Consider the following 1153433-nt stretch of genomic DNA (forward strand, 5'->3'; position numbering starts at 1 on the left):
TATTTTAGCAGTAAATGTTTACAGGTAGCTTCTTCTCCCTGCTCATTGTTTACCGGCAATGGCTTTTTGACTTCCTTCAAGGATCCTTCCCAAGTTACAGTGTGTGCGCATGTGCAGCGGCGATGCTCTATGGGACTTGTAGTTCCAGGCTGTCCACAACTTCCATGAGGCACCGCGGGGCCGACCGTCTCTTAGTAACCGCTTTGACAACAAGATGGCGGTAGTTGGAGTGAGGGCTGAGAGTGGATAAACTTTGCTGTTTGCAACCGGGAGAAGAGGGTTCACGCGCTCTTGTCGTTCGAGATGATGGAGGTGGCGGCGACGATTAGTGAGGGCGATATTCTGCTCGACGAGTCAGTGGAGGAGGAAGAGGACGTGCAAGAGCAGGAGGACATGATGTGGCAGATGCTGGAGGAGATGGTGCGGGTGTGCGCTGACGAGGCTCTGGAGGAGGCTGTGCAGGAACTGGCCGAGGAGCTGCTGGACGAGCTGCTGGACGAGGAGAGCAATGGGGTGGTGGAAGACTTCTACCAGGAGCTGCTGGACAGCGCCCTGAGCAGCAGCGAAAGCAGTTGCTTGGAGGAATGCGAGAGCCCAGCGGAGACGGTGTTGCAGGTTTGTAGCCAATGTAACTGGAATAAACCTCCCCTCCCACCACCCAAAGGGATTTTAGTCATTCTAACAAAAGTTAGAATCAGGCATCCAAAGTCTCCCTAAAGAGAATCATCTCAGTAGTCTTATTCCAGAACTTGTATACAAGCATCAGGACTGGACGGACTAGATGCAGGGTGCATGTTCTCCTTGATAATGAAATGTGAGGCTGGATGAACACAGCAGGCCAAGCAGCATCTCAGGAGCACAAAAGCTGACGTTTCAGGCCTAGACCCTTCATCTGATGGGGTCTCTGATGAAGGGTCTAGGCCCGAAACGTCAGCTTTTGTGCTCCTGGGATGCTGCTTGGCCTGCTGTGTTCATCCAGCCTCACATTTTATTATCTTGGAATCTCCAGCATCTGCAGTTCCCATTATCTCTGCATGTTCTCCTTTGGTGTGTTAAGAACTAGGGGGCGTATCTGAGATATTTTCAGATATATCCTCTGGCTTTTAACTTACCAACCATGGGTAGACCATTTAGGACCCAGATGGGGAAAGATTTCATCACTCAAGTGATAGAAAACCTCTCAAGTCCTCTACCACAGGAGGCTGTGGAGGCTAGATTTCTGATTATATTAAGGAGATAGTTTATTTTTAAAATTTAACTTTTTTAAAGGTATCAAGCTACATGGAACTTGTTCATTAGTTGCCTCAGCTTGTTGATAGTGGGAGATTCAGTGTGGTTAGACTATCTCTTGTTAGAGATAGTAAATGTCTGGCACTTGTGTGGCGCAAATGTTATTTGGCACTTATTGGCCCAAGTTTTGATGTTGTTCAGGTCTTGCCATGGACATTGGCTGCTTCAGATCTGGACAGTCGAGAATGATGTTGAACGTGGTGCAACTACCAGGCAACATATATCATTTATGACCTTTATGATGGAAGGAAGATCAATGATGAAGCAGCTAAAGACGGTTTGGCCTAGGACACTATTCTGTGCTGCACTGGTAGCATCCTTACCTATGAGCCAGAAAACACAGGTTCAAGTCCTCTCTGCTTCAGAGAGATGTAATAATGTATCTGAACAGATTGGTAAGAAAATGGCTACCTTGAGGAACTTCTGCTGTAATTTCTGGGGTTGAGTTGATTGACCTCTATCAACCACAATCGTCTTCTGTTCTATTAGGCATGACTTCAACCAACAGACAGTTTTCCCCTGATTCCCAGTAACTCTGGTTTTGCTGGGGCTTGTTGATGTTGTACTTGTTCGAATGTTGCTGTGGTGTAATCATTCTTGGTTTCCTTCTGGAGATCAGCTTGAACTCTTTGAACTAAAGTTGTAATGAAGTTAGGAGCCAAGTAACCCTGGCAGAATCCAGAATGAATGTCAATGTGCAAGTTATTCCTTTGCAAATACTGGTTAATAGCACTGTCAATGATCCCTTCCATCACTTTACTGGTGATTGAGAGTAGATTGATAGGACATTAATTGGCCAGGTTGGATTTTTCATGCTTTCTTTGCATAGGACATAGGAAACTTTACACATTTACCGTTAACATTGTGGTGTTATAGTTGTATTGGAACAGCTTATCAAGGGGTGTGGCTAGTTCTGGTGCAAATGTTTGCAGTACGATTATATGAATTTTATCCGGGCATATAGTCTTTGAAGTATCCAGTGTCTTCAGCCTTTTTTTTGGTATCAAGTGGAATGAATCAAATGGATTGAAGACTGGCATATATACTACGGGAGATTTCAGGTGGAGTTTGGGTTGAGTCATCCATCAGTGCTTCCCACTTAAGTTCGTTGCTAATGTTTCAATTTTTCTACTTTTATCAGAACTGAGTTCCATTTCATTGCAGTAAATTGTTCCAAGGGAATTCTGTCATGAATTAGAATTGGGAACCAACAGTGTATTAATGAAAATCGAATGACATTAGATGACGTAAGCACAGTGGCTCAGTGTTTAGCACCTTGTCTCACAACACCAGAGACCTGGGTTTGATTCTACCCTCCGGCAACTGTGTGGAGTTTGCACATTTTCCCGGTGTCTGCTTGGGTTTCCTGTGGGTGCACTGTTTTCCTCCCACAGTCCAAAAATGGATCAGGTGGATTGGCCATGCTAAATTTTCCATAGTGTCCAGGGATGTGCAGGCTCGGTGGATTAGCCATGAGAAATGAGGGGTACAGGGATGGTAGGGGTGTGCGTCTGGGTGGAATGTGGTTTGCAGGGTCAATGGAGACTTGGTGGGCTGAATGGCCTGCATCCAAGCTGTAGGGATTCTACGTTCTCTGTTCTAATTGAACTATGGATTTGAGCTATGTTATGGCTTGGTGATAGTAATTCAAAATCTGAGCTGAGCAAGCCTGTTGTACGCCACGGTACCTGAAATGACTGAGCAATCAAATTTGTAAATTAAAAGATCTTGAAGGGATAGACCTGTTCCTAAGCCTGTTGATCAGTCGGTGTCCCAGCATGTAGTATAAGCTGGACATGCATCTTGAGTTAAAAAGAAAACTTAAGCCATTTCCATTGAACTAGCAAGACGAGGAGAATAATAGAAGTGAAAGTTTTGACTATGAAAAGTGAAATTTACCACAAGTTAGCAATGGGCTCAGTTTCCCCATGCTGGTAAGACGTTTGATACACAATTGTGAGTTCCTAATTTTCATGCCTTGCTGGCCTATGCTAAATATTTTTGGACTGTGGAAAGTATGTCTGCTGCCCCAGATGAATGGAAACTATATTTTGCAGATTTCGCAATGTACCATTCTGCTTATGCATTGAGATGGGTTCTTTCAGCTTTTGTTTTGGTACACTACACCTGACACCTTGAATACTTTTCTCTTGACTGTCTTACATTCACATTTAGCATAACACTATCACAGCACAGCTGAGATTGACTGGTGCATTTATTTGTGAATTGTTAGAACAGATGGCTTTATTTAGTGTGTGTTAAGAAAATGCTTGAAACTTTTAACAAGTAGTCTTGTTTTGCAGGAAGAATTTGATAGTGTACTAACAGAAGATGTACTAGCGAAAGGTCTATCAAACCTGAGACATTCAGCAACTGGATTAGAACAGACCTATCTTCATCTCTCCCTTCCTGTAAGTTTGGCAGTGCAAGATGTTACTGAAAATGCTATTGGCTAATGGTATCCAAATATGAATTCTAACTATTGATGAACTGAATATTTGTTGAGTCATAAACTACCACTTCTCATGGGATTATGATAACATGATATTGTGCTTTGGATACTGACATTGCAAATGCCCAGTCAGATTAATAACCACTTTTTAGGGCACTGGGAGTATTTAGATCTGTTTTCATCCATTCATCTCAGCCAGAGAACAGAGCTGGAAATTTCTGCTATTGAATTCTCATTTGGGTCATAAAAGCGTGAATACATCCATTCGCTCACTTCAATCCCTTGCAATGTTGCATTTTAAATCACTGCTGGTATTGCACATTTACACACAGGATCTCTTCATTACTGGTGTGAATCTTTTAATAAATACTGCTTTACGGAAGAACTTGCAATTTTCTTCATCATTATGCATTGCATTTGCAGTATGCTAACCTTGCATTAAAGGTCACCAAGTCTCTCACTTGTCAGGAACTGCGTTCTTAATTGCAGAATTGTTCCCTCATGATAGAGGATATTGCTCTTGCAGGCTCTGCAGACTCAGTTTCAACAAGGAGACACTCGTAGAGCTGTTCCATCTGCTTTAAGCCAAGTCTGATCATAGGAATGGCAATATAACCATGATCGAGATGAGCATGGCACTCAACCCTTATACATCTGACACCTTTCAACTCATAGACTGTATTATTGTCAATTTGCTTATTTCACAAATACAGCATTGTCGAGGAGCGAAAACACTTTAATTTCTTTCCCATAGAGCTGAGTGCAATGATGACATAGCTTCCTAATTCATTGCTTTGTGAGATTTTATCAGAAACTTCCCTCAACTGTGATAATGATAGATTGTGAGATCACTCATGCAGTGCTAATCCTGTAATGGTGCTCCTCAGAGTACATAAACAGAATGAGACCACAAGCAGATAGTTTTGACTTCCTATTTTTGAAGAGAGGGAGATTTAAATGCTTTTACCTTTCCAAATTGCTTTATTGTTTCAATGAATTTATTCACTCTTTATGCACATTCGTGTCTATGCTTAACAATCCCAAAGGACATTTGACATCTCCCAAAGATGTCCTGGGCCATAACCAGAAAAGGATATTTTACTTTTCCAAAAGGGTACATCCTCTCCAAAGAATTCCAGTAAGTTTATATATACTCCTACTGGGTCTAATATGTGAAGCAGATTGGAAGGAAGCAATGATGTAGTGGTAATGTCACTAGACTAGGTTCTTGTGACATGGAATTGAATCTTGCCATGGCAGATGGTGAAATTTGAATTCAGTAACAAAATTGGAATTAATAAATAACTAATAGCAACCATGTAACCATTGTCAAATGTTGTGAGAACCCGTCTGGTTCAATAATATCTTTTAGGGAAGTAAATCTATGATCCTTACTTGGCCTGGCCTGTGTGTAACATCAGACCTACAGCAATATGGTCAACTCTTGACTGCCCTCTGAGCAATAAATAAAGGTCTAGCCAGCGACGCTCGTGTTCCATGACATAAATAAAAAATGATATTCCCATTCATCAGATTAGTCTGAAATTAGCTTCAGTTTTGTATGTAGAGTTGTGACCATGAAACTTACGTGTACAATGTGTGACCTACTGTGAAATCAGTTGGGATCCAGGTTCAGGATGGGACTTTTGAATTTGACACGAGTGCTATTTTATCTAAGTTTCAGATGCTCTCTTTTCTGTGCATAAAATCAGACCTAAGAGTGTAATGGAGGCAACTACATTTGAAGGATTCAAGAGAGAATTGGATTATTATCAGTAAAGGAAGATCTGCAGCTCTGCAAGGAGAAGGCAGCGGAATGACATTAGGTGAATTGTTTGTTTCAGATAGCCAGCACAAACATAACAGGAGCAGTAGCTTCCTTCTATGCTGCAATCATTCTGTGGTTCAATAGTTGGTGTTCTATTATATTATTCTCAATAATGAGAAATGCAATCTGAACAAATACCAGATAAATTGGAAACAATTCAATCATGCATTAGTGATATTAGTGTAATTTTGCCCAATTTTTCCCATCTGTACTGGTCTATTCCATTTTCCATCTATTCACATCCTCAGCAAATAACCTTTTGAAAATGATTTGTTAACAGTAGGAGTAAATGTGCTGGTTGATTCCAGGCTTCTAAAAACAGCAGCGGAACGAGCTGTCACTGAATGTCAGATGGATTCAGGTGGCCCTGTACCCCTTTATCCTGGTTCCAAAGGAGACCTGACAACTGATTTAGTCACATCTGGCATAGCTGTAAATCTGAGTGAAGGAGGTATACCAAGCTAAAATTAAAAACCTGGGAAAATTGTTAGACAAATCCTGACAAAGCTTACAAGGGTTAGATTTCAGATCAGTTTTTTCTGAGATATGAGTGCATTATTATTTCACCTTATCCAGTGTTTCTGTGCAATTAAGTCCTCTTTTCTGTTTTTCAGAATTGCAAACTACGTGACATCTCTATTCTTTATGATTACATTCACCTCCAGAAGTTGGAACTCCCTTATAATAAACTAAGAGGTATAAATATTTAGATTAGTATACTGGAAGTATTTTCACAATGGATCAAAAAAAAATTTGCAGGAACACAGTGAAGTCATTAACCTACACCAACCTAATACTGTATCCTAGATTCACTGTGAACGTAAGTGGTAAGTTGACCTCTAACAATAATGCAGTATCACCTCTAATAATATTCTAGTAGGTCTTCTGACGTGTGGTATATGACTCACGGGGAATTTCATATTGTCAGGGATAGAATGTCTGATGATAAGCTGCCACTGCACATTGAGAGCTGAGTATTGTTTATCAGTGGATTATAGCGTAGCCATTGAAGAATGGGCTAGTGAAGCAGTGGAAACAAGGCATAACTTGTTAAACACTAGAGGCTAAAATGTTGGTTAGATAAAATCCTAGCATATACTTATACCAGTCAGTCTTGAGTTATGACTGTTACATCACAAAACTCCAATTCTGACTGATTACTTGATCCTCGTATATACTCACCCAGGTAGCCTTTTATTTTTACCATAAAATCATCATCCAGGCAAACCTGGTCTGGAGTCACATGTAGGCCAGACCAGGGCAATGTCTCCAATGAAATAATATCTTTACTTAAATAAGGGGACCAAAAGTGTTCATGTTACTCCAGATGTGGACTTAATTGCATTTTGCATAGATGTAGTAAAACTTCCCTTCTGTTGTACTCCAGCCTGTTTGAAATAAGGGCCAACAGATGCCAGTGTAATAGTTTTGTGGTCACTTTTACCATTATTACCACTTAAAAATCTGAATTCAAGTACCTAACCAACCAAGGTGGGATTTTAACTCATACTTGTGCATTAAACTACCTGTTCATGAAATTAGTGAAAACGTTTAAAATATGTAAATGATACTGAGGAGAAAGGGCCATTTCTCTAATAAGCATTGGTAAATAATTAAACATCTGTAATAAAAAAATTAAAATGCAGAAAAAAAATGGAAGCAACAACTCAAATGTTATAGAAATGAATTTCTGGGTTTAGATTTGCTAACATTCTACAGTTAATATTACACCAACTACCGGTGTGATTTCAAAATATCAGGTGCAGTCAAGCAAGTAGAAACTACATTTTTTTGCTCCTTCCCATCTCACTTCCACGTTTTCCTTTGGTCCATTAGTTACTGAAAGACATTTATATTTTATAGAAAAAAAGGATTTAAAAATTTTTTTTTTCCATGACCTATGTATTAATGAAACTGAAGAACAAATTGTCAAGAGTGTTACTTAATATTCTGAAACTGATTACTGTGCTTTGAACTATAAGTTTTACAATTGTTATGGACCAGACTAAGCCAGACTCCATCAAATCATTTTAAGAAGGTAGCCTGAACCCTAACTTTTTTTATTTTAAAGGCACATGTGACGCGTGTGTTGCAACTGGTTAAACCACTTGGCTTTAAGCAAAACAAAATTTATTTAAACGCTACCGTTGAAACAGAACAAAAGAAAGCAGAATTTAGAGTAACTTCACTCTTAGAAAACCTAATCAACCCAATACAGCAACTTTTTTCATTCATTCACAGGCTGAGGGTGTTGCTGGCTAGGAAGCATTTATTGCCCATCCCTAATTGCCGAGAGGGTAGTTATGAGTCAACCACGTTGCTGTGGGTCCAGAGTCACATGTAGGCCAGACCAGGTAAAGATGGCAGTTTCCTTCCCTAAAGGACATTAGTGAACCAGATGGGTTTTTCCAACAATTGGCAATGGATTCATGGTCGTCATTAGACTGCCAATTCCAGATATTTTATTGAATTCAAATTCCACCATCTGCCATGGTGGGATTTGAACCCTGGTCCCCAGAACATTGTCTGGGTTTCTGAATTAGTAGTCCAGCAATAATACCACTAGGCTCTCGCCTTCCCCTAACTAATTAATTGTTCCAATATAATAACATCCCAGAAATACACTTGGCAAAAAGGTAAATTCAAACAAAGATTCTTACAAGCAGAAGGGAACAACATCCAGAGAGAGATTTCAGAGAAAGTCAGTTAGGAATCCTTTATTGAAGCTTGCAACCCTTGTGGTACTCAAAACATCTGTGACTGCTACAGCTAAAAAAAGTACTGGCGAACTGGCCACTGTGTTAAACTGTTATTCCCTAGACTCTTTGTTACCTCTGCCTTTACACTTCAAAATAGCCAAGGACAAAATAACCTGTTTAAAGTGACAGCATCATTACACAATTAAACTATGGCTTAGATACATTTTGACAAGATCAGCTTTCATTTTCAGGAAATTTGAAAGTAAACCACAATAAAACAAAATAAGCCCCAATGAAATGTATTTTAATATATTGCATTTCAGTTAATTGTGAACATTATTATTCAAGTAGCTTGACTTCTCAGTTGCAATTGAACATTACTTTTATGATTTATAGATTTGCATTGCATTAGTTGCATGCCCTACCTGCTGCAGCTGGATGCCTCACACAATGAATTGAACTCACTGGCTGATCTAAAACTACCCAAAAATATAAAGGTAATTCATTGAGTGGCTTTCAAACAAATTAAAGTCTTACTTACTCAATGTTCAGTTTGGGACAAGATTCTATGCAAGGATTGAGGCAAGATAAATAATGTAAAACAAAGGAGGTATGAATGAATTAGATAAGGAAAGTATTGATTATGTGTTGTTAATTTATCAGAGTACTACTTTTATATAAGTATGGAAAGTAATCTTAAGATACATTAATATATTTGTTTGACAGAGTTTATGTTTGTGTTAGCTTAACCTCAAGGAGCTTCAAGAACCAGATGTACATATTTAGAAATAGTGGACAGAACATTTGATTTTCTGATATGCACATCTGAATTGGTAACATTGTCTGAGTAGCAAGCTCTGATTATTTTGTACTTTAGAATATTGAACTTTAAAGAATGATGTTAAAGCCTAATGACACCAGAAGAGTGCTTGAAGGAGTACAGCTTTAATCCAATTCCTATCCTTCAGTCCAATATAACTGCAGCAATAATAAAGTTTCAAACCAAGAATAGTAGAACTTTAAAATTTCATTATTTTGGGCTTGGAATTTGATAATCTTGCTCATATAATTTAAAAAAATGATGAAGGAATGGGTGCAGAATAGAACAGAACTGAGAACAGTCATCTTTTTCAAAAGTTGCCATGGTGTTCTCAGTACGCTTACTGTTCAAGAAGCATTTCTTAACTCTTATAAAAGCAAAATGCTGTGGATGCTGGAAAATCTGAAATAAAAACAGAAACTTCTGGAGAAATTCAGCAAGTGTGGCAGCATCTGTGGAGAGAGAAACAGAGTTAATATTTTGAGCCCGATATGACTTTCTTTGAAATAAGAGTCATACTGGACTCAAATGTTAACACTGTTTCCTTCTTCACAGATGCTGCCAGACCTGATGAGGTTTTCTAGCACTTATTGTTTTTATTTCTTAACTCTTGTTCATTTTATTTTTAATTGAGCATTTCCTGTTCTCATTTCATTAGAATTTTGCAATTGTTAAATAGGAATACTGTAAAATTATACATTCTCCATGTTTATTAAATATCTTTTTGCCATTTCAAGCCATGATTAAGCTTTGGTGTCCTGAAATTGTTTGAACTGATGCTGTTTTAGGAAATGGACAGCACCAAGTTATATTTAAGACATACTGACTGTCTTTTTTTTACATTGCAGGAAGTAGATTTTTCCCACAACCAGATATCTAATATGAATGATCTATCAGACTATCAGTTCCTCTTTAAATTGAATTTGGACAGTATCCTTTACATGTTTACGCATTTGCAAAAAAATAGTAAGAATAATTCTTTTCTTGAAATATTTAATTATTTTTCAATTATTAATAGATTGTCTCCTCATTCCAGTTATAAATCTGAATGACAGGGAATTTAAGAAAACTCCATCGTGTGAGGATGGAATTTATAAGTAGGGTGATGCTAAGTGAGTACTAGAGACCAATATCAGGGAAGAAGTTGGGAACAATTATGGTGTATGTTTAAGACACTAAATTTGAAAAAGTGTTCAATTCAGAGGCTTACGAAAATAAGGAAGACATTTTAGGGTCATTGGCTTAGATGCCATTTAGGGAATGGGTAACTGCCAAAGAAAGGCTGGAATAAAGGTAGAAAATTAGATACTTGAATAAGCAGATGCAGGAGGAAAAAGGCAATTGGCCAAATGTTATTGTTGAAGAAAATGAAATCAGAAAATGCTGGCAACTCTCAACAGGTGTCAGCATCTTCGGACAGTGAAACAGAGTTACCATTTTAGCTTAATGACTCTTCAACAAAATATTTCAGTGTTGGCAGGGTTGGTTTGGAGCAAAGAGAAATGTTGCTATGCCACTAAAACATATGGCTATATACTGAAGCACGATATCCACAACATCCAAAAAGTGGTTAGTCTAGCAAATTCAGTGGATTGTAATGAAATGTGGGAAAGATATAAATGAAGAAAATTTTCTCTGTTCTCTGTGGAAAGAAATCCCACTTACAATAGCTGAATATCATAATTCCAAAGCCTACAGTTCCGCTGATCTGCAGTGTGAGTTGAGAAAGAAAATTAAGTGGACTGCAGGATTTACTTAGTTGCAAATTTTTTGGGGGATTTAAATTGTTCATTATATCTGCTGTGTTTTTCTTTGAGTAATTGCTGGTTCACAGATAATCAAATCCAAACAATTGAAGGCTTGAGGAACTGTAAAAGTCTCAGCTACCTCCGCCTAGCAGAAAATAAACTTTCGAAAGTTTGTGGTTTGGACAACTTGCCAATTAAGTTCCTTTGCCTCGTAAGTCATGAATTTATTTAGCTTTGTTTCTTATTTCTTTCACTTTGTCTCTTGCCTAGAGGAATAAGGAGTAAGTTTTAGAGCACTGCCTGTTGTTCCCGACATTTCAGATGTTCCAAAGGTTGGCTGGGAGAGGTCACAAAGTACATAGTGAAAGTAATAAGTATTATTAACAAAACTAAAAATTTGAGAAAATAAAAAAGGGAATAGGTCAAGACCATTGTTCTCGAAAAGTCAATATTTTTTTCCATGTGTCATCCTCACCACATCCTTCAATTCCGTGGGATTGTATGGGACAGATCTAACCCTTGAACCAATATGTATTGTTTGCTTAATTATCCATTATTTTTTATTGTGCACGGCCATCCATTCCTTTTCTCTCTATCAGTGCCAAATGTGCCTTGTGTAAATAAATGAAGTGCAATACTTACAACTACTGATCATTCATGATATTTCTGTGAAGTCAGTTCCCCAAAATCTGAGGTAACATTTTTGATCTCAATTTTTTAATACGGATGGGACATACAATGTCAGTAAGTCTGGGTTGTGGTTGTTGTGGTTATTATTATTATTACCATGAGTTATGCATGCATCCATAAATTATGAAGTGTTGCAGTGTTTGGAGCCTTTTTGATTCCCATAACTTAAATGACTATTCTCTATACTATGATTTTTCCATGGAGGTGGGCATAGCCACTTCAGGACCTCCATTGACCTAGACGTGGTGAGGCAAATCCCACTTTACCCACCTCAGACTAACTGATGGGAGTCAGAAAGCTAAAAGATGCTGTCTGTCGTGCTGGTGGCATTATTAAATCCCACACCCTCTCCACCTCCCAGGCTGGTGGAAATATTAAGTACCACCCATATATATTAAATGTGAAGTACCATCTGGTATGAGAAATATTATTGGAAAAGAAAAATGTTATGTAAGGATTTAATGTATTATTAATTCCTTGATAAAAGTTTTATTTAAAAAATAAAGAAGGTACAACTGTCATGATCACTTTCAGATGATTTGCTTCTTGTTACTACATTCAATATGTTGGAAGCTCAGCTGTCAATCAAAAGTTTTCAAGCCCATGGAGCCCTGTGGCAAATCTCAAGTGCTGTAAAAACCCATTTTACATTCAAATTTTTTCATTGGAAATGGCATTGTGTTAAACAGCCTTCGGAAAGCTGCCACAAATTGCTATATGTTTACTGCAGTAAATGCTGTTAAATAAAGACTCAGATGAGCCTTGATACAGTGATACAGTGACAGGTAAGTACTCATCCTGAGTATTTGCCAGGTAATTGTCCTTTTTTATGCTGAGTGGTTTCATAGGTATTGTTAATCACGTGTTTTTTGCAATGGGACTTTAGATATATTCTGTTTTGTGAGCATGGATATGTAGGAAAGGCATAGCTGTCAGCAAACTTTTTGCACTATCAACCTTTTAAAATCATTGGAATGCTGTGCTAATTAGCTTATTCATGAACCATTAGTGACACATCTTATCATTCAGAATTTCAGCATCATAGATTAATATGGTGCAGAAACAGGCCTTTTGGCTTATCAGCTCCGTGCTGATGTTTTCTCCATGTGAGCAACCAGATCTTCCACTCCCCTGCCTGTTTTACTCCTTTTCAATATTACTCTTTTTCAAGCAGCAGTCTAATTCTATAAGAACAAATCCTGGACTCAAGTTTATCATGAAGTTTCATGTTTTAACTGTAAAGACAATTTAGTCAATTCTTGTTGTGCTTATTTTGAATTTGATCTTCCTCATTACAATGTCGCACAGTGAAACCATATGTAGTATTGACTTTATTTATAGCTACCTTGAAATTCGGAAGGCGTCTTTCAGTTTATCATTAACCTTCAAGCTTCAGTGAAAAAATGCACTGACTTCTCAAAAGAAAAAAAGATTACAGTTGCTGGAAATCTGACATTAAAGCAGAAAGCTGACAGAGCTGCTGAAAATTTACAGAATTTTCTGTTTTCATTTTTGACTTCCCAAATCTTTCATCCTAACAATTTATTTTCAGAACATTTCTAGTAGTATCTCTGAACCTCTTGCACCTGCTCAATTCCCTTCCAAGCCTTCCTAAATTTAACATCTCCAATCAACACTCAGTGCATTGTTTGTTTAAGATCTTAACATGGTCAGCAGTATCTTTTTACTTTTATAATCAATGCCTACAGATTGGAAACTAGGGATTCAGTTTGCTTTTTTAATATCTGATTATTCGTGTATTTAATTGCAATCATATATTCACACACAGATTCGACTGTTCCTCTGCTCCATCAAGAACCTAATCATAAATTAGATAGTGATGTATCAGATTGAAAAAGAATTGAGCTAATTGTTGCTTTTTTTAAAAACATTTTTTGGTTTCTTAGTATTGCTATGATGTTTAAAAATAATGCTAAATGTAACTGTGCAACTGAGTACCTGATAAGTCGCAAAAATACGTATATAAAAGGAAGGGATAATAGGAACTGCAGATGTTGGAGGATCTGAGATAACAAGTGTAGAGCTAGATGAACACAGCAGGCCAAGCAGCATCAGAGGAGCAGGAAAGCTGACATTCCAGGCCTAGACCCTTCTTTGGAAATGACCCTTCAGTTTCTGAAGAAGGGCCTATGCCCGAAACGTCAGCTTTCCTGCTCCTCTGATGCCGCTTGGCCGGCCGTGTTCATCCAGCTCTACACCTTGTTATCTCACATAAAAGGAAACTTGATTTTCTATTCTCCCCTGAAATTATCAACAACAAATTATCTCCGGGTGTGAAATAGTTTTCTCTCTTACATTTATAATTTATTCACAGCAAGGTAACAAGATCACAGATGTGAAGGGACTGGAAAAACTGAAATGTCTGCGCAAGCTTGATTTGTCAAACAATAAAATAGAATCTTTGAGAGGTTTGGCAGACCATGACCTTCTGGAAACAATCAATCTGCAGAACAATCAGGTATGAACCTACGCATGGTATGCAATATATGTGACAAATTCAAGGTTTACTGAATTCCACTACAATCTGGCCAGTGAATGAGTTCCTTTCATGGTACCTACAGAATGAAAATGTGTTTAAAATAGGTACATTGTAACTGACCTAATAGCTTGGTAAATAGGATGGAGTTTTTTTTGAGGATGTAACAAGTAGAATAGGTAAGAGAGAACAATGGATGTGTTATTTGGATTTTTCAAAAGGCTTTTGATAAGGTCCCTCATAAGAAGTTAGTGGAAAAAATTAAGCCACATGAGATAGGGAATAATGTGGATCAATAATGGGTTGGCAGACTGGAATCAGAAAGCAGGAATAAATGGTTCTTTTCTGAGTGGCAGGGAGTATCTGGTGGAGTATGACAAGTATCAATGCTTGGGGACCAATGATTCATAACATATATAAATGACTTGAAGGAGGGAACCAGATGCAACATTTCTGAGTGAGTTCATGACACAAAACTGGGCAGTATTGAGAATTGTGGGGAGGAGGCAAGGGTGATTTAAACACTTCAAGTGAGTGGGCAAACACATGGCAGATATAGCACAACATGGCTAACTGCGAAGTTATACACTTTGGTATGAAAAACAGAAAAGAAGAGGGTTATTTAAATTGTGATTCCAAAACCTCACTTTTCTTCTGCATGAAGAAAGCCCTCTTCATCTCAGTCTTAATGGCATGCCTTTTATTTCGAGATTACATCCCTTGTAATATGATCCCAGCTGATGTTATTATGGGACAAGCTGGAATCCCAACCAGTTCCCAATCTGGAATCTGGCTAGATAGTTTTTTTTTTTGGTTTTAATGAGTTGATCTCTTACTGAAAACTTGGCATAGAGTATTAGAGATTTGGTTGTAATAATAAAACTAGCAGTTATTAAGTAAAAGAAATGAAGATAAAATATAATAGACTAAACTAATTACAAATAATGTGCCTTTAAAAAATTAGAAACACACAGTAGAAACATATTGCCAGTAATGTCAAAACACTCGCTTGACAGTACTGAAAAACATTCCTTATACAGTATTCAAGATTTTAACTTAAATTGAGGTGTTAGGAAAAAAACATTAACCTTTAGCTTCCAGTCTGAAAAATCTGCATGCTTTTTCCTGGAGTTTGATGTGGAATCTTTTAGTAAGGGGAATCTTTCAATTATTAGTCTTGTTGATAACCAAAAGTGAACTTCAAGCATTGAAACATAGGAAATAAGAGTAGGAGTGAACCATATGGCCACTTACCCTGCTCTGCCATTTAACACGATCATTCTTGATCATTGCCTTAACTCTATGTTTCTGTCCACCTATAATCTTCCTTGATTCAGTGAGATACAACAGAACATAGAACAGTACAGCGCAGAACGGGCTCTTTGGCCCACGACGTTGTGCCAACCTATTATCCTACTAAGATCAAACTACCCTGCATACCCTACATTTTACTATCCACCATGTGCCTACTCAAGAGTCACTTAAAAGCCTCTAAAGTATCTGACTCCACTACCACTGCCGGCAGAGCATTCCACGCACCCACCATTCTCTGTATGAAGAACCTACCTCTGATATCTCCCGTATACCTTCCTTCAGTCACCTTAAAAGTATGCCCCCTCGTAGTAGTCATTTCTGCCCTGGGAAAAAGTTTGACTATCCACTCTATTGTAGCCTCTCAACCTTGTATACCTCTATCAAGTCACCTCTTTTTCTTCGCTCCAATGAAAAAAGCCCCAACTCCCTCAACCTTTCCTCATAAGACCTGCCCTCCAGTCCAGGCAGCATCCTGGTGAATCTCTTCTGCACCCTCTCTAAAGCTTCCACATCTTTCCTATAATGAGGTGATCAGAACTGAACACAATATTCCAAGTGTAGTCTAACCAGCGTTTCTTAGAGTTGCAGCATAACCTCGCAGCTCTTAAATTCAATTCCCCTGCCAATGAATCCCAACACACTATACACCTTGTCTACATCCCTATCAACTTGGGTCGCAACTTTGCGGGATCTATGGGCGTGGACCTCAAGATCCCTCCGTTCCTCCACACTGCCAAGAATCCTGCCCATTTATCCTGTATTCTGCATTCAAATTCAACCTTCCAAAATGAATCACTTCACACTTTTATAAATATTCTAAATGACTCAACGTTTCATCATAGAGCCACCCTCTCATCCCAAAGGTCATTCTAGTGAACCCATCTATCTAGTGACTCCATCATACAACTCTCCTGATTACATTCCCTAATATCCTTTTAAACATATAATCTTGGAACTATAGTTACTTTTTGATTCCCCTTCTAATATCACATTACCATTTTATTGCACTTTTCTGCAACAGTTGGTGTCCAGATATTCGTTTGGCAGGATTGGGTCAGAATAAAGGCCAGCAACAAAAGTAAGACACCAACATCCTACATGATGATGTCCCACTTCTGATCCTCACCCTGCTCGTTTTCATAAGGTTGGGGTCGGAACTGGGGTACGGGAGCAATGACATTTTAATTACACTGACATTCCCTCTGTTCTCTACTAACATGTCTCTGTGCCCTGACTAATTTGAAAATTCAGATGCTTTCTTTTTTTTTAAACCACGTGCAAATGAGTCAGACCAGAATATGACTTGCATACCTGATGTTCCATCTCCAGTCAGGCTGCAATCACTAATTGAATGCCAATCCTGACTCCTCATCAATTAATCCATCACCTCAATCAAAATCAGAAGTTTTATTTGCTTATCATCAGGGTTAGGTTATCACTCGGAATCTTTCTGCATCAGCCTCAGCAAAAATCCAGCCCTTGATGTAATGTTCAATCAGTTTGCACCTCTTCCTGTAATTTCTCAGTGACTTAGGGAGGATCAGACCATTCTTCTGTTAAATTGCCACCAATAAAATTGGTTTGACATTTTCTTAACCTACAGTTGCTGATGAATGCTTACAGTGAACAGTGAAGTATTGATAGTTTGTTAAGACGTCCAGTGCCATATAAAGATATTTTAAAATGTCCTTATTGGTTGTATTGACTTATGTTTTATTGTCAGGTCAGAGAACTGAATGAAATTAAACACTTGCAAAACCTTGGACTTCTACGGGTTTTGAATCTTCTGTGGAACCCAATACAGGTACTGGAAAGCAGGTGGGAAGTTTTATAGATGGGTTTGGAAGAGATGTGCATATGTTTCAGGAAAATAAGATGGAATTCAACAGAAAAGCTTCCTTTGGAAGCCACATGACTGTTCAAATTAGGTGCCTCCAACACCCCATTGCACCCATATTCCTACTCCACAAATGTTAATCAACTCTTCTATCTGTTCCGACTAGCAACCTTTTAATGAATGACCATCAGTTAAGAATGTCAGTAAATTATCATGCTCTAAAAACATCCCAGCCAAGCCTGTTTCTTTTTCCTCTAATACTTATAGAACATTCACTTCCCACCAGGATCACTCGGCAGCAACCAAAACAATTTTGCTGTGAATGTGTCATTTCTTTCCCATGATCAAATGAAACTTTTTCAATCATCCTTCCCAAAAAAATATTCAAAGGTAGAAATTGAGGCATTAAAGGATCCCATATGGCAAACACATGGCTGTGCATTCAGTCAATTGAAGTATTTTTCAATGAAATTATTAAAAAGCTAGTTCTTTCTAACTTGCTTTGATTTTCCTGATAGGAACACCCAGATTATTTATACTGGATTCTTTACATGGTGCAGAAACTGACTGAGCTGGATCTTAAGAAAGTGAAATCAGCTGATAAGGTAAATTGAATAATTCCTTAAAACTATTTTTAATTATATACTGACTGGATCAAGTAAGTATACTGATAGGATCAAGTAAAGCTCACATCATGAAATGCAACTTTATAGATCTGTGGTAAAATAGTTGTTTAAAATGTGTTATGTGACATCAGTTTACTTGTATAAAATGTGCTGTAACTTTTACATGCTTAACTTGCTTGGACAGTGTTCATTTATTTTCAGGTTTTGAATACTAATTTATAAGCATCTAAACAACAAGAAATGTACAGAGTGAACATTCTTTAAATATTATGGGCAGAATTCTTCCTCCTGTACTTAACGAGAACTATTATTTACTACAAATAAATCAATTCTAATCACTGTTAAACAACCATGAACTGTCAATATGTGGCTGTGCTAGTGAAGTCTAATTCCCTTTTAAAAGCCAGACAGACAGACAGACACATACACACGCACATGAATAAAAAGATATTGATTTTAAGAGTTGATGGAAAATAAAACTGGGGAACACAATTCAATAGCACCAAACTACATGCTTCACAGATGATCCTTTTGCTTGCCAGGATCTTCTATTTTTCAATCTCCTTTCCTCAAGTTTATTCACTTCTTCACAGTAAGCACAGAGTAATTGGTACACTACAAATTCTCTTAGTTACAAGTTAAAAAGGCACAGCTTACAGCATTGGTGTGAGAGGATGACTGGGTTTCTTCAAACTTTGGGTGTTTTCACCACAGAGCTGGGGAAGAAAGTCTCTCTCAGTTTCTCAATTTGTCTTTCCTCAGCCTGAAGGCCCCTCTCTGTGTCATTCGACAGAATCTTATGTTTTTTTGGTGTGAGTTGTGTCAAGTTTTGTAGAGGGATTTCTGACATGAGGCCTAGCAAGATTTCTTGCTGCATATTGTCAAATTTGCCTCATTAACTACCTAGTCTGTCTCTGTCACACCCTTGCGTCCGATTCTAGCCCCATCTTACCCCTTGCTACTCCAGGAACAATTTGCCAGTCAGCAGATGTCTACAAAAAGACTGGCAGGCCTTGCACATCCTCAGTCTTTAAAAAACGGCTATGAACCTGGATGAGCAGTGGCATTATGAAGCTTCCCTGCTCAGTTATGGATGTTTCCAAAAGATGTCATAGAAGGGGAAAATGGCACTACGATTCCTAGATAGCGAAGCAGAGGTCAACCTGGTCTGAGGTCACCACCCATGTCAGTGCCGTCTTCATGATCTGGAGGAATGGCTAACAATGCCACAAGAAGATCAATGACCTTCTCCCCTACACCAGGGTAAGTGCCACCCTTCTCCCTCTGCTACCTCATGGTCACTTTATCTTTATCTTTGCTGTGCACCCTATTCCCACCAAGGTTCATGGTTCACCACTCACACGTTGTGAGGCAACATGTACCCTCGCTCATACTGACCAACACCCCACCCAGACCCACCCCAAACCTCCCACATTACTAACTCTGCATGCAGTCTGCACACATGCACTCACTTAGGACACTTCACCTTTCTTCCACATACACCAACTCTAACAGATGTGTCACCCACTGTTATCTCACTGAATCCACCCCTTTCTCTCATTTCTGAAAAAAATAGCCAATAACTGGGCAGAGAGAGTCCGTACAGGTGGAGGGGTTCCCAAAGTTAGATGTCAAGGAGAACTGAAGGATGCCCCTTGCACAGCAAGAATAGACCACTCTTGCAGAGGTGCCAAATCATCCATGTCCTATCAGCTCTTCATTCCACTGCAACTCTTATAGTAAAGCCACAGTGTCATTCATTGGTTATTCCTCCTAATCACTGGCCATGATTCTTCTAGCTTGCAGTATCCACCAGCATCTCCACCACTCCTAGGGGAGCCGGCCATTTCACCACAGAAGTTACTTCCTTGACCTCTGAGGGTGAGAATTCAGAGGCCATAGAGGAAGCAAGGCTGCATCTTCCATCCCATCAGCTCAGATATTGACAATTTGGTGGGAAACTTTAACATAAAAAAGTATGAGATCACAATCTGGTGAGCATGTCAATATTACAACTCTGCAGCTGACTGAAGTAGAAATGGCCTAGATTGCTAATGCTCGGAGGTTTGTTGAAGACCAGGCACCATTTCAGCCCCAAGCAGGAGAAGAGTCTGTGGTGTCTGCATTTGAGGACTTCATCCTCATGTACTAGGAGGAACAGAAGCAGCTGACATATATAGGAGGCAGTGACCTACAATATAGCAGTGAAGCTGCAGCAAGCAGTAAGTCATGTGATTGTCTAGCTGCCCTCATCGCCAGGTTGGCAGATGCTGTGGAGATTTGGCCCAGCTCCCTCAGGATCTACTGGTGAGGTGCAGACACACTTGCAGTCCATGGCCCAGACTCTGGGCCTCAAGACCAAAGTTATGATGACAAAAATGGGAATCCTGGCGAGCACTTTAGGTATCCCTTCCTTAGAACACAAGGCAGTGCCAGGAAGCGCCCAACAACAAAAGAAACAACCTCCTTTGAAGTCTCTTACTCAGGACACTCCAGAGGTGGCTGGGACCTCCACCTCGCTTCCACTCTTCCTGCCCCTCCCTGACTATTGGAGGTTCCCTCTGAGGAGTAAGAGCCTTACAACAATCAACAAGGTGACATGGTTGCTATTAGGTTAGCTTTTAAATCCCAGATATTTGTTCAGTTAAAGTTTCACATCTACTGTGGTGTGATTTGAACCCATGCTCACAGGACATTAATCCAGGATTATTAGTCCAGTGACTTTAACTGTACCCCAACCCTTGAATTCAGGGTCTTCACCAAATTATATTTTCATCCCAGATTTTCAAAACGATATCTGCTCAGCTACGTGGTAATTTGTTGCACTGGCTAACTTATAGTAAGATATTCTTTTACAAAATATTGGCTGTGTATCAATTACTTGAGTTGAACAGGTTGTAATTTATTTTATATGTTAGATTTCTATAGAAAAAACAGATAAAATTGCTTACTGACACAGGTTAACTGAAATTTTTGTACGCACTCACTCTTCAAATTTCAACCTTAAACTGACAAAATATGATTCCTACAATGGCATGATTGCTTGCAAAACCCTCACACAAAGTATGCCACATGGAGTCTGTAAGTAAATATGAGCGAGATATATTTCTAAAGTATACCAAATAGCTTTCATGTTTTAGTAGTTCCAGAGATATGGATAGTCAGTGAATGTGTAATTGCATAAAGCAATGAGCTTGAATATGTATCTACTGGACTATCAAGAATATGTACTATGATGTCATTACCACTAAGTTTGGAGTGGTTTTAATGCTTTTTATCTGTTGGCTTGATGATAGGACAAGCGCATAAAATCCAAAGGGTGGCATCGCACTGCCTGCTTCAACCGATCAGAAATTTTATTGATGCAGTAAAAGAAATGTCAAGCCAGCTAATGGCTTCCGAAGGGTGTATCATCACCATCGCTTGTACTTTACCAGTAGTATTAGAAGGCTGTCACTGTGTGTGTAGACAAAGGGGTGATCTCTCTCCTTGAGCCTCCTGTACCCATCCAAAGCTGCCTTCTCACACAGGGCTCTTCACTTTGCACCACTTAATCTTGAGCTTTGCTGGCATTAATGGTTCCAAGACAGCATTTCCTCTTCAGATAGAGGTAGAAATTTCACCGTGAAAGTGAACTAAAGGGGAGGTACTTCAATACTGCAAGCAGCCACAGTGATCATGGACAGATATTTTAGCCAGAATTGGGAGGGCATAAGCATCAGGAAAGTCTGAACAGACTTTAGAAAAAGAAGGCTGACTGGTAATCTGATAGAGGCCTTTAAGTAATGAAAAGATGTTTTGATACGGTAGATATGTAAAACTGCTTTATAGGAGAAACCAGATGCGACTGTCTAGCTGCCCTCATTGACAGGTTGGCAGATGCCATGAAGATTTGGGTCCAGCCCTCTCAGGATCTATTGGAGAGGTGCAGACACATTGGCACTCCATGGCCCAGACATTGGGCCTCAAGACCAAAGTTATGATGACAGGAATGTGGATTCTCTGATTGGAGCTCCAGCATTGAATGCCTACCTATTGAACTTAATTGGATACAGATCCTATCTCACCAATCGTTATACATTTCAGGAAATTCTGACCACTTTTGTGATGTGCTGAAGCAACGTTTGAAGCTCCTCATCATCATCAGTAGGTTTTGAAAAGTTTAAGCCCAAATCTCAATGTTTCTTTTTACGTCACAGGTGGACTAACTGGCATTGTATTATTGGTTTATGCATTAGCTCTACATTCTAGGAGGCATAACAATATAATTGGTTATGAAAAATATAGTTACATCAGCTTTTTTCTCCCAGGTTAAGGCAATCAACAAATATAACCCTCCAGCTGAAGTGGTAGCTGCCAATGACCACATTACCCATATAATGTATAGTTTTCAGCAGCTCCAGAGGATTTATGACAGGTATGTCTTTAACTGAAAGTATATTTTTTGCCTGTAGAGGGTGCTTAAACGTCGCAAAATCTAATGCTTGAGGACTAGCTTAAGTAGTCTAAATGTTTTGATGCTTTTGTTCATTGAAAGATCTATTATACTTTCAGTTTTGAAACACTTGGGATTATTAATTGTTTATTGCCTTGCTGTCAATAGAAGTAGTTAGGCAGGGTTGGATGATGTATCAAACATTCCAAATTTGATTTGTCTGATGCAATACTATTAAAGACCTTGTGTATCAACTGACAATGATTGTTGACCTTAATATTTTCATTGCTTCTTTTGAGTTTCTCAGCAGAAAAATGTATTTTCCGCTATTATTCATTCATCTAAGCTGTGGATTATGTTTTCAAGGTTGTGCATTTAACTTATTCATGGAAGGTAGAATACTAATGCACAAAAGAAGGCCATCTAGCCCATTGGATTCCTGCCAGCACAATCCAAGAGTATTTTCAGCTATTCCAACTTCCTTGTTCTTTCCCCATGGTGCTACAACATGTTTTCACCTAGAGATAGTAATTAGATTCCTAATGAAGACTATTTTTGAATTCAGTCTCAGATTGAACATTCCAAATCCTAGCTATTTACTGCATAAGAGGTTTTCTCCTCATGTTACCTCTGATTCTTTGGCCAATTTGTGCCCTCTGTTATGACTCCTTCAGCAGTGCAAACAGCCTGTCTTTATTAAATTTTTCTCAACATTTCTTGGTTTTAATCATTTCTGTGAGATCAGCTCTTAGCCTTCTATACTGTAAGTTTCTCTAATCTATTATCTCATCCTTGGAAGCATTCTGATAATTCTGTACTGTACATGCCTTTACCAGCTTCCTAATTGTGGAACATATATTGGATAAAATACTGTACTTGGGGTCAAATTACTGTTTAATATAAGTTTATACAACTTCTCAACATTTGTGTTTTAAATGCCTTATTCTCTGCTTTTGTTCTTCTTCAGTAAGATAGATTCTTGGCTAACAAGGGAGTCAGACTATCAGGACTATGCAAAAATATTGAGTTGAGGCCAAAGTCAGATCAGCCATGATGTAATAGCTTGGCAAAGCAGGCTTAAAGGACTGAATGGTCTACAACTACTCCTAATTTGTTTGTTCATGTTTATATTATGTATACATTCTGTCCTGCCGTCTTCAAAGATTTGTGCTGAAATAGCCAGCCCCTTTAACGTTGTACCATTCAGCACGCATTCTGTTTCCTCATTCTTCTGACTAAAATCTGCATTGACATTCAGCTGATATATGTCTGCTCGTGCCTATTATGATCAATCTCACTGTTTACTTTCAGGTTTTCCAAACATTTCAAAATTGTGTCCTGTTCCCTCAAGCACAACCCATGAATATAAACCAGCAAAGGCCCTAGCATTAAATCCTGGGAGAGTTTGTTGTAAATGTCCCAGCACTCTACAATAAAACCATCCACAACTTTGTTTTGCATCCCATAGCCAATTTTATGTCCATGCTGCAATATTTATCCATGGGCTTGAATTTTGCCATCAAACCTGTACTTCAATTTTTTTTGGAAGTCTCAGCTTGAACATTGGCTGATTATTAATCCTCAATAAACAGTGATGTAAAGAATCCGGGCTGCCATTTCTTTAATTGGGACATTTATTCTTTCCCAGAAACTGTATCATTTACTTGTGGTGACTTGCCAAACAATTGAACGAGAGAATGGATACTGTTAGTCAGAGACCATAGCTGCAGGACCATGTAACAGTTCCTGATAATGCATGATACGATCCATAGACTTGGGAAGCTCATATTTTTCGCCTTGTTGTAATCAATAGTGGGTAGGAAAGAATGGATTTTCTACATTAGTTCAGTTAGCTTAAACATATTCAAGTATGTCTACTTGTTCCCTTAAGTGCACAGCCCTGCCATACGCTAATACTGTCTATGATCTGAATGTGTTTGGACTCAGAACAAAGGCTAGTGTGTTATGACTCACTGGTTCTGTGCTAGAATCTTTTGGTTACAATCATTTCAGAAACAGGTGCTGATGGGTTATTTCAGGCTGTGTTTGGATAGGTTAATTTAGATGGACCAAGGATCTTGCTCGTATGTACTTACCTTGCGATTAGAACAATATTAAAGTTAAAAAAAATCACCATTGTGCTATTGGATCATGAGGCTGCTGTCTCATTAGAGAGGGATGACTCTTAGTGGTTTAACTTGGGAGTCATCACACCTCAGCTGAGGGGAGAAGTTGAGATAGAGAGCCCTTCATGGTAACCTCAGTACCTTAATGTCCTAAACCGTTACAGCTCTTCAGAAGGAAAAACAGTTTATGCTAATATTGTGCTTTCATGCTACTGGGACATCATCAAGTGTTTTTAAAATTTTTTTTTCATGGGTGGACACATTGCTGGCTATTTCTGCATTTATTGTGTATTCCTAATTGATATTTCATGCATATCCCTAATTGCTCAGAAGTTAAGAGTCATGGGTCTAAAGTCATACGCAGATCAGACCAAGTAAGGACAGCAGATTTTCTTCCTAAAGGACATTTGTTTGCACTATTTGCCATGGCGGGACTGTCACAAATAAGTCCAACTTGGCTATTTATTCCAAAACTGTCTTCACTTCAGATTTTGCATCATTCAGCTTTATAATCAGTGAAACACTTGTTGAAATGAAGTTACTGTTTAAATGTGAGGAAATTGACAGCCAATTTGTGAACAACAAGATCCCACAATCAGTAATGAGAAATAACCAGGTAAATATTTTCTGATGATGTTGGTTGAGGGCTAAAAACTGGCCAGGGTAGATATTCTCATTCATTATTACTTAATTTAATTAATGGCAGTACATTTCCGCTGGCTTTCTGATTCACGTCTGCTTTGAGTTCACTGGGATTAAAATAGAATGAGTGAACGTGTTTAACCAGTTTCCAGAGAGTTTTGTTTTGGGTGAAACCATCTCATTTGCTAAAGAAATTCAACCACATCAGCTACGTCCAAAACAGGGAAGTCTGCTATGTCGGAAATTTCCTCAACTGCAGCCTGGCAAACAAACAATGGCTGATATGCCAGCTGATAAGAGACTCCTTGGCCACTTAATGCCACAGCTGAAGCTTACCTGGGAGTCTAGTCCAGAATGCAGGCTGGCACCCGAAAGAAACATTTTGAGTTTCACAATCTACTATTACAGGATGTGGAGGTGCCAGTGTTGAGCTGGGGTGGACAAAGTCAGAAGTCACAGAACACCATGTTACAATCCAACAAGTTTATTTGAAATTGCAAGCTTTCTGAGCACAGCTCCTACATCAGGTAAGCGAGGGGGAAGCACATAGACAGAATTTACAGGCAGACAGATCAAGGCAGTGAGAGCAAAAGATCATACAAATGGTGCGAGTGAAGTGTTGAATAATAAGTCTCTGTAGGTGATCAAAAAAGTGATGTGAATAAAGTGTCAACAGCTGACTAACAAGCAAAGGGAAGACCTATAATTTGTTTAAACGAGGCTGAGAGGTAATTACAAAAATTGAAAAATAGGGTGGTGCTGGAGACAAGCCAAATGACTGGAATAACACGATAGGTGTAAAGAGTCGCCAAGGGTCTAACCAAAATAATCAAAAACTGCACAAATGTATTTAGGTAGAGAGATCATAATAATTTATCAAAGTGATGCTGTCATAACAGGAGAGTAAGGAAGATATAGAACAATGTGGTGGGGTGAAGGGTAGCAGATTATATGTCTGCCCTTCGCTTATTATTCTGCTGACAGTTTATTCACACTGTCTGGCACTTTTTTGATCACCTGCAGAGACTGACTTTTCGATACTCCATTTGTATGATCTTTTGATCTCCCTGCCCTTGATCTCTCTACCTATAAATTATGTGTCTGTGTGCCTCTATCTCACTTCACCTGACGAAGGGGCTATGCTATGAAAGCTTGTGATTTCAAATAAAGTTGTTCTACTATTACAGAAGATCACTAAGACAAACCAGGGTTTCAGTTGAGGGGTGTTATTCAGCCTGTATTGTATTCTGTTGGATCTCGGGACCAACTGGTGCCCACAGTAAGGGAAGATGCATGTAAATTATTTTGAAATGAAGGGAATGCAGCCACTGTCATTTGCAACCTTAAGATTAGGAGCCCATTTGAGGGAGGTGCAGCCAGAAGTGGCACCAGGACCAGTGAAAAAATATGCATAGTTACCTGTCTTTCTTTCAACATCAGGTCTTTGATTTATTGCTGATTAGGTGGTGCACAGCATTCATGGGAATGTAGGAACAGAAAGAGCCCATTCAACAGATCTCACTCCAGTCTGTTTCACTGTTTAGTTAGATCAGGAGTAATTTTTATTTTAAATCCATTGATCCACCTTGGTTCTGTACCCTTAATAGCTGGAAAAGAAAATTGTATCAAACATAGTACTGAAATTTTGAATGGACCATTCTCTAACATATCTGCTACTATAACATGCCTGAATAATTATTCTCTATGTAATGTCCTGGCAGTGGGGGTGTGAGCATAATTCTTCATGCATAGGATGTGGGTGTCAATGATAGACCAGCATTAATTACCCTCCATAACTTGCTTTTGAGAAGGCAGTGGTAAACTGCCTTCTTGAATCACTGTAGTCTATTTGCTATAGAGTCATAATCCCATTAGGGTTTATGTGCTGTCCTTGTCTTTCCAGATGGTGGAGGCTATGGATTTGGAAAGTGCTGTCTAAGGAGGATTGGTGAATTTATGCATTGTAGTAGATGGTATTCGCTGCTGCTACTGAGCATCAGTGATGGAGGGCATGAAAGTTCATGGATTTGATGCGAATCACTTGGGCTACTTCTTAACTGTTGTTCAAGGTGTTAATTTTTGAGTGATGCAATTGCATGATTGCAGTTAGTCAACAGTTACTTTCCCTCCATGACCATTATTCTAAGCGTTGCTCTTTGTATCAACTATGGGGGTGGCATGTTTATGGTGCCTGACCTTTAACACTTATTCTGAACCATTTTAACTACTATCTGGAGCTATGAAAAGAAAAAAGCAGATTCCTTTTTTTCCTAATCTCAATGCTTTTTATTCTCTGAAGTTCTCATTAGACAATCCATTCAGAGATGAGCAGTCTCATCTTTGCAAAGTAGCCATTACTCTCAGTTGGGCAGAATTGTCAGTGCTTCAAGTACTCAGTAGTAATACATTTTTAACTTTTGACTGATAGCTCAACCATTATATGTTGCATGAGTGTTTTATAGCTGTTAATTCTAGGTTTACTCGGCCTCTACCATTTTTCAGGTAATGTTCACACTTTTTATCCTTTTTTTTAATGCTTTTTATAGGTTGACATAACCTCTTAGTTTGTCTTCAAGCTTAATTGCACTATACCATTCTATTTCTACAGTTTTTTTCCAAACTCTGTTCACTTCAGACCTCACATTATACTGTCATAGAGACATACAGCATGGAAACAGACTCTTTGGTCCAAGCAGTCCATGCTGAACATAATCTGTAAACTAGACCCACCTTGCTCCTGCCCCATATCTCTCAAAACCTTTGCTATTCATATACTTATCTTTGTGTATTTTAAACATTGTAACTGTGCCCACATCCAATAATTCCTCAGGAATATCATTCCACACACAAACTACCCTATGTATAAAAAAATAGTGTTGAGGCTCAATATGAAAAGATACTTAAGGCTTCAATGGTGAGTTTGTTTGAATTCCCCTGTCAACTTGTACTTTTAAGAAACTGGCGCGTTTTTTGACTAATGTGGGTAATTGCAAAGCTGGGTGGCTATTGGTGCTATCCATCGCTGTACTGACCCTGTCCAATATAATGTTAACAACCGTAGCAGCAAACTGGCCCGTTTCATGAATCTTGCAATTGCATTAGGTTGACCAGCCTTCAAGGCAGCAGGAAACCAGTTGCCGAGATATCGCCGTCTGTTGCAGGAACCTCCGCAATGAACAGGCAACGCGCTCTCTCTCTCTCTCTCTCTCTCTCTCTCTCTCTCTCTGTGTCTCTGTCACTCTCTCTCTCTCACACCCCTCCTCCGTCTCTGTCTACATGTGTAAGAAACAATTGTTTGATGTGCCCAACAACATCACAAGTGATCTCATCACCTTCCAATTACCTGATATGAGAAAGATGGTACTTTTTTTTAACTCACTCACAGGATGAGGGTTTCCCTGGCTGGGCCAGCATTTAATGCTGTCCAGAAGGCAGTTGAGAGTCAACCATACTGCTTTAGCTCTGGAGTCACATGTAGACTGAACTGAGTAAGGATGACAGTTTCATCCCTAAAAGACATTAGTGAACCAGATGGCTTTTTTGACAATCAACAATGGATTCATGGTCATCATTAGATTCTTAATTCCAGATTTTTATTGGTTTCAAATTCCACCATCTGCCATAGTGGGATTCAAACCTGGGTCCCCAGAACATTACCTGGGTCTCTGCATTAACAGTCCAGCCATAATACCACTAGGCCATCACTTCCCTGATCTAATATCTCCACATGTCAACATTTACCCAAATACAAGAGCTACTTGACAGTGCTTCTCATTTGGTGCCCCTCCCTTCTCCTTATCACTGTACTCTGTGACTCACCTGTTGTTTAGCTCAATAACTGAATCCCCTGGGATGTGTACAACAGTGCTTGGCTTATAGACATTGAGGAGAACAATATAAGCCTAGCAAGAACTGCTGATGCTGGAGTCAGAATCAACACAGTGTGGAGCTGGAGGAACACAGCAGGTCAGGTAGCATCAGAGGAGCAGGAAAGTCGACTTTTCGGGTCCTGAACCGAAACATCGACCTTCCAGGACAATGTGGGGTGCTGACTAATTGGCATTGCTGATAGGCTGCAGCTTCAGGTGACAAAGCTTCAGATTGATAGCAACAGATTTTCAGGTTGACAGTGACAAAAGAATGACTAATGTATCGCTGCCATTTGCAAGCAACATCTTTGAACAGTGCTTATGTTACAAGATCCTTATCTCTTAAATGGCTGCATCTCTTTAATTTTCCAAAATTATATAATTTTGCCAAGAACTGCTGCACTTCATGAATAAATGTTTAAAACTGAATCTGGGAAATACCAGATAATTAACTTTGCTTTAAACCATCTTGGGTCTCTCAGCGTAGATAATTGACCTATTTCTGTGGTCCCACAGCATATTTTCTTGAGATACAGCATTGTTATCTTGAGTATCAGGCAATTAAATAAATATGCCAGCAGAAAAATCCAGATTTTGCTTAAACATTCATTAAAAAAATACTTAATTACAGCAATCAATATTTTTCCCAAATCTTTCAATGCTGAGCTTCTAGAAAGTTTCCAGTGCATTTCCCAGGCTATGCTTGTTATTTAATAGCTTAGCTTTATATCTGTATATCTCATGAGACTCATCATCTTCCTTCTGCCTATTAGCAAAAGGAGTTAAGATTCTCAATGTTTACCTCATTACCATATGCAAGACAGTGAAATTTCAATCTCTTAATGTGGATTCACATTTTAGAAGTTAAGAAAAAGCTCTTGAAGCACTTGATCACTCAGTTTCCAGGAAAGTATAGTTTGAATGACTCTGAACCTGTCATGTTAATACAAAACTTACAGTACTGTAGAACTTGGAGAAATAGAAGAATAGAATAGTAACTTCCACACAGTCAGATTTGAGTTGTATGAGAGGAGTAGGTTCTGTGACTTTTCACCTTTGATATGTGAGATAACAAACTCAAGAGTGCAATGAAGAAGCTTACCAATGTCTGCCGTGTCACTTTCTCTCTTTCTCTTTGACACAATTGAACAAAAAAGCTGAAATTCACCACAGATCTTTAGACAAATCATCCAAGCCCATGACCACTTCCGTGTAGAAGGACAAGGCCAGCAGACGTATGTGAACAACAGCACTTGCAAGCTCCCCTCTAAACCTAAAAATATGGCGTCATTCAATCAGAGTCATTCACTCAAAGTACTGTAATTTTCCCCCCCAATGACATTATGGGTCTACCTGTTCCACATGGACTGCAGTGTTTGAAGAAGTAAGGTCACTGCTGTTTTCTTAAGGGCAACTATGGATCGGCAATAAATGCCAACCCAGCAAATGATGCCCATATCCCATGAGTGAATAAAAGAATAAAATAAACGGACTGTATACTTAGGCAGATTCATATTGCAATTGAGGAAGGAATTCCAGGATTTTGATCTAATGACATTGAAGAAATGGCAATATATTTCTAAGTCAGGGTGGTGAGTGTTTGAGGGTTTTGAAGGTATTGTCTATGGGGCTTTGATGAATTTCTGTAGTGCATCTCTTAGATAGTACACACTGCTGCTATTGAATGTAGGTGTTGGAGACAGTAAATGTTTATGAATGTAGTGCCAATCAAATGGGTTGCTTAGTCCTGGATGGTGTCAAGCTTCTTGAGTGTTGCTGGAGCTGCACCCATCCAGGCAAGTTAGGAGTATTCCATCACACTGACTTGTGCCTTGTAGATGCTTCATCTTCACTCAATGAAAATTATGGAATGCCTCCCCAGCATTGTGGGTGTACCGACACCAAGTGGACTGCAGTTGTTCAAAAATGCAAATCATCACATCCTCCTCTTAAGAATAAGCAATAAGTGCTTATGCACCCAGAGAAGCCTACATTCCTTGAGTAAATAAATTTAAAACATTTTTTAAGAAATATGGGCTACAGCAGTTCAAGAAGACTATTCATCATCACTTTTACCACGGCAGTTAGGGATGGGCAATAAATGTTGAGCGAGCCAGCAATGACCATGAATGAATATATGCAATGTATAAATTTGCTTGGTTGTCTCAGACTAACAAGCAGGATAACAAGTAAAAACAAAGCAGATACTAGCAGCATATTTTAGTTGGGCTTGTCACCAGTGAGGCAGTACTGGCAGTTGGTAGCCTTCACATGCCATTGAACCTAACAGAGAAGTGTCTTAAATGAACACTTTCAGTCAAACAAATCCTGTTTAGATGAGCAAATTAAAAGAAAACATGAATTGCAAAGAAATGTTGCAAAATCCAGCAATGTGTTTGCCTTTTAAGAAAGTAAGAAATGAACTTAGATTTATATGGAATCTTTCATAATATCAGGATGTGCCAATTTGATTTATCATTAATTAAATAGTTTTGAAATGCAGTTACTGTGTAACGCACAAAATACAGCAAACATCTTTCACTCGGCAAGATCCGACCAATAACAAGGAGGTAAACATCTGATAATGAAAGCAGAAATTGTTGGAAAATCTCAGCAGATCTAGCAGCATCTATGGAAAGAAATCAGAGTTAATGTTTCGTGCCCAGTGACCATTCCTCAAAACTGGACCTGAAATGTTAAGTCTGATTTCTCCCCACAAGCATTGCCAGATCTGCTGAGATTTTCCAGCAATTTCTGTTTTTGCTTCAGATTTCAGGGCAGCATAGTGGTTCAGTGGTTAGCACTGTAACCCCACAGCACTAAAGACATGGGTTCGATTCCACCCTGAGGCGACTGTCTGTGTGGAGTTTGCACGTTCTCCCCATGTTTGCGTGGGCTTCCTCCGGGTGCTCCGGTTTACTCCCACAGTCCAAAGATGTGCAGGCTAGGTGGATTGTCCATGCTAAATTGCCTGTAGTTTTCAGGGATGTGTAGATTAGGTGGGTTATAGGGGGATGGGTCTGAGTGGGATGCTCCAAGGATTGGTGGGGAATTGTTGGGCTGAAGGGCCTGTTCCCACACTGTAGGGATTCTATGATCTATGGTTTCCAGCATCCAGTTTTTTTAAAATCTGATAAACTGTTTTTATGATATTTATTGAGTGATAAAGATTAGCTTAACATGAGAAAACTCCTCTGTTTTTCTTCAGAATAGTGCCTTGGGCTCTTTTGTCCCCACCTAAGAGGTGTTGATATAATTTTTCTTTCAAAAGATCAAACGGTTGATTCTTTTAAGCACTAGCTTCTTCATTTGTTTCAAAATTTCTGACAGGAATTTTTTGAGACCTTTTCACAGGTACTTGCTTTTCTCTGCAGCACCTTGCCTAACTTAGATATTCCGTTTCCCATGCTGGTTCTGGTGGGGCCCCAGGCCAGTGGAAAGCGAGAACTTGCTCACATGCTTTGCCAAGAATTCAGCAACTATTTTGGATATTGGTAAGTACGATGATGGTGTTTATCTTTTTGTACTGTGTGAATTAATTACTGTTATGACCTATAAAAGCAAAAAAAGGGAACCTGTGACACAACAGCCTTTCATTTAATTGGGTGTCCTATATTGATCCAAGTAATTTCTTTCCATTGCTGTGAGGGTAGGAGGTAAATGGTTCTAAACAGTATTTGAAAGCATTTGAAAATGAAAAGTATAAATGATGGTGTGGAATTGAGTTCCTGGTCTCTTTCCCCTCTCCACCTCCATTCAAGTATTTTTACTTTCCTATTTCTTCATGAGGAGCACTGCCTTTAATCATTGATGAAATCACTTGATGTGAGATAGTCTGACTTTTCAAAAATGCCAATTCATCACCCTGTTCCTTAAATAAGTCTAGAAAGAAAAAGCTTGGATTTATATTCGAGATGGACAATAAATGCTGGCCTTGTGAATGGTCCATAAACGACAAAGGAATGAAAGAGAATTACTTGTTAACTAGTGATACAGTTTAAAGTATTATTTAAAAAAAACAACACTTCCAACGCTGCTAGACTGCTTCAGTCTTGCGGTGTTGCGTCAGCCTGAATTATGACCTGGAGTCCTGGAACAGGCTTGAGCCTTCAACCTTATGTCTAATAGGCTAAATAGGTCTTACATAGAACATAGAACATTACAGTGCAGTACAGGACCTTCAGCCCTCGATGTTGTGCCGACCTGTGAAACCAATCTGAAGCCCATCTAACCCACACTATTCCATTATCATCCATATGTTTATCCAATGACTATTTAAATGCCCTTAAAGTTGACGAGTCTACTATTATTGCAGGCTGGGCATTCCACGCCCTTACTACTCTGAGTAAAGAACCTACCTCTGAAATCTGTCCTATATCTATCACCCCTCAATTTAAAGCTATGTCCCCTCGTGCTAGCCATCACCATCCAAGGAAATAGGCTCTCGCTGTCCGCCCTATCTAATCCTCTGTTCATCTTGTATGTCTCTATTAAGTTGGCTCTTAACCTTCTTCTGTCTAACGAAAACAGCCTCAAGTCCCTCAGCCTTTCCTCATAAGACCTTCCCTCCATACCAGGCAACATCCTGGTAAATCTCCTCTGCACCCTTTCCAATGCTTCCACATCCTTCCTATAATGTGACGACCAGAACTGTACGCAATACTCCAAGTGCGGCCACTCCAGAGCTTTTACAGCTGCAACGTGACCTCATGGCTCCGAAACTCAAGCCCTCTCCCAATAAAACCTAACACACCGTACGCCTTCCTAACAATTCTATCAACCGGGGTGGCAACTTTCCGGGATCTATGCACATGGACATCGAGATCTCTCTGTTCATCCACACTTCCAAGAATCTTACCATTAGCCCAGTACTCTCTATTCCTGTTACTCCTTCCAAAATGAATCACCTCACGCTTTTCCACATTAAATTCTATTTGCCACCTCTTAGCCCAGCTCTGCAGCTTATCTATGTCCCTCTGTAACCTGCAACATCCTTCCGCACTACCCACAACTCCAGCGACTTTAATGTCATCTTCAGATTTGCTAACCTGTCCTTCTATGCCCTCATCCAGGTCATTTATAAAAATTACAAATAGCAGTGGCCCCAAAACAGATCCTTGCGGTACACCACCAGTAACTGGATCCAGGATGAACATTTCCCATCAACCACCACCCTCTGTCTTCTTTCAGCAAGCCAATTTCTGATCCAAACCGCTAAATCACCCTCAATCTCATGCCTCCGTATTTTTTGCAATAGCCTACCATGGGGAACCTAATCAAACACTTTACTGAAATCTGTATATACCACATCAGCTACTTTACCCTCATCCACCGGTTTGGTCACCTTCTCAATAAGTTTGAGCATGACCTACCCTTCACAAAACCGTGTTGACTATCCCTAATAAAATTATTCCTTTCTAGATGATTATAAATCCTATCTCTTATCATCCTTTCCAACACTTTACCCACAACCGAAGTAAGGCTCACTGGTCTATAATTACCTGGGTTGGCTCTACTGCCCTTCTTGAACAAGGGGACAACATTTGCTATCCTCCAGTCTTCTGGCACTATTCCTGTAGGCAATGACGACATAAAGATCAAAGCCAAAGTCTCTGCAATCTCATCCCTAGCTTCCCAGAGAATCCTAGGGTAAATCGCACCCGGCCTGGGGGATTTACCTATGTTCAGACTTTCCAGAATTACTCACACCTCCTCATGAACCTCAATCCCGTCTAATATCCTGTATCTCCATATTCTCCTGGACAACATTGTATTTTTCATGTGTGAATACTGACGAAGAATATTCATTTAGTGCCTCTCCTATCTCTTTGGATTGCGTGCACAACTTCCCACTACTGTCCTTGACTGGCCCTAATCTCACTCTAGTCATTCTTTTATTCCTGACATACCTATAGAAAGCTTTAAGGTTTTCCTTGATCATACCTGCCAAAGACTTCTCATGTCCCCTCCTGGCTCTTCTCAGCTCTCTCTTTAGGTCCTTCCTGGCTAACTTGTAACTCTCAAGCACCCTAACTGAGCCTTCACGGCTCATCTTTGCATAAGCCTCCTTCTTCCTCTTGACAAGAGATTTAACTTAGTAAACCATGCTTCCCTCGCTCGACCACTTCCTCCCTGCCTGACAGGTACATACTTATCATGGACACGCAGTTGCTGTTCCTTGAACGAGCTCCACATTTCAATTGTGCCCAGCCCCTGTAGTTTCCTTCCCCATCCCACGCAGCCTAAATCTTGCCTAATCACCTCATAATTGCCTTTCCCCCTGCTATAACTCTTGCTCTGCAGTATATACCTATCCCTTTCCATCGCTAAAGTAAGTATAACCAAATTGTGGTCACTATCACCAAAGTGGTCACCTAACTCCAATTCTAATACCTGGTCTGGTTCGTTACCCAATACCAAATCCAATGTTGCCTTGCTTCTTGTTGGCCTATCTACATACTGTGTCAGGAAACCCTCCTGCACACATTGGACAAAAAGTGACCCATCTAAAGTACTTGAACAATAGTGTCTCCAGTCAATATTTGGAAAGTTAAAGTCCCCCATAACAACTACCCTGTTATTTTTGCTCCTATCCAAAATCATCTTTGCAATCCTTTCCTCTACATCTCTGGAACTTTTCAGAGGCCTGTAGAAAACTACCACAGGGTGACCTCCTTTCCTGTTTCTAACCTCAGTCCATACTACCTCAGTAGACGAGTCCTCTTCAAACGTCCTTTCTGCCATGTAATACTGTCCTTGACTAACAATGCCAACCTCCACCTCTTTTACCACCTTCCCTGATCTTACTGAAACATCTAAATCTCAGAATCTGCAACAACCATTCCTGTCCCTGCTGTATCCATGTCTCCGAAATAGCCACAACGTCGAAGTACCAGGTACCAAACCAAGCTGCAAATTCACTGACCTTATTCTGGATGCTCCTGGCATTGAAGTAGACACACTTCACACCACCTTCCTGCCTGCCTGCTGGTACACTCCTGCGACCTTGAAACCTTATTCATGACCTCACTACTCTCAACTTCCTGTTCACTGGAGCTACAACTCAGGTTTCCACCCCCCTGCTGAATTAGTTTAAATGCTCCTGAAGAGTATTAGCAAATTTCCCCCCCAGGATATTGGTACCCCTCTGGTTCAGGTGTAGACCATCCCGTTTATAGAGGTCCCACCTACCCCAGAATGAGCCCCAATTATCCAGGTATCTGAATCTGTCCCTCCTGCACCATCCCTGTATTCAACTGCTCTCTCTCCCTATTCCTTGCCTCGCTAGCGCATTGAGCCAAGTTAACATTGGAATGGAGTTGGTACCTATTATACAAAATCTGTCCTAAAATAATAATACAAATTAATGTGCCTTACATGTTTTAATTTTGTGGACAGAAACCCTCAAGGGCTTAATTTCCTGTCATTTAGAGCTCATACCATAGATAAATTTAAGGAAAAGCTAGATAATCACAAACGAAATTGAATATAAGGTGTGTTGATAGGATTAGATGAAGAGTGGTGGATGAACGCTTTTGGGGCATAGTCTAAAAATTAGAGCCAAACCATTCAAGAAGGATGTTATGAAGCACTTCTATATACACAAGATGGTAGAGGTTTAGAACTCTCTTCCATAAATTGCAGTTGATGCTAAGTCAGTTGTTAATTTTGAATTTGAGGTAGATAAATTTTTGTTAAGGAAACGTATTGAGGGATATGGGCCAAAGGAGGTAGGCCACAGATCAGCCATGATCTCATTGAATGGTGAAACAGGCTTGAGTGGTTGACTGACCTGCTCCTGTTCCTATGGTCCAGCTGGTCCAAATGGCCTTTTTCTGTGCTGAGCATTTTATGTAGTTCAGTTTCACACCAATGTGAATTCCAAGTGAAGTCGCAGCTAAATTAATAATCTTATTTGCTTTCATTTGGTAACAATAATGACATCAAAAACACTGATAATATGCATCATGCAAATAAGAGTAAACCGATTAGCATATGAATTGTGTGGATGCATGAGTTATGCAGAAGGCCAAATTGGATTTTGAGTCGGAAAAGATCATTGATTAGATGGAACCACCACTTCATGTACTTGCTTTCCTGTTGTAAGATAACTCAATATTATGATTCTGCAGGTATTTGATCAGATTAGGAACTGAGGAAGAAAAACATATTATGGACAGCCAAATAAACTCATTTATGAATAGAAACTTTTGTTTGATGCGTTAACATTGTGTTCTATTTCTTTGAGAAGTATTATTGTGATATAGAATACAAGGAATTTCATTGTTGCATCAATACCATTAAAATCTATTGTGAATACAGATGTGAGTCTTCTATAAAATGGTTGTCATCTCTCTCTAGAAAATCAAATGAATACTGATTAAACCTAACAGTTAACAAACACGTATAGCTATAGCTCTCTGATGAAGGGTCTAGGCCCGAAACGTCAGCTTTTGTGCTCCTGAGATGCTGCTTGGCCTGCTGTGTTCATCCAGCCTCACATTTTATTATCTTGGAATCTCCAGCATCTGCAGTCCCCATTATCTCTAGCTCCAATAACATGCTGCTCTAATAGTTCATGTCTGCTTTTTGGCAGTTTTAATAAGTTTAAGCAGGGCAAATGTGGGAGAGAGGGTCAATGTAACAGAGAACATTTTTGTACCCCCACCCCATCCTTTCCAAATTGAACATTGTAGGTCCCAGTACAGGATAATAGGAATTCAGACAAACAGTACAATAAATTATTAATGGGAACTGACTCGGTATGCATCCAGCATAAAGTGATATATTGTAAAATAAAACAAATTATGGAAAATAAATTATGCCCATGATGGTGATTCCACACTTTTATAAACTATAGATTTAAAAAATCTTAGTTCTGTGAAGAAGAGGAGTTCATATTGACTGGATATTTTTTCTGTGTCGACTGAATATTATGAAAATAATATTTTCTGACACCCCCTGTCCTTTCTGCCCCTTCCCTTTAGAATCATAAAATCCCTACAGTGTGAAAGCAGGCCCTTTGGCCCATCTTGTCCACACTGACCCTCTGAAGAGCATTCCATCCAAACCTCCCCACAACCCTACCCCTGTAATTCTGCATATCCTATGGCTAATCCCATTAACCGACACATCACTGGACACTATGGGAAATTTAGCAAGGCCAATTCATCTAACCCTGAACAATTTTGGACTGTGGGAGGAAACCAGAGCACCTGGAAGAAACCTACACAGACATGGGGAGAATGTGCAAATTCCACACAGTCGCCCTAGGTTAGTATCGAATCCGGATCCTAGTGCAATGAGGCAGCAGTGCTACTTAAAAGGGTGCCATTTAAAGCTTGCGAGCCAATAATTAAAACTCACTGGTTTACAGATTTCTTTCGGTGAAGGAAACCCACTATTTTTAGCAGGTTTGGCCTAAATAGGACAATCCTACATCAATGCAGGCACTTTTGAAGTTGTTGACTAACTCACCAACATGGCTTGTTTTTGTTCAGACGTTTCGTCACCATGCTAGGTGACATCATCAGTGAGACTTCTGGTGATGTTACCTAGCACGGTGACAAAATATCTGAACAGAAACAAGCCAGCTTGGCGAGCAAGTCCACAACCTCACCCACAACCTGAGCTCCTAATCTTTGCTAAAACTTTAAATGTAGTGACTCTTACCTGCTTTCAGAAGTGGCTACTCAGTTGCAATAGACCACAAAGCAATTCTGGTTAGGCAACAAATGTTTGATACCGTAAGCCATAAGGCTGTCAGAAAATTGCTACTGATATTTTACAAGGTTCTGTGCAAACAGTAATGGGCAACAAATGCCAGCCTGACAGTTATACCTACAGGCCAGCAATTAATTAAAACAAAATTGAGGAGTTGGCCATTCTAGCTGCTTTTTGTGTTTCATGCTTCAATTTCTGAATATGTGCTGCACAAGGAACTGAAAAGTAAAGTGTGCATGAATCCACTAAAAACGTTACGATTTTAAGTTTTTGTTTGTTCCTTACAATAAAAAGGTATATGTGCATCTGTAGGCCCTTGGGTATCTCACAATGGAAAAGAAGAAAACATAGGTGAATTTTGTCATGCAACATTCTTTGCAAGCAGTTAACAATCGAGAGGTCAAAGATTAAAATGTTAAATATTTTGATCTATTTCTGAAGACAACTACTTGATCAATACATTTGTACCATCACACTGCAGAAAGAGAACACATTCTAATAGCAAAAAAGTAAACCAAAATATGTCAAAAGACACTTTTGCCTTCCAGCCAGTTTATACCGAAAAGCCACTATTATCATATAGCCAAGTCAGGTACAGTAAATGATCTAAATTTTTGAACCTGTGACTACATCAAATATTGTGATGATGAACAGATGGTTCTGCAAGTGTATACATATCTTGCGTGGATGAAATGAAATATGGGGCCAGCAAAAAATGAAAGCACTGAAATTAATTAAGCTATCGACAGGGTGCAGTGGTATGAACAATATAGCAGATGACTAGGTGAATTTTTATCTCTATCATTTTACTGCTAATTTTTGATCAGCACTAATTATTTATGATGTGTTGTGACAATTGTCATTTGATATCTGACAGTGCTTTCTTGGTGGTAATAAAATGTGAGGCTGGATGAACACAGCAGGCCCAGCAGCATCTCAGGAGCACAAAAGCTGACGTTTCGGGCCTAGACCCTTCATCAGAGAGGGGGATGGGGTGAGGGTTCTGGAATAAATAGGGAGAGAGGGGGAGGCGGACCGAAGATGGAGAGAAAAGAAGATAGGTGGAGAGGAGAGTATAGGTGGGGAGGTAGGGAGGGGATAGGTCAGTCCAGGGAAGACGGACAGGTCAAGGAGGTGGGATGAGGTTAGTAGGTAGGAGATGGAGGTGCGGCTTGGGGTGGGAGGAAGGGATGGGTGAGAGGAAGAACCGGTTAGGGAAGCAGAGACGACAGGCTGGACTGGTTTTGGGATGCAGTGGGTGGAGGGGAAGAGCTGGGCTGGTTGTGTGGTGCAGTGGGGGGAGGGGACGAACTGGGCTGGTTTTGGGATGCGCTGGGGAAGGGGAGATTTTGAAGCTGGTGAAGTCCACATTGGTACCATTGGGCTGCAGGGTTCCCAAGCGGAATATGAGTTGCTGTTCCTGCAACCTTCGGGTGGCATCATTGTGGCACTGCAGGAGGCCCATGATGGCCATGTCATCTAAAGAATGGGAGGGGGCGTTGAAATGGTTCGCGACTGGGAGGTGCAGTTGTTTATTGCGAACCGAGTGGAGGTGTTCTGCAAAGTGGTCCCCAAGCCTCCGCTTGGTTTCCCCAATGTAGAGGAAGCCACACTGGGTACAATGGATGCAATATACCACATTAAGCAGACGTTCACCTGCACATCTGCCAATGTAGAATGTCATCTTGGGGCCTGGGATAGGGGTGAGGGAGGAGGTGTGGGGGCAAGTGTAGCATTTCCTGCGGTTGCAGGGGAAGGTGCCGCGTGTGGTGGAGTTGGATGGCAGTGTGGAGCAAACAAGGGAGTCATGGAGAGAGTGGTCTGTCCGGAAAGCAGACAAGGGTGGGGATGGAAAAATGTCTTGGGTGGTGGGGTCGGATTGTAGATGGCGGAAGTGTCGGAGGATGATGCGTTGTATCCGGAGGTTGGTGGGGTGGTGTGTGAGAACGAGGGGGATCCTCTTAGGGCAGTTGAGGCGGGGGCGAGGTGTGAGGGATGTGTTGCGGGAAATGCGGGAGACGCGGTCAAGGGCGTTCTCAACCACTGTGGGGGGGAAAGTTGCGGTCCTCGAAGAACTTGGACATCTGGGATGTGAGGGAGTGGAATGCCTCATCGTGGGAGCAGATGCGGCGGAGGCTCGACCACTTTCTTGGTGGTAATCTCATTTTATGGTCAAATTCTTTCGTTTAGTTAGGGTGACTCTTATCACATTTTGCAAAGTGCCATTTTCATTGATTTTTGTGGAAGGGTTCATTCTGTGTGGCCTTTTCTTGTGCTGTCATCTCAAATTCACCTCAGTAACTACTTACAATGCACCTGTGGCGACTCTTTTATCTCAAGCTAGCCCAATTCTACCATTCTTATTAAATAGAAGACCTCATCATGACCTGGATTTGATCTAAAAGACTGGCACCCCAGGCGTATGCCATCCATCTTGGAACCGTGCCTATACTCTAGTCAAGTATTAGCAGTCCAGATTTGCCCTAACAAGAAAGCCACACATTGGCCAAATATTGAATTTCGACAGCAACCACCCTAACACACACAAACGTAGTTGCATGAGAACATTATTTAAACGGGCAACAACACACTGCAGCAGCACAGAGCTATGTCAAGGAGAAGAAGAATGCCTGTTCCAGGTATTCAAAAACAATGGTTACCCGAAAAACTAGGCCAGAAGATGCCTATTACACCAAGGGCACCGGGAAGACACTGCACACCCTGACACCCTCATCACGCTACCTTATATCAGGAACACATTTGGACTGACCACAAGACTCCTACGACCACTGGGCATCAGAGTAGCACACAAACCCACATCAGCCCTATGACAACTGCTCACTCAAACCAAAGACACACTACCCACTATGGACAGGACCAGTGTCGTACCCAAGATTCCTTGCAGAGTCTGTGACAAACACTACATCGGACAAACAGGAAAGCAGTTAACACCAAGGGTACACAAACATCAATTGTCTACAAAAAGACACAACCAATACTCGCTCATCTCTATCCACATGGATAAGAAGAACCACCAATTCGACTGGGACAACACAATCCAGGGACAAGCAAAACAAAAACAAGAACGGGAATTCCTAGAAGCCTGGTGCTCCACGAAGAAAGCCATCAACAAGCACCTAGAGCTCAACCTCATTATACATTCCAGTGTCAAGGAAAACTGGAAGTGAGGTAATCTAGCTCAATGGACACCAGAGTTTAAATAACAGGTGGGAAAACACGATGGCATTTCAATGGATGCTGCACTGATGATGTTCCCCAGCAGGGCAATGAAACATCTGTAGAACAAGAAATCAGCTCGGCAAGCCAACCAACCACAACATCCACAACCCGAGCTACGAATCTACTTTAAAACCTACTATTAATTGTATGAACCCTGCTCTTGTTCATCTTACCAAAATGCATTACCTCACATTTATCCAAATTAAAGTCCATCTGCCATTCCTCAGCCCATTAGCCCAATAGATCAAGATCCCTTTATGACCTTTAGATAACCTTCTTCACTGGTGTCATCTACAAACATAATAACCATGCCTCCTAAATTCTCATACAAATCATTTATGTAAATGATAAACAACAGTGGACCCAGCACTGATCATGATGAAACACCACTGTTCCCAGGCCTCCAGTCAGAAAAACAACCCTCCATCACCATCCTGTATCTCCTACTGTCCAGTCAATTTTTCATCTCAGAAGCCTAGATGAATTCCTACAGTGAAGAGGCTAGTCTAATGAAATGCATGCAGTTTGTGAAATGAGCCATAGCACAGATTGAAATTAGCAGGTGCAATGTAATAGCCATCACAAAGATGTGATTACAAGGGGATCAGAGCTGGGAATTAAATATCTGACATGCATCATATCAAAAGGACAGACAAATTTACAGAGGGACAAAATTGCCCTGTTAGGAAGAAATGAAATTAAATCAATAGCAAGAAGCGACCATAGGGTTAGAACACAGAATCTGGGCGGATAGAGTTGAAGAACCACAAAAGAAGAAAGATCCTGATGGGAATTACATACAGCGCTCCAGGAGTAATCCAGATGTGGGGAAGAAATTAATTTAGGAGATAGAAAAGGCATGTAAGGGAGGCACCATTACAGTTATCACAGGAGACTTAAATATGCAGGTTAACAGCGGTCCCAGGTACAGGAATTTGTGGAATGTTTACAAGATTGTCTTTGGGAGTGTTTTCTGGTAGATCCCACAGTTTTGGATTTGATGATGTGTAATGAAACAGACTTGGTTTGGAGTTAGGGGGAGTGTCTATAATATGATGGAATTTACCCTGCAATTTGAGAGGGAGAAGCTGGACTCAGAAATAAAAGTACTTTGATTTGAGTAAAGGTTACAACAAAGACATGAGAGAGGAGCTATCTAGAGCTGATTGGAAGGGAAGCCTGGCAGTGAAGAAGGTGGAGCAGCAACAGCAGGAATTTCTGGGGGTAATTCAGCTGGTATAGCAGAAATTCATCTCAAGGAAGATGAAACATGCTAAGACAACAATGCAACCATTACTGACAAAGGAACCATGACTTCAAGGATGAAAGCAAAAGAAAAAGCACATAATGTGTGAAGATAAGTGAGAAGCCAGAGAATAGGGAAGCCTTTAAAAATCAGGAGAGGACAATTCAAAATGCAATGGAGGGGTGGAGGTAGAAAATGAAATTTGATGGTATCCAGGTAGTAATGTCAAAGAGGATTGCAGGAGCTTTTTTAGATATATACAAGGTAAGAGATAGGGCCAAGAGTGGACATTGGCCTACTGGAAAATGAAGCTGGAAAGCTAGTAATGGGGAACAAAGAATTGGCAGAGGAGCTGAGGAGGTACCTTGTATCAGTCTTCAAGTGAGTCTGGGAGCAGAGGCCATCACTAAGGAGAAGGAGCTGGGGAAGCTGAAAGGTCTGAAGGTGGATAAATCCCCCAGACCAAATGGACAAACCCCAGGGTTCTAGAGGAGATAGCTGAGGAGATTATGGAGGCATTGGCAGTGATTGTTCAGGAGCCACGGAGGCAAGGGAAGTGGAAAATAGCTAATGTAACACCCCTATTTCGGAGGGGAGAGAGGCAGAAGACAGGAATTATTCAGCCGGTTAGCCTGACCTCAGTCATTGGTAAGTGCATGGTAAAATAGGGCTGAATTAGCATGGCTTCATCAAGGAAAGGTCATGTCTATCTGCTAGACAAATCCACTAGAATTCATTGAGGCAACGAGCAAGTTGGACAAAGGAGGGCCAGTGGATGTGATCTTCTAGGATTTCCAGAAGGCCTTTGACAAGGTGCTGCACAGAAAGCTGCAAAATTTAGGGTGGCATGGTGGCTTAGTGGTTAGCACTGCTGCTTCACAGCACCAGGGACCAGGGTTCAATCCCACCCTTGGGCGACTGTCTGTGTGAAGTTTGCACATTCTCCTTGTGTCTTGTGGGTTTCCTCCACGTGCTCCGGCTCCTCCCACTCTCCAGAGATGTGCAGGCTAGGTGGATCGGCTATGTTAAATTGTCTGTCGTGCCCAGGGATGTGTGGATTAGGTGGGTTATAGCGGGATTGGTTGGGTGGTATGCTCTGAGTGTCAGCATGGACTTTTTGGGCCAAAGGGCCTGTTTCCACACTGTAGAGATTCTATTAAAAAAAATGAGAAAAGAGCCCATGATGTTAGGGGTAAGGGAGTGGCATGGACAGGGGAATAACTGACTGGCAGAAGGCAGAATAAAAGGGTCTTTTCAGAATGGCAGCCAATGTTTAGTGGAGTCCCATAGCCATCAATGTTAGTACCACAACTATTCACATTATAGATTAAGGATCTCGACAGAGGAACTGAGGTCATTGTTAGTAAGTTCACAGATGGCACAAAGATAGTCGGACGGGCAGGTAGCAGGAAGGTTATGGAAGAACTTGGAAAGGCTAGAAGAGTGGGCAAAGAAGTGGCCAATGGAATACAGTCTGGGAAAGTGTGAGATTATGCACTTTGGTAGGTAGAATAGAGGTGAAGACTATTTTCTGAATTTGGAAATCTGAAGCACAAAAGGAGTCCTAGTTCAGGATTCTATTAAGGTCAACATGCAGATTCAGATGGCAGTTAGGAAGGCAAATACATTGTTGGCATTCATTTTGTGAGGGTTAAAATACAAGAGTAGGCTTGATTAGTAAGGAGATCAAGGGTTGCAGGGAGAAGGCAGGAGAAATGGCGTTGAGAAACGTGTCAGCCACGATCGAAAGGTGGAGCAGACTCAATGGGACAAATGACCTAATTTGCTGCCAGTGGTCTAATAGTGCATTGTTTAGATAGTACAGACTACTGCTACTGACCTTTGGCATTGGAAGGAGCAAATGTTTGTTAATGTGGTGCCAAAATAGCAGGCTGCTTTGACCAGGATGGTTCAAGCTTCTTGAGTGTTGTTTGGAGCTGCACCCATTCAAACAAGTGGGGAGTATTCCATCACACTTCTGACTTGTGCTTTGGAGTCAGTAGACATATTTTGGGACATCAGGAGGTGAGTTACACACCACAGTATTCCTTGCCTCTGACCTGCCCTTGTAGCCACTGTGTTTATGTGGCAAGTCCAGTTGAGTTTCTGGTCAATGGTAACCCCAAGGATGTTAGTAGTGGGGGATTCAGTGATCGTAACACCACTGAATGTCAAGGAGCGATGATTATATTGTCTATTATTGCAGATGGCCATTGTCTGGTATTTGTGTGATGTTACTTGCCACTTGTCAGCCTAAGCCTGCATATTGTCCAGATCTTGCTGCATTTGAACATGCACTACTTTAGTGTCTTAGGAGTCACAAATGGTGGTAATATTGTGCAATCATCGACAAACATTCCCACTACTGACCTCATGATGGAAGGAAGGTCATTGACAATGTAGCTGAAGATAGTCGGGCCAAGGACTCTTGAGGAACTCATGCAGAGATGTCCTGCTTGTTTGGCACCACATCTGCTAATGTCCACTCCCTCCACCACTGACGCTCAGTAGCAGCAACGTGTACTATCTACAAGATGCACTGCAGAAATTCACCTGAGACAGCACCTTCCAAACCCACAACGACTTCCATCTAAACAGACAAGGGCAGCAGTTACCTGGGAGCATCAGCACCTGCAAGCTCTGTTCCAAACTGCTCACCATCCTAATGTAGAAATACATCACCATTCCTTCAGTATCGCTGGGTCAAAGTCTTCGAGGTCCCTCCTCATGGCATTGAGGATCAACCTACAACATGTGGACTGTAGCAGTTCAAGAAGGCAACTTGCCAATGCCTTCTCAAGGACAACTAGGGACGTGCAACAAATGTTGGGCAACTAGCACTGACCACATCCCAATTTGAAATATATTTCCCTGCACCAATTCCTCTTGGAATAAACTCCAAATTAAGACAAATGACGATGAGATTGCCTACCAGACCCTGCTGATGTTTGTCAAAATCGCTTTGTGTTATTCTATATAGACTAACCACTTAAGAAAAATGAGAGAGTTCACAATGAAAATATGATTATATGAAAATTAAAGGTTCCTTGCCAGCAGTACCAGTCATTGACTCTTATCCTTCCTGGAAATGCTTATTTTCCTAGTTTAAAATTAGCACAAGAATCAGCATCTTTTTGATAGTTCTGCATGTGCTGGATCTGAAATGTTTGACTCTGGAACCAGTTGGCAGAAAGCAGCCCAGCACCTTTTTCTCAGGGCCAACTCGGGATGGGCAAGAAGTGCTGGCCAATTAGCATTGCCCACATGTCTCAAGTGAGTTTCAAAAAGAAGTTAGTCTGTTTTTTTCTGATTTTCTAATTGCTTGTTTTAGATTTAAGATCCTAGATGTAACCGTTACTGACAAAAGGTATTTTAACAGCAGTGTTCAAGTGACATCGGAATTGTATAAAAACATGTTGAACAAGCGCCCATAAATTGGATTAAAAGTAATTGATAGGCAGTGGTCAAAGTGGAATAAGTTGCTGCCATACTTAATATTCTGCCTGCAGATGTCTTTTCGAACCATGATTTATCAGAGCTAAACTTTTGCAAGAACATATTTAACATCATTCATGAAGCTTAATACTTATAGCTAGTCACCTGTGGCCACTTGGTAATAAACATTTTTGTGATTTAATCCATGCCACTGTAGGAGAGATGTGATATATCTAAAGATTAAAAAATGAGCCACAGGAAAATGTTCTGGCTTAGATTGTTTGCTAAGTGTGTATGCTAAATTGCAAGCAATGTTATTCATTGCCACAAAAAATAGATTGGGCATCTATCTTGAAATTCAAACCACTGTCATCTGATCCCTTGCTGACTGTACCACTGAATTAATAATTGTTCCATAGATTTTGGCAAAATTACAGCTGCTGGTAAAGTTATAGTTACATTTTCTGTTCCAGATTTAAAATGGTGACTTTACCTCTTCTGATTAGTAACCTGGAAGTTGAAACCTAAGAAGGCAATGGAACAATAAAGGGTTAACAAAATCAACAAAATACTCTCTATTACTTCTGATATATTGCCACCCCGACTAAAGATACCATGAACCTTCTCAACCTCTCTCCCTTTGCCTGAGGTCTGGTAGCCTTCAGATTAAATCGCTACCGGTCATCTGTCCCTAATGAAAGAGCAGCCCTGTGGTAAGACTATGGTGACTTGACTTGAGGCCACCTTACCCTTTCATTGTTTCAATATCTTTTTTATCCATTTAAAGAAAATTAAATAAAATCAAAATGTTTGATTTGAACTCCTACACAATTATTAATCAACTAAGCTTGTAAATTGGCTAATGAAAAATTATAAATTCAAAATTTGTCTAACAACATTGTACAAAGTGGTGGTGGAGGGTTGTTTTTCGGATTAGAGGCCTATTACCAGCACTTTTCCGTAGGTCAGTGCTGAGTGCACTTTTCTTTGTCATTTATGTAAATGATTTAGATGAAAATATAGAAGGCATGGTTAGTAAGTTTGTGGATGCCATAAAAGTTGGTAGTATAGTGGTTATCTAAGGTTACAAGGAGACCTCAGTCAAATGGGTGAAGAGTGGCAGATTGAGTTTAATTTGGATAAATGCAGGGTATTGCATTTTGGTAAAACAAAACAGGGGCAGAACTTATACAATTAAAAGTGGGGCTTTGGGTACTGTTGTAAAACAGAGGCCTCAGAGTTCAGGCTCATAATTCTTTGAAGTTTGCCTCATGTTTAGACATGGCGGTTAAGAAGGTGTTTACAAATCTCATCACAAGGCCGAGGGAAATTTCTCACTATATCTTACTAAATGTGCTTTGTTAACTACCTACCCCACCCTACAGTATCCTTCACACCCAATTCTGTCACCAACTTACCACATGTTATTCCCGGAACAACTCACCATTGTCTTGTTTGTTTTTCACCTCACACTTATCCTGAATTCCATTCAACACTGAACAGCCCATCTGAGCAGTTTATCTATTTTCTCCTGTAATCTAAGGATATCTTTTTCACTGTTTACCACTCCACCAATATTTGTATCATTCATGAACGTACTAATCAACTCTCCTATGTTCAAGTCTAAATTGTTTACGTAAACCACAAACAGCAAGGGCCCTAACACTGATCCCTGTGGGACCCCCACTGGATACAGACTTCCAGTCACAAAGACACCCCTCAACTATCACCTTCTGCTCCTGAACAAATAAACCAAAGAACTGCGGATGCTGAAAATCAGAACCAGAAACAGAATTTGCTGGAAAAACTCAGCAGGTCTGCTGGCATTCTTGGAGAGAAAACAGAGTTTTGGGTCTGGCCCCCCTTGTCACCTTGCTGTAAGGGATTTGCTTTTTCACTGAGATGCCTGAAATATAAAAATAGAGAGTGTTGCCCACCAAAGTAAACCCTTGGAGACAAAATGACCAGAACCAGCTCAAAATGACCAATATTTCAAACTCAATTTTAGCATCAAATTACCGGATTCTCAACATACAAACTATGGTAATGGCTTCTGGTTTTTATTCTGCAGTGAGTGGCATGGTGGCTCACTGGTTAGTACTGCTGCCTCACAGTGCCAGACGCCTGGGCTCAGTTCCAACCTCCGGCAACTCCCTGGGTGAAGTTTGCACGTTCTTCCTGTGGATTTCCTTCGGGTGCTCCGGTTTCCTTCCACAGTCCAAAGATGCACAGGATACGTGAATTAGCCATGGGAAATGCAGCATTACAGGGATAGGGTCAGAGGGTGGGTCTGGGTGAGATGTTCTTCTGACAGTTGGCATGGACTCGATGGCCCAAGTGGCCTGCTTCCATACTGTAGTGATTCTATGACTCTTCTTCAGAACTAATTGTAGCTAGGGAATAAGTTATATATGCTAGAGAAGGGGTGAGTTGGAAGTAGTAAACAATAGCTAGAATTGAGCTCAGAGAGAGAAACAGTTGGGCAGACAAAGGAATGGGTCACAGTCAGCCCGTGAGAATGAATAGCTGATATTGGGGACTGACAGTGGTGGCTGACAGTGGGTTTATGATAGCAGCCAATGTGATAACAAGGCCTGAGACAATGGGAACTGCAGATGCTGGAGAATCCAAGATAACAAAGTATGAAGCTGGATGAACACAGCAGACCAAGCAGCATCTCAGGAGCACAAAAGCTGATGTTTCGAGCCTAGACCCTTCATCAAAGAGGGGGATGGGGAGACGGTTCTGAAATAAATAGGGAGAGAGGGGGAGGCGGACCAAAGATGGAGAGAAAAGAAGATAGGTGGAGAGGAGAGTAAGAGATTACAAGAGAGTTGCAGTGGGAGAGAGATTCCCTGAGGTTGGTCCAGAGGGAGGAGGGTAACTTCTCCAGGTTAGGCATCCCTGGAAGAGGCTTCTCTGGGGACCAACCTCAGGGAATCTCTCTCCCACTGCAACTCTTGTAATCTCTTTCTCTCCTCTCCACCTATCTTCTTTTCTCTCCATCCTCAGTCCGCCTCCCCCTCTCTCCCTATTTATTCCTGAACCCTCTCCCCATCCCCCTCTCTGATGAAGGGTCTAGGCCCGAAACGTCAGCTTTTGTGCTCCTGAGATGCTGCTTGGCCTGCTGTGTTCATCCAGCTTCACACTTTGTTATCTTCATAACAAGGCCTGATGTGTGTGGGGGTAGGGTAAGAACATGGGACAGGAAATGCTGCAAATCAGGAACAAAAACAGAAATTGCTCGAAAAGCTCAGCAGGTCTGGCAGTATCTGTGAAGGAAAAATCAGAGTTAACGTTTCGGAATGTCAGAACGTTTGGAACTTTTGAAGAGATACAGGGCAGATATTGAGACTGAATACTGCAATCTGTTTCTTTCCTCATTTGCTTCAATTAAAGTGCAGTGATTTTCTGGCAACTTCCGCAGCTTGAATCTGTTAACCATTTTTATTGAGAACCCTTGATTGTTGTTTCCATGACTGGCTTTAGCTTAATGCCAAGTCAAAGGCATGGTCAACACGTGGCAGTACAGTGCAAGGTGGCTCTTTTGGTGGGGAATTAAGTAGTGAACACAACATAAAGAGGCCGCAAACAATATAACAACTGGGAGCAGGAATAGACCATTCAGCCCTTCAAGCCTGCTAAACCATTCAAAATACTCATAGATGATCTCACGTCTGCCTCAACCCCACTTTCCTGCCTGCCCTCCATAGCCCTTCAACCCATTACTAATTAAAAACTGTGTTTCTCCTTCCTAAATTCACTCAATATTCTGACATCCACTTCACTCTGGGGAGCAAATTCCACAGATTCATGACGCTGTGGGAGAAGTAATTTTGCATCATCTCTATTTTAAACCTGCCACCCATTATCCTAAAACTATGACCTTTTGTTCGAGATTGCCCCACCAGAGGAAACTTCCTCTCCACATCTACTTTATTAATCCCTTTGATATCTTATAGTCCTGAATTAGATCTCATCTCAGTCTTCTAAACTCCAGAAAGTACAGGCCTAAATTATTCAATCTTGCATCGTCTCTGGAATCAATCAAGTGAACCTCCTCTAAATTGTCGGTTATCCAACTGCATCCCTCCTTAAGTAAAGAACAAAAAATGTACACAGTACTCCAGGTATGGTCTCACGAATGCCTTATCCAGTAGCAGCGACATGTCCCTAATTTTATACCTTATCCCTTTTTCAACAAATGCCAAGATTCCATTTGTCTTCCTAATTATTATACATTAGCTGGCTTAGCTATGCTAAATTGCCCTGTAGCAATCAGGGGTGTGTCGTTTAGGTACGTTAGCCATGGAAAATATAGATTTGGGGGATGGGTCTGGATAGGAGGCCTTTTGGCAGGTCGGTGTGAACTTGTTGGGCCACTGTATGGACTCTGACCCATGATTACCAGCTCTACCTACAAACTAGTTTTCTGCGGCCCATGCAGAAGGACACCCAGATCCTTCTGTACCAAAGCACTCTGAAGTTTCTCTCCGTTGAGATAATAAGTTGCTGTTCCATTCCTCCAAACAAAATGGATAACTTCAAACGTTTCCACATTAAACTCTATCTGTCACATTTTGGCCCATTCACTGAACCTATCCATATCCATTTATAAGCTTTTTATTTCTTCAGTGCAACTTACTTTCAAAGGGATTCCTATAGATTGGCTGATCAGGCAAAAGAAGGGCAGATGGATTACAATGTGGCAAATTGTGAAATCATCCAAATAGATCTAGGTGGACAGAGATTGTGGGAAACCTCTCCAGTCAAAGGAACCTGGGCATCCCTACACACAAATTGCATAAGGTTATCTTGAAGGTCCAGGAAGCTATTTGCAAAGCTAATGATACAGTAGATAAAAACTGAAAGAACTGGGGATGCTGTAAATCAGCAACAAAAACAGAAGTTGCTGGAAAAGCTCAGCAGATCTGGCAACATCTGTGAAGAGAAATCAGAGTTAACATTTTGGGTCCTCAGTATGATATTGTAGCTTTTCTAAGAGAGGCATTCGTTCATCAAGCTAAAGAGGCCACATAAGGTTTCCAAATAAAGTTTGCTCAGTTGGCTAGATGGCTGATTTGTGATACAGAGTGATGACAACAGCTGACCAAAACTGGACACACCACTCCAGAAGAGGCTTCACTAATGTCCTGTACAAACTCAACATAATATCCCAGTTCACCTTCTCACCTCTCCCCTTGCCTGAGATGTGGCGACCCTCAGCTTAAACCACCACTGGTCATCTTGCCCTCTGATAGGAGAACAGCCCTATGGTCTGCAAGGAAAATGGCATTTTTACTCCTTAACTAAAGAAGCACTGTCTTGTTCTAGAGGGAGTGAATCAAATATTCCAGTGAATCAAATGCTCACAGGTTTCCTTCCTGCTGATGCATTAAGTTGCATCTTCATTCCCTGGAGCTAAGGAGACTTAATCTCTTTAAAATGTTATATTCTTCAGGAAACTTTTTGAGTCATTACGTGGTATGTGCATGTTGCAAATCGCTAATTGCTCTTGAAGTCAATAGCGCGTTTGCTCCATTCCAGACGGTAGTTAAGAATCAATCACATTGCTGTGGGTCTCGAGTCACATGTGGGCCGAGACTGCAGATTTCCTTCCCACAAGGATATTGGTGACCTCGATAGATTTTTACAGCAATCAGTGATGGTTTCGTGAACTGAGACTAGCTTTTAATTCCAGATTTTATCATTGAATCTGAATTCCATCAGCTGCTGAGGTGGGATTTGAACCTATGCCTCCTAAGCATTAGAGTTAACCTCTGGATTACCATGGCACCATCTCTTCCTCTAAACTTGGAGAGGGAGATATTGTGGTAATGTTTCCATTGGCTGAGGAATGCAGAACAAGCGATCACAGTCTCGAAATAAGGGGTCAGCCCTTAGGATACAGAATTCCCAAGGTACACAACCTCTTTGAGTAATTTCTCCTCACCTCAGTCCTAAACAATTAGCACCCTATCCTATTCTTGATTCCCTAGCCACAGGAGGAGTAATCTCTGAGTGTCTACCCTGTCAGGCTCCTTCACAATCTTGTAGACTTCAATGAAATTGGCTCCCATTCTTCTAAACTCACAAGGATACAGGCGCAATTTACTCAGCATCTTGTCACAGGAATCAATTCAATGAACCTTTGACATACCTCTTCTCACACAAGTTTACCTTTCTTTCAACATGGAGACCACAATTGCACACAGTCTTCCAGTTATGGGTCTCACAAAAGCCCTGTACAACTGCAGCCAAACATGAAGAACAAGAAGACAAAGCTTATGCTGTTTACAAGTCCTTAGAGTCCTTAAGGTGTTAGATTTTTAATCTGAGACCACAGTCGTTTTTCTGTTCACTTATATCCTCTGTAGTGGTGAAGTTTGTCAATATCTTTACATTCTCAGTAATTGGTTATTTCCCTAATTTACTTTGTCTTTGGGGACGCTGAGAGAAAAACGATAGAGAGAGTGAGAGAGAGAGAGCGAGAGAGAGAGACAGAGTCTTCCAACTCTTCATTTTTCTTTCTCTTTACTCTGTTGCCCAAAAGTAGTAACTGAAATTGGGTTCAATATATGTTCTTACGGCTGGGTTTATTGTCTTTCAAAACTGGCTAACTGGCAAGTGAACATTTTATCTCTCGATATTTGAAATTATCAGTTCTGAAGAAGAGTCTGTCATCCACCATTCAGAAGGACAATTTGGTTCTTTACTCTGAGTTGTAACAAGTAACACATTCTCCTTTTGCTTTCCTTCCCAATCAAAATACCGTTTGAGCATGTTCACATGACACACTCTGTGAGTTTTCCTTTTATCAGGTGTTCTTATCAAATAATTCACCTCACTCAGTTTCCTTTTCAATTTGGTAAGGCCCACTAACGTTTTGTCTTTAAAGGTTCCCCTACCATTGGTAGTAATATTAACACTTTATCTTCACTAGTGAAATTATGGATTTTTGATCCCTTGTCTGCTTTCTGTTTCATTACATGCTATTCTAGTTTTAAATGCCATGTGACTCACCTGTTCTATTTAATCTCTCCCTAATATTTTACTCATGAGCCAATAATGTAGTCTCTGAATGCTGAGTCATCAATTTTTCCTTAATTAATTGATGTGGCCCCCTCACTTCATATCAAAAAACTAATTCAAATTGATTGAATTTATTTGATTCATTTGGTGTATCCCTAATTGCAAAAAATACAATGAAATTCCTTTATCCCAATCGGCTAGACACTCTTGACTGTAGGCCTTCAACATGGTCTTTAAAGTTTGATGCCACCATTCAAATGCTTCCCGTGATTCTGGATGGTATGCAGTTGATTTTAATTGTTTTGCTAAGCTATCCATAATTTCTTTGAATAACTTAGATGTAAAATTTGAGCCTTGATCTGATTGTATCTCTGTGGGTAGCCTCACCTAGTAAAAATATTTGAGTAACTCTTTTACAATCCTTTTAGTTGTGATATTGTGTAATGGAATGGCCTCTGGAAATCAAGTAGACACATCCATTATGGTCAACAAATATTGATTCCCACTTTTCGTTTTAGAAAGGGATCCTACACAATCAATTAAAATTCTGGTAAAATGTTTCTCAAATGCTGGAATGGATATTAATGGTGCTGGTTTTATCACTGCCTGAGGTTTTCCTATTACCTGACACCCATGATATGGCTGGCAAAATTCAACCACATCTTTATACAGTCCAGAAAATGTTCTTGTATTTTGAGATAATAGGAACTGCAGATGCTGGAGAACCTGAGATAACAAAGTGTGGAGCTGGATGAACACAGCAGGCCGAGCAACATCTCAGGAGCAGGAAAGTTGACGTTTCGGGCCGCCCTGCTTGGCCTCCTGCGTTCATCCAACTGCACACCTTGTTTTATTGTATATTGATTTGAGTTTTCTTATTCCCAAATGACCTGCTCCTGGTATCTAATAAAAACAGAAAGAACTGCAAATGGTGTAAAACAGAAACAAAAAGAAAGTTGCTGGAAAATCCCAGCAACTGTGGCAACATCTGTGAAGAACAAATCACCGTTACCATTTCAGGTCCGATGACCCTTCCTCAGAAGGGAAGAACAGTGTTCTGAGGTACGTGTTCTGAGGAAGGGCCACCAGACCCAAAACGTTAATTCTGATTTATTTCTTCACAGATGCTGCCAGACCTGCTGAGCTTTTCCAGCAAATTTGTTTTTGCTGCTTTTTTTTATTCCCTTCTGATACCTCGTGTGTTCCCATAACACCCCCTTTCTATAAGCCATCAGTAATACAACTTGATGAACTTCTACCAATGTTTCACCCACCTAAATATGTAATGGTCTCCATTTCCTCACCAAAACATCATTATTAAGGTAGAAACGTTCTGGAAAACAATCAGATTCATCTTCTGTATTTGATTTTTGGTACAACTACTTTATTTTTCCAACATTTTCTTGTAATTCAGGTAACTTCTTTCAACTAAAAATATCCACTTGTCCGCCATCTGTTCTTGTTTTCCTCAACCATTTTATCAAAAATAGTTTTTGATCATTGAACTTCAACTTCCTTATCTGGACTCTTTGGTTTCTCCTCCAGTTTCAATCTGTGGCTTTGTGACCTTGTTACTACAGTTAGGAAAAGTCCCAGGACTTACTGCACTGCCTCAGTTGTATGAATTTCCATCGGATTTTCAATCACTCACATCTGGAAAAGAGAATTTCCAGTCCCTGGTAAAGAGAATTTCGAGCCAGGAAAGGTAGATAGACTTTGCTTTCAGCTTTATCTTTTCATTTTTCTTTTATTTTTAAACTTTCAAAATTGTGCCATATTGCAGTGATGAATGAAAGCTTTTTACTTTATTTTATTATATTTCTCACTATAAAATGCATGAAATAAAATCATTCAAATCCAAATTCAAAATTCATTGTATTATTCCTATCACTAACTCACCACTTTTCACCGGACTCTCCAACCTACTCCTTATATAGATCTGCTACTTATTGCCCATGTGCAGTTTCTATCCGTCTGTTCAGGTCCGTTCATGTATCTATCAAGATATGCCTTACACATTGCTAATGCGCCTGCTTCCACCACTTCCACTGGCAGTACATTCCAGGCACCCACCATCCTTTTTCTGAAAAGTTCCCCACACTTCTAAACTTACCTCCTCTCATCTTGAATCCTGTGCCCTCTTGTAGTTGAACTGACCACCTTGGGAAAAAGCCTCTCACTATCCACTCTGCTTATGCCTCTCATAATTTTGTAGGTCTCTTATCAGGTCGCCACTCAGCCTCTGTCTTTCCAATGAAAACAATCCGAGTTTATCCAACCTTTCCTCATAACTAAAACCCTTCAGGTCAGGCATCATCCTGGTAAATCTGCGCCCTCTCCAAAGCATCCAACATTCTTCTGGTAGTGTGGTGGCCAGAACTGCATATAATTTTAGAAGAATAGAAGGATATGGACAGCGTAGAGGCAAAATATTTTTTAAGTTTAGAAAGGCCTAATGTGTCAGAATAGCCTTGATTGACTGGAGGGCCTGTTCCTGTGCTGCACTGTTCTTTAAAGTAGTGGATATATTTATAACTTTTTTAAAAAAGTCTTTGAAAGTAATGTTTTACAATCACAATGTAATCTAATCTCACTTGTATAAATTTATAAAGTTATTTTAAATATTAAATTATTTTGAATATAGAATGGCATCTTTTGAAACACTTTTGTTGCTAGTAGTTCTGGAATCAAGTACCTTGTGTTAACAGTGGCACAGCTACCATGCACATCTGAAACAAATAGTTTTGTTCTCTTTATGTCCGTTTACACAAAAAATAGCTTCTGAGGGAACATCTGTTTCGTTTTGGTTTCAGCAACTTTCACAGCCAGACAGCATAGTAAAGCTACTTAAAATATTGCTATTAAGAAAATACAGAGGAAACGAGTGATTTGATGAGTTAAAGTACTTTTCTTTCATCTTTGACAAACTGATTGATGAGATGAAAGTCTCTTTTTCTCTGTTAATAAATTAAATCTTAAGACAGGTCTAGTTGGAGATGGAATAACAGCACAATACTGCCCATAATATGGCATTATTTGGTAACAAGCTATTTGTCTCACTCAGAGAGGTCATGAAGATGATTTGTGCAGAAAGTGGAATGTTGCACTCGGGACACTTGTTATAAATTGAAGTTATGGCAAACATCCAGCAATATTGTAAATGTGCCCTTCTCCTTTGTTTATTTTTTTCTTTTCTAGAAGGATGAAAGTGAAAATAAATTTGCTTACACTAAATACATTCTAACCAAAATGATCACTTTTTAAAATTTTTGCACCAACTCAGGTTTAGCAAAATTTTTAGCCAAACTATTAGCAATTAAGTGATTAGTTGACCTCAATTTCACAATTATCCTAGAGATAACACCCCCGTAATGATAAGTAATTTTTATAATGCTGTAGAATTATTATTGTTGTACCAATAGATTATGATTTACCAAAAATCACAAGTATATTATTTTCAAATGCATTTACAACATGTTGCACGCAGTTACCAGAGCATTTTGGATCTCTATATCATCTTGTACATGACCTGAATCTGTGTGATAATGCTGCTGCCTGCAAAAAGAAATGAAAAACATCTTACATTGTCCACAAATTGATGACTGTGGCATTAACCAAAATATAAATTAAGTTGATGTTCCCATGGAAAAGACAATTCAAATGCTGTCTGCCTATTTCTATCAATGTTTGTCAGGAGATTTGGTGTTTTAAACAGGGTATTTCCTTTTATATTTACATCTGTTACACAGACACATCTGGCATCAAGTACCTTCAGTACTGCCTCTCTAATGAGCCAGATCCATAATCAAGGTCCTGTATTAGCAAAATGATTTATAGAGGCATATATTTGAACTTTTTCTCCAGTATCTGTCACACGAGCCGGACTCCATATTATGGAGAAGAAGACGGGTGCGATTACCATTTTGTAACTGAGCAAACATTTGAAGAAATGATCCAACTGGTAAGAATTTTCCAACATTGCATAATAAATCCATAATGACTTTTCATAAACGCTTTGGGAATCTTTCCAGAATTATTTTTGAAGTAGAGTTGGATGTAGATTTGAATTAAAATGTGTCAAATATACATTATTATTTTTGCTGAGACATGGAGGGTGCCATTTTGAATGCAATAAAAACAGCAAATTTGGGAGAAACCCAACAGGTCTGGCAGCATCTGTAAAGAGAGAAGCACAGTTAACATTTTGAGTTTGATATGACCTTCTGCTCCATAAGCTGTTCACATCTTTTCAACTTATTATAGCATCGGGATTATCTTAGTCATAGCTATTAGAAATACTCTATTTGTGCTGTCATTTCCTTTTTAATCGTTCTTCAAATACTTTCCATAGGCTTTGATGTCTACCACTCCATCTTTCTATAGCCTTTCCACATGATGGTCTACATTTTTCATAGTTTAGTTCATACAAAGCTGAACTGACAAGCACATCTGCACTGGTTTCTTTTATGCTAATAAAGTCATTGTTAACATACCACAAAAACCCATCTTTTAAGTTGTTCTGCTTTCTACATAAATGAATTATCTCAGTCACAGTGATAATGCTCCAGTCATCTTGAAAATAGTGCACCAGCTGGCCTGTTCTTCTGTCCTGATCAACTTTGGGAAGTATGTTAATAGTTGAGCCACATTACTCCTGGATTCATCGCAAAAGTTAAAGATTTAATCAAAATACACCTAAGTTTCCAATTTATCTGTTTGATGGACTGAGGTTAGCAGAAAATACTGACTCGGGTGTTTCATAGCAAAAATTACAATTTATTACAAATAAATCAATCCTAACCACAAGCAAGCAAAATATAAATTATCAACATCTACCTCTACTAGTCAAAACTGTAATCTTCTTCTTTAACCCCTACGCATACATGCAGACAGACACAGCAAGCAAACAAACACGCGTATTTTGGGAGAAGGATGAAGTACCAGGGAAACAAAGTTCAAAAGTACAAGTCTGCGAGATTTAATGAGGTGTCCTTTTTGCTTCCCAAGATCTTCTATTCTCCAATTTCCATATTTCCAGATTCTGTCATTACTTTGCTGAAGATACAGCATGACTTGCATACTGCTTGTGAAGTCTTTTATTCATTGTTAGAGGCAACAATTTGTAGCGACTTGTGGGATATTATATCTAGCTGTCTTCTAAGTTTTGGTTACTTCACTGCTGAGAAAGAGGTAGACCTTGTGTTTTCTGCAACCTGGAGGCTTCTCTCCCTGTACTGTAAGAATACAAACTGTTCACCTGTTTAGAAGCCAGCCAGAGAGTTGTTTCCATGCTGACAATTTCTGGTATCCACAACTAGTCCTAATTACACAAACCAATCAGTAATCTGTTATTGGGTGAAGCTCACTCCGACCACACATCCCTTTTTAGATCTCCCATGTTTGAACAAAACAACAGTGTAACACAACTTACACTGTAAATTCCAATTACTTGACAGTTTTTTTTGCCACTTTTCCATTCTTTTTAATATCTTAAGTCTATTACTTAAATGAAAAAAAGACAGAGTAGTATCATTTATTTTTTCCAACTTAGTTAATTTGTACTTTATAATCCAGTACTGCTGCCTGGTTAGAGCCAGTGCAAATTTTTCCTTTGTTTATTTCTTGATCCCCACTGTTTCAAAAAACCAACTGCATCTTTTATTCCTCATACACACATAATTGCTTACTCGAGAGATCACCAGTCTAGGACTTAGTGTTTGATGCTATCATACTTGCTTTTTCCAAAGACAGGCATCTTGAATCTGTAACTATCTAGTTAACCATACATAAGTTATGTTAAGGGGCTGATTTGTTACCAGGATTCTGTTTTAGCAACCCTAAACCCAAGATGAGCCTGAGTACATCCAGACATCAACTCACTCGGTCTGACCATGGAGTATTAGAACGAAGAACAAAGAAAATTGCAGCACAGGAACAGGCCCTTCAGCCCTCCAAGCCTGCACTGATACTGCCCATCACAACTAAAACCCCCTACTCTTCCAGGAACTGTATCCCGCTATTCCCATCCTATTAATGTTAAGGTGTCCTTTAAAAGTCACTATCATATCTGCTTCCACTACCTCCCACAGCAGCAAACCACCAGGTACCCACCACCCTCTGTGTAAAATACTTGCCTTGTACATCACCTTTAAACCTTGCCTCTCGCACCTTAAACCTAAACCCCTACTAACTGACTCTTCCACTTTGGGAAAAAGCTTCTGACTGTCCACTCTGTCCATGACCTTCATAATCTTGTAGACTTCTATCAGGTCACCCCTCAACCTGTGTCGTTCCAGTGAAAACAACCCAAGTTTCTCTAATCTCTCCTCATAGCTAATGCCCTCCAGACCTGACGACATTCTGGTAAATCTTTCTGTAACCTCTCCAAAACCACCACATCCTTCTGGTAGTGTGGCAACCAGAATTGAATACAATATTTCAAATACAGCCTAACTAAGGTTCTATAATGCTGCATTCAGTCTAACTACAATTTTATAAAGCTACTACTTTAGATTCTGTTCATATTTTTCTAATTATGATAGAGCTTGGTTTGTGAGTAGGAAGTTAGAATTGTACATCTAGTTTCTTGCAGTGCCATACCTGATTAAAATACAAGTTTTATAAAAATTATAGTCAAAAGTCAAAAATTCTGTACTTAAACACTTAATATGAAGGATATAACAAATGCTAAATAACTATAACAATAGGAATTCAATGTTCATCTCACTGTAGGTAAGGAGCATTTACTGAAAGCCTCATGTGCTCTCTGCTCTTCATTCCATCTGTCTTGCTTCAGGATTCTATTTCTTATTCACTTGTTGACTTCTGTTGGAGGCAATGACTCACTGGGGCTCATTGCCATCCAGAGGCTCATTGATGAAGCCAGTTGTTCACCTCTGAACTGAGGCAGTAATTATCAGCTATCATTGATCTTTGCGAACATCACAAAAGATTCCAATCCTATCCTTTCCAGGTTTTAGACAGATTACTTTTCAGCAATTGATTTGTTAGGGAAGATGGAAAGAACAGGAATACGATCCAACTCGGAAGCTCCTACTGGCCGATTTTCATTTCAGCCCAGTAATACTGAGGATGATACTGATAGCATCCCTGCTATCTTAATACAGTTAATTAAACATATTTTAAAAATTTGAAATGAAAAAGAGAAAATGACTGATATATTCAGCAAATCAAGCAGCATCTGTGTAGAGAAATGGAGTTAATGTTTCTGGCTTATGATCTTTTGAAAGAACAAGTGGAAAATAATCAATCTCAAATTCTTCTTGCTTTACATAGGACAGAACCAACCCACACAACATACTTGCCCAATGAGTCAATCATTAATTTTTGAGTAACAAATTTGTCAAGGAAATTCACTGGCCTTTCTATAACTATGCTTGTTGGGAAATCTTTTTGGTAGAACTTTACAATGATTATAGGAAGGGTTGCCGGACCATAAATGTTAACACTGATTTCTCTTCATAGATGCTGCCAGACCCGCTGAGCTTTTCCATCAGTTTCTGTTTTTGTTGTTGACAATGATTACCGGCTTTGACACATGCATTGAAATGATCAAAAGCTCAAAGAACTTCAAAATTCTTTTCATTTGCATTTGCTCATTTTCCATGTTGTTGCTTGGCATTTGTCTCTTCTATCTGAATGGTTTGTTGTACTTATTATTGTTAAAAGTGCTGTAGAAATACCAGTTCTCACAGTTAGCTTGTTTGGCCGGTATTTTGTGTCAGTGATATCAGCTTGGTTTTATTCATAACTGTGTCAAGTCTACTTCAGAAGGTTATTAGTTCAAGTCTCACTCAAGAATAAACAAGGCTAACAGTCTAGTTCATTACTAAGGGAGTGCTACATTGTGAAAGTTGCTATCCATCAGGTAACCTTAAGTTTAATGGTTTAATGGACAAAATGTAGTGGGTGGAATCTTCCAAACCCCTGAATGTCAGGCAATGGTGAGACAGTTGGGAAAATATGAAGAAATTGGAAGAAATTTGATTCTCAATGCTGAGAAAAAGAGTCCATCTGCAACCAAGCTTTGGATCAGAATCTTGCTAGTGAATTGGAGGCTGATTTATATGTGTTTGCATTCTGTTAGTACCCAGTTTCAACACATTGATGTACAATTTGCTGTTGAGTTGGATCTTGTTGATCCAAGCATTTCTTTTTGTGAATGCTTCTACTGATTTGCAAGAGGCACAGGATGGTTGGTTAATTTTTAAAATGTCTCTAATTTATCAATTAGCAGTCACAGCTTATGGCAACTTAAGTTTTAAGTGCATTTTGAGTGCAGAGAACAGAGAAATTGCTTCTGTACGTCTAGAGTAAATCCCTTCTCTTTAGCTTGTTTCCAGCTCCCAGCTCCAAAAGGCTCTTTTTCAGGATGGCAGCCAGTGACCAGTGGAGTTCCACAGGAATCATTGTTGGAACCATAACTAATCATGTTGTGCATTAAGGATCTGGATGAAGGAACTGTGGGTATTATTCTTCAGTTTACAGATAATGCCAAGATAGGGGGAGGACCCAAAATAATAAAATGTGAGGGAGGACGTTCAGTTTAGGATGCCTGGTAGGCATGGATGAGTTGGACTGAAGGGTCTGTTTCTGTCCTGAATGACTTTATGACAGGCAGTGATGAGCAAGCTGCAGAAGAGCTTGGATAGGCTAGGAGAGTGGGCCAAGAGGTGGCAGATGGAATACCAGTGGGAAAGTGTGAAATTATGCATTTGGTAGGAAGAATAGAGGTATAGACAATTTTCTAAATGGGGAAAGCCCTTGGAAATCTGAAGAAGAAAAGGACTTACGTGTTCTGTTCAGGATTCTCTTAAGGTTGCAGGTTCAGTTGGCATTTAGGAAGGCAAATGCAATGTTAGCATTCATTTTGAGAGCCTCGGGGTGAACGGATGACCATCTAGGATTTTCTTCAGACAGAGGGTGGTGAATCAATGGAATTCATTTGCCGCAGATTGCAGTGGAGGCCAAGTCATTGAGTCAATTTCAGACAGAGATTAATAGTGGGATCAGGGGATGGGGAGAAGGCAAGAGAATGGTATTGACAAAATAGCACGCATTATTGAATGGTGGACCAGACTTGAGGGCCAAGTGGCCTAATTCTGCTCCTCTATCTTGTACCTTCATAGTACCTTGCATGTGAAATGCAGGCAATATCTGTGTAGGATATACACCCTGGTCACAAGCAATCCTGACTATGTCATTAGTCACTACAGATTGATCAATGTCATCTTTGCAAAGCACAGATAATCACAGGTCACCATAAACATCTCTCCTGCAGGCCAAACAATTCACAAAGACCATCCAAGATCTCCACATTTCTGCTCAAGAACATGGAACTGATTTTCTCTCGACTTGAACTGTACATATTCGCCAATGTGCTGTTTCGTACAATGCTGCTTTTCTTGGGTGATGGGCGTAGGGTGGGGGCAAGGTATCGGAAAGCAAATAGTGATTACTATATTTGCATAACCTGGCCTGTGCTACATACATTGAAATAAGATCCCCTGTGTCAAAGGTCTGTGTAGAGGCATTGCATGCCCCACCTTATTGGAGTTTTCTATTTCCTGCTGTGATGTGGAGGTGATGGTGTTGGACTGGGGTGGACAAGGTCAGAATCACACGACACCAGGTTATACTCCAGCAGGTTTATTTGAAAACACAAGCTTTTGGAGCCTCACCTCTTATACACGTACACACACTCTTTGCCTCTCTCTTTCTGCCCCCTACACACACACACACACACACACACACACACACACACACACACACACACACACACGTACACTCTCTTCCCCTCACACACACGTACACTCACCCCCTCACACACACAGACTCTCTTCCCCTCACACACATACACACACTCTCCCCCCACCCCTCCCCCACAACACACACACACAGATGAACCTATGGGGTGATTTGTATTTGTAGATACATTCTATTTTGTTTAAAAAGCACATAATTTATAAACAGTCAGTCAGTGTGGTGTTTTATAAATTCCTGCTTCAGATATAGAACCAATCTGACTCAAAACCGAAACACTATCAAATTCTTAACAAGGCCTCACACTGATCATGCATGTCTGACCTAAAATGTCACCTCTTCTTTACACTGATAAAATCTTTAGTTCTCTCAGGACAGTGACTTGAAAGGAATTCGGGTATTTACATATGCATATTAATCAATTAAAACCTTCCAACTGATTAAAGATTTAATGGAATCTTAGGTTTGTTTAGTACATCTTCATCACTGGAGTGATCCTTTGATCTTTTACTTATAAATTTTGTGTCTGATACTACCTCTCTCACTAACACCTGAAGAAGGAGTGAGACTCAAAAAGCTTGTGTTTTCAAATAAACCTGTTGAACTATAACGTGCTGTTGTGTGACTTCTGACCATTTCCCACTATGTCAAGGGCTATGCAGAACCATAATTTGTGTGTGTTACAAATATTGACTCCTCACATTACCAATGACCTGTTCTGTTTCAGATATTTTCCACACAGCCACAATAAGACTTATCTTAGCTGTGGGCATGTCACAGTGGAGAAACAGAGAAATTGAGGTTGAACAGATGTGCCAGAAAGCTCAGTTCCAACATTATCCTCTAACAGCTGCAGAACAGCTTTTACATGAAGAAGTCACAGCTGAAGAACTCCTCAGGCTCTGGAAAAGGTTCAGAAACCACTGAGTCTTCAGTGACACTTCCTCCAGTTGAGCAAGGCACAGTGTTGCCACAAATACAGATGTGCTCGGACACAATCACAAACAATGCCAGCTGGAAAGTGGGAGCTGAGACCTGAAGTAGTGAGTGTTCTTTCCAATCCGTTGGCTATCAAAGTGACAGCTGCACTAAAGTTTTTGCAATTGGCTGTTTCTGAGGATTCGCTAAGATCCTGATTAGGTTTCCTCAATCCTCAACCCATAAATGTATCAAGACTGTTACTAATTCAATTCGTGTCAGATCACACACTTCATCTTGTTTGCCTATAATAAGGTCTGTGCTGCAGTCTGGGCAGTAGGCTTTGCCAACATAGCTGGCATACCCCAGGGAAAAGGCATTACAGATGTACATGTGTCATGTTGAGATCATAACGTGACAAAATTTATCAACAAAACAAACACATTCCATTCATGTACAAGGCATTTATGATTATCACATCTTGCAATCACTGCTCCATAGTCTGGGAGCTGCCATGAGGCCTATATCCTTAGGAACTCCTAAGCTCCTGCTTCATTTCAAGCACTGGATGTTTGATAAGGATGGCTGCTCGGAGCCATGAGCTGCCGCCTGCAACCATGGCTGGTTACTCAATTATGTAACACCCTGATTGAGGTCAAGCATAAATACAATCAAGTCTGTTCTTTGACCAGGGATATGATGGAACAGTGGTAGGCCTTCTGAAGATGAGGTTCCAATGCTCCAACTATGAGCACTGTGAAGGGCAGCTCCTGGCTGGGAGTGCTTGATCTAGCATTTTGCTGGGCTTTAAATATGACACTGGCACCAAGAATCCTGGAAGTTGCGAGTACTTCCACCATTGCTGATCACACAACAATGCAAGTGGGACATGATGGATGCGTGGTACACAGCTAATGTGAAAAATTCACTAAGATGCACTGAGAAAACCCTCCAAGAAACTCAAAATTGACACTTAGCCAATTCAGCCCAGAATTAAAAACTCTGAAAGTGTGAGATCAAATAGGCCCATTTCATCATAATATATTTTATGACCTAGTTATCTAAAGTAGTATGGCATTTAGAATCAGGCTTCACGACAACTTTATAATGCTTACAACATTCCCTCTCACTCCAGCCGCTACATGCACCTCCAAAGTCAATGCCTGACAGTGGCTGTAGAAACTGAAAATGAATGCGTTGACATGGCATCAACACGCCAATCAGCAACACAGACTCTCAGTGCGACTGCATGGCCAGGAACTTAGAGGGAACGATGAACACCTGCTGTTATCCCATATGCTAACTCTTAAAAAAAAGTCTGTTGTGTGAAATAGCACAGTTTATTTTCAGCCTCATGAATTTTTTTTCCCCTTGGCAGCTCATGTTAAATTGTTGCTGGTTTTGATTTATACTGGCTGCCACTTCTTTCCTGTTTAAAAAGATTTTTTTGCTATTCAAATTTGGCTATTTAATTATTTTCAATGCCAACTTACTCTACAAAAGAATATTTACTTTGTTAATTTATAATTTAAGGAATCTTCCGTTGCAGCAAACACTGAGTTCATGTTAAACAAAATATTTAAATCCTGGAAATGAATATTTTAATAAAAATGGCTCTGAAATGAAAGAGGGAACTTTTGTAGATAAACATTTAAATCTGAAGTTTACTTTATGTGAGTTATTATTTCTCATAAATGGATTTGTGCCTCTGAAATTATAGAGGGAGAGGATTTTCAGGTAAATATTTGTTTTTGTCCTTTACTATCCTATGGCGTACTATTAGCAACTTTATGTCAGCTGTTTTTTTGCCTGTTGGCTTAAATAGAAGATTACAATCATGTTGATCAATAATATATTAATCATGTCCTATAACCAAAGTAAACAAGCTAGCTTTTGGATGGAGGAGGATTTTCCCTGTGTATTACTTGTAATTAAATCACAGCATAATATTTGTAGGAGGTTGTTATACATGGCATGCAGAGGAAATATTTCGAACATATTTAGTTCTAAATTCTGTTTTAAATTTCACGTGTGGCCTTTGTAGGAGGGAGAAGGATGGTTCAGAAGGCATTTAGCACTCTTGCCTTCATTGTTCAGTCCATTGCATACAGGAGTTGGGATGTCATGTTGAAGTTGCACAGGATGTTGGTAAGAACACTCTTGGAGTACTGCAAAAGGTTCTGGTTGCCCCGATATAGAGAAAGGATATTATTAAACTGGAGAGAGTTCAGAAAAGATTTACCGGGATGTTACTGGGACTGGAAGGTTTGAGTTATAAGAAGAGGCTGGATAGGCTGGACTTCCTTCACTGGAGGTTGAGGGTTAACCTTAGAGAAGTTTATAAAATCATGAGGGGCATGGATAAAGTGAATACCAAAGGGTAGGGGAGTTCAAGACACAAGGGCGTGTTTTTAGGGTGAGAGGAGAAAGATTTAAAGGGACTGAACGGGGCAACTTTTTCACACAGCCAGTGGTGCATGTATGGAGCTGCCAGAGGAAGTGGTGGATGCAAGTACACTCACAACATTTAAAAGACATTTGGACAGGTACGTGAATAGGAAAGATTTGGACGGATATGGGCTATATGCAGGCAAATGGGACTAGTTTAGTTTGAGAAACTTGGTTGGCATGGACGGGTTGGACCAAAGGGTCTCTTTCTATGCTGTATGACTCTATGCATTCACCTTTGACCCTTTTGTTTTCAGATTTTGTTAACCTCCCCATTCCCATCATCCAGGTCAGCTTTATCCTTTTCCCTGCAGTCTTCATAAGGTTATTGTAGAGGAGAACGCTTGAGGGGAATCCAAAACTAGAAGCCTTAGAAATATAAGAAAATTTAGGCACTAACCAAGACAGTAAGGAGCAACATTTTTACGTAGAGTGGTTAGAACATGCAACTTGTTATTACATTGAGTAGTGAAACTTGATAGCATGGGGACTTTAAGGAAAAGCTGGCAAAGTATATTACGGAAAGAGGAATTGACAGATATGCTGATGGAGCAGATGAAATAATGTGGGAGAAAGCTTTCGCAAACATAAACACAAACATAGATCGGTAGGGCAGATGGCCTATTTATGGTCCCACTTCCTACTGACTAAGGGGGTGGCCATGGGAACCCACATAGGCCCAAGCTATGCCTGCCTCTTCGTACGATATGTGAAACAGTCCCTCTTCTGCAGCTACACTGGCACTATCCCCCATCTCTTCCTCCGTTACATCGATGGCTGTATCAGCGCTGCCTCATGCTCCCATAAGGAGCTTGAACAGTTCATCAACTTTACTAACACCTTTCATCCAACTTCAAGTTCACCTGGACCGTCTCTGACACCTCTCTCTCCTTCCTGCACCTCCCTGTCTCCATCTCTGGTGACCACCTTAAAACTGACATCTATTTCAAGCCCAGTTACTCCCACAGCTACCTAGACTACACCTCCTCTCACCCACCTCCCTGCAAGAATGCGATCCCCTACTCTCAATTACTCCGCTTTCGTTGCATCTGCTCCTAAGAAAGGACATTCATTCCCAAACATTTCAGATGTCCTCTTAATTTCCAGGACCGCAACTTCCACACTTCGGCGATCAAAAATGCTCTCAACCACATCTCTTTGTGTTTCCCACAGCTCTGCCCTTACATCCTCTTCCTGCAACAAAAACAAAGACAGAATCCCCCATGTCCTCACATACCACCCCACTACTTCTGTACTCAACGTATCATTCCTTCCCACTTCCGCCACCTGAAATCCGAGCCCACAACCAAAGATATATTTCCCTCCCCACCCCTATCTGCCTTCCTTCGGGACCACTTTCTTCACGACTCCCTTGTCCACTCCACACTCCCCACTAGCCCCATCTCCCCCATCACTTCCATCCATGAACCAAACAAACCTTTCACATCAGACAGAGTTTTACCTGCACATCTGCCAATGTGGTCTATTGCATCCACTGCTCCCGATGTAGCCTCCTCTACATCGGTGAGACCAAGCGGAGGCTTGAATACCAGTTTGTAGAGCACCTGCACTTTGTTTGCAACAAATGACAACACCTTCCAGTCGTGAATCATTTCAACACCCCCACCTACTCCTTGGCAACATGTTGATCCTGGGCCTCCTCCAGTGTCACAATGACACCACCCAGAAACTGGAGGAGCAGCACCTCATATTCCTCCTTGGGAGCCTACAACCCAATGGTCTTAATGTGGACTTTGCCAGTTTCAAAATCTCTCTACCCCCGGCCTCATCCCATGACCATCCCTGCCTCCTTGACCTGACCCAACTTGTCCATCTTTTTTTCCCACCTATTCGCTCCACCCACTTTGCTGATCAATTCCCACCACTGCCTACCTGTACCCACCTATCACCATCTCACCTACCTTCCACAACCCCACCTCACTCCCTATTTATTTCAGAGCTCCCTGCCACCTCCCCCATTTCTGAAGAAGGGTCCCGACCTGAAATGTCAGCTTTCCTGCTCTTCCGATACTGCCTGGCCTGCTGCGCTCCACCTTGTGTTCTCTCTGACTCCAACATCGGCAGTTCTTACTATCTCTGGCCTATTTATGTGTTGTATTCAAATTTAAAGGCGTAATCTTCTAACTGAGGGAGATTCTAGGTGAAATTGAAAACTATGTTTCATTGTTCCTGTAAGCGTAAAATGAGATGCACTTCAGAAATGCATTGCTTTGTTTCTAATTATATAGAGCAGTTTCTATTCTTTTGTATTCCACTAAGCTATAAAAACTGTTCAGTCAAAATGTTCATCACTGTGATCTTCTTCAATGAACACAGTATGGGTCAGTAATAACTGGTTAGGTTACTGGATTAGTAATCCAGAGGGCTAATAATATGGAGAATATAAATTCAAACCGTACCTAGAAGTTGAAAAATTAATTCTATTCATTAAATAAATCTGAAATGGTTGTAGTGGTCAGAAAATCTATTATGATTCACTGTGATGTAGACAAGAGCAGCCCAACAAAAACAAAACTCTTTTGGATTGTGATGGATTTTGGTTTCCTTGTGATTTAAGAAATGAGTGCTAATTGAGTAGTACCTCTTTAAAATATTTTATGGTTCCATTTAAGTAAGTAAGTAGCATTTATATTAGCTGAAACTGTCATTCTGTTTAGACATACTTGTGCTCAATATTTCTCGTAAGCCATACTGACATCAAAAGTTCTCAGCATTTACTGAAAAACAACAGGAAATAAACACAAAATGGCATCAACAATTTATTTTAATTTATTGATAGCTGTAGAGGTTTGATTAGCTCATTTGCCTGGACGGCTGGTTTGCAATGTAGAATGATGTGGGTTGAATTTCTGCACAAACTGGGTGTTACCACAAAGAACACTCCTTTTCAACTTTGCCCCTTGCCTGAGATGTGGTGACCCTCAGATTAAATCACCGCCAGTCATTTCTCTCAAATGACAGCACTGCCTATGGTCCAGTAGGACTATGGCAACTGCCTTTTAGCTGCATTGTTCTTCTCATACTGCCTTTTCATCTCTGATACTGTGAATCATATCTGGTCCACATTGATGGAACTACTCTGTTTGTTGTATTAAAGCAGAGAGGTGGAATATGGGAAATGTTTCAAAAATAATTAAATGTCACCCAAAAACATTGCGCGGAATCTTATGGGCCCTGAACAATGTGGGCTATGGCAAGAAATCTGATAGAATCGTATGAGAAGTCCAGTGATGCCATTTTTGACACCAAAGGCCAACTCATAGAATTCTTAACTCAGCTGAGGACATCAGGATTCTTGTTGGAAAGTAATGAGTTACCACTTAAAGAGAATCATTGCATTTTAATGATCTTATTAACTGAAAATCTCATCTGAGTAATGTGCAGCTTTCTATCCTACCATCTGCTGTGAACGTACAGTCATAGACAATTTGTAGTCGAATTCAGAGGAGTTACCTGGCAATTCCAGCTTGCTGTATATTCCAAATGATCTCCATGTGAGACATCAGGCACCAAACCTCACATTACACTCCATAGGCGCTAGCCATATGTACTCCACGTCCGCATACATTGACACCTGATATGCCCCAGTCTCTAAGAGCCCTCGTGGCAAATCTCTGATTCTGTTTGACTACACTTCTGTACTTCAAAGCTGAATGTTGGGGTGCTCTGGCAACTATCATTGCAATAAAGTTGCAAGTATATTTTGCACTTAGGAACATGCTGCCAGCTCATGGACTGCCATCTTGGACTGTACATTTGCTGTTGTAGTGTTCATGCATTTTTGAGCCTACCTGGATGCTCACAGCATCCCTGGCTTGTCTTTTTATAATTTGCCTCCTGAGCCAGCGATATTAAAATGTACTGTACTGTGGTAATGCTTTGCCGTTTAGTGCAGAAAAAAGCTAGGAAGCTTGTCATGGTTTCAGTGGTCCTCATTCAAATCAATAGAGGCAATCTTCAGTTGGGGGATCTGTGCAATAAGTCAGTAGAAGGCCAGGGACTTGGACACAATCAGTCAACCACTCAGGGCTGTCAGGTTTATGATCCTCTCCTTGTAAGGGGTGAAGAACCAAATGTTGGGTGGCCCATGCCCATTTTGGTTCTTATATCTTGCTGTTCGCTGTTTTCCTTTTTGGACTAAGAAAAGGGTAGGTATTAAAGAAATTGAAAGTACATGGCACAGCTGTACTGTTTGTGAAACTGTGTTAAAAGTTAGGAGGTGTCCCAACTGAGTGACTAGACCATGCAAAGGGCATGTGGGTTGATTAGTGTGGCAGGTTGGAGTGGCTGACTGAATGAGGGAAGATATTGCAAGCAATACTGATAGTGGTAGAACATGACCTTTGGTGGGAGGTGAGTACCGTAGCAGAGATAGAATGAATGTGAGGTATCAGAGAGAAGATGGTAGGACTTATACTGGTGGAGTCGTGAAGGTCACTGTCCTTTTTCCAACATTATTGTGCACTCTTCCAGATGGCTGAGACTACACTGACTCAGGTTGAAACTTTAGATCAGGCTAGTATTATGTTCTAGCACAAAACCTGAAATTGCTGGAAAACCTGGGCAGGTCCGGCAACATCTGTGAAGAAAAAAGTCAGAGTTAACGTTTCGGAGTCCAGTGACCCTTCCTCAGAACACATGTTACAGAACACGGACCTACTGAGCGTTTTCTGGCACTTCTCTTTTTGTTCCTGATTTACAGCATCTGCAGTTCTTGTGGCTTTTATTTAGTATGTTCTGGTGTTGTGGACTCCTGTTGCTTTCCTGAAAAAACCCGTTTTACATACCACCATCTCAATTAGGACCTCCAGGTCACTGTTCACAAAACTGGACACCAAGTTTCCCTTGTCTGCCATATCTGGAGCAAAGGTCAGGGAACATGTAGAGCAGCTCTAGACTGACTTTGCTCGCCCAGGTTTACAATGGTCATACAATATAGTGGTTGCACCAAGAATGCTGGTCCATTTTGGGATTTCCTGGTAGTGATGAATCCTTAGTACCAGGTGAGTGGTAGAATGATGCTAGAATTGGATATGAAGACTGCTATAGAAATGGGGTTGGTAGTTAATGAGATGAATTTGGGTACCTGCAGTGTGAAAGCTCAACCATGACAAAATTAACACAGCCAAAAGGGACTTGGTTCCCTGCTGATTCAAGTCTCTACTAAATCTGGCTTTCACAGCCAGATGTCTTCTCACAGCAATTAACTGTCACTATCATCTTATTCCATGTAGATTTCATTGGAATGTAACATTTTCTTTTTCAAATCCACTTAACTGAACATGTTCTGACATTGAAAAACTCCTCCTCTAACTCCATTCACTTCTTTCAAATAAAAAGTTTTGCTACAGGTAATTGCCATTCTCACTAAGGCTGATAATATGTAAAAGAGATATGAATTTCTCAATGGCCAACTCAAAGATTGTATGACAAGAACTTGAAAACTTTACCATGACAAATAAATCAACATCAACTAAACTTTGCTTGCTCAGACAATTAATAGACTACAGACAAGTGGTCTGTGGAGTGGTGACCAGTTTTCTGCCTGCCAGCAACAATGGTTTGGCTTCCAGTTAACTCATTAGTTATTGTAATCTGTGGCTCTTAACCAATAGGTCAGAGATGGTGTAAGTATGAATAAGTTGCCCTGTGCTGCCTGTAAGCAGGTGAAAATACTCGGAGAAGGAAGATCAAGGTGGTCCTGACAAGTCAAAAGGGTCCCAAGATCCCCAGGCTTCCCATTTTCTGTGTCTGCCTCTAGATTTTTAAAAAAATCATGACAGACCTCTGAAGCAGATGGGATTTGAGCCCAGCTCTATCTGGCTGAGAGGCAGGGACACTACCGCTGCACTACAAGAGTCTTAACTATGTCTGTCCGTATTTGTGTATAATCTCTTCTACAATGGAAGAGCTCCCATATCAACTGAGTGACTGATTTGTGGAATAGAAGATAACAAAGTGTGGAGCTGGATGAACACAGCAGGCCAAGCAGCATCTCAGGAGCACAAAAGCTGACGTTTCGGGCCTGTGATTTGTGGAATACTTCTGTTTAGTCCCCAAATATGACCCCAGGCTTCAGTTGCCATCTTAATTCTGCATGTTTCTCCTGCTCTAACCTTCCTGTCTTGTGGGTTTCGAAATAAGCTCAATGTAAACTTAAGGAACAGCTTTCAATCTTTTGAGGTTTAACTTCTTGCTGAATTTTGTTTCCTTTTCTCTTCTGTTGGCTCTATTTTTTTGTCTTTGTCTCATGTCTGTCATTAACCTTTTTTTTGTTTTGGAATGGTGATTATTCATGATTCTATCATTAACACTACATTTCTAATCTTTCCTATTTCTGACAAAAGATTTTGACCTGAAGCATTAACTCTATTTATCTCTCCACAGATGCTGTCAGACATGCTTTGTATTTTCAGCATTTTCAGTTTTTATTCCTTGGAGTTCAATTAGATTCAGTCACCGATTGTTTTAATCAAATTTTTAGTAAGAATACTCTGAAAACCAAAAAATAACCACAAAGAACTATGTGTGTTTGGAAGGCTGAAACAATAACAGAAAGTGCTGGAGAAACACAGTAGGTTTGGCAGCATCTGTTGAGAGAAAAATGGAGTTCACAGTTCTAGTCCAGTTGATTCTTCATCAGAACAGTTTATCCCTCAACAGATTCAGCCAGACTAGCTGTGTTTTTCCAGCATTTTGTTTTTGATTCTGAAAATCAGTTTCAAGTACATACAGAAAGAGAGATTTGCCGAACATAATATGATCATATTGGATGGTGGTGCAGGCTCGAAGGGTTGAACAGCCCACTCCTGCACCTAATCCCAATTTTTCTAAGTAATTAGTGGGTTATATCATAAATCAAAGGATCATTGTTAGAAATACAGGCCTTGAAAGTATGATACCTTGAAATTGGCGTAATAAGTCCAAACATATTTTAACTGTTTGCTATTTGTACAAATTAACACTTAGGCCAGATTTTGCATGCCTTAGTGCAACCCCACAGTGACGAAAATGCCAGAAGTTTGGAATTCAAAGCCCAGCCCTTGATTTTGAGCTGCATTTGTCCAGGTGGCATAGAGCGATCCAGATGGGGCATGAAAAGTAATGGGGTGAGAGCAGGATAGGATGTTTTATGTTTCAATCTTTATTTTTAAACTTTGAAAGCAGTCAGTGCCAGAGTCCACCAGGTAAGTTCCACCCAGCCCTCTATGGTGACCACCAGCATCCCTGCTCTTTCCAAATTGCCTGGCTGATTTTCAATCCAGCCCATCTGTCTAGACTGAAATTGGGAAGTATGGACATTTATTTTTAAAGGATGAGTTCACAGTGTCAGGATTTCTCCTGCCTCTTTGTATCCTCCATGAAAAAAAAACCTTAGGTTTAAAACAGTGAAGCAAAGAACAGCATGCAAATTTGTCCATACGCTAACACCCACAGTGGGGGTTTTTTTTAGGGCAGCAAGCCAATATTGAATGGCTGAACCACATTCAGAGAAGTCCTTTGCACATTATTTCTGGGAAACAATTCATATGGAATGGTCTGATCATTACTCGTTATTCAAACAAAAGGATTAATCAAATCAAAAGAAATGGATGGGAAAAGATCAACCATGTTCAAGTTAATCACTTGCTTTGTGCAAATTTCTTGCTATTTTCCTGCAGTAAGACTAAATTTCAGAAGTATCTCATTGGCTATAAAGTACATTGGGACACCCTGAAGTTGTGATTTCTCTTATAATATAACGTACTTACACAGAAACATAGGAAATAGGTACAGGAGTAGGCCATTCAGCCCTTCGAGCCTGCACCACCATTCAATGTGATCAGGGCTGATCATGCAATCTCAATATTCCAATCCCACTTTCTCTTCCTACCCCTTGATCCCTTTAGCCACAAAGTCCATGTCTAGCTCCGTCTTGAATATATCTAATGAACTGGTCCCAACAACCTCCTGTAGGAGAGAATCCTACAGATTCACAACTGACTGAAGAAATTCTTCCTCATCTCAGTTCTGAATGGCTTATTACTAGACTGTGACCTCTAGTTCTGGACTTCCCCAACACCAAGAACATTCTTCCCACATCTAGATTGTCCAGTTCCATCTGGATTTTATTTGTTTCAATGTGATACTCCCCAGTTTTTTAAACTCCATCAAGTACAAGCTCAGTCAATCCAGTCTTTCCTCATATGTCAGTCTTGGCATCCCAGTAATTAGCTTGGTGAACCTTCGCTGGACTCCGTCAATACCACAAATGCCCTTCCTCAGACTAGGAGACCAAAACTACACACATATTCAAGGTGTGGCCTCACCAAGGCCTTGTATGACTGCAGCAAGATATCCTTACTCCGATACTCAAATCCTGTCACAATGAAGGTCAGCATGACATTAGCTTTCCTCATCTGCACCTGCATGCCAACCTTTAGTGATGGAACCACCATGACACCGAGGTCCTGTTGTACGTCACGTTTTCATAAACTTACATTCAGATAATAATCTGCTTTCCTGTTTTTACAACCAAAGTGGATAACCTTACACTTATTCCACATTATATTGCATTTGTGAAGTATTTGCCCACTCAGCCAGTCTGTCCAAGTCACCCTGCAGCGTCTTAGCATCCTCCTCTCAACACATGTTGCCACCCAGTTTAGTGTTATCTGCAGATTTGGAGATATTGTGTCCAATTCCTTTGTCCAAATCATTAATGTATATTGTGAATAGCTGAGGTCCCAGGACTCTGCCCTGCGGCACCTCACTTGTCATTGCCTGTGTCTCTGAAAAGGACCCGTTTATTCCAGCTCTCTACTTCCTGTCTGCCATTCAGTTCTCTCTCCATGTCAATACATTATTTTTGATACTGTGTGCTTTAATTTTCCTTACTCATCTCTTGTGTGGAACCTTGTCAAAAACTTTTTGAAAGTCCAGATACCCAATATCTACTGATTCACCCTTGTCCACTCCACTTGTCACATTCTCAAAAAATTTCGTACGATTTGTCAAGCATGATTTCCCTTTAGTGAATCCATGCTGACTAGAATCGATTCTGCTGCTGCTTTCCAAATCCTCAGTTATTACACCCTTAATAACAGACCTCAACGTTTTCCCCACCGATGTCAGGCTAACCAGCCTATAATTCCCCATTTTCTCTCTCCCTCCATTTTTTTTAAAGAATTGGGTTACATTAGCTACCCTCCAGTCCACTGGAACTCTTTCAGAATCTACAGAATGCTGGATAATGATCACCAATACATCTGCTATTTCTAGGGCCACTTCCTTAACTACTCAGGATGCAGAATGTCAACCCCTGGGGACTTATTGGGTTTTAATCCCATCAATTTCCCCAGTACCATTTCTTGACTAATAAGGATTTCCTTTAGCTCTCCCTTCATGCTTTATGTTGTATCCTGACATCCTAGCATTTCCTCAAGGTTATTTGTGTCCTGCCTAGTCAAGACGGATCCAAAGTATTTGTTTAGCTGGTCTGCCATCTCTTTGTTGTCCATTTTAAATCCACCTGATTCTAGTGTGTTTCTCTTCACATATCTATAGAAGCTTTTGCTGTCTCCAAGATAGAACCATATTAACTTACAGCACAGGACAGCACTTCATTCATTTGCATTTTTGCCAACTGACTGCCAACTCTTGCCCTGTAATCATCTACTCTGCTTCAGTATCCCTAAGTATGCAATGCTCTCTATCTTGCCTGAAACCCAAGGCAAAATATTCTTTGGTGCAGTGGCATAGAAACAGGACTCAGCTAGGAAGCCTCTTAAACCAGTTTTGCCATTCAGTAAGATCCTGGCAGAACCTGATGAATCAACAGAGCATTGTTATGCTTTAATGCCCTTTTTGTACTTGGGTATCTTAACGCTGTTCCGCAGTATGAATATATTTGCCACAGAAACAAAATAATATGAGATGATGAAATACGTTGTTTAAGTAAATTGATGCATCTTTTTCTAAAGCTGACTTATTGTTGGAAACTGTTTCGGAAAACATTGCATCAAGTAAATTAAGAAGTATATTGCTGCAAAATTATTTTTTCAACAAAGTTGGAAATTTTGATTGCCCAGTGCCATTTCATGTACCTTGTGTGATGCATTGAGATGCCGACTGCCAACTCCATTGAGATCATTTTGTTCTTTTATACAGGGGAAATTTATTGAGACAATAAAATACAATGGACATTATTTCGGGCTCAGCAGAGATGCATTAGAAGCTGTTGCCAGAGAGGGATTAGCCTGCTGTATTCATATGGAACTTGAGGTAAGTATGCAAGTTATATTTTGATGGCTTTTTTGGCTGCTTTGTGAATGATAGTGATGTATACTAAATCCCATCAGGAGGAATACAAGGGTATGTATTCTGCCTAGTAAACAGTGCTTTATTATTGCAAGCATTTTATACAGTGACAAGCAAGAAAGAAAATCTTTGTATTTACCACCTTTCATAGAATTCTGCTGTAGTGCAAGCTGATATCTGACATAAAGCTGCCTAAGAGCTGACAGAGACTGAAGTTTAACAAGTGAAGATAGATTAAGCAGCCCACTAATTCACATGATGGATTAAAAGTATAAAAATGTGAGACATGTGTTTTGGCAGGGGTATACCAATGTTTCACAAGAGCCCTTACATTTTATTTATGGATATTTTTAATCAACCTGATCAGAAATGTTATGCCATACGCTCTGGAGCAGGTGGGACTTCAACCTGGGCCTCCTGGCTCAGAAGTAGGTACACTATCACTGTACCACAATAGCCCATGTGCTTTATTTATAGATAATGCTTAATCAATCTGTTCAGATGTGTTATGACACTCTGAAGCAAGTGGGACTTGAAATTTGGTTTCGCGGCCCAGGGGGAGGGACTGCAGCACAACAGCCTTCAATCAGCCAGAGCCCCCAGACCAAAATATGGTTATCTACTCAACTCCATCACTCCTCATTTACTCAATCCCACTAAGCCTGTCCATCTATTACTTAGTGACAACTCGTATCTCAACCCTTTTCCACTTCATGCCAAAGTACCTGGTATCAATCAGGGCCATACCTAAGGAGGCATTCTGACAAAAAGGAAAGTTATATGGCTATTAAGGATGTCAGCATTGACATAATTGACATATTGACACAATACATTGAAATTTCTTCAATTAATCCCTTATATAAACAAACATTTCCATTCTATAAGCAGTTGGCACTGTCCTTCACAATGCACACATGACAGACACCCCTTGTAAAATTATAGTTTGAAGAATTGGTCATGCAGCACAAAAATTCCCTCCTTACCAGGGTGTATATTAACCAAGTGAATTGCAGTGTTTTAAGAATGTAGCTTTCTGTTGCTGTCCAGGATTGATTTCTTTCTTACCTGTTTTAAAAGAAATCACCACGGCTACACAAATGCTTACAAGTTAGTCACTGAACCGCTTCAGATGCACAGAAAATTCATATACTATTAGTTCAAATTAAGTTATACAAACTCTTACAAAAATAAATGGTATTGAAAATGCCCAGCCATTCCTTCCTCTGATTGTCTTGCGTGCCTGGCCAAGAAGGGTAGGCTGCCTGTGAGCTGAAACATCACAGCAGACAAGGAACCTTTAAGTTTACAGGCACCGGGGTTGTCTATCCAAATATTCCCAGGCAACAAGGCCAATTTTAGAGCAGCGATAATGGGAACTGCAGATGCAGGACGATCCGAGATAAAAAAAGTGTGGACCTGATTGAACACAGCAGGCCAAGCAGCATCTTAGGAGCACAAAAGCTGACATTTTAGACCTAGTCCGTTCATCAGGTCTAGGCCTGAAACATCAGCTTTTGGAGTCCTAAGATTCTGCTTGGCCTGCTGTGTTCATACAGCTCCATACTTCGTTATCTCAATTTTAGAGCAGGCCCCCGTAATTCTAGCTGCAGAAATCAGGTCTGTACTCAGAGGTGCTGGAAGGGGTAAGAAGAAAATAAAGTTACTGTAAGGGGAAAAAAAAGTGGGAAAAACTAAAGTTCACTTTTGCAAATATATTCCTGATTCAGGCCCTTAAAATGTCTGCAATAGCCTCAGTTTTGCTGTCAGATCTGATTATCTGGTCAGAGATGAGCAACTTTTCAGACATCCCAAAAAGTGCCGCCTCTCATAGGTTAGGTGCTGCCCTTCAGGATTATTAAAATTTCAGGACAGCACTTCAGCAATGGTGCAAGCATTGAAATCTTGTATATAGAAGACCTTTGGTGTGTGCCACTCGAGCTCTGGTGGAAGCATGAGCAGTGTTCCAATCTTGTTCTACAACAGTCTGCCAGTTTCATAAAGGTATTATATGTCAGTATACATTGCCATCTTGATTTATTTCCCCTTCCACATTTTTTGTTTAAAATGCATCCACAGGAGAGCTGAGTGCTGACTAGATTAAGAAAACAACATTGTTGTAATTTGTTTCCAATTCCATCATTGAATAGGGAGTGCGCAGCTTGAAGAAGACTTACTTTGAGCCTCGATACATTCTGCTGATTCCAATGAGTAAAGAAAAGCACAAGAAAAGGTTACTTCTAAGAGGGCTGTACGATCAATCACAAATTGATTTTGCTGTATCCAGAGTCGGCACCTATATCAGTATGACTCAGGATAACCCAGGATATTTTGATGCTGTTATTAACAGCGGTAAGGACCTTAGTCTTCATTACCTGATTATTGGAAAGATTCATTCACAAAGAGTATTTGCACCAAAGTAGTTCTTTCAAACTAAAGCAAAGAACTGAGGGATGATGGAGATCTGAAGCAAAAATCGAAATTCCTAGCAAAACCTGGCACATTTGGCAACATCTGTGGGGCGAAATCAGAGTTAACATTTTGAGTTGGGTGACCTTTCAGAGTTTCACCAGCAATTTTTGTTTTTGTTTTACTTCTTTCAAAGTCCTGATTAGCACTCTATCTGTTGGATTTGTCTCACTACTATCACTTCAGTGTATATCAGGCATCACTGAAACACAAGTGGTCTCAGAGTTAAAATGTACTATGATGAAATCCTTTACTTTTCATTTTCTCAAAATATAATTTATTTTATTTAGTTGTTTCCCATCTGTTCTCCAGCAGGGTCTCCATTTCTCAGAGATTTTTGTTCCTCAGGCCTCTGCTGATAAGCAACTAACACTGGATTGCAGAATTCCACATTTTCTCAAGAATATTAAATTATAAATTTTACATTATGGAGGTATAACTGAATTAAGTTTTAATGTTTTTTTAAAATTCACAGATTGTAGTTTTTAATTATAGATGCTATCTATTAAATTTTTTACGAATGAGAGGGTAATACCAGGGCCCTACCTATAACTATTGCCTGGGATGATAATCTCCTTTGAAAATAGGAAGTTATTCCTGTGAGTTAGTCATTCTGGCCCCCTGCCACCCATCTTTTGAGAAGACATGTGTATAAAATCAGAAAGCTTCAATCAAGACTATAGAATTTCTTCCCTCACAGTGTGTGCAATGATTTGAGGAACAAGTTCATTCAGTTCAATCTTCTAACTTTGGATGTTTAATAGCTACCTGCATCTGAAAATGATTGAAGGTATAGCAAAAAACATAGATTTTGATGATGAATATTCTTGTAACAATATGACTCAAATGGTGATGGACTCTGCAAAGGCCTTTCATGGTATGCAATAGACCAGAGTTTTAATGTTTGATAACAAAAGTGCTCTTCACTCTGATTTCATAACTAACACTTGTCTCAGAACTCAATCTGATAATTTTAACTATCTTCTTCAAATTTCTATCATTCCAATGAATTAAGAGTTTATCCAGTTTACCCTGTTCAAATTGAGCCAACATTCACTACAATGAGTGGCAACTTGTCCCAGTTCTCTGCATGGAACAGTTTTTCCTTATATTGAGTTTGTTTCGTGGCTTCTTTAACCAATAACCATTTGGGTCATGTATCTGTGGAATTCTCTATCCCACAAACAGTGTAGATTGAGACTTTGAGTAAATTTAAGAAGGAAATAGAGAGGTTTTTAATTAGCATTGGGTTCAATGATTTATAGAGAGCAGGCAGGAAAGTGGAGTTGAAGTCGAGATGAGATCAACCAAGATCATATTGAACAGAGAAGTAGGCTCGAGGTGAATTTGCCTCTACTTTCTCCTACTTGTTATGTTATTATTTTCTAATTATGACTTCTAATTCTGATATATTGCCTTTTCATAAACATATCTTTCTATCCACAGCAAAGGTTTTCTTCATTCCTGTGCTGTGTGCGCTATTTAAACCGAGGGTTAAAATTTTGGGTTAGACAGAGTACAGGCATTTGCTTTCCTTGTCAGAGTTTTATTCTAACTCATACACCATCAATTCCAGTAACACTATTTACTTGTTCTCCAAGTATAAACACCCAAACACGTTTTCACCTAATAATTTTCAACTAACATAGAACTAACATCACCTGTTCCCTGGTTCCATTTGACCTCGGGCATTGCAGCCAAACCATACTGGATGATAATACAGTATTCATTTTTATTTATTTTGAGTTTCTCATTATAATGCAATGATGTCATTCCAAATTATCTATGGCACTATGGCATAGATATTGTTGCAAAGTTGGGTAGAGTACTTGATGTTTGTAAAATGATAGAGGGGAAGTGTGTGTGGTCCATTTAAAAGATGATGTGTTTTTAGGCTTGGAGATCAAAAAAAAGTCTGCAGGCAGCGTTAGATGCATAGAAAGTTCTTGAAATTGAAACATTGTATCAAAAGACTACATTGTTAGCAGGTAAAGCAGGATTTTACCAAGGCAATGGGCTTTTAAATTAAGCCAATTCATTTAAACCAGACCCTAGATACCAAGAAGTGAATCAAATTTTAATCTGATGGTTTTGACAACCTAAATCCAATCCTATTCTAAGAAATTAATAGGCCATCAAGGGTATAAAAGAAGAGGGCAGTTGAAAACCAGTGTGAGAGTCAACTGTCATCTGCTGAGAGAACAGCTCTCAACTATAGAAGAAAGAATCACTGGGTCTCACAGAATTCTCTAAGCTCTCAGAAAATCATCATCTAAACTCAAGGTACAGTGGCACTACTGGCTAATATTCCTGAAACAAAAATTCAACAGAGAAAGCTGTTCCTGACTGAGGATCAGCAGAGTGGGTGCGGAACATTCTGGAAGACTTACCCTGATGTCATTTTCAGAGACTTAGTTTTAATTTTTTTTTCTTATTACTCTGCTTTATATAAGTGTGACCTGTATTTATTGGAACAGCGTATCATTAGAATTTTGTTTTTTCTGGAATAGTTAGTAGTTAAGGGGGAATTGTTTGGTTGTTAGTTCTGTTAATTTGTTCACTGTTTGATTTAGATAATTAAATTGTTACTTGTTGATTACATAGTGAGTGAAAGGATTTTATTTTATTCAACTACTCCTTTATAACAGATTGGGGGGGTGAGAAGCAAGTTATACCATTTTTCACACTTCCTTTAACAGATGATGAGGCAAAGTGAGCTTTTCTGGGTGTTTTTATTTTAGTTATCAGAGGGGGAGATTTTGTAACGATATTAAAATATGCACATTATTTATTTCAAACAATCGTGTGTCATTTTTAAACATAAGCTAAAAATATACATATAACTATGAGGAATATAACTGGATAAATGGCTGAATCCAAACACTTATGGCAAATATTATAGTGTACAATTCTGCTTGAGACCGCAACGAGTTAAAGTAACTGCATTTATACTACTTTTTCTGCTGGTTTTATATGCAGATGACCTTATGCAGGCATATCTGCAGCTGAGCCAGCTGCTCCATGGGTACCTGAGCCTCAATGATCAAACAGGCAATGAAAAAGACAAAGCTATGAATGGAAACAAATGGCAGGCAACTGGTGAGTGTGTCCTGACTTGTCAGAATGTGATAAATAGCTGGGTTTTGCAGTGATGAATTTCTAATGTTGCACTTCTATTGTCACAGATTTCAATCATAGAATCCCTACAGTGTGGAAGCAGGCCCTTCTGCCCACTGAGTCCACACTGACCCTTGAACAGCATCCCACCCAGACCCACCCCACCTACCCTATGCTGTAACCCTGCATTTAACATGGTTAATCTACCTAAACTACATATGCCTGGACATGATGGACAATTTAGCATAGTTAATCCAGCGAACCTGCACATCTTTGGACAATAAAAGGAAACCAGAGCACCCAGAGGAAGCCCACACAGAAATGGGGAAAATGTGCAAGCTCTGCATAATAGCCTGAGGATAGAATCTCAATTATGCTTCCTCCAATAGATGTTTCTAACATTCAACGCATGGGTAACTCTTGCAAAATTTATTGCTAAACAGATAACAAAGTGTGGAGCTCGATGAACACAGCAGGCCAAGCAGCATCTTAGGAGCACAAAAGCTGACGTTTCGGGCCTAGACCCTTCATCAGAGAGGGGGATGGGGAGAGGGTTCTGAAATAAATAGGGAGAGAGGGGGAGGCGGACTGAAGATGGATAGAGGAGAAGATAGGTGGAGGGGAGAATATAGGTGGGGAGGGGATAGGTCAGTCAGGGGAGGACGGACAGGCCAAGAAGGAGGGATGAGGTTGGTAGGTGGGAAATGGACGTGTGACTTGAGGTGGGAGGAGGGGATAGGTGAGAGGATGAACAGGTTAGGGAGGCGGGCACGAGCTGGTCTGGTTTCGGGATGCAGTGGCGGGAGGGGAAGATTTTGAAGCTGGTGAAGTCTACATTGATACCATTGGGCTGCCGCGTTCCCAAGTGGAATATGAGTTGCTGTTCCTGCAACCTTCAGGTGGCATCATTGTGGTACTGCAGGAGGCCCATGATGGACATCTCGTCTAAGGAATGGGAGGGTGAATTTAAAATTGTTCGTGACTGGGAGGTGCAGTTGTTTATTGCGAACAACATTTTTCCATCCCCACCCTTGTTTGCTTTCCGGACAAACCACTCTCTCCGTGACTCCCTAGTTCGCTCCACACTCCCCTCCAACCCCACCACACCTGGCACCTTCCCCTGCAACCACAGGAAGTGCTACACTTGGCCCCCACACCTCCTCCCTCACCCCCATCCCAGGCCCCAAGATGACTTTCCGTATTAAGCAGACGTTCACCTGCACATCTGCCAATGTGGTATTCTGTATCCACTGTACCTGGTGTGGTTTTCTCTACATTGGGGAAACCAAGCGGAAAAGTCTTGGGAACCGCTTCGCAGAACACCTCCTCTCCACCTATCTTCTCCTCTATCCATCTTCGGTCTGCCTCCCCCTCTCTCACTATTTATTTCAGAACCATCTCCCCATCCCCCTCTCTGATGAAGGGTCTAGGCCCGAAATGTCAGCATTTGTGCTCCTGAGATGATGCTTGGCCTGCTGTGTTCATCTAGCTTCACACTTTGCAACCTTATCTGTTCATCACCACACTCAATTCTATGACCAGCAGACCATTTAAATGCTTTCCAATATCTAATTAAGGATGATCAAGGACTTTCTCCAATTACAGTTGTCAAACAGATGCCATTTAGTCTTGGACTAGATGATTGATTTTAAAATCCAATATTTGATGTTTGTACAGACTTGTCAAAGAATACACCGACTGAAGTTAACCAGTCAAGCCAGTATAAAATTTCATCATCCAGTGAATTAATGGATTCCTCTACAAGGAACTACTCTTCTAGAATACAGGCTAGACTGTCAGCAGAAAAAACACTCTTGGTAAGAGCAAAGTAGATGTTTTACGCTGCACATCCATAATTTCCTTTGTAGACAAGCTACCAATTTTAGCCATCAAGGTGTGAGCTGATTCGTTTTTGTTCATTTATGACTGATCATTTCAGATGCATATCAAACGAAACCTGGTGTTCTGATGTATTGGTTGGCATCTATGATACACACATTTTAAGAGACAGCTCCGCATTTTTATGGTGTATTTTAATCAATAATTAAGAGACATTTCTGTCCAACATCCCAACACTTCGATAGAATGTGAACTCAGTGGTGAGATGGAATTTACAACTTTAGTGCATTATTTCATGGAGGCAAAAATATTGCCTGCTGTCTCGACAGCCAGTGAGAGTCCGATACTCCCTTTCTGGTGGGTAGTCCCTCAAAGTTATCTACCCATTAAACGCTTACTGGGCAGCAGCAAATATTCACTGGGATCAAGGACCCTGAGACATGGAAATCCTTCCCACCAAGAGTCACCTTCCACTTGGGAACATTGCAGCTCTCCATTGTTTAGCAGCACCATCATGGAGGATCAAGGGTTATACTCAGGTATAGATGAGTGATAATGAAAGAAGTTCTGCAGCAGGATCGGAATTGGCTGTCACTGCTGTGCCCATACCTCCCCTCACCTCCCCACACCAGCCCATTTCCTGATTTCAGGTCCATCTTTCTGACACTTTGACGAGGGACACACAGTGCATGGGAGACAACCATCAACCCTGAAATATTTTGCTTTATGCTTTTCCTGCATGGCTAATCCTGAGCCTATATTTGGTTAATGCCTGTAGTGGTGGGATGAGGCTTTTAAATGACCAGTTAAAGGATTTACTTGGTGGCAAAATAGAAAAGCTGTCCATGATTCTTGCCATTTCGTACTTATTCTGGGCAAAGATGGAAAGTTGATAGGTTCTCACTGGGCACACTCCTGCCTGATTAAATGTCAGCATGCCACCACTGAACACACCATGTAGGAGGACATTAAATTCTGCTCTTAAATAGGGTCTTCTGCGGTCCCTTTTCATTTAAGATACCCACTAAATTCTGATGGAAAATATGGCAGTCGTAGCTGAGCCATGCCAATATGGAATCAGGCATGAGCTGGATTTTTTTTTACCAGGTGCAGATTCTGGGCAGCCAAGATGAAGAATAACTAGTGGAGCCACAATTACCTATTAAGAGAGTGCCTCAGGATAGGCTCATCAGATACTTTCAGTAGTGTCTGATATAGCTATGCAACATCTGTAATAACCAGGTTGCACTATAAACTTACAATCATTCACAACAAACCACTCATCATGACAAGCAGAATTCGCCTCAGGGAAACATTCTTTCTGGTTTCAGTGCAATTTTTAAAGTTTCCAACAAAAGTCATAAGCAAAATCAATGCATAACGATCAAATTTTTTATAAAAATGATTATATCTGTAACTTAATAAGTCACTGAACAGTCCTTTCCATGTACCGTCTTGTTTTCCTGTATCCTATTGGAGATATGTTGGCACTGCTTTGTATACAGACTAAGTTTAACAGCAGTCCAGGATATAAATCCTGCAGCTGAGCCCTCTGAACTACTTGACCCACGGCCCTCTAGGCATTTTCTCAACTTCCTCACGTGCATCTCATCAACTGGTGATGAGTCTCTTTGTCATAGGGTAGGCAGTCTTGTGGCCAAAAGTCTCACCTAACTGGCTATATAACTGTTAGATCATGGAATTTGGACTTTCAGGGCCTTTGTTTATTCCGTTGGAAAGTTTCCTCTGCATTCTGAGCCTGAATTGTTTTCTGTCATAAAATTGCAAGCTGAGGCCCCAATATTGAGTTTGAAAATAAAATACTTTCTATGCATATTCAGATGTTGCTTGTTAGAGCAAAGCTCGAGTGTTGCTATAAAGAGAGCCATGATGTCAAATTTTTTCTTCTTGCATTTATTACAACAGATTTTCAAGACTACCAAATTTATTTTTTTGTTGCTGCTGCTATGCAGTTGCAACATAAGTGGTATTCTTCACTAACAGAAATTGCTATCAAAAGAAACAGATTCTGCCTACCACACAACTGGGTAATATGGTATTTGAATTTCAGTGTCAATGAGTTGCCAGTTATGACGAATTGTCTCAAACACATGTTCCTTTGGTTGTTCATAGCAGACAGAGTATATTCTGTATTTGGCCATCCAACCTATTTTTTCTTGCTATGGTTCTGTGGGCAATGCTGAGTCACTTTTTTTGTATGTTAAATGTGTTTTATAAGTTGTTATTTACTTGGTTGTGATGGTGTTACTGTGCTCCACATTAAAATCTAATTAACATAGTTAAAATAGTATGATTACTAGCAGAGCCTGGATACATGATAAGTAAATATCCTGCTGCCATTAAACTTCCTATTGATGCTGCAAACTATGACTTTTCACAGTTAGGTCTCCTGTTTATATTTTTCATTGACATCAGGGTTTAAATAACAGGAGCTTTTAATTCAACATAATAGATTTGGAGCATCGTTAAATCTCTTGTAAAGTATCCAAGCCCTCTTCCTACTGACTTTAGTACCTCATTTGCATTGACTTCATCTTTTCAACTAATAATAACAATAAATTTTTACAGTCCATTCAAAAACAATAACTTATGTTTATATAGAATCTTTGACATGATGAGCATTCCAAGGCATTTCACTGCAGTCTTATAACACAAAATGTGACTCCAAACCACAGAAGAAGGTGTTAGGTCAGTGACAAAAGCCTGATCAAAGAGGTAAGTTTTAAGGAACATATCAAAGCCGGAAAGTGTAATAAAGAGGCAAAAAGGTGTAGGGAGGGAATTCCAGAGCATAATGCCTTGGGAGCTGAACCAGAGGAGCCTGGATGAATAATATGTGCATAATCACTGAAAGTAGGAGTACACAGTTAATAAAGTACACAGCATCCTAACATTTGTAAATAGAGTATAGAGTACAAGGAAGTTTTGTTAAACATGTACAGAATGCTAGTTCAGTCTTGCAGTGAGTCCAATTCAGGGCACAATATAGAAAATGTGAAGGTATTAGAGACAGTGCAAGAGAGATGCACAAAAATGATTCAAGGGGCAAAGAATTTCAATTATGAACATAGATTGGACTGTGATTGGGACTGTTCTCCCTGGAGAGAAGAAAGTGGGTATTTGATACAGGTATTCAAAATGATTAGAATTCTGTACTGTGTGGAAGGGAACAACTCCCAAGGTAGTTCAAGAACTAGAGGGTGCAGATTAATTCCAAAGACAAGCAATGGAGAAAGAACAAAAATCATTTTCATGCAGGAACTGTTTATGATTTGTAACGTACTGTCTGACAGTGTGGTGGAAATTTGGTCTCCTCCTCACCAATCGCAGATGCATCTGCCCATGAGAGTATCGGTAAAACAGATTCCTTATGGAGGTGAAGTCAGAAACCACATGATACTAAGCTACAGTCCAACAGGTTTATTTAAAATCATAAGCTTTTGGACCACTGCTCCTTCATCAGGTGAAGTTCAAACTTGTGGAGATAAAGTATGTGTTCACATTGAGAATCCCCTCATCATGCTTTGTAGGTTAAATGGGATGGGCTTCAAACAGACCTAGCAACTCAAAACTGGGTATTCATGAAGTGATCTGGGACGTCAGAAGCAGTAGAACTGTACACCAGTACAATCTGTAATCTCATGGCATGGCATATCTACTACTTTACCATTATCATCAAACCAGGGGATCAATCCTAGTTCAATGAAGAAGACATGCCAGGAGCAGCACCAGGAGTACCTAAAACTGAGGTGCCAACCTCGTGAAGCTACAAAACAGGACTACATGTATGCCAAACAGCATAAGCAATAAGTGATAGAAATAGCGAAGCGAGTCCACAAATGATGGATAAGATCTAACATTCGCAGTCCTGCCACATCTAGTTGTGAGTGATGTTGGACAGTTGAACAACTCATTGCAGGAGAAGATCCCGCAAATATCCCCACTCTCAATAATGTGGGATCCCAGCATGTTAGTGCAAAAAGTTAGTTAAAAGAATTTGCAACAATATTCAGCCAGAAGTGCTGAGTTGATGATCCATTTCAGCCTCCTCCAGGGGTCCTCAGCATCGCAGTCAATTTTATTCACTTCAAGTGATATCGCAAAACATGATGGAGGCACTGCTTGCTGCAAAGCCAATGGATCTTAACAATATCTGGCAATTGTACTGAAGATTTATGCTCCAGAGCTTACCCATGTTGCTAGCAAAACTATTCCAGTACAGTTGCAACACTGGCATCGACCTGACAATGTGTAAAATTGCCCCGGTATTTCCTGTAAACGAAAAGCAGGACAGATCCAACCTAACCAATTGCTACCCCATTTGTCCATCTCAATCATAAGGAAAGCAATGGAAAATATCACTGACAGTGCAATTAAGCAGTACCTGTTTAGCAGTAACCAGTTCACTGACTCCCAGTTTGGGTTCCACCAGGCCACAGTTCTTGACCTCATAATAGGCTTAATTCAAACATGGACAGATGAACTAAATTTCAGAAATGTGGTAAAAGTGACTGCCCTTGATATCAAGGCTGCACTTGGATATGTGTGACATTGAGAAGCCCTAGCAAAACTGGATTCAATGGTAAGAGGGAAACTCTGTTCTGGTTAGGGTCATGTCAGGAACATAGGAAGATGGTTGTCGTAGTTGAAGGTTTGTCATCACAGTTCCAGGACATCTCTGCAGGAGTACCTTAGGGTAGTGCCCTAAGCTCAGCCATCTTCAACTGCTTTATGAATGACCTTCTTTCTAATATATGATCAGAAGTAGGGATGTTCAGAGGTGATTTGCACAATGTTCAGTGCCATTCATGACTCCTCAGATACTGAAGCAGTCTATTTCCAAATATGGCAAAAGTTGGACAATATCCAGTTTGGATTGACAAGTGGAAAGTTACTTCTGCGCCACACAAGAGCCAGAAAATTATCGACTCCAAAATGAGAAAGTCTAACCATTGCCCCTTGACATTTAATGGCAAGACCAAGACTGAATTCTCCACTATTAACATCCTGGAGGTTACATTTGACTGGAAACTGAACTGGTGTAGCCATATCAATACAGTGGTTACCAGAGCAGGCCAGAGACTAGAAGTCCTGCTGCAAATAATTCATCTACTTACTCCTCAAAGCCTGTCTCAAATAATTCCATGAAGTCTCCACATGTACATAGTACATGACAACGACCAAGCTAACTTAGAGCTGGCTCCTAAAGTGAACCTTAATGCTCTTGTTTATATCTGTCATCCATGGCTCCCTGATTGGACCAGGTTACTAGCCCCAATCAGGGAATTCATACTGTATGAGATCCACCTGGCTGGGCTGGCCAAATTTTACTATACTGTCCAGCATCTCCAATGCACATGTCAGGAGCGTGATGGAATACTCCCCACTTTCCTGGGTGGAGTGTAGTTTCAACAACACTCAAAAAATTTGGCACCACCCAGGATAAAGCAGCCTGTTTGATTGGCAACACGTAAATGTTCATTCTTTCCACCTCCACCCTCAGAAGTGACAGTGTGTTCCATCTATGAAATGAAAAAGAGCAGAACTTCATCAAGATAATAAAGTGTGAAGCTGGATGAACACAGCAGGCCAAGCAGCATCTCAGGAGCACAAAAGCGAACGTTTCGAGCCTAGACCCTTCATCAGAGAATATCTCAGAACTTCACCAAGGCTCCTTGGGTAGCACCTTTCAAAGTCATGACGACTACTACCTAAAAGGACTTGGGCAGCAAAGACTTTGGATCACCATCTCCTGCAAGTTCCCCAGCGCATGACTCACTATCCAGACTTGGAAATATACGACTGTCCTTTAGCATCGCCGGTCCAGAATCCTGGAACTGCTTTACCTAATAGCATTGTGGGTGCACTTACACCAAATGGATCGCAGCAGTTCAAGAAGGGAACTCACCACCGTGTTTTTGAATGGGAGATACATACTGGCCCAGCCATTGATGCCCATATCCCATATAAATTAAATAAAAACTCTGATTAAGAAAACTTATTAGAATTAAATTGTTAAAGATTATTCCAGTGGATAGAAATACTTATTAATCTGTTGTTATTTAACCTCTAGTTGTGTTTTTTTTGCTTTATTTAGATACACTTCACAATGTTACCTTTGTTATTTAGGAACAATATTCTTTGGAACAACGCCAGAAGGTGGCACGGGAAGCTGTAAAGGGAAAACCTGCAGGACCATGCACCTATCTGTTCAAAAGGTGATTAGCCTTGAATTCCTCTGATTCATGAGATTCAGTTCAGTATGTTGACCAGAGTTCAGCACACCAATGTGACATGGTTCTGTTCCTAACTGAGAGTCTTAGATAAGTATCAGTTTTACCAGGCATGCCTGAAGGATTGCTCATTGATACATCGATAGTTCAACACAATGAATTTGCTATCAGTTCTGTGATGCTGAATGAGGGTCACTGGGCCTGAACTAAGAACTCTGCTTTCTCTTCACAGATGCTGCCAGACCTGCTGAGTTTCTCTAACTATTTCTGTTTTTGATTCTAATTTCCAGCATCTGCAATTCTTTGTTTTGTTTTCATGTCATGATGCTAGTTTACTTTTTTAATGGCAACCAAGTTGTGTACTTTTTCACCTCCACCATCAATTTCCTCCTTGCTGTCCTGAAGATGCTAACTCTTACGTTAGTATTGTGTATGCTACACGAGCAACTTCCTCATAGTAATTCCCACCCTTTCCATCCTCATCTGCTTTTGTGTAAGCATAAACAGGACATGATGGCAGACTTTCCAGACATGATTTTTTTATAGATGACCCTGACTATTAACAAAAACATTGTCCCAATATGTTGCTGAAGAATACTGCTGATTCCTAGTGTTTCCACTGCCTGCTCTCCACAAGCTTTTTCAGGTTGCATCAATATTGGACGATTACTGTTCTGTGCATTTTCTGCAGGAGATTTATAAACATTTTCACTGTAATGACATTGATAATTTTGCCACACCACAATGCACATAGTTGGTAGATATAAAGTTCAAATTGGAGAGCAGGTGGGTAACTTTGATGTGACAGGGTTTTGAGCTTGCACTTTCCCCAGGAAATAATTAAAGATCGCACAGGCCAAAACAAATCTTAAGTTTTAAAAGCAACATAGTGAGGCAGCGTTTGATTTAATAATCAGGGTCATCTGTAAAAACCTCATGTTTGGAAACCCTGTCATCATTTTCTGCTTAGAATAAATGGGGTTTTGACCAGTGAGTTGCTTATATACCATAAAGAAAATACAATTTTAAATTTAAGTTGTAAGCATTTAATGCCATGAGTTGATAAAGAAAGTACTAGACACAGGTTAATTCATGGGGTTGAGGAAGACTTCAGTTTTGGATGACTTGTACTGCAAAGCCCAATTTTTGAAAGACATTTTACATTGTTGCTCAAGGCATTGTCACTGCACCTTATTCTGTAATGGCATGGCAAACATCTGACAGAAAGAATAAACGAGCCCTAAAGATGTACTTAGTATCCCTTTTGGTCATAAGCTGTTTCTTACTCCCCATTTTAGTAACTTAGAGTCTTGCAGATTTACAGTACAGAAAATGACCCTTTGGCTCTCTGCCTGCACCAGTCATCACTCTAGTCCCATTTTCGAGCACTTCATCTATTATCTTCTGTGCTATGGCACTTCAAGTGATCATCTAAATAGTTTGTAATTGTTATGATAACTCCTGACTCTATCATCCCAGGCACTGAGTTCTGGATGGCTACTGTCCTGCAGGTGAAAAAAACTTCCTAAATCTCCTCTAAAGCTTCTACTCCTTACCTTAAATATGCCACCTCGTTATTGAACTCTAATGGGGAAAAGATTTCTTCCTATTTATGCCCCTCATAATTTTCTACATGTCAATCATGTCCTCCCAACAGCCTTCTCTCTCCTTGCCGTAAACAGCCCTACCTTATCCAGTGTCTCTTCATAGCTGAAACACTCCAGCCTATTGCAAAATCCTGGTGAATCTCCTCTGCAACCTTTTTAGTGCAATCACGTTTTTTGTATAGTATGGCTACCAGAACTTCACACAGTTCTGCTCTTACTTTCCATGCCTCCATTCATAAAGCCAAATGTCCCATATTCTAGAGATAACAAGGTGTAGAGCTGGATGAACACAGCAGGCCAAACAGCATCATAGGAGCAGGAAAGCTGACATTTCAGGCCTCGACCTTTCTCCTTTGATGCTGCTTGGCACCCCAAGGTCTCTCCGTTCCTCTGTATTCTGTAGGGTCCTACCAAAATGCTTCACCTCACACTTTTCAGGATTAAATTCTATCTTTCATTGTTCTGCTCATTGACCAGCTTATCTATGCCACCTTGTAGTCTAAGACTTTCCTCCTCACTATTTACCATATGACCAGTTTTCATGTAATCTGTAAACTTGTTGATCAAATCTCCTGTGTTCATGTCTAGATCATTACGCACAATACAAATAGCAAGTGATTCTGCATATGCCACTAGACACAGAGTTCCAATCACAAATTCAACCTTCAACCATCACCGTCTGCCTCTTGAAGCTCAGCCAATTTTATATTTAATTTAACAAATTATCCTGGATCCCATGGGCTCTTACCTTCTTGACCAGTCTCTTAGGCAAGACCTTGTCAAAAGACTTACTGAAGTGTTATGTCGGTGACATCCAATCCACTGCCCTCATCTATGTATCTAGTTACCTCCTCAAAAATCACAGTCAAACTGGTGGACAGGCTGTGAGTTACTGACAAGTGAGTTACTTATCCCACTTTCCCCAATTACACTGCAAGTACCCCACAAATCAGAATCAAGTTCTTCCACACCGGCCTTTCAGTGACAAATTCTCCAATCTTATTTGCCCTGTACCAATCTGCACATGGCTCAGCTTGTTAACACCATTTTATCCTGGATCATTTCCCAAGGGTGGCACTGGGCAGGAAGGTCTACCCATCTGCAATTGATGGGTAACCAACTAAAGTGTGTGACAAGCCAATTAAGAACAATTAATTGCAAAATTCCCAGTTGACCTACAGGCACTATTATTATTCTAATATATTGTTAATATAAAAATAATCATGAATCACAGTGCTGTTTTGATGGGAATGAAGGAGAGGAAAGAGATCTGAGTGATGAATATCTTTAACCTTTTTCAAAAGAGAGGAAATTAATTTAATGGTAATAAATTCTCTTACTGTAGGGTTCGAAATGTCCCCACCATCACCAGCACTACCGGTGCTGTATCAAAAATCACATCCTATACATCTCTTATCCCTGTTGTCAATTCAACTGATTATGAAGGGAGCTCACGCAGCTTATCTCATTCAATCAGGTATGCCTAATTCAACTTCATTTCAAGGTTTTTATTGAGAGTAAGAGGTACATTTTAAAAATTGCCTTTCGGTACTAATTTTGTGCTCTTCAAGGTAAAATATACTAACGTTGATAAATGGAATGATCATCATTTTGGGAACCTCATACAGTTCTAGGTCAGGCACGTTACAACAATGTTGCAGTCTCAGAAAACATCCCATGCATAAGTGTTTCACCCACCCACTCCGGCCACTATGTGACTTCTCAAGTTTTGCTGATTACAGACACTTTAGTTCCATTCATACTTCATGGAAATTAATTATATATTCTTCCAGACTTATGCCATGTTGGGGGGGGGATTGCATATTTGGGCATGTCTGACATGCACGCATGCAAACATAGGCACTCACACTCTTGTTGGATTTAGTTAAATATAATAAATTAGACAGCCTGTGTAAATTCCATACTGCTGGTTCTTAAAATCCATCCATTGTCTCATGCAGCACCATGATGTACATTACGCAAGTTTGATATCTTCCATGCAGCAAAGTTCAACTATTCCAACTACGTCATTTGTGAGAGGCAAAATGAAGTGAAAGCCAATGTCCTATCAGTCAGTTCAAAGTGACAGACTGACAGCTGAAGAACAAGTGAGACTCTGAAAGCTTGTGTCTTCAAAGGAACCTGTTGGACTATAACCTGATATTGTGTGATGTTTGACCTTGTCTACCCCAGTCCAACACCAACACCTCCACATCAAAGTGACCTCAGGAGAGATGTGGAAGCAATTATTTGAAATTGGATAGATTTAATTTCCTCATACACTTATTTGAATTGACCTATGGAAAATCATTTCTTCCCCTCGGCATGGGATTTCATTTGAAAGGAACACCCTCCTTTCATTTTGCTCAACCTTCTTTACATCGAACACCCTGACAACATTAGTTGCCTCTGCTATGTCAAACATGTCTTGAATGTAGGTTCTGCCTTCAGAAGGCAATCTAAGTTTAGGAAGTATGATTAATTTTTTTAATCAAATTCCTTTGCAAGTTGTGAGCATCATTGGCTAGGCTACACTGTTATGTGTGGAGTCAAATGTAGACCAGACCAAGTAAGGATGGTCGATTCTGTTCCCTAAAGTAAGGACATTAGTGAACCATTTTTTTAAAAAATGGCAATCACGGTCATGTCATCATTAGAGAGACTTTTAATTCCAGATTTTTACTGAATTTTTGAATTCAGGATGTTAAGATTTGAACCTATATCCTATGAACATTAACCTTGGTCTCTGGTTACTGGGCCAGTGACATTACTACTGCACCGCCGTAATGAAGTATTCTTGTAAGTGGCCACTACTGATATTCTGATGCACTTCACAAGTTAGGGCTGAGAGATTCATTGTTTTAACTGGCTCAATATTCAACAGCTGTAAATATTTTAATGTCATATTAGACGTCAGCTGTAAAGATGTGCAATCTAAAGATGTGCAGGCTAGGTGCATCGGCCATAATAAATCGCCCGTAGTGTTCAGAGGTGTGTGGATTATAGGGGAATGGATCTGGGTGGGATGCTTCAAGGGGCGGTGTGGACTTGTTGGGCCAAAGGGCCTGTTTCCACACTGTCGGTAATCTAATCTAATGTTTGCTGTTATGCACTTCTATTCTGACTGTTATCATCCTTCTCTATGGGAGTGCAAAGAATGGAGTACCATTCAACATTCCCAGCTCCAGAGAATTGATGAATATTCTCTCCATTATCCTCTCATGAAAATAATTTGATTTTTTTTTGTTTCCAGTAAAAAAGCTAACTCTAAGGATCAATTCCAAAGGTATTACTTTAGCGCAGTGTAAATTCTTTGTGTGCAGTCCTAATAATGGGCTTTGGCGGATTATTCTATTGCAGAAGCTACCATAACCCAGACTGTCCAATATACAAGGGTGACAATAAGTTGCATTTATATGCCTGGTCTAAACATTCCAGGGTGCATTACAGGTGGTTACCGAATCATTTTGATACTCGGTGATACATTGTGATAAATGTTGAAGAGCTTGTTCAAAGACATTGACTTTTAAGAGAGAGGCAGAAAGGTAAAGTTAATTATTTCTAGAGAACATGACCGAGACATCCAGCCTCAAGGTGGCTACAGAAGAAATAACTATAACATAACCTTTTCCCCTTTCATGTTAAAAACAAACAACAATCATATCTTGCAACCGATTTTTAAAAAGCCATTTGCAGCATATTCTTGTCTGTTTCAGCTGACATTTAGGCCCATTCCTAATTGCTCTTGAGCAGGTACTGGTGAACTGCTTCCTGAATTACTGCAGTCTACGTGGAATAGGTACACTTACAGTGCTCTATGGGAAGGAGTTACAAGACTTTAACCCAGTGACACTGAAGGATTGGTACAACGTGTGGCTAGGAGATGGTGCTCCCAAGTATCTGCTGCCTTTATCATTCTAAATGGTAGAGGTTGTAGATTTGGAAGATGCAATCTAGGATGCCGTAGCAAGCTGTTGCAGTACATCTGGGAGATGGTGCACACTGCTACCACTGTGTGTCTGTTGTCACTGTGTATCTGTTGTGGAAGAAGTGAATATTGAAGGCATTAAAAATGGATACCAGTCAAGTGGACTGCCTTGTCCTGGATGGTGTCAAGTTTCTTGAGTATTGTTGGAGCTTTATTCATCAAGGCAAATAAATAATATTCTATCACATTCCTGCCTTGCAACTTGCAGATGGTGAATGGACTTTGGGAAGTCAGGAGGTGCTACAGGATTCCGAGTCTTTGATCTGTCCTTGTAGCCACATTATTTACATAGTTGGTCTGGTCAGTTTCTGGTTAATGGTAATGCCCAAGATGCTGGTAGTGGGCAACTCGGCAATGGTAGTTCCTTTGAATGTCAAGAAGCGATGGTTGGATACTCACTTGCTGGAGATTGTCATTGCCTGCACTGTATGGTTAAATGTTGCTTGCTACTTGTTAGTCTGAGCCTGAATAATGTCCAGGTTTTGCTGTATTTAGACATAGTTTTCTTCAGTATCTGATGAATCGTGAATGGGCTTGAAAATTATACAATCATCAGGCAAAATCCCCACCTCTGAACTGATGATGGAGGGAAGGTCATTGATGGAAGAGATGGAGATGAGTCTACGACACTACCCGAGGAAACTCTTACAGTGATATTCTGTGGCTGAAATAATTGACCTCTAACAACCACAACCACATTCCTATATGCCAGGAATGACTCCAACCAGGGGAAAACACCAGTTTTGCCAGGGCTCCTTAATGCCACAGTGGATCAAATGCTGCCTTGATATTGAGAGCAGTCACCTTCACTTCCCTTCTTGAAATCAAAATCCAAAACAGCTACTCCACAACAAAAATGTAGGATGAAATATATAAGAAAAAATATTGGAATTTTGGGCGCCTGTGATCGAGAGACGGCAATAATCTTGTGACTTTAAAAAATTGGAAAAATCAGTTTGGCAAGAATCAGGAGTTTGTAGAATTATTTTGAGGTGGCTCCTTAGAGTATCACATTCTAGAAACAACCAGAAATCAGGTGCTGTACTAGACTTGGTTTTGTATGATGTGACAGGATGGCCTCAGATTAAAGATAGGTATCAGCAGCTCGATATTCTGGCACCAACAACGATGTCATTGAAGTTTGTATCCAGTTTTAAAAGGAAAATAGTGGATCTAGGATAAAAATTTAAATAAAGGCAATTGAAGTGAACCAGAATACTAGGGCAGAAAATAGATTAGTAGAGAAACCGTGGCAGACATTCAATGTCCATATTTCAGAATACTCAAGAAGAATGTTCCTTCAAAAAAGAGAAGTTGCAAGGGGAAGACCCATCATCCAGATTTAACTAAATAATGTAAAGAAAGTATCAAACTGAAGGAAAAAAGCAGATAAATGTACAAAGATGCTGGCAGGTCATATTGAATGGAATATGAAAAATGGTAGAGTATGACAAACAGATGAATCAAAAGAAAGAGACTAGACTATGAGAGGAAGATGGCTAGGAATGTAAAAACAGATAGCAAAAGTTTACACAAGTATTCAAACAGGAAAATATTAAGTAAATGAGTATTAGTTTCCTAGATTTTGAGAATTGTAAGTTGATAGTAGATAATATGGAAATGGCAGATGAAATGAACAAATATGTTGCTTCTTCTTCAATTTTGAGGACATGAAAGACATTCCAGTAATTGTCATGAATCAGGAGAGGGAAAGGAGAGGGGAACTTGGTGAAATTACAATCACCAAAGAATAAATACTGGGCAAACTGATTGAGCTATATACTGACAAGATCCTGGGTCCTCCTGGATTTTGTCCTATGGTCTTACAAGAGGTGGCTCATGAGGTAGTAGATACATGGATATTCATTTTCCAAATTTCACTAGATTATGAAAAGTTTCCATCGGACTGGAAAGAAGCAAATATAGCCCCTTTTTTTCAAGAAACAAGGTGGGTGATAGTTTCCTGTTTTCAATTGACCAGTTAGCTTGATGTCTGTCATGGAGAAAGTGCTACAATTGATCGGCAAAGAGATTGTAGTTGGAGACTTAGAAAACCTTGAAGTAATCAGGAAGAATCAGTGTGGTCTTCTGAAAGGGAAATTAGCTCTTTGTAGGAAGAACATGCTATGTGGATAAAAGGGAGCTCATTGACATACTGTATAGGGAAGGCGCCACATAAAAGGTTATTGAAAAAAGTATGAATTTTGATTATAGGAAGTAACACATAATCATGGATAGAAGATTGGCAGAAAACAGAGTATGCAAAAATGGGTCTTTGATGGGTAAATAGTAATGAGTGGAGTGTTGCACAGGTTCATCCTAGAATCCTCAACTTTTTACAATTTATATCCATCACTGAGATAAGGACAACGAAAGCATGGCAGCTAGTATTGCTGAAAACACAAAAATAGATAAGAACGTATGTCATGAAGAGGACATAATGAAGTTGCAGACAGATATAGGTATGAATATAGGAAGAATCTGTCAGGTGGAATATAATATGAGATACTGTGAAATTGTTCATTTTGGCAAGAAGAATAAAAAAGCAGCATATTCCTCAAATGGAGAATGGCTGCAGAATTCTGAGATTCAGAGATTCAGAGACACTAGGTTTTCTAGTGCATGAGTTACCAAAGGTCAGTATGCAGATTTAGCAAATAATTAAGAAAGCTATTGGAATGCTATCCTTCATGAAACTGAATTGAACACAAGGTGTTATGCCACCATTCTATAGGGCATTGGTAAGATCAGATCTTGAATATTGTGTATAGTTTTAGTTTCTTTATTCAAGGAAGGATGTAAATACATTAGAGGTAGTTCAAAAGCGATTCACTAGATTGATACCTAGAATAAGCAAGTATCTGTTGAAGATTGACAAGCAATTGAAAGAGACAGGGAGTATAGAGTTAAATGGAAAGATAAGCAACAGGATAGCATGTGTACAGGTGGATTTAAGCTCAAGGCAGACTAGGAATACAGCAAAACGGAAGGATAGCTTAAGACATTTCAGGATTTCCAACCTCTCTAATGATAAGAAAGTTAGCATTAAGGCACTTTATCTAAATGCTCGTATTCGCAACAAAGTAGATGAATTAACAGCACAAATCCTCTTGAATGATTATGATGTGGTAGGCATCACTGAGACGTGGTTGCAGGGAGTTCAGGACTGGCAGTTAAACATCCAAGAATACACAACATATCATAAAGACAGGGAGGTGGGCAGAGGGGGTGGGGTTGCCTTGTTAGTTAAGAATGAAATTAAATCTACAGCACTGAATGACATAGGGTCAGAGGATGTGGAGTCTGTGTGGGTGGAGTTGAGGAACCACAAAGGCAAAAAAACTATAATGGGAGTTATGTACAGACCTCCTAACAGTGATCAGGACCAGGGGCGCAAGATGCACCGAGAAATAGATAGGTCATGTCAGAAAGGCAAGGTCATGGTGATCATGGGGGACTTCAATATACAGGTGAATTGGGTGAATAATGTTGCCGGTGAATCTAAAGAAAGGGAATTCATGGAATGTTTGCAGGATGGCTTTTTGGAACAGCTTGTGATGGAGCCCACAAGGGAGCAGGCTATTCTGGACTTAGTGCTATGTAATGAGCCAGACTTTATAAAAGACCTTAAAGTAAGGGAACACTTAGGAGGCAGCGATCATAATATGGTAGAGTTCAGTCTGCAGTTTGAAAGCGAGAAGGCAAAATCGGATGTAATGGTGTTACAGTTAAATAAAGGTAATTACAGGGGCAAGAGAGAGGAATTGACGAAAATCGACTGGAAGCAGAGCCTAGCAGGGAAGACAGTAGAGCAACAATGGCAGGAGTTTCTGCGTGTAATTGAGGACACAGTACAGAGGTTCGTCCCAAAGAAAAAGATTATCCGGGGTGGGATTAGACAGCCATTGCTGACAAAGGAAGTCAGGAAATATATCAAAGAAAGAGAGACAGCCTATAAAGTGGCCAAGAGCACTGGGAAATCAGAATATTGGGAAGGCTACAAAAACAAACAGAGGATAACAAAGAGAGCAATAAGAAAGTAGGGGATGAAATATGAAGGTAGGCTAGCTAGTAATATTAGAAATGATAGTAAAAGCTTCTTTCAATACATAAAAAACAAATGAGAGGCAAAAGTAGATATTGGGCCGCTCCAAATTGATGCTGGAAGGCTAGTGATGGGAGATAAGGAAATAGCTGAAGAACTTAATAAGTACTTTGCGTCAGTCTTCATAGTGGAAGACATGAGTAGTATGCCAACAATTAGGGAGAGTCAGGGGGCAGAGTTGAGTATGGTAGGCACTACAAAAGAGAAGGTGCTAGAAAAGCTAAAAGGTCTATAAATTGATAAATCTCCTGGCCCCGATGGGCTACATCCTAGAGTTCTGAGGGAGGTGGCTGAGGAAATAGCGGAGGCTTTGGTCGTGATCTTTCAAAAGTCACTAGAGTCTGGGAAAGTCCCACATGATTGGAAAATTGCTGTTGTAACCCCCTTGTTTAAGAAAGGATCAAGGCAAAAGATGGAAAATTATAGGCCAATTAGCCTAACCTCGGTAGTTGGTAAAATTCTTGAATCCATTGTCAAGGATGAGATTTCTAAATTCCTGGAAGTGCAGGGTCAGATTAGAACAAGTCAGCATGGATTTAGTAAGGGGAGGTCGTGCCTGACAAACCTGTTAGAATTCTTCGAAGAGGTAACAAATATGTTAGACCAGGGAAACCCAGTAGATGTTATCTATCTCGAATTCCAAAAGGCCTTTGATACAGTGCCTCACAGGAGGCTGCTGAGCAAGGTGAGGGCTCATGGTGTTCGAGGTGAGCTACTGGCTTGGATTGAGGATTGGCTGTCTGACAGAAGGCAGAGAGTTGGGATAAAAGGCTCTTTTTCAGAATGGCAACCGGTGACGAGTGGTGTCCCACAGGGTTCAGTGTTGGGGCCACAGCTGTTCACCTTGTATATTAATGATCTGGATGAAGGGACTGGGGCATTCTGGCGAAGTTTGCTGATGATACGAAGATAGGTGGACAGGCAGGTAGTACTGAGTAGGTGGGGAGGCTGCAGAAAGATTTAGACAGTTTAGGAGAGTGGTCCAGGAAATGGCTGATGAAATTCAATGTGAGTAAATGTGAGGTTTTGCACTTCGGAAAAAAGAATACAGGCATAGACTATATTCTAAATGGTGAGAAAATTCGTAAAGCAGAAGTACAAAGGGATCTGGGAGTGTCGGTCCAGGATTCTCTAAAGGTTAACTTGCAGATAGAGTCCGTGGTTAAGAAAGCGAATGTAATGTTGTCGTTTATCTCAAGAGGGTTGGAACATAAAAGCAGTGATGTGGTTCTGAGGCTTTATAAAGCTCTAGTTAGGCCCCATTTAGAATACTGTGTCCAATTTTGGGCCCCACACCTCAGGAAGGACATACTAACCCTGGAGCATGTCCAGCGGAGATTCACACGGATGATCCCTGGAATGGTAGGTTTAATGTATGATGAACAGCTAAGGATCCTGGGATTGTACTCATTAGAGTTTAGAAGGTTGAGGGGAGATCTAATAGAAACTTACAAGATAATGTATGGCTTAGAAGGGGTGGACGCTAGGAAGTTGTTTCTGTTAGGCGGGGAGACTAGGACCCGTGGGCACAGCCTTAAAATTAGAGGGGCTAAATTTAAAACTGAAATGAGATGGCATTTCTTCAGCCAGAGAGTGGTGGGCCTGTGGAATTCATTGCCACAGAGTGCAGTGGAGGCTGGGACGTTGGAGGCCTTCAAGGCAGAGATCGACAAATTCTTGATCTCAGAAGGAATCCAGGGCTACGGGGAGAGTGCAGGGAAGTGGAGTTGAAATGCCCATCAGCCATGATTTAAATGGCAGAGTGGACTTGATGGGCCAAATGGCCTTACTTCCACTCCTATGTCTTATGGTCTAAGCTAAGCTTGTTGCCATTGGTGTTTAGAAGAATGAACAGTGATTTTATTGCAATATATAGAAACAGGAATAGTTTTGGAATTTAATTTTAGAATTGGGGTTTGGTTGTCTGAGCAGTTGATTTGCCACGCAGTGTAAAACTTGCAGTGTGCGTTCAATTCCTGTACCAGCTGAGGTTGCCGTTGAAGGTTCCATCTTCTCATTAGACAGTCATCACTGTTTTAAAGTTACTTAGCAGTTGGTTGAGACAGGATCATTAAATATCTTTAAGCGGGACGTAGATAGATTTTTGTTAGTCTAGGGAATCAAACTGTGTAGATGAGAATCTTGAATTTGAAACAAACATATATCAACCACTATCTTAAAGAATGGTGGAGCGGGCCCAATGGGCCAAATAGCTGCCTTCACTCCTAATTTGTAAGTTCATTTAGCGTGTTATAACAGGAAGAGCACACAATCTCAGTCGCTTTGGTTTACTTGCAGCTTAAAATGCTGGAAAAACATAACACGCATTTCACTATCTGAAGACAGATGGGGTTAAAGCCCTCCTCCGTACTAGCTCTGATTAGCTGGGTGGGGGTGAGGTTTGGGTTGTTGTTTTCATCTTCTCTGCTTGCACAGTATGCTGATGGGTCAAAAAAATGGAAATGACATTATGAGCTCTTTCACAGAAGGGAAATTTATTCCATACCCAGTCAGCAAATCTCCTGGTAGCAGGAATGCTGTGTTATTCCTTTGGATTTGACTTGTTCCTTCAAGGTTGAAAATCACTCTTTGAAGCTATTGACTGAACATTTTTTTGAAAGCACTTTCTTCCAAGGAATAGGGCAATGGTGGATTCTGACACTTCCTAAGGCCTTTGTGGTTTCTGTCATGGATGCTGAGGACTTTTATGTCGGCATAAACCATTGCCCTCAGATGTTTCCAAACCCAAGAAATGTTTAGCTCCAACTAGAATTTTTATCCTTGTAAAAGTAAAATACCTATAAGAGATTAGCACATAAATAATTCCAGACCTCTAACCATGTTATTGCTTTCTCCATCAGCTCTGAAGCAACCGGAGAACATTTTCAGGAGTCCTCATTTTCATCTGTCGAAGTATTTTCAGAAATGATTAAAGCTATAGATCTAGAAACTGATTCCTCGATGGATGCTGTCTCTCAGGCAATACTATCTGAATATAAACTCATGGCAACCTCAAGCTTCAGGAAAATAGCAGAAGGTTTGTCTACCCATTATCGCAAAGAAAGCTGCTAAATAAGGCAGGCAGGAAGAAATGAGGAGATGAACAAGGAGGATTGATTTGAATTTTCAGATTAACTATTGAGGTTTTACCGTTAGTTGATTGGTCATACAGAACTCACTCATCTGGATAATTTACAAGAATACCAATAACAGGAAAAGCCAAACTTTATATAGTTCTGAGAGAAGTGTCCTGATAGGCTGACAAGCAGACTCAGTTTGGTAGAGGTGTTGCCATGGAGAATGTATTAAATAATAATGATTGACAGTTAACTGCCAGGCTTTTTTTTACGTGTTTGAACCAGGCAGAATGACTCTGATTAGGTGGGACATTGTTCTGAGAAATGAACCAGTAAGTTGAAATAGGCACAGCACATGTATACGTTCTTTTGGTCTATAAAGAATAGGATGCTGTGTATTAATTGTCTACAGCTCCCAGCACACACAAGTACATCTCAGCTCAAATCTGACCAACAATAGTTGTTATTGTAATTCTTTGCATATTCGGGACTATTCAGTAAATGTTGTCCAATTGCAGAATCCCACCTAATGTTAGATGATGTGTTATGAGTTTTGCAAATGCAGATTAGTTGGGTAAAATCAATGCCTTGCTTATTACTAACAGCTGAAGGGATATGCCTTTCCAATACAATCTGCCACTCTTTGATAAATATGACAATATGTGACTCTTGGTCCTGAAAAGTAAACAGTCTGCCTCAGATAACTCTGGAAGGTATCTAATATGTTTGAACAACGGGTGAAGCTAATCAGTTTTTACTGCTGCTATGGAACAGAAGTGACATTTACCACTAACAGGATGCTGCCGTCAAGTCAAAAAAATTGTTCTGGGTATCTCACAACTGAGCAATGTGGTTTGTGAGTTTTAGTGGTGGTGTGACACCAAGTATGTTGAGCATAATGCCAAAGGTCTAGCAGATTAAATCAAACAGTATATCCTAATGGTCACAACAAGCAAGTTACTAACCATACAAAACCATCCTACATCTATAAAACTTGCAACACAGTGTCCAACATTCGAGCACAAATGTTGAATTATCCTGCATGTGCAAGGAATTGTACTGGCAACCAGTTGAGGTTTGTCAATCAGGCTTGCAGTGTGGTCCACTTTGCCTGTACTGAAAGCCACACATCTTAATACACAAGGCCCTGTTCTTTTATAGACAGAAAGAACATATGCATGCACTGCACTGGTTTCAACTCAATGAAACAACTATTAGCCATTTATCAGTTTGTTTTTCAGGACAATGCCTGACCAATCAGAGTCCACTTGCCTGGTTTACCATTCAGTGAAAGCCTGGGAATGACATGTCATCATAACCGCTACGTTCTCCACGATAATATCTCTACCAATCAGTGTCCCAGTTGTCCATGCTACTTTCATGATGTAAAAAAAACTTAGAGTGAAGAGTTGGTTTATGCTTTTACTAGCTTTCTTATGATTTGCTTCGATGCGTGCAAGATGAAAAACTTCAACACAATATAGTTCTAATTCTGAAGAAGGTTCACAGGACTTGAAACATTAACTCAGTTTTCTATCCATAGATGCTGCCAGACCTGCTGAGTTTTTCCAGCAATTTCTGTTTTTGTCGTTTCAGATCTCCAGCACCGCAGTTCTTGGTTTATTTCAACAAAATATGTCTTCATTCAGCAATATTTTTGTATATTTGATGATATATGAGACCATAAGACCATAAAATGTAGGTGCAGAAATAGGCCATTCAGCCTATTTGGTCTGCAGCACCATCCAATAAGACCATAGCTGATCTGATAATGCTCAAGTCCAATTTCCTGTCTTTTTCCCATAAAACTTCATTTCCTAATGACTAGAAATCTGTCTTTCTCAGCCTTGACAGCCCTTAATGATTAAGCATTCTACCCGTGAGAGAAGAAATTCTTCCTCATCTGTCTTAAATGGACAACTTTTTAATCTGAGATCACTCTTTCTGATCGTGGAGTCTCTATAAGGGTGAAGAACCTTTCTGCATTTACCCTGTCAGGAGTCATCTGTTTCAATAATGTCACCTCTTGTTCTTCTGAACTCCCAATGAGTACTGGCCCAACCTACTCAACCTGTCCTCATGAGAGAGTCCCTCCATACCCAGGATCAACCTAATGAACCTTCTCTGGACTGTCTCCAATGCCAGTGTATCTTTCTTTAGATAAGTGGGCCAAAATTGCTCAGAATACTCCAGATGTGGTCTAACTAGTACCTTGTATAGTGTCTGCAAGACTTCCCTGTTTTTATAGTTTTTGAAATAAAGACCGCCATTCTATTTGCTTTCCCTGATAATGGGAACTGCAGATGCTGGAGAATCCAAGATAACAAAATGTGGAGCTGGATGAACACAGCAGACCAAGTAGCATCTCAGGAGCACAAAAGCTGACGTTTCGGGCCTAGACCCTTCATCAGAGAGGGGGATGGGGAGAGGGTTCTGGAATAAATAGGGAGCAAGGGGGAAGCGGACCGAAGATGGAGAGAAAAGAAGATAGGTGGAGAGGAGAGTATAGGTGGGGAGGTAGGGAGGGGATAGGTCAGTCCAGGGAAGACGGACAGGTCAAGGAGGTGGGATGAGGTTAGTAGGTAGGAAATTGAGGTGCGGCTTGAGGTGGGAGGAAGGGATGGGTGAGACGAAGAACAGGTTACGGAGGCAGAGACAGGCTGGGCTGGTTGTGTGATGCAGTGGGGGGAGGGGACGAACTGGGCTGGTTGTGGGATGCGGTGGGGGAAGGGGAGATTTTGAAGCTGGTGAAGTCCACATTGATAACATTGGGCTGCAGGGTTCCCAAGCGGAATATGAGTTGCTGTTCCTGCAAACTGCCTCCCCCTCTCTCCCCATCCCCCTCTCTGATGAAGGGTCTAGGCCCAAAACGTCAGCTTTTGTGCTCCTGAGATGCTGCTTGGCCTGCTGTGTTCATCCAGCTCCAGACTTTGTTATTTGCTTTCCGTTTTCTCCAACTTGGATGCTAGCTTTTTGTGTTTAATTGTGAGAACTCCAAAATCTCTCTATGCTGTCATTTCTGCAGTCTTTTTCCACTTAAATAATATTCAGGTCCTCCATTCAACTTGCCAAAGTGCATATTTCGCATGTTCAACCATTATGTGTTATTAGTTAGCCAATCCTCTATACATGCTCGTATATAGCATCCAGCACCACAAGCTGTTATTAGTTAACCTAACATTTGATACCTTACCCAATGTCTTTTGAATATTCAAATATATTACATCCATTGCTTCCCCTTTATCTACGTTGCTTGTTACCTCCTCACACAAATCTGATAAATTTGTCAGGCATGATTTCCCCACACTAAGGTATGTTGACTCTGCTTGATCAAAGCGTGTATTTCTGAATGACCTGCTTTTACATTCTTCATAATATACTCTAATATTTTCCCCATGATAATTATTAATTGGCCTTAGGTTACCTGTGATTTTTTTGGTATCCTTCCCTTTTCAAAATAAAGGTGTTAAATTGGCAGTTTTTCATTCCCTTGGAACTTTTCCAGAATCTAAGGATTCTTGGAAGATTGCTACCAGTGTATCCACAATCTCTGTTGTCACTTAGAGTCATTGAGTCATAGAGATGTTCAGCACAAAACAGACCCTTCGATCTAACTCATCCAAGCTGACCAGATATCCTAAATTAATCTAGTCCCATTTACCAGCATTTGGCCCAAATCCTTTCTGTGCGTATATGCACTTAGATGCCTTTTAAATGTTGTAATTGTACCAGCCTCCACCACTTCTTCTGGCAGTTCATTTCAAACATGTGCCGCCCTCCACCCAAAAATGTTGCCTCTTAGGGCCCTTTTAAATCTTTCCCTTCTCACTTTAAATCTAGTTTTGCGCACTCCCCAACCCTGGGGAAAAGACCTTGACTCTTCATCCTATCCATGTCGCCAATGATTTTACATAAGGTAAAATAGCCTCAGCTTATTCAGCTTCTCCGTTTAGCTGTCACCCTCTAATCTTGGCAACATTCTTGTAAATCTTTTCTGAACCCTTTCAAGTGTAACAATATCTTTCCTATAGCAGGGAGACTAAAATTGATTGCGGTATTGTAATAGTGGCCTAACAAATGTCCTGTACGGCTGCAACATGACCTCCCAACTCATATACTCTGGGCACAGACCAATAAAGGCAAGCGTACTAAACACCTTTTTCACTAACCTGTCTACCTGTGACTCCACTTTTAAGGAACTGTGAACCTACAAAAGGAGAAAAACTTGGCCTTCTTTGGGAAATAAGGCAGGACAAGTCACTGAGGTGTCAGTGGAGAAGCACTTTGGGGCAAGTGATCATAATTCTATCAGTTTTAAAACAGTTGTACAAAAGACTAGACCTGATCAAAAAGTTAAAGCTCTAAATTGGAGGAATTTTGATGGTATTCAACAAGAGCTTTCAAAAGTTGATTGGGACAGATATTCACAGACAAAGGGAAGGCTAGAAAGTGGGAAGCCTTCAAAAATGAGATAACGAGAGTCGAGTAACAGTATGTTCCTGTTAGGGTGAAGGGCAAAGCTGTTAGAAGTAGTGAATCCTAGATGACTAGAGAAATTGAGGTTCTGGTCAAGACAAAGAAGGAAGCATATGTCAGGTATAGACAGCAGGGATCGAGTGAATCCCTGGAGGATTATAATGGCAGTAGGAGTATACTAATGAGGGAAATCAGGAGGCAATAAAGGGGACATGAGATAACTTTGATAAATAGGATTCAGGAGAATCTGAAGAGTTTCTACAAATACATTAAGAGTACTCGGGAGAGAATAGAGCACCTTAAAGATCAGCAATGGCCACCTACGTGTGCAACCACAGGAGATGGGTAAGAAAATAAACGAGTATTTGGATGCATCCCATTAGGTCCAGGGGACTTTTTTTCCCTAGTACTTTTTCTCTTGTGATAACTATTGTATTTATTTCCCCTCCTCTTTTTGCCTCTTGATTATTTAGTATTTTTGGAATGTTACTATTATTTTCCACTGTAAAGACAAAGTATTTATTCAACTCCTCAACAAATGTAAAACATAATTAAGCTCTTTTCCTAAATTATAAGACCACAAGATATAGGATCACAATTAGGCTATTCAGCCCATCGAGTCTGTTCTGCTATTCAATCAATCAAAACTGATATATTTCTCAATCCCATTCCCCTGCCTTCCTCTCCATAAGAGAAGAGAATGTAAGAATGATAATCTCTCCTGATGTTACATTCAGAACACCTTCAGGAAACTTCTGTTGTAGTCAAGAATTTCTTCATCAGTTACATGTTGAGTTCATAGCTAGTATGTTAGAAAGTCACTAAAATGTTGTCTACTTCCCCTCAACCCAGTCTATTTTAAGTTATTCTGCTACCCTCAAATACACAAAATACTTTGGCCAGAAAGCAATTCTTCTTGAGCCCTTTTTTGTCTCTCACTCTCCATAACGATCCAATGTTATCCATACCGGTTTGGTTTGCCACTCATCTGCCCCTCCATGATGCTGCTTGAACATCTGCTTTTCCAGTGGAGGTACTCCTCATATCAGCATTCTTAGGAGTGTCTGCACTGCTTAAATCAAGACTCCATTGTACTTTTTATCTTTTCAGTGCAAGGTTGTGCACTTTGGCTTTATGATGATAATGTCCTGAAAGATGGCACCATGGTAGTATATTAGGAGCATTTAATTCAAGTGCTGATTCATTTCCTGAGAAATGTTTAAGCAGTTGTTACCAATATGATAGGGTCTCATGGGAGATTAGCCCAACTCTGATCTGCCTAGATATTCCAATGGCCAGATTAATCATTTCTGTAAAGAATGTGAGGTAATTGCTCAGAAATTGAAGATTCTGTTGGGAAATTTCTGTATGCCTGGAACCATCCAAAAGTATCTATTTAAATTGTAGAAGTTTGAGGGCACCATTGCAGGTAAGTAAGTAATTACTCAGGAAGAGATAGACTATTAAACTTAGTCTAACTCCTGAGCAACTGTCCAACTGACCAACTCCCACTACAAGTTACACCTCCCGCAGACCCTGACATGGCACCACCCAACTGCCAGACTTACCCTCGGGATCTGACAACAGCCACTGGACCAGACACCACCTCTCTACCAATGCAATCCAGCATGTTGCCGGACCATTGGACCTGAAATCCCTGCATTGCTCTTGGACCTGATGTTAGACTCCACCAAAGGCCCAACACCATTCTCCCCACAATGTCCCTGTCCCTTGGGTCCTGAGACCAACACTGCCCAGCGGACCCAACACCTCAATCTCCATCCTAGTATTTAGTATGTCCCATCCAACTTGATGTATCCTGAATACTCCATCACTTACTTGGCCCCCTTACCCCTTTTTCCTGTCAGTGTACCCCACTCGGCACCCTAACCATCAAGATGCATACCTCTACCCACCTGGCACTCTACCTCACACTTGATCTTATGTGTTTGCTCTTTCACTGGACCTGTCAAATTGATTGTCACTGTTGTTTGGAACATGGTTTGCCTTCCCTGACGATCCTGCACTGTATGGGTTCTGACAGAATTAAAGTATGGCTGTAACCACAACCTTCTGTTAGAAAAGTGGAGCTTGTTCTTTATGTGAAAAATGAGCAGCGTAGTGATCTATGTGAGATTGCCACTCCACTAGCCACCTCTTGGTTCTTTGTATAACCAGCCCAGGCCAGTCTGTATGATTCATCTCATACATACACTCACCCAATATTCCCAACCCTGCCATTTACCAGAGGTGACACTGTGAAAATCTTCAGACAATGAATGATTAGGATTTGAAATGCACTTCCTAACAGGGTCATGGAACTAGATTCAACTGCGATATTCAAAGGGAATTGGGTAAATAGTTGAAGAAAAATTGTATGAATATGTGAAAGGAGTAGAGCTAACCTGATTGCTTTTAAAAGAGCTGTCACAGACTTGATTGCCCTATCCTGCTTGTTAATGTATGTATCTGTACACAAATGGTTACAGCAGAATACCAACTCCCTAATGTTTTTCCCTTCCTCTAATTGAGAAACCACGTAGGCCATACCTCATGCTTTCATATTAGTAATTTGCAGTAAGAGATGGGAAGGGGGTGGTGCCAAATATGAATTTGATCCAGTGTACAACCATCATGTTCAGTGTATCGCTAATGAACTGAATATGTTTTTCCTGCTGTCTATCACTTTTGTTTTGTTCTGGAAGGAATGTTCTTTCAATGAGAAAACTGCAACTATTTCAGTAGCTGCAAAATGATTGCTTATTCCTTTTGAGTCTTTCTTTTAAACAAAAAATGTATTCATCAAAATTAAAGATAGATTCTTCCTTTTCAAAAAATAGAGATTGAGATGCATGCGCTTGGGAAGGGAAGGGATTGTGGTAGAGGGAGATTTGAGAAGTTCACCAAAACATATTGCTGTTTTTTAAAAAAAGACCTTATTATTCAATTTTTTTTATTGCTTTTTTTTAAATGTAGGTGATCAGATTTCTTTACTCACTCTAGAGGAAGCAAAGCCAGAACCATGTAAAGAAGAAAATGTTACATGCAAATATTCTTCAATCCGAAATACCCCATCTCCTTCTCTGCGACTTGGATCTAACATCAAGCCTATTTTGCCTCCAATTCCATCAGGGCGAACAAGAGCTGAGATCCCCGACAGTCCATAGCAAGCTGTCTGTACATTAAAATGAAAATTTAAAAAATTTTAACTCCAGACTTAAAGCTGTTCCTGTAATACAAATGTTAAAAGTACTATTATTGGTAATTTGCTTTATTACTTATTACTCTCTACTTCTCTGTCTCCAATTACAACATTTATAACTTACATACTGGCCGTAACATAGTAAAAACATCCCAAGATACTTCAAAAGAATATTATAAGACACTGAGCCACATTGGGACAGGTAACTAAAAGCTTGATCACAGAAAAAGGATTTAGCGATTGAGGGATGAGAGAGTGAAAGAGAGAGGAAAACACAATGGGACTTTGGGAAGGAAATTCCAAAGCTTAAGCAGCAGTAAGTCAGAAGTCACATGTCACCAGGTTATAGTCCAACAGGTTTATTTAAAATCACAAGCATTCATAGCACCGCTCCTTCATCAGAATTTCACTGGTCGGTGAAAGAACAATGAGAAGTGAGGTGTCACAAAAGCCAAGATTTGGAAAAGTATGGGGATTTCAGAAGGTTACAGAACTGTACAAGCTTAATTTCTTTGGTCAGATTCTTGTTATTTTCTGGAATCTAGTTCTTGGTATACAGTGGTTCAAATAAAGGCCAAACATCACTTTCTCAATGGCAATTTGGAATATGCAACAAATGCCAGATTTGCCAGAGGTACACACATCCCAAAAATAAATTTTAAAGTGTTTGTATTTGCTCTTGTAAGTATTGCAATTGACAGACATGAATTATAGAACAAACGCAGGGTCATAGGTGTAGGGTAGAGGGATGGGTCTGAGTGGGATGCTGCATGGAGGGTTGATCTTTAAATGTAACTGTGTGCATAAAATCACATTGACTGTTGTTTAAGTGCCTTGTTGCCATTTGAGAGTATCCCAACAATTCCTGACAAGTCAGCTGGCCTGTTTTCTCTCTGTCCTTTCTTGAACTGTTACATTAGCATCCATAATCCACCAGGACCAGTTCTGGCTCCCAAGGAATAAACCGGTCTGTTGCTGATTCAATTTAGTGGTTGAAAGCATCCTTTGAAATGTAATTTCTTTCTTTTTATTTGAGTTTGGCCTTTTCACATATTCATATATACTGCTAACTATTATGCAATGGAATTCTCATTTCTTTATAAATGGCGACTCCACACTTTCACTGAGAACAGAAGGCAGTCAGCTTATCACACCAGACTTTCAGTGCCTTAACCCTCCCCAACACAAAGGACTGGTTGGTCTGAATTCCTCAAAAAGGTTTGTGCATATTGAAGTTTCCACCCATTCCTTTGTACAGGATAAATTTGTTGCAACCACAAAATGCCAAGGATAGGTGGAAGATAATTAACAGTGCAAGACTAAATGATGATGAAGGGCTACTGATGAATTCAAGATTGACAGTCAGATTGAAATCAGTCAGGAAACTAGCTATAATTTGGACAAGCAAACAAAAAAATGCAATTGAACAATGTGCATTTTATTGAGGTAACATGATGACACAATGCACTATACCACATATGAAAGCAGTTGAGATACTGAACTCAAAAGAGCAGGTTGATCAATACATATTACATTGCATTGGATTTCAGACAAACAAGAAAAAAAATCAATCAGGTATCCTTAATAGCAGCCTCATCAAGACAAAGGTTTATCTATAGATATGTTACAGAGGTCCAACTGCTATGAAGGCAAAACAACTGCTTTTTGTTAAAACCAGTTTTAAGTCGTCCTTGGTAGCTTTTTAACACCGCAGGCAGACAGTGAATAACTTGATTTGACATCATAAATGAAGAATACACCCCACTTAGCAGTTTATGAAGGGAGGGTGGCACACAAAATAGATATCCCCAGGCAGATGTTTTGAACCGTATAAATCGTTATAACATTGCTGGAAAAGACAGTCTGGGTGATGGTCTTTAGTTATTGATTTTGCAGATGATTAAACAAAAACAAGTTTCACTGGGATAAGGAAGGACAGGAGCAAAGAAAGTGAGCAATGATTTTTCATTTCAGAAAACTGTCTATTAATAAAGTCACTACCATTAGCATTTCTGGTAATACCAGTCCTTTATAGTTGTAAAACAAATAGTTGCTATTATACAGCACTTTCACGTAAACACTGGAGGGCTTCACATAATGAATTACCTTTGAAGTGCAGCAAAGATTGTGTAGATATTCATTCCAAGTCTTTGTACTATTGAGAATTGTGTGAAAATTGTAACAACTTTTATCACTTATTTTCAACATAAACATAATTAATAGCAAAGGAGTTCCAACAGAACATTATCTATCGGTGGTTCTTTCTTAGATAAATTCATTCGATTTCAGTTTCTGCCTTTTAACTATCTAAATTAATCAAGTCTACAGAGTGTTGGTATATCACCTGTACAAAAATTATACACATTATATATTGTTGACATTTATTCTATACAATTAAATTAACATTTCATATAAATGGTGACTCCACACCTCCAAGAAATTAAAGAGCAGGAGATGGCCATACAGACCACTGCACAGTCCAGTCTCTCAGTGTGTTTACCTCTTGCAACACCCAAACCCTCGGTCCATTAATCCATCACATCACCAGACCTTGAATGCTATCTCACTTTATCACCCAGACTGTGTGTTAAACCACCACACCACGCAAACTGGCAGTTAACCTAAAACACTTCCCAACCCCTCAGTCCATTAACCCAATCTGTTATTCTACTTATACTGTCCAGTTCCTCAGTACTGAATCCAGCCTTGTCAAAGATTAAATGCAATCGAATGCAATAATGCCCATTAGTGGGCAGAGAGATCATGAAGGATAATTACCCCACCCTCAATAGTTCCATGCATGTGATGTTCAGCCCAACGTTAAGCACACTCAGTGGCTAGATACTCAAGAGAGAACCCACATACCCTCTGGCTGCAGCAGATGCTAGAATTAACTAGGAGAAACTTCCCAAGGAGGAAAGAAGTGTACCTATGGAGTAGCAAATTAAAGTGAAGGAGATGTGTCACTAGAGGCTTCAGTTCAATAGGGACAAAGGAAAACAGGTTATACTTCTGTAATGGGCCAGGAGGTTCTTCAGACAAGCACAAAATTGCAGATGAATTCTGCTGCAGACCAGACTTCCATGAGGTAAAGGAAAAGACTGACTGGGTAAAAAGTCTATTTGATGGCTTGGCAGATCTGTGAGACAGCTTGTCATCGCTGTCAAGGAGTGTGGCGAAATCCAGTTGTAAACGGATGCAGGGATTTGCACAAACCTTGCAGCCCATTCAAGGCAACATTTTTGGACACATACGTGATGGTCAATGCATGAACTCGTGTAACATAAGCAGAAATCAATCAATGGATGAGTTCTGCAACAGGAACCTAGAGAGCAGTTTATTTGTTGACATCATGTTGGGGAAAACAATGCTTAAATAGCCTTGCTGGGTCTCATAACAGTTTGTACTGTAGAATCTGTAAATTACTGAAATTCCACTCTGGGGAAGTATGAGTGGTTCTGTGGAGCACAGACCTGCTGTCTGTTTCAGGATGACAGCATTGGTGCTTCTGCCACTGCTGCTGCTGAGCTGGTACAGTCTGGAGATGGGCCCTCAATCCCAGAGCTACTCAATGGCATCCTGAAAGTCATCTGCAGTCTTCCCACCACCAATGTATTTTAGCAGCCTACCATCTGTCAGACATCAGTGTAGTTATCACTGAGGTAGCACTGTGTAGGAACACTACACCAGACAAATGCCCCAAGGGAAATTACAAAGGTGAGCAATGAGGTATTCAATGTATTATTAGAAATGTTACATAAAGTCAGCATGGAATGGTTGAATTTCTGGTGTTTTGTTTCAGAATTTAGACCAAGAGAACATGTGATTGTCTGGACAAGTGGGAGAGAAAGAGGAGGAAGCCTGAGGAAACAGGGGCTGTTTTTTTTCCCCCAGGGGAGCAGGAATCTGGTGATACACTCAAGGCCAACATGTGCCGTGATATTTCAAACACCTCCTTGCCTTCGATAGCCTTCTGACTAAAAAAAAAAATTTTCTCCAGTGACACAGTATCGCAAAAATATAGTCACAAAAACACCCCCCTACCTTAAACCTGAACAGAGATACCTATAAATAGTACAGGTTTGCGGTTTTTGGTGTAACTGAATGCACATTCAGATGTGTGTTTAACAGACAGTAACAGGACCAAAATGTAAGATCAGGTGGCAGTCTATCTACTCTGCACATTGTCCGTACATGACAGCATACACACATTACTGTCAGTCAAATCATGATCAGTGCTTTTGGATCCCCTGCCAATATTTTTGTCACTAAGTTTCCATGCTGCGAAACCAACAGTGCAGTGAAGCCAAATTTTACAACCAAAATGTTTAAATAAAAAGTTATAGCACCAAACTTGAAAAAAAAACTAATCATTACGGTACTTTTTAAGCATTATTTTAAGTGCCTTCATGTGGTTCTGTCATGTTTTTTTTAATAAAAAAACTACCTTCAAATCCAATAGAAAGAACTGACATGGCCAGATCAAAAATTCACTAAGGGAATGAGACAAATCATACATTTACAAAAATAGCATTTTCACAGGTAAGCAAGGAATTAAAATTTGTTCTTAATAGTCACTTATTTTTCCTCTGAATGTTTCGGCTGAATGCCTGAACCCGGTTATACTGTGATGAAGTAAATTATTGCAATTTTCTCTTGCTGTGGAACAACAACTTGAATGTGTTCCAAACTTCGGCATAAGTGAGAGTCCCGATAAAAACTACTACCGTCCCAAACCAGTGCCAGAAGGTGAAGGGGTTTTTAAAGTAGACAATAGAGAAAATGAGACTGATGAACTTGCGAAGTGTCACAACAAGTGTGACTGTCAGGGATGTGCACTCTGTTGTGAGAATAAAAACACCACGGATGCAAATGTATCTGAGAAGGCAAGAAGTTAAGGACAAAATATGAAATTGCTACTTTGTCACAAAACTAGATTGTTCCACTGCACACTTGTAAACTGTTCTTCATTGGGAAAACCTACTTCTTGAATTTCATTTGGCAATTAGACTAAATGATTGGCTGTGATTTGCTTTTCAATGGAGTCGTGCAACACAACAATATTTCTGTTAGATATTAGGCTTGTACAATTCAGTAAGCCATTGCATCTTAGTGCCACCCCTCCAGCTGTTTCTCTGTATGCCTAATCCACTATTGTTTGTCAGATGTGACAGGTTATTAAGGGTTAGCTGTATTTGATTAGGACTAAGTACATGAGGAGCTACAAATATTGAGCGGACTTTTATTGAATGAGCAGATTTATTTTGTATAGTGATGTCTGTAATAAATACGTCAAACAATTTATTTTATGTCAGATTAGTTCCTAGAATTTACCCTTGATGAATACCGGGTGGGAAATTTAACACAGAGGGTGTAAGAGCAAAGGGTATGAGTTGATGAGAGTTTGGCATTACATTGGTCTAGAGTAATACGTTATGTATTATGGATAATATAAATGTGACGACAGAACTAGCAGCAAGTTAATCTACTATTCACTCCAACTAAAGGCAGGCAGAAATTGAAAGATAGTGCTCCAACCTCAAATCCCAGGGACGGAGATACCTCCCTTTTATTGAAGACAATAGAGAGATATCAGCATGGATTCTCAATGATGAAAAGGATACTGAGTTAGAACATTGAGCACCAGGTAAAACCACATGACTGGTAAAGTGATTCCTAGGAGTGCAATCTCCATCAATTCTGTGAGGAAAAAGATAACACAAACAAAAAGCATCATATACTACATCAGGTTTTTAATAGTCCATGATATTCAAGGTGACAATGTAAAAAACACATGTAGAATTATACACAACTTTACAGGTAAAACAGACTATTCAATTCAACAGAACTACTCCAGCATTTTTATGAACCAATCTCTCCCCAATCTATTTCATCTCATACTGCCAATGTATCCTTCTATTTCTTTCTTCCTCATCCATTGATGTAGCTTCAATTTAAACATGTTACCCTCTCAATTACCCCCTGTAGGAGTGTGTTCCTCATCTGCACCACATTCTGGGTAAAAAAATTCTCCCGCATTACTGATTTAAGTTTTTCCATAAGAATTGTGTACACCATAAATAATGGTATATGAATTGACCCAGTAGGCAAGGTGACACTATTTTTCTGGTCCAAATGTTCATATTTTGGCATATGCTTGATATTAAAGTTGAACTGCTTTTCCGCTATAACAAGCTATATTAGCAGTTAACTTCAATTTTACATCCCACAAATCCATCTTTTACTTACTGGTATCTTATAATTGGGCATTAGGGTTCAAGTAGTCAATACCGGTGAAGCTGATGGCATGTCCAGCCTTTATAGTTAGAAGCAGGTGACATTTAAAAACAGGATCACCTAAAGCTGTGCTGGCAGTTCATTTTATACTCAGATGTACAGGTTGAACCTCACTCTTGGGCAGATTTTGAAGGAAGATTTCGAAGGTCAATTTATCTGCAAACATCTACAGTATGTGGCCTCTAGGTCTGGATGCTGCACACAAGTAGCAACATTTTCAAGCCCCTTAATAATTTTAATTCCCTTCTGTCAGTGTTTCGAAGAAAAGGCTGGATTACTTTTTTTCTAAGTACAAAAAGCAAACTATATTTTCTAAACAAAACTGACCCAGCCCAGTCTCCCCTGATGGTTGTCCTTTCTCAGTTCCAGCGTGATCTTTATTCGTCTTAGCGAACCTTTTCCAATGCTTTCATATCATTTTGTGTAAATCAGATTTTGTACAATCTCTTAATAGTGTATGATCTAAATTAAACTCTTGATTCAGTTGCAGTTTGTAGCACATTACTATGGTTCCATAATTAGTTATTTTCAAACCAACTTGGTTGCTTAATTTACAATCTGTCTGCAACTCACTCTCAGGTATCAGCTGTGGTACCCCCCTTTCAACATTCCTGTATATCAAATGCCGTAAATTGCCTGCAATGCCTTCCCCACAGATGTGGCTTGGATTGGGAGTAGAAGTCCGACTTTCATGTACCTCAGCACCTGGGGAAACACTTTAACCCTTATTCCAATCAAAGTAGCCTTTTCCATTGGATCAATAAGCGTGTGACTTCACACACATCAATTACAATGATGTTTTCTAAATTAATTTTAAGTGTTAAAACATTTGGGGCGGTACGGTGACTCAGTGGTTAGAACAGCTATCTCAAAGCACCAGGGACCCAGGTTCAATTCCAGCCTTGGGTTACATCTGTGTGAAGTTTGCACATTCTCCCCGCATCTGTGTAGGTTTCCTCCCACAGTCCAACAATGTGTGGTTTAGGCGGATTGGCAAGCTAAAATTACCCATAGTGTCCAGGGACGTGTAGGTTAAATGGATTAGTCACAGGAAATGCATGGTTATGGAGACGGGTCTGAGTGGGATGTTCTTCTGAGGGTAAGGGTGAACTTGGGCTGAATGGCCTGCTTCCACACTGTAGGGATTTTATAATTCTACATTTTCTTTTTAAAATACCACTTACCAGACTGGTTGAAGAGAACTCCATGATGGTAAATGTCAGAGGTAAATAAGAGGAAAGCTGGTAATGGCAAGAAATGCTGAACAGAGAAAAAGGCAACAATGAGCACCTCAATCAGCTGAAGAATATCTAGACACAGTCTGAGAGAAAAGTTGGCTTTATTCGAGTGTGTGTGTTTGTCCTGCATTTTCTTGTAAATCAATGTTTTCTTGGCCTTTGCAAGATGTACTGGACAGTGAAAATGAAATGCCTTAAAGTGCTCAGAAAGAGACAGCCACAACGAAGCTGTTGCACAGGCATCAAGAAACTCCAGATTTCACAATTTACTTCACAGCCAATTAAGTCACTTTTGAAGTGTAGCTACTGCAGTACATAGGTGTGGCAGCCAATTTGCACACATCAAGATTCCACTAACAGCGATGAGACAAAGATCAGATAATCTGTTTTGGTGTTGGTTGAGGGTTATAGGTTGGCCAAAACACCAGGTGAACCCCAGTTAATCTTCTTCATAATAGTACCATGCAGTCTTTTATATTCATTTGACAGGAAAATACAGCCTCAGTTGAATGTCTCATCTAAATGCAGACACATCAGTTAGCGCAGCACTTACTCGACTGAAGTATCAGTATGAATTATGTGCTCAAGCTTCTGGAATATGATTGAAACCTGCAACTTCTGACTGAGAGGTAAGCTCAACAGGTTCTAGGGCCACCGCATAAAGAAAACGTGTATGAAAAGATCATTTAGCAGAAGTAAAGTTTCAGACAGAGTCCAGAAATTTCACATTGCATTAAACTCCAAGATATCTTCTGCACTTGAAGTAAAGGGATCTTCCCCATTTTAAGAATGAAGAACACATTAGGTAGTTAGCCTGTCTCTCTTTTTCATTCTACTATTCCTCCTGTCCACCATGACCACCCACAGTTGAGAATCAGATCTAAGTTGCACAGATGTAAGAGTGGACCAACCTCTGCCTAGCACCAGTGAACATGATCTTTCTGTCCTAAAAGGTTGTACTAAGTTACAGTTAACTCTAACAGAGACCTTCAGGCAATCCGAGAGGACTGCTCCATGGATGGCCTCACACACACTGGAAATTGATCAGTGCTCTTCAGGCATTAGCTCTAATGTGGTTGGAATGACCCAGATTTTGGGAGCTGATAGCAACGTAATTCACTCAAAATTTGCCATGCCATCCGAGATTTGTCATATTCTTTTATAGTGGGAAATGAAAGTTGAAAAAACAGCTCCTATGAGAGACATGAAGGCTCTGAAACCACCTGCTAGTAATGGAAACAGCATTCAGTTTGACTTGTGCAGCAGTACATAACAAAATGATACTGTCTCACCCAAATCTTATAGGTTGTGACCGTCTATTCCGTTTCCATCATTTAGGTTTGAATTATTGGTCTTTCTTCTGGATCTTGTGTTAATATTGAATTTGAATAATTTGATAACCAAGGACTATCAAACATTCACTTTTTCCACTACTATGGCAACTTATATTTTATTTCTTAGAATAATTCTAATTTAAAAATGAATCTTGTTACTGTAAAAAGCTAACATCGGCCACATTTACAGCCTATAATTCCAATAATTCTTAACTTGTCCTGAATAATAAAGAACTCGAAATATATTGCTGCACAGGACAGGGAACATCACCTCAATATTTGCTAAGTCAGAAATAAGTTATCATTAGTAAGAAATCATTACTCACATTATAAAACAATGCCTCTGTAGAGTGTTTGCCATATTGCTTATATAATGTTTCTTGAAAAAGTCCCATTCTAGCAGACATGAAGAGTGCAAAAGTCAGCATAAAAATACCTGGAGAATAATAATAGAAAAAAATCATTAAAGAGATGTTTAATATGCCCACAAGAGACATACTGTGGACAGATGACAAAGGTAACAGTGGATAAGCACTTTTAACATACTTGAATGGAGACAGTCATTAAGAATTTTTTTGAAATTCCAAATCCTTGGATGATTCTTGATCTAGTGAATATCTAGGGAAAATGCTGTCCCAAATTACAGGCTAAAATGGGCTGTTCAAGCTTCTGACTTCATTAGATGCATCAGCTTTTGTTCTAGTTCAACTCAAACCAAAATCATTTTCTCCCTTCATCTCCTTATGCCGCTGTGGAAAAGTTGGTTTCCTTGGCAGTGGCTACTTTCAGGGCCTCGCCAAATACTCATTCTATTTTCAGGAAAATCAGTCCAGGAACATTATCACTTGTTAGGAGGCTCATAATTGGATAAAAGACAAGTTGCATTTATACAGCACCTCTGACATAGAAAAATGTCCTATAATATATCACAGAATGGTTATCAAACAAATTGTGACAGCAAGCTATACAAGATGACGTTCTGTCAGATGGTTACTGACTTGATTCCGCAGGTAGGTTTTAAGAATTGTCTTAAATAAGGAAATAGGTAGAGAGGAGAAAACAGATAGGAATCACAGAATCCTTACAGTGTAGAAGCAGGTCATTTGACCCATTGAGTCCACACTAACATTCTGAAGAGCATCCAACCCAGACCCAGACCCAGACCCCTACCCTATCCCTGTGACGGTGCATTTCCTATGGCTAACCCACCTAACCTGCACATCCCTGGACACTGTGGGCAATTCAGCATTACCGGTCCACCTAACCTGCACATCTTTGAACCGTGGGAGAGAACTGGAACACCTGGAGGAAACCCACGCAGACATGGGGAGAATGTGTAAACTCTATATAGATGGCCACCCAAGGCAGAAACCCAGGTCCTTAGTGCTGTAAGGCAGCAGTGCTAATCACTGAGCCACCGAGCCATTCAAAGAAACAGAATTCCAGAATAATGGCCTTGGCAGCTGAAGACACAATGTTACCAATGGCCGATTGATTAAAATTCTAAAATCAGGGAATTTGCAACAGGTCAGAATTGAGTGTGTGTGGGCGTCGAGGATTGTACAACATTACAGAGATAGGAACGTTTGAGATCACAGAACTATCTGAAAGCAAGAATAAGAATTTTTAAATTGAGACATTGTATAATCAGAGCCACAGTGTAATGGGTGAATGACACCTAATGCACGTAAAGTCACTGGCTGCTGAATTTTGAATAAGCTTAAATGTTATAGTTCTTGCTACAGTCTCAGTCTTACGTTCCTAATATGCACACTTTCCAGAGGAATACCAATTAAAAAAGAATAATGCTAACTGGTGGTCAGACACTGTGGGGCAAATCAATGTAACCTATTACCGTAGTCAGCATCAATCAGCACAATTCAGTACATATCTCAAAGCTATGACCTACCTGATGTACCAGATTCAATGCATTCCTACCATGAACAATCAGGGGACCCATCATGTTAAAATGGCATAAGGGTAGCTGTATCAGAAATGAAAATGGCAGTTGTACTGGGTACATCTCTGATATTTGGGCGCCTTATTGGGTCAGAGTACAGGCTGAGGAACATTTACACTATTTAATCGGTGACTCGGTCTTACTGGGTGAAAAAGTACACATTCTCCAGGATTCAGACTAAAATCTTCTAAAAAATTCAAGCGATCCGGTTGACATATTTTTCAGCAGAACTGCAGTAAAGCAATACATTTTTACAGAAAGGAATCTTAAAGTTAAAACTATGAATGTCCCTGTGTTCTAATCCAGGCAGTTTAAATCCTTTTGATGGTCCCAATTGTGAAACCAATTCTTAGTGTGCTTTTAGGGAAAGTTAATCCCCTATGGAAGATCCATTCAAACTATTGTGCAAAAAATAAATTCTCAACTGTCAGCTCAACGGTGGTAACAGATGTGAATAAATTTACTTACTATCTATAGACTATGCTGTTACAAATGAGTCTTGACATTTCCATCTTGGTCTTCCTCTCCTTCTTGCTCCATGTACCTCAGTGTGGCAGGCCATTATTCTTCTTCCCATTCTCGAGCTGTATCCAAGCAATTAGGTTTTTGAGGTTTCCATTCAAGAATCCATTTCTTTTATAAGCCATGGTCTTATTTTCTCATTCTTCATTTTTTACATGTGGATACTCAAGAGTATTCCCCTTAACCCACTCATGTGTATTCTTGCGATTTTTCGCACCTCAACCTTTCACAGGTCCATATAAAAATGAGACAACCATCGCTTGAAAAACTCTTTGCTCTTTTCAAAATATCTTCAGCCCTCAATATCTTGCTTATTCTTCCAAACACTGACGCGGTTCTCTGCTTCTTTTGATGCTGTTTCTTGATCTAATACTAACCCTCCCAAAGTATACAAACGTTCCCACCTGTTTAAGTCCATCAGTTCCAACTGCAATATGTACATCTGCTTTTACTATTGTAAAACACATCCATCACGTGATTCTACACTTCTACATTGGTGGCTTTTCAAAGCACTGTACCATCTTTAAAAAGTTCTCATTCTGAACTTTCCTAATGTGTCCCCTACCATCTGCTCAGTTCCTTTTCAATCTGCAATCTTCCCTTTTAAAATAAATTACTCTTTTTTTATACCATTAGTCTCTCAAACATATGGTACAACCATTCACCTCGTATCTCCCGTGGATTGCTTGTCATCTGCTGACAGACTTGTGCCCTTTATGTCTCCTCTAGTACTGTTCTGTTGTGAAGAAAATTAGGGCTATGGTGCGACATCTACTCCAACCCATCTGTTATATTTTCAGAGTCTGGGGTCTAAAGCTGAAGTCAGATAGGTAGCAATAATCACTGTCCTTGCATGACATCATTTCCAGTCTATCCCAGTGTCTTTGGCAGAAATGAAGATGCACGCAGTTAAGTTTCTTGTTCAAAGCATAATTTGACTTGGCACAAGAAGGGAAAACAGCAAGAAAGAAATGAAGAAAATAAATCCAATGTCAGAATGTTTGAGTTTGAATATGACTTTAGCGGCTTAAGCTCAAATTCCAAACCCCCGCACCGGTGTCTTCATCTTTATGGCACTCCTCACAGCCTTCCACTTTGATTGATGCTGCCAGCGTCTGTCTTCTTATCTCGAGTGGCTTGGGACCAAGTTTGTATCTCACAGATGCACCATATGAGCATTAGCCATACTTTAATATGTTAGATGCTACAGAAATAAATTGTTGATTCTATCAACAACAATGAGAAATAAAAAATTGGAAGAAATGTAATAAAACTAACAACAAATGATGATAACACAGTGTGAGGCTGGATGAACGCAGCAGGCCAAGCAGCATCAGAGGAGCAGGAAAGCTGACGTTTCAGGTCTGGACCCTTCTTCAGATTTCATTCAGCTTCACACCGTGTTATCTCAGATCCTCCAGCATCAGCAGTTCCTACTATCTCTGTAACAACAACTGAAGTCAAGTCAATCAAAATCAGTAGAACACAATTTGACTGAGTGCAAAATAAGTGATTTGGAAGGCAGTGGATCAGTTAAGGATTGAACAGTATATAGTGGACAGACAGTCTTCTTACTCTTTGATAATGGAGCAAAACAAAAGCCAGAAGTATTGCTAATTCTTCCTAAGAAGGTTAAGTCTTGTATCAGGTTTTATCTTAGCATCTAGAAGACCAGCAGGTACAAAGTGGCTAGATTATAGTTTTGGTCAGAATTACCAGAACCGCGATGTGGTCCAGAGTAACAGCAGTTCCCTGGGCCATGCCCAAAGAGCATTTTTTGTTTTGTGTGTTGGAAGTGATGTAACATTGGCAGCTGATTGGACCAATTAAACTCTTCTGGAGTGATCCATGTCCAGCACTCACGTCTGAGCATGTTCTATTCAGGTTGGGAGGGTTTAACTGCACTTATTTAACTGAGGGTTTAACTGATCAACAGTGGCCCATTTTACCCCTTCTCTAATTCTGTGACCACAAATAAACAACACTATGAGGAGATAAATCCAAGTCTTGTAGCTGCACAGAAGTACTCAAATCTAAAGTACATTTCTTCAAATCTAAAGTACATTTCGTGTTAACTCAAATCTCAAGCAAAGTTAGAGAATGTCCCGCATTTCATTCATAGCACAGAGAATGGCCATGAGACCTAATAAATCAATGTTGCTGTCATACTCCACATGAGCTTACTCCCACCTTATTGCATCCAAGCCTCTTGGCAATGTCTACATTCCTTTCTTGCTCATACATTTAGGTAGATTTCCCTTAATCTATGCAGAATTAAAACAGACATCCACCAAAATGTATTGCCTTACCTATCAGCCACCGTATAAATACATAGTAACCCTCATCAGCAGATGCACTTGTACGCGAAGACTGGAACACAAAACAGAATTAACACGATAAGGCAGGTTACGCAAAATAGAGACTGAATCTTAATGGGAAGAAGTAGCTCAGCTAACTCTCATCAAATTTTCACAGGGGCCTCATGATTCAGTGGACTGTCAATGTTATCATTTTACATGTGAAGAACAGTACTTGATTCAAGTGTCAACGGGTTATTGCCGTTCACGGGGCTGCATCCCAGGAATTACACCATGTGGTTCCCAGCCACACAAACCAAAAAGAGTATACAGTCCATTTATTTGGCAGAATTCATTGGTCTCAAGCCTGTGGCTTATAAAGGGTCAGGTTGTGGCATCTGAAGGTTATCCAGTAATATTCCAGGATCATTTGCCTCGCTGCTGTCCAATGACTTCAAGTGGATCATGCTTAAAAAGCTTCAGAACACAAAAGGGTCAAAAGATGGAATAAACTGGTGCTTATGGACCGGTCATCCACAACACTCTCCACCATATTCCAGGAAGAAAAAACTGATAAGGATTTTTTTGGCGGGGGTGTATAGTTGAGAACTCATTCTACAATTGCTGGTTACTCTGTTGGTTGCACATCAATACACAAATTCTGGAGGAGAATCTGGGGTGCAAGCAGTAGACTAGAACATAGCATTGGGAAGGGAGACAGGTTAGATTAATTAATCAGTAGTAAATTTATGAAACAAACTGTCTAGTAAGGTGCAAACAGCACCAGCAAGTTCAAAAGTATGTGTAAGAAATATTTATCAGATAAATGATTGATGGATGGGTATAAATTGTAAAACTTCAGGAGTAACATGGTGGATGATGGCAATCTATCCTGGTACTTTATGTTTTTAAAGTTTCTACCTTCAGGGCAGGTCTGTTAGTTCCAGATAAGCCCTTACTGTTCAAGCATTCAGTAATTGAGAGATGCGCACAGAGTTGACAAGTAGCTGTAAAAGTAAACTATTGAGTTTGTACTTTAAATCTGGACAAATGCTCCTTGAATTTCAAGCATATACACAGACATACCCAAAGTTAATAGAATGACTGATCCTTATAAAGGAAAAGAAGTACAGTGCATAGGAAAGGAAAATGAATTGGGTAGTTACCTGAGGAACAGGTGCATGAGGATTAATAAAGCCACAAAAAAGTATGATTCTGTTGAGTGAGGGCTGAGGGTCACAGTGTGTAATAGTTATTGACACACCAAATAGAACAGAGAACGACTTCTGGCAAATGTTCAAAATGCAGGGCAATAAATGTGTGCAAATTCAGAACACAAAAATCTTTAACACATCACATTTACCTCCTCTAAAATCCTACTGTTGACAGGACACATGCCTCCTCATTAAGAGTGTGTAAAGAATGTATCTACATGACTAGGACCGTAGGTATTATTTCATGTGATTGTTGTCTAAGCAGCACTTGGTAGTAAATTGCATAGTTACGTCAAATCACTCAAAGCATCACTTTTTCTATGTTGTAGAATCTTTCAGTATTAAAGGAGACAATTCAGCCCATCATGCTTGTTACAATCCTTTGAATTAGCTATCCAATTAGATCCTCTCTACTTTTTCTCATCACCTTTCATTGTTTTTCCGTTTTCATGTGGTTGATAGTGCTCCTGTGAAAAACTGTTGGATTTTTTATAACCAAGTCATAGGTGCTTTATAAATACAGCCAATCGTTATTGTTAATACTCAACTCTCTCTTCAAAAGTCACTTACTGAATATGCTTTCACTCTGCTTTCAGGCAGCAAATTCCAGATAGACAGCAGAACAGTCACTCCAACCTGCAAAGGCTAAATCCACAACATAGAGTCCAATCGTGGATGTGATTCCACAACTGAACAATATTTGTTGGATAATCCTGAGTTTGTAAACAATTATGCCAACAATTGATTTAGGGTTGTTAAGTGGACTTGCAGTGTACTGGAAGTTACATGTATTAATACATAGAGCTCCACTACTTACAGACAGAAAGAATATGTATACACACTGTGCTTTTTTCAAACTCAACAAGATAGATGCCTGTCTTGCTATGGTTAATTTCTTAGGACAATGCCTTGACCAATCAGAGTCAACCTGCCTGGTTTAAAATTTATGCAAAGCCTGACAGTTAACTATCATTCATCTTTAAGTGGTGCATTCTCCATGACAACATTCAAAGCCCACTTGCCAACAAATCAGCATCTTCCTCTCACATGGTATAACTTTTGAGTTTTCCTTAAATTAGTATTCATGTGAATTGTATCAAGGAGTGCAAGATGAAAAGCTTTATCAAACTTGTAATTTTCAGTAATACTCATGTTATGCAAAAACTTTAATAGATAGACCTTTGTCTTACCACTTGTTTTGCAGACATGAATGTACAGATAAAAATTCCCAAAGAAACCAGAGCTACTGAAATGTACTTCGCAATTGTGTATCTGTGGAGGGAAAAATATAAAATCTTGTTTCATATTTAACATAGGAGACGAGTAGGTCATTCAGTCCCTCAAGCCTGTTCTGTCATTCAATGAGATCATGGCTGATCTGTGACCTAGCTTCATACACTTGCCTTTGGCTCATATTCTTTAATATCTTCATTTAACAAAAAAAAACTCAGATTTAAAACTAATTGGATAAATTTGCAGTGTTAAAATTACTTAAAATGACACTGGCTGCAGAATGGGTTTCTGTTTTTCACAGACTGCACCTGGATTTAGATCTACCAGCTCCCCTGGGTGAGGCATTTTCACTGTTCCGGTCACTACGAATCTCAAGTTAAAGATGCCTAGACAACTTGCCAGCTCTGTGGAAGTTAATTATTCAGGAAATGGACATTTCTGCAAGAACATTCATTACCCATTTCAATGTGGCACTTGGGAAGCTGAGGAATCCTCTTTGCATGCATCTAACTGGTGGATCCAAGTGAATGGCTTTTGTGCCTCTTCAAAGTGCAATTAAGAGTGATTGTATCGGTGTGAGACTGGAGTCACATATAGAGGAGTTGGCTAAGAACTGTGGGTTTCCTTCCCCGGAGAACACTAATATCCCAACGTCTATCTACTGCTAAAATATTCGCAGTTTATGGTTCCCTACCGAGTACAATTTGGTATCATCAGACCCCACATCAAAAAGCAAAGGCACTGAAAGTTGCTACTTTAATGTCAGCCTTTCTTCTCTTCCTGCTTTTCTTTAACTGAGCACTGTAGTGACAGTCTCTTTTTCATCTTATTTCCATTTCACTGCAACAGCTCCAAAGGCGTTCCAATTTTAGTTATTATCAAGGGCCTGGTCTGCCACAAATCTATTCCAATCAAATTCATCTGCTTTGACCCACAGTCTTGTGGTCAATGCCAACCTGATCAAAATACAAATCAACAATGGACATAGCATAAATGACTGACCTTTTCTTTAAAATGATAATTCCCAATACCATGCTGGCTATCAGAGAGCCCTGCAAACAAAAATATGACATTAAGCAAACTCAGTAAATATGATTCTTATTTCAGTTCAAGAAGCATGCACTAACTAAATGCCATTAACTAAAGAGATTAAGGACTGATGGTACAGGCCATTTGGCCCTTCAATCCATTTCTTGCACAGGCCATTTGTAGACATTAGAGTCTTCCTTATCTTCTTCATTTGCACACGAATGGTCCTATTCTCCAATTACACACCTCTTTTTGTTTTAGCATCTTTGCACACGCTGTCTTCTATTTGGGAAGTAGTGGGAATTGTTGGAAGAATCAGCAGGCTAATTATCAGCTTGGAGTTTGGGAACCATATCCCAAGCATTCAGTGGTGTCTGTCAAACTAGCATTGGTAGGGAGGAGTTGTTTCTTTCAGAGAATCCTAGAATTCCTAGAGTGTGTAAGCAGGCCATTCAGCCCATCAAGCCCACAATGCCCCTCTGAACAGCATTCCACCAAGACCCAACCCCCTTACTCTATCCCTATGACCCTGCATTCCTGTGGTTAATCCACCTAGCATGCATATCCTGGATACTGGGCAATGTAGCATGGCCTATCCACCTAACCTGCACATCTCTGAACTTTGGGGGGAAACCAAAGCACCTGGGGGAAACCTACTCAGACACTGGGATAATGTGCAAACTCCACACAGTCACCCAACGGTAGAACTGAACCCAGGTCCCTGGCGCTGTGGCGCAATAATGCTAACCACTGATTCCACCGTGCTGTGCCACAGTTTTGGTGGATAGTAAGTTAAAATACCCAAGTGAGAACACAACTGAAAAGTACAAGAGGCACTCAGTGAGCAGATGGAAACATTTGTGGTCAGTATGAGGGACATCATTTGGGAATTAAGTTGCTCAGAGTTGTGCAATATTCCTGAACTGTAAAACACAGCTCTTGAATATTGAACTCAATTGTCTATCATACTGAAAGTGTACAAACCTTCGGTATAAAATGTTACCTAGTATTCAGATAAAGACCACCTTGATGCTAAGGTATAAGGATCGACAGAAGGAATGAGCTTCATGGGCCAAATCATCTGTTTCATTTGTTACCTGCACTTTGGTAAATTATACATGCACTGTCTTGGAACACATGGCTTTTAAGCTGTTTAAAAGTTTTAGCTTCTGCATAAATGTAACAATTCAATGGGTGCATATCACTTACTGATCTGAAGATCATGTGCAAAGGCATTGGAATGTTGAAGTTGAGGGCATAATTATTGACCACACTTACGATGAAAAACATGGTGACCATGATGAAATAGTTCCTGTGCGAATAAAAAAAGTGAGAGCGGTTGAAGCTTAACCTGCAGTGTTGTCTCATAAAAGATTATAGAGGGAAACTACAACCACCAACATTCAAATGGAATCAAAAGAGAAAAATATAAAAAAAAAATTCTGAATAGAAACAACAAAAGAAAAAGACTACAGATTGTCAGCTCTTCTGCACAATTTGTAGGAGGCAACATTCCCCAACAATCCAGGTCGAGCAAACTTTAACCTGGGCGACATGCTGTTGATGGTTTTGACATCATATAAACTTTGAGATTACACTGCTGAAACCACAAGTGTCAGTGGTGATAATAAAATGTGAGGCTGGATGAACACAGCAGGCCCAGCAGCATCTCAGGAGCATAAAAGCTGACGTTTCGGGCCTAGATCCTTCATCAGAGAGGGGGATGGGGAGAGGGAGCTGGAATAAATAGGGAGAGAGGGGGAGGCGGACCGAAGATGGAGAGAAAAGAAGATAGGTGGAGAGGAGAGTATAGGTGGGGAGGTAGGGAGGGGATAGGTCAGTCCAGGGAAGACGGGCAGGTCAAGGAGGTGGGATGAGGTTAGTAGGTAGGAGATGGAGGTGCGGCTTGGGGTGGGAGGAAGGGATGGGTGAGAGGAAGAACGGGTTAGGGAGGCAGAGACAGGCTGGACTGGTTTTGGGATGCAGTAGGTGGAGGGGAAGAGCTGGGCTGGTTGTGTGGTGCAGTGGGGGGAGGGGAAGAACTGGGCTGGTTTTGGGATGCGGTGGGGGAAGAGGAGATTTTGAAGCTGGTGAAGTCCACATTGATACCATTAGGCTGCAGGGTTCCCAAGCGGAATATGAGTTGCTGTTCCTGCAACCTTCGGGTGGCATCATTGTGGCACTGCAGGAGGCCCATGATGGACATGTCATCTAAAGAATGGGAGGGGGAGTGGAAATGGTTTTGCGACTGGGAGGTGCAGTTGTTTATTGCAAACCGAGCGGAGGTGTTCTGCAAAGCGGTCCCCAAGCCTCCACTTGGTTTCCCCAATGTAGAGGAAGCCACAATGGGTACAGTGGATGCAGTATACCACATTGGCAGATGTGCAGGTGAACCTCTGCTTAATGTGGAAAGTCATCTTGGGGCCTGGGATAGGGGTGAAGGAGGAGGTGTGGGGGCAAGTGTAGCATTTCCTGCGGTTGCAGGGGAAGGTGCCGGGTGTGGTGGGGTTGGAGGGCAGTGTGGAGCGAACAAGGGAGTCACGGAGAGAGTGGTCTCTCCGGAAAGCAGACAGGGGTGGGAATGGAAAAATGTCTTGGGTGGTGGGGTCGGATTGTAGATGGCGGAAGTGTCGGAGGATGATGCGTTGTATCCGGACGTTGGTGGGGTGGTGTGTGTCAGTGGTGAGACTGATTAAAACTGGTGTTGCACAAGAGTTCAGAATTACAGGAACATCAAGACTTCTGAAACAATTTGAAACCATGAGGAACATTCTGAGACAGATTCTGCTAAACTGGAGATGATTCAGTTTTACACAGAAAGGTGCTCCATTCCTTAAACTGCAGAATTTCTCCTTACCTTAATGGGATTGCCCGAGGCTTTGTGAAAAAGTGAGCTTGAAAAATTAAACCTTCCAATGCTATGAACAGGAACTGTCCAAACGTCACAAGGTTTCCACATCCAGGAAAATCCCTGAAGTAAGAATTTTTTAAAAAACAAATAATGCTGTCAGTGATTTAATGACTAATTCCACTGGTCCAATTAATAATGTCAAAGCCTTTTCCAGAATTACAAAAAACACACAAATCAAGCCAACAAACTCTAAAACAACTATAAAACATTAACCCTATCACTGGATTCAAGTAAAATTGAATGATCCCAAATAAAAGTACTGACTTGTGGTTCACCACAATAGATGGTTCACATTCCATGTATCATGGTATATAAACCTACTAAGCACATAACACAACCTGATTTTTCTGCACCAAAATCTATGATTAGGCCTACACTTAGTGACTACCCAATTTATTAAGAAATACTATACTTGCATTCTGAGCTGATTTCAATGTTACACTTTAGAAATGCAAGTTGTATACCCCTTTAAATCAGGGCATAGAATCCAGCAGACTACACGGATTATGTTGCCAAGCATATGCACTGGAATTTAAGATGCAAAGAGCAGGCTGAATGTGACAAATGACCAACAGAAATGATTCTCTAGCAAAAGGAACAAAGTGTAGCACTGGTTTCAATGTAAAAGTTGTAACATTTATTAATTCATTAAATAACGGTGCCATGTAAAGGGAATTTGCTGTTATTGAAAAACTGGTCTGAGAATGAAAGGAAGAGGATGAGTCTCTTCTAAAGAGATTAAATGAGCTACAAGAACAGTTAATAGTCATAAGTCTGATCTTAACTGTGTTCTGACAAAGAGTCACTGGACTCAAAACGTGAACTTTGTTTCTTTCTCCACAAATGTTGCCAAACCTATGAGTTTCTCCAGCACTTTCTGTTTGTGTTTCAGATCTCCAACATTCACAGTTCTGTGCTATAGCTTATTGCTTTATTCTGCCTCAGGACTGGTCATTCTCACCTTCTGACACTATCACTTAAATGGCAGCAAATGCCATTCAGCCATCATGCCCATGGTAGTCAACCAGAACTTCCTAATCCAATTCCATCTCAACAGCCTTTACCCATAATCCTTTACATTCTTGCTTTCAAACGTTTTCTTCAAAACTCCTTGTGCTAATATGGTCCATTCTCCGAATGACTTCTCTTTCACCTCACATTGTTTCTAGAATAATCGTATGCCTGCGGCCTTGGAACCAATTGTTCAATGGATACAATTTTTATCTTTTAATTCTGTTCAAACATCTTATAATTTTAAAAATCTTACTCATTAGATCTTGGGTAGCGTGATCAAGTGATCCAAAATCTAGGGTCTAGGCTTCAGTCTCTGAGGAAGGGATGGATTCAAGTTGCACTGCTACTAGATCTAGACTGTGTCTTTTGGGTAGTTCAATTAATGCCTTTGGTTGAATAACTGATAACTGAATCTTAAGGATGATTTTCTTTCATGGGAGAATCTAGAACACAGGGGATACCATTTAAAAACAAGTAAGCTTCCATTCATCACATGACAGTGATAAGAAAGAATTTCTTTTCTAACCAGGTTTTAGTCTTTGGAACTCTCTTCCCAGGACAACAGTGGAGCTGTAACTGTAAATATATTCAAGACCAAATTAAACAGACTTTCAATCAACAACAGAATTGAGGGTTGTGTGTGCATGTCAAAAAGTGAAGTTAAGACTGCAATTAGATGAGCATCATTGAATGGCGAAGCAGGCTTAATAGCAACTATCTTAAACCTGCTTCTATAACTTGTGATGGTCTAGGCCCGAAACGTCAGCTTTTGTGCTCCTGAGATGCTGCTTGGCCTGCTGTGTTCATCCAGCTCCACACTTTGTTATCTATAACTTATGATTTTATTTTTGAATTGATTTATTACTGCATTATGTACTGAGATACAGTGAAAAGTGCTGGTTTATGTGCTTTACAGGTAGATCGTACTATACATGTGCATCAGGGTAACACAGCAGAGTGCAGGATACAATGTTACAACTGCTGAGGAGGTGCAGAGAGAGATTAACATTAACATGAAACAGGTCTATTCAAAAGTTGAATAACAGCAGGGAAAAAGCTGTTCTTCAGTCTGTTCATATGCATATACAAACTTATATATCTTCCGCCCAACAGAAGAGAGTGGAAGAGATATAATTGGGGTGGGAGGGATTTTGGTTATGTCGGTTGCTTTCTCAGGAAGTATAGATGAAGTCAATAGATGGCAGGTTGGTTTATGAGATGGACTGGGCTGCAGTCACAACTCTCCGTAGTTTCTTTCAGTCTTGGGAACAGCAGTTGATATACCATGTCGAGATTCATCCAGATTGGATGCTTTCTATGGTGCATCTGTAAAAATTTGTAAGAGTCTTTGTGGACATGCCAAATTTCCTTAGTCTCCTGACAACATAAAGGCATTGTTGTGCTTTCGTGACCATTGTATCAATATGGGTGGACCAGGACAGATTACTGGTGATTGTCACTCCCAGGAACTTGCAGTTCTTGATCATTTCCAACACAGCACCATTGATGCAGATAGGCATGTATCCTCCACTCCACTTCTTGAAGTCAGTGATTAGGTCCTTCGTTATGCTGATGTTGATGAAGAGATTGTCATCTTTACACCAGGCCATTAAGCACTCAATCTCTTTCCATGTGTAACCTGAAGAAGTTACCCTCCTTCCTCCGGACCAACCTCAGGGAATCTCTCTCCCACTGCAACTCTCTTGTCTCCACCTATCTTCTTTTCTCTCCATCTTCGGTCCGCCTCCCCCTCTCTCCTTATTTATTCCAGAACCCTCTCCCCATCCCGCTCTCTGATGAAGGGTCTAGGCCCGAAACATCAGCTTTTGTGCTCCTGAGATGCTGCTTGGCCTGCTGTGTTCATCCAGCTTCACACTTTGTTATCTTGGATTTTCCAGCATCTGCAGTTCCCATTATCACTCACTCTTTCCATATACCCGTTTCATCATTGTTTAAGATGCAACCTACAATGGTGGTATCATCAGCGAACTTGTAAATGGAATTGGTGTGGAATTTGGTCACACAGACATGTGAGTATAAGGAGTATAGCAGGGGGTTTGAGTATGCAGCCTTGCAGGGCACTGTTGTTGAGGATTGTCATGGATGAGGTATTGCCACCTATCCTTCCTGACTGTGGTCTGTTGGTTTGGAAGTAGAGAATTCAGTTACAGAGGGGGAGCAAAGACCAAAGTGCCGGAGTTTGGAGATGAGTTTGTTTGGAATTACGGTGTTAAAGTGGAGCTGTAGTCAATGGCTAGGAGCCTAATATGATGATCTTCTCTCTTACTATTTCAGTGAAAGGAAGAATAATCTTGAGCCTTTATTCAGAAAGTATCATTACTGTAAATCTTTATTGTGCATCTTCAGTTCCAATATCGTTCTAAAAGTGGACAGCAAGGAAATCTGGAGACCAGCCAACGTCTTTTAACATTACTTCTTTGCTTTTATATTTTTACTGTGAGAAACCTTACGTTCCATCTGTCCTTTAATGGCATTCTCCCAATATTCCCAATTTTCCAGAGCTTTGTTTTTGTATCTGTAAACTACTCTCTTCTGAAACAGTTTTACTACTGGGCCAATTCACTTGTCCTAAAATATACTGTTGAACTGCACCTTTACCTATTCATCTATTGTATTAAACAGTTCATGCTTAGGGTTCTTGTGGCAGTGGTAATATCCCTACCTCTAGATCAGGAGGATTGAGTTCAAGTTCCACCTGTTCCAGTGGTGTGATATAACATCTCGAGCACATTGATTAGAAGAATGCAATCAAATTACTTTTTCCCTTCCAACTCAATTATGATTTAGCATCCTTCCCCTCTTCCTCACTGTTGATGGTTTGCACTGCCCATAATGGGCTTTGTATGTAAATTTATAACTGGTTACACGGTGGTGGTTAATAGCTAAAAATAAAAAACAGTCACAGTGACTTGGTGATGGGGAAAAAAATTCAGTCATGTGTAAGAGCTCATCTGGATAGACAAGAAAAAAAAAGTTCATGTCCTTTATAAGAGAAAGCAAGAACTGCAGATGCTGGAGTCAGAAGTGTGGACCTGGAGGAACAGAGCAGACCAGACAGCTTCAGAGGAGCAGGAAAGTTGACGTTTCAGGTCGGGACACTTCTTCATGTTCTTTGCCTTTTGAGGCACACTAGTGGTGTCCTTACTGCCAGGTCAGGTTTCAAGACCAACATGGGGCCCAAATGGAAATCCAATATTGGTTTCGTGTGGGAGGACTGCATCAAATTTGATCATGACATTCACAATGGGCAGGATATTGGGGGAAGCGCTGGTTGCCAACTTGGCCAAATTAACAAAGGGGTTACATTGAATTTCAGCACAGACACTGACCATTTGACCCAAACAGTCTACACTGGAGTCTACATTTCACACAAGTGTCCTCTTGCTCAATTAAGAAATAAAAAAGTGAATACTGCTTTGGAGAAAAATACAGAACATAGAACAGCACAGCATAGTACAGGCCCTTCGGCCCACAATGTTTACCCTAATCCTAACGTCTATCTAACCTCCACCCCTACCTTATACTATCATCCATATGTCTATCTAATAGCCACTTAAATGCCCCTAATGAGGCCAACTCCACTACCCTCTCCGGCAGTGCATTCCACGCCCTGACTACCCTCTGAGTAAAGAACCTATCTCTGACATCTCCCTTAAATCGACCTCCACTCACTTTAAAACTATGCCCCCTTGTAATAGCTACCTCCACCTGAGGAAAAAGTCTCTGGCTGTATACTGTATCCATACATCTGATCAATTTGTACACCTCTATCAAGTTACCTCTCATCCTTCATCGTTCTAAAGAGAAAAGCACTAGCTCTCTCAACCTGTCCTAAGACCTTCCCTCCATTCCAGGCAACATCCTGCTAAATCTGCTCTGCACCTTTTCCAACGCATCCACATCTTTCCTGTAATATTCATAAACTGAAATGAAGGAAATTAAGGACTAAGATATGGGGAGAAGTGAAAGAACGGATTCTGGTCAATCTTCACAGAGAGAAGAAAAACCTGCTCCAAAGGAATTTCATAATATGTCTGAACAGTTTGATTAAAAACAAAACAGTTCATGTCCCATGTAGTTTCATTTCTTGGGCCACAACATGTGCGCTATATCAGGCTTTCACTGAATTGTCAAACTTTGATGCTGTCCCCTCTTTTGTCCATAATCAAATCACAATATATGAAAAATAAACAAAGTCTCAGCCCAAAATCTCTGTGGCTTACTACTTCCCAAATTTATCCAATAAGGAAAAGATGCCCTTTAAAGGTACTCTAAGCCACTTGTTCATGAGCCATTGCTCTCGGAGGCTACTTTCACCTGTATACAAACAGGAAGTGTTGGAAATACACAGCATATCGTGCAGTATCTGTGGAAAGAGCTGATCTAACACTTTAAGCTCAATACTTATTATCAGAACCAGCAAAACTTGAGATGTTATAGATTTCCAACAAGTACAGTGGCAGGGAAGAAACTGCATAAGATTAGAAGGTAGGAGTGATGAAGTATCTAAAGAGATGATAGTGCAAGGAACAAAGGAGTATTCTTGGACAAATAAAGAAACAAAAGACGGCTCTAAAGGAGCTGGAAATGACAGCAGAATCTCTGCCATCTGAAAAAAATGGAAGCAGTGAATCTAAAATTGTTGAATTTGAAGCTTGTAATGGGGCTGAATCAAAGAAGCAAGAGATGTTCCCAAAGCTTTCCTGAATTTCATTCAAACACTGTAGAATGCCATGGTCAGAGAGACCAGAGTGGGAATGGGATGAGAATTAAATTCCCTCTTAACATTCTGTGCCTCAAATTTGATGATATATCTCATGTGCCATCTCACCAGATGTTTTGAGAACATGTTCACCCACGACATCCAATGCTCTTTATCATGGCATTTCCTCCAAGTATTCCATTAAATTGACATACGTAAGAACATAATATGTGCTTTTCAAAATGTGATTACTGATCATCTACCTAATGTGGTCTAAAGTGCTGACTTTAGGTGAATTGTTCCCAGTAGATGAAGACCCTTGCTGAGAGCGCGCCTTTCTAAAGTTAGTCTTTTGTCTAACACAGGCATGGCTTAAGTTTTCCAGTTTATCCTTTTCCCCTTTACTTAAATAGCATTTGAGTATTGCTAGAAGAGAGACTTGCTGTGGGGATGGGGCAGGGAAATGCCAGGGAGGTGGTAGCTGCAGGAGGAATGAGAGGAGGAGGTTGCAGGAGGGTGGGGTGAACAGGAGAGATGGAGTGGAAAAGTAGGCTGTGGCAGGGGCAAATGAGGAGAAATCAACTTCAGAAAGGGTGGAGGAATAAACAGTTTGCAAGTAAGATGGTACATGCAGGCTGCAAAGGAGAGAAGTTTTGAGTAGCAATTTTAATGCAGCAATTTATGAATAGTTTTTTGGAAATCAAAATACACTACATCCTCAGAAAACGCTAATAAATTCATCAAAAAATTTCACTTTCATAAAAATACACTGACTCTGCATGATCATAAAATGATTCGCACAATATCCAAAGGGAGATGGCTGTTTGAGTTGGTTCATAACAATGCCAACAGCTCATGTGCGTATTGCATGTGCACTGCACTAAATTCAGACCTAAGCTCTCATCCTCAAACTAAATGTGAAATTTCCACATGTTATGATCACACTTGACTAGAAGATTCTTTATTATGAGATCAATTAATACTGTCACATTAGAGGTTACCAGATCGAAAGATTACTTTCCACTTGTTGGGTCAAAAATAAATTGTTCTGAGACTGTCCCCAAAATATTCTATAAACTGATTTTCAATGCTACCTTTATCAACTTGATGTGTGAAAATATATCTTCCAGTGATTTCGTATTATCACTTTTAATTTCAGAGTTCCAGAATTCATAACATTTTACCAAAGTCTGCGGAAAGGTAACAGTCAGGCCCCTGGGCTCCCCTGTAAGTAAATGAAGGTGACAGCCAGATCCCTGGTGCTCACCTGTAAGTAAATGAAGGTGACAGCCAGATCCCTGGTGCTCACCTGTCAGTAAATGAGGGTGACAGCCAGATCCCTCATGCTCACCAGTAAGTAAATGAAGGTGACAGCCAGAACCCTGGACTCCCTGTAAGTAAATGAAGGTGGCAGCCAGATCCCTGGTGCTCCCGTGTAAGTAAATGAAGGTGACAGCCAGATCCCTGGTGCTCCCGTGTAAGTAAATGAAGGTGACAGCCAGATCCCTGGTGCTCCCGTGTAAGTAAATGAAGGTGACAGCCAGATCCCTAGCCTCCCGTGTAAGTAAATGTAGGTGACAGCCAGATCCCTGGTGCTCACTTGACAAAGATAATGGCCAATGCCTGCTCGCACTTACCTGACCAATAGTTCCAGAAACACAACATTGCTAGTGCAGCCGAGGAACACCAGGCCGATAGCGAAGACTGTGCGCATCTTGCCCCTCGGAAAGGAATAGCGATCGAGGTAAGATAGCTCAGTTAGGCCTCTGCTGATACCTACTTACTCCTATCGTGCCACTCACTGTACCATCAACTGACACGTCCAAAAGGCCGCCATCTCTTTGCCTCTCGCTTTCCGGTCCTACTGCGCATGCTTCGCGCACGATGCATCTCGGGGGTTGTAGTCCTTTCCTCCCAGGTCGGCTATTCCACGCACACTGCATGCCGGGTATTGTAGTTCACCCACGGCGGATAGATAATGTCATATCACTGGAAGTTGTTAGGGAATAATTGTGGTAACGCTAAATGAACTAAATATGAAGTCAACAAAAAGGTAAATACATTTAACAAACACCATCAATTGCTTTGTTTTCTATGTTTTGGGGATTGGGCACTTTAATTTTAGAATTTATTGCCCCTTGAGCTAGCAAACTTTACACTCGAACCACTCACTGGATATTAGAAGTTACAATGAATTTCTTATTGAATTTATTGGCTTCAATTTTCAGGAGAAACATTTTTACCCAGACTGGTTTGAAAGCGAAACACGAAGGTGATATGAGGCGATTGTTGTAGGTGCATTCGTGTGGAAGCGAGATAAGCACATAAGGGAGAAAGGAATAGATCATGAAGATAAGAAACTAATAAGAAAAATAAGGTGGAGACGAGGATTTTCTGCAAGTAAACAAAAAGGATGAGAGTATCTGAAATGAATATTAATCCTTTTCAAAGATGAGACTAGAAATTAACAACGGAAAACAAGGAAATGGCGGGATTTTGAACAAATATTTTGTATATGTCCTCACATTAGTAAACATTAAACTAAACAGAATTGTAGAAAATAAGCAGAAGAGCCACAGGACCTCAACTGTTATCATTAGAGGATAGTTGAGCTAGGGAGTGACAAATTCCTTGACGTGATGGCATGCTTCCTTGTGCCTTAAAAGAAGTAACTACAGAAATAGTGAATTAATGAATCATAAGCTTCCAAATTCTCTGATTCTGGAAAGATCGCAGTGGATTTGAAAACCATACATATAACATTTCTGCTCAAAGATGGAGGGAGGCAGAAAGTAGAAAACTAAAGGCCAGTTAGCCTAACATTTGTCATTAGGAAAATGCTGGTATCCGTTATGGAGGAGACAGTAACAGGACATGTTAAAAATCATAATACAAGACAACAAAGTCATTGTGGTTTTATAAAAGATAAATTCTATTTGACAAATCTATTTATGTTCTTTGAGGATGCAATAAAGAGGGTGAGTAAGGAGGAACCAGTAAATGTAGGTTATTTGGATTTTCGAAAGATTTTCCATGTGATGCCACATAAAATTTATTTTCAGACTGATAAATGAGAACTAATAAAGCACTATCAGCACCAGTGCTGGGGTCTCAACCATTCATGATTCACTTTAAATTGTTTGTCAATGGACTCAGTATATTGTAACTATATTTTCTGAAAACTGTAAGATAAGAAGGAAATCTAGTTGTGAAGAAGACAAAATAGAGAGAAATTTAATGTCCCCAAAAGGCATGTTTGCAGCAGTGGGGACATTTAATAGGGTGAGAGAGTGCTAGATTAGTACCATGTTGCCTTGCCCCTTTCTGCCCCAACTGAGTCTGGTGTGAGAAGGCTCATGGAAAACCTTCCAAAAACTGAAGTCCTTAAGTGTATAATTAATGCTGACTTAAGGGCCTCTTCTATTACACTGGTGTTCAAACTGGAAGATAAGGCAATCCCATGCAGGATGCCTAAGGAAATGCCATCAAATTTGTCTGTAGGCTCCTAGAACAAGTCCTCCTTTCAAGGCACTCAAAGCTTGAGTGAGGGACTTGACTTTTAGGGTTTGGTAGTTGCTTAAAACCACACCTGACTTCATAGTCAATATCCAATAATGCATCTCCTACAATTCCCACCTGGTGACCACTATCCCACTTCTTGCTTGTGGCCTGGATCCCTCACTGATGTTGGGCTTCTGGTTTGTGCTTTGATGGTAGCTTTGATGGCACCACTCCCTGGCACTGTTGACATGGACAGCTGCCGGCTTCTGATTGGCTATCAGGTGAGAATCATGGGATGGATTAATCCCATGACCTTCCTTGGGGAAGGGGAATAGAAATGCCACCTCTCAAGGGTTGCTTCCAGCAGTGAAACCACCTCAGGCCCTGGATTGCCAAGTGATTCAGGCAAACCTTTTCCTTTCCATAAGACATCATTCTTCTCCTCAGAAGACTGCTCCCATTTCTTCAATATGTCAGCATCCAGCATGTTGCCTCTTTGCCTACTACAGTTGTCCAGAGTGCTACATGTCAAGATGATGTAGCACATTCTGTCTGGACTATCTTGGATGACAGGCACATCTCTTTTGGGCAATAAGCTGTCTTCACTGCACCTTCCTCAGCAGTCAATGCATGGACCCTCAGGAATGTACTCTGACCAACTTCAAGAAGCAACCCTGAGATGTAACTGACAAGTCTACTGACCTCTTTGCAGCTCACTGACTGATAATACACAGTTCCCTAGACTGCTTATGATGGTTTTCCAGACATGGCTATTGTTCACTCCTTGAACTGTGGTTGGACATAGCCCCAGACTGTGGTCAGCCCGAGCAGATGAATGACTAATGTCAAGCCTCTAGACTATGTATGGACTGTGCCCGTACTGATGATGCCAGGGTCCCCTGAGCGGCAGCTTCCCACCCCACCTTGACCAGACTGAGGTCTAGCTCCCTCCCCACTTTCCAAGATGTCCATTCAGCCAAATAAATGTCCAGTGTAAAAACCAAAAGAACTGTGGATGCTGTAAATCAGGAACAAAAACAAAATAAGTTACTGGAAAAGCCCAGTAGATCTGGCAACATCTGTGGAGGAGAAAACAGTTAGTGTTTCAGGTCTGGTGACCCTTCATCAGAACTGATGGTGGCTGGGAAACGTCAGTTTATATGCAGAAAATAGGGAGGTGGGCGGGGTAGGGAGTAAACGATAGGATAGAGCCCAAAGAGAGAGTAAGACAGTTGGACAGACAAAGGAGTTGCTAATGATCAGGCTGGGAGGGTGAATAGTTGTTAATGGGGACTGTTAGTGACTAACAATAGGGGGTGTGGAGTGGCAGGCTATGTGATAACAAGGCCTGATGTGTTGGGTGGGGGGCTGGGCCATGGGGGAGTTTAGACCCTAAAATTATTGAATTCAATATTGAATCCGAAGGGCTGTAGGGTCCCGTAAATGTAAATGTCCAGTGTGTTTGTGGCACACATAGCTGGCACATTGCTGCAGGTGTTAGATGGTTCAGTTGTTGTGCCATATAGCAAAATGTCACCCCCACCCTGAACAGACCACTCCTGACAAGCACCCTGTCTGTGTATGCACAAAAGAACATGTTAGTACAGTATTACTGATAGGATGTTGGTGCTTCAGCTAGAGCCCAAAGACTAACAGGCATGGCACAGCATGGCAAGGTAAAGCAGTGATGCTGTGAGCATGCAGTTAGGCACTAAAAGAGATAGAGCAGGTGAAGACCCCTGACACGAGATCCAGGCTGGTCCAATCCTTGAAATAGGAGCGTGGCTCCTTGCAGCAACCTTTCAATGCTGGCTGCCGGTGTGCCTTGCAATGGAGCTCTGTACTTCGTAAGTGTCCTGCAGGTGAATTAGAGAAGTGCCACAAAATTCCTGATGGGTTGGCAATTATTGGATGTCAATGACTGTGGATCAGGAGTATGGCAGCTGGTGCCCCTTGAATCGTGCACTGAATTTTCTGTTGTGTGATGAGGAATGTGGAGACACTATGCAGCCAGCAGCAAGCAGAAATCGCCAGGTAGCCGGTCTGACTTCTATGTTTAGAATTTCCAATGTTTAATTTGCTTGCAATAGGTGGTGGAATAGAGCGCTGCATATTAATGAGGCAAGATGTGCCATTAATAATGTTGTTAACAAGTCACATTCACCCTTAATAGGCAACTCACTATTGCCTAGCGTAGCGTCCATACCTTTGTTTTTCTGTGCTGGATTTGTAAACTGAAAGGGGAAAAGGACTATTTTAAGATTGAAAGATTTTGGAAGGGATAAATCAGCTTTTATAATAATGTGCTTCAAAGTGACTAATTTATTTAGGGCATGTCAGAAAAACCAGCATATTTGGCGAATCAGATTTAATTTGTCCAGAAACACAAAACCATGTTGTGCTCATTTTGACTAAAGTAATGAAAACAACAATTGCTGGAGATCACAGTGGGTCAGACAGCATCCATGGAGAGAGAGCAAGTTAATGTTTCAAGTCCATAATACTCTTCATCAGTTCTGATGAAAACAACAAATATTTTCAGTACAGATACCAGCATCTGCGGTAATTTGTTCCTCCTTGACTAAAGTAATTATCTGTAAACAGTTTCTGTAAACAGATCGTGTCTGTTTTAAGTTTGTGTTTGTAGAAAAGCATTGGACTATGGCCATTTTGGGAAGGTGAGCTCTTTGGTGAAAATGCAAACTTACTACACTATCATGAAATAGTTGTACACATTGTTAAAAACAGAATTGGAAAATGTAAGTCCCCTTAGCAATAATTTATCCTGGGGAACTCAGATTGTTGCAGAGGGCCATACTTTGAAGCAGAAAATATTATATAATTCAATGTTTTATCTAGCTTCAATAAATCACAACCTACTTTGGAAAGTAGACTGGTACTGAAGCCATGTCTGGGGTTGTCACAGAAGTTAATCAAAGTCCTCAAAGTCTCCAATATTCCTGTCTGATGAATTATCAACACATAACTCTCTGAGCTGAAACTCTAATTTCCTTAAATCCACACGCACACATACTGACAGACACAGACAAGCAAGCAAGAATGTGATAGCTGAAGATAAATATTGGGGTGACACAGTTCAATGGTACAAGTCCATAAGAGTCAATGAGGTAATCCCTTTGCTTCCCAAACCCTTCTGATATCTGTGATAATGGGAACAGATGCTGGAGAATCCAAGATAATAAAGTGTGAAGCTGGATGAACACAACAGGCCAAGCAGCATCTCAGGAGCACAAAAGCCGACGTTTCGGGCCTAGACCCTTCATCAGAGTGCCTTCTGATGTCCTTCTGATATCTGAACTACTTATTCTCCCAAGTTCCGTCAGTCCTTTATTGCAGACATGTTGGCAGTTGGCATCCTCATTGTTAAGTCTTTCAGTCACTGGTTAGGGAAATGGCTTATTGTAACTGGTGGAAAGTACAAAGAGAACAAAGAAACCTACAGCACAGGAACAGGCCCTTCAGCCCTCCAAGCCTGCGCTGAATAAGATCCTCTGTCTAACCTGTCATCTATTTTCTAACAGTCTGTGTCCATTTGCTCCCTGCCCATCCATGTACCTGTCCAAATATATCTTAAAAGACGCTAACGTGTCTGCGTCTACCACCTCCGCCGGCACTGCGTTCCAGGTACCCACCACCTTCTGTATAAAGAACTTTCCACGCATATCTCCCTTAAACTTTCCTCCTCTCACTTTGAACTCATGACCCTGAGTAATTGAGTCCCCCACTCTGGGAAAAAGCTTTTTGCTATCCACCTTGTCTATACCCCTCATGATTTTGTAGACCTCAATCAGGTCCCCCCTCAGTCTCCGTCTTTCTAATGAAAATAATCCTATTCTACTCAGCCCCTCTTCATAGCTAGCACCCTCCATACCAGGCAACATCCTGGTAAACTCTTCTGCACCCTCTCCAAAGCATCCATTTCCTTTTGGTAATGTGGCGACCAGAACTGCACACAGTACTCCAAATGTGGCCGAACCAAAGTCCTATACAACTGCAACATGACCTGCCAACTCTTCTACTCAATACCCCATCCAATGAAGGAAAGCATGCCATATGCCTTTTTGACCACCCTATTGACCTGCGTTGTCACCTTCAGGGAACAATGGACCTGAACACCCAGATCTCTCTGTTCATCAATTTTCCCTAGGAGTTTTCCATTTACTGTATAGCTCGCCCTTGAATTTGATCTTCCAAAATGCATCACCTCGCATTTGCCCGGATTGAACTCCATCTGCCATTTATCTGCCCAACTGTCCAGTCTATCGATATTCTGCTGTAATCTCTGACAGTCCCCTTCACTATCAGCTACTCCACCAATCTTAGTGTCATCAGCAAACTAGCTGATCAGACCATCTACACCTTCCTCTAGATCATTTACATATATCACAAACAACAGTGGTCCCAGCACAGATCCCTATGGAACACCACTGGTCACAGGTCTCCAATTTGAGAAATTCCCTTCTACTACTACCCTCTGTCTCCTGTTGCCTAGCCAGTTTTTTATCCATCTAGCTAGCACACCCTGGACCCCATGTGGCTTCACTTTCTCCAACAGCCTGCCATAGGGAACCTTATCAAATGCCTTACTGAAGTCCATGTATATGACATCTACCGCCTTTCCCTCAACAATCAACTTTGTCACATCCTCAAAGAATTCTGTTGGTAAGACATGACTTTCCTTGCACAAAACCAAGTTGCCTATCACTGATAAGCCCATTTTCTTCCAAATGGGAATTGATCCTATCCCTCAGTATCTTCTCCAGTAGGTTCCCTACCACTGACGTCAGGCTCACCGTTCGATAATTACCTGGATTATCCTTGCTGCCCTTCTTAAACAAGGGGACAACATTAGCAAGTCTCCAGTCTTCCGGGACCTCACCCGTGTCTAAGGACGCTGCAAAGATATCTGTTAAGGCCCCGGCTATTTCCTCTCTTGCTTCCCTCAGTAACCTGGGATAGATCCCATCCGGACCTGGGCACCTGTCCACCTTAATGTCTTTTAGGAAACCTAACACTTCCTCCTTCCTTGTGTCAACTTGACCTAGAGTAAGCAAACACCTATCCCTAACCTCAACATCCATCATGTCCCTCTCCTTGGTGAATACCGATGCAAAGTACTCGTTAAGAAAGTCACCCATTTTCTCTGAATCAGCACATAACTTTCCTTCTTTGTCCTTAAGTGGGCCAATCCTTTCTCTAGTTACCCTCTTGCTCTTTATACATGAATAAAAGACTTTGGGATTTTCCTTAACCATGTTTGCCAGCAATATCTCATGCCCTCTCTTGGCCATCTTAATGCCTCGTTTCAGATTCGCTCGACATTCCCGATTATTCTTGCAAAGCTTCGTCTGTCTTCAGTCGCCTAGACCTCATATATGCTTCCTTTTTCTCTTGGCTGGTCTCTCAATTTCACCTGTCATCCATGGTTCCCTAATCTTGCCATTTTTATTCCTCATTTTCACAGGAACATGTCACTCCTGCACGCTAATCAACCTCTCCTTAAAAGCCTCCCACATATCAAATGTGGATTTACCTTCAAACAGTTTCTCCCAACCTACATTCCTCAGATCCTGCCGAATCTTCGTATAGTCGGCCTTCCCCCAGTTTAGTACTCTTCCTTTAGGACCACTCCTATCCTTGTCCATGAGTATTGTAAAACTTACAGAATTATGGTTGCTATTTCCAGAGTAGTCCCCTACTGTAATATCAACCACCTGGCCGGGTTCATTCCCCAGCACCAGGTCCAGTATGGCCCCTTCCCGAGTTGGACTACATATATACTGCTCTAGAAAACCCTCCTGGACACACCTTACAAATTCTGCTCCATCTTGACCCCTAACACTGAGTGAATCCCAGTCAATGTTGGGAAAATTAAAATCTACCATCACCACCATCCTGTTTCTCCTACACCTTTCCATTATCTGTTTACATATTTGTACCTCTATCTCACGCTCGCTGTTGGGAGGCCTGTAGTACAGCCCCAACATTGTTACTGCATCCTTCCTATTTTTGAGTTCTACCCATATTGCCTCACTGCTTGAGTCCTCCACGGGGCCCTCCTTTAGTGCAGCTGTCTTTGACCAGTACTGCAACTCCTCCACCCCTTTTACCTCCCTCTCTATCCCACCTGAAGCATCGATATCCTGGGACAAGTAGTTGCCAATCATGCCCTTCCATTAACCAAGTCTCAGTAATAGCAATAACATCATACCTCCAGGTACTGATCCAAGCCCTAAGCTCATCTGCCTTATCTACTACACTTCTCGCATTAAAACAAATGCACCTCAGACCACCTAGATAATAAAATGTGAGGCTGGATGAACACAGCAGGCCAAGCAGCATCTCAGGAGCACAAAAGCTGACGTTTCGGGCCTAGACCCTTCATCAGACCGCCTGTCCCTTTGTGTTCATCATCTGCTCCCCGACTACTATTCCCTTTAGTCACACTGACTCCATTATCTAGTTCCCTACAGGTTTCCGTTTCTACCTCTTTTCTGTCCAATTTTGTTTCCCATTCCCCTGCCACATTAGCTTAAACCCACCCCCCATAGCATTAGCAAAAGCACCCCCAAGAACATTGGTTCCAGTATGGCTCAGGTGTAAACCGTCCAATTTGTAATAGTCCCACCTTCCCCAGAACCTGTTCCAATGTCTCAAAAATCTGAACCCCTCCCTCCTACACCATCTCTCAAGCCATGCATTCATCCTAGATATTCTTTCATTTCTGCAACTTCAGTACAAGAATAGCTAGCCATCTTCCAGGTTTTGATTACTTCACTGCAGAGAGATAAAGAAAGGGGGATCCTTCCTCTGTTGCAGCCTGGAAGCTTCTGCTCCTGTATTGTTCACACACTCACTGTTCAGTTGCCAAAGAGCCAATCAGTGAATTGTTGTCATGTTGATGATGCCTGGGCCCCACAACTAGTCCTGATTGCGCAAAGCAGTCATCAACCTATCTCTGGGTGAATCTTCCTCAACGGTGCCATGGTGTGACATATCCTCCCGCTGCTTGGACAAAGCATTAGTGTATACAGAACTCAAAGTTCTAGTAATTTATTTTGTTGCAGAAGTTCCTTTCACAGTCCTTGGTTTCAAGCAGTCATTTTCCCATTTTGGTACACAACCCGTAATAAAGAAAATAAAAAGCCTCTACACAATGCAAGTGCATAAAATGCTAATGAGGCAGTACCTAAATTCTGCTGATTTGTTGATTGATTTTTTTTAAATCCTAATTTCCCCCTCCCGCTCCTTAAATTTACAGACTGGAGTTAAAGTATGTTGCACCATCATTAGCCACATGCACATTCTCCATCCAAATTGATATTCATCATGCATAACGTTACAATCTTCCCAATGTCTGTGCATGTGAGTCTTTGTTGGATAATGGCTTGCAGCAGGAAGCCAGTTAACTATTTTCCTCTCTTTTCACTTACCAAATCTGGTTGAAAATATTCCTGCAAGTGTCACCTTATGATCAACTCTCTCTAAACACCCTATGCCCCATTCCTTCTCTAATTAACACCAAACAAATATTTTAAAAAAGTAAGCTATAACCATGATCTTCATGGACACGAATAATCTGAGGTACATCCTATTCCAATCATTCATCAGAAGTCTGTTATCTGATTTCAATCTCTTATTAAATAAATACCCATTTATTATTATGCATTTATGGTATGTTTGTGTTGCTGGCAAGGACAGCATTTGTTTCCCATCCCTATTTGCCCTTGAACTGAGTGGCTTGTCAGTACATTCTGGAGGGGAGTTAAGAGTCAACACATTATTGTGGATCTGGAATAACAAGGTGTAGAGCTGTATGAACACAGCAGGCGAAGCAGCATCAGGGGAGCAGGAAAGCTGATGTTTCTGGTCTGGACCCTTCTTCAGAAATGGGGGCGGGGAAGGGGATTCTGAAATAAATACAGTCAGAGGGCAAGGCGGATGGAAGAAGGATAAAGGAGCAGATACGTGGACAGGAGACGGACAGGTCAAGGTAGCAGGAATGGAGCCAGAAAAGGTGATTGTAGGTGGGGAGTTAAGGTGAGGGTTGGTCAGTCCAAGGAAGATGGACAAGCCAAGGAGACGGGGATGAAGCTGGTAGGTAGAAGGTGGGGTGGGTGTTGAGGTGGGAGGAGCGGATAGGTGGGAGAAAGGATGGCCAGATTGGGGAGGCGGGGACAAGCTGGGCTGGTTTTGGGATACGGTTGGGGGCGGGGAGATTTTGAGGGTTGTGAAGTCCACATTGATACCATGGGGTGGGAGGGTTCCCAAGGTGCTGATCCTGCAACCTTTAGTTGTGGCACTGAAGGAGGCCCAGGATTGACATACTGTCCAAGGAATGGGAGGGGGAGTTGAAGTGGTTTGCAACTGGGAGGTGCAGTCATTTGTTGCAAACCGAACGTAGGTCTTCCCCAAAGCGGTCTCCAAGCTTCCATTTGGTTTCCCCGATGTAGAGGAGGCCACATCAGGAAAAGCGGATACAGTATACCACATCAGCAGTGGTAATTAGCATTATAGTGGTACACTATAATATGTAGGTGAACATCTGTTTGATGTGGAAGGTTACATTTTGGATCTGGAGTTGCGATGTAGGCTGGGTATGGCAAAGATAGCAAATCTCTTTTCTTCAAGGCCGTTAGTGAACTAGGTTAAGTTTTACATGACAATCATTGAAGTGCCATGGCCACTGTTACCAAGACGAGTTATCAAGCCCAGAATTATTACTTGAACTTAAATTCTACCAGCTACCATGCTTGAATGTGAACCAATATCCTGAGGGCATTTGCTTAGGCCTCTGCTTTATTACCTCTGTGATATAACCATTATACCGCCATCTCGCCTAAATTCCCATCAATTAGCATGTACTTTCTTTCAGTTAGAAAACAAGAACTTTGAAGATTCATTGAAGATGGCTGCAAATATGATTGTGTTTCACTTTAGAACATAGAACATAGAACAGTACAGCACAGAACAGGCCCTTCAGCCCACAATGTTGTGCCGACCATTGATCCTCATGTATGCACCCTCAAATTTCTGTGACCATATGCATGTCCAGCAGTCTCTTAAATGACCCCAATGACCTTGCTTCCACGACTGCTGCTGGCAACGCATTCCATGCTCTCACAACTCTCTGTGTAAAGAACCCGCCTCTGACATCCCCTCTATACTTTCCTCCAACCAGCTTAAAACTATGACCCCTTGTGCTAGCCATTTCTGCCCTGGGAAATAGTCTCTGGCTATCAACTCTATCTATGCCTCTTTGTTGAAGACCATTACATTGAAATGACCAAAATTCCTTTCCTCTGGAATGTGGGAACACAGAGGATTTATTCCACGCTTGACATGAAAATGTCTCATCTGAAAGAGTTAGTGTTTAATTTTATGTTTAGAGAAAAAGCTCACAGTAATTTTGTATTCCAGGACTGTAAAGAGTTACGTTTTTCTGTATTAGTGAATTGCTTTTCAAACATTAGGATAGCTAGCGCACCTTGCAACAGATCTATCCACTAATCAATCAGCGTAGCAGGGGAAACCTGTTGTTTTACAAGTCACAGAAGGAGTTAGTAATTAATTTAGTAATTATAATTATGGAACTAATCATCCAGTTAATGAGATTTCTTTGTGAATAATTATTCAATTTTGATTTTATTTTAAAATCTCACTCTCCCAACTGTTAATATTTCAATGTAAGGTTAACCCATATTAATGTAATAATTTGTGTGAGGGACATGCCTTAATAATTGTAAACGAATACATCTTCCTCATACAGTATAAAACGGAACTATTTAGACGAGGCTAAGTGCCGGGAACTTTAGGGCAGGATGTTTGCCAGTGACGAGTGATGAACACAAAGACAGGTGAAAATATAGTTGACCTCATCACAGAATCACAGGCTTGTTATGGTGCAGAAGGAGGTCATTTAGCCCATCACGTCTGCACCCCCCCGCTGAACATTTTCACTTATTGACAATGTCTTGACTTTTCCCTGTAACTCTGCACATTGTTTCTCTTTAAATAATCATCCAGTTTTCCCTCTTAAATGCCTCAGTTGAATCTGCCTCCTCCACACCCAGGTGGTGTATTCCATATGCTAACTACATATACTATGTAATAATATTCCCTCACCTCACCTTTGCTTCTTTTGCCAACACTTGAAAACTGTGTAGTCTGGAACTCAATCTGTTTATGTGTGGAAATAGTATCTTTGTGTCCCCTCTGTCCACGCCTGTGATGATTTTGAAACATCAATCAAATCTCCTCTTAGCCTCTCCACTCAAAGGAAAACAGTTCATAAGATTATAAGACCATAAAATGTGAAAGCAGAAGTAGGCCATTCAGCCCATCGAGTCTGCAATGTCATTCAATAACATCATGACTGATCTGACAATGCTCAACTGCACTTTCCTGCCAACATTCGATCTGCCTTCCCTATTATTTGCTGAACTTGAATGCTAGTATTTGAAATCCACACATGAGGACTTCCAAATCTCTCTCTTCTAAAACTTCCTGAAGTCTTGCTCCATTTCAATAAGATTCAGCTTCTTCATTCTTCCTGCCAATGTTCATAGCCTCACATTTCACCATTTCATATTCTATCTGTCAAGTTTTTGCCCACTTGCTTACTCTGTCTATCTCCTGCTGCAAAATCTTTGTGTCACCTCAAATGTTGCCTTCCTACCTATATTTGTGCCACCTGTGAACTTGGCAACAGTATATTTATTTTCCTCATATGAGTTATTAATATATATTGTCAACAGTTGGGGCCCTAGCACTGATCCCTGTGCCACTCCACTAGATACAGCCTGCCATTCTGACACGCCCTTTATCCAAACTGTTGCTCTTCTATTAGTTAACAAAACCTTTATCCACTCTAATATACTACATCCAACATTAAAGGCTCGTATAGAAACCAAAAGAACTGCAGATGCTGTAAATCAAAAGTAAAAACAGAATTTGCTGGAAAAGCTTAACAGCTGCCAGACCTGCTGAGCTTTTCCAGCCATTTCTGTTTTTGTTGTTGATTATGGGCATTTATCTTATTAAGTAGCTAACATTTGATGCCTTATCTACACCCCCTGAAAATCTAAATATTCTACATTTGCTACTTCTCCTTTATCTATTCTAACTGTTACCTCCTTAAAGAATTGTAATAAATTTGTAAGGCATGATTTCCCCTTCGTGAAGACATGCTGATTCTGCTTGGTCATACTATGTATTTCTAAATGGTCTGCTATTATATCCTTTATTTAAAAAAAATGAACATTTTCCAGTAACAGATGTTAAGCTAACTGACCGATAGTTAGTTTCAGGTCTAGGCCCGAAACGTCAGCTTTTGTGCTCCTGAGATGCTGCTTGGCCTGCTGAGTTCATCCAGCTTCACACTTGGTTATCTATGATCGATAGTTAACTGTTTTTGTCTCCTTCTCTTTCAAAATAAAGGTGTCACATTGACAGTTTCCTAATCATCTGGAACTTTTTTGGAATCTATGGATTCTTGGGAGATCACTGTAGTGCATCCACTATTTCTGAAGCTACTTCTTTTAATATACTAGGATTCAGCCCATCAAATCAGCCTCATTAGTTTTTCCAGGACCTTTTCTCCTGCCAGTGTTATTGTGCTTGTTTCCTTTCCTCCTTTTGCCTCGTGATTATTTAGTAATTTTGGAAAGCTTTTAATGTCTTCTACTGTGAAGACTGATGCAATGCATTTATTTAACTCTTTGCCATTTCCTGGTTCCCCATTATTATTCCCCAGCCTTGTTCTTGAAGAGAACTAAGTTTAGTTTGGCCTCAGTCTTCCATCTTGTACATTTGAAATAGAGAAACGAGAACCATTCTCGTAGATCTTTTCTGCACTCTCTTCAATGCATTAACACCCTTCCTGAAGTGTGGTGCTCTTACCTATGCACAATACCCCATCTGGGATGAGTCTTACATGAGTTCATTATAAACTCCCTGCATTTGTACTCTTATGCCCTATTTATGAAGCCTAGGCTACTGTATGCTTTATTGACAGCTCTCTGTACCAATCCTGCCACCTGTAATGTCTATATATGTAATATACCACACAGACACACCGTTTTTCTTCTACACCCTTTAGAATAGTACCTTCTGTTTCATACTTATTCAATATGTAAATATGAAACTTACATGTTGAATATCCTCTTGAACCTACTTTGAACCATGATTTTATGGAGGAGGCACAAAAACTTTTGTAAAGGGTTGATTTAAGTGACGTAACCTGACATGATTTAACCCCAAACATTTAAAATGGAATAAAAAGGTCTGTTTCTTTTGCTTACAATAAAAGAAATGGATACCCATTATTGGAGTATATTGATTGATGGGCAACATGTGTAACTTAAAAAGAAACATTGCTTTTTCTGTTTTTGCTATATCAGTGGACTCCATTGTTTACATTTCTAAAAGTTTGTTATTTTTGCATAATTTATTATGAATGCTTGGCTGATTTTGAATAGATCTCGAAGCACTTCTCCCACAGAGTTCTGTGTAAATATTTAGTTGACAGTTGAAGTAAATTTAAGAAAGGTATAGCTGTAGTTAGTAAAACAGATGTTTGTTTGTTTCTCAATAGAACAACTGCTTGAGGGGATTTAGATTTTTTTGAATAGGCTTCATAAATGAGAGTTGTTTTCACTGTCAAGTACTTTTGAATGAGACCTCAGCTCCGGTACAGATGTGGGAGCTGGAGTGAATGAGACCTCTGTTACATTGTTAGAAGTTTGGTTTTTGTCTCCACATGGCTCCTGAGTTGTGCCTGGTCCAGATACCATGTGTGTTTTCTCGAGGGTACAAGTAGACATGCAGGGAGACATGAAAGTGACATCATGAATATAAGGGGGTGAAAGTGTGTGAAGGGTGAAACCAAGATGGCCTTATAACTTTTAATATAACTTGGCTAATGACCAAGAGAACCAGGGTGGACTTTTTCAGTTAGCCTATTTTAGCACTTTCACATCTCTGTGGCCATCTTCTAACTGCTTCCAAGGGTAGTAAGCCCAACTTCTGCAGACCCCCAACTTTCCCAACTTCAAGGAGCTGAAAAAGTGCATAAATGGCCTTTTATACAAGCCTTGTTAGTAAAAATATGCCCCTTAAATACTTTAATTTCAGTGGATATAAATTGTCAAACAGCCTGGTTTCTCTGCTGTCCTTTTCTTTGCAATGTTCCTAAATCAGGCTTCAAATTTACTGAACTCAAAATGTACAACACCAATTACAATTATGAAAATGAATTGCAGGCCTCATTCTCTTCACAGCACAAGATATTAAAAATCAACATCTCCTTGAATGAATTGAAAGAACTACAGTTTGAGAGCCTGTGTCCATTTGTGAATCTGCGTGAGCAGAATGGGTCGCTTAATTGTTTGTGTAGGTAAGTGCCATTTTCATTGATAATCTTCAGTATGTTTCTGTAAAGGCCTCTTAACTTTCCCTTTCCACTGATTTCTTTTTGTTATTCCCCTCCTGATTATTTCCTTCCTGCGCCAAGGAGGTATTTGAGAAGCCTTACTATGTTTTTACTCTAAACTTGCTCACTTGATGATGACAGATTAGAGTATTATGTTAGTCTCATCATCATTGATTAGCTCTTGAATTAGCCAGAGCATCTGCAGCCCTCAGACTGAGACACAACAACAGTAGAGAGCAAGTTGATAAAAGAATGACAGTGAACAGTTCTGAGCAGACAACCTACAGTCACACTCCAGCCTGAAAAAGTTTGGAAGAGAGTGAAGGGAAGTTCTGAAACAGTTAGGATATACAGTTGTATATCCCAAATATACAGCTGGGAGCCTGATGTCTCACTAGATCGCTCTATCCCTCAGGGAAGAATTTCACTAGAGGATTAACTCCTTGAATGGTTTATTTTTGACTTTGTAGACCCTGCTGGAGTTTAAATAAATTGGACAGAGGGTTTACAGAAGGAGTGTGATGCACAAAATGACAGTTCACATGAGATCCTTTTTCTTCAAATTATTACTGTCAGACCACTGGGATTTTAGTTAAAATTTGCACTGGAAAATACATAATAAATACATATCAGAAAAGCTTCATTCTCAAAGAATTGTGTGCAAGGGGCTGATAGAATAATTTGAGAGTTAATTGTTTGCATAGATGGGAGAATTGATAACCAGAAGATGTAGATTTAAGAAAAATGCCAAATGAACCAGAGGGGAGATGATACAAATTATTTTATGCAGTTAGGTGTTATGATTTGGAATGCACTCTCCAAAAAAAAATCATGGCAGTGTTGGATAGTTATATGGAAAAGGACACTATGCAGGACAATGGATAAAGATCTGGAGCATGAGACTAGTTGAATAGCTTTTTCAAAGAGCTGACACAGACTTTATAGGTAAAATGACCTCTTTTATGCTGAATGATTTTATGAATCAAAGGACTATTTCAAAGGACAGTAAATATAACAACTAAAAGAATTATTTGTTATTTATACAAATGATCTGGATGTGAAAGTACAAGACATTATTGGTAAGTTTGCAGATGATACAAAATTAGGAGGTATCATTGATAGCGAGGAAAGTTATCAAAAATTACAGAGGGATCTTGATCAGATAGGGAAGTGGTTTGAGGATTGGCAAATACAGTTCAATGCAGGTAAGTGTGAGGTTTTGCATTTTGGAAGTTCAAACCAAGGTAGGACATATACAGTAAATGGTAAGGTTGTGAGGAGTGTTGTCGAACAGAGGGACCTAGCAGAACAGGTACATAGTTTGTTGAAAGTGGCGTCACAGGTGGACAGAGTGGTGAAGATGGCATTGAGCATGCTGGCCTTCATTGGTTTAGGAATTGAATGTAGGAGTTGGGATGTTATATTACAGTTGTATAAGTCAATGGTGAGGCTGCAATTGAAGTATTATGTACAGTTTTGGTCACCCAAGTGTTTTGTAACACTTTAGTGACCAACTATCCAGATCAACATTGAGTTTATGCCGTAAAAGTCTGATGGCAAGTTGGTTCAGTGGTTAGCACTGCTGCCTCACAGTGCCAGGGACCCAGTTTCGATTCCAGCCTCTGGTGACTGTGTGGAGTTTGCACATTCTCCTCGTGCTTTTGTGGGTTTCTGTCGCATGCTAGGTTTTCCTCCCACAGTCCAAAGATGTGCAGGTTAGGTGGATTGGCCATGCCATAATCATACATCCCATTCAAGTTGTCTCAAGATGGTGACAGAGCAGCAGCGCAGCTTTCAAATGGTGAGCCCATGGCTCGTCTGCTTTTGTCTACTTTCTTTCCCCGTTCCTTTTCTTTTTTACTCTATTACTTTCACTCATTTTCTTCCTCTTTTTACTTTGTCCAACATCTTGAGTGGGGCATTGGCGAGGTCAAGAAAGGTAGCAACGAATTGGGAGCAGCAACAGACTGGAGGAGCAAATTCCAGGGGCTTGCAGTGGTAGGCGAATGAGTTCCGAAGGCCTGCGGGAGCCGATTTGGAAGGCTTGTGGGAGTGGAAGCTGAGGGCCTCTGGGGACAAGTTTCAAGGGTCTGCATTGGCAGTGGGTGTGAGGTCCAAAAGGCTACGGTAGTAGCAGGTGTGAGCAACAATGACATGCGATGGCAGCAGAAGTTGGTCCCACAGCGGGTTCTTAATGTCTTAAATGGTTGTTCTGGTTTTTGTGTCTATGGTGATTGTAACCAGGAGGATCTTGGTGACTACAAGATCTTAGATTGGGGTCAATCAGGAAAGCCCTTGTTGACCTATATAACAAGGAGATGTGGGCCTGACCAAAAGCTGGGCATTAATAGGTCCCGCATTGGTCTGTGGAGGGGGTCGTTGTGGCCAACTGCCTGCCCCTTTTCCGTGGCTACATCCATGCCTGGGTGTCCCTGGAAAAGGAGCATGCGGTATGCACCGATATTCTCGATGCCTTTCAGGAGAGGTGGGCACCGTGGGGTGTGGAGTGCTTTATTTCCCTCACAAACTCTATTTTGATTTGATCCCTACCCTCCCCCTCATTTCTTTTTTTCACATAGGCTTTCCGCTAGGGGTTCTGCTTGGTACTGATGCTTTTGTCACGTGCGTGTTTTTCCTGGTGTTGGGCTATCAATAAAGTTATTTACACACTTTCTGTTTTACTGTGTCTTGCACCTAACACACACACACACACACACACACATACACACACACACACAAAATGAAAAATAGGAAAAAATATAACTAGGAAATTTAGAATCTCCTGACGGGGCTGACTGTGAGCTGCCTAGACACAGCCAAGGTACTGTGCACAAGTAAGTAAAGGGTGACTTGCTAATAGGATGCCGGCGTCAGTGCAGTTATTTCAGTGGCAATGGGAGAAAACAGTACATGTCTGAGGAACATTTACTTGCAACAGTCATCTTGAAGTTGGGGTAAGCATTTCTGAGTCATACCGTTATTTGGGAAGCTTGACTCATTTGATCTTGCTGTCAAAGACCGGACCCCTTTTGTGGAAAGAATGCAAAATATTTTCTGGGCAAATGATATTGGGGCAGATGAAAAGCAACGAGTGATCTTTCTGACTGCTTGTATACCCGCTGCATTTTCGGTTATAACGGGCTTACATTTTGCAAAGGCACCAGACACCAAAGCCTTCCAAGAGTTGGCAGAGTTGGTTAAGGAATATTATTACCCCGAACCTGCTCTAATACTGATATGCTATTTGTTTTAGCTGGCTATTAGAGATCCAGGGGAATTCATATCATGATTTTTGATGAGGTTGAGATGATTGGCAGAGGTGTATGATTTTGGGTTAACCCTGAATGAGTTGCTGAGAGACTGTTTAGTATGTGGGATTAATGACGTAATGATGGCAGAAGCGCCAACTAGCTGAAGCCAGCTGGGCTTCAAACAGGCACCACAACTGGATTTGACATTAGAAATTGTGGCAAGTAGAGCATGGGAACTACAGGGCATCCCAATGGAAGTGGACACCCTCATCTGTCTGACTGAGCTTGGACGACACTATGTGAGTGTAGGCAGCCACAGAGCCTCACACAGGGTATATCCTGAACAGAGAGACCCTAGGCCAGCCCACAGCAAAACTCCACAACAAAGCCAAGTGTCGGCCAAGTGGCTAAAAAAGGCCCTACAAGATCCAGGCCAACAAGCCATTGTAGATGCTGCCGGTATGCAGACTCAAGATAACAAAGGAGTCCTACAAGGCCTGACTTGAGTAAGAAACCTCATAGGCTGGTACCCAGGAGAGTGCACACCCTGGAAAGTTCCCCTATATGTGACTTGGATCAATTAAATTGCATAGCAATGTCCAAATCATTCCCAATTAAAATTAGTGTTTGGTTAATGGTCACCCAGTTCCCATGGAAATTGATACTGGTGCAGCTGTATCTGAGGTTGCAGAATTTGTCTTTAACATGATTCACTCAGGACTCCAGGCCTTAAGTCTGTGCAACACCTAAGCCAGGCTGGGAATATACACTGGGGAGCTGTTGCAGATTATGGGTATGACTTTCGTTCCGGTCTCCTATGAGAAGTAGTTGGTGCAGTTACTAAGGTGGTAATAAGAGATCCAGGCCCAAGCCTCTTGGGGCAGAATTAGCTGAGAAAGATTCATCTGGATTTGGTCAACAGTTTTTGACTGGAAAGTGGCTGCCTCAGTGAAGTTATAGTGAAATATCTAGGAGTATTTCAGAAAGGGCTTGGGATATCAAAGCCTCTTTACACGATGACCAGGAAGCAGTTCTGCGGTTTTGGAAGGCCTGTCCAGTACCATTTGCTTTGCAGGAAGAAGTAGAGGCAGGAGGCTGGAGAGTGAAGGAATCATCAAACCAGGGCAGTTTGCAGAATAGGCAGCACTGGTCATACTGATTGTGAAGCCTGACAATTCACCTTTGTGGGGATTTTAAGCTAACGTTAAACCGATTCTCACAGTCGGATAAATACCCAATCTGATGCATAGAGGACTTGTACGCTAAGTTGTTGGGTGGGGGGAGCTGTCCTTTATGAAGCTGGATATGAGCCACACAACTGTGACTTGATGAAGAGTCCCAGAAGTACGCTACAATTAATACCGTTAAGAGTTTATGACAATATACAAGGCTGCCACTTGGGGCACCATCAGCCTGAGCTCTTTTCCAGCAGACCCTAGAGAACATTTTCCAATGACTACCCCTGATTGCCATTTATCTAGATGGTGTGTTGATAACAGGGAAGACCAATAAAGAGCACTTGGACATAGTGCTTAAACATTTCTCCCTGACAGGTGTTTGCCTTCAGAAGGGAAGAATGCGTGTTCCAGGTGCCCCAAGTCTGTTGGGGCAGAATTGGTCGAGAAAAATTCATCTAGATTGACTCAACGTTTCTGTGACCTACTTGGGTTACAGAGTCGACAAAACCAGATTATACCCATTGGAAGATAAAGTGAGGACAATCGAAAGAGCCCCAGCTCCCAGATCTATACCAGAGCTTAGGTCTTTCCTTACTTTAGTGAATCATTGCAGAAACCTCACACGTAACCTCACCTTCATCTTGGCATCATTACACTTGCTATTAAAAATGAGTCAGCCTTGGAAATCGTTGTGTAGCCAAGAAGTAGGGAAATGAAAAAGCAGCTGTTGTCAACTAAAGTGTGGGCCCATTACGATCCGAAGCAAGAGGTAGTGCAAACGTGCGATGCCTCCCCATACAGCATCAGGGTAGTGTTGGCTCATTGGTGGCCCAAGGGAGAGGAATGCCCAATAGTGTATGCTTCCTGGACTTTAGCCCTAGCCCTAAATGCAAATGCAAATATACCCAGAGAGAAAGAAGGTTTGGCGGCTGCCTTTGGTGTGAGGAAGTCCTTTATCGATAGGAATTTGTCATAGTAACTGATCATAAACCCCTTCTGGAGCTACTGAAGGATGACGAGGTGATGCCACCCATAGCTTCCTGTAGAATTCAGCATTAGGCCTTTATTCTTAGCACATCCCAGTCCAAATTAGAACACCATCCAGGAAGCCAAGTGATTAGTGGAGATGTCTTGAGTGGCCTCACACTGGCAGTTACTCCACCGGTGGTGCCTCCCTGGAAAAGTCCAGTTTGGTTTAAAGCTTTCTGAACACCTTTCCAGCCACTGCGGACAATATCTGACTGTAGACACAAATGATCCTGCCCTAGTGAAACTAAAACGGCTGGTGGCAATGGGGGAAACAGAAGGGCCATCACAACCAGGATTGAAACTTTTCTGGACACTGTACAGGACAGTACATTACTGTGGGGAGCCAGGGTGATTTTCCAGAATAAAGGTCGCAACCAGATACTGGCTGAACTCAACCAGGGTCATCCAAGAGTTTCCAAGATGAAGATGCTAGCAAGAAGCTATGTCTGGTGGCCAGGGTCAGATGCCAACATAGCTGGATTGGTAGGGCAGTGTCCAGACTGCCAACAAAGACAAGACATGCCACCCACAGCAGCCCCACATTCATGGGAATGGCCATGTAAACCCTGGATTCAGTTGCATGTTGACTGTGCCGGTCCATTCATGACCTCAATGTTCCTGATCATTGTGGTTGCCCATTCAAAGTGGTTAGACATATATAAAATTTGTTCAGCAATCTCAGGGATAATGATTGAGAAGCTGTAAGCATCATTCACAATACATGGACTCCTGGAAGCGTTGATCATGGACAATCGGATGTCATTTATCAACAGGAAATTCAAATATTTCTGAAAGTCAAATGGCATTTGGCACATAAGGACAGCTCCATACCTTCCATCAATCAGCCATATAGTGGAAAAATAGCAGTTCAAGCATTGAAGGCAGGCTTAAAGAAGCAGCCTTCAGCTTCACTAGATACCAAACTGTCCCAGTTCCTGTTCGATTATAGGATGACCCCGCATGCAACAACAGAGATAACTCAAGCAGAGTTACTAATGGGGAGAAAATTCTGCACCAGGTTACACCTGATATTTCCAGACCTCGGGGTGGGGGTGCAGGGTGAATGTCAGCAGGAGCACCAATGCTGGCCACATGCCTCCTGTAAGTGAGAAAGACAGTTTAATTCAGGTGATGAAGTTTGGTGCTGGAACCATGGGAATGGCCCTGTATGGTGATGAGGCGATATTGACGTGAGGTCAGGTCCTGTGACTTATAAAGTTCAGGTGGGTGATACAGTCCAGAGCAAAAACATGGATCACCTAAAAGCTGTTACCTCGCCAACGGGGCAGGAGCAAAACTAAGCTGGCCCCTCAGACCAGCCAGAAGTGCTGTCAGAAACCATAGTTCTCCCCCCCACTCTGCCCAGTGTTAAGGAAACATCAGAGTCCGAGATGGATACTGCCTCGATACTGTTACTGCCGGAAGAAGAGGAGGACACTCTCCTAAGATGCTCCAGATGCAAGAACTCAATAAGGTTTGTGAGGCACGACCTACCCTTCACAAAACCATGCTGACTATCCCTAATCAATTTATTCTTTTCTAGATGATTATAAATCCTATCCCTTATAACCTTTTCCAACACTTTACCAACAACTGAGGTAAGGCTCACTGGTCTATAAATACCAGGGTTGTCTCTACTCCCCTTCTTGAACACGGGAACCACATTTGCTATCCTCCAGTCATCTGGCACTATTCCTGTAGACAATGACGAGTTAAAGATCAATGCCAAAGGCTCAGAAATCTCCTCCCTGGCTTCCCAGAGGATCCGAGGATAAATCCCATCCAGCCCAGGAGACTTATCTATCTCCACCCTCTGAAAGATTTCTAATGCCTCTTCCTTGTGAACCTCAATCTCACCTAGTCTAGTAGCCTGTATCTCCGTATTCACCTCGACAACATTGTCGTTTTCTAGAGTGAATATTGTTGACTTTTGTACGCTTTTCACTGTACTCCTGTGCTTGATTACACATGGAAATAAAACCTAAGTCATCCTCTAGCTCTACAGTACTTTGAAAGTCAAAAACAGAAATGCTGGAGAAACTGAGCTGTGTTTGTCAGAAGAAAGCAAAGTTTAAGTTTTCGGGTTCAGTGACTCTTTATCAGAAGTATTTTGTTTCAGATCTCCAGCACCCGCAGTTCTTTGTTCTATTGTGCTTTGAAGCCTCTGATCCTGAATAGGAAGCAATGAGTAGTGGTAATGTTCTGGACGAGCAACTCAGAGGCCCAGGCTAATGATTTGTTACACTGGGTTCAAAATCTGATGTGGCAGCTGATGCAACTTAAATCAAATTGATTAATCATGAAACCATTGTACTAAAACAAAACATGTTCACTAATGGCCTTTAGGGAAGAAAATCTGTTACCCTGACTCGGCCTGGCCTATATTCCAGACTCACAAATGGTTGACTCTTACATGTCTGTGGCACACAGCTGCATCAGCTTATCAAAGAAAAGTCAAACAGTGATGCAATTGAATGCACAGGAAATGACAACGGTTCACCCTTCTGCAACTGCAAAGTCCTCCTTACCAACAAATTTTCCCATAGCCCGTTATAGTCATTTTTACAGATTTGCACCATACAAGCAATTTCACAGACCATTCCTGTCTTGTCCTTATCCTTATCAATCTATCTGTCTATCCATGATGATAGTGGTAAGAGTGGCCACTGTACAGTTCTTGTAGAGATTTGCTCCCATCTTTACATTGAGGATATCCTTCAATGTATTATGTGAACTACCATCTTGCTAAATGGTATCAATTTGTACAATTTTTCAACACAGAGCTGAGCATCTTTGAGGTACAGTGGGCCATCAACAGCAACAGAAATTTATTCAACCACAATTTGTAAATTCATTGTCTGGTACTCTACCATTAGCATCAAACAATCAGATCAACCCTGCTTCAATGAAGAGTGCAGGAGAGTTTACCAGGAGCAGAGTCAGGCACACCTCAACATGAAGTGTCAACCCAATAAAGTTGCATTGCAGGACTATTTGCATACCAAGCAGCATAAGCAGCAAATGATAGGCAGGGCTAAGCAATCACACAACCAACAGATCGTATCTAAGCTCTGCAGGTCTGCCACATCTAGATGAACTTTTCCAGCAATCTCTATTTTTATTAAGTGAATTAAAGGTCTAGTAAAAAGTATGTTAAATGTGGCTGCAGAATGACGAGGACAGGGAACTGCATATCAAAGGACATTTATGAGGGATAAGTGAAAGGAATAGGAGGTGGAGTAATGCTGATGATAAGGAATGGGATCAGTGTATTAGTGAGAGAGGATCTCTGATCAGATGAAAAGGATGTAAGTTCCTTTTGTGTTCAGCAAACAGAAAGATACAGCAATGGGCAACAAACATTGGTAGAAATGGTCAGGGGTAATATAAGTTGTGGTATATTCAGGAAGTTAGACGTGCAGCAATCATGGATAACCTCAGTCTACATATGAACTGAATAAATGTAATGCACACCAGTGATAGGGAGGAAGAATTTCTGGAATATGTTTGAGAGTTTTCTGATAAATAGTGACCATGGTATGATAACATTTTCCACAACATTCGGAAAAGATGTAGTTCAATCTGAAACTAGGGTCCTAACCCTAAGCATGTGTGAGGTTATTCATTTTGGTTGGGGAACTAGAAGTGCAAAATATTTCTGAAATGATGAGATATTGGTGTTGATGCAGTAAAGGAATTGAGTATCCTTGTTAATAAGTCACTGAAGGTTAACATGAGGTGCAGCAAGCAATTCAGAAGCCAATCAGCATGTTTACCTTTACTGCATAAGGATTCAAGTACAGAAACAAAAGACTTCCAATTCCCTTTATCCTGTAGCTTGTTGTAGTCTTTGTGGATGTTTCAGATTAATCATCTTGGTGCCAGGACATTCCTGCAGGAGTCCCTCAAGGTATTGTCCTAGACTCAGCCATCTTCAGCTATATTATCAAAGATCTTCCCTGTGGCAGAATGTGATAAGCTTCAGGAGGATATCAATAGGCTAGTGGATGGGCAACGATATATCTGACAAAATTTAACATAGAACAGTTCAAAGTGATTCATTTTGATTTGAAGTACGAGCAAGGAGAATATTAAATAAAGTTTTAAAGGAAGTGCATGGGAACCAAAGAACATTGATTTAAGGTGACAGGCAAAAGAAGCAACGGTGACATGATGAAAACCTCTTTCATGCAGTTAATGGTTAGGCTCTGAATGATAGGAATAGGAGTCGAACATTCAGCCCATTGAGTCTACTCTGCCATTCAGCCCAATCAGGGCTGATTGAACATTTCAGTGCCTTTTACACTTAATATCCCATTAACCCTCTGCGCCATTGATTAAGAAGGGCTGAATCATACATCTTTTTGTCTATGTCCATGTTGCATTGAGTTTCTTTCGATATATTTTTGCCGCAAAGCCAAGCAGGTTTTCTCACTGTGTCTTACTTACCTAACTCACCTCATTAAATATCTATTCTGTCCCTATGGTGTCCATGTGTCCAATTCCAAAATGACTTAACACACACCATTTCCAGAACAACTCACCGCTCAGCACATATCTCAGAATTCACCAGAATGTCTTGCACACCCTTGTGCACTCAGCTAAGCACTGTCAATCTGGAGCTGTCCTGCACAATTCCTGATATTTGCCCAGCATGTGGCAGACAAGGGAAATTTGGTGTACTGTTTTGCAGGGATGGGCTTGGAGGCCCTACTGGATCAGCTAATGCAAAAGCAGGAATTTTGTTTTGCCTAGCATTCTAGGTCATGACATCAGAACCATGCCAGTCTGTTCTGAGGTTTCCAGTTGGGTTAAAGTAGTCGCAGTCATCTGGAGGAATACCAAGCACTTTCGGAAGAAAGTCACTCCACCACTGTAAGTGCCACCATCTTCTCCCTGATTACTCACACTCATTCTATCTCTGCTCCTGTACCCACCTCACACTGAGGCTCATATTGTACCTTTCTCATTATTGCCTGTAACATCTCTTACTTGCTCTATACCCACCCCAGCCCCCGACACATTAACCCTGCAAGTCATCTGTGCTACCCAATCACTCAATTGGAATATCACCCCACCTGCACTGAAGGTAGCAGCTGTGCCACCTGCTTTCATCTCCATTAATACCCGCCACTATTGAATTCCAGAGGGAAAACATCTTACAATAGGAAGATTGAAGATGGACATTGAGCTGCCTGACATTCAGCTCCTCACCCCATATGTGAAAAGCATTCTGAACCTGACCACCTCGAGTGGCTAACTGTCCATGCCCAAGTTCCTGGACTGTTTTTGGATGCTTCATTTAACTTACTATGCTTCTGAGAGAGGGCTATCTGCCTTGACTTGACTGAGTCCTGTTTATAAACAAAACAAGCTTCTTGCCTTCTTGCCTCCTGCTTTAAATGGCAACACAGGAGTGGTATTTCTGGCTGAGGTGTTGAAGTGTGGGAACTCAGAGCCTGAGAGTGTAGTGGAGTCAGATTGAATTGTGGCTAAAAGGGAATTGGATAATTATTTGAAGAGAAAATATTTGCAGGATTATGGGAAATAACTGGGGATGTAAGACCTACAAAATTGCTCTTGCAGAGAGCTGACAAGGAAAAAATGAGCAGAACTGCCTTCTTCTGTACTGTAATTATTCTATGCTTCTATGATCCTGTGAATTACCTAATTTTTGTTGTAAATTTATCTCAATGTATTTTAATGTAATTCTGTGTCTCCCTTTCTTGTGCACGGGCTTTAATCAGAATGTGATTCTTTTGTGTTTTTAATCATTTCCAGTTGGAGTCCCTAGAAGGTGCTCAGCATGTCCTTCAACTCTGCGAGCTGTACATTCAGGGTAACCATATCTGCAGCTTACTGCCCTTGTGTAGCAACTTGAGGCTGTGTGTTCTTGATGCTTCCAACAACATGATTCCTCCCTCACTGACGCCTTGCATATTCTCAGAAGCCTGAGGAGACTGAAGAGGCTGAAACTCAAAAATAGTTATCTTTCTTTTGAGTTGTTTTTTTTCACTAATCTTGCTTGTTAGGTTACATTTTCAAAAATTTGGTGAAGTCCATGGAAATAAAAACTGGGGAAGATGTAAAATGATCTGACCACATGGAACAGGCTTATGGGGCCGACTCGCCCACTGCTGTATTCCTATGTTCCTAATAACTAATTTACGCTATTGCAAAGTCAAAATTACTACCAGTAACTGTTAAACATCATCCTGCAGTAGGAACACGTCTTGGTCAGAATACAAAGGTCAGGATCTACCTGCTGAGGCAGCAGTCTATATATGTAAAATATAAAGAAATAGTAGCATTCATAGCTATTATGTTTTGGAAAAAAATTTCATAAAACCCTTTGTCCAGTCAACAGTCCAGTCCATACAGTGCCCAGTAGTTGCGGAAGTCTGTCAGGCACCACTTGCTCCTTCACCAGGTGGTTCAGATTTGGAGGGACTGTAGAAGAGAGGCAGATAGTGACCACCCACAAGCTTTGTTCAACCTGGAGCTGAATTTTGTTACTGGCATGCATTTCAAGTTTTCTTGCCAATCATTTGTGAAACAAATTCCTGCACTGAGCTGTAATGATCTGTTTGGGAACAGATGTCTGTGTGGCACATTGGCTATTAATGTTTAAAGACATTACACTGACACCCTCTGTCCACCATAACCTTGTGGGTTAAATGTTTACGTACTACATATCTGAATGTGATCTCACATCAAATCTGCATATTCCAAAAGATCAGGTGACGTCCTGAGATGAAAAGGAGTAGAGACCTGTACATTTATGAAGGGCTTTCGTAGAGTAAACATAGAGAAAATGTTTCTGCTAATGTGAGATTCCCAAAACTAAAGATCACAAACATAAGATAATCACTAATAAATCAAAAAAGGAATTAGGGAGAAATCTTTTTACCAAGCAAGTAGTTGAAATGCAAAGCATGTGGTCAAGTTGGGTATTTGAGACAAATAGCTTTTGGTACATTTGAGGTGAAGCTACATAAATGCTTGAATAAGAAAGGAATAGAAGGTTATAGGGTTACAGCTGGTAGGGTTAGGTGAAGACGGATGGGAAGAGATTAATGTGCGTATAAATGCTACTATAGACCAGCTGAGTCAAGTAGCCTATTTTATTGCGGTGAATTCTGTGCAGTCTATGAAAATTTAGGTAGGAATTTTTATTCCCAGCTGTAGGAATAGGAGATATATCATAAAGGTAGATAAGGAAAGATAGCACCCAGAACTAATTCATCCATTACTAAGATCTCTATGGGTGAATGTTCCTGTGAACGCCTTGTAGGCAAAATGACTGCCATACTGGGACAAAAGCCTGTGAAATTAGATATTCTTCTGAAACTGTGTGGTTGCAGAAACAGAAAGTAACATATATTTTAAATCAATAAAATGTGAGGCTGGATGAACACAGCAGGCCCAGCAGCATCTCAGGAGCATAAAAGCTGACGTTTCGGGCCTAGACCCTTCATCAGAGAGGGGGATGGGGTGAGGGTTCTGGAATAAATAGGGAGAGAGGTGGAGGCGGACCGAAGATGGAGAGAAAAGAAGATAGGTGGAGAGGAGAGTATAGGTGTGGAGGTAGGGAGGGGATAGGTCAGTCCAGGGAAGACGGACAGGTCAAGGAGGTGGGATGAGGTTAGTAGGTAGGAGATGGAGGTGCGGCTTGGGGTGGGAGGAAGGAATGGGTGAGAGGAAGAACAGGTTAGGGAGGCAGAGACAGGTTGGACTGGTTTTGGGATGCAGTGGGGGTAGGGGAAGAGCAGGGCTGGTTGTGTGGTGCAGTGGGGAGAGGGGACGAACTGGGCTGGTTTTGGGATGCGCTGGGGAAGGGGAGATTTTGAAGCTGGTGAAGTCCACATTGATACCTTTGGGCTGCAGGGTTCCCAAGCGGAATATGAGTTGCTGTTCCTGCAACCTTCGGGTGGCATCATTGTGGCACTGCAGGAGGCCCATGATGGACATGTCATCTAAAGAATGGGAGGGGGAGTGGAAATGGCTTGCAACTGGGAGGTGCAGTTGTTTATTGCGAACCGAGCGGAGGTGTTCTGCAAAGCGGTCCCCAAGCCTCCGCTGAGGAAGCCACACTGGGTACAGTGGATGCAGTATACCACATTGGCAGATGTGCAGGTGAACCTCTGCTTAATGTGGAAAGTCATCTTGGGGCCTGGGATAGGGGTGAGGGAGGAGGTGTTGGGGCAAGTGCAGCATTTCCTGCGGTTGCAGGGGAAGGTGCCGGGTGTGTTGGGGGTTGGAGGGCAGTGTGGAGCGAACAAGGGAGTCACGGAGAGAGTGGTCTCTCCGGAAAGCAGACAGGGGTGGGGATGGAAAAATGTCTTGGGTGGTGGGGTCGGATTGTAGATGGCGGAAGTGTCGGAGGATGATGCGTTGTATCCGGAGGTTGGTGGGGTGGTGTGTGAGAATGAGGGGGATCCTCTTTGGGCGGTTGTGGCGGGGGCGGGGTGTGAGGGATGTGTTGCGGGAAATGCGGGAGACGTGGTCAAGGGCGTTCTCGACCACTGTGGGGGGAAAGTTGTGGTCCTTGAAGAACTTGGACATCTGGGATGTGCGGGAGTGGAATGCCTCATCGTGGGAGCAGATGCGGCGGAGGCGGACGAATTGGGAATAGGGGATAGAATTTTTGCAGGAGGATGGGTGGGAGGAGGTGTATTCTAGGTAGCTGTGGGAGTCGGTGGGCTTGAAATGGACATCAGTTACAATCTGGTTGCCTGAGATGGAGACTGAGAGATCCAGGAAGGTGAGGGATGTGCTGGAGATGGCCCAGGTGAACTGAAGGTTGGGGTGGAAGGTGTTGGTGAAGTGGATGAACTGTTCGAGCTCCTCTGGGGAGCAAGAGGCGGCGCCGATACAGTCATCAATGTAACAGAGGAAGAGGTGGCGTTTGGGGCCTGTGTAGGTGCGGAAGAGGGACTGTTCCACGTAACCTACAAAGAGGCAGGCATAGCTGGGGCCCATGCAGGTGCCCATGGCCACCCCATTAGTCTGTAGGAAGTGGGAGGAATCGAAAGAGAAGTTGTTGAGGGTGAGGACGAGTTCGGCTAGGCGGATGAGGGTGTCGGTGGAGGGGGACTGGTCGGGCTTGCGGGACAGGAAGAAGCGGAGGGCCTTAAGGCCATCTGCATGCGGAATGCAGGTGTATAGGGACTGGATGTCCATGGGGGCCAGGGAATTGGAAGTCCTGGAGGAGGTGGAGGGCATGGGTGGTGTCACGGTCTTAGGTGGGGAGTTCCTGGACCAAAGGGGAGAAAATGGAGTCCAGATAGGTGGAGATGAGTTCGGTGGGGCAGGAGCAGGCTGAGACGATGGGTCGACCAGGGCAGGCAGGTTTGTGGATTTTGGGAAGGAGATAGAAACAGGCCGTGCGGGTTTGGGGAACAATGAGGTTGGAGGCTGTGGGTGGGAGGTCCCCTGAGGTGATGAGGTCATGAATGGTGTTGGAGATGATGGTTTGGTGCTCGGGTGTGGGGTCATGATCGAGGGGGCGGTAGGAGGTGGTGTCGGAGAGTTAGCGTCTGGCCTCAGCGATGTAGAGGTCAGTGCGCCATACTACCACTGCGCCACCCTTGTCTGCGGGTTTGATGGTGAGGTTGTGGTTGGAGCGGAGGGAGCGGAGGGCTGCCTGTTCTGCGGGGGAGAGGTTGGAGTGGGTGAGAGGGGTGGAGAGGATGAGGCGGTTAATGTCTCGACGGCAGTTAGAGATGAAGAGCTCAAGGGAGGGTAGGAGGCCTGGGGGTGGTGGTCCTCCCACCCCAAGCCGCACCTCCATCTCCTACCTACTAACCTCATCCCACCTCCTTGACCTGTCCGTCTTCCCTGGACTGACCTATCCCCTCCCTACCTCCCCACCTATACTCTCCTCCCCACCTATCTTCTTTTCTCTCCATCTTCGGTCCGCCTCCCCCTCTCTCCCTATTTATTCCAGAACCCTCACCCCATCCCCCTCTCTGAAGGGTCTAGGCCCGAAACGTCAGTTTTTGTGCCCCTGAGATGCTGCTGGGCCTGCTGTGTTCATCCAGCCTCACATTTTATTGTCTTGGATTCTCCAGCATCTGCAGTTCCCATTATCACAGATATATTTTAAATTCTTGCTTAGGGTAATCCCTTACCCAAGACAAATGCTACAGCACAGCCTTCAGGCAATCACCATAACTGAAATTCTGGACAGTGGTCTCTTAAGAGACCAGTACAGATATGTGTAAAGGCAGACAAGGGAGGATCTGTGAGAGAAAGCATGATTGGCATTCCAGAGCAAAGTTCAAGAGAAATTAAGTGAAACTGAAAGCACAATAGATTATCTTCACAACAAGATACTGTAAGTAAACATGTGCATGCCCATGTTACTTCTTTATTAATACTTTTATTCTGTGACCAGAAATTAAACTTTCAGAGCTCTCACTTCCTAGAATCTTGCTCTAAAAAGTTGACATCTCTTTTGTACTGAGTAGTTCTTTATTGCTCCAAAGCATTCAACTTTCTATAAAGTCAAATCCATGAATGATCAAATAATCAACATGTATCTTGGGAGATGCTTCAGACCCCTTTCTTGCACTTACAATAGGTTGATAAATGGCTATTGACTCATCTCTAGCCACCAATCTCATTTATAGTCAATCTTGATTTTATTGATACCACCAAGGTCAAATTGCTTCTCTGAACTTTCTCATCTTGTTTCGTTTAAGCTCCAAAAACACTTATACCCTGCTTGGCCATGTTGAAATAAAGATAGATTGCATCAATTCAAATGCATTCCTTTTGAGTACTTCAAAATTACTTAGAATTAAAAGAGTTTACAGCAAAAAAGCAAACCATTCAGCCCAACTAATCCATGTGAGCATTTATGGTCTAAACAAACTTCATCCCAACTCCCTTCACCTAATGCTATTATAATTTCTTTCTCTCTTGTGTGTTAATCTAGCTTCCCATTGGGTGCAGCTCTCCTATTTGCTTGACATACTCCTTATGATGATGAATTCCACATAGTAACCACTGTAGCTAAAAGGTTTCTCCTGTATTCTATATTGGATTTATCGTGACTCATACATCATACATTTACAACCCCTGGTATTGATCTTTCCTGCAAATAGAAGTATCTTCTTCACTGCTAACTGATCGACTCCTTCATAAATTTAATTATGAAGTTTTGGAACTCCTCTCAGTTTTTCCTTCATTTCACGAAACTACTATGAAAACCCAAATCTGATGTCACTGAATTACAGAATTGTTATAGAGTAGAAGAAGGTCCTGTTCAATCATGCCTGCACGAGCACCATTACATAGTACCAATCTCCTGCTTTCCCCCATACCCTTATGCATGGTTTCTATCTAAATAATCATCTATTGCCCTCTTAAATGCTTCCCTTGAACCTTCCTTTTCTCACATCACTTGCGCTTATCTTGCAAATCACTTTGAAAGTATCTGCTCCTCAACATCCCTCCTGATTTTTTGATCTATTGATCTAACCTGTCTTAATTCTTACACTTCCCTTCTTATATAACGCTTTGTTATGTATTTTATTAAAGTTTTGAATTACTCAATTCCTGGAACAGACCACGCAGACACTGGGATTGAGCAGTGCTGCCTTTATGCACCTTTCTCTGATTGCAGAAACACTAACTCCATTGTTAAATTGCCTGTAACATTGAATATGATTTAATGGGTCGTATATATTTTCAACCCAGAGAAATAACTAACCAATGGAGTAGGAGGAGATGGGTGTTGGGAAAGGGTGGTTGAATTAAAGCATCTGTGACGACTGTGATTTGAACTTCTGGCTTTGACTGCCTCCACATTCCAACCTAACTTATTTATTTAACTGTTTATTTCCCTATTATTTATTTAACTGTTTATTTCCCCACTTTACCACCTCAACCTTAAACATAACACAGTGTCATAATAGATTTAGTACACGGTCCTGTCATTGAAATCAGGGTGGTGCTAACTGATGATGACCCCTACCGCATTATGCCTTTCCTTCACATGCTGTATCATCTCCCTCCCTTTATATGTTGCAACCCCCTTCACAGTTGTTATCCCCTCTGCATCCCAGGATGCAAACTCAAATTGCCACAGTTGAGTTCCCCAGCACAGCAGTGTGACCCCCTGAGAACCCTTCCCTGACTTTGAGCCAACATATCTTCAGGTCTGATCGTGGCTCATCCCCTTGCCCACATTCAATAGACAGCCAAGGGATCAGTGACCAGACCCCTGACTGATGTGTATAACTCCCCTACTGACTTACCAGGACCACCTTCTACGCTATAACAATTCTGTAATTCATGGTACCAATCTCTGGATTGGTCAGTATTTAACCCATTGGGGTGGCAGAGCCCCACTCCCTTGAATCTTATGACATAGATCCCATGAACCTGACTGCCCAAAACAGCTGACTGACCATGTCCAAACCCATTGACTGTAACATTGAATATGATTTAATGGGAAGGAGTGGATGTTGCCTTTCACTGTGCTGGAACCCCCTGACTGTGGGCTAACTCCCTTGTCTTGACTGAAGACTATTCCCTTTAGACTTTGAGACAAGCCTATTTGGCTGAGGCACATTCTGTGTTTGCTATGTAAGTTGATGGTACATGCTGCAGGCATGAGATTGATGTAGCACAGTGAAGTACATCAACATGTCTTCCTGCTTGACTGATCACTGCTGACAACTACAACCGACTGCCTGGCTTATGTCTGCCCTAAATGGCAAGGCAAGGCAAAAGTACAGTGAGCCTTTAAACTCAAGCTGAGGTGGTACATAAAAGTAAGGTATGCTAAGACAAGGAAAAGCAGTGATGCTGTGACCATCCAGGCAGACACAAAGTAAGTGAGCACCGACAGTGTGAGTGAGGAGACGTAAGTTGCACCTTTTGAATCTATGATGTGGATGCCTGTCCTGTGTGCAAAGTGTTGTGGCAGCAGTATTACAATTATAGGTACTTGTATGCTTCAAAGTGCAGCATGGAAGTGCAAAACCATATTGTAAGCAATTCAGAGATGTGCCATGAGGGTGCAGATGGCTGGTATATGCCTGATGCCAATGTTTGAATTAACAATGGAAAGCTAATCTGCATTTATTTAATATTGATTGGTTTGTTGCCCATTTTCTGGAGTGATTTTTATTTTTACTCTTGGATTTCAGGCTTTTTTTCTTCCCTCCTAGGTGAGAAGAACATTTCTCTACTTTAATTGTGCAAATATATTTCACATCTGTGCATATTCATATCTTTTAAAATGCCCATAATTTTCTTCATTTTCCCTTTTTTGATGACAGTGATCCACTGATACTTTGCTCAGTTATGAGCTCAGGGAGTGTTTGTAGCCGAACCCACTTCTGTCCATACCTGCAGTGACTTGTATAGAATGAGGTCCCTTGTGTAATAACATGAAGAATTCTCTTTAACTAAAGGACAGTGAGCGCTGTTTCAGCTGCTCAACCTTTGAGATTGGATACAGATTGAGGAATGAACCAGAAACCTTCCTAGAGTGAACAGCTTAACATTGCATTTAAATGTAAAATGTTTTATTTCTATTCAAAGGACTTTAATGTTATTATTACAAATAAAACAACTTTAGAGGTAATTAAGAGATGTGCTTAAGTTCTTATATTATTATGATCCCATGGCACTAGTTTGAAGAATAAAAGAAGGGCAAGACTCCTTTAACTTTACCTTTGCAACCTGTGACCTCCACAACCTGGAAGGACAAGAGCAGTAGGCCTACGGTAGAGCGACCACTTGCAAATTTCCCTCCATGCCACACACCATCCTGATGTGGCAGCTCCTTCACCGTGGCTGAGTCAAAATCCTGCAACTCTGTTTATAACAGCACTGTTGGTCATTTAGACCATACCTAAGTTTTTGGAATAGATTTGTAGCTTGAGTTGTGGATGTTAAGGTTGGTTGGCTTGCTGAGCTGGTTCGTTGTTGTTCCACAGACATTTCATTAACCTGCTAGGTTACATCATCAGTGCAGCCTCCAATGAAACGCTGTTGTGTTTTACCACCTGGTTTTTAAACTCTGGAGTTCATTGAGGTGGGTTAGAACATAGAACATAGAACAGTACAGCACAGAACAGGCCCTTCAGCCCACAATGTTGTGCCGACCATTGATCCTCATGGATGCACCCTCAAATTTCTGTGACCATATGCATGTCCAGCAGTCTCTTAAATGACCCCAATGACCTTGCTTCCACAACTGCTGCTGGCAACGCATTCCATGCTCTCACAACTCTCTGCGTAAAGAACCTGCCTCTGACATCCCCTCTATACTTTCCACCAACCAGCTTAAAACTATGACCCCTCGTGCTAGCCATTTCTGCCCTGGGAAATAGTCTCTGGCTATCGACTCTATCTATGCCTCTCATTATCTTGTATACCTCAATTAGGTCCCCTCTCCTCCTCCTTTTCTCCAATGAAAAGAGACCGAGCTCAGTCAACCTCTCTTCATAAGATAAGCCCTCCAGTCCAGGCAGCATCCTGGTAAACCTCCTCTGAACCCTCTCCAAAGCATCCACATCTTTCCTATAATAGGGCGCCCAGAACTGGACGCAGTATTGCCTCACCTTCGTTTTTCCTTTGCAATCGAGTATATATGGGTTCGAGTTGTATGTGTTTACTGATGGCTTTCTTCATGGACTACCAGGCTTCTAGGAACTCCCGTGCCTGTCTCTACTTAGCTTGCCCCAGGATCTTGGTGTTGCCGTAATCAAATTGGTGGTTCTCCTTATCCATGTGGATAGAGATGAGTGAGTATTGGTCGTGTCTTTTTGCAGCCAATTGGTGTTCATGTACCCTTGCTGTTAATTTCCTTTCTGTTTGTCTGATGTAGTGTTTGTCATAGTCTCTGCAGGGAATCTTGTATATGACATTGATCCAATCCATAGTGGGTAGTGGGTCTTTGGTTCAGGTGAGCAGTTGTCGTAGGGTTGACGTGGGTTTGTGTGCTACTGTCATGCCCAGTGGTCATAGGAGTCTTGTGGTTAGGTCCAATGTGTTCCTGATGTAAGGTAGCATGATGAGTGTGTCGGGGTGTGTAGCATCTTCCTGGTGTTGTTCGTGTAATACGCATCTTCTGACCCAGTTTTTTGGATATCCATTGTCCTTGAAAACATGGAAGAAGTATTCTTCTTCTTCTTGGCATAATTCTGTGCTGCGGTAGTGTGTTGTTGCCCATTTAAATAATGTTTGCACGCAGCTTTGTTTGTGTGTGTTAGGATAGTTACTGTTGAAGTTCACTACTTGGTCAGTGTGTGTGGCTTTTCCATCTACTTTCATTTGGAATTCCCCATTTGTCCTGTGCTCTACCAAGACATACAGGATTGGGAGCTGTTGTTCTTCTCCTCCTCTCTGGTGAATTTGATTCCTGTGAATCAAGGGCAATTGGGGATAAATTTTGGCCTAGTCGGTGATGGTCATATCCCATGAATGAGCTCATAAAACCCAAAACAAGTTATCTCTGTCCAATATTTATTTCTTATCAACATCAGTAAAGAAAACATTATCTGGTCATTGTCACATTGTTGTTAAGGGGACCTTACTGTGTAAGTTTGGCTGCATGTCCTATAATATCTGTGGCTACACAACAATAAATCTAAAGCAAAACTCCTGAGGTAGTGAGCAATGCTCTTTCAATAAATATAAGTTCTATTTTCGAAAGGGTTTTGGAAACGTATTCATTTGTAAACTTCAAATCAGAAGTGAATGCAGACTTGAAAAGGTGAAGTTAGTAGGGCTTTTGAGAAAAGTTGGGATTGAGACTATTAGACAGAAATTTTTTTAAAAGAACCAACACAGAAATCGTATTTAACAGAACAAAAGGAGGCCATTCAGCCTATGACTAACTTTTAACATTTCCCTGTCCTTTTCTTGGAACCTCAAGAGTGACAAACCAGAGGGTGGATAAGGTAAAGGGAATCTATGAGGTCTGTCATAGTCCATACCTGCAATAAGATTCCTCTCTGTTACACCATCCGTCTCCTACACAGTTCCTGGATTTTTGCTTCCCCCACCATACCCATTCCAATGTGTTTACCTTGCTTCGTGTAAAGAACTATAGGCCAAAATTTTGGTTTTAGATATGAATTCTCATGAATTGGCACATCCAGTGCCTCACCTTTTTAACCCATATTGATGCACTTCACAGGAACTTTCAAAAAGGACAACTGGATCACGAAGACAATTTAACAATGGCGTTGGAAGCATACAATAGGTATTTCTAACAGATGTAGCTCCAAATCCTTCAAGAACTTGAAGTGCTTTAATTAATATTTGCAAACATCATTAAAACATCCGTTTATGAATCAAACTATTAGTAATATTTGAACTGCAAGTAAACAGTCAATGTTAAATTGTCATAATTCTAGTTTACTCTACATTGGAGGGAAGTTAGAGGTGACTGTAACCTCCAAGGCATCCAGGACTTTTTATTTGGACCCTTTAATCATGTAATTCTTTAAGCATCTCTTAACTACATTTCCTGGAGAAACTAGGGAGAATGCAAACCTAATTTGCTGAACAGAAACTAAACAGGATCTGATTATCTGAGATAACAAGGTGTACAGCTGGATGAACACAGCAGGCCAAGCAACATAGAGGAGCAGGAAGGCTGACATTTTGGGCCTAGAGCCTTCTACCTGTCCTATATCCAGCCTGATCTTACTTTAATTTAGTTTACAGTTACTTCCCATTGTGTCACACAAGGATATATTTCCAGAGATGTAACAACAGTGTTGCTCGTTCTCATTGAGTTATGTCATAACCCTCTTGCCGTTCAGCCCAAGTAACAGATACACTGCTTCAAAATGTGTTAAGTGTTGTACCAGTGTGACCATCAGGAGTATGTGGAAAACACTGTGCTCATTATTGGAGTATTTTTACTTCTGAACCTCACTCACAAAATCTGCCTTTTTTCATATCAGGGCCTGTTGTGCCACACAAATTAATTATCTTCATCTACAGTTATTCTTGGCTATTTCTCCAGAACTTTGTTATTGGTGCAAATTGATGTGCCATTACATCCTTTATTTGAAACTGTTCTATACATTCATTACTCTGGAAAAAAATATTTTCATCCAGATTTTACTCTAGGTAAATTTATGTTCTATTAATTGATGCTAGGATTTTGTATTCAGCATGTATTATAAAGTTCTATCCTTCCAAACCACAATTTTCAGGCCATTAATTTCATTAGCTGGAAACGACACCAGTTTAATTAAGTCTCAGAAGGGAAGGTTCTCAGGCATTTGATTCTTCAATTCTGTCAGTGCCAGGAACTCGAAAATATAAAATCTCAACACTTATCTTCTTATTGTACAGGCATAGGTACAGGAGAAAGCAATTCAGCTTATTAAGCCCACTCAGTTGGATCATAAATAATCTGTACCTCATCTCGATGTGATTATCTTTGCTTCAGATTCCTTGATACCATCACCCAGCAATAATCTATTGATCCTGGACAGCTTTAATTTTCCAAGTTATTCATCTTCCAGCACTGTCATTGGTTTCACAAATCTGGATCATATTCCTCTAAGACTATTTTTACTTCAATGAAAAAGATAATTATTTGAGTATTTCCTTACATCTAAGAGACTTTAGTCCCGATCTGCATCTTATTCTCTTTTCAAGAATGTTTCCAAAGCAATCATTCTGAGGACAGATAGTGTTCACATTGGAAGAACCGGGGGGTTTGTTCATTTGCGCTCTTTATAAGCTTGCTGGAAGTCTCTTGTGGTGCATTTGTAGTGCCCCTGCCTCTAAACGAGGCAGTCTCAGGTCAAATCCAGCCTGCTTCAAAGGTGTGACATGACAGATGTGAACTGGTTGATTAAAACTATCTGTGAGAGAAAGGGAGAGAGCTCACATTCATTAGTCTGGCAAGATTCTAATCATCACCAGGTTTCAGATGTGACCATGTCACAGCTTTCTATTAACTGTGTAGCAGAAATAAAACACCTGACATTTTCTCTTGTGTATTTAGACATGATTCCCACTGATGATTCCCATAGCATTGACCCCAAGAAAGTTCCATGTGCCATGGAAAGATACATATTCACCCAGTTTTGGGAAAGATGGGATCAAAGGAAGCAAAGACAAGAAATTCATCCATTCAGAGACCTGACAAAACCAGATGATATAAAACTAAGCCTCTGGGCCTCAGTCTTTATCTGGGCATTCAGATCGTGTTTTACTTTATGTTAGTAAACTTTACCGGGTGTACTTTATTACTAAACTGAGAAACAGTGCCGAGTAAATGTGTTTGATCGATACGTTTGCCCATTCTTTCCCTGGTTACATCCTCCATTGAAATGGTTGTGATGATTCAAAAACAAGACAGAATCTCAAATGGGCCTGAATGATGTGGGCAGTGGTGGGAAATGTGGCAGAAACTTGTGAGAATTCAGGCCGGAAACAACTCTGCATCTTTTAACAGTTGCAGGCATCGAGTCAAGATTCTCACTGGGCAGCAGTGAGCTGCATATGTGGGGGAGGGGTGGTGTTTGCTTGTTAACAATCTTATTAACTGTAAATCTCGCCTCATAAATATGCAACTGTCTATTGTACCATCCACCACAGGCGAAGTGGATATCACAAATCCATGATGTGAAGTTCAGACCTGTATTAATACAGCTCACTGTTTGTGCCAAAGGACTTCTGTGTTGAACATCAGGCACAAGCATCTCAGGGCACCCTCCATAGGCACTAGCTACGCCTCCTCCCCATCCATGAACTTTGGCATCTGACATGTGCCAAACCATTAAGAACCCTCAAGGAACATCTCTGATCCACTTATTGTACACTTGTACATTTTACTACTGCAACTTGGAGCACAGCTATAACTATCATTACAATGCAGCAAAAAGGATATTTTGCACTTAGGAACAGGCAACCAGCTCATAGACTGCTGTGATGCAATGTTGTTTGGGACAGACACAAGCTTGGAAGTTTGGCATGGTTGTCAGCAGACCTCAGTCAAATCAATGGAGAAAGCTTTTGGTAAGGGAATCCTGGCACTGTTAAGTCAAAGGCAGCCTGTGATGCCAGTCCATAGGTTTGACCACAGCCAGTCAGCCACTCAGGGTAGTCAGAGTTAGGATCATTGCCTCATAAAGGATGAGGAACCCCCATTGTCAGGCAGTATGCCACCCATCTTTATTCTTTCCACGCTATTGCCGGCTGTGTTCATCCTGAAATGGGAGAGAGGCAGGTTTTAAGGGAGATAAAAGTGTGTGGCACAGCGGTTTTTTGGTGCACTTGGGGAGATGTTGCAAGTGAGCGAGTAGGCAGTGCAGAAGAAATACAGGATTCATGCTTGTGGAGTTTGGCATGGGTGATAGTGGGTAGAGGAAGATTTTGCAGATAACAGAAAGAATGGTAGATGGGAGATGGTGCAGGAACAGAGATAGAATGAGTGTGAGATTCCATAGTGAAAATGGTGGCACTTAAACTGGCAGAGTAAAGAAGACCATTGACTTTCTTCCTACACGCTATTCAGTCCTCCAAGATGGCTGAGACTGCACCAACTGGGTGATAACCAGGGTCAAATCAGGCTGGTATGGTCTGATATCATGGCCCCACTGCTGGTCCTGGGAAAAGGCAAAATCCAACTTCTGCAACTCCCTGTTCACCAAGATCTCCATGCCCCTGTCTGCAAAGGGAGGTGCCAATTTTTGATTTCTGCTATTTGCAGGACAAGTCAGGAACTGTGCAGGACTGCTCCAGACTGACAGTTCTTGTCCAGGTATACATTAGCCTTTTAAAGATGTTTCTGGCATCAGGTCCATTTTGAGAATTTGAGGTGTTGAGACTTGGCTATCAATAAGGACTGATTAAAATCCCGACCGTGCAAAAGGCCAGAATTGGAGGAAAGCAGAGATCTCAGAAACTTGTAGGGTTGAAGACGGTCATGGAGAGTGTGGGATGCAAAGCCACGGAGGATTTGAAAGCAAAAATAGAATTTTAAAATCAAACATTTATGGGGACCCAATGTACATTGGTAAATGGAATCGTTTAGAACTTAAAAGAGGGCAAAAGAGTTTTGGTTGAATTCAAGTTTATGGGCCCACAGGATGAAGTATCACAGTGTCAAAAAAGGAAGAGATAAATTAAGGAACAATTTGCAACAGTTCATGTATTTAGTACTTGGAATGGATTCCATGTGAGCTAGTTAGGAATCAAAATTTGGACTTAATTAAATGATGCTTGTAATGTGTGATGGATGGATGTAAGCTTTTCTAGATGACTGATCTCACACCGGCTCAGTGATTGTCTTCATCTGATTTAATTTGCTTCACATTAGCTTGGACATTTCACCTGCTGGTAGATGGATGTTTTTTTCTATATTGGTGCTATTGACTCCAGACTTTATCAGTGTATATTCTGCCACAGCTTACAAATGGCATTTAATAAAAGGCTAATTAGACACATCAATTCATCCAGAATATTTATTGCATTCAGGAGATGTGCTGACATAGCCTCAGGCCTGCAATTACTTAAGAACTTTCTAAGGTATAAGCACAAATGTGGGTCAGAAATCCTTAGTTCAGTCCTTAACCTCCAATAGATCGTCATATAATCAGAAATTTGAAGGAATTTTATGCCAAAATATTTTCCAACACATTTGTCTTGTATCTGGAAGCTGAACAGTGAGCTCAGAATGGCAGAAGGAGGTATTGCTAAAATGACAGAGCAAGGAGGGCCAGTGGAATAGTCTGGAGGTTTGAAGAGTCTTTCAGGGGCATAGCTTGAGGGAAAATAGCATGCAATATACTTGTGCATTTTTTAATGGTGATTTTGACAAGCTAGATTCCCCACAATGAAAGTAAGTAGTAAAATTGACCGACCTGACCTGAAATTGTAGGTTTGAAGCAGCCCTGGTCTCAAATCATTCACCTTCACAGTTGATTGGTGTAAAATGAGGCATTTACAGTATCATTATGTAACCTGCTTTTATAACAATTTGCATTGCTAGAACTACGGCCAATAACAGCAACATAATTATGGGGTGGTGTTTTTAAAAAGATGTCACTGGATTAATAATGCAGAATTCCTGGCTAAGTCCTGGGGACATGTGTTTAAATTCCACTATGGCAGATGGTTAAATTTGAATCCAACAAAAATCTGGAATAAAACTTAGCCTAATGGTGAAAACACCTGGTTCATTATGTCCTATGTGGGAGGAAATCTGTTATCCTTGCCTAATTTGTCTGACATGTGATGCTAGACCCACGGTAATGCAGTTGTCTCTTAATTATCCTCTGGGTAATTAGGGATACGCAATAAATGCTGGCCTAGCTAGTAATGCCATAAACAGAGATAACAAAGTATGGAGCTGGATGAACACAGCAGGCTAAGAAGCATCTTAGGAGCACAAAAGCTGACGTTTTGGGCCTAGACCCTTCATCAGAAAAGGGTTTAGGCCCGAAATGTCAGCTTTTGTGCTCCTAGGATGCTGCTTGGCCTGCTGTGTTCATCTAGCTCCGCACTTTGTTATCTCGGATTCTCCAGCATCTGCAGTTCCAATTATCTCTAACGCCATAAACAGATATGTTGTAAAAATATCAGCGATAGATCAGCAGCTGCTGCACCAGAATCTACTTTTAGCTAACTATGACCATTCTTTCCACGTCAAATAGGAACAGAAACTTAGCAATAAAATTTCATCAGATGAACAAAATTTTACCACAGAATATATTGTAACTCATGTTTCTTTGAAAATTCCTCAGTCTATTGAGACAAAAGTTGCCCATTGTGAAGTTCTAGGCTGGGTGTGAGTTTTTTGGGACTTAGAAATAGCTAGAGCACATGAGTGGGAGGATATTCCAGTGCAAGAGCTAAAAATCTGCTCAAGCAAAGAATATGGATTATTTATCAAAAAAATCATTTAAGTTTCTGAAGTGATTATAACGATGTCAGTAAGGTAGACCCACAGAGTATGAGTTCCCTGATTGGGGCTATTAATTTGCTCGATCACGGAGTGCTGGCTGACAGATGTAAACAGGAGTGTCAGAGGTTTTGCTCAATCTGAGAGTTAGCTCTGAAGGAGCTGGATCAGTGTCAAGGACTCTCCATATGTAAATAAAAGGTGACTTGGTGATGCGAGACTGACCTCTGTGATCTTATTCCATGGGATGACGAGAGAAAAGCACACTCCCAAAGAAATTCACTCACATCATTTATCTTTGAGTTGGGTAGGCATTTTTGGCATCATGCCATTATTTAGGAAAGTTACTCATATGTTCCTCCCATCAAAGACTTATGTCGGTATGTGGAAAAAATGCATTGTGTTTTCTGGGCAAATGATATTAGGGCAGATGTAAAGCAACAAGTAATTTTCTTGACAGCTTGTTGATCTGCAGCTTTTTCAGTTATTAGGAGACTGACTTTCCCTAAGGTATCAAACACCAAAACCTTCCAAGAGTTGACAGATTTAGTTAAGGAATTTAGTTACAACCCAAGCCTCCTATAATTGTGAGATGCTGTCAGTGTTACTCGGCAACTTGAGAACCAGGGGAATCCGTATTGGGATTTTAGACTAGGTTAAGATGACTAGAAGATGCATGTAATATTGGTTTACCATTTAATGAGATGAAATTAATGACGTAACCATAAAAATGCATTGACTAGCTGAAGCCCAGCTGGACGTCAAACAGGTAGTACAACTGGCTTTATCATTGGAAAATGCAGCAAGTAGAGCATATGACTGGCAGGATATTCCAATTCCACCCTTACCAGTCTGACTGAGTTTAGGGATCACCACTTGAGCAAAGGCAATTGCAAAGCGACACTCAGGATATATCCTGAACAGAGGGAGTCTGGGTTAGTCCACACCAAAACCCCAAAATGAAACCAAGCCTCAACCAAACATTTAAAATTTTCTTCAGGTTCCAGGCTAGCAAGGCATTACAGTTGCTGCCACTATGTGGACCCGAGACAACAAAAGAGTCCCACCAGACCTCAACAGAGTAACAGAGCTCATGGCCAATATTCAGGATTGTGCACACACTGGAAAGTCCACCTACATCTGGTTTGGAACAGCTAAACTGTTCAGCAGCATCCAAATCAGAACCAATTAAAATAACCATCTGGTTAAATGGCCACCCAGTTCTAATGAAGATCGATAACAGTATAGCTGTTTCAATGATCACAGAACCAGTCTTTAACAAAATTGCTCTGGATTCCAACCCTTAGGTTTGCGCAAGACGTTGGCTGTACTGAAAACCTATATCGGGAAACTTTTACAGATTAAGGGGAGAACTTTGGTTCTGGTCTTATATGAGAAGCAGCTGGTTCAGTGCCACTGATTGTAGTAAAGGGCTCAGACCAAGCTTGATTGGGCAAAATTGATTGATACAGACTCACCTGTGTCAGCTCAACATTTTTGTTTAGAAAATATCCACCTTAGTGAAGTCCTAATTAAATATTTGGAGGTTTCTCAGAAAAGTTTAGGGACTATCAAATGAGCCGAGACCACCTTGCATGTTGACCAGGAAACAATTCTGCGATACTGCAAGGCCTGCCCAGTACCATTTACCATATGGGAAATCAGGAGGCTGGAGAGCGAAGGAATCATCAAACCAGTTTGCGGAATGGGCAGCACCGGTCATACTGATTGTGAAGCCCGTTGGACCAATTTGCCTTTGTAGGGATTTTAAACAAACTTCCCACAGCTAGATTAATACCCAATCCCTTGAGTGAAGGACTTACACTCAAAGCTGGCATGGAGACTGTCCTTCACAATGTTGGACATGAGCCATAAAAATGTGCAATTGCAGTTAGTCCAGAAGTGTGCCACAATTAATACCCATAAGGGGTTGTACCAATATTTAAGACTGCCCTGTGGGGTATCATCAGCCTGTGCAATTTTTCAGTGGACGATGGACAGCATTTTCCAAGGCTTACGCTAGGTCTCCATTTATCTAGATGATGTGCTAATAACAGAAGATCAAGAAGGAGTACTTAGAGAACCTGGACGTAGTCTAAGGACATTTCTCCCAGTCAGCTATATGTCTTAGAAGGAAAAGATGTCTGGTCCACGAGTCCCAAATGACTACTTGGGCTACAAAATCGATAAGACGCCCATTACATCCGTTAGAAGATAAAGTGAGAGTGATCAAAGGTGCCCCGTCTCCCATGTCTATACCAGGGTTTAGGTCTTTCCTTGGGCTGGTGAATTATGATGGAAAATCCACACATAGCCTGACCTCCATCCTGGCGCCTTTGCATCAACTCCTAAAAAAGGGTCAGCCTTGGAACTGTGGTCAAGATGTTGGCAAGCTATGGCTTTCAGGGAAGTGAACTAACAGCTATCATCCTCTAAGGCATTGGCACATCGTGATCCCAAGTGAGATCTGCTATTGACATGCAATTCCGCCCCCCCCCCCGTATGATATCAGGTAGCCCAATGGAGAGGAACGGCCAATAGTATATGCATTCAAGACTTTGGTTAATGTAGAGTGTAAATACACCCAGGTAGAGAAGGAAGGTTTGACAGTTATATTTGGAGTCAGGAAGTTCCACCAATACCTTTATGGACATAAATTTGTAATAGTAATGGACCACAAATCCCTGCTAGGTTTACTTAAAGAGGACAAGGCAGTGGCATCCCATAGCTTCAGGCCAAATTCAGTGGTGGCTTCTAATACTAAGAGCATATTATTACAAGTTGGAACACTGTCTGGGAGGCCAAGTAATAAACATGGATGCCTAGAACTGCCTCCCACTGGCAGATACACACTTCTAAACACAGCTGACGGTATCAGACTTTGAATGCAGAAAGATCTGGTCTTGGCAAAACTGAAACAGCTGGTGGTGATAAGGGAAACCAAAGGGCCTTCACAACCAGAACTGAAACTGTTTTGGACTCAGAGAGGCCAGTTCCCAGTGGAGGACAGTATATTGTTATGGGGAGCAAGAGTGATAATCCCAAGCAAATGTCGCTGCCAGATCCTGGTTGAGCTCCACCAGAGTCATTAACGGGGTTCCAAAATGAAGAAATTGGTGAGAACTAGTTTTGGTGACCAGGAATGGATGCAGACATAGCTGCGTTGGTGTAGTAGTGCCCAAAGTGCCAAAAAGAACATAAACTACTGCCAGCAGCTTCCCAACATTCATGGGAATGACCTGGTAAACTCTGGACTCAGTTATATGTCATCCTTGCATGGACTCAATGTTCTTAATCATTGTGTATGCCCAATCAAAGTGGCTGGATGTACATAGAGCTCATTTGTCAAACATAGGGACAGTGATAAAAATGCTGCGAGTATCTTTTGCAATTCATGGACTCCCAGAAGTGTTGGTTACAAATAATGGGCCATTGCTTACCAGCAGGAAATTTGAGTAGTTCCTAAAGTCAGATGATATTGGTCATGTAAGGTCAGATCCATAACATCCATCATCTCATGGTTTGGCAGAAAGAACAGCCCAAACTCTGAAGGCAGGCTTAAAGAAATAGCCTACCGGTTCACTAGGTACCAAACTGTCCCAGTTTCTATTTGATTATGGACCACCCCACATGCAACTACAAGGATAACTCCAGAAGACTCTGCACCAGGTTAAATTAGATTCTCCTGGGCCTTGTAGGGAGAAGGGGCAATGAAAGAGCACAGCAATGCCAGTGCCAGACACAAGACTCTGCTAAGCAAGAGAGACAGTTTACTTCAGGGGTCGAAGTTTGGTGCAGACAATAGACAATAGGTTCAGAAGTAGGCCATTCGGCCCTTCGAGCTAGCACCACCATTCATTATGACCATGTCTGATCATCCACAATCAGTATCCTGTTCCTGCCTTATCCCCATAACCCTTGATTCCACTGTCTTTAAGAGCTCTATTTCTTGGAAGTATCCAGAGACTTGGCCTCCACTGCCTCCATGTGTAGGAACCACGTGAATGGCCCTGCATGAGTAAAAGTCATGGTCAATGTGAGGTCAGAGTTAGAAAGTTTGAGTAAGTGCGATGGACTTAACAAGCACCTGAATCATATCAAAGCTGTAAACTCACAAATGTGGCAGCAAACTGTGCCCAGCTCTTCAACAGCCTTTCCCGACTGTCAGGACCCCACGGCCTCTTCCTCTCTGTCAAACATTGAAAATATGTCAGAATCTGAGATGGACATGGCGGATTTCACCACTTCAACATCTTTGTCGCTTGAAGAGATGATTGAATTTCTTCCAAAATTTTCGAGGCACAAGAGGCAATCTAATGTGTGTTATCAGAGGGAGAGCTGGAGGAACCTGATACAGTGCTAAAATGCCCCTGGAGGAGCTACTAAAAAAAAACTGGCCTATGTACTCAAACTTGGTGGGATATGGTGATTGTAACACAGTCAGCCAGATGGGCCTCATAGAATATGAGATCCTTGATTGGGGCTGTTGGTCTGGCCCATCATTGAGCCCTGACTGACAGATATAAACAGGAGTGTCAGAGGTTCTGTTCACTCTGAGATCTGGCTCTAAAGAAGCTGGATCAGAGTCAAGGATTATCCACATGTAATAAAGGGCGACTTAGTGATGGGATACTGGCCACTATGGAGTTATTTCAATTTCCTGCTTTTTCTTACAGTTTCACTTACTGGTATTGGTCTGTATGGCAGCTTTAAGTGAATGCTATATATATATATATATATACACACATTATTTCAAATTAGTACAGCACTATACCTATGAAGCCCATCTCCTGTTTAAGGTATCGGCATCTAACAGTTCTAGGTTATAATGTGAAGTAGAGAACAAAGCTTCTGCTACTTTCTGGAAACAGGATACTCTAGTCCCTATTTCTAAGGGACTCCAGTGACAGCAGGTTTAACATTTCCACCACCCTTACAATATTTTGAAATGAAATTGTCATTTAATGCTGAGCAGAAGTTTAGTACTCTGAGCTAGTAATTTCTGAAAACTGGATTGAGACTGCCAGCAGTCTGAAAAGCCCATAACATACAGCAGGTTAGCACTGATTCACTGCTTTGCAATCATATTCAAAGATGGAATGAACACATTGCAGTCAAACAGTGGGAGGCAGACCATTGGATTTTGGGATTAATGTATGTTGGTAGTTGAGAATAAAAGGCAGATTGAGTTGTCAGTTACTCAATGCAGCACAGAACTTTGGAGTATTGGTTGGGAACTGTTCTGTCGTGAACACTAACAATCCAGATTGAAAATATTATTTCAAAATGTGTCTCTAATAGAACATTTGACAACTAGAATTTTTGTAGCTTGCAGCATCAGCACCTCCTTAGATACTTTACTGTGGAATATATATCACCTGTCACCTGAGGCACTGAACTGTGTCTGAAATACTTCCAAAAATAGTGTCATTAATACACAATTTATTGTCCAGGTGCATAGAGGAATTTAACATTGCATAGAAAATGATTTCTTCTGATTGCTTAGCATTTAGTAGAACATGTTATCATTTGCTTATCTTTGTAACAGCATTTCACATTTTTTCCACCTTGGAGCGTTTGTAAATTGCTGCTGTTCTGTTGAAGCTCTTAAGGCCATTATGCCCAATTAGCATGGCTGCTTTTCCATTGATTAATCCTATCTATCCACCCTCTCACTATAAACCTTAAATTTTTCCAGTTTCTAAAGCACTAATTATTGTTTCTAATACTCATTAATCATGTATCTTTTTAGGAGGGAAAAAGAAAACTTGCACCTATCTAGCACCTTCCTCACGCTCACAACTCCCCAAAACACTTTAGAGTTAATGAAGTGCTCTTGTAATGTGTTCATTGACATAATTAAGGAAAATGCCAGCCATATGCACACAGCAAGATCCCATAAACAGCAATGAGGGTTAATCCCACATCAGTACTGTCAAAATATTGAGAGTTGACTGATAAATGTTGACTGGAAATCCAAGAAGAACTTTCCTGCTCTTCATCAAAATGGTGTCACAAAATCTTTTACAAACACTCAGTATATGCACTTTACACCAAAGTGATCAATGCTCTTGGACACGTTAATTACCTTTCTCAGTTCCTTTAGTATTCTTATATAAGTGCTTTTAATAAAAACTGGAACAAAAAACAGAAGCTACTGGAAAAGCTGAGTGGGTCTGGCAGCATCTGTAAAAAGAAAAGTCAAAATTAACAGTGAGCCTTTCTCAGAATTTATGGTAGCTGTGAAAATGTCGGTTTATATGCAGAAGGTAGGGTGGGCGGGGAAGGAGGGTGTGGAGTAAGGAGTAAATGATAGGTGGAGATAAAGCCCAAAGAGAGAACAACAGTTGGACAGACAAAGGAGTTGATAACGACCTGGCTAGGAGGGTGATTAGCTGTTAATAGAAACTGTTAGTGACTAACAATAGGTAGTGTACTGATATCTGATAATCTATCTGATAACAAGACCTGGTGTGTAGGGCAGAGGGCAAGGGCGTGGAAGAGTTTAGACTGTAAAATTATTTAACTTGATATTGAGTCCAGAGGGCTACAGGGTCACAAAGTGGAAAATGAAATGTTGTTCTTCCAGCTTGAGCTAAGCTTCACTGGAACACAGCAGCAAGCCAGAGACAGAGATGTTGGCCAAGGAACAGGATGATGTGTTAAAGTGGCAGGCAACTGAAAGTTCGAAGTGCATTTTGCAGGCAGAACATAGCGCTTCTGCAAAGCGGTCACCCAGTCTATGCTTTGTTTCCCTAATATAGAGACGACCACATTGTGAGCAGCAAATGCAGTAGACTAAATTCTGGGAAATGTAGATAATGTGCTGCTTCACCTAGATGGTATTTTTGGGTATTTTTGGCAAAAATCATTTGTTCACTATTATTGGACTGAATTTGAAGAGCTTTGTCCTGTAGCTCCTCTTATTTGATGAAAACATTTTTGTTTCTGTGGAAAGAGAAACAGTTAAATATTCGAGTCTGGTGACCATGGACCATGGACCTTACTTTCATTTCATAATAAAGTACAGATTTAGGCCTTGAATAAATTTCTACACCTTGCCCAGATCTTGTCCACATTTGTAATATGACCCCTTTGATTCATGCTCTTTTTGTTAGCTTTCGTTGGAAACGGGTACAGCATTCAGGAAACCTTAAGAAAGATTCTGCTTTTAATATTATTGCTGGTAAATTTTCCTTCCAGCTCCAACAGTAAGTGAATCATTTCAATTGTGAAAAAGGAATAAATTTATATTAAACGTGCGGGTTTTGGCAGTTTGATGCGGCGAGAGATCATTGAAATCGATTGTTCTGCCAGCCCCTAATGGTTCTGTAAATCTCAACCAGTGAATGTACTCCTGGGCTTCATTCTCTATAATTGGACACTAGTTTGTTAAGACATTTCAGAACTGAAGTTATTCATGGAATGGAATTTTTATACAAGCTTGTAATTTTAAAAAATAAGTTTTATGATACTTGTCCTCTGCCCTATTTAATCCTGCTTTGTGTAGCTCTAAGTATAATTTTGAACATCTTGTTTATGAGTGAACTTCAGGTGGGATTGATTTTCAGTGCACTCAATGACTCCAGTGATTTAGATATTGGTTTTAGTCAACACAGATGTGTTGGATTGAACAACCTTTTTCTGTAGTCAATATATATGGTTTCGCCCATGCAAGACCTGTCATTTTAACTACACCTTCAGAGCTGAGATTCAGCTCCCCACTCTCTCTGTGTTAGATGGTGGGATAGAATCACAAGTACAACAGTCAATTTTACAGTGATCATTCCTTTTATCTCCGCACTCTTCTAGGAATGCCAGTGGCAAATGGCATCATCTAGTGGGATTTTGACCTTCACAGAAGGAGGCCACTCAATCAATCATGCCTGTGCTGGGTGCAGCAATCAAAATCAGTTCTGTCGCTTCACTTATCCCTTTAGGCACTTATCCCACAGTGCCATCCTAGGCGGGGAAACTAGGACCCGTCAGCACAGCCTTAGAATTAGAGGGGGTGAATTTAAAACGGAAATGAGGAGACATTTCTTCAGCCAGAGAGTGTTGGGCCTGTGGAATTCATCGCCATGGAGTGCAGTGGAGGCTGGGACGTTAAACGTCTTCAAGGCAGAGATAGATAAATTCTTGATCTCACAAGGAATCAAGGGCTACGGGGAGAGTGCAGGGAAGGTGAGAGTGCAGGGAAGTGGAGTTGAAATGCCGATCAGCCATGATTTAAATGGCGGAGTGGACTCGATGGGCCGAATGGCCTTACGTCCACTCCTATGTCTTATGGTTTTGTGGTCTTATGGTCTTTATCGGCTTGTACCATCCTTTGCTTTCTCTAATCTTTTAAAAGCTGCCATGTGCTTTATCTCAGCTATGGAAATGAACTCACCATTTTTAGCATGTATGGAAATCTCCTTCAGTGGCATTCTAAATTGATAACCCCTTTTCACTGACTCTTCAACCAGTGAAAATAATCTTTTCCTAGCTATCAATCAGAGAGTCTTAGAATGATACAGCAGAGTGAGAGTACCTTTGCAGCTTTTGTTAAATTCAAGTTTTGTTGAATTTTCTTTGGTCTTCTCTGCTCCTCCACTGGAAGTGGCCCAGAATCTTAAATCTCTGTTCAGAACCATAATCCTGCAGTGCCATCCTGGTAAATCTGTACTTGTTTTTTTTTCCTTCACAGTGCCCCCAAAAGTGCGTAAAGCAATGCAATAATGAATTAATTCTCTCATTGGAGAGAAGGAGGCTAAGAGGGGATTTAATAGGGACATACAAGATGATCAGAGGATTAGATAGGGTGGACAGTGAGAGTCTTTTTCCGAAGCTGATGACTTCAGCTTGTACAAGGGGGCATAGCTACAAATTGAGGGGTGATAGATTTAAGACAGATGTCAGAGGCAAGTTCTTTACTCAGAGAGTGGTAAGGGCATGGAACGCCCTGCCTGCCAGTGTAGTTAACTCAGCCACATTAGGGGCACTTAAACAGTCCTTGGATAAGCATATGGATAATGATGGGATAGTATAGGGAGAGTGGCTTAGATTAGTTCACAGGTCAGCGCAACATCGCGGGCCGAAGGGCCTGTTCTGCACTGTATTGTTCTATGTTCTATGTTCTATTAAACATTGTTTTATTCAAATTGCTGTTTGACTCAGGGAGGATGTTCCTGATGACGGGGAGTCTAGAGGCAGGCCGAAGGATATGGATAGACCATCTAGGGCTGAGATAAGGAGGTGTTTCTTCATCCAGAGTCGTGAAACTGTAGAATTACCTGCCACAGAAAGTGTTTTAGGGGAACTATTGAATGTTTACAAAAAGTATTTAGTTATAGTTTTTGGGGTAAAGGGATCAAAGGTTATGAGGAGAAAGTTGGAACAAGGTACTCAGTTGGATAATCAGTCATAACCATATTGAATCGTAAACCAGCTTGAAGAACTGAATGGCCTACCCCTGTTCCTATTTTCTGTGCATTTATGACTCTTATACTCAATGTGCCCCTCCTTACAAAATTTAAATCCTCTATTAACGCACAGTCCTCTGCTACACATGACAAATTTTGCCCTGCTGTATTGCCTCCCGACCATGAACAGGACCAAATTACTGAACAGATATCCAACATGAAACAACATGCTCGGCAACAACTTTCTCACAAACTCCATCTACCACCTGTTAATGTACTGTATATTTAATTTAAAATAAGTTGCATGCTAAACACAGAGCTGCATGATGAACTTTGTATTAGCTTACAATGTGCAGTCAACTCTCACTAATTTAAGTCAATTTAAGGAGCAAACTTCCAGTAACAAGTAGAAAGGTATTTTATATCAGAAAGAAATGGGCAATAATGCAAGGCACAGTTAAAATAATTTTTATGGAAATGTACAAGAAAAGAAACAGGAATCACTATTCCCCAGACTGATGCACTCACATGAAATTCCTTCTCCTGTTAGTTTAATGAAAATAGTCAACCAGAGATTATCACTGCTGCTGTTAAGGGAAAGGTTAAACAATTTCATACCAAGGAACTAAACATCCTTCTGTCCTTTGATATTTCAAAACTTGAATTTCATGAAATTCTTTAACCTTAGTCATAAAAATATTTTTTTCCATTGCCACTGAAGCTATTTCTCTGACTCTTTCCCTATCTTTTTCTATGCAAGGAGGAGACTTAAAATCTTTTCACTGATTGCTGTCTGAAACAATTTCCAAGATGACTCACCTGAACAAAAAATATCATGTAAAAAAACCTGCTGTTGCAGTTTGGGAACACAGTTGGAGAGTTTCTGACTAAGAGAATCAGAAAGTGTCTGAGGAATATTGAAACAAAAGACACCAGGAGGTCAAAATGACCTTGTGTGTCCTCTGTCAAAGCGATGCACGCAGCTATTTTTCATGAATGTGCTCAAAATAGCAAAAGTCAACCACCAACTAACATATTGTGTCGGATTTGTTGAAGAATAGAGCTTTTTAGCTGCGATTCTGTGACCTACTGGGCCCTTAAAGAGAAAATCCAAATCTGGAAACAGAGAAACAGGTGACCTAAAAGCTCTAGAGATAATGGGAACTGCAGATGCTGGAGATTCCAAGCTAATAAAATGTGAGGCTGGACGAACACAGCAGGCCAAGCAGCATCTCAGGAGCACAAAAGCTGACGTTTCGGGCTTAGGCCCGAAACGTCAGCTTTTGTGCTCCTGAGATGCTGCTTGGCCTGCTGTGTTCGTCCAGCCTCACATTTTATTAACCTAAAAGCTCTACTTGTTAGAACGTGACCTGGAGCCTTTAGTTCCAGTTTGGGGCTTACCTTATTATATTTTCTTCAGATATTTTTGCATTTATTATTTCCTATTTATTTTGTGGGCATTCCCTAATTATCTATGTTTCAGAGAATATTTTCACTCACCTAGGTACTTGGGAAAATGTCTAGCATGTCTGGGGAATGAACTGAAAATCCTTTACAATTTATCTCAACAATTGTTGCAATTCAATTGATTACTCTTCTTTGAAAGGGGCTGGAGTATTTGTAGATTTTGACTTAGGCTGCAACACTTTATAGAACAAATTTACAGAACAGTTAATGAATTTGTCATTGTAGGAGTAACATAACATTTATAATCATTCAGTGTTGAAAGGAAAAGGAAGATTATATTTGAAAGGAAAAGGAAGGTTCATACAGCACCTTTCATGAACTGAGATTATATCAAGACAGTTACAGGCAATGAATTATTTTTGAAATGTAGTCAGAGGGTCAAATTTAATCATGTGATGATACAGAGTTGTGATTTGCCCCTTCCTGCTTCTCTTGAAGAGGGGTATTGAAATCTAATGCAGAGTTGTCTGTTCCAAGGAAAGCAGAATAAATAGCTTTGGGTTTTTAAAAATTCAGACAAAAGAAGCATGAGTGGGTGCATTCAGTTTCACATGGACCCAAGAGTTTCAGTTTCTGCTTTAAGCTGTTGAAGTTAGGGTTTTTGGAGTTGAGGACTGGAGGAGATTGCAAGTAAGGGAAATCAATTTTGCTGAATTTGTCTTTGTCAAGGGTGTGTTTATATAATGTTGTTATATTGGAACAGATGATGAACTGTAGTTAAATAATATATTACTTCTATTTTTATTAAGTTTTCTAAAGAATTAAAGTTATGCCAATTCCTTTTTTGTGTTTGTATTTTAACTATAATGAAAAAATACAGTATGCTTTGCTTAAAGCCTAGTAGTTTGACCAATCAAATCACATCTGGAACACTGCACCTTACATTTTATATAAGATAAAAATTAGGATCTAGGCTAAATCTTTGATGTATTTTGAGGGGGTTTGGTCTGGTCCATAACAAGCAACACACCAATAATTTGCACATATTTGCATTAATCCTACAAACAGCAATGTGATATTGACATGGCTATGGGCCAGATCTTCCAGTTTCCAGACAGTTGGAGACTAGGTGAACTTTGAAAAATGCACATTGGGATCCCTCAGGATTTCAAGCATAAATTCCCTTCTTTGTCCTTGAGTGGGCCAACCCTTTCCCTGGCTATCCTCTTGCTTTTTATGTATGTACAATAGGCCTTGGGATTCTGCTTAATCCTGTTTGCTAAAGACTTTTCATGACCCCTTTTAATGCTTCTAATTCCTTGTTTAAGTACTTTCCTAGTTATATACTTCAAGGGCTTCATCAATTCTCATCCTCCTAGGCATTACATATGCTCCGTTTTTCTTTCTGGCTAAGGTCTTAATATTCATGCTCATTCAAGGCTCAAGTAACTTGCCACATGTGCCCTTCATTCTTGCAGGAATGTGCTGCTCCTGAACACTTATCAATTGCCATTTGAAATAATCCCACATGTCCGATGCAGATTTACCCTCCAGCAGCCACCTTCATTCAAAATTATCCAGTTCCCACCATTGTAGTTCACCCTCCCTCAATTTAACACCTTCACCTGGGGACTGCTGTTACCCCTATCCATGAGTATCTTAAAACTCATGATATTATGGTCAGTATTCCTAAAATGTTCCCCCACTGAAACTTCTCTCACTTGGCTGGGCTCATTTCCCAAAACCAGGACCAGTATAACCCCTTCCCTGGTTGGACTGTTTACATACTGGGTCAAGAAACACTCCTGAATGGCCCTTATAAAATCTGCCCCATTTAAGCCCCTCACCTGAAGGGTTAAAATCACCCACCACAACTACCCTGCTGTTTTTACATCTTTACAAAATCTGGATACACATTCCCTCCTCTACCACCTGCTGGCTGCTGGGAGGCCTGTAATATACCCCCAGCATTGTGACCCTGAGTTCTATCCATATTGCCTTGTTACATTATCCCTCTATTGTATCCTTCCTTCAGTACAGTTGTGAGATACTCCTTTACCAGCGACGCAACTCCCCCACCCCTTTTACATCATCGTCTTCACACCTGAAATATTTAAATCTTGGAGCATGCAGCCACCAGCTCTGTACCTCATTTAGCCAAGTCTCTGTAATCACAATGATGTCATAGTTCCAAGTACTAACTAAAGCTCTAAGTTCATCTAACTTGCCTATGATACTTCTTGCATTGAAACACATGCATTTCAGACCACCTCCCCTGCTCTTTTCAGCAACATTTCCCTGCCTGTCCTCGTTCAAAAAGACAATTTAAAAAGAAGCTCATGAGGATTGTTGCTCTGCAAGTGTTAGGAAGGACCCTGCACCAGAGGATAGATATTAAACAATGTTGGAAAATCAGCAGGTAAAGTCTTGTCTGACCTGAGTCAGAAAAAGGGAGTCTGATGCAGGTCAGAAGATTTGGGCCTAACTGTTTTTGCAATGTTCATTAAGAGATGAATGTTAAAATGGGCAGAAGGGAGAAGTACCCTTCTCTTTGAAACAGCAACAATGGAATCTTTTGCAACTACCTGAGAGGAAGGTTGGGGTCTCAGTACTTCTCTCCCTGAAGAGGTAGCCTAGAGCTTCAACTCAAGTTCAGGTTTGAAATTTCTTCAGCCAGAAACTGTTGAGCCTTTGAAATTCTTTGCCAGAGGAAGTGTTTGAGGTCAAACATTGAATATTGTCAAGAAGGAGTTAGATATAGTTCTGGGGCTAAAGGGTATGGGGAGAAAGTGGGGAGAAGGCACTGAATTAGGTGATCAGCCATGATCATTTAGAATGGAAGAGCAGGCTTAAAGGGCCAAATGGCCTTCTCTTGCTCCTATTTTCTATGCTGAACCAATGATTCTCTGACTCAAAGATGAGAATGCTACCCATTGAGGAACAGCTAATGCTAACGTTGACTAGTTTGTTTTTGGTGTACCAAATGATGATTTTCAGTAGCACTCTGTTGTCACAATTCTTTCTTCTCACATTCTCGCCTGATTTTCTGTCTTTAAAGATTACAGTCAGGCTTTCTGATTTATAACAGATGGTGGATAAATGTCTTCAAAGAAGTAATTATAATTAAGCAGACTTTAAATAAATATCAAAACAACTGCCAATCAAATGCTTAGTTGAACACATTTGACAGATGTATGTATTTGAAATGATTACTTTAGCATCTCATTTGGGTAAAAAACTAGCCAATTAAAACCTGTAACAGTTTAATGTTGAACCTATTGTGACCTGTATGGGAGCAGTGTTTTTAACCCATTATGTACCATGGTGGAATTAAAAAATCAAAAATGATTTATTTAGAATTGTTTCCTCTCTCCATTTATATTATTGAGTATGTTTTCTGGTGAGCTTGAGCTGCTGCAGAAAGATTTAGACAGTTTAGGAGAATGGTCCAGGAAATGGCTGATGAAATTCAATGTGAGCAAATGTGAGGTTTTGCGCTTTGGAAAAAAGAATACAGGCATGGACTATTTTCTAAATGGTGAGAAAATTCGTAAAGCAGAAGTACAAAGGGATCTGGGAGTGTTGGTCCAGGATTCTCTAAAAGTTAACTTGCAGATAGAGCCCGTGATTAAGAAAGCAAATGTAATGTTGTCGTTTATCTCAAGAGAGTTGGAATATAAAAGCAGCTATGTGCTTCTGAGACTTTATAAAGCTCTAGTTATGCCCCATTTAGAATACTGTGTCCAATTTTGGGCCGCACACCTCAGGAAGGACATACTAGCCCTGGAGCGTGTCCAGCAGAGATTCACACGGATGATCCCTGGAATGGTAGGTTTAACGTATGATGAACGGCTAAGGATCCTGGGATTGTACTCATTAGAGTTTAGAAGGTTGAGGGAAGATCCAATAGAAATTTACAAGATAATGTATGGCTTAGAAGGGGTGGACGCTGGGAAGTTGTTTCCGTTAGGCGGGGAGACTAGGACCCGTGGACACAGCCTTAGAATTAGAGGGGGTAAATTTAAATCTGAAATGAGATGACATTTCTTCAGCCAGAGAGTGGTGGGCTTGTGGAATTCATTGCCACGGAGTGCAGTGGAGGCTGGAACGTTAGATGCCTTCGAGGCGGAGATCGACAAATTCTTGATCTCACAAGGAATCAAGGGCTATGGGGAGAGTGCAGGGAAGTGGAGTTGAAATGCCCATCAGCCATGATTTAAATGGCGGAGTGAACTTGATGGGCCGAATGGCCTTACTTCCACTCCTATGTCTTATGGTCTTATGGTCTTAAATACCTGGTAATTAATAATGTCCAACTTCTTTTAATGAGCTGCATTGATGAATATTATTGCAGACCATTTATTAATCTTCCCATTAATTTGTCTGAGTTAAACTACATATACCACCAGACCTGGACGTACTACTTTAGGATTTATCAATGAGCAATACAGCATTCCTTTCCAATTCTTTTTAAAAAATTCAACTTAAGTGTATCAGCAAGCAAAAACAATGAAACCAATGGAACTGAGCCTCTTGGTTATTGCCAGGGCATATGGATTGCTTATAATTTATGGGTTAGTTTGCACTCTCCGGAGATATAGACATGACAGCAGGCTTGAGCCTATTGACTGAGGAAAACATTGACATTCCCAAAGCAGCATTACCCAAAGGTGCAAAATAGACAAATACTGTCCAGCCCTCTTCATCAACTTTTTTGATTTTTTTAAAAAATCTCAGTCTGATTGAACACCTGGCCAGAAAGACTTCCTGGAATGTTAATTGTTGTGCTTCTTTTGACCCTTTCATAATAAGGCGAGAACATGGGAGGGATACTTTGGATAGCTCTTTCCCAAAGGCATAGCTTTGCACAGACACCCAATCACTCATCCATACGGCATTAGCACACCTCTGTCCAAATCATTTCACACTTTATTTTTTCTCTACTTTACCTGTACAATGATTGAACAATCCTTTGGGAATGTTGCATTGTGCTGTGTTTACTTTGATCTCAGACTTTCTGGAAAGTACTCTCAGCCAAAATAAAATAAACTGTGTAGTTAGGTACAATAGACGTTTTGGTTATACTGTTGGTAGAAGTACATTTCCGCACCCCCCCCCCCACCTTTTAAGTGTTTGTGAAGCTCTAAAATCAATGATTATCTATCTGTATAATGAATTTCACAAATGTATATTTCCAGAGACTAGTTATTCTGTTAATAATGTTGGACATTTACCTGGATACTGTAATGTGCGATTTGTAAATCTGAATTATTTTATTGTCCAGCCAAGTAACCGCAGAACTGGCCAGCTTTAGAGAGATGGTTAAATTTTGAGGTTTGGAGCATATTTTTAGGACGTTGGATTTTTTGATTTATTGTCTGATGCTGGGCCATTGCCAGCAAAGACTGGACACTGCATTTACCTAAAATTATTAGAACAAGAACAAAGAACAAAGAAAATTACAGCACAGGAACAGGCTCTTCGGCCCTCCAAGCCTGAACTGATCGAGATCCTCTGTCCAAACCTGCCATCTATTTTCTAGGGCTCTGTATCCCTTTGCTCCCTGTCCATCCATGTACCTGTCCAGATAAATCTTAAAAGACACTATTGTGGCTGCGTCTACCACCTCTGCTGGTAATGCGTTCCAGGCACCCACCACCCTCTGCGTAAAGAACTTTCCACGTGTATCTCTCATAAACCTTCCTCCTCTCACTTTAAACTCATGACCCCTTGTAATTGAGTCCCCCACTCTGGGGGAAAAAGCTTCTTGCTATCCACCTCGTCTATACCCCTCATGATTTTATAGACCTCAATCAGGTCCCCCCTCAATCTCTGACTTGCTAATGAAAATAATCCTAATCTCCTCAACATTTCTTCATAGCTAGCGCCCCCCATACCAGGCAACATCCTGGTGAACCTCCTCTGCACCCTGTCCAAAGCATCCACATCCTTTTGGTAATGTGGCGACCAGACTGTACACAGTACTCTAAATGTGGCCAAACCAAAGTCTTATACAGCTGTAACATGACCTGCCAACTCTGGTACTCAATACCCCATCTGACGAAGGAAAGCATGCCGTATGCCTTCTTGAGCACCCTATTGACCTGCGAAGCACTTTAGATCTGTGCTTCAAGGATGATTCATTGTGCTGATAGATGGTCCAATAGATGCTTTAGAATTTCTTTTCTCGAACTTCTTAGAACCTAAAAAAAAGGTAGGAATAGGTTGTACAGCCCTTTGAACATACTCTATCATTCAGTAAAACCATGGTGGATCCACTGCAGCTTCACCTTCCCTTGACTCCCTCACGTATCAAAGAAGTATATCAATTTCCAATTTGAGTCTACTCAATGACTGTACAATGACCTCTAGAGTAATGAAGTCCAAATATTTGCAACCCACTAAATTACAAACTTCCTCTTCATCTGAGTCCTAAGTAACTTTTCTCCTCATCTCATTCCTTATTATGAATATGTAACACTGAGTTCTATATCCCTCAGCCAGGGGAAAATCTCACACTTTAAGTCCCTCAAGAATTGTACTTATTTCAATGAGATTATCTCTTATTTTTCCAACCTCTCGGATTATAAACATAGCTTATTGAATCTCTCCCCTTATGCCAGGAATTAGTCGGTGAACATTCATTGCATATCTTTCCCTAGATAAGAAGACCAAAGCCACATATAGTGCTCTAAATAAGATCTCAACAAGGTTCTATACAATTTTAGTAGGATTTCTTCACTTTTATCTCCCAATCCTTCTACAATATAGGCTAACATACCATTTACTTTCCTGATTAATTACTTTATTTCCTATGAATGCATGTTAACCTTCTGTGAAGTGTGTTGCCAAAATGCCCGGATCCCTTTAAATATCAACATTTTCCACCTCTCACTGTCTGAAAATACCTTGCTTTTCTATGTTTCCATTGGTGGCATGACTGACACAGACATTCAGAAATAGTAAGCAAAACAAGTACATGCAAGTACAAATTTGTAAATGTATCACTATTTAAGCGCAAAGCTACACAGCTTATCTGTCCTTAGGCACATGCCACCACGTACCATTGTATAGTCCTGCCTAAAATATGAATGGGAATAGGCCATTCAGCCCTTTAACCCTGCTCCACAGTCAATATGATCATGGCTGATCATCCTCCTCAGTACCCTATTCCTGGCTTTTGCTCCATACCCATTCATTCCTTTAGCCCTAAGAACCATATCTATTTCCTAAATCAGTCCTACTGTTTCATCAATGGCCAATCTAACTTAGTATCTTCTCATTGTTTAAAGTGGGACCATCATGTATAGAAAAGCTTCAAGCCATTCACTGTTAAGTAGCACAGAAATAGTAAGCAAAAACAAACAGAAGTTGCCTCTCAGGGCAGAAGCTGAGTGCTTGCATTTCAAGCACTAACATCTCTCTCCTACTGGAACCTGATGTCAATTAAATCCTGTCTGGCATGTACACTGACTGATGCTGCACTCAGTCATGCAGAAAGTGATGTCCCTCCTGCTCAATATCCTCATCTTCCCAGAATGAATGCTCCCACCCTCTGAGTTCTTCAGCCTCCATCACAACTCCTCTTCACCTTCTCCAGCTATACAGAACACGGCATGCAAGCATTGTGCAGCATCCTCTGCTGAGAGATCCCACACAAATACTCAATGGAACCTTGGAAACAGCCAGTTGCATAAGAGTTCAACAGGGATCTATGCAGGGCTTTCTGAGTAATTTGCCCAAGAAGGTGGAGCACAGTCAATTCTGGCAGTCAGTGGAGTGAAATTCAAAGGGTTGGGACGTTGCAGATGGGGGTCAGTTGTCTGGAGACACTGCTGTGTTAGAGAAGTTGAGGTACTTCAGGGTGGCACAGTGGTTAGCACTGATGCCTCACAGCACCACAGGCAGGGCACAATTCCAGCCTTGGGTGACTGCGGGGAGTTTGCATGTTTTCCCCATGTCTTGTGGGTTTCGTCTAGATGCTCCAGTTTCCTCCCACATTCCAAGAACGTGCAGGTTAGGTGGGTTAGCCATGGGAAATGCAGGGCTACAGGATTAGTGGCAGTGGTGATGTGGATCTTGGTGGGATGCTCTTTGGAGGGTCAGTGCAAACTCAATGGGCTGATTGATCTCTATCTGCACTGCAAGGAATTGTGGAGGCAGCAGCCTGGTGAAGGGGAACGTTTGACATAGGGAGGAGTTAGTAGTGCATGCATGGATGTGGGCTGTTGCAGGGAGAGGGTTATCAGCAGTCACCACCTCAATGGTCTTGATGGGGGTAGTGTGGAGAACAAGGGTTCAACGTTGAGAGCTGTAGATGTATTTCCAGGTGTGTGGGAGTATGTGGTTGATCAATAGTGATGGGCTGGCCAGACAGTGCCAAGCACAAAAGGACATGGAAGATTTGGTCCCTTGACTGTCAGACTGAACCTATGACTCAAATATGACCTTTGTAGCCCATCATATTCAATTGATTCCCGAATGCAAAGGGCAAAAGTATTTTCCTGTGAACACACCCAGAATAGGCGCACTCAGTGTACCTTTTTGATTTGATAAACATGCTGCACTAATGAATGGCATGAGGTCCTTCAAGTGACAAATGCATCAATCAGACAATTTTTTCACCATACAGGATAGTCATCTGTAATCATATCATCTAGTGTGTGAAGTACAAGCAATGTCCAACTGACAGGTAGCTTCATAGCTTGTACTGCCTCGCATTTGTTTGAGTTGTTGCGTTTGTAAGCCACACAAAGCGAATACTACTATGGGCTTCTTTCACTCTTGCTTTTATGCTATACATGCTTCAGAACTCTCTCAAAACTATTCTGTCATGGACTTCCTTTAGAACTGCTGTAGTGCTTCACGCTCCTTTCTTGGGACTGTGTTGTCCCAGATGTTTGAGATTTCATTCCAGCACCTACTTGCATGCACAACTCCAGCTCCTTTCACAGACAGGTAGCTTCATAGCTTGTACTGCCTCGCATTTGTTTGAGTTGTTGCGTTTGTAAGCCACACAAAGCGAATACTACTATGGGCTTCTTTCACTCTTGCTTTTATGCTATACTGAATCAACAGACCCTTCAGTCCAACTTGTCCATACTCACCAAGTTTCCCAAACCAAACTAGTCCCACTTGCCTGTGTTTGGCCCATATCCCTCTAACCTTTCCTTTTAATGTACCTATCCAAATGTCTTTTAAATGTTGTAATTGTATCAGCACTTATATCTACCACTTCCTCTGGCAGCTCATTCCACAAGTGAACCACCCTCTGTGTGGACATGTTGCTTCTCAGGTTCCTCTTAAATCTTTCTCCCGTCACCCTAAAAATATGTCCACTCGTTTTGAACTGCCCCAGCCTAGGGGGGAAAAAAAACTTTGTTATTCGTCTTATCTCTTCTCCTTATCATTTTATAAACCTGTATCAGGTTACCCCAAGACCTCCTGTGCTCCAATGAAAAAAGTCCCAGCCTATCCAGCCTCTCTTTATAACTTAGACTCTCAAATCCTGGCAAAATCTTGGTAAATCTTTTCTGACCCCTCTCCAATTTAGTAACATCCTTCCTAAAGCAGGGCAACTAGAACTGTACACAGTAGCCCAAAAGTGGCTTCACCAATGTCCTGTACAAATCAACATGAAGTCCCAACTCCTATACTCAATGGTCTGAGCAATGAAGGTAAGCATGTTAAATGCCATTTTAACCACTCTGTCTATCTGTGATACAGTTATCAAAGAACTGTATACCTGAACCCTTAGGGTCTCTCTGTTCAACAACACTACCCAGGGCCCTACAATTAATGTATAAGTCTTGTCCTTGTTCATTTTACCAAAATGCAATACCTTGCATTTATCCAAATTAAACTCTGTCACTCCTCTGCCCATTGGCCCAATTGATCAAGACCTGTTTTCAGTCTTCGAAAATCTTCTCCGCTGTCAACTATACCACCAATTTTGGTGTCATCTGCAAATGTACTACTATGCCTCCTAAATTCTCATCCAATTTGTTCAAATAAATGACAAGACAATACTGATCCTGTACTGATCATTGTGGAACACTGCTGGCCGTAGGCCTCCAATCTGAAAAACAACCTCTACCACCACTCCTTAACTTCTACTGCCAAGCCAATTTTGTATCCAATTGGCAAGCTCTCCCTGAATCCCATGTGATGTGAATTTGGTAACCAGTCTACCATGCAGAAAGTTGTCAAAGACTTTGTTAAATTCCACATGGACAACATCTACTCCTCTGCCCTCATCACTCTATTTGGTTATGTCCTTAAAAAACTTAACTAAGTTGTGAGACATGGTTCCCTATGCACAAAGCCATTCTGACTAACCCTAATCAGTCCTTGCCTTTCCAAATACATGTAAATCTTGTTCTTTGGAAGTCCCTCCAAAAACCTACCCACCACTGATGTATTAATGATAAAATGACTCTTCCAAAAATACACAGCTCCCAGGTCTTTTTCTGAGCCATAACCCTAACTCTTAGTAGTCTTGAAAAAACAAGTGATACCATACTTGAAAGTTTAACTCTGTTTTTCTCTCTAAAGATGCTGCCAGACCCACTTTTCCAGCATTCTCTGCATTTGTTTTAGACTTAGCAGCATCTACTGGCAGGCAGAAATTCTTCTGAGTCCTAATTGTTTGCAGCTACTCCTTAGCACTTTTTTTTGGGAAGGAGCAGAGCAAAAATGCTTTGAAGTAGTTGACTGACTAGCTGCCCAAAGGTGGAAGCCTTTGTTCAATTTGTCTAAAACTGATTTTTCAGTAACTCTTCAGCTATTCTGAATACCCTATTCCCATTTCAATGTTCTCACTGTCTCCTCACATCCTCCTAACTTGCCCATAACTCCAGAGGGGCCTGGCATGGCCTAAAGTGGTTTTCCTGTCCTTGCCACAGTCAAAGTCATTAAATGGCTCACTATCGGCCACTTAGAAACCAATTCCTGCATATTTTTAATTTTGACACAAGTAGAAGGTATTCAGGGATTAGGGGAAGCCTTGCTTCTCAGCCTGCTCAGGTCTCTGGTAAAAAGGGATGGGCTTCACCATCCAGAATCCCCATTTGTTATTGGATACCACCTTATCCCAAAAGTCTGCCTCCCTACATGTGTTCATACAGCCCTGGCATCTCCATCAAATTCACCACTGCCATCTTTCACCAGGTCACACCAACCTTCCCTGCCCATGGGAAGCACTCTACATGTCCACATAGACACCAAAACTGCCTGTAATCCCAGTCCAAGTCACTACTGTCTCTGACGTAGCTAAGACAAGAGAGCTGCCAGCCAATCTGACTGCCAAGCAGCTGTACCAGCTCTATCTAATGTGGTTTTATTGATCTAACTAATTAAAGTTTATATACTTAATCAAGCTAAATTATTCTTTGCAACTAATTACTTGATCAGTTTAAATTATAAATGAATTAAATTAAGTATTGGCCTGTAACTTATCTACTGCTCCTCCAGCGTTGATACACCACTGTGACTTCTTTCCTGCAATAATCATAGATGGATAGGTTTTCATTTTGTGTTGTTGACCTTAACTTTTTTTTAACAGAAGGATAAAGTGGTATGGATACACTGCTGGTCATAGGGTGATTAGTTGCTCACCCTCAAACCCTGTATATTTTAATGTAAGTGTTGAAATGATGTGGCAGGTATCAGTTTCACAGTGCAATATATCACATTAAATGGCAATGAATTTTGATCAGTCAAATCATAATAGAATTATCAAAAAGAATTGACACCGAGGGCTAGATTTCCACTTTGAATTTGGAAAGCTTGTGTGAGGGAATCTCCTGATTTGGCAGACCCATCTACATATATGAATGATTTTCATGCTGGGAGGCAGTGGAGGTATGATTGGGTAAGACCTCTCATATCTGAAGATTGTTTGGAGGTGGATGGAGAAGTGGGCAAGTGCCAAGGTGGGCTGGTTAGAAGGCCTGCTTCAATTCTTTAAAACTTGGACTAGTTTTATGAAATACCCTAGGCCCTCTATCTGTTTTTCTTGTGCTCAACATCACCACACAAACTCATAGCTCCATGCCACCCTGCCCCCTCCTACCCCCTTTGCTATCTATAGCCACCTACCCAGTATCCACCATTGGCAAACATCAGCAGGCATGTGGAGATAAAAAAAGATTAAACTTCTAATAATCTAAGCAATCTCTCACTCATAGACACTGGCCATTGAAAAATAAAGCCTTATTCATTAAACCCATTCAAAATTTCTAAATCCCCTTAAAACTGTCAAAATGTTGTAAAGTGAAATTACTTTCACTGAACACATTAAAGACAGCTCATCCTTTAATATCCTTTAAACTAATTAATCAAACTGTAAACTCAGCCCCCACCACTGAAATAAAATGGCCTATCAAGCAAGCACTCCAGCAGCATTTTATTTTTCACATTAAATGGGCAGAGGATTTAAATAACTTCAGATAATTTAAACATAGCTTATCTGCCATGTAACAGTATTCATATACCTTCCATAACACTACAGCATACAATGAGGTCACCGCCAAAGCCCTGTTAAATCATAGGTCTGTGCTCTCATTAGAGAGAGATGACTGATTATGGTTTAACCTGAGGTTTCCGTGCCTCATGTTGAGGGGAGAGGAGGGCAACGAGGCTCTTTCACAGTAACGTCAGTCAGTGCAGAAATTGAACCCATGTTGTTGGCTTCACTGTATCACAAGCGAGCTGCCTAGCCAACTAAGCTAATCAAACTTTGTAGGGTTAGGCCATTGGGACAGTCAAAACAAGGTCAGTTTGAACTCAGCTCTTATTTCAAATAATTGTGCTGAGTTTTTAATTTTTCCCATGTGTGTAATTCACGGCCACCCACTACCTCCTATTGGCGAATGAGAAATCTACCTGCAATGGGAGTGGGACTTTCATATCCCGAGATAGCGAGGTGAGGAACAGGGAGCGGGCGCAGCTGAACATGTGGCTACGCAGCTGGTGTAGGAGGGAGGGCTTCAGATACGTTGATAATTGGGATGCCTTCTGGGGAAGGTGGGACCTGTACAAGAAGGACGGGTTGCATCTGAACTGGAAGGGGACCAATGTCCTGGGTGGAAGGTTTGCTCGAGTAGTTCGAGAGGGTTTAAACTAGTATGGCAGGGGGGTGGGAACCTGAGCTGTATACCAGAGGTGAGCGTTGATGCAGGTGAGGCAGTAGCAAGAGGTAGACCAGCTAGTGGGAAGGATTTTCCTGGGAAGGAACCAAGGGATTGGTTAAAGTGTGTTTGCTTTAATGCAAGGAGTATCAGGAATAAAAGTGATGAACTTAGAGCATGGATCAGTACCTGGTGCTATGATGTTGTGGCCATAACAGAGACATGGGTTTCTCATGGGCAGGAATGGTTGCTGGATGTTCCAGGGTTTAGAACATTTAAAAAGAATAGGGAGGGGGGAAAAAGAGGAGGGGGTGTAGCACTACTAATCAGAGAGGGTATCACAGCTACAGAAGCTTCCTTTGTCGAGGAAGATCTGCCTACTGAGTCAGTATGGGTGGAAATTAGGAACAGCAAGGGAGTAGTCACCTCGTTAGGGGTTTACTATTTGCCCCCCAATAGCAGCAGGGAGATTGAAGAAAGCATAGGTCGACAGATTTTGGAAAAGTGTGCACGCAGTAGGGTTGTTGTAATGGGTGACTTTAACTTTCCTAATATTGATTGGAACCTCCTTCGAGCAGAAGATTTGAATGGAGCTGTTTTTGTAAGGTGTGTTCAGGAGGGTTTCCTAACGCAGTACGTTGACAGGCCGACGAGGGGAGAGGCCATTCTAGACTTGGTGCTCGGAAACGAGCCGGGGCAGGTATCAGATCTTGTGGTGGGAGAGCATTTTGGTGATAGTGACCATAACTGCCTCACATTCTACATAGCTATGGAGAAGGAGAGGATTAGGCAAAATGGGAGGATATTTAATTGGGGAAGAGGAAACTATGATGCGATTAGACATGAGTTAGGAAGCATGGACTGGGAGCAGTTGTTCCATGGTAAGGGAACTATAGACATGTGGAGACGGTTTAAGGAACAGTTGTTGGGAGTGATGAGTAAATATGTCCCTCTGAGACAGGCAAGAAGGGGTAAGATTAAGGAACCTTGGATGACGAGAGCGGTGGAGCTTCTAGTGAAAAGGAAGAAGGTAGCTTACATAAGGTGGAGGAAGCTAGGGTCAAGTTCAGCTAGAGAGTATTACATGCAGGCAAGGAAGGAGCTCAAAAATGGTCTGAGGAGAGCCAGGAGGGGGCACGAGAAAGGCTTGGCAGAAGGAATCCGGGAAAACACAAAGGCATTTTACACTTACGTGAGGAATAAGAGAATGGTCAAAGAAAGAGTAGGGCTGATCAGGGATAGCATAGGGAACTTGTGTGTGGAGCCTGAGGAGGTAGGGGAAGCCCTAAATGAGTTTTTTGCTTCTGTCTTTACGAAAGAAACAAACTTTGTAGTGAATGAAACCTTTGAAGAGCAGTTGTGCATGCTGGAATGGATAGAGATAGACGAAGCTGATGTGCTGAAAATTTTGTCAAACATTAAGATTGACAAGTCGCCAGGCCCGGATCAGATTTGTCCTCGGCTGCTTTGGGAAGCGAGAAATGCAATTGCTTCGCCACTTGCGAAGATCTTTGCATCCTCACTCTCCACTGGAGTCGTACCTGAGGACTGGAGAGAGGCAAATGTAATTCCTCTCTTCAAGAAAGGAAATAGGGAAATCCCCGGCAATTATAGACCGGTAAGTCTCACGTCTGTCGTCTGCAAGGTGTTAGAAAGGATTCTGAGGGATAAGATTTATGACCATCTGGAAGAGCATGGCTTGATCAAATACAGTCAACACGGCTTTGTGAGGGGTAGGTCATGCCTTACAAACCTTATCGAGTTTTTTGAGGATGTGACTAGAAAGGTTGATGAGGGTCGAGCTGTGGATGTGGTGTATATGGACTTCAGTAAGGCATTTGATAAGGTTCCCCATGCTAGGCTCATTCAGAAGGTCAGGAGGAATGGGATACAGGGGAACTTAGCTGCTTGGATACAGAATTGGCTGGCCAACAGAAGACAGCGAGTGGTAGTAGAAGGAAAATATTCTGCCTGGAAGTCAGTGGTGAGTGGAGTTCCACAGGGCTCTGTCCTTGGGCCTCTACTGTTTGTAATTTTTATTAATGACTTGGATGAGGGAATTGAAGGATGGGTCAGCAAGTTTGCAGATGACGCAAAGGTCGGAGGTGTCGTTGACAGTGTAGAGGGCTGTTGTAGGCTGCAGCGGGACATTGACAGGATGCAGAGATGGGCTGAGAGGTGGCAGATGGAGTTCAACCTGGATAAATGCGAGGTGATGCATTTTGGAAGGTCGAATTTGAAAGCTGAGTACAGGATTAAGGATAGGATTCTTGGCAGCGTGGAGGAACAGAGGGATCTTGGTGTACAGATACATAGATCCCTTAAAATGGCCACCCAAGTGGACAGGGTTGTTAAGAAAGCATATGGTGTTTTGGCTTTCATTAACAGGGGGATTGAGTTTAAGAGTCGTGAGATCTTGTTGCAGCTCTATAAAACTTTGGTTAGACCGCACTTGGAATACTGCGTCCAGTTCTGGTCACCCTATTATAGGAAAGATGTGGATGCTTTGGAGAGGGTTCAGAGGATGTTTACCAGGATGCTGCCTGGACTGGAGGGCTTATCTTATGAAGAGAGGTTGACTGAGCTCGGTCTCTTTTCATTGGAGAAAAGGAGGAGGAGAGGGGACCTAATTGAGGTATACAAGATAATGAGAGGCATAGATAGAGTTGATAGCCAGAGACTATTTCCCAGGGCAGAAATGGCTAACACGAGGGGTCATAGTTTTAAGCTGGTTGGTGGAAAGTATAGAGGGGATGTCAGAGGCAGGTTCTTTACGCAGAGAGTTGTGAGAGCATGGAATGCGTTGCCAGCAGCAGTTGTGGAAGCAAGGTCATTGGGGTCATTTAAGAGACTGCTGGACATGTATATGGTCACAGAAATTTGAGGGTGCATACATGAGGATCAATGGTCGGCACAACATTGTGGGCTGAAGGGCCTGTTCTGTGCTGTAATGTTCTATGTTCTATATCCAGATCCCTTCCACTATCTCTAGAAGACTTCCGAGTCTGCCCAACACTGAAAAATCAAATCCCAAGTCTCATGATGAGACAGTAGGACAGGTTTGTCAAGGTAGGTTTTAAGGAGCACCTTAGAGAAGGAGACAGAAGTGGAGAAGTTTACAGAGGAAATTCTAGCTTCTGGGGTATAGGAAGCTGAAGGCACAGCTACCAGTGGTACAGAGATAAAATAGAGGATGCACATGATCACAGAAAGGGAAAAGTATGGAGATGTCATAAATGAAGTGTGCCCATCTGGAGGAGATGTCAGAGGCTGTCCAAGATATCCCAAAAAGAGGTATGGTCAGGGTTCTGTGGGAGAATGGGTAAGTGGGGGGTGGGGAGGTAGTGGCCTTGTGGAATTAGCGCTGGACTATTAATCCAGAGACCCAGGTAATGTTCGGGGGGCCCGGATTGGAACCCTGCCACAGCAAATGGAGGAGTTTCAATTAAAAAAGAGAAATCTGGAATTAAGTGTCTAACGATGACCATGAAGCCATTGCCAATTATCAGGGAAAACCCATCTGGTTCACTAATGTCCTTTAGGGAAGAAAACTGCCATCTTTATGTGGTCTGAACTACATGTGACTGCAGACTCACAGCAATGTGGTTGACTCTTAACTACTCTCTGGGCCATTAGGGATGGGCAATAAATGCAGCCGAGTCAGCAACACCCACCAACTATAAACAAGTAAAGAAATTAAAAAGAAAAAAGAGGAAGAGCACCAAAAAGCAGAAGAAGAAAAATAGTCAATTAAAAGTATAGGCACAATGGGGCTGGATAGCCTCTTCTCTCCTTACACATTCAATGATTCTAAATGCATAACTTCATTTGACCATGGATGTGAGTTTGCTCACTGAGCTGGAAGGTTAGTTTTCAGTTTGTTGTTGTTTTCCTCCTCTCCAACACACCACGCTTCTACGGACTACCAAAATTCACAAACCAGGAGCCCCCCTCAGACCCATAGTGTCGCTACCTGGAACACCAACCTACAGATTAGCCAAGGAACTACACCAAAGACTAAAACACCTAGTAGAAGACTCCCGCCACTCCATTTGCTCCACCCAAGAATTCCTGAACACCATCAAAGACACCAAGATAGAAGAGGATGAAATAATAGTCCCTTTGACGTAACAGCCCTGTTCACATCCATCAACATCAAGCTGGCCAAAGAAACACTGATGACACTATTAGAAGAACCGAAGACACATACACCAGACACCACCAACCTCGTCAGCAAGGACAACATCATCAAGCTAGTGGACCTATGCCTTACCACCCACTTCACTTTCAATAACAAAACCTACAGACAAACCAATGATACACCCATGGGATCTCCGATATCAGGGTTCTTAGCAGAGGCAGTAATGCAGAGACTCGAACAAACAGCTCTGCCAATCATCCAACCCAAACTTTGGGTCCGCTACGTGGATGACGCCTTTGTCATCACTAAACAAAACAAATTAGAGGAAACCTTCAAGACCATCAATAATACCCTTACTGGCACAACATTCACAAAAGAGGAGGAAAACAACAACAAACTGCCATTCCTAGATGTCACAGTAGAGCGAACAGCCAATGGGGAACTTCAAACCAGCATCTACAGGAAAACAACACATACGGACCAAATACTGAACTACAGGAGCAACCATCCCAACACCCACAAACGAAGCTGCATTAGAACATTATTCCAATGAGCCACCACACACTGCAGCACAGAGGAACTACGAAGAGCAGAAGAAAATCACTTATACAGCGTATTCAAAAAGAACGGGTACCCAATGAACACAGTCCGCCGATTCCTCAGTAACAAACCCAAACAAACAGACAAAATGGGCCCAGAAACCATAACCACTCGCCCCTACATCAAAGACATTTCCGAAATGACTGCCAGACTACTCGGACCTCTTGGCACCAGGGTAGCCCACAAACCCACCAACACACTAAAACAGCAGCTAATGAACTTAAAAGACCCAATACAGACAACAAGCAAAACGAACGTCATCTACAAAATACCTTGCAAGAACTGTGACAAACACTACATTGGACAAACAGGCAGAAAGCTAGCCACCAGGATACATGAACATCAACTAGCCACAAAACGACATGACCCACTATCCCTAGTATCCTTACGTACAGATGAGGAAGGACACCACTTTGATTGGGACAACACATTCATCCTAGGACAAGCCAAACAGAGACACGCACGAGAATTCCTAGAAGCATGGCATTCCAACCGGAACTCCATCAACAAACACATTGATGTGGAGCCAATCTACCATCCTCTGAGAAAAAGAACAGGAAATGACATCACCAACCCAAGGAAACCGAAACAGATAAATAGAAAGCGGGACATAACACCAGCGCTTCATCGGAGGCTCACTGATGTTACCTAGAATGGTGACGAAACGTCTGAAAACTAACCTTCCAGCTCAGTGAGCAAACTCACATCCAGAACCTCAACCTGAGCTCCAAATCTTCTCAAAACTCCCTTCATTTGATCATGTTTTGTAGGTGGTGCGAACTTCAGCATTGATTGTTTCAAACCTGTATCTCCAAACATATCAGCCAAGAAACACCTGATAAAGAGGCTGGCAAGCATCAGGAAAACGTCTGCAAAGGGATGAGGCCCAGAGGAAAACATCTTTTCTGAAATCCAAACCCCTGCCTAACTTTTTATGTAAATCACTGTATTCATTCGTAAATGTTTCCAGCTGCTGTAGAGTTTATGAGCTGTTATTGGAAACCTGCAGGTGATTACTACTGCTCTGAATTTACAAGCTGTACCTTTTGACTTTTCACGTGGAAACTGAAGAATGAGTCAAGATTGTCCTTATAACCCATTTATTGGACTGTTTAATTCCTCACAATTAATTTTTGGATGGTACACTGGATTTGACATCCAGTGTCTGATGTGTTTCCTGCCACCAACATTGTGAAATAGACCTAAAGTAATCCATACAGTATGTGTGCCTCAGTTGGAAACCACATTTCTCACTGAACATATAGACCACAAGAGATCATTATTCGCACAGCACTGACACAGCGAGATTCAACAATACGCTAAATAGCCAAATGGTGTGGAACCGCAATTACAAATCAGGTGGAGATGGAAGATTCTCTTCCCTGAAAAGTATTTGGAATTGCTATGACCTTTACAATTATTTTCCTGGTGCAAAACCAAAGCTTATAGATTTTAAAATTTTAATTTGCTGGTTGCAGTCATATTTGAATAACACTCTCTTTGTGTTACTAATCGCAAGTTTTCAACCACGAGGCTAGCATATCCACTAATAATGGTCTTGCCACTACTCAATTCAGAAAGGTGCAATAAGCTCCTCATCACTGGCTTGTGCTGAGATGGTGTGTGATTTTCTTTTCAGTTGTTCTCTGTATCTGTTTCCACTAGGTTTTTCTTTCCCTCACTCTCCTGAGGTATTCGTCCCATTGCGTGCTGAGCTTCTCCTCACACCAATCACCCTAGTACTTTATTATTGTGACTGTTGTTTTAGTCACGAGCTTAATAGGTACAAAGAGGGCATTCAGTGATGATCATCATGCAAATTCAATTGTGGCACGCAAAATTTGCAATGCAATTTTTTCCACTATTAATAACCCACTTAACAGCCTCATCCCACTTCTCACTGTGGTGGGTGAGGCATTTATAATGCTTGTGGCATGTGGAAGTGAGTAAGTGTGTATGTGTGTGTTTACTGATTCTAGGCCTTCAGTGATTGTCAACACTGCCTTTCAATAGAGCTATTTTGTTAGGAGTTCTTGATAAAACCAAATTTGCCCTGGGAGTTGCATGATCCCAGGTAAGACTAGCCACTGTGGAGTTAAGTGTGTGAATGTCACTTAATTTGGCAGATCTTCGCTTAATGAGGTCGTGCAGGATTCCCACCGGCTATCCAGCTGGCAGTCGGGACTCCTGTTGCCTCCATATAAATCACCCTTTGCTTTTTTTCCCCACAGCCCTACAATTCTCTTTCTCTCTTATGTGGTAGTCCAATTCCTTTACAAAGTTTTACTTGAACCTGCATCTACCACCCTTTCAGGCAATGCATTCCTGATCAAAATAATTTACTTATTGGAAGCATTGCTGCGTATTTCCCTTGTTAGCTTTTTTGCTAATTGTTTTTAATCCATGTGCTTTGATTACCAACGCTACTGCCAGTGAAACAGTGTCAGAGAACGATTTAAATCAATCAATACAGGAGATGCCCATCAGCCCATTGAATCTGCACCCATATAAAAATCTACTCTATAACTGCACCAGTCTCATTTTATAGAATTTGGCCTATAATCTTGAATGTTATGACGTTTCAGGAACTAATCTAAATATATTTTAAAAGGCTGTGAGGTTCTACACCTCAACCACCCTCCCAAGTCATGCATTTCAGATTTCTACAATCCTCTGGATGAAGAGAAATTTAGAGATCCCCTCTAAATGCCCTGCCTTTAACTTTAGAATTATATCCCCTTGTTATTGACACTTCAACTAAGCGGAATAGCTGCTTCCTGTCCACCCTGTCCAAGCCCTTCTTAGTCTTATGCATTCCAATCAGGTCCCCTTTTAGCCTTCTCTACTCCAAAAAAAAGCCCAATCTTATCCAGCCTATATTCATGGCAAAACTGCTCTATCCCAGGCAACGTTCTGATGAATCACCTCTGCATCCCTTCGAATGCAATCACATCCTTCCTATAGTGCAGTGACCAAAATGCAAACAGTACTCTAGGTGTAGTCTAGCCAAAATTTTGTACAGTTGAAACATAAGCTCCTTGTTCTTTTAACCTGTGCCATCACTGATATAGGTAGTGTACTTTCTGAACTACCTTATCAATCTCTCCTGATGCCTTCAGGGATCTGAGGACCCCAAGATCCCTCTGTTCCTCTAGGCTTCTTGGTGTCCAGCCATTCATTGAATACTCTCTTGATATGTTACGTGTTCCAAAATGCACCACCACACATTGATCTGTGTTATATTACATCTGCCACCAAATTTCCCATCTGACCAATCCACCTACATCCTCCTATAACCTAAGACATTCTTTCTCACCCAGCCAATCGTCATGTCATCTGAAAACTTACTTAACAAACATTTTCTTATAGTGTGTATACCATGAACAATAAGCGAAACAGCACTGATCCCTGTGATATGTCACTGGATGCTAGCCTCCAGAACACAAATAGCCTTCTACCGCCACACTCTGTCTCGTATGATTAAGCCAGGTATTTGACTGTAGTTACCTGCGAGTACAGTTACCATGTTTAAAAGACATTTAGATAAGTATGTGAATAAGAAATATTTTGAGGGATACGGGCCAAACGTCGGACTAGTTTAGTTTTGGTATTATGGTTGACATGGACTGATTGGATGGAACGGTTTGTTTTGGTGTTTATGACTGTATGACGCTAAGCAAATTTTGGATCCAACTTGGCAAGTTACCCTAGATCCCATGTGCTTTTCTCTTCTTTATCAGTCTTATCAAAGTCTTTACTGAAATCCATACTAACCACATGAACTGTCCTCATCTACAAACTTGATCACCTTCTCAAAAAATTCAATCAAATTTGTCAGGCATGACCTCCTTTTTGACTCTTTGAAATCAAATCGTGCTTAATTTTGAATATAATTTATATAAAAACTCGGCCCACGTTTAAAACTGCATTTTTTGAGTATTCGACTGCATTTTTATGTTGCAAATGTATATTTTCTTCATTTAAAAACTGATTATCTTTATGTACATACAAAAGTTACTAAAATAATTTTGTATCGTCTTTGGAGAAGAAAAATATAAACACATTGGAATTTGACATCCCTGAGGGCTTCCCTGCATTTGCAATCAAAAGCATTTTCTACTCATTGAGGACGCTATATGCATTCATTTTGAGGCAACAAGACAATCACAGAATCCCTATAGCACAGACAGAGGTCATTCAGCCCATCGAGCCTTCATCAACCCTCTGAAGAGCGTTATACCCATGACACTGTGTTTACCGTAGCAAAACCACCTAGTCTGCACAACCCTGGACACTATGGACAATTTAGCGTGGCCAATCCACTAACCTGTACATCTTTGAACTGTGGAAGGAAACCAGAGCACCCAGAAGAAACCCAGTCAGATTCAGAGAGAGCATGCAAACTCCACACAGACAGTTACCCAAAGCTGAAATCAGTCTGGGTTCCGAGTACAGAGGCAGCAGTGCTAACCACTGACAGTAAACATCTACTGCTTGGAACCCACAACTATTCAAGAGGACCCACTTCACAAAGAAGATCCAAACGACTGGTGTACCTTCTTCAACCTTCCTCAAGTCACCCTTGTGTTCTGGACTGTGTCTCGGGCACAGGTACTTGCTAAGGTCATAGCTCTTCTTGACAGGACAGTGAATTGGCATTGGACTGAAGCCAACATAAAGATTTACCAGTAGCAGCTCAGCTCAACCAACAATGTCCACCCACAATCTGGCGATGATCTCAAAGTCCTCTGATGATTCACAACTTGGAACTTACGCTTGATCATTTGACTGCATTTTTAATCATCTAAAAAGTGATGTACAGTAGCCTGTAATGACTGCAAGAGGTTCTTAGAGGCTTCTTTTTTACATTGCATCCCTCGCCTTTTCTTTAAAATGATGAGATTAATGTTCTGAAGTAGAATATAATGTTAATACTTCATATGTTTCTTTGGGTCATGAAAGACATGATAAAAATACTCTTTATTTTGTGAAATATGTTCTTTCTTCCTAATATCACACCTCTATTAATTGTCTTTTAGTGTTAGAGTGAGGTGGGATTGGTGGGTGCTGGGCAAGTGGTTACATAGACTGAGAAGTTAAAATAGATTCATTGCATTTTTGCATGCATTTCCAAGTGTTCCCTCATCATGCCACAGGAGTGAAAACACAGTGACTGCCTTAGTACAAATCTAAATGCTGGTTAATGTGGAGGGCTTTGCTTCTATGTGAATAAGGTTAAGATAGTTGGGACTGAGGATCTAGGAAGAAGTGTAGTCATCTAGATTAATACATATTCCTTCATGCTTCTAAAACAAGATCTATCAATTTTTCGGATTGTCCATTTCTTCACTGAAAGGCATTGGCCATAAATAAAAGCAGCTGACAAAATGACGATAAAATGTGAGGCTGGACGAACACAGCAGGCCAAGCAGCATCTCAGGAGCACAAAAGCTGACGTTTCAGGCCTAGACCCTTCATCAGAGAGGGGGATGGGGGGAGGGAACTGGAATAAATAGGGAGAGAGGGGGAGGCGGACCGAAGATGGAGAGTAAAGAAGATAGGTGGAGAGAGTGTAGGTGGGGAGGTAGGGAGGGGATAGGTCAGTCCAGGGAAGACGGACAGGTCAAGGAGGTGGGATGAGGTTAGTAGGTAGCGGGGGGTGCGGCTTGGGGTGGGAGGAAGGGATGGGTGAGAGGAAGAACCGGTTAGGGAGGCAAAGACAGGTTGGACTGGTTTTGGGATGCAATGGGTGGGGGGGAAGAGCTGGGCTGGTTGTGTGGTGCAGTGGGGGGAGGGGACGAACTGGGCTGGTTGAGGGATGCAGTCGGGGAAGGGGAGATTTTGAAGCTGGTGAAGTCCACATTGACACCATATGGCTGCAGGGTTCCCAGGCGGAATATGAGTTGCTGTTCCTGCAACCTTCGGGTGGCATCATTGTGGCAGTGCAGGAGGCCCATGATGGACATGTCATCAAGAGAATGGGAGGGGGAGTGGAAATGGTTTGGGGACCGCTTTGCAGAACACCTCCGCTCAGTTCGCAAAAAACAACTGCACCTCCCAGTCGCAAACCATTTCCACTCCCCCTCCCATTCTCTAGATGACATGTCCATCATGGGCCTCCTGCACTGCCACAATGATGCCACCCGAAGGTTGCAGGAACAGCAACTCATATTCCGCCTGGGAACCCTGCAGCCATATGGTATCAATGTGGACTTCACCAGCTTCAAAATCTCCCCTTCCCCGACTGCATCCCTCAACCAGCCCAGTTCGTCCCCTCCCCCCACTGCACCACACAACCAGCCCAGCTCTTACCCCCCACCCATTGCATCCCAAAACCAGTCCAACCTGTCTCTGCCTCCCTAACCGGTTCTTCCTCTCACCCATCCCTTCCTCCCACCCCAAGCCGCACCCCCATCTACCTACTAACCTCATCCCACCTCCTTGACCTGTCCGTCTTCCCTGGACTGACCTATCCCCTCCCTACCTCCCCACCTACACTCTCTCCACCTATCTTCTTTACTCTCCATCTTCGGTCCGCCTCCCCCTCTCTCCCTATTTATTCCAGTTCCCTCCCCCCATCCCCCTCTCTGATGAAGGGTCTAGGCCCGAAACGTCAGCTTTTGTGCTCCTGAGATGCTGCTTGGCCTGCTGTGTTCGTCCAGCCTCATATTTTATTATCTTGGAATCTCCAGCATCTGCAGTTCCCATCATCTCTGACAAAATGACTAGATTGGTGGTAACACAGTTGTACAGCCTGCTCACTTTTATAATCTTTAGAAAGAAAGAAAGGTTTGAATTTATGTAGCTCTGTATGGATTACCATGTATTAAGTGCTTTACAGCCTATGAAGCACTTTTGGAAATGTAGTTATTGTTATAAGGTTGGAATTTTTGAAATCAGTTTAGCATAACATTAGGCAAGATTACTGGAACTGGAGCTCCACTTCAACCTTGTTGGGGGCATGGGGTGTGCAAGGTTAGGTTCAGAGAGCATCATTGATATCTCCAAGCTTGACACCTGCCTATCTGGCATCTGAAAGGGAATTGCCTTCACATTGCATTTTCCCCAGCTGTAGTGACTGGCACTATGTACCCTTTGACATTTGTTTTGGAGTGCCCAGGAAGTATTTTGAAACAATTTAATTTAGAATAGCATCATGGTTGGCACAGACATCATGGGCTGAAGAGCCTTATCCTATACTGTGCTATTTTATGTTCAAAATGCTGCAAAGTAAGTGGGACCTTGCTAAATTTACAGATGTTCCTATTGTTTTACAGCAGGATAAATTGACGAATAGAAACCCATGCTAAAAGCCAGTGAGGGATACAGGTAAGTACTACCATATTGTTGCAAAATGATGGGAAAGTGAAATGGGCAGTGAGTGAAAACTAAAGATAGAATTGCAGCATCTCAGGTACAGTACAGAGAGCAATAAATGCCTGGAAATGTAACATGAAAACAGAGGGAATATGGGTGATATGACTATTTTAACTACTGTGCTATTGCTGTAATGGAACCAGAGTTTTCTGATTATTTACCAATGATTCTTTGTGGGCAACCTGTTAGAAAGCAGAGCTGAAACTAAATTTGTTTTAATGGCATATATTAACATGCCACTGTGGCTGAGGTGGCAGATATTAAACAATGTACAATAAAATCCTGCATTAACATAAATGAAAACAGCCCTCTGTGGGAGATTATTCAACATATTAAGTCAACTTTTGTTTTGAAAGCTGCAGAGAAAACATCCAATTTAATTTTTGCCATGTCACCTATAATGGATTACTTTTAGAGAAATCTCATTGGTGTTTGGTCCAAGTTTTGTATGTTGATATGGAAGCAGTCTGGTCCACATTGTGCCATTAATGAAGTCTTTGTATGATGGCTGTCTCCAGTATCTGTGCCTCCCAGTAGAGATCACATGACTCTAGCAAGCAAAGAGGCACATTGGTACCAGTTGAATTTCTGTTCTAAATATCTCCCTTTTCACAAAAATGATTTAAAAAAATAAATGCATGCTTATTATGTATGTTTTGAGTTACTCAAGGTACCTAACATACACACTTGCTGTTCACATGCGTTACCAATTGTTATTCTCATCGGTATCTGCATATGTATTGTTCACAGACTTTAAACTGTTCTGATCTTTATGCATGTATTATTTGTGACTGTTTCATTGGATGGTATCCCTAGCCCAAGTAGTACTGTTATGAGCTTATTTGCTATTTTCGTGTTCTCCATTGTTGTTCCATTTCTATTGTGTGTTGCCATGCACCTCTGCTTCTGATAGTTGACCTGTGAACGGTGAAGGGAGTGAATTCACATCTTCCTGATTTGCTGCCTATTGTTGAGGTGCAGGTCCTCCATGTTGTGTGTAAGTGCCTGTAGTTGCAGCATATATCTGGCTGTTTGCTTCCACTATATTTGTTTGAGATGCCAATAGTATCCACTCATGTCCCACCCAAGTTGGGACTTGGGGTCACTTTTGCTGACAGTGTTAACTGGATCTCTAATGCTCAACAGTGGCAATGGTTTGGCAGTCTTGTTAAATTTAAATTTGGCTGGCTATCCTTTCACTCTGATTTTGTCACTCATGCCTGCTACTACATTTGTCTTCAGTAGCTTTTTTACTATTGGAAGAGTAGGTTAGATGTGACATGGACATTTGTCTTTGGACTGAAGTAGCTTATCTGGTCATCATCACGTTGGCATTCATGGGAGTTTGCTACATACAAAAGTGATTGTCATGTTTACCATATGACATCAGTCCCGAGACTTCCGTATGATTTAACTGTAGGCTGAAAGTCAATTTGGGACATCCTGAGGTGGTGAATGGTGCTATAGAAATGCAACTATTTCTTTGTCAGTCTTTGTCCTCTTCTACAATATGGTTATTAGGAGATCAAAACTGGAAACTTGAAGTCCAGGGATATTTGATCTTTCAGAGAGACAGGCAGGATAACAAAGGCATGTTTCTCCACTTGAGGATCACTTTACTTACCTTTGTGCTGTGCTTGTTCAATTTTGTTCTGATTTCTTTGGCAAAATTCCTAGTAAAATCAAAATCGATGGGTATCGGCAGAAAGTTTCTTCACTGACTTGAGTCATATCTTGAATAAAGGAAAGACAGATGAGTTTCCAGATCCATTTTAAAAGTTAAATTTTGAATCTACTCTTATCGCTCTTTCAGACAGCATATTCCAGATCACAAAAATTCACAGCTCAAAAATATTTGCACTGATCCTTTCTCTGGGGAATGCTGCACTGCCTGATTTGCAGCCTCTACAATGAAATTCCATCTTTTCCGTGAAACATGGAAGTAAAACTCTGTTTGCTCTGACAGAATAATGTCCAGGAAACCACATCGGGGAGCTACCCTGGTGACCTTGTCGATATTTATCACTCAAATATCACTGAAACAGTAGCTTATCTAGTCATCATCGCATTGGCATTCGTGGGAGTTTGCTACATACAACCATGCTTACCACATGACACTAGTGACGAGACTTCAAAACGATTTAACTGCAGGCTGAAAGTTAATTTGGGACATCCTAAGGTGGGGAATGTTGCTTTCGGAATACAAGTATTTCTTTGCCAGTCTTTGTCCCCCTCTTCAATATGGTTGTAAGGAGATCAAACCTGAAAACTTGGCGTCCTGGGATATTTGACCTTTCAGAGAGACAGGCGGGATAGAAAAGATGGTGGGTAGCACTATTAGTAAGAGATTAAATGATGACAGTTGTGAGAGATGATCTAGGCTCAGATGATGTGGAGTTCATTTGGAGGACGTAAAAAACAGCAAAGGAAAAACTACATTAGTAGGATTAGCATAGAGATTCCATGGAAAAGAGCATAAATCAATAAATAATAGCATGTAAAAAGAATAGAGCAATAATTGTGGGTGACTCATTACTAAACTCTGCACATCTAGTCATGAATGGTAGGGAACAGTGAAACAACTCATGATGGGAGGATACATAGTATGTGATCCTCAATAATGGGAAGCTCAGTACGCCAGTACAAAATATAAGGCTGAGGTATGTTCAATAATCCTCAGCCAGAACTGTTGAGTGGATGAACCAACCTCCTCCAGAGGCCCCAAAGGAAGGTGGTTGTTGTTCTTGGAAGCCAGTCATCTCAGCTTTAGGGTAATTCGGCAGGAGTTCCTCAAGGTACTGTCCTCAGATCAACCATCTTCAGCAGCTTAATCAATGACCTTCCCTCCATCATAAGATCTGAAGTGGGAATGTTTACCGGTAACTGCACAATTTTCAGCACCGTTTCACAATGCAGCAGTGTGTAACATTGACAATTGCACTGTAGAAACTCACCAAAGCTCCTTAGTCAGCATCTTCCAAACTCATGATCACTACAATCTAGAGGACAAGGGCAGCAGGCGTATGGAAACACCACCATCACCTGCAAGTTCCCCTCCAAGCTTCGCACCATCCTGACTTGGAAATATATTAGCATTCTTTCAGTATCAGTGGGTCAAAATCCTGGAATCCCGCCTCAACTGCATTATAAGTTGACCCACACCAAAATGGACTGCAGCAGTTCAAGAAGGCAACACACCATCACCTTCTCAAAGGCGGATACAAATGGACAGTATACGCTGGCCCAGCCATAGACATCTCATGAATGAATAAAAAAAGTTACGCTGGAAACACTCACCAGGTCAGGCAAGAATCGCGGATGCATGGATTTTGTTTCATTTTATTAATGTTTCTGTTTCCTTCTTGTCTTCGTTTTCAGATGGTAACACTTCTGCTGTTTATATTTTTTTTGCACTATCACCATTCTCTGTGGTCCTGCATAGCATACACTTCAGTCATTAAATCCTATCTGTCCCTCGACTTTCATCTTTAAAACCTATTATGAACATACCAATTAGCAGCAGAAGAATGTTTTTTAGACCCTTGAGCCAGTTCCTCCTTTAAATAAATTTGCGTTTCAAATTCCACATTCCTTTCAATGCCCTTAACCTTTGATACTCTGGCCTAACAAGAATCTATCGATGTTAGACTGAAAAATATTCAATGATCTCAACTCCGCCTCTCTTCTAAGGCAGAGAGTTCCAAGTCACACAATACTCTGCAAGAAAAAAAAATTCATCATCTCTGACCTAAATATGGTCGCACTGCATATCTAAAGCATAACATCTGTACTGTTATAAATGCAAATAATATGGATGCTGGAAATCTGAAACACACGCAGAGAATGCTAGAGAAACTCAGCAGGTCTCATAGCATCTTTGCAGAAAGAAACAGTGAATATTTTTCAAGTCCAATGACTCTTCTTTGGAAATTACTTTTCTGCTCAATTCCTCTTGTAATAAGAAAAGCACATTATGTTAGCCTTCTTGTCTACTTACTGTACCTGCATCTGAACATTTTGTGACTCATATATATTTGAACATCTAGACCCAACTCCAGCTCAGAATTTTGCAGCTAATCATTCTATGTTTCACTAATAGAACATAGAACAATGCAGCGCAGAACAGGCCCTTCGGCCCTCGATGTTGCGCCGACCTGTGAACTAATCTAAGCCCATCCCCCTACACTATCCCACCATCGTCCATATGCTTATCCCAGGACTGTTTAAATGCCCCTAATGTGGCTGAGTTAACTATATTGGCAGGCAGGGCATTCCATGCCCTTCCCACTCTCTGAGTAAAAAACCTGCCTCTGACATCTGTCTTAAATCTATCACCCCTCAATTTGCAGCTATGCCCCCTTGTACAAGCCAATGTCATCATAATAATGTGTTTATTTTTATTCTTCCTGCTAAGGAACAATTGCACATTTTCCCACATTTCCTACACTTCTGACATTCCTCAGTTTTGATTCTGGAGTCCTTCACAAAAGGAAATTTTTTTTTCCCCCCTGTCTACCCTATCAACTTCTTTAATCATCTTCAACATCTTAGTTAGATCATCTTTAATTTTCCACACTTTAAGATGTTAGTGTGCAACTGTGTTCAGAACTTAACCCCTTTCATTCCTGTTGGTGCATTTTCACTGCAGGGCCCTGTGTAAATGATCCATAAACTTTTTAAGTTCCCTTCAACATGAGTAGATACTTCCCTCCCACTTCTAAGTTAACTGTCTGCCAATTATTTCCGAGATAGTAGGAACTGTCGATGCTGGAGAATCTGAGATAACAAGGTATAGAGCTGGATGAACACAGCAGGCCAAGCGGGAAAGCTGACATTTTGGGCCTGGACCCTTCTTCAGAAAGGTCCAGACCGGAAACGTCAGCTTTCCTGCTCCTCTGATGCTGCTTGGCCTGCTGTGTTCATCCAGCTCTACACCTTGATATCTGCCAATTATTTTGTTTTATTAAGATATTGTCTAACTAACCTGTTCAGAGATGTTCTCACAACGCTCTGAAGCAGGTGGGACTTGAACCCAAATTACCTTGTTCAAAGGTAGGGACACTACCACTATACCACAATAGGCCTTATTTTGTTTTTAAAAGGGTAATGAGGGTTCAACACAAAATAGCATACAATATAATGAAATATTCTTTAACATAGAGCGTACCTCAGCTGGTTTAGAGATTGCTGTTATGTTTTATAAATGATACAGACTGGGACAGTTTTGCTTAGGCAATGTGACCATGGTGACTCCTTCCCATTAGGTAAAGATTCTTCCTGCTGTCACCTCTACTTGCAAATTAAAACTCTGTGATGAAAAAGAGAGTTGTGTGTGCTAACTTCTTATGCCTGAGCATTCCTTGTCTTCTCATACAATTACTTTGCCTGTTAGGTAGATTCACATTTCAACTTGTTGTATTCAGCCTGCAAGGAGAAGCATATATCACTGACATGATCATCTCCTGAATGTGAGTAGCTTACCAAGGGAACTCCTCCCACAGACTGGAGTCTTGGGTTCCCTCCAGCTTCCTACTGTTTCTCACTCTTATCTGTTAAATCCTCCACTGTAGCCACAGGGAAAAAAGAAGCTGCTATCAAAAAACCAAGTCTCTCCCTTGTGACTTGTTGCAAACCAGCATTTCTTCCTGAGGGATTTTCAATTTTTAATTTAAAATATTTTGCAACTTTTTTCGTTCATGTAGTTTGGAACGGACATGAATTGACTTTGAATTAGGATTGTTACAAACTCTTAAATTGAACAGGTGAGTGAATTTTGTTTCTCATTGCAAAAATAATTTATTTAATAAAGTAAAGGTTCTCATTTTTTGAGCCACATATTCAACAGGATTATTAATATGGTTTTGATGTTCAGCATTATTTTACTAATTTATTATAATATCTTACAAAGGAGGGTGGGGGTAAGATAGAGTACTTTTACAAAGAAATAATTGAATCCAGAAAACCAGCTGAAACAAGTGCCGTGCACATAATCTTGCATTCTAGGACTGCACTTATGTTGCATACAGAGAATATTGAACTGCACTAATGTTCTCCTAACAATAGCTTACATTTATATAGGACCCTTAATAGCACTAGAATGTCCCAAGGTCTTCACAAGCTAATTTTACTGAATTGTTCGCATTTGATTTGATTTTGTGGTCCATACATTGGCTTCTATTCATCTAGTTACAGTTGCCAGGAATCGCCAGGAGTTCAAGACTTATTTCCAGTGTTGGCACCTTGGAGTAAAATCACTGGGGAGGCAGGAAATATGAATTGTATGTTTGCTTTAATATTTAAAATCTATTTCGCTTACTAATAATAGCAATATGGAGGTGGGAAATTATTGGTGAGCGGTTAAAACTAGGAGGTCATGTGACAAAATCTCCAGGACTACACGTAACCAGAATTGACGAATCTTCCGCCAGCATGGTCGGAAGTTAAAAAAGAATGTACTGACCGAGGTGTAATTCCACATCTGTGATGGACACAGTGCTTTTGTTACCTGGACCTTCAGCAGCTATGTTGTTGACATTATCCTGTGGAATTGACAATAGTAACGAAAGTGCATTCGGTTCCATCATTTGTAAAGCTCTGGTTTGGCCACATCTGGAGTTCTGGCCATCAAACCTTAAGAAAAGTATGCAGAGGACATTCACCAGAATGGTTGAGGACAGAGGCAATTTTACCTGCAAGGATTACTTCTGGAACAGTTAGGATTGTTTTCCTTGGTGCAAAGGAGATTGAAGAAAATTTGATCAAGGTGCAAAAGATTATGATTGATTTGTTTAAGATAAACAAAGATAAACTGTTACTTCAAGTGAATGTACAAGAATGAAGAGAACCTAGTTTAAGGTTTTGGATAAGAGTTGCATAGGTAATTTGAGGATGGACTGTTAATGTAATACATCATTATGATCACAGCTGATTTTAATACAAGTCCAATTCCAAAATGAAACCTGGTTTGATCATTTAATTTTTTGCAGTTCAGTTACCATTTTGGTAAGTCTTTAACATTGTCACAAAGGATTGTAAATGTTCTTAATCTGAGAATGCTTCATTCTTCTGAATTGACAGCAAAACAAATATAAGGGATTTGGTGGCTTAATGGTAATATCATTGGGCTTGTAATCTAGAGGTCCAGGCATTCTACCATAGGTTTCTGGGTTCAAATCCCACCAGGATAGCGGGTGAATTCAGTGAAACTTGAATTCAATTCACAAATCTGGAATATAAAGCTAATCTCAGTGATCCAGCCCTTGCCAAATATCATGGATTTTGTTTTCTTTAAAAAGCCCCATCTGGTTCACTAATGTCTATTGTTACCCTGGCCTGTATCTGACTCTAGACTCAATGCGGTTGATTCTTAACTGCCCTCTGAAATGACCTTGGAAACAACTCAGTTCAAAGGCAATAAGGGATAGGCAACAAGGAGTGCTCTTGCCAGAGATACCTTCATCCTAGGGAGCTGGTTAGCTCATTTGGCTGAAAAGCTGCCTTGTATTGCAGAGTGTGGGTTCAATTTGTGCACTGGCTGAGATCACCATTAAGATCCCACCTCTCAACCTCACCCCTTGCCTGAGACATTGTGACCCCCAGATCTGTTTTCTCTGTCTGTTGTAAACTCAGCATACATTTTCTCAGTTAGCATCACAAACATCCCATGAAGCACTTAAAAGAACTATATGCTTGCTTAGAAATTATTTACTTAGGTCATTGTTTCAAATTACCTTCTGAGTTCGTAAAACAATTACCTACACAGAACTGAAGCCAAAATCACATCTCCCTTGATTTTAAAATTCCAATTTCTGAAATGAAAATTATATATTATACACATTTATTATAGTATGATAATAGCTTGAGCTCACTGTTAACAAGGATGATGGAAATATAAGATGAATGATTCCAAGTGGAAATTGCATGGCATTTGAAAGAAAAAAAACTGCACAGCCTGGAGAAAAAAACAATGAAGTGCAGTTAATTCAATTGGTCTTTGAAAGAGCTGGCATAAACTAGATGGATCAAATGGATTTCGGTGCTGTAGGTGCTCTAAGTCTCCATGAATCAACATATTTCTCTCACCATAAAATCATGAAATATTGTCACTGTGACCCCTGATTCATCAACGTTGATTTTGACTGACTAACAAAGAATCAATGCCCTTCTTTGACCCTTCCCCAATATATATTGCCATTAAGTCATGAGATTAAGTAATGAGGGCAAGTTTGAATGTCTGGAAATTGCTATATATTTTAAAGTGCTTATCGCAGGAAACATAAACAACCTATTTTCAACATAAATTGATAACACCTTTCATATGTCACTGGTTTTCTTTAATTTTCTTAATATCGTGTCAGCAAAATTATACGTCTGATTAAAAAAGGCCAGATTGGGCAAACACAAAGTGAGCACAGTTTTCAAATAAAACATCGTACTGCAGTGGAGAGAGATAGTAGGAACTGCAGGTGCTGGAGGATCCGAGATAATAAGGTGTGGAGCTGGATAAACACAACAGGCCAAGCAGCATCTGACAAGCAGGATGAAGGATCTAGGCCCGAAACATCAGCTTTCCTGCTCCTATTCCAGTTCCTGTCATCTCTCTCCACTGCAGTACGATGTTTTATTTGAAAACTGTACTCACTTTGTGTTTGCCCGATCTAACCTTTTTTAATCAGACAAACAATTTTGCTGACATGATATTAAGAAAACCAGTGATGTATAAAAGGTGTTATCAATTTATGTTGAAAACAGATTATTTATGTTTCCTGTGATAAGCACTTTAAAATATATAGCAATTTCCAGACATTTAAACTTTCCCTCATTACTTAATCTCATGACTTAATGGCAATATATATTGGGGAAGGGTCAAAGAAGGGCATTGGTTCTTTGTTGGTCAGTCAAAATCAACGTTGATGAATCAGGGGCCACAGTCACAGTGACAATATTTCAGTATCTCTGTATTTATGATGAGAGAAATATGTTGATTCATGGAGACCTAGAGCACCTACAGCATCTAGTCCGTCTGGCTTATGCCAGCTCTTTCAAAGATCAGTTCAATTATCCACACTTCATTGTTTTTTCTCCAAGCTGTGAAAGTTTGTTTTCTTTCAAACGTACTGCAGTGTTTGGGTTATAGGGAAAGACTGAATAGATTGGAGCTCTTTTCCCTAGAACAGCAGAGGCTGCGGGAAGACCTTATAGAAGTTTATAAAATCATGAGGAGCATAGATAGGATGAATAGTCAAGGTCTTTTTCCTATGGTGGGGTAGTCCAAAACTGGAATGCATAGGTTTAAGGTGCAAAGGGAAAGACTTAAAAAGGATCGGAGAAGTAACTTTTTTCTCGCAGAGAGTGGTGCCTGTATGGACTGCGCTTCCAGAGGAAGTAATGGAGGATGGTACAATTACAACATTTAAAAGGTATCTGGATGGGAATATGAATAGGAAGGGAGATGGGTCAATAGATCAGATTGGGATGTCTATTTGACGTGAACGAGTTAGACTGAAGGGTCTGTTTCTGTGCTGTATGACTCTATCATACCTATCTCCCACTCTTGAAATCTGCCAAAAAATGCTGAAATGTATTAATGTTAAACATATGTGTTTTTTAAGCCTGTGTGTCTGTCACATGGATGACAGGGTAAGGATATATGGCTTTGGCATAGTTTCTGCTCTTTCCCACTACTCTCTATTTTACTTTCTTTCTTTCATCTTTTCTCTTCTTGTGGTAGCACTCTGACTTCTGAGTCAGAAAGCTCTAGTTTCAAGCTCCACTCCAAACACCGAAGCACAAAATCAAAGTTGCCCCTCCAGTACAGAACAAAGCAGGTGCTGCGCTATTGGACGTTCCATCTTCCAAATGGAATTTTATACTGAGGTACTATCTCCTCCCTCAGATGGATGTAAAAGATCTCATGGCCATTAGAGTGGGGATGATGTGTTTCTCCGGGGGTTCTGCCCAATATTTATCCCTCAATCAATTCAATGGGATATATTTTGTGCAACAGATAGTACCTCCAAGGTCATACTTTTATGTCAAGCTTTACTACTCATCTGGTTGCTCAGAATGGCCCCTGGCACCTGGTATGAATCTAACAAGAGCTCAAACTACATGTATCATTTGTTTGACTATTACCTAGGAGATGAATAGATTCTTAGGATTTGAGATAGCTCCAAGGTGCAGACCTGTTGATAGAATGCTTTGCGTCACCATCAGCAATCAGGTATCTGAGGCAGGCAGGTGCCTATTATTCCAAACTGCAATGATGGATCAACCAGCCTTGTTCATCAATGGAATGTATTCTTCAACCCAAATCAGTCACAAGTTATTATACGGTTATATGGCTTTGAGCAATAACCTCAGCACTGGGAGTTGGGACTGGATGTAACTTGGCTCAAGACAACACTGGACGTCAGTTCCTGAGTAGCTAAGCTAATTGTCATGAAGAAGCACCTGTGGATCTACTTGTGGCCTTTGCTGACAAATGACAATGTTTTAACTGTATAGCAAATGGATATTTGGCAGACCTTAAAGCCAAGATTTTGCCAACACAAATTGATTCAGGTAGGTAACTATGTAGAGAATATACAAGCACAGAAATTGCTGGAGAAACTTCATGAGAAACTTCTGAGGAAGGATTACTGGACTCAAAACATTAATTCTAATTTCACTCCACAGACACTACCAGATGTGGTGAATCTTTACAGCAATTTCTGTTTCTGTTTTTGATTTCCAGCATCTGTAGTTCTTTCAGACTTTTGTTTAATGTAGAGAAGGTTTTCTTCCTTAAAAGAAAATTGGGCCAGTCCAACAACCCGACAGCTCCATGGTTACTTTTACTGGTCCCAGTGCTTCATTTAAAATCCCAGATTTTGAAAACAAATTTGAATTCTGAAACTGTCGCTGAATTCATTTTATCTGAATTATTATTCATGACATAATCTAATCCAGTTTTGAATGTAACCATACACAACTTAACATCAAGTGGAATGATGTGAAGGAGATATTCAACCTGCAGTTTTGTTGGGAGACTAAAAATTTAATAATGAGTTTGTAATACACATGATTTAAATACAGAATAAAGACCATTATGTGTTATTTGTATTGTTGACCAGGCAGATCTCTGTGGCTTTTATTTGGTCCTACACAATGTTGTCTGCAGTACAACAGCTCTTTGTATGTACTTAATGTATAATCATTTTCACATTTAGCAATTAACAATTATAATGCCTCGAAATTGAGGAATAATTTGTAACTGTATAGGGTTTAACTCTGCCTAATGTACAGAGTACACTTCTGTCTATGAGTTTAAACAAGGTAATATAACTTTTGGCGCCGTTGTTTAACTAATGTTTAATGTAATAATAGAAATTAAAGGGAACTTCTTTACCGTGAAGTGATCAGTTAATCCTCCTCTACGAATGTGCAGCACAACTGTATAATTACATGAAAATGTTAGCTATCGAATTGAGCAACTGATCTTTTAATGAAATGACATTTGGATTTTACTCTCTGTCCCTTAATGAAAAGCAAGTGTTCTGTACATTTTATGACCAATTCAGTGCCCCTTTAATAATCACCAATTAATGCTGACATTTGTTTGAACAGATATGCCCAAACATAACCAAAGCAAATAGCTACTTTTCAATGGGAGGCACACACATCCATGAATAGATGAATAGAATGGAATGTTCAGTTTATTCAACTTGATCTTGATAACGAACTAAGTGATTAGTTAGCAACAGACACTGCACCCTTTTATCCCCTTATTTCACCCTAATGCATAACAAGAAGAGAAAGTGCTGGAGAAACTCAGCAGATCTGGCAGTATCTGCGAAGAGAAAAAGTGCCCCTTCATCAGCAAGCAATTATGGCTTTTGGAAAATGATTCAGCCTGTGTCTTAACCTGTGCGTGAGACCCACCCAGCCAGCAAATCCTGACACGGGCAGATGGAAAACCTACTAATAGATATCCTATCACTCGACACAGCGTTTTGGAGCATTCCTGAAAATGCAGCTGCTTCAAGCCAGAACTAGGACCGACCATGGAACAACACTAACTTGAACAAATAGCCATGAGGCACTTGCCAGGACATGTGTCTATCACCTACATTTCCCTCCTCTCATTTTTGTTGCATTCCTTTTTCTCCAGGAATAGAATCAGACAAGTCTTTGTGAAGGGACAGGTTGTCATAACAACATTCACAGGACTTTTTAACACACATATGCTCCTGAAGGTAAACTCTCAGTGCAGATTGTCCAGCTGTGGGGTTATTTCACCCATAGGAATGCTAACCAGATGTCTAATCTTTTTCTGCTGGAGAGGCCATCAAGCTGGAAATAATATCCAGGTATTTCCTTTCACCTGGTCCCTATTTTGTCCAGGAATCTGGACTTCATAAAATATCATCCTGCCTGATGTTTCTGCTTCTTGCCAACATTTGGTTCAAATTTACTTGTCTAAAGTACAGACTATTTAATCAGAATCAGCTTATGAATTTAGCTTTCTCTGAAAATACTTGGCCTGTCTCCACCTCTGTCTATCTGCTGAGACACATTAACCCTTTTAGATGCAGCTATGTCTTTTTATTTTGCACATTTTAATTTTTAAGTTTGTTACCACTTTGCAAATAATTCTTTCAATGTTAACAGAATATGTTTCACAACCAAATCAAAACCTTTTTTGTTTCAGAGGAGACATTAAACTGAAGTCACATCTTGTCCTCATGGGTGGACCTAAAATACCTGATAGTATTATTTCAAAGAAGGACAGGGGAGTTATTCCTGGCATCTTGGCAAATATTGATTTCTCAGTCATCACCACAAAGATAGTTTATCTGCTCATTATCACATTGTTTTTTGTGGGAGGTTGCTGTGCACATATTACCTACCATGATTCTTATTTTGGCAACAGTGACAACACTTCAGAAATATTTCATTGGTTGTAAAACACTTTTGGGCATCTGATGGATATGAAATGTGCGATACAAATGATGAAATCTTTATTCAGAGCATATTTAAAGCACTGGGAAGGGAAGAGTGTCCACGTTTTCAAGACATCTGTCTGAAAACAAGAATCTGCTCATTAGGGTACTACTCTTCAGATCCTGTTCTTAATCTTGTCAAAGGTCAATCTTGTGCAGCAGATATGCTGCTCTCTTTCCCGAAGTCCATACTTTAAAGGGAACCTGGAAGCTTCTAACAAATTGGTTAAACATCCTTTATGCATGTTTAGGAGGAATATAAATGCTATCCTTCCCAATCCCATTCAATGGGTTACCCCATTTCATGCCCATCATTCTGCTCTGACCCAATCTGCAGGATGGTTTGGAGATTCCAACTATGTAGCCAAACCAGGAGAGAGAGGATATGAGTATCTGTACATGTTCCATTTTATTGAACCCAGGCTCAAGGCCTTGGGCAGAGATCCATCTTTCATACTGACTTTGTGCTGATTTCTAGAATGACATGAATATCTTTGCCTTTGTCTCCGTATGCCTGCCTCAATGCTTCTACCTCTCTCTCCATCTCTTTCTTAGTAGGTTCATCTTTAATTCCTGCAATCTCCAGAACATTTGTGTTTGGTAGGCAACCTCAAACATAGATGTTATTTTCTCTATCTCTGCTGAGTGACTATGTTCAAACTGAAGAACAGGCCAGATAACAACCAAATGGAAAAGATGGGGGTGCAAAGTTAGAGGAATGCTGCAGATGGTAGGGGGGCAAGCTGGATCCTAATTGTTTCACACTGAAGTGGCCATTATCCCATTTCTGCTCCCATTGTATTTTGCCACATTACAACAGTGTCTATACTTCACTTAAGAACTTCATTTCACTGTAAAGTGATTTGGGAGATTCCCAGTTTGTGAAATGTGCAATTTCAAAGTAAGTCTGTTATGATCTGCACTGGGGAGCCGTAAAACAAATGGAATGATCAGCATGAATGCCAAAATGGCTACCTGTGCATGTTCAAATGTGCCCAATAATATTAGTTATTGGTTATGGTCTCTAAGCTGCAGGATAAACCTGCAGATGTGCAGCTGAAATCATTACATTCTGTACATAATGACATCACACTTGCTGCACATGTGCAAATGACCCTAAAGACAATAAAGTTATGGGATTGGGGTCAAAGGCCAGAAGTGGGGTCGAAGGCATGGAATAATGGTGAGGGCCAGTACTAGAGGATCAAGGCCATGGCATCGCACCAGCTGTGCAGATGGACAATTCCTTGCGGTGAGTGAGAGAATGATAGCAGCCCAGGGTTGAATTTAGGCATGGGGAGGAGTGCTGACAGCACCGAGCACTTTTCCTCTGCTTCACTAAACGCTTGAAAGCCCACTCAACAGACCACCTATCATCTGGAAAGTGTCTGTGTCTGCTCTTCACTTGACATAGCTCTACCAGTGGAGTTTCTGAGCCAACATGTTCCTTCCGCCACCTAGAAGTAGCAATCCTATAAAGCACAGCCTAAACTAAAATAACTGAATTTAGTGTGCCTACTGCTGGTTCTGGGGGAAAAGGAAGTCCTTCATTTGTACCATCCCATCCAACGGATCCCCCAGATTCCTGTCTACAAAGCAAGGCATCAATTTATCCCTGTCTGCCACATCCAGGTCAAATTCCAGGAACAATGCACAGCAGCTGCATGCTGACAGATCTGCTTTGGTTACAAAATAGCCTTTCAAAGACAGAGCTGGCACAATGGATGCTGGTCTGTCTGCGGATATCTGGCAAGGGGTGAGTTGTTCTGGGAATGGCACATGATCAGATCAAGATGGAATTGGGCATGAGGGATGCCGAATTAGTTGTATAGGTAGTGTGTTTTTGATAAGAAATGGTGAGAAATCTCTCTGGGCTTTGCAACAAGAATCCCCCACCCCACTAAAGAAGGGAGATAACTTACAATTAGACAAAAAAATTAGGATTCAGCCCAACATTTCAGGTTTAAGCCCCACCCCAGATTTCAGGTACAGAAATAAGACTGATACTCCTAACCCATGTTGAATTGTTAGGTATGTAGGTTTTTGAATGAGATGTCAATCTGTGGACCATCTACTTAAGCAATACATAAAATATCCAATGTCACTTTCTTTGAAGGAAGATAACTCTCAATATTGAGCCCTGCTCAACAATTATCAATTGTTCGACACAAGAAAAACAAATTACCTGACCGTTATCGGGAAATTGTTGTGCTCAAGTTGTTTGCTGCATTACCTACAATACAACACTTCAAAAGTACTTTGTGGCACTTTGAGATATCTAATTGTCATGAAAAAAGTGTTATATTCATGCAAATCTTTCGTGCATAAACGTTACCCAGTTTATACAACTCTTTTAGATTATTACTTTCACAATCTTCTGCGCGCAGGAGTACAGCTGTAATTGATGTAGCACATACCAATTACTTAATGCTTTCAGATCAGGTAAAATTCACCAAGACCATTATATCCATCCTGAGGTGTGGTAAACAAACTGAATGCAGTCCCCTTGTTAGGACTACAGGAATGATACTGTCCTATGTAGCTCCTGGACTAGAAGCATAAAAATAAGTCACCCAGGTTTTGGTAGTTGCTGAAAATATTGATGAAGCTTTTCATCTTGCACTCATCAGGAGATTTCGCAAGAATACCAATAAAAGGAAAAACCAGCATTTATACTGAATAAGAGAGGTGAATGCTGATTGATTGGCAAGTGAATTCTAAATGGCAGAGGCATTGCCATAGAGAATGCAACAATTATTGATGATTAACTGTTACTGGTTAGGATTCGTCTAGATTTCAAACTAGGATAGTTCGGGTCTGATTGATCAAGGCATTGCTCTGAGAAGTTAAGCACCAAATGAATGTCACCTATTTTCCTGAACTGAAGCAGGCACAATATGTACGCAGAGATAGTAAGAACTGCTGATGCTGGAGTCTGAGATAACAAGGTGTGGGGTTGGATGAACACAGCAGGCCAGGCAGCATCAGAGGAGCAGAGAAGCTGACGTTTCAGGTTTGGACGCTTCTTCAGAATACAATATGTATGCATGGTCTTCCCATCTGCGCAGAATTGTGCTTGTGTATTAATATCTAACGTGTATTTGTTGGGATTCTTACCAATTGTCTTGATGAGAGCAAGATGAAAAGTTTTGACAAAATATGCCTTTTACTGCAATATCTTCCCACACTTCCCATGATTGCCAGCTATAAAATATCTTCCCAGTGAAAACTACACGAATTTTTTTTGGAGAAAGACAGGGAGATTGGAATTGGCTTGTTAGAATATATTTCTGAAGCTAAAGGCCAGTTTCACCAGTTTCTGGATGAGACTTTCATTTGCCACATCAACCCTGCAGTTGTTTGAATTTGTTTTCTTGGGTTACTTAATAAGGTTATTAAGATGCACAGCAGAGAAACAGATCCTTCGGTCCAACACTTCCATGCTGACTAGATGTCCTAAATTAACCTAGTCCCATATGTCAGCGTTTGGCCCATATCCCTTTAAACTCTCCTGTTCACATACCCATCTGAATACCTTTTAAATGCTGTAATTGTACCAGCCTCCGCCACTTCCTCTGGCATTCCATACATAATCCCATATGTGCACCACCCTCAGCATGAAATAAAGTTGCCCCTTAGGTCCCTTTCAAATCTTTCCCCTCTCGCCTTGAACCTATACCTCTAGTTTTCGACTCCCTTAACCTGGGGAAAGACCTTGAATATTCACCCTATTCATGCTCCCCATAATTTTATAAACTTCTGTAAGGTTGCCCCTCAGCCTCCGATGCTCCAGGGAAAAAAGCCCCAGCCTAATCATCTTCTCCCTAAAGCTCAAACCCTCCAACCCTGGTAACATCCTTGTAAGTCTTTTCTGAACCCTTTCAAGTTTCACAATATCTTTCCTATATAGGGAATCTCGAGTTGAATGCATATTCCTGTATAGTCACAACATGACCTCCCAAGTCCTATACTCAATGCACTGACCAATGAAGGCAAGCATAACAGATGCTTTCTTCGATATCCTGTCTATCTGCAACTCCACTTTCAAGGTGTCTTAGTTTGGCAACACTCCTCAGGATCTTAATATTAAGTGTATAAGCCCTTCCCTGATTTGCCCTACCAAAATGTAGCACCTCGCATTTATTTAGATTAAACTCCATCTGCTGCTCCTCAACCCATCAGCCCATCGAATCAAAATCCTGTAACATGAATGGCAGCTGGATTGTTGTTACCAAATAGAAGCTGGCTATCTCTAGTGAGATTTTATTGTCATGCCCCATTCGGACCAGAGGAAGTGTATAAAGTACACTTCAGAGGGCAGGAGACGGCTGTTTAAAAATGCGGCCAAGATCAAAGGATCAAAGAGTGGCAGGGGAAACTTCCTTAGCAAGAGTTATTTGATTACGAATTCACTTCTGGAGTTAGTCATTGATGCAGAAACTATTCCAGCAATCAACACTGGATTGGATTGGATTGTGAATGAAAATGGCTTGGACGAGTATGACAATGGGTTGGATAAATATTGTTAAAATCATTTGCTCATGTGGATGGTAAGTGTCAACATGAAGTAGTTGAGCTGAGTGCCTGTGTCTATATTGCAATTCTATGTATTTCTTTGACTTTAAGTGAAGATTTTACAGGCTAGGTTCATAGCTACATGTGGGGCTAGTTAGCAATTTCTGTTGGTCAATCCCACTTAAGTGACTTTTCAAGGCTCACATACTGTCCGGATCTATTTAGGATTTTAAATGTATTTTCTGTTCCTAAGTTTGCATTTTTTTCCAAATTACCTGCAGTTAAGGATTCGCAACAAGGAGCCAATATGCCAAGTCTGAATTAGATCTTCAACATGATGCCAGACCTGAGCAGAGGACTGCAAGCGGCAATCGTTACTTTATTGGCCACACTTGTGCACTGTGGAGTTCAAGTCCAGCCAGAAGGTACATCTTTTCATATGCCATCATAGTGCCATCAGACTGGTGTTTCTCCTTTTAGAGAGTAAAGAGGGCAAATAAAGGTCTCAACCATAAAACAAATGATAGTTCTAAAGTTAAATGACAATATTATCTCCCACTTCTGGTATACATACCAGTCCCTGTGATGCTCACTTGTTGTTGAGTGTCTCAATTGTACTGGTGGACTCCTTGTGTTCCTTTTCTAGAACCACTCAGACATGGCATGACCATGGAAAAGGAAGCAGAGTTACCATTCCAAAGGTCATGTCTAACCTGGGGGGGGGGTCAATTAGACCAGGAAAAGATGTACATGCAAGTTCTCTGACTTGCCCATTCTGCTGGTTTCTGCATCGAGTGGCCAAGAATCAGAGGACTAAGTGCAGAAGACAGGTCCTATAATTTTCACAGGGGCTATAAAATATTTGTACGAGTCTTGCTATAGGGAAACTGTGTGGATGCCAGTTTAGGGTTGAACCTGACATTGAATATCAGGAATGGCAGTCTGCTTCTAGTCTTGTTCCAGTGGCACTTTTGAAAGTTTTATAGACATTCAATGACAAGACATTAGCATCCAACATCTGGTTAGTTTTATTTATTGGCCTGGGTTTTAACTGCCATCATGTTTCTAACAGACATTCCAGCTGGTGCTTTTTAGCCTGCAGAATCATGCAAAAGACAAGGTAAATTCAAAATTAATATTCAAGTGAAATCAATCATTGAACTTCACACAGACTGTGCTATTTCAGCTGTGACTCTGCTGGTAGCGTTCTCATCTCCATGCCATAGGTTTCTGGGCTCAAATCTTTCTCCAGGACTTAAGTACAAAACTCAAAGCTGACATTCCCTGCAATGTACTGATGGAATGCTAAATAGTTAGATGTACAGTCTTTCAGGTGATTTGTTAAGCTAATGGTCCAGTTGGGTGGGCATAAAAGGTTTTATTGTACTATTTTGAAGTACTAGGGTGTTATCCCTTGTGCCCTGGTTGATGTTTATGCATCAATCAACATCATAAAAACAGATAAGCCTGTCATTATCGCATTGCTATTTGTGGGAGTGTGCTGTGTGCAACCTAGCTGCTATGTTTCTGCCATTACAACAGTGACTTCCCTTTAAATGTGATTAATTGACTGTAAAGTGTTTTGAGACACCAGTGGGCATGAATCATTCTTTTTCTAGTTGTCAGTGAAAGCAGTCAGAATTAAAGAATTCCACTTTTTAGAGCTACCTGGAGAAAAATGAGTTAGCCTGCAGATACATCTTCAATTATTGCATCTAGTGTAGCAGAATGGGCCACTTAGCCCATTAAGACCTTGCTAGCATTTGTCTCCAAGTGAGCCACCCCATCTAATTCTATTCTCCTGCTCGTCCCCACATCTACTGGGCCAGCATAATGAGACTAAGATGTGGAGAGGATTCAAAGGAAATTTACCAGGATGTTGCCAGAAATAGAAGATTTGAGTTATAAGGAGAGGCTAGATAGGCAGGGACTTTTTTTACTGGAGTGTAGGGGATTGAGGAACGACCTCATAGAGGCTTATAAAATCAGGAGGTGTATAGATGAGGAGAATCGCAGGTGTCTTTTCCCTGGCATGAGGGAATTCCAAGACCAGGAGTCTTATTTTTATGGTGAGAGGAGGAAGAGATTAAAAAACAGGCATGGGGGAAATTGTTTTTCACTGAGAGTGGTTTCTGTGTGGAATGAACTTCCAGAGGAAGTGGTGGATGCTGATACAGTTATAATATTAAAAATGCATTTAGATAAGTGCATGAATACGGACTGTTTGGAGGGATATGGGCCAAATGCAGGCAAGTGGGATTAGTTTTGGGTTATGGCTGGTATGGACTGATTGAACCAAAGGGCCTGTTTCTGTGCTGTATGACTCTGTGCGCATGAAGATTGATGCTATCAATGTCACTTCATCCTCATTGATTATATTGATCCAATAGTTGCTGAGTCAGTTAATTCCTGGGAGTAGCTCAAATTTTCAGCAAACTCAAAACATCTGGAAGCTGATAGAGAAACTCATGTACACGTGGTGGTGATTACAAGGCAATAAGAGAATGAGATGCAAATAATTTATAACTGCCCATGGATACAATTCCCAGAGCGTCCATTATCCATTGCTATATGGAAAGGTCATGATGATGATTTGATTCCCATTATTGGCCTTCTTTTTGAAGACAAGGTTGTCAATACAGACACCAATCACTGGGCTGATGTGTAATAAAGCAAGTATTGACTAAGTAACTATTTTGCTAATATTGCAACAATTTTATCAGCAATTAAAATAAGAATTTCACCTACACCGAATGTGTTTGCTTGTCTTGGCCTGGTTAGGTTTTGGGGGGACTAGCCTAGAATTTATTTACTTTCTTTACTTTGATGCATCCTAAACACCAAATTGTCCTGATAAGTTTGCTGCAGTTAACTTGAACAGCTTACATCAATTGCCCACCTCAACAACTACTGATAAAATACAATGCAGAAGGACTAATGTAGTTTGTAAAGTTGATTACCATTCCAAAATTATCTGCAGAATGCCTGTGCAAATTTTGATTTTTAAACCACTCAATGTGTTTTGCTCTCCCTCACCCAACTTCTGCTGTGCACTATCTGCTGTGGAGACTGCTGTCAGTGAATTCTTTCTATTTGACCCCAGTGTGGCCCTCAGACCGGCTTTCGGAAAATGCACAAGACACAATTGAGAATTACTGTCAACTCTTCCCTAGCCTCCAGTGGAGAGAGCTTGGAAATGTCTGGCTTCAGTTCATTGCCTCCTCTCTGTGATTTGTGTTAACAGCTCAGTAGTGCATGGGTGGTTATGGAGGGTACGTGTGTATTAAAAAAGTAGAGCCTGTGGTGACAGTTGGTTTAGCTGGGCAGTTGGTTTGCGAAGCACTGCGATGCTGACAGCTAAGGTTACTATGAAATGCTTTCCTTCTCAAACTCTCCACTTACCTGAAGTACAGCGGCCCTCAGGTTAAATCACCACCACTCATCTCTCTCTAATGAGAGAGCAGCCCTATGGTTTGATAAGACTATGGTGACCCAACAACAGAGTCTGCAGTACTACAGTAGGATGTGTTCATGATCTATGCCATTCCACCAACTTCAACACTAAACAGAGGCCAATAGCCTTGATTTTATTGTCACATGTACCAAAATACAGTGAAAAGCTTTGTTTACAAGTGGTACAGGAAGATCCCAGCAAGCAAAGAATGTACAGATCAAAAAGACTTAGAGGCTTGCAGTTTACATTATTTGAGATGAGAGTCCATTCAACAGTCCAACAATGGCCAGAAAGAAGCTGTTCCTGAACCTGCTTGTGCATGTGTTCAGGCTTTTGTATCTTCTGCCGGATGGAAGAGGTTGTAGGAGGTCATGACCAAGGTGTGATGGGTCTTTGATGATGTCACCCGCCTTTCCGTGGCAGCAAGCCGTGTAAATAGACTCCATGTATGGGAGGTTGACCAATGGCCTTTGTCTCGCAATCCAGCAACCCTTTACTAACTTTACTAATTGTGACTACTTTACTGATGACTAAGATTCTGATGCTGATGATTTCTGGCGTGGTATACCAGAAACCTGTACAAATGACTTGGTTTTACTTTACCTGCCTTTAACTGAGACCAGTTCATTGGTATGTAGATTCTGACAGCACTCCATACAGATCCTAAGATTTATATCATGTAATCACTACCTTGAGGTTTCTCTCATTTTCACTCATTGGCCTATTGTTTGTGCTTTCACTCTGATTCAGCAGGTTGTGAGTTAAAATACCAACTTTTGGATGAGATTTTAAACAGGGCCCAGCTTCCCTCTGCACGTGGACGTTAAGTAATCTATGAACCTTCTCATTTTTTAATTCTTCTTCATGTTTTATCCAGTATTTGTTCCTCAACCTGTATTGCTAAACATCAGAATCTCTAATCATTATTATATTGTTCTCTCTGGCATCATGCTGCGTGCAACTAACCCATGCATTTTCTATATTTCAGCACATTAAAAATGTTTCATTGATTGTAAAGTACCTAGTCATGTCCTGAACTTGTGGAAGTTGTATGAGTTAGAATTATTTCGTTTTCCTTTACAGAAAATTCTCAAATTTCAAATAAAACTTGACTAACTTTCTTTCTCCTGCACAAACCCAATGGTTTACAGAATTGATCAGTTCCCAGATTATGACTTAACACTGGAACTGGGATATTAGTGAGATGTAAAAATGAGATATTTTCACTGACTGCTTACAAACCAGGCAACATACACTGAAGAGCTGCTTTATTTTCATTGCACCTATCACCAGTTCATTTGTTTATTCAGTTGGAATCATTTTTCAAATGTTCAGAAACCCATTGGATTCTTGGAATCAGACAATACCTTCATGTCTGGCTGCATTTGCCTAGATTTACTGGTTTTGTTCTTTTTTTCTCCTATGAATTTCATGCCATTGCCATTTTGATTGATTGCAGAAGTTTAGCAACATGCCTGTGGGGACTGGATGATCCACTGGGCCAGCACACTATCTTTTCAATAATGGGATCCAGGGTGAGAGGATGAATGCTCCTCTCTTGTGAGATTTGTAGTTCCTGCGTGAAATTAGTTTGAGACGCTCTTAATCCTAATTCCAATTCCATGTTTCATGAAGGCTATCTGTTAAAATCCCAGTTCTGAGACGTAAGTACAAAAGATTTTCACATGTGATTTCCAGAGGTCATGAAAAAGATAACAAAAATCCAAATATTTCTTCCTTTGCCTGAAATCCACAGGAGACAGCATCCACAATTTGGTACTGAATTCCTGTGACCACACACGTTGAATATTGTTTCTAAACATACAGAGGCCTCTTTAACTTATGTTGCTCTTCTGAACAGAAGACAATAAAAGACATATTTCTCCAGTTTCTAATCTGAGCCTCAGTTAATACTTGTCTTTGATTGTTACACTTTCCATTGCTCTCAACTGGGGGAACTCCCCTGCTCTTTTTCAAATATTGCAATGGAATCTTTAACATCCACAGGTAAGGCTGGGTCATAAATTTATTTGAATTCTTCTGACAGTGTGGTACTCCCTCAGTACCACACTGAAAGGTCAGCTTGGATTTCCACTCTGTTTTCCTTCCTGAGAGTTCAATGAGTGCAAATAAAGTATATTCTGCTATCTGCCAACTAAACTGATTCTTTTCCAGGATCCTCAGACCCTTCTACAACCAATAGAGTTTAAAAACCCCTATTTAGAGATCTGTATCATGATGCTTGATTTGTCTTGTCTTCTCTTTTAAACCTTAATCTTATGCCTTGGTTTTGATGTGAGTTTGTCAGTTTTGTTCATGAAAAGGATAACACTTCATGACAAGTTTAGGTGGGTTTCAGATTAATAACTTGTGATTTCTAACACACTGAAGATGTAGGCACAAGGATGAGTGTGAACAATGGGTGTAACAGTATAGATAAACAGACCAAGAATAACATTTATAGAATGGATACGCAGAAACATTTTCCCAGGGCGGAAATGACTATTACAAGGGGGCATAATTTTAAGGTGAATGGAGGAAGGTATAGGGGAGCTGTCAGAGGTAGGTTCTTCACACAAAGAGTGGTGGGTGTGTGGGATGCTCTGCTGGTAGTGGTAGTGGAGTCAGATACCTTAGAGACTTTTGAGAGGCTCTTGGATAGGCGCATGGAAGATAATAAAATGTATGGTATGCAGGGTAGATTGATCTCAGTTGCATAATAGGTCGGCACAACATCGTGAGCCGAAGGGCCTGTACTGTCCTGTATTGTTCTATGTTCTATGAAGGCAAGGAAAGTTTGTGACAGGGAGAGTTTCAAGGTTACCGAGCTTTTTCTTCTATACTGCTTGTACATTCATCAACATTTTAAAGAGCCTCCAAGTCTGGGCAGAAGATGGATTTCAAACAAAGGCTGGAATTAAATGCCCTGAAGTGAGTTTGGAAGGCAAAGGTACATTTAATCAGGTTCAGGGTATTGGTTGTCCCCTCTGCCTCCATTCCAGAGTCTGTCCTGATTAAATCCAGCACAGTAAGTCTTATGGCTTGCCTTCCAAAGCCAATGCTGAATGACACGTTTGAGGAGGCAATAATCTCCAGTAAAGGCATCATCACCCTTCCATAGGCATTCAGTTAGCTTCAGGTGGGCAATCACCATATAGTTTGCCCAAAAAGCAAGTTCTGCCAGATTTGGTACAGAATCCCAGGGAGTAAGGGGGAGGCGGGGGAGTGGAGTCTATCTTTGTCAGGCACTCAGTGCTTGTTTGAAGGAGACAGAATCAGGAAGGGGAACACTGCCACTGAAAGCCATCACACTGACATTTCCTCTGAACCCCTCTTTCCCTCAGCCCGATGCAGGGACCATTGCCACTTTTCTCTCAAAAGAAAGAAAGTAAATCACTAATCTTCGAAACTGAAAGCTTAATGTACAACTATTTGCTATATTCACACCTAAACTTACTTAATAAAACAAAACTGCATTATACTCTAGGAACTCTCTCTCTCTCACATGTTTTTGAAAGAAATCATCATGGCTACAGAAATAATTATAAGATAATCTGTAGAAATTGCAATGAGGTCAGCCAGGTAAACCTCATAGACTGAGTTCCCTGATTAGAGCTGTTAACCTGGTCCAATCAGGGAGTCCTGGCTGGCAGATATAAACAGGAGTGTCAGAGGTTCTATTCACTCTGAGAGCTGGCTCTGAGGAAGCCTGGTCAGTGTAAAGAACTCTTTACATGTAAATAAAAGGTAACTTGGTGACAGGATACCAGACTCTGTAGAGTTATTTCATATTCATTACAAGTTAAACATGCCACTGACTCAAATCCAAACTCTAAAATAAATAACATTAAAATATGGATAAATCACATGCAGTACACCTACCTCAGTTCATAGGCTACTGAAACCCTCAGCCATGCCTTCTTTCTCATTTCTAAACTTGATTACTGCCATTTGTGATAACAAGTTGTAGAGCTGGATGAACACAGCAGGCTAAGCAATATCAGAGGAGCAGGAAAGATGACCGTTTCGGGTCGAGACCCTTCTTGATTTTTTTTCTGAAAGAAGGGTCGAGTCCTGAAACATCGGCTTTCCTGCTCCTCTGATGCTGCTTGGCCTGCTGTGTTCATCCAGCTCTGCACCTTGTTATCTTAGATTCTCCAGCATCAGCAGTTCCTACTGTTGCTGCCATGTGTTCCCAGTTGGCCTCCCATCTTCCATTCTGCATAAACTGGTGTTTACGCAAAGCTGTGCATGGTCTAAATCTTATTCATCCATCAGATTCATGTATCTTTTGATCTTCACTGGCTCCCTGAATGACCAGTCCTCAATTTTGAAACCCGCATCATTATTTTCGAAACCATCTACGATCTCACATCTTTAAGTCTCTGTGACCTTAAACAGCATTAATCTGTGCTCTTGAAATTCAGGCCTCTTGCACATCCCTGATTTTAACCATTCCAGAGACCTACCTTGGTTCTAAGCTTTGATATTCCCTTTGCAAACCACTTTGCCCTTCATCCTCTCTCTTCTCTTTTAAGTTGCATGTTAAAAGCGGCCTCTTTTGGCCATTTGAAAACCAAAAGAACTCAGGATGCTGTAAATCAGGAACAAAAACAGAAGTTGCCTGAAAAGCTCAGCATGTCTGGCAGCATGTGTGAATAAAAATCAGAGTTCATGATTTGGGTCCAGTGACCCTTCCTCAGAACTGATGACAGCTGGGAAAACATCAGTTTATATGCAGACAATAGGGTGAGGGGAGGGGGTAAGATAAAAACGGTAGGTGGGGATAGAAACCCAAAGACAGAGAAGAATACTTGGATAGTCTAACGAGTTGACAACAATCTGGCTAGGATGGCGAATAGTTGTTAATGGAGACTGTCAATGGCTACCAATAGGCAGTGTATAATGGTGGACTATGTGATAACAAGGCCTGGTGCATAGGGTAGGGGGCTAGGGTATGGAGCGTTCAGGTCCTAAAATTATTGAACTTGATATTAAGTCCAGAGGGCTGCTGGGTGCCCAGGCAAAAAATGATATGTTTTTTCAGTTTGCGCTGAGCTTTGCTGGAACACTGCAGCAAGCCTGAGACGCAGATTTGGCCAGGGAATAGGGTGGTGTGTTAAAGTGGCAACGAGAAGCTTAGGGTCTTTTTTGCAAGCAGAATGTAAATATTCTGCAAAGCAGTCACCCAGTCTACGCTTCGTTTCCCTAATGTAGAGGAGCCTACATTGTGAGCAGCGAATGCAGTAGGCTAGATTCTGGGAAGTGCAAGTGAATTACTACTTGGGCCTGCAGATACCGAGGAGGAAGGAGATAAATGGGCTGGTGTTACACCTTCACCGGTTACAGGGGAAGGTGCGATAGGGCTGTGCAGGGGTGTTGGGAGTGAGGGAGGGGTGGACCAGGGTGTCTTGGAGGAAATAATCCTTGTGGAATGTGGATAAAGGAAGGGAGGACAACCTATTTGAGGTGGCAGAAATAGAACATAGAACAGTACAGCCCAGTACAGGCCCTTTGGCCCACGATGTTGTGCCGAACTTTCACCCCAATAATAATGTCTATCTAACCTGCACTCCTACCTTATGCTGTTATCCATATGCCTATCTAATAGCCGCTTAAATGCCCCAAATGAGGCCGACTCCACTACCCTCTCTGGCAATGTATTCCATGCCCCGACCACTCTCTGAGTAAAGAACCTACCTCTAATGTCTCCCCATATCTACCTCCACTCACTTTAAAACTATGCCCTCTCATAATAGCTACCTCCACCCTAGGAAAAAGTCTCTGGCTGTCCACTCTATCTATACCTCTGATCATTTTGTACACCTCTATCAAGTCACCTCTCAATCTTTGTCTAAAGAGAAAAGCCCTAGCTCCCTCAACCTTTCCTCATAAGACATTCCCTCCATTCCAGGCAACATCCTGGTAAATCTCCTCTGCACCTTTTCCAAAACTTCCTCATCTTTCCTGTAATGAGGCAATCAGAACTGGACACAATACTCCAGATGTGGCTGAACCAGGCTTTTGTATAGCTGGAGCATAACTTAATAGCTCTTGAACTCAATCCCTCTATCAATGAAAGCTAACACACCATACGCCTTCTTAACAACTCTATCCACTTGGGTGGCAACTTTCAGAGAGCTGTGAACATAAGCCCCAAGATCCTTCTGCTCCTCCACACTGCCAAGAATCTTTCAGTTAACCCTGTATTCTGCTTTCAAGTTTGTCGTGCCAAAATGAATCACCTCACACTTTTCAGGGTTAAGCTCCATCTGCCGCTTCTCAGCCTAGCTCTGCATCCTATCAGTGCCCCTTTGTAACCTAGAACAGCCCTCTACACTATCCACAACTTGATCCACCTTCATATTATCCACAAAACTTACTAATCCACCCTTCATCCAAATCATTTACAAAAATCACAAATAGAAGAGGACCCAGAACAGATCCTTGTGGTACACCACACGTAATTGAGCGCCATGTTGAATATTTTCTCTCCAATACCATCCTTTATCTTCTGAAGGTCAGCCAATTCTGAATCCAATCTTCCATATTTCCCCCTATCCCATGCCTCCTTATCTTCTGCATGAGCCGACTATGGGGAGCCTTATTGAACGCCTTACTTAAATCCAAGTGTACCACATGCACTGCTGAACCTTTATCCATGTGTTTGGTCACCTCTTCAAAGAATTCAATAAGGTTTGTGAGGCATGATGTACCCCTCACAAATCCATGCTGACAATCACGAATCAAACTGTGCCTTTCCAAGTGATCATAAGTCCTATCTCTCAGAGCCCTTTCCAATAATTTGCCCTCCACTGAAGTAAGACTAACTGGCCTGTAATTTTGGGTTATCCCTTTTCCCTTTGTTTGAACAAGGGAATGACGTTTGCCACTCTCCAATCTTCCGGCACTATACCCGTGGACAGTGAGGACGAAAAGATCATCGTCAAAGGCCATGCGATCTCTTCCCTCACTTCCCATAGAATCCTTGGATAAATCTCATCAGGCCTGGGGGACTTATCTACCTTGAAGTTCCTCAAAATTCCTAGTACATCTTCCTTACTAACATCAACCTCCTCTAGCCACCAGCCTGTTTCACACTGTCCTCCTCTACAACTAGGTCCTTCTCAGTTGTGAATACTGAAGCAAAGTATTTGTTAAGGACCTCTCCTAGCTCTTTAGGCTCTGTGCTCAAATTTCCTTTACAATCCTTGATCGGCCCTACCCTTTCTCTGGTTATTCTCTTATTCCTCATGTACTTGGTGGCTGATAATCTTCTGGGGGTGGATGCTGGTGGGATGCTAGATAAGGACAAGGGGAACCCTTTCACTGTTGCAGGAGGGAAGAGAAGGGGTTAGGGCAGAAGTGCATGACATGGGTTGGACCTGCTTCAGGGCTCTGTTGACAATGGTGCTGGGGAATCCATAGTTGGGGAAGAAGTTGGACATTTTGGAGGCTGCATTGTCGAAGTTGGCCTCATCTGAACATATGCAACAGAGATGGAGGAACTGACAGAATATGATGGAGTCTCTCCAGAAAGTAGAATGTGAGGATGTATAGTTCAGGTAGCTGTGGGAGTCAGTGAGTTTGTAATAGATATTAGTGCCAGTCGATCCCCAGAAATGGAAACAGTTGTTGAGGAAAGGGAGGGGGGAGTCAGAGATAGACCAGATGAAAGTGAGGGCAGGGTGGAAAATGGAAGTGAAACTGATGAATGTTTCCAATTCTGGATGAGAGGGAAGTAGCACCGATGATATAATTGTTATAGTGGAGAAAGAACTGTGGCTGGGGGCCGAATAAGATTGAAAAAAGGAATGTTCCATATATCCTACAATGAGAGGGGCATAACTGAGGCCCATGTGGATACCCATGGCCACCCATCTGATTTGGAGACAATGACAGGAGTTAAATGAGAAGTTGTTGAGGGTGAGGATGAGCTTGGCCAAGTGGAGGAGGGTGGTTGTGATGGGCATGTAGCCATTCTGAAAATATTTACTAGAGTCCTGTCCTTTTGTGGAAAAGAAAGGAAATTTTATAGAGCACAAAAGAGGTTCATGAGAAGCTTTGACAAATCTGTTTTGATTTCAGGAGTTCAGGGGTGCAGAGAAGGTTTACCAGGATGTTGCCTGGTCTGGAGAGTTTTACTGATGAGGAGAGGTTGGATGAACTCGGAAAGATGGAGGCTGATGGGCGACCTAAATTAGGTCTACAAAGGTCAACTACTTGTGCGTGGGTGAATGGGAGAGTGGATTAGCAGTTACAAGCTTCTGAAAGTGAGCTGGCCACTGTAATGGATTTGAATTTTCTGTGGATGTCTAAAGTTAATGCCAGAAATATTTAAACTGCTGGTTTCAGTATTCAATTAAATTCTCACATTAGATCTAAGACCCTCTGGCATTGGGCTACATAGTGCCTGGCTCAGCATGGGAATAACCCATCCAAAAGCCCATAGCATTCATCACCTGAAAGTACACTTTAGCAGTGCCATTTGAAGGGCTTACCTGCATATAATAGAAGTGATTATGCATCGTTCTGACTGCCCCCAGTGCCTGTCTTTTGTGTCTCTTTATTCTTGATCTCATGTGAAGTGTTATTACATTGATTGCAACTTGAGAAAGGGAATGCTGCTTAGCTTCTGTTCAAGCAACCTCAAATATGAATGGGGGCTTGGGAGTAAAGAGACTTTATCCTTGGAGGTGGCAGTGGGAAGCAAGCATGCTGAGGGGAAAGAGAAGTTTAGAGCTAAGGTCATTGTGAGACTGTGGATGGGGAGGGTTTGACTGAAGGTTTAGGAAACTGGTTGTGAGTTGAAATTGAAAATTGCTTATTCTTTGCTTCAGAAGTTTGCTAAACCAGTATGTGTTTTTGTGCCGAGGGAAAGAAGGTATGATAGAGATTTTACCGCACTTGCTTGTATTCGTATTCTGCTTCTTTGAAGTGTTTCTGCTGCACAGTATAATTATATTCATATTGTAGTTGCAACTTGTGCTCCAGGCTCTGCTGAATGTCAGTGACTGAACTGGTAAGTTGCCAAAATGTCACTCATTCCACACTTCACCATTGCATTCCTGTCAACCTGCCCTGTGACCAAAAATCCATGTACTAAAATAAAATAACAATTGTGTTAAGAGCTCACAATTTAAAAAAAACATATTTTACTTGTGGATTAATTTGTTCTGATGTTCTGCCTGGATTTTGGGAAAGACACAATTTTGACTGAAAGGAAGACCTTCTGTCCAGTGTTTGTGAAAATGTGGGACAATAATAGTTGGTTCTCAAGTTGTAAAGGTAGTGTAATGCCCTCAGTGTTTATACCTGCTATTTCATCCAAGATTATTATGCAGATAGAAATATTAAAACCGTAAGACATAGGAGCAGAATTAGGCCATTCAGCCCATCAGGTCTGCTCCGCCATTCAATCATGGCTGATAAGCTCCTCAACCCCATTCTCCTGCATTCTCCGTGTAACCCTTGATCCCCTTGATAATCAAAAACCTATCTATCTCAGTCTTAAATGTATTCAATGACCTGGCCTTCACAGCGTTCTGCGGCAGTGAATTCCATAGATTCACCACTCTCTGGCTGAAGAAGTTTTTCCTTATCTCTGTTCTAAAAGGTCTTCCCTTTACGCTCAGGCTGTGCACTCGGATCCTAGTCTGTCCTACCAATGGAAGCATCTTCCCAACATCCATTCTGTCTAGGCTATTCAGTATTCTGTAAGTAATACTCTGATTCATATGTGTGCTTCATGGGCAGGACCAGTATTTACGACCCATCTGTAATTGCCCCGGAAAAAGTGATGCCTTCATGAACCAATGCAGTCCACGCAGTGGAGGTATACCCTCAGTATTTACTGAGGAGTTCTTTACAGCCAGAGGTTAAATTCTGCTCACTCAAGGGAGGGCTGGCAGGCAGGAGCAGCACAAAAGTGAGCACCAGGGCAGTGGGTCTATGTCTTTGCCTGCATACTTACCAGCCTTGTGGGTATTTTACCCACAGTGAAGGAAGTGTCCAGACCACTTCAGGGTCTTCACCCACTGCCAATTTAATTTATCCTCAGCGGTAGAGGACAATAGCAAGTGTTCTGCCTAGGGACTTTGTGGTTGGGCCTTCCAACCAGACACAATATGTCCGTAGCAGGCCCACAGATTGTTTCCCCTACTCTGTTTTTCCCTCTGCTCTTGCTGTAGGGTTTCAACCCCCAACCCTCTTAAATGAAAGCTGACGTTTCGGGCCTAGACCCTTCTTTAGAAATCTTTCTGAAGAAGGGACTTGACCCGAAACGTCAGCTTTTCTGCTCCTCTTGATGCTGTTTGGCCTGCTGTGTTCATCCAACTCTACACCTTGTCATCTCAGATTTCCCAACATCTGCAGTTCCCACTGTCTCTTTAATGAAAATTCGGATTCCATTGGCACCTCTTTCACAGGACCAATGGCAGTCCCAGCAATGGTAACTGCTTGCAGTCCTGCATCCATATAGTGCTGTGGCATTCTTTGGGACTTTGGGCGATCTGATAAGGTGTCATACAAATGCAGGTCATAGCTGCCTACTATTGGACAGGAGTGATGGAGTTAATAAACAGTGTAGAAATGTTTTTACTATTTTGGTAATGTTTTTATTATTTTGGTTAGCCAGTTTTGCAGACGATGACAGGTGGAGGATCTGACTGTTCAGCTCTAAAATATCCACTTGACATTTGAAGATCTGTAAGTGTATCAAGTACCTTCAAACTCAGTGCTATAAGACAACATCTAGTTTAGCTGGATCTGCCTCTCATACCCTCAGCTGACGAGGTAGTTTGATTCTCCAAAAACAACAGACGTGCTCAAATACTTTGAATTTACTTCTAAATTGACATTTTTGTAAATGTTATGAGAAATACAGCACTTTTGAGTTCAGGCCACAGGCTGAAGAAGTTTCTCCTTATCTCTGTTCTAAAAGGTCTTCCCTTTACACTCAGGCTGTGCACTTGGATCCTAGTCTGTCCTACCAATGGAAGCAACTTCCCAACATCCATTCTGTCTAGGCTATTCAGTATTCTGTAAGTAATACTCTGTTTCATATGTGTGCTTCATGGGCAGGACCAGAAATACAGCACTTTTGAGTTCAGCCCACAAGGTTAAATTGAGGGATTCACAGCTCAGGCACTCAAGGGGTTAAGTACACAATATGTTTCCTTATCTTCCTGCAGAAATATTACTAACTTGCAATCTCAGAAGAGTATTATTTGAGGTACCAGTGATCCACTTTGACTTTATTACTCCCCATGTCTTTCTGAAGATACATTTGATCGATACATTACCACACTTCAAAAGAACTCCATGCTCTGTTATTCAGTTTCGCACTGATATTGTGAAACATCCTGTATGAATGCGAGTCTTTCTTTCTGTAAGTCTCGCTGATTACCATTTACAACCACCATCAGTTGATGAATCAGTTCTACTCCATGTTGAGCACCATTTGGAGGAAGTACTGAGGATGGCAAGAACACAGATATCCTCTGTTTGGGGAAATTCAATGTTTTTCACCAAGAGTGACTCTATGGTGTAGCAGTAATCATGAGGTCAGCCACATAGAATATGAGTGCCGTGATTGGGGCTTTAAACATTTCAATCAGGAAGCCGTGGCTGACAGATAAAAGAAAAGGACAAGTGTCAGGGGTTCTGTTCACACTGAGAGCGGCCTCTGAGGAAGTCAGACTGGTGTCAGGTACTACACACCTGTAAATAAAGGGTGACTTGGTGACAGGCTACCAGCCTCTGTGAAATTATTTCAAGCAGCATCACTGCTGGCTAGCCAAGTCCTAAAGGATATAGTAAGTGGGAAGAATCTACTTGACCTCACCAATCTAGCTGTCACATGTGCGTCCATGACAGCATCAGTAAAAGTGGTCGGTGCACAGTGAAGGTGTGGAGGTGAAGTCCCATCTTCATATTAAAGATACTGTCCATCGTATTGTGTTGCACTATCACACTTTAAATGGGACAGATTGAAAAGATGTAACAGTTCAAAACTGAACATACATGGGGTGCTATGGGCCATTAGGGACAGCAGAAGTGTATTCGACCACAATCTATAATCTCAGGGCTCAGCCCACTCTACCATTACCATCAAGCTAGGAGATCATTTCCTGGTTCAAGTGCAGGAGGGCATGCTAGGAGCAACACAAGGAATACCTAAAAATGAAGTTATCTTGATGAAACTCCAACATAGGACTATTGCATACTGAATAGCAAAAGCACCATGCAATAGACAAAGTTAGGCAATCACACAGCTAATGGATCAGATATAAGCTTTGCAGTCTGCCACATTCAGTTATGAATGGTGATGAAAAATTAGACAACTAGTAGGAGGAGGAGGTCCCATAATATCCTCATCTTCAATGATGCAGGAAAAGACAAGGCTGAAGTATTTGCATAGATCTTGAGTGAGAAATGTTAAATGGAAGATCCATCTGGGCCTCCATCTGAGCACTTCTGCATCACAGATGCCAGCATTCAACTAATTTGCTTCACTCCACATGATCCCAAGCAGTTGAAAGCATTAGATACTGCAATCTAGAGAATATTCCACTAAAATCTACTCCATCATTTGTTAATGCAAATCAATGCCATGAATTTCATGAAAGTCAACTTATACTTCATATTCTGGTGTCTCTGAGTGTATTTGCAAAAAGTATTTTAAGATAGTTTAGAACATAGAACGTAGAACGTTACAGCACAGTACAGGCCCTTCGGCCCTCGATGTTGTGCTGACCTGTCATACCGATCTCAAGCCCACCTAACCTACACTATTCTGTGTACGTCCATATGCTCATCCAATGACGACTTAAATGTACCTAAAGTTGGCGAATCTACAACCGTTGCAGGCAAAGCGTTGCATTCCCTTACTACTCTCTGAGTAAAGAAACTACCTCTGACATCTGTCCTATATCTTTCACCCCTCAATTTAAAGCTATGCCCCCTCGTGCTCGCCGTCACCATCCGAGGAAAAAGGCTCTCCCTATCCACCCTATCTAACCCTCTGATTGTTTTATAGGTTTCAATTAAGCCACCTCTCGACCTTCTTCTCTCCAATGAAAACAGCCTCAAGTCCGTCAGCCTTTCCTCGTAAGACCTTCCCTCCATACCAGGCAACATCCTAGTAACTCTCCTCTGCACCCTTTCCAAAGCTTTAACATCCTTCTTGTATTGCAGTGACCAGAACTGTACGCAATACTCCAAGTGCGGCCGCACCAGAGTTTTGTACAGCTGCAGCGTAACCTCTTGGTTCCGGAACTCTATCCCTCTATTAATAAAAGCTAAAACACTGTATGCCTTCTTAACAGCCCTGTCAACCTGGGTGGCAACTTTCAAGGATCTGTGTACATGGACACCGAGATCTCTCTGCTCATCAACACTGCTAAGAATCTTACCATTAGCCCAGTACTTTGCCTTCCGGTTACTCCTACCAAAGTGCATCACCTCACACTTGTCTGCATTAAACTCCATTTGCCACCTCTCAGCCCAGCTCTGCAGCTTATCTATGTCTCTCTGCAACCTACAGCATCCTTCATCACTATCCACAACTCTACCGACCTTAGTGTCGTCTGCAAATTTACTAACCCATCCTTCTATGCCCTCATCCAGGTCATTTATAAAAATGACAAACAGCAGTGGACCCAACACCGACCCTTGCGGTACACCACTAGTAACTGGTCTCCAGGATGAACATTTCCCATCAACTACCACCCTCTGTCTTCTTTCAGCAAGCCAATGTCCGATCCAAACTGCTATATCTCCCACAATCCCATTCCTCCGCATTTTGTACAATAGCCTACTGTGGGGAACCTTATCGAACGCCTTGCTGAAATCCCTATACACCACATCAACAGGTTAACTCTCATCTACCTGTTTGGTCACCTTTTCAAAGAACTCAATAAGGTTTGTGAAGCATGACCTACCCTTCACAAAACCGTGCTGACTATCCCTAATTAATTTATTCTTTTCTAGATGATTATAAATCCTATCCCTTATAACCTTTTCCAACACTTTACCAACAACTGAGGTAAGGCTCACTGGTCTATAATTACAAGGGTTGTCTCTACTCCCCTTCTTGAACAGGGGAACCACATTTGCTATCCTCCAGTCTTCTGGTACTGTTCCTGTAGACAATGACGAGTTAAAGATCAATGCCAAAGGATCAGCAGTTTCCTCCCTGGCTTCCCAGAGGATCCTAGGATAAATCCCATCCAGCCCAGGGGACTTATCTGTCTTCACCCTCTGTAGGATTTCTTCCTTGTGAACCTCAATCCCACCTAGTCTAGTAGCTTGTATCTCAGTATTCTCCTCGACAGCATTGTCGTTTTCTAGAGTGAATACTGTTGAAAAATATTCATTTAGTGCTTCCCCTATCTCCTCTGACTCCACACACAACTTACCACTGCTATCCTTGATTGGCCCTAATCTTACTTTCGTCATTCTTTTATTCCTTAAATACCTATAGAAAGCCTTAGGGTTTACCCTGATCCTATCTGCCAACAACGTCTCGTGTCTCCTCCTGGCTCTTCTGAGCTCTCTCTTTAGGTCTTTCCTGGCTACCTCGTAGCCCTCAAGTGCCCTAACTGAGCCTTCACGTCTCATCCTAACATAAGCCTTCTTCTTCCTCTTGACCAGAGATTCCACCTCCTTCGTAAACCACGACTCCCGCGCTCTACAGCTTCCACCCTGCCTGACAGGTACATACTTATCTAGGACACACAGGAGCTTTTCCTTGAATAGGCTCCACATTTCTAATGTGCCCATCCCCTGCTGTTTCCTTCCCCATCCTATGCTCCCTAAATCTTGCCTAATCTCATCGTAATTGCCTTTCCCCCAGCTATAACTCTTGCCCAGTGGTATACACCTATCCCTTTCCATCACTAAAGTAAACATAACAGAATTGTGATCGCTATCACCAAAGTGCTCACTTACTTCCAAATCTAACATCTGGCTGGGCTCATTACCCAGTACCAAATCTAATGTGGCTTCGCCCCTTGTTGGCCTATCTACATACTGTGTCAGGAAGCCCTCCTGCACACACTGGACAAAAACTGACCCATCTATAATACTCGAACTATAGTGTTCCCAGTCAATATTTGGAAAGTTGAAGTCCCCCACGACAACTACCCTGTCTCTCTCACTCCTATCGAGAATCATCTTTGCTATCCTTTCCTCTACATCTCTGGAGCTATTCAGAGGCCTATCGAAAACTCCCAACAGTGTGACCTCTCCTTTCCTATTTCTAACCTCAACCCATACCACCTCAGTTGACGAGTCCCCAAACATCCTTTCTGCAACTGTAATACTGTCCAACTGTAACAATGCCACACCTCCCCACCTTTTACCATCTTCTTTGTTCTTACTGAAACATCTAAATCCCGGAACCTGCAACAACTATTCCTGTCCCTGCTCTATCCATGTCTCCGAAATGGCCACAACATCGAAATCCCAGGTACTAACCCATGCTGCAAGTTCACCCACGTTATTCCGGACACTCCTGGCATTGAAGTAGACACACTTCAAATCAACTTCTTGCTTGCCGGTGCCATCTTGCGTCGCTGAAACTTTATTTCGAACCACCCTACTCTCAACCTTTTCTATAGTTGAACTACAATTTTGGTTCCCATCCCCCTGCTGAATTCGTTTTAACCCACCCGAATAGCCTTAGCAGATTCCACCACCCCCCCCCCCCCCCCCAAGGATATCGGTACCCCTCTGGTTCAGGTGAAGACCATCTTGCTTGTAGAGGTCCCACCTACCCCAGAAAGAGCCCCAATTATCCAAGAATCCAAAGCCCTCCCTCCTGCACCATCTCTGTAGCCATGTATTCAACTCCTCTCTCTCCCTATTCCTCGCCTCACTAACACGTGGCACGGGCAACAAACCAGAGACAACAACTGTTCATCCAAGCTCTCAGCTTCCATCCTAGCTCCCTGAATTTCTGCCTTAAATCCCCCTCCCCCTTAAGGATCCCAAAAACACGATCAGAGACATCACACACCCTGGCACCTGGGAGGCAACACACCAACCGTGAGTGTCTCTCGTCCCCACAGAACCTCCTATCTGTCCCCCTAACTATGGAGTCCCCAATGACCACTGCTCTGCTCCTCTTCCCCCTTCCCTTCTGAGCAGGAGGGACAGACTCTGTGCCAGAGACCTGTGCCCCACTACTTTCCAGTGGTAAGTCGTCCCCCCCAACAGTATCCAAAACGGTATACTTATCACCTCAGGGGACCTCCCACCCACAGCCTCCAACCTCATTGTTCCCCAACCCCGCACGGCCCTTTTCTATCTCCTTCCCAAAATCCACAAACTTGCCTGCCCTGGTCGACCCATCGTCTCAGCCTGCTCCTGCCCCACCGAACTCATCTCGACCTATCTGGACTCCATTTTCTCCCCTTTGGTCCAGAAACTCCCCACCTACGTCCGTGACACCACCCATGCGCTCCACCTCCTCCAGGACTTCCAATTCCCTGGCCCCCAACACCTCATCTTCACCATGGAAGTCCAGTCCCTATACACCTGCATTCCGCATGCAGATGGCCTCAAGGCCCTCCGCTTCTTCCTGTCCCGCAGGCCCAACCAGTCCCCCTCCACCGACACCCTCATCCGCCTAGCCGAACTCGTCCTCAACCTCCACAACTTCTCTTTCGATTCCTCCCACTTCCTACAGACTAAGGGGGTGGCCATGGGCACCCGCATGGGCCCCAGCTATGCCTGCCTCTTTGTAGGTTACCTGGAACAGTCCCTGTTCCGCACCTACACAGGCCCCAAACCCCACCTCTTCCTCCGGTACATTGATGACTGTATCGGCGCCGCCTCTTGCTCCCCAGAGGAGCTCGAACAGTTCATCCACTTCACCAACACCTTCCACCCCAACCTTCAGTTCACCTGGGCTATCTCCAACACATCCCTCACCTTCCTGGACCTCTCAGTCTCCATCTCAGGCAACCAGCTTGTAACTGATGTCCATTTCAAGCCCACCGACTCCCACAGCTACCTAGAGTACACCTCATCCCACCCACCCTCCTGCAAAAATTCCATCCCCTATTCCCAATTCCTCCGCCTCCGCCGCATCTGCTCCCACCATAAGACATTCCACTCCCGCACATCCTAGATGTCCAAGTTCTTCAAGGACCGCAACTTTCCCCCCACAGTGATCGAGAACGCCCTTGACCGCGTCTCCCGCATTTCCCGCAACACATCCCTCACACCCCGCCCCGCCACAACCGCCCAAAGAGGATCCCCCTCGTTCTCACACACCACCCCACCAACCTCCGGATACAACGCATCATCCTGCGACACTTCCGTCATCTACAATCTGACCCCACCACCCAAGACATTTTTCCATCCCCACCCCTGTCTGCTTTCCGGAGAGACCACTCTCTCCGTGACTCCCTTGTTCGCTCCACACTGCCCTCTAACCCCACCACACCCGGCACCTTCCCCTGCAACCGCAGGAAATGCTACACTTGCCCCCACACCTCCTCCCTCACCCCTATCCCAGGCCCCAAGATGACATTCCACATTAAGCAGAGGTTCACCTGCACATCTGCCAATGTGGTATACTGCATCCACTGTACCGGGTGTGGTTACCTCTACATTGGGGAAACCAAGCGGAGGCTTGGGACCGCTTTGCAGAACTCCTCCGCTCAGTTCGCAACAAACAACTGCACCTCCCAGTCGCAAACCATTTCCACTCCCCCTCCCATTCTTTAGATGACATGTCCATCATGGGCCTCCTGCACTGCCACAATGATGCCACCCGAAGGTTGCAGGAACAGCAACTCATATTCCGCCTGGGAACCCTGCAGCCTAATGGTATCAATGTGGACTTTACCAGTTTCAAAATCTCCCCTTCCCCAACTGCATCCCTAAACCAGCCCAGTTCGTCCCCTCCCCCCACTGCACCACACAACCAGCCCAGCTCTTCCCCTCCACCCACTGCAACCCAAAACCAGTCCAACCTGTCTCTGCCTCCCTAAGCTGTTCTTCATCTCACCCATCCCTTCCTCCCACCCCAAGCCGCACCCCCATCCACCTACTAACCTCATCCCACCTCCTTGACCTGTCTGTCTTCCCTGGACTGACCTATCCCCTCCCTACCTCCCCACCTATACTCTCTCCACCTATCTTCTTTTCTCTCCATCTTCGGTCCACCTCCCCCTCTCTCCCTATTTATTCCAGTTCCCTCACCCCATCCCCCTCTCTGATGAAGGGTCTAGGCCCGAAACGTCAGCTTTTGTGCTCCTGAGATGCTGCTTGGCCTGCTGTGTTCATCCAGCCTCACATTTTATTATCTTGGATTCTCCAGCATCTGCAGTTCCTATTATCTCTGATACTTATTGTTGAGGGGAATGGCCACGGGGGATCCCTGCACTGCCTGCCGGTTCCCTTTCCGTCCCCTGACCGTAACCTATCTGCCTTTTTCTTGTATCTGAGGAGTGATTACCTCCCTGTAACTCCTCTCAATAAACCCCTCTGCCTCCCGAATGCTCCGAAGTTCATCCAGCTCCAGCTCCAGTTCCCTAACTACCACTGTATCATAAAGCCTGTCCTAAAATCCTTTGTCTAACTCTGCTATTTAAATACCTAACACCTGTTGTGCAGAAAATCATCAGTTCTGTTTTCAACGCTCAAGCTGAACCTTGTAATGCATAGATTACGAATTAGCTGAAATCATGGCTGATAGAAACCTTTATAATTTGCTGTACATTGTGAGTAATACCTGGATAGATTTGGTTAGTTTGGAGATTCTATTAAAACAAAGAAGCAAAGAAAAGTCGCAACACAGAAAGAGACTATGAATGAGCTCACATGTTGATGCATGTCGTAACCAGCAGAAATATTTCTGAAATGTATTGTGCAGCACGTACTTGACTGCCAGCCACTGAGTGACAGTTTGTTCTGCAGCATGTGTTGCAACTGTACTTATTATATACTATGTAAAACAATGATCTTACTTTGAATGAACACAAGCAACCTAAAAAGGTGGTCCCAGAGAGTCATATGACTGTCCATTATTGATTCACTTAAGCCAGCATGGCAGAGAGGCTGATGTGTTATGTCAACATTAATTATAAAGTGACATTTAGAATTTGTTTAACCTCATGGATATAACAACGGGTCTTCCTAACAGTATGAGAATTCACAAGTTTTGAGGAAAGAGAAGAAACTGGAAGGACCGTCCAATGGGAATTTTCAGTATAGTTGACGATTTTTTTGTCAAAAAATTAATTCTTTTATTCAGCTGTGGGATGTGAGCTTTGCTGGCTCACTAGTATTTATTGCCCGTCACTAATTTCCTTTGAGAAAGTGGTGGTGAGCTGCTTTCTTGTACCACTGCAGTCCATGTGCTGTGAGTTGACTCACAATGTCATTAGGGAGAGAATTCCAGGATTCTAACCTCGTGACAAATAAGGAATGACAATATATTTCCAAATCAAAATGGTGAGTGGTTTGGAGGAAACTTGCAGGTGGTGGTGTTCCCATTTATTTGCTGTTCTTGTCCTTCCAGATAGAAGTTGTTGTGGGTTTGGATGGTGCTGTCTGAGGATCTTTGGTGAATTTCTGCACTGCATTTTGTAGATAATACATCCTACTGCTATTGAATGTGATGGTGGAGGGGTAGATGCTTGTGGATGTGGTATCAATCAAGCAGGTTGCTTTGCAGGTGGTATCAAGCTTCCTGAGTGTTGTTGGAGCTGTACCCACCTAGGCACCTAGGAAGTATTTCATCACATTCTTGACTTGTGCCTTGTAGTTGGTGAACAGGCTTTGGGAGTCAGGTGGCAAGTTACTCCCTGCAGTATTCCCAGCCTCTGACCTGTTGTTGCAGCCACTGTATTTGAATGGTGAGTCCAGTTGAGTTTCTGCTCAATGATGACCTTTAGGATGTTGATTGTGATGTTTTCAGTGATGGTAACACCATTGACTGTCAAGGGGCAGTACTGAGATTGTCTCTTACTGAGATGGTCATTGCCTGGCATTTGTGTGGTGAAAATGCTACTTACTACTTCTCAACCCAAGTTGGATATTGTCCAGATTTTGTTGCATTTTAACAAGGACTGCTTCAGTACCTGAGGAGTTACAAATGATTCTGAACATTGTGTAATCGTTGGTGAACATTCCCACTTCTGACCTTATGATGGAGGGAAGGCCATTGATGAAGCATCTGAAGATGATTAGGCCTTGAATACTATCCTGAGGAACTCATGCAGAGATATTCTGGAGCTATGATGACTGCCCTTCAACAACCACAGACACCTTCCTATGTGGCAAGTATGACTCTGAGTAGAAGAGAGTTTGCTCCCTGATTCCCAATGATTCCAGTTTTGCCAAGGCTCCTCAGTCAAGTGCAGCTTAGATGTTTATGGCTATCACTCTCACCTCACCTCTGGAATTCATCTCCTTTGTCCACGTTTGAACCAAAGTGCCATAAAAGCAAATTAAAGGAACCTTCTCACCCTCCAGAACCTGTCTTACTCACTTCACCTGTGGGAGAAACCTGAAACCGTTTAACCACAGATCTCATTGCAGCTGCTGAATTCAGACTAGCTCTAAGTTTTCAACCTCCTTAACAATCTGCAAGCAGTAACAGGTCGAGAACAACAAGTGACACATTTTTTTGTCTAACAAGGTGTGAAGCTGGATGAACACAGCAGGCCAAGCAGCATCTTAGGAGCACAAAAGCTGACGTTTCGGGCCCAGACCCCTTTGCATGTTCCCTTAGTCTTTCTGTTCGTATTTAATCTAATAATGGGAACATTAGTAACTTTCAGCCTTGTTGTATAATAAACTAACTTGAACTTGTTTAAAGCTAAAGCTTTGCTGTTGGATACTTTAAAATTGGACCATTTGAAACACTGAAAGGGAACTAAATGAGCTGTATAAATTCACAGCTCATCAGCTGGTGTGGTCATTAGCACAATTTTAGTAAATGCAGGACTCTTCAACATGATTAGTTGCAAAGGAGATGAGATGAGATGAGATTTTCTCTTACTGCAGGAAGCAAGGAGGCAGATGACCCTTAGAAACTAAACTGAAAGTGGTAATCAAGTGAGGACCAAATAAAAGTGGGACACAATGTGAGCACCGAAATCAACTTCGCTGGACTAATGAGACAGTAGCAACTGCCGATGCTGGAGTCTGAGATAACAAGGTGTGGAGCTGGATGAACACAGCGGGCCAGGCAGCATCAGAGGAGCAGGAAAGCTGATGTTTCGGGTCTGGACCCTTCTTCAGAAAATGGGGGAGGGGAGTGGAAGGGATCTGAAATAAATAGAGAGAGGGGGAGGCGATGATCGAAGGTGGATAGAGGAGCAGATAGGTGGAGAGAAGACGGACAGGTCAAGGAGGCGGGATGAAGCCAGTAAAAGTGAGTGTAGGTAGGGAGTTGGGATGAGTGTTGATCAGTGAGCAGAGAGGGACAGGTAGGTGGAAGGGAAGACAGACAGGTCAAGGAGGCGGGGATGAGAGGGTCTGGCCTTGGGATGATGTCGGGGTGGGTAGATTTTGAAGCTTGTAAAGTCGATATTGAGACCATTAGGCTGCAGGGTTCCCAGGTGGAGTATGAGGTGCTGTTCCTCCAGCCTTCAGGTGGCATCATTGTGGCATAAGCTTCAAGATCTCCCCACCCCCAACCTCATCCCAAGACCAGTCCCTCTTGTCCCCTCCTCCTTGACCTGTCCTTCTTCTCTCCCACCTATCCACCACTCCCTCCTCGCTGACCAACCCCCATCCCAACTTCCTACCTATACTCACCTGTACTGGCTTCATCCCTGCCTCTTTGACCTGTCCGTCTTCTCTCCATTTATCTGCTCCACTATCCATCTTCTTTCATTGCCTCCACCTCTCTCTGTTTATTTCAGAGCCCCCTTCCCGTCCCCCATTTCTGAAGAAGGGTCCAGACCCGAAACGTCAGCTTTCCTGATCCTCTGATGCTGCCTGGCCTGCTCGTTCACTGAACTAATGCTCAGATTCAGAAATGCTCCTTGTTAACATAGTCTGAATAGTTTAGGGGGTTTTAGGAGCAAGGTGGAATGTCTGAAATCATGCGTGTATCTCCACATATTTGAGAGAGGAATATAAAGTCAAGAATAGCAGAGTGAACATTAATGTAAAGTTGGATTTTCATAGTTACAGTACAGGGGGTTCTGCTATATATAACACAATAGTTGCACTTACGTCACATTATAGAAAATTGCACTATAGAAATAAGGAGGCTATGGGAAAAGCAAGGGGAGAGGCAGACCACCGAAAAAAATCACTCAAAACTGCTCAAAAATCACTCAAAAGTCTAACACAAAGGATAGCACAATTTGAAAAAACATTTAATTCATATCTAATAGTGAAATAAAAGTAAATTTAACACCATAGCTTGAAAAAAAATCAAGATGACTTGATGGGGAAGGATGTTTTGAGATTGCTGTGTTGTTAATGCAGGGGCTGAGGGTCATCATCTTCATTAACACCTTCAGGTGTAGTTGTGGCTGCAGGGTTAGGGCAAAAAATAGTTAATCCAGAAGTGGATGGTTGTGGTTCATTGTCTTCTGACTGTTTCTTGGGGGTTGGCTTAAAAAAGACATCCAGTCTTTACTGCTTTGCCATTTTTATTCTTTCATGAAGAAGCTGCTCATAGGGTCAGAAATAAGATTTTATTCCATGAAGTGCCACTCTGCTGTGTTCTGCAATTTAATCATTGTCTTCTAAGAGCTGCAACTGCTTCTCAATTTCCCTCAAGATAGAAGACAAAACAGAAGTGGAAAGCTCTTGTGGTGCTACATCCTGGACTTCATCCTCTCCATCTCCAGCTCCAATTTCCCCCTCAGCGATAAGTTGTTGCAGATCAGCTGTAGAGAGGTCTTCACCGTGGGACTCAAACAGCTCTTCAACATCCTCACTCTCCACTTCTTCAAATCCAATTTGCTTTGCAAGAGCAACACAATGTTTTTTTTAATTCTTGGGAACTCCTTGGACAGATCAAAATTTTTAAAATCTTGAAAAAAAATCTTGGAGAAGCTTCCGCCAAACTGATGCAAGCAGTCCTTACTGACATCACCGCAGGCCTCCATGATAATGGCAATTGCATTCTTGATGTTAAAGCTCTCCTAAAATTGAAGAACACTGTCCTTATCCCCCTCAGTGGCTACACTCAGCCTCTTAAATGTGCACCTTAAATAATAAGCTTTAAAAGCTGCTATTGCACCCTGGTCCATGTGTTGACAGAGAGAGGTTATGTTTTGGGGTAGAAATAGCACTTTGATGTTTCCAAAAGCTCACCAATGGTGGGAGGATGGCTTGGCATGTCATCTAGGATGAGAAGAATCTTGAAATCCAATTTTTTTTTTCTGCGGTACTGTCTAAATACATCTTCCAAAACATGAAAATGTTCTAAAATGTTCACCATCCGGTCATCAGGACGATTCTTGCTAACATTCTTGTCACTTTGTCCTTGCATTTTTGTGGGTAACACATGCAGCATTGGCAAAATAAACAGAGTACTGTACCTCTCACAGTGCGATGATCACGATGCCAGCATGGAGTCTCTTTTGGTGCTAACATTGCACATGCTCAGGATAAAGTCTGCAAAACAATCATGTGATGTTGACGTCTACTCCTCTGCACACTGATGGAATTGTGTCACAGCCAACACAAGTTTGTGTTTTAGAAATAACATTCCCCTATTTGTCAGTTGTGTTGTAGCCAATTCACATTGCTGGAACATGCGTTATAGCAGAACCCCCCTGTAATGGAAATGATGGCTCCTTTAGGAATGCCTAGTTGGGCAGTTTTAACTTGTGATTTGTAAATTGAGTAGTGAATTTCTTTTTCGGTAAAAAAATTAAAAATGCTGTCTTTCACCAGAGTAAAAAAAGCACAGAAGGGCAGGTTTTCAGACATAATCTGTGGGCATCTGGTGCAGAGGGAATGGACAATTTGTCCTCTCTTGGTTCTCCCTTGTAGTGGTAAGTTTCAGCTTTTGCCATTTGTAATTTGGTTCATTTTATTAATAAAAAAAGTGCTGTTTTTTCTCCCCCAGTAAGGGTGCAAACCAGGAAGTCCAAAAGCAGTTTGGAGTTTGTATTGAACAATGAAATGTAAATAAATAGTTATGGAATACAGGGTGACCTCTGTTCCAGTAAATGAATGACTAGCAATGTCAAACATCCTTTGTCTAGATATTTTCAGATTAAATGTTCAGAGATGTTCTTTCACACCTTTGGAGCAGATGAGATTTGAATCCAGGCCTTCAAGAATTAGAGACACTACCACTGTATCATAAAGCATGTCCTAAAATCCTTTGCCTAACTCTGCTATTTAAATACCTAACACCTGTTGTGCAGAAGCTATGATGAAAAGAAGTGGGAGATTAATTTAATGTTTTCTTAAGTTCTGAGTTTTTGATTTTCTAAATTAAAGCCTGTCCTCTGGATTCATGGAACAGCTTGCTTAGACCATGATTCATGACTAAGCTATTTTCTTTCTCTGAAATATATTGCAATTTGTTTCAATTTTGTTCAGAACTCCTGTGTCCCTGTTCAAGCAGGGAAGATATTATGAAAGCAGATTATGTCACAGCTGGGGTATGTAATTTGCTTAAAACTGACAGGATCAGATCAACTGTCTGTTTAACAACCTGCCCTATTTCATATTCTATTGACTTCAAATCAGATGGACTGTAAAATGGATAGCTTCTCACCAGCTGGGCAAAGTCAGAACTAACTTCCTTTCTTTTCAATGGATGTGGGTTGTTGACAACTTCAGCATTCATTTCCTTAATTTTGCCTGAGAAGGTAGTGGTGGGCTGGCTCCTGGAAGGGTTGTACTTCATGCACCCACATAAGACCATAAAACGAAGGTGCAGAAGTAGGCCATTCAGCCCATCAAATCCACTCTGCCCCTCGATTAGATAATGGCTGATCTGATAATCCTGAATTTTACTTTCCTACTTTTTCCCCATAACTCCGAAAGGAAGTTTCTGGGCTTTAATCCAATGGCAAATGAGCAAATGAGAAGTTCCCAAGTCAGCTCCAACTGCTCAAGTTGGAGCAATTCAAACTGCTTCAGTCAAAGCAAGTGACTTTGAGGAGAATTTTCAGGAGGTGGTGTTTTCATGCTCATTAAGCATGGAAACAGACCCTTCGGTCCGACTAGTCTGCATGGACCATGTTCCCAAACCAAACTAGTCCCACCTGCCTGCATTTAGCCCATATCCCTCCAAACCTTTCCTTTTCATGCACATTCTTTTAAATGTTGTAACTGTATCTGCATCCATCATTTCCTCTGGAAGCTCATTCCATATGTAGCACTCTGTCTAAAAAGAGTTAAATCTTTCTCCTCCTCCATTTAAAATATGCCCCCAGCTTTGAAAAGACTCTTGCTATTCACTTTATCCATACACTCATGATTTTACAAGCTTCTACAAGGCCCCCTCTTAACCGCCTATATTCCAGTGGAAAAAGATCCAACCTATCTAGCCTGTATTTATAACTCAACCTTCCATTCCCAGCAACATCCTGGTAAGTCTTTTTCTGAACACTATCCAAATTGATAAACTGTTCCACATGTTGACAGGCTCATCTATCAGAACTGGACCAAGTGCATCTGTAAATTCAAGCACTTAATCCTCACGTGTCACGAATGCTTTTTGTGGAAATGCTTGATACTTTTCTTCAAATCTTGTTTTAGGTACATTTTTGAACTTCGACTTCAGTAGACGTTAAAAGACTTTTTTTTTCCCTTCAGTGTCAGCAGACAAGGCACAGAGCTTTCAAGCTGTGTTACTGAGGTACCTCATTGTTAACTATCTGATCGATGTTGCTGTGCTGAGTTTACTTTATATAAAAATCTGTGTAAGTTTGAAATGAACTGACTGAGCTTTAGAAAGTGTTTTGTAGGCATGAATTGCAAGTCTAACATGAAGGTGAATTGAAAGGCGTGGTTTGTCAAACTGGGCCTGTTTAGCAAAGAATAGAAATACCTTAGAGGGAACTTTATTAAGATCTTGCCTGCCTTTTAAGTTGCAGTTTAAAGTCTATCCCTTTGACCAAACTTCAGATAGCACTGCTAAGACCTTGAACTGCCGTTCAAAATTCAAAAAAATTCAGAAAAACAGATTGATGTTCAACATTTCTGACAGTCCTCTTACTCAACACAAGCCATTGAATGTGAGAAATGAAAGGTTAGTGCCGGAGGTTTCGGTAGGAATGTTTTCCTATTTTAATAGTTTCTTTCTTTGTAGTCTCACTGTGGAGCAAGTAGATTTCATGAACAGCTGAAAGTTTCTTTGAAAACGTTAGCCCTTAGCACTAATATACAACATTTAAAGCCTGGAAACAACAGCAACCTGCATTTATATAGCTCAATAAAATATTCCAAAGTGCTTCACAGGAACATCGTCAAATGAGATTTAGCACTGCGTCACATAAGGAGATGTTCAAATAGAAGGCCAAGAGCATGGTCAAAGAGGTATTTGGGATTGAAATGCAAGAAGAGAGTGAAGTCAGACGGTGATGGTTAAGGAGGAAATTCAGAATTTAGAAGTAGGCAGCTGAAAGCACAGCCACCAAACACGGTGAAGGCCGGAACTGAAGAAACTCCATCATATCCTTCAATTTCCTGAGATAACAAAACAATGTCGCTCTGGGCTTTATATTAATTCAATGATGGTACATCCACAATGTTCTGACAAAGAAAATCACAAAGATTCACAATGCTCTGAGTGAAGGAATTTCTCCTTGTCTCAATCCTAAATTATCAGCCCCTTCTCCTGAGACCGTGCCTGTGTGATTCCCAAACAGGGGAAGCAATATCTCAGCACCAACCCCCTGTCGAGCCCCTCTAGAAGGTTTCAGTTAGATCACCTCTTAATTTTCTCAACACCACCTCTAAACCCAAGGCCTGCAATGTAATGCAATGCTACAATTCTTGGCTCATTGTTACTGACGTTATGTGCAGAATGTAAGCAGCATTTTGTTGGTATTGGAGTTGTACAGAATGGTTTATTTCCGATGCTGAAAGCTATATCTAAGAGTAAACTGGGTAGGTTGAATAGGTCATTTTTGTTTATATCTTTCATTGATCTGTTAATTGCAATGGCACTATATTTAAGTAATGAGGGCATTACTGTACAAATTACTTGATAAAACTATGTTGCCTTTTGCATTAATATCACCAGTTGAGCCTTTCTATCTGTTGTGTCAAAGCCCCAGGGGAGGTGGTGGGGTAGTGACTGGAGAAGCAATCCAGAATCCCAATCACATCTTCTAGGGATATGGCGGATGGTAAAGTTTGAATTTAGTTAAAATCTGGAATTTAAACTAGCCTAACAGGGACTATATAACTACTGTCAATTATTGTATAGATTATTACATGAAACTGTACATAACAATCACAAATGTTCCTTAAGGAAGGAAACCTGTAGTCCCTACCTGGTCCAGCCAAGTGTAACTCCAGACCCACAACAATGCGATTGACTCTCAACTGCCTGCTGAGCAATTGGGGATGCTGAATTAGCCAGCAATGCTAATTTCCCATGAATTGAATAGAAAAAGATTCTTTTGAGCAATCTCAATATAGGATTTGTGAAATGGTGAAACACATCACCAGATAAAAAGCCTGTGGGGCCTTTCAAGACATGTCAAGAATAGCAAATGTGGCGAGAGTTTCGAAAGATATTATTTGCTCTCATCTGCATGTGTGGTTGAGTTAGAGTGTTTTTTTACCTATTTAAAATATTCTGAAGTTTTAGGAAAGCACCAACGTGTAGCTTCTCGTATTTCGGAAATTACATTTTTTAATTCTCATCCTTGAGCTTATCAGAGAAGGTTATGATTGCTCTCAGTCCAGTAATGTTGAAGAATTGTCCAATGTGCTACAGACACATAGACCTGTCATATTGAAAACATGGTGCTGTTGCAATTTGAGTTCTCTTCATATCTCTCATTTTGAAACAGGACATTTTTCCAAGTTGCTTTCACATTCCCTCCCTGTAGACGGTATATGTTCTTGTTTTTTTTTGTTTGTGTATGTTATCTCCTTCAAAGTGAGGCATGTTATTTCACCATATTCTCTGCCTTTAAAGCCCTGTCACATTAAGGACTTCATCACCTGGGTATGGTGTGCACAAAATGAAGAGGTCGAATCCCAGCATATATCTTTGACTTTGAGAGATATAGTAAAATAGGAACGCAGCTGCCTGTTTAACATCTATGTAAAGTCTCACACTTCTCTAAAATCTGCGTTTACTTTTAATCTCTTTAAATTAAGTTCAGTGGGATAATCGGCATCAACAGAAATCAAAAGAGTAGATGATTCATTATCACCTACTTAACACTATTACAATAAATTTTAAAAAAAACCTCTCACTTATGCTTTTCTAGTTCCAAATATCCATAGGACAATGGTTCTCACAACTCAATATCCATTAATAAACCTGGACATTACACTTAAGCGAACGGGTAGTGGGTCTGGGAGTATGGAAGTATCTTACTGGTGCAGCAGTAGCTGCTCTTCTGAGGCTAAGGCAAAGCACAGGGAGTTTTGGTTGACATTGTAAGAAAAGCGTCAGTTTTGGCTCAATGGATAACACTGCTGTCCCACAGTTAGGATGTTGCGCATGCAAACCCCACTTCAAGTACCTGTGTGAAAAATTGAGGCTGATATTACCAGTGCAGTGCCGACAGAGTACTGCCCAATCAGAGTTGCTGTCTTTTGACTGAGATATGAGGTTGATTTTTCTTCTTAATTGTGTATCTTGTTGTACTAAAAAACATGTGGGAGTGCGTCTTCCTAACAGTTGGTGGCCAAAGTGGAAATATCTTCTGTTCCTGGAATCAACATCAAATAAGCCCATCTGGATCTAATGGTGAACCCTCGCCAAACTCAGCATTCACTGAAAGGAAGATCTAGTGAAAGAAAAACCACTTCAATTTGGTTTACAAGTGTTAAAGCCATTAGTTGAGTGAAATTTATGATTCTTGCTTTTTACAGGCTAGTCATTGTCCAATTTCTCACTCAGCATCTCATGCTCCCACATGTTGGAAATTAGAGCTAACATCTGCTTTAAATGACTGCAACTCTCATGTCCAATATGCTCAGTTGCCAGGACTTTATTGGATCATTTTCAGCAAATGTAAGTCACAGAATTTACAAGATAGAACATATGTACACACGGCACCTTTCATAGTCTCAAGACATAGGAGCATATGACTTGCAACCAGGAGTAGGTAGTTTGGCCTCTCAAATGTGCTTTGCCATTCAATTGGATCATAGCCGATAGAAATATAGAGGCATTGAAGATTGGTGCAGGAGTAGGCTCTTCGATGCCTCGAACCTGCTCCAACCAACTAATATGATAATAGTTGATCACCAAGCTCTATACCCTAATCCAATCTCCCCCCGCCAATCCTTGATCCCTTTAGCCAAAAGAGTTATCTACCCGCCCTTTCTTAAAAATGCTTAATGTTTTGACTTCAGTCATGATCTGTGATGGTCAATTCCACTGGCTCGTCACTCTCTGATTCAAGAAATTTCTCCTCACCCCAGTCCTAAAAGGTTTGCCCTTTCTCTTTATACCATGACCACATATTCTGCACTCCCTTGCCATTGAGAGCATCCTTCTTGCATCCAATCTGTCTAATCCTGTTAGAGTTTTATAGGTTTCTATGGGATTACCCCTCATTCTTTTAAACTCCACTATGTGTAATTTTAAGTGACTCAATCTCTCTTCATATGTCAGTCCTGACTTCCTAGGAAACAATTTAGTAAACCTCACTGATAGCTGAACTTCTTGTGGTCCAGTTTCACTTTCTTTTCTGCCCCCCCTATTGTCTTGATGTCCTTGTTTATCAAAAATCCATCTAACTCAGCACTGAACAAATTCAATCACCCAGTCTATCGTGCTTTCTGGTGAAGAGAATTCTACTAATGACTCTCTGAGAGAAACAAATCATCATCTCCAGTTTAAAAGGGAGACTTCCTATTTTTAAGCTGTGTCCCCTAAGAAAGGAAACATTGTCCTGGCATATATTGTACCAATATCCCTTGCAATCTTATGTTTCAATTATAGCATTTCTCATTCTTTTGTATTATGATGGATAGAGGCAAACATTCTTTATAAGTCCCTCACCGTAGGAATGTTTTGAGTGAACCTTCTCCGACTTTCTTCTAAGGCAATTACATCTTTTTGTTAAGTAAGTAGAACTGAACTGTAAGCAGAAATTCCAGAAAGCATTCTCACCAAAGCTGTGTACAACTGTAGCAAATCTTACCTCGTTTAAAGTACGTTTCCTTTGTAATAAACACCAGAATTAATTTGCCTTCTTAATTGCTTACTGTATCTGCATATTGACACTTTGTGATTGATAAACCAGGACAACCATTCCCTCTGCACCATTGAAGTGTGCAAACTCTCTCCTTTAAATAGTCTATCATATTTCTATTTATCCTGATAAAGTGGAAAAATTCACATTTTCCATTATTCTGTTCCTTTTGCCAAATGGTTTGCAGAGTCGCTGAACCTATCTATATCCCTTTGCAGATTCTCTATCTCCTCTTCAGAACTTACCTATCTTGGTGTCGCAATGACATCCCAAAACTCCAATTGGGAGCAGTACCCAGAATGATTATCTTTACCGTCTCCAAACAACAATGTCATTGATCCATCAAGGAAACCCTGAGGTACCATACTTTAATATTGAATTTTAGAGAGCCTGCACCCATAGACTCCTCAAATCAAGGAATTGTTAATAACTATGCTTTGAAGAGCAATCATCACCAAAACAAAAGAACTAAACATTGACATGACTGATGCCTCAGGAAGGTGATTTATCTGGACAGTTAGCATACACACCTGTCATTTGGTAGTAATTGCAATATTTGGCTTGGCATTTGTCAGGCATCTGACCAAAAGGGAAAAGTGAATTAAGCATATTTGCTTCCACTTCATAGTGGGTCAGAAATCTTTGGCTGTACTAAGTAACGAAAATCAGGGACAACAGGAACATGGGGGTTTGGATGCATATTGTCGCTTAACATTTTGTGAAGTACAAGTTATTTTGGAGCTGTGCTGTCAACCAACAGCCTTTGCCATTGGATGGGAATATGTTTATTCATTCTGAAGAAGAGTCAGACTGGACTCAAAATGTTAATTCAATTTCTCTCTCCACAAGTGGTGACTTTCTCCAGCATTCTGAGTTTGTTTATCTGTTCTGTCCCAAATGTTCGCATCCAATCTATGGTGCAATCTTCCCGTCCCAGAAAGTGACCCCTCCCACTCTAACTGAGACCTTAAGCTGTCAATGAATGACTGCTTATGGGTCTCTCCATTTTGGTGGGGACAAGTAGATCAATTGACATCATTAAAGGAGATTATCTGATCATTGTTACATTACTGAATGATGAAGCTTGCTGTATTGGGTTACTTGTGGAACCTGTAGTTGGAATCTTATAGGGTTCTAAACTATGTGGACCATGGTGAGGTGTATAGCAAAATCAGACAAGAAGTCCTGCTGGGCCTATTTTAATGTCAGGAGCAACATGTGCCAACTTATACATTTTTCATAAGTGGCATTGTGAGTTTCTTGCTAGGCAGTAATGAGTTGCTAGTTAAAGGGGAATATTGATTGTTAACTGCATTGTTGGCAGTCCAACTCACCTCATTGATAATTAGCTTCCTATTTTATCGAATGGACTAAACAAGCTGGATGTTGAGAAAACGTGACATGGAACCCAGAGCAGGTGCCTAGCAACTTCAGCTCCACTACTTACTCTGAATGAGCTGCAAGCTAGACACCAGGCACCATCATTTCAGGACATGTATCATGGCCACTGGCCACACACACCCAATATTCAATATCCATTGGTATCAGATACATGACAGCTTTGAACCTCTCTGATCCATGTATGGGATGCTTCTGCACTTTAGTGTTGCTCCTTGAGCTGCAGCAACTATTATCATGATGCTGCAGCAATGACTCTGTGTGCTTAGGGACATGCACCCAATCATGGACTAGACCAGGCTCGTTGCATTAGCACTCAGTCTGAGCCGATTGAGTGCCCACAGAATCCCTGCCTTGCCTTTTTGCGCTCTGCCCCCTCAGCCAGCGATTTCTGGCTCACATTATCTCCGTCCTCCCTTCCCATTTAGTGCTGACAAAGGAGGGAAGCTTGTCATTGTTGTCAGCAGGCCTGGATCAAGTCAAAGGGGTCAGTATTCGTTTAGGGAGCCTTGGCATAGTAAGCCAGGGAGAGACTCTGGTACTGGTTCAGGAGAGTGAAGATGATGTGACAGCTACTCAGGATGGCCAGGATCAGAGTTCTATCATCACAAGTGGTGAGCAAATGTCGATACCCCAAACTCATCTTGATTCTTGCTCCCTACTGGGGGCTACTTTCCTGCTGGAATCAAAGAGAAGCAGATATGAGAGAAGATGAAAATGGTGGCACTGCTATTACATTTGGTGTAAGCGGGAGGTGTATCGAGTGAGTGAGTAGGCAGCACTGAAGGCTTGCAGGGTTGGTGCTGTTGGGGTTAAGGTGGTTGACAGCAAGTGATGGGACATGTTGCAGGAAATGGTGAGAATGGTAAAACATGTGCATTGGTGGGAGGGGGTTCAATAGCAGAGACAGAGTGAGTGTGAGGTATTGGAAAGAAGATGATGCCAGTTACACTGATGGAATGGAGAGAGGCAGTGACCTTCTTCCTACAGCACTGGGAATTCCTCCAGATGCCAAGACCGCACTGCCCTGAGGGGTAACCTTGGATCATTCTGACCTAGTCTAGCATCATGGCCTCCACTTCTGGTCTAGGGAAAAGAGGAAGTCCTGCTTGCGTATGGTCCCAGTCCAGCAGGACCTCCAGCTCATTGCCTGCAAAGCAGGGAACTGATCTCCCTCTGCTGTGTCTGCACAGCCACGCAGTGCAGCATTGGGCCAATGCTGCTTGACCAGATACATATCGAACTTCTGGACACGGCACTGGTGCATGAGATGCTGGTGAATTCTGGGTTACTTGCTGAGTGGGGGTCAGGATTGGACCTGTAAGATACTTTAGGGTGGGGTACGTACCGTTTGCATTGGGTAAGATATGATGAGAGAACTTGCTGGGCCTCATGCTGAAAAACCCTTCTCAAAACTTCTTTGTAACACAGGCACAGCCAAAAGACCCTAAGATTGAGCCCTGTGAGTAATGCCTGCCCAGGAAGAGTTTGTGCTCATCTCTGAAGACAAACTATAACTAGAACTCCATTTACAAGGCTTTCCAGTGCCATCTAGTGACAACAACCTAGTACTGCAAACATAATTTAAAACATACATCTTATTCCTCCTACCAAACTGAACAACAACACATCTTTACGTGGAATTGTGTTTTACATTTACTTGTTTTCTCAGCAGGGATGTTCATATCATCCTGTACTCCAGTTCAGTCCTTCACACCGCCACGCTACCCACACTTCCACGCCTTATTTCCCACCCCTTCCCCGCTCCCATCTTTGCACTCTCATCTCAATGATATTAAGGGGGCTCTGACACTTAAATATCTTCCAAAGTGGGGTTAGATCAAGTTTTGCATGGGATCGGCAGTAGGTGACTGGCATTACAGTTGAGAGGTATCATAAGAACTGTTAATACAATAAGCACAAAAATATAACTTGGTATGGATTTGGTGTTTTGCCAAGGGGTGCCAAATGTTCATTGAATGTTACATTATCTCATTGTTATATTATAGAAAGATAACACAAAGGAAACATTTTGTGGAATTTAGACTTGGGACAGAATCATACTGTTTGACTCATAACTCCCTTAGCCCAGCCAGGTTTACAAAACAACACCAACACCCCCCCAAAAAAACTTATGACAACTCCTTCAAGCTCCACTAATACAGCATAACGTCACTGTAGTCCTGTTCTCTCTTTAGACTGGGAGACAACTGATGCTGGTTTAACCTGCAGGTCACCACACTTCAGGCAAGAGGAGAGGTTGAGAAGGAAAATCCTCCATAGTAACCTCAGCTGATGTGGGAATTGAACTGACGCTGTTGGCATTACTCTGCATTGTGAACCAGACAACTGAACTAACCGATCCCCTAATGCAAACCTAGATGCAGCCCAGGTCCTTCTATTTTTCTTTCAGAGCACCTTGAGATGAGCTGGAAATTTTCAGCCTGTTGATTTGAACTCGGCTCAGATTCAGCACTTCTGGTTGAAGGGGCCATATGATGACCCAATGTACCAAACAGCTTCTTTTATGATTCATTGGCTGCTAACCAAGGCTCTATCTTTTGTTTCAGTGTGTCTTACAGCAGTAGCAGCTGATATCATGTTCACAGTGGATGAATCATGGAGCATGGAAGAGGGCAACTTCCAAAGTGTAAGAGAATTCCTCAGTGGCATCATAACATCATTCAAGAAAGTTCCAGTTGGGAAGGATGGCATCAGGTTTGGTGTCACACTTTACAGTGACAATCCCAGGTATATCATAACATTTCAATTTCCTTCAGTGAATTGTACACATTACTTCAGTGTTACTTCAAGGGTCTTCATTAGCTTCCAGTCCAACAAGATACCAAATTTAAATTTTGACCTGAGACCCAAATTTCTCCATGGTCTTACCATCCTACCCTACCTCTTTCATGTTACTCAGTTATACAATCATCCATTATCTCTGCATATCTCCAGTTCTGACTTATTAAGAATCCTAAGTTTTCATTATCCCATGATTGTCATCTGTGTCTTCAATCACCAAGGCACCAAACTCTAAAATATCCTCATCAAATATTTCTGCCTGTCCATCTCTCTCATCCTTTAACACATTCCCTATAAACTACCTCTTTTTGTTGCAACATCTTATGTTGTTTGGCATCACATTTTGTCTGATAATGTTTCTGACATTTCGTTGTGTTAAAGGTGTTACATGTATATGCAATGTGCTGCCTAATCTACTTTGGACAGATTTTTAAAATAGCATGGAGCTGAACCCTGTTGGACATAAAATCGTGTGTTATAATGTTGTTAATAACGCCAACAAATTCAGATGATGAAGAGTTTCATGTAAGTTGTGAATTTTCAGGACATGCTGGTCAATTTGCACAACTCCATCATTTGCTTCACACAAAAAGCTCCTCCCTCTTCATCTCCTCATTATTTTAAGTACCTGCTGGATTTTCAGATTAATTGGCCATTATATTTTTCACAAGAATTATCTTTGAGGAACTCAGCTGAAGTTGTTACCTTGTAGTACAGTTTTAAATAACACAGAGGAAAAGAAAAGATATGAATAGAGAGGATGATATGGTTCTCCTTAGGGGAAGATGAAGTTAAAGGGAGATTCAGTAAGAATGTTCACATCTGTATGAGTTTTTGATAAAATAACTGGTTCCACCGTCAAAAGGGTTGATAACCACTTGGGACAGAGATTTAAAGTAGTCAACTAAAGAGCCAAGGGTGAGATGAGTAGGACATTTCTTATGGAGCGAGTTGTTATGATTTGAAATACACCATGTGGAAGAGCAACAGATGCTGATTCAACAGTAACATTCAGAATAAAATCAAATAAATATTTTAAAGAAAAACGTTACAGGGCAATGGAGAAACAGCAGGGGAAGTGTGACGAGTTTGATTGTGGGGATGAGGGGCTGGGTGCAAGTAGAATCAATGAAAGATCTCTTTGTATTGTACCAACAGAGACTGGAGAAGTGCCGTGTCACTCCAGTCCCTCTAATCCATTGGTTGCAACATAAAATAAAATTTTGTTCAATCATCAAGATGGCCAATCAAATGCCTTATTTATGTCAGGTTTTTAACAAGATCTCACAGGCATGTTTTGTCATAAACGCAATCATGTGTTTATTATTAAAACAAAATTTATTCAATGAAGATGTAATATTTGGTTAACCTACATAGTCAGCAATATAGAAGTACATATGCTTATTCGTCTAAATAACCCGAAAAGACACGCACATATTCTTCAAGAAAAGAGGAGACAAAAATAAAACATATTATTTTGCTGAGATTGGCTTTAAAAAAAATACACTTTGGCCTACGATTTATTTTTGAAGGCAAAGGCTAATGCTTAGGATGCTCTGAAATCTGTTACTTTGATATTCTGGCATCTGTGGTTAAATCATTGATCATGTACACTTTTTTCTCTAATTCCTGGCAGATGCAACTTTTTTAGAAGATAAAATATTTTTTCAATCAATGTTTCAAAAGAACAAATAGCTTTCACCCTGAATGTTTGCTTTTCGGAAATGGGAGCAGGCAACTGGTCAGCTTGTTCGTAGCAAGCTTTCCTCCAACTCAACTTATTTTTACCAGGTTTCCCTCCAACTCAGATAACACGGTATAGAGCTGGATGAACACAGCAAGCCAAGCAGCATCAGAGGAGCAGGAAAGCTGAAGTTTCAGGTTGAGACCTTTCTTCAGAAATTTTCTGAGTAAGGGTCTCAATCCGAAACGTCAGCTTTCCTGCTCCTCTGATGCTGCTTGGTTTGCTGTGTTCATCCAGCTCTATACCGTGTTATTTCAGATTCTCCAGCATCTGCATTTCCTACTGTGTCTTCCCTCCAACTCAGTTTGTTCTTAGCAGGTTTTTATCCAACTGAATCAGATATGAAAAAAACCTCTTCAAACAAGTTACTTCCAAAAATAGTACATAGCAAAACAAGCAGTTATCACCAGATATTTAATTTTCTGGAAGCTTTGTTGAAATAACTGAATGCCCACAGTGAACTTGCAATGTCCTATTTTGAAGAATCAAAGCCAAGTATTTACACAAAACTTGGCATGAATCCATTTCCTGTAGTGCTTCCAAACCTAAGCCCTCCAAGCAATATTGTATTCTATTGTATAAAATTAGACATACTGCATAGCTGGTGCCAAGTTTGAGTGTTAAAACCATATAGATTTTAGCATTGTGGAAAACTTGAGGAAGTTTTATTGTTGCTGCCTTAAACTTTAATCTCTTGTTGCTCTCAGACTTCAAGTTGTCTTTCTTACAGGTTTTTCCCTTCCCCCAAAGCTCATTCTACTGAAATTAAGACTATTTTCCTGCTCTATTCTTTTTGTTGTACTCCTTAGCAACCTTCCCTCCAACTATATACAAGTTTTGAAACCCAGGTTTCTGTTTTCAATCTGTAGGACCCAGCTGTCACTCTTTCCTTCACATGTGGGTCTTAGTACTATCCTGCTCAATGAATCGTATTCCTTAATCTGGGTATCTCAAAAGAAACAAATGTTCAGATGCATAAATTTGTAAAGCCAATGATTTGTTTTGGTGTCAATTTCATCAACTGAACTCTTGTTTCTAGAACAGGAATTGCTCTTACTGACTATGGAACAATTGAGGAGGTTTTGGTTGCCATCAGAGACCTTCCTTTTCAAGGGGGAAATACAAAAACAGGAGCAGCTCTTAGCTTTCTGGCACATTCTGAATTCAGCTCTACAATGACAAGCGAAAACACGTCAAAGGTTTGTAATACTAACGACGACTATCTTCTGGTTTGGTAACTTGATTCTTGAGTTTCTATTCCCCCTGAGGTGAGGAATGTCAATCTTGAAGCGTGAATTACTTTCCATTTCTGCCACCAGGCATTTTCAAGTCAGCTATAGCCCAATAGTACAACCTTTCCTCCACTCTGACCCGATAGTGCCCTTTGCTCCATCCTCAGGTTGGAAGCCCTACATCTGTGTGACACCTGGAATACAATACCAGAACAGGTAGTGGAAGCAGATTCAGGACCAGTGTTCACAAGAGAATTGGATTAATGCTTGAAGGGAAATAATTTACAGGACGTCGTGGGATGGGCAGGAGGAGTGCAACTAACTGGATTGCTCCTTCAAAGAGCCAGCACATGTATGATGGACTAAATGGCCTTCCTCTGGTGCTGCATGATCCTTTGATTTTTCACTATTGGATATCAGGCGTTCTTCTGGACTCTTTAAGTGGGTGTCTAAGTGCCCATTTCGTGATTAGATTCTCCCCAATAAACTTGTGTAAACTGATCAAGCCCCCTTGAGTGGTGATCTGTGATGCCAGGTCTTCATATCCACTTGAATAGGGAGGATTTTCAGGAAGAGGGATAAATGGAGAGCTCACCTGGAATATCACTTCCTTTACTGGAATTTAAAATTAATGTGGGAATATACTCCATACATCCACCCATTTGTGCTTCTAGCTATAAACTTTGGGTATGCAGAGCTGCTAGGGAAGCAACTATGCAGCCATAGGAATGTCCAGTAAGCTTTTCTATGTCATTTTACTTTCTCCCTTTCCCTCATCATGTGGGTTTTGGTGAATAATTGCTCTGCAGTCTCTTTTGATTCCAATTGGGATTTCCTTTTTCTTTTAAAGAATTTTACAGGAAGAGATGGACGATTGAAGATATGCTAGTACTTTGATTTTAGCAGGTGGTTCATACCTCAGAAGCTACCTCAGCAAGCTTGACCATACAGAAACAATCGATGATTATTTGGTTAACTGTGGCTCAACACAAAAAGTGATTGTGATCTAATTACATGGCAGGATATGCTCAAATAGCTGAAGGAACCCCTCCTCCCCTGATAGGCCCAAAGATCATCCAGGTGCATGATAATAAAGAGATAACACAGTGTGGAGCTGGATGAACACAGCAGGCCAAGCAGCATCAGAGGAGCAGGAAAGCTGATGTTTCGGGCCTAGACCCTTCTTCAGAAAATGCATGATAATAAAAGTAGCTTACAATATTTTAAGTGTTACTACCTGAAGGACAGTATGCCATGGGGTAAGTTATAGCCCTCATAGACTACTGATGTAACCAGGCCATGAGCAATATTTACATGGTATGGAGCAATGAGTAACTACATTCAAAGGGATTCAGTGATATGACATGTAAACAGGACGTGTGAGGTTAATCCATAAGAAGAAGAAGTGGCACCAGACTGGATTTAACCAAGGAATCTAGTTCCTAAAACAACTGAACTTTCCGTCAACTTTCCTGCTCCTCTGATGCTGCCTGGCCTGCAGTGAACCTCAAGCTCCACACTGTGTTATCTGACTCTAGCATCAGCAGTTCTTACTATGTCTGAACTTTCAGAACAAAGCCTTTCAATAATTGTTTAAATGCATCTCACTTATTTGAGACCCTTCATGTTGCTCACTGTGCTAAACATTTGTAGATAATGGTTTTGATCACGGATGGAAAGTCTGCCGACTCAGTCGAGGAGCCAGCCACAAGACTCCACGACAGAGGAGTGACTGTGTTTACAGTGGGTAAGTATACAGTGACTAGGTTCTACAGCGGATTAATGTTCAATGATTTTGTTACCGTGACTAAGTGTTGAGTGACTGATTATAGGTTAGTGTATAGGTTTCCTGGTTACATTTGTTAATGCTCAATGTCCCCTTAATGTCAGCTCCCATCCATCCGGGATACTCATTCAGTTCTGTTGAGGAAATATATAGATGGAATACATGTCCTGTCTGTAAATTCCTCTGAAGCGTCATGAAATACTAATAATGTGCAGGCAATGTCTTGTGTAGGTGAAGTCTTTGTTTCACTGTACCTACCCTGCAAATGATTATTCATGGTTGGTGAGACATTGAGTTGTCCACATAGTGTGCATCAGTCTTAGGGTGCTGCATCCATTCTCATAGCTCTTGCATCACCCCCTGCTTCAAATGTTTATGTCTCCCCCTCCAAAGATATAATGTTCTCTGCCAAAACCATGCCTTGATACAACCATTCTCCACAAAGATAAATTTCTCTGAACTGAGCTGTTGTCACATTCTCAGTGACAGCTGAAAATAGATAACACCTTGTTACTGACTTCTCGAGGAAAGCCATCCCCTTTACACCCTATCATAATTTCAAAGTCTTCAATTAACTCTTTTCTGCACCTTCGCTACTCCAGTAAAATCCTGTCTATTATTCCTTGCTAACGCAGTCATTTCACTGAAAAGAAGACTAAATTAATCAGTAAATGTGAATCAAGCAATTTGTTTGAGGAGCTTGCCACTGCTTGAGAAACAAGTCAAATTAACATAACAATTAAACAAAAATAGATCTGGACCGTAATGTGGGCTCTGCCAGGAAGCAGTCCTTCACACAAATGTTAGAGCGAATTAGAATTCATTCTCCATCTAGGAGTCATTTAAAAACTTCAAAACTGAGACTGAAATCTTTTCACTGGGTAAGGGTGTTAAGGACATGGAAGTAAATGGCAGGTGAATGGGAGTTAAGATAGAAATAAATCATAATCTAGTTGAAATTGCACAAAAAACTCAAAGGGCTGAATGGCTTCTTCTCATTACTCTGAATTGAAAGGATTAAAGAGTATCCTAGTACCGCTGTGTGTAGTTAGGATTCTTCATTCTGGGAAATCTATCCTTGTACTTTGGAAAAAGCTCAATGCGCTTTTTATAATAGTGTGCCAACAGCAAGCAAAACTCTAACTGTGGTCTAAATACTGCTTCATTGAACAAATTTATCATCACCTCCTTATTCTTGTATTCTGTATCTCCCATTTGTGAAACTTAAAATACCATTAGCCTGTTTCTTTATAAAATACGATATTAGCAAGCTATGTTCACACTTTCAGGGAATATTTTATGTGTTAGGTGGCAATATGCAATGACATTTTTATAGCGCAGCCATATATTTAGATGCTAATTGTCTCATTCTGGTACAAATTGCTGCATCATGTCACATGGCCGCAACCTGTGACAGAAAGAATTTGCCAATTTTTCTCAGGTACAGCACTCTATGGAGCAAAGAAGCAGTTATTCCTGGAGTATTTTGTAGTTGAAAGCCAAATCCTGAGTTATTAATAGTTTGTGTTAATATTTTCATCGCAGTTTAATTGCACTCATTTTCCTGAAGCCTCCCATGTGTTATTTGCTACATTCACTTAAAAGCCTTTTTGGGTTGTCAGCGATTTGAGAATTATTAAGGCTCTTGCTGCCATCTGGTGGTTGCTTTGAACACATTGTTAAACTGCTGAGGAACTTGGAAAGCAAGGAATAGGGCTGTACTGAAGACAAGAAAGGTATTTGCATTTCCTTAGTGTCTTTTCACCACTCAGCACTCAATAACACTCTTTACACTGACAATGAAGTACCATTTGTAGTATTGTGATACAAATAACTTGGTTGTTCAACTTGCAGCATTATCCTAAAATCTGATGACCTGCTTTAGAGATGTTTGTTCAGAGTCAGCTATTTAGTCAGGACACTGAAGAGAAGGCCCTACTTTTCTTGTTTGAAAGAGCAGCCTATGCATCTTTGACTTCACCCAAGAGGGAAAACGTAGCTTTGTTTTAATGCCTCACATTAAAAAAGGCACCTCTGACACTGCTGCACTCCCGCAGAACTGACAGCACTGAAGATTATGTGCTTAGTTCTCTGGAGTGCTTTTGAGTCCATAGTTTGAAAATGGGACCAAATCAATAGTCTTAAACTAGAATGATGAGAGGCTGAGAGGACAACTTCCCACGTACCTGATGTTCTTGTCCTTCGAGTTAGAGGTTGCCATGTTTTTGGAAGGTGCTGTCTGAGGATCTTTGGTGAATTTCTGCAGTGTATCTTGTAGATAGTATACACTGCTGCTACGGTGCATCTGTGATAGAGGGAGCGAATGTTTGTAAATGATATGCCAATTAAGTGGATTGTTTTGTCCTTCATGATGTCAAACTTCTTGAGTGTTGTTGGAGCTTCACTCTCCCTGGAAATTGGACAGTATTCCATCACGTTCCTGACTTGTACCTTGTAGAAGGTGGACAGGTTTTGGAGAGTCAGGAGGTGAGTTAGTCACTGCAAAATTCCTAATATCTGACCTGCAGCTGTAACCACCACATTTAAATCATTGGTTAAGTTCAGTTTCTGTTTTTTTTATCATTCCAGGATGTTGATAATGGGGAATTCAGTGATAATAATGCTATTGTGTGTCACAGTACAATATTTAGATTCTGTCTTGTTGAAGATGATCATTCCCTGGTACTTGTGTGACATGTATGTTACTTGCTAACTGTCAGCCTAAGCCTGGATATTTCCCTCTGATTTCACCCTGTTGCCTGCATCTGCACAGTGACTTTCGATTTATAACTAGCATTCTGCAGTCATGGCTGTAAGCAGGATGGCTGATTCAGAAACAGGTGGTGTTCCAATGCCGTCATTGCAAAGGGAATTGCTTTTAATTTTTGATTGCAGCTAATTATCTTCTTTTTGTTATCTCCGTTCCTAGAAGAGTTGACATTCATCGGCGTTTGTCACCACAGGTGGCCAGCCTTGCTTTGTGAGGTATAAGCAGAACTAAATACTGCAAAACACTAAGCAAGGCAGGAGGCACATGCAGACAGGGGTATATGGTTAACACTTCAGGTTGATGACCTTTCCCAAAACTGGATGATTTTCTGGAAGAACAGTCTTGTTAAAACTTTTGTTCAAGCTTCATTAATGAGTGTTGCCAGGCAACCTGAATGTGAGCATATCATTAACGAGCATTCAAACTACCACAAAATCTCTACTTACAGCAAAATAACAAGTCACTCAGTCCAACTGGTCTACATTTATACTCAACATGAACCTCTACCCATTCAGTATATTCTTCTGCATGTTCCTTCCATCCTCATGCTTATCCAACTTGTTCTCAAGTGCATCTATGCTTTTTGCCTCAGCTGGTCTTTGTGATGGCTAAATTCTGTGTTCTGATTGCACTGTGTGTAATAAAGATTTCCCATTGAATTTATTAGAACATCATGCACTTCCGGTCCAAAATTCTGGTTTTAACTGTAAGTAGTTTCATCTTGCTCTGTTTCAATCTTCATCAACGTTCTAGCAGAGGTCATCGATTAGAATGTGAGATTACTCCTGATTTGTCCTACGTTACATCCTTCGTTATTCTGTGTCAGGAGTGGATTAGGAAGTTACAGTGGAAGGAATTGTGCAGCAGTTATTCTTTTATTCAGTGACACTTTTTGTTCAAACCCCAACCCGCTGGGGCACCTAGCTGCCTTTTTAATGTAAAAATGTAAAAAATTCAGGCACTGCATGAGTCAGTGAGCTGGATTACCCTAAATCTCTGTTCTAGTCAAGCGCAAACTGATGGGTTTAAGTGTCCTTTGTAGGCTGTAGGCTTTTTGGGGAATATGAGTCCAGGGAACACACTCAGCCCAGTTTCTAAAAGGTAGGAATTGACAAACTCACTGAGGGAGGCCACAGATGGCTGTCATTGGTACAGAAGACTTGTCTTGCACATTAGATGAGGCAGTTTATTGGGCTAGTGCATGGGGTATTTTACTCTGCACTCACCATGCTGTGCCTGACTGACCCAGAATGCTTGTGCCGGGTGCTCCAAACACAAACTGTTCCTTTCCCCATGGAGATCTAAAACATTTGAACTTGATGAAGCTGAGAACTTGAACACAAAATACAACAGATATCAAGGCTTGAGTGAATGTGCCTTCATAATATGTTTTTCTAAAATCTCTTTTTAAGGAATAAAAAATGCAGACAAAAATGAATTGAAGATCATTGCTTCTGATCCGTTTGAAGAGCACTATTTATTTGTGGAGGACTTCCATCTGCTCAGCACCATTTTGGCCAAAATTTCCAGAAGACTTTGTTTCACAGCATCAGAGCCTCCGAGGCCAGTCAGATCTACACCGTGTAAGTAACTGTGAATGATGTGGTGGAAATGCTTCTCAAAGCAGAACAGAACAACAATGTGAGTCAACACACTGTATTTACACCTTCAGGAATTGTCCAGCCCGAGGTTGTTGGGATAGATCTCAATCCCCCGCCTTGGCTAGATCTGGATGAAATGAATTTGGATAGTTTCAATCCAGTTCTGAGTGAGTGGAGGTTCATTGTCACAAAGCACTTCCTTCAGGGTTGAGATTTGAACTGGTATTTCATTAGCTCTGGAAAAACATATTTAGCATCCACATAATTCAACAAACTACTTGTATTTAGAAAGCATTGTTAATGTAGCATAGATTTCCCCCCAGGATCTTTCCAGGATCATTAGGACAGCTGATTATATTAAATAAAACTGAAAGAACTGTGTTTTGTTTTGGATCTGAGAGCATGGAGTCTGAGAAGTTCAGGGCACGATAGGTTGGAATGGGTAGGGGGGGGGTGGGCAGAGAAGTTGAGGCAATCAATGTCACGTCAACAGTTCTCAAGGAACAGATCAAGTGTAGGTAAAAGGACAGAGGGAGGGGTCCAGATGGACAGAGAGTGTTGAGTTGGGCAGAGGGGTCTGTGGGACGAGAAAAGGACTCTTGTCGGTGACGAAGGCATTGGAAGAAGAGTTCAATATCAAAATTTATTAAGGTGGAGATGCTGAGGGATAAAAATGAGAGCTTTGCTGAGTATAGAATGTTCAGCACTGGAGAGCAGAAGGTCAGGAGGGATAGTTAATACATGACAGGAGGTGGTGTTGGGAGATGGATTCAGTCAGAGGGAAGGGGAAGGGAGGAAGGTTCTGGAGGTCCATAGATATTTCTAGATTGTTGCAGCTTGTGTTCCTTGATTCTGGAAAGGAAAAGAAAACATTTTTTATTAGCTCGTCAAATGAGCTGCAGAATCAAATGGAACTGGGGAGCAGTGCTGCCCTGAGCCAGCATGAAATGATGCTTTTGGAGTGAGAGTTTGAAAGTATGCATATGATGGCACATGGAAATGATCTCAGGATGCGGCAAGAGCAGCTGTCCGTTGAACATGATGGAGATACCTATGATCCTGGGTAGATTCAAAACATGAAGGATGAAACTTGAGTTGGAATCCACGTGGGGTAAGTCTGAGCCAGAGGCAGTGTCTGAGGAATGTGATGTGGCTGTGGAAACAGGTTTTAGCAAAGACCTTGTCAAACACCAGGAGCAATAGTGAAATTACTGACAGTGAACAAGAAAAGATTGGAATGGAAATCCAGTTGGAGACAGGAGCAGGACTTCTTCAAGGTGGGCATGCGTGGAAAAGATGTGGTAGTGAGTTAATTACCAAATAAAAACCGAAAGAACAGTGGAACCTGAAAAACAGGAATTGTTGGATATGCTCAGCAGATCTGGCAGCATCTTTGGAGATAAGTCAGAGTTAATGTTTCAGGTCCAATGACCATTCCTCAGAACTGATTATATTGAAGGACTGGCTTTTGTGAAGAGTGAGAAATAGAAGAACAGAGACAAATAGGCGCAGAGATATATGAGCAAGACAGCTAAAGGCATGTCTGCTAATTGTTGTAAATGAAAATATGCAAGAGGCTGAAATTAGAAGAGCACCAATACCATTGAGGATTGGGGAACCAGAGAAGATTACAGAGATATGGAAATGTAGATAATGGAAGGATTTGAACTAGGGCCAGAATTTCATGATCCCCATCCACCCACCATTGCATTTCATGCCACATATGATCCTCTCTCCAAGCTCATGATCCTTTATAGCCTGGACTACAACTTAATGGCAACTAACACCAACCCACGTCCATCACCTGCTACCTTTGGCCTTCACATATACCATTCAAAATCATCTAGTAACCACTGTAGACAGACTTGGGAACCTGTGCTAAGTTTAAACAAAGCTGCTAAGTGTCAATTGATCAATTCACTATTTTAAAAAAGTATCCTAATTGGTAAAACAAAAAACATGATATTAGTTCCATTTCAAAACGTTTATTAATTGTGAACTGACAAGCAGTCCATTGTGATAGTGAAAGGTTTTGGAATCAGTCGTACAGCACTGTTCCTGTAATGGTTGCCCTTAAGCTTATGTCAGCAGACTGAGCAAAATGACAGCATTGATTTTAGCATTGCAAACAGTTTTTTTTTCCAAGTATTTAAAGGGCAGGAGGTTTAGAAAATGTGACAGCTTGTTAGCTCCCTTTGACAGCTTTCCTTGATAGATCCAATGAGCTGAATAATTCCAATTAGTTTAACCACTTCTTATATATGTTTATAGCTACTTTTTAATAATCCTGCTCTTACTGCACCCAAAATACATATAACCTGCCCAAAAGGATACTGTACCTCTCCATCTCTGGTAAGTTTGGATCTTCTTGTACCAGAGCTAAAGAGCACAAACCTGTTTTGGACATCTTGCCAGCAATAATTAGATGTGATTGAGGCATCTACACATTATGAGAGGCAGTTGCCTCTATGAACCATGATTGTGTAAATTAGACCTTGCTCCATTTCTGCTCTGAAAAAAATAGAACGGTTTGGGAGTAAGAATTCTGGATTCTGGCCTCAAGTGCCACTGTTACCACAACAGGGAGCCCTTTCTATCTGTTCAAAAATGCAGTCCATGGATTAAAAAAATTAATTCATGATGTTCCTGGACTGAGGACCATTTATGCTCCAGGAAGCCAACTGGTGAAGGATGAAACTGAACCTAATCTTGACTCAGTCTTCCAGTTATCTATGGAGTGATACATTACAAGCCCACACTTTCCTAACTCAACAGAACTGCAGTTTCAGTAACTGTCTCTTTATGTGTCTGAAACCTCAATTCATGTCCATCACCTGTACTCAATAAAGGACTATCCATATATAAATTATCTTAGCAAAAACAGGCGATGGGCCTTATAGCTAGTTGGTGTAGGCAGCTGAGTTTTGCATGAGTTCAGGTTTATGTAGAGTAAGACATGGGAGTCCTGCCAGAAGCGAATAGTCACGTTTGGAGGGAACAAAGAAACTGATTAGTGTTTCAGCCAGAGATGAGCTAAGTAGGACACTGACAGGCAACATAACATAGGTGGAAAAGATGGTCTCAGTGATGAAGAGATTTTGGCAGGCAGAAAGGTGCACAAGGCTCCTATGAGATGTTCTACTGTACGTGAGGGATGTAGGCTAGGTCAGGAATTAAATGTCTTTTCTGAAGCCTTTAACTCTCCATCCTGTATTTTATGTCCTGTAATGGTTGCCTTCCTTGGCACAGAATCTCCCAGTTGTCAGCAGCTGAAGAACAATTATATTTTGCAAAATGTTGGATTGTCTCTGTAATTATCCTTATAAACTGCAATTCGCTTGCTAATCAGACATTCTTCCAGACCTTCTTAAAGGTGTTAATCAGAGTGCAAGGAACTGAAAGGAAATTTGAAATAAATATCACCTCTCGAGGGATCTCATAAGTAAATAGAATACAGACAGTACGGCATTATGGTAATGAATGCTGTCACTGCCTTGCAATAGATAAATCTAATCCTTGCTGTCCCTTATTCTCACCAGTGGCAGAAAAAATCATTGGCCCCCGGGACTTGGTGATTAGTGAATTGAGTTATAGCTCAATGAGATTGTCCTGGACTCCAGCTACTGGAGGCGTGATGAGCTACAGAGTTGTCATCAACCCATATTCGTCTGCTGCAAGACTGATACCAGGAGAAGAGAGGCAGGTGAGTGATGCTGGGCCAATCCAGCCTTTGTATTTTACAGTTACTGTGTACGAAGGGAGGGATCCTGCAGAAAGGAACCTTAAAGCAGCTGGATCTAAGAGGTGGTTCTACGTTGGAAATCGTAAAGGCAGCAAGTGGTGTTCAGTCAGGTGTCTTTTCTTTCTTTAATTGTAACCCATAAGATCATAAGGCAAAGGAGCAGAAATAGACCGTTCAGCCCATTGAGGCTGTTCCACTATTCAATGAAATCATGTCTGGCCTGATAATCCTCAATTCCACTTTCCTACCTTTTGCCCGCAACTCTTATCTATAATTGGCTGATCATAGGACAAGAAGCTTTTGATAAGGGGTGTAAAAACGATCAATTCCTCATTCCTAGTCACTCAACAGGCCATCCTAATTTAGTGTCATATCATCTTACCCAGTGCCATCCCACGGACAGAATTTTTGCCATCCCAAGCAAGTCCTTGATCTAAACAGAAGGGGAGGAGAGGCATTGTTCCCCACTGAGAGTCAACCCCACCTCTTCTGTGAAACAACTCTCTCGCTTGGCCCTGAGCCTGCTATCTCCCTCCTATCATTACTAGCCTGTGACTTGTGTCCCTTAGTGATTCTAGGCCACAGATGGATGTTTTACTGGCAGCATACATGATCTCCTTGTGGCATAACAATGAGCTGCACGCCTCTGATTGACCAACAGCTTTCAGTGGATGGTGAAAGCCCACCCTCAGAATCCTTTGAACGGTTTGCTGCTGCCCAGTCAAGTGTGGGATTAACACTTAATGATGGACCTTCCTGAAAAAGTTGATGTGCTGCTCTCACAGGCTCTCCAATTGGTGATCAAGTCTTCCTTTTCCGTCATTAAGTTCTCCCCTCACACCATGTCACTCTAATTTCACAAACAGCAGAGCACTTTGGGTAAAATTAATCAGAGTGTGACAGAAAGGCAGAGCATTTAAAGTAATGGTGCATCAGAAGATAAGGTCAAATTATGTAGAAAATGGTACATTGTTAAGATTAAAAGCTCTTTATCTGAATGCATGAATATTTGCAAGAAGGTCAGGTGAATTGATGGAGATAAATGAGTTTGTTCTAAGCATTATGGACATGTGATTGCATGATGACCAAGATGGAAGTAACTCTTGAGTGCTTGATGTGTCAAAAACACAAACAAAATGATTAAGGATGAGATGGGACCAGCCCTGAAAATAAATGACTTAAAGACCATAATGAGAAATGATGTTGGTGAGGGAGACAGGGCAGTTTCAAGATAAACTGTTTAGAACTGGGAGGAGGAGAGATGTCTTCACTCAGAGAGTTGTAATTCTTTGGAATTCTGTATTCAGAGAACTGTGAATGCTCAGTCACTATGTGTATTCCAGTTTGAAATGGGTAGAGTTTTGAATATAAGGAATATGGAGGTGAAGCAGGAGAGTGAGATATAGGATCAACCCTGATGTTATGAAATGGGGGTTTAAGGATTAAGGGGCCCTGTGACCTACTCCTTCTCCTATTTCTTATCTACTTTACATGATGTGTTCTCAAACTGAACTATCCTAATCTCACATCAGGTCATACTGAAGTTTTCCAACCTCTGGTATCGCACTCTGTTGAAAGTACAACTCTCTAAAACATCTGTTTGTTCTTTCTATGAGATTCCTGTAATATTCACCAAATCTGCTGAATTTAAAAGTTTGGGGTCAACTCCAGCTGTTCTTCCTGATGTACTGTAATTCCTATCTTTGTCCTTTCGACCTTACAACTGCGAACATTTAGCCTACTATCTAAACTCCGAAACCTTTTATTTTGTTAAAACCAATGTTCTACGTATGAATTATCTACGGAGCTTACTTCTTGTTTTTTCATGACAGATTGTTATAGATGGCAATGAGCATACAATACTTGTGACAAACCTAAAACCCAGCACAGAGTACTCTTTCACCGTGGTTGCTGTGTATTCTGACATGATTGGAGATCTCGCAACTGTCAATGGAAAAACAAGTAAGAAAATATACCTAAACTAATGAAAGGGGTAGATAGTTTAACAGGAGACCATCTTGTCAGTTGTATCTTAGTTATTAGCACTGTTGCCTCTGAACCACGAGTTTCTGGGTTAAAATCCCATTCCAAAGTTTGAGCACAAAGATCAAGGCTGACCATTCCCAGTGCAAGACAGTGGGAGTACTGAGGTAGCAGGAACTGCAGATGCTGGAGAATCTGGGATAACAAGGTGTAGAGTTGGATGAACACAGCAGGCCAAGCAGCGTCAAAGGAGCAGGAACACTGACATTTCTGAAGTGTCTGAAATGTCTGAAGAAGGGTCAAGGCCCGAAACATCAGATTTCCTGCTCCTCTGATGCTGCTTGGCCTGCTATATTCATCCAGCTCTACACCTTGTTATCTGGGAGTACTGAGGTGCTGCCTTTCAGATCTGGTGTTAAACTAAGTCTGCAACTGGCTGCCTGGATGAATGTCAATGATCCCAGAACATTCATTCCAGGCTGTAAAGTGCATTGCAACATCTGGTGGTCAAGATGTTTGCTGTATAAATGCAAATCTCTCTTATATTACTTTTAAAATTCGAACCAGGCAATTCAGGAGTGAGATCAAGAAGTAACGTTGAGTAACAACTGACAGTTGTTAAGGTATGCAAAAAAAAACTTGACAATCACATAAGCTATGTCGTGTAACTGGAAACAGTTAACTAAAATCATGTACGGTAATTGTTGACAATTGTACGTATTGTCTCTAGATAATTACATATGATGGTCAATTCTTTTCTTCCTGGTATATTGTAGGTGCCCTGCCACGCGTGATTAACTTCCGAGTGACTGAGAAAGGATTATTTCGTCTGAAGGTGGCCTGGACTCTTCCTTTAGGACCATTAGTGGGTTACAAGATCTATATACCAAGAAGTAAGATTCAAAAGAAAACTGTATCTCCAATTTGAGGTCAACAGCTGCATTCTGTAAATGAACAATAAGTAATGGATAGTCAAATTCATCTTTTAGTTGTAGTTTGAAAAATAAATCCAGACAGTGACACTTTGCTTAGCAATGGATAATTATCAGAATCCCTTATTAAACGTCAAACAGTGACAGCAAAGACTATTTCCTTCCGTTCAACCAATCTAACTTACAATTGCTGGTCAAAGCGGTAATATCAAGCTTTGTAATCACCATGGACTGTTGAGAAGAATTCAAAAAGTGATTAGGACTGGAAGGGTCAACAGAAAAGGCTACTGATTTTTTGTCAACTTTATTGAAAAAATAGGCTGGCAGCCTTTCAGTGACATTATGGTTTTCGGGCATGATCAGTCCAGCAGTCTGTCACAAATAGCCAGCTGTGAAAATGTTAGTTCAGTGCTGCTCCATTGGCTCTTTGGCAAAACTGTGCTTCAGTTGATGTTTTCACAGTGTTCCTTTAAAGAGCAAAATCACAAAGGTGTCAGGCTAATTAGTGAGTATCAGTAGACAACTTGATGGTGTGGGTCATCATAGCTGAGCCACATCCTGGTGCTGGCAACACATACACATGTTGCTTGACTGTTCACTTCCTCAGTCCACTATCAGTGAAGCTAATTACAATGTCCCTCTCCAAGGACCCACTGCACACTACACCACCCCCTCCCTTGGGCAAATACAGCATGATTAGAGATTAAGCTCAAGGGTTTACGTTTAGATTAATGAGTGAGCACCTTTGCATATCGCATGAATCTCTGATCAATATCCTGGGGGTTGCCATTGATCACAAACTGAATTATACCAGTCATGGAAATACTGGTGATTATGAGATCTTGTCAGAGGCTAGCAAGTCTTTGACAATTACCTCCCTTCTTGTCTGCCCAAATTCTGAACACTGTCTACACGCACTAATCAGGAGTGTGATGGAATACTTTCCATTTTCCTGGATGAGTGCAGCTCAAGGATACTTAAGATGCTCCATGAAAATCCAACTGCTTATTTAGCACCCCATCCTCCACTTTCAGTATTCACTCCCTTCATCATTGATATACGGTGGCAGCAGTGTGTACCTTCTTTAAGGTCTACTGTTGTAACTCACCTAGGCTCTCCCTCACAGCATCCTTCAAACCCACAAGATCTACCTTCTGGAAGGACAAGGGCAGGGGATGCATGGGAACAGCGCCACTTATAAGTTCCACTCCAAGCCACAGGCCATTGGTTCGGTTGCTGTTGCTTTCCTGTCAGTGGGTCAAAATCCAGAAACTCCCCTTTTGAACAGCACTGTAGGTATTCCTGCACTTTAACAGCTGTAACTGTTCAAGAAGGCAGCTCACCACTTAATTCCAAGGGAATAATGGATTATCAATAAATGCAGGCCCAGCCAGCAATGTCTACATTTCATGATTGAATAAAAAAGGCAAGCCTCCACCTTTTTAAGAGTGTTAACTAAGAATAATGTTTTAGAAGCATCAGCTCCATCTTGAATAGCTGCTGCTGTTTGTTACAGCCGGCACAGATTTAAAGATATTACTAATCAACATGTTCAGGCATTTATGACAGGCTTCAGGTGGGATTTGAACCTGGATCTTATTGCCTGGAGGTAAGGACACTATTCACTGCTCTACAAGAGCCCATACAAGGCAAAGTCACCATAGCCTTTCCAGATCAAAGGGCTGCTCTCTCACTGGAGTGAACTGACTGGTGGTGGTTTAACCTGTGGGTCACCACACCTCACATGCGAGGTGAGGTTGAGAAGGAGAGTCCTTCACTGTAACCTCAGCTGGTGTGGGAATTTAACCCATGTAATCCATCAGGAAGTCAGTCAGTCAACCAACTTAAGTTTGGACTATCCTAATGTCTGTGATAGAGTTGTAATGCACTTAGTTCTTCTTTGGATAAGTCTAATAATTGTTCTCAGATAAAGACTCAGTCTCAGTAATCATGTTACTGGAGTTAACATAATGCCTCCAGAGAATGCATCGTGCATCATATTAGTTTTACAAACTGTATGTTGAGACCGCCAAGAATGAAATAAATTTTCACAATATTTTCAACAAAGTGCAAAACTTCTCAGTAGCAAATGTAATATGGCCAAGGTGTCAATGAGCTCCTGACAACAAAATGGATTTCACATCCCTTCATCAGAGTGACAGTAATCCTTGAATTGAGGTGAGACGCGAAGTGTAACTGGGGCTCATAATAGCTACTTCATGGTATTAAAACCATTTTTCATTCAGTCAACAGACCTGGGCTGGCCTATGAACAGAATATCAAAGGAGATGTCTCCTTTCACTTGATAGACAACCTGGAGGAAGACCAGGTCTACACCATCAGCATCTACGCTGTGTATCCTGAGGGCCCCAGTGATCCTGTATCCACCACTGGCAGAACATGTAAGGACAATTATAAATACTAACTGCAAAAAGAGCATTGAAGTTTGAGTGACCTGTCTCCTATGTTAAATGCACCACTATTGTAAGTGAACTCATACCTATCTAAAATTAGCCAGCTTCTACACACAATTTGTTGAACAATGTGAACATATCTTTGAAATGACGCCTTGAGCTTCATGACTAGCAAACAGTTGATATTTAGTTTAGGGAGATTTAAATATGAATTCATTTTTTCAGTTAAACAAGGTTGGTTCCCAATAATTTCTATGATTCTAATCTGCAGTACAAAGAATTTACCAGCCAGATAGATTTGGGGTTAATGATGGTGCTGAATTCTTCTACGTTAATAAGATATTTGAACTTGGGTTATCTTCTTTCTATATCACACTCTAAAATAGTTCTTCAGCTATCGAAACAAAAGCTTCCTGTTTAATACTTTGTGGTCCCTAAATGAGGTGATCAACTTCTCACCATTTCTATTGACACTACCATTTCCACTAATCAAAGGTGGTGAGTCCCAGATACTCTCCACGCACATTGAATTCAATATTGGGTCGTTTCTATTTCTATGAAATACAACCATTTCCCAGTCAAATATTTATCCAGATATCTTTCTGATGGAATTTATCAGTGCAGCATAAATTCTATTGCTGGCAATTTGTTGCACTGATCTGGAGGATTTTGTGTAATCATCCTGGATGATAAAGACAAATGGGGAGCTGACACTGAGCTCAGCTTATTCAACCTCTTACAGAAATTTTAGACTGACTTAGAGATTGATGCTGCACAACCCACTCCCCACCAGCCCAAAATCAGAGCTGCAAAACCTCCAAATTATAATATGAAATATGATTTCATACAAGTACCTCTGTTCATTTATTACTTGTGCCACAGAGCATCGTTTCAGCCCAAAGTCTCCACTTTTAGATCTGCTGCCCTGCCCATCTCCCCATGGTTGTGTTGAAGGACAAGTTATATAGAACATAGAAAAGTACAGCACAGTACAGGCCCTTCGGCCCATGATGTTGTGCCGTGGAATAATCCTAATCCAAAACTAAAATAACCTAACCAAATTACATTCCCCTCAATTCACTGCTGTCCATGTGCATGTCCAGCAGTCACTTAAATGTCACGAATGACTCTGCTTCCACGACTACCACTGGTAAACTATTCCATGCGCTCATAACTCTCCGGGTGAAGAACCTCCCTCTGACGTCTCCTCGATACCTTCCTCCTAACACCTTAAAACTATGACTCCTCGTGGCAGTCAATCCTGCCCTGTGGAAAAGTACCTGGATAAAAAGAAAAAAAAATGCACTGATTGACCTGAAGTGTTTTACTGCTAATGAAATACTATTGAAGTCACATGGCAGTGGCACAGTGGCTCAGTGGTTAGCCCTGCTACCTCACAGCACCAGGGACCCAAGTTCAATTCCAGCATCAGGTGAGTATCTGTGTGGAGTTTGTACATTCTTCCCGTGTCTTCATGACATGGCATGAGGGAGAATCCCATGCATTTTGAATGGAGCTACGGAAAATTTATGCCCACATGAAAGGATAATGTCTTATCCAAAATACAGCACTACCGACAGTATAGTATTTTTCAGCATTGCTTTGAAGTGTTAACATAAATTATGTGCTCAAGCTTCTGGTTTGGTGTTTGCATCTACAGCCTTCAGACTCAAAAAAATGAGCTATTGCTAATGTCATTTGAAAGTGCTTTAGTGCTAAGTAAAGATGGCTAACATAGAATCCCTACAGTGTAGAAGTAGACCATTCTGCCCATCAAGTCCATACTGCCCCTGTGTAAAGCATCCCAACCCTCTGACCCTATCCCTGTAACCCTGCATTTCCCACTGCTGATCCACCTAACCCTGGACACTTTGGGGCAATTTAGCATGACCAATCCACCTAAGCTGCACATCTTTTGACTATGGGAGGAATCTGAAGCACCTGGAGAAACTCATGTGGACACAGGGAGAATGTGCAAACTCCACACAGACAGTTGCCCGAGGCTGGAATTAAACTCCCATTTCCCTGGCGCTGTGAGACAGCAGTGCTGACCTCTGTGTCACTGTGCTGCCCCACTAGAGAATAGTTTGTGTGTTTGTATTCGGGTAGGAGTTTATATTTTAAAAATACCTTTATTTTCAAACAGTGAAACTCACGGCAGTGAAGAAACTACTTTTGGAGAATATTACGACAGATACCATACAGGCAAGGTGGCTACCGGTTAAAGGCGCATCTGGCTACAGACTTACATGGGGATCATCTGGTACTGTTCCTTTAAATGTATATCCCAGTTTGCAAAGTATATTGCATTATTTTATAGATTTGAGCCTGTAACTCCCATACGAAAATGAATGAAAGTCCCCTAAGATCCCAGGTCCAGTGTTTTGTGAATGGTCAATTAGCTGACATCAACAGGATAACAATTCTTGAGTTAAACAAAAACCAAAAGGACTGCAGATGCTGGAAATCAGAAACAAAATCAGAAATTGCTGAAAACTGTAGCATATCTGGCAGCATCTGTGGAGAGAAAGCAGAGTTAGCTTTTTGGGTTCAATGAGCCTTTTTCAGAACGTGAAGATGCCTTCTTTGCTGACCATTCTTCAGTGACCCGACACCAGACCCTTCTGAAGTCCTACAGATGCCGCCAGACTTGTTGACTTTTTCCAGCATTTTTTGAGTTCAACTGCCTCATTGTACCTATATAAAAATTTGAATAAATATTCTTTGACACTTGATTTGTAAACACCACATTTCATTCCGTGATGGAGATTGCCATGCCGGATTTCCTTCTCTCCTTGCCTTCAAGCCAATCCAGGATATACATTCGCATTCCAAACCTTTTCCATAACATAGCACTCTTCAAAGAGACAAACAACTCCATGGTACACCCATTATGAATCGATCATCCATAAATGTCACATTTACTTGCATTTACTATGGTACTGATTTTATCAAAGAGACTTGCAACATAGTGATGAAAAGAGCTAAAAAAGGATAAAATGCATTAACGGTTCATAACCACCAGAACAAAATGCACACTTTTTGACTGCAAGCATTGACGCATTTTCAAAATCTGCTCACCTCAAATATTTCTAATTATTCATGACCCTTTAATCTGTTCCACTGCACTCAGTTCAGGGTCTGAATTTCAGAGATGATATTTCATATTTGTGACAATATTTTTGAAAGTATAATTTTTATTTCATTGTTGAACGGATACATAACTGAAATTCAATGGATCAGAGCACAATACAAAGTTTGTACATCATCATTCAAAATTTCATAGCACATTTGGGACAGTTTTCATGACACCCACGGTGAAACCCACTGATCTACAGTGCTGGGAAAGAGCTCTACTCCTCCTACTAATGGGTTGGTTCAATTTGTTACAACTAAGGAAGCAATTTGAGATGGACCAGTGAGCTGTTTCAAGAAAGGTTCTGTTCATTAACTTAATTAGTGGATGATGAGTATCATGTGTTCTGAAGTGTTTCTGGGAGCTGCAGTCTCAGATTTATAGAACATTAAGCCATTGTCAGCCAATAATCTCTTGGCTGGAAGTTGCACCTTATGGGAAAATGAGAAACAAATTTAGGCAATTTTGATTGTTGTGCAATAATATAAAACTGGTGATTTATTTTATTCATTCATGAATGCAGGCATTGCTGGCCATGCATGCATTTATTGTCCGTCCTTAATTGCCCAGAGAGTAGTTAAGGGACATCCATATTGCTGTGGCTCTGTCACATGCAGGCTGGGCCAGGCAAGTATGGCAGTTTCCTACCCTAAAGGACATGAATGAACCAGAGGGTTTTTCAGACAATCAACAACAGTTTCGTGGTCATCATTAGACCCTTAATTCCAGATTGTTATTGAATTCAAATTCCAGCATCATGGCAGAATGCAGACCCTGGTCTCCAGAAGGTTACCTGAATCTCAGAATTAATAGTCTAATCATAATACCACTCAGCCATTGCTAATTGCAAATTGGTAGCTCATTTGAAGCCTCTCACTATTTGTATTTAATTGAAGTGATTCCATTCCTTGTAATCTATCTGTGTCAATTGATATTACCATATTTTGCTATAACACAGGATTCATATATTTACTGACTTATGCAGATTCTTGAGCAGACTCCTTTAAAGTTAAGGAATTAAAGCCCTCCATTATGCTAGTATTAGTTTGCACTGACTACTCTTGTATATTCAAAGATTAGCCTACCTGAAGAATATGGCTCATATCCAACAAGGTCAAGTATCCAATTTCATGTGCCTTCACGAACATAACAAAGGGGTAGAGGATGCTTAAGGGATCCTGTATCTCTCTTAGATAAACTGGTTGAGTCATCACTCTCCAGCACATAGATAAGGAATTATACGGTTGCCCAGGAACAAACATACAACAGAAGCAAATGGCATTGAAGATTGCCAAGACAGTCAGAATTTTGAAGACACATGTGGCCCTAAGGTGACCTATATATAGAAAAAGAGAGCTAATACATTCCAAGTTACAGAACAGTTACAACCATAGAAAAGGGATGGAGGTCAAGAACTTCAAAACTGAAGAAGAGTCACCGGGCTCAAAATGTTAGCTCTGTTTTCTCTCCATTGATGCTGCCAGACCTGCTGAGTTTCTCCAGCAATTTCTGGTTTGTTTCAGATTTCCAGTATTTACAGTTCTGTTCTGTTTTTAAAAACTGATCGTCTTTGGTGTCATCTTGGTGAGATAATAAACCATTAGGAGATAAGGCCGGAGCTGTATACATCTAGAACAAAGTAGTCAATAAATACAGAAAATACACTCAAGTGTTAGGATTCTCGAACCTATTACAAGCCCTCGATGTTGAAGGTGGGCCAAGTGGACAATTTGATTATCTAAACAAAAATACATTAAATTGTATAATTTTAATATATTTCTATAAAACATTTTAAACAAGTATCAAACCATTAGGGCCCAAGCATGGAGATTATTTTTGAACAGAATCCACGTGACTCATGCGTTTAATTAATTTAGTCTGTAGGAGCATTCTACAATTTAGAAAGCATGGTTTTTCTAATCTTTCTCTCAATAATAGAAGATTGATAGCTTAGCAGTGAAGGAAGGGTTTGGTAACAAAGTTCATGGATTGTTTCAGAGATGTACTTTGTTGACACAATAATATTTAGTTGGGGAGTGAAAGAAACAAGTTCCAGTGATCCTTCAAGCCTACTGACTATCAAAGAGGAGAATTTTGATAACCATGGTTTTTTTTTTAATCAACAGAGGGAGACCTGCAGAATGTCAATTTAGGTGAAGCCTACCACTTCTACATGATCCGAGGTCTGCAGGCTGGTACTGAATACACTGTTACTATCAACCCAATATTTGGCAATATAGAAGGTCCAGTGGTCTCTGGGAAGATCGTGACTTGTAAGTGTTTTGTTTTGACATCTGTTAGCCCACAAACCAATATTAACAGTGTGCAGTAGTTGTGATTACTCATGTACTTCCTGGCTGGCAGCCAGTTCCTGCAACGCCATGACTTAAAAATTCTTTTCTTTGTTTTCAAATCCTTTCATGACCTCAGTTCAGCCCTCCTGGTCTCCATAGCCTCCCCCAGTCCTATAATTCTCCGAGATATCTGTATTTGTCCAATTCTAGCCTCTTCCACATTCCTAAATTTACTTGCTCCCCCATTCAGGTGCCAATTCCTGAAGCTCCAGATGTTCCCCCTAAAACAAAAAAAACCTCTCTGCTTCTCTCTTTAAGAGTGTGGTTAAATCAACTTCCTTTTACCTACCTTAACATTTCTTACATGGATCACTATCAGGTTTTGGTTGATATTCCTGTGAAGCACATTTTTCTGTGTTAAAGCCCAGAATATAATTACAGGTTGTTGGTATTGTTAGACTGGGCAAAGAATCCGAAGCAGTATGTGTCCAAAGTGTGTGTCACTAGCTTGTGCTAGAATTCTTGCAAGATTTTCATGTCAGTGTTTCTTGGAATAAGATTTATTTCTTGGACTCAGTTGCCAAATGTACTCCAGTTGACAAGAGACACACCTATCTGGTGAACCGGTACATAGCAATACTGGCAACTTCCTCATAGTTTCCTCATGTCTCCAAGACTGGGGATTCTGTAATATGAAGTGTCCGAGCCAAAAATAAAAAGAAACACCAGCTCTAGCTTTTGGAAATTCATTTTTAAGGATGGATCACATTGGGTCTTCATCTTGGACGTGAGAGAGTAAAACATGAGATCAGAAAATTATCTTGTTGTACCATGTCCATATTTAAGACCCAGAATTTTGCTGCTGAAATACCCAGACGAGATAGATTCCAGATTCGAGATCTACTCCATGCTGTGTTAGTTGATCTGTACCGGAGACCTCACAGGGAAAATGTATATCCTGCTTCCCACTACCCACTGAGTAAGGCTGGAGAAAAGTGACCTGATCACTGTCCTGCAAAACCTGTTGAGAGTGTGTGTGTGTGCACCAGGTGAAGAATTTGGGATTAATTGTGCTGCTCCCCAAAGTCAAGGTTATGTGATACCTGCTAAGTTTAAACATTTCTAACGTTGGGATGGTGCTGGAAGGTACTGATGCCAATGAAATTACACTATGGCTAGGAGTCATGTTTTGAGAGGGAAAGTTTCTATTATCTTTCTATATATGACCTCCATTGTCGTCTAATCACCCAATTCTTCTGTGTGTTTGACTTATAGACTTCACCATATCTCCTCCAGCCCTTCAATACTCTCTTCATTCAAATGCTGTAGATCCTCCAAGTTAACCATTTGTGCAACAGTCCGCCTTGTCACCCTGCTCTCCCCTTACCCTACCATTGATAGCCATACCTTCAGCCATTTAAGAATTGCAATCTTAAATTCAAAGCAGCTTTGAGACCATTCTTAAAATCCACATCATTAACCAAACCATTGGTTACCCACATAATCTAGAATCCCTTTCTATGGCTTGGTGTTCATTTATTTCAGAATTATGCCTCTAGTAAGCATCTAGGGATGTTTTACCATGCTTGTAAGTGTAAGCTGTTGCCATTGGTTTCCCAGAAGAGATAGTTACTAATGAACAATAAAGAACTACACTCATTTACGTTATTTTTCAGAAACACCTTGAATGATATTGACATGTATGTTTTTCCAGTGGCAACAAGTTCTGTCCACATTCTGCGAGCATCGTCCATCACTACGAGCGGTGCTGTCATCACGTGGAATGCTGTCCAAGGTGCTACAGGATATAGATTAGCATGGGGGCCCACACCAGGTACTTGACTCATTATTGCAAATTGAGATAAAGGAGAGAGTTACAAGTGTTGCAATTGTTGTTGACTTGCTAAGTAAGAATCACAAGACAAGAGTCACGTATGGATATTTTTGATTAACCAGCCAAGTGATCACTTAATTCTGAAACAAATGCGACTCAAACCAGGAGTTACTAGCTCAGAAGTAGGAAGACTACCACTGTGTCACAAGGGCCCTATGAGTCATAGGTAGGCTAAACAAGCTGGGGGATTGAAGATTTCACGATAATGGAGGACTTAATGAACTGGTTGGGCTTTTGACACAGCTTAACAAGTTTTATAGTAATCTTTTTCTATTGCTGGTCCACAACTTATGAACTAAATTTCACGAGGTACCATAGTGGGATTTGCTAACTCAGTGCTTTAATCACTACAATCTCATGTCCACTTAACTAGTAATATATAAGAGGGCAGAGCAGTGAGGCACACGTTCCATTTTCCCTGAACTAATCTCTCCTTCTCAGTGACATCACATTGGGAGGATATTTTGTCAGAGAATCCAAAGGACAAAGTTGCACCAACCAGTTCACCAATTCTCCCTAATATTGTAAGAAACAAATTAACTTGTTCATGGTGTATAAAATTATCTTGTTGTACCGTGACCATACTTAAAACCTAGAGTTTTTACAGAGATCATTGAGTGATAAAGGAACCTCCACCCTCCATGACCCCGCAACCCTAATGAGGGAAACAACAAAAACAGTTAAAAACAGTCATCAAGAGATCTCTTATTGCCCCCTCCACCTTGTTTAGTAGACATGTGACTTTTGACCACACTTTGTAGTTAATGCTTAGTGGCCTGCCCAATAGTTTTAAAAAGTCCACATTATTGTGGGGACACCTTGTGAGCACAAGGACTACAGAGGTACAGGAGATGGCCACCACCATTACCGTGTCTAAGCTACAATGGATGGCCAATACATTCAATCTTTCCAAGATTGACTACATTCTGAGAATAACTAAAGTAAAAAATCATCTGAGCCCAAAGCATTTCCATTGTATTTCTTTTATAGTTTCTTTTTTAGAATTTCTTTAACGTCACTTTGCCTTGTTTGCAGAGTTCATTGGGAGTGACCGACCCCGTCAAGTAGCTCTGAACAGTAGCACAACATCACATCAACTCAAAAATCTGGTTTCCAATACAGAATATGTCTTATCCCTTTACGTGGTCTTTGGTTCTGTTGTGGGCCCTGGGATGACAGCAACTGTGAAAACAAGTGAGTGGCTTTGTGCAATATTTTCTGACAGCATTAAGATTAACACTGTTATGACCGGGGTTGGTCCAGAGTTGCTATCAGTCTAGAAGGGATACCACCCCATGGTTATTCTCCAGAATGAGGAGGGAAGAGCTGCCTCCCTTCTTATGCAACTTTTTCCATAAATAGCCACAACAAGGTTAACCCCTTCTCTTGAGGAAACGTTTTCCCAGTTCAGTTTTATTTCTGTTTATTTGTTGTTAATTTGTTGAATCTCATGGAGGTTTCTCCCTGTGACGCCTAGTGATTTTTCTCACTGCATCTTATGAAACCTGCCACACTAACTGCCGACCCTGCTCCACTGTTTCTTCTTATCTACACACACAGCTGTCTAGTGAACATTCTCAGTTGCCACTTCATGGCTTACTTCAGCACAATGGAACTTTAAACTACAACTACCTTACTAGTATGCTAGTCCTCCAGAACATTGACACTTGGACATACCAAGAAAAGGATTGCAGTTAGTTATAATCCCTTTTCTTATACACTCCTGGAAGAGTAAAGCACAAACATATCTTTCATCCAGGACTACCTTTCTTTCAACTGATTGAGTTGGCAGTCTGGGAACAGCCCGTGAGAGATCACAGGTACATTATTTAAATGGTGTCTCTCGTTCTGAAGTGTTGCTGTCTAAATGCCTCGATGTTCTTTCGGTGTAATATTCCTTGTTTCCTCCTGGGATTCAATGTAATCCTTGCAGGTATTTTGAGACAGATGTTGAATTTGGTAGGTCAAAATATCCATAAGAGATTTGTGTTATGATCTGTTTTCATGATAACATGAAATGGAGAGATAATTTCAAATGTCATGAAAATATTATCCTTTCTGTAGAGACTATAAATGGTAACTCTGAAAATTGAAACAATTTCCAAATGTAGTTATTGACTACTTCAGATCAAGTAGTAGCTACGAGAGTTGCTATTCAGTTGCTGCAGATACTCTGATCTAATGATCTCCCTCAGATCCTGCCACAAAAACATCATAATGAATTACTTATTTCCTACATCAGTCAATGCCCTAGAAACATAAAACAGTTCTGTAGGAGGCTGCTTGACCCATGTGCTGGCTTTTTTGAAGATTACAGTCGGTTCTGCTATAATGTGATAATTGCGTTCCTATGCAACATTGCATTACAGAAAATCACACTATAGAAATAACAGGGCATTTGGGGAAAACAGGGTTAGGGATGGACCATCAATAAACTCACTCAGAATCATTCAAAAATCATTGAAAAGCTTAGCAGAAAGTACATCACAGTTTGAATAAACATTTAATTCATATCTAATAATGAAATAAAAGTAAATTTAACTCCTTATCTTGAAAAAGTGTTAAGATGACTTGATGGGGGAGGAGATTTTGAGATTGCTCTGTCGTTAATGCAGGGACTGAAGGTCGTCGTCATTATCATCATTACTACCTTCAGGTGTAGTTGTGGTTGCAGGGTTAGGGCAAAAAATAGTTAATCCAGAAGTGGATGGCTGTGGTTCATTGTCTTCTGACTGTTTCTTAGGGATTAGCTTAAAAAGGACATCCAGTTTTTGATGCTTTTCCCTTTTTCTTCTTTCCTGAAGAAGCTGCTCACAGGATGCCAAATAAGATCTTATTCCACGAACCGCCACCCTGCTGTGTTCTGCAATTTAATCGTTGTCCTGTAAGAGCTTCTCAATTTCCCTCAGGATAGAAGACAAAACGTGATGCTGCTTTCTGGACTTCATCTTCTTCATCTCCAGCTTCCACTTCCACTTTGTTGTAGATCAGCTGTAGAGATGTCTTCACAGTGGGACGTAAGCAGCTCTTCAATATCCTCACTCTTCTTCAGAGATACCACTTCTTCAAATTAAGCTTGCTTTGCAAGATCAACACAATGTTCTTTGATTCTTGGGAGATCCTCTGATGGATCAAAGGTTTAAAATCTTGAAAAAATTCTAGGAGAAGCTTCCGTCAAACTGATGCAAGCAATCCTTACTGACATCACCGCAGGCCTCCGTGATAATGTCAATTGCATTCTTGATGTTAAAGCTCTCCTAACATTGAAGAACACTGTCCTTATCCCCCTCAGTGGCTGCACTCAGCCTCTTAAATATACATCTTAAATAATAAGCTTTAAACGCTGCTATTGCACCCTGGTCCCTGGGTTGAAGGAAAGAGGTTATGTTTTGGGGTAGAAATAGCACTTTGATGTTTTCAAAAAGCTCACCAATGGTGGGAGGATGGCTTGGCATGTTTTCCCGGATGAGAAGAGTCTTGATGCATTTGTTTTCCTGCAGTACCGTCTAAAAACATTTTCCAAAACATCAACAGTAAGGTCAGAAAAAATTTGCCCCGTCATCCAATCCCTTTTTCTTGACCTAAATAGACACCTAAAGTAGACTTATGGTGACCTTTCAACACAATTGGCAGAGTGGTACTCCACTACAGGATTAAGCTTTAAGTTTCCACTGACGTTGGCAGCAAGCAGCACAGACATATGACCCTTTGCCACATTAAAGCCGAGAGTGTGTTTCATTCATAGAAATGTCGGTTCTTGATGGCATTTGCTTCCTGTATAAAGCTGTCTCAACCAAACCAAAAATTTGATCTAAATTGTAGCCTTCTTAACTTTTTTAGCTGAATGCGTATTCTTACGTCGTGGTATCATATTTTTAAGCAATGTGTCTATTGACTTACTCTCTCTATCAATCTACATGAGAGATATAAATGTGAAGGCAGTTAGATGATTTCCAACCTGTCCTGTCCCATTTTGCTCTGAATTTGACCATTAGGCTTTGTATTTGGCTTGCTTATGACTCCTGCCTAATTTCCCTCTCTTTTTCGTAAAACTGCCCATCTTTACCTCTCTGCTGCACTACGTTTGAGACTTATATTTACTGTGTTGAAGATCACTGTACAATTCCTATCTCTTACACCATAGTCTTGAATATCAGACTGGCTTTTTTCAGATGATTAATAACAGTAGGTGGCCCATAGTCAAACATATTGTGCATGGGGTGTGGGAAGATGAGATTGATGGGTCAAATTGCTTAATTTATTTAGAATTTTCTTTGTTCTTGACTCACATGCTGACAAGAATAGTGTCATCTTTCAGAACATTGGAACTGGCTGCAAGTAGATAGTCCATCAGATTCATGGTTGAGTGATTCCTTGGTTCTGTGTATCACTTGCTGCTTATGCTATGAAGTACCTAAGTAATCCTGTTTTGTAGCTTCACAAAGATGATACTTATTTTTACATGTGCATGCTGCTGCTCCTGACATGCCCTCTTGCGCTATTTGTCGAACCAGGGTTGATTGTATTGGTAGTGTTTGGAAATCTGCCTGGCCATGGGGTCGCAAATTTTGTTTGAATATAACTTGGCTGTTGCTGATGACCAACAGTGCCTCATGAATGCCCAGTCTTGAGTTGCTGTATCTGTTCAAAATTTATGTCATTAAAGATGGGTATAGTGCCACACAACTGGCATTTCACACATTTCACCAACTGCACTCTCAAGAACCAAGTCTAGCATTGGCTCTTTTTTGATTGGAGCAGACACATACTGCTGTAAGAAACTCTGTGAAATACAATGTAAGAGCGCTTACCTCTTTCAGCCCTTAGCACACCAGTATCATGGTCTATATTTAGGTTCAACTATTCACTATTCATAGACAATTCAAAGACTGATTGTATATTTTCTTTTAACTTTTGTCTTTTAGGACTTGCCTGTTATTTCTGATCTGTGGTGTGTGCTTTGTAACTATTTCTTCATAAACTCAAACTTACTGTTAGTTCAAGAAAGTCGGGTTAAGTTTGCCGCTTTTCAAAATAAAAATTCATGTGGATCTTGGAAAAATGTACCCAAGTGGAAAGTTTCCTTTTCAAATTAACCTTGACGTGACAAACTGAGGGGTGGATGAAAAACCAAGGGGAGCCTAATCATTTCTCCTCACTTGGAAGTTTGACATTTGACCTAAACTGTTTAAAAACATAAAAAGTTGGGGAACCTCATCAAGGGGCTGGTCATAATGCATATCGATGTCTCAGAAAAAAAACATTGATCTAGTTGTCCAATCATCAGCACCTTGGAGAGAGATTGTCGCCCACATTTTATCCAAGATCTTGGCCAGAAATGTAAATACTCAGTTAACCTTCCGTGGAAGGGATTGAAATACCCTGGAAACAATCCCAATGATAAACACATTTTGTGGACGACCTAGGAAAATGACATAGGTTGCTAACTTGAAACCATTAGGACTCTTTGCAAAGGAACACAAAAGTTGTTAGAACTAATTAAAGCGTAGAGTTAAGTACAAAAGGGAACAAGGATCTGAATCAGAAACATAGAGGGCAAAGGAACTGTCAAAATAGATGAATGTTGAATTGTTAAGATCCTGTTCAAACATGGGATATTTAGAACAGTAAGATCCTAAATACAATGAAGTCTGGTGGTATGTACATGTTCAAGCGTGGTGGTTGATTCACTATTCCATTGCTGTAAACCAGTGAGCTACAGATGCTCCAAGACCATACCATCAATGTTTGTCCTATTTGCCAATCCAATTGATGACTGTCAACCATCAGAGTTTTATTTAAGTCTTGATGTAAACCAAACGTTAAAAGTAGCCAAATATAGTTGTTAGCCTGATGCCTAAGATCACAGGAATAGAACCAGCAAACATGATCACAGTTCAGGAAAGTGTAATCCAAATGCAAACTCTTAAAACCAGCTTCAAACTCATTAACTTATAAAACAAATTATTGCCTAGTAATGTGGAAAGTCTTAATATAATAGGGAATGACAAACAATAGATCTGATGTGAAAGGAGGAGGGAGATGACAGCAGCATGTATTGGACATGGTGTACATTTACAATGGAGCTAGATTGAATCAGATATTGCCTGCAAGTTCATTTCATGCAAAAGAAAGTGAAAGTACTTCCATCGATTCATCTCAAAATGCACTGTCTACAGTGTTAGCACATTCTACTCAGAAGGATCCCAAGATTGATATTTAGTCTGTGCTGATCTATCTGATCAATTGGACTTCCAATAGAGGGTAACAGATCATAATTCCAGTGGGGAATATTGATAGGAATGTGGCTGAAATGACAGGCTGTTGTTTAAATCTCTTCCAATAGTTTCCGCCAACTTTCCACTGAGTTACACTGGGAGATCGAAAGATCTCCAATTAGAAATCTCATAGAATTGCAATGATCATGCTGAAAAGGAGTATACGGGAAGAATGGATGAATATAGGCTGTAACTTAACAGTGAAACCTTATCTTCCAAATGGCGTACCCTGTCAATGCCCACTGTTTATACTCACTTATAAAGAATATCCACTTGGGCAAATAAACATTTGTGCAACTGGCTCTGAATAAGAGACAATGTGTTTTGGACTTGTTTAAAAAGCGAAGCATATTTTGGTGAATTGAATGAATTAACTGATGGTATTTTGTACTTCAGGTCCGCTTAGTCATGTATCAAACTTTAGAGTAACCACATACACTAATACCTCCGTGTCTGTGGTCTGGGGTGCTACTGTCGGAGCAACAGAGTACAAGATAACATGGAGTCCGACATCAGGTAAATGAAGAGAAACCATCCCTCTAAATTATGCAACTGAGGAACATTTGTTATTTGTGTTTCCCTGGTCTTTCTTTGTGACTGTAAACAATTATAATTGCTGCTGAAGTTTAAGACTCTTTTTATGATACCTTATCATTTACGATGATGGCATTTTTGTGTAGATTGTCCAGGTTACTTTGAAGAAAACTTTCACAACTACCTTATAGCTGTTGTTCTGTGCCAATTTAAAGACTGTGGCATCTCGGTTTTCTCTTTAACGAAGGATTGATAATTGACTTTACTGATGAATTCTTCTAATTGTTTTATATGAATCCCATTTGACAACTCGGATACAAAAGATGTCGTTACTACATGATTTCATTAACTATTATTGAGTTAGTGAGAATGAAAAAGAAGTCTTGCAAACCACAGAGTCACTTCTAAAAATGATAAATTATCCTTGAGAAATTCTCAAGAAGAGCACTTGAAAGTAATTATATTGACATAGGGCCAGATTCAAAGGAGTGGAATGGTTTCTGCAACTTCCTCCTTAACAGCATTGTAGGTCTACATGCCGCACATGGACTGCAATGGTTCAAGAAAGCTCTCCACCACTTTCTCAAGGGCTACTACACAATTGCCAGATAAACGCAGGGGCAAATAGAAGGGTATGTTGATGGAATTAGATGGAGGAGGCTGACTTTGGATACCAACAGTATCATGCTCTCTTTCTGTGCTGTAAATGCTATTTAATTCCGTGTATTCAAAGCATTATGACTGTTTGCAGTATGCATTATGAGCCTGCGTAAATTGTTTCTACGTCCTTATGTTTCAATGTTTCATTCCTTGCTAGGGAGAGGTGGTACTCAGAGTCAATATGTGGATCGCAGCACATTGTCTTACCATATTGGACATCTAAACCCTGGAACTCGCTATATGATTAGCATCAATGCTGTGTACAGAAATTCTGAGGGACCTGCTGTGTCCCTCTCTCAAAAGACAGGTAAATAGTGAGGCAGAAAGGGGACACTGACAATGCCTTTGCATCTATTCTTTGTGAAAAGGAAGTTGGATGTTTCAAGGGGGGAGTCACCAGAATGACATTGGGATCTGAAGGACCAAAATACAAGGACAGAATACGTAGGACCAGATTATCCAGATAGACGGAGGCTGGATGTTACATGACCAAAAAGTTATCGATCACTTCAGAAGTCTGGAACATGGACTATGATGCAATTGCTTGGGAAGTTTAAACTACTTCTGGTCAATTATCCTGACTCTGGAATGCCAGCAAACTCTCTAACTCTGACTTAGATTCAGAGACCTCTGAGGATACTGACTTACTGGCCTGAATAATGACCCAGAAAATGTTGAGGGGATTAAAACTGGCTGTAACTTGTGGAAGTCTTTTAAACTGACGCCGCCCCTCCCCCATCCATCCCACTGACCCCGCATTGCTTCAAAGCTGCCTGCATAGTTTGTTGGGCTGTGTCTATTGGGCTGGATCCTACATTAGAAGTCAAGCTCAATACAGTCACAGTAAGAAAATAACTAATTTCTGTTATCTGGGTGAGAAACAGGGTCATTAAAATCATGATGATAAAAGACTGAGGGGTAGTCTGATTTGAGTGGTTAAAGTGATACATGAATTCAATATTTTGTGATATGGAAATGCAGGAACTATTTATTCTGCAGAGGCAATCAGAATGATGGAGATAACATTCAAAAATTAGGGTTTCGCTACTTAGGAATAAACTCAAGACAAAACACTGCAAGGGCAGGTAAATGGGTTAGTAATATAGATTATCTGTGCATCTAACTAAATGGCAGAACAACCTTGAGGGGCTGAAAGGCCTCCTCCTGTTCTGATATATTTGACCATTTTTCATTATTGCATGCCTGGATAAAAAGCCATGAACCTTTAGACTTAACAGAATGTAAACTTAACAAGACAGAAGATTTAATAAACTAAATTATAATAACTAACTGATACCATTTGGGTTCTAAAAGTTTTAAAAACTTTAGAAGTTTTTAGAAGGAAAAAAAGACTTTTTGAGGGAGAGATTACATTCCGTGGTTGTGACCTCTTGAGCAGGGATGAGTATGCATTGCAGATGGTCTTGAGTTCAACACATTGGTCGAGAGAGAATAAATCAAAGTCCCTGTGTAAAATCTGCATTTCAAGACAGTGAGGAAGAAAAATATTTAGGATAAAATATTTGGAAAGAATCAGAGAAGAAATGGTAGTAGACATTCTGTGCTGAGCATTCACTGGCCCATTTTGAATGAAAGCCTCCAGTGCATAACACATGGATAAACCAGTCCGTGGAATGTTTACAACTACAATGAATTGTTCCATCATTTGCAGCTTCTCCAGATTCTGAACAAGTCCAATCAGTGAAGGAACTAAAGATCATCGAAACTGGATCCAACAGTTTAAAACTCCTGTGGAAAAAGATGCCTGGCGTCACGGGATACAGAATATCTTGGGCTCTACTGCGAGGTAGTGGATTTGTTTTGCTTATTTAGATCCAGTAAGATGGAGTCTAACTGCTTGCTGTGTTTGCATTGTACAGACTTCATTTACTTGTTTACTAAGCAATCAAACATATTCACCAGACAGATGGCCTGAAGGTTAAAATGTAGTGCTCTAATTCCCAGCCAATAAATGTGGTGTTGGATAACTTGGAGTGAGAGATATCAATACAAAACCTATCAAGAGTATTTTTGACTCTGCAGCCCATCTCCTATTCCGTTTTCTATCCAGACAAGTTGATCCTTCAGCTTTAACCTACGTGTCATCCAATTTGAAAGAATGGCATAGCACAACAGGAAGCTGTCAGCCCAACAGGCCTATGCCATGTCTTCTTAAGGGCTATCAAATTAGTTCCAAACACCCTCCCATTTGCCTGCAACCCTGTAAATATTTCCACTTCTAGTGCACATGATAACTTTGCTGCTCATGCCCATTCATGTCCTCTTAAATTGTAACAGTTCAAGGTGGATTGGCGTGAGCATTAGTGTGGTCATGAAACTCTAGACAGCTTTCAACACTGCTTCAGTGATAATGGGAACTGCAGGTGCTGTAGAATCCAAGATAACAAAGTGTGGAGCTAGATGAACACAGCAGACCAAGCAGCATCTCAGGAGCACAAAAGCTGACGTTTCAGGCCTAGACCCTTCATCAGAGAGCCCCAATGGTGTCAATGTGGACTTCACCAGCTTCAAAATCTCCCCTCCCCCACTGTATCCCAAAACCAGCCCAGTTCTTCCCCTCCGCCCACTGCATCACAAAACCAGCCCAGCTCGTCTCTTCCCCCCACTGCATTCCAAAACCAGCCCAGCCTGTCTCTGCTTCCCTAACCTGTTCTTCCTCTCACCAATCCCTTCCTCCCACCTCAAGCCACACCTCCATTTCCTACCTACTAACCTCATCCCACCTCCTTGACCTACCCATCTTCCCTGGACTGACCTATCCCCTCCCTACCTCCTCACCTATACGCTCCCCTCTACCTATATTGTTTTCTCTCCATCTTCCGTCCGCCTCCCCCTCTCTCCCTATTTATTCCATTTCCCTCTCCCCATCCCCCTCTCTGATGAAGGGTCTAGGCCTGAAACATCAGCTTTTGTGCTCCTGAGAATCTGCATGGCCTGCTGTGTTCATCCAGCTCCACACTTTGTTATCTTTCAACACTGCTTAATAGGCAAACAAACATGCAGAGTTCCCGATCTTGGGAAAATGGGAGCCCGGGTTAATTTGAGTCATTCTGTTAGGTGACCCCTGTAACAGTGGGAAAAGTGTAGGATATAAGATGCCTGCCCATCTTTATTGGATGTGGAATGCTTCATGTGTGAAGGATCTTAGAACAAAAATGAACAATGGGATTTTCCAAAGAATTATCATGTGATGCCCAGGCAGGTCTGAGACACAGTTCACATTGACAGATAGACCATAAGACATACAAACCAAAATAGGCCATTCAACCGAACGAGTCAGCAAGCTTTCAAACCTACTGATCCTTCTAGGAATGTGACCAGAATTACACCCTCCAGATAATCTAATGGAAAACTAATGGGCTGTGTTGTGGCACAGTGGTAGTGTCCCTGCCTGGGTTCAAGTCCCACCTGATTGAGCGGTGTATAATTACAACCATGAACAGGTTGATTAGAAAATAGTTCAATTAAAAAATGTCACGAACACCACACTGATGGAAGTAGCCTCATCCAGCTCACCAGGGCTTTAAAAGATTAACTAATTTCTGAATTATCTACACATATGGTGTGCTTATAAAAACCGAAAGAACTGTGCATGCCGTAAATCAGAAACAAAAACAGAATTTGCCGGAAAAGCTCAGCAAGTCTGGCAGCATCTGTGAAGAGAAATCAGAGTTAAGGTTTCCGGTCCAGTGACCCTTCCTTAGATGGTAGCTAGGAAAATGTCAGTTTATATGTTGAAGATAGGGTGGGGGGGAGGTGGTTAAGGAGTAAATGGTAGTTTGAGATGGAGTCCAAAGAGAGAAGACAGTTGGGCAGACAAAAGAATGGATGACAATCTGGCTGGGAAGGTGAATAGCTGCTAATGGAGACTGTTTGTGGCTAACAATAGTTAGTGTGTAATGGCAGGCTATGTGATAACAAGGTTTGGTGTGTGGGGTGGGGGGCTAGGGCATGGGAGAATTCAGGCCCTAAAATTATTGTACTAGATACTTAACGTTGATACTAACATTTAATTGATGATGGGGATGGCAAGTGGGCAACCCAGTAGGCTTCTTTGTACGGGCTGGTAGTGGAAGGAGGGGTTTCCTTCTTCATTGGACCCTGGGCCCACTGGATGGCCACCCACCTCAGTGGATGTCCCACCCAAGGTTTGATACACCCAAGGTTGTCCCCTCCCAGCAGCCGCTTAAACCCTGGTCCACATCCTTCTTACAGACACCTCTCCTAATATCTACACATACAAAGATCTGTCCCATTGCAGCTTGCTTTCTTATTACTAGAGTTTAGTACCAACAGTGGCCTCCACCCCTGGCTGGTGCTATAGGCACATCGAGAGCTGATTGACTGGCAGCTCTCTGTGGCAGGACTTCTTATTCCTGAAAGTCAGTATTTTCATCTCCAGTCTATTAATGACCAAATGTCTGTGGAGTAGCTATTCATCCTTTGGAATGTCTCCCCCAGGAACATTTTAACAGGGTAGGGGACCGGGAGAGGTGAAGCCAAGAGTATCCCTTATAATTCAGCCCATGACCTTGAAATCTCCTTGTGAGTGGAAACTCTGGTTTTTGCCTCAGACTGTCAATCCTTCAGAATTTTCCTGAAACCTCCAGGAATTATTGATTCATTTCCAGGATCCTGTGGTGAGAAAATCTAGCAGAAAAATAATAGATGCTTTCAATGTAAAAGTGTTTTCTTTTTATTTTACTTGACCAATTTGCTACTTTTAAGAATATTGAAGAACAACAGCTGTGATAAAATCTTCAGCACTTTGCATCCAGCAATAATGGCAATTCAACTTCTGCTACACTTGGGGTATAGTTGCACCAGTGGAGCTGAAGCAGGTCCCAGTAAATCCCCAGCTCATAGTATTGGGCTTGAAACAAGAACAAGTAAGAATGAGACACTGATAACACAGTGCGGAGCTGGAGGAGCCTAGCAGGCCAGGCAGCATCAGAGGAGCAGGAAACTTGATGTTTCGGGTCAGGACTCTTCTTCAGAAATAGGGTCTTGACCCAAAACGTCAACTTTTCTGCTCCTCTGATGCTGCCTGGCCTGCTGTGCTCCTCCAGCTCCACACTGTGTTATTTCTGACTCCAGCATTGGCAGTTCTTACAATTTAAGAATGAGACACTGTCCTTGTTCACTTATTTCTTCAGGAGGTCCTGAGAGGACAAGAGTTCTCCCAGCCGATGCAACACTTCATGTATTAGGTGGATTGCAAGCGAGTTCTACATACACTGTCCGAGTCTCGACTATGGTTGGAAGCAGACAAGGAGTGCCTGTTGTCATCTCAGCCCAGACACGTGAGTGCCCTTGTTATTGTAGTTTAAAAATCTAAACCCATTCTAGGCTACGGTGAGGTCTGCCTGATAGGCCTCAAATGGTATGATTGGATGCTGTAAATGCCCAGACGAATCTACCTACGCAATTTCACATTGCTACCTCAAGGGAGGCATCATTGGCCAGTGGTGTAATCATATTCATCATGGCTAGTGGTCTCTACCAGTGTTGTGCACAAAGCTGACATTCAGCTAGTTTTGAGCGTCATCGTATTACTGTCTATCTTCACTAGAGTGCCCTTTCACTCTGCACTGCAGACTTCTTAATCTCTTTTGGAGTGTATTGCTCGCTCACGGGGCCTGCCTCAGGTTTTGTTTCATGCTGCTTCTGATTGGCTCGGCTTCCAAACCTTAACATAAAATAATTTCAGCAAATGATTAATAATAATGAATAAATAATGCCAATGTTGATGCAAGCTTTGAGAACCTCATACTGATCAGAACTTTCTGATGCTCCCCAGAGTTTTCTCTTCAACTGACCTACACTTGTCTACATTAGCCTGCAGCCCTGTTAGTCAAACACAGCCTAAACAGACTGTTAAAAAGTCAAAATTCACACAATGTTCACAGTTGGCTAATTAGAACATCAGAATACATACTGTACTATTTATGCACGAACAATTATGAGGTGGTCTGTTCGCTATAAAAAGACCTTCAGAGCCAGGAATAAACCATACAAAAAGTGACAACTTTTCAAAAAGAAATATTGCGACGCACCATAAATATGCGTACAACTGAAACTATGTCGTTGATATCCAAATAATTACCAAATCCCATTTGTCCATCAATCATTGAACTACGCTGGCTTCTAGTCAAGCAACAGCTCAGTTTTAAAATCCACATTCTTATTATCAAATCCTTCCATCTAGACCTCAGCCCTCCAATTGTGCAACCTATATCACCACCACAAACCTCTGAAATATCTATACTCCTCTAACTCTGAGCATTTGCGCATCCACTATTGGCAGCCAAGTCTTCAGCCGTCAACTCATAGAATTTTTCTCTTAAACTTCTCAATTAATCTATCCTTTTTTATTCCTTTGAGATCCTCATGAAATTCTACCTCATTTACCAAGCTTTACATTATCTCCCTAATGTGATTTTGTGTCTCACTTTGGTTGATAGCAATATTGGAACCTTGCATTCTGTTACTGGCAGTGCATTGATGTAAACTTCTTTTCTTTTTATATGATGCCTATAATGTGGATAAACATTCTGTCACTGAGGAATAGTGAGAGCTAAGTGGACATCAAAAGAGAAACAGAATACTGGAAGTCTTTTCACACTTGCACTCACCAATTTCATGTGTAATAAATTTGATATACTTCGTAAGGACCTTGTTTTTCTTTTGTGATGCCACTCGTAACAGCGTAAGATAGCACTGAATAAAATCTTCTGAAAATTGTCCCCAAAACCCCTAACTACCCTGGATTATCGGAATCAAGAAGGGCATCACTGAAATAAATGTGCAAGGCAATATGTGTAAAGTTATCAGGGTTCAGGCAGATTTGACAGCAGCCTGCAATATCATAGAATTGACACTAGAGGGCACAGAGAAGAACCGGTGATGTCCAAAGCTCTTCAGCACCATGAGCAGGAAATGCACTAAATGTTCATGTTAATATGCCCTACTTAAATAGCTGCAAATACATTTCAACTCTATATTTACAAATCTGTAATTAAGATTGATTTCTTGTAATCTTATGGTACAGCTCTTACATTTCTATGGCTTTCTATTTTTTAAGCTGTTTCTAATGCAAGGCTTCCCAGCAGCTCACAATTGCTTCACAACATCATCCCAAATCTTGGCTAATTCCCTACTGGAATCAGGGCTGGAAAAATAGAATGCAACATTCCTCAGCTTTCCCCAAGATAATGAGAGTGAGGAATTATATACAGCTGCTCTGTTCTGTTGAACACATGATTCTAAGGGAATGATAGTGGGAAAATCAGTCAAAAAGTAGCAAAATTTAGAAGAACGCACTAGCTGATTAGAATCCACAAACCTGCCTGCCCTGGTCGACCCATTGTCTCAGCCTGTTCCTGCCCCACTGAACTCATCTCCACCCATCTGGACTCCATTTTCTCCCCTATGGCCCAGGAACTCCCCACCTACGTCTGTGACACCACCCACGCCCTCCACCTCCTCCAGGACTTCCAATTCCCTGGCCCCCAACACCTCATTTTCACCATGGAAGTCCAGTCCCTATACACCTGTATTCCTCATGCAGATGGCCACAAGGCCCTCCGCTTCTTCCTGTCCCGCAGGCCCGACCAATCCCCCTCCACCGACACCCTCATCCACCCAGCCGAACTCGTCCTCACCCTCAACAACATCTCTTTCGATTCCTCCCACTTCCTACAGACAAAGGGGGTGGCCATGGGCACCCGCATGGGCCCCAGCTATGCCTGCCTCTTTGTAGGTTACGTGGAACAGTCCCTCTTCCGCACCTACACAGGTCCCAAACCCCAACTCTTCCTCCGTTACATTGATGACTGTATCAGCTCCCCAGAGGAGCTTGAACAGTTCATCCACTTTACCAACACCTTCCACCCCGACCTCAAGTTCACCTGGGCCATCTCCAACACATCCCTCACCTTGCTGGACTTCTCAGTCTCCATCTCAGGTAACCAGCTAGAAACTGATGTCCATTTCAAGCCCACTGACTCCCACAGCTACCGAGAATACACCTCCTCCCACCCACCCTCCTGCAAAAATTCCATCCCCTATTCCCAATTCCTCCGCCTCCGCCGCATCTGCTCCCAGGATGAGGCATTCCACTCCCGCACATCCCAGATGTCCACGTTCTTCCAGGACCGCAACTTTCCCCCCACAGTGGTCGAGAACGCCCTCGACCGCGTCTCCCGCATTTCCCACAACACATCCCTCACCCCGCCCCGCCACAACCGCCCAAAGAGGATCCCCCTCTTTCTCACACACCACCCCACCAACCTCCAGATACAACGCATCATCCTCCGACACTTCCGCCATCTACAATCCGACCCCACCACCCAAGACATTTTTCCATCCCCACCCTTGTCTGCCTTCCGGAGAGATCACTCTCTCCACGAATCCCTTGTCCCTCCACACTCCCATCCAACCCCACCACACCCGGCACCTTCCCCTGCAACCGCAGGAAGTGCGACACTTGCCCCCACACCACCTCCCTCACCCCCATCCCAGGCCCCAGGATGACTTTCCATATCAAATAGATGTTCACCTGCACATCTGCCAATGTGGTATATTGTACCCATTGCACCCGGTGTGGCTTCCTCTACATTGGGGAAACCAAGCGGAGGCTTGGGTACCGCTTTGCAGAACACCTCCACTTGGTTCGCAACAAACAACTACACCTCCCAGTCGCGAACCATTTCAACTCCCCCTCCCCCATTCCTCAGATGACATGTCCATCATGGGCCTCCTGCAGTGCCACAATGATGCCACCCGAAGGTTGCAGAAACAGCAACTCATATTCCGCTTGGGAACCCTGCAGCCATATGGTATCAATGTGGACTTCACCAGCTTCAAAATCTCCCCTTCCCCCACCGCATCACAAAACCAGCCCAGCTCGTCCCCCCCACCCACTGCATCACAAAACCAGCCCAACCTGTCTCTGCCTCCCTAACCTGTTCTTCCTCTCACCCATCCCTTCCTCCCACCTCAAGCCGCACCTCCATTTCCTACCTACCACCTCATCCCACCTCCTTGACCTACCCATCTTCCCTGGACTGACCTATCCCCTCCCTACCTCCCCACCTATACTCTCCTCTCTACCTATCTTCTTTTGTCTCCATCTTAGGTCCGCCTCCCCCTCTCTCCCTATTTATTCCAGTTCCCTCTCCCCCTCCCCCTTTTCTGATGAAGGGTCTAGGCCCGAAACGTCAGCTTTTATGCTCCTGAGATGCTGCTTAGCCTGCTGTGTTCATCCAGCTCCACACTTTGTTATCTTGGATTCTCCAGCATCTGCAGTTCCCATTATCAGCTGATTAGAACTCCATTTTGAAGTTTTCATGGCAAGCCAGGCCAGTATCTGTCATTCATGCGTTTTCGTTTACTCTTGATTAATCTTGTGTACTTCAGAATGGAGGTCCATGTAGCTGGTGTGTTCCATTTCCAAGTCTTTTTTTACTGTTTCTATCCCCCCATTACTGGGCTGGCACTGAGTCATTTTCATTCATTCCAACATTTTGTTCAAAACAACGACGATATCCAATCGTTGGCCACCCATCAATCCTATGGATTAAATTTGGGAACTGGTTCAGGCGTATGTGGAAGGTCAATAAATCAGATTTTTAAATAAGAGATAGTGGAACTGCAGATGCTGGAGAATCCAAGATAACAAAGTGTAGAACTGGATGAACACAGCAGGACAAGCAGCATCTTAGGAGTACAAAAGCTGACGTTTCGGACCGAGATCCTTTATCAGAAAATGATTTAAATGTTAAAAACCTAAAGTCAATTTGATGCCATCTTTCCTTAATCAAAATTTAGGAATATAAAGTTGTTTGTAACGAAAAGATGACTCTGAAAAAACAATGTTTAGAACAAATCAAAAATCTGCAGATGCTAGAAATCTGAAACAAAAACAGAAATTCAGCAGGTCTGGCCGCATCTGTGGAGAGAAAGCAGAGTTAACATTTCGAGTCTAGTTCTGAAGAAGGGTCACTGGACTCAAAACATTAACTCTGCCTTCTCCCCATAGATGCTGCCAGATCTGAGTTTCTCCTGCAATTTCAGTTGTTGTTCAAAAAGACTTGTCTAAAAAAAAAATTGCTGGGCTTCAACAGCATCGTATGAAAGAACTGGATCTCTGTTTCTGCAGGTTCCAAACAGAAATCATCAGTCACAGCAAAACCAGTGGTTGTTTCACCAGTCACCCAGGTGACCAAAACTGCCCCCGCTTTCATGTCCTGGACAGATACTCCTCGACGAACCAGCAGCCAAAGCAGGATAACCTTAGCACCTCCACTGACCACCACAATCTTCGGGAAGGTCACTGCTACCACCAGCCCCACCACAACCTCTGCTGCTACCAGGAGACTTTCAGCACCTCAGGCCATGCAGGATGGACCTGGTAAGTGAGCTACCCGTTTAAAAACATTTCCTGTTCACCCTTTGGGCTATTGACTGACCGCTCGTGGTGATTTCCTCCTCCTGGAACCAGCGATTTTCATCAAACTGAGCAACCCATGAGTAATTAGAAAATATCTGTAGAGACAAAGGACAGTAGCACCCAGTGTTCAAAAGTTATGAATACTCATGTTGACAGGGCAGAGTAGACTGGGGGTGTATCCCCTGGAAGTTAGAAGACTTAGAGATGAATTGAACAGTTTTCAAAATCTTTAGGAGACCTGATAGGGTGCTTAGGCAGAAATTATTTCCACTCAGGGACAGACATAAAAACAAGACCAGGCCTTAATTCACAAGGTGGGTATATGGAGTAAAATCATTGATCAGCTATGACCTTATTGAATGGTAGACCAAGCTTGAGGGGCGATAAGGCCTTCTTCCGATCCTGTGTTCCTTGGACAAGGAAGAGAGTTGATAAAGAATGAATAGCGTTCCTCTTATTTTGCTTTAATTCATGGGAAGTTGGAGGGACTGAACCTTTCTATGTGCTTTTCATCACAATGAAATATATTAGATAGCTCATACTATCAAAGTAATGTTGACATAAGATGCACCCTTCACTCTGTTCATGTTAACTTCAAATATTTATTGGTTCCAAACATTAGCTCATTGTACTCTGCACCAGCTTTGTGGATTCTGTCCCAGCCCACTTCAATGCCTGACAATTTTTCTCCCTCTCCCTGCCTTCCTCACCTATTTCATTGAAGACAAAGGCTTCTTTTTGGCATTGGGGTCCACTAGTTTCTGACATCCTCTGGTCATTCATATATAAATCTTTACATCAAGAGCCAGGAGACTACTTGTTCACTAAAATGAGGCAGATTTTGCCCTCACCTGATAACTACACTGGAGCAATTAATAGTGGGAGCTCTAAACCAAGAATGCTGAGGCCATAATGTAAAACCCTAAATGCTGATTTGATATGAAGTCAGTCAGAACAGTATCTTTTATCCCCACAATTCAGTTCTCATTAGATTGCCTGGTGGACATCTGACACATTGCTGATCTGCCAACCATATGTTGTTAATCTGCCAACCATATGTCGTTAAAGATCACTTGCTTTTTTTTAAAGACTGTGGACTGAAAATGGGAAATAATACTGCTTTAAATGAGGAAGTTGTGAAAGGAGTTGTTTGCAGTTTTGAAAGCAAGTTATTGGAGCACTTTGTGATGTGCAATGTAGAATTATTCAAACAGCGAGGGAGCGTTCCAGACAAACCAGAACCAGTTGTTGTAGGATCAGAAGAGCTTGGCATTGTAATACCTTTCTGATTTGGTTCCTGGGAAGTGGCTACTGCCTTGTATGTGGATGATACAGCAGAAACGTCCAGACTTTAAAGAGAAAACATCAACCTTTCCTTTTCTGAGTGACAGAGTAAAAGAAAATCCCTAAAACCTAACCTGTCCCTCACCTCTCCTCTCTAAGATAATCTCTATGCCACATCTATTGAAAGTGTGACTACTCCCTGGGGATAGTTACAGTGTAAATCAAGCCTCAGTCTTCATCATAGATTGGCAAATATGGACATTTGATTAAAGCACTGAAATGTCCCAATTGTACCCCACTGTCTATCTCAGGAAAAAAAAGAAAGATGCCAGATATTTTGTGATTGATCAGTAAATATTTATTGCAAATAAATTCTACTTAACTACTGGCAAAAAGATAAATGAATTGTTAACAACTATAATTTATGCTCTAAAATAGAAACAAAACAACTGTGGCTGCTGGAAATCTGAAACACAAACAGAAAGTGCTGCAGAATCTCACAGATCTGGCAGCATCTGTAGAGACAGAACCAGATTTAACATTCTAATAAAGGGTCACTGGACTTGAAATGTTAACTCTCTATAGAAACTGACAGACATTGAGTTTCTCCCGCGCTTTCAATTTATGTAACTTAAATCCTGCCCTTTTTGAACTTCCTGTACACATATAAGCAAGTACACAAAGACACAAGACAATACATTATGAGTGGGGAAGGGAAAATCAAACATTGAAGCCAACTTCTGACACCAATCTGGATCAAAGATGTTGGTAACTTGTTTTCTTTTAGTTCTTTTTAATTATCCAACTCTTCACTGATGGCATAAGATTGTGGGTACACCATTTCTCAGACTTTCATTTGGCCTTTCAGAGTATCTGAAGGTGTTTTCTCCATTTTCCTGTCAGCAGGGCTTTTGCAGAGAGACCAAGTAACAGAGGAAAGGCGAGAAAGAATAACTAACCACTATGATAACAAAGTGTGGAGCTGGATGAACACAGCAGGCCAAGCAGCATCTCGGGAGCACAAAAGCTGACATTTCGGGCCTAGACCCTTCATCAGAGAGGGGGATGGGGAGAGGGAACTGGAATAAATAGGGAGAGAGGGGGAAGCGGACCAAAGATGGAGAGAAAACAAGATAGGTAGAGAGGAGAGTATACGTGAGGAGGTAGGGAGGGGATAGGTCAGTCCAGGGAAGATGGACAGGTCAAGGAGGGTCATCTACAATCCGACCCCATCACCCAAGCTATTTTTCCGTCCCCATCCTTGTCTGCCTTCCAGAGAGACCACTCTCTCCACGACTCCCTTGTCCGCTCCACACTCCCCTCCAACTTCACCACACCCGGCACCTTCCCCTGCAACCGCAGGAAGTGCTACACCTGCCCCCACACCTCCTCCCTCACCCCCATCCCAGGCCCCAAGATGACCTTCCATATCAAGCAGATGTTCACCTGCACATCTGCCAATGTGGTATATTGTATCCATTGCACCTGGTGGGGCTTCCTCTACATTGGGGAAACCACGCGGAGGCTTGGGGACCGCTTTGCAGAACACCTCCGTTCGGTTCGCAACAAACAACTACACCTCCCAGTCGCGAACCATTTCAACTCCCCCTCCCATTCCTCAGACAACATGCCCATCATGGGCCTCCTGCAGTGCCACAATGATGCCACCCAAAGGTTGCAGGAACAGCAACTCATATTCCACTTGGGAACACTGCAGCCCAATGGTATCAATGTGGACTTCACCAGCTTCAAAATCTCCCCTTCCCCCACTGCATCCCAAAACCAGTCCAGTTCTTCCCCTCCCTCCACTGCATCACAAAACCAGCCCAGCTCGTCCCTTCCCCCCACTGCATCCCAAAACCAGCCCAGCCTGTCTCTGCTTCCCTAACCTATTCTTCCTCTCACCAATCCCTTCCACCTCAAGCCGCACCTCCATTTCCTACCTACCACCTCATCCTGCCTCCTTGACCTACCCATCTTCCCTGGACTGACCTATCCCCTCCCTACCTCCTCACCTATACTCTCCTCTCTACCTATATTGTTTTCTCTCCATCTTCAGTCTGCCTCCCCCCTCTCCCTATTTATTCCAGTTCCCTCTCCCCATCCCCCTCTCTGATGAAGGGTCTAGGCCCAAAACATCAGCTTTTGTGCTCCTGAGATGCTGCTTGGCCTGCTGTGTTCATCCAGCTCCACACTTTGTTACCTTGGATTCTCCAGCATCTGCAGTTCCCATTATCAACTAACCACTATGGTTTTTCACTCGTCCACATACAGAAAAGAAAGCGAACACGAGATGGGTGCTCTTTCTCCATAGGCTGGATGTTCTTGCAGTATTGTATACACACAAGGCTACAGCACCCTACCAAGGAACCAATTAAGAGGCTACGATTATGCTAAACTGGCTCAAGACAACAACCAATTGAAAAGCCAATCAAAAGACTGCCTCGAGGCAGATTACCCCTGAATGCACACAGGAAATGATGATTTGTCTGGAACTCTCCACCACTGTTCTAATTAGGCAATGTGTATATTGTCAATTGCTCTAGTAACGCCTTTTATAGAACTGCTAATATCTTTGTATAGTTTCCTTCACCCAAAGCAGAATATTTTTCCATTTTTAGTCCACAGCCCAACAGAAAGTGGGCATTGTAACAGGAAAGGGGAAAAAAACATCTTCAGCAACACTGTTAGGGTGTATTCTCAACCAGTGAATGAAAAACTGAGAATCAGTGGACCCATCATCAACAGAGTTGGAAGGAATTGAAGGAAATCAAAAGGAACTGAAAGAAAACAACTCATCAAAGCCCATGGTCTGGACTGGGGCCAGAACTGAGCTTCTCTGAAGTTTTTCCCCTTCTGCACCCATTATATTTGTGTCTTGTCTCTTTGCACATCTGCTTGTATGTGTATAGGAATTTTAAAAAGGGATAGAGTTTAAGTGTAATAAAATGTGAGGCTGGATGAACACAGCAGGCCAGGCAGCATCTCAGGAGCACAAAAGCTGACGTTTCGGGCCTAGACCCTTCATCAGAGAGGGGGATGGGGGGAGGGAACTGGAATAAATAGGGAGAGAGGGGGAGGCGGACCGAAGATGGAGAGTAAAGAAGATAGGTGGAGAGGGTGTAGGTGGGGAGGTAGGGAGGGGATAGGTCAGTCCAGGGAAGACGGACAGGTCAAGGAGGTGGGATGAGGTTAGTAGGTAGCTGGGGGTGCGGCTTGGGGTGGGAGGAAGGGATGGGTGAGAGGAAGAACCGGTTAGGGAGGCAGAGACAGGTTGGACTGGTTTTGGGATGCAGTGGGTGGGGGGGAAGAGCTGGGCTGGTTGTGTTGTGCAGTGGGGGGAGGGGATGAACTGGGCTGGTTTAGGGATGCAGTGGGGGAAGGGGAGATTTTGAAACTGGTACCAGTTTCAAAATCTCCCCTTCCCCCACTGCATCCCTAAACCAGCCCAGTTCATCCCCTCCCCCCACTGCACCACACAACCAGCCCAGCTCTTCCCCCCCACCCACTGCATCCCAAAACCAGTCCAACCTGTCTCTGCCTCCCTAACCGGTTCTTCCTCTCACCCATCCCTTCCTCCCACCCCAAGCCGCACCCCCAGCTACCTACTAACCTCATCCCACCTCCTTGACCTGTCTGTCTTCCCTGGACTGACCTATCCCCTCCCTACCTCCCCACCTACACCCTCTCCACCTATCTTCTTTACTCTCCATCTTCGGTCCGCCTCCCCCTCTCTCCCTATTTATTCCAGTTCCCTCCCCCCATCCCCCTCTCTGATGAAGGGTCTAGGCCCGAAACGTCAGCTTTTGTGCTCCTGAGATGCTGCCTGGCCTGCTGTGTTCATCCAGCCTCACATTTTATTATCTTGGAATCTCCAGCATCTGCAGTTCCCATTATCTCTGATACTAGAGTTTAAGTGTAGAGTTTTAGGATGGCAATTCATGTTTCCTTTTTGTCTTTGGTTAAAAATAACTCATCCACAATAAGTCGTTATTGACTTGCTAATGGAAAAACATGATCAAAATATTATTTTAATCTGAGTCAGATAGAATTGGGGTAATTTGGTGGTTTGAGCAAATTTTCAATTTTGTGATGACTGCATGAATAGTGGGGCTTGATTCCCAGGGCACCAACTCCAGTGAGTCCTGAAAATGTGTTATCTCCTTAAAACTCCTTAAAGGGAAATTTTTTCACAGAAATATAGTCAATAAATCTTTTACTGTGTAATTATAATGATACAGAATTATAAAATGTCAGAATACTTTAACAGATGACTTGTTCAAGATAATGTCTGAATGAAAATGACACAGGCTCTTTATTCCTCTTTCAAAGAGAACAAAGCTTTGTGAAACTTCTCATGAGAGAAACTGGGACAAGTTTTCAAGGACTAGCTACTCATTCTCATTTCTCCCATATGGTGTTTTTGATTGAGTAAATACTAAGAAATTGTTTTCACTGGTGGTAGGGCTTGTAATTGAGGGGTATAGACTTAAGGTATTTGGCAAGAAATGTTCATGGAGTGATGAGGAAAAGGCTATTACGCAGTGAACTTTCCTTTTATAATCTTCCATGGTCTACTGGGAAGGTTGAAGCAGGTTCAATAGTAACTTTCAGAAGAGAATTAGATATAATGTTGTTTTGGAAAATGTTCAGAAGGAGGAGGTAAGTTGGACTAATTGGTCCAAGAGCTGCGACAGGGGTGATAGTTTCAAATGGCTTATAATGTTGTCTAATTCTGTAAAATACAGAATTTAATTCCTCAAAAGTTGGCAAATGTTGTGTTAAATGAAATTTTCCTCTGTTAATTTGCCAAGTAGTTGTTCCAATTTGGAGACTTAAGATGTGAAAGATTTGTAGACGAGTAGGATTTTATGCTGATATGCTCGCTCAATTCTGACTACTCTTTGTTTTCTCCTTTATCAGTTTGCGGCAGAGCCAAGGCTGATATAGTGTTTTTGGTGGATGAATCCTGGAGCATTGGCCAGAATAACTTCAATAAAATCCGGGATTTTCTCTTTAGGATTGTTTCATACTTTCCAAAGATTGGACCTGCTGGAACCCAGGTAAGTGGAACTATCCTACACTGGTGAGTTCCTGGGGCAGGAGACACTCAGTTAAATATTTTATGCTTTCTTATTGTGTTATGTCATGTAATAAGGAAGAAAAAAATGCTCTTTGGCCCATGTATTCTCACCTTGGCATCTTGGTAGACCCTTTCCCATGGACATTCCCCCTTTTTGGGAAAAACAAAGAAGCAGACAGTCATGTATATTCAGGAAATCTCCGTTAAGTTTCCTTTCCAGTCTTAACAAAATTGCCTGGTGAAACATGGTTGATACTAACTTGATGAACTCTCCCTAAAATCTTAATCTTCTTCCTGCCAGGCTTGTGTAGTTTCACATCAATGTGCCTAATATCTTTTTGAAGTTTACAAGAATTCCCTTTTTATAGTCATTTGTGGAAAGCTGCAGGTCAAACACATTTGAGAGAAATAATAGTTGCTTACATCTAACTTTACCCTCAGCACCCGCAGTTGAAATGGGTGGCCTCTCACTTTACTTTGCCCCTTTGCCTTAACCAACCTATTCCCTTTTACATTTTGATAACCTTAATAATAGTAAAGAACTGAATCAGATTCCTTATAAGTCTATCTTTCATCTCTCTCTAGCCACCACAATCACTATCGCTGAATATGTCCTGTCCCATTGGCACGACCCAGCACAGGTAGCAGCACAGTGGTATACAGTTGGGAGGGAGTTAATTTGGGGATCCTCAATATTGACTGTAGACTCCATAAAGCCTCATGCTTCACGTGATATATGGGTAAGGAAACATCCTGCTGATTACCATGTACTGTCTTCCCTTGGCTGATGAATCAGTAGTCCTCTATTTTGAGCAACACTTGGAGGAAGCACTGAGGGTGGCAAGGATGCTAACAGGTACTCCAGATATCAGTGCAAAAGATAAGAGTGATGCACTCTCAGCAATCTTCAGCCAGATGTGCCAAGTGGATGATCCATTGTGGCCTCCTTCAGTGGTTGCATGATCAGCCAACTCGATTCACTCCATGTAATATCAAGAAACAGTTGGAGGTACTTGATACTGCAAAGGTGATGGGCCCTGACAGCATTTTGGTGACAGTACTGAAGATTTATGCTCCAGAAATTGACATTCCCCTATCCAAGCTGTTTTAGTACAGTTACAACATTGACATCTAACCACCAATGTGGAAAATTGCCCCAGGTATGTCCTGCACCCAAAGAGCACAAATCCAACTCAGTCGATCATCAACAAAGTCATGGAAGGTGTCATCAACAATGCTATCATGCAGCACATGCTTTGTAATAAGGACGTCTCAGCTCCTGACCTCATTACAGCCTTGGTTCAAATTGGACAAAAACGCTGAATTCTGGAGGTGAAGTGAGCATGACAACCCTTGACATCAAGTCCACATTTAACCAAGTTTGGCATCAAAACTAGAATAATTTCGAATTGGGGGGCAAATTCTCCACTGGTTGGATTCATACCTCGTACATAGGAAGATGGTTGGAAGTGCATCATCTCAGCTCCATGACAACTCTGCAGGAGTTTGTCAGGGTAGTATCCTAGGCCCAACATCTTTAACTGCTTCATCAATGACCTTGCCTCTATCATGAAATCAGAAGTGGGAATGTTCGCCAATGATTGTTCAATGCTCAGCACTATTCATGACTCCTCCGACATTGAAGCAGTACATGCTCAAATGTAACAAGATACGGACAACATTCAGGCTGACAGGTGACAAGTAACATTCATGCCACACAAATGCCAGACAATGACCATCACCACTAAGATACAATCTAGCCACTGCTCTTGACATTCAGTGGTGTTAACATCAGCATCCTGGGGGTTACCGTTAACCAGAAATTCAACTGGACTCGCCACATAAACACAATGGTTACAAGAGCAGGTCAATGGCTAGGAATACTGTAGTGAATAACTCACCTCCTGACTCTCCAAAGCCTGTTCACCATCTCCAAGTTTCCCAACCTGAGAGGTCAAGCTTTCCTGCTCCTCTGATGCTGCTTTGCTTGCTGTGTTCATCCAGCTTCACACTGTGTTATCGCAGATTCTCCAGCATCGGCAGTTCCTACTATCTATGTGATTAAATACTCCCCTCTTGCCTGGATGAGTTCAGCTCCAACAGCTTGACATCTTCCAAGACAAAGCAGCATCCACAAGCATCCAAGTCCTCCCTCACCGACACTCAGTAGCAGCACTATCAACAAGGAGCATTGCAGAAATTCATCAAAAATCCTTACACAGCACCTTACAAACCCACAACTACTTCCACCTAGAAGGACAAGGGCAGAAAATACATGGGAATACCAGCCACAATTTCCCCTTCAAGCCACTCACTATCATGACTTGGAAAAATATTGCAATCTCATTGCTGTCACTGGGTCAAAATCCTAGAATTCTCTCCCTCAGGGCATTGTAGGTCTACTTACAGCACATGTGCTGCAGCAGCTCAAGAAGGCAGCTCACCATCATCTTCTCAAGGGCAACTAGGGACGAGCAATAAATGCTGGCCACCTAGTGGTGCCCATGTCCCATGAGTGAATACAAGAAAATCACAGGATGCCACCTATCACCACAGCACTTAGCATGAAGGCCATCTGCCTTATCCTATTCTGTATGACCCTTGTTCTTAAAATATTCTCCCGAGGTTGGGCAGAATTCTAAAAGAGGTTTTAACATGGCCTAAAATTTGATTATTTCAGTGAGCTTGTAGCTAAGGAGTAAGTTAACACTTCAGTGATCCTTATATCTGGCCAATACTTGATAGTGATATCATGTTATCAGAGCTGAAAAATGTTAAAAAATTTGGCTGTTAAAAGGGCAAACTGACCCACTAAGGCTTCCCACATAGAGCATGATTAAAGAGAAGAGGCATCGACATGTTCTCCCCCAGCAATGGGACCAGTTGTGACAGCCCGACTGTTATCTGAGCTGAGTTTGTAGGCCAGTTATTGAGCCTGCTGTCTTCTTGGCTGAATGGCTAAATTACACATTTTTCAGTGGCGCCTTTTGACCTGATCATATAGGAAATAAAATTCCTTACAGATGGGGAATTTGGGAATTTAATCCAACTAACTGTTGGACCTCCTACACCGCAAGGAATACAGTGGCTCAAGGAAGCAGTTTAGCACCGCCCTCTCCAGGACAATTAGGGATGGGCAATAAATGCTGTCCGAGACAGCGACACCCACAACCCATGAACAAACAAAACAAATTTTCCCTCATCAAGTTATGATTTTGCTGTTATTTTTCACCGATGCAACTTTCACCATCCAGCCAGTGATAATTCAGTGTCTTTTTCACTTTGAAGCTACTCGTTGGCGTGTAGTTGATATTAATTCTTGACGTGGTTCCTTTGTCTTTTGTAACAGGTTGCTGTAGCTCATTACAGTGATAATCCCAGGACAGAGTTCAAGCTTAGTCAACACAAGGACAGGAATTCAGTTTTGAGAGCAATCAGAACAGTTCAATATCGAGGAGGCAACACCAGAACAGGTGAAACATTCAATATGTTTATCAGTACGAAGGATGATATCTTTCTTGGCTAGAAAAGGATTGTGCATTTTTGTTTCTTGAAGAATAAGGCCTCATGATTATTTGGTACAATCGGTGATAAAATCATCCGGATACACAAAATGATTGTTTCTGTATTGGAGCCATTGTATATTAATCTTGATGCTGTAAAGTATTTTTCCTTCATGTGTTTTATTTTGTGTTTATAATCTATGCACCTATCCATCTACTTCTATTATAGATTCTGTACTATTATTCCTTCACCATCAAATTCCTGTATTCTTTACAACAATCATCTACATCACCTGCCCACACCCATTATTTAATTTCAATAACAACTGTTACAGAATAGTGTTATTCTACTTTGTCTTGAATTATTTTACTTAAACAGAACATAACATCTCTCCTACATTAATGTTCAGTTTGAAATAACCCAGTAGAACCTATTTAAAGCACCAGCATCTTTCTCCTTCTGGCCATGCTTCCTTGCACTATTAACCAGCTCCAGTTGCCACTGGAATTGTCCATGTTGAGCAGTATGGACCACATTTCTCTAGAATATGTAGTCTAAGAGATTAAAATATAATTTCCCGTTTCTCTGTGCAAGGAGGAATTCCTTCTTTAAAATTTCTGCGTGCCACTGCAGAGCTAACTGACCTTGAGACGTGTCTTATCCACTGCTTTTACATGAGGGAGCATATCATACATGTGTTTTTCCCTAGTTCAGTGACATTTTTTTTCTTTCTTGTTTTCCCAGCCAGAGGCATTGGTTATGTGTTAAAGGAGTTATTCCAGACAACTGCTGGAATGCGACAGAATGTCCCACACATTCTGGTGTTGCTGACTGATGGACAGTCACAGGATGATGTGGAATTGCCAGCAAGAGTGGCGTTTGGTCTAGGTATTGTCGTCTTTGAACATTATCTACCAACTAACTGTTAATAGCTTGCATCTTCTGGTAGAACCCAGGAATGACAATTAATAAATTTAATACCTGTAGTCAATGAAAACTTTTGAATTACTTTCTCATTCATTACATTGGGAAATGTGAAGCCATTTCATGGAATCCCTACAGCGTGGGAGCAGGAGATTTCGCCCAACAAGTCTAAACCGACCCTCCAAAGAACATCCCACCCAGACCCACCCCTCTACCCTATCCCTGTAACCCTGCATTTCCCATTGCTAACCCACCAAGCCTTCACATTCATGGACACTATAGCATGGCCAATCTACCTAATCTGCACATCTTTGCACTGTGGGAAGAAGTCAGAGCGCCTAGAAGAACCTGATGCAGAGATAGGAAGAATGGGCCCCAGCTATGCCTGCCTCTTTGTAGGTTACGTGGAACAGTCCCTCTTTCGCACCTACACAGGCCCCAAACCCCACCTCTTCCTCTGTTACATTGATGACTGTATCGGCGCCGCCTCTTGCTCCCCAGAGGAGCTCGAACAGTTCATCCACTTCACCAACACCTTCCACCCCAACCTTCAGTTCACCTGGGCCATCTCCAGCACATCCCTCACCTTCCTGGACCTCTCAGTCTCCATCTCAGGCAACCAGCTTGTAACTGATGTCCATTTCAAGCCCATTGACTCCCACAGCTACCTGGAATACACCTCCTCCCACCCACCCTCCTGCAAAAATTCCATCCCCTATTCCCAATTCCTCCGCCTCCGCCACATCTGCTCCCAGGATGAGGCATTCCACTCCCGCACATCCCAGATGTCCAAGTTCTTCAAGGACTGCAACTTTCCCCCCACAGTGGTCGAGAACGCCCTTCACCGCGTCTCCCGCATTTCCCGCGACACATCCCTCACACCCCGCCCCGCCACAACCGCCCAAAGAGGATCCCCCTCTTTCTCACACACCACCCCACCAACCTCCAGATACAACGCATCATCCTCCAACACTTCCGCCATCTACAATCCGACCCCACCACCCAAGACATTTTTCCATCCCCACCCTTGTCTGCTTTCCAGAGAGACCACTCTCTCCGTGACTCCCTTGTTCGCTCCACACTGCCCTCCAACCCCACCACACCCGGCAACTTCCCCTGCAACCGCAGGAAGTGCTACACTTCCCCCACACCTCCTCCCTCACCCCTATCCCAGGCCCCAAGATGACTTTCCACATTAAGCAGAGGTTCACCTGCACATCTGCCAATGTGGCATATTGCATCCATTGTACCCGGTGTGGCTTCCTCTACATTGGGGAAACCAAGCGGAGGCTTGGGGACCGCTTTGCAGAACACCTCCACTCGGTTCGCAATAAACAACTGCACCTCCCAGTCGCAAACCATTTCCACTCCCCCTCCCATTCTTTAGATGACATGTCCATCATGGGCCTCCTGCAGTGCCACAATGATGCCACCCGAAGGTTGCAGGAACAGCAACTCATATTCCGCTTGGGAACCCTGCAGCCCAATGGTATCAATGTGGACTTCACCAGTTTCAAAATCTCCCCTTCCCCCACCGCATCCCAAAACCAGCCCAGTTCGTCCCTTCCCCCCACTGCATCCCAAAACCAGCCCAGCCTGTCTCTGCCTCCCTAACCTGTTCTTCCTCTCACCCATCCCTTCCTCCCACCCCAAGCCTCACCCCCATCTCCTACCTACTAACCTCATCCCACCTCCTTGACCTGTCCGTCTTCCCTGGACTGACCTATCCCCTCCCTACCTCCCCACCTATACTCTCTCCACCTATCTTCTTTTCTATCCATCTTTGGTCTGCCTCCCCCTCTCTCCCTATTTATTCCAGTTCCCTCCCCCCATCCCCCTCTCTGATGAAGGGTCTAGGCCCGAAACGTCAGCTTTTGTGCTCCTGAGATGCTGCTTGTCCTGCTGTGTTCATCCAGCTCCACACTTTGTTATCTTGGATTCTCCAGCATCTGCAGTTCCCATTATCACTGATGCAAATTCCACCCAGACAGTTGCCTGAGGGTGGAATTGAATCTTTGGGTCCCTGGTGGTCTGAAGTAGCAGTCCTAACCACTGACCAATGTGCCACCCAGCAGTCTGGCAAACTCAGTACAAAAATGGGATCAGTTATCCTCTTCTAAATTAGGATAGGATATGATATAGAGTAGGAGTTGTTGCTATTCCTATGTATTCATTGTTCTGGTTCCCTTGTGGGATAAACATGGGGCTTGTGAGATGCTCTTGAAGAAGCTTTAAGAATTTGAGAAGTAATTGTAAAATGTTTACTGTGGAAATATTAGGTTAAGGATGTTTGGCTCTGTTCTTGACACAGCAAAATTATCACTCTTTGAGTTTTCCATTGAAATAAACTCACTGAGCCAAGGATACGGACAGATCCCATTTATTCCCTAAACTGCGCCTTTCACATCTAAGTCATCATCGATAGGATGATCAAGAAGTGCCCAGTCAATACAAAATTTTTAACACGTAAAGAAATGATGCATGGTTTGTTAGTCTTTGAAATCCTCTTACACAGAGAGTAGTGGAGAGTGAGTTATTGAAGATGTTCAAGACTGAGCTGGGTGGACTTTTGATCTACAAGGGTTATGGAGCATAAAGAGGAAACTAAAGTTGAGACCACAATCAGATGAGCAGCAGTCTTATAGAATGTCGACTAGACTGAAGGGGCTGAATGGCCAATGGTGATTCCTATTTCTGATGACCTTTATACTAGATTGGTTGCTTGTTGTACACATCTGAGAGCCAATCAAAGAGAGGTGTTAGCAAAGACCTGGATAGAACTCAACCATGAGGTTGTTACCAAATTGGTGGGAGTAGTTCAAGAGACCTTAAAGAAGGAAGGGGACGCGTGAGCAGACAGGAGACAAACAAAAAGAAAATCACAGTGGGTTAGGCAGCATCTGTGGAGCGAGAACAAGCTAGTCCAATCTAGATGTCTCTCCATCAAAGTTGAAGTGAAGCTTGGAGGGGAGAACATTTATTCAATGGTTAGGGGGTAGAGTGCTATGGAGAAGGGGTGTGGATAGTTTAGATTAAGTGATTGGAATGTGAGAATGGCAGAACAATGGTGAGTCTAACTGCCAGACTGGAAAGAACAGACAGTCCCACTGGAGTAAGGGGGAGGAGAGAAAACCTGGTGACAGAGAATACAACAAGTAAAGCTGAAAGAAAAGGAAGAAATGGGAATGAGTTCACAATCTGAAGGTTTTAAACTCTACATTAAGTCCAGAAGGTTGTAATGCTCCAATGTTGTCATGCTACCCTGCTCCAGCGAATCACAGCACAGACTGGAGGAACAACATCTCACCTTGAGATTAGGTGCCGTATCACCTTCTGGACCTAATATTGAGTTTAATACATTGAGATTGTGAACTCAGTCCCATTTCTTCCTATTGTTTTAACCTGTTGTATTCTCTGTCACCAAGTTCTCTCTCCCCTCACCCCACTCCAGTGGGACCATCTGTTCTTTTCAGTCTGGCAGTTAGACACATCATTGTTCTGCCATTCTCACATTCCAATCACTTAATCTGAACTATCAACATCCTTTCTCCAACCCAGCATTCTACACCTCCCCCCCCCCAAACAATTGCATAAATGCTGCACCCTCTATATTTCATAGACTCAGAACATTAGCTAATTATCTCTTTGCAGGTGCTGCCTGACCTGCTGTGATTTCCAGCACTGATGCTGCTTGGCCTGCTGTGTTCATCCAGCCTCACATTTTATTATCTTGGAATTCTCCAGCATCTGCAGTTCCCATTATCTGTGATTTCAAGCACTTTTTGTTTTCAATATAGATTCCAGCATCTGCTGTAATTTGCTCCTTTTAAAGTAAAACCTTCTGCTTATCAGAAATACTTAACATATTTTCATAGTTCCATGAAATCTTGTGATAGACTAATTATAACGAAACTGTTTTCTGTGACAGAGGGGCTAGGAACCTCAGTTCACAGATTTAAGGTCATTAGCAAAAGATCGAGAGAAATCATGAGTAAAAGGTAATAACGCAGTGATTTTTTTTAGTGATCAGGAATGCATTGCCTGCAATGACGTTGGAAGTAGGTTTAATAATAAATTTCAAGAAAGTTGTGAGATAAATACTTGAAGTGTAAAAACTTGCAAGGCCCTGGGGTACAAAGAGGTGATGGGGACTAATTGGAAAGCATAGTTGCAAGGGGCCAAACATAGCTTCTGAGCTATGTTGTACAATCTAAGTTATACACTGTGTAATATTACAGACTGATTGAATTAATATTTAATTGGAAGAGTAAAAGGATGTGTCTGATGATAAGGAAATAACCTAATCAAGAAATCCATGTGACTTCACAAGCCATGAGACAGATTGTCGAGCATGAAACAATCTTTCAGGTATTAAAGTCATCTCTGTGGGGATTGCAAGTGCAAGTATGGATGAACTCAGAAGAATCATCTACCGTGGCCCCCAAAATAACATATTCTTCACAAATACGTTTGATGATTTACCATTGATCGAAAGAGAGCTGGTAGAAAGGATCTGCAGTGACGCCACAAAGACTGAGGTAGGAACTTCTCACATTCATAAATATCCAGTGTTATTTGCTCACTTTCTCACATCATAACTGGACCATTTTGAACTTTGCAGATCAAAGGTCAAGGAATAGATTAGAGGAGGCGCAGAAATTTATTAATATGGCACAGGTCACCAGAGCTTTAGTTATGTGGCGAGACCTGAGAAACTAGGATTGTTCTCTTTCAGTTAGCTAAGGGGAGATTTCATAAAGATGTTCAAAATCTTGAATTTTGATGGACTAAAATGGAAAAAGAGTTTCCAGTGGCGAAACTGTTGGTAACTAGAGGATGCAAATTTAAGGTAAAATACTGTACATTTTTGCGTAACAGGTTGTTATGAATGTGAAGGGTCATTGGAAGCAACTTCAGTAATAATTTTCAGAATAGCATTGGATAAATAGAGCTTTGATATTCACATATAAGTCAACATTTTGAGCCCATGTATTTAGACTAAAAAGGTAAGGATTGATTTGCAATCGAGTGATATTTTTGAGCATTTGAAATACATGTATATTCCTGAGTGTGATGATGCACTTTGGATCACCCACTTTATTGTTATATTGGATTGGAAGTGAAGGAGCATTCTTGATCCAGTTGGCACCATTTTGGAGTGGCCTTTTGCAATCTCTGAAATTCTTTCCCAGTAACAGTTCCTTTCGTTCACTTCTTCCTCCTGCTGCCCCTCTTCCGCCCCACTCTCAGCAAAGGCTAAACAGAGAAAACATTGAGTGGACAGGTTGTGAAATGGAGATAGAGTCGATCTTCATGAGAAATAGCCAAGAGGTGCAAGTAGAAAGACTATGGAAGCTTTAATCAACAGGATTTTCTGATCAAAAATTCAGGATTAACTTATATATGAGAAAAGTGAGAAGTTAAGGATATTTTGGATCATATGTTGGGGGTTGACTTTTATACAATATAAACAATTACTCAAGTGAAAATGATACTTAAAGGAGGAAAATTTGTACAGATGTGGGGATAGAGGAGGCAAACAGAACCAATTGGATAGCTCTTTGAAAAAACAGGCACAAGAACAATGGATTGAATAGTTCTTCCTTTCTGTGCAATTAATATTTAGGATGGCCTTAAAGGGACAGAAAATAATAGCTGCAGCTTGCTGAGACAGTATTCTGCAGATGTAGAATGCTGGACTATGGAATTCTAAAACACAGGTTCATTTCCTTATTTCCCTACCATCATGCTTCAGTTCACCAAATTGGCTAGATGGCCAGTTTGCATTGCAGTATGATACCAACAGCATGAGCTTAATTCCTGTACTGGCTGATGTCACCAAGGAAGTGCCACCTTCTCAACCTCTCCCATTACCTGAAGCATTGTGACCCTCAAGTGAAACCACTACCAGTAATCTCTCTCTGGTGAGAGAGCAGTCCTCCTGGACAATGGTGACTTTAATCAACTTTGAAAGTCACACAATAGCTGCTTTCCGTTGAAATAGCATGGATGGGGTGGGACTATCAGAGGCAGAGTCAGTCAGTGTTGGCTTGTACATTCTCACCTGACAATTATAGAAAGACCAGACACTGAGGTTTTCTTATCTGCCTGATTATCTGTCTTTTCAGTTGTGGCAATGAAGACCAAACGGGGACTCAGCAGTTAAAAATATGGAACATTCAACCCAGTAAACTCACATTGATTCTTTGATCCATCCAAGGATCCAATAGTTCCTTTGCATTATCCATGTCTGCAGTTTTCTGATTGTTGCATTTGAGGCCATGTTCATTGGGCAGGGTGTCATCTATCCCAAGTCTATTCCAAATAATATGCTTTCTATCTGCTTAATGCGAAAAAGATCCTTGGCCACAAGAGATTATGTTAAAAAATCAGGCATTCACAGCCCATTTAAATTAAAATAGATGAAACATCAGATTACTCATGCAGTTTCCTAATGCCTCTTCCCAAGAAAAGTTTACCCTCAGGTGTGAATTAGTTGCTGTATGAGATTCATTAACTTGAAGTTTCCTCTATTGGTATCTAGTTCTGATGCCCTGGTTTAGTACAGAAAACTTATCCACAAAACCACTGTGAGTTCATTGCAAAGCTCATTGTTGAACTAAAACAATTTGATGTGTTATCAATTCATCCAGATTTTATTTTAAAGCTGCAGCTGGACATTAAACTTACTTGCTCAAGCATAGTTTCATGTTTATTCTGTACCCTTTTACAAGCCAAAGGAGTTTGGCTACTTGGGCAACTGATGATATTACCTGTCACAGCATTTGGTTCCTTTTTACCAGTTCCTTTATTGGGGTTGCTGTGTGTGATGTCTGATAATTTGTGTTTTCTAGTACCCTGTACAAGGTGGATCTGAAACTAGGTCCTACATTGATAATCAGCAAACAGAATCTATAATATCCGAAGTGTCCAAGCATGAAGTTGAAGATATCAGAAAACCCGAAGGTCCCTGTACATCACACTGTTTGAAGGTGAGCTTCTCAATAATATGATGCTGAATGACCAATCAGTCAGTTCTCTGTCACTTGACTAGAAATCATCATTAACTGTGAATAAAATAGGTGGTGGTGCATTGCTGACTGCTTCCATACCATGTTCATTTTCCATTCCATTAGTTTGCTGAGATGGAGTGCATAAGGGGGCCCGGCCCACTGTCAACCTCCATCAATGTGTAGCTGAATTTTGCGTGCACTCTTACTAGACAGCTCTGGGCAAATTGTTCGTCATGCAGCGAAGGGTACGTTAGAAAATTCCCTGTTAAAATTTTTGGAATCCAAAGTAAGGTTACCAACCTTCCCACACTGCACTATCTGGGTATATAATCCCCGGGGCATTTCCTTGAGTGAGCCAAATCACTGAGGTGTCAAATAAAGTTTTTTTTAATTTTCATTATATTGCAGCATTTTAATTATTTATAACCTTCATAATAAACTGGGAGCAAAAGACTGTTTGACTGCTCAAGATGGTTGAGGTGGGGAGGAATATGGTCAGCAGACTGAGCTCGTCTGCCTTTACAGTGATATAGCCATGGGCTATGTGATCAAAGGAAACCATTGAAGTTGGCTCAAAGCAACTTCATTGGATGAACATCATGTCCTTTTAAAATGGATTAGAGAATACAATGTTTGATTTGATATATTTTCGCTTCCAACAAGGAGGGCGTTGCAGTCATCGGTCATTGTGGCTCTTCATTCATTAATTTTACTTTAATTAATTGAAATGAACTGCTGAAGTTTGCACTTGAATTTCTGACCTGCACATCCAGACAGAAACCTCAATGTGCAAATCTAAAAAAGTCCCACTGAAGAAGTATTCTGAGGCTGAGGAATAATTTGCATTGCTGTAACTTGATTGAGTTTTTGAGGTAGTGATGAAGAGTTTCGTTGAAGTCAGAGCAGTGGATGTATATGGACTTCGGGAAGGCATTTAGCAAGGTTCCTCAAGGCAGACTGGGTAGTAAGGTTAGATTTCATGGAATATCGGGAGAATTAGCCATTTAGATACAAAACTGGCTCAAAAATAGGAGTCAGAGGGTGGTGGTGGTGGAGGGTTGCTTTTCAGAGTGGAGACCTGTGACCAGGTCACCTGCCACAAGGATCGGTGCTGGGCCCACTGTTTTTTTGTCATTTATAGTAATGATTTGGATATGAACATAGGCGGTGTAGCTAGTACACTTGCAGATGACACCAAAATTGGTGGCGTGGTGGCCAGCCAAGGAAGTTATTTGTGTACAATGGGACCTTGATCATATGGGCCAAGGAGTGGCAAATTGAGTTTACTTTAGATAAATGTGAGGTGCTGCATTTTGGGAACATAAATCAGGGCAGGTCTTGTACACTTAATGGTAAGGTCCTGGGGAGTGTTGCTGAACAAAGAGACCTTGGAGCGGAGGTTCATTGTTCCTTGAAAGTGGAGTCGCAGGTAGACAGGGAAGTGAAGAAGGCATCTGGTACAGCTATACAGGGCATTTGATTCGGCCACTTTTGGAATACTGTATTCAATTCTGATCTCCCATCCATAAGGAAGATGTTGTGAAACTTGAAAGGGTTCAGAAAAGATTTACAAAGACATTAAACTAAAACAAAGTTGCTGGAAACCTTAACAGGTCTGGCAGCATCTGTGAAGGATAAACCAGTGTTAATGTTTCAGGCTGGGTGAACAGTTCTGAGGAAGGGTCAGCGGACCCGAAAAGTTAACTCTGTTTTTTCCTTCACAGATGCTGCCAGACTTGCTGAGCTTTTCCAGCAACTTTGTTCTTATTCCTGATTTACAGCATCCAGTTTTAACAAGGATGTTGCCAGGGTTGGAGGGATTGAACTAGACAAGAGGATGAATAGGCTGGGCTATTTTCCCTTCAGTAGGAGGCTGAAGGGTGACCTTATAGAAGTTTATAAAATCATGAGGAGCATGGATATTGTGGATGGTCAAGGTCTTTTCCCCAGGGTAGGGGAGTCCAAAACAAGAGGGCATAGGTTCAAGGTGAGTGGGGAAATATCTAAAAAGGACCCAAGGGGCAACCTTTTCATACAGATGGTCGTGCATGTATGGAATGAGCTGCCAGAGGAGTTGGTGGAGGCTGGTACAATTACAACATTTAAAAGGCATCTGGATGGATACATGAAGAGGAAAGGTTTAGAAGGATATGGGCCAAATGCTGGCAAATGGGCCTAAATTAATTTAGGGTATCTGGTTGGCATGGACGATTTGAACCAAATAGTCTGTTTCCATGCTATACAACTCTATGATTCTATGAGTCACGGAGAAGAAAGGTTTATCCTGGTCTGATCTGGTAACACTCGATGCAAATAATGAGACACAAAGGACTTCCTTCATATGAATAGGTTTCACTTTTAGAAGCATTCAAATGTTGTCAAAATCAAACAGAAAAACAACAACGGAATGTGTTAGAAACAAAAACAGAAATTGCAGGAAAAATTCAGCAGGTTTGGCATGATCTGAGGAGAGAAAGCAGACTTAATGTTTTGTTCCGGTGACCCTTTTTCAGAACAGTTCTGTTTTTCTGAGCAATTTCTGTTTTTATTTCTGATTTCCAGCATCCACAGTTGTTTGGTTTCCATGGAATATGTTAGGTCAAGTCCTTTCAAAAAGTAAATCTATTTTAAGATTTAAAAACAACTAATTGTTTCTTATATTTTATTTTCACAGGGTCAGAAGGGAGAACGGGTAACAGTATTAGCATATTTATTTTGTGTCTTGTATATTTTCTAATCTGAAATATACTACGATTTCTTTAACATTGTATCAACTGATCAGCCAGACTGGTAATATAATTTTGATGTTTTTTTTCTGTTCTATGTTTTAAAGTAATTACATTTACTTCCATAACAACATGGATCAATGCTTTGCACAGTATAGTTTTCCCAGCTTTTTACATTCCCTGGATCGGTTTTCATTGTTGACAACTCACCTGCTTGCTATTTTTTTCCTTTTCTATCTCTTTTTCACACTTGAATCTTTCTTCACATTATCTTATTAACCTACTCCCATCATCCTTCTGCTTTAATCTCCCCCAGACCTACTGCCTCGGTCAGTAAAAGCAGTTCAGTTTCCGGGAGTTTAGCAAGTCCTGATTCTGCAGTTGCCTCAAAAGCAACATATCAAACAAATCAGAACTTAACATTAACAGTGCACACTGACCTATTTTTATAAATTTATGGTATCATGGGTCAACATTTATTGCCCATTCCTAATTATCCTTGAAAGGACAGTGATGAACTGCCTTCTGGAATTGCTGCAATCTGTGTGGTATAGCCATACCCACAATGCTCTTAGGAAAGGAGATCCATGATTTTGACCCAGTGACACTGAAGGAATGGCGATATATTTCCAGGTCTGTGTGGCTTGGAGGGTACCTGGCAGGTGGAGCTGTTGCTAAGTATCCACTCCCTCTGTTCTTCTAGATGGTAATGGTTTTGAGTTTGAAAGGTGCTGTCTAAGGAGCCTTGATAACTCTAGAAAGTGTATACAATGGCTACTGTTCATTGGTAGTGGAAGGAGTGAATGTTACAGATATTACATGGGGTGTTGGGGGGAAGCTGCTTTATCCTGCATGGTGTTGAGCTTCTTGAATCTTGTTGGAGCTGCTCTCACACAGACAATTGGGGAACATTCCATTACACTCCTGACTTTGGCCTTGTAGATGGTGGACAGACTTTAAGTCGTCAGGAAGGAGTTGTTCTGAACTGAGGCATTAGGTGGTTTACATTCCACCTTCCACGTGTCGCACTTAAAGTTGAGTTTTATGTCAAAAAGGATATAAGTTTGAACCTGTTGCCAGCATGGACCATCTTTGTCAAAAATAGCCAAGTAACAAAGAGCAGTCTCTCTAAAATTTTCATTTCTTAATTTTAGGGTGAAATGGGACCTCCTGGAAAGCCGGTGAGTATCTGTAAAATCTGTACTAACTGAACTAGAAACATTTACTTTAATCAATGGACAAAAGGCAATTCAGGCAAATCAAACAGTGAATATTTTACTCCTGGGTGGAAGAACACATAACGTTCAACAGGTAAAACAATGTCCTCTGTAACTACCACTGAACTGTCAGATTCCATTACAATGCTTTAAAAATCCCACTTCAGTTCTAGATTTTTTATGGAAAATAATCTGACTGTTGTTGCATACTGTGTCTGCTTTATTTGCTTGCCATTTCTGCTATGAGTGCCTTTTCTCCTGCTGAGTGCAGGATTTACTGAGAATGAGTCTCGCACAACATGCTGAACCATGATCAGAAACAGGATTCCTGGCGGACATTCCCACTCCATCTGTCATCAGGAATCTAAACCGGGAACACTTCAGACTGTATAGCTCAGCATTTAACCATTGGAACTGTTTGAAATGAGTATCCAATGTGCAGTACTGTGCCATGCATAAAAACTTCAATTCTTTGGGTGAAATGGGGGTGGTATGTGTCCTAGTGTGAGAGTGGTGGGCATGGGGAATTGTTGCTGCCCAATCTGATTTGTGACTGTAAAACCCCAATTTGAGGTGTTGGCCTTGGTTCCATTGATAACTTTTGCACCTTTTGAGTGAAAAGGTTTGGAGATTTGAGTATATAATCTAGAGTGACACTCTAATGCAGTACTGAGGGAATGGTGCATCGGCGGCAGTGCTACTTTTTGGATAATAAGTTAAACCCCTTGGATGGATGCAGTAGGTCACATACCACTTTCTGAAGAAGGGCAGAGCTGTTTTGCCTCGTGTCCTGGGCAACATTTATCCTTCAGCTGACACTTCGTCATTTATCTGAATGCTGTTTGGAAAAAACTACTTGCATCAGTACTGCCACATTTTCTGTATTAAAATGACAATTAAATTGCATAGCATACTTAGTTAGCTGTATAACACTTAGGGAGGCCCCAAAATCATGAAAGTTTCTGTAGAAATGCAAATTCATTATTACTTAAAGGGGAATAATGAAAAATGGCAACCTGCTACAAGAAGGGTAGACACATAGTCATCTCAGTTACTTTTGGATGAATGGTATTGTCAATTCCCCTCTGTTGTTTGTGCTTTAATTGGGGTTAACAGTGAGTGGACAGGTCACTGTATTCACATGCTGCACTCCTTTATATTTCAGGGTCAACTAGGTTTTACAGGTTTACAAACAAGTGGCGGATATGATTCATTTGCATTCGCTGATAAGGGAGAGAAAGGAGAACGGGTAAGTCCTGCTGTGGATTACATTTACATGCTGCATGCATCGGAAAAGGAAGCTGACTTACTGCCTCAGGTGAGGGAAAATAACCCATATATAAGGGATAATGGATGTTGGTTCTGTGGAGACACTGAAGAAGTTGACATTATTCTCCTTATACTGCAGAGGCAGTTAAAGGGAGATTTGAGAGAAGTGTTCCAAATCATGAAGTAATTTATTAAAATAAATAAGATGCTGCTTTGATGATAAAATGTGAGGCTGGATGAACACAGCAGGCCAAGCAGCATCTCAGGAGCACAAAAGCTGACGTTTCGGGCCTAGACCCTTCATCAGAGAGGGGGATGGGGGGAGGGAACTGGAATAAATAGGGAGAGAGGGGGAGGCGGACCGAAGATGGAGAGCAAAGAAGATAGGTGGAGAGGGTGTAGGTGGGGAGGTAGGGAGGGGATAGGTCAGTCCAGGGAAGACGGACAGGTCAAGGAGGTGGGATGAGGTTAGTAGGTAGCTGGGGGTGCGGCTGGGGGTGGGAGGAAGGGATGGGTGAGAGGAAGAACCGGTTAGGGAGGCAGAGACAGGTTGGACTGGTTTTGGGATGCAGTGGGTGGGGGGGAAGAGCTGGGCTGGTTGTGTGGTGCAGTGGGGGGAGGGGATGAACTGGGCTGGTTTAGGGATGCAGTGGGGGAAGGGGAGATTTTGAAACTGGTGAAGTCCACATTGATACCATATGGCTGCAGGGTTCCCAGGCGGAATATGAGTTGCTGTTCCTGCAACCTTCGGGTGGCATCATTGTGGCAGTGCAGGAGGCCCATGATGGACATGTCATCAAGAGAATGGGAGGGGGAGTGGAAATGGTTTGCGACTGGGAGGTGCACTTGTTTGTTGCGAACTGAGCGGAGGTGTTCTGCAAAGCGGTCCCCAAGCCTCCGCTTGGTTTCCCCAATGTAGAGAAAGCCGCACCGGGTACAGTGGATGCAGTATACCACATTGGCAGATGTGCAGGTGAACCTCTGCTTAATGTGGAATGTCATCTTGGGGCCTGGGATGGGGGTGAGGGAGGAGGTGTGGGGACAAGTGTAGCATTTCCTGCGGTTGCAGGGGAAGGTGCCGGGTGTGGTGGGGTTGGAGGGCAGTGTGGAGCGAACAAGGGAGTCACGGAGAGAGTGGTCTCTCCGGAAAGCAGACAGGGGTGGGGATGGAAAAATGTCTTGGGTGGTGGGGTTGGATTGTAAATGGCGGAAGTGTCGGAGGATAATGCGTTGTATCCGGAGGTTGGTAGGGTGGTGTGTGAGAACGAGGGGGATCCTCTTGGGGCGGTTGTGGCGGGGGCGGGGTGTGAGGGATGTGTCGCGGGAAATGCGGGAGACGCGGTCAAGGGCGTTCTCAATCACCGTGGGGGGGAAGTTGCGGTCCTTAAAGAACTTGGACATCTGGGATGTGCGGGAGTGGAATGTCTTATCGTGGGAGCAGATGCGGCGGAGGCGGAGGAATTGGGAATAGGGGATGGAGTTTTTGCAGGAGGGTGGGTGGGAGGAGGTGTATTCTAGGTAGCTGTGGGAGTCGGTGGGCTTGAAATGGACATCAGTTACAAGCTGGTTGCCTGAGATGGAGACTGAGAGGTCCAGGAAGGTGAGGGATGTGTTGGAGATGGCCCAGGTGAACTGAAGGTTGGGGTGGAAGGTGTTGGTGAAGTGGATGAACTGTTCGAGCTCCTCTGGGGAGCAAGAGGCGGCGCCGATACAGTCATCAATGTACCGGAGGAAGAGGTGGGGTTTGGGGCCTGTGTAGGTGCGGAAGATGGACTGTTCCACGTAACCTACAAAGAGGCAGGCATAGCTGGGGCCCATGCGGGTGCCCATGGCCACCCCCTTAGTCTGTAGGAAGTGGGAGGAGTCAAAAGAGAAGTTGTTGAGTGTGAGGACGAGTTCCGCTAGGCGGATGAGAGTGTCGGTGGAGGGGGCCTGGTCGGGCCTGCGGGACAGGAAGAAGCGGAGGGCCTTGAGGCCATCTCCATGCGGAATGCAGGTGTACAGGGACTGGACGTCCATGGTGAATATGAGGTGTTGGGGGCCAGGGAATTGGAAGTCCTGGAGGAGGTGGAGGGCGTGGGTGGTGTCACGGACATCCTCTCTCCCCAAGATGCTGCTTTGCACAGGTTGGTAACCAGAGAACAAAGAATGAAGGTAATTGACAATAGAATCACTGGGGACATGACATGACAACATATTACTTTATGTAACAAACTGACCTGGAATGCACTGCACCTAAGAGATATGGAGATAGATCAAATTACAACTTTCAAAAGGAAATTGGACAAATATTCAAAAATTTTAAAAAAGGTAGTTATAGAGTAATGGGGAAGCAGCAGCAAAGTGGGACTAATCGGATAGTTCAACTAGAGATGGGCCACATGGCCTCCTTCTGTGCTGGCCGATTCTGTATCAGTATGTGCGACTTTAAGGGGTTTGATTAGTTCAGTTGGCTATGTGACTGGTGAGTGATGCCAGATTCCATTTCCACAGTGGCTAATAATGCCACAAATGTCTCTCCTTCTCAACTGCCCCCCTTGCCTTTAGTTAAACTCACCATCAATCATCTCTGTCAAATAAGAGAGCAGCCCTATTGTCTGATAGAACTATGATCATTTTATCTTGCAAATCCATTGGTCACTCCTTCCCAAACAGATCTTGATTCCATTTTGGTTTATTTTGTGAGTGTTGTTCCAGAAAAAGGCACTTCCTTTGTGTGAGGGTGCTTTCCTTTGATAGAGAAACAAAAAGTATGTTAGTTACCTCATGATGCTCACTTGATGACATCACTGAGCAGTGAACTTGGATACAATTTACAACAGCTATATGTGTAGAAATAGGCAGCCAATTTGATTTTCTGGGAGGATTAAATCAAACAAACAATAAATGTTCTTCAATTTTTCTGAAGAGGGGCCTAGGCTCAAAATATTAGCCACTGTGGAAATGGAATCTGGCATCACTCACCAGTCACACAGCCAACTGAACTAATCGAACCCCTTAAAATAGCTTTTCTGCTCTTCTGATGCTGCTTGGCCTGCTGTGTTCAAACAGCTCTATACCTTGTATACCCCTATGTTCTTCATCCAATCCTTTTCCTTTAGCTAGACAGAGTAAGAATAAGATAAAAAAAACTGATGCACACATTCCAGGTGTATGGTGAGAGCACAAACTGCGGATTGATTCCTGATGCCAAATCTTGCTCAATAACAAATAGACAGAGGTGATGGGCACTAGCACTTTGGCATATCATGTGGTCATGAAAGGTGCTATCTCATCACCCTGCTCTAGGAAGGATGTACTAAACTGGAAAAAGTGTTTTAAAAAAAGATTTACCAGGATGTTACTGAGACTTGACTGTTCGAATTATGAGGAGAAGCTGGATAGGCTGGGACTTACTTCCTTGGAGCATGGGAGGCTGAGGGGGCGGCCTCATGGAAGTTCATAAAATCATGAGGGCCATAGATATGGTGAACATCCAAGCTCTTTTCCCCAGGGTAAGGGATTCCAAAACTAGAGGTCCTAGGTATAAGGTAAGAGGAGAAAGATTTAAAAGGGACCTGAGGGGCAACTTTTTCACACTGTGGATGGTGCATATATGGAATGAACTCCAAAGGAAGTGACAGAGGCAGGTACAATTACAATATATAAAAAATTTGGAAATGTGTATGGATAGGAAGGGTTTAGAGGAATATGGGCCAAATGCAGGCAAATGGGACTAGTTCAGTTTGGGAAATGTGGTTGGCATGGATGAGTTGGACCAAAGGATCTGTTTCCATGCTGTATATATCCATGACACTATGAATCTGAATGAAATTTATTCCTTTTCTATAAATGAGAGAACATAAGTTATTACTTTCCTTCAATCATTCTGCTTGTTCTGTTCACACATGCTGGAGCTGTCACAGTGTTTTTGGGCACACAATGACTAGAAGGTATCAGATTGTATTCATAACTGCCAGGATATAGAGTGGATGGTATTATATTGTCTATGTCTGCAGTGGTTCCTCCATTATCTCTCATGGTCCAGGACATGAATCATAAAGTTGCTGGATTATCTTCTCCCCATCCTAGTCCCAGTCTGCCTCTCTATTCTACATATCAACTTTGTCTGATGAATGGCACCAGCCATTACCAGTCTGATCAACTCTTCCTCAATATGCTTGAATAATGGAGGGTGACTTCCTCTGTCAGTGAGATAAAAAAGGAGATGTTTCTAAGGAAACATTCTGCACTGTGCTGAAATTGAGATTTGTGACACTGACTGTGCACAAACCCACTCCATTCCAGCACCTAGACTCAGAAACATCTTTCATCGCCCAGTCTTCTCTTAATGTTTGAGGTTTGTTGGTTGTTTATGATAGAAATTCAATATTTATTAATGTACCTCCTAGCTTACAGTAGTCATGGGACCCTGATCCATGGCAGAATGCCTTTTAAGATTATGGAGGGATCTTGATCAAATAGGTCAATAGGCTGAAAAATGGCAGATGGAATTCAATCTGGATGAATGCAAGGTATTGCATTTTGGTACAACAAACAGGGGTAAGACTGACACAGTTAATGGTAGGGCCTTGGGCAGTGTTATGGAGCATAGTGGCCTCGGGGTTCAGGTACATAATTCTTTGAAGTTTGCGTCACATATAGGAAGGGCAGTTAAAAAGGCATTTAGCATGCTTGCCTTCATTGCTCAGTTCTTCGAATATAGGACTTGGGAAGTCATGGTGATTGTTGTACAGGACATTGGTGAGGCCTGTTCTGGAGGACTGTGTACTGTTCTGGTTGCCCAGTTGTAAGAGGGATATTATTAAGCTGGAGCGGGTTCAGCAGAGATTTATCAGGAAGTTGCCGGGTATGGAAGGTTTGACTTATAAAGAAAGGCAAGACCAGCTTTTCACTGGAGCTTTGGAGGTTGAGAGGTGACCTTATAGAGGTTTATAACATCATGAGGGGTATAAATAGAGTTAATGGTGGTTGTCTTTTCCTTAGGATGTGGGATTTCAAGAGTAGGGGGCGTATTTTTAAGGTGAGAGGAGAGGGATTGTTAAAAGACATGGGGGCAAATTTTTTTTACACAGAGGGTTGTTTGCTGTAGAATGAACTTTCTGAGGAAGTGATGGATGTGGGTACAATTACAATGTTTAAAAGACATTTGGATAAGTACATGAATAGGAAAGGTTTGGAAGGAAATGGGCTAAGAGTAGGCAGGTGGGACTAGTTTATTTTGTGATTACATTCAGCATGGTCTGGTTGGACTGAATGGACTGTTTCCGTGCTGTATGACTCTATGACTCTATGACTGTATGATTATGAAGCGCTCACCATGGGCTTCCATCTTTCATCCAGTTCAATAAAGATACAGTGCAATCTCAATTGTTAGCCTGTGAGCTTGTAACATTGATCAATTAATCTAGAACATTCTTCCTCCAAAAAAGCTATTGAAGGTGGCTGGTCAACTGGAAATTTCAAAATTGAAATTAGTACATCTTTGTTTGATAAGAGGCCAAAGAGTTGCACAACCACAACAAGCAGATGGAGTTAAGATGCAGAAGAGCCATATTCTCATTGACTGGGTGCACCAAGCTTGAAGGGCTGAATAGGTTATAACCCTTCCATACTTTGACTCCATCTATACTTCCCACTGCTTTGGTAAAACAACCAACATAATCAAAGATCCCCTCCCACCCCGGTTATACTCTCTTCCACCCTCTTCCATCAGGCAGAAGATATAAAAGTTTGAATACCTGTATGAACAGCTTCAAGAACAGCTTCTTCCCTAACATTTGTATGGACTTCTCAAATGTTAATGTTTATCTCTCTCTCTCTCTGCATCTCCTCTGTGGCTGTACCACTGTAGTGTGCACTCTGTTCAGCTACCCTGATGCACTTTGTACAGTATAGTCTGCCTTTAGATCACGCAAAACAACACTTTTCACTGTATCTTGGTACATGTAACAACAATAAATAAAATCAAATCAAATCTCCTTGATTCAGGCTTGATTGCTTGGACTGTGGGCATTGACTTGTCACTCAAGGTTTCTCTATTTAAAAATTACCCAAATATTTATGTCAGATGTTTGTGCAATCAGCAAGCTGTTCATTAATTGTGTTTTCTAGAATTTGCAAATTCTTTATTCAGATCTGGGTATGGGGGAAATTTTATTTCAAATAGTTGGAAGTTATTTGTGAAGGTTGTGCTGATTTGTAAACACACAGGGCCTGCCAGGGAAAGACGGAATACCGGGTCTCCCAGGTCGTCCTGGACGCACTGGCACACCTGGTTCAACTGGACCGAGGGTAAGGAATTCAAGTCTTCCTCATTTTTATGTTCCTTCCAGAAATGCTGGTCTTTTAAATTTTGAATCTGATTATTAGATGATAAAAAGCACCATTAATGTCACATTGATAAACAGCTTTAAAATGGAGCTGGATGGATATTTGGTTAAACGCAAGATTGCGTGTTATAAGGATAAGCACAAGAAGTTTCAGTATTGTGTGGAACAGGATGGTCCCTGAACTGTTGGGATCAATAATAATTTGACAAGAGGAGGATGGGTGTGCAACAAACTGGATATAAACACGTCTGTTTTCAGGAATGAGGTAGGCTAAACAGTGTCCAAAATCTCATGTTCATCTCCCAAACTTGAATAGCCTCAGAAATTCATCTCACACAAAACTCAATTAGTCACTGGGGCTCCTACCCAGATCAGGCAGATTTGATTATGCAAACCAAGTTCCCACACTGGTTGTAGCCTCAAAGCAAAGTCAGGCAATGACTGGATAAAATATGCAGCAAGCAGGCTCTGGTTGGTGCTTTCTAGTTGAGAGTGAATTATTCTCCTGGCCTTGAAGGAATCACTGCAAGTATTTTGTCAGGTGGCAAGAACCAGCAGATCCCCTTCCTGGTGCCATTACACAACTGCGGGCTGCTGTGAGCCTAAGCTCACTCATTCTTTGCATCACCCCCACCCACCCCACCTCTTCCAACTCCCTATCCCAATTACCTGCACCAAAGGGACTGCAGCAATTCAAGAAATCAGTTTGTCTTGACTTTCTCAAGGGCACCTGGGGATAGGCAATAAACTGGTCCTGCCAGTGACACCTCAGCAGTGACTAAAAAAAATTGTGGGATCTTCCTGAAGACCCCATTCAATCTGGCTTTGGACACTTCATTCTGTAACAGCAACATTTTCTTCTTTCACGGGACATATCTGAGGCTCACTCATGGCTTCCTCATCCCTCGGCATTGTTCCTTCTCCTCTCAGGGCCTTCTTGGGGGCTACTACTGTCCCAAGTTGCTGTCAATGGTGCCAGCAATTGGTGATGGATGATCAACAGTTCCTCAGCTAAATGAGGCTGAGGCCCTCATTCTGTATTTGGAACAGACATGGACTGGCACAGATTTTCAACTCCTCTGACATACCTCAATGTTTTCTGTGTGTTCAGTTCCCATTCCACAATGTGGGATGTAAATCGGGATTCCAGAATCTGGGAGGGAACTGGAAGAAATTATGCAGTACCCTGTCCTCAAGACATTAAATTGACTGGGTGACCCATATTAGAGTAGATCGCATGTAGACATTAATTGAATGGTCTCATTCACCTTTCTGATATTTTTCTGCCTCTATATCATTCTTTTATGTTGTCATCTGAAGGATCTACCATTTGCATTTTTCAAATAACAAGAAGTTTTAACTGAAGTTAAATCTTTATAATAGAGTTAATAAAATATGCAAATATTTGCCATGTCAGTGATTTTGAATTAGTGGGGAAGTAGTCACACATGTCTGAGTCCACCAATTTAACTGTTTCCCAACAAAAGAAAGAAATAATTTTATCCCAGTTGTTGAATAATAGAAATTGGAAGTCTTAAAAAGGAGAACTACATTCAGTGAATGAAAATATAATTGTTTATATTTTAGTAGAATCTAATTAAAACTTAAAACATTATTGTTGGCCACAGTCTATTGAAGTGAAATCAGGCTGGACAATTTAGAGAGATGGACAATACATCTTCAAAATAAATAAGTAAATGCTTTTAACAGAAAGAGCAGATATAGAAAATTAATTTGAAATAGTGTGTTTTTTTCAAATGACATCTGAATTACCACAATTCAAATGCATCTTTGATTCAGTTATCAATTTAAAGCTCTATTAGCTATCTATTCTTCTCTTTCCTTAAGATGCTAACAAACACAGATAGTTCAAAGGAACCAGCTCAGAAAGTGGTAATAAGATGCTGTATTGTTTTCTTGTGTTATAGGGTCCCCAAGGAATACGAGGGGATAGAGTAAGTAACTAAACAGAATCTAATTTCATCTGTTGAGATATATGTGTGATGTTAATTTCATTTATTTTTGAAATCAAATGCAGGTTATCAACTAATAAACTCCTATCACTGACATGCATAATCATCAGGGGCGGTACAGTGGCTCAGTGGTTAGTACTGCTGCCTCATAACGCCAGGGTTCCAGATTTGTTCACAGCCTTCATGACTGTGGTGTTTGCACATTATCGCTTTGGCTGCATGGGTTTCCTCCTGTAGTTCAAAGATGTGCAGGTTAGGTGGATTGGCCATGCTTAATTGCATGTGATGTGCAGGCTAGGGATGATCTAGGGTGCAACGCTGCTCAGAAGATTAGTGTAAATTTGATGGGCCGAATGACTCCTTTCCGCACTATAGTGATTTTCTTCTATGATTCTGCTGTTTCTAGGTGAGGCCACAAGTAAATCTGAAGGATTCAGGGAGGGGTTTAAATACAAGTTTTTCTCCTTGGCTTCTATATGAATGCTGGGAGGGATGGGGAATGGGCTCCCAGTGGAACATCTGGCAGAAAGGCAGAAGTTGAGAAATCCAGGGGCGAGAGTCAGAAAATGAGACAATCCCATTTGACAGAGGCTTGAAAAGTGTTTAAAAAATTGGGAAAAGAGATTTGAGGCTTTCTAGGGATGAGAATGTGGACCCCTGTAATAGGTCTATTTCCACTATAACTGAACTGGGAGCTGCAGTTTTGAACCCTTGAGGGCTTGCTGAAGTTAACATTGGTCATTGAGAGAATAGTTTTGAGTTTTTTGGGGCCTGGCCATGTATGGTTGAATGACAAAGGAGTTACCTATGCCCTTAACTACTGCAGTTGCTTCCTCAATTTCTTGAACTTTCCCATTTTAGCTCCAAAGGAGCCATTTTCCAACACAGGAGTGGCCAACAATGATCACAAATTGGAACCTTGATTGTCATGGAACAAAATGCCCTAGCCATTAATTCAAATTCAGTAGTGACTTTCAAGAAGACAGTTAGATAAATACTTGAAGATAAAAAGAATTGCAGAGATATGAGGAGGAAGCGATGGACTGGGACTAATTAGACACACCTTTGAAAGAGCCAGCCTGTGTTTGATGGGCAAATGGCCACCTTTTATGTTGTACACTGCTATTGTTTTATATGTTCAGAAATGAATACACAGTAAGTACACAAATTGCTGATAATTTTAAATCTGATACATTTTAAGTCAGAAAAATGACCCTTTAGGGGTTACTGATACATTTAGTAAACCTATACCCTATGACAAACTGACAAAAGTATAACAATAGTATCTAGACATAGGCATCATTACCAAACTGCTTGTTTTCTTGACAATCTATCAGCTCCCAAATCAGATTCCCAATATTGAATCTAATAGAACTGCTGGATATAACATCTGCCGTAAACGAGGATTTCCCCACAGAAATTGAACATTATCAGTGCTTTGCGATTGATTGATCAAAGCCCACTGAGGAATGTTTGAACACAATGCACTGCAGAGTGACAGAATGATTTGAGATCATTAATAAAATTTGCAAATGCTGCAAATCAGAAGCAGAAAGAGAAAATTCTGGAATTGCACTGCAGGTCATTCAAAGTCTAAAGGAGGCCCAAATTCAGATTTAAATTGGGATCCTGCATCGGAATGCAGTATCTGTGATGAAATCTGATGAAGAAAACCACCCGATCTGCTCAGCAGACTTTTCTCTTAGTCATTACTTTGTCATTACTATGTATTGCTATTATTCATGATTTTATCATAAGAGACATGAGTTAAAGAGAAGGATTCCTTATCAGTCTGTCTTTCTGCCTACCCTCAGGTTCCTTCTACGAAAATGTTCAGGTATTCATTAATGATCTCACAATTTTCTCCAGCATTTTGTTTAACCTGTAAACTTTATTTCCTCTAGGGGCTCCCAGGATTTAAAGGACCTCCAGGTCCTAAAGGTGACAGAGTAAGTAATATAATAATTGGTGAGCTGGTAGTAAAAAGTGAATAACACGGGAAAATTGCAATGAGAAGTCAGTCCCTTTGAAGATTATGATAACAAGGAACTATTTCCATTACAGACACAATGGTAACTCAGAGGGTGCAAATTTAATACAGTTAGCAAAACAAAAACCAGAGACAGCATAAGGAAATGTATATTTTTAATGTGCTGTTACGATCCGATGCCCCACCTGAAAGGGAGGTGGAAGCAGATTCACTAGAAACTTTCAAAGGAGAATTGGATAAATATGGGAGAAGGAAAACAATTACAAAAATAGGGGAAAGGGTAGCTATTGCAAAGGCACAGGCACATTGAACCATATGGCATCCTTCCGCAGTGTCTAAATCTGTAACTAAACTGGGCTGCAGTTTTGTTGTTCATTTGATATGTTCTATTGATTTGGGCACCATGGCAGTGACTTGTGGATAGATGAGATAGCAGTAGATGTAATTATGTGCAAAAATGTATGATCATAAAATATGTGAGGAAGAACTGTATAATGGTCTAAAGGCGTTAATTCTGAGGAATGCTATAAGCAGCAGCCACCTTGATATCATATGAAGTTGTGCACAGAACAACTTAGAACTTTGAAGGAGTGAGATCTAACATCTGGACCTCCTCAAAGTCTCTTGTATCAATGTAATCTGTGATCAGTATCTAAGATGCAATAAAGTATTTTCTTTTAGCTACAAGACACTCTTCTTGTTAGACCAGAAAGCAATTTTCCACTTCTACATTAGACTAAGCAGGCCCTACATCATCCTTAAAAAGGATGGTGGCAGCAACTTTTATGATGAACAGCAGCTCACTCAGCAGTGAGCTGGCCTCTCCATACCACAAGCATCAGAGTTCTTCACGCTGTAAGAAGGACAGAAGCAATTGCACAGCTGCAATTGAGATTGAAAATTGAGATTGAAAATCCAGAATTTCCTGTATATAGAGCAACTAAATCCTTTACATGTCTTTACATATTGTCAGCTATCCCTTTGTCTTCACCTGATCTTCTTGTCTTTGTAAAGGGAGATCCTGGATATATCCTAGGAGGAACTGATGTTATTCCTGGGCAGAGAGGGGAACCTGGGTCCCCAGTAAGTATGATTTAAAATATATGAAAATAAAAACTAAGGGTTTCCAAAAGCTGTATGTGATGTGGGTACTTTTTTTATTATTTGTTGATGAAATGTAGGCATTACTGACTAAGGCAGCATTTATTACCTATCTCTAATTGGCTAATCGCAGTGAAGAGTCAACCAAATTTTTGTGCCTCTGGAGTACCATGTAGGCCAGTCCAGGTAAAGACAGGAGATTGTCTTCACCAAATCAACCCGGTGGTTTTTCATGATCCATTGACAGTGGTTACATGGCTGTCATAAGACCAACTTTCGATTGAATTCAAATCTCACCATCTACCATGGTGGGATTCAAACCCAAACCCATGTGCTCAGAACATTAGCCCGGAGCTCAGGACTACTAGTTCAGTGATAACATCATTGTGGCACCATCTCCCCTAAATCTTCTAATCAAAGCGGTCATTTACTCTGCCCGCTACTGGTGATGCCTAAAGGGGAACTATATTTGCCATATTATTTGTATAGGTTGAAGAAAAAAAATGGTGTAGCTATTCTCAATTGCTTCAAAGTTGCTGGCTGTAGGCATTGAAGCATGTTGTTGTGCCTGGTAAATTGTCAGTGTGGAGTCCTACTCACAAACTACTGCACCATTCTGTGGATGGAGCTTTACAACATCTCCCTGAATGGATGCCCCAGGTTTGCTGCAGAACAGTGAGTCAACCCAAAGTTACTGCTTTGTGCACAGGTAACTTTTATCCCCTCACCTAATGTTTGCACCAAAATCCGTTTGAATGAGAATTAACTCTTCACTGCCTAAGCAACTTTTATATTTAGGGTCCGAGTGGTGAGCCAGGATTTCCAGGGGTGGCAGGTCCACCAGGGCTTCCAGGACAACCGGGGCCTCAGGGGCAACCAGGCCTTTCTATCAAGGTCAGTAACTATGATGATATAGTTATCCTTCTCATATTTATTCACTGAATCACTGTATACATTTGGGGTTGTCAACTCTGAACGAAGATATTCCCGGGAATTTGATTGCTTGAGTCCCTGTCTACCCCCTTGCCCCTCCATTGGCTGCACAACATCTCTACCTTCACACTGTACCTTCCAGTCTCAACTGGAAAGTAAAATCTTTCTTACTTATAACTTCACAAGTTTGAGGCATTGCACTTTTTGCCTTGCCTCTAATCCCCTGGGGAAAGTGGTGCTGACCCGTCTTCTGGAACAGGCACAGTCTGTGAGGTGTCAGTACTCTCACAGTACTCAAAGGCAGGGAATTCAAGGAGTTTGACTCCTTGGTAATGAAGGAATGTGGATATATTTACAGTCAGGGAATTGAGGGATCTGGAATGCAGTGGTGTTCTCGGGCACCTTTTGTCCTTGTCCTTCGAGCTGGTTGAAGTCATAGATTTGGCAGGTGTCATCAAATAAATCATTTTAGATGACTGTTGATTATCAGGCAACCGATTCTTTCTCTCATGTCCAAAATTGTAATAACTAAACATCGAAGACATTCAATGAAAAGAAATACAAACACAGATAACACAGTTCAGAGCTGGAGGAACACAACAGGTCGGGCACCATCAGAGGAGCAGGAAAGCTGACATCTCGGGTCAGGATCCTTCTTCAGATTTTCTGGAGAAGGGTCCCGACCCAAAATGTCAGCTTTCCTCCTCCTCTGATGCTGCCTGGCCAGCAGTGTTCCTGTAGCTCCACACTGTGTTATCTCAGACTCCAGCATCGGCAGTTCTTACTACCTGAGTGAAATACAGAGCACGACTTCTTTTCAAATATCTCATGATTGATCTCCTGAATGTTGGTCATACCAGTGAATGAGACATTCATTTTTAATCCCTAGAAACTCTGAGACAATCCTGGAAACCTTATAAACATAGGATCATATTAGCATGGGACCTGTTAGTTTGATCAATGGCTTAAGGCTAGCATTCTCTCTCTCGTAATGGAATGTGGGTATTGATGGCAAGACCAACATTTGTTGCTCATCTCTATTTGCCTTGAATAGCTTGCTAGGCCATTTCAGAAGCCAGACAGGAGAGTTAACTTAAAAAAAACAAAAGAACTGCAGATGCTGTAAATCAGGAACAAAAACAAAGTTGCTGGAAAAGCTCAGCGCGTTTGGCAGCATCTGTGGAGGAGAAAACAGAGTTAACGTTTCAGATCCAGTGACCCTTCCTCAGAACTGAGTTAACTATATTGAAGAGAGTTAACTATATTACTGTGGCTCTGAAGTCATAGGTAGGCCAGATCAAGTAAAAACAGCAGATTTCCTTCCCAAACGTTTGCCATAGTTTTCATGGTCATGACTATTGAAACTGATATTATATTTCAGATTTATTAATCGAGTGTAATTTCAACCAGCTGCCCATTTGAACCCCTGATGCAAAAGTATTAAGTTGGGCCCTCTCAATTTCTAGCCAAATCCTATTACCAGAATGTCACCATCTCTCTTTCAATTACTCAAATAATTTTAAATAACTGAGATTCATCATTTGTGATCTACACCATCCTGCACTGAACACAACCAATGAATTGTGAGTTAATTGGTCTAAATTTTGACTTTGTACAAAGGTGCGCCATCAGTAACAGTGACGACTGCCTGATTCTCATCTGGTTACATTTTTATATCTATTGAAGCTAATGGGGAGAGATGTGAAGTGGGCGGCAGATTCACTGTCTCCAGACTCACTATACAGCTTTCAGCAAAGTCACAAATTATTTATATTAGCTGTTGGCTGAAAAATTGCGAACAATTGTTATAGTCTAAAATTGTTGAACTGAATATTGAATGTTGCAGGATGCCACATAATAAATTGAAAGCTGAGGCACTGTTCCTCGATTTTCCAGTGAAGACTGAATGAGGAAGGTTAATCCCCCACAACATGACAAGTGATAAGTTCATTATAGCAAGAGGATAATTCCTTTTGAAAAGATTATTCTCAACATTCCTCTGAATTAATGTAAGTTGATTTAGGCTAGTAATAGAATTTAATTCTTAAAATCTACCACAACAAATTTGAAAGCCAAAAGAATTTACATTTGCAATCACTAAATTCCACTTTACACAGCCTCAACAGTTAGCATTGATACCTCAGGAGTGAGATATTGACAGACATATTAAAACGGTTGTGGGAAGGGAGTTTCTTTAATGCTGCATATTGGTTTGCATTTTGATTTGGGCCCAGGAGCAGACTGAATATGTAAAAAAGCTCAGGAACTATCCTATGTGCCTGGTGAAGGTTTCCAGGGGAGCCACTCCTACCCTATCAGATCCCGGGGAGATGGAGCCACTTTGCTCAGTCACTACATTTACTATAATTCGTCAGTGTCTACCAACTGAACTGTCAATTGTATCTTCCAGGGAGAGCCAGGAGCTTCAGGTACGCGGGTAAGTAATCATTTATTTTGCCTCCTCGACTTCAAGGCTAATAATATTTGAAGAACAAAGGGAACTAGCTACAGTGATCAGAGATAATGGGAACTGCAGATACTGGAGAATCCAAGATAACAAAGTGTAGAGCTGGATGAACACAGCAGGCCAAGCAGTATCAGAGATAATGGGAACTGCAGATGCTGGAAATTCCAAGATAATAAAATGTGAGGCTGGACGAACACAGCAGGCCAAGCAGCATCTCAGGAGCACAAAAGCTGACGTTTCGGGCCTAGACCCTTCATCAGAGAGGGGGATGGGGGGAGGGAACTGGAATAAATAGGGAGAGAGGGGGAGGCGGACCGAAGATGGAGAGTAAAGAAGTAAGGTGCGGCTTGGGGTGGGAGGAAGGGATGGGTGAGAGGAAGAACCGGTTAGGGAGGCAGAGACAGGTTGGACTGGTTTTGGGATGCAGTGGGTGGGGGGGAAGAGCTGGGCTGGTTGTGTGGTGCAGTGGGGGGAGGGGACGAACTGGGCTGGTTGAGGGATGCAGTAGGGGAAGGGGAGATTTTGAAACTGGTGAAGTCCACATTGATACCATATGGCTGCAGGGTTCCCAGGCGGAATATGAGTTGCTGTTCCTGCAACCTTCGGGTGGCATCATTGTGGCAGTGCAGGAGGCCCATGATGGACATGTCATCAAGAGAATGGGAGGGGGAGTGGAAATGGTTTGCGACTGGGAGGTGCAGTTGTTTTTTGCGAACTGAGCGGAGGTGTTCTGCAAAGCGGTCCCCAAGCCTCCGCTTGGTTTCCCCAATGTAGAGGAAGCCGCACCGGGTACAGTGGATGCAGTATACCACATTGACAGATGTGCAGGTGAACCTCTGCTTGATGTGGAATGCCATCTTGGGGCCTGGGATGGGGGTGAGGGAGGAGGTGTGGGGACAAGTGTAGCATTTCCTGCGGTTGCAGGGGAAGGTGCCGGGTGTGGTGGGGTTGGAGGGCAGTGTGGAGCGAACAAGGGAGTCACGGAGAGAGTGGTCTCTCCGGAAAGCAGACAGGGGAGGGGATGGAAAAATGTCTTGGGTGGTGGGGTTGGATTGTAAATGGCGGAAGTGTCGGAGGATAATGCGTTGTATCCGGAGGTTGGTAGGGTGGTGTGTGAGAACGAGGGGGATCCTCTTGGGGCGGTTGTGGCGGGGGCGGGGTGTGAGGGATGTGTCGCGGGAAATGCGGGAGACGCGGTCAAGGGCATTCTCGATCACCGTGGGGGGAAAGTTGCGGTCCTTAAAGAACTTGGACATCTGGGATGTGCGGGAGTGGAATGTCTTGTCGTGGGAGCAGATGCGGCGGAGGCGGAGGAATTGGGAATAGGGGATGGAATTTTTGCAGGAGGGTGGGTGGGAGGAGGTGTATTCTAGGTAGCTGTGGGAGTCGGTGGGTTTGAAATGGACATCAGTTACAAGCTGGTTGCCTGAGATGGAGACTGAGAGGTCCAGGAAAGTGAGGGATGTGCTGGAGATGGCCCAGGTGAACTGAAGGTTGGGGTGGAAGGTGTTGGTGAAGTGGATGAACTGTTCGAGCTCCTCTGGGGAGCAAGAGGCGGCGCCGATACAGTCATCAATGTACCGGAGGAAGAGGTGGGGTTTGGGGCCTGTGTAGGTGCGGAAGAGGGACTGTTCCACGTAACCTACAAAGAGGCAGGCATGGCTGGGGCCCATGCGGGTGCCCATGGCCACCCCCTTAGTCTGTAGGAAGTGGGAGGAGTCAAAAGAGAAGTTGTTGAGTGTGAGAACGAGTTCAGCTAGGCGGATGAGAGTGTCGGTGGAGGGGGACTGGTCGGGCCTGCGGGACAGGAAGAAGCGGAGGGCCTTGAGGCCATCTCCATGCGGAATGCAGGTGTACAGGGACTGGACGTCCATGGTGAATATGAGGTGTTGGGGGCCAGGGAATTGGAAGTCCTGGAGGAGGTGGAGGGCGTGGGTGGTGTCACGGACGTAGGTGGGGAGTTCCTGGACCAAAGGGGAGAAAATGGAGTCCAGATAGGTGGAGATGAGTTCGGTGGGGCAGGAGCAGGCTGAGACGATGGGTCGACCAGGGCAGGCAGGTTTGTGGATTTTGGGAAGGAGATAGAAACGGGCCGTGCGGGGTTGGGGAACAATGAGGTTGGAGGCTGTGGGTGGGAGGTCCCCTGAGGTGATGAGGTCATGAATGGTGTTGGAGATGATGGTTTGGTGCTCGGGTGTGGGGTCATGATCGAGGAGGCGGTAGGAGGTGGTGTCGGAGAGTTGGCGTCTGGCCTCGGCGATGTAGAGGTCAGTGCGCCATACTACCACTGCGCCACCCTTGTCTGCGGGTTTGATGGTGAGGTTGGGGTTGGAGCGGAGGGAGCGGAGGGCTGCCCGTTCTGCAGGGGAGAGTTTGGAGTGGGTGAGGGGGTGGAGAGGTTGAGGCGGTTGATGCCAAGCAGTATCTTAGGAGCACAGTGCGTGTGGGTGTGGTTGGGATGTACTGAGCTGCGGTTGCAATGGGAATGGGAGTAGAGTGAGACTGTGAATCACTATTGGGTTAGGGTTATATCGAAGTCACATGGGCCATCTACTACTCTGAATGAGCAGAGATCTCTGTGTTCGTAGGTGGGAACTGGGTCCAGGATTCTTTTGGGAATATATCTGTACACTTCTTTCAGTTTCAGAGGATCCTTTTCACAGCCATTTGAACATTGGACAATAATGGATCTAGTGATATATGGAATGTAAGTGAGGGGATGATATGTTTTGGGTGAATATGGTTACTCTCATTCCTTCACTTTGCATCAATCAGAAACTTGAATGTTACTGTAAGTGCAGGATATATTGTTCACACAATTTCACAATATTCATTTTGGAAAATAAACTGTGTAGAGGGGGAGCTGATGGTCAGCTTAGGAATATAATGTTCTCATTTGCTCTGAGCTCTAGGCAACCTATTCTCAGGCACATCCACATGTAATTAGTCATTCAGGGATACCAAAGCAAGTCTGGCTTGCCTTCTGTGAGAATAATTTTAATTTCACTCGGCAGTTCAGAAGCCGATAAGATAAAACAGCCACTCAGTTTTACTGCAGCCCAACTTTACTTTCCATTGAAATCAAAAGACTTGATTTAGGATGGGTGAACAATCCAGTAGTGGTGGTTTCTTGTCAAACAGATTAGATTAAAATTACCTACTAAATAATTTCTCATCCATGATATAGGAGTTTATGAAACTTCTCTGGTTTTTTTCCAATTTTTCTATTTTGAAAAATGAATAAAAATCCTACTTCAAAGAGATTTCTTCATCCTGAGCTTTGTTGTCATGTCTTTGTGTAGGCCTTGAACCCAAAACTTTATGACCCCTTATGCAACAGCTCAGTGCTGAATAAAGTTGGCACTGATTTTATGTTTAATTTAAGATGCCAGCCATGATAATCAGCCATGATTGGGCCCACCAAGTGGACTTGGTGGGCCGAATGGCCTTACTTACACTCGTATGTCTTATGGTCTTATGTCTGTTAATTTTGTTCTGGTGAAATGTGAAATAGATAATCACTTATAAGAATTCGAAGTCTATAGCAAGAAAAATGAAACCTACGAATAAATGATATGAAACCTGATTTTGAGAAGAACCATTTTCTTTATTGAATGCTTACTAAATTGGAAAATGTACCAAATAAAACAAAGTGGAGATAAAGCTTCATATTAAAAGTGTACTGTATAAGGTATAATAGGTGAATTAGTATACTACACTGATTATGTTGATCAATTGTTCGGCTTTTCTCATCTTTAATATTCCTAATGTGCATTTATGACTTATCCTAAATTGACATTTCTATATTAGAAGCCTACTACTTCTAAATTCAAAGCAAAATATGAGCATTTTAAATGGTGAGATTGAGTGTATCAAGACAGTTGTTCCTAAGCCTGTTGGCAAATTAAGTAACTAGACATTAAAATTTTTCTGCTGCAGAAAGAGGTTAAGGCCAAAACATGTTTTCTCGAAGGAGTTAAGCATAGTTCTTAGAGCTAAAGAGATCAAAGGGTATGGGGAGAAAACAGGAACAAAAGACCGCATAGGATCATATTGAAAGATGAAGCAGTTTCAAGGACTGAATGACCTACTTCTGCTCTCCTGATAATATTTATTACATGATGCAGCATACTTCCATGTCCCAGCAGGCTGTCCTAATATTTTTGAATCAACCTGTTCAGAGATGTAATTACACATCTCTGGAGCAGGTGGGACTTTAACCCAGGGCTCCGATTGTAGAGGTAAGGACATTACCATTGCACTTCAGGAAGGACCCAACTAATTGCCCTTGGTTTTCAATTAAACAATGACTCTCACCTGAGCCCATTAACAATATAATTAGCATGTAATTAACATAACACCTTATCCAGTCTAATTAAATATCTGATTAATTAACAGGGTCCACGTGGGAAACTTGGCCCAAAAGGTGATAAAGGAGATACTGGAATTCCTGTAAGTATTGCACCATATAGGATCGTCTCAGTGGTGAACTGGGAGATGCAGTGCTCCGTTATCTTTTTTCTATTTATTTTGTGGGATGTGGGCGTTGCTGGCTGGCCAGCCAGCATTTCTTGCCCATCCCTAGCTGCCTTCTTGAACCTAGACCCTTCATCAGAGAGGGGGATGGGGAGAGGGAACTGGAATAAATAAGGAGAGAGGGGGAGGCGGACTGAAGATGGAGAGTAAAGAAGATAGGTGAAGAGAGTATAGGTGGGGAGGTGGGGAGGGGATAGGTCAGTCCAGGGAAGACGGACAGGTCAAGGAGGTGGGATGAGGTTAGTAGGTAGATGGGGGTGCGGCTTGGGGTGGGAGGAAGGGATGGGTGAGAGGAAGAACCGGTTAGGGAGGCAGAGACAGGTTGGACTGGTTTTGGGATGCAGTGGGTTGGGGGGGAAGAGCTGGGCTGGTTGTGTGGTGCAGTGGGGGGAGGGGACGAACTGGGCTGGTTTAGGGATGCGGTGGGGGAAGGGGAAATTTTGAAACTGGTGAAGTCCACATTGATACCATTAGGCTGCAGGGTTCCCAGGAGGAATATGAGTTGCTGTTCCTGCAACCTTTGGGTGGCATCATTGTGGCAGTGCAGGAGGCCCATGATGGACATGTCATCTAGAGAATGGGAGGGGGAGTGGAAATGGTTTGCGACTGGGAGGTGCACTTGTTTGTTGCGAACTGAGCGGAGGTGTTCTGCAAAGCGGTCCCCAAGCCTCCGCTTGGTTTCCCCAATGCAGAGGAAGCCACACCGGGTACAGTGTATGCAGTATACCACATTGGCAGATGTGCAGGTGAACCTCTGCTTAATGTGGAATGTCATCTTGGGGCCGGGGATAGGGTTGAGGGAGGAGGTGTGGGGGCAAGTGTGGCATTTCCTGCGGTTGCAGGGGAAGGTGCCGAGTGTGGTGGGGTTGGAGGGCAGTGTGGAGCGAACAAGGGAGTCACGGAGAGAGTGGTCTCTCCGGAAAGCAGACAGGTGTGGGGATGGAAAAATATCTTGGGTGGTGGGGTCGGATTGTAAATGGCGAAAGTGTCGGAGGATGATGCATTGTATCACCTTTGTCCCCCTACAACCACACATCAACGAATACCAGTCACGGTTGGACATAGAGCAGTTTTTCCGCCGTCTTCGCCTCCATGCCTACTTCTTCAACCGGGAACCTAACCCTCCTTCCACTGACCCCTTCACCCGCTTCCAACACAAGTCCTCCTCCTGGACACCACCCCCAGGCCTCCTACCCTCCCTCGACCTCTTCATCTCCAACTGCCGTCGAGACATTAACCGCCTCAACCTCTCCACCCCTCTCACCCACTCCAACCTCTCCCTCGCAGAACGGGCAGCCCTCCGCTGCAACCCCAACCTCACCATCAAACCCGCAGACAAGGGTGGCGCAGTGGTAGTATGGCGCACTGACCTCTACATCGCCGAGGCCAGACGCCAACTCTCCGACACCACCTCCTACCGCCCCCTCGATCATGACCCCACACCCGAGCACCAAGCCATCATCTCCAACACCATTCACGACCTCATCACCTCAGGGGACCTCCCACCCACAGCCTCCAACCTCATTGTTCCCCAACCCCGCACGGCCCGTTTCTATCTCCTTCCCAAAATCCACAAACCTGCCTGCCCTGGTCGACCCATCGTCTCAGCCTGCTCCTGCCCCACCGAACTCATCTCCACCTATCTGGACTCCATTTTCTCCCCTTTGGTCCAGGAACTCCCCACCTACGTCCGTGACACCACCCACGCCCTCCACCTCCTCCAGGACTTCCAATTCCCTGGCCCCCAACACCTCATATTCACCATGGACGTCCAGTCCCTATACACCTGCATTCCGCATGCAGATGGCCTCAAGGCCCTCCGCTTCTTCCTGTCCCGCAGGCCCGACCAGTCCCCCTCCACTGACACTCTCATCCGCCTAGCTGAACTCGTCATCACCCTCAACAACTTCTCTTTTGACTCCTCCCACTTCCTACAGACTAAGGGGGTGGCCATGGGCACCCGCATGGGCCCCAGCTATGCCTGCCTCTTTGTAGGTTACGTGGAACAGTCCCTCTTCCGCACCTACACAGGCCCCAAACCCCACCTCTTCCTCCGGTACATTGATGACTGTATCGGCGCCGCCTCTTGCTCCCCAGAGGAGCTCGAACAGTTCATCCACTTCACCAACACCTTCCACCCCAACCTTCAGTTCACCTGGGCCATCTCCAGCACATCCCTCACCTTCCTGGACCTCTCAATCTCCATCTCAGGCAACCAGCTTGTAACTGATGTCCATTTCAAGCCCACCGACTCCCACAGCTACCTAGAATACACCTCCTCCCACCCACCCTCCTGCAAAAATTCTATTCCCTATTCTCAATTCCTCCGCCTCCGCCGCATCTGCTCCCACGATTAGACATTCCACTCCCGCACATCCCAGATGTCCAAGTTCTTCAAGGACCGCAACTTTCCCCCCACGGTGATCGAGAACGCCCTTGACCACGTCTCCCGTATTTCCCGCAACACATCCCTCACACCCCGCCCCCGCCACAACCGCCCAAAGAGGATCCCCCTCATTCTCACACACCACCCTATCAACCTCCGGATACAACGCATCATCCTCCGACACTTTCACCATTTACAATCCGACCCCACCACCCAAGACATTTTTCCATCCCCACCCCTGTCTGCTTTCCGGAGAGACCACTCACTCCGTGACTCCCTTGTTCGCTCCACACTGCCCTCCAACCCCACCACACCCGGCACCTTCCCCTGCAACCGCAGGAAATGCTACACTTGCCCCCACACCTCCTCCCTCACCCCTATCCCAGGCCCCAAGATGACATTCCACATTAAGCAGAGGTTCACCTGCACATCTGCCAATGTGGTATACTGCATACACTGTACCCGGTGTGGCTTCCTCTACATTGGGGAAACCAAGCGGAGGCTTGGAGACCGCTTTGCAGAACACCTCCGCCCAGTTCGCAACAAACAAGTGCACCTCCCAGTCGCAAACCATTTCCACTCCCCCTCCCATTCTCTAGATGACATGTCCATCATGGGCCTCCTGCACTGCCACAATGATGCCACCCAAAGGTTGCAGGAACAGCAACTCATATTCCGCCTGGGAACCCTGCAGCCTAATGGTATCAATGTGGACTTCACCAGTTTCAAAATCTCCCCTTCCCCTACTGCATCCCTAAACCAGCCCAGTTCGTCCCCTCCCCCCACTGCACCACACAACCAGCCCAGCTCTTCCCCCCCCCCCCCCCACCCACTGCATCCCAAAACCAGTCCAACCTGTCTCTGCCTCCCTAACCGGTTCTTCCTCTCACCCATCCCTTCCTCTCACCCCAAGCCGCACCCCCATCTACCTACTAACCTCATCCCACCTCCTTGACCTGTCCGTCTTCCCTGGACTGACCTATCCCCTCCCTACCTCCCCACCTATACTCTCTCCACTATCTTCTTTACTCTCCATCTTCGGTCCGCTTCCCCCTCTCTCCCTATTTATTCCAGTTCCCTCTCCCCATCCCCCTCTCTGATGAAGGGTCTAGGCCTGAAACGTCAGCTTTTGTGCTCCTGAGATGCTGCTTGGCCTGCTGTGTTCATCCAGCCTCACATTTTATTATCTTGGAATCTCCAGCATCTGCAGTTCCCATTATCTCTGCCTTCTTGAACCGCTGCATTCTTCCTGCTGTGGGTTGACCCACAATGCTATTAGGGAGGGACTTCCAGTATTTTGACCCAGCGACAGTGAAGGAATGGTGATATATCCTGGAGTCAGGATGGTGAGTGACTTGTAGGTTAACTTAGAGGTGCTGGTGTTCCCATATATGTGTTTCCCTTGTCCTTCTAGATGGAAGTGGTCGTGGGTTTGGAAGGTTTTGTCTGAGAATATTTAGTGAATTTCTGCAGTGCTTCTTGTAGATAGTAGACATAAGGACAGCCATTGTAATAGTCATTGGCCATCTAGTAATCTGAACAATAACCACAATCAGGAATATATCTTGTGAATATAGAAGTACTGCAAACATAAACATGTGTTCCTCATTTTTCTGTTCAGGGAATTGCTGGTTTGCCTGGACCAATTGGACTTGATGGAGTTCCTGGGACCCCAGGTCCCAAAGGAGAACAGGTATCAGACTCTTTTTGGATCCAGTGTTTCAATATTTGCATGTTTTAAACTAGGGCTCAAATGCATGGAGTGCATCTCATTTTTCTCTCAGAAACCGTAACTCATTTCCCCCGTCATAGTATAGCTATGGAGGAATGGGAAGAGGCCATTCAGATCTGTCAGCCTGTTCTGCTACGCAACAGATCACTGTTGATCTCTATCTTAAGTCCATCTACTTGCCTTGGTTCAATGACCTGTAAGACCCTCACATGTTTAATGCTTCCCTTTCTTGTATTGAGCAATAGCGGTCAGGAGGATTCCTGGTCTCTGCTGAACCAAGTAATTGCAGCGTGGTGCTAATGAGAGACATTATAATGGTGATTGCAGGCTGGGAAGAAGGAAAACTCTTGATTAGTACCCAGCTTAGAATGCCTTATGTCTGTATATAAGACAATGTGGGTAAAGATCAGAAGAATCAGTCTTAACCTCCCCAGTTAAGTCAACAACCAATAACTGCAGTTCAGACATAAAGGTGAGAATAGGCTAAGAAGGTGCCTGTTGAATAAAACTTACCCCTCCTTCTACCACTAGTCTGCTCCTTCAGAATGTCAAATCTATCTCAGTCGGGTAATACCTGCATCTCTGAATCAAAAGCAGTGGGTTTAGTTTGTACTTCAGACACGTGTTCCTAATCTGGGCTGACACTGCGGGAGCACTGCACTGACAAAGGCACTTTCTGTTGGATGAAATATTAAGGCAAAGTTCATTCTGTCTTTCAATTTAACTCAAAATATTCAATGGACCAGAGATAACAAAGCGTGGAGCTGGACGAACACAGCACGCCAAGCAGCATTGTGCTCCTGAGATGCTGCTTGGCCTGCTGTGTTCATCCAGCTTCACACTTTGTTATCTTCGATTCTCCAGCATCTGAAGTTCCCATTAAATCTGATTCAACGGACAAGGGTTGTCTTCCTTTGAGTCCTGATTATATTTATCGCTGAACCAGTGAACGCTGGCCATATGAACAGACTATCCAACACCATTTCGTAGCCTCTCAGCAGGCATCAATGCAGGCAGCACTCCTTTTTGGGCACTCCATGAATGGGGTATTGGCCCCTCCAGCGCAATAGCCATCCCAATGGGCATGGATTTGCACACACTGGTCATGTCAGCTATCACCTCCCCCCTCACTACCGATCAGCAGGACACGATCCACTTGCCTCCTCTTCCCATTTCCTCACAGCTACAGCCTCAGTACCCACCACCTTGAGTAGTGACAATGCTGCAGTCACTAAGCTGTTGGCATTGTGACTGAGCTGGCTTCTCTTGGGGTTTAGCCACTGTTCTTAATGGAGATGGCAACCACCTGGTATATAACTCCCAAGGCCTACCATCCTAACTTGTAAGTCTTTATCTACTTACCACTTCCTATTTCTTCATTCAGATAGGGCTGCACCATTCAGAGCAGATACTGCAATGTTTCCCTTCTTGAGACCTCAATAGTTCTTGATCTGCACTCAACCTGTCTGCAATTAACATTTAAAATGGGCTTCCCCATTTGTCAGGTTTAATTTCAAAGTAATAGCTATTATTTTTTTCCTGTAAGGTAAAGTCATACTCTACTGAGTATTGTAATCTGAATTGGTAATGTTGCATTTGAAAGCAACTAGGCAGCGATCCCGGACCTCTTGAGCCAATCGTCCCCAGTTCTGAGGAATGGTCACTGGACCTGAAAAGCTAACTCTGATTATTTTTCTTCACAGATGCTGCTGAGCTTTTCCAGCAACATCTGGTTTTGTTCCTGGGTAAAAGTTTGCTTCTCAGTTGGTGAGATCAGTGATCTCACACATAATGTCTATACCATTTCACAGTTAACAATTTTTTTTTCATGGTGAATGATGTTTTATCTTAAGAAAATTAATTTTGGTTAATTGTCTTTTAGGGAGTTGATGGGATTGGCATCCCAGGAATACCAGGACAGAATGGATTACAGGGAGAGAAGGTACAACAGTTCATTCTCCTTTGACCACCATTACTGGATATCAGCAAATCCTACTGCTTATAATTGTAATGTGTCCAGGCAATTGTTTGGAAAATATCATGTTTGATTCAACAACAAATAACAAACCTTTTGAATGTACAACTTGATATATCAGTTTTTTTTTCCTTTTTTTTAATCTTGACCCTTTTTTTTTCATCTTGACCCTTTGTTTAATTTCCTGTAATAGTACAAAAGTAAATACTCTGAGTGGTTTGAATTTTTTTCTTCGATTCATTCATGGGATGAGGGTGTCACTGACCAGGCAGCATTTATTGCCGATCCCTAATTGCCCAGAGGGCAGTTTAGAGTCAAACACATTGCTGTGGGTCGAGAATCACATGTAGGCTAGACCAGGTAAGGATGACAGCTTCCTTCCCTAACGGACATTAGTGAACCAGATGAGTTTTGAATTGTCAAAAATGACAGGACATCAATATAAGCTTATACATAGACATTGGGCAACATTTATGAAGCATCTAGGTACATTTTCTACCATGTTATAACCAATTATCTGAGAAAAGGGAAAACACTAAAGATGGCTGGCTGGCCAAACATGTGTAGGTGAAAAGGAAAATAACTAATAATAAACTGCACCAGCTTTAAATTAATTTGGTGTATAGCTTAAATTGACCTTAAAATTGACCTACCAGAATTTGAGAAGGTACATGAAATTCTTGGCTGGAGTCCCCCCATCATATGCATTGATCCCATTCACCAGTGCATCTCCCTTTTCCAAAAAAACCTTTCATTAGCTTTTAAGGCTGGGTTCAGTGCCCAGTCTCAGACTAGCCCATTATGTTTTGGTCTGGTGAATATTCTGCATGTTGAACAGAATGAGACTCTGCTGTGAATTTGGTTGTCTATGTTATTTGAAATAAAATGTTCTGAGGACTAATCATCACAAGATTCCAGAATTGGCTCCATTTTTTTGTACTTGTGAAATAAATCTTCAGTTATTGTTTTTTCTTGATTATGAACTATTGAACATGTTGTTATTTAGGGAATGATTGGACCCCCAGGGATCCCAGGCTATAAGGCAAGTATTTAATATTTGTTCGTAAATGTGTTCAAAGATTAAGAGCAGGCCAACATTACAGCTTCTGAAGTAATTCTTTCTGACCCAAATGTAATTTCATGATTTACTGTGGTCCATCACAAGTTGTTTTGTTTTAATTACAGAAAAGTTTACTTCTGTCTTCCACAAGTATAACTTACAAATGATGTTTTCATGTCATTGGTCCATTAGTTCCAGCATTTTCTGTTTTTACTTCAGATTTTCGACATCCACAACATTTTGCTTTTTGCTTTGAAAGAGCTCCATGAGATATTTGCCTAGTCATCCCAGCTGTTAAAGTTTCTCCATTCCTAGATTTCTACCCATTCCCTGCCAGAATTAGGATGGTTAAATCCTTCTTTGAGGAAGTGTTCATTCACATCACCCTAGGCGTCAGAAATTTATTGATCCAGCATTTTTGCTGATTCACTCTCTTTTTACTTTAGGGTAATCAAGGGGACAAGGGGAGAGATGGAGATGTTGGCCAAAAGGTAAGAGTTGTGTGGGCAACATGTAAATCACACTATTGTTTATGCGGACAGCATTGGAGAATTGAACGCTTGCAGAAACCCTGCAGATAAGCTAGCGTTCCAAACTGGGATAATGACAATGTGACCGAGATAGTAGGAACTGCCGACACCGGAGAATCTGAGATAACACAGTGTGAAGCTGGATGAACACAGCAGGCCAAGCAGCATCAGAAGAGCAGGAAAGTTTGACGTTCCTGAAGAAGGGTCTCGACTAGAAATGTCAAACTTACCTGCTCCTCTGATGCTGCTTGGCCTGCTGTGTTCATCTAGCTTCACACCATGTTATCTAATGTCAATGTGACATTTGGCTTTGAGTTAGCTACACTGAGGTAATGACAAAGACCTCCCCTCAACCTAATGTATGGAGCCAAGAAACTTTCAGAACAGGAAAAGATCACTGGATTCGAGAACAATCCTTTTTTTTATTAACGCTGACTCTATTTTATCATGTCTTCTTTCATTCTCTCTGCAGATCTGCATCAAGTAATTACTTGGTCTCACTTGTATTGCCTTCCTTCTAGCTTCGCATAGAACAGCAATGATAATCCTTCTGCATAACAATTTCTTTTTTAACTTTCAGTGATGGCTTTAACCCCACAAGCCTTGATTTTTCAAAGGCTTCTGACTTCTCTCCAATCCCTAACTTTTTAAAAAATTAAGCTCACCCAAAACTGTTATCTTTATTATATGATATACCGACTATGTTGAACTGCTTTGACTCTTAATTCCGCAGTACCTCAAATTTGAACTTTTCACACTCACGTGTAAATCTCTTCATAATACCATCTTTCCCTGTCTCTAGTTTCTTACAGTTCCACCATTCTGATTGCCTGTCAGCATTTCTTTGATTCCGACCCATTCTGCATCTATTTGCTCTTTTTCTCACAATTGGCAGTTGTGCCTGCGGCTGCTTGGGTCCTACACTTCAGAATTTTCTGTCCAAACCCCTCTACATTGCCTACTTGAAGGGCATGGTAAACATCATCTCTTTGACTCTGTAGAAGGTATTGTTGAACAAGCTTTTTGTTCTAAAATGTGCATTTTTGGCTCAGTGTACATTTGTTTCGATGAAACCTTTGTAAAGCAGCTTGAGTTGGATGCCTACATTCCATGCAAGTTGTTGTTGTTCTTACCACCACGTAAGTATTGAATCTTTCCTAAGTGAATACGTTTCCAGCCCAGCCCCTCTATATGCTTCAAATTTATTTTAGATTGTCTGAAATATCATTTCTTAGAAAGGAAAGAAACCTACCTGCCTTAGCCTTCCTCTAAGTTCCTAATGCCTGAGTGTATATTTGCAGTTTAAAGATATGGAGTTGGCCAGTTAGGACTGGGGTGAAGGGAATTTTATTTCCCACCCATAGAGTAGTGAACCTATGGAATTCTCTGCTGCAGAAAGCAGCTGAGGCCAAAACACTGAATGTTTCAAGAAGCAATTAGATATAGTTGTTAGGGTTAATGGGAACAAAGGGTGTCTGGGAGAAAGTGTGAGCGGGCTACTGAATTGAATGATCAGCCATGATCATTATGAATCGTAGAACATGCTCAAAAGGCCAAGTGACCTACTTTTGGTCTTGTTTTAATGTTTCCTTCGTGGTCACATGTTCGCTCTCTCTCGCTCTCAGAATTCTTTGAAGTCGGACACTAATTGGCAGAAAATGTGAAATTTTCACATGAACTATCAATGCTTAAAGTAAGAAAATTCCAAGATAAATACAAATGAGCCATGCCATTCAACCCGTTATTTTTCACCTGCCCAGGAAGGAAAAGATAGTGCTCTGTCATCACACCATCTAATTGGCTCTGGCCTGAATCTGAGGTTTTTTATTTTCACAACTTGGTCCCAAAACACAGAAGCATAAATAACTTGTAGCATTGAAGGCCAAACCTTTCCAAGTTTTCCCCAAGTCTACAGGGATACAAATTTCAAGACCGCACTTCAAACAATTTAACAAGCGCTTTGCCACTGGCACTTACTTGGGTTAAATTTATTGCAGTTCATTGCTGTTGCAGCTGGTTTACTTTGAGCATTATCCATTAAAGATGCTATCATATGAACTCATTAATTCCATTTTTACTTTGAACAGATTAGTATCTCTGAAGCAGATGAGAGAGGAATTTGGTACCAGCATGTTAAATATGTAACATTCTGACAGATTATCTAGCCCTGATGTACAAATGGTTCAGTTTTGATAAGTTTGACCCAGCATTTTTTTTATTGTTAATGAATCTAACATCTCCTTTTGAATCATGTAGGGGAAACGAGGAATCAAAGGAGATAAAGGGGAAAAGGTAAGGTAGTGGATGAAACATAACTTTATCAGTAACTTTATGTACAATGTTTAGCAGCATTGATATTATGGAGAAAACTAATGAGGTACCTGATTGCTCAGTGAATGGAAAGCTTTGCAATAATTCTCAAAACTTTTTCATGATATCTCTAGGGACACCGTGGAGAAACTGGGGAACTGGGACCACAGGGAATTGCTGTGAGAAAATATTACTCATTTTCAACTTCTAATGAATCTTTTTAGCATAGCCTACAGTGCTCATTACTTGTATAAATATAGTTTAAGGGCCTTCTTTATGATCTCATGGAACGTTAACATCACTGACAAAGTCGGCATTTGTTGCCCCTCCGTAATTGCCCTTGAAGGTGGTAGTGACCAACTTCCTTTGACTTCTGCACTCCATCTGGTGTAGGGGCACCTACAATGCTATCAGGAAAGGAGATTCAGATTTTTGCCTCCAGTGACCATGAAAGAATGGTGATATAGCTCTAAATGAGCTCACTGCGTGTAACTGAGGGTCACTTGCAGGTGGTAGTGTTTCCATGCATTTGCTGCTAGTAGAGGTCACAGGTTTGGAAGCTGTTCTAGAAGAAGGCTTTGCAAATTACTCCAGTGCTTCTTGTAAATGAAACACATTGCTGTCACTGTGTGTCAATGATAGAAAGATTGAAGATTTAAGATTTGGGATGCCAATCATGTAAGCTGCTTTGTCCCGAATAGTGTTGAACTTCTTGAGTGTTGGGGCTGCATTCATCCAGGCAAATGAAGATAACTGCAACCTGAATCTGACTTGTGCCTTGTAGATAGTGGATAGGCTTTTGGGAGTCAGGAATTAATACATTTGTAGATCGTGATATTCAGACTTCCTTCTACAAAGTGCGGTGTTTAGACTGAGCAGATAAGAAGTCAAACTCACCCAATGTTTTAAACAGTGCAGTATCTGTGAATGCTGAAACTGAGATTCTCCCTGATTCATAATCCTGGAGTGTTCACAATTCGTGGACATGATGTGAAACATAGTGGGAAAAGTGAGGAAGGGATGAACTTTACAAATTGGAGAAAATAGAATCGCATCCCTTGGTGCATCTCCACTTATAGAAATGGGAGTTGTCAGTTTGCAGGTTGTTAGTGATCCAACCCCCTTGTTGAAAGTAGATTAACTTGGCAGAAACTTTGTTTGTAAGACAAAAAGCTCTATTTATTGCAGTTGTATATTTTGCAGTTCACAAGATTGCTAGACTGGGTTATTATTCACTTAATCCTTAACATTTTCAGATTTTTAAAAAGTACTCCTGTCCTTCACTCAATCTTTCTCTTCTTTAACAGGGACTCCCAGGCCCTAGAGGGTTGAAAGGAAATACAGTAAGTGAATTGTTCAACACAGTTCCCAAATTTGAATTGATTAAATCAGAGCACTAAACTGGGATATCATTGTTGTTCCATTTGGTTTTCTGATAGGGAGATAGAGGCTTTCCAGGAGACCCAGCTAAAGGGGTAACTATTTTGTTTCATAACACATCTAATGAATTGCTGTTTTTTCTCTCTGTCTCTGCCCCTTTCTAAATTCTACCATTTTCCTCCTTAAGATATCCTTTAAAACCTACATTTTCGACCAAGTTTTTAGTGGCTAGGTTTGGTATCTCCTTGTATGGCATAATGTTGAATTACGTTTCATATTCAAAGGAAGAATTCCTCTTCACATTCATAGAAGAACTGAAATTCAGATCCAGGAAAGAAAGCAATTGTCATCAATTCATTCCTTTTACCAGTAGTGTGTTTCACATATCCATTCTCCTGTGAAATAAATTAAGACTTTCCTTGAACCCTAATTTATTTGAAGCTTCTCAATTTGAAACCCTCCTTACAATGCATTGCTGTTCCAAGTTTGTATCGAATGGCTAGTTTACAATTGCTCAACATCTTAAAGGGTTATAATGGACAAAAAGGAGAAGCTTTTTCATGCTCCTCTCTGTACACAAGAGGTGAATTTTAAAAATTGCTATGTGTTCTTATTGCTTTTCCCTTTCAAAACAGGCTGAGGTGTGTTCCTCCCCTCCATCCCTCTGTTTGTGAAGTCCAATTTTTTAAATGACCTGCAACAAGCGCTCCTTAGGTTTAAAACAAAAGGATGATTTATTTGTACTTTCAAAGCCAGGTGATAAATAACAATGAAAACACAACACACAAACAAAACTATACAAGAAACAAAGAAAAGGAAAAGGAGTCGGAGCTGCCAGAGGAGTGGTGGAGGCGGGTACAATTTCAATATTTAAAAGGCATCTGGATGGGTGTATGAATAGGAAGGGTTTAGAGGGATATGGTCTAAATGCTGGCAAATGGAACTAGATTTACTCAGGTTATCTGGTCGGCATGGACGAGTTGGACTAAGGCGTCTGTTTCCGTGCTCTACACCTCTATAAACTCAAAGTCACAATTATGAATAACTTTAAACAAGGGCATGAATCAGGAAGTCAATGTCCAGTGATGTTTTTGCAGTTGGCTGTTCTGGGAGAATTCCTTATCAGAGCTCAGATGCTTGTAGGTGTAGTTGAAAGCACAACATATGATTCTTGTAGACTGGGAATTATTCCATGATGAGTTAGAAACTTGCGTTGGACAAAAACTGAGAAGCACATTCTGTGGCCCACAACAGCCATCTTAAGTCCACCAGTGTCAGTGTAAAATAAAATAAATAAATGAATATAGTTTTAAAAAACAAAGTTTGAATTTCTCTTCTTGCCTTTTGGTAATCATCAGGCTGTTTTGAAAACTTTTTATATCCTGGAGAAATACAGAAATATAGATCTATTTATTTAATCATAAGAAATTAATGTATTAATAGAAAACTTTTAACGATCTGTTTTATTCAAATTAGATAATAGGACCAACCGGGCATAAAGGTGCCAGAGTAAGTACAATTAAAATCTTTTGCATTAAATGTTGTAATTGGCCATTTGGTTTATGGATATGACTTGCTATAAGGAGTTCAGAATTTGTTTACAAGGCTTCTGTTTAGTTGGTGTGTGGCACATTGAGTTACCTACTCTGGTCAAATGTAGCCTTGGAAATTTAATAAATGTTCTCCCTTTGACTCTCCATTGTCCCTAACAATATCATGATTAGTAATTGAGTGTTCAAGGGAAATGAAAAAAATGCATTTCTTTTAAAATACCTCAAATATTTTATTTCCGTGTTGCTCTCAGCAGCTTCCAGAAGATCAATTAGTCACCCTCGAGACAATTTTTTTAATAGTAACAACATGAAATGTTGGCCTTTCCTTCCAACATCTGACTGGTTAATTACAATCCAACAGCATTACAGCTGTATGTGGGGACAATATAAGTATGCACTTTTTTTTTAATCACCAATCCAATACAAGTTTAAATATATACACAGTTTTAAAGTCTCATCTTGCAGGAGTTGGTTGTCATTTTGGAGATACCCAGCACAAATAAAAAAGCTGAAATGCACATAATATGCTGTTTATTAAGATTGTCACTGTGTGGATATTGACATCTCTGGCGTAAAAGATCTGGACTTGTTTATCACCTACTGCATGGGCACTATAGATCTTGACCATATACACACAAGCAAACCAAAAAGCCAGATTACAAACGGGAAAGATGGTGGCTGAGAGGAGACCTGATAGAGGTCTACAAAATGATGAGGGTGAATAGCCAGAGGCTTTTCCCCAGGGTTAAAGTTTCAATTACAAGGGGGCTCAAGTTCAAGGTGAGAGGTCAAAAATTTAAGGGAGATGTGCGAGGGAAGTGTTTCAGAGTGAAAGAAATCTGGAATGCACTGCCAGAGGAGGTGGTGAAAGTAGGCATGTTGCAACATTTAAGAGGCATCTGGAAGGTTACATGAATAGGGAGGGAATAGAGGGAAATGGACCAAATAAGGGCAGGAGGTTTTTTAGTTTAGTCAGGGCATGATGGTCAACACAGGCTTGGAGGGCCAAAGGGCCTGTTTCTGTGTCGTGCTTCCTTTTTTGTTCTTTTTGTTCAAACTGATCATTAAAAACAACTTTCATGCTCCTCATATCAAAACACTGCAGTTAAATATTAAATATGGGAATGAGCACAAAATATGTGGTACTAGACAGCCAGTGATAATAGAACATAATATAACGGCCTTTCTGTGTTGTATATCTGTGCCAGATATTTTTGAAGAGAATTCCAGTCAATCCCATTCCCCTGTTGTTTCCCAATATCCTCCAATATTTTCGCTCCCTAATTGAAATGGTCACCATTCAAAAACTCTTCTTCAATCTGTTTCTACCAGCCTGTTAGGTGATAATAAGGGTGTGTTTCTGATCTCATGTTAGGGAGATATTGGACCACCTGGACCCATGGGACCCAAAGGTGAACAAGGGATTCAAGGGATTGAAGGTGAAAAGGTATTTGCATCATTTACTTGATTGCCCAACAGGCTTTGCACATGAATTTAAACACAACTTGGAAGTGAAACTGACTCTGAACTCAGTACAGTACGCAGCAGCACCATCTAGCCAGGTCAGCGAATGATAGCTGGAAGCATATGTGCAATGACAGCATTGTAGCAAGGTGTTGGTGATGATGTAGCCTCTCCTTACGGGGAGTTGCTAGGAAACCAGAGTGATGCGTTTACCTGATTGTAATCTGGCAGAACAGGACTGCAGTGTGCTTTAATTAAAGCGCCATACTTGCTGTTTCTTCCTTCACGTTCTGGTCCCACCAGTTAATATTTTTGCTTTTGAATCAGACGATTGCTTCACTTACTAATTATGTATTTGGGACCCTGTTAACAATGCTGGCATACATTGGATGTGGCACACATTCTGCCTACGTGTACAAGCCAGTGAGTAGCCTGATGGATTGCCTTTAAAGAGACCATTGGAGTAACTGAAGGTCACTCATGGCACAGTATGATTCGGACCCAGTACTAATGTGATTCGCAGTGTATGATATATGGCAAAGAAACAGAGCCATTTAGCCCAACCAGTCCGTGCAGTGTCAGGCCCCAATTGCAACATCTTGCATCTTTTCACATCTGCCTTCACAATTTTCTATTTCCTTTTCTCTCAGATGCTTGTCTAGATTTCCCTTTAAATACATCGAATGATTTGATTCACCTGTCAAGTTCCACAATCTCACTACTCTTTGAGTAAAGGATTTCTTCTGAATTTCCTATTGGATTTCTTGATGTCTGTCTTTATATTGATGGTCTCTAGTTATGCTCTTCCCCATAAGAGATAATATTCACTTTGTATCCACATTATCAAGGCCTTTCGTAATTTTAAAGATCTCTAATAACATTCCAGTCAGCCTTATTTCTATCAATAGAAAAAGTACCCTAACTTTTATTTTATCGATATGAATACTCATGCATTTCAGTTATCATCCTTGTAAATCTTCTTTGCACCTTCCCTAATGCCTCACCCCAGGTCCAGCTCCTACATTCTCTGCAAGGATTTCGATCCGCCTCCCCTTCTCTCCCTATTTATTTCAGAACCCTCTTCCCCTCCCCCTTTCTGATGAAGAGTCTAGGCCCAAAACGTCAGTTTTTGTGCTCCTCTGCTGCTTGGCCTGCTGTGTTCATCCAGCTCCATACTTTGTTATCTCAGATTCTCCAGCATCTGCAATTCCCATTATCTCTGTCATGATATTCTTGCCTTCCCGAAACCCTGGGATACCCAGTCAGTACATACAGAAGGGACCAGCTATAATGATGACCGTGAAACCATTGTTGATTGTCAGAAAAACCCATCTAGTTCTCTAATGCCCTTTTAGGAAGGGGAATCTGCCATCCTTACTTGGTCTGACTGATATGTGACTCCAGACCCACTGCAGTGTGGGATGACTCTTCACTGCCCTCTGGGCAATTAGGGATGGGAATAAAATACTAGCATGGCCAGTGATGCCCACATCCCATTAATTAACTTTCTTAAGAATTGCTTTAGCACCCTGTAACCTAAAGATTTTCTTTACTTACAACTCAGCAGGAACAAGATCCTTGATGTTTGATTGTTGGCCCACCAAGCAATACCCAGTTAGAGGGTGACAACATTGAGGGTAAGGGGGTTGACTTTCAAGTGTGCAGATTATTGGTGGGACCTTCACTTTTTGAACACTTTTGAGGAATGTTACCAGTGATACCTGAGTTACACACCCAATGGGTGAAGTTCCTGCCTGACAGAGAAGCAAAAGCAGACACTGTGGCACTCTTTCCATTCAGAATACTGTTACTTTTTGCACCTTCCAAGATCATTATAACTGCATTTTATTTTTCATAACTCTATTATGTTTGTCTTCAAGGGAAGCCCAGGGTTTGGAATTCCAGGCCAACGTGGCCTTAAAGGTGAACCAGGTGAAAGGGTAAGAGAAACTTTCCATCAGACAGACAGCTTTGCACCAACTATTGTGTACTGTGTAGATTTATTTTTTCTAACCTATTAGTTGATAGTGTGCATCATGTATTTTGCAGTTAGCTCCTAACGTCCAATAGACAGCTAAATCTGTTAGTTATATCCATGGAGAAGTTTCTGTCCTGAAATCGAAGGCTGTGGACTATGTGTTGTTTTAAATTCTGACTTTGAATACAAGTCAGGCAATTGAGATTTGTCACTTTGATTCTCACTTCAAAGCAGACAGTAAAAAAAATCAAACTGAACACCTGCCTTCAAAGCAAGAGGATTCAAATACAGGAACAAGGCTGTCTTGCTGCAATTATACAAAGAATTGGTGAGGGCACTCTTGGAATATGGTGTGCAGTTTTGGTCCCCTTATCTGAGGAAGGATGTTCTTGCTATAGAGGGAGTGCAGTGAAGTTTTACCTGATTCCTGGGATAACAGGGCTGACTTACAAGGAGAAATTAAGTTTTATTAGGATTGTATTCACTGGGGTTTAAAAGAACGAGGCAGGAACCCACAGAAACCTATAAAGTTCAACCAGCATTAGACCTGTTAGATGTAGGAAGGATATTTCCGATTGTGGGGGAGCCCAGACCCAGGGTTCATAGCTTAAGAATAAGGGGTAAACGTTTTCGAACTGAAATATGGAGAAACTTCCTAATGCAGAGTGGTGAGGCTGTGGAATTCACTGCCACAGGAAGTGGTTGAGGACAAAATATTGTTTTCAAGAAAGAGGTCGATATACCTCTAATGGCAAAAGGAATAATATTCAAAGAATCCTTACGTTGTGGAAAGCAGCCGTTTGGCCAATCGAGTCTGCTCCAACCCTCCAAAGAGGTATACACCTGGTAATTACACACCCCCACTTTATCCCCATGAGCCCACACTTAATCCACCTAGCAGACACATCCCTGGACACTACAGGGAAATTTAGTACGTCCAGTCCACCTAAGTTGAATATCTTTGGACTACGAACAGAAACCAGAGCACCCAACAGAGACACAGGGAGAACATGTAAACTCCACACAGTCACCCAAGACAGGTATCAAATTTGGGTCCTTGATGCTACAAAGGGAGAGCAGGATTAGGGTACAGAGTTTGAAGATCAGCTATGAATCTGTTGTTACAAAGGAATGGTCGACCCTCCTCTGATAACTAAAAGCGAAACACCCAAAGAATCTCGCCATGCATTGTAATCTGTTAAAGACGTGGTTAATTGAAAGAAATCCCTCGTACTCACCATAACATTACCTACAATTCCTCTGGCTGACTCATCTGTTTAACCAATTTCTCAAAGGACATGAAAAAGGCTTCTAGATCATTTTCATCAAATTTTGGTAATTTGTGTATGTCCCTATTAGATTGTTGGGTCTGAGGAGTTTGCTCATCCTCACTTCTATTTTGTACTTTTCTTTCTGCCATTTTGAAGTCTTTTTGGTTCAAGTTCCAACTTCATCTTTTCAAACTTAAACATTCTTCTCTATCTCTCTTCCCCTTTCTAACTCTAATTGTCTTATTTGCAATTTAATTTTTTTCTGACTCCACTGTACCTGCTTGTTTCTCTGATATACCTAAATGTTTGAGTAACTCCTTTACAATTTCACCTTTCCTCATATCTCTAGTTAAACCCAATTCTAGCCTGTTTGCCAAGTCTAAAACTATATCCTTCCTGTCTTAATAAATTTTCTTGGCAAACTTGAGAAGCATATTTAAACCCCAGAACCTGTTTACCAATGTTAAGAGCTATTCCCCCACATTTGATTTAACAAACTACAAGTAACCCAAATTAAGTAGATTTTCCACCTTTCAACTAAATTTTTCTTACTTAAAGATCCAGGACTCTAATCCCCAAGTCTGCTTATATTTGTCCAAATCCATTCAGATCTTTTCAGTTCCCGTACACAAACTAGTCAGATCTGGAACTCCAGCCCCTAATCTGTTATGGAGGGTTGGTTAACTCCAACCCGCCCCCTGCCAATCACTAAAACTGAAACATCCAGTGAAGCTCACTTCACCTTGTAATCTATTAAACAAGTAGTTACATGAAACAAATCCCTGATACTCACTTTATAATCAACACAATTTATCAAACAGTAACAGTTAACAAATTAACAGAAGTACTAACAAACTGAAAACTTCCCCTGTAACTACTAACTATTCCTGAATAAAACAAAATTTCTCATGATATTTTGTTCCATTAGAATATAACTCCCAATGTTCCAATAGATAAAAGTCCTAATTATATAAATCAAATTAGTTTTTAAAAAAAGGCTTAATTTCTCAAATTTACAGCCAGGATACATCTTCCGGAATGCTCTTTGCCCTCTCCACTGTCCTCCAATCAGGAATACCTTCCTCTGTCAAATTCTTGTGATGGGAATATTAGCTAAGTGTGCCGTACTATGATGATTCTTATTCTGAGATCTTAGATTTCTGCGAGAGCCAGTGATTTATCTCGTTCTTCAGAGCTGTTGGCTGTTGAGAGCTGTTCTCTTAACTGATGGCAGTTTGCTCTCTCACTGATTTTTTTCAAACACCCCTCTCTTGCATATCCTTGATGACTTGTTGATTTCTTACAATAGGATTTGTCCAAGGTTGTCAAAACCACCAGTTTTAAATTTAACTGTGCTTTGGTAAAAATAGGGCTTGGTTTAAATTAATTAGCTAAATTTAAAAACCTGTTGTCTTGATGAAAATGCTGCTTTGCCTGCTAACAGTATAGCCTTTGATGTAATGTTTCCATTTCAAGAACTCTCTGCCAAGGCTAAAAAGAAATCTTCTAAAGGGACCATGCACTCATTTTCCCTGTCTTTCCCTAGCGCCCCCCCCCATAATTTTACAAAAAATTTCCAACATCCTTTCATTAGTCTACCAGTATCATACCAACTTCACAACAATATTGCTAGCAGAGCAGGTGGGAGGGGTTGAATGGCTTCCTCCCGCTTTTATCTTCTATGTTGTTGTAGACTTACTCGTTGAGCTGGTGTATTTGGTTGCAGATGTTTCAACACCCTGCTAGGTAACATTGTCAGTGTGCTTCCGGTGAAGCGTTGGTGTTCTGTCCAACCTGTTATTTATTTGCGTAAAAGTGATGCCAACCACCCCAGCAAACCAAGGCATATAAGTAACATGTAGGACAGAACACCAACCCTTCACCAGAGGCACACTAACGATGTTACCTAACATGGTGGCGAAACATCTGCAACCAAACACACCAGCTCGGCGAGCAAGTCTACAACCTCATCCACAACCCAAGCTGCAAATCTTCTCAAAGTATCTTCTATATTTCAATGGTGCCTAATCTGCTCTATATTATTTTATCATATGCTATGAAAAAAATTGCAAAAACTTTGCTTCACTAATTTTATGTGGGAACTGATGATACTTCAGGTGATTGGGAAGTTACTTATTTTTGTCTATTAATGACATCCTAATTTCATGTGATTTCTTCAGGGTAATGTTGGTTTGTCAGGCCGCCCAGGTGAAAAGGTAAGCTCAAATTGTCACTTTCCTTCCTGATGAACCTCTGCTTTCTATTCTGATGTAAACAATAGGCTTTTCGGTGGTTAACCAATAACAGAGCGAAAGTTTTCTATTTTATTAGGGTGAACTAGGCAAGGAAGGGGAACGAGGGAAACCTGGAGCTCCAGGAAGCCCAGGGCCAATAGGACTAAGAGGTAAAGATGTAAGTAAGTTAAAGGCCATGTATGATCTTTAAACAGGAAATCTCACCAAAGGAGGCCTTCCAGAAAATTGCTGACAAAGAATAGAAGTTACTTTTAACATTTTTTTTTACTCATCACTATAACAATGGTGATTGCTCTTTCAGCCACAAAGCCCAGTGACCTCTGAAACTCCGTCCTCAAACTCTCAGCCCTATCTCCTCCCTCCCTGTAGTTCATAAGCCTGTTCAGAACACTTCTCTGAAGAGAGGTCACTGAATCTGAAATATTAACTCCACTTTATCTCCACAGCTACTGTCAGACCAGCTGAGTTTTTCCAAAAATTTCTATTCTTTCTGACTCCCAGCACCTGCCGTTCTTTGTATGTTTTTTCAATTAAATTCTCACATTAGTTGGCCAGTTATGACATGTGATATCTCGTGTATACACAACTTATTCTCTGAGCTTCTTTATTCTTGAGCAAGATATTTTACAACTTCTGTTTGGAAGCAAACATTTTCTGTGAATCCCCAACTTCACTAACATCTGATGATGTCATGGGGATCAGTGTTATTCTTTCAGTTTCTGACCTTGGGCATGCCTGCCTTATGGAAGAAGTTGTGGAACAAGGAGAACAGAAAGAGGGTGAAGTGGAGGAGGGGAGGAGTTGCAGAGGTAGAAGAGGGAGGATGAAGAGCCAGGGTGGTAAAATGAGGAGAAGGAGGATGTAGAGATGGAGAGCAGAGGGAAGGAAGAAGGGTCCAGGGAGGATACAGGAGAGGGTCAGAGAAGAGATGTGGATGAGACAAGGCGGGGAGGAAGAGAAAGGCAAATCCTAAATGTAGATCAGCAACTAGGAAAGCTGGAAAAGTGCAGAGAAAAATTCTCCAGGGCCACTCTGCATATCACAGAGTAGTTAGATAAAATGATGAACTAATAGCAGAGGCTTAGCGTGGATCGTTCTCTGGTTCAGTGAACTGAAACTAGGGGCAGGGTTTTGTGTTTTAGGTTAGGACCTGGCATTGCATTCAAATGCATGACTCAACCCTGCAGCATTCACTGCGATGGACTTTGCTTGATTTGCCAATTATGGCTGGAGGACAGACTTCTCATCTAATTAATAACTGTGGGTGGACTTCTGAAATTACGCAGATAATAAGTGGTCCTCTAACACCAATAGAAGTTGTAGCCTGCAGTTGCAAATGAGGGAGAGAGAAGGTATCGCCATTTTTAAGAAACCTTCAAAATTTTTTGAAATTAAAAAGGCACCACTATGGAGGGGAATCAGGTTGGTCCAAAGATATCCCAAAGTCCTATCCCCTCACCCTGCTTCTGTGGGCCATCTCCAGGCGGTTGCTGCACTCCTTGAGCAGGTATCCCAGTTGGAGTTCCAGACTTTAAAGGACATGGTGGGGTGCTGCTGCCAAACCAGAACACTGAGTTTATGCAAAATAATGCCACGTGTCATCTCTGTTTCCACCTCCACATTGAGGTGAAAATCTGGACCCTGAAGTCAGGATATGGAATATTTTCTGAAGAGTTAAGCTGTTGTTGTTTTCTTCATTTAGGCTTGTTTTGTTAAAGCCACTCAAATTTAGGAAAGGAATAGAGCCTGGCATTATTAGGCATCCTGGCTGCCTTCTAAAGATGTTTATTAATGAGAAGAAACAAAGCCAGGGGAAAATGAGGGGAAAAATGAGGAAGGAAAATGCTTTTGAAATAAATAGATGATTCAAGGGCTTGTTCCAGAAGAGACAAAACTATGATTTCGACTTCAATGTGTTGTTTTTAACAGGGTATGAAAGGACAGAAAGGTGAACCAGGCAAGGTACTATCTTTTGTCATTTCCAATTTGCTCTAGATAAATGTTGATTATATTAATGTCATTAGTGATTTGATCCTATTGTCATACCAATACTAACTCACTGATACAATTTCTAATTAGGGTGAAATGGGTCCTCCAGGTTACTCAGGGGAGCGAGGAATAAGGGTGAGAATTATACCAATACTTTTTATTTTTGTTATTTTAACTTGCCATCAGGAGAGACTTATCTACACCCGTTCAAGCTGAAGCATCCATTGGACTCTATGGGCTGTATGATCTGAATTTTAACAACTCTGCAATTACGGAAATGTGGATGAGTATAATACCTGGGACTGATTGATAATGCACTGAGAATGCAGGAGCATTCAGCCCCAAGTCTACTGTGCCATTCAGTCAGATCATGGGCGATCTAATCTTAAAACTATTTACCTGCTTTAATTCTCTATCTCTTCATATCCTTCCCTAACAAAAACAGAGCAGTGATACATCCGGGGAAACTAGTTAATTCCTCTTTTAGCACTGATTTGTACCTGTAGGCCCTGCATGTTGAATGCATAGATTTTTTAATGCTCCATAGCTCTTTTAGAAATGATTCATATTAATTACAGCGCAGAGAGGAAATAAATATTCAAAGTCTATACTTTTCTTGTCAAAGGGAGGGTGAAAGAGATGAAAAGTTTTTTTGAGTCTTTTAATTTCCAGACCTCATTTGAACTTTGGAATTGTTTTTGTGCAACAGCTAAAATATGTGATGCAAATCACTGCATTTTATCTCTGATTTGAAGAATTCCACTAACACAGTATCTCCAATAGCACTGGAATTGCATAGGATTCACCCGTTGATGGTAGCTGAGTGGAAGTATTTGTAAAAGTATGATTCTTGGATTAGGCACTCACTGCTCAAATTCTACTGCTACCTGATGGTCCATTATAGAATTGGTACTAGACCCATGGAAGGATTAACAGAGAAATAACTTAGAAAGATCTCCTAAATGACTAGTTTTTGTGAGCACAATTTTTTTTCCATTCGGTGGACAGTAACATCGCTAGAAAGGCCAGTCAATCATTGCTTGACCTCGTTCACAATCTGTTCTGATAAAGGCCGTCCACCTATTATGTTAACTTTCTGATGCGGCGGGACTTGCCGCGTTTGTCCAGACTTTTGTTCTTGTTTACATTTAAACAATCGATGGTTAACCTTTTTTTGCTTTGAACCACTGAAGTCAATACAGGGGTTCCCGCAGTTCTGCTAACTGAGGAGTTCTTGGTTCATAAGTCAGTGGGAATGAAGGAATGGTGATGTATTTCCAAGTCAGGATGGTGTGTGACTTGGAAGAGAACTTGCTGATGATGTTCCTGTGCACCTACTGCCTTTGTCTTGGATGATGGTGGTCACAACATTTTGGAAGGTTCTGTTGAAGACAACTTGGCAAGTTGCAAGAACGGTTCAGTTGTGCCCAGGACTTGCAGTTCTGATACTTTAAGCTCCCGAGTTTCTGACAGCCAATTTCTCACAGTAAGGCCTGATGACCTTTTAACAGGCCCTCCCGCCACAGTTCGCCAAGAGAGATTCTCACAGCCTCAGGAGGAGTCAGTAGGAACCACGGGTGTGGAAAATATGAATGGAGGATGCAGTAATTGCAAAAATAAAACCAGAAATGCCTGTTAATTTTTTTAAGCATATTCTTCAACTATTTTGCAGGGACCGTTGGGCTTGCCAGGCCGGCCTGGAGAAAAGGGAAACAAAGGAGATTCTGGAAACCCTGGAGAGCAAGTAAGTCCTAGATGTTTTTAAAGTGTACTTCTTCCTGATCAAAGGAAGAATAAGAACTGTGAAAGTAATCTATTGCTCCAGCCACTGAGGGGCGCTTGCTTAGCAGCTAGTTGAAGCTGGAGTTGATTACTAGAACATTTCATCACTAAAGTTCACTCATTTGAGCTGCAGACTCAGACCTATTTGCTCCATCTTAAACCCCACTTCAGTTCAGTATCTGTCAAAATACTTCAGTATTTAGTAAGATGGCAGCAGAGTAGGGTGCCTGGGCCCAGGGATCATCTGCTCCATCCACTTTTCTTTTAGATTCTTTTCTTTCTCCTTTTTCATATTTTTGTTTTCCCTCTTTTTTTCTCTTCCTTAACGCTTATTGTAGAGCTCAATCAGATGACAGCATTGGCAGCAGTGAGTGAGCCCAGCACTTCTGCATCAAGGAAGCAGTTTGAGCGCAACTTATGCCTGCTACGGCAGAAGGGAGTTTTGATTACTGGCCAGGGCAGATTCATGGAGGCAGTGGCGAAACTGAGTTTGGGTCCAGTACGAGATCCAGCAACTGCATCAATGAGACTCGTGACGGCGAGTTTGGGCCAGTGCAGTATCTGGTGGCATCAGTGGTGAGGACTCATAGTGGCGGTCGTGTCATTGGAGACGAGGTGGTGCCAAAGTGTGGCAACTCTTGTTCCAGTGGTGACAGTGCAGTGAAAGGGGACTTGTGGTTGGCCATGTGGTCCATGGCAGAGCATTTAACAAGGACAAGTTGAACTCCATCTCTTTATTTCTCTATTTCCTACCTGTGTTAAATGTCGTAGATTAATTTTCTGTGTTTTATGATGGTGCCAGATAATGGTGGCACTTCTCACTATTCTGTAACAAAACATATGTGACAGTACCTAAATGTTGCAACACCATGACATTTTTCCATTGATAGGTTTGAAGACATTTTGAAATATCACTTTTAAAAACCAGCTGATAATAGATATTCTGCTGGGGCTGGTCTGATACCTAGTATGAAGAGGCAAAATGAGAGTATTCTATCTGAACAAATGCAAAACAAGAAACAAAAGTTCATCCCTTCTTTGAACTTAAATTTGAGTTTCTCCGGCAGAAAAAATGGAGTACTCCTGGAAAATGGTCAGAATGGTTACAAATAGCATCTTATACCACTTCTCCATGCTTTCCATTAATCCTCTACAAAAGTTACAAAAGAGGTTGGAAGAACCTTGTGAAACTCTCACCTGTTTATTTCACAATAAAAGATATGTGACCAATTAAAATCAATGTCAAACATGAAGAGCACGTTTTTCTGTGTCTGCTGTAGTAAAATCATAAAGCTGCTTCTTATAAACACAATCACCAATTCGCTTCATTATGGGTAGAGTCTTTTTTTGTGATTGTTCTTCGTAAGGACTACATTTTCTGGTCTATTTCTAATTGTCCTTGAGAATTTTTACAAGTATTGGCCAGACCAGGTAAGGGCAGTAAATTTCATTTCCAAATGGACACTAGTAAAAAAGATGAGACAACTGTCAATGCTGGTTTAATGGTGCCATTTACTGAGAGAGCATGCCATTCCATAATGTTATGAATTGAATTTAAAATTCCACCAGACATGGTGAGTGTTGAATCTATTTTCAGGGTCTTTGATTTACATTGCTATCAGACACTATCTCTTCCTATCTCCCCCAACTTGGTATGACCTTGCAGGATTTCCAATTAATCTTAGCTAGTAATGAACTGGTAATAGTATGCTTTTGTTGAATGTGGAAAATAATGGAATATAGAAACGGGAAAGAAAGAGGCTAGATTAAAAGTAAAAGGCAAATAGAGTTAATTGGCTGAATTTTCATCATTGGTTCAGGAATAGTGAGTCATGCAATTTCCAATGACCTGTTTCTGAATGAAACAGATCACATACATTACTTTCCCCACCAGAGTCCAAATGGTGCTGCTTGGCCTTCTGTGTTGATCCAGCTCTACACCTTGTTATCTCTGAAATGGAAATAGGAAGGCAGGTGGCAGGTCTGGCAAGGCAGAAGTTTCCATTCACTGGGATGTCAGCCCAAATCTGTAGGTGACTATTGGGCCCTCTAGTCATTGACTGACATCCTGCCTCCACAGCCTCTTGTATCTCCTATTCCCCTCCATACCAGATGCCTGTTTGAACCTCACATGCTGCCTCCATGCCCCTCATGACACTTCCATAGATACTTACCCAATATCTACTATGAACAGAATTTCATGAGCCCTTATTGGAAAGTCTTTGGAGCACTCATAAAAATATAAAACAAAACTCTGTTCATATTCTCCTTGGAGAAAATACTGTTCCTTTTGGAAGCTCATAGAAATGTTAATCAAACGTACTGCAATTTTAATTATGCTAGTAAAAGATTCCCCCCCCGTCAAGGGGTCATAAATCTGTCAAAATAAACAGATTGCATTCAAACACTTCTTCAATTAAACATTAATGCAATTAGCTTCTCATAAAACTGCCAATTGACCAAAGCTCACAGTCTCCTTTACAGCTATGTAAACAACCCCTGCTGAACTAAATTTTTTGCTGAGGTTTCGAAGTCAGTGCTACATTCATAATAAGATTCTATTACAAACTGATTAAACAAGACTTCTAGAGCTCAGCAGAATAGAATTTTTGAAGTCACCTGACCAAATGGCCAGACATGCAGTCAGTTTTATCCAAAGGGTCAAGAGATGATTGTGCAATCAAAGAAGTCTAGAATCTGTTCAGTTTTTTGAAGACTCAGTAATGTGCAAACTTTAACTGAGTATAAAAATCCAAACAGTTTCCAGAGGACAAAATAAAAATAATTTACAATAGTGTTTAAAGCAGGAGAACCTTTTAATTCATTGGCTAAAACACTCAAATGCATGTGGACACTGACACAATGCCAGTTGATTTAACAGCCTCTAACCTATTGAAGACCAAGCCCTACAATCAATTACTGCATTTAAAAAAAACACACATTGTAATACACCGTTACATTGTGGCATTACAATTTGACAAGAGTTTTTAAGTTTACTGGTCAATATGTTTACAACTCCATTAGATGTTTTTCCTGAACTTCACAAATTATATAAATAGACATGCTTCACATAGATGAGACTAGGACCCGAGGGCACAGCCTTAGAATAAAGGGAAGACTTTTTAGAACGGAGATAAGGAGAAACTTTTTCAGCCAGAGAGTGGTGAATCTATGGAGTTCATTACCACAGAACACTGCGGAGGCCAGGTCATTGAGTACATTTAAGACTGAGATAGATAGGGTCTTGGTTATCAAGGGGATCAGGGTTAAGGGGAGAAAGCGGGAGAATGGGGTTGAGAAACTTACCAGCCATGATTGAATGGTGGAGCAGACTCAATGGGCAGAATGGCCTAATTTCTGCTCCTCTGTCTTATGGTCTTATGGTCCTATGTCACCTTGCTAAAGATACCTATCTCTGGGAAGTTCACAACTGATCAAGGCTGAGCCTATCAACAATGTGACCAACAGTTAGCTTTCAAACTTCTAAAATTTGCATGACAAATAAAAGAGGAGAATCAGGTGGGAAATTTGAACTTGAGTTTCCCCTGCTTCAATATATACCGTCTCTAACTTGTGTTTACATAGCATTGCGATGTTAAAGTATATCCCATTGTGCTCAATTTTTTTAAAAATTCCTATTAAAAACTATATGTAATGAACAGATCCCTATTTATTTTTTTCAACAAACAGGAACTTGTGAACTTTTCAACAAACTTGTCTCTAACCATTTTTCATTTAGCTTTGGGACCTTTGAACCAGGTCACTATATCTATAAGATGATCACTATGAAGCTTATAAGGGAATACTGGAGAATTATCTTTACCCAGAAAGTAGTGTGGATGTGGAACTTATTACACTAAAGTGTAATTGAGATGAATAGTGTAATTTTATGGAGAAGCCAGTTAAACAAATGAGAAAGAAAGGAATCAAAGAGACAATACTGATAGGATCAAATGAATGGTAATGGGAGGAGCCTTTTATGAATGCAAGCCAGCCTGAGCCAATTGTGACTGGAGAGATAATGGGAACTGCAGATGCTGGAGAATCCGAGATTACAAAGTGTGAAGCTGGATGAACACAGCAGGCCAAGCAGCATCTCAGGAGCACAAAAACTGACGTTTCAGGCCTAGACCCTTTAGCTTTTGTGCTCCTAAGATGCTGCTTAGCCTGCTGTGTTCATCCAGCTTCACACTTTGTTATCTCCAACTGTGACTGGCCTGTTTTTAAACTACAAATATTTTGTAATTTAGATTACAATCGTCAGTTGCAGAAAACGCATAATTTCTGATTTAATAGCATAGTAATTAAAACGTGTTATAGTTATTTTGTTGCAGAAAACCTGTGCAAAACATACCGCTTCAGGAGTGGGATATTCTGTCCTCAATCTGTACAGACTCTGGACCCATTGCTAAATTGGTGGGCCTCTTTATTTTAATGGCCTAAACTGCAGCCCATCCTGAAAATTTTGAGTTTCAAATTAAATGGCCAAAGAACAAAGACTGTCCTCAGAGAATTTTCCAATAATCTCCAACTGGAGACAGAATCATTGGGACACCAGATACAATTTAGTCTTTAATTTATTTACTTGGAATAGTTGTATCTACCAGTGATAAAAATGTTAGAAATGGTGAAAAAGGCTGACAGTCTGGGATTATCTGGGGTGGAATTAGACAGCCATGGCTGACAAAGGAAGTCAGGAAATATATCAAAGGAAAAGAGACAGCCTATAAAGTGGCCAAGAGCACTGGGAAATCAGAAGATTGGGAAGGCTACAAAAACAAACTGAAGATAACAAAGAGAGCAATAAGGAAGTAGGGGATGAAATGGCTGGCTAGTAATATTAGTGATGATAGTAAAAGCTTCTTTCAATACATAAGAAACAAACTAGAGGCAAAAGTAGATATTGGGCCGCTCCAAATTGATGCTGGAAAGCTAGTGATGGGAGATAAGGAAATAGCTGAAGAACTTAATAAGTACTTTGCGTCAGTCTTCACAGTGGAAGACATGAGTAGTATGCCAACAATTAGGGAGAGTCAGGGGGCAGAGTTGAGTATGGTAGGCATTACAAAAGAGAGTGTGCTAGAAAAGCTAAAGGGTCTAAAAATTGATAAATCTCCTGGCCCCAATCGGCTACATCCTAGAGTTCTGAGGGAGGTGGCTGAGGAAAAAGCAGAGGCTTTGGTAGTGATCTTTCAAAAGTCACTGGAGTCAGGGAAAGTCCCAGATGATTGGAAAATTGCTGTTGTAACCCCCATGTTTAAGAAAGGATCAAGGCAAAAGATGGAAAATTATAGGCCGATTAGCCTAACCTCGGTAGTTGGTAAAATTCTTGAATCCATTGTTAAGGATGAGATTTCTAAATTCCTGGAAGTGCAAGGTCAGATTAGAACAAGTCTGCATGGATTTAGTAAGGGGAAGTCATGCCTGACAAACCTGTTAGAATTCTTCGAAGAGGTAACAAGTATGTTAGACCAGAGAAACCCAGTAGATGTTATCTATCTAGACTTCCCAAAGGCCTTTGATACAGTGCCTCACGGGAGGCTGCTGAGCAAGGTGAGGGCCCATGGTGTTCGAGGTGAGCTACTGGCTTGGATTGAGGATTGGCTGTCTGACAGAAAGCAGAGAGTTGGGATAAAAGGCTCTTTTTCAGAATGGCAACCGGTGACGAGTGGTGTCCCACAGGGTTCAGTGTTGGAGCCACAGCTGTTTACCTGATATATTAATGATCTGGATGAAGGGACTGGGGGCATCCTGGCGAAGCTTGCCAATGATACAAAGATAGGTGGATAGGCAGGTAGTACTGAGGAGGTGGGGAAGCTGCAGAAAGATTTAGATAGTTTAAGAGAGTGGTCCAGGAAATGGCTGATGAAATTCAATGTGAGTAAATGTGAGGTTTTGCACTTTGTTAAAAAGAATACAGGCATGGACTATTTTCTAAATGGTGAGAAAATTCGCAAAGCAGAAGTACAAAGGGATCTGGGAGTGTTGGTCCAGGATTCTCTAAAGGTTAAGTTGCAGGTAGAGTCCGTAATTAAGAAAGCGAATGTAATGTTGTCGTTTATCTCACAAGGGTTGGAATATAAAAGCAGCGATGTGCTTCTGAGGCTTTATAAATCTCTAGTTAGGCCCCATTTAGAATACTGTGTCCAATTTTGGGCCCCACACCTCAGGAAGGACATACTAGCCCTGGAGCGTGTCCAGCGGCGATTCACATGGATGATCCCTGGAATGGTAGGTTTAACGTATGATGAACAGCTAAGGATCCTGGGATTGTACTCATTAGAGTTGAGAAGGTTGAGGGGTGATCTAATAGAAACTTACAAGATAATGTATGACTTAGAAGGGGTGGACGCTAGGAAGTTGTTTCCGTTAGGTGGGGAGACTAGGACCCATGGGCACAGCCTTAAAATTAGAGGGGGTAAATTTAAAACTGAAATGAGACGACATTTCTTCAGCCAGAGAGTGGTGGGCTTGTGGAATTCATTGCCACGGAGTGCAGTAGAGGCCAGGACGTTGGATGCCTTCGAGGCAGAGATTGACAAATTCTTGATCTCAAAAGGAATCAAGGGCTACGGGGAGAGTGCAGGGAAGTGGAGTTGAAATGCTCATCAGGCATGATTTAAATGGCGGAGTGGACTTGATGGGCCGAATGGCCTTACTTCCACTCCTATGTCTTATGGCCATATTATCAAATTGGTTAATAAAGAATCTTTTCACTTTCTGATGGGCATGGAAATCTCCAATCTTCAAAAATACATTCAACCTGCTTTGCTAATCATAAGATCAAGGTCCAATTTCAGGGCAGTCTTAAACCTCCCTGGGCATTGTATCTGGACCCAGATACTCCATCTTATTTGCTCCTTTCAACCTTGTATTCTTTGGGACTAGTTCCTCAGAAAGCAGACATTAAACTCCAGACGTTACAAAGAAACAACAATTCATGATATTGAGATAACAAGGTGTAGAGATGGATGAACACAGCAGGCCAACAGCATCAGAGGAGCAGGAAAGCTGAGGTTTTGGGTTGAGACCCTTCTTCAGAAATGGGGGAAGGGAAGTGGATTGCAAAATATATAGGGAGAAGAGGGGAGGCAGATAGAAGATGGATAAAGGAGAAGATAGGTGGAGAGGAGACAGGCAGATCAAGGAGGCAGGGTTGGAGCCAGTAAATGTGAGTTAGGGAGGGGATAGGTCAGACCAGGGAAGATGGACAGGTCAAGGATGCGGGATGAGGCTAGTAGGTAGGAGATGGAGGTGGGGCTTGAGGTGGGAGGAGTGGATAAGTGGGAGGACAGGTTAGGAAGGTGGGTATCAGCTGGGCTGGTTTTGGCATGCGGTCAGGGGAGGAGAGATTTTGAAGCTTGTGAAGTTCACATTCATACCATTGGACTGCAGGGTTCCCAAGCGGAATATGAGGTGCTGATCCTACAACCTTCAGGCGGCATCGTTGTGGCACTGCAGGAGGCCCAGGATGGACATGTCGTTCAAGGAGTGGGAGGGGGAGTTGAAATGGTTCACAACTGGGAGGTGTAGTTGTTTGTTGCTAACCAATCGTAGGTGTTCCACAAAGCGGTCCCCAAGCCTCCGTTTGGTTTCCCGGATGTAGAGGAGGCCACAACAGGAGTAGAGATACCCTATACCACATTAGCAGATGAGAAGGTGAACATCGGCTTGATGTGGAAAGACTTCTTAGAGCCTTGGACGGGGGTGAGGGGGGAGGTGTAGGGGCACCAATACTGTCAACCATGTAATAGAGGAAGAGATAGGGGATAGGGCCACTGTAGGTATAGAAGAGGGATTGTTCCATGTATCCTACAAAGAGAAAGGCATAGCTTGGGGCCCGTGGCCACCCTTCTTTGTCTGTAGGAAGTGGGAGGAGTTGAAGGAGAAGTTTTTAAGGGTGAAAATGTCCATGGTAAAGATGAGGTGTTGGGGACCCGGGAATCGGAAGTTTTGGAGGAGGTGGAGGGTGTGGGTGGCGTTGCAGACGTAGGTGGGGAGTGGCTGAACCAACGGGCAGAAAATGGAGTTGAGATAAGTGGAGATGAGTTCGGTGGGGCAGGAGCAGGCGGAGACAATGGGTTGACCAGGGCAGTCAGGTTTGTGGATTTTGGGAAGGAGATAGAAGCGGGCAGTGTGGGGTTGGGGAATGATGAGGTTGGAGGCTGTGGTAGGAGGTCACCTGAGGTAATGAGGTTGTGGATGGTTTGGGAGATGATGTTTTGGTGCTCGGGGGTGGGGTCATGACCAAGGAGGCGGTAGCAGGAGGTGTCGGAAAGTTGGTGCTTGGCCTCGGCCATGTAGAGATGTTGGCTGTTCTGGTAATGTGAATATTTGCTCCAGCTTTGAACAGTATTAGATGAAGCCATTTAAAGATGGTTAGACTTGGGAAACCAAAATTCCTTGGGACAGTCTAAGAAATAAGGCAATGTAAACTGTTCAAAGGGCCAGCAGAGATACTATGGGGCAAATTAACCTCCCCCTCTAATTGTGCTGAAAGATTCTCAGATTAAGAGATTTGCAAAATACTCAATTGTTGGGCATGATGCTGTAAAAATTCTCCTGCCACACTCCTTGGTGAACATTGGGAGTACATGTGGTAAAATTACCATCTTTCATGCTGCAATTTTGCAATAATTTGAAAGGATGGAATACGGTGGTTTGGTGAACGTGCAATGAAATGGTATGTGGTCCTGATATGCACCAGTGTGTGTTGGGCAGCAGAACTTTCACCCCACATGGCAGCAAGGAATTAAAGAACCCATTATATTTCAAATAATAATCAATAACTATTCCTTTTTATTTCAGAGAGCAATTGGTCCAAAGGGACAGAAAGGAGACACAGTAGGTTCTTTACAAGCATTATTTCCATCTGGATCCACTCTAAGTTAGATGGACAAAACTAACGTTAATATATTTGTCACTTGTGTACTAAGTGGATTTTGTATCATTACAGGGAAGACCAGGACTGCCTGGGCAACCTGGATCGAGTGTAAGATTTTTTATAAAAAATTTAATGAACAAATCTATATGTATAGACTAAGGGCTCACAACTTTCCAGTAGACAACAGCAACTCCAGGAATGCCTCAGTAGATGTAATTAGGTAGTAGCGTAATCAGTCAGCAGTATGACATTCACCAGCATAGCAGAACTAAAAAGATGGTAGTGACTGGGAGAGAACATTGGCTGGGATCATAAAACACCGTAGACGACATTGGTTTCCATATTTCTCTGTTGTATTCTTTCCCAAGTTCTACCTTAAATTTTATTTTCAAAGTTCATTCCTAGACAGTGTGTGTACTCACCAGATTTCAAGGTCCCGGATGGTGCAACTATCAGAAAAAATAGAAGAGATGTGGGGCTCTATTTTCCAGAAAAGAGAAGGCTAAGAGGCCTTAATAAAAAGGAAGGCATTTGATATGGTAAATGTCAAGGAGATGCACTCAAACTTTGTTAATGATGGCGGAATCCTGAGGCAACACCATTTCAGCCAGTGGCAGGATTCTGGGAGGAAATTGCCAATTCAGAGGCTGTTTCTGGGGCCACTATTCGATTAAGGACAGCAGCACACTGACATCTCTGGCCAAATCACAGGGCTAGCAGCTCATAAACCTAAGCAATGCCACCAATTAATAGAGGTCATTGCTGCATGTGCAACATCATGGAGAAAGCACATTAATAGTTGGAAGAAACTGCAGCAAAGCTTTGGTACTTGGGATGGGGTGCTGGTGTCATTTTGCACATCTTTGCTATGAGGATGGCAATAAGTCATAAAGTGGTCATAAAGGACATTAGGAGGGGCAGCACGGTGGCTCAGTGGTTAGCACTGCTGCCTCACAGCATCAGGGACCCAGGTTTGGTTCCACCATCAGGTGACTGTTTGTGTGGAGTTTGCACGTTCTGCCCTTGTCTGCGTGGGCTTCCTCCCACAGTCCAAAGGTATGCAGGTTAGCGTGGATTGCCATGCCAAATTGTCCATAATGTCCAGCGATGTGCAGCCTAGGTGGATTAGCCATGAGAAATGCAGGGATAGGATAAGAGAGTGGGGTCTGCGTAGGCTGCTCTTTGGAGGGTCGGTGTGGATTCGATGGGCTGAATGGCCGATTCCGGAACTGTAGGGATTCTGAGATGTTGGCCTCATCAGAACTCACTCAGAGACTTTCATTTTTTCACTTGGCTCATCTCCCCATGTAGCAGAACACCATCCTGACTTGGGAAAAATGCTTATAGGGACAGGAAGTAGTGTCTAACTGATCACTTAAATGTCTCAATTAGCTGCCAAATTTCCTACAAGTGGCAATATGGCATTGTGGTGGGAAGACATCAGGCTGCCCTCATACTGCCTCTCCATCATTTTGCAAGCGTTTGTGCCCCTAAACCCGATGCTAAGGTTCTGGAAATATTCAACCCAATGTTTCCACTTGTAGCAAATACAAAACTAATGGACAGAAATATGTCACTAATAAACCTAGTAAAGAATTCAGAGTTCAGCAGAAACTTCGTTATGTATGGAATGATTTGAATATGGAGTTTACTACCACAGAGACTTGTGCAGGCAAGTTGCACAGTATATTTAAAGGGAAACCACATAGGTGCATGAGGGAAGAAAAAACAGCAAGGTATGCTGACAGAGTTTGATGAAGGGAGTAGAAGGAAGCTTGTGTGGAGCATAATCACTTGCATGGAACAACTGCGAATTGTTTCTGTGCTGCAAATTCTACACAATCCCATGTTACTTTGAGTTATGGTGTTTACATTGAAGTGGTGTGCTCATCTTCCCTCGTGTGTTTGGCCCTATTCCTTGGGTATATGTTTTTTTTGTAGTGTTGCCTTCATTCCACTTTTGATTCTAAAGTGCCTTCTGTTCATTGGTAACTAATTTCTTGACTGTTTCATTCACATTTCAGGTGACCTTCAAAAACAATAGCATTGTTATTAAAGGTGAAAAGGTAAAAGGGCAGTAGCCTTTTAATGTATAATTCATAACCATGTGGTGGGCAAGGAATGTCAGAACTGTTTTATGCCACATCGTGCATGGTGATGAATGGGAGTTGAATTGTCCATTAATTTAGAGAACAATGCCTCATATTGATACGAGTCCTTCACACTGGCCCAGACAGAGATAAACCAATTCAGGAATCACACATGGGTCCTATCTGACTGACATAGAATCAGCGAATCACACAGACCTGAAATGGACCATTTGGCCTGTCATGCTGTGCTGGCAGTTCAAAAAATTGAATTGTTTTGAAAATAAAAGCAACAATTGCTTTTTGTTAACAATCCTGTAAAATCCTCACCTTACACTACCTCCAACGCTGTCCAAAAATCATTTCTGAAATAAGATGATAACAGCTTTCCAGGTAAAGAGCTCCATATCCCAACAACTGAGTCAAACATTCTCCTCACTTCCGTTATAGATCTTATTCCAGTGACATCAGTATAGACAATATATGAACATTGCTGAAAAAGATACACTTTGTTAAAACTTTTTGTCTTGCACTAAGCAGAACACTTTGCAAGAATACTAAGAAAGGAGAAGCCACTATTATATAAGAGTAGAATGCTGATAGGTTGGCAAGCTGATAGGTAGAGGCATTGCCATGGACCATGGACCAGTTAATGATGACTGACAACTAAGCTTTCTTTAAATCAAAACAAGCAGATTAACTCAAATTGGCGAAATAAGCTTGCAAATGGCTGTCACCTATTAAATTGAGTGGGAATAGGTGTAATGCATGTACGTGTTCTTTCTATGCAAAAGAGGGGCCCTATGCATTAATATTCATAGCTTGCAGCGCACACAACTGTACACAAGCTCAACTATCTATTCAGCTCAGTTGTCAACATCATTCTTTGCACAATCAGAATTATCCAGCAAATGTTAATTAATTGCATCTAATTCTGGACACTATGTTGTGAGTTTTTCAAGCCCAGGTTTTGTTAGGTACAGTCAGTACATTGCTGCCTGTGCATAGGATAATCCTATGCACTGATCAGACCATTTCCCATTATATATCTTGCAAATTCACAAACGTACCTAAGGCTGTCATTTTTGGTCTTGAAAAATGCCTGTCCAGCTCAATTTTTGTAATAACTGGCAGGCTAAGTTATTACAAAAGCTTGAGCAACAGCTGAAGATAGATATGTCACATTGGTATTATGCAGTAGCAACAAGTGTTGTGTTCACCACTAGCAAGATCCTGCAAAACAGGTGTTTCGCTTATAATACAAATGGATAATGTGGTATGAATTTCAGTGCCAGTGCGACTCCCGGTATGTGGACATACATCCCAAAGACTGGCACATCATATCTAACAACCAATCCCTTAAAATATCCATAACAAGCAAAGTACTAATCATACCCAACCAGCCTATGTTTGCAAAACTCACTACACAGCGTCCAACATTGGATGTGATTCTGCAATTGGGCAAGATTTGCTGGATACCCTGAGGATGCAAAGAATTGTGCTGACAACCATTTAGGATTGGTATTTTGTGGTGAATTGTGCATGCTGGAAGCTATGTATATTATTACACAGTCCCCCTTTATTTCAGGTAAGAAGAACATGTGCACAAATTGTGCCTGGCTCGGGCTCAAAATAGGTTCTTGACAATCAAAATCTGATTTAATATTTAAATGTAGTTTGGCAATCGATGGTTAGTCATAATTAACTGGTACATTCTCCATGGTAATGCCTCTGCAAATGAGAATCCACCTGCTAACAGATCAGCACCCTCTTCTCATACGATGTAAATGTCAGTTTCCCCATACACGGGTGTTCTTGTGAATTGTTTCAATGAAAGGAATGTGAAGTGCTTCAACAAAATATCTTTTTTCATAAATTATCAGCTTCTATATAACCAAGTGACAATTTATTGACCATATTACATATAAGACATAATAGTGCAGTCTTCGGTTAAAATGAAGCTAATCCACATCTTATTGTGCTCAAGGGTGATACAGGACTTCCTGGGGAGTGGGGTCAAAAGGGAGACCGAGGTGATCCTGGTATCGCAGGTCCCCCTGGACCACGGGTGAGTGGATTATATAATTATTCCTGAATGTCATATTTTCACATGTGCCTCAGTATAGTTCTGGAGGCTGTGACCGTTCTCCAATATTCCCTTAGACCCCTTAATTTATTTGTAATGCAGTGCATCCAATTTCAAGACTGTCCATCCACATAAATGGGAAAGCAGTTATCTGTTTGTTCATTCTCGGTGTCTGTGTGGTACTAGCAAAATCAGTATTTATGGTTTAGACTTTATTTCCCATTGAGAAAGTGAGGATGGGCCTTGTTCTTTTAACCATTAAAGTTCATGCGGTTAACACTCACAGTTGCTGTTTATTGAGCCAATAATGGTGGAAGAACTCCAGTAGTCTCACTATAACAATAAAAATTAGATAGCTACAGGTGATTTTTGGGGGGAAAAACAGGGGAAATAAAAGGCATTATTGGCCCTATGGAGAGAAAAGGAGGAAAAGAAAAAAAATTGAAAGAACATCAGCTAAAAGAATCAAGTGGCACAGTAGTAATATCCCCACTTCTTAACCAGGAGGTCGTTCCAGTCTTGCCTGTTGCAGAGGTGTGTTATAAAACCTTTGAACAGTTTGATTAAAAATATCTGAAAGTCAGCACGACATACCACTTGAAACTTAGAGGTGATGTGATGTTCCTTGCAGTTCCTGCCCTTGCACTTCAGAATACAAGAGGTTGTGAGTTTGGGAGATGGTACTAAAGAAGCTCTGGCACATTGTTACAGAGTAATACAGTGTGATTAACACAACAGCTACACTGGTAGTGGAGAAAGTGCAAGGTGGTGGATAGTGTGATTTAGTGATTTCATATAAATCGTATGACGTGACTGATTACATGAATCTTATATGAGAAACTGAGAAAGCACCAGTCTGGAATGAGTTCTAAGGGAGAGGTCTTAAACAGTACACTAGAAAGCTGTATTTTATCACCTACTATGTTCATGAGAATGATTCCAGAGATACAGGATTTGTCCAAGGAAGACGGATTGTGTAGTTTAGACCTATACTTCCAGAAGTTTAGAAGAATAAGAGATCTATTCCAGGCATATAAGATGCCAAATGGGATTGACAAAGTCGATGTAGAAGGGATGTTTCTTCATGTGGGGCCATCTAGAATGAAAGGTTTTGGGATGAGGTGTGGCAGATTTAGAACATAAGTTAGGAGGAATTACTTCTCTCATGATCGTCAATCTGTAGAATTCATTACTCCAGAGTGCAGTAGATGCTGGGACATTGAGTAAACTTAATGAGAAGATAGAGATTTTTCATTAGTAATGGGTTGAAGGGGTTATGAGTGGGTAGAAAACCAGGAGCTAAGGCTGAGCTGAGATCAACCATGATTGTATTTAATTGGAGAGCAGGCTTTACAAGCTGAATTGCCCACTCCTGTCCCTAGTTCTTATGTTCTTTTATTTTCATGTACAAGTGTAAATAAAATGAATCTTATAGTACATAAGGTGTTGAATAGCCTTGCTTACAGATAAGTAACAAGTAGCCACAGGTATAGTATCTGTGACGAGGCACTTACAGCCTGAAATGCTCCGCATCAATATCCAAGTACGGGTGGCCGTCATGTTGGCTTAAAGCAAAACAGGGTGGCAGTGAGGGGGAGAAACCTCCCGATCCAGCGTCTACAATTATAACAGTGATCAAAGAACACAGCTGAAAAGAGAAGTCTCTGAAAGCAGAGATAGTAGGAACTGCAGATGCTGGAGAATCTGAGATAACAAGGTGTAGAGCTGGATGAACACAGCAGGCCAAGCAGCATCAGAGGAGCAGGAAGGCTGATGTTTCAGGCCTAGACCCTTCTTCAAAAATCCTTCTTCAGAAATCAGAATTCTTCAGAAAGCAGGACTGGGCTTTGGAAGACATTGAGGGGAAAAAAAATACAGTTGGAAAGACAAGATTCTGAAGGTAGTCAAAAACCTTGGACGGCTTTGATTACAGAGCTACAATGTGCAAAGACTCAAAGGTGGGTGAAAATCCTCAGATTGCAAAGTGTAGCCATAAACCAAGAATACTCAGAGAGAAAACATACAATTGGAACACTTTAACAGTGGGAAGGCAAAAAAAACAGAAGCAGTCACTCAGGTCAGTTAAATGTGATAGTCCATAAGACTGGTAGCACCCCCAGTAAAGACTTTACATTCCTTCAACCATTTGATAACCAAAAAGTGTCTGAATGAGACCTGAAATGGGAGCTGCGGAAGTGGTAGTTTCGAAGCAATAGAACAACTTGCAAAGGAGCAGCACTGTCAAGTCAGCACATTTTTACACACTGTAGGTCCAATGGCAATGCATTTCTAGTAAAATAAAATGTGTCCCAGAGTATGGATTCAAGCATTCAAAATGTACTTTAAGCCCAAAAGAACTGTAATTATAGAATAGGTGAAATTCAGCTGTGAGAAGACCAACACAAGCTTTTGTAATTGATTTATATCAATTAGCAGGAATTACAGATACTGAGTATTGAAAGATGAAGGGTGAATTAGTTAAAGACTGTCTAGTGGTGGGTGTGAAAAATGAGAAATTTTCAGGTTTTTTTAGCCCAAGGAGGATGTTGCATTGCAACAGGTAACCCAATTCAATACACAGAAATCAGGTTTCAAGCGCCAGGGACCTGGGTTCGATTCCAGCCTCAGGCAACTGTCTGTGTGGAGTTTGCACATTCTCCCTGTGTCTGCATGGGTTTCCTCCGGGTGCTCCGGTTTCCTCCCACAGTCCAAAGATGTGCAAGTTAGGTGGATTGGCCATGCTAAATTGCCCGTAGTGTTCAGGGGTGTGTGGGTTATAGGGGGATGGGTCTGGGTGGGATGCTTCAAGGGGCGGTGTGGACTTGTTGGGCCGAAGGGCCTGTTTCCACACTGTAGGGAATCTAATCTAAAAAATCTATCAGTGCTGTAAGGTAACAGTGGGGACTCTTCTGACACAGTTGAATGGGTAAACCCCAGATGGACCCATTGCCGCCTTGAAAGCCACCAAATGAGCAGGAATCAATATCATTGACCATATTAGGATGTAAAAGATGAGTCTGTAAACAAAGTCACACAAAAAAATCCAGCAAAGGCTACATGCTATAAATGTGACCAGTTGGGAAACGTTAGGAAGTATTGTCAGTTAACAGCACTTTCATCACCCCATAAACAAAGGAAAGGATGAAAGGAAAACAGCATCTAACATTTAGGCAAAATGTGAAGCTATTGCTGCAGGATCAGTACCTTAGAGGCTACTGTAGGGGGAGGGGACACTGGGAAATTGTAAGTTGACTGGTTGAAGAAGGTGGTTTGGGGGTAGATAGAGGGAATCTGAAAGGGGATTTGGAAAAAGACAGAGGCTCATTGGAAGGTAGAAGAGACAGGGAGGTTACAACGGAGGAAATAAAAAGGGAAGCAGCATTAGGTGTGGAGTGGGTAGAGGGAGTCTATGAAGACATTAGAACAATTTTAAACCTGTTAGCATTTTATCATATTATAAACTTAACAAAATTCACAGTTATATTTCAGAAGAATCTACTTAGTGTTGATTCTAAGGAAAGAATAAGGCTATTTAGTCTAACTAGTCCATTCTAGCATTTATGGTCTACATGAGCTTCCTCCCACCCCTCTTCATCTGACCATAACAATGTCTATTTGTATTAGTTTCTCTTTCGTTTTCATCGAGCTTCCCCTTGAATACATCTGTGATTTGAGCGTTGGTTCTACTAGATCTGCCGTAATATCTATATATGAAACCATTTGTTTCTAGGATCTTTCATAACATATAATGGTTATCATCTTATGTTCTAGGGTCCAGCAGGGCCTCCTGGGCCACCTGATAACAGAATGGTAAGTTAAGACTGTCTTTAGCTTTGTATTTCTTATGATCTTATATTTCCTTTAGATTGGATTTTCCCAGTGTAAGGAAACTGCGGCAATTGCCAGGCCCATACACATATATTGTATTGCAACTTACTTTCACATTAGAGTAATATACCACAAATGCTGCAAATCTGGAATATAAGCGAAAAATACTGCAAAGACCAAACAGGCCTGACAGCAGCTGTAGAGAGGAAAAACAGAATTAACATTTCATGTTAATGACCTCTCATTAGATCCCTGAGAGAAAAATTGCTGAATACTGAATCATGGAAACTCGATCAGAACCGAATGTGTTTATTTTCCAGCAAGGTGATCGGAAAAATGGAGGTCTGAAGGGGGAGAAGGTAAGTTCCAAATTTTTTTCAATGTATGAACGAGGTGCTTTTTGTTAAGTGAACCACGGTTATACCATTGCATCCAACTAAATCAACACTTAAATTCTCAACAATGTGAGATCCTACCCTACTCATCAAACAGCTTGTTCGGCAGCAGAGTTATGCAGAAAAGAGCGAGGCCATTTAATCCACCTGTGCTTCAATTTTACTAGCACCTCTCTGCATAAAGGAAACCTCATCTTAACCAGATTCTTTTGTTCATTATCTTAAATCTGTATCTTTGGTTACCACCAACTTACAAATAGAAACAGCTTCTTCCTTACTATCTCAAAATCCCTCATAATTTTGAACTGTTTTATTGAATTTGCTCCTTAACTTTCTCTACACCAAGGTGAACAACCCACTTTCTGTCTCTCTGTGTGAGTGCTTGTCTGGCACTCTCCCGATTGGCTATTGTTTGATCCTCAATACTGAGGCCCGTGGGCTTTTTTATTTGTCCAGGCAAAGAGTGGGTGCTGTCATGGCTAAGACACAGTCACCACCTTACAGTTCTTAACTGATTTTAACACTAAATGCCTCAGGAAATGGTTGCCGAACAGTGACCAAAAGAGTGAATTCTGACTGATCTTCTTCTCCTAACACCAGCACACTGGGGGCATTTATTGGCTCCTTTTCTGCTACCTTGACTCAGCTAATTTAACATAGGGCAAGGATGCATCTTAAATGTTCCTAATCCCTATAGTTTAGCCACTCTAAAATATCGAGCCAATTTTAATATATGGCTTGAGTTACCACTGGGAACTTCATGAACCATGTCACACACATTGAGAAATCAGACACATGATATGTGCTATTATTCATCCATCAATTTTAAAACTGCATTTGGTACACATTCTCTCTGTATATGCCCAGTAGACTAGCTCATTAATGCTGTTTGAAACTTAGAGAAAGTCATCATTTATGATTCTTCCATATGCTCCCAATTGAGCTAAAAGTATTGTGGAAAATAATAGCAATTGACAAGGAAAGGAATGTATGAAAAACATTGACATAATTATACAGTTTCAGAAGTGGGAAAAAAAAGCAAGGTTTACTATCTACACTTCCAGTTGCCCTTATTCCACCAGAATCTGTAGTGAAGACATCTGGATTTGAGTGAAATGAAGAATAGGAAGATATGGGATCCAACAAATGAGAACCTGTAGTGAAATGTATTGCACCAGAAGGTCTCTATTTTTAATCTTGGTACAATTGCAGAAGTTAAACGGTCTCGTAACCAGGTTCCCTTTGAAAGAAAACAAAAAATGCTGGAGATCACGGGGAGTCAGACACTATCCATAGAGAGAGTCTGGATGAATCTTCTTCAGGGCTGAAGTGAGGTGTGGATGGGACAGTGTTTATGCTATAGTTTGGGTAACAAAACAGCGCTGCTGACATGGCTTGCTTCTTCCATGACTGTGGTTTCCTGCCCAGTGTGGTTGACAGGGCCCTCAACCAAATCCGACCCATCACCTGTGCTTCCACCCTTGCCCCTTCTCATGACACAACAGCGTGATCGTGTCCCCCTTGTCTTCACTTCCATCCCAGCATCCTCTGCGTTCAATGAGGCACACTCTACATTAAGGAAACCAACACAGACTGTTTGACTGCCTTGCAAAACGCCTCTGACCTGTGCGCAAACAGAACCCTGACATTCTCGTAGCTGGTCAGTTTAACACAGTGTCCAGCTTGCATGCCTACATGTCTGTCCTTGACATGCTGCTGTGTTCCAGTGAATCACTGCACAAACTCGAGGAACAACATCTCATCTTCAGACCAGACACTTCTGGACTTAATGATAATAAAATGTGAGGCTGGATGAACACAGCAGGCCAAGCAGCATCTCAGGAGCACAAAAGCTTCCAAGATAATAAAATGTGAGGCTGGATGAACACAGCAGGCCAAGCAGCATCTCAGGAGCACAAAAGCTTGCTGCTTGGCCTGCTGTGTTCATCCAGCCTCACATTTTATTATCTTGGAATCTCCAGCATCTGCAGTCCCCATTACTTCTGGACTTAATATTGAGTTCAACGCCTTAACAAAAATGAATTATTTCTTCTTTTTAGCTTGTTATCATGTCCTCTCTTCCACCCAGCCCAGTTACTGTCCTCTCAAGTTTGGCAGGAGACACACCATTGTTCTGCCATTCTCCCATTGTGATCACTGTCAACATCTCTTCACCACCAGCACTCTACATCACTATCTGCTGACCTCCCTCCCCAACCAAAACTAGAGCAATAAAGCTGATCGTTCCACACTTCACTTCAGCTTTGATGAAAGACTCAAAATGTTAGCTTGCCATCTCCATGGATGGTGTCTGAACCCCCATGATCTCCAGCATTTGTTGCTTTCAGTACAGATTCCAATAATAATTCCTACAGTAATTTGTTCCTCCTTTTGAAAAGTAGATTTTACATTTATATAGCATCTTTCAGAATCTTGGGATACTCCAGAACATGTTACAACAACTGAAGTACTTGAACCTTTTGTCACTGCTGCAAGTTAGGAAACATTGCAGCCAAATTGTGCACAGCAACATCCCAAAACCCATATTGACCACATTGTGTTAATTCAGAGATAAATATTGGACTCCTGGAAAAGCCCTTGATCTTTTTTAAGTAGTATTGTGGGATCTTTTACATGTCATGAGATGGCAGCTTGATTGAATATCTCATCTGTAAGATAGCATCCCTGATACCATTGCACTTCTTCTGTATTGTACTGAAATACCAGCCTATCTTTTGTGCTCAAGTACCTGGCGTGCGGCTAGAATGTACACACTTTGGATTCAGGAAGAAAGTGCCACAACTGATTAGTAGATTTTTCTTGTACTCTGGCCAAAAATGTCAGAAAGGGATTAGAACTTCAACTCATGAAAATAATGAAGTCCAGAACAGATTTTGAATACTCCCAAGAGTTAAAAGTTGTTGAGGAAGTGAAAAGTTTGGCACAAAGTAAATACTTGACAGTTATGCACAAGAATGTAAATGTTATCAAATTTCTGAAATACTCTGCTTTTTAAATCTTTAACATTTTTAATTTAATTAATTAGGGTGAGCCTGGAAGGAAAGGTGAAGCTGGGCAAAACGTAAGTTCTTCTAACACTTTTAGTATGGAAAGGAAAGGGTGTTTGTTAGATGTTGGAGTTGTGAGCTGGAACAGAGAATCAATCACATCCAACTAACAGCTGCTAGAGTCTGACTTCAGACAAATTAGTATTAGTTATTTTATTAAGAAAAGAACAAATTCAGATTTTTAACATTCTGGTTTTTGCTCCTGAGTGAAACATATAACTGAATCTTCAATACTCTGAATCCCAATTTTAGTAAAAATTTAGATGGAGTAGGAGATTTTCCACTATATTTAGATCTTGTTTCAAGTTGATGGTGTTGTGTTACTGATTTAGTGGTTGAAAGTGCTGAAAGGTTAAGCACCAGTATAATACCATTTGACAAGTAGTGGCATCCTTCACAAAGGATGTGTACATACATTGACTAGTATTTAAGTAAACTTGTTCGAGACTTCACGTAACTTGAGCCTGTGCTACCACTGAATCAGTACAGTATGAGAATAGTAGTCTGCTTTTAAGGAAAACAACACAATGATATATCACGAGTTAGGTCAGGTTCTATCAATCAACCATGGTATCATGGTTAGTGATAAATGCTGCAAGAGCCAACACCTTTAGCTGCCTGTCTGCTGTTTATTGATTTATATCTTCCCAATTCAACCACTGTTTCCCCTGCTTTTGTTTTTGACATAGCCTTTACTTAGTTGTAATCTATTCCATCAATTTTGAGAGTCTGGATCTTTAACCATGTAGATTGCAAATCTTGCTTCTTGTAGGATTCTCATTTCAATATAAAAACAGTTGGCTAAGAGTACATCTCAAAAGAGGTGCTTTTTCAATCCTACCTGTCCACGCCATGACTGCAAATTGAGAAGGTGACAGTGTAGCTCCATCTCTGATCTGAATATCGCACTGGTATGCATGTTTCTGGTTCCTGCATTGATAAGAACAAGACCAAAGAAACAACGTAATCAATTTTATTCAGTTGTCCTTTGCCTGTTCATGGATACTGAGGAAATGTGGAATGCAAAAAATACCAAGGTTCTTCTATATCTGACCAAACCCCACCACTGTCTACCTGCACTCACCTATCACCATCACACCTACATTCCCCAGTCCCACACCACCCCTCTCTATTTATTTAAGAATCCCCTTCCCCCTCCCCCATTTCTGAAGAAGGGCCCTGACCTGAAACATCAGCTTTCCTCCTCCTCCTCTGATGCTGCCTGGCCTGCTGTGTTCAACCAGTTCCACACTGTTATCTCACTGACTCCAGCATCGGCAGTTCTTACTATCTCTGAGGTTCTTCTAGCTCATCCTATAACATCCTCATGGTTGCACAATACAGCAACAAATGCAGATGTTGACTGATCATCATAACCAATGAATAGTACAAGACAGCATGCTATGTGCAGTATCAGGAATCCCCCAAAAAAGAGCTGTCAACCTCGCAAAACTATTACACTGGACTACTTGCATGCCAAACATCAGAGATAGATGGATCATGCAAGCAATAAATGAGATGTGCAATCCTGCCATGTCTAGTTGTGAATGGTAGCGGACCACAAAAGAACCAACAACAGGAGGATGCTGCACCAACCCAGTGATGGAGCTCCTGACACATGAGTGCAAACGACTAGGCTGAAGCATTTACAATCAACTTCAACCAGAAGTGTTGACTTCTGTCCAGCATGCTGCTATTATCACAGGTCTTTTAAAAAATTATTCATTTCTTCTAACACAAAAAATTCTGTACGTCTAAGTAATTTTTATCTGAGTGTTTCAATACTTAATCTGTTCCTTGGATTGGAAACTTTCTCACTGAAATTTTGTTCTCTGAGACTTCTTTCATGTTCATCCCTCTTTTGACTTTGGATTGCAGACCATGTTCTCTGGCTGATCTGTTCTGGAAAAAGTGGAATAGTTTGTTGTGGTTCAATTTATGAATGATAATATGGTGGGTGTTTTGTCATAAATGTTGTTGTTTATGTGGGGTCAGGAGCTGATACATGTTTTAATGTTGCTTCCAGGTCTTTTTTGGACAGAAGGGTTACCCTGGAGCTGTTGGACATCCAGGTCTCCCTGGTGTTCCAGGAATTCCCGTGAGTACCATTGTGGTACATTCACCACATGCTGTTCTACTTATATATACTTCTATATATTTACATCTCTAGGTTATCTACTTGTATCATATCACTTGCTGGGCTCCAGACGTTTCTCACCATGCAGATTTGTTAAATTATAAAAGATTTTAAAAGGGGTCTTTTGTTCTTAACAAATGATACTGTAGATCCCAGCATTTCTTTCCCTGTTGGATTTCCTTTATGTTCTGCTGGTCTGGTTCTTTGAGATTATTACACACTGCAGACTAGAGAGATTTTCCGAATCAACATGCTCAGAAATATTATCTCCCACGTCTGGACCAGGTGAGACTAGAGCCTGGGTGTCCTGACTCAGAGGTAGGGGCACTACTAATGCATCACAAGATTCCCTACCTTACCCATTTAAGCCCTTTGAAAGCTCAAACAACTTCAGTACACTTGATTAAGCTCTATGATTCTGCAAGGCACTACATAAATGCAGTTTTTTTTGTATTCTCCCTGCAATGTTTGTTCACACCTGGGTAACTGGAATCCTTTAATGCCTGGACTGCTTCAGTGTGCTTTGATCTTAATGGCACTTGTATTAATGTGCACTTTTCTTCATGGTATCTGAGGATATTCAAACTGTGCACTTGATTCTCTGTTACACGGAAAGCCAGGAGCTGAAGGAAAGTGTGGACCACCTGGAAAAGATGTAAGCTGACTGCATCGCAGAACAGTAACAATGAACTTTATGACATTACTCCTAAAGTTAGTTGTTTCTTCTGTCATGAGCTGTTTGCCAGTGAAAGCATTCTATACTATACCTGCCCTCCCCCTTGCTAGGATTGATCCCAATTCCAGTGTGAGCTGATCAACTACTTATAAATCTTGAAGTGCACTCAGGTAAAGGTAGCAGATTTAAGGTAACTGTAGAATAACAGGAAATGAATATGTTACTGATATATTAATGATATTACTCTGATGTCAGCAGAGCAGAGAGAGCCATTGATCAAGACCCACATGATAGCAGAATCGAAACGTTACCAGAGAGCTGTGTTCAGTCTGGAGTATATCACACTGTAAATAGAGAGTTACAGTACTACTGAGAGAGTGTTACTGTGTAGGTTGAAGGTAAGGTTGCCATAAGACTGACCAGACCACTGGATTGCTATCAGAAAGAGATAACCTGATGTTCACCATACCTTAGGCGAGGGGAAAGGTTGAGAAAGAGAACCCTTCATGGTAACCTCAGCCAGTGTTGGGGAATTGAACCCACTTCACTGGGATCTTGCAGCATTGCAGCAAGATAGAGATCCAAGTATCTCAATGCAGTAGCAGACTGACAAGAAAGTACAAGATAACAAAGTGTGGAGCTGGATGAACACAGGCCAAGCAGCATCTCAGGAGCACATGTGCTCCTGAGATGCTGCTTGGCCTGCTGTGTTCACCCAGCTCCACACTTTGTTATCTTGGATTCTCCAGCATCTGCAGTTCCCATTATCTCTGAGAAAAAAGTACAGCCTCTTTTGATCACTTTTCTAACAGTGCACTTAAAAACTATATACGTAATTGCAAAAAGACAGTGTGGATTTGTGAAAGGGAAATCATGTTTGATGGAAACACTTTGATACACCAAGCTTGAATTTCCAGAAGGCTTCTGTCAAGGTGCCATAAAAAAGGCGATTGTGAAATGTAGCAGCTCATGATGTAAGGGATAACATTCATGCACTAGTGGAAAGTTGGCTGGCTGACAGAAATCAGAGTGTTTGCATAAATGAGTCTTTTTCTGATTGGCAGGATATGATGAGTAGGTCCTTAAGGGGTTTATGTCGAGCCCTCAACATTTTTACAATTTATGTTAATGACTAAGATGTGGGAAATTAAGGTGTGGTAGCTAAATTTGGAAATGCCACAAAGATAAGCAGGAAAGCATGTTGTGAACAGGACATAATGAGGTTGCAGGGTGGTATAGATAAAGTGATTGGGCAAAAATGCAGGAAAACATGAAGTAGCTCACTTTGGCAGGAACAATACAAAGTGGAGTGTTACTTAAACAGAGAACCACTGCAGAATTCTGAAGTGCAGAGGGATCTGTGTCCAAGTACATAAGTCACAAAAATCGTAGTATGCAGGTTTAGCAAGTAATTAGAATGCAAATGGAATGCTATTCTTTTTCTCATAGGAATTGACTGTAAAAGTAAGGCGAAAAGCAAAATACCGTGGATGCTGGGATCTGAAATAAAAACACAAATGCTGAAGCGACTCAGCAGATCTGGCAGCATTAGCAGAGAGAGAAGCAGAGTTAATGTCAGAGTTAATAGTTACACAATCCCCGAGCGGTCCGCGTCCAACTTCTTAGAGGGACAAGTGGCGTACAGCCACACGAGATTGAGCAATAACAGGTCTGTGATGCCCTTAGATGTCCGGGGCTGCACGTGCGCTACACTGAATGGATCAGCGTGTGTCTACCCCACGCCGCCAGGTGTGGGTAACCCGTTGAACCCCATTCGTGATAGGGATTGGGAATTGCAATTATTTCCCATGAATGAGGAATTCCCAGTAAGTGTGGGTCATAAGCTCGCGTTGATTAAGTCCCTGCCCTTTGTACACACCGCCCGTCAAAACTTAATTGAAACATATAAAATAATCAGAGGGTTAGATAGGGTGGATAGGGAGAGCCTTTTTTCCTAGGATGGTGACGGCGAGCATGAGGGGGCATAGCTTTAAATTGAGGGGTGAAAGATATAGGACAGATGTCAGAGGTGGTTTCTTTACTCCGAGTAGTAAGGGAATGGAACGCTTTGCCTGCAACGGCAGTAGATTCGCCAACTTTAGGTACATTTAAGTCGTCATTGGATAAGCATATGGACATACATGGAATAGTGTAGGTTGGATGGGCTTCAGATCGGTATGACAGGTCGGCACATCATTGAGGGCCAAAGGGCCTGTACTGTGCTGCAATGTTCTATATTCGAATAAAATACTTCTGAGGAAGAAGTCATACTAGACCTGAAAACTTAATTCTTTATCGCTCCTCAGTTGTTGCCAGACTTGTTGAATTTCTCCAGCATTTCTGTTTTTGTAAAAGTAAGCATTTTCCACTTCACTTCTACTGGACATTGGTAAAACTACAAGAAAGGGCTTACCTTTTCAATGCCTCCCATGTGATGGGACAGCTGGGCCTACTAACTCACTGAATTTGTGCAGTAGCATCAAATGGTTGATAACAAATGTGCAGTCACATCCATCCAGGTTATATTGAGTATGGTGTGAAACAGGATGGAGACCCACTACCACCTGTGTTCAACCATCACACAAAGTTAAAATCTAATCCAATTTGTGGATAGTTATTCACATCTCTCCCCTACACTGAACTTACATGAACATTAACACAAAATCACAGAATTGCAACAGTGCAGAGGAGATTATTTGTAATATTTAACTTTCTAACGATCGCCTGCCTTTTCCCCATACCCTTGCACATTGTTTCTGTTTAAATAATCATCCAATGCTATTCGGAATGCCAGAATTGAACCTCCTTTCTCACATTTCTAGACAGTGCATTCCAGAACCTGACAGCTCACTGTGTGATAAGGATTATTGTCGCTCCATATTAGCTAAATGCATCAGGTGTGGAACGTCCTGATTTACGTGGTGAAGGTGGTTATACTGAACAGGATTGGATAAATACTTGAAGGAGACACATTTAGAGGGCTGTGCTGAGTAAACAGGATTAGTTGCATGACCCCTCCAAAGACATAGCACTGGGCAATGGATACCTCCTGTGCTGTGTCTACCTATGTATCTGTCCTACAGAGTGTGCATGGAGGCGAGGGATCATCAGGTGCAGAGTATAGAGTGAGCAAGCACTCACAGTGGAATATGTCATTTTCCATCCATTCAGTTAAGTTAGAGATCATTGACACAATGGTATAGCTACATTTTTTTGTCCTGCAAGGTATGAAAGGCATCCGTGGATTACCAGGAATAAATGAACGAGATAATCACCTTGCAGTTTCTTTAACTGCAGATATTCTGGCCCGGATCATTGCCACAATAGAGACCCCCTGTCTCCACCCAGGCCGGGAGACAATCAGCCTGTGGGAGTGGGACAGAGATTGGTTCACATGTGCACACACCTCTCTTGGAGGCAGCTGGGCATTTCATTGATCAGCTGCCTCCATTCAAATCAAACTTTGTTGCCTGCTGTCTGAACAGCTCCAGTCACTCACACTGATTTTGTATCTGCCCATTCCCATCTCCACATCCCTGACAGAGATAATGGGAACTGCAGATGCTGGAGAATCCAAGACAACAAAATGTGAGGCTGGATGAACACAGCAGGCCAAGCAACATCTCAGGAGCACAAAAGCTGACGTTTCGGGCCTAGACCCTTCATCAGAGAGGGGGATGGGGAGAGGGAACTGGAATAAATAGGGAGAGAGGGGGAGGCGGACCGAAGATAGAGAGTAAAGAAGATAGGTGGAGAGAGTATAGGTGGGGAGGTAGGGAGGGGATAGGTCAGTCCAGGGAAGACGGACAGGTCAAGGAGGTGGGATGAGGTTAGTAGGTAGATGGGGGTGCGGCTTGGGGTGGGAGGAAGGGATGGGTGAGAGGAAGAACAGGTTAGGGAGGCGGAGACAGGTTGGACTGGTTTTGGGATGCCACTCCCCCTCCCATTCTTTAGATGACATGTCCATCATGGGCCTCCTGCAGTGCCACAATGATGCCACCCGAAGGTTGCAGGAACAGCAACTCATATTCCGCCTGGGAACCCTGCAGCCTAATGGTATCAATGTGGACTTCACCAGTTTCAAAATCTCCCTTTCCCCAACTGCATCCCTAAACCAGCCCAGTTCATCCCCTCCCCCCACTGCACCACACAACCAGCCCAGCTCCTCCACTCCACCCACTGCATCCCAAAACCAGTCCAACCTGTCTCCGCCTGCCTAACCGGTTCTTCCTCTCACCCATCCCTTCCTCCCACCCCAAGCCGCACCGCCATCTACCTACTAACCTCATCCCACCTCCTTGACCTGTCCGTCTTCCCTGGACTGACCTATCCCCTCCCTACCTCCCCACCTATACTCTCTCCACCTATCTTCTTTACTCTCCATCTTCGGTCCGCCTCCCCCTCTCTCCCTATTTATTCCAGTTCCCTCTCCCCATCCCCCTCTCTGATGAAGGGTCTAGGCCCGAAACGTCAGCTTTTGTGCTCCTGAGATACTGCTTGGCCTGCTGTGTTCATCCAGCCTCACATTTTGTTGTCCACATCCCTGACAATCCAGATTGACCATTGCATCACACTGACCAGCAATTCATTCCAACCATGCAAACACCAACCATCCAACTAGCTTCCCTGACATGACCTGACTACTCCTCACCACTTCCAGATTTCTTCCAACCTGGCCTCATTACTCTACTCACCCATTACTCACATACCCACCTGCCATCAACCCATCAAACACCTCAATTACTCTACCATTTACCTCATCCATCCACTATCCTGCCTAGCCACCAACATTCACGACTAGACCTTTTGAACTTGCTTTATGGCAGATAGTGCCATAAACTGGAGGCATGTCCAGTCTTCCCCCGTGATAGTACAACATTTCTGGAGAAACTGGCCTTGGAAGACTTGGCAAGAAATGTGGAGCAGCCTTGGGATGAAGGAAAGATGGAGCGAGGCAACAACCTAATCATGATTGCTGCTTTACAAAAGATCCAGGTCAAATGCCACATCTTGCTTGGATGAGGTATCTCACATTGTGACTCAGAGTTCAATTTTTTCTGAATCTTGTAGCTCTAAATTTTCTTCTCTTCAAATGATGGAAGTGTGAGCTGATAATGGTGCAGTGAAACTTGTATGGTCTCAATGAAAGGTGGGACCCTCAGTATTACCTCCCTAACTAATGAGAATTATTGATTGAGAAAGAAATGGTAGGTTAGAGAAAGGTTGAAATGGAGTTGAATCCGGTACCAGAAGAGATGTCAGGAAAGTGAAATAAAGAATAGATTGGGAGTGAGAATAAAGAAAGAGACAAAAGACTATGCCAATAGTTTGTGTGGCAGTAGAGCATTGTAAATTGTACAGCAAGTTCTGAAATCTCCAGCACCATGTCTTATCTTTTATGGGCTATCTCTTAATTTCTTGAACAATTGGTCCAACCTTTTTCTTCATACATGGTGAAAATTTCAATCTTGATGTGAAGTGAATTAAAATTGCAAACCTTCTGGTCGTCAACCATTTTAACTCCTCTTCCTGCTCCCTGGGTGATATGTCTACTCTGGGCTCCTCCAGTGTCACAATGACACCCACCCACAAACTGGAGGAGTAACACCTCATATTCCACCTCGAGAGCCTACAGCCCAATGGCCTAAACATGGATTTCACCAGTTTTCAAAGCTTCCTCATCCCACGACCAACTCTCCCTCTTATCCCCACCTCCTTGACGTTACACAACCTGTCCATCTTCTGTCCCACCAATCCACCTCACTGACCAATCCCTACCACTGCCTACCTGCACTCACCTATTACTATCCCACCTACCTTACCCAGCCCCACCCCTCTCTCTCTATTTATTTCCCAGCTCCCTTCCCCCTCCCCATTTCTAAAGAAGGGCCCTAATCCAAAACAGCAGCTTTCCTGCTCCTCTGATGCTGCCTGGCCTGCTGTGTTACTTTATCTCCACACTGTTATCTCTGGTTGGATTTGGCCTTTTTCTTGGAAGGGACTATTGGGATTACAAATGTCTTTCAGAAATAAAACACTGTGTTCTTGATCTCAAATGGTTATCCTCTTGATCTTTCTTTTTTCTTTTCAGGGCAAGAATGGTATGAAAGGAGAGAAAGGGGCACCTGGTTTGCCTGGGCCTCCTGGACCAAGAGCCTTCCCAGGAGCTTCCTTGCCTTTTAACAAGGTATGTGAAAAATTAGGGTACACCAACTTCTGATCGTTATGGACACCCAGCCTACTGCTGATGATTACCTATGGATTGCTCTTTATGAGCAGCAGATAGGCCAGGCTGGAGACGTTGAGGAGATGGTTTGGAAGCATTTACTCATTCAGAGTTTGAATAATAAGACGATAAATGGAATGAGTGATTTATTTAAAGTTTAATGAGGATGCTGCAACAGGTTAAAAAATGCATATGGCACTGACCAACTTGTCATTGCAGGAGACTGGGTTCAATTATACAGATTCATCATTCGTTCCCTTGACTGTTGGTCCCCCTGGTATACAAGTAAGTCATAGCCTTTTGTACTGATCCATTACCAAATACAAGTGATGCACCACAGTTACATTGTTCTAAACAAGCAAAGTATCTTCTCAATAACCAAAATGTTGTTTCTTGATAAATATTAACAAGTAAGAGGTGGAGTAGATTCCCATAGCATGGAATTATAGGCTTGTACGGAATGAAGGTTAATTCTTTTGCTTTGTTCCTATAATACAGACTCTTGTAATACTCCTGTAATAACCATTCCTGTAAAATCTGCTCCAGTAATCTTTCTGACATGCACAGCTCCTTTTTACATTATTACTCCTGTAATATATGTTGTTGTAATGTAGGCCTCCTGTGATACCCGCTCCCTAATCAGTAATCCTGTAACCCATGTTCTACCAATAATCTCACTGCAGTACACATTCCTGTAAAACACCTGTATATTGACCTCGTAATAAATCATTCTTTGTTGAAACTCCTTGTGATGACTGCAATCTTTGCAGACTTAAAATTCTTTGAATTTGTCTGCTTTGTCCTACAGGGCGAGAAAGGAGAAAGGGGGCTCAAAGGTGAAAAAGTAAGACGCTTTATTAATTCATAGGAGCTTCCATTTATTGAAGTGAATGAAAAGTTACAACTTTAAGAAGTCCCGTTTAGAAACATAAAGGATTCTTTTTAGCTAACTACTTATCCTTGTATATAATAAGTTGGAAATGCAGCACAGAATGCTAATCGTAGGTTCCTGACCTCAGACTTGCTCACAACTCCAGTGCTCAGTAGAAGCAAGGGTCCGCATTAAAGTGAGGTGAGTTAATCCCTGTCTGCTTTCATCATATACTAGTGGGCTACATTGTCTGGAAAAGGACAGGTGACCTGTCCCCACACTCAACCTCGGAGTTATATATAATGTGGAAGTTTAGAAAGTGTGAAGGAAATATTGATTTTGATAGGAGTAAAGGATTTAAAAGCTACTACAAGATCTGTGAGGTAGCAAGAACTGCAGATGCTGGAGTCAGAGATAGCAAAGTGTGGAGCTAGAGGAACATAGTAGGCTAGGCAGCATCAATGGAGCAGGAAAGCTGATGTTTCATGTCGGGACCCTTCTTCAGAAATGGGGAGGGGGAAGGGTCATGCACTCAAAATGATTGAAAATTACTTTGCTAAATTTTGACTCTTGGGAAATGATTACAACACAAGTGGTGTTCCACAGGGGTCTGTCCTTGGGCCTCTACTGTTTGTAATTTTTATTAATGACTTGGATGAGGGGTTTGAAGGATGGGTCAGCAAGTTTGCAGACGACACAAAGGTTGGAGGTGTCGTTGACAGTATAGAGGGCTGTTGTAGGCTGCAGCGGGACATTGACAGGATGCAGAGATGGGCTGAGAGGTGGCAGATGGAGTTCAACCTGGATAAATGCGGGGTGATGCATTTTGGAAGGTCGAATTTGAAAGCTGAGTACATGATTAAGGATAGGATTCTTGGCAGTGTGGAGGAACAGAGGGATCTTGGTGTGCAGATACATAGATCCCTTAAAATGCCCACCCAAGTGGACAGGATTGTTAAGAAAGCATATGGTGTTTTGGCTTTCATTAACAGGGGGATTGAGTTTAAGAGTCGTGAGATGTTGTTGCAGCTCTATAAAACTTTGGTTAGACTGCACTTGGAATACTGCGTCCAGTTGTGGTCGCCCTATTATAGGAAAGATGTGAATGCTTTGGAGAGGGTTCAGAGGAGGTTTACCAGGATGCTGCCTGGACTGGAGGGCTTATCTTATGAAGAGAGGTTGACTGAGCTCGGTCTCTTTTCATTGGAGAAAAGGAGGAGGAGAGGGGACCTAATTGAGGTATACAAGATAATGAAAGGCATAGATAGAGTTGATAGCCAGAGACTATTTCCCAGGGCAGAAATGGCTAGCACGAGGGGTCATAGTTTTAAGCTGGTTGGTGGAAAGTATAGAGGGGATGTCAGAGGCGGGTTCTTTACACAGAGAGTTGTGAGAGCATGGAATGCGTTGCCAGGAGCAGTTGTGGAAGCAAGGTCATTGGGGTCATTTAAGAGACTGCTGGACATGCATATGGTCACAGAAATTTGAGGGTGCATACATGAGGATCAATGGTCGGCACAACATTGTGGGCTGAAGGGCCTGTTCTGTGCTGTACTGTTCTATGTTCTATCTTCTAAGTAATTTACCAAAATAAGATTGAGGAAGCCATGTTTTGAGTTTAGGTAGAACAAGAGATGAAAGGTCAGAGGAGCAATAACCCATTGTCTAAAATAGAGTAGAAGCAAAAAGGCAAGGCTACAGTAAGTTCGTACTTTCATCATGAAGAGCCATTTTGTATTTGATGCAAGTTTTGAAACTGAGGCTTGACAATTTATATAGCTACAATATTTTCTCTCTCGTAAAACAATTGAAAGAAAGCCAGCCAGTTTGTGTTACAGGTTTGTGACTCTGCCAGACAAGAGTTTTCCTCTCTTCAAGTTAAACTTTAGGCCCAATTGTAAAGGAAAACCTGCCTCTTTTTGATGTTCCTTCATTGCATGAGAGAAGATCTCTTTCACTCTGAGAGTATTCATCTTATGTTCTAACTCAAGCATATTAACTTATCCCTTTTTTTTAAGGGTGATCCTGGACCACAAGGAAAAGAGATTGATATCAAGGTGAGAGAATATTACAATAAGTTCTTCCTCCGCCACTCTTAGTCACCCAATGACAGACAGGAGACTTGCCATGTAGAAAGCATGTAAAATAAACCATGCGAGTAGCCAGGGATGCACCTTATTCAAAGACATTCAGTGCTTTATCAGGGACCCAGCATTGGGTCTCTGCTGCTGATATCCTCCTCCACCCCACTCCAACAGCTATGACCCTGCAATGCTCTTCCTGCCATTATTCACCAGAAACCTGGGGTCTTGTGTTGATCCTGTGGTTGTGCACCTGAATTAGATGCATTGTTACTGGTGCTGCTGAGCAACAAAGGGCTGCTGGTCTCCGATTGTCCTGTAACTCTTGCTGGTGGGACTTCTGCCTCAGCTGTTGCTCTGCATGGCACCTCCCTTAAGAGATGTGCTGCTAGCCTGTTGCCAACTTTCCAGCTTGACGAGACACAGACCCCTGCTGTCTTGTGTGAACCCTTAAATTCTCTGTTCCTGAACCTCCTTTAAAATTGTACCATTTAGCTGATTGGAAAAAAAGCTAATTTATCTTGAAGCCTAGGCATGACGGTTGGCTTCTGCATACCTTTGCTATTGAGATAAAATGACCAGAAGTCATGCTGCAGATTAATGTTTACCAGGATTGAAGGAAAGTGTGGTAAACGTCCATTGGCATTGTATCCTTCTTCATATACCTGCCTGTCCCAAGATGTCATCTCTTCCACTTTTAACCTTATTCATCCTTCTTTGTTAATCGTTTCTTTTTAATCTTCAGGATTTGGAAAGGCTTTTTGACATTTATGGAATAAAGGTATGTTGGCGATTTAGTATCGCAAACTAATAATACCAACAAACTGCCTCAACTTGCACAATGGTGTATTCATAATCCCAAGTAATAACACTAACTTTGGCTGTCCATCAACCTTAAGTCAAGACCAAACTTAGAGTCCAATTGGCCAAATTTTAAAGGGAACTCATGGCTATTGTTTCATGGCTATATTCAACATGTGATTGGTCTCTAATAGACTTAGGTAAGAGGCTCAAACCAGTGGAGAGACCTGGCATCAGGAGGAGACCCAACAGTTCTGAGGAAGAGTCATATTTGATTTGAAATCTGTTTCTTCCACTGCAGATCCTGCCCAAACCCTGCTTTCTGTGCTTATTTCTGAAAGATTTATGGCATTATCAGTACTTTGCTTTTGTCAGTTATAACAAATTACCTGTTGTTTGCAAATTGGATGCCGCTTTTGCTAAATTGCAACAGTGACTAAATTTTCCTTGGGACTCGGCAAAATCATGAATAGAATAGAATAGAATATCCTTTATTGTCACATGTACTCCAATATAGAAGTACAGTGAAAAGCGTTAACAATGTGGCTGCCTTCTAGTGGTACCATTTTAGGCACAGGTACCTAGGTACAAATCTTGGAAGCATAACAGGAATAAAAGGAAAAGCAGTAACATTACTTAGTGACAAAAAAAGTCAGAAATAAGATAGTTGTAACATAGCTAAAGGATTACAATTTCAGTCTGGTAAAGAATTTCAAGTAGTAGCAGCTAAGCACATGGTCTGACTACCTGTGCCAGACCCCAATCCAACAACAGTCCTGCTGTGTACCAGTGCTCAGTTGCATCAAGGTAAGTTGTGCTGCTCTGGGACTTGGGGTTCCCCCTCGCGCTGCTCCATCTTGCCGAAAGTCTGCACCAGATCAATGCAAACCTTTTTTTTTGAATTTTACTGCTCATTTCATTAGCTGTGTCTGGTGAGATGTCACAAAGCTGTCCAATGACTCATGAAGAAGGCAACCATAACCTTCTCATAGCAACTATGAGAAACAAGAAGTGTGACCTTGCCAATGTTACTAAAGTTTTAAGTGACAAGTTTCTGTTGTGGCTGTCTTTAAAGGCTCTGCTCTTCTCTACCAGGCCTCACTGGTAATTGATGAAAGGACTCGTATGAGGACTTGTTAAGATTGGAATTGTATCCCAGTCCTTAATCTTGATTTCATTGTATAAACTTTAACATCATTAATTTGTTTATTTTCTTTAAAAGGAAAAGATAAAGTTGAATCGTAAGCAATTCAACAGCCAAGGAATATTTGACAATATTTACAGTATTTTGTTTAACAGAATTTGGATTGCAATTAAGCAAACATTTTGAATATGAACAAAATTCCACCCATCACTGCCTATAATTCTGTATTGATAATACAAGACCTGTTTTGCAGCTGTCTCTTTTGAAGAAATTAATTGATAGACTCCTTCAAAGTGGCATGGAGGAGGTTCTCCAGCAGGTCTCAAGCTCCAAGAAAGACAAGACCACAAAGAAAATCCAGGATTTAAAACAGGTCTGTGAATTGATACAAAAACAAAATTGCTGGAAAAGCCCAGCAGGTCTGGCAGCATCTGTGGAGGAGAAAACAGTTAACGTTTCGGGTCTGGTGACTCAAAACGTTAACTGTTTTCTCCTCCACAGATGCTGCCAGACCTGCTGAGCTTTTCCAGCAACTTTTGTTTTTGTTCCTGATTTACAGCATCCGCAGTTCTTTTGGTGTGAATTGATAGTTAGTTCGAACAAGTTCTGCCTGAGGTATATGGTTTTTAATAGTATGGGGATGAGATTAGTTTCCCTACAGTGTGGAAATAGGCCCTTCGGCCCAACCAGTCCACACCGCCCCTTGGAGCATCTCACCCAGACCCATCCCCCTAGAACCCACACACCCCTGAACACTACGGGCCATTTTAGCATGGCCGATCCACCTACCTTGCACATCTTTGGACTGTGGGAGGAAACTGGAGCACCCAGGGAAAACCCACGCAGACACGGGGAGAATGTGCAAACTCCGCACAGACAGTCACCCAAGGCTAGAAATGAACCCGGGTCCCTGGTGCTATGAGGCTGCAGTGCTAACCACAGAGCCACCGTGCCTCCCAGCCAATGCAATGTCCCTGCATATTATTATTAGGTCCACAATGCTCTCTGTATGTTCATATTGTAGCTTCTCCCCACCCCACTGATACCTGTTATTTTGTCATAAATCCAGTGTTCATTGTTCTATATATCCACCTTTGAAGGCCACAACTCTCTAAATTTACCCTAATATCCATACTTTTCAGTATTACCCAGCCACACTCATTATTCTCTGTATACTCATGCCTGGGCTGAATGTTATTGATCAGATGGAAGGTGCATACTGCTTGATCCCCTCTGGGATCCAACAGAGGAAGGTAGAGGCTAGCTACCTGACATATTTTACATCCTTTTGCCAAGTGCATTCCCAGCAGGGATGGGGATGTGCTCACAAAATCTAGCCCCGATGTCCATTATTCTCTACCCTGTTGTTCATTATTCTTCAGATTTACATCCAGTAGATACTTCTCCCTGCATACTCACCCTCGGGTGCACATTATTTTATTTCCTTATCGATAACTGTCAATTTACAATTATACTTTTGCTAGTAGAATCAGCCCTGTTGGTATATCATCGTGGACTTTTTATTCTCGTTTTGATAAGGTACAGGGCTCATCTCTGAAGTATGACATATCTAGCCGGTCTCTGTCAAAAATAGAAGGAATGATAGAAGAACCTGACTCAGATTCAGCAGGTCCTAGTCATCTGGACCCAGATCATTTATCACAAAATGGAAGCCTTTCAACCCCTACATTAAGGATGAAGGTAAGATCAGTATTTTGGGGCGATATCAGCAGCAACATGCTTATTTCTGAAAAAATTCTGATTAGGCTTCTGATTGTGACCATAATTTTGTGTGCCATACTTTTTGCAACAGTGTTAGAATTTTAGAGATCATGCACAGAACAATTATTAAAATGATAAAAAGGGTATTGAGCTATGTGGAGAGTCTTGAGGGCCAGGGATTATTTTCTTCAGGTGCAAAGAAGGTTGAGGGAGGCTTACTTGAGATATTCAGAATTATGAGGAGTTTTGTTGAGTGTCAAGGATGGACCCAGGTTTCACTTGTTAGATTTTAGGAGTTTGTGATCATAATTACCTAATATAGGCAGTTGATCATTTGTAAACATTTTCCAGATACTTTTGAGTCTGTTAAAAAGTAGCAGTTTAGATATGACATTAGATTATGATTAAGTAGACAAAAAAGGAAGGATAAGACCAATTACTAACTGCAGATTCAGTTATCAGAGGATACACCTTTTAGCCAACTGGCAAAAGAATTTTCGGGGAGACAAAGAAAATTATTTTTACATCTTTGTAAATTACTTTTGACTATCTTTACTTCTAATTAAAGCAAAATACTGTGGAATTGATCTGAAATGAAAACAAAATGCTGGAGAACATCAGGTCGGGCAACATCTATGGAGGGGAAAAAAAGACAGTTAACCCCTCAAGTATAATATGTCATCATGAAGAGCTATAACAGACTCAATATTTACTTTGTTTCTCTCTCTACTACGTCTTCATTTGTGATTTGTCCTCAGTAAACAAACTTATCTACTTGTTCCAGTATCAACACATTCACTTCAAGTTTCTTTCTACTTTCTTCTAATGTATTTTTTCTGATCACTATTGCTTTCAAATTCAATCCATAATCTAAGATTCTAGATTTTACTTGATTGCGTAAAATTTTCTGCCGTTTACTGAATTGTCGTATGATCCAGATTGAAATTTGAAAGCAAGGTGACAAACAACATAAAATCTTTCAATGCCATTCCTTCAAGCAGGTGAAATCTATTCCACAAATCCAGTCTCCCAAGAGGCAGGCTTACATATTATCACTATCATAGATTAGGGTAATGCATTTGATCCATCTAGATGTACTGTAGCAAGGCTTTTAATAAGGCAAACTGCTCAGAAAGTATAAGCCAAAGTTGTCCCCTAATTTTTCTTTTTATGCATGGACCTACAAGGTCCCTACATGGCAGCAACTTCTGGAACTGGAAATTAATGTTGTGAACTATATTAGTACATCAATTGAAGTGCATGGAACATTGGAGCAGCTGCACAGCTTAGAGGGAATGTTGGTAAGAACCCATGGGATTCAAGGCAAAGTGGCAGGTTGAATCTGAAATTGGCTGAATGGTAGGAAGCAGAGGGTGATGGTAAAGGATGCTTTTTTTAAACTGCTTCCAGTGGGGCACTACAGTGCTCGGTGCTGGCTTGGGTTTGTGGCATGCCACAATGATTTGGACTTAAACATGGGAGCTGAGATCAAGAAGTTTGCAGATGACATGAAAATTGATCACGTGATAGCGAGGAGGATATCTGAAATCTGCGGAAAGATATCAATGGACTGGTCAGATGGCAGATCTGTGACAAGTGGAATTAAACCCAGAAAAGTGATGTATTACAGATGGGGAACCTAACAAGGCATGGAATTATACTATGAATGTTAGAATCCTGACAAGTACTGAAGATCAGAGTCACTGCTGTGTATATCCACAGATCCCTGAAAGTAGCAGGACAGATAGATGAGATAGTTATGATGACAGATAGTAGGAACTGCAGATGCTGGACAATCTGAGATAACAAGGTATAGAGCTGGATGAACACAGGCCAAGCAGCATCATAGGAGCAGGAAAGCTGACATTTTGGGCCAAGACCCATATGGGTTAATTCTTCTAATTAGCTGAGGCATCGAATACAACAGCAAGGAGATTATGCTGAAATCATATAAAATGCTGGTTAGGCCATGGGTGGAGCACTGCACGTAGTTCTGGTCACCACTATATGGGAAGGATGTGATTTCACGGGGAGGATGTAAGGAATATTTACCAGGATGCTGCCTAAACTGGAGTGGTCTAAACTGTGAGGAAAGATTGGACAGCTGGGGTTGTTTTTTTTTGAGCAGTGAAGGTTGAGACGGTGTCTTAGAGTACGACTGAGGGGCATAGAAAGGATGGGTGAAAAGGCACCTTTTTCATTCCTGGTCAAGTATCCTTGATCCACATTTCCAAAAACCAAAAAGGCCTAAAAACTGTTTTTGAAAGTGCAGCAGATGGACTGAACGGATCTAGCCGGACCTGGATGGACCCAAAGGACTGAAAATCCAATGTCCTGGGCTATTCTTCTAAGTATGAAACTTAGAAATAAAACTACAACACCACAGGACTTGGGAAAGAAATTGCTTAGGAAATTTATCATTCCCAACAAGTCTATATCCCAACAGATCCCAATATTTCTGAATAAAACATACCTGACCTGAGTGAAGGGTCAATGACCAGGGTTTCAGATTTCAGGTAAAAGGTGATTTGGTTGCTGTCAGGGCTTTGTCCACTTCAGAGATAGTAGGAACTGCAGATGCTGAAGAATCTGAGATAACAAGGTGTAGAGCTGGATGATTTCTGAAGAAGGTTCTAGGCCCAAAATGTCAGCCTTCCTGCTCCTCTGATGCTGCTTGGCCTGCTGTGTTCATCTAGCTCTACACCTTGTTATCTCTCTTTGTCCACTTCCATTTGTTTGTAATGCCTTGGAAAAACTTGACTTAAGCTTTGTTATTCTTGATATAATCCATTTTTAAATTGAATCTTTAAGAGCTTTAACTGGGGCCTGTGACCAGGGTTCAGGTGCCTCTTGGCACATTAGGATGCAGTCTTTCCACTTGGAAATCTTATTTTAACAGGAACATGATGTGAAGGTTGCTGTCTTCTTTCATTAGGTGTTGCACCTTCAAATGCCTTGTATTTATTCTTATTTTATTCTTGAATTCTTAGTACCTGCCCACAAAGGAGGTACTTGAGAATTTAGGAAGGAGAGAGTGAGAATGTCCAACCTGAGATTTCAGAAATGATCATTGCCGAAGGCAGGAGCTTATCACCTGGTCCAGAAGGGAGCAGTTTGCCACTTGTTGGAAAGTGCCTGATGGCCAGATCATAACAAACATGGCTAGGGTGGGCCTGGGAATATACTGACGGGAACCAATCTGGCTGGCAGAAAATAGCATGAAAAAAGCAACAGCCGGTTGCCACAATTAGTTGGGGTCATGGTTCATTGAACACAATTTCAGTTCTGAGAATTTTCCCTGAGGTCTAGCAGAATTCAGCAGAGCCATGAACAGCTATTGTAAACAACTATAAATGTCATTATCCCCCTGAGACCTCTACTGACCACCTACCAAAACTATGATAGGTGTTTTGGCTGATCAGAACCCTCGATACTCTCTACCATAGGGCCTTTCTAATAATCAGTGATCAAAATTAGGAAAGCCAATGCAAGTCATTCTGCTGCATTATCTAGTTACTTGGTTTCAGATTAGGGGCAATAAGAAGATCCATGTGATAGAAATGAGTTAAGTATCTTAATCTCCTGCTCCACGTAAGAGCCTTTGGAAGAAAATAATGGCAGCTGTTTTGGTGGCTCAAAAGCCAAAGTACTGGCCCCAGAAGTGGTCAGGCTTTTGAATGTATGTGCTAGCACAATGGTTTTCAGGAAACCCAGTCCCAGTGAATGCCAGCTATATAGAATGTAAGAAACCCCACACTTAAAGAATCCAATTGCTGTTTTCCGTCACCTTCCACTTAGCCGTCTCATGATTACCACTCCTGACCTGACTCCAATCTACTGCAAACCAACCCCCAATCTCAGATCTTTGCACTGAAATCACCCCCTCAAACCCTGACAGGATATACCAGAGCAGAGCTTGATAAGAGTAGGCCAGACTTGGCTAAAGTCAAAGTGCAAAATATACCAAAGTGCCAAGGCACCATGATATATTCTCACTGGTGCTGTGAAGTGCCATTACTGACACAATGTTCACCCACATCAAAACTCTGATTTATCATTGTTAGTTCTGCTTAAGCTTTCAAAGTACAAAACTGTTCCACACAATCATTGAGTACCTCCCACTTCATATATGTTGTGGAATATTCTATGACTCCACCGACCACACTTAACCAATCAACCGTCAAGTATGCTGTGACTAAATGTAGGGGCCCTGAAATTTCAGTGCAACACCCAGAATCACAATTCCTTACACCGCACTGGCCTGGGGAATTCATTAATCTCACTGGGAGTTACAAGGGAGATTGGAAACAACACTGCTTAATGTTTGGGTTACACATGTGTAATATGATTAAAATAACTTGCCTGAAGTACCCATCATATTTGTTCTATGCAACATTAAATCTTCCTTTCATTCTTGCATCTTTAAACAGGAAAAGCAAAAGGCAAGGAGACATAAAAGCAAGCAGACATCAATGGTAAATTTCCTCTTTTGTTGCTAATCATAAGTACATGGTCTCACAACTTCTTTATCCTCCTTCATCTCCATTGTGTCAATATTAAGGATCAAGACCTTATTTCTGCCAAATTAACATTGGCCAACAGATTGCAATTTGGGTAAATAAGAGGTTTTTAACTTTGGTTCCAAGAAAAATAAATTTGCATATTTTCTGAAATGGTATAAACCTAGGAACCATAGAGGAACAAAATGATTTTGAAGTTAAATTATACCGATTATTAGAAAACCAATAAATAAATACAAAAAGCAATTTAAAAGCCTGGTGGAATTTTGCTGTTGATCACTAGACAGAAGAAAAAAATGAACCAGTTAACGTTTTTGTGACTGAATTTGAAGAATTTCTTCTGAAATTCCTTAAGTCTTTAATGGGACTATGAAGGGGATGGAGTTGAGACAGAAAAAATGAGTTGCGATACAAATCAACCACAATCTAATTAAACGATTGATAGAGGATTGGAGGGGCTGTATGAAATGTTGCTTCTCTTCGAATGAGTTCAACTCTTGAGGGCATTGAGCTGGGCCACAAAGGCGCATACATTGGGAAGGTGTCTGTGATATGTTATTTCCTTGTGTTGCAGGCAGATGGTCCCAGTCCAGATGATTTCAATATTACCAATACACATCTTGCATCAAAGGTGAGCAATAATGGGATCAAGTAGTGTGCTAAACACAACTTGAGAAGGTAACCTTGCTGCAGTTCCAATCCTGAGTGGCAACTCTTAGCCAAATAGATTTACATGGTACGCCCCAGAATTGAATCCTTTGAATGAAGTGCCTCTCATGCCGCTACCTGTAAATTTCTGTTCCAATGCCCTTTCTTCAGTATTAAAAGTGGATAAAATTAAATCATTTTGAGGACAATTTCCTGAGAAAGAATCCAGACAATTTTATTACATTACTGGGTGAGATTATGGTTTTCAACAAACAGCCAGACTCTTATCAGAAAAGAGGTTAACTTCACAACATGTAGGAGAATGGAAGTAGATGGTTTAGAGTGCCAGTTTGATTTCTCACCTAGAAGAGGTGACGAAACAGTAGTGAGTATTGAGCATGGGGCCGGACCATATTCAGCTTCAAGCCTCACTTGACTGCCATCAGCAAACTCCCCTATCCTCACTGGGTGCTGAAGACGAGTTTGCTTAATGGGCAGATGTAGGAAAAACGGCAGCTTTGCAAGCAAACCAAGCTGGAAGATATCAGGAAAGGAAGGCAGAGTACACTGAGAAAGGATCTCTCAAATAGACAATTGTAGACCACGGATTTGTTAAATAGCCAGGAGAAATATTTGCATATCTGTACTGCAGGCTGTACCCTACAACAAATTTTAATTTAAAGTTTGCTTTTATCAATAATAACGCTGATTATTGGCCCAAGGGTCACCAATTTAAAACTGAGATGAGGAAACACCTTTTTTCACAGGGTTGAGTTTTTGGAGCTCTCTTCCCCAGAGAGAGGTAGAGGCAAGGTCATTGGTTTTTAAAGCACAGTAGATAAATTCTTGGCTGACAAGGAAGTCACAGGGTATCGGGGGTAGGAAGAAATGTGAACTTGAGCCCACAATTAGATCATCCATGATCTTATTAAATGGAAAAGCAGACTCAATGGGACCAAATACTCATCCTAATTCATTGATACATAATTCATTATCATATGTTTTCCAAGCCAAAAATAAACACTAGTCAGTACTTGAAGACAAAATCTAAATGTAATCATTTACCTCGTCTGTAGCTCAACAAATTTGTGTCTCAACTGCTACAGACATTACTTGTCTAAGCTTTGTGAATTATTTGAGGTGTTAATCCTTTCTTGGCCTTCACATGGAAGATGTTTCTCTAAAGAAACATTCTCGTGAATTAAACTTCATTTCTTTCTTCACTTACACAAGATCATTCACATATTCACACAGATCCAGAATCTGTCAGAGATTTGGGAAATTAAGGTGCTCTATTCAGTTTACCAATTCAAATATGTAATGTCATATGAAGCTTTAATAACAGGGCTGGTTAGACAAATGGTTTGGACTTCAAAGTGAACTTCTTATTCTTCACACATGATTACGTAGCCACACTTATTTTAAAAAGACCTTAAATCTGTAAAAGCTGCAACAGTCAATAATTTATTCCCTAATGCACACAATAGCTTAGATGAAATCTGGCATGAAATGTGGTATGTCAGATGACTATGATACATAGTAAGGGAAGGAATTAAGAACCAGATTTGTACTGAGACAGTGATTAGAATCAATGGATCATAGAATCCTACAGTGTGGAAAGACGCCATTTGGCCTGTCAAGTCTGCACCCACATTCTGAAGAGCAACCCACCCATACCCAACCCCTTCCCTATGCTCATAACCTCACATTTACCATGGATAATCCATGTAGCAAATACATCACCAAGTGTAATTATGGCTTCTTGAGTTATCTGAATTTGTTTCACTATTTAACATTGGTTTAAATGCACAATGAATAAATTCATAACCTTGAAAAGAATAGGCTTGTTGCAATGCCAGCAGCCAAAAGCTATGCCACAGACTAGGTTACTTCCAACATTGCTTTAATAATAGTAGTTGAAAATATTCTTCACTCGGGTTGGCAAAAATTGACTTGATAACAAGACACGTTTTAAAATTAAAATGTGTGAATATTTAATTAATTCATATGAAATTCCTTTCACCAGTGTCACCCGTTTATTTAAAACAGGTTAACACTACTAGTTAAGTAGAAGTTTAGGTTACACTTAAATATTCATACAACACTATTTGATTTCAAGGACACAGTTTCATTCCTCATCACATTGGCAAATTAACATGAAATCAAAATTAATCAAGAAATTATGCTTTGTTTGCTGTTTAATTGATCAATTATTGTCTCAATGAAACTATTTTTAACTATGTTACTACTTAAGTAATTGTTTTGTTAAATGAAAATGAATTCTTGTAATAACTGACAAGGGAACTTTGTAAGAAGAAAAATAATGTTTAAAACCTTCTAATATTATTAAAAGATTTTCTGCTCCAAATATTTAAGGTTTAAAAAGAAATCAAATTTAATTAAAATGTATATCAAATGCAAGTTTTGCCCAGAATCTAAAAATAATATTAATTTCATCTTACTATTAGTGGTTACTAAATGTAATTGGAATATTGTATTGATTTATTTTTTGATATTTATTAACTATTTCAAGATACATGTGCTGTTCTAGAGGTTTGATCTTTTCTGCAATATAATGCTGTGGCAATATCTACATGGGCACACTTGTTTATTTACAGCAGTTGACATATGTAGCAAACTAGCACAGCAGTATCAGTTGACCCTAAGCACCTACTCCTGTTCCCGTGGTTTCAGCTGAGGGGCTAAGTCAGATGACTCATTAGCTTAAAGCATTACTCTTTTTATTTGGAATTTTGGGTCAAACATAACTAGTTGACAAGAGTTAAACTGTACTCAGTTTATAATTTACTGAATGAAAACATCTTTCCTTAAGTCCTCTTTCAGCTTGTTTTATCAGTTTTAATTTAGTTCCTCATGGATCAAGTTGAAAGCTCAAAAGTAATTTGATTTGGTATACAATGACTCTAAACTAGCAATCTCTTTCTGGTACCAACAATTTGGAAATTAAAATCTGCATTGGTTCAGTACAAAATGCTGCGCTGAATTAAATATAAGGCTCTTGTTGGGATGGAGCTTTTCTCTACTAGTAGCCTAGTGCTTCCCAAACCTTATCCCACTGTGAATCCATTTTAGGCATGAAAGTTGTCACAATGCCTCGGTGAGAACTGTGAAGGGGGAGGATAATAAGTGTAAATGGGAGCCTTTAAGTCGCTTGGGATGCCATTGTTATCATTTAGTCAGAACTCCATATATAGCTCACAATCCCACAATTCATGCTCGTGTCCTGACCCCACTTTAGGAAGCCCTGAACTAGCCCATTTTATACATGACACCTGAGTGACAATGGTAGGTGATTCTGGCATTCCTCAAACACAATCTTGATTAAAGAAACAGTCGAATTATTACTTATGCCATGATTTTACTGTGAGGTGAGATAAAAGGCTGTTCCAAATCCACCTCAGCCGGAATGGGATTGTATCCTGTTTCATCGGTGTTATCCTGAACCACGTATAAACCAGTTGGCCAGCTGAGGTAAGCAGCCTCCCCCCCACCCCGCCCCCCAGCAAGCATATGAACTCACCCAATAGAAGAAAAAACATTAAAGACTGAAGAACGCATACTGAGATCGATCAAAAAGATATAGACTTATTTAGCTACCTTTTCCTCGGTCTTAACAATTCAAATTTCATTTAATCCAACTGCCAATGAACAGGCTACACAGCATAATTTCAGCAAAGGCTTTACCTCTCAGAAAGGGCTGTGGAAAGAATTTACTTCCAATAAATTCAAAATGCATTTAAAATGCCTAAAAAGCTTCTAGATTCAAGTTACCAGTGTCTTACTGGCACTTTCAACCATCCTAAAATACTTCATTGTGACTAAATTATCTTGTTTTATCAAAGTATTTTCATAGTTTTGTTAAAGTGTAATAAAACATCATAAAGGGTAATGCTGAATTTTGTGTTTTGTGCTTAATATTTGGAAAATACATAAACTAAAAAAAAATCCTTGTCTAAAAGGAAAATTCTCCTTGTGAGCTTTATTAAACAATGTTTGAGTAACAAAATAAACCTACACCAGAAGGATATCTCACCAACTGAAAACGTCACTGAATGGCTGTTAATTATTGTCTGAAAGGGATCTGTAAAGGAAACTTGAGTGAAGATTACCTGGTTAGTAGAACCCACTGCTTTTCCTTATGTTAAAATTTAAACACCTAGAGGACATGAAACATACATTTTAAACTTACCGTAAAAGCTTCTTTAAAATTATTTATCGAATAATTTTGTAACTTTAATAAAAGATTTCCTGGCCGAATGCCATGGCCTTTGAGTCCACTGAGTGCAGCATACATTGGAATATCAGACAATATTTTGATCAATGCACTTAGTTTTCCAACATTTACATGCCTGTGAAATCCAGGCAAGACTCAGAAATATCTTTCCTTCATTTTAAAGATGCTTAAAGATATGACTGGAATAGGTGGGAAATAAATGCTGGCTGGCCAGCCAGGTCTCTCCGATCCCATGAATGAATGCCATTGTTATCATTTAGTCAGAACTCCATATATAGCTCACAATCCCACAATTCATGCTCGTGTCCTGACCCCACCCATGCAGCTTTGGGGACAGATTCAATCTATCACTTCAATATCAAAATCCTCCAGTAACTTATCCTTCTAGGCTAAATACATCTACAACAATAGCTACTTACATTTATATGTTGCCTTTTAATGCAGGAAAACATTCCATGTTGTATCACAGGAATGTTAGATTTCACACTGACCTATATAAGGCGATATTAGAGCAGGTGACCAAAAGCCTGGTGAAAGGGGTAAGGCTTGAGAAACATCTTAAGTGAGGAGAGAATGGAAAGGAGACAGTAAAGTTTAAGGAGAAAATTTCATGCCATTTAGGACCAAGGCAGCAGAGGAGTAGGGCCATCAATGTTGGAACCTTCACTTGCAAATGAGCAAGATGCTAGAGTTGGAGGAATGCAGAACTCATGTAGAGTGAGGGCATTAAACAGAAATAAGAGATATTACCTTGTTTTACCTGGAATGTTCAATGGGAATGGACATTCTGCCTATTCAATGAAAACGTAATCTAAAGGTCACATTTTGAAACACATATTCTATCATTTAATTAATTCTTTAAAATGGTTATGTCAAATAGTGTTAATTTGATGACTTGTGTTTTTCTCTACAATTAGGAAAATCATGGAATTTTACAGCAAATAATGAAACCATTCAGCTCTGTGTGAGTGCTGTGCCTCACCTTTTCTCTATCTCTCGGAATTTTCTTCTGCAGAAAATATCCAATTCTCTTTTGAAAGCCACAATTGAAATTGCTTCCATCACAATTTCTGACATGGCTTTCTGGATCCTCACCAAGAACAATATAAAACTTTATTTTTAGACATGATTTGTTTGCCAACAACCTTAAAACTGATCCTTCTACGGATGAAAACAATATGTACTTTGTCCAGATCGCTAATGTTTTTAAAAGCCTCTATCAGATCACCTCTCCAAATTTCCCAATTTTTCCACATGACCCACATTCAGCATACTCAGAATCTTTCTCTTATGATTTACAATCCACAATCTGGTACTCAGAATTGGACACAATACATAGTTAAGGTCAAGCAATGTGTTACACAATGGGACAGGATTTGCACTAAAATTCTCTTGCAAAGCTTTTCTGTGACTTTACTGACCACATTAATAAATTGGGAAGTATAAATTATGAATGGTCCACTGGACAATTTGTGAAGTACGGTTTGATATGATACTGAAATTCTCGATCCAAAGACTTGACTATGCGATGCCCATTTTTTCAAGTCTAGGACACAACCTGTGGCGATCTTAGCCTCTTGAAGCAGGTACATGGCACTAGATTAATTCTCTAATTTGGGTTCAATCCAATTTCTAGGTCATGTAAACTATATAGGTACCATCTTTAACCTTTATACTTCAAGCTCAGTCAGAATAATCAATATTACTGTATCTGGCTTCTATATATCTCTGAAGGAAAAGTAACAAATGTTCCCAATTCTTGTCCCTACTCAATGTATTTGCAAATCTGAAATAGAACCTGAAGTAAAATCCTGCCTGACGGAGACATTTAGAGTCACAAATTCTGGCTGTGTATATTCCTGGAAACTGCATCACATGGCCCTCACCACACAGCACAGTAGGCCCATCCTGGCAGCCCACTGTCTTTGCAAAAAACTGAGAAGGGGCTAGGCCTGAAACATCAGCTTTCCTTCTCCTAAGATGCTGCTTGGCCTGCTGTGTTCATCCAGCTTCACACCTTGTTATCTCGAATTCTCCAGCACCTGTAGTTCCTATTATCTCTGATACAAACTCTTAATTACCTGGTTACGCTTCTGGCCCAACAACATTTCACTCCATCTGCAAAAGATCTTTTAAGCTCATAAATTAAGATATTCAAACATTTTTTCAAAAAATTAAGGCAAAGTCCCCATGACTTTTCTCTCTCTTTACTCACCATAGTGTCATGGAGATTAATCTTTCATTCTTGAAGAATCAGGGAAATCCCATAGGTTTGGGAAGTTTCGAGAAGTACAACAACATACTTAAATCTTAACTGAGGAATGGAAACTACAACTTCATTGAGACACAAATAAGGCTGGACAATATCCTTGGATCTGTACCATAACACAAGCCACTGCCTTCAGGACAGAAAGCAAATGAGGCAAAAAGATAATAAAATTCAGAATTATTACAACAGAAGGGATATTTTCCCCATTGAATTTGTTTTGTACTACTTCAGCTGTAATTGTCAACTCTAATTGCATTTCTTTGCCCTTTTTGAAAATGTGTAACTTAAGAAAAAAGGAAAAGTTATCTAAGTTCTTTCGAACATATTTTAAACACTCTCACAAATTGTAATTGAGCATTTTAGTTATCAAAGTGAAGGAAATCTCTTCTAACATGCCATGTTGTTGAATGAAATTCTTGTCTTTGTTCTATATTACCCCTTCACCAAATGATAAGAATGCTCTTTCATTTTAAAATCTCTGTCAGATCTCATAGATTCTCATCAATTTCATAGATCCAATAGAGAAAATACAAAATTTGTGCCCATTTTACAACTATAACCTTTGTTTCTTTTGGCATTGAGTGACTCCTCGCCGTACGCTTTGCAATAATCCAATATCTTTCCAATTAAAGGATACTCAAAACTGTATCCAATATTCTAATTGTGACCAAAAAATTTCTTGCACAAATTTAGATTGTCTCTCATGTAGCTCAAAGGAAATCATTTCATCTAACACTCAGGACATTTTAAGTTCCTTACCTTTGAGGTCCAAGCATAAATCATAGTATGGAACAAAAAGAGGAGTTGCTGGAAGAGCTCAGCAGGTCTGACAGCATCTGTGAAGAAAAATCGGAGTTAACATTTCAGGTCCGGTGACCCTTCCTCAGAACATGAATTCCAGATTTGCTGAGCTTTTCCAGCAACTTCAGTTTTTGTTACTGATTTACAGCATCTGCAGTTCTTTCAGTCTTTAATCATAGTATGGACTCCAGAGTAGGCCTCAGTTCTAGTAAATCAAGAAGTTATAACTGATTTAAGTGCATACTCGTGCTATTTGTATGCCAGGCTTGGGTTAAGGTCCTCACTGTGGTTCCATTCTAAGAAATGGCAGCATTCATAGCTGAAAGTGAGGTTGTTAACTTGCTCACCGAGCTGGCATGTTTCCATTTAGGCGTTTCGTCACCATGCTGGGTAGCACCATCAGTGAGGCCTCCAATGACGCGTTTGCTCCATTTAGAATTTATACTGTCTGGTCCGATACAGTGAGAAGTGTCATTTCAGGTTTTGATCTGTATTGGTTTGTGTACGGGGTCCAATTCTGTATGATTGAATTATGGGTTAAGAGCCATGCCTCTAGGAATTCCCATGCATGTCTATGTTTGGTTTGGGCGACAACAGTTACATTGTCCCAGTTAAACTGATGACCTTCATTGTCTGAGTGTAATTATATTAAGGATAAATGCGAGGTGATGCATTTTGGAAGGTCGAATTTGAAAGCTGAGTACAGGATTAAGGATAGGATTCTTGGCAGCGTGGAGGAACAGAGGGATCTTGGTGTGCAGATACATAGATCCCTTAAAATGGCCACCCAAGTGGACAGGGTTGTTAAGAAAGCATATGGTGTTTTGGCTTTCATTAACAGGGGGATTGAGTTCAAGAGTCGTGAGATCTTGTTGCAGCTCTATAAAACTTTGGTTAGACCGCACTTGGAATACTGCGTCCAGTTCTGGGCGCCCTATTATAGGAAAGATGTGGATGCTTTGGAGAGGGTTCAGAGGAGGTTTACCAGGATGCTGCCTGGACTGGAGGGCTTATCTTATGAAGAGAGGTTGACTGAGCTCGGTCTCTTTTCATTGGAGAAAAGGAGGAGGAGAGGGGACCTAATTGAGGTATACAAGATAATGAGAGGCATAGATAGAGTTGATAGCCAGAGACTATTTCCCAGGGCAGAAATGGCTAGCACGAGGGGTCATAGTTTTAAGCTGGTTGGTGGAAAGTATAGAGGGGATGTCAGAGGCAGGTTCTTTACGCAGAGAGTTGTGAGAGCATGGAATGCGTTGCCAGCAGCAGTTGTGGAAGCAAGGTCATTGGGGTCATTTAAGAGACTGCTGGACATGTATATGGTCACAGAAATTTGAGGGTGCATACATGAGGATCAATGGTCGGCACAACATTGTGGGCTGAAGGGCCTGTTCTGTGCTGTACTGTTCTATGTTCTATGTTCTATGAAAGTTTTGCCGCTTTGTTGCTAGTTGACGTTCATATATTGTGATGGCGAGTTTCCTTTCTGTCTGTCTGATGCAATGTTTGCGGCAGTCGTTGCATGGTATTTTGTAAACCACATTGGTTCTGCATGTTGTGGGAATGGGGTCTTTAATCCTTATGATTGTTTAACGTAGAGTGGCTGTGGGCTTATGGGCTACCATGATTCCTTGTGGTCTTAGGAGTCTTGTCAGTTCTGATAGGTTCATGATGTAGGGCAGTGTGGCCAGTGTGTTAGGTCATACTGTGTCCTCCTATTGTTGCCTGTTTAATAGGCACCTGCATATGAAGTTGCAAGATATCCATTCATATCTGTTCAGGGGAGGCGATGGCCTACTGGTGTTATTGCTAGACTGTTGATCTAGATAACATTTTGGTGACCTGGGTTCAAATCCCACCACAGCAAATTGTGGAATTTGAATTCAATAAAATATCTGGAATTAAGAATCTAGTGATAACCATGAATCCATTGTCGATTGTCAGGGAAAAACCCATCTGGTTCACTAAAAAGTGTGGAGCTAGAGGAACACAGCAGGCCAGGCAGCATCAGAGGAGCAAGAAAGTTGACGTTTCAGTTCGGAATCCTGCTAAAGAAGGGTCCCGAACTGAAATGTCAGCTTTCCTGCTCCTCTGATACTGCCTGGCCTGCTGTTTCCTCCAGCTCCACACCATGTTATCTCGGCATCAGCAGTTCTTACTATCTCTGGTTCACTAATGTCCTTTAGGGAAAGGAACTGCCATCCTTACCTGGACTGGCCTACATGTGACTCCAGACCCACAGCAATGTGGTTGACTCTCAACTGCCCTCTCGGTAATTAGGGATGGGCAATAAATGCTACCTAACCAGTTACGCCCTCACCCCATGAATGAATAAAGAAAAAGATTTTGTATAGGTGCTCTTCCTCTTTCCTCATAGTTCTGGAGTGTAGCAGTGAGTTGTAGCCCGTTTAAATAGTGTCCTAATGCAGCTTTGTTTGTGGACATTGAGATGGTTGCTGTGGAAATTGAGGATTTGATCAGTGTGGGTTGCTTTTCTATATACTGAGGTCTGGAACTCCCCATTGGTCATATGCTCAACTCTGACGTCCAGAAACAGAAGCTTATTGTTGTTTTCTTCTTCTCGTGTGAATTTAATCCCAGCAATTACTTTGTGAATGAGTCGGTGGGTCTCTTCTGATTTGCTGCGTTTAATCTTCATTCACGATTAGCAAAATATAGAATTGGACCCCTATACAAACCCATATAGATCACCATAATGGACCTGACAGTATAAATTCTGGGTGGGATAGAACAACATTGCTTCATCGGAGGCCTCACGGATGATGTTACCTAGCATGAAAAGTCTGAATAAGAACAAGCCAGCTCTGCAAATAAGTCAACAACCTCACCCAGACCAAATCTTTCCTAAAACTTTAATTTCACAGCTGAAACTCAGCATAGGCAGTAGCTAGTCAAATATTGGCTCTTTCTGCCTTTTAATTTAGTCCCACTGTATTTAATATTTATCTTACCCAACTTTTGTGTGTAAATATTTCCCAATCCTGGTCCACTGTTTGATCTGTGAGTTTTCCAACCCATTATTCTGAGCTAAGTCTCCTTTCATCCAATTCAGATTTGATCATTTCCAGTCTGTGTATTCGACTCTCCTATGACTTTATTTATTTCATTATCAATTATATAATCTAAAATGTTGACTATTTCCCAAGTACCTTTTCTCGGTTTTCTTGGTATTTCCTCATTTGTATGGCCTTATCATCAACAATCCCTAATTTGCCAATAAATTCATAATTTCTTTCTCATTATTTAGTTGATCTAAAATATACTCTTAATGGTATCAGATTAACTATTTTTTTTCATTTCTTAACGCTGCCAGATTCAACTTTCCTTCCTATGACTGTACGAGTGTGTTTGTTTAATGAAGCCACAATTCATCTCATTTCTACAACTCTGTCTTTGCGGATATTGTAGTCTGGAATAATTAGCTACCACCCTCTCCCCAGCAGAAACTAAGTGGCCTTCCATTCTAACATAGTGCTTCCAGTGCCTTGACTTTATTTTCAATCTGTTCTATAATCATGTACAAAAATCTCAATTGCCAGCCTTTATGCTTTTCGATTCCCTTTGCACACTCATTTTCTTAATTTTCTTTTTACTATTATCCATTCTGAGTATATATCTTTACAGCACCTTGCCTCAAGTTTGATATATGTAAAATATTTTTGCTACTCCCCTTCATTTATTTTTGGGCCTTCTCCAGTAAAGATTTTGCCTTCTTACTCACTTGATTGTACTTAATATATGTAAACATGTGGGATCAGCAGATTAAATGTGTGTTCTGTTTTGGAATTTCAGTTGTCCCATGCTATGCCCCAGAAACCAACTGATGTCTGTTTGTGGTATATATCTTCTCCAGTGATATAGAGCATATGATACAGATGGCCATAAGGAAATGCAAATTTGCTTTTGGCAGGGTCTATTCTAAGCACAAGATGTCACTGGTGGAAAGAGTTGATCAGTGATAGAGCAGCAGCACTAGCTTTGGAAACTCACAGTAGTATTGAGTTTGCACCTCATGGTACTTAAAATCCGGTCCCAGTTGATTAAATGAATGTCCCTTTTCTTAATAACATTGGTTTAGAAACCTTAATGCAGTTTCTGGTGGAACGCAGTGCAGACCTTATTTTAAATTGAGTTTATTTTGTACTCAGTGACAACTTTTATTAAGAGAATATGGGATGGCTTATGAATATAATGGAGAAATGTCACATCACTGCCATAGGTCTACTATTCTAAAACTGAGATACCTTGTTGAGGCATATTTTTAACAATTAATAAATATGCCAAATTTCTATAATCGGAACTCTTCATTATACCACACATATTTTTGAAGGCATGTGGATCTTTTATAGAGCAGTACTCACATTAAATATCTATATCTGTTTTCGGGCTGGGCTTCTAGATTCGACGCACTCATTGGTTTTATCCCACTCTCAAGTTAAGCAAGCTCTGTTGATTAAGACAACAAAAATACTATTTGTATCTAGACAACATATTTAACATAGTAATATATCCCAAGGTGGTGATTGTAATATGCATCAGAGAGATAGCAAGATAAAATTCCAGAGCATTCTATAAAGCACAAATACACTTAACAAGACACTTACCTTGTATTGGAGATAATGGGAACTGCAGATGCTGGAGATTCCAAGATAATAAAATGTGAGGCTGGATGAACACAGCAGGCCAAGCAGCATCTCAGGAGCACAAAAGCTGACGTTTCGGGCCTGGACCCTTCATCAGAGAGGGGTCTCTGATGAAGGGTCCAGGCCCGAAACGTCAGCTTTTGTGCTCCTGAGATGCTGCTTGGCCTGCTGTGTTCATCCAGCCTCACATTTTATTAACTTACCTTGTATTGCCTTTTTTTAAATCAGAAACTCTCATCTTTTGAAACAGGTGAAACAAAATCTCTCAGAAAATTCAGGGGAGCCTTTAGTCAGGGTGCGAAGAATGGATTCATGGCAGGAGGAACAAGTAAGTCATTTTGTATTCACAATATGTAAAATTTTCCAACATCAGCTTTTGGGTTTTTATCCTTGTTTAAACAGCATAAGTAAAGACATTCTTTATCAAAAGAAAATCATATTACAGATGATAAGTTTTGCATCAGTTCGAAATTGTGAGCTCCTCCCCCAATCCAATAATCAATAACAGTAGGGTAGGTAAAATTAGCAAGACTTGATGGGAAATTTCCTTTGATTATTTACAAATTGGTAATGTACACTTCTGATGCACAATTGGATTGCAGAATTCATATATTTTACTTTGATATAGTCATAAAAAATGGAAACAGTAATGTCTACAGTAGCTGTAAATTTTAGATGGATAGATTTTGCTATACCATGGTATGAAGGGGTGGGGATTAATGCAGATGGATGAAGTAAAAACGCAGATCAGCCACAATCCTACTTAATGGCAGAAGAGATTCAAGAGACTGAGTGACCTGTTCCTGTTCCTATGAAACCAGATCCATCTGAAATTGTTTATTAAGAATTGAGGCACTTACAGATGTAGAACAAGCATATAGAAACGTGGCAATAGAAATTATAATTTAACTGGAGTGCATGATGAAAATGTTGGAAAGTCACATCTAATATATTCTCCCACTGTGGTTCCCTGATGGGGATGTAGACAAATTGAACCGTCCCCCAACTTTCTATTACAACCAAGTACCATATTTCAACAAGTATTGGTGTGAGATGAGAATGTGAAATGATAACTTCTTTCTTAACCAAGCAAGTTGATATGACCTACAAACCACTGTTGGGAAGGGTAATGGAGGCAGTTTTAACAAATTATTCAAAAGGAATTGAATAAATTCCAGAAGGAGAAAATTTTGTAGGACTTATGAGAAAAGGCTGAGTTGGAGAATGATATAATTTGGTATAATAGATAACAAGGTATACAGCTGAATGAACACAGCAGGCCAAGCAGCATCAGAGGAGCAGGAAGGCTGACATTTCATAAGAAGAAAGGTCTAGGCCTGACACGGCAGCCTTCCTGCTCCTCTGATCCTGGTTGGCTTGCTGTGCTCATCCAGCTCCACACCTTGTTATCTCAGATTCTCCAGCATCTGCAGTTCCTACTATCTCTACATAATTTACTAACTATTTTTCAGAGCTGAAGCAAGTAAAATTGGCTGAATGGCCTCCTGAACTACTCTAGCATTCTGTCATTCTACATACAAAAAAGTCTAGTGATGAACGTCTGAAAGGGTTATGTATTGTACAAATTTTTTCAATTTCTTGAGATAAACAACTGAAAAACAGAATACTAGAACTAGCGAGTTTTGAGAAGATTTGTAGCTCAGGTTGAGGTTCTGGATGTGAGTTTGCTCGCTGAGCTGGAAGGTTTGTTTTCAGACGTTTCGTCACCATTCTAGGTAACATCATCAGTGAGCTTCCGACGAAGCGCTGGTGTTATGTCCCGCTTTCTATTTATCTGGTTAGGTTTCCTTGGGTTGGTGACGCAGGAAATGACATCACCAACCCAAGGAAACCTAACCAGATAAATAGAAAGCGGGACATAACACCAGCGCTTCGTCGGAGGCTCACTGATGATGTTACCTAGAATGGTGATGAAACGTCTGAAAACGAACCTTCCAGCTCAGCGAGAAAACTCACATCCAGAATACTAGAACTTCTAAATACAGGAATAGGATCTGAGTTTTAAGTGATTTACTATGAAAGCTTTCCAGGAATGAATACTCTGATATAAGATGTATTTACTTTCTAACTTCTGAATAATTCCCAGTCTTCTTCAACACCATTCCTTTCCTATTCCATCTAACATACATTTTTTTGAAGTCCATAATATTTGAGTCAACAATTTTGTGTTACAGATCCGTCTACCGGGTGCTGCAGGAATGAGAGAAGTAAAGAGGAGACTGATGGTAAGATGTGGCAGTTATTTATTACAAGAGAGGTGGTGCATGTAATTCATCCATAATGAACCAGCCACTAACTAAATTTTAAAGCCAAGCCGCAATAAAATCACCTTTGCAACGGATTATCTTTATTTGATGTATGACTTGGTAAGATGGATAGATCAGTTAATGTCATGGGCAGGCATTCTGTTTTGGGTTTCAGTCTCTTCGGGGTTCACTCAGTTGTTTGGCATTCTGAACAGGATAAAATAAGTGCCAAATCCACACATTTGCAGTTGGCCTCCCTGCTCACCAATGGATATTGGAGTGGCTATTTCATGGTGTGGAAATGAGTATTGCTGAAAAAATACCCATATTGCCAACACTTTTCATCATCTTTGCATCAGGGTAATTTGCAAGAATACCAATTCAAGGAAACAAACAATATTTCTGCTACATGAGAGGAGAGTGCTGATTGGTTGACAGATTCAAGCTTTGCTGTATAGAATGCCCCAATTAGTGATACAGTGAATGCACATGTTGTTCCTGTCTGCAATTGCAAAATACCTTGGATGTTACCATATGTAGCTTTCAATACACACAAGAATGCCATACTGTGAACCTGACCAACAATCCTAAATTGGTTGTCTGCGTAATTCATCAGGCATTTAGGATTATCAAGCAAATAAAGTCCAATTGCAGAATCATATCTACACTTTGATGCTGTATTCAAGGTTTTGCAAGCACAGGCTTTTTGCATAAGTTGTTACCTTACTTGCTTAGGATAGCCAGAAGGATGTGCTCTTTTACTTGATCAGTCAGTCTTTTTTATGATATATAAACTACTTACCTGGTTTCACACCAGCATTGAAATCTATATGTGTTTACACATTTTTATGATAGATAAGATGTCTTTTTGGCTTGACAACAGCATCCTGTTTGTGGTTAACACCACTTTTGTTGCTGCTGTTGCTCAAACATTTGAGATTCTTTACCCTTCCAGATTATTGTAATCTGAGGTTGACTGGACAGTTTTTCAGGACCAAAAGCCTCCAGGCCTTAAATGGTTTTACACAATATACAGTGAGAAATTACCTGATCAGGATATCCATTATCCCAGGATTGTTTTGATATGCCCAATTCCAGCTTCATATTTGCAAGGAAAACAAATGGCTCAAGCGTGTTAATGAGGTATCCAAAAAGGCCAGCCTTAAAGTGAGTAGAACTGTAGCAATGGCAACATCTACACTAACCACTGAAGGTAAGATTGTAATAGACAGTAATACAGATTCCCCTGCCTGTTTCTCAATTAGGACATTGCAGAAAAAGAGTTAATTGACTGTGCCGTTTCCACAGTTGGATAGAGCCCATTAAATCGTTCTAAAATGCTGGACCTGGCAGGAATCCCACATCAACGCTATCTTCTTGGGCAAACATGCCATCTTTAAAAAGGACCTCAACTTCACATGTTGCTGAGTTCATTAATTCAATGAATACTGATTCACACACTTGGTGAAGGGTGATCACCACTTGGTAACCAGTCAGAACTCCCGTAAGAAGATAAGAACTAGGAGCAATTCGGGCACTGGGACCTGCTCTGTATTTGATATAATCATGGTTGATCTCATCTTGGCCTTGACTCCACACCTCTTTACCTGCTTTCCATAATCATTCAATCCATTACTAATTAAAAATCTCTCTACCTCCTCTTTAAATTTACTCAATGCCCCACATCCACTGCACTCAGGGGTACTGAGCTGCACAGATTCATGGATCCTTTCAGAGGAGCAATTTCTTCTCATCTCTTCTCTCATACATAATGAATGTTGATTTTACCCTTGGTCGGTATACTTGTGAATTGTCCTGATGAGTGCAAGACAAAAGCTTGGACATCATTTTATTTATCAACAATACTCAGGGAAATGCGAATATGCAACAACAACTTGTAATAATATGGCACACTTAACACAATAAAAGCCCAAAAATAAGAGATAGCGCAGTGTGGGGCTAAAGGAACACAGCAGGCCAGGTAGCATCAGAGCAACTGAAAAGCTGATGTTTCGGGTTGGTACCCTTCTTTCTGAAGAAGGAAAAGGTCAGCTTTCCTACACCTCTGGTGCTGCCTGGCCTGCTGTGTTCCTTCAGCTCCACACTGTTATCTCTTATTTTGGGACTTTTATTGTGGTGTGTCTGACTCCAGCATCAGCAGTTTTTACTATCCAAAAATGTTCTTTGAATTATATGTGACACCAGCTAGCATGTGGTAGATGACCAAATGCTCAGTTAAATTAGTAAGTTTGAAGCCCACCTTAAAAGAGAGCAAGAGATGGTGAGGTTTATTGAGGGAATTCCACAGTTTCGTGTATAAGGATGCTGATGTTGCAAGGTACACAAAAGCCCAAACTTGGAACAACATCAAGATCTCAGAATGCTCAAGAACTGGAAGAGGTTACAGAGAAAGAGAGGGCAAGGCTGAAGAGTCTAATGAAGCCTGACATTTGCCTCTCTTACTTCTTCATAGTTGTGAACGATAGCTTTTTACTTGCATACATAAAATTTCATCACATTCTGAAATAACTGTACATTAAGACAGTATTAACTACCATAAAATTGACTTATTTTTGGTTCCTTCCTTCCTCAGGATTCTCGTAGCAGAAAGTTGAAAACAGAGAAGGTAAATTGTTTCCATTAACATAATTACACTTTAATTGTATCAAGTATTTTGTGAAAATATGCCTGAAGTGTGAATTCTTATTTCATTTAGCAGAATAAATCAGTGAAAGTTGCTGCTCCTACACTGGAATTATCACCGCAAAAAGGTCAAAAGGTAATTTTTAAAACTAAAATCAAAATTCTAGATAAGTATAAGGATGAAGGGTCTAGGCCCGAAACGTCAGCTTTTGTGCTCCTGAGATGCTGCTTGGCCTGCTGTGTTCATCCAGCCTCACATTTTATTATCTTGGAATTCTCCAGCATCTGCAGTTCCCATTATCTCAAAATTCTAGATCCTGGTCCAACCAAGATTTCTTTATCTCCTCGAGTTTCAAAGTTACCTGGTTACTTGATCCTGAGTGACAATTCTATACCACCAGAATCAGTTGTGATTTAAGCAGGCTGGACAGTGATCAACGTTATGCCAGTATACAACATATCTGCTTGACATAGGTATCAGATTACTGAGACTGCCGCAAATGTTGATGCAGTTTGCCTATTGTTAGGCACGGTTCCCTTAGTGTCTATTTAACTCATGAAGTTATTCACCTTAGTGCGCCCTGCTTCCACCCCCAACACCGCTTCACCACCCCCCATCCTGGCCGATTTCACCTCCACTCTCTCAAGAATGTCAGTCAACATTTAGTCAGAAATTCACCTAAACATGTAGACTTTGTAAGTTCCCTATTTTGAATTTTGTAGGAATAGGAGTAAACCATTCAACCCCTATAGTCTATTTCGCTATTTATTTAAGTTATGCCTGATCTGCATCCCAGCTTCTCTCCTTTCTTTTAAATTAACAAATAACATGAAATGCCATTAATTTACTTGCTGTAAGGTTGATCAATCTTGACTGGTCCTTTGCAAACTCTTGTGGAAATTGGACCATATGTATAAGCTAATGTTAGGATCTGTTTGGACACTGGTATCATTTACCTGGCATTGTCCACTGGGTAATAGAGGAGGCCCTGAATTTGTTATCATATAACAATGTTTCAGATACAAAAAAAATTAAAATGAATTAGGTATTTTTACAAAACAGGATGGCTCAAACAGTCATGTTATTGTATACGATTATATATTAAACTGTCTTGGCAAAGTGATGAAGAAAGCAAGTTGTGAAAATTGTACTTTGATAATGTTCTCATGCAATGTTTCATCATTTAAAGGGATTGTTTAAAAAACAGGATTGCAATTTTCACCACTCTTTCTTTTTGTTTCTACCATGTTCTGTGCATAGGAAATCTAATATATTCAGGGCTCCTGCATCTGCCCTTCTAAGTTCTATGCAGCTTAGAAACTGAAAAAGAAAATGAAATAAATTCTGGAATGCCTTTCACAACTTCAAAATGTCTAAAATAATTTACAGCCATTGAAGTGTGTTAGTTGTTATAATGTAAGAAACATTAACTAGGATGACCATGCTGTGCTAATATGATTGTTGCATTAAAGCATGATCTGAGACACCGCAGTATTGGTGTTTCCTCCCAGGGTGAAGAAGGTGAACCAGAACATAAGGTATATGGGAGGAAAAAAATTTGAGAAATTATTCTCCTCAAACAATGTAAACGTTTTGAACAACTATCAGGAGGCTGGTTTTGGTTTTTGATGTGATGTGATGTGATGTAATTGCCTTACCCAGTATTGGTGTTTCCTTCCAGGGTGAAAAAGGTGAACCAGGGCATAAGGTATGTGGGTCAAAAAAATGGGAAAAATTTATTTTCTAAAAAGTTGCTGACATTTTGAACAGCTGTCAGGAGATTGGTTTTGGTTTCTGATGCAATTGCGTAGAAACATTCAACTGGTTCCTGCTAACATTTTTTTCCTCATGAACCACCTCTCATCCTGTTTCCATAAACACTATCAATGTTAGCAAAGCAGGTGGCTTGAAACTGCACTATACCCTGCAATGTCAGAGTTCTCAATTGCAAGCACTAGAAAATGTCCTTTTTTTGTTTCATGCTCTTTCCGAGAGATCGACTGATTTGACAAAATGATATCCATAAACTTATAGATACAGTTCAGAATAATTTGATGTAAGTCATTAATAGTGATCACAAAAAGGAAATTCTGAGTGACCAAGTACTAAATAATTCTACTATTCATTCGTCCCCAGCACAAGGAATGGCTTTCATTAACAGCTGCGGCTGTCTATATTATCTTTAGGCAAAGATCTTTTTCACGTCAATTCTGTAGGACCATACTTTTAAAAGCCAGTCAGATGTCCTTATCCATGATCACTTAGAAACCTTACAAAAACTGCCTCTTCCACTGCTCCAATGTTTGTTACCACACCCTGAAAGCATCTTCAAGCTAAATATTACAAATGCTGAGCATTCTCTCCAGTTTCTATCAAGAATATTTGAACAACTGGGGTTGGACGTACAGAACTTAGTGTTCTACTCAATCCTGGACTCAGCTTCCTCCCAGATTTGCTCTAATTTCAGAATTGTTTTCTTCCACTTCTGCAATATTGACAATAACTTGCTGCTGTCTCTCTCATTCTGTGGGCTCTGTAATATTCAGACTTGACTTAATTTAATATTCTGTTAGCTGGCTCCACCACTATCCTTCTCGAGCTTCAACTTATCAAAAAGATTATACCTTAACACCTCAGCCATTCTATGTTCCATGCTCTTGCTTGTCCAGCTGTCCAAGTTCTGCAATTGACCCATGCTCTCCACTCTTCCACCACCACCAGTTTGCTGCCTGTTGAGTTTAAAATTCACATCCTCATTTTCAAAAATCTTCAATGCTTTGCCCCCTCTTCTGCCATACATCCAAATCACTCTAAAATCTAAAACCCCAATCTTTCCATTTCACCATTTTTAGAATTCCTTCTTGCCTTTAAAGTTATCTTCTGCCATCAGTTTCCTTTCATATCTTGATCTTTCAAATCTCCGTGTTCACTGTCACTTTATCCTTCGTTATGACAAGCTTTGGCATATCTTCCTGCACAAGAAGAGTAATTTGTAATAATGTAATTGGTATCTAATTTGGGGAAGCATAGCCTCCTTATACAAAATCCAAGTGAACTCTTATTAAATTTGTCAATATTCTACTATACAATTCATATTCTAAAAACTTGAATTTACATGGCACCTTTCCTGTTTTCAAGATGACCAAAAGTAGTTTGTATTGTACAGAATCATGTCCAATAATTGCTCACAAACAAAAATTGAGATAAATGACCAATTGCTCTGCTTTTTAATGTGTTATGATTCTGCTAGGATCTGTTAATGTTTAAAAAGCTGTTCAAAAATCTAAATAACTATGACACAACATCTAATGTGCTTTAATAGAAAGCAAACATTTTGTATGCAGAGCAAAAAAAGTAAGCATGATCACTTCATGTAGTTTACATAAGCTAACGCTATAATCTCAATTCTACTTTTTTGTATTTGCTTTCTCCCATGCTTAAGAGTTTCCTTATCTAATGCACTCTTGAGGGTTCAATTACTTTTCCTGGGACCAACACAAAAGGAATGCTACATTCCTTTCCTGAGCAAAAGTGCTCTGGAATTTACTTGATTTTTCATAGAATTCAATTTGTTCCTCGAGTTACAAATTGTGTGAGGATCCTTTCATTAGTTTGTGGCTAAACAGCCCTCTAATTTTCTTTAAATCTCTCATGACTATGGACTGTTCAGCTCCTTGTCCTAGCTTTGGTAATATGTGTTCTCCCAGTCTGCTCCTGCAGCTTCTGCACTGCTCTTTCCAGGCTAACTCTTTTTTTCCTTATTCCTTCATCGGACATAGGAGTCACTGGCAATGCAACATTTGGTGTCCATTTCTAATTGACATTGAACTAAATGGCTTGCTATGAATCATGAACTAAATATTCACATCAGAGGTAATCATTGAAGGATATCTGTTAGTCAAGAAAGCACCTTGCCATTATTTGAATATTGAGTAAGACCTTTAACATCCATTTGAATAAGCAGACAGGGCCTCAACTCATCACTTTGTCTTTCTATACATAAAACAGCCAATCCTCTACCAATTTCCAGTTAAGGTGATGTTTCTACATCTAAACCAAATATACTGTTCAGTAATTTTCCAAAACACAAGTTATAATGCATTGCTCTGCTCCTCATTGCCACTGCCAAAAACGACTGTGTCCGCAGGAATGTTTCAAAAGTTAAATATTTAAAGAAATAATTTTAACTTTCTCTGCACTACTACTTCTTCGATTATGGAGTTTAATTGGTCTAACCTTGACTTTTGAGACCTAAACAGTCTTGGATTACTAAATAGTTTTGATTTATTTGAAATATGAAATTTACATTGCATTTCTCACTTAATTCTTTCCCCAGGAATGCCAAACTGAATATTTAATGTAAGATTATTTAAATTTATTATTTATGTTCATTTAGCCAACATCTGGCTTGTTTTCCACTGTTCTGACCAACCCCCTATAACGTAGGGGTGTTCTCAATACAACTGAGGAAGGGTCACCGGATCCGAAACGTAAACTCTGATTTTCTCTTCACAGATGCTGCCACGCCTGCTGAGCTTTTCCAGCAACTTTTGTTCTTGTTCCTGATTTATAGCATCCACAGTTCTTTTGGTTTTCATATGTATACCAACTTGTTTGGAGCAATAAAATCAATAAAATACATTAATAATCAAACACCCCTGTCAATGACAATGTTAATCAACCCACATCTCATACCAAACATGAATTATTTTCACTTCAGGGTGATGCAGGAGAAATTGGTGAGAAAGGTCAAAAGGTAAGATTAAAATTTACTTAAATAGTTTTTAGTTCAATGTCAGTTTTCTAGATTTTCTTCAGCTGATCCAAATGGGGACTGTTGCTACTGGTACAATGAAACATCTTCTTACCTTAAACAGAACTTGTATCTACTACAATTGGGTTAACATCAAATATAACCATTGCTAAACCCACGATAAGAAAATGTAGAATAAAATACTATCTTATGTCTCACAATAATAGAATTTGATTCCCTGTCTATAATGCCCCATGTCTACCAGTTTATGGAAAAGAAACATTGCAAATGCTCCTACTGCAGATTTGAAGATAGGAAGCTCCTGCCTGTGACCCATTTAAATGCAGAGCATGTGGATGTACTGAGACATCACTGTATTGATAATGGGAATTTAGCTACAATGGTGTGAGTGTCAGGGGTTGGATGTAGTAATGTTGCAGGTTAGAACTGACTCATCCCTTTTCACCCTCCTGGATCCTTCTGCAGTCCTATGACTTAGTTAATCATTCCATCCACCAGAAACATCTCCTCTTGTCCAACTGCGACTGACTTTGTTTAGTTCTACTCTGACACATTCAGTAAATTGAATAACTTTATCAATAGCTTCTCTTCCAGATTTTCACCATTATGGCCAACATCTTCCAAGGATCAGATGAAAATCTGAAATAAAATAGAAATACTGAAAGTATTTTGGACTGAAAAGTCAGTCAACACTTCAAAATTAAACGTTATTTTAATATTTTCAGTGGCACCCTAGACCAAAAACAGTTTAGGAGATTTCTTTAATTCATTCACAGGATGTGAGCATCACTGGCAATGCTAACATTTATTGGCCACCCCCAATTTTGCTTGAGATGAAGGTGGTGATCTGTCATTCTTTGAGAGTAAGCTGTCTTTTTCCATGGCTTTTAGCCTGAGTATTAACTGAAATTAATTTATATGCACAATGGATTGGTAAAGATAGTTACCATTGTTATTATAATCAATTGTCAATGGTGTTTCAAAAGTGCTCATTATTTGGGTTCTATAATTAGTCCATCTTAACTTCCAGGGAGAGCCTGGCATTGGTTTCAGAGGTCCAATTGGTCAATCAGGATCTCCTGGAAAAAAGGTATGAAGCTTGCTTTATCACAGCATGTGTTTGTTTAGAGAATGATTTGTTGGAAACAGAAGATACCATATTAGTGGGTCTCACAAGACTGTTCATACTGCAACATTGCACAAAAGGGTAGTGATTGTAAGGGATTTCAACTTTCCCAACATTGACTGGGGGAGCCACAGTGTGAAAGGTTTAGCGGGAGCAGGATTCTTAAATGCATCCAGGACAGCTTTTTAAGCCAGTATGTAAAAGGCCTTACAAGAGATGGCCAGTCCTGGACTTATTTTAGGTAATGAATCCAGGCAAGTGATTAAAGTATTAGTGGGGGAGCATTTTGCAGACAAAGATTGGCCTGAAGTCAAAGTTCTAAGCTGAGCTAAGGCCCAATTTTAATAAGATCAGGAATGATTTGGTAGGAGTGAATTCAGTACTTACAGGTAATTCTGGAATGGAGCAGTGGAACGCATTCAAGAGGGAGTGGGGAGAATTCAGGGCCAAAATGCTCAAAAGGATAAAGAGTGGGGTCAATTTATCCTATGAACTCTGGATATCAAGGGATACACAGAATTGCATGAAGAGAAAAACAGATGTTTATAGCAGACACTGAGGGCTCAAAATAGCAGAAGCACTAGAGGAGCACAGATGTGCAAGGGGAACCATGAAAAGGAAATTGGGAAAGCAAAAATTCCACCACCTCTGGCTGGTTACTAGATACATATTCCTTTCCCCAGATGGCACTGACACTGTACGAATCCTTGCAAGCTCCCTATGGCAGATCTAACTGTAATGTTTCTCATTACTGTTCCATACTTTTAAACTAAATTCTAAATCTGTAAACCTTGCATTGATCTCTCCTAGCAGATGTCCTGTGCAATGTAATCTGTATGCCTGTCGAAGTTTTTTAACAACCTCTGATCTGTACATCCTTGCTTACCATGCCTGTGCTGCTCGTAAACAAAGCTTTTTGATGTACTTTGGTACACACAACAATCAATCAATCCAACATTTCACAGGGACCATTCACTGTGGGACAACCTAATCCACACCTCCTGCACTCACAACACCTCCCCGAACCCCCATGGCACCTTCTCATGCAATCAACCTGCCTGTTGACTTTGTCCCTCCTTACTATCAAGGCTCCAGACACACCTTTCAAGTGGAGCAATGATTTATCAGCACTTCATTCAATCTACTCTGTTGTAATTACTGCTCATGATGTGGTCTCTTCTACATTTAGGAAATGAAACACAGTCTGGGTGACTGGGACACCTACACTCACTCCATAAAAATGACCCCGAGCTTCCTGTTGCCTGCCACTTCAATGCACCACTACAACCATTGCCAGACCTGCTGAGTTTCTCCAGTGATTTCTGGTTCTGTTTCAGATCTTCAACGTTTGCAGTTTGTTGTTTATGGAGGTTATGCTGAAACTATCTAAAAAGTCGGATAGCCCACAGCTAGACTACTGCGGACAGTACTGGAATCCACGTTATAGGAGGGAAAGTGGTAGCACTGGTGAGGATGCAGAGGAGATTTGCCAGGATTGTTGCCTGGGCTGGTGAGTTTTAGTTATGAAGACTCAGGTTGTTTTCTTTGGAGGAGACTGAAGGAGAGCATGATTAAGAAATATAAAATTATGGTGGGCATAAACAAGGTAACAGGATGGGACTTCTCTGTTTAGTGAGGGATCAATGACAGGGACATAGATTGAGATGGGCTACGTAGAAACAGTTTTTCACGCAGTGCATGGTGGGAATCTGGAACGCATTGCCTATAAGGGTGATAGAAACTCTCAAAATATTTAAGAAGTATTTAGATGTAAACTTGTGATGCCAAGGCATGCTAGGCTATGGGACTAGGCTAGCTGGGTGGTTGTTTTTGATGGTGCAGACTCGGTGGGCTGAAGACTTTTTTCTGTCCTGTAGACCTCCATGACTGTGGAAGTTTCCCTTGAGTTTAAAAGGTCAGTTGTTCAAAAGATACTGCTTTTGGATCCTGTATATTATCCCGTATATTACCTGAGGGTGGCATGGTGACTCAGTGGTTAGCACTGCTGCCTCACGGCACCAGGAACCTGGGTTCATTTCCACCCTTGGGCAACTGTCTGTGGGGAGTTTGCACATTCTCCCCATGTGTACATGGGTTTCCTCCCACAGTCCAAAGATGTGCAGGCAAGGTGGATTGGTCATACAAAATTTTCTGTAGCGTTCAGGGATTTGTACATTGGTGGGTTATAAGGGAATGTGTTTGGGTGGGTGCTCTGAGAGATGGTTTGGGCCAAAGGGCCTGTATCCACACTGTAGGGATTCTTTGATTCCCATAAAATTATTTTTCCTGCCTATGTGCAGCTTTTAGGTAGCACGTTTTCACTCTCTTTCCAGAGAGACATAGATTGTGTAGCAACGGTTGGTGTATTGCAAAGAAGGTTACCTGCTAAACATATACACACATTTCACAAAGAATCAAATTGAAGTCAGTGTTGAGATCTGTATAATTTATTGTCTTGCTTTGTAAATTAATCATGAATTTTTATGAATAGCTACAAGCAACGGGACTCTATGGAGTATTAGCAATGGATTTCTATGAAAAAAAGCGCATCATTTTATCCATGAACAAGACTTTGGTTTGACACACTGGGTCTATCTTCAGTGCAGGTTTTCAGGAAATTCCAAGCTAAAATGAATTAAAACCAAAAACGTTGAGATTAGAGTAGAACAAAATCCTCAAATGTTACATGAATATAAAGTTGTGATTTCTTTACATTTAGGGAGAACCTGGGATACAAGGCCCTCCAGGGGCTCAGGGTATTCAAGGCATCCCAGGTAATACAGGTATACCAGGAATCCAAGGTGCAAGAGGTCCTCCAGGAGTGCCAGGACTCCCAGGAGCTAAAGTAATTAATGAAACTAATTATACTGTTTTTTTAATCTGGATCTGTCTTCACACTGTCCAATCTTTCTCACTGTGTGTGCGTGAGTCTACTAATAGATGTTTTGGTAAATAATGAAACTGGAAAGTGTCTGCAATTCTATCGGGAATAGGAGATAAGAATAATGTGTAAGTGAATCATTGTATAATTATAACATTTTTACATGTTTAGTAGCTTTTAAAATCCATTGAGGAAATCAAGAACCTTTCCTTCGGATGGTGCAATCCTACTAAACAACCTTTCTCAATATGTCTTTCAATTAATCTTTCTCTTCAGGGCCACATTTGATAATAAAATAATTTTATGTGTTTGAGGTCAATGATAGGAGCTTCTGGAGGTGACTTTCTGTGGCAGGAGGTTTCCGAGTGTTTGGATTCTGATAGTCATTTAGGTTATAGAACCTGAATTAGCTGCATAGAGGCTGCTATCCCATCAGCAAGTCACCCTTTATTTGCTTGTGCACAGTATACTGGCTGTAGCCAGGCAGCTCAGGATCAGTCCCCTGAACTGAGGAGATTCTAAACTTCTTGGCTATATCTTTTTATTTTAGTGACCTTCAGGAACTGTCAATCCTTATATTTGGTTGATCGGTTTGAGATAGAACACTGGAAAGGACCCTTGGTGACAGCTGTTAGTTGGTAGTAGCACAACATTGGGTGACTACAACATGCAAACAGAAGCACTTTGTTGCATAAGACAATTAGTATCTGAAAAAAATTATCTTTATGTCCTCAAGATATTAACAGAAAAAGACAGAGTAGATAAAGACAAAGTCTACTCACGCTGTCAAACTGATGCTAATTTTGCAAGACCATGTAATCAATGCCAGATTGGACAGAGGGCTGTCTCCATCTAACTCCAGCTAATTGCCTGTTGAGTTAATTTTTTTGTGTCACCCGAACTCAAAGTAAAGATTTGATCTTGGGTTAGCAGTGAGATGAATGAGAGGTGCAATCCAACTTCAAAGGGCTTATGCATAATTAAAGGTGTGTCAATTTGGAATGTTTGGTGAAGTGAGTGGGTGAGGGAGATGTTGTCATTGTTTAAGTTTTTTAAAATATTAGTCAGCCCTTTACCAAGACTGTGGAGGTATGGAATAAATTTCAAGTAAAAATAGATTGACAATAATTTGAATGTGGAGGAGGAGAAAGAAATAAGGGAAGGAACAAAATTCATTTGGTGCTCTTCAGAATACTCCAACTACTTTGAGTATAGTCATTGTTGCAATGTAGGAAACAAAATTAAACATTAAAAAATGTCTGTGGTGCCTGATGGCTAGTAAAACAGTTGTATGGCTGCATGTAGCACACATAGAGAGATAATTTATTTGAAACTTCAGAATATCATCCTAAAGACCTGCATTTGGAAGGTGGTGAAATAGCTTCCAAAGTGAATGGGTGCCATCAACTGCATTTGGAATTTCTTGGGATCTCCAACACCCAGGAAATACTTTGACCCATGTAAAGTTAATATCTCTACTGAATGAAAGGGGTAATTTTACGTGTTGCCCTTTCAAACAAGACCAATGTCATTTGCCCAGTGGAGCTACAGACTACTGATTTTAAGGAGTAATAGTTTGGAGGATCAGGTGACATTAAAGCCTAGGACACATATATTGGAAGAGCCTCCATGGCATTCTCGCCTTTTTGCATCATGTAAACAGCCATCGCTTCAGGATTTTCACCACTTTTCATCAAAGTTACAGTGAGAAATTGAAAGGACTTTCCCATTCCCCATCCTACCATCTATAGAGTTTGCTTTTCTTTATACTGTCCACTTCAACAGCATCACTAACAACTTAACTACCATTTCTTTGGCATTCAATTGTCATTCATCACTGAATCCCCCACTTTCAACATCTCGGCATTACCATTGACCAGAAACTCAACTCTACTCACCATGTAAATACAATGGCTGTAACAGCAGGTCAGATGCCAGAACTACAGCACTCGATGGCTCACCTCCTAACTCCCCAAAGCCTGCCCATCATCTACAGGGCTCGAGGAAGAAGTGTGATGAATTGCTCACCATTTTCCTGGATGAGTGCAGCTTCAACAACACGCAAGAAGTTTAATATGATCCAGGACAAGCAGCCCATTTGATTGTCAGCACATCCACTCCCTCCACCACCAATGCTCAGTAGCAGCAAGTGTGTACTATCTACAAGATGCACTGTAGAAGTTCACCAAAGATCCTTAAATGGCATCTTCCAAACCCAGGACCATTTCCAATTCAAAGGACAAGGGCAGTGGATACATGGGAATACCACCACATGCAAATTCTCCTCCGAGCCATTCACCATTCTGACTTGGAAATATATCACTATTTGTTCACTGTTACTCGGTCAAAATCTTCAAACTCCCTCCCTAAGGCCATTATAGGTCTGTCTACAGCACAGAGACTGCAGCTGTTTAAGTAGGCAACTCACCACCATCTTCTCCAGGGCAATTAGGGACAGGCAACAAATGCTGGATATCCAGTGACATCTGTGAATAAATAGACAAAAAATTACAATGTTGTTTGTTTTATGTGTAAAGAAATGCTTTGACTAACAGAATGATTGAACAACCATTCTAAGGGTTTGTGCACTTTTCATTCTCACAGTGTGCAATAGCTGAAGGGTCTTAGTCAGTGATATTTCCCCAAAAGCCCCTGGTGGCAGCTGCCCAAAGCTTTAATGCATCACCCTGTAAAAATTCCTGGGCCTTGGAATGTGCCAGTTTGTAACCCTCAGTTATAGATAATACTTTGCTCTGGAAGACCAATGAGGCCATGAAGACTAAAGAACTTCTTTCAACAGATTGGCAATTCTCCAGCTGCAGTTGGTGTTTTTCTTGAGGTACTGGAAGCAGAAGAACTAGGAGCGGGATTAAGCAATTCAGCCCCTTGAGCTTGCTCCATCTTTTAATGCAATCATGGCCAATTTCATTTCAGTCTCAGCACTATATTCTTGACCACTCTCCATAACCATTCAACTCATTACTAATTAAAAATCTGTCTATCTCATCCTTAAATTTACTCAGTATCCCAACATGCTCCACACTCTGGGGTAGTGAATTCTACATATTCATGACCCTTTGAGAGGAGTAATTTCTTCTCATTTTGAGTTTAAATCTGCTACCCCTTGTCCTGAAACTATTACATCTCATTTTAGATCACCTCCCATGATGAAACATCTCTTCCAAGTCTACTTGATCAATCCCCTTTAGCCTTTCATGTATCTCAATTAGATCTCCTCCCATTCTTCAAAATTCAAGAGTGTAGGCCGAAACTGCTCAATCTGTCTTCATAAGACAAATTCCTCATCTCTGAAATCAATTGAGTGAACCTTTTCTGAACTACTTCAAGTGCAACTACATCCCTTTTCAACTAAGGGGACAAAATCTCTATGCGATATTCCAGCTGTAGTCTCAATAATACCCTGTATAGTTGCAGCATGTCTTCCCTACTAATATACTCTATTTAACAATAAATGTCAAAATTCCATTTGCCTTTCTTATTACACACTGTACCTACATACTAGTTTTCTGTAATTCATGCACAAGGACACCCAGATCCCTCTGCACTGAAGTGCCCTGAAGTTCCTGTCCATCTAGATTGTTACAGGACAGAGACAGACAGCGGAACCAGATTACTCTTTCTACCTCTGCATTCTTAACACCATAGAACTAAAGCTTACACAGACCCTCAAAATTGACTCCATTGGCTCCTAACCAGACTTTTTGAAGAACCAATCTTAGACTTTGCAAATAGTCAATTCCAGACAACCGTTTGTACCTTAAATGATTTAGCAATTTATCAACAATATAGTCATTTTAGCAGAGTAAAAATGAACAATAAGGTCATCTAATCAATTGTTACTTTAAACCCAAAATCTTTTATTTTCAGCACCATTCACAAAAGACAACAAATTCAGGAATATATAAAACAAAATAACAAAACTGGCCAGGTTATTTAAGTGGCTTTCATAATTCGTTGTTCCATTGGCATAGATGATGGTTTCTACGTGGATATTCTGAAGATGTCAACAGTCTCCTTTACAGTTCACTTCAAAAAAGGCAGTAATGTTTCTAACTTTCTAATGTTTCTAATGTTTCTAGTTTTCTGTTTCTTGAGTTTCCATAAGCTGCTAACGAGAGCCTAAGCAGGGAGCTTTCAAATCTTGATGCTATAACACCAGCAGTCAAATTTCTTCTCAAACAGCAAACACTGTTCAAGACCCAATTCAAACTCTGATCAGTCCTTGACAGATTTACTGTCTCCCGGTTACCATTAAACATCTGCAGCCTCCTTGAGCTTAAGGTCTTTTCCAGACTTGCTGGAACCAATTTCCACGTACTGACCTCATTAATAGCCAACTTCTGCTGTTTAAATGTAACTCTTCCACAGTAACAAAGTGATCCTTGATCACGATAACCTTAATCAGGAACTAAGCTGTAATTAATCAGCACAGCACACAAATAAACAAGAGTTCCATTTGTAAACAAAAAATGCTGGAGATCACAGCCAGTCAGGCAGCATCCATGGAGAGAAAGCAAGCTATTGTTTCGAGTCTAGATGATTCTTCATCAGAGCCGAAGTGAAGTGTGGAGGGGGCAGCATTTATGCAGTAGTATAGGAGGAGGAAGGTTGGAGTGCTAGGGCAGCAAGGATGTTGATAGTTCAGATTAAGTGATCAAACTCAATTCCCAGTTCACCACTTCAAACCAAAGTTGGTAAAAGACTCATCAGAAAATAATGAAAAATCAGCGAGGGCTCTAACAAGAGCCTTTCTGACCAAAATGGATAACCTCAAATAGTCTGTAGAACACAGAGTTCTCGTTACAGAGCTGCTCATGGTGACCTTCAATAAACAAAAAATCCATCTTGTTTAAGACCTCATTCACACAGTTACATTCCATAAGAAGGTGGGCAATAGTTTCTTCCCCACTGTCGACTCCTCAAAGGAAATGGTTCAAAGGGATGAGACTCCAGGAATATAGTTAGAATCTGATGGGGAGGGTCCTTCTCATCATCAGCAAACTGTGCTGACAATGGGTCACTGTACTCAAAATGTTACCTCTGTTTTTCTCTCTCTCTAGATGTTGTCAGACCAACTCGAGTTTCTCCAGCACTTTGTTTTTCTTTCAGATTTTCAGTGTCTGCAGTTCTTTGTCCTTATTAAATTTTTGTCCTTCATCCTTTCTCCGGTAATGAGTACTTTCCTGTTTCCTTAACCCTAACTATTTCAAAGCAGAACCTTATTTGTGACTTGGTGACCAGAACTGAATAATATTTCAGACACAAGACTAACATTTTTATTGAAAGTTTTGTCCCTTTAATTTCTTCATACAAAATTGTTGGCTGGAATGACTGTCCTTTGCTTTATTGTACATCACCTGGTGTATTTACTAAGAATCATCACTTCAATGATGACAATGTAATAACCCTAGTGAACTCATACTGTGAAAAAGTTCCAATATTGTCCCTGAATTATAATTAAAAGTCTTTCAGAAGAAAGTTGCCCTTGAAAATGAACTGTGGGAATTTTCATGATGATTCAAGTCTCCAGTGGAACTGCAATCATTAAGTTAGGGAAAGATTTTTGCACAGAGTTGAAAAAGTCACAATATATTTAATGAGACTATCTTGAAATAATTGTCGTAGCAACTCAAGTTAATTCTTGCTTGGTGATACACTCATCAGCCAGTATGATGAGAAATAAAAACCATTTAACCTATTGACTGCATAATGCACTTACCTCGATGGTGTACCTTAAGATTCTCATTTTGATTCTTGAGTCATCAACAACTTCCTGTTATTTACAAATCTGATAATTTAACAAAGTGGCCTGCATTGAAATCTGTCAGGCACAGATAAAATATTTCTTAACAGAAAAGTTCAGGAAATTGTCTAATAGAACTCCAGCAACTTCCCTGATGCTATCAGTAATTTATTTGTTACTCTAATATGTAGTCACATAGGGTGCACTTTTGCCCAAGCACTGAATGCTGAGATCAGTGGTAGAATCACACAAGATATTTGGTGAGGTTGACCGTGACATCAGTAAGGTCTCGTCGCCTATTGTTCCCTGCCCTCAAGTAATGTGGCAATATTCTTGCTAGCTCCAAATTCACAATCATTATTGCTTGTCAAATGGTTTGTTGAAAGCTGATTTTGCCATGGGTTCCAAACTTTCCAAACTTCCCTTGCCATCATGAAAATCTGACATGGTAAGCTGTGGTGGGTGGTTTGGGGAGGGGCGGGGTGTAGGTTCAGCTCCCCACTTGCCCCAGAAGATTCATGTAGTCCACAGACAGACTGGGGAACAGGACATAATCCACTAGCACTAGCTGAACGCAGCCTTCCAACTTGGGCACTGGCCACTCCACTTTCAGGGAGATACTGCCACAATCCTCGGATCCTACAATGAACTGGCAAGGTGCCCTGCAGGGAAGACTGGTCTAGGACGGCAAACTGGCAACCAGCAGCACAGGGTTGCATTGTGTGCAAGGAAAGTAGCACAGTGTGGACCAGGCTGCCTCCCATGTTTGCTCCATTGCTGTATCAGTACGCATTCACCTGTTGCCTAACCACGTCTTCAGTATACTTTCTTTGCGTTGCTTTGCTGTGCCTCACATTTACAATACTATTCAGATAACCAGGCAGGTAGCTTTACAGCAGTCCTCGGTGAAGGGTGTGTGCATCTTGTCTTGCATCAGGACCTGCACCATATTTCCTCAGTGTTTGTGTCAAAACACAGCACCTGCAGCAAATGGTGCAATGTGTCTGAAAGTAAACAGGGGTGTATTCTGCAGTGAGTCCATTAAGAGCAGCCTCCCATATATGAGTGCCAGGCTTCAGCTATGGTCAGACATCCACTGCTTCCCTACATTGATTGGGGAAGGTTGACAGGCTCTCCTCTGTGGGAGATAGACCATCCTGCTAGGAACCAGCCTATCTGTGAGATACAAGGCAGAAGGCATTGCAACCATTGCTCAGTTGAGGTGTTAATTGCCTAGTTAACATGACTGACCAGTTTTACTTATTTGTATGTCTGGATATTGATATCTCCACATCCGTGCAGAACCAGTCCCTGTCTTCTCCTGTCCTTTCCTTGGCGAAGGTGAGGGCACTGATATGCCCCCTAGTTGTGCAGCGTTGCTTAGCCCTGTTATGGACATTATCTCTTGCAATGATATAAAGGGATCGAATAGGTAAGACAAAGTGGTTGGTCACTATTAGGGCTGGTGCCTGTGGGGAAAAGTTGCTAAGGTGTTCCAAAGAACTGAGGAGGCAGCATGAAGGTCAAGCAGAGTTCGTGGCATGAGAGGATGAGAGTAAGGGAGAGTGAGTGAGGGAAGATGTTGCATGAAACAGAGAGTGTGCCAGAGCATAAACTTTTTTGGGAGGCCTGTGCAGTAGCACAGGTACAGAGAGCAGGGAGCAAAGTATTACATTTATTCTGGTGGAGCAGGAAAGATCATTGTGCTTCTTGCAGTTTAGTCTGGTTCTCATCACCCTGGGGATGGTGCTGATTTTAGTGATGATCTCCAGGCATGCTCTAGTGGCATGGTCTCCATCGCTGATTCTTCAAGAAGAGGACTCCTCTCCTCTCCACTACTCTGTCCAGAAGACTTCTAGATCCCTGTCTGAGAAGCATTGCACCACACTCGCTTTGTCTTCCATCTATCCTGATGCCTACCACAGCCAAGCAGCACAGCTTGCAGATCACATCTGAGTGCAGGAATGCCGTGGACTTTGAAAGAATGTGTGGCCCTAAGAGATGCTGGTCTTATGCAGAAAGCCCACAGGGTGACAAGTTCCTCTGTGAACAGTAGTAAGGTGGGGCAGAGGGAGGTTGTGATTCTTTCTGCAAGGGCTCAAATAATCATTAAAGTCATAAGTTTGGTAGACATGGCAAGAAAACTCACACAGCCCTACAGCGAGAATCACTCCATCAAGCTCAACACAACTCGCACTTGGCCAAAAAATGGTAAGATTCAACCCTCTGTCTCTGCAAATTCCAGAAAAGATACCATCCATCCCAGGAATTTACTAGTTTTCAGTTCATTCAAACCTGTCAAGTGCCTGTACATTGCTAATTAGCAATGTGATTTTTGATATTCATTTTACCACAATAATTAGTTCATACCGTACATATCTTATCTGACATTAATTTAATACAAGAACTTCTGAAAATAGCCATCAACCAATTTGTTTTTTTCCCACAGCTTTAATTATTCCATCACTGTGGTTGAATCATCCCAGAACTCACCTCCTAACAGCACTCTAGGTGCCCCTACACCCCTGAGCTGTAGCAGTTTCAGTAAGCAGCTCACCAGCACCTTCTCCAGGGCAATTAGGGGTGGCCAATAAATCGCGGCCTAGCCAGTGACACCCACAACTCCTGAATGAATAATAAAATGAAGAGGAGATAAATGAGATAAGAAAATGCAAAAGAACCAACTCATTGAAGGAGCAATTTATAGACCAGTAGCAAAACTGTAAAGCAGAGTATAAGTCAGGAAATAAAGGCTTATAAGAATGGTACTCCAGTTTAATCATCTTACAGATTATAGATTGGACAAATCAAAATGGCAAAATAGCCAAGAGGGTGAAATCATTAGAGACTACTGAGGATGGTTTCTTAGAACAATTATTCTGGAGCCATCAAGGGAGCAAACTGTTGTTGAAGTCATGATATGTAAAGGGACAGGATTAATTAAGCATCTCATAATAAAGGATTTGATTGGCAAGAAGTATAATCATAACATGGTAGAATTTCACATTCAGTTTCACACTCATTATTTTCTTCTGTGGGGATCAATAGAAATGAATCATGACACTTATTCAAGGCTGACCTAGACTGATTCTTAATCAAAACCGAAAGAACTGCGTACGCTGTAAATCCGAAACAAAAGCAGAAGTTGCTGGTAAAGCCCAGCAAGCCGGGCAGCATCTGAGAGGAGAAATAAAAGTTAATGTTTCAGGTCCAGTGACCCTTCCTCAGGGTCCCAAAATGTCAACTCTGATTTCTTTTCACAGATGCTGCCAGACCTGCTGACCTTTTCCAGCAACTTCTGTTTTTGTTTTAGACTGATTCTTGATCTACAGGGAAGTTGAAGATTATTGGGGATGGGCAGAAAAGTGGATTGAAGCCATCCTCAGATCAACCATGACCTTATTAAATGATGAAGCAAGCTTTATAGTCCAAACATCCAATTTCTGCTCTTACATCTTACATTCTTGTGTTAAATCAAATTAATCTCATTGGCAAAATAGTTAATGACTGTTAATAAACCGAAAGACTGTTCATCTATTGCATTAACTTTTTGTTCTGCGAAAGATTCTCCTTTCAGGTCTGGGGACTAAACGATTAGAATTCACATGTAAAAGCCTTAAATTGTTAAATGCATCTGTTTTAGTCTTAACATTTGCTGTCATTTATTCTAAAATGTGGATTGGGACTAATCTGTTAGCAATTTTCTACTCAACCTGTTCAGGGGTGTCATTACATACAATGGAATAGATAGCACTTGAACCCAGGTCTCTTGGCTCAAAGGTAAAAACGTTACCATTACCATTGTGCCACTCAAACACTTTGGGGCAAAGCTGTTATTCTTACTTCCCTAAACTGTCTTACCTGCTTCTCTTAAAGTTATACTTGTTTAAATTTCGAGTTCTTAATTAAAATGCAAGAACTTTTGTGAGCAGGATAAAACATTAACCTTGATAAGTCTGTCCTTTCTGAACGGACTGATCCCAACTGTGAGTACTTTACTCTGTTCATAATGTACTTCAATCCCTTTCATATGTGAAATACATCAAATACCTCTCAAACATATAAATATTGTCCATTTTAATGGCCTTTAACAAACTTAATACAATTAAATTCAACCCTTCATGGTTATAATTCACTGTAACTGAATGTTTTAGATAAAAAAGTAAATTGCAAGTATTCTACGACTATAAAGTGTGCAGTTAGCAGTGTTGTTACATGTTTCCACCTATTTAGTTGAAGGTATTGAGTCACTCTGGGTTATGCCTCAAAAGCATTAGCAGCAACTGGATACCTCAGTTAAAGGCCCAGAATTAATTTTGCTCAATGATACATGAGGGACAGCATTGCTAATCCCAATCTAATCTTAACATTCATAAATAGACATCTTTTAGCAGACATAACAGGATAGCAATCTAAAATCAAATCCTGACTGATGGTTATGTTTCCAAGTGGCAGGGAAGATGTGGCCAGATGTAATGCCCCCTACTCTCCACCTTGGGCTGAGATTAGCTCACTGAGCAGAATAGTGTTTGAGCCCAGGACCTTCCTTCCATACATGCAGGACCATGTATGATTCATGACAATGTAGTAACATGTGCTTACTAATTATATCTGCACATTTATTTTGCTGTGTAAATATTATTGAAAGTTAACTAACGATTGATATTGAATTTTTTTTCTGAATAGGGTGCTCGAGGTAGAAGAGGCAAGAATGGTTCACCTGGTCCACCTGGAGTTATGGGGCCACCTGGCAGGCAGGTAAGTGTTTTATCTTCAGCCTAAAGGCTCTGAGGAAAGGTGACCGACCCAAAACATTAACTCTGATTTTTTTCTTCACAGATGCTGCCAGACCTGCTAAGCTTTTCTAGCAACTTCTGTTTTTGTTCCTGATTTACATCATCCAGAATTTTTCAGTTTTTATATAGTTTATATGGATTTCAGTGCGGCCTTTCATAGGCTGGCAGGCTGCTCTGGAAGGTTAGATTAGATGGAACCCAGGGAGAGTTGGCAAATTGATTTCACAATTGGCTTGACTGTAGGAAGCAGAGAACAATAGGAGAAGGATGCTTGTCGGCGTGGAGGCCTGTGACTGGTGGTGTGCCTCAGGTTCAGTACTGGGCCCATTGCTGTTTGCTATCTGTATCGATGATTTCAATGAGAACGTACAAGGCATGATTAGTAAGCTTGCAAATGTCACTAAAATAGGCAGTATTGTGGGCTGTGAGGAAGGTTATGAGAAATTGCAGCAGAATCTTGATAAGCTGAGGAAGAGGACAGAGAAATAGCAAATGGAATCTAATATGGATAAGTGTGAAGTGTTGCATTTTGGAAAGTCAGATCAAGATAGGAGCTTCATGGTGAATGGTAGGGCCTTAAGGAGTGTAGTGGAACAGAGAGATCTTGGACTTCAGCTGCACGGTTCTCTGAAAGTGGAGTCACAGGTAGACACAGCAATGAAGAAGGCTTTTGGCACATTGGCCTTCATCAGTCTGGGTATTGAGTACAGAAGTTGAGAAGTTATGTTGCAGTTGAACAGGATATTAGTGAGGCCACATCTGGAGTATTGTGTTCAGTTTTGGTCACTTTGAAGAATTATTAAACTGAAAAGAGTGCAAAAGAAATTGATAAGAATGTTGCCAGAACTCAGGGCACTAAGTTATAGGGAGAGGTTGGATGAGTTGGGACTTTTTTCTTTACAGTGGAGGAAACTGAGGGGGATCTTATAGAAGTGTATAAGATCATGAGAGTCATGGATCGGGTGAACACACTTAGTGTTTTCCCCAGGGTTGGGGAATCAAGGACTAGAGGGCATCAGTTTAAGATAAGAGGGGAAAGAATACATGGGAACCTGAGGGGCAACTTTTTTTTATGCAGAGGGTGGTACACATATGGAATGAGCTGCCAGCAGAAGTGGTTGAGGTGGGTACATTAACAACATTTAAAAGGCATTTGGATGAATACATCTGATGAAGGGTCTAGGCCTGAAACGTCAGCTTTTGTGCTCCTGAGATGCTGCTGGGCCTGCTGTGTTCATCCAGCCTCACATTTTATTATCTTGGATGAATACATGGATAGGAAAGGTTTAGAAGGAAATGGGTTTAGTGTGCATGGACATTTTGGTTGGTTCAGACCACTTTGGGCCAAAGAGTCTGTCTCCGTCCTGTAGGACTGTCTGACTGTCTATGACTCAATGTAGTGCAGACAACCTACTCTTTGAAAAGGCAGGCTGTCTCTCAAAAGGTAGCTTCACGATAGTATTGTTGCAATGTAAGCTCTTGGAAGCCGAAGTCAAGACAAGTCAGTGGAATCCATAATGATGAATACACTATTGGATACATTAGTGGTACAGGTAGACATGAAGAGAGGTGCCACAGTGACACAGAGGTGGAGGGGTGGGGGGTGGGGGAGAGGAGTGGTGCAGGGAATCAGATCCTCAGAGGAATTTAAAAGCAGATGACTAAAAAGGTCAAAAAATGAATCAGTCACAATCCATGGGTGTCTTGATCCAAGAATCTGGCAGTAGTATCTTAAGAGATCTAATGACCTCCTTTCAGTGGTCAGACCCAGTGAAAGCAACTTCACATAACATTATCTCAACGTGTTCTTCATACTGCAAAATGTGCAACTTTGATCCTTTGTGCAGCAGCATATTCTGGCACTCAGGATTCATGCCTAACATCCAAATAATCTGTCTCATCCTCGCGCAGCTCCCAGTTCTGCCATTGTCACTACCTCCATAAACCTGAAGCTATTCACTGTAGAAGGCACATCACAGCATGACCATACACAGACACTGACGTTCTGTCAAACAATAGAAAGGAACAAGGACACCCAAATCTCCTGAGCCACGCTGAAGATACAGTTCCCTGTATCATGGTGCCGGCTTCTGTGAGGGCTGAAGGATTAGACATCACTAAGGGAATTGGGGGTGACTGCGTGCTCCTGCCTTTTCTCAGCTCTTAGCATATAAAGATTTAGATGCTCCTCTTTTTGCTGTTTGATATAATGGTTAAGTACTTGTGACTATGTACCTCCTACATTCCACCTGCACACTTTCTATCAAGCCAACCTTTCCTGTGAGTTCCTGCTTTTGGTTGTTCAAGAACTTGCCAACCCCCAGGAGAGGCAAAGTACTAATGAGGCTCCATCACTTAGTCATAGCCACCAACATGGACATGACACTGAACTTACCTTGTAAGCTTCTATATGTTACACCAGCAGCTATGTGTGGCCTTTACCCAGGTCGTACATAAGCTGGAGAATGAGCCATCTTTAACAGTTGGAGATCTTGATGGGGTTGCACACCATGACACTGAGTGTATTGCCTGTTCTGTCAGACAGCCTTCTATCACTGACAAGGAGTGGGAAAGAGCCTGGCTCCAACTTAGCAAAGGAGGTAGCACAGCATCTGCCCTCTCCACACCTGGCTCCACTTCTCCATTATCCTGCAGAACTAGAGGCACTGCCATTGCAATCTCCATTCCTCTCCCTTCTTTTGTGTGCACACGTCACCAACTCATCTCCATTCATTGGAAAGATGCAGAAACTCTCGCTGGTAAATGCAGAAACTTACCGAAACATCTCCAAAAAACCTTCAGATATTTTATAGTGGCAGTGGTCCAAAAATCTAACAGTCCTGCAGTATATGGCTCTTTAAGTAGGTTCAGATTGCTGCGGCGCATTTTTTTTTGTAACAATAAACAGCAAAGTTGTTGTCTGGACCAATGCAGAGCAAATCTGAGATCTTGCAATCACATGTCACAATAGCTCCATGTTAAGATGTTCCATTGTGCACAGAAGACACAACTACATGGGCTATCCGCTCAGAGCACATTGTGGTGGGCCACACACATAGCAGCCAGCAGCTCAGTATGTCCTCAGGAAACCTGTGCAGATCTCTATGGTGCTGCTAGCCGTTAACCAAATGAACATTTGTGCTTACAGTATTTATTTCCCACACTAAAAGCATTTTTTTTTCCTTTCTATCTTTCAGGGTCTTCCAGGGAAAGCTGGCATTAAAGGTTACAAGGTAAGTTAATTTCAACCATTTTATTTTTGTTTTTCATTTTATTATCTTCCTTCAAGCTCCAGCATGGTTTATGATAATGCCATGGTAATGTCTACTAACTAGTGATAGAAGGGCATGGATTTATAATCTTGAGTTCAAATCCTATTCGAGCAGTTTAAAAAATTGAATCCAGGACTTAAAAAGTACTCAGTTAAAGTGCCCATGTAGCAGGTGGATTGCTGTTTAGAAACCACTTCACCACTGTCCCAATGAGGAAAATCACTGTTCCTACCTCATCCGCCTTGAATGCTACTACTTGAACGTTCACAGAAAAAGTATTACCTCTTAACTGTCCTCTGAAGTGGCCTAACAAGCTGCTCAGTTGTATCAAACCACCAGGAACACATATTACACAGATTGCAGTGCTTCAAAAAGAAGGCTTAAAGCTAAGAGAAACTTGGGATAGGAAATAAAATGTTGGACATGCCAGGAAAGCACATGTCCCAGGGGCATACTTATTTTAAATGAGGCAGGTTATCAAAGTATGTGTCCAACCTGGAAGGAAATGAAGGAAAGTTGACACCAGAAATGAATTTCAGGTGACAATATTCAGATTGGAACGTTAATGGAACCTGGACTTCTGTTTCCAGTCTTGGCTGGAAATAGCAGATGGTCTTCCTTATCTTGCTTTCACACAGATTCAGAGCTAAAAAGAGTTAAACGATTGAAAGAAGAAGGAATGAGGAAGGAACTAACAATTCACAGAGTTACAAGGAGGACATATTTTTCAATCTCGTTATTCTTCCGAGTAAGTGCTCAGCTTCGTGAAAATCATTGATAGCAGATTTATTTGACTGGATCACTTTATGTCTTGCTTTGTAGTTATAGCTGTTGCTTGTTTGGCTGTCTGTATTGGATCCGTTATTTCATGTTTTTCACTGCTGCGCATTGCTTCCTCATCGAGTTGTGGTTTGTTCCTGTTTTATGCATGTGAAAGTTGAGCCAGTTAGGTGCTTTTAAGGAACATAATTGATAAAATGATAAAAGTTGGTATGCAGTAGGGACTGAACAGACACTTAAAATATTATTAAAGTTACTCAAAAAGATGTGAGTATGTAACTGGTTGCTTTATTCAGTTCAATACCTCAAGATCACTTGAGTTCATATTGCTACGTTCATAATGAAGAACTTTTAACATTGTTATCATATTTTATATTTGATTAATTGAAACATTGATTGTTAGTTATACCTTGTTATTTTATAATGTCTTCGGCTCCTAATTAAACTTGTCACAGGGTTGGTGTTTTATGATTTTTTATGACAGGGTGACGTTGGACTGGGGGCCCGAGGACCGCGAGGGAGCCAAGGCATTCCTGGTCGTAGGGTAAGATACTGAGATCCTTTGATTTGTCTCCCCCTCTCTCGTTCTTCCTCCAACTCTTGCTTTCTGGGTGGAATCTATCAGGCCTGCCCAGACCTTTTAGAAGGCTGGGCAGGGCCATTTAACTGAGTGGGAAGTCTGAAGGCAGTTTCTAATGTTAAAATTTTGTTATTAAGATCTCAAAATATTTCACATGAGTTGGCTTTGTCCTTGCATTTATTAGTATGCTGTGAATACTCGTTAACACCCCAAACTACTGGGATTACTTAATGGATACAATCTTGTTAGACAAGAATGGGAAACCCACATGTTTAGAAATCTAACTATAGATGTGAAGCATTTATCTGCAGTGTACACATCTTCCTCAAGTTTTGGTGAGTGCAGGCTTCTTCAGTAACTTGACTTCTTCATAAACAAACTGATTCTTTATGGACCTACAGTTTAAGGAGTGAAGACTGAATGGGTCAACCAGCCATGATAAATCTTAGTCATTGCTTGCTTGTTACTGTTAAATGCTTACAGTGTAAGAGGTGAAGCCCAGCCAGGTTAACCAATCTGTTCATCCACACACTGGTTGATGCCAGAAGACCTGGCTGGGTCAGGTAAATGGAGCTTGACTAAAAGGAATTAAACTTGAAAGATTCAGGTAAAGGTGTGTGAGGTAGAAAGGAACAGTTGGGAATGTAATTCAGACTGCTTGGTTATTGGCAGCAATGAAAGTATCCTGGGAATGGAGAAAGAAACTCTGCTGAAGACCATGGTGCTCCTCTTCAGATGCTGCTTGCTCCTCCACAGCTGTAGCCCCCTCAGCCTTGTGTCTCTTTTGTTGGCAATGGGAATTCTTCCTTCTTCTACTCCTTCTTAACATCAATAACACCAGACCAGAAACTGAACAAGACTAGCCATATACATACAGTAGCTACAAGAGAAAGTCAGAGGCTAGGAATCCTGTGGCAAAAAGCTCACCTTCTGACTGCCCAAAGCCTATCTACAGGGCACAAGTCACAAACCTGGATGGGTGCAGCGCTGACAACCCTGAGAATGTCAACACCATTCAGGACAAAGTACGTTCTTTGACCTGACCTGAAGGAGTTACTTAGGTCCCTATTAGAGCACAGGTGATGTACAGGGCATCTTTTGAGTTCCTTGACATGGCAATCCTTGGGCACTTGTCAGTGCACAATGGCAGCATCTTGCTCTTTATAGGGATGGGGCACATGGAAGGACCCCCCTCGAGTCCCTCTCATCTAGACAGTACATGAAGACATCCATACTTGACCAGTTGAGTGAATTATCCAACATTATCCATATTATCCAACAGATAGTGACTGTTCAGCTGGACATGGCTCTTCATGGTAACCACCATTGTTCCTGTGGAAGCAACTCGCATACCTGACCACAACACCATATAGAACCTAGGCAGACACCTCTGTCCATTATTCTAAATCAGTGTGAGATCTCTGGCACCCCTACCAGGCACTCCCCCCTTATTCTAAATATCTCTGTCAGCTTATTAATGGCTGAGTCCAGAGGTTCGTCATTGATAGAACATAGAACATAGAACAGTACAGCACAGAACAACCCACGATGTTGTGCCGACCATTGATCCTCATGTATGCACCCTCAAATTTCTGTGACCATATGCATGTCCAGCAGTCTCTTAAATGACCCCAATGACCTTGCTTCCACAACTGCTGCTGGCAATGCATTCCATGCTCTCACAACTATCTGTGTAAAGAACCTGCCTCTGACACCCCCTCTATACTTTCCTCCAACCAGCTTAAAACTATGACCCCTCGTGTTAGCCATTTCTGCCCTGGGAAATAGTCTCTGGCTATCAACTCTATCTATGCCTCTCATTATCTTGTATACCTCAATTAAGTCCCCTCTCCTCCTCCTTTTCTCCAATGAAAAAAGTCCGAGCTCAGTCAACCTCTCTTCATAAGATAAGCCCTCCAGTCCAGGCAGCATCCTGGTAAACCTCCTCTGAACCCTCTCCAAAGCATTCACATCTTTCCTATAATAGGGTGACCAGAACTGGACGCAGTATTCCAAGTGCGGTCTAACCAAAGTTTTATAGAGCTGCAACAAGATCTCACGACTCTTAAACTCAATCCCCCTGTTAATGAAAGCCAAAACACCATATGCTTTCTTAACAACCCTGTCCACTTGGGTGGCCATTTTAAGGGATCTATGTATCTGCACACCAAGATCCCTCTGTTCCTCCACACTGCCAAGAATCCTATCCTTAAACCTGTACTCAGCTTTCAAATTCGACCTTCCAAAATGCATCACCTCGCATTTATCCAGGTTGAACTCCATCTGCCACCTCTCAGCCCATCTCTGCATCCTGTCAATGTCCCGCTGCAGCCTACAACAGCCCTCTATACTGTCAACGACACCTCCAACCTTTGTGTCGTCTGAAAACTTGTTGACCCATCCTTCAATCCCCTCATCCAAGTCATTAATAAAAATTACAAACAGTAGAGGCCCAAGGACAGACCCCTGTGGAACACCACTCACCACTGACTTCCAAGCATAATATTTTCCTTCTACTACCACTCGCTGCCTTCTGTTGGCCAGCCAATTCTGTATCCAGACAGCTAAGTTCCCCTGTATCCCATTCTGACCTTCTGAATGAGCCTACCATGGGGACCTTTATCAAATGCCTTACTGAAGTCCATATACACCACATCCATAGCTCGACCCTCATCAATTTTTCTAGTCACATCCTCAAAGAACTCAATAAGGTTTGTGAGGCATGACCTGCCCCTCACAAAGCTGTGTTGACTGCATTTGATCAGGCCATGCTCTTCCAAATGGTCATAAATCCTATCCCTCAAAATCCTTTCTAACACCTTGCAGACGACAGACGTGAGACTTACTGGTCTGTAATTGCCGGGATTTCCCTATTTCCTTTCTTGAAGAGAGGAATTACATTTGCCTCTCTCCAGTCCTCAGGTACGACTCCAGTGGAGAGCGAGGATGCAAAGATCCTCGCAAGTGGCGAAGCAATTGCATTTCTCGCTTCCCAAAGCAGCCGAGGACAAATCTGGTCCGGGCCTGGCGACTTGTCAATCTTAATGTTTGACAAAATTTTCAGCACATCAGCTTCCTCTATCTCTATCCATTCCAGCATGCACACCTGCTCTTCAAAGATTTCATTCACTACAAAGTTCGTTTCTTTCGTAAAGACAGAAGCAAAAAACTCATTTAGGACTTCCCCTATCTCCTCAGACTCCACACACAAGTTCCCTATGCTATCCCTGATCGGCCCTACTCTTTCTTTGACCATTCTCTTATTCCTCACATAAGTGTAAAATGCCTTTGTGTTTTCCCTAATTCGTTCTGCCAAGCCTTTCTCGTGCCCCCTCCTGGCTCTCCTCAGACCATTTTTGAGCTCCTTCCTTGCCTGCGTGTAATCCTCTCTAGCTGAACTTGACCCTAGCTTCCGCCACCTTATGTAAGCTGCCTTCTTCCTTTTGACGAGAAGCTCCACCACTCTCGTCATCCAAGGTTCCTTTATCTTACCCCTTCTCGCCTGTCTCAGAGGGACATATTTACTCATCACTCGCAACAACTGTTCCTTAAACAGTCTCCACATGTCTATAGTGCCCTTACCATGGAACAATTATTCCCAGTCCATGCTTCCTAACTCATGTCTAATCGCGTCATAGTTTCCTCTTCCCCAATTAAATATCCTCCCATTTTGCCTAATCCTCTCCTTCTCCATAGCTATGTAGAATGTGAGGCAGTTATGGTCACTATCACCAAAATGCTCTCCCACCACAAGATCTGATACCTGCCCCGGCTCGTTTCCGAGCACCAAGTCTAGAATGGCCTCTCCCCTCATCGGCCTGTCAACATACTGCATTAGGAAACCCTCCTGAACATACCTTACAAAAACAGTTCCATTCAAATCTTTTGCTCGAAGGAAGTTCCAATCAATATTAGGAAAGTTAAAGTCACCCATTACAACAACCCTACTACGTCCACACTTTTCCAAAATCTGTCGACCTATGCTTTCTTCAATCTCCCTGCTGCTATTGGGGGGCCTGTAGTAAACCCCTAACGAGGTGACTACTCCCTTGCTGTTCCTAATTTCCACCCATACTGACTCAGTAGGCAGATCTTCCTCGACAATGGAAGCTTCTGTAGCTGTGATACCCTCTCTGATTAGTAGTGCTACACCCCCTCCACTTTTCCCCCCCTCCCTATTCTTTTTAAATGTTCTAAACCCTGGAACATCCAGCAACCATTCCTGCCCATGAGAAACCCATGTCTCTGTTATGGCCACAACATCATAGCACCAGGTACTGATCCATGCTCTAAGTTCATCACTTTTATTCCTGATACTCCTTGCGTTAAAGCAAACACACTTTAACTGATCCCTTGGTTCCTTCCCAGGAAAATCCTTCCCACTAGCTGGTCTACCTCTTGCTACTGCCTCACCTGCATCAACTCTCACCTCCGGTATACAGCTCAGGTTCCCACCCTCCTGCCATACTAGTTTAAACCCTCTCGAACTACTCGAGCAAACCTTCCACCCAGGACATTGGTCCCCTTCCCTTGATATTGAGCTTAATATTCAGCTCAGCAGGAATCTGCTCTCCAGCAGACCTCTAAACGTGAACAGCCTTGGCCATTTTGTTCCTTCTTTAGCTGTGCCTGCGTCAGTGTTGCACTCACCAGATTGCCATCCTGAACCAAATCTCAGAGGATTACCCATTAAGGTGAACATGTTTATGCTGGTAGAAAATGTGAGGGAAGGCCTAGACAGTCCAACCTCTGAAGCTCATAACTTTTCTTCCACCAACGATTGGTTTGTTGGGGTTGTAGAAATGGGCCTTGGATGAGGTTTTACTTTTTTTCCTGGATTAGAAAAGGAATCCAGAGACTGTAGACAAAAGCATGAAGATTTGTTTGCAGTCTGAGCTTTCATTTCGATGTTATTGCTTGACATATAGATGAGGCTAACAAAATTAGAGGTTTTCTCACCAGATGATATCAATTCATCCTTTAGGCATGTTTTCTTTGTTTAGTTGATGATTCAGCAGTCTGCTCTTGAATGGGACAGGAGCCATATATCAAGTATTAATCCCACGTCTACGTATATTCACCCTTATTGTGCATGCTTTTCTCTGGTGGAAGATGAAAAGCATCAACAGACATTAACATGGGTACATGAGCACTATGCCTGTATTTGTACATAGAACATAGAACACTACAGTACAATACAGACTCTTCAGCCCTCAATGTTGCGCTGACCTGTGAAACCAAACTGAAGCCCATCTAACCAACACTATTCCATTATCATCTATATGTTTATCCAATGACCATTTAAATGCCCTTAAACTTGGCAAGTCTACTACTGTTGCAGACAGGGAATTCCACGCCCTTACTACTCTCTGAGTAAAGAACCTTCTCTGACATCTGTCCTATATCTATCACCCCTCAATTTAAAGCTATGTCCTCTCGTGCTAGCCATCTCTGTCTGAGTAAAAAGGCTCTCACTATCCACCCTATCTCACCATCTCATCATCTGATCATCTTGTCTGTCTGTATTAGGTCACCTCTTAACCTTCTTCTCCCTAACGAAAACAGCCTCAAGTCCCTCAGCCTTTCCTCATTAGACCTTCCGTTCATACCAGGCAACATTCTGTTAAATCTCCTCTGCACACTTTCCAATGCTTCCACATCCTTCCTATAATGCGGCGACCAGAACTGTATGCAATACTCCAAGTGTGGCCGCACCAGAGTTTTCTACAGCTGTAACATGACCTCATGGCTCCGAAACTCAATCCCTCTACCAATAAAACCTAACACACTGTATGCCTTCTTAACAACCCTATCAACCTGGGTAGCAACTTTCAGGAATCTACGTACATGGACACCAAGATCTCTCTGCTCATCCACACAACCAAGAATCTTACCATTAGCCAGTACTCTCTATTCCTGTTACTCCTTCCAAAGTGAATCACCTCATACTTTTCTGCATTAAACTCCATTTGCCACCTCTCAGCCCATCTCTACAGCTTATCTAAGGCCCTCTGTAACCTGCAACATCCTTCCACACTATCCACAACTCCACTGACTTTACTGTCATCTGAAAATTTACTAACCCATCCTTCTACGGCCTCATCCAGGTCATTTATAAAAATGACAAACAGCAGTAGCCCCAAAACAGATATGTCAATCCCCAGAGCTGTGATTTTCCATGTGCATTACTAGTCAGAAGAGTTTGGCGTGCAGGAAATTTAGAGTTAAAGGGTTCAAGATGAAAAGTAATTAAGTGTCATCAAAGAGTTGATAAAAGGCAGTAAATCATTGTCTGACATGTGTGCTTAATGTATCCATGAGGTACTCATCCCAAAGCCTTATTTTGTAGCTGTGTCCTTGTCACTTGCCAGCCTTTAGGAACTATTAGATGTGAATAGTCTGCTAGTTGTGAGGATAGGTTAGTGAACTAATGGGGTCAGTGTTGAAGCATCTTTCTGTTCTAAAAGGGATGTGTGAAACGCAGAACACTATGGTGCAAGAAGTGGTACGTTGGTAGCTGCAATGACGTAACAAACATTGATTACATAAGAGGCATCTGATGCAGGTGCCTGGCATCCAATCAGGTGTCTGACAGTTCTCTGCAGAGGCAACCTTACAATATTAATTCACATTCATAGAAGCATGAAGCATCAGATAGGTGGTATATACCCTGACAGGGCACAGCAAATCACTCATCCTCTGGCAGTATGGGAACCAAGTTCTTTTGAAGCACCCGCGGCAGCAATCTCTTTCAAGCTGCCCTCATCAGTTGGAATAGCCTCCTGTTGCCGTCCCATGGGATAAGAGCTTCCCTTCTGGACAAATTTCAGGAGAATTCCTGGGAGGTGTTACTAAAATGCGATGCTGCTTTTTACCAGGTTTTTGACATCTCCAAGCATGGTGGGGGTTTTAGATGTAGCTGGTCAAGGTTGAGTGATGCAGCTGGGTTGAAAAGAGTGAAGGGCTGTCTGCATGACATTTAAATATGGCACCTGGAAGATCCTGGCAAAATGCAGAGCTTCCTGTCCACCTACCCATAACATTTGGCATCTGACCTGTGAACACTCAAATGCAATGAGCTGAGAAGGACAAAATCGTGTGAGAAAATGTGAACCACCACCACCACCCCCCCCCCCCCACCCACCCACCAAGTAGAAGTACCTCTCACTTTTGGGGACATTTCCACATTTAGACACAAAAAAACAAGGTACTGCTCTTTTGTTTGGTCTCTCCCTTCATTGCTTTTCTTTCTTCATCCATCTGTTTCCCAGATATTGATGTTATTATCTGGATTTTCACTATACAACACAACCTAGCCAAATTATAAATTGATCTGAAGAGGAGTTATAACAGATTCAAAGTGTAAATTCTGCCTCTCTTTCAAACTAAATATACTGAGTTTTTCTAGCACTTGCTGTTTTAACTTTAGTTATTAGAAATCAAACTTAAGTTACAGCCCAAATGAGGTAATATTTTCAGCTGCTTTGAAGAACATTAGAAAGGACAGAAACCATCTGCTCTTGGTAGAAATAGTACTCGTTATTCATTTCTACAATTCATTTTCTTGATGAACTTGGTATAATATTGCAGTATTTCTAATCGAAGGTTGAGTGAAAAGAAATGACAAAAATGTTATCAACATCAGCAGTCACCCTGGCTCTTCAAACTCTCTCTTCAGTGCTCTGTCCGAATGAAAAGTCCCACACTAGTAACGTCAAGAAGTATAATACACACCTGGAATACTGCATGAACAGAAGAAATACGTATAAACATTCACACTATTGATTACACTTCAGATAAAAATTTAATGGTTATTCTTTAAAAAAATATTTCTAGGGAGTTAATGGTGCTCCTGGATCAGTTGGAGGCCCAGGTCTCATGGTAAGTTGCTGGAATGTGTCTGACAAATCAACATGGATGGTCTCTTTCAGAACTCACAATGCTCACTCATATTTGTGTTGTTCCTCTTTTTTTCAAACAATTTTCCCTGCTCCAATAATCAGCGCCCTCCAATCACAATGCACACGGCTTGTAATATGGTCCTAGGTAAGGAATTTCGTTAGGATACTGACCCAGAAATAAGACTGTTACAGCAGCCACATTCTAATTGCCTGGCATAGCCTTCATTCAAGAATATTTGAAAGATTGTGGGTCTGAACTGCTGCTATTTTTTTCACCAACTTGCTTCAGGATGTTACCTTATCACATAAAGTTAGCTGTCAAAGCAAAGTTCATCCATTCTAAAGCTATCTTAGCAGTCTTTTATCAGGACTTTTTCCATATAATGCTCCTCTGCTTTGTTCTCAGTATGGGTTCCATTAGTTTTCTGATAAATGATCACATTAATGTAACTGTAGCTGGAAGGTTTGGCTGTATATTCCTTGTTGAATAAACGAGATGCATATGCCCATTTTAAGTCTCTTAGAATCTCCTAGTTCAACAAATCTGCTAAAATAACTTTAAATACTCCTATCATTTCCTCCTTTGTTTGTTGAACTGTCTTGACTTTAGTTTGTGAATTCTAAGGGTATGGGGTAGAGGAGGTTTAACGGATTTCTGTTCTTTCAGCCTCTTGAGAAACTGTGCTTCACCACCCTCCAAGCCCATGTAAATAACACCTACATGAAGTTCAACAGCATATTGTTATTGCAAAGAACTTCCATCCTTGTTGTGCCCGTGCACACCTTCATTTTCCATAAATTTCTTAAGGCACAGAGGTCCTGTGGCCTGCCAGCTACATGCACCCACTGAGTTCTACTGAAATTACCCTACTCGACCAGGTAAGTTAATCTTAGCTCCACATATATTTCTTGCTTACTAATAACAGCTACTTGAGATATTAAATCTTGGCCCCCATATCTCCATAGATCACACTTGCTGTTAGAGATAAAAATAACATATTAAAATTATAAACAACATTTCCAGTTATCTCTTGGCCATGAAAATTTTCTCAATATGAGCCAAAACCTTCAGAGAGGGAAGTAAGCGAAAATGGGTAAATGTTTCAGTATAATTTAAAAACCCACCAAAACTACAATGTTAAATCTTTGGAAGATTTTTGTTTATGTAAGTAATAAATATTATTTATTTGTCACAGAAATTCTGTGTAATAGTTTGTGTGTACTTCACTGAATTTTACTTGTCTGCTTATTAGTCAGATTCCACTTATCAGATGTAAGCTCCTATCACCTTTGCATTTCATCAGAGACCAATTAATTTAAACAATGCTTTTTACATTCTCTTGACAGGGTCTGAAAGGATTACCTGGTCTGAAAGGAGAAAAGGTACAAACTTTAGTAGAGTGGGTGAAGTAATGGGTGTTTAATTGATAGAATCATACAATACTGTAGAAGGCCACTTGGCCTGTCAATGCCAACTCTTTCAAAAAACAATCCAGTTAGATCCACATTTGATTTTTAGCCATTCTCTTGAAAATGTTTCAGTTTCATATATTTATCCAATTTCCCTTTGAAAGTAACATTGACACTGCTTCTACCACCCTTTAGGAGGTACATTCCAGGTTATAACAAATTCTCCTTGTTTTTCTCCAGGTTCTTTCTGGCATGTTTAATCAACTTGTACAAATGTATTATGAAACACTTCCAGAACTGTCAGGACTTGAACCCATGCCTCTCTTTTTATGAACATTTATCATTGTTCTTTTTCCACATAAAATGAGACATAAATAACTTTGATAGTTGCTCGCTCAGAGTAATCTGACAATTAGTGAAAACTGATTATGCTGATATGTTTTTTACTTGCATTTCAGGGAGATAATGGGTTACCAGGAAATAAAGGTGATAAGGTAACTATTTCTAGTTTATCTGTTTCTAAATTTGGTTTTATAACACAGTAACAGTGAAGAAACAGAGATAACAAGATGTAGAGCTGGATGAACACAGCAGGCCAGGCAGCATCAGAGGAGCAGGAAAGCTGACGTTTTCTGGTCTGGACCCTTCTGAAATTTCTAAAGAAGGGTCCAGATCCAAAATGTCAGCCTTCCTGCTCCTCTGATGCTGCCTGGCCTGACATGTTCACCCAGCTCTGTACCTTGTTATCTCGGATTCTCCAGCATCGCCATTTCTTACTATCTCACAGTGAAGAAACAGGCAGGTGGCCTAAGGAGACATTGCCAATGTTTTACTCAATACGAGTCACCCAATCCAAATTTTGATCCTGTTACCCTTTAGTAGTCCACTTCAAATAATAATCTAATTACCTTTTAAACTGCTTTATTAAATCTGTTCAATATTCATGTTAGCCACTTTCAACACTAGGATTCCTATTTATTTTCTTTAGGGTGACCCACAAGTCATTTCTGGACCCCAGGGATACAAAGGCGACAAGGGGGAACCAGTAAGGAAACATGGTCATTTTCTCTTTCTGTAAAATTGCTTCATTGACTTATCTGTGATGTTGATTACAGGACTTTGCCAGTTACTTTGAAAAATCATCAATTGATTAAAACCAAATTACAGTGTCATGGGGAAAGGACAACAAAACAGGACTAATTATTATATAGATTACTTAAAGAGCCAACACAGGCAGGATGAGCCGAACACCTCTAATATTCTGTGATTCTGAGATTCCCACCTCCATTGCTAGATTTCAATTCTGAGAAACTTACGTAAATATTCAGTAGATAGAAATCTATCACTACTATTATAAACAAAAATGAGATTTGAAATGAATACAATTTTTCATCCTAAGTTATTAGCTGTACGCATTGATCTAATGGTATCATAACCCAAAACATTCTGGTTTCAGACCTCACTTCAGAGACTCGACAAAAATTTAGTGCAGCATCAGTGCAACAGAAATAACCAAAAGTAACATAAATATGTTAGCTTTTCTCTGCTGGAACTGAGGAATGCCAGACCAAGAAAGTGAACTAGTTATGAATGTAGACTTTAGCATTGATGACCTTCCTAATGGAAGTCTGGGTCTTTATAAACCGCAAAGAGGTTATAGCTAAAGTTGGCACAGTTCATGCTGGCATCAGGAAGCTCTTCTGTACACAATGAAAAATAATACAATCTAGAACTCTCTCCCCACAATTAATTGTGGCTGAATAAAGGCTCAATGTTTTGCTTAAGTAATTTCACAGAGAGTTATATTAAGATATGAAACTTAGTGAAACATTGTATATTTTATATTGTACATGGCCTTCAGAATGATTGAAGTTAATGGGGACAATGGAAGTCTTCTTTAAATCATGTACCTTTCTTTCCTGCAGGGTGATAGAGGTCCACCAGGGTTTGATGGTGACAAAGGAGAGAAAGGAGAAGATGGACCTCCAGGGCTTAAGGTGAAGATACCATTCCTTCTCATCACTATTACCCAGTTGAAATCCATGAACAAAGCGTTTGGTTTATCAGACTAAATGGGTGATGTTTGCTTCTTATACCTACTACGTCCTATAAATACTAAGCTGCTTTTTGTTTTTGACATGATGGTTAATGCTTTACAGCAATCAGGAGTCACTCTATCAGCCTCTAATTGTTCACCAATTCTACATAAAGAATCCAAAAGCACTAAATTTCTCATAAATTGGGTGTTAGATTGTTCCTTCAGAAAAGCGGGTATAAATGGAACAAATTCATGACTAAATGGTACATTGGATATATTCAGGTAAATTCACTAATCCTGCCTTCTCCCAAGTCAGCAGAAAGACTCAGTTGCATGGAGAACAGATCAGAGAAAGGACTGCGATATATCTGAGATCTGGTCTGAATTCTCATCAATCTTTTCCCTGCTTTGAAAGTGGAATCAAGGAACTTTCTTTATTGTCCTAGATTGGAAGGGAATAGATGAATAGTCTGAGTTTTGCTTCATTACTTTTGAGTGAAACCCTTTTTTTGTATTTATATAGATATTTGAGATGAGTAGGTGGATGAGTAAGATGGTGTCTGAATTGGTTGATTTTCCACAATATTTGGAAAATGTGAGCTTGATTAACTGAATAGCTTTTTCTCTTTCCATATTGTCTGATTTAATTGGATTGTCTTCAAGATTGGACCATGATTATCTAACAATCTCCAATCATTTTTATGTTTTCTTTCAAGGGTCACAAAGGAGAACCAGGTTCCAAAGGATCAATGGGGTTATTTGGGGCTAGAGGTCCTGCAGGACAGAAGGTTTGTACTGATGTCTAGTCTCAATTCAGTAGAGAACCCTGGCTTGTTTAAAATTATGACAATCTGTGGTAATGACATCTAAATCTCTTACCTTGGAGTTAGTAACTCCCTTCCAGTTATTTGATTGTAGAGTTGATTTTCCAGTAAGACAATGCAGTTTATCACCTACAGTAAATAGGTCGTGATAGTTGATATCACACTGTTAATGTTACCGCAAAGAACAAGAGGCATTTAATAACTTCCCCATGAAACCTGCTCTTAGTTCCTAAAAATTTTAACACAGGAACAGTAGTCATCCATTCATATATTTCAAGGTTGATATGTAGCTGAGCCCCTTGTTACCCACCAATGGTTCCACATTTTAATACGCTTGCCGAAAAATAATCTTTCCACTCAGTTTTAAAATTTAAATTGACCTCAGACCTAACAATTTATTGTGGGGAGAGAGTTCCAGATTTTCATTATTTTTAATTTGTGTATAGAAGAGCTTCCTGACATCAGCCTGAACAGTGCCAACTTTAACCACAATCTCTTTGCGGTTTATAACGAACTAGACCTACCAATAGGAAGGTCATCATTGCTAAAGTCTGGACTGGATTGGTGTGTCAGGACCACAGGAAGTCCTGGCACAGTTAACTCCACAGGAATTACCCAGGAAGTTAAAATGTCTTATGGGTAATTACCTGGTGTCCTGAACCTTGTCTCTTGATGCCTTTTCTTAACACATCAAGTAGAAGGGTGTACAATGTGAGGCTGGATGAACACAGCAGGCCAAGCAGCATCTCAGGAGCACAAAAGCTGATGTTTCGGGCCTAGACCCTTCATCAGAGAGGGGGATGGGGAGAGGGAACTGGAATAAATAGGGAGAGAGGGGGAGGTGGACCGAAGATGGAGAGTAAAGAAGATAGGTGGAGAGAGTGTAGGTGGGGAGGTAGGGAGGGGATAGGTCAGTCCAGGGAAGACGGACAGGTCAAGGAGGTGGGATGAGGTTAGTAGGTAGCTGGGGGTGCGGCTACCCAGTTCGTCCCCTCCCCCCACTGCACCAGACAACCAGCCCAGCCCTTCCCCCCCCACCCACTGCATCCCAAAACCAGTCCAACCTGTCTCTGCCTCCCTAACCGGTTCTTCCTCTCACCCATCCCTTCCTCCCACCCCAAGCCGCACCCCCAGCTGCCTACTAACCGCATCCCACCTCCTTGACCTGTCAGTCTTCCCTGGACTGACCTATCCCCTCCCTACCTCCCCACCTACACTCTCTCCACCTATCTTCTTTACTCTCCATCTTCGGTCCGCCTCCCCCTCTCTCCCTATTTATTCCAGTTCCCTCTCCCCATCCCCCTCTCTGATGAAGGGTCTAGGCCCGAAACGTCAGCTTTTGTGCTCCTGAGATGCTGCTTGGCCTGCTGTGTTCATCCAGCCTCACATTGTATTATCTTGGAATTCTCCAGCATCTGCAGTTCCCATTATCTCTCAAGTAGAAGGGTGTGTTGACTGGAGGGGAGGGGTGGGATGAGTCTTATGTAAAGCACAAACACTATTGTGAAACTGGTGGTCTGAAGTGCCTGTTTCTGTACTGTAAGTACCTTGTAATATCTCATGTGTTCTTTACTGATTGATAGTAATTGTTATATTTCAGGGTGAACCCGGTGAACATGGCAACAATGGAATTGCAGTAAGTTTAAATTATAACTTTGGCTAAAAGAACCAAGTTGGCACTCTGGATTAATCCATTACAAGAGGATCAGGCAATGCAAGTTTGAACAAGAAACTTTATGTAAAAATATTAAATAAAAACTGAAAAAACTGTGGATGCTGTAAATTAGGAACAAAAACAAAGTTACTGGAAAAGCTCAGCAGATCTGGCAGCATTTGTGAAGGGAAAAAATAGAGTTAACATTTTGGGTCTGGTGTCCCATCCTCAGAATGGGAAAATATTAGGTTTGCAGCATGTTTCATGCATGATAGAACTGTTGAATAAGATAATCAAGATGGTTCTGAAGAACGTAGTGCAAATCGGTTCAAAAGGATTGAGTGGGATATTGCTTTAAATGTTAATACAGTAACATTACCATCATCGATTGCAGATTGCATTGGTTCCAGAAAAAGCCCATTACCACCTATTCAGAGCAAATAAAGATGGGCAGTAAATGCTGCTCTTGCCAGTGTTGCTAACGTATTGAGATTTTCAAAAATGTTTTGATTATTCCCAGGTGGGCTGCAGTTTTTGCCAATATAAGTGCAATATCTACAAAAATGTGACTCCTTTATTGTAGTGTTGCAGAACGTCTTGGGAATATGATTAGAAAATAAATTAATAGAAAGGTCTTTGTCAGCCCACTCTCACCTTTTTAAACTTACGAGTGTCCTTCCTTGAGATGCTTGAAGTTGGTTTATGAATTGAAGAAAAATCATTTGCAATACATCATTATTTGTGTGTTCATATTTATTTTAGCATTTTGCATGGCTTGTTTTCTACAGAAGTAAAATGACATATTTCTGTTTGTGCTGCTTTGCATTTATCCTCAAGGCTAATTCTATTTGCATGGTTAACTAATCAGCAGCGTAACAAATGTGGTACAAGTTGTATAATGCCTTTATTGAGGTTTTCTCTTCCTTTTGTTTTATGTTGCATAAATGTATTAGAGATGGAAGTAGAAGTGGTTTAGTTACAGTAAAACTTCTCTTAAAAATAGAGTACATTATGATTAAAGCATTAATTAGATAATGATTTACTGGCCAGAAACTGTCAGAGCAGCTTACATTAGAGTACATTATTTACACTCATGTGTAAATATATTGCATGGGGTTGTGGTCCTCAATCAAACAATAACAGGTTATAATTATACATCACCTTTATCATAATAAAATATCAAAAATATTTCTTAGTTCCACTCTTGTTCATTTTGGTGCTGTTTTAGTCTTCCTGTTGTTTTCCCATAGCCTATTTAAAATGACCATTATATTTCATTAGAAGCTTTTCACCTCTATAAGCCTTTTCAAAATATTTTACCCAGCGGTGATTTGACCCATTTCCTACTTCTATTATGATTCTTCTGATTGCCTAAATTCTATTCCTTTACCTGTTGTTTTCCCCTGTCCTCCCTGTCATGGTCAGTGCTAAGACATCAACTTGACCCTTGTCTGTAAAATTAGATAATTTTAAAATTATTTTAAGACCTTGTGACAATTACTTGCCATCCATCCTCCTGCTCATTACAGCTTTGCCTTCCATTTGTTTGCACTAAAGAATCTCAGATGATCATCTGATCAGAAAATTTATACCACCAATATAGAATTATAGAATCCCTATAGTGTGGCCAGTGCGCTTCAAGTCTACACTGACCCTCTGAACAGCATCCCATCCAGACTCATTACCCCTGAGCCCCCCACCCATCCCCTGCATTTCACATGGCTAATCCACTTAGCCTGCACATTCCTGGACACTATGGGGAACTTAGCATAGCCAATCCACCTAGTCTGCAGATCTTTTGTGACTGTGGGAGGAAATCCATGCAGATACAGGGAGAATGTTTAAACTCCACACAGACAGTCACCTGAGACTGGGGTTGAACCCAGGTCACTGGTGCTGTAAGACAGCAGTGCTAACCACTGAGCCACCGTACCACCCCATAGAGCCACTGTGCCACCCTATTAATATAAAGTACTTCAAAACTAGACTACTAATTACAGAGCCAAGCAGACACACTGCAGAATGGTACTTAGAATTCCTAATAAGACAATAAGAAACAGGAACAGGAGTAGGCCATTCAGCCTCTTGAGCCTGCTCCACTATCCAACAGGATCATGGTTGATCCAACATTCCTCACATCCAATTTCCTGCAGCTTCCCTCGATTCCCCTACTGATCAAGAATCGATCTCGCCTTAAATATAAACATGGAGTCTGCCCACGCAGCTCTGTGGGAAGCAGTTCCAAATATTCATGACCCTCTGAGGAAAGAAATTCTTCCTCATCTCAGTCTTAAATTGGCACCCCTTTATTCTGAGACAATATTTTCAGGGAAATGCGGGAGACACGGTCGAGGGCGTTCTCAACCACTGCGGGGGTGGGGGGGGTGATGCAGGAAAGTCGCGGTCCTTGAAAAATGAGCATATCTGAGATGTATGAGAGTGGAATGCCTCATCCTGGGAGCAGATGCAGCAGAGGCGAAGGAATTGGGAACAGGGGATGGCATTTTTGCAGGAAGGTGGGAGGAGTTGTATTCAAGGTAGCTGTGGGAGTCGGTGGGCTAGAGGGGAATCAGATTATATAGATTTCTGTTTGCCGCCTTCCTGGTGCTCCCTTTACTCAGGAAGCCTCCCTGATTATATTAAATTGATGAACAAGGAACAAGAATCGGCCACTTGGCCCTTCAAAGCTGCTGCATCATTCAATAAGATCATGGCTGATCTGATTTTAGCCTCAACTTTACAATCCTGCATGTTTCTGACCTTACATTCCATTGGTAATCAGGAATCTATCTACTTCTGCCCTAAATATACTTGATCATTCTGCACTCCCTTCCTTTTGAGGAATTCCAAAGACTTTCAACACTTTGAGAGGAAGAATATTTCGCTATCTCTGTCTTAAATGGGAAACCCATTACTTCTAAACTAGTTTCCCTAGTTCTAGAGCTGCTTCAAATTTTTGCTTAGATTGTTCAAAAATAGCTTTCACAACCCACCTTTATTACAACCAAAGTTGCTATGTTGTTTTAAAATGGACCTTTGTTTAACCAGGCAAACGTGTTAATTATGTTGAAACTGATTTCTCTCTCTTGCTCTTCTAGAGCCTTGGAATGTTCATGCCTTTATAAGGAAACATAATGTTGTTCAAGAATTAATTGAATCTAACTGTCAACTTTTGTGGTTGATACTGAAATAACACAGCTCAATAGCATTTGAAACATTCAAATATTACAGACTATAGTGAATGTAATGAGGTCAGCCAGGTGGGCTTCATAGAAAATGAGTTCCCTGATTGGGGCTGTTAACTTGGTACAATCAGGGAGCCCTGGCTGAAAGATATAAACAGGAGTTTCAGGGATTCTGTTCACCGTGAGAGCTGGCTCTGTGTCAAGAACTATCCACATGTAAATAAAGGGTGACTTGGTGACAGGATACTGGCCTCTGCGGAGTTATTTCACAGACAATTATCTGCAGGGATTCCAGCTTGAAAGGAATTTAAAAATAATTATATATATGGCCTCTTTTACCCATTTACAAATTTTAAAACAGAAATGTGTTTTTAAGTGTTCTCTTCAAACCTGCAACATCAGTATAAATTGTGGCTTCTACCACCAGAGGGAACCATTTTCTTTAACCTATATACAGCAGCAAGCAACTAAAAATGCATTCATTTTTCTCAGAATTCCCAAAATCCTTTTCTGCATCTTATTTTCTCTAATTGAATTTGATTATGTAGTTAAAATAGATCTATTTTTCTGCACAGTGAGTCATGTCATAAGCTGGGCCTTGGGCTAAGTTCTTCCTCAAGATAAAGTACAGAAATACATATATACATGCTGACATTCTTTAGCTATATATTAATAGGAAAAAATCCAGTTAGCTGAAGAAAATGTCACAAAGCATTAGTGTAATGTTAGAATATTTATTTTAGTGCAATAAATGAGCAATTATTCAGAATATTGTTACAGACCTCTTGGGGCCTGTCTAAAGTTTGTCAAAAGGAAAGCTTACTCTAAATGCTGAAAAACGTCACTGCCTTCTGCGGAGAGAATAGTTAAGCTAATATTTCAGAATCTGCATAGACCCCATCATTTCCGATGTAGTGTTTACAGCTAAAATATTGACATCTTCGCTGTCTCTACAGATGCTGCCTGACTGGTTGAGTGTTTACAGCATTTTCTGTTCTTTCTTAGAGAGTCAATGCTCACACCATTGGGACTATCTTTTAAAAACAAAACTGTTTCACTTTATTATCATTGTTTTTAAGATGCTTTTGATTTTACAATGACTACTTTGCAACTTTTTAAATGATGGATAACATTATCAAGTTTAGACGTGACTTATTTAAAAGGGGAGGTGGGCTGATGGAGAAATCTTTCTTTTACAGACATGTCTAATGGCAATATTCCTTCATTACAACCATGAAGGAATGACTTTCTTAAAAGGCAGTATTAACGGTATAACTCAATTTTTTTTAAAAATGGATTTATATAGAACATTACATAGGCAAGATGATGGCAGGGTGGCAGTGTCACTAACTAAATAAGCTAGTTACCCAGGTTAATATTAAGGGGACATGTGTTTGAAACCCACCATGGTAAATGGGGGAAATTTAAATTCAATTTTAAAAGAAAATAAATAAAAGTCAACCACATCAGCACGATCAATTGTCATTAAAAAAAATCTGGTTCGGTATTTCCTTATTTTTCTAATTTTTCTTCTGAAGAATTTGCACTTAATCTGTACCTAGGTAACTTGGTACCTAAGATGGCACTGTAAGTGGCAAATTGTAAACTTTTCAGTGTACTTAAAAGAGTACATGTGACAATAAATCTAATTCTAATATTCTTTTGGGAAGAAAATTTGCCATCATTACTGAGCCTAGCCTATAAGTGGCTCCAAATCTACAGTAATGTGGTTGACTCTTAACAGCCTGCTGGCAATTAAGAATGGGCAATAAATGTTGGCCTAGCCAGTGATCCTGTGAGTGAATTTTAAAAAATTGTCCCACTGTATTTTACATCCAATTAAGGACTTTTGAAGAGTAGTCACTGTTGTAATTTAGAAAATGATGGTGATTTGCACACAATGACCTTAAAGTAGCAGTGAAGCAATGAGCAGATAATCTTTTTTTTATCGAGATTTTTTGAAGGATAACCAGTGGCCAAGAATCCCATGTTCTTCTTTGAATAATAGTGTGACTTTTTTTTGTTTTCATTTCAAAGCAATAACTGTTTGGGAAACAGCATCACAGCAAGATCCCTTCATCATCCAATAGGTCTGGGACAATTTTCTCTGGACATGAATGAGTTTCTGTTACATGGCAGGAATCCAGAATCAGGAATTTTTTTAACACTGTGATCCCTCATCCAGTCCAGGTGGGCTTTTCATCTGGGAGATGTGGGGATGGTTTGAGACCAGGAAGGTTGCAAGCCTGATGCATCAGCCCAGTTCTTCAGTTTATTCCTCATCCTCTTTCCCTCCTCACTTAATCACCCTCTGACCACCTTATCATCAACTCATGAACCTCTACTGACATCTGAAAATTTAAAGAAAGTCAAAAGAAATAGCATGACTTGAATAGTCACAAAAGAAATATTACCCTCTTTGATCATCAACCTGTCAAAGTAAATAAACATTACTTGAATATTCAACTACTAAACAGATATCCTCTTTTGAGCTCATAAGCCTGTCAAAATAAATAATCCGTATTGTCTTAAATAGCTGCATAAACAAATGCTGGAGTGTAGAATCTGTTAGTGTTGATGAAGACATCCATTTCATCATAATGACAGTCCTCAGCATAACATATATCTAAAGCCTACAGAATCCATTGGTGCCGTTAAAGACAGTTGAAAGCTCTGACATCTGTTAAAACTTTGAAATAGTAAAAAAATGGCTGATTTGTTCTTAGAGTATGAATGGTAGCCTTGGGGGGAATAAAATCACCAATTAGCTATTGATCTTGAGCCATGTTAGTCTTTCAACATTGTACAGTGAAGATAAGCACTTTGTCCAGTGGACACTCTAATGCACTTGAACACTTCCATTTTTACAATGTTGTTCTTCCACTTGACAGTTTTCCAGCAACCACGTTATTTAATGGTTTGGGTTCAGTACCTTTCCTAATGACAGCACCATCATAAATCAACTTAGTAAATAAAAATATTGCTCGGACTACTGAAGTTCATGATGAACTGTAAAACTTATACCATTTACTTACCTTTTTCCTGCATCCTCCACATGGTTCACACCTGAACTTCCAGGTGTGATTCAGAAAGGCCTTCAAAATATGGCTACCTTTCTGAAAATTGCAGAAATTCTGAAATGATCACTTCCCTAATAATTCTGGCAACTCTAAAAAAGGTGCAGAGCTCCCACGCCACCCCTTTCTCTTTAGTAGTGAAAATAGTCGGAGATGGAAATGTGGGCAGGATTTGTCCTTCAGCTGTCTTTTTATTTTCTTTTGCCCAACTCAATATAATATTAGAGATAATGGGGACTGCAGATGCTGGAGAATCCAAGATAATAAAGTGTGAAGCTGAATGAACACAGCAGGCCAAGCAGCATCTCAGGAGCACAAAAGCTTATTACGTTTCAGGCCTAGACCCTTCCGCAGAGAGGTCGATAGGGAGAGGGTTCTGAAATAAATAGGGAGCAAGGGGGAGGCGGACTGAAGATGGAGAGAAAAGAAGATAGGTGGAGAGGAGAGTATAGGTGGGGAGATAGGGAGGGGATAGGTCAGTCCAGGGAAGACGGACAGGTCAAAGAGGCAGGATGAGGTTAGTAGATAGGAAATGGAGGTGTGGCTTGAGGTAGGAGGAGGGGATAGGTGAGAGGAAGAACAGGTTAGGGAGGCGGGCTTTTGTGCTCCTGAGATGCTTGGCCTGCTGTGTTCATCCAGCTTCACACTTTGTTATCCATATAATATTAAATCAGGCCCGTAAAATTCAACTTGATGTTCCTACTCATGGGTGAACCCAAAAATATGAGAAAGTCAATAATAAATTCAATAAGGAATGCAGGAGACATCTATTCACCCTGAGAGTGTAAGAGTTTGGAATTCATTATCACATTTTCAAGGAGTGTGAATGAATAAGCCATTGAGATGAATAGCATGGATGTATTTAAAGAAAAGCTATATAAACACATGAAGGAAAAAGAACTAGAAGAATATGCTGGAAGTGGGGAGAAGGCTCACAGAGAGCATAAACATTAACACTTGCCTCTTCTTTCTGTAATTCTATGTAATTTTAGTGAGATGCACTGCATGCGTTTGGACTATATATAGAATTGCTAATAATGTAATCATCATCACTCTATGTTATCAAAGGTTCGTTAATTCCTTCATTCTATCGGAATTGATAAGGGCACAAAATGTGTTACTTGTACATCATACAAGCACTTTTTCGAGGTTTAATTGGTACAAAATCAACATCTGCTGTGTTCAGAAATCTGTTTCCTCTTCCATGGTTCTTTTCCTTTCTTATTCCTGTCCACAGCCTAAGCCTATTCAAGATCTGAATTGCCCCCTTCAACTTAACATCTTCAATCTCGTTAAGCACAAAGTAAACTATTGCTCATTGTGTTTGCTCCTCCACACAATGTTGAACTGAAATCTCATTGCAACGCTGTCATTCCCAGACTTCAAAATTATAGAGTTCCTCACCTCCTTCAATTTGCTTGTCTGATTTTAGTTTTCAGGATGCAAGACATAAGCCAGCTTTACATAGTGGTCTAAATGAGTAAAATATAACTGTACGGAAGCATTATTAAATTGAATTTGACCCTAAAACACAGAAAAACAATATTAGGACAGGGGACTAAAAGGTTAGTTCATGGACCAGGTCTTAAATGGCATATTAAAGCTGGAGGTAAATATATGCAGTCTGAGAGGTTTAGGGAGGATATTTCAAAGTTTGGAGTGCAGGTAACTAAAGATATAACCACTAATAGTGGAAGAATCGAATGTAATAACTTGTAAAAACAGAATTGGCCCAAAGGAATATTGACAACTGAAAACATGAAAGTGAATTTTTAAATTAAAACTATCTTGGACAGGAGCCAATGAAAATCGTGCAAACAAAGAGATCATTATTTTGTTCATTTATTTTCTCAACCTTGCTTTTGTAATGAGTTATCACAGTTGATTCTTTATGTAAGGTTTTCCTTTTATAAGAGACAAGATTGTGAGTGGAGAAAAGGGCTGCCAGTTGTAGCCCTGATCCAATGTCAATGAGTTGAATATAATGACACTCCACCTACCCTCCCTACAACAGAGACCCTAAAGCAAATTGGGAGGAAGGATAGGCCATAAAATAATGCAGAGAGTCATAGATTCATAGAGTTATACAGCACAGAAGAGGCCTTTTGGCCCATCAAGTCTTCTTCAAACTATCCGCATGAATCCCTCTTTCTATCACTTGACTCAGAGCCATGTATGTTATGATATTTCAAGTGCTGATCCACATATCTTCTAAAGGTTGCAAGGTTTCACACCTCTACTGCCCTCTCATGCAGTATATTCCAGACCCTCACCACCCTCTGGGTGTAAACAAATTTCTTCAGCTCTCCTCTAAATATCCTAGACTTAATCTTAAAACTATGCCTCGTTATTGACCCTCTTTCTAACTTCCCTATCCATGCCCCATTACTCTTATACACAATCAGGCCCCCCTCAGCTTTCTCTGCTCCAAAGAAAACAGTATGAGGCTGCCCAGTTACTCTTCATACCTAAAATGCTCCCATCCTAGGCAACATCCTGGTAAATCTCCTCTGCATCCCTTCTAGTGCAATCATATTCTCCCAAGATGCGATGACCAGAACTGTACACACTACCCAAGCTATATCCTAAACGTTTTGTACAGTTCAACATAACCTCTCTGCCCTTACAATCTATACAATAACTAATGAAGGCAAGTGTCCTGTCTGCGTCCTAACCATCTATTAGCCTGGCCTGTAACTTTCAGAGATCTGTGAACAAACACTCCAAGATGCTTTTGTTCCTCTGGTCCTCATGGTGTTCTCCCTTGTCTTGTTACTTCTTCCAATGTGCATCACCTCACACTTTTCAGGGTTAGATTACATCTGACACTGATCTGCCAATCTGACCAACCTATCTATGTCCTCATGTAACCGAAGACTTCTTCACTGTCAATCACCTAGGCAATCTTTGTGTCATCTATAGTTATCATCTCATCTACATTGTTTGTATATAGCATGAACCATTAGAGACATTGCACTGATTCCTGTGGTATGCCACTAGACACTGGCCTCAAGATACAGAAACAACTTTCTGCCACCATCCCCCATCTTCTACCACAATGCCTATTTTGGATCCATCTTGCCAAGTTAGCCTGGATGTCTTGTGCTTATATTTCCTGCCTTCCCAACTCAGCAACAAATAAATCAGGAATGGGGAAGGTTGAGGTTGGTACTCAGAATATTGTAACCAGTTTTGAGGCCACATAATTGTGCTGACGTTGGAGAGTGTCTGGAGGAGTTACACTAAAATAATCATAGGGATGAAGAACATGTCATATGTAAAGCATTTGAAGAGTCTGACTCCATACTTGATGGAGTTTAGAAGGATGAGAGGGGATCTGATTGAACCTTCTAGCATATAAAGAGGCCTGGGTAGAGTAGACATGGGGAAGATGTTTCTAGTCGTAGGAGAGACTAAGACCTGGCAGAGCACAGCCTCAGAGTGAAGGGATGACCCTTTAGAATTGAGAAGAGAGGGAATTTCTTAAGCCAGAATATGGTTAATCTGTGGATCTCATTACCACATAATGCTGTGGAGGCCAAGTCATTGAGTATACTTAAGACAGAGATGGCTCTTGATTAGTAAGGGGATCAAAGGTTACAGGGAGAAGGCAAAACAATGGAGTTGACAAGTGTAGTGAATATAATGAGATTAGGCCCTGACTGAGGCTGTTAATCTAGTCCAATCAGGGAACCCTAGCTGGCAGATAAGAACAGGAGTTGTAGACATCCAGTTCACTCTGAGAACTGGCTCTAAGGAAGCTGGGTCAGTACCAAAGAATCTCCATTTGTGAATAAAGAGTGACTTAGTGAGAGGATGCCAGCCTCTGTGGAGTTATTTCAGTGATGATGAGAGAAAGGCACACTCCTGAAAAAAATCATACACAATAGTTGTCTTTGTTTCGGGGTAAGCGTTTCTGGTATCATGCCGTTATTTGGTAAGCTTGGCTAGTTTGATCTTGCCATTGAAGACTGGGCCCAATATGTGAAATGAATGTTTCAGAGATAGTCGCATCTGCAGATGCTGGAGAATCTGAGATAACAAGATGCAGAGCTGTATGAACACAGCAGGCCAAGCAGCATCAGAGAGCAGGAAAGCTGACTTTCGGGCCTAGACCCTTCTTCAGAAAACAATTTTCTGAAGAAGGGTCTAGGTCCGAAACATTAGCTTTCCTGCTCTCAAATGCTGCTTGGCCTGCTGTGTTCATCCAGCCCTGTACCTTGTTATCTCTTTTGTGGAAAGAATGTGGTTTTTTTTCCAGGCAAATTACATTGGGCCGGATGAAAAGCAATGAGTAATTCTCCTGATAGCTTGTGGACCCACAGCTTTTCCAGTTATTAGGAATCTCAATTTCTCTTCGGTGCCAGATACGAAAACTGGATTTGCTTTACAGATTTACTTAAGGAATATTAAGCCTCCTACAATTCTGAGATGCTATCAGTTTTACTCAGCAATTTGAGAACCAGGGGAATCCATATCGTGATTTTTGACTAGGTTGAGTCAATGGGCAGAGATATGTGACTTTGGTTTAAATGTAAATGAGATGCTAACAGACCACTTGAAATGTGGAGTTAATAATGTAACCATGCAAAAGTGGCCATTAGCTGAAGCCCAATTGGACTTCAAACAGACACTACAACTAGTTTTATCATTGGAAAATGCAGCAAGTGAAGAATAGGAGTTTCAAGGTATTCCAATGCAAGTGGACACCTTCGCCAGTCCAACTGAGCACAGGTGGCACCACTTCAGTGACAGCAATTACATAGCCTCACTCAGGACATATCCTGAATAGAGGGAGTCTAGGTAATCCCATAGCAAAACCCCAAAACAAAGTCAAACCTCAGCCAAGCAGTCAAAATGTTCTTTAGGATGCGGGCCAGCAAGCCATTGTAGTTGCTGTCAATACAAGGACTCAAGGTAGCAAAAGAGTCCCACTAGATCTAAATTGAGTAAACAAACTCATAGACTGGTATCCAGGAAAGTGCATACCCTGGAAAGCCCACCTACATCAAAGGCAATCAGGGTAAACATCTGGTTTAAAGGTCAGTAATAATGGGAACTGCCAATGCTGGAGAATCCAAGATAACAAAGTGTGGAGCTGGATGAACACAGCAGGCCAAGCAGCATCTCAGGAGCACAAAAGTTTTTGTGCTCCTGAGATGCTGCTTGGCCTGCTGTGTTCATCCAGCTCAACACTTTGTTATCTTGGTTTAAAGGTCACCTGGTTCTAATGGAGGTTGATACGGCTCATCTGGTTTAGCAATCTCAGAAACAGCCTTTAACAAAATTCACTCTAGACTCCAACCCTTAGGTCTACACAAGGCCTCAGCTGGACTGAGAACCTATACCAAGGAATCTTTACACAATAGTGTACAACTTCAGTTCCAGTCTCTTCAGAGAAGTAGCTGAGTCAGTTACCACTGGTTGTAGTAAAAGCCTTAGGCCAAAGCCTGATGGGGTGAAATTGGTTGAGAATGACTCACCCAGGTTGATTCATCACTTTGCCATTAGAAAGTGACTACCTGAGTGAACTCCAAATTAAATACCTGGATGTTTTTCAGGAAGATCAAAGGAGCCAATGCCACCCTTCATGTTGACCAGGAAGCAATTCCATGATTCTACATGGCCCACCCAGTACCATTTGCATTATGTGCAAAAGCAGAGGTGGAAATCAGAAGGCTGGAAAATGAAGGAATCATTAAACCAGTCCAGTTTGCAGAGTGGGCAGCACCAAGACACACTGATTGTGAAGCCCATTGGGTTCGTTCACCTTTGTGGGGATTTTAAACAAACAGTAAACTGTTTTTGTGGCTCGAGAAATACCCAACCCCTCGCATGGACGATTTATACACAAAGCTGGCGTGGGACCAACTGTCCTTCACTCAGCTGGACATGAGCCATGCAGACTTGCAACTGTGGTTAGATAAAGATTCCCAGACATATGCTGCAGTTAATACCCCTAAGGGCTTGTACCAAATTAAGAGACTGCTGAGGCTGATGATATCCCAAATGGCAATTGTTTTTAGCAGATGGACTATGTTTTACGAGGTCTGCCTCAGGTTGCCATTTATCCAGATGATGTGCTAATGATAGGGAAGACCAATGGGAGCAGATAGAGTACTTGGACATAATCCTTAGACATTTCTCCCAGGCAGGAGTACACCTTAGAAGGGAAATGTATGTTCCCGGCAGCCCAAGTGACCTACTTTGGCTGAACTCCACTAAGGTCATTCAGGGGTTTCCAAAATGAAGATGTTAGCAAGAAGTTATGTTTGGTGGCCAGAATTGGAAGCAGACATATTCGCATTGATAGGGTGGTGCCCCGAGTGTCACCATGAACAGAAATTACTGACAGCAGATCACTCACATTCTCCAGAAAGGAGAATGGGTAAACACTGTACATGGCTGCACTTCGAATATGCAGACCCTACTATGGGCTCAATGTTCTTAGTCATTGTAGATGCCCAGTCAAAGTGGCTGGACATGCATAGGTTTCATACATCAAACATGATGACGACAATAGAAAAGTTGCACGCATCTTTTACAATACACAGACTCCTGTAAGTGTTGGTCATAGATATAATTTACCTGCAGGGAATTTGAGAATTTCCTAAAGACTAGTGGTATTCAACATTTAAGGGCATCTGCACACCATCCACTCAAGGGTCTGACAGAAAGTGCAGCCCAAACATTGAAGGCAGGCTTAAAGAAACAACCCACAGCTTCATGAGATACAAAACTGTCTTAGCTGCTATTTGATTATAGGACCACCCCTCATGCAGCTACAGGAATAGCTCCAGTAGAGTTGCTATTGAGGAGAAGACTGTGTATCAGGTTAAATCTAATTTTCCGGGACCTGAAGGGGAAGTTCAGGAGATGAAGTTTGGTGTAGGATCGATACTGCATGGGTAAAAGGCAACATGAGGTCAGGTCCCGTAACGTATTAAGTTTGGCTTGGTGCACTGGTCCTGAACAAGCACATGGACCATATGAAAGGTGACAACATGTAAACGGTGCAGGAGAAAAACGTGCCTGGCTCCTCAATATCTTTCATGATTGTTTTGGAACCCGTGGGTTCTCGCTCTCCATCGAGCATTGAAGATACCTTGGAAGCTGAGATGGACATGGCAGATGTCGCTGCTTTGATGGTTTTGCTGCCTGGAAGAGAGAATGAATTTCTTTTGAGCCACTTTGAGCACAAGAGGCGAGCTACTGTGTATTACATGCCACCCATATCAGAGGCAGAGTTCGAAGAATATGATCCAATGCTAAAGCACCACAGAAGGAGCTCCAAAAATATGAACCAGCCTATGACCTCAGACTCAGGGGGAGGGATGTAGTGATTGTAACAAGGTCAGCCAGCTGGATCTTGTAGAATATGAGTTTCCTGATTGAGGTTATTAATGTGGTCCATTCAGGGAGGTCTGGCTGACAGACAAGAACAGGAGTGTCAGACATCCTGTTCAATCTGAGAGCTGACTCTGAGGGAGCTGCATCTATGCTAAGGACCTTCCCCATATAAATAAACGGTGATTTGGTGAGGGGATATAAGCCTTGGTGGAGTTAATTCAAGAAGCGTATCAGCCATGATCGAATGGTGGAGTGAACTCAATAGGCCAAATGGTCTAATTCTGCTCCTATAATTTATGGTCTTATAGATTTTCTGAACATAGGAAAATTAAGGCCCTTAAGTGATCAATTAAAGATCACTTTAACTCACCTGCTGCTGCTGGCATGAACCATGCCCCATTTGCCACATGGGATGCTCCCACTTATACCATGTAAGCCTGTCAGCTCAGTTAAGGCTCAGTGATCAGCCTTCATAGAAAGCCACCCACCTACCAATGTCAAGGAAGCTTAAACTGGAACAGTTCTCTCGCCCTCCACAACCACATCCCTTTTCAGAGAGTAGGAGCAAATTACTGCAGATGCTGGAATCTGAACGGAAAACAAAAAATGCTGGCAATCACAGCAGGTCAGGCAGCATCCAAGGGGAGAAAGAGATAACACAGTGTGGAGCTGGAGGAACACAGCAGTCCAGGCAGCATCAGAGAAGCAGGAAAGTTGACATTTTCTGAAGAAGGGTCCCAACCCGAAAAGCCAACGTTCCTGCTCCTCTGATGCTGCCTGGCCTGCTGTGTTCCTCCAGCTCCACACTGTGTTATCTCTGACTCCAGCATCGACAGTTCTTACTATCTCCATGGAGAGAAAGCATGCTACATTTTGAGTGTAAATGAAGAGTCATCCAAACTTGAAGCATTAGCTTGCTGTCTCTCCATGGATGCTGCCTGACCCGCTGTGATCTCCAGCATTTTTGTTTTCTGTTCCTCTTCAGAGAGGGCTGTTTGCCTGGCTTCAGTGGCCCTTCAACCACTCACCTTCTTTATAGACCACCATCACTGATTGCTGCTCATTGCATCCTTTACTCCCAGAACTGGCCACCATTCCCCAAAGCTGTCTTTGTGGAGTTTGCACATTCTCCCCATGTCTGTATGGGTTTCCTCTGGCTGCTCTGGTTTCCCTCCACAGCCCAAAAACATATAGGTTAGATGGATTGGCCATGCTAAATTGCCCCTAGTGTCCAGGGATGTGCAGGCTGGGTGGAATAACCAAGGGAAATGCAAGGTTACAGGGATAGTGTAGGGAGGTAGATCTGGGATGCTGTTTGGAGGGTTGGTGTGAACTCGATGGGCCAAATGGCCTGCTTCCATGCTGAAGGGATTCTAATCTGAAGCATTGCTGGAACCAAAATCCCTGCTGGAAAATGTTAATTTCCAGATATAGAATGAAGACTGGAATGGATTTGACTCCAATGCTTCTGCATATAAATAACCTGCCTGTAGCATACTGCTTAGGTATGTGAAAGGTCACTATAAGTCGTATTGGAGTGCTACAAATGTCATCAAACATTTCCAAAGGTTAACGGTTTTAAAGCGCAATGGGGAGAATATTGGTTAAAGCCAAGGACATTTCCCTTTCATTCTGGTGTCATCTGTTGACATGTTGTTAAATTACCAAATAATATTTTAATGTTGTAGATTTGCACTTCAGCTTTCAAATTCATTTTTCAAAGACAATGTGATAAGCAATTATTTCCAAGCATCTAATGTTTTCTGATGATAGTTTTATAGCTAATTGGCCATCAAAATGAAATCCCTTAGCTTGGATTAACACACATTTAATTATTTGCAGGCTGGTCCCCGTTGACCAGTTAACCATGGTAAGATTGATCTGAATTAAAACTGTGTTCATTCTTATTCGGGGACCCTTGTTTACATTGAAAAACTGTAATGTTTATATTTCTCAGTCTACTAATAAACCCTTCAGCAAATCTGTACAATTATGGTTTTTGGAAGCTATTTCCCTCAGAACATTAAGTGTTTGTCTCATTCCTTTTATCACTTTTTGAAAGGTCTACAGATTTAAGAATGCAATTGATCAGATGTTTCTTCCTTCAGAGAAGAAGGTTGGCAGAATATATCCAGATAGATAAATTAATCATGAACTTCTTTCCCATTTGCAACATTTTACTTTGAACATTTCATCAGCAGAAAATGTGATATTCACACAAGCTTAAGTAAGAAATCTTGCACGGATCAGCAGCAAGACCTGCCTTAATAAGGCTGTGCCATCACACTGTTATATTTTTGCAAAGTGTATTGCCAATATTCCCTTCTGATGGGTCATCCTTGTGCATCAGTAAGTGATCATGCAGATAAACAGTACAATGATTTGAAGATATTGATATATTGAGTGTCAGTCATGAATTGACTGTGTACCCTGTTAGACTGAGGCTGCATGAAAGGGATTGAAGGCAATTGGGACATGCAGAGATCTCGGTCTGTTCAGATGAATCAAAGAGAAATATAAAAACCAAGTAGAAGAATTGCGATGAAACATTGGCTTTAATTTGGTGCAAAAAAGGTGTGTGTCAGAATTATCATGGGAATTCTGAGCTTCAACTGAATGATTGTCAGTTTTTGAACCTTTGATAAAGGTTATTCAAATTGTTACAAATGTGTTTAACAAGAATTTGCTCAGAGCCTTTCATTCTATGTTGCAATTGCTGGCACATGATGGCTTTTCACTGCACTTCTGGAAAGGTTACATTGGTAGAATGAAAACAGCTCTGTGAGATTCCATTCTTCAGGTTCACAAACTCTTCTGGCATTCAGCTAGCAGACAGATGCATTTATGATTGCTTGGACACTTTAGCCCTGATTTTCTATTACAAACAATCCAATTCAACTTGGTACTGGGTAGACAGGAAAAAAAGGCGATATCTCTAGCTCGCTAGAGATAAATCCACCTTGCAGTCAATGTAACTCCAAGGATGGGACTAAGAACAGTACCAATAGAACCATCTACTTCAAACAGCCCAGTGCATCACTGAAATATATGCTCCAAATCTTCTTATCTCCAGATCTTAGGAGACTGGATATTTGACTGGAGATTCATATCGGTATACTGCTGGTCTCTTGATGCACTGACCTACACATGGATTGCCCAGGAACTTTCAACTTTTGATGAACAATTCCTCTCCTCCCCAGGGACCCGTGTAAAGTTATCCAAGTAAAATCGACAGTCAGACACTTTGGGCAGTTCTGATGTACTTACATGAAATATTAGCCTGAAAAATACCTGGTCTACCAGTTGGATAACTACAGAATTGACCCTTCCAGTAAATCAACTTGACCCATCCGACCAAATCTTTGATCCACTAAACTATCCCTTCAACCAACTGCAACTTCACCCAACTGCCCACCCTATTCACTTGCCACCTTATCTACTCAGTTCACCACCCTATCCTTTCTCTCATTCATCCTCTCACCAATTCAATAACATTCCTACTGGACCTTTAAACTGAACATAGAGAAAGTAGTGCCATTAAAATAATTTTTCCTCCACTGCGATTAAACTCCCTGAGGGGTGCTTTGTCCCATGTTTCCGGTAAAGCCAGACTCCGGATATTTGACAAGAAATATGGAATGGCGACAAAGTGAGGAGGATACTTTCAGTGTAGCAGCAACCCAGTGGCAACTGCCACTACTCAGAAGATCTAGCCATTAAATTGTGGGTTTGTGCTAAGTTGTATTGTTCTTATATTAATGACACCCCAAAATTAATGGTCATCCAGGATTTCTAGCCAATTGTAAATGTAACAAAGGTCAGAGGATGAGCATATTGATATTAATGTGTATTTCTGCCAATTCTTAACTATTTTCTTCTTTTCTTGTAGTGTTTTCTTTCACGACTTGCAGTTTGAATTTCTGTTGACTGTGTATCACGTTCCATTCTCAGCATCATTACTATCACTATTAAATATGCTGGTAAACATGAGAATCAATGCAGGGGTACTAGACAGGAAAAGCTGCACTTGAGGTGTCATTTGTTCACTAATTTATGTCAACTCTCCCACATATGCAAACAAAGGTAAATAGGCCTCACTCAGAAGAAGTAAAAACCGAAAGAACCGTGTTTGCTGCAAATCAGGGACATAAACAGAAGTTGCTTGAAAAGCTCAGCAGGTCTGGCAACATCAGATCTGAGGAACAGGCATTGGACCTGAAACGTTAGTGCTGATTTTTCTTCTTCACGGATGCTGCCGGACCTGCTGAGCTTTTCCAGCAACTTCTGTGTCGTGGTTCCGAAATCATGAGCATTTTCTGGTTCCAGCCCAATATAAAACAAACGAGTGGGTAAAGGCAATTCTACTGGGTACCATGCTTGGTTCCTACCCTGATATGATAAGTATATTGTTAGTGATGGAGTCGTGCACCCTATGAAAGATCCACTTGCGGAAAAATGGTCCATTTATATCTTCTATCTTGAAAGGAATGAAGTCAAGAACATCCTTTAAAAAGCCTTTATGAATTTTATAGCTATCTGTTCTGAAGAGTTAAAATGCAGCAGATTTCATGCATCTTTTTCTTATGGTTTATTTTAGGGCAGAACTGGGCTTGATGGTAAAAGTGGAGCTAAGGGAATGAAAGGAGACAGAGGCTTGCAAGGATGGAAAGGTGAACTGGTAAGGCAAAACTGCATTTATGATCATAATTCATCTCATTTATTCAGTTAGGTAATGGGACAAACCTATTTTTAAATCAGCCAGTTTAGACACCTCTGGAGCAAGTGGGACTTGAAATGAAATCTCTGGCCCAGAGATAGAAACATTACCACCACACTTCAAACAGCCCCACAGACCTTAAGTACAGGGGATTCTGCTATAACTCAATAGTTGCGTTCCTGCACAACATTGCATTATAGAAAATCACACTATAGAAATAACAGGGTCTATGGGAAAAACAGGGTTGGGGCAGACCACCAAAAAACATGCAAAATCGCTCAGAAAACATTCAAAAGCCTAACACAAAGAATAACACAGTTTCAATATCTAATAAGGCAATAAAAGTAAATTTAACAACTTACTTTGGAAAAAAATGTCAAGATGACTTGATGAGGGAGGATGTTTTGAAGTTGCTCTGTTGCTAATGCAGGGGCTGAGGGTCATCATCATCATTACCAGCTTCAGGTGTAGTTGTGGCTGCAGGGTCAGGGCAAGAAATAGTTAATCCAGAAGTGGATGGCTGTGGTTCATTGTCTTCTGACTGTTTCTTGGGGGTTGGCTTAAAAGAGACATCCAGTTTTTACTGCTTTGCCCTTTTTCTTCTTTCATGAAGAAGCTGCTCATAGGATGCCAAATAAGATTTTATTCCATGAACTTCCACCCTGCTATGTTCTGCAATTTAATCATTGTCTTGTAAGAGCTGCAACTCCTTCTCAATTTCCCTCAGGGTAGAAGACAGAAATTGAAAGCTCTCGTGGTGCTGCATCCTGGACTTCATCTTCTCCATCTCCAGCTCCCATTAACCCCTCAGCATAAGTTGTTGCAGATCAACTGTAGAAAAGGCTTCACAGTGGGACTCAAACAGCTCTTCAACATCCTCACTCTTCACTTCTTCAAATCCAATTTGCTTTGCAAGATTAACACAATGTTCTTTGATTCCTGGGAGATCCTCTGATGGATCAAAGGTTTTAAAATCTTGAAAAAATCTAGGAGAAGCTTTCACCAAACTGCATGCAAGCAATCCTTACTGACATCACCGCAGGCCTCCATGATAATGTCAATTGCATTCTCGATGTTAAAGCTCTTCGAAAATTGAAGAACACTGTCCTTATTCCCCTTAGTGGCTGCACTCAGCCTCTTAAATATGTGCCTTAACTAAGAAGCTTTAAAAGCTTTTATTGCACCCTGGACCATGAGTTGAAGGAGAGAGTTTGGAACTGATGGAATTGTGTTACAGACAACACAAGTTCACATTTTAGAAATAGCACAGCCCTATTTGTCAGTCCTGTTACAGCCAATTTGTGTTGCTAGAACATGTGTTATAGGAGAACCCACTGTATATGCTTCATCAGACCTACTCCTTGATCCGTAATCAATTTTGTAGTGTTCAGCCTCACTAGCTCCAAGCTTCCAGATTATGTTGTGGGGTTTGGGAACAGATATGCTCTTAGTCCACCAAGATAGAGCTGCAAGAGTGTGACACATCTACACAAGAAGCTTACAACACAATATGATGCAGCACATCAGCCCACCAAGCCTATGCCAATTCCTACTTATTATTTAAACCCACGACTTATTGTCAATGTGCAGCATCTACCCCTCTGCCTCACATTCATTTATCTATCAAGATATACCTTAGGTTGCTGACGTCCATTGGCGGTGCAACCCAGCTTCTGTGAGTTAAACTTTCCCTGCACTACTTCCCCAAACTTTTCTCCTCTCACTTTGAATCTGCATCCTCTTGTAGTTGAACTTCCCACCCTGGGAAAAGCCTCTAACTATCCATTCCATCTACGCCTCTCATAATTTTGTCGACCTCCTTCAGGTTGCCCCTCAGCCTCTGTCTTTACAGTGATAACAATCCCAGCCTATCCAACCTCTCCTCACAATTAAAACCCTCCAGGCAAGGCAACATCCCAGTAAATATTCTCTGTACCCTCTTCAAAGCATCCTTCTGGTAATGTCATGACCAGAACCATACGCAACACTCCAAATGTGGCCTAAGCATAGTTTGTGTAGCTATAATGTAACTTGCCGACTCTTAGATTCAGCTGGCCCCGGAATGCAAGCATTCTTGACCATCCTATCCACTCCTATTGCTAGTTTTAGGAATCCGTGGACCATTCCTTCTGTATATCAATGCTCCTAAGAGTGTAGCATATAATTCGCACCTGAATTTGGTCTTTCAAAATATATCACCTTCCATCTCCCCGGATGAAACTCGATTTGCCATTTCTCTGGCCAAATCTGCAATCTATCTATATTCCATTGTATCTGATGTCCACAAATCCAGTAATGAGACTACCCACATTTTCCACCAGATCATTTATATATATATTACAATCAACAAAGGTCCCAGCACTGATCCCTGCGGAAGACCACTAACTCCATTATGAAAAGCATCCTTCCACCACGAACGACTCTCTGTCTTCTATGACCAAGCCATTTTTGTATCCATATATTCAGCTCACCCTGGATCCCATGAGACACTACCCACTGTACCAGGCTGCCATGAAGTATCCTATCAAATGCCCTGCTAAAGTCCATGCAAACAATATCCACTGCCCTTCCTTTATGCTTTGATTGCAAATGTAAATGTGGTACAATTGAGAGTTTTCATTTTGGGCAAATGTGCCAAAAAAATTGTTGCTATGAGAAAACTTTTAAGATGTAACTGCTGGCACATGTGAAAGTAAATGCAACTTGAAGAGCTTTCATGAACCAGCAAAATTGGTAGAATCTCAAAATCTCTGGGGATGTGGCCAGATTTGAGAACAGGACAGAGCCCTGGAAAGCTTATCTTGAAACAATGTAAAAGATTGACGAAAAGAAAGTAATATACATGTTTGGCCTGAAACAAAATGCCTTAATTCTTAACTTGCATTAAAATCTCCCCTCTGATATTTTGCATTGATATTACTTTCAGAAATGAGGTATACTTCTACCCCAGGAGTATTATAATGCCAGATTTGATAAAAAGGGCAGGCAGACTTGAATTTTTTATGCTGTTTGCAAAAGAGGACAAGACCAATTATAACCTTCATGTGAAGCAGAGTTAGTGGCTGGGGGGACAATCAAAGCAGGCATTATGTATAATTTAGCAACTGACTTGATATATATCTGATGAAGTCTTACTTGGTTTTCATATTTCCTTTGTGGACTTTGCATTTGCCCTCTCCCGATCCATATGTAATATATTTAAAAGGGTATGCAAACAAGGTTAGGGGACAATTCTCAGATAATTACATTTTGATACATTTGCTGTATGATGTCAAAAATAAAGTAGCAGTTTGGTTTTATGAGAAGAGTCTGCTGCACATATTGCACCCACAGCAATGCTGAAGAAAATCATTGATGCCTAGGTTATCATTTCCCGCATAGCAGCAAGTGGGCGTGAAAATTATCAGCAGTCCCAAATAAGCCTCTGAGAATTTCTTCGTTAAATTGCTTAATGAGGTACTTGCCTCCAAGCTTCACAGATGCACACCCACATAAGATCCACACTGTTGGGATTCTGTGATTCTATGATCACACAAACAGCAAGTTCAGTTAACACGTAATAGCTTAACTAAAGTAAAACTTTTTGCAACACAGCAATGGATGTCACCTGAAAAACTTGGAAATGTTTTTGGTATGTTAAACTGTATGTGCACAACCTTAACTTTCCTCATGACAAATCAAGTTAGTTGGCAGCTCAGGCTTCCTCTTGTGTTGTGTTTTCTGTCTCATCAGAAAGGAGGATTCTGTTCAAAGGAGGGTGGAGAGATGTAATTACTTTATGCAAAATGTAGTGAAATGATACATGTTAAAATTTCCTCGTGTCAAATGAATCTGGAAAATAAATTATGCAGTTGTTCCTTTTAAATTCCTAATTTTCTGTCTATGTACTGAGAGGGGTGAAATAATTCCACAAAGGTTAGTATCAGTCTGCAAGTCTTTGGCTTTCATACCGCCTCATTCAGAGTCAGCTACCAACATGTCAGCGTCTTTGACTCTCCCCTTTTTATACGTCAGCCAGAGCTCCCTGGTTGGACCAGATTAACACCCCCAATCAGCGAACTCATATTGTCTGAGGTCCAGCTGTCTGACCTCGTCACAATCACTACATCCCTCCTCCTCCAAGTCTGAGGAAATAGGCCGGTCCTTTATCTCGGAGAGCTTCCTGGGTTGTTTCAACAGCGAGTTAGGTTCCTTCAACACAGTGTCCAATAGGGGCGGTGTGGAACATGCAGGAGCCTGCCTCTTGTGCCAGGAGCACCTCGGTAGAATTTCATTCTCTTCTTCTGGCGGCAAAGCTGTTGTGGCATCTACATCCATCATGTCCAGCTTGGATTCTGAGGACTCACCAATGCTTGACAGACAAGGAGAACTCTCGGGTTCTGGCAGCCTTTCTGACTGCCCTCAGGGGTAGGGCATGTTTTGCTTTGATACAATTTGCAAATTCATGGTTTTAAAATGATTCACATGCTTGTTTAGGACTGTTGCACCTACCTGAACTTAAAACGTCACAGGTCCTGACCTTGTGACAGCCATACCTTTTACCCATGATTTCATGATTCTTACATCAAACTTTGTCCCTTATCAAACTGTCTCTCTCTCTCTCTCTCTCTCTCTCTCTCTCCCCCTCCCTCTCTCTCTTTGTGGGGTCTCATATCTGCATTAATGTCCCTGAAGCCATTTCACCCTTCCCCAAGGTCCAGGAAGATCAGACTTAATATGTAGCAGAGTCTTTTACCCATTAGCAACTCTGCCGATACTAGCCCTGTAGTTTCATGTGGGATGGTCCTATAATCAAAAAAGAATCGTGATGGCTTGGTGTCTAGCAAGTTTGTAGGCTATTTCTTCAAGTAAGCCTTCAAAGTTTGAACTTCACCTTCTGCCAGGCCATTGGATGACTGGTGTTTACCAGCAGGGAAACAATGGTCCATTATATATGACGAACACTTCTGGGACTATATGTAATGAAAAAGATGCATACCATTTTTCTATTGTATGCATGTCTAATCACTTTGAGTGGGCATTTACAATGACAAAAAACATTGAACTTCTGAAAGAATGTGCATAATTGTAATGCAACCAAGTTTACCTGGTCATTCATATGGATGTTGGAGAGATACTGCAGTAATTTTTATCCTTGTTGGTACTCTGGACACTGCCCACCAATGCAGCTATGCCTGCATCCAAGCCTCGCCACTAGGCATAACAGCTCACCGACATGTTTATTTTGGAGACTCCTGGATGGCTGTGGCAGGAGTTGAGCCATTATTAGATGCGATGTTTGCTTGGGACAATCAATCTTGCTCCCAATAACAATATGCCAACCTCTACTGTGAACTGGTCTGTCTGGGGTCCAAAGCAGTTTCAAAGCTAGTTGTGACAACCTTTTGTTTACTCGCATCACCACCGGGAGTTTCAGTTTTGAAAGGACTAGATTCTTCTGCATAGAAAGTCTGATAAGTCAACTGTGACTCTGAGCATGTCCAGAAATTTTAAAATCATTATAGATGCTTCCACTGGGGGTACTAACCTGTTGTGCATTTGCTAATGGGAGGCATCTTAATGCATCCACTTTTGCTACTCAGCTTCCTGGACAGCATTCTAAGTTATAATTATTAGCACTTAGTGTTAGGGCCTACCACTGAATGTGGCCCAAAACTCTGAGTCACACTGCCATGTCAAGTTTAAGCAAACCAAATAAGGGTTTACAGTCCATCAATTCCTGAAGCATTTTAGTGTCTGGTGCCTCAGGGAAGTTTGGCTCCTAATTACAGAAAAAGCTGCAGCTTGACTGGTTGTTAGGAGAATTAGTCATCGCTTTTTATCTGCCATGATGTTGTTTGCTTAGAAAAAATAACACCTTCTTTCCAAATACCAGAACCAGTTGTCATTGGCAGGGCCAAAAGAGTAAAGCTTCCCAAACAAAGGACTGATGTAACAAATTCTTACTCCAACTCAATGACAACTGATGCATATGAGTTTCTTCTAGAACATGTTTTACTCCCATTGTGACTGAAATAACTCCACAGGGAATAGTATGCATCTCAAAGTCACCCTTTATTTCCACAAGAATGGTCTTTGATTTTAGTCGTGCCCCTTCAGAGTCAGCCTCCAGAGATTCAATACCTCTGACTCTCCCCTTTTTATAGATCAGCTAGGACTCCCTTATTTGACCATTCTAACAGCACCAGTCATATTCCATGAGGTCTAGCTGACCAACCTTGTTACATTCAGTACAAGGGGTGTATGGATAATTTCCTAATTGGATACTGTAACAAAATTTATATTTCTTTAAGCAGTGAATATTTAAGAATATGTAATCCTAATAGGACCATGTTTGTCAGGTGTGCTGTTTACAGCTGTGAGTGGCACACACTTGATGTCCTAATGTGTATGCTTATTAGCCATAGCTTCACATTGATAGCGTGAACAGCAGTCCTTAGAAATCACTGAAGTAAGAATCCTGCACCTTACTACGATACAGGCACTAAATCTGGGCCGGATCCCTGGGTATGCTACTGGGGGATGAGAGATAGTAGGAACTGCAGATGCTGGGGAATCTGAGATAACAAGGTGTAGAGCTGGATGAACACAGCAGGCCAAGCAGCATCAGAGGAGCAGGAAGGCTGACATTTCAGAAGGGTCTGGGCCCAAAACACCAGCCTTCCTGCTCCTCTAATGCTGATTGACCTGCTGTGTTCATCCAACTCTACATGCTACTGAGGGATCATGTGATTTGGTCTGCCTGTTCTGGTTCTCATGGCCTTTGAAGATGGCTGTGCCATTATCTTACAAAAGAACAGTGAATTTGCAATTATCCTGATCAATGTGCCTCTTGAACCCAACATATTGAAAATGCATTTGAACTGACAATTTGTCTCATTGCTGTTTGTGGCTCGTGGCTGATGGTAAATGTTTATTGCGATTCAAATAGTCATTATGCATGGAGTGCTGTGCCATGTATGAGAGAGATATGATTACAACACTTTGTGAGTGCAAGTCGTTTTTTCCACTTCAGGGGGATAAAGGTGACAAAGGCTTAAAAGGAGACAAGGGCCGTAGTGGTGAGAAGGTAAGGAGACATTAACACTGTTGTACTTTAACCATTTGGAACAGTTATGCACAAGGAAACTTCACAGAAGCACTGCAATACTGTCTCATGGTGAATCAGATTGAGGCATCCCCCACACAGAATCATGGAATAGTGGAACTGAGGTTCCTTATTTGTCTTGTCTCAGTCATACTTCAGGTAGGGAGAAGCAAGAGAAGATCTAGGACCTCCTCAAAGCAAGATACCAAGCTAAGCTTGAATACAAAGTCTCCAAAGGTTATTTCTAACTTGCTTTCATGAGGCCAGCAAAGGGCATTATTGGAAGTGACACTCAGAAGGCATTCTTTCAATATCTAAGACTGCGCTGTGCATGCTATTCTTTACTAGAAACTCTTTGAGCAATGCATCTATATTAAATATTTTTTATCTTTGTTTTCAAATCTTTCCATGGTCTCACTTCTTTCTATTTCTTTGACCTCTCCCAACCATACAGACCACTAAGAACTATAAAGTTCACAAATTCTGCCTTTATGCTCATCTCCTATGCTATACATTGTACTTTTAGCAGACATGCCTTGAGAAGGGTGGTTGTAAGCTCTGGAATTTCCTCATTAACCATTATAATCTCTTTTCTACCCCTTCAGAATGTAAATTGAAAACTACCTCCTTAGTGAAATTTTTTTTTGCTGAAGCTGACCTCTGCTTTATGTGTGCAATATAAAATTTTGTTTGGAAATGCCCTTATGAAATGACTGAAATGTTTCCCTGTATTAATGAAATTTCATAAAAGCAACATGTGGTTATTGAAATGAGCTACAGGATATCACAATTTTTGCCAAATCCTCCTGGTAGCTAGATGTGAAAAATTTTCTGGGTGTTCTCCTTTGCATTGCAGACAGTTAGCTGAAATCCGCATATCAAGAAGATGTGACACTATCCAAATTTACTTTGTGGAAAGCATCTAGAGCTAATGGGATTCTATTGCTGCTGCTATGACATGTGGCTTACTGAAGGATCATTAGCATTTTCCTTCAGAAGCGTGAAACAAGGATATTTCACTGAAAAACATCTGACTGCTTTTGAGTGAGTAACAAGTGTGGGGTTCAGTTATGTTGGCATGAAAGGGGTGCTGACAACAAGCTGGAAAGAGGGGCAACCTTGATTTGGTTGTTCGGCAACTCCCCAACAATATTTTTCAGCTCTCAAGTTCAATTCCCATCTGCTCCAGAGGTATGTAATAACCTCTCTGATCAGGTTGCTAATATTACAGATTTCAATAGACAAACCCATTGTCTTCTCACGCTTTCACTATTATGTGTTTTTGATGCTCTGAAATGGTTCAAAGTGATTCTAATGCTATTGCAACTGAAACAACTCCACATAGACAAGTATCCGTCACCAAGTCACCCTCTATTTACACAAGAATAAGTCCTTGACTTTAGCCATGCCTCATTGAGAGTCAGCTACCAGAGTTTCAGTATCTCTGACCCTGCCCTTTTTATATGTTAGCTAGAGCTCCCTTACTGGACCATATTAACAGCGCCAATCAGGCAATTCATTTTCTATGAGGTCCAGCTGGATGACCTTGTTACATTCACTACGAGAGGTTTGTGGACAATTTTCTAATTGAATATTATAACAAATGTGTATTTCTGTAAAGCAGTGAGTATTTAAGAATAAGCAATCCTAATAGGACAATATTTGTCTGGTGTACTGTTCACAACTATGAGTGGCACACACTTGGTATCCAGATGTGTATGCGTATTAGCCATAGCTTCACATTGGTAGTGTGAATAGCAGTCCTTTGAAGTCATTGAAGTAAGAATCCTGCACCTTAATATAATACAGGCACAAAATCTGGGCCAGCTCCCCTGTACGCTACTGAGGGATTGTTGCATTGCATTGTTTCATTTGATTCAGTCTGTCTGTTCTGGCTCTTGTGGCCTTTGAAGATGGTCATGTCATTATCTTACAAAAGAACAGTGAAGTTTGCAATTATCCTGATCAATGTGCCTCTTGAACCCAACATCATGAAAAATGCAAATGAACTGAAAACTTGTCTCATTGCTGTTTGTGGCATGTGGCTGATAATAAATATTTACTCTGTTTAGATAAGTCAATAAGTCATTGTGCATGGAGTGCTATACAATGTATAAGAGAGCTGTGATTACAACACTTTGTGAGTGCAAGTCATTTGTTCTGCTTCAGGGGGATAAAGGTGACAAAGGCTTTAAAGGAGACAACGGTCCGAGAGGTGAGAAGGTAAGGAGACATTAACACTGTTGTACACTGACCATTTGGAATAGTTATGCACAAGGAAACTTCACAGAAGCACTGAAATACTGTCTCATGTTGAATCGGATTGAGGCATCCCCCACACAGAATCATGGAATGATGGGACTGAGGTTCGCTATTTGTCTTGTCTCAGTCATACTTCAGTAAGGGAGAGGCAAGAGAAGATCTAGGACCTCCTCAAAGCAAGATACCAAACCAAGTTTGAATACTGTCTCCAAAGGTTATTTCTAATTTGCTTTCATGTGGCTAGCAAAGGGCATTATTGGATGTGACTCTCAAAAGACATTCTTTCAACACCTAAGACTGGCCTTTGCATGCTATTGTATGTTAAAAACTAAGCAATGCCTCTATATTAATTTTTAAAATCTTTGTTTTCAAATCTTTACATGGTCTCACTTCTTCCTATTTCTTTGACCTCTCTCAACCGTACAGACCTCTAAGAAACATAAAGTTCACAAATCTTGCCCTCTTGCTCATCCCCTGCATTATACGTTGTACTCTTAGCAGACATGCCTTGAGATAGCTGGGTTGTAGGTTCTGAATTTCCTCATTAAATATTATCATCTCTTTTCTCGTCTTCAGGATACTACTTCAAAATTACCTCCTTGGTCAAGCTTTTATTTGCCTAAGCTGACCTCTCCTTTATGTGGTGCAATGTAAAATATTATTTAGAAATGTCCTTTTGAAATGCCTTGAATGTTTCACTGTATTAATGGTGTTACATGAAAGCAACGTGTGGTTATTGAAATGATTGAAATGGGGATAACCCAATTTTTGCCAAATCCTCTTCGTAGCTAGATGTGAAAAAATTTCTGGGTGTTTTCCTTTGCATTGCAGACAGTTAGCTGAAATCTGTATATCAAGAACATGGGACATTATCCAAATTTACTTTGTGCGAAGGCAGCTAGAGTCAATGAGATTCTATTGCAACTGCTTTGAACTGTAGCTCACTGAAGGATCATTAACATTTTTCTTCAGAAGCATGAGACAAGGATATTTCACTGAAAAAACATCTGACTGCTTTTGAGTGAGGAACATGTGTGGTGTTCAATTATTTTGGCATGAAAAGGGTGCTGACAACAGGCTGGAAGGAGTGGCAACCTTGATTTGGTTGTTCGGCAACTCCCCGACAATATTTTTCAGTTCTCAAGTTCAATTCCCACTGCTCCAGAGGTGTGTAATAAACTCTGTGATCAGTTTGATTAGGAAATTTTGACAACATTGCTAATTTCGATAGACAAACCCGTTGTCTTCCTATACTTTCATTGTAATCCGTTATTGATGCTCTCACATCGTTCAATGTGATTCTAATCCCTACTCATGTATGCAAGGTGAAGAAAGTGAACTTAGGTTAGCTCTAACAAAGGCTACCTTTCTATTTAGGGATCACGAGGTCTTCCAGGACAAAGAGGACAGCCAGGGATTGGAGCTGAAAGGGTAACCTGTATTTTTTTTATATATTATCTGTTGAATTCAGATTTCACTTTGTCATTTCTGTATTACTGTGGGTGATGCAGTTTAAGGGTTTGTTCACTAAACTGCGAGTCAGCAAACAGCACAAATATTCCGTAAGACAATAAGATATAAAAACAGGGATGTGAAACAGATTATAAAGTAACAATTGTAACTTGTGGTCAAATGCTTTGCTTAAAGCAAGATGGGAAAAGGTCACCTATCCACCTAAACAAATTTTATTAAATTCACCAAATCTTTGCCAAATTGTGATCTTGTATTAATTAAAACTATTACAATTCCGTCTCTTTTAATAGTGAAGAGAAATTGATTGGTTACAAAAATATAAAAATATGGAATTAAATAGAGGAGTGTAGAGTTGAATAGGGACAATAACTGTGGTTTGGCTGTCAGCATGGCTGTTAAACATATATTGTCTTATTCTAAAGGGTGACAAGGGTGAACCTGGGCGGCCAGGAGAGTTGGGATTGAACGGTCTTCTGGGACAAAGGGTTAGTGTCTTTCTATTTCACAATGTTTTCCTAACACATGAGGAGTTGAAACCTAATGCATGTAAATATAAATACTTCAATAAAAGTCAATAATGATAACTCAATGTGGAAGAAACCTAAATAATTATTTACATTTAAAGGTAGTTCTGAGTGCTACACTGTAAAATGAAACTTGTTGCCACATCTAATAAAAGAGATGAAGATCATAAATGCAAAAGAAAATAAGGAATAAGGAATCATAAGGAAAATACGCAAGGGAGAAAGCAACTGAAGCATATTCTGATAGAATACAATGACATGAGTTAGCAGAAGGCATATATGAAGCATAAATACTAGCACTGACCAAAAGCGGCCTGCTTCTGTCTGAAAATCAGATGTAATGCTATGTCAAAGCTTGGTCTTTGAGCAAGAGCAAATAAATAATATTATTTTAAATTCTTATAAAAATTATATCAATTTAATCTCAATAGTTAGCAGGGTTCGTTATGAACAACTTTGCTGAAGGACAAAGACCCTAAGTGCTGGGCCCCACGCAGATTGAAGAAAATAACCTTCAGTAGACTTCAACGAGACTTTTATGCTGAACAAACTGAAGAACACTCCTCTGCTTAATTAACAATTGTACATATAAAGGTGTTGGAGTTTTCACTAAGTCTTTCTGTGTAAACTAGGGAGTGCGTGGACTTCCAGGCCTTCCAGGGTCCAAAGGCATTCCAGGAGAAAAAGGACAAAAGGTAGTCTTTTTAAGGTCTATTACTCATTACAGTCATGTTAAATAGTCTTAGGCTGGATTTTTGTAGAGTTGAACAGACAACAGTGCCATTTTAAAAAGGTGGTATCCACAATCTAGTATTGCCAAAACCCTACATCATGCTCTCAATTTTCACTGACATGGGATATGTCTAAATGTGTTTGCCTGTTGGCCTACAGAAGGCAGAGGAAAACCAAGCCATTCACATTTAATCTCTCAGTCAGTATTAAATTTTAGAGGGCCCCAGAAATCATTGGTGTCACTTAACTCAATAAGAGCCTAATTCACATCATGCCAAGCCAATGTGTTTGATCTTTGGATTCCTTCGGACCTCCAACTTAATCATGGGAGGATTTCATGCTGCAAGCTAACTGAGACGTGACGTCTTCCATGACTATGTAATCCTGGAGACCGTGTTTTCCAACAAGATGAGCTGCATTAAATCCAGCCCTTTGACATCAGTACTGTGACTGAGCATAGGACCAACAAAGTATCTCATGGGCTTCAATAAAATCAAAACACTGTGGATGCTGCAAATCTGAACTATAAACAGAAACTGGTGAGGAAACTTTGCATCTGAACAGGGAGAAATAGAATTAATGTTTCAAGTCCAACGTTACTCCTCTTCGGAACTCTGAACTTTGAAGTAAAGTCATTTAGGAATTATTAACAGACGCTTTCGGACCTTTTCCAGCACTCTCTGTTTTCACTTCATGGGCTTTATTAGCATTGCAATCCCAACAGATATTTAAAGTATTGGAAATACAATTCTGAAAATTAGGAAAATGTAACAAGTAAAACAAGCACAAGGACTGCAGCGGTTCAAGAAGGCAGCTCACCACCACCTTTTCAAGGCAACTAGGGGTGGGCAATAAATGCTGGCACAGCCAGCAATGCTCACATCCCACAAAATGAATTTAAAAAATACAAAAAGGATATCTTAAGAGGAAATCAGTTAACTTTTTCCAAGGAACACATTAGTATGACTCTGAGAAAGAATAAATGTCTGCTGAGATGTCAAGTACAAATTAATTCCTTTTCCATTTTGGATTAATTGTTCCCTTCCATTGGAAGTGTCCAATTATAAGTACTTAATGTGTTGGTATCCAATATCAAATAATAGCCGGTAGACATTTTTACAAAGAGCTGGGAGGAGGGGTATATATGGGCTGTGGATAATAGCTGCCAAAATTTATTCAAATCATGTATTGTGTGGTTCAGTGCCAGTTCCTGTACATCCACATTGTAATTTCTATGAAAACATGTTTTTGTCTGTGGGTAATGCCTTTTAAATGTAGCATTCTGTAACATTGGTATCATTAGAAATACATAAAACAAAGAAAAGATCCCTGGTAGGATTTAAAAAAATAAAATTAAACCTCAACTCCACTAAACTACTGGCACCAATAGAAAAAGAAAAAGTTTTCACTAAATCAGAATAAAAACAACACAACAGAAACACAAAGAAAAACTAATCCATGTATGTAGATAGAATCAGCTCTCGGGATAGACAGAAAGACACTGAATTAAGTAACTGCAGAGACTATAACTGATCAATTACAGAAAGACAGAAACAAGAGACTGATTGATATTACAAAGCAACAATTGAGAGAGACTAATCCATATAACTGCACAGGACAAATTATAAATCAAGGAGAGATATATCAAAGTAACTGTACAGCACAAATCACAACAGAAGAATCTACATCCAAAAGTGGAAGATAGGTTACAATTTTGGTCAGTCTCCTCATCATTCCTGAGAAGTTAACCTTACACCAATTGTTTCTATGGGTGGTGCATGCTGGAAATTATGTGGAAACTCTAATCCTTCAATGTTTCCACGTGTCTCATTTATGTATGCTAAGGAGGTTCCTGCCCAAGTTAGGTTGACAGAAAGCCATAGGGATAGTCACCTGCAATGCATCTTACAAAGCATTTAGCCGGCCAGCCTGTTCAACATTAATGGGCAAATCTGAACCTTAAATTGAATAAGATTAGGAATGATTTATTGATGTTGAACAAGGAACTACAGAATGTACATGTCATTTTTGAGAAATGCTGTTCATGAATGGATGCAAAGCGAGTGAGATTCAACTTCAGTAAGTTGCAAAATGAATGAAAGTGAGTGGCCACCAGATTTTCTGACCCATTGTCTATTTTGAAGGGGAAATAGCTCAGATAATATAAGCAAGGACTATTTTCTAAATGAGGAGAAAATTCAAAAGTCTGAAGTGCAATGAGACTTGGAAGTTCTAGTCTAGGATTCTCTCAAGGTAAGCTTGCAGGTTGATTCAATAGTCAGGAAAGCAAATGCAATGTTGGAATTTATTTTGAGAGGATTTGAATATAAAAGTAAGGATGTACCACTGAAACTTTATAAGGCTCTGGTCAGGCCACATTTGGAGTATTGCGTGCAGTTTGAGCCCCATATCTCAGGAAGGATGTACTGGCCCTGGAGCGGGTTTGCGAGAATGGTCCCAGGAATGGAAAACTTAACATATGAGGAACGTTTGAGGGCTCTGGGACTATACTCATTGGAGTATAGAAGGATGAGGGGATCTAATTGAAACTTTCAGAATACTGAATGGCCTGGACAAAATGGATGTTGGGAAGATGCTTCCATTGGTAGGAGAGTCTAGGACCTGAGGGCACAGTCTCAGAGTAAAGGGAAGACCTTTTAGAACAGCGATAAGGAGAAATTTCTTCAGCCAAAGAGTGGTGAATCTATGGAAGTCACTGCCACAAGAGGCTGTGGAGGTCAGGTAATTGAGTACATTTAAGACTGAGATAGATAGGTTCTTGATTATCAAGGAGATCAAGGGTTACGGGGAGAAAGCAGGAAAATGGGGTTGAGGAACTTATCAGCCATGATTGAATGGTGGAGCAGACTCGATGGGCCAAATGGCCTAATTTCTGTTCCTATATCTTGTGGTCTTATGGTATTTACATAAAACCAGCCTCAAATGTATAAGTTCTTTTTTGTAACAATTTACAAAATCTTATTGAGATCATCAGCATACATTATTGTTGCATGGTTTCAAGTGAACATCTTGAGAGCCATGTCAAAAACCCATTGTACTTGTACTCATATTTACACAACTTTTAAGATCATCCATACAACTGAAATGGTTTCCCCTCCTCATACCTCCTATTGCAATTGAGACCTGGAACTAGTTATTCAACATGATGCTATATCATTATCTTTTTTGCAAATCTCTCCGATTGCCACAGTAATTATTCTTGTACAAAACAGCTTTTGGAACTCTGATTGACGTGTTGCTCTGAGTCAACCACTTGTTCTCTGATGCTATTCTCAAAGCATCAATCATTGGTAAAATTCTCTTTGCCAAGCTTGCTTTTAGGATTTCTTTTATTCATCATGGTGAGAAAATGTAATTCTTACCCAGCTCGTTGACCGGGTCAGCATCAGGTACTTATCCATGTCAGCTATGGCATGGAGTCAAACTTTATTTACTTCTATCCTAGCAATGTGTCTTGGCCAATGCTCATTGGAATATTTTCATCTGTATCACTATGTTTTACATTTTTATTTGCTTTTCACACTAGCTTTAAATTGATTATAAGCTGGCAGTAGATGCTACATCCCATCCAGCGTATAAGGAATACATTATGAAAATTGCCACTATCAATCTATGTAAACGTAAATGGATCAGATTAATATTTGCCCTTTTCTTCTTAGCAGGTACTCGTAGGAACTGCACTGGATTTTTACCTGTCTATGTTATAGTAAGAAACCTAACTCCCTCATTATATTTTACCTCCTCGAGTAAGTCACCCCACAGCCTCATCTATTCCTTATTCCAAGGAAAGCAACCCTAACCTATCCAATCTTTCCTCATAGTTGCAATTTTCAGTCCCTGGCAGCAGGTAAATCTCCTCTGTACTCTTCCTTGAGTAATCTCAATCAAGCAATTATGCCCTTCCTGCAGTGTGCTGACCAGAACTGTACACACAACTTCATCTGTAATGTAAACTATGGCTTATGTAGTTCAGCATTTTACCTCTACTCTTGTATTCAATACCTTATCCAATGAAGGAAAGTATCTCATATGCATTATTTGTTGCCTCATCTACTGGCCCTGCTACTTTGAGGGACCTTTGGATATGTGCTCAAGATATCTCACTTTCTGTACCAATCTCAAAACCTACGTGTTTGGTTTGTTTGTCCTCGCCATGTGCATAACCTCCCACTTCTCTGAACTGAATTCCATTTGCCCTTTTCTGCATGCTCAATCAAATCATTGATACCTTCTTCCATTCAACTGCTGTCCTCTTCACTGTCATTCAACCAGTCAATTTTTAGTTTGTCTGCAAATTTCCGAAATTATGACATGCAAAATTAAAATCTCAAGCATTAATATTTAGATTTTAGATTTTCCTTTATTTTACTTTATTTAGCATCATTAATATAATGTTCCTGTTCAGATTTGCTACTTATCTACCTGATTTGTAATTCCTGGTTCCAAAAGAAGCACCATCATATTATCTGCCTGCACCAATATCCAGACTAGAATGCCAGTTAGGAAGTTTTATAGGCTCAAGGGGCTCTTCTTTGCCTATACATGTCCACTCTGGGATATGGCCACTTTCCTAAAGGTGTTACAAAATGTCCATGATTTGACACATACAACAGGATGTATATTCCACTTGGCTGAGCTGACGTGTCATCCTGTAGCCTTGCAAACCAGTTCTTACAATTAGAATAGTAGAAAGACTCACCAATATGTAATCAATCAGCTTCATTCCTTGTTCTGAAGTAAGAGCTATTTATAAGAGGCAGCTCCCAGTCAGACATTACACCTATGCAATTTTCAGTTTCCCAGACTTCTCCTGTCTTAGGTAATGCTGACTGCCTGTCTCAGGATCATCACCTTGCCCGCTCTTCTAAGTGTTGCTGACTGCCTGCCTCAGGTATGTTACCTTGTCTATTACTTAGATGCTGAGTTTTAAAGGTCAGAAGATGGGGTGGTACTACCTTCTACCGGCGGTGAGGGGATTGCGGATGGGAAAAGGACACCCTCCAAAGATGGGAAATTCTTCCTTCCCACAATTTAAAAAGTTGCTCAAAAAAAGCAGACTGTCCACTCCCATCTTCCTGCCAATGCCAACCCTATTATTGTATGCACAGAGTAATATTAGAGTAATTTGATCTTTTAATGAGCTCCATTGGACATTAATTAATTACTTACATATGGCAGATAGACTGCTAATCTTTGCACCCACCCATTCCCATAATCAGGGGATAGGTTCTGGGTAGATGGGAAAGTGCAGGCCACCCAAGTGACTTATTTTATATGCGTCACCACACCGCCCCCACACCCTAAAAATGCATCCAACACATCATTAAATATGTAGCCCATCGAGTTATTTTAATATCAAAGACCATTCTTCCTATCAAGTCTATCCCATCATTACAGACACAAACTTGTTGTGCATTGTAATATCATAGAAGTAGCTGCATTCTTTTGGTCACGTGTGTTATCAGGTTATCAACCGTTGAGCAAGTTTATGTTATAAGGCAGGATTTTTCACCTTCTTGCAGCCAGGTGTAAAGTTTTACATGTTGTCAGAACCATGGGTCAGAACCTTGAATTACTATGAGCATCTTAATTTGTAATGTCAAAATGGCTTTTACAACAGAGACCTGATATAGTCAAGCAGTTTGAGATGTAAATTAAGTGACATGTAGGGAGTGAAGGACCGATGGAATGTCACACCTAAAGATATGAAGGGTATTTCAAACAACCTATCAAAGGGGAAAGAGGCAGGTCAAAACAGACTGGATTATAATCTCTTGTGCCTACAAGGATAATGACAGGCTGAAGACCTCCTGCTTAACAAAAAAACCCCGCTGTGATGATGTCCTAAACTGCAGACACATTTTGTGTTTTATTTTTTAAAGAATATGCATGGACATAGGTTAAAAAGTTAGTTTCAACATGACAGGAATGTACGAGTGCAACTGAGGTTCTTGTTTGTACCAGTGGTCTGATATACCTGTGTGTACTAGCTTGGACTTGAGCATTAACATTCTATGACGATTACTGCCAAACCCTGTGTTGCGGGTAAAGGGACAATCTTACTTTGAGTGCCAGAAGTCAACAAGCTAGCAGCCAGTCAAAAAGAAGCACGACAACCAGAGGCCTGTCTCTCCCCTTTAATGCTGGAATATCAGCCAGGTTCAAAAGAAATCAGAACAGTATCTTAGCCAGCCGGTAAAACTTAGAGAAATTGACTGCGACTACCAACATAAATGGCTACTGGCAACCTCTACTGCAATGGCTGCAATGTTCAACACTCCAACCTTCACAAAAATTCAGAGACTGATCCACATTTCTGTTTATTTAAAAACTTCTATCTTTTTGAAAATGCTTCTTATTTCTAATGTGTTTATGCCATTACTAATCCCCCTCACATCTGGTAATTAATAAATTCATTCTTTGTAAACTCAAGAAATCCTGATTAAATTGGATCCATTTAAAACATAAATTAATTTCCGTCTATGAGAAGGGTATGCATTAGAGAAGGGATAAGTATTTAAAATGACCTTGCACCTAGCCAGCAGGGTGGGTGAATAAAGAAGGAGAGCTGGTTCATCCATCCTTACCCAGGAGTGTAATGATTTGGGTATCCCATCTGGAACTGTAACAAATTGGGGAACTTTCCACAGGGCCCGGACAAAATAATGTCTAAAAGGGACTCTACTTGATTTTCCCATCGCTAACTTAAATGGATTTAAAGTGTTTTGGCTCCATTGTAAGTGACTAACCGTCCATACCAGATTTATTTTTTGAGTCCCTACACTGAGATGTTTAAACATGCTCAAGTGCAAAAAATAAGAAAACCTGCTCCACACATTGTATTCACTTGGGAATCTTGCAGCTTTCAATATTCAGACTGTCACTTTTGTAGCTTGAGATCAAACATACAACCTTGTTCTTCTGTTCCATTAAATAATGCCTGCCTGACAGCTCGCATTATATCCAATGCACAGTCCCTTAGATGGATTCCATGGACCAGGAGGGTGGGAAAGGTTGCAGCACGGTCAGGAGGCCAAACAGCATCTCAGAAAACATGGGCCTCAAGAATGGGACAGCAGCAAAACAGTATCAAGTTAGGCCAATTACTGGAAGCTCCGTGCTGGAGGCTGCAAATGCTGTTTTTCCAAAAGTCCAATGGACAGCAAGGAGTCAGTTCCCTGCAGCAGAGTGGGCTAGCAAAATCAGGCTGACAGCTGCTCACTATTTAGGGCTTGATTGTGAGGATCAACAGCATGAGTGCACATTTGGCCATTAGATGTCCAAAGGATCAGCTAAAGACTTGGAGTAAAGGACTTACACTGAGGAAGATTCAGAATCACAAGCTTTCAATGCTGCTGAGAGGAAGACATTTCTGCTTTCCATTATTTATCAAACAAGTCTGTGATACTGATGATTCAAACAAGGAATTAAGTTATCAGTGGTTCTTTTGGTTTTGGAGTGTCATGCAAAGGTCAGCCACACTGAGGAATTTGTTTCTTTTAGCATGGTTTTCTTTCATGTGTGTACGTAAATAGTGTTGCCTATTCTATAAAGGATCACTGAATTTGAATTTCCATACATTCAACACAGGATTGTGTTTTGTGAGCAGGACAATTTGTAGTTATTCCTATTTGTCTGCTGCCATTCTTCTTATAGGTGGTAAAGGTGACAAGCAAGAATTGCTGCTGTGCTAAGCTCCATTGTGGCTATAACAAGGCCTCCATTGTGAGACCCAAGGCTAGTCTGAAATTGGTCTTCATTATTATTTTGTTCAGCTATTGAGCCGCCACAGTTAGATTTTCTGTCTGCTGAAGGTGAGCAACTTCCTGAAGTGGCCCAAAGCGAAGTCCCAGAGTGGCAACAATTGCGCAGAGGGAGGAAAGTAAGTGTGGGTACTATGGGTTTGTCGGGGTGTTTCTCCCATAGCCGATTGCCCCATGAAGTGACAGAAGTACAAAGAAAGAGAGAATAGAAAAAGACAGTTACAGAAAGCCACTTTTCAAAAGATGCAGGTTTAGCTTTTTCTGGGGCAATGGGATCAGCAGTAATGGACAGGAAATACAGATTAATACAACCATCCCTGCGATGACTGCAATGGGTGGAACTTGTTCATTTTAACCATGCGTGCTTTGGGATGTTGTGCTACCCCCGAGACCCCACACAGTCAAGAATGTTGTCAAAGCCAGGATTCATCCAATGTTGTTAAATCTGGAAATAGCGCAAACCTTTTGATCAATATGCACGTGAACATAAACAGCATCATTCCTTGCCTCATATTAGTCACCTTTTTATTTCTGATTTCACTCTGCAGGGTTCTAAGGGTGTACCTGGACTCACTGGTTTTAAAGGGGCCACTGGTTTACCTGGAAAACCTGGATCCCTTGGACCACAAGGGCCTCAAGGACCTAAAGGTGAACCTGCAGCAAAGGTAGGATTGGTAATGGGCAAAATAACTGATTACATTTCTGAACATTCCCAGTTTTTGCTTTTACTTTTGATTTTGATTTAAAATTGATTTTACTTTTGTATTGCATTTCTGTGTTAAATTTCCTTTTACTTACTTTTCTGAAGAAAGTAAAGCCACCTTGACTGAGTTTGCTAATGGATTGTATTTGCAAACTGTATACATTAAAGAATGCATTTCATTTTAAAGCTGTAACACCTAAACAATATTTGGCCATGCTTACTATGAAAATCTTCTTTACAAAGTAAATTCAAGGCAACAATCAATGAAAATTAACGTGGAAATTCATTGCTCATCTTAAAAATATTATGTGAGCAGATAATAACGAGAGAAAAAATATTCTATCATAAATATCTAACTTCAATTGAAATACATGTTGAAACAATTCCAATGTAGAGAATAATTGGTCAGTGAGTCTACCCCAAGGAGATTTAATTTTAATTCATTCATGGGATGTGGGTGTTATTAACTAGGCCAGTATTTATCACCCAAAGGGCAGTTAAGAGTCAAACCTCATTGCCATAGATCCAGAATCATATGTAAGCCAGACAAGATTCCTTTCCCTAAAGGATATTAGTGAAACAGATGGGTTTTTCCTGACAATCAGCAATGGTTTCATGGTCATAATTAGACTTTTATTTGCAGATTATTATTGAATTCAAATTCCACTATCTGCCTTGGCAGAATTTGGACTCAGATACACAGAACATTGCTTGGGTGTCTGGATTAATAATCGAGCAATAATACCACTTGGTCTTCATCTACCCCCTATCCATACATGAGGTCCTGTTAAAAGTTCTTATAAAGAAGGGAATAGTTAAGTCCAAGAACTGATTTGTCCTGCATCTGAGGGATTGTAGACTTTTCCTGAACTCTTGCAGCAGCAATACTGAGACAATGGATGATTCTCATTGTTCAAGACACTCCTTACTTCTATAAAAATTCTTTGGGAGCAGACTTTGTCAAAGAGGATCAGTTGATGGAAAACCCTTTCTGCCTGGTTAAGTAATCGCTGTACTCTTAAAGAATCTGCTTTCCAAAGATAGCAGTTCTCGGCAAAGCTTCCAAAAGAAGAATAGCACTCCCAACAATAGTTGTGCATAAGAATATTTTGACACTAAATTCTGGGTTTCATTTTTCTAAGTTGATACAATTACAGTTAAGGCAATGTTTAATTTATAATGGAACATATTAGCATGTAAGGCTCGAGTTATCAATTCACAAACTGAAGATGGATCAGCAAGTTAACGAATGCTTTGGGGCATATTTATTCATAAGTCCACACAAAAACCCTTTGCCGCTTGCAGGACAGAATATGATATTGTCAAGTGATACAATCTCACTACTATAGATTTTAAATGCAAATTATAAAATTATTTGAAATTGCAATACAGTGTCAAGTAATGAGTGCTACAGTGGAAGTACATTTGTGTAAGGGCATGCACCAGGGCTGTCTAAACCTATTTCACATCAGAGTATTGTCAAGGCTTTCACCTGATCTGAACAAAAGTCTCAAAGATGAAGAGAAATCTGCTTAATTAATTTTTTCATGTCTTTCATATTTCTCTGGTGTGGTCTTTTTACAGATCCCTATTATGAGCCTGCACTCTCTCACTACTACGTGATTATGTCTTTTACCACATTCCTTCCTATGTAACCTCTCTCAATTCGCAACTTCCTTGCCCTCCTACATTTGTTCCTAATCAACATTACTCAACTTCTGAAATATATTTTTTCCTTGAAGTTTCCCCTCAGTTGTGGTTCATGCAGCCCTTTAGTCTGTAGTAATTTATCACACTTTTTGTTTTTGCCCCTTTTTTGTCCACTCAACCTGGGATAGGCTGGCATCAATTTCTGCGTTGTTTAATGAAGTTTTTCTTTGATTAATTAGCCTTTCTAGTTGGCATAAGGCTAGATGATTGAAGCAACTTATCGATCAAATTCTGCACCCTCTCCTCATTTTTAGTGGGGTTCTCCACCAGCAGGTCAGCATCTCAATTTTAGCCCTATTAAGTCCATTAAGTGAGTACTGGAATTTAGACATAAGCATTATCAAAAAAATCTTTTCCAGCTTCAGGATCTCATCTGATATTTCTTATAAACCCAAGCTAATGCATAACTGATCTACAAAAATCAGAATTGCTCAACAACTCAGCAGGTCTGGCATCATCTGTGGAAAAGGAAAAAGAGTTAATGTTTTGCATCCAAAGACTTTATTTCAGAACTGATTGTAGCCCATAGCCCACTTCAGACTCCTTCCCAGAATCAACAAACAGCACTGGTCAGGCAGACTTATTATTTCTGCCTCCTCCTGCCCCACAGAACTCATCTCTTCCTAATACTACTTGATTTTTTCCCCTATGTCCAGTTACTTCTCATATATATGCCTAATTCTTCTTTCTCTTTACGCCAGTTTCAGAATTTCCAGTTCATAGGTTCCAAATGCCTCCTGCAATACCTTTACATGTCCATCTCCCATGTGGTCAGTCTCAGGGTTCTTTGCTTCTTTCTGGAAAAAAGGCCTTAGCCATTCACATCCTCTGCCTGGCTAAGTTCATCCTCACTTTGAACAACTTCTCCTTTAACTCACCTTACTTTCTTCAAGTTAAAGAGGTGGTGATGTGTACCTTCTTGGACCTCAGTTATGCCTGTCTCCTTGTGGACCATTTCTTGTTCAGTCCTACTTTGGTTCCCAACCATAACTCTTTCTCTGGTACATCATAAGTGATATCATCAGTGGTGCTTCTCTCTCATCTGGAATTGAAAATATTTATCAATTTTGCTTCCAGTTTGCATCCTGCTCTCACCTTCACCTGGTCTATCTCTGACACCTCCCTTTTCTTCTTCAACATCTCTGTTTCCATTTCTGGGCATAGGCTTGCCACTAGTATCTATTTCAAATCCACTGCTTCCCAGAGTTACCTTGTCTATACATCCTTACACTCTGATTCCTGTAAAGCCTCTATGCCATTCTCCCAGTTCTTCCATCTCTGTTATATCTGTTCCAATGATGCCAGATTCAACAAATGGACCTCCAAAACATCCTCGTTCTTCATCAGTTCTGCACTGTCATGGTTGGCAAGGACTTCAGCCATGTCTGACACATCTTCCCACTTCAGCCCCTCTCTTCCTTCCCATAATAATGACAGGGCTGCCACCATCATCCATATCCAAAGGATCATAAACTACCGTTACCACCATCTCCAATGGGATACTACCAGCAAACACACATTCTCCTTCCCTCCCTTGTCAATTTTCCGCTGGGGCCATTCACTCTGGGACACCTTCGTTCACTCCTCCTCTGCTCCCGACACCACCCTACATTCACACTGCACTTGCCCATGCAATCGCAGAAGACATAAGACCTGTCTGTTTACTTCCTCCCTCCTTACTATCCAAGACCCCAGATATACCTTTGAAGTGAAGCAGCATTTTACCTGCACTTCACTCAATCTAGTCTACTATATTTGCTGTTCACAATGTGGTTACCTCTCTACTGGGGAGATGAAGCAGAGACTGGATGACTGCTTTGCGGAACACTTACATTCTGTCTGCAGAAATGACCCTGAGCTTTCAGTTGTCTCTCTGAACCTGAAATATTAACTTGATTTCTCTTTCCACAGATGCTGCCAAATCTACTGAGTTGTTCCAACAATTTATATTTTGTTTCAGTTTTCCAGCATCCACAATTTTTTTTTGTTTGCTTTGCGCATAATTGAAGAAGCTGGAAAATGTAAATTGAGTGCTGGACTCAAACTTTAAAAAAGCTAAGGTACAGAATTTTGAGCAGTTTTCTCAATGCAGAACCATTTTATTATTTTGAAAATATAAAATTTCCTAAACGTATAAACATGAAAGACAAGTAAATAAAGTGAAACATTTACAAAAGTATGGTAAGGTTTGATGGACCACTTCCCAATGCAGCTTTGCTAAATTATGATTAATAGCTAATAGTCTCGCTTATTTAAATATATGAAAGGTTTTTTCATGCTTGCTGTTGATCTTCATGTACTTCAGAAGGAATGGAAGGTGGAACATTAGAATATGATTATAAAAACACAGAAAGCTATGAGGGAGGTTGGTAAAGAATGATAGATAACTAAGTAGGTTCACACAGCTTAATCACTTAAAATTTATACAATTTCAAATAGACTTCATTTTTAAACACAAATACATCAATTGAAACAGCCGAGTGTATATAATTTGAGTCAAGATGTGGAAGAACTTTCGATGACGTAAGACTTTGAATATGTTAAAGATTTTTTAAAATGTTGAGCAAGATATAAAAACTTTAGTTAGCCATTTTTCTGCTAGCACCAAGGGAGTCATTGTTATTCCATTATCTAAGATTTCTTGTCTTAGTTGGACAATATAGAATTAACCCCTCTTTCTGAGAAGAAAAAAGATGACTGAACACAAGCTCTTGACCACCATCAAAGGACTTCACATCCTATTGAAAATCTATGTGGATATTAGGGGAGATTAAGGTTATTCTCTGATGTATATAGTCTATGATTGAATAGCTTGCTCAAATTCACAGTCTATTGTTACATATGAAGACGATCCACCATTGGTGAAGAAGTAAGAAAATTGATGGTATTCGTGGGATTATATCTTAGAACATATCAACCCCTTAAGCAAAAAAGCTGAAAAATATACAACATACCAAAATATTTAAACATAAATGATTGATTGAATTCTTCCTTTTATTTACAGGGTGAAACAGGAAAGAGGGGGAGAACACGTCGTGGAATGAGAGGACCTCCAGGGATTTCTGGGCTAAAAGGAGATCAGGTTAGTAAGTGTCTTATAGATGACTAACTTGTTAGAGTAGATTTGTAACTCAGGTTGTGGATGGTGTGGTTGGTTGGCTCGCTGAGCTGGCTCATTGTTCCACGGATGTTTCATTACCCTGCTGGGTAACATCATCAGTGCAGCCTCCGATGAAGCGCTATTGTGTTTTCCCACCTGTTACTTGAACTCTGGTGTCCATTCGGCTGGATTACCACACTTCCAGTTTTCCTTTGCAGTGGAGTGTATATGGGGCCGAGCTCTGTGTTTATTGATGGCTTTCTTAGTGGAGTACCAGGCTTCTAGGAATTCCCGTGCCTGTCTCTGCTTTGCGTGTGCCTGGATCCTGGCATTGTCCCACTCAAATTAGTGCTTCTCCTTATCCGTGTGGATAGAGATGACTGAGTATTGGTCGTGTCTTTTTGTTGCCAGTTGATGTTTGTGTACCCTTGTGGTTAATTTCCTTCCTGTTTGTCAATGTCTTGTTTGTCACATTCTCTGCAGGGAATCTTGTATATGACATTGGTCCTGTCCATAGTGGGTAGTAGGTCTTTGGTTTGGATGAGCATGGGAATTCCTAGAAGCCTCGTGCTCCACTAAGAAAGCTAGTAATAAACACATAGAGCTCAACCCATACACACTCCACTGCGAAGGAAAACCGAAAGTGAGGTAATCCAGCCTGACGGATACCAGAATTCAAATAACAGGCGGGGAAGCACAACAGCGCTTCATTGGAGGCTGAACTGATGATGTTACCCAGCAAGATAATGAAATGTTTGCGGAACAACAAACCAACCAACCATAACGTCTTATAGATGAGTTACCAGTGATGTCGCTGTCACAGCATGCAATACCTCAGTTGTGGCCAAGTTAAAATGAGTACATCTCCAGTTCATCAGTTACTGTGCTTATCATCAGTGGTGACTGCCATTTCAAGAATAAATGAGAAAGAATTAATTCAAACAAGCCGTATTGTTCCAATCCAACAGAACAAAGGTACACAGTCTAGTAGAACAAAAATATGTAATTGAGGATAATTCTGACTTGCAAAAATAACAAGAATCTCAAAAAGATGGAATGCCCATAATATCTCAAGATAGAATGTATTTTGTCAACATACCTTCATTATGCAGTACCTGGATAAACTTCCAACAGAAGTAAGGACAGAAAGAGATTGGGATTATGACGGTAGGTATAGGATCATCGATATTCAGCACTGAAGGATCAGTGAAGCCACAATCAAATGAGCTGGTCAAATCCTGATGAAGCTAGTTACCAAATAAGCAGTGGATAGTGAGGAAACTGACACAAGGAAATAACTTACTATCCTTCAACTGTACCACCTGATGCAGCCACATCAGTCCAGGATGGCATTGGTAGAAGTAACAATTAAACAGTCCTTGTGAAAATAAGTCTTTCAGTGTGTTTTATGGCATTATCACTGTGCCAAGTAGGTCAAACAAAGACATATTTGACATTCTAAAATTAGGCAGCAATGAAACTCAGTGATTCAACAACAGAATTACACACCACCATAACTTATACTTCATGGCTCAGAACATCTTACACTCTTTAATCAGCAATAAGCTGAGACCAGTTTTGCTCCATAAAGCGTGCTGAAGGACTTGTCACAAACAGGATTTGGTTGATTCTACTCTCTATTAGAAATGGCTGAATGCATGGGACAACAAAGGCTATGGGTCATGACAATATCTGGTTATAGTCCTAAAGACGTGCACAAATGGAGTTGTACCCCGTGTCAAGTTATTCTACAACAAATATGGCCCTAACATCTCCATGATGCTTAATATGATGTAATATGTCCTACCTGCAATATTGTCCAGTCACTCCCTAAATCATCATTAAAATGAAGGACAGAATCTTAAATAGTGCCATTGAATGACCTCTAAAGAATTAACTTTCAATGCAATTGCAGCACTTGGGTAATGTGACTTCAACAGAAACTTCAGAAAAAGATATAAACATTGTTACATCCCGGTGAGAAATGGGAATCAGCACCCTTTTTTTGAAGCACCATTTGATCAGGCACAACAAATTTTTCCATTTTCTTTCTGGCCTGCAGTTATCTCACTTTGATTAAAATGTAGTTTTCTATAGAACAAATTATCAACGTTTTGTTGATTGAAAGAAGAATTTTGTGATCTACTAACTTTTACTTAAGTAGTAAAAATGTGGCATCAAATATATACACAAACACAGGTTATAAGTTTTAAACACAAGATTATCAGTAGAAACAGAAAAAAAATTAAAAATTATGCAGTTTAAAGAATTCTTAGGGTTCTTGAGGTGTTACAGATAAAGACCACTAAGAGTTTGCTAAATACCCCAGCAATAACACCTTGGTTTTTCCTATTTGTCATAAGCTGAGTTGAAACTTCCATCCAAAAACTATTGTTACAAACATAATACTGGGTCTTCTGCAATAGGTCATTCACCCTTTTTAGGGTGGAGGTTAGATAGACCTTAGGCTTAGGGTAAAAGTTCGGCACAACATTGTGGGTCGAAGGGCCTGTACTGTGCCGTACTGTTCTATGTTCTGTGTTTGTTCAAAGACTGTGGGTGTTATTGGTAAGGCCATTGGGAGTTCAGGGCAAAGAATAACTGCCATTCCTCCAGATGAATATAGCATGTGAACAGAGTTACAAATACTGTTCATGCAGAAAAAAATTGAAAAACAGGATTTTAAATTTGTCATGTCCATCATAGATGTGACCAAATTCATCTCATCTCCCGTGTCCTCATTTACAAATGCACCAGCATCCACATCCATAGGATCATTAACTGCCATTTCTGCCACCACCCAATGGGATGCCACCATCAGACACATATTACCCTCCTCTCCCTTGTCAGCATTCCACAGGGACTGCTCCCTCCAGGACACCCTGGTCTACTTCTCCTTCGCTCCCAACACATCCTCACAGCGCCTAGGCATTTTACTGTGCAATCGCAGAAGATATAATACCTGTGTATTTACTTCCTCCCTCCTCACCATCCAAGGCCCCAAACATACTTTGCAGATGAAGCAACTTTTTACCTGCACTTCACTCAACCTAGTCTACCTTATCTGCTGCTCACAATGTGGTATCCTTTACAATGGGGAAACAAAGTGCAGTCTGGGATGGGGGCTGCTTTGCACAACACCTGGATCTGTCTGAAAAAACTCCGCTTCCAGTTGTCTGCCACTTCAACACATCACTGTGTTCCCTGGCCTGTGTCTTTGTCTCAAGCTTGCTGCACTGCTCCAGTGAAACTTAATACATGCTGGAAGAAGAGCACCCGAGTTTCTGCTTGGGAACTTTGCAGCCTTCGCGACTTAATATCAAGTTCAGCAATTTTAGGGCTGAGGCCATGTTCTTACTCCAACCCCCATATACCAGGTCTTGACATCACGTGGAGTGCTACCATACACAACCCATTGTCAGCTACTAATAGCCCCGTGAGAATGTATTCATTCCCTAGACTGACCTTTAACCTCTCCTTTGTCAGTACAACTGTTTTTCTCTCTCTTTGGGCTGTATCTCCACCTATCATTTACCGTCACTCCGCCCCACCCCATCTTCTGCATAAGTATTAACATTTTCCTAGCCACCATCAGTTCTGAAGAATGGTCATAGAATCAGACATGTACAGCATGGAAACAGACCCATCATCCAACTCATCCATGCTGACCAGATATCCTAAATTAATCTGGTCCCATTTTCCAGCATTTGGCCCATATCCTTCTAAACCTTTCCTATTCATATACCCATCCAGATGCCATTTAAATGTTGTAATTGTACCAGTCTCCACCATTTCCTCTGGCAACTCATTCCACACACTACCCTCTGCATGAAAAAGCTGCCCTTTAGGTCCCTTTTAAACCTGTCCCTCTTACTTTAAAGCTATGCCCTCTAGTTTTGGACTTCCCTACCTGGGGAAAAGACCTTGATTTTATACCCTATTCATGCCCTGTCCATCCATCCTTTCTTCAGAAGGGTCTAGGCCCAAAACATCAGCTCTCCTGCTCCTATGATGCTGCTTGGCCTGCTGTGTTAATCCAGCTCTACACTTGTTATCTCGGCACTTGTTTCCCTTATTTCCTTCACACCCATGATTCTTTCCTCAGTAAACACTGATGAAACCATCATCTTACTCTTAATGTAGCTAATAGAACCTCTTGAGATTATCTTTAACCTTATCTGCCAGATCCATCTCATATCCTCTTTTTGCTCTTCTGGTTTCCCTCTTAAGAGTGCTCCTACACTTTTTATAGTCATCTAGGGATTCACTTGAGCCTGATAGCTTAAACCCAATTTATGCCTTCTTCGTTTTTTTCTGACCAGAGCTTCAATATCCCTGGTTGGCCAGGGATTCCTAAACCTGTCAGCTTTTCCCTTCACCCTAATGGGGAAATACTGTCCCTGGACTCCTGATATCACACTTTTAAAAGTTTCCCATTTGCCAGTCATTCCTAATAAAGTCCAGAGTGACGATCCCCATCTTATTTCCAAATTCTAACCATATGGTCCTACTTGATGATGCCTTAAGAATATCCTCCCTAAACACTGTTGTTATGTCCTCCCTTATCAAAAAGGCAACTCCTGCTCCTCACTTACTTGTACATCCGCAGCTTCTGTATCCTGGAACATTGAGCTGCCAGTCCTACCCTTCTCTCAGCCATGTTTCTGTTATGGCTATAATATCCCAATCCATGCTGTGAGCTCATCAGTCTTACCAGTCAGGCCGCGTGCATTGAAATAAATGCACTTTAAACCAGAAGTCTTCTCATTCCCTTTATTGTGCCCCTGGCTATCCTGAATAGTAAACTATTTTAACAGTAAACTTTTAATGTATTTTCCCTTGACTTCTCAATGGCCCCTCTTTTATTCAGAGTCCCACTCCTCTGATGTTGAAGGACAAAGTTCAAGAGGATAATAATGGGCAAAGTTCAAGGGACAGTGATGCTGCAGTATAGGTAGAGGGAGAACAGGCAGCAAACTGGTGATGCGGGACTGGAAGGTTCAAGCAGGGACATAGGGCTGGAGAATATCACAGAACATGAAGAAAGAGGCCGAAGGAAGATATGAAGATGTGAGTGCACCAGAAACAAATACAGTTTTTTGAGAACGTAGATGATGCATGTATGTAATTAGGAGCAAGAACCATGACTGAAACTTTACCTCAGCATAGGGCGTTGCTGCTAACCATGAACCTCTTCCATTTCCCATGTCAGGATCAGCTAACTCAGTACACATTAAGGATTGTAAAAAAGGCCTCATTCCAGATTCTTGTGTCTGTTATATAATGCATTTACTGCTAGAATCAACAGTGGTGCCAACTTGATTATCTTTTATAACATCACATAGAAGAGTTTACTGCTCTTTTTGTTGTGTGATTAATAACAAATTGATAACCAAGTGTTATTAGCATTACAATGAGGATTGAGCACAAAGTACTTGCAAAAGGGACCGGTGCTTTGTTCTACTTCATTTCAAACTGACTTCCATTGCCGATATAGATATATTTTATGACAATGACCCATGTGACTATAAGTATGGTGACCTATATGACAAGTTATTAAGGTATACACTTTTCAGAGCTTTCATGGTGTATAATACATGGAGCAGAAAGTCAGTCTCTGTTGAATGCCTCAGGCAAAAAATCTCTCAACATCACCAAGAGTTCAGAATTTCAAATTCCTATTTACTTTTAATTAAACATTCGGGGTAATGTAAAACACGAAAGGTGAGGAAGAGAGAAGGAGAAGGCTAAATTAAATTAGATTTAGAAGGGAATACAGAACGCTTCTCTCTTTAATTATATCCAGAATTACTCTTACGCACTTTTGGAATCTATTAACCACCACTGGCAAATCACTCGTGTTTTCCAGTTGATTAATTTACATGCAAGACCCATTGCAGGCAATGTGGATCGTAAAAGGTGAGAGAGAGGTAAGGAGAGAGCAAGGGAGCTAAATAAAATGGAGTTGGAAGGGAAGATAAAGCGCTCAAGCCCACTGCAGTGTCCACCGCTCTCTAAAGGTGAATATTGTGTACTCCCTTACAAAGGGCATCTGGGCATGAACATAGCCATAGAAAAGGGGCAAGAACCCTTCTCTGAAATACAAAGTCCAGTGAGCATCACCTGCCCTCAACTGACACTTGAGCTTCAGAGATAATACGAGCTGCAGATGCTGGAGAATCTGAGACAACAAGGTGCAGAGCTGGATGAACACAGCAGGCCAAGCAGCATCATAGGAGCATACCATTAGCTTCAAAACCCTGCAGCCCAATGGTATCAATGTGGACTTCACAAGCTTCAAAATCTCCCCTCCCCCTACCACATCTCAAAACCAGTCCAGCTCATCCTCGTCTCCCTAACCTGTCCTCCTCCCACCTATCCCCTCCTCCCACCTCAAGCCCCACCCCATCTCCTACCTACTAACCTCATCCCGCCCCCTTGACCTGTCCGTCCTCCCTGGACTGACCTATCTCCTCCCTACCTCCCTACCTACACTCACCTTTACTGGCTCCATCCCCACCTCTTTGACCGATCTGTCTCCTCTCCACCTATCTTCTCCTCTATCCATCTTCTATCCACCTCCCCTTCTATCCCTATTTATTTCAGAACCCCCTTCACCGCCCCCCCCCCATTTCTGAAGAAGGATCTAGGCCCGAAACGTCAGCTGTCGTGCTCCTATGATGCTGCTTGGCCTGCTGTGTTCATCCATCTCTGCACCTTGTTGACACTGGAGCATTTTGATTTAAACTGAAAGGGACCTGACACTGGATGCCATATCCATTACAGATATTAAGGAACCAATTTTCCTTATTGAACTGCAGAAAGTAACCATGAATTAGAGGTCCATAATTCACAAAGGAGATTATTGTAATCCTGCATTGACTGCAGCCTCAGACTAGGACAAGGGTGTCATTACTAGTGACTGTGGAGGGGACCATGAGTCTAGCCAGAGAGACGGAAATGGAGCAGACACTAGGCTGAGCAGTTATTGACTGCACACATATCACGTTGTGGATAATTTTGGACCGTACGCTTACACAATGCACATCGTGAAAGTCAATGCTCAATATTCTTGCTCCCTCAAAATTCTTTCATTTTGCAGAGGTCCACTATAGCACCTAAAAATGAGCCAACAGATAAAGTAGGGGGTGGTTACTCAGAACAAAAGCTATATACTGTCCACTGCCACTATTACTCTGAGGCACAATGTACAAACAACTGGGCAGAATTCATATTGTGAAAGTCATGCTACTGGACTAAATGTGTTGAACAGAATACAAATGTCCTCCTGTAGTGAGGGAGCCTTAAAAGACTTCACTAGCGTAGGTGTCAAGATTGGTTGCCTGCTATGTGCTGCACAATCATGTCATCATTAAGTGGAACAGCTGAACAGGGGGAAAAAGAAGAGAGGAGAAATATGTTTATAAAACATTTTTCACATCCTTTGCATGGCCCAAAGTGGCTTTATTGGCACCAATGTACTTCCTTGATGTAGTCCCTGTGCAATGTAGGAATTGCAGCAATTAATTTGTGAGAGGTAAGCATCAGTGTGATGATACATTGTTAACAATGTGTTTTATGATGTTATCGGGGTGGGGGGGGGAAATATCAGCTAAAGAGACAAAGATAACAACTCTGCTCTTTGAAATAATGCCAGGGATCTTTTCCACTGAGCTCAGCTGGAAGACAGGGGTTTGGTTTAATGTCTTATATGAAAAGTGGCATCTCTAAAAGTACTGAATTACCTCATTTCTGCAAAAACCAAAAGAACTGCAGATGCTGTAAATCAGGGACGAAAGCAAAGTTGCTGGAAAAGCTCAGCAGGTCTGGCAGCATCTCTGGAGGAGAAAACAGAGTTAACGGTTCAGGTCTTTGAAGCGTCACTGGACCTGAAAATGTAACTTTGTTTTCTCTCCACAGATGTTACCAGACCTGCTGAGCTTTTCTTGCAACTTTTTTTTGTCCCTCAGTTCTGTACTGGACTGAAACATATCCCCTTTCTGCTTGGATTGTCTATGTTCAATTCATATGATTATGCTACTAGACAGTTTTCCATTTACTGACAGTAACATACCTTACCATCCTTCTGTTATTGACCATCACAGTTGGCTAGAAAAAAGCCACTTCAAAGCAAACATTCTGAACCAAATTTATAAATCAAGCAATGCAATATTCCATGCAAAAGCTTATCTAATCACCCTTTACTATTCATTTGGTGCCTGTCTTTGACCTGCTTTTGCATGTCACAGCCCTGCCTGAGCCCAGCAGTGACTAACCTTGAGTGGGGGACATTGCAGATGGCTTCAGAAGATTATGCTGGCCATGTTTGCCCTTAGATGCTCTGACGTCAGACTGCACTACCTTGGCTTGGGTAACAACAGTCCGGGCTAGCTGGCTGGCTGATAAGCAACAGGAAAAGCATGAGCAGAAAAATTATGTTGGATAAATACGAACCCTCTTGCATTTGAGAATGCATCACAGAGATCTGCATAAGAAGTATCACTAAAGCTAAGTTTCAAATTCCTAGCACATCCCAGTGATGGAATTTTCGAACAAAATTCTCAATTTAAAAAAAAATTTTCAATGTTTTGTTTTCTACTTTGGAATTTTCCTCATACTTCAAAACTGACATCTGGCCTTGTTTAGGTGCCCAGCCAATTCAGCTGTCCAATTAGACTTTGCAAATCCTCCACTTAATTTTGGAGGCTGCTGCATCTCTCTGTGAGGCCCTACTTTGACTAATAGTAATGGGGTTAACATTTTCCAAATAAGATTGTTGACAATATGACACTTGATTCATTCTGTCTGATTTCCAATCCAACACATTTAAACACACCAGAGACCTGACTTCCAATTTTGAATTCTGCTTTAGGCCCATATATGACAATATTTTGAAGTTTACTGCTCCCACCTAAAAACTGTCTCCCACGATGTCAGTGAAATATGCCAGGATCTGCTTTCAAATTGAGAGAGTCTAATTGGATTAGGAAAGACCTTACTAATGAGTACCAAACTCCAGAGACACTATTTAGGCATAGACACATATATTTAACTTCCACAGCTTTCCCACTGTGCCTCTTTTGGAAAGCAAAGAAACACTTCTGCTTTAAGCAGGTCTTACCACAGAAATGTAGCTTGATATCAATTAATCTCCATTCCCAAGAATTTGTTATTGAAAATGCCAAGAAAATCTTCAAAATTACTTTTTCTACCATAGATGAATCTTAGTTCCTCAATTTTTCTTCAAGATCAGGACCATTAGGTCTGCTTAAGTCCTATCAGGAAACATTTTTGCCATGTATTTCTACCTGTTCTAATTCTAATTCTATGTGATAAGGCTGGTTGTCCCCTATCTGACACTTACAAGTATGTCAGAAACTCACCCCAGTTTTGTAATTCTTGCTGTTTAGCATCTTTAGCTAACTTGTCATGTAATTTCTTCATGCCAACTAGGATTTCCTAATTTTATGGTCTTCTGCTCCTCATTTTAAACAATCAATGATTTATTTTTCCAGTGATCTTTTCTCTTATACTCTCAACAGTCTTGTTTCTTCACCAACTAGTCCTTTCAGTAAATATTTGATTTTAGTAAATATTTGATTTTAGTACCCATGTTCATTTTTATTCTTTGGAACCAATGGACCTCGTTTTGATCATCAGAACTGATCTGTCCTTCCTCAGCCAAACTGTGACAGTCTAATCTTCATATCTGTGTAACATAATGGACATGAGGGAAACCAGGTTTGCCACTACTTTCTGCCACTTGTTTAGAATCTGTAAATTTGTAATCCATACTGAGAAGCCTTCAGTAATGTACCTGAAAATTCTGGTTCCCATGCTGCACAATTATTATATTTGCATCTTTATCAATAACCCCTCTCAGGTCTTGCCACTGTTTAAGCCCCTCTCTTTTATAATAAAGCTTATCTCCCTCATTGCAATTTGCTTTGGCCTTGCACCATGTCATAAAACTCACCCAATTCTATGAGACTTTGACTTTCATAAAAGCCTTTCTGCATGTGTACAGTACATTCAAATGCTCAAAAATGTTAAAATTAACTGTTGTCCCTTCTCAAACTAAGATGATAATTTGGTACTGACTTACTTGTACCAAAACTAACCAATATGAACTATATCCTTAACCATCTGCAGTAAATTCTTAGCATGCAGTAATGGCTTCCTTTGAAAGTCACATACTGTACAAATATTATAGCTTTGACACCTTCCATATCCACTTTCATTTGTGTTTTTTTAATTTATAACCTACTTAAAAACAATGATTTTTCACAGGATATTATATCTTAGTGATAAAATTATTGACTCCGGCTAAAGAATGATTGCTCCTTTTAAAGGTTGTCATCCCCAAATCTGAAACTGGTAGAACTATCAAATTCCTTACCATTGTTCCAAACTGATATTATCAGGGAGTCTAGGCTACATTTCAGCCAGGCTATTCCTCACACTGTAAGCATGTATCCAGTGTCTAATATTACACAGCTGAAAGATTGTGCCATGAACACATCATCATGGAGTTATAGAGTCATAGTAATGTACAACATCACTGGTTTGAAACTTCTCATGACTAATATAATGCCTTCTCCTTGATACAAATCACCATCCTATCTTCTGAATGTTCCGTTTTGCACTTAATTTCATATACTCTACTATTTGAGACAGTTTGTGGTGTAGTGCTATTTTGACTCATACCTGAAACTTTAGTAGACTATACCCTAGGCATTTTAGTGTTCATTGTAAGCCCAGAATCTCTTTATTTCTGAAAATTATCAAAAATATTTCAGTCTACATTTCTCTGATTCAAATGCTTCTTATGTCCTGTCACCTGCATCAAGATGATCTTGCCATCCAGTTAGCATTGCATTCTACATTTTCTGTTGTATGGCTGATTGTCTCTTTTGTACCATGAAAAGTTTAAAATGAAAAAAAAATTCTTCATCCTACATCTTTAAATCCTACTGAAAAGGAATGCTTTCCAGGGAATGCTTATTTAATGCTTCTAACATAGATTCTACTAGTGTGAATTCACCTGTAAGCTTAGCTTACATCAAAATACTAGATAACTATCTAAACTCAATATTTTGGCACATTCTAATCATTTAAGCACCAGCACAGATTGGGAAATTTCAGGAGACAGATAACATTTAATACAGAAAAACGAGAATTGATGCATTTTGGTGCAATGAACATGGAGCGACAGTGTAAATCAAAGGGTACTATTCTAAAGGGTGTGCAGAAACAGAGACACCTGGGTATATACCCACATAAGCCATTAAAAGTGGCAGGTACAGGCAGAGAGAGTTACTAAAAATGTTTGCAGTATTCTAGTTGCTTGGAATACAAGGTTATTACTGAGTCTGTATAGGTCACTGGTTAGACCTCATTTGGAGTATACAATTCTGGGTACTACACTTAGAATGGATGTGATTCCAATGGAGAGAGTGCAGAAGAGGTTTACGGGAATGATTCCAGAGATGGCAGACTTTAATTATAAGGATCATTTGGAGAAGTTGAGACAGTTTTCCTTGAGGATGAGAAAGCTGAGAGGAGATTTGATAGAAATTTTCAAAATTGAGGGTTCTGAACAGGAAAAATAGGGAGAAACTGTCTTACACTCATAAAAGGATTTAGAACCAAAGGGCACAATTTTAAAGCATTTTCCAAAAGAAGCAAATGAAGGATCAGAAAAACTGGGCAGTATTTTGGCATTAAGTGAAAATGTCCAGCGACCCAAAGCAGACATGATGGGTCAAATAGCCAACTTCTGCACTGTGACAATTCTGTGACTTGAAAGAACAAAAAGCAGATGCTGAGTCAGGTGAGCGGAAAGTGGGTTTTATAAACAAAATTAATGATTTTAAAGTTTCATTTTGGTGCTTTGATGAATTAAGATCAATGGAGATTAACAGGTTTAGGGCTTAAAGGGGGAGTCAGTCTTTGAGTGGGAAGAATGAGAGCAGAAGATTTTTGGATGATTTAGAGTTTATGTAAGATACAGCCATCGAAAAGACCTTTGAGGGAGTTGTCAATAGGCAAACAGCATAGGTGAGAGTTTCAGCAGTATTGGGGTCAGTGTCAGGGAATATTACAGTTGGATATAGGTAATTGTGGTAATAAAAATGTTATTAGGTTGAAAACATATCCCAAAATGAAGCAGGGCACAAAAGAAGGACAGGTTAATTAATATTCTTCATTTGTAATTTTCTTACGATACTATTAAATATCAAATGAAATATCTTATTACTTCATTGTCCCGAAGGAATTCCGACAGGTAAGGAAGAAGATAGATATTTGAAATGGTTCTCCTTTGCTCCTGTATTTTACTTTAATTTTCTCCACATTTTGTTCAATCCATTCCATGAATTTCATCCTGTTATAAAAGTCTTTTTCTTACTTTACTCCTGCTGCTTCACCTTCTACTTAGTAAGTTGCAGATATTATAATTAATTGCATTAAACATTTAACAGATGGCAGATACATCAGGTCTAAGCCCATTGCTCATCCTTGCAATAACATGATCACACAAGTTAATGAAGTGGACTCAAAGATTCTTGCTCATCTAGTTATTCAGTTCCCCTGCTTTGCCATCCCCTAGCGAGCGCTTGTTATTTTATTTCCAAGTGAACAAGCCACATGAACTGGCAGTCTCAGTATTTTACAGCAAAAAATGAATCATTGCATAGAGCAGCAGAATGCAACCAATTAGTGTCACACTTAACTTCAATGGTACTTGATTGTGATGCTCAAATATTTAATTGATAGTTCAATAATGACCCCCTCCCACCTTTCCCCCTCAATCTTCATCAGAAGAGAGAATATTTATTGGTTTTGTTATTTTCATATATTCTAATTCTGGCCCATGACCAATTAAGTATATATCTTCTGTCAACCACTCACCCTGAACGCATGCAGATTTTTTATTTTTACATTTGCTAAAAATAGGAAATCAAAGGACACATTGTGTTACCATTCACTCAGGTGTTGATGATGTCAATGCACTATACTAATCAGGCAACAAATTATAATGTGTCCCTTTATTCATGCTCCAATCGTGCTGTGGCCCTTTTTAAGTAAGAACTCTTAAATGATATCATTTTGACTGGTAAAACCTACATAAAGAAAGTGAAAGAGTAGAAGCAACACAATATATCATGATTTGACCACTATTAAACTTGTGTGCTTGGTGAATGTAAAACTGAGGAAGAATGGAATGATGGGGCAACAAGAGTTTCAGTGGTTAACACTGCTCCTGACAGCACCAGGGACCCAGGTTCGTATTCCATTCTCAGGCGACTGTCTGTGTGGAGACTACATGTTCTCCCCATGTCTGCATGTATTTCCTCTGGGGGTGCTCTGGCTTCTTCCCACAATCCAAAGATGTGCGGGTTAGGTGGGTCTGCCATACTAAATTATGTCCAGGGATATGCAGGCTAGGTGGGTTAGTCATGGGAAATGCAGAATTATAGGGGCTGGAGTAGGGGGGAGGGATGAATTTGGACTAGGTGGCATGCTCTTTAGAGGGTCAGTAAGGACTTGATGGGCTGAAAGGCCTGTTTCCACACTATGATTCTACATATCCTACTGGGATAGATGTGTTAATTGTCAGCACTTTATATTCATATCAATGTTTTGTGGGGATGTCAGTTTGTCAATATTTTCCAATTAATAAATTACTGTGTGTAGTCCCTTTATCCTTTAGTTCTAATTCTCCCTTAATATGATTTCCACTGTACAGGACTGTATCCCCCTCTCATTTCACCACTACCTCCAGTGCCATTGGCAGAGACTTGGCCCACGTATATTGGAGGAAGTAACTTAAAGTTCCACTGTGGTATCAACACACCACAATACCTACCATGGGTGATAGAGATAGTGCCAAGATGAAAAAGAGATACCCAATCTCATGCATTAATAGCTAGATTAAGCAGGCAGTGGGACTGATTGGGAAATGTGGTGGTGAAAGCTGAATAGAATGGGAATTGAGCAAGGGGAAGGGAAAAAGTTTTAGATAGATTTTGATGCTGTGCAACAATGTGAAATAGTGGTATTGAGTGAACAGTTTGTTTTAGAGCTCTCTCCACTCTTGATTCCATTGAAGTCAATTAAAATAAAAAATCCACAGAGATGTAAATGACCTCCCAATTTGGTATCACTCATACACAAAGTCAAAATTCATCCTCTGTGCAAGCTTCAACTCAGGCCACTAATCAGGGAGAGGTTAGTGACTTATTCAGTTGCTATATCACCTTCAGTGTGATCAATGTTCCACAACTCCTTGGCATGGTCTGCAAATGGCTCCATCCCATCTCTGTAGCTGCCCTTATGTGACAGTACTTATACAGAGTCAATTTTCGTATGCATATTAGCAAGGGCTAGCTTTACATCTTGACCACCAACCTTAATTCCGTGACAGGTACCATATTGTGAGACTCAATATGCAACATCAGGTTGTGGACAGGACAGAAAGTTGTGCAACTCAGCATTTGCATCGCCAGAGACTTTGGTTTCTAGCAGAGGATGAACGCAATGTGCTGTAGAACTCCATGCCATCCATTGTCTGAATACTTACTCAAAGACCAAAAGAACCATGGATGCTATAAATCAGAATCAAAAATAGAAATTGCTGGAAAAGCTCAGTCGGTCTGGCAGCATAAGAGGAGAGAAATCAGAGTTAACATTTCAGGTTAAGTGAATTCTGAGGAAGGGTCACGCAACTTGATATGTTTACTCAAAGGCCAGCTCATCTATTACACAGGTCTTGTAAACCTTTTAAATTCTCCCATTTCATCATCAGACCCTCACTATGGAAACCTGTCCAGCATAGTGGGCTTGCCCACAACCTTTACTCTTCCATTGTTATTCGACTGTACATTTACCCCTCCTTCTGCTTTGCCATCAGTGGTAGAAGATTCAGCATAGCTCATTGAGTAAATATACAGATCAGTGTCTCTTTTTAACTGCCTTCCTAAATATTTCTGTTCTGCTACAGCTCTCCTCACAACCTTAATCCCTTCTCTTGTTTCTATCCTCCTCCTTACTTGGCTTGCATCTGATCCCGAACTGCTTTTCAGTTTGGGATTTTTGCTTTGTTAAAAGAACGGTGTAAAAGTAAAGTTGCCATGGACCCTGTATTATTTCATCCACTTTTTGTTCAGGGGATTGATGCTACTTTTAGTACACCTGTCAGTACTTATTTCAATTATCTGATTCAGAACATCGTGGCAAACATTAGAATTTTCTGAATGACACAGTTCCAACACTGGACTGTGTAATTGCCTGGAGAGCATTAGTATTCATTTTATGACCTATTTTCAAGTCCGTTTGTCATGTTACTACATCACAACCAATACCGTAATATTTATCCACATAGTGGTTAGAGTGTGAAGGAAAGTTGAAGCAAACAGGATAGTTGTACTTACATCAAATCTAGATAAATACATGAGCAAGAAAAAAATGAGATGTACTATAGAGTTAGATGTAAAAAAGTGGGAAAGTTTGTGTGAAGCATAGACTCAGATAAATGGCCTGCTTTTTAAAAACCAAAAGAACTGCAGATGCTGTAAATCTTGAACAAAAACAAAGTTGCTGGAAAAGTTCAGCAGGTCTGGGAGCATCTGTGAAGGAGAAAATAGAGTTAACATTTTGGGTCCGGTGACCCTTCCTCAGAACACCTGTTCTGTTCCTGAGTTCTGAGGAAGGGTCACTGGACCCAAAACATTAACTCTGTTTTCTCCTTCACAGATGCTGCCAGACTTACTGTGCTTGTCCAGCAACTTTGTTTTTGGCCTGATTTTTAAGTTCTGCAAATTTTACGTGATTATTGTGATACAAGTTTTCTTCAGTTTTCCTTTGTCTGTTGTGAGATGATATGAAAAATGAAAGTATACCAATGACTTACCACCAAATTATTTTGTGTTTCTTTTGAGAAGGGAGAAGTTGGACCAGCTGGTCTGAAGGGTGAGAAAGGAGAGCCTGGACTTTCAGTAAGTAGCCTTTGATAACAAATAAGGAATGCTGTAACAATGCCTTTTATCTTTAGTGCCTGTATTCAAGATTAGCTGTCAGAAATGAATCTCGTTTGTCATTTCATCACTGCTGCTCTCCACCCTACTTCAGACCTCCCCACTAGTTCTCCTCCAACTCCAGCTCTTTTCTCTTCACTCTTACATCCATATAAACCATTATTTCTCTAACTTCTTCCAAGTCTGATGAAAGATCATCAACCTGAAACAATAACTGTTTTTCTTTCTACTAATGCTGCCTAACTTGGTAAGTGTTTCCAGAATTACCTCTTCATATTTCATACTTTCAGCATTCGCAACACTTTTTACGCTTAAAAATTTCTCTTTCTCCCAGAATATTATGAACATTGAAGAAAGTTCTATAGCCTGATCCCACTATCTTTTTCCTGAATTATACAAGATTGCCTTTCACAATACTAGCAACTTGGCAAAAGTAGGTACATATTTATAGTGCACTAGCAGCTCCAGTGATTGTGAGTTTACATCTCAGCATCAAAAGCTATGAAATTTATTTCAATAATTATAGTAAATTTAGACATTGTTCTAAAAAAATGAGCATGAAAACTGCAGAATTGCTATAAAAGTTAACTCAACATTTAATCTCTTCAAGCACAGGCTGTTTACTTCTCATTCATACTTGGTGCTTGAACTACAGACCTCTTATATGGCCTGGCTAGCAACTCATTTACAAATGGCTAGTGTTGCTACTCAGCGGTTCACTTTTCACTCAGAAGTACATAGGGTCTTCATGTGCCAAAGAGGAATTAGGTTGATACAGATTAAACTTGTTTCAAGAAGAGCACTCACATGTTGAACAGAGAAGTGACCTTCTGAGCTTGACTTGAACCAGAGTTATAGAAGGGAACAAGCAATGTACCTACCATTCCTCTCTCAATGCCATGCCTAATGGTTGTTCTGCAATGCAGAACACCTCAATGAAACAATGCCCTTTTAATCAATCGCAGGTCAACAAAGAGAAAGGGTATTCTCATGGAGATAGCAAGGACTGCAGATGCTGGAGTCCGAGTCAATACAGTGTGGAGCTGGAGGAAGACGCCAGGTCAGGCAGAATCACAGGAACAGGAGAGTTGATGTTTTGGATTGGGACCCTTCTCATATTATCTTCATATTTCTTTCTTTCCTATACGCCAATGTGAATCCACGAGATATTTTAATAATTCTAGACTATATGACACGGTATTGAGTTGTTTAACAGGAAGACCCAAGATTTGATCTTCAGTCTATTCTGAGGTGACAGAACTCAGCAAGACTGGTGGTTATTGCCTTTGGGCAGAGCAAAGATTTTTCTTCCTAGGCATATCGAATGAAGAATTTGATAGGCCTTATTGAGTGCAAAGATCTGCTAAGAGATCTGCTTCCAAGCCGACCACGAGTTCTCACTACCTGAAGTCACATATAAAAGATAGCTGCTTGGGACAGGGATTGAAGGAATTCCTTTAGGCTGCCTTGGGCATCCTGAGGTCATGAAAAGCAGTACATATAACATGTCATTTTATACACAATTGTTCATTCTGTGTAGGAAGAAGAAGTGAAAGACATTGTCAGAAAAGAGATGAATGACAAATGTGGTAAGTAAATTCATGTAACTCTGCTTTTAAAAGTAAAATAAGCCTTTAATGGAAAACAATTCTCAAATTGCAATATGCTAGTGCATATAACTCAGCACGAGTATGTATTTGCATGTATTGCGTAAATGCAATTTATCAAAGTGATAGTTAAGACTATCATTACGGCTCTAACAATTCTTCTTACTAACAGGGCCCAATAGGCAGTAATTCTCCAGGCATTATGTTTATTCCACATTACAGATGGAATCCATGCATAATTGAATATTACCAAAGCATGAGTCCACAAACAAACATTAAAATGAAAATTGGATCTATTTGCATTTATGTATAATGAGAGGTAATGAAACCTTATTAAAAGGCTGCCCAGGCGAAAGATTCAACCTTTAATAATCACTCAAAGGTCATTGATGCTTCAAACTGAGCTTGGGGATTCTATAATCCTTTGTATTTAAAGTGGTAGACCAGTTTCTCCAATGTGTTGGTTACCTCAGTCATTCTGTAAATAAATCATGTGATTAGCTGATGTCAGGTTTGACTGTCATAAAGTATCTGATGTGAGCTGCACAGTTGTGGTGTAATACTGGAACTATTCTCAGCACTCATAAAAAGGAGCAGGGAGAAAAATGAGCCACAAATTTCACTTCTGATTGACGTTTTCTGGAAACTATGGTTGGAAATTTCCAACCTCTTTTGAAATGGCTCAGAAGCCAGGTTAGGGCTGGGGAGAAAAAAAATCAGGACCAGAAGCCTGGCATCTTCATATTGTTTACATGTTTTCCTAATGGCAACTAATACATTGTCATTGTATATGGTAGGTTTTTAAGGCAACTAATTGATCATTAAAAAGACATTTTAAGGGGTTTTGAATTTTACAGGTAGTGAACAGGCATGGTAGGGCTTCAAAAGCAAGTAAACAAGCAAGAGTTCAGAGCTAAATTTCTCCAGCACATCCTCCAGCCAGTTTGGCATGCCAAGGCGATTAAAACAGCAAGGGCATCAGCAAATGAAGGCAGGAGGGGCAATCAGATAATGACACTGTGGGGCCTGCTGCCAGAATGGGTAGAGGTGTGGGGTTTCAGTTTGGATAAGAGGTCTTTCACACTGAGAGACAACACCTGACCCCAGTATCATTCATCAGGCTTCAGAACCTCTACTTAAAGGAGGAGGGTAATATTGATATAAAATATACAGTGGGAGATCAGCAAACTCAGACAACAGGAGTCAGAAAGTGAGAAAAGTCACACTAAGAAGACACCAATCAGGTCATGTACAATAAGCAACATTAAAATGAGTCATGTGACCCTTAATGAGGTTTCAGGACCTATCGACTTACATTGAAGTTAAAGCAAAACAATGGGAAATGGGAAACTTTAAATGTGGATTTCCTATTCCAGGAGCACAAAATCTGCTGTGTTCATCCCGCTACACACTTTGTTATCTTGGATTCTCCAGCATCTGCAGTTCCCATTATCTCTGATTCCTATTCCAGGATCTGGATGCTTCTGTGAGAACAGGAATCCATACTAGTGCAAACCTATTGCTATTTATTAACCATTTATGATCTATAATACATGATTCATTGGAGAAAAGGAGGAGGAGGGGACCTAATTGAGGTATACAAGATAATGAGAGGCATAGATAGAGTTGATAGCCAGAGACTATTTCCCAGGGCAGAAATGGCTAACACGAGGGGTCATAGTTTTAAGCTGGTTGGAGGAAAGTATAGAGTGGATGTCAGAGGCGGGTTCTTTACACAGAGAGTTGTGAGAGCATGGAATGCGTTGCCAGCAGCAGTTGTGGAAGCAAGGTCATTGGGGCCATTTAAGAGACTACTGGACATGCATATGGTCACAGAAATTTGAGGGTGCATACATGAGGATCAATGGTCGGCACAACATCGTGGGCTGAAGGGCCTGTTCTGTGCTGTACTGTTCTATGTTCTATGGCCCCATTGAATTCTTGTAAAGTGGCCAGAAATTGTCATAAATCTGAGGATTGGGAAATTTTCAGAATACAGCAATGGAGGGCCAAGAAACTGATAAGGAATGAAAGAATAGAATATGAATGCAATCTCGCAAAAGATAAAAGTGGACTTCTAAAGGTACATAAAAAGAAAATGTTTGGCTTGCATTAATAGGGATCTGTCACAGGCAGAATCAGGAGAATATGAAGGGAATAGAGAAATCCCAGAGAAGATGAATAGTTACTTTGTATCACTGCTTACTGTGGAAGCTACAAGGAACCACCCATAATTAGTGATTTAATTAATCACTAATTAATGGAGAAATTAATGGGGCTGAATAACAAAATATCGAAAAGTCCCTGGGACCGAGTTTACATCCCAGGATATTAAAGGAAATGGCTGTAGAGGTAATCAATGTATTGGTGATTACCTATCAAACTTCCATAGATTCTGGAATGATTCCTGTAGATTGGAAGCCTCTAATGTCACTTCACTATTTAAGAAGGAAAAAAAAAGCAAAGTCAGTGAACTTCAGAATTGTCAACCTTATATCAGTAGTCAGGAAAATGCTAAAATCTATCAGAAAGGATGTGACAAATAGGCACTTGGATTAAAATAATCTGATTGGGGATTGGGGCATAGTCAGCATAAATTTGTGAATGGAAAATCAAGTTTGATAAATCTGGGAAAGTTTATTTTGAGGATATTACTAACATAATTGATAATGGGAAGTTGATAGATGTAGTATATTTGGAGTTTCAGAAGGCTTTTGATCAGATCACTTTGGGCTTGGACAGTTCAGTTGCCTGGATGGCTGCTTTGTGATGCAGAGTAATGCCAACAGTGTGGATTCAATTAAAGGAAGACTCTGCTTCTTGCCTTGGGTTAAACCACGAGCAGTCATCTCTCACAAATGATAAAACAGCATTCTGGGACTATGGTGACTTTACCTTCACCTTTACACAGGAAGTTGATGAGCCAAATTAAAACACGTGATAGGTGGTAATGTATTGGCATGGATTTAGAATTGGCTAACAGACAGAAAATAGACTAGGAATAAATTGATCATTCTCACGGCAGATCATGACTAATGGGGTATTCAAGGATTGGCACGTAGATCAATCTGCTCATAATATGTATCAATTATTTGGATATGGTGACCAAATTTAATATTTACAAATTTGCAGATTCCAATTTGTAAAGCCAAGCAGAAATGTATGCTGTGAGGAAGATTTGAAATAGTTTAACAGGAATTGAACAGGCTTAATGATTGAGCAAGAACATGACAGATGAAAATAACGTGAAAAAATATATTGTTATCTGATTTGATAAAAGGAACAGATGTAAAGAGTATTTCACAAATGGTGAGAGATGGAAAGTGCATATGTACAAAGACACTTGGGTGTTCTTGTCAATCAGTCATTGAAGGCTAGCATGCAAGTGAAGCAAGCTAGTTAGGGAGGCTAATGAATGTTAGTCTTTATTGCAAGATTTGAGTACAATGAAGTCTTGCTTCAATGTATAGAAAGCTCACTTAGAACAGTCTTCGAATAATGTGTGCAGTTTTGGTCTCTGTACCCTGGAAGAGCTATTATTGTTGTAGAAGGACTGCAATAAAGATTCACCAGACTTGTTCACGGGATGACAGGACTGTCCTATAATAACAGATTCGTCAAACTGGGTTTGTGTTCTCTGGAGTTCAAAGAATGAGAGGTAATTTCATTGAAACCTACAATATCCATAAAGGCATAGGCAGGGGAGATGCAAGCAAGATATTTTCCCTGGTTGGAGTGGCTAGAACCAGGGGCACATCTTAAGGATAAGTAAGATGCTAAGTCGGTCAGAGTTGAGAAAACTCAGAGGACTGTGAATCTTTGGAACTCTCTAACGAGAGGGCAATGGAAGCATAGTCTTTAAGTATGGATCTCTGGATTACCAGCCCATGTTTTCACCTCCATCCCCATTTCATCAAACTTTGGGGAGGCTTATGCAATCCAATCTTTGGATCTCTGGAATGCTCTTCCCTTTTCTTTTACTGGTCTCTGGAATGCTTCTCTTTAAAGTTCACATTTTTTCATTCTATTTCCTTTTCTATTTCAATTTCATGTGCAATTGAATTTTATCTGAATTGACTCACCATCTGTCTTGCATTACTGTTCTTCTACAGACAATTGGAGATAATACCTATTACCTCCAATTGTCCAATTCTGTCCATGCCTTTAACTTCTAACTTTTCTGCCAATTCAATTCATCCAACCTTAGTTATTCTTTGCAAATCACTCATGGATATAATCTACCAACTCTAGACAAGTCGTATAAACTCCCAAACCAATTTTGATATAATAAAAAACAAGAAACCTGGTGTATTTCCTTTCATGTTTTTGCAATGATTAGTACCCCATTTTCAATTAAATCTTGTCTGTTATGTATCCCACTGTGAGCCCCAACTTTATGTTATGACTGATGACGGAGGAGTGTACTGCCACTTGGTTGTTTGAGCACACATGGTTAAGTGACGTAGTTGTCTTGAGTCTTTCGGACACAGCTTGTCAGGGAAATAAAATTGAGCAGTTCACCTGATCACTTTTAAGAAAAACAAAGCGATTTCATTCTGAATGGTATTAGAGGGCTTTCTTTTGACAAATGGATGAAATCAGCTGAGCAGCTCCTGCTTGCAGGCTTTTTCCCCCTAAATGAAGACCAAACACTAAATACCCTCATCATTTCACTGTTCAATTAGTAAGAGCTTTACAGCAAAGAAAGTAGCTATCATGTCAGAAACCATATTAAAAATAATCTTCAATCTCCACGGTGACTTTTCAATGATTTATCTTAAGAAACCACTCCAAGTATTTCCTCAAAACTTGAAACTCACTTTTTTCACAATGCTCTAAAACTTAACTCCTCCAGAAATATTAAATATCAAGTATTTTTGTAACAGTACTGACTCCTCAGAATGAAACTGCCTGCAGATACTCACCTACTAGGTTTATGTACAAAGAAAAAACCAAAAGAACTGCAGTTGCTGTAAATCAGGAACAAAAACAAAGTTGCTGGAAAAGCTCAGCAGGTCTGGCAGCATCTATGAAGGAAGAAACAGAGTTAATGGTAACACTTCTGAGGAAGGGTCACTGGACCCGAAATGTTAACTCTTGTTTTTTCCTTCACAGATGCTGCTAGACCTGCTGAGCTTTTCCAGCAACTTTGTTTTTGTGCATGTGCAAAGAGTTCTGTTTAATAAAGAGTAGCGTGATACAGGGACTATTCAGCCCCTTGTGTCTTAAACATTAAATCTTCCTTAACTCCCTTTTTGAAGGAGATTCTCAGTTTTTATAATCTCCTCATATAACTAAAATCTCTCATCCCCAGTACAATTTTGGTAAATCTCTTTCACATCCATTCCTTGATATCCTCCCTGCTTATAATTGGGCACAATACTCGAGGTGATGTTGAACTAGGTTTGAGACAAACCAATGTTCTTGGCACCATATCTGGGCACCTTCAGGGTAGAAAGGGAGAAAAAGTGGAGAGAGAAAAAAATAGGTCACATGGTGAGCATGTGCATTGGTGGTTCATTTTTTCAGTGCTCAGAGTAACTGGATATGCAGGTCACCGATGGAAATGAAAAGTCATATCAACGTAAGTTAATACAGAAGAATTTCCTCTGAATGGTGAGGCGTAAGCTTTTAACACTAATGAGTTAAGATTTAATGAAAGCAAATCCAATCTGAGAGTTCAGTAATGTTTTTAACATGGTGAGAAATTGAACTCTAAATTCTGAGCACAAGGCTGCTTGATGCTATATTGCAGATTGAAAATGTTACTTGATTAGGAATAATAAAAAGAAGAGTGGCTTTAATGGTAAATAAATGCCAGCATTAGCTTAGGAATGCAGCAAGAGTCGAATGCTTAAATTAATCTCAAAGTTTCTGTTGACCTTTGACATACACAGACTTACAGCTTATCAGATGAAGTAATATCTTAGATGTAAATACTGTTAATTATAAAGCTCAGCATGTGGTTAGTGCTAAAGAATTATATTAAATCATATATCTTTCTGCAAACTGGAGCTCTCAACATGCAGAACATAGTCAACTTTTAAAGTCTTCATTAATGATTCAATGCAAAAATCCTCTATCCAGTGTGATACTGACCTGTACACATAACCATGGGTGTTAAATTGGGTGCTGTCAGATACCATAAGTGAAGAAAACAATTTTGGGCTGATTTCTTATTTCTGATTGTGATCAAGTGACTGAATTAGACAGTGCATGTATGTACTAGATATTGGATAATACTTTAATAATATTGGGCTTGACTGGAGAGAAAAAGGAATGTGTCACTTCATCACTTCAAGGTTAATTTAATTACACAAATTGCTACTGGTTGTTGCAAGTAACAGCCTTAACTTGGAATGAGAAACTTTGAAGGAATGATCAGGTGTACGCTTCTGTGAGTGACTTGATGCAGCATTGTCTCAAGCTCTTTATCAGTGTTTCCAGATGCTTCCTCAGAATTATCTGATTCTGGGTACACACTTGGCTTAGATATCATAGATAACATTCCTTCTTTATGTTTAATGTCTGATTTCACACCTGCATCAAAGAAAAGTCTTCAGTAAACATTGTATTTTTCTAATCTTATCAAGCAATGTTGATTTAAAACTATTCCTTCATTATATTAAGGCTTTGCTGGTTCAATTTTGTCTAAAAATTGTCTGGGCTGTTATTTCACTTGTGTAATGCCTTTACCATACTTACTTTGAAGTCTCAGCTCTCTGATGTCACTGATTTTCCATTGATGTCTCAGTGGTTACATCAACAGAATATTTTAACATGGACCACCACTTCCGCTGCCATAATTAGGCAACAGACAGTCATGCTTCACCCAATAATTTAAAACCTAGCCTTTCTATCTAGACCTTAATGAGAAAATTGTGCACTTGAACACAACAGTCCTCTAGTAGTTTAACTACTGGCCTTCACATAGCAAAGTCTTCACCCAGCGGGTTGGACAAAGTAGATAGAGAGAAGCAGTTCTCTCTTGTAAAAGAAAACAAAACAAGAGAGCAAGTGATGTGCAAACAAACCAAGGATGATGTGAGCAGTTAGAATACAGAATGCGTTGCTTAGAAATGTTTGGAGGCAGGTTCAGTTGAGGCATTCAAGAGGGCTTTGATTGGTAATTAGGATAGAAATAATGTGCAGCAATTCAGGTTAAAGGCAGGAGATTGGTACTAGCTAATAAAAGTGACTCAGGCATGATGAGCTGAATGGCCTTCTAATAATTCTGTGACTCTGTGAAGAGTCAGTCTTCAACAAACCAGTTTTCGCTAATAAACTACCCTTAACATGACAAAACATCCCACTATCCTTTGAAACAAAATGGGAAGAGGTTGACAGCAATGACAAACAAAATTCACGAAAGGTAATTTGAGGAAGTGATTGAGAGCATGGCTAAAAACATATGTTCTGAGGAAGCTTTTGAGTACTGAAAGAAGTATAGCCATATACAAATAGTTCCAGAGGAGAATGCCAGGCAGAAAAGGAGAAAAAAAATGAATGAGTAACATATGAAATTTGCTGCAACAATCAGATTACATTTACTTGAAGCTTAATGTGGGTAGAAGCTTAATAAGTGTGGGTAGAAGCTTAATATTTGCATTAAAAGAAGTGATTAAGAAATTCAGTCTTCCAGGCTTGCTTGTGGCTAACTATTAGTGAATGCTTTACATCAGTTTCATTGAGGGCCTACAATTTCACTTCGGCAAAGCTTATGTTTGACCTCTTACTATTTACTTGCTTAAAAGTATAATGTTGTAACAACTGTATATTGGGGTTTGCAAAATGTTGAACACACTTGTATGTTTTTAATCTGATACAAAGTGCCATGTTGCATTTCTAATTGACCATAATAATTACTCATTCCAATCCCGGATGAACTAAATACAGTTTATGAAATTTGTTCCAGACCAATTGAAATCTCAAATTAATCAACCCTATTTTTGCTTAACAGCTTGTGCAGGTGAGTCTGAATAGACATGAGTCAATTGTATGGTGAGAAATACCCTTTTCTTTGAACTAATTTTTTTAACACTAGATAAGATAAAGCAATCATAGTCTCAGCAGATGATAGTGCTGCCCTGGAGTTGGTTGCTCAGTTGGCTGGCTGCTGGTTTGTGATGCAGAATGATGCTAGCAGCACAGTTTCAATTCCTGTACTAACTGATTTTCACATGAAGGACATTCCTTCTCAACCTCTTCCCTGACCTATGATATGGTAACTCTTAGGTTAAACCACTATCAGTCATCTCTCTCTAATGAGAGAGCACCCTCTGAGTCTATGGTGACATATATACTAATATATGAGCAAAAATATAGCATCCAATATGAGGGAAAAAGAGAAGACTATTTGGGTCCCTTCCTTTATTCAATGTTATTAGAGGACTCAGTTATCAACCACTTCCAGTTCTGACAATTAATCTACATCTGAAATAGTCTACTTTTTGCTTTTAGAAGTTTCATTTGTGAGCTTTTGTACCTGTTAACTGGAAACCTGTCAATATTATTTTACAATGTGAGGCTGGATGAACACAGCAGGCCAAGCAGCGCTCCTGGGATGCTGCTTGGCCTGCTGTGTTCATCCAGCCTCACATTTTATTATCTTGGAATTCTCCAGCATTTGCAGTTCCCATTATCTCTAATATTATTTTACACTTCACCAGATGTCCAATTTAATTTTATTTTCTCACTACCTATCACTAAATTACCATGTGGCTGCCCTTTGTTTTCTTTCTTTAATTCAAGGCTTCTAGATGTCCCTCTGACTCCAGTGAGCACTTCTTTCCACAAGCTTCGTGGTGAGCAGCACTATTTTGTTTTCTATGTTGTGTAACCAATCCTCTTATTGTCACGTTTGGTTGCAAAGGAACCCAAACTTCTCTCATGAACAAAAACATGGGAAAAAGCTGCACCTGTCTCTTCAATGAAGTTACTGCTAAACACCAAATGTATATATTTCAGTAACACAGTGATGGCCACTACAATTACAAATGGAGTTTCTCTGATTGTTCGTTGTGGAAATACACTTTACACAGTGCTGTTGTTAAGAAGATTCACATCCAATTTTAGACAAAAAACCCACTTCCAACCAGTCAACATCCCACTCAGCACTCTTATTGGCATTGATTGAATTTTCTAAAAATATTTAGACTTTGGAGAAGTACCATAGGTTTGAAAAACTGTCACCGTGATACCTTTATTCAAAAAGGGAGTGTCACGAAAAGTGGGTGAATATAAATTACCCAACATTTATTATTGGAAAGCATTGGAATCATTTATTAAAGAAGTAATAGCAGCACATGTGGAAAATCATAATCTAATCAAGCAGAAACAAAATGGTTTCATGAAAGAGACATCATGTTGAACTAATTAATTAGAGATTCTTCAGGAAGTCTCAGTCAGAGTGGATAAAGGGGACTAAGCAGGTACGTTGTATTTAGACTTCCAGCAGGCATTTAACAAAGTACCTCACAAAATGGTAATTTGTAAGAGTCCATGGTGTTGGAGGTAGTAGAATGGTGTGAATAAAAATTGGCCAGTGGGCAGGAAACAGCAAGTGGGGTAAGGGTTTTTCTCAGGTTGGTGATTCATAACCGGTGGGGTTCCACATGGATCAGTGTTGGGATAACAACTATTTACAATATATGTTAATGACTTGGAAGGAGGAAACAAATTTGCAGATGATTCAAAAGTAAGTGGAAAGGCAAGTTGCAAGAAAGGTACAAACTTTGATAGGTTAAGTAAGTGGGAAAAATTGGCAAATTGAGTATAATGTGGCAAAGTGTGAAGTTGTTCAGTTTGGAAGGGAATTTGGAAGGGAACAAAAGAACAGAATATTATTTAAATGGGAAGAAACCACAGAAAGCTGCAACACAAAGGGACATGGGGATACTCGTGCATGAAACACTAAAAGCTGGCGCAGTGCAGCAGCATGATCCCTGGTGCAAAGGAATGTCTTATGATCAAAGGCTAAACAGGTTGGGACTCTACTCATTGGAATTTAGAAAAATGAGGGATGATCTCATTGAAATACATAGGACTCTTAATTGATTGAAGGGTTAAATGCTGAGCGAATGGTTCCCTCATGGGATAGCTTAGCACCAGAGGGATATAGTCTCAGAATAATGGAGTGCCGCTTTAAGACTAAGATAAGTCTTTGGGACTTTTGCAACAGCGAGCAGTGGGGGCAGAGTCCATGTATATATTTAAGGCTGAGATGGACTCTTGATCAGTAGGGGAATCAAGGATTATGAGGAAAACTCAGTAAAGTGGACATGTGAAATATCAGATCAGGCATGATCCGATTGAATGGTGGAGCAGCCTTAAGGGATCAAACAGCCTACTCCTGTTCCTATTTCTTTTATGATTTTATTATGGTCTCTCTGGGTGCTGTCCCAAGTAAATGAGGCCTAGTGCCCATAGTGGGCTAGAGCAATGAGTGGAGCAGGCAGTAAAGCACCAAATAACCAGTCTTCCAAGGTAGTGTACACCCAGACCTCTTAGAGTAGTGGCTGTCAATCTCCCACTTCCAGGACACACCAACATCATCAATGACGCAATGTGCAGTGGACTGTTCTTCCATAATTAATGATCCACTAACAAAACACAAGAACCATGGGTTTAAAAGTTTAAATGGCTCAGAGTATGATTTCATTAGCAGATCATTAATTACTTTGAAATAAAAATCTCTGCAGCTTTAATCAATAGTATTGTTGAGGACTCTGGGTTAACCAAATTGTATCTTACTCTCCCAAAAGCTTAGGCATCAATGCCACTTTTACCACATATTCTGTATGTGCCCAAATTACTGGATATCTGAGCACAAATGTCAAAGGAATTCAAAATCTGATCTTCAAATTAAAGCTCTTAATTACTAATGTGCAAACAAGATGACCATGTGGGAAGCACAAAATTGTTACAGCAATAGATTCCACATTAAAATAAAGCATAAAGTATTATTGTAATCTTTAATTATAGACTATAGGAAAAACTGCAGAATGAGTTAAATTTTTCTGCTTTCTCTCTCCATCATTTGTTGGTGATAACTGTTTCTGAGATACAAGGAACAATTTTCCTCCACCTGGAGATGGTGGGAGAGGTGGCAAGAAGCAGAGATAATTAACAGGTTGGCCCAGGAGAGATATCTGTCCCTTCTCAATGCCTCATCGATTAAGTGCTGACCATGAAGGTCCATTGGGACTTTCTCAGCAATTAAGGGTGTAACCTAGTCAATTAGCAGCAACTTAAGGGCAACTACTCATCTCCTCCTCAATTTCCTGCCTTCCTGCCAGATGAACCAGGATGCTGGGTGTGGGGAGGGTCCCCATTTTTCCAGATGCAGGGAAGGTAATGTCCTCTGAAAGCCACATCTCTGACATTGCCTTTGATATGTCTCCAACTGTATGCCCCACAGATACTATACTGTATGTTCCTAATCTTCCTGACTTAAAGTGATTAAAAAATTTCACCATGCCTTTCCTTAAGCAACCTCCAATGGTCAGGATCTGTTCAACTGATGTGGTCCCAGAAAAACTAAGCAAGAGCATACACACTGCATGCTTTACTCAATTTCTGCAGAATTTGGAGATGCTATGTTAAAATAGGCAGCCAGCCATTGATTAGTATACTCAAAGGGTTTTTTGAGGCAGCTGTAATTCACAATTTGGCAGCTGACGCAATTCTGGCCAGAGAGATTATGCACAGGTTTCTGAGGCCTGAAATCCATCCCCAGTTAATCAAATAAAATGAGGAAGTGGTACAAGGAAGTCCAATTTCAGCCAACATCACTTTTTTTCCAAGCACCTTCTGATCAATATACTGAATTAAATAACTTTCAGTCTTTACAGCTATCAACAACCTCTCCAGCTTCACAATATTAATGCTGTTTGGTAGCAAACATCCTGTATCATGATAATTGTCATCCGGTTGCTGATGATCAAACCAAACTCTGCAGATTTGAAGGACTCTGCCTGTTTGCGACTAAGGGCTTGGCAATGGAATGCTTTTATGGTATCATCAATACAGAGCAATTTTCCGATCACTTTGAATCATAGAATCACAGAATCCTTCCAGTGTGGAAGCAGGCCATTCGGCCTATCGAGCCCACACAGCTCCCGCCCCCCCACTCAAAGAGCATCCCACTCAGATCCCACCCCCCCTTCTCTCCCTGTAGCACTGCATTTCACATGGCTGATCTACCTAGCCTGCACATACCTGGACACTATGGGGAATGTAGCACAGCCAATCCACTTAATCTGCACATCTTTGGATTGTGGGAGGAAATCAGACCATCCAGAGGAAACCCATGCAGACATGTAACGACTTAATTTGGGGTTTTAGTCCAGCTGGAAGTGTTAACTCCATACTGCATTTACCAGCTGAGCCACTGGGGGACCCTGTAAGCTAGATTCTCATTCTATTGCTTCACCAGGGTAAAACATTTATCATTAGAGTATAGGTAACTGGGACACAAGAAATCCAGGAGACTTTTCACCACTTCTGGCATATATCATGTTGCAAACCCACCCAACTTAGTACAATATGCATTATAGGCTTTCAAGTCTGGAGTTTTATGATAATGCAAGTTGGAGAAGTACCTATGTTGAACTGAGTACTCAGAAAATTTCTTTCACTTAAAATCCTGAGTGGCGCTGTGTGTGTTCTTACAGCCAACCAGTGTTTTGCAACTAAAATTCTACCCACAGTATAAAAATCTAATGCGACTTAGTTTAGGCAGCATGTAATAGGAAGAGCTAAACTGTCCCACAACTGACAGATCAGATCCACACTTTGCATTTCTGTGACACTCAGTTGTGAATGATAATGGACAACTAAACAATTTATTAAAGTACACTTCACCAATATTCCCTTCTTTAATGATGGGGAACCCAGTGCATCACTGCAAAAGATAAATTTGAAGCATTTGCAAGTGTCTTCAACCAGACGTGTGAAGTGAACGATCCATCTTAATGTCCTCCTAAGATCCTCATTGTCAAAGATATCTTCAGCCAATTCATTTCACTCTATGTTATATCAAGAAATGGTGAAAAGTTATAGGCGGTGACAATATTTTGACAATAGTACTGAAGATAGTAGTTCGATATATTGTTACGCCCATAGCCCAGCTGTTCCATTACAATAGTAGCAACCACCTGGCAATGTGGAAAATTGCCTAGGAATTTACTACTAAAAAACAGAACAAAATGAAGCTAGTCAGCTATCATCTTATTGGTCTACTATCGATTAACAAAGTGCTGCACAGTGTCATAATGTGACATTTTCTCAACAATAACCTGCTCACTGACATGCAGTTTGGATTCTACTAGGCCCAATCAGCTCCCAACCTCATTACAGCCTTGGCCAATACATGTTAAAACAACTGAACTCTAGAGAGGCAGTAAGGATGACTGACTTTGAGGTGCAAAGTTTGATTTGAGTGTGGCACCAAGGGGTGCTGGTAAAACTGGAGTCAATAGGAATCAAAAACTCTACATTAATTGAGGGCGTACCTAGCTCAAAGGAAGGTAGTTGCAATTGTTGGAGGTCAATCATTTCAGTCTGACTGAGCTCCTGGTGGTAGTGTGGTAGACACAACTGCCTTCAGCTATTTCATCAGTGAAGGTCCTTCCATCATAAAGTCAGATGTGGTTATTATCAGAATACTGAACAATGTTCAGCTCCATTGACGACTCATCAGACATTGAAGCAGTCCATGTACAAATGCAACAAGACCTGGTCAACATTCAGGTTTGAGCTCATAAATGGCTCGTAACATTCATTCCACACAAGTATCAGGTAGTGACCATCTCCAGCAAGACAGAATCCAATCATAGACTGTTGACATTCTACTCTCTCCCAATGTCGGCTAAACAAAAGAATTGATCATTGACGTCGGAAAGAAAGAAGAACATGCCCCCATCTACATCAATGGAGCAGAAGTTGAGAGGGTTGACAGCATCAAGTTTCTCGGAGGGAAAATGACCGACAACCTGTCCTGGGCTTCTCATGTGGATGCAACGGTCAAGAAGGTACAACCCTTTCGCCTCCCTCAGGTTGCTTAGGAAATTCAGCAAGTGCAAAAGGACCCTCTCCAACTTTTACAGATGCACGATAGAAAGCATACTATCTGGATGCATAATTGATTGGTATGGCAACTGCTCTGCCCAAGACTGTAAGAAACTACAGAAGGTGGTGTGCACATCCCAGACCATCTTGGAAGCCAACCTTCCATTCATTGATTCCATTTACACCTCTCGTTGTTGTGGAAAGGCTGCCAGCATCATCAAAGATCCCTCTCATACACACTCAAAACCACTTCCGTCAAATAGAAGATACAGAAGCTTAAACACAATCACCAAAATGTTCAAGAACAGCTTCTTCTCTGCTGTTATTAGACTGATGAATTAGACTCTCTAACTTCAAATAATAAAATGTGAGGCTGGATGAACACAGTAGGCCCAGCAGCATCTCAGGAGCACAAAAGCTGACGTTTCGGGCCTAGACTTCAAATAATATTGGTCTTGTTAATGTTGATCTTGCTTTACACAACAACTGTCCATGTAATATGTATGCTTCACTGTCTCAGCACCCTATGCTCCGTATGTCCTTGCTTACTACGATCTGCCTGCAATTCTCACAAACAGAGCGTTTCACTGCACTGACATACATGTGACCACAATAAATCAAATCAAATCAAATCACTAGCATTACCACTGCTGAAATCCCACATCAACATCTTGGATGTTACTTTTGACCAAGGATTGAACTGGACCAGCCACACAAATGCTGTGGTTACAAGATCAAGTCAGACCTGACAATTTTGTAGAAAGTCACTCAGTTCTTCACTTCTCAAAGCCTGATCACTATTAAGACCCAAGTCAGAAATGTGCTGGAATATTTTCCACTTGCCTGTAAGAATACACCTTCAATGACACTCAAGAAGCTCAGCACCATCCAGGTTAGGCAATCCACTTAACTGACGCTACATCAAATATCTTCAACATGCACTCCACCCAACATCAATGCTGCTAGAAGATGCATTACAAGCTCATCAAGATATCTTAGATAACATTTTGAAACCCACAACCTCTACTACCTTGAGGAACAGCAGAGACATGGGAACATTACCAGCTGCAATCTCCCCACCAAGCCACAAATCATCTTGACTTGGAGCTATAGCATGGTTCTTTCTATGTCACTGGATTAAAATCTTGGATCTCTCTCCCTAACAGCCTTAACTGGACCAATCAAGTGCAATCAGTGATTCGCAACTAATTCTGACCTCGTCAGTAACATCCATATTCGGTGAACAAATAAGCAGTCTCAAGCCATTTCTCAACAACATAATTGAACAAAATATGACGCCAAATCGCATAAGGATCACACCCCTATTCTTCCTAACTCCAGTGATATAATCCAAAATGATCCAGTTTCTCTCCATATGTTAGTCTTGGCATCCCAGGAATCAGTCTGGTCTTCATCAGGGTATCTAATTGGGAGTTTAAAATGATTAAACGATTGCCAACAATTATTTCTTCGGATGAGAAAATCCACAAAAAAGGCATAACCTTCAAATTAGAGATAAGCCATTCAGAAGTGTTGTCAGAAAGCATTCCTTCACAAAAAAAGTCAGTATAATTCTGAACTCTCTCCCCCAAAAAACTGAAGTTAAACGAACATTAGAAAACTGGAAGTGGTGATTTTTTAATAGGTAACTATTTTAAGGAATGTAGTCAGGAAAAGGAGTAAAGAGGGCAAGTGACCAAATTCACTGGTAAACAAAGTAGGTTTAAGGATTGTCTTAAAGGTAGAGAGGACATAATTCATTGGTCAGATTAAGTTACAAGCTAGTTTATGATTGTAGTGAAAATGGACTGTCAGTATTCAATTTTCATCATTTGACTTTAATATCTTAGAATTTTATGGACTAAAGATATTTTAAAAAGGAAACTGCTAACTTAAAATGGCTCCTGTGATTACCTGAACTGCTAAATCAATCTCCATGGACATAAAGAATAGGAATTATCATTTTAATCAAGAGCCAGTGAAACTCAACAAGGCACCAAAAAATTAGGATCTCTTGGTTTACTCACACTTGCACTATAACTGTACATAAAGAGATGAAAGATTGTCTGAAACTATCCAGTTTGAATTGACACAGCAAGACATCAGAACCTGCAAAAGAATGGCACAGCTACCTTTGAGCAAAGAAAAAGAAAATAACATGGTTGGATAACAGCAAGGGGACTGGAAGCTCACCTCCCTCTCTCGATCAGTCTCAGTCACAGGAACCAGGGCTGTTGACAAAACAACTTTGGGAAAAAAAGTTAGTGTTCACCGAGAACTGAAGATTTGTAAACTTCACTACTGCTAAAAAAAATGGGACAACAGCTAAACTGTTAGACACAGGCTGTAGTGATTGGAACCAGGTTGATCTCGTTACCTATGAGGTTCTTGAATCTCTTCAGTTGAGGACTGACTCTGAGCTGGCTAGCCACAGCCAGTGTACAGTGCACTAATAAATAAGGGGTGACTTGCTGATGAGACCCAGCCCCTTTGCAATTATTTCAGTGGTGATGGGTGAAAACAGGACATACCTTAAGAACATTCACTTGCAAGTGTCTTCGTGGAGTTGGGGGTAAGTATTTCTGGCATCATGCTTCTATTTGGTAAGCTTGATTTATTTGATTTAGCTGTCAAAGACTGGCTCAGTATGTGGAAAGAATGTGATATTTTTTCTTGACATATGACATTGGAGCAAATGAAAAGCAACATGTAATCCTTCTGACTGCATGCGGACCAGCAGCATTTTCGGTTACATGGGGCTTAACGTTCCCAGAGGCACCAGACATTAAAATTGGTGAAGGAATGATTCCAAACCTCCTCAAATCCTGAGACACTACCAGTTTTATTCGGCTGTACAGAACCAGGGAAATCCATATCAAGACTTTTGATGAAGTTACGACGACTGGCAGAGTCATGCGATTTTGAGTTAACCCTGAATGAAATTTGAGAGACCATTTGGTATGTAGCATTAATTACATAGCCATGCAGAAGCACCTACTAGCTGAAACATAGCTGGACTTCTAACAGGCACTGCAGCTGGCCTTGTCATTAGAAAATGCAGCAAGTGGAGCATGGGAACTACAGGGCATCCCAAAGGAAGTGGACAACCTCACCTGTCTGTCCAACTGGCTTGGGGAACACCATGTGAGTTAAGCAATCGCAGAGCCTCATGCAAGGCATGTCTGAGCAGAGGGACCCTAGGCCAACCCACAGCAGAATCCCACAAGTGGGGCCAAGTAACTAAACAGTTCTTCAGGATCTGGATCAACAAGCTATTGTAGTTGCTGCCAGTACAGAAACTTGAGACAGCAAAGGATCCTTAAAAGGCTTGATTTGCGAAGAAAAATGTGGAGGCTGGTACCCAGGAGACTGCACACACCGGACGGTTCCCCTACATGTGGTTGGATCAATTAAATTGCTTAGGGACACCTAGATCAGAGCCAATTAAAATGAATGTTTGGTTAAATGATCACACAGTTCCCATGAAGGTTGATATTGGAGCAGCTGTATCTGTGGTTGCAAAATTTGTCTTTAATAAGATTTGTTCAGGACTCCGACCTTTAAACGTAAGCAAGACCTCAATCAGACTGAGTATATACACTGGGGAAGTGTTGCAAATTAAGGGTACAATTTCAATTCCGGACTCCTTTGGGAATCCGTTAATACAGTTACCAGTGATTATAGTAAGAGGGTCGGGCCCAAGCACATAGGGACAGAATTGTTTGAGAAAGATTCAGCTTGATTGGCTCAGCATTTTTCAATTGGAAAATGGCTGCCTCAGTGAAGTCCTAGTGAAATACCCAGAAGCTTTTCAAGAAGGACTTGAGACTATCAAAAGGACCAAAATCACTTTACACATTGACTAGGACACAATTCCTAGATTTTGCAAGGCCTGCCTGGTGCCATTTGCCTTGCAGGCAAAAGTAGAGGTGGAGATCAGAAGCCTGGAGATCGAAGGAATTATCAAACCAGTGCAGTTTGCAGAATGGGCAGCACCAGCCATAGTGATTATGAAGCCTGATAGCTCGTTTCACTTTTGTGGTGATTTCAAACAAATGGTAAACTGCTTCTCACAGTCTGATAAAGACCTGATTTCTTACAAAGAGGACTTGTATGCAAAGTTGGTGGGTGGTGGGGGGCTGTCCTTTATGAAACTGGACATGAGCCATGCCTGCCTGCAATTGCAACAGGATGAGGTGTCCCAGAAGTACGTTACAATTAATATCAGTAAGGCCTTAAAACAATATACAAGGCTGCCATTTGGGGTATCATCAGCCTGAGCCTTTTTCCAGCAGACCATGGAGAACATTTTACGATGACTACCCCAGATTGCCATTTATCTGGATCACATTCTAAGAACAGGGGAAACTAATAAAGATTAGTTGGAAAACTTGAATATAGTACTTAAACAGTTCTCCCAGGTGGGTGTACACCTTAGATGGGAAAAACGTGTGTTCTAGGCAACCCAACTGACCAACTTGGGTTACAGGGTTGACAAAACCCGGTTACAACTGTTGGAAGAGTAAGTGAAGGCAATCAAAGAGGTCCTGTCTCTCCACGCACCCCACCCCCCCCAACTGACAGATACTCCACCAGTGGTTCCTCCCCGGAAGAGTCTGTTTGGGTTTTGAACTTCCCGGACACCCTTCCTGTCACCACAGGCAATATCCAAGTGTGGACACAAAAATATCTTGTCTTAGCAAAACTGAAACAGCTGGTGGGAATGGGGTAAACAGAAGGGCGATTGCAACCAGGATTGAAACCTTTTTGGACCCGACAAGACCTGATCATTCTAGAAGACAACACATAATTGTGGGCAGCAAGGGTGATTGTCCCAAGTAAAGGTCACTGCCAGATACTAGTCAAACTCCACCAGGGTTATCCAGGGGTTTCCAAGATGAAGATGTTAGCAAGAAACTATATCTGGTGGCCAGGGATGGATGCTGGCATACCTGTGTTGGTGGTGTACTATCCAGAGTGCTAACAAGGACACATTGCCACCAGCCACATCCCCACATTCATGGGAATGTCCAGGTCAACCCTGTGCCAGTCCATTTGTGAGCTCAATGTTCCTGGTCATTGTGGATGCCATTCAAAGTGGTTGGATGTGCATAAAGTTTGTTCAGCCAATTCAGGGATGGCGATTGAGAACCTGCAAGTATCATTCACAATACATGGGCTCCTGGAAGTATTGGTCATGGTCAATGGAATGTCATTTACCAGCAGGGAATTCAAGTAACTCCTAAAGTCTGTAGGCATTTGGCACATAATGACAGGTCTATACTATCTGTTATTTCAATGGTCTAGCAGGAAGAGTGGTCCAAACGTTGACTGCAGGCTTAAAGAAACAGCCTGCAGTACCATTTGAGACCAAACTGTTCTAGTTCTTATTTGATTATAGGAACACCCTACATGCAACAACAGGGATAGCTCCAGTGAGGTTGCTGATCGGGAGAAGACTCTGCACCAAGTTCAACCTGATATTTCCAGACCTGGGAGGTGGGGGTGTGAAACAGCAGCAGGAATGCTAGTGCTGGTGAAATGCCTCCTCTAAGTGAGGGAGATAGAGAGAGGGGGAGAAAGAGAGAGAGAGAGAGAGAAATACCTTGATTCAAGGAACAAAGTTTGGTGCTAAAACCATGGAAATGGCCTTGTATGGTACGAGGCAAGGTAGACGTGATGTCAGGTCTTGTGACTTACAAAGTTTCGGGCAAGTGATACAGTCCAGAACAAACACGTGGGTCACCTGAAATCCATAACCTCATAAACAAGGCAGGAGCAAAATATACCCGGTCCCTCAGAACAACCAGAAGGTCTGTCAGAAGGCTCAGATGCTCCCCCTCTACCGAGTGTCGAGGAAACCTCAAACTCCACTCAAAATAAACTTCGGAATTATCTCTCAATTTTTGATCTGGCTGTCTAAGTTTAATTGAAGTGTGAATGCTAATAAAGAAAAAACATTGCCAATGACATGAACGGGAGTTAAACAGATGGATTATCCTTCCTCACTTGATTGTAGCACCTGTAATGTATCAAATGGTTTCAGCAGTTTATTAATGTCACCTGAACCTTTGGATATTTCACTGTCTTGCAACAAACCTCATCCTAGCTTTATTAATTATTTCATTAACTTGTATAATGTATGCAAAAATATTATTGCAGTTAGAGATTTTGTTAGCATGGCAATGTCTTTAGAGACACTAAATACCTTGCCAGACCATAGTCTGATTGGCTGAATGTCCTTCCTGGACGATCACAAAGTCAAAATAAATAATTTGAATTTTCTTTTACTCATGATTTACTGTTTAACTTATACCTGGAAGTCCTCCAATTAGATTTAAAAGTCTGGAGCATTTATATTAGATGTGAAAGCTGGGCTAACTTCCACTAGTTGTTGCAGACCAAAAAGGAATGCGATATTCCAGTGCTGGCGGGTTGTTCTGAGAGGCCAGAAGTAATAGCATGGCATGTGTGCCCATAATCAGAGATGCTGGAGGGAGGTGGGACAATCATGAAATCCGTGGATATGTTACATGCAGAAATGCAGTACATATTTGTATTGAGCAATCATCTGTAAAGGGATGTGGATACCCTTGTAATTCAGAAAATAAATTAAGAAATAATACTTTATTATGACATGATTTTCAATGTTGAATTGCAACTTTACTGTAAGACAAGAAACTCCCAAAATATTGACAGATCATTTTTAATTCATCAGAAAGAATATAAGATAATGCAAAGCTGGAAGTGAGTGAAAATAAATTGATGCATTAAAGCTATGATATTTTTAAATAGTGAATCAAAGTGGAAAATATTAGTTATATGCAACTGATGATGCTTCTATTTCAACAAAATAATAGCAGACTGTCCTGATCACGGAGACACCAATTATCCAGTTGATAATGACAAGTTAGAATAGCTGCAATGTGTATTCAATTGGAAAATGTTTATTTGAATGATTACGTTTTTGCCACCTTTTTTGTCACCTTTAAAGCATTCAATGTTTTGGCACCAACTGCTTTCTGAGGCAGAGTTCTACAGGTTTATCACTCTCTAGGTCAATAAATTATTCCTCATCTGTCTTAAGTTGCCTAACCCCACATCTTTAGACTGTGACCTGTGGTTCTGGGCTCCCCAGTTATTGGGGATGTTCTTCCTGCAACTATCTGGTTTAGCCCATTTAGAATTTTACAGTTTTCTATGAGATACACATCTATTCCTCGAAACTCCAGTGATATAGTTCAAAATGTTCCAGTCTCCCTCCATATCTTACTTGGTATCCCAGGAATCAGCAGGCCAAGCAGCATCATAGGAGCAGGAAAGCTGATGTTTCAGGCCTAGACCCTTCTTCAGAAGAAGGGTCTAGGCCCAACATGCCAGCTCTCCTGCTCCTATGATGCTGCTTGGCCTTCTGTGTTCATCCAGCTCTACACCTTGTTATCTCAGATTCTCCAGCATCTGCAGTTCCTACTATCCCAGGAATCAGTCTGATCTTCATTAGGAAAGTTATTGAACTTTTAAATGAATTAAATTATGAGGACAATGTATAATTTAGACTTTTATTTCCTCAAGTAAAGAAGGTTAAAGGACTATCTACATGGGTGTTTAAGATGATTAGAGGGTTTCCAGGGATTATTTCGTCTGATGGGAAAGTCCACAAAAAGACATAGCCTTCAAATTATAGCTAAGCCATTGAGAAGTGATGTCAGGACGTGTTCCTTCGCAAAATAAATATCAGTATAAATCTGCAATATTCTTCCCCAAAATCGTTAGAAAAGGGGGTCAAGTGAACGCTAGAAAACTGGAATTGATGATTTTTGAGACCACATATTAAGGAATCACGTCTGGAGGTTTAAGTTAAGATGTAGTCAGCCTTGATTCAATTGAGTAACAACTTGGGCTTGAGGGACTAAATGGTCTCTTCCTGCACTAATGATTTTTATGTATACCATTTGTTTGGAAATTTAATATTAAATTTCACAATATATACACAATTGATGAGAAATGTTTAATTGTGGATGAAATTACTCTTAAATCAGTATGTGACTACCTTGGTTTTTCTGGAATTAACTTGTCAACAAACTTGCAGAATGTACTACTTTGAAATATTTTTAGTCTGAAATGAAATTCCGTGGGAAGGCTACTCATTACAATGAGAAACCTTAGTATATTTTTAATCAAAAGAAAAATTTCATCCATTATTTCTTATATCTGTAATATTCATGGGTGTTTTAGAGTCGAGCACTATAGGAATACAGATCATTAAGTACACTATTGCATTAAACAGTTTTGTAAGTAATGGGAATAATAGGGGCCATAATGTATCTGTACTTATGTTAGAGAACCCTATCTGTATTATGCTCCGGATTGTCTGTGTCTTAAAGCCATACACAACAAAGTAGCATGACTACTGATTATTATTACTTTACGCTGCATTAATACTGCATTATTGATCACTGGCCAGTAGCTGTGGGAAAAAAAAACTAAGTAGGCAAGACAAGAGTTATCGCAATGTGTAAATGCAATGCCTTGTATCCCCTTGTATAGTGAAGTATGTTTCCCAATAAATTATTTTTAATATTACAGAACTGATTGAAGTAATTTATTTCTTATAATACAAAAACAATATTAAGTACATGATAAGATCTGAAGATGGACTTGCTGGGTCATTCCTTAAACCTGGTTTCATTTGGACTTAGAAATCAGTCTCAAGTTCAAGCCCAAGCAATGATAATAATAGGTAAATAGTCATGCATTGAACTCCACTCAAGAAGTAGGCAACATTTTCTTCTAACAATCCTGTCTTGTGCTGAGGAAGTGCTGCATTATTGCAGATACTATTCTTGCAATGAAATGTCAAACTGAAGCTTTGTTTGCCAATTCCAGTGGACATTAAAGATCAAAAAGCACATTTTAAATAACAACCAATATTCTTTCTTCAACACCACTAAAAATAAATTAGATGATCAGTCAACTTTGCCATTTCTGGATCTTACAGTCTTTGCTTGTAGCTCAGCAATCAATGTACCATCATTTGACTTGATTTGATTTGATTTATTACTGTCATGTGTGCTGAGATACTGTGGAAAGTGTTGTCTTACATGCTTAAAGCATATCATACTATACAACTGCATCAGAGTAACAGAAGAGGGTGCAGGATAGTGTTATGGCAGCCAAGAAGGTGCAGAGAGAGATCAACAGTCACATTTAAGAGGTCCATTCAAAAGTCTGATAACGGCAGGGAAGAAGCTATTCCTAAATCTGTTTGTATGTGTATTCAAACTTTCATATATTTTATACAGCAGACTTGTAAATAGAGTTGGTGTGGAATTTGGCTGAGTACGCAACCTTGCAGGACACGGGTATCAAGGATTATTGTAGAGGAGACGTTGTTGCCTATTCTTACTGACTGCAGTCAGTTGGTCAGGAAGTCAAGAATCCAGTTATAGAAGGGGGAGCAGAGACCTAGGTGCTGGGTTTGTTCGGAATAACAGTGTTGAAGGCAAAGCTGTAGTCAATAGCTAGGAGTGTGATGTAGGTATCCTTGTTGTCCAGATGTTCCAGGTGTGAGTGTAGGGCCAGGCATATGGCATTTGCCATGGGTCTGTTGCATCAGTAGGCGAATTGCAAGATATCAAGGCAATGTGGGAGGCTGGAGTTGATGTGAGCCATGACCAAACTCTTGAAGCAGTTCATAGTTATGGATGTCAGAGGTACCGACTGGAATCATCAAGGCATGCTGCATGATTTTTCTTTGGCACTGGGATGATGGTGGTCTTCTTGAAGCAGGTGGGCGCTTCAGACTGTAGTAAGGAGAGGTTGAAGATGTCTGCAAATATTTTCACCAGCTGGTCCATGCAGAATCTGAGTGCACGGCTGGGGACTCCATTTGGGCCAGTCACTTTCCGTGGGTTCACCCTTAAAAAGCCCAATCTAATGTCTGTTGGGACACGTGACATTGTTTCACTGCCCTTCTGGTCAAAGCAAGTGTAGAACGTATTGATATTACTGGGTAGGGATGCACCATTGCACACAATTCTGTTCCACTTTGCTTTGCACCCCATTATGTCATGTAAGCCTTGCCCCAAACAGTGGGTGTCCATGTGGTTAGTCTGGGTCTCAAGCTTAGTTGGTATTGCTACTTGGCATTCCTGACAGCCTTGCAAAGATCGAACCTGGATTTCTGTATGGATCAGGGCCACCTGACTTGAACGACTCAGACCTGGACTTCAGTACAGAATAGATCTCCTAGTTCATCCATGGACTCTGATTGGGAAACATTCAGATTAATTCCTTCTGCATGCAGTCATCTACACACTTATTCATGAAGTCAGAAATCACATGACACCAGATTATAGTCCAACAGGTTTATCTGAAATCACAAGCTTTCAGAGCTTTGTTCCTTCTTCAGCTATTAGTGAGAGAGATAGTATCAGACACAGAATTTATAAGTAAAAGATCAAAAGGTCGTACTACTGATGAGGATGTATTAAGCAAACCTAAAAATGATGTTAAATGTTTAAGCAGTTAGAGGGTTTTAAATGTTTAACATGTATACGTAAATCCCCAAGTTCCTTTAAAGTCACGATCTTGCGAGAACTACAGGTCTTATCAAAGTAAAGAAGAGGTGCTGTTTTAGATCAGACAATGCATGTTAGGTGTCAGGCCTTGTTTTAGAATATGTTTGTGTTTCGGTTTGGAGTCAGACTGTTTTTATTTCTAAAGTAGGAATTTATAAAACACCACATTGATGGACTGTCAATAAGTTGTGTGCTTTTTGAACTAAATAGAATGTATCTACAAATATAAATTCGCCCCATAGACTCACGTTTGTGTATGTGTGCATGCATTTGTGTCTGTGTGTGTGTGTGTGAGAGAGAGAGAGAGAGAATTAGCGTGTGTGAGGGTGAGAGATTGTATGTGTCTGGGGGGGCAAGTGTGTGTGTGTGTGTTTGTGTGAGAGACAGAGAGAGAGTATGTGTGTGTGTGTGTGAGAGAGAGAGTGAGTGTGTGTGTGTGTGTGTGAGAGAGAGAAAGTGTGTGTGTGAGACAGAGCGTATGTGCATGTGTGTGAGTTTGAGAGAGTGTTAGTGTGTCTGTGAGAGAGAGAGTGTGTGCATCTGTGTGAGTTTGAGTGTGTGTGTGATCGTGCGTGTGTGTGTGAGAGAGAGAGAGAGAGAATGAGTGTGCGTGCTTTTGAGAGAGAGAGTGAATGTGCATGTGTGAGGGGGAGAGACTGTGTGTGGCTGAGGGGGGAAGAGTGTGTGTGTGTGTGTGTGTGTGTGTGTGTGTGTGTGTGTGCGCGCGCGCGCAAGACCGAGAAAGTGTGTGTGTATGTGTGCGTGTGAGAGAGTGCGTGCGTGTGCGTGTGAGAGAGTGCGTGCATGTGTATGTGAGAGAGTGTGCGTGCATGTGAGTGTCAGAGAGGGTGTGCGTGTGAATGTGAGAGTGTGCAAGTGTGAGAGAGAGTGTGCGTGTGTGTGTGTGCATGTACCTGTGTGTGTGTGTGTGAGAGAGAGTGCGTGTGCATGTGTGTGTGTGAGACAGAATGTGGGTGTGCATGTGTGCGTGACAGAGGCAGTGTGTGTGTGTGGGAGTGTGCATGCAAACGTGGGAGAGTGTGCATGTGCATAGGAGAGTGAGCATCTGTGTGTGCGCATGGGAGAGTGTGCGTGCGCATGGGAGAGTGTTTGTGTGTGTGTATGTGAGAGAGTGTGTTTGTGTGCGTGCATGCGTGTGGGAGAGTGTGTGTATGTGAGAGAGTGTGTTTGTGTGTGCGCATGCGTGCAGGAGATTGTGTTTGCGTGTGTGCGCATGCGTGTGGGAGAATATGTTTGTGTGCGCGCGTGTTTGTGGGAGAGTGTGTTTGTGTGTGAGTGTGTGTGTGCGCGCGCACATGTAGGAGAGTGTGTGGGTTTTTGTGCATGTGGGAGTGTGGGAGAGTATGTGTGTGAGTGACAGTGTGTGGATGAGAGTGGAGCTGTGTGAGTGCATATTTGTTTGTGTAAATGTTTGTGTGGTGGAGTCACCTGTAGTGCAACATGAACTCAAGATCGCAGATGAAGCCATCCTCATGGATACCGAACTTGGCTATCTGCCTCGACTTGGCAATTCTGCATTGTTGTGTATCCAGAAGTCTGCCTTGAAAACGTTCACCCAAAGTTCCGAGGCTGAATGTCCTTCACTGTTGAAGTGGTCCCCCACGCAATATCCCTGTTTGGCGATTGTTGCTCGGCGTCCATTCATGAAGCCTGTATTGGTGACAGCATACCTCAATGTATGTGAATATTTTTTGGTGTTTCTAAGACATCTGATAACTGTTATATTGTTACAACTCTGTTTTCTTGCCTATCTTTTAGGAAGAGATTTCCATCTGATTATTAGAACAGATAATTCTGATGAAGACTGGGGTAAAGGTGATGAAAGGCAGAAGGGTGCATTTGACAGAAAAGACTATGAAGATGACAGTGAAGAAATTGAATTTGAAGATGAAGTTAGCTTTGCAAATTTTACACAACTTGAGCAACATATGCCAAACACAACAGGTAGAGTATGTGCTTTTGAGAAGGTGTGCAGGTAAAACAGAAATAGAATATCCAGGACAATCCCCCTATGATCAACACTGAAATAATATTGTATGTTTTATGTATTTCAATCATTTCATTTGACAAAAGTACTATCCAGATGGGTCCAGATTTTATTGGCATTAACCCCACTCATTATCTCACTGATAGTCTTGTTTTACTAGTTTCAATGTAAAGCAATTAATTTTCAACTGGTGAACTTCCATAGTCTCTAATTAAAGTATTTGTGTCAACATCGCTTGGTATTTTCAACGGAGACAAGTCATTCAGCAATCAGGTCCATGAGAGCATTTTTTTCTTCCTCCTACATTAGTTTGTACTATTTTGCATGGCCACTGTTGATTCACATAGTCAAGCTGCATTCCCAGGGTAAAATTCTACACCCACACTTTGGAGAAACTGGTTCATACAAAAGTTTTGAAGTGTGGAATAAATTCATCAGCAACTGTTACACCACTTCCTTTTGTAACTTGACTCACTATATAAACTACTAGATTATTGTAGAATCAATGTAACAGCCAAGGGAATTCAATTAGGAACTGTAACTAAAATGATGTTCTTCGTGCTGATAAGCACATGTTCAGTTGTGCAAAATTAATGGAAAGTGTTTGCTGGACTGTTGAACTCCAAACTGCATGCACTGCACTGCGGTATTAATTCATGATAGATCACTGATAAAATTGTCAAAATACTTCCAGCAACCATTTACCTGTGCATATTAATGTCCTTAACAGTATAGCACCTGGGGAGATTTAGCGACACAGAGATGTACAGTGCGGAAATGGACCCTTCTGTCTGACACATCCATGCCGACCAGATATCCTAAATTAATATAGTTCCATTTGCCAGCATTTGGCCCATATCCCTGTAAACCCTTCCTATTCATAGACCTATCCAGATGCCTTTTGAATGTTGAAATTGCACCAGCCTGAACCACCTCCCAAGGAGGTTTACTCCAAAATTTTGCACAAGTATCATACATTCCATTTTACAGTTTATAGGAGTACCTAAGAAAAGATGTCAATGAACCCAATTTCTCACCCTATCTTTTGTGATAAGCTAGACATTCTGTTACTTTATGAGCTGAACGTAAAGGTTAATTAATGTTTCAGAATTACTTCAGCTTCAATTTTGCTCCATTCTGATCTGTCATGTTGTAGTAAAATTACTGAAATTCTCTTCCACTTTCTGCACTAAGGGCTGACATTGAACACAACGTTATGCACTTTCTCACATATCTTTATGGAGTCCCTTATCTGCTATGTAGAGAACACCACCAATGAGGTTCAGGGCCAGTAACAGTAAATTTAGCAAGCTGGACTCTACATGCCAGGTTGTTAGTCTTGTGTTCCATCCTGCTCCTCCATCCAGAGTAAGGACCAGCAGTATGAGCTGTGACTTGTGCTGAACGATCATGCAGTATTTAATTGTTTCTTGCATTACATGTCTCAGTGGCAAGGAATAACAAGAGTAATGATAATGATCAAGATTTCACTATAAAATGCAACAAACACTTGCTTGTATTTGTGATGAATTGAATTAAATGATGTAATGTTTTATGGATCAGCACAGTCAGTTATCTTACTTTAAGAGTACAGGTTGAAGAGCTTTGAAAAATAAAAATGTGGATTTAAGGAGTTGGAAGTTGTTTAAAAATGGATTGAAGGAATTCAATGCTCAAAAAAGTAACGGAAGACTAAGTGATGGTGGATGAGCATCTTAAAAGAATTCAATTAACACTTATAAAGAGTTCACTCGTATGGTCATAAATATAAGATAGAAATGACTTCTGTGTGGAATTAGAGGACATCTTTGATACTGGAATCATAGAAACGTTAAGAATACATTGGGTAGAGTTTGAAGAACAGCATTAGAACCTGAATTGTTAGTGACTCAAGTCAAAGTCAACAAGTTAATGAATGTATGGTTGCGATGTGTGCAATCAGGAGAAGTTTCAGGGCAACAAGGGCAACAGATAACAAGGCACTCTCCCAGGTACAGAACAGGAAGGAAAAAAGGTTAATATTTTCAGTCCTGTAACCCTTCTTCAAGGATCACAGGAGTCGAAATGTTAATTGTTTTCTCTCCATAGACTCTGCAAGATGTCCTGGGTTTCTCCAGCAATTTGATCTTGTTTGTTTCAAATCTCCAGCATCTGCAGTTCTTTGTCTTATTTTAGAGAATGGGAGGACCTTGGTAGATGACAGGTAGAGTTTAACATTTTCCTTCTAACAATGACAGGAGAACTCACCATCTTGAAGTACTTACTTTAGATCTTGTTTGTTTTCAAAAAGGCATTACATGAAATAGGTGGATTTGGTTGGATGGAGTTTAAACAAAGATTTTGATTTATTGTAGTCACATGTACCTAAGTACAGTGAAAATCTTTGTTTTGTGTGTGGTACAGGCAGATCATGGCAAACATAGACACAGAGAATGAACAGAGATCATAGGATGCTTAGACCGAACGAGGCATACAGGTTACAACTGCACAGGAGGTGCAAAGCAAGATCAGCATTGAAGTCGCATCCTATCAATGATAAGTCAATTCCTCATTGACTGCATCGCTCTAAAATTCATAGTATTGCATTCCATCAAGCTCCCATTAAGTCATGGAGCCACAGTATACTGTGGGCTGATTGCAATTTAATGATGTCTAATGTATAAAAGTAGCCATGGAGAATGGGTAATAAGACGCAATTCGTAAGGTGCTTCTTTGGTGCATAGCGATCATATCTCAAAGACTGGAGCCACTCCCCTCCCCGCCAAGACAGAGATGAGGAGGAGAAAGGTAGTTTTGGGGTGGCAATTGTTGGCAGTTTTATCCTGCTAAAGCAAGAATACAATGGCTCTGCTGCAACGTCCCTGAAGGAAAGCTAATTATTGTGCATGGGATGATGCTCTAACATGCTTTAAAGACCCTGGTCGATAAACATTGTCTTCATGCACCTGAATGTTGGGTTATAAGAAGCAGTCCTCTGGCACCACACAGGTTGGACCTATTCATGATATGTATGCTGGTTGGGAAGGAGGCCAGGGAGGAAACATTGCTAGGTGAATGGCATACTTAGGGTTGCATGGAGCAGATCTGGAAGATAAACTTCAAAGAGAATGATGATTGTGTACAAAGGGTGGCATGGTGGCTGAGTGGTTAGCACTGCGGCTTCACAGCGCCAGAGATCTGAGTTCAATTCCACACTTTGATGACTGTCTTTGTGGAGTTTGCCCATTCTTCCTGTTTCTACATGGATTTCCTTCAGGTGCTGTGGTTTCCTCCCACAGTCTGAACATTCGCAGGTTAGGTGGATTGGCCATGCTAAATTGTCTATAATGTCCAGGAACATCTAGGTTAGGCATAATAGCCATTGTTAATGTGGGGTTATAGTAGGGAGCTAGGTCTGGATGCTCTTTGGAGGGGTGGTGTGATCTTGTTGGGCTGAATGGTCACCTTTCACACTGTATGGATCCTATGATTCACAACTGTCTTCACACATCTTCTGAAACTGAAAGCAAGGTAACTCATGTTAGTGGTATGAGATAAGAACATTCAAAAATCAATTGGAGTAGAATGTTCACATGTACAGGGACATCTGATAAGTGGGAGGTTTTCAAAAGTATGATAACAGGAATTCAGAGTCATTATGTTCCTGTTAGAGTGAAAGGTAAAGCTGGTAGGATTAGAGAACAACGGATAAATAAAGATATTGAGGTTCTAGCCAAGAATTTTTTAAAAAATCAAATATTAGATATAAATAACTGGGTTCAAATGAATTTCTTGAACAGTATAAAGAGTGTAGGGGCATTCTTAAGAGTGAAATCTAGGAAATCAAAGTGAGGATATGAGATAGCTTTGGCAAATAAGGTTAAGGATAATATAAAGAGATTCAATAAGTACAGTAAGAGCAAGAGAGCAACTAGAAAGAGAGTAGTATCCCTCAAAGATCAAAGAGGTTGTCTTTGTGTTGAACCTCAGGAGCTCAGAGATATTAAATGAATATTTCGTATCAGTTTTTACTGTGGAGAAAGGAATGGACGCTAGAGAACTCAGGGAAGTAAATATTGATGGTCTTTAAAACTGTTCAGATTACAGAAGAGGAAGTGCTGGGGATCTTAGACAATATAAAGTTGGATAATCTCCAAGACCTGATCTAGTATATCCTAGGATGTTGTGGTAAGTTAGGGCGGAAATTGCCATGCTCCTTGCAAAAGTATTTGTATCGTCTATAATTCCGAGTGAGTTATCAAATGACTGGAGTGTGGCTAATGTTATGCCTTGTTTAAGAAGGGATGTAAGGAGAAACCTGGGAGCAATAGACCTGTGAGTCTGACTTTATGGCTGAGTAAGTTGTTGGAAGTGATTCTGAAAGATAGGACTTATATGCATTTAAAGAGGCAAGGTATGATTAGAGATAGTCAGCATGGATTTCTGTTAGGAAAATCGAGTCTTACAAATTTGACATGAGTTTTTTGATGAAGTAGCCAAGAATATTGATGAGCATAGAACAGTAGGCATTGTAAAATTGGACTTTAGTAAATCCTTTTACAAGGTTCCGCATGGTACACAAATTAGTAAAGTTAGATCACATGGAATTCACCAATAGGTTACAAAATTAGCTTAGCAGCAGGAGACAGTGATGGTGGGGGTTGTTTTATAGACTGGAGGCCTGTAACCAGCTGGCTCCACTTTTTTTTGTCATTTATATACATAACTTAAATGAGAATATAGAAGGCATTGTTAGAAAGTTTGCAGATAACAACAAGATTGGTAGTATAGTGGACAATGAAGAAGGCTATCTAAGATAACAAAGAGACCTTGATCAATTGGATCAATGGGCTGAAGAGTGGCATATAGAGTTTAATTTGGACAAATGCAAGGCATTACATTTTTGTAAAACAAACAAGAACAGGATTTATACAATTAAAAGTAGGGCCTTGGGTAGTGTTGTAGAACAGAAAGACCCAGGGGTTCAGATAATAATTCTTTGAAGTTTTCATCACCTATAGTAGGGTAGTGATAAAGGTGGCGTTTAGCATGCTTGCTTTCATTGCTCAGACCTTTGAGTATACAAGTTGGGGCATTATGTTGAGGTTGTACAGGACATTGGTGAGGCCTCTTCTGGAGTACTGTGTTCAGTCCTGGTCTCCCTGTTATGGGAAGATTATTATTTAAACTGGAGAGGGTTCCAAAGAGATGTAACTAGATGCTGCTGGGAATGGAAGATTTGAGTTATAAGGAGAGGCTAGATAGAATGGATCGTTTCTCACTGGGTGTTGAGAAGTGACTTTATGGAGGTTTATAAAATCAGGAGGGATATAGATAAAGTGGGTGGCGATTTTTCATGAGAATGGGGTTTTCAAGACAAGGAGCATATTTCTGAGGTGAAAAGAGAAAGGTTTAAAAAAGGTATGAGGGGCAATTTTTTTTTTTTACACAGTGAATGAAATCAACTTCCAGAGGAAGTGGTAGATGTGAGTACAGTCGCAACATTTAAAAGACGTGTAGATAAGGGCATGAATAAGAAATATTTGGAGGGATATGGGCTAATTGCAGGCAGGTAGGACTAGTTTAGTTTGGTATTATGGTCAGCATGGACAGAAGTGTCTGTTTCCATGTTTTATCATTCTATGACTCTATATCTCTATAACTCTTCCCTTCTTTAGGTCACCTTGTAGATGTGGCGGAGCCTGTTTCGTACAATAGTAATAGTTGCTAGAGGCTGTAGGCAAGCCTACATTAGGGCAAAAGGGGCTGCAATGACAAAGAGCAGTGGCCAGAAACCACATGTGCAGGCAATATTGCAGCTGACTCCAAGTGCAAAAGAGGCAATGTCGGAGATACCTCAAGATGCCTCCTGGATCTGATGGATGAACACCTGTGACTGCGAGGACTAAGTGGTAATCTTTTGCCAGATATGTTGAAGGTAATAGCGGCCTTCAACGTTCAACTAACTCATTTCAATGAGCTGCTAGGAACCGAAGTGGAATTTCCTATCTTTAACTGATCTTCTGTTTATTAAATTGCATGCATTTGTGTAGTTTCCACTTGATGCAGGGAGCCAGGCTAGTCAAGTTTGCTGTGTAACAGGTTTCCCACAGCAGCAAGGTGAAATTGATTGCACCTATATTGTCTTCAGTGTTTTGACAACATCCAGGTGTGTTTGTCAATAGAAAAGAGTTTCATCCCTTGAAGTCCAAATCATAAGTGACCACATCAACTAAATACTTCAGGTGTACACACGATATGCAGGGAAATTTTATTAATTCTACATTCTGAAGCTGTGTGGCTGGCTGAAGTTTTTAATATCCCTCATCAGATACAGAGTTGGCTGCTGCAAGACAAAAGTTGCTTCCTTTAGGCCTCAGTGATGATATGTCAGGAATCCTTGGACAGACAACCAAGGGAGGTATAATGCTGCACTTACCTCCAGAGGGGCTATTACTGAGCAAGTGGTAAGATTCTGAACATGAAACCTGGTTGCTTGGGTTGCTCAGGCAATGCACTGAAAAAGAAAACCAGAAAGAGTGTACTGAAAACAAAAAAAATGCTAGAAATCACAGTGGGTCAGGCAGCATCCATAGAGAGAGACCAAGCTAATGTTTCAAGTCTACATGACTTTTCATCAGAGCTTTATCAGAAAGAGTGTCCCCAATCATCATCATGGCCTTCTGAAAACAAAACCCAACAAAGAGGATATCTCCGGAGAAGGAGAGATGCATGTCTGAGAGACATCCTCCAATGAGAAGAGGGAAATCAATATTGTGACATCAGCCAGGAGGTAGCTCATTGACAGAAAGAAGTGCCCTGCCTTTTCATGTTTGGTTTTCTGTATGGCTTTTGGAAACGAGCTGGCTGCCAGGCTGCTGCTTTTCTGTGGGACATAGATCATAAATTAAAAATTGTTTCATTTTGTGCTACCCTTTTAAATAGAGGGAGCTTTTATAAATTTCAACGTGCTGCTACTGTGATAACTCAAAATCACCAAACTGTACAGACAAGACTTTGTGCCCATTACACCAAACTGAACCTACACTGCTGTGCATACACTTTTAACCATATGTTCCTGGTCAGAAGCATGATAAGGGCACACAGACCCTGGGCTATACTTTTCTAAAATCTGGCTGATGTGACTCATCATCTTATTCCTTCATTATCCCTACAGTCCTGAAGAATATTTGGCTCCTTAATTGTACTGCTGCAATTGCTGAGCATCCTCATTAATTGTGTTTCTATCATTATCACTGGAACAAATACAAACACTTCCCTCCTAGCATCACACTCCCTGAGTCAAGAAAGTCCTTCCTATCTCAGTAACGTATTTCGTACCTTTTATTCTGAGAATGTTTTGCATGGCTATGCAGACCCAAACCCTGAAAAGCCCAGCCACATTTCTTCATTACTTACACATACTCTATGATGTCTCAATTGCAGGCTCAGTTTCCTCACACTATCCTTAATGGAAAACATCAGTGACCCTGATAACCATCTCATGAGTCTCAAATGCAATCCCCAATGCTCGGTCTATGCTTTGCTCGGTCATGAGCACAACATTAAGCAAACACATTGCCAATAACATTAGAAGACCAATTGAAAACCAACATTGTCCTCTGATGGGAAAGAAACTGCATTTTTTCACTTCAGACAACTATGTCAGCTTCTTGCTTCGCTTACTCTTATGTCTATGTGCTGTTCACACATTCATAACAGAAGAGAAGGCAGTGTTTTGACAGCTATGATTGTGAATAACTTTTGCAGGTGTCCACTGGGGTCTTGGGGCCGAGAGGCCTATAGCATTCCTGAGACTATGGGCCGGTCCACACCCCTGATTCTGCCAGGCAATGAATTCAGTGGCAGAGGGGAGATAGAGAAGCAGGGCTTCTCTGTAATGTTCTGAGATAAACCTCCCAGGTGCCTGGCTGGCATCCCTCCTTCTCCCTATTGGTACTTATTGGCACCAAGTTGTCTCTTTAAATAAAGGGAACCTGGAGTGAGGCTGGGTATCTTGCCCCTTCCCCATCATCCTATCCATGGAACCAGCTGTAGTACAAGAAGGTCTGAAAAGGACAGCAAGTGACATTGTGACATGTAAGAAAAATAATTACTGTCTAAAATACAGAGGTTTCAACATCATTACTGGTTAAATCAGCCTTATTATTAAAGGGACCAACCTTAAGTATAACTTTGCAAAAGTAGCCAAGCACTCGCATGTTGGAACCACAACAAGGAACAGAAATTAGACAGCCTCCTCCATATTTCACTATAATGACAGCCTCTGATATTATTGCCTGACGTTTGCTTTTACATGGCTGTATGTGAAATATATTGCGTATGGCCAAGTGAAGACGCATATCATTTACATGTGGCTGAGCAGCTACCTGTCATCCAGCAGTTTATCAAGTCTCAGAGACCTTGGGCATTGCTTCTTCCTCTGTTTATAGACTCAGGTCAGCGATGTGCTCACTAAACTGTGACCCTACTAGCCTACTTTAGACTCACCAAGGCAAATATCTCTGTGCTGATGCAGGGTGCAGGTGAATGCTATGCCAATGCAGTCTCTGAGATTTCAAACAAATCATCCTCAGGGGTGGTGGTGCTAATGGGAGGAGGTTGTGGCTTTTGTGCTTTATCCTTTTCTGATGGTCTCCAGTATCTTGAGTGGAGAAGAGAAAGAATGAATTGCTGAACATGTACAGTCCTTTTTGTAGACAAATGTCTGACACTGTCTGCTGATCTAAGAACTTCCCTAGAACAGCAGGCTTCCCTAAAGGTCTCTTGTGATATTCTTATCTCCTTATCAGTGTAGGGATGGTCAGAATCCTCCCCCACCCATTTGTATGGCCTGATGATTTACATATCCAGTATCTCTCAACTGGTCTGGGCCTCCCTCCCTCTTGTTGTAACTGATCTTGTCCTGGAGACAGAGAAAGATTGAATGTGATTACAATTGGTGCATGTGTACTTTATGAACATGCATAGCCATGACAGCTCTGAAGCCCCTATGATTATGTGAAAAGGAAATGCACTGCCAAGGAACGGCTGGAGAACAGATTGCATGAGGTGTCTCTCAGGCATTCAGTTCTCTTCATCCATGTGGTATTGACGTTTGTAGGTGGTTATTCTATATGATATCTGTGCACAGTAACAGAGTTAGACGGAATGATACAGAAAAGAGTCTCAGTTTACAGTGAGTAGATGGTGTTATTTATCTTTGGGGAGTGCAGGAGATTGTTCATCATCTACCAGCACAAGATATGACTTATTTTGTGCAAGTCACAAGTGCTGACCGACTTGCAACCTCATTCCAGGCACCAGGGTCTGATCAGGGGCTTCTTTCATTGGGGATAATGATCTCCCTTCTTTCAGGAACAGCCTGGACCTCTTGTTTTTGTCTGTGTGAGACAAATCCGGGCTGGTGGGGGCAACCGACTTTGGCTCCATGAAGCTGCAGGCTTCCAAGGAATGAAGGAGAGTGCCCAGGCACTGTCTGATCCTTTGTTCCTGGACAATCCTAGTGAGAGTGAGGAGGCGATGGTCTAGTGATATTATTGCTGGACTGTTAATCCAGAGATCCAGACAATGTTCCATAGAATCCATACAGTGTGGAAATTGGCCCTTCAGCCCAACAAGTCCGCAAAGACCCTCAGAGTATCCCATCCAGACTCACCCCCCTGTAACCCACCTAATCTACACATCCCTGAACGCTAAGGGCAATTTAGCATGGCCAATTCACCTAGCCCACACATCTTTGGACTGTGGGAGGAATCTGGAGCAACCGGAGGAAACCCAGGCAGACACGGGGAGAACATGCAAACTCCACACACACAGTTGCCCGAAGGTGGAAGTTAACCCAGGTCCCTGGCACTATGAGGCAGCAGTGCTAACCACTGAGCCACTATGCCGCCCCGGTTCTGTGGACCCGAATTTGAATCCCACCATCGCAGATGATGGAATTTGAATTCAATAAAATATCTGGAATTAAAAATCTAACGATGATCATGAATCCATTGCTGAATATCAGGAAAAACCCATTTGGTTCACTAACCTCCTTTAAGGAAGGAAACTGCCATCCTTACCTGATCTAGCCTGCACGTGACTCCAGACACACAGCAATGTGACTGACTCTTACCTGCCCTCTGGGCAATTAGGGATGGGCAATAAATGCTGCCTAGCCAGTGATGCCCTCGTCCTGTGAATGAATAAAAAAAAAATTCCTGCTCGCCCACTTACCTAAGATACACCACTCAATGTGTATAACAATATGCAAAAATAAGTAATCAGCTAAAAACCACATGAAAACTCACCCCAATTCTAAGTAAGTGACAATTTCTAACATGCGCAATACTATCACGGGAATCCTTAATGAGAGAATTATTAAATTCTTTGAGAAATCAAGAGTCCACAATTACAACCATTCATTAAAATAGATCACAAATCAGGAGCTGTTGGAATTTTTCGAACCAAGATTCCCTGCATATCTCAGGTAAACACGCTCTAATGTGGGATCCAGATCAGTAAGGTGGGAATTCCTTGAAGCTGTTCCCTCTCTTCCACCATTACTTTAACAGAATTGTGGCAGCAACATATCTTATCTGAAGGAGTTTGTAAGGGATTATGCCAACTCTTTAAATTTCCAAGTTTCCTACCTCTAAAGTTCAGGATCAGAAGAATCTGAATCTCCTATTGTATCTTCTTACATCTGCAATGACAAATATGAATGAGAAAAATAGGTTGAATAGGTTATAATTTGTGAAGAAGATTAACATATTATTTTAAAAACCAGAAGCACTGCAGATGCTGTAAATCAGGAACAAAAACAAAGTTGCTGGAAAAGCTCAGCAGGTCTGGTGGCATCTGTGAAGGAGAAAACAGAGTTAACGTTTCGGGTCCAGTGACCCTTCCTCAGAACTTGCCGGACCTGAAACGTTAACTCTGTTTTCTCCTTCACATATGCTGCCAGATCTGCTGAGCTTTTTGAGCAACTTTGTTTTTGTAAACTTATAATTTGTCTTTTTGTCTTGTTCAGTTTGGGCAATTATCTTACATAATTAACATAACAAATAAATAGAATGTACTTGAAAAGATAGGAGTAAGTGAGTTTGCCTGTGCAAACATTAAGAAAAAAACAAACAAGAAATTTCGAGAGAGAAAAGTAGAAGTACAGAAGAAGAACAAAAATGATGCATTGCGAGTGGCAAGTGGTGGCCAGTAACAGCTCCTAGGACCGCCCAACTTCTCTTGCTGGTTGCACCAACAAGGTAAGTAAATGAACAGCAGCTTACATTTTGCATGATAGCCTCTAGTTAACCCTGTAAAGACCTGTGTGTTTAGCGGCTGACCACCTGAAAACATTGTCTAGGTAGTTTTTCACATATTTTACAAAAGAATCTGAAACAGTGTTCAGACGTCAATTTGCATTTGGCCTATTACCTGTCTCAGGTGAACATCCTGGAAACTTATTAGACAGATCCATCTACTTTGATAGGCAGTTAAACCCTGATGCAGAAGAGTATATACACATTACTGCCATATTATATCTTTAAGCACCCACTAGCATCTGTAAAACAGAACTAGTAAACGAGATAATGGGAACTGCAGATGCTGGAGAATCCAAGATAATAAAATGTGAGGCTGGATGAACACAGCAGGCCAAGCAGCATCTCAGGAGCACATGCTGCTTGGCCTGCTGTGTTCATCCAGCCTCACATTTTATTATCTAGTAAACGAGATCAGATTTCTTGGCTGCTGAAATTAATGAAAAAATACATATATTGGCATTGGAGGCAGACCAGAGAACATTCATTACATTGATTCCAGGGTATGGATAGATTTTCTTATGAAGCGTGGTTATGCTGATCTTGTACTCAGTGGAGTTTAGAAGAATGAGAGAAGACCTTATTGGAGTACATAAGACTATTAGGGGGTTTGACAAGGTGGGTGTGAAGAAATTGTTTCCCATTTTGTACAAATTTAGGACCAGAGGACAAAATCTTTAGAGAAGGGATTGCCCACTTGAGACAGAGATGAGAAGGAATTTCTTCTCTCAAAGAGCAATGAATCTGTGGAATTCTTTACCACAGCAAGCTGTCGAGGCCAGGTAATTAAGTATGTTCAAGGCTGAGATAGACTGATTTTTAATCATTGAGGAAATCAAGATTTTGGGGAAAAAGGCAGTAAAGTAGTCTTGAGGATTATCAAATCACCCTTGATCTAATTGAATTACAAAATAGACTCAATGTGCTGACTGACCTACTTCTGCTCTTATATCTCATGGTCTTATGAGCTAAAGGGATAATTGTATCCCAAAAGAACAAGAGCTAAGGGAAGCCAGATTTAGACCGTTGTCATATTGTTTTGGACCAGAGTGGAACCACTCAAAATATATCAAGAAGGTAGTCTAAGCTCTAACCTTTTGTTATTTTAAAGGTAAGTGTGAGGTGGATGCATTCCAGATGCAATTTGATTGGTCAAACTACTGAACATTAAGCAAAACACAATTTACTCAAACACTTTAGTTAAAATACAACAAAAGAAAGAAGAACTTGGAATAATTTAACTCCATTTGAAAACTTAACAGAATAATGGATTATTTCACTACTAAACAGTAACTGTTCCAATTTAGTAACATCCCATTAACACACATTTGGCAAAAGGAAAATTCAGAAAAAGGAAAATTATCTCACATGCAACTCCAGCAGCCCACGAGGAAATACATCCAAAGAAAACTCAGAGTGTGTAGCAGTCGGGAGACATCCACTGCCTTCCAACACTGCTGAGACCCCAGCAACAACTACTGCTGAAGAAACTAAAAATCCTGGTTCTGTGAGACAAGACCCCACCCAGTCAGGCTGCTTCTATCATTCCAGCTTGAAAAAATAGCCTGAAGGCCTCACAAGCTGTTTACTCCAGTGGTTTTGATAGACTGCCCAGTACCTCTGCCCTAAAACCTCTCTTCAGAACAAAAACAGGATAAACTAACTTCTTAAATCCATCACAATATTTGCCCATCAAGAGTACCCAGTCTTTGTACTTAGGGGCACAGGATACTAAGGAATTCTTCTGCCTGACAATAACTTTCTTGAACTTAAGGACAAAAACATTCTTTTAAAAAAGGACTGGGATAAATTATGCAGAGATAGCATGGATAAGTGCTGTATTAGTATCACTAACAGATCAAAAGTGGTTTGACATTTCTGATAGTGCACCTGAAATAAATACAGATATTAAATTTCCTTTAATGAATCAGGAGACCCTTTAATGGAAATAACAGGAAGCAATTATATTTCTAATTGGTTCAACAATGAATTGTTCTGCGACATTGGTCAAGTTTAACTAAAGTACTTATTACCTTCTGAGATGCATTAGGTGGCAGGAACAATTGTTGAAGTAGTGTCTAATTCAATATGCACCACTCATTAGTTCCTTAAACTTGTATCTCCAACAGATATGTGGAATAATAAAGATTTAATGGGCACATCTTTTAAGAAGAAGTTGCTTCTGGAGAATCCATTACCAGGTAAATTCTGCACATTAACATCTTCAGATGTAAGTCATATTTGCTGTAATAAACGGTTTTCTGTGCTACCTGAAAGATTTCATTCTTCATAGAAGAAATGGTAGCTCAGTAACATATTGCAAAGTAACACAGCATAATCAATTGGCCATTGGATGAGAGACACCAGAAATTAATTACAAGTTCTAATCTGTGTAGAGCCCTGAGAAACTCCAACAACAACAACTACCAGCACATTAAATGTTACAATACTTGGCACCTCATAGCTACTGTGTTATTTATTTAGAGATCTTTGAAGTAACTGAGTTTGAATGGATGTGACAAAAATATAGAGGAAAAAAGGTAGTTTCCCCATCCAATCCCTATCCTGCCATAGTCTAACTGCTGATCAGTTTTGTTATGATTTTCGTAAACACTGATAACTTCTTAGAAATAGCTTTACACTTCTAGTTAATAGATGAGAAAGGGAAGATGAAGATTTCACATTTTAAGACTTTTACTGTAACAAAAGACCAAAATCTCTGTTGACTAACGATTATTGTTGTAGGCAATTTATATTTTAAACCACAGAAGAGAATTTTCCATATTTATACTTAAAAGCTTCTGATCATATGTTACCCTTCCTTTAACTCTGCATAAATTCAGTCTTTTCAATCAAGAATGAGCTTTCACCCATATTCTGGCATGAAGAATCGTGGAGATTTTCAGCTTGTAGCTGCTCACACTCTCCCTACCTTGGCAGACTAACTGTGTCTGTGCGCTTCCATGGATAGCTGACAAACCATTCCCCTCTCAAAATACATTAAATCACACGGATGTTGTATCCAGGAAGAGGTGTTGATTAGCTATTTTTGAAAGCCAAACACATTTTCATCCATGAAATAACTGCCCAGTTTCAAGCATAATCACCTTGCATCTTCTTCCAGTAAAACAAATAGAACCTATTTAACCTCCTATGGCCAAATTAGGGAGACTTCATAACAGGTCATATGACAACTTAAATTAAAATGAGTCAAAAACATAACAATATTATAAGCCTCATAATTGTAACACCTTCTTGAAAATCAGAGATTTGCATGGCAAAACACTTTGGAAAGTGAATCAAACTTGCAAGATATTGTCAAGCTGATCAAATCCAGAAAGATAGTTTCTTGTCAATTGGAGCTCCAGATCTCATCAGACATAAGCCAATGTTTTTGAGAGAAACAGAATCCACACTTTGAGCTACTATCTTTGGGATCTTTGCAAGTTCCCAAGGAGTTTAAATTCAATTTATGGATAGCAGCAATCTTGTGAATCTCTTAGGTACTGCTGCAAAGATGTCATTCAGCTGTCTTCTTATGTGATGCAGTAAACAGCGAAAAAGTTGCATTGGGACATTGATGTTCCAAACAGTGGCAGATTGAGTTCAATATGAATCTAAGAAAGATAGATCAGATTACTTTCTAAACAGCAATAAATGTGGAATGGAATTAGAAACATAGAAGCATAGGAAGGCATGCAGCACATAGAAGGGGTGATTTGTGTCCATACTGGCTGAAGAAGAATTACCCAGGCTGACCCACATTTTATCTTGGTCTATTGTGCAATAGGTTATGGCAGTTTAAGTGTATATTACAATCTTTTAAAATGTGTTAAGTGTTTCTACCTCTGCTCTCTGTTCATGCTGTGAGATCTGGTCCCACCATCTTTTGTGTAACAAAGCTTCTCCGCTAAACTTCTACCAATTACTTTAGATCTATTCATCCTCTTATTGGCCTCTATAATTAGACACCTCAGAATTTTAGACACCCCATTAAATCTCTTTTTAGCCTCTTCTGTTCCAAAGAAAACAACTTGAGTTGATCTAGTCTTTCCTCGCAGTTATAATTCTCAATTTCTGGCAATATCCTCATAAACCACTTCTACACCTCACTAATGTGATCACTTCATTCTTGTAATCATAAAAATATGTTAAAGCACTTTGTAACAATGTTACAGGCTCATGCAAGTTTCCTGTTTTCTGCCTCCCTCACTTTTCAAATAGAGAGGTTATACTTGCTACTTTCCAGTCCAATTGAATCTCTCCTGAATCTAGGAAGTTATGGATAATTAACAGGAACGGTATACTATCTCATTAGCAAACTCTTTTTAAGACCCTAGAATGAAATTCATCTGAACTCAGAGACTTGTGAACCTGTAGATCCATCAGTTTTCTTAGTATCACTTCCCTTGTGATTGTAAATTTCGCTAAGTTCCACTCTCTTTAACCTTGTACAGCAATATTTACTTTATCCCCAATAGAGAAGACAGATTATGAACATAGACTGAATTTTTCTTATTCCAATTACATAAGATAAGCCATCTATCTTCTTGTAAATCATAACAAGACCACAAAAAATAGGAGCAGAAATTAGGCCATTTGCCCTATCGAGTTTGCTCTGCCATTCAATCTTAGCTGATGAGTTTTTCAACCTCATTTTCCTGCTTTCTCCCCACAACCTTTGATCCCCCTTGACAATCAAGAACCTATCTATCTGTCTTAAATACACTCATTGACCTGGCCTCCACAGCTTTCTGTAACAATGAATCGCATAGATTCACCACCCTCTGGCTGAAGAAGTATTTCCTCATCTCCATTCTTCCCTTCACTCTAAGGCTGTCCCCTCAGGTCCTAGTCTCTCCTGCTAATGGAAACATCTTCACAATGTCTACTCTATCCGGACCTTTCAGTATTCTGTAAGTTTCAATTAGATCTCCCTTCATCCTTCCAACTCCATCGAGTATAAACTCGGAGTCCATAAACATTCCTCATATGTTAAGCTTTTCACTCCTGGGATCATTCTTGTGAACCTCCTCTTGATCTGCTCCAGGGCCAGCACATCTTTCTTGAGATATGGCTCCAAAATTGCTCACAATATTCTATATGTGTGATCTGACCACAGCCTTTTAAAGCCTCAGAAGTACATGCCTGCTTTTATATTCTAGTTCTCTGAAAATAAATGCCAACATTGCATTTTCCTTCCTAACTACCGACTCAACCTGCAAGTTAACCTTAAGGGAACCCTGGACTAGAACTCCCAAGTCCCTTTGCACTTCAGATTTCTAAATTTTCTTCCGATTTACTAAATAGTCTATGACTCTAATCTTCCTATGAATGGAAGTGGACACCCTCGCCAGATAGACTGAGCTTGGGGAGCACCACTTGAGTGAAGACAATTGCATAGCCTCACTCAGGACACATCCTGAACACAGGGACCCTAGGTCAGCCTACAGCAAAACCCCGAAACAAATTCAAGCCTCAGTCAAACTGTTAAAATTTTCATCAGTATCCAAGCCAGCAAGCCATTGTAGTTGCTGCCAATTATAATAAAGGGCTCAAGCCCAAGCTTGATAGGGTGAAATTGGTTAAGAAAAATTCAACTTGATTGGCTCAACATTTTTCAATTAGAAAATGGCTGCCTGAGTGACTTCCTAGTTAAATACCTGAACGTTTTTCAGGGAGGTCTAGGGATTATTAAAGGACCCAAGGCCAACTTACATTATTGACAAAGAAGCAATTCCACAATTCTGTAAGGCTCGTCCAGTGCTATTTGCCTTATCTGCAAGAGTACAGGCAGAAATCAGGAGGCAGTAAAGTGAACAAATCATCAAACCAGTACAGTTTGCACAACTGGCAACACTAGTTGTACCGATTGTTGCTTGGTTTGCCTTTGAAGGGATTTTAAACAAACGTGAACTATTTTTTGCAGCTAGATAAATATCCAATCCATCTGGTGGGGGTCCTATCCTTCACAAAGTTGAACATGAGCCATGCATACTGTAATTGCAATTAGATTGCATTTTTTTTAGATTTCCCTACAGTGTGGAAACAGGCCCTTTGGTCCAACAATTCCACACTGCCCCTTGAAGCATCCCACCCAGACCTATCCCCCTATAACCTACCCACCCCTGAACACTACTGGCAATTTTAGCATGGCCAATCCACTTAACCTGCATGTCTTTGGACTGTGGGAGGAAACTGGAGCACCCGGACGAAACCCATGCAGACACAGGGAGAATGTGCAAACTCCACACAGAGAGTCGTCCAAGGCAGGAATTGAACCCGGGTCCCTGGCACTGTGAGGCTGCAGTGCTAACCACTGAGCCACCATGCCACCCTGATTAGATAAGGATTCACAGAGGTATGCCATAATTAATGCCCATAAAGGTTTGTACCAATATACAAGAGTGACTTTTACGTTATCATCAGCCAGTACCATTTTCCAGCAGACGATGGAGAACACTTTCCAAGGTCTACCCAAAGTCGCCATTTATCTGGAAGATACTAATAACCAAGAAGACCAATAAAGAGCATTTAGAGAACTTGGACAGAATGCTTCAACATTTCTCCAAGAGAGGGGAATGCCATATGAAGGAAAAATGAGTGTTCCAGGTCCCCAAGTGACCTACTTCAGCTATAGAGTAGACAAGACCAGGTTACACCTGGTGGAAGATAAAGTGAGGGCAATCAAAGGTGGCCTGGCTCCTCATCTTAGATCTTTCCTTGGGTCGGCAAATTATTACAGAAAATTCATATGTAACCTGGCCTCCATCAGGCACTCTTACATCTGTTATTGAAGAAAGATCAGCCTTAGAATTGGTCTTGGAGCAAAGCTGTAGCTCTTAGGGAAGTGAAAAAAGCAGTTATCATTGTCTTAAGTGTTGGCTGACTATAATCCCAAGCGAGATGTGGTGCTAACATGAAATACCTCCCTAGAGGTATTGGGGCATTGTTGACTGATCAGTGATATGCTTCCCAGACACTAGCTGATGCCAAATGAAGGTATGCTCAGATATCTCTCTTTGATGTGAGAAAGTATCATCAATTCCTTAACAACATAAACATGTAATAGTACAGATCACAAAACCTGTTTGTGATCGGTAATATTAAGGAGGACTACTTAAAGTGCACAGGGCCATACCGTCCATTGCTTCAGCTCAAATGCAGCAATGGGTTCTTATTCTGAGTGCATACAGTTAGAAGTTGGAACTCCGTCCAGGAGGCCAAGTGGCAAACACAGATGCCTTGAGCCTCCACCCACCAGTGGATACACCACCAGTGGTGCTGCCACAGGAAGAGTGTGAGATAACAAGGTGTTATGAAGAAGGGTCTAGGCCCAACATGTTAGCCTTCCTGCTCCTCTGATGCTCCTTGGCCTGCTGTGTTCACCCAGCTCTATCCCTGTTATCTCAGATTCTCTGGCATCTGCAGTTCCTACTATCACAGGAAGTGTGTGTTCTGGTTCTAAACTTTCTGGACAACCTTCCGGTCACTGCTGACAATATCAGACTATGGACACAAACAGATCCTGTCCTGGCAAAACTAAAACAGCTGGTGGTGATGAGGGAAAAAAAGGATCTTCACAACCAAAACTGAAGCCTTTCTAGACCTGGCAAGATCAGATCACAAGTAGAGGATGGCATATTATCATGGGGAGCAAGAGGGATTATACCAAGTAAAGTTTGCTGCCACAAATGGTCTGAACTATACCAAGATAATTCAGCATTTCCAAAATGAAGATAATGGCAAGAAGTTGTGTCTGGTGGCTAGGATTGAATGGCTGCATAGCCACATTGACGGGGCAGTGCCCAGAGTGCCAACAAGGACAAAAATTACCACCAGCAGCTCCTCCACATTCATAGGAAAGGTCGGGTAAACCCTGGACTTAGTTCCACAACGACTATGCCAGTCATTTCTTGAGCACTATGTTGTTAGTTATTGTAGAGTCCCCTTCAAAATGGCTTAACATGCAGAGAATTCATTCATCAAACAAGGGACCACTGATTGAAAAGGTGCAAGCATCTGTTGCAATACCTGGACTCCCAAAGGTATTGGTCATGGACAACGGGCCATCGTTTGCCAGCAAGGAATGCAAATATTTCCTAAACTCAAATGGCATTTGGCATGTCAGGACAGCTCCATTCCATCCATCATCCAATGGCTTGGCAGTAAGTTCAGTCCAAACTTTGAAGGCAGTCTTAAAGAAATAGCCTACAGCTTCACTTGATAACAAACTGTACCATTTCCTGCTTGATTATAAGACCAGCCTTCATGCAATCACAGGGATAGTTCTAGCAGAGTTGCAAATGGGGAGAAGATTCCACACTAGGTTAAATTTGATCTTCCTGGACCTCAAGGGGAGGGTGAAATGGTATCAGGAATGCCAATGTCGTACACAAGTCTCCTCTAAGCAAGAGAAACAGTTTACTTCAGGGGACGGAGTTTGGTGTCAAAACCACGGGACTGGCCATGCATGGGTAAAAGATATGGTCAACACAAGGTCAGGTCCCATGTAGTTTGAGTAGGAGAGGTGCTCCTGAACAAGCACATAGACCACAGGAAAGCCACAACCTCACAAACAGGGCTAGAGCAAAACTTACCTGGCACCTCAGAACATCCAGGAAGGCTATCAGAATCTATGGGTTCTCCCCCTCTGCTTAGTGCTGAAGAAACCGCTCAGGATGAGTTGGACATGGCAGATGTCGCAGTCTCAACACTGTTATCGTCTGAAGAAGATTAGTTTCAGCTGAGACACCCTGGGCACAAGACACAGGCTATGATCCAGTACACACTGCCAATATCCGAGCCAGTGTCAGAGGAATCAGACCTGATGCCAAAAACTCCCAGGAGAAGCTATAGGAAAAAGAACCAGTAGATAGAGGGGGAGGGTTGTAGAGATTGGAATAATGACAGCCAGGTAGATCTCATAGAATATGAGCTACGTGATTGGGGCTGTTAGCCTGGTCCAAACAGGGAGTTCTGGCTGACAGATATTAGCAGGAGTGTCAGGGATTTTGTTCCCTTTAGAAGTCGGCCCTGTGCTCGCCGGGTCAGTGTCATGTACTATGCACATGTAAATAAAGGGTGACTTGGTAATGGGAATACTTACCTTCGTGGAGTTATTTCACATACTAATTCATAACCCACCTTGCCACTCATCTCCAAAGCTCCTCATAGTTCATCTGGTAATTTTGTGGCAACTCATGACACGCCAGTGATTTTTTGTGGCTTCTTACAGCCCACTGCCGTTGTGGTGCTACTCCCTGCCACATTACCCATTGTCATTGTACTGTTCATACTATTATACATAGTGTGCATCATGGACAGATCTCCGGAGATATGCTAAGGTAAAATAAAGCTTTGAATATCTACTGGAGACTTCAGTACATATTAAAAAAACTCTCATTCACAAAATCCCTCTGACATAGTTAAAGTCCCCTCAAATATTTAATCCTTTTCAGAAAAACATTTGTATTCATAACCCCACATCAAGGACAGCTTATCCTTTAATCGCCTCTCACGTTATCAAACTGTGAACATATAACTTCTCTCTACCACCCACAAATAATGACACAGTGGAAGCAATCAGGCAGTAATAATGCTTTAATTATACCACTTAGAGTTATGTCTAAACATCTATTGAAACTCTACACCATTTTGTTTCAATTTGCAGACACAGGCAAGCAGATTTCTTTTCAAATTTTAAGGGGCAGGGGAATTAAATAACTTGACAGTTTTGCATACCTTATCCATCATTCACAAGCATTTGTATCTCTACTGTGAAATGATGGGACACATTGTCAGTTGAGGCTGCTCCTTAAGCAAAGCTCAAATCTGCTAGGCCTACGCATTGAGTTCAGTTGGCCGATGCAATTCATAATTTGGGTCTATATCCCTTTCCCTACCAGCAAAAATAGAAAATGGAGGTGGGATTTCTTGGTCTAGGTGTTGTCTGCCATTTTTAAAGCTTCAAGCAGTTCGCAGGATTCTATAAAATACCAGTTTATGGCAAGTGATTTCAGCAATAAACACTGGCAATAAAAATTCACTGAGTTAAAACATTGGCTTTGCGCATGTTTACAGAAAGGCCCATATCAATAAAGGGATAGAAGGAGTTGCAGATGCTGGAGAATCTGAGATAACAAGGTGTAGAGCTGGATGAGCACAGCAGGCCAAGCAGCATCAGAGGAGCAGGAAAACTGAAGTATCGGGCCTAGACCATTCTTCAGAAATGGGGGAGGGGAAGGAGGCTCTTAAATAAATAGGGAGAGAGGGATAGGCAGATAGAAGATAAAGGGATTGACATCAATGCTAGCTACAGTCACTCAAAGGCTTGATAAATGGATAACACTCACTGGGGAGTCGAACCTGTATATAGAACATAGAACTGTATAGCACAGTACAGGCCCTTTGGCCCATGATATTGTGCTGAACCTTTACCCTCATCCTAAGGTCTATCAAACCTCCACCCCTACCTTATACTATCATCCGTATGCCTACCTAATTGCTGCTTAAATGTCCCAATAAGGCCAACTCCACTACCCTCTCTGGCAATGCATTCCACGCCCTTACCACTCTCTGACTGAAGAACCTACCTCTGATGTCTCCCCTATATCTACCTGCACTCACTTTAAAACTATGCCCCCTTGTAATAGCTACCTCCACCCTAGGAAATAGATCTGGCTATCCATTCTATCTGTACCTCTGATCATTACCTTTGGTAATTTTTGATCTGTACTTTTGGTATTACACTGCATTCTAAACCAGCCATCCAGCTAAGTGAGCTTACAAACCCTCAGTGCTTCAATGAACAAATGACATATTTAATTCCACGAAAAGGTTAGACTGGGCATCAATGAGTTGAATAAACAATCAGGATGAGTTCATTGGCATGATAATTATTTGCAAGGCTGTTTCACAGCATTTTCATGTAAAAATGTGTTTCACTATTGAATTAAAAGCAAAATATTGTAGATGCTGGAAGTTGGAAACCCACAAATAAAATGCTGGAGAAAGACAGTAGGTTTGGCAGAATCTGTGGAGAATGAAACAATTAACGTTTTGAATCTGGTCTTCTTCACTATTGCCTGAGTTGAGGACAGATTGATTGTTTGTCTTTCTGTTTCTATATCTGCACAGTTCCTTGTAGCCAACCAATGGATGAAGGTTCCTGTTCACACTATGAGCTGCTATGGTATTATTCTCCCGAAAGCAATGAATGCAGACCATTTGTGTACAGTGGCTGTGGAGGAAACAGCAATCGTTTCCCTTCAAAGCAAGGATGTATAGATAGATGTGTGGAAGGAAAGAAGGTATTTGTGTTTTTCATTGGATGTATCAAACTGAGGATTTCAGTTTAATTTTTAAAAGTTGTATTTTGTCATTCATTCATTCATTCCTGAGCCAACAATGCCATTTATCTCACGGACAGTAAGGTCATCCTATTTGTTCCAGTCGTCAGAAAAGCTAAACATACATAACTTCCATATTTCTCATATATTTAGTCCGCCAAACTGATGGAAAGAATTTGAACAGTTTTGTACTTTATTTGCTCAAAATTTGGTTGCAATTTAACATTCGTATTTTTCTGTAAATCTTCAAACAATCAAAGTGCTTAATCTTGTCAGTCTGTGTTTGGTTCACTTATAGGCAGTTGATGTAGCAGAACAGCGTTCCTATTCACTATGCCCCTGCCACTGTAAAATAAAGTTACGTACCAAAGCTCACAGATGTTCATCACCTGTACCAAAACTGAGTTACCCTCCTTAGTTCCATAACTGGAGTTCACATTAATTTAGTTCTGATCTGATAAAAAAACTTCTCAGTCCTATCCTAAAATGTGAAATGCATGTGTGAATCAAACTGAATAAGGATAAGTACAGACAGAAATGACTAACATGTTGTCAGCAATATTGATCCTGTTACTTACATGCCCCTCCGCCCCCACCTTGTTCAGAATAATGGACAGAAAGCCCAAAAGTACAGGATTTCCTGAACATCCTGCAAATTTTACAGGCGATTTGGTGGGGGCAAGGTAATGTTATGAATTCAAGATGGTATTGGCTAGATAATTACATAGGAAGTATGTTAAATTAGAGTAACACAGCCTCCATAAAAGCTTTTGCCAGGCGACAAATCACCTCACAGCATATTTGCCATCTGGCTCTTGTCCCACCATTTTTTAAACTGAAAAACTTCTTAAACTTCTGCTTTACCAATCCATTTACATTACACTATACAATCGTCTCCATCTCAGAATTTAAAACTGCCATTCTTGATTCTGAACTTGTCACACCATGACAAGTCCTTGAAAGTCCCACATAGTCAGTTAACCAGCAAAGACAAGACAGACAATAAATTTTGAGAAGATTTGTAGCTGAGGTTGAGTTTCTGGATGTGAGTTTGCTCGCTGAGCTGGAAGGTTAGTTTTCAGACGTTTTGTCACTTTTTTTTATTTGAAAAAATATACTTTATTCATAGAATGTACAAAAAATAAAACATTTATACACCTATCCAGTCATGCAAGCCGCTCCAGGTTACCCAGGGGGTACGTACACCAACTAAAGGAAAAAACAAAACAAAGAAACAAAAACAAAGCAAAGAAAATACCCTGGCAGTCGTCTCCCCGCAGAGTCCCCTTTGGCCCCCTGACCAGTTGGGGAATGCGCCAGCTGGGCCCAGTTACCAGAGAGGGCCCTTGCTTCTATTCTGGACGAAGGGTTTCATATGGTGGTCTTTCCCCACCGTGCCTTGGCGGAGGCTGCCCAAGCTTTAGCGCGTCCCTCAGCACGTAGTCCTGGACCTTGGAGTGCGCCAGTATGCAACACTCGGTCGGGGTCAGTTCTTTCGGCTGGCACACCAGCAAGTTGCGGGCAGACCAAAGACATCTTTCATCGCATTGATGGTCCTCCAGGTGCAGTTGATGTTGGTCTCGGTGTGCGTCCCGGGAAACAGCCCGTAGAGCACGGAGTCCCATGTCACGGAGCTGCTCGGGACAAAGCTCGACAAATACCACTGCATCCCTCTCCAGACCTCCTGCGCATAGGCACACTTCAGAAGGAGGTGATCGACAGTCTCATCCCCCCCGCAGCCGCCTCAAGGGCAGCGTGTGGTGGCGCAGAGATTCCGGGCATGCATAAAGGATCTCACTGGCAGAGCCCCTCTCACCGCCAGCCAAGCAACGTCCTTGTGCTTGTTTGAAAGTTCTGGCGATGAGGCATTCTGCCAAACGACTTTGGCAGTCTGCATGGGGAACCACAAGACGGGATCCACCCTCTCCTTTTCCCGAAGGGTCTCGAGGATACTACGTGCTGACCACTGCCTGACGGCCTTGTGGTCAAAGGTGTTTCCCTTCAAAAATTTCTCCACGAAGGACAGGTGGTACAGGACGGTCCAACTACTCGGAGCGTTCCGCGGCAACGAGGCCAGGCCCATCCTTCGCAACACCAGGGACAGGTAGAACCTCAGTAAGAAGTGACACTTGGTGTTTGCGTACTGAGGATCTATGCACAGCTTGATGCAGCCGCACACAAAGGTAGCCGTCAGGGCGAGGGTGGCGTTCGGTACGCCCTTTCCCCCATTTTCCAGGTCTTTGTACATGGTGTCCCTGCGGACCCGGTCCATCCTCGACCCCCAAATGAAGTGGAAGATGGCCCGGGTGACTGCAGCGGCGCAGGTCCAGGGAATAGGCCAGGCCTGCGCCACATACAACAGTACCGAAAGCCCCTCGCACCTGACAACCAGGTTCTTACCCGCGATGGAGAGGGACCGGAGCGTCCACCTGCCCAGCTTCTGCTTCAGTTTGGTGATACGCTCCTCCCAAGTCTTAGTGCACGCCCCAGCTCCACCGAACCAAACACCCAGCACCTTCAGGTAGTCTGTCCTGACAGTGAAGGGGATGAAGGAGTGGTCGTCCCAGTTCCCGAAGAACATGACCTCGCTCTTACCCCTAATGACTTTGGCACCCGAGGCCAGTTCAAACTGGCCGCAGATGTCCAACAGCCTACTCACCGATCGACGATCAGTGCAGAAGATGGCGACATCGTCCATGTACAGGGAAGTCTTGACCTGAAGGCCTCCGCTGCCTGGGATAGTCACGCCCTTCAGGCTCAATTCCTTCCTGATGGATGCGGCGAAGGGCTCCACACAGCACACGAACAAGGCAGGAGAGCGCGGGCAGCCCTGCCTGACTCCAGATCTGACAGGAAAACTGTCCGATTCCCACCCGTTGATTGAGACTGCGCTAACAATGTTGGTGCAGAGCAGCCGGATCCAATTGCGGATGCACTCCTCGAACCCCAATTTGGAGCGGACATCCCTCATGTAAGCATGAGAGACCCTGTCGAAGGCCTTCTCCTGGTCCAGGCTGACGAAGCAGGTGTCCACCCGCCTGTCCTGCACATAGGCGATCGTATCCCTGATGAGCGCGAGGCTGTCAGTGATCTTACTGCCCGGCACAGCACAAGTTTGGTCAGGGTGAATCACCGACTCCAGGACAGACCTGACCCGGTTGGCTATGACCTTGGCCAGGATTTTGTAGTCCACGTTCAATAGTGAAATGGGACGCCAATTCTTAATTTCTTCCCTCTCCCTCTTCTGCTTGTAAATGAGGGTGATGATGCCCTTCCTCATGGACTTTCACATTTCCCCTGCCCGAAGCGCACTATTGTACATCTCCAGCAGGTCCTGGCCGACCAGGTCCCACAGAGTGGAATACAGCTCGACCGGTAAGCCATCACTCCCGGGAGTCTTATTTCCTCTCCAAGGACTTGAGGGCTCTGGTCAGCTCGTCCAGGGATATCGGCCGGTCCAGCCACTCCCTCGTGCCGTCATCTAAGACCTCCATGATCGACGACAGGAACGACTCGGAGGCCGTGCTGTCCGTGAGCTTCATGTTGTACAGTCCAGCATAGAAGGATCTGCTGATCCTCAAAATGTCAGGCCGAGACGACGTCACCGAGCTGTCGTCCTCCTTCAGCCGGCTAAGCACAGAGCTCTCTTTGTGCACCTTCTGAAAGAAGAAATGCGAGCACGTCTCGTCCTGCTCCACGGAGCGGACCCTGGACCGGAAGATTATCTTGGAGGCCTCCGCGGCGAAGAGCGAGGCTTGCTGGCCCCTCACCTCGCGGAGGTCCTCCGTGACATCGACCCCCATCAACTGCAGAAGGAGCAGGTTCTGCAACCTTTTCTGGAGTCGCGACACCTTTCCCTGCCTCTCTCTCGCCTTCCGAACACCCTTGAGGACAAAGAACCTCTTGATGTTCTCCTTCACCGTCTCCCACCAGTCGCCCGGAGACTCAAAGAGGGGTTTCACGGTTCTCCAACCGGCGTACTCCCTCTTAAGCTCCTCGACGTTCCCTGGGGTCAACAGAGTTGTGTTGAGCTTCCACGTCCCCTTGCCGGCTGGCCGGTCGTCCTGTAAGTGACAGTCGGCCAGCAGGAGGCAGTGGTCAGAGAAGAATACCGGCTCGACGCTGGTGGACCTGACCGAGAACGCCCGTGACACAAACAGGAAGTCTATCCTTGAGCGAATGGACCCGTCTGGCCGCGACCAGGTGTACCTCCGCTGCGCTCCGTCCGCAGGGGTACTGAAGACGTCGAGCAGCTTGGCGTCCTTCACCGTGCCCATCAGGAATCTGGACATGATGTCCAGTTGACTCCCCCCACCCGCTGTCCCCAGGCCGGATCTTCCATCTCCATCGATGATGCAGTTGAAGTCTCCACCTAGGATGACCAGCCTGGACGTAGCCAGCAGGGGTGGAAGCCGCTGCAGGACAGCCAACCGCTCACTCCGTACCGCTGGGGCGTACACGTTGATCAGCCTCAGGGGAGCGTTCCTGTAGGTGACTTCAGCCACTAGGAGGCGCCCCCCACTACCTCCTGAACTTGAGAGATGGTGAAGTTTCGCCCCCGCAGCAGAATAGCCAGGCCCGAGGAGCGACAGTCGTTACACCCCAACCAGATTGAAGGCCCACAGGTCCAGGCGTCGGACCATTTCCCGTACCTGCTGAGGTGCGGTATCTTGCACTCCTGCAGAAACAGGAGGTCCGCCTTGACGGTGGTCAGGTAGGCCAACGTGGACACACATCTTGCGGTGGACTTGACGCTGTGCACATTAATGCTCGCAACTCGTACCCCCATTGTGGGCAGTGACCGCAGTACCCGCCCCAAGTCCAAGGTCCAGCCCCTCCATCTGTCCTTTCATGCCCATTGCCCAGGCTAACTGCTGGATGCTCTCCGGGCTCAGGAAACTGTCCGTGCTGCCTTCCGGGTGGCATCCCCCCGTCGGGGGTACGGAGGCAGGAGAATCCGGCTCTGGGTCAGGCTGGGGACGTGCTGTTTCCTCCTTCCCGCCTGGAAGTTCCGGGGGGCCCTCCAGGGCCCCAGCGGCACGTGACTGGGTGTCGGAGGGAGCCTCAGGACGCCTCCCGTCACCTGGAAGCGGGGTGCTGCTTTCCTTCTCCCTTGAGATCTTTAGCTTCTGCTTTGGGCGGGCCCCCTCCGAATCTTCCTCGTCAGAGGAGCTCTTATAGCCCCCCTGTAGCTGCCTCTTCCCGCCTGATGGTTGCGGTTCCTGGGCCCACCGGCGCACCTTCCTCCTCGCTTTCCGGACTGTCGTCCACTCCCCTGGGTCGCCTGTCGCCGCCTCCATCGACTCCGGGTTGTCGGGGGGGAGCGGAGCCTGGAGGGGCGCTTTGCTGGCCTCGGGCCCATCCTGCAGGGCTGGGCCCTCCTGCACGACCTGGCCCTCCTGCACATCAGTGGGGTCCTTGCAGAGCCCTTGTGCCTTCCTCTCCTCTGGGGGGGAGCTGGCCCAGCATTGCCCCTGCCGGCGACCTAGGCGTAGGTGGTCCCCCGCCGCGGGCATGCCCTATGGAGGTGGCCCGCTTCCCCGCAAAGGTCGCAGCTTTTTCCTTGTGGGCAATCCTTTGCAAGGTGTCCCTCCTCCCTGCAGTTCCTGCAGATGGTGGCTTTGCAGTCGGCCGCCACGTGACCTGACCTACCACAGGCATGGCAGACTTTAGGTTGCCCTGCGTAGGTCAGGTAGCCCTTGCTCCTGCCGTTCGCGAAGCTGGACGGTGGGTGTACAATGTTCCCGTCCGCGCCCATCCTCAGCGTCACCCTGACCTGCCTCTTACTGCTCCAGATGCCAAAGGGGTCCATGATGTCGGTTAGGCCTCGTTCCACCTTCACGTACCTTCCAAGGAAGGTCAGGACATCAACTGCTGGCACAAGCGGGTTGTACATGTGTACAGTCACCATACGGCTCCTCTGCGCTGGCATCACGAACAGCGGGACAGCGGTCAATACAGAGAGGAGGCCCTCACCTCCTTTCTCCTTGAAAACCTTGCAAAGCTTGGCACTCCTGAAGGTTACATTGTAAAAACTTCCTCCGGGGAAATCCTGCAGGCAGTAAATGTCCGCAGCAGCGAACCCACAACAGTCCAACAGGACCCTCTTCACGAAGAAGGTGCGGTCCACAGGTGCACCTTCATCCACCTTCTTCACGGAAACACAGATGGTGTTCCGGACCCCCTGACCTGAGGCATGAGCACTTGCCGCAGCCATCGTTCCAGGTTGGCTGTTCCCCTGAACCAGCATTAGGCCGAAGCCAGCATTAAGATCCACCAGTTGCAAGGGTGCACAGCCAACCCGACGTCTTCCCTCCACCTCCAACACAGCGCTCTCCTCCTCTTGGTCCACAGAAGAGTGGGTCTTTATTTTGTTCCAGATGTAAGCTAGTTCACTGAGCTGGAAGGTTTGTTCCCAGATGTTTTGTCAACATTCTCGGTAACATCATCAGTGAGCCTCCGGTGAAGCACTGGTGTTATGTCCCACTTTCTATTAATCTGTTTCGGTTTCCTTGGGTTGGTGATGTCATTTCCTGTGTTGGTGATGTCATTTCCTGTTCTTTTCTCAGCGATGGTAGATTGGCTCCAAATCAATGTGTTTGTTGATGGAGTTCCGGTTGGAATGCCATGCTTCTGGGAATTCTCGTGCGTGTCTCTGTTTGACTTGTCCTAGGATGGATGTGTTGTCCCAATCAAAGTGGTGTCCTTCCTCATCTGTATGTAGGGATACCAGTGAAAGTGGGTCATGAAGTTTTGTGGCTAGTTGATGTTCGTGTATCCTGGTGGTTAGGTTTCTGCCTGTTTGTCCAATGTAGTGTTTGTCAAAGTTCTTGCAAGGTATTTTGTAGATGACGTTCGTTTTGCTTGTTGTCTGTATAGGGTCTTTTAAGTTCATTGGCTGTTCATTAAAAGACCCTATACAGACAACAAGCAAAACGGACGTCATCTACAAAATACCTTGCAAGAACTGTGACAAACACTACATTGGACATACAGGCAGAAAGCTAGCCACCAGGATACACGAACATCAACTAGCCACAAAACGACATGACCCACTATCACTGGTATCCTTACATACAGATGAGGAAGGACACCACTTTGATTACGACAACACATCCATCCTAGGACAAGCCAAACAGAGACACGCATGAGAATTCCTAGAAGCATGGCATTCCAACCGGAACTCCATCAACAAACACATTGATTTGGAGCCAATCTACCATCGCTGAGAAAAAGAACAGGAAATGACATCACCAACTCAAGGAAACCTAAACAGATAAATAGAAAACGGGACATAACACCAGCACTTCATCGGAGGCTCACTGATGATGTTATCTAGAATGGTGACGATACATCTGAAAAGTAACCTTCCAGCTCAGCGAGCAAACTCACATCCAGACAGACAATAAATGCTGGTCAGCCAGTGATGGCCAAATCCCACAAAATGAATAAATAAAAAAAATTGTAAGTAAGCATTTTGGAATTTAGCACCTATCAACGAAGATCTTTATGAAATCATTTTCATGAAATGAATTAGTTGGATTCCTTATCTGTGAAAACAGTAGGAGTGGTAGACCATATGGCCTTTTTGTTTGCCTCCTCTTAAAATTTTTCTCATGAACCATTTTCCCCGATCTTGGGTTCCAAATGCATACTGATACTTTATTTTGCACCATCACAATCTTGGCATTCACGTTTTAAGCTGATCTGTACCAAAACTCCAGTTACCCTCCGTAGTTCCATAAGATTTCACTTATTTGCTCAACAAACATTTTGAAAATGTTTTGCTCTTGTTTTGTTTTGCGCTTGCTAGAAAGATGATTATGGAAATGGAAGAATTTCTCCTTCATCAATATGGTGGACATTATTTCAGACTTGTCTAAGAGGCATAAAAGATAACAGTCTTTAATTTTTTTAATCACAGGATTGACACCAGGAAGATAAATAATGACATTCTTCTTAATGCACCATGAGCCAATAAATAATTGATGCTCATTGAATGTGCCCCTGCATTCATTAAGACATGGAATGACAACTTGAATGAGTTTGGAAGGAATTATTTTTACTCAGACTGACAGGTCCCACTATACAAAGGCCAACAGCTGGGCAAGTACTAATTGTAAAGACGTCAATTTATAAGAGGTTCAGAGAAGTTACTGTGTGATATTGACTACCATTCACCAATGATCCACATATTTGACATATATCCTGCTTAGATGTCTCAAAAATTAATTAATTTTGATATTTTCTTAAAGTTGAAGAAAACCTAGCATTTTTCATTTGCTATTCATGATGATGTGTGGCTAGTTTTATTTTCTTCCTATATTTTGTTTTGATAAAGCAAGCAAAATAAAAGTTGTCAAAATATGGGCAAACATTAAACAAGTAATATTGAGATATAAAGATGGTTAACTGATAAGAATTCCAAAAATTTTATTTTAACAAATGAAAAATTGTAAACTGGTTTTCACAACAATATCATACCAACATATATTCTCATCATGGCATTTGAAGGGACATTTCTTGTTTGTGTAGTAACATAATGCTTCACGCTTAAGGTGGACTGAGCTTCACTTGAGCAACAAAGGGGTTTTTATTTGCCACCTTAATAGAGCAAAGAAGCAAACAGAAAATAAGAATTACATTTGACCAAATTTGTTGGTTGTAACAGATTTTATTACTGATGTAAATCTGCCAGAGTAGCAAATTTATTTACTCTGCTTATCTTTACCCATGTTGCTATACTGCTATGTTACCTCAACCCATTCTCTTCGGATTTCTACATCGCTGTGCACCTGAATCCCATCCCCAGGCTTACAATTAGCCAGGGTACTGGCCCAGTTCTTGAAGAGTGGAAGCCGTCCTAGTGGAATAGCTCTCTCTTCCTTAAGTACTGATGACCTGAGAATCAAAACCCACTCTTCTCATACCACTCTTAGGGCTCTAAATTTGATTCCCTAATCTGCTTAATCCAATACTAATTGATGTTTTATGTTCTTTCATGTTCTGCATTTTAATTTGGATCCTAAGGACTTGAAGATGGAGGATTATGAGAATGAGGATTAAGTACAACAAGGGTCGGCATGGTGGCTCAGCGGTTAACACTGCTGCCTCACACACCAGGAACCTGATTCGATTCCACCCTTTAGTGACTGTCTATGTGGAATTTGTACATTCACCCTGTGTTTGCTAGGGTTTCTTCTGGGTGCTCCGGTTTCCTCCCATAGACCAAAGATGTGCAGGCTAGGTGGATTGGCCATGCTAAATTGCCCATAGTGTTCAGGGATGTGTAGATTAGAAGGATGGGTCAGGGTGGGATGCTTTGAGGGTTGTTGGGCTGAAGGGCCTGTTTTCACACTGTATGGATTCCATGATCTTTGAATACCACGATTTTCAGTGGTTTCAGTCCAGTCCCTGGCTACATCCCGAGATGGCAATATTATCAAACACATCAGAGAATGGACAAACAACCATGCCTGTTCCCTGCCAGCTAACCCCTACCATCTCTGATTATATGGCAATTTGTCTTCAAGAAGTGCGTAGGTCAGTATGAAATAATCTGTTTGGATGAAGTGGCTGTCATGATTGTACAGCTGGCAGTCCATGCAAACTCTGAATTGGGGATGACAAACTTGCATCAGGTCTATGTGCGTGGGAATGAAGCAAATCTAAAAATGTTATGCATCAGTCAGGATTTCAAGACATTGCTGGTGGATGAGTGACGGAGAATGGTGCACTGAATTAATAATGTGGCATATGATATTTGCATATACATTCATGCCTGATCTTATGTGTCAGGGCATCAAATGTTTGGGGATCGCTGCATCTGATTTTTGAGGATTGACTTTTGCCATTGACCACCATAGTTATCTCATCACACTGCCCTGCTAGAGTTTGCCTACATGATATCCTGTGGATGGATCACAGTTCTCTTCTTCTTCATTTTGTCCAGCAATATATCAATGCAGCACCAGAAAAATCTTTAACCATGCTCTATCTCCTGTTGTGCTCTAAATCATTTTCTTTTCCTGCTCAGACATTCTTCTACTTCTTCCATCCAGTATAGATCACTCCTTCAGGTGGAACAGGTTGGCTTTAAGTAATACAAACTAGGCTTTGTGTTGTAGCCGTTCACAAATTTGCCTTCCTCGTGGGCCATGCACTGATTCAATACAACATTTAGTGCTGGCTACACACAGAAGTTGTGGAAATTATCAGGCAGCAAAGAGTTAGGTCAGTTGATCTTGCAATGTGATCCCTGGATTGATCTTCAGAAATGTACAAAATTTGTTTTGTTTTATTCACAAAGACCTGTGGGGGAAGAGTACCAAAGTGGTACAAATTGGAAAGGTCTTTCAAGGAGCTGGTAGTGGTTCAATGACTAAATGGCCTTCTTCTGTATTGTGTAATTCTTTGATCACAGTCCTACTTTCAAGCGATTCTGTGGGAAAAGATTTATTTATGAATAAAGAACTCTACTGCAAGGTATGCTTTTCCTACTTTGGTTCTTAATAAATATGGCGTATATCATTAAACTGTAATATGCAGTAAGATGAAATGTAATTATCAAAGTAATATCATTTGTATGGCACAATAAGTTACAGGATAAATCACCTGATATGGCATCATGGTTGGATGTGTGACACAAGTCCTGTATTTGGTCTTCAGCTGAAAAATGCTCACCTCAGCAACATAAAAGAGATCTGATTGTGCCTGCAAAACTGTATCCTAGCTATACACAAAACTGTCAATATAAGTGAGAACCTGGAGAAAAAATACTCCGAACATTACAGACTCCAAAATGTATTTTCAAAAGGAAGTAGAACATCTAATTAATATTCATAGATCATTACAGAACATAATCATTGCAGCCATCTGCAAGCTACGCACATCAAAATACTTTTCTCATTCATGCTTTCTGTACATTGTTGCTGTAACCATTGTGCAATAAATTTTGTGAGAAGAATCACTCAGTTTGGGCTTGCTGCAGTGCATCACCGAAGCTCAGCACAAGCTAAAAGAATAGCATCTCATTTTCCACATGGGCACACTGCAGGCTTCGGGACTCAATATCAACCAGTAAAAATTGGATCCATTGGAAATAGAGGGGTCACTTCTGCATTCCGGCCTTTGCCACCTCTTTTAAAGTTGTATAACATTTTCCTAATTCAGTGAAAGTCTACTCTTGGTTATCTTTGCTTAATTTAGTTGCAAGGATCCATTTTCTAGTAACCTACAATAATAAACTCCAAAAGATCACGACTAAGAGTAAAGTTCAGGCTAGAGTGCCATCCAATTTTCTCTCTCTGCCATTGAACATTATAATGGAAAACGAGGGTAACTTGAGTTAAATCCTGCATACTATATATTTTCCATAATTATAACCCATATATTTTAAGATTCAGCATCTTCATGTTTATTCAATTAAAAGCATTTTGTTTCCTTGACATAAGTTGCAATACTGCCTTAAGCCCTATGTTTGATTTAGAGTTAAGTATACCATGATCTTGTGCTGTGGGAGCAAGACTGTGTACAGAACTTTTCATATCTATTTTGTTTTGATAAATACTTGTGAACAACTCACTAACGACTGCTTCATTTCCTATTACAAAACTCAAAACTTAATACTAGAATTTACAAACCTGTTCCTTCTTATAAATCAGCAAGACCATTGTTAGCTCTCCTTGGAGAACACATTAGTCCAAATATACAATCTTTCAGATTTTTATTTATTTCAGTAAATTCTATTCATAGGGAAGGTTCTTGAGGAATCAGTTGTACAACTATTCAGAAAAGGTTTTGTGAATTGGACAAAGCAGGGTAACCGTTGAATTAATTTTATTATTGTGTGGTAATGGTTTATTACTGAATAGCAGCTTCTAGATATTTTTAGATTATCAGCATTTCTTCTCAGAATAACCAAACACCCCCACAGGATCTTTATGACACTTGCATTTGCCAACTGAATAGTAGATTGCACAACAAGAAAAGAGTCTCCCAACTCGAAACGTTAATGCTGCTTTCTTCTCACAAATGCTGCCAGACCTGTTGAATTTCGCCAGCAATTTTCATTTTTGCTTCATATCTCCAGTATCTGTAGTTCTTTGTTTTATTTTAGTAGATTGTGACCAATGAGAGTAAACACTTTGAAGCAATTACAATCCAAGTCCTGTTGTATTGTTTTATTATTTTATGACAGAATATTTTAGATGGTCAGGAGTCAAAAGCAGTGACCACGTACACAATTTGAGTGTTTACATCAGACGTAACAGTGATAGCAAACTAAGGACAGCTCATTGTCAAAAAGATTGAATTTTGAGCATCTCTTTTACTTAGGTAAGGAACTTGATACAGAATGTTTAACATGTTTATACTAATTGGCAAAATCATAGAGTAGAGAACTGGAATGCACATGTAAGAGATTTAAATTCTATTTTCAGGAACATTAACCCATGCTACATAAATGCGAAATAAGAGCAATTTTGCTTACCATCTGTGAATCACAAATGTATAAGTATTCTATTCAACCTAGTCAGATGTTTTATGACACATCTCTGAAGCAGGTGAGACCTGAATCTAGGCCTTCCAGCCCAGATGTAGGGACACTATCACTGCAGCACAAGAGCTCTTTCTCAAATGTATACATTGAGTAATGTTAACAGTCTTGCCCAGTCTAAAGACAAAATGTATGCGTCCAAATGGTCAAACAGCCTGCAGCATCTTGTAACTGCAGAAACAATCATGTTTATTCACAAGACACAAAGGGATGGTAAAAATGTGTTTATTTTAGCGATGAAACTGCCTGAAAGATGTGACCTTTGAAGAGTTTGTAGGTGAAGTAATGAAAGCTTTGCCTTCATTTTGAAGAAACATTAAACCAATGGAGCTTATCAGTCAAAGACTGACCCACGTGTGCTATAATAAAAGCAAAATACTGCAGATACTGGAAATTTGAAACAAACAGAGAATGCTGAAGAAACTGCCGCAGCAGCTTTGGGGAGAGAAACAGAGTTAACGTTTTCAGTCAGGTAGGACTCTTCTTCAGATCCTTGTATGCTATGCCTCTTGAATTAATACTCAGGATGGAGATAGTGCTGGACATACTAGTGAGTTACTGCCACAGAGTCCAAACAGCTTTAGAATCAACACAATCGCTTAACCACATTAGAGGGTGCTATTAAAAAAAATCATTATCCAAGGCAATGTTTTATTAACACAAAAACAGAAATTGTTGGAGAACCTCAGCAAGTCTGATAGCAGTTATGAACAGAAAATAGAGTCAACATTTACGTCCGGACCCTTCTTCAGAACTGTGTTAGCAAGGAAACTGCAGTATTTGTGCTGAAGAATGAGGATGGGAAGGGTTGGGGAAGGAAAGAGGTTGAATAATCAGTTAAGATGGAGTCCAGACAAGGACAACAGCAATTGGGCAGGCAAATTAATGGAATAGTTATGAGCTGGGGAGAAAAAAATGCTGCTAATGGGGACTAATCAGTGAGTGAAAATAGGTTGGCTGTATGGTGGCAGCCTGTATGATGACAGGTTCTGGGGTGTGGGGGTGGGTAAAGGACAAGAAAGAAAGTATTTAGGCCTTAAAATGACTGAACTCAATATTAGGTCCTGAAAGCTGCATGGTCCCCAAGTGGACAATGAAATGCTGTTCTTACAGCTTTCTCTGACCCTCACCAGAACACGGCAACAGCCCAGAGACAGAAATGTTGACAACGGAACATGTGGTATGTTGAAGTGTCATAGAATCAGAGGTTTACAGGATGGAAGCAGGCCCTTCAACCCAACTTGGCCACGCTGCCGAATTTTCACAATTAAACTAGTCCGATTTGCCTATGTTTGGTCCATATTCCTCCATATGTACCTCATCTATGTACCTGTCTAAATGTTTCTTAAATTAACAAAATTGTACTCACTTCCAGCATTACCTCTCACAGGCTATATCTGATACTCACTATCCTCTCTGTGAAAAAAAGGTCCCCTCTGGACTCTTTTGTATCTCCCCCCTCTCACCTTAAAACTATGCCCTCTAAATTTAGACTCCTCTATCATAGGGAAAAGCTGTTAGCTATCTACCTTATCTATGCCTCATAATTTTATAGACCTCTGTAAGGTCACCCTTCAGTCTCCTACACTCCAGAGGAACAAGTCCCAACCTATCCAACTCTCCTTATAACTCAACCCTTCCAGTCCAGGTAGAATCCTAATAAATCTGTTCTGCACGCTTACTAGTTTAATAATATTCCTTCTATAATAGGGCGACCAGAACTGCACACAATACTCCAAATATGCCCTCACCAGTGTCTGGTACAGCTGCAATTAGACATCCCAATTCCTAAACACAGGGCTCTGACTGATGAAAGCAAGCATGCCAAAAGCTTTCTTCACACCCTGTCTACCTATGACACCACTTTCAAAGATCCCTAGGTCTCTTTGTTCTATACACTCCCCAGGCCCGTACTATTGATTGTGTAGGTCTTGCCCTAGATTGACCTACCAAATGCAACACCTTACATTTATCTAAATTAAACTTCATCTGAACTTCCTCAGCTCACTGGCCTAGTTAACTTTCTTCACTGTCCACTATACCACCAATCTTGATGTCATGTGCAAACTTACTAACCATACCTCCTAAATTTTCATCCAAAATTTATATAAATGACAAGTAACAGTGGACCCGGCACTGATCATTATGGCAATGCCGCTGGTCACAAACTCCCAGTCTGAAAAACAATCCTCTAGCACCACCGTGTCTGCTATCATTAAGCCAATTTTGCATCCAATTGGCTAGCTCTCCCAGGATTCCGTGAGATTTAATCTTAGGCAACAACCTACCACACAGTACCTTGTATGCATGAGTCAGATTTCAGCATCCATAGATGTGAAGTGCACGAAGCCGTTGCACATGGAGCATGACCTAAGATGTTGGTGATGTGTACAAGATGGAGTACAGGAGGAGCAACTGGTGAGCAGGAGTTGCCAAGTAATTGCTGTGACAGTATCAAGTCTCTAGCCAGTAGATGATAGAGTAGGAGAATGCACATTATAAGGTGTGATTAAGTAATAATAAAGGCAAATTAGTGATAATCTCCATTCATAGGTCTCCCGCCCCTTAGTAGTGAGAATCTTTGCTTATCATCCAAAAAATGTTGCTGTCAAAATCCAAAAAGGCCTCATTCAATTTCTCTTGCAATTCTCCCAAATTTCTTGTCAAAGCCCATGTCATTTAGGCCCTAAGGAAGTTCTACTCAATAAACAATAGACAATAGGTGCAGGAGTAGGCCATTCGGCCCTTCGGGCCAGCACCACCATTCATTATGATCATGGCTGATCATTCACAATCAGTATCCTGTTCCTGCCTTATCCCCATAACCCTTGATTCCACTATCTTTAAGAGCTCTATCCATCTCTTTCTTGAAAGTATCCAGAGAGTTGGCCTCCACTGCCTTCTGGAGCAGAGCATTCCATATATCCACCACTCTCTGGGTGAAGACGTTTTTCCTCAACTCTGTTCTAAATGGCCTACCCCTTATTTTTAAACTGTGTCCTCTGGTTCTAGACTCACCCATCAGCGGAAACACGCTTCCTGCCTCCAGAATGTCCAATCCCTTAATAATCTTATACGTCTCAATCAGATCCCCTCTCATCCTTCTAAACTCAAGTGTATACAAGCCCAGTCGCTCCAATCTTTCAACATATGATAGTCCCGCCATTCCGGGAATTGTCCTCATGAACCTACACTGCACTCCCTCAATAGCAAGAATGTCCTTCCTCAAATTTGGAGACCAAAACTGCACACAATACTCCAGGTGCAGTCTCACCAGGGCCCTGTACAGCTGCAGAAGGACCTCTTTGCTCCTATACTCAATTCCTCTTGTTATGAAGGCCAGCATGCTATTAGCTTTCTTCATTGTCTGCTGTACCTGCATGCTTGCTTTCATTGACTAATGTACAAGAACACCTAGATCTCGTTATACTTCCCCTTTACCTAACTTGACTCCATTGAGATAGTAATCTGCCTTCCTGTTGTTGCCACCAAAGTGAATAACCGCACATTTATCCACATTAAACTGCATCTGCTATGTATCCGTCCACTCACCTAGCCTGTCCAAGTCACCCTGTATTCTCATAACATCCTCCTCACATTTCACACTGCCACCCAACTTTGTGTCATCAGCAAATTTGCTAATATTGCTTTTAATGCCTTCGTCTATATCATTAATGTATATCGTAAACAGCTGCGGTCCCAGCACCGAACCTTGTGGTACCCCACTGGTCACCGCCAGCCATTCCAAAAGGGACCCGTTTATCACTACTCTTTGCTTCCTGTCAGCCTGCCAATTTTCAATCCAACTGAGTATTTTGCCCCCAATACCATGTGCCCTAATTTTGTTCACCAATCTTCTATGCGGGACTTTATCAAAGGCTTTCTGAAAGTCCAGGTACACTACATCCACTGGTTCTCCCTTGTTCATCTTCATAGATACATCCTCAAAAAATTCCAGAAGATTAGTCAAGCACGATTTCCCCTTTGTAAATCCATGCTGACTCTGATCTATCCTGTTACTGCTATCCAAATGAGTCGTAATTTTTAATCTTTTATAATTGACTCCAGCATCTTTCCCACCACTGACGTCAGGCTAACTGGTCTATAATTTCCTATTTTCTCTCTCCCTCCTTTCTTGAAAAGTGGGACAACATTTGCCACCCTCCAGTCCGCAGGAACTGATCCTGAATCTATAGAACCTTGGAAAATGTTTACCAATGCATCCACGATTTCTAGAGCCACCTCTTTAAGTACCCTGGGGTGCAGAACATCAGGTCCTGGGGACTTATCTGCCTTCTGACCTAACAATCTATCCAACATCATTTCCTGCCTAATATAAATTCCCTTCAGTTCGTCCATTACCCTAGGTCCTTCGGCCACTATTGTATCTGGGAGATTGCTTGTGTCTTTCCTAGTGAAGACAGATCCAACGTACCTTTTCAACTCCTCTGCCATTTCCTTGTTTCCCATAATAAATTCACCCGTTTCTGACTTCAAGGGCCTAATTTTAGCCTTAACCATTTTTTTTCTTTTTTTTACCTAAAAAAGCTTTTACTAACCTCCTTTATATTTTTGGCCAGTTTTCCTTCATACCTCATTTTTTCTCTGTGTATTGCCTTTTTAGTTATCCGCTGTTGCTCTTTAAAAGCTACCCAGTCCTCCAGCTTCCCGCTCATCTTTGCTATGTTATACTTCTTCACTTTTATCTTTATACAGTCCTCAACTTCCCTCATCAGCCACGGCCACCCCTGCCTCCCCCTAGGATCTTTCTTCCTCTTTGGAATGAACTGATCCTGCACCTTCTGCATTATATCCAGAAATACCTGCCATTGTTGTTCCACTGTCATCCCTGCTAGGGTATTGTACCATTGAACTTTGGCCAGCTCCTCCCTCATAGCTCCATAGTTCGCTTTATTCAACTGCAATGCTGACACTTCTGATTCTCCCTTCTCCCTCTCAAACTGCAGATTAAAACTTATCATATTACTCACAGCAGTAAAACTGTTTATACCAGCTATCCTACATGGCATCACCAATTTTTACAGTGATTTTAATGTATTGTCCACAGCAAACCTGAAACAAGCAGAGGAACACAGCAGTTCAAGCAGCATCAGAGGAGCAGGAACGTTGACATTTCAGTTTTACACCCTTCATCAGGACGGTTCCCTGACATTTCTTCAACCCTTACTATTTCATAAATGCCAATAGCATTTCAACTAATTCATTCCACATATGTTTGTGCATTCACCATCCAACATGGTCCAGTTAAATGAATCTGCAATTAGCACATTCATTTCAAGGCTGAAGCTTTTGACAGCTACAATTGTCTAAGACTAATGACTATTATCATTTTGCCCTTCTAAAACTTCCATTGTGCATCACCTCAAAGACCCTATTGTTTCATTTCAGACAACTTGCTACATAATAACATTTTGAATCACATTTAAAGCATTTAGATGTAGTAATTCTGCAGGCATTCTGTTATTATTATTCTTTCTTGTCATCTGCCAAATCTACTTAAAAACTTCCATGTAAAACAGAAGACACCAAAAGGTTGCTGTCTCATTAGAAAGAGACAACTAAGGGTGACTCCTAAGACAAGGGAAAAGGTTTAGTAAGTAGGGCTTTCATCATAACTTCTGCCAGTGCAGGAATGAAAATTATGTTGTTGGTATTAATGCATCACAAACCAGCCATCCAGCCAACTATGCAAACTGATTCCCACAAATGGATGACTATGCCACAACATGTAGATGCCTGTCCTCCATATCTGAACAGTCCCAAAATGCTGTGAGCATTGAATCTTCAAAATTTCATCACATTGCCAATATCCCATTTGTGCCATGATGTTTGGTGGAAATTATAGTTTCCCCAGGGAATTTTTTAAAGCTTCAGACATCTGTGGAATTTTTCTGTGAACCTAACTCCAGTTAAAACTAGGAGACCAAAGCAACACTTTAGCATAATCCAACAATTTGATAGCAAACACAGAATTAGGAATTTCCAGACAGAATTTCTGCACTATTGCGGTGTATTAAATTCCATGATGTAGTCTGCAACTGAATAACTATCCATGTTTCTAAACTTAACAAAATCTGACTATTCTTCCCATGCATTTATTCAACTTTCTTCTACTGTTTGCCCATAAATTTAAGAAGAATATCCATCTTCCTCAGTGTCCTATTGACGAACTGACTGCTTCTTGCTCCAAAAATGCTTTGAATCTGAGCATGCTTTTGGTAGGAAATGGAAAAATCTTACCTTAACTCATTTCCTTTGATTTTAGTCAGTCAGTCATTCTTCTCAAAAGTAACTCCAATTATAGTCTTCTGTTAAAAATTGTCAGTTTCTAATTTTCACCTTTAGGAAAGCTCTACTTCCATCTTTATTGGATTCAAGACAAATGGTGATGCTGCTTGAAGATGAGAAGCACTTTCCAGAGAAAAAAGTATATTATAGAAATAGGGAGAGATTAAAGAGCTGTGACATGCAGAAGGATCTGGGTCCCCTCATGCATTAATTATAAAAGATTAGTTTGCAGGTTCAGCAAATAATCAGGAAAACGAATAGAATATTATAGTATATCATGAGTGAATATTATCAGATGGTAAGACATTCTGGCTTCTACACTCAGTGAAATCAGGCTATTTTATATCTCTGCCTGCTTAATAATGCTGCCTGCCTCCATAGTTGCTTGTTGCTCCTGCTCTGGACAGTTGATGTCCTCCTTTTCGTGATGCCAGTAGAATAGACAACTCCCATATCAGACATTCACAAATAGTGCAGGATTCAATATTGATTAGAGCACCTGCTTTTCTTCCCTCTTTCCTGGGGAGTATACTGATGTATCTGTAATGTTACGATAACTAAAATTTGCAACAGTGCTTAAGTCTCAGTTTCAACAGCAGACTCTTCAAGTAAATCCAACATGTAAAATCACCTAGATAACAAGGTGTGGAGCTGGATGGACACAGCAAGCCAAGCAGCTTCTTTGGAGCAGGAAAACTGATGTTTCGGCCCTTCTAGGCCCGAAACGTCAGCTTTCCTGCTCCTAAGATGCTGCTTGGCCTGCTGTGTTCATCCACCTACACACCTTGTTATCTCGGATTCTCCAGCATCTGCAGTTCCCGTTATCTTTGATGTAATAATCACCTGCAGCCTCAACATTTGCACTTTCAACAGTGCATGTAAATGAAGCACCATGCTTCCTATGAATCCATTGATTATGATGTAACATTTTATTGACAAAAACTGACATCCAAACAAGTTTAAACATTCTTAATACAGCATTTAAAAGTGGTGGGTGAACTGCCCAGCTATCTACTATGATGACCTCATGTTCACAACCCAATGTTATGATGCCAAATTTTACACACTAACAGAACTGCAGTAGTTCTGCTTTGCAAACATAAAATCCACACACAAATCTCACAATTTCATCATCATTTTGTACAAGCGTGCAATGTATATCTTTCAGAGCAATGTCAGAGGAAATTTCTGAATTTTGAGGTATAATACTGCTAATTCACAAATGCTGCAAAGCACGTTATTCTAGGGCACAATTGTAGTGAGATGCATGGCCATGAGCCAATGACATACAGCCAAAACGATCTAAATCTGTCATCTTTTAGAAGATATGCTTCAATCTCAGATGTACGAATGTGAGCGGAAAGAGTCAGAGGAAAATCATTAACCTTCTCCAACAAATGTGAAGGGAAAATATGTACTGGCTACATTTCACGTGTGCCAGTTCGTACTTATAGAGTAACAGTGAAACAGAGGTTAAGAGCTAAAAACTTTGTTTGGCAAAAAGAAACCTAAAGAGGAAGTGGATAAAACAACCAAATACTGTATTCAACTGCCAAACACGTTTCAGATGAAGAGAGATAACACGGTGTGAAGCTGGATGAACTCAGCGGGCCACGCAGCATCAGAGGAGCGGACAGCTTGATGTTTCAGGTTGGGACCCTTCCTCAGAAATGCACCGTGTTATCTCAGATTCTCCAGCATCGGCAGTTCCCACTATCTCTGTGACATGTTTCAGATGAATCTCAGTTTTAGAGAATTTACTGTAATGTGGCTCATCAACAAACTGGTTGAAATTGTATCTTAGTCTCCATGTTCCAAGTGATATCAGCAAAGAAGTTGAGCTGCTAAGAGTTTTAGTGAATCATAAATCATTTTCTGCTTTTTTTTGACATAAGCAAGTGTGCTATCAGTAATGATAAAATGTGAGGCTGGATGAACACAGCAGGCCAAGCAGCATCTCAGGAGCACAAAAGCTGACGTTTCGGGCCTAGACCCTTCATCAGAGAGGGGGATGGGGGGAGGGAACTGGAATAAATAGGGAGAGAGGGGGAGGCGGACCGAAGATGGAGAGCAAAGAAGATAGGTGGAGAGGGTGTAGGTGGGGAGGTAGGGAGGGGATAGGTCAGTCCAGGGAAGACGGACAGGTCAAGGAGGTGGGATGAGGTTAGTAGGTAGCTGGGGGTGCGGCTGGGGGTGGGAGGAAGGGATGGGTGAGAGGAAGAACCGGTTAGGGAGGCAGAGACAGGTTGGACTGGTTTTGGGATGCAGTGGGTGGGGGGGAAGAGCTGGGCTGGTTGTGTGGTGCAGTGGGGGGAGGGGATGAACTGGGCTGGTTTAGGGATGCAGTGGGGGAAGGGGAGATTTTGAAACTGGTGAAGTCCACATTGATACCATATGGCTGCAGGGTTCCCAGGCGGAATATGAGTTGCTGTTCCTGCAACCTTCGGGTGGCATCATTGTGGCAGTGCAGGAGGCCCATGATGGACATGTCATCAAGAGAATGGGAGGGGGAGTGGAAATGGTTTGCGACTGGGAGGTGCAGTTGTTTGTTGCGAACTGAGCGGAGGTGTTCTGCAAAGCGGTCCCCAAGCCTCCGCTTGGTTTCCCCAATGTAGAGAAAGCCGCACCGGGTACAGTGGATGCAGTATACCACATTGGCAGATGTGCAGGTGAACCTCTGCTTAATGTGGAATGTCATCTTGGGGCCTGGGATGGGGGTGAGGGAGGAGGTGTGGGGACAAGTGTAGCATTTCCTGCGGTTGCAGGGGAAGGTGCCGGGTGTGGTGGGGTTGGAGGGCAGTGTGGAGCGAACAAGGGAGTCACGGAGAGAGTGGTCTCTCCGGAAAGCAGACAGGGGTGGGGATGGAAAAATGTCTTGGGTGGTGGGGTCGGATTGTAAATGGCGGAAGTGTCGGAGGATAATGCGTTGTATCCGGAGGTTGGTAGGGTGGTGTGTGAGAACGAGGGGGATCCTCTTGGGGCGGTTGTGGCGGGGGCGGGGTGTGAGGGATGTGTCGCGGGATATGCGGGAGACGCGGTCAAGGGCGTTCTCAATCACTGTGGGGGGGAAGTTGCGGTCCTTAAAGAACTTGGACATCTGGGATGTGCGGGAGTGGAATGTCTTATCGTGGGAGCAGATGCGGCGGAGGCGGAGGAATTGGGAATAGGGGATGGAGTTTTTGCAGGAGGGTGGGTGGGAGGAGGTGTATTCTAGGTAGCTGTGGGAGTCGGTGGGCTTGAAATGGACATCAGTTACAAGCTGGTTGCCTGAGATGGAGACTGAGAGGTCCAGGAAGGTGAGGGATGTGTTGGAGATGGCCCAGGTGAACTGAAGGTTGGGGTGGAAGGTGTTGGTGAAGTGGATGAACTGTTCGAGCTCCTCTGGGGAGCAAGAGGCGGCGCCGATACAGTCATCAATGTACCGGAGGAAGAGGTGGGGTTTGGGGCCTGTGTAGGTGCGGAAGATGGACTGTTCCACGTAACCTACAAAGAGGCAGGCATAGCTGGGGCCCATGCGGGTGCCCATGGCCACCCCCTTAGTCTGTAGGAAGTGGGAGGAGTCAAAAGAGAAGTTGTTGAGTGTGAGGACGAGTTCCGCTAGGCGGATGAGAGTGTCGGTGGAGGGGGCCTGGTCGGGCCTGCGGGACAGGAAGAAGCGGAGGGCCTTGAGGCCATCTCCATGCGGAATGCAGGTGTACAGGGACTGGACGTCCATGGTATCATGCTATCAGTAAGATGTGTTGACTAATTAGGATCTGCAGGCTTTGAAACATGTATCCTGTACTTTGATCAGGCAAATTAGTGAAAAAATTCCAAGTCTAATCTTATAATACTGGAGAAGCAATAAAAGATTGTGAGAGGAAGAAGCATATATTTACTGTAGAATGCAACGTAGAAGCATAGAAATATGCAACCATAAATGGAAAAGACGCTATTTGGAAGTATAAAGAAATATAAGACAGTTTACAAGATAAATTGACAAAAAATTAAACTAACCAAGATCTTGGCTGAACTGAGATATTGTGCATCTATCTATTCAAGCATTTTATTTTATTCATTCAGCTTATGTGGTCATCACTGGCCTGGCCAGCATTCATTTACCATCCCTTGTTGCTCTTGAGAAAGTTGTGATGAGCTGCCTTCTTGAACTGCTGTCGTCAATTTGGCATTTGTAAACCCACAGAGCCCCTGGGGAGGGAGATCTAGGGTCTTGTCCAGCTGCACTGAAGTAATGGCAATATATTTCCAAGCACAGATTATCAGTAGCTTGGAGAGGAACTTTCAGGTAGTGGCGTTCCTATGTATCTGCTGCCATTTTCCTCCTGGATAGTAGAGGTCAGGGGTTTGGCTAAGGGTTTTATGCTAAGGAGAGTGCAGAATTCCTGAACTGAAGACAAAATCAGACAAATGACACACTTGTATTCACTATTTGCTACTGGAATGTTGTGTGTGCATATCTTTGTAAGCCATTTGACTTGTTCAACAGGCGATACATATGCAATTATGATCCAGTGAAGCTGGCGACTGATATTCGTGCAATGTGTAGTTTGTAAACTGTCATGGTGAATCTTAATATCTATGTAGCTTGACTGAGTTTTTCTGAAGGAGTGACGAAGACAGCTAATGAGTGGTGCACATTATCTGTATGGACTTCAGTAAAGCATTCGACAGGGTGCTGTGTGGTAGACTGGTTAGCAAGGTTCGATCACAGAATATAGGGAGAACTAGTCATTTTGATACAAAATTGGCTGAAAAGTAAGGAGACAAAAGGGCAGTGGTGGAAGGTGGCTTTTCAGATGGGAGGCCTGTGACCAGGGTGTACTACAAGAATCAGTGTTGAGTCGACCATTTTATGTTATTCATATAAATGATTTAGATGTGAACATAGGAGGTACGATTAGTACATTTGCAGGACAACACCAAAATTGGTGGTTTTGTGGATGGTGAAGGTTACCTCAGAGTACAGTGGGACCTTGATCAGATGGGCAAATGGACTCAGGAGTGGCAGATGGCGTTTAATTTAGATAAATATGAGGTGCTATATTTTGATAGGGCAAATCAGGGCAGGACTTATACACTTAATGGTAAGGGATTTTAGGGAGTGTTACTGAACAAAGAGACCTTGGGGTGCAGGTTCATAGTTCCTTGAAAGTAGAGTAGCAGGTAGACAGAATGGTGAAGGTGACATTTGGTACATTTGTCTTTATTGGTCAGTGCATTGAGTATAGGAGTTGGGAGGTCATGTTGCAACTGTACAGGACATTGGTTAAGCCACTTTTGGAATATTGCATTCAATTCTGGTCCTCTGGCTAAAAAAAAATGTTGTGAAACTTGGAAGGGTTCAGAAAAGACTTACAAGGCTATTGCCACGGCTGGAGCGTATGAGCTACAGAGAGAGGCTGACTAGGAGAAGAGTAATGGCTGATTGATATTATTGCTGGACTGTTAATCCAGAGACCCTGATAATGTTCTGGGGACCCAGGTTCAAATCCCACTATAGCAGATGGTGGGATTCAAATTCACTTTATTAACCTCTTAATTCCAGACTTTTTAACGACTATGAATCCATTGTCAACTGTCAGAAAAATTTATCAGGTTCAGTAATGCCTTTTAGGGAAGGAAACTGCCATCCTCACCTGGTCTGGCCTACATGTAAGGCCAGACCCACAGCAACATCGCGGATTTTTAACTACACTCTGGGCAATTAATTAGGGGTAGGCAATAAACGCCGTTCTTGCCAGCAATGGCGTCATTCTGTGAATGAATAATGAAAGAAAAAAAACAGCAGGGACTATTGAATGGTCAAAGGCTGAGGGATAACCTTATTATAAAATCCTGAGGGGCATGAATAGTTTGAATCTTCAAGGTCTTTTCCCCAGGACAGGAGAGTCCAAAATTAGAGGGCTTAGCTTTAAGGCAAGAGGGACAACTTTTTCACATAGAGGCTGGTACAATTACAACATTTAGAAAGGCATCTGGATAGGCATATGAATAGGAAGGGATTAAAAGGTATATGGGCCAAATATTGGCAAATGGGACGAGATTAATTTGGGATATCTGGTTCGCATGGACAAGTTGCACATCTGTGCTGTACATCTCTATGATTCTAAAAGAAGGAAGGCTGCTTGTTGTTATGAAACTATTTACCAGCATAAACCAAAGAGACTAAACTAGAAGATAGAAACAAATTTCCACTTTGCCTCAAATTTCAGTTTTTCAAATCGTTAAGTTACAAATTAATTAAGATAAAATTAAATTTCAGCCAGCAGTCAATAACTTTAAAATAAGCATAAAAGTTAATCCATATCTGCTCAATTCTGGCTTAAAAGGTATGTAGCAATTGTTGCTAGGTTAACATCATTGTGGAACATACTGAGAAAATGACATACTATGTCTTGGGATTCATTATAACCAATATCTCCTGCGGTTTAATGAACATGATTTAATGGCTTGTGGTTCATAGCTGTGCACAGCTGAGTTGTTGCTTTAATGAGACAGCATCAAGTAGGGACGAAAAAAATTTTCTCCAAAATACCAAACTGGGAAAACTGCCAAATGAGAATTGGATGAATTTTATTCTTATAGGTTCAGAATTCTGTTTTGTGATGATGAGAACCATTTTGTGATATATGTACTTTATCACTAATGTGCAGTACTCTCAGCACTCAAAAATATATTTTTCCCAACTAGAATTGTCCTAAGTCACATTCATTCACAAATATCTACAATTCAGCTGAAAGAATGAGGCACTCTTTAAAAATCCTTCAATGATCATAAAATAGAATATTCAATATTGAATCTCTACAGTGCCCATCAAGACCAATTGGCCCATCAAGTCTGCACTGACCCTCCAAAGTGCATCCCATCCTATCCCCATTACCTCATATTTACAATAGTTAACCCACCTAGCCTCCAAACTGCAGGGCAATTTAGCATAGCCAATCCACATAACCTTATGTCTTTGGACTGTGGGAGAAAACTGGAGCACATGCAGGAACCCCAAACAGATACATTGAGAACATGTAAACTCTTAGCAGACAGTCACCTAAGGCTGGAATCAAACTGATCCCTGGTGCTGTGAGGCAGTAGTGCTAATCACTGTGCCACCATGCTTTTTAAATCCCATGGAATTGGCAAATATAGAAGAGGACGAGATAATGGTATCATTTTACCAATAAAACTAACATAATATATAAAATACCATGAAAGATCTGTGAAAAACATTACATAGGCCAAATTGGAAGAAAACTGACAATAATAGTACATGAACGCCAACTAGCCACCACCAAGAGACACGACCGATTCTCACTGGTCTCAATACACACGGACAAAGAGGACACGAATTCGACTGGGACAGCACAATCATAATGGCTCGAGCCAAACAGAGCCATTCCAGGGAATTCGTGGAGGCCTAGCATTTCAGCCAGAACTCCATCAACAAACACATTGAACTGGACCCTATGTACAAACCACTAAAAAACACAACTGGAAGTGATGCCAACCACTCCATCAAACCAAGGCATAACAACAAGCAGGACAGAACACCAACACTTCACTGGAGGCGCACTGATGTTACCTACCATGGTGACGAAATGTCTGCAACCAAACACACCGGCTCGGTGAGCAAGTCTCCAATCTCACCCACAAATCAAGCTGCAAATCTTCAAGAACTTTAAAGCTTCTCTACTTACCTCTTCCTCTAGAATTAAATGTTACTACTCGTTTTTTTTATATCAGCCTGTGTCGTGACTTTTACAACTTATGCATCTGAACTCCCAAATTCCTTTACTCCACTATCTCATTTAGATCTTGATTTTCTAAGTAATATGCTGCCTCCTTTTAATTTTCACGTCAAAATGTAATGCTTCACACTGACCTATGAGGAAATTCCCTTGTCAATTACATGCCCAATCTGCAACGTTATTAACGTCTTATAATTTGTTACAATCTGTCAGTAATAATTGTGGTGTGCTAAAACCCCCCAACACCCCTCGAAGTTCTAAGCAACCAGTGGTGGGCAGAGAGAGTAGTGGAAGAGATGAAATGCCAAATTCAAGAAATATTAAAACAGACTGACAATTAGATATAATGCTTTTACTCATGATCCTATCTGACTCAAAGCAATACAACCCACTTCACAGCTCATATATCAAGGATACAATGGACTGTTCCAGAAGGTTAGATAGCCTTGTTGTATACTGTTCATAACTGTGATTTTAGTGAGATATCGGAACCTGGATTGGAGGCTTGGGAAAAGTGAGCATGGAGCTAGTTTTCAATGATGACTACAACTTCTAAAATGTGCTTTTTCTCCCCAGCATTGTTAGCTGTCACTCCAGTGCAATGATAAGTGGTCGAACGTTGTCTGTAACTAACTACCTGAAACATATGAAAGGATTTACTGTTGATTACTGTCTTATTAGTAGTCATTGAATATTAATGGACACAAATTCCACTTAAGTCAGTTGTGGAAATGAATCACAAGACCTTTTGACATCTGGAGGTTGATTTCTGCAACTATGACTAGCAATTAATCAGAGATTTTGCATTACTCTGATCGGCAAATGACGCCTGGACAGGTTTTCTTAATTACCGGACTGCCAACTCTCAAATATTGGACTAGACAAGATCTAGACAACACATACCCTTAGGAGAAGCTAGTAATAGCACATATTACAAGAAAAGAGTGTTTTGTGCATTCCACCACTTATGCATGCTTCTTTGTAGTCTGGAATAATTATAGGTAACTATACATTAAAATATTGAGAGGCCAGTGAAGGGGCCATTCTTATTGCATTGCAAATGCAATATTCCTCCAGAGATTGCCAATGTTAACTTTGGAGGTTTAAATTGTTGATTTCCTTTGATAACTGTTTTATAGCTTTGAATGTTCACTAAATCAGTGTCAATGGCTCAGTACAGTAATAACTGTTGCACACTTGGTGCTGGATTTTTGTAAACCTGGAATGGTCAAGTTCGGAAACTTTCCAATCCAGAAGACCCATCATCCTTTAAAAGGACCCCTGACTACCTTATTTTCATTCTGACATGATGAGTGCAGGATGGACTCAGGCCTGCCATCCCTGAGGGTAGACCTGGAGTGATTTTGAAGACACGTACATGGGCAGGCGAGTGGGCTCAAATGTCCACAACTACTTAATGGGATATTAGTCCAGTTTTAATTATGAATGTTAGATACTCAAATCCTCACTCCACCCATATCCCTTAAAGATCCTCTACACTATCCGTGTATCCTCCCTTGCTACGCACCCAATAGTCACTATTGTTAGACCACATGATGTCTTTGAAACCAACAACAACAAAAACAAATAGCTTCTAAAAAAAAAATCCTATTCAAAGATGATACTGAACCAAACTCTCCACCAAAAAATGCCCTATAAATAAACTTAAATCCTATAAATTGTCAATACACTATAAAAACAAACATCTATTTCATTAACTGCATCAAAAGTATCTAACCCTTCAATAACCTCTTAAAATGTCAATCAAAATAAACTATACAGATGTTGTTGAAGCAGTTCTGGACCTGGTGAACTCAATCAAACACTGACCGCACACTGGGTCAGTGGTTAGCACTACTACCTCACAGTATCAGGAACCTGGGTTCAATTCCACTCTCAGGCGTCTGTCTGTGTGGAGCATGCATGTTCTCCCAGTGTCTGCGTGGGTTTCTTCTAGGTGCTTCAGTTTCCTCCCACAGTCCAAAGATATACAGGCTAGGTGGATTGGCCATGCTAAATTGCCCATAGTGCCCAGGGATGTGTAGATTAGGTGAGTTACAGGGGGATGGGACTGGGTGGGATGCTCTAAGGGTCAGTGTGGACTGGTTAGGCCAAAAGGGTCTGTTTCCACACTGTGGGGACTCTGTGATCCATAAGAGTAAAAGCTGTCATGAGAAACCATTCCAGCTCACAGTCAATGAGGAAATTGAAACTGCAAAAAGCTACATCTAGCTACATCTTTTTTTTAAAAAGTATATTTGTTAGCTTGTTAATCAAAGCAGTTTGTTGAAGGTTAATATTTCATTTTAAATGATTCTGGGCATGTAAGTCACTTCAGATTATTACATTAGAATCCAATAACTGCAATAAAAACACAATACAGTATCTAACTACTGAAACTGAAAAGAACATTTTTTTTTAAGTTCCAGAAGCTTGTCATTGAAAGAATTCCAAAAGCAACTAACTTTTTTTACTCTATGCTTGAAAAGGGGATCACCCATGCTTTCTCTGAGGCAGTTTGAGCCATGTCCAGTAAATTTTAAGGGGTACAAGCTATCAATGGCTGAAAATACAGCTAGCAAGTCTGAGTGCAGAGTCTGGGCTTACTCCAACAAAAATTGGCATAAATAGGATTGGGGATGGGAATCCAAGATAATAAAATGTGAGGCTGGATGAACACAGCAGGCCCAGCAGCATCTCAGGAGCACAAAAGCTGACATTTCGGGCCGAGACCAATCATGGCCTGAAACGTCAGCTTTTGTGCTCCTGAGATGCTGCTGGGCCTGCTGTGTTCATCCAGCCTCACATTTTATTATCTTGGATTCTCCAGCATCTGTAGTTCCCATTATCACTTGGGGATGGGAATCCTGAATGTCTCACCTGTCGTCATGTTAAAGACCTCTGGAGTTCAGCCATATCCATAAAAATCCTGTCCTTAGTTTCATCAGATTTAACACCTCTCCACAGTTGGCATAACTGAAGCTCTGAGATTCCAGGCTGCAAATGGGGTCCAGATCCCTAAAAGTGCATCCACAAAGGGAAAACCAGTAAAACCTTGTGAATAATGTATGCTGTTCCACTTTGTTTTAAATACCACAGAACAGTGCTCCACTATGACTAGTACATCATTTCCAAATGTTTTTTATGTTTTTCTTTCTCCCTCTGGGCAACAATTTTTCTTTTAACTATTGAACTATATTCTTCATACAAGGGATAGTGTCTTTCCTTTTGAGGAGCAGCACGTTTAATCCAATATCACCCAGTCTTAGAAAATTTCATCTAATATCTATGATTCCTTGATACCAGAAATACTAAACAATATTCCAAAGGCTGATTTATACATGAATACATCTGCTTCTGTTCCTTATTTCACTAATAACTCCTTAAGTAAATTTGCTTTTGGTTGGTTGAACCAAGGCACACTGTCAAGGTTTGATTTTCTATTTGCACTAAATTAGCTGATTGCCACTCTAGTGTTTGTAGTTGGGCTGGGCATAGGAGTAAAAATTAAATTGGAATCCCCTTGCTGATCATAAATAAATAACACGGATCATCTCCCCACCCCACTCCAGTCTATGGGAAAGTGTACTTATACCAACGTCATCACAAAATTAAATCCGTTGTCTCCCTGGGTCAAATAATCTGCCAATATTAAGTATTAGACCCTTACAGAAAGGGTGTACTTGGATAAGCTGGAGATAGTTAGAGGTACTACATTGTGGAGGCCGCAAGGAACATATCCAAAATTAATTGAAATGGTATGGTTGGTGACCTTAAGAGCAAAGAGGGGAGAAATGTGAGATTATTCATGGAGATGAGATGGCCAAGAAGAAGGAAAAGAGGTAAGTCTGAAACTAGATGAAAAGATACAGTGGTGACAGGATTGGAATAGGAATGAGTGATTGACAGGAGGAGATGGGGGAAGGGAAATGTGGCATTGCCTTGTGCTAGAACCCCGAACTGTTATGCTACATGCATCATTTGAAAGTGGCAATGATTGGTGAAAATAAAATTTCTTTACATAAAAGTAATTAGTTTGAAGAATGATAAAGACATGGCAGAGGTTTAAACTATGTCACAATATTAATTCTTTAAATGTATAGCTTTGTTTTATTTCACAGCCCGGCATAAACTCCCCTGTACCAGAAAACATGTATGGAATTTGTCAGTACTTTATCTGTAGGGCTAATGAGGCTAAAAGAACCACCTACACAATTACTTGAGAACTGTAAGCCTGCTAATATCTTTACTTCTGCTGCATCTTTTACTACAAATTGCTTTATTTTTGTATATGCCATATGGTTCTTTTTTCTCTCTACAGTTATTATTTTGAACGGCTGAAAACAACTATCAAATGTGCATTTTGGAGTTCAAGGAGTCTGGTGATATTCATGTATTTACTAATTTAGGGAGTGAACACACTATAAATCAAAACATTCTTTGGGAGCTGGATTAAAATTCACCCAGAAAGTCTCTCGACACAACATCTCTCTACCTCTTTCTCTTAACTTTGGGCACCAAAAATTGAATGAGCTTTTTTCTCTGTATCAGTCCAGTATATTCAGTGCTACTTTGAAATAATTCTAAGAATTCATAAAATGCACCATCAGATAATTGCTTCTTCTTTCAGCTTCTCCCTTTTTACGGAGGGCTGCCACTATCACCTTTCTCCATCTTTTCTTGGCAAGTCACCATTTTCTATTTCAACCCCATTGTGTTCACCATTGTATATTTCTGTCAGGCCTTAAGGATTTCTCTTATTCTTCCTGACAGACTGAAGTCCATTATTCATGTCACATTTCCTCATCTGATAACTAACTATATCATTAAAATCTCTTCTCTATTTTTTCCTGATGCTTTCACAATCTTCATTGACCACTTGATGGACTGGTTCCTGATATTGGCCTTTCTCATCAATGCACACAACTACCTCAGCGTCCATATCCCCAATAATATTTGGTCCTTCTGTTCCCGATGTCCATGTTTCTAGTCAACATAGCAAAGCCAGCTTCACAACTCTGAGAAAGATTTCACCTTTCAGCTTCATTAATCCTTTTCTGTCACATAACACTCCTGCATTTCTTCCAATTACTTCACCAAGCTAATTTGTTGCTTAATTCCATACTTTCATCTTTGTCACCATTGACTCCACGATCCCCAAGTCTTAATATATAATCTTTACACCTTCACTTTGATCCTGCTTCCTCTCAACACTTTTCTTCTCTCAAAACTTAGTCATGTTCTCATCCTTAACGATACATAGCTCAATGTCACCTGTAACATCATTGACCATGATACTTTCTGTCTCAATTGTTCAGTTTAGAGCATTCCTGACAGAGGAAGAAGGATCCTTGCTGCAATTCAAATTTGATATTGAAAGTCTCATTTCCAGCCACACTGATTTTTAGTCATTTCAAGCACTCTTTGTACATGCCTGTAGCAGTATACTTTCCTCCTTGGGACTCCACAATTCTAGCACACCTTCAGACTTTCTCCCTTGACAATCAGTCATAAGCCTTCTCTAGATCAAACAATACCAGCAAAACATGCTGCCAAACCATACTTATAAAATTTCCCAGAAAATATTAAGCCCTGTGGGATCTGGGTTTGCAGTAGAAATGTGAGCTGATGAGATTCCCAGATGTAATGAGTAACGTGTATACTACCTAAAGTAAAAGCAAGTAGCTGCTGCAAAACTCTTAAATGAACTCTTTTTTAATCTGAGCATGTGTGATCAAGAAATTCATTCGGTCTCACTTTTTATAACTTGATGTCAATCCAAAATACACATGCAGCAGCATAAATGCAAAGGAAACTTTAACTGAGTGGAGGTTGGCGTAAAACTCAAGCAGAATCACCAGCTTGAGAATAGGAGCTCTTTTAACTTAAATGTATTTTCCAGTTACCACACGGTGAAAAAAAATTCAAACAAATCCATATTGCAAACCCTGGAATCCAACAAGGTGTAAGGGTGCCAAAATGGAGTTCAGATTATGTATGAATTTTCTATAATAATTCACTAACCCAAGGAAAGACCTAAGCTCCGGCACAGATGTGGGAGTCTCAACTCCTTTGATCGCCGTTACTTTCTCTTCCAAAGGTTGTAACCTGGTTTTGTCGACGCTGTAACCCAACTCTGTCACTTGGGGTGCCTAGAACACACATTTTTCTCTGAGTCAAATGCCTCCCTGGGAGAAACATTTAGGCACTATTTGCAAGTTCTCCATATGTTCTTTAATGGTCTTCCTTGTTATTAAACGCACTGGTTTGATGATTCCTTCACTGTCCAGCCTCCTGATCTCCACCTCTACTTTTGCCCACTAGGCAGGCCTTGCAAAATCTCAAAATTGCTTCCTGGACTACATGTAAAGTGGCTTGGGTCCCTTTGATAGTCCCAAACCTTTTGAAATACTGCTGGGCATTTCACCAGAACGTCACTGAGGCAGCCATTTTCTAATCAAAAAATGTTGAACCAATCTAAGTGAATTTTTCTCAAACAATTCCACCCCCATAGGCTTGGGCCCAAACCTTTTACTACCAACCGTGGTAACTGCACCAAATGCTTCTCATAGGTGATTGGAACCAAAGTTGTATCCTTAATCTGCGACAGTTCCCTAGATCCTGAAGAACACTTTAGCCATTTGGCTGAGGCTTGGTTTTGTTGTGGAGTCACGCTGTGGGCTAGCCTAGGGTCCCTCTACTCAGGATATGCCCAATCTGTGGCTCTGTGATTACTTACTCTCAAGTAGTGTTGCGCAAGCTCAGTCAGACTGGTGAGGGAGTCCGCTTCTATTGGGATGCCCTGTAGTTCCCATGCTCCACTGGCCACATTTTCTAATGACAAAGCCAGTTGTAGTGCCTATTTGAAGTCTAGTTGGGCTTCAGCTAGTAGGTGCTTCTGCCTAGTGATGTCATTAATCCCACATATCAAACGGTCTCTCAGCAGATCATTCAGGGTTAACTCAAAATCACGTCTCTGCCAGTCGTTTCAACCCTGTCAAAAATCCCACAATGGATTCCGCAGTTGTCGAACATCCGAATCAAACCGATGGCAGAATTAGAGGAGATTTGCAGTTGTAATATTCCTTAACCATCTCTGTCAACTCTTGGAAGGTTTTCATGTCTTTTGCCTGTGGGAAAGTTAAGCCTCTTATAACTGAACATGATGCGGATCTGCAAGCAGTCAGAAGGATTACTCATTGCTCCTCACCTGCTCCTGATGTCATTTTACTAGAAAAATTATTGTATTCTTTCCACAAACACTGCCCAGTCTTCAACAACAGGATCAAATGAGTCAAGCTTCCCAAATAAAGGCATGTTGCCAGAAATACTTACTGCAACTCCAAGATTACTGTTGCAAGTGAATGCTCTTCAGGCACATACTGTTTTCTCCCATTGCCACTGAAATAATTGCTCAGACGCCAGTATCCCGTAACCAAGTCAGCCTTTATTTACTTGTGCAGAGTACACATGCTGTGCCCAGCCAGCTTGGAGCTCGGTCCTTTGAACTGATGAGATTCTAACCCCTGTTAATATTAATCAGTCCAGGTTAATAACACCAATCGAGAACTTTGTAGTCAAAGAGGTTCACCTGGCTCTAGTCAGTACAAAAGTCCTTCTGGCTCAGATGTAGGGACACTACCACTGCACCAAAAGAGTCCCCTTTTAAATGTGCCATCTATAACTGGGTGTGTGTCTTATTTGCCAAATTAAATAAACATAGTCTCCCATCTTATTTGCATGGAAATTCTGAATATTCTTTCAAAGCTTATCTGAAATTGAATCAGGCAGTCCATGGTCATCAAAGTACTCTCGAAATGTGTCGGTGTCTTTTTTTTCAAGAAACAGTGAGCTGTTGAGTATTTTCCTTCTAATTAATTTTTTTAGATGTTTCCCTGAGATATCATACTGAGCAGATTGGATTTTCCAACTGTCACTGATTTAAACAGAGTAAGCTCTTAATATTATGGAAAGAGTTGTTAAGATTTTGTGAATTTTGAATATTTGACATCCTAAATTCAAAATCAAATTGGCATGGATTCATTTATCTCCCTTTTTCAAGCCTATAGCATATTGGGACAGCCCTGGCATCAGCTGGCTGTTTAGCTCTACAGCCAAAACTTTTTGACTGCCATCATGGATTTTTCTGGAGCTCAGGAACAATTCTGGCAGCATAGGACATGTATGGTGGGCATACTGGAAAAAAATACACATGACGGAAATAAGTAATTTGTTTATTTGCAACACTAGATGTCAAGGGCATAGACAGATCAATTCTGCCTCAGTGAAAATCCAGGCATGATGACTCAGTTTAAAGGAGGAAACCAGCAAACAAGAGCTTGTTAAAGAAATTATAGCTTTGCCACACCCACTTCATTACCGTACTTTCTGAAGGTCTGAGAAAGCTCAAACTTATAACAGTACAATCAGCATTTTTATCCTGTCCTTCCTGGTTATAAATGATCAGGCAGCATGCTTCCACTATTTTTACACTTGCATCAATAGTTTCTGACCCTTCCTTTGTGTCCAATACTTGGCTGCTCCGCAGTAGAAATTCTCTTCTTTCATTGCTTGGTACTTGCAGCTGCCATATGTTCCTGTTAAGGCTACACACAGAACCAGAGTTTTCCAGGATGTCATCACATCGACATTATCTTGTTTTTAATTCATCAACTTTTTCACATTTGTTATCACACACCTGTATGGCAAGTGGGACTTGAACCGAGACCTTCAGGACCAGAGACAAGAACACCATCACCACAGATGGCTCATAACTGTTGGAAAGATTGGTATGTAGGACCTCAAAACTTGACTTGTTCTCTATGAGAAAGACACTTTGCGAATGATAGCCAGTGAGGCTTTAAAGTGTTTTTAGAAATGAAAAAGTAGGAGGGCATTATGTTAACTGAGGGCTCATGAAGATTTTTTTTTCTCCAATTGAAGGCTTAGAACATAGAACACAGAACAGTACAGGCCCTTCGGCCCATGCTATTGTGCTGAACTTTTACCCTAAACCTAAGGTCTATCCAACCTCCACTCCTACCTTATACTATCATCCACATTGCTATCCAGTAGCCGCTTAAATGCCCTTAATGAGGCCAACTCCAGTACCCTCTCCGGCAATGCATTGCACAAATATTATGAATTCCTTCTGTTACTCTCAACTGAATTGACATGTGGGTTGTTTCCTGAGAAAGCCATTCTATTCCATCTTCCACATTTTCCTTTGCAGAATTTGCACATGGCAAGGAAAAATATGTATTTCACTGATGCCAGCATTTTACAGTACCAAATCAGTAACTTAGAACTCCCTGGTCTGAGGGAAGGTGGGAAATGAAAAGAAGATGACACACTATGCATGGAGTAAGCAGAGCAGCTTGCAGGATGAAAAAGAAAACATATAGGAGAAGGAGTTAGAAGTTGAGTATCTCTATTGCATGAAACTCTCAGAATTCCGTAACACATTAGCTTTGGTTCAGTCATTGAAAGCTGTATCTAATAATTTTTATGGACAGCAGCTTTGATGAAAGCAAACTATAAGTGTGCACAGTGACTTGCCTATCATGGTACATTTGGAAAATTAGTAAATCTACAGCAAAAGTGTTTCTTCACGTTATGCCATTACAGAACTATCTCCCAATACTAGTGACCTGGAAGGACAGTAAATACATGTAATATTTTTCTTTTCTCATGTTACAACTAAACATCGTATGTTTGTCTGTCAAAAGCTGCAAACATGCACACCCATTTTTCATATCCAATGCCTGTGTGCATGCCAGAAAGGAAGCTGGACATATTGAACAACCTAAAAGGATGAGCTGACAGCATTTTATCACGGGTTTCAGCTGCAGTGAGATGAAGATCCTCTCCATTCCAAGAACAAGATACCATCTCATGCATTCCTGCCACTCGAGTAATACTTAGAAAAGATGCTGGATTACTTGAGAGTTCAAATTTTATTCACTAACAGCAAGAAGGACAGGGAGAAGAAAATTTTATTTTGTATTGGTATGGTTCTCTTGGCATAACAGGAAACTTAAAGGTTTCCTTTGTAGGTATTCTTAATTTTATTTTGAATGTCCTATCAGGACAAATGAATTAGGCAATAAATACAGTGATTCATGTCATAAGAATTCTTTCACTAAACAGATATATCTTTTGAGTCAGCTGCTGCAGAAACTGAAACAAATTTTTTCTCACTTCCAGACAGCGCTCATCATTGGCTAGCCATCCTGCACAAACTGTGGTATCTACAACAAACTGTGGTATCTACAATATTTGCCATTTATATTTTGTTTTGTGTGATAGGGATTAACCGCTTTCCCCCTTCATTGCTAATTTATCCTGGTCCCTATCCCTTAACATATTTCATCATAATCACCACCTACATATACTTCTGTCCACTCTGTCCTTTCATGTCTGATATGTTTGCACAGTGGTAATGTCTTCAGTTGTTTTGCTCTCTGGAACTCCCTCCACTTACATCTTAAAAACATATTCAAATGTTTTCCCTTTAATAAAAACTGAAAGAACTGTGGATGCTGTAAATAAGGGACAAAAACAAAGTTGCTTGGAAAGGTCAGCAGGTCTGGCAGCATCTGAGAAGGACAAACAGAGTTAATGTTTCGGGTCCGGTGACCCTTCCTCAGAACAGTCCTCAGAAACATTAACTCTTTTTTCCTTCACAGATGCTGCCAGACCTGCTGAGCTTTTACAGCAACTTTGTTTTCCCTTTAATCATGCTTTCAGTCACCCCTGCCAAGTTTATCTATCCTGGTTCAGTGTCTGTTCCATGGGTCTATTAGTGATGCATCTTTGGTTATTAAATGAGTTAGATGCAAATTATTACTATTTTGTCAGCTTGCTTTCTGAATGAATTCATTTTTTAACATTAGCAGATACTTCGCTTGTTTATCTATGTTGACAAATAAGTCAACAAATTATAATTTACGACCTTCTCATAAGCAGCAGTCCATGAATTATAACAAGTTAAATCCATTGATAACCCTCACACTGTGTACATACAGTGCACTGCAGTTCAGCTTCCCAACATTTCACACCATTGGCATTTCATCAAGAACACGTTAAGCAATAACTGTCCAGATTTACAGATGTACAAGGGGATCCCTGCACATTTGGAACAAGTCCCAGCTCACGTTGTTAGTTGTGCACCTCAGGGAAAATTTTAGGATAACAAAAATATCATCGGGACTGATTCTTTTTCTCAAAATGATTTTCAAGTGGGTCTATAAGGTCTTATGGATGTATTATGTGGGAATTTTCTCAGGCAGTTATAATCTACTGGAAGTGCAAACTGATACCAACTCCCTCCAACTGAAATGTACTATCAGAACAAATCAAATTAAGATATAAAAGAAAGCATTTGACCATTTAATCCACTTTATTAACTGGAACTTGAAGAATAAAAGCTATTATTACCTTTACCCCACCACAAACTCTGTGCTGTAGTAACTAATTCGCTCCTCCTATAAACTGTGAGGCTAAACCAGAATATTCATGGCCTTAGTGTTGTATTTGACACAGAGATAAACTACCAAACACATGTCTACACCATCACCAAGACCACTGTAGTGATTGGAATGAGGGCCAGGTGGATCCCATTGACTAGCCATGATTAGGGTTGTTAACAAAAAACAAAGTTGCTGGGAAAGCTCAGCAGGTCTGGCAGCATCTGTGGAGGAGAAAACAGAGTTAACGTTTCAGGTTCAGTGACCCTTTCTCAGAACTGAGTTCTGAACCAGTTCTGAGTAAGGGTCACCGGACCTGAAACATTAACTCTGTTTTCTCCTTCACAGATGCTGCCAGACCTGCTGAGTTTTTCCAGCAACTTTTTTTTTGTTCCTGATTTACAGCATCTGCAGTTCTTTTCGTTTTTATTAGGGTTGTTAACCTGGGCTAAATCAGGGAGCCCTGGCTGACAGATTTAAACAGGAGATTCAGTTTGACAGATAGACGAAGAGAGAGACAAAAAAAGTCTCCTCATTCTAGGCACTGTCTCTGAGCTGCTTGGTCAGACCCCTTGTACCGTACACATACAAATAAAAGGCGACTTCTGTTCTGGCCTCCTATAAGAAGCAGTTGGTACAGTTGCCACTGATTGTAACAAAAGGTTCGGTCCCAAGCTTGATGGGCAGAATTGGTTAAGAAAGATTTACCTTGATTGGCTCAACACTTTGATTAGAAAATATCTGCTGAGTGAAGTCCTAATTAAAGACCCAGAGGTTTTTCAGGAAAGTGTAGGAACTAACAAAGAAGCTAAGGCCGCCATACATGTTGGCCAGGAAACAATTCTGCCTAGTGCCATTTGCCTTACGTGCAAAAGCAGAGGCAAAAATCAGAAGACTGGAAAGTGAAGAAATCAAACCAGTATAGTTTGCAGAATGGGCAGCACTGGTCATACCAATTGCAAAGCCTAATGGCTAAGTTTGCCTTGGTGGACATTTTAACAAACAGTAAACTGCTTCATGTAACTGGATAAATACCCAATCCCTAGCATTTAGGATTTGTACACAAAACTGGCAGAGGGAGCTATCCTTCACAAAGCTGGATTTGAGCTTTGTGAGGAGACCTACTTGGGATACAGAATTGACAACAATGAGTTACACACATTGGAAGATAAAGTGGGGATGATCAAAGATAGCCCAGCTTCTATACCTGTACTGGAACTTAGGTCTTTCCTTAGGTTGGTGAATTATTATGGGAAATTCATATCTAATCTTGGCACTCTTACACCTGCTATTGAAAAAGAGCCAGCCTTGGAAATGGTCATGTGGCCAAGAAGTAGTCTTTAAGGGAAAGAAAGTAGCTAAGATGTTAGCCCACTACGATTCGAAGAGAGAGGCAGTGCTGCCATTAAATGGTTCCCTGTAGTGTATTGTATCAGGGTAGGTTTGGCTCACAAGTAGCCCAACGGAGAGCAACCCCCGACAGTGTATGCTTCCAGACACTGGCTGATGCCAAACGCAAACATGCCCAGATAGAGAAGGAAGTTTGGGAGTCATCTTTGGTGTAAGAAAGTTCCATCAATACTTTTACCAATTTGTAATAGTAAGAGACCACAAACCCCTGCTAAGGCTACTTAAAGAGGACAGGCTGTGCCACCCACACCTTTTGGCTGAATTCAGCAGCATCCTTGGTATGCTGCAATGCTCTAGTGAATCAGAGCACAAACTGGAAGAACATCTCATCTTCAGGCTGAGCACCTTACAACCATGTGGACTTAATATTGAGCTCAACTCCTGAAAATTGTGAACCCACTCCCGTTCCTTCTCTTTCTTTTAGCTTTATTTGTTACATTCTCTGTCACCATGTCCAATGGGACTGTCTGTATTTTCCAGTCTGGCAGTTACATACCATTGTTTTGCCACTCTCACAGTCTGATCGCTTCATCTGAATTATCAACATCCTTTCTCACCTAACACTCCACCCTCTCTAGCCCCCACAACTACTGCATAAATGCTCCCCTTCCACACTTCATGTCAGCTTTGATGAGGAGTCATATAGATTCAAAACGTTAGCTTGCTTTCTCTCCATGGATGCTGCCTGTCCTGCTGTGATCTCCAGAGGTTTTTTTTTTGTTTTCAGTACAGATTCTGCAGTAATTTGCTCCAGCAAGACTATGATATCCATGATTGAGGTTGATAATTTGGGCTAATCAGGAAGCTCTCACTGACTGATACAAAACAGGAGATTCAGAGAGTCTTGTCATTCAGTGGACAACTCTAAGCTGGCTAATCAAAGCCCATATACTGTGTGCACGTAAACAGGGACTTGATGACAGGATATCGGCCTCTGTGCAATTATTTTAACCAGCTACTTCCACCCTAGTAATATTGACCAGTTCCACCCTCCGTCAGCTTATCTACTGCTGAAACCTTCATTTGTGTTATTGTTACCTCTTGATTACTCCAATGATCTTTTGATCAACTTTAAAGGTACAGTTGGCCCATACTGACAACAATATGTAATACTGCAGCAAAGACACTTTGTGCTCAGAATGCTCAGAGCATTCCTGCCTTGCATTGCTTTTTTTATGCTTTTCCTCCTCAGCCAGAGATATCAGGCTCTCATTCCAGCTGTCCTGCCTTGGCGCTTTTTGTGTGCTTGTCATATGTGTCAGCAGGCCTCAATCAAATCAAAAGGGATAGCTTTTACTCAGGGATGCCCGGCACAATAAGTCAGGAACAGTCTTCGATATGAGTCCAGCTGTTGCTTGGAGGAGTCACAATCAGGATCCTCTCCTCATAAATAGCAAGGACCAAAATGTTGGGAATCCCACAACCTGTTTTGAGTCTTTCTGCGATATTGTGTGCTGAGTTCTTCCTGGAATAAATGCATATTACGTAAGATGAAAGTGGGTGGCACAGCTATTACTTTTGTCGTCGGTGGAGAGGTATCCTGAAAAAGTGAGTAGGCAGTGCAGAAAGCATCCAGGTTTAGTGGTCTCAGTGGTTGGGTTGGGTGAGAGTGAGGGAAGATGTTGCAGGCAATAGGGAACGTGGTACAGCATGAGCCTTGCTCAGTGGTGGACAGAGTAGCAGAGACAAAGTGAATCTGAATTATTAAAAAGAAGATCGTAGAACTTAGCTTAGCAGAGTGGAAGATATTGACCTTCTTTCTACAGTGCTAGGCATCCCTCCAGATGATGGAGACCGCTTTAACCCAAAGTGGTAACATCAAACCAAACTGCCATGGTTTGGTGTTGTGGCCTTCACTACTGGTTCTGGTGAAGCATGAACTCCTGTTGTTGGCACCACCTCACCCAGCAGAATCTCCAGGAATTGCTTGCAAAGTCGGGCACCAATTTTCTCCTGCCTGCCAAGTCAGGGGCAAACATCAGGAACTATGTAGGGCAGTTCCAACTGACAGTGTTTGTCCGTGTGCAACAAATAGTGCAGATGCAACAGATGTAGCTCTTTCAGCAGATATCAATTGACTGGGACAGGCATTCCAGGGTGGATATCAAACGAGAGAAATACCATATGATATGGGGGGTAATTAATGAGACCAGTTTTGACAAGACATGAGAGATTTTGCTAGGCCTAGTATCAACAAATCCTTCAAAAGATATGACATAACTCAGGACTAGCCAAAAAACACATAGGATTCAGACCATACTAATTTACAGAATTAATCTAAATAGCGAAGAATCTCTGAAATGCCAAGGGTCCTGGGCATTCTCATACATGAATCAGAAAAGTTATTGTAAAAACAGTACAACACTAACATTTATCACAAGAGGAAATGAAGACAAACGTTCAGGAGGTTATGCTTCAGTTAGACTAGTACTGGTAAAAATTGCACCTGGAACATCTCGCACAACTTTGGTCCCTTATTTAAGAAAGGATGTAAGTGCATTGGAGGTAGTTCAGAGACTGTTCACTACACTAATATATGGAATGGTGGAGGTGGGTGGTTGTCTTTTGTTGAAAGGTTGGTCGGGCTAGGTGTGCATCCACCTGAAGTTCAGAAAAGTAACAGGCGATTTGATTGCAACATTTAAGATTCTGAGGGATCGTGACAGGATAGATACAGAGATGACGTTTCCTCTGATGGGAAAATCTAGAATTAGGGGTCAAAGTTTTAAAATCAGGGGTTATTCATTTAAAAGAGAAAGTAGGCAAACTTTTGAGGGTTTTGAGTATTTTGAAACTCTGTTCCTGAAAAGTTGGTGCAAGAAAAGGCTTTGAATATTTTTGAGGCACAGGCGAATTGATTCTTCTTAAGCAAGTAAGTGAAAGGAAGAAAATTGAGGTAGATGAGAAAGCAGATTTGACATTACAATTAAATTGCACAGCGGGTTCATGGAAGTGAATGGTCTACTCCATTCCTAATTCATCTGTTTGTGTGTATAAATGCCTTGTATCCGGTCAGCATTCATTATGGCACTATTTGCCACGCGCAACTTGAGTACCCAACAACAGACAAATGGGTGGCTTTCAGACTTTGAGGGCTACCCTATCACAACAATGCTTATATCTCTGGTGTGCAATAGAAGTCAAGCTGCCATTTAAAACATAACAGATCAGTCTACTGGGATACTGAAAGATTCTTTCCAATACCTGGGCCAATCTAGAGGAGACCTGTGGCATTTGGGCGTAACAGTCATGAATATCCATAGGTGTCTGCTGCACAATCTTCCGATGAGAGGCAACACAACTATTGTCACCAAAAATATATCAAACAACTGAGGATTAAGAGGAAGAGACGAAGAAACCAGTCATGGATGACTTGTTCAACTGCGTATGCAGTAATTGCAACCCTAATTCTTCATTCACAAACAGTCATACACTTTTCTTTCCCTCTGTAAAAGGTCAATGCAGCATCCACTTGGTTATGATACTAAAATAAAAATCTATGTAAAATAAATATTCCAAACCATATTTATAAATAAAATCATGGCATATTGCATACAAATATCAACTGATTAATAATGGCTCAAAAAGCTGACAAGTTAGTTGTTGCTAAACACCCCCAAACTCACAAACCAAAAACCACATGCCAGTAGTTCAAACTTCAAACATAAATGATCAGTTCTCATGTGAGTAACAAGTCACTTTTAAATTTGACTGTAAAAATTTGCAAGATCATCAAGGCATCCTTTCCATGCAAGAGAAGGAAGTGCACAAAATTATAAAGAAAAAGCCTGAACTATTACAAAATTCGAAAGAGGGACGAGGGGGAAAAAAACCATAGCAGCTAAATCTCCCAATGGACAGCAAAGTTACCAATCCCCTACAATTGCCAACATTCACAACAGACGGAGAACATAGGGAAGATGGCCATTAAATTCCTTGGAATGAATTGGACAGCCATAGTTGTTCTATCTGAATTTAGGCTGGTTTTAAAAGGATGCAACTGTGACATTTAGATTTATCCATCATAGAAATTTGATAAACAAGTGATGAAATTAAAAACAGGCATTGGAAACAAGGAGTTGCACAAAGGTCATGCTTTGGACTTGTCAGAGGACGACCAAAATGTCTCTCCTTTTTAAAGTACTGTTGTTTTCATCTTTTTTCCTCAAAGTTCCAAAACAATGTACCAGCTTATAAAACAATAATTACTGCTCTTTCAAATGAAGGAAATCATCTCCAACACTGAAAATACCTCTAAGAAAGAAGTAGCTCTTACATAATTTTTTCCTGTCCTCCAGCATCTGGATGGTTAAGTGAATGGGAAAGGTTCACAGGGATATGGGCCAAATACAAGCAAATGGGGCTGAATTTATTTAGGATATCTAGTTGGCATAGATGAGCTAGACCAAAAGGTCTGTTTCTATGCAGTACATCACTATAACTCAATGGCCAGAAGGACCCTGTTAAGCTATGAAACATGCTAGACCATCAATGTCCTGTAAAATCAAACTTCAGAATTCACCATTTAGAACCACTGACAGCATAGAAAAGGGCCATCAGCTGACTCAAAGATATCCAGATATCATTTCTAATCCCATCTTGTTCATGGCCCATAGCCCTGTGACTTATACCACTTATAGTGCTAATCCACTTTTTCAAAGAGTTTAGGGTCTCTGCCTCCAACACCAACTCAAACAGTGAATTCCAAACACCCAGCGCCCTCTACATAAAAAAACAAATTCCCACATGTCCCCTCCTTCTGCCACTTAGCTTGAATCTATGACACCTGGTATCTGAACTTTGTCAAGAGGAACAAGTTCCTCCTGTCTAACCTAACTCTAAACCTCAAATTTTATATACCCCAATCATGTCATCCCTCAGCCTTCCCTGTTCCAAGGAAAACAATCCCAACCTCTTCAATCTCTCCTCGTAGAGAGAATTCTCCAGCCGTGACAGCATTCTAGTGAATCTTCTCCACACTCTCTCATGAACAATCACATCCTTCCTGTATTGAGCTGGAGGACCACAGCAGGCCAGACAGCAGAGGAGCAGGAAAGCTGACGTTTCGGGTTGGGACTCTTCTTCAGAAACGGGAGAGGGGAAAGGGGGCTCTGAAAGAAATAGTGGGCGGCGGTCAGGCTGGGGAAGCTAGGTAGGATGGTGATTAGGTGAGTGCAGGTAGGCAGAGATGGGGATTGGTCAGTGAGGTGGAAGGAGCAGATGGTGGGAGAGAAGACGGACAGGGCAAGGAGGTGGACAGGAGAGGGAAGGTTGGTCATGGGATGAGCCTGGGGATGGGGAGATTTTAAAGCTAGTAAAGTCCACATTGAGACCATTGGGTTGTAGGTTCCAAAGGTGGAAAAGGAGGTGCTGCTCCTCCATTTCTGAGTGGCATCGTTGTGACACTGGTGGAGGCCCAAGATGGACATGTTGCCCATTGAGTTGAAGGGGGAGGTGAAATGGTTCATAACTGGAAGGTGTTGTTTGTTGCGAACGGAGTGCAGGTGCTCGGAAAAAATTATTCCAACAATAGAGAAACAGATCCCCAATTTACACGAGCTAAGATGCTCTCCAAGTTGAATTCCAAACAGATATTGATCAATTCATTTAACAATGGAATCTCAAAAATAATTACTCCAGGATACTATTCAAAAAGATATTGTCCCATGATATATCTTTTGGATTATCCATTAGTAGCATTTAAACAAAATTATTATTTAATATTCCTGGATGCATATGCATTGCCAATGAATTGCAGTGATGGGCAAAGAAGATCTACACTCACTGATGACAGAGGCTCACTGTAAATGGCTTGTCTTCAAAGAAGTAACAGGTGAACATTGGTTAGACTTTTTTGGCTCTCTTTATTCGAATTTTGGGATACATGCTTACTCCCCAGGATAAAAATGGCTTGCAAAATACCTGAGTTTTTAAAAAAATTCCTAGCACTAACTTTGCTAATAAAGCATCTTTTTTTAAAAATTCATTCACGGGATGAGGGCGTCACTGGCTAGGCAGCATTTATTACCGATCCCTAATTGCCCGGGGGCAGTTCAGAGTCAACCACATTGCTGTGGGTCTGGAGTCATATGTAGGCTAGACCAGGTAAGAATGGCAGTTTCCTTCCCTAAAGGACATAAGTGAACCAGATGGATTTTTCCCAATCATCAACAATGGATTCACAGTTGTCATTAGACTCTTAATTCCAGATTCCTGATTGCTAAGAGGGCTATTTAGGAAAGACATGGTCCTATAATTCACTATAATAACTCTCTTGTCCACCTATCTTCTTTTCTCTCCATCTTCTGTCCGCCTCCCCCTCTCTCCCTATTTATTCCAGAAACCTCACCCCATCCCCCTCTCTGATGAAGGGTCTAGGCCCGAAACGTCAGCTTTTGTGCTCCTGAGATGCTGCTGGGTCTGCTGTGTTCATCCAGCCTACCCTGCTCCTATGTTCTATGTATTATCTCCATTTTCCTATGTTTTTGATTGTGGGCTAAAATAAAAAATACTTTCCATAAAAAAACCAAGGATTGTGAAAAGGATTACTATACTTCTTAAAAGCAAGCTACCCAACTTACTGCAAGTGATGCTTACACTGTTGTTTGTTCAACCAGTGGGGAATGGTTAGTTGCAGACAAACTGGCATCAGTGAATCTGAACAAAAAGATTCAGATGGCAACAAGGCTTTCAGGTCTATGGAGTGATGACTATTCGTTGTTGGTAAAAGCCTTCTGCCTACCAACAACCACGTGATTTGCTCCCAGGTTGCTGAACAGCTGGTGGGTGTGAACAAGTTGGTTGGATGATTTTAGACCATCAGAAGAGAAAAGCACTGCCTTTGTCATGGAGTTTAAAAAAAACACATAAAGCCTGAAGATAGTAAATTTATTTTCCCTCACCAGCTGTAAGCAGTTGGTTTTAACTAATCATCAGAGACATTGTATATTGTGAAGCAGTTGCTCTGTGCAGGTAAGTGAAAGCATCTGGAGAGAGGTCATGAAACAGCATGTCCTGCCAAGCCAAAAGGATCATCTCAGCAAATCCTGTAGACAGGGACCAAACTGCCTTACTAATCTTTTCTTTCACCCATAACACCGACTTTTAAAAACTCATGGTCAGTACGGATGTGTAGAGGGAGTTTTGTTAAGTGCCTAAGAGTTTTAACTAGTAGATGGCTCATGTTCACCTGTATCTAGAATATACTTACTTGGAAAAAAAGAGTCATTTGTGTTAAGCACAGAAACCTGGTCTGTGCTTTCCGTCAACTTGGGTATAAAAAGAAGGCCTTGCGGGGAATTTTGTTTACCTTGATAAAATTTTTAACTTTATGTCAACTCAGGAATAGTGAGCCTTCATCTCCAGCATGCTACCCTGGTGAAGTATGATGCTAGCCTCACACAAACATAGCTTTCTCTGCTGAGACAGGCAATACTTCCGTAAGAGATAAAGAAATAAATGCTTGCATTTAAATAGTACTTTTAATGACAACTGGCTATTGAGAGCACTTTACAGGCAATAAAATAATTCCGAATTGCAGCCACTGTTATATTTCAGGAAATGATGCAGCCAATATGCTCACTACAAACCCTCACAAACAATATGATAATAATGATAATAATCCAGATGGTCTGAATTTCTGATGTTGCTTGAGTATTGAACAGGACACTGAAGTTAACTCCCTTGTTCTTCTTTGAAATAGAGTCTTGCGTCTTTCACATCAACCAAAACAGGTAAATGGAACCTCGACTTAATTTCTTGGCCTGCATTTTGCAATGACCACTTAGTTAATTCTGCAGAAAGGATAGGAGTTGAGCATTGTGACCTGCTGAATCCCCAAAGGAAGATTCCAAGGGGCAACGCCCCTGCATCTCAACTCTCGGTAAGCATTAATTTAAATTGGAGAATTCAGAAGGTCTTCTGCAGTCAGTAAATAGTTACCCGGGAAAATTTAGTCAATTAAAAACCTAATCTAATTCCTGGATAACAATTAAGCTGACACCCAAATCCTCACTCACTTCTGACTAGACTACCCCCACACCTCTTTACAGCCCCTCGATCCTTCCCAACAACCTCTCTTCCCCCGAATCCCACACCAACTCCCACTCTGGAACTGATCCACTAATCCCTCCACCTTTTCCTAGATCTTGACACACTCCCTCCCCAGGCACAGCATGCACTTTAAACTCCTACTTGACCTTCCCCAACCAGACCTGAAGGCTCCCCACACCCCACAACCTTGAGCTACCTGAAACTCTGTAAACCTGGCCAACTTGCCCCCTTGCAATTGAACCATCTTGCTCCCTATTTACTTGGCATCCTTCTCAGCTGCCATCCTTACATGCCACACGCCGGCACACTAACCTTATATACTTATCCTTCCACAATAGCTAGCAGAGTGGTTTTCTGTGAGACTGGTATAATTACTGAATACGTAATTGCCGCTCTCAAAAAGCGGATTGTAGTTTGACTATGAGACTATCATGTACCATGACAGATGTATCGGATTTTAAAAACACTCCACATTTCTAACGAAGAGCTGAGCAGAATTTGTCAGGAAATCAGAGCACTTCCTTAATACTAAAAAGTAGTGTTGTAGCAATCTGAATGTGATGGTCACACTTTGGAAAGTCTGACCTTTATCCGGTAGACAGTAACTCTGGCCAGTGCCTTGATTTGTGTACTATAGTCCAGGAGTGAGAATTGAACCTAGAATATTGTGGCTTAGAAGTAAACATCATACCGCTTGACCCTCAGTTGACAGAACAGTGCATTTGGCACTGGCTGCACACAGCAATCATGCAAGTTAGCAGGTAGGACAAATTTAGCATGTTGTCATGCATTGGAAGCACCAGCCACAGGGTAATCATGCGTTGTGATCCCAGCAAATTATTTTTAGAACTATGGAATTTTGTCTGCTGTAATTTTTCTTTCTATTATAGTGTTACTGACCACTTGTTAGAGAGAAATATGGGCCCAAATTTTCCACTTTAGAACTGCTACCACAAAGTGAGAGTGCAAATCAGAAAATCCCATGTCTTTAATTGAATATTAAACTACACTTGGAATCTAATTGTAGGATTTTCATGATATTTGATCCTGACAGTGTTGAGAACATCCAGATGGAAGATCCAGAACGCAGTTGAAGAAAATTGAAGTTATCTTCTTTTTGAGAAAGACACGCAAAATGTAATAAGCATTTTTTTTAATTTGGAAATATAGATTTGCCCTTTCAGAAATGGAAAATTAGATGGAACATCTCTAATGAGGTGACACATTAAATAATTTAATGTGTCACAATTTAAATAACCCTTCCTTAACTATCTTTAGAAGCTGCTCACCAACATCTTCTCAACAGCAATTAGGATGGCGTAAATGCTGCCCCAGCCAGCAAAGCCAACATCCCCGAATTAAATTTTAAAACGTTTTTAAAATTTGCTTCAACATATACCTAAAAGTTAATCAATCGTCAGAGTTATTTTTCGGCTCAGCTGGCAAACGCACATTATGCTTGGTTCTGGTCTACAAAGGAGGACAACATCTTGTTTCAATCGCTGATGTGTCACAAGTTAAGTTGATCTCAAGCAGGGCATTGGTGGGAACACTGCAATTAGCTGCAATTCTTACATCCCTAATAAGAGAAGTTTAAATTAAGAGAGGTTTGTTTCTCCAAGTGGTAATTGGAATGTAAAGCTGTGGACACCAGGAGAAGTCTGGATAAAGCTGTGATATCTCCTATATCTGCTGATACTTATTATTCATTGCCATATTTCTAAAAAATACCATTTGACTGGAATATTAGAAATTGGTTGAAGTCTATATCAGAGCATGAATCATCAGCTCAAAGGGAAGCAATAAGCAATTTGAAAACAAAATTACTGTTTTCTAAACGATGCAGAATCAGTTCTATACTATTTCCTTATTCTAATAGGCATAAATCAATGTAAGTACTGAAAGATATTCCACAACCAGTCCCTATAAGTAACTTATTAGGGATTCTCTTAAAGATTGATGAAGATAACTACATTATATTTTTCACTTTAGAAAACTTGCAAATTGATTTTAGTTTTAGATCATGGACTAGTCAAAGCTATGCAAGAAATTGAACATATTAATAACTACAGAGGCTTTTCCTACTATAAACAATTGTTAGACCATAAGACATAGGAATGGAAGTAAGGCCATTCAGCCCATCAAGTCCACTCCACCATTTAAATCATGGCTTATGGGCTTTTCAACACCACTTCCCTGCACTCTCCCCGTAGCCCTTCATTCCTTTTGAGATCAAGAATTTGTCGATCTCTGCCTTGAAGGCATCCAACGTCCCGGCCTCCAGTGCACTCTGTGGCAATGAATTCCACAAGCCCACCACTCTCTGGCTAAAGAAATGTTGTCTCATTTCAGTTTTAAATTTACCCCCTCTAATTTTAAGGCTGTCCTATGGGTCCTAGTCTCCCTTCCTAACGGAAACAACTTCCTAGCGTCCACCCCTTCTAAACCATACATTATCTTGTAAGTTTCTATTAGATATCCCCTCAACCTTCTAAACTCTAATGAGTACAATCCCAGGATCCTTAGCTGTTCATCATACGTTAAACCTACCATTCCAGGGATCACCCGTGTGAACCTCCGCTGGACACGCTCCAGGGCTAGTATGTCCTTCCTGAGGTGTCAGGCCCAAAATTGGACACAGTATTCTAAATGGGGCCTAACCAGAGCCTTATAAAGCCTCAGAAGCACATTGCTGCTTTTATATTCCAACCCTCTTGAGATAAATGACAATGCTTTCTTAATTACAGACTCTACCTACAAGTTAACCTTTACAGAATCCTGGACCAACACTCCCAGATCCCTTTGCACTTCTGATTTGCGAATTTTCTCACCGTTTAGAAAATAAAGGAAAATCGATTGTTAGGAAAATCGGAGGGAACACTGCAATTAGGCATTGTTAAGAAAATCGAGTTAGACAGAGCTATTCTTCATTAGTTCCTCAATGTTCTACTGAGCTAAATGAAAAGTTGTTATTTCACCCTACTTATGGTCATACTCTTATATAATTACTTACATTTTTTTTACTTTTGATTAAAATAAATGAAAAATGGTGAAAGTTTATTGGACTATGAGTTTTCACGTTAAAATGTGGTTTTGAACCTGAACCAGACAAATGAGATTGAGGTTCCTTTCTCTGGTGGCTTTAATGTGTTCTATTAGGAAATTAGGTTGAACAGTTTTGAGCTGAAATTGAGTTGCTACATTAAACTGTCTCTAAATTATTAATTCATTTCTTGCCCCGACAGAGATATTATGTTGCAAGTAGATATATTAGACTGGTAAAGCAGGACTTCTGAAGTTGAAGCAAAAGTGCACTGTTGATGCATAATATGAGAAGATAAATGTAAATCGGTTGCCAAGAATGTGATTCTAACACTGATTATGTGTGTATGTGAGGTATTTTATTCCTCACCTAAACTATTCATCAGAATTACCAAAACTTTGACTTTGTTAACAACACAAAAATGTAGTATGACTTTAAGATTAAATTACAAGATAAAAAACCCAGATAACTGAATTGCAGTTACCTGATTGTTACAATAGTGGTAAATAAGCATATTGAACAGTAACCTGATTGGTATACCAGAGACCTTTCATATAGACTGAAATGGTCTTTAGAAAGGAAGAAGTACGGACGTAAGTTAGCTGGAAGGCAAGCATTAGAAGACCAATATGAAATAAACAAAGGCCTCTATAATGAAATTACTATTGTTAGCTAAATACATCGAAGCCAGATAACTAAGTCAGAGTCAAGAAATGTACACGTCCTGTTTAATTCACTCATGTTTGATACTTGAGTGTGTTGATTCCTGGCTGCAGAACAGTTCCAGCTTGGAAAAAGAGAACCAAGCAGATTCTGGAATAGGCACTGAAGTATATTTCAATTGCTGTTTATCAGCAAAGCAGGGGCGAAGAAAAATTAATTTGCAACAAGATGTGGAACTCTCACTCTCTCCTTGTCTGTTTCTCTCTCAACATCTTGGAATACAGAGCAAGATGAAAAAGCAAACTGGCAAAACAACAAACCACCAAGAATTCAAAGAATCTACAAATTTCATCACTGCTGAGGATACAAGTCAAACATCAAACAACTGTGGCCTCAGGTTAAGAATCGAACACATCCAATCTTTAAGGACTGTTTTATGGTGTAATCTTTACTTTTCCTGTTTGCACTAGAGATTCTGTCTTTTAAACTTATTACTTGTGTTTGTGCATGTTTGATGTTAACATAGAACATAAAACATAGAACATTACAGCACAGTACAGGCTCTTCGGCCCTCGATGTTGTGCCGACCTGTCATACCGATCTCAAGCCCATCTAACCTACACTATTCCATGTACGTCCATATGCTTATCCAATGACGACTTAAATGTACCTAAAGTTGCAATTTTATTATCTTTTTTCCCTAGTATTACTAAGTAACAAAATTCATCTTTGTTTCACCCAAGAAAACCTTGGTAATTGGCTCTTTCATTTTCTGCATTTTAAGTATAATAGCTGTGCACTGAAAAGAAATAAAAATATTTGTTGTGACCAACCAACACTGAATTAAAAACTGAGAAGCCAATTCCCCTTTCTCACCTGAGCATGATAAAATATTGTTGACTCATTATTTAAAACATCTCTTTCCAAGCCGAAACAAAATCTGTAACAAAGCTATCCAAGGATATGAAGTCAAATGTAAAGTTTGCTTATGGAATCCCTCAGCAACACTTAGTTTCACATGTACAACCACCTCCACCTCACCACCAACTCTTAGCTTTCAACACTGCTAAATTATCAGACTGCTTACCTGAAGAGAAGCCTAAATATCCTCTCATTGAATATTGGAAAGATTGAAGCTGTTGTTCTGGTCTCCACTACAAAATTTGTTCCCCAACTACTGATTCTATCTATTTCTGTGGCATCAAATCAGACATTCAACAAATCTGTTCACAATCTTGGTGTCACATATGACCTAAAATAAACTTTCAACTTCATAGTCTTGCCATCAGTAGGACGATTTATTCTTTCTTTGGCCTTGCCCAGCTTCACCTTAATTTAACTCACCTACTGCTGAAACTGTCAGTCATGCCTTCATTACTTGTAGACTTGATTATTAAAACACAATCATGGCTTGTTTCCCATACCTCAAGCTCAAGGTGTTTTATAAACCGTCTGAACTTACAGTGTGTCCTACCCTCCACCAGCCATGTAATCACTGATCTACATTTGATTCCAGACTAGCAATATCTTAATTTTAAACTTCTCATGGCTGTTTTTCAACCTCTCCTATGGTCCCACCATTCTATCTCTTTAATCTCCAAACTCTAACTCAATAAGATATCTGGCCTCCTCTAATACTAACCTCTTGTACATTCACGTTCATACTTGTTTCACTGTTGGTGGCTACATCTTCACTTGTCTAGGCCCTAAGCTCTGGAATAAGTTCCCTAAACCTGTCTGTCTCTCCCCAAAACCTCACATTCCTTTGAACATTCTTTAAAAACTACCTCTTTGGCCAAACTTTTAGTGATCTGTTCTAATAACTCCTTGTGTGACTCACTGTTATACTTCATTTTATAATGTTTCTGCTCAGCATCTTGAGGTATCTTATTACATTTATGTAATACTTCTAATATAAGTTGTTACATAACTAAAACAACAATTATTTGATCAGGTTCTTTGTTGTTGTTAATGGGAACATTAGTATGAGAAAGTTAGTTGCCATACATCTCCATATGACAATGACTATACTTCAAAAAATGGACTTCCCTGACATTTGGATCAATCCAAAGATTATGAAAAAAGTTATATTTATGAAACTCTTCCTAGTTTCCTTTCCTAAATTTTGCACCCAACAATTCCACACATAACCTATCGCAGGATGGAGTCTAGTGTCCTAAGGAAATGATCTATGCCAAAATACGAATCCAAACTTAATTTAGCAAGCTTCTAGAATATCTACTCATTTTCCTTTTTCAACACTGGCCTATTACCCATGCCTTATGTGCTTATATTGCCAGGTTTTTAGTCATCTTCACCACCTGCCTATATAATTGATCTTATTTTCTTGGGAGGTGCCCAATGAGTGAAGCTACCATCTGCTACCTTTAATAAATTGGGGTATAGAGCTGAAACAATGCTAGTAACCCACTTCATAATAGATGGATTACAAGTCCTTTTTTTACCATCACAATTTCTGCATTTTTACAATTCCATTACAATATGCATGCTATATAATTCCATTTTACTGATCAATTCAATCCCATGCTATAAGCTCAATATTTTAGAAGAAAAAAAATTATTAAAAACAGAACAAAAATGTACCTTATTTTGCAAACCCCAAAACTGAAATATAAATGCCTAATATATGTTATGCATATCATAGCATTAATAATCTATAAAATGCAGACTGGTAAACAGCTCAAATACCTGAATGACTAATTCTGTATGAGAATGCATTATTACTATTCAATTTTTGATACAATGCCAATTATAACCCTATAAAAGGAAGCTCTATTTTTTGCTTTTTAAAAACTTTACAAAAAGAGATGGATTTATATACTGTACTGATGGGTAACATTTGCAAACCGTGGGCAATGGTTTTAATTTGGAATAAGTCAATACTCAGATTGATGGATTTAACAGAGATGAATGCAAGGAATGAAGACAGTGCATTGATGGAGTAATGCTCATTAAATCCTCAGCTAAGTCAAATGTAATACATATAAAGGCATTAACAGAGTGAAATATTGATTTTAGTGATGTGTAATAATTTGTGATGTTAATATAAAAATGTCACAGTTGGATGACCTTCTTCAATAGTTTCACAGATACTTAGAAGTCTTGCCTGAGTCAGATCTAAAGAACCCACATTAGAACCAGATCAAACAACTGGAGCAGTGAAGTGTGTATATTTTTAGATAATAAATCCTGAAATGGTTAAAAAAAATTGCCTGCAGTATTGGCTACATTTAGGTACAGACCTATCAATCAAAAAAGATCAGGGTTAATAAGGAGGCCTTGAAACATGGCAAAAAGGGGTGAGGGTGTGCTCACAGATTCACTAATATTGGGGAAGGATGAATTGAAGCAGGTTTTGTTGAGAAGCCAAGGACAAAATGCTCCTGTTGCTCTTAGCCTGCAAACAGTGTTTCAATGTTAATTTCAAGAGAAGTGCAGAAAGCAGCAAACTCTACCTTGCTTTTATGGACCTCACAAAATACTAAGCACATCCTACACCTTGGCAGCCACCATTCTCAGAGCCATCATAAATGAGAAGACCCAAACCAGACCAGCTGCACCAGGTCAGCCTACTTTGCAACCACTGTTTAACAACTGAACACTAAAAGTACTTGTGAACATTAATTGTTATCATCACATTCTTGGACTGCAGTGAGGCTTGAACAGTTTATTAGTGACACATTAGAGTAATTATATCTTAGCAGGTTCAGTGGGAGGATCAAAAAATTCCAGTCCTTCTTGGACCTTTCAGGAGAAACTCAACTTAACTTTGATGCACTGAACACTGACTTGATGGTCCAAAATTATCTCCCCTGTCAGGTCTTGTTTTCTCAATTCGCAAATGGCAAGCATTCTGCATCAAAACAAATAAAATACTTCAAAACAAAAAACTGTCAAACTCTCCCTGAATCGTGGCAGCATTGACATCAATGACTGGAAGAAATCTGATACCAATCATTCAAAATGCCAACAATTTGGTCATAAAGCTGCATCACACTTTCAGTCACAATATCGTAACTGGCAGAAAGGGAGGAAAAGGAAACAAAAACCTATATTCCTGATCTCATACATCATGGGACATCCTGCCTCATTTTTGCAAAAATATGTAGATCAGCAATTGACCTGTTCAGTCATGGAAACTCACAAATCTGAGTAGACTTCATACACAAATAGAGAGACGGCCAACAAATTCAGGAGATAGGATTAATGTGACACACAAATCTACACGCTGCTTTACTCATGACTCCAATTCTTTATGTTGCTTCAAAGGCTGGTGCAAACATCACTCCTCACGTTCACCTATCTTCCAGGTCTCCCCCTTTCTTTTCAATGTGCTTTTTCATATACCCATCCACTTAAGTCCCACTTACTGGGAGTCACCACCTGATATAGCTTCCTGGGATTTCTGAGTGCTACTAAACCATTTTGTTATGAGCACAGGTTGACACCCCCCCAACCTCGAGAACCAAAACTTAAATACCCAGAGTGTTAAAAGGAGGGTGAAAAGGGGTGTAACCTGTCTTTCAGCAACTTCTAGTGGTTAAATCAAATAAATTCCTGACACTCACTTTATAATCAATAAGTAATAATTTATCTAACTATAACAGCAAACAAACTATTAACAAACCAAACAAATCCCTTCTAACTACTCACTCTTCCTGAATAACGCAAGATTCTAATTGCATGCTGTTCCAATAAATAAAAGACCCCCCCTTATATAACAAAACAATAGAATTTAGTCTCTCGAAATTACAGCCAGGTTATGTCTTCAGGAATATTCCGAGTCTTCTCTGTCGATCCTTCTGTCAGGAATGCAGGCTGTGTCAATTCTTCTGACAGAAATCTTGCCTGGGAGTGCCGTGGTACCACTATGAATAGATAATGCTTTCTCTAAGATCTGAGAGCTCTTATCTCTAACAGATGCAGTTAGCTCTCCCAATTTTCCAACTGCCCTCTACTTTTATACTCCTGATGACGTATCAATTTTTTACTATCTAATTGGTCGTACCAAAATCAGATTCAAATTTGATAGATTTTGGGTATCTAAGTGCCTGGTTCAAATTGATTGGCTGAATTCAAAAACCTGTTGTGTTGGTAAAAATGCTGTTTGGCTTGCTAACAGTATGGCCTTTTGATACGCATGTTTCAATTTGTGACTCTCCGTTCCCGGAAACTTTCAAGTTGCTCACAAGCATTTCCAAGCAAAGAAAAAGCACAGTCTTTTAAAGGGACCATACAATGCTTTCTCCCCCTAGCATTTTACAAATATCAAATTCTAACATTCCACCTCCTAATCCACAAATACTCTACACAACAATATCAAGGAAATATATCCTCTAATCTGTTTTGTGGGTTCTGGCTCTTGCAAGCTGCATCGCTTCATGACATGTATTCTTCTGGTCCCTTCCTTGCTGATTGAACTCCGCTATTTTCTCTCACTGCTCTTCAGCTACAGGCCTGTGAGCAGCATCTTTTTGATAGTGCTGTTGCTGCAGCTGGTTATCTTGGTCCCCAGACAAGGCCCAAATATCTAAGGCTGAGACACTCATCTTGTTTGATACAAAACAGCAAACCTCCAAAATATGAAATGTAACCACTAAACTGAATGTCTCAGAAAAATAATCGTAAACAAAATCCCTTCTATTAGCAAAGAAGAAATAAGTTATGAACTGTGAACTTATTGGCATCTTTGCCTGGGAATACTTCAGATCCCTCAGTTACTGCTGTGGGACTTGCCTTAGATTCACAGACATGTTTCAAGAAGCTTGGGAAAACTATGGATCAAGTATTAAAGTGAAAGCAGCACGTCAATATGATTCTAACTGAGCAATTACTGTATGGAAGGATGATAACGCAACTCTCCTGATGGAGTTGCATGCAAACAGCCAAGAGTGCTGGAGACAGATTCAGAAGTCAGAGTTATGGCCAGTTTCCAAATATAGTTTTTTTCTAAATCCTTATCTCCTTATGTATCAGTTATTATGCGTTAGTTCAGCTATAGAGATTCTCACTTTGACTGTCTGAAAAGTGATATCTTCACAAATGGAAACTATTGTTTAACTAGACCATTATAAGCACATTAAACAGTAAACCTTTTACTCTCCACAAGATCATTCTTTTATTCTTTCATTGGATGAGAGTGTACCTGGCAAGGACCATTCCTAGTTGCCCTTGAACTAAATGGCTTGCCACCACATTTGACAGCTGTTAAGAATTGTCCACCGAAATAACTCCAGAGGCTAGTAACCATGACTAGAACTGTCTTTTCAGACTCAGCTATCAGAGTGTCAGCATCTCTCATATTCTGCTTCTTGTCTGTCAGTCAGGGCTTCATGATTGGACCAGATCAATAGCCCAATTATATTCTATGAGATCTGGCTGGCTGACCTTGTTACAATCAATGCACCTCTCCCTCTTAGAGTCAGAGAGTCCTTTTTCTTAGAGAGTCCCCTGGGGTGTTTTAGCACTGGATCAAGTTCCTTAGACTTGGTGCCCAATACAGCTAACATGTAACATATGAGAGCTCGCCTCTTGTGTCAAGAGTGCCTTCACAGACTTTCACTCTCCTTCTGGCAGCAAAGATGTCGTGGCTGCTACATCTGTCATATCCATCCTCTGATTCAGAGGACTCATCAATGCTTGACGGAGAGGATGAAACTACAAGTTCTGGATGCCTTTCTGACTATCCACAGGGATAGGATATGTTTTTTCCTGCACTGTTTACAAATTTGTGGCTTTTATATGGTCCATGTGCTTGTTCAGGACTGTTGCAACTACCCGGACTTTGTGCATCACTAGCTCTGAACTCATATCAACCAAGCCTCTTACCCATGCAGGGCAATTTCCATGATTCTTATATCAAATTTTGTCCCATGTATTAAACTCTCTCTCAATTAGTGAAGTCTTATGTCCAACATTGGCACTCCTGATGCCATTTAACCCTGCTCTCCAGACCAGGGAAATTCAAATTTAACTCAGTGCAGAGTCTTCTACCGTTAGCATCTCTGCCAGTGCTATACCTATAATCAAATAAGAACCATGACAACTTAGTATCTAGCAAGGCTATAGGCTCTTGCTTCAAGGTAGCCTTCACGGCATGGACTGCTGTTTCTGCTGTTGGATGATGGGTGATATGGAGTTGTCCTTATATGTTGAATTCCATTCAATTTTAGGAAATACCCAAATCCCTCGCGGATAAGTAATGGCCCATTATCTGTGATCAACGCTTCCAGTGCTCTGTGAATTGAAAAAGATGTGCACAGGTTTTCTATTGTCATCCCTATGTTTGGTGAGTGAACTGTGCATGTCCAGCTACTTTGAATGAGTACCTACAATGATTAAGAACCCATGAAAGGACCTGCATAGTCGATGTGCAACTGAGTGCAAGGTTTACCCAGCCATTCCCATGTATATGGCAGAGCTGCTAGCAGTAATTTTTGTTCTTGTTCACACTCTGGGCACTGCTCCACCAACCTGGCTATATCTGTATCCCAGCCTAGCCAACAAACATAACATTTCGCCAATAACTTCATTTTGAAGACCCCTGGCGGAATTTAGGCAGTTTTTGGCAGCAACATTTGCTCAGGACAATTTCTTTCGTTCCCCAAAACAATATGCTATCCTCTACTGTGAACTGGTCTCTTCAGGTCCAAAAAGGTTTTCATTCTAGTTGTAATGGCCCTTTGGTTTCCCCCATCACCACCAGTTATTTCAGTTTTGAAAGGACTGGATCTTTTTGTCCAAAGTCTGCTATCGTCAGCTGGGACCATATCCAGAAAATTTCATGTAATTACATATTCTTCCATTGGGCATATCACCAGTGGTGTATCTGCTCATGGGATGCAGCTCAATGCATCCACATTTGTTATTTGGCCTCCGAGACAGTGTTCTAACATGAAATGATATGCATTTATGTAAGAATCCACTGCTGAATGTGGTTTGAAGTTATGGGCAGTGCTGCCTTGTCCTCTGTAAACAATCAGGAGTTTATGGTCCATGATTATCACAAAGTTTCATCCATAAAGGTACTGATGGGACTTCTGGACTACATGTGACCTTACAAAATGTTCTCCATTGTCTGCTGAAAAATTGTACAGGCTGACTATACCCAAATGGCAGTCTTGTATACTGGTACAAGCCGTTATGGATGTTCATTTAGAATATTTCTGGGAATCCTTGTCTAAAGGCACTTGCAAGTAAGAATGGCTCATTTCAGCTTCGTGAAGGACAGCATCCCTGCCAGCATATAAATCCTCTATCAGGGGATCGGGTATTTATCCAGCAGCATAAAGTGATTTACCATTTGTTTAAAATCCCCACAAAAGGTGAACTGGGCCATTGCACTTCAAAACTGGTACAACTGGTTCTGCCCATTCATTCACTCTCCAGCCTCTGATTTCTGCCACTACTTTAGCCCATATGGCAAATGGCTCTGGGTGAGCCTTGCAGAATCATCGAATTGCTTCCTAGTCAACATGGAAGGCATCCAATTAAGACTTCACTCAGGCAGCCATTTTCTAATTGAAAAATGTCGAACCAATCTAGGTGAGTCTCTCAAAAACAATTTCACCCTTTCAAGATAATAAAATGTGGGGCTGGATGAACACAGCAGGCCCAGCAGCATCTCAGGAGCACAAAAGCTGACATTTCGGGCCTAGACTCTTCATCGGAGAGGGGGATGGGGTGAGGGTTCTGGAATAAATAGGGAGAGAGGGGGAGGTGGACCGAAGATGGAGAGAAAAGAAGATAGGTGGAGAGGAGAGTATAGGTGGGGAGCTAGGGAGGGGATAGGTCAGTCCAGGGAAGACGGGCAGGTCAAGGAGGTGGGATGAGGTTAGTAGGTAGGAGATGGAGGTGCGGCTTGGGGTAGGAGGAAGGGATGGGTGAGAGGAAGAACCGGTTAGGGAGGCAGAGACAGGCTGGACTGGTTTTGGGATGCAGCGGGTGGGTGGGGAAGAGCTGGGCTGGTTGTGTGGTGCAGTGGTGGGAGGGGACAAACTGGGCTGGTTTTGGGATGAGGTGGGGGAAGGGGAGATTTTGAAGCTGGTGAAGTCCACATTGATACCATTGGGCTGCAGGGTTCCCAAGCGGAATATGAGTTGCTGTTCCTGCAACCTTCGGCTGGCATCATTGTGGCACTGCAGGAGGCCCATGATGGACATGTCATCTAAAGAATGGAAGGGGGAGTGGAAATAGTTCACGACTGGGAGGTGCAGTTGTTTATTGCGAACCAAGCGGAGGTGTTCTGCAAAGCGGTCCCCAAGCCTCCGCTTGGTTTCCCCAATGTAGAGGAAGCCACACCGGGTACAATGGATACAGTATACCACATTGGAAGATGTGCAGGAGCTCGAACAGTTCATCCACTTCACCAACACCTTCCACCCCAACCTTCAGTTCACCTGGGCCATCTCCAGCACATCCCTCACCTTCCTGGACCTCTCAGTCTCCATCTCAGGCAACCAGCTTGTAACTGATGTCCATTTCAAGCCCACCAACTCCCACAGCTACCTAGAATACACCTCCTCCCACCCACCCTCCTGCAAAAATTCCATTCCCTATTCCCAATTCCTCCGCCTCTGCCGCATCTGCTCCCACGATGAGGCATTCCACTCCCGCACATCCCAGATGTCCAATTTTCTTCAAGGACCGCAACTTTCCCCCCACAGTGGTCGAGAACACCCTTGACCGCGTCTCCTGCATTTCCCGCAACACATCCCTCACACCCCGCCCCTGCCACAACCGCCCAAATAGGATCCCCCTCGTTCTCACACACTACCCCACCAACCTCCGGATACAATGCATCATCCTCTGACACTTCCGCCATCTACAATCCGACCCCACCACCTAAGACATTTTTCCATCCCCACCCTTGTCTGCTTTCCGGAGAGACCACTCTCTCCATGACTCCCTTGTTCGCTCCACACTGCCCTCCAACCCCACCACACCCGGCACCTTCCCCTGCAACCGCAGGAAATGCTACACTTGCCCCCACACCTCATCCCTCACCCCTATCCCAGGCCCCAAGATGACTTTCCATATTAAGCAGAGGTTCACCTGCACATCTGCCAATGTGGTATACTGTATCCATTGTACCCGGTGTGGCCTCCTCTACATTGGGGAAACCAAGCAGAGGCTTGGGGACCGCTTTGCAGAACACCTCCGCTTGGTTCGCAATAAACAACTGCACCTCCCAGTCACGAACCATTTCCACTCCCCCTCCCATTCTTTAGATGACATGTCCATCATGGGCCTCCTGCAGTGCCACAATGATGCCACCCGAAGGTTGCAGGAACAGCAACTCATATTCCGCTTGGGAACCCTGCAGCCAATGGTATCAATGTGGACTTCACCAGCTTCAAAATTTCCCCTCCCCCCACTGCATCCCAAAACCAGCCCAGTTCGTCCCCTCCCCTCACTGCACCACACAATCAGCCCAGCTCTTCCCCCCCACCCACTGCATCCCAAAACCAGTCCAGCCTGTCTCTGCCTAACTTGTTCTTCCTCTCACCCATCCCTTCCTCCCACCCCAAGCCGCACCTCCATCTCCTACCTACTAACCTCATCCCACCTCCTTGACATGTCCATCTTCCCTGGACTGACCTATCCCCTCCCTACCTCCCCACCTATACTGTCCTCTCCTCCTATCTTCTTTTCTCTCCATCCTCGGTCCACCTCCCCCTCTCTCCCTATTTATTCCAGAACCCTCACCCCATCCCCCTCTCTGATGAAGGGTCTAGGCCCGAAACGTCAGCTTTTCTGCTCCTGAGATGCTGCTGGGCCTGCTGTGTTCATCCAGCCTCACATTTTATTATCTTGGATTCTCCAGCATCTGCAGTTCCCATTATCACTCACCCTATCAAACTTGGGCCAAGCTTTTTATTACAATCAGTGGTAAATGAACCAGCCGATTTTCAGAAGAGACCAGAACAGAAGTTGTACCCTTAATCTGTAAAATTTCCCTCGTATAGATTCTCAGCCTAGCTGAGGTCTTGCACAAACTTAAGGCTTGGACTCCAGAGCGAACTTTGTTAAAAACTAGTTCTACAGTCACTGATACAGATGCATCAGTATCAAACTACATTAGAAACAAATGACAATTTAACCAGATGTTTATTTTGATTTGCTTCCGATTTTGATGTTCCAAATTATCCGTTTCAAATCAAATGTAGGTGGACTTTCCAGGGTATGAACCTGCTTTCATATCCCCAGGTACTGGCCTTTGTGTTATCTTACTCAATTTAGGTCTAGTAGGACTCTATAGCTTTCTCAAGACAGCATACAGATAGCAACTACAACGGCTTGCTAGCCAGGACCTTGACAAAATTTTTAACTATTTGGCTGCAGCTTGGCTTTGTTTTGGGGTTTTGCTCTAGGCTGACCTAGAGTCCCTCTGATCAGGATATGTCCTCAATGAGGCTATGCAATTGTTCACCAAGCTAGTTGGACTAGCGAGGGTGCCATTTCTGTCAGAGTGCCCTGCAACTCATATGCTCCACTTACTTACTTTTCCAATGATAAAGCCAGTTGTGGCACCTGTCTGAAACCCAGTTGGGCTTCAGCTGGCAGGCATTTTTGCACAGTTACATAACTAATCCTACATACCAAATGATTTCTAAGAAATCATTAACTTTTAAACCAAACTCGCAGGCTTCTGCCAGTCATCTTAAGCCTGTCAAAAATCCTGATATGGATTCCTGGTTCTCGAATTGCTGAGTAAAAATGATAGCATTTCAGAACTACAGGAGGCTTGAGGTGATAATATTCCTTGATAGGGCAGACATTGTTTACTTGGACTTTAGTAATGCCTTTGGTAAGATTCTGCCTTGTACATTAATTAGTAAAGTTAAATCACATGGGATTCAGGGTGAGATTGCTAATTGGTTACAAAATTGGCTTAACGGCAGGAGACAGAGAGTGATGGTGGAGGGTTGTTTTTTAGACTGGAGGACTGTTACCAGAGGTATTCCACTGGAATCTGTGCTGGGTCCAATTTTGTTTGTTATTTATATAAAACATTTAGATCAGAATATTGAACATATGGGCAGTAAGTTTGCAGATGACACCAAAATTGGTGGTATAGTGGACAGTGAAGAAGGTTATCTTAGATTGCAAAGAGATCTTGATTAATTGGGTCAATGGGCTGAAGAATGGCTGATGGAGTTAATTTTGATAAATGCAAGGTATTGCATTTTGGTAAGACGAACAAAAGCAGGACCTGTAAAATTAAAAGTAGGGCCTTGGGTAGTGTTGTAGAACACAGAGACCCAGTTATTCAGGTGCATAACTTCTTGACGTTTGCGTCACATGTAGACAGGGTGGTTAAGAAGGTAGTTAGCACATTTGCCTTCGTTGCTCAGTCCCTTGAGTATAAGATTGGGAATGTTATGTTGATATTGTACAAGATATTGGTGAGGCCTCTTCTTCAGTCTCCCAATTATAGGAAAGACATCATTAACTGGAGAGGGTTCAGAGGAGATTTACCAGGATGTTTCCAGAAATGGAGCGTTGGATCAAGGAGAGGCTGAGATGTTTTTCCACTGGAGTTTAGGAGGTTGAGGGGTAACCTTACAGAGGTTTATAAAATCATAACAGGTACAGACAAAGTGAATAGCAGGGGTCTTTTCCATAGGGTTGGGATTTCAAGACTAGATTTTTAAGGTGAAAGGAGAAAGATTTAGAAAAAGAAACAAGGGCATATTTTTCACACGGAGTGGTTCATGTATGGAATGAACCCCCAGAGTAAGGTGGATGGGGATACAGTCACACATTTAAAAGACATTTAGATAAGTAGATGAATAAGAAGTGTTTGGCCAAGCACAGGCAGGTGGGCCAAGTTTTGTTTAGGGTTATAATTAGTATATACTGGCTGGACTGAAGGATCTGTTTCCATCCTGTATGACTCTATGGTTCCTTAACTATGTCCCTCAATTCTTTAAAGGTTTAATTATCTGGCACTTCAGGGAAAATTAGGGTCCTAGTGACAGAAAATGTTGCTGTTCCACTGGCTGTCAGAATTACTCATTTTCTTTTGTCTGCTACAATGTCGTTAGCCTAGAAGAAATAATGCATCTTTCCAGATGCTGGATCCAATCCTCGATGGCAGGGCAGAAGAAGTCAAGCTTCCCAAACAAAGGCATGATGTCAGAAATTCTTATCCAATCCAAGGACAGTTGTTGCAAGTGAATTTCTTCGGGATCATGACTTATTTTCATCACCAGTGTAATAACTCCATGGAGGCTGGTATCCTGTCTGCAAGTCACCCTTTATTTACACATGAACGGCCCTAAACTCCAGTCCTGCCTGGTGAGCTCTCAGTGTGTCAGTATCCCTGACACTCCCCTTATTATATGTCAGTCAGGCGCCCCTGATTGGACCAGATTACAGCCCTCTTATTTTATCATGTCCAACTGTCTGCCCTCATTACTGTAACCATATTGCTGTGTGACTGGAGCCACATGTAGGTCAGATCATGTAGGTAAGGATGGCAGACTTCCTTCCCATACACTACATTAGGAATATGATGGGTTTTATTTAAGAATTGATAATGGTTCTATAGTCACCATTACTGACACTAGCCATCAATTCTGGATTTATTTGCAGTTGGTTGAATTTAAATTCCACGGTAAATTTCACCCCATGCCCATATACATAAATTGGCCTAGTTTTCTGGATTAGCAGACATTACCACTATGCCACTGATGTCTCAACTGAGTTATGCTGATACTTGGCCATGTGGATGTTTTCAATTAGCCTTGGTTGATCAGCAATGCTTTTGCTTGGAGTTAATCTCAAAATTAGATTGATCACTTTACCATTGTAATAATGAAATTATTTACAATTCTTTACATCAGATTAGTTGCAAGAAATGGAACCTTTCTCCTCCAACGACAGATACTCAGGCTGATAAGTTAATTTTTTTATAACAGCAGGAGGCTAAGCTGAACAAGGGAGTTATCCATTCAGGATGGCTGTTTTTGTTTAGGGCTTAACAAATTGATTTTCAAGATAGAATATCAGATGATGCTGATATGGCATGCAGCTATAACTCTATGAATAAAAGGCAGTCTACCTGTTTGAGTTTCCGTCATCAAAGTTGGAAGTTTCTGCTTGCTGTCTTGAAGAAGGCTGCATCCAGGCATGAATAAGTGACCACTATTAGGAATATGATAATACTGATTGATTTCGGGGATTATCAATGGGAATCAGAAGGCAAAGTCTGCACAGTTTGGAGTCATATCTGGTGCATAAGAAGATGGTTGAGGTGGTTCAGGGTCAGTCATCTCAGCTCCAGGATAGTTTCCTCAGGATAGTGCCCTTGGCCCAACCATCTTTAGCTGCTTTATCAGTGGCCTTCCCTCCATCATAAGGTCAGAAGTGAGGATGGTCACAGATGACTGTATGATGTTCAACACCATTCACTATTCCTCAGATACTGAAGTAGTCCATTTTCAAATGCAACAAGACTTGGATAATAAAGTGTGAAGCTGGATGAACACAGCAGGCCAAGCAGCATCTCAGGAGCACAAAAACTGACGTTTCGGGCCTAGACCCTTCATCAGAGAGGGGGATGGGGTGAGGGTTCTGGAATAAATAGGGAGACGGGGGGAGGCGGACCGAAGTTGGAGAGAAAAGAAGATAGGTGGAGAGGAGAGTATAGGTGGGGAGCTAGGGAGGGGATAGGTCAGTCCAGGGAAGACGTACATGTCAAGGAGGTGGGATGAGGTTGGTAGGTAGGAAATGGAGGTGCGGCTTGGGGTGGGAGGAAGGGATGGGTGAGAGGAAGAACCGGTTAGGGAGGCAGAGACAGGCTGGACTGGTTTTGGGATGCAGTTGGGGGAGGGGAAGAGCTGGGCTGGTTGTGTGGTGCAGTGGGGGGAGGGGACGAACGGGGCTGGTTTTGGGATGCGGTGGGGGAAGGGGAGATTTTGAAGCTGATGAAGTCAACATTGATACCATTGGCTGCAGGGTTCCCAAGCGGAATATGAGTTGCTGTTCCTGCAACCTTCGGGTGGCATCATTATGGCACTGCAGGAGGCCCATGATGGACATGTCATCTAAAGAATGGGAGGGGGAGTTGAAATGGTTCGCGACTGGGAGGTGCAGTTGTTTATTGCAAACCGAGGGGAGGTGTTCTGCAAAGCGGTCCCCAAGCCTCTGCTTGGTTTCCCCAATGTAGAGGAGGCCACACCGGGTACAATGGATACAGTATACCACATTGGCAGATGTGCAGGTGAACCTCTGCTTAATATGGAAAGTCATCTTGGGGCCTGGGATAGGGGTGAGGGATGAGGTGTGGGGGCAAGTGTAGCATTTCCTGCGGTTGCAGGGGAAGGTGCCGGGTGTGGTGGGGTTGGAGGGCAGTGTGGAGCGAACAAGGGAGTCACGGAGAGAGTGGTCTCTCCGGAAAGCAGACAAGCGTGGGGATGGAAAAATGTCTTGGGTGGTGGGGTCGGATTGTAGATGGCGGAAGTGTCGGAGGATGATGCGTTGTATCTGGAGGTTGGCGGGGTGGTGTGTGAGAACGAGGGGGATCCTCTTAGGGCGGTTGTGGCAGGGGCGGGGTGTGAGGGATGTGTTGCGGGAAATGCGGGAGGCGCGGTCACGGGCGTTCTCGACCACTGTGGGGGGAAAGTTGCGGTCCTTGAAGAACTTGGACATCTGGGAAATCCAGGTTTTGATTGCCAAGCATCAAATAACATTTGCACCACACAAATGCCAACTGGATCATCTCCAATAAGAGAAAATCTAATAACCACCTCTTGACATTCAATGGTGTTGCTACCATTACTGAATCCTCCACTATCAATGTTCTGGACGTTACTATTGAAATGAAAGTCAATTTGACCTGCCATGGCTACAAGAGGTCACAGGTTAGGAATACTGCTGCAACTTACTCACTTTCTCATCTCCCTAATCCTGTCCACCATTTACAAGACAAAAGTCAGAAGTGTATTGAAATACTGCCCACTTACCTAGATGAGTGCAGCTCCAACAACACTCAAGAAACTTGAAACCATCCAGGATAAAACAGTCTACTTGTTTGGCAGCACATCCAAAAGCATTCACTCCTTTCAGTGAAAATCAGTAGCAGTGTGTACTATCGATAAGACGCATGACCAAAATTCACCAAAGATCCTTAAACAGCACCTTCCAAACCCATGATAATAAAATGTGAGGCTGGATGAACACAGCAGGCCAAGCAGCATCTCAGGAGCACAAAAGCTGACGTTTCGGGCCTAGATGATGAAGGGTCTAGGCCCGAAACGTCAGCTTTTGTGCTCCTGAGATGCTGCTTGGCCTGCTGTGTTCATCCAGCCTCACATTTTATTATCTTGGAATCTCCAGCATCTGCAGTTCCCATTATCCCTTCCAAACCCATGACCATTTCTATCTAGAAGGACAAGGGCAGCAGACACATGGAAACACTACCACCTGCAAGATCCCCTCCAAACCACTCACCAATCTGACTTCAAAACATACTGCCATTCCTTTGCCGTTGCTGAGTCAAAATCCTGGAATTCCCACCCTAATGGCTTTGTGAGTCTACCTACAGCAGATTGTCTTCAGTGGTTCAAGAAGGCAACAGTTTTCCACCACCTTCTCAACAGAAACAGGGAACAAGCATAAAATGCTGATCAGCCTGTGACCTCCAAGTCTTACAAGAGAATAAAAAAAAGCCTTCAGCTCATTAATAGTGACAACATTTCATTCATTATGTTCCATGTTACAAGGTACAGTATATGAAATATAAGAAATTTGTGTTCGATGCTTCATGCATCTCGTAAACTGAACCAGCTAGATGGCTGACAATTGACCTCATCTTGCATGAATGCACAAATCACTCTCAAGAGAAATGCTAAATTCACAAAATTCAGTACATCCAAAGGATCATACTGGATGTGCCTTGAGTCATAGTCTATTTTTACTGGATACTGGACAGAAGTATAATTCAGATGAGAAATATGCAATTATTTCTGCAATTACTAGGATCCTATGAGTGTCAAAAAATATCTACAGCAGACACCATTTGTTGTCAATTGCCCAAGTTGAACTATACTGTTTCTCAATGAAATTTCAGGTCCAGATGATTTCCAAGTTCTGGAAGTACATCAAGTTAGATTAATGCAAAGTGTTTGGGACATATAAAATAGCTGAAAGAGGGTTTGATACATGCCTGATTTTGCAACTGAATTCAAAAGTCTGCAACGGCTGAAGGAAGAAATTGAGTTTTGTAAAGTTTTGACAGCACAATGCATCTCTGTTGATGAGAAGTCTGATCATATCAAGAATAGGCTTATACACTATTTGACCAATATGATTGTCTAGTGTACTGCAATACATGTAAAGGATCTGCATGTTACATATTACAGTCTTTCTCAATACTTGGGCTGGCATCAAAAATACTGAACTCAGTTCCGGTCATCAGGAAGTATATAGTGGCCTTGATGGTGAATGCATACATTCATCAGCATTATACTGGAGCCAAGAATGCTAATGTATAAATTTGGGGTTTATAATCTTGATTTGTATTTGATTGAGAATAGAAGACTGAAGGATGATCTGATTGAGGTGTTACAGTTGATAAAAGGATTTGATAGGGTAGGTATAGTTGGCTATTTTCTTTCATTCAAGAATAAACAATAAGGGAACACCATTGAAAAACTGAGTGAAGCTTGTCACAAGTGAAACTAGGAAGCAATTCTCATACAAAGGATAGTAGGATTTTGCAATCCCTCCCCAAAATGCTTTGCCTGCAATCAGAATCAGAAATCTTAAGACCAAGATCAATAGATTTTTGTTAGGTAACAATGTGAAGGGAGATCTAACAAAGAAAGCTAAATAGATATGAAGATAAGCCATGAGTAAATGAATGGTGAAGCAGCCTCAAGGAGATGAGATACCTATTCTTGTTCCAACATCTTATTAATCTTTCTACCTATGCAGAGTGAGTATGAATGGTGCATCATGCTTCCAACATTATTTTTGAATGAGCGTAAGTATTGATGCCTTCATTTATTGCTGATCCCTTAGCCCTGACGGTATTATCACAAATGTGGTTTTGTATTATTACAGATATAACAAACTAATATCTGTTTCAAAATGATAAAAAGGTGCTTTTTAAACAATTCTGCCAAAGGAAACCTGATTTCTTCTGTGGATTCAACTGTGATCAGCCAACTGGAAGAATCAGACTGTACTTATGTCAAGAAGGTTCACAAAACACATCTGATGTTCAATCGGCCTTGACAAACACAATTGAATCTTATATTAAAAAAACTGAATAATGTTAAGAAGTCATGAAGATATTTCAAAGAAATTCCTTTGGAACAATGGCTCACTGGAATAACTTGGCAGCCATTTTTAAGTTTGAACTGTGATTGGCTGGGGGCATCCTACTTTGAGCAGAGGCCTCAGAGAAACCTACAAAGACAGTTCCAGACCACAACTCTTAACTGTGAATAGCATGTGAGACTTTGATTTTCTCTATCACCGGGAGCAACTTAGGAAGTTGCACAGATGTCATCCCTGTTTTGTTGAAAAGGAATCCAGGCAAGTTTAAAATGTCGTGTCAGCAAAACCAGTAAGAAAGGAGACCTTTACTCGTTCCCTGAAGTCACTTTACCTGTTGACTCCACCTATAAAGGAGAATATTTGACTTCAAAAGTCATTGCCGCTGTACATCTTCAACTTGGGTCCTTTTGCCAGATAACCAACACTTCAACTGCAACCTATCAGCCTACAATGCTATCATAAAGGACTGAGCCAAATTTTGTCTTTCAAAGTTTCTTTTAACATTACCTGAATTTAAACCGTCTACATATTTGATTAGAAACTATTATATTTATTAAAGTAACTTCCACAATGTTTTGTAATAAAATAACTTACATCTTGTTTCATACTAAAACTTTACTGATGGTTAGTTTTAAATTGAATCATTTGCATATTAAAAGGTTACATACATACACACAGAATCTTAATTCAGTTTCCTGGATCTCTCTATCTCCATCTCTGGTAACCACCTTGAAACTGAAGTCTATTTCAAGCCCACCAACTCCCACAGCTACCTACACGACACCTCCTCTCACCCACCTTCCTGCAAGAATGCGATCCCCTATTCCCAATTCCTCCACGGCCAGCGCATCTGCTCCCAAGTTGAGGCATTCCACTCCTGGACATCCCAGATGTCTGGTGACTCTTCCTCTAATGTTTTCCAGCTACTATCCGTTCTGAGGAAGGGTCACAGACCCAAATGTTAACTCTGATTTTTTTCTTCACAGATGCTGCTAGACGTGCTGAGCTTCTCCAGCAACTTCTGTTTTTGTTCCTGATTTACAGCATCCGCAGTTCTTTCAATTTTTATTTGGTTATAAAGGAGTGGTTAAATGAAATAAACTCCTGATACTCACTCTATAATCAACAAGTAACAACTTATTTATCTAACTCTAACAGTGAACAAATTAATTGAACTATTAACAAATCGAACAATTCCCCTCTAACTACTAACTATTCCTATATAAAATTAAATTCTAATAGTATGTGGTTCCAATAAAATCAAGTTTAACTTCCATAAACCAGAATAATTTTAAAAATTAGAACTTAGTCTCTCGAAATTACAGCCAGATCATGTCTTCCAGAATGTTCTGTGTCTTCTCCATTGATCTTCTGTCTTTTATACCCTTGATAACACATCAGTTTCTTACAATAGGATTGGTCCTACGTCTTCAAAACCAACAGATTTAAATTTAATTGGTTTTTAGAATCTAAGTGCCTGGTTTAAATTAATTGTCTAAATCAAAACTTGTTGTCTTGATAACAAAACAAAACTGCAGCTTGCCCTGCTAACCATTCAACCTTTTGATACAAATGTAACAATTTGTGCAACTGCAAACCTAGCAATTGCCCTCAGACATTTTCTTTATCTCCAAGCCTAGAAAAAGCATGTCATCTTTTAAAGGGACCACACACTGCTTTCCCCCCTATCATTTTATAAACATCAGTATCTTACAAACACCAAAGTCTAACATCTTGCCTTCCAATCCTCAAGTACTCTACCCAAATTCACAACATAAGGGTCTCATCAATTGCGGGTATATGTGTGATATGCAGAGGTCATCAAGTATGACCTCGTAGCCTTGTTTTTGATTTGGAGAATGTGGCCAGAGATGAGGCCAGGCAAAGTCAAAACAGTCTGGAAATTAGTTGCTGTAGACAAAAAGTTCTGAAATTTGTTTTGTTACAGAAGAATCATGTGCATATTATTGTGCAAAGCAACAAAGTTAATGCAGTGTGAACAGACAGGAAATTATAGCACATTTTATGGTCTGTGTAAAGTGCAAATACTTCCAAGCCAATTCATATGGGTGGAATTACTACACTCCATATGGACAGAATCTTAAGCTTTCCCTTAACTTAATTGTTGGTAAAGCTATGGACCAATGCATTTACATGAAATCACTGGAGTAACTTGAGATTTAGCTATTCATACAGTCAATAGATGAGTTACAAAGATGAAGTCCATGCTAACAACAGAACATGACCTTGCTGGATTATAGGCAGGAAAGGTTCAGTAAGGGGTAAAGTAAGGGACAAATAGCTCAGGTCGTTATCTGAAAAGTCTCTGTTGTCATCTCCGAAGCCAAAATGATTGACCCCCAGTCATTCAAAGCAGATAGGAGGAGTTCAGGATATAATTCTTTTATATATACAAAATTCTCTGGTACTTCCTCTCCTCAACCTTATTTTCTAAATACAATATCCACAATCATAGCATGAGATCAGATTAATCTCAAATTCCAAGTACCTAACACAATGAAACAGAAAGCAGACAGACATGTGAACAAGCACCATATTTGAACTGAATTGTAAAGTCTGTTTCTCAGTTTAAAAAAAAGCAGCATTTCTTTCCATCCCTAACTACCCTTGAACTGAGTAGTTACTAAGCGAAGGTTAAGTGTCAACTATACTTCTGTAGATGCATAATAAATGGAAGCTCACCTTTTGCGCCTGAGTAGACTTTCACTCCCTTTTTCCGGAGGCAGAAGAGTGTAGGTGGCTACTTCCATCATATCCATCTCTGATTCAGAAGACTCAAAAATGTTTGATGGAGTGGTGAGTCAACTGGTCCCTGAAGTACTTCTGAAGGCTCCAAGGTAATAGAGTAAGCTTTGCTCACGCAGTCTGCAAATTCGCAGCATTCAAATAGACTGCATGCTAATTCAGGACAGTCACACCAACTGAACTTTAAAAGTCACTCGTCCTGATCTCACATTGATCATGCCTCTTACCCATGCAGGGCCATTTCCATGATTCTTGCACCAAACCTTATCCCCTGTATCAAACTGTTTCTCCTGCTTGGTGGAGCCTTGGGTTCAGCTTCGGAGTTCCTGATGTCATTTCACCAACCCACCCCAGCACACACCCCCCCCCCCCCACCCCATCCCCCAGGTCTAGGAAGATCTAGCCTAGTGCAGAGTCTTCTACCCATTAGCAACTCTGCAAATGCTATTCCTGTAGTTCCTTGTGGGTGGCTCTACAGCCAAACAAGAACTGCGACAATTTAGCATCGAGTGAGGTTACAGGCTGTTTCTTCAAACCAGCCTTCAAACTTTGGATAACTCTTTCTGCCATGCCATTCGACTACCAATGGCATGGAAATGTCCTAACATGTTGAATCCTATTCAACTGAAGTAACTGAAGTCCCTGCTGGTGAATGATGGCTCGTTATCTGTGCCCAACAGCTCAGGGACATGGTATGTTGCAAAAGATGTGCGCAATTATTCTATCTGGTTTTGTAACAAACAGATTCTACGCATGTTGAATCCCATTGAGTGAGCATCTAAAAACATTGAACCCATGAAGGGACCCACATAGTCGACATGCATCCAAGTCCAAGGTTTACCCAGTCATTCCCACAGATGTGCGGAACCTCCTGGCATTAATTTTTGTCCTTGTTTATACTTTGGACACTGTCCCACCAATGTGGCTATGTCTGCATCCAAGACTGGCCACCAGACATAACCTTATTGTCTCTAAGACCAAGTAGGGGTGAATGGTCTGTGATTCTCATGAATTTTCGCTCATAAATATATTGTTGGAACTTTCTGACTCCAAACCTGACCACTAATCCTTCCTTTTCTATTTGGGCATATTTATGCTCTGCATTAGCCAAAATCCTGAATGCATAAGCTACCGAGCATTCCTCTCCAACGGGACACCTATGAACTAATACCACCTTGATGTTATATAGGGAGACATCATACATCAATACCAGATCTGTCTTGGAATCATAGCATTATGAGGATGATAGCTGTCTCTTTACTTCATCAAAAGCCATGGCCTGTCTGTGAGACCATTTCCAAGGCTGACCCTTTTTTAAGAATTGATGCGATAATTCCAGAATGGATACCTTTTTGCATATAAGTTCCAAAATAATTTACCAGCCCAAGAAAAGACTTAAGCTCCCAAACAGACGTGGGGGCCGGGAAATCGCCCTCACTTTAACTTCTAACAGATGTAACCTGGTCTTATACACCCTGTAGCCCAATTAGATCACTTGGGGGTGAGGGTTGGTCTGGAACATCTTTTTTTCTTCTTTGGCATATGCCCACATTAGAAAAATGTCTTGTGACTATATCCAAGTTCTCTAAGTGTTCTTTATTAATAATCCCTGTTATCAGGACATCATCTAGATAAATGGCGAGCTGAAGTAGACCTTGCAAAACATTCACCATCGTCCGCTGAAAAATTGAACAGGCTGACAAAATGCCGAATGGCAATACTACATATTGGTACAAGCCCTCATGGATATTAATCGTAGCATACTTCTGGGAAGCCTGGTATAAATACAATTACAAGTAAACATGGTTCATGTCTAGCATGTGAAGGACAAACTTCCTTGTATAAAAATCCTCTACCTGAGGGATTTGATTTTTATCTAGTTTCGAAAAACTGCTTACTGTTTGTTTAAAATCCTTGCAAAAATGAGCTGATCTATCAAGCTTCAAAATTGATATGACCGGTGCTGCCCATTTCATGATTAGACTGGTTTGATGATTCCTTCACTTCCCAGTCTTCTGGGTTCTACTTATGCCTGTAAGGCCCCAGGACAGGCCTTGCAGAATCATGGTATTGCCTCATGGATTGCTTCCAACATACAAAGTTGTTTTGGTTCCTTTGAAAGTCCCTAGAGATTCCTGGAAGACTTTGAGTTTTTGATTAGGACTTCAGTCGGGCAGCCATTTTCTAATCGAAAAATGTTGAGCCAATAGAGATGAATCTCTCACAACCAATTTCACTTGTCAAGCTTGGGCCTGAGCCTTCTACTACAATCACAGGTAACCAAACCACCTGTCTTTCATCAGAGTCCAGAACAGAGATTGCAGCCTTCATCTGCAAAGGTTCCCCAGTATAGGTTTTTAGCCGAGCTGAAGTTGTGTGCAAATTTAATGGCGGGAATCCAGAGCCAATTTTGTTAAAAATGGATTATGCAGTCACTGAAATGGCCATGCCAGTATTGGCATCCATTTGAACCACATGGACGTTTAACCAGATGTTTATCTTCTAAACATTTGGCTGCAAAATAGATGTTGCTAAGCAATTTCATTGTTCTAAACTAGCTGCACTTGGAGTTTCCAGGGCATGAACTCTCCTGGACACCGGCCTACAAGTTAGCTTGCTCTATTTAAGTCTCGTACGACTCTTTAGCTGTCCCAAATTTGCATATTGACATAATTTCAATTTCATTCTAGGCAGGATCTTGAAGAGAATTGTAACTGTTTGGACAAAACTTTACTTTGTTTTGAGTTTTTTTTTAAATTTCAAAAATATTCTTTATTCATAAAAAAACCTTTGTATATATACATAGTCACAAAAGCAGTTCAGTTCTGTATAGGAGCATATCAAGATAACAAACATTGGATTTTGACTCTATCCAGACAAACCAATGACATTTCTTACATGTGCAATACTATGACATTTCTTACATATACAAGACTATGTTTACATGCAATTGAGGCATGAGGGTCCAGTATCTGAACAAACCCCCATTTATCTTCAGCAGAAAGACATCAGACAGTGGTCTTTTCACACTGCACCTTGGCAGGAGCTGCCACAAGCTTTAGTGTATTCCTCAGTACATGGTCCTAGACTTTGGAATGTGCTAGTCTACCACACTCAAGGTCAACTCCTTGTTGTAGAAAAACAACAAGCTTTGGGCAGGCCAAAGAACTCCTTCACCGTGTTCATGGTCCTCCAGGCGCAGTCAGCGTTTGTCTCAGTGTGCATCCGAGGGAACAGACCGTAGAGCACAGCACAGAGTCCTGCATCACGGAATGCTCAGGACAGAGCTCAACAAGTATCGTTACATTTTGTGGGGGCTTTTTTTGCAAAAAATACACTTTATTCATAGAAGGAAATCTTTAGGTACATACACAGTTAATGCAGCCATTCCGATCTATAACTTCATTACTTACAGAGAATAAAGTAAACATTGGTGATTGTCTTTCTCTATATTTACTCTATTTTCTCTATATTTACAATTAACCTCTTGGCATTTAGCTGAGGCATCAGCAGAGTCTGGTTGCTGAATGGACCCCCTGCTTTCCTTTGGCAGAAGAACCTTACACAATGGTCTTTCCCCACTGCGCCTTGGCAGCAACTGCCCCAAGCTTTATTGTGTCCCTCAGCATGTAGTCCTGGACCTTGGAATGTGCCAGTCTGCAACACTCAGTTGGGCTCACCTCTTCCAGCTGGAAGACCAGAAAGTTTTGGGCAGGCCAAAGTACGTCTTTCACTGTGTTGATGATCCTCCAGGCAGAGGTGATGTTGGTCTCGATGTGTAACCCAGGAAACAAACCATAGAACACAGAGTTCGGCATCAAGTAGCTATTTGGGACGAACCTCGACAAAAACCCATCGCATTTTCCTCCAGACTTCCTTTGCATAGGCACATTCCAGAAGGAGATGTGTGGTAGTCTCGGACTCTCCGCAGCCAATTTGAGGGCCGTGAACAGAGATGCAGAGAGTCCAGGCATGCATGAAGTATCTCACAGGCAGAGCCCTTCTCACCACCAGCCAAGCAATGTCCTGGTGCTTGTTGGAAAGCTCTGGTGATGAGGCATTCAGCCAAATGACTTTGACAATCTGCACAGGAAACTACTTGACAAGATCCACCCTCTCCTTTTCCCAAAGGGTCTCGAGGACACTACGTGCTGACCACTGCCTGATGGACTTGTGGTCAAAAGGTGTTTTTCTTCTCAAATTTCTCCACAAAGGACAGGCGGTACAGGACAGTCCAAATATTTGGAGAACTCCACAGCAATGTAGCCAAGCCTATCCTTCACAACACCGAAGACAGTTGGAACCCTAGTAAACAGTGACACTTGGCACTTGTGTACTGAGGATTTACACACAGCTTGATGGAGCCACATACAGAGGTGGCCATCAGGGTGAGGGTAGTATTGGGTATGTTTTCCCCCATTTGTACAGCTCTTTACACATAATGACCCTTCAAACTCAGTCCTACTTCAACCTCCAAATGAAGTGAAAGATGGCTGGAGTGACTGCAGCAGCATGGGTTCAGGGAATAGGCCAGACCTGTGCCATGTACAACAACAGCGTGCACATCACATGTGATGACAGGTTTTTCCTGCAATGGAGAGGAACCAGTCCTCCCATCAGCCTAGTTTCTGCCTCACTTTGGTGACATTCTCCTCCCAAGTTTTAGCCCAGCCCCTCCAAACCAAATATTAATCACCTTCAGGTAGTCTGTCCTGACAGTGAAGGGAACTAAGGATTGGTTGGCCCAGTTCCTCAAGAACTGGTTTATCTCTTGCCACTATTGACCTTGGCACTCGAACCAGTTCAAACTGGTCGCAGATACTCAACAGTCTGCTCACTGACTGTGGATCCGAGCAGAAAATGGAGACATCATATTAATACAGGGGGGCTTTGAACTGCAGGCCTCTGTTGCTGGAATAGTCGCCCCTCTCAGGCTTGCATCCTTCCTGACGGGCTCAGCAAAAGGCTCTACGCAGCATACAAACAAGGCAGGAGAGAGTGGGGAGCCCTGCCTGATTGGGAAGCCTTCTGATTCCCATCCATTATCAGAGACTGCACTAAGGATCTTGGTGTAGAGCAGTCAGATCTATACACAGATTCCCTCGCCAAAGCCCAATTTGGTGAGAACATCTCTCATGTACTTGTGATATCCTGTCGAAGGCCTTCTCCTGGTCCAGGTTGATAAGGCAGGCATTCACCCCCACACCCCCGTCCTGCATGTGGGCAATCGTATCCCTGATGAAAACAAGGCTCTCAGCTTCTGTCAGTTGTTTTAACCTAGACAAAACCCCTGATATGTATTCCCCCATTCTAGAAATTGCCAAGTAAAAGAGATAGATCTCAGAATTAGAGGCTTGGGATCATAATATTCCTTAACTACATCAATCAATTCTTGAAAGGTTTTAGTATCTGGTGCCTCAGGAAAAGTTAAGCTCTGAATGACAGAAATAGCTGCAGGTTCACAGGTTGTCAGGAGAATTATTTGTGGTTCTTCAACTGCCACAATGTCATTTGTTTGGAAAAAATAATACATTCTTTCCACATACTTTCCCCATGCTTGACGGCAGGGTCAAATGAGTCAAGCTTCCCAACAGTGGCATAATGTAATGCTTATCTTCAACTTCAAAACAATTGTTGCAAGTGAATTTCTTCAGGATTGTGTTTTACTCTCATCACCACTGAAATAAGTCTTGAGGCCGGCATCCCATCACCAATCACAATTTATTTACATATTTGTAACCTTTGACAACAGCATTGCCTCTCACTGAGTTAAGCATTCAAAGGCTCAATCTCCCTGACATTCATCCTCTTATGTCAGCCAGGTGTCCCCAAGTGCAACTATTAATCTGGTCCAATCAGGGAACACATATTCTATGAGGTCCAGCTGGTTTACTTTGTTACAATTACTGCAGCAAGGATAACAGATTTATTTCCTTAAGGATGTTCCTGAATTTAATGGGTTTATATGATAGATGTTAGATACGCAGACATCATTAATGAGAATAGCTTTTAATTCCAGATTTTATTATTTGAATTTAAATTCCACCAGCAACCATGATGTGTTCATTATCCTGGGTCTGTGGACTACTATTATAAAACAAAGATAAAACAATGAACCGCAGGTCTTGTAGCATCTTTAGGGAGAAAACAGCGTCGATGGTTTATCTTAGATGTCTATGGATCTAATGTCCATTACATAAACCCATTAAATTCAGTTACTGGGCTTGAAACATGAACTTTGCTTTCTCCCCAGGTGCTACAAGATCAGCAGTTTCTGTTTTGTTTCAAGTCTGGTCTGGTAACTCTTCATTGGAAGCTTCATCTGGTATTCTGATGAACAATCATTGCACTTGAAACATTGACTCTGCTTTCTTATCACAGATGCTGCCAGACCTGCTGAGTTTTGCCAGCAATTTCTATTTTTCTCTTGGATCTCTAGTTGGATGTTACATGAAATCATCATCTTGCCCTTACAGTTAACAATCAAGATCCTGAAGGGGTTTCAGATTCAACTGCCTATCTATGCCAAACTCTGACTGATGTTCATCAGTGTTTGAACGATTCAGTAGAATTCTGCTTCAACCAGGAATCAAGATGTTCAAATGTCAATCAGATGCGAGACAATGGGAATGAGGGTATATCACTCCTCACTTATATTTTTAAAAATCACTAAGCTGATCATTGTCTGAACCAAATTATGTCCACCCTAGTGCAGAAAATCATTCAGCAGCAAGATTGTCTAAAATTCAAATCATCCTTCTTATTTAATTAGTGCCTCACAGGAAAATGCAATGGTTAGACAAAACTCCTTGCTGCCGTCTTTCTTGTGTACCAAAGAAGATTCAGGCTATTTTGTGATTAAGATGATAGTGAAATGTTGCCAATTATTTATATCCAGATGTCACACTGAACACATATTATTGTGCAATAGTTTACAATATTTGCACCAGTTTTCATGCTGGAACATACTTTGAACATCTCATTCATTCTAAATAATATGGGGGAGGAATTAAGTACCATCACAATCAAAACAAAGTAGTATTATATAAACTAATGAGGCTAAAGGCAGGTAAGTCCCCAGGCCCGGATCCTAAGATCCCAAAAGAAGTAGCTCCAGAGATAGTCAATGCATTGGTTATAATTTCCATTGGTTGTAATAATCTTTTGATTCTGGTGAAGTACTAGAGGATTGGAAACTGCCAATGCAAAAACCCATGATAAAAAGAGAGGAAGGCAAAAAGTGGGTAACAAAGGACAAATAGCCTAACATCTATTGTTGGAAAAATATTGGAATCAATTATTAAGAAAGTAATGATCTAATCAAGCAGAGTCAGCATGGTTTCATGAAAAGGCTATCATCTCTGACTAATTAATTAGAGGTTTTCGAGGAAGTCTCAAGCAGAGTAGATAGAAGTGAACCGGTAGATGTACTGTATTTGGACTTCCAGAAGGTGTTTGACAAGGTACCTCATGAAAAGATAAGTCATAAGAGCCCATGATGTTGGAGAGAATATTTCGGCATGGATAGAAAATTGGCTAATGAGTAGGAGACAGAAAGTGGGGACAAGGGTTTCTTTTCCAGGTTGGCAACTTGCAACCAATTGGGTGCCACAGGGATCAGTGCTAGGACAACTGTTTACAACATATATTAATGACTTGGAGAAAGGAAGCCAAATGTACTGTACCTAAATTTGCAGATGCCACAAAAATATGTGGAAAGGCAAATTGTCAGAGGGCTACAGTTTACAGACAGCTATTGATAGGTTAAGTAAGCGGGCAAAACGTCAGCAAATGAAGTATAATGTAGAAAAATGCAAAAGCCTTCATTTTGGAAGGGAGAACAAAAGAACATTATATTATTTAATTGGAGAAACAGTGGAAAAAGTTGCAACACGTTGGCTCTTGCAAGTACTTGTGCATGAAACACAAAGCAAACAGACAGACACAGCTGATAATCAGGAAGGCTAACGAAATGTTAGCTCTTCGTTCAAAGGGGTTGGATTATTAAAGTAGGCAAGTCTTCCTGCAACTTTACAAGGTGCTAGTGAGAACACATCTGGAGTACCATGGGCAGTTTGGTCCTCTTAATTTGGGAAAGATAACATTTCACTGGATGTAGTTCAGAAGATTCACTTGGAAGATCTGCAGTATCAAGCAAAGGTTGAACAGGTTGGGACTCTACTCACTGGAGTTTAGAAGAATGGGACAGGATCCTATTGAAACATATAGGATTCTTGAGAATGAGACACTTGTTAGACCTCAGTTGTGGGTGCCACATTATAGAAAAAATGTGAATGCATTGGAAAAAGTGCAGAAGTGATTTACAAGCATGGTCCCAGGAATAAGAAACTTCAGTTATGAGGATAGATTGAAGAAGATGAAATTCTTCTCCTTGAGAGAAGGTTAGGAGGAGATTCAATGATGCTTTCAAAATGATGAGCGGACTCGATAGACAGGGAGAAGCTGTTCCTGATCATAAAGAAAAGTTAATGAGACAGCATAGATTTAAAATTATGCACAAACTAAGTAAGCCTGACATAAGAAAAATCTTTGTCGCAGCGTGTAGTTACAGTGCACTGCCTGGAAATATAGTGAAGGCTGGCTGAATTGAGCATTCAAGGCACCACAGAATGATTACTTGGATAGAAATGGTATGCAGGGAAGTGGGGAAAATGCAGGAGCGGTAGCAGGTAATAGATTTGGTGCATGCACGTTAGACTGAATGGCCTCTTGTGAATTCTGTGATGTTGTAATTTTTTCAATACATCAGAAATGAGTGAGGATGAAAGTGAACCCAAACAAATTTAAGAAGTTCAACACACATCTCCAGCCCAAACCAAACAATTGGATTGTATTGTCATGAACAGTGCTATCAAGCAGCACCTGCTGAATAACAACCTTCTCAGTGACACTCAGTTTGGGTTCTGCCAGGAACACTCAGCTCCTGATCTCATTACAGCCTTGGTTCAAACATGGACAAAAGAACAGAATTCCACAAGTGAGTGTGACAGCCCTTGACATTAAGGCTGCATTCAATCAAGTGTGGCATCAAGGAGCCCTAGCAAAACTGGAATCAATGGGTATCAAGGGCAAACTCTCCCTGTTGGCTGAAGTCATACCTGGCATATAGGAAGATGGTCAATGTTGTTGGATGTCTATCATCTTAGCTTCAGGGCATATCTGCATTAGTTCTTCAGGGTAGTGTCCTAGGCCAAACCACCTTCAGCTGCTTCATCACTGACCTTCCGTCCAGCATAAGGTCAGAAGTGGGGATGTTCCCCAAAGATTGCACAATGTTCAGCACCATTCGTGACTCCTCAGATACTGAAGCAGTCCATGTTCACATGCAACAAGATTTCGACAATATCCACACTTGGGCTGACAAGTAGCAAGTCACATTTGCTTACACAAATGCCAGGCTATGACCATCACCAATAAAAGACAATCTAACCACCATGCCTTGACATTCAATGGTGTTACCATCACTGAATCACCCACTATCAACATCCTGGGGGTTACCATTGATCAGAAACTCAACTGGACTCACCACATTAACAGAGTGATGAAAAGAGATGGTCATAGGCTATGAATAGTGTGGTGAGTAACTTACCTTCTGACTCCCCAAAGCCTGTCCACCATCTACAAGGAATACTTCACATTTGCCTGGACGAGTGCAGCTCTAACACTCAAGAAGCTCAACACCATCCAGGACAAAACAGTCCGCTTGACTGGCAGCACATCCACAAGCATCCACTCTCTCCACCACTGATACTGTGAAGCAGCAATATGCACCAAGTACAAGTTGCACTGCAGAAATTCACCAAAGATCCTCAGACAGGACCTTTCAAACACACGACCAGTTACATCTAGAAGGACAAGGGCAGCAGATTCACGGGAACACCAACACCTTCAAGTTTCCTCCAAACCACTCACTATCCCGACCTGGGAAATATATCACCATTCCTTCACTGTCGCTGGGTCAAAATCCTGGAATTCCCTCCCTAATGGCATTGTGTTCAACGCATAGTAGGTGGACGGCAGCAGTTCAAAAAGGCAACTCACCATCACCTTTTTAAGGCCAACTTGGGATGGGCAACAACTCTGGTTAGCCTCCAATGCCCACATTGCACAAATGAATTTAAAAAATCTGCCATCAGAATGAACATCACGGCAACATTGGCACATCTGCATCAGTGGAAAAGACAGCTTCTATGGTTGGTATTAGAATTGGAGATACTGGGCTTCAGCTGCAGTGTTGCAGTAGGTCCAAATTGGTACTCCTTGAATGGACTGTAATCCAGGGACGTTAGCGAGCCTGGAGCCTGTCTCTGCTTTAACTTACATTTAACTTTTATATCTTAAGTTTAGTCTTATATCTTAATATCCTCTGTAAGTCAAAATGGTGCCATTGCATTTAACAAATACAAGTGACAATAAATCATTCATTCAATCAACTACTTAATTTTCAGGGACTAAAGTAACAACCAGGTGAGCTTGTTGACAATTTCTTAACAGCATGAAGAACCATTATGAGTGTAGTGATTGTAACAAGGTCAGCTGGGTGGGCCTGGATCGGAGCTGTTAATGTCGTCCAAACAGGGAGCCTTGCTAAGAGATAAAAACAGGAATATCAGATATCCTTTTCACTCTGAAAGCTGGCTCTGAGGGAGCTGGATCAGTGTCAAGGACTCTCCACATGTAAATAAAGGGCAACTGGGTGACAGGATACTAGTGTCAGTAGAGTTATTTCAATCAACAAGTTAAAATTGAAAAGAAACAGTCGACAGGCTAGTAGTTCAGTTCATTTGGGGTTCTGCATAACTGATGTATAAAATGCTTTCAGTGGAAAAAAACAAGTTCACAATATCATGAACTGTTGACACTTCTAGATCACAGGGAATGTTCAGCAGTCAGATGTAGGCACTGACTACTCAAGTAGCTAAACTTCAGTTAAGACAAGTGAAAGGCAACATTCCTGTGGCAATGAAATAGAAATGGAACCATGCATATGGGATATAAGTCCTTAGATGCTAATAAGCTTGCAAACAGAAGAACATGATCAAACTGCAGGGTTTGTGAAAGCCCAATTACTGGGAAAAAATGTACAGAGCAGGAAAAAAAGAAGATAGAAGTGTTACTTAAATCATAGCAAACACAAAGAATGCTGGTGAAACTCAGCATTCTGTTTGTTTCAAATTTCCAGAACCCGCAGTATTTTGCTTTTACTTAAATTGCAGCAATTGATTTCAGGCAATCCTATGAAATATGCATCACATACAGGTGCAAATGTGAGCACTCAGTTTAAAGATACAAGTACAGTGAATAACATTGCAATAAGAAAATAGGCTGAAAACCATATGAGGACAGATAACATCACTTCTGAAGCACAAGATTATTATGAAGCTCTCACAGGAAGCTTCCCACATTTGTCATCAGCTCCAAAGAAAATGTGCATGATTCATAAAAGGACCAGAAACCAAATATTACAAGTTTTTCCCCTTTGTGCCAGTCAGTAACACTGCATGAAGTGGCAGAATGATGTATTAGTGATAGAAAAGGCATCTAATTGTCTGGATGTGTATGAAGGCATCAAGTAGAATTTGAACATCCCTTGTATAAGCTCACATAATAACAATAGTAATGTGACACTGATAACGGAGAAAGTTCCCAATGATACTAAAACCAGACCCCAATATTATCTGCAGTCCACAGAAAGATGACAATCTGGTAACAAAGTAACAACATTCACATAGAAATACAAAAATGATTAAATTCAGATTTCCTAAATTTGTCACTGGCATAGAGTGATTTAGTATTTGCAAAATTCAAAGCCTAGGCTGACATTATTCAACATGAGCTGGAATGGACCACATGCTGGACTAATAACCAGAAAATGACGTCTGATAAGAACAAACAAGTGTGGGTGCTGATACTAAATGTAATAACAAGATCAATGGTCATAGATTGTAGGAAGTAGTGGGTAGCAGATCGGAGAATGGATTGGGAATGTTCAATGCTGGATTCTTGCAGTGTGTGATAGCGATTAATAGCTCAACAGAATGTCGAGGTTAACTGCCAAAAGCATAGAGTCCAAGTTCAAGGATGTAGTATTCAGTTTGAGTCGCATTTTTCAAAAAGTCTTTTTCTTATTGCATAATTGACAGGTTGTTTCTTTGTTTCTTTAATATCTTAAATTTTGTAAAATAACAATCTGCGAAACTATATAGAAAAGGAAGAAATTTCCTTAACAATTCCACTGGGCCTCAGCCTAATTCTGGTAAAGTAATTCAGAAAATGGTTGAAATCCAAATGCCCGTGATCCAACTACATTTCAAAAGTACTGTTCAATCCTGTAAAGCGTGAAGATTTCATGTACTGCTTCCAAGTCACTCCATATTAAAAGCAAGGTAACAGGGAGTATTTATCTTGGGAGTTCCACTTTTCATATTGTAAATGTCTCAATAAGACTGAAAACTAACATGCAGTGGCAAATTAGGTACTCTGCCCTCCAGAACAACCCAAGCAGCACACACCAGGATGAATCTCAATACCAGGAAGTAGTTTGAAGTATTAAAGACTGCCTACATTTTTTGTTGGAAATAAAATTGTTGACACTTACATAAATATAGTCAATAGAAATATTACATACATTCATAAATGTTTATAGATGAAATTCATAGATCTAAGTTTCTCTCCAATATTTTAGTTGTACCTGTCAACTTTCTTCTATATAAATGAGTAATTTGGATGACTTAAACAGTAATATAAACTGCATGTACTTAATAGTTAAAAACAAGTTTCATAAATGTCCTTTGAAAGAGGATCTCTTAAAATTACTGTTGCTGATATTAGCAAATTAACAAAATGCATTTGTGTAGCAGTTTTCAATTAGCAGGAGTACATATCTATTTAAAATAAACCATTAGTCTTATTATAACGATGGGGTCACACTCGTACCAATTAGAGTTTCTGACCTCATATCCATGCCATCACTGTTGAGATGCAATCATGTACAAATGTCCTTTCTCATCTGCCATAGTCATGCAACTTCTATCACGAGACATACATCCTGCAGGTAGCCATCTTAGTGTCACTTCAATAAAGATACTGTTCTAATGAGATTGATGTCTTATGAACTATAGAACATGGTGTCAGAATTGAAGCTGTGATTAACTGTTGAAGAGCTATAGAAAAATGCAACTACTAGAAAAGACATAGGAATGCTCAGAGCTGTGAAAGCTGATACAAGCATCTGAGAAAAAGCCAAAAAAGAACAAATACAGACAAAGAGCAGGATGCAAATACAGTGGTTGGCATCATAGAAAGAAAAGCCAGGCATTTCCAGCATAGGGAAAGCAGTGTTCTTAATACAAGAAGTTGTACTGTTTTGCACACACCTGTATGGTTAAAAGGAAATACTACAAGCAATTCAAATGGTCGCTGGAGAGATGTCAGCTGAAGATTCTGATGAGATATAATGGGAACTGCAGATGCTGGATGAATCACTTTATACCATATAGCAGGTTGGTTCAGTCAGGACAATAGGTGACTGTTAGAATAAGAATTGTAGAAGGAGAATGCTAAGTCAACATAAATTGGCAGATCAGCACTGGTGTGAAGTGCAACATCATAATCTTCAAAGACCTCAGGAAAGTAGTTCAACATAATGATCCAAAAATGAAGTCCTCATGAAGTTGTGGCCTACCTGGATTCTTTCAAAGTTAGGACAAAAGTGTCTTTGGAATTTACTACAATGTCTAAAACAATTCAAAAAGTTTGACTCAAGAGTTAAGAATTACTCAGAGACTCTGTAATATTTTTCTCCATTGTAGCAAAGTAACATCTTACTGTAATTCTTGAGCTTCCCAAGTTGCAAAGTTGAATGGAGAATATTGTCTGGACTTATGTGAAAGGATCAATGCATTCACTGTGGCATTGAATTTGAAACTAAATTGTCTGCCACTTGAATTTCTGCAAACCAAAATTCATCCTGTGGGTCTGTACTATCAATGAAATCAAATCCTTGTTTAGGGCTGTCATGTCATCCAGGAAATGTCACTCTAAGTCCTGCATTGCTCGGACAGTTGCAGAGTGCTGTAATCTCTGTTTAACCATCTGTGCTGCCACTGTAGCCTTATTTCAGTCTCCCTTCACACTCACAAGTCTCTATAGAAGTGGGCAGATTGGTTTCCCACCAGTGGAGTACTTTCATGCCTTGGGTCATACCCTGTTCCCAAACATGCTTTGCTGTCAGTATATTCTATGAATGCTTGTTTATTCTCCATTTCTGTAAATACTTACATTTCTGTGTTACTAATTGCATACTCTGTTGTGCGCCTCCTCCAGCTTTAGCTTTTCCTGGTCTTTGCTGCTCCACAATTTAGTGTCCAGGTATGCTACAAAGTCCATTTCTAAGCAGCTCCAACCAATGACAAGCTTCACTTTGGGTATTTTCCACACATCTGGGTTTGAACAGTTGGCTAGGCTCATGCGTCACAGCGCCAGGACCCAGGCTCAATTTCACTCTCTGGTGACTGCATAGAGTTTGCACATTCTCCCTGTGTCTGCCTGGCTTTCCTCCAGTTTCCTCCCACAGTCCAAAGATGTGCATATTAGATGGACTGGCCATGCTAAATAGTCCAGAATGTCCATGAGTGCGCAGGCTAAGTGGGTCAGCCATGGGAAGAGCAGGGTGACAGGGATAGGGTAAGGGGTGGGTGTGTGTGGACTCGATGGGCCAAATGGCTTGCTTCCACACTGTAGGGATTCTATGATTCATAGTTTACTGCCATCGTTCTTCATTCAAGCTCTTACTGCCATTCTCTGATTCCAAGAATCTGGTCAGCATTGCCACGTGTAGTAAAATGGGAGCAACAGGCTTCATTGAAAATAAGTACACACAGAGAATAGTAAAGAGGACAACTTACCTAGAGCTCTACAGACACTGGCTCTAGCTTTATGTGATCTGATTTCACTATGATAAAGCTTCCTTCTCACAAGTTCAGTAGCTACACTTAAATGTATAATTCTAGGATCTTCAGAATTCTGGAATATCTAAATCAATGCATTCACCACCTCTGCATCCATTTCTTGCAAAACTATAACGTGGAGATCTTATGGTAATATTTCCTCAGTATTATTCTTTTATATTCCCCATCCTCATTAGACCCTTGCTTCTTCATCATTTGTGTATGGTCTTTGCATTTTCTGATGTGTAGACAGACAATATAATTGTTTAACATCTCTGCCATTTTCTCTCCATTATAATTTCTCCTCTATCTGCCACTTAGGCACTCACGTTTACTTTCACAAATCTCTTCCTTTTTGCATGCTTGAAAAAGGTCTTGCGATATGTTCTACATTTCCCACTATTCACATTCTACTTTCCAGGTTTTCTTCTACTGAATTTTAAAGCCTTCAAATCATCTGGCTTACTACTTTTTTAGCAACATTGTAAGCTTCCCCTTAACTTATGATGATCCTCAACTTTTCTACTGAGCCATAGCTATACCAATTATCCAGGATAGGTGTTTATTCCTCGAGGGGATATATAATTGCTGAGAATTATGAATGATTTCTTTAAATGTTTGCCAATGTTTATCAACCATCATATATTAAATGTAATTTCCCCATCTATGTCAGCCAAAGTGTTCATTATACCTCAGTAAATTGTTTCCATTATATTTAAGAACCTGGGTTCAGATTTAGATTTAACATAACTATCAAATTTAGCACGAAATTTTATTATAGTATAATAACTCTGCCCTAGAGGATATATGCCTGTAAGATTAAAAATTAACCCTGTCTAATTATGCAATATTAGCTCTAAATAGCCTGTTTCTAGTTGTTCCTTGGCATACTATTCAAAATAACTGTCTCAAATGCATTCAATGAAACCACTCTTCAAACTACCTTTGGTTTGCAAACTGAAGATTAAAATCCTCCATGGTTATCACTGGATACTGCAAAGGCTACAGGCCCTGACAACATTCCAGTAATGGTACTGAAGGCTTGTGCTCCAGAACTTGCCACTTACCTAGCCAAGTTGTTCCAGTACAGTACCAACACTGGCATCTGGAAAACACCAACAACGTGGAAAATTGCCTAAGTATGTCCTGTACATAAAAAGCAGGACGGATCCAACCTGGCCAATTGCCACCCCAGTCTACGCTCAATCATCAGTGAAGTGATGGATGGTACATGCACAACATGATGAAGCAGCACTTGAACAAAGAACAAAGAGAAGAACAATGAACAATACAGCACAGGAACAGGCCCTTCTACTCCCCAAGCTTGGGCTGCTGCATTTTGCATTTCATACTAAAACTGTCTTCACTTATAGGATCCATATCCCTCTATTCCCTTGCTATCCATGTATTCATCCAGGTGCTTCTTGAATGCTGCTATTATGTCTGCTGCCACCAACTCCTCTGGCAGCGTGTCCCAGGCACTCACCACACTTCGTGTGAAAAACCTGCCTTGCACATCTCCTTTAAACCACTGCCCTGCACCTTGAACCTGTGTCCCCTAGTATTGACCCCTTCATGCTGGGAAAAGGCCGCATATCTATCCATGCCATTCACAATCTTATAAACTTCTAATAGATTGCCCCTCAACCTCCTCCATTCCAGTGAAAACAAACTAAGTCTATCCAACCTTTCTTCATAGCTAAAATCCCCCATTCCAAGCAACATCCTGGTAAACTTTTTCTGTGCCCTCTCCAAAGCATCCACTTTTCTTCTGGTAGTCTGGTGACCATAATGGTACACAATATTCCAAATATGGCCTAACTAAAGTTCAGCAATAACCTGTTCAGTGACACACGGTTTGGGTTCTGCCAGGACCTCTCAGTTCCCCATTACAGTCTTGGTTCAAATATGGACAAAAGAGCTGAATTCCAGAGGTGAACTGAGTGACAAGCTTTGACATCAAGGCTGTGTTCAATCAAGTGTGGCATCCAGGAGCCCTAGCAAAACTGGAATCAATAGTAATCCAACTGCTGCTTAGTGATACCTGGCACATAGGAAGATGGACATAGTTGTTGGAGGTCAGTCATTTCAAGCATAGGACATCCTTGCAGGTGTTCCTCAGGGTAGTGACATGGGCCCAACCATCTTCAGCTGATTCATCAATGACCTTCCTTCCATCACAAGGTCAGAAATGGGGATGTTCACCACCATTCGCGGCTCTTCAGATACTGAAGCAGTCTATGTTCAAATGCAACAAAATCTGGACAATATCCAGACTTGGGCTGACAAGTAGCAAGTATCAGCAGGTGCCAGCATCATTGAATCCCACTCTGTCAACATCCTGGGGGTTATCATTGACCAGAAACTCAAGTGGACTCACCACATTAACAGAGTGGCTACAAGAGCAGGTCAGAGGCTGGGAATACTGTGGTAAGAAATACACCCCTGACTCCCCAAAGCCTGTCCACCATCTACAAGACACAACTCAGGTGTGTGATGGAATACTCTCCACTTGCTAGATGAGTACAGCCCTAACAACACTGAAGAAGCTTGACACCATCCAGGACAAAGCAGCCACTTGATTGGCACTACATCCACAAGTATCAACTCACCCAACTACCAACACTCAGTAGCAGCAGTCTGTACTATCTATAATGGCAGTGCAGAAATTCACCAAAGATCCTCAGACAGCACCTTCCAAACTCATGACCACTTCCATCAAGGAGGACACGGGTAGCAGATATACATGAACACTGGCACCTTCAATTTCCCTGACAAGCCACTCGCCATACTAACTAGGAAATATATTGCCATTCTTCCACTGTCACTGGGTCAAAATCCTAGAATGCCTTCCCTAATGACATTGTGGGTCAACCCACAGCAGGTGGACTGCAATGGTTCAATACAGTTCACCACCACCACCTGAAGAACAACTAGAGATGGGCAATAAATATTGCCACATTTCACAAATGAATTTAAAAAGGCAGCTCAAGTATCTTCAGTTTCAACATCTTTATCTGGATTATTCAAACTGCCCTCAGCCACATCTATAACAAAATATACATCTGGGCCTCTAACATGAATTCCAGTCTTGTTTCAGAACTGGAGAAGTCCTATCAACTTGGTCATCTTAGTCTGGTATTTGGAGGAGAAATATCATGAAGAAAGGAGACCAGGATGTATTGCATCACTAGAGTATTTAATCATGCAAGCAGAGGCAAACTACTGAAGGTGAAGAAGATTGCTGGATCTGCTCAATGAGATCTCTCCATGAGAACATGGTTGGTTAAGGTCAGCTATGAACCAATTAGAACCCTCTAAGATCTACTTGGGGTTGAACAGGACAATGTTCAGGCATTGGCACTGTTTGATATATTTCTTTCTTTGCTAGTCATGTGTCTTCAGTTCATCCACAGGTGGCATCCAATTATATACCAGGACCAACAAAAAGCTGTTAAGCTTGACTTAAGACCTAAGACAAAAGTTGGCCAAGCCCTCGTCCAATTGTTTTCTTCTGCTATGTTGCACTAATATTCTATACTGAGGAAAACTGAAAGAACAGCGGATGCTGCAAATCAGGAACAAACAACTCATTTATTTTCTTCTGCGCCGATTTCCAAGGTCTGTGCGCAAAAGCCACTTCTGAAATCGGAAGCCAATGCTGGTAACTACACAGCAATCAGCATGCACGATACCTTCGAGGAACTTAGTGACTGCACAGTTTAGAGGGAACATAGCTGAGGAATATCTATAAGCAGTAAATCAACAGGTTTTTCACGCCCCAAAAGAATCTGGTTGATCATCAACATCAGAAAGTCAAAAATCTATCTCAAGTATTCACAATCACCAGCAATCTGCCATATGATGCTGAAACTAGCATATGCATTGCAAAACTTCAGCTATTATGTACAAGGGAGTAAGGGAGTTTGGAACAACACAGAAATCAAACTTCTGAGTTTGCCAAGTCTGCATTCTCAATGCACTGCTCGACACTCTTGCACCATAGTTAAGATCTGAACAAAATATGCAGAACGGAAAAGAATGATATATGCACACTATTACTGAAATTAGCTGGGCATTCAAGATTTATTAATTGAATTTAAATTCAATCAGTTGAACACATGACCTCAGAGCGTCTGCCCAAACCTCTAGATTACTAGTCCAGTGAAATTACCTTTACCCCACCATGCCCTCACAGACATCTGTATTATGTAAGTAATTATAAATCAGATGAAATTCTTAATTCCTTTAGTTCAATCCCCGTTCAGAATTTTGTCAGAAATTTATCACCAGCATGTAAGGCACCAACATATTAGGTGTCTAAAACTTCCCTGACGATAGTGTAATGCAAAATTTAAAATATATTAACGTTTCCAGGAGCTGAATCAACTATTGTATTATGACACAACATACTATTATGTTAACCAGGTAATTTTTGTTAACCTACCAGACTTGAATCAGAATGGTGATCAAGTCAAACACACAACATAGCTTTAATACATCATTGTAATGCAATTATTAAAGGGAGACTCACATTTAGTCCTGAATAGTGCTTCTGTCTCTGAGGCAAAAGATTGTAAATTTTAAGACTTGCATTGGATATTTAAGCACAGAATTTACTCTGACACTTGTGCAGTGATAAGGAACACAAGAAGACCTTCCACATCAAACAGATGTTCACCTGCACATCTGCTAATGCGGTATACTGTATCTGCCTTTCCCAATGTGGCCTCCTCTACATCGAGGAATCCAGGAGGAGGCTTGGGAACCACTCTGTGGAACATCTACGCTGGGTTCGCAACAAACAACTGCACCTCTCAGATGCGAACCATTTCAACTCCCCCTCCCACTCTTCAGATGACATGTCCATCCTGGGCCTCCTGCAGTGCCACAATGATGCCACCCGAAAGTTGCTGGAACAGGACCTCATATTTCGCTTGGGAACCCTGCAGCTCAATGGTATCAATGTGGATTTCACAAGGTTCAAAATCTCCCCTCCCCCACCACATCTCAAAACCAGCTCAGCTTGTCCCTGCCTCCTTAATATATCCTTCCTCCCACCTATCCCCTCCTCCCACCTCAAGCCCCATCCCCATCTCCTTTACTAGCCTCATCCCGCCCCCTTGACCTGTCTGTCTTGCCTGGACTGACCTATCTCCTCCCTAACTCCCTACCTGCACTCACCTTTACTGGCTCCAGCCCCGCCTCTTTGACTCGGCTGTCTCCTCTCCACCTATCTTCTCCTTTATCCATCTTCTATCTGCCTCCTGCCTCTCCCTATTTATTTCAGAATCCCCTTCTCCTCCCCCATTTCTGAAGAAGGGTCTAGACCCAAAACATCAGCTTTCCTGCTCCTCTGATGCTGCTTGGCCTGCTTGTTCATCCGGCTCTACACATTGTTTTCTCAGATTCTCCAGCATCTGCAGTTCTCTCCTTAATATTCCTGAAACAATGTTAGAAATGTCATTTCCCGATGACAGGTTAAACTAATTCCATTATCAACTTAAAGACTTCATAAAAATATTGGACTAGATGAGGAGGTGTATGTCTCAACCAAATTCAAAATCCTACACCTGCAAGAAAATAAACAGGAGCAATTAAACTCAGTGCCATCAGCTTTGTATTCTGTTGCTCAGCAACTCAAAGATATTAGACAATCAGGCAGTCATACAGCACAGAAACAGATTCGCGCACAGAAACAGATCCGTCAGTCTAACGCTTCAATGCTGACTAAGTTTCCCAAACTAAACTAGTCCACTTGTCTGCATTTGCTCCATATCCCTCTAATTTCTTCCTATTCACTTACCTATGCAAATGTCTTTTAAATGTAGTAACTGTACCTGTATCTACCACTTCCTATGGCAATTCATTCCACATACAAACCACCCTCTGTGTGAAAATGTTGCTCCTCAAGTCTCTTTTAAATCTTTCTCTGCTCACCTTAAAAATACACACCCTAGTTTTGAACTCCCCCATCCTAGAGAAAAGACCCTTGCAATTCACCTTATCTATGTCACTCATGATTTTATAACCCTCTATAAGGTCACTGATCAACCTCCTCGGCTCTAGTGAAAAATGTCCCAGCCTATCCTTAATTCTTAAACCCTCCAGACCAGCAACATCCCAGTAAATCTTTTCTCAGCCCTCTCCAATTTAATGTCCTTTCTATACCAGGGTAACCAAACTCCACACAGACAGTGGCCCAAGGGTGGAATCAAACCTGGGTCCCTAGCACCGTGAGGCAGCAGTGCTAATCACTGAGCCACCGTGCCACCCCTATTATGCTTTTTAAGACCTCCAACACTTCTACAATGTGGACTGTTTTCAAGACATCAATATTTATTTCCCTGAATTCACTAGCCTCCATTTCTTTCTCCATAGTAAAATCTAACGCAAAACATTTGTTTAGTATCTCATATATCTCCTGTAGTTCCACACACACATGACCTTGTTGATCTTTAAAAGGCCCTATTCTCTCCCTAATATAGATAACACATGTGGAACTGGAGGAACACAGCAGGCCAGGAAGCCTGTTATGATTTTAAGACCTCCAACATTTCTACTATGTGGACTGTTTTCAAAACATCAATATTTATTTCCCGGAGTTCGCTAGCCTCCATTTCTTTCTTCACAGTAAAAACATATCGCAAAACATTTGTTTAGTATCTCACCCATCTCCTGTAGTTCCACACACAGATGAACTTGTTGATCTTTAAAAAGTCCTATTGTCTCCCTAATATAGATAACACATATGGAGCTGGAGGAACACAACAGGCCAGGCAGCATCAGAGGAGCAGGAAAGCTGACGTTTTGGGTTGGACTCTTCTTAAGAAATGGGGGAGGGGGAAGGGGGCTCTAAAATAAAGAGAGAGAGGAGGGGTGGGCTCGGAAAGTTAGGTGGGATGGCAATAGGTGAGCGAAGGTCGGCAGTGGTGGGAATTGGTCAGTGACGTGGGAGAAGCAGATGGGTGGGAGAGAAGATGGACACATCAAGGAGGTGGGGATGAGAGGGAGGCGTTGTCATTGGATGAGGCCTGGGGTGGAGAGATTTTGAAGCTAGTAAAGTCCACATTGAGTCCATTGGGTTTTAGGCTCCCAAGGCGGAACATGAGGTGCTGCTCCTCCAGTTTCCAGGTGGCATCGTTGTGACACTGGAGGAGGCCCACGATGGACATATCATCCAGGGATTGGGGGGGGGGGGGTGAAGTGGTTCACCACTGGAAGCCGTTGTCATTTGTCGTGAACCGAGCGCAGATGCTCTACAAAGTGGTCTCCGAGCATCCGCTTGGTCTCACTGATGTTGGGGCGGCCACATCATGAGCAGCGGATGCAATAGTCCACATTAGCGAATGTGCAGATGAACATCTGTCTGATGTGGAAGGTTTTTTGGGTCCTGGGATGGAGGTGAGGGTGGAGGTGTAGGGGCAGGTGTAGCACTTCCAGTGGTTGCCGGGAAAGGTGCCGGGGATGGTGGGCTAGTGGGGATTGCGGAGAGTGCGGTCCCTACAGAAGGCAGAGAGGAGTGGGGAGGAAAATATATCCTTCATTGTAAGGTCAGATTGCAGGTGGCGGAAGTGGCAGAGAATGATGCGTTGAATCCGAAGGTCAGTGGGGTGATATGTGAGGACAAGGGGGATTCTGTCTGTGTTTTTATTGCAGGGAGGGGATGTGAGGGTAAAGGTGCGGGAAACGCAAGAGATGCAGTTGAGAGCGTTATTGGCCACTGAAGGGGGGGTTGTTGCAGTTCTTGAAATACAAGGACTTCTGGGATGTTCAGGAGTGGAACACCTCATCTTGGGAGCAGATGTGGCAGAGGAATTGGGAATAGGGGCACATTCTTGCAGGAAGGTGGGTGAGGGGAGGTGTAGTCTATTCTCTCCCTAGTTACTCTGTTGCTCTTAATATACTTGTAGAATTTCTTTAGATTATTCTTAAACTTATCTGCCAAGGCTATCTCATATTCCCCTTTTTGCCATCCGGATTTCCCTCTTAAGAATGCCCTTACACCACCTTTAATCTTATAGAATCATAGCCATAGGGTCATACAGCACTGAAACTGACTCTTCGGTCCAGCCAGTCCAAGCTGAACTAAACTAGTCCCTCCTACCTTCTCCTGGCCCATATCCCTCCAAACCTTTCCTATTCATGTATCCATCCAAATGTCTTTTAAACACTAACTGTACTCACAGTCACCACTTCCGCAGGAAGTTCATTCCACACACAAACCACCCTCTGTGTAAAAAAATTGCCTCATTTTTTTTTAAAATCTCTCTCCTTTCACCTTAAAGTGTGCCCCCTAGTCTTGAGATTCCCCATTTCAGGGAAAAGACAACTGCCATCTATCCTATCCACACCTCTCTTCAAGAGATTCACTTGATCCTAGTTGTCTATATCTAATATATAACTCCTTATTTTTGACTACTGCCTCAATGTCTTTTCATCCAGGGTTCCCTACTCTTACCAGCCTTACCCTTCATTCTAAAAGGAACTTAAGGCCTCTGCACTCTCGTTATCTCACTTTCAAAAGCCTTGCACTTGCTAGTCATCCGTTTGTCTATTCCAATCTACTCTTGAAAGTCCCTGTCTTGTACCATCAGAATTTTCTTGCTCTGTTAAGAACTTCAACTTTTATATAAGGCCTATCCTTTTCCATAACTATTTTAAAACTGATAGAATTATGATTACTTACCCAAAAGTACTCCCCCACTGGCACTTCAGCCATTTCCCCTGCCATATTTCCCAAGAGAATGTCAAGATTTTTTCCTTCTCTAGTAGGTACATCTATGTATTGATAGAGAAACTTTTCTTGAACACATTTCGCCAATTCCTCACCATTCGAGCCCTTAACACTGTGGCAATCTCAGTCTACATTTGGAAAGTTAAATCCCCTACTATTACAACACTTTTATTCGTACATATATCTGAGATCTTTCTACATATTTGTTCCTCAATTTCCACCTTACGATTGGGGATCCTCCAGTACAATCCTAATAAGGTGATCATCCCCTTTTTATTTCTTAGTTCCACCCATATAGCTTTACTGGACAATCCCTCAGAAATATCCTCTCCAAGTACAGCAATAATATTTCCCTTAATCAAATACACCACTCCCCCTCCTCTTTTTACACCCTTTCTATCTTTCCTATAGCATCTAAAAAGTGGAACACTGAGTTGTCAGTCCCATCCCTCCCGCAACCATTATCTGTAATAGACCAGACCCATATTTCTATACATTCCCTGAGTTAACATACCTTATCTTTAAGACCTCTTACGCTGAAATAAATGCAGTATAATTCTTCAGAGTTACCTGACTCTCTGACTTGCTCTTGCCTCCTTTTTGTAATTGTTCTTTTTTTAATTCAGAACAACCCTCATCTCTCTTTCTATTCCCACTACTACCTAGGATCCTCCCTCCCTCACCTCCTACTAATTTAAAGGCTCCTGAACAGTACTGGCAAATCTCCCCAACAGAATATTGGTCCCTTTCCAACTCAGGTGAAACCCGTCCCTTTTGTATAGGTCTTTTCTGTCCCAGAGAGATCCCAATGATCCAAAAATCCGAATCCTTGCCCATTGCAGCATTGATTTATCTGCCTTATCTGCTTATTCCTACTCTCACTAGCATGTGGCACTGGCAATAATCTACCTAAATTCCTATATTCACTCTGCAAAGCCCCAACCTTCTCCTAATTTTTATTGGCACGTTTGCTGAAAACAATTTCCTGAATTTATAATTTTAATGCAGGTTGTTGTAGTAAAGGATCTCAAATATAGCTATGAACTTAAACAAAGCTGTTTTCCCCAAAATAATTATATTTTTAAACTGCACTGTGGACATCTGCTGCTTTGCAATTTACTATATGACCCCTATTATAACTTGTGAATTCTGAATATTATAGGAAACTGACTTGCCACTGCTCCAAAACCCCCGAGTAACATTGTAAGATTACATAAGAACATTTATAACATGTTCAACAGTTCGGGTGATTAAGACTTGAAACAAAGCAATGAAATTTAAACAGCTCAAGGCGCCCAAAGCCAGCAACAAATAGGTTTGAATGCTCACTGTAACCACCTGTTAGTGAGACAAATTAAAAATTCCAGTTTGAATTTTATGATTTAAGGGCTTCCAGAGCACTCTTGAATCACTGTAATCCTTTAGAAATGCACATTTATCTGCACTCGACCCTGCTTTATTTTGCACTTTGTTCAACAATACTCAATTTGCTGAATTAAAATAATTCAGAATTAAAGAGAATAACTGAATAGAAATGTTTAAGTATTACATAATATCACAAATTGTGCAATGTCCTAATTTGAATAATTATGCTAATTTTATTTAGTAGTATTGAAGTTTTACAAAACTAGAAATATTTATTTCAGTTAATGTTACGTATAATAATGCTACGATTAAAGAAATTGACTATCATATAATGGAATGAATGAGAAAAAAATAGTGAATAAACACTTAAAATAAATATGACGGCTCACGTCTTGCCGCTAAACACCAATGTGTTTAGCAGCAGGAGGATTTAATATATGTATCTGAAGATATTAGCAATGTCAGATGTACGAGAATGAACCTGTCAGCTCCCTGTTTGCTTCTGCTCTTTTAATGAAATCAGCTTTTAAAGAAGCACGACGTAAATGTTACGAATCCAACCCCGTGATCTCAGGGTTTAATTTAAGAGGCAGACTAGGCTGTTTTATTAGGGGGAACAAACTACTTCACCGAAAAAAAAGTTGGGGGAATGCAAGAAAGAAATCCAGAGGTAAAATCAAGCGAACGGAGCGACTGACTGTTGGTTCAATTTTGCAATTAATTAACACTGAAGTTTCACAACTGAACTTTATTTTCGGGGGTTTAAATTGGTATCATCAATCGGTAAGTAAACATTTAAGAGTATTGTAATGCCTAAGAGAAAATTTTAATTTTTCAAGATTAGGAATCACCAGACTTCCTTGACTGTTAGTGGGTTTATTTTTTCAAAAGTTGCGCGGCGTTGCAATCCTGAGGTACCGTGGCAAAAGACTCAGTTCAGAAATGAATAAATTCCAAATACCACGGGAGTGAACGTTTCAAGTGAGCGAACTGAGAGATCTTATGATCACGTTCTAATATTGTGTGTGAAAATACACGGGAGTGAGAATTTTGGGTGACAGGGAGGTTCTGGTTGCTTCCCATGCAGTTTGGGACAACAAGGCATCTTTCTCTTACCCCTGCTGATCAACTGTTCCACAGCCGAGGAAACTGTAAGGCTACAACGATAAAGCAATTTTACCTGGAGATCTTTTTCTCCTGCTTCTTGCATTCACATGTCTTCATCTCTTCGTAACCTATCCCCAACCCTCACATTGACTATGTTCTCTCCATGATGCCCGCATCCTCCCGGTTCTCAGTTGTTTACGGGAGCCGTTCCCGAGTCTTACATTAGCAGGAATTGCTTCTATTTTCTCCGTTCTTTCAAATCCCTGGAGGAGCACGGACTTCGGAAAGACTACTTCTCATTTCCAGTACGCTGACGACCAGGTTTCTTCCCGATTTTAACCACGGTTTTGCCCCACTCTCTCCCTTCCCGCCATCTAACTCACCCACCAAACCGTCCCCCAACTTTCCTATCTATCCTGCCGTCCGCCCGCCCCCCACTTTATGTCCTCCAGTCCTCGGCGGCTGGGAATATATTTTCATTAATTCTTCGAAATTGCTAATATTTCTCGCAGCTAATTTGTAATTTAAAACACAGTTTCTGGAATACTGTACATTTCCTGGTTTTTCTCAGTCTTGAAATATAATTATTCTAAAATGTTTTCTTGCTCTTAGAGTTCTTATTACCCATTCCATAATACTAACATGCAAGATCCTCAACTGCATTTAAAAGGAAGTCTCTTCAGCTTCTGCAGCCAGTGGTTAGTTTGCAAAACATATTTCCAGGTCCCGGCAATGCCTTTCGGTTCTTTGAGAGTTTGCTTGCTGCATTAGACTTTTCTTTCAGCGCGTCTTTTCTGAATTGATAAACTTTTCCACACTTTCATTTTGGCACCTTGTAATGTACAGCACCTGTTCTGTTTCCCCTTTCTCCCAAGATGACATTGGGAAAATTTTCCCATAACAATTATCTTCACAATTCTTTGATTCTCCACAAAACGATTATCTTTATTATTGCCCTCTCTTCCCAGAGTTCCTGCTTTCTGGAATAAATCTTGATGTCACTTTCCTCCATTTCCCATTCCTTGAAGTGCTTGGAAATTATTTTTCCTATTTCCAATTTCTCGCCCGTTTCTTTAAAAGGTCCTTCGAATTATCCCACAACTCCCCATTCTCCTTGGATGAATTTTAGGAAGATTCGATCTCTGCTCTTTTCCTAATTTTCAGTGCACTGCAAATAATATTAGCGGGATTTTTATTATTTTGTGTGCCTCTGGGACTGATACCACCGTTTTCGAGCTGCCTTTTCGCCCCTGGACACAGGCATTACCCGCACCACAAGCTCTCAGTCCGTCGCGCGCTCCCAACGGTCACGCTCGCGCCCAACACGCGCTCCAAACGGTCACGTTGGCTTGCGGGCGGGACGTGCGACAAGAAAAAATCACGTGAACGCACCTCACCTGCTACCATTCACAAAACGTATAGCTGCTTTACTCTTCTTCGAAGCTTGTGCCCCTCCCTCTTCCTTTTGCAGACTGAAAACCCCCATCTGTTATTGCATCTAAAACAGGAATTTGAAAGTCGAAGCTCAGTTTCAACAAGGATTCGATTATACTAGACCAAACCAAATTCACTTCTTCCTATTGGGCTTCAAAGACGGCGGAAATGGAGCGTTTTTTTCTCCATTACCGGTAGATTTTTATTGAAAGGGAAACTGTAATGTGCGTCTTCTTTAGTTTATATTATCAGTTCAACTACGTAAATTACTGCTGGATTCTTCCACTGGTTAAGAGAGAGTCCATGTTCTTCATTGGCTGGGTCAAAATCCTGGAATGCCCTTTCTAACAGTCCACGGATGCCACTACACCACAAGGATTACAGCTTTCAAAAAGGGAGGCAGGTGATGGTTTAACGGTGTAGCAGCTAGACTGTTGATCTGGAGACCCAGGTAATGTTCTGGGGATCCAGATTTGGATTCCGCCATGGTGGAATTTGAATTCAATTTTAAAAATCTAGAATTAAGAGTCTAATATCCATAAAATTATTGTGAGTTCTTCAGAACAACCAACCTTGTTCACTGGTGTCCTTTTGGGAAGGAAATTCACGCCCTTACCTGTCTGACCTGCATGTGACCCCAGACCCACATCAATGTGGTTGACTGTTAACCGCCCTCTAAGCAAGTAGGAATGGGCAGTAAATGCTGTCCAGAACAGCAGCACTCACATCCTGGAAATGAACAAAAGAAAGGCAGCTCACCACCATCTCATCCAGGGATGGACAATAAATTTTGGCACAGCCAATGTCACTCACATACCATGCACAAAAAAAAACTTACATTGTCACCTTAGCAAATGCCTGCCATTAACTTTCCTTCATAAAATATAATTAGAATCCTATTTCTCACTTTTCAAGTGTACAATTGTAGTAATTTTGTTCTTGTATTGCCACTGAGATGATAAATCTCACATTGATCCCTGTTCTATGCATTTTGAGTTTTGAAATTAACTAAATAATAAATGGCACCCATATCTTAGGATATATTGATTTAAGGCTTAGCAGTGAGCATTGAAGCTGCTGTGAACACCACAATTCTCACCAAAAATATCATTTAATTTGTATTCTAGTTTCTCTGTTTGAATACTTTTTTCAGCTTGTACATTGTCTTTCTGTTCATTGAATAGGTTCTTTCAATATTTATGAAGTGTGAGTTCTTATTGACAGTCATGCAATGCATCTAGACTGTTCTAAAATTGAAACATCACTTTACCTTTCTTTTGTATGTACCAAAGGAATATCTGATTTTCTTAAAAGAGAGGATTAGTTACAGATATGTTTGACAATTATGAAGAGCCACATCTGAGTTTATTTGCATAGTATGATTGAATCTTCAGTTACTGGATAAAATACGTTTGGTCCAAAAGTTCTACAGATCTCACCATAACTAACCTAAAGAAAATGTGTTATTCCCTCCATATTATACACACTAAAAGAAGGATTTTGTTAAATTGTTTGGAGCAAATAACAACATTGGTTAAAACTGTAATTTTTCATCAGTGTTAGTCATTTGATTCTATGATTAAGATGAAAGTAATCTTGTACCAGCTAAAAAACATTGAAGTAAAAGCAAAGAACAGTGGATACTAGAGCTCTGAAATCAAAACAGAAAATGCTGGAGTAACTAAGCAAGTCTGCAGCATCCGTGAGGAAAAACAGTTAATGTTTTGTTTCCAATAAGACATCTTCAAATGGAAGTGGGCTAGAAGATGATGGTTTCTATGCTATTGAAAAGGCATGGAAGAAGAACAAGTGGTGAAAGTTAGAGCAAAAGATAAAGGGAGCACTAATCGTAGCAAAGGAGCAAAATCGAGCAGAATAGGTGACAATGGAACAAAAACAGAAATTGCTGGAACAGCTCAGCAGGTCTGGCAGCATCTGTGGAGAGATGTCAAGTTAACGTTTCGGTTCAAGTGACCCTTCCTCAGAACCATACCTCAGTATGACATTATTTTTAGTGTTAACGGTTTGTGTGAATTGTAGAAAATGGATCACCTGTGCACACAGTAAATCTGCACAGTAAAGGAGGGGTATGGGTTGGCAATTAAGATGGAGCACAATGTTTCATTCACTGTTAAGTCCCGAAGTCTATAAATGGCCTAAGCAGAAAATGAAGTTCTGCTCCTTTAGCTTCCATTGGGTTTTGCTGGAGCTCTGCAGCAACCCAATGACAGAAATCTTAGTTTGAGAATAAGATGGTTTATTTAAATGGCATGGAAATGGAAGATCAGTGTAAATCTTATGAACAAACTGGAGGTGTCTCAAAAGACTAAGCGGGTGGCCATGGGCACCCGCATGGGCCCCAGCTATGCCTGCCTCTTTGTAGGTTACGTGGAACAGTCCCTCTTCCGCACCTACACAGGCCCCAAACCCCACCTCTTCCTCCGGTACATTGATGACTGTATCGGCGCCGCCTCTTGCTCCCCAGAGGAGCTCGAACAGTTCATCCACTTCACCAACACCTTCCACCCCAACCTTCAGTTCACCTGGGCCATCTCCAGCACATCCCTCACCTTCCTGGACCTCTCAGTCTCCATCTCAGGCAACCAGCTTGTAACTGATGTCCATTTCAAGCCCACCGACTCCCACAGCTACCTAGAATACACCTCCTCCCACCCACCCTCCTGCAAAAATTCCATCCCCTATTCCCAATTCCTCCGCCTCCGCCACATCTGCTCCCACGACAAGACATTCCACTCCCGCACATCCCAGATGTCCAAGTTCTTCAAGGACCGCAACTTTCCCCCCACAGTGATCGAGAACGCCCTCGACCGCGTCTCCCGTATTTCCCGCAACACGTCCCTTACACCCCGCCCCCGCCACAACCGCCCCAAGAGGATCCCCCTCGTTCTCACACACCACCCCACCAACCTCCGGATACAACGCATCATCCTCCGACACTTCCGCCATCTAAAATCCGACCCCACCACCCAAGACATTTTTCCATCCCCACCCCTGTCTGCTTTCCGGAGAGACCACTCTCTCCGTGACTCCCTCGTTCGCTCCACACTGCCCTCCAACCCCACCACACCCGGCACCTTCCCCTGCAACTGCAAGAAACGCTACACTTGCCCCCACACCTCCCCCCTCACCCCTATCCCAGGCCCCAAGATGACATTCCACATTAAGCAGAGGTTCACCTGTACATCTGCCAATGTGGTATACTGCATCCACTGTACCCGGTGTGGCTTCCTCTACATTGGGGAAACCAAGCGGAGGCTTGGAGACCGCTTTGCAGAACACCTCCGCTCAGTCCGCAACAAACTACTGCACCTCCCAGTCGCAAACCATTTCCACTCCCCCTCCCATTCTTTAGATGACATGTCCATCATGGGCCTCCTGCAGTGCCACAATGATGCCACCCGAAGGCTGCAGGAACAGCAACTCATATTCCGCCTGGGAACCCTGCAGCCTAATGGTATCAATGTGGACTTCACCAGTTTCAAAATCTCCCCTTCCCCAACTGCATCCCTAAACCAGCCCAGTTCGTCCCCTCCCCCCACTGCACCACACAACCAGCCCAGCTCTTCCCCTCCACCCACTGCATCCCAAAACCAGTCCAACCTGTCTCCGCCTCCCTAACCTGTTCTTCCTCTCACCCATCCCTTCCTCCCACCCCAAGCCGCACCCCCATCTACCTACTAACCTCATCCCACCTCCTTGACCTGTCCGTCTTCCCTGGACTGACCTATCCCCTCCCTACCTCCCCACCTATACTCTCTCCACCTATCTTCTTTTCTCTCCATCTTCGGTCCGCCTCCACCTCTCTCCCTATTTATTCCAGAACCCTCACCCCATCCCCCTCTCTGATGAAGGTTGTAGGCCCGAAACGTCAGCTTTTGTGCTCCTGAGATGCTGCTTGGCCTGCTGTGTTCATCCAGCCTCACATTTTGTTGACCTGGTCTGCATTTAGTATTGCTAATTTAGAGTTATAGCTACTTCACCTGAAAGCTGTGTATGGGGTCTTGAACAGTGAAAAAGGAGGAAGTAAAAGGACCTTTAGCGATTGCGGGGAAAGGTACCACGGGGCTGTGAGGAGATCTTAAGAGAGACTGAAGAGTGTACTACGTTCTCACTGAGGGAACAGTCTTTGTGGAATGTTAACACGAGAGGGGAGATGTGTTTGGTTGTAGCACCCTGCTAGAGGTGGCAGTAAAGGTGGAGAATGAACTTTCGAATGCAGGGATTGGCAGGTTGGAAATTAAGGACAAGAGGAAGCCTATCATTGTTCTGGGAGGGAGGGAAGGGGTGAGGGCAGAAGTGCTAGATATGTGTTAGGCACATCTGAGGGTCCTGTCAACAATGGTTTGGGGAAATCCTCGGTAGAAAAAAAGAGGAAGACATGTCAGAAGCACAGCTATGGAAGACGGCATCGTTGGAACAGAGACTGAGAATCTGGGAGAATGACATTGGGTCCTTAAACAAAGCAGGGTGTACAGCCAATTGAAAAAAAAGAATGCTTGATATTAAATTGCATTTGAGTTGACCGACATGCCAATGTACATGTATGAATATGTATTATGATCCAATGAGGAGGAGTGAAATGGTTCCCCTCTTTCCTCCTGCTCAAATTGATTGTGATAGAGATTTTGAATTTAAAAAGAATGTATTTGACAATTCAATTGTAATTATCTAGTTATGTATGGATGGTAAAGAATTAGGCAGACAGGAGTTCTTGAAGCCCAGAGAGAGAGAGAACAACAGCTGAGCAGAGGAATGGTTAAAGATCAGCCTGGGAGCGTCAATAGCTGCTAATTGTGACCATTAGTAGTTGACAATTATGCTTGTGGCTGCAGCCCACATGTTGACAAGGTCTGGTGTGTGGGTCGTGTTTTAAGGACATGGGAGAAGATACTTTGGCACTAAAATGATTTATAACAAGAACATAAATTGCTGGAAAATCTCAGCATGTCTGGCAGCACCTGTGAAGAGAAATCAGAGTTAACATTTCAAGCCCAATGACCCTTCTTCATAATGCCTTCTGAAGAGTTACTGAACCTGAAGCATGTACTCTGCTTGCACTCCCCAGAGGCTGCAAGACTTGCATAGTTTCTCCAGCAATTTCTGTTTTTGTATAAAACTTTGATCTCTAGATTTATATATGGACATATTGGGCCCAGTAGCCCTTCTGTCTGTCTCCTCCCCACCTATCTTCTCCTTTATCCATCTTCTATACACCTCCTCCTCTCTCCCCATTTATTTCAGAATCTCTTTCTCCTCCCCCATTTCTAAAGAAGGGTCGAGGCCCGGAACGTCAGCTTTCCTGCTGCTCCGATTCTGCTTGGCCTGCTGTGTTCATCCAGCTCTACACCTTGTTACTGTGGAAAAGGATAGACCTGATCTAAAGGTTAAAGTTCTTAATTGGAGTAAGACGGGTTCAACAGTATTAGACAAGAACTTTTCAAAAGTTGTTTAAGGGAGGCTGTTCGCAGTTAAAGGTACATTTAGGAAGTGACAGGCCTTCAAAAATGAGATAACAAGAGTTCAGATACAGTATATTTCTGTTCGTGCAAAGACCAAGGCTGATAGTTGTAGGGAATGCTGGATGACAGGAAAAATTGAGGCACTGGTTAAGAAGAAGAAGGAGACATATGTCACATATGGACAGCTAGGATCAAATCTTTTACCCAGGATAGGGGAGACCAAAGCTAGACAGCATAGATTTAAGGTGAGAGGCGAAAGATCGAAAAGGGACCTGAGGGTTAACTTTTTCAAACAGGTTGTTGCATATATGGATCAAGTTACCCGAGGAAGTGGTAGAGTTGGTACAAGAACAACATTTAAAAAACAATTGTACGGGTACATGGATAGGAAAGGTTTTGAGGGATATGGGTCAAATGCAGGCAAATGGGACCAGTTCACTTTAGGAAACCTGGCCAGCATGCATGAGTTGGGCTGAAAGGCTTGTTCCCATGTTGTATGACTCTATGATTCTAAATTCATTCACAAGATGTGGGTGTCACTGAGTGGGTCAGCATTTATTGCCCATCACTAGTTGCCTAGACGGCAGTTCAGTATCAACCACATTACTGTGGGTCTTGAGTCACACGTTGGCCACATGTAAGGATGGCAGACTTCCTTCCCTAAAGGTCACTATTGAACCTGATGGGCTTTTCCAACAGATGACACAGTTTCATGGGCACTATTAGAGCTTTGCTTCCAGATTTTTCAAAATTGATTTCAAATTCCACCATTTGCCATGGCAGGATTCAAAACACAGGTGCTCAAAACGTTGCATGGGTCTCTGGTTTAATAGACTAACAATATACAACATTAGGCCATTGCCTCCTCTATGTGGGCATCATTGGCATTGAAGGCATTTATTGCCCATTCCTTGTTGACCTGGGTAGGTTTTTGGTAAAAAGATAGGACTGAATATTACTAGATCTTTCAGAGGAAAACTGGGAGTCAGAATGTTGTGTTAGACTGAAGTCACATGTCGGCCAGGAGATGGATATGGATCTCAGCAGGTCTGGCAGCACCTGTGAAGATTATCAGTCCAGTAACATAAACATTATAATAACCTTCGCTTCCCTATTTTTCATCCTGAAAGACTTTGTTTATTTTCAATATGATTTTTAGAAATGAATGAAGAAATAAAGAGCAAAGTAATAACGAGCAAATAAAACAAAAGTGTCTTTCCCTTTCTCTATCTGTGACATTCTCTTTAAGCTTGCTGCTTCCTTTCTCTTTCTCTCTTATCCTCTTCTCTTAATCCTGTTTCTCCAAACACTCTTTTTTTATCTCCCTTCAAGCTCCACTTTCTCTCTGTTTTTATCTTTTATGGCTCTCTCACAGATCCCTTTTCGTCACCCTGATATTCATTCCTTTCATTGTTATAGATTTTGAAGATCAAAATACAGTCCACAGACAAAAAGTCAAAACAGTTGCAAGAACATAGGAGTATAAATTGGCCTCTCAAGCCTGATCTGCCATTCTAGATCATGTTCAGTCATCTACCTCAATGCCATATTCCTGAACTAGCCCTCCATATCCCCTGATGCCATGAGTAATTAGAAATCCATCAGACTCCCTTTAACTTATTTAATGACTGAACTTCCAAAGCACACTGGAGTAAAATTCTAAAGCTTCATCTCTGTCTGAATAAAGAAGTTCCTCCTCATTGCGGTCTGTAATAGCTTCCCTTTCATTCTGAAACTGTATCCCCTGGTTCTAGACCTCACAAGCAGGAGAAACATCCTTTGTGTTTACTATGTCAATCTCTTTAAGAATTCAAGTTTGAGATCATCTGACATTCTTTTAAAGTCTGGAGAATACAGCACCATTCTCCTCAATCTCACCTCATAGTATATTCACTATACCAGGCATCTGTCCGATGAACAGTTCTGCACACCCTCTTATGGGTATATCCTTCGTTCAGGCAAGTGATCAGAGCTGCATACAATGTGGTCTAACCAGTGTTTTATATATTTGAAACTAAACTTATTCACTCCTATGCGCAAACCCTCTTCCAATAAAGGTTAGCGCACTTTTTGTCTTGGAAATTTCTTCCTACAACTGCATGCTACTTTTCAGTGACTTATGAATGTGGACACCTATATCCCTTTGCATATCATCTTTCCAACCTCTGAGCATTCAAAAAATGCTTTGTACCGTCATTACTCTTACCCAGCTGGATAACCTCATACTTATCCATATTGTATATCAACTGATATGCTCACACTCACCTACTCAGTCTCTCTAAATCTCCCTGAAGTCTTTGAATCCTCCTCAAAACTTGCATTCCCACCAGTTTAATATCATTTACAAGCTTAGAAATATTGCAATTGGTTCTCCCAATGCATATCATTGCTATAGAATGTGAAAAGTTGGGCTCAACCACGGGTCCTTGCTGTGCACCACTGTTCACAGCCTGTCAATGTGAGAATGACCCATTTGTTCCTATTGACTGCTGTCTGCCTATTAACCAATATACGCAAGTAACATCTACAGAAAGATTTGTAAAAATGATTTCCCCTTCATAAATCTATGTTGACTCTGGCCAATCAGACAATTATTTCCTAAAAATCACGTAATTCTTTATAATAGATTCTACTAATTTCCCCATTACTGATATCAGACTAAAAGGTCTCAATTTCCTCAATTTCTCCCTCCTTCCTTTCAAAACGTTGAGGTAATAATTGCTGGAGTCATCTCATTCAACACCCTAGGGTGAAGGTTAGTGTGTCCCAGGTATTTATCAATTTCTGGTCCCATTAACTTCTCCAGTACTAATTTTACTAATAGACCTTTCTTTCAGTTCAGCAATCTCACTTATGAAGGTTCTCTGAATTAATTCAAATCCAAGAGTCTGAGTCTTCCTCTGTGAAGACAGGTTATCTTTCACTTCTTTATTTCCTAAACTCTCATTCTCTGCCTATATTGGACACACATTTGGTTTTGATAATATTTTCTCTTGTACTACCTATAAAAGCTTTTACAGTTAATGTTTATGTTTCTTGCTATTTTATAGTCATATTCTATTCTCTATCAATAAATTTGTATTCCTTGCTGATCTTTAAAATTCTCCCAATCCTCAGGTTTAAAACCTTTTTGGCAACTTTATAAGCCTTCTCTTTTGATCTAAACTATCTTTAACTTCACTTTGTTAGCCAAACATTCTTGTATTTCCTGTTGCGCATTTTTGTGTCATAGGAATTTGCTTTCTTGACCTACTTTTGATTTTTTTTAATATACTAACTATTACCTTTATACCACAAGACCTTTAATTTATATTCCCACTCTGCCACAGCTAGTTTTTTCTTAATTGCGCTTGTTTACATTTAAGACCTAGTAACTGATTTTTCATCATTTCTAAATTTTTAATGGAAAATTTTATCATACTATGATCACTATTCCTTAAGTTCTTTCACAACAAGATTATAATTAGGTCTTTCTCATTGCTATACATTATACTAGATCTAAGATAGCCTATGACCTAGCTGATTGCTCAACATAGTCTATTATGTCTTCAGTGCAGTCAACTGCTGCTAGGTGACCCATAATCTCCTCCTATCAATGTTTGCTGGCCCTTGCTGTTTCTTAGCTCCACCCAGATTTTACATCCTGTTGTACTGATTGGAGATCCTCTCTCATCATTTATCAACACTATCTCACCTTCTTATCCTTTTGTACTGATCTTTCCTGATTATTGAATCACGGCGTGTCTACAGTATAGAAACAGGCTATTTGGCCCAACAGGTCCACACTGATCCTCCGAAGTGCATCCCATCCAAACTTTTCCCCTACTATTTCCCGGTAACCCCATATTTCCCATGGCTAACACATCTATTCTGTACATCATTGGACACTATGGGTTATTTAGCATAGCCAATCCAACCAACTTGCACATCATTGGACTGTGGGAGAAAACCAGAACACCCCCCAGAAACCCACACTGATGCAGGGAGAATATTCAAATTCTACACAGACAGTTGGACAAGGGTGGAATCAAACCCAGGTCCCTGGTCCTATGATGTGGCAGTGCTAACCACTGCACCACTGTCACACCAAACTGATAGAGTGAGAACAGTGGTTGATCCATCCCTGGGCAATCTCGCTCCACCTAAATCTAGATTAACAACCGAATGCATTGACCAATTGCGTCACAGACACTGGCATAGAGAATATCCATTAATATTCAATTCCTAGTATTGGTTATGCTACAGCCATGTCTCCATAGTGACATACTCTTTTATTTCTACAAATATGTATTTAGGGAGGATGCTTTTAATTCAGCCTTTTTAACACAATTTTGTAATTTGACCCTGATTTGATTATAGGACTTATTTTTGCTGCCTTCCATTTTCATTTATAGCTTTTCTATTTCCCATAGTCAGCTTTATTTTTGTTCTAACTGAATTCCACCCCCCCACCCCCCCCCAGGTCCCACCCATCTGGTAAGTTAGCTTAAATCCTCCCCAATAGTATTATCAAATTACTCATTGGTATGGTGGTTTAGTGATTAACACCACTGCCTCACAGCATCAAGGACCCAGGTTCAATTCCACCCTCAGGTGACCATCTCTGTGGAGATTGCACATTCTCCCTATGTGTCTATGGGTTTTCTCCTACAGTCCAGAGATGTGCAGGTTGCATGGATTGGCCATGTTAAATTGCCTGTAGTGATCAGGGATGTGTAGATTGGGGAGATGCGTCTGGTTGGGATACTCTGAGGGTTGATATGGACTTGTTGGGCTGCAGGGCCTGTTTCCAAACTATAGGGATTCTATGATTCTAAATTTTCCCAGGCAGATATTGGTCTCAGTTCTATTAACGTGTAACCCATTCTTCTTGTACAGGTCCAATCTACCCTAGAACCAATCCCAGTGCCCCAGAAATCTAAAGCCCTCCCTCCTACAATTCTTTTCCAGACATATGTTCATTCACTCAGTTTTCCTATTTTTATACACATAACCAAATGAATTTATGTAGTAATTCTCTATCTCTCACATACATTCTCTAAATCATCAATCGTTTAACCAGCAATTTGAAGACCGAGACAAAGATTTAGAGCTTGGGCACCAAGAACGCTTGTGATGAAATTATGCGCACAGCCATACAACTTTTGTTTCATTTGTGAGAAGTGTCTGTGATATATTTTACCACAATACTTCCATATTTTATGTTGTAATTAGTTCTGCAAAAATAATCACTGCATGTAACTAGGGGATAACAAAATCGCCCAAATTAACATGACACATTCTCACCATGACCAATTTTAGGATTGTGAAAATTTAATTATTGCTTAGTATTTCCTAAGAAACCAACAATACAAAATACCAATCAAAGTATAAACATTCCATTTTTTACTTCATGAAAGGCATGGAAATTATACGCATATAGTCATGCACAACACCATTTGGTCCAACCAATTTGTGAGCAAAATGTCCAGTTATTATCCTTGTTTCCAGATTCCTCTATTCTCTCTCCAGTATTACAATTATTTCAGTTAAATACTAAGATTATGGACATAGTAGCATAGTTGTATTTTTATTAGTGATTATTGTACAGTTTCTTCTGTAGTTTATAATTTGTGTAAATGATTTTTCACTTAATTGAAGCCTGCTTTGTTTATTAATCTTTGATCTCCTTGGAGCTATCTATAATGATTCTTTAAATACATCACAAGTATCAACACCCACATATCCTTGTAAGGTTAATGTAATTTTAAAAAAAATAAAAATGCACTCACATTTATGTGCACCTCCTAAACATCACAAAATGCTTCACGTACAATGTAATGGTTTGAATATTAGACAAATAAAGTGTTCATTTGTGACCATAGAATTACCCAAATGTTGTTAGGGCCTTTGCAGTATACTGTGCCTTCAACCATTTATTGACATCATATGGAATGAATCCATTGACAGAAGACTGGCATAATGTGAAGCTGGTAACCACTGGAAGAGTCCAAGATGGATGACCCATTCAACACTCCTGGCTGAAGGTTACGGCAATGCTTCAGCTTTCTCTTTTGAACTGATGTGCTGAGCTGCCCCATTATTAAAAATGGTAATTTCTAGAGCCCCCTTCTCCAGTTATTCCGTTGACTACCACCATTCATGACTGATGTGACAAGCCTGCAGAGCTTATATCTGAGCCATTGGTTGTGAAATTGCTTAGACATGTTTATGACTCGCTACTTACGCATTTGTCACACAGCTCCGTGTGTTGTAGGTTCACCAGATCGACACTTTATTTTTGAATACGGCTGGTTTGACTCTTGACATGCCTACTTACACAGTTCTTTGAACCAGAGTTGATCACCAGACTTGACAATAATGATTGCAAAGACCATATCATTTTATTTTTGATCATGGACTAAAATGGAAAAAAGACTGTTTTAAAATCAAAAGACATTGGGTAGCTGAACAGCTTGTGGATGTCACTGATTCATTGAGGAGTTTTTGCACTGCTAGAAGAGCAGAGTGTATGTATCTGCCTCCTTCTCTGCAGTAAAATACCTGAAGAGTGAAAAAGACTCATTATTTTCTCCCGCCTATTGCTTTACATTATTGCCATTAACCTGTAACTTGGAGCCTTTGTAGTTAGTGTACCAATTGGTCTGTGACCCTGGGGAAGGAGATTGAAAAACAGAAAATCCTGCAAGCAAAGGGATAGTCGACTTTCTAGACTGGTGCAATTGTGTTTCCCAGATTTTTTTCGTGCCACGCTTGAAACCAACGTTTTATTTTTTATTCAATCTTCGGATGAGAGCATCACTGCCTAGGCCAGCATTTATCATCCATCCAGACAGCGGTTGAAAGTCAACTACATCACTGTGGGTCTGGGGTCACTTATAGGCCAGACCACGTAAGGATGGCAGTTTCCTTCACTAAAGGACATTAGTAAACCAGATGGGCTTTTCCCCCAACAATCAACACTGAGTTCATGGCCATCATTAGGCTGTTCATTCAGATTTTTATTGAATTCAAATTCTACCATCTGCTGTGACAGAATTTGAACCCAGGTCCCCTGAACATGACCTGGATATCTGGATTAGCAGTCTGGTGATAATACACAAGGCCATTGCCTCCCCTCTGCTTGTCTCTATGTGTGTTCAGGATTTTTTAAAAAGGGATTAGAGTCTTAATTGGTAGAGCCATATATTTACAGTTTATAGCTGTTTACTTGTAATTTGAATTTGCTTATTTGTAATAAGTATTAATTCTTGTTAAGTCCAGGTCAGTGTTTTCTTTTTCTTGATTTTAAAAGAAAGGTAAATCAGAATAACACAGTGTAGAGCTGGAGGCGCAGAGGCAGGCCAGGCAGCATCAGAGGAGCAGGAAAGTTGATGTTTCGGGTCGGGACCCTTCTTCAGAAATGGGAGAGGGGGAAGGGAGCTCCGAAATAAATAGAGAGAAGAGGGGTGGGTCTGGGGGAGGTAGGTGGGATGGTGATAAGTGAGTGCAGGTAGGCAGTGGTGGGGATTGGTCAGTGAGGTGGGAGGAGCGGATGGTGGGAGAGAAGACGGACAGGTCAAGAAGGCGGGGATGAGAGGGAGGGTTGGTCATGGGATGAGGCCGGGGGTGGGGATATCTTGAAACTGGTAAAGTCCAAATTGAGACCATCGGGTTGTAGGCTCCCAAGGTGGAATGTGAGGGGCTGCTCCTCCAGTTTCTGGGTTGTGTAATTGTGACATTGGAGGAGGCCCAGGATGCACATTTCACCCATGGAGTGGAGGTGGAGTTGAAATGGTTCCTGACTGGAAGTTGTTATCATTTGTCATGAACAGAGCACAGCATGCTTTGAGTAAATCATTAACTTTTGTGGTGACCCTAGGAGCAATGGGGCTTGAGAATCAGTGCATTTTACAAGGGTAGCATAACATAATAAAGCAAGGGATATGCTGAGCTTCAAGGTTTCAGACTGCACAATTCTGCTGCTGATGGTGGCCCACAGTACCTCATGAATGCCCATTCTTAAGTTGCTGGATTTGTTCGAAATCTATCCCATTTAACAGAGTGGTAGTGCCACACAGTGTCACGGAGAGTATGCTCAGTGTGATTTAGGACTTCATCTCTACGAGGATATTTCAGTGATCACTTTCTGATACTGTCATGGACCATTGTTTCTGTGGTAGGCATGGTAGTGAGGTTGAACTTGGATATGTTTTTGCCTTTTGTTTATTCTTTCACCACCTGACAGTTTTGTGTCGCTGTTACGTTCTTGAGAATGAGTTTGATTAGTAGTGATGCTGCCGAACCACTCTACATGATGGACATTGAAGACCCCCCGTATAGAGTACATTCTGTGCCCTTGTCGCCCTCAGTGCTTCCTCCAACTGAGGCTCAACATGGAGGGGTACCCATATATTAGATGAGATTAGGGTTGGGAATTAGGATGTGGGCAACATATGTTAATCAACAGGATTTTTCCTTGCCCACATTTGACCTGATGCAGTGAGACTTCATGGATTCTAAAATCAATGTTGAAGACTCCCAAGGCAACTCCTTCCCCAGTACATATCACTGTGCCACCAAATCTGTGACCTGCCCTCAGACTGATTTGGAATGACAGCCCCGGCAGCTGATGGAACAGATCACTGACAGACCTCTGTGCAGTTCCCTGTCTGGCCTACTGCTAATCCCTGAACTGGTCGGACATGTCCAACAGAACTGACCATGGACTACTCCCAGGCTGCAATGAGACAGATCACCAGACTCTGGCCAAATCAGCCAACAGACCATATACAAGACCCTGGATTTTGATCAGACCATACCCTTGACTAACTGCAGTGGAGTCCCTTGACTGAGCACAGACCTTTTCTCTAGTCTAAGATTTACTCTCATTCAATTTTGAGACATAGTCATTTGACTGAAGCTTTCATTCATTGTGTCTGCATAAGCTGTTAGCACATGGTGTAAGTGTGACTTTGATGTAGCATGATGCCAAACAACACCATACTAATCTCCATAACTATTCATTGCTGACAAATGTGACAAGATTCATGGCTCTCTATCTGTGCAAAAATGCAAGACAAGGCAGGGATGCTGTTAGCACCCAAGTTGATACAAAGTAAGTGAGCACTTAGAAAGCAAGCTCAGGGTCAGAGATACATCGTTCCAACACATGAATGAATGCCTGTCCCTGTTACCAAAACATTCTTGCAGCAGATTAGCAATGTAAGATATCAGTGAGCTTCAAAATACAGTTATTAAGTGGTGAGCTGTATTAGAAGTGAGTCAGATATGTGCTATGATGATATGGCCGTTGCCAGTCTCATGGCCAAAGGATGCAAGTGGCTGTGCTTTTGGAACATACCCCGAAGTTGGAAACACTAGCCAAAATGGATGCCCAGAAAAGATGCCAGCTAGCTGCAGCTGCCAAGTAACCGTTCTGATTTTCATGTCAGGACTTTGTACCTTCAAATTTCCACTGACTGGGGAAATAGCAAGCTACATATAAATGAGGCAAAATTTGGTAATAATGAAATATTAATGCATACAAATAGGCCCTTCACCACTCACTAGTAACATTCCTAACTAGCTGTGGAAAACCAGATTTTTTTTTTCTTGAAGTCCCATTTTTCCATTCTCACATCTGTCTTGCCATTGGCTGACATTGTTCAGGAATGGGAGAATTTTGCCCTACATGTGGGAATTCATCCCCCATGTATGTCCTTTCTTATGCTCATATGTGTTTCTCTGTCTAAAAATGATCTTGAGCAGCCTAGCACAACCGATTCAAACCTCAACTTCATCCACTTTGAAGGATATCATGGAATGAGTCAGAAAGAATATAATTGGATGAAGTACAGTGCCCAAGTGATCAGGAGAAGCTGGGGTGGGAAAAAAATTTCTTTTTTCTCTCTCTTCCCTTTTATTTCCCTCTTCTATTTTCTCTACATCTTGGTGAAGAGCTCGGGTGCGGCAATGGCATCAGTGGCAGCAAGTGGGCCCAGCAGCAGGAACTCAAGTGGGCCCAGCAGCGCCGACTCATGGCTGCTGATTTTGCGGAGATGGGTTTGGGTTCCCAGCGGCATCTGCTTCCAACACAGATTCACGGAGGCAGCAGCAGAGGTGTGTTTGGGCCCAGTATGAAAGTCGACAGCATCAATGGCATCTGCATCAGAGAAGTGGGCCCAAAGTGGATTCGCGGCAGTGGCAGAATTGAGTTCGGGACCAGTTCGGTACCTGGCAGCATCGGTGGCATCTGCATTGGCGAGGTCCAGCGAGGACCCAGAGTGGTGAGGGAGTCAACGGAGGTGAGATGACACCAAAGTGTGGGACTTCCGTTCCAGTGGCATTGTGGTGAAGGGATTCGTGCCTGGCCACCAGGTCCATGGCGCATGACAGAGCACTTAACAAGAAGATCTGTAAAGTTCGACACTTCCTTTATTTCTTCATTTTTTCTGCCATCCTATTCTATGTTTTGGTTTATTTTTCTGTGTTTTAAGATGGCAGCGGAGAATAACAACACTAGACAACACATTTCACTGTGTTTTGTACCAAGATACAAGTGATAATAAATTAAATCAAGTAAAATGCGGGAACAATGATGTGCGATAGGATGGACGGCCAGCTGCCTTGGCTGACAAGAATAGCGACCATGATCTTGAGGGAAAAATAACAGTGAATCAATTAGAGAGCTCCTTCACCGGTCTTCACAACACCATGCAGGAGGTCACCAGACAACACAGAATAACCATTCACAGAGGCAGCACAGATACCTGTGACAAGACAGAGGGATTTATAAATACACTAGTGCCTTCCCGAGTTCAGCTGTAATCTACTTCATTATGTGTACCTTTTAACAGGGCTATCTAACAGAGAATACAAGATAGAGCTTGTGCAATTTATATTCATTCTGACATTTAGAACCACTGAGCTCAGGCTTATACCAGTGGACTACAAAAAATGGCAACAGATATTTCAGTTTCTCTTAATTGTGAAGGTTAAGCACATCCTTCTACAAGATCATCAAATCTGGGACCAGGAACCATTAGAAGTGTGAGAGATGCTTCAGAACATAATTCTTTAAGGATGCCAGTATTACTGAAATAAGAAATAACAAGGTGTAGAGCTGGATGAACACAGCAGGCCAAACAGCATCATAGGAGCAGGAAAGCTGACGTTTCGGGCCTAGAGCCTTTTCTGAAGATGGGTCTAGGCCCGAAACGTCAGCTTTCCTGCTCCTCTGATGCTGCTTGGCCTGCTGTGTTCCTCCAGCTCTACACCTTGTTATCTCCGATTCACCAGCATCTACAGTACCTACTATGTCTTACTGAAGTAAGAGTTACCTTGATCCTCAAAGGTTCCAATAGAAATATCACAGTCTGCTGTGTACAACCCTGCAACATTCACCTAACAGCATTCAGGAGTAAGTGGTTTTCTGTTTAAGTAATTTTTTATGCGCAAAGGATGGAGTCACTGAAATAAAGAAAGATTTGTTTATGTTGTGCTTTTTGCAACCACTGGACATCTCAAAGTGCTTTACAGCTAATTAGTTACTTTGAAGTGCAGCCACTGTTGTGGCAGAACATCACTTGGAAATTATTTTAGAAAATGAACGTTCTTTAACAGATTTTCAAGTAATGTTACATTATGTAAGAACATTTATATTTCTCATGTGATGCTTGTTGAGTTTATATATTTCCAAAATGATTAGCAGCTTCACTAGTGAATTGCCATTTTAGAAAATGCAGCCATTAAAATTGAGAGAAGGAGCAGAAGATTTCGCTAGCATGAGATAGACAATGGAGATCTGGATGCCAGAATGGATCAGAAGATATTATTGTCAAGACAAAGTACGTGATATATTTCTTGAGGTAACTGATGGTTGACACACAAACTGAAGTGGGAAGGACTGGGTCTGTGCTATAACTGCTTGGATAGTTGCCAATGTTAATCATGGCACTCTTGGGAAATGGCAATTAGAGGCAAAATGCAACCTTGTAAGAAGCAAAAGGAATTTTGGAGATTAGTTATTCTACAGTAACTGGACTTACCCAGTGGCCACACTTTGTCAATAAGGAAACATGCATGGTACTTGAAGACAACATTAGGACAAAATGATTAAAAAAATTCAGAGATCATCCAAAGAAATTCAATATACAGCATTGCTTTAAAATAAGGGCTAAATTTTCCTGAACAATAGGCTGGATCAATTTTGTGAAGTTTTATTAAGAGTTTCCCTCCCTAAATTTTTAGGGAGGAAAGTTATATCTCAGAAATCTCCAGTGTGCACTTCTTAAGTATGCACCAGGCTTCAACAAGGACCAGTATTTTGTACTCATCAGCAGCAAAAGCGCTGTTCACTGCTGGGAGCTTGTGGGTTTCCACTGCCAGCAACACATTGAAGCCTATCTATGCACCAAGTCAAATATTGCAAATCAGCGATTGCCTTTCACAGTTCCAGTGTGAGAAGAGTTGCCCTGGAGGTAGCCAATAAAGGCAAGTTGGCACCCACTTTGCTGACAGAGACCTAGAGGCCCTGGTGAACAGATGGTAGAAAGGAGGTGTATCCCATTTCCTCAGAACTGCTAATGAAGACCATGGCACCAGATCCTACCAACCTTGCCAGAAGTTGTCACCAAAGTCTGCGTGGTGTTCATAGTCCAGAAGAACACCTAGCAATGCTGCATATAATTCTGTGCTCTTAAAGAATATACACCACCATCTTCTCTCTGCTATTTCAGACTCACATTCACTCTAACTGCACAAAACTCGCACCAACGTCAATCACTTCATGGAGCATCTTCCCTCAATGGCTCTTGGCCACCGCATTCCTCCCAACCTTCCTGCCCGCTGTGTTTCCTATTCGCACACTCAGAACACCTCACCACTCTTCCCCCAACTGCACCAACATTAAAAAGCCACTTTCATCTCACTTAATCTCTCTCTTTGTCTCATTTCAGGACAGAATGGCCCACCATATGGCAGAGAGAGCCAAGACAGGTGGTGGGGTCGCCAATGTTCATCTCCTTGGCCCATATGAGGAGACAATCCTTGAGCTTGCGGGAGAGGATAAAGACTGTTTGTGTGGGGATGCCAACATCTCCATGTTCCAGCAATCAAGTAAGATTCATTGTGAAGTGCTGTCCTGCTCTCCCATGATCACTACTGTGATGCTTTCTTAACATACCCAAGCTTCTATCCCCGCTAAAGTCATAGTCTCCCTACAGTGTAGAAGCACTCCATTCAGTCCACTGAGTCCACACAAATCCTCCGAAGAGCATCCTACCCATACCCACGCCCCACACCCCTATCCTATCCCTGTAACCCTGCATTTGCTATGGCTAATCCACCTAGCCTGCATATCCCTGGACATTATGGGCAATTTAGCATGGCAATCCACCTAATCCGTACATCTTGAGGTTGTGGAACACCCATAGGAAACTCACACAGACACAGGGAGAATGTGCAAACTCCACCAGACAGTTGCCCAAGGGTAGAATTGAACCAGGTACCTGGTGCTGTGAGGCAGCAGTGAAGATAACAACCCCTCCAATCAATACCTCTTCCTCCACCTCTGAGAAAGAAGACATAAATCTCTCAGAGAATGGTCTGGCAAAGCTGCCTCCTCACTTTCATCAGCTCAGTGGGTACTTTAGCTAAATTAGAGTCAGGAGCACATTCTGGTGAGCACATCACCAACACATCTCAGCAACTGGCTAAAGGAGAAAATGACATGGTGTCAGCATTAATAGCTTTGTTAAAATGTATAAACAGACACAGCAAAAGCAGTCACTCTCACCAGAGTCTCACCGGATATACTCAGGAAACTAGACAGATGATAGGAAGAAACCATCAACACCATCTGTATCATGCTAGCTCCAGTATGTGTACAGCTGGTTGGCTTCATAGACAGAATGGTGGCTGCTATAGAGAGCCAGGTGCTACACAATGTCTGACAGATATGCATAGGCCTGTACTCCATCTGCTTATGACCAATGGCAAAGCGACAGAGAGCAAAGGACCTTGACTTCACTCCAGGTGACCTCTCCTCTCAAGGAGGCAGGGTGGTACCAGTAAGTATATAGCCAGAAAAGAACCACATACAGGCCCTCAAGATTTCCTCTCAGGACACTCCATTAGTTCCTGACCCCTCCACCTCCACTCTACTTGCCACCCTTAACACCAGAAATTAAAGCTGAGGAGGGTGAGCCTGAATCTGGCCAGGTCATTCTCAGCATGCTTGCATGCTTTAACTTCAAAAGCCCCCAAAACTCCAAGGTTGTACTCATGCAGGCTTCCTTGACTTGAGGCCCTAGGACTGCATCCAGATGTATAGAGAGGAATAGAAGCGCTAAAAATTTTTCTGACAGTACATAGGTGACACAGGTGAAATTTCATTGCAAATTGAATAATACATTTGTAAATATATCTTCATTTTTCATCATCAGCTCTGTGGTCAACTGTCATTGTAACTCCAGCTACAAGAATGGAGCTAATAGGCTAGCCATCCTTAGCTGCAAACAATATTTTAAACTAATCTCAAGGATAGCTATTCTTTCCGAGCAGCCAGACTGGCATTAAACCTGTCATGGCTGAATGAGGGATTATCAGTTTTTGTAAAGGATTTGATCTGTTTATAACCTTTTATCAAACAACTGGAAAAATGAAGATAAACCAAAATAGTATGAAGTGTTTGAACTGCAGATGCTGGAAGTCTGAAACAAAAACAGAAATTGCTCATCAGGCCTGGCAACATCTGTGGAGAGAAAGAGTTAACGTTTTGAGTCCAGTGACCCTTCTTCAAAACAGAATGGATTTATATTTGGGATTAAATAGGGAATGTTGGCTTCTGCAGCCTCATAATATTACAGTCTGTGGAACATTACTTCATTCAACTTCATTCTATTAAAGGTGATTGACATACAATTCCTGCGTGGGTTGCTGCAGCAAGCCATGCTCTGGTGTAGAATGGTGATTTCTTTTTTACTTATTAACACCATGAGGGCATTGCCTGCTAGATCAGCATTTATTACCCATCTATAATTACCTAGAGGCACTTAAAAGTTAACTACATTGCTATGGGCCTGGAGACACTTGTAGGCCAGATCAAGTAAAGTTGGGCAGTTTCCTTCCCTAAAGGGCAATCGTGAACTAGATGGGCATTTCTGACAATCAACAATGGATTCATGGTCATTGTTAGATTCTTAATTCCAAACTTTTATTAAATTAAATTCCACCATCTGCCATGGCAGGATTTGAATCCTGGACCCCAGATTATTACCTGGGTCTCTGGATTAATAATCCAGCAATAATACTCCTAGGCCAACACCTCCTCTAGCTGATAATGCCCTTTCTGGTGAATGTCCTCCTTTTCACTTTGGTTCTCACAGTACCTCATTGTCCATCACGTACCCTTGTTGCAACCTCCAGCTTCCTGCAGTAAAGCATCGAGGAATTAAGTGGCACCCTCAGTCTCTAATATACTGCGATGAAGCTTCCAGACCTAAACAAGCATGGGAATTACATGTTGAGGAAATATCTTATGGCACTCATTGGCCCAGGTGGAAGAAGCGCATTAAGAGTCAAAGTTCTGACCCATACCTCCTCAGAGTATAATGCCATTGCCTCTGTCGCATGTGAAAGACATTCCCTGTTAGATGAGCACAATGGAAATCCTGCACCTAAGCTCATCATAAGAGATAAGTGGAGGGTATTCAATCCTTTAAGCCCGTTTTGCCATTCTCTAAGATCATGGCTAATCTGTCCCAGGCCTCAACTCTTCTTTCATGCCCGCTTCTCGCATTCCTCCTTTTGAATATTTCAAAAATCTATCAACCTCCTTCTTAAAACTTTCCACAACTCTCTGCAGTTGAGAATTCCAGATATGTCTTACCCCCTGAGAGAATAAATTCCTTCACATCTTGGTTTTAAGTGAATGTACCCTTATTCTGTAACTATGTCCCCCAGTTCATGATGTCCCCCACTAGTGGAAGCATCTCCTTGATATCTGCCCTGTCATGTTCCCTCAGAATCATGTATGTTGCAATCAGATCACCCTTTATTCTTCCAAACTCTAATCAATAAAGGTCTGACCTGTTTAACTGAGCCTGATAAGTCAAACCCTTCATCCCAGCATCAGCCAAGTATATCTGTTTTGAACTGCAGTCAATGCCACTGTATCCTTTCTTAAAAACTGGGACCAAAACTGTACACAGTACTCCAGGTGCAGCCTCATCAACATCTTGTACAGTTGAAACAAGACTTCCCTATTTTTAAATTCCAGCCTCCAAGCAATAAAGGTCAAAATTCCATTTGCTTTCTCAATTGCTTGCTGCGCTGTATGCTCATTTTTTGCACAAGAATACCCAGATTCATCTGTGCTGCACTCTTTAGGAGTCTGTTTCCATTTAAACAATAGTCTAGCATTTGATTCTTCCTACCATATGGAAGACATCACACTTTCCTATATTAAACTCCATCTGCCAAGTTTTTGAACACTCACCAAAACTATCCTAGGCACTCTACTAGTTAGGTATTTCAAACTTGAAAACAATTCATTTATTCCTGACTCTGTTTTCTGCATGTTAATAAATCCTCAATCTGCACTAATACATCACCCCTACACTACCCCCAATATGTGAGCTCCTGTCTTGTGCAATAATCTTTAATATAACATTTTGGTGAATGCCTTCTGGAAATCCAAATACAGTATATCTGTTGGATTTCTTTTATCAACTCTGTTTCTTATATCCTTATAGAACTTCAGCAAGTTTATCAAATATGATTTCTCTTTCACAAAAGCCAACTGACTCTGTTGATTGTGTTAAGATTTTCTAAATGCCCTGCTGTTTCTTCCTTAATAATGCATTCATTTTCCTAATGACAAATGTTAGGCTAGCTGGAGTACAGTTTCCTGCATGCTGTGTTACTTGTGAAAAGTGTATAAACAAATCAAGATGTTGTGTGTGTATTTTAAATAGAGGTATGACTTCATCATTCACCCCATACAGTGACTTAGAAATTAAATGGCCATTTATTTTTTAAAGTTTTCCTTACATTTTCCCTATTTCTTCCTGAGGGCAGTCATTCATGTCATGGAAATGTTTTCACTGGAACTGACAGCAATTCAATACTTTGCCAAGTTTCATTCCTTATGCACGCTCCAAGCAGTGATTATTAGCAAGTTATTTTATAATTGGAAGCATTATACTAGAATTTAATTTTGTCCTCACCCATTATTTTATATATACACACCGATCAAAATGAATAATTACATAATGTGATTCTTTTAACCCTACAGCCAGGGAACACAATAATTATTGTTTCACTGCAGCAAGCTGTGAATTTCACTTCGCCAATTTACCGAAGACTTCTCTTCATATTAAGTTTGCAATAGAGAAAGCAAATTAAAGTTCTGGACTGAAACTCCAGTAAGTCAGTTTGGCCACAGCTAGATTCATATGGTATGGTCAGCAAGAGCTGCTGCTAGAGGGAGCTATTCAAATATATTGTCAACTCTAACTGGAAAAGTGTACACAAGTGTTACTTATATTCAATGAGTTCATATGCTATTAGGTACGCATGTTACTTCTGCCTTATCTTGCTGTTTAGAGTAGACATAAAGGCAGGAAGCTTGTCATTGATGTTAGCAAGGTTGCCACCCAGGTTGACAGGGCTGTTAAGAAGGCATACAGTGTTTTAGCTTTTATTAATAGAGGGATTGAGTTCCGGAACCATGAGGTTATGGTGAAGCTGTACAAAACTCTGGTGCGGCCGCACTTGGAGTATTGTGTACAGTTCTGGTCACCGCATTATAAGAAGGATGTGGAAGCTTTGGAAAGGGTGCAGAGGAGATTTACTAGGATGTTGCCTGGTATGGAGGGAAGGTCTTACGAGGAAAGGCTGATGGACTTGAGGCTGTTTTCATTAGAGAGAAGAAGGTTGAGAGGTGACTTAATTGAAACATATAAAGTAATTCGAGGGTTAGATAGGGTGGTTCGGGAGAGCCTTTTTCCTCGGATGGTGACGGCGAGCACGAGGGGGCATAGCTTTAAATTGATGGGTGAAAGATATAGGACAGATGTCAGAGGTAGTTTCTTTACTCAGAGAGTAGTAAGGGAATGGAACGCTTTGACTGCAACAGTAGTAGATTCGCCAACTTTAGGCACATTTAAGTCATCATTGGATAAGCATACAGACATACATGGAATAGTGTAGGTTAGATGGGCTTGAGATCGGTATGACAGGTCGGCACAACATCGAGGGCCGAAGGGCCTGTACTGTCCTGTAATGTTCTATGTTCTATGTTAAGCCTCAGTCAAGTCAAGGGAGTAGCCTTCAGGCCGGGTTGCCCGTGTAGTAAGTCTAGGGCAGCATCCAGTACCAATCCAGATAGTTAGACATGGTTAGGCAGCCACCTTGAGTGGTCAGAGTCAGGATGTTTTCCATACTGGCGGTGAGGAGCTGAATGTCAGGAAGTCCACCAACTGGCTTCAGTCTTTCTGCCTTGCTGTGGATTCTGTTTCTGTAGGAATGAGACAGAAGCAGGTATTAAGGGAAATGAAAGTCGATGGCACAGTGGTTACTTTTGGTGCAGGTGACAAAGTATCCCAAGTGAAGAAATAGGCAGTGCCGAAGTTGTCCAAGGTTAGTGGTGTAAGTAGTTGGGGTTGTCACAGCAAGAGCCAGAAGATATTGCAGGCAATAATGAGAGTGGTAGAGCATGAGCTCAAGGGCAGGTGGCTATAGGAGCAGAGATAGTGTGAGTGAGAGGTATCAGAAAGAAGATGGAACACTTATGCTGGCAGAGTGGAGAAGATCATTTACCTTCTTCCTACAGCGCTGGATGTTCACCACAATGATTGAAATTATCTAAGCTTAGGTGGAGACATCAGAATAGTTTTAGTGTTGTGACCTCCATTGATGGGGAAAGAGGAAGTCCTGCATCTGCACTACTCCATCCAGCAGGACCTCCAAGACCCTGCCTGCAAAACAGTGTATCAAATTTCCCTTGTCTGCCACTTAAGAAGGACCTGAGGGACTATTTCTTCACACAGAGAGTGGTATGTATATGGAATGGGCTGTCAGAGAAAGTGGTTGAGGCAGGCACAGTAGCAACACTTAAAAACATTTGGATAGGTACATGGATGGGAAGGGTTTAGAGGGATATGGACCAAATGCAGGGAAGTGGAACCAGCTGAGTGGGCACCATGGTCAGCATGGACCAGTTTGGATCAAAGGTCTGTTTCCACACTGTATTACTCTATGACTCTGTGTCCAGTGCAAATGTCAGGAGACATGCAAGGCATTTCCAGATGAAGTAAATGTCTCCATGCAGAACAGGCTTTTAAAGATAGGTGCAAGGATGCTGGTGAATTCCCAAATATTTGGTGAGTGGCAAATTGTTCCAGGAATGGTGCATGGTAAGATAGAGCTACGTCACAGGGGTGGGATATATAGTTAATAATGTGAGTTTGGTAAGATACCGCGAGAATACTCACTAGGCCTTGCAGCAGAATTCCCTTCATTAAACTTGACACAGCCACTTTCACTGGCAAAAGTAGACATAAGATTTAGCACCTGGAGTACTGTGTCTTTGCTCTGACTTAACTGAAGAATACCTATCAATGGATAGAAAGTGCTCTTTTGGTTTAGCATGAGTACACACCATGAGAATTTCAAAACAATAATCATTTTATATTGTCAGTTTCTCAAGGATTCCAGCTAGGAGAAGCAGAGTGCTGCTGAATGTATCTTGGGGACATTAAACAGCTATTGGGCAAATAATGGATGACATTAGGTCACCTTGTGTCTCCAACATTTGTCCATCCTTGCAGCTAGCCATTTGAATACAAAATTGGCTTGAACTAGGAGACAAAGCATTTTTTTTTGAACTGGAGGCCTGAGACTAGCAGTGTGCTACAAGGATGGTTTAGGTCCATTGCTTTTTGTCATTTATATGAATGATTTGGATGTGAATATAGGAAGAATAGTTAGTAAGTTTGCAGATGACACTAAATTTGGTGGTGTAGTGGACAGTGAAGAAGGTTATCTCAGAGTACAACATGACCTTGATCAAATGGGTCGATGGGCTGAGGGGTGGCAGATGGAGTTTAATTTAGATATATGTGGGGTGTTACGTCTTGGTAATGCAAATCGGGGAAAGACTTATACATTTAATGGTAGCGTCCCGGGGAATGTTGCCAAAAAAGAGTCATTGGGTTGCACATTTGTAATTCCTTGAAGATGGAGTCAGAGGCAGACACTGTAGTGAAGAAGGAGTTTGGTATGCTTGCCTTTATTGATCAGTACATTGCGTATAGGAGTTGGGAGGTCATGTTACGACTGTACAGGATATTAGTTTGGCCACTTTTGGAATATTGCATCTAGTTCTGGTCTCCCTGCTAATAGGAAGATGTTCTGAAATGTGAAATGATTCAGAGATGATTCACAAGGATGTTGCCAGGGTTGGAGGGTTTAAGCTATAGGGAGAAGCTGCATAGGCTGGGGCTACTTTCTTTGGAGTGTCAGAGGCTGAGACTTTACAGAGGTTTATAAAACCATAAGGGCATAGATAGAGTGAATAGCCAAGGTCTTTTACCAAGGGTAGAGGAGTCCAAAATTAGACGGCATTGGTTTAAGAGACTGGAAAGATTTAAAAGGGACCTAAGGGGCAAATTTTCACACAGAGGGTGGTGCATGTATAGAATGAGCTGCAAGAGGAAATGGTGGACATTGGTACATTACAATGTTTACAAGGCATCTGGATAGGTACATGAATTGGAAGAGTTTAAAGGGGTATGGCCAAATACTGGCAAATGGGACCAGACTAATTTAGGATATCTGGTTGGCATGGACGAGTTAGCTGAATGCTGTAAAGCTTGGAAATGCTGTACAGCTCTGTGACTCAGTGGAATTACCAGTGTGCTAGCATCTCCCCATAATATTTTAACAGTAGTGATGGGATCTCTTTTGCAATCTGTCCATAGTCTTGATACATTTGTTCAATCAAAAGAGCCACATCTGAATATGATATTCTAACTCTGGCCTAGGCAATAATTTATACATTATTATATATGATATATTTATTATATATATTATATATATATTATATATATATATATATATTTATATCATTATTTATATGCTTTTGTTGTCCAATATCCTGGTTGATCACACTTAGGATCCTATCCAAAAATAACAAAGACCATCAGGTGCTGGAAATCAGAAACGAAAACAGAAATTGCTGGAAAAACTCATCAGGTCTGGCAACATCTGTGGAGAGAAAGCAAAGCCTGAAACAAGTTGTGTTTGGAAGAAGAGCCACTAGATCCAAAATGTTAACTCAGCTTTCTCTCTACAGATGCTGCCAGGCCTTCTGAGTTTGCCCAGCAATTTCTGTTTTTGTTCAAGTCTATATACTTGTCCCAAAAACAAACTCCACTTGTCTCTCCACTTTTAAACTTATCTGTTTGAGGCTTTGTCTGTTTGGCATTTATACCACATGCTAAAACTTTAAATGGAGTAAAAGGTTTCTCACTATTTTTCCTAAATCCTTCTCTGGGTTAAATTTTGTTACCTGCTTTGAAAAACATCTGCTGTTTAGCCCTCTAATCCATTAACCATGTTCTGAATTACTCTAGAATTTTGTTATCTTTGCCACCTGAGAGAAACAGAACAGTTTGTGTGAAATTTAAAATCTCTTCTTATAGGTTTTCTTGTTTTATCTTTCTTTGTTCTCTATAATTATGCATCCCTGCCACTAGATTACATAACAATAGTGTTTCCACTGCCTGAACAACCTGACTGTTGACCCTCTCTGATGAAGGGTCCAGGCCCAAAACGTCAGCTTTTGTGCTCCTGAGATGCTGCTTGGCCTGCTGTGTTCATCCAGCCTCACATTTTATTGTCTTGGAATCTCCAGCATCTGCAGTTCCCATTATCTCTGACTGTTGACCCTTCTGTCTTTTATCATACTGCTACGAATTCTTATCCAATTTTCCCATTCTTCTGAGAAAAATCTATGGCCAGGAAATTCAGCTTCTAATCGTACTCTGAATACACATAGGTCTCAATATGGCCATGGCATCAGACCTTTTGGGTATTTGTATTTCTAACTGACTTTATATATACTTTGCTACATGCATTTGTACCAACCTTATACCTAGGTAAGTGTTCACAACCTGTGCAAATATCCTGCTGATCCTACTCTCACAGTTTTTACCATGTGGATTCTTTCTGTCTCTCTTTCGCTGTCTCTCTCTCTCTCTCTCTCTCTCTCTGTCTCTCAATACAGCTGATCTAGGAAGTGGTGCTGGACTCGAAAATCCCTTTTTAATTTTTTTTCACAGAATGTAGGCATTGCTGGCTGGGCCTGCATTTATTGCCTATCCTTAAATTACCAGAGTGTAGTTAACAGTCAATCACATTGATGTGGGTGTGGAGTTACATCCATGCCAGACTAGGTAAAGACATCAATTTCCTTCCCTTCCTTTACTGAACCATAAGAACAGTAGAAGCTCATTCAGCCCTTTGAGCACTTTCACCATTCAATGAAATTGTGGCTGATCTGTGGCCTAAATCCATGTATCCGCCTTTGGCCCATTTCCCTAAAAACATACCCAAGGTGGGTGTAGGCAGGGAAGGAGGGAGGAGATAGGTCAGTCCAGGGAAGATGGACAGGTCAAGGGGGCGGGATGAGGTTAGTAGGCAGGAAATGGGGGTGTGGCTTGAGGTGGGAGGAGGGGATAGGTGGGAGGATGTACAGGTTAGGGAGGTGGGGACGAGCTGGGCTGGTTTTGGGATGCAGTAAGGGGAGGGGAGATTTTGAAGCTCGTGAAATCCACATTGATAACATTGGGCTGCAGGGTTCCCAAGCGGAATATGAGTTGCTGTTCCTGCACCCTTCGGGTTGCATCGTTGTGGCACTGCAGGAGGCTCCTGTCTTTTCCTGTTAATGTCTTGAAGATTTTGATCAGATCATTCCTTGATTTCCTGAGTTCAAGAGGAAACAGACCTACTTTGTACAATCTCTCCTCATAACCCCTAAAGTCCAGGTATTATTCTTGTAAACCAGTTGAGTTTCTCCAATAGTTGACAATGGTTTCAAGGTTATCGTTGGACTCTCTTAATACCAAATTTGTTTTGCCACTTTTATTCTTGGGAGCAATCTCACTGGACACTGCTGCAAAAATGTAATTATATAAAATTGCAGGTGTAAAGTACTTTTCTCTGGTCTGGATGGCACTTTAATCCATCCCTGATTAGATTCCTGCTGCATTCTCTATTTAGCTCTTCCACTCTCTGAAGGGCTTCTGATGATGAAACACTTTCTTTTGATAACAGTTTTTCAAATTAGATTGGTACACCAATAACAAATTGTAATTTGGTCTGCAACTTTTCACTGACACGTAAGTGGAGTTTCCAAAACTGCTAATAAATTGTTTGAACAATTTAATTAGTATTACTATCATTCATCTATTTAAATAATATTTCATATATTTTATAAAAGCAAAATACTGCACATGCTGGACATATGAAATAAAAAACAGTTCTGGAGAAACTCAGCAGAACTGCTAGCATCCATAAAGAGAGAAAAACAGAGCTAACATTTCAAGTCCAATATGATTCTTTTTTGGAACCGTGATTAGTGCAAAACCCACTGAGTTGTTTATTTTTTAGATTACCATAGGGAAATAGCTATTGTTCCAGAGTTGCTATTGATCTGAATTACTTCCTTTGTGTTTTGAAATAGGATAAAATGATGTCTTTCACGAAGCTTGTTTTCCTGTTAACTGTATGTTGCACTGCAAGAAGCAACTTTGGCTACAGACTGTACAAAATAAACAAAAATTATTCTTGTAACGACGAGCTGCTTTCTGAAGCAATGAAGGATGAACCTCAAGAGAATGCCTCACCGAAGGATGGACAGTTCGCCTACCTACCAACTGATATATCTTCATTTGCTGAAGAAAAAGAGAAAAGGACATTGCCATTTGCTCGATATAAGTATCTCAACCGAACACAATTGAAAAGAAAAATGTATCAGAATAATGCAAGGAACAATCGTCGAACCAAGTTCACTCTGTCCCTAGATGTGCCCACGAACATTCTTAATATTCTTTTAAACATTGCAAAAGCTAAAAGCATGAGAGCAAAGGCAGCAGCAAATGCTCGTCTGATGGCACAAATTGGCTGAAGAAAGTAGATTTGTAAATATTTAAGTTTTAAGATATTTCCATGTCAGCATGAAACTGCAGCTATATGCTTATGGCCAGAATTTGTTATCACTAAAAAAAATCCATTTGGCAGGTGACAGGAAATGTTAGGTCCTCTTTATGAATCAACAGAGAATGAGAAATTACACAGTAACTGGAAAGGTTTTGATAAATATCATAAACTTTCACCATAAAATCTACCCTTTAATACAGTGGATTATTGAAGAGTAAAGTCAGGAAATCAGGACTTTTCAGAAAAGTTTGACTTTACGGAATTAGTCAAACTTATTTCTGAAAACACATTAATCATAGAGTAGTGTTAGGCCCTTTCAATAGATGACATAACAAGTTAGGTACAATAAACTCTGATGAGCAGCACTAATGATTGGAAGCTAATTCACATATTTTCCCTTCATTTAGAGTTCCATTAATCCAGTTTTCACGTAGATAACAATTTTCAAAGGCTGTTTGAGATGATACATGAAAATGACCAATGTTCACTTAGTTCCGATTCTACCATAGTGGTAGTTACATAATGCAAATATAATGTAATTTTTTGCCTAATTGCAGCAATCACCTCTATTAATTATTCTACCACAGATATATCAATGGCAAATAAAACCCCACTGACAGAGACATTTGAGAAATATGGGAGGAAAATAAACATCTTAGAACCAAGAATGTTATGCTTAACCACATACTATTTTTCATTAGATTTTATATATTGTGATAGTAACCATGAGAAAAATAATGTAAATTTTGTGTAGTCCTGCCTAAGGGGAGGTTACATGAAAGTAAGATCTAGTGACCACAGACCAGGTTTTTCCTTTCACTCCTTGCTGATCAGGACAGCTAGGGACAGAAAATTGTTTGTCTTTTTTCACTCACTCACCCCATTTTCAGCTGCCTGTGCCCAGAAGCTTTCAGCACATTCTCCCAGAAGTAGACATGCATTTTGAGAGATGATGCAAATTAGAGAAATACATCCATTGGCATTTTTCCTGCAATGTGCAACTTTGTAATTCTGGACTTTGCATGCTTTTCAAACAATTTGCATGTCTATTAAATCCTGGGTCCAGCATTTCTCTGGCAGCAAAATATATCTTTAGCAGCAAAAAGAACACCTTTCAACGTTTATCAGTGGTAAGGACTATGCAATCCCTAGCTGGGACATGAAGGATAAAACGTTGTTTTATTGACAGCTCAGGAGTTCAATAGCACCATATTGCATCCATATGTTTCTACTGGCATGTTAGCCTGTTAGTGAATGTACATTTACATAGAATATGTAGCACAAGAATATTGCCATTCTGCCCAAATTGTCTACATAAACCTGCTTATGTTCTACATAAGCCTGCTCTCACCTTCTTCACGTCATGCTGTCAGCAGAACTTTCTACTCTTTTTCCTAATTTATCCTCTTAAATGCATCCATGCTCTGAGGTGGCAAGTTGCTAGAAGTTTGGTCCTGTTGTGTCTCTATCTAAAATCAGCAAGAAAGCACACGTGTCAATGTTATTTTTGGATCAGATCAGATCTTATCTAATGTTTAGATTTCCCCTCCCTCCAATGTCAGCTGTGGCCCAGTTGGTACCTAACTTAATTTAAAAGGCAAAAGGATGTGGGCTGCTCCTCTTGCTGCAGGACCTAAGTATATAACCTAAATATATCTTTAATCCTTTTTCCTCTCTCCAACCTGTCCCTCCCCATTGAAGAATCCTTTATAAATAGATTAGTAATCTCAGATTCTCCATCAAAAGTACTCATAATTCAAAGTGCTGACAGTGGAAAGTATTTTGCTTAATGCTTTTTAAGCAAATAGGTTTCTATCTACAGGTATCAATGAAATACAATGTAAATTCAGATACAGAAACTATCAAATTTAATAACCTAGCTACATGTTGATAATTGGTACTTTAAATCAGTTCAATGAATTCTGTATATGTTCAACTCAAAATAGTAAGAATCTGGAGCAACCAGATAAGTATTTGCTTTGCAAAATGTTGTGTTGCTCTCAGCACTACTCCATGCATGCTCCCCTTCTAGCAGAGTTGTACTTTGTTTCTACCTCACCCTAAGGCCACCTCTAGCCAATGAACTTTCACCTACTGTGAACTGCTTCCTGTGGTCATTCTTCAAAGGACTGCAGATGTAAATGAGTTGGTTCCCTCGCTGCACCTCATTTATTTTAAAAAGTCCTGTTCTCTTAAATGGCCAAATTTCACTGTCCAATTTTTTTTGACTTCCTAAGAAGTCTCGGAACTTGAGTAGCCTATAAACCCAGTTTGAGAACTGCCATTTCAAGCCAGCAGACTACTCAGCTAACTGTTTAAGGCTTCTTCCAAATACTACTTAATCAATTGCTGAAAAGAGCTCCTACGATATAAGATAAAAGAGTAGATTCTTTTGTTCTCAGTTCTGTTTGTACAAGCAGCTATTTTCCACTGAATAGATCCATTAAGTGCAAACTCATTACTTGGTAATTTAAAGCTTTTGCTTACAACTAACCACTAAATTATCCAATCCTTTGACTATGTTTCTGCAAATAAGACCGATGCTTACTTAGGTGCTCACCATTTACAACCTCAGCATGCCCCTGCCATACAATGTAGTTTTGTTCATATGGATTTAATCAGTTCATAGTTACATCATTATTTTGTTTACTTAACTTGGTTTCATTATGTGGCTAACTCTGGTTGAACATTTTCAACCCCCAATCGCAATATGATAATTTATTATGGTGTGAATTGAACTCATTGGCCCCAATTACATGGGGGGTGTTTCGGAAAAAAATTGACAAAGCTGGGGATGAAGAAGTCATAGATAATGGCAACTGCAGATGCTGGAGAATCGAGATAACAAAGTGTGGAGCTGGATGCACACAGCAGGCCAAGCAGCATCTTAGGAGCACAAAAGCTGATGTTTCAGGCCTAGACCCTCCATCAGAAAAAGCTTTTTCTGATGAAGGGTCTAGGCCCGAGACATCAGCTTTTGTGCTCCTAAAATGCTGCTTGGACTGCTGTGTGCATCCAGCTCCACACTTTATCTATGATGAAATCATGCTGAATTTAATGCTTGAATCTCATTTTGTATATTTACTATTTTCTCTCAATTATACCTCCTGCTTCAGAAAAAACCAGTGCTACGTAACCAGAAATTCCCAGAGACCATGCCCCAAAATCTATGATCACAAAATCAACTATAGATCAAGCTTGGAGATGGTGACTTAGACTGTAAATCAATGTTTAGCTGTGAAGAATTGGATTGTGGATTGACTGCAAACTGGGATTGGCACAGATAGTTGGACCATGTGGCAGGTTGCAGATCATGTTGGAGGTTGTGGGTGCAAGTTCACTGATTGTGGCAGTGGGAAAAAAGAGGCTGCAATCAGTAAGATGTTAGCCAAAGGATCCTTAAGAGATTGGGGGGAGGGTGGTGTGGGCAATTCTGCTAAACCTGATCCACAAGGAGTGTTGACAAATCTCCTTCTTCTGTTTCACTGTCAGGTTTCCTGACTCCTTGGATACCCAAGTAACAGCATTTAAATCAGGCTTCCAAATGCCATGAGTGCCTGGTTTATACACTTTGACAAAGTATTCTGCTTTTCAAGACTGGACACTTGCCTCATCATTCATCGTCATAAAAATGAGTTGGGGCATGTTCCTCATTTTAATAAGATGTAACCTACCCCTCTACCTCTATCCATTATCAGAGGATTAGTATTAAGAATGAGATTAATAGCACTGTAACATAAACCCTAATCTGTCATGCATCTTGAAGGAGCAGAGTATCCTATGCCATTGTTACCTTTGCGCAATTATATCTCGAATAGCTTGTTTACAGACTATCAGTGGGTGAAAGAACAGAGATTAGAGTGAAGACTTGAGGGGATTTGTCATTTTTTTCACTGCAGACTTTTGAGGTCAAATCCATCTGCGACAGATGGGACAAAAGTTGCCTTCCCTAAAATGGAAAGAGTTGGGGAATCACAATCCAATTTGTAATGGTTTTGGTCCAAGCCACAATGTTAAATTACAATGAGAATGAATTAATATTTGAATCAGTGTTGAGTCACAAGAGCGACATAAGTCACAACATCAAATCATTTGCAAGGTAATTTATTTCTTCTTTATGTCTGTGTCTCTGGACAGAGCATTTGTTAATGGATTCTAGTGTGTTGTGCCCTGCTGCTGTTGCTTATTAATAAAGTGTTAGTTCACATTATTAAAGTTGGAGAAAAATATTAAGCAAAATGTGCGCCTGCTGATTCAAGACTTAACATTTTGATTTCCTAGGTTGTTAAAATGAGATGTGTGATGGACTGCCAATTTATCTGTTTCATCTCAGCTGTAAATTAGCAAGTTTATTGGATGTTACCTAATAGAATTCATCTTTGTAAAATGTTGGTGTTCTGTTTCCTTGCAGTACTAAAAAGCAATTCGCTTTGACATATCCAGCTTTCTACATGTTATAGTGAAAATTGTAAATTTAAAGTCAAATAAATTTGGAATTAGGCATAGCAATAACAATGTTGCAGATAAAAATGGTCTAATTTCAAATATATTTTTACACAGGGTATACATTGTTATTTCTTAGAATGTAATAAAATTCCAATAATATGTGGGATTTTGTATTTATATCTAAACACAATTCATTATCAAGTCTTCATCCTAAATCAAAAGGAAACCCCACTTACTTATTTTCCAAATTATCCCATTTCTAATAATGTGCATACAAATTATATTTTAATACCAAAAACTCATATTTTCAATTTACCCATCTAGAAGTAAATAGTTTCACGAGAGTTGTTTTATTGTTCACAAAATGTTTAATAAATTGGGAATAACACTCCTTAAATAGATTGTGGAAAAACATAATTAACAAATATAACGAACAAATTGGATAAAACTAGACTGCTGTGATGGATTGATAATCTGTACCACAAAGTAATTGACCTTCTCACTCATTTATGAAGATTGTTGATTCAAATCATGTTTTCTTAGAACTAAACACTTGAACAAAGAACTAAATACAGAGAAATCAACATGGTCAGAAATTTTCAATGCAATGTAGGCAAGTTATCTGTTACATTTGCCTGCATCAGTTGACTTAATGTGCTCATTACTTTTAAGTTGTATGTTGTATTTCCATAGTGTGGAAGAGCTGTCAGTTCTGTTTGTTTTTGTAATTGACAGCTCATCTATTGAGGTGACAGGGAATCTAGTATCATTTGTAGGTTTTAATTACGGCCTTCTCCTTTGTAGAGAAATGCATTTAGGCAACAGGACAGAATATCCCAACAGACAAACAAGCAACAGTGAGCAGGAATGGCAGAGCAGAAGAATACCAGGAGGTTGACACCGCATATAAAAGCAAAATACCACGGATACTGGATATCTGAAATAGAAACAAAACATGCTGAGAAACATTCAGCAATTCTGGCAGCATCTGTGGAGAGAGAATCAGAACTAACATTTTGAGCTACAGTATGACTTCTCCAGAACTGAAAGGAGCTGGAAAACAATGGGCAGATGGGGCTGGAGTGGGGGAGGGGTAGTGAAAGAGAAATAAAGGCCAGGACATTTTCTGAAGTTCTGGACCTCAATGTTGAATCCTAAAGGCAATAAGGTGCCTAACTGGAAAGTAAGGTGTTGCTCTTTTGACATCAAACACATAGCAGGATATACAAAGAAATTTAGTAGCCATGTGCAACTTTCCTACAATGTAAACCGTTCTATTTGCTGGGAGGACGATGGGGTGCGCATCCATGCTCCCAATACCAACTGCATCAGCTATTCTGGGTTTAATCTTCTTTTACTTCTGAGCTTACACTCCACACCTGCTGGAGACATCACAATTAAAAGTCCTTCCTACCCATACCTGCCACTACAGTTTTTCACTTTGAAAATTATAATTAGGTACCATAGAAAGCTTTACTGCATTTTGATTTGCTAAACACTAACATATTCCCACCTCTTGCAGAAGCAACTGACAGGACACAGGGAGTACACCAGATGTGGTGGGCCACCATTTATCAAGCAGCTTACATCGACAGTTAAGATGACAATTGATGTTGCAATTGCACAAAGAGATCAAAATATAATGTAAAAGACTTCTGCAGGGTTTGGCCAACTTTTCCAGAACACAAAGACATACTGCGTGACAACTTGGCAACTCACATGGTGTCAACTATACTTTGCAGATTTCCTTTGCTGCTAGCTTTCTTTTTATTTCCCCTCTTTCCAGAACCTATGCAACATATAAAGCAATCTGAAAATCACCGTTATTTACACCACTTTTTCAAGCACCATATCTTAAATTAGCATTACAAATAAATTATGTAAATTATGTAAAGCAGACAACTTTACGTTGTCTGCTTTACATAATTCACTGAGCAAAAGTGAACAGGAAAGGACAATGAGAAAGAATAACAAAAGAAACTTCTCTGCAGAGTGGGAGCTCACAACCAAGCTATCCTACAGAAGTTACTGATATCAACTAACTGTGTCCAGCCTTTAAAAGTCCTATAGATGTGCACCAGCAATTTATTGATCCATGGCCCAACACGGAGCCTCCAACACCCATGATTTCTGGCATATTGTTGAACCAACAGATCTAATACTAGAGTTGTTGAAAATGGGATTTTGGTTATTGAACAAGTGCACGTCACTTATTTACATGCTATAAATAGGATGGTTCAATATCACAAGAGGAAGAGTGTGTAGGAAACTACATCCAGCTTCTATGCAACATTTAAATAGTACACTCATTTATGCAGCGTACGGTCAGCTCCACGATCTCCGTGGAGCCCTAAGTATCTGAGCTAGAGTATCACTAGTAATCATTGAATTAGAGTGGATACATCACAGGAGGTCTTTTTTTCAATTTGTGTATGCTAGAGTTTTGAGTGAAGATTAGATAACCTTCCCTGCAGACTTGGTTCTACCATGTCAACATTTGCAGTTTGTGTGAAAGCATGAATGGGCTTTGACTTTCCTACATTCTGCCTTCCCACAATCCACATGATTGCAGAAGGGCAAAAATCAGTTCAAGCTTTTCAAATGAGATAAAGAGGGGTATAAAATTAATGGATGGTGAAACAACTACACAGAGCTTGGTATCCTGTCACCAAATCACCTTTTTATTGCATGTGCAAAGTACACTGGCTGTGGTCAGCCAACTCAGAGTCAGTCCCTGCAGTGAGGAAATGCTGAAATCCCTTGTTTATATCTATCAGCCAGGGCTCCATGATTGGCCAGGATTAACAACACCGATCAAGGATCTCATAGTTAAGAAGATCTACCTGATTCCAATCACTGCTTTAATATTGTTTAAAGAAGCAATTACAGCTGTGAGCAGGATCATCAAATGAGGTCACAGGGATTGAACTGAACAACAAAACAAAGGGCCATTCACACAACAGAAAGATACTGTAGACTTCCAAACAGTCATAGCAAGATTGAAGAACTATTATCAGTCATATTTCTGAAAAGTGCAAAAGCAGTCAGGCAGTGTAAGGAGATTTGAACTACTATCTATTTGTAAGGTTAAAAATAGTGTGAAAACTATAGAGAGCACAACATTATCAATATTCTGGTGACTCTCTGGGGCTGTACTTGAGATGCCCCTAGACCTATTCAGCTGGAAGAATAAACAAAGTTGAGATTAATGTAGTTTGATCTGGGCTTCAGTTGATGCTGCAGCAGATGATATAGCTCCTGATGACGTTCTTTGCTAAATCAGAGCTTCATGCTGCTCCCTTATTAAGTGGAGTTATGGGGTTTTGACCTTATATACAGTTGCAGAAATAGTCTGATATATATTGTGGTCATATCCACCAAAGCATCTAAGATGACTTGGGTAGATTCATTGTCATTAATCCTTCTTACTGATATTAGCCTAAGCTATTGATACCAACTGGGGATGGATGCCCAAAAAGAACTTTTTGTCAAAAGAGAGGCTAGGTCTTTTTGAACATAGTATTAATAGCTAGTTACAGTATATTCAGGTTACATGATAGTCTGTTGTAAAACCGCATGCAAGACTTTGGAGTAAGTACATTGCTTTTTAGTTACATGTACTTTAGAACTAGAACACAAAACTGAACTGGTAACTAATAACTACATAGTTAGGTCCTCCCAGGAACTGTCTTTTATATCCTGATGAGTGGAGCTTATCTCACGTTATCAAAAAAAAGCAAAAGCAGCACATCAGCAGCCAAAATGAACAAATGATGATTCAACTGAAATCAGCTGATGATCTATTTCAGTAATAAATTATGCCAGAAATAACAATTTCCTGACTGTTCTCACCCATGATTTCTGGCATATTGTTGAACCAACGGATATGACACTAGAGTTGTTGAAAATGGGATTTTGGTTATTGAACAAGCGCACGTCACTTATTTACATGCTATAAATAGGATGGTTCAATATCCCAACATTTAAAATGGAACAGTCAGGCAATACAATTCTAAGGACTCTTTGATATTTAATTTATATAAAATGGTCTGATACAAACAGGGAGCCCTGGCTGAGAGATAAAAACATGAGTGTCAGACATCCTGCTCACTCTGAGACCTGGGACTATGGGAGCTGGATGTGTCAAGGACTCTCCACATGTAGAAAAAGGGCAACTTGGAGATGGGATACCAGTGTCTGTGGAGTTATTTCACTGGCATCAAGAGTAAAGCACGCTCTAGAAGAAATTTGTTTGCAACAAGGGGTGGCACAGTGGCTCAGTGGTTAGCACTGCAGCCTCACAGTGACAGGGAGCCAGGTTCCATTCCAGCCTCGGGCCAATTGTCTCTGCAGTTTTGTACATTCTCCCCGTGTCTGTGTGGGTTTCTTTCGGGTGCTTTGGTTTCCTCCCACAGTCCAAAGATGTGCAGGCTAGGTGGATTGGCCATGCTAAATTGCCTGTACTGTTCAGGGGTGTGTGGGTTATAGGGGGATGGGTTTGGGTGGGATGCTCCAAAGGGCGGAGTGGACTTGTTGGGCCGAAGGGCCTGTTTCCACACTGTGGGGAATCTAATCTAATCTAAACAGTCATCTTTGAGTTGGGGTGAGCAGTTCTTGTTATTTGGGAAGCTTGAGTCATTCAATCCTGCCGTCAAAGACTGGGCCCAGTATGTGCAAACTCTGCAATTTTTTTCTGGGCAATGAGTATTTCTTCTAGTAGCTTTTGGACACACAGATTTTTCGGTTATTAGGAGCCTGACAGTTCACTGAGGCACCAGGTAAGATGGCAGCAGAGTAGGAGGTTCCAGCCAGAGCTCCTCCACTCTGTCTGTTCATTTCTGATTTCCTTCTCATTTTTTTCCTTTATCTCTTGGTGTTTCTTCACCTCCCCTGTGGCAGGTCTCAGCCTGGTCTCATGGCAGCTCATAGCGGGTCTCAGCCTGATCTCTCAGCGGATCTTGGCCTGGTTTCGTGTTGGCACACAGCAGGTCTTGGCCTGGTCTCTCAGCAGCTCATGGTGGTGTCTCGGCCTGTCTGTCAGTGGCAGTGGTCTCTGCCTGTTCTCTTGGTGGGATGTCGGTCCAGTCTCTCAGCAGCTCATGACAGAGTCTCAGCCTGGTTTCTCGACGGTTCTCAGCCTCATCTCTTGGCACCTCATGGCATGTCTTGGCTCAGTGTGTGAGTGGAATGTTCCCAAAGCACTGGGGGAGATTGGAGAGGCAGCAGCTTCAGCAGCAGCAAGGGTATCTGCAGCGGCGACATCAAGAACAGGCAGATGAGGTCTCCTGCAGGGTAAGATAAGGGGAGGACTCATCAAAGACTGTTGAACATCTAACATATTTGTTTATTTTCCTAATTTAAATTTAAGAAGACTTAAATGTTATCTGATATTACAAGGTGTAGGGCTGGATGAAGACAGCAGGCCAGGCAGCATCAGAGGAGCAGGAAGGCTGACTTTTTCTGAAGAATGGTCCAGACCCGAAACATCAGCGTTCCTGCTCCTCTGATGCTGCTTGACCTACTGTGTTCATCCAGCTCTATACCTTGTTATCTCAGATTCTCTAGCATCGGCACTTCCTACTATTTCTTAATGTTAACTGATAACCTCTTTCTTTATTTTTCTACTTATTCTATGAAGAAATGCTTAACTTTTTGACTCTGTTCCCCTTACTACTTTGTGCCTAATTTTTGTAGCTAGGTGGTGCTTTGTGTGGCAACATTATACACTTTTCACTGTACTCCTAAACTTCTGCACTTGCATATATGTGACAATAAAATCTAAATTTAAAAGCCCATCAAGATTTGATGGACTTAGTTAAGGAATATTACAACATCAAGCCTCTTCTAATTCTAAGATGCTATCTGTTTCATTTGGCAATTCGAGAGAATTTATATTGAGATATTAAAAATAATATTTTATATTATTTCTAGATTGTTATATTTACTAAGTTATGATGACTGGCAGAGGCATGTGACTTTAGTTTAACCCTTAGTGTGATACTGAGACACTGTTTGATATGTGGGATTAATGGTGTAACCATGCAAAAGTACCTAGCAGCTGAACTTCAAACAGGAACTTCAACTGACTATCATTGGAAAATGTGGCAAATAGAGCGTATGAGTTGCAGGGCATTTCCTGATGGAAGTGGACATCCTTACTAGTCCAACTAGAGGAGCTTGAGGAACATCGCTTGAGTGAAGGCAATTGCATAGCCTCACTCAGGACATATCCTGAGCAGAGGGACTCAACTCCACAACAAGCCAAGCCTTGAACAAATGGTAAAAATTTTCTTCGGTATCTGGGCAGAAAAGCCATTGTAGTTGCTGCCGGTACGTGATCTCAAAACAGCAAAAGAGTACCACTAGACCTAAACTGAGTAAGAGAACTCATAGGTTGGTATCCGGAAGGGTGCATACCCTGGAAAGTCCACCTACATCTGGTTTGAACAGTTTTATTGCTTAGCAACATCCAAATCAGAACCAATTAAAATAAGCATCTGGTTCAATGGTCACCCAGTTCTAATGGTGGTCAAGACTGGTGCAGCCATTTCAATGATTGCAGAATCTGTTTTTTACAATTTCACCCTGGACTGTAACCCTTAAGTTGATACAAGACCTCATTGAGACTGAAAATCGATACTGGGAACCCTTACAGAATAAGGGTACAACTTTGGTTCCAGTCTCTCAGAGAAGCATGGGTCAGTTACCACTGGTTGTTGCAAAAGGCTCAGGCCAAAGCTTGATGGGGCAAAGTTGGTTGAGAAAAATCCACCTAGATTGGCTCAACATTTTTCAATTAGAAAATGGCTGCCTGAGTGAAGTCCTAATTAAATTTGCAGAAGTTTTTCGGGAAGCTCGAGGGAATATTAAAGGAGCTAAGGTCACTTTGCTTGTTGACCAGGTAGCAATTCCACATTTCTGCAAGGTCCACCCATTGCCATTTGCCTTATGGGCAAAATTTTGCCTTAGAGGCAGAAATCAGAAGGCTGGAAAACAAAGGAATCATCAGACCAGTCCAGTTTGAAGAATGGGCAGGACCAGTGGTACTGATTGTGAAGCCCAATGGGTTGGTTTGTCTTTGTGGGGGTTTTAAGCACATGGTAAACTGCTTCTCGCAGGTGGTAAAATACCCAGTCCCTTGCATAAAGGATTTATGTGCAAAGCTGGCAGTGGGGCAGTCCTTCACGAAGCTGACTTAAGCCATGCATACTTGCGGTTAGATAAGGATTTCCAGAAATACAGGTAGTTCTCCTATAATGCAATAATTGCGTTCTTGTGTGACCTCAAGTCATAGAAAAGCACCGTAGAAGATCGTTATACAGGGAAATTGCGATAGAAAATCACCATATCTGTACAGCAAAAGCTAACACTCCCCAAATAGCATCCACTATTCATTATCCACATTAAAGCCAATTTACATCAACAAAACACGCATTATAGCAGAACTACCTGTAGCTTCAATTAATATCTATAAGGGTTTGTACCAATACATAAGTCTACCATTTGGCGTATTGTCAGCCTGCGCAATTTTTCAGCAGACAATGAAGAACATTTTACAATTTCTACCGCAGGTTGCCACTTACCTAGGTGATGTGATAATAAGAGGGAACACCAATCAGAAGGACTTAGAGACCTTGGAAATAGTCCTTAGATGTTTCTCTCAGGCTGGCCTATGCCTTAGAAGGGGAAATGAGTGTTCCAGGCACTCCAAGTGACCTGCTTGGGCTACAGACTCATCAAAACTGGGCTACACCCATCGGAAGATAAAGTGAGGACCATCAAAAGTGCCTCTGCTCCCATGTCTGTACCAGGGCTTAGGTCTTTTCTTAGGCTGGTGAATTATTATGGTAAGTTCGTACACAAACTGGCCTTCATCCTGGCACCTCTGCATCAACGCTTAAAAAATGGTCAGCCTTGGAAATGGTTGCATAGCCAAGCCATAGCTTTCAAGGAAGTGAAGAAACAGCTATCATCCTCTAAAGTGTTGGCACACTATGGTCCCACTTGAAATCTGCTATTGACATGTGATACCTCCCCACATGATGTCAGGGTAGTGTTAGCTCGTATGTGGTCTGATAAAGAGGAATGCCTAATAGCCTATGCATCCAGGAATTTGGCTAATGCAGAGCATGAATATATCCAGATAGAGACGGAAGATTTGGTATTAGAAAGTCCCACCAAAACCTTTACAGCTGCAAATTTGTAATGATAACATACTTCAAACCCCTGATAGGTCTACTTGAAGAGGACAAGGCCGAATTCAGCAGTGGGCTCTAACTCTAAGAGTATTAAGTTACATGTTGGAACACTGTGGGGGATGTCAAGTAGCAAATGCAGATGCATTGAGCCACATCCCTCACAGACACACCACCAGTGGTACCGCCACTGAAGACTCCATAATGATTTAAAATTTTTGGGACACACTTCCAGTCACAGCTGACAATATCAGACTCTGGAAGCCAAAAGATCCAGTCCTGAGAAAACTGAAACAGTTGGTACTGATGGGGGATTCCAAAGGGCCTTCACAACCAGAACCAAAACCTTTTTGGACCCAGAGAGACCAGATCACGGCAGAGGATGGCATATTATTATAGGGAGCAAGAGTGATTGTCCCAAGCAAAGTTGCCACCAGATACTGGTGAACTTCATCAGGGTCATCCAGCGGTTTCCAAAATAAAGGTGTTGGCAAGACGTTATATCTGATGACCAGGATTGGATGCAGACATAGCTGCATTTGTGGGGCAGTACCCTGAGTGCAAACAAGGACAAAAATTAGCACCAGCAGCTTCCCCACTTTCATGGGAATGGCTGGACTTGGTTACACGTGAACAATGCATGTCTTTGCATGGGCTCAATGTCCTTGGTCATTGTGTACACCCACTCAAGGTGGTTGGATGTGCATAGACCTCATTCATCAAACACAGGGATAATGATAGAAAAACTGCTAGCATCTTTTGCAATACATAGGCTCCAGCAAGTGTTGGTCACAGATAATGGTCCATCATTTACCAGCAGGGAATTTGAATATTTCCTAAAGTCGAATGGTATTCAAAATATAAGGACAGCTCCTTGCCATCCATCATCCAATGGTCTGGCAGAAAAAGCAGTCCATACTTTGAAGGCAGGCTTAAAGAAACAGCCCTCAGCTTCACTAGATACCAAACTGTCCCAAATTCTATTTGATTATAGGACCACCCCTTATGCAGCTACAGGGACAGCTCCAGCAGAGTTGCTACTGCGGAGAAAACTCCACACCAGGGTGAAATCTGATCTTCCTTGACCTGGGACAGAGGGTGAAATGGCATCAGGAATATCAATGCCAGACACAAGGCTCAGCTAAGCGAAACAGACAGTTTACTTCAGGGGATGAAGTTTGGTGTAGGAACCACAGGAATAGCCCTGCACTGGCAAAAGGCATGGTCGACGCAAGGTCAGTTCCCGTGAAGTACAAAGTTCAGTTAGGTGAGACAGTCCTCAACAAACATGTGGACCACATGAAAGCTGCAAACTTGCGAATGGGGCAGGACTAAAACATAACCTGGCCCCTCCGAACAGCTAGAAAAGCTGATGAAACACATGGGGTCTCCCTCTCTGACAAGCATCAAAGATACCTCGGAGACTGAGATGGACACGGTGGATATCGTAGCCTCGATGTCTTTACCGCCTGAAGAAGAGGATGAATTTCTTCTGAGCCATTCCAGGTGCAAAATACAGACTGAAGTCTGAGACTGAGTCAGAGGAACCAGAAACAGTGCAAAATCAGCCTACAAAAAAAGGAACAGGTCTATGTCCCTAGACTTACAGGGGAGGCATGTTGTGATTGTAATGAAGTCAGGCAGGTGGACCTCAGAATATCAATTCCCTGACTGGCGCTGTTAAGTAGGGCTGACAGATATATACAGAAGTGTCAGAGATTCTGTTCAGTCCGACAGGTGGCTCTGAGGAAGCTGGACCAGCATCAAGTACTACACACATACAAATAAAAGGTGACTTGGTAATGGAATACGAGCCTCTGTGGAGTTGTTTCAGGGAGGTTTATACAATACAACAAAGTTGGACCAAGAAACTGATAAGAAACACTTGTTGAAGTTTTGGTTTAAGATGTTTCCAGAAAACTTAAATAGGAGAGACAATTAACATGATATATACAGATTTAATTTAATTTATTGATTTGTGAGCAACACTGAACAGCCAGCATTTATTGCCCCTCCCTGGTTGCCCTTGAAAAGGTGGTGGTGAGCTGCTTTTTTGAACAGCTATAGTCCACCTATGATAGGTTGATCCACAATGCCATTAGGGAGGAAATTCCAGGATTTTGACCCAGCGACAGTGAAGGAGTGGTGATCAATTTCCAAGTTAAGATGGTGAGTGGCTTGGTGGGGAACTTGAAGATGGTGGTTTTCCTATATATCTGCTGCCCTGTCCTTCTAGATGGAAGTGATTGTGTGTTTGGAAGGTTTTGAAGGTTTTTGATAAAGTTCCCGACAAGAAGCTGGTTAGAAACATTAAAGCACTTGAGATATGAGTTAATGCACTGGTGTAGAATCATAATTGGGAAACAGAAAACAGAGAGCAGGGATCATTCTGATGTTGCAGGCTGAGATTGGGGGTTGCCACAACGGTCAGCACTTGGATCCTAGCTATTCACAACATGTATCAATCATTTGAAGATGGGGATCAAATGTAATACCTGTATTTCAAAATCTGCAGACGATACAATGCAAAATAGAAATGTTGAGTAAGATGTGAAGTATCTTCAGAAGGATTTGGACAAGCTGAGTGAATAGGCAAATAGAATACAAATATATGGAACAGCTGTGTAAATTATTTCTTAAAGGTAAGAGGTTGGAAAGAGTTAGGGTCTGTGCTGTTAAGTCTAACATACGGGTTCAGCAAGCTATTAGGAAGGCTTTTGTAATGTTAGCCTTTATTGCAAGAGGATTTGAGTATCATAGTGATGTCCTGCTTCAGTTGTGTTGGTGCTTGTTTAGACTGCACATGGAGTACTGTGTACAGGTTTGGTCTTCTTATCTCAACAATGATATTATTGCCATAGAGGGAGTGCAAATAAAATTCATCTGACATGTTCCCTGTATGGCGGATCCATCCTATGAAGAAACATTGAGCAAACTGAGGTTGTGTTTTCTACAGTCTCAAAGAATGAGAGATAATCTAACCGCAACCTACAAAATACTGAAAGGTAAACAGGTAAATTGTTTTTCCTCATTGGGCAGTCTAGAAAGAGTGTACAGTTTAAAAATGAGAGGGATGCCACATAGATCTACGTTAAATAAATGCTTTTTACACAGAAAATTGTAAACTCGGAAGGCTGTAGAAACTCAGTCTCTGAGTATGTTTATGTTAGAGGTTGACAGATTTCTGATTACCACTGGCATACAGCGTTATGAGGATGGGTGTGTAAAAGACTTGAAGTGTTCAATCAGCTGTGATCATATTAAACAGTGGGGAAGATGCAATGGACCTGAGTGGTTCTGCGATGCCAATGTTCCAATGAAACTATATTCATTAAAGTCCACTCGTGTAGGGAGAATTGTAGTCTGAACACAAAGCTGGGTTGTCTGGATGATCGCTTCATTTACAATATGAATATATTTTAATAGGCTTCCAGGAAAAGGCAGCTCACAAGGAAAAAACACTCAGTTATCACATTTCACTTTTGATTTAACTCTCGCTTTTGAATCAAATGGTCACAAATTCAAATCTCGCTTCAGCGACTTGAGCAAGTTGACAACTTGCACTGCATTTCTGAGGAGCTACCGCACTGTCAACAGTATCATCATTCAGATACTAAACCAAGACCCAATCTTCCCTCTCTGACGGGTATAAAAAAGAATGTCAGTACCTCCACTTGACATTCAATTGGATTGTCTTCACTGAACCAACATCCTTAAGGTTAGTATTGACCAAAATCATAACTGAGATAGCTAAATAAATATTGTGGCTACAAGAACATATCAGAGCCTGGAAATTCTGCAACAAGTGTCCTGATTCGCCAAAGCCTTCCAGCAACTACGAGCACAGGCTAGATGTGACAGAATACTCCTCACTTGTCTGGTTAACTGTAGCTCTGACAACATTCAAGAAGTTCAGAGCCATCCAAGTCAAAGCAGCAGACTTAATTGGAATCCCAAACACCAAACTTTAATATCAAGCTCTCCATCAACAGTATACAACATTAGTGTACACCAGCTACAAAGTTAACTACAACATCACTCCAAGGTTGTTCGCACTGCCCCTGCCAAACCAATAACCTCTAACATCCAGAAAAATAAAAGCAACAAACACTTGGGAGCACACACCTGAAAGTTACCCTCCAAGAAACACACTGTTCTTATATGGAGTTATATCATCATTCCTTAGCCATTGCTGGATCAAAATCCTGAAACTTCTTCTGGAACGGGATCAGAAATTACATGACACCAGGTCATAGTCCAAAAGGTTTATTTGAAAACACAAGTTTTCGGAGCCGTAAAGAAGAGGTGACGTTGTAGGTCGGATAATGAATGTTACGTGTGAGACCTTGTTTAGAATCTGTTTGTGCTTTAATTTGGAGTCAGATTTGTTTTATTTCTAAAGCAGGAATTTATAAAACACCATATTGACTGACTGTCTATAAATTGTGTGCTTTTTGAACAAAATAAAATGTACCTGCAAATACAAATTCACCTCATATATTCACAAGAGTCTGTGTGTGTGTGTGAGTGTGTGTGTGAAAGAGAGAGAGAGAGAGAGAAGTGAGTGTGTGTGCGTGCGTGTGTGTGAGAGTGTATACTGTGGTGGGGTCACTTGTTGAGCAACATGAACCCAAGATCCCGTTTGAGGCTGTCCTCCTGGGTACCAAACTTGACTATCAGTCCCTGCTGGGCGACTTTGCATTGCTGTGTATCCTGAAGCCCGCGTTGGAGGATGTTTACCTGAAGATCCAAGTCCGAATGTCCTTGACTGCCGAAGTGTTCCCCACTGGGAGGGAACTTTCCTGTCCGGTGATTGTTGCACGTTGTCCATTCATCCGTAGTCGTAGCATCTGTATGGTCTCGCCAATGAACCATGCCCTCGGGCATCCTTGACTGCAGCATATGAGATAGACAATATTGGCTGAGTCACATGACTATCTGCCATGTACATGGTGGGTGGTGTTCCCACGTGTGATGATTGTGTCCATGTCTAAGATTTGACACAGAAGTTACCTGCAAAACAATTTAAGCTTTGGTAGTTATTTAAAAGGCGAGAAGTGGTGGTGTGGGGAAGAGCTTGGCAAGGTGCTCATCATCATCGATAATGTGTTGAAGGTTGCAAAGAACATGGTGCAGTTTCTCCACTCCCGGGAAGTATTGGATGACAAAGGGCACCCTATCAGTCATATCTCGTCTCTGTCCTCTGAGCAGGTCATTACGGTTTTTCACTGTGGCATGTTGGAACTGGTGATCGATGAGTTGAACATGATATCTTGTTCCTATGAGGGCACCAAAATCAGGTGACCACATAGGTTCAAGAAGGCTGCATTACAACTTCTCAAGGGTAATTAGGAATGAGAAATAAATGCTACTCTTGACAACAATGATCAAATTCCATGAAGTAATTAGAAACAAGATCTCAAGAACAGTATGGTAGATTTCTTCACTTTTGCTTGCTGCTACTTTCTTAATATTTGTTCTTTGCTGCCCTCTTGTGTATGATTAATGTGGAACAGCTTCTCTCCCTTGTTTTCAACAATTCAAATAGATTCATTTTTTTAGCAAGTTCTAATATTCTGTCAAAATAGTTCCTTTAGTTTTTTCAGGATTGAGGTGAATTTCTTAACAGGAATTAAGCTGGCTTGTCCTCAACTGCAAACTGTATCATTAACTAATATTACAACAAGATTACTGAGAAACAATACGGGCAAAAGCACAAAATAACAGAGCACATCTAACAGAGCATCACATCAGACATTTTGCCCTCTTACACTGCCAGGAGTAAACATAACAGTTGAATACAAGTAACATTTTACTTTGAGATAGTAAGAACTGCTGACGATAGAGTCAGAGATAACAAGTGTAGAGCTGGAGGAGCACAGCAGGCCATGCAGCATCAGAGGAGGAGGAAAGTTGACGTTTGGGGTGTGGACCCTTCTTCAGAAATGGGTGAGGGGGAAGGGAGCTCTGAAATAAATAGAGAGAGGAGGGGTGGGGCTGGGGAAGGTAGGTAGGATGGTGATAGGTAAGTGTAGGTAGGCAGTTGTGGGGATTGGTCAGGTGCTCTACAAGCATTTCCCACACCCCTGCCCTCACATCCCCTTCCGACAACAAAAACAAAGACAGAATCCCCCTTGTCCTCACGTATCACCTCACTAACCTCCGTATTCAACACGTCATTCTCTGCCACATCCGCCATCTGCAATCTGATCCCACAACCAAAGATATATTTACCTTCCACCCTTATCTGCTTTCCATAAAGACCGCTCTCTCCACGACTCCCTCATCCACTCCACACTCCCCACTGGGCCCACCATGTCCAGCACATTTCCCTGCAACCACAGGAAGTGCTACACCTGCCCTAAACCTCCTCCCTCACCTCTATCCAAGGAACCAAAAAAACCTTTCACGTCAGACAGAGGTACACCTGCACATCCGTCAATGTGGTCTATTGCATCCATTCTTTCTGATCTGTCCTCCTCTACATCGATGAGACCAAGCAGAGGCTCAGACACCACTTTGTAGAGCACCTCCACTCTTGTTCACCACAAATGACAACACTCCCAGTGGCAAGCCATTTCAACTCCCCCATCCACTCCCTGGGCAACATGTCCATCCTGGGGCTCCTCCAGTGTCACAATGACACCACCTGCAAACTGGAGGAGCAGCACCTCATATTCCGCCTTGGGAGCCTACAACCCAATGGTCTCAATGTGGACTTTACCAGTTTCAAAATCTTCCCCACCCCCACCCCACCGGCCTCATCCCATGACCAATTCTCCCTCGCATGCCTGCCTCCTTCATCTGCCCATCTTCTCTCCCACCCATCCGCTCCTCCCACCTCACTGACCAATCCCCACCATTGCCTACCCGCACTCACCTATCATCATCCCACCTACCTTCCTCAACCCTACCCCTTCTCTCTCTATTTATTTCAGAGCTCCCTTCCCCCTCCCCCATTTCTGAAAAAGGGTCCCAACGCTAAAGGTCAACTTTCCTGTTCCTCTAATGCTGCCTGGCCTGCTGTGCTCCTCCAGCTCCACACTGTTATCTCTAATATTTTACTTTAATTGGTTTTATTGCATTAAATTACAGCCACCCAACGCATTCTTTTAAATATGCTTTCAATGGATGTTGACAATCATTGTTCATGATACTTTCTGTATTTGAACAGAACAATAGTGATCTAGGACCAACAACAGGGATTGCAACAGTTCAAGTAAGGTTTATCACCACCTTCGCAAGGGCAAATATGAATGCTCATAATGGCTGGCTTGACAAACAATGCTAACATTCCATTCAAATTTAAAGTAAATTTTTTGCCTTTGTTTCTCACTATTAATGGATTGTGCCAGCTCTAAACACTGTCACAAGTGGTTAACTCCATCAGGATTCTTGTTTCTGGTGATAGCTCTTTTATTTGTCAATCTATTCAACCAACTAATTTCAAAAAATACGCAAGGACCTGCAATCTTCTTCTTGGTTCATTGTTCAATATTCACATCTGCATAATGTTTTGATTACCTTAGCCTTCAGAGTAACAGTGAGTCATCATGTACTACCTCTCAAGTGCGATGGCATATTGAGGTATTGAAATGTGGTACCCCCAGTAGTATAGAAATACTTGGAATTGGTGTATATTGGTGAATAGCTGGATATCTGTTTCTGTACCTGTTTGTATGTGACAATAATAGAAAACCATCACACACTTAATTTCTTTCGTATCCTTTTTTTACAAGGTGTGGGAGCCAATGGCTAGGCCAGCATTAATTGCCCAGCTCTAATTACCTTGAGAAGGTGATGGTGAGCTGCCTTCTTGAACAGCTGCAATCAGTGTAATGTAAGAAGGAAGATCCTAGAGTTTGCCAGTGAAGAAATGTTGATCCAGTTCCAGGTCATGGTGATATATGACTTATCAAAAATCGCAGTGCCAGCATAGCAGACAGAGTTTGGGTTCCTGATCCCATATCCTCCAGACTAGCAGCTTCTTCCCTTCTTTCCTTACCCCTTTTGTCTTCTTCCTCTTCGTCTTCTTCCCGTAAGCAGTGGCAGACAAGATGGTATTGCAGATGAGGGAGGCCGGAGCAGGATTCTTGGTGAGGTGGCAGCAGCCTAGCCTGGCAGCAGAGCCAGGGACTCCAGGTTCTGGTAGGCTGAGAGCAGAGACTTTAGGCATGAGTGAGGCGACAGCTGAAGCAGCAGTGTTGTGGTATGACAGGAGCAGGGACTCCTGGCATCGTTGGGGCGGCAGTGGAGCCAAGGGCTCCTGGTTGTGGTACCCCCAGAGCTGGGACTCCTGGTTATTGGCGAGTTGCAAGCATTAGCTCTTGGTTGCTGAAGGCCTAGAGTGGGGACTCCTGGTTATCGGTGAGGTAGCGGCAGAGCCTGGGGCTCCTGGTTGTTGGGCAAATGTGGGCCAAGCATGGGACCCAGCATTGGCATCAGCAAGGTGAGCCCAGTGACAAAGAGATGGCAACCCCTACATTGGTGTGTCTGGCGCAGATGGCAGTGAGGTGGTGGAAGATGGGTGGTGATGCAGGTGTCATTGTTGATCCAGCTCAGGGCTCAGGACGAGTGGTGGAGCCCCTAGAGAGGGAATTCCAGGATTTTGACCCAGTGACAATAATTAATATAATTACTTAAAAAGCCTACATAGAAATGCTGTGCAAATTGTTGATTGTTTTATCTATTACTATCACAAACAGCAATGTTTGGGCTTCTTATAGTGATTATAACAGGTCCATCAGGTGACTTCATAGAATATAAGTTAGGTAGACAAACAGGAGGCTGGAAGAACATGGCAAGCTAGGCAGCATCTGGAGGAAAGGAGAAGTCAATATTTTGCATATTGTCCTTCTTCAGGACTCACTGCTGCCATGAGATCCATGCCAAGCTGACTCATCGCTGTGGCTAGGTCTGCACTGGGCTTGATTTAACAACTAAATTAGCATCGGCCACCATTTTAGGAAGGGAGTTCCAAACATTCAGTTAGAAAAATGGCAAATCCAGTAGCACAAGTCTTCAGTGCTGTTGCCGGAATGTTGTCAGAGCCCATAGCCTTTGCAGACTCCAGTGCCTACAACAGTTTTTTGATATCATGGAGTGAATCCAACTGGCTGTAGACTGGTATCTGTGATGTTGGGGACCACTGGAAGAGGTTGTTTTGTACAGAGCCCTATTCTTCCCAATGACTGGCAGCTCAATATACATACAGTTCCATCCTTTCCATTGGTTTATTCTCCAGAGAGCTCTGCCTCTCAGAATAACTGATAGCTCAATAACCAAAGTGGTGGAAGAAGAGGAAGAAGGGAAGGAGAGGCAGTGAAGTGCAATCTGGTCAGACAGCATTTGGGAATCTATGTTAAGTTCTGGACCCTGAACCTCATGAAGGATAGGAGCAAATTACTGCAGATGCTGGAATCTGAACTGAAAACAAAAAGTGCTGGGATCAGAGTGGGTCAGGCAGCATTCATGGAGAGAAAGCAAATCTAGATGATTCTTCATCAGAACTGAAGTGTGGAGGGGGCAGCATTTATGCAATAGTGGAGGGGGTAGGTTGGAGTGCAGGGGAAAAACAGATGTTGATAATTCAGATTAAGTTATTGGAATGTGAGAATGGCAGAAGAGGTCTGTGTAACTGCCAAACTGGAAAGAACAGACAGTCCCACTGGAGTGGAGAGAGGGGAGAGAGCACATGGTGTCAGAGAATATAACCGTTAATTACTAACGATACGCAAGAATTGCTGGCCAACCAGCGACTCCCACATCCCACAGATGAATAGGGGATAAAAAAGGAAGGAACGGGTTCACAATTTGAAGGTGTTGAGTTTAATGTTGACCCTGAAAGGTTGGAAAGTGTCTAGTTTGAAGGTGAGATGTTCCTCCAGTTTTCGCTGTGATTCACTGGAGGACTGCAGCATGCTGAGGACAGACAAATGGGCATGTGAGCAAGATGGTGTATTAAAATGACCGGCTACGGGAAGGTTAGGGTCATGCTTGCGCATGCACTGGAGGAGTTTTGCAAAGCAGTCACCTAGTCCTTGTTTGGTTTCTGGGATCTAGCGTAGCCACCCGGTGTGATAACATTACAGTCCTGGCAAAAGAACTGAATTAACACAAGGTAGCATTTGATGAAGAATAGCATCAAGGAGCCCAATCAAAATGAAATTAATAGGAATAGGAGAAAATGCTCCACTGGTTGAAATCATACAGTACTTAACAGACAGAAAGATGCTGGTAGTTGTCCGAGGTCAATCATTTCCATCACAGGCCTTCCCTGCAGATGACCAATAGTAGAGTGTCCTAGGTTCAACCATCTTCAACTACTTGATCAATTACCTTCCTATTATAAGGTCAGAATTGGGATGCTCATTGATTATCACACATTGTTCAGTTTTCTTTGTAACTCCTAAGATACTGAAGCAGTCCATGATCATGTGCAGGAATACTGGTCAACATTTCAGCTTGGACCAATAAGTGGCAAGTAACATTCTTGCCACAAAAGTGGCAGGCAATGACTATCTCCAACAAGAGTGAATTTAACCATTTCTCCTTGACAGCCAATGGCATTACCATTGCTGAATCTTCTACCATCAACAACCAGTGGGTTACCATTGATGAGAAATTGAACTGGACCGGCCATGTAAATATTGTATCTACAAGAATAAAAGCAAAGTACTGTAGATGCTGGAGATGTCAAATAAAAACACAAAGTGCTGGAGAGATTCCACAGGTCAGACAGCATATGTGGAGAGAATAGCAAAGTTAATATTTCCAACCTGATATGACTCTTTTTCTGAAGATGAAATCGAACTCCTGAATTTCTCCAAAACTTTCCGCTTTAATTTCTGTGGCTGTAAGAGCACATTAAAGGCTGAGATTCTGCATCAAATAACTTACCTCCTGACTCCTGAAAACCTGTCCATCATCCATAAGGCACAAGTCCAGGTATGACAGAATACTGTCCGTCTCATAGGGATACTTGTAGTGTAGTGGTAATGTCCTTACCTCTCGGCCAGAATGATCCTGGGGAGGAAGGGCTTGTCATATGAGGCACGGTTAAGGACTGTGCGTCTGTACCCAATAGAGTTTGGAAGGAGGAGTATTGTGTGCAGTTTTGGTTGCCACATTACCAGAAGGACCGCTACCATCGCTGGGCCCACCTGGACAATTTTGCTGTGACGCCCTTCCGCCGCAGCTTCACTGCCAGCAGCACTGGACCCAACCAATAAAGAAGTTGTCAATCCTTAGACACCATGTTTTGCTGCTATGCCTATCTCAAGCTTTGGAGAGAGTGCAGAGAAGATTCACCAGGATGTTGCCTGGTCTCCAGGGCATTAGCTACGAGGAAAGACCAAAAAGGCTAGGATTGTTTTCACTGCAAAGACGGCAGCTGAGGAGGGACCTGATAGAGGTTTGCAAAATTATAGAGATATAGATAGGGTGGACAGCCAGAGACTATTTTTTCCCAGGGTTAAAGTTTCAGTTACAAAGGGGCACAGGTTCAAGGTGAGTGGGAAAACATTTAAGGGAGATGTGCGAGATACGTTTTTCATGCAGAGAGTGCTAGGAGCCTGGAATGCACTGCCAGAGAGGTGGTGGAAGCAGGCACGTTGGCAACATTTAAGAGGCATCTGAATGGTTATATGAAGGAGGGATACGGACTGAATAAGAGCAGAAGGTTTGTATTTTAGTTTAGTCAGGGGATGATGATCGGCACAGGCTTGGAGGGCCGAAAGGCCTGTTCCTGTGCCTTACTTCTCTTTTGTTGTGTTTTTTTAAATCACACTGAAACTTAAAGAATACGGAGAGGCCTGGAGTGAGTGGATGTTGGGAAGATGTTTCCACTAGTGGGAGAGACTAGCATTGAGGGCACGGGTTGAGAGAGTAGGGAAGACTCTTTAGAACTGAGAAGAGAATTGGACTTCAATTTTAAATTTTCATATATGGAATATATTTTTACTTTTCCAGGGTAAGCACAGGGCTTGGCATTGATATCAACAGCTGCTAGATTGGTGATGACGTTGGTGAGATAGGCATAGCAGCGAAAGATGGTGTCTGAGGATTGACAACTTCTTTATTGGTGGGTCCAGCGCTGCTGGCAGTGAAGCCATGGCAGAAGGGTATCACAGCAACATTGTCCAGGTGGGCCCAGCGATGGTAGCAGGTCTGGTGGAGGTGGCGGTGAGGCACTGGCAGAGGAGAATCAGCCCAGCGGCATAAGATGGGGCCTGAAGAGTGGCGACTTCAACGTTGGTTGGGTCCAGGGCAGATGGCGTTGATGCAGCGGGGGAGGGATGGTGATGCAGGTGTCTTGGATGATGGCTTACGACTGATGGACTCTCTTTAAGCTATATCTTTCTATTTCTTTCTTATACTGAACATTTTTCAAAATGGCGCCAGATCATTGTGACAGAGGAAAAGCTTTTCACTGTATTTTACTGTATTTTCACTGTAAAATACACATGACAATAAATCATAAATCTGAGCTGGTCAATTTTTTATTAAGTACAATATCAAGGAATACGTACACCCTCTGGCAAACATAAGGCATTAGGTCACAGATCAGCCATGAACTTATTGAAAGGCAGTACAGGTTTGAGGGGCTGAATGGCCTACTCCTGTTATTCGCTCTGAAAGGCAGGGGTCCATGTATATTAAGCTACCAGCTAATCCGATACATGGGGCTCTATTGTATACAGAAATAATGGGAACTGCAGATCCTGGAGAATCCGAGATAACAAAGTGTGGAGCTGGATGAACACAACAGGCCAAGCTGCATCTTAGGAGCACAAAAGCTGACGTTTCAGGAGCTGGATGAACACAGCAGGCCAAGGAGCATCACAGGAGCACAAAAGCTGATATTTCGGGCCTAGACCCTTCATCAAAAAAGGGGGATGGTGAGAGGGTTCAGAAATAAATAGGGAGAGAGAGGGAGGCAGATTGAAGATGAATGGAGGAGAAGATAGGTGGAGAGGAGAGTATAGGTGGGGAGGTAGGGAGGGGATAGGTCAGTCCGGGGAGGATGGACAGGTCAAGAGGGCAGGATGAGGTTAGTAGGTAGGAAATGGAGGTGCAGCTTGAGGTGGGAGGAGGGGATGGGTGAAAGTAAGAACAGGTTACCTCATCCCGCCCCAATGACCTGCCTGTCCTCCCCGGACTGACCTATCCCCTCCCCACCTATACTCTCCTCTCCACCTATCTTCTCCTCTATCCATCTTCAATCTGCCTCCCCCTCTCTCCCTATTTATTTCAGAACCCCTTCCCCATCCCTCTTTTCTGATGAAGGGAATGGGCCCAAATCGTTAGCTTTTGTGCTCCTGAGATGCTGCTTGGCCTGCTGTGTTCATCCAGCTCCACACTTTGTTACATGTTGAAATGTTAGCAAATGAGGATGGTGAGCCTCTGTAGGTTTTGAGCAGTCTGTCAATTTGAGGGGTGGCAGGGCTGTGGGATAATAGGCTGTCAGTCATTGTGAGGGGCAGGGGTCTGAGGTAATGAGTGGGCTGCGATTGTGAGGGGAGGGACTCTGAGGTAATGAGCAGTCAGATGTTGTGCAGAATAAAAATAAAGTTGCTGGAAGAGCTCAGCAGGTCTGGCTGCACCTGTGAAGGAGAAACAAACAGAGTTAATGTTTCGGGTCCAGTGATCCTTCCTCAGAACAGTCATTGTGAGGGGCTGAGCTCTGGGGTAATAAGCTGTCAGTCATTGTGAGGGATTGGGCTCTAGGATAATGAGCAGTCAATCATTGTGAGGGGTTCGGCTCTGGAGTGATGAGCTGTCAATCGTTGTGAGGGGCGGGGCTCTGGTATACTGAGCTGTTAGTCATTGTGAGGGTCTGGGCGATGGGGAACGGAGCTGTCAGTCATTGTGAGAGGTGGGGCTCTGTGGTATTAAGAACATAAGAACTAGGACCAGGAATAGGTCATCTGGCTCCTTGAGCCTGCCCCACCATTTAATAAGATCATGGCTGATGTTTTTGAGACTCAGCTCCACGTACCCGCCCACTCACCATAACCCTTAATTCTTTCACTGTTCAAAAATTTATCTAGTCTTGCCTTAGAAACATTCAGCGAGGTAGCTTCAACCGCTTCACTGGGCGGGGAATTCCACAGATTCACAACCTTTTGGGTGAAGAAGTTCCACCTGACCTCAGTGCTACATCTGCTTCCCTTTATTCTGAGGGGATGCCCTCTAGTCCTAGTTTCACCCGCTAGCGGAAACAACCTCGCTGCCTCTACCTTATCTATTCCCTTCATAATCTTATATGTTTCTATAAGATCTCACCTCATTCTTCTGAATTCCAATGAGTATAATCCCAGCCTACTCAGTCTCTCCTCATAATCCAACCTTCTCAATTCTGGAACCAACTGAATGAATCTCGTCTGCACCCCCTCCAGTGCTGGTATATCTCTTCTCAATTAAGGTGACCAAAACTGCACACAGTACTCCAGGTGTGGCCTCACCAGGACTCTATACAACTGCACATAGCCTCCCTGTTTTTAAACTCCATCCCTTTAGCAATGGCAGACAAAATTCTATTTGCCTTTTTAACTACCTGCTGCACCTGCAATCCTACTTTTAGCGATTCATGCACAAGGACACTTAAGTCCATTTGCCACGCAGCGTGCTGCAATTTTTTACATTTAAAACATAATCCATTTTGCTGTTATTCCTACCAAAATGGATGACCTCACACTTATCAACATTGTCCTCCACCTGCCAGACCTTTGCCCACTCAGATTATCTATATCCCTCTGCAGACTTTCAGTGTCTTCAGCACGCTTTGCTCTACCACTCACCTTAGTGTCATCTACAAATTTCGACACACCATACTTAGTCCCCAACTCCAAATCATCTCTTGTAAACAACTGTAAACAAATATTGAGCAGTCACTGTGAGGGGCGTGTCTCTGGGATGCTGAGCTGTCAGTCATTGCGAGGGGCGGGCCTCTGGTGAAATGAGCCGTCAGTCATTGCGAGGGGAATGCCTGGTAATCCAAAATAAAAAGCAGAAAATGCTGGAAATCCTCAGCAGCGTGAGAAAAGAAATAAAGGATGCTGGTCGTGAGCGAAATTTTTTATGGGAGCTGTTTTGAGAGCGGTTAGTGATGTGGGCACGCCCTATTACTGTCAATCGGAGTGGGAGGGTGTGGTCAGGTGCTGTCTCCCTGACGACGGCTTCTGGATTCGATGCTGTAAAAATGTTGAAGAAATTCGATAAAAAAGATGAGGAGTTGGGTTAGTGATTTTGTTCTGGACGCAGAGTTACCGTTCAGCCGTTAATTCTTTACTCTCGCTGTAAATGACCTCGTTGTCTGTGGGAGTCAGGCTGCGGGCCCTGTCCGCGCCCGAGGGCTGGTCAGTAGAAGCCGCCGACCCCGCTCGGGTTTACCGCGGGAGAAAGGGGTCTGTGTGTGGGTCAGGCTACGGTGGGAACAGTTTAAACATTTACCCTCGGATACCTTTTCTGCTTATTATACGGAGAGGCATGTGAGAGTAATACATGGGACAGTGAGCTGCTGCTATTGACCATCTTTATTGTCGAGAGTTTTAACTGATCGGTGTCATGAGAGAGTACGATCAATGGCGCACTGCAGGCGATAGCAGATTGAAACTAAACGGATTTGTATAGATTCGGGGCGGGTACTGGTGATTGTCTAGCCAGTGTGCTGATAAGGTAGTGGTTAGGACAGTAACCACTACATTGTAGCAACTGAAAAATCCAGTGCCCTGGGATGGCTGCCAGGCACAATTTATTATCCTTCTTTTTGTCCCCCAATAATGCGTCTTAGACGCTGTCGTATATCTTAACATGCCGCTCTTCAGTGTTTAAATAGCAAATTCCACTTGAGCTTTAACAATATTTGGTGTTTCCATAGTGCATTTGATCACTGCTTCTGATCGGTCATACCTCTGCTCTAGTATCTCCAGTCTGAATAACACCAAAGATATACCTCCACTAATGCTGTGTTCTCCTGCTTCCAATTCATCCCTTCCACTGGTCATTGTGATGCCTCAGATAACTATGTACACCATACACAGCATGACCTGGACAGTAGTCAGACTTGGCCTGCTTAGTGGCATGTAACATTTGTGCCAGGCAATGACCATCATCAACAAGTGAGAATCTAATAACCTCCATTTGAAATTCAATGGCATTGTCATTGCTAAATTCCCAAATGGCACCTTTAACCAAAGATTCAATGGTCTCAGTCACATAAATACTATGGCTCTGAGAACAGGTTGATCAGATATTCTGCAATGAGCAACTCACTTCCTGACTTCTTGAAATCTTTCTACTATCTACACGGCCAACTCAGGAATGTGCATTCCAGAATGAATGCAGTACCAACAATATTGATAATAATCCACACCATTTGGGATAAGTATGATTGAAACCCCATCCACACTCTTAAACATTCACTGTTTCCATCAACTGTAGCATCTATCTTCATTGGGATACATTGCAGCAACCCACTAAGGCTTCTTAGATAGCACCTCCTAAACTCTTGACTGCTACCAACTAGAACAAGCATATTAGAATTTCGACTGCCTGCATATTCCACTCCAGATCACAGTTTCTTGAATTAGAGATGTGCCATCTTTCATTCATTGTTGCCAGACAAAATCTTGCAATTCCATACTCCATAGAAGAAATGGACTGCAGCAGTTCAACAAGGATGTTCACCACCATGACTTTTCCAAAGCAATTACATATTGGCATCAAATGCTGTCCTTGCCAGTGACAACCACATCCCATGAACATGTAAAGAAAAAGCTTTTGCCAGTTGTGCTTTCACCTGCCCTGGGCACTAGCCCTGAAACTCCGAAACTCCCTCACTAAAACTTATTGCTTATCTCTCTCAAATTTTTGGTGATTATGTGGAGGTGCTGATGTTGGCCTTGTCAGGTGAAGTCAGCTGTGAAGGAGCAGCACTCCAAAAGCTTGCGATTTTTAAATAAACCGGTTGGTCTATAACTTGGTGTCATGTGACTTCTGACCAAATCTTTGGTCATCTGATAATATTTGTATAGATGGTACTCACTCGCAGTTTGCTTGAGAATGTTATTATGAAGCACCTCAAGATGTTCTACTAAGTTAAACAGTAACATAACTTCAAGTTACTAAAATTGATGTTTGGTTGCTCATTCAGTGAGAAACATACCAGTGCTTGGCTCTTAAACTGCATTGCTGTATGGCACTGGCCTTGCATGCACTTGAATGTTTCCAAGCTTTTTCTCAGCCCATGATCTTTACCATCGAGAAGGACAAATAGCCCAATTATGAGTATGCTACAGTCTTTGCAGTAAGTTTCAGTTTGAGATAAGCGTTTAAATTTAAATAAGGACGTGAAAGCAGAGCTAGCTAAAGTGAACTGGCAAGTTACATTATGGGAACTGCAGATGTTGGAGAATCCAAGATAATAAAATGTGAGGCTGGATGAACACGGCAGGCCAAGCAGCATCTCAGGAGCACAAAAGCTGACATTTCGGGCCTAGACCCTTCTTCAGAGAGGGGGATGGGGTGAGGGTTCTGGAATAAATAGGGAGAGAGGGGGAGGCGGACCGAAGATGGAGAGAAAAGAAGATAGGTAGGGAGGGGATAGGTCAGTCCAGGGAAGACGGACAGGTCAAGGAGGTGGGATGAGGTTAGTAGGTAGGAGATGGGGGTGCGGCTTGGGGTGGGAGGAAGGGATGGGTGAGAGGAAGAACAGGTTAGGGAGGCAGAGACAGGTTGGACTGGTTTTGGGATGCAGTGGGTGGAGGGGAAGAGCTGGGCTGGTTGTGTGGTGCAGTGGGGGGAGGGGACGAACTGGGCTGGCTTAGGGATGCGGTGGGGGAAGGGGAGATTTTGAAGCTCGAAGTCCACATTGATACCATAGGTCACTAGGGATACTGTGGCTGACATTAAGGGGATATTTCTGTATTCACAATAGATGCATTCCAATGAGAAATAAAGTTTAAGAGGAAGATCCAGCATCCGTGGTTAATTAAAAAAGAAAAGGATGTATGAAAGGAAAAAAGCAATTATACAAAGATAAGTGGCAGATCAGAAAATTGGATAGAATATAAGAAACTCCAAGGACTGACTTAAAAAGTTAAGAAGGGAAAAGTTTAGAGCATGAGAAAATGTTAGCTAGAAATATATACTCATAGTAAGAGTTTTAATTTTTTTTTTAAGAGTTAAAAGGAGCGATTGGCTGATAGAAGGTGTCTCAAAAATTAATCATAGAAAATAAGGAGATGCCAGGTGAATAAGTATTTTCTATTAAACTTCACTGTGGAAGATACAACTAACATCCCTGAAATAGTCCTAAATGGTAAAATGGAAGCACAGAACATTGCAGTCACCATGGAAATGGTATTGTGTGAATTGTTGGAGCTTGCTGACAAGTCTCTAGGTCCTGTGGACTTCATTCTCAGGTCTTAAAGAAGTGGCTGGCATATAGGGTGCTGCAACAAAGATCACAGTTGAAAATAAGAGCTTATGGTGGAGAAAATAACACACTGGCACGGATAGAAAATTGTCTATTTCACTGAAAACATTAGGCATGAATGAGTCAGCAAGTTTTGAGAAGATTTGTAGCTCAGGTTGAGTTTCTGGATGTGAGTTTGCTCGCTGAGCTGGAAGATTAGTTTTCAGACGTTTGTCACCATTCTAGGTAACATCTAGGTAAACAGATAAATAGAAAGCGGGACATAACACCAGCGCTTCAACGGAGGCTCACTGATGATGTTACCTAGAATGGTGACGAAACGTCTGAAAACTAACCTTCCAGCTCAGCGAGCAAACTCACATCCATGAATGAGTCATTTGGTGGTTGGCATGATGTGCTGATCGGTTATTGATTACATTTTGACCAGTAGAGGCTTGCCATGGAGAATGTATCCATTAATGATGACTGACAGTTAATTACCAAGTTTTGTAAATATTTTAAACCAGGCAGGTTGACTTTGGTCAAGCATTTCCCCGAGAAACGGACAGTGAATTTTAAGCACCCAAAATGCAATGTCGGACATTGGATGTGATACCGTGATTGGTCAACATTTGACAGCTAATCCCAAAGTGCAAAGAACTATGCTGAGAATCAATTTTGGATTGCTATTCAGGCTCACATGTGGTCCACCTAGGCACTCTAGAATCTGCAACTGTTAATATACACAGCTGTTTTCTTTGAAGACGGATCATGTACATATACTGTGCCTGTTTCAACTCAGCAAAACAACTCAAAACAAAATACTCAATTGTTAGTTCATTTCTCAGGGCACTGCCATGACCAATTGGAGTCAACTTGCCTTGTTCAATTTAACAGGTACAGTAAATTCTAATGGCAACACCTTTACCAGTCACAAGCCACTTGTCAACCAATCAACACTTTTCATTCACACAGTATAAATGTTATTTTTCCTTTACATTGCTATTCTTGTAAGCTGTCCTAATTAGTGTGAGGTGAAAAGCTTTGACATAGTGTGTTTTCTTTCAGCAATACTGAAGTTACTTCCAAAAGACTGTTCCTCTGTCCTACAATAATTATGTTCTTCTGGACTTAGCTTTCGGAACTAGTAATTCATTCTGGTAGTTATGATCAATAATACTGTGTATTTGATACTGTTTTTCCATTCAGGCCTTCAGTAGGTGCTGTTATCAGCTGACCTTTGGTCTTCAATGTCTGTTTTATATCCTCTGCCATACCGCACAGAAATGCTGCTCATTCTGATCTTTGTTGATTTTTCAACCAAACAATACAAATATGTACTTGTGGACTTACTTGTTCCTCTTAGTTGCTTGAACTAAGCTAATAATCTTGTTCTTGTTCAAACTACAGCTGTGAGAATGTATGCTTACACAATATAGTGGAATTAGTGCATAATTATGTTCAATTACCTTTTAGTAGGATAATAAACAATTTTGTCCATGGAGGCAGAACCAAAGTGTCAGGATGTGCAAAATACCTTTATAATTCTTGATGATCTGAAATGCAACTATTAACCTCTGAGAATGGAAGAGGAAACTGTCTTCTGTTTTCAAGATTCACTGTTTTGCACCTCAGTGTAAATTTAAACTTTATTTTTAAACAGTACATGGAAGACACAGAACTATTATCTTGGCAAGTTTGCAGATACATTTTGTTTTTATTATGTTAATGTTCACAGCTAAAGTTGGTGATTAAGTTAAGCTGTAACTGTTAATTGCAAGCTTTGATACCGGTGTTGTGGCTATTGGTTCGTTTTAGTCTATTCTGGATCTCCATGTGAGAAGTATGATGATACAACTGCACAGCGATTCTTGCTAGGTAGTGTCATGTTGTCCTCCATCAAGAGCCTTGTATACATTTGGCTTTGTGTCCAGGAATAGAAGTTCTTTGCGAATAGGTAGATGCTGGTAAAATTTAATGGGCATTGTCAATTATGACTACCCGGTTTTTGAGATCATCACAATTTTGTCGATGCTCTTGGTAAGAATGCGAAGCAGCAATTTGATTCTAGAGCGCAACCACATCTTCAAATTAGAGTAGTAATTCTCCAACACAATCCAAAAATAAACAAGATGAATGCACTGAGATTATCCAAGCATCAAATGAATGTGTCTATACCCTAAAGTATTAAGTATCTCAATATTTTTTCTTTCCTCCTCAAACGTACACTGTCATGTGGGATGTTTCAGTGGGTAAATATCTGGCACTTTATTCATGTGGCACTTCTTGTATGAATTTAATAGGGAGATTATTTGACTTTGGGGGCAAGACAGCTGAGTTTGGTACTATATTTGATCAGTATTCAAACTTGCCATCAGAAGTGACTGGACAAAGATGCCTTGGCTGTGTTTTTCTGCTTTTATCAAATCATGAATGCTGGGGCCAGTTGCTAAACCCCAACAAACATTCTGGCTGTGATCAGACCAGAAGATCAAACCCAGACCCTACTGCTTATTCAGGATTTCATCTTGTTTTCAGATAATGATTGTAATATCCTTGGGGTGGCATGGTGGCTCTGTGATTAGCTTCACTGCACGAAGGACCTGGGCTCAATTCCAACCTCAAGCAACTGCCTGTATGGAATTTGCCCATTCTCCCATGTCGGCATGGGTTTCCTCCCACAGTCCGAAGAGGTGCAGGTTAGGCGGATTGGCCATGCTAAATTGCGCCTAATGTCCGGGGTGTATAGGTTAGCTGAATTAGCCATGGGAAATGCAGGGTTACAGGGATAGACTAGAGGAGCGAGTCTGGGTGGGGATGCTCTTCAGAGAGTCACTGTGGACTTGTTGGGCTGAATGGCCTGTTTCCACACTGTAGGGATTCTATGACTTTTCTCCTTTTGAGTTGAAAGAATGGTAAAATAGAAGCTTATCTTTGTGTCCGAATTTGTAGAATCTTTTCGGGTGCAGGCATAACATATTGGTGAAGATATATTTCAAAGTAGGTACGTTTATAAGTAAATTGTGAAATTAAAAAAATCAATAAATGTGTTTCTGTGTTGGCATGCTATTAATATAAAATGTTGGGTATGCTAATTTAACCTATGGAAAAATGCACAACAGTTTAGTAAATTCTAAAGTTGATTTTCTGACCGCGTTTACTGCAATGAAACTGATTTATCTTGATTCATTAAAAAGCACAATGAAACAATACAGTAAAGGTTGAAGTCATTTAATAATCTGTCAGGGAGCTCATAAACATTGCATTTATGTTAACTTTAATGATTAGGTTTTTTATTTGCACAGTGAAATGTATATGAACTGTCAGTATTGGTTACATGGTTAGGTGTAAAACTGGGAGAAATCTACCAACTGTATAGGGATGAATTTTTCCAGCTTTGAATTATGCTACCTGTAATAGTTTTTGCTGTGTTGTCCTCTGAGCCCCATGCACAGCGGTGGCATCTAGAATCTAAAGCCAGTACTTTAGCAGACCTGTTACACATTTATCTCTATAACTGATACTGACAAATCATAAACGTTGTGGAAAAAAATCTTGGAATCCTATATCATAATAATTGGCATGTGAAGAATCTCCTAACAGCTGTGTGTGCACAGCTTGGAGGATACGTTACCCCAAGTGCTGTGGACAATGGTGAGTCAATTGGAAAAGTAAGACAAGATTGAGAATCTGTGCCTTGGCTTTTTGTGCATTGCCACATCACTCAGAACTTGTAGGTTCACTTACTTCTATCTTGCCTGTTAATGCAGACATAAAACCAGGCAGCTTATCATCTTTACCAGTAGTGATCAGTCAAGGGAATGGGCATTGCTTTACAGCATTGTGCTATACCAATGTCACACCTACCGCATGTGCCAACAGCATATCGCAAATACACTGCTTCAATCAAATTACCACGTCTGAAATTCTAAGGGCAGTAGTGCTCAGTTAAATTTGGGAAACTGGTGTCAGTTAGAGGTCACAGATACAGTGAGTCAAGGGTATTGCTCACTGTCAGTTTGAGACATTGGGCATAGTCGGATCTTTAGGTCCAGTGCAAAGTGACAAGGTTCGTTTTAAGTCAGTTAGTAAACACACAGAAGTCAATCAGGGCTATCTTTCCAAGTCATTCCAGAACAATGACAAGATGTTATGCTACACTGGGTATGAAGGAAAGAAATAGCATCCGTTAGGCAGGGTTCAAACACAGTACAGTGTTCAGGGCAGGTAACTTGATTCTTGTGGCTGCAGTTATTATAATAGTCAATCAGACATGTAATGATGTAAAATGGTAATGTGTTTCCGATTGTGAGTTTCTATTTGCCATGACCTGAATCTGAGGCTTTTATCTATTGTTCTCTTCTCAACAGATGTACTGTGAAGGGATATTTGTGGCTGGCAGCAATTAACCTGGTGCTCAGCTGGGCTTTAAATAAGGTGCCAGCTACGGAAATCCTGTACAAGTGCTGCACCATGCTACTGCATACATAGTAAGATGCTGCAACGTGCGCAGTAACTCACTAGAGCTCACAGAGAGAAATCCTTCATTAATCCTCTTGAAATTGCCACCTAGATGATTTTTGGTAACATACAGACCAAAATCCTCCTGGTAGTGGTACAAACCAGTCCTGTGGTACTTTTGACATCTATGGAAATGTTTTCACTAACTCCCGTGAGGATGTATAGATCTATGGGGCAAAAGAATAACATGAAAAACCCTAAAGCAAATTGTGAGCTTAAATATTTGTCAAGACACCTTTCAAAACACTTAATTTAGAGCACACACAACAATACTAATCTGCGTATTGTATTCACTTTCATTCTTTACACGCTTTTTAGGAAGTGGATCCAATCCTTACCAACATTTGGAGAAGAGTGCAGTACTACAAGAGGCAAGTCTTCATCATCAACTTTCTTTGATTCCCAGAATAAAAGAAACAATGTCATTGCAAATGTTGTGTAATTTAATTTTTAAAAGATGACTTACTTTAAAGAGAACCCTCCCTACTTTCCTGTAATGACAAAAGAAAATTGTGGTGGTCATGATGCAGTTTTAGAATAACTTCAATTTACAGCCCCTAGTGCTTAGGCTTTGAAAGTGCTTAACTCCCACAACTCTGATTTTATCTGTAGCCCAGTAAGGTTCTCATCCTTAAGTACTTTTACAACTCGCTTTTAAAATTATTTATGGAATTGGCTTCTAGCACCTTTTTGAGGTAGATTGTGATCAATCGTTGCAGATTGGCGTGAAAACAATTTCTTGCCATCCGTCATCTAGATGTTTATCCAATGATTTTAATTTCTGCAATCTCATTACTGACCCACTTGCCAGATGGAATTATTTTTCTTCATCCATTGTGTCAAAATCTCTCATCATTTTGGAAACTTTTAAAACAGAATAGTAGTAACTATTAAAAGGCAAAATAAGTTAATGGGTTTTATTCATGGATGCATTAAATGCAAAGTCACTTTCATGATCAAGTTGTGCCAGATATTGATTTAGCTATATTTGGAATATTGAGCAGTTTTGGAAACATGAAAATAATAGATGCATGGAAAATAGTGAAGATTAATTGGAATTTGAGAAATGAGAGGTTATGGTTACAAAATGTAGGTTACAAAAACTGAAGCTGTAGCAGAAAGAACAGAGAAACCATCAAAATTTAGGTGGTGTTTCAGGAGGGAATTGTGCATTATATCTATTTATCAGTGAAACATAGCATAAACTTAGGATTAGAACTAGAAAAATAAATAGTAATAGAAGAAGAAATGGTTTCATGCAAACAATTATTAGATTGTCAGATGCGTTATAACAAGTGTGTATTGAACTTGAGTCAGTACTGACCTTTAAGGAGAATTAACGTTGAACATCAGGTTACAGTTATTGATGGTTTTGGATAAAGAACAGGATAATAGAAAGCTTGAATGTGGCACAAACTGAATGGTTTCCATCCTGCCTACAAATTTAAGCATTTTTAGTTATGAAGTATTTCTCATTACACTGACTGACAGACTTTTCATCTGATTGCTGAAGGCTCTGTAAAATGACTATTTAAACACAGAAAATGTTTAAAAATTGTGCCTTTAACTAGCATTGGGTTCAAATAGTATTTCATTCCTGAACCAAATAACATGCTTGCATGATATTACATACTTAATTTAAACTGTTTCATTTTAAAATGGTGAACAGAACATTTGGGTGATAAACTTTCAACATGTGGCCAGCAGATCAAAACGTTTGGTTTGCACTTGTGAAATGTTTTGGTTCCGATTGTATCACGGTCCAGATAGAAAAACTTGCAGAGGATTATGAAGTGGTTACCGTAAAATTGCAGTATTTCAGTGGCATAAGGTATTCACTTGAAATTTGTCACTATTTTACTGGAGCTTTCATACTTTTTGATTAGATTCCCTACAGTGTGGAAACAGGCCCTTCGGCCCAACACGTCCACACTGCCCCCTGAAGCATCCCACCCAGACCCATCCCCCTATAACCCACACACCCCCGAACACTACGGGCAATTTAGCATGGCCGATCCACTATTTTGTTTTAATTTTTATTTTATTTAAGACAAAAGCTTCAAGTACTTTTGTTAGTTACCACAGTGCATTTCTGACTTTAGATCAGTTTTTAAGAATTGGAATGCAGTAAATGATCTTTAGAAGCACCAGAGAGCCGGTGGCAATTGATGTCTTCTATTTTAATGGTTGGGTGATGACTAGTTTGTTTTCGTTCTGAAGATATTCATGAAAATTAGATTCACTAGCCAAAAGTATCAAAAAAAATTTCCAGAATACTTCAGTATCCTACAAAACAAGACTTAATAAATAAGAGCTAGTAGGAACTGCCGAAGCTGGAGAATCTGAGATAACGTGGTGTGAAGCTGGATGAACACAGCAGGCCAAGCAGCATCAGAGGAGCAGGAAAGTTTGACATTTCGGGTCTGCTGAAGAAGGGTCTCGACCAGAAACATTAAACTTTCCTGCTCCTCTGATGCTGCTTGGACTGCTGCGTTCATCCACCTTCACATCGTGTTATCTCTTAATTAAACAAACCTTTTGTTAACTTTGAATTCATGCCAGTTGCACCGTGTTTTTGATTTATATTTTGAAAACTTCTTGATTATTCTCAGTATTTGAATATTTATCAGCATGTGTGATATGCATGTATTCTTGGATATCTACATGCATTAATGTGTTAATACACTAACTACTAAGTTTAATCCAGCACAGTTTTTGTTAGGAGTTGCAACTTTACACCAATTTTAAAAGTCCTAGTTTAAATATTTGGGTTGTCTCACCTTGATCCTGATGTTGAGATTCCATTTGGAAAAAATCTGACTATCAGCAAGCAGTTATTCTCCCCTAGTTTGGCCTGACTAGTGGAAATGTCACACTAGTATACGTGAGGGTATTTTTCTGATTTTGTGAAGCATATTAAGAGAAGATCATATATGTACTGTTGTAAAATTGTAACACTTTTTGAGGGACAGGCTTATAATTTCAGCTCAGCATATTGAAATTCGAACTTTTTAAATGAGACAGCATAACTCTGTATTCAACTTACACTGTAGTAGACCTAAACATTGTCAATTTTGACATTGAAAGTCATGTTTACAAAAAGATCTTACTTCCCATCTTAGACAAAAAAAATCTGCAGACGCTGGAATTGAAGGTGGACAAACAGGAGGCAGGAAGAACAGAGCAGGCCAGGCAGCATTTCGAGGAAAGTCAATGTTTTGGGTATTACCCTCCTTCAGGACTGGGTGTGGGGGGCGCTGCAGACAGAGGTGGGGGAACGAGGGGTAGCAGAATGGTGGTGATAGGTGGGCATCGGTATTGGGTAAGACATGGTTGGTCAATGGGAGGGTTGAATCCAGCTGGTAGCTGGAAAGGGAGTCGGGGGATGGGTGGGAAGGTTATTTGAAATTAAAGAACATAGTGTTGAATCCTTCAGGCTGTGGGGTTCCCAGGCAGTAGTTGAAATAGGGACTGGCTCATTACAGGCCAGGCAAAGATGCTTGGAGTAGTGGTCACCTAGACTATGTTTGGACTCATCACTGTAGACAAGACCATATTGGGAGCACGGATACAGTAGACTAGGTTGGAGGATATGCAGGTGAAGCTCTGTCTCTCCTGGAAGGACAGTTTAGGGCCTTGGATGGAGGTGAGGGAGGTGATATGTGGGCAGGTGTTGCATCTTTTACAGTTACAGTGGAAGGTATTGAGGGCAATGTACCTGGGCGGGGTGTGGTTAATGGGGATTGTGGCATGAACTAAGGAGTGCCGAAGAGATGGTCCTTGTAGAATGCGAAGAGGGGTGGGGAGTGGAAGATGTTTGGGTGATAGGGTCTAATTGGAGTTGGCAGAAGTCTTTGAGGATGATACATTGGATGCAGAGGCTGGTGATGTGGAAACTGAGGACAAGGGGGAATCCTATTTTTATATTTTGGGGGATGTAGTTAAAGCTGTAGTGCAGGGAATGGAGGAGGCACGGTGGAGGGCTGCTGGATGATCTGGGGTTGGGGGGGGGGGGGGGGAAAGAACATTGTTTGAAAAAGAAGGACAGCCACACTACTTGGGAGTGGACCGTCTCCTCGTCAGAGCAGATGCAACGGAGAAGACGGAATTGGGAAAATCGGATGGAGTTTTTGCAGGGTCCAGGGTTGGGAGAGGTGTAGTCCAGGGAGCTGTGGGAGTCTGTGGGTTTATAGTAAATGTCGGTCCATAAACTGTCACCAGAAAGGGAAACAGAGGTCAAGAAAGAGGAGGGAGGTGTCTGAGATAGACCAATGGTGAATTTGAGAGTGGGGTGGAAGTTGTTAGCCAGGTCGATGAAGTGATCCAGTTCAACCCGGTTTCAGGATGCAGCAGTCAATGTCACAGAGGAAAAGTCGGGGAACAGTACCAGTGTACACACTGAAGAAGGACTGTTCGACATAACTGACAAAGAGGTAGGCGTAGTAGAAGCCCATGTGAGTGCCCATTGCAACCCCCTGGATTTGGAGAAAGTGGGAAGAATTCGAAGGAAAAGTTATTGAGGGTGGGGACTAGTTCAGTGAGGCAAAGGATGTTATTTGTAGGGGGGGAATGCATGGGTCTGTTGGAGGGGGAAAAAAATGAGGGCCTGTCAGCTGTTCTTGTGGGGCATGGGCGTGTACAGGGATTGCATATCCTTAGTAAAGATGAAGTGCTGGGCACCAGGAAACTGGAAGAGATGTGTTTAGTGGCACAGGAGCATGCAGGGACGATAGGTCAACTGGGGTAGTTGGTCTTGTGGATCTTGGGGAGCAGGTAGAACCAAGCAATGTGGGGCTGGGGGACTATAAGGCTGGAGCCAGTGGAGGTGAAGTCACTGGAAGTGCTGAAGTCATAGACAATGTGGGAGACAGTAGCTTGATGGGCTGTGCTGGGGTCGTGGTCAAGGGGGACGTAGGACTTGTGTTGGAGAGTTGGCGATCGGCTTCTGTGACCTCGAGGTCTGTCCTCCAGACTACGACCACCCTGCCTTTGTCAGCAGGTTTGATTGGTGCAGAGCAATGGACGTTCAAAGGGGGAGAGGTTGGAGTGGGTAAGGGGGGTGGAGAAATCGAGACAGTCGATGCTAACTGCCAACGCGACAATGAAGAGGTCCTGGACGGTAAGAGGCCGGCAGGGGGTATCCAAGAGGATAGGAAAGTTGGAGGTGGGAGAAGGGCTCCCAGAGGGTTGTTGGGAGTCTTTAAACGAAGAAGAAGGCATGGAGGCGGTGGAGAAGAGCTCCACATCATGGCAGGCACAAAACTCGTGGTGGGGGCAGAGGGGCATGAATGTGAGCCTTTTACTGACGAAAGAATATTCAGCCTCAGAGCTTTTGAGGTTGGGGGCATGCTGAGTATGTGGCAAGATTCAGGGTTGGGGTTTTGGGGTGTCTCGAAGGCTGAAGGAGTGGAGAGGAGAGGGTGATAGAATGTGATGGGTGACAGTTGGACGTGTGTGGTGGGGTGAAGTAGTTGGGGGGAGAAGGAGCGTGAGAGGGGAGTGGGTTTGAGTATTCGTTGGGGCAGTGTGTGGGAGATATGAAGTAGAGAGGAGGAGGGAGAGATGGAGGGGTAGGGTGTACTGTGAGGGTGGACATATGAAAAGTGAGAGATTTGCTGGCTAGCTGCAGGTGGGCAGTAAGACCCAGGAGTGACGCTGGGCATAGGGGTCCATGTCCTTATTTTGCACCACACTCCCCACCAACCACTTCAACCCTACCCCCTCCACAGCCCTGCAGTACCTTCCCTTGTAACTATAAAAGATGCAACACCTGCCCACGCACCACCCCCCTTACCTCCATCCAAGGACAGTCCTTCCAGATGAGACAGAGCTTCACCTGCTTCTCCTCCAACCTAGTCTACTGCATCTGATACTCCCGATGTGGTCTTCTCTACATTGTTGAGACCAAATGTAGACTAGGTGACCATTTCACCGAGCATCTTCACCTGGCCCATAACGACCAGCCTAACCTCTTGCCCACGTCAACTCTGTTGTCCCCACTCCTCCCCTGTCATGTCCGTCTTCGTACTCCTCCAGTGTTGCAGTGATTCAGAATGCAGATTTGAGGAACAACACCTTATCTTCCACCCGGGCACCTACAGCCCGAGGACTCAACATTGAGTTCTCTAATTTCAAATAACCTTTCCACCCTTCCCCCTCCCTTTCCAGTCCCACCTTCTCCCTTCCATTCCACCTACTGCTTCCAGCTACCAACCGGATTCATCCCCTCCATTGACCAATCAGAGTGTAACTAATACTGGTGTCCCCCTATCACCACTATTGTTAACCCCTCCCCCACCCTGTGTATTTCCAGCTCCCCTACCCCCACATCCAGTCCTGAAGAAGGGTAATAATCGAAATGTTGACTTCTCCTTTTCTCCCGATGCTGCCTGGATTGCTGTATTCTTCCAGCCTCCTGTTCATTCCCAATCATTTTGAGGACAAAAGCTGTCTGCAATAGAATTTTATCAAGAAACACCAGCTCATATGAATAATTTTATTGCTAGATTTCTATATTGCTTTGACAAACATTTTTATTGTTCACAGGCCCGTATTTTCAATGAAACACCATTAAATCCCAGAAAATGCTTACATATTCTTACAAAGATTCTGTACCTGCTCAACCAGGTAAGATGTTAGTGTCATAGAACAGTTACTTTCTTTTGTGCTGTAATGTCCACGTTTGCTCTTAGAACAACTCAACTAGTCTCAATCCACCATCTATTCCCCATAGCCCTGCCCTTCCCATTTTATCCACTTTCCTTTTAGTAACAGAAATGAACAAGCCTGTGCTGCACTCGGGCAGTGCAGTTGTCAAGTATTCTTACTGTTCAATTTGAGATCCTCGTGCACTAAATCTCATGTTAAGTTTAGAGGGAGATTACCTTTTGATAAAATGCCTTGTCTGTGAGCGAAACTTATAGAATGCCTTGAGTATATCTCTAGTTGTGCATTTTCTATGTTCTCTTCAAAGAAATTCCCAAAAGGATCTTATGTATTAATTTATACAGAATGTGAGTCTAATGTATTTAGAGAGATTTGTTTTAACAATAACTGATTTTAGTGTCATTTTGTGTTTCGACAGAGGAGATTAGTATTTCCATTTCTGTATGCTGAGAAACATTGAGAATAACGTGGAATCATAAAAGCTTCCAGCACCAAAGGATATTAATCAGCCTGTTATGTCTGTGCTAGCTTTTTGCTACATCAATCCAAAACTAATCCCATTGACCTGTCTATTCTTCTAGGTTTGCACCTTCCTCAGCTTTAAATATTTACCTTAAAAGAAGAAAACATCTCTCTCTAATAGTTAGCTTAATTTATATGTTAGTTGTGGAAATAGTAGAATGATGTTCAGATATCTTAAACATCTCTTCCATCCTCAAATATTGATTGGCAATCACAATGTGATTGTAGATCACTTTGTTACATTTCATATCATGGGTAAAAGTTGTGCACTGACTAACTCACTTGACCCTCAAAGTCTGTCAAATATTTAAAGATAAGAACGTAATAGAATACGCTCCAGTTGTCTGGATGCATGCAGTTCCAAGAACACCCAAGAAATTCAACAGCATTCAAGATAAAACAGCCTGCTTGATTAACACCCATCCATCACTGTAAATATTTATTTTCTCCAGCACTAAAGCACAGTGATAGCAATGTGTGCCACATACAATATTCACTGTAGCAACTTATCATGGCTGCTGTGACAGCATTATCCAAATCCTCAAACTCTACCACTTAGAAGAATCAGAACAGGATCCACATGTAAACACCAGTTTTGCTTTAAGTCATACTGTCCTGACTTGGAACTATATTGCTGTCCCTTCACTGTTATTGGATCAAAGTCCTGGAACTGCATCCCTCTCAGCACTGCAAGAACACTGACACTGCTCAGACTGCAATGGTTCTTGAAGTGGTCAGTGGCAATAAGGGATGGGCAATAATTGCTGAACATGCCATAAACATTAACATCCAACAAATGAATAAAAGAAGAGCCAAACAAAACATTTGTTAGAAATGGAAGATTTGAATTTGTCCAATGTAAAATTATATTTTTAAAGCACTCCTGTTAATGGATAAATCTTGTTATAATCCTCCTCCTTGATCATTTTTAATAATTGATCATTGATCATTTTCAGAACCGGAATCAAGCTATCTGAATTATTTTGTTTTGTATATGTGCATAGAAAAAATAAATTTGAAAAGCAAATCAGACTTATTCCAATGTTTTTCTTCTCTACACAATGAAAAGTCATTTTTTGCATTTGCTGATCAACATTTTACTTTTTGTTCACAGGAAATTGTTAACTCTGTAAAACAGTGTACCTACTTGTAATTGGTTGATTGAACCTGGCCAGCTTAGTATGTGAGTTAGGTTTTGCTTAAAGAGATATGATTGGATTGTTGAACTGCAACACTAAAATGTTTTTTTTTGTTATTTATTCATTAGGTGGCAAAGCTAGTATCTTTTGCCCAGCCCTAATGGCCCCTGAAAGTGGTTCATCTGTATCATGTTCTTACTGGTGCAATACTTTGTTGCAATTAAGAATTCTTAGGATTTATTCTAGTGAACTTTGTCCTATCATAGGTGTGAACTGACTAGGGTCTCTTTGAAAAACTGATTATTATTCCAGAGTAGGACGGGTAAATTTCTCCAACGGGTGTCATTTTTTCATTGCTTCTTTTTAAAACAGATCTGACATACGAAAACCATCAGCTGTAATTCATGGAGTATGCCATGTTGTTTGGAGATACCATTGTTATACCTTAAGCAATTATTGTTAAATTTTCCTTATAAATTGGTTCTGGTAAGCTGCTGCCTGCTCCTTTAAAGGGATATTTAATATTGTGAATTTTCAACAACAGTGTTCATACTTCATAGGTTCCACAAAAAAATGAACAATAAATAATAAATAACACATAAATGTACATGACCTCAGAACATCTTAAAGCGTTTGATTGCCAATTAGGTACTTTTGAAATAGTTATTTTTGTAAATGATGCAAAACTGTCACATTTTTTCACAGCATGTCCTGCAGCCAACAAAAGGTAATATGCACATAGTCTGTTTTAATTATGTTAGTTGATGGATAAATAGTGGCGCTGAGAGAAGACACAAAAATCATCAAGTTAGAGAACATCAAACAGGGTGTTTTCACTGGATGGCATAACATAATATTGTAACTTGTAATAATGAAAATGTAGCCAAAATTTTCAAAAGGCCCAACTGATGACACATTCGTCATCCTATTTGCTTCAGATTCCTACAAGTCATCAGGTAGGGATTGAAGGGTCCTGACCTAAAACATCAACTTTCCAACCTCTGATGCTGCCTGGCCTGCTGTGTTCGTCCAGCTGCACACTGTTATTGCTACTTTCTCTTTCTGTTCTCTTCAAGGGGGATCATTTTGGAACAACAGAAGCTACTGAAGCCTTTTTTGCAATGACCAAACTGTTTCAGTGCAATGATGTAAGTATCCACTGGATATGACTGTGAAGGAACTCTGAAGAATGTTTTTGCATTTTAAAAGTAATTAATGTTTTACACTTATTTTGTGGCCAAATTCCAGATTGCACAATATCAATTGACTAAGGCCCACTGGATTGGTGCAATGTATTAACATACATTGAGGATTGGTTAACAGACAGAAAGCAGTAGAAATAGTTTAGCCACTTTGGGGTTGGTAAGAGTACCACAAAGATCAGTTTTTGGATCTCAGATACATACAGACTATGTCAGTGACTTGGAAGGGTCAAAGTAATTTTTCTACGTTTGTTCGATTACAAATCTAGGTGAGAAAGCTTTGAGGATGCTATAAAGAGGCAGCAGTGAGCAATGCACTGGTTAAGTGATCAGGCAGATGGACTATCATGTGGGAAGATATGAAATTAGCCATTTTGTGGAAGAGAAAGGCAGGTTTTTTTTTTTTAAAAATTGCAAAGATGAGTAAATGTTTGTATTCAAAGGGAGAAAGGCAACCTTCTACAAAAGTTTCAAAAAATGACATGGAGGTACTGCAAGCAGTTAAGAGGGCAATTTGTTTGCTAGCATTTGTTACAAAGGCATTGAATATAAATGAAATGAAATGTCACTACTAACATGCTTATATATAAAGCATTGATATTGTGTGGCACTGCTAATTGCGGCAGGCTTTGAACACTTTAGCAACTCAAAATTGGGGATCCATAAGGCAGAGTGGTCTGTCAGCAACCACAGAATTATATTCCTTTAAACTCTCTCACCCCATGGCCTAGCATGTCCCCCACTCTGCCATTATCATCAAGTCGAGAGAAACCGTGATTCAATGAAGATTATAGGAGGGCATGCCAAGAACAGCACCAGGCATGCCAGAAAATGAAATATCAAATCATTGGAGATATTACATCGAACTCATTGCCAAACAGCAGAAGACAGGGCTAAGTGAACCCATAACCGGTGGGGTAGATGTAGTTCTGCTGTCCTAACACACACAGTTGTGAATGCTGGTTGGTAATTGAAAAATTAACAGGATGAGGAAGCATCCTCCTCTTCAGTGATGGGGGAGCGTAACATATCAAAGGAAAAGACAAGGATGATGTATTTTCATCCATCTTCAGCCAAAAGTGCTGAGTGGATGATCCATGTTTGCCTCCTCTGGAAGTCCCCAGTAGCACAGATGGCAGTCTTCAGTCAATTGGATTCACTTTACACGGTACAAGAAATAGCTGAAGGCACTAGTTACTGCAAAAGCTATGGGCTGTGACGGTATTTTGGAAGCAATACTGAAGAATTGCACTCCAAAACTAGGCTCCAGCCAAACTGTTCCAAGAACGTTGCAACTACTTGACAATGTAGAGCGTTGCTGGTACGAGCTGTTTACAGGGAAGCAGGACAATCCAATCCAGCCAGTTACCACCCAATCAGTCCACACCCAATCGTCAGTCATATGATGGAAAGGGTCATTACAGTCCTATGAAGCAGCACTTACAAAGGAATAATCTACTAACTGATGCAGGAAGTTGGGGAGGAATTCGTGGGGCCCCTAGCAGAAATATTTGTATCATCCACAAACTCAGATGAAATACTGAAGGGTTGGAGGTGGCTTAAGTTGTGAACATCACTTAAGAAAGACTAAGGAGAAGCCTGGACACCATAGTCCTGTGAACCTGACATGGGTGGTGGATAAATTGTTGGAGGTGATTCTGAAAGAGAGGATTTACCTGCATTTGGAGAGGCAAGGACTGATCAGGGATAGTCAGCATGGTTTAGTGTGAGGAAAGTTGAGGTCTCTCAAACTTGACTGAGTTTTTTTAATGAAATAAACAAAAAGATTGAGTGCAAAACGAAAGATGTTGTCTACTTGGACTTTGGTAAAGTCTTTGACAAGGTTCCGTATGGTGGACTAATGAGTAAAGTTAGATCACATGGGATTCAAGGTGAGCTTGCCAATTGAATACAAAATTGGCTTGACGGTGTGAGCCAGAGAAGGATGAAGGAGCGTTGTTATTTGGCCTGTGACCAGAGGGATGCTACAGGGATTGGCATTGGGTCTACTTTTGTTTGTCATTTATCTAAATGATTTGGATGAGAACAAAGGAGGCATGGTTAGTAAGTTTGCAGATGACATCAAACTTGGAGGTATAGTGGTCAGTGAAGAAGGTTATCTAAGATTACAAAGAGATCTTGATCAATTGAGTAAATGGGATCAGGAGTGACAAGTGGAGTTTAGTTTGGATAAATGTGAAGTATTGCATTCTGCTAATACAAACAAGGAAAGACTGATACAATTAATTACTCAGTGGTGAGTGGAGTTCCACAGGGCTCTGTCCTTGGGCCTCTACTGTTTGTAATTTTTATTAATGACTTGGACGAGGGAATTGAAGGATGGGTCAGCAAGTTTGCAGACGACACAAAGGTCGGAGGTGTCGTTGACAGTGTAGAGGGCTGTTGTAGGCTGCAGCGGGACATTGACAGGATGCAGAGATGGGCTGAGAGGTGGCAGATGGAGTTCAACCTGGATAAATGCGAGGTGATGCATTTTGGAAGGTCGAATTTGAAAGCTGAGTACAGGATTAAGGATAGGATTCTTGGCAGCGTGGAGGAACAGAGGGATCTTGGTGTGCAGATACATAGATCCCTTAAAATGGCCACCCAAGTGGACAGGGTTGTTAAGAAAGCATATGGTGTTTTGGCTTTCATTAACAGGGGGATTGAGTTTAAGAGTCATGAGATCTTGTTGCAGCTCTATAAAACTTTGGTTATACCGCACTTGGAATACTGCGTCCAGTTCTGGGCGCCCTATTATAGGAAAGATGTGGATGCTTTGGAGAGGGTTCAGAGGAGGTTTACCAGGATGCTGCCTGGACTGGAGGGCTTATCTTATGAAGAGAGGTTGACTGAGCTTGGTCTCTTTTCATTGGAGAAAAGGAGGAGGAGAGGGGACCTAATTGAGGTATACAAGATAATGAGAGGCATAGAGTTGATAGCCAGAGACTATTTCCCAGGGCAGAAATGGCTAGCACGAGGGGTCATAGTTTTAAGCTGGTTGGTGGGAAGTATCGAGGGGATGTCAGAGGCAGGTTCTTTACGCAGAGAGTTGTGAGAGCATGGAATGCGTTGCCAGCAGCAGTTGTGGAAGCAAGGTCATTGGGGTCATTTAAGAGACTGCTGGACATGTATATGGTCACAGAAATTTGAGGGTGCATACATGAGGATCAATGGTCGGCACAACATTGTGGGCTGAAGGGCATGTTCCATGTTCCATGTTCCATGTTCCATGTTCCATGTTCCATGTTCCATGTTCCATGTTCCATGTTCCATGTTCCATGTTCCATGTTCCATGTTCCATGTTCCATGTTCCATGTTCCATGTTCCATGTTCCATGTTCCATGTTCCATGTTCCATGTTCCATGTTCCATGTTCCATGTTCCATGTTCCATGTTCCATGTTCCATGTTCCATGTTCCATGTTCCATGTTCCATGTTCCATGTTCCATGTTCCATGTTCCATGTTCCATGTTCCATGTTCCATGTTCCATGTTCCATGTTCCATGTTCCATGTTCCAGCTCAGAACCTTGAATATAGGACAACACAGGAGTTAGGATGTCATTTTGAAGTTGTACAGGATGTTGGTCAGGCTTCTTCTAGAGTACAGGGTGCAGTTAGATTAGATTAGATTCGCTACAGTGTGGAAACGGGCCCCTCTGCCCAACAAGTCCACACTGCCCTTTGCAGCATCCCACCCAGACCCATCCCCCAATAACCCCCACACCCCTGAACACTATGGGCAATTTAGCATGGCCAATCCACCTAACCTGCATCTTTGGACTGTGGGAGGAAACTGGAGCATCCGGAGGAAACCCACGCAGACACGGTGAGAATGTGCAAACTCCACACAGACAGTCGCCCGAGGGTGGAATCGAACCCGGGTCCCTGGCACTGTGAGGCTGCAGTGCTAGCCACTGAGCCACCCTGCTAGGAAGGACATTATTAAATTGGAGAAGGTTCAGGAGAGATTTACCAGATGTTGGCAGGAATGGAGGGTTTGAGGTATAAAAATAAATGGGAAAAGCTGGAATTTTTTCACTGGAGTGTAGGAAGTTGAGGGGTTAGCTTATTGAGGTTTATAAAATCATGAGGGCCATAAATAAGGTGAATGACAAGCATTCTTTCCCTAGCATGGGTGAGTTCAAATCTAGGTGGCATATTGTTAAGGTGACAGGAGAAAGATTTAAAAAGGACATTTGGACAATTTCTTTTACAGAGTGATTTGTGTGTGGAATTAACTGTCAGAGAAATTGTTGGATGCTAGTACAGTAACAATGGTTAAATGGATAATTCATGAATAGGAAACGTTTGAACGGATATGGGCCATGCACAGTCAGGTTGGAGTAGTTTAGTTTGAGAACATGGTCAGTGTGGACTGGTTGGTCTGAAGGGTCTGTTTCCATGCTCTATGTCTCTGTGACTCAGTTTGGGTTCTCTCCAGGCACTCAACTCCTGATCTCATTTCAACCTTGGTCCAAACATGGACTAAAGAGCTGAACTCGGGGAGTGAGATACGAGTGATTGCCCATGGCATCGAGGTAACATTTGACTGAGAACAGCAAACTGGAATCAATGAAAGTTGGGGGAATCTTTCCACTGTTTGAAGTCTAACATAGGGTAAAGGAAGATGTTTGTAGTCTGGGGTTGATTATCTGCACTCCACATTACGACGCAGTAGGTCTTCTGGGTATTGTCACAAAATGACCATCCTCAGCTGCTTCATAAATTACCTTCTCTTCATTACAGTGAAGATATTCGCAGATAAATGTGCAAGTTTAGTGTCATTCACAACTCCTCTGATTCTGAAGTAGTCCATGTCCATATGTAGCAAGACCACATCTATCCAGTCTTTGGCTGATTTGCAGCAAAAATCTTACAAACCACTTAAGTACCAGATAAGATTCTCTTCAAAAAAGAGAGTCTTTCTATTGCCTTTGACATTCAACGACATGAGGTTTTTTTTGTTCATTCATGGAGTGAATGTGTCTCAGCATTTATTGCCCATTCCAGGGTCAAGAGTCAACCACATTGCTGTGTGTCTGGAGTCACGTATAGCCTAGACTAAGTAAGGATGGTAGTTTCCTTGCCTAAAGAACTTTAGTGAACCAGATGGGTTTTTTTCCCCTAACATTCAACAACGTATTCATGTTCATCATTAGACTCTTAATCCCAGATTTTTATTGAATTCAAATTCCACCAACTGATGTGGTGGAATTTGAATGGTGGGATTTAAACCAGTGTTCCCAGAACATTAACTGGGTCTCTGGATTGACAGTAGCACTGGGCCATTGCCTCCACCACCACTGAATCCCCAACCATCAATATCCTGAGGGTTGTCATTGACTGGAAAGTGAACTGAACCACCCACCTAAATGTTGTGGCTGCAAAAGTAGCTCAGAAGCTTCCTGTCTCCCTAATGCCTGTCCACAATCTGATGAGGAGTTTGATGGAATAGTCTCCATTTGCCTAGATGGATGCAGCTCCAACACCACCCACGAAACTTGCCACCATCAAGAACAAAACATTGAGCTTGATTGGCACCTATTGACCAACTTCGACATTTTCTCCCTTTATCACTGATGCACAATTGCAACAGTGTGTACCTCTACAAGATGCACTGCAGTAACTCAGCAAAGCTGCTTCAAAAGCACCATCCAACCCATAACATCCATCACCTCGAAGGGTAAGGGCAACAGATTATGGGAATACCACACCGGCAGGCTTCCCCTCCAAGCTTTGCACCATCCTGACTTGGAACTATATCACCGCTCCTTTACTACTGGTGGATCACAATCCCAGAACTTCTTTTCTTAATAGTACTGTGAATGTACCTACGCCCAAGTATTATTGTGGCTCAACAAGGCAGCTCACTACCACTTTCAACTGGGTAATTAGGGAAGAACAATGAATACTGACCAACCCAGCAATTCCCACATTCCATGAACATTTTTTTAAAAATTACACCACGTTAAAGGGCACAGTCTTGGCCTTGCTAAGTAAGGAAAGATGCAGCTGCCTTATAGGGGTTGTAAGAAATGTTAACTGGATGATAATGAGAGGATTGTCCTAAAAGGTGAAATTAAGTATACTGAACCCATGTTCTCTGAAGTTTAGAAAACTGAAGGCAATCTTATTGGAACATATGAAATTCTTAGCGTATAGCCTGTCAAGTCTTATTATAGGATGTTTCTCCTGATCTAAAGAGTCTGGAATTGCAGGGCATTGTCTCAGAATAAGGAGATGCCCAGTTATATGTGAGATGAAGAGAAACATCTTTCCTCAGGTCTGTGAGTTTTTTGGAATTCATGAGTCAAAGGACTGATGATGCTATGTCAATAAATATTTACTAGGTCAAAATCAATAGGTATTTAGACAAAAGTGGAGCTGATGTAGAAATGCAGCCTTAGTACAAAATTATGGAACTGGTTCCAGGGCCTGTATTGCCTGCTCCTGATGTTATTTTTTGCTCATAATTACTGTTTATTTTTTAATTTATGTTCTTCCATCTGCTTAGATGCTCTTCAATAACTTGTCTAATGTTCCCAGAAATAGTATAATTCCTCTTTGTCACAATTTAAGTTGCTCATTATTTTCTGAGAGATTATACACTTTTCTTTAAAAATAAATTATCTGTTTACAGCAAACTCTTAGAAGAATGTGTTACTTGACAATCAAAGAGATGGCGAATATATCAGAAGATGTAATAATTGTCACAAGCAGGTAAGAGTGAGAAAGTATAATTAGTCTTAGTAATTTTGTTTAATCTGTCATGATTTAAATATAAACGTTACAATGGGAGAAAAGAGAGTTTACTTTAGTTACATTACTTCTTAGGACTCCATTTGAAGATCAGTGTGTTTTACAATGGGCTGCTCAGTCATCTTTGGCACTTTGGCACCTTTCAGACAACTGGAAGATATCAGAGCCATTATGCATCATTTAGGTTTTGATGTGTAGGAGTGTAGCCAAATCCTTAGTGAAGTTTCTGAACCACACAGAATAACCTGGATTAATTTGTCAACAAAGTTGTGAGCAATTGGCTTTAAAAGCACTATGGGATACCTTTTTGGAAGTATGTGTTACCGCTTATGGGGAAACTGCCTTGTTACTCTTTTACTTAGAGGATGATGATCTTCCATCTCTGGCTTTTACTTTGGCAAAGTACCAATTTTATCTCCAGCAGTAAAAACTTTGGTGATTGTGTCTTTGGTATTATCATTTTTATTACTTTTCTTTATATTTCTAATCAACCTATCCAGAGAGATGTTATTACACACTTCTGGGAGCAGGTGCGACTTGAACCTGGACTTTGTGATCCAGACATAGGGGCACCATCATTGCACCATAAGAGTCTGTTTATATTTACTCTCTGTACTTGTAAAGATTTAAAGTATCGATGTAAAATTGGCATCGGTGGGTTAAAAACTGAAGAAAGTAGCCACTAGTGTGGAAAATTTCTGTTCCTCATCGTTTAGAACTTGTCTCAAATTAGAATAGAAGTGTAGTATTGGTGCAGTCCTGGGGATAAATTTTATGATTTAAGATTGAGAGCAGATGATAGTTCAAAGTACCGCTTTCCTGAAACTGGGTCTGCAGTGTTCAAAAAAAATGAAAACCCTACATTCGCCCATCATATTCGTCTAAAACTCTATTTGCCCACCACTCACATGACTTCATGACTTCAGTTAGTTAATATTATTTTCTGTTTGTTAATATGTCAAGTTTGACCAAGGACATGACTGGGAAGGATGATGTGTATAGAGGTCCAGCTGTAAGGGCTCTCTGCCGCATTACAGATGTAAGTATGCACTCTGGAGAAAGAACAGCTTGTGCAACTGCTGCAGTGAAATATAATGAAGCTTCCTTTTCTTCATTGTACATTTGAGAAATTCACGAGCAGATTTTGGCTATAATTTTATGTCAAAATGCACGAAGTGAACATGAAGCTAGGGCTAGTGGATGTGATTTGGAACAAAACTTAATCTATCTGTTTCTGATCATATGAAAGTTCCTGCTTCAATTTTGTGTTCAAGTGAAATTAAAGCAATATCACCAACTTCAAATTTGAATAAAGTTCAAAAGGAAGCTAATTGTATACCTGCAGAAAAAGAGGTAGAAGGAATTTCAACTTGTATCTGATAAGTTGGTTAATTGAAACTGGTGGTAACAGTACCATACTGTTTGCTTGGTTGCTTTTGAAATTTTCCAGAGTTTATTTTCAGAAAGGGCTCATGTGTTCGATAAGAGATTGCCTGGTTGGGAGTTTTGGTGGCAAAACTCTCAGTAGCTTGCACCTTTCTATCTCTGTCACCTCCTCCAATCCTACAACCCTCTGAGGTGTCTGTGCTGCTCTAATTCCAAACCTTTTGTGTAACACGTTTTAACTGCTTGATCAAATTCCCTCCCTAAACCTTGCTTTCACTCTACCTGTCTTTCATTCTCCATGTTGTGATCCTGTGAAATGCCTCGGGTTGATTTGTTCTAGTTAAGGTGAATATAAGTGAAAGGTGTTAGGCAGGAGGTTGTGTAAGCTGCATGTTATTTTGATAGGAAAACGCCAGGTAGGTCCTATTTTAGTTTTAATGTTCATAAAAATTGCTTTGTACTTTTCAATTAACTTCCCCCAATTAGTAACGGTACTCTGAGCCTACAATTAAAGCACATCACTGTTTTTTTTACCTGGCGTGTGATCGATCAAGCTGAAGTCTGGAACAGAGTTTCAATCCACAGGCAGCTAACTCGGGTGAAATAAACTGAGCTAAACAACAACTCTGCAGCACCTTCACTTCTCTAGCACAGTCAATGTTAAAAGTATTAGAATACACTTTATTTTAAGTTCCTTACTGTCATTTCCTTGGTAGATAACAATGCTGCAGGGAATTGAACGTTATATGAAGCAAGCTATTGTGGATAAGGTGGCAAGTGTTTCCAGCTCTGCATTGGTTTCCTCTCTGGTAAGGATGTCTTAAATAATAATTTTTCATTCATTTGAAAAACACACCTTTTGATCATTGTAAAATATAAATTATTTTAAATTCAGTATTACCATTTACAGTTAAAATGCATTACCTGAAGGCAAAACCATTCACAATACTACTATTATTTTGAGATAGTAAGAACTGCCAATGCTGGAGCCAAAGATAACACAACCGAAGATATATTTCCCTCCCCACCCCCATCTGCCTTTTGTAGCGACCACTCTCTCTGCAACTCCCTTGTCTGCTCCACACTCTCCACTAGCCCCACCACCTTCGGCACCTTTCCCTGAAACCGCAGGAAGCACTACACTGTCCCTACACCCTCCCCCTGCCCAACTCCATTCAAGGCACCAAACAAACCTTGCATATCAAACAGAGGTTCACCTGCACATCTGTCAGTGTGGTCTGCTGCTCCCAATGTGACCGCCTCTCCATCGGTGAGACCAAACAGAGGCTCAGAGACCGCTTTTGTAGAGCACCTGCGCTCTGTTCACGACAAACGTCAACACCTTCCAGTTGAAAACCATTTCAACTACCACTCCCACTGTCACATCTCCATCCTGAACCTCCTCCATTGTCACACTGACACCACCTGGAAACTGGTGGAGCAGCGCCTCATATTCCACCTTGGGAGCCTGTAGCCCAATGACCTAACTGGATTTTACCAGTTTCAAAATCTTCTCATCCCCGCCTCCTTGACCTGACATAACCTGCCCATCTTCTCTCCCACCAATCTACTCCTCCCATTTCACTGACCAATCCCTACCACTGCCTACCTGCACTCGCCTATCGCTATCCCACCTACCTTCCCCAGCCCCACCCCTCCTGTCTATTTATTTCTGAGCTCCCTTCCCCCTCACCCATTTCTGAAGAAGTGTCCTGACCCAGAATGTCAACTTTCCTGCTCCTCTGATGTTGCCTGGGCTACTATTATTTTGTTACCTGTGTGAATTTAAAGCTTGCTTTTTTTTCCAAAAAGGGCATGTTTTAAGGAAATATTCATAGAATCATAGAATCCCCACAGTGCAGAAACAGGGCATTCAGCCCACCATGTCCACACCGATCCCCAAAGAGCATCTCACCCAGACCCATCCCCTTACCCTTTCCCTGTAACCCCACATTTCACGTGGCTAATGCACCTAATCTATATTTCCCTGAACACCTACCAATTTAGCATGGCCAATCTACTTGCACATCTTTGGACCGTGGGGGGAAACCGGCACACCTGGCGGAAACCCATGCATACATGGGGAAACGGGGCAAACTCCACACAGACAGTCGCCCGAGGGTGGAATCGATCTCTTTCCCCTGGTTGTGTGAGTCAGCAGTGCTAACCACTGAACCACCATGCCACCACCTAAATATTAAACCTCCATAATTTGTTCATATCAATGAAACTTACATAATTTGTTCATATCTATGGAAGAAAATTAAGGACAATTTTACTTTGATTATCTGGGGGCTCTGTGAAGAAAGTTAGGATTTATAAGTAGATGTTAACTTTTAGAAACTCTACTTAGGAATTAGCATCTAATTGACACTAGTTTTTTAAGTCACTACTGAAAACAATAAATCTCAGTGGCAGTTCTAAGAACTTTCTCAGGTTACAAACAACTCTGTTAGCTGAAAATCAAAACCATGTTTAAGATTCTTTCACTCTGAATGATATTTCTTATTACTGTTGGAGCAGGGACAATTTTAAACTAACAGCCAGTGCACTGAGATTTTTGACAAAATTTCCTTGCTTCTTTAACATGATAGTCATAGTTATAGGTGGAATTACATTGTTCAACCATTGTGTTTTTCACTCTCCTGTGCTTATTTCCTTCCTACTGTTTGGGTTTTTCCAACAATTCCTGAAATGAAAAGTTGAATAGTTGACTTCAATTAGGCCTCCGCCAAAATTGCTTTTATTTTTAGACTACAAGTTGCAGAAGAGCAGCCTGACTTGAATCTTCCTTTTCCTGAGGAAAATAATGCAGTCATAGCTCTCTATTTTTCAACAGCACACTTGAAAGGAGGAGTAACATATGTCCTCCCATTTTTGTGACATAAAACACCAATGCAATAACAAACTGCCCCATTATATGTCTCCAAATAAGTTCTATAGGCTTTGGTAGGCAAAAGGTTCAGGTCTAGGCACAGAGCTTCTTCACTGGTACCTGATATTTTGCTCCCCTGGAAAATTGAGGCACAGTATTTGGGGAATTATTCTTCTGAAAATTGTAGATTTTGGTTTAGTGAATGTAATATAAGATTTATTAATTGAGAAAAATGCATTGAAACTAGACAAATACCTGGAAGTAAAAAAATAGGTTTAATTATTCATTTGCAACTTTGAATTTGGAATCACAATCAAGTCTGTTGTCTCTGCAATTAGAGAGATCTCATTTTCTTGTCAACTGCAAGTAGGCTTTCTGTTTGCCAGAATAAAAATCAATGTTCATAAGCGAGATATATTGCAGCATTTTCCGTTCTTATCTCCAGCATTCCCAAATTGTCTTTTCATCTGTACAAAAATTTTGTTGGTTATTCACCAACAGTTTTTATTAGCTAGTGACAAATACACTATTAAAAATTATAATTTGTTGTGCAAAGGCATTTATTTCTTTCTTATGGTTTTAAAAATTCTTTAGCATCTCTTATCTACAAGTTACGATGTGGTGAAACGTTGGGTGAATGAGGCTCAAGAGGCTGCTTCCAGTGATAATATCATGGTGCAGGTAAGCTGATGCAGTTTAGCAAAATGAAGTAAGACTCTTTTAAATAGGGGACAAAAGCTTGGGTTTTAAATACATTTAGTTTGTACCTCCCTCAGCCTTTCTACAAAGTTCACAGGAAAGAATGAGTTATAATTGACAAGAATGAACTTGGTCTTCAGTTCAGCTCTTTTGAGGCTGCAGGGAGGAAAAGGTACAGCAAGAAGCATCATTTTTAAACAAGAGTTCGATGTTTGAAATGGATAATTGTCCAATCCCTACCGTTTACCTTGTGGTCTTATTTTGTAGTTTAGGAGAAAGGAAAAGAAAGATACAAAAAGATTGTGTCCCTTTATTATATCCGCAGAGTGCCCCAAGATGCTTCATGTCAATAAATTACTTTTGAAGTGTAATCACTCCTATGTAGTCAAATCTGTTGCAACGAATTGAAGATTAAATGTTGCATGTTAAATAAGTGGAAACTGGTTAAGAAATGATACAATCTCAAGTGAATACACATCAAATTTGAGTTACAGATAAATGCAAATCGAAATTTATTTGACAAGGTCAGAGGTAGAGATATGAAAGCAATATAGAATAGGATTTTTGCTCTCATCTTTGTAATGGAGTCATAAGAGCTGCCAAACAATTTAAATTGTTTATGCAGTTCTAACATGAATACAATTTGAAAGCTTGTGTGAACAAGAGAGATCCTCACCCAAGCCAACAAATCTGGTAGGAGGGTATTAGAGATAAACTATTCATTTGGAAAGTGGAATCAAAAAATTTGGTTGAGATAAAAATAGTTTGCATCTCTGTTTGAATCATGACCAACTATGTATGCTTTCATGCTGTCTTTCACTTTGTGTGTTTCTGGAGTAGCTTGCCGCTAATAAGTGAAGGTGACAAATAGAGGAGAATGTTATTCAGGCCAGCACTTCAAGTGGAGTAAATACTAACACAAAATGCAGGTAGCTCAGTTTGGAATTTGTAAATGAAAAAATGCTGGAAGACTTCCCTAGAAGCTGGAAGATTGAAACTAAAGGAAGAACTCCATTAGTCCTGACAGAAGTTCATGATAGAAAAGAGTCAGCAGAATTAGTCTTGAAGACATTTGGGTATCTGTCAGCAGTCAGGACAAGCTGAGATGTTCATGTTCATGTGTTCTTTAGGAAAAGTTGGAAAGACACTTAGCCAAAAGTTAACGGAAGGATCCCTACAGAAAGCAAGAAAAAAAAGTGAATTCCAGAGGGCTAAGGCATACCTTTGCACTGTCCCAAAAAGGCTGAATTAATTTTCAATATCCAAAGGAACTCTTAGGGTTGATATGGGGAATAAAAAAGCAGAACTGATTTACAGCATATGTCTTTATAAACTATATTATTAAGTTAGTTTTGAACTCGATGTTTGATTTCCCTTCATATAAAGCAAAGACTTTTTTTGTTTCAAAAACATGAAGTCTTCTGTCATAGTTCTTTTAATTCATCACTGGGTATTAGGATTCATACAAATATCTGAACTATGAGTAGAAGTAGACCATTCACCCTCTCAAACCTGTTCCACCATTCCATAAGTTCAAAATTCTTGTCTTAAACCCAATCTTCTCCCTTTCAAACTGGATGTAAAATTCAATCATACTGGTATTACTGCTAACTAAAGATTCTCTTACTCTGAAGACAATCATTAATCCTGTCTCATTACACATTACCAAGTCTAACATTAAAAACCAAAAGAACTGCAGATGCTGTAAATCAAATGAAAACAAAAACAGAAGTTGCTGGAAAAGATCAGCAGGTCTGGCAGCATCTGTGAAGAAAAATCGAAGTTAACGTTTTGGGTCCAGTGATCCTTCCTTAGAATCTCTAACATATCCTGCTGTCTGATTCCAGAACATGCTGTTCTAAGAAATAGTCTCTAAAGGTTACCATTGTGAACCTTAATTTAAATTTATATGCAGATTGAAGTCATCCATGATTATTGACTTGTCTTTATAACAGGTAGTTGCTACTATATCCTTCATCTTACATTGTGGCTATTGTTAGGGAGCTTGTAGACTATCAGCACTAGTGACTTCTTTCCACCACTGTTCCTTATCTTCATCCGGTCCTGTGTGTGTGTTGGGGGACGCGGTTGCACATTTTGATTTTTCTCTTCCTCTTCTTCAAGCTGCTATCCCTACTCTTGTACTCGTCATAAAGCTGTGCTCCATGTGCACTCTTGTGATGTTTCAGATAAAGTGGCTGTTCCTCTGTCTTGCTGAATCTGTTTCACAATAATACTGAACTGCTGCTCAGTGAACTTTTGACATCTGCCTGGACAGGTTAATGACACCTTAATTTAATATCACCTGTCACCTACAATGTGGTACTCCCTCGTTACTGAAATATTGGTCTAAACTTTGTGCTGAATTGTATGGGTTCAGTGTCAGAGGTGTAGGTGGCTCAGTGGTTAGTACTGATGCCTTGCAGTGCCAGGTACTGGGATTCAATTCCAGGCTTCGGTGACTGTGTGGAGTTTCCACGTTCTCCCCATGTCTGCATGGGTTTCTACTAGGTGCTGCGGTTTCCTCCCACAGTCCAGAGATGTATAGGACAGGAGGATTGGCCATTCCAAATTGCCTGTAGTGACCAGGGATGTGCACGCTATGTGGATTATCCATGGTAAATATGAGGTTATGGGGATAGGGTGAGGAGACTTGGTCTGGGTGGGATGCTTTTTGGTGCAGACTTGATTGGCAAAATGGCTTCTTCCTGCAAGAGGTTCTGTGAATACGAAATGCAATTTTACTGAGTTAGCACATTATTTTGGCTGTCCGCAACCTGCTGTAGCCACTCGTAATGACAGTAAAGTGGATTAAAAGCAAATTGGCATAGATTTAAAATGATTGATAAAGAAGCAAAAGTGATATGAGAGAAGGCTTCCCAGAGTAGGTAAGGCATAGAATACACCTCTTGAGTGTGTGATAGATGCACATAGGAGATGAGTTTCAAAGAGAAGACTGAGGCATTGCATTAAGTAAAATGCTCATTGAGAGACTCATTGTATACACAGTGGGGTAAATGGCTATCATCTGAACTGTAACAATTGTGATTTTATAATGGTATCGTATTAACTTGAAAGAAAGTATTGCCTGCAGATGGTTTCTGGTAAAAGTAAAGCAAGATATGTTGATAGATGACAGTAAGGATTTTGATATCTTTCCATGTCATTATTGAGGACTAAATGGTAGAACTTGATGACTATTTGATAGAAACCCTTCAGTAGAGTGAATAATAGACTTCATCTCCATTAATTATTTTTGGAACATGTACTGTGATAGCAATAATACCATAGTCCTTCCAAATTTATCTATCTTTCTTGTATCCCAGTGTATCCTCCCATTTTGAAATAAAGGTTTATTGCTCAAATTCATTTTCACTTTACTATTTGTACTCCAGCAAAAATAGAAGTTCTTCACAATACAGACATGCCTTGTTCCTAAAAACTTTTAGCTTTTAAAGCCTACGGCACTGCACTCCAGGTTTTCTAAGGAACTAGAAAGCAAATAGAGGAATAATTGGGGAAGAATAATACTGATCTGTTGAGGGTATCGATGTTTTCATTATCTTTGCTTTGCTTGCTGATGTCTCCATGTCATTCTTCCTTGCTCTATTTCAGTATCATGCTTTAGGCCTATTGTATCACATACGTAAGACTGACCGGTTAGCCGTTACTAAGATGGTAAATAAATTCACAAAGTGTGGTCTGAAATCCCCATTTGCCTACTGCATGCTGATCCGGATTGCAAGTAAACTCTTGGAAGAAGCAGAGGGAGGGTAAGTTACTCCTTTTATCGTTTTCGTATTTGACATCCCCAATTTTGTTGGCTAACAGGTTAACTTGACCATTCTGGCAATCCAAGCAGTTTCACAAATTGTATATCTAAAATGCTAAGTTATATGGTCAGATGTTTTGGTTAGATTTGATGGTGCTCAGTCTCATTCAGGTTGTAGTCTTGTTTCCATGTCTAAGTCTATTCTGAAAAATTTTGAGAACTCGATTGTTGCTGATGTAGATTTTACTGAAATAGTACACTTAGACATAAAGTGATTTTAGGCTTAGGCTTTCTTACTCACTTAAAATTCGAAAGGACACTAGAATCACAAAATCATAGAATGGTTTCAACACAGAAGAAGGCATTTCATCCTGTTATGTCTGGACAGATCCTCTGCAAGAGGAACTCAGTTAGCACATTTTCCCACCTTTTCTCTGAGACCTGCATTTTTTTTCCCTCTAAGTAACAACCCAATTCTGTTTTGAAAGCCACAAAAGAATCTGCCCGCACCACATTTTCCAACTGCATTAAAATAATATTTTTCTTATGTGCCATTGTTTTTAGTTGTTTCAACATCTTTGTTTTCAGTATGAATTAAAATAGAAGAAAATTGTTTTTGTTAATTTTCTACTTTTCCTCAGCTCTTGGGATGCTGCCCCATGACTGGTGAGAGCTATTACGTAAGGTGAAGGAATGATCCTTCTGTTTATATTTTTAAATTTCACTTCTTTCCAAGACAGAGTTGATCTCAGCCCGCTTCCTATTTTTCCTGTTGGAATGCTGAGATCAGAAACTGTAAATAGTCTCCTTTACCATGCACATCAGAAGATCTTAACTGTTAGTTGTAACTCTGAAGAAAAAAAAATGGGGAGCCATGAGAACAAAACCAGATTTATAGCTCAGTTCTTTAAATATGCATGGTAATTTTCAACTTTGCTTTAATGTTGTGAGCTTTTCCCAATAGGACTGTTTGTTGTAAATTCAGACATGTGCTGCACATGATGTTCCAGCCATAATATTTGAAAAATTTGATATGTTTGCCTTTATGGTTTTGATACAAGCATTCAGAGGCTGAAGTTCCCACAGTCAGGCAAACTTAGAAAATTAAACTTAGTTGTTTTCAGAAGTTTGGAGTTTGAAAGCCGTCTGTGTATTACAATGTCAACATCTTATAAGATGGTCCATTGTAATTTGTGTGCTTAACCTGCAACATATTGTCACAGTAACAACAGATGTGCAAATTGAAAGTGCATGTCCAATTGACAAATGGTACTTGCTAACCAGAAAAATAAATCTAAATAATGTTCTGTCCACAAACCACTATACAGTTTATGTAAAGTAAAAATTAACAAGGCATGAATTTCAATCCGGATTTAGGTGACCGTTATAACTGCCCAAATCTTGTACTTATTGATGTTGTCTGATTGTCCTCAATTAGTTTATTACATTTCAGTAATTTTCAGGGCTCCATATTTCCTCAAATTAATTCATACTGACCCTGGAATCTTGTAACCTAACAGGCAGGACTGTACCTTATTTGATTTCATTGAAAGCTGCTTACGTAATAAACATGAAATGGTTGTCTACGAGGCAGCATCAGCCATCGTCCATCTACCTAACTGCACTGCTAGGGAGCTGGCACCAGCTGTCTCAGGTAAATACTTTCAAACTGACAACAAGGCAAGTATGATACAACTTAGTGTTAGATGCAGGCCTGCAATACAAAACAGCCCCTTAATGATGCCTGATTCATTACTCATCCTCCTTAAAAGTTCTTTTAAAAATGAGAGATATGTTTGAAAACTATGGTTCCCTTGATTGATTACTAAACTCTGTATATATACAATTACTCAGTGTTAAGATTAACTGACATTGACTGTGGGAATTCTACGGTTAGTTTTCATGTTGGTGAACGAGGGAGAGCAAGAAAATCATCAGAAACATTACTTCATTGGACTCTGAGTATCTTTGTAGCAATGCTTCAGCAGTATTATGATAAAAAAGAAAGGAATTGGCTATACTTACCACTGATCATTATTTGGTCCTCTGTACAAGGCTGTAATTTTGGAATAAGAACTGGATCTGATTTATTTTTGAAATCCACAATGACTGACATCCTACTCAATTTTCATTGTTAAAGTTCATGTGAAGAATGGCTTATGTTTGAAGGGCTAATGCTAGTCACAGCTGTACCCTAAACTACTTTAGAGTTGGAGCCCAGTCTTTGGATTATTGGCATGTGATCTTTGGATCATATTGGTCATGGTAGAATAGCATTAGACTAATGAAGCAGCATGATTGCTCTGTTGTGTCTGGAGTGTGAGAAATCTGAGTTTTCTGGTTTTGGAAATGTTCTCTGTGATGAATTACCTCCTTCAAGAAAGTGAATATTTTTACTACTAACGATGATAGTATATAATTTTTCAGAAGGATGGTATAGTTGTCTCAAATAAATGCAAAGAACACCGGAGAAGCTCAGAAGGTGAGATCTGCTGAGTTTTTCCAGCATTCTGTGTTTAAAATTTCCAACAACTGCAGTAGTTTGCTTTAGTTAGCTCAAATATTTTTTTTTAAGCTTCTTTAGTTTTAAATTAATAATCTTTGCTGCTGTTGAATTTTGCCTTATTAATTCTTCCTATATGGTAAAATTGAGTTAACTTATTTTGTTTTTCAAACAGTTCTGCAGCTTTTCTGTAGTTCTTCCAAACCGGCTCTGAGATTTGCTGCTGTTAGAACTCTTAACAAAGTAAGTTCAGCTCGTTGCTTTTTCACTATGTAAGTAATGTTTGTGAATATTAAAAATGTCTTAGATCACTGAATCATTTGTCGCACAGGGTCTTTGATTTTTTTTTAGTAGAGCTGTCACTGTTATATTATTTCAATTCTTTATTTGGCCTGCCTAGAAAAGTCTCAAAATTATTACACTGAGAACCTTATATAAGTAGAGTTTTGATTTTTCTGAAAGGAATGCATATTCCCTCTTCTGAAATGATGCTTTAGTCCTAAGTGCTCATATGTAGCTTGAAGGTTGCATGGGGGTCCAACATTGGGCATCGTACTATTACATTTTAATTAGTTGATATTTGAACAGCTTACCGCTAGAGCAGTTGTGAAACTCCATCTGCTTGACCAGCTAGGATTATGTCTACGACTGTGGCGTCTTGGTTACAGGGTTATTTGGAGCCTGTGAATGCATTTCAGGCTCCTTTTAATAGGCCTGCCGTGCAATATTTGATGAGCAAGAGAGCTGATCAGTTATCCACAATGCCATGCAGTACTGTAGACCTGTCTGTTTAGTTGCTGAATTACTGAAAGCTTTACAGGCTGTTGACTTGGTTCTGAACTTCCATTGTCAGGTGTGTTATTTGAAGCCACCTGGATGCCTCCAGGTGGGGTTTAGCAGCTGGTAAATGAATTGATTGAAACATGAACTTCCAGATTTGTTTTTGTTTCCTGGAAGGTTGCGATGAAGCACCCATCTGCTGTGACAGCTTGTAACTTGGACCTAGAGAACCTGATCACAGACTCGAACCGCAGCATTGCGACACTGGCCATCACTACATTGCTTAAAACCGGCAGCGAGAGTAGTGTAGATCGGCTTATGAAGCAGATCTCAACTTTCGTGTCCGAAATATCTGATGAGTTTAAGGTAAAACATTCTGGAAAATCCTCCAGATGTGCGTCTACGGAATCGGTCCAGTCTAACGAATGGGACTGTGCGCTCTTAGATTTTATTAGCTTTTTTAAACTGTTCAGGAACTGTTCAGTTTTTGTTTCATAAAACATAGAACAATACAGCACAAAGTAGGCCCTTAGGCCCTTGATGTTGCACCGACCTGTGAACTAATCTAAGCCCATCCCCCTACACCATCCCATCATCATCCATATGCTTATCCAAGGACTGTTTAAATGCCCCTAATGTAGCTGACTTAACTACATTGGCAGGCAGGACATTACACGCCTTTCCCTCTCTGAGTAAAGAACCTGCCTCTGACATCTGTCTTAAATCTGTCACCCCTCAATTTGCAGCTATGCCCCCTCATACAGTCAGACGTCATCATCCTCGGAAAAAGGCTCTTACTGTCCACCCTGTCTAATCCTCTGATCATCTTGTATGTCACTATTAAATCCCCTCTTGGCCTTCTTCTCTCCAATGAGAACAGACCCAAGTCCCTCAGCCTTTCCTCATAAGACCATCACTCTAGACCAGGCAACATCCTGGTAAATCTCCTCTGCACCTTTTCCAATGCTTCCACATCCTTCCTGTAATGGGGCGACCAGAACTGTATTCCAAGTGAGGCCGCACTAGCATTTTGTAAAGTTGCAGCATGACATCACGGCTCCGGAACTCAATCCCTCTACCAATAAAACCTAACACACCATATGCCTTCTCAACAGCACTATCAACTTGGGTGGCACCTTTCAGGGATCTATGTACATGGACACCAAGGTCCCTCTGCACATCCACACGAGCAAGAATCTTTCCATTGACCCAGTATTCTGCCTTCCTATTCTTCTTCCCAAAGTGAATCACCTCACATTTATCTGCATTGAACTCCATTTGCCACCTTTCTGCCCAATTCTGCAGTTTATCCAAGTCTCCCTGCAACATTCTTCCACACTGTCCACCACTCCACCAACTTGTGTCATCTGCAAACTTACTAACCCACCCACTTATGCCTGCATCCTAGTCATTTATAAAAATGACAAACAGCAGTGGTCCCAAAACAGATCCTTGTGGCACACCACTAGTAACCGGACTCCAGGCTGAATATTTTCCATCAACGACCACTCGTTGCCTTCTTACAGAAAGCCAGTTTCTAATCCAAACTGCTAAATCTCCTTCAATCCCATGCGTCCGCATTTTCTCCAATAGCCTACCATGTGGAACCTTATCAAAGGCTTTGCTGGAGTCCTTGTACACCAATTCAACTGCCCTAACCTCATCCACATGCTTGGTCAACTTCTCAAAAAACTCGCTGAGGTTTATGAGACACGACCTGCCCTTGACAAATCCATGTTGACTATCTCCAATCAAATTATTGCTTGCTAGATGATTATAAATCCTATCTCTTATAATCCTTTCCAAAACTTTTCCTACAACAGACGTAAAGCTCATTGGTCTATAACCACCTGGGTCATCTGTACTGCCCTTCTTGACGAAGGGCACAACATTTGCAATCCTCCAGTTCTCTGGTCCTAAACCTGTAGACAATGACGACTCAAAGATCAAGGCTAAAGGCTCCGCCATCTCCTCCATAGCTTCCCAGAGAATTTAGAATCATTTTATAATGAACGTTTAAAAGAAAAACATTGACCTTAAAATTGTATTTACGGGATACTAAGCTATGAATATTCAGCACATTTGTCTAAGTTTAGCCAAAAACGTTAATCCAATATTTAATTAGGTGAACAACTCCACTAATTTGGAGCAGCCATTTTCAATTAATGGGTTGAGATATTAACAATTTTGCTTCAGGGACCGATAATGGCACCGAAGCAGGATTACATGTGTTCTTGCAGAGCTTTGGCAGTCTAATTGTTTCATTTATACTGCTATATTTTTAAAAATGAATATTCAAGAGTGTCTGGTGCTGGACAGAAACAACAAACTTTTCTGTTGCAAGAGCTGACCTAATTCATGATTTGCATTTGTTATTAAGTGTCAATTACAATGACATTAAATAAACATCCAGAACGAAGTAATTAATACAGAAAGTTTTGTAAAATGAAGAGACTAAATAGATTGCTTGTCACAGAGTACTCATCTCAACTGCATTTATAAAATTGCTGTGTAGGTCGTTGTAGTGGAAGCCATCAGTGCGCTTTGCCAGAAATATCCTCGTAAGCACAGTGTGATGATGAATTTCCTCTCTAACATGCTGAGAGATGAGGTGAGCCATAAATCCTGCCATTGTACATTTTACTGAACATAATTTGTAGTTCTGCAAATGGGTGTTGCATATCAATTAGGAGCCTTTAATTTGATTCCTTTTGTTCTATCAAGAGTAAATCTAATTCCACCCTAAAAATACTCAATGACCCTGCCTGCACTGCTCTCTGGGAAAATTGATGTGGAGGTGCCAGTGTTGGACTGGGGTGGATAAGGTCAGAAGTCATTATGACACCAGCTTATAGTTCAACACATTTATTTGAAATCACAAGCTTTCGAACAGTACTCGTTTGTCAGTTGAAGTCACCTCACTATAACTTGGTGTCCTGTGACTCCTGACTCTGGGAAAGGGAGATCTGAAGGCTAATTGCCCTTGGAGAGATCAAGAGGAGGTGATGGCAATGTGGTATTATCATTGGACTGTTAATCCAGAGACCCAGGTTTGAATGTGACTGCAAATCCACAGTAATATGGTTGACTTTTAAATGCCCTCTGGGATGAGCAATAAATGCTGGCCTAGCTATAGATGCTGTCATCCTGCAAATGAATAAAAAGTTCTCCTCATCTCTGTTTTAAAATGGGTGACCCCTTATTTTAAACCTGTGCCCCTAAATTGTTTCTCTCCATATTCCCCTATTCTGTAATTGGGTTGGGAATCATTAAATTTAACGTAGCTAAAAGATAAAATTGATTGTTCTACATTATTGTTGTATGAAATAAAGTTTTATTTATTGCATTGTGTATTTGTTCGCCTAGGGTGGGTTTGAGTACAAACGTGCCATCGTTGATTGTATTATCAACATCATTGAGGAGAATCCAGAGAGTAAAGAAACTGGTCTGGCCCATCTGTGTGAGTTTATTGAAGACTGTGAGCACACTGTTTTGGCCACTCGTATACTCCACTTGTTGGGTAGAGAAGCGCCCAAGACCCCAGTTCCGTCCAAATACATTCGCTTCATATTCAACAGAGTGGTATTGGAAAATGAGGCAGTGAGAGCTGGTATGTGTGATCGAATGCAAACCAATATTTCAAGCTGCCCATTCAGTTTTGTGCTGTTTCAATTTGTGTAATTAGAGATGAGAACATTTGTTACATTTCTTTTCTTATGTTTTTTTAATGATAAGCAGATCATATTTTGTCTTGTTGCCCCGTCCATATCTAACTTTGTAACCTAAAGATTAACAACACTTCAAGAGAAATAAGAGTTAGTGAGCCTCTACATCTGCCCATTCCATGCTCAAGTAGCCAAGTGTAGAACGTAAAATGCAAAAGGGAGTAGAGATGTAACACATTATGACCCTTTAATCTATTTTATGAATACATGTAGGCACGTATAAATTAGGAACAAGAGTAGGCCATTCGGCTTCAAGAACCTAGTCAGCTGTTTCATAAGCACATGGTTGCTGTAAATGTGGCTTGAACTCCATATTCCCACCTACCCCTGATAAACTCTATATCCCTTGTTAATTGGGAATCTATCTACCTGTGCCTTAAAAATATTAATAATTCTGCCTCCCCTGTTTTCTGCTCATCTTGGTCTAAAATGGAAGACCACTTATTTTTTAAAATGTATCCTGTAAGTTTTCATTCGATTGTGCCATCTCCACTTTATGCTGACTATTCAACTAGTTGATAAATGCTGCTCAACTCATTTACAATCTTGAGTAGATGGATGATTCCAACAAAGCCTTCTGCTGTCTGAAACTTCTCTGTATATTCTGAACATAATTCAGGATACAGGTGTCCTTGGTAATTCAGGAATGGTGTGTTTGAATCATTGACTGGTTACAACATGGAAGGAGACTGGCCTATAATGTCCAAGTAACCTGTATGCCTGTGTCTAAATTTTTTAAAACCTTTTGATCTGTATATCCTTGCTTACTATGATCTGCCTGTACTGCTCGTAAACAAAGCTTTTCACTGTACTCAGGTACGCGTGACAGTAAATCAATCAATCAATCAATCAGTGTTGACTAGTCTCATTCCCCTGCGTTTTCCCTGTGATCTTCCAAAACTTTGTCTTCAAATAATAATTGAATTTTTTTTTGAAAGCCATAATTGAACTGTTTCCACCATACTGTAAGTTGTCCAGTGACACAGAATTTCCTTGGTACACAACTGTACTCGTCAGTAAGTGATTCCTGACAATGGGGAAAAGGTGTTTTCAGGATCATTACCATGCGCTGGGCAAAAATTATCCTCCTAATGATGAAGAGGAACCCTTCCCCCCCCCCCCCCCCCCCCCCCAAATTTTCAACAAATTGGCATGTATTACACTCAAAAGAATATGTAGAAGAAACTAAACATGTTAAATTTGCAGCATAACATAATTTGATTAAAATCTACTATTTAGATCACACATCCCTACTTAGTGGATGTGTTTATAAAAAATTATTTACATTGAAATAAGTCCTCACTTAAAGTTTAGTTGCATTCCTGAAAAATTTAAGTGCTTAAGTCCTGAAAAATTTTCCCACTTAAAACCAATCTAAATGTCAGTAGTTTAAATTCTGAAGTTTCTTTCTCATCAGATAAAAAATCTTTAAAACATTATATCCTGGTAATTTGAAATCTTCACATCACTAATTTCTTAACCGGTAAACATTTTGTTAACAGGCACCAATGGGATCAGGAATGTACTGACTGATCAAATAATCCGAATATTTAAGAGGTCCACATAATCAATGTAAAAACATAGGCTAAGTAATAGAAACATAATGTGAGGGTGTACATGTCACTGTTATTCTTTATTTACAGCATAAATCACTTAAAAATAATGCAACTTTGCCTTATGTAAAACTTACTGGCAGGGAGCCTTCTCACTCATACCCTCAACCGACATTATGGTAGGTCCATAAGACCATAAGACATAGGAGTGGAAGTAAGGCCATTCGGCCCATTGAGTCCACTCTGCCATTTAATCATGGCTGATGGGCATTTCAACTCCACTTACCCGCACTCTCCCCATAGCCTTTAATTCCTTGCGAAATCAAGAAATTATCAATCTCTGCCTTGAAGACATTTAACATCCCGGCCTCCACTGCGCTCCGTGACAATGAATTCCACAGGCCCACCACTCTCTGGCTGAAGAAATGTCTCCTCATTTCTGTTCTAAATTTACCCCCTCTAGTTTTAAGGTTGTACCCACGGGTCCTGGTCTCCCTGCCTAACGGAAACAACCTCCCAGCATCCAGCCTTTCTAAGCCATGCATTGTCTTGTATGTTTCTATTAGATCTCCCCTCAACCTTCTAAACTCTAATGAATACGATCCCAGGATCCTCAGCCGTTCATCATATGTTAGGCCTACCATTCTAGGGATCATCCGTGTGAATCTCCGCTGGACATGCTCCAGTGCCAGTATGTCCTTCCTGAGGTGTGGGGCCCAAAATTGGACACAGTATTCTAAATGGGGCCTAACTAGTGCTTTATAAAGTCTCAAAAGCACATCGCTGCTTTTATATTCCAACCCTCTTCAGATAAGTGACAACATTATATTTGCTTTCTTAATCATGGACTCAACCTGCAAGTTAACCTTCAGAGAATCCTGGACTAGCACTCTCAGATCCCTTTGTACTTTGGCTTTATGAATTTTCTCACCGTTTATAAAATACGTCACAGTATTTCAGGAGAAATTAGCTTGAAATTGAATCACCTGTTGATATTTCATGTGGTTATTCAATTGAACAAGAAGTATATTTATGTTGAGGTAAATAAATAAAAGACTAATAATTGGACAGAATATTACAGTGAACTTTAGTATTTTACGTATATAATTTTTGCTGGTTTATCAAGCGTGCTGCTTAATAGAGTGTAGGTTAAAATGAAGTTTGCTGTACTAGTAAATTAAATAGCTTTTAAAATAAAATGAATCTTTTATAAAGAATAAATATACTAATCTTCTTCCTATCTCCTGAATCCCACCAGTCCTACTCAAGGCCTCTCCCACTTGCCACTCATTCCACTCCTTGACCTTGCTCAGTTTGACTATAGTAAGGTGTGGAGCTGGATGAACGCAGCAGGCCAGGCAGCATCAGAGGAGCAGGAAAGCTGACGTTTGGGTCTGGACCCTTTCTTCCTGTGTTCATCCAGCTCCACACCTTGTTATCTCAGACTCCAGCATTGGCAGTTCCTACTATCTCTCACTTTGACCATATAACTTTTGAACTTCGTCACTGCCTGGCCAGCCTCTCATTGTCAGCCCTCTGGCATGGGGACCTTTCCCACTCCTAGACACTTCATCTCATTGGTGCTTCTTACCAATCCACCTGCTCGCTGATTCTCTCCTTTGCTACTTGACTCTCCCAAACGCTCATTGTGAACGAAGGTTCTGGAAATGTGCAGCAAGAGGCCAGAGGCACAACTTCAAATTGTAGGAGGTAAGTTGTGAACTGGAGAGTCAGCAGCGAGACTAAGTGTCAAGGAGTGGGAGAATCTACATTCCGAAGGCTCAGTGGTGACAGAGTGGGTCAGACGCCGGAGAGGCCCCAAGCCAGAGAATCAGCAGTGAGAGGAAGGGTCAGGCAGCAGGAGGTCGTTTTCAAAATGATGCTGGTCATGTCACATGGCCCTATATTAAATCCAGTGTGAAATGACTTTAAAACACAATTTGTAATGTTAAGCAAGAATAAGGGCCCACTAAATGACTGGCATTAAAGTGAAACAGTTTAAAAGGAGGCAACTTAAAATGGACTTGCTGAATAATGTTTTTCATGACACCTGAACATTCCAAAGTGTTTTACTGTCAATTAACCACTTTGAAATGTAGTCACTGTCAATGTCAATGTTCCCCAAAATTATTTTTCCTGCAGTATGGATCTATGAGTTCCGTACATGACACTGGTTTCCAGAAGCCAATGTGCTGGCATGCTGTTTGGCACGCTTGGAACTTCCAAGTGACTGCATAGTCGCATAACCAGGGAATTTGGTCACTATTATAATGTAGGAAATCGTAATGATGATACAACTTAATTGCCCTTTACAAGAGATAGCAAGGTGTGGAGCTGGATGAACACAGCAGGCCAAGCAGTAGCATAGTCTGCTCCTCTGCTGCTTGGCCTGCTGTGTTCATCCAGCTCTACACCTTGTTATCTCAGATTCTCCAGCATCTGCAGTTCCTACTATCTCTGCCCTTTACAAGAGCTATATCAAATTATCCTTAGTATATTTCAGTATAAAAGGGATGGTTTCTTTGTCGTTGTGTGTGATCTTTTAACCAGTTTGCCATTTCACTTTCTGCCTGCAGCTGCTGTCAGTGCATTAGCTAAGTTTGGAGCCCAAAATGAAGAGCTGCTTCCAAGTGTCTTGGTTCTTTTACAGAGGTTAGAGTCCTATTATCCTCCTGGTAGTGAATTTCCCATTTTAAAAGGGTAGTTATTTAACAGAGTTTAGAAGTGAAATTAAAACAGAAAATTCTAGCAGCATCGGCAGAGAAAGAAACAGAGTGGACTTATCAGGTTTGACGTTTCACAAGAACTGGTGGTTTTGATGAGAGTTCACAGACCACATGCAACATTAACTCTGTCTCCTTACTCATTCTGGAGAATCAGGGGAAAGGTTTTCTTTTAATTAATCATTGAACTGCCTCAAGAAGCAAAGCATATTTTTGTCAACAAACCCAGAGGAAATAAGCGGCTTAATTAAATAAAAATACTAAGGTTTTGGCGTAGATTTGTAGCTCGGTTTGTGGTGTTAAGGTTGGTTGGTTCGCCGAGCTGGTTTCTTGTTTCTCAGACGTTTCATTACCCTGCTGGGTAACATCCTCACTGCAGCCTCCAATGAAGCGTCGGTGTGCTTTCCCGCCTAGTTTTTAAACTCTGGAGTCTGTTGAGCTGGATTGCCTCACTTCCAGTTTTCCTGCGTAGTGGAGTGTATATGGGTTAGGGTTAGGGTTGCTGCAGATTCTGATATACATTGCACTACAAAGGAAAACCGTAAGTGAGGCAGTCCAGTTCAGTCGACTCCAGCGTTTAAAAACTAGGTGGGAAAACACACCGATGCTTCATCAGAGGCTACAGTGAAGATGTTACCCAGCTCGGTACCAAAGCATCGCAAAACAAGAAACCAGCTCGGCGAACCAACCAACTTCAAATAAAAGTACTAACAGAAATACACACTAAGACCCCATTTCTTTGGGAAGAGATCAGAAACTAGAATTTAACTTTCCAAATGTTTTCTGTATAATTCCACATGTAGATTCCCTCTTCTTTAGAAGGGAAAAAGGTTGAAGTAGTTTGGGAGTGATGAAATGTTTTTGCATATTATGATAGTTTTATTGCTTGGAAAATTCAGAACTGCAGTAGTTTTTGCTGTGGTATTGTCCAGTTGTGTGAGATAAAATATTTTCAGAAATAACTTAGGGTGACGTAGCTGGTTGGCACTGGCCATTCATATTCATGATCAGGTTTGCATCCAGTTAAGCTCAATTATTTTAAGTTCCTTGCTAAATTTCCCATCTTTTTGGGCCATTGACTGGCATGAATTTAATGTGAACCTGAAACCTTCCACCACACAGGTGTATGATGGACTGTGACGATGAAGTTCGTGATCGTGCAACTTTCTATGTGAATGTATTACAGCAACGGCAGAAAGTTCTCAATACAAGCTTTATTTTTAATGGTAAGTTTTCTGAAAGTATGTATACTACCTTAACTCTGGATGTTTGAATAGGGCATGTGATGGATCATTTTATCCTCCTTCAGAATTGGCCAACTTTTGACCATTCATTATCAGCCACTGCAATACTTCATAATTCCAGGCCTTTATTCTGCCAGTCCACAAATGCGAGGGTATAATTAGTATGATAATTTTTAGTTTCTGGTTTAATTAAAGGAAGTCATAATAAAAAGATTTGCATATTCACCACCATGGTTGCAAAAGTGCTTCACAGCCAATGAAATACTTTTCATTTCTTTCATTTTTAATTTTCAAAACTTTCATTTTTGTCATTGCTGTTGTAATGTAGGATATGTGGCAAGTCAACTTGCTCACAGCAAACTCCCACAAACAGCAATGTGATATTGATCAGATAATATGTCTTCACAAAATTGATCAAAGGATGCTAGGACCCTGGGGATAACCAACTGAGTTGGATGACACTTGTGGTGAAAATATTAATATAAAAGCAGAATATATGACTCAGATATAAACTTGCATTTTCCTGATCTCTGGGATTGCCAAATCTCCCAGCAGTGACCCGGAGTCTTTGATAACTGACCAATGTATACACGCCATGAAGGAAATATTTAAAAATAACCTTTAAGCAATTCTGTGAAATTGCTGGGAAAACTCAGCAGGTCTGGCAGCATCTGTGGAGAGAAATCAGAGTTGATGTTTTGGGTCCAGTGACCATTCTTCAGCAGTTTCTGTTTTTGTTTCTGATTTCCAACGTCCGCAGTTCTTTTCGCTTTTTTTGTTTAAGCAATTTTGTTGACTAGTTATACATTTCTTTTATTCATTCATGTGACCTGGGTGTCGGTGGCTAGGCAGCATTTATTGCCCATCCCTAATTGCCCAGAGAGCAGTTAAGAGTCAACCATATTTGCTGTGGATCTGAAGTCTACTAAAGATGGGGTAAACAGTAGTTTGTATAATTGTTCAATGAAAGTCATTACATTTTTGCTTTTTATCACAGGTTTGTCAGTCTCTATTCCAGGCTTAGAACGAGCTTTACATCAGTACACTCTGGAGCCTTCAGATAAACCATTTGACATGAAGTCTGTTCCCCTGGCCACTGCTGTTCATGTTGAGCCCAGAACTGGTATGTTGTATGTGATCCAATGTCCATTGCTGTGGTTAAATTATATATTGTATTTATGGGCAAATCATAAAGAATCTTTTCCACCCAACAAGTCATTAAGCTGGACAATTCAAGTGAGTCATGTTAGGTGCTTATTTAATCTATCAGTTGGTTATTGTGAACACTGTGGTGTTGTTTGGAATATTATCTGCAGAATGTAATGTCAAGTGATTTATTTTAAATGTGATGATTACATAATATGTCCGAGGTAGACTCATTTTTAAACTTAAAAATGGCCAGCATGGTTGGCAAGTTAATACGAAATAATGGGATACCCTGATCATACTCCTCATGCAATCTTGTTTTCTTGGATTGCTTCTGAATTTCTGAAAATAGTATTCTGTCTTTGCCTATGTTATCCCTGCAGAAATAACAGCTGTTACCAGTAAACAACTAGAGAAGATTGCACCATTATGTCAAGATATATTTCAAGGTAAAATAAAAGTTTAATTTTTGACTACACAGGGTTCTATAACTTTATGCTTTTTTTAATCATTTATTTAGACACACTCTATTCTTAACATGTGAATCTATTCTTGCAAAGTCTCTTACTTCCAACTGATAATTCTCCACCATAAAAGTGCTGCTCTCTGGGGATCTATGGTTGTGAATTCCCATTCTGCCTCTGTTGTTACATCTTTTATTTGTTAGAAATCCTTTCACTGATGTTGACAGTGGAGGTAGTGTTAATAGAAGCAATATAGAAGAAATTAGAGGTATTTACCAGAATCTTTCTAGAACTGAAAGGTTGTACCTAATAGAAAAGATTAAACAAGAATAGGACACTTCTCTTAGAAAAGACAGATGACCTAATGGAGCTCTGGAAGATTACAGGAGACTTTGATATACTAGGTGCAGAGAAGGCATTTCCACTTGCAGGCAAGATAGAGCCAAGAGACATAGTTGCAAGATTGTCACAAATAATTCAAGAGGGAATTGGGGAGAAATTTAGTTTCCCAGAGAGTGGTTTAAATATGAAACTTAAAACTACAGAGAGTAGTTGAATTGAAATGCATTTAAGGGAAACCTAGAAAAGAACAGATGTTTTGCTCGGGTTTTATAAAGTTGGGGGATGGGAAGAGGCTCATGATGATGTGGATCTGATGAGTTTAATGGGCTGTAAATAATTTGTAATTGGTGATAGGTGGTGATACATTCCAACAAAAAAGAAAAATTCTAAATGACAGACCTGCATCTGTAATTAAAGTCAAAAATAGTATCAAACTGGAACAAAGGTCATATAATTGTGTAAAGTAAGTCGCAGGTCAGAAGATTGGATATTAAAACAGCAAAGAAGTCCTAAAAGATTAATAAGGACGAAAATATAAGAGAAAATTAGCCAAAAAAATTAAAAGTTAGGAAAGGTTTCATCGGCTCTTTAAAAAGAGTTAACAAAGTATGTACAAAGTATTAACAAAATTGGTCTCAGGAACTGGATGAAGACATGGCAGCCAAATTGAACAGATATTTTATATCAATCTTCAGTAGAGAGGATACAAGTAGCGTCCGTGAAATAGCCAAAAATCAGTTAATGAAAAGGGATGAACACAAGAAAATTACAATTGAGGCAAGTTGTACTTGACTACATTGTTGGAACTACAAGTTGACCAGTCCCCAGGTCCTGATATGTTTTAACCAATGGTCTTAAAGGAAGTAGCTGGTGAGATATTTGACGCATTGATTTTAATTTTTCAAACCTCAATATATTTAGGGAAGGTTTGTTTAGATTGAAAAATAGCTAAGCAAAGACCTTTATTCAAAAAAGGAAGAGTGGGTGAGAGCAGGCTAGTTACCTTGGGGAAAATGTTAGAAGATAGTATTAAAGTCTTTGTAACGGGGGATTGGATAAATTCAGGGGTAATCAGGCAGAGCCAATGTGAATTTGTCAAAGAAAAATCATGTTTAACTAATTTATTGGAGTTCTTTAAGAAGTAATTTTTGCTGCAGATAAATGAGAACCAGTGGATATATCGTACTTATCAAATGCTTTCTGGAAATCTCAGGTACCATATCAAGGGTTATTGCGGAAAATAAATACTCGTAGTTTGGGGGCGGTAACACATTGGCACAGATAGAAGATTGGCTGGTTAACAGGAAGCAGATAGTTGGAATCATGGGTCTTTTTCAAGCTGGCAGGATGTCACAAGGGTCAGTATTGGGGCATCAACTGTTCACAATTTATATACATTCATTTGGATGAAGGGACCAAAGCTATGGTAGCTAAGTTCAATGAACACAAAAGATAGGTAGGAAAGTGAGTTGTAAAGAGGACAAAATGAGCCAGCAAAGGTTATACATACCTTAGGTGAATGGGCAAAAATCTGGAAAATAGAGTACAATGTGGGCAAGAGTGAAATTTGTCCATTCTGGCAGAAAGAATAAAGAACGAGCATGCTACTAAGAGGATGTACAACTCTGAGGTGCAGAGCGATCTGCGTGTCCTAATTCATGAATCACAGAATTAGTATGTAGGTACCAGCTGGCATTCTGTAAAGCTCATAGGATATTTGGTCCTGTTTTGATGGGAATTTACTGCAAGAGTAAGGAGCTTCTGCTTCAGTTATACAAGGCATTGGTGAGACTGCGTCTGTGTATGATACTAGTCACTGTACTTAAGGAAGAGCGTTAATGCATTGGAAGCCTTACAGAGAAAGTTTACTAGACTAATACCTTGAAAGAACATATTGCCTTATGAGGCAAGGGTGGGCAGGCTACACCTGCATCCTCCAGAGTTTAGAAGTCAGACGTGACTTAATTGAAACGTAAGATCCTGAGGGGACTTGACCAGGAGAATGCCAAAAGGTGATAGTTTAAAATTAAGCGTTCACCTTTTTAAGACAGAGATGAGGAAACATTTTTTTCTCTTAGGATTGAGAGTCTTTGGAATTCCCTTCCTTGAAAGGCAGTGGATGCAGAATCTTTAAATATTTTTAAGGCAGAGTTAGGCACATTCTTGATTACCAGGGAATTAAAAGATTATTAGGGTAATGCAGGAACATAGACTTGCATTTAAAATCAGATCATCCAGTATTGAATGGCAGAGCAGACTCCAAAGCCGGAGTTGCCCACTCGTGTTCCTTGTTCAACAGTAATTATATTGTTGTGTCAGCATTGAATATACTATTTGTTCTTTCATTACACTTGTTTCTCTTTTGCTGGAAATATATGCATACAGAACAATTAGCAGCCATTCCAGAATTCCAGCATCTAGGCCCACTTTTCAAGTCATCGGCACCTGTACAGCTCACAGAAACAGAGACTGAGTATGTGGTTCGTTGCATCAAACACACATTTAAAAAATATATGGTATTTCAGGTAATTACTGTCTTCAGCTTTTGAATTCCTCATTGAAACTAAACCACAACTGTTAATATTTTGTGATAGATGACCAGAAATTATAGTATGTAAGACCTTTGTAAAAGGTGACGTAATACATGTTGGACGTCTGCATACTAGTATGCCTTCCTGTAGGAATAAAGTTAAAAATGGCATTATGTGAAAATTAGATTTGGCACATGTGACATTGTATTCAGTGAAAGTGTATTAAGAAAAAACAAATGGAGTATTATTTGAAGTGCAGTGAAACTGTACTAATAAATGTTGTATCATTTGAAGTGCATTTGGACATTTCTAATTTGTAAATACACCATATAAATTCAATGAAACATTACAAATGTAGGATCAGCACATTATCACTGTTGTTGTGGAGTGATGAAGCATTGGCTCATGTTTTTATTTTCCAACATGGAGGTTGCACTTCCACCAGAAGTCAGAGAGGCTCAAGTTGGAACAGGACACAGCTTGGTGGAAAAGTAAAATGTCATGTTCCAACTAGTTACTGTAAAAGCCCTTGATTTGCCCACTTAGAATTTGAGGATCGTGCATGATATGGAAGGAAGAAAAATCACTTTTAGATTAGCTACAGTGTGGAAACAGGCCCTTCAACCCAACAAGTCCACACCGCCCCTTGAAGCATTCCACCCAGACCCATCCCCCTACAACCCGCACACCACACCCCTGAACACTACAGTCAATTTAGCATGGCCAATCCACCTAATCTGCACATCTTTGGACTGTGGGAGGAAACCGGAGCACCTGGAGGAAACCCACACAGACGTGGGGAGAATGTGCAAACTCCACACAGACAGTCGCCTGAGGCAGGAATCGAACCCGGGTCCATGGCGCTGTGAGGCTGCAGTGCTAACCACTGAGCCACCTTCTCAAGCGTAAATTTCTCAAGGCTCATAGTCTTCATATTCAGCTTTTTTACAACCTTGGAGGATGACAAATTCTGAAATAAAGGTTTTGACTTTTTACTAACATACATTTGGATTCATCTTAAAGGAATTTAAAGTATAAAACTGTCTTACTATAACGTCCCTTAAATTTCAACATGGTTGAAGTATATCAATTTTATTACTACCATTATAATACTTGGAGTTTACAAATTAATCAAGTAACTTAATTTACAAGTTAATTACAAATGGGGCGGATAGGATTTTTCCGAGGATTCTCTGGGAAGCTAGGGAGGAGGTGGTGGAGCCTTTGGCCTTGATCTTTGAGTCGTCATTGTCTGCAGGTTTAGTACTAGAGGATTGCAAATGTTGTTCCCTTGGTCAAGAAGGGCAGTAGAGATGACCCAGGTAGTTATAGACCAGTGAGCTTTACATCTGTTGTAGGAAAAGTTTTGGAAATGATTCTAAGAGATAGGATTTATAATCATCTAGCAAGCAATAATTTGATTGGAGATAGTCAACATGGATTCGTCAAGGGCAGGTCGTGTCTCACAAACCTCAGTGAGTTTTTTGAGAAGGTGACCAAGCATGTGGATCAGGGTAGGGCAGTTGATGTGGTGTACATGGACTTCAGCAAAGCCTTTGATAAGGTTCCACATGGTAGGCTATTGGAGAAAATGTGGAGGCATGGGATTGAGGGAGATTTAGCAGTTTGGATTAGAAACTGGCTTTCTGTAAGAAGGCAACGAGTGGTGGTTGAAGGAAAATATTCAGCCTGGAGTCCGGTTACTAGTGATGTGCCACAAGGATCTGTTTTGGGACCACTGCTATTTGTCACTTTTATAAATGGCTTGGACGCTGGCATAGGTGGATGGGTTAGTAAGTTTGCAGCTGACACTAAAGTCGATGGAGTGGTGGACAAGGTGGAAGAATGTTTCAGATTGCAGGGAGACTTGGATAAACAGCAGAATTGGGCAGAAAGATGGCAAATGGAGTTCAATGCAGATAAATGTGAGGTGATTCACTTTGGGAAGAATAATAGGAAGGCAGAATACTGGATCAATGGAAAGATTCTTGGTAGTGTGCATGTGCAGAGGGATCTTGGTGTCCATGTACATAGATCCCTGAAAGTTGTCACCCAGGTTGATAAGGTTAAGACAGCTTACGGTGTATTAGGTTTTATTGGTAGAGGGATTGAGTTCCGGAGCTGTGATGTCATGCTGCAACTGTACAAAATGCTAGTGCGGCCTCACGTGGAATATTGCATGCAGTTCTCATCGCCCCATTACAGGAAGGATGTGGAAGCATTGGAAAAGGTGCAGAGGAGATTCACCTGCCTGCCAATGTAGTTAACTCAGCCACATTAGGGGCATTTAAACAGTCCTTGGATAAGCATATGGATGATGATGGGATAGTGTAGGGGGATGGGCTTAGATTAGTTCACAGGTCGCAACATCAAGGGCCGAAGGGCCTGTTCTGCACTGTATTGTTCTATGTTCTATGAAAGGGTGTAGACTGTGAAACTTAAAGAAAGCTCATTTACATATTGGATTAAAAACAGGAAACTTGTTATTTATGGCTAGAATTATGAAGAGCAGAAAATTTTTTATCTTTAGTTTAAAAAATGCTTTCAGGCTCACTCTCATAAAGTTAACTTTCATAATTAACGTTTAAAAGGTAAAAAGAAATCCAAGAGATACCCAGACAGTAAAACGTATTTGCAAAATCAGTGGCTCTGCATAGTCTCATCGGCTAATCCAAAGTGTGGAGTTTTGTTGAAGTAACTTTGGTCTCCTGTCTATTCTGATGTGGAGAAATTTGTTCAGAAAAACACTTGACCATAAGTCCATTAGAAAATAGTCAGTGTGTAGCGTCCTTCAGTCTCTACGGAAAAGGATCCTTTCAGGTTTTTCTCTAAGCGCTGTCAGTCATTTGGCAGAATGCCTCATCACCAGAACTTTCCAACAAGCACCAAGACATTGCTTGGCTGGTGGTGAGAGGGGAATCAACTGTCAGATTCTTCATGTACACCCGGACACCGTGCACCGATACACGCTGCTTTCAAGCAACTTCGGGAGGGGGTGGTGGTTGAGACTGTCACACGTCTCCTGCTGGAATGTACCTCTGGAGAGAGTTGCAGTGGTTTTTGTTGAGGTTCATCCCAAGGAGCTCGTGATGCAGGACTCTGTGCTCTACGGACTGTTCCCTGGAATGCATACCAAGACAAACATAACTGCACCTGAAGGATGATCAACTCTGTGGTCTACCCAAAACATGTTGGTCTTCCAGAGCAAGCAGTTGACCTTGACACATGTTGCAGTTTGACACATTGCAAGGTCAAGGACCATATGCTGAGGAACACACTAAAGATTGGAACAGCTGCCAAAGCACAATGGGGAAAGACCATTGTCTAAGGCTTTTCTGCCAAGGTACAATGAGGGTCTGTTCAGTTACTGAACACTCCTGGTGCCTCAAACGCATGTAAGTATAGTTTTGTATAAGTAAGAAAAGGCTTTAGTTTGTTTGTTCTACATATGTAAAGACTGTATAGATTTAAACTGCTTTAGTGTCTGGATACACAAAGATTTTTATGATTAAAATATATTTTTGAAATTAAAAATTTCTATATTGATGTCACTGGAACAAAGAAGAAAAAGAGCCCTAAAATTGAGGTCTCTGATGCTATTCTGTATTGACTTGTCAATAAGGTATGTATTTTTTAAAGAGATAATGGGAACTGCAGATGCTGGAGAATCCAAGATATCAAAATGTGGAGCTGGAGCTGGATGAACACAGCAGGTCAAGCAGCATCTTAGGAGCACAAAAGCTGATGTTTTGGGTCTAGGCCCGAAACATCAGTTTTTGTGCTCCTAAGATGCTGCTTGGCCTGCTGTGTTCATCCAGCTCCACACTTTGTTATTTTTTTTTAAACTCTGTTTGACAGAGGTGGAAGCATATGAGGAAGAAAATATTTTCTTTCAGCTTTCCTTCCCATTGTGCATAACTTGGATGGTTATGACCTAAACACGTGTTCTAATCATGGTTGTAGCCCAATGGTGTGCAGTTGGAACAAATTATGTCATCAGATCTTTGTAACTGAATACCGTAGTTGGGGAGATAGTGTTGTAGTGGTAATATCAGGGACTAGGAGTCCAGAGCTCCAGGCTAACACCCTGAGGACATGGGTTTGAAACCCACCCAGGCAGATTGTAAAATCTTATAGGCCTACTCTGGTGCAGTGGTAGTGTCCCTACCTCTCGACCAGGAGGCTCAGGTTCAAGTCCCACCTACTCCAGAGTGTGCAGTAATATCTCTTTTAAACAAGTTGATTAGAAAATATCCTAGAATGCCTTATTTATAGTTAATGGCTTCTCACATTTCAGAATGTTGCTAATTTTCTGTTAGAATATTAGAACCAGTGGTGACTGGCTAAGGACTCAGGAGGTTTTGCCTTTCCTTTTGATGTGTATTGACTATGTTGGTTAAGTGATTGTCTTCACGCTTTCTGTGTTACACTTTGCTTTCATTCAGTTTGACTGTACCAACACTCTGAATGACCAGTTACTGGAAAAGGTCACTGTACAGATGGAGCCTTCGGATGCATATGATGTGGTATGTTGTGTGGCAGCACCAGCCCTTCACTTTAACCAGCCAAGCTCTTGTTACACACTAGTGATGCTGCCCAAGGATGATCCTACAGCAGGTAAATACTACCTGGGACAAAATATGGTGTCAGGACAATACAGATATCTGGTTGGAAAAATTAAAATAAATCTTACATACCAGAGTTGTTTTATGGTGGTGTCAAAGGAAGATTATTTTGATTGTGAAAATAAACGAACTTCTTTGAGAATGTTTAACTTCTTCACTATTTACAAATGAAGCGCTAACAGACTTACTAATGTAGTATTGAATAAGTGCAAAGATAATGCTACTTGATCCTATATCTTTCAAGCAAAGGAGAAATGTAAAGAGTGAAGACAACCAATCAATAGACTTCACTGCTGGTTATTTGACACACCCTAAATGGGGGGTGGAAAGCACTGTGTAAATTCCCATCCAGTCATGTGCGTAGCTGCTTAATGTGATTGTCAGATCACCGAATTTTATGCTGTATACTTATTAGATTGCTGCCAGTTGAGATAAGGCTGCCTTGAATTATTTTTCATCAGAACTCTAAAACAGTGTATAGAAACTTCCATCTCTTTAGTCGTAGTTGGACTCAAATGAAAGTTCTATCATTCAAAGCAAACTCAGTAAGATATGTGCTAATTAATCTGCAACAGCCTTTCCTCATCTGATGTCTCCTTATCATTTTTATTCCTTAGTTTCCTGCACATTTAGCTGTACAATGAAATTTGTAGTGAAAGACTGTGATCCTAACACCGGACTGCCAGAAGCTGAGGGCTACGATGATGAATATGTGGTAAGTTACAATGATTTTTGGATATCAATACATGAAGGAATGGAAATGATATTTTATAAAGTGCAAAAATATAATCTCCACTAGGGAGCATGACAGACTGACGTAAAATAAAGGTTATTACTGGAGATCATGGCTAATTCAGCTACATAGATCAAAATCACACTTGGAGTACTGTGCGCAATTCTGGTCACCTCACTGCAAGAAGGATATGATAGCACTGGAGGGGATACAGAGGAGGTTAACCAATGTTGCCTGGAATGGAGAAACAGTTATAAGAGACTTGATAGGCTTGTTTTCTTTAGAGAAGAGAAGACAGAGGGGTGTGATGATTGAGGTTTTATAACGGGTGTGGACAGGATGGAATAGAGAGCAACTTTTCCCATTAGTTGAGGGGTCAGTCACGAGAGGACATAGTTCTTAGGGTAAGAGGCAGGAGTTTCAGAGGGGATTTGGGGGAAAAACTTTTTCACTCAGGTGGATAAGTCCCTAGGGCCTGATGATATCTACCCTAGGTTACTGACAGAAACAAGTGAGGAGATTGCTGGGGTTAAAATTGTAGCAGAGATAATGGGAACTGCAGATGCTGGAGAATCCGAGATAACAAGGTGTGGAGCTGGATGAACACAGCAGGCCAAGCAGCATCTTGGGTCCAGGCCTGAAATATCAGCCTTCCTGCTTCTGAGATGCTGCTTGGCCTGCTGTGTTCATCTAGCTCCACACCTTGTTATCTCAGGAGATTGCTGGGACCTTGGCCAAGATCTTTCTATCCCCATTAGCCACTGGAGAGGTCCCGGAAGACTGGCGAGTAGTAAATGTTATTCTCCTGTTCAAGAAGGGAAATAGGGACAATCCAGGAAACTATAGACCGGTGAATCTGATATCGGTGGTTTGGAACCTACTGGAGAGAATTCTTAGGGATAGGATTTACACGCATTCAGAAAAACATGGCCTAATTAGGGCTAGTCAGCATGGCCTCGTGCAGGCAGATCATGCCTTACTAACTGGATTGAATTTTTTGATGAGGTGACAAAGGTGATGAGTGAGGGCAGAGCAGTGGATGTTGACTGCGTGGATTTTAGTAAGGTTTTCAACCAGGTCCCTCATGGTAGGCTCATCCAGAAGATTAAGATGCGTGGGATCTATGATGACTTGGCCACGTGGATTTGGAATTGGCTTGCCCATAGAAGACAAAGGGTAGTGGTGGAAGGGTATTTTTCATGCTGGATATCTGTAACTATTGGTGTTCCACAGGGATCTGTACTGGGACCTCTGCTGTTAGTGATTTGTATAAATGATTTGGATGAAAACATAGATGGGTGGGTTAGTAAGTTTGCAGACGACATGAAGATCAGTAGAGTTGGGGGTAGTTTAGGGGGTTGTCAAAGGATACAGTGGGATATAGATCAGTTTCAGATACAGGCAGAGAAATGGCAGATGGAGTTTATTCCAGGTAAGTATGAGGTGCTGCACTTTGAGAGATCAAATGTTAAGCAGAAATATACAGTTAATGGCAAGACCCTGAACAGTACTGATGTACAGAGGGATTTTGGGGTTCAAGTCCCTAGCTACCTGAAAGTGGCCACACAAGTAGATCGGATGGTAAAGATGGCATAAAGCCTGTTTGCCATTATTGGTCAGGGAATTAAGTACAAGAGTCAGGATGTCGTGTTACCGCTTTATAAAACTTTGGTTAGGCCACAATTAGGGTATTGTGTTTAGTTCTGGTCACCACAACACTGAAAGGACATGGAGGCTTTGGAGAGGGTGTGAAAGACGTTTACCAGGATGCTGCCTGGACTAGAGGGTATGAACTATAAGGAGGCTAGAAAACCTCAGGTTGTTTTCTCTGGCGTGGCAGTTGCTGAGGGGAGACTTGATAGAAGTCTATAAAATTATGACATGCATGGATAGGGTTGATGGTCAGAATATGTTTCCCTGAGTTGAAATGCCTAAAACTAGGGGGGGGCATGCATTTAAGGTGAGATGTGTAAGTTCAAAGGAGATGTGAGGGGCAAGTTCTTTTACACAGTGGTAGGAACCTGGAACACACTGTCAGGGTGGTGGTGGAGGCAGATACAATAGAGGCTATACTGTTCTATAATCTATGTTCAGTGAGTGGTGGGAATCTGGAGTGCGCTGCCTAGGAAAGTACTGGAGGTTAGAAGCCTCCAGAACCTTTTAAAAGATATTTGGATGAGAACTTCAAATATCATAACATTCAACAATACGGGGCAAGTGCAGGAAATTGGTATTAGTGCTCTTCTAGTGGTAGTTATGTTGGTACAGACTCAATGGTCCTTTTCAGCACTATATGAATCTATGAACTCATGAATTCAGTTAAATGCAGAGGAATTTATTAAGTACTGTTGATAATTCGAAGTTATTTTTCAAATAAATTGTTACTGATTTATCCGATCATTTGACATAAGAATTACTGAATTAAAAGAGGTAGGCATAGCACATTTGGCACAGCAATGAGGAGGAATATGCCTTGAATATGAAGCTGCTTGAGTGGAAGTAGAGAGATATCCCAGATACTATAACCCTTCTGAGATATTGGGCTTTCACTTGAAGTTCTTCCAATAGTTGTTGATACCCAAGCTATAACTGCCTCCAGCGGATATGATAACATTTTAAAAATTCTGTGGAGTCAGGTGGAGCAAAAATGCTTCCTTAACCACAATTCTTGTGATATTTTATACCTAAACTTAAGGGCTGTAATGTCAAAGCACAGGGTTTTAACTTCAGCTAAATACAACTTTAAGACAGCCCAGAAAAACATACTCAACTTTTTCTCTTTAACAAAAGTTTTGCTTTGTACCTAGACTTCCTTTTTAAACCCCACTCTTTTTGTAAAACTGTTGCCATCATTAATGTTCAAGGTGACATAGCTGGAGTATGTTTAAAATAAAAACTTATCAAGATCCATATAGCACTCAGAAATACGTGTATTGACATGAGACCTCTTCATTCATTTTCTCCTCTATCCTTTAGTTGGAAGACCTGGAGGTGACTGTTTCTGATCATATGCAGAAGGTCCTGAAGCCTAACTTTATAGCTGCTTGGGATAAAATAGGAGACAAATTTCAGAAAGAGGAAACATTTGCACTCTCTTCTGTGAAGACGTTAGATGGTAAGGGAAATCTGCCTCCCACATCCATTCCCTCCTTATCTATCACCCTAATAAAAAAAAATCCAACTAATCAGCTTCATGTGGTTTGATTTATAGTACAACATCTTCAGTATTCCAATGAAAATAGAAACTTAGTGGGTTTTTTCTCACACAGAATTCCATATATAAGTTAAAATAACAGCTGTGAACAAGGAAACAAATCATAGGACATGGACAGTTCTGGTGTTGGTCCATATACCTCATACCCCTAGTAACCGCACGGGAGTTTGGTGGGAGAAGGGCAGTACTGAGGAGAAATATTGATCTTCCAAAAATATGCTGGAAGATCAGGAACATGTGTATAAGATCTTCCCCAAGTCTTTGAAGTGCAGTGCTCACCTAAGGGTACACTGTTCAGATTTAACAGTTATTACAAGGTTCCAGTCAAAAATTTAATCCAATGAAGCAGAGGTCAGTTGTCTAACACTTTGGTTTGATTTTCATTTCCCAGTGCCTCATTTCAGAATATCTCTTGTGCTGTTTCTTTTGCTGTAGAGGCTGTGAATAATATAATTAGTTTCCTTGGAATGCAGCCATGTGAGAGATCAGACAAGGTCCCAGAGAATAAAAGTGCTCACACACTCTACCTAGCAGGTAAGTTCCTTCAATGCCTATTGGAAGAGGAGAGCCCTTGTTACACACAAACAATTATCGTCAAAAGATAATGCAAACCTGTATTATGAAAGTGTGTTAACTGGCCTGAACTGCATTTTTCTAGTGTTCTTGGGAATGTAGCCAGAGCAAAACTGGATTATAGCTATAAAATCTCTATTTGGCTAAGTAACTGAATTTAAACAAGATGTTGCATTCATTTTGTAGTATCAATGCACTGTTTAAAAATTGGTTCATGGAATCCTGTATCACTGGCTGGGACATTTTTACATGGATGTTGTAGCCTAAGCTATGGATAGTGCTGGTTGAGGCTCAAATTTCTTTCGTATGGTTGATCAGGAATCTGACCTGCTCTCATCAACTGCCTCTGGCACATACTGGAATGATTTACAAGTGAATCTTCAGCCTGTTTGCCCTTGTGAACATAGGAGGTATGGTTAGTAAGTTTGCACATGACACCAACATTGGTGGTTAGCATAGAGCAAAGAAGCTTACCTCAGAGTACAACAGGACCACGACCAGCTGGGTCAGTGGGCTGAGGAGCAGCAGATGGAGTTTAATTTAGATAAATATGAGGTGCTGCATTTTGTTAAGACTTATACACTTCCTAGTAAGATCCTGGGGAGTGTTGCTGAATAAAGTGACCTTGGAGTGCAGGTTCATAGTTCCTTGAAAGTAGAGTTGCAGGTAGACATGCTGGTGAAGAAAGCATTTGATATGCTTGCCTTTATTGGTCAGTGCATTGTTTATAGGAGTTGGGAGATCCTGTTGTGGCTGTACATGACATTGGTTAGGCCACTTTTGGAATCCTGCATTCTGGTCTCCCTGCTGTAGAAAGAATGTTGTGACATTTGAAATGGTTCAGACAAGATTCCCAAGGATGTTGCCAGGGTTGGAGGTTTGAGCTCTAGGGAAGAGACTGAATAGGCTGAGGCTGTTTTCCCTGGAGTGTTGGAAACTGAGTGGCAACCTTGTAAAAGTTTATAAAATCATTAGGGACATGGATAGGGTGAACAACTAGAATCCAAAACTGGAGGGCATAGATTTAAGGTAAGAGGGGAAAGCTTTAAAAGAGACTTAGGGCAACTTTTTCATACAGAGTGTGATGCGTACATGGAATGAGCTACCAGAGGAAGTGATGGAGGCTTGTACAATTACAACATTTAAAAGGCATCAGGATGGGTATATGAATAGGAAGAGTTTTGAGTGACACAGGCCAAATGTTGGAAAATGAGACTGGATTAATTTAAGATATCTGGTCGGCATGGATGAGTTGGAGCGAAGGGTCTGTTTCCATGCTATACAGCTGTATGACTCTATCATGAAAGGAGCTTCTGGACACTACCCATTGCAGTACAAAACTTTGCAAGTGGGATTTGCATGATGCCTATCCATCTCAATCTTCTCCCTATAATGTTTTAAAACTCAAGTTTATCTCATTAAAGATGTTCTACCTGACTTTCCCCTATCTGGATGGTGCTCTGTTGCTTGATGTAAAGGTTCAGTGACATTCTGATGATTAGACATAGTGCGAAGGCTGTATTTACGAAATTGTATGAGTCACAGACTGTGCATAAATATAGAACTTTTTCTAAATTATAGGTAATTATCTTTTTGAGACACATCATTTCTTCATGTAGTCTGCCAATATCATCCTCCTCATTTAACATAATCAACTTTTCTTCAGAACGATTAAATTGTTTTGCATTATTTTTGTCCTTGCTGTGCATGGATTTTTTTCCACTGTTCTACAGTTTATCTGCAGAGGCTAAGCCCTTCAATCAGGGCAAGTGCGCAGATGTGACTGCTTCCAATATGCGTCAAATGAGCCTTACATATTTGCAGTTTTTTGTCAATGTGAAAGGAAATAAGCCTGGTCTATCTTACCTGATTTCCAATTATCTAACCTGCAACTTAATTATACACACATCAGTTCAAGCAAAAATAGTTTTACCTCGCTGCAGGAAAAGCCTGACTTTTATCTGGGATCTTATTCCTAGATGGCAGCTAGATCTACACACTACTTTAGAGTGTGTTATTGTGTTCTAGTTTTTCTTTGACTGATCCTGTAGTATGTTAGTTTAGGCTTTATCTTGCATTGTAACAGACATTGTCACGTTTTCTAATATTTTTAAACCATCATCTTTGTGTCCATCTTATTGCAGGTGTTTTCAGAGGTGGCTTTGACGTCCTTGCGCGTGCCAGACTAGCTATGGCCGACGGGGTTACAATGCAAGTGACGGTCCGGAGTGAGGCACATGTGGCTGTAGATGTGATCCTGCTTTCTGTTAGTTAAACTCACATTCGTTTACTTAGCTTTAGATCCCCATCTTTAAGAAGTTATGTACATTTGGTTTAAAAAAAATTGTGGAACTTGTTTTTCTTGGTCCATCTGGGAAACCACCGTGCATTGCTGCTTCATTGTAAGTCGATTTATGGATTAATATCTGAACATTCCTTTGTGTTCAGACTAATAAACGTTTACAGTTTGTCATTTGTTAAGCCATGTAACAGAACAAAACTGTCCATACAATGAAAAATGCATGTTTTTTTTCTGAAACTACCTTTATTTACTAAAATAAAGATTAATTAATGATCTTTGTATATGCATTTTGTATGAAATCCACCTTTTAAAAATCAGTTTCATTTATGGGTTAGATGAAACATTCATCAGAAACATCTTTTGTTCAACTTCGATATTCTTGCAGTGTAGCTGCTCTCAGTAGCAGTTCCATCCAGGCAGCAGCACTGCTGTTGCAATCAGTTGTCAGGGAAAATATAACTAGCAACAAACAACAAAATCTTCCAACAAATTCTGACCTAAGTTTACTGTAAAGCTTAACAGATCTTAAACTTTATATCAAAATGCATGCTCTATTTTCCTCTCCTTTAACCTGAATGAAGAGTTGAGATCCATACTTTAGAATGCTATCACAAGGAAGGAAAGTGGAAGAGAAGGTAATTTAGATGATACGTTGCTTGTATCTAAGAAAAATGGAGTGATTGCACAAATGTAAGGAGTCTTAAACTCTTTCTTTCAGCAATGAAAACTAAGTAGGGAAATGTGTGTAGATGATACATTTAGAGCTTGTAAGAAAGCTTTGTCTGAGTGAATTTTGACAAATGATTAGAGAGGAAATAAGTGGCATGCATTAGATGAGATTTTTGGAAGAAATTGCCAAGTAGTAAGTGTTTCCTGTATACAGTAGCCAAATGAAAGTCCTGAACTTTGATTTTGTAGAATTTTCTATGGATTTAACTAACCATTTTTGACAGCGACATTTCAAAAAAAGTCAATCAAAATACTTTGCAGCAATCATGTAAGGGATTCATCAAGTAAGAGCTAGTGCATTCTACAGATCGTTTTATAAATGTGCAACATAACATCTGAAATACAGGATCCCACCTGAATTGTTAAACTATGTTTCCAGTTCAATAGCTAATCAATATTGCATTTTGAGAATTCACTACCTTTTAATTCCAATTGTTGTTTCTCAACAGACATAAGAATAGTGACTATATGCCTGTTTGTACCAGTTGGTACACAATAGCTTGGCATTAGTTACAGTTAATCAAGGGAATTTTATTTTTGCATGAAAGATTGGATTGTTGTGTGCTACAGAACTGTGCAGACATATTCAACTGACAAATCAACTTTCTGCTACCAGTGGAATGACAATTCAGATCAGAGGTTTCACTGATGAATGAGTCTGCATTGTGTTGAATTTATATATAGGAATAGGGAATGGACTATTTAACCAGTTGAGCTTGTTCTACCATTCAATTAGATCATTCTGTATCATAACGATTTACTTACTTTGGTTCCAGAACTCTAGCCTAACAAAAAAAATCAATTAACATTTTAACAGATGTTCCTCATCCTTTGTATAAAGAATTGCTTCCTGGCATCACCCCTGAATGACCTAGCTGTTAATTTTAAGGCTACATCACCTTGCGCCGAACTCAAACAGATTATCTCAATCATCTACTGAAAAGAAATGCAAGCCTGGTCTGTGCAGCCTGCCATAATTTAATTTAAACATTTCAGCCCCTTGCAGAATACAACACAGCTCACAAATTTACTTTATGAACTTCAAGTATTAACTAACAAGTAAACTGTAACTGATGGAAAGTAAATAAAACTTGAAAATTATACAAATTGGTTCTCAGTATATGAAACTAATGAAAATGCTAACTGCTACACCCAAATTCCCATTCTGTACTCCTGTTCCACAAAACTGTACTATTTCAAAGCTTGCCAGGCCTACAGGTGTTAAAGGTAACCAAATTAATATCAGGCTGAACAGTGATATAGTTGAATGGTTTTGCAAAGGACTAATACTAATTCAAAACATTCCTATTTTGTTCATTTGGTCTGTACTAATGTTTTTGTTCCCAATTAGTAAAATCCCATCCTATTTCATCTGCTTAACTTTCCCTTGAAGGTGATATGCTATTCCTCTGAACTGCTGCATATGGTAACAAGTTCCTTATTTTAACACTCCTGGATAAATACATTTTTCTAAATTCCCAACTGGATTTACTAGTGACTAACTTATAGACTTGTATTCCCTTTCTCTCCTATCCCCACCACATGGAAAACATTTTCTTTGTCTGCCATTAACAAGTTCCTTCATAACTTTGAAGACCTCTGTCAGATTATCCTTTGTGTTTTAGTAAAGAATACCAAAGAAATGGATTGCAAAGAGGTAGTTAACTTTAAAAACTCACTAAATGGATGAAGTTTGTTGTGTCTCATCCAAACAGAGACCAAAAAATGAATCATCCTGAAACATCCCTGTTCTGTTCTTGCTCCATGAATTATTTTCATAAGGAGCTATTTACAATTGGATGGATGTGCCCAACTGATGGGTGTTACATGCAGTAATCTCCAATGAATTATTTCACATTAACACAGTGAAACATTCAGTAACAAAATAAAAGATAAAATGTTAAAGATAGAAATGCACAGCCAGTTGTCCTACATCTGAAAGGTTTAACATCTTGGGCACAGTTGTCTTTTGACTGTGCGTTACATGCAAAGCATTAATGCACTCATTCTCTTTCAGAAGCAATGTCCTGTGCCTTTCCAAGGTTTCTGGGCTTTATACCAGGTCTCCAATATTGTAACTTTTTTATTTCAGTCTAAATTAAACATTATTTGTTACCACAATTCTCAATGCAGAAGCAGCCGATGACCATTTAACTAGTCCAGAGTGGTCAAGATCCAATGCCGTATTTGCCAATTCAGAAGGAGTTGATGAAGTTAATGTAGGCTTGTTCAAAGCCCAAAGGATCCTCAAGTTGAGGGTAATGGTTGATATGGTCATCAAGAACTGACACTGTTGACTTCGGTACCAACTTCCTGAAAGAAAACAATCATCGAGTGGACAGTCTTTCTACTTCCTATCCCTACAGCTTCTACTACCCACACAGAAGAGCTCCTTTCTGCTCTTCAAACAGCAACTACAAAGTAACCTTTACTTTTTACCAAGCTCTGGTTTCCTCCCAAATTCCAAAAGATATGCAGGTTAGATAGATTAGCCATAGTAAATTTGTAATTGTGGGGATAAGATAGCAGGGGTGGGACTGGAAGGCATGCTCTTTAGAGGTTCTACACTGACCCTATGTGTCAAATGACTGCTTTCTGCATTGCAGGGATTCTGAGAATGTCATTTCAGTTATAGTCAGGTTTGTTGTTTTAAAAATATGGTTAGAATTTTTAAAACTTCTTAACCAAAACAATTAGACTTGAGCAAGACCAGTATCTGTTTGAAATCCTCAGCTGGTTGGACAATGTGAGTTGGCCAGATGGACTGCAGGAGCTCAAGGAGGTAGCTCACCATCACTTCCAAGGGCAGTTATGGATGGGGAATAAGGACTGGCCTTACCAGCAATACTCACAACCCAAGAGATAATATTCAAAAATATCTCATTAGTACTTTTCAGGGTCTGACAAGCAGCAATCTAATAATGAACAGATGTTTTTCAGATGTTAAAATTGAAGAATAAGTATTTGGTGAGGTCATTGGGAAAACTGCTCTTCTGTTGGAAAAATGTGCCCGAGATCTTTTGGGTCACATTGAGGCAACTGAAACCTCTGTTCAACATCTCCAAACAAAATACAGCATCACCAACATTGCAGCATTCCCTCAGTACTGCACAGAAATGTCAGTTATTGTTTATGCACTCAGGCCTAGAGAGTGGGACTTGAACACACCACCTCCTAGCTCAAAGGCAAGTATTATACCAATTCAACCTTTGTTACACAATGTGCTGCATATTCTTTAAAAGGAGAACAGTAATTGCTGAAGAAATAATTTGGCTGAAACTTACTTAAATACTAGGGATTATATTGTCATGACAATAGAAATCTAATGTTTTCAGGTACTTAGCGTCAGTATTGAACTCAATCAACTGATATCACTTAAGTCAGATTAATATTCCCGAACCTAGATTCTGATCCAAGGTGACTACCCAGCAAAGAATGAACAACTTGCATCTTTCAAATCTCAAAGCATTTCATGTCCAACTAAATAGGGAATAGCAGCAGCCAGAACCTACTGACAGCAAAGAATTATCAATCAAATTAACTGTTTCACTGGCGCTTGTGGAGGACAAGTAAATCTGTGTGTCTTTGAAATAAAGACTTGAAGTTTTTATGTTGCCCACAGAAGAGCAAACATCCTTGGATTTATGGTCTTGTCTCTTGACAACATCTCCGACAGGGTCAGTACTGCTTTAATATTGCACTGTAATGGCAACACAGATTATTTCAAGTTTCTGGAGTTACACTTAAACCTACAACCTTCCGATTGTTTAAAAGTTTTTACCACTGATCCAAGCAGCACTAAATAACTGTCAATTCTGTGCAAAGCAAGTAGGATATTTTGACCAGCCAGACTCAAAATAGAAGAGATGAAGAAAGGGGAACATAAATAGAAACAAACAGAATTGCAAGTTTCAATTTAGTTTCCTTCTCATGCATCAAAGTGATGCAAGAAATTCAGAGGGGGCTTTTAACTCTTGCCTTTGATCAGTACCTAATTCAGAGTCTACAACTGGTGTCACATTCAAATAAAATCAAGAATCAACATTATTCATCAGAAATTAACATCCCACAGGTCAACTGAGAGACTATTCATCCAATATAGCTATCCTCTTGGATAAATTTCTGTCCATTTTTCTCCATGTCTGTCTTTAACTTCTTCATTTAATTTCACCTCCTATCAATCCTTCCCCCTCTCACTGTTACACTTCTTCCATATGTCATTCACTCTTTGGGAATCCTTCCCCATGTACAGCCGTTTCAGTCTCTACAACTCTCCCCAGCATCTTATCTATACCTCCATAATCTTCACGTCTTCCACCTCATTGTTTATTCTCTCTCTTATCAATACTTCTGTCTCACTCTCTCTCGGTCTCAGGATAAGCAGTTGAACAATTATAACAGACCCTGCTTCACTAAAAGTTTTGTCAAGTTTTGGAATTCTCTGCGCTACAGGGTTGTGGTATTCCATTACTAAATACATTTAAAACTTCAAAAGATGGTGTTGAGCCACCACCTTGAACCGTAAGCAATGTACACAGAGGGGTCATATGGTGAAATTCTCTTTTTGCTAAGTTTTTCTAAATACCTGCCCATATTATCGCCTGGCTTGACTATTCATCCATTGAATTAGGAAACCTACTTTCTGCTAATTTTCACTTAGGAGTTTGTAACCTTTCAAGACTCCTTTCAAAAAGGAATTAATTATTTGCTTGAAAAATAAAATACAAGGAGTGAGCGATAGTGTGATTTGACCAGGCAATTCATGGAGAAGAACACCACGAATGAGTTTTCGAAGTTGCAACTGCCTGTGTTTGTATGTCTTTTGCTCTTATTTTCTTGGTATACATTGAGTAATAATATATCTTCACCTTGCCTATATAAGATATAAATACTTTGGGGACCTTAACTACTACTCCCACACTGTAGACGTCTTCACGATTTGTCTTGTATACCCGGGTAAGGCTCGTTGTTCTTTTCTCCATTCAACATAATACAAGCTACTTTTAAATGTTTCAATGTGAGCATACTATTCAAAATGTGATCAGATCAGACCGGACCAGTATACCCAAAGCTTTGGTGTAACTTAGTTTTCCACTCTCATGGTTATATTTCCTAGCCTCTTATCGAGGTCTCTCCAGGTTTATTTGGACATTGAAATGAGATAGGCCTTTTGGACCAATTGAATTCTACTTCGTCTTTTCCAAAGTTCTCTGGATTGAGTCAATGCTACTGACTCTATACATAAATAGATGCTTTACATTTATTTGACTTTCCTTACACAATGTTTAATTTTCTAAGTGTTTTTCTAATTTCCGAACTGATCTAAATCCATATACATAGCGAAGATCCAAAGCCAGATGAAGACAATTCCAGTACATTCCAGCCATTTAAGGGTTGGAGAAAGACATCAAATAATAACAAAAATAAAAAATTACAACCACTTACTGATAAAGATCCAGAAACTCAGGGTGAGGGTTCACACAATCCAATGGTCCATAGATTAAATGCACTGCAACAAAAGTTGCATATTAAGGATATTTTTATTCAGTCATTACAGCTATATTGAACAGTATTAGTTAATATTCAGTTCAAGGAACCACAATAGTTCACAATGCCTTGGGTCAGGACTGACGCTTCTGATTATATTCAGGAAGAACTTAACATCTTCTCAAAATCCACAAACAGGACTGGCCTGTCATTGTTTCAGCCTGTTTCTGTCCCACTGAATGTATTTCTTCCTACCTTAGCTCTAATTTTCTGTCCTTGTTCAGTCTCTTCCCACTTATATTTGTGATTCTCCTGATCAGTTCCACAATTTCCAACTTCCTAGCCCCAGCTGCCTCCTCTTCATTCTGAAGATGCAGCCCCTCTCCACATCCAGGATAGTCGGAAGTCTCTCCACTCCTCCTTGAAAGGAGACCTGAATAGTTCCCATCCCCAACCATTAACTTTCGCCCGGCTGAGCTCATTCTCATTTTGAACACTTCTTTTTTATTTCTTTTTCTCCAAGTCAAAAGGTGTGGCTTTGGGTACACATAGGTCCCAGCTATGTATAACTCATTATGGGGTATGTGGAACTTTACTTGTTCCAGTTGTACTTGGGCCACTTCCTAAAACTCTGCTACTTTGATGATGTCACTGGTGCTGCTTCTGGCTCTCATCTGGAATTGGAAAAATTCATTCGTTTTGCTTTCAATTTGCATTCTTCTTTCTCCCCTACTTGTTCCACTTCTGATCCTTAGCTCACCTACCCTGACTTCTCTGTTCCATTTCTGGGGATAGGAATGTCCACCACTATTCATTACAAATCCAGCTAACTCCCAGTTACTGAGACTACATTTCCTCACATCCTACTTCTTTGATAAGGTATCATACATTCAGCTACTTAGTAAGATAAGAGCCCAAGGTGTTATACAGTCAGTCTTACAGCATGGAAACAGGCCCTTTGGTCCAATCAGTCCATGCTGACCATAATCCCAAACTAAAGTAGTCCCACCAGGCTGCACTTGGCCCATATCCCTCTGAACATGTCTTATTCATATACTTATCTGTCTTTTAAACATGGTAACTGCACCTGCATCAACCACTTCTGCAAGTTCATTCCACACAGCAACCACGCTGTGTAAAACAATTGCCCTTCATGTCTTTTTCAAGTCTTCCTCCTCTCACCTTAAAAATATGGCCCCTAGTCTTGAAATCCCCCAAAGGAGGGGAAAAAAAAAACTTGCCATTCACCTCATCCAGAACCCTCATTATTTTATAAACACCTGTAAGGTCACCTACCAAACTCCTGTGCTTCAATGAGAAAGTTCCCAGCCTATTCAGCTTCTCCTAATAACCCAAACCCTCTTTTCCCAGCTACGTCCTGGTAAATCTCTTCTGAATACCTTGCTGCTTAATACGTTCCCTCATATAACAGGGAGGGGGACTAGAACTGGACACAGTACTCCAGAAGAGGCCTCGCCAATGTCCTGTACAACCTCACATCCCTAACATCTCAACTCCTATACTCAAAAGGTCTAAGCAATGAAAGCAAATGTGCTAAATGTCTTCTTATCCACCCAATCTATACATGAAGCAAACTTCAAAGAATTACACACATGAACATGAACCCCTAAGTCTCTCCGGTTTACAACATTACCCAAGGCCCAACATTTAATTATATAAGTCTTGTCCTTGGTTGTTTGACCAAAATACAATACCTCATGTTGGGGTGGCATATTGGCATTGACAGAGTTGGAATAATGCAGAAATTTTCAGAATGGTAACCTGTAACTAGTGCAGTGGCTTAGGGCTCAGTGCTGGAGTCACATTTTTACAATATACATTAATGACTTAGATTAGTTAAGTAAATGTACAATACCCAAATTTGGGGATGACACAAAAATAGACGGGAAAACGTAGTGAAGATGCGATGAATCTGTAGAGGGTTAGACAATTTAACAGTGTGGGCAGAAACTTGGCAGATGGAAATATAATATGGGAAAATTTGAGGTTATGCACAATGGCAGGAAGAACACAGAACCAAAATATTAATTAAATTGAGAAACACCAGCACAGGAGGATTCGGGTGACTTCATACATAAATCACAAAACGCTAGCATCCAAGTTCAGCAAGTAATAGGAATGGCAAATGAAATGCTTGGTTTTATTTCAAAAATGAATGACATTAAAAATAGAGAAGTCTTGGTAAAATTATACAAGACATGTTAGCCACACCTGAAATACCATGAACAATTTTGATCCCCTCATCTATGGAAAGATCAACTAGCATGGAGAGTGTTGAGGGGGTTCACGGGGAGGACTTTTCTTATAAGGAGAGGTTTAGCAAGTTGGTCAGAGCTCATTGAAGTTTACAGAAATTAGAGGCAGCTTCGTTGAAACATAAGATTCTTAAAAAGGACTCGACTGAAGAGAACGAGGAGAGTTTGTTTCCTCTTCTGAGTGTGTCTTGGATGAAACGGCATAATGTCAGAGCAAAGGGTTGACCATTTAAGACAGATGACATGGATATTTTTCACTTAGCAAGTAATAAACTGGTGGAATTCGTTACTGCAAAAAGCTGTCAAGACTGCGTCATTAAGAATATTGAAGGCTAAAACACATTTTTAAGCAGTCACGGAATAAGGGTTTTAGGGAAAAGACAAGAAAGTAGGTTATCCATAATCTCACTGAATAGTGGAGCAGACTCAAAGGGTTGTTTTACTTCTGCTCCTCGGTCTTATAATCTAAATCTGAGACCCAGCAACAATAATCTTATAGGAGTTACTAAAGTACAATTGGGAGCAGAGCTTCTGCATAATTTGTCCATTTCTCCTTAGCCCAAGGTACAGAGATCAATCTGACCTCTGCTGAAACTGAGATGAATTATATCAACACAGACTGCAATCAAACCCAAGATATCACTGATCTGTGTGTTGTAAAACCACATAGTTCATTAACCCCTCAGAGTTATAATGCCTAAAGAAAGGGCTGGTTTTACCAATGACAGTTTTATTGTCAACAGCTCTCGTGTATGAGAATAGCTTCTTATTTCTTTTATATAAAGCACAATTTGTTCTACATACATGGAACAGAAGTCGAAGTCAGGGCTTTTACCCATCGATCTCTGTACTTCCATCTTTGATTAATAAACTGCAAAATACTGAAAAAGAATTAAACTGTAGAACGTTAGACTGACAGTTCCAAGAGCTGAGTCATTATGACAGTGAAATATGTGTTTATTAAATGAACTCGCCATCTATACAGGCTCACCGTAAGTTTGCACATCACCTACAGTATGTCACAGGAACACGAAGTTGCTTTGTGACCATCTACAGATTATTACTTATCCTCTTTCAGTCTTCAATCATCTGATGAAGGGTCTAGGCCCTAAACGTCAGCTATTCTGTTCCTAAGATGCTGCTTAGCTGCTGTGTTCATCCAGCTCTACACCTTGTTATCTGTTTCAATCTTCCTCTGTTGCTTTATTTTTTGAACTGTCCCTTGTCGCCCTTTTTTCATTTGTTACTGTATGTTCTCCTACTCTACTGAAACTTCCTAGTATCTCACCCACAGTACACAATGCTGCCTTGTGTTTCATTATTTTAAGATGAGGCACTTCGACATTAGGTAACCAACCCTAAATGTCATTTATCTTACTCTCCTGTCTAAGCAATATCTGAATTTCAATTACATTTTCCCATTTTCCTGAACTTAATACATTGAATGGAGTTGGAGAAAAGAATTCTTCACTGGTGCATCTGTTCCAAAAGGATAGCATCAGATGGCTAATCAGTTTGGATACCCTACCTTCTCTCATTTATTCTTCAGCTCCAATTATCTAACAAAGTCAGGGGCTAGAAGACCTACCCCAAAGTACAAACTATTCCAGCTGAATATTTGTCTTAACTACTTATTTATCTTCTTTATAAGGAACATTAACTCTTTTTATTCTACCTTGAATGTGGTGGTGCTGGGGTGGGAAAATGATAAAATCTCAGTCAAGGTATCAATGCCCACTCTCAGCAGATACTGGCTTCCTTTTAAAGTTTTACCCTGAATCTGTGGAAGTCTCTGATTATTTTTGACTTCAGTGATAAATATTAGTTAGCCCATAACATTTACAATATATTTGTAATTTGTTTTGCTTGAAAACATTAGATTTTGCATTGATTTGAATGAAGCAATGCAAATAATACAAATTGGAAACTTATTGCCAAAACATGACTGATCAAATCAAATAAATTAAGCAACACTGAATTAAAATATACACAATAAAAATGTTAAAAATCAGAGGAAAAGAAAAGGCAGTATAAAACCTGCTGTACTGTGGAATTTATCAACTCAACTCCCCCACTGACGAAAGGTTTTGTAATAATCTGCATCTCGCCTCTCAGAGAGAAGCGAATACTACACAGCCCTGACCCAGCCGATTCTTTAACACATTTGCAAGGTCCTAGCAGCTCAAGGAGAATGGATATTTGCCTACATCAATGGATTATCTGTACTTAACCTAGTAAGCGTCAATCCGGTTCCTAACCAGATATTCAGGTTTATGTTTTTATAGGTATTTATCTGCACCACAATCCCTGTTTTAATTGGGCCACATTCTCACTCAACAGAATTCTGTACAAAATCCCCCCAAAAATACCCCTTGGATGTGAAAAGGCTTAGAGGTCTTTACCTCTGCATCCCTGTGCAAAGCCTAAAAAAATCATAATGCTTATCAAGTAAAAACTGATGTTAAAAACTTTATAGTAGGATGCTTCAACTGACAGTGCGTAAACTGATCATTAGAAAATGTACTAACAGAGTTCACATTTAGCTAGAAGTTTAACAGAACACAGAACTGGCTGAACTGAAAGTTTTGATTTAGTCACTTATAAGGAGATGCTTTGCACAAAGACTTTAATTGCTCTGACATTTTCTGATATTTAAAACTCATTAGGTGTTCAACTCAACTAATAAGCATATGCTACTTCTGTTGAGCTATGACCTATTCAGCTGGATATTTAAAAAATGTATTTCCTTACTATAGCCAATAATTTGCTTCCCCTCTCTGAACTAAAAAACTTATTACATTATTGCTTATTCTAAACACATCCTTCCTCATAACCTTGAAAGTGTCTTAGATCTTACAATCATTCATTCATCCAGTTTTTACTATCTTGAGACTTTTAAAGGTGTAATTGCAGGTTTAACTTCATCTCTACTCTTCCCTCGAAGCCGCACACATTCCCGATGGGGGACTATATCACTATTGTTCCCTACTGCAGAATCACTACCATGGAACTCCCTCCCAATAGCACTGTGAATGTAACAGATGGACTGCAGTGATTCAAGAAGACAGCTTACCAGATGGGTCTTCTCATGGGCAATCAGGAACGAGCAACAATATTTATCACTGAAATCAAAAAGAGACTTTCACAGATTCAGGGTAAAACTTTAAAAAGGGAGCCAGTATCTGCTAAGAGTGGGCTTTTGATACCTAGACTGGGATTTTATCATTTTCCCACCCCAGCATCCCTACAATTCAGTGTGGAATAAAAGAGTTAGTGTTCCTTATAAAGAAGATAAACGAGTAATTAAAGCAAATATCCTGCTAGCCTGACTAGCAATGCTCAAATCCCATGAAAAATACCTTGAAATCATCTAACTTGATTTAACTCATCTCCTCTCCATATGATGAATGCTGCAGGAAACACCAAGACTCAGTCATAACCTCAATGCAGGTTGAAAATGTTTAGGAGAGTAGATGGACAGAATAGTAATCTTTCAGATGGTGTTTTTGCAACATAATACTAATGAGAGGAAAGTTCTGACAACCATTATCGATAAGTAATATTGATATTAGAGTGAAAGAAGTGGGAGGTTTCAAGTTAAAGAAGGATATAAGGCAAAAATTAGCAGCCAAGATCTGCTTGGCACAGATTATTTCTTCACATATATTCTTGAATATTTGCACAATTAATACTAATTTATTCCACAATCATTCCACAATATTTTACATTTAGCACCTGTGCAACAATTATTTGCCTGGTTGCTGCAACTGAGACAGAGAAAGTGCCAGTTTCAGATGCAATAATAAATACAAAATGGCACAACTGGGTTATCTAAAATGAGAGACTAGCAACATTATGTGCTGTTGCAAGCTGTAAATAAAAAAAAATGAACGCTGAAAGATTTTACATTTTTCACTCACCTGTCCATCACCAGGTTCCCATCATTGACCCGGACCATGGTCCATATATCCCAGTATTCTGCGTTCGTTGGCTGCGTGTGGGGTCCAAACACTGCACTGATCCTGGAAAAAGCCCAAAGCATATACCCCTTCAGGCAGCTTCTTCACACCCGAAGTTCCATTTGTCATTAAAACAAAAAATGAATAAATGCAGCCATGAAAGGCAATGGATCATCACGATAAAGCCAACTAGTTCCAAAAATAAAAACCAAATAAACTGCGGGTGCTGTAAATCAGAAACAAAAACAGAAATTGCTGGAAAAGCTCAGCAAATCTGACAGCATCTGTGGAGAAATATCAGAGTTAACATTTTGGGTCAAGTGATCATCAGTTCTGACGAAAGGTCACTCAACCCAAAACGTTAACTCTGATTTCTCTCTGTTGATATTGCCAGACGTGCTGAACTTTTCCAGCAATTTCTGTTTTAGTTTATAGTTCATGAAAGTTCTTTAGGAACTAAACTCCAATCTCTCACCAACATTACTCACCAACTTTCTATCCCATTGAAATGACTGGTAAGAATGGGCAATAAATACAGAATAATTTACATCCTGGAGGTACAGCAAACATTTTATAGACTGGCTCTTATGGGACCAGAAGCATGCCAGTGATCAAATACTCTGGGGAACTGAAAGGTCCACATAATCAATGTTAAAAACACAGACTAAGTAATAGAAACATAGTGCAGGGAGTATTCATATCAATTTTAAGTTACAGCATAAATCACTTATATAATAATAAATTTGCCTTATATAAAACTTACCAGTCAAGAGCCTTCTCACTCAGATCCTCAACTATTTGGACACAGCGGTATTTGAGGAGAAATTAACTTGAAATTGATTCAACTCTTGATATTTTATATGGCAATTTAATTGAAAAACAAGATTTTTTATTTCAAGGTAAATAAATTTTAAAGACTACAATAATTAGACAGAACAATACAGTAAACTTTACAGTATTTGAGGTAGATAATTTTTGCCAGTTTATCGAGTGCTAGTTAAAACAAAGTTTGCTGTACTATGAGGGTCTTTGATAAGAATGGTGATTGCTCACTGAATAATGCTGTGACACAAGGAGATGTGGACCTGGGCTCCTTTTATCATCTGAGAGTCTAGCTGGTGCTTAAAATTTTGCAAGAGACTTTGAGACATATCACACCAAAAAGAGAGCCCAAATGAGACAAGCTAACAGTATGCCTGCAGTTTATCTTTTTTAGTTCATTAGTACTATAAAAATACATCACTAACTTTTTCCTCACTAAAATTTGTGAATTATAAGACTCTGTATTACAACTCATTGGAAAGCATTTTATCACAAACAGCAATTAACCTCTCACGTGCAACTTGGAAGGTTCAAATGAGTCCTGCCTTGTTTGTTCAATGAGTTGGAACTGTGGGTTGAGAATGGAACAAACACCCTATCCAATTCTTGTTCAAAAAGAATTAGTTTATTTCTGTTGCACACTAGCTTCAATCCAGTTTACACCTAAATGCGTACAGTTACAGAGCTTACCCTTTTGTAAACAAGTAGTAGTTCATAAGTCTGGTAAAGATGGGTGAAAAGCACCCACTGTCCTTGAGCAGCTGTTAAGAAAATAATCATAAATTTTATTTAGAAATCCAACGGACATATCTTAATTCTCTGTTTTGTATCTGCTTGCAGGTACAACTCCCCCATACTTTAGTGGATATTGAGAAGAAATACGTACATAAAATTAGAAAGTCTGTGTAGAGTTTGCATTTACAATTGATAAACCTCAACCCCTGTTCTCAGAGCTTGTTACGTTTCACGTCAATATTTACCATTGTAAACTGCTATCCACATTTCTCCTTCAACATTGCTCAACATTCAAAATGTTGTTTCAGACTCTATCATTATGTGGCTCCGTGGAATGAGTTTCTGAAGTCTCTGTTCCAATTCAGTCAATATTCCTTACTTAACACAAAATTATAACCACTAAGTAGATAGGGAGGAAGACCATAGTACATTAAGTAGCTATAAATGAAAAGATCTGAAGTAACTTTTCATCTTTTCTAAGTAAGTTTGCACAGTTTCAAATAGCATTAATACATTGCTTAAGGAATAGCAATGGAATTTTGCCAGTCCATGTTAACTCTTTACTACTCACTTCTGACAAGCTTTCCTGCTCCAATATTAATTTCTTTTCCATTAGTAATACCAGTGACTTAAAATTTCAAAGAAAGCCAGAGTAGGATGAAGCCTTCAAGTCTTGAACTAGGTAAAATCTTCGAATCAGTTCATCTCCAGTCTTGTAATTTACAACAGTCTAGGTACAATATGCACTGCGTTAGCTGATCTCACTGTCAACAAAATTCTCCAACCCCACTTTGTTAGGCACAGTGTCAAACAAAATAAGCCAGGTCTCCTAATTCTAATGAGCAGCTATTGATATGACAAGGATCACCAAAACCAGCATCAGGTTTGGGTTTTCCTGCTGACTCCCGCAAACATGGGTAAATAATTTGTTGAGACAATTGTTGGCACTGACAAAAAAATAGACATTTCAGTGAGAAACTGGGCAACTGACAAGTGCATAGGTCTGTACTCCAGCAGGAGTTGCTGACACTAGAGAGGAAGGGGTGTAAGGAAAAAAGAATTTGAAGAGAAGGTGACTCATCCCTTAAAATATCACTTAAATTTTGCACATCCCAGCTGAAAACTTTTAGAACACAAAAAAAATTTAAATAACTATTCCCCTCAAGTTACAGATCAATTGCTCTTCATTTTCTTCACAATGAACAATACTGGGTCAACACTTCACAGTCCTGGAAAGGATACCCACTGCAGCACACCTTTACCACCTTGCTGAGTGAAAAGCCATAATTGCCAAAGATCTCAAAGTTAACCGCTCTGGAACCTCATCCATTTCCTACTGCAGTTTTACTGCATGCAATGTTTAGTACCACTGACAGGAAACTGGTGCTTTAAGCTTCAAGGTAGCTGCACATTACACTGATTGGTTTCTATGTTCTCAATTAATTTAGCCTTGCTAGTTTGTGTGCACATTCATGTTCTATATGAGCTATTCCTGTTCTAGTTACTTCATCTCACCATATCAAAAGATTCTTCCATTCCTTGCTGCTTCATGTACTTAGGTACATTTAAGGAGAAGCTTCATATGATATATTCAACTCTTAACTGGAGCTCAACCCTTAGTACAATAAATTCATGCAGATTTTATTTAAAATAGACAATATACAGACCTTCTGTATAAATCTTGGGTGGTTTGTCTCTGGGAATATTCCTGAAACAATTGCAAAGAATGAGGTAAGCTGTCATCCGGAGGAACTGAGTATGATATAAATGAGTTATCATTTTAACAAGACAGCCAAGTAGTAAAATACCTCCATTGGACAAGCACAGGCTATTAATCATCAGATGTCCAGGTTTACCGTGTTCAAACCTAACATTGGAGAGATAATACACAAATCATTTGAACTGTGAAACTTCCAATACTGGGATTATGTTGTAGTCCTGACAGGCACAAGTCCTATCACAGATCCCAGTCTCAGACCAGGAATAATGCCAGAGGGTTCCAGCAGAACCAGCAGAGCAGGATCAGTTCAGCCATTATTTCTGCTCAGCAATAATGATGCCCTATCCATCAGCATAGGCAGTATGGTGCAGAGTTATGCTCAGTGGCACACTGAGTCTGTAGCTGGTACCAAGCTATACAATCTCAGGACTGATCCATGATCTATGCCAGGTTAGCTGATTTCAATCACAACCAGAAATGGTGCCATAAGACTGCCTCTGAGAAAAGACAGAATTCAGAAGAGTGCTCCATTTTTGATCACAATCCAAATGACTTGCTGAACACCACGTAAAAATGGAATAGACTGTGGCCTATGTGGTTCTGTCTACAAGTGTGCAGCCAGTTTGCAGAGGACAGGAGTGAAGCACTCGGAGGGGAGAGGTTCTTGGTGTGGAGGATTTTGGCATTAATGTAACAGATTGAACACTGAAGCAGAGGATGCCTGTTATAGGTGTACACGATTATGAGGGGAATGGACAGGGTGGATAGAAAGCACTGCACCCTTAGTTGAAGGGTAAAGAACAAGGAAACACACTTGTAAAGTTAAAGGCAAGAGATTTAGAGGGGATTTGAAGAAAAATTTTCTCACCCAGATGGTGGCAGGGGTCTGGAGTGCACAGCAGGGGATGGGAGTTGAGGCAGATAATCTCACAGTACTTGGATGAACATCAGGAGTCATAACATTCATGCCTATTAGTTCAGTGCAGGAATGTAGGACTAGCTTAGGCAGCAGCGTATTTTTGGCAATAGACTCAATAGGCTGAAGGGCTTCTTCTGTACTGTACGATTCTATAAGCATTCATTAGGAGTTCCAAATATACAGTTTTTGAAAAATTGCAGGTAAACATATTTAACATTGTTGCTCAGGAAGTGACTTCCCACCCACCCAAAATGCCACTTATTTTTAAAGTGATAACCTGTACAGCAGCTCCAGTGCAACAGTATCTCCATAATCATGGGCTAGGATGTTGATCTTCTGTTGAGAAAGGCCCAATTCCACTAGTAGCCCCTGGACAATGTCTGCCTGCTCAAAGAAGGAGTATCTGTGCAGCCTCTGTTGAAGAGCAAATGCACTGCATTTAGCAATTAACCTTACAAATACAAAAGCACCCCCCCCAATTAATTGGCAAAACAGACACATCTCATGACAATGTTACAATTGCACAAACACATCTTTGCCTTCAGCTATTTTAAAGATTTTCTCTCTATGAACTATTTCTTTGATTGAAATGACTTGTTATACAATTATATGCAGCGTTTACTGAATGCCAATACATAGCAATGAGTAATATGATCCATGGCTGAAAGGCAGACAGTCTTGCATTTAAGTGCTTAAGTATCAATGAGGCTATTTTGAAGTGTAACCTTGGCTGTAATACTGAAAATATAACAGCCAATTTACACACATCAATGAAAACAGACCAAATAATCTGTTATAATAATGTTGCTTAAGGCACAAATATTAGCAAAAAACTAAAATGTTCCATCAAACAGTACAACCAGTCACTGTAGTAGATTACACGGTGTGAAGCTGGATGAACACAGCGGGCCAAGCAGCATCAGGGGAGCAGGAAAGCTTGACATTTCGGGTCGGGACCCTTCATCCAGCTTCACACTGTTATCTCAGATTCTCCAGTATTGGCAGTTCCTACTATCACTGTAGTAGATTACATTGTTTTTTGTCATTCTTTCTTTCAATAAGTATTCATTAACGCTTTTGAGATTTGTGGTCTTTTACAGCTTAAATGGTTCTTTCACCAAAAATAAGCTATTTAAAATAAATGTCCTGTTCCTCCACTTCAATGGGACCAATGTCCCTGCATCGGTTCAAGATTTCACTATCACCTTCTCCAGGTGAATTAGAGATAGGCAAGACATACTGGCCTAGCCAGAGACATCCATATGAATTATATCTAAAAAAAACTGAAAATGTTCTTAAATATCTTTGCTGAACCATTTAGAGGCGGCACAGTGGCTCAGCGGTTAGCACTGCAGCCTCACAGCACCAGGGACCCGTGTTCGATTCCAGCCTCGGGCGACTGTCTCTGTGGAGTTTGCACATTCTCCCCGTGTCTGCGTGGGTTTCCTCCGGGTACTCCGGTTTCCTCCCACGGTCGAAGGTGTGCAGGCTAGGTGGATTGGCCATGCTAAATTGCCTATAGTGTTCAGGGGTGTGTGGGTTATAGGGGGATGGGTCTGGGGGGAGATGCTTCAAGGGACAGTGTGGACTTGTTGGGCCGAAGGGCCTGTTTCCACACTGTAGGGTATCTAACTTACTACTTTCATTGATGTACCCTCGTCAGTTTCTTGGTAAATTATTTTGATAAGAAAAGTCTTTAAAAAGCAGGCAAACTAATGCCAACAGGCCTACAAAATGTTCATTTAAAGAGCTTTCCAAACCACTGGAATTTCACAGTATCAGAATGCAGCATGGCCATCTGCGAGGGGACCTGTTTCAAATGAACAAATTTGTAAACCAGAGTAAAATTTAGAGCTGTCCTGTGACACAGTGGTAAGTGTCGCTATCCCTGAAGCAGGAGAACTGTTTCAAGTACCATTTGCTCCAGAGATAATGTAATAACATCTCTGAACAGGTTGATTAGAAAAGATAGGTTAATTTGAATAAAACAGCATAAATATATGCACAGCAAGCACAAATATATAAAGGTATTCTTGGTTGTAACTCATGCCCACTTCAAATTCTCATGTTTTTATTAACTTTTAAAAAGACTTTTTTTGAACTATTTTTCTAATCACCCTGTTCATATTATTATACACATGTTTGTTATACACCTCTGGAGCCAGGTGGGACTTGAGAAGAGGCTTCCTGGTCCAAGGTTAGGGACACTACCACTGTGCTACAAGACAACCCAACAGATTGGCCTGATTTCATTCAGTTTGCACTGATGTAACTGGCAGAAATAAGCAAAATCCCTCTCCCTATAATTGTTTTGCAAATTAAAATCCTACAGTTAACAACTATTCAGCTTTCTACATACTGTGAATTACATTCAGTGTTCAAAGGGTTAAACCTTCCATAAAAGGAACTTAATATTCCTCAGCAATCAGATACTCACAGGTTTATCACTAAATCCAAAGCCAAGAAAATCTAATGTGATAACTCGATTAAACCTCAGAGTTAAGCCTTCCCAGATCTAAAACAAAAAGCACAAAAACAATCCTTTTGGTACTCTGCAACATTCTACAGAGTGTTTAGGTTGTCTAACAACACATATTAATTGTTATAGGTGAATCTGCTTAAATTAAAAAATCTCTTTGATCATTCACCCTAGTTTATTTCAAATTTAAAACTTAAATATATATTTTTCATAATAAAGCAAGTAAAGTCATCATAATCTTACCGAACCATTGGGCTGCTGTGTCACTGGAGAGAGATGACTGGTGGTGGTTTAACCCAAGGATAGCCACGCCTCAGGTGAGGGGAGAGGTTGACGAGAGTCCTTCATAGTAACCTCAGCCAACGTAGGAATTGAACTCACACCAGTGTCCCCAGCATCACCAATGGTCCAGCCAACTGAGTTAACCAACCTAAGTTTGACAGTATTCTAGGTTTGAGGATTTCTTGGTACTGAGCGAAATCAATTTCCAGTAGTAACCAGAAATAAAACTCCTAGCCAATTTCACCCCTCGAGTGAAGGTGTACTAGAACAAGCTAAGAATTCTACCAGATGAAATAGCAAAGCTCAGTGTTCAAAAATGTCAGATTTTAGATATTTTCACAACTGAGGTAATCCATTCAAATTCTACTACATTCAATCCAGTTCTACCTGTATGTCAGTGTAATATTTTATCCACAACTCACAGGCTCACTCCTCAAAGTTACAGCTCCACCGTCGTTACAAAATCCATTCTCCACTTCAAAACCAAACCAAGGGCAAACAATTTTGACCAAACAACTGGACCAAGTCTTGACATTCTTCTCCCCGACTCCTTACCTTGTGCCAATCATAGCTTGATGTTGGGAAACCATGCAAAAGGATCACTATGTCGGAACTGCCAACAGCACCCAGAGAATCTGAAATTTGTACACAGATTGCATTAAAACGGCCTAAAGAACATTGGGCAAGTTTAGGCTAGAGATCCCATGACACTAATTGAAGAAAAGTCTGGACTGGCATTTCTTCCTTTAATATTATCGAAAACAGGAGATTCATTCATCACATTATTGTTTGTGAAATCTTCCTGTTGGCAAATGGTGCCTGTTTATCAATATGTAAAAGTAATTACATTGAACTCTTCAAGTTAACTCAACGATAAGTTGTGATGTGTATTCAAGGATAGCTACGATGTCCCTGCTTGTCAGAATCCATCCTTTTTGCCCAAGGATCACATTGCGAACCCAGATGGATGATAAAAGCTGCCCTAGATCAGGATCTGAAAGCACCCCCACGCCGTCATTACACCTTAGCGAAACATGAGATATTTGGACCAAGTTAGCCAAACATTAAGGGCAGCCCACATAAATGGAGGCTTTCTACTGAATGAGGAACCTGACAACAAAAATAAAAGGTTAGGACAGATGGTTAAAGTCGTCTCTTAAGATAAATGGCACAACTTCCAATGTTATAGTTAATGTACTTGCTTTGTTGCTCGCATCTTATAACTTTGCATTCATAACGCACTGTCCTCAAAGAGCAACTTTTCGTAAAGTCAACTCTGATCAAGAGACTGCCTATCTCCATAGGCCTTATTATGTTGGGAACAGTGGGTTTATACATTTAATTATCACAACTTTTCAGAAAAAAAAAATGTGCATTTAGAAATGCAAACCAACATAAGACAAATATTCCCATTTGTCACATAAAGCAATACACATTTACAGAGACAACGAGATATAGAACTGGATGAACACAGCAGGCCAAGCAGCATCACTGGAGCAGGAAAGCTGATGTTTTGGGCCTAGGCCCTTCTTCAGAAATGGGGCGGGGGAGGACGTTCTGAAATAAATAGGGAGAGAGGGGGAGGCAGATAGAAGATGGATAGAGGAGAAATAGGTGGAGAGGAGACAGACCGGTCAAAGAGGCAGGGATGGAGCCAGTAAAGGTGAGTGTAGGTGGGGAGGTAGGGAAGAGATAGGTCAGTCCAGCGAGGACAGACAGGTCAAGGGGGCAGGATATGGTCAGTAGGTAGGAGATGGGGGTGGGGCTTGAGGTGGGAGGAGGGGATAGGTGGAAGGACAGGTTAGGGAGGCGGAGGCGAGTTGGGCTGGTTTTGGGATGCGGTAGGGGGAGGGGAGATTTTGAAGCTTGTGAAGTCCACATTGATGCCATGAGGCTGCAGGGTTCCCAAGCAGAATATGAGTTGCTGTTTCTGCAACCTTCGGGTGGCATTGTTGTGGCAATGCAGGAAGCCCATGATGGACATGTCGTCTGCGGAATGGGAGGGGGAGTTGAAATGGTTTGTGACTGGGAGGTGCAGTTGTTTAGTGTGAACCAAGCGTAGGTGTTCTGTAAAGCGAACCCCAAGCCTCCGCATGGTTCCCCCGATGTAGCGGAGGCCACAACAGAAACAGCAGATGCAGTAGACCACATTAGCAGATGTGATGGTGAACATCTGCTTGATGTCTTCTTGGGGCCTGGGGGGGAGGTGTGGGGGGGGAGGTGTGGGGGGGGAGGTGTGGGGGGGGAGGTGTGGGGGGGGAGGTGTGGGGGGGGGAGGTGTGGGGGGGGGGAGGTGTGGGGGGGGGAGGTGTGGGGGGGGAGGTGTGGGGGGGGAGGTGTGGGGGGGGAGGTGTGGGGGGGGAGGTGTGGGGGGGGAGGTGTGGGGGGGGAGGTGTGGGGGGGGAGGTGTGGGGGGGGAGGTGTGGGGGGGGAGGTGTGGGGGGGGGAGGTGTGGGGGGGGAGGTGTGAGACATCCTGCTGTTGCAGGGAATAGTGCCAGGCGCTGGAGGGGGCTGTGGGGCGGACAAGGGAGTCAGGGAGAGCGGTCTCTCCAGAAGGCAGAAAAGGGTGGGGAGGGAAAAATGTCTTTGGTGGTGGGGTCGGATTGTAGATGGCAGAAGTGTCGGAGGATGATGCGTTGGATCCGGACGTTGGTGGTGTGCTACATGAGGGCGAGGGAGATTCTGTTTTATTTTATTATTGCGGGAAGGGGTGTGAGCGATGAGTTGCAGGAAATGCGGGAGAGACACAGTCGAGGACATTCTCGACCACTGAGGGGGTGGGTTTGCTGTCCTTGAAAAATGAGGACATCTGAGATGTACGGGAATGGAATGCCTCATCCTGGGAGCAGATTGGGTGGAGGCGAAGGAATTGGGAATAGGGGATGGAATTTTTGCGGGAAGGTGTGTAGGAGGCGGTGTATTCTATGTAGCTGTGGGAGTTGGTGGGCTTGAAATGGATATTGGTTTCTAGGCGATTGCCGGAGATGGCTATGCCTGCCCCACCTCACCCGGCACTTTTCCCTGCAACCGCAGGAAGTTGTACACCTGCTCCTACACCACCTCCCTCACCCCCATCCCAGGCCCCAAGACTGCACATCTGCTAATGTGGTATACTGCATCCACTGTTCCAATTGTGGCCTCCTCTACATCAGGAAAACCAACCGGAGGCTTGGGGATTGCTTTGCAGAACACCTCCACTTGGTTCGCAACAAACAACTGCACCTCCCAGTCGCAAACCATTTCAACTCCCCCCTCCCATTTCACAGACATGTCCATCCTGGGCCTCCTGCAGTGCCACAATGATGCTACCTGAAGGTTACAGGAACAGCAACTCATATTCCGCTTGGGAACCCTGCAGCCCAATGTCATCAATGTGGACTTCACAAGCTTCAAAATCTTCCCTCCTCCTACCGCATCCCAAAACCAGCCCAACTCGCCCCTGCCTCCCTAACTTGTCCTTCCACCTATTCCCTCCTCCCACCTCAAGCCCCACCCCCAACTCCTACCTACTAACCTCATCTCACCCCCTTGACCTGTCCGTCCTCCATGGACTGACCTATTTCATATTTCCCCACCTACACTCACCTTTACTGGCTCCATCCCCGCCTCTTTGACCAGTCTGTCTTCTCCTCTACCCATCTTCTATCCACCTCCCCTTCTCTCCCTATTTATTTCAGAACCTACTCCCCCTCCCCCATTTCTGAAGAAGGGGGCTAGGCCCGAATCTTTAGCTCTCCTGCTTCTATAACGCTGCTTGGCGTGCTGTGTTCATCCAGCTCTAGACCTTGTTATCTCAGATTCTCCAGCATCTGCAGTTCCTACTATCTCTCTAATAATCTTTTACACGTACAGTTACAGATTAATTAAAGCCACGTCATTGGAGCATTAAGAACAGAACTATACAATTAAGTGGTATGAGCCTGCTCTACCATTTAATATCACTGTCATATCATTTTAAAACCCTCACCTCTGTAAAATATGCGGTGGTCTTTGTAAGTAAAGTAGGCTCCAGCCATTCGCCACGAATAAAGAGACGGAGAGAGACTCGGGGGAGGAAGGTGAAGGTAGACTGCAATAAGTGGTGCAGCAAGAAGTGCAACCTGGATCCACCACTCTTTCATCTTTAAAACAAAAACTACCACGTATGGATTCTTCAAAGAAAATCGTAATTCAATCCTGGCTCTTTCTTGGAAGTGGACTTCACTTTCAAATTAGTCAAAGGCAAGAGAAAAATAGTTATCACCAATACCTGTGGGTTTATATTCAAACATATTACAAGTTGTACAACCTCCAGGCCAATAAAAGAAGAACAGTCTTTCGATGCTATTTTAAAGCTATGGCTAATCTTTTAAACCAACACCCATCAGGGTAAACATCTACAGAATCATGTTAAACTACCATCCAAATGTAAACACTTAGCCCTCATACAAAAATATCAAGAGAAGTTTCAATCCTGAAGCAATTTGCTTATAAAGATACACTGTTCAACTTCACAAATGGGTAAGGGTACTTAAGTAGTAAACTCCAAGGTTTGATTCATAGCCTCTATTGAGCTCACTGACCTCCACTACGATAGTACTTTCAACTTTACAATTGGTCAAGGAATTCTTGCACTAGACAAAAAGATGGAAAGACACAGGAAAAGCATCAAGGCTTGCCACTCCTGCAAACAATCCAGCCATTCCCTCTGCAATAAAGACATATTTAAAAATGCTCTATCCACATGTGGCTGCTGGCAACACCCTCAGCTGTATGGGTCCTGGAGGTTTTTACATTATGGACAAAGTACCACATGACAATTCTGACTACATTTATGCAAAGTCATTAATGCAGAATGTCCCAAGACAGTTCACAAGAGTGATATTGAACAAAATTTGACAAGTCACAGAACAGGATTTCTGTTCCAATGTACACACCTTTAGTATGGGAGGCAGAGAGAAGTAATGCCACCTTCTAGGATTGTTCTGGAGTCCCCAGGAATTAAACATTAATCTACCACGCATTACTGCAAGGAACTGTGAAGAAATATCATAGAGACATTAAAAATCAGTTGTTTTGTGCATTTTTTTCCCTACTCTTGTTTATCATTTTAAAAATTATTGCAAATTGGAAGGAGGCTGTTTGACAGGCTAATTCAGGCAACAACATCAAATGATGAAACTCCAGAAATACGAGCCTCATTTGGACAGATACATGAATAAGAAAGGTTTAAGAGGGATCTGGGCCGAATTGAACTAATTTAGTTTGGAAAACATGGTCGACATGGACAAGTTGGACTGAAAAGTCTATTTCCATGCCATGTGACTTTGTCCAATCAGAACCAATAGCCACAAACAGAAAAGATAATAAAAATAAGTTATTTGCATCAAAGCTGTGTGGTTGTATACTCTTTCTTTAAAAAGAATTCTGAACTCATTAACACAACCTACACACATTTCTAGTTTCTGGAGTATTGAACAAATCCTGATTTTAACATGGTTTAATAACACCTAGGACTAACATAATCCATAATAGCCCTGCTCTTCGTGAAAAAGTCTGACAACAGTCTGCTCCTGTAAATTTGCACAAAACTTTTTCAAACAAGTTTGAACAGCATCTGTTCCAATCAAAATAGTGTTCTTTTAAAAAATAAAATCTGAAGGGGGTTTAAATGTCACGTTTCAAGCCAAAAAATACTAAATACGGTCATTTGCACTTAAGAAAGACGCAAAATATAGCAGCATTTTGTGCGAGAAACAGATGAGTAAGCTCCAAGCACCACTTACCTACACTCAGGTGAACTCTCATAGTCCCAAAGCACTTCTCACCTGAGAATACGATTATTTCCGGGTCAGTGCCGTTAAACTCCTCGCTCCGCCCTTTTTCCTATGGTTGATGACAGCCAGAGGAGAGTATGTCTCCCACTACTGGCCGTGAGGGTAATCTGCAGCGCCAGGTGCCCAATACCAAGATGGACCAGCCGCTTGATGCAGTGAGAGATTCTATTGTTAAAAGACTCATGAGAAAGTGTTAGGTTGGCCCAGATTCAACAAATTGAAAATTAATCAAAAATTTCTCCTCCGTTACTTTCAAAGAAGCCCAACTATTAAAAAAATGCAAATACGAATGCAATAAAAAATGGAAATTATTGGAGAAAACCAGCAATTCTGGCAGCATTGGTGGAAACAGAAGTAGATTCAGTGTTTTGATTCCAATGTGACTTCTTTGGAATTGAAGGGACCTGGAAAAATGATACTGTTTAGTTTCAAAGGATGTTATTAAATTGGAAAGGGTGCAGAAAAGATTTACAGGAATGTTACCAGGCCTTGAATATTTGCGTTGTAAGGTGAGGCTGGACAGGCTGGGACTTTTCTTCCCCAGCAGTGTAGTAGGCTGAGAGGTGACCTTATAGAGGTTTATGAAATCGTGAGAGACATAGATAAGGTGAATATCCAATGTTTTTTCCCCAGGGTATGGGGAGTCCAAAACTAGAGGACACAGGTTTAAGATCAGAGGGGAAAGATTGAAAGGGAACTGTGGGGCAACTTCTTCGCACAGATGGCGGAGCGTATATTTAATGAACTGCCAGAGGAAGTGGAAGAGGTGGGTACAATTACCACATTTAAATACATTTGAATAGTACATGAATAGGAAAGATTTAGATGGATATGGACCAAACACAGGCAAATAAGACTAGTTTAATTTGGGAAACCTGGCCAACACAGACAAATTGGACCGAAGGCTCTGTTTTTATGTTGTATGACTCTATTACTCCATGACATTTGATCTGAAATGTTAACTGTGTTTCTCGCTACAGAAATGCTGTCAGATCTGGTCAGTTTCTCAAGCATTTAATTTTATTTCAGGTATCCTGCATCCACAGTACTTTGCTTTTAAATATTAATGTGCTCCATAGGAACTGTCCACAATAGGCTGCTTGCTGTGGTGCTCATAGGTAGCAGACCTCAAGATATAAATAATTTGGTGGACATCTCTCCAGGACATTTGTATCCAATGATAATTGCAGTTATGCATCAGTGTACTGCCAAGCTTTTGGTTTTGTTGTGATCAGCTGGGCTCAGAAACCTAAGAAATTTACAAGTGCAGTTTCCCAGGACGTCTTTGTAGTGATACCATCCCTGCCAATGAGTTAGAACGCCTAGTTCAAATCTCATTCCTGGACAGGATGCCCAAAAGGAAAGTTTGTTCACAACATGATCAAACAGTTTAAGTATTAATTTGCCAGTCCTCAAATGGTAGACGGTAAGAAGAAGAGAAACTCCTGGTCAGCAATGTGACGAAAAGAAAATTCAAGCCTTTACCACCACTATATGTAACTACAGACGGAGCAAGCATATAGAAACATGAACAGAGGCTGGGGCGAATGAAATTTGTTTAAAAGCAGTGAGCTCCAGGATGGTTAGGAGGAGGCAATGTGGCAAGGTGTAATAAGCCTGAGAACAATGCACAATTTTTATTTCTATTCATTTGTGGGGTGTGGGCATCACTGGCTGGCCAGCATTTCTTGCCCATTCCTAGTTGTCCTTGAGAAGGTGGTGATGAACTGCCTTCTTGAACCACTGCAGTCCTCCTCCTGTGGGTTGACCCACAGTGCTATTAGGGAGGGAATTCCAGGATTCTGCCCCAGTGACAGTGAAGGAACGGTAATATATTTCCAAGTCAGGATGGTGAGTGACTTGGAGGGGAACCTGGAGGTGGTGGTGTTCCCATATGTCTGATGCCCTTGTCCTTCCAGATGGAAGTGGTCGTGGGTTTGGAAGGTGCTGTCTGAGGATCTTTGGTGAATTTCTGCAGTGTATCTTGTAGATAATACACACTGCTGCTACTGAGCGTCGCTGGTGGAGGGAGTGGATACTTGTGGATATCGTGCCAATCAAAGGGGCTGCTTTGTCCTGCATGGTGTCAAGCTTCGCGAGTGTTGTTGAAGCTGCACTCGTCCAGGCAAATGGCGAGTATTCTATCACACTCTTGACTCATGCCTTGTAGATGGTAGACAGGCTGTGAGGAGTCAAGAGGTGAGTTACTAGCCACAGTATTCCTAGATTCTGGCCTGCTCTTGTAGCCACTGTGTTAATGTGGTGAGTTCAGTTGAGTTTCTGGTCAATGGTAACCCCCAGGATGTTGATAGCGGGGGATTCAGTGATGGTAACACCATTGAATGTCAAGGGATGGTGGATAGATTGTCTTTTATTGGTGATGGTCATAGCCTGGTATTTGTATAGCGCAAATGTCACTTGCCACTTGTCAGCCCAAGCCTGGATATTGTCCAGATCTTGTTGCATGCGAACATAGAACATAGAACATAGAACAGTACAGCACAGAACAGGCCCTTCAGCCCACAATGTTGTGCCGACCATTGATCCTCATGTATGCACCCTCAAATTTCTGTGACCATATGCATGTCCAGCAGTCTCTTAAATGACCCCAATGACCTTGCTTCCACAACTGCTGCTGGCAACGCATTCCATGCTCTCACAACTCTCTGCGTAAAGAACCTGCCTCTGACATCCCCTCTATACTTTCCACCAACCAGCTTAAAACTATGACCCCTCGTGCTAGCCATTTCTGCCCTGGGAAATAGTCTCTGGCTATCAACTCTATCCATGCCTCTCATTATCTTGTATACCTCAATTAGGTCACCTCTCCTCCTCCTTTTCTCCAATGAAAAGAGACCGAGCTCAGTCAACCTCTCTTCATAAGATAAGCCCTCCAGTCCAGGCAGCATCCTGGTAAACCTCCTCTGAACCCTCTCCAAAGCATCCACATCTTTCCTATAATAGACATGGACTGCTTCAGTATCTGAGGAGTCATGAATGGTACTGAACATTGTGCAATCATCGGCGAATATCCCCACTTCTGACCTTCTGATGGAGGGAATGTCATTGATGAAGCAGTTGAAGATGGTTGGGCCAAGGACACTACCCTGAGGAACTCCTGCAGAGATGTCCTGGAGCTGAGATGATTGACCGCCAAAACCATGACCATTTTCCTAGCTGTCAGGTAAGACTCCAACCAGGGGAGAGTTTGCCCCCGATCCCCATTGATTCCAGTTTTGCTAGGGTTCCTTGGTGCCACACCCAGTCAAATGCAGCCTTGATATCAAGGGCTGTCATTCTCACCTCACCTCTGGAATTCAGCTCTTTTGTCCATGTTTGAACCAAAAGCTGTAATGAGATCAGGAGCTGAGTGGACCTGGCAGAATGCAAACTGGGCATCACTGAGCAGGTTACTCGCGAACTGGTGCTACTTGATAGCATTGTTGATGAGGCCTTCCATCACTTTACTGATGATTGAGAGGAGACTGATGGGGGGTAATTGGCAGGGTTGGATCTGTCCTGCTTTCTATGTACATGACATAGTTGGGCAATTTTCCATATTGTCAGGTAGATACCAGTATCATAACTGTACTGGAACAGCTTGGCTAGGGGAGCAGCAAGTTCTGGAACACAAGTCTTCAGTACTATTGCCGTAATGTTTATAGGGCCTGTAGTCTTTGCAGTATCCGTGTCTCCAACTGTTTCTTGATATCACATGGAGTGAATCGAATTGTCTGAAGACTGGTACCTGTAATGCTGGGGACCACTGGAGGAAGCTGAGGTGGATCATCCACTTGGCACTTCTGGCTGAAGATTGCTGTGAAGACTTCAGCCTTATCTTTTGCACTGATGTGCTGGGCTTTTTCATCATTGAGGATGGGGGTATTTGTGGGGCCTCCTCCTCAAGTGAGTTCTTTAATTGTCCACCACCATTCACGACTGGATGTGACAGGAGTGCAGAGCTTAGATCTGATCCGTTGATTGTGGGATTGCTTAGTTCTGTCTGTTACTTGATGCTTCCGCTGTTTGGTGTGCAAATTGTCCTGTTTGGTGGCTTCACCTGGTTGATGCTCACCTTATGGAATGCCTGGTGCTGCTCCTGGTATGCCCTGATCTTGTCATTGAACCAGGGTTGATCCCTTGACTTGATGGTAATGGTTGGGTGGGGGATATGCTGGGCCATGAGGTTACAGATTATGCCACAGTACAAATCTGCTGCTGCCCACAGCACTTCATGGATGCCCAGTCTTGAGTTGATAGATCTGTGCAAAGTCCATCCCATTTAGTATGGTGATAGTGCCATACAACACGATGGAGGCTGTTCTCAATGTGAAGACGGGACTTCGTCTCCACAAGGACTGTGCAATGGCCACTCTTACCGATACTGTAATGGGCAGATGCAACTGCAGCTGGCAGATTAGTAAGGATGAGGTCAAGTATGCTTTTCCTTCTTGTTGGTTCCCTCACCACCTGCCGCAGACTCAGGCTAGCAGCTATGCCCTTTAAGACCCGACCAGCTCGATCAGTAGTACTGCTGCCAAACCACTCTTGCCATTGAAATCCCCCACCTAGAGTACATTTGGTGCCCTTGCCATCCTCAGTGATCCCTCTAAGTGTTGTTCAACATTGATCATTTGGAGGATGGTATGTTGTAATCAGCTGGAGGTTTCCTTGACAGTATTTAACTTGAAGCTATGAGCTTCATGGGGTCCAGAGTCAATGTTGAGGACTCTTAGAGCAACACGTTCTCGACTGTATACCACTGTACTGCCACCTCTGCTGGGTCTGTCCTGCACATCCAGGGATGGTGATGGTGGTAGCTGGGACATTATCTGTAAGGTATGATTCTGTGAGTGTGACTAAATCAGGCTGTTGCTTAACTAGTCTGTGAGACATCTCTCCCAATTTTGGCACTAACCCTCAGATATTAGTGAGGAGGACATTATAGGGTCGACAGGGTTGTCTCTGCCATTGTGCCAGGTGATCTGTCCAGTTTCATTTCTATGAGACTTTGTAGCAATTTGTACAACCGAGTTGCTTGTTGGGCCGTTTCAGAGGGCAATTGAGAGTCAACCACATTGCTGTGGGTCTGGAGTCACATGTAGGCCAGACCGGGTAAGGATAGCAGATTTCCTTCCCTGAAGGGCATTAGTAAACCAGATGAGTTTTTCCAACAATCGACAATAGATTCATGGTGATCAGTAGATTCTTAATTCCAGACTTTTGTTTTTGAATTCAAATTCCACCATCTGCCGTGGTGGGATTCGAACCCAGGTACACAGAACATCAGCTGGGTTTCTGGATTGATAGTCTAGCAATAATACCACTAGGCCATCGCCTACCTCTGGAATGGAAAATAAATCGAAGTTATGCTTTTTGGAAGCCCGGTCTGTTAGATACAATGGGTTAAATATATATTTGTAATCAATAAAAGTTTTGAAAATCGATATGCACAGTGGTTTGCACGGATACCTCACACTGGAAGGGACACAGGTCCGATTCCAGCCTTGGGTGAATGCCTGAGTGGAGTTTGCACATTCTCCCTGTGTCTTTCCACTGGGTACTCTGGTTTCCTCCCACAGTCCAAAGATGTGCAGATTAGCTTGATTGACCATGCTCAATTGCCCTGTAAAGTCCAGGAATTGCAGACTAGTAAGTACTGTAAATATTCCAACCTCATGGTAAATATGGGGGTTGAGTGGCATGTTCTTCAGAGGGTCAGTGCAGCATCAATAAGCTGAATGGCCTCAACCTGCACTGTAGGGATTCTATGAAATCACTGTTACATTATTTGTAAATAAATATTGTTATGATAATGTATATCCAGAGTTTCATATTTTATTGCTTTACTGCAGAGCCCAGAAACTATCAGTTGACAAGTTATATGGAGAACAGCAAAGAAACACGAAGTTCCAACACTTTAATTCGACAATTGTGATTATTTCAAACTCCTGAGAAAATGTCATAGCATTAAGCTGTCAAAGTTCACAGCTAAAATAATTGCCTCAGTTGATAAAACTAGATAAACGAATCACACAAGTGAAATGCACCAGAACTAGCAAATAAAGTTTAATCCTAATAGGTACTGTAAAATCAGTGAGTTACACAGCAGAGAAGACGACCATTCGACCCATTAAGTTTGTGCAGCTCTTTGAAAGAGCCATCCAGTTGTTGCATTTCCCTACCTTTTACAATAACCCTGCATTTTTTTCACTCTTGTTTCTCCAGGTCCATTTAAAGAAAGTGAATAAATCCGTATCCATTTCCTCTTCCAGATTGTGCGTTTCAAATCATAACAAGTTGCGGCAGAAAATTTACGAGCCTCCTTTGGTTCTTTTGCTGTCCGGAGTTGGCGGCAAAACCCTTTTGACAGTTTCGTGGAGTCGTAACTTGCAAGTCCTGGCTCTACTTTTGCGAACGAAAAGCCGACATCCATGCACCAACTTCTTTTCCCCTCATAACGTATGTTAAAAGATAACTTTGAATGAAAATGGATGAAATGAAATGAGAGTACAGGCGGCCGCCTGTGTTATGGACAATATTTCTCTCCCCGTTTCAGCCACGGCGTCTCAGGCGTTGCCCCAGCAACCGCCGCCCGCCCTAGTAACGGCACCAAGCAATAAACTGCCTTCTCGTTGGTCTTTTTCAAATGCAGCAGCCAATCGGAAGTATGTTTAAATTTCAGTGGCGGTTTTTGCCGCTTGTTGGTCAGGGCTTTAATGAATTTATTTATTAATTAATTTATTGTTTGGTTGATCGGAGGCTGAGGGTTAAGCAATGTCAGTGAAGAATTCGATCGGGAATCCTGAGGTTTGTGGAGAGGCTGGAATTCTTGTCTGTCAGGAGATGGGAAGGGGGGCAAACGCTATCCGACTGTGTAGGCCTCAGAGCTTGGCTGATCCCCTCCGCTGCCTCAACACCTATATACTCACGACCCTCGTTTCTCTCCCACACCCGTTGATGAGCCGTCCCACCCAGCCCTTCCCTTTGTGCTGTCGCCATCCTTCTTGTTGACCCTGCTGTGTTTTCGGCCATCCCTGGCTACACCCTTGTCATCACTTGCCCTGTGTCCTCCATCTTCCACCTTGTATGTTGTGCCCTTAGTCATGGAGTCAGCGGTTTGCAGCACCGATTATAGGCCCTTCGGCGTGTTGAGTTTGCGCTGGTCAAAAATAACCACCTAACTATTCTGATGCTCTTTTCCAGTTCTTGGCCTTTAACTTCGTATGCCTTGGCATCAGAAGTGTACATCCAGATTATTCCTAGACAGCTTCTGCCTCAATGAGCCTTGTGGTCAGTGGGTTCCAGATTCCCACCCACCCTTTAGATGAAAAAATATTTCAATCTCAGGCGACTATATGGAGTTTGCACGTTCTCCCTGTGCCTGTAAGGGTTTCCTCCTGCAGTCCAGAAACATGCAGGTTAGGTGGATTGGCCAAACTAAAATGTCCGTAGTGTCCAAGGATTTGCAGGCTATATGGATTAGCCATGGGAAATGCATAGTTACAGGGATGGGGTGGGTGTGTGTAAAATACTGTTCAGAGGGTCGATGTGGACTCAATGGGTCGAATGGCCAGCTTCCAAACTGCAGTGATGCTGTGATCTCCTCCAAACCTTATTTAATCTATGCTTCCTGGTCATTGATCCCTTCATCAAAGTGAAACGTTTCTTCCTGCCTCTATCTATGCCTCTTGTAATTTTACCATCTCAAACATGTCCCCTCTAGGTCTGGTCTGCTCTGCTCCACTCCAAGGAAAATAACACCACTCTATCCGAGTTCAAGAGCAGCGTAAAATCAGTTGCCAACTTAACTCAACCTCCTTTGGGCTTAAATTCTTACGCTCATCTTTTTCTCTCCCTCTCTCCAAATCCTCCATCCTTTTCTCTAGACCCCTCCCTTTGCCCAATCATTTGTTGAAATGCAGTTCATTCTCTACATTTCTGTCGTCGCTCAAAATTCATGCAACTTGCTCTTTTTGTAGTTTTGTAGTAACTATTTTTGTCGTTTTATTTCTCCATAGTTTCTGAAGAAAAGAGTTGTACCAAATCCAAAGTATCATTATGTTCGAGCACGAATTGATACTGGTAAGTAGACTAAATAACTGCCTTGATTTGTCAACTCAGGCTTGATATTCTGCGGGTATTACAAAACAAAATCTAGATAACCTTGTTAGGGCGTGAAATATTTAATTTCCATGAAACATTTAAGAGAATTGGGAGATCCTCTCAGAAATGGCATAGAAAAAGCTGAGGTATGATATTAGAATGGGCAGCTCCAATATTGATGTTGCATTGACAGAAGCATGATGGACTAAGTAACCTTTCCATCTTTTTGGCCCAGAAATGTCTATGCTTATAACAAAAGGGAATGGAAAAAGCATGTTAGAAGATGATGGTACAGTATTCAAAGAGCATTGACACACTAGAAAATTTCATGAATTGATCATATGAGACTGCTTCTGAGACCCACTGCAGCCTTGACATAACATGCTTGATGAAAGTGAGATATGATGGAGCATTGGGAGATGATTTATTTTCTTTCCCAAAAGTTTGCTTTCTTTCACCCATCTTGGCCAATTTAATTTAAAGTGCAGTAAATTAAATGTATAATATGTAATTGATGAACCATCTGTTTTGAAATGCAATGATACTGGATTTTACTTTACTGCTAATTATAAGCGAATAACATGTTTTCGATGATTAGGCAGATTATATAAAATCTGAGAGTATCATCAGTGGGAATCACAACCATGCAAATCACTTCTAATTTGACCAAACTGGTAACATGATTGTCTCTAGGTTAGCTGTATGTGGATGAATTGGAGAAGGGAAGTTTAGGAGAGCTTGAGTTGAGGAACATTTCAGCCCAGGCACAAGAAGCCTAATCTTTCCTAAATCTTTTGGTGCTATTAAGAAACCTGAAAGTCTCAAGCTTTTCTTCTCTTCTGATTTTGTTCAGCTTAGTATGAAAGTTGCTGTGGTTTCTGTACTGAAACCAGAACTGAAATTGTAGTTGGAGATCAATTAGACCCTAATCTCTGTAATTAAGGTAAAACCTTGCTAGTAGAGAGCATCTTGGATTCAATTAAATAGGTAGGATTCATGTTGGTTTTCATCAAATAACATATGCGTGTTCTTGCAGTTTTGGCCAGGACATAAATTTTCTTTTACTCATTTGTGGGACGTGGGCATCTCTGGCTGGCCAGCATTTATTGCCAGTTCCTAGTTGCCCTTGAGAAGGTAATGGTGAGCTGCCTTCTTGAACTGTTGCAGTCCACCTGTTGTGGGTTTACCCACCATGCCATTAGGGAGGGGATTCCAAGATTTTGACCCAGCAACGATGAAGAAACGACGATATATTTCTATATCCGAATGGTGAGTGGCTTGGAGGGGAAAATGAAGGTGGTGGCGTTCCTACATATCTGCTGCCCATGTCCTTCTAGATGGAAGTGGTCATAGGTGCTGAGTGAGGATCTTTGGTGAATCTCTGCAGTGCATCTCATAGAAAGTACACACTGCTGCTACTGAGCATTGGTGGTGGAGGGAATGGATGCTTGTGGATGTAGTGCCAATCAAGCAAGCTGCTTTGTCCTGGATGATGTCAAGCACCTTTAGTGTTTTTGGGGCTGCACTCATCCAGGCAAGTTCGGAGTGCTCCATCACACTCCTGACTTGTGCCTTTATAGATGATGGACAGGTTTTGGGGAGTCAGGAGGTGAATTACTTGCCGCAGTATTCCCAGCTTCTGACCAGATGAGGTCAAGAATATTTTTCCCATTTGTTGGTTCCCTCACCACCTGCCACAGACCCAGTCTAGCGGCTATGTCCTTTCGGACCCAAACAACTTGATCTGTAGTACTGCTGCCAAGCCACTGTTGGTGGTGTACGTTGAAATCCCCCACCCAGAGTACATTTTGTGCCCTTGCCATCCTAAATGCTTCCTCCAAGTGTTGTTCAAAATGGAGAAGTACCAATTTGTCAGCTGAGGGCCGATGGTATGTGGTAATCAGCAGGAGGTTTCCTTGCCCATGTTTAACATGGACCCACGAGATTTCATGGGATCCGGAGTCAATGTTGAGGACTCCCAGGGCAACTCACTCTTGACTGTGTACCACTGTGCCCCCCCATTTCTATCCAGTCTGGGACAGAACATATCCAGGGATGGTGATGGTCGTGTCTGGATCATATCCGGGGATGGTGATGGTCGTGTCTGGGACATTGTCTGTAAGGTATGATTCCATGAGTGTAACAATGTCTGGTTGTTGCTTGACTAGTCTGTAAGACAGCTTTCCCAATTTTGGCAGTAGCCTCCAGTTGTTAGTACCAAGGACTCTGCAGGGTTGACAGGGCTGTTTCTGCAGTTGTCTTTTCCAGTGCCTACGTCAATGCCAGGTGAACCATCCGGTTTCATTGCTTTGAGATTTTGTAGCGATTGAATGGCTCGCTAGGCCATTTCAAAGGGCATTTGAGAGTCAACTGCATTGCTGTGGGTCTAGAGTCACATGTAGGCCAGACGAGGTGAGAGTGGCAGATTACCTTCTCTGAAGAACGTTAGCACACCAGATGGGTTTCTCTAACAATTGACAATGATTTCATGATCATCAGTAGATTCTTAATTCCAGATTCTTCTTTCTTGAATTCAAATTCCACGATCTGCTGTGGCAGGATTCAAATATAGGTCCCCAGAACATTAGCTGAATGACGCAATTAATAGTCCAGTGATCATATCACTAGGCCATCAACTACCCATTAAATGGACACAGTCTAATTGGTAGGTCACTGAAATCTTAAAGGCAATTAAGGTGATGTTTATAACGAGAGCTGATTAAATATCACGCATTTTGTGCTCATTCATCAAATGCCAGTTCGACTTCAAGCTGTACTGCACCATATTTATACTCTAATTGTATCGCCTTCTGGTCAGTACTTTTTATGTAGAGCTTTAAGAACACCTCCCTTGTTTTGATGCATTAGGCTAGGAGAGAGTTCATTGGTTAAATGGAATGATACAAATAAAGAGTTTTATTTATGAGAAGTTTTGAATTTAGCATGTTTTCCCCAAAATTATAAATGTTAAAGAATGATCAAATTTCAACGTTTAAAGCAAATAATAAATTTGAAAGCAATGAAAATAGAAATTGTTGGAATGTTGCGCAGGTCTGGCAGCATCTATGAAGAGAAATCAGAGTTAATGTTTCAGGTCCATTGACCCTTCCTGAAGGATCCAGCAATTTACCAGCAATTTATGTTTTTCTTTATGGTTTTCACCATCCACGGTTCTTTCGGTTTTTATTAAGACAATTGATAGGATGTTGGCTTCTAGGTTGTGTACAAGTTAATCTGATTAAAAGCAATTGCTGAAAAAACATCACACAAGCAGTGGAAAGAATGTCGGACATATTGCTCCTGGAACTTGTTTGTGCAAAATTAACTGATGAATTAAAAATCCAGATGGAAAGTTTCCTGGAAATCAAGTATTAAAGTTATGTAGTGAGCGGAAGAAAGCAGAATTTAGACACAGATATTTTTTAACTAACTTGTCAGAACTGTTATTACACGCCTCTGGAGCAAGTGGGACCTGATTCCAGGTCTCCTGGTTCAAAGCTGAAGAATTTAGATATAGAGTTGCTAACCTAATGGGGATTACACTTGGCACAATTGCCCTACTCCTGTTTCTGTGTGACAACCAGTGGAGTGGTAATACCACCTTAAGATGCATGAATGCTGCAAGTTCATAATAACAGTGTAAAAGAAATGCTCAAAATATTTACCAGCCTTAACTTAATCCAGCATTCTCTTCTTTGGGGCAAGATGTTGTGGATCAATCTCTACTCCAGAGAGATGAGAGCATAATCTAGGCTGAGACAATAGACAATAGGTGTAGGAATGGGCCATTCGGCCCTTCGAGCCAGCACCACCATTCATTATGATCACGGCTGATCATCCACAATCAGTATCCTGTTCCTGCCTTATCCCCATAACCCTTGATTCCACTATATTTAAGAGCTCTATACATCTCTTTCTTGAAAGTATCCAGAGAGTTGGCCTCCACTGCCTTCTGGGGCAGAGCATTCCATATATCCACCACTCTCTGGGTGAAGAAGTTTCTCCTCAACTCTGTTCTAAATGGCCTACCCCTTATTTTTAAACTGTGTCCTCTGGTTCTAGACCTCAGTGCTGTAATGGAGTGTTAAACGTCAAGAGATGGTTTATTCTGAGTGATGTGTTAAACCAAAGTCATATGCCTGCTGAGGTGAGTGCAAGGAATCCCATGGCACTGTATGGAAAAAAAAGCTAAAATCTTCTGGTGTTCTGGAAGAAGTTCAGGAATGTGGGAACAGAAATATTCCATTTAGCCCCTCCTCCCTGTTCTACAATTCAATTAGACCATTACTGATCAGTAATTGCTTACATTTGACTTTGCCCCACATCCCCGATACTTTTAGATAACAAAAAGTAATCAAATAACTTTTTGTAATCAATCTTGGATTAAAATTAATAATTGAACCAGTTGTTTGTGAAAGTGTTTTAAACTTCAATTTTTTTTTGTGCAGAAGTACTTCCTAACTTCATGCTTAATGGCCTTGCTTCAAATTTTACACTATGCCCCATCATTTCATGTTTTTCAACCAGTAGAAATAGTTTATTGTCATCTAAGCCACTGTTCCTGCCCCTTACCTTCTAAGCTCCTCGCAATATAACCCTAGTTTTTGTAATCTGTCCTATTTAACCCTTAGAGTTCAGGCATCATTCTGGTATACTTACGTCATACTCTCTCCGAGAGCAATATATTTTTCCTGAGATGCACAGTGAGGTCCAACCAGGTATATAATAGCTGCACTGTAATTTCTTCCTCTGTTTGTGTGTGAATGTTAGCCACCGCTACCCCCAAAAAATCAGGATTATCCAATTTAATCTGCAATATTATTGTGTGGGCAAGTTGGCTGCCGGGTTTGCCTGTATGACGGTAGTAACTACACTTCAAAAGTACTTCGTTGGTTGTAATGTTCCCTAGAATATGAAAAGCACTGTATAAAGGCAAGTTAATTTCTATTTTCTTATGCAAGCCATGTATTGGAAGGATTAAACATTAGTTTATTTTAATTTACCACATGTTTGCTCAAAAATGCTATTAAATCTTTATCTTATGAAATAAGTTACTAATGGCAAATGATAAGCTTCTATTAAAATGTCAAGTGAAATTATTCACTTATCTGCTACTGCAGAAAAGTGTTATTAAATTAATGAAAATGACTGCTGAAATAGGTCATTCTTTACACAGAACTTACATTTTAAGAAGGAATATATTTTACTAAAATTCTATTGAAATATGTTTGTATTAATTTGTTTCATTTTTTTAATGTGCTGTTGCTTATTGAAGAAATGAAATTGTCTTCTGTCTGCTGGCCATACATGGCAGGCTCAAAATTATGGCCAATTTCTTCCATCTTTTGTGTACTGTAAATTATATTGCCTTGAAGGTATACATAGCATTTGACAATATTGAGATATAGTTCATGACCAGAAAGGGTCTAGGAGAGAAAATATTATTTAATAAATCTCATTTAATAGTGGAGCTTCTGACGTTTTAGTTTTTTAAACTTTCAGGTTGTGGACAAAGTCACTCACGAAAAATCAGTCATGAAACTACTTGTAGGGAATATGTGAAGTTGGATTGGGTTAGCAGTACTGGGGAGATTTAGGATGTGATGAGGAACTGGTGATTAAAGTACCACAGGAGTCAATGATATATCCCAGTTGCAGAAACCAATGGTAAACTCACGGAATTTTCATTTAGCATTAAAACAGAGAATATGGATTGGGCACTTCAAAAAGGCATGCGTGCTTGGAAAGCAATGTCAAGTGAAAAGAACCGACCTTGCTGTAAGGGGGTATGGTATGAAGAGCTTACAGAAAATATTTTAACTAATTAAAGTATATTCATCTGGTAAATGATTCATGAGAAAGACATGCAAAGCATATTAATGTAAGATCGGTCATTTCAGTGAAATCAGAAATTACTGAATGCTGAGACATTAGGCAGAATGGAATTAGTCACTACTCGGGGAGCTTTCAGCATATATATCTATGGCGCCATATTTAAAGTCATCTGCACACCACTTCCAGCCAGGTGCTTAAGTCCCAATGTTGGACTCATGGCACTGAAGAAAGACCAACTCGTTCCTGGCTTGACAGGCAAGGAACTGATGAACTTGATCTGGACGTGGTAGTGAAGAGGATGGCAGTTCTTTTCTCACTAGACCACCACACACACACTTTAATAAGCTACAGCACATGAAAAAGTGAAACAAATTAATACAAATATATTTCAATATGTAACTCTGCCTGAACACAAATTGCTGTAGAATCATCGCTGTGCTGCATGTGAAGTGAGATGCTAGATGGTGCAGGAAGAAGGTCAGTGATCTTCTACACTCATTAAGGGCAAGTGCCACCATATTCTCCCTACTACCTCACTCAGGGGGTCAGCATTCACTCTAACTAAGCCACCACACACATTTCTCACCAAGACATATGGACTACATCTCTCAATAATTGCGTGTATTTAGTCAACTCCATTTCTGCCCGTCTGCATTTCCTACTCACTCACTGGGGCACTTTACTACTACTACTACTCATGTATCAATACTAATATCTCTTTCATCCTCTTCCATCATACTCAATCCCGTCACTTACTTCATTGCAAAAGAAGTTGGCCCAGTCCCCTCCCTGGCCGAATGTCTCAACAGTACCTGACTGACCTCTCTGTAATCCCTGAACAGCTTGCACATGACCTGCAGGACTGTGTATGGTCTAAGTCCTGGACTCAAGTAAGACAAGTGCCTGACTGACTATAGCCTCCCATGTAATCAGATAAGCCCTTTTGCTGACTGTGGCAGTGGCCCTAATTCACTGTAGTTCCCCCTTCACTCCACTAAGGACTGCTCTCCTTTGACTTCAACGCTTGGCCATTTGCCTGAAGTGCATGCAATGTATTTGCTGTGTAGACTGCTGGTCTGCCGTTAACATGGTACAATCATATACAGTAACACATCCACACCCAGCCTAATGGATAGAATGACTGTTCAGTGCTCTTTACCATCTCAAGCTGCCAGTCTCTCTGTGATGTTTCGAGAAGGACTAAGAGTTGCTGCATTTAGAACAGCAAGAGCTTTTATTAAAGAGGTGTTCATTCTACAATGCAGCAAGTTAGACTAAACTGTTTCCCTCCTAAATGGCCGATGTTACCATTACAAAACATGATCAGACTCTTAAATGACTAACATACTTAAATAAATACACAACACTTTTCCTCTGTGCTAAAATGAAAATGCTGACAGTTCGTAACTGAGCACTAAAGAGTATATGCTGTAAGAAAGTAATCTGGGCCACACTGAGGCTTGCAGCCACTAAATCAGTGCTCATGTGAGTGAATGTGTACTAAGAAGACAACAGCTGGCAACTTCTGAGTAAGTGGTAAAGTGAGTGAGCACTAAGAAAGCAAGCTAAGAGTGATAAAATGCACCCTGTACAGATTCATGATGTGTATGTGTCCTTGCACACAAAGCAATCTGTCAGAAGCATGCAACATGTGTCTCTGACCTTCAAAATAAAGTTGTGAAGGGCTGAAGTGATGCATTAGTTGGTCCAAGAGCAGGTCTGATGCTGTGCGAGGCTGTTGGTTTGCTGAGAAAGTGTCTCCGGACACAAAAACTTTATAGCTCATTTCTATTCACAAATGCTACCAGACTTGCTGAGCTTTTCCAGTAACTACTGTTTTGTTGCTGGTTTGCTAACACTGACTTGTATAGGTGAATGGTACAGGGCCATGGAGCAAGCAGGGACATTGTGCTGTGGTAGCAATTGCTGGACCAAACATTTTACGAACTGCAGGCACCAGCTTCCCCTCTGATTTACATGTCAGGATTTGGTGCAATTTAGTTTCGCAGTAAAGGTAAGGCAGTTTGGAAGTAGGATACATATAAGGTGGTTGGGATTTTTTAATAAAATGTAAATACATGGAAATAAGCTAGCTGCTGCTCAGTGGAGAGTTTATGAATTTGCCCATTATGGCTTGTGGAGAAAATTGGATATCAAGAATCAGATTTTATTGTCTACATGGTATTTTCTGATGTTGTGATTCCTTACTCCACACCAGGGAGGGGAAATTGCACCTGTTATTCCATGGAAATAGTGATAAGTATTTGGAATAAATGGTACAGAAGCAGATCATTGTTCCCATGCTAGCTGTTCTGTTAAGCTGCCCGATTTATCCCTGGTCTGCCCCTGTAACCTGTAAATTATTACCCTTTAAGAATTTAGCCAATTCCTTATCGAATGTTGCAACTGAGTTTGCTTTCACCATTCTTTCAGGCAGTGTGTTTCCAGTCACAGCTTGCTTTGGAAACATAAGTATTTCTTCATTGCCTCTGATTTTTATTGCTATCGCCTTAAACCTGATTATTGACACTGAAAATAGTTACTGCATATTTATTCTATCAAAATCTGCTCATAATTTTGAACACACTAACTGATCTCTTTCTAAAACTCTCTTCTCAAAGGAGACAGTCTGAGCTTCTCCAGTCTCTTCCCACATAACTGAAGTTCCACATTCCTGATATAATTCTAGTAAATCTTTTCTACACCTTCACTTCCAACATCTTGTGATCCTTCTTAATATTCAGTCATCAGTATTGGGCACAAAACTCCAGCTGATATTTTGTCAGCATATTTTAAATGTTTAGCATATCTTCCTTGCTTTTGTACAATCTGCTTTTTAAAAAATAAACATCTTAAAATAAATATTTCTCTCTGTACTGGGCTTCCATACTTGTCCTGCCACCTTTTAAACATTTTTCTGCATGAACTCCAAGCTCTCTCCTTATTTTTCCAGCCAAAATGTATTAATTAATGCTTCATTTCTTTACATTAAATATAATCTGCAAGGTGTCTATCTGTTTCACCATTCTGTTATCCTGAAGACTGTGACTGCCCTGCTCGCTTTTTACTGCCTGTATTTCCAAAATCACCAAACTTTGAAATTATTCCAAACACTCAAATCCAGGGAATACCATCACAAAATAAGGGACAAACAGTTTAGGACTGAGATTAGAAGGAATTTCTTCATTTAACAGTGAATCTTTGAAATTGAACATCCTGGAGGGCCATGGATGTTCAGTCATTGACAGTCCAAGACTGAAATAGATCCATTCCTAGGTAATCATGAAAACAAGAATTTGGGAACAAAACGAAAAAATAGAAATGAGATAACCGTGAATCATGATCTAGAATGGCTGAAAAAACTCGAGGGGCTGAAAGTTTTACTCCTGTTCCTTGCTTCTGTTGAATAGAAGGCTCTAATACTGTCACTTGGGCAACGCTATTGTACATTTCAGCAGGTCTGGCAGCATCTATGGAGAGAAATCACAGTTGACATTCCGGTCCAGTGATGACCCTTCCTTGGAACACTGAGGAGGTGTTCTGGGGAAGGGTCACTAAACCGAAAAATATTATCTCTGATTTCCCTTCACAGGACACTGCCATACCTGCTGAGTTTTTCCAGCAATTTCTTCTGTGTCTGATTTCAAGCGTCCATAGTTCATTCAGTTTTTACGATTGTATACTTCCTTCTGATCTGATAGAGGGTAATGGAATTGTTATTTGTTTGCAGTCCTTTAGCCAATTTTATATCCACACTATCACTGTCCATTTAATCACAGGAGGCTTTAACTTTGATAACAAGAATATTTTGTGGTACTTTTTCAAATACTGTTGAAAGTTTCATATTCATGAAGTCAGTCATGCTACTTTCATTCAATTAAGTTAATCAAACCCATTTTACTTTTGGTAAACCTGTGCTGAATTTCATTTATTCTAATTTTTCTAAATTACAGTTTTGATTTGGATTATTGATTCTCCAACCTCCCCACAGAATGCTGTGCAGTTGTCAGGTTTATCCATGTGCTCCTCCTGCGATGTTTTTAATAGCCACAGAGAATTTAGATTAGATTCCCTACAGTGTGGAAACAGGCCCTTCGGCCCAACAAGTCCACACCGCCCCTTGAAGCATCCCACCAAGACCGGTCCCCCTGTAACCCACACTATGGGCAATTTAGCATGGCCAATCCACCTAGCCTGCACATCTTTGGACTGTGGGAGGAAACTAGAGCACCTGAAGGAAACCCACGCAGACACAGGGGAGAATGTGCAAACGCCATACAGCCAGTCGCCCGAGGCTGGACTCGGACCCGGGTTCCTGGTGCTGTGAGGCTGCAGTGCTAACCACTGAGCCACCGTGCCCCTCCAATCTTCCCACCTCACTCCCATACATAAAGAAGAATTGCTTCTCCAGTTTTCCACTCTTTCTTCCATCAGTAACTTTGGATGCATCCATTCATGCTGAGTGAGCCATATAGCTTGAGGATTTTGAACATTTTTAAAAATGTACTCTTGATCATCTTTATTTGTCCAATATTGCAATTAACTTTTATTCCTACAATGATGACAGTCTCCTGTAGTGAAGACAAATGCAAAGTACTCACTTTGGCACTTATTCATGTTCTTTACCTTCATACAATTTTCATCCTTTTGGTTCCTAATTGACCCCCCACCCCCATTCCTTTGGCAATTTTTTTTTCACAATTAGTATGTTTATAAAAGGCATTCATGTTTCCTTTTATGTCTGTTGCTGCCTTGCCAATTCATTTGGTATTCAAATAATTGATGTTAGATCTCCTCAAGTTAAGTATTTTTTCGTTTCATTGTCACTTGTCCTTTTACCATATCAATGTTATAATTATTGTTCCTCAAAAGCTTCCCCATTGTAGCATTGCTTCATTTGACCAATTTCACTAGCCAGAACTAGATACAACTTTGCTTCCTTCTTGAGTTGGAAACAAAAGTTCTCATGCATACATTTGAGTAATACGTCTAAGTAAAATAATTAATATAAAAAGGGTTAATCTAGCAGCTAAGTTGAATCTCTGCTTGCTGGTGTACGGCACAGTCACTGGGGAGTGTTTAGAGAGTCATAAGCAGTTCATAGGCCTTCCAAGATTAATGACTGAACCTAAGAAGAGGCTTGACTAGGCAGACTCGCTTGTTGGAGTGCGAGATTTATTTCACAGTTTCAGTATGAAAGAAGCCACAGATTTCACAAGGCTGCAGCCAGTGTTTTCCATCCCTGATGCCACTGAAGGATTATCCAAAGATAACTCTCAGGAAAACTTGAGACAACAATTGAATACTATTGCTAACATCAAGCGAATGGTCCATCTGAGATCATTGAACTTTGATTCAAACTACTATTGGTAGCATTGCTGTCTGCTACACATAGTGGTAAGGCAGAACACTCTACCATTGGTGTGAAAGGAATCTACTCTCTTAGAAAACCAGGAAAAAGAACACAGAGCATGATGAAAATGTCCACAATGTCCAACCTATTGAGAGGGATTAGGTGCATGGCCAGTGCATGGTACTAAGGATGAAACTGCTTCTTTCTTCAGCATAACTGTATGCCATGAAGGACATCTGTGAAATCAAAGGTCGTCTGTGTAAGATAATGGATTACCAATGGTGTTCAGCATCAGCGTCAGCAATCCTCAACTCAATATCTTGTAAGTCCAGAATGAGCACATTCTGGGAGAATTATCAAACCACCAGTTTGCCTGAATTTGTTAAGTCAGAGGGGTGAAGTGGTAGTGGGAAATGTAATATAATCCTTTATACCATCGTATAATGTGTTAACAAAGGAAAAAAAGAGCTTAGAGGTAAGTTGTTATGAGAATATAAAGTGGTTAATCTAGTACCTAAGCTGAAGCTTCTGCGATATATAACAAAGCTGCTGGGGAGTCCTGAGTCTTGGACAGTTCCACTTGGAGGCAGTCATGTCATCTTTTCCTGTGACCAACAATATAATGTAACTAAGATGTCATAAATCTTAGCATGTTGTCCAAGATATGTGCATCTTCTGCTGAGACTTAGTTGAGGCTCGTCCTTTACAAACTACTGGAAAATCCCAGTACCAGCATAGGAAGAAATATTGGTGGTAACATTTTACCTAAAGTACTTGGCCTTACCACTTTTATAAAAACCTCCTCATTGTTCTCTACACTGTTACTGTCCTAGTGAAGTTAGGATAATTGACAGCCCCATTATTGGTCAGCGGCTAGGAAAGTAACATCCATTGAAATGTAATGACATAGCTTATAACGCTCGTTTTAACAAAACGTTTTAGTGTATCTGCATTAGTTCTGAATGATAATTTAGTATCCTTGATGCATAATCATTCTTATGTTTGATTTATTTTAATTTAAATTCTTAATTTTTGCAGGCCACAGCCTTTCAAAGTATATGGAAAAAATTGAAGAATTAAGAAAGAGTAAGTAATTATTTTTCCAATTCAGGTATAATTGGCAAGTGGTGAATGGTCTAGAATGGTATATGATATAAATGTTTAAAATGAACAGGAAGCTAAAATGACACTCCCAACTAGCTATCACACTGGTTCTTGGCTACAGATGAGAAGTTTGTTTTTGAAAAGTTTGGCATCGGGTGCAAAAGGCAAAAATGGGAAACAAGAACAACACACTAAAAACCGGTTTAAAAAGGAAAACCAACACAATGTGCTATAGAAACTCAATAGGTCTGGCAATATGTGTGGAGAGAGAAACAGAAAGAACTTTGTTTATTGTATCTTCAAAATGTATCACTAGTTAGCAACTAATAAATTATTTTAAAGTATGGTCACTATTATTATCCAAACAAATATTATGACTAAAATGCAAACCAGCAGAGTTTTTGCCGTGTAAAGCACATTTTTTCTGTACCTCTTTTTCCCAATCCCACCCACAAGAACAAGACCAAATGAAATATTCAAACTCGTTTAATCCCCTTGCACCTCCCGTATGCAGAACAGTGTACAGAAAGTTAATTAATTAATATACCTTCCTTGCCGTGTAATCAAAAAATGAATGTTGAATATAAACACCGGAAAATACAATTAAAAAAGTGAAAGAAACATTTTCCAGGCACCATTTTGCTCCTGAATGTCCGTCAAGACTTCTCTACTGTTATGTTGTAACTGACTGATTGATAGGGTTACACATTACAGCATGCCTGGGGTGACTAATCTGATTTCTCTGTGACTTGGGAGAATATTTCTTGTACTTAATACTGAAGCTTTGCAATTGCAAACCTTCTTGTAAAGCACTTCTAGTACCTTTTCTAAGCAGTTTAGATGTCAGAAATTCACCATGTCAAGCATATATCTGAGCTAAAGAAATAGTTCTCCTTCTAAGAAATTTTGTTTTCTAGGAAAGAGTTTTAAACAACCCTTTATGTTGAACTTTTCTGCAAGTAACCAGGGATCTTACAAATTTATTTAATTTATTAAATTTGTAAACATATATTGGTACCTTTCCCTTCATGAAAGGAATTGTAGATGGACGCTGAAAAGATACCAGATTTTCTCATGGATAAGCGATACTGCCTGTTTTGTTAACACAGCTAATTACATTGGTCAACACAGTAACTTCATTATGTTGCAGGTAACCCAAGTGCTTAATGAATAGCCTTCAGTAAAAGGCCCTTTAATTATCCAAGATAAAGTCATTCCATAGAAGAAGATGTGCAAACTTAGCACAACATTTTCAGTGTATAATCCATTATTAGCAACCTATAGGAAGACTCAAAATTGATGTTGTAAATAACATCAGCAAGTTGGTGTTTATCAGCAGCTAAAATAGAAAATACTTCATGAACATCATGTTAGCCTGAAAATAAACCTGCATAATGTCAACCATGAGCTGTGACGGACCACCAAATAGTAAGCAAGATCAAGGTAAGCGAGTTCTTTGTTTTATTTGTGCAAGCTCAATGGTAACTATTCTAGAGGGAATGACAAAACAGTGAAGTGCAATGGTGAAGGTATACTGGTTAGAATTGCGTGAAGAGAAGATTCACAAAGAAAGTTTGGTGAAATTGCAGAAGGACACTTCCTGTTAGGAAAAGCTTCAAATCCAACATAGTATTAGAGAGAAAGGAAGAGAGCAGTCGAAAGCTTGACAGATATTTGTTATACCAAGCCAACGTTTTTGTATTTGCCCCTCCTAGCACCATGCTGAGTTTAGTATAACCTTTTTAAAGTGTTTTAAATTTTCTTTGACCTTTTCACCTGTCTTAGGCTGACTTGCCAGTACGGATGAATTAAAAGGTTTCATGTCACAAGCATGATATGAAGTCATCTAAAGTAGCTCAAAATTGAGGAAAACTGAATTCAGGCTTGCAGAATTCTTTGGCATTATATGATAGCTAATATTTAAAACAGTCTATAGAAAAATAAGCCACTTCTGCCTCACTGGACAAGGATAAATTCCTGAAATTATTAATATAAATAAAATTTATACAGCTCTTGCATTGCCTTATAAATTGTATAAAGTCTGACAATTTAAATAGTTTGCCCTTTTGTTGTAAGTAACACATTACATGGTGTGTTCAATAAATATCTAACAAATTATTGAAACAGAAGTAAAACCAACAAACTAGTATTGAGCTTGATCCTGTTAAATGCCAGTATATTTTCTTAGCATAATCATTCAACCCCTCCAGTTGTATTCCATATTGAAATGCTGGAGTTGTCTAACTGCTACAAGAGTACAGTAAATTATTTTCCACATTGCTCCCAGTTATTACTTCCTTCATTTGTATGATGTGTCTGTTAATGGGAATATTTTGCCTGGCTCAGAATACTGTTGAAATGAGCAATACCTGGATAGGTCCCTGAGTGACAAAAGCTGAGTGAAATGTTGGATATCCATATCAATAATTAATAGTTCACAATCAACTCATTGATCCAAGGTTAAGATCATCTTATTGTATGACAAATGTAATCAGTAAAGTTAAGTATTTAGCATTTGATTTGGGGTCTCCATGTCCACAGAGTAGATATCTTCCCGTAACCTCCGAAAATTGTTTGTTGTAAAATGGACCTCCTTTGCAAAATTAAGCTTTTGAACATTTCGCAGTATTGAAATGAGGATTTTGAATAATATTTGATTTTTTTTCCTCTGAATAGATTATAGATATAAAAGAGATGAATTATTCAAAAGATTGAAAGTCACCACATTTGCCCAACTGGTAAGTGCTCCCATTTATGGTTTTTTGCCAAATGGGATACACGAAATGTCATAATTGAAATATTTTATCATTTAAGTTTCAATATAGATACATTTTTTTGTAATGGTTAGACAATGTTTATATTATTTCTTTTAGTGGATTGTAATAATAAAGAGATGTTATTGCTCTCAGTTTTTCAGTTTTAGACACTTGAATATAACGTTTACAACATTAACTCAGAAGGGTAATTTCATTAATATTTCTTAAAAAGATTATTTTCGAGACATTTTCTCTCCTTCGTTTTTCTTGATTTGTATCTGTCCTACACTGTATTAACTGGTGAGGTTTAAGGTATAAGGTTAGAAAACACTGGAAATACATAGAACATAGAACATAGAACAGTACAGCACAGAACAGGCCCTTCAGCCCACAATGTTGTGCTGACCATTGATCCTCATGTATGCACCCTCAAATTTCTGTGACCATATGCATGTCCAGCAGTCTCTTAAATGACCCCAATGACCTTGCTTCCACAACTGCTGCTGGCAACGCATTCCATGCTCTCACAACTCTCTGCGTAAAGAACCTGCCTCTGACATCCCCTCTATACTTTCCACCAACCAGCTTAAAACTATGACCCCTCGTGCTAGCCATTTCTGCCCTGGGAAATAGTCTATTCAGGAGGTCGGGCAAACTTGTGGAGATAGATGCAAAGTTAATATTTCAAGTTGCTGACCTGTCTTCAGAACTGAAAAAGATTTGAGTCACAACAGCTATTAAGCATTTACAGACAAAGAGAAAAGAGTGAAGGGAGAAATAAACAAAAGGAATTGAGTGAAAGGCAGAAGAAAATAAATACAAAAGAGAAAATGGTGTAAGGAAAAAGTCAGTATCTGTGATGAAAGCAAATCTTCCTTCCTTGTCGTTTTTGAATTGTCTGTAGCATTTGTGTCGTTGATCATACCACCCTCCTCCAATGCCTGTCCATTGTAACCAACTGGGTGGAACTATTCTTATTCCTTTTCTAGTCTTATTCATAGATCATAGAATCCCTACAGTGTGGAAATAGGCCCTTCAGCCCAACAAGTCAACATTGACCCTTGGAGCATCCCACCCAGAACCATTCTTCTATAACCCACCTAATCTACACATCCCTGAACTCTACAGGCAATTTAGCATGGCCAATCCACCTAGCCTACAAGTCGTTGGACAATGGGAGGAAACTGGAACAACCAGAGGAAATCCATGCAGACACAGGGAAAATGCGCAAACTCCACACGACAATCACCCAATTGTGGAATCGAACCCAGGTCCCTGGCGCTGTGAGGCAGCAGTGCTAACCACTGAGCCACCGTGCTGCCCCCACAGCATTTATTCTATGGCATTGTTATTTATCTATTCTGGCTTCTCTTCTGGCTCCCACACTGTTGCCTTTGTTGTTTCCCAAGGTTCTAATCTCGGCCTCACCTTATTTTCATGTACATGCTGCTGTTCAGCAGCATTATCTAAAAAGCACAGCATTTTTTTTGCCATGCACCGATGCTATCCAGCTCCATCTCGCTTGATGCCTTACACTGTTGATAAATTATCAGATTACGTCCTCAACTGATTGGGCAGAAATTTCTTTCATTTCAAACCAACTCTTTTCCTAGCTACTGACTCCATCCATTGCTCTGACAGCAGTGTGAGATTAGACTTGTCTGTATACAAGTTACTGTCACATTTCACCCTGAGATGAGCCTCCCACCCCATGATCATGCCATTATTAAGTTTATGCCCATTTCCACTTCCATAGCATAGACTGACTTTACCTATATCCAGCCATCTACTGTGAAGCCCTCTTTCATCAAGCTATTACCTTTAGATTTGACTATTCCAATGCACTCTTGGTAGGTTTCCCAAATTCTACCCTCTTTACACTTAAGCCCATCTAAAACTCTGCTGTCTGTCTCCTAACTTGCAGCAAGTCCCATTCCCACATCCCCCATGGATTGCACAGGTCAAGAAGTAGGCTCATCCTCTACTTTCTTGAGGGAAGTTAGGGCTATCCAATAAATTCTGGCCTTGCCAGTGATACTCAAATTCAGTAAATGAAGTATTTAAAAAGAAAATCTCCAAGAGCTATATCGGATCGTAGTCAAAGAACAATTTAATTTTAAAATTCTAATTTTTATTTTCAAATCCCTGCAAGGCCATGTCTCTTTCTATTTCTGTAATCTCCAACCTCACAATCCTTTGTCATATCTACAGTGCTGTTATTCTAGTTTCTTGTGCACCTCTTGTTTAACTACACCACAATTGGTGGCTGTGCCCTTTGTTGCCTATTCTCTGAGCTGTGGAATTCACTCCTGACATCTCTCTGCCTTATCTTTCTCCTTTGATATGGTCCTTTTAAAATCTGCCTTTTTGATCAACCTTTTGGTCATCTAACCAAATATCTCCTTATGTGGTTCATAGATCTTACTTTGTTTTATAATGCACTCGTGAAGAACCTTGAAGTTTTCTTGCGGTCTATATTCAATGTAAATATTAGTTGTTATATTTAATAGAAACATAGAATAAAAACTGAGAGCCAAGGTTATATTTGGAATTGTTAACATAGTATTAAATCTGGAAGGATGTAAACACCTAATTGACAAATACATTGCTTTACCTCAATTTTGCATTGAGTTTTTCTGCCACAGTGTAAGAGGGATGGAACAGAGAAGTCAATATCAAGTAAAAAATTGAAATGACATGTGAATGGAACCGCAAGGTCACCCCAGTGGCAGGCATGTTCTGTGATCACCCAACTTTTGTTTGGTCTGTCCATTATAACAAGAGACTTCAGTAAAACCCAAAAAATTCAGGACGCTAATTTTAAACATATACAAATAACATTTCTTCCAGGTGAAGCAATTTAGGGGCTTTGGGCACTGGAAAATGTTGGAGGTAAAAGAGAAGTTTGTTGGAATCTTAAGGTTGGATAGCCTTCTGATATTCCCCTCAGTATCCTCAAATCTGATGTAAATGCTACTCAATTAGATTCATCCTGAGGTTGCAATATAATGTTTGGTTCTGATGATAGCTATGAACCAGTTGAGTCACAGTCTTGCAGATTATGAAATCTACTAAATTCTGAGTGAAATTAGTGACATTACAATTAGGTAGGGGTGGAGGTTAGGTAGGTTTTAGGTTTAGGGTAAAAGTCCGGCACAATATCGTGGGCCGAAGGGTCTGTACTGTGCTGTACAATTCTATGTTCTATGCCTTAGTATGCAGTACTATAGTGCACATGGAGAGCACTTGCAAAATGTGCAATTGTAGTTGCAAAAAATTGAAGAGAAATAAATTTTAAAAACTTGTTCCTTCAGAAAATTTACTAATCTTTTTATTTCTCTTGACGTTGTGATATCCTTAGGTGCTACAGGTGGCTTCTGTGAATGAACAAGGTGAACGGGCGTTTGTCGAACAACAACGGGAAGAAGGTTGGTATGACATATCTTTGGTTATCTATTCCATAGAATTGTCTACAATTAGAAGAAACCATTAAATTTTTATAAGGTGAAGGATTTAATAAGGTACTTTATCTTGTTTATAAATAGAAAAGGACATGACAATTGGCAACACATCCCATCTGCTAATGTATTTTTCTAATGCAACTTATTTAATGAAATGTAGCTAAAAGTTTTTACCTTCCTAATTTTGAATTGGCATATAGAAATCCTCTGAATTTTTTTTGCTTAGTTTTACATTTTTTTTCACCCAGGTTCAAATTCAGTGCTTTCGGCACCAGAGCCTGAGCTCCTTGCAATAAAGGATAATGAGGAACGAAGTCCTGTGGAAGTGCAGCAGAAATCCCCTATAGAACTAATAAGTAATGAGGATTCAGTTGAGAAACTATTTTCAGCCCGCTCTACCCTCCAAAGGTGAGGATTGTTATACTGGAAAAAGATCATGATGATGATTCTCTTTATTATCACAGAATAATAGTTTCACTTGCCTGAAAATTGGGGAAAGATCTTGGTTAAAATGACCTTCTGCAGCTTTAGTTTCATATTGAGGAATGATTTCTGGTATGAATAAATGATGTTTTATTTAAAAAGCAAAGTAAAATTCTGAATATCTAGGATCCTGTGGGGTCAATCAGCATCTTAAAGGGCAATAGTACTAACCTTTTCGGCTTGCTGTTTCATTTCATCCTGACTGAAATGTTAAATCATAACACTCATTCAGATATTGGTAAGATGAGTAGCATAGAGTTAATGGCACAAGATTAATAATCCAAAGGCCCAAACTAATGCTTTGTATACAAGGGGTCAAATCTCACCACAGTAGGTGGAGGAATTGAAATTCAATTAATAATTCTGGAATTGAAAGTTGGGCCAGATACTGTATACCTGCAGGCTGTGTTTTCAGTGACAACATATAAATTAGATCAGATGGCTAGTTCACCACTTGCCTGTCTATCCCAAGCTTGCATGTCAAACAGAAGGTTGGTGAATGCTGAAATTATCAGCATATGTCGCTTAAAATGACATAATAAAACAACACAAGCAGGCATGAGTCAACAACCCTTTTCACTTTTAAATTATTAAAACAGCAGGAAGGAAGTGTTTGACTGTTCTTGGCATTTGGCCTTTGTCATGATAACAGCCCTCCCCTTCCTTTCTATCCGCTTACACTTCAAAACCCATACTCCACCCCTTAAAGGGGTAGCAAATGCTACCCACCTAATAACCCTGACTAACCTCATTCTGGGATCCATCAGGCCTCATTTGTGAGGCTGCCTGCAGTCCTGATAACATTTGCTATTGAGCTCTGGCACTAACAGGTCTGATGGTAGGGAGGTGGGATTTCCCACTATTCGCTAATTTAACCCACTCATAGTGCAATGTGACTGAAGATCAGACTTTTTGGTGCATTAGCTCGCTGGCACCTTTCTAACGGGGAGAGATGAATAGTCTGCCCACTTCCCCTTCAGTTTTTCTGTCCTTAGTCTCAGTACTGGTGTCACAAAAATACCATTGATTGTCATAAAAACCAGTTGGGTTCACTAACATTCTTTTAGGGAAATAAAACTGTTGCCCTTGTTTCGTCTGGCCTACGTGTGACACTGGACCCACAGTAATATGGTTCAAGGTTGACTGCCCTCTAAAATGCCTGAGCAACCCACTCAGTTCAAGAACAATTGGGGATGGGCCTAAATGCTGACCTCACCAGCAATAACCACGTCCCATGAAAGAATAAAGAGAAAAAAACTAAATCATGAACGCTTCTTGCAGATAGGTTCGTTGTCTATAAAAAATTTTTAATAATTGTTTGAAAAATTTCCAAGTAATGGTTTACAAATGCCATGACAATCATTACACAGAATCATCCTCATTTCTTAAGTGATCAACTGTCATTTTGATTTGAATTTACTCCTGGTGACTTGTAGATTTTTGATCACGAGTCACAAGATAGGGATCGTGAAGGTAAACCCTGACTGATTCCTTTTTAAATGTTTCTTCCTGCCTAACTTCGAGGCAATTGATGTTAGTTGTTACATTCTAACTGATGTGCTTGCAGAGGTCGGTGTAGGCTGACTGTTGAACAGGGAATATTCCTAATATTTTTGAATAATTTCTCTCCTGTACAATACTTTACAAAATAAGCTGTTTTGGGATTAGATGTAGAATTTCTAAACACTTATTGTTCGTTTGTCCAAAGAATATCCGTATACTTTTTCAAAATTTTTCCTTTAAAAAATTAAATATTAGCATTTGATAATTGCAGTAAAGACTGATTTGTGATTTGTCAACAGTTTTTTTTAATTTTTCTCTGAAGTGTTATAAGTGGTGTTGGGGAAATTGATCTGGAGAAAGAGAATCAGAAACTGTCCCAACCTGAGCTCTGTCCGTGTCCAGAAAAAACGGATGGACCGTACCCAGACTGCCCTTACTTGCTTTTGGATGTACGAGATCGTGATGCCTATGATCACTGTCACATTATTGGAGGTAATAGATATAAATGAAAATTATGTTAATCACCGCTATAATACATGGGGATGCACTTTAAATAGTCATATATTTGATTTAGGTTATAGTGATTAGTATAGCTATTGACCAGTACAGCTTCCCATGATAAATTGATAGAATAGAGCAAAAACTCACCTTTGTCTGTTAGCTGTATTTACTGGATTATCCAACTGTTAAGGCAACTGCCTGAATTATTTTCGCTCCAAAGATCTCAATGGAACAGGTATTATAATTGGTAGGTGTTCTTCTCTGCCAGCTCACTGCTCATGCAACAAAGGTGAAAACATATTCTGGTATTTTTACAGCTTAGTCATGTCATTGAAATATGAACTCTCTTATATCAAAGATTATTTTCTTTATTTGTTTTTTTTTTGCCTTAATTCAGTATTTTGGTCAGAATATAGAATATAGAACATAGAACAGTACAGCACAGAACAGGCCCTTCAGCCCACAATGTTGTGCCGACCATTGATCCTCATGTATGCACCCTCAAATTTCTGTGACCATATACATGTCCAGCAGTCTCTTAAATGACCCCAATGACCTTGCTTCCACAACTGCTGCTGGCAACGCATTCCATGCTCTCACAACTCTCTGCGTAAAGAACCTGCCTCTGACATCCCCTCTATACTTTCCACCAACCAGCTTAAAACTATGACCCCTCGTGCTAGCCATTTCTGCCCTGGGAAATAGTCTCTGGCTATCAACTCTATCTATGCCTCTCATTATCTTGTATACCTCAATTAGGTCCCCTCTCCTCCTCCTTTTCTCCAATGAAAAGAGACCGAGCTCAGTCAACCTCTCTTCATAAGATAAGCCCTCCAGTCCAGGCAGCATCCTGGTAAACCTCCTCTGAACCCTCTCCAAAGCATCCACATCTTTCCTATAATAGGGTGCCCAGAACTAAGTATTGTCCCTTCTTCCCAGTTAAACAGAAAATAAACATGAGGTATGAGGCTGTACGTAATATACCTAAAATAAAACCTTTGTATGTCATCAGTGCTTAAGGATTCAGGGTATGATGGCACGTGTGCTTGTAGGTCTAATGGATAAAAATCCTGTGAGTGAACTGTCCTTTCTGCTCAAATTTCTAGTACATGCTGTTGAACCTTTGAATCAGAGACTAAATTGTAATGCCTATAAAACTTTACAATAGAATTGACCTTTAGTATCAAACATATTTATTTCTTACATTAAGTAGAAGATATTAAATACCAACAGTCATTTAGTACTCACTAACCTTTTCTAAAGTATTAGTATCACATGGATAACACACTTTGCAATTAAATTATTCCGTAATTTGAAGATATTTTGCCCCAGTACTCCTTAGGGCAGCAGTGTATTCTGGATGGAAGGAAATGTAAGAGAAGCTAGCCTGAGATGTTATCTCTCTTTTAAGCATTACTAAGATTCACTGCTTTTCTGAGTCTGAATTTGTACAGACTATTGGTGTCCTCTTCAGTGACATTGTATATTATACACAGTCAATATTGTTGAATGATTAGTTGCAGATAGTTTTTATGTAAATGACATCTCAGTCAGTTAAGCAAGTGTAACTGGGAGAAGGATTTTTACTTTGAATGTATTACACTGCAAAATATAACTGACATATACCAGGTATAGGATTTTTATTTATGAGGATCGACTCTTGTTGTAAAACTAGCACTGTTAACTTAAAACTTCTCAATCCATGCTCAACTAAAATTGTTTACCCTCGCCTTTCAGCCTACAGTTATCCTGTAGCAATGTTGTCCAGGACTATGAACCCTTATACAAAGGAGCTTCTAGAATACGTATCCTTTAAATCTTCAGATCTGTGCACAAAGTGACCTGCTTCTGAAATTAGGTTCCCAATCTCTTACCTATTTGGAGAGTCTAACGCAGGTGATTAGGTTGGATCATGAACATACTCTGCACTTGTTAAACTCAATATTGAATCCTGATGGCTATAAGGGCAGAAGATGGGGTGTTGTTCCCCCAATTTATGTTTCATCAGAATGGGCAGATTTGACGGTCACACAGAGTAACAGACAGTGTGATAAATCAATGCAGCACCACCTCCAGGAATGTAATGCTGTTCAAGTTGCCTTCATATAACTGAAGCTGTATTAGAAGGAAATTTTGTTTGTCCATCTTCTGCACTAACGCCCCTTTCCCCATCACCTCCCTTTTATCCATCATTTCCAATTGGTGGTCAATTAATATTTTTCTTAATTAGGAAACCTTTGACCTATTGGACAAACCAAACACTATTGCATAATGTCGGCAAAATATAAAGTAAAGCTCCCTTTCATTTTCTTTCTCTCCACCCACCCAAACCCTGGAGCAACAATGGGAGGAGAGATGTTCGTGTTTGTGTCTGAAATTTTATCACTGTTCTTCAACCATAAGAAACTGGTTTTTAAATCCAGCCCTTAGCAAATCGAAGAAATTTCCCAGTGTTTATTTTTAAACCCAATCTTCCCATTTTTAGTGCCATTCTGAGTTCCCTATTTACAGATAGCTTTTTACTGTTACGCAACAAAACAGCTTGTGGGTGAAAATTTGGATTCAGAATGTTGTGCCTTTGTATGTTTCACCCTCCTCCCTTTCTTCATTCCCACTAACCTGGTTAATTTGGGTTAACCGACTTTACTACTAATTTGATGTCAGCTTGAAGTTTGTCAATTTAAGGTGATACTAGCTGCCTTAATAACTGAACTTAGAAAAATGCATCTGGGAAAATCATTCTGCTTTATGATGAAGATGAACGGATAGCTAGTCAGGCTGCCACAACACTATGCGAGAGAGGCTTTGAGAATCTTTTTATGCTGTCCGGCGGTAAGTGCTTTATTTCTGGAAATTTTGTTGATCTCCTGTCTGATGCCTTAGAACGATTGAGCTAAACAGAAGAAAAAGATATGTGACAAGTAGTAACAGATAAACCTGAGTAGTTTAAACATATTTTTCTGTACAGCTGCCAGCATTACATTTTCATTAAGATTTACTTGTCTAATTCTCATTGAAATCCAAGATATTTATTAAATGAGTTCTGGCTAAACTGTTTTTGTACTCATGCCTGCATGAGCAGTGAATAATGTTGCCATTGTTTTTAAGTGACTTAGTTTTAGCTGTTTAAACACCAGCACTGTCACTATAAATATTTAAGGATTTTTGCCAGCCTGCCTCCCAAGGTTTTAGGTTTAGTAGAGTGTGTTTAGTTGGGAGTAAGTTTGTATACCAATGCAAGTAAACAAAACCTACTATATATTTCTTGGTTAACAAGGTGTAGAACTGGGTGAACACAGCAGGCCAGGCAGCATACACAAAATTATACTCCTGCTCCTCTAATGCTGCCTGGTCTGCTGTGTTCATCCAGCTCTACACCTCGTTATCTCAGATTCTCCCACATTGACAGTTATATCTCTGTTATATTTCTCGGTAGTTTGGTAACTTCTGCACTTGACCATGGATTCGTCTTGTGAGAAGCATGCAAGGCATATGTACTGCTCATTCAACACAAAGCTAGTAAAACTGGAATTCTTTTCTGCTTGTAGCCAATGAAACCAAACAGCACTCAGATGTGCAGATTACTTTTTTAATTACAGAATCTCTATAGTCCAGATGTAAGTGGAAAATACTTGAACTCTAGTTATGTCATGTTTTTATACTTTGAAAGGAAACTGAGTTTTAAATTGTAATTGTAGATGTAACTAAGAATCATGTTTAAAAACTCAGCAACCTCATTAAATTTTTACATGAATATGGTCTTTAATCTTATTCTGAAAGTCAGCACTTTGCAAATTCCTAGGAATGCCACTTAAAAGTTAATGTTTGAAGTATGTAATCAAATATACACTACAGCTATTTTATTTATAAATCTACTATAAATGAAGATTCCAGATTAAGGAATTTAGAGTTATTAAAATCAACTTTATGGGCTTTCTGTTTGCCAAATCATACTTTTGAGCTCTTCAATGACCCAACGAGATCAGAGCCAAACAGGTCTGGACCACCCTTCAAAATTTCTGAGAGCAAGAGGAATCATAGAGTGATTCTGAACAAAAGGAGGCCATTCAGCTTGCTGTCCCTCTTTGGTAAACTGCCCAATAAAGCCCACTCCTCTGCTCTTTCCTAATAGCCCTGTAATTTCTTTCCCTTCAAGCATTTATCCAATTCTGTTTTGAATGTTCATATGTTTCCTCTTCTGCCAGCTTTTCATTGCATTACATTCCAGTTTACAACAATTCTGTGGTTTTAAAATCTTTTTCGTGGGTTTTTTTTTAACCAATCGACTTAAATCTGCATTTACAGTTTATTGACCCTTCTACCGTGAAACAGTTTCTCCATAATTACTGCTCAAAAATATATTCATAATTTAGAATACTATGATCAAATTTCCCAATTTTCCCAGCATTCCGACACAACTGAAGGCCATTATTTCTGATGTGATTTGAATTGCTTCTACAATCTTAAGATTCTTCATAAGGTGCAGTACCCAGAACTGAGCACAAACACCAGCTGATGCCTAATCAATATGTTTTACAAAGGTTTAATGCAACTTCTCACTTTGTACTCCATTCCTGTATTAATAAAGCTGAGAATCTTTGGGTCCTGTGATTTTCCTCTTAAAATGTTTTGCAGCCTGGTTGCCACTCTGAAAGATTTATGTCTGTACGTTTCTCGCTTCCTGCAATCAATTGATATTTATACTATTTAAATCACATTGACTTTCCTCATTTTTCCTAGCAAAATGCATGACTTCACACTTCTCTGCATTAAGTTTTGTTTCTGTACCTGTTCATTTTCCCAATTTGACTTTACTTCCCTGTTTCTGTTACTATAGGGCATTAGTGACAAGGCAGGTTCAGCTGAGGTCTGCGAGCAATTGGTTTATTTGTAGAGGAGGGATGAGGCAGTTATGGCTTAGTGAGACCTTCCTGAGGGAATATTTCCTTTTGAATGCTATTTTTAGCAAAACATTAACACCTGGGGGTAGACCTCCACTGCATTGTGTCATGTAAGTGCTTTCAATATTCAATGTCTCATTTGTCAGAGCAGTGGGAAACATGCAGATAATTTTACCTAAATAGTCTTTAAAAGCAGCACCTTCCTGAGATAACATGGTGTGAGGCTGGATGAACAAAGCAGGCCAAGCAGCATCAGCGGAGCAGGAAAGTTGACGTTTTGGGTCGAGACCCTTCTTCAGATTCTCCCAGATCAGCGGTTCCTACTATCTCTGTAACCTTTCTGAGATGGTCACTTTTGTTGATGATAGTACCATCTGCCATAAACTGTATTGAGGCATAAAGCATTCCACCAAGAACACCTCTTCCTCACTCTTTCAGATAACCAACACTAAATTGAGCAGTGAGTCTGGACAACTTACTTCAGAAAAGATGACAAATTGGAGAAAATGATCAGTTATAATACACTTAGTCTTCTTTCCAGCCCTCTAATTTAATTACCATCAAAATGTCATTTTAAACAAAAATACATTAAGTTATGTTTATTTCATTTACCTGTATCTCTCACATTTTGAAAGCCATTAATCCTGAAATTCTGTTTATAATTGTAAACCAAAATCATAATAATTGAAATAATAATAATTTTTCTGAAGAAGGTCCCGACCCGAAACGTCATCTTTCCTGCTCTTCTGAACCTGCCTGGTCTGCTGTTCTCCTTAAGCTCCACACTGTATTATGTCTGACTCCAGCATCTACAGTTCTTACTGTCTCATAATAATATTTGTCATTTTAGGTCTGAAAGTTGTTGCCCAGACATTCCCAGAAGGACTAACCACTGGATCAATTCCGCTGTCATGCCAGCCTCCTGTTCTTCTGCCATCTCGCCAGAGGCAGTCAACACCTCAGAAACCTCCACACCCTGCAGAGGATAAATTCCGATTTGCTAAAGATGATTTGAACAAGATCCAGCACTACCTAGATGAAATCCTACTGCCAAGTAACTCACCTAGTAAGGAAATTCTAGAAAATGAACATTCCATTAAAGGGAATCCAAAAGCTCACCTTGTGCAAACATTGTTTAACAGAGGTTTGAGGTGGTCTCTGCTTGCAGTACATTATGGGTCAGATGTCGTGGCTGACCACTACAATGTAGTTTGGCAAGAGTCAGTCCTGCATTATTGAAGATAAACCTCCATTGTATGAGATGCTAAAGCTGTAGTAGGGCAGCTGTCTATGAATGATGAGATTAAATAGGCCCAAAGAGCTTTCCAAACATCCTTTTGTAAAATGGCTGAGATAAAAATATCAAACACTAATTAGCGAGATATTCAGGATGGCTTCAAAGAATAAAGAGATTCGCAGATCACCTGCCCTACAAAGGTCATTTGTACATAAAATATTAGGAAAAATCTAATTAATCTAATGAAAGCCTTCTTATTTATTTAGCAGTCTAAATTTACCATGTTCCTATGTATTTAATCATAATCAACAAATCACTTCTTTTGCACTGTTGTTTCTGGTATTGCCCAGGACCAGTCTTTGGCTACTGAGTAAATCTCAGCTACATATTGCCCTTTATTGACACCAGTTTTTGCATGAACCATGATCACGCCCAGCTGTACCTCACCACCACCTGCTAACTTGTTCACTGTCTCTAAATTATTAGACTGCTCCTCTGACATTGGATATGTAAAAATGTCTTAATTAAATAGAGGGAAGACATAAACACATTGCCTTTGTCCTGCACTTCTAATTCTACTTCCTAACTGATTAACTTTATTCATCTCCCTGACAGTTGTCTAAGTCTACATCAGATGTTTGCCACCCCAAGTGTTGTATTTGATTCCAAGATACGTTTCTGACCACATATCCATCTAACTGCTAAGATCACTTGTTACTACCTCTGTAACTGTTTCAGTTCATCTGATGAAACCCTCACCCATGCTTTTGTTACTGCTAATCGTGACTATTCCAACAGGCTGCTGATTGCTGTTCCACATTTTGTCTCCTGTAAACTTGAGTTCATCTAAAACTCTGTTGTCCTTATCCTAACTCATCAAAGACCAAGATTTTTCCATTTGCAGTTAAAAAAAAGAGTGACGTCCAGGATGTTTTATGGCATTGCTACAGTGAGTTAACTTGTGCAATCATGCATTTCTTAACTCATTGATTATGTAAATTACATTAAATCCGCTGTACCTGTGAAATCTGAATCACAAATTCTCCTATCTGCACCAAAAACTAACTAATAACAAAAATCAACATCCACATGCAAAGATTGCATATCTGTGATATTTTTAACCATTTTAACTTATTTTAAACAAGCTCCACACTTGCGAATTTCATCATTCACAGCAATTATCATGGATGTGGAGGAATTACTGTAGATGTATGGACAAGTTATTTGGTAAATTGCATAGAGTCATACAACACAGAAACAGACCCTTCAGCTCAACCCATCCATGCCAACTAGGTCTCCTGAACTGAGCTAGTTCCATTTGACTGCATTTGGCCCATATTTCTCTTAAACCTTTCCTATTCATGTACTTGTCCAAGTATCTTTTAATTGTAATTTAATTTTAATTTTAAAATTGTACTCGCCTCTACCACTTCCTCTAGCAGCTCAATCCACATATACAGCACCCTCTGTGTGAAATAGTTGCCCCATTGGTCCCTTTTAAATCTTTCTCCCTTCACCTTAAACCTAGGCCATCTATTTTTGGACTTCCCTACCCTGGGGAAAAGATCTTAGCTACTCACCTTATCCGTACCCCTTATGATTTTATAACCCTCTATAAGGTCACTCCTCATCCTCTTACATCCAAGGAAAGAGTCATAGCCTATCCAGCCTCTCCTTTATAACTCATGCCCGCCAGTCTCTGTAACATCCTTGTAAATCTCTGTCGTGCCTTTTCCAGTTTAATAACAACCTTACTGTTACAGGGCATGTAGAATTGTACTCAGTACTCCAAATGTGGCCTTACCATCGTCGTGATAGCCATAATATGAAGTCCCATGAAGGAAGGAATGCCAAACACCTTCTTCACCACGCTGTCTACCTGTGACTTACTTTCAAGGAACTATGTATCTGCACCCCTAGGTCTCTCTGTATGACAGCATTCCCCAGGGCTCCACCATTAAGCGTTTAAGTCTGCCCTGGTTTGTCTTACCAAAATGCAATATCTCATTTTTATCTAAATTAAACGCCCTCTGCCATTCCTCGGCCCACTGGCCCAGTTGATCAAGACCCTGTTGTACTCTTAGCCTATTTAACTGTCTACTATACCACTAATTTTGATGTCATCCACAAACTTGCCCCATAAATTCTCATCTAAATTGTTTATGTAAATGACGAACAACATTGCACCCTGCACCAATTCTTGACAGGCCTCCAGTCTGAACAACAACCCTCTACCGCCACCTTTATCTCCTATCGTCAAGCCAACTTTTAATTCAACTGACTAGCTTTCCCTGGACCCCATGTGATCTAAACTCACTAACCAGTCTACCATGCAGAACCTTGTCAAAGGCCTTGCTAATGCCCCTGTAGACAATTTCTACCACTCTGATTTCATCTATCTCTTGGTCACCTGTTCAAAAACTTAATCAAGTTTGCGAAGCACAGCTTCCCACTTACAAAGCCATGCTGGCTATCCCTAACCAGTCTTTGCCTTTCCAAATGCATGTAGATCCTAACTCTCAGAATCCCCTCCAAGGCTTACTCACCACTGGCGTCAGGCTCACCAGTCTGTAGTTCCCTGGCTTTTCCTTACAGCCTTTCTTAAATAATGGCACAACATTAGCCACCCACCAGTCACCAGCACCTCATCCATGTCTATCAGTGATACAGATATCTCTGTTAGAGGCCCTGCAATTTCTCCCCTAGCTTCTCACTTTGTCCTCAGATACGCTTGATCCGGGTCTGGAGATTTGTCTACCGTTGTGTACCTCCAGCACCACCTCCTCTTAATTTGTACTCTTTCCAAGACATCACTGTTTATTTCCCCAAGTTCCTTAGCTTCCAGTCTTTCTGCACAGTAAATACTAACGTGAAATATTCATTTAGGATCTCTACTATCTTCCACATATGGATGGCTTCATTGATGTTTAAGGGGCCCTATTCTCTCTCTAGTTACTGTCCTCCTCTTAATATACTTGTAGAATCTCTTTAACCTTATCTGCCAAAGCTATCTCATGTCTCCTTTTTTGATCTCCTGATTTCACTCTTTAGTTATTCCTACACTCCTTATACTCCTCAAGAGATTCACTTGATCCCAGCTGTCTATACCTGACACAGACTCCTTTTTTACAACCAGAGCCTCAATATCTCTGGTTACCCAGTGTTCCTGACAACTGCCAGCCTTGCCTTTCACACTAACAGGAACATGCTGTCCCTGTATTCTCATTATCTCAGTTTCGAAAGCCTCCTATTTGCCAGATGTCCCTTTACCTGCAAATACCCTCCCCCAATCAACTTTTGAAAGTTTCTATCTAATACCATGAAATTTGGCCTTGCTCCAATTTAGAGCTTTAATTTGTGGACCAGGCCTGTCCTTTTCCATCACTATTTTAAAACTAATATAATTATGGTCACTGGTCCCAAAGTACTTGAATAAGATGGAAATCTTCTCCATTGCCAGGATCTTGCGGCTTTTGAGGCTCCACTTCAAAGCCAAATTAGCCACTATTTCAGGCACTACAAGCCACTCTCGTGCTCGTCTGTCAACTCTAGCCAAATTCTACTGAAGAAAACTAAACTTGCTTCCTGAAGAAAGTTATGGTTAATAGGGTGTTGGAGAGCTGGTCAATCCTGTTGCCTGCTGACCCCGAAAAAAGTCTATGTCACCAGACCTAGCCAGCCTGGACAAAGATAGCAGCACACTTCAGTGGTGCGTGCAGTGTGAAAACGCCATAAGAAGGTCAGTGAACTCCTGCACTTTGCAAGGGCAAGTGTCCCCAACTTCGCTCTGCTTCCTGACATTCCAAGGGCCATCATTCACTCAATCTGCAATTGCTTCCTATCATTTCACCATTCCCACAATGACTCACTACATGAAGCCCAACCCCAAACTTGATCTCCCCTCTGTCCTCATGACACTATAGATTACCCCCAGATAAGCTGCCTAATAGTGATCAAACCCCAATGGTTGACTGTAGCCCACACCCAGACTGATTTGGCAGGGCTGCTCTGAATGACTATAGTCTATCCTTAACAGTACCCCCAGTGAGCTACATGTAATCTCCAGGCTGCTTGCACCAGACATGGAACACTGACCATGGCCACTGCAGGCGTATAGGACCGACTGCTTGTGGCCAACTCACAAGCTAGAATCAGATAAGGCCCTTAATTGATTGTGCCTGTACCTTTGACTAACTGGAGTTCGCTGTCATCCCAGTGAATTTTATTAGCTTTGACTTTCACAGGTCATAGTTTTCTTCAAGTACATATGGTGCCTTTGCCACATAAGTTTCTGGCAGACACTACAACTCGATTGTTGACTATCATTGTGCCAACTGATATATATTTGCTCTTGAGCGCTTCACCCTGCTATAAGCTGCCTGCCTCTCCATCTATGCTTAAAAAAAATCACGCGACACACAACCTGCCTGTCTATTTCTAAGTAAGTCCTAAAAGTATGGAGCATGAAAATTGGACAAAGACCTTGAGGCTGCCTCAATCATTCAACTCTAAAAATTCCGTATAATTACATATGATGTTCCACCGTGCAAACTGACCTGCAAAGAGCATGCAATTTCTAGCTGTCCCTCAGCTCTAACGTTGATGCTTGAAGCCTTAAATGGCAGATGGATTGGACCAATAGCAAACATGACAATATTGTGAGGCTGGTGTTTTACTGATAATTGAGCTACATGGATGAAAGTCCAAGAAGCATGCGGCCGTTGACCTTGCAGCAACCTGATGCAAAAAATGTGGTTCCTTGTGAAGGCAAGTCAATACAATCACTCTGCGAGCTGCTATAGAAGCTGACAAGACACATCAATGCTCTCGTTGAAGTTTTGTGAATTCTCGTTTCTCGATTGTGGAGAGAAAGATCGAAAATGCAATGTCAGTCATTGGGGTGAAGCATTAATGAGATGCATATGCATTGGAATTAGCTTTTTGCCACTCACCAGTAAGATTCTGAATTCCCCAAAACATGTAGCTCATTGGGGGTACTGTTAAGGATAGACTATAGTCATTCAGAGCAGCCCTGCCAAATCAGTCGAGGTGTGGGCTATAGTCAGTCATTGGGGTTTGATCACTAATAGGCAGCTTATCTGGGGGTAATCTATAGTGTTATGAAGACAGGGGGCAGATCAAGTCTGGGGTTGGGCTTCATGTCACTGTGGAAATGGTGAATTGACTTAATTGATAAAGTTTCTCAATGTCAAGAATACGATTCTTTTTCATTCTTAATTAAGCCATCTCACTTGGCGTTATTTGTGTTTCACCAGTAGGGAAAATTCCATCCCAAATGCTGTTTGCCCTGTGCTCACTACCCTACATTGATGCCTGGTTAAACATTGCCATCCTTTTTCTTTAAAACCCTTCTGTAATCACACCCATCCCTAACTGTCTAATTGCCTCCCTAGCTCCATAGTTCTCAGGGATATCTCCTTTCTTAATCTCTTGTCCATTACTGACTTGATTTACTTCAGCCTTGGTGGCTGAGCCTTTAGTTGCCATGCCAGCTCTGGAATTCCTACCATTTGTATGAATTTGTAAAATCCCTTTTTGAGCTTTCAGTGAATTTTCAGGTATCTTTTGAAGGATTTGGCTATGTTGTTATTGAGGTGTTTTCATCTTCAGGTTTCTCTGCTTGAGAGTGACTTATAAAACAGGCATGAATGCAGAAAAGACTCATTATTTGATCTTTTGTATTGGTTTGTCTTCTGCAGATTGCAATTTTCAAATTGGAGAAATTATTGTCTTTTAATAATTTCAACTGTACTCTCTCTTTGTGTTCACTTCATCTTTTCCGCCCATAATATTGTGCTGGTAGGTATGTTTACCTGAGGCAATTAGAGAGTACATTCTCAGCTATTTGCAAATTTGGTTCAGTGCTGCCAATTCCAAGAATGTATTTAATTTAATACAATTTAGCAATGAAGGTGTTCTAATTCTTGCTTATTTAATGTCTTTTAGGCAGCTTCAGTCATCTCTCTTCATCAAGAGCACGGTTGAAATCATCCAGCAGCTCAGTTCATGCCCAGACAGGCAGCATCCAAAATAAACCATGGAAATAACGATCAAAATGTTAATCCTTCACCTTTCTTAATACTTCTGTTTTTTTTAAATCATTAGCTACTGTATTGCTAAAGTGCTGTAGAAAATTGTTATCACTGTTCTGTTAAAAAAAACTTGAAGCAATGTCTACAAATAGATGCTTTTGAAAACAATAGCCAACGTAAGTTTTCAAAACACTATCTGCTTGGGTTTAAATTACCCACTTTAAATTAATTTATACCTTTAAACTCCATCCAAAAGCAGTGGAAAAGATTAAAACAGAAGAACAAGGGAAAGACTGTGTTCAGAACTGTCTCATTACTGAGTCCCGTGTTGACAACTATAGGTTTTGAATACACAACAGATACCAACACAGATTTGGATGTAGAAACACAGAAACAATACTTGTTGCACCATAAGAACACCCTAAGATAAAATCCTGTTTTTATTTTTCCTTCTGTTCCAAATGACAATATGAAGGAAAATAATTTATTCTTTTCTGTATTATCACAGAACTCTGGGCTAATCCCAGTCTTTGGTTTTAAAGGATTTTACCTTCTTCTGTCTTCGCAACTATCACTTGATGCTTAATGACCACCTCCGATATGAAACTGTTGATAATATTTCCAACTAAAGGATACTTAATGCAAAGCAACAAGAATTAAACAGCAGTTGAACAGATTCTTATCATTCCAACAGTATATTAGATCTGGTAACATGCCAACATATACCACAACATGCTCAAACTATACAATGCAATACAAGTAATGTATTTATAAGCATAGTGCACTTTGACCTATTTTTCAAAATTTTAACCACCCATGATCTTAAATTTGTCAAATCAATTCAGAACATTTCCACTGGCATATATATCAGTGTGTCAGGGCAGCATTTCATAAACCAAAGTGAAAAGCTTCTTGGGTCAATCGTTAATACCCTGTTTCTGTTTGCAATTGGGGCTCTGAGAGCAAGTGTACGGCCTGACTGATGTGTCGGTAAATATGTAATGAATCTATATGGATGTGGCTTCAGCATTCTTTGATACAAAGTCTTTGCATGTACTAAACTGGTCTGTGGTGTGCTCAGTCCCTCCCCTTGCCACGCATTATTACCCTTGATTTGTATTTCAAACTATTTTGACTTTCTTTTGTGCTTACCAGAACCAGTGGATTTACTATAATGATCAAATTCCAATCTTTTAAAAGAAATTCTGGTGTCTTCAGAAACACTTTAGGATTCCACAACTCCATCTGTTCTTGGGGGGAAGAAAAGTGACCTTTCCCAATGCTGGCTTTTAAGGTGATCACCCTATTTAGATCCATCTCAGTCTGGCAACTTACTGAGATCTAACAAACAGAAGTATTGTGGAGTACCTCTGAATTTTATTTAATTGTGAGGCCTAGAGTAACATTCACCTATGTCATGCTTCTCTGGAGCTAGTTAAACTCTATTTTAGCCAAATGTACAAATTAACTGAATGTGCAGACCCTAAAATAAAATGTTGTGGTCTGTGTTTCTATGAGAAAATGAAGTGAGTCAAGCCTATGGTAAATTATATACTGTTGATTCACTGACTGCACTTATTGACTAGTTCCTGGCTACAGTCAATCTGAGTTAATCAGTTTTTCTTGTGCCTCCAATTTTGAAAGCTTTTTTGTTTTTCACCACCATGTATATGTGGCAGTGTGATTCATAGATGCTCACAGCAGTGTGTTTCATCTTGGAATCCCAGCCTGTGTCTCTCTTTCCTAAGGAGCCAAGTTAATATTTGTATGTCTGCACAAAACTGAAGTTGTCCATGTTTTTCATCTCTTTTTAAAAGGTTTTTACTTGTGCTTGCAAAGACTGAGAAAATGTGACAGTTTTCTCAATTACCTAGCTTTTTCCAAAAAATACGTTGTTTCAATGATTATTGGCTGCATGTGTTGACAAGTTAATGAGCCCAGTGTAGAAGTGTCCTTTTACTGCTGGGTGTAAGATTTTGTAGTGGCTGGTACTCTCCCAGCAGGGAATCATCTTTCCTAACTGTGGACGTAAAATGCAGCTCATTACCATGGCTATCCTCTTAGGACAAGACTTTATTGTTTATTCTGTCTCGAGTACAATTGCACAGTTGTTCTCCTTACAACATTCAGAGGGAAATTAATAGACACAAAAGCAAAGTTGGATTTGCGAGTACTAATCACTGTATAGCATTAAGACAAACAGAATTGACAGGTGTCTGTTCGTGTTTTCTAAAGCATGGATCGTGAGCCAGTGGATTGAAAACCCCCAGATCCAGTAAAAAGTACTATGATAGACATGCACTTTTTTAAACAAGATTTATCTGAGAATGATCTAAATGAGTACCCCTCAGAGATATTCACTTCCCAAGGCCAAGAATATTACAATCTAACTATAAGTGACTTAATATATTATCCTAAGAGTAATTGACTTAGTGCAGATCAGAGATCAAGCTTATAAACATCTTAGTGTGATTTTCAAAAAGTTTCTTTTTACATGTACTGCTGTCTTTTATGAAGATGTGAAATGTTGCCAGTGGATCTGATGTGTGTGTTGATGGCCTTTGAGTTACCCTTTGAGGAATTTCCTGCTGTAGTATCAGGCGTCCAGTTCGACGCCTGGATCAGATCAGATTGTTATTGGCGTACTGCTATTAAAACTTGCATCCCAGAAGGATCCTTCATTTTTGTTCCTTGTAGTTGTTCTGCATGTTTCGTGAATGCCAACTAGATGATTATGACTGGCAGTTGGTCAAGTGATGTTGGCTTTTGGTTTTGAATATAAAAATCTGCACATTTTGTACTTTTAAATAAAATGTATTTGTTTTAAATTTGAAATGGTGAATGGCATATCTTCCTCAGTACTTGAGTTATTTGTTTTTTTTAAATGTCCCAACTTAATTTCACCGAGATTGTGTCTGAGCTGAAGGGATTTTTTTTTCTTCAAATGACTCCATGAGCCACATGAGCCATGGTCCATTATGGTAATTTAGCCCAACAGATGGGTGATCTCTGAAAGTTAATGTTGTGATTTTCATTTCTCAAGCTAGTGATGAATTAAAGTTAGCCAGGATTCCTGTTGCTATGAAATACCAGCAAGGTACAGTTTAATGCTGTAGAGAACTTGTGGGTTTGATTGTTCATGGGATTGTGCTGTCCTGCTTGCAATACTCCTTGCTGGGAGAATAATGTAAAGTAGTGGAGGATTCAGTAACTGCAGTTTTTTAAATATGAATATTCCCATACCAGTTGATAGTGTGGTTAGCAATGTACTGCAGGAGAATTTTATTGTTACTACCTAGCCCGCATGATATGTAAAACAAAAAGGACAGGGATGCTACTGTATCTCAAAACGCAGAACCTGAGCTCCAGTCTCCACTTGTCTGGCCTGTGGAGCAGCTTTGAACCCTGTGACTTCTGGCCCAATCAGGAATGTACCGCTAAGCTAAAAGCCCACCCCAGTTTTCTGTTTTGAATGCTCCCAACTAACATTAAGTACTTGTTAGCGAGTTTTGAGAAGATTTGTAGCTCAGGTTGAGGTTCTGGATGTGAGTTTGCTCGCTGAGCTGGAAGGTTCGTTTTCAGACGTTTCGTCACCATTCTAGGTAACATCATCAGTGAGCCTCCGATGAAGCGCTGGTGTTAAGTCCCGTTTTCTATTTAAATGTTTAGGTTTCCTTGGGTTGGTGATGTCATTTCCTGTTCTTTTTCTCAGACGATGGTAGATTGATTTGGAGCCAATGTGTTTGTTGATGGAGTTCCGGTTGGAATGTCATGCCTCTAGGAATTCTCGTGCATGTCTCTGTTTGGCTTGTCCTAGGATGGATGTGTTGTCCCAATCAAAGTGGTGTCCTTCCTCATCTGTATGTAAGGACACTAGTGATAGTGGGTCATGTTGTTTTGTGGCTAGTTGATGTTCATGTATCCTGGTGGCTAGCTTTCTGCCTGTTTGTCCAATGTAGTGTTTGTCACAGTTCTTGGTACCTTGCAAAAACTGTGACAAACACTACAGTGGACAAACAGGCAGAAAGCTAGCCACCAGGATACACGAACATCAACTAGCCACAAAACGACATGACTCACTATCACTAGTATCCTTACATACAGATGAGGAAGGACACCACTTTGATTGGGACAACACATCCATCCTAGGACAAGCCAAACAGAGACAGGCACGAGAATTCCTAGAGGCATGGCATTCCAACCGGAACTCCATCAACAAACACATTGATTTGGAGCCAATCTACCATCCCCTGAGAAAAAGAACAGGAAATGACATCACCAACGCAGGAAATGACATCACCAACCCAAGGAAACCTAAACATTTAAATAGAAGGCGGGACATAACACCAGCGCTTCGTCGGAGGCTCACTGATGATGTTACCTAGAATGGTGACGAAACATCTGAAAACTAACCTTCCAGCTCAGCGAGCAATCTCACATACATTCAGTACTTGTGAATTAAAGCAGTTGCATTGAAATTAAACTTGTCATTTTTTTTGTTTATAAGATCTCAAGATTATAATGGAAGGCCATTCAATCCACTTTAGTTTACCATTCACGATAACGCAATCTGTTTTTCCCCAGCACTTGCTGTAATTTTGAGGTTCCACTCCTAAATCCAGTTTAATGCCTGCAGAAATGTCATTTTCTTGTTTCTGACACACGTGATGTAAATTGAAAGTCCAACATCAATCTTTAGGACACTCCACTAAATATTGTTCTATCCAACTCCAATCCTTCAGCCACAGCAACTTCAGTATAGCTGTCTATGAATATTTTGTCTTCTGCTCTTCAACTAATTTCACATTAATATTCAAGATTTACCCTGAAGCAGTAGAGCTTTGAGATGAACTAATTGCTTTTATGAGGAACCATGACATGTGGCTTTTGAAAATCCAAGTACATGACATTGTAAGGTATGCCACAGTTCAAGTTGGGGTATCATTTCCTCAGAGGAGCCAAGGAGGAGGAGTGATGCTTCCATTTCCTACTTCAGCCATTTTCTGTATGAGATTGCCAACTCCAGTTTAGAGGGCTTTGTTCTGCACACCACACACAGTTAAATTCAGACTCCACAAAGCCATTTTCACACGATGTACTTTGTATCAGAGAAAGATCCATTCCAAAAAAGTCTACAGGATATGTAATCTAAAATCCTCAAGACAACGAAAACTACTTAGTCCTCCATCAAAGCCCTTATTGCAAGAAGAAAATCTGCACAAGACATCCAGGTGACTGTTGATCTAATCTGAAGGAATGAAATTACTTTAAAATTAGGTATCTTGATTGAGTGTTGCTTTATTCAGTATAATCCAATGTATTTCATGATTAGATATGTTGTGGTAGTAATATTGATAATACAAATGTAAAACAGAGGTACCTTTTGACAGTAATTGCAGAATGCTTTGAATTAATTTTAATAGGGGTTCTTTCTGGCATGATTTAAAATTTCCATCAAACCCAGATAGGTTTCCTCAGCTGTTGGAATAATCTGATCAGCTGGTAGAATGAAGCCATAGCGACCAGTATCACGCAGTTCAAAGCAGAAAGAATACTTGATGCCTTGATCATAAGCCCAGTCAATGGATGAACCGCTGCTTTGATCTAATGAAGAAACAAATAAATATTTTCATTGAATTACTTTAGAACAGTAAACATTCTTTACACAGTGCTGTGCCATGCTGAGGGCATTGGGATTTTGATTTGTACCTTGAATATTGGATTGGCAATAGCACATACATCATGGTCTGGAAAAGTACTTAATACAGGTCCAATGCTTATCAATGTGTCGGGGGGAAGTCATAGGGAGAGTGTGGTCCCAGTTGGTCTTGCTATTTTTAATTTACAAACTTCATTAGATGGCGGTCCGTCATCTTGGTTGTTGACTCAATCTTGAGGAAGAAAAGACTTTGGATAGGGGAGGGAGGTCCTTCTCTCAAAATCCTTTCCATCAGTGGAGTATAATTTCTGTAACTTGGCCCAATTATTTGTTTAAAAAAGTCATTGCCTTAGAAAATAGTTTGCAGTCAACAATTATTTATTGCCAATCTGGTATTTTCATGGAGGTAGTTGACCCTTTTCCCACAAAGAAAAAGGTGTATCCAATTTCTTCAATGTTGTCAAGTGATTTCAGGATTCCTCCAGTCAAATTGATGACTGTGTTATGTTTACTGATGCTCTACTTCTGCCTGCGTGTCTCATGTCCATTTAATATCAGGAACTACTCTCAGCTCATTCAGACCTGTGCATTTAGCAAGTTTTTTTTCTCAACACCTCCAAGGAGCGATTGATCAGTGTCAATCACTTTCTCGACTGCTACTTTAGGTGGATTTGTAAGACACTGCAATTACTTGTTTACAAGGCTCTTGTCCCTTTGTTTAACCAGATGATAGCCCATTTCAGTTATAACACAAGCATAGGTGAGGGAAGGCTATCCAACTACCCTTTGGATTTTATAAGACTTATGGTCCTGCAGAACCTGCATTAGGTGAATTATAAAATCATGGAGTGAAGAAGAGGACCTCTGGCCCACCAAGTCTACATCAATAAAAAAGCTACTTTATGTTTACACTTAAATTACGATGGCTTCAAAGAAACACCACACACAACTATCACTTGATGAAGGGTCTAGGCCCGAAACGTCAGCTTTTGTGCTCCTGAGATGCTGCTTGGCCTGCTGTGTTCATCCAGCCTCACATTTTATTATCACTTGATGATTGCTTTCATTCAAGTTTCACACTTTAATCAGCCTGGAATTATAACAAAAATCACTAAGTATGTATCATTAAGAAGTGTTTATTCTAAAATTTGAACAGGAGTTTTAAGTATATAAAGAAAAAAATAGTAAAATGGATTGTTATATTTTAACTGTTTAGAACTAAAAGTATAAGGCTAATAATTTGATAGCCGACACCAGTGCTAACATTGCATCACTGCTTGAGTCTGCTGCTTATTTTTACACTTTAAGAAAGATGTGTGAAAAACAGTCTGTCAAAAAATTTCTGGCAGTCGTAGGAAATTTTGAGATTATGGAGATAATTATAAAAGTTTATTCACGCAACAAACTGCAATGAAGGATGATGTGTATTGCCATAGAGCTGTTTGTATGCAAAGAAGAGGCATAAATATAGTTGTAGAGGATTTTAGTATTTAGTGACCGCTTGATATTTAGGGAGAGGTTGGTGTAACTGCCATTTGGAAGCCTAAAGATTAACATGACACTGTTGACTTTTTTTGACCAGGTTAATATTTTGGTGCTTGGGTAATCATTGCAAAGCATAAGTGAGATCTGTCAGAGCCTTGATGCATGTAGGGATGGAAAAGCAAAGTTTTCTTTTAATTCCTTTAATTTTTATTTAACACCGCTCTTATTCTTAGCTAATCAATCCAAACATTTTATCACTTTGTTAAAAAATAAATATTTTATTATTGATCTATGACCTGACTTATCCTATGAGGCATTTTGAGCCCATTTCATCTGCCATTTATTTAATCTTGACTTCACCCTTTTTCCGAAAATTAAAGACCCTGACCATCTTCGGTGTTCATTCTTGCTGCCTCTTCCCGCATCCTTTCTTTTCATCGGCGTCCATTTAAAATGTGACAATAAAATAATCAAACAATATGAAAGCAGAAGTTCATCAACACTGTTTCAACATTCAATCATCAATTTCATTTTCCTGTCTGTTCCCCATTACACTTGGTTCCCTTACTGATTAAAACTGCCTATTTCAGGCTTGAATGGACTTAATGAAGTAACCTCTACATCTCTCTGCAGTAAATAATTTCAAAAATTAACTATCGTCTCAGGAAAAAAAAGAATCCTCCACATCTATGTTTTAAATTAGCAATGCCTTACACTGAGATTATGACCTCTGGTCCTATTAGATCCACCTGGCTGACCCTGTTATGATCACAACATGCACCATCTCTGTATCTACTTCCTTTAAAATCTTTGGATGTCACCATTCAGGTCCAAAGTTTTTGTGTTTAGCCCCATTCGTCTCTCAAGTACCTTTTCTCTCATGATAGCTATTGGCTTTTTTTCTTTCTCTTCATCAATTGCTCTTTGATTTAGTGTTTCTGTTTCTAGTGTCCTCTACCATTAAGATTGAGGCCAAGTATTTCCGCAGCTATTTTTTCTAAGGGACCTATGTTGGGTCCTATTTTTCCTTTATACATAATTAAAAATGCTCATACTATCTATTCGTATATTACTTGGCTAAAGGAACAAAGATGACAGGACCTAAATTTTAAAGTCATGAGCAAACAAAGTGACATTGATGTTAAAGAAGTCAAAGTAGTGATGATATGGAATGTGATAATGGGAACTGCAGATGCTGGAGAATCCAAGATAATAAAATGTGAGGCTGGATGAACACAGCAGGCTAAGCAGCATCTCAGGAGCACAAAAGCTGATGTTTCGGGCCTAGACCCTTCATCAGAGAGGGGGATGGGGTGAGGGTTCTGGAATAAATAGGGAGAGAGGGGGAGGCGGACCGAAGATGGAGAGAAAAGAAGATAGGTGGAGAGGAGAGTATAGGTGGGGAGGTAGGGAAGGGATAGGTCAGTCCAGGGAAGACGGACAGGTCAAGGAGGTGGGATGAGGTTGGTAGGTAGGAGATAGAGGTGCGGCTTGGGGTGGGAGGGATGGATGGGTGAGAGGAAGAACAGCTTAGGGAGGCAGAGACTTCCTACAGACTAAGGGGGTGGCCATGGGCACCCGCATGGGCCCCAGCTATGCCTGCTTCTTTGTAGGTTACGTGGAACAGTCCCTCTTCCGCACCTACACAGGCCCCAAACCCCACCTCTTCCTCCGTTACATTGATGACTGTATCGGCACCGCCTCTTGCTCCCCAGAGGAGCTCGAACAGTTCATCCACTTCACCAACACCTTCTACCCCAACCTTCAGTTCACCTGGGCCATCTCCAGCACATCCCTCACCTTCCTGGATCTCTCAGTCTCCATCTCAGGCAACCAGCTTGTAACTGATGTCCATTTCAAGCCAACCGACTCCCACAACTACCTAGAATACACCTCCTCCCACCCACCTTCCTGCAAAAATTCCATCCCCTATTCCCAACTCCTCCGCCTCCACCGCATCTGCTCCCACGACGAGGCATTCCACTCCTGCACATCCCAGATGTCCAAGTTCTTCAAGGAGCGCAACTTTCCCCCCACAATGGTTGAGAACGCCCTTGACCGCGTCTCCCGCATTTCCCGCAACACATCCCTCACACCCCGTCCCCGCCACAACCGCCCAAAGAGGATCCCCCTCGTTCTCACACACCACCCCACCAACCTCTGGATACAACGCATCATCCTCCGACACTTCCGCCATCTACAATCCGACCCCACCACCCAAGACATTTTTCCATCCCCACCCCTGTCTGCTTTCTGGGGAGACCACTCTCTCCATGACTCCCTTGTTCGCTCCACACTGCCCTCCAACCCCACCACACCCGGCACCTTCCCCTGCAACTGCAGGAAATGCTACACTTGCCCCCACACCTCCTCCCTCACCCCTATCCCAGGCCCCAAGATGACTTTCCACATTAACCAGAGGTTCACCTGCACATCTGCCAATGTGGTACACTGCATCCACTGTACCCAGTGTGGCTTCCTCTACATTGGGGAAACCAAGCGGAGGCTTGGGGACCGTTTTGCAGAACACCTCCGCTTGGTTCGCAATAAACAACTGCACCTCCCAGTCGCAAACCATTTCCACTCCCCCTCCCATTCTTTAGATGACATGTCCATCATGGGCCTCCTGCAGTGCCACAATGATGCCACCCGAAGGCTGCAGGAACAGCAACTCATATTCCGCTTGGGAACCCTGCAGTCCAATGGTATCAATGTGGACTTCACCAGCTTCAAAATCTCCCCTTCCCCCACCGCATCCCTAAACCAGCCCAGTTCGTCCCCTCCCCCCACTGCACCACACAACCAGCCCAGCTCTTCCCCTCCACCCAATGCATCCGAAAACCAGTCCAACCTGTCTCTGCCTCCCTAACCTGTTCTTCCTCTCACCCATCCCTTACTCCCACCCCAAGCCGCACCTCCATCTCCTACCTACCAACCTCATCCCACCTCCTTGACCTGTCCGTCTTCCCTGGACTGACCTATCCCCTCCCTACCTCCCCATCTATACTCTCCTCTCTACTTATCTTCTTTTCTCTCCATCTTCGGTCCGCCTCCCCCTCTCTCCCTATTTATTCCAGAACCCTCACCCCATCCCCCTCTCTGATGAAGGGTCTAGGCCCGAAACGTCAGCTTTTGTGCTCCTGAGATGCTGTTGGGCCTGCTGTGTTCATCCAGCTTCACACTTTATTATCATGGTATGGAATGTGCTGCCCTGAAATATGTTGGAGGCAAGTTCGTTTGAGGAATTGGATGATTATTTGGCTAGGATGAGTGTGCAAGAATAATGGGGTAAAAGCAGGAGGTAATAATGCTTGTTTGAAGCTGGTGCAGGCACAGTGGGCTGAACGGCTTTCTTCTGCACCATAAAAACTCTGTGATTCTGTGAGGTAATTACATTACTTTTCACTGTGAGTAATACTTACAGATTGTGGTGAAGATGGGTCCATATCTGTAGCTGGTTCCATACAGTGATGCTAAAGAAGTGACAGATATTTTGCTGAGATCAAGCTGCATGTAAAAGGGCATATTTAAAATTTGAAGCAGGTAAGGACATGAGACAGATAACTTTTTTTAAAGAAAAGCCAACAGCATGTTCATATTTAGATTTATATCCCCGTGTCTACCATATGTTCACTATTTAAATAAACTAGATTCTCTATAAAGACCTCATGTGCCTAATTAGTGATTTGCGCCCTCTGCTGTTTGATGTTTATATGCATGAAACTTCATGATATTATTTTGAAATATTTTTTGCAAAGCAAATGAACCAGAATTTTTCAATCTTAACGTGAAACTTTTTAAAATTGCTTCCAAGTTGTTTCGATGGAAATAAGAATTCTGTGGGTTGGTGATTCAGCATTTCTGTGCATTAGTTGCATTGCAAGCTTTTTTTATAGAGGCTATCCTTTTATGGCTGTTTTTAACAAAATTGTCATTATAAATTTAGTAACAATTCTCTTTCCTGATCAGCACATAATTAAATATTCCTTCTTGTTTATTTTCTCTCACTTATTCACATTGAACTGTATGTCACTTCTTGACCCCATACTGTAAATGCCCAAGTGTTTTTTGAGTCAGATTACTTTGGACCTTCTTATTTTGTAAACATCTGCAAACTTGGAGAATGTAGTAACAATTCTTTCCCAAATCATCAGTATAAGAAACAGAAGATGATTGCCCATGCTTCCAAAGTGTATTTTTTTTTAAATCCAGCTCTTCAGTTACTTCCTAATTTCTGCTTCTGTTCAGTCACCATTAAATTGTAACAAGCAGCTATGACAAATGCTTTGAATATTCAGATGGAATATGATCTCTTTGCTCCTGTCCACCATTAAAAATGCTAAAAAGAAACATTTGTTTTCTTAAACAATACCCTTTCTACTTTGAACTCATTATTTTCCTTTAACAAGTAAGTTGCCCATTCAAATGGTGTGTGAAATTACATTAGTAGCTCACAAGGTCTTTGACTTATTCCAGTGGCACCCTCTCACTTGCTGTATGAGAACTGGAATGAGTCTGCCATCCATCATGAACCAAATGTAAACAAGCTATAGCTAGGCCAAGAGGCCTTTGGAGGATGGATTGTTGAACCCTGTTTCAACTGAGGTTGTTTAGAAAAACATTACCAGTTCTCCATAGTCTTTTGGCTTAGTTGCGGTGTAACCATAAGGAAACATTAAGAGCTGAGAATAGCTGTGAACATCAATGAAGACTTTGAAATTTCCGTGACTTTTGACAAAGTCAACTATGGCTTTGACTTCCTTCTCAGAATTGGCATAAGGTCCATAGTATGTTGATGAACAAGAATAGTTACTGGCACCAGGTCCTGTGAAATAAAAGCAGCAAATAAGACTTGATAGCTAACCATTTAATGCCCTCTTATTTGAAAGAAGTGTGTGAAACTCAAGACTGCCCTCGTAACTTTCCAGACAATTCTACAATTTCAATTTTTTTGAAACAAAAATGAAATTGCAAAGGCAAAGGGCAATATCAATGCAGCAGACATGATTAATAAAGTGTTCCTATTCTGTGCAAACTCATGTTGGATTGCATGGAGCAGTGAAATTGGGAAATCAGGCAGGTGGAAACACATCTGTAAGTTAACTCACCTGAATTTCATTTATTCATTTAAATGGAAGAAACACGTGCAGCTTTCTCAATAGAAATATGTGTTCTGACCTGCCCTCGGGTGGTATTGTATAACTAAAGTTGGATCCAGAAAATCTTTCCTCTGAAGTATTGTGTTCAGTTTTGAACACTGACCCTCTGAAAGTTATATCAGCCTTGGAGGAGGTGCAGTGCAGGTTTTCTAGAAAGGTGCAATAGTTAAGGGGTTAAATTATGATGTAGAATGTAGGTAGACCTGGCACGTATTCCCTAGTCTTTAATGTAATATAGGAATTTGATAAAGTCGATAGAAATTGGTGCAGTGATACTGTCACTGGCTTAGAAATCCAGAGGCTCAGATTAATACCCTTGTTCAAAATACAACATGGCAAATGGTGGATCCGAACCGCAATGAATGAAATCTAGAATTGAAAACCTATTTCAGTAATAGTGACTATCAGCTGAATTATCTCAGATCCTGAATGATGGGGGCAATGGTGAGCAAGTTGGGAAAATAAAGCAAGATCTGAAAAATGAGATTCTTGATGTTAAGAAATACAAAGACTGATCCTTTGCCCAAGGTTTGAATGGCAAGGTGAAGACCTTGCTAGGAAATGACAAGTGGCTTATTTGCATCTTTTTACATCTCATTAATGACCTCAGTTGTTGACCATATGGCTGGTTTGCATTGCAGAGTGACACTAACATTGTGGGTTCAAAATAGTAAAGTGTGAAGCTGAATAAACACAGCAGGCCAAGCAGCACCTCAGGAGCACAAAAGCTGACGTTTCGGGCCTAGAACCTTCATCCGAGAGGGGGATGGGGAGAGGGTTCTGAAATAAATAGGGAGAGAGGGGGAGGCGGACCAAAGATGGATACAGGAGAAGGTGGAGAGGAGAGTATAGGTGGGGGGGGGGGGGGGATGTGATAGGTCAGTCTGGGGAGGACGGACAGGTCAAGGAGGCAGGATGAGGTCAGTAGGTGGGAAGTGGAGGTGCAGCTTGAGGTAGGAGGAGGGGATAGGTGAGAGGAAGAACAGGTTAGGGAGGCGGGGACGAGCTGGGCTGGTTTTGGGATGCAGTGGGGGAAGGGGAGATTTTGAAGCTGGTGAAGTCCACATTGATACCATTGGGCTGCAGTCTTCCCAAGCGGAATATGAGTTGCTGTTTTTGCAACCTTCGGGTGGCATCATTGTGGCACTGCAGGAGGCCCATGATGGACATGTCATCTAAAGAATGGGAGGGGGAGTGGAAATGGTTTGTGACTGGGAGGTGCAGTTGTTTATTGCGAACCGAGTGGAGGTGTTCTGCAAAGTGATCCCCAAGCCTCTGCTTGGTTTCCCCAATGTAGAGGAAGCCACACCGGGTACAGTGGATACAGTATACCACATTGGCAGATGTGCAGGTGAACCTCTGGTTAATATGGAAAGTCATCCTGGGACCTGGGATAGGGGTGAGGGAGGAGGTGTGGGGGCAAGTGTAGCACTTCCTGCGGTTGCAGGGGAAAGTGCCGGGTGTGGTGGGGTTGGAGGGGACCGCTTTGCAGAACACCTCCGCTCGGTTCGCAATAAACAACTGCACCTCCCAGTCGTGAACCATTTCCACTCCCCCTCCCATTCTTTAGATGACATGTCCATCATGGGTGCCAGTGCCACAATGATGCCACCCGAAGGTTGCAGGAACAGCAACTCATATTCCGCCTGGGAACCCTGCAGCCCAATGGTATCAATGTGGACTTCACCAGCTTCAAAATCTCCCCTTCCCCCACTGCATCCCAAAACCAGCCCAGTTCGTCCCCTCCCCCCACTGCATCCCAAAACCAGCCCAGCTCGTCCCCGCCTCCCTAACCTGTTCTTCTCACCCATCCCTTCCTCCCTCCTCAAGCCGCACCTCCATTTCCTACCTACCACCTCATCCCGCCTCCTTGACCTGTCCCCTCCCTAACTCCTCACCTATACTCTCCTCTCTACCTATCTTCTTTTCTCTCCATCTTCGGTCCGCCTCCCCCTCTCTCCCTATTTATTCCAGAACCCTCTCCCCATCCCCCTCTCTGATGAAGGGTTTGGGCCTGAAACATCAGCTTCTGTGCTCCTGAGATGCTTCTGGGCCTGCTGTGTTCATCCAGCTCCACACTTTGTTATCTTGGATTCTCCAGCATCTGCAGTTCCCATTTTCTCTGATCACAATTGAGGCTGAGGTCGCCATGAAGGATTCACCTTCTCAACCTCTCCCCTCACCTGAGGCATGGTGGCCCTCTGGTTAAACCATCACCAGTCATCTCTCTCTAATGATCTATGATCTGTGCAGTCTGTGCTGACTTTATCTTTTAATCTTAACATTACCTATTCTTACGCCTTTTCTGTGGAGTTTACTATTCTCCCATGCAGCAAAGAGAACGTAGACAGTGTCATGAAAATCAGAGTGTGCACCGGCAATTTCTGCTCGCCATACAGGCCTCCATGTTGGCGAACAATCCCCAACAGCTCCAGACAGCAACCACCTGTGCATGTGCAACTGCATAGCATAGAGGGAACACTGCTGTGCAAGACAACTGCTGGCTCGAGCAAGATGGCACAAACATAGCACGAGAGAGATGGGGTGAACAGTGTCCTACTGCCTGAGTTAATTTGTTAATGCACTCAAAGGGAAACATTCATGAAACTCCCTAACATTGATACTTCATTGATTTTTGGCAAAATTCAGCTCCACAAAAATATTTTTGATTTTTGTACAAATGTATTTGGTTCATCAATGTCCTCAGGGAAAGAAATTTGTAGTTCTTATCCAGTCTAGCCTACTTGTGACTCCCATGATTCTTGGCTGCCCCCCAGTAGGTCATTCAGTTGTAAGACAACAAGTGCTGGTCTTACTAGTGATGTCCACATCCCATGAAAGCATAAATTTAAAACATACTATTCCCAATGGTGGGTGAGTCCAGAACAAGAAGCATCAACTTAATATCACAGTTTAACTTTTCAGGGGTGAAATCAGAAAACACATTTTCACACCAAGGGGAGTGTAAATTACTTTTCTGTGAAATCCATACAGGCAGGATTTGTAAGGAATCTGTCAGCGTCCCCAGAACTGGTCTTGTCTGCCAAGCTGCCAAAGCACCTGCTCAGTCCTATCTTTATGTCTGGGACTGTTTTGTTGGGTCAGTGACAAATAGCTTCCTGACACAGACTTTTCTTCCATCTCCCTGACTGTCACTGGTTTTGGTTTGAGAGACTGTTCTGCGGTGAACCCTTGCCCGCCTTCTGCAAATGATGCTTTGTTCAGTATTAACACTGGATTCATGTATCAATAATAAGCTCTAGCTCTACATTCAATTCATTCTCATTCACGGTTCATTCTTTAAGAATTACTCATCTAACTAACTCTGTAATACTGAAACATACTAATCACCTGCAAAAATAATAAGGATGTGATAAAGCATCAGACATTTTGTTTGGGCTTAACTGGACTTGGAGTTTGATAATGCTATCTCAGCACACAGTGTAATCCTACCTCCAAAATTAGCTTCGAAGTTCCTATTTGGGTCAACTCCTGTACATAACATGCCAGCATGTTTAGACCTGGTCTTCCGCCACATGCGGTTCTAAAAAGAAAAACCATGATAATATTGGAGGATGGGGAAAAGACTTTAATTCCATCAGTCCTACCCCAGTTACAATAACCTATCCCCTACTCTCACTGTGCCCGTTAATCTCTTTATTGTCTGAAAATAGTTAATGAATTTTAGAAGCTATTTGCCACTTTCCGTCTTTATCGCTATTCTCCAGGTTCCTAATGACCAAAATGGACAGCTACATTGAATTACTTCTTCCTATTCCAATTAGTGTCATTCATTTCCTTCAACATAGGTTATAGAACTTCACGTTTGTCAATCGATTAACACAACAAAATACTATTTGCTTTAGTAACTTTACATGCTAATTTATTCCCTTTATCCTTATTTCCTTCATTTCAAAGGAGACAGAGTATCATAATAGGGATGTCTTGCTAATACTATACAAGGCATGAGGTAAAGTACATCTGGAATACTGTGTATAGTTTTGATCCCTCATCTAAGAAAGACATTCTGATGTTGGAGGCATTCAGAGAAGGTTCATTAGGTTGATCCTGGATACCAAGGGATTTTTCTCTGAAAAAGAGGTTAAGTAGGTAAGGCTTGTATTCACCAGAGTTTAGAAGAATGAGAGGTGACCTTGTTGAAACATATAAGATTCTTAGCGGGCTTAACAAGGCAGATGTGGAGAGGTTATTTCACCTTATGAGCGAGTCTAGAAATAGCGGACATAATCTCAGAATGAGGTGTCGCACATTTAAGACTGAGATGAGGAGGAATTTCTCCTCTCAAAGTGTGGTCAATCTGTGGAATTCTTTACTGTGGAGCACTGTTGAGATTGGGTTGTACTAAAGGCTGAGATGGTCATTTTTAATCATTCAGTGGATCAAGAGTTACGAGGATAAGGCAGGAAAGCGGAATTGAGCAATATCAGTTCAGCCATGATCTCTTTATTTGGTGGAGTTGCTTTGATGGGCCAAATGGCCTTTTTCCTTTCCTATATCTTATAGCCTTTTAGTTTTTTTATAGTCTTTAAAATGTTGTTTAGATCATTGCAAGCCCTCCCAACTTTCAAGCAATTTAGAACATAGAACAGTACAGCACAGGACAGACCCTTCAGCCCATGAAGGAATTGGAAATTCAGGTACATGTCACTCAAAAATCTAGTTTACAACCGGTAAGACCGGTAAGTCTCACGTCTGTCGTCTGCAAGGTGTTAGAAAGGATTCTGAGGGATAAGATTTATGACCATCTGGAAGAGCATGGCTTGATCAAATACAGTCAACACGGCTTTGTGAGGGGTAGGTCATGCCTTACAAACCTTATCGAGTTTTTTGAGGATGTGACTAGTAAGGTTGATGAGGGTCAAGCTGTGGATGTGGTGTATATGGACTTCAGTAAGGCATTTGATAAGGTTCCCCATGGAAGGCTCATTCAGAAGGTCAGGAGGAATGGGATACAGGGGAACTTAGCTGCTTGGATACAGAATTGGCTGGCCAACAGAAGACAGCGAGTGGTAGTAGAAGGAAAATATTCTGCCTGGAAGTCAGTGGTGAGTGGGGTTCCACAGGGCTCTGTCCTTGGGCCTCTACTGTTTGTAATTTTTATTAATGACTTGGACGAGGGAATTGAAGGATGGGTCAGCAAGTTTGCAGACGACACAAAGGTCGGAGGTGTCGTTGACAGTGTAGAGGGCTGTTGTAGGCTGCAGCGGGACATTGACAGGATGCAGAGATGGGCTGAGAGGTGGCAGATGGAGTTCAACCTGGATAAATGCGAGGTGATGCATTTTGGAAGGTCGAATTTGAAAGCTGAGTACAGGATTAAGGATAGGATTCTTGGCAGCGTGGAGGAACAGAGGGATCTTGGTGTGCGGATACATAGATCCCTTAAAATGGCCACCCAAGTGGACAGGGTTGTTAAGAAAGCATATGGTGTTTTGGCTTTCATTAACAGGGGGATTGAGTTTAAGAGTCGTGAGATCTTGTTGCAGCTCTATAAAACTTTGGTTAGACCGCACTTGGAATACTGCGTCCAGTTCTGGGCGCCCTATTATAGGAAAGATGTGGATGCTTTGGAGAGGGTTCAGAGGAGGTTTACCAGGATGCTGCCTGGACTGGAGGGCTTATCTTATGAAGAGAGGTTGACTGAGCTCGGTCTCTTTTCATTGGAGAAAAGGAGGAGGAGAGGGGACCTAATTGAGGTATACAAGATAATGAGAGGCATAGATAGAGTCGATAGCCAGAAACTATTTCCCAGGGCAGAAATGGCTAGCACGAGGGGTCATAGTTTTAAGCTGGTTGGTGGAAAGTATAGAGGGGATGTCAGAGGCAGGTTCTTTACGCAGAGAGTTGTGAGAGCATGGAATGCGTTGCCAGCAGCAGTTGTGGAAGCAAGGTCATTGGGGTCATTTAAGAGACTGCTGGACATGCATATGGTCACAGAAATTTGAGGGTGCATCCCTGAGGATCAATGGTCGGCACAACATTGTGGGCTGAAGGGCCTGTTCTGTGCTGTACTGTTCTATGTTCTATGTTCTAAATTCTCATGTTCAACTTAAAACAGTGGTGAGGAAAGGAAACAGAGGGCAACAAGAAATGAAAAATGTTCAAATACCTGAACGTTGATGCACTGCCTTTTGATACACTGTAATATCAATCCCATACCATTAGAAGCAAAGGCTGATTAGGGACAGTCAACATGGCTTTGTGTGTAGGAAATGGTGTCTCACAAACGTGATCATGTTTTTGAGGATGTGACCAAGAAGATAGATAAGGGAAGAGTGGTAGATGTTATCCATATTGTGCTGACTTATTATCCTACTCCAAGATCAAAACAAGCTCATCTTTTTCAACTATCAACATAACTAAAGTTTTTATTAGAATCAGGAACAAAAACAAAGTTGCTGATAAAGCTCAGAAGGTCTGGCAACATCTATGGAGGAGAAAACATTCTTCTGCATTCTTCAGAAATAACAACTTTTACATGATTAGGTAGTAGGAGCTGCATAAAGAGTTCCAATTAATGAATGACCAAATGTTTATTTAATAACAAAGGAAACTCTTATTGTTAACACACATTTTTGCCTAATGCAATCAGGAACTTAATTGCTGAGCATTATATTTGGATATTATCCGCCAAGCTGATAGTGTTGCACCAAGCTGAGGAAAAGTGCTAGATTTTGGATAAGATATTAAACCGAGGACCCAGCTGCTATTTCAGCTGAACATGCTTTTTACTTGATTGATTGATTGATTTATTGTCATGTGTGCCAAAGTACAGTGAAATGTTTTGTCTACAAACAGTTCAGGCAGATCATAGTAAGCAAGGAAGTACAGGTCAAAAAGACTCAGACAGAAGCATACAGGTTACTTTGCACAGAACATGTGCTAGGCCAAATCATCATTAGCCAGATCAGCATTATTTGAATGCCATCTTAGGACACTTCAAATTGATTTGAACCGAGTTTGATTTTCTGATCATGTGCTGTGAGTTGGATGTGGATGGAGATAAATCCACACCACCACAGGAATCTGGTGGAGAGTTCTTCTCCTAGCATCTACTGGTTAGCTACTGGTGCCAAAGAGGGAAGATCAGAAAGTTATGAACAAGTTGATGACCAGCCCAAATCTTTGCAAGAATGCAAGAAATGAGTTCTGCCTGTTAGGATCGTCCATAAGAGGATTATGGGACAGCTTCGGTGTAGTTCATAATGATTATGGAATGCAAAGCCTAAAACTGCCCTAATCTGGTTTAGGTATTGCCAAACCAGCATTTCCATTTAACAGAGTCCTTGGCAGTGAAGCCTCACACCTGTTGTTACCATTCTGCTACTGAGCCAGAGTAAAGGCCAGGCTATACCCAACTTAGGAATCCTTGTATAGACTCAACAAGAACTTGTATTTATTTAAAGCCTTTCATGTAGAAAAATGTTTTGAGGTGATTGACAGATTGCAGCGAAAGGAAGGGAAAAGCATGTCCGAGGATTTCCTGAGGATGAGAATTTGAAACTTGAAGCATTAGGTCACTGAAGGTGAAAGTAAGTCAGTGAAGATAGCTGTAATAGGTCAGCTGAATATGAGGCAAGATGGTTCATTCCTACAGAGTTTTCAATGAGCAGTGGCTTATGTAAAATGAGGAATGGGAGGCTGGTGAGGAGATTGTTTGGTGTAGTCAGTTCTAGAGGGGCCAAAGCCATGGAGAATGGCTTCTGTGACTAAGGGAGAGTCAGAGACAGATGATGTTACAGGCATGATTGTAGATGGTCTTGGTGATGGACGGAATTTGGAATTGGAAATGCAGGTACATGTCACTCAAACATCCGGATTGGAAATTCTCATGTTCGACTTAAAACAGTGGCGAGGAAGGGAAACAGAGGGCAACAAGAGATAATGGGAACTGCAGATGCTGGAGAATCCAAGATAGTAAAGTGTGGAGCTGGATGAACACAGCAGGCCAAGCAGCATCTCAGGAGCACAAAAGCTGACGTTTCGGGTCTTGACCCTTCATCAGAGAGGGGGATGGGGAGAGAGACCTGGAATAAATAGGGAGAGAGGGGAGGCAGACCAAAGATGGAGAGAAAAGAAGATAGGTAGAGAGGAGAGTATAGGTGAGGAGGAGATAGGTCAGCCCAGGGAAGATGGACAGGTCAAGGAGGTGGGATGAGGTGGTGGGTAGGAAATTGAGGTGCGGCTTGAGGTGGGAGAAAGCGATGGGTGAGAGGAAGAATAGGTTAGGGAAGCAGAGACAGGCTGGGCTGGTTTTGGGATGCAGTCGGGGGAGGGGACGAGCCGGGCTGGTTTTGTGATGCAGTGGGGGGAGGGGAAGAACTGGGCTAGTTTTGGGATGCACAAGAGTTGAAAAATGTTCAAACACCAGAACATTGATGCATTGCCTTTTGATACACTGGAATATCAATCCCCCATCATTTTTAGAGAAGCAAAGACTGATCAGGGATAGTCAACATGGCTTTGTGTGTAGGAAATGGTGTCTCACAAACTTGATCATGTTTTTGAGGATGTGACCAAGAAGATAGATAAGGGAAGAGTGGTAGATGTTATCTACATGGACATTAGCAAGGTCTTTGACAAAGTTCTGCATAGAAAACTAGTTAGTAAAGTTAGATCACATGGGATTCAGGGAAAGCTTGCCAATTAGATACAAAATTTGCTTGATGATAGCAGACAGAGGGTTGTGCTGGAGGGTTGTTTTTTGGACTGGAGAGCTGTGACCAGTGGTGTTCTCAGGGATCGGTGCTAGGTTCATATATATAAATCATTTGGATAATATTATAGGAAGCATGGTTAGCAAGTTAGCAGATGACACCTAAATCAGTGGTATAGCAGACAATGAAGTGGGTTACTTGAGTACAAAGGCTTCTTAATCAATTGGGCCAATGAGTGGCAGATGATATTTGGTTTGGATAAATTTAAGGTGTTGCATTTTAGTAAGATGAATACAGGCAGTTAATGGCAATTACCTTTACACAATGGTAGTGCCCTGGAGAATGTAGTTGAACAGAGGGACTTAGTGGTTTAGGGGCTTAGGAGAGTAGTCCCTTGAAAGTTGTGTCACAGCTGGATAGGGTGGTAAAGAAGGCAACTCATGTGCTTGCCTTCATGGTTCAGATCTTTGACAGGTGTTGCCTGTCTTGATGACTATTTCCAGCACTTTCTGTCTGTATTTCAGGTTGCTAGCATTCTTAGTATTTTGCTTTCGTATTTTTGCACTTACATTTGTGTGGGTAAATTTGAATCCATCAGGATTTGTTACAAGCTCTAGGTAGAGGTCCATTGTGTTCAGCAATGAAGTCACAGAAGTATCTTTGCCAAATTCACTGGCAAGCTGGAAAAGAGACAAAAGGAATTGGGACGTTTCCACATGCACTATTCCTTCCTCACTCAACTTACCCTTCCTTTCCTACCTTCTCTCCCTACCATTCTTTTTGTACCTTTCCCAAATTGCCATTCTTCAAGTCAACTCAGGCTGGGAGTATCAGCAAGTAATCCAGTTATGAAAGCATCAAACTCAAGTCTGAGCCTGTCCCCAGCTGAAAAAACACAGTAGCCTTTCCCTGCAGATTGATCAGTAATCTAGAGCAGGAACTATGACTGATTTTCTCCTCACAGCGCCCTTCCTCAAAACTTTTTTACCTCGGTAATCTTATCCCAACGTTGTAATCTTAATCAGAAATGCAAAGCTCACTGGGTAAATACTCACACTTGAGCGACCGGAATATTTTTCTGAGGTTAGGTTAGTGGCACTGGGTTGCCAGTTCTGAATTCCTGGTGATTTCATGGCAGGACTTCCAGCTTATGACAGCCCCAAGCAGTCAAATTTCCAAATGTTCAAATCTCCAATTTTTTTTTAATGACTGATTCACAAAAGTATTTAAACAAAATGCAGGCACAATTATTTACAATGTTTATGAGTTTGTTGTCATCGGTGCCCAGGAGATTAACCCTCAATTCTATGGGCAAAACTGGAGAATTAGCCACCCTAATGAGGTGATCACAAAAAGGGAACTTGAAAGGGTTTAAATGGTGCCCACATGGCTACTCTGACATTAGGCGGCACAGTATTCAACAGGGGCACAGCAGTTGGTTGCAAGTCCGTTTAAGGTATGCTGACGTACTGAAGGTAATAGGATGGTCATCCTACCAATGGTGAGCCTTCAAAGAGGTATAAACATATAGTGCTTCTATCTTTGGAGTAGTGGGATACTGTTAGCGTCACATCAGAACCGGAAACACAGGTGAGCTCAGAATCCAAGTTATGAACTGGATTTTACAGTCAACAGCTAGACAATGCCACAATCAGATATGTAAAACCCAAGCCCTTTCCATTATTTCTACAAATGGAATCTTCGAAACCTTACCTTATTTGCAAGCCAGAGGGAGGTAGCAGGACTAATCCATTCACGGGCATGGATACCAAAATTAATCCAAATAGCAGGTCGGTTAATCCCACCAGTGCTAAACTGTAGGAAGATCAGTTCACAAACTATTGATTGTGGGTAAACTGTACTACTATAAAAGATGCAGCAGTATTAAATTCTAATACATCGTCTGATCACCATGAAATAGCATTAATTTTATAAAAACAAAAATAATTTCTGATAATCAAAAAGCAAAAGTTTTCTTTTCCTTTGCTGTTATATGTGATTAGACAATTGGGTAGGCTCTTACTGAAAAGTCTTGTGCACTAATAGCTACACTATCAACTAACTTAAGATAATAAATTGAGGTTGCAGTATGTTTCATGTACACTTGCTAGAAATGTCCTTAGGTGCCCTCCTCTTTAACCAAAAGGAATTTGTCCAAGCCTGTCCAATTTTTAATTCTTGGAAATATGCAGAGTCCATAGTTCCATATTGCTTTCTCCATGGCGATGCCTTGGGAACTCACAGTGATCTTGATAACCAGTTATAACACCTCTTTTCTCTTCTAATATCAATTGTTGCAATCATTTGAAATTTAACATTCTTGCATTTCTCCTGATAACAACATGCCTTTCTTTTCCCTAAAATTCTTTTTTACAAATCAAGTTATTGTAATCTGGAATGCAGGGCCTGAAAGTGTAGTGAAAGCATTTTGAAAGGTACGTTTGAGAAGAGAATTAGATAACTATCTGAAAAGGAAAAATATCGTAAGCCTAATTGGGTATTCTACCATAGGGCAAGCACAGTAAATCAAATGGCCTCATTCTTTGTTTAATGCTTCATAATTCATACAAGGGAATAATTTCTATGCTGGAATATAACTGATGGTGAGGTGATTTATAGAAAATGAGCAATATTGGACCTTGATACTACTTAGGATGTGCAGCTCGTTTATAGTTTAAGAGCAAATAATACTCAACAGTGCCTTGTAGGCTTAAATCAAACTGACTAATTCATATAATTTATAACCAACATAAGGGACAACTGAGTTTTTCCTGAAATTTCAGTCTTTTCAAACATAGGTTGCCTGCAATGATAATTGTGAAGATACCTCCCTTCATTTTATTTAGAAGTATATGATAATTTATTCTAATACTTTTCCATTTTAAGATGAAAATGTCAATTATTCCTCATTGACATCCCAAATATTATTAAACAGCAATACTTCCTTTATTACCACATTTTTTGTGTTCCACCTTTGTCCTGAAATGTTCTCCATGTATATGGAATTCAAGGAGAGACTTAAGTTGGAACTAGGGCTTCATTGCTCTTATTTTACATGAACTGCCTGTAGTGGGGCAACATGTCTCTACCTTGTTGACATAACTCATGAATAAGTCATGGAGCAGAGCTACAGAAATGCAAGGTTGATGAACTGGAATGCAGTGATGTTGTGTGAGCGCTGCTCTTTCTCCTCATTCAATAGGAATGATGTTTGGAATGCCTAGTGAATACTTACATTTTGTTGACAGCTACCACACCTGTTGGAGGATCCTGAATGGAATAGTCCCAGCCCCTGTTCCATTCATTGTTCTCCAGTTTTGGCGAGGGGACTGAAATCACACAATAGGTTCCTCAACTAAAATCCCAATATCAGGTTTGTTGTTTCAGAAGTGTAATTGGGGCCCCTGGTGTTAGTCTCCAAACTTAGTTTTTGTTCACTTATTTTACTCTGCTAAACAGGCACATCTAGATCCAATTTCCAACTCTCAGTTCATCCCTGAAATCAGGATAATGTTGTTCACACAGCCTTACTATCAGAACAATATTTACATCACTGCAGACAGTTCTTACCAAAGCTAATCATCTTTATATTTATTAGATAGGGTTATTCCTTTAAGCAGTGCCTTGCAGTTTGCGAGTTGCTTAATTGAAATATAATAAGTGTAGATATATGTCAGCTCCCTGTTTATACCCACCCTTAGCACATAGATTGGGCGGTTCTCAAAAGTGGTACCAATCTGCAGTTTGCTGACCAAGCCTGAGTTGGAAGCTACAAACGTATCCATCCATATGTAAATCTGAGGAAGAGAGTGGAAATTAACAGTCAGTTTGATTTGTGCTTAGACAATGAGATTTCCTCATGTTGTCTCCTGGAAGGTGGAGGGACAATGAAATTAAGCAACATTAACTGGAATGGAAAATAAACAGGGCTCAATCTAAAAAAGTAGCTGATTAACTATGTGTCAATTTCAGATTACAATTTCACCCCGAATGACATTCAAACCTGGACTTTGAGAATGCAGGATTTTCACCTTCCTCAGTAAGTTCCAATTTGAAGATTAGATCCACTCGTTCTTGACTACCCCTCTGGTGGAAATTTCTTTTATCAATACAACAACATTCTAAGTGTCACGATCAGACCACCCTTCTGTCTTCTATATTCTGATGAATCTGTGCTGCTCCCTTGTCCAAGGCTAATATATCCTTCCTGAAGTGTAGAGTTCCAAGCTACAGGCAACGTCCAATCAAGACTCTGTACAACTTAAGTGTAGTAAATGTATTTGGAGCTTTGGAAGAACGATAGTATAAATCAAAGCAGCACTGATAATTACAACAGTAAAACAGGGAAGAAAAAGATAAGGAAAGTTGGGAGCATGGGGCAAAGTAAAGGATTAACTATCACTTCCAAACTTTATTTTTGTATCCTTTTCAAGTTTAAGAAGTGAAACATTAAGAATAATCACTTCCTTAACCACAAAAGTTTCCATTTTTACCTATGACTATTAAAGTTTGCTTTCAATATTTAATAATTGCCTGGCCTTACCTCCTCCAATGTGTGGTAAGAAGCATAGTTGAATGTTTGGCTGTTACGTTCCTTATGTCGAGAAAGTATCATTTCCTTCTTCTCTTCATCCAATAGAAGCTGAAAGATTACAGTACAGTCAATAGTGAGCTGTCTCTAATATTAACCGACTGTAGTGGTAACTCCAGAGCCAGTGTATACTTGGTGCAGTGTTACCAAATTATCAATCACTAAGGGTTAGTTGAAGGAGAATACCTGTAGATCTTCAATCAAGATTGAGTAACCGATACCGTTGAACTCAAAGAAGGCTTTCACAGATTGTGCATGTTCTCTTGGGACTTGGATGTCAATGGGCATCAAGGGCCTGCTTGGTTCTAACCAGAAATCAATCTAAGGAAAAGAATTATACAATTAACTCTTAGTGTATGGATTGCCATAAATAGAAAAACACAATCTAAAAAAAGTGAAATGTTTTTCTGGTTTTGAATGTGTACTAGCCATTACACAATCTGGGCTGACATGTTCCATACATAACAGTGGGAGTGCTTCACTGTCACGGCTGTTACTTTCAGGTGAGATATTAAACCAGTGGCCCATCTGCACTTTCTGGTAGATGCTAAAGATTGTTCATCGTTTGTTCAACACTTTTAAAATATTACTTTATTGCTGTGCCTTTCACTGGAGCTTGCTGTGTTCAAATTACCTGCTACAATTGTATGTTAAATAGTCCTTCACTAGACGTAAAGTGCATTACAACATCCTTAGGTTGTGAAAGGTGATATATAAACAGCTTTTTTTTATCTTTGGTTAACAGTTCAATATTGTGTTGGTTTGAGTATTATAGTAACAGCATAAAAGGCAATAAGACTAATGATGTATAAACTCACTAGGATATTTCCAGGACTGAAGGGTTAATGCTTCAGAGAGAAACTTGAGAGGTTGAGCCATTTTTTCATTTGAGCCAAGAAGGTGGCAGGGTGAACAGAAAGTGATCTCCAAAATTATTGGGAATTATAATATTATAAGTAGGGATAAATTGGTTGGAAGGACAGTAAATAAAAGGAACAAATTTAAGATAATCACAAAAAATACTATGCTATTAGCTATGAGAGTGCAAATAGTAAAGTGAGACTATATGAGTTGACCGAGTAGAGAATTGCTGTCATGAACTTGATGGATGAAATATCCTGTAATTCTATACTTCTAGCATTTTGATGTAATTTGCTGCAAGCATTAAAAGTTCTCAAAGATCTGCAGGATTCATCAATCTGATTATTATCTTTCCAGTCACGCAGACTCACCACTATTCCTGAGATTTTCCGAACTTTAGTAAATCAAGGGTCATTTCCCCCTCCCCCTCCCCCTCCGCCCATGGACAGACAGGTTAGAGATGTGTCATAACGATGTGTGGATCAAATATCCTATGGAGTAGGAGGGTTGTAAATGTGCCACTTACCGGGAGCAGAAGTTGACAATTCAGCCAATTCCATCATTCAATTAAATCATCGCAAATTAATACCTTAACTTCACCCATGGTTCCATCATCTTTAACACTCTTGCCTGACAAAAATCTATCAAGTTCAGCTTTGAATATTCTAATAACGCCTTTGTCTCAACAGCTTTTTGGAAAGAGTTCCAAGATTCCACTGAAGTACCTCATAGCTACACTAGGTGCAGTGTTTTGTTAACTTGAATCTCTGTTTTATGCTACACGAGCAGTTCAAACAGTACAGGGCCACGAACAAATTTGACAGGGCAGAAAATGAGGCACTTTCCAGTGGAGAAGTTATGTGTTCTGGAGAAGGAAAGAGTTGATATGTACAAACAAATTAGTAGTATTCCACAAAAGTACAGACTGGGTGACCACTTCACTGAACCCTACATTTTGTCCACAAAGATGACCCTGAACCTCCTGTTGCCTGCCCTTTCAAGACACCACCATATTCCCCAGCCAACATCTCTGTCTTGGGATTGTTATACTGCTCCAGCTATGCTCAGCGCAAGCTGGAAGAACAATGCCACAATTTTCTTAGGAGCCCTGCAGTCTTCTGAACTCAATATTGAATTCAATAGTTTAAGCCACAACATTCGACACCTTGAGTGAGATGCCACCACCAGACACATATTCGCCTCCCCTCCCTTGTTTGCCTTCCACAGGGACCGTTCCCTCCAGGACAACCTGGTGCACTCTTTCTTCATTCCCAACACTCCCTGAAGCTCCACAGCACCCTCCCCTGCAATTGCCAAAGGTGTAACACTTGCCCACTCACCTTCTCCCTCCTCAGTAGCCAAAGGCCCAAACACATCTTCCAGGTGAAGTAGCGCTTTACCTGCAGTTCATACAGTCTCGTCTGCTGCATTCACTGCTGATAATGTGGTCTCCTCTACATTGGGAAAACGAAGTGTAGACTGGGTGACTGCTTTGCAGAACACCTATGTTCTGTCTGCAAAAATGACCCTGAGCTTCCAGTTGCCTGCCACTTCAACGCACCACTCTGCTTCCTGACCAATATATCTGCTGCAGTACTCCAGCAAAGCTCAGCACAAGCTGGAAGAACAACAACCTCTTTCTCCGATTGGGGACTCTGCGGCCTTCTGGACTCAATATTGAGTTCAATAACATTAGGGATTGAGCTCTCCTGTGTCCACCCCCATACACCAGGCCTTGTGATCACGTAGTCTGCTATCACACATGCCCCATTGTTAGCCACTAATAGTCTCCATTAATAGCTGTTCACCCTCCTAGCCAGATTGTTATCCACTCCTTTGTCTGTTCTTCTCTCTCTTTGGACTCAATCCCCAGTCCCTTTTGTTTAATCCTTACCCCCTCCCCACACCTAATTGTCTGCATAAAAAACAACATTTTTCCAGCCACCATCAGTGCTGAGAAAGGGTCACTGGCCCCAAAACATTAAATCTGATTTCTCTTCACAGATGCTGCCAGACCTGCTGAGCTTTTCCAGCAATTTCTGATTTTGTTTCTGATTTACAGCATCCCCACTTCCTATGGTTTCAATAATTTTAGGGCCTGAGCACCTTCTTCCAAGCCCTTACACCAATCCCAACAGTCCAGGCCTTGTTATCACATAGGCCGATACCACAAACAACCTGTTGTCAGGCACTAATGATACCCATTACTGCTATTGATTCTCCTAGTCTGACCCTTACCCACACCTTTGTCTGCCCAACTGTTTCTCTCTCTCTCTCTCTCTCTCTGTGCTCTATCTCCACCTATTATTTACTCCTTGCCCTCCCCCCACCCTCTCTAACATATATACTGACCTTTCCCTAGTTACACTTAGTTCTGTAGAAGGGTCACTCAACCTGAAACATTAACTCTGCTTTCTCTCCACAGATGCTGCCAGACCTGCTGAGCTTTTCTCCAGCAATTTCTGATTTTGTTTCAAATTAGGAGTAGGAGAGAAACATTCAGTCCCTCAAGCCTGCTCTGTAACTTGATAAGATTATGGCCAATCTGATTGTGCCCTCTACATTTCTCTCTAGTTGCTATGTCCTTTGGCTACCTCGTCAGTAAATGAGCCTTAAAAGCATTCACTGATCTAGCCTCTGCCTCCTGGGGAACAGAGTTCCACAGGCTAATCTTGCTCTGAGACAAAATGTTTCTCCAAACTACTATGTCACACGCAACATGTCTTATTTTAAAACTGTAACCCCTAGTTTTAGTCTCTCCCATAAGGGGGAAACAGGCTTTCAGCGTTCACCTCATCAAGCCTGTTCAGGATTGTATCAGAGATATTGGGAACTGCAGATGCTGGAGAATCCGAGATAACAAAGTGTGGAGCTGGATGAACACAGCAGGCCAAGCAGCATCTTAGGAGCACAAAAGCTGAAGTTTCGGGCCTAGACCCAGTGTTTGTGCTCCTAAGATGCTGCTTGGTCTGCTATGTTCATCCAGCTCCACACTTTGTTGTCTCCCTTCAGGATTGTATTAGTTTTAATAATGTCACCTCTCTATTTTCTAAACTCTTACAGGTACAGGCCCAATCTGTACAGCCTTTCCTTATAACCACCTCATCCGAGGTATCAGTTGACAGAACATTGTCTGCACTACTTCTAATGCAAGTAAAGGCTTTCGTAAATTCGGGGACCAAAACTGTACATAGATGGTCTCACATAGGTGGCCTGTATGACAGTATACTTCAATATATTTCATCTCCCTTGCAATAAATGACAACAAAATCCACTTGCCTCTGCAATCACTTGCCATTCCTGTACATTTTGTAATAAATGTACCATATCACTGATGAAGGTCTGTAAAATATCATTATTATTTGGAAACTTTGGTTCTAAACTAGATTTTTGGTTTCTGTTTCTGTTTTTTAAGGGTCAAAAGCTTCTTTATAAGCAGTGGATCAAAACAGCCGTTCCAAGGCATCATGTGACTTAAGCTCAATGGCTAGGGAAGCTACCTGGTGAGACAATTGCTGAAAGTTACTAAATTGAGTTTTTATGACCCAGAGAAAGAGGCTTGAAGAAGGATCAATTCAGAAGATCCATGAAAGATGCATTACCCAGCAATTGAGTAGTAGTCAAAGTGGCTGGAAAGCATCTTGTGTGACTTTTCTGAGTTCAGTGAGAAAAGTCAATGGGTTAACATATAGCTGCATATATCAGGAATGGCAGTAATGGAGAGAATAATGTATATTCGTAGATTCGAAAACACAGATTAGCCACAGAAGGAGGTCATTAAACCCAAGTCTGTTCAGCCATCAAAATGACCATGGCCAATCTGTTTGCGTTTCGAATTGTACATTCCTATGCATTGCTGTCAACTTTTTATGGTATTGCATCCATCTTAAAATTCTGTTGATCATTCAGAAATTTGACAAGAGGAAATGCTTGTAACCTTGTCAATTGAGGAGAAATTTTAAACGGAAGAAAGGAGTGATTCTTCACTGGGTCTGAGATTCTGCAAAGTATAATCTAGGAAAAGAGAATTGTATCTTTCTTTTTGTGGTTTAAAAAATATCTTTCCAAATTGCATTTGATTCTGTACTTTTTCCTTGTGTGTTATAAAATTAAAAGCACTTTAGCACCCTTTTGTGAAGATGTTCAGTGACTGACCACCACAGGAGCCAAATTGCAAAACTAAAACCTATCAACTCAGGTATGAGTCTATCAGCTTTACCATTAGCTGCAATCAATAACAACCCTCTGATCCCTCCATATGGCTGAGTTCTGCAATTTCTCTCCATTTAAATAACATGCTCTTTTTCTATTCTTCCTGCCAAAGTAAACAACTTCACATTTTCCACATACTCCATCAGGAGTATTTTTGCTCACTCACTTAACATATCTATATCCCTTTGCAAACTGCTTACGTCCCCTTCACAACTTAATTTCCTACATGTCTTTGTGTTATCATCAAACTTAGAAGCCATAGATTTGGTCCCTTCATCTTTGATATAGACTGTAAATAATTGAGGCTCTATTGCTGATACCAGCCGCACTACACTTTTTCAGCCTGAGAAAAACCCATTTATCAGTACATTCAAGTTCCTGTTCAGTAACCAATCCCCTATTCATGCTAATATGTTATCATATGCCATGTGCTCTTATTTTACCTGTTGACCTTTGATGTGGCAAATTATTATATGCCTTTTGGAAATCAGAGGCTGATTATCTGCCTTGATTTCTGTATTATATGAGTTTCAAGGATTCACAATGACACATTAGCAATGATTTCAGTTCAGTAATTATTTGAGATAATAAAGTGTGAAGCTGGATGAACACAGCAGGCCAAGCGCATCTCAGGAGCACAAAAGCTGACATTTCGGTATTTTTTAACTGCAATCGCCTGATAGGTAAAGCATTTTAATTTAGTGAGAAATCTACAATGTAGCACCAAAGGCCACAGTTCCAGCCACAACTAAGACTGAAAAGTGAAAGGTAAAGATAGTGTGTGACCACTGTTCAAACAGGAATGGGGCACATGGCATAAAGAGATGCCCATGAATCACATTGATTTATATTAATTAAATATTACATTTACATTAATATATATTAACTTACATTTAGATGCTGCAGTTCTTGGAGGGACCGCACCAGATCAAGCTGTGTCTCATTGCTGGCAGTGACTCGTAAAACCTGGTCACTGTAAGAAGTGAAAATGAAAGAAATGAAATTGAAATTGTCCATGTGAGAGTTGAAAGCCATGGGACAGTCTTTTCAGCTCAGCCCTTGAGAAAGGAATTTGTCATAACTTTTCTCAAATGGCAGATTGTTGTGTGTTACTTTCAGCTTTGTACCAAAATTTACAATAGGCTGTGGAATGATGTGGACCCAGGAAATGGGGGGTTGAAAAAGTACTTTGCATCAGTCTTCATGGAGGAGGACACTAATAGCATTCGGAAAATACTAAACAAGGAGCTAAAGAAAGGGGTGGAAATAAATATGATACTACCTCAAGAGAAAAAGTACTCAAGAGAAAAAGCCCACACAGAAACAGGAAGAGTGTGCAGACTCCACACAGACAGTCACCCAAGGCTGGAATTGAACGTAGGATCATTAGTTTGATCCTAAAGGCTGTTAAATAACCTGGATCTGAAGGGTTGCTTCCCAGAATTTTAAAGGAAGTAGATACAGAGATGGTGGATGCACTGGTAGCAATCCTCCAAAAATCCTTGAGTTTTGGAAATGTTCCAAAGGATTGGAAAACAATCGAAGTAACACCCTTATTCAAGAATGGAAGTAGACAAAAAAATACACGTGATGTGGGGCACATTGGTTCAGTGGTTAACACTGTTGCCTCACAGTGCCAGGAACCTACGTTCAATTCCAGCCTTGGGTGACTGTCTGTGTGGAGTCTGCACACTCTTCCTGTTTCTGTGTGGGCTCCTCCAAGTGCTCTGATTTCCTCCCAAAGTCCAATGATGTGCTGGTTAGGTGGATTGGCCATGGGAAATTGCCCTGCATTGTCCAAGGATGTGTAGGCTAAGTGGATTAGCCATGGGGAATACAGGCTTATGGGGACAGGCTAGGTGTCTGGGAAGACCTTCAGAGGGTTGGTGCAGACTCAATAGGCTGAATGGCCTCTTTCTGCACTGTAGAGATTCTATGACACTAAAGGTCTTATAGCTTAATATCTGTCATTGAGAAAATTTTTGAGTCTGTTATAAACAATGTAAAAGCAGAGTTTTCAGAAATACATAAAATAATCAAGCAGAGTCAGCATGGCTTCATGAAAGGGAAATCATGCCTGATGAAATTATTAGAATCCATTGAGGAAGTAACAAAAAGGGATAGATAAATGGAAACCAGCAGCAGTTATATATTTGGATTCCCAAAAGACATTTGTTAATGCTACACACCAGAAGCAACTTAATAAGACAAGATAACACAATGTGGAGCTGCAAAAACACAACTGGCCAGGCAGCATCAGAGGAGCAGGAAACTTGACTTTTTGGCTTGGGACTCTTCTTCAGAAATGGTGGCGGGGGAGAAGTGAGCTCAGAAATAAATAGACAGAGGAGGGGTGGAGTTGGGGATGGTAGGTGGGATGGTGATAGGTGAGTGCAGGTAGGAAGTGGTAGGGATTGGTCAGTGAGATGGGAGGAGTGGATAGGTGGGAGAGGAGATGGACAGTTTGTGTCAGGTCAAGGATGCGGGGGTGAGATGGAGGTGTGGTTATGGGATGAGGCAGGGGGGCAGGAAATTTTGAAACTGGTAAAATCCACATTTAGGCCGTAGGCGCCCGAGGCAGAATATGAGGTGCTGCTCCTCCAGTTTGCGGGTGGTGTCATTGTGACACTGGAGGAGGCCCAGGATGGGCATGTCACCAGGGGGTGGATGGGGCAGTTGAAGTGGTTCACGAGTGGAAGGTGCTGTTGTTTGTTGCAAACAGAACACAGGTGCTCTACAAAGCAGTCTTTGAGCCTCCGCTTGGTCTCACTGATGTAGGGAAGGCCACATCAGGGTCAGTGGATGAGCTGAATATTATTTAAGTGGGGAGAGACTGTAAAAAGCGTAGCACACAAGGATTTGAGGGTCCTGATTAATTAAGTACAAAAAAGCTCACATTCAAGTTCAGTACGTAATAAAGAGGGCAAATGAACTATTGGTCTTTGTTACAAAGGCAATGAAATCTAAAAACAGGGAATCTTGCTAAAACTATATAGGGCACTAAGTGGATCACATCTAGAATACAGCGAACAGTTTTAATGTCCTTATCTAAAGAAAGATACATTGGCATTGGAGGCAATCCAGAGAAAGTTCATTGACTTGATCCTGGTGTGGAGGATTTTCTTATGAGGAGAGGTTCAGTAAGTTGGTCTTTACTCAGTTGAAGAGAGAAGAATGAGAGTGACCTTACTGAAACATATAAGACTCTTAGGGTGTTTGGCATGGCAGATATTGAAGGCTTATTTCTCCTTGTCTAGGACCAGAAAGCATAAACTCAGAATAAGGATTGGCACATTTAACACTGAGCTGAGGTGGACCTTATTCTCTCAGATGGTAATCATTCTATGGAATTGTTTATTGCAGTGGGCTGTTAAAATGAATGATTAAGTATATTCAAGGCTGAAATAAGGAGGTTTTTAATGAGAATGGAATCAAGAGTTACAGGAATAAGGCAGAGAAGTGGAGTTGAGAATTATCAGATCAACCATGATCTCATTATATGGCAGAGCAGGCTTGGTGAGTTAAATGGTTATTTAGTCTCATGATCTTAGAGGTTGTGTTGTTGATGAAGACTGTGCGAAGGAACCCAAAGCCATTTTATCCAGGTTCTCTACAGATATCGGAGAAAGCTGAGACCTTAATCCCGTTTTTCTGAATTAAAAAGATTTTATCAATCCACATTTAATGGCACTTTCAAAATTCACAGAACTTTGTTATGAGCTGTTGCAGAAAACAAGTGTTATTCATTACAAAAATTAAACTCAGTTACTGAAGAAATTGCACAATAGGATTTCCAGGAAAAATATTGCATTGATGTAATAGTTTCCGTTAATCAGATAGTTTCTTTTAATTAAACAGTTTATTTGTCTAAACACACAATGAGTCGGCTTCCTGGGTGGTCAGGCAGCATATTTGTAAAGATCATAGGGCCCATGGTTTTGCAACCCAGTGACTTTCTTTAAAGTAAAAACCAAAAGAACTGTGAATGCTGTAAATCAGAAACAAAATCAGAAGTTGCTGGAAAAGCTCAGCAGGTCCAGCAGCATCCGTGAGGAGAAATCAGAGTTAACGTTTCGGGTCTGGTCACCTGAGCTGACTTAATGCCCTTTAAATCCAGTTGGGATTCCCCTCTTTCTTGCAGATCAGTGAGTTCTCATGTGAAAGGGGGAGGAGAGGAAATGGCCTAGTGGTTATCACTGGACTGTTAAACCAGATAACATTCTGGCGACCCAGGTTTGAATCCTGCCACGGCAGATGATGGAATTTGAATTCAATAAAAAAATCTGTAATTAAGAATCTAATGATGACCATGAATCCATTGTCGATTGTTGGAAAAACCCATCTGGTTCACTAATGTCCTTTAGGGAAGGAAACTGCCATCTTTACCAGGTCTAGCCTACATGTGACTCAAGACCCACAGAAATATGGTTGATTCTCAACTGCCCTCTGGGCGATTAGGAATAGGCAATAAATGCTGCCTAGCCAGTGAATGAATAAAAAAAAGCTATCACCACCAAATATGCAATCAACCAGCAGAGGGCACATGATATCATATAGAGACTGCATCCTTCGGCCCCACCCTCCTATTTTTGGTTTTGAACTTGCGAAGTCCTTATGCTTTTCAATTCATCCTCTCTGCTCTCCTAAGCCATTCAAATATGTTACAGAAACAAACCTTGAAGAATTCTATCAGTATTGGGATATGAGGCAAAACTGGTCATTAGTTAGTGGATCTTTTAGTCTGCTTTAATCTCTATTTTCCTTCTTTTATTTCTCTATTTTGTTTGTATTTCCCTGGTCACTTTAACCCATATTCACCCAACCCACACGTGTTCAAACCCTATTTAACAGAAAGTCAATGATCAAGTTCAGCAGTCCAACTCTGAAGTTGTAGAGAGAAGGGGGTTTGACAACCCCCCAGAATTGCAGCTAGGAGTTTCTCAAATTAATTTCTCGAACCCTGCTGCAAGTCAAACCCAGGAAAAAAAATTATGCGAACAAGAAAACAAATTGTGTTTTTGAAAAATAATTTCTGCAAACAGTTGTTTATCAGTGAGAAAAGTATTGGAGGTAAGGATAAAAGGCTGCTTGACCAATAGAATCATCTAACTGGTTAATGAACAGTGAGTTAGTTTCCTGAATGTTTTTAGGAAGGTGGTATTCTACAAAAATGAGCATTCAGGTAGCCAATGGCAGGTTTGTGGGGTAGGGGCATTTGATAGCCAGTAATCATGTCATGAAATCTTCAGGAATATGTGCAAACAAAATTAGCAACCGTTGGATGTGCATTCGGAGAAATGGGTGCAGGGGAAACATGATTGGGATGATTCAAATTATGAGGGGCATAGAAAGTGTAAACAGGGGTGAACTTTTCCTCTTGGTGGAGGGATCAATGACTGGAGACATAATTGTAAGGTAAGGAGGGGCAGAAGGTTTAGAGGGAATATTAGGAAAAAAATGTTCACTCTAGAGAATCTGGAACTCACTGCCTTCTAAGGGCATTAGAGGCAGAAACTGTCATAACATATAAGAATTATTCAGATGTACACTTACAATACCAAGGCATACAAAGAAATAGGCCAAATGCTGTAAAATTAGTTTAGAATAGTCAGATGGTTATTTTTGACCAGCGCAGACTCCTGGGGCAAAAGGACTTCTTCTGTGCTGTCGGCCACTATCACTCTCTGATTACCCTCCATTTAATGCCACCCCTTGACATGAGACTCAACATTAAACCATTTGGGGACTGGAGAAAGTGACTGAGACACTTTAATAAGATCAGATAATTAAGATTCACAATCTGTCATTGACGTGGCTACATAAAAAGCCCCTCGGTCTATACCAAAGGGTACAAGATAGATTCCAGAGCCTCACTCCAAATCAAGCTCACCAGCAAGCTCAGTTTCTATGTGCTGATGTATATACACAAGGCATCAGCCCCAGCTTCTAAGCTATAAACAGGATCACTCACAATTGCAAATAGCGTATCGACATAGTAAGCTTAAGTTTGTAAATTGTCCTCAGGACTCCCTTTTTCCTGGTGTAACTGTGCCTTAAAGCTATGGCCATAGTCAACAAGCCAGATGATGTTGGAGGGCTGACCCTCACCCTAACGATTGCTGCTCATCACTGCACACAGCTCTCCGTCAGGCTATAGTTCCAGTCTTACACATGGAACAACTCCACTAATGTATAAGAAGCTCATAGTGAATTGCCAGCCTGTTTTACCCAACTCCCTCTCTGGAAAAAAAATAGCACAGGGCTAAAACAGGACATCATTTCCCTCTGATCCCATATGCTTAGGATGCCCATTTGTGTCAAACAAGATTCTTCTACCAATCTGCAAAGGTGGGGGACCTCACGTGCCACTAATCGAGAATCTTGAGGGTTAGATTTTATCAGATCTTTTAAGAAAGGCTGGATATCCAGGAACTCGACGTCTTTGTACCTATGTTACCAGTGGTAGAAAGCTCAGTAGCACAGTTGCCTATCTGTCAGAGGCGGATGTCAATTAATTTGGCTACTTCCTGACTCCCCTTAGCGTGAAAGTGTCCTTTTCCTCTTCCCACAACCTCAGCCATGGTCATTTGTAACGGTGATGCTGCTGATCGACTGGCGCTTTGATTGGGAAACACTTTACAGATGGTTATCAACCTCAATTAGACAGAGGTCCTAGGGTGGCCTCTTACTTAGTAGCCAAAAGTAATATGCCATTCTGGACTCTGCTGCCCTCCACATGAGTCAGGTTCTGTTGGCCTTGACACTGGGATTATTTACGTTTCCCAAAACATTCCAGCCTTCATTTCAATGAGTATAACTTCACAGAGGGCGTAATGATAGTTTCCAAATGGCCCAGTGGTGACACAACTCCTTGTTGCTATTTTGGATGGCTGACTGCAATTTGATGCAATTTTCACAGCGCACATGTCGGGGAAAATGACATTTACTCACCCAACAAATGTCTCTTGGCTGTAAACAGCCACTAGTAAAGCTCCAAGAACCAACAGGGTCCTCATTTGCAGCAGGAAATGTGTCAAAATAGTTACCTTTCACTGACTCTTATAAAGATTTCTTATCTTAGTCCGAGACCCTTTATTAATTATTGCCCAAAGTATATTTTTCCCTCATGTGTCTTTTGTCTCCCTGCTGTCCAGTTCCCACCGTTTAATGAGCTGAATTCAATCACGCCTCAGGTTTCTGCCAGTCCTTATTTAGAATTCGCAACACCTGCTGACAGGTGACCTTGCTTTCACCGCACCTTTGAAATTCACAGGACTTAAGGGTGATAACAGGTTTTAAGGATATGTTGTCATGTTTCATTTTGTTTTGAGGATATGAAGCTTCCATATTTCACTTATGTTCCTCTGTTCAACAAAGGCTCTGCACTGACCATGACTGAGGCCAATTCAGTGACAATACCATCCTCCTCTCCACCCTGTAACCCACTTGAGCTTCTGCCAGGCCTACTCTCAAACTGTCACTCAACTTTAATACTTAGCAACAAACTAAAAATCTTTGGACTTCAATATGACAGAAAACGGTTAAAAATGACCTAGGACACTAGAAAGGCTGCCAAAGTCACCTGACCTGAAAGTAGCCAAGCTCAAGAAAGAATTTACAAAGGAATGTCTGACTAACACAACTTCAGAAAGGCTGAAACAGGCCACTGCCTTGAATCTGTTTAGTACACTCTATCCAAGGGTAATTACCTGGGCTCATAATGCAAAAGGTGGATTGGGTCACCCTCCCATCCCACATTTCACCCCATCCCGTCATTACTCTGATAGCCCTCTGAGAGAGAAACCATTCCTTTTTTTGGCTCTAAATGGGAGACTCATTCTTGATAATAAAATGTGAGGCTGGATGAACACAGCAGGCCAAGCAGCATCTCAGGAGCACAAAAGCCCTATTTATTCCAGTTCCCTCCCCCCATCCCCCTCTCTGATGAAGGGTCTAGGCCCGAAACGTCAGCTTTTGTGCTCCTGAGATGCTGCTTGGCCTGCTGTGTTCATCCAGCCTCACATTTTATTATCTTGGAATCTCCAGCATCTGCAGTTCCCATTATCTCTGAGACTCATTCTTGAGATTGTCCCACTTAATTCTAGACTCTCAACAAGGGGAAACCTCTCAGCATCTGAGAATCTGCTCTCCTAGCTTAATACATCAGTAATACTAGTAACCTGTTAAAGGGCAGCTTGCTGGCCCTGCAAGGTTCTTTGGGCCCTGCAAGGTTTGCAGTAATGGTGGCAACACTCTGAGATTCCATGGCATCAAGCACGGGTCTCATGCTGATCTCAGTCTGAACTTCCAGTATAGCATGGAGATGGTGGATATTTCTCCAGCTGTGACAATTCCCGAGGAGACTGAAATATTAGCCTCTGGACACTACATCATGAGTGGTTCAGCTCCTTGTGGAGTTGACCACAGAATGCTTGCTAAAAATGCCAGGCTTCAGCACTGAGCAAAGCTCTGTGCCAAATTGGAGTAAGCCAGCTCCATGCTGCTTGGCAATGATGACAAGCCCCCTGTAAGGTCTGCCAATGCATCAAGCATCACGGTGTGCATCGATGTCAGCATCTTCCTGACTGTCACCTTGTCAAATCTCCAGAATCGATCTGTGACCTAGCCCTCCAGGGAACTGGCACATGGACCGTTCTTGTATGAAAGTCTGGCTGTAGCCCACTATTACCTGCTGAGTCACCATGTGCAGATCCTGACTCTATGCTGCAGTCAGGCCACAAAGCACAATGAAGGTGAGATAGAGATTGAGAAGGGGCATTAGGACACAGACATTTCATTATCTAGCTTGTTCTCAGTGATGCTAAATGCCATGATCTCTGTTCTAGCAGTCCTCACGGCATGGAGTGCGGTCTCCTCCAGAGATGCATGTGATACAGCCGTGTCTGTGCCCCTCCCATTTTGCTCAGTTCCCTCCTATCCTGGGCACCTTGTCCTGCCCGTGAAAGGAGAGTGAGTCAATAAGTTTGATGCAATGTGTTTAGATGATGTGCCTCCAATAGCTGACAAGCTGGGGGTATGTGGAGGCAACAAGAGCTGACTGTAAGGTTGGCATCATTGAAAGACTTGTGAGAGTGAAGTGGACTGGATGGTAGGTATGATTCTGATTGTCAACCAGCACATGACAGGGCCTCAGTGCATTGAGCAATGTGAGACGGTGATTGTGTGAGAGATAGAAGATATCCAGTGAGGATGCATTTACTGATCAAGTCAGGTCATTGGATGTTTTGCAGTGTTGTTGCCAGATCTTTGGGGCTAGAGTCTGGGATTTGACTTCCCTGGTTACCTTCTCCCATTCCTGTCTCAAAATCCACTTTGGTATCTGCTGGCCCCCTGTGGAATCATTGTTTCTCCAACACTTTGCATGTATTAATTCTTCCACAGCTATGTCAGAAATCTTCTGCACTGGTGCAATTGTTGCCTTTCTCGTTGCAGCTACTTTCTGTACTGGTAGTAAGCAGCAGCTTTTGTAAAATTTGCACTGCTCCCCTTGAAGACATGCCACCTAGCTGAAATATGTGCTAGCCACACACGCAGCCAAAGACCCCTTTTCACCATCCAACTACTCAGAGGCACATTCAGTGCTGAGCTGTACAGTGAAAGCCTTTCTCTTCCCAATTCCAGTACCAGCTCTCCATTTGCGCTGGTTGCTTTGAAGATCAAGGACCTTCTGACTTTTATGTGACCACATACAAATGACAGCCAGGAAAATGGCTGTTGATTTGACCCAGGATGTGACCCACTCTCTTGGTGTTTTGGCAGATCAGTCCCACTTCCTGATACCCGCCCCCAGTGGAAAAATCTGGCCCACTGTATGAAGTTATAAATCAAGATTCAATATGAACTTGGCACTGAAAGTTGATCACAAGGAACACATTGAATAACAGCCACTATTTGTACAGCAATGTGCCCAAATGCAATCAAAGGCAAACAATCAACATTCAGCCAGAAATGTTCTACTGTAGCTGAAAGTTAACAGGAACTTCAACCAAGCAGAAGGAAAATGAAAAACATTGTTTTGTTCTTTTAAAGAACCTTTCCTTCCATGCATCGGTTAATCAATCCAGTAAATTAGTCAAGTTTATGGTGAAGCTATTCCTATTATCTTTCATTGTACGTGATTCGCATTCCTTTTACATGCCTCTTTCTCAATTTACTTCATTCAGAAGTTTTTTTTCTCATTCTAGCTTTCCTTTACCTTGTACAAATCCATAGGCTCCGGCTGCTCTCCCTTGCCCTCTATCAAATGGCGACTTCCCTGTGTTTGTGGGGTCAGCTGAAACAATTCATTAGATCATGGCTGATCCGCATTTACAGACACATTACTAAATGCTCCCTTAACCCAGTAAGATACCTCTTTCAATCCAAAAACATCAAAGCTAGTGTAATACTAAAGACCCTTGGTCTATTTGTGTCCTTCCATTATTAACCCCATTCAATGTTGATTCAACTAAATGCTGGTAGTGAAACTATTTTCCTCACTTCATTCCCTGCCTCAGCCACGTTACAGAAAGGTCTGAATTACACAGGCCAATGTAAGAAAAAAGTTGTAACAAAAACAGAAGTTGCTGGAAAAGCTCAGCAGGTCTGGCAGCATCTGTGAGGAGAAATCAAAGTTAATGGTTTGGGTCCAGTGAACCTTACTCTGAGCGGCTGTGAGAAAGAGTCGCCGGGCCCAAAGTGTTAATTCTGATTTCTCTTCACAGATGCTGCCAGACCTGCTGACCTTTTCCAGCAACTTCTGTTTTCGTATCTGTCTTACACCATCCACAGTTGTTTTGGTTTTCAAGAAAACAGTTGCATTCAGCTTGAGCTTATCATCATTACAAGGAAGCATCCAAACAGTCAGCCTTTGTTTGCTTTTGTTTAAAGCTACATAAAGTAGTGTCAAACAGGAATTAGAAGCATGAAAGTAAATAACAATTGTGCCACAAAAATGCCAGGCAATGACCGTCTCCAATAAGAGACAACCCAACTACTACCTCTTGACATCTAATCGTGTTACCACCACTATCAAAATCCTGGGGGCTACCACTGACCAGAAACTCAACTGGACTCACCACATAAACACAGTGGCTACTACAGCAGGTCAGAGGCTAGGAATCCTGTTGTGAGTGACTCCTCTTGACTCCCCAAAGCCTATCCATCATCAGGAGTATGGTGAAATACTCCCCACTTGCCTAGATGAATGCAGCTCCAACAACACTCAAGAAGATTCACACCTTCCAGGACAAAGCAGCCGGCTTATTTGGCATCACATCCACAAGTATCCATTTCCTCCACCACCAATGTTCAGGAGCAGTGATATGTACTACCTACAAGAGGAACAGAAGAAATTCACCAAAGATCCCTAGGTGGCCCCTTCCAAACCTACGACCACTTCCTTCTACTAGGACAAGGATAGCAGATACATGGGAACGCCACCACCTGCAAGTTCTCTTCCAAACCACTCACCAAGCTGACTTGGAAATATATCGCCATTCCTTCACAATTGTAGGAACAAATCCTGCAATTCCTCCCCTGCAAGGGCATTATGGGTCAAACTACAGCATGTCGGCTGCGGCTGTTCAGATGGGCAGCTTATTACCACCTTCTCAAGGGCAACTAGGGACAGACAATAAATGCTGGTCAACCATCAATGCCCACATCCCACAAATGGACTTTAAAAATCTTGAAAGAAGATTTAGTAACTTTAGGGGTGATAATAAGAAAGCATCTCTTTGAGCAATAAGGAGTGAGAAATGTAGGACTGTATCAGCAAAAACCTGCTTACGTCTGGGGCCGATTGGATATTAAAAAACTGAATTTGCCTTTTTCTAAAGTAAAGGCAATAAGGTTTACGGAACCAAGGCAGGTTGATTGGTTTTGGATATGGATCAGTAGTGACCCCACTGAATGGCAGCATATCAGGTATTGAGAAATTATTTCAAGGGATGGCTGCACTTACTTGGCAATAAGACCTGAATTAGCCAAGAAATAAGAAGTATTTAAAAGCGTATTAAGCTGTTTATTTAGAGACAATCATATGTGGAAGTTTCACATTTAGGTCACTGAGTATATTCAAAAAAGAGATTAACTTCGAAATTTTTAGATATTGAAGGAATCAAGGAGTACAGGAAGAAAGTGGGGATTAGGCAGTTATACAGATGATTAGCCATGATCATACTGAATGGGAGAGCAGGTTCAAAGGGTCACATGACCAACTCCTGCTCCTACATTTCTATATTTCTGGAAGTGGCCATCACCTCCAAGACTTAGATCCAAATGTAGATTAAGCTGGTAAGATGAACATTTCCTCTGATCATGAAGTTTATATGTCAAATAATGTAACAGATCAAAAAGGCCAAACACTTTTGAATTTGGATTTGATAAAGAGAGTTGCAGCGTACAAGGACTGAAAAGTTACAATTAATCCACACAATAGTAACTTGTACTTATGAAATGTCTTTGATGTGAGAAAGCTTTGCAGCTTTACAGAATTTTAATTAGGCCACACTTGGAATATTGTGTGTAATTCCGGTCACCATGCCCCCAAAAGACTGTGGAAGTTTTGGAGAGGGTACAGAAAATGTCACCAGGATGTTGCCTGCTATGGGGGAATTTTAAATATGAAGGAAGGTTGGGTAGATTGGGTTTGTTTTCACTGGAACATAGGAGGTTGAGGGACAACCTGACAGAAGTTTATAAGATTGTGAATGGCATGGGTAGAGTGAAAAGCATGAGGCTTTTTCCCAGCATGGAGGGGTCAATTTCTAGAGGACACAGATTCAAAGTGCAGGGGAGTAGTTTAAAGGAGATGTGCGAGGCAGGTTTTTCACACAAAGAGTGGTGAGTGCCTGAAACATGCTGCCAGAGGAAGTGGTGGAAGCAGACATAATAGCAGCTTTCAAGAACCACCTGGACAAGTACAGGAATAGGAAGAGAATAGAGGGATACAGATCCTGTCAGCGAAGACAGTTTTAGTATGGAAGGGCAAAATGTGTTGGCGCAGGCTTGGAGGGCCAAATGGCCTGTCCTTGTGCTGTCTTGATCTTTGATAAAACATCCTAAGGTGTTCGCAGAGGAGTTTTCACCAAATTTTGATACTCAGATTAATCACACGAGTAGGTTGTAAGGAGTGTTTTAAAGGAGAAAACAGGTAAAGAGGCACTAAGGCTTGGAAGGAAATTCTATAATTTAGGCCCCGAACAACTACAGGCATGGCTGTCAATAGCAAAATGATTAAAATTGGTGAGGAGCAAGAGGTCAAAAATGCAGGAGCTCAGGGATCTTAAACAGTATTAGGGCCAATTAAAGTTACAGGGATAAACAAGGAAAGAACCCTAGTTAGAGTCCCAGGGATAAAAAACTGTAGATTATCAGAAGAGCTTCATATGTCAGGCCTATATTCACAGCAGCAATCTGTGTGTGTGCTTGTGTGTGTGTGTGTGTGTGTGTGTGTGTGTGTGTGTGTGTGTGTGTGTGTGTGTGTGTGTGTGTGTGTGTGTGTGTGTGTGTGTGTGCATGCGTGCGCGTGTGTGTGGGGGGGTGAGGGATTATGGGGACAACTGGACATCATAAAAACATTTTCTGAGAACAGAAGATAGCACTTTGTTGGATAGATTGTCAGTGATTTTTAAAAATGTGAAAAAAGGCATTAATAAGCTGTTCCTTTGAAGCTTGCAATAAAGACTGTTGATTTAATGCCTCATGTGCCTTTGTCAGAATTGATACTGGGAGGTACTGAACCATTTTCACAGGGCTGTGGGAGTGTAAGCTTATTACAAATGCAGGGGCAGCAGAAACAGCTGTGTAGTTAAAAAGTGCATTGCTGGGAATGAGCACTGGTGGGTTTTGCTAGGTATCAATATACTGAGTTTGGAATGAGCAAGGAAATTTGGGTTTATGACATATGGCATGCATGTGTGTTCTTTGAATAATTTCCCGACATTGACAACGAAGGGAAAATGGCTTAAGAGCCAAAATGATCCAGGGCTCCAGTGTCTGAACTTGATTGTCACAATGGCTGATGAGAAGAAAGCATAGCAAACCTACAAGTAGGGCACTAAGAAAGTTGTGAATATTGAACCAGTGAAGAGTAACAACAGGAGGAGAGGGTCCAGGAAAGAAAGTTACTCCATCTACATCTACAAAGTGAAGAGGCAGGTTCAATCTGACACTGGCATCTCCTCCAAATCCATGAGTGTCACAAACTTGTTCATCAGCAATATTTTTGAGTGCATCCCAAGGGAGCCTTCCTGTCTGGCTCAGTCTAACAACACATGCTGCCCCAACAGTTCCTGGAAGATTCACCCACTGTGTGCCCACTGCCACCCCCTGCTGAAAGCTCACCAAGCACACTGCGTCAGACGGTGACCAAACACAACTCCAAGTAAAGTATTGCATTGTACTTAAAACAAAGCACAAGAAATAGCTACATTTCACATTTCCATTCTCTACCCTCCCAGCATCCAATCTTCCCCAGATGATCACAAAGATTCTGTTACCTTCAGAATAAATCATTAATGCACGACTGCATTTATTCCAATCACCTTCTGTTGCGGTCACTGCACCCTTCTGCTCACAAAATAAACATGGTCATGTGAGAAAAGACGGAATAGAAAGGGTGCAGTTGTGTTCAAATGTTCTCATGATTCTGAGCACAGGACATGTTCCAGCTCCAGTGGCTTTGATACTTAACTGGGCTGCAGTGTTCCTGGAGGCAGCAGCTGATTTTTCTCTGAGGTAAGAACTCTAACTTTCTTTTTTCATCCCTCTTTGGTTCTGATACATGTTAAGGAAGTCTGCAGAGGACCTCCTGAAAGTAACAGGTTTTACCTGTTAAGAAGACTTTTTGTTTTTGCAGGTCAGTGGCAGGGAAAATTGTCCAGTGCTAACCTGAGACCAGATGGAGCACAGTGAAACCATGTTCTGACCCTGGTCTGTGTTGAAGCTGATCACAGCCAGAAACTGGGGCAACACTTTATTCCAGCTCTTGGTCACAAGATGCCTACCCTTGATCATTATTAGGATCCTGAGGGAAATTGACCAGGGAGCCATCAAAAGAATCTTTGCTCCTGTTGTGGAATTGAGAACTGGGATCATAGTTTAAAAACAAGCGATCACCTCATTAAAACAGAGATGATGAAAACCTTTCTCCTATCAGAGGATCATATTTGAAATGTCTTTTGTCAAAAGGCAGTGAGTGCAGAAACTTCAAATATTTTTAAGGCAGAAGTATAGATTATTGATTCCCAGGGCATGAAAGGTTATTGGGAATATGTAGGAATGTAGAATTGAGATTAAAATCAGATCAGCTATGATCTTATTGAGTGGTAGAGCAGATCTAAACTAATCTGTGGTCTCCTGTTACGCAGTGCACTATCTGCCCAAATCAGGCCCCATCAGTTAAATGAGCTACAGTATGCTTTGTGGAGAGGGGATCATTATAAAATCCATACAGTGCAGCAAAAGGCCATTTGGCCCATCAAGTCTGCACTGACCCTCCAAGAGCATCCCACCCAGAACCATTCCCCTACCCTATCCCCATAACCTTGCGTTTCCCCAGGCTAATCCAGCTAGCCCACACATCTTTAGACTGTGGAAGGAAACCACAGCTCTCAGAGGAAACCCACATAAACACAGGGAGAATGTGGAAAATCCACACAGACTGGAATTGAACCCACATTCCTGGCACTGTGAGGCAACAGTGACAATCACTGAGCCACTGTGCTGCCCATTTATTAATAATACCTTTTCCACAGATTCCCCACAATAAGTCTGGGCTAGTTATTTTTGTATGGGCTTCAGGATACTTTGTGCTGCCCAGTTGCATTGGGCACTTTGAGTCCTTGAACAAATTGAAGGTACCAGACTGTATATTCAGTAAATCACAAAGCAATTCAAACACTTGCCATTGAAACATTGGCCCTCAGGAGTTGAGCATGGACTGGATACAATTTGGGGAGTAAATCTGTGTAGTTGAAATGTTATGCAATGGAATGTTAACTTTTATATCCAGACGACTGGAACAGAAAGTGCAGGATGCTGTGCTACAGCTGTACAAAGATCCAGTTATACTACACCTGCAATCTGGGCATTGTACATTTGACGGACGCCAGAACAAATTCATGAAAAGCTCTGATAGTTAAATTATGAGGAGAGAGGACATTGACTAGGCTTGTGCTTCCTGGGATATTTTAGGTGAGGCATATTTTGCATGAGGATTTTGAGTTTTGAAAGGAATGATAGACTAGATAGTAGCAGATCTTTACTGGGGTGAATATATAAGAAACAGGGGCATTAACCTTAAAATTAGAGCCAGGTCATTCAGGAAAGAAGTTAGGAAACACTTCTCCATGCAAAGGATAATAGATCTGTTCAACTCTCTCACAAACGGCAGCTAGTTTAATGAATCATTTTCAATCTGACATGGATAAGTTTATCATAAACAATGACATAAAAGAATGCGAAATCAATGCCATTGAATGGAGTGAAATACATATCAGCCACAATTCTCACTGAATGATGGAAAAGGCTCAATTTGCAAAATGTTCTAAATCTAGTGTTGAGGACCAAGATGCATCTCATGGGAAGCCTTGTGAGAAGCCCTCCTCCTGGAATATTTCCCCATTTTCCCTAAAATTCTTACCTGATACCCATTTCACACTGCTCAGAATGACGGCACTCTTAACTGTAGGGCTCCCCCGTGTAAATTCATGCTGGCGTAAAGTGAAACCACTTCATACTAACCCCACAATTTCACTCTGAGCCTACTCTGATATTTAACACTGTGGGCAGTGCCATGGTAGAATGATATTCTTATTAAAGTCATTGAGTGAGAAAATGGAGTCAGGGAAAGAGCATGCTGCCTGCACCTCTGACCACATGCTCAATATGAACAATCAGCAATTATAGTGGTTCTGAATTGACATTGCTCTGCATTGTATTTTAATAGTTCTCTAATTATATCTTTATAGGACTTTGATGGAAGTCTCATCTGTCTTGGAGACAAAGTGGCAGATTAATCTAAGTGAGTCTGTGAAGATGAGCAGTTTTCTAAGTTGCAATGTTGCTTTGTGCAGTGGGAAACAGCTTTGCTTTCTAATCCTGCTTCTCCTTTCAACTTTTTCATTGCTCATCATGTATGAGTTTGGCCACATGCTTTATCGTGAAGAAAACGATAAGCTCACATTTATTCAATGGAACTTTTCCAAACATTCAGCAGATGTCACCACTGTAGAGATGACCACCAATCTCACAAACTGCCTCACAAATGAAGATTATGAGTCTTTCAAAGCCATCAGGTCTTCCAAAGGCATGTGGACTATCATACCAAGTGGGAGGTTGGGCAACCTCATGGGACAATATGCAACATTGTTTGCTTTGGCCAGATTAAATAGGAAACAAGCCTACATTTTTCCAAGTATGGCAAATAGCCTGTCTCAGACATTCAAGATTACTCTTCCCACAATTCATCAGGAGGCAGAGGCCAAGATCCCTTGGCAAAACTATCATATTTCTGACTGGATGGATGAACGGTATAAAAATATCTTAGGAGACCATGTTAAATTCTTTGGATATCCATGTTCTTGGACGTTCTATCATCATATTCGAGAAGAAATCCTGCATGAATTCTCTTTTCATGAGTTTGTCACAAAGGAGATCAACTTGTACTTAAGAAAAATAACAGCACAGCATCAAAATGTTACTTATGTTGGTGTTCATGTTCGAAGAGGAGATTATATACAAGTTATGCCACAGGTGTGGAAGGGTGTCATTGCAGATAGAAACTATCTGGAGAATGCTATGGCCTACTTCAGAGATAAGTACAAGGATGTTATCTTCATAGTGACAAGCAATGGATTAGATTGGTGTCGTAAGAATATCGATGCCTCCAAAGGAGATGTTTACTTCGTAGGAGATGGCAATGAATCTAAACCACAAAGAGACTTTGCTATACTTGCTCACTGCAACCACACCATAATGACCATTGGCACATTTGGATACTGGGCTGCCTACCTTGCTGGTGGGGAGGTCATCTACCTCACAAACTTCACTTTACCTGGCTCACCTTTCCTTAAAGTGTTTAAGTATGAGGCAGCCTTCCTGCCAGAATGGATTGGGATTGCTGCTGATCTGTCACCTCTTCTGAACCACAGCCTGAACTTTTAAGTGAAGGCATTTTCAGAGCTGGCATGTCAAAAAAGAACTCAGTGAGGCTGATATCTCTCCCATTGCAGCACCCATGTGGATTCAAACAGATTAAATGTTCTGAGTAAAAAATTATTCTAAACATTTATCATGAACACCTATTTTAAATTTGCCTTTTTATTCATTTCTACTTAGATCATCTCTTATTTCCCACTAGCCTTGAAGCAATAAATAAGTGCCATTTAATGTTGCAGTTAAATCCAAATTAAATCTTTTTTCTGATTCTAGAATTAGAATCATAAAGTTCTACAACACAAAGAATGCCATTTGGCCTATCAAGTCTGTTCAGCTCCCTTGAAGAGTCATCTAGTTAGCTCCATTCCTTTGGTCTTTCTCTTTCAATTCCCTTTGAAAGTTTTTATTAAATCTGTTTCCATTAACCCTGTGGACAGTGGATTCCAAATCACAAGTACAAGTATTCCTCAACTGCCCCAATTAGTTTCCCAGTTATAGTAAACTGACCCTCTTGCTACTGGAAATAGCATGTCCCCATCCACTGTAACGTAATCATTCATAATGTTGAACAGCTTCATTAAATTCCCCCTTAACTTTCTCCACACTGGGGAGAACCATCTCAGTTTTTCTAGCCTTTCCATGTGATCCAATTCTCTGATCCCTAGTGCCTTTCTAATAGGTCTCTTCTGCCCCTTCACTGCGGTCACACTGTTTTTCTGAAAGTGTAGGAGCAAAAGTTGGATTGTTTTCTCCAACTGAGGGTCTAACAAATGATTTACTCATCACCATTAAGCTACTGATTAGACTTTGTTGCCCTATTTCACACTTTATTCAATGCCATTGTACCTCTTTTGTGACTAGGCAACCATAAACTGAAGACAATGTATTAATTCTGAAATCCTTTCAGTGACTTTGAGTTTCCAACAGGTAAATATCTTTATATCACCCAACAGAGCATTTGTACAAAATAGTGCTTTTTGTGACTTTTCTTGATGAATCTCACAGTGAATTACATTAAAGAGCAACAACTTGTTCTTATGCAAGCAAACACCATAAGTACTTTGCAGGGCAAAGTATCCCATAGCATTACGCAATGTGGGGAAGGATGTGAGTATGTGTATATGCCTGCGTATTTTGGTAGGCTAGTACTAGTTCAAAGATATCAAGCTCTCTCGTGTTGCTTTCCCAGCCAAGATGTGAGTCAGTCTTCAAGTAATGGACAATCATGGACATTTTGAGAAGAGTCCCCAGATAGTGAAGCAGAGAGAGATTCCTGGCTGATTTTAACACTATCCCTTGGGTCAGTCCTGTTGAGACCAGTTATCCTGTTGCTTCTAATGCAGAACTGTGATCAGCATGTGTGAGAGCCTAAATTTTGAATAGATTTCTTTCCAGTCCATTCAGTGCAAGTATAAAATGGAGGAATATATACCCACTGTCCTGTACAGCTGAATTTATTTAACTTGTTGACGGGTGAGTCTGAAAATTTTGTTACACCTCAGTTTATTAAACAAATTCATTCATCTTTTTACAGTGGCCTAGATTGGCCACAAGCCTTCTCTGAATAACTGAACAGACTGGAGACCTGCCAAATATCCTCTCCAAACCACTAAAGGGATCGATATAGGCAAATCTCCTCAACAAAAATCCTTTGACCTACTGCCGTAGAGATTGCTGGCCACTGCTCAGCCCAGCTTAGTTTGGAGCACCAGTGGTAACACCAATGCCGAGGCACTGGTCATGTGGTACCACAGTCTATGTACCGTTGATGGAGTCAGGAATGGCAGTGTTGGATTTGACAGTGTCAGAATCAGAATATCAAAGAATCAGCCAGTGCAATAAGTCAGTACTGGAGCATAGTGTCCAAATGCCAGTACGAAGTGCAGCTTTGGAGTGCCTGTACATCAGCACCAGTGTGAAAGTGTTGGTGTTGGAGTGTCAGTGAAGGAGTGATAGTGTCGGAGTGACAGTGGAGGAGTGATAGTGAAGGAGTGAAAGTGAAGGAGTGACGGTGAAGGAGTGACGGTGAAGGAATGACAGAGAAGGAGCGATAGTGTCAGAGCGACAGTGAAGGAGCGTCAGTGACGGAGTGATAGTGAAGGAGTGATAGCGCAGGAGTGTCAGGGAAGGAGTGATAGTGAAGGAGTGTCAGTGTCGGAGTGTCAGTGAAGGAGTGACGGTGAAGGAGTGTCAGTGACGGAGTGATAGTGAAGGAGTGATAGCACAGGAGTGTCAGTGTTGGAGTGATAGTGAAGGAGTGATAGCGCAGGAGTGTCAGTGAAGGAGTGTCAGTGTTGGAGTGTCAGTGAAGGAGTGACGGTGAAGGAGTGACAGTGAAGGAGCAATAGTGATAGTGAAGCAGTGTCAGTGTAGGAGCAATAGTGAAGGAGTGATAGTGACAGAGTCTCAATGACGGAGTGTCAGTGACAGAGTGTCAGTGACGGAGGGATAGTGATGGAGTGTCAGTGAAGGAGTGTCAGTGACGGAGTGCAAGTGAAGGAGTGATAGTGAAGGAGTGTCAGTGAAGGAGTGTCAGTGGTGGAGTGTCAGTGAAGGAGTGATATTGAAAGAGTGATAGTGACAGAGTGTCAGTGAAGGAGTGATATTGAAGGAGTGTCAGTGAAGGAGTGTCAGTGACGGAGTGTCAGTGAAGGAGTGATATTGAAAGAGTGATAGTGACGGAGTGTCAGTGAAGAAGTGATAGTGAAGGAGTGTCAGTGACAGAGTGTCAGTGAAGGAGTGATAGTGACTGAGTGTCAGTGACGGAGTGACAGTGAAGTTGTATTAGTGAAGGAGTGATAGTGAAGGAGTGATAGTGTCAGAGTGACAGTGAAGGAGTGATACTGAAGGAGTGTCAGTGTCGGACCGGAGTGCCAGTGCAGGAGTGATAGTGAAGGACTGATAGTGACAAGTGTCATTGTAGGAGTGACAGCAACTCTAACAGTGCACGCTTTCTCAGTTTTGCACAAGGGTATGATCCTACATTTTTGTGCTCATCTCTGGAGTGAAACTTGAACCCGTCACCTAATCGTTGACAATGGTCCCATTAACACACTGAATTGAAGAGTAAATTGTGGTGAAGGTTTGTAACATATTATCGTTATTTGTAAACATAGATTTTAAAGACTAGGATATATGTATAGCACAGGTGAGTCTGGCAATTCATTTTGTTTAAATGCATAGAAATGATTTCCCAAAATCTATGAGGTGAACAGTTGAATACATTCGATAAAGTGAAGAAGAGTAAAAAGCTGCTATTGACAACTGATAGGAGACTAATAACACAGAAAGTCAGAACCATCCAGAGTGGCCTGGAAGTGCGCAGAATATTTCAGTGAAAAAGCAGCAGATCTGCTATTTGTTTCGCAGACTTCAAAACAGTTAGGACAAAAGAAAATAAATCTTGAGTGGCTTAGAAATCAGTAAAAGAAAAGCTACAGAACCAGTAGGTCGTTGAGGTGTCAGAATTGAAGGCATCTAACCGGCTTTTGAAGACATGGGTTTCAGGAACTCACATTAAGGTGTAAGTGAATTGAGTTAGCAGCTTGTTTACAGGTGTCAGGAAAAGACATTAACTAAAGAAAACAGAATTGAGTGATGCAGAAATTTTCCAAAAAGAAACTGATTACTTACATAGCAGTTGAACATGGAGCTTTAAAATGGACACGAAAGTTTTCTGTGATGCTGGGGGGGGCGGGGCTATGGAAAAGAGTTGGCTTCTTTTCTCATATTTGAATATTTTTGTTTCAAGCAGTTCTTGTTTAGTGTAACATTGTTTGTGCTTTATATTTTCTGTAATTAATTTTTACTTGCAGCCTACACAGCCCTGGGGGCCTGTTGGGTATATATTCAAATAACAAGAACAGTCCATGGCCTAGGAAATCAGGTTCCAGCCTGGGATCTGACTTCTCCAGTAATGATATCAATACTCTGAAATGATCTGAGAATGCCAAGTATCCAGTTTGAATCTGTTGGGCAAAATAGCAAATGCTTGGAACCATGAGCTGAGAGAGGATTAATGCAACGTTTCAAATTACAGAGTAAGTTTTGGTCAGGGTAACCTCAGTGCTGACACTGTAGAAAGCTGCAAACCCCTTTTGTAACCAGCCAGAACTAAAAAATTACACATTGCCACATTCCAATTCAGTATGACCACGAAGGCAGCTTTTGTGTGAGGGCTTTGTTCTGATAAGCTGAAACCACAGCACATTCAGCGAATGCCTCGTCATCTCTTGCTGCTTCAATATTCCTTGCTGTTCAGAAAAAGTCTGAGCATACAGTCAGCAAATTAAAGAAAATCCTCCGTATTGCCAACATATTAATGCCCCATGCTCTACTTCAACACAAGGGTTAAAACACATTGTATGTTAAATACATCTATATTAAAGCTAAAGTCAGGAACTTCAAGGCTTGTTAATATGATTGGGTTTGTATGATCATATTGCTTTGTGTGATATGGAGTACTGAAAATTGAGGTTGTGTAAGGTGCTAGAGTCAGAGGTTGCACAGATGGTTGTCAGGATTTGTTTCAAACTAATTGATAATTACAATTATTTGTTGATCTCTGACAAAACAGTAGGGCTACAGGGAAAGGGTGGGGATTGGCAGGGGGGAGGTTACTCTGCAGAGAGCCAGCATGGACACAGTGGGCTGATTGGCCTCCATCTGTGCAGTAGCCATTTGGTGATTCTGTGGTTCGATAGTTTCTATTATTGCTGTATCCTGTAACTGCTAGGAAGTCAAAAGGCAGACTCAATGAACCTCGTCTTTTATCATCTGTTAAATCTTGTGTCCCCATAATTGTGTAACTTTTAAGTTGCAGTGGGTTTGTAAAGGGTTTACATTCACTTTGTAATTACAGGTGGAAGTGAGAAGGTTGGTTAATGGGAAGCCAGGGTGGTGGGCATGGATGTTGCATATTTAAGTCAATCTAGATATACTGGTCGGCAGAATGAACACAGTAGGCCAAGCAACATCAGAGGTGCAGGAAAGCTGATGTTTTGGGCCTAGAGAAGGGTCTAGGCCCAAAACATCAGCTTTCCTGTGCCTCTGATGCTGCTTGGCCTGCTGTGTTCATCCACCTCTGCACCTGTTATCTCAGATTCTCCAGCATCTGCAGTTCCTACTATCTCTGGTCGGCAGAATGTCGACTGTCTATACAACAGACATTGAGAGTCCATCCAAGAGCGAAATATGGCTTTATTCACCTTCAAAAATAGCAGAGTGTAGTTTTATGGTGGCTCCAGTCACTAAGGACGAACTAATTTACCTGATATTTATATGAGCCAACGCTGGGTAAAGAAAGTTAAAGGTCGCTGCCTAAAATTTCCAATTTTCAGATGAAAGAGCTGAGGATCTATCCTTCTGATAGAAAATGATGAGATGGACAGGTGAGGAAACAGTCAAAATGCTGTGAATGCTGGAAACCTGAAATAAAATAGAAACTGGGAATAATGAGTTAAAAGCGCAAGGCAAAGAGATCAGAATGAAACAATGATGTTATGTCACATGTCAACAGTAGAGATCTCAATGGGGAGACATTCTAAACTCATGCCGAAATCTTACTGCACAAATCAAATGTGCATAAATAAAATTAAATTTACACAGACCGCTGTAGAGACACTTGTAAAAAAACCAATCCGGTCACTAACACACTGAGCAGTAGGCAAAACAGTAACTGTGGCATACTGACCAGACCTGACAGAATCTATGAAGACAGAAAGAGAAACAGAGTTAAGTCTTTTTATTAGATCAGCAGTTCTGAAATGCTGTGGGGACAGAGGGCTTGTCATGGGAACTACAAAAGTCCCCAGTCAGCCTCTGTAGTAAGTGCCTATCATGCACTGAAGTGATCACTATCATCATCCCTAGGATTACCCTGGGAGGAGCTGGAAAACCAACCCAATTCCAGGACCAATGACAGCTTCTGGCAACACAGCTGCCAAAGACCAAAGATCAACAAGATTTCCTAAGTCAAAGGTAGGTGATGGTAGGATGGAGGTCACAGTGAGGGAGCCATGGAATAGGATTCAGGTCAAGTCAGAGACGAGGGCAGCAGGGTGACCTTCATGGGAACCCATTCCTATGCCAGGTCTCTCAAGTGTTTTGTGAATGACTTTCCAGGAGGCTATAAGCAAACCCAATAAAGGGTAGCCATTACCAACCTAATTGAGAGACTGATTTATCCATGAGCTTTCCTAGCAGGACTCCACAAATGGAGGTTGGAGTCCTTTCTGCATGGCACCCTTCCAGCTGAATAAAGTCCCCTCCCATTCCAAATTCGCTAATGATTAGGAGACATTAAATTAAGGCCCCTAGCATTTTCTTTCTTCACAGATGCTGCCTGTCCTGCTGTGTGTTTCCAGAATTTTCTGATTCTGTGTAAGGTGAGGGTACAGGTCATCCTAGCTTGGGAAAAATATCAGAAAGATGCAGAGTTAATCTTAGTCTGGCACAGTGAAAGGACTGACTAAAGGAACATGCTATTTAGCTCATTAATGGAGATAGTGTGGTATGTTTTACTATTTTCTTAATTTTGAGAAGGGTTTTGCATAAAAATATAGAAAATAGGAGCAGGAGTAGGCCATTCAGCCCTTCGAGCCTGCTCCACCATTCAATCTGACCATGGTCAATTATCCTATGCAGCATACTATTTCTCTCCAGATATTTTGGTCCCTTTAGCCCTAAAAAGGATATCTATCTCCTTCTTGAAAACATTAATTGATTAGGCCTCAAACACTTTATGTGGCAGAGAATTCCACTGGCTCACCACTCTCCGGGAGAAGAACTTTCTCCTCACCTCAGACTTAAATAGGATGCAGAGATGGGCTGAGAGGTGGCAGACGGAGTTCAACCTGGATAAATGCGAGGTGATGCATTTTGGAAGGTCGAATTTGAAAGCTGAGTACAGGATTAAGGATAGGATTCTTGGCAGTGTGGAGGAACAGAGGGATCTTGGTGTGCAGATACGTAGATCCCTTAAAATGGCCACCCAAGTGGACAGGGTTGTTAAGAAAGCATATGGTGTTTTGGCTTTCATTAGCAGGGGGATTGAGTTTAAGAGTCGTGAGATCTTGTTGCAGCTCTATAAAACTTTGGTTAGACCGCACTTGGAATACTGCGTCCAGTTCTGGTCACCCTATTATAGGAAAGATGTGGATGCTTTGGAGAGGGTTCAGAGGAGGTTTACCAGGATGCTGCCTGGACTGGAGGGCTTATCTTATGAAGAGAGGTTGACTGAGCTCGGACTTTTTTCATTGGAGAAAAGGAGGAGGAGAGGGGACCTAATTGAGGTATACAAGATAATGAGAGGCATAGATAGAGTTGATAGCCAGAGACTATTTCCCAGGGCAGAAATGGCTAACACGAGGGGTCATAGTTTTAAGCTGGTTGGTGGAAAGTATAGAGGGGATGTCAGAGGCGGGTTCTTTACACAGAGAGTTGTGAGAGCATGGAATGCATTGCCAGCAGCAGTTGTGGAAGCAAGGTCATTGGGGTCATTTAAGAGACTGCTGGACATGCATATGGTCACAGAAATTTGAGGGTGCATATATGAGGATCAATGGTCGGCACAACATTGTGGGCTGAAGGGCCTGTTCTGTGCTGTACTGTTCTATGTTCTATGTTCTATGTTCTAAATAGCATATCCCATATTCTTAAACTATGACACAGTGCGGAGCTGCAGAAACACAGCGGGCCAGGCAACATCAGAGGAGCAGGAAAGCTGACATTTCGGGTCGGGACCCTTCTTCAGGTATCACTCTGTGTTATCTGTGACTCCAGCATCAGCAGCTCTTACTATCTCTTCTTAAACTATGAACCTCTGTTCTGGACTCCTTGCTCATTGTAAATATTTTTAACTTTACTCCACGTAGTCCTGTTAGAATTTCATGTGTTTTTATAAGATCACCCTTTATTCTTTGAACCTCCAGTGTCTATAGTCCTATCCAATCCAGTTTCTCATCGTACGTCAGTCCTGCCATCCTTTGTTGCACTTCCCTCCAATACCTAGAACATCCTTCTTCAGACAAGGAACCTAAAACTGCACACAATACTCCAGGAATTACATTTTTATTTGTTCTCAAGGTGTTAGTACCACTGAAAATACTTCATTTAACACCCACACCTAGCTGATCTGAGAAGATGGAGCTGGGCTTTCTGTTGGAAGTCTTGTAATCATGGTGCTCCTACAATGATGCTAGGTAGGGAGTGAAAATAAGTTTAAAACATTCTGGAATATGTAATTTATTACTCTGTATTATTGCCTGTTGACTATATAATAAAGTATCTTAACAATTCATGTCTGACTGTTCGTATCAGAAAATATGAGAAATACATGTGCATAAATCAAGATACCTCATTTGTATAACAAGTGAATCTCGTTACTGTATCCCTGGGTCATGTTATCTTAAGGGAGGACCATGTTGATAAACTCCAGATCAAAAGGGACTATAGTTTCACTTGTTGAATGACCTTTTACATGCTTCGTTGGTCTGCTCTATCCATCTGATGAAGGAGCAGCACTCCAAAAGATTGTGATTTCAAATAAACCTGTTAGACCATAACCTGGTGTCATGTGACTTCTGGCTTCGTCCATCCCAGTCCAATATCGGCACCTCCACATTATATTTATGTAGGGACTGGTTCAAAGTAGCTACTGCACTAGGGCAAAAAGGTTTTGCATCAATCACCCTAATCAGATAGACAATGGATGGAGGGCTGGCCGAGAAGAAGTCTGATTGGAAGCTATTTAAATTGCATTTCTTCCTTCTTCATTATAACCCTTAATGCATTCATCTCTCTTTATTTTATTGATTCTGTATTAGATGACACTAATAAAGGAATGATGCAACTACAACTGTACTGTCTGCATGAACACTCCCATTAGTGTGCCAATACCTACATACTTCTGTTTCTAGTCTTTCTGGAATAATCCTTTGGAGAGAGCCAAAATAATTCAAAAGAACTTGAGGAGTAATTGCCGCAAAGTACTTACTCAATAAGGGGGCCACCAAACATTTAGTAAACAATGTGTGAGTACATTACTGTCAATAGATAAATATTTAAGTTACCAAGGATAAAGGAGACCCGACTGTTGTATTGTCTCGGGGTACCAATCACCAAAGACTTGTGGTTGTGAATAGTTCAGTCACCTATCCTCCTTTCTACTGCTTCAAATAAAACCAATCAATTGACTTAGACACAAATTAGGATAGGCCAGCCCTGAAGGACAGTGAAGCAAAAATCAATGTTGAGCAGAAAACTTACAAATTTGAATTAAAATATGGTTTCATGGGATGATGATTTTTCTTTCCTTTATTCATTCATGGGGTGAGGGCATCACTGGCCAGGCAGCATTCATTGCCAATCGCTAATTGCCCAGAGGGCAGTTCAGAGTCAACCACATCGCTGTGGGTCTGGAGTCACATGTGGGCCAGACCAGATAAAGATGGCATTTTCCTTCCCTAAAGGACATGAACCAGATGAGTTTTTCTAACAATCTACAATGGATTCATGGTCATCATTAGATTCTTAATTCCAGATAATTTTTTCAAATTCCACCATCCACTGTGGCGGAATTCGAACCTGGATCCCCAGAAAATTATCTGGGTATCTGGATTAACAGTTCAGCAATAATACCACTAGACCATTGCCTTCCCTTGCATCCTAGCGCTCACCTGTCACAGAAGGTCTCAATCAGAGACTGTGTGCTCCTTCTCCCAGGATAACCCAGAGAGGACACTCATGAGAAGGAGGTGTAGGCAGTCAGGCACAACCCTGTCCACCATCGCCCACCACCTTGGCCAGGCTCAGAAGCAGAAAGGGGGTATCTCCTCTGATCTGCTCACTCCTGGTTGCACTGGGCATCCATAGTTCAGGAGCATGGGTCTGAAGTGCATCCAGATATTTAGAAACAGCACCTTTAGACAACAGAAAGGGGCTAAAATTGGGTACAATTTATATTGATGTGATCCATGGATCCCTGGAACCCAAACAATTACAAGTATTGCAAAGTTGAGTAGGGTACGTGTGGATTGGGAGGCAGGAAGTTAGAATTTGGTGTTTGCAAAATACTAGTGGGGGGGGGTGGGGGGGGGGGGGGGTTTAGCCTTGCATAGTCCCTTTTAAAGACCATGCGCTTTTTCTGTGCTTAGAGATTTAAAATGGATGTCTGTGAGCAGCAGCTTGAAAGCTTGCAAGTACACAGAGCACCTGAGCTGAAACATTTACATTGAGAGGACGCACAATTAGCAGGCCAAGACGCAGCTTTTTTTTAACCAGGTCAGCAAGCATTTAAATTTAGCCAATTATTTTGAACCTGGCACATAGCAAAAACCTACTAAATTTACATCTAATGGTTTTGACAACGTAGGACAAATCATTTTGTAAGAAATATTGATACATTATCAAGGGTATAAAAAGAAGGAGGCAGTTGGACAAAGACCCCAGAAATGGTTGCCATCTGCTACAGCTATTGGCCCCAAGCTCTCAAGAGAGGATCGCTGCCTCTCAGAGCCACCTCTATGTCTTAGAGAAAGCCCTATCTAAATAACAACAGTACCAACGGCACAGTAAGTTAATGTTCCTGACAGAAGAATCAACGGAGAAGGGATTCCTGACATAAGAATCAATGGAGAAGACACAGAACATTCTGAAAGATGTAACCTAGCTGTAATTTTGAGAAACTAAAATCTATATTTTATATATCTAAGTGGGACTTGTATTTATTGGAACAACATATCATGAGAATCTTGCTGTGTTCAGGAATAGTTGGTAGTTAAAAGGGATTTATTCTGTTTGTTAATAGTTTAGTTAAATTGTTCACTATTACAGTTAGATAAATAAATTGTTACTTGTTGATTTTAAAGTGAGTGCCAGGGATTTATTTCATTTAACCACTAGAAGTTGCAGAAAAGCAGGTTACGCCACTTTTCACACTCTGTTTACAGATTATGAGGGGAGGTGCTCCTCTTTGGGTATTTTGGTTTTAGTTCTACAAGGAGTGGTCAACCTTTACTTAAAGCACAAGCAGCTCCTATTTCCTGCTCTTTTTAGATAAACCTTAACCAAATTCGACAGCCCATGGCGAGGCACAGTTACAAAACCAAAAAGTAAACAGTCAATATAAATGTATAGAACTATAATGGAATACAGTGGCTGGAACAAAGAACCTTGTCATGGAATAAATGGAAAAAAAATTGATTGGAATTTTTCAGCTCACAAAGGAATGCTTGGACAGTGTAAACATTTAACTAAACAATAACCTGTTCTGATTTTGTCATAGGTGTCAGGTTATCAAGTGTCCCATGGAGGCTAGGTTGCAATCTTCATCTTCATCAATTTAGAGCTAGCATTACCAACCCTGAAGGTTGTGTTTCGCTATCTGTTGAGGTGGGTAGTCATTAGACAACTGATGAGCACCAATCTGAGCCCTCACTGAATGGTGAACACATTCCAGAAGGACATGTTGATGTGATTTGATTTATTGTGGTCACATGTACCTGATTACAGTGAAAAGCTTTGTTTTGCGAGCAGTACAGGCAGGTCATAGCAAATAATGACATACAGATCATAATGGTGCTTAGCCAAAGAGAGGCATACAGGTTACAACTGCAAAGGAGGCGTGCAAAGCAAGGTCAGCATTACCAAGATCAATATTATTTGAAATTAGAGAGTCCATTCATCAGTCTAATAATGGCAGGTAGAAGCCGCTGTTGAACCCATTGGTACATGCATTCAAGCTTTTGAATCTTCTGCCTGACGGAAGAGGTTGTAGGAGAGCATTACCAGGGTGGGAGGGTGCTGAGAAGAAAGTGGCAGGAGAACGCTCATGCACAGCATAGAGCAATGGTTCCTGACCTGCCTAAGTGCTGTACTTTCTATGTCATTCCAAATACCCAGGGATCTTCAGGACAAGAACAATTAGCTAACAATTCATCACAATCCATTCAGAGGATAGGATTTTGGCTGATTACAATAATCCAAAGAGCTGAAGAAAATGTCCGCATCAATTCTTTGCTTTGCTTGGAGCTGATGCAAACCAAATGATGCAAGAGAGAAATGCGAAGTGAGGATTGCATATGAACTTTCATACAGCCAGGGTAACATGCTTGGCACAGAATTTATCTGTCATCGCACCAACCTCCAATGGGGTAGAACCATTTAGAAAGAGGAACATTTTGAAATAGGCTTATCAGTACCATAAAAACACATCAAAGCTGTAACACTAAAAGGGCTGGTGTCATTGCACAATAGGTTATTTCATCTATGGAACAACCAACTGCAAAAGCTTAGTAACATCCTAAATCTGGCATTCCACAGATAATGTAAACCACAACTTTGCTGAAATGAACTAGTCTTCTTAGTTTACATGTGATTAAAAGAATAATGTTTGCTTTCTCTAAAGTGATTTACATTCCTTGTCGTCCCTTAGTGACTGCTTCTACTGAAATAAAATTTCCCTGACCGCCAAATGTAGTCAAACAAACACACTGAATGACTATTTTAACATTACAATCTCCATTAAATAAATCAGCAGAGTTAAAATAATTAGTTCTTGCTTACAATCAAATGCCCTTGAAAAATTTCCAGAATAATTAATCTTGTGATAACAAGTTCAAATGTATATTTTGAGAAGCTCCAAGCAGTAATTTCTAAAGTATTGATAATGTTGCTTCAAAAATATTCTCACAGTATCCCCTTGTCTGGTTAACATGTGGTTCCAGAATTAAATCAGACCAATGGTCTCCAACGTTTTAAAGCATCGGATCACTTTTTGAATTTAAGAACAATCCAGGATCTACCCTAAAGAAAATATAGAATAAACAGTTTTTTAAGTGCTGTACAGACCTAAAACCAAATATATATTGTTATTCATTTTGTCCTCTAATAACAAAGTCTCACTGCACCACTTGTGATTACACATTCTCGACCAGTAGACAGGGTTTGAGCTCTAGTTTGAGCATGCTGTCCATCAAATGGGTGAAATGCGTGGGATATTTATACTTGGTTACCTTCACTGAGGTGAATGCCGTCTCACAGAAGTATGTGATGCCAAAAGTAAGCTCTACTGTAAAAGTCCAGGATGATAGTAGAAGTGGGTATTGTCCTCTGTTTATGAGTTCCCAGAGACTGCTATCCCTCTATTTGACTTTCAACTCAATATCATTTTTTAAAAATTCGCTCATGGGATGTGTGTTGCTGGCTGGCCAGCATTTATTGCCTGTCCTATTTGCTTTTGAGAAGGTGGTGGTGAGCTGCCTTCTTAAACTGCTCCAGTCCATGTGCTATAGGTTGACTCCAAAACCCTCAGGGAGGAAATTCCAGGAGTTTGACCCAGCAACAATGAAGGAACGGTGATATATTTTCATGTCAGCATGGTAAGTGGCTTGGAGGGGAATTTGCAGGTGGTGGTGTTCCCATGTATCTGCTAGCTTTGTCCTTCAAGTTGGAAATAGTCATGATTTTGGAGGGCGCTGTCTGTGGATCTTGTCGATAGCACACACTGCTGCTACTGACTGTCAGTGGTGGAGGGAGTAGATGTTTGTGGATGTAGTTCCAATCAAGGGTGTTGCTTTGTCCAGGATAGTGTCAACTTCTTAAGTGTTATTGGAGCTGCACCCATTCAAGCAAATGGGAACTATTCCATCACACTCCTGACTTGTGCCTAGCATATGGTTGACAGGCTTGGGGAAGTCAGGAGGTAAATTACTCACAACGGTACCCTTAGCCTCTGACCTGTTCTTGTAAGCACTGTATTTATGTGGCGAGTCCGCCTGAGTTTCTGGTCAAAGGTAACCCAAAGGATGCTGACTGTGGGGAATTCAGAGATGGAAACACCACTGAATGTCAAGGGGTGGTGGTTAGATTGTCTCTTATTGGTGATGTCATTACCTAGCATTTGTGTAGTGCAGATGTTACTTGCCAATTGTCAGCCCAAGTCTGGATATTGTCAAGATCTTGTTGCATTTGAAAATAGAATGCTTCAGTATCTGAGGAGTTGCGAGCTTTGTGGAATCATTGGTGAACATCCTCACTTGTGATCTTACATTGATTAGATTAGATTAGATTCCCTGCAGTGTGGAAACAGGCCCTTCGGCCCAACAAGTCCACAATGCCCCTTGGAGCATCCCACCCAGACCCATCCCCCTTTAACCCACACACCCCGGAACACTACGGGCAATTTAGCATGGCCGATCCACCTAGCCTGCACATCTTTGGACTGTGGGAGGAAACCCATGCAGACACGGGGAGAATGCGCAAACCCCATACAGACAGTTACCTGAGGCTGGAATCAAACCCGGGTCCCTGGCGCTGTGAGGCTGCAGTGCTAACCACTGAGCCACTGTGCTGCCCCGGGAGGACAGTTCATTGATGAAGCAGCTGGAGATGATTGAGCCCAGGACACTACTCTGAGGAACTACTGCAGAGATGTCCTGGAGCTGAGATGGCTTATCTCAAACAACTACAACCATCTTCCTATTTGCCAGAAATGACTCCAACCAGCAGAGTGTATGACGTTGATATTAATTTATATGATTTTGCTAGGTCTCCTGATGTTCATACACAGTTAAATGCAGCCTTGATGTTAAGGGCCGTCACTGTCATCTCACCTCTGGAATTCAGCTCTTTCGTCCATGCTTGGACTGAGGCTGTAATGAGATCAGGGGCTGAGTGGCCTTGACGGAACCTAAACTGGGCGCCACTGAGCAGGTTATTGCTGAGCAGGTGCTGCTTGATAGCACTGTGAATGACGCCTTCCATCATTTTACTGATGGTTGAACGTAGACTGATGGATTGGCCGGATTGGATTTGACCTGCTTTTTGTGTACAGGGAATACCTGGGAAACTTTTCACATAGGTAGATGTCAGTATTGTAACTGTACTGAAATAGGTTGGGAAGGGGAGCGGCAGGTTCTGGGACACAAGTCTTCAGTACAATTAGCAGATTGTTATCAGGGCTCATAGCCTTTGTTCTATCCAGTGCCTCAAACCATTTCTTGATATCACATGGAGTGAATCAAGTTGGCTGAAGTCTGGTATCTCTGATGCTGGTGACCACTGGAGAACGAGATGGATCACCCACTTGGCACTTCCAGCTGAAGATTGCTGTGAATGCTTCAGCCTTATCTTTTGCACTGATGTGTTGGGCTCTTCCATCTTCGAGGACAGGGTTACTTATTGAGCCTCCTCCTCCAGTGAGTTGTTTGACGGTCCACCACCATTCATGACTGGATGTGGCAGACTGCTGAACTTAAATCTGATCCATTGGTTGTGGGATCACTTAACTCCTTTTATCACTTGCTGCTTATGCTGTTTGGCATAAAAGTGGTCCTGTTTGGTAGTTTCAGCAGGTTGACACCCTACTTTCAGGTATGCCTGGTGCTGCTTCTAGTATGCCCTCCTGCACTCTCCATTGAAACAGGGTTGATTGCTGGCTTGATGGTAATGGTCTAGTCAGGGATATGCCAGGCCATGGGGTTGCAGATTGTGCTGGAGTACAATTCTGCTGTGGTTGATGGCCCACAGCACATCATGGATGCCCTGTCTAGATCTGTTGAACTCTGTCCGATTTAGCATGGTAATAATGCCACACAACATGATGGAGATTATTCTCAATGTGAAGGCTGGACTTCATATCCACAACAACTGTGAGGTGGTCACTCTTAGCAATATAGTCATGGCAGATTGGAAAGGATGAGGTCAAGTGTGTTTTTCCCTTGTGTGGGTTTCCTCACCACCTGCTAAAGACCCAGTCTAGCAGCTATTTCCTTTAGGACCCGACCAGCTTGATCTGTACTACTGCTGTCGAGGCACTCTTGGTGGTGAACATTGAAACCCCCCACCCAGAGTACATTTTGCGCTCTTGCCACCCTCAACACTTCCTCTAAGTGTTGTTTAACTTGGAAGAGTACTAATCCATTAGCTGAGGGAGGACAGTATGTTGTATGCTTAACCTGAAACCATGAGACTTCATGTGGTGTGGAGTCAATGCTGAGGACTCCCAAGGCAACATCCTCCCAACTGTATAGCACTGTGCCACCATCTTTGCTGGGTCTATTTGCTGGTGGAATAGGACATATCCAGGGATGGTGATGGTGAAGTCTGAGACATTGTTTGTAAGGTATGATTCCATGAATATTACTATGTCAGGTTGTTGCTTGACTAGTCTGTGAGACATTTCTGGCACTAGCCTCTAGATGTTAGTAAGGAGGACAGAGCTGTTCCTGCTGTTGTCTCTCCCAGTGTTGAGGTCCATACCAAGTGATCTGTCCGGTTTCAGTACTTTGAGACTTTATAGTAGTTGATTCAACTGAATGGCCAGCTAGGCCATTTCAGAGGGCAATTAGGAGTTGACCACAGTGAGTCTGGAGTCACATAGAACATAGAACATTACAGCAAAGTACAGGCCTTTGGCCCTCGATGTTGTGCCGACCTGTCATACCGATCTCAAGCCCATCTACCTACACTATTCCATGTACGTCCATATGCTCATCCAATGACGACTTAAATGTACCTAAAGTTGGCAAATCTACAACCGTTGCAGGCAAAGTGTTCCATTCCCTTACTACTCTCTAAGTAAAGAAACTACCTCTGACTTCTGTCCTATATCTTTCACCCCTCAATTTAAAGCTATGCCCCCCTCGTGCTCGCCGTCACCATCCGAGGAAAAAGGCTCTCCCTATCCATCCTATCTAACCCTCTGATTATTTTATATGTTTCAATTAAGTCACCTCTCAACCTTCTTCTCTCTAATGAAAACAGCCTCAAGTCCCTCAGCCTTTCCTCGTAAGACCTTCCGTCCATACCTGGCAACATCCTAGTAAATCTCCTCTGCACCCTTTCCAAAGCTTCCACATCCTTCTTATAATGCGGTGACCAGAACTGTACGCAATACTCCAAGTGCGGCCGCACCAGAGTTTTGTACAGCTGCAGCATAACCTCTTGGTTCCGGACATCGATCCCTCTAATAATAAAAGCTTAAACACTGTATGCCTTCTTAACAGCCCTGTTAACCTGGGTGGCAACTTTCAAGGATCTGTGTACATGGACACCGAGATCTCTGCTCATCTACACTACTAAGAATCTTACCATTAGCCTAGTACTTTGCCTTCTGGTTACTCCTACCAAAGTGCATCACCTCACACTTGTCTGCATTAAACTCCATTTGCCACCTCTCTGCCCAGCTCTGCAGCTTATCTATGTAAGCCAGACCAGATGAGGATGGCAGATTTCCTTCTTTGAAGGACATTATTGTGCCAGATGGGTTCTCCGACAATTAACGATGGCATCGTGGTCATCAGAGATGCTTAATTCCAATTTTTTTTTAACTGAATAAAAATTCCACTATCTGCCGTGGCAGGATTCTAGCCCGGGTACCGGGATGTTAATTGAGTTACTGGATTAACTGTTTTTTCCCTTTATTCATTCATGAGATGAGGGGATTGCTAGCTAGGCAATATTTATTCTGCATCCCTAATTGCCGACACGGCAGTTAAGAGAACCACATTGCCGTTCGTCTGGAGTTACACTTAGGGGTTTTTTCAATAATTGACAATGGATTCATAATAATTGTTAGATTCTTAATTCCAGATATTTGTTGAATTCAAATTCTACTATCTGTTGTGTTGGGATTCAAACCTGTGTCCCCAGAACATTATCTGGGTCTCTGGATTAAAAGTCCAGCAATAATATCAGTAGGTCACCACCTCCTCTTTGCACAGTCATTATCTCCATATTAATCCTACTGCTTTGTAAATCAAACACCTAATGAAATTTGTATCAGTGATAATGGGAACTGCAGATGCTGGAGAATCCAAGATAATGAAATGTGAGGCTGAATGAACACAGCAGGCCCAGCAGCATCTCAGGAGCACAAAAGCTGACGTTTCGGGCCTAGGCCCTTCATCAGAGAGGGGGATGGGGTGAGGGTACTGGAATAAATAGGGAGAGAGGGGGAGGCGGACCGAAGATGGAGAGAAAAGAAGATAGGTGGAGAGGAGAGTATAGGTGGGGAGGTAGGGAGGGGATAGGTCAGTCCAGGGAAGACGGACAGGTCAAGGAGGTGGGATGAGGTTAGTAGGTAGGAGATGGAGGTGCGGCTTGGGGTGGGAGGAAGGGATGGGTGAGAGGAAGAACAGGTTAGGGAGGCGGGGATGAGTTGGACTGGTTTTGGGATGCATTGGGTGGAGGGGAAGAGCTGGGCTGGTTGTGTGGTGCAGTGGGGGGAGGGGACGAACTGGGTTGGTTTTGGGATGCGGTGGGGGAAGGGGAGATTTTGAAGCTGGTGAAGTCCACATTGATACCATTGGGCTGCAGGGTTCCCAAGCTGAATATGAGTTGCTGTTTCCACCTCCTTGACCTGTCCGTCTTTCCTGGACTGACCTATCCCCTCCCTACCTCCCCACCTATACTCTCCTCCCCACCTATCTTCTTTTCTCTCCATCTTCGGTCCGCCTCCCCCTCTCTCCCTATTTATTCCAGAACCCTCACCCCATCCCCCTCTCTGATGAAGGGTCTAGGCCTGAAATGTCAGCTTTTGTGCTCCTGAGATGCTGCTGGGCCTGCTGTGTTCATTCAGCCTCACATTTTATTACCTAATGAAATTTAGTGGGCAACCCATCAATGCCGACGGGAAGAAATTTGAGACAATCATGATGTTTCATAACATCTGACTCCTGAAATCACCCGTTGAATTATTCTGTTAACTTCCTCAGATATGTACAGAATTTTTCTGGACAGAGTCATTTTTATTTGTCACTGATTTTTTTCTGTAGACTCGGGAAGTGTTGCAGTGTTGTGTTTTTTAATTTAGAGGACCACAGACTCGGTTTCATTTTAAGTGCATTCACAGCACTGATCATATTTGCTGAGTCTTTGTCCTTTCCCTGCAGTTCACAACTCAGCTCGTCCCGTTTTACTTTTGTGTTAATAAGGTGCCTGGAGTTAGGCAAACACAGGTTGTTTGAGATAGCTAACTGTGCGCTTCATTCCTTGATTAAAGAAAAGTGACGATTTCAGGCATCAGATTTAAAACTCTTATCGCGACTTTCCCTTGAATAAACCACCTCACATCAACATGGAGGCTTAGTTCACCAGAGGTAGCACTGAGATTGTCGAGTAAGGGTTTAAACAAGTGGTGTTGAACGGTTCTTGCCCAAGTTGAGTTTACAATCTTAACAACTTTCATTACATGAGAAAAGCCCATAATTTTACTTGATAATGTTTGCGAGTAGATTATACAATTGACAAAAAAAGGGGAAATCAGGATCTTTTCTGCAAAACGCAACAACATTTGTACAAGAGTTAACAAAGTGTCGAACTGGACGATCTCAGCAGTCCAAGCAGCATCAGAGGAAAAGGAATAATAAAATGTGAGGCTGGATGAACACAGCAGTCCAAGCAGCATCAGAGAAAAAGGAAGGCTGACTTTTCGGGCCTAGGCCCTTCTTCAGAAATGGGGGTGGGGGAAGGGTGTTCTGAAATAAATAGAGAGAGAGGGGAAGGTGGATAGAAGATGGATAGAGGAGAAGATAGGTGGAGAGGAGACAGGCAAGTCAAAGGGGCGGGGATGGAGGCAGTAAAGGTGTGTATAGGTGGGGAGTTAGGGAGGAGATAGGTCAGTCCAGTGAGGATGGACAGGTAAAGGGGACAGGATGAGGCTAATAGGTAGGAGATGGGGGAGGGGCTTGAGGTCGGAGGAGGGGATAGGTAGGAGAAAAGACAGGTTAGGGAGGCGGGGATGAACTGGGCTGGTTTTGGGATGTGGTGGGGGAGGGGAGATTTTGAAGTTTGTGAAGCCCACGTGGATATCATTGGGCTGCAGGGTTCCCAAGCGGAATAGGAGTTGCTGTTCCTGCAACCTTCGGGTGGCATCGTTGTGGCACTGCAGGAGGCCCAGGATGGACATGTCGTCTGAGGAATGGGAGGGGTAGTTGAAATGGTTCGCGACTGGGAGGTGCAATTGTTTAGTGCGAACTGACCGTTGGTGTTCTGCAAAGCAGCCCCCAAGCCTCTGTTTGGTTTCCCTGGTGTACAGGAGGCCCCAACGGAAACAGCGGATACAGTATACCACATTGGCAGATGTGCAGGTGAACATCTGCTTAATATGGAAAGTCTTCTTGGGGCCTGGGATGGGGGTGAGAGAGGAGGTGTGGGGGCAAGTGTACCACTTCCTGTGGTTGCAGGGAAAAGTGCCGGGTGTGGTGGGGCTGGAGGGGAGTGTGGAGCGGACAAGGGAGTCACGAAGAGAGTGGTCCCTCCGGAAAGCAGATAAGGGTAGGGAGGGAAAAATGTCTTTGGCGGTGGGGTCAGATTACAGATGGCAGAAGTGTCAGAGGATGATGCATTGGATCCGGAGGTTGGTGGGGTGGTACATGAAGATGAGGGGGATTCTGTTTTGGTTATTATTGCAGGGAGGGGGTGTGAGGGATGAGTTGCAGGAAATGTGGGAGACACGGTCGAGGGCGTTCTCGACCACTGAGGTGGGAAAGCTGCGGTCCTTGAAAAACAAGGACTTCTGCGATGTTTGGGAGTGGAATGCCTCTTCCTGGGAGCAGATGAGGCAAAGGCGGAGGAATTGGGAACAAGGGATGGCATTTTTGCAGGAAGATAGGTGGAGGGAGGTGTATTCTAGGTAGCTGTGGGAGTCGATGGGCTTGAAATGGATATTGGTTTCCAGGTGGTTGCCAGGGATGGAATCAGAGAGGTCCAGGAAGGAGAGAGAGGTATCAGAGATGGTCCAGGTGAACTTAAGGTTGGGGTGGAAGGTATTGGTGATGTGGATGGACTGTCCGAGTTCCTCGTGGGAGCACAAGGCGGCGCCAATACAGTTATCAACGTAAAGGACGAAGAGGTGGGGTTTAGGGCCTGTGTAGTTACGGAAGATGGATTGTTCCAGGCAACCTACAAAGAGGCAGGCATCGCTTGGGCCCATGCAGGTACCCATGGCCACCCCCTTTGTCTGTAGGAAGTGGCATCTCCAGCATGTGCAGTTCCTACTACCTCTGAAACATTTGTACAAGGATGGCTGGTGCACTATTAGTTGTGATGGAAACTGATTGGAATAGTTCTCTCAAACACGTACCTTTTGAAATTGTTGTCGATACCCTCACCCTTTGTCTCTCATTAAGGTGTAAAGGATCCTGTTTAATTGGCATATCGTTAAAATCCAAGCACCCAGAAACAATCAGCTGGGCTGTACTAGTCATGTTCATAGATTCAAAAAACTGCAGTGGGAAGCATTCACCTTCCTTCAGGTCCTACTGCAGTTGCTGAAGATGGGACAAAAACTCCATTTGTGCAGCAACTATGGAAACAACAAGTCACATGCTCTGGACTGCCATTGTAATTTCTTGTTTGTTCCTAATAACTTTCAACAAAGTGTTAGTGGCTCCCATCATTGCTTCTTCAATTGCTTCATCATCTATGAATGACTTCTTGTGTTTTGCCAAAAGATGGCAAATGTGAAATGATACATCAGTGCAGGCCTTACCTTTTGCAGCTGGTTTCCAAACTAAACTGTTGAGTTTTCAAACTGGCCTTCAGCTTGAAAAGGTCCTTCAACAGAAACATACTGCTCAAGGAAAAACTATCCTTGAATTTACTATGTATTTTTGAGTGGTGTCATTGCAAATTTCCCTTTTAACTTATTGATATATATTCGTGACATACAAGGTAAACGCTCTTATCTTTGACAGTGTGAACTCAAATTCATTCTCCCTTTGTGCATGGAAGTTTGACCCTTTTGGTTCCCTTCTTGGTGGTCCAGGTTCATCATGACTGCAGCACTTTGTAATTCATGATGTCTGCTGCTGGTCAAGCTGCAGATCCGCCTTTGGATCCATATCTCTGGAACATCCAGAATATTGCTGGCTGCTTTCAAATGTGAAGACATAGGAAATTGCTACTGTTGTCACAATTTATTTCCAGGGCCCCTGATCAATTTTCATTTCTTGAATTTTGGATGTGGGACACAGCAGTGTTGCCTGGAATTTTTCTTCATTCTGCTCGGATCTATGCGTTAACCGGCTGAAGAAAGAAACCTGCAGTTCTATGGACAAGAGGCACAGGAGCAGGACTAGCTGAGATGCTCGTGCAGAGAACTTGCAAGGACATAATGTGTTGAATAGCCTCCTGTGTTTCCAGTACTGTATTATACTGGCTTCACACATCAGTTCATAGATTACTTCTTATTCATTTGTTTGCATTGCCACCACAAAACTTACTTTAACCTGCAATAATAATACTTCTGGACAAAACTGATACTAACGCACCCAAGTTGGCAAAGCCTATAAAGAGCATGCAGTTTTCTATAACTGTGTATCTTCTGTAAGTGGACGGCATATAGTGGCATGAAAGTTAACAAGCAAGTAAGGGAGCATGGATAGGCAGCCAGGTCAACTGACAAAGACTCTGCAATCAACCAGTGACCACAATCTATGTGGTGGAGATTATGGAACTTGAGGTTGGCTCTTGACGCCCTTGAGATTTTAAATCACTCATTTGACCTGTTTATTTCCAGCAGATAACAGTCAGAGTGTGAAAAGAATTCAGAAATGGTTGATTTCCCTGCTTCGATTTCAAGTCTTGCTGGGACTCAAAGATCTCAAAGTGAAAGACACACAGACAGTAAAAGAATGAGAGTGGAATTTTCTCTTCCTCGCTGTGGTGACTGTAATGGCAGGAAAGGTGGCAAAGTACAATGAGAATTAAAATGATCTGATCTCGTTGTAAGTAGTTTTGTCCTTAAGCATTAAATGACAACTTCAGAATGAGACAGGCTTTAAGAGGTGTATTTTAATGTGGTTTTGTTTGTGAAGAAAGGTTGAGACAAAGGTACCAAACAGCCTCTTCCAAAGCCAATAAAATAGATACAGTTTGAGGCCTTGGTTTTTCTAAAGATTGGAACAATATAAGCAGCCTGAATGGTTGGGGTCATGCTCCCATAGAATCAGGACGTCTTTTTCATGTTAACCTTCAGCAGTAGTTGCTGGGTTCATGAAGCTGAATGTGGAAGCTTTTATTCCTCTCCCTGTTACAGCTAAAAGCTGGGTTCTCTTCCAGCTGCTAGAATTGCATGTAACACAATCCGTTTTACTTAATTTGCCTTTGCCAAGTATGTGTTTATGGCATGTTACTATTTTTGACAGTTAAATAGTAGTCATTAATATATAAATTAATTTGTTAAGCATTTTGATAGAGTCATAGTTAAGCCAATTGTTTTCTTTTACTTTTATTTTGCCTGTACTTGAATTATAGTGTATGAATAAAGTAAGTTTTGTTTCAAGCCTGGTGGTTTGACCAATTAAATTGCATCTGGAGCACAACACCTTACACTTAACTTTAAAATAAGAAAAAGTTAGGGTCTAGGCTATTTTCTTACCATATTGTGAGAGGTTTGTTCTGGTCCATAACACCCTTGAATAATGACTAACTTAAATACATGTATTTGCATCTTATGAGAATACCAACATTGCTAATTTATATGACACTTCCCATGTTGCCCTCTTTCACTGAAAATCTAGACAGTACAAGTTCCCTACAGGTGAGATAAAGTCTGGTGAATGTTTGTCCCAACCATCACTCTTCTTCAGACGTTTCTGCATCATCCTTGACCCTTCATCCATGTTACTGTGCACTGATAAACTACCAGCCTCACCACATCAACGTGCCTACTCTCGGAGCTAAATAGACACAACTTCAGCCGTACAACAGTACACTAGAGCTCTGAAACACCCATGATTTGCATGCTTCTCCTACATTGCTTTGCACGCATTGTCACACACACACATGCACATGATGCATTTGCTTTCACTGGACATGCAGATCTTCAGCCTTTTTGAATGATTCCTTGGTACTCACCCACTTGACTGCTTACTTATAGTCTACCAACTTCTGTCACAATGCTTTTTTGGTGCACACTCACTGACTCTAGGACTGATTGCAGACTGCAAATCTTTTTATGCCCTGGATTACTTTCTTGGTGCTCAGGGTCTTCAGTACTCAGTTACAGACCGCCAACCTCTGTAACTGGCTTTGCTTTTTCATGCAGAGGGTGTGTTAGGAAACTTCTGACAGTAGGGAGCATCAAAAAGCTTTTCACACAGATAGGGGTGCAAATGTTGCTTTGCAGCCTTGGCTTTTTCAGATTAGGGGAAGTTCTTTTGGCCCTTTCCTTGCAATAACCAGTTTCTGCTTGAATAAACATCTTCCACTCACCTGAATCCTGCCTGCCTCCTGAGCTTTTGTCCCTGGTCAGGGGGTTATGCTCCTATAGGAACATTGAAAAATCATTCACTTAGATAGGGGTGCAAATGTTGCTGTGCAGTCTTTTACTTTTTCAGTATCTGCCCTGTTGCATGTCCCAGTGGTGCACACAGAACACACACTGCACGTGGGTTGTGTGAACGACAATGTGTGAAAGTGAAATTGGAGCAGTCCTCAATGAGGTGAAGTGGGGTTTGGAAATGCACCGCAGGAAGTCCTACACTTGCCCCCACACCTCCTCCCTCACCCCCATCCCAGGCCCCGAGAAGACTTTCCACATCAAGCAGATGTTCACCTGCACATCTGCCAATGTGGTATACTGCATCTGCTGTACCCGTTGTGGCCTCCACTTCAGCGGGGAAACCAAACGGAGGCTTGGAGACCACTTTGCAGAACACCTATGCTTGGTTCGCAATAAACAACCGCACCTCCCAGTCGTGAACCATTTCAACTCCCCCTCCTATCCCTTAGATGACATGTCCATCATGGGCCTCCTGCAGTGCCACAATGATGCCAGCCGAAGGTTGCAGGAACAGCAACTCATATTCCGCTTGGGAACCCTGCAGCCCAATGGTATCAATGTGGATTTCACCAGCTTCAAAATCTCCCCTTCCCCCACTGCATTCTAAAACCAGCCCAGCCCGTCTCCACCTCCCTAACCTGCTCTTCCTGTCACCTATCCCCTCCTCCCACCTCAAGCCACACCTCCATTTCCTACCTAATAACCTCATCCCGCCCTCTTGACCTGTCCATCCTCCCTGTACTGACCTATCCCCTCCCTACCTCCTGACCTATACTCACCTCTACAGGCTCCATCCTTGCCCCTTTAACTTGTCTGTCTCCTTTCCACCTATCTTCTCCTCTATCCATCTTCGCTCCGCCTTCCCCTCTCTCCCTATTTATTTCAGAACCCTCTCCCCCTCCCCCTTTTCTGATGAAGTTTCTAGGCCCGAAATGTCAGCTTTTGTGCTCCTGAGATGCTGCTTGGCCTGCTGTGTTCATCCAGCTCCACACTTTGTTATCTCGGATTCTCCAGCATCTGCAGTTCCCATTATCTCTGATACAAACTTTCTGCTGTACAGGAATAGCAATTTCTCTATAACGCAATTTTCTATGATGGTTTTCTCTAGCGCCATTTTCTTTAGCATGAGGTCAAGAAAGAACGCAACTGTCACATTGTAGGAGAACTACCTGTACTGACTTCAATGTGGACTTTATCAGCAGGTCAGTTATTGTCCAAAAGTGCATATTACAAATATTGGCCTAGACAATCGTGAACATTGTATTGTATCCACTAATTGCCTTCTTGTCATGCCAGTTAAACAATCATCATGAGAACAAGGAACTAAGATTACAGAACTTCATTCCAGTGCAAGTACTGGGACACAGTACTTCTGAAATGTCAAATTTTCACCCCTATAGTGAGAAAGCAAAAACATGGCCTGGGATGTGGAAGGGAGCCTTCTTTTTGATGAAGTATCATGGTAGTTTACTGGGCAGCAGAGTGGCTAACATGTGGCTTACTGAGAATACTACTTCCATGTTAACATGAAAACGTTGGCTGTTCTTTGTAAAATTGAATGAGATCATATACCTCAAAAGTCCTTATGAAGGCATGTTTAGGATCTCCTTGGCCTGCTTCCATGCTCTATGGTATGACGGGATAACATAAGGTTTCATTGCTATGGATAAACTTGAATTATTTTCCTGACATTCTCCACAAACTGATTGAACTCGTGTGGAAAACACAGTTGTTGGTATCACTGAGGTTTTGGTGTAACGTGAAAGACAACACGGAAAGAGATAATGATTAGCACTTCACCAGCAAGAACAGTAACTTCCAGCAGCCGCTACGCATCGTCCAGGCAGGGTAACAGCAAGTAGAGATCCACCAACAGAGAAAAATGATGAGACACTGCATCCCTTTTGTTTTCTTCAACTGTCCAGCCTCATCATCACTGAACTTTGCAATATGCTGATGGATTTGCATCGAGAAAGATTGGGTGGCAATCTCATCCTGATAGCTATCAAGTTCACAGCTTTCCTGAGTGTTTATGACGGAAACTTTGTTTCATTGAGTGAATGGGGATCTATATGACATCTCTTAATCCTCAACTCATAAATAAATCCAGATTGTTACTGATGCCATTTTCTCCACAGCACAGCTCTTCAGATCCTTTCACTGTGATGACAAAAGTCACCCAAAAAATCCCAGTGACCTCTGTATGTTTCAGGTGCCTTTTGAGATTCAGCAAAGAATATGTCCACAATCAATACAACAAAGTCCAAAGATACAGTACTAGTGAATTACACTTCAAATTTCAATATGAAATGGGATCCAAAAATAAAGCACCTCACACAATACTGAGGTAAAGATCAACTGGAGTATTTACCCATATAAATACTATGGATACAATACAGATCCTGCAGCAAGTAACTCATCTCCAGACATGTCAGAGCCTGTCAACCATCTGCAAGGCATGAGTGTGATGAATTACTCTCCACTTGCCTGAATGAGAGCAGCTCCAACAGCACTCAAGAAGCTTGACACTCTCCAGGACAGAGCAGTCCGCTTCAGTGACATCACATCCACAAGCTTCCACTGCCTCTACCACAAAAGCTCAGTAGCAGCAATGTGTACCACCTAGAAAATGCACAACAGAAATTCACCAAGGCTTCTTGAACTGCAATTTCCAAACCAACAAACCTCAACCATTTAGAAGGACAAGGGCAGAAGATATATGGGGACATTGCCACCTGCACATTACCCTTTAAGCCACTCATCATCCTGACTTGCAAACAGACAGCTGCTCCTTTGGTATCACTGGATCAAAATCCTGGAGTTCCTTCATCTATGACAATGTGCTTCTACCTACATCAAATCGAGTCAAGAGAACCTGGCACAACAACCCACAACCACATCCAATAAAAAAAAACTCCTCTGAAAGATACTCTGTTGGAGAAAGGCTACACTTGCTTCTTACCCCAGTCAGATTTCCTCTGATCAGGCCTAAAATCTGAGTTTTCCAAACCAAAAGTCATTCCTCAATTATTCTAAACTGAAATGATGTTAATTGCTGGCAATGCTTAGCCCATCTATTGTAAATCACTCCAGTACAAAATTTTTCATTAATTGTGGCTGTGTTCCCTGCTGTGTGTTACATACTGGATTAGATCACTGTACTGGGAGGACTACGTGATCTAACTTTTTTTATAAACTCTTCACAAAATTAATCAATCCCCATATGCCACTATTTTGAAATCCAAACTCTAAAATGAAGTTTTTATTTAGATATAACTATATCACACCACAGAAAAGTTTCCCATTCAAGTGACCATTGGGATGTGGTGAGCCATCAGAAGGTCACAGATTCCAACAGTCAATGGAAAAGTGTGAGTGGATTGAAGATGGATAGCAAAAATTAAATGAATTAAAAGATACATTTAATGAATAACGTTTGTTCTCTATTTATTCCCAGTGTTGTCACAAGTTTCTTTTGGGTTTCCAGAATCTTTGTACTGTTACAAAACATTAGATTCTTATGCAGAAACATCAATTTCTTTCTCAATATTTTGTGACACATGTGGTAAGTGTAGTCATTGCAGCCAAGGGAAAAGAAAAACTTCCGGTGACTGTAATAGGAAATTGATACTGATACTTACAACCAGAGTGTCTTTCTTTTTCCACAAGTTAATTTAATGCTTTTTGAGGAAGGTCATAACCTTTGAAGAAATATTTGACCACAACATTGGAGTGAATGAATGAGATTGTCATCAATAATGGGTAACGAATGAGTATGTTCCCCATTCCTACCAGACCAGGGTTGGGTAAAGTTTTTGGAAGGCCACATCTGGATGTTTTTCTACATGGGCTTTTTTTTACTTCTTTTGTTCCACACAGAAGTCTAACTTTGTGGAAATTGGGGGATTCTCTGGCTGGAGACTAAGCTATTGTGTCTGGATATGGTATTGGCCACTTCAGACTCAGAAGAGAAGAAATTTCTTGACTCACGCAATGACGAATCTTCAGACTTCTCTGGGCGAGAGTGGGGGGATGGTCAATCATTGACTGCATTTTCACTGAAATCAAATTAATTTGGGCCATTACAGGAATCTGAGCAGCACAGTGACTCAGTGGTTGGCACTACTGCCTCACAGTGCCAGGAACCTGGTTTAATTCCACCTTCAGGCAACTGTCTGTGTGGGGTTTGCACCTTCTTCTATGTTTGCAGGTTTCTTCTGGGTGCTCTAGTTTCCTCCCACAGTCCAAAGATGTGCAGGTGAGCTGGACTGGCCATTCTAAATTACCCGTAGTGTTCAGGGCTGTGCAGGCGAGGTGGATTACCCATGAGAGATGCAGAGGGTAGGAGAATGGTTCTGGGTGGAATGCTTTTCAGAAGGGCAGTATGGACTTGATGGGCTGAATGGCCTGATCCATACTGTAGGGATTCTATGATGGTGACGGGGTTTAGACCTAGAAGGTGGTAGATACATTCAGCTATGGTTTTATTGAATGGCTGGAAGGCCCATACGTTCGCATCCTGTTCCGATTTCTAATGTTCTTACGTCCTAGAACAGGATTGATGCAAAGTAATTGCATTACTTCCAAAACCTCCGTAATGCAATCAGATTTATCGATTGCCTGCCACAGACAAACCCCACATTAAGGCTGCCGAAGCTCTCACTGATGGAATTGTACATCATGCAGTGATACATGCAAAATCCAATAAGTTGCTCCAGAGAACACTTTTGGCGCTTTAGTCCATTCTCGGTAATCACTGGGTTAGATCTCAGAGTTAGCCAGCTTGCCCACGCCTCCTGCCCCACAGTGCGCCTAGGCTGCACGATTTACTTTTAAAGAAGAAAAATCTGCTGATCAAATATTCATTATATCCTTTGAACGTCACCTGAGGAGCGAATTTGTTACGTAATTTGAGAGCTCCATAAATCGGATTTCTGACCTGCGGGCAACAACCCCACCTCACACTGGATTGACAAAAGCTTCCTGAGGTTTCAGGTTCGCACGATTTGTTGCACAGTTTGACGAGGAAGCAGTAACCACAAGCCTACCACATCGCTTTGTAACATCTATCTCCAAAGATTGTGCGCAAGACAGCCGTGAAATTGCGCAAAGACTCTCTGCTTCCCAGCCATAACGCTGCAACTTCCACTGACAGCAGCAACCTGCCTCCAAATTTCCCTCTGGTTTTCCTAAGCAAAGATCTGAGATTGATAGTTTCTACTGGTTGAGGTGAGTAACTCAGTGCTCAAGGTTTTATTTTGACAGACGGAATCTCCTGTGGCGATGCGCATGGACCTAGGGGGCAATTTCAATGTTTAGTCGCAAAGTCAAATTGCATTTCAAACAATGTCCCTTGGGTATTGGTGGGGTGTGGTGAGAAGGTGGCAGGAGCTACCCAGGGAGTAACTGAAATGAACATGATCGATATACTAAAGGATCTGAGGAGCTGAGGAGAGGCCTCCTTCTGCATGCAAACATTCACATCAAAAAAAACCTGTTTAAATTTCCTATTTGATGCTGGCTGCTTACTCACCCAGTTGAATGTTGACTAAAAGTGGTTATTCTAAGTAAAGTTGGCAATAGAATGCAGTAAATGTCAGTGAAACCACAGGTTTATTCATCCCTCCGATACTGTCAAATGGCAGTGAATGGCAGTGGGAAGTCTTCTCTCATTCACACCCAGCAATGAGTAGAAGCCGATCAATCTGAAGATCCCTACTCAAATTCACAAGCATCATATTGGCATGAGCATTGAAGACTCTCCTCACTGAACAACCAATGATAATCTCTCTACTTTTGAAAGAAATCCCAGATGTCGTAAAAAGGCACCAATGACATGTTGTGCTAGAGTTACCACCAATGAAAATCTACTTGAAAATGTGAATAACACTTCTTTTTTCCTACAGAAAATGAGGGAAGTTTGGCTCTTACACAGCATTTTCTTCGTGGTTGCTCATAGTCAGGTAACATTCGTTGGGTAGGTAATTTCCTTGGGCCATTCTATGATGTTGGCCGCTCCTAGTGCTTCCTCTCTAGCCCTTCTTGAGCCTTTTCTAAAGTAATTAACCTTTCCCCACCTGTTTTTAGTGGAGTAAAGAGTTAATTACTTGCAAAAAGAGTAGAAGAGAATTCTGTGACTAAATTTATTTTTGATAAAGCGAAGCTAAAGAGAGATATATTCCAATTCATTAAAATTAATACCAATGAGGTGGAAATAAAAAAGTGGTTTAAGATGTACAATAAGTATGGGATATGATAGTACAGGTAAGGTTTGATATCAGAGCTTTTTTGTCCACAAATCATTTATATGGAACAGATTCTTAGAGAAGGACTAATTTAAGGTCAATTGAACCCTTTTAAAAGAGATAAATCAATACAAATTAGAGAAAAGATCTTTAGACATTCCAAAGCACTTTACAGCCAATGAAACACTTTTGAAATGTACACATTGTTATAATACAGGAACATTGCTGCAGTTTTCAATGTGATAATGGCTAGGTGTTTTTAACTGAAATGATTCAGGAGTAAATGTTGGTAACGGGATGACTTTCCTGCCCTTAACTCCAATAATGCCATGGGATCTCTTGTATTCATGTGGTAAAGCCAACAAGGTCTTGGTTAGGCTTCAGCTAAAGTAGATTTCCAACTGTGTAGCACTTCTTGAGGTTGTTGAAGTAGGTTGGCTCGCCAAGCTCATTTCTTGTTTCTCAGATTTTTCGTTACCATGCTTGGTAACATCCTCAGTGCAGCCTCCAATGAAGCGTCAGTGTATTTTCCCACCTGGTTTTTAAACTCTGGGGTCCATTGAGATGGAGTGCCTCACTTCCAGGTTTCATTCGTACTAGAATGCATATGGGGTCGAGTTCTATGTGTTTATTAATAGCATGCTTCATGGAGTGCCATGCTTCTAGGAATTCTCATGCCGGTCTCTGCCTAGACCGTCCCAGGATCTTGGTGTTGTCCCAGTCAAAGTGGTCGTTCTCCTTGTCCATGTGGATTGAGATGAGTGAGTATTGGTCACCAGCTAGTGTTCATGTACTCTTGTTATTAGTTCCCTTCCTGTTTGTCCAATGTCGTGTTTTTCATTGTCTCTGTAGGGGATCTTGTAGATGACATTAGTCCTGTCCATGGCAGGGCGTGGGTCCTTGGTTCGGGTGAGCAGTTGTCGTAGGGTTGATGTGGGCTTGTGTGACACTCTGATGCCCTGCATCCTAGGAGTCTTGTGGTGAGTTCTGATGTGTTTCTGATATAGGGTAGTGTGATGAGTGTGTCGGGGCATGTAGTCTCTTTCTGATGCTGCTCGTGTAGGCATTCTTCTGACCCAATTCTTTGGATATCCATTATTCTTGAAAACCTGGAAGAGGTATTCTTCTTCTTCTTGGCGTAGTTCCATGTTGCTGCAGTGTGTTGTTTCCCTTTTAAATAGTGTTCGCACGCAGCTTCGTTTGTGTGTGCTGGGATGGTTACTGTTGAAGTTCAGTACCTGGTCTGTGTGTATGGCTTTTTGGTGTATTTTCATTTGCAGTTCCCCATTTGTCTTGCGCTCCACCATGACGTCCAGGAATGGGAGCTGTTTGTTCTTTACCTCCTCTCTGGTGAATTTTATTCCAGTGAAGGTATTGTTTATAAGTTTGTGTGTCTCCTCTAATTTGATCTGTTTAATGACGACAAAGGTGTCGTCTGCACAGCATATCAACAGTTTTGGTTGGAATTGCGGAAGGTCAGTCCTTTCTAGTCTTTGCATCACTGCTTCTGATATGAGTCCGGACATAGGTGATCCCATGGTTGTCCTGTTGATTTGCCTGTATATTTGGCCATTGAAACTGAAGTGGGTGGTCAGGCATAGGTCCAGTAGTTTGAGCATGTTGCCTTTGGAGATGGTTTCACTGGGGTCATGCTCTTGTTCAAGTAGTGTTGTCATTGTTTCCCTTGCTAGTGGTATGTTTATTGATGTGACTAGGGCAGTGACATCAAACGATATCATGGTCTCCGCGCCCTCTATCTTTATGTATTTGATGGAGTTGACGAATTCTTGGGCTGAGTGGACGGAGTGGAGTGACTTGCTGACTAGGTGCCTGAGTCTTCTTTGTGTAGCAACTTCATCCAGCACTGGGATGTTAGCCTAGATTTTTGTGTTCAGGTCTCTGGAGTGCAGTTTGTGCCCACAAACCTGAATCACAGAGATGAGAGATCATCCACTGACCCACAGTGATGCCTGGCAGGCACCTGGTGTACACATTAAATGAGAATTAGAAAGAAGTTAACAATGATCTATGTGTACATGTGACAGGGACAGGTGGAGAAAGAGTTTAATGCCCCTTAAATTAAGGGATTGCATTATGAAGACAGGAGAGAAAGAATAGTTAGACATCGATTCTGGCAGGAATGGCTTTTCATGTCTGAATAAAAACCGAAAGAACTGCGGATGCTATAAATCAGGAACAAAAACCAAAGTTGTTGGAAAAGCTCTGGGGGTCTGGAGCGTCTGTGCAGAAAAAAATCAGAGTTAACATTTCGGGTCCAGTGACTCTTCCTCAGACTCATGACAAGAGTTCTGATGAAGGGTTACGTTTAACTTTTCCTTCACAGATGCTGCCAGACCTGCTGAGCTTTTCCAGCAACTTCAATTTTCTATGTCTGAATGTCACTAACTGGTAAATGTTTCAAAATTGTCAGTAGAACACATTTGATTATTCGTGCTACTTTCACAAACTGATGAATATTAAATTTGAAAAGTCACAACAAATTTACTTGTTTGAATCTCTTTTTATTCCTTTTTTAATTCTTATTTTGACAAATTTTTGTTCCAGGTTTAGGTTCTGGAGAAGTAGCAGACATTCTGTTCTCTAATAATGTTCTGAAAGTTCCAAACTCAGAGAATTGCCTGTTAGTACTTGTTTCTGAATTTCACTCACTGTGGAGATGTTCCATCTCCCTCTCTACAACTCCCACCCCCACGACAATCAGCCAAGGTGGGGCCATCAAAGCCTGGCTGAAGGTCAGACTATTTAAAGTATTTTTACCAAAAGTGCAGCATTTTCGATTGTGAGAAAAACATAAAAATGTAAAGCTAGATTAATGTTTAACGCTAATTTTTGTTGGAATTGTTATTTAAACCAGTCATTACGTAAATTGGGCATGTTCTTACTGGAAGAAAGAAATAAGAGATGGTATAATTGCTGTTTTTAACAAAAGTAAAGGAACTGGGAAAACATGATCATGGCACCTTATCCAGGACAATGTAACCAGAGGACAAAGGAGAGGGTTAAACTCGAAACCATGAAAACACAATTTCAGTGATTGCATCAGAGATAGTAGGAACTGCAGATGCTGAGAATCTGAGATAACAATGTGTAGAGATGGATGAATACAGCAGGCCAAGCAGCATCAGAGGAGCAGGAAGGCTGACGTTTCGGGCCTAGACCCTGCAATAGACATTTCTGAAGAAAGGTCTAGGCCCGAAACGTCAGCCTTCCTGCTCCTCTGATGCTGCTTGGCCTGCTGTGTTCATCCAGCTCTACACATTGTTATTTCAGTGAATGCACGGTCAGTCTCTGAACATGCTGCCTGGGGAGACATTGGGAACCGTTCATACGCATGCAATTTAGGTTGATTCTTTTTGGTGAATACACATTTAAAATGGGCAACCACTGCTTCTTATTCAATCCTGACCTTGAAAATGACACCCATGATTGAATAAGAAGACTGCAAAGTGTACTGTGAGATGTTCTCCGTGCTTGTTGGGCTAGTGCACACATCAGCACCTGGTCATAAAGTGGGGTATTAGATATACTGCTCAAGGTATCAACACAGGATCTTCTGCCTCCAAACTCTGTCTGTACAATCCCATTTCTGGTCATTCAACATTTCAATTTCAGTGGGGTACTTTTTTCCCTCAACAAATGGAAAGTGAATAATATCTTCATTATCCACTGGAGGATTCTTCATTGATGGTTGAAAGCTCTTTCTACTTACATCCAATATTTTTTTTAAAATAGTAAAGGAAGGACAATTGTGGTGCAGTGGTAGTGTCTTTCCCTTTGACTGAAGAGGCCTGAGTTTCAAGTCCCATCTACTCTACAGGTGTGTCATAACATTTCTGACCAGGTTGATTCGTAAAATATCTTAAAAGCACTAAGAGGGGTGCTTGTGGTGCAGTGGTAATGCCTCTACCTGTCGATCAGGAACCTGGGTTCAAGTCTCCCGACCTGTTCCAGAGGTGAAAAATAACTTCTCCAAACAGGGTGATTAGAAAATGATATTAAAAGCAGTAAGCCCCTTCCAACTCCATTTTGAGTTAACCCCCAACCTTTGGTAGCCTGCATTACAGAATAATCTTCAAGTCCTTGAAATTTGCTCTTAATTCCTGGAAATGCCAAAGGGCAACACAGTGGTTCAGCAGTTATCATTGCTGCCTCACTGTACCAGAGGCCCAGGTTCGATTCAACCTCAGGTGACTGTTTATGTTTTCCCCGTGTCAGCATGGGTTTCACGCGGTTTCTAGTTTCCTCCCACTTTTCAAAGATATGCAGGTTAGGTGTGTGCTAAATTGACCTGTCATGTCCAGGGATGCGTAGGCCAGGTGAACTAGCCGTTGTAAATGCAGAGTTACAGTGACAGAGTGGGGGCTGGTCCTGGGTGAAATGCTCTTCAGAGGGTTGGAGCAGATTCAATGGGCCAAATGGCCTCTTTCCATAGTGACGTTGACAATGTGATAAAGTGTAAGTTTTCATGAAGAAAACCTTTTTCCTGGACCTGATATAGACTTTGACACTCACTATATTTCTAAATCTTTCTCCTAAAATGTGTTGTCACCTGAGTCAATTATATAATTTGTTCTTATGTAGGTTTCCTTAATGGATACAACTCTTGAGATGTTCCATCCCCATGGATTCTATTGACCATGCGGCCTAGGCGTTGGTTTCTGGCCTGCACTAGAGGCTGGCTTCTTTGACTAAATTGCCCCAGATTGCAGCACCTCTGCCACTTATCTGAGGATAACTATTGTCTTCTCTCAGGAATTCAGAAAATATTTTACTTACATCCTAATGCACAAGAATGCATTACACTACAGTTATCTGATGTTGTAGATTATAAACTCTCCTGAGTTCATCCAGGAGGCAGGGAAGAATATTTTAAGCTTTCCAGAATAGCCCAAAGTTTTGCCCCTTTCAGCTTGTTTTTTTAGACCATAAGATATAAGAGCAGAATTAGGCTATTCGGCTCATCACGACTGCTCTGCCATTCGATCATGGCTGATATGTTTCTCAACCCCATTTGCTGGGCTTCTCAACATAAGCCTTGAGCTCCTTACTAATCAAGAACCTATCTATCGCTTTTTTAAAGTTAAATTAAATTCAATTAAATATATTTCTAAATAGAGCAGGCTCAATGGGCCTCATCATCTTCCTCATCCACTTTGTTTGACGTTTTTTGCATGTGTTTTACAGTTCCATTTCTTTTTATCCACTGTAGTCACCAAGTATTGCGTTTCCGCGTCAACAGTCAGGAGCAGCTTGCTATGGTGAAGTCCCTGGCAGAACTGGACTACCTGAAGGTAACTGTGCGTATTTAACCAAGATATTTTTCTTCTCAAAGACATTGTATCATTTGGAGATCCTGGGGTCTTGAGGCAGGCATTCATAATTACACATGTGCAAATGGGATGACTCCAAGACTGTAGATATCCATTTCTACCAATCTTTCTTTCCCTCTACAACCTTTTACAATGCAGTCATGGTATCACATTTCCAATCTATCTTGTTTACCTGACAGTCTCTTTTACTCTTGGAGTTTTATTGAAGCAGTCCCTTCACTCAGGTTTCTCAAAAATTCTCTTCTTTGTGCTTGAGGACCAGGCTTTGTGGCAACTGGAAAAAATGAAGTTAAGCCATCAGTGTTTAGTATCATTGCTGGAACTGGTTGATAGGGCTTTGGAACTATGACATTGAGCTACTCAGAGAAGTAACCTGCAGTAAAAAAAATATTTTTCCATAGGCATCCTGAAGTGTTTTATAAATGATAACCCACCTCTGCAATTTATAGACAGAAAATCCAGGAACATAACTAAAGAAATAAGAATGAGACCAGCAGAAGGAAACGCTACAATGTACAAGTCCATCCAAGTCCCACAGTGTCTTGACTTGGAGCTGCACTACATCGAAAGCTGTTTCCTCACTGTCACTGAATCAAGCTTCTTTGTAACAGCACTGTACGTGCACACCAAATGGACTGGATTGGTTGAAGAAGGCAGCTCACCAGCACCTTCTGCAGGGCAATTTCAGATGGACAATAAATGCATTAAAATAAACGTGCAGGAATGAGATTTGAACTAAATCTTTAGTCTCTGGAACAAGTGTATTACCAAAGCTGATAGTACTTTATATCTCATGATATTTATTAAATATTGCTGTAAATGTCCATTTCTGTCTCCTTTGCAGCTTGATTTCTGGAAAGAACCTGTAAGCATCACCCTTCCAATTGAACTCCGAGTTCCTCGCAAGCATGTCCGCACTGTCAAATCCTTCCTGGAGTCTAATGGTATCATATATTCTGTCATGATCAAGAACTTGCAGGTAAATGTGGAAAAATTTCACATTTCTAGGCCTTGCCATGTGAATTGCCACTTTTTGACTGAATGGGAAAACATGAAGGACGGGTTGCATCTGAACTGGAAGGGGACCAATGTCCTGGGTGGAAGGTTTGCTCAAGTAGTTCGAGAGGGTTTAAACTAGTATGGCAGGGGGCTGGGAACCTGAGCTGTATACCGGAGGTGAGAGTTGATGCAGATGAGGCAATAGCAAGAGGTAGACCAGCTAGTGGGAAGGATTTTCCTGGGAAGGAACTGAGGGATCAGTTAAAGTGTGTTTGCTTCAACGCAAGGAGTATCAGGAATAAAAGTGATGAACTTAGAGTATGGATCAGTACCTGGTGCTATGATGTTGTGGCCATAACAGAGACATGAGTTTCTCAGGGGCAGGAATGGTTGCTGGATGTTCCAGGGTTTAGAGCATTTAAAAAGAATAGGGAGGGGGGAAAAAGAGGAGGGGGTGTAGCACTACTAATTAGAGAGGGTATCACAGCTACAGAAGCTTCCATTGTCGAGGAAGATCTGCCTACTGAGTCAGTATGGGTGGAAATTAGGAACAGCAAGGGAGTAGTCACCTCGTTAGGGGTTTACTACAGGCCCCCCAATAGCAGCAGGGAGATTGAAGAAAGCATAGGTCAGCAGATTTTGGAAAAGTGTGGATGTAGTAGGGTTGTTGTAACGGGTGACTTTAACTTTCCCAATATTGATTGGAACCTCCTTCGAGCAGAAGATTTGAATGGAGCTGTTTTTGTAAGGTGTGTTCAGGAGGGTTTCCTAAATCAGTACGTTGACAGGCCGATGAGGGGAGAGGCCATTCTAGACTTGGTGCTCGGAAACGAGCCGGGGCAGGTATCAGATCTTGTGGTGGGAGAGCATTTTGGTGATAGTGACCATAACTGCCTCACATTCTACATAGCTATGGAGAAGGAGAGGATTAGGCAAAATGGGAGGATATTTAATTGGGGAAGAGGAAACTATGACGCGATTAGACATGAGTTAGGAAGCATGGACTGGGAGCAATTGTTCCATGGTAAAGGCACTATAGACATGTGGAGACTGTTTAAGGAACAGTTGTTGCAAGTGATGAATAAATATGTCCCTCTGAGACAGGCAAGAAGGGGTAAGGTAAAGGAACCTTGGATGACGAGAGCGTTGGAGCTTCTCATCAAAAGGAAGAAGGTAGCTTACATAAGGTGGAGGAAGCTAGGGTCAAGCTCAGCTCTAGAGGATTACAGGCAGGCGAGGAAGGAGCTCAAAAATGGTCTGAGGAGAGCCAGGAGGGGGCATGAGAAAGGCTTGGCAGAACGGATTAGGGAGAACACAAAGGCATTTTACATTTAAGTGAGGAATAAGAGAATGGTCAAAGAAAGAGTAGGGCTGATCAGGGATAGCATAGGGAACTTGTGTGTGGAGTCTGAAGAGGTAGGGGAAGCCCTAAATGAGTTTTTTGCTTCTGTCTTTATGAAAGAAACAAACTTTGTAGTGAATGAAACCTTTGAAGAGCAGGTGTGCATGCTGGAATGGATAGAGATAGAGGAAGCTGATGTGCTGAAAATTTTGTCAAACATTAAGATTGATAAGTCGCCAGGCCCGGATCAGATTTGTCCTCAGCTGCTTTGGGAAATGAGAAATGCAATTGCTTTGACACTTGCGAAGATCTTTGCATCCTCACTCTCCACTGGAGTCGTACCTGAGGACTGGAGAGAGGCAAATGTAATTCCTCTCTTCAAGAAAGGAAATAGGGAAATCCCCGGAAATTACAGACCAGTAAGTCTCACATCTGTCATCTGCAAGGTGTTAGAAAGGATTCTGAGGGATAGGATTTATGACCATCTGGAATAGCATGGCTTGATTAAATGCAGTCAACACGGCTTTGTGAGGGGCAGGTCATGCCTCACAAACCTTATCGAGTTCTTTGAGGATGTGACTAGAAAAGTTGATGAGGGTCGAGCTGTGGATGTGGTGTATATGGACTTCAGCAAGGCATTTGATAAGGTTCCCCATGGTAGGCTCATTCAGAAGGTCAGGAGGAATGGGATACAGGGGAACTTAGCTGTCTGGATACAGAATTGGCTGGCCAACAGAAGACAGCGAGTGGTAGTAGAAGGAAAATATTCTGCCTGGAAGTCAGTGGTGAGTGGTGTTCCACAGGGCTCTGTCCTTGGGCTTCTACTGTTTGTAATTTTTATTAATGACTTGGATGAGGGGATTGAAGGATGGGTCAGCAAGTTTGCAGACGACACGAAGGTTGGAGGTGTCGTTGACAGTATAGAGGGCTGTTGTAGGCTGCAGCAGGACATTGACAGGATACAGAGATGGGCTGAGAGGTGGCAGATGGAGTTCAACCTGGATAAATGCGAGGTGATGCATTTTGGAAGGTCGAATTTGAAAGCTGAGTACAGGATTAAGGATAGGATTCTTGGCAGTGTGGAGGAACAGAGGGATCTTGGTGTGCAGATACATAGATCCCTTAAAATAGCCACCCAAGTGGACGGGGTTGTTAAGAAAGCATATATGGTGTTTTGGCTTTCATTAGCAGGGGGATTGAGTTTAAGAGTCGTGAGATCTTATTGCAGCTCTATAAAACTTTGGTTAGACCGCACTTGGAATACTGTGTCCAGTTGTGGTCGCCCTATTATAGGAAAGATGTGGATGCTTTGGAGACGGTTCAGAGGAGGTTTACCAGGATGCTGCCTGGACTGGAGGGCTTATCTTATGAAGAGAGGTTGACTGAGCTCGGACTTTTTTCATTGGAGAAAAGGAGGAGGAGAGGGACCTAATTGAGGTATACAAGATAATGAGAGGCATAGATAGAGTTGATAGCCAGAGACTATTTCCCAGGGCAGAAATGGCTAGCACGAGGGGTCATAGTTTTAAGCTGGTTGGAGGGAAGTATAGAGTGGATGTCAGAGGCAGGTTCTTTACACAGAGAGTTGTGAGAGCATGGAATGCATTGCCAGCAGCAGTTGTGGAAGCAAGGTCATTGGGGCCATTTAAGAGACTGCTGGACATGCATATGGTCACAGAAATTTGAGGGTGCATACATGAGGATCAATGGTCGGCACAACATCGTGGGCTGAAGGGCCTGTTCTGTGCTGTACTGTTCTATGTTCTGTGCTACAACAGTTAAACAAAAACCAAAAGAATGGTGGATGCTGTGAATCAGAAACAAAATAGAAATTCCTGGAAAACCTTAGCAGGTCTGGCAGCATTTGTGAAGAGAAATCAGAGCTAATGTTTCAGGCCTATTTCTGTGCTTGAAGGGGAACATCCCAATGTGGAAACATCCCAAAAAATTGTAGATATTGTCTCAACAGAGGCAATTATAATTTAAAAGTGACATTTTTAACAAACAGATATGGATATATGTTATAACCCTTATAATATGAGTTTCTATGTGTATTCAAACTTTTCTTTCTGCCCGACGGAAGAGGGTGGACGATCGAATAACCAGGGTGGGTCAGTTCTTTGATTCTGTTGGTTGTTTCCTGAGGCAGTGGGAAATATAGATGGAGTCAGTGGACAGTAGGCTGCTTTGCAATGATGGACTGGGCTGTATGGGACTCTGTAGTTTCTTGTGGCCTTGGGAGGACCAGTTGCCATGCCAAGCTGTGGTGCATCTAGACAGGATGCTTTCCATGGAGCATCTATAAATATTGGCAAGAGTCCTTGTGGACAATTAGCTTCCTGAAGAAGTAGAGATGTTGTTGTGCTTTCTTGACCATCATATTGATGTGGGTGGACCAGGAAAGATTATTGGTGATTGTCACTCCCAGGAACTTGACACTCTCTGCAATTTCTGCCTCAGCACCATTGCGAGGCATACCCTACACTCCACTTCCTGAAGTCAATGACCAGCTCCTTCATTTTGCTGACATTCAATGGAGAAATTATTATCTTTTCACCATGCCGCTAAGCACTCAGTTTCTTTCCTGTGTTCTGTTTTGTCATTGGAGGTCCAACCTACAATGTTGGTGTCATCAGCAATTGTAAATGGAACTATGGCTGAGTTTGGTCACAGTCGTGAGTTTTTTAAGGAATATAGTAGGGGCCTGAATATGCAGCCTTGCTGGACACTGGTATTGAGGATTATGGTGGTAGAGGTATTATCATTGGTTCTTACTGATTGTGCTCTATGGGTCAGGAAGTTGAGGATCCAGTTAGAGAAGTTATTTAGGTCTTGGAACTTGGAGTTGTGTTTGTTTGGAATTATGGTGCTGAAGATGGAACTGTAGTCAATAAGTCGGAGCCTGATGTAGATATCATTGTTATCCAGATGATCCAGAGATGTGTGTAGAGGCAGGAAGATGGTGTCTACTGGAGACCTGTTGTGCTCGTAGGCAAATTGCAAGGAATCAAGGCATTTTGGTTGGCTGGAGTTGATGTGAGCCATGATCAATCTCTCGAAGAACATCATAATTACGGAGGTCTGAGCAAGGGGCCTGTAGTCATTCAGGCACATTGCATGATTTTACTTTGGCACTGCAATGATGGTGATCTTCTTAAAGTAGGTGGGGACTTCAGATCATAATAAGGAGAGGGTTAAGATGTCAGTGAATAGTCCCACCAGCTGGTCCACACAAGATCTAACTGCACAACTTGTAACATATAAAATGTTGTATAAGAGCAGTTACTGGACTGCACTAAGTAATTCATTGCCTATAAGTGATTTGAATTGATATTGGATACTTTATCAGATATATTTCTGATTTATGGCTCTTGAAACTGAATTACTGTCTAATCTTGCTTTTCAGTCTTTGGTGGATGAACAGCATGTAAGCACATTGAGTTCTGATCAGGGACAAAATGGGACCAACAGCTTTAATTATAGATCCTACCACACACTGAAAGAGGTAAGGTACTGTGTAGCTTATGCTGTTACCTTCAGAAGATCTCTCTCTCATGTTGAGACAACAGTGTGGAGCTGGAGGAACATAGCATGCCAGGCAACATCAAAGGAGCAGGAATGTTGACATTTTGAGTCAGGACCCTTCTTCAGAAAGTTCTGAAAAAGGGTCCTGACCCAAAGCATCTATTTTCCTGCTCCTCTGATGCTGCTTGGCCTGCTGTGTTCCTCCAGCTCTACACTGTGTTGTCTCTGACTCCAGCATCTGCAGTTCTTGTTATCTCTCTTTCATGTTACTAGGTTTATCCTGATAATTTACATAGCTACTTATTTCATTAAAAATGAGATATATTTTTGTACAGTATCTTTAACATAGTTGAACATCCCCAGATATTTCCCAGAAACGTGACAAAGTCTAAGACCAAGTCACAAAGAGATATTGAAGTGACGACTAAACCTTGTGGCAAAGTAGCAAATTTTAATGAGTGTCTTTTAGAATAATTGTTGGATAGAGAAGCAAATACAAATGGGAAGGGAATTTCAGAGTTTGTGGAATTAGAAGAAGCACAAGAAGTGGGAAATGGATGAAGGTAGAGATATTTTGTAGGATTGGTGTAGATTTACAAAGCCATGGAGAAAAATGAACACAAGGTGAAGAATTTTAAAATCAAGGTATTGCAGGTTAAAAAGCCAAAATAGATCAACAAGCACAGGACTGATGTGTGAAGGGAGCTTGCTGAGAGTTAGAATATGACAAATTAATGAGGCTAGAAGCATGAAACTAGGAAAGACACGGAAGAGGATTTCGGTAGAACTTGTTATGGAAGTGAAAATGAGTGGTCTCGATTATGCAGAGAATGCAGAACATGATTTTTCAGGTGCTCAGGTTTCCCCACTAATGTCAATCAGCCTGTGGCCTTTTAATGCCCCAAGGAGTTTTAATTAGCTGGAGATAGGATTTTCAACCCTCACTCAAGGGGAAGTCGTACCTCAGAGAGTGACAGGTCATGTGATTGACCAATAGCTCTCTAGTTCATGCAGTGCCCCTGGGAGCAGTGGCTATTAATGGAACTGCAGGCAGTCCTCAGATTCTAAATGTCAGGAGCACACAGGGCCAGATAAGTGTTGGAGTTTCACAGCAAAAACTACAATAAAGCAGGGGGAGGGGCATAAATCATGGGTCTTCAAGCATGCTGCTCCTGACTTTGGCTCTGGCACCATCCCCACAGCCCAAACTCTCTGCCCAAGCCTGACAGCACTGCCTCCAGACCCAAACACAATGATCCCACTACCCACAGACCCAAGCACATTGGACCCATCACCCCAGACCCAAACACAGTGGCCCTGTCACCCTGAGACCTAAGCACAGAGGCCCACCTCTGACCATAGAATAACAATCTACCACTGATCTAAGCACTGTAGGTCTTCTAGAAACCTGATATATCAGTTATTGGCACCAATGTAACGCCACCACCCACCCCTACCCATCTCACCTCCGGTATTTTTAGGGAATACCTTTGAGTGGGGTCTAAAAATTCAGAAAGATTGTCTATGAAGATGATGCCTCACTTATTTGCCCAAGGTCCAAACAAGGTAAGCTGATAGAATTTGATCTGCCCTTTCTCATCCCTGACTTTCTCCTGGTGCCCTGAAAATTACATCTGGGTGCCTCCTTTTGGGGTGGCTGCCCTAGTGTTCACTCAACGCCTCATAAAATTTCAAAAGTGTCTGGGTAAGTGGAAAGGTGGCAGGAAGGCCACAGGGGAAATTGTATGCCCTGGTACCACCAGCCTGCAATCGCACAGGCAGGGCCCCCTGTAAAATTTTACCTATTGCATCACAGAGTCATAGTCATAGTGATGTACAGTACAGTGAATATCCTTTGATCAAACTCATTCGTGCTGACCAGATATTCTAAATTAATCTAGTCCCACGTGCCAGCATTCAGCTAATATCCCTCGAAACCCTTCATATTCATATAACCATCCAGATGTCGTTTAAATGTTGTAATTGTACCAGCTTCCATCACCTCTTCTCATAGCTCACTCCATACACGCACCACCCTCTGCATCAAAAAGTTGCCTTTAGATCCCTTTTAAATCATTCCCGTTTCAATTTAAACGTATGCTCTCTAGTTTTGGATTTCCCTACCCTGGGGAAAAGACTTTGGCTATCCACGCCTATAACTTTTTGAAGAAGTGACGAAGAAGGATTGATGAAGGCAGAGTGGTGGATGTTGTCTATAAGGACTTCAGTAAGGCTTTCAACAAGGTTCTGCATGGTAGATTGGTTAGCATGGTTAGATCACATGAAATGCAGGATAAGCTAGCCATTTGGATACAATATTTGAAACTACAGGGTCAATAGCTTAAACTCGGACACTGTATTTAACATGTCATCTGCCTCAGCTTGCTGTAATGACTAGGGAGAGGGATGGAGGTGTAGCCAGGGAAAAAGGTTTATGGTGCAGCATGAGAAAATGGCATAAATGGACCTTCCACTTGGATTTAAAGGGTGGATTCAGTAATCTCACATTCCCATGGGGTGACTGACTCAATTGTTACACAGGTGGGAGAATTGTGCTGGTCACATCTCTTGTCTCTGATCTGTGCTGTCTTGAAACTCAGCTTCTTGCTTCAATCACAGGATGATTCAATGATCTTTACAGATGCCTCTGGTTTATAAGAGGTTAGCTGATTACATTATCCACATTCAGTTGCATCACTAAGTGTGAACATCAGGACCTGCCGGGTCCTGATGGCAGCCAAGATCCATGCAAATGTGGGTTTGTGCATCTGCCTAAGGCAAGGTGCCATGAACTTACACTCTGAGTGTTCAGATTCTATAACGGAGCTCTGACCTAAGGGTAATTTTGGACCATGTTGAGTCATTGCCTTGAAAGAATGTACCTCCCCTCATTTATGGCTAATGCTCCAACTAAAGATTAGGAAGAAGGTTTCATTGTGAAAAGCATTCTATGAAAAGATTCCTTATCAACCCATCCAGGGAAGGCCCAAGAACCTTGCACCTTATGAACACTTCCTGTTGCATGGTTTAAGTCACAATTCAAGAATACATTGATATGTCATGTACATTTTCTATTTTTGGTTTCTCCCCAGATTTTTAGATGGCTGAAGGATCTTGCTGCTGAAAACCCGCAATTAGTCCGAAGAATCAGAATTGGTAGAAGTTCTCAAAGGCAAGCTCTTCATGTCCTTAAGGTTGGTCAGAAACTGAAGACATTTATTTTCTCATCATCACACAAAAAGCTTATGCTGTTTCAGTGTAGTTTGCTGGTGCCCAGCTGATAATTGTCACTTAATAACATAAAATGTTAACATCAATTGCATATTTGATAATTGGATTCATAAGACAGCTTCCTGCCCACATCCCATAAACAACTATTATTTTACAAGATCACATTCTAAATCACACGCTAATGGGTGGCGTGACGATGGGGTGCAGTGGTGGAAGTGTGGGAGTGGCAGTTGATTATCTTCTGAGCTTGGATGTTGAGGCACATTAGTGGAATAAAAGAAGCACATAACTCATGTTAGAATTTATCCAGGAGTACTGTACACTGTTAGGGAAGGAAAAGCCAGTTCAAGATGCAAACTGCTGTGGCTGATTTTACCTTATCTGTTCCAATACAATCCAAGTTCAAGCAAGAGAAGGTGAAGGAAGATTTGACCCTCAAACTCAGCTAAAATTGTCAGAATGTTCTCACTTTGTCTGTTTTAATATGTAGTTACTCAAAGCTGAGACAGTCCAAGTACAGGTCATTAGAAAGGGTCTGATTGAATGGTATAGTTCTAGTGTTCTGCAGCTCTCTTTATTGCAGCTAGTCATCTTCCCTATTTATCAATTTTACCGTAAGCAGTGCTACTTGAGCTATCTTCTTGCTGTCAATGTCTGAGTAAGCCATCCTTTGTGTTCCTTCTCCCCTTTGCATCCTCAATGAGCCGGAACTGAAATGATAAACTGCAGGTACCTGTATTATCAGGAGAATCAGGCCAGATCCAAATCAAGGCACACAGTGCTCATTTCCAATCCTGAGTATGTACAGCCATGTGCACTTCCTGATAGTTCTCAGAGATAATGGGAGCTGTAGACGCTGGAGAATCCGAGATAACAAAGTGCGGAGCTGGATGAACACAGCAGGCCAAGCAGCATCTTAGCAGCACAAAAGCTAACGTCAGCTTTTGTGCTCCTAAGATGCTGCTTGGCCTACTGTGTTCATCCAGCTCCACACTTTGTTATCTCCTGATAGTTCTATTGCCTTCCAGGAGTGTGACAGCTGTGGAACTGACCCCTCTCTAACTCTAAACTATTATTTGCAGAACTGAAAAACCATCAAGCTCCTTGACTCAATCTGTTTTACCTTCCATAGAACATAGAACATTACAGCACAGTACAGCCCCTTTGGCCCTCGATGTTGTGCCGACCTGTCATACCAATCTGAAGCACATCTAACCTACACTATTCCATGTACGTCCATATGCTTGTCCAATGACCATAACACCATAAGATATTGGAGTGGAAGTAGGGCCATTCGGTCCATCAAGTCCACTCCACCATTTAAATCATGGCTGATGGGCATTTCAACACCACTTCCCTGCACTCTCCCCGTAGCCCTTGATTCCTTCTGAGATCAGAATTTGTCGATCTCTGCCTTGAAGGCATCCAATGTCCCGGCCTCCACTACACTCCGTGGCAATGAATTCTACAGGCCCACCACTCTCTGGCTGAAGAAATGTCGTCTCATTTCAGTTTTAAATTGACCCCCTCTAATTTTAAGGCTGTGCCCACGGGTCCTAGTCTCCCCACCTAACAGAAACAACTTCCTAGCGTCCACCCCTTCTAAACCATGCATTATCTTGTAAGTTTCTATTAGATCTCCCCTCAACCTTCTAAACTCTAATGAGTACAATCCCAGGATCTTTAGCTGTTCATCATATGTTAAACGTACCATTCCAGGGATCATCCATCTGAATCTCCGCTGGACAAGCTCTAGAATGTCCTTCCTGAGGTGTGGGGCCCAACTTGGACACTCTAAATGGGGCCTAACTAGAGCTTTATAAAGCCTCAGAAAGCACATCGCTGCTTTTATATTCCAACCCTCTTGAGATAAATGACAACATTACATTCGCTTTCTTAATATTGGACTCTACCTGCAAGTTAACCTTTAGAGAATCCTGGACCAACACTCCCAGGTCCCATTGTACTTCTGCTTTGCGAATTTTCTCACCATTTAGAAAATAGTCCATGCCTGTATTCTTTTTTCCAAAGTGCAAAACCTCACATTTACTCACATTGAATTTCATTAGCCATTTCCTGGACCACTCTCCTAAACTGTCTAAATCTTTCTGCAGCTTCCCCACCTCTTCAGTACTACCTGCCTGTCCACCTATCTTTGTATCATTGGCAAACTTCGCCAGAATGCCCCCAGTCCCTTCATCCAAATCATTAATGTATAAGGTGAACAGCTTAAATGTACTTAAAGTTGGCGAATCTACTACCGATGCAGGCAAAGCGTTCCATACCCTTACTACTCTCTGAGTAAAGAAACTCCCTCTGACATCTGTCCTATATCTTTCACCCCTCAATTTAAAGCTATGCCCCCTCATGCTCGCCGTCACCATCTCAGGAAAATCCCTATCCACCCTATCTAACCCTCTGATTATCTTATATGTCTCAATTAAGTCACCTCTCAACCTTCTTCTCTCTAATGAAAACAGCCTCAAGTCCCTCAGCCTTTCCTCGTAAAACCTTCCCTCCATACCAGGCAACGTCCTAGTAAATCTCCTCTGCACCCTTTCCAAAGCTTCAACATCCTTCTTATAATGCGGTGACCAGAACTGTACACAATACTCCAAGTGCGGCCGCACCAGAGTTTTGTACAGCTGCAGCATAACCTCTTGGTTCTGGAACTCGATCCCTCTATTAATAAAAGCCAGAACACTGTATGCCTTCCTAACAGCCCTGTCAACCTGGGTGGCAACTTTCAAGGATCTGTGTACATGGACACCGAGATCTCTCTGCTCATCCACACTACCATGAATCTTACCATTAGCCCAGTACTTTGCATTCCGGTTACTCCTACCAAAGTGCATCACCTCACACTTGTCCACATTAAACTCCATTTGCCACCTCTCAGCCCAGCTCTGCAGCTTATCTATGTCGCTCTGTAACCCACAACATCCTTCGTCACTATCCACAACTCCACCGACCTTAGTGTCATCTGCAAATTTACTAACCCATCCTTCTACACCCTCATCCAGGTCATTTATAAAAATGACAAACAGCAGTGGACCCAACACCGACCCTTGTGGTACACCACTAGTAACTGGTCTCCAGGATGAACATTTCCCATCAACCACCACCCTCTGTCTTCTTTCAGCAAGCTAATTTCTGATCCAAACTGCTATATCTCCCACAATCCCATTCCTCCTCATTTTGTAAAATGGCCTCCTGTGGGGAACCTTATCGAAAGCCTTGCTGAAATCCATATACACCACATCAACCGGTTTACTCTCATCTACCTGTTTGGTCACCTTCTCAAAGAATTCAATAAGGTTTGTGAGGCACGACCTACCCTTCACAAAACCGTGCTGACTATCCCTGATCAAATTATTCTTTTCAGGATGATTATAAATCCTATCCCTTATAACCTTTTCCAACACTTTACCAAGAACTGAAGTAAGGTTCACTGGTCTATAATTACCAGGGTTGTCTCTACTCCCCTTCTTGAACAGGGGAACCACATTTGCTATCCTCCAATCTTCTGGCACTATTCCTGTAGACAATGACGAGTTAAAGATCAATGCCAAAGGCTCGGCAATTTCCTCCCTGGCTTCCCAGAGGACCCTAGGATAAATCCCATCCAGCCCAGGTGACTTATCTATTTTTACACTCTGTAGGATTTCTAATACCTCTTCCTTGTGAACCTCAATCCCACCTAGTCTAGTAGACTGTATCTCTGTATTCTCCTCGACAACGTTGTCGTTTTCTAGAGTGAATACTGTCTAAAAATATTCATTTAGTGCTTTCCCTATCTCCTCTGACTCCACACACAACTTCCCACTGCTATCCTTGATTGGCCCTAATCTTACTCTCGTCATTCTTTTATTCCTTAAATACCTGTAGAAAGCCTTAGGGTTTACCCTGATGCTATCCGCCAACAACTTCTCATGTCTCCTCCTGGCTCTTCTGAGCTCTCTCTTTAGGTCTTTCCTGGCTACCTCGTAGCCCTCAAGTGCCCTAATTGAGCATTCACCTCTCATCCTAACATAAGCCTTCTTCTTCCTCTTGACCAGAGATTCCACTTGCTTTGTAAACCACGGCTCCCGGCGTTCTACAGCTTCCTCCCTGCCTGACAGGTACATACTTATCTAGGACACACAGGAGCTTTTCCTTGAATAAGCTCCACATTTCTAATGTGCCCATCCCCTGCAGTTTCCTTCCCCATCCTATGCTCCCTAAATCTTGCCTAATCTCATTGTAATTGCCTTTTTCCCAGCTATAACTCTTGCCCACTGGTATACACCTATCCCTTTCCATCACTAAAGTAAACACAACAGAATTGTGATTGCTATCACCAAAGTGCTCCCCTACTTCCAAATCTAACACCTGGCCGGGCTCATTACCCAGTACCAAATCTAATGTGGCTTCGCCCCTTGTTGGCCTGTCTACATACTGTGTCAGGAAGCCCTCCTGCACACTCTGGACAAAAACTGACCCATCTATAGTGCTCGAACTATAGTGTTCCCAGTCAATATTTGGAAAGTTGAAGTCCCCCATGACAACTACCCTGTCTCTCTCACTCCTTTCGAGAATCATTTTTGCTATCCTTTCCTCTATATATCTGGAACTGTTCGGAGGCCTATAGAAAACTCCCAACAGAGTGACGTCTCCTTTCCTGTTTCTAACCTCAGCCCATACTACCTCAGTTGACGAGTCCCCAAACATCCTTTCTGTAACTGTAATACTGTCCTTGACCAACAATGCCACACCTCCCCCTCTTTTACCATCTTCTCTGTTCTTACTGAAACATCTAAATCCCGGAACCTGCAACAACCATTCCTGTCCCTGCTCTATCCATGTCTCCGAAATGGCCACAACATCGAAGTCCCAAGTACCAACCCATGCTGCAAGTTCACCCACCTTATTCCGGACGCTCCGGGCGTTGAAGTAGACACACTTCAAACCAACTTCTTGCTTGCCGGTGCCATCTTGCTTCCCTGAAACTTTATTTCGGACCTCCCTACTCTCAACCTTTTCTATATTCGAACTACAATTTTGATTCCCATCCCCCAGCTGAATTAGTTTAAACCCACCTGAATAGCCTTAGCGAATTTCCCCCCCAGAATATATGTACCCCTCTGGTTCAGGTGAAGACCACCCTGCTTGTAGAGGTCCCAGCTACCCCAGAAAAAGCCCCAATTATCCAAGAATCCAAAACCCTCCCTCCTGCACCATCCATGTAGCCAAGTGTTCAACTCCTCTCTCCCACTATTCCTCGCCTCACTAGCACGTGGCACGGGCAACAAACCAGAGACAACAACTCTGTTCGTCCTAGCTCTAAGTTTCCATCCTAGCTCCCTGAATTTCTGCCTTAAATCCCCATCTCTCTTCCTACCTATGTCATTGGTGCCAATGTGGACCACGACTTGGGGCTGCTCCCCCTCCCCCTTAAGGATCCCAAAAACGCGATCAGAGACATCACGAGCCCTGGCACCTGGGAGTCTCTCTCGTCCCCACAGACCTTCCTATCTGTCCACCTAACTATGGAGTCCCCAATGACTACTGCTCTGCTCCACTTCCCACTTCCCTTCTGAGCAGCAGGGACCGACTCTGTGCCAGAGACCTGTGCCCCACTGCTTTCCCCTGGTAAGTGCCCCCCCCCCCCACCAACAGTATCCAAAATGGTATACTTATTGTTGAGGGAAATGGCCACAGGGGATCCCTCCACTGCCTGCCGGTTCCCTTTCCGGCCCCTGACTGTAACCCATCTGCCTTTTTCTTGTACCCGAGGAGTGACTACTTCCCTGTAACTCCTCTCAATAAACCCCTCTGAACATAGAACATAGAGAACATAGAGCATTACAGCACGGTACAGGCCCTTCGGCCCTCGATGTTGTGCCAACCTGTCATACCGATCCGAAGTTCATCCAGCTCCAGCTCCAGTTCCCTAACGCGGTTTTCGAGGAGCTGGAGTTGGGTGCACTTCCCGCAGATGTAGTCAGCAGGGACACTAGTGGTGACCCTTACCTCCCACATTCTGCAGGAGGAACATTCAACTGCCCTGACCTCCATTCCCATTATTTTAAATTCCCAAAGAGACTGTTGAAAAATAAAGAATAAAAAATAAACTAGTTACCTTACCAATCTGGCGCACAGAACCTTTTTTTTTGGTTAGAGGAGGAGGATGGTTGGGAGACACTACCCGAGTAGTGTTTCGAGGTAAGCTTTTTAAAGTGGGAAAAAGCCTTGCCTTCCCGGCAGCCTCCTGGTGCTCTCGCTCTCCTCCCGAAAAATGATGTTCAGTCCATGTTCGGTCTGAGAATTTTTAAAGCACTAACCTGTAATTAGATAACCACTAATTCATTTATTTACATTGTATCCTCTGTGTTCTCATTAACATTCGTATCCTGCACTTTGAACTCTGTCTCAATATACAAGTTTCTTAATCGAGAGAAAATATTAGAGATAGGCACAGGTTCAGGTCTAAACAGAAGCTGCTGGAAAAGCACAGCAGGTCTGGCAGCATCTGTGAAGAAAAAATTAGAGTTAACGTTTCAGGTCCGGTGACCCTTTCTCAGAACTGATGGTTGCTAGCAAAACGTTGGGTTTATATGCATAAAATAGGGAGAGGGCAGGGTTAGGGAGTAAACGATAGATGGGGATAGAGCCTAAAGAGAGAAGAGCAGTTGGATAGACAAAGGAATTGATAATGATCTGGCTAGGACAGTGAATAGCTGTTAATGTGGATTGTTAGTGACTAACAGTAGATAGTGTGTAATGGCAGGCACCACCCTCCTCCGCTGGGTCCAATCCTCATCCTCAACAATTTCTCTTTTAACTTTAACTCCACTCATTTTCGTATATCCAGTATCTCTAATGCAGAGTTGATTACTTAAATGCAGTGTGTACGAGCTGAGCATGCAAATTCTTCCGGAAGTCATCAGCACATCCCTTTAACTATTTATGCCAGTCTCAGTAAGACCAAATAAAAACCAAAAGAACTGCAGATACTGGAAATCAGAAAGCAAGATAGGAGCTGCTGGAAAAGCTCAGCAGGTCTGGTAGTATCTGTCAAGAGAAATCAGAATTAATGTTTCAGGTTCTCAGGTATGGTCACTGGACCCGAAACATTAATTCTGATTTCTCTTCGCAGATGCTGCCAGTCCTGCTGAGCAGTTCCAGCAACTTGTTTTTGTCTCAGTAAGACCAGATTGAATGACTGCTCGTGTGTGTATCTTTTGTTGGCTTTCATCACAGGGCTAATGTGACTGCACAACATTCTTTATGTGTGAGACATGAACTTGTTTCCCGCTGAAGTTAGTCACTACTATTTATGCATGACTTTGCTAGAGTGGGGATCGGTTAGCACGATTCAACTATCATAAATTAGTGCTCAGTCACTTTCTGTAGCACTCAAAGTCTCCTGCAATCACAGCACAATAAGAGCTAATACGAGAATGTATATGTACAAAATTTGCTTCACTACCTGATGCATCTAAACTTTTATTTAACATAACCTACTTAATTCTCCAACAGTGCTGATCTGTCATTAGACATTCACTCTCTATTGTTCTGTTGAACCTATTTTTCTAAACACCTTGTTCAGACATGTCATTACACATCTCTGGCGCAGGTGGGCCTTGAACCCAGGCCTCTCGGTCCAGGGGTAATGAAGTCTTTAACTGGGCTGTTTCTTTCATTCAAACAGTTCAGCACTGGACGTAACCGCCCTGCCATATGGATTGACAGTGGTATCCATGGCCGTGAATGGATAGCGCCCGCTGTCGCAATCTGGATTGCAAAGAAGGTAGGAAATCATTTCATAAACTAGTGGGGCAAATTCCAATGTAACCCACCCACAGAGAAACTAACTGGATTGTGAACAACACGGAATTGCACTCACTTGGCCCAGTTTTAGATTTCAGTGAAGTCAGTGGACGGCAATGTTGGCTGAGGCGTGAAATCATTCTCTGTCTGGTCACTGGGATTTCCCATCTGGTGAATTTCGCAAAAAAAAAATAAAAAGTCACAAATCATGTGCAAATTTATCTGATCCCTATACTGCATTCCTTAAGGACTAAGTAACCACAATTGTTCTGATAAAAATGGGAATGTGGTGGATATTGGTCTTTGTAAGAGATAAGAAGTGGACAGCAACTGAAGCAGGGAACAAGAATACGTCTGCAAGTGGGAAAAATTCGGCAAAATTGTGAAAAACACCCAAGCATCTGATTATGAATTATCTTCGTTTTTGTGTGTCATTAGATCACAACTGATTATGGAATTGATCCCTCCATCACATCTTTGCTGAATAAAATGGACATCTTCATGGAAATCATGGCGAATCCAGATGGCTATGTATACAGTCGGACCACAGTAAGTAGTTCAGGGTTTCCGGCCTTATTGGTTCTGTTTCATTATGTTTCTGACTAAATCTTTTGTTGCCACTCCCTCCCTCAAAACAACATCCTACATTTATACACCATTTATGACACAGGAACGGTTTCAGAAAAACATTTGACATGGAGACACATAAGTATAAATTAGGACAGGCAGTTAAAACTTGCTAAAAGTAAGTGTTAGATTTAAATGAGGAAAAGAGGTGGTGAGGTTTACATTCTAGATCTTGGGATAAGGTGTCAGTGATGTAAAAATAAAAATAAGTGTTGTATAGAGGCTAGAATTGGAGGGAAACAAAGATTTGAGAGGATCATAGGGTGATACATTATAGAAGAGATAAGGAGAGGCAACTCACTGCCTGGTGTTGTTAAAGTTTTATCACTCCAAGGAGGTAATAAAGAAAGTTTGCTGTCAGCATTGAGGCAAAGCCCAAATTTCATTAGTGAAATGGTTGAGATGAGGATTGGAATTCAACCAGCTCAACAGAATGTCTCAGATGGAGGAAGATATTGAATGACAAGTAGGAACATTGGAGGACAGAAAGTAAACTTAAGGTGCAGTCACACAGATAGGACGTTTGATGAGTTCCGTGGGGCAATGGGTCTGAGCATAAGAGAAATTGAGGTTTAGACAATCTGACGGTGGGACAGAGATCTATGGCTTAAAATTCTCCCAACAGAATGTTAACTTGCAATGAAAAGCACGCTTGGAATTTTATTCTGGGCAGTTCCATTAATAACCAAATACCCAGTTGGCTTGTAGCCAATTATCAAGGATAGTCAGACAATGTTATATAGTCAAACAATCTGGCAAACTAATATAATCTTTTTCATGCAAACCCCCAAGATGAATTCAGTTCATTGTGACAGGGGAACTAGAATGTTGGGATGATGGGCACACAGGGTTTTGCATGGGACCAGACAAACTACACAAAGCTTATCATTCCGCAGAGGTTTTGGAGATCAGGAAAGACAGAAATCTTGTCAGCTTTGAGAATGATGAGATGATGGCTAATGGTTCAGAAGTAAAGTAGCTGAAGTCTGGCAGGGCAGGCAATGTTAGAATTGGGAAACAAAAGAGAAATTTCTAATGTATTTGAGAGGCCAGATATCATAGCTTGATAAAGCCTATAATAGTCTGGATGTTAGAATGGAGAGCCTGCAGTCAAACGTTCTTACTGAGCAAATGGAACCACTTAGGTAATATTAGGAAGGCAGAGAATTAATTCATTCAGTACATAATAATTTGGTGCTTAGTGAGATCAGACTTTATATTTCATCAGATCCAAATGGGTTCATACATAAATAATAAAATCAAAGTGCTGAAGAAACTCAGCAGCAACTGTGGAGAGAGAAACAGGGTTAACTTTTCAAGTCCAATATGACTCTTGTTTGGTACACAGTGGGCTTGAAACGTTTACTGTGTTTACAGGTGCTGCTAGATCTGCTAAGATTCTCCAACACTTTCTGTTTTCATATCTTCAGCATCCATTGTATTTTGCTTTAGATTTATAGTTTACATTGAGTGTTATTTTATTCAAAAAATGTATACATATCTGAACTATAATGACTATGACATTCATTTTCAAGAAGTGACAGACTGGCCTGTGACTTGAGCCACAAAAACAAAGTTGCTGGAAAAGCTCAGCAGTCTGGCAGCATCTGTGGAGGAGAAAACAGAGTTAACGTTTTGGGTCCGGTGACCCTTCCTCAGAACTGGAGATGTGACTTGTGACTTGAGCCTATGTCTTCATGTGTAGGAACTAGCCGCTTCTGGTTAGAAGATGACTTCCGTTGGCATGAGAAGGACAGACAATGTACAGTGCAGTTGATGAGGCTTACAATATACTCATGAGTGTGTTTACTTCATTCTGGTGCGTGAGTGCAGATATTTTTATTCGCACTGCATGCCATACCAACTTAATTCCCTCACGAGTTGGTCGTTCTCCCTATCCACGTAGACTGAAATGTGACAGTATTGGTTGCATCTTATTGTAGCTAGTTGGTGTTGGTGTACCCTTGTTGTTAGTTTTCTATCTGTTTGGCCAATGTAGTGTTTCTCACAGTCTCTGCTGCGGATCTTATAGATGACACTGGTCCTATCCATGGCAGGGAGTGGGTCTTTAGTTTGGGTAAGCAGTTGTCGTAGGGTTGATGAGGGCTTGTGTGCCACTCTGATGCCCAGCGGTCATAGGAGTCTTGTGGTTAGTCCCGATGTGTTCCTGATGTAGGGTAGTGTGATTAGTGCTTCAGGGCGTGTAGTATCCTCCTGTTATTGTTCATGTTGGCATCTTCTGACCGAGTTTTTTGGATATCCATTATCTTGAAAACATGGAAGAGGTATTCTTCTTTATCTTGGCATAGTTATGTGTTGCTGCAGTGTGTTGTGGCCCTTTTAAATAGTGTTTGCACACAGCTTCTTTTGGGTGTATTGGGTTGGTTACTGTTGAAGTTCAGTACCTGGTCCATGTCTGTTGGCTTTTCTGTGTACTTTCATTTAAAGTTCCCCTTTTGTCTTGTGCCCTACCATGACATCCAGCAATGGGAGCTGTTTGTTCTTCTCCTCCTCTCTGGTGAATTCTATTCCAGTGAGGGTGTTGTTGTAAGTTTGTGTGTCTCCTCTATTTTGGTCCATTTAATGATGACAAAGGTGTCATCCATGTAGCATATCCATAGTCTTGGTTGGATTAGCGGAAGGGCCGTCATTTCTAGTCTTTGCATCACTGCGTCTGCTATGATTCTGGAGATAGGTGACCCCATGGATGTCCCACTGATTTGGCCATTGAAAGTGAAGTGGATGATGAGGCATAGGTCCAGTAGTTTCAGCATGTTGTCTGTGGAGATGGTTTTACTGGCGTCTTGCTCTTGTTCCAGTAGTGCTGTCATTGTTTCCCTTGCTAGTGGTCTGTCTATTGGTGTGTACAGGGCAGTGATATTAAACAATATCATGGTCTACTCGTCATCTTTCCTTATCTCTCTGATGGAGTTGAGGAATTCTTTGGGCTGAGTGGATTGAGTGGGGTGACTTGTTGACTAGGTGCCTGAATCTCCTTTGTAGTTCCTTGGCTAATCTGCATGATGGAGTGCCTGTTAGGGAGACTATGGATCTAAGGGGTACTTCCGGCTTGTGTACTTTCAGGAGGCCATAGAATTGGGGTATTCAATATTACTGTCTTGCGCCCTTTGTCTGGGGTAGTATTGTCCTACTTCAGTCCTTGCAGGACTGTATTTCCAATGTGTTGAGGGTGTTGAGTTCGCTCCTTCTGGTGAGTCTCGGGATTGCTGTCTATCTTATCATTTGTTGTGTTTCTTCATTGATGTTGTTGGTCCGCAGTGTAGCTAGGAATTCCGTTCTGTTGGCATCCCTGTAGTTATAGTTCAGTCCTCGGGTGAGAATGTCTTTTTCCATGTCTGTCAGTTTCCTGTCAGAGAGGTTTCTTATCCAGGTGTCTGTTCTGTTGTCATTTTTATGAATAAGTGTAGCTAGCTTGTCTTGAAGGGTCTGTCTTTTCTTGACTCTTGTGGTCTGTTGGCTGATATTGATGGCTTATTCCATGTCTGTTGTCCAGTCCTGATTGGTAGCTTCCAGGAATAAAGTTTTTTGGTGCGTAATTTCTCCGTTGTATTAGCGGAGCCAGCGTGGAACACAACCCCACATCAACCCTACGACAACTTCTCATCCGAACTAAAGACCCACTCCCCACCATGGACAGGACCAGTGTCATCTATAAGATCCCCTACAGAGACTGTGAGTAACACTACATTGGACAAACAGAAAGGAAACTAACAACAAGGGTACACAAATAGCAACTGACTACAAAAAGATACGACGAATACTCACACATTTCAATTCACATGGATAAGGAGAACCACCAATTCGACTGAGACAAGACACGAATTCCTAGAAGCCTGGTACTCCAAGAAAAAAGCCATCAATAAACACATAGAACTTGACCCCATATACACTCCACTACTAAAGAAAACCAGAAGTGAGGCAATCCAGCTCAATGGACACCAGAGTTGAAAAACCAGGCGGGAAAACACACCGACACTTCATCGGAGGCTACACTGATGATATTACCCAGCACGGTAATGAAACGACTGTGGAACAACAAACCAGCTCGGTGAGCCAACCAACCTCAAAACCCACAACCTGAGCTACAAATATACTCCAAAACCTGAGAGACACAAGATGACATTAGACTAATTTGTTATCTTAAACATCCGAAAGTATCTTGAAACTGCAGGGTCACTCATAACATTTAAATACTCCCTCCCTTTAATTTGTCTACAGCTTGTACAGGACCAGGCTCTTCTTCACCGAAGAGAGGGCTGAGGCTTGATTTAGTAGAAGTTTGTAAAGTTAAGAAGGGATTTGATATGTTAAAACATAGAGAACTGTGAGATTCCAAAACTAGGGATAATAAACATAAAATTGCCATTAATAAATCTAATAAGTAATTCAAGAGAAACCAATATATCAAGAATGGATAACTCATTAGTACTGTATTTGAGGCAAACAGTATGGATATATTTAAAGGGAAGCTAGATTAATATATGCTGGAAAAAGAAATCAAAACGTACATTATTAGGGCCAGATGATGTGGTGTTTCAGGAGACATTATGTGCAGTATTGACTTTTTGAGTTAAATTGTACTGTTAATTGTATGTAAAATGATCGTTTAATGGTTTGAGTGCAGATGTATTATCGGAACCGCAGCTTATTGGCCTGTTGTACCTCTTTCTAAGTGTTGTTAGAAGATGCATATCATATAATAATTAATGCTAAATGTGTGTAGTTTCTGATAGTCAGTGAGCTAATTCTGTCAACCTGTAATTCCAGAACCGAATGTGGCGTAAGACCATGTCCACAAGCCCTGGAACTCATTGCTTTGGTGTTGATGCAAACAGGAATTTTGACGCTAACTTTGGAGGTGAGATGTTGTTTCTAATATTGTTTTGTGTTGTTGATTAATATCACATTACATAGTCTTGTGCTGAAAGAGTTGATCAAAATTAACCCTATTTTCTACAATACAATACTTGAATAATAAAACAACTTGAAATTTCTTGAACACCAACCTAACTGAAAGGAAAAACAGTCTCAATAGACCGAAAGGCCTCCTTCAGTTCTCTTGTAACAAATAGGCTGGGTCATGGGAACAGGATGTACATAATTCTGGCCAACTGCTGACACTGAAATCTACAACACAGAAAAAGGCCCTTTGACCCATCAAGTCTGTGCATGTCGAGAACAATTTTTCTAAGATAACCAAGTGTGAAGCTGGATGAACACAGCAGGCCAAGCAGCATCTCAGGAGCACAAAAGCTGATGTTTTGGGCCTAGACCCTTCATCTGAAATGTCAGCTTTTGTGCTCCTGAGATGCTGCTTGGCCTGCTGTGTTCATTCAGTTTCACACTTGGTTATCTTGGATTCTCCAGCATCTGCAGTTCCCATTATCTCTGACCTAACTTTTCTAACTGTCATGCTGCATTTTCTCACTGTGGATAAATGTCCTGCTCATGCCTCCATTGGTTAATGCTATGTTTGGTGTAAACCAATGAAAATCCCAGGCTTAGGTTTGATCTGTGCTTAACAAATGAGTTGCTGTCAGCGCAGTGTGAGCAATCTAATTGAGTTTAGTCTTGCTGGGAACCAGAGAATAGCATAATGACTTTCAATTACTGACTCTGATTTTGGGGAGAGAATGATGACAGAATATTCAGAGTGGAAGGCTTCACAGCTCAACACTACCTGTGAGGGGGAAACAGTCAGCTGAAACTTACCTCTTGCTTTTACCTTATGGAAGACCACAAAGGCTGGAACATAAATGGAAAGCAAACTGCATGATGAATCAAAGAGAAATGGAGAAGGCTGGAGGAACAGGGCTTATGTTCAGATTTCATGTTTGGGCTAGGGTGTGAGTTTGACATTGATTGTGAGGATAGTGTGTTACAGGTGGTTGACTGTCCTGTTTTGTGTCTGTATTCTCATTCCTCAAGCTTTTTGTTTCACTTTTATTTATCTTACCCTTTCTATACCTTTCAGCTTGTTTTACCTTTCAGTTTCGTTTTCTTTGTAACTTTTCCTATTCCTGGCTGGGGTTTTGAGGTAGGGTAAGGGTTAATCTCGTATTTTCCATTGTTTCCCTGGAAAATATTTCCCCAGGTTTTGGATTCCTTTAAAAATTGGTGATGGCTGTGGATATTGGCCCAGTCGCTTGAACTCCTGAAAACAGTAAGATACAGGGAAATTAGGAACATGATTAGGCCATTCATCCCCTCCATCCTGCTCCATCATTCAGCATGATCATGACTGATGAACCAGCTCAGCACCCTGTTCCTTACTTTTTGATCCTTTTGCCCTAAGAACAATATCTATCTCTTTCTTGAAAACAATCAATGTTTTAGCCTCAAATGCTTTCTGTGACAGAAAATTCCATGGGCTCACCATTCTCTGGGTGAGGAAATTTCTCCTCAGCTCGGTACTGTATGTCTATCCCACATGCTTACACTGTGATCCTTGGTTCTGAATTCACTGGTAACCAGGAACATCCTTCCTGTATTTATCCTGTCTAGTTCTGTTAGAATTTCACACATTTCTATGAGAACCTCCCTCAATCTTCTATACTCCACTGCATATAGTCCTAACCAAAACAAAAACAAAAGCTGCTGGAGAAACTCAGCAGGTGTGGCAGAGAGAGCAGAGTTAATATTTCAAGTCCAGTGACCCCTCTCCAGAACTCATTTGTCCTAACCAATCTGTCTCTCTTCATATGTCAGTACTCCTATCCCAGGAATCAGGCTGCTAAATCTTTGTTGCACTCCCTCCACAGCTAGAATATCCTTCCACAGATAAGGAGACTGAATCTACACACAACACTCAAGATGTGGTCTCACCAAGGCCATGTACAATTGCAGTAAGACTTCCCTGCTCTTGTACTCGAATCCTCTCACTATGAATGCCAGCGTACCATTTGTACTATCACTTTCAGAATTGGCATCGATTTGTTTTCAACTAAATAGTAACTATTGGTGTTCGGTGAAAGGGCTGGTAAAGGTCCTAGTGCAAAGATAATAAAAGCTGTTTTTGATTCACAGGCAACGGGAGTAGCAAAGCCCCTTGCGCAGAAAGTTATTGTGGGCCTCATGTGCATTCCGAACCAGAGGTGAAAGCCATTGTGAATTTCATTAAAAACCATGGCAATTTCATGGTTTTCATCACACTCCATAGCTATTTACAACGTTTGCTCTATCCTTATGGATATACACATGTGCCTCCAGAAAACTTTGAAGAATTGGTATGTTGCCTTTTCTTAGTCTATTCGAAGGACTTTTTTTGAATGAACTCTTGTTTTTCTCTGTAAATGTTGATAGCTTTCTATGTACAGCAGTCACTATGGATGGTTTGAACAAATGCTTGGCTCCATTTGAATTAAGGTCCATGATTCAACATATGTTCATGAAATCTCCAAGTAGGTGCAGCCAATCAGAGGGCATGCAAATCCCAGACAGGTTTTGTATCCTAGATTACATAATGGGCATAGCAGAAGTCCTTGATTCTACAAGAAACCTGACCAGTAGCGTTTTGTCTCTTGGATGCAGCAGAGTTTGATCTTTACCACTTAAGTATTAAGCACCATCTGACAGGAGCACAGGAAAGGAAGCGCTGAAGCATAATCAAGATAAGGCAGCAAAGGATACTTTGAGGAGAAGAAAAATCCAGGAGAAATGAAGTTCCAGACAGGAAGGAAGATTGTGGTAGGAAAAATGGAGAGGAATGGAATATTTGGCAAGGAGAAAGGATTGAAAACACGGAAGAAGTGGGGCGGGGAAAGAAATTGTGACTGAAAAGTTCTTGAACTTGGGAAGGTTTGGGTGAAGGAATTTCTAGAGTGAAGGAAGAATAGAGGCTTTGGAAAGCTAATTCTGGATAGCAAGGAGAATTCCTTTCAAGTCACTAAAGAGTAACTATTGGTGTTAGGTGAAAGGCTGGTAAATGTCTTAGTGCAAAGCTAATAAAAGCTGTTTTTGATTCACAGGCAACGGGAGTAGCAAAGCCCTTTGTGCAGAAAGTTATTGTGGGCCTCATGTGCATTCCGAACCAGAGGTGAAAGCCACTGTGAATTTCATAAAAAGCACCATCTGACAGGAGCACAGGAAAGGAAGCGCTGAAGCATAAGCAAGCTATAGCAGCAAAGGATACTTTGAGGAGAAGAAAAATCCAGAGGAAATGAAGTTCTAGACAGGAAGGAAGATTGTGGTAGGATAAATGGAGAGGAATGGAATATTTGGCAAGGAGAAAGGATTGAAAACACGGAAGAAGTGGGACGGGGAAAGAAATTGTGACTGAAAAGTTCTTGAACTTGGGAAGGTTTGGGTGAAGGAAGAATAGAGGCTTTGGAAAGCTAATTCTGGATAGCAAGTGTAGAAAGAGAGATCTGAGAGGAAGGAAGGGCATTTTGTATGATTATGTCCCTGAGAACTGCTCTCCACCAAGGAAATAAGAACATAAGAAATAAGAATAGGGGTTGGCCATCTGGCCAATCAAGTCTGCAATACCATTCAAAAAGATCATAGCTGTTGAAAAATCTAATTTTTGCCTTAAAACAGGAAGAAGTGGCTATGAGTTGGCTTGTAATTAAACCTGGGTCTCCCATGTGGCAGGCAAGAACTCTACCACCGAACCACCAATGCAAGTACTGCAAGACCAAATCCCAAAGTACTCAGCTACACTTGTGCCTGGTGCATGCTATAGGCTGGTTGGAAGGGTCAGTACACTATATTTCACCCTCTTGGGACATATATTCAATGCAAGCCAAAACTTGGAGAACTGGAAGGCTCCTGTTTTTCCTCACTATACAGTCTCTTTGGGGTAATTTCAACATAACTCCTTGTAGGTATGAGTCTACAAAATATTTTATATAAATGAACATTGATTGCAGTGTTAACCCTGCAGTTGTTGCTTAAAAAAAAAGTCTACAACAAGGGCACATGATCTAAAAATTAGGAATGGGTTGTTCAAGTTTATTTACACAAAAGGGATTGGAACTCGGAACTTACTGCTTTGAAAATTCTATTAAGACTGGGATCAATAGATCAATAGACTCCAAGTTGATACACAGCCAGATTCTAAACAAGGCCTCACACCTAAAATGCATGTCTGACCTTGAGTGTCACCTCTGGTGTATTGAGGGGACTTTTTTAGTTATCTTGGGCCAGTGACTTGAAACGAATTCTTGAATTTGCACGTTAATCCTTTCTACTTGATTAAAGATTTAACAACCATCTCGGGTGTTTGACACATTTGCATCAATTCTATGACCCATTGATCTTTTGTTTATAAATTCTGTGTCTGATGCCGCTGACACCTGATGAAGGAGTGAGACTGCAAAAGTATGTGTCTTTAAGTAAGCCTGTCGGACTATAACCTGGTGTCGCATGATTTTTAACCTTGTCCACCCAAATCCAACACTGGCACCTCCAAATCATGGGGTTCAGCAGAAGATTTTGAAATGAGAATTAATATAGACTTTTGAGAAGCAAGGATATTAAGGATTGTGGTACAAGTCATGGTCATGACTGGATGTTTTAGCAATGTTGATTTTGGCATAAGTATTAATGAGGATTTGCTGCTTTTGCAGAACCTTTTACTTTCACTTAAGGGAACAGACAAAGGGTTGGTTTAACATCTTCCCTGATAGACAGAACCTCAGACATTGCAGCACTCTCTTGGTACTGTACTGGACCATCAAGCTAGATTGTGAGCTCAAGTCTGTTGAGTGGAATTTAAACAGGCAATATGCTGCCAGTACTTGAGTCGTATCTGTGAGACACATTTGAGAAATAGATGACAACTGACCGATTTGGACAAATGTTGTTGTCATTAATTCAAGAAACAAATGGCCACTGTATTAATCCCTAATGATTTTCATGGCCTTTCCCTGAATGGTACAGGCCACTCTAGCCGGTGAAGCAATTGAAGCTCTGACCTCCCTGTATGGCACCCAGTATACACATGGAAGCATTGTACAGGCTATTGGTAAGTGACATTTTGAAAACTGTGGTGAGTTACTTTGTAATCTGACAAATTTCAAAGGTTCTGCTGAAATTTTAATTGTCTGTGGGTAGGACTGATTCGAAAATTGAAGAGAGAAGTTAGAAAATATAGATGTAAGGGGACACAATCCAGATCTATAATGAAAGAGCACAGGGTTCTGAAAGTTGTAAATTCTGTTATCTGTATCTCCTTTTTCATTATTTTCATCCACCTAATGATGGGAGAGTTGAAAAGGGTACAGTGCATATATCTGTTAATTCAATCTGCAAAGAATATATAAGCATCAAAATAGGTTGAAAACATTGTCTTCTTCATTTTGCAGGCCAAAGCATTGAACAATCAGAGTCAGGGTGCCTGGTTTAAAATGTAAACACAGACTGGCAGTTAACAGTCAATCATCATTAAAATGATGTGTTCCCAAAGCAATATCTCTACAAATCAGAGTTCCCTTCTTAATCAATCAGTACATCCAGGGCAATGTAATAAAGTGTGAAGCTGGATGAACACAGCAGGCCAAGCAGCATCTCAGGAGCACAAAAGCTGACGTTTCGGGCCTCGACCCTTCATCAGAGGGTCTAGGCCCGAAACGTCAGCTTTTGTGCTCCTGAGATGCTGCTTGGCCTGTTGTGTTCATCCAGCTTCACACTTTATTATCTTGGATTCTCCAGCATCTGCAGTTCCCATTATCACTAGTACATCCAGGGCAGTTGGGAATTAACCCAGACCTTCTAGCTCAGAGCACAGGACACTACTACTGTGCCACAACAGCCCAAACAATGGAGGGGTATGTACTCGAAAGATTACAACGGCCTAGGGACACAGTTCTAGATATTTATAATCACCTGGTCCAGAGACACTTTTATACCTTACTGGAGCAGGTGGGATTTGAACTTGTGCCTCTTAGTCCAGAGGGATACTAACTCCGTGGCACAAGAGCCTCTAAATGTGTATGACTGTTTTTTTGCTTTTTAAATGTGTTCCAATGACGCAGGTCTGCATGCTACCACTCCACCACAAGACAGCCCTTAAGTGTGTGACTGAAACTAAGAGAAAACATTTAAAACATCTCACTTATTAAGAAGCCAACATTTGTATTTCTTTGTCTCCTGTTCTGTATTTCCATCTAATTATTTCCAGTTTGTTTCCCATCCTAAATGGGCTGGGGGAATGCATTGTGGATAGGTCATGTGCAATGGCTCAGTTTAGGGGCCACTTTTTTTTGATAACGGTATTAAATGTTATCAAATCAAAGCAGCTACAGCTAATTAAGAAAATTGGCAAAACAGTCAGCATTCCAGATTACATGGGCATTACATCACCAAGCAACACCTATAGGAAATAATCGTTAAATAGGGGCTGATTGCCGTGTTGTGCATGTTTGCCCCCCCTCCCAGTGGGACGATGTATATACATACACTACCAGTAGTAGGTTTCCACATGAAAATGAAAATGGAGCTCTGTAAGATGTTCCCATGGCAACTACATTTAATTCAGAGAGTTATGCCTTCACCTCACTGCTGTACTGAGGCATTAAAGCTTTCTCTTAACCTCACTCTGCAGTTCTGATTTTGTCAAGTTCCTGCATGCCTATTTTCCATGAGTTTTTCTAGGCCTGCCTCAGAAAATGCTTTTAATGTTTACTTCTATTGAATTTTCTTGAGTCCACTTGTAGAAAGAAACGAACAATCTCAAAACAGCACTAAACAGGGGATAAATAATCCATGTACTAATATCCTGATCCTATTTCCCATTCTAAATCAACACAAATCCAAACCTGTTCAATCCATTCTGTTCCAGCTGTAATGGCACAGGTTCAGAAGGTTTTCCCCATGATTTTTCAAAGCATCTGCCACCCTACAAAACAATAAACAAGGATAATTTATCAAGAGTATGTGCTGCTTTTCTTTAACAACCAGTGGGAAATTTACAAACATCTTTCATTCTGTACACTCTCCAAACAACAACTAAGCTCTGATTACTTCAGGCGTGGTTGCTTACAACGATCTCAAAATGAGGATATATTTTGGTAAGTAATTAGACCATAAGACCATAAAACATAGGAGTGGAAGTAAGGCTATTCAGCCCATCGAATCCACTGTGCCATTTAAATCATGGCTGATGGGCATTTCACCTCCACTTCCCTGCACTCTCCCCATAGCCCTTGATTCCTTGTGAGATCAAGAATTTGTCGATCTCTGCCTTGAAGGCATTTAACGTGCCAGTTTCCACTACACTCCGTGGCAATGAATTCCACAAGCCCACCACTCTCTGGCTGAAGAAATGTCTCCTCACTTCCGTTTTAAATTTACCCCTTCTAATTCTAAGGCTGTGCCCACGGGTCCTAGTCTCCCCGCCTAACGGAAACAACTTCCCAGCGTCCACACTTTCTAAGCCATACATTATCTTGTAAATTTCTATTAGATCTCCCCTCAACCTTCTAAACTCCAATGAACACAATCCCAGGATCCTTAGCCGTTCATCGTACGTTAAACCTACCATTCCAGGGATCATCCATGTGAATCTCTGCTGGACACGTTCCAGAACCAGTATGTCCTTCCTGAGGTGTGGGGCCCAAAATTGGACACAGTATTCTAAATGGGGCCTAACTAACTAATTAAGGGAAGTTCTTTCCAGTAGCTGAAGAATAGGTAACCAGAGGACACAGATTGGAGCATAATTAGCAAAATAAATGGGTGATGAGGAAACAAAAAAATTATGCAGTGAGTTATGATGTGGAATACACTGCTTGAAGCAGGTTCAATAGGAACTTTCAAAAGGGAATTGCATAAATACTCAAAGTGGAGAATCTTGAAGAACTATGGATAAGCAGCAGGAAGTGAGACTAAAACCTAAGAGTCAAATGGCCTTCTTCGTGCTGTCTCTCCCGATTATGTGATTGTGAAACAGGACAGGACTGACATAAACGATGCCATAAGATTCGTGCCCACTTCCGTTAAAAATGTATATCAGAGAAAGATTTCACTGGTTAGTTGAACAATTCAATATTTTTATGCAGGCGTTGACTGATTGGATATTTATGCTTTGCTTGGTTGTCCATCTGAAACCTTTCTACATCTCTGTAGATCAGAGCAGTGGGAACAGCATTGACTGGAGCTATAATCAAGGTATTAAATATGCATATGCTTTTGAATTGCGCGATGAAGGTCAATATGGTTTCATGCTTCCACCGAATCAAATCATTCCCACGGCTGAAGAAACATGGTTGGCCATCAAGAAAATAATGGAGCACGCTTCCGATCGCTTACCTTGATATTGTCACTTCTGATTTAGAAGGCCGGCGCTGAGGGCCAACCAGCTACCTAACTGTATTGTTATTGTGTATCCTTTCTGCTGCATGACAATAGATACAGAATCACATACTGCTATAATGTTTAGCACAACATGCAGTGCAAAATGATGAAAGTTCATTTCTCTCACCTCTGCCATTGCAGATTTAATCTAATTCCAGCCTTAACGGGCAAATAGTTTGATAAGATGCCTGAGTGACAGGGCTGACCTTAGTCTTAGTGTATAATAACTTGTTCATTGTTCAAATTGAGATATTATTCAAATTGACAATGTGGGATTTTCCAAGCCCTGGGTGAGGATTTACTTCAATCTCAAAATGTGTGTGTAGTGTTGAATTATTCAATTTGTCTATATTTGTCTGGCTGTTAACTATTCACTGACTTGTAGGTGATTAGTTCAACGTGATTGAGGTTACTGAGAAAGAGAAACGAAACTCTAAGCAATGGGGACTATGACAGCAGTTCATTGAGAGTATAAATAAACTTACACTCCAGACTCAACATCTGAATGTATAATCTCCGAATATCTCCAAGGCATGGAATACAAGGTAACTTTAATCTCATCTGTACCACAATCTGAAAGGGCCTTCCACTCTCAACATTTACATTGGTAACAATATCAGTTTAAGAAACTAGCTCAATTGCAAAATGAAATGACTGAATCCAACCTCAGGATTTAAGATTTTGCAGTAGAATGAAAATTCATGATCTCAGAGTTTAAGGATTTACCCTAACACAGTGTTTACATATGTACATAAAACCAGTTGAAGGTTGTGGTCCAAACTCATCCTGTGAGGGTCTGCCTTAAATCTAGTTAAGATTTCACCTTTAGAAGTTTAATTCATTGTTGGTTAAGGGTTTGTGATAGTAGTTAATTAATATTCACAGTTGAACATATAGATCCCTACCTCTAATCTCATGCATTTTGGCCCATAGAAGTTAAGGTTTTACCACAAATGCATGTTTTAACTGTGCAGCCCAACTTGGAATTTATATCAGTACCCTGTCTGACTGTTTAATTTTTGATGCCAAATTCATCATTTTCCAGATAATCATCTTTCAGTTTTGTTCAAATCTCATTGGTTCAAAGGGTTGACCTCAATCTCAAATTAAGAATGTGTTAGAATGACATTTGCTATGCTTGATGTTTAATATATGATGCTTGTCAAGTATGTATTCATATAATGTTTATTAAAACTATTATCTGTTAATCACAAATGAAGATGTGACCTCAAGTCAATACCTGTCCAGTTTGTGATTGGACAGACCATCTTTTTCACAGAATTGTTGTGGTGCGGTAGGATGCCATTTGGCCCATTGTCTACCACAGGCTGTCCAATGAGCATGAGGAATTAGTTCCACTCACCTGCCTTGTACATTATTTCTATTCAAATAAGCATCCAATGCTCTTTTGATTTCTGAAATTGATGCTGCCTCCACCACACTTGCAGGCAATGCTTTCCAGATCTAAACCACTCACATAAAAAGTTATTTTTTTCTCACAGCTTATTTGTTACATTTGCAAATCTGTGACCTATTATTCTTGGCTCTTCATGAGTGGAATGTTTTTCCTATGTACACTATCCAAACCATATATGATTTTGAAAACGTCTATAAGATCACCTCTTAGCCTTCTTCTCTCCATTAAGAACAGTCCCAATTTCTGCAATCTATCCTCATAACTGAAGTTATTCATCCCTGGAACCAATTTTGTCATAGAGTCATTGAGATGTACAGTATGGAAACAGACCCTTCGGTCCAATTTATCCATACTGACCAGATATCCTAGATAAATCTAGTCCCATCTTCCAGCATTTGGCCCATATCTCTCTCAACCCTTCCTATTCATATACCCATCCAGATATCCTTTAAATGTTGTAATAAATGTTGTCAGCCTCCACCACTTCCTCTGGCGGCTCATTCCATACACACACAACCCTTTGTGTGAAAAAGTTGCCCCTTAGGTCCCTTTTAAATCTTGCCTCTCTCACCTTAAACCTATGCCGTCTAGTTTTGGACTCCCTCACCGCAAGGAAAAGATCTTGTCTCATAACCCTATCCCTCATGATTTTATAAACTTCTACAAGGTCACCCCTCAGTTTCTGACACAAACAGCCCCAGCCTACTCAGCCTCTCCCCATAGCTCAAACTCTCCAACCCTGGCAACATCCCAGTCAATATTTTCCAAACTCTTTCAAGCTTCACAACATCCTTCCTTCAGCAGGGTGACCAGAATTGCAAGCAGTATTCCAAAAGTGGCCTAACCAATGTCCTATACAGCCACATGACGCCCCAACTCCCAGACTCAATGCACTGTCCAATAAAGGCAAGCATACTAACCGCCTTCTTCACTATCATAACTACCCGTGACTCAACATCCAAGGATTCTTTGTTCAACAGCACTCCCCAGAACCTTCCCATTAAGTGTATAACTCCTGTCCTGATTTGCGTTTTCAAAATGCAGCACCTCGCATTTACCTAAATTAAACTCCATCTGCCACTCTTTGGTCCATTGGCCCATCTGATCAAGATTCTGTTATACTCTGTAGTAACCTTCTTCGCCATCCACTACACCTCCAATTTTGGTGTAATCTGCAAATTTACTAACCACACCTGCTGTGTTCACATCCAAATTATTTATATAAATGACGAAAAGCACTGGACCCAGTACTGATCCCTGTGGCACACCACTGGTCACAGGCCTCCAGTCTGAAAAGCAACCCTCCACCTCCACCCACTGTCTTGTACTTTCAAGCCAGTTCTGTATCCAAATGGCTAGTTCTCCCTGTATTCCACATGGTCTAACCTTGCTAACCAGTCTAGTATGGGGAACGTTATTGAACACCTTCCTTATTCCTTTCAATGCATTCACCTCCTTCCTATGAAGTGCTGCTAAAAACTGTACAAAATACTTTAGCTGAGGTCTAAGAAGTGTCTTGTAAAAGTTAAGCATAATCTCCTTGTTCTTAGAGTCATGCTGTATGCACTGCCCACCTGTCTTGCCACTTTCAATGATCTATGCAGTGGTCTTTCTGCTCTTGCACTTTCTTAGCTGTTGTATCCCCGGGTTGTCTGACCATACTGTTTGAACTAAACTGCATTACTTCACTATTCTCCACACTGAGCCTGATCTGCAATTTGTCTTCCTACTCCACCAACTTGTCTATGTCCTTTTGGAATCCTACACTGTCCTCACATTTCATAATGCTTCCAAGTTTTGTATCATATGCAATCTCAAGATTATCCCCTGCACACCAAGATCTAGAATATTAAATATGAGGAAAAACAAAACTCGACAGTTCATCCACTTCACCAACACCTTCCACTCCAACCTTCAGTTCACCTGGGCCATCTCCAGCATATCCCTCACCTTCCTGGACCTCTCAGTCTCAATTTGAGGCAACCAGCTTGTAACTAATGTCCATTTCAAGCCCACCGACTCCCACAGCTACCTAGAATACACCTCCTCCCACCTACCCTCCTGCAAAAATTCCATCCCCTATTCCCAATTCCTCCGCCTCCGCCACATCTGCTCCCACGATGAGGCATTCCACTCCCGCACATCCCAGATGTCCAAGTTCTTCAAGGACCGCAACTTTCCCCCCACAGTGGTCGAGAACGACCTTGACCGCGTCTCCCGCATTTCCCGCAACACATCCCTCACACCCCGCCCCCGCCACAACCACCCAAAGAGGATCCTCCTCGTTCTCACACACCACCCCACCAACCTCCAGATACAACGCATCATCCTCCGACACTTCCGCCATCTACAATCCAACCCCACCACCCAAGACATTTTTCCATCCCCACCCTTGTCTGCTTTCCGGAGAGACCACTCTCTCCGTGACTCCCTTGTTCGCTCCACACTGCCCTCCAACCCCACCACACCTGGCACCTTCCACTGCAACCACAGGAAGTGCTACACTTGCCCCCACACCTCCTCCCTCACCCCTATCCCAGGCCCCAAGATGACTTTCCATATTAAGCAGAGGTTCACCTGCACATCTACCAATGTGGTATACTGTATCCATTGTACCCGGTGTGGCTTCCTCTACACTGGGGAAACCAAGCGGAGGCTTGGGGACCGCTTTGCAGAACACGTCCGCTCAGTTTGCAACATACAACTGCACCTCCCAGTCGCGAACCATTTCAACTCCCCCTCCAATTCTTTAGATGACATGTCCATCATGGGCCTCCTGCAGTGCCACAATGATGCCACCTGAAGGTTGCACGAACAGCAACTCATATTCCGCTTGGGAACCTGCAGCCCAATGGTATCAATGTGGGCTTCACCAGCTTCAAAATCTCCCCTTCCCCCACTGCATCCGAAAACCAGCCTAGTTCATCCCCTCCCCCCACTGCACCACACAACCAGCCCAGCTCTTCCCCTCCCCCCCCCCACTGCATCCCAAAACCAGCCCAGCCTGTCTCTGCCTCCCTGACCTGTTCTTCCTCTCACCCATCTCTTCCTCCCACCCCAAGCCGCACCTCCATTTCCTACCTACTAACCTCATCCCACCTCCTTGACCTGTCCGTCTTCCCTGGACTGACCCCTCCCCTCCCTACCTCTCCACCTATACTCTCCTCTCCACCTATCTTCTTTTCTCTCCACCTTCGGTCCGCCTCCCCCTCTCTCCCTATTTATTCCAGAACCCTCACTCCATCCCCCTCTCTGATGAAGGGTCTGGGCCCGAAACGTCAGCTTTTGTGCTCCTGAGATGCTGCTTGGCCTGCTGTGTTCATCCAGCTTCACACTTTATTAACTCCAAATATTGACCCCTGGAGAACTCCACGACAATTCTTCCCCCAGCGTTAAAAATATCCATTGATCATTATTCCCTATTTCCTAGTACTCAACCAGTTTTGTCATCACATTGCTACTGTCCTTTTTATTTCATGAGCTATAACTTTTCTCACAGGTCTATTGCGTCATGTTGTATCATTGTATCAAACACTTTTTGGAAGTTCATATACACCACATCAACAGTGGTACCCTCACTGACCTCTCGGTTACCTGTACAGAAAACTCCAGTATGTCAGTCAAACAAGGGTTCTCCTTCAGAAAACCATACTGCCTGTTCCTAAACAACCCACATTTTCTTCATGACTTCTGTTTTCCATGATTGAAATTAAACTGACTGATCTGTGATTGCTGGCTTTATCCTTACAACTGTTTTTGAACAACATAATGTTTGTAATTGTCCAGTCCTCTGCCATCTCTTCTGAAATTAGGAAACACAGACAGATTATTGCCAATGACTCTGCAATTTCCACTCTCACTTCCTTCAATATCCTTAAATGCATCTCTTTCTTTCCTGGTGCCTTCCGACTTTAAGTATCAATAGCTTATCCAATACTTCTTCATTAATTTAGAATTGTTCCAGTTACAGAGCTTCTTCCTCTGTCATGTTAACCCAGGTAGTATCAAACTCTTTGTTAAAGATGGAAGCAAAGTATTCATTTAACACCTTAGACATGTCTCTTACCTTTGTATAACCTCCTTTTTTGTCCTTAATTGTCCCTAGTCCTCTTTACCTTTTATTCAAATTATTGATGTGTCCGTGAAAATTTCGGGATTCCACTTTATGTTGGCTGTCAGTCTTTTATCAAATTTTCCTTTCTGCTTCTCTCACATTCTTTCTCACCCTCTGACCGTTCTGTATTCTTCTTGGCCCTCAATTGTATTTTCTACCTGACACGTGTCATCCTTGTGCAAATTCGTGAAATGTTCCTTTTTTTTGAGGTAGCACAGTGGCTCAATGGTTAGCTGCTCACTGCTGCCTCGGAGTGCTAGGAACCCAGATTCAATTGGGTGGGTGTCTGTGTGAAGTTTGCACATTCTCCCCGTGCCTGCTTGGGTTTCCTCTGGGTGCTCCAGTTTCCTCCCACAGTCCAAAGATGTGCAGGCTAGGTGGATGGCCAAGCTAAATTTCCTAGTGTTCAGGGATGTGTAGATTAGGTGGGTTATACGCAGGTGGGTCTGAGCGTCAGTGTGGACTTGATGGACTGAAGGGCTGTTTCCACACTGTAGGGATTCTATGATTATGATCATGACCTGCTACAAACCTTAGTTCCACGATTGTGTGTGCAGGAGCAGTTGTGATCAGTGACAAGATTTTGTTTTGGCTTTTCAACCAGGATCAGCTGTGTGTTTTCCAGAGTACTCTGCACAGTGACAATATCTTGACTGGTTCCTAGGCGAGTGGCTACAGTTTTGTGTTGAGGTAGTACAGAAGAAACAGCCAGTCTGTGACGGAGAAATCATCCTACTTTCTCTCCATTCTGATGGAGAAATAAAGGAAAGTCCTGAGCAGCTGGCTACTCTCTCTGCAAATTCCCATCTTGAAAAGGAAAGAAGAAACACCTTCAGAGACACTGAATGGATGAAGCCTAAACCGGTGAATGAAAAGATTGAAAAATGATGTGTCTCCAACCTTATTTATTACAATCCGTGCATGCACACTAACTGATTTAGACTTCATTACTTTTTTCCCTTCACCTACGAGCTGACTATTGTCTTAGCATTTTGTATACTCTGGTATTCCTCTCTAATATTCTCTCTTCATTCCCACACACCTGCTAAGTTAGTTTAAAGTCCTCCCAATGTCGTGTCCATGTACTCATCTGACAATGCTAGCCAACTCATTGAAATATCATTCAAGAATGCTATAAATATCTATGCTGCAGCACTATTTCATGACAATGTAGATTCACCACCAGTGTGTGAATCAGTATTAATTGAACTTATGAACTCAGCAGCTGTGCAGTTGAATTCAGTTTCAATGACACCATGTACTACCAAATAGATGGTGTTGCCACAGGATCTGCACTAGGGTCCACAGCTCACAAATATCTTTGTTGGATTCCATGAAAAATGGTTCTTTGATGGAATGATGTTTACCCTTCGACACTTTGCATATTTCTGAAATAATACGCTGCTATATTAGAATCCACAGCAGTGTGTAAGAATTTCTTTACATGTCTGAATTGGGTCTGTCTGCATGGACTTGGAACAAAAGCAAAATAGTGTAGTTGCTGGAAATCTTAAACAGTGACAGAGTGATGGAAATAATCAGCAGATCTGACAGCATCTGTGGAGAGAGAGAAACAGATTTAATGTTTAGGGTACCCTATACCAGAACAGACAAAAAAAGAGAGATGTAATAAGTAATCATGTAATAGATCTTACCGCATTGTTCTTCTTCCCCTTCCTCAATTATATTTATTATAGTTGTATCTTTCCTCAGCTCTAATTGCCATTGAGCTGAAACATTAATTCTGTCCATGAATGCTGAGTGTTTCCAGCATTTTCTGCAATTACACTAACTTAACTTGGTTTAGACAAGTGGTCTGTTATGAAACAAATCAGTTCTGAAGAAGAGAGATAACAAGGTGTAGAGCTGGATGAACACAGCAGGCAGAGCAGCATCAGAGGAGCAGGAAGGCTTACATTTTGGGCCTAGGCCTGGAACGTCAGCTTCCTGCTCATCTGATGCTGCTCAGCCTGCTGTGTTCATCCAACTCTACACCTTGTTATCTCAGATTCTCCAGTATCTGCAGTTCCTAATAGTTCTGAAGAAGGGTCACTGGACCCGAAACACTGACTCTACATTCTCTCCTCAGATGCTACCAGACCAACTGAGCTATTTCTGTTTTAGTTTCAAACAGACAGCAGCTGTTGTTTCTCATAAAAGGATTAAGAATAAGAGGGCACAGGTACAAGGTAGTTTGCAGAAGAAAGTTTGCGACAAAAGTCTTTTCACACGGCGTGTAGTTAGGCTCTGGAGCACACGCATGGAAATCTGGTGGGGCAGGTTTATCTGAGTACGTAACCACAGGAACGAACTAATAAGGAAAAATTGTAAAACTTGAAAATGAATGTACTGGTCTTACTTGACCTCCCTTTTGTAGCAGAAAAGACACGTCAGGCCACTTTGTCTCATTCACATGTTCCAAGAGGGCACTGGACACTTATGGGGAAAAGGAGGGAGAATGACACTAAGTCACAAGACTCATTCGAGAGCTAGTGCAGGCAAGTCATACTGAATGTGCTTCTTCTGCACCATACAATTTTATGATTTGCAATATTTTTAATCAACTTGTTCAGACAACGTCAGCTAGGTAGAACTTGAATCCAAAGCTGTTGGCCCAGCAGTAGGGACACTAAAACTGCACCACAACAGCCTTCAATTATGTGATTCTAGATATTTTTACTCAACCTGTACTAACATGCTATGTTATGACACAGACACATTCTGACACACCTTGGAAGAGATGGGATTTGAACCCAGGCTTCCTAGCCAAGACATAAGTATACTACCACTGCACAAGAGCCTCTATTTGGAGCAAGGTTCCCTGACTGACTTTTAGATGGTTTTAATAAATCTGCTCAGGCACATGTCTGGAACAAGTGGAATGTGAACCTGGACCTCCTGGTTCAGAGGTAGGAATACTGCCATGCCACAGGGACCCCTTTAACTTTAGTGAATCTCACGTTACAACCACCACAAGCTTGTCACACTTGCTGAAATAAATAAAGCACCTGTAAATGTCTTTTAAAATATATATTTGCTATATCACCATATTCAGGGATGCTATTAGATACCTCTGGTCCAGGTGGGACTTAAACCTGGGTCTCCAGGCTCAGAAGTAGGACCATTACCACAAAGGCCCCTTCAAATCTGGTGATTCTAACGTTAGAAGCACCCTGAGCTTGTCACATTTTCGGAAAGGCAGCAGTAAATGCTCTTGTTCAAGGATGTTATTACACACCTCTTGACTAGGTAGGATTTAAACTTGGGTCTCCTGGCTCAGAGGTAAGGACATTACCAAATAAAAAGCGAAAGAACTGCGGATGCTGGTAGTCACTAACAGAAACAAAAAAAATGCTGGAAAAGCTTAGCAGGCCTGGCAGCAACTGTACAGAGAAATCAGTTAACGTTTCTGGTCCAGTGACCCTTCTTCAGAACTGTTAAGGGCATTACTACTTTGCCACTAAAGCTCCCCAAAAACTTTGGGGATTCGGATGACTTTGGTTTGCAAGCCCTCCAATTCCATGGTACCGAGCATGCGCAGCAACCGTGGCAGGTGGCTGGACGTCAAGCTTTCGCGTCGTCACGTGTGACGTACATGGGCGGTGCGGTGACCGTTTACGTCACTGGTCGGTGCGTGCGTTGCTTGGGGCGAGCAGGGTGGGGGTTGGGAGGGGCCAGGTTGGAGCTGGCAGCGCAGGCACAGAGAGACCGAGTTCCAGGCCATCGGCGCAGCCGCTCTGAGGTTAGTGCTCACCGCGCATTCTCCAAATTTCAGCCCTGGCGCAGTCGCAAATCGGACCCCAAAAGCTGCCCGGTCGCTGAAACGGGTGTTTTACTTCATAAAAGAGCGAGAAAGAGTCCTGAGAGTCGCTTTTAGACGGCGGGGAAGAGCTTAAATCTCAAACTAAGAGGGCCTAGGCCGCAGTCGGCCTGCCTGTTGGCAGGGCTGGATTTTGGCGGGACTAAGGGAGGAGGAAGAAAGGAGTGCGTGCGAGTGGGAGGGGGATGCATAAACTCTTGAGCATTGATCTGGCTGGAGAGAGGAGCAGATGCTTAATCCTAAAGCCTGGGCCCTGTCCGCAGTGGGGCCGTTGTAAATGTTTTATTTTGAAAAAAAGAATTAACACCTTGGGGTTTATTCCTGCAACTCTTAAAATATTGTTACTCAAAATGCGTCCCCGATCGAGAGTTCAAGCAACCTGCTCTAACCCAAAAGGTTTTTAGTAATCATTAGAGTCTAATGTATCATTAACAATCCTGTAGATTGATGTGCAGTTCTACAAAATGGAAGGATTATCCAGTTGAGAATGTTTCATTTTATAACTTCAAACAAATGAGCCCTGACCTTGCAAAGATTGCAGTTTGATGCGAGTTTTGTTTATTTATTGGTGTTGTAGCTGTAAGATTTGTTATCATTTGTACATTTTAAAATATTTTACTTCCTTGTTCCTAATTGTGATTTGCTTGAAATGAGTTTTTATTGAAATCATTGTGTTTAGGTTAATTTCTATATTTCAAACAAATCTTGAATACTTCAAACAATATTTCAGTTCTTAAAAGAAAATGCTTCTCTTCAGTCAGTTGTTTTTTGTTCAATCTTTTTTAAATGGTTTAAGGATGCCCTAACTCAGATTCTTCTTCTTGCTTGTACTATCCTTCCCCTTTTGTAGAGGTTTGGAAATTCTTAAATTGTTGGGTTGTAAGACCAGAAAAACTAGGAGCTGCCCATCAAGTCTGTCCTGCCACTCAGTCATGGATGATAAGTTTCTCAACCCCATTCTCCTGCTTTCTCCCTAATCTTGATCCCCTTGACAATCAAGAACCTATCTGTCTCTGTCTTAAATATACTCAATGACCTGGTCTGTGCAGCCTACTGTAGCAGTGAATTCCATAGATTCACCACTCTCTGGCTGAAGAAGTTTCTCCTCATCTACATTCCAAAAGGTTTTCCCTTGACTCTAAGGCTGTGCCATCCTGTCCCAGTCTTTCCTACCAATGGAAACATCTTCTTAATATCCACTGTCCAGGCTATTCAGTATTCTGTAAATTTCAATTAGATCTCCCCCCTCATCTTTCTAAATTCCATTGAGTATGATCCCAGAGTACTCCAATGTTCCTCATATGTTGAGCTTTTCATTCCTGGGATCATTCTTGTGAACCTTCTCTGAACCTGGTCCAAGGTCTGAACATCTTTCCTGAGGTATGGGGCCCAACACTGCGCACAACACTCCAAATATGGCCTGACCAGAACCTTACAGAGCCTCAGAAGTACATCCCTCTTTTATATTCAAATCTTCTCAAAATAAATGCCAAAGTTGCATTTGCTTTCCTAACTACTGACTCCATCTGCAAGTTTACCTTGACAGAATCCTGGATTAGAATTCCCAAGTCTCTTTGCACTTCAGACTTCTGAATTTTCTCAACATTTAGAAAATTGTCTGTGCTTGTATTCTTCTTACCAAAGTGCATGACCTCACACTTTCCCACGTTGTACTCCATCTGCCACTTCTTTGCCCTTTCTCCTAACCTGTCCAAATCCTTCTGCAACCTCCCCATATCCTCAATACTACATGTCTCTCTACCGATCTTTGTATCATCTGCAAACTTAGCCAGAATGCCCTCAGTTGTGCAATTAGAATGATTTCTGGCAGTCTTACTGGAATAATGCTGAATAAAAATATAATTAAAAGATACTGAAAGTATCGAAAATCTTTTTTTTAAAAAGACTGGATAGTCTATCTGCATTACTTGATTAAAAACTAACTGGAGGGTTCCACTCCCCCCCCCTCGCCCCCTGGCCCCGAGTATCTAAAGCAAGGGGTTTTTTTTAAATAAAGCATTGTAGACACTCAACCTGTATTTATAAAACAACGTAGGCCTTGGCTACAAGAGTACCGGGGAAGGTGTGGAGAATCTGCTAGTATAAACTACATTGAAAACGTTGATTCACTTAGCTGATAAAGCTTCAGGCTCAGATGGTCTACATGGTAGAAAACTTGAGTGAAATTAATGATGAAATAGCAGAGGTGTTAATTATAATCTGCTAACTTTCTTTGGAAGTACTGATTACAAATTACACTTGTGAAGTAAAATTATGGAGTTAACCTCCAGACAACAGTGGGAAAGCTGCTAAAGCACACAAAAAAAACACACTTTGTTAATGTTAAAGGCTAATAAAGGATAGTCAGCATGAAACTCTAATTAACTGATGGGATTTTCTAGGAATTTCATTGGAAAAGTGTTAAGTTAAAAGATCCGTGGTATTGAAGATTACATAGGCATAGATGGAGGAGTGACTGTATGACTTTTTTAAAAAAAAAGATGATTTTTAGATTACCAAGAGTTAACTCATGATTTGCTTAAGGGATCTGTGTTACACTTGCTTGGTGTTTATTAGTACTTGTTTCAGAAAGATCGTAGTTTTGCGATGAAGAACTAATTTAGACTACCTTCAATATAGTACTGAGAGAATATCAAAATTGCTACATTTTGGACAAGATATTAAACTCAAGTCGTATGTGTTCAATTGGATATAGAATATGCTGTGACGCCATAGGAGAAATAGTACAGGGAGTTCTTCTGGTGTAGGGGACAACTTTCATTTCTTAACAGTAAACAATTGTCTGCAGACACCCTTCCATCATAAAATCAGAAATGAAAATGTTTATTGATTGTCCAAAGATCATTTATTTACAACTCTTTGTAATAAAGTAGTCTGCTTGCTAGCAGCAAAATCTGGGCAATTCTAGCCTTGAAGTGGTACGTGGTAAACAATTGTAGTGCCATAGAGATTCTGCAAAAGGATATAGACAGGTAAAGCAAGTGTGCAAAAACTTGGCAGATGGACTAAAATGTGGGAAAATGTGAAGTTATATTGGATTCAGAATTGGTTGGCTGACAGGAGGCAGAGAGTGGTTGTAGATGGTAAGTATTCTGCCTGGAGGTCAGTGCTGACTGGTGTCCCGCGGGGCTCTGTTCTTGGGCCTCTGCTGTTTGTAGTTTTTATAAATGACTTGGATGAGGAGGTTGAGGGGTGGGTTAGTATGTTTGCTGATGACACAAAGTTTGGAGGTGCCTTTGATAGTATCGAGGGCTATTGCAGGCTTCAGTGAGACATTGACAATGCAGAGCTGGGCTGAGAAATGGCAGATGGAGTTCAACCTGGATAAATGCGAAGTAATGCATTTTGGAAGGTCGAACTTAAATGCTGAATATAGGATTAAAGGCAGGATTCTCGGCACTGTGGAGGAACAGCGGGGTCTTGGTTTTCAAGTGCATAGCTCTCTCAAAGTTGCCACCCAGGTGGATAAGGTTGTTAAGAAAGCATATGGTGTTTTGGCTTTCATTAACAGGGGGATCGAGTTTAAGAGCCGCGAGGTTATGCTGCAGCTCTACAAAACCCTGGTGAGACCACACTTGGAATATTGTGTCCAGTTCTGGTCGCCCTATTATAGGAAAGATGTGGAGGTTTAGGAGAGGGTGCAAAGGAGGTTTACCAGGATGCTGCCTGGACTGGAGGGCTTGTCTTACGAAGAGAGGTTGACTGAGCTCGGACTTTTCTCTCTGGAGAGGAGGAGGAAGAGAGATTACCTGATCGAGGTGTACAGGGTAATGAGAGGCATGGATAGAGTCGATGGCCAGAGACTTTTCCACAGGGCAGGATTGACTGCCACGAGGGGTCATAGTTTTAAGGTGTTAGGAGGAAGGTATAAAGGAGACGTCAGAGGGAGGTTCTTCACCTACAGAGTTGTGAGCGCATGGAATAGTTAACCAGTGGTAGTCGTGGAAGCAGTCATTAGTGACATTTAAGCGACTGCTGGACATGCACATGGACAGCAGTGAATTGAGGGGAATGTAGGTTAGATTATTTTATGTTTGGATTAGGATTATTCCACGGCACAACATTGTGGGCCGAAGGGCCTGCACTGTGCTGTACTTTTCTATGTTCTATGTACTATATATACTTTGGTAGAAGAATGGGGGAGCTAAATATTATTTAAAGGGGAAAGATTGTTCACGGCTGTAGAACAGAGGGATTTGGGTGCCCTTGTGCATGGATCACAAAAATGCATTCGAGTTCAACAGAGAAGGCAAATGGAATGTGTGCGGGGTTCACTAAAACTGTACATGATACTATTCACACCACAGCTGGAATACAGTAAAGAGTTTTCGGGCCCCTCATTTAATAAAAGATATACTGCCAATGGAGGCAGTCCAGAGAAAAATTCACTAGGCTGATATCAGCTGTGACAGGATTGTCTTTTATGAGAAGAGGTTGAATCGTTTGGGCATTTGGAATTCAATTCATGGGAATGTGGAAGAATGAGAGGCAGCCTTATTTAAATAAACAAATTATTGGGCGATACGAGTGGGTACATACAGAAAGGTTGCTTCCACTTGTGGGGGACCAGAGGTTGTGATCTCGGCATAAAGGATTGCACAATTAAAACATGAGGAATTTAATCTCAGGGCATTGAATCTGGAATTCTTTACTGCTAGGTCAGTTAATATATTCAAGACTGAGATAGACCGATTTTAAAGGAATCAAGGGTTGAAAAGGAAATGATAGGAGGGTGGAGATGAGGATTATCAAATGAGCCATAAAGTCATTGAATGGCATAGCAAACTCGATGAGCTGAATGGCCAACTCTTTCAAGATTTTATGGAAAAGAAGAATCAAACCACATGCTCTTGATGAATGTGTCATTGGCCTTGATGAATCACTATAAATATCCTGACCAGTAACCCAACTTGGCCAGCTATGTAAATGGTGTGGCTACAAAAGTGGGTCAAAACCATCGACACTATGAAACTTTCTTCCTAACTCCAAAGTCTGTCTACATGGCAAAAGTCAGGATTGTGGTGAAATATCTACTTAACTAGATGAGTGCAGCTGTAACAAAATTCTAAAGGTTCAGCAGTATTTAGGGCAAAGCAGCCGGAATCATGTTAAACATTCACCTCCTCCTCCATGAGCACAAAGTGGAAATGATGTATACCACCTATTATGCACTGCATGAACTTAGCAAGGCTTCTTTTACTGCGCCTTCCATACCTCAAGTTATCTAATAAGGGTAGCAGGCAAATGGGAGCACTAAGTTGTCTACTGAATTGCATATCATATTTACACAGAACAATTTATTTGTTTCATTGAATCAAAATCCTGGAAGTCCTTCCTGGCAAACTGGGAGTACCTTTACTGAGACTACAGCAGTTTGAGAAGATGGTTCACCACCTTGAAGGAAGTTAACAGATTACCATAAATAATGACCATGTCAGTAATAAAAACCTCATGTAAACGAAGAAGGATATGCAATTATCGTCAATACATGATTCTGGATTGCAGGTTTTAGGATCTTATTAGCCCATGTATGTTGACTGATGTGTTTGTATTTTATACAGCACTGGTGTTATCTCATAGTCAAGTTATTGACTATTTAGCCTGTTGTACTATCCAGACAACTGGAAGACATTGAAAAAGTTCACAAAATAAATTCCAGTGAGGACATGAGGAGAATTTTCTTCAGCAGTGTTATAACTTGTAATGCACTGCCTGGAAAGGATTTGGATGGTTTTATAATGAGTTTTGAAAAGAGTGTACAGATGAAAGCTAGCATTTACATGGTAATGAATGAATTTGTATGGCAGTGGGGCTAATTGGATGGCTCTTCTAAAGAGCTGACAAGTAACAGGCTTAATGGCTTCATCCACTGAATGATTCTATAAATTTGGAGGAGATGCTATTGAATTTAATACCAAGCTAGGTGTCTGCAAATTGAGGAACAGTATGGATAGATCACAGGAGATTTATGGAAAGTCCAGGGGAGTGGGTAGACATTGCTAACGAAATTCAATGTACTTATACAATGGGGCGGCATGGTGGCCCAGTGATTAGCGCTGCTGCCTCACAGCGCCAGGGACGCAGGTTCAATTCCAAGCTTGGGTGAGTGTGTGGAGTTTGCACATTCTCCCCGTGTCTGTGTGGGTTTCCTCTGGGTGCTCCGGTTTCTTCCCACTGTCCAAAGATGTGCAGGTTAGGTGGATTGGCAATGCTAAATTGCCCGTAGTGTTCAGGGAGGTGTAGATTAGGTAGGTTATAGGGGGATGGATCTAGGTGGGATACTCTGGAGGTTCAGTGTGGACTTGTTAGGCCGAAGGGCCTGTTTCCACACTGTGGGGAATCTGTGATCCAAATGAGAAGATAGGACATTTTCCAGAGTAATCAATTTGAATACAGTGTAGTAGAATTGCACAGTAATGCCATTTAGTCAATTTTGTTTTTGACTATTAAAACTATTAAGAGCTTTTTGATGGTGGGAAAGGGAGAACTAGTGAATGTGTACATATAAATTTTACAAAGGCATTTGATGAGGAAATGCAATGATTTTGAGCAAAATTAGGCTCATGAGTTTGGGGCCAATAGCATGAATTATATATTGGTTAACAGAAAAGGTGAAATTACTAGGTCATTTTCAGACTGGCAGTGTGCAACTAAGTAGTGCTTGGGTCTCATGAATTTGGGACCTATGTCAGTCATTTGGATGAGATGATAGTATAATATCCCTGATTTTGCTAATGATACATAGCTAGGTGGGAAAATAAGTGAGGAAAATCAAAGGAGGCTGAAAAATAATAGACTTTTATGTGGTTGAGCATACACGTGGCAGTCTGTGTATAATATGAAAAAGAATGAAATTCTCCACTTTTATAAGAAGAGTGGGAAAGCAGAATATTTCTATGTCACATTGTTGCTACTGCAACCACTGAAGATGTTCTCATATCCCAGTAGTTGCTGTGTCTGATGTCACTGTCACAATGCTGCAACAAGGTAACTGCATCAAAGAATTGGTTTAATATTGTGTATTTTCCAAATTAATTCAAATCCTAGATTGTGATTTGCTCTACCCTGTTCCAAACAACTGTCTGTCCAATCTTCATTGCAAACCTCTTACTCACTGCTGTGCTGCCTCAACATTTTCTGTCTCTGGGAGCATGCCAGTAGGTGGGAGAGAGGCAGTGAAAGATTGGGAGTCAGACAACCAACAGAGTCAGTGATGGATATTGAGTGAAGCGACAAGCTAGAAATCGGAGCTGGAGATGGGAGTGACCAAGCAGGGCAGGACAGCATCAAGTGAAGCAAAGTGGGGTGCTGAGTGGAGGTGTGAGGGTTCCTGGAGTGTCAGTGCCAGCTTCCATTACCAGGCATACATCAATGATATCAGCAGCACTGGCTTCCTCTGCCAATGTGGTGGCAGGTGATGCACCATATTTTTAAAAGTGCAAGACTAAGAATGTCAGTGTTTGCAGGAAGTTACGCATTCATAAAGTACAACTACATGCTTTGTACTCAGCCTTTTTGTGATATAGTGATAATGGGAACTGCAGATGCTGGAGAATCCAAGATAATAAAGTGTGAAGCTGGCTGAACACAGCAGGCCAAGTAGCATATCAGGAGCACAAAAGCTGATGTTTCAGGCCTAGACCCTTCATCAGAGAGGGGGATGGGGAGAGGGTTCTGGAATAAATAGGGAGAGAGGGGGAGGCGGACCGAAGATGGAGAGAAAAGAAGATAGGTGGGGAGGTAGGGAGGGGATAGGTCAGTCCAGGGAAGACAGACAGGTCACGGAGGTGGGATGAGGTTAGTAGGTAGGAAATGGAGGTGCAGCTTGAGGTAGGAGGAAGGGATGGGTGAGAGGAAGAACAGGTTAGGGAGGCATAGACAGGCTGGGCTGGTTTTGGGATGCAGTGGGGGAAGGGGAGATTTTGCAGCTGGTGAAGTCCACATTGATACCATTGGGCTGCAGGGTTCCCAAGCGGAATATGAGTTGCTGTTCCTTCTTGTGATATATTTGTGTTTCAAACAGCTTCATACAGAATAGTTTAACTTCATTCACACATTTGATCCTATTTTATTAAAATAAAAATGTAAGTCGTTCAAGCAAATTGCGACCCTCCAGAAATAGAACATTTCACTGCAACAGGTTATCACTGTGTTCTTGCATGTTGTTGTGCTGCCTCACAGCTAAAGAGTCAAAAAAACCCATCATTTACAGATGATGGCAATACAGTTGGTATTCATTGCTTAAAACTCATAATATGCTAAAGTGTCGCCCACTATTTTAGAAGGCTGTAACATTTCAAACGTACATCAACAATAACCAAAAATTGCCACACCCACTTGGCCTCTGTGCTACTGGCACTGACTCATCTATATGGAACACCTTTAATTTTTATTGGGTGACATGAAACTAAAGCAGATGGATTCATTACCTGAGTAATTCTGGTGGCATACATGGCTGCAGTATGTACTATATGCAGATGTACTTTAGCAACTTGATCAGGGCCATATCTCAAAACCACAGTGTTGTGCAAATGGAAGCGTGAGAGGGCTTCATCACATCAACTTTTGAGTTCTGTTCTAAGTTACAGATCATCCCCACTGCCACTTATATCAGTTAATCCTTGACTGATAATGTGTTGAATTTCTAGAACTCCTTAGCTAACAGCATTTGCAGAGTGATTCATCTACGTGGAAAACAGCAGTTTAAATAGAAGACCAATCAACACTTTCTCGAGGGTGACTAGCGATAGGCAATAATCTTCCATCAGCCGAATAAATAAAAATGACACTACTTCTGTACACATACACAGCTATTCCTTCCCATTGTGTCTTTGAAGTGCACTCATTTCTTTGTATCTTTTGCACATGTGCAAAGAATGATCACTCAAGTCTGATGTGACAAGATGTTGAGCTGGTCCCAAGATTTTGACACTGGCTGCTCAGAAGCCACAATAAGTAACCTTGAATAAACTGCCTCCAAGATGCATAGTTACTGTTACAAAACATTTCAAACTGTTAAGCCTTGAGATCTGATCAGATGCCAAATATTTCTGGGAGAGGTGGATCAATTTCTGAACCATTTGTATAAGTTTCTATTTTGAGATGACTAGTTTAGTTTCACATTGTATCCTTGACATCTAACAGTCACTATAGTAGAATTTTTATTGTAAGAGCAATTGAGAAATTCTGCCCAAGTTCAAATTGAAATTGGGATGATAAAATGTGAGGCTGGATGAACACAGCAGGCCAAGCAGCATCTCAGGAGCACAAAAGCTGACGTTTCGGGCCTAGACCCTTCATCAGTTAAATTCATCACTTAAAATGTTCAATGAAAAAAATTAAATCAGCACTGATTGACATGACTGCTTTAAAAACCATAGATTAGCTGAGATAATTGTGGAGCCATGTTCTATGATCTGTTTTCAGACAGAATTGCTGGTTCTTCCACTGACCCAGGTATACCGCACTGCCATGCTAGGGACAGTAGACTGGCTTTCAAAAGCTGAGATTGAGTCCATTATTGTGTTATTCACACTGGCCACTAGGTGTCACTCTTGAGTGAAAACAAAAAAAGTTAACTTTTAAAGCTAAAATTTCATCCTGTTCAGTCCTATGACTTGTTCCAAATGTAGTGTGACTCATTCATTTAAATAAAATGCCCAACAACAGAAATAAACGCAGAACTGAGAGAAAGAGTTAAAAGTAATGTTTATAGTTTAGCAAGCCTATGAAGTGTGTAACTCAACCATAGAACAAGGATGGAAATATATTCCATAATCAGTCTGTGTTCAGCTAGCTGACCTCAGTCAGTGCAATAGAATCCTAACAACATGGAGTCAGGCTATTTGGCATACCAAGTCCACACTGGACCTCCAAAGAGCATCCCACCCAGACCCAAACCCCTACCCTGTCCCTGTACGTACCATGGCTAACCCATCTAGCCCATACATCCTTGGACAGTACAAGGCAATTTAACTGGGCCAATCCACGTAACCTGCACATCTTTGGACTTTGGGATGAAACCTGAGTGCCTGGTGGAAACCCAGACGACATGGGAAGAATGTGTAAGCTCCACAGACAATCACCCAAGGGCAGAATTGAACTCGGGTCCCTCAGGTGTGGCAGCAATGTTAACCACTGTGCCATCCTGTGAATTGTCTTGAGGTGCTAAATATATGCATATTCTTCCTTCAGTTTCAGAAAAACTGCTGAAGAAATCAGTTGCAGAACCAAGTGTACTTGCCCTGATTGAGGTCAGCGACCTGAACACCGACTGATTATGGAATATGTTTTCATCATTGTTCTATGGCAGAGTTACACACTATATAGACTTGCTGAGCTCTGAACCTTTCCTTTAACTCTATCTCTAAGTTCTGATTCTACTTCTGTATTGTTGAGCATTTTATATAAATGACTACGTGTTGATGAAAAATCTGCCAAAGCTGTCATTGAGTTACGGTGAAGTATTTGGCCATGTTGAGTAATGCAGTTTCCTCACTCTCCTTGCTATATTAATTCCTCCCAGTAATTCCTAAATTTGTTAGTGAAATTATTCAGTCCCCACCCAAATATATAATACCCATCGGTCTTACCATACAGATTAAATTTTAATGAATACATCAATTAAGTGATAATTGTCAATTATTATTGATGTTGGGGCAGTTATAGAATTGTTCCGAGTTATAAGCACTGAGGCCATTATGCTACAGGCTTTGTATATGTACATGTAAGCTCTTATTAGATGTTTTAGGTTTTTTTGCCAAGAGTGTTCTGTTCTCATTGCTAACCTCTTCCTCCGTGACCTCTATTTCCTGCCTGTAGCAGTAAAGTTTGATGGAAGGACACGGAGCTAATCAAAACCACGAGCACATGACGACTATCGAGGCTCACGCTGTTGCCCAGCAGGTTCAGCAGGTGCACGTGGCCACGTACACAGACCACGTGGTCCTGAGTGGAGAGGATGACTCCCCTTCATCCCCAGAGGAGACCTCCTTTGATGATTCTGATATCCTAAATTCAACCATCACAGATGAAGTCACAGCCCATCTTGCTGCAGCAGGTGAGACTTCAGACTGGGAGGGATGGGAAGGAGGGAAGCTCATGTCTTGCCTTCCCTTCTGTGTGTAAACATTAAGACTGGGTCCTTTCCACACCAGTGGTTTATAACACATTTTGATCTTGCACCAAATGGCGCACTTTCTTTTTCCAATTTGGTCATATTTCTTTAACTTACTATTCCTCCATCTTCCCCAGATTAGGGTTCCTCACTGGAGTACAGTTCTGGTGTCATTTCACCCGCTGACACTTTCGTCAGTCAAGTAGTACTTTCAGCTGATCGTCAGATGGTTTTGGATTCTAGTCCCACCAGAAATTTGAGCTCACAATCCAAGCTGACATACCCATTGCATTACTGGCAGAGTGATGTGCTGTCAGTCATTTGAATCAAAGCCCTATCTGCCTTATGAGGTGGACATACAGATCCTAAAAGAATTTTGAAGAACTGGGAAGCTCTCCCCAGGGTCCTAGCCAGTATTTACCACTCAGTCATTATCTGGTCATTTATATCATTGGGAAACAGGCCGCTATATTTACTCAATTATAGAGGCAACTTAAAAAAAGAATGAAATTGGTTGCAAAGCTCTTCCTTCCCCAGAATTGCTGTTCATGTGTTGTTTTCTAACTTCACAAATGGAAAATATCCAATTGAATGAAGTACGAGGAAGGCACTGGCAATGGATTAATGCCTTAAGCAAAGGAGAAATTGCAGAAAGAGAAATAAGGATTCAAGGTAATTTTGTGGATTGTAGATCCAGCAGAGGGTGCTATACAACCATCAGAAAAACAAACCTACCTCGGTGTCTTGAGGCAGCGAGACTGGGTCTAACATACAAATTCATCATTATGTCGTGTTAAACAGCTAGAATTAAGGAGAAAGTCACAGATTCGAAGGGAGTCACCAATAATTTTTAAATCCCTTTAAAGTAATTTGAACATTTTTTTTCAGCCTGGTTTTCCTTGTACTGAAATTTGCCTGCTGCATCCAATTCCCTTCAGAAGATGCTGTAACCGTTCTTTTTTTCTGTGATTCATCTATTCACAGACACCTTTTCAAGTCCCCACTTTTCACGTTCCGACTCTGGGCCATGAGTGTGCACATGATACATGACATGGGGAACCAATCCAATCCTGCTTTTCCCCCAACATTCATGCATTGCACGATCCATAAGATACACAATGAGTATTCTGGATGAAGACTTTTTGCACCAAGCCCAAGGGTATTGATGACATTGGCAGAAAATTCCAGTTTAGCCTCGCAATGCAAATTGACAATGGGGAGTGTATGGAACAATCTGGCTTGGTATTACATCATGTAGTATACTTACTCACTGAAATGTTAGGGAAACATTTGTTTCATATTCTCCCATTTTTTAACTATATGTTGATATGACCTGCCTTTTACTAAATATTCAGCGTTGTAAACATTTTGCATGTTTCCCCCCCCACCCCCCCCCCCCCACAACTTACAGCTGAATCCTGGCAAACTGCACAGACCTGAAATCTTCCAGGTTATCTGAAGCTGAGCATAAGGAAGCACATGGAAAATAAACTCTATGTTGGAGAAAGTGGCCATTCAGCCTCTGCCAGCTGCCTCCTGCCTAAACATCCTAAAGATATCGCACCTAACAATCCTAAATGGAGCTTTGTCTTCTCTACAAATTCCTCCCCCTTCTCTATACAATCTCTCTCTTTCTCTCTCTCACTCTGTCTCTCAAACACAAACGTGCACACACAAATACATTTGTGGGTTCGGATTGTACTAAGATTGTCCCCAGCATTTTCTATGTTACAATAGTGAATACAGTTCAATAGTACCTCATTTGTAAAACATTGTGGGACATTCTGGAGTTGAGAAAAGTGCAATTTACTTGGCTAAACAGCATCATTGTGCCCATCCTCACCGACAAAGCTCATTGTACCAGATGAGGGCGTATCTGATTTCAGCTAAAAACTTTCGGGATAGGGGTAGGAGGTTAAATTATTTCACCAAAACTAGAAAAATTGGGGATCTGGAATTATTTTATTCTGTCTTTTCGTGGAAATGGGATTAGAACAGCTAAGTGGTTATTTTTGATTGGCGCAGAGTTGATGGACTGGAGGGACATTTTCTCCCTTCATGACTGCAATCTCAGCTGGAATCTCTGTTTGTTTTACTTTTCATTGTTTACTGGTTTCTCCCCTTCCTTTCTCAAATGTGAATTCTCACTGACCTCTCAATACTCTGCTTTCAGGTCCAGTGGGAATGGCGGCGGCTGCTGCTGTGGCAACAGGCAAGAAACGGAAACGGCCTCATGCTTTTGAATCCAATCCCTCAATACGCAAAAGGCAGCAGACACGGTTGCTACGGTGAGCCTGCGCTCCCAGGCCAAGAAATCCCAGCTCACAGTACTAATTTCCAAGAAAAAGACAACTATATAGGCAGGAGTCCAGGGCAAAGCAGAAAGAATGGAGCCCATGTGTCATGATGATTACTCATGAGGAAAGATAATAGGAGGGTGATCTCTCGAGGCAAGAAAGAAGATTATTAAGTGAGGTAGGGGGTTAGATGGTGGTGAGTGTGAGGGTAAGAGCAGAATCCCATCAAAGTATAAAAATTACTGACGTAAATGTTATAGATTAAGCTAGGATGGAGACTATTTCCAAACAAACTTAAGAAGATTGCCCCAGATGAACATAGTTACAGGAGTATACCAAATCTTCGAGCCCTTTTCATGATTGAGCTTGTGCTGACATTGGAAATTTACATAAAATAATTTAGAACAAATATTAAGAATTTTTTTTTAATTTGGTGTGAGAGAAAGGCTTAGAATGTTCTGCAATACAAAGTAATAGCAGGAAAGACAGTGGGAATATCCAGGTTGCAACTGATGCTGTGTTGGGAGAATGCATGTAGACGTGATGTGTCTTGATTGGCCCAGTGACCTTTACTTATATGATTGACTGATTGCTTTAAAAAACAGCTGATGCAGAATTTTACTTTTTTTTTCAAAGCAGCCCCATTGGTGTAGTTAGTAAATACACTGCCCAGAGCCTGGCCGTGCACCGGGAAGATCCCTGCTTCAAATCCACGTCTGTAACCGAGTGAGTTGATCTTCTGAGGTTAAGTCACATTGTTAGAGTGGAGGGAGTTTCACTCTACATCTATTGTTGAGCCTGGGAGTACTTAATACTGGAACCATAGACAGAAAAGTATTGCACATGGTAGAACTGTCAGTGAGGGCTGTAAATGAGAAAATGGCTGGGACTGCTGTATGAATCTGGTGTGACCTAGCTCACTATTCACAGCTGGCAGTGGAGGAAAGCTAGTCTGTCTGTTGATTAATCTGCCCTGGTGTCATTTGAAACTTTTGTTATATATTTCAAAGATATTCTAACCTTAGTTGCCATGGATTGAAGGAGATCTATTTATATGTATCAAAAGAGCCAATAGGCAAACTACACAAACTGATATTAGCTCTCAGCCATGTTTAGCTTTCCTCTGGAGGTCTGAGTTTTATTTTCCAGACCGCTCCCTGTGTCACTTGTTTGTGTATTTTCCACCTGTGGTGCATAATTTTAAATCATTTTTGTTTGTAACACTTTTATTTGATTTTTTAAATACTTCAAATGTTGGTGAGCATCAGTAGGCTATGGCCGTGGGTGTCTCAGATTAGCATGTATCTCCTTCTCCCAACAACCAAGGTCATGATCAGGAGCTGCAGCCTTGGATATTCCTCCAATCCCCATGCCTTTGGACCATGAGCTCGAGTATAGCAGCCCACCAGAACACTGTAGAGATCAGCCAACTTGGCACAGACTGTGGATCAAACCCAGGATTTTCCTGACCTTCATGGCTAAGTACAGCAAAGGGCAGTACATTTGTTAACAAAGCCATTGGAAGGGCCCCATGTTTTAGACATGTGTTATAGTAGCAGGGCACAGGGAACCCTAATCTGCATCTACTTCCTGCTATACCAAAATTGTAAAGTTTTGCATCATGTTTGAGGCTTGATTGAAAACTCAATCTGACAGATGTATTCCTTTTAACCAAAATTGCTGCAGCAATAAAAGATACAAGTTTTTACAGTATGCAGGTAGCATGCAGTGCAAGCTCACTGAGATTGTTGGTCTTGCTGAGCCAGTAACACCAGTAGTATATTGTCCAAAATTCAAATCCATTAAGATATTTTTTATGCCTCTATCCTGTCACTAAAACCTACTGGATATAACACAATTGTTGTTGGGCATTTTTTGGAGTAAATTAGTCTTAAACTTTTGAAAAAAAGCTTACTTTTTCTGTTGTACTTAGGATAGCTAGAACGTGGAGCTAAACCTTTTCTAACCCATTTTGCATTTTGACAATATGCTCTGGGCATGTTGGAGTTAAGGAGTTGAGGATCACAGTTACTGAGCTTCTGGGCTGTCAAAAATATTCAGGATAGGCCACTCTTGGGAGACAACAAATCTGTGTCCTTCATACTAATATGCCTGTAGTACGTCAGTAGCCAAAGTGAAACTGGCATGGGGTTTTTTGTCATGAAAAGAGGCTTTCATCATCTCATCAGAGTTTATCTATTCTTCCTCCCTTAGGAAACTACGGGCTACGTTGGATGAATACACAACTAGAGTTGGCCAGCAGGCAATCGTGCTGTGCATCTCGCCCTCCAAACCTAACCCCATTTTTAAAGTGTTTGGAGCTGCTCCTCTTGAGAATGTGGTAAGTTGCAAAGGACCTGTATATTTTTCTCTTTTTCATTGCCACCATTCATTTTAGATTTTCTATCATGCCGGGTTAACAACCAGGAGGGCCAGTGACTTGTTTGCAAATTCCTGTCCTTTTGGGTTCTACATGAGGCTGCATTGCTGTGAGATCTGCATCCTGCCAATCCCACTGTGTGTCTATAGATCACACTGATGTCACCGCACCCACAGGTATCTCTAACTAGTATTCAGTGCTGCCAGGCCTCCCCTACAGGAGACATTGTAAGTAATAGGACTTGTTCTTTCTCCCCATGACCACCGCAGGCCACAATCCTGTACCTCTTCACACTTCTTTTACTGAAGCCTCAAAGCCACCTTCTTGCCTATATTTGGTGTAACGTTGGCAATGGGAGAATGACAGGAGAATGTCCAATTTATGTGCTTTTCTCTTTGCCAACATTCCCTTGAACATGTTCTATGGTTCAAGTCTTACACAGCCAATACAGCTGTACATTTGTGACCCATTTTAGAACATGCCTGTTAGCATCACAACATACCCTGTTTATCCCCCACCATCCAAAAAATTAGTTCTCCAACCTACTTCCTCCTTCTCCACCACCACCTCAGAGAGGGATGCTAATGCTTTTGTAATACCCCATGGAGCGAATTCATTCTGTCTCTGAAATAAGCAACCTGGAAGACCACTCAGGAAAAAAATGTGAAACGCTTCATGCTGCAAAAATTTTTTTTAAACTGTGAGCTGACTGCTTGATACCCTCTTCTCATCTGCCATTGGGACAGGTTATTATTACCTCTGAGTAAATCCAGGGGAGAAGGTTAAATTTCAGTTTAAAAAGCATCCAGTTATCAGGTGGCCAAGGTGTGAATTTCAGGGCTGGGGACTGAGTTAGGGATGGACCATGTGCCCCAGGCTGTTTTGCTGTGGGGGCTGGGGCTTATTCCCTGTAGAGCAATTGCACTTTGATGCATTTCAGGAAAACAGTGCAAGATGCTGTTGGTCATGGGTAGGATTGTATTGGCAAATGAGCAGAAAGATGTGAATTTACTTGTTGAGGTATTCCCCTGGGGAGCTGAAGCCAGCATCTGCTTTCTAAAGAAAAAAAACACACCAGACTTTGCTATTAATTGGGGTGTGGTGAACATTAGTGTTCAGGCTGCAACAAAACTTGGAATCATTGACTATTTTACCCAATATATCAAACATGGTTTTTTTTTTCTTTTTTCATGATAAATATAAACTTGAGCAGTTGCTCACTATTTGGCGGGCTGCTATTCAAATACAGCTTCAGTTGAGAAGTCTACTCTGTCCAATATCTTTAGTTTTTCCTCCCCATCTTTCAACAATGTACAAAGCCTACTGGAACGTTCTAGCTTTGTGTAATTTAGTACTGTTCCATTATGTTTACTTGAATGTTTTTAAAGATATTTCTTCCTTTACTGAGAGGATGTGTTGGATGGTAGTGCATTTTTGTTTGTTCACAGGACGTGGACATTGCTGACTAGGCCAGCTTTTATTGCCTATTCCTAATTGCCCAGGGTCAGTTAATTTGATCTGGAGTTACATGTAGGCCTGACCAGGTGAGGATGGCAGATTTCCTTCCCTTAAGGACTGTAATGAAGCGGGCAGTTTTTATGATAATCGACAGTGGTCGCCATCAGCCCAGACTTTTATTCCAGATTTTATTGAATTCAGACTTCATTATCTGCCATTTTGGGATTTGAACCCACATCCCCATCAGCCTAGGGCTCTGGATTGCTGAAGTCCAACCAGTCCATGCCAAACGTAATCCCAACTTAAACTAGTCCCCCTGCTCCTGGCCCATATCCCTCCAAATCTTTCCTATTCATGTACTTATTCAAATGTCTTTTAATTGTTGTAATTGTGCCCACATCTACCATCCCTCAGGAAGTTCATTCCACATGTGAACCATTCTCATGTCTTTTTTTCAAATCTTTCTCTGCTCACCTTAAAAATGTGCCCTCAAGTCTTGAAAACCCTATCCTAGGGACATTACCACTATACCTTCCTTGTGAGCCACAATTGAGGATTCTGTTTGGGGTACCTTTAAGACTGGCCTAGTATACCATGCAGGGAAGGAAACATGTCACTTCTTTTCTGACCCCTCAGGTGCCAGAATTGGAAGCTAAATGCATGTTGGCATAAGTGTGATGATTGGTTGCTTGTGAGCAATAGACCATCAAATCATGTAATTCCTTTAATGTGCACAATAGTGGGAAGAAGGTAAGAGAGCTGCATGACCATTCCTTCTCGGAGATGTTTGTCCTTCAAACACTGACGTGGCTTTTTAGTGCTCTGCTGGTAATTGCTGTCCTTTGGGTTTGGTCCAATTCCTGGTTGCCTGTGCTGGTTAGTAACTTCCCTGTCCTCCCTCATCATCTTTTCTCTGAATCACAGCAGCAGATGTGACCATGTTTTGCTAACACAGCTCATTGCTGTGGAGCACCTGCAGCAGGCTGTTGCCTAGCATCTGTTCCCTCGGTTGCCACCCTGCAGATTGTTTACCCAAAACTTCTGCCTTTCCCACAGGTACGCAAGTATAAAAGCATGATCCTGGAAGACCTGGAGTCGGCACTGGCAGAGCATGCTCCCACTCCTCAGGAGATTAATTCTGACCTTCCACCACTGACAATTGATGGAATCCCAGTCTCTGTGGATAAAATGACACAGGTGAGCTGAGCCTGTTTTGCATTGGCAAGACATTTTGGGATGAAGAGGAGGAAGTGGAGCAGAGTTTTCTGAAAAATGCAACACATATCCTGATGAGAAATTGATCCAATGCTCTTATTTTCTGCTATTCATCTAACGCCACCTGCTCTCCACCACATGTTCCTTCTTCTGAAAAGTGTCAATTAATACTGTTTTCAGCAGTCCTAGTTATCTCTCCTTCCCTACGGCTTTTTCTTTAACCAAGATTTTGAAAGCCACTTTAACATTCCCTTTCAGCTGTGAGATCGGTCAGAACAGACAGATGATTAAACATGGGGCCTTTTTGCTTTATGAGCCTCAGTACAGTCAGATGATTTAGGTCCAAGCCCCACACCAGGATGTGAGGGTGTGGTCTCTGCTGATTTGTGCTGCAGCTCTGAGGAAGCATTGCAAGGTTGGAGGTTTTATCATGTGTATGAAACATTTAATCCAAGGCCTATGTGCTGCCTCCTTTGATTCTAGTCAACATTATAGAATCCTTAACACCATTCAAGGAATTCACCCGCCATCCTGGCTAATGTTCCTCCTTCAATCAACACCACAAAGCAAAGCAAATTAACAGCAGCGCTGATGATACTCAGCATCGTCTATGACAAAGTTTGTTTGATTAGGCACCCTATCCACTACTTTGTGGGGAGTATAAGATGCATTCCAGCAACTCATCAAGCATCTTTTAACAGCCGCTCCCAAACACTTGACTTATACCACTGAGAAGACCCAAGGGAACATGACCATCTGCAAATTGTTCTCCTATCAATACATCATTCTGACTTGGAACTATAATGACATTCCTTCAGTATTGCTGGGTCATAGTCCTGGAACTCCTTAACAGCACCTACATAAGATAGAACACCGTGATTCAAGAGGCAGCTCACAAACACTTTCTTGGGTGCAACTAAGAAAGGGCAACAAATGGCCATCCTTGCCAGCAATACCCACATTTCACAAAAGATTTTTTTAATAAGTTGAGCTTGTTATTGTGTACATGAAAATAGAATTGTAGATTTTATTTTATTCATTAATGGAATGTGAGTGTCTCTGGCTTGGCCAGCAGTTATTGCCCATTCCTAATTGCCCAGAGGGAGTTAAGAGTTAGCCATATTGCTGGGGTGCGGAGTCACATGTAGGTCAAACCATGTAAGGATGGCAGATTTCTGTCCCTGAAAGATATTAATGGACCAGGGCCTTCACAACAGTCAACAAATGGTTACCTGACACCTTTAGGCTATATTGACATTTTGTTGAATTCAAATTTCACCATCTGTGATCATGGGATTCGAATCCAATAATCTGGGGTTCTGAATAATTACTTTAGCAACACTACCACTATGCCGCAATCTTTCCCACTACACAAAAAGAGGCAATTCAGCCCATCATGTTTAGATATTTTCTAATCAACCTGTTCAGAGATGTTATTACTCACGCCTGGAGCAAGTAGAACTTGAACTCAGGCCTCTTGTCTCTCACGTAGGGATTCTACCACAGCATCACAAGAGCCCATCATATCTAAAGCTGTCCCTTTGGTAGAGCTATCTGATGAGAAATACCCTTCTGCTTTCCCCTGTATTCTTTGAGGCTCAGTGGTTAGCACTGCTGCCTCCCAGCACCAGGGACCTGGGTTCGATTCCAGCCTCGGGCAACTATCTTTTCTTCCCATGTCTGCATGGGTTTCCTCCCACAGTCCAAAGATGTGCAGTTTAAGTGGATTGGCCATGCTAAATTTCCCGTAATGATCAGGGATGTGTAGATTAGGTGGGTTACAAGGGCATGGGTCTGGGTGGGATACTCTGAGGTTCAGTGTGGACTTGTTGGGCCAAAGGGCCTGTTTCCATGCTGTAGGGAGTCTATGACTTCTCCTTCAGGTTTTTGTCCAGTTTCTTTCTGAGAGCTATTGGTTTTCACTGCCCTTTAAGTCAGTGTATTCCAGAATTAATTTATATTTTCATAGCACCTTTAATGTAGTAAATATCCCATGACCCTTCATAGGAGTATCATCAAAAAAAATTTCTAACCAACTTGAAAAGGCCAATAACCTCATCCAAGAAGTAGATTTCAAAGAGTGTCAGGAATACACGGTCTATAGAGATTAATGAAAAATAGTGGGCACAAAAACAGTAGGCTCAGGTGCATACGGTCAGCCAAAAAGTTTTTTATGGTCCCAGGGAAATACATTTACATGACAACTTGTAATGACATTTTATTTCATCCTTGTTAGGAGTCGCTGATTGCAGGTTATACAACATGTGGATCAACCTTGAAGGGACTTTGAGTTAAGAAACTGGACTGACAAGAGACATTATTTAATTTATTTTATGCTAATCTAAGGTTATGTGACTGGAAAATGGAAATTAATAGTGGAAACGTTGACTGAACTGTTCGTCTAATTCTGTGGAGTAGTGATGGATAGCTAACTGAAACTTGGCGGGGTTAGAGCCAGTGAAGGTGAATGTAGGTGGGGAGTTAGGAAGGGGATAGGTTGGTCAAGGAGACGGGATGAGGTTAGTGGGTAGGAAATGGGGTTGGGGCTTGAAGTGGGAGGAACAGTTAGGGAGGTGGGGACCAGCTGGGTTGGTTTTAGGATGTGATCAGGTGGGGAGAGATTTTGAAGCTTGTGAAGTCCACATCGATACCCTTGGGCTGCAGGGTTCCCAAGTGAAATATGAGATGCTGTTCCTGCATCTTTCAGGTGGCATCATCGTGGTAATGCAGGAGGCCCAGGATGGACATGTCATCCGAGGAGTGGCAGGAGTGATGCTGCTTGGCCTGCTGTTTTCATCCAGCTTCACGCCGTGTTATCTCAGATTCTCCAGCATCGGCAGTTCCTACTATCTCAGCTCAATTCTGGACTTGGGTTTGGCAAAGGACGGGAGAAGTATCCTAGAGTACCAACCTTGATCACTCACTGTCCAACAAAAGGGATAGTAGCAACTCATGGGCATATTGTGAAAAGTGAGAAGGGTAGTGATTGACTTCAAGAGCACATAGATAGGCAGCTGCAAAGTGTGGTACTTGATAGATAAAATATAATGCCTAGAGTGTGAAGTGATGCATTTTGCTAGGAAGAATGAGGGGAGGCAACAGGAAATAAAAGATATGATTGCAGACGGTGCTCAGGAGCAGAAATCTGAGGGTCTCTGTGCACAAATCCTTGTAAGTTGCAGGACAAATTGAGAAATTAGTTAAAAAGGCATACTGGATCCTAAGCATTATAAATTAGGGCCTAGTATATACATCAGGTCCTTCCTCCGCCATTAGGAATCCTCCAGTCAAAAATGTGCATTCAAGCTCTTTTATTGCCTTACAAATAACAAGATCTACTCGGTGTACCATTAAGACAAAGGGTCCAGTGACTCTTAGTTGAAACAGCGCAGCTTTGCTGCAACTGACCTTAACAACCCTGAACTACTGTTTTGTTACAATTTTTTATATAAGTAACAAATTCATTGTGAAACATTATAAAACGTTGGTCAGGCCTCAATTGGAATCCAGTTCTGGGCACTGAACTTTGGGAAAGATGTGAAGACTGTAGAGGGTGCAGAAAAGATAAAAGAGGATGACTCCAGGGATTAGAGTCTTAATTATGTGGACAGTTTGGAGAAGGTTTAGAGGATATTTGAACAAAGTGCTCAAAATCACGAAGGTTTAGATAGAGTAGGTAGAGAAACTCTTCCCTTCAGCAGGTGGGTCATGAACCAGAGGGTACAAATTTAAAGTAATTGGCAAAACCAACAGTGAAATGAAAAGCATTTTTGTAGTGAATGTTCAGGATCTGAAATGTACACTTTAACAGCTCGATTGGCTAACTTCGCAATTGTCACCATAAGGAGCCAACACCTTCACAAAGACACAGAAGGGACGCTCATAACTGTGAGGTTGGTCCTGTACAAGTGAATGCTTTCAAGTGCAATAGGAGAAAGAATACATTGTTTGGATAAAGCAGAAAAATGTAAGGTTAAGACATCTCTTCAGCTGCTACTGCCTCTCTCCCCACTTGTGTGCAGTAAATAACTGGTGTCAAGTGCAATGGGATTTATTGATGTATCTGAAGCATTGCAAGCTCTCACTAAGGCTGGATTCACTGGGCAGTTGATAGCTTCTTCAGTTAAATTGTGCTGAAACACACAAAAAACATATCTTACCTATTAATTAAGCTGAGATGTCTTGTGGGAAATGAACTTGTTGCTGGTTGTCTTTAGATGGCACTTGTGGGCAGGTGTGCCTTGTGCACATGTCATTTCTAATTTCAGTAGTTCCTGTGTCTAGCAAATGCCAGCAGCATAATTCTGTGTGTTTTATTTTCCTTGTTACTGAGCGGGCCAGGTGAGGCGGTTGCTGTGAGCTTCTAATTAGTGTGTTGGGCTGAGCCAGGTATGATGCTGCTCTTCACTGATTGTGTCCCTGTGGATTATATAAAAGGACCCTCCTAATAAGAGCTTCAAGCTGCTGCAGCCCCTGCGACTTCTAATGCTATAATTAACACCATCTGGAAACTAGCCAAAGGATCTTGGGAACAGTTAAAAGGAGGAGATAGTTTGACAAAACCCTGTAAGGCAGGTTACTGGCAGTAGTTCTCCATTAGCATTTGGGGTCTGTTCATTCCCAGAAGTAACCATTTTGTGCCCAAAAATTCTACTGCGCTAGATTCAAATGGAAGTTACTCTGCCTCTCCTTGCATGTGTGTATCTGTGAGTGACTTGTGTATATTTTACCATATCTCTGATGCATCTCAGTGTGTTTCATGTACACTACATGACTTTGAAATGCCAAGATAAGGAAAGAGCTGTGGATGCTGGATATTTGAAACAAAAAAGGAAAATGCTGGAGAAACTCAGCAGTTCTGGCAGCATTTGTAGACAAAGAAAAACAGAGTTGACATTTTGAGTCCAGTGACCCTTCGAAATGTTACAGACTTTCTCCAGCACTTTACGTTTTTGTTTGAAATGCAGACACTTGTGTACCATTAGCACATGCAGTGGCTATTTTGCACACTGTCAAAGCCAAGTATATAAAAAATTATAACAAAACATTAGTTTGGGGTTATTAAGGTCAGTTGCAGCAAAGCTGCGCTGTTTCAACTAAGAGTCACTGGGCCGTTTGTCTTAATGGTACACCGAGTAGATCTTGTTATTTGTAAGGCAGTAAAAGAGATTGAATGCACATTTTTGACTGGAGGATTCCTAATGGCGGAGGAAGGAGCTGATGTAATATAAGGAAACAGTAAGGTTATAATGAGAGATGAATACAAATTCTGATTTCTCTAGAATTTAGAAGGTTAAGGGGGTGATCTGTTCGAAGTCTTCCAGATATTAACAGAAAATGACGGGGTAAATAAAGATACATTATTGGGGATTTTAGAACTAGGGAGCATAGTCTAAGGATTAGGGCTAGACCATTCAGGAGAGATGTTATGAAGCACTTTTACACACACAGCCTGGTAAATGTTTGGAATTCTCTTCCACAAATGGCTGTGGGTACTGGAACAATTGTTAATTTTTAAACATAAGATTTTTTGTTAAGCAAAGCTATTAAGAGAGATGGGTAAAAGGCAGGTATATGGAGATCAGTCATGATCTCTAGAATGGTGGAACAGGCTTGAGGGGCTGAATGGCCTATTCCTGTTTATATATTCCAATGAAATTGATACTTAATGAAATACTAATTGCCAGAGTGTTCTCACCAGTTTTACTCTTTTTTTTGTGCTTTTATTGAGTTGTGGATGATGTTAACAAGGCTACATTAATGTTATCACCAATTGCCCCAAGAAATGGGTTTTTCTCAGTTGGCTTTGAGTAATTACTTTTAAACAACTGAATGGCATGGTAAGAGTCAACCACCTGGACCAGATAGATAAGAATGATGTTTCCCTTTACTGGTGCCAGGGCACCTTAAGAAAAATTGGACATGAACCGATTTACTGAGGCTGGTTCAGGACCTAGATTTGGCAACTTATTACTTTTCTGGTCTCTGTGTCTTGGCTATTAAATGAAGAAATCTGGAAAACCTCTGGGGATCTCAACTGTGTTCTTCAAAAATCTGCATTCCTTCCGCTTCTGTTTCAGCTCCTGTCTAAAAGTTGATTTCTTCATCCCGTGGGTGTTTTTCAGCTTGCAACAAAAATGGTCAGATCCTTTCTGAACCCATAATGTCAGTTATTTGCCATTGTTTACTTACTGCAGAACGATTTCCACTGTCTAGATGTGGGTGTGCATTTTCTGTAATGTATATAACTATAGAATTTCTAGCTGCTTGACTGGATAATTACCTCACAGGTTTGTGAGAAATACCTAACCTGAGGTTTTTGCCACTGTACCTGATGTCATGCAATGAGAGAGCCAGATTGCTGATTGTACACTGAATTAAAGGATAGCAATGGATAAAGTGGAGAAAAAAGTTGCCCTCTGGTCCGTCCTTTAAGGTATAGTAAGCTGATGCGAGTTAATAGCTGAGGTCTCGTGGAAGGCCTGTTGCTAATCTCATCAAACTCATCCCTTTACAGTTCCATAGAGGGCAAGCCTAGAATTGATATTGCAGTCATGCTTTATTCGATAATCTCAGTCACACAGAGGTAGGAATTGTATCAGTGATAATGGGAACTGCAGATGCTGGAGAATCCAAGATAATAAAGTGTGAAGCTGGATGAACACAGCAGGCCCAGCAGCATCTCAGGAGCACAAAAGCTGACGTTTCGGGCCTAGACCCTTCATCAGAGAGCCCGAACCTGTTCCCAATAAATGTCCATTGATCGCCAGCTGGGAGTGTTTTTGTATGGATGTTAAGTAAGGGCCGGGTCAGGTTTCACTATGATATCTCTTTTTTCGCACCCTTGTAAAAGTCTGCATTACCCTGCATACACTTATGGAATACGTTCACGTGAATATGACATTTGGGAAAGATACCACGTGATGATTTACCTGGCCTTAACTAACATCTTTTAGACAGGCATATACAAGGGTTAAACCTGTGGCTTTCTAGGTGAGCATTCAAAGGTATTCCAAAGAGTTCATTCTATTGCATCAACCAGTTTTCAAAAGAGATCCCTGTTAATAACATGCCACCTTGTGCAGGCAATAAGCATCCAGGCCAATGTTTTTTCCCTTTTCCCCTCCTCTAACAACTTGTCGTTCTTAGCTAACATATGGAAAGATCTCGTAATTGCAACACCAAGAGACAAAGGAGAAGAAAATTGAAAGGGAGTAGTAGAAAATGTAAATGAAAAGACTAAAGCCACGACAGGACTATGGGGCACAAGGTTTTAGTTCCTTAGCACAAATGGAGACAGTGTTTGGACAATCTATTTGGATTAGACATATTTGATCTAAATCTAATTCAATTGGGGTTTCACTGTGGTCTGAATATAATTAATCTATATAAATCAATGGTTCAGGCACATTGGCAAAGATACTGCTGATGCTGGAATAAAAAAAAACCTGTGAAGAGAGAAGCAGTTAACATTTCTAGACAATGACCTTTCATCAAAACTTGAGAAGAGGAGAAGTACTTTAAGCAAGTGAAGGTGGCAGAAGTGGTGTCACTGAAAGAGGAACAAAAGTGGTGATAAGTGAAAGTGAAAATAGGAGAGAGTTGGTATTGCAGGACCAAAGGCAGTGGCCATGCACTAAGTAAAGAAATAAAAGATATGTCCAGACGAGGTGTGAATGACAGAATAATGAATGTTATTAATGGAGGAGACCATTCTTTTAAAACATCTTTTTTGGATGATAAAATTGAATTTAGTTTAGTGTGAACTAATCTGTCATCACAAATAAACCATTATTCATATCACAAAAAACCCAGAGAAATACGGATGCTGGAAATCTATAACAAAACAGACTGGAGAAAAAAAAACTGGAGAAACTCGACAGGTCTGGCAGCATCTGTGGTGAGGAAGCAGAGTTAATGTCTCAGGTCCAGTGACACTTTTCCTGAACTGCAGAAGGATCACTGAATCCAAAACGTTAAATCTGCTTTCTCTCCACAGATACTGCTAGACATGCAGATTATTCATATCTGTCTACAAGTGGAATATATTCTGGTTCCTAATACTAACACCTTTTACTGGTACACCAAACAAGTTCATTGCTAATAGAATATAATACAAAGGGTTGCAGGAATTCCACATGTCGCTTAACCTTTATTCTCAGATGCTTTTATCCAGGGATCTAACTGACCAGGTGACGATTCTTCTCCGTCTTTGTCTCCTCCAGGCTCAGCTCCGTGCTTTTATTCCAGAGATGCTGAAGTATTCAACAGGGAGAGGGAAACCTGGTTGGGGTAAGGAGAGCTGCCGCCCTGTGTGGTGGCCTGAGGACATTCCATGGGCCAATGTTCGCAGTGATGTGCGGTCAGAAGAACAGAAACAGCGGGTAAGTAGGTCTGAACAGCAGCATTGAAGGGACCTTATTATATTTGACAGTGGGAACTTGTGACCTGAAGCTGACTGTGGCAGATTATAAGGTGATAATGTACAGCAGAAGTTTACAATTCTGCAATAACTGTTTATCGTATAGTTTTTTGATCATTGTGAATCATTGTAGCCTATGTGTTTCATTTCAGGACTGAGCATTTGGTAGCAGGGAGTCATGACAGCTTGGCAATATGAAGCTCCTAAATCTATTGTAGTTCTTCAAAACTGCAAAATATTTAATATTCCAGAGTTTTGAATTTTTATGGGGAAAATAGACGAGAATTGTTTGCAGAACTTTATTGCAGGAGTTCTACTAAGTAGAATCCAAGGTAGATTCTGGATGTAAGTTTGCTCGCTGAGCTGGAAGGTTCGTTTTCAGATGTTTCATCACCATTCTAGGTAACATCATCAGTGAGCCTCCAGTGATCACCACCCCAAGGAAACCTTTGGGTTGGTGATCACCGGAGGCTCACTGATGATGTTACCTAGAATGGTGACGAAACGTCTGAAAACAAACCTTCCAGCTCAGCGAGCAAACTTATATCCAGAACCTCAACCTGAGCTACAAATCTTCTCAAAACTCCAAGGTAGATTACATGGACTTCACATTGTCTATAAGAGACGAAGCACCAGAATGATGCTTTTTCTTCCTCGGGGCTGGTAATTTAAATTCCCATGAATAGTGCGGGAAGGATTATCCATTGTTAGATAATGAAGATAATAACAAACCCACAGACAAAAAGGCTTCAGCTATGTTCAGGCTGGAGTTGTTAAATAAGAAACATTCACTCCACACTAAGGTCACACAATGTCTGTCTCCTCCAAGGGAGAGTCTAAATTTTGCCTTATTTTGTTTAATCCCATTGTCATCACTGAACACCCCACCAGAAATTCCTTCCGGTTGCCACTAACCAGAAACCTAAATGGGCCAGTTACTGTAGCTGCAAGAACTGGTCAGAGACAAGAGTTAAACTTTTGTACCCTCACGTTACTGACAAAGACTTTTTCACTATAAGATAGCCACCAATAAATTCAAAACGGAATTCAAGAGAAAAAAAGTTTTCTGAGTGAGAAATTCCAAAATATTTACAGCCCAATAGAGACCACCTGGCACATTAGATTCATGCCAGAGGCTTTTCTCCACATAAGCCTCTCTTCCACCCCTCTTCATGTAACCCTATCATAAGCTTATCAAATTTCTCATGAAAGCACCTGCAATATTTGGCCCTTTCAGTCTCTGTAGTAGTGAGTTCCACATTATAATCACTCTAGGTACTTAATTTCACCCTAATCGTTTTGGTTTCTCATGGCCACCTTACTGTGTCATTGTCTTCACTAATTGTGTATTTGTCCCCAAAATGCTTTTAATTGTCCACTCTATTTAGGCATTTGCTTTCAAAAGAGTAGAGTCGTCTTATTTTTCCTGTCCAATACATTGCTTCACGTTTATCTATATTGAAGTTCATTTGCCAATTATATCTTAAAATGAGGAACATGCCACCACAAGGCATGGTTAATGCAATAGCATTGATGCATTTAAGTGACAGTTGAAAAGTTATGAGGGAGACAGGAATAGACATTCGTGCTAATAGAGTTAGATGAAGAGAAATGAGAGGAAGCTTGTGTGGGTCATAAATACTAACAAAGAAAAGTCAGACCAAATATTTATGTGTGATATACTGTATGTGGATTAGCCTGCTTCAGGATGTTGTCTAATGACTCCTGCTGCAAAGAGTTAATGCCTTTTGGGGTGGGAAAGGACAAACACGGTAAATTTGAGATGATATTTTACACGACAATATTTGAAAGGTTAATTTTTCTCCTCTAGGTTTCCTGGACACAAGCACTGAGGACGATTGTTAAGAACTGTTACAAGCAGCATGGCAGAGAGGATCTATTGTATGCGTTTGAAGATCAGCAGTCACAGCCACAGACTCACATCGCCCATCTTGTCCCCTCTCAGACAGTGGTGCAGACAATCAGTAATCCCGATGGCACAGTCTCTCTCATACAGGTGATTTCAGAGATTTTTATTTCCAATCACATCTTTCTCTTATTTCTTTCCTTAATTTGCATGATACCCTCTGCATGATCATATTGCACATCATTCTTAAATCCTTACCTTGCTATGATACTGATCGTCTCCTGTGCTGGCTGCTCTGCAATGTGTTCAAATCACTCCATGCCTCAGCTCTCCATAACAATGTAATTTTCCCTCAACCTTAGAAAAACTCTGTATCCTGCTAACTCTACTTTCCATTTCCAAGGTCTTATTCCCAGATTTTTCACCCTAACATGTCTTCAGCCATCTAAGCCTTACAAAGTGAAATCCGTTGTCTTAAAACCACTCCATCTCTCCCATCTCCCCTCTCACCTCCACCCCCTCTCCCACCTCCAACCACAATCACCCTCCCCACCACCCCCAGCTCCCTCTTCCTCACTTCTAAGCCATGGCTATGTTGATAACACTTTCATCTCTGAGTCACAAAATGCTGGATTCATTACCACTGCATAAGTCTAGAACAATAGTCAAGGCTGACAGTACTTCACCGTTTTAATGGAATGCTGTTGCTGTTGGAATCTATCTCTTGCCATCTTTCAGACAAGACATTAAGTTGAGGGCACATGGTGAATGTAAAAGATCCCATGGCACTATTTGAAAAATCAGGTGGAGAGTTTTTCCTGGTGCCCTCACCAATGTACATCATTTAATCTACTTCACCAAAATGGATTATCTGGTTGTAATCTCATTGCTGTTTGTTGAAACTTTCCATGCACAAATTTACTACTGCATTTCCTATCTTACAACAGTTATCAACATTTTAACATGTTTTAGTCAATGAAATATATTTTTCAGATTTCTGGTGAATGTGGGAAAGCACTTTATATATGGGTTTATGTTTTTCTTTTAAAATGCTCTTTAATATCTACCCCTTTAACAGACCTTTCAGTTCTCTGGCTTAGTTGCTTCTCTTTTGATTCAGTCAGTTTTAATTTGATATTTGCAAGTTTGCCTCCAAGATCCATGCCATGTTGATTTAGAGCTATATTGTCGTTTCTTCACCGTCACTAGCCCAAAATCCTGGAACTCTCCCTAATAGCACTGTGGGTGGGCGTGCATCACATGGACTCCAGCATTTCAAGAAGGCAGCCCACCACCACTTTCTCATGGCCAATAAATGCTGGCCTTACCAGTGACACCTACATCCATGAGTGAATTTAAAAAATGGTAATGTGTGGTGCCTTGGGATGTTTTACTTTAAGGGTGCTATATCAATGCCAGTTGTCTCTAAGAATTCACTTGCATTTTTAATAAGTCATGATTGACCAATATTTTGGGCTGTGTTGCAAAACAAAGAGATGGATTAGCTGTTATGGGGGAGCAAGGGAAACGAGATCAGTTGTGGTTTGGATCACCAGTTGGTACACTCCAAATCATTCCCTATGATTTGATTTGAACTAATTTCAGATGCATGTCTCATACTTCCAGGGAAAGAATTTTCTTTAAACATTGCAAATGCAATCCCTTTTATTTTTCTGTACCATTCACTTGCAGGCATTGATTTTTAGAGTAGATTTGTAGCTCGGGTTGTGGATATTGTGCTTGGTTGTCTTGCCGAGCTGGTTCATTGTTTTTCCGATGACGTTTCATTACCCTGCTGGGTAACATCATCGGTGTAGCCTCCGATGAAGTGCTGTTGTGTTTTTCCGCCTTTAGTTGGACTCTGAAAAAACTCTTCTTCTCGGTGTAGCTCTGTGCTGTTGCAGTGTGTTGTTTCCCATTTAAGTAATGTTCTCACGCAACTTCGTTTGTGTAACGCCGAGAAGAAAAAGAAGAGCACCTCTTCCAGGTATTCAGAGACAATGGGTACCCGAAAAGCTGGGTCAAAAAATGCCAATTACACAAACGACACCAGGAAGATACTACACACCCCGACACACTCATCACACTACCTCACATCAGGAACACATCTGAACTGACCACAAGTCTCCTGTGACCACTAGGCATCAGAATAGCACACAAATCCACATCAACCCTGCAACAAGATAACCAAGTGTGAAGCTGGATGAACACAGCAGGCCAAGCAGCATCTCAGGAGCACAAAAGCTGACGTTTCGGGCCTGAAAGCTTTTGTGCTCCTGAGATGTTGCTTGACCTGCTGTTTTCTTCCAGCTCCACACTTGGTTATCTTGGATTCTCCAGCATGTGCAGTTCTCATTATCTCTCAACCCTGCGATGACTGCTCACTCGAACCAAAGACCCATTACCCACAATGGACAGGATCAATGTCATATACAAGATTCCCTGCAGACACTGTGACAAGCACTACATCGGACAAACAGGAAGGAAATTAACAACAAGGATACATGAACATCAGTTGGCTGCAAAAAGACACGACCAGTACTCGCTCATTTCTATCCACATGGATAAGGAAAACCACCAATTCGACTGGGACATCACCAAAATCCTGGGACAAGCAAAACAGAGACAAGTACAGGAGTTCCTAGAATCCTGGTACCCCACAAAGGAAGCCATCAACAAACACATAGAACTCGACTCCAGATACGCTGCAGTGTGAAGGAAAACTGGAAGTGAGGTAATCCAGCTCAGTGGACTCCAGAGTTCAAATAAGAGGCAGAAAAACACAACAGTGCTTCATTGGAGGCTGCGCTGGTGATGTTACCCAGCAGGGCAATGAAACATTTGCGGGAAAAACAACGAACCAGCTCGGCAAGCCAACCAACCACGACAGCCAAATCCTCGTGTGAGTCATTTCCTGAAGGTCAACATAATATATTTTGGTCAAATATGTTAATTGTAGCTCAGCGGTACTACCAGAGTCAGAAGTTGTAGATTCAAACCCCACTCCCTAAGACCATAAGAAGTAGGAACAGGAGTAGGCTATTCAACCCCTCAAGCCTGTTCTGCCGTTCAGTAGGACCATGGCTGATCTCACATTCCATACGTCCACATTCCAGCCTTTTCCCCATTACCCTTGATTCAACAACTGATCAAGAATCTATCTCAGCCTTAAATATATGCAAGGGCTCTGCCTTACAATTCTCTGTGGCAAGGAGTTCAAAAAACTCTCAACTCTAAGAGAAGAAATTCCTCATGCCCCAGTCTTAAATTGACACCTCTTTATTCTGACACAATGCCCACTGGTCCTAGACTCCCCCATGAGGCAAAACACCCTTTAAGCATTTACACTGTCAACCCCCTTAAGAATCCTGTATGTTTCAATGGGACCACCTCTCATTCTTCTAAACTGCAGTGAGTAGCATCCTGACCTGCTGGCCTTTGCTTCATACTGTGGTTCATCCTACTGAACCTTCTCTGAATGCCTTCAATGAAACAGAGACCGTGGATGCAGGTTCATAGTTCCTTGAAAGTGGAGTCACAGGTAGACAGTATGGTGAAGAAGGCATTTGGTACACTTGCCTTTATTGTTCAATGCATTGAGTATAGGAGTTGGGAGATTATGTTGCGGCTGTACGGGACATTGGTTAGGCCACTTTGGAGTACTGCGTTCAATTCTGTTCTCCTTGCTATAGGAAGGATGTTGTGAAATTTGAAAAGGTTCAGAAAAGATTTACAAGGATGTTGCCAGGCTTGGAGTATTTGAGCTAGAGTTAGAGGCTGAATAGGATGGGGCTAGTTTCCCTGGAGTATCGGAGGCTAAGGGGTGACTTTATGGAAGTTTATAAAATCATGAGGGTGAATAGCTAATGTCATTTTCCCCGGGTAAGGGAGTCCAAAACTAGGGGGTGTAGGTTTAAGGTGAGAGGGACAAGATATAGAAGGGACCCAAGGGGAAACTTTTTTTCATGCAGAGTGTGATGCATATATGGAATGAGCTGCCAGAGGAAGTGATGGTGGCTGGTTCAATTATAACGTTTAAAGGGCATCTGGGTGGCGACATGAATAGGAAGGGTTTAGATAGCTATGAACCAAATGCTGACAATTGGGACTAGATTAATTTAGGATATCTGGTTGGCATGGACAAGTTGGACCGAAGGGCCTGTTTCTGTGCTGTACAACTCTATGACTATCTCCTTAAATAAGGGAACTAAATCTGCTCTCAGTATTCGAGGTATGGCCCCACCAGTACCTTGTACAATTGCAGTAAGACTTCCCTATTCGTATATTCCAACTCCCTTGAAATCAGCATCATCATTCCATTAGCCTTCCTGATTACCTGCTCAGCCTGTGTGCTAGCTTAGTGTTTTATGTACAAGTACCCCCAAGTCCCTTTGTGTTACAGCTTTCTGCAGTTTTTCTCAATTAAAATAATATTCTGTTCTTTGTTGTCCCTTGCAAAATGGACAACTGCATATTTTCCTACATTATACATTACTTGCTAACTTTATGCCCACTTATTTAACCTCTCAATAGGTCTCAGTAAACTTTGGTGCCTCTTGCTTTTCCAGCTATTTTTGTGTCAAATGCAAAGTTGGATACAGTACTCAGCAGCAATCCCTGTGGAATCCACTGGTTACAGCTTACCAACCTGAAAATGAACCCCATGGGCAATTCTCTATCTATGCCGATATACTACCTCCAGCTCTTATAACTTAACCTTTTGTGAGGTTACCTTCTCAAATGCCTTCTAGAAATCTAAATACTACACATATGCTGGTTCCCCTCTATCTATTCTGATTGAGTAGTCAGTCACTATTTCCCTTTCAGGAAGTGTGCTGACTCAACTTGATTAGATTATGATTTTCCAAATGCGCTGCTATTACTTCCTCAATAGTTGATTGCAAGAATAGATGTTTGTGAATCAGTTTGTAGTTACCCACTTTTTGCCTCCCTACCTCTCTTTTTGAATAGGGGTGTCACTTTGGCAGTTTTCCAATCCTTCAGTGCTTTTGCAGTAACCAAGGATTTTTCTCTACTTCTGAGACCTGAGCCTGTAATCCAGGCTGACATTCCACTGAAGGGCTGAAGGAGGTGCTACATTGTTGGAGATACCGTATCTGTCATACGATGTTAAACTGAGGCCCTATGTGTCTTTTCAAGCAATGGAAAATTCTTTACAGCATGATTTGAATGAGCGTTCTCATCTCAGCTAATAGTTATCCCTCAGCTGGCATCTCGTAGAGGTGGGCTGGCCATTTATGTCATTGCTGTCTGTGGCTTTTAAATTAGCTGTCACCTTTTCTATATTATAACATTGTCTGCACTTCACACCATACTCTTTACTGTAAAGAACTTGGGATATTCTAAGGTAATAAAAGGTTCTTTATAATTGAAAGTCTTTATTTCTATCATTCTTTCTATTATAGAAGACATCATGTTTAACACTAGTCCTGTATTTGCCTGGCATCCCCTTACATTCATTTCCTGTGGGGAGAGGTTGTAGGGTATTTATCATGAGCTTTGTCCTTTTTCTGAGCAGAGACATTAATTAAGTAAAGAATCTCTCACACCCCCACCCAGTTCAGACCAAAGATGGAAACTTGAACCTTTCTGGTTCTGTTCTATTTTCTCAGCAAATCATCAGGTGGAGCTGCGACCCTGATTTATTTTGATTTCAAACAAGGGATAATCTTGGGACAGAGCTGAGTGGGTAATGAAGGTGCCCTGCTGCAGATTAAAGCACTGTTCTTTCATGTCTGCCCTTGTTTGCAGGTTGGCACGGGTGCAACAGTTGCGACTCTGGCAGATGCGTCTGAACTCCCAGGAACGGTAACTGTTGCTCAGGTGAATTACTCCACTGTTCAGGACGGAGAGGTGAGGGCAGCAGTCACACGTACGTTCATGGAGGTGGGGGCTCTATCCTAACTCCCACTGAGCATGACTCAGCACTGGCATCCAATCATAACATCAGGTAGCCATGGTCTGGATGATCCTTTCCACCTGCTTGAAAGAAGTAGTTATGGAGCAAGAAAATAGAGATGATGGGAAGGCGTGGCATAGGAAGAAAGGGAGTCTATTCAGCCTTGTGAACCTATTCTGCTTTATACCTTGTTTCCATTCACCTGTCTTTAATCTGTGTCCTTTAATCCCTTCGTCCAACAAGAAACTGTAGATTTTGCAGCATTTTGTGTGGGGAAAATGCTTCCTGACTTCGCTTCTGCTAAGCCTGTCTCAGTGTTAAGATGCTTCCTCTTTTCTTAATGCCCTAATGGAGAAAATAGTTTCACAGTACCTGCTCTACCAATTTTTTTTTTTTAATTGTTGTAAGTATCTTAATTAGCTCCTGTCTTAGCCTTCTAAGCTCCAGGGAGGATAACCAAAGTGTACTTAACTTGACTTCATACTTTAATCCTGTATGATTTAAGCTCTGGTGTACCAACTCCATGCTCATGAAGCTCTTCAGAATTGGGTGCCCAAACTGCACGTTGGTCTCCGGATGTGGTCTAGATATGCCTCTGTGCAATTGGCTTTTCACTTCAACTTTGTGTTCCAGTGCCCATGAGATAAAGTTCAGCATTCCATTTGCCTTTTATTTATTTTTTGTACCTGTGCATTAGTCTTTCACATTTTATATATATATATGGATAGCTAAATCATTTTGCTCCTCCACAGTTCCCTGTCTTTAAGCATCAGAGACACAGAGGAAATAATGGATAAAAATATCTTTTTTTAGGAAAATACCAAGGTAACTTAGTTTATAAACTAATTCGCAAAAATTTAAAATGTACCAATGTAACACATGTTTTCTTGATCTGCCTGTATTAAAAATTTAATCTGCCTTAGAATCTTAATCCCAATAATTTTATGATATTTGGTAGTGGGCTAACCATATCTTGTTACATTTGCAATGTCTGAAAAGACAGATCATATTTTTGATCTTTTGTGCTGCTTGTGATTCAGTCCCTTGGTCTATGACTTGATCTGTCCATTAAACAGATCACATGGTGCTTACACTATGCATCACTTGGTCCTTTTATTGGGCATTTTTGAGATTCACTCTGTATATTTGGTGGCTGCGTGCCACTTTGTGTATTGAATAGTCCTTTTGTTGCTGTGGCATTTCTGAACCACAGCCATATTATACTGTGAGCAGTAAAATTTCACCTACTGGAAAATGGTTGAATTTTGGGAATTTCTTGTCATACTGTCATGTAGGGAAGAACCTTGCCCTCTTCTACTTTGTCTCATTCCAATGGAAATGTAGTAGGACATTCTTTTTACAAATATAATCCCACCAGCCGGCACAAACATTACTGGAGCAATGGAGTCCAAACTTGGTGAATGTTTAGCCCTTGGCACAGTTTTCAACTGTTGTGGATCTGGACCTATGCCCATTAGTTTGTATGGAGATTGGAAAGTTAGAAAGCAGGAAAGTGATACTTAGATGATACCAGGTTTTGGGGAGTGGTTGGATGAAACCTGGAAATTAAAGTATGTGAAAGGGTGGCATAGTGGCTCAGTGGTTAGCACTGCAGTCTCACAGTGCCAGGGACCCAGGTTCGATTCCAGCCTTTGGTAACCATCTGGGTGGAGTTTGCACATTCTCCCTGTGTCTGCGTGGGTTTCCTCCGGGTGCTCCAGTTTCCTCCCACAGTCCAAAGATGTGCAGGCTAGGTGGATCGGCTTCGCTAAATTGCCCATAGTGTTCAGGGGTGTGTGGGTTATAGGGGGATGGGGTTGGGTCTGGGTGGGATGCTCCAAGGGGCGGTGTGGACTTGTGGGGCCGAAGGGCCTGTTTCCACACTGTAGGGAATTTAATCTAAAGTATATGAAAGATGACTGATGAAAGTGAGAAGCTCTGCAAAGCAGATTCATAATTCTTGACTACAGTACAGGAGGGGGTCGGTAGAATGTTTAAAGCATAGATAATTCAGTGAAAAGGAGAAAAACAAGATGCCAAGGACAGAAAGTCAATATGACGGTCTATGAAAATTACGAGGTGTTTTTCTATCCAGGAGAGCAATTAATGGAAAATTACAAGTAAGAGGAGAATTCATGTCAGAAAATGTATAGTTGCTCACACTCAGCACAGACCAAACATATTGTGCAACATCTTATGTATTGCCTCGCTCTTCATATGATTTACTTGCTGAATGTGAGAAATGTGCACAGTAGGGCAGCACAGTGAGAAATAAGTTACAGCAGTTTTGTAGAGCAACTTAAAATGAATTTTGAAACTGTATTTTCTTTCTACCTGGGTGTCTATTTCCACAGCCCAACCTGTATCATGTTTTTATTGAAAACAATGTACTGCAGATGCTGGAATTGTGAAATTCAAACAGAAAGTGCTGGAGAACTCAGCAGGTCTTGCAGCATCTCTGGAAAGCATTTTCTGTTTTTATTTCACGTGTCATCATGTCATCAGATGATGATGATGGATAATGACCTACCATCCTACAATGGCTGATTGACTCTTGATCTTGCAGTATCTTCATTTTAAAATTCTCATCTTTGTTTTCAAATCTCTGCATAGTCTTGTCCATTCCTATCTCTGTAAACCTCTTCAGCTCTACAGTGTTCTGAACTACCTGCTGAACTACCTGCTCTCACTGACTTTTGGCCTCTTCTGCATTCATGATTTTGTTCTCTACCATTGACAGCTGTGCCTTCGTCTGCTGAGGTTCCATGATCAAGAATTTCTTCTTCAAATCTCCTTTTCTCTCCATCACTCTCCCTCGCTCACTTATAACGCATTCCTTAAAACCTACCTGTTGGCCACTGTCTTGATTCTGGTATCTTTGTGGCTCAGAATCTAATTTTTGTTTGTTATTTACTCCTGTGAAGTGCCTTTGGATTTTTACGCTGTTAAAGGTGATTAATAAACGTAATTTGTTGTTTGTCGGATGAACGTTATACATCTGACCGATTATGCCTTGAGAAATTAGCTGCGCAAGTCCTAATTTGTTGATCAAAGCCTTGCAAAATCTGTAAATATTAAGGATATTTAAATTATGTTTCCAGTTCTTAATATCGGACTGCAATTTTTAAAATGATAGACTAAGTTTACTGTACTACAGTCTCCTTCAGGGAAGTAACGGTTAATTTTCCCTCCCTTTTTTTGTCAGTTTTCAGCTGTTGGATTCTGCCAAATGATACAACATTCATGTGTAAACCCAAACACTTGACAAGTGAGCATGTGTGTCACCATTATTAGGGCTTATTCCTCTTCGGTCGGCAGGATTTGTTTGATAGTGTTTGAGCATGGAACTCCTGCCTCCCTTCCTCAAGCCAGTTGTAGCGTCATAGCTGAACAAATTTGGCATGGACATTGGATGAATGTGGATCATTACTGATCTGTATGGTACTACTACTGTTGTCTTAACTAGTCGAATCACTAGGTAGCCCAGGATTATGTTCTAGTAATGTTAACCCTTTGAAAACTAAATGGAAATTGGCATTGGACTTGCTTAGAGATAAGTGTAGATTTTTTTTTTGAATGGTTCTAATCTGAAAATTTAAAATTTACCTTCTGTCTTTGATTCCCTCCAAAATCATTTGAGCACAGTGTCAATGTGTGCCTGAACTGCACTGCTCATTTAAGTTGGGGCTAAAGCTAATGTGGTTTTGATTGAGTGCAGGAAACCATACTCAGCCCCCTTCTTCCCCACTGGCAGTGATTTGTGGAAATTATCCAAATTAAAGTACTTTGATGGAACAGGAGATATTAATTTTTCTTTGGTCATTTTTTTGAAGTTTTTAATTAAAGAAAGGAAAGATTGAATCAATATATGCACATGGCTCCCCACTGCCAACCCCGAAACCACTTGTGCACATATACACACCTGACTTCATTTCTTCTCATTTTGTTTGCTTCCTTCTTACTACTGCCCACATTTTCTTTGCACAGGTTGAGCAGAACTGGGCCACGTTGCAAGGTGGAGAAATGGCAATCCAGACAACTCAGGCCTCTGAAGCCACCCAGGCCGTGGCCTCTCTGGCAGAGGCTGCAGTGGCTGCATCCCAGGAGATGCAGCAAGGGGCCACCGTTACCATGGCACTGAACAGGTGAGTGTCAGCTCTGAAGGAATGTTGCATAAAAGTTCACCCTTGATTCTCACAAAAAGGAAAAATGTTTTGTGCTAACAGCTGGACCGTGAAATAATATTTTCAGACTTTTTTTTAAAATCCAACTTTTGGAGCTTGCGACTGAAAGTGATGCTCATATTGCTGTACTTCATTCATGTTCCAGAGATCACGGGATTTTAATTTTTCAACTAATTGGATATAGATCATTCTCTCCCACTGTTTTTACACAGTGCTAGGATATCCAATCCTGTGCAGAAAGTGTAGCTTGTTTCTGCAGATATTAGCTGGGTGTTGATTGTTGAAGTGGATGGGGAATATGGTTTAAAGAGAAGTGGAGGGTGGAGATAGAAATTGAAAGTCAGGCAAGCATTCCCTTTCAGACTCTCTTAGCCAGCTCCAATTCTGTCAAGTGGTTTTGACCATGACCAAGTTAACCAATCTAATGCCAGGACTGAAGTAGGTTGTGTGATTTTAGAAGGAAGAGAAATGTCCCTAATGAAGGAACAAAGATAACTCTGTAAGGCCAACCAGCATCTCAGGAGCACAAAAGCTGACGTTTCGGGCCTAGATCCTTCATCAGAGAGGGGGATGGGGAGAGGGTTCTGGAATAAATAGGGAGAGAGGTGGAGGCGAACCGAAGATGAAGAGAAAAGAAGATAGGTGGAGAGGAGACTATAGATGGGGTGTTAGGGAGGGGATAGGTCAGTCCAGGGAAGACGGACAGGTCAAGGAGGTGGGATGAGGTTAGTGGGTAGGAAATGGAGGTGCGGCTTGAGGTGGGAGGAAGGGATGGGTGAGAGGAAGAACAGGTTAGGGAAGCGGAGACGGGCTGGTTTTGGGATGCAGTTGGGGGAGGGGACGAGCTGGGCTGGTTGTGTGATGCGGTGGGGGAAGGGGAGATTTTGAAGCTCGTGAAGTCCGCCATCTACAATCCGACCCCACCACCCAAGACATTTTTCCATCCCCACCCTTGTCTGACTTTTGGAGAGACCACTCTCTCCATGACTCCCTTGTTTGCTCCACACTTCCCTCCAACCCCACCACACCTGGCACCTTCCCCTGCAACCGCAGGAAGTGCTACACCTGCCCCCACACCTCCACCCTCACCCCCATCCCAGGCCCCAAGATGACGTTCCATATCAAGCAGATGTTCACCTGCACATCTGCCAATGTGGTGTACTGTATCCATTGTACCCGGTGTGGCTTCCTCTACATCTGGGAACCAAACGGAGGCTTGGGGACCGCTTTGCAGAACACCTCCACTCGGTTCGCAATAAAAAACTGCACCTCCCAGTCGCGAACCATTTTAATTCCCCCTCCCATTCTTTAGACGACATGTCCATCATGGGCTTCCTGCAGTGCCACAATGATGCCACCCGAAGGTTGCAGGAACAGCAACTCATATTCTGCTTGGGAACCCTGCAGCCCAGTGGTATCAATGTGGACTTCACCAGCTTCAAAATCTCCCGTTCCCCCACCGCATCCCAAAACCAGCCCAGTTCGCCCCCTCCCCCCATTGCATCACACAACCAGCCCAGCTCATCCCCTCTCCCCACTGCATCCCAAAACCAGTCCAGCCTGTCTCCGCCTCCCTAACCTGTTCTTCCTCTCACCCATCCCTTCCTCCCACCTCAAGCCGCACCTCCATTTCCTACCTACTAACCTCATCCCACCTCCTTGACCTGTCCGTGTTCCCTGGACTGACCTATCCCCCACCTATACTCTCCTCTCCACCTATCTTCTTTTCTCTCCATCTTCGGTCCACCTCCCCCTCTCTACCTATTTATTCCAGAACCCTCACCCCATCCCCCTCTCTGATGAAGGGTCTAGGCCCGAAACGTCAGCTTTTGTGCTCCTGAGATGCTGCTGGGCCTGCTGTGTCGTTCCAGCCTCACATTTTATTGTCTTGGATTCTCCAGCATCTGCAGTTCCCATTATCCGTAACTCTGTAAGGATAGTGCTTAGGGGTGAGTCAAACTCGCAGACAAATTTGTGCCAGCAATCACTTGACAGATCTTTCAAAGTGGCTCAGGTCAGACAAGTTGAAGATTTTAAACCCCTGATTTGTGTTGCGTTATTTGATCTCAACTTGAGAAAGTGCAGTGACGGAGGTGGTCTTGAGCTGAGCTGCAAAAGGCTGGAAATTATCCAGGGTTGTAGATCCTTTTCCAGCAACCTCTCATTTCTTGCTGGACAATGTCTGTGGTCTTTGCTGAATTAGGTAAAGCATCCATGGAACAAAAAGAGGTAAAATTAGAAGAAAGAACTTGGGTTTACATAGTGCCTTTGAGACATCCCAAAATGTTTTATAGCTAATACATTACTTTTACAATATTGTCTCTCTCGTTAAATAGGAAATGAGACAGCCAGTTTGTATACAGCAAGATCATATGAACAGCAAGGTTATAATGAACAAAAAATCAGCTTTAGTGATGCTGAATGAAGATCAGTGTTGGTCACAACATGAGGGAAAACTGTTCTTCTTCAGAGTATCATGTGATCTTTTATGTCCAGTTTAGAGAACAGGTGGGGCATTGGATTAATGTCTCATCTGAACAATAACACCTCCAGCATGGTACAGCTCCTCAAGTATTGCACTTTATCATTGGCCTGGTTTGGGATTTGACTTCATAAGCTTTAAACCTAGAGGTTGTGACTGAACTACAGGTGAGGAAAAGGAAACAGATCAGGGTGTCTCACCCATAATTCTTATGCAATATCCCAACTAAATCAAACACAAGGAGGGATGTATGATAATCTGATTTGAAGGTGCACTCCCCTCTTCCTGCCCTGTTGAATAACTGACAGCAAGTGTGGGGGTAGACATATGAAGACACCTATTTGGGTGAGATACTAGAGAATAACTTGTGGATCCTGCACGGATTGCTGAATAAGCCCAGTGTAAATTTCTTTTGGAATTTTGTCTTAAAGCAAACATATGTGAACTGCTCGTGAGTCAGTGGTGTGTAGAGGAGCCACAACATGTTATTCACATAATCTGTGTTGTTCTAAACTCATTACTTGAAACAACACCAGCTGAGTGTGTGTGTTTTTTAGGGACTGGTAACTGAGGCATAATTAAAGCAAGATAATAAAATGTGAGGCTGGATGAACACAGCAGGCCAAGCAGCATCTCAGGAGCACAGTGCTCCTGAGATGCTGCTTGGCCTGCTGTGTTCATCCAGCCTCACATTTTATTATCTTGGAATCTCCAGCATCTGCAGTTCCCATTATCTCTCATAATTAAAGCAACATGGGTTTGGGGGAATGGTACATACGCACACAATTTTATCTAACTATTTTAGTAGATTGGGTTTTCAAAATGTAGCAAGGACCCTTCTTCCACTGTTGATTCCGAAACCAAGGGGGCAAGTGAAATGTCTGAACATATGGTCAATGCAACTGAGACACTCAAAATGGGACAAGTGGGCTATTATGTTGCAAGTGCAGGAAAAGAAATTAACCATGGATTTCCGGTTGTGGTGATAATGCTAATATATGTGCTGTAGCTTTGGTGATCAGAGTATATTTGTATGGAATATGTTTGTTTATTGAACACAGTGGTTGGGAGAAGTAAACTTAACAACAGAATGGTCTTTTCTCACTTCATGTATTCTTCTACCTCTAAACAATAAATACAGTCTTAAAATCAATATAGAAAGTGTCCGAGGCATATTAAAAATTGGGAAAGAAATTAAAAGTTCTCTGTAAATAGAAATTTTCCAATTTCTGTTAATAGAGCCTTGTTCTTCTGAGGGAGTGCAGTGGTGGGAGCTCTTTGAATAGTTTGGAGGGAAAATTCCTGCATTCTAAAGTGAAGCAGAAATATCCTGTTTGAAAATCCCACTTTTCATTTCTGCTATTTCTCAATTCCTCTCAAATCTCCATCCCTCTGTGTACTCAAAAAAAAATCAAATGGTGGGAAGTTGTGTTATTCCATAAGGCTAGGTACTGAGACCACTATTGTTTCAATTTTACGTAAATTATTTGCACTCTGGAATTGAAGGTACAAGTACAACTTCAAAATTTGTTGATGACTTAAAACTGAGGAGTATGTTTAGTCAGATGAGGTGACAAAATACAGAACAACATTCGTAAACTTGCAGAATGGTCATGTAATTATCAATTCAATACAAGTAGTTCTGCTATAACGTGTGTTTCATTAACATGAATTGGCTGTAATGTGACTGATAAATAGCAGATGCTGTTTGTATAACAAACTTTCTGCCGTACAGGTTTAGCGATTTCCATATAATGCAATTTTCTGCAGCACCATTTTCTATTGCACGAGGTCACAAAAGAAAGCAATTATCACATTACGGGAGAAATACCTGTATAGAAAAGTATGTGGCGGCACACTTATTAGGGAGACTGTGGCAGCCACATATCCCTTGAAAAGGATTGCTAAATGGTGTTGAGGAGGAGATCTGGGAGTACAGATACAAAGCCAAAAAAATGCCTTAAAAAAGTGAACACTGCACTGAGCTTCACTTCCAGAGGGGTAATATTGATCAAGAAAATATGATGACCTTGCACAGAAGCTTGGTCAGGCATCATTTGGACTTTTGTGAGCATTTCTGATGTCCATATTATAAAATGAATATGGAGACAATGGTACCAAAAACTGATTTACTCGAATTAGATGGAGCTAAGAGTTACATCCTTTGAATAAGAATTAAATTTGGTGCTCTTTTCTCTTAAAAATAGAAGAAATAAAATCTCTGTTGGGGATCTTTTGCAGCTGTTTCTGTGTTGTAAATACTTTGTGATTTTAATTATTACTCAGATTGAAATCCGTGAACACAAACAATCTAACTATTCTTGACAAGTAGGCACATAAACTAGTGGAAAAAGTAGGGAACCTGACTTCACTGAACTCTCACAGGTTAACTTACTCCAGCAGGTAACTGGACCTCCATCTGGACATTTTCTTTCCAACCTAACCACTAGTGTTATTTTCAGTTATATTGTTTATTTCTCTATTGGCTGAGATCAGCTGATTGCAGATGGAGGAAGAAAATGTGGAATAAATTCTACAAAGAGGAATTTGGGATCAATATTTTATAAAATAAAAATTCCAACCTTAAAAACCAACAAAACAAATTGAAAATAACAAAGTGTGGAGCTGGATGAACACAGCAGGCCAAGCAGCATCTCAGGAGCACCAAAGCTGATGTTTCAGGCCTAAACCCTTCATCAGAGAGGGGGATGAAGGGTTTAGGCCCGAAACGTCAGCTTTGGTGTTCCTGAGATGCTGCTTGGCCTGCTGTGTTCATCCAGCTCCACACTTTGTTATCTTGGATTCTACAGCATCTGCAGTTCCCATTATCACAAAAAAATTGAAACCTTGGCATTAACTGTGTCTTGTCTTATCTATTCCCACATCCTGAGAGCATAAATCAATATTGAGTAGTAATTTCTTGCTCATCGACAGAATACAAATGGAGAAGGGATTTTAGACTCCTTTGGAGGCACCTATTGAATGAACTAATATTCAACAAGCAGTACAAACACAATTGCTTTTTGAGTTTTCTACCAGATTGCCCTTGGGCACAAAATTAAGTCGTGCAGCTTCTGTTAAATGAGTCACAGCCTTGTGCGTTTTTCAGCAACTTTTCTCCTTCAGTTTTAACACATTCCTTTACTATAAGAAATATACATTTCCATGGTGTCAGGTGGAACTCTGAGCTGGTAGCCTGCCCTTGATTAGATTCTTAAGATTTCAGATCAGATACACTGTGCATATATATCCTTGCAGGTAGTGCAGGGCTTTTGCAGAAGGCCTTGTAAGCTATCTGGTTTTCTTTGTTTTTACACTATGCTGCAGTTTACAATGGAAACTCCAATTTGTTGTCCTGGAAGTTTTGAGTCTGAGTGACAGCAATGCATGTTTGATACAACGCAATTTCGCTGCTTACCACAGATTTGATGATTTTCTTTCCCCCATTCCTTCGTCACTATCTTTTCCCCCAGGTGGACTAAGGTGGCTATGGTTAGAAACAGCAGCCCTGACCTAGTTGGAGGAGTTCTGCCAGCATTCTTCCTTTTGATCCTTTTCCATTGAGCCCTGCCGGAGGAACACTTTGTGAGTTTAAAGATGAAGATGTGATAAGGCTCTGTGGCCATGCCATTCACACTCAAATGGCCACTATCATCCCTTGCTATCATGGCTCATATCCTGAATAATGGTCTCTTGGATGTGGTTCTGCTTTGTGGTAGAGAAGTTTCGACTACTTTGTGATGTTTGTCAATAAATTGTACAGGGTCTGCTTTGATTTCAGAAACTGTCAATTAAGTTTCACAGAGTTTTATCTCCTGCCTCTCTCCCAATACTTTGAGAAATTGTGCAGCCATTTTAAAAAAATCTTATTTATTAGTGGTAGTGCTGCACAAGCTCCAGCAGGGGGAGATAGTGATTGGTATTTTCCAAGCAGTGTTCTGCTAGATCAGAATGAGCAGATTGACTGGAACTACATCGCGTTGTGTGCAGTGTATAATGTGATGAGTGTTAACGTTAATTTTCTCTTCAATTACAGTAAGTACTAATTTTAATGTGCTACATTAAAAGAGTTTATCAAGGGTCCTGAGCTCAAGTGATGATGTAATGGAGGACTGCCCTCAATCTATGCACCAGACAGCAATTTTATTTTGTATTTTTTAACCCAGGATACTTTACCCACCTTCACACTCCCCATCCCCTCTGCATATTTTTATGTGTACTTCCTTTTTTCCTCAACTGAACCTGAATTGTAAAGTTTCAGAGCTGGCATAAATGAAGTGGAGCAACACACCAGCTGAAAGAAACTTGGTCCCAATCCTATCTAATCACCCTCTGGATTATTGTGGTCTCAACTAAGGAAAGAAGACAATTTAAAAACTATTGTCCAATCTACCTTCTGGACAGAGTGAAATCTTGTTGCTGTTGGAATGAATCATGAAAGGGCTCATTGCTTTGTGTTTGAGTTGATGTCATTAGGGTTTTTACTGTTCCAGTTCTCTTTTGGAAGATGGTTATGAAGTTCATCTCTGATCATTGCTGTGAATGCTGTTGCATGTTTCACATGGCTGTTTGAGCCGTAAGATGTAGCAACAGCTGAAAGCATACACAGACGAATGGCAAGATAATAAAGTGTGAAGCTGGATGAACACAGCAGGCCAAGCAGCATCTCAGGGGCACAAAAGCTTTTGTGCCCCTGAGATGCTGCTTGGCCTGCTGTGTTCATCCAGCATCACACTTTATTATCTTGGATTGTCCAGCATCTGCAGTTCCCATTATCTCTCACAGACGAATGGCAAATTTGCTTCTTCAAGAAAGGGAAAATAAAACTGTTAGTTTGGCTGATTTGCTAACACTTGTGCCTCAAGCCGGACAACTCATGATCCGAGCCCATTTCAGGACCAGTGCATGGGATCAAGACGATATAAAACAAGATACTCTTCAAAAATCTGTATTGTTTTGTGACTGACTTTTCTGCCAAATTAAGTGAATGTTAGGTGACATTAGAAAGAAAATGATCGATATTTCCTATGAAAGTTGAGATCAAATCAGCAAATTGCCATACTGATCTAAAATTGCCATACTGATCTAAACAATGGGAAATTTCTTACATTAAAATGATTTGTACCTGGTCTTTTGGGACCTGTATATCTGTTTATATATAAGTGCATTTTTAATGAACGTGGACAGACTAGGAAAACTATTATTCTCAGAGGAGAGAATTTTAAGAGATTTAATATAGGTCTTTAAAATTGAGGTGTTTTGATAGAGTACATAGGGAGGAACTGCTTCCATTGATGACTGGAAGTAAAATTGCCTGATTTTAAAATGATTGGCGAAAGAACCTGGGAAGTTAGGACAGTTTTCTTAAAAATAATCCGATGATACTCCCTAAAAGAGTGGTGGAAGCAGATTCATTACTCACTTCTAGAATTGATTTGGATGAATGTGTGATGGAAGAATATTTATGAGGCCATGGGCAGACAATCGAGATAAGAGGTGGTTCCGGATGGACAATAATCAAAGTAATCGTTTAGCACTTTGAAAGAATTAGTAAATTCACAAAAGGCCAAATGGTTGCCTTCTGTGCAGTACTTTTCAATCAGTAAATGTCTATAGTTGTATGTTTAGCCATGCTATATATATATTCCATATATACTGGTAAAATTCAGTACCTGGAAAGTCTGTAGGGTGACTAATCTGTTTTGTGTCTCTCTGCTGCAGTGAGGCTGCTGCCCATGCTGTTGCCACACTTGCAGAAGCCACCTTGCAGGGCGGAGGGCAGATTGTGCTGTCAGGAGAGACTGCTGCTGCTGTAGGAGCACTGACCGGTGTTCAGGATGCTAATGGTAAGAATTGCCCTCATTTCTTTCTACAGTTTAACCTGAGGGGCAGTTGTGTTTTGAAATATGTCAATACATCACATAGACCCTGTTGTTCATTGTTGCTTTTACCCATTCACTCTAGAATCTCTGCTTCACCTCATTTCTACACCCTCCTTGCCTTTTACACTATTACCTGATGCATACCATTATATACCAGCCCAAATCTTGTTTTCTGCCTTTTCTCCTTAGACACCTTGCTTGCCAGACCTTGCAGTTACCTCCAAAGCTTTATCTCCTCAGGATCTTTTATCCCTCAAGATCCCCTTCAAGACTCTTCCTTTTACCACACTTTCATTCCACTTTCCCTTTGCTGTCTTTTGTTCTGTAAAGTGTTCTGAAACTTGACTCTGCAAGTGAAAAGAAATATACGTTTCTTCTTTAGGAATAAAAGATTTGTGGAGTTTGTAGAACCATTTTCATTAAGTTGGGTAACTTCAGGTGGGCTGCGCACAGAAAAAGGAAGGAAAGCTCTTGCATTTATGCAGTCACTTCTTTCAAACTCTGAACATCACTTTGCATCTGTGAACGTTTTGACATTTAATGACTTGGTATTTTGGCCCATGAAGAAAGAAATCTGCAAATGGGTTAGAGATTGAAACCTAACCTTAAGATTCAGCTACTTTACGTGCCATGTTTTTTATAATATGTATTCATTCATGGGATGTAGGCTGACATTTACTGACCATCCCTAACAGACCTTGGGAAAGATGTGATGAGCTGCTTTTTTTTGTAGTCCATACGGTACCTGGTAGTAAATGAGTGCAATGTGAAATCAAATTGAGGGATGCATGTGGCTTATATATTAATTGTATTGGAAGCCCCTTAATGGCACGGATATTTACGCTGACATTGTTTTTAACCTTCAAAAATAACCTCAGTGGTATTTACAAATAATTCCTCCTTTCATGACAAGGTGAGTAGGGGTGAGAAATGCCTGCTTTCACTGCACTCAAAAAAATCAAAATCTCCTTTCAAGCACCATCCATTGTTTGGTGGCTTCTCTTCAATGCACCCTTTTTGGCAAACTAGTTCCAACTGTTGATCACCTTCCATATAAATACAAACATTTTGTAACTTGTTCTAAATTTTGATCTGCTGTCCCTCTGTCTGGGCTTATCCAAGCATTGTTCACGGTTCACATTCTCAAAGCTGTTAAATATCTCATAAAACTGTATGGCATCGCCTTTTTGTTAAGAGCTTTAGCTTACTTACTCATTGCTTGCTGCTCATCTATCTCATTTAGAAGATCAAAAAACCTAACAAAATATTAATGGAGGAGTTTCAAAATTCTTAGTTGTATCTAAAAATTTAAAGTGCTGCGACTATTTATTTGTAAATTTGGCTGCACAAACATCAGAAGCTGTCATTTGCATTTGCCAAACTATCCAGGACCTTTTGGTCAAGAACTGATGCCTGAAGCATTACCAGGATGAATATTTGATGACTACAAGCTGTCATGAAAGTTTTATGACCATATCATAATAATAACATGATGTAAACTTCATTCATAAAACTCTTTCAACATTTCAATGTACACAGTCCATTTCAAGCGTGTCTGACTCTTTAATCAGCCATAACTAATGAGTGAAGTGTAGCAGGTCCAGTAAAGATAAGTGCTTTTAGAAATTGACTGCAGGAATAGGGGATGAAAATAGAAGAGAACAGAGATTGAATGAATAGTATATCACATTCACTAAACTGGAATCTAGGAATTGTTATGATTGATTGTATTTTTAAAGATTGAATGTTGATCCTGAGGATAGAGCCCATTCCAATCAAGAGCACCCAGTCTCAGTCTCGCTGCTGCAAGATCTGGTGTAACCAAATTGCATGCAGCGTCGGCTTTCCTCTAAAAATGACCCCCAGCGAAAACAGTAGAGAAGGCCCCTAAAACAATTTGTTGGTTTAGGACTGTACCCATTATTCTGCAATGTTAGAAGCATATCGATACAGGATCTGGTATGTTTGTCATAAAGGTTGGAAAAACTTTTACCTACATCAAATTATCAGAAAACTCACAATGGGCCCATCTCAAAATATTGATTATTAATCTTGCCACATGACTTAAGCAGGAGTGCAGTACCAAGTATTTGAGTCTTTTGTTTTGTCATTCTTTTGATCCTCACAGCAGAAATGCATTCATTTATATAATGCCATATCATGTTTAAACCGCTTGAGGTATTTTATGCAAGAAATTACTTTCTGAAGTAGGTGAAGCAACTGTTTTGTGCAATATCACAACAGTGCCTCACGGGCAGTAGTTACAGACTTTTTTATGAATAGACTGTGGCTATGCTCAGGGTATGTGCTGGGTTTGTCATTTGTCCTTCAGCATGTCCCAGCTTTGGAGATTTTTTGATTCTGTCAGTTTAAAATGTTCTTCAAGGTTTCTCCAGTGTCTCTTATATTCCCCATTGTTCAACCACCTTGTCATCAAAATTATTTTGCATGCTACATTTTTCACATTTATATTGTCTGGCAGTCACCTGGCCCGTCCTCCTAGTTATCAGTGTGAATGATGCACAGCCAGTCAAATGGTAAAAATGAATTTGGTGCCAAGTCCTTTCGTGACTCTGAATGTAATTGAAGTATGACTGTATTACCATTTAAAAGAGAAAAGATATGAGTCTTGCTTTTTTACTTTAATGTTTCCTCCTGCCCTCTGCCCTCAAAGATGTGTACTTTCCAAAAATAGCTGTCTCTCTCTGAGGCGTGTGGCCTCTTGAGCTGTTGTAAAGAGCTTTGATGCAGTCCATTATCGGTCAATAGACTAAGCAGAACAACAGCTGTCATGGGCAATTCTGCCAGGCCCTGAGATGCAGGCAGCATTCTCCTAATCTGGGCAATAACTAGAAATGTATGGATGTGTATTTGAAAAATAAAGTTGATCAAAAGGTCTTAGGATGACTGAGAGGAAAGCAGTTGGAATTTTTATTGTCTACTGAATGTAGTATTTCAGGAGGTGAAGCCAATTCTTTCTTTTATGTCTTTGTGTGGTGCCTCTCTCTCTCTCTCTCTCTCACTCACTCACTCACTCACTCACTCACTCACTCACTCACTCACTCTCACACACACACACACACACACACACACACACACACACACACACAATTCGTATCTTTCTAACTTTGTGTGAGCATATGCCTGTCTGTAGGGGGTAAGGGTCATTGGGACCAGAAATGTAACTGACAATTTGCATCTAAAAATACACTTCCAATAGTGCTGTGTCCCAACAATTTAAACAGATTTTGACTCATTTGTATGGAGTAAATTTCAAATTGATCCCTGTTGCATGCAGAGCACTTGTACCTTTTGAGGGCAGGGGGTTTTGAGGAGAATGAAGGTTCTGTAAGTGTCGCTCCGCGCAATCATTTGTTGTAATCCAGTAAGCGTTCACTGGTAGGCAGCTATCACCAACAGGGAGCCCATACCTTTTGGAAACATACCCCAGCATGGAGGAATCTCTCAGCAGATTCTAACTCACACTTGGTGTATAATCCCAAGGTCTGGATGCCTACTAGTTTATGTCTCCATGCATGCTGGCCAACACCAGAAAAAGGATACAGGTTTAAAATTCTAATAGATCAAACCATTCATTTTCACTCCATAGAATCAGAATATGCTAAATCCCTGACATATGCTCTGTTTATAAAATTCCATTTCCATCCATACTCATTTTGTAGTGATCCATATTATGTTTGTAGTAGACATGGACGCTGACAAATTCCATCAAGAGACAGCAGTGTCATTATTACGAGTCTAACTTCTTTCTTTACAGTGTTGTTATTCCTACTGAAGTTTAAATGGAATTAATCGGGCCAAGGGTACAGAGATGCAACAGTAGATATTTTTAGAAATCTTGATCTCAATAAAAGCTATTTTTGGCATGATAGTTAATACATGTTATCAGGATTTGGGTGTGCTTACAGTCGACTATACAATTAAATTAAATCTGGCTCTAGGGAGAAGTATTTTGTTCTGTTTGGAGCAGTGTCAAAAGTTAATAATTTCAATCAGTGACTTTCTCATCGCCCTCTCCCCATTTTTTTCTCCACTTGTCCATATTCTATAACACAATTACCACTGTTTAGGACAGTTAAAAAGGAAGATTGTTAATGGATTTGATGCTGTTGGAACAGAACAAGTGTGTGAACAACTTCAATTACTTCTCACAATCTCTGTTTCTGTCAGAACGTTCAACAATAACCTCTCAAGGTCACTGCTGTCTAACACAGACTGCCCAGAGTCAAGTGTCTCGGGTCTAGCGTACAGATTAAATAATGTCATCCTCAGTAAATGGGTGTATAGTTGCTCTTTACCTAAGACTCTTTAAAAACAGTGACAGCAGGATTGACAAAGTTCATTAAGAAGGAAAAGAATAATATGGCATTGAGCCTATAGCTCAACACATGAATCAGTGCCTGAGCAATGCAAAAGCCACTTTCTAAGAAAAAGACTGAAAAGGAACAACCGTGTTAAATTAAAAATGAACATTTGCTGATTTTCTGCACAATCTCTTTAAATAAGAGAATATTCCACCAATTCAGCAGCTTTAACAGTTTGTCTCTATCAAGAACTCCAAATAATGGGCTAAATCCCTTTTATTGGACAGAACTGTTGAGCAAGAGAAGATAAATGAATGAGGAAAGAGAGGGCAACACTGATTCAAATATAAATGGGATAAAGAGAGTTTGAATCGATAATAGTACACAGCAGATTTGAAACTGACATTTGGTACGTTGTGACCAAATGTATTGGAGCAGTTCAGAAAAGATTCACTTGACTGATACCTGGGGTAGGATAGCTTAAAGGTTGGACAACACTGCATCTGTATCATTGAAGTTCAGAAGAGTGAAGGGTGATCTTTTGAAACATGTAAAATCCTGAGGAGACTTGATGGTAGATGCCGAGAGGAGGTTTGTCCTTGTGGGAGAGATGAGAACCAGTAAAAGTGAAGGGTTGCCCAAAGGCGGAGTTAAGAATTTTTTTTCTCTCTGAGGATCATGGGGCTTTGTAATTCTGTTCCCCACAGACCGGTGCAGACAGCATCATTAAATATTTAATAAAAACCAGAAGAACTGCAGATGTTGTAAATCAAGAACAAAAACAAAGTTGCTGGAAAAGGAACTTGACTTGCTGAGCTTTTCCAGCAACTTTGTTTTTTCATTAAATATTTCTAAGGCAGAGGTAGATACATTTTTGACCAATAAGGGAGTAAAGGATATCAGGAGTAAGTAGGAGTATGGAGTTAAGGCCACAATTTATTAAATGGCAGAGCAGACTCAAAGGGGCCAAATGGCCTTCTCCTACTCCTAATTCATATGCTTGTAATGATTTGAGAATGAGCAAAAATGCCCTTGCAGCAGTTAAAAAGTATCTGGATGTTGTGATGAGTTGGGGCAAACTTGTTTTTTTTTCGGGCTGAGGGGTAGGTTGATCTATATGACCCTCCTCTCCCATACAGATGTATGATGAGATACCAAACTTGGGTTTTAAACAGAATCTCCAGAAATACCGAGTGGAAATTCTCAATTCCCAACTTGGAGCTCCTGGGAAGGAGTAGCTAAGAATAGAAAAGAGTCCCCATGTAACTTGATTTGAGCTTTCAAGAAAAAGAAAGATTGGGTGGAATGAGGTGTTTGGAGGAAGAGCAGTCATAGAACATTGCAGCACAGGAGAACTACCTGCCCATTGTGCCTCTGCTGGCGCTTTGAAAGGGCTGACCAATTCATCACCATTCCTAATTCCCCAGAAGGGAATTCTCTCCCCTTCAGCTAATTATCCATTTGACTTTTGAAAATTATTATTGAATCTGCTGCCATCACTCTGCAGCATATCCCAGATCATAACTCATTGCCTCACTCCTTCCTATTTCTGTAGTCTTCTCCATCTCCACAATCCTACAAAGTATCTGCATTCGTCTAATTTTGGTTCATTGAGCAAATTTAATCACTCCACCTTTAGTAGCCATGCCTTTAGTTGTCTAGGCCCTAAATTCTGCAATTTCCCTCCTTACACCTCTCTGTTTTAAAGCATTCCTTCAAACTACTTTCTCCTAAGAGCTGCTTAATTTAACAAATGATTGAGCATGTACAGGCTCACCAACTTTCTACTAGTGCTCAATAGAGAGTGGATGTTGATTCGGTCTAGATTTTTACTCCAGCGTGATACTGTTTAACATCATCAATCAACAAAAGTAGGGAAAAAGGTTGATATCTTCCTGGTTTGTAGGGCTCAGTAACATGGCATGTGATTCACCTACCCATTGGGGGAATAAAATGTAGACATTTGCCCTGTCCCCAAACACCTGTCTCCATTCTTGAAGAGCTCCTGTTGTGTAGATACCTTTTCCAAGTAGCCGTTCATACATCAGATTATTTGGCTGGGGAGGGAATTGTCTTCCTATCTGTCATGCAAACACACATGAGGGTTGAGAAATCCTGAGACCAGCAACTCAACATTGCATCAAACCTGGAGGTGTACCTGCTGATTTGTTTAACCTGACAGTGATTTGGGCACTGACTTTAGCCATGAGGACAATGAGAGCTCCCAAAGAGCAAACTGCTCTTAATTTAAGCTTTAATCTTTATTTTCTGTATCTTACACAAAGTCTCCTCGCTGTGCATGCACATGAATGTATGTGTGCTTGCGCATGTGCTTCAGCATGCTTTCATGTCTGTGTAATCTGTTTAATTCTCCACTCTGTGCTGGTGACCTCTGATATGGAATGTTGAACTGTTTGTTCATTGGGATTGCAGTTCGTTAGCTGCAGACTGTTACCAGAGATTTGTGTAAAGAAATGAGGTCGATGCAGCTATGCATCTACCATCTGACTCAATGTCAGCCACATCTCATGTAGCACAATAGTGATGTCACTTGGACTGAAACCCACTTCTTTCCGGGTGTGATATTTTTCAGTCTGGTGCATTTGTCTTTTGAGCAGCCGAAGAACTGTAGATCTGATTTCAGTCCCAGTGCCGGTTTAGTTGGAACTTGATCTCTGCCCTCTTCAATGAGCTGAACTACTCATACAGTGTAGTATAATGCAGCCCCACACAAGGTCAGGTGAGGAAAAACAATAACATTAGAAACCAAATGAGTTGGTAGTTATAGTGTGCATAAGTGTTGGAGTTGGTAATTTGCCGATTTACGTTAAGAGCTATTGTACAATATGTTATCCTTGTTAAAAAGAATTGGAAACATTGACTAAACAAGATGGCCACACAAACTTGTAAAATCCTAGAGATTTCAGGATAGAAGGGATGAAAGGGATATGAGGAACTCTTTATTGAACAGGCTAAACACTGCAAAAGTTTTAAAACAAACTGTCTTCTCCTCCTACCCCCGACTCCCTTTTCCAAGCTTTGCGTAGAAAGCTCACACTGACCTTAGCAGCTCCTGACAGCTTGCCTTGTTCTAAGCAGCTCACGTGACTGCAGTAATCTGCAGCCTGTAATCACCAGTAGAGGAGCAGCAGAACAAATCACCCCTTTGTGTCATGCTATAGATGCTCAGCTTGAAACCCCCACTCTGGCCTTCTCTTCAGTTTCCCCTTAGATCAGTGGAATAAAACCAGTTGCATCAGTTGACTTTGCTTTTTTTAAAAGCAGATTCCAAAAAGCCCTCTTTCTAATGGCTCAGTGAGCTTATCTGTCGCAGAATTGAGCCAGGAACATTCCAGTTTGATCCTCAATCTGAGTTACCTGCTGTCAAGTCAGCAAGATGTTAAGGGTATTACAGAGAGAGATCAGTATTCCACAGTTAGGGAGGAGCAAATCACCGATGCTTCTTTCTCCGCAATCTAGTGAGAGCAGCCCTCGCACGCTAGAGGCATATGTGCTGGAGGGTTGTTGAGTCTGGATGGCCTCTCTTGTTGAATGGTCTGGTCATTCTTTCAGGTTGGGTGCACATGGCCACTTGGCTGAGATGCCTTTTCTAAGAAAACCCCTTTTCAAACGGAGAGGAAACAATGTTCATGAAATTATGTAAATCTGTTTGTTGTGATGATGGATAAACAGGTAGTACTTGACCCTTTGTAGATATTTGCTGAGTGCATGTGTGAGCATAGTTTGAAGGCTTTAAGGAAGACCACTTGAAGTCATCTGCTAGGAGACAACTTGAATTTATGTAGAACCTGTAAATTCGGAAAATGCCCCAAGGTCCTTCATGGCAGCATTATCAAGTAAAATTTGAGCTATTATCAGGATAATTTAGGACAAATGACCAGACTTAGAGTGGTAGGTTTTAAGAAGCAACTTAAAGAACAAAGAAGTAGAAGTTTCAGGAGGCAATTTCAGAGCTTAATGTTTAGGCCGCTAAGGGCACAGCTGCCCCTGACAGGATGCTGAACATCTGGGGTGCTTGTGCTAGTGGTGCTGCTTTCAGATTGCATGTGTCAGTGCCATTTCCATTATATTCCCCTCTCGTATTTTGCAATTTACAGTGGCCTTGTACGTTCCTGTAAAGGTTGCCGCTCCTTCCCAGTTGACCGCTGTCTGCCGCAGTACCACGGGCAGCAATCAACAGAAAGCCCCTGAGTGCAACAAACCGGATCGAGAAATCAGTGTTGGTAAAGATTCAAACCTGTGATCTTTAGCTTATTTTAACATTTCTGAATATAAGAGGGCCCAGTCTGCATGGTATCACCCAGGTCACAGAAGGTGCATAATGCAGGAAAGTGTCAACCGTGAAAGGGGGGGAAGAGACTGAATATTGGCGCGAAGGTACCCTGAACAACATAGGACCATTCCCGCAGAAGTCAAAATTACAAGACTATGGAGAAAGAGCAGGTGGTCAAAAAATGTGCCCAGCTGTTCTCCAGAGCTGGCACAGACACAGCAGGACAAACTCTGTGCTGAAGGGTTCTGCAATACTAAATCAAACAATTTGGAACTGAACCAATGAAAGAAGATTCTAAAGACTTAAATTGCTTCTAAATCTCGTTGTCTAGCAAGTAAAGGCATCAAACAGTGTAGCAGTTGATATCCAATGAATTAACGGATTTCAATCAGGTCTTGCGCTAGAGCAGGACAAATCATGACAGCTGCCTGGACCAAGGAACATAGGCCAACCAGAAAATCCAAATTCTCCTAAAAGTTTATAACACATTGACCAATCAAACAGTAATCCCCTATTCTGCTTATTACCCTTCCATGAGAAGTAGGAGCAGAAGTAGGCCATTCAGCCCTCTCTGTCTGGCAATGAGTGGGTGTTTGAGGAGGTTCAGATTGGTCTTAATTGAGATGCCATCTCCAGTCAAATATCCACACTGCACACATTGTCAGGATTAACACATAGAGTAGACCCCCTTGGCAACGTACTAAAGGACTACCAGAATCTGTGGAACCATACTTTGGTGACCGTTCAAACTTCCAGGAGAGTTGGGGATACAATCGTGACAGGCAGCTCTGAAGAAAATATTCAACATGCAGTTGTTTTAACGCAATGCATAGGACTTGTGCAATTATTCCTTATGTGACCATTGCATGAAAATTAGAGAGGAGGTTGATGGCAAAAAAAGTACCAATTGCATTAAGGCAGATTTTTCATCCATCTGCACATCTGAATATAATTCCAAATAGAGACAAGTGATCAAGAGTGACAGATTTCATGTAAAAAAAAAAATGAAGACGATTAGCAGAGGAGTAATTATTGTAATCGACTCGTGCAGATTGAGGTGCCTGGTAATCTTTTACAGGGCAGCTTCTGCTGACCATATCTTAAAATATAGGATAATGAGCTTTAGAGCAGAGACAGCTGAGAGAGGCCATTTGCAACAATTAGTCCATAGCGTCACAGCGAGGAACTATAAGCTTAGCTAGCACCTGAACTGTAGTCATAGAGCTTAGAACAGAGAACAATACAGCACACGACAGGCCCTTCGGCCCTCGATGTTGCGCCGACCTGTGAACCACTCAAAATGTAGTAAAGTATAATGCTGGGATGTATGGAATGTTAATGTACGTATAAATAGTTTTCTCCACCAAATAATCTGATACGTTTAGTGATTTAACTTCTAACAGAAAGCACACCTATGATCAGTGATGAGCCTATCACCTCCTTTCTATATTTTGATAGCCTTGGCAGCTCTACATTCCCTGTAGCCCAGTAATGTAGGTGGCGATGTTAATGGACTAGTAGTCCAGAGACTGGGTAATAATATAGAAAATTACAGTTCACGTGCCAATGTAATTTTAATTCAGTTTTTTAAAAAAAATTAAATCTCAGTAAAAGTGACCACAAAGCTGTAATATTGTTGGTTCAGTAGGTTTTTGCAATGTGCTTCAGGAAGGAAATATACTGCCCTTGTAATCTGATCTGCACATAGCTCCAGACCAATGGTTAACTGCTAAATGCCCTCTGAAGTGGCCTAGCAAACTTCTCAGTCATATTAAGCAGCTGCATAGGTTCAACAGATTGTCCACCTAAACCTTCTGAACGTAAATAGGGATAGGTAGTAAATTCTGATCTTGCAGGCAGCATCCACATTCTAGGAATTATGTTCATTAAATCCCATATCCTGTGTATTTATATTCTTTTTGATCATTTTTTACTGTTATAAACTCATTTTTAAAGACTTGGGCACTTCAACCCATTAATCCAATCCTCATCTATGGTCTGTCTGTGCTTTTCCATTTAATGTTATACAATTCCTCAACTCTTTCTCCCTCTCACCAGTAAATTTCTTATCCAAAACAGCTTCTTCCTGAATATTTTTTAACCACTGAGAATAAGGTTTTGTTGGGGACAGCTCAAGGTTTGTGTCGGAAATGCTTCCTGTTATTGGTACTGTCACTCGATAGCAGAGAGATTGGGAACCATTTGAATTTGACTTGAAACTTAGTTTCAACTGTTAGCGAAATGTATTCATTCTGTGCACGTGTGCACATCATTTTACGGCAGTCAGGTTTTGACAATAACCCCAGACCTACTTCTCTGTCCCAGTGCTGGGACTCTGCAGTCGAATGTAGGGCTATACTTCTTATCACAACTCGCACACGAGGAATGATCCCTTCGGTTAGATGTAGAATGAAGTTCCAGTCTGCCCTAATAATGTGCATGACCACTAACCTCAAATGAGTGTCCAATCTGTAATATACACTTCCATATTTCTGGTTTATCATCTAGGCTTCAGACTCATCAGGGGTTGTATTCAAGCACTACCAGACTCATATCACATAAGCCCTTTGTAAGCAGTCTGGGCCAAATTTAAATTCAATTCCAGCATTGAAAAGTTTTTGTTCACCTGCTGAATTATCATGTTTTTTGTCCTCCTTTCATTACTCGACTTTGACAGCCATTTTATGTTGTAGCACTAACTGCGGGGCTGAAATTCCTTCTGCAAGAGTATGTCACTCCCAGGCTCAGAAGATGACAGTCCACTGCATCAGTGTAAATACAGCCTTTCAATGTTGAGTACTAGTCATTCTCTATTTGATAGTTTGTTTGCTAGTTATGGAGATTTTCCTTGAAGAGCACTTCTTTCAGTTTGTCTTACATTGCAGACCATCTTAAGAGACTAGAAGTGCAATTTTAAAGGGGTACAAGAGCCAAGAGACCTGTGGGTGTTTGTGCACAAGCATTTGAAGTCAGCAGCGCAGCTTAACAAAACAGTTAAAGCACATGGAATGTTGGACTTTCTAACTGAAGACGCAGAATATAAGAAGTTAAGCTAAATCTATACAAAACACATATTTACTGGAGTGCTATGGCCAGTTTTAGAAGAAAGTTTATGCATTGAAATTGAGAATTAGGTAAAGTCACAGAAGTCCCAGGCAATGTTGAGAAGGTATGACCCCCTCATTGTGACTTCAGCCAGTATGGGAATGGAACATGCACTGTTGGCATCAGTCTGTATCATAAACCAGCCATCCAGCTGAATGCCAGGTACTATGTGGGGGGATGAAAAGTGGATAAACACAAAGGAAGAAAGATTGCAGAAATGTGGGACTTGTTGGATTTCTCTTTAAAAGCACTGGTGCAAACTCCATGGGTTACCTAGCCCATTTGCTGTCCTCTACTGCTTTGTGATTCCGTGAAATGATGGAACAACATGAAATCTCATCCAGAAAAGCAACCTGGTAACTGAGAGGCTATTGAGATTCCTCCAGGCTGTGCTTATGTACATGAAGAGACAGTTTTGATGCTGACAATTACAGAATTGCCTAACATTTTATTGGAACAATGGTTCTGTGTATTAGAGAGTTTTTTTATTTTGCAACACCCGTTTTAATCTCATTATCTTTGCTCTAAATTATTGTTTCCTTATAAAAGACATCAAAATTCACCAGTTCCATTTCAATGTCGCTCGAGAACCTCTCAACCTGAATTCATTTTTCCTTTTGGACCACTCCCAGGAGGTCAAGAAGTGCAATTAGGAGCAGCGATTCCAATGATTTCTCTGCTGTAACCTAAGATTTTGGAGGACAATTGTAAAGCTTTCTCCGATGCCTGAGACAGGCTAGGTTTTGGAACATCCTCCTCTATACAAAGTCAGTAACAAATGCATTCCATGAACAAATAAAACTTGTTAATCACTGCCATAACCAACTAAGCTGTAGGAAACAGCTTCTCTTTCTACTAGCAGTCTGCATCTGACCCAAGCCCCAATGATGGCTAAACTGGTTAATGCATCAAGGAGCAGAGTTGCTGATATGATTTCCCCACTTTATGGAGACAGCTGATCTCATCCCAGGTGGTAGTGGGAGCACTACTGTTGGCTCGATGCCTTTGAGCTGTGAAGAGAGAGACTAACTAGTGTTTATTCTGTATCTGATCTGTGCCTTACCAATAGTGTTTGATGGGACAGAATTGATTCGTTGGTCGGTTCTGGAGCTGTAACCCAGCAATGCCCTAACAGCAGGAAGGAGGCAAGATGTGACTGAGAAAGTCAGCTGGGAAAGGAAGGGACAGGATTATTCAAATGGAAGGGTTTTTCTTGCGTTGAACTACTAATCAACTGTAAGTGATTTATTCAGCTCCCTGCTGAGTGTGCGGTGCACTGGAGAGGCTTAAATAGAAAATCTCATGCTAGGATAGCAGCTACATTCCAATCTATTTACTTGCAAATCTGATACCATACAAACAGCTTCCTAACGAAGCAGATGTTTTCCAAAGGCCCAATTTGCCCCTAACCTAGGCCAGGTACTGATGGCCAATTCAACTGATTGGCTGCTGCAGGTGTGTTTCAGAACTGACAATCAGCAACTAGAAAGTACCAGCCTGATCTGATTTGTGATTTCTAACCAGTGGTTTTTTTCTGAAAACCATGTGCACATAAGTGTAGGACCAAATACTGGATAAGAACAGACTGTTGTTCCCACAGTCAAATAGTTTGCTACCACTTATTATTTAGTCTTTATTGAGAAAAATGATCACATGATTGCATTGTGAAAGGGCACACACTGAATACAAAACTGGATACCATGCAGAGTTAATGTTAGGAAAGGAGTGAAAGAAAATCCTTTCTGATTTCAAATTTTCCCAGGTGTCTCCCATCTCCCTCCAGTGATTAGACTCAACCACTGTCTTGATAAGAAGTGCCTAGTGACATCTGAAGAAGCTTTGTCGCAGAGCAGTGTTAGTGTGCGATTGAGTTTAGTAAGAATACCATGTTCAAGTCAGTCTTGGAGAAGACAAATGAGCTTAAGTGTATGGACTGTGACTAGGGAGTTAGCAGTCCTTTGCTATTCACAGTCATAATCTGACATATTTTGACACTTCTTGGGGACAGTGGCCATAGCTGCACTTCACATGAAGGATTCTAAAACTTGTAGTCACAAATTTAAGATGCAATGAAGAAATTGTCCTTTTACACAAAGTGTGAATTATGGATAGATATTCTGCTACAAGGAATTATTGAAGTGAATAATATGGTACATTGAAGGAAAAGCTAGATGAACGCCTGAGGGAGAAAGGAATGGAAACATATTCTGATAGTGTTAGGTGATGTAACTAGGAGGAGGTTCATGTTGAGCGCAAATCTTATCTAGACCATCTGGGCCAAAAAGACTGTTTCTGTGCTGAACATACTCAACAGTTCATGGAATTTCACTTAACCATGAATGTAATTTCTACTTCTAAGTAAACCTTTATGGTATTAACTGCTAAAGCTAATTTTCTGGCCCACCTTTCACTGTCTTGAGTCATTCGCAAAGTAAAATAACATGCACTGTGTTTGGAAGTTACACCTACACAATGATGCCTCCTCTATTGTGCCCCTTTCTAAGTAATCAAAACTCAAAGGTGGGCATTTCTGCCTATTGTGCTTATGCTCGCTCTTTGAAGGAGTAGTCATGCTTTGTCCCACATTCTTGTTTTTGTCCAAAACCCTGCAAGTTCCTCATCCTCGAGCAACTGCATGAGTCCTTTACAAATTATTATGAAATTAGTATCTACTGTCTTCTCAGAGTTCCAGATCTTGGCAACTCCATGTAAAATTACTGCTCCACATCCTCCCTTTACACTTCTACCAGTAATTTTAAATCTCTGAAGCTTGGTTATTGATCCATTTGCCATTCGGAATATATTCAAACCTGATCTTGAAATACCTCTTTCTTAACCTTCTCTATTCCAAGAATACGATCCTAACTTTTCCAACCTTTCTTCAATGCTGATGCCCCCTTCCTTGGAAAGGCACCGGTCTTTGATTCCTAACAGCTAATATGTTTCCTGGCGTGTGGTGCCTAGAACTGTCCACATTGTCATTATATAAATCCTTTTCCTCTTTGTTGTCCTGTGAAATGTGGGCCAGAGGTGCAAACTTGGGTATGGAGTATGCAATCTCTGGGTAGCCAGCGGCAGGTGTATGATACACCCTGCCATCCAAATCATGCTTTCAGTACACAAGCATCTATTAATAGCCTTTGGTTTTAGATCCTCTTCATTTCTTCTGAGTGCTTTGATTTGGTTGTATGTTGTGAGGGGGGTTGGATGGCGTTAGGGGGAGGTGGTAGGGCGAATGAGAGAGCTTTATATTTTTTGATATAATTTGAAAGCTTGTCAGCCCATGTCAGGGTGAAGATGTAAAGATTAGCTTAATTAGAGGTTGGTTCTAGACATAGAGACATGAGTACCAAAGAAAAACCTCTGCCTGTTTACAAATTAATCATCAATTATATAACCAGCAGGATTAACTCTACTTTGCTAAATCATTCAGATGCCTAAGTCCCTTGAATCTTTCAGCCTAAACTGAAAAAAAATCTTGGCACAGAAAGGCCCAGCATAATGTTATTAAATGGGGAAAGATTTTTAAATGTTGGACTTGTAGCTCTTTACCTCGTTTTCTTTGTGTTTGCCACACAGGCACCTTGTGGTAGTCCAACAGGTAAAAATCACGTTTTCACATCTGTACAGCACCTTTCATAATTTCCAAAGACCAAAGTATTTTGGCGAGTTAAGTACCTTGAGGAGCTGAACAACACAGTTGAGCATGATCCCAGGCTCAGTTTTAATTCTGTGTTGGGTGTCAGCTTGTTTCAGCCAGAAGCACTGAGGGGACTGCCCTTGTCTAGACTTCCAGTCGATTTGTCAATGGGAGCAGGCGTTATTTTCCACCCACCCAACCCAGAGACACTGAGACCAATTGTAACACAAAGACTGCATCCACTTAACCCAAAACAGACTAGGCTTCGAACTCACCAAAACTGTAATCATGACGAAATCAACTTTTCTCAACTTTATTTTACAATGGGAGAATATTTCCTGTATTTGTTCTCAACAGAAAATATACTAATAATGGTGCAAAGAAATTGTAATGCACTTAGGCAACAGAGGAAATTTTCCTTCTGTATTCACATCCAGCATATTGTCTTTTAAAGATCCAGTTCAAACATGGTCAAATTAAATGGTGGAACAAACCCAAAGAGCTATTTAGCATTCTAAGGTTACTAGCTATATGATGGAAGACAGCCAGAGAGATTGTGATCAACTTACCCCTATTCATCCCTCCCTACCTCTCTCTACTCTCCTAATAGATGAAGGAAAATAGAAGTCTACTCAACCCATCAAGGTTACTTCAGCATTCAGTAAGATCATGGCTGACCTCATAATCTTAACTCCATTTCCCTGTCTTTTCCCCATAAACCTTGAATCATGTACAGATCAAAAAAATCTTTCTGTGTCAACCTTGTATATACACTTAATGACCCAGCCTCTACAGCCATCTGCCCTTCGTCTAAGATTGTGCACTCTGCATCTAGACTCTTTCACAAGAGGAAACAATTTCTCAGCATCTACCCTGTCAAGCCCCTAAAGAATCTTGTTTGTTACAATAAAGTTGTCACTCATTGTCATAAACACCAGTTATTATAGGTCCAATCTACTCAACATCTCCTCATAAAGAAATCCATTTATACCTGGGATCAACCTAATGAACCTTCCCTGGGTTACCTCCAATGCTAGTATATTTTTCCTTAGTAAGTAACTTTATGATATACCTTATTGAACTCCTTTAGAAATTCTAAATATATTATGGCTACTGGTCTTCTTTTATCCATTCTGCTTGTTACCTCCTCAAATAATTCTAATAAGTTTGTCAGGTATGATTTTCCTTTTACGAAGTCATACGGACTCTGCTGAATTATATTTTTATTGCTAACTGCTCTGTTATTACAATGACACATTATGGGTTAACTGGCCTTTTGGTACCTTCCCTGTTTGCATGTGAGTTTTACATTGGCAGTTTTCCAATCTTATGATATTTTTCCAGAGATCAAAGGGCGCTTGGAAGATCACCATCTCTACAGCAACTGCTTTTAGTGTTCTAAGATGTAACCCATCAGGTCCAGAGAATCTTGTGCCCCAGTATTTTTCCTGTTCCTGTTTGTCTAATGATAGTTACTGTATTTATTTCCTCTCTCATGTTTTTCCTGTGATTATTTAGTATATTTGGAAAGCTTTCAAATCTTCTACCAAGCAAGTCCTCTGCCATTTACTGGTTCCCCATTATTATTTCCCAGCCTCAATCTTTAAGAGGCCTATGTTCACTTTGGCTTCTCTTTATTTTCGTCTATTTAAAGAGCCTCCTACTGTCTGCTCTGATATTATTTTACCTTCAAAATTTATTTTCTTCTTCTTAATTGTGGTTTTAGTAGTCTTACCTTGGCTTTGTAAACATTTCCAATCCTCTTGTTTATCTTGGCCACATTGTATGTTTTCTTTTCCTTTTAAATTGATACTATCCTTAGTTAATCGTGGTTGGTTCATAGTTAGCCAGCCAGCCAGCCCATCCTGAACCTACCCAATTCTCGCCCACCCCGCCCATCCTATATTCCTTACTCCCTCCTTTGTTCTCTTTTTCTCAATGGGAGAAAGCCGTGTACTGATTCAAATTCCGATATGGGGCTTTCTTTCTTTTTCCCCACGGATCACTTATATCAGCTTCCCAGTAAATACCATCAACACTACGTTATTTGGTTTGGAAGGTAATTGGATAGTGCACAAGACAGAAAATATCCCAGAATACTTCACAGAGGGGAATGAGGTGCCAAACAGAAATGGAGAAATTGGACGTGACCACAGGCAGAGAAAGAACTTACAAGGTGCAGGATTTCATGGAGAGAGACCAGACAGGATGGCTGAAAATTCCACCATTACGGTTGGATGTCAGATCGGAGGGCTTGAGACAGAACGCGAGAGGAGAAAGGGTGGTGCAAGATGATGCAGGAAATATCTGCTTGAAAACAGAGACTAAATGATGCTGATGTGACCAAACGGTCCACAGGTCAGGTGGAGATTTGAACATGTGCAATGTTTGTGAAGGGAAGAATGCAAAGGCTTATAGTCAAAGTTGATCAGCAGTGTTGCTTGGGTAGCTTAGGAATTGTGAAGTATTTTTACAGAACTGTTCCTCGTGAGCTTAAGTGTGCTGGTAGAGTCCCCATTATTTTACAGAGTGGGTTATGAAAAAAGGGGGGCATCATGGGACCATGCATTGCTTTCTTAATTCATTCTTTGCATTCCTATAGCTGACTATCAGTAACTATGGCTCTGGTGTGATGAGCCCTTGACTGAGCAGAACTCCAAATAATATTTACTTCAAGCACCGCTTCCCTGAAGAAAAGGAGCATGTTTGATTTTTCAATTGGAAGGGAGGTTGGTGTTGAGCCTCTCAAAATAAATGTCTCGACCAGTGACCTTCAGACTACAACTCAAGTTGTCGACCTAATTGGAGGTATCTACAGACTGGGCTACTTCACCCAAAAGGATTTGGTTTTGATGTTGGGAAGGGAGGAATGACTGTGGCAGAGGTGTCTGTGTCGTCACTTGGCTGACTCTTTCTGTTTTCTTCATTGCTAGGCCTGGTGCAGATCCCAGTGAGCATGTACCAGACAGTCGTCACTAGCCTGGCCCAGGGTAACAGACCCGTGCAGGTTGCAATGGCCCCCGTCACCACTCGAATGACAGAAATCCAGTCGTCTGCAGTAACTGTGGAAGGACAAGCTGTGGAGGTGGTAACACTGGAGCAATGAGGAGACCACCAAAGAACAAAGCAACTTTTCTGTCCTTCAGAAGTCCAACATTGCAAAATACTGCAATCAGGTGTCCAGTGCATTGACAGGTGGCCATGAAAATAAAAGTACCCTATTGGGTTTAGTGTTGGGGAGAGAAATGATAGAAGACTTCTCTTCTCTTATATTACCCTCGGAGAGATTTCTAGCTCTTGTATTTACTGTTTTATATTGGAAGGGAAGAAAAGTCAAACCTATTTGTATAAGTTTCTCTGTATTTATGCACAACGTGTTTGTGTCTGTGACTGAAGATTGGGGCCTTCTTTATTAATGGTCTCGCTTGGAATCTTTATCATTGTGGTTCTAGAGGTTTGGATCAGCTCTGGAGGGTTAATGTTTGGGAGGATAGGGTGTCTGCATTTTCCATTTCAATAAAAGTTGGAGCAGGACCTGAGCCCCAAACCTTTTAAAAGTTACTGTCTGGTTGGTCTGCAGATTTTCACTTTATTGCTCTTCCACTTGTTTTAAATATTACAAGTCAAAGCAGAAGAATTTTACATCCCCATCACTTTAGTGAATGATCTCACCGTCCTTGGGCACAGAGGGAAGCAGAATATCAGCCGAAGTTTCCCCTCCTGATCTCGTGATGAGCACGTGTGATCACAGTAAGGTACACGTACTGTTGAGTGAGGGCAGAACAAAGCTCTGCACTGAATCCCATCTCAATGAAGTGAGGTATCAGAGGTTAGAAGACACAAGTTTGAGCCTTCAGGGGAAGACCATGGAATAAAATCTCCTGGACACTTAATGAGTTGGAGTGTAATGGCAGTTGGGTCTCATCCCCCACCAAAGCAAACTGCGCCAGGAAGCTTTTGAGTGCCATGAATTATTTTTAATCATTTTAATTTTTCATGAATTTTATTCGTTTCCTATTAAATCCACAAGCTGTGAGTGTAGAACCTAAATTCCAGCCATACCTTAGTTCAGTCTGTTGCTGTAAACTAACATCGATCAGTGCAGGATTACTTTGCCAGTCTTTGGACATGGGCTTCAGACCAGGGCTCTGACAGTGGGCAGCGAGGTTGGAAATGCAGCAGGGGTGCAGTGAGCCACTTTGAAGCTGCAATTCGCTCACTTTGACAGTGTACACTTAATGAGTGGTCATAAAAGCTTTTTAGACAATTTGTTTTGTACTACGTTTAAACAACTTGTGTAATTGTAATGTAACAATAGCAGATGTTGTTTGTATTTCCACACTTAATGTAGTAATGTGTCCCAAAGATTAGAAAGTTGGCTCAATTTAAAATTAGTGGAGCTTGACATTTCTGTCCAAATAGACTGTTTTCCCCATTGGATGCTTTTTCCCTGTTTGGGGAATTTTAAACACACCTGGCAGGTCTCAATATCATTCTCACAATTTAATTAAATACTTTTATTCAACAAGTTAACCTGTACAAAAGTATTTTAAGTACCAGCATTATTCAAAGTTACTTGCATGTAAGAGATATTTTAGATTTTGCCTTAATACATTTACATTGAACCGAACCAATTTAAAGACATTCCTAGGCTCAGTATTTCATTCTAGGCTTTGATTCTCCTGGTCTACTGAGGGAAAACATTTCCTTTTTGGAGTTTCTCTTGGAGTATGGGTTGAACCTAATAAATACAACTGCAATTAGAGCTCATGAACAAGGTTAACTAAGAATTAGGTGATACTGAATTTCAGCTTCATTTCATATTATTAAAATGAGCTCATCGTCAGGGCGTAAGAGAGGTTACAATAGTAACTGGAGGAAGAACAAGAAGTTCTTTCATTCATACCCTGACAAAATGAAATAAAGTTGGCTAGTACTGCAAATTATAGATACTGACACCCTTCCCCACTGATGTACCAGTTGCACTGATTAATTTGCTGTTATAGTTATGTATAAGTGAAGAGAGCTTAATAAAGTTAAAATACTGCAAGACCAGGCACTCCTTAAACTATTTCAGTATTCCTTGTCATTGACCTTTCCTGGTCTGGTTTACAGCCGTGTATCTATCATACACTGCAATGTTGACACTCGGGTTATTTGAGAATACTTGGCCCAACATTTGTCAAAAATTCACACTTAATCTAATATGCTTTAATGTTTGTGCCAATATGCATCTTGTATGCTGTTCTTAATTTACCGCTCCCACCACCTGTGCCACAGCAATGCTTCAACCTAGTGTTATACAGATTAGAATCCTTTCCAGAGTTTGCAAGGCTGGAAAATCTGCAGTGCTACTTTCAGATCCTATTTGTATGTCACTGTAGATGATATGGAAGTCTTCTGCAACCACTGTCAAACTTCACTAAAATCCTGGTGATAATACTGTGTTAATTTACTTTGTTCTTTCCTCCTCTGTTATCTTGTTCAGTCCTATCCACCTGTCTTCCACATTGAGGCAAGTGGGAGACCGGAATCTCACTGACAAAATGAGTGACGGATAATGCGACAACCACAATAGTATTAGCAAACTACCTTGCAAAAGATGTTAACGTTGGGTGGGTGGGAGCATGAGGGACAGGTTATGGGAGCAATTTGGTCACCACCTGAAATTAATGTGATTCCATGTACTGTGAAAAGAGATTCCATTCAGCAAGCCAGAATGGATTGGAAATGCTTCCTCCTTAGGATGCTCACAGCTTTATATGGGGAGGGGTGGAGGGAATATTAAATTACCATTGTCCTCCATACTTTCTGGTTAGTACAATGGACCAATGGATGCGCCGTATGGTGGCCATTGCAAAGACTGAATCTTCATATAGATATGAATACTGTATATATAATAAAGAAAAGTTCTTTTAAGTGCTGAAGGTGAGTACAGGTCTTAAAAGTACTGTGGTTTGTTTGCTACCGTATTTAATTCCCCTTGGATACTCTGAAAATGTATTTGAATGAAGACATTTGCATTTGATTTTGTTTTATGTTGCATTTTTTTTTGTTTGGGAACTGATTTGCTATATAAACACTGTTTCCTTTTTGGACATACGAGCTCATGGTGTGTAATAAAGATGTGAATAATCCTGGTAAGATGGGGTTGATGGATTTTGCCACTTTTATTACTGCTACACGATAATCCTTGTAACTTCGACACAAAGGGAAGGATAGGGGATTTGCTAAGGCACTGAAAGCATCATAACATTGGTAATCAGTGCATTATGATAACTGGGCTTATCCATTTGTGGGACAACAGAATATTTAGTCATGCATCGGAGAAAGCAGCCCACATTCAGCGGGGGATGGGGAGAGGGTTCTGAAATAAATAGGGAGAGAGGGGGAGGCGAACTAAAGATGGATAGAGGAGAAGATAGGTAGAGAGGAGAGTATAGGTGGGGAGGTAGGGAGGGGATAGGTCAGTCCGGGGAGGAAGGACAGGTCAAGGGAGGTGGGATGAGGTTAGTAGGTGGGAAATGGAGGTGTGGCTTGAGGTGGGAGGAGGGGATAGGCGAGAGGAAGAACAGGTTAGGGAGGCGGGGATGAGCTGGGCTGGTTTTGGCATGCAGTGGGGGAAGGGGAGATTTTGAAGCCTGTGAAGTCCACATTGATACCATTGGGCTGCACGGTTCCCAAGCAGAATATGAGTTGCTGTTCCTGCAACCTTTGGGTGGCATCATTGTGGCACTGCAGGAGGCCCAGGATGGACATGTCGTCTAAGGAATGGGAGGTGGAGTTAAAATGTTTCGCGACTGGGAGGTGCAGTTGTTTATTGCGAACCGAGCGGAGGTGTTCTGCAAAGTGGTCCCCAAGCCTCCGCTTGGTTTCCCCAATATCGAGGAAGCCATGGTGGCCATGGGTACCTGCATGGGCCCAAGCTATGTCTGCCTCTTTGTAGGGTATGTGGAACAGTCCCTCCTCCGCACCTACACTGGCTCCAAACCCCACATCTTCCTGTGTTACATTGATGACTGTATCGGGGCCGCCTCTTGCTTCCAAGAGGAGCTCGAACAGTTCATCCACTTCACCAACACCTTCTACCCCAACCACAAGATCACCTGGGCCATCTCCAACACATCCGTCACCTTCCTGGACCTCTCTGTCTCCATCTCAGGCAACCAGCTAGAAACTGATGTCCATTTCAAGCCCACCGACTCCCACAGCTACCTAGAATACACCTCCTCCCACCCACCCTCTTGCAAAAATTCCATCCCCTATTCCCAATTCCTTCGCCTCCGCTCCCAGGATGAGGCATTCCACTCTCACACATCCCAGATGTCTGCGTTCTTCAAGGACCGCAACTTCCCCCCCTGCAGTGGTCAAGAACGCCCTCGACCGTGTCTCCTGCATTTCCCGCAACACCCCGCCCCCGCAATAACCACCCAAAGAGAATCCCCCTCGTCCTCACATACCACCCACCAACCTCCGGATACAACGCATCATCCTCCGACTCTTCTGCTATCTACAATCTGACCCCACCGCCCAAGATATTTTTCCATCCCCACCCTTGTGTGCCTTCCGGAGAGACCACTCCAGTGGTCTTCCCCTGCAACCGCAGGAAGTGCTACACTTGCCCCCACACCTCCTCCATCACCCCCATCCCAGGCCCCAAGATGACTTTCCATATCAAGCAGATGTTCACCTGCACATCTGCCAATGTGGTATACTGTAACCACTGCACCTGTTGTGACTTCCTCTACATTGGGGAAACCCAGCGGAGGCTTGGGGACCGCTTTGCAGAACACCTCCGCTCGGTTCGCAAGAAACAACTGCACCTCCCAGTCACCTCCCATTTCCACTCCCCCTCCCATTCTTTAGATGACATGTCCATCATGGGCCTCCTGCAGTGCCACAATGATGCCACCCGAAGGTTGCTGGAACAGCAACTCCTATTCTGCTTGGGAACCCTGCAGCCCAATGGTATCAATGTGGACTTCACCAGCTTCAAAATCTCCCCTTCCCCCACTGCATCCCAAAACCAGCCCAGCTCATCCCCACCTCCCCAACCTGTTCTTTCTCTCAGCTATCCCCTCCTCCCACCTCAAGCCGCACCTCCATTTCCTACCTACTAACCTCATCTCGCCTCCTTGACCTGTCCTTCCTCCCTGGACTGACCTATCCCCTCCCTACCTCCCCTCCTATACTCTCCTCTCCACCTATCTTCTCCTCTATCCATCTTTAGTTCGCCTCGCCCTCTCTCCCTATTTATTTCAGAACCCTCTCCCCATCCCCCTCTCTGATGAAGGGTCTACGCCCGAAACATCAGCTTTTGTGCTCCTGAGATGCTGCTTGGCCTGCTGTGTTCATCCAGCTCCACACTTTGTTATCTTGGATTCTCCAGCATCTGCAGTTCCCATTATATCTTTGATCACATTCAGCAGGTTTGTTCACGAACCCAAACACGCTGTCACTTTCTCTCTCACTCTCCCCAATTTCTCTATTCCTTATTACTACTTAACCACTTTCTCTTTCCTTCCCTTATGTCTTTTTCAATTTCTCTTTCATTGGACTTTTCATTTATCATTCCATGTCTTTCTCTCCTTCCTTTACCACACCCCCTCCCATTTTATTCTTTTGCACAACACCCCTTCCCCCGCTTTTCTCCACACTTCTTTCCTGTCATTTCTGTATGTCACTCAAGAAAATAACATGTAGTTTTGAGACGTACATTTAATACAAGCTGAGTAATAAGAGGTAGATAATTGTTCAGTACTTCCACATTTTTTTGATAAATAAGCGCACAATCACTTAGACCAGGACAAAACCAGGTTTTATTTTCATTAGAGCATGATTTCTTGTCCCCCCCCCCGCCCCCTCTATTTACAATCAAAGTTAAATTATCACTGCTTGGATCAATGTTCCAATAGAATCATGAATTAAGATTTTCTTGCCTTTAGGGCCCCACCACAAATCAGATGGTTCCTCATGAATGATGGCCCATGTAACATAATATATTGAAGCCAGTCCATGATTGGCAACTTCTTTCACTGTAGAAGAGATTGGGTTGGAAAGGAAAGACAGACTTGGATTTGAGAATGCTTTAATACCAGTTTATTAGACCTTTGGAAAGCTTTCTTCTGTGTCTGACCATGATGTACCTGGGCTGGGAGTGTTTCAGACAATATATGCTTTCTACCATGTTAATATCCTGTACCATAGCACAAGAAATCTTCCTGAAGTTTTAAAACGTTCCTGAAGTTTGAACTCTGAGTTGATCTGAGAGTAAAGGATTTAGTGATAGGTTTGTCCACTGACCCCACACAGTGACCCATCGTCCTTTAACTAAGGCAGTGTGCAATGGAGTCACTGGAGATTGGATTTGATACTGGAGCCCTTTCACTATCTGAAGACTTAATACATTGAAAAAATGGGGTAAATCTTTTAAAACCTCAAGAAATGGATTAAAGGAATTTTCTAGGTTTTTTTTAACCTTCTTTTCCCCAGATATTGTTTCTTTTTGCCTCATCCAGGAGGGCTGAAGGGCAGTGGGGAGTTTAGAAATGTCTCCTAACCACCCTGATTGGGACAAACCGATAGACCAACTGGTCTTATGAGCGTATGAATAAAAAATAAGCATGGGCCATTCAGCCCTTCAAGCCTGCTCGCCATTCAATAAGACCATTTGTTGATTTGATTTTAACCTCAACTCATGCTCCTGCATACCCTGATAATTTTTCATTCCCTCGGCAATCGAGAACTATGAGTTGCTGTTCCTGCAACCTTCGGGTGGCAGCATTGTGGCACTGCAGGAGGCCCATGATGGACATGTCGTCTAAGGAATGGGTGGGGGAGTTAAAATGGTTTGTGACTGGGAGGTGCAGTTGTTTATTGCGAACCGAGCGGAGAAACTATTTATATGTTCCTTTAAAAATATTTGAAGATTCTGCATCCTCTACCATTTGAGGAAGGGAATTTCAAAGACTCTGAACCTTCTGAAACTTTTTTCCCCTCACCTCTGTCATATGTGGGTGAACCTTTATTTTTAAACTATGATCCCTAGTACTAGATTATCCCACAAGAGGAAATATCCTTTCTTTATGCACACTATCAAGGCCCCTTACGATTTTGTGTGTTCCAATTAGGTCATCTCTACTCACCGAAGGGTACAGGCCAAGCCTTTCCTAAAGGAAATTCCTTTCAAGATATTACTCTGGTAATCTTTCTTTGAACTGCTTCCAATATATTAACATTCTTCCAAAACTGCAGTGACCGGTATTGTGTATGATACTCTAGATGCTGTCTACCAATGTCCTGTATAACTGAAGCATAGCCTCCCCACTCTTGCATTCCATTCCTCTTACAATAAACAACATTCTGTTCGCTTTCCTGATTGCTGATTACTTGCTGTACCTGTAAACGAACCTTCTGTGATTTGTGCATTAGGACACCTAGATCTGTATTTCAGATCTCTGCAACCTCTCACCACTTAGACAATATTAATTTTTTATTCCAAAATGGATGAATTCACATTTTTCCGCATTATATCCTGTTTGTCAGATCTTTGCTGCTCTCTTAATTTATCAATGTCCCTTGTAAGCTCCTTATATCTTCTTCACAGCTCACATTCCTGCCTATGTTTGTGCCATCACCAAACTTAGCCGCCACACCTTAGATCCCTTCATCCAAATAATTTATATAAATTGTAAAGAGTTGACTGACATGTGTCAAGCATCCACCCAAACTCTGTTGAGACACTGCGGAGGAAGCACTTCTTTCCCTAATGCAATTACCAAAATCATTGTAGCCACAGATTGCTGTCACATATCATGTATGACAACCAGTATTCTTACTCTCTGGCTTCCTGTTAGCCAGCTAGTCTTCCATGCAGGCCAAAATGTTACCCCCTAATACCACGAGCTTTTAATTTCTGCCACAATCTTTGATGTGACACCTTATTGAATGCCTTCAGCACATCTGAGTATGCTACATTCACTGGCTCCCCCTTTATTCACAGCAAATGTTACTTCAAAGAACTCCAGTAAATTAGTTAAATATGATTTCGCTTTGACAGGACCATGTTGAATCTACCTTGAGCTTATCCAGGTGCCCTGTTGTAACATCTTTAATAATAGTTTCTAATACTTTCCCTATGACAGATGTTATATTAACTGGCCTGCAGATTCCTGCTTTCTTCCTCCCTCCCTTTTGAATAAAGAAGATGCCATAGCTATTCTCCAATTTAAAAGAACTTTTCCTGAATCTAATTTGTTTTTTGTAGCATGCTCTGCTTCCTAGAACTGTGCCAATTTTCCTTCATTCAATCCTCCTGTCATTATGACACTATTCCATTGTTGGATAAGATGCTGTTCACTACCTCATTGGAGTATATGTTCTTCATAAAGGATCTTCACTGGTGCGCATGAATGGCCTAAGCTAATTCTAGAAAGCATCACAGCTGAGTCATGTACTGTCCTTCCATACACACCACAAGAACAATACCACCATCTTGGATTTATAAAAAGTTAAAAATATTTTAGAACATCATGGAGCACTTCTCAACAACATTGTTAAACAACGTTAAACACCAAGACGCGTTAGAACATGTGACCAAAAGCATGGTCAAAGGGATAGATTTTAAGGAGAGAGAGATTCAAGTAGGATGGGAATTCTGGAGAAGTAGAAAGACTTGAAGAGGAAATTTTAGGGCCCAGATAGTTGAAAGCACAGCCCTCAGTGATAGATTGATCAAAATTTGGATATGTAAGATTCCAGAATTGAAAGAACACAGAGATCTTGAGGATTGTGAGGCTGGAAGAAATAACATACATAGAGTGAGATAATGGAGGGATTTGAATGTACAGTTGACCATTTATTTAAATTGGGTTGCTGGATTGGGGTCAATGCATGTTGATGAACAGGATTGGTAGTAACTGAGAATTGGAGCTTGTAAGGACGTGGGGCTGTTTGGATTTGTTCCAGTGTGTGGAGGAGAGTAAATGGAAAGCCAACCAGAAGAGCATTATAATTATCAATACTAGAAATAAGAAAATGACGTGAATGAGGGGTTCAGCAGCAGATTAGCTGATGCAAGGCTGAAGATTTGTGATGTTAAAGAGGTGGAAGTGTGTGGTCTTTGTGACAAATTGAGTTTGTGGTAAAAAGCTCATTTTGGAGTTGCATGGACACCAACGTGGCAATCAGACTGATTCATGTTGCCAGCAATGACCCAGGAATAAGGGTGACTAGGAAATGGTAGAGAAACACTAGATCATTGAAGGAACTCTTGCCAATGACCCAGGATTACTGAGAATTTGTGCCCCAGGCACCACCCAAACAGGTCTTCCATTGAAACATTGTAAAAGGGAGTATTGTTCTTTTTCAATTCAATTACCAAAGTCATCATAGTTGCATTGGCATGAAGAATGTAAGAAAAAGTAAGCTAATAAGTGAATGTTCTCTTCCTGGAAATTAACTCACCTGACATGGTATCACATATTCTGAATAAGTCTGATATTTTTCAACCTACCATGTTGTCATTTTGGATAACGTTTACTTGACAAACTCTTCAAATGTATTTATTAGCGTCCTTTTTTTGTTCATATCCAAATTTTTAAGCATATTTTGTGCTTCCTAGGCCTCACACATTTAATATCATCTACATTTAAGCTTCTGTGGTTACCTAGCCTGTAAAGTTTATGGATCTTAATCGCCTCCAACATTTCTTCACTTTGGCTCTGTCAAAATCCTAGAACTCATTTCTCCCAGCACAATGGGTGTACCTCTACCACAATGACCGCAGTAGTTCAAGAAAGCATCTCACCACTATTCTCCAGAGCAATTTAGGGATGGGCAATAAAAGCAGAAGTAGATAACTCCATCCACAGACAATTTCTAAACTACCCTGACTACCACCTGTCTAGACAACAGGTCACATTTAATTGGAGTCTGTACATTGGAACCAGGATATACTCTCCACTTGTCCTATTTACTAACAGTTTGGATATCATTGAACTCTCTGGAGCGAGAACTATATGGTTCTACAGCAGGAGTTTGAGTAGACGCTGTGTCCATTTGTACAGATATGGGCTTAGATGCTTAGCGGTGAGTACAGAAGAAGTAATAAAAATGAGAGATGCAAATGATTTTTAACTCAAGGGAAAATAACCCCTTTTCCTTCAACGCTGTATCTACCTTCGGTCTCTTAGTTGTTGTTAAAGCTACAATCTGGTCCATGGTGTTGTTTTCCTTATGAGTGTCCTTTTCGGATTCACTCTTATGAGCTCCAAAAAGTCTCATGAGTTTCCTAGTCAGCATTCAACAGTCTGAAAAATGTGCCCAATCTTATTACAATGGACGCCACTCGGCTTCTGATTTTCACCTCCATCCTCAATCCTACCATTCTAATCTGAGGAGGAGACCAACAGGGAGCTATCCAATCCTTACTTTGGCTACTTGTCTTTCCTTCAGAGAAACATATAAAATTGGATCAGGAATAGTCCATTCAGGTTTTTGAGCCTGCTCCACTGTTCTATGTGTGATCAGGACTGATCATCCAACTCAGTATCCTAGTCCTGCTTTCTCCCCATACCATTTAATCTCTGAGGTCACATGGGATTCAGGGTGCTTGCTAATTAGATACATAATTGGCTTAATGGCAGGAGACAGAGAGTGGTGGTAGAGAATTGCTTTTCAGACTGGAGGCTTGTCATCGGTGGTGTTCCACAAGGATCAGTTTTGAGTTCTATTTTGTTTGTCACTTATATAGATGATTTGGATGAGAATATAGAAGATATACTTACTAAGTTTGTGGATGACACCAAAATTAGTGGTAAAGAAGACAGCGAAGAAAGTTTTCTAAGATTACAAAGATTGTATCTTGACCAACTGGGTCCATGGGCTGAGAAATAGCAAGTGGAGCCCAATCTGAAATAATGTGAGGTATTGCATTTTGGTGCAATCAAGGGTGGTGCTATACAATTAAAGGTAGGGCCTTGTGTAGTGTTAAAAAAACAGAGGGACCTGGGAGTTCAAGTATATAATTTTTTGATGTTTGCGTCACATTTTCCCTGTGTGGTTAAAAAAGCATTTGGCATGCTTCATTCTTAGTCCCTTGAGTATATGAGTTAGGAAGTAATGTTGAGGTTGTACAGGACATTGGTGAGGCCTCTTCTGGAATACTGTGTCCAGTTTTGGTCAATCAGTTATAGGAAAGATATTATTAAACTGGAGAGGATTCGGAAGAGATTTACCAGGATATTGCCAGGAATGGAGAGTTTGAGTTCTAAAGAGAGACTGGATAGGCTGGGACATTTTTCCACTGGAATGTAGGTGATTGGGAGTTACCTTATAGAAGTTTATAAAATCATAAGTGGTATAGATAGATTTAAGGGTAGTTGTCCTTTCCCTAAGCTGGGGGGGTTTCAAGAATAGGGGAGAGGAGAGAGATTTAATAAAACACGAGGGGGCAAAATTTATAAATAGAGTGTGGTTGTGTGTGGAATGAACTTCCTGCGGAAGTGGTGGATATGGGTACAATTACAACATTTAAAAGATATTTGGATAAGTACATGAATAGGAAAGGTTTGAAGGGCTATGGGCAAGGAGAAGACAGGTGGGACCTCTTTAGTTTGGGATTATATTTGGCATGGACTGCTTGGAGCGAAGCGTCTGTTTCTGTGCTTTATGACTCTATGATTCAATGACTGTTTTAATTTCCCTTCTATGGGGTCAATCTTCTACGCTGTAATGGTGTTGTCTGCTCAAGGCACCACTTTCAGTCATGCACTGCTTAGATTTTCTCTGAGAGGTTTGAAAATGTTGAATTTTATTTTTAAACCATTTGAATTACTAGAAACCACAACAGCTTGTTAAAAGTGTTTAATCTATAAATAGATCTTTCCATGTTTTGAGTTAACTGCCAAAAGTTTATTTTGAGTTCTGTTCACCTTTCCAAAACTCATCCCACCACAATTTGGTGCAAGCTTTTTACTAAACGTTATGTACATTTCTCAATGTTTTGGACTCAATCTTTTTCATCCCCCTGATTATCTCCCTCCTGTCTGATGGGTTGACTCTCTGCTGGAGTATTAGGTTTCTTTGCCCAAGAGACCATTCTTTAGTCGATACCATTTTGTGGCTTTGAAATGACTCTGAAATTATACTTACATTTATATAGTGCCTTTCACTGCCTCAGGACAAACCCAAAGCACTTTTTTTGGAAGTATGACAACTAATTTGTGCACACAAACAATGGTGAGACAACACCAAATAATCTACTTTTTTAATGTTGGTTGAAGGATAAATATTGGATCAGAACTCCCCAACTCTTCAATTTAGTGTTAGTGTCAGGGTAAATTTGTACCTTGATAAAAGGTTGTCAACTCTCCAGAATTGTCCCACAGTCTCCAAGAACGAAAAGTTAAACTCCTGGACTCTTACCAGCAGTATGAAAGAGGAAGAAAAACAGTCAGATGTTAAACAAATGTCCTTTCAGCAGTGTTTTTTTTGTGAAGAAATGGGAGATGAGAAATAAAACATATTTTTGGACAGTTTATCTGGAGCTCAGTAAGCCTTGAGACGGTATCTCCAGAAATAACCTGAGTTAGTAACCGGTGGGAGTGTGCCCACCAGCATCTAGGTTGTAATGCCACAGAATGATTCTACCTCAAACATTCATCCAGTAATTAGACATTTTCACCCATTCTCTCTGATTGGACCTGAAATCTCAGTGATGAACGGTCAAATACTGACCCACTGCACCAGACAAACCAGGTTCAGCGACCGCAGTAACAACTTTGAATTCAGCGCCTGCAATCACTGCTGTAAGATGAAGTTGTATAAAGCCCCCAACTGTGTGTGTGTGTGTGTGTGTGTGTGTGTGTGTGTGTGTGTCAGACAGTTGGGTTGTTTTGTGTAAACAGCCCCACCATTCAAACAGCTGCCTCATCTTTACTTTTGTTATTTGTTTATATAAAATAACTAACGTCTAATTCTGATTTGCATTCTATTGCACTAAGCCTCCTACAATTTTTTAAAGGACTATTCTCCTTTGCTCGGCTCAACTTTGATGGCTTACTTCTCATGAGCCTTAGCCTTCTGACTAGGCTCATGAATGGAAAGAAAATGTGCTTTTCCACATAATGTCATGTCAGTGAGTAGAAAAACCCAGTCAAGATGGTATAACAAGTAGTCCATCTGTTTCTGCTTGTTCTCTGCTCATGGCCTGAAGTTAAAAGCTTTGACCCTTCTGTTTTATTCTTTACTTTGTTCAACAAAGGTATTAAGTGTCATGAAGCCAGGTTGGGTGGATGGGTTTACGATATAGATCCACCATGATTTAATTGAATCATAGACTCAAGATGAGGGCTGAATGGCCTGCTCAATGTCTGATGTTCCTAGATGTGCAAATTGAATCTGGGCTATGTTGGAATACAGAGGCACCAGCACCAGATTTCCGCAACATCATGAACTAATGGTTGTTCACCATTTCTGATCTCACGTAGCAGACGCTGGCAATCCATGTGATCTGTGGTAGAGCTATATCAAAAATTGGTTCCATTCCTGTCTTTGGCTATATTTCATTTTCCAGTGGTTAATCCACCCAGCTTGCACATCCCTGGACACCATAGGCAATTTAGCATGACCAGTCCACCTAACCTGCACATCTCTAGACTGTGAGAGGAAACCCGAGCACCCAGAGGAAACCACACAGGTAGAATGTGCATATTCCATATAGCTGGACACCTGAAGATGGAATTGAGCCTGGATCCCTGGCACTGTGCGGTAGCAATGCTAATCACTGAGCCACCATTCCACCCCAAACAGCCTCAGGCCTTTTGTAGGACATTCCCATGGGGGTTGTTCCATGTAGGAATTTATTTTTTGAAGCTCATGAATTTGAGAAAGACAAAGACGTTCCTTTCTGTCTTGCCACTCAGCTAACAGCATAACAACACGATGATTCCTCCTGCATATCAATACACTCAGACAATGAAGGCCATCAGTTTAACTGGGACAAGGTGATTTAGTAGCTGAAGCCAAACATAGACACACACAGGAATTCCTAGAGGCAAGGTTCTCCACCTGTAACGCAATCAACAAACATAAAGAATTATATCCCATATACAAACCCATACAGAACAGAACCAGAAATGACACTACTTGCCGTACCAGACCAGACAGTATAATTACCAAGTGGAGCAGAATGACATCGCTTCATCGGAGGGCCCACTGATGATGTCACGTAGCATGATGATGAAACATCTGAACGCAAACAAGCCAGTTCAACAAGCAAGACAACAACCTCACTTTTAGCTCCAGTGTTTATCTCTCAACTAAAATGATTAGTTGTTATTGTTGAAACCCTCACTAATTTTCTTTTACTTTTTCTAATTTTAAGTTTAGAACAGTGATTTGAAGTTAGGAATTGAATTTTGAACTTTGAACAATAGCTTGTTTTTTTAAAGGAGGAGAGAACAAAAGGCATATGTTTGCTGTTGAGAATTGGCCTGGAAAGACAATGCAAGTTACTTATTGCTAAAAGGGTAGGCATTTCAGCATCAAGATTTTGCTGTGCCCAGGGATTGACAGCTGGTTGGATGTTGAATTGGTCAATCAAGAGAGAAACAGCAAAGACCAGCCAACCGCAGAGAATGTCGAGGAAAAAAGGGAGAACAAGGACTGAATTGACTTTGACTGAGTTTTTAGTAGGAAGCACGTTTTTGTTTTGGAAGCTTCTGGACTGAGGCCGATTTCACTTTTAGCTCTCTCTAGTTATCCTCCACGCTCATACAAAAGATCAGAGAAAGACAAGTTAAACATTTCAAGAATGGAATTGGTTAGAACATTGTTAAGATGATATCAGGTGGGAATAGGGATACATGGAACAGAAATCAAACCATAAACCTTTTAGCTGAATGGCCCGTTCTCTATTGTAGACTGTTTCTAATTTTACTTTTTGAGGTGTGGCACACAGAACTACATGGACGAGTAAGACAAAGGAAACTGGATAATCAGTGTCAACCGTGCCTGGTTAAAGAAAGGAATACAGAAGGCTGAAGTGACAAGGCTAATTCCGAACTGGCAACAGTGGAGTGAATTCATTCAGCTTCATTGTCTCTACTGAGAGATAGAGAGGATCGACACCCAAGTGAGTTTCCCTCCTTTCATGTTCTTCTCTCTACTCCATAAACTTCTTGTAATCTTTTCTTTACCTCATTCTTCTTGTCCCCGTCTGCTTCCTTACCAGTAAAGGTTGGCCCACCCTGCAGTGCCTTGACCACAACTGAACTGAGGTAGGATGACTGGCATCAGTAATGGAGCAAGGGAAAGGATTAAAAAAGAGGTAAAAAGAAGTTATTTATAATCACTGTCCAGTGATTACTGCTGAAGTGTTGAAAAGTGTGCATATAGAAAGTACAGAAATGTGTGTGTGTGTGTGTCCATGTGTGAGCATCTGGCCCCGCTTTGACTCTTTGTTCTTTGAAGTGTGTGGAATATTCTGTCTGACTTTCCATACAACCAAAGGAATGTGAACATTTCTTGCCACACTTTCCATCAGTCCTATCCTCTGCTTCTAGCACCTTCCCTGTCACCTTACTTCTTTGGTGTTTAGGCCCTGAAGTGCATTTGGAGCATTGATATTGCTAATGCAGTCTGTGGTCCTTGCACAGCAATAGTAATAGATATAAATGAATAAATCAAGGCAGGGATAAATTATTAAACCCTTTCGTTTTGTGCTGAGTTAGCACTTAGTCAATAGCAGCACTCAGACTTAAACCTGATTCATTATTAATGCTGCTGCAGATTATCCAGGGGCCCTTTGGGGCAAGGTTACCCTGCAGATTTTCAGTTGTCAACTACTGATTGAGATGAACAATGACTTCTTCAGGAAATGCAACTAATTGCTCCTTTTGCACCCAGCAACAATATTTTTTCTCTCAGACGGTTGAAAGTCTTTGACATTTGCATCCTCAAAAGACAGTGGATGCAGAACCTTTACATATTTCTAAGACAGAACTAGATAGATTAGTGATCACCAAAGGGATGAAAGATTATTGGATGTATGTAGGAGTATAGGGTTGAAGTTAAAATCAGATCAGCCAAGACTTATTGAATGGTAGAACAGTACCACGGTGCTGAGTGTCGTATTTTTGTCTTTTGTTCTTATGTTCATAAATTGCATTGATATAAAACCTCCAACTGAGCCTAACCCTAACCCATCCCAACAGGAACATGATCAAACAAAATTTGACACTGAACCACAAGATCCTAGGACAGGCGGTCACAAACTAAATCAAACAGGGAAGTTTTAAGGAGAAGGCCAAAGGAGGAGAGAGAGGTAAAAACGTAAAGTGGCAGAAGATCTTCAGAGAAATTCCAAAGCTTATGGTCCACAAAAGTTGAAGCAAAGGAAATTTGGCAGAAGCGGAGAAACTAAAATTGGGGGAACACAGATGAGGCTATTTGGTCAATCCTGCCTGTGCCGCCGCAGCAGAAGAGTTGCTGAATCTAGTGCCATACCCAAACTTTCGCCCATAACCCTGAAAATTAGTTCTTTTCAAGTACACATCTAATTCCAATTGAACAATCAAACAACAGTTGATTCAATATGCTCATCTCTGCTCAACACTGGGCTGCTCATATCAATCTGTTGAGGGATCACTTATAAATGAGTTAATGTCAGATGACTGAAAATGGTTTGAACAAGCATCCAATGCAAATGATATCCTAGCTGTATTTTTCAGGTGTCATGGTTCTTTCATAACTATAACTAAGATGTCTGGATATGTGAGCAGAGGCAGGATCAATGATTCATAATTATCCCTTTCACATTGAACTCAGTCTGCATTCGGTCCACCAGGTAATCTAAAGGTAGCAGAAATACTGAGCTGTCCAGATACTGCATTTTAAATTTGTGTATGCATTGGTAAATATTATTGATGTTGGACAGTCCTAGAGAAAGGAAGATTTCTAATGAACGTGAGAAGTGATGGGTATTGTGTAAACTATAACATTTACTCAAAACCAGCCCTGCCAGGTGGGATGTGTTGTCCAAATGTCAGAGCCCCGATCAACTCAGAACTTGGTCACAACTGGAGACTGCTGGGAAGATAGCAGAAACATGTTAGGGATGTCCTCAAAGGATCCCTGAAATGGTCAACCATTCCTCTCAAGTCTGGATTGTGACTGCTCAGAACAGAGAATGCTTATTGCAAAAGTCTTCTTCAAGAATGTGCAGAGGTGGAGGTGAAGTTGAAGTGTTGGAGAGATCAGGCCATTTAGCTAACACTTCAAGCCCTACCCGCACCATATGTGGCAGAGTTTGCTGGTCACACATAGAAAGTATCAACCATCTCAGAACCTATTGAACCTGAATGGAGTCAAGTCATACTCTTCCTGAGCAACTGCCTGAGAAGAAAAAGAATGCATACTCAGTGGCTGCTTTTGACACCAATGTTCAAAATCAAAAATACCTGCTTAACAAGCAACTGCATTTCAAGGTTCAAAGACATGATAGTGGTCAGCATAACAGAGGATTCATTGTATTTTCGTATTTTGAGAATTGTTAAATTCACAGTTGCTATATATGTAGAGATAGTAAGAACTGCTGATGCTGGAGTCAGAGAGAAAACAGTGTGGAGCTAGAGGAATATAGCGGACCAGGCAGCATCAGGGGATTAGGGAAGCTAACATTTTGGGTCTGGACCGTTCTGAAATTTCTGAAGAAGGGTCCCAACCCAAAAGATCAGCTTTCCTGCCCCTCTAATGCTGCCTGGTCTGCTGTGTTCTTCCAGCTCCACACTGTGTTGTGCTATAAATGTGGCTTGTTTTACAGAGTCTTTACAGTACAAAAGCAGGCCATTCAGTCCAACCAGTTCATACTGGAGTGTTGATTCAGTTTGAAACCTTCACCCACTTTTCCTCATTTAAGTCTATGATCATAACCCTCTTCTTCCTTCTTCCTCGTACACCATTTTATCTTCCCCTCGAACGTACTGCAGCAAATTTTGTGTGTTCGTTGAAGTAATGTTCAATGTTAGCTCAGTTGGCAGCAGTATCATCTGAATCAGAGGTTGAAGGTTCAGGTCCCAGTCCAGGACTGAAGCACAAAAGTCAAGGTTGATATTCCAGTGCAGTTAAATTTATTCACAGGATGAGGGCAACACTGGCTAGGCCAGCACTTATTGAGGGCTAGTAAGAGTCAGTTACATTGCTGTGAGTCTGGAGTCACGTGTGGGTCAGACCAGGTAAGGATGGCAGTTTCTTTCCCTGAGGGATATTAGTGAACCAGGTAGGTTAACATCATTTCAAAGTAGACTCAGGGAGTTCACCCTGGTGTTCCAATCACAAAGAAGGTTATTATTATTGTGCCGTTTGTGAGAGATTGCCACAATCAAATCAGCCATTGTATTTCCCTACATTATGAAAAACGCTACTCAGGTTGCAACATGTTTAAGTAAGTTGTGAAAGATGCTATATAATATGTATTATTTTCTCTTTTTATATTTTTCACAGGGCAAGGGCATTGCTGAATGGGCCACCATTTATTGCCCATCCCTAATTACCCAGAGGATGGTTAAGAGTTAACACATTGCTGTGGGTCTGGAGTCTCATGTAGACCAGACCAGGTAATGACAGCAATTTCCTTTCCTGAAGGACATGAGTGCTTTATAGCCTGAATTATTTTGTGGCAGAGGAAAACTACTTCCTTTGCTGATTGAGACGAGGGTAATTGTGGATTGCGTTATATTATTACGAAGTGAGCTGGCAGATGTGACTAGGATTCTCTGTTTGACCACTAAATCCCACTACATTTACCTGTATGTTGGGAGGTCAGGGCAATCTTCAGTTCATAAAGAAACAAAGTTCATTAACAGGAGTGGAATAAAACGTAACCTAATGCAAAAACCCATGATAGCTTTAGAAACTTTATTAGTAGGCTGAAGGTATCCAGGCTCCTGGGCCATACCCTGGCTTTCTGTTGCCTTTCCATCAGAAAGTTGTGGCAGGAAGGGCAGATGATTTTAAGCACTTTAATTGTCTGTCTCGAGGTAGAGAGATTACTGGTAATGTGAGACTCTTCTCCTGATTATTTGATTCATTATTTTCAGTCTGCGCAAGATGTTGATAAATGTGACCTTCTTATCACTCATCAGTTCTGTATGGAAAAATAATTTGACCCACTCCATTGTTCAGAATGGCAATTTTCATTTAGAATGACGTCATTCTCCAGTCTTTGCTCAGGATTTGCTTCGCTGTTATTGCGATCACTCTTAAGGTGTTGCTGCCTGCATTGCATCCGTGACTCCTTGAAAACTATTCATTGGCTGTAGGACTCATTGAGACAAGGGCCTGATGCAAGTTATTTCTTTTCAGTGTCCTATTCTGGCATTCTCAATATACCAAACAGAAATGCTGCAAAGTTTGTCCAATGAATCCCCTGAAGCTCCAGACAGGGCAATAAACAGGAACTGCAGTCAGCTGAAATTGTAGACAATTAAGGCAACATGTGACAATACAGTTGCTTTAAGAAATTTATTTTGACCTAGTTTTTTTATGAAAGAAGATAGAGACAGAGGTGACAAGCAGTCTATTCCATACCATTAAAGCTAACAGCTTGTGAGGTCATGGATTCTTTTTAAAAAGTTGGAACAATAGAAGCAGCCAGAATGGGTGGGGTCAAGTTAGAGGTGTGCAAAATGATCAGAGGTATAGATAGGACAGCCAGAGACTTTTTCCTTGGGTGGAGGTAGCTATTACAAGGGGTCATAGTTTTAAAGTGAGTGGAGGTAGATATGGGGAGACATCAGATGTAGGTTCTTCAGTCAGAGAACGGTAGGGGCGTGGAATGCATTGCCGGAGAGGTTAGTGGAGTCAGCCTCATTGGGGCATTTAAGCGGCTATTAGATAGGCATACGAATGGTGGTATAAAGTAGCGGGGGAGGTTAGATAGACCTTAGGTTTAGGGTAAAAGTTCAGCACAACATTGTGGACCAAAGGGCCTGTGCTGTGCTGTACAGTCCTATGTTCTATGTTCTATGTTCTAGTTCCCAGAGAGCCAGGATTTTTAGTTTTAGCTTTTTGCAGTTGCTGGAGTCTTGAAGCTGGATGTGGAAGTTCTTACTCCTGTCTCCGTTACAGCTATAAACTGGTGTTCTCTTCCAACTGCTCAAATTGCATTTGAGACAATATATTTTACTAAATTTGCCTTTTCCAAGCATATGTTCATGGCATGTTACTATTATTAAACGAAAATACTAAAAATATTAATTAGTAGATGTTAATGTATATTTTTTGTAAAGCATTTTGATAGAGTTACAGTTAAGCCAATTCTTTTACTTCTATTTTGTCTGAATTTTAATTATAGTGTATGAATAAAGTGTGTTTTGTTTCAATCCTGATAGCTTGACCAATCGATTTGCATCTGGAACACAACACCTTACACTTACCAATAAAATAAGAACAAGTTAGGGTCTAGACTATCTTCTTAACATATTTTGAAGGGGTTTGGTCTGGCCCATAACAAACATGACATGTTATGAGATAACAAGGTGCAGAGCTGGATGAACACAGCAGACCAAGCATAATCAGAGGAGCTGGTAAGCTGACGTTTTGGGCCTAGACCCATTTCTGAAAAAGGGTCTAGACCCAAAACATCAGCCTTCCTGCTCCTCTGATGCTGCTTGGCCTGCTGTGTCCATCCAGCTCTGCACCTTGTTGTCTCAGATTCTCCAGCATCTGCAGTTCCTACTGTCTCTGACATATTATGAGTTGAAAAAAGCAATGCCCAACAAGCTTGCTGTCATTCTGATGATAATCCAACACTAAAGTACAATTCCATCTCCTCTTTATGTCTTCATCATTCCACCCAGCTATCCAATGTTTCTGTGCCACTCTACTTATTGATTTATGGAAATGTTGAAGACTAAGGAACCATAGGCAAGGCAGATTTGTGTCCTATCCATGCTCCTTGGAGCAACAGACACTGTATTCAGTGATTTGGCCTCCAGAGCCTTCTCAGATACAAAATTCTGCAGGTTCACCACCCTCTGATTGAAGATATATATGCCCTCATCTCAGTCCAAAGTGACATCATGTATCCCGAGACCGTGACCTATTATTCTGGATCCCCCAGTCAAGGGAAATATCACTGCATCTAGCCTTTCCAGTCCCGTTAGAATTTTATATATTTCAATAACATCCTCCCCTCATTCTATCTAGCTGTAGTGAATGTGACAATCAACCCAATCCCTCATCATACAACAAATCTGCCATCCCAGAAATCAGCCAGGCAAACCATCATTGCACTCCCTCTATGGCAAGTGTGACTTTTTTAAGTAAGGAGATCAAAACAACACACAATATTCCAAGTGTGATGTCACTAAGGCCAAGACCCCCTTGCTCCTGTACTAAAATACCCTTCCAATGATGGACAATATACCATTTATCTTCCTAACTGCTTGCTGCACGTGCATGCTTACTTCAACGGGCTTCCAGTGTACAAGGAGATGCAGGTCCCATTGTACATCAGTACTTTCCTATTTAAATAATATTGTGCTATTCTGCTTTTTCCTGTCAATATAAATTTTATATTTATCCACATTAAACAGCATCCACCATATATTTGCCTACTCATTCAACAAATCTGATTTGCCTTGAAGCCGCTTTACATCGTGCTCACACCTCATAATCCCACCTTGTTTTGTGTCTTCAGCAAACTTGGAAATATTACTTTTGATTCTGCCTTCCACATTGGATGACTTGACAGTGTCCCATACTAATTTTCTCAATAAACTCCTTTTTTCAAATAGTGGGGCTTACACTTGCCACCCTCCAAACTACTGGGACAGATTTAGAATGTACAGAATTTAGGAGGCTGCCAAACAGTGCATCCCTTATTTTCATGGCTACTTCCTTTTGTACCCTTGGTACAGCTTTCACGCCATTGGTAGCCATGCCTTCAGTTCCCTAGGCCCTCTCCTCCTCATTCTCTGCATTTCAGTCCTAAAATCCACCTTAATAACTGATTTAGTGGTCACTTTTTAATTGCATTGTGGTAATATCACCAGACTAATGATCCAAATGCCCCGAGCATGTCAGTTAAAATCCCACCATAACAGCTGGTAGATTTTGAATTCAATTAATAAATAAATTAAATATTAACCAATGTGAAACTGGTCTCGGTAAGGAAAACCATGACAGCTCTCATTGATCATATTTTAGTACACCATAGGTGCTTTCTAAATGCAAATTATTATTGTTGACTTAAGCACACATCTAGACTGACCCTCCAGTACATTGCTGAGGGATCATTGCACTATCAGAGCTTTCTTTGCAATGAAAGTTCAAACCAAGAACCTCATCAGCTCCTCTGATGTTTGTTTATAATCTCAAGGTCTTTTGAAGTAAAGGAAGGAGTTACCATGTTTCCATGAACAGATCAACATGGCATTAAATCTCTTGCTATCAGTGATACATCAGTAAAGTGCCTCAATGGAGAATGTTAACATTTCTTGTTACCTTACAGAAATTGATAAACCTGGGATGTATTTCTACCTTTTTTAGAAAAAAAAAGGTTTTATTTTTAATCATAAACTTGTAACAGAGGACAAGGCTGGAAATTCAAAGGTGCCTGTCACTTGTGTTTGGATAAACACAGGATGTTTTGCACAACTGTTTGTCATCTCCCTCAGTGTTCGTTTAGCTCTAACATCAGAGAACTTAGCTCACGTGACCCTCACAATTCACTGTCTCTACTCTCTGCAAAAGGAGCACCGTATGTGTATGTCTGCGGTATGTTTGTGTTTCTATGTCTGTGCGTTGGAAGGGAAAAAGCCATTGTCTTTGTCCTCACCAAAGGACTTAAACTCCCTATCTATCAACCCCATCCATCTCCCTGACAACTGTCTGATGCTGAACCAGAATACTCACAGAATCACAGAGTTGTTACAGTGCAGAAGGAAGCCATTCTGCCCATTGTCTCTGTTTCATTTTTCCAAATGAGCATTATAACTTAATGCCTTGTTCTCCTGCACTTTCCTCATCTCCTTGCACATTGTTTCCATTTAAATAATCATTCAATGCTCTCTTGAATATCTCAATTAAACCTGCTTCTGCCACATTTTCAGGTAGTCATTCCAGACCCATTTGTTTTCTTTGTATTGCATTTGCTCCCAAAAGCAACTAATTTTAAATCTGTCCGCTCTCATTTTCACTCCTTTTATGAACAGAAACAGTTGCCCTCTACCTACTGTATCAAGCCCTCTCATGATTTTGAAAAGTTCTATCAGATCTCTTTTTAGCCATCTTCTTTCCAAGAAGAACAGTCCCAAACGCTTTGATTTATCTTCATAACTGAAGTTCCTCATTCCTTAACATAAACACAAACATACCACAGACATACACACAGTGCTCCTTTTGCAAAATCTGTTCTGCACCCTCTCTAATGCATTCATATTCTCCTGTAAGGTGTGCCTAGAACTGGGCACTGTACTCCAGCCAAGCTCTTATAGGTGTCTAATAGAGTTCAGCATCATCTCCTTACTCTTGTAATCTATGCTCCTATTGATAAAGCTTAGGCTGCTATATGCTTTCTTAACTGCTTTCTCCACCTGTCCTGCTATCTTTAATGATCCATGCACATATACATCCAGGTCCTTTCACTCCTATATCCCCTTTAGAATTGTACCCCTTATTTTGTATTGCTTACTCCCGTTTTACTACCAAAATGCATCACCTCACGCTTTTATGTTTGCCCTTTACCATGCCTTTGACTTCAAACCCATATTTACTTGCCAATTTTAAGATTAATATTTCCAATTCTGTAATATCAACTGACTATATCTCAGTCTCAACTCAACCTGCTACAGAAGCCCTTCCCTGCATTTTGTTTCCTTCAGGCTTGACTATTCCATCATGCTTCTGGCTGACCTCTCATTTTCCACCTTCTGTAACCATGAGGTAGTCCAAAGGTCAGCAACCTGCTTCCTAACTTGCATCACATTTTGTTCACCCATCAGCCCTGTACTTACTGACCTGCAGAGACTCTGTTGTAAGACACTTATCCAATTTCTGCATGGCCTTGCCTTTCCCTCCCTCTATGACATCCTATAGCTCAACAAGATCTCTGTGCTCCTCCAATTCTGGTATCTTTCTCATCCCCAATTTTATTTCTTCATTCATTTTTAAATTTTTTTCCACTACTGGTGATCATAACTTTGACTCTGGAATACCAGCTTCAAGCACTGTCTCCTCACGACATCCCATTTAAGACTCTTCTTAAAATGTCCCTCTCTCATCAGGCTTCTGATGATCTCCGCTGATATATCCTCACTTGATTAGCTGTCAAATTTGTTGGATAACACTCACCCAAATAACTTTGGAGTATTTTATCACCTTAAAGTCACTACATAAATACCAGCAGTTATGTGGCTATCTTTTTATTAATCATTCACGAGTCACTTAGATGTTGCCTCTAAGTCCAGCATTTATTGGTCATCCCTAATGCTGGGGAGAGGTGACAATGAACTATTCTCTTGATTATAAATTGAATGGACCATTTCAGACAGCAGTGAGCAGTCAACCGTATTGCTGTGCAATGATATGCCAGGGCAGTTCAGAGCATCAGATTTATTTTTCTAAACAACATAGGTGACAGTTTTTCTTTGCGATGAAGTAGTCATTTCATTGTCATGACCGCTGATATCAACTGTCCATCCCTGGCCCAGGTTTTATTTAATTAATCATCAGGGTACGTTGACCCAGAGAGTCAGGGTTCAATTCCTCTTGGGCTAGATTAGCTGGTTTCAGCAAGATTTGTACCTGAGTCACTGTAATTGACCTCAGTTGATCTGCACTGCAATTAGCAGAAATCAGTCAGGACATTGGTCCTGCCATTATTACTCAAAGTTCTAATACTGAATTACACTTGTTCATCAATTACCAACATCACCCTGGAGTTCTTTTGACCCATGTGGTTCAGGCATCAGGTTATTGAGGATTGTCAGAGAGGATAACTTGATTCCAAATTCCCAGTGAGATGTGTCATCTTGACATGTCTCCAAGGAGACCCCACTGACCTCACCTTCAAGGAATATAAGCCAGTTGTTGAAGGTGCTACAGGAAAAGAGAGAGAGGTCAGATATTTGGGGTTGTTGAGCAAAATCGAATGGAGTTGTTGTACATTATGGCTCGTCCCCCTAGCGCTGTTCAGGTATGTTCTGTTTATTCTCAGATTATCTTTCTAGAGACTTGGATCAAGTCCTCTCTCAATTGTTTCTCCATTGATCATGTTTTCTTTTTGTAGGCAGGATCATCGTGGTCAATCAACTGTGAACACTTTCTGTCTGGATGGAAATGTATAGAGGTGTCCCGCAGGCATCAGCACTGGGACTACTGTTCTTTTTGACATTTTTTAATAAATCTGTGGGGCATGATATGGCACAACTCTGGAGCAGATGAAACATCTGGCCCAGAGATACTGTGGTGATATGGGAAAAAGAGCATAATTTCAATGTTTGCAGATGACACAAACTCTCAGAAAATGAGGAGAATAGTAACAGACCTCAGGAAGATATACACACACCAATGAATTGAGCTAACATCTAACAGATAGGATATAATGCAGACTGGTTCATTTTGATAGGAAAGATGAGAAAGAACTCATAATATAATCTAACTACAAGAGGAGTGCAAGAACAGAGTGTTAGGGATGTGTGTTCACAAGTCTTTGAAGGTGACAAGACAAGTTGAGAAGATTTAAGTGTACGGGATTTTGATCTTCTAAACAATGGCATAACATTCAGAAACCAAGTTATGTTGAACACTGATTAGGTCCTGGTAGAATATTGCGGCAAATTATGTGTTCTGTCTTTAGGAAGGATGCCAAAGCCTTGGAGAGGGTGCAGAGGAGAATTACCAGAATGTTACCAAGGATCAACTTTAATTGTCTGGACAGACCAGAAAAACTTGGATCATTTGTCTTCTAGTATAGAATTTATGGAGTGATTTGGAAGAAATATTTAAAATTATGACGTAGTTACTGATAGAGTAAATTTATGGAAACCTTTCTCAATTGCTGAAGCATCTGTAACCAGAGGTCACAGATACAAGGTGATTAACAAACTAACTGGAGGAGGCATGAGGGAAAATATGCAGCAAATGGCTACATAGTGACTTCTTCTGACAGGTAGTGAGGAGGGTCAAAATTTAATAGTAATTTTCAAATTGGATAAATATTTGAAATCGAACATTTTGCAGGGAAATAGCAAAGGATTCAAATTATTTCAATCAATCTTTCAAAGAGGAAGCACAGAAATGAATGATTTTGATTTGATTTTGATTTATTATTGTCACATAAACTGAAAGATGGTGAAATATATTGTTTTACATGCTAACCAGACAAATTATACCTTACATAAATATATCAAGATAATAGAACAGAATGCAAAATATAATGTTACAGCAATAGCAAAGGTGCAGAGAAAGAGGCTGAATGGTCTCCTATGATTCTATCATTCTAAGTCAATGTCACTTCTGAAAGTTTTGTGTCCAAAGCCGACCCAGTAATAGAAATTTGCCTTTGGCCGGAAGCTATATGCAGTTATAAACACGTAGAGCTGCCTTCAGACTCGAATGTGAAATGTACACCTTATTTGGTGAATTTATTAGGACAGCTTTGGTTCAGTTGTCATTTCTCACCCATCTGCACAGTCTCTGTCTGATCATGAGACATTATGTATTTTGAATGACCACAATATTTTGTTACCATGGTTAGTAAGTCAGTCCAGTTTTGTAGACATTTCCTTATTGATTGGTTGGTTAGTCACTCTTTCTGCTACCATTTTTTTTAATGACTCTTTTCTCATTGTTTGTCTCATTAGCACAATTCAACACATCAGAGCCACATTTACAGTTAGTTTGTTCATCACCTTATATCTGTGACCTCTGGTTACAGATGCTTCAGCAATTGAGAAAGCTTTCCATAAATTTACTCTATCAATAACTATGTCATAATTTTAAATATTTCTTCCAAATAAAACCAATAGAAACCGAATAGAACCAGAGGCCAGGCCACAAACGCAAGAGACAAAGGTTTCTTCCAGTTATACACCATCAAGAACACTTAGAACAGCAAATTTTTAAGAGTAGAAAGCTTTTCAAGGGAACTGCTCCTAACCTGGATCAAGACTATATTGGCAGGTTCTTGTTTGTAACTCATTCGTTGGCAGAAAATAGCATATTATAAAAGGATGGCCAAGTATGAGGAGGTGAGGTGGGCAGGGGAAGAATGAAAGAATAAACAATATTATATTTTGGTTCTTGTCTTTGTACTTACATGTTATTTTTCACTGAATTAACAAAGACCTGAGGTGGGTGCATAGGATTGAGCAACCTGTTGAAATGGTATGGAGTATTGAAAAAGATGATGAAAAAAATAGAGCAGATTGAGAGATATAGCGACAAGGTAAGAGTAGGTTGAGGAATATAGTGTAAACATTGAGTGATATGGTGAGTAGGTGGAAGGGGTGAGAAATTTGGTAATAGATGGATTGTATGAAGGGATGTTGTGAGAATTTAGTTATTGAGATTTGCATTAAGAAGGTAAGAGGTATTGAGGGATATGCCTAGCCACTACACATTTAAAAACTTGAGCCTCATAGTTTCCTGTTTTTATTTTCTGAATCAGTCATATTCTCTCCGTAACAGAGATTACCAGGCAGAACCAATCCCTGATCATGCTGACCCCTTTTTTCATTCCTTCTAATGGACTCATCTTTGGCCTTCCTTGTGGTTGGGATGTTAACTGTTAATTGAAATGAGGAATTATCAAAATCAGTCCCTAGGAAAGGACAAAGAAAACATTACACTTTGGCATAATCAGAAATTTGCTTTTTTTATTAGAAATAAGTTGTCAGACTACAACTGGATTTAGTTATACAGGTAGATCAAGGTTACAACCATAACATGATTTGAATGTTTCTGTGTAAACCATTTAGCTTATTTACAATAACCATCTTACTTACAGTCTTCTGACAAAGCTAGTGTCCTTGGGTCTCAAACTAACACACCAAATATCTCCGTGCCTGACGCTAAAACATTGGCATATCTGTAAATATCCCTCACACTGTCTAACATACCCGGCACATAAGAACATAAAAAGTAGGAGCAGGAGGAGGCCATCTGGCCCCTCCAGCCTGCCCCGCCATTTAATAAGATCATGGCTGATCTTTTTGAGACTCAGCTCACTCACCATAACCCTTACTTCCTTTACTGCTCAAAAATGTATCTAGCCTAGCTTTAAACACATTGAGCGAGGTAGCTTCAACTGCTTCACTAGGCAGGGAATTCTACAGATTCACAACCCTTTGGGTGAAGAAGTTCCTCCTGACCTCAGTCCTACATCTGCTTCCCTTTATTTTGAGGCAATGCCACCTAGTCCTAATTTCACCAGCTAGTGGAAACAACCTCCCTGCCTCCACGTTATCTATTCCCTTCATAATCTTATATGTTTCTATAAGATCTCCCTTCATTCTTCTGAATTCCAATGAGTATAATCCCAGCCTACTCAGTCTCTCCTCATAACCCAATCCTCTCATCTCTGGAACCAACTGAGTGAATCTCGTCTGCACCCTCTCCAGTGCTAGTATATCTCTTCTCAAGTAAGGAAGCCAAAACTGCACGCAGTACTCCAGGTGTGGCCTCACCAGGACCCTATAGAGCTGCAGCATAGCCTCCCTGTTTTTAAACTCCATCCCTCGAGCAATGAAGAACAAATTTCCATTTGCCTTTTTAATCACCTGCTGCACCTGCAATCCTACTTTTAGCGATTCATGCACAAGGACACCCAAGTCCCTCTGACAGCAGCATGCTGCAATTATTTTACCATTTAAAATATAGCCCATTTTGCTGTTATTCCTACCAAAATGGATGACCTCACACTTATCAACATTGTCCTCCACCTGCCAGACCTTTGCCCACTCAGACTATCCATATACCTCTGCAGACTTTCAGTGTCTTCTGCACACATTGCTCTACCACTCACCTTAGTGTCATCTGCAAATTTTGATACACCACACTTAGTCCCCAACTCCAAATCATCTACGCAAATTGTAAACAATTGCAGTCTCAACACTGATCCCTGAGGCACACAACCAGCCACTGACTGCCAACCAGAAAAACACCCATTTACCCCTACTCTTTGTGTTCTTCTAGTCAACCAATCCGCTATCCATGTCAATACATTACCTGTAATACCATGCAACTTTATCTTATGTAGCAGCCTTTGCTGTGGCACCATGTCAAATGCCTTCTGGAAATCCAGATACACCACATCCTCTCAATCCCAACTGCCCACCATGCAAGTAATGTCCTCAAAGAATTCCACCAAATTAGTTAAACATGACCTACCTTGCTTGAACCCATGCTGGGTGTTTCCAATGGGAGAATTTGTATCCAGATGTCTAGCAATTTCTTCCTTAATGATAGATTCAAGCATTTTCCTCACTACTGGAGTTAATCTAACTGGCCTATAGTTAACAAGGTGTAGAGCTGGATGAACACAGCAGGCCAAGCAGCATCAGAGGAGCAGGAAGGCTGATGTTTCGGACCTATACCTTCTTCAGAAATGGGGAAGGGAAAGGGGTTTCTGAAATAAATTGGGAGAGAGGGGGTGGCAGATAGAAGATGGATAGAGGAGAAGATAGGTGAAGAGGAGACTGACAGGTCAAAGAGGCGGGGATGGAGCCAGTAAAGGTGAGTGTAGGTGTGGAAGGAGGGAGGAGATAGGTCAGTCCAGCGAGGACGGACAGATCAAGGGAGTGGGATGAGGTTAGTAGGTAGGAGATGGGCGTGGGCCTTGAGGTGGGAGGAGGGGATAGGTGGGAGGAAGGACAGCTTAGGGAGGGGGAGGAAGGACAGGTTAGGGAGGCAGGGACAAGCTGGGCTGTAGGGGGTGAGGAGATTTTGAAGCTTGTGAAATCCACATTGATACTATTGGACTGTAGGTTTCCCAAGCGGAATATGAGTTGCTGTTCTTGCAACCTTCAGGTAACATCATTGTAGCACCGCAGGAGGCCCAGGATGGACATGTCGTCTGCGGAATGGTAGTTGAAATGGTTGCGACTGGGAGGTGCAGGTGTTTAGTGCAAACTGAGCGTAGGTGTTCTGCAAAGCGGTCCCTAAGCCTCCTCTACATCGGGGGAACCAAGCGGAGGCTTGGGGACCACTTTGCAGAACACTTTCCTTTATTTCCTTAGACATCCATGGGTGACTATTTCTCTTCCTACAGTTCTTCCTTATCAGTAGAATATACTTCTGCTGAGGACTGTGAAAAATCGTTTTGAAAGTCTTCCACTGTTCCTCAATTGCTCCACCGTAAAGTTTTTGCTCCTATTTTACCTTACCTAACTCCTCCCCCATCCCGATGTTAGTACTGGATTTACCCTTCTAACGCACCAGCTGTATTTTACATTCGACCATACTGTGATCACTCCTTCCAAGAGGATCCCTAACTGTGAGATCATTAATTATTCCTGTCTCATTATACAAGACTAGATCTAGGTCAGCTTGTTCCCTTGTAGGTTCCATGACATATTGTGCAAGGAAATTATCGTGGATGCATTCTATGAGTCTCTCAAGGCTGCCATGACTGACCTGGTTTGACCAATCGATATGTAGATTAAAATCCCCCATGATAATTGCTGTACCATTTTTACATGCATTAGCTACTTCTATGTTTATTGCCCACCCCACCACCCTGTCATTATTTGGTGGCCTATAGACCTATCAGTGACTCCTTCTCCCTGCTATTTCTAATTTCCACTCAAATGGATTCAACCTTTTGTTCAGTAGAACCTATATCATCTCTCACTACTGACCTGATATCATCCTGAAAAATCAGAGCGACACCACCTCCCTTAGCTTCCTGTCTGTCTTTCCAAACATTTTGATAATCCTGGATATTGAACTCCCAGTCATGACCATCCTGTAACCGTGTCTCTGTAATGGCCACTAAATCGTACCCATTTGCCGTGATTTACACCGTCAACTCATCCACCTTGTTTCAGACGCTCCGAGCATTCAGATAAAGTGCCCTTATGCCAGCTTTTGCACCTTCTTTTTGAGCCCTATCATCTCCACTACTAACAGTTCTTGAATTCGCCTTCCCTTTAACTTTTTTCCTAATTTTCAATGGCATTGAAGCTTCCTCGTCACCTGCTAACCTGCTGCTTTGCCTTACATTAATTGTTATTCTCCCTGTACGCTCACTCCTCCCCTTCCCCCATCCTTACTAGTTTAAAGTCCTATTGACCATCCTATTTACCCTTTTCGCCAGAACACTGGACCCGGCCCTGTTCAGGTGGAGTCCATCCCAGCGGTATAGATCCCTCCCGTCCCAGAACTGATGACAGTGCCCCATGAAAAGGAAACCATCTTTCCCACGCCACTCTTTTAGCTACGTGTTTACTTCCCTGATCCTCGCCTCCCTGTGCCAATTTGAACGTGGCAAGTGTCCTTGTGTCTGAAACAAAATTGCACCGGATGTGTGTTTTTGTACTTCACAGTGCAACATTGAGGGCCAGATTTGGGCAATGAGAGGGGTTTAGTGTTTAGAGGTGAGGCGTGGATGCGACCGATGTTTTGATCATTATTCTGCTTTTCCCACTTTACACTGCACTTCCCAGAAAAAATGTAGCCTGGCAGCAAGTTCCCTCACTGCTCAACTCATAACTTTGTTGTTACTGTTTCTGGGACAGGGAATGGAAGGCAAACAGTAATTGGCCACTGAGAATAGTGCCCTGAGTCCGGAATACATTATACTTTTTTTTCATTTATTAACGGGATGTGGGTGTTGCTAGGTAAGCCAGGATTTATTGCTGTTCTGTAATTGCCCTGGAGAAGGTGGCAGTGAGCTGACGTCTTGACCACTGTAATCATTAGGGTTTGAGACACCCTATAGTGCTGTAAGGGAGGAAGTTCTAGGATTTCCACCCAGTGACAGTAAAGAAACTGTGATATTGTTCCAAGTCAGGGTGCTGTGTGGTTTGGAGGGTAACTTCTAGGTGGTGTTGTTCACATGCACCTGCTGCCCCTATCCTTCTAGGTGGTAGAGGCTGCAGGTTTGGAAGAGAGCGGGTGTAAGCTATTCAGCCAATCAATCCCTGCTCTGTCATTTAGTAAATCATGGCTGATATGATTGTGGCCTCACGTCCAATTTCCTCTGTCATCCTATAATCCCTAGCTCTCTGGTCGATCAAAATAATGGAAAATTCAAGCTTGAATATTTTCAATGATCCAGCCTCCACTGCTTGCTAGGAAGGGATTTCCATTGATTAATGACTGTCTGAGAGAGAAACTTCCTTCTCGTTTTCATCTCAAATGGAGGACCTTTAGTTTAGAACTGCACCCCATGGTTCTAGATTACCCGACAAGGAGAAACCCCCTTCGCTATCAACCCTGTCAAGCCCTTCAGAATCTTTTATGTTTCAATACGATCAGTTCTTATTCTTCTAAACTCCATTGAGCATAGCTCCAACCTGCTCAAATTTTCCTCATTAGACAACGCCTTCATCCCAAGAATCAGCAAGTGATCTTTCACTAAAATGCTTTCAATTTAAGTATATTGATCCTTAAACCAGGAGGTACAGTCCCTCTTGTGATATAAGCCCATACAGTATTTTACCTACTTAACTACTTGCTAAATCTACATACCAACTTTTAGTGATTCATGTACAAGGACATCCAGATCTCTCTGAACTGCAGCATTTTGTGGTCTTTCTCTGTTTAAGCAATGTTCTACATTTCTATTCTTCCTTCCAAAGTGGACAAGTTCAATTTTTTTCCACATTATGTTCTGTCTGCTAATTATTTTCTAAATCAGTCAATCTATATCCATCTTTTTATAAAGTCTTTAAATCTTCTCCAGAGCTTTCTTCCCAACCTAGTTTCACATCATTGGTAAATGTGGTTGCAATAGCATCTGTCCCATCATCACAAGTCATTAATTAAATGGAATAAATAGTTGATATTTCAGTATCCAAGCACTCCAGCATCCACTAGTAACAGATTGCCAACCTGAATGTGACCCATTTATTCCAATTCTTTGTTTCTTGTTAGTTAGCTATTCCCTTCCCATGCTGATGCATCATTCCAGTAGCATGAATTTGTATGTCATGCAGTATTGTTTTATGTGGAACCTTACCATATGTCTTTTTGAAATACAGAGAAACTATAGGTACTGGTCTCCCTTTATCTACCATGTTTGTTGCATTTCAAAGAACTCTAATAAATTTGTCAAATGCGTCAAAAAGTCACTAGGGTTTTGTGCTGGAAATCAGACCTCACTGTTCCCCGGCTCCTAATAAAGGTGGAAAGATTTATTCAACTCATCCAAACTCCCTAATATATCTGAGCAGTGAGCTCAACTTAGAAGACAACACTCAGCAAGTTTCTGTACTTAACAAGAAAATAGTGTCTTTATTTATCTTTAACCCATGGCAATTAGGAAGAATAACTTGATAGCTTATAACTTTGAGTAATTTAATTCTGCACTAATAAGATTCCCCCTTAACAAACAGACAGAGAAGACATGGATACTATGAGTAAAAAAGAGAATATAAAATCAGGAAAGCACAGTTCCAGAGCGCCAATCTGGACTATAGGAATTGATTAGTTGTTTTCAAGGTTTCTTCCAATTCCTTTTAGTACTTTGTTGTTGATACAAGAGTATTTGCACAGCAATGCTCTCTTTCATTCATTGGTTGAGAATTCATTATTTCACTGTCTTTAAAGGCACTTTATTCCTTCTTCAGCAGGGCATTTGCAGAAAAAAAGTTAATCGAAGACGAGTAGCTTTTGATGGAGACTTTCTGTACCTCCACATGGGACAGAGTCTGAGAGAAAGATTGTCTTCAGATGTTTTCTCTTTGCAGCCTCAGTGGTTCTGCACCAACTCCACACACAAGCCACAGTCACCTAATCAGGAGCAAATCAGAATGTTCTGGTCAAGCAGTTTTCCTTTAGTTCAGAATCCATTGGCTCTGTAGTATCTGCTTCTGCTCTTAACTATTCAAGGAGAAAGGAACATTGCATAGAACTCACAATGTGCTCCTGAAAACATGATTTTAAAAACTGCAGATTTTTTTTAACACAATCTCCTTGCTTTAAATCAATATCTTCCTTTATTTAGTCCAAAGTTCAAATATAAAGGAAATAAAATGATGAGGTTTTTATTAATGTGATTTCTCTGTCACTAGACTATGTTGACTCTGACTCAATGTGTTGTGATTTTCTAAAAATCCTGCTACTACCTCTTTAATTATGGACTATATCAATTTTAATGAAAGATAGGAAACTAACTGACCAATTATCTCCATATTTATTTTACTCCTCTTTTTTGAATAGTAGTCTTACATTTGCGGTATTCCAAACTTCTGGTACTTTTTAAGAATCTAGACTATTTTAAAAGTTTACAAATAATGCATGCACTGTCTCTGACATTGATTCATAGAGTCAGACAGCATGGAAACAGACTTTTCACTCCAACTAGTCCACACCGGCCATGTTCACATACAAAACTAACGCCACCTGCCGTGTTTGGCTCATATGCCTTCAAACCTTTCTTATTCACGCACTTATCCAAATGTCTTTTAAATGCTTTCAACATACCTGCATCTACCACTTCCTCTGGCAGTTCAATTCACACATTAATCACTCACTGTGCAAAAACTTACCTCTCAGGTCCCTTTTAAATCTTTCTTCTCTCTCCTGAAGGATATGCCCCCTAGTTTTGAACTCCCCCACCTTAGGAAAAAGGCTTTTGCTGACCACTTTACCTCTGCCCCTCATAATTTTACAAACTTTTACAAGGTCATCCCTCAACCTTCTACACTCGAGTAAAAAAAGTCCAAGCCTATCCAGCGTATTTTTATTTCAAACCATCCATTCTCAGCAATCCTGGTAAACATTTTCTGAACCCTCCTGACTCCTGTAGATGCTAGGGTGTAGCCCATCAACTCTGGGGGATGTGTCAGCCATTAGGTTTCCTTGTATTTTCTCTCATTATTGCAAATTCTTTAATTTCCCATTTCTCCTTTTCAACTATTTTTGTGATGCTTTCTATGTCATCTATTGTGAAGACATAAATTAAATACTTGTCAAAGGCTCTGCTGATTTCTGTGTTACCTATGGTTAATTCCTCAGTCTCATTCTGTAAAGGACCAATATTTACTTTAGCTACTCTCTTCCTTCTTATAAAACAGCGAAAGATTTTTCTGTCTATTTTTATCTTTCTTACTAATTTTATATGATAATCCAATTTCTTTTTTTTATCTTTCGCTGGTTTCTAGAACATTCCCAATCTTTTGAGTACCGCAATCTCTGCAGTATTGTACGTCTTTTCTATCAATTCGATGATATCCTTAACTTCTTTACTTATCCATGGATGGTGCATCATTTTTGTAGCATCACTCTTGCTCAGCATGTCATTTATTATAGTTGAGAATTATGAAATATCTGCTTGAATGTCTGCTACTGCTTCTGTACTTTCTTAATTTTTAACCTATTTTCCCATTCCATTTTAGTCAACTCCGTTCTCATCACTTATAACTGCCTTTTTGCAAGTTTAAGATTCTAGTTTCAGACTCAAAAATTTTCACCATTGAAGTGAATATGAAATTACATCATGTTATGATCACTGTTCCTTTTACAAAGTTCCTTGCCTTCACCTCCCTCTCTCACCTCTCCCAGACCAAGGTTAGAACCTTATACTCAAATTGATTGAATGCCTTTTACCCCTCTGGATGTTCACTTAAAGAAGTGGCAGTCCAATCAGTAGTTTCCTTCTCTTTGACCCATTCACTCAGCTAGAACAATGGAAAGCCAAATTACAATTGAAGGACAAGTAGAACAATCTTGTTACTGACTATACTGACTGGATTGAAAAATATCAAGGAGCCAGCGTTTGTCAATCTGACAGGATGTTGTGGATTTGTAATTTGGCAACCTGCTCCTATTCTGCTGAGTTTATGTATGTCAGGTTCAACATTAATTCTAACAAATCATCATTCAACCATTACTCACTGACCACGTGATGTCCAATTTGAGGAGCTGATCAGTCGTAGGTTCTTCCCCCTCATCTTTCCCTTCTCATCCCAACTAGTACAAGGAGATCTATAGAAATCAAGGGAACATAAATTCAGGATCTATAACACACAACGTCTAGATGAACAGGACCATTAATCTTCATTCTGAAGTCTTGTACTCAACAGAAGTGTCTTTGTTAAGGTCCAGTATACTGTCCTTCACACTCTTCTCCCCATGTACTCAGTGGGTGGTCTTTACACACGTCGGACATTCCATTTCTGATGAAGGGTCATCCACCCAAAACATAAATGCTGTCTCCAAAGATGCTGCTGGACCTGCTGAACTTTTTCTATTTTTATTTCAGAATTGCAGCATCTATGGTATTTTCCTTTGGTTTTATATTTCACTCCACTCCTCTAAATCTAAACCTCCTCTTCTCCGTAGTAGAGGTAATGTTTGTGTCTAATGGTCAGCCTCATTAGCTGTGAATGATTTCTAAAGGCTTGCATTTTCATGAGATTTTGGTATTGGTTGTGAGTTAATTACTGCCCAGGACAAATAGTTTGCTCTTCTTCATCAAATGATGTGGTGGGATTGACCTTCCATCAAGATCATCCTGCTGGTTTGCAGTACCCTGGGCAACATTTTGTATACTATAGTTTGGCTTTCATTTTAAATTTTTTAAATTAATTCTTCAGATGTGAGCGTTGCCCAAGTATGATGCAGTTGAGTGGCTTAACCAGCTACCTCAGTGGATGGTTAAACATTTGTAGGGACTGAATTTACTTATTTGGCAGAGAGGGTCAGGAATTTAAGTGATTCTGTTGGATTTTTACAACAAGCTTCAAGTATAATTTCACTAATAGCAGCTTTTAAAACAAAATCCAATTCTTGAAGAACTGAATGCAACTTTGTAAGCACTATTTTGGAATTTAAATTCACTGCACCCTTACCCAATAATGTAATCACTATGCCATCACATCCTTCACTATTACAGTGTTATCTCCCATGCATTTAGTTGTCAATATCTAACACAAATACAAAATATCATTTCCACCTCTGGTTTGATATATGAATAAGACACAATATGTGGTAGATGTAATATATTTGGAAGTTACTGATGATATTGGATCTACAGTCATCCACTAATTGTATTTCCTCAACCTCATGTAGGCTAATTAATAGAGATTGATTGTTATGGTAAAGTAATTAATCATTGTTGTATTATGTAATTAGCAGGTCAGTAGAAGGACTTTAGTCTTTTTTGTTCAGTAAATCCTATGTTACTGTAGAAGCCCTTTTACCAGTCATGGGAATAAGACAGATCACTGTGAGACAACAAGAAAGTGTCCCTTATTTGACAGTCCTTCCAATCTCCATCTCATAGACTCCTCATCGCTGGTCAATTTCCTTCCAGAGTTAAAATTGCAAGGATCAGGAAACTGTCAAAGGGGAGTTTATGATCCAAAACAGATTTACATTGATCTGTGACAGTGTTTTGGAATGTCACTACACAATAACACCTCCAAACACAGTTAAGCATTTAAATTATAACCTGCGTATTGGTAAGGGCAGCACTAAACAAAATTATGGGATTCCAGGATAGTGGCTATAGTTCATCAGAAAAATCAATTTGAGATTTCTACCTACTCAGTACCTATGGGATTTGAACAAGCACGGAATAAACAGACTATGTCTTAAGAAATAGCATCAATCTGCCAAAACAAAATTTACTAACACAAACCTCCCTTGGGCCAGTTCAAACTATTCTTTGTGGAAATGCCTTTGGAATTGAGTATAAATTTCATACATATCTGTCATTACAATACCTCCAGATACCCACACTGAAGGTGTGATCAAGATGAGATACAATCTCATGAGCACTGGATATTCTCCAATACCTATTTTCCACACTGTAGGGAATCTAATCCAATCTATTTTGGGACACATTATAAATACACCAGCAAAACTGCAATTGGCAATAGACTGGTGGGGTGTATCACAGCCAAACTCAATTCTGCCTTTTCCCATGTTCACAGTCCAACTATCATTCAGTGACCAGCAGCATTAAATCTGCTTGGCATTCCCTGGCCTGAGCAACTGCAAGACTCCCTGGTGGCAAACTGGGGTTGAAGATGGAATCCTTCTAGTCTGGGTGCTTCAGCATTACAAAGAGCAGTATGCTCAGTTAAGAACATAAACAGCTGGAGCAGCAATAGACTATGTGGCCCACTGTGCCAACTTCATTTTTCAATAATATCATGACTGAACTTGTCCCTCAGCTCCATTTTCTTGCACTATTCCCATATCCTTCAGTTCCCTTACTTTCCCCAATTCATTGAGATTTTTATTGGCAGAATTTCTTTATAGTAACATTAACATTCAGACAGATCTCGACATGCAGGTCCACAGTTCCCTAAAAGTGGCAACACAGGTGGCCAAGGCAACCAAGAAGGAATATGGGATAATAAAATGTGAGGCTGGATGAACACAGCAGGCCAAGCAGCATCTCAGGAGCACAAAAGCTGACGTTTCGGGCCTAGACCCTTCATCAGAGAGGTGGATGGGGAGAGGGAACTGGAATAAATAGGGAGAGAGGGGGAGGCGGACCGAAGATGGAGAGTAAAGAAGATAGGTGGAGAGAGTATAGGTGGGGAGGTAGGGAGGGGATAGGTCAGTCCAGGGAAGACGGACAGGTCAAGGAGGTGGGATGAGGTTAGTAGGTAGATGGGGGTGCGGCTTGGGGTGGGAGGAAGGGATGGGTGAGAGGAAGAACCGGTTAGGGAGGCAGAGACAGGTTGGACTGGTTTTGGGATGCAGTGGGTGGGGGGGAAGAGCTGGGCTGGTTGTGTGGTGCAGTGGGGGGAGGGGACAAACTGGGCTGCTTTAGGGATGCAGTAGGGGAAGGGGAGATTTTGAAACTGGTGAAGTCCACATTGATACCATTAGGCTGCAGGGTTCCCAGGCAGAATATGAGTTGCTGTTCCTGCAACCTTCGGGTGGCATCATTGTGGCAGTGCAGGAGGCCCATGATGGACATGTCATCCAGAGAATGGGAGGGGGAGTGGAAATGGTTTGCGACTGGGAGGTGCAGTTGTTTGTTGTGAACTGAGCGGAGGTGTTCTGCAAAGCGGTCTCCAAGCCTCCGCTTGGTTTCCCCAATGTAGAGGCAGCCATACCGGGTACAGTGGATGCAGTATACCACATTGGCAGATGTGCAGGTGAACCTCTGCTTAATGTGGAATGTCATCTTGGGGCCTGGGATAGGGGTGAGGGAGGAGGTGTGGGGGCAAGTGTAGCATTTCCTGCGGTTGCAGAGGAAGGTGCCGTGTGTGGTAGGGTTGGAGGGCAGTGTGGAGCGAACAAGGGAGTCACGGAGAGAATGGTCTCTCCGGAAAGCAGACAGGGGTGGGGATGGAAAAATGTCTTGGGTGGTGGGGTCAGATTGTAAATGGCGAAAGTGTCGGAGGATGATGCGTTGTATCCGGAGGTTGGTAGGGTGGTGTGTGAGAACGAGGGGGATCCTCTTAGGGCGGTTGTGGCGGGGGCGGGGTGTGAGGGATGTGTTGCGGGCAATACGGGAGACACGGTCAAGGGCGTTCTCAATTTCTTAGGGCAGTTGTGGGGGGGGCGGGGTGTGAGGGATGTGTTGCGGGAAATACGAGAGACGCGGTCAAGGGCGTTCTCGATCCCCCTCGTTCTCACACACCACCCTACCAACGATCCCCCTCGTTCTCACACACCACCCTGCCAACGATCCCCCTCGTTCTCACACACCACCCTACCAATGATCCCCCTCATTCCTGCAGCCTAATGGTATCAATGTGGACTTCACCAGTTTCAAAATCTCCCCTTCCCCTACTGCATCCCTAAACCAGCCCAGTTCGTCCCCTTCCCCCACTGCACCACACAACCAGCCCAGCTCTTCCCCTCCCCCCACTGCATCCCAAAACCAGTCCAACCTGTCTCTGTCTCCCTAACCGGTTCTTCCTCTCACCCATCCCTTCCTCCCACCCCAAGCCGCACCCCCATCTACCTACTAACCTCATCCCACTTCCTTGACCTGTCCGTCTTCCCTGGACTGACCTATCCCCTCCCTACCTCCCCACCTATACTCTCTCCACCTATCTTCTTTACTCTCCATCTTCGGTCCGCCTCCCCCTCTCTCCCTATTTATTCCAGTTCCCTCTCCCCATCCACCTCTCTGATGAAGGGTCTAGGCCCGAAACGTCAGCTTTTGTGCTCCTGAGATGCTGCTTGGCCTGCTGTGTTCATCCAGCCTCACATTTTATTATCTTGGAAGTCTCCAGCATCTGCAGTTCCCATTATCTCTGATACTATCAAGGAATATGGGATACCTGCCTTCATCGGCTGGGGAATGGATTACAGGGATTGGTAAACCATGTTGCAGCTTTGTAAAACCCTCTTAGGATGCATTTCGAGTTTTGGTTGCCCAATTACCAGAAGGACACGGAAGCTTTGGAGAGAGTGCAGAGAAGGTTCACCAGGATCATGCCTGGATCTAACAATAAGGAAAGATTTAAAAGACTAGGACTGTTTTCACTGGAAAGACAGCGACTGAAAGGAGACCTCATGGAGGCCTACAAAATTATGAGAGGCGTCGATAGGGAGGATAGCCAGAGGCATTTTCCCAGGGTTGAAGTTTCAATTATGAGGGGACACAGGTTGAAGGTGAGAGGAGAAAAGTTTAGGGGAGATGTGCAAGGGAAGTTTTTCATGCAGAGTGGTAGGACCCTGGAATGCACAGTCTGAAGAGATGGTGGAAGCTTCCCTGTTGGTGACATTTAAGAGGCATCTGGATGGTTACATAAATATGGAGGGAATAGGGGAATATGGACCAAATAAGGGCAGAAGGATTGTATTTTAGACTAGTTAGGGCATGATGATCAGCACAGGCTTGGCGGGCCAAAGGGTCTGTTCCTGTGCTGTTTGTTCTTTGATCTTTTGTTCTTGATGGCTGTTTGCTGAGCACCTCTTAACTCACAACATTCCAATTTCTGCCCTGCAAGACTGCAGCCCCATGTCAGTTTTTTGACCTGGATTCATAAATTGTTTCATACTAACCGGTTTGTGTAGCTGCCTCAGCTTCAGACGCAAGTGCATCCCCATTGGAGTCTCAAAATATATCTGTCAAGAGAAGTGGAAATCAATTAAGCATTTTACTTGAATGACTGAATATTAGAACACCTGGTAGAGAAGATCATTTGACCGACTGAGCTTGCCCCTTCCATAAAAACACATATCATCCACCCTATTATTGACACGACATCACCAGGATATCACGAGAGAGTGTATGGGGTAATCTACCATTGACTCACACCTTCCCAAAGGTAACCAAATAAAGAGCACACCAAATTCCGTCTTTCCACTACTGGACACAGTCAGTGCTGTCTCCACTGGTCCAAAGTCAGCATCTCATCCCAATTTCCTGTGGCACGGTGGCAAGCACTGCTGCCTCACAGCACCAGGGACCCAGGTTCGATTCCAGCCTCGGGTGACTGTCTGTGTGGAGTTTGCACATTCTCCCTGTGCCTGCGTGGGTTTGCTCCGGTTTCCTCCCACAGTCCAAAGATGTACAGGTTAGGCAGATTGGCCATGCTAAATTGTCCATAGTGTTCAGGGAGGTGTGGGTTGTGGGGGTGGGGGTGAGTCTGGGTGGGATGCTCTGAGGTTTGGTGGGCCTTGTTGGGCCAAAGGGCCTGTTTCCACACTGTAGGGGTTCTACTTCTAATATTTTTCTGCAAAATTGCTGGAAATATTTAGCATGTCATTAACATCAAAAATGTTAACTCTGTCTCTCTCTCTCTCCCTCTCTGTCCCCACAGATGCTGGCAGACCTGCTAAAGTATTATCAATATTCTCCGGTTTTATTTCAGCTTTCTGGCATCCATGGTATTTTAGTTTTATAGTTCTATTTATCCTTCTGTTTCATGAAGTAAAGGATCAACACAAAGGAATGACACTGAACCTGAATAAGAGGCACTCATGGTATTTTTGGGAGGATTTGAAATCACCTAAACCTTCAATTAGTTCTCTCCTGTAGAACCCATTCATCTCATACAGATGGTTCAACTTCCTGGTTTCAGATTCCAAAAACTCATATTGATATAGTTTATAAATCCATCTGTAACAGAATCACAGAATTGTTACTGTGCAGAAGGAGTCATTTGACCCATTCAGTCTACACTGGCTCTCCAAATAAACATTCATTTTAGTGCCAATTTCCTGCCTTCTCCCTGTAACCCTGCACATTGTTCTTTTTCTGTTAACAGTCTAAGAGCCTTTCCAATGTCTTAATTCACTCTGCCTCTATCACACTTTGAGCCAATACATTCGAGACATTAACCATTTACTATACAAGAACGTTTTGTCTCAGATTGCAGCTTACTTCTTTTATCAATTATTTTGCATGATTTTGCGCTGCATTCACTCAATTGATGCAGATGCCTTTAAATGCTGTCAATCTCCTATACTCATTGACTAAATATGTCACAGGATACCTAGACTGTTCTGATGAAAGTTCATCACATTAACTCTGTTCATTTCCACAGATGTTGCCTAACCTGTTAGGTATTCCCAGTATTTTCTTAATTTATACCAAGATGAAGATTAAATATTGAAGGGATACTAATTTGTTGGTTGCCTTTTTGTGTTGTCAGTAGATAGTACATTACAAACATATTGAACTAGACATCACATGTGGAACATGAGAAGAATAAGGGACCTAGTACAGAAGATTACAGAAAGCCATTGAGCAAAGAAGAACAATAATATGCATGTACTGAAGAGACATGTCCCAAACAGCTTCACAAAGGCTCAATAAAATGAAATGACTATTGGGCCAAGGACAGATATAGTAAGAGTTAGGGTCAAAAACTTGGTCAAAAAATAAAATTTTGGAAAACGTTCTTAAAAGTAGGGGAACACTAATAAACATAGGGTCTGTATGGCTAACAATGCAGTGACTGATGGTGGGTGCAGTACAAGGAGTTGCACAAAAGGCCAGAAAAAGAGGAATGGAAGATTCTGGAAAGTTTGTAGGAATGGCAGAGGTTATGAAGGTAATGAGACTTGAGACCATGATAAGAATTAAACTCAAGCATCAGGTTACTAAACTAGACTCCGTGAGGTACAGGTTTCAACTGCTGGTCGGTGAGGACAAGGTGCCAAGTGGATAGGACATAATGCAGAATAAGATATTGGCAGCAGTGTTTTAGATGAATTAATACTCCTGGAGGCCAGAGAGTGGGAGTCCACCATGACAGCCTTAAAATAATTGAGTCTGGAAGTCAGATTTTGACCTGGTCTTGGGCTGTGGCAGGGTTGAAGACAATGTTCCAAAAAGATAGTGTGGAATAGTTGAATAGGACACCATTCGCTTCATCAAGCCTATGCAACTCCCTTCTAGAGTAATTTAGTTCATTGCTCTTCCGTCAATTCCCCAAAAGCGTTGCAAATTTAATCCTCGTTCACGTTCTTGGTCAATTCCCTTTTCAAACCTATGATTGAATTTGCCTCCTCCGCCCTTTCAGAAGCTAACTGGCTCCCGACGCCTACACCAATCACTTTCCAAAAGGAAGAGATAAATACGCCAATGAGGTAATCAGTGTATCACAGCAAACAACTGAACGAACAGTTATGGGACTGAAGCTAGGTCTTGACGTGGGCTGAGGACAAAAGTACACAATTTTCTCACCTTCCCTTTTGCAAACAGTCGCAAATATTTCGAAGACTATTATTTGTGACACATTCTGGCAATTTGTAAAACATGTATAAATGCTTCAATGTCTACTTTGCGAATGGATTTGCAAGGCCGATTTTGGATTGAGGTTGCAAATGATTCAGCCTGAGACAATAGGACCGAGAGAGCAAGATTGAGTCAAAACTGGGAGACCTCAAGATACTGTGAAACTAGTGAAAACAGAATTTCGTACAGCACTGGCTGGAAGTCGCAGTGAAAACAATGGAGGCGTTGAAAGAGGTGCTGAAGACACAGAGCTTTGTGTGTGTCTGTGTGGTGGGGCGGGCTAACCCTGTATCTCTGCCCTGAATGGAGATAAGGAAGAAGTGGGGATCAGGGATGGAAGCTGGAGCAACGCCGGCGGTGAACTGGGACCTTTTCCTCAGTTAGGGAAACGGTTTGCACATCCTCGAGTAAAACTTCCCAGAAGAATAGAGGAAAGCTGAGGATGAAGGAACAGGAGTGGAGGGCCTGGCTGCCTCGCAGGGACAAAAGTAGCAGCCAAGATCGTGGAAAACAGTAAGGCCCAAAGCCAGGGCTGGAAGATGTCCCAGGGGAAACCTTGCCTTTCAGAGCCCCGCACTGCAGCATGGTGTCTGACTGTGAGAAGCCAGGAGCATTTTGATCTCCAGTCCTGCGGCTGATGAGGTCACTCCAGTTGGTGGCCAATGGGGAATGGTTGGTGTGACCAGCCTTCAGCCAGCAGCTACCCAGTGGGATATCAGAACTGGGCAGAAAGGCCGGACGATCAATAGTGAGCAACTTTCACTGCGAATTGTGCGGGGACAGTATTTCCGAATGGGTGCACGGAATGAATTCCCGTTTCTACCACAGGCTCAAGGCTGCCTGGAATTGAATGGTTCGGTGTAGAAGAGCCCGCAGTGTGTGGAAAGCTTTCCCATCTCCAATTCTGCAATGGTCCTCTTTAACTCACGACCGAGAGCACTCTGACATCACGACTCACTCAGCCTGGGTTTCTATCTATCTGTTGGTTTTATGTTTGCTCCTCGCGGAGGTAGATGCCATGCTGGCTAGCTGTTACTCAGTCTCCTGCCACCCCCCCCCCCCCACCCCCACCCCCGCAAAATGAGAGCCAAGACCCGAGATGATTAGTAGGCTGTGCAACTGTGATCATTTCGGGAGAGGAGGCAAGGCTGGGAGCCCTATCCACTCTAGTATTGGAGTTCTGTAGAAGAGTCATTGGACCTGAAACGTTAACTCTGCTTTGTCTCCACAGATGTCGCCAGATCTGCTGAGTTTCTCCAACAATTTCTGTTTTTGTTTGTTCCCGTCCAGTATTGGCTCACTGGATCCTCACGGTAGCACCGGGTTTCACTAGAAAGGATTGGGCGGGATGGCGGGGGGGGTTACGAACGCTCGTTGGTCCCTCCAGGGGCACTGCGGACCAGTTATTGACCTTTCTGGCTGGCTGGGCAGTCAACCTTATGTGGAGGTCAGTCAGGCACCAGGAGAATTCATGGATCTTTCGCCCCCCCCCCCCCTTTCTAGTTTCACTCTGTCTCCCCAGTCTGAGAATCCCGGGGAAACTCACAGTCTCGAACATGAGGGTTTTGAGTCAAAAAGACCCCAGTAGGCCTGAGGAAATCAACAGAACCCTTTCAAAGTGGAGTGTGTCCCCTCACCAACCTCCAAACCATTCTGCACATTGTACAAGCAGATTACTGAACGTGGAATTTCTTAATCCCTCATAATTTATACAGAGGAGTGGCCATAATAGCTGCTGTATTCCCTTTGATAATGTGTTGTTTGCCTGTCAATCAGATTGTAGCGATAACGCTGCAACTGTTCAAGCTTCAGTGGGATTATCATTGCAGACGGCATCTGTCACTAGTCCCTCCTGTCGATCATTTTCCGGTTTAAAGATTCCCGATTTTAAAAGAGTCCTGGACCCAAACACATCCATATAATACTTCAACGCCGAAATTCTCAATAACAAAAAAAGTGCCTGGAATTGTGAAACACTACTGTTTAAATTCAACGGGGCGCGCAAGGTTTGATTTGGTCGTTTCAACGAGGCAGCGATAAATTTGACAGGAACGTGGTTTTGGTGAGATTTTCTAATCAGTGTGTTCAGTTATTTACACACCTCTGGAGCAGCAGCGATAGTAATACTGTATCAGAAGAGTTCAGCTCACTGAGTTTTCTTCTGTAATAATTATGCACAATCACATCCTGACAGACCTGTTTCAGATACCAAGATACCCGAATTGAACAACCTCGGGCGGTCGGGGTAATCGGTAAAAAGGGATTTTTGATCGTCATTGCCTGTGTGTTACAAACGAACCCAATGTCCGTGTGTTCATAATAAACCCGCTCTGTGACAGGGCGTCCTTACATCCGTTCATTAGTAAATACTTTCTGGTCAATTCATAGCTACACAGTAAGGTAACGTGAACATATTTACATAACAAAACTCGGTGCAAATTTGCAATGAACATGATTCAATACATTTCAAATCAGCTGCCCTTTCCCAATGTTACAAGTTACATTCTGAGTGTTAATTGTGTCTTTATTCTGAGACATTTCTATACATAAATGTGCACACGCGTCCATCTTTCTTGTTGCATGTTTGCCTGTAACCTGTGTATTTATGTATGTCCCTTTTCTCTGTGAATATTGTAACTCCTTGCACCCCTGTTACAGAATCATTCAGTCCATTCAACCCATCATGCTTGTGAGGGCTCTTGGAAAGAATTTACCAATTCTTCCCCTTACTCTTGCTTTTCGCTCATGGCCCGGCAAAATGATCCCTCTCAAGTTCGTTCACCCCTCAATTTAAAGCTATTTCTCTCTCTGCAACCTGTAGCATACTTCATCACTATCCACAACTCCACCAACCTTAGTGTCGTCTGCAAATTTACTAACCCATCCTTCTACGCCCTCATCCAGGTCATTTATAAAAATGACAAACAGCAGTGGACCCAACACCAACCCTTGCGGTACACCTCAGTCACTGCATCCCATTTCACTCAGTCACTGCATCCCAATTAACTGAGACAGGGAATCTCATTAAGCTGAGACAGTGCATCCCATTACCCTTAGTCACAGCATCCCATTTCCCTCAGTCACTGCATCCCATTTCACACAGTCACCGCATCCCATTTCCATCAGTCACTGCATCACATTTCCATCGGTCACTGCATCCCATTTCACACAGTCACCGCATCCCATTTCCATCAGTCACTGCATCACATTTCCATCGGTCACTGCATCCCATTTCACACAGTCACCGCATCCCATTTCCATCAGTCACTGCATCACATTTCCATCGGTCACTGCATCCCATTTCACACAGTCACCGCATCCCTTTTCACTCAGTCACAGCATCCCATTTCCCAGAGTCACTGCATCTCCTTTCCCTCAGTTATGTGGAATAGTGTAGGTTAGATGGGCTTGAGATCGGTATGACAGGTCGGCACGACATCGAGGGCCAAAGGGCCTGTACTGTGCTGTAATGTTCTATGTTCTATGTTCTACTTATCCAGTTCCCATTTGGAAGTTACTCTTTCAGGTAGCACAGTCCAGATCATAATTCAGTGCTCAAAGAAAGTTCTCCCTGCCCTGTCTGTTCAATTACCAATTATCTCTCTCTCTCTCTCTCTCTGCATATTTAGCTCTATGTTCCACATGAATCAGATCTTTTGACCTTCTAGAATTCTCTTCAGAATGATGCTGTAGTGTCACCACTGTCATTTATCCCCTTTTATCTGTTTAAGCCTGTCTGTAAACTGTTGGCCTTTTTTCAATTGCAGCATTGGTCCACCTGTCAAACCTGATACACTCTCCCTGTCAATCTCTGAAATACAGCCCCACTTTCTATGATCAATAAGCAATGTTGGAAGGAGTGCTCTGCTCTCTGGCTATAGTTGGCAAGTCTAGAACCACCGGATCCCACTATCTCACCAGTGTGAGTTCTACCATTGCCAAAAACAGCCAGGCAGCTATCTCTTCTCCCCAGGTGGCATTGTGTCTGGTGACATGTTGTTATTACCAAGGCAGGTATTGTCCTCCAATGAAGTGCCTGCAATGAGAGACATCCACGAAGTCATCCAAAGCCTGGTTCTATATCAGACAGCTCCAAAATTAGAAACAATGCATAAAGTTCCCAAAGCCAAGGAAACGTGACGTGAGAATCAATACCATTGATGCAGCTCAGTTATCAATAGGAAAAAGAAAGCAAGGTCACAATTCACCTGGGACCATCTCACCAACATCAAACAGTAAATGACAGAAACTGAGATTGCAGATGCCTTGGAGAGTTGGTGAGATAATAAAGGCTATGAGATATGACAAAAAATGAATATCTTGTGAAGACTTATTGTAGCATTTCCTACGCAACCTCTTTCATCTCCAACTCTTGTTCTCCCCATTCTTACCATCCTTCTGCTTTCTCAGGTCTGATACACCCATTTGGTGTTGTCTGATCATTGCTTTTTGACACATTATCTTTCCTACTTTCTGTCATGTTCTACACTGTGGATTTGCGTGCTTAGAATTCTGCCGTGAGGAAGTTGTATTCTTGTTCCTTGACAGTGATGGTTGCTGTGTTTCCTTTTCCTATATTGGCACTACACATAATTGCTCAAAGCCCATATACAAAAGCAAAAATGTGCTAGTGCCAAAATGGGCAAAGGAGAGATGTCTTTCACTCCCGTCACCTTAGTCCTTTTCCAAAGGCCCGTTGCCAAATTATAATCCTTGTAATGACTTTGACAAATTATTTTGGTGGAGAAGAGGAAATCTTGTGTGTAAGTGGTCAGTTCTTCACTTAGAGCCTAGACTGATGCAGTCTGACAGCTGAAATCAAGGCACCTGAGCAAGAGTTTATGGAAAATTGGAAATTGTGGAAATGGAATATTGCTGAAGATACGTGTCTCCCACTGTTTTCTGGGAACAGTCTTCATTCTTAACCAGAATGGGTGGATGATATCTTGACTTTTCTGCTGCACCAGACCTCTCACTTCTTCTCCTACTAAATTCTAAACGATTGTTGTGAGTTTGATGCTGTCATTTCTTTACAAATCTTGCCATGGCTTTTTCTCTCTCTTTGAAGTTTCCTTCAGCTAAAAATGTCATTGTAGGTCATCTGAACCTTCAGACTCAACGTTTCTATAAACTGACCCTCTTTTAATTCATTGTTTTGTGCCAGGGCTGTGATTTGTATTAGCCCCGCACTCTGCTAGTCTTTCTACAAACTCTCACCCTGTTGCCTACTTTCTCACTTTCAGATGCCTCCTAACATGTATCCATTTGCACATATATTTATTCAAGCTGCCTAACTTCTTTGCAATTTCTACTCAATCTGGCTCTACACTTCTGTGAAACATTCCTGCAGAGTGCAGTCAAAAAGCAAGATGTCATGTTTCATCTCCCATCTCTTCTTGGTTCAAGTACATCAGTTTCCAGCCTGTTAGCAAGATTATTGGAAAAACTGAGTTGCTCTTGAAAGCCTATTAATGAGAGCAAATAATTCAAGCACATTCTCCCAACACATTATATGACGGGAATCTTTCAAAGAGTTTGGAAATGAGAAGCAACAACAAACAGTTTACAACTGTGGAAGCGTTCCATTCATTTCATGAGTTGGCATTTTAAATTGCAAATACTATCATTAATTTGCTGACGATAACTTATTTTTCAACTTTTGTACTAGCGCTTAGTTAGGGAGTATGAAATATTTTCTGTTTCAGACTTCCACTGGCAGTACGAAGTACTTTCAATTCAGCTATGACATGGTTCAATCTCAATTAAAGCCCCTTTTACTCAGAGCAGCAGCTTACTAACAGCTTCCATCTCACCCACCTTTCACTATGTACCATCGTATTTCAGTGTCAACTTGGGGCACTTTCATCCTATGACCTGTGAGAAAGCCTAATTAGACAGAGTTCCGACAGGAAGCAGAAGGAGACAGAATACTTCTCAGGAATTAATTTTCACTAAAAAAGAAAAAAAATCACTCGCCATACCTGCCTATCTACTTAAATCTTAACTGGGACTTAAAGTCTCTATCTTCTGGCTCGGGCGAAGAGGGTCACCATTGAGTTCAGCCTGACATTTGGCAGGATTTGAGTGAAAGATAAGTGGAGCTTCCAAAAGGATGTTCTGAAAGGCATTTTTTGTTAACTGCTGCTCCAGGATTCTGCCAAAGTACAGTGATGGATCAAGGAAGGCCTGGGAAAATTCTGGGCACTATTGCAGGGAAATTAAGTTTTCACATTCTTTCAGAACTCTATTACCTTGTTGAAGTTACCCTATGCACAGCCTTTATGTCAATCTTTTGAACTCATTGTTCGAGAGTTGTCTAAAGAGACATTTTGTGATTCAGTCATCTCAATCAAATGAGAGCTGCATATCAGAGCCCTGAAACCTCCACAAGTGGACTTTCAGAGGTCTCAATAGAGTTCTGAATTGCAACCTCCACTAGCCAGTTTGAAGTGTCCAAGAATTGTGAGTAGATAGAACAGAAGCTAATTTCCTCTTCCATCTGACTGTACCATCATTCATCTTGTTCTAGGCTGTCCCATTACAATGGCATGCATCTGCAGGCCACATTGCAAATTGGCATGGAGGTTGTCAATAACCAAATGAAGCCAACATGTATCTATTTCAGCTGTCTCCTAGATGTTGAGACTAGTATTGAAGAACTAGCATCTCTCTTGTTCATCTTATAAGTTCTTTGGTTTGTTATTGAAGGTCTTCCAGTCTGTACAGAGGAGAAAGAAAAGGCACAATAGTACATCTAGCACAAGCAAGGCATATTCTTTGCTTGCCTGGCAGCAGAGTATGAGTTGCATTGGTCCCTGAGTAACAAAGTTCTGATGTTGGTTCCACATGGCCTGAAGACTGCGTCTTCCTGTGGTTTATTAGTGTCCTTGAGAAAGTAACTGCTTCAGGTTCAATTCAACGGACTTTAACGTACCTGTCTCAACTGTAGAGACAAGAAAATAAAAATTGTTTCATTAATACCTTGGATCAGAAATGAACCAGAAATACAAACATACTACTACAAACGTCATAGTGTTTCTGTTGCCCAAGATAAGAAGGAAGTTTTCTTTTTCTCATGAAGTTACTAATCAATATTAAGAAGCCTGTTAAGAAACTCATATCACCCCAGCATACGTTCAATAAGTTTACCCGAAAGGGAATTGAGCCACGAAGAGCGTGAATGTCCGAAATTCAGTCAACAGTTCATGTGACATAGGTAGGGCAATGGCAGATGTGCTACAATTATTATCCTGGTTTAAGAGAAACAAAATCACCCTGAAAAGCACCTGCTGATTCCTGCTAAAACATACAAAGTATGAAAACTGAGCTTTGTTCAATGTTTTCATGGTTCAGTAGGCTAATGCACCCATTGCTAAGGCAGATAGCTGAATAATGGTTAGTTGAGCAAGGTACCAGTGATACCACTCCACCCCTCACTCCCCCATCTCTCTACACCTTGGGACATACTCACCAGCAGATCAAACCCCTTCAGGATAAGGTGATCAATTAGAAAATGCAAAAGAAATGGAAAAATACTCTAAAGATGATTAGTGCTAACATCAACAGACAAACACATTAGATAACAATGCGTTAACATCCTAAATAAGATAAATAAATCAATAATGCCCTAAAAATTTGGGCAGAGAATGAGAATAGATACATGAAGCTGTTGACCACTATGACTAACAGTAATTTCTAAATGGTTATGAATCAAGTTTTTTTTCACTGTATCTAATGTCGGGGATAATTGTTTTCCTACAGAAACCCTATCTCACACTTACCAGATACTTCTGACTGTGGAGGTGATGTTTTACTCCTCCAGTGCCTTGAGACATTTGGCAATCACAATCTCAGTACAACAAAGTCTTTGGATATGTTTTTTTTCAGCTTTTCTTTAATCCTATCAGTTGCTTATTGCAATTGAGTTTGTCAAATTCTCACTACATGTACATCAATCCTTTGGGAGTTCAGAAACCTCCTTAACAGTGTGTGACCACAGCCTAAGTCTTTTATGCTTAAGAGGCTGATTCTGTGCAATGCTGTTGTCTTTATTTCAGTTGGGGATGGAGGCAAAATGGTTAAACAATGAATATTTAATCTTCTGAAATCCAGTACTGCCTTTGCTCTTCGGTTTTCCTTTATTTCTTTACTGCCTTTAGTGTGGATGGTCATTTATTATTAGTGATGATCAAGTACTTTGTCAGTGTTTGCAAGGGAGAAAAAAATGACAATAACTTCAATTGATGACAGGTCAGACGTTAGTTGCTCATGTCAGGATGTACAATATTCAGATCTGGACTGTGAATGAATGTCTGATTTGCTAAAGCTATTCAACATTCAACACCTTAAAGTATTCATGAGTTGATGTGCACTCTGCCTTAACAATAACTTTTAAACTTGCCATTTTATGAATTTCTATTTTCTAAATCAAACCATCCCACTCTAGATGCTTAGGCACTTACTGCATTGAACCTTATCGCACCACAGTTTGTTGAGGGTAGAACAAGTCTTGTCTCTACTAAAGGCTAAAGATAATATGCATTTCAGTTAAGGAATGATCTTAGTTACTTACATTTTTGCCTCCAGCTCACTTAAAGAGGCCCCAGTATTCATACAGAAGTTTTTAATGATCCTTTTTATTTCCTGGAGGTAGTAGAACCAAAATAGTCCTACACTTCATCACCATGACAACTTAATGCCCAACATGATGCACTATTGTATCAAGTGCTCACAAGCGGATGAAAAGATCTAGCCAAGCACTTTTTTTATAAAAGTTCCTCCCCTTTAAGGTGGAAAGTTCCATCCATTACCCATTTCAGTGTATCATTTGATGTATGTAGTACAAGATATGTCAAAGATTAGCAGAAACATTTTTCAACTGGTAATTTATGGCACGTGAACCCTCTCACTGCCACTCCAACAGGAAGCCACTAGTATTGCATTGTTGGTAGTGCCTAGTTGTTGAAGCAGGGTTTTATCATAGACCATGGGGTGTGGGTGCTGATGCCTACATATGGTGCTTTTCCAAGGTCGGCATTGCAGTATATTGGTTATTTCTCTGCTCTGTTTATGGCCCTATGGTAATTCACTGATTGTGTGTTGTCACAGTGAATTCTACCAGTGCCATACACAGAACAGGAGTCAGAGTCACCCCAAGCATTTCAGTAAAAGTAAGTAAGCCTTGGACCTGCTTTTTCCATTGTAGCAAATAAGTTGACACAAGGTTGGCAACTAGTCAGGACATGATTACACGATTCCTCTGTTCTTTAAGCTGTCTACACATAATACAGAACAGGGTGCTTCCTGTGATATAATGTGCTCATGACACATGCCACAGAGCTGAGTAACAACATAATTAAATATATACATACAAACAAAAGAATTAGGAGAGGTTGCCCACTTGGCCCCTTGAGCCTGCTCTGCCATTCAATAAGATCATGACTGATTTCATTATTCCACATTCCCACCTATCCCTGATGGCCCTTCATCCTCTTGCTGTTATTGAGAGTCTATCCACTTCTGTATTGAAAATATTCATAGGTTTTGCCTCTACCAACTTTTTAGGAAGCGAGTTCCAAAGGATCATGACCATCTGAGACAAAATATTTCTTTCATCTGTCTTAATCTGACACTTTATTTTTAAATAATGATCCTTAGTTCCAGATTTTCCCAAAAGGGGAAACATTCTCTCCACTTGTACGCTGTCAAGACCCATTACAATCTCACATATTTTTCATAAAGTCACATCTTGCCCTTCTAAACTCAATTGGATAGAAGCCTAGCTTGTCCAACCTTTGCTCAAAAGATAGCATACCATTCAAAGTGTTAGTTTAGCACACCTTCTCTGAGCTACTTCCAATGTACTTACATCATTCATTAATAAGGAAGACTAATACATAGTACCAGTCTCCATAGTACTCCAGATATAGTCTCACAAACACTCTGCATAATTGAAGGTTAATCTCCCTACTTTTATATTCAATTTCCCCTCCCCAAAAATGTTCCATTAGCTTTCCTAAGTACTTGCTGAAATTGATTACAAACATTTTGTGACTCATGCACTATAATGCCCGCATTCCACTGCATCTCAGAGCTCTTCTTCATGCCATTTATCAAAATGGATAATTTCATATTTTCCCACATAATACTCTATAATTAATACATGTATCATATAATTGGTACCCTAATCATTTGGAGTGATCTAAAACAATTAAGTGAAATGGGTAAGAAATGACAGAAGCTTTTGAAAGCCAGATAAGCACAATTTTTTGTACATTTCAACAAGAAACACCAATAAATATAACTGCTAAAGGGATGTCCAACAGCAAGAAACAAGGTTTAGCCAATGACACCAAGGTACATAATCAGGTGACAAAAATATTGTGACTTACAGCAACTTGTGATGATTGGCATTTCTGGGAGGTTTCTAAATGAAGTACAGTCATCAACAGTGCTAGACAAACATTGCATGATGCATCATAATATTATGGCATTAGCTGCTGAAGCACATTATTTTAACACAGGATATTTCAGTATGAATTTTGAGTTTGGGATATGATAGAAAGTTTGTATCTCCTACCTTCAAAATTATGCTAATATGATGGAGTAGCAATGATGATTCAGGACCGTACCCTAATTCTGATGAGACGAGGATCCCAGCAAGGAACATGATTCCACTGAAAAAGGCAGAGAGAGAAATCGTTAAAATCCATATATGATGCATGCAAAATAGAATGAACATAGACTGTTTGTTGTGAATTATAATCACATGATTTAAGAAAAAAACCCAACATTAGAAAACCTCTAGCATGACTTAAGATTGGAAATGCATCCAACCCCACTCTTACGAAAGTGTGTATGTACAACAAAGACAATTTCTAGGTAAGAAAAAATATTGGGTAATTGTCTGGAGGGGATGATAGTAAAACCTGAAATAGTACTTATTCATAACAATTAAATGATTTTATGCGTTACCCTGCAGAACCAGGGAATTGTCAGCTGATTCGATGTCTGTTTGAGAAGAGAAATGGACAGTCTTCAATAGAGGTGCTAGGAAAGAAAAGCAGTCTCCAGACGGTAAATGGTCTCACAGAGCAAATGTCTAAGTTTGAATTGAGGAAATTTTGAGGATGGATTGAGATGCTGATATTCTGCTTGATAACCTTCATAGATCAGATGACAGCAGTAGTGGTATAGTGGTAATGTTACTGGAGCCCCACACAAATATTCTGGGAACTTGGGTTTGAAACCCAACATGGCAGAAGGTGAAATTTGAATTCAATAAAAATCTAGATGGTCTAATGGTGACCATGAAGCTATTGTCAATTATCATAAAAATCCATCTGTTTTACTAATGTCCTGTACAGAAGTAATACTTCCTGAGGCTGGCATACATATGATTCCAGACAGTAATGTGATTAACTCTTAACTTCCGTCTGTGATAGCCTAGCAAGCCAACAGTTATATGAAAACTATTACAAAACCTAAAGAAAGGAATGTACCGGGAAGGACCAGCCAGAATCAATCCAGCAGCAGAAACAAAAACAGCAAACCCAGCCCTGTCGATACTGCAAAGTTCGCCTTCCCAATATCTGAGAGTTTGTGCCAAATTTGGCATAGTGTGCCAGAGACTAATTAATCAACAGCCCGACGTATTCATACTCACAAAATCATACTTTACAGATAATGTCCAGGACACCACCAACACCATCAGCAGAACAGCCATACCAGAGATGATGATACAGTTGTATACAGACAGGAGTGAGCTGCTCTTAACTGCAGATTCAATGAAGTCTCATGGTCAAACAGGTTAAACATGAGCAAGGAAGCATGTTGCTGATTACCACCTATAGTGACCTTCTGCTTGATGAATCAGTGCTTCATCACATTGAACATCATTTGGAGGAAACACTTAGGGAGGCTAATGTGCAGAATGTGCTCTGGGTGTGGGACTTCAATGCGAAGACAATGGGACCTGAACACTCAAACAATAGCACTGAAGACATATTCTCTAGAACTAGCCATGTCACTAAAAAGATGGGTCCAAACCCGAAATGTCAGCTTTCCCGCTCCTTTGATGCTGCTCGGCCTGCTGTGTTCATCCAGCTGTACACCTTGTTATCTCAGATTCTCCAGCATCGGCAGTTCCTGCTTTCTCATGTCACTATTCAAGCTGTTCCAATATTGCCACAACACTGGCTTCTATCTAACAATGTGGAAAATTGCCAGGATATATTGTGTGCACAAAATGCAGGACAATCCAATCTAGTCAATTCCACCCTACGAGTCTGATTTCAAAGTGATGGAAAGTGTTGATAACAATGCTGCCAGGCAGCACCTGCTCAGTAATACGATGAGTGGCCCTGTTGGAGCCCAAAACCATTCAGCTCCTGACCTCATTACAGCCTTGGTCCAAACATGGAGAAAAAAGTTGAACTCCAGGGGTAAGGTGAGGTATGATTGATTATCCCTGATATCAAGACAGCATTTGTATGAATGTGATATCGAGGATCCCAAGGCTGTGCGGGTGTTGGGTCTAGTGGTGAAGACAATTGATGGAAAATAGGCTGAGTTTGAGGAATGTCCTATATCGTAACTGCTCCTGTGGTCATTGCCTATTTCACTGAAGGATGATGTGCACCACCAAGAAGATTAATAAATGTGATATCTTTGCTGGAATGAAACCAGAAACCATTTGGGTTTACTATTGGTTTCCACTACATTCTGTATTCATTTTATTTGAACAGTTGGTGAGCTTTTCCGGTCAGATGTTTGAAGTGAGAAGTGTTGTAACACAATGAGAAAATATCCAACCAAACTAATGTAGTCAAGTCAGAATCCATCTGTGATTATTCAGTCACAGACACCACTCCCACAGACTGCTGATCCCCTATTTCATGATACATTAAGTTTCTTCCCTTGCAACATTTCCTGAAAAGAAACTGCTCATTGATGTGGACCTCATGAGGACACATTCACTGACACTCATTCCAATGCATTAATTCACAGTGTGGCTGAGGTCCTCCAAGATAAAGTTAGGTATCCACTCACCCAAGGTAAACATTAGGGGAGATGGTGACATACTGGTTTACCACCTGACCAGTGATTCAAATAAGTGGTCTGGGAACGTGGGCTCAAATCTCACCATGCCAAAAATAAATCTGAAATATGAAGCAGGAGAAATGACCAAAACAATTAATGGGCAATCCATTTGGTTCATATGTCATTTAGGAAAGGAAATCTGCCCTTCTTACCTGGTCTCCAGGTGGCTCCAGCCCACAGTAAGGTGATTGATTCTTAGCTGCTCTCTGAAAATATAGGATGCCTTTCAATTCAAAGCTGTGGAAAATAAATGCTGCCCTTGCCAGTGCGCCCATTAAAACTCTTTTAAAAAGTTAGCACAAAGGAAAAATTATTCTTCCATGTTGCGCTTGTATGTTACCTAGTATTGTAACTGTGGCAGTGATTCAGTCTAAATTCAAGAATGTTGAGGCCTGCTACAATTAGATGATCAAGAAATCCCCTTCAGGGAATGCTGAGGGAGAAACTTAACGTCGTACTGCAGTCTGTGGGAGTGGTGTCTGTGGCAGAATACCTGCAGTAATATGCAGTATTGTGAGTTTCAGGTGTAGTTTTTTGTTTAAAAAAAACAGAAAACTATTACTGAAAGGTGATTCCACCAAGAAGGTCAAGAGGCAACAGTTACATGGGAACACCACCGTCTGCAACTTCCCCTCTCAGTCACATGCTTTCCTGACTTGGAAATATATCATCGTTGTTTTGTTGTCACTGTGTCAGAATCCTGAAATTCTTTCTCTAAAAGCGCAGTGGGTGTCTCCACATCCCAAGGACAGTAGTGGTTTCAGAAGGCAGTTCCTTGCCAATTTCTCCAGGGCAATTAAGGATGGGCATTAAATACTGACACAGCCAGCAACACCGCATCCTGTGAAAGAATTTTTCAAAAATATGAAATATACAGTGTGATTCTTTAAGTCAAAGGTACAATCAAATTCACCTGGCTGGAAACTCAGATCTTGAATGAATTTGTCACTGGTATAAAGTAGCCAGCTTTGGAGCCAGAACTTGACAGTTGGCCTTTATTTGCCTGTAAATAGGTAATTATTTTGGGGAAGCTGTGCTTACAGATAATGTTCTTACTATTTGGCCTCTGACAATTGCTGTAGAACCCGTATGTTTGTACAATTCTTTTGCAAATTGCATGAAATAGTCTTAAATGTGCTATGTATGACATGGAATCATAGGCCAAACAGAAGGCCTTTCAGCCCATCCTTCCTGTACCAGCTCTTTTAAAACGTCCACCCTGCTCTTCTCTCATAGTTTTTGTTTTTGTCTCTCCTGTTCAAAGTTGTATCCAATTTTCTTTTCAAAGCACTATGAGCCCAGCACTTTTTCAGGTATTGGATTCCAGTGTGTATCAATATGCCTTCTATACTCCATTGTGTCCTTGTAAAGAAACTTCATTTCATTTCCACAGAAATCCTGGCAACAGACAATAAAATAAAAACTGGGAAGTTAATATTCCCATTGAATTTACAGAACAAATTACTCTGAGAGAAACTGCATTGGCGTGAGAGATGTATCATCTTATCATGAAACATTGTGTGCAAAAATCTTCGGAAAGGCTCAGTCATCCCTTGTGTAAATTGTTAAAATAGTTGGTGATTCTAGTGTCAGGTAATACTGATGTCATTTCATGTTATTTTCGCTGTAAGTAACTATCTGTAAAGATTCTTGCAGCTGACCTTTGTTCCAGCCCGAGTCAGACGGTCTCTGCAGGAGGAAGGATCTCAAAAGGGTACAGCTTTCTGACCATGGAGAAACTAGATACTGTGGAAATGGTGTTAGAAAATTAAAGAGTCCTTTAAAACACTCACTAGAGAAGTCGAGAGTAATATGAGATAATTTTGCATTCAGATCAAAACCTTTTCAACCTTTACGTTCAATGCGACAAAGCAAAAGGTGGGAGGACTGAATCGGAAATCAGGAGATGTGACGCCAGGAAAAAAGAACTGGAGCTTGCCTACTTTACAAATATCCAGCAGACTGGACAAAATTGGAGCAGAACAATAGCTCGCTCAACCTGCCATTGGAGGCCACCGGAAGCAGGACGAGGAGATGTGGGAGAGGAGGGTAGCCGTCAGGTGAGGATCATATCAATGAACTGATACACAGTCGATGCATTACGCCTAACCCATGTCTGGAAGTGTAACAATAAGTACAAAGTTCTTAGCAAATCTGAACAAGTAGCACTGAAATCTCTGACCAGTGCTGGACATTCTGCAATAAAGACAGTTTTTCTTTTCCCTACAGAGAAAACCTTTGTTGAGTTTCAACAGAATGCATTAATATGGGTAAATATTAATTATTACACTAAAACAAAACAAATAACTGCAGAAGTTGGAAATCTGAAATAGGAACAGGAATTGTTGGAGAATCTCAGCAGGTTGGCCAGCATCTGTGGGGAGAGAAAGCAGAGCTAACATTTAGAGTCCAGTGACCCTGGCAGGGGCGTGAAGAAGGGTCGCTGGACTGGAAACATTTTAAGTACTTCCACTCATATGTCTTATGGTCTTATGGTCCTAAGTCTGTTTTTCAATCCGTAGATGCTGCCAGAACTGCTGAGTTTTTCCAGCATTTCCTCTTTCTGTTTGGCAATTAATATAGTATGGTTCAGGAAGGTAATGGGGCGAGCTAAAATGTTTTCCTAAGCATTACATAGCTTATATGCAAAAGAGTCGCTACGAAAGAGACACAGACATTGCAGTCAGCGAGAGAAAATGGAGTGAACTAATGGTGAGATTTTCTTGTAGGAATTGTGTTGAGATAATCGACAAATATGTTTGCAAAACTATAATTGCAAACTGTAGGTGAAGTGGCTGAGAAATCCAAGAACAAGTTGAACGTTAAATTATTGCACTGGATAATGAGTTGATGCCCTGTGGGTAGTGATAGTGCGTGGGGTGCGTTACCCAGGCAGTTAAAACTGTTCAAGTCAGTCACCTAAAATGTGTCATTGGATCTAGGCAAGGCAAGTCGTGAGTGCTGCCATGTTACACCAGGCCATCGTTGGAGAATGCAGTGTCAGAGATATAAGTCAAAGATGGGAAATCTAGTCTGACAGAGGAAATCAAACGACCGGAGGGAGTCGTAGGTATTTTTAATCAACCCGGAGTAGTTGGGGCTTGAACCAAGGCTTCCTAGCTCAAAGGTATGGACATTACCACTGCATCACAAGAGTTCTCAAACAGTGAGCTGCAAGCCAATTTTAGAAACCGCGCTCCCAAATTAATAGACCTCCAGCTGTCTGACAGCGACCAAAACCGGGACGACGATCCTCATTGGTATTTTGCTAGACTGCGGCATTGTTGAGCTGTCCTAAATAAATAACAGCAAGGGAAAGGCTTTGGAAATCTGCGCAGGTCTGGCAGTTTCTACGGACAGAAACAGTGTCAAAATTTCTCAGACCTCTGGAAGGGTCTATGATTGGTTTCAGAAGATGGGGAGTGAGTCCTGAACGGTTTCTGAAAATGAATGCAAGGCAGATGGTCAGAGAAGGCAATGAACTGCAACACTGGCCCAGGGTGGAGATTGACTGCTCTGCCTCGTTCCTACTGCCAAACAACAAACCTTACACTTCCGAAATCTGCAATGCGCCTACTCGGGACCAAAGATGAATGTTGTCTTTTCTTCCATTTCCGGTAGTTCTCAGATATAAAGACCTGACCGGCAGTAACGCCTTTCAATCAAAAGCATTATCCCAGCATCACTACGGGACAGATGAGTCCAATCGACCCATTGTTTCTGTAAATATCCAATACAATGATTTGGGAAATTTGATTTTTTTAAAGCAGTTGGGCGCATTAATTGATAGTTTTCAACATTTTTGGATGTCTAAGTACAAATATAAAATATTAAATATAAAATTTCTGAGCCATTAATCCTAGACTTAGCTGACGTCGCTTTGTATTTCGATAATTTAAAGTCACCAGTTGGATTTATGTTTCGAAATAACACGACGATAATTAGAACTAGGATTGGAATTCATTTTGACCGGCGCAGACTCGATGGGCCGAAGGGCCTTTTGTGCGCTGTGTATCTTTATGATTCTATCCAACTGAGGGGTTGGATCAAAGCAGGTTTTCCAATATATTCAATCTTGTGGGGAAAATAATAGATTACATCTCAGAATCACTTTTTGTTATCAAGGAAAAAGCCGAGGAGAAGTAAAGCTGCCAATGCATTGAACATAATGGGAAAGTCCGGCGCCATACAAACGCAGCAGCTTTTTGCCCTATCCCTTCTGGGCCAGCGGGATCTATTTACATAAACTCAGATTTTATTTTTTTTGTTTAAATCCTCCGGGATTCTGGCTACAGGCCGCTGACCTCCGCCTGTTCCAGCACATTGAGACCGTTAGTTCTGATCAAGTGGAAATAAACTTTCGTTTCCAACCTGCAAAATGCTCAGAGATCCTTCAACGGCCTGAGTTTTATTTGTTGTTTGCAATTCCCTCTGTGATTCCAATCGATAGCCTGGACTGCGGCAGCCCAGCTCCCCGCCCCATTCCATTAGGAGCCCCTTCGAGAGAAATAAGCTCTCCAATATACCTACGGCTGGGCTAATGGCTGTTTCCGAGACCATCCACTCGCTTGAATTTATCTGATTTGAAGGAGCAGACCTTACCCTGAAATCTGCATTCATCAAATCGAGCAAATTGAGAACCTGGTTGCAAAAAAAGCTCCGGAGTTTATGGCACATTAATGTCTACAATCGGCCCATCTAGGCTGGGACCGAGGAATGAATTAATACCCGCATCCTACCCCTCCCCAATACTCTATCCTACCCCTTTCCCAAACTGCGTCAAATCTGGATAATTCCTGGGACAATGAGACACATCCCTGGCATAAGGAATCTCCGGGTATTCGTAAACATGCCACGGGAGTGATAACTCTACTGAAATATGAAACCAATAATGATGTAAGCCCAAGTGTTTCTACCCCAGCTCTAGGACCTATGTTACATTTTGGTTTGATATCTTACAAGTGAAGTGGCAGCCCGTTCTGAATCCTCATCCGGTGATTTGAAGTCCTCAATTTGCCAGTAAACTAACCCCCACCCCCCCCACCCCCCCCCCCCCCCACCAAACGTTTGGACCTTCTCCTTCCCTCGAATTGGTTACTCAGTTGGCCAAACTTGAGGTTTGATCACTGGGACTGGTGGGTGCATTCGGTTCAAGGCTTTTAATGGATTTTAAGCAGAGTGGAAAGTGTTAAATATTAAAATATTAAAACAGTTCCAATGTGACTCTCAATTCCATCCACTCTTGTTCTCATTTTCCCTTCCCGGCGTATTCATGCTCCTGTCATCATGGCTCCCTATTCATCTATCGTTCTGTCCATCAATCCTCACCTTTGTCTGTTCGTTTCATCTAACTATTTGGTGAATGGAATATGACCTCAAAGCCCCACTCTCTAATATAAAGCAGTCAGCCTTCCAGCCCTACACCAGTCTATGTGAATCTCTTTCAAAATAGCTATATTCATCGGCAACTCTACTAGTACATTGTCCAGATTCGGTTCAAACATACTTACAATCTACAACGTCAAATAGTCAAAATCTATATTTCTTGCGCCTATTACTCACATGAGTGTTTATTCACTGAATTCAGGTTCTGGCCTGGTTTTGTAATCTCACCCTATCTGTACTTTCTTGAAATAGTCCAACATCTGGAGTGGCATATTGACCAGAATATGCCGCAGTGTTGCGACATTTTGTGCATTAGCCTCTGCCCCGCCCCACAAGTACTCCCACATTTGTTTCTGTTCGGAAAGATGATGTGCACAAATGATTGATTTCAGCTGCAACGATGCTGTAAGTGATTTTTTTCGACGCCCAAATGGCTCTCTAAGCAGCACTAATTTGTCCCATTTCCTGGTGTAATCGATCTCCTTAAACTAGGGTCAGAGCAAGGGGGGGAAAAAGATATACCGAGAGGGAAAAAATTACGCAGAGGACTTGGTTTGGAAATGGGGGTGAGGGGGGGTTGTTGAGAACTGGAGAATATAAGGATTCAGAAAGGGGTAGGAAGTAAATAAAATAGACGGAATGGGTCGCAAAACATTGGGAAGACACCGAGAGGGAAAGCGGCGATACAGATATGAACAAAACGAGAGGCAAGTTAGAAAGACAGAGACACAATCAGAGATGGCAGAACTGTGCAACAATAAAGACAAGAAACTGAGAGACCTCAGAACTATTGCCCATCTATTTATTGCCGTCCGTTTATATTTTAACTTCGTTATCAGGCATTTGCAATAATCACTGTTTATGTGGAGAAAGTTCGTCTCTGAAATACCGCAATAGCGAAAACATTATTAAATCGTGTTCGTCGGGCATTGGTAAATATTCTTCCATGTAACATTGCAAAAACAGGTTTTAATTTCAAGGAATTTATCTCAACATATACTAGGATCGGGTGAGGAGGAAATCTAACGACAAATGAACACACTAACACGATAAACTAATTGGAAATTGAGTGAATAATCCTGACATTTATTACATGGAGCGTCGCTGAATCATCGCTAAATAGTTTACAAAGTAAGTTATTTGGGGGCTGGTGGGGGCCGCAGTGAGCGATGTTTTGAATCAAAGTTAAATTTCTAACTGCCTTAACATAGCGCAACGATTCCAGCGTACCGGTGCCCAGACTGCGTTAATGTACCTGAGACTATTCTGGTTTGGGAAGAGAGGGGTGATTTTGGGGTCGGGGGGTGTTAGTAAACCTGACGTCTTTGTCATGCGGAATATTCAGCACAAATCAATGAATGGTCGCTGTACAAATCCAGACGAAAACTGGTTGCAAATTTGCTTCATTTTCTGAAGAAGGGTCGAAACTTCAGTTTTCCTGCTCCTCTGATGCTGCTTGGCCTGCTGTGTTCATCCAGCTCTACATTTTGTTATCTCTATTGAAAATTTGCTCTCCGCTGTTTCATATATGCAAATATAAACAGTGGTTATTTGACTTTCTAAAGCCTGCACTTGCCTTTAACCAACAACTTCTGCCATATCAGAGTAATCATTGTCCGTGAAAGTGTCTGGGACATTTGCCTGAACAGAGAATAAAGCTTCGGCCGAACAAGTGTTTCTCTATCAGAGGTAATGGGAACTGCAGATGCTGGAGAATTCCAAGATAATAAAATGTGAGGCTGGATGAACACAGCAGGCCAAGCAGCATCTCAGGAGCACAAAAGCTGACGTTTCGGGCCTGGACCCTTCATCCGAGAGGGGGATGGGGAGAGGGTTCTGGAATAAATAGCGAGAGAGGGGAGGCGGACCGAAGATGGAGAGAAAAGAAGATAGGTAGAGAGGGGAGTATAGGTGAGGAGTTAGGGAGGGGACAGGTCAAGGAGGCGGGGGACAGGTCAAGGAGGCGGGATGAGGTGGTAGGTAGGAAATGGAGGTGCGGCTTGAGGTGGGAGGAAGGGATGGGTGAGAAGAAGAACAGGTTAGGGAGGCGGGGACGAGCTGGGCTGGTTGTGTGGTGCAGTGGGGGGAGGGGAAGAACTGGGCTGGTTTTGGGATGCGGTGGGGGAAGGGGAGATTTTGAAACTGGTGAAGTCCACGTTGATACCATTGGGCTGCAGGGTTCCTAAGCGGAATATGAGTTACTGTTCCTGCAACCTTCGGGTGGCATCATTGTGGCAGTGCAGGAGGCCCATGATGGACATGTCGTCTAAGGAATGGGAGGGTGAATTAAAATGGTTCGCGACTGGGAGGTGCAGTTGTTTATTGCGAACCGAGCGGAGGTGTTCTGCAAAGCGGTCCCCTCCAACCCCACCACACCCGGCACCTTCCCCTGCAACCACAGGAAATGCTACACTTGCCCCCACACCTCCTCCCTCACCCCCATCCCAGGCCCCAAGATGACTTTCCACATTAAGCAGAGGTTCACCTGCACATCTGCCAATGTGGTATACTGTATCCACTGTTCCCATTGTGGCTTCCTCTACATTGGGGAAACCAAGCGGAGGCTTGGGGATCACTTTGCAGAACACCTCCGCTCGGTTCGCAATAAACAACTGCACCTCCCAGTCGCGAACCATTTTAACTCCCCCTCCCATTCTTCAGATGACCTGTCCGTCATGGGCCTCCTGCAGTGCCACAAGGATGCCACCCAAAGGTTGCAGGAACAGCAACTCATATTCCGCTTGGGAACCCTGCAGCCCAATGGTATCAATGTGGACTTCACCAGTTTCAAAATCTCCCCTTCCCCCACCGCATCCCACGACCAGCCCTGCTCATCCCCTCCCCCAACTGCATCCCAAAACCAGCCCAGCCTGTCTCTGCCTCCCTGACCTGTTCTTCCTCTCACCCATCCCTTCCTCCCACCCCAAGCCGCACCTCCATTTCCTACCTACTAACCTCATCCCACCTCCTTGACCTGTCCGTCTTCCCTGGACTGACCTATCCCCTCCCTACCTCCCCACCTATACACTCCTCTCCACCTATCTTCTTTTCTCTCCATCTTCGGTCCACCTTCCCCCCACCTCCCTATTTATTCCAGAACCCTCTCCCCATCCCCCTCTCGGATGAAGGGTCCAGGCCCGAAACGTCAGCTTTTGTGCTCCTGAGATGCTGCTTGGCCTGCTGTGTTCATCCAGCCTCACATTTTATTATCTAAGTGTTTCTCTATGCTGAGTTACCGGTTTCAGGTTTATGGGGTCAGGGGACCATTACAGTTCTGTTCCTTGGCTGGAAACGTTGTGTAACACTCATTGCGGAGACAAACCTTTGCGCATTGAATGCAGATCGCAATGTCACACAGGGGAAGGCACACCATAACAGGAGGAGGCCATTCGGCCCCTGGAACATCCTAACTGCGGTCTAGCTGCTTAGGTTCCCCACACGTTAATACCGTCGTGTTACAAAAATCTATCAATCCCAGCTTTGAAAATGTCAACCCCACCCGCACCGCATTTCAACAGCCTTTTTACTTCGTGACAAAGGATTCCGGATCCAGCAAACAAAAGCCTGGCAGAGGCAAACAGATGAATACAGGAGGCTCATTATTATTAAGCATAGGCCGGAATAAGCAGTTTTTTTAATTTCAATACCGGATTGCTGTACAGGGAATATTGCCTCTGCGCTGTTTAATTATAAAAACATTGTAATGGATCTTAGAGATTGGAATTAAGGACCAGCGCAGATGGAAGGAACCTTCCCTCATCAACGTTATTTGTCCCATTTTCATCTCAAAAAATACACCTCGGGATTTGAACCGTTCATTTTGTTTCGCTGTCAGATTTTTCTTGGGAGAAGAATTAGTTCTGATTGAGATAATCTTACACTAACGACTGCATTGTCGGGAGGCAGTGCGGCAGGAGGTATGAGATATTCTACACAGAATCTTCCAGAAATTCGTCAGAGGTTTGCTAAACTGCACTTCGTAGACTCGTCCCCATTTCAGCTTAAGCTTCACTTTGTCACAGATGGTCACACCATTCAGGTATCCCTCTCCTTTCTGAACTTCACTGAAACGCTGCGCAGAAGAAAACGTCTCAGCCCCTTTACAAGATTTTTTGAAATAAAATGTAGCAATCAAGTCCATCCGATTTCCCGTTTACTGGAAAAGCGTGTGCGCCAGCGCTGTTTACGTGGCCCATTTTAATGATCTTTTACGGGAAGAACACATTTGCTGAGTATTTCCAAACAAACAAAAAGGTGAGAAATGTTTATTATCAGCACACAAGGTGAGTGTGACATTGTGTGTGAAGACCCGCCGTAAAGTTTCCACACCCTGAACTCTCCCTGAGGTTTACAATAGAATTGGGTTTTACAGACCTACTCTTAAAACTACATCACCTACAGAAAAAAAAGTCCGAGCTACTTTCAGTTCAATTCTGTTTGCTCAATTTTCATGGTTTACTGGGAAACAAGGAACAAAATCTATTGTCTGTTTCTTCCTTTAAGTTTTCCCTCCTTTAATCGAGTCGTCTTTTTAAAAAATGAATGAGCCCTAATACTGAATAAAATGAAACCCAGGACACAGAGACAGTGATGGAAATTGGCAGCAGCTCAGTAAACTGTCCTTTACATCCCTCTTGTGCCGATGTCATTTTGACTGTTAGCCTGATTTCCAGTTTCCAAGCCTGTGTTTTGTCATCAACCGGGTTCGATCTCACAACCGCTCTCCCTTTGTTTTAATGTTATTGACAGAGAGGCTTGGGCTGCCGGTGTCAGGTTCCGCAGCGGGTACGGGGAGTTGTTCTCAACGGCTGATCTGACGAGAAACGCTGGGCAAGCTCAAACATCGGCAGAAACTCACTTCACGTTCAAAACTTTTAGCAGCCAGAATTGCAGTTAAATTTTAATCGGGGTAAACAGCACCGCTGCGTGGTTTTCTTCCCCCATTTGTGTTCAGATAGGGCCCAGTTATGTGGGCACATTCTGGGATAAAGAAACCCGACATATGGCTAGGGTGGGGGAGCAGGGCCTTAGCTATTTTCTCTCTGTAACTTCTATTTCCTTTCTCCGCAGCCGCAGCCGCTGCCTAAGACCATTTCCAGTTTGTTCTTTGTGTTGTGTTTTAAATTACAGCCTTCCAGCATCCGCAGTATGCCGCTGGCTTTGGCAGTGGGTGCGGTGAGGTGTGGAAAGAGTTAAGGGTTTTTTTTGTCAATCCACTTTTGAAAATCTCCTCAACGCTGCAGAATGCGTGCTGTTGTTAATCTCAACTCGATCAGATTACCGCACCCGGCTCCTGCACACAGGCCGAGTTATTCTGGGAGAGAAGTGATGCAGAGGAGGAGGGGCGGAGGCGAATGGGTGACAGGCGGGTGAGGGCGGGAGTTCAGGGAAAGATGTGCTGACGGAGAAGGACATTTGTCGGCTTTAGATCAGACGACAGTTTCCTTTCTTCATTACAGTTCGCGTCCCTGAACTGCCTGAGAGAAAACTAGGGCTCGCTCCCCCCTCAACATGAAACTATCCACCTTCAGTTTCTATTCTATTGTGAGCCTTTGTTTTAACAATTCATTTTTTGAACGCTGCTGGTTCAACAAGTGAGTTCCAGAATAAATGGGAAAAAACCCACATTAAAAGTGCGACAATCACCAGATAACCTCGTTGTATTGGCCAGCGTCAAACTAACATTCATTGTTTTAATGCATTCGTTGCCGCCTATATTTTGCATTTTAAATCGCACTGCTTTCTGACGACCTGATTCTTAATAAACCATTTTAATCCAATAAACTTGCTTTTCTTTTGTTTTCTCCATCAATATCCTATCGATACAGGTAGTAGCTAGATCGAAGATCTGCGGAACATATTAGTAATTTCCAACATGTGAGCTTTGTGTTTAAGTTGACTCTACCCTGACTATGTAGAGGGTCTCAGCCCTTCCGCGAACCGGCTGCGATGAGCAATGACGTTAAAGTATTAAAAAAACTAAAATAAAATAATGCCGAGCGGATTTCAGGGATTAATCCTTCGTGAAGGTAAACAGGCGCAGACTACAAAAGCTGACATTGTTCGTATCGGCAAAAGTAACAGACCAATACTCCATGACCCCGAGGATAATCAGAGAGAGAGTGAAAGAGAGACACCGAGAGAAATAGAGACATAGTGAGCTGGAGGAGTGAGAGAGTAGGGGAAGAATGATACAGAGTGAATTAGGGAGCTACTGTGGGAGGAAGCTTTGTTAATTTCGGGAAACGATAGTATTAAGCCAGATTGATGAACTAAATTCCTGTCTCTTCATGACCACATAAATTCTCTAAATGAAATCGTTACTGTGGTACATTAAATAAAATTATTACGTTGACTATAGCACACATACCAGAACAGATATAATGCAGGTGAGATATTACTAGATATTGGTCAATAGATAGAAATATTAACATACTATAAAACGTCCGAAAACAATTGACACACAATGAATTGCTCTAGAATACTGTTCAAATTGCTGTATTGATGTAAAATGGAGATTTCAAAGTGACACAAATAACCCACTGTTTAAAAGCCCAACAATGCAAACGGAATTCGGGCGCACCTGATTTAAATTGTTCAATACCAAAGGAATATTATAGACCGATATTGATAAGAAAGTGTCGATCACTACTGGGGAGTAACTGAGAGTGGAATTACAAATCGAAATGCCTCAGTTACAGATATTTCCGTATGACATATTGAGCATGGTACATTTCCAAAACGAAACGCTTTCTTTGTCTGTGATATCGAACAGTGTCTTGTATGCGTGACCTGACAAATTTTATATTGTGTCTGATAAATTGTCCTACGTATGCAACTTTGGTCTGGATTTATTAAGCCTTCGATATAAATTTCACACAAATATGGTCTTTTTTGGGGTGACATTGTGCTGTTATTCGTGATAAAGTGGCCTGATAGCGCAGAATTATTGAGGGTGCGGGAGTGGGGGGTGGATACAGGAGCTGAATGAGAGGAGATATATTATCTGAAAGAGAAGGAAATGATGCAGTCTTTCTTAAGTCTGAATTTTACACCAGTTCATACGAAATAACCTCAATAGGTTTGGAAACATCTGTGGTGGCAAAATCTTTGAAATTGTACTCTACATTTTATATTCTCATCCAATAATCTTGGCATTTTAATATTCACAAAACAGAGGCGTTTTGCCACAGTCAGGTATCATCAACCCGGCTGCACAGAGCCTCCCTTTGTTTCCTGGTTTCAAATTCTTTTTTAAGTAACTTTGCTTTTTTTTCATAAATAAAGATACCAATATGCGAACGTCTCGAGGAGAGATCTCGCAGGTCTTTCAAATTAAGAAGCCAAATTAATGGCGAAAAAATTCTGCAGAATCTGCATCAATCAATAAACCTTACCAACACGCATGTAAAGTAAGATAGACTGAGAATTTAATTAGCACCAATCAAAAATTGAGTGAATCCAAATGCTTGGATTAGCAAAAAAAACTACTCAAGGATTCTCCTCCCATTTAAATTATTTTAGTTTAAGTTACCTGGTACTTAATTTTCTCCTTATTAAATTACTATTTTAGAACCCTGGCTAAGTTTTAACTCTTGAATAATTCAAATCTTGTTAGACAAAGACTCGAAATTCTCAATGGCGTGTAAATATATATGTGTGTATTTAAATCGAGAATTATCATTGACCTTTCCAAGTCTATATTTTACATTGAAAATTATCAGTGGCCTATGTACCTGCATTTTACTTTGATAATAACCAATGGTCTATATACTTCTATACTTTGAAAATGATCAGTGATCAGTGTGTATTTATATTTTATTTAGAAAAGTATCAATGGCCTGCATATTTCTATATTTTACATTGACAATTGTCAATGGCCTGTAATATTTTCTATATTTTACATTGACAATTATCAATGGACTATATATTTCTATATTTTACATGGGTAGTTATCAATGGCCTGTAAAATTATCAATAGCCTGAATATTTCTATTGTACGTTCACTTGCAACACTATATAGAAATTTGTTCATTTAAAATGTCTGCATCTCTGGAAAAAAACAAGGAAAAGTGGGAGAACGAAGGGTCAATCTCAACTCCAGCCCGGTGCTGATCTTATTGCCGCCTCCTCCTCGACACACTGTCTCAGTCAGATCCCTTTCTGATTTACTTTTTAACGGAGGTTCCTTTCGATTGTACTTACTAAATTCAGGTCATAAACGTATGCAAATAGCATGAGGCTGAAAAGGGAAGGAGTGGTGTGGAGGTGGGGGTGGAGGAGGGGGGGCGCTGTGGCGCGCCATGGGTTTGGATAATTTTGACGAAATGAGCAGCTTGCGAATAGAATTCATGTGCAAAATTCATAACCGGCGACGACAAACGAATAATCCGGGGGAGAATTTTCAGAAGAAAATCAAACAAAAACAAAGCCGACCGGTTTCGAACGTTACCGCCTGAAAAGACTCGGTAATGAGTGAGCCCTGCGGCTGTAGTGAAATCCTACGCGCTGCGAGAATTTCTTAATTCAGCTACAAATAAAAAAAATGCTGTAAATGTGGAGATAAAATACCTCCACGATCTGGATGATTCAGCAGTATCGGGCGTTCTTATCCTATCCGTTCAGTCTATGATCGCGTGGGATAGTCTGCAATCTGAGATTCACAACTCAATCGGTTCATACTCCCGTTTCATACAAACGACCCGAATCGTTGGAAGGACACAAAACGGGTTTCTCACACATTCTGAACCTTCACCCGCAAAGTCACCACTGGTCCATCGGAAATATACGGCTTCCAAAAACGTAAGGCAGAATCTATAATTCCCTCCGAAAATGCCGAGTAAGCAACAATAAAGATTCCCTCCTGCTGAGGTTAGACTTACCTGGAGTGCGCGGTGGGAGCCTCGCCATTTTCCGGCCATGTTCTCATTCGGATCTGGGAGCCGAATCTGCCTCAAGGGGAGTTTGTTTCTTTCTGAAAAGGTATTTCGTGACACCGAATCGGGCCGGCAAGACTGAACCAGCTCTCCCTCTCTCTTTGAACGCCGCTCAGAAACCTCTGAGAGTGCTCGGAGCCCCCTCCAAAGCATCTACGTGAAATTCTTCCACAGGGACTCGGAGCCCTTGACCCTCTGGAGTGTCTGCAACATTTATTTGAGTAGAGACTCTTTCCAACGTCTCCCAACTGCAGATCCTATACTCCAACCTCCCACTACCACCACCAAACCAACCCCCCCCCCCCCCCAAACTTCCCACCTCCCGGCTCGGCTGTTTGAAGCTACCTGTTTCATCGACAGCACCGCCAGACAAAGGAACGAGTCAAGAGCGGTCGCTGTAACATGCCTTCCGTGATACCGGATCGCAAATCTGCTCAACAGACTGTCTCTTGTCCCTGTACCGTCAGGAACGGGAGCCGCTGGCTCTGTCTGTCCGCCTTCTGCTGGGGTCTGCCCCAGTCCTCCTCACCATCTCCTTCTTTACCTCTCTCTATCTTTCTCATTCTCTCTCTCTCACGAATTAACCGAACTAAACAAGTCCAAGGTGGGGATTCGCTCGCAAAGACAGTAAACATCTTCCCTTTTTCTTTCATTCAGCGGTAATCTTATCTCACCCTCTCTTTCTTGCTCTCCAATGTCACTGACTCTGCAATCTCTCCAGGTGAGTTTTAAGGTGGCTCAGAGATGAACCAAGCTCACCTTAAGAAGCGCAGGCACATACCATTCCTCGCAACGAGCCCGGATCTACCATCAGGCCTGGGCAGTGAGGGAGGAGTTATGGGTGGGGGGTGCGCTGAGATGGTTCATTTTAGAAATACCTTTCTGCAAAATTATACAAGAGCAAGCGGGCCGGTTCACAAAGCAACATGTTAATGAGAGTAGCTTGTTGACGGAGATCCTCTGGTGTAAAAGCACTGCTGTGTTTTCACTGGCTGGGGAGGATATGCGGTCATGGTGCTGCTAGGGGGTTGAGTTCCCTACTGACACACCTACCTGTTCCTGCCGCAGGCCGCTGTGATCACTGTCTGCGGTTAGAACTCTCTCCCAGGCTAACCCTCCTCTCGCTGTTTTCTCCCTGTCTCCTCTCTCGCCCTCCTCCTCCCCTGTCAGTCCCCAGCTTGCTCACTGCCGATTCAAGCGCAGAGAGTCACCAAGCTTTTACAAAGTACTCTCTGCTCTGTGTGAGCGATGAGGAAGCCAGACGCTCATACAGGACAGACAGCTGCAGTCCTCCGCTCCCTGCCAGCTGGGGGATGGGATTAGTATTACCTGGTCTGTTCGACTGACATCTTAAACCGCGGTCTAATGATAGCCAGTTGACATTTTTAAGTAAACGGGAATGCTGCCGGCTCCACTCCCTACCTCCCAAATACACACTTTTCACGGCTCTGCATGGCCTCCCCGAGTCTCTTCCTTGCCACGGGCATTTCATTGAAATCTAGTATCTAATCGCGTTCTGCACTTTGTCAATGTTTTGCTGACGTTCCCAATCTCTGTCTCCCAGTGTCTCAAAATCTCTCTCTGAGCCTCTTATCCCTCTCCGCCTTTCTCATTGTTTCTCTCCCTCTGTCGTTTTCGTTTGTCACTCTGTTGTCCCCCATCTCTCCTTCTCTATCTATCTCTCCGTCTGATGGCTCACCCCACAGTCTCACGCTCTCTCTTTGGTCATCCTCAACTGAGCCATTGAAATTGAAGTTCAATTTTAAACGAATATCCCACCCCAGCCCCGCCCTAGCACATGCGCTAATGAGACATATACCGATCTTGGAGCTAACGCCTGCTGTACACGCTGAAATATGTGTTGCAATTATATTTTACAAACAAACACTTCTAAAATGTTCCAACAGGCAATTTTAACTAATACTGCCAGCTTTGCAGCTCATTGTAACCCGGATTCTCAATTCGGTGTTCTACTCCTGATTCATTAGTGGTGACTTTTTAAACCTATTTTGTCAATTCTTCATAAAATTTCCAATTTGACTTTATTGTCCAAACTCGCCCTCTCACAGGTGATTAATTCCATGGTAATAAAATTCGCTAAATCGCACTGTACCTCTCCGCCGTCCATTAGCTCTTCCTATGTGTGCATCTATCTGCATGTGTGGGTCTGTCTGTCTGTAAATGTGAATGTGCATCTCAATTGTGCAAATGTGCCTTTCCATATGAATGTCCGTGATTGTGCGAATCACATCTGACCTGTTCAGTAATCCATTCAGCATTATCTTCTAGTTTTGCTTCCAAGCCTGGGCGTCTCTCACGTCCTCCGTTCTCGGTGCTTCCCCCGCTTGTCTAACAATTCCGAAAGATCGGATGTCATGGTGCAGATGAATTTCCTCGCGCCTCCTCTGTGTTGCCTCGTCCAGGCTGCAGCCGCCAGCCCTCGTCGTCATCCTGGAACCACAGGCAAGCCTCTGCTTTAGAGTCTCCCTTCCGTTTGCACAGGTAACAATTTCAGACACGCATTCTTTACACGTAATTATACATCTGCTCACAAAGCAGAAACCGATAGAGCTGTTCCGGACTAACGGCTCTCTAGATGCAGTTTACCACTGAGGTGAGGGTAAGGGATTCAACCAGTGGTGAATGCAGTTTTAACAAGCGCTGTACAGCATATATTTACTGTCAATTTAACCATCGCCCTCCAAATCTTTCCAAAACCAGGCTGAATTAGACGAAAACAAATTTATGTTCATGCGATTTGATTTTTTAAAATGAACTCAAATAACTACACAGTCTGTTCGGTAAAAAGAGGATGGCATAGAAATTGCTGGAGAAACTCAGCAGCATCTGTGGAGAGAGAAACTGAATTAAGTTTTGAGTCTACTGTGGCTCTTCTTCAGAGCTCTGAAGAAGCAAGAGTTATATTGGACTTGATACATTAACCCTTTTTCGGTCAACAGACACTGCCAGACCTGCTGAGTTTCTACCAGACCGTCTGTGTTTATTTCAGATTTCCAGCAACCCCCGACTTTGCTTTTAATTAATAAAGAGATGTGCGATTGACGAGTTTTACATCAGGGATTAAGAGGAGCTTAATAAATGGGACTGGGGTGACAAGGATAATGACACGAATGCTTTGCTAAGTTCATTTAGTGGAACACTCAGATTGGCCAAGGTCACTTTCATTGATATCAGTTCTTTATTCCCAGATATTTCTGAGTAACTCATTTCCAATTCTCAGAAGGCGAAGATGGAGTTGTTGAGAGCATGTTTTTTGGCTGATTAACCTAGGATACTGGCCAATCACATTGACACCACCTTGCTCTAATCTTGTTAACTTTCCAATTTCTTGTGAAATAATTAAAGATCTTGGGATAGCAGACTTGTATCATTCAAGTAATCTGAAATATTACGCACAGGTGAGGCAAGGGATCTGGATTTGTACTTCGCACATTAAACGCATCTGTACCTGCTACCACCTCCTTTTAAACACATCCAGGGCGAGTTAAACCACAGTCTCAGGCCTGCCAACCGCTTTTTTTTGAATAAGAGAAAGTTCTGCAGTAAATATGAATTGAGGGTAGGGATATAAAATAGTATATTTAGCACACTATAGGGGTCGAGCTTGTAGGTGACATCAGGTTAATTAATAATACAAATAAAATACAAGATTATTTTATTTGCAATTATTGAATGAATCTGTAATAATTTTGTTTATTTACAGAGAGTTTGGTCACCAATCAGTTTTTCTTTCTGATCGTCTCATCCCCGCAGCCCCCTCCCCCCATCCAATCGATAAAACTGTTTAAATCCAGTTACACATCCCTGCTCATGGACTTCGCTTGTTATCTGGTCCATAGACCCTTTTTAAAAAAAAGAATTGTTCAAGGGATGTGGGCGTCACGGGCTAGGCCAGCATTTATTGCCCATCGCGAAGTTATCCCCTCTCCGTCCACGAATCGATTTCGAGCCAGTTACCCATTCTCTGATGATAAACCGGTTTGAACCCAGTTACCTATTCTGTTTACTGTAATCAGAATCAACCTCCTATTAATCAGAAAGATAGTAATAATCATTCTTGACCAAAAATTCTTTGCAACATTTGTTGCGAATAAAATTAACGATAAAAATTAACGTGTCCCTATTAAAGTTCGTGCATTAATTCTATTAGTTTTGAATTTAGCATCTGGTTGATGCATATTGCAATCGCTATCGGCGGGACGGCAATTTGTTTTGCTCTAAACGGCGACCCAGCTTTCCTTGTTAAAAACGGTGTGAAAACGTGACTCAGGGAGCAACAGCGTGGAATGACAAATGTAGGTCACCAAACTCTCCCTCCCTATCTCCTTCCGATCTCGATATTTTAACTCACTCTAGCGCCTACCTGAGCATCCAGACCAGTTATCTGCCCTCCAGGCCAAACTCTCTTCCTCCTGGTTGGACCGTCTGTCCTTGGCCAAGGCCCTGAATCGGGATTCGTGGGCGCCAGACGATTTCGTTCCTTGGAATTCTGTCTCTGCTCACTGTAAAACCGAACGGAATGGCAAAGTATTGGCGAAGCATCGACTACCCACCTCCCCATTTACTTCTCAGAAAATAACTACAAACTAAATAACAAAATGAAGCAAATGGAGCTCGGGGAGTGGTGGGAGGTGAGTTGAGAGTGAGGCAGGCGAAGAGTGGAGGTCAGGCACAGGAGCAGGTTTGATCTTCTCTGCCAAATTGGCACTCCCTTTATACCAGTACAGCTACCCAGTCTGCCCTCTTGTGAGTCGGCTTGTTTTGCCCGCTCTCGCTTACCTGCTGTTGACAATGACTCAGATACGTTTAGAAGCCCCTTTTCCATATTTGATGAAGTATCTGAACTTGATCCTGTCTCTCTATCCCCCACAAGCCCCTCCCAACCAACAAGGCCTCCCTGTCTTTTCAATCTATTCCCTCGTTTCACCAAACCCGGGCCGGGCTCCCTGGGAAAGGAATCCAGCCAGACCTCATTGTTTCGTGCCCACGTGCGTTGGTGCCGGACAGTGTTGCACGAAAGGCGACCCACCTGAACCTGATCCAGCACTGAAAGCTGAACCTGCGGTCTTCACAACTAGGAGATTGGGCTCCAGCTCCTGATCAATATTTAACAGGGCCGGATTAAACTCCCACTTTACACCGCTAGGCTGCGTGTGAAGTCCCCAGCCTCGGCTATGCGCTATCATTACCAGGTGTGACGCTATCTCGCCTGTCTGGCATTTTTCTCGTCCGGTCACCCTAACCGAACCTAGTGGAACAACGAGGATGCAGTGAATTAAATACAACCTCCAGTGGTTAACACCTACTGGGCACGGTGATTATAATGTTTCCATGTGCCCGCTCGAGGCTGTTTCAGCCCCTGTGTGTTCTTGCGTTGGATCATTTAAGTCCAATGATCTCGCTGCCTGGAAATGAGACTGACCCAGTCTCACACAAACCCCAACTCTGCAGCAAGTAATAGATGAAATACAACTTTTTTAAAAAAGAAGTTTGTGTATCACATTGACATTATAAGTGATTCATACAGGGGAAAGGAAGCTGGAAAATTTCATCAGGTCAGACAGCCTCTCAGGATTGAGAGTTCATGTTTCAGTACGCTGACTTCCTAACGGGACATGATACAAATCCTGCGCCAATTCTGTTCGCTGCAGTTTGAAACAACTTAACGGGTGTTTCCTGATGAGTGCTTGAGTGTCTATGATCCTGTGTGTGTGTGCGCCTGTATGCATACATGCCCGTGTAGGGAGGTGAGTGTCTAAAGGTGCCTGAATGGGGAATGAATGGTTATTATATAGATATCCCCGAGTGAGGGTCTCTCTGCGTTTGCATGAGTATACTGTATGGGTACAGCACAGATCCATGAATACGCTTCTTTGTGTAACAGTAGAGATGGCCGGGTATAAATGAGCGGGCCTATGACCCTATGGACACATTATAGCTTCATTGATAAATCCCCAACCAAACCATATTTTATCGGCGACAGAATAGGCAGCTCCACTTTCCTCGCTTCCTGTTGTTGTCGAGGTAATCCAGTTAATGTAATTGTCAGAGATGTGTTCTTTACTCAGAGTAGTAAGGGCATGGAATGCCCAGCCTGCAACAGTAGTAGACTCGCCAACTTTAAGGGCATTTAAATGGTCATTGGATAAACATATGGATGATAATGGAATAGTGTGGGTCAGATGGGCTTCAGATTGGTTTCACAGGTCGGCGCCACATCGAGGGCTGAAGGGCCTGTACTGCGCTGTAATGTTCTATGTTCTCTGTAATAGATTTAGGGAGACAGGAAGTGTTCAGGTCCCGGCTTTTGAAATTCGGGCCTGAGTTTAAATCTGGCCAAAACCACGGAGTGGAAGATTTTGTTGGCTGTAAAGATTGGGTGTGGCATCGATTCAGTCTAATTCCTCGCGGGCCTGGGCCCAAGGCACAAAAAAATCAAACAGTCCTCATTGAACACATAATTGGAAATTTCGATAAGGGTCGTGGAACCAACTTAGGGAGTAAGGGTCTGTCCTGTAACTGTCCTGGGAGGACTCGGCACTGATATTCAAACCCCGAAATGGAAAAGTATCGTGTGCCTCGAACAAGCTGCCGCAAGAATGACCCCATATACCCTTAGCCCCTGAAAGACCAAAAATCTGCCTCAGGGTTTAGTGCTCAGTAGTGGAGCATCTTCTGAGACAGACAGTTCCCGACACTGAATGATGGCCCCCAATCCCCGGATTATATGCCTATGTTCCAGATGCCTCAGCGAGAGGAATCAATCTCATTGTCTACCCTGTCAGACCCCTATAGAAATGTGCATCTTTCAATGAGATCACATCTCAAGAAAGATGGGGAATTTAACCATAGCTTTCTTGTTAAAATAAGCGTTCGCTGGTTCATTACAACAGAAAGTGCTGGAGAATCTCAACAGGCCTGGCAGCATTAGTGGAGAGAAGTTAACGTTTCGAATCCTGCCTGACTCCTTCAGTCTGGACTGTCATCATTTCGGATTTCCAGCATCCACAGTGTTTTGCTTTGATTTCGCTGTACGCCTTTGTCCTATCAGTTACTGGATAAACAACACAGGATTCAGCCAACACTGCCCAGACCAACAACTTTCAAGATGAACTGCAAAAAGTACTACGTCAATTGAGAACTCAGCACAACCAACGATTAAATCAAAACAAACCAACAGATTGCTTATTTAAGCATGATGCAATTTATAATTTGCTACTCACTTCAACGTCTAATTGATTTTTCAGGACGATTACTCTATGCCTGTAAAGTACTTTCCCATTTTAAAGCTGATTTTGAAAAAAATAACGTTCATATTTGGAGATATCCATTTTGAGAAAAGGGCGCTCTGAAGGAAAAAACTGGACTGAGTGAGTTAGCAAACCGTGAGCGGTGCTGATGTGGATGTAGCTTCCAAACAAATCGATCGAAAATTTCATTCACCTCATAAAACATAAAATGACCATTCCCTGTTTATTTTCTCATTAACTCGTTAATAGAGGAAATATACCAACGTGAACAACAGAATTTTCTTTCTAAAACGTTTATTATTTTTTAAAATTCCTGTAATACTGAGTCAGGAATGAGAAACTCAGCAACCCTACCTCTAACTATGATGTTATTAACCATTGTACAGAAATGTGTAAAATATCAAACATTTGGGAGATTTGCTGGTTTCTGGTTATCTCGTAACCTTTTGCATCTATGATGGACAATCTTTAATAAATCTGTCCCTTCGCACGTGAAGTCGGTAGACTGCATGGGAGTTTCACAAATTCGCAAGCATAAATTTCAAACACGGGTACCATAATTTCTTCTGCCGTTCTGCATTTAAGGTAATAACAACGGTTCCATCCCGAAGTGGATCGATTTGTATCAAATAAATAACCCTCTGCTTCTCAGCTAACATCTCGTTCAATTTAAAATTATCCCAGTTACAAGTAGAAGTGAAAGGAAAATTGCTGGCTTTACATTGGGAAAGGTGGGGAAACAGTTAATGGCGTTATTTTTATAAGCTCCCTCGCTTTTAAATTTGAATGCTTATGCCTCTACTTTCGGTGCAGAATGATGCTCGGATTGTTTCAAAAATGGTTCACCTCTTTGCCCGGCATCCTTTGTTTCAATATCAACACAATGTCGTTTATGATCCGGATACCGATCCCATAAGCAGGGACCAATGCAAGCAGCTCTCAGTTAACGGAGCGCTCCTGGTCCCATCCCTCCCACAGCCCTCACATAACGAAAGCTCGCAGCTCTATTGTGATTTTTTGGCTTTTGAATACAATGGAACGAAATATTACAGGGATGGAGACGGATTAGAATCGAGGGCTGCAGTGAGGCTAGGTCCTGATTCAGCCTATCGCGCTCTGGGAATGATCCCAGACTGACACAATAGATTTCTTTTTAAAGCTCAAGAGAAACTTTGTAGTTTAATGGTCTCTTTTATTTTGTCCCGAGACACAGTTTATGCATATCCTCTGCGCCATTGTTTTTTCACGTTTAATCAGCGCACAGTGATTCTGCTGTTTCTGCATTTACCAATTGGGAGTGAGGAACAAAGTCATCAAAGAGACTGTACTCAGAGAGACTGTTGTCATCCTTTCATAATGCTTACATCAACTTTAAATTGAAACAAAAATGAAAAAGACACGAACCTGTCAATAAATCATCCCCATTCTCGCATCTGTGCCCCAAAAATGGCAAAATACTGCGGATGCTGGAAATCTGAATCAAACACAGAGAATGCTGGAGAAATCCAGCAGGGTCTTTGGAGAGAGAAACAGAGTTTGTTTCGAGCGTTCGTACAAATCCTGACTGTGGATTCGGAGTCTAGTTTGATGGGATAATCCCCTCTTGCCACCCTTAAATGCATCTCTGCAAACGGAAGCACCTGTAAAAAATGAAGTATTCCCCGAATGGGTCGAGTCGGCGGCGGACAGAGTCACTTCGTTCCACATATTTTTGAAGCGGAGTGTCGCTTCAGATGCTTGCTTAACTTATCCCTAACGATGAGTTGCTCAGCATGAAGCTAGCCTGCTTCGTGTATGCGCATCCCATGTTAATGTTATGATTCCCTGTCAACATCACCGCCTGCATGTGAAGAGGGCACTCAGGCAAAGGTAGAGTGATAATTTACAACTGATATTTTCCCCCACAGACCGTGCTGACTCTGAAAAATAATTTACAACTGATATTTTCCCCCACAGACCGTGCTGACTCTGAAAAATACCATCATTGTATGTCAGCGTACCATTCTTGTCGAGAGATGGATAGATCATTGCGGTACCTGCTGTTAGTCCACTCAATCTGTCTCGACAACAGATAACTAACTCCCCTTCAGCCCCTTTGCTTTCTGATTAAGATCGTAACTTGGCCCCAACTTCTCTCAGAGCTAACCAGTCTCCTCTGAAGACGCTTCAGTTGTTGGGGTGATTCATAGACTTTATTTTTAAAAATCTGTTCGCCTGACAAGAGAAAGTGGCCAATGCCGTGGCGCAGGTTTTGATACTTCACATCTGTACATGTTACTGACGAAAAGACCCTTCTTCCAAATTCAACCCGTTTCCCTCACTCCATTCTGTTGTGTATCGCCAGCGTCATTGAATTTTAAGCGCCCACCCCACCTCATTCCGAACAGCCTGCATTTACATTTTAAAAGATCCTTTGACAAAGATCAAATTGTGTCTAAAATAAATGTTCGACAAAAATAGAAGTTGCAGGAAAAGCTGAGCAGGTCTGGCAGTGTCTGTGGAGAGAATCAGAATTAACGTTTCGGTCGAGTGACCCTCAGAACAAATAAATGTTTAATTTCAATTGCTTTAAATTGAGCAGCAAATAAAAATAATGCTAGAGAAACTCAGCAGATCCGTAGGGAGAGAAACAGAGTTCACGTTTGTCCAAAGATTCTTCTTCGAAACTGATGGTCTCCATGCTGTCGAAGTTCAGAGGCTTCCGTGGTGTTGCTGGTCAGAATGTAGCTGATGCGGTTTGGGAGATGTTGGCTGTGGTTCCGTGAATAATATTTTCAACTCCGACCCGTGAAATCCCGCTTCAGAGACTTGAACACCATAAGACCATAAGACATAGGAGTGGAAGTAAGGCCATTCAGCCCATCAAGTCCACTCCGCCATTTAAATCATGGCTGATGAGCATTTCAACTCCACTTCCCTGCACTCTCCCCGTAGCCCTTGATTCCTTTTGAGATCAAGAATTTGTCGATCTCTGCCTTGAAGGCATCTAACGTCCCGGCCTCCACTGCACTCTGCGGCAATGAATTCCACAAGCCCATCACTCTCTGGCTGAAGAAATGTTGTCTCATTTCAGTTTTAAATTTACCCCCTCTAATTTTAAGGCTGTGCCCACGGGTCCTAGTCTTCCTGCCTAACGGAAACAACTTCTTAGCGTCCAACCATTCTAAACCATACATTATCTTGTAAACACCAACACTAGGCTGACAGTCCAGAACCATCCTTCTCGGCGATGTTGCATTGACCTCGGAGGCAGTATCCAGGGATTTCCCATCATTATTTAGCCCTCAGCCAACATCACTAAATTAGATTATCTGGTCATTATAACACTTTTTGTTTTAAATTTGGAATTTGCTGTGCCTACGTTGATTGCTTCATTTCCTACATTACAGTGGGAGCAACACTTTGAAGATATTGACTGTAATGAAACAGTTTTGGGCATCAGAACTTTTCTAAAATTAAAATTGCACTAATATTGCTTTACAACATTTTAGGACACCTCAAAATACTTTGCAGTCAAGGAAGTTGTTTTGTAATGTGTTTACTTTTGGTGTCCAGGTCAACAGCTGCCTCTCAAGGTGTACTCAGTCTCTCCAATAAATCTACAGGCATTATCTCCCATCTCCCCTCGCCCACATAAATATCTAAATGTTTACCCCACTATCCATGCAAAATCCTGTCCGTACTTCAATTTCCTTTTATCTTATGTGCGTTCTGGTCGCCCAAATCCATGCTTATTGCTCCCCCCAAAAAAAATCAATATTTGAATCTCTCCAATCAGGTTTCCACTCTATCACAACACTGAAACTTATTGAACTTCCAAATTACGTTTCTGTGACTGTGACAACACTAAACTATCCCATTTCATCATTCTTAACTTGTCTGTAGCTGTTGATGTGGTTGACCACAATATCTCCCACTTATCCACTGTCATCAAGTGACATAAGACAGCACACATTTGGTTCCAATTTTATCTATCTAATCAGAACTAGATCATCACTTGCAACTGTTTCTCTTCCCATTCCTCCACCATTATCTCTGAAGTCCACAAAGATCCATCCTTGGAAACTGCTTATTTATCACCTGTTGTTTCTCAGAACCCTATCCAAAGGCACAATGTTCTCATACATACATCCAACTCTACCTGACTGCCATCCTCTTCAACTCTTCTGCTATTGAACAGACTGCCTACCCTATATCCAGTACTGGATAAGTAGAAATTTCCTTTAATTAAATGTTGGAAAGACTGAAACCATTGTCTTTGGTCTCTATCAAAACACTTCTGCGTCAGTGACACCATGTCTCTCCTGAGGTTGAACCTTAAAATTTATAACGTGTGTTTCATGTTTGACTCCAAGATGAGCTTGAACTTACATGTTTGCACCATCACTAAGACATCTTGTTTCCATCTTTATAACATCACCTGACTTTATGTCTACTACAGTTCATTTGTTGCTGAAACCAATATTCCCTCTAAGCTACACAACCACATTACCTCCAGGAAGGCCCACACACATCAACTATCATTGCGGCAGCATGACTCCATCTTCCAGGTGACACTGCTGGACTGGAGCTTGGAGATCCACGCAGGAGGAAGAAAAATTTAGGAAACATTTGCTGAAACTCTCTTCAATTCTTTTGTTAACATCAAACTTAACTATTGCAATGCATTCCTGATCAGACCCCCACAGTTCACCCTCTGTATTTTTTTTTCTCTATTCATTTGTGGGATGTGGCTGTCGCTGGCTGCATTTCTTGCTCATCCTTAGTTGGTGAACTAGTTTTTGATCAATATTTATCCCTCAAGTTTAGGTGATCATTTTCACATTGCCATTTGGAAGGAGCTTGCTGTTCACAAATGGGCTACCATGTTTCTACATTGCATCCTCAATGTATCTTCATACAGCATAATTAATGCAAAAATAATACAATGGCAGTTCTCAGGTGGCACTGTGGCTCAGTGGTTAGGGCTGCTGCCTCACAGATCCAGGGGCCTGGGTTCAATTCCAGTCTTTGGTTACTGTCTGTGTGGAGTTTGCATGTTCTGCGAGTGTTTTGTCCAGGTCCTCCTGTTTCCTCCTGCGATTCAAAGTTGTACACATTAGGTGGATTGGTCTCAATAAATTGCTCAGTGGCCAGGGATGTGTAGGTTAGGTGGATTAGCCAATGGAAATGCAGGGTTAAAGGGATGGAGCAGGGGATGCTCTTTGGAGAGTCAGTGTGGGCATGTTGGGCTGAATGGCCTGTTTCAACACTGTGGAGATTCCATGAAAATTCTACGATACGAAGTGAAATTTGACACTGAATCAGGGTAAGGTAACTATGAAAAACGGGTAAAAGGTGACACAGAAGGATTGGCTTTAAAGACCATCTCAAAGGAGGAAAGAGAGGTAGACAGCCAAAAGGGTTTAGGGAAGGAATTTTAAGAGCTTAGGGCTGAGGCAACTGAATGCGGAGCTGCCAGTAGATAAGTGATTAAAATCAGAGCTGCTATAGAAGTTTGAATTAGCTGAGTGCAAAATACATTGGAGGGTCATGTGGTTATGGGAAATTAGACCTAAGGAGGGGTGCCATGGAGGGAACTTGAAAACATCAGTCTGGATTTTAAACACACCAATGTATGTCAGTGAACACATGAGTGATGGGCAAAGGGGACTTGGTGGAAAGACATGGATAACAGAAGTTTGCAAGACCTCCTTCACTGTTGCTGGGTCAAAATCCTGGAATTCCCTCCCTAACTGCATGTGGGTCAACTCACAGCAGGTGCACTGCAACGGTCCAGGAAGGCAGCTCACCTTGCTCTTTATTTGCAGCTGTGTGATTGCTGCGTTAATGAAAGTGTACAAAGTGTCTCACTTTAATCTACCATTGGAAAAATATTACCTTGAACAGTGCAGTACTACCTCAGTATTGCACTAGAGCATCAGATCAGATTTTCGTGTACATATCTGACAGTGAGTCTTGAACTTACACATTTCTGTTTCCATGTGTTGGGTGTTGTAAACAGAGCCATGGCTAACACGAGACATACAGGTATGGGGGATATGAATCCTATTCTACATAACTGCAAATATATTAGAATGTTTGTGCTAGGGAATGGAACATTTTCACCGACAGCAACAGGTAGTCCCAGCTCTGACATGGCCTACCCTGTCCCAACATCAGAAGAAAACTGATGGTCAAATGCACCAGTAGTGCTATGTTTTCATATCCAGCTTGTGACCATTCTTAACAAGAATGACAACTGACATCAGACTAGGGGAGATAGTAGGAACTGCTGATGCTGGAGAATCTGAGATAACAAGGTGTAGCGCTGGATGAACACAGCAGGTCAAGCAGCATCAGAGGAACAGGAAGGCTGACGTTTCGGGCCTAGGCTCTTCTTCAGAAGTGGGGGAGGGGAAGGGGATTCTGAAATAAATAGGGAGAGAGGGGCAGGCGGATAGAAGATGGATAAAGTAGAAGATAGGTGGAGAGGAGACAGACAGGTCAAGGAGGCGGGGTTAGAACCAGTCAAGGTGAGCATAAGTGGGGAGTTAGAGAAGGGGTAGGTCAGTCCAGGGATTGGGACAGGTCAAGGAGGTGGATGAGGCTAGTAGGAAGGAGATGGGAGTGGGTCTTGAGGTGGGAGGAGATGATAGGTGAGAGGACAAGTTAGAGAGGCTACGAGCTGGGCTGGTTTTGGGACGCGGGAGGGGGAGGGGAGATTTTGAAGCTTGTGAAGTCCACATTGATACCATTGGACTGCAGGGTTTCCAAGTGAAATATGAGATGCTGTTCTTGCAACCTTCGGGTGGCATCATTGTGGCACTGCAGGAGGCCCAGGATGGACATGTCATTCAAGGAGTGGGAGGGGGAGTTGAAATGGTTCGCAACTGGGAGGTACAGTTGTTTGTTGCTAACCAATCGTAGGTGTTCCACAAAGCGGTCCCCAAGCCTCCGTTTGGTTTCCCGGATGTAGAGGAGGCCACAACGGGAACAGCAGATACAGTATACCACATTGGCAGATGTGTGGGTGAACATCTGTTTGATGTGTAAGGTCCTCTACAGGCCTGGGGTGGGGGTGAGGGGGGAGGTGTAGGGACAGGTGTAGCACTTCCTGTGGTTGCGGGAAAAAGTGCTGGGGGTGATGGGGTTGGTGGGGATAATGGAGCGGACGAGGGAGTCCTTGAGAGAGTGGTCCCTCCGAAAAGCATATATGGGTGGGGAGGGAAAAATGTCTTTGGCGGTGGGGTCGGTTTGTAGATGGTGGAAGTGTCAGAGGATGATGCGTTGGATCCGGAGGTTGGTGGGGTGGTATGTGAGGGAGAGGGGGATTCTGTTTGATTGTTATTGCAGGGAGGGGGTGTGAGGGATGAGTTGCAGGAAATGCAGGAGACACAGTTAAGGACATTTTCGACCGCGTGGAGGGGAAGTTGCGGTCCTTGAAAAATGATGACATCTGGGATGTCTGGGAGTGGAATTCCATCTCTGGCAGCTACTTCACTAACACCTTCCACCCCAACCTTAAGTTAACCTGGACCATCTCCGATACCTCTCTCTCCTTCCTGGACCTGTCTATTTCCATCTCTGGCCCACTTCACTAACCCCTTCCACCTCAACCTTAAGTTCATCTGGACCATCTCCGAAGCCTCTCTCTCCTACCTGGATCTCTGGGAACCACCTGGAAACCGATATCCATTTCAAGCCTACTGACTCCCACAGCTACCTAGAGTACATCTCCTCTCACCCACCTTCCTGCAAAAAGGCCATCCGCTATTCCCAATTCTTTTGCCTCCGCTGCATCTACTCCTGAGATGAGGCATTTCACTCCCAGACATCCCAGATGTCCTCCAGCAGTGCGACAATGATGTCACCTGAAGGTTGCAGGAACAGCATCTCATATTTCACTTGGGAACCCTGCAGCCCAATGGTATCAATGTGGACTTCACAAGCTTCAAAATCTCCCCTCCCCGACCGCGTCCCAAAATCAGCCTAGCTCGTACTCACCTCCCTAACCTGTTCTCCCACGTATCCCCTCCTCCCACCTCAAGTCCCACCCCCATCTCCTCCCTACTAGCCTCATCCCACCTCCTTGACCTGTACATCCTCCCTGGGACGACATATCCCCTCCCTAATTCCCTTTCACTGGCTCCAACCGCACCTCTTTGACCTGTCTGTCTCCTCTCCACCTATCTTCTCCTTTATCCATCTCCCATCCGCCTCCCCATTTCTCACTACTTATTTCAGATTCCCCTTCCACTCCCCCATTTCTGAAGAAGGGTCAGCCTTCCTGCTCCTCTGATGCTGCTTGACCTGCTGTGTTCATCCGGCTCTACACCTTGTTAAACTGGGGAGACTTGTGTTACGTTTTCACCATGATTAAGAACTAGACTGAAATCCCATCGAACTGAATCTAGAATTATTAGAATTGCTCATATAGAAACAGTCCACTCCATCTGACTGGCCAAAGCAGTGTTTATGTTCCATATAAACATCTTCCCAACTCATTCAACTTAGGTCCATTCACGTATTCTTCTATTCCTCATTCCCTCATGTGCTCATCTAACTTCTCCACAATTATGTCAATGTTCTTCACCACAACCATTCTTTGTGGTAATGAGTTCTACATTCTGGGTTAAAGATTACACTTGGCGCATCCAGTTTTATTTCTCCTCTAAATGTTAACTCACTACTGGACTTTGACTATAGGTAAATATTTGTTAGTTGCGAACTTTACAATATTTGACCACAAAGGGCACATTAGCAATGTGTAAGCAGCTTAATTTAATAAATACGCTGAGAAAACATCTAAAAGTGTGGCCAAAACAAATGAAAATATGGAAAACGATAGGATAAGAAGTGTGATTAGAGAAAGAGCCAATTGGGAGAGAAAGATATGAATCATGAAGAAAGATTGCAATTATGTAAGAAAGAATAAGTGAGACAAAAGAGAGAAAGGGGAGAAAGATGATTGGGAGTGCAGGAAATATAGAGAAAGAAATGAAATGATTAGGGAAGAGGAGTGAGGGTGGAAGAGGAAGTGCAGAAGAGGAGATAGAAAAGGAATTTTTTTCTGAGCATTACTCACTACAGGAACAAAAATCATGGAGAAAAATGGGAATAAACATTAGTTGTCATTTTATCTCCCAATTGTGAATTGTAGGAAATTTACTCAAAGCAGGAACTCCCCTCATCACCCTGCTTGATAATTCCTGGTGACAATGCTTGGTTAGTTATCTCATTTCCTGTGAAGCTGAGTTTAAGTAGCATTTGGTGAAATCCCATCTCAGTGATGTTGAATCATCTGTTAGCACTGGAAGTCCTTCAGGTCAGATCCTTTATTTGTATTGTGGCCACATTAGTAATATATTTTTTAAGAAAGTGATAAAAACAAAAGTGTTGAGAAGCTGATGGCCCAACAAGTTGTCTTGATTTGTCACTTCAACTCCTCATTATGTATTCAAATCCAGTCTAAGGTCATGAAACAATAGCATGCTGTCTATTAAGCTTCTGATCACAAAGTGAGACTTTTAGGATGAGACTTTCCTAAGCGTCCTTTAAAGCATTTAAGAGGATGGAAGCAGTTTGGACTAAATTCAAACAGAGGCTATGGAGTTGAGAGATGAGATAATAACCCAGTAAGGAAAGAGCAACAGGTCTAGTGTGGTGCCGATGAGGTTTTGTACATTGTGCCACACAAACAGTGATGCCTTTGAGAATATATATTAAGGCCTCATCTATGCTCTCAAGTTAATATGGAAGATCCCATAACATCACTTTGAACAGCAGCAGGCGAATCATGCCCCTGTTTATTCCTCAACAAGCATCACTAAAACAGTTTTTCTGGCTAACATCTCATTTTTACTTATGAGATCTTCCTGTGCACACATTAGTCACTGTGTTTCCTACATTACAACAGTAACTATGCTGCTAAAGTAAGTCTCTGGACGTATAGGACTTTGGGATATCCTCTGGTTCTGAAAGGTGATACAACTGTTATTTATTTATTTCTATCAATTTATCTATTGCTCTCTAGCACTTTTTATGTTGTTACTATTTCCTGAGATCAGGCCATTGTCAGTAGATCACTGCCAGACACGTTGACTGGTAGTGAGTCATACGCTTTGATGCCAAAGAAAGGAATATGCACATAGACACCAGCTTTTGGCAAAGATACAGAATGAGAGAGAGGAAATACAGTGAATAATGTAGAGTGTCCTGGGGGATGGGAGCAGGACAGGCATGTGTGGAGGGAAAGCAGGGATAAGTGAGAGAAAAAAAAAATCAGTCAAACCGGTCTGTGCAGTACCTCAAGATCAGATTCCAAATGAAAAAGGGATAATCAGCTGAGACTAAGGAACATGCTAGACAGCCTAACAACTATTCATCGACGC

General features: G+C 41.3%; 11 protein-coding genes and 2 long non-coding RNA genes across 47 annotated transcripts; 8 read left to right on the forward strand and 5 right to left on the reverse strand.

Moving 5' to 3' along the window:
* The first annotated feature begins 204 nt into the window (after nt 1-204).
* On the forward strand, nt 205-111199 carry lrguk (leucine-rich repeats and guanylate kinase domain containing). 4 transcript variants are annotated; one of them, XM_048553904.1, is made up of 20 exons: nt 205-615; nt 3594-3701; nt 6185-6266; nt 8666-8766; nt 9938-10019; nt 10924-11048; nt 13863-14006; nt 17062-17142; nt 17694-17780; nt 22112-22218; nt 32248-32367; nt 57414-57510; nt 76869-76982; nt 79166-79367; nt 82464-82583; nt 84279-84418; nt 90591-90679; nt 93647-93778; nt 103256-103431; nt 110924-111199. In XM_048553904.1, the coding sequence occupies exons 1-20, from the start codon at nt 304-306 to the stop codon at nt 111112-111114; spliced, it is 2610 nt and encodes an 869-aa protein (XP_048409861.1). In that variant the 5' UTR covers nt 205-303; the 3' UTR covers nt 111115-111199. The 4 variants fall into 4 exon arrangements, with proteins under 4 accessions (XP_048409861.1, XP_048409862.1, XP_059510480.1 ...); XM_048553905.1 differs by lacking the exon at nt 93647-93778; XM_059654497.1 differs by lacking the exon at nt 32248-32367.
* A 1367-nt stretch (nt 111200-112566) lies between these two features.
* slc35b4 (solute carrier family 35 member B4) lies at nt 112567-138777 on the reverse strand. The gene is made up of 10 exons (XM_048553907.2): nt 138559-138777; nt 131131-131244; nt 129483-129585; nt 128247-128296; nt 127202-127283; nt 124810-124870; nt 120345-120454; nt 118631-118706; nt 116774-116849; nt 112567-116027 (listed from the first exon to the last, which is right to left on the reverse strand). The coding sequence occupies exons 1-10, from the start codon at nt 138633-138635 to the stop codon at nt 115790-115792; spliced, it is 987 nt and encodes a 328-aa protein (XP_048409864.1). The 5' UTR covers nt 138636-138777; the 3' UTR covers nt 112567-115789.
* Nucleotides 138778-222887: 84110 nt separating this feature from the next.
* LOC125463397 (collagen alpha-1(VII) chain) lies at nt 222888-600235 on the forward strand. 12 transcript variants are annotated; one of them, XM_059654498.1, is made up of 98 exons: nt 222888-223055; nt 235073-235216; nt 272558-272738; nt 275576-275735; nt 277422-277515; nt 281737-281907; nt 285465-285628; nt 287500-287629; nt 288427-288543; nt 290829-290984; nt 293143-293259; nt 296259-296405; nt 298141-298260; nt 299356-299514; nt 304995-305114; nt 305950-306099; nt 307465-307599; nt 310970-311116; nt 315976-316227; nt 322474-322613; nt 325983-326106; nt 326882-327025; nt 331430-331599; nt 333916-334053; nt 336749-336766; nt 337955-337981; nt 339183-339266; nt 345500-345580; nt 347547-347573; nt 349496-349540; nt 350596-350664; nt 351481-351576; nt 354026-354052; nt 358481-358534; nt 362626-362697; nt 364619-364678; nt 365718-365753; nt 366218-366262; nt 368558-368593; nt 368746-368790; nt 369919-369954; nt 370051-370086; nt 371468-371500; nt 372920-372991; nt 374889-374948; nt 378438-378473; nt 380442-380474; nt 380592-380636; nt 382174-382245; nt 391092-391127; nt 391240-391275; nt 393192-393233; nt 395242-395322; nt 399112-399150; nt 399489-399527; nt 402610-402645; nt 404658-404729; nt 411536-411631; nt 411890-411955; nt 412479-412514; nt 414560-414598; nt 415368-415403; nt 416821-416940; nt 418107-418268; nt 422720-422764; nt 423384-423440; nt 435697-435774; nt 437642-437692; nt 440307-440339; nt 440430-440492; nt 442039-442065; nt 445078-445113; nt 446162-446221; nt 448977-449102; nt 459589-459660; nt 462896-462931; nt 464235-464294; nt 472167-472211; nt 473579-473614; nt 474100-474135; nt 474630-474686; nt 475567-475638; nt 476396-476467; nt 478104-478139; nt 496367-496447; nt 503502-503555; nt 505743-505796; nt 507213-507266; nt 507731-507793; nt 508465-508527; nt 516897-517013; nt 521766-521843; nt 537803-537859; nt 539439-539487; nt 565935-566120; nt 579599-579670; nt 588609-588781; nt 596745-600235. In XM_059654498.1, the coding sequence occupies exons 2-98, from the start codon at nt 235126-235128 to the stop codon at nt 596748-596750; spliced, it is 7713 nt and encodes a 2570-aa protein (XP_059510481.1). In that variant the 5' UTR covers nt 222888-223055; nt 235073-235125; the 3' UTR covers nt 596751-600235. The 12 variants fall into 12 exon arrangements, with proteins under 12 accessions (XP_059510481.1, XP_059510483.1, XP_059510484.1 ...); XM_059654500.1 differs by having other exon boundaries at nt 537806-537859; XM_059654501.1 differs by having other exon boundaries at nt 418113-418268.
* LOC132210952 (uncharacterized) lies at nt 565736-687527 on the reverse strand. Its single transcript, XR_009447206.1, has 3 exons — nt 687393-687527; nt 576801-576853; nt 565736-565826 (listed from the first exon to the last, which is right to left on the reverse strand). It is a non-coding gene; the product is annotated as an uncharacterized LOC132210952 (long non-coding RNA).
* Nucleotides 686739-721328, forward strand: ucn3l (urocortin 3, like). Its single transcript, XM_048553698.2, has 3 exons — nt 686739-686995; nt 707172-707331; nt 717965-721328. Exons 2-3 carry the CDS (start codon nt 707227-707229, stop codon nt 718406-718408), a joined length of 549 nt encoding a protein of 182 aa, XP_048409655.1. The 5' UTR covers nt 686739-686995; nt 707172-707226; the 3' UTR covers nt 718409-721328.
* A 24704-nt stretch (nt 721329-746032) lies between these two features.
* copg2 (COPI coat complex subunit gamma 2) lies at nt 746033-807776 on the forward strand. Of its 2 annotated transcripts, none has more exons than XM_048553938.2 (24): nt 746033-746183; nt 754339-754391; nt 760567-760647; nt 763424-763495; nt 770193-770272; nt 771275-771350; nt 772414-772506; nt 775167-775253; nt 778887-779044; nt 780564-780697; nt 781722-781789; nt 782504-782692; nt 784842-784937; nt 785693-785936; nt 790181-790256; nt 791450-791553; nt 792569-792694; nt 793101-793166; nt 795909-796048; nt 800500-800671; nt 801297-801394; nt 804389-804527; nt 805062-805160; nt 807344-807776. In XM_048553938.2, the coding sequence occupies exons 1-24, from the start codon at nt 746138-746140 to the stop codon at nt 807472-807474; spliced, it is 2628 nt and encodes an 875-aa protein (XP_048409895.1). In that variant the 5' UTR covers nt 746033-746137; the 3' UTR covers nt 807475-807776. The 2 variants fall into 2 exon arrangements, with proteins under 2 accessions (XP_048409895.1, XP_048409894.1); XM_048553937.1 differs by lacking the exon at nt 746033-746183 and adding an exon at nt 746192-746320.
* mest (mesoderm specific transcript) lies at nt 807755-839332 on the reverse strand. Of its 9 annotated transcripts, none has more exons than XM_048553942.2 (14): nt 838913-839332; nt 832677-832873; nt 831828-831926; nt 830879-831114; nt 827465-827544; nt 826586-826663; nt 824426-824562; nt 823318-823376; nt 823177-823217; nt 821465-821535; nt 819914-820054; nt 816798-816874; nt 813676-813739; nt 807756-810543 (listed from the first exon to the last, which is right to left on the reverse strand). In XM_048553942.2, exons 4-14 carry the CDS (start codon nt 831030-831032, stop codon nt 810426-810428), a joined length of 1020 nt encoding a protein of 339 aa, XP_048409899.1. In that variant the 5' UTR covers nt 831033-831114; nt 831828-831926; nt 832677-832873; nt 838913-839332; the 3' UTR covers nt 807756-810425. The 9 variants fall into 9 exon arrangements, with proteins under 9 accessions (XP_048409904.1, XP_048409902.1, XP_048409903.1 ...); XM_048553941.2 differs by having other exon boundaries at nt 832677-832892; XM_048553947.2 differs by lacking the exon at nt 838913-839332 and having other exon boundaries at nt 807755-810543; nt 830879-831046; nt 832677-835239.
* A 53-nt stretch (nt 839333-839385) lies between these two features.
* Nucleotides 839386-876855, forward strand: cep41 (centrosomal protein 41). 2 transcript variants are annotated; one of them, XM_048553939.2, is made up of 11 exons: nt 839386-839537; nt 840749-840812; nt 853060-853107; nt 855802-855863; nt 859243-859309; nt 859591-859750; nt 861651-861820; nt 863567-863634; nt 864547-864661; nt 867581-867796; nt 873935-876855. In XM_048553939.2, exons 1-11 carry the CDS (start codon nt 839505-839507, stop codon nt 874033-874035), a joined length of 1104 nt encoding a protein of 367 aa, XP_048409896.1. In that variant the 5' UTR covers nt 839386-839504; the 3' UTR covers nt 874036-876855. The 2 variants fall into 2 exon arrangements, with proteins under 2 accessions (XP_048409896.1, XP_059510493.1); XM_059654510.1 differs by lacking the exon at nt 867581-867796.
* A 2581-nt stretch (nt 876856-879436) lies between these two features.
* Nucleotides 879437-910734, reverse strand: LOC125463402 (carboxypeptidase A1-like). The gene is made up of 11 exons (XM_059654467.1): nt 910637-910734; nt 905557-905638; nt 899779-899913; nt 899545-899643; nt 898697-898798; nt 896715-896816; nt 895571-895681; nt 889777-889867; nt 885790-885989; nt 884587-884671; nt 879437-879624 (listed from the first exon to the last, which is right to left on the reverse strand). The coding sequence occupies exons 1-11, from the start codon at nt 910732-910734 to the stop codon at nt 879437-879439; spliced, it is 1293 nt and encodes a 430-aa protein (XP_059510450.1).
* Nucleotides 910735-921804: 11070 nt separating this feature from the next.
* Nucleotides 921805-922836, forward strand: LOC125463403 (galactoside alpha-(1,2)-fucosyltransferase 2-like). Its single transcript, XM_048554660.1, has one exon. It carries the CDS (start codon nt 921805-921807, stop codon nt 922834-922836), a length of 1032 nt encoding a protein of 343 aa, XP_048410617.1.
* Nucleotides 922837-952085: 29249 nt separating this feature from the next.
* LOC125463039 (carboxypeptidase A1-like) lies at nt 952086-990698 on the forward strand. 3 transcript variants are annotated; one of them, XM_048553668.2, is made up of 12 exons: nt 952086-952348; nt 953026-953096; nt 958595-958676; nt 959560-959694; nt 964463-964561; nt 967674-967775; nt 975506-975604; nt 976063-976173; nt 981040-981130; nt 983299-983498; nt 986155-986239; nt 989341-990698. In XM_048553668.2, exons 2-12 carry the CDS (start codon nt 953029-953031, stop codon nt 989526-989528), a joined length of 1260 nt encoding a protein of 419 aa, XP_048409625.1. In that variant the 5' UTR covers nt 952086-952348; nt 953026-953028; the 3' UTR covers nt 989529-990698. The 3 variants fall into 3 exon arrangements, with proteins under 3 accessions (XP_048409625.1, XP_048409627.1, XP_048409626.1); XM_048553670.2 differs by lacking the exon at nt 986155-986239; XM_048553669.2 differs by lacking the exon at nt 953026-953096.
* Nucleotides 990699-998760: 8062 nt separating this feature from the next.
* nrf1 (nuclear respiratory factor 1) lies at nt 998761-1067661 on the forward strand. 3 transcript variants are annotated; one of them, XM_048554460.2, is made up of 12 exons: nt 998761-998841; nt 1009762-1009999; nt 1012230-1012344; nt 1014568-1014694; nt 1017248-1017388; nt 1025632-1025790; nt 1027660-1027845; nt 1033468-1033569; nt 1037603-1037760; nt 1046003-1046127; nt 1054607-1054732; nt 1064461-1067661. In XM_048554460.2, the coding sequence occupies exons 2-12, from the start codon at nt 1009774-1009776 to the stop codon at nt 1064631-1064633; spliced, it is 1638 nt and encodes a 545-aa protein (XP_048410417.1). In that variant the 5' UTR covers nt 998761-998841; nt 1009762-1009773; the 3' UTR covers nt 1064634-1067661. The 3 variants fall into 3 exon arrangements, with proteins under 3 accessions (XP_048410417.1, XP_048410419.1, XP_048410418.1); XM_048554462.2 differs by lacking the exon at nt 1054607-1054732; XM_048554461.2 differs by lacking the exon at nt 1033468-1033569.
* Nucleotides 1067662-1097963: 30302 nt separating this feature from the next.
* LOC125463183 (uncharacterized) lies at nt 1097964-1140940 on the reverse strand. Of its 7 annotated transcripts, XR_007249775.2 has the most exons (7): nt 1140840-1140940; nt 1140174-1140312; nt 1138046-1138240; nt 1118947-1119043; nt 1105685-1105747; nt 1100601-1100686; nt 1097964-1098490 (listed from the first exon to the last, which is right to left on the reverse strand). It is a non-coding gene; the product is annotated as an uncharacterized LOC125463183 (long non-coding RNA). The 7 variants fall into 7 exon arrangements; XR_007249774.2 differs by lacking the exon at nt 1140840-1140940 and having other exon boundaries at nt 1140174-1140475; XR_007249779.2 differs by lacking the exons at nt 1138046-1138240; nt 1140174-1140312; nt 1140840-1140940 and adding an exon at nt 1136464-1137550.
* Nucleotides 1140941-1153433: the final 12493 nt, after the last annotated feature.

This window comes from Stegostoma tigrinum, chromosome 25, assembly GCF_030684315.1.
Source record: "Stegostoma tigrinum isolate sSteTig4 chromosome 25, sSteTig4.hap1, whole genome shotgun sequence".
Lineage (NCBI taxonomy): Eukaryota > Metazoa > Chordata > Chondrichthyes > Orectolobiformes > Stegostomatidae > Stegostoma > Stegostoma tigrinum.

Bases quoted from the DNA above. Each gene is read 5' to 3' on its own strand.
- LOC125463403 (XM_048554660.1), top strand. From the start codon at position 921,805: ATGTATGAGTTTGGCCACATGCTTTATCGTGAAGAAAACGATAAGCTC.
- LOC125463039 (XM_048553668.2), top strand. From the start codon at position 953,029: ATGAGGGAAGTTTGGCTCTTACACAGCATTTTCTTCGTGGTTGCTCAT. The intron at 964,562-967,673 runs GTAAGGTACTGT...GTTTCTCCCCAG, and splicing joins CCTACCACACACTGAAAGAG to ATTTTTAGATGGCTGAAGGA. The intron at 976,174-981,039 runs GTAAGTAGTTCA...CTGTAATTCCAG, and splicing joins ATGTATACAGTCGGACCACA to AACCGAATGTGGCGTAAGAC.
- slc35b4 (XM_048553907.2), bottom strand. From the start codon at position 138,635: ATGCGCACAGTCTTCGCTATCGGCCTGGTGTTCCTCGGCTGCACTAGC. The intron at 118,707-120,344 runs GTGAGTAATGAT...TTCTCTGTTCAG, and splicing joins CAGAGGCATTGTTTTATAAT to CATTTCTTGCCATTACCAGC. The intron at 116,850-118,630 runs GTAAGTGGTATT...TTTTCCTCACAG, and splicing joins AGTTCTCTTCAACCAGTCTG to AATTGATGGAGATTGCACTC.
- copg2 (XM_048553938.2), top strand. From the start codon at position 746,138: ATGCTGGTCGTGAGCGAAATTTTTTATGGGAGCTGTTTTGAGAGCG. The intron at 760,648-763,423 runs GTAAGATGTTAG...GTTCTCTTCAAG, and splicing joins TTCTGTACCTGCTCAACCAG to GGGGATCATTTTGGAACAAC. The intron at 763,496-770,192 runs GTAAGTATCCAC...ATCTGTTTACAG, and splicing joins AACTGTTTCAGTGCAATGAT to CAAACTCTTAGAAGAATGTG.
- mest (XM_048553947.2), bottom strand. From the start codon at position 831,032: ATGAAAGAGTGGTGGATCCAGGTTGCACTTCTTGCTGCACCACTTATT. The intron at 823,218-823,317 runs GTATTTTACTAC...CAATTGTTTCAG, and splicing joins CCTGTGCTTGTCCAATGGAG to GAATATTCCCAGAGACAAAC. The intron at 810,544-813,675 runs GTAAGTGGTTGT...GTTTTCTTTCAG, and splicing joins GAGTTTCTGGATCTTTATCA to GAAGTTGGTACCGAAGTCAA.
- ucn3l (XM_048553698.2), top strand. From the start codon at position 707,227: ATGTTCATCTCCTTGGCCCATATGAGGAGACAATCCTTGAGCTTGCGG. The intron at 707,332-717,964 runs GTAAGATTCATT...GTTTTGAAATAG, and splicing joins CTCCATGTTCCAGCAATCAA to GATAAAATGATGTCTTTCAC.
- LOC125463402 (XM_059654467.1), bottom strand. From the start codon at position 910,734: ATGGCCATAGCTTTAAGGCACAGTTACACCAGGAAAAAGGGAGTCCTG. The intron at 899,914-905,556 runs GTAAGTTAATAT...TCTTTTCCTTAG, and splicing joins AAGAACTGCAGCATCTAAAT to ATTGATTTCTGGTTAGAACC. The intron at 896,817-898,696 runs GTGGGTATAAAC...ATCTTCCTACAG, and splicing joins GCCCAATCTATGTGCTAAGG to TTTAGCACTGGTGGGATTAA.
- LOC125463397 (XM_059654498.1), top strand. From the start codon at position 235,126: ATGATGCCAGACCTGAGCAGAGGACTGCAAGCGGCAATCGTTACTTTA. The intron at 307,600-310,969 runs GTAGTGGATTTG...TTATTTCTTCAG, and splicing joins ATCTTGGGCTCTACTGCGAG to GAGGTCCTGAGAGGACAAGA. The intron at 358,535-362,625 runs GTAAGTATTGCA...TTTTCTGTTCAG, and splicing joins AAGGAGATACTGGAATTCCT to GGAATTGCTGGTTTGCCTGG.
- cep41 (XM_048553939.2), top strand. From the start codon at position 839,505: ATGTCAGTGAAGAATTCGATCGGGAATCCTGAG. The intron at 863,635-864,546 runs GTATCCTTTAAA...AACTGAACTTAG, and splicing joins CAAAGGAGCTTCTAGAATAC to AAAAATGCATCTGGGAAAAT. The intron at 867,797-873,934 runs GTAAGGAAATTC...AATGTCTTTTAG, and splicing joins ACTGCCAAGTAACTCACCTA to GCAGCTTCAGTCATCTCTCT.
- lrguk (XM_048553904.1), top strand. From the start codon at position 304: ATGATGGAGGTGGCGGCGACGATTAGTGAGGGCGATATTCTGCTCGAC. The intron at 3,702-6,184 runs GTAAGTTTGGCA...TCTGTTTTTCAG, and splicing joins ATCTTCATCTCTCCCTTCCT to AATTGCAAACTACGTGACAT. The intron at 57,511-76,868 runs GTAAGAATTTTC...TCTTTTATACAG, and splicing joins TTGAAGAAATGATCCAACTG to GGGAAATTTATTGAGACAAT.
- nrf1 (XM_048554460.2), top strand. From the start codon at position 1,009,774: ATGGAAGGACACGGAGCTAATCAAAACCACGAGCACATGACGACTATC. The intron at 1,033,570-1,037,602 runs GTGAGGGCAGCA...TTCTTTGCACAG, and splicing joins CCACTGTTCAGGACGGAGAG to GTTGAGCAGAACTGGGCCAC. The intron at 1,046,128-1,054,606 runs GTAAGAATTGCC...TGCAATTTACAG, and splicing joins CGGTGTTCAGGATGCTAATG to TGGCCTTGTACGTTCCTGTA.